The sequence below is a fragment of the Apteryx mantelli genome, chromosome 14 (genome assembly GCF_036417845.1).
Source record: "Apteryx mantelli isolate bAptMan1 chromosome 14, bAptMan1.hap1, whole genome shotgun sequence".
NCBI lineage: Eukaryota > Metazoa > Chordata > Aves > Apterygiformes > Apterygidae > Apteryx > Apteryx mantelli.
In genome coordinates this window covers 17105343-17931694 of record NC_089991.1, presented here as the reverse complement: position 1 = coordinate 17931694, position 826352 = coordinate 17105343, and the positions used below count along the sequence as shown (strand labels likewise).

Sequence of the window (826352 nt, the reverse complement as noted above, 5' to 3'; positions counted from 1 at the left end):
GGCAGCGAGGGAACGGCGAGGGGCAGGGAGGGAACGGCGAGGCGCAGGGAGGGAACGGCGAGGCGCAGCGAGGGAACGGCGAGGCGCAGGGAGGGAACGGCGAGGGGCAGCGAGGGAACGGCGAGGCGCAGGGAGGGAACGGCGAGGCGCAGCGAGGGAACGGCGAGGGGCAGCGAGGGAACGGCGAGGCGCAGCGAGGGAACGGCGAGGTGCAGGGAGGGAACGGCGAGGCGCAGGGAGGGAACAGCGAGGGGCAGCGAGGGAACGGCGAGGGGCAGCGAGGGAACGGCGAGGCGCAGGGAGGGAACGGCGAGGCGCAGGGAGGGAACGGCGAGGCGCAGGGAGGGAACGGCGAGGAGCAGGGAGGGAACGGCGAGGGGCAGCGAGGGAACGGCGAGGCGCAGGGAGGGAACGGCGAGGCGCAGGGAGGGAACGGCGAGGCGCAGGGAGGGAACGGCGAGGAGCAGGGAGGGAACGGCGAGGGGCAGTGAGGGAACGGTGAGGCGCAGCGAGGGAACGGCGAGGGAATCGCAAGGTGCAGCGAGGGAATGGCGAGGTGCAATTACCAATTTTTGCTGGGTCACAACCAGAATTGCAGGTGATGGGTAACCGGGACTTTGCTTACCCGGAGCTGAAAGGAGAAGCCTTCTGCAGAATCCATGGTGCAAGGACGGCACGTGTTTTCTATGTATAAGATGCTGCATATTTTAGATGACAGTGACACATAAATCCTGTTTTTTCCATATGTAAAAGATTTCACAATAGAAGACAAATAATTCACAGGAGTTTTAGAGACTTTATTTATGTATAAACAATTTAAACACTTTGCCATAAATTATCTTTGCCTGTCTCTAGTCTTTGCTTAGCAGCAAATTAAAATTAATATAAAAACTCAATGAACAATTCATACATGTATATTACAAAAAAGTTCTTGTACCAAAGTTCTTATTAGACTTTTTTTTTTTTTTTTTGTGGTGACTGTAATGTGATTGTCTCAGTTTCTCGACCAAACAAACACACTAATAATTTTTAAATCTGAAACAGTGATTGTGCCTTCTGGCTGATGTATGTACAGGGTGATCTGACGTGGTGCCCATTTGCAATAGTGTAACACAATGCCCACAGCTCTACTGGAACTGATACCAACAAACTACTGAATCTAAACAGACTACACCCTGTAACTGTGTTATACTGTCCACAATGGAAATCTTCAAAGACAAACAGAGTATGAAATTTATTTGTAGTGATTTATAGCCACCATTTCGAATGTAACTTTACACTCTGCCCTCTTTGAATGAGTTAAACTTCAGGCCAGACAAATGGAGGGTTGGAGTGCAAGTGCGGTTTTGTTATTTTTAAATATATTTTTCTTTACTATTTCCAGTGCACTCTCACTTGCATTCTCATTTTCCTCCAGTTGCTACACACAAATCACCCCAAAGTCATGTTTTAAATGCACCTGTATTTTGCTTTAAATGAAAACCTCTTGGATATTTATCAAACAAGCAGTCTGAATCATTTGTGTTTCATCAGCTGGTTAGTGAAAGTGGCCCACTTGGATTTCTTAGTTTGCTCACGTGTGAATGGAGTGAGGTAATACAATACGAGGCCTTCTTTTTATTTTTCTTTAGACCCAGAACAAGTGGGTAATATTTCAGGGGTACTTTTTAATTTGTATGCTTAGAGTTTTCAGTCTGGCTTTAGTCCACTTCAGGATGTGGTTTTTAATCACTTGAACAGTAGCATTTAACTCAAAAAATATGAGCTTTTTGCCACTTACTATCCCGAAGTAGCTCAGCCTAGTGCCCCCATTTAGGTCTTCATCTCCTTAGGAGAGGAGATAACAGTTGTGACTACTGATTCATCCAGCAAAGGATGACAGCAGATTAATTTGTTACCTCTTTCCCATTTCATTCTGTCTTAAAAACTGGATGTTGTTGCTACTGTCTGCTAGCTCTGGGTACTGCTCCACGGGCAGGACATAATATCCCTCGTAACCTTGAACCCTTCCCGTGTTCAGAAGCTGCTGCTTCTCTCCGTCTGTCCATCCGCGGCTGCCCTCTCTGCCATCCCGCGCCTTCTGCTGCTCCTTGGCCCAGGCGGCCCCCAGGGCTCGCTGCCGAGCCTGGTCCAGCACTCTCGCCTTTTCCTCGTCCAGCGTGTCCGGCGTTAGTCCGTAGCGGATGTTGAGCAGCAGGGTGGAATACTGAAATTCGATATTGGTAAACCTTCGAGTCCTTCCATTGATAAGGAGCGTCGGCTGGGAAACGGTGACGTTCACTCCACTGTCCAGCACCTTCCGCCCGCTGGTCATCGCAAGGGTGACGAGGTCGCTGTCGGCTGAGCCGATCTTGACGAAGTAATGCGTGTCCTTCCCCTCGATGCTGTAGTGCATTTTTTCCAGGTAGTGAGCGCTGTTCAGGATAGAGGCAATTTTTCTGCTATCGTCTGTGGCTATGCTGGAAATGCCAGTGGTTACACGGCCTTCCTTCACAGCAAACATGATTCCTTTCCCAATAATGGGAGTGGTTGTTGCAAACCAGTGGCCTGCTTTTTCTCTAATACTGGCATGTAATCTTTTAGATATGACCTGTCCCTCAAGAGCCATGAATGCTTGATTGTGTCTTTCTGTTGTCTGCTGAACTCCTGTAATGAGCTGAAAAAAATAAACAAAGGAGATACAGACCTTCTTAAGATACTGATTTCAGAGACCAGTGCTACTCTGTGTTTTGCCTTCTAAAGGAAAGCCATGCAGTGGAAATGCTAAGCTACAGAAAAACCACTCTCAGTTATCTGCCCGTGCACCATATTGTGTTCAGAATCAGGTAAAAACTCGTCTGGCAAATTATTTTGCTATTGATAGTATCAGAGAAGATATTTTTTATGTTCTCAGAAATCACCTTTTATAGCTTATATATACCACAGATCTCAATCTTAGCTATTTAGATGATGTCCTTTACAAGAATAAGTAAGATCCAAGTCTACCACAATTTTAATCAGTGTCTATAACAAACACAACCAATTTATTAAAAGATGGCACTTAATTACTGGACACTTCTGCCCAGAAATTTCAACCACTATATATGAATAAAATACTTGAAAGTAGATGAAATTGGTCTAGTATTCTTTTCAAGTATCTTAAAAGGGTGGGAATTTATTATAAAGGATGAAAGCATATACCCATTTCTATTCACTATTAACACCATAATTGAAGGTAATTGTAATAACAGAAGTAGCAAACCAAATCCTCTAACTATGAAAAACTTCAAGCAAAAGATAAGCTGCTTTCCTATACAGGGTAGGGAGTAAACCCATCTCTTAACAGTACAAGTACCAACCTAGGTTTATTGCAATACATATGTTATTAGGATAACGTTACCATAGGTACAACAGATGATAAATTACACTGCGAAGTTTCCTTTTGCCATTGTTAATCAAGTTAATCAAGTTACAACTTGTTAATCAAGGCAGAACTCAATAAAAGACAAACTAATGACATTGTAATTACAATAACAACGAAGGCTGGCAAAAATGGCATATGTTCATTAGTATAAAATCTAGCTATACTCACTTCCATTTTACACTGAAATAAATACGCTGCCTTCCACTGGAACTGCTGAAGAGACAGTATTTCTGTTCACAGAGTGACTCAAATTTATCAATAAAATAACTTCACAGTTCTGCCTACCTGTCCATTTTCACATGCTTGACTCTCAGACAACTCATACGGCGGTGACACAAAGTACATTTTTGCTCTAGGGAAACCAGGAATAATGTTGCTGAGCTGAAATCCAAACATCACCAACCAGCTTTTGACATCTAAAAATCAAAAGTAATCAGGCAAGTGAGAAATAAAAGTGTATCATAAACACATTTAGGAAATCCATCCTCTACCTCCTTAATTTCAAGTAGCAATTGAACTTATAATTTATATTACAGTGTGGCAGTTTACAGAATTGTGGTATTCCACAGTGAACAGACACAAGAAACACTGCTTTAAATTTATCCTAAATAGTTCATCAGGGATATATCACCTCTTCCACACTTTTTTCCATTAAGATATATGGATTATCCAAACATTTTACTGTACGCAATACTTGTCCCATCTCTGACACCTTCTGATGGTGTTAGTGCAACCCACACACTATATTGCAAAATGATGTTTTATTAGGTTAGCACTTCTAAGAACATTTGGAAAGTCCTCTGGGGAAATACATGGCTTCTCTTTTAGGTCCTACTCCTATTAGCCTTCATCAGGTTTCTGGAGGCTCCATCAAACGCAGCGAGAGGCCAGACTGGGAATTCAGAGTCTAAATTTAGGTACTGCCAACAGGCTGCCCCCGAAGCCTTGCATCGCAGGCACAGCCCGTGCAGCGGCGCTGCCCCCGCGCTGCCTCGTGCTTCGGGAAGGCCCTGCTCTTGGCTCCACTTGCACCGCTCTGTCTCAATTTCTCGTTGAAAAACAGCAAGCAATTTCCACTAAGTTAGTGACGGTAATTGTCATTCAGCAGATATCAAGAACTAACGATTTATCTTGGTTATTTAAAAGATGCTTTTGAACAAAAAAAAGCCCATGACCGTGTTTTACATTTCTGCTTCCTGCTCCTCTTTTCTGGTTGTCATGGAGCTAAGCAGCGGTGCGGGAGCACAGGCACTTCTTATTTGATTTGGACCAATGCTGATGACCATTTTTCTTTAAAATTTTCTCTCCTGTCTTTTTTTAGTGGCATCTCTCCTCTCCAGCCTGTAATGGCTTCTGATATTATTACTGCTCCTTCCTCACGTGAGCTGAACTCCACATTTGAGAAGACAGATGACTGCGGCCAAACGCTCCCAGCGCGAGGCCGGCCGGCCGAGCCGACCCGGCTCGCGAGGAACGGGCCCGGAGCCGAGCGCCTGCCCACCCGAGCTGGGCCCGCTGCAAAGCCTGGTTTCCCTCGGGTTTTAGCAGAGGTAATGTGGCATCATCAAAAACGTCATACTGCTCGGTTGTGGGCACGGGACAGCAAAAGGCGGAGGTTTTTTTTCAGCTGTTCTGCTACTAAAACAAGTAGTATAATACTCTTATTACTATGAAGGCATTTGGAAGTATCTCCCATTATACAGTGCCTAATATGTTTTCCCTTTAGATTTGGACAGCACAGAGCTACTGCTCCTGTTTAAGTCTTCTATATGTTTTATGGTATAACGGTACCTCCCCCACAATTTACTTCAGCTGCCCTAATTCAGCACTAAAGTGGAGGACCTCTGTCCTAAGTAGTTCCTATTTTTCTTTTCTAGCATGCTTTGCAGCACTCCACTCCTTTCAGCAGCACCCCTGAACGCAGCAGTGCCATGGGTTGACAGGAAACTTGGATGGGGGAGAAGAGGGTTTTTTTTTTTTTTTTTTTAGCTATGAAAATTAAACTGTCTGCCTAGTCGCTTCTTGCGCCAGATAACCTATTTAGTCCACTGAGCAACAAATATGCTCATCACCAATATAGTATTTAAATAGACTACAAGGTACGTGTTATAGTAAAATGCAATATATCTTCCAGGGTTTCATCCAGTGGATGCATAAATGAAATGAATGTAACTTCTGAATGTAGCAAAATAGAAGATGACATTAAAGATCTAAATTAAATACTGGTAGATGAAAATAGGAATTTTGTTCAATTTAGGACAACAGAATTTGACGCCAAGGCAATTTTGGTCACTAATGTTTTCACACTATCAGGTATAAATCCCCGTATCTTCAAACTGCAAGATAGCTGTAAGAAAACCTGTAGTATGTCACATATACAATTAGGTCTCAAAAACTAAGGAAACTTGCTGTCATTTTCTGTGAAGGAAATGCACACTTTTCTAGAAATTTGAATTACTGCTAAAATTATGATAAATAATTAATTCAAAATGATATCTGCTCTAATTATTTTCCTCAAGACATATTAATTACCTTTCTTTTTAAAAACTGCTGGCAGCTAATTCAAGTACTGTGTGATCTTACTAAGTGAAAAATTAGTACTAATTAAGAAGAGGTTACAAGTTTTAACCAATTCTAACGTACACAGTCAAAGCTAATTTACCGTTTCTCTTTCCCAGGTCTACACATTCCACAAAATTTCTTTGTCTTTCAGAAGGAAGTAATTTTTTAATACATAAAGGTTTTTGTTTTAAAGCCTAAAGACTGTTTGCATGTTAAAAACTAAATAAGGAAAAGCCCCTTCTTTGTGGCTGCTCTTCTAGGGCCCTTCATCTGGAGAGGAGCCATAGCAAAGATCAGGAACAGCCAGCCCTTTCCATGGGACAAAAAAGCAAATGGCCAAAACTTGATCGGAGGATTCAGCAAATGTCTGGTAAAGAGAAGCTTGATTTATTTCCTTCCCAAATTAACTTCCCTAGTATAGTGCTACTTACAAAAAATGTAATGGAGTCTCACCTGTTACATAATTTTTTAAATCCAGTTCGTTGCTGAGAGGGTTATTGCTCTTGAACATGTACAGATTGAAAGGAGCAGGCTCTTTACCAATGTTTTTCCACATTGTGTAATCAGGAGATGTCCAGCGCCCAGCAAGGACATCATAGTCCCTTTGGGTAAAATGGACCAGTTTGGTTAAAGGGTCATACAGACCCCCATGGAACCCAATAACCAGCTGGAAATCAGGGTTGGAGTCGTAATAGATCTCTCCATACGCTGTGTACTGAAGCTGCTTGATCATGAGGCCGTTGATGCTGAACACGGCTAAGGGAGTGCCCGTGTTATCGGAGGCGACATAATACTCTTCCCCACTGCTACTCTCCATTGCAAAGAGGTGACCTTGCAGATCATAGTACAAGGAGGTAATTTCTGAATTGGAATGATTGTAGACATGAGTTACTCTTGTTGGATTGTGAAGATCAGCATAAAAATATTGTAGATGATGCCCCAGGTTAGTCTTGCAGGAAGCTCTTCGGCCAAGTCCATCATAACGGTATTGAATGTTCCAGCCATTTGCTTTGTTGTAAGCTCTTGTCAAGAGTCCTTTGGAATTGTATTCAAAGACATCTGAGCCTCGCTGACACAAGAATCCATCATCATCGATTTTGTATGGTATGTCACCTAAGCGTGTAATCCTGTCTCTTAGATCGTAACGCAGAGGCATCAATCGAACACTGTTTCCAGGATTCAGGAGATGAAGGTTTCCATTCAGATCATAACTATAACGCCAGGTTGGTCTATCATTTACTGCCACACTTTGCAGTTGCCCATCTCCATCGTAATCATAGGTATACTTGGTTGTGTTGGCATACGGGCCAAGTTTCAGTTCTCTTTTAGTTACCCTTCCCATGCTGTCATATTGTACAGTCATCCAGTACATTAGTGATCTGAACATTTCATACTGAACTTCCTTAATGCGTCCATGGGTATCAAAGTGCTTACTCAGTGTCATAACTGCTGTAGTAATGATTTGATTTATATCATAATAAATAACTCCAAATTTGCCAAAATGCTCTACTTTGCCCGAAATCTCATCGTAACGGTAAAGATCAACCGGAAGAGGTGTCTCACTTATTATCGGTTTGATGCTTGCAATTCGAAAACTATTATCATGATATGTATAATCAAACCTTGCATTGACCATACCTTCTTCAGAGAATCTGTAGATTTGTTTGTCAACCAGAGGGCCAATTTTACGATAGCGGATTGTACAAGAAAATCCACCACTTTGCAGGTTCACCATTTTTAGGACACCTGTAGTTTCATCATATCCAAAAGTAACTGCAGTACTGTCATAAACAATTTCAGATAATTTGGATAGCTTTCCATACTTGTAGAAGACTTGTCGACCAGTACCTAAAAATGATGTTTTCAAGATCCTCCCATCATCACTGTAATCAAAAATCACTGATGCATTGCTTTCAGGAGGATTATAAATATTTCTAATGTAGCCAATAGATGTGTGAGTTGACATGCTGTGCCGAGCAACACTAGGCATAGTAACAGCATGAAGTCGGTCTGAAGAATCATACTCAAAGATGTATTGCCGTTGACTCTGAAGCAGTAGTACCATTGACTATAGAAAAAGAAAAAAAGTAATACATATTTACTGTCTTTCAGCACGTGACTTGTGAGAGGGCATTTAAAAAAAGAAGAGTTTACTGAAGAGGCAGTAGCATTAAAATAATAAAAAGAGACATAAACCCATTAGTCTGGGGCCAAAACTGCTCAGGAAAATGGACAGATTGCCAGATGTGAGGATGTGCTGCTACTTACAAATCAATATGCTGAAAACAAAGTGTAGGGTATCAATCTCTTGGCTACCCCCCTTTTGGCAGGATTTTTTTTTTTTGAGATGCAGAAGAGTTAGATAAATGACTTGATTTCTCTTTACTCCAGCAGTTGTAATTCATGACTATTACTGTGAAACACATGTGAAACTAAGCAGAGAACAACTCTGGTTTCCTTACAGCAACAGATTCAAAGCATGGAAGCGGAAAATGATATGCGATTTTAAGTATTTAGGACAAAGTTTTATGACTGAAGTGTCTTAATTAGGCTAATTAAAATGCAATACCACATTTTCATTTAATAAATAATGATTAGAGATGAATTACCTGTTTCTCCTTGAACCTTTTGTCAGGTTTACTCACGCATTTTTGGTCTCAGGGAAATATCAAAAGAAAAGAACCATGAACAAAGAATTTCCTAATTAAAAATTAGTCAGATTCAGTTGACTAATTGAAAAATATAAGCATTTAAGATCAGGCACAAAGAGATTCTTAACAACTGCAATACTTCAGATTTCAGATCATTTTTGTGTGTATGTGTTATGCACAGAGCCTAAAATGAAGCAGAGTGGTACTGCCTCATTGTAGCTCATGTCAGAGCTTAAAACAACATCACGTACTTTTTCTAGGTAGGTGTAACTCCAGACTTTCCCATCTGCAAACATGCGTGATATGATTCGGCCTTGCTTATCTATATCTGTTCTTTCGCTCATAGCACCCCGCTGCAGCCCAGCCAGGCGTCCATTGAAGAAGTAAGACACGTTGACAGCAGCCAGGCCACTGCTGGGTAGCCAAAGGAAAGGACGTCCCAGTTGATCATAAATTATCCTCAGTGTAAACTTGCGGTGGTCATCATAGATTTTTTCTGTGCGTATGTTCCGGTCATAATCGATGGACAGCAAGTTCCTTCCATGGACCTGTGGAAATGAAAGAAGGCCGTATTCAGTGACCAGTGAGCACTAAACCTATAAGAATTTTCACAGTGAAAATAGTAAGCATAAAGGAGAACTAAATTTCCCCAAATTTTCAAAAAGTGTAGGATGTCTTCCTATTAACAGGCTTACAATTTCCGAGTATTTTCAAGGATGTTACTTTGAGTGTTTAACTGGGTTATTTCCCTTCTCCCTGGAACATGGGTTGGCTGTGGTCTTTCAGACAAAAGCTCCCGTATTGTCAGAAGGGACAGACATACTGCATGCCTAGGTCTTAAAGAGCAGGCTGTTAACGTTTAGCAGACAAACGATATTGTGTGGAAGCAATTTCTCTACTTCTGACATCAGTAGTTCTTAACCTTTTTCCCTACTATGACCCCAAAACAATATAAAAATTTACCATTTTTTATCTTCATTGAGATTTAACCACCTAAGTTCTGTAGCTGCAACACCTTGCCTATGAATTCCTTCCATTAACACTTTCTTTATTTACTTTCTAAGCATTCCACAGATCCCTCAGCAACCTAATCACATGGGATATGTCTGATTTCTTCTCTTTAGAAGTCCTGATCGTACAGGCTGGGAAATTTGGACTTCTACCATTTTGCAAGATATCTTTCACAACAAATGAGAAACCAAAGTTCTAAATACTTAAGTAAAATGTTTTTTGCTTTTCACTTTTTTTCAGTTAAAATTTCTAAATCAAACAAAGTACAACATGAAGTGTTTTAATCCCATAGTTGATTTTTTTTTTAAATGCATGAGCAAAACAGAAGGAAAGGAGCGTAAGAAATGAGGAGGTTTCTAGTGAAAATGCTGTAATAAGAGATACATAAATATATTCACTGGAGGCTGAGCCACAGAATTCAGGCTAATGCTGTAATCTGATAAAGCTTCTTAAGCAATTTAATTGTAGATGTGTCATTAATAAAGTAGAAGTCTTCAAATTAGATATCATTTGACAGCAATGACTACTTAAAAAGTATTCATTGGTTTCTGGGAATTTGTTCTTCAGCTTATATTTTACAGTAGCTTTGATTAAGCAACATTTTCTCTTATCCAAAATTAAACTGCACATCAAACAATATGCAAATTAACCCTGAGCCTTTCTTGAAGACATAAAAGTTATTTGGAGATATTTTCACTGGCAGGGTAAACCCAAATCCCATCCCATCCCACTCCATAGGAATTCAGTTATACAGAAAGCAATTTTAAAATTAATACAATTTTGTGTTTGTAAAGAAATAATTATTTTAAATTATTGCTCATTATCCTTATCCTCATCTTTTCCACTAATAAAATGTAGCTCTTTAACACAGTTTTCATTTCCTCAGTGGGCAATCATTATAAAAAGCTCATTTCTGTAGGTTTTCCCAAAGGTTTTGCATAGGAAACTTTTCTCCTGATTCAAAGAAAAGATAGGGTATTTTTTTAAAACACCTTGGCAAAATAAATCATATTCTGGTATCACATTTTAATGGGAACAAAACTGTGGAAGCCAAACTCAACATCAGCACTTTCACAACTGGTTATTTTTGTTTTGTACATGCAAACTCAGTCCTGATGACAGAGACCTATCAAAACCCTGTCCTTCATAGAGGTCTGGGGAAAGCAGGAGAGAGCTTTAACTACTCAAAAACAGTTAGCTATAAGTTTAAAATAAAAGATTAGTCTTAAAGATTGTGATTTCTTAAGGAGAGGCAGATTTTGAAAAAAAGTCTTTCAAAAAGATTGAGAAGTAACATTTAAAAATTTTGTTTTTCCAAAACTTTTATAGCTTCATAAAACGGTTGGGCCTCTTTGGGCTTCTTCCCCCCACTACAGTAACTGCAATCTGCATGCAGAAAAGTCTGACTCCAGGTGTCCTCCTTTTTTCTCAAAAGCTTTATTAAGGTTATTAGTTTTTTTGCCATAGAGTACTAAAGTACTAGTTTTCTGAAATGATTCCCCAGAAGAAGAGCTATGCACACACACAAACATTACTTGGAGAATAAAGGAGCACCTGCTTGAATCATTCAGTACCTTCATTTTCATTTGTAAAATAAGTAAAACCACAGAGTGTAATTGCAGTGTCATATTAATTATATAGAAACCCAAACAAAATGACTAACTCCCACTCTTCTTGGGAACACTAATAACACTATTACGAATACCATGACTGAAGATTATCTAGCAAGCTCTTTCTCTTTTGTTCTGCTACCTACACGCACATCTGTTTTTCCCTTTTGCTCTCGCTGAACAAGTCACAAGAGGGAAGAGCCCTTCTATGCATCGGTTAAAGGCCTTGCAACAGAAACCACTTAAGTGATGTCATGGTGCACCAAAAAATCTTCAGTATGGAATTTTTATCAAGACTTTATATGAAAATATTAGCAAGACATTGAACATGCTACTCATAAAATAGCAGCGGACAATAAGTAGGCTAATGTAAAGATGAAGTACAGGTCTTCCTTCCTAGGCTTAACGAAGACCACCCAGGCACGCTCGCACAGGTCTGCACCTGCAGTTGAAGCGTGCCCCCGCAGCACAGACAGCCGTAGCGGGGGAAGCACCGGTGACGGCTGCCAGGAGAAGAGGGGTTCGGGCTTCACACCGCAACGGGTTCAGCGCCCTCAGGGCCACGCCACCGTCGTAGCAGGCACTTTGCGTAACCGCAAACCTATTACAAACTCATCCTGGCGGGCTGCTTCTTATGCTGGCGGGCCTTGGCGCGTGACGCTCGCAGGGAGAGAAGGTCCCCGTTTAAGCCAGGGAGATGCCTGTGACGTCTCGCTGTAAAAGGTAAAAAGCCCCAAGGAGTGAGAGCATCATCTCGCCCGGGCCGGGGGCTGCGCTCGCCCTCTGCTTCGCCTGCAGCGCTGCCCGTACCTACAAGCAGCCCCGCAAAGGACAACGAGCCGTGTGTGCTCATAAGACACGAATCCCGTGCAATAACAACACCTTTCGCTAATACTTGATCCTGAATTTGGGATTCAGCCAACAGCTCCGCACGCTTCCGCACTGGTCTTCAGGAAGCTGCGCTTGTCCTGCAGGAGCCGTGCCCGGCGCGTGCCCCAGCTGCCAGGGCCCACCCTGCCCGCCACCCGCGCCCTCCGCGGCCGCCAGCGCAGCGCCTCCACTGCGCTCGCCCAACCATTTGCAAAGATGAATCAGAATAAATGAGATGCAAATAAATTCTATGCTTTCTCCCTCATTTTCAAATTTCATTTTCAGTCCGCTCAACCTGTTATAATCTCATAGTGATTTTCATTTAAAAGAGCTAAATGGATATGTGATTATTGTTAGAGGAACTAACACCAGACAATTAAATGTTGAGGTGTTGCTAGATAAAGCAGTGTTTTGATTTGCATAAACATGATGCAAGAAAATCCGTCTCAGGCAAGGTTTCAGCTCTAAGACGTTTAACTCCAGCTAATTACCACAAGTACTTCTATTAAGTTTTTAGTATTGAGAGTGAGGATTACAAAAATTTTATTTTAGGGGCCTATTTATTTTATTTTGAACACCTAGTCAAAATGCAGAGCTGAACTATTTTCGACTTACAATCAACTTCTGCAGGTCAACACATCAAAAATCAATTACACAGCCATGAAATTTAGTCATTAAGGATTAGCTGCTAATCTCATTCCATTTTTTGTCTGACCTTCCCCCTCACACCAATAGGTGCATACTATTCTGAGGATTTGGGAGAATAAGGAAAGACTTGTTAATTCAGTGTTGTGAATTAGATGCTAAGCAACAGGCAAATAACAAAATTTAACACCCCTATCTGATTATTTTTTGTAAATTACTACGTAGTTGATTACATATATTGCATTTAATATGAACATCTTGAACACACAAAGCTTTATCCCCTGTCCATGGATGTTGAGAGAATTATTAAAAGAACCAGGACTTGGATCAGCCCTACAGATTTTTTCTGCTCACTCTCTCACAGCCCCTTCCAAACTGTACATACTGAAGCAACCAGTGGAAATTTAGGTCTCTAAGAGGTGAAAAACAGGCTAATAAGCACTGAAAGGGATTAATCTGGATGCAGCTGATCTTCAGTTTGGCAAGGGATGGACTACATGACCTGGGAGTTTTTCTTATCCTGTGATTATGACTTTATAATTATGGCAATTGTTTTGCAATCATGGTATTTGGGAGAGGAAATAATGCCTGTCTCACTGACACTGCAGGGGGAATTTAGGTAAGCAGAATGTAACCGCTCGCACTGCAATTGTGTTTGCTTCACAGGATTAACCATGGTAAGCATGCCACAGAAGCCTTATAAACGATGAACAGTCAGTTTTGTTTTGTTTTGTTTTCTTCCCTGCCACCTGCATAACCAGAGGGACTTACAGTAATATTCTGTGTATTTTTACCAGCCTCTTTTAACGTCCTTTTTGTAAAAAAACTTCTGTAGCTGATGACAGCAGATGATTCCATGTACTTAACTGGCCTCTCAGACAAAGAAAAGACTGTCACACCAAAGAAAACCCCAGAGTTACACATTTTTAAGAAGTAAAACCAGAAAAGTCATGTCCTTCAAAATGGCAAGTTGCCTGCACACACAAAAAAAGATCATTACTGTTATGGCAGATTCTACTTACCCTTAGCTTTCTTCCAAACACAGTCACTTTGCCTTTAATCTGTTCTTTCCTCAGACGCCATTCAATTGAGTTTAAACCATTTTCCATTGGTAGAGAAATATTACATCGTCCTATGGTGGGAGTTACAGTCCCAGCCAGGACATGAGGTTCACTGTGAAAGCTAATACTCATGCCATTGGCATACATCACTCTCAAAGTACCATTATTACAGAGCTGGTAGCTGTTCCTCACTTGATCTACAGCAATAATGAAAAGAAAATAATTTAGCTATTCCAGTCATAAAGAAAACATATAGCTTAATTTGATCGTTTTTTTATTGCACTCCTGTTGATGTTAAATGAAGTCAGTCTGCAATTACCAGTTACGTGGTACTATGGTGGAAATTACAGATGTTACTGATTCATGTAAAGAACAGTAGTAACAGTGAGCCTGCAGAGAGATACTATGTTTATTCCACTATGTTTTGCCTTTAGTCCTAATTGTAAATCAAAATGCACACCGATATATTTCAACCACATAATTTATTTCTAATATGAACAAAATCTCCTGAAAACTGAACTGCTGGATAAACAACAAACCATTAAATTCTAGGATAAAAAGAAGAAAAAAGGGACTGTTGGCTTCTTTATGAGTGTGAACAAGTAAGCCCCTCTTCTTTTTCTGTCTCGGTTTAAAACCTGTCTCCCAGCAGATGCATGGTTCAGAATTACAGTTTAGCTTTAAATCCCCAAGGTGTGAGGCTCCAACAATACCAGCTGGCGGCCACAGTCCTTTCCTTGGATGTCATTCTTCATTCTACCACAAAAGAACTGTACTAGCCGATCACACACCTGGCCTCTTTGCTTTCTGATAAAAGTTATAAAAATAGACCGGTACTTTTATGGCCGTGCTATTCTCCAACTGTTTGACACAGCCAAGTCCTTCCTGAGACAATCAGGATGGAGCGCTGCAGCGTGCAGCTGTCACCAAAGCATCAATATTTGTCTGACAAAAGGACAGCATCTGTATAATTAATCATCTGGTATAAGAGAAATAAAGTCTTTGTAACCAGACGTGTCACGGTATAATAGTCTATAAATGTTGACATTTATATCAGGAGGAGACTATTATTCACTGATGATATTCTTATTCCAGTGACATTATATCTTAATTAAAAAACCACATCATTCACCAAATTCCTTGCAATCTATCTTTGATAACTGGCTGTTTTCACTGCATCAGACACAACGCTTGGGCTGTGTTGGAAAGCTCTGCACAAACATTTAACTGTTTTGGTGCTCATCTCTTCTGCCATACTCGGGCTATAACAGCGTTCTCTGACTTGCTAATTGTGGCACAAGATCATCCACTGCACTCTTTATTTTACATTTTACTCAAATGGTTAGTGTACAAATTTGGAAGATTTCATTTCTAATAGTAAGAGAAGGCTAGCTGAGCCTCTTTCCCCACTAGGATTTTACATAGATAGCCCGCATTCATCAATCATACTGCATCTTTTTGACAGTGAAGTCAGAACCGATTTTGCACTGAAGTGCAGAGAAATGTGCAAGTGGGTAAAGTGAACCTGATACAAGAAGCAACAGCAGAACTAACTTACATCAGCAGATAACAACCGTACGTATCTGACACAAAGTATTATTTTGAAATATTTCTTACCTGTCCTGAAGACCTGTCATTCTAAGAGTGAGTTTTATGGGAGTTTTTCTTGCAAATCTTATACTTTTTTCCCCCTGCTCATAACTGTACTAATGAGAGGAATCTTTTGAGAATTGCTTTCGCAAATTGCGTGTGTGGTTGGGATATGTGCTGAGAAGTGCACTTTGGTACCTTGAACAACTGTATAGGAAGCCTCCACAGAGGAGAGATTTGTGATGACCGTGACATCGTCATCCCGATTAGAGTTCTCAATGTCGATGGTAATAGACTTCTCCATTTCTCGATGAAGGCTAGTTACCACTCCAGTGGGACGTGTTACATTGGTCAGGCGCCCTTCATGATCATAGCTAATAGAAAAGTTAGTGAGAGCAAAAAAGCATGAGGATATACATATTCATTTTTCTACTCAACGTAATAATAATGCACCACATTTTTGAAAAAAAAAAAAAAAAAACAGAATGAAAGAACATTCTGGCCATACCTATTCCTCTTTTGTTGAGAGTATGATGATAAAATAATAATTTTCAGAGATCCTAATTTCAGCTATACCAGTGTAAATCCAGGCTAGTTTCTTTTTGAATCAATGAAGATATTAATGGATGTACAAAGTGGTATTTGGTTCAACCAATTATAATTAGCAAACTGATCTGTATTTTAGAAGTTGCATTCTACTCTAAGGAAGTTGAAAGGTAATGATACTAAAATATACAATTGTATACTTCCAAATGCATACTCAGTGGAAACTACTAATTATGGTTTCAAGTGACATACCAAGGAATCAACTTGCCATAAGAGACTAAAAAAGACATCAGCCTGAGAATATAACAACTTCATTTTGGTCTTATCTATGGTATTTCACTACATTTTGGGTTAATCTTTTGCTCATAAGGATGAACGATGAGAAGTCAAAGCACAGGACAAGTTGATTTTGCATGAAAGGCAGCAGTCAGCACTTAAAATATACCTTAGAAGATGAATTTAGTGCTCCAGAGGCACAAAAATAAAAACAATAAAAAAAAGGCTGTTCACAAGCTTATTGCATCTCAGAGCAGCTGTTACATTTGTTTATTTAGAGCTTTAAAGCTGGGGGGGGGAATGCTGACTGAAATCAAATCACACTGTTTCTCTGTTTCCTTTCGTAGTCTATATTTCTGCGGACATATATACTAAAGAAGCAATCCCATGGATCTCGAGGGCAAGAAATACGGACCTGAAACACAAAACCAGTATTCCACTCTGCGGCTCTAGGTGCTGCAATTCTCTCCTTGTGCAAGAGTTTCCCACCCAGCCACTACCAGAGTGCGCATACTTCTAAACAGCAGAGTGGCGAGAAAAAATGTTTGATGTAGATTAAGGGAAAGGATTAGGCAGCAACTGAAACCAACTGGCCATCCTCAGAACGTGGAAATCCAGCAAAAGGGAAGCCTGCAAGAGAACTGGTCAATCCATTGAACTGCCCGAGTGTAACAGAAAAGCTAGATAATTTTCTTGCAAGTCTGTGTTTAGCTCCAAAGGTGAGAATAATTTCACTGCTTTCAGTATGACTTTTTACAAATGAAAGTTGTTAAGAAACCTCAAAGTAGGACACTTGGACTGTGTAGCATATCTCCAAAATTAATATACAAAATAGGCTCCTCAGTTAATACAAACAGAAAATATGGCATTACAGATGGTTGCAGCCATTCAACTGAATTTTGGAGAGGAAGGAAAAAAAAATCACCTGTGGACCAAAAGTCTTACCAAAACCAATGGAAGTACTAGGCAAAGAAGTCAATCACTAAAAGAAAGCATCATGGGGCCAATAGGGACCAGTGACATGTTGTGTTCATTTAAGCAGTTTAGGACCAAATAAAGATTAAGTGGCATGATTTTTCTTAATATAAGTCACGCATTTCTGCCCATTAGAACATATTAAGAATTTTTTTGACAATATCAGCAAGATGGTGGCTAAAAGATAGTATCTTGATGTAATTTGTGAAAGGGTTTTGGGTTAAGTCTATAGAAAGGTCTTCACAAAAAGTACAGAAAACTACTGATAAAGCATAGGTGAGGGAAGAACTTGGTCCAACCAAATGTCCACCTAGAAAGGAAAAGCAAAGCAGAAAAACCGGACAGTTTCGACAATCTAAAAGATTAATAATAGGATACACCCTAAGACTCTGTATGTGGACTATATTTATGTTTAGTGATTATTAGGGGGGATAAAGAGAATAATTAGGTGCCAAATATTATAAAAGAGATGATGTTATTTAAGACAAAACTAGAAAAGTCTATAAGTGACTTCAGAGTGACCACATAGAGCTCAGTGAACATTCAGAACAATGGCAGGTGAAATTTCCCATCAGCAAGTATATGTTAGGTAATGCAAATGAGACAGAGTAATTTAAACCACTCATTCACATTGCTGATTTTTTAATTAACTCAGGAAAAAGTCCTGGGGATTGCTGTGGGCTACTCACTGAAAATATCTGTTCAAAGTGCAAAGGCAGTATAAAAAGTAAATATGGATTAGGAGGTACAGAGACTAGAACAGAAAAAATGAAAATATTCTAACACCATTTCTATAAATCAGTGTTTTGCCCCTCCATGGAGCATGCTTCCCAGTGCCAGTCACACTATTTGAAAAAGGAAATGGCAGATGTTAAAAGGGTTTATAACCAACGGATGGACATGCTCGAAGTGATACATACACAAATGCTCTCCATAAACATCTGCAGACTGTTTAATTTATGAGCTACAGATATATAAAAAATTCACTACTTAAATGATATACACACACTGCAATACCGATATATAAAGAAGGCATTTCTAGTCAAACCATTTCATCAATAAAATCCTATTTTTAAAAACCTTTAAAGGCAAAAATTTTTAAATGAATAAAACAATACATTTATGGACTATATAATTTAGAAGTGACATATTATTGAGTATTTTTGGAACTTATGTATTCTTGAGAGCAAGTACTTAGTAGAATACAAAAAAGTAAATTTATCTGAATAATAAGTAAATGAAAGTTAAATAGGAATTAAATGGATAAATTATATACTTTTCTTCTCCAAGACGTGAACCCAGGTCTAACTGAACCAAAAAGAAAAATTTTCCAATAGAAAAACATACTGTAGTTGATCAGTCTGGGACTTCTGGTACCTTCTTCTCAAGCAGCTACTACCTATCACAGTCTAAGACACAACATTGGGCTAGATGAATCCGATTTGATAAGGCAATTTTTGTATCTTCAAATGAGGGGGATGCTGGATACACTGCAATTACTGAGCTTTTGTTATTGACTTCCGTTAGACCAAGGTCTCGTTGCAGGTTTTTCCTACTGTGCTGTTCAAGAGGTGGGTAAGAAAATGGAAGACAGGCAAGGTTTACCTGTGACAGCACACCGGACACCTGACACAACAGTCGCTGGAGGAGACTGGCGGCTCACAAACTAACAAATATTTTTTGAAGCTGGGCAACAAACATCTACAGGTGAATTTGTTAAGCAGTAAATCTGAAGAAAGAGGTAGCATCTAAACCTCAGCCAAGACATCCAGCACATGCTCTCATCTAGGATATAAGTGGGGAGAGGGCGAATGGATCCTTTCTTAATCCTAGTATCTTAAAAACCGGAAGCTCCCTGTGACCACTAATAACTTTCTAACTTTTTGCTTAATAGCAACCCAATCTGATAGAGCGAGTACAGATTTCAAGGACAGTAGGTTGCTCTACAGACTCGTGTAACATAAGCCATCAGGGCTCCACATCGACATTGGGGCCGTTGGCTGATCTGCAGTTCGGAGAGGGCACCTCCAGCCCGGTGGTCCGAGAGGCGAGCAGCTCGGAGCCGGCAGGGCCAGCGCTGCCCCTCGTGTGCTGGCCTGACCGGGGGGATGCCACAGACACTGTCCCGCAACCGAGACGCGTTCGGACATTTGTTTGCAAACTTCTCAGGTAGCCACAAATATCTGAACGACGGGACATCCCTGCAGCAGGCTCGTGAAAGCCACCGTGGGATGTTTTCCCATGCCCAATATTATGGCACCTCTATATCTTCTGCGATCTTTATGGCTGGCAGTGCGGCCTTTGACATTTGAAATGTTACTGCTTGTCAGCCTGCACGTGGGATTAGTCTGGACAGTTTCATATTCAGTTCTGCAGAAAGGAGGAAGGGCAGCTTTGGACCTAACAATGGGAAGGGCAAGGTGCACATCCACATACATTTACATATATCCCTGTTCTCTCTCCCTTATAAAAACAAGCTGATTTGAGAAGAAAACAGCAGCATTCTCTTAGGATGCTCCAAAGGCCAAGTGCAATACCGCTGAGGACCGCTTCAAAGATCTGTTCTTCATGCCCAAAACCAAGCTTAATTTTCCCTGTGTGAGCCTGCTGTTAGCTGTTACATTATTTAAGAGACTTGTCCGTTCCTAGTGTGAATGACGTGTGCATATACACATACACTATACATACATAATATACATATAGAAAGAGTATGTATGCACATACACACATATATTATATAAAAATAGCTTGCATATGTGTTTGTGCGTATATACACATGCATACATACATATATATAATGTACAAATTTAATTCTGTGAGCATTTTCAGGATACAGTTTACATAAAAGAGAGGTATATACCCAATAAGATAGCACTGCACTTCAAGAGTCTGTTTGATATAAATGCACTGCAATAAAAATTTCAGAAGTGTTTCTAAACTTTATCTCACATAGTCTTTTTACTACTTAGAAGAATATTGTTCTTTCTCAGTTCAGCAGCCATATTAACAATTTTGGGTATTGCTTATCTCTGTACGAATGTATAAATTTAATGTCACAGAAAACAATTTTGTTATCCGTACAATATCTCCTTAACTCAGTATTTCTTTCATCTTTAATTGATACTAACTTATAGCCATGAAAATAGAGTAATGATGAAGATGTAATTTTCTCCTTGAAACTGCTTCAAAGAATGAATATAAAAGAGCAACCAGTATCAAGTGACTGTGATGGCAAGGTTCCTAAACTTGATGTAAATAATTCTCACCATCTTATTAATAAAAACCTTAACTGTGGGGGTACATAGGAAGACAGAGCTTATTAAGGAGATTCTGTAAGTCAGCTACCTATGATCAACTTAAAGGAGATGTGCCTACTTTTCTGACATTTTGTAATGAGTATTTCCAGTGCATATAGCTAACTTCCAACCCTAGCATAGGGTTGTCCATGCACATATTGAGATACACATCTTTTAACTTCTCTGTGAGTGGCACTTAACAGTTTGTTCTAACCTGGACAACAACCACCACGTATAGTTTATTTTATATATGCACTGTGACATTTCGGATTAAAAAAAATGTATATACTGTCCTCTCATCTGTGGGCTCTATGCTTATGAGAATTCATGTACAAATCTGGAGTCAGTAAGTTATCCCCACCACATTATTAAATTCATTATTAAATCATCTACTATAGTAACTCAGTCTGTACTACTTAGACCTAGCTATGGTGCTTAAAATCTACTGACCTGAGGCAAGGATTGCACATTTTTTCTTACCTGACCTTTGAAAAAAAATCTGATCAATACGTCAACACTATAAACACAATAAATTATATTTTCAGATGCATCTCAGTAAGACATCAAAGCAGTTCCCTTCTATATTTACTTAGCAGCTCTAGTACGTTTTTGCTAATAAATCATGCTGACCTAGTACCTCACGTGATTCTCAGCTACCACTTACACCAGCTGTGTAATTGTTTAGATCCGTTTTTAACGTTTCATTGGTTTTGAGGTAGGGTTTTAAATTATGTTGCTATTTTAATTTTCTACAATTAATAACAGTTTATGAATCTTCAACTGTTGAGAAAAAAAAAGGCCTCCCTAAAAGGGCACACACACCTCATCAGCAACAACGTGAGACTTCACCAGCATCGAGTGCAGTGAACTTTAACTTGAGCTCTTAATCAGCAGGTAATGCCTTCAGGCGTCCACACGACTGGATGATTTGTGTAATTAATGTGTGGCAGAGAAATAGTCTTGGTAAAATATTAAGGAGAAAAAAATCCCCGTCTTTGCCCACTGTCTGCATGAGAAAAGGCAGAGCGGTTCAATCCCCAGGCCCACGCTGGAGGCGGACCACGAGAGGGCACTGCTTTCCTTTCCAAGGAGCCCAGACACACTGCGGAGGAAAACACTGCTGCACAAGGGTAATTTAGTTATATTTCGGTCAGATTGAACACAGTTCCCTGTATTCCTGCATAACTTATGTTTGCTTAAAAAAATAAAAAAGTGGTGGGCAAGATGACTGCATTAGTAAACTAAAATACATATGAATCATTGCTATTCTGCAACCTTAAATACAATTTAGAGTTAAATATAAAGCCGTATTAATACTTTCTACCTAATAGTTTGAGAAATGCTATTCAGTAATCATTAACTATTTCAAACAAAATACATGGGCATCAGACTTGCCTTACTCAAAAGCTAAAACCATAATATCATTTAGCTTCTGTTAAAAATTTGTTTTTGTCAATAAATGACAAGAAGATTATTAAGAACAGAATAACTATTAAAGAAAATTCAACTAATTTTTCTAGATTTTTAATACACTTTTGAACTCCATCTCTGATAAGTTTCATTTAAAGAGGAAATTCTGCCTTTTAATCTATATTCCCATGAACACCAATGTGCTTTTGGGTTATCTACAAATTATGTACATTACACTAGGGGTCTGACAGATAGCTGGGGATCTAATTTCCTTACTTGTCTCAAGAACGAAAAATCAGTAAAGTTAATCAACTTTTTGTCAACCATGAGTAAAATATGAGCCTGAACAGAAAGATTTATAATTTGAGTTCCAAAAGAAACTGTAATATTAAGATCCCTAGACAGAGACAACTCAGTAAGAGCCACAGATTGGTGTGGTCTGATCTGGATTTGAATTATGGGCAGCCTTGCTGATGACTCAGAACAGGGGCCCAACCTGGCGATACACATCCAAGCTTCTGGACGCAGTACCAGAACGCAAGCCGTCATGCTGGAGGCGGGTGAACTTCCTCACTGGCCTCATGCTGCAGGCTGGAATTTAGGCGGTTTAGGTTAGGCCACCTAAAGGACATGGCAAAACTGATGAAATCAAGAAATCACTTCATCATTTCCAATATCGTACTAGATAAAGATGTAAAGACCTTATTCAGCATCAGTGAAAAGCCTACAACAAATTTTGGCAGGATCAGATTAGGACCTAGTCCCTACCTTTTGAAAAATACATGTATGCTTAATATATCCAAAAACATTCTTACTCATAAAACGTTGTCCATCCCGTTTCATCACTCTTTGTTGCTAAGAGACCGCTGTTTCCACTGTACGTCATCAATCCAAGTTCCAGGGTCTGTGTTGAGACTAGCTTGAGTTCGCCGTTAGTGCCAACGGCCAGCGTGACAATCTGATTATCCGGCATGAGTAAATGGCGGGGCATCCCGCTGGTGTCCCGACGAACCTTCAGGGAGTTGCCGTTGTTGTCCATCACCTCTGTGACATCGTTATCGCTGCTGTAGGTGAAATTGTACAAGTACTCGCCGGTAACAAGGCTGAGAGTGTACTGGTGAATTCCGTCCGCATTGAAGACATACAGCTCCTGTTCTCCTGGAGATGCAGCTTCATATTGGTTAAAAGAATTAAGAACGGGCCTGTTTTTACTGACAGCCCTAATGCGGATATTTCCAAGATCAGCTATGTAGATGGTACCATCTGGGGCCACAGCTAAGGAGGATGGTGAATTTAAGATGGCATCAGTGGCATACCCATCATCCCCAGAATAGCAATTACAGTTGACATCATTTTTGCAATCACAGTCTGAAGCTGCCCCTGCAAGAAGGCATATTTCTCCATTGGTAGTTACCTGGCGTAGCCGATTAATTTTTTTTTCATCTGTCTCACTGATGTAAAGAACTCCTGTGTGTGAGATGGCAATGGCACTGGCTGATTCGAGTGCAGAATGAATAGCCAGTTTGCTAAGAGAGTAGTCTATACCAGGAACCTGGCAGTGCATGGGGCGTCCAGCAATAATGCTAACTTGATGATTTTCTGTGATCCGTAAAATAACATTGTTCTCTAGGACATAAAGTGAGTTGTCCATGGGATTGACAGCGAGATCAGTAGGCCACTCCAGCCGTACCTATGAGTTGCACAAATTATTACTGTAAAACTTACAACCGAAAAGTACACTTCTAGTGTTTAAAATTCCATGTGTAACAACAGCAAATTAGTGAGGGGGTTATCTGAGTAAATCATGAAACTAAGTCATGAATTGCAACTATTTCAAACAATGATTTTCTTTTCCAGAAATATTAAAGCGATGTGCAGTGGTAACTTTAGCTAACTGTGTTTCTGTGCAAAGAATGAATGCTACATTCTGGAATCTCTACAATAATTACAGAAAAACAGGCAATTAAGACAGTAACTCCCATTATCTCAACCTTATTTCTCTATAGCTGTGTAAATAACCTGTGTTAACCACAGTAAAAAGATGGTTCATTCATTTCAGTAATGTATCACATACACTATTATCTTGTGCTGCATAAAGTATGTCTTGAGTGGCCAGGCAGTCATCCAAAATAGATGCCCATCTCTTCTAAGGCAGAGAAGAAAAAAAGGCAGTGAGAGTCTACCTGGGTGACATCCATGCTGGAATCGCAGCTTAGAGGTCGAACGGCCGTTAGGTCATTGGAGCCCAGCAGCGTTGATATAATTCCATTCTGATCCACTTTTCGAATCATAGTGGCATCAACAAAATACATGAGTCCATACTTATCCACTGCAATTCCTACAAGTGTGCAAAACAGGCATCAGAGAATACCATTGGCTCCTAGCTGCAGGATAGGCTTTATCATGCTAAGCAAGTTTATAAGAGTGATTTTTTTTTTTCCACTTCCCCTGTTCTTTCCTCCCTTCCAACTTGTAGCTCTGGCTTCTGAGCCCACGTCCTGGGGCCCTCCAAGTAGCTGTAGTGCTACCAAATAAATGGCACAAAGCAGATTTATCCTTTGGGCTTTAAAGAAAAAAAAAAAAAAAAAGAAAGAAAAAAACCCCAAATCCCCAAAACATACCAAATAGGCAGCAGAATGCATCAGCTTATTTCTAGATTTAAATTCTGTATGATATATTACATAAACCCAAGAAAAAAAAGTATCTCCTAAATTTTAATCTCACACATTTTAAGGTACTGCTTCCTGCATCTGAAGAATCTAATGAGGATGAAGAATTTTTATAATTCTTTTAAAATTTCTTTAACAATTTTGAAAATTTAAGAGGAAGTTACATTGTTTCAGGATGTTTTTGAATTCTTTGACCTGTTGCTATAAGGAATATGGGAAGAACATCTGATGTTAATGATGGACAAGTGTTTCCAACCTAGAAAAAAAGGAAAGGTTCAATGGCTGTCAGAGTGGGAGTCCTTAGAGTGGAAAGGCGCAGACTGGAAGAGTGATGCATTAGAGGAACAGGAGGACGCTGAGGTCTGTCGTTAAGGAGGGAAGGCTCTTTCTCACTTGCTTTTGCTGCTTTAATTTGGTGTACTGCCTTGTCCTTTTCTTGGGCTGAAAATCAAATACTGATCAAAGAATTTTGCCCTAAAAAGTTGCAGCAGTCATTCTACTGGCCACTGAGATACACGATAGGCCTACAGCCATATCATCTCAACCTCCATGTAGAGGCTTAACTTAAAACATACAAGCAGTTCTGTCCTGTTTGTACTCCCTTTTATGTACAAACTGAAACTATTACCTATACAGAGAGACAGGACCTTTCATTTTTATTCAGTGTTACTATAATCTAATTATTTTTGACCATTGAAAGAAAAATCAAAGATGTTTGAAACACAGGGCAATACTCCTGATTACAATGAAGATGAAGCAATGGAAAAAATCTTGAAAATAAAGACATTCCCAAACCTCTACACCCTTTTTAAAATTCTGTATTAAAAATCAGAAACTGGAAAGGGGCACATACCCCTTTTTTTCCATTCGAAGGAAAAGGGGACAGACAGTAGGAGAATAAAAACTGAGAACAATGCCGCAGCAGGCATTTTCTCTTCCCAAAAGACTGTACATCAAACAGTCATTTGTTTCCCAGTTTACTTGTTTGCTTTTTGGAGTGAGCAGTACCCAGCTAATTTGTGTTCTGTTCTCCTTTTGCAGCATTCAGTGTTGGGGTAATAAAGTTTGCTTTAACTAAACAAAGCACGAACACTTGCCAATCCACTGTAATTAAAGCACAGAATAAAAATTACCAAGCAACTAGTGATTTAATTGCCAGATAATTATTTCCACATCCAGCCTAGCCTCATACAATCACTTTCTCCAGCTTCTTTTCCTTCTTTACCTCGCGGGCTCATTAGGGTGGCGTCCACTGCCTTCCCTCCGTCTCCGCATCGGGCTTCGTCAAAGGGCAGACACTGCTCTCCAGTCCCCGCTACCACTTCTGAGTTACTGGCTAGGTCTTTTGTGCCAGTAAGGGATTTGACTTTGTATATCCGTCGGCTATTGGTGTCTGACACATACAGTGAGCCTGAAACAGGGTCCACGGCCAGATAGTATTTATGAGCAGGATTGTTGCTTTAGAGGAAAAAAAAAAAGCATAAAACAGAAACAGCTGAGCAGTCTAAAAACTTCACAGGCTTTCAGAGCATAGATACGCATCAGACATACAGAGATCTGGACAGAAAGTCTGACACCCTCGCACAGAGGTGGGGTCCTGTTGGAGGACTTGACTTGATTAGGGACTGGTCAGCGTTTTCAGAAGGACTGTCATTTCAGATCTCTTTCTTCCAGCTACACCAGATGTTGCATAGTCAAGCCTCATAAACCAAAAAGACAGAAGAGTGGTCTTCCTTCTTTGTCTCTTTTGCCCTTTAGATCTGCTCCAGGTCAATTCCCTTTTGCTTATCTCTACCCATTGGTGTTTTTTTTTTTTTTTTAATGTCCCTTGAAAGCAGAAATCATAGGAATGAGATCAAAGAATCAGCTTCTGAGTTACTGATATTATACCACAAAATTTGTGAGGTCTTGTATAAGTGGGAGGCAGAAGCATAACAAATTTATTCCTAAAGCAAATTTGTTTTCATTCACTCTTATCAAGAATCTCATTTACAGTAGATGAAGTTGGTTATATAACTAAAACCAGAGAGACCCCAAATGTCTGACTTTAACTCCAAATCTTCTGTTACTGACAAACTGGTCCTCAGTTTGTGATTAGAATGGGTGCTCAGATGGAAAACTACTTCTCTTATGAAACTATATGTTTTTTGACAGCTTGTCACATTTTGGAACTACTTTAGCAAATCATCTGCAAATTGAGAAATGTCAATCTTAGTGATACATATACATTCATACACAGAGAACTGCAGTACACAAATATTTTTGAAATCTTGCCTGGCTAGTTTAACTCAGTTTAGTTGGATTTTAAGCATGGTCTGAATTTTCCAGCCTTTTGAGCCTATGGGTGAACATAAATAAGGTCAATGGTGGCTTTAAAACATAGACGAATGAAGACAGAAAGAAAAAAATGAAGGTTACTTACCAGTAACCAGAGATATTTGCCTCCAAAGATCCACACTCCTAGTTTAATGTGGCAAAGGTACCCATCTCCAAGAATGAGGATACACTGAGGTAAGTTATGATGGACATAGTAAGTCATTTCTTGGTCAGATTCATTGCTGAAACTACAGTAAGGGCACTTTTGGCAGATGGGTTTGCAGCAGCACAAAGACAACTGTTTATGGGGTCATGACCAGATCTGGAGGATTGAGGAGGCCCCAAAATATCACTGTCTACAGTTATCTTCCTCTATGCCAGTCTTTGGCATGGCATAATTTTAGGTTGATAACCTTTTGCTCTAAAACTGCCCAAAGCGGAAAGGAGATTGGTTTGATCAAAACAGGCAGAGGTAATACCATCTGCTGAAGCCTCTAGGAGTGTAGAAATTAGAGATGGAAAAATACAAAAAATAAAAAATACTTGGCAGTATTATTTCATGCATGGATCTCAAAGCACTTTATAAAGATGGGTATTATACCCATTTTACAGAGGAGGAAACGGAGGCACAGAGAGGTTAAGTGGCGTAGACAAGGCTATACAGTGAGACTACTGACATGCTTGAGAGTAGAGCACACTATCTTTATATCCCAAGCTCCCTTCTTTATCTTCAACAATGGCCTGCACCTTTTCACTAGATTCTCTTATCACATTCCTTCTCAGCCCTCCGAAACAAAGCTTAATCTTCTAGCTTTACCACATACAAAAATATTTCTTTTCACTTACAGTATTTCTTCACTCTCTCAAGTATCTGAGCCATACAAACACCTGTGCATTTGTCACTGTTTTGAAGTGCTGCTCTCTCTTCTTCCACCATGCTTTTCCATAACACTAAAGAACAAACTTTGCTATGGCACTTGTGCTGTGCCATACTTCACTCTGCAAATAAGCCCCAACCTAGCTCCAGGCTTTGCAATAGCAGCAGAAGAGCCAGTGACTATGTGCTGCTGCTGCATGCTTGATGCTGCTGGGTCTCCACCGTGTCCAGCAGAGTGCTTTTTGCCTGGCTCTTCAAAAAATGTGGCACCTTCACACTGGCAGAAAGGGCAGACCTGAGGCAGGTATCAGTCGGGGCTGGGCGCAGACACAGCTGCACATTACTCGAGGCAGGGAATGTGTTTGCTTGCAGCAGTGAGAGCTGCTGAGGGCACAGAGCTGTGGGAGCTGCCCTACTGCTGCCAGCACAGCTTGACATGGGCCACAACCACTCCGCGAGACTGCAGAGCTCTCTCTCTTTTCCAAAGGCATGATTTTGCCAGCCTGAGTCCGTCTTCCTAAGCGAGCATGCCCCTACTTCCCTTCTGCTAGCCCTGCATACTGCAGCCAGGACTATAGCTAACACTATGCATGTCTCTCTGTTACCGGCACGGGATAAGGTGTATTTCAGGGTAAGGAACACTGGTGGGACATGAGCTTATCTCCACTGTTTCTCTCACACAGCCACTGCTGTGTCCACGGAGCTCACCCTGCCCTTCTGCAGCAGAGTCCCCTCCAGGGCAGTTTGCCCCTGCAGGCAGTCATCCATCAGCTTTCGCTGCGGACAGGGCAGGGGCAGCGCCGCCCGGAGCTGCGGAGCTGCAGCATGTGCCTGCTCCTCCCCGGCTCAGCGAGGCAGCAGGTAGCGGGAGACTAGCCAGGTAAAAGGTCGGAGGGACTTCGTCAAAGAGACAGAAAAACTTTGGCAGAAGACTGGTATAAAGCAATAGGCATTCACCGTGTCTCCACAGAAACTAAGAGATTACTACCTCAAACAGGGATGTATTCTATAAACGAGTAAAAAATATTTCCCAAACTGGCATCTGAGCAAATAAAGAACTTCTGCCTCTCTTTTCACCATGCCATTATAATCTTTTATTCAATTATAGGAAGCCAAGGAACATACCGGTGTTTTAAAAGATTTTCCCTAACATTCAGTATTGCTCAGAGACCTCTGTCAATGAAGTCTCTCTTCTAGCCCTCCCCAGCAAATGCAGCACTCACTACCACGAGCAGTCTCCCTCTGGTCTGCTAGGAGCCCGGGGCCTGACTGTAAGTACAGGCAGGATCAGCTCGTGGTTCCTACTCTTTTCTTACTTGCATCAAATTCACAACACTGTAAGAATAGTTTTTCTTCAAATTTAACCAACATGGAGAGCAGTCCAGTGCAAATCTCTAAGCACCTAAAAAATTAGCTAAGCATTATAGCTGCAAATGAGGATCAGCCAGCAGCACAAACAATCATTTGCAGATTGCAAATGAATTCATCCATGTAAGGACAGTTAGCAGAGGCACTCTTGAGGGGTAAACCAATGTATGGTAAAGGTGAAATTACACTGTTTAGTCCAGACCATCTTTTGCATCCAAGCTATACTGCAAAAATGGAGGGATGCCAAAGTATGGTTTGAAAGACGTCATGCACAGGACACTGCAGAATAGTTTGCAATGGCTCTTCTTGTTATTGCCACTGATGTTCCCCAGGGTGAGGACCATGGCATGGAGGAAGGTACCAGTGTTTTCTATGCTGGTGCCATCTAGAAGGCCTAGTGCTCAAGTGAGGCAAACGAAAAATTTTCTCCTAATGTCTAAAAAGTATGCCTCCCTCAGGAAGCTTAAAATGCCTCTATCTAGTGGTTGTGTGCAACCAGCCTGGCAGGCTGACTGACTGTTAAAATGTATTTTATGAAAGAAAATAGAAAATGAAATACAAAAAAAGGACAGAGGGTTCAGAAAATCATTAATGACTGGAAAATGAATTTTTGACCTATTTCCAGTCATTAGTACTTCTGTGAACCCTTTCTGGCATTTGTAAAACTGCTGTTGTAGTTTACCTCAACCATTTAAATCAACTATAGACAGCAGGGAGAAGTGTTTATGTAAAAGTTAGCTTGGGGCTCATTATACTTGCATTCTACCAGAAATTTCTAATTACTGTCAGAACTTATTTGGTTGCTTTTTGACTGCATTTCATAATTGCTAACGCTTATCATATTCATAACACACAATTAGCACATAAAATGTTACTATATATGGTACATGAAGAACATAACATTACACAAGAAGCACAACACAAAAAGCAAACACAATGAAGCAAACAAACCATATCAAATTATATGGGAAAGAGCTCATGTCTTACCTATGTTTAAACTCTTTATTTCTTTATAGAAGGGGAACAGAAGGAAAAAGAACAAACAGTTAGCTGAAGAATAGATGGTAAAGCAAACATAGTATTTGTTTTATTTTACAAAAGGACACAGGAGAAGAAATCTCTTTTCAGCACTAGCCTTCGGTTGGTTTAGGGATGAAGAACAAGTGGGAGCGTTACATTTGCAAGCTAGTTGCCTAGTATGATACCCCTGCCCTCCCCCCATACATTTTGCAGGACCACTGAAACAGCTTTCATGTGCAAAAATGCGTAGCATGTGGGCTAAGAGGGAGAGAAGTTGGCAGCTTTCCGAATATAGTGGTGGGAATGGGGAAGCACTGGGCTTAGGATGTTGCCTGCCAGTTGGAGGCAACCTTTTAAATGAAAACAGTTTCCAACGGGCTATTTCTGAACAAATTTCTGCTACGCAGTTCATTCTCTTCTCCCCCAGGCTACAAAATAATTGCTTAAAGCAAATTTGGATGCTAGTTGGTAGCATTTTATCTAGAATCTATTTAAGCCAATCAAAGCAATTCTTAGGTTATAAAATAACTTTTACCTGAGGAGTAAGATACTGTAAAATGGGAGATATGTTGCATTAATTGATGCCTAGTTTCCTGTCTAGAAACAAAGCCAAAAGTGTTCTCTGCTTCCCTAGGTGTTAATTAGTACATTCTCCATATTACTACTGTGTCATCTTTTATGACATTTCCAGTCAAGAGTACACACCGAAGGAAACAGTGAGGTGCGTGACTCCTGAGCGGCAGTGCCCAGTGCACAACCCCACGCTTGCAATACCAAGGCTGTGGGTGACCTGCAGCACTCCTGAGTCTCAATTCCTATTCGCCTCTCGGATCAGCTACCTTCGTAAGGCGCAGCGCAAGGCAGTACGCACACTGCCATAACCTGACTTACAAAGCTGCTCAAGATTTATATTGGCCTATGGAAAACCAAGATGATATCCACTGTGAAATCTAAATAAGTGACTTATTTGGTTTGTTTTACGTACAGAAATACAATTTGCAACTTTATTCAAGCTTTTTGATACTACCTGGATACTCTGCTCTCATTCATACTTCAATGGCCCAAATCTTCACACTTTTAACTGTGTAAGTCATACAGATTTTAAGGTGACTGCTGAATCACAATTATTTCTATGAATATTTGCTAGAATAGACCTTGATTCCCTTTAGAGAACAGATGGTAAAGATCACTGCAAAAATCTGGGTGGCAAGTCACTTGCAGATGACCAACAGTACTCAGGATACAATAGCTTCCTTGTTTGTTGCTAGCAGTTGTAACAGAAGCTAAAGAAACTATGCTATGGAAAACTTTCTTTCATAAAAGAAAACAGGAGCAGGGTGATAGCAGAAATTAAAGACAGGCATCTTAAACTTTGATGATGTGCTTTCCCATTTTCCCCACACATTCTGAAAAGCCCAAGTTTTCCTCTTGCACAGCCAGAAAGGTGCTCAGATTACTACTGCTGTAAACTTGTAGACATTTTTAAGTATCAGTTGTGCTAGGAAACTTTGTCAGTGACCTGATTTTCAGAAGCGAGATGGCTGTAAATGCCTTGTATTAAATATTCTAGTTTGAAAACGTTTTTCTTCATTGTGAAGCTGTAGTCCTGTTTACTAGAAAGCTAGACAGAGCTGAGCAAATTGGAAAAAAAATCAACATAGTCTATAAATTGCAGAGTTAGAGTATACTGATATGTTATAGCAGGTCACACAGCCACACCAGCCACCTTCTCTGGCTTACACTGAGCTGCTAGCAGAAAGCACTGGATAATCTATGACCTGTGATTTTTTTTAAAAAACCTTCGGAAAATGAGCAACTAGTAAAATCTATGTTTTGGATGATATTTTCAAGGTAGCCTGGTGGTACACGAGGTGGGTGTCGGAGAGTGATTTCAGAATACAACCGGCCTGAACCTGATCTCTTTTCTCTGATATAAACCAGAACTCACAACAGTGACATCAACAGAATGACATGAACGGGAGAGAGGTGTAAAACAGAGCTAGGCCTCCTGCTCTGGTATAGCCCAACCATTTTGCACTTTCCCCCACAGGTTAAAAGCTAAAAGTAGAAGTGGAGGAATTGCTTATTGGTCATATTATTAAAAAAAGACTAATGACCTGAACTCACTCAATGTGTTTGGCAGTCGCATCCAATTCACAAGAGCACTAATCCTGTTGCCTGAGTGGGCTGCAGAAGTATCAGAAGACAGTGATGCAGAGTCCAGTTTTTCCTCATTTTTCTGCAAATACTCAGCAGTGCCGGAACAATAAGGACTAATTACATGAGTGACTGTTTGAGGAAGTAGCTCTTGCCTCTCTCAGAGGACTGAGAAAAGGAGATGGAACAGAAATGGGTGGAATGGTATACTCTACACTCATGCCTTCCCTATTAAGTGAATAAATCTTAACGATTTGGGGGGCAGGGGAAACAGAGATACACTCTTCGAAAGTATTCTGATGATGTAAAGTGGCTTTCTATGTCAACCTTAACTGCACTTGCCAACCTACAGAAATAGACTTCCAAGCATGGGAAAGAAGTGGGAAAGTGGCTCTCAAAACCACTGATACAAAACCCTTCCTTCTAATCTCATAAAGCTGTTAAACCTTTATCACTGTGGCTAACACCTAATGGCAGTCAATCCCATAGTTTTAAAACAAAACTAAGTGATGTATAGTACTGAAGGGAGATCATATCAAATGATCACCAACAGGAGAGAATAAGCTGGTTTGTACTTTTTGTATTTTTGTCCTTGTACTTTGTACAAGTTGGGACTCTTCAGTCCTTCTCTACATTCATTGCTCTGATTAGCTGCCGACTTTGAGCTATGCATTTCTGTGCCCCATTTCTCCACTGGAATTTAAATAGGTTGAAAGTGATAATGTTTTACAAAATTATAAAAAGTAATGGTAAATGCTGATTTAAGCACAGGCTACAGAAATGAAGTGCTAAGATTAACACCTTACCTCAGCTCCAAAATACTAGTAACATTCCTGGATGGGAAGATACGCCGAATATAGTTAAAATCTCCAACAAAGAGACTTCCATCAATTCCCACTGCCAGTGCTACAGGGGCCAAAAGCTTATTTCCTTCTGCGAGACCATTGCAGCTAGGACAGGATATGCTTCTTCGGCGCCCATTCCCCATAATACTGGTTATCACAGCTGGCTGCTGAGTCAGGAACTGATTCTCTCCATTGCCTTTGTGCAATATACCTAATAACGAACCGGAGAGGAAGCGGTTATTACAGTCACACATTACATGGGACTTCAGGTAGTTTTGTCTTGAATGGCTGTTGTGATGGCGTTAAAGGACTATACAGTGCCTGGTTCTTCAACATTGTAGTGGTAAGTTAGAGTGCAAAAAGAGCGAAACAGGCCTGTAGTAGTGAGAATAAGGTGTAAGGAAGAGTCTCTGTTAAAAAAAAAACACAACACAACCTCAAATCCAAACCTAAAAACATAGTCAAAAAAAATATGGTCATACCTCTCTCTAGCCTGTGACAATGGATCAGACTGTCACATTAACTAACTGGGAAGCAGGGAGGCCAGCAACAGAGAGGATGTGCTCCTTATCAGCATACTCGGATCCTCTACCTCCAATTTCCTGGGGTATGTTTTGTTCGGAATTTCATGCCAACCTTACTCTTCCCTTTCTGCCTCTCAGTCCTTTACAGGTTTTCTCAGGACAGAAATGCCGATGGTGGAGAAGACAGTACAAAAAAATGAAAATATAGGAGAAAGACTAAACTCTTGGCCTACTAAGGATCACTAATGGAAAGCAAGAGGGGAGCTAGTGGGGGGATCTTAGTTAGGCTTTAAGAAATGCCTTTACAATAGGATTTCTTTGTTATATATACATTTGCTCTAAGAGCAGACCGCTGCTCCAGGAAGGGAGGGGATTCTCTGACTGAGTGACCATTTTCAATGTCACTAAAGACCGCAGAGATATTGCAGGAAGCTTTTTGCCTCATGTTCCTTTGAAAATACAGTTGCATAACCTTAAAGTAAAGCGATTGACTCCCTGGTGGCAAGTACAGCTGCCATCACTGATGACAACAGCGAACATCATGAACTACACAAAATGGTTATTTCAATATGCTCTTTGACCCACTGCACAGCATTTATAAAGTGTGTTTAAACAGCCTGATCTTGCTAATTCTGGACATTACCTTAGATTTCTTGTGCAACAATATATTCTGAAATTTGTTAATGCAAAGAACAGCAGAGAGACTGTACAAAACAGTTAACAGGGATCAAATGAAATATATGCTAAGTATTCAACTGCCTTAGAGTTACTGGTAAAATGCAAAGACCAAGAACACTCAGCTTAGGCTACTTAAAGACAGAGAGAAGCGAGGAAAAAACAAATAGACGACAACAGGAAGGGACAGACAAGAATACCAATCTTGTCACAGGCTCATACTCCTTTTAAGGATTAGAGGGGAAAAGGGCAAACTAAAGGAACCAGGTACGGGTGTGGTTAAGATAAGAAAAATAGGGAAGGCAGACAGATGGCACAAAAGAACATGGAATAAAGATTCTGACTTTAAGAAAGTGATGCTTTGCAATTTTTTTTAGACAAATAAAGCATGCCCCATGCTTTACAAAGCTAAAGAAATTAAACAAAAAGAGTGGAGAAATTGCACTTTTCAAAATATAAAAATAATGCAAATAAAAAGTTTTTACAGATTGAAACACTAGATATAGCACAGAAAACACATGGAATTAACTAACTCACCATTCTTGACATTAAGAACGTGGTGTTTATCCAAAGACCATCCTCCTAGATTTGAAGGATCTAGTTCAAATCCTTGCAGTAGTGCTGTCCTCTTCTCCCATAAAATGAGACTGGGGCAAGTCTCATATTCAAAACCCACAGAAACTGAAAAAAATAAAATGGAATCTAATATACTTGATGAACAAACACTGATTAAATGTCCAGAGCCTGTTCAAACGGTTCAACATGTCAGTTCCCCAGCCCCCTCATGAAGATGCAATGATTGTGTTCTTCTCTTTTGTTCTACAATATTAAATTCAGATCTTTGACTAGATTCAGATTTGAAATTTCATTCACATGTACTCTGCAGGGATCTGATCACTTTCTCTTTGAATAGCTGGCTTTGGGAAATGACTGGTTTGGTGAGACGAAAGTGAGAAACAGAATTAAAAAAAGATAACAAAATTCTTCTATCAGAACAAGATCGAGCTCTTAATTTGCTGGGTGTTCACAGCATTTATTTATGATACTTAATGCATTCATTTTACATACTATATATCAAGGAGCAGTGAAAGCTTTGTGTGTTTTTAAGCACACAAAAGCTGTAAACATTACTCAGGAAAGTAATATCCTATGCAGTATTGTAAGAAAGAGAAGACATAAAAATACGGAAAAGAAGAATGATTTTTAAAATGAGGCTTTTTTCCAGGCTGGCACAGCTCCAAATGAACATTTTTAGCACTGTTGTATCAAATCTTTTCTGATTTTCAGATGAAAACGAAAACATAAAAATATTGTGATGACCACCCTTTCTCCTACCCACTAGAATCAAGATCTATAAATATGCAAACTAAAAATAGCTACAAAACCGCTAGACTGAACAGCACTAGAAAATACTACATTCATTTTGAATTTCAAATCCTACAAGAACCAATAATAACAGCACATGAGAGATTCTGAATGCACTGAAGAATGCCAACCAAGCCAAATATGAGATTCATTTGCTAACTGAAAAGAAAACATAGAGACATAGTGATGGACTAGGTTTCATCCTAAATTCCTGTGGCCAGGTTTCCCATTGGCTGGTCTAAATCTTTTAAAGGAACTACCCATCAGGAGACACAGGCATGTTGGTAGAGTTTAGAGCCTTTGAATGTGCTCTTTAATGTTTAAAAGAAACATAATACAAAGATAAACTGTGTAAGGGAGACAAGAATTGTTTAATCTATATTTGCTTCAGCACAGAAAATCTTTGTAGTTTTCTTACTAAAAGTTACAGGTGTTCTTTGGAAAGTTTTGGAGCTTCTATATGCTGACTTACCTACGGCATCTGACAATCCATAAACCTTCTGACCATACGCATCTGTTTTGTCCCAGATAAATGTATATGCCAAGTTGGGAGATGCTTGAAATGATTTTTGAAACAGATGCCCTTCCACTGCTACCATCAAATGAACTTTAATTAGGTTCAGCGGCACAAGTGACTGGGTCATGGTGATCTTAAGTAAGGATTTGTATCCAGCAGTACGGGAACTCAGGTAGCTGAGCTTTATACTAGAGCCAGGGATCTCAATTTCTTCGTGAAGAACCTCAGTAAGAAAAAAAAACAGTTTACATTCATGCTTTGTATTTTTTCAGAATAGTATCTCTTTGCACTTTCTTAGGAACTAATGACTTTTTACTACCGGGAATGAGTATCCTCAAACCAGTAGAGTGATACAGTTTAGTTGATTTTCTGGACAAATAACTATTTGGCTGCTGTTATGCTTCTTTTTAAGAGCCCACTGCTGGCAAAAGTGCAAATAACAGTAAGTTTTATTGCAAGTTATGTGCAAGGGGATCACAAGAAGATGCAGTTGCATGAATCTGCAACTTCCACTAACGCTTAGTATAAAGTAAACACTAATAAAAATACTGAATAAAGTAGTGAAAACAATAGTACCAGTATATATCATAAATAACTTCTCATTTATCTTAACTAACATACAAGAAATCAGCTTGTGGTTAGCAGCACACACCGAGGCTTTGCAAAATTCCCTTGAAACACCTTAGCTGTCAACTGAAATACACAAATACACTTGATACATTGCATGATAATGAGAAGGTGTACGGTAGTCAAAGAGAAATGTGTCTGGGTGACAGAAACCTAGGATATCTCCTGCAGGCTTCATTAGAAAGTCTGGTATCTGTCAGAACGAATGCATATCTACAGAAGCATTTGTTATAGCAATTCTAGGGGACTCTCTGGTGAGGGCTTGGGTCAACAGTAGCATTTGACCACTGGTTTCCCTATCCTTTTCACTCATGCTGTTCTCACCTGGGTTTCTGGTACAATGGGATTGCGGCCAGGGGCGTCACTGAAGAAGGTGGAAAGTGGTGATGAAATGATGACTGGATCAGGACGGACAAAGCCACTTAGATCACAGCTTGGAATGGAGTTCTCCTCTGTCTTCATCACAAGCGTATCCATCGCATAAAAGCTGTTCCATGGCAACCATACTGTCCTTTCCTGACTCATAAACGGGGCCCGTTCAAAGTGCAAAGTTAGGGATGCGCCACCATTTGCGACCAAGTCAAACCTAGAAAAATGTGGGCTTAACATAAGAGGTGACCAGACTGAGCAGTTCCAGTGACAGCATTCATGGCTAATGGAATATAATAACAATATGTGTATTTTAAATGTCATGCTGCAAATTATCAGTAATGGGATTTGAGCCTCTGGCAGCTAAACAGCTGACTGAAATCTAGCCAAGAGTAGCAGTGATTTGAAGCCACCCAAACAAACCTTGTACCTTGTATTAAAAAACCTGCTTTAAAATAAAACAATTAAAACCCAACAAAACATCTGATTTATTATTACAAGTCACCTTTATACATAGAATCAGCAGAGAAAGCAAGTTCATGTTGAGCTGAGCACTGAATTATCCCTTTCCTGGGATGCTGTCCATTAAAAAGAGAATGTGACACATGGCAGTAAGAGAACAACAATGAAAAGTTCTGCTCTTTCTGTTCTAAGGATATGAGAATTCCTGTCTCCAGGACAACTAACCTAACATTTTTCAGAGAGATTATGTACTTACTCCCAAATCCCCACAATAACATGGCAATAATGTGGAGGTGTGTGTCCATTTTGAAATCTGGCCTAAATGAGCAAAATAATTCTCCGCCTGTCTGACAACAGAACTAAGTATCGGTTGTTTCATGTAAATAGTGGCAATGCAACAAATTATCCAATGATTTCGACATTCTATTCAGCATCTGAATAGACTTCAGTTCATCGGTTACTGTAGTATTAAACCACTGAAATCAACAACATTATACTTTAATGATAATAGAGTAATACTGTGGAATATGTGGAAATGAAATATAGTTCCCTATAGTTCAATTGATTCATATCAATTATTTCAATTCAATTTTTTGCATGAAAGATCAAGATAAAACAGCAAATGTTTACAATGTATGTGACACAAATATACTGTTTTAGTTGCCATAGCCAGTAGGCTAGAAAAACCATGACACATTGATTTTTGTTTATCTGAATTTGTGTGCATTTCAAATCAGATGATACAAGGGGGAAAAAAGCACTTCTTTGCACAGCAGGAAATTGTCTAAATGTATTCAATTAGAATCTTTTGATTATATTCTACCCCGAAGAAACTCAAGACAGTGGATCTTCAAAAGGAAAGAGAGAGATAGAAGGGAACTTTTAACAAAATCTACTATTTTATAATGATACTTCTTTTTCTTTCCAGCAGTGTTAGCCTGGCTTGCATTTTAAATTAAAATATTTCTGGTCTCAGCTGGATATTACTGTAGTTCACAAATGTTTTCATAGATACAGAGCAATTTATTTGAAGGGAGCCTGACTTCTAACACATTATTACCAGAAGTCAGCCTTTTCATATTTACCTTCAGTTAGTATTCAAAATGCCATGTGAAAAATTACTTTCATGTTTACTTGATAGCTCTTTGCCTTGGGAGGAATTCACTGCATGATACCACGTGGTTCCACTAGATCACACCATCTGTTAATCAGCAAAGATACAACATAAGAAATAGGTACTGAATGGAAAAAGCAAACTTACATGCCATCCTGACGAGTGATGGTGTAGCCGTACTTCGGATACTTGACAAATGACACATTGACTCCAACCAGAGGAGTTCCATCTGTAGTCACCACTTGGCCTCTTATAAGAGACACAAGACTGAAAAAGAAACATAATAAAAGGTATTAAAGTTAGTTACGAAAACAGAGCTACAGTGTTTATAAACTGAGTAGGGGAACACTTGTGCCTCATTTACTCCAAATCTGATTTAATCCAAAGTTTTTTGGAATACTGAACTGACCGCAATATTGCCCATACTTAAATCAAGAAAATGCACCACGCCTATGTACTGAGGTCTGTATATGCCGAAGGGGAATTAATGCCTTCACTCGGGCTGGAAATCAAATGTGCTTGCTTAACCAGGTTTTGCAGAATAGAAATAGGAACAAAAATAAGAATAGGAATAGAAAACTACTTTACATTTATAATTGTGAAAGGGTTTCAAAAGCCTCCCAAATGCTTGAGGAGCCCTAAAATCCCACTGAAAAGACAACTGGGCACTTCTGGAAACACTCACTGGGTGCAATACCAAGTCTGTGCATGCCCAACACACTTAAAAATATGGTGCAACTGGAACAACTCATTATTCAATTTCTGATAAAATTACTAAAACTGTAATCTGCTGTTTTGACAACTGTCCCTCCATTAGTGGATATTCTTCCAATTTTTGAATTCAGACATGCAGCATGGCTTTAAGATGAACATGATGCACAGAGATGACCCATTCTTTCCGAGTCCTAAGAACAGAGTAGGTCAAGAGTTTTCTGATAGAAAGCAGCATTTTAGGGGAAAACCCAAATGCAAATGTCCATGGCTATCATCAGCCGTTCTGAGGAAGGTCTCTATGTTTGAATTTTTCTGACCAACTTTTTAAGGTCTTAGTTTCATTTTAAAATCTCAGATTGAAAATTATCTAGTGTTAACACTGTAAACATTGATACTTTGGATATTTTTTCTCTGAAGTCATTTTTTCTTGCCCACTATACTTCTCTCTCAAAGTCAACTTCTATAACGAGCCTCCAATGGCATACACACCAGTGCATTTGGTGTGTGTGTGTGTGGGGGGGGGGGGTGTCTACCTCTGGTTTATACAACTAATTGTCCAAATCACAGTTCATGTACCTTCCTCTCAGGGAGTGATTGATACTTGTATACTGCATTTAGTCCCGATTTGTAATCCTTGCTTTTCACTTTATCAGCTGGAGAAAGAATTTGATTCAAAGCCAGCTTTAGGCACAGGCAAAATAAACATGTTCCTCAGGCAACAGACTACCCACTTTGCTTGGACTAAAGGAGATAAGGAGGCTTATTCCTCCAAGAGACAGAGTCAGTCCTCTTCTCCTTTCACAGTGCTTTGCTGCTGGTGAGGACACTGGGGGCCGGTCCCACAAGCGCCACTTTGCCCTGCTCACTGCTCTCCCCAGTCAGTCTCCTCCTGCTCCTCTCCCCACCGCTCCTTTAGTTTCTAAAGGAGGTCACATAAAAGTATGGAACTTCTCTTCAACCAGTGAGTGTTTTCCTCAAACCTGTAGTATTCATGTTGAATTACAGGTGAGAACGTTTCACTGTAATATGAAAGGCAGTAGTGTTCGATGAATAACACAAGGCTGCAGGGAAGAACACTTGGGTCCTTCAGCCAAATTGGTCCCTGAGAGTGAGGTTCACCGCCCTGTGTTAGATGTCTACAAATGTGCTAGTCACCTCGACTCTTGTAGGCAATGAGGAGAAACAGGCATGTCCAGGGTAGGATCATCGCAGCTTAAGACAGACATCAGAGTAGGTCAGATGCATCATGCTCTGGGAGCACCTGCCTCTTTCCACCAGCTATTAATGGAGTTTGGAAACAAACTCAGAGACAGACCTTTACACAGCAAACACCTACACTTGGGAGACGAATCCAACCTCAGTCAGTGCAGGAATGCCTACCAGTCACTATACTCCTCTAGAAATTGGGAGTGATAATCACCTGCTTTGGTGAAATACTTTAAAATCTAGGAATTAAAGTTTTGGATCATATTAATAAGATAATTGAACATTATCAGAAGATAGTGGAATACAGGTATAGGGAATACATTCGTTTCCATTCTGAGTGGCCTAACGAGGCAAGAGTTAAAACAGTGGCTAGTGTACAATATGCAAGAGGGAACTGGATGCTCCTCTTCTCTCAAGGAAATATGCTGACTGTAACAGATGTATAGCAGCGTGCACCAGCCTGTGGATGATGTACACTTTTTATGCTACAGCCTGTGTTCCTTTTTGGACAAATTATTCAGCCTGATGAGTTAGTAAGCTTCTCTCCTGTCTTCTTCAAGCAACATTGAAGAAAAGTACAGGAGTTTCCCTGGTTTATTTTTATAGAGCTGATGAGAAAAATTTCTTAACAAATTTAGATGATAACAGAACAGTTTTATACCATTTTTCCAAGCAACTCCATGTATTTCTGCATAGAGTATTTTACAGAATAGAATAAAACCTATATTATATGAAATAGGACGCAGTAGGGCTTTTAGTGATAGAATATGGAAATAATTTTAATATTTGAGCATCATAGGGATGAAGGCAATATGGTTCCATCTTGTAGATACAGAAATATTATGATCCTCATTTTACAGACAAATATTTAGTGATTTACTCTATGTCACCCAGTAAGTCTACAATGAGATCTTGACCAAAAAAGGGATTCCTGTCTGTAATGAAGCATGATCTTCTGGGCATTACCCCAAATGGAGCTCTTTCTTCAGTTTTAACTTGGGCAATATGAATATAATTAACAAATTCATCAATTTCTTAGCATCTTCCCATGCAGACACATTTAAATAATATTGATAAATAGGAATACCACTCTTTCTGTAAGGACACAATAGCATCACATATTAATTAATGATGTGCTGGCTTTTAGATTCCATATTAATATATAATTAATAATCAAATGCAGAACAGACATACAGAAAGAAAACAAACACAAAAGAAACCCAAAACCTAGTCAGATCTCCTGATATTGTAATGTACCAAGTAAAACAGTTTTATATAAGGAAAAAATAATAAAAAAAATTAATGCATCTTTAAAATATTTAGAAATACCTATTTCATTATTGAAATTTCTGTTATCTGCACTACATAAAATGCAATCTATTTCTAATAGGAAACTAGTGTGCAGTTCCCCTTCTTGCAGATCACAGCCTTCATAAAATAAAAACCTCAGCAGCTCCTTCTCAGTGTAAGGAAACTTGTTCTAGATGTTGCCAGCATGTTAAAATGTGAATAAACCCAGTTTTACAAAATAAAGACAAGATTATAAATTGCAACAGACTGCCCTCAGTGGGATGGATCCCTGCGATGGAAACACATGAAGATCCTGAATGCAGTATCTCACGTTAAAACACAAAAAAAATCGCTGGGGGAAATTTTCCCAAGCAATGCAACAGCACAGATGCAATGTCATAATTTATAGCTGCTACCTGCTGTTGAAGGGATTTTCTCCTGGAATTATGTGAGTGCTGTCCTTCCCCACTAAGAGCTTGATGCGATCATAGAATGACTTCACAGCTGGTGAACCAGAATGGCTCTGCTGTATGATGTCAAGAGGATCACGTGAGCCCCGGCACAGCAGGCTGTTTTGACAAGTAGACTGGAGGCAGCAGTCTGGGTCTAGACAGTCCACCAAACCATCTGAAAGGGTAAGAATCAGCGAGATTCAGCCAGCTGCACAGCATTATCAAGTAATAATATTTAATGAATATCTTAAGGTACAGGAAAAAAACATTAATGATTATTCTTCATAACATCTCTATGCCATAGAACTAGTAATTGAACCAATAATACAATGAGGATGAGACTCCTTCCTCAAGTGCACTGGTTAAACACCCTTTATGTTACAACTTACATCAGTGTTAGATGAGAATCAAGCCTAAAGAAATCTGTTAAGAGTTGAAGTAAAGAAGAAGGAATAGAGGAAGGAGTACAGGATTTGAGGGGGGATCTTTTCAACTGTTTCTTTTACAAAATTTTTACATTTGCTTGCTGGGTTTTTAGAGTCTTAGGAGCAATGCAATTTAATTTCATTTGTTCCTTTTTTGGACATTAGGGAAGGGGAGAGGGTTGACAGAGTAAATTAACATTATCTAATTAAAATTACATTGCATCCATTTTGCCAATTCATAAGGAAGTGCTGATGCAACTCTCACCTCCCTTAAAAATCTGAATCATAACTCAATCGCACACTTGCACAAGGAAGGATTGGTCACAGAGCTGGTGAGTTCAGCCATCATATTACACATCAGATCATCCATCAAGAATATTTTCTAAGTGTTTTTAAAGGAAATTAGAATCTAAACACCAGAAATTAAAATGGAATCCTCAATCAGGTGAGTGGTCTACATTAGTTAGGTAAATCACAACCGACTACTTTTAACACATTCTGTAACACCCTTTAGCATCATCCTTTCCTTGAGTATCATCATTTAATTCAAATGTGGACTCTTACTGAAATTCTACTCTAATTTAGAAACTAATAACCATTTACTTTAAAATACTGCTATCTCTAACAAATTAGAAACATTCATGTATCTTCTTGCACAAAATCACAAAAATCAGGCATTTAGTCTGCAATATACTTATGTCTGTAAACTTTCAGAGACTCCCTAAGGCATATTAATCTGAGCTGCTGAATACAGATACGTCCTAGATGCATACCAGGTGTCATACACAAGAACATTTATCCTGGCAGGTTGTACCTGGTACTATTTGTTTCTTACAGTAAGATCATGACAGACATACTTTTCAAGCTTTTAAAAAACTTTTAAAACTTTTAAAAAGTTTTCTCATTTTGCAATTAGCCTTGTATTTCCAATGGATGTACATGAAATAACTGTTTCTGATTTAAAAATGAAACTGCTGAGGTATGCTGACAATGTTTCATTCAGCTCTCTAAAGAAATATGAGTTAGACAAACTCTCTTGTTGTCAGAGCTATACATTTCTTTAAGGTCAGAGGCCTACTCACATTGGGAGCTCCATTCATCTTGAAATCCTTTCCAACCTGGTAGTGGCAATTTTTTTTGCTGCAGCCCATTTTCCACCCACTTCATATAATCAATGTGAGGACACCACTGGGTTCAGATTATAACTAAAGACAGTTTTCCTATCAGACTCTGAGAACTTTTTCCTCAGCGTCCTGCTCGTTCTCAGTTTGTGACACCTCCACAGCCATGAACTTAAAATTGCCCACTATTTAGTCTGCTCAGTTCTTTTATTCAGACGGTTGTCAGTCAAGAGAATCCTATCAACAAATTAGAAATAGAGCAGCAAAACAAAGGATATAAATTACTGCCTTTGCCAAATTTACATTTACCTGTTCAAGCCGCAGCACATTTTTGCCGTGCCTGTTATTATAGGTGAGCGTATGGTATGTCTGTAATGACCTCATCAGGCAGCAGATTATGGGCTGCGGTGACCGAACACTTTTACCGGCACCATGAACTTTAAATTGGCATATCAATCTCCCAGTGTCCTGTCAGTCATGACAATCGCATCTCTATGCTAGCAAGCCCCCTCGGATACAGCGTGACATTGCAATCTTCAGTAAATTACCCTGTCAGCGCCAATCCGCCAGTCATCTCGCAAACAATCAGGCAGGCAATCAAAGCGCTCCGAACCGCCCGCTCAGCCCGCGGAGGCCAGAAACGCCTCCAGCCGGCCCCAGCGACGAACCCGGGCGCGAGGCTTTGCACGTCGCAGCAATTTTACACACGCATGGGAATTCAAACTTGCACGCTTTCCTATGCTTAGAAGAATACTTAGAAAAGAGGTATATTCAGTAATATAAATATACATATAATTTTTTATATATGTATATATAAAAAATATAGCCAGCTGGAAGAAACTACTGCAATAGCATAACATATTTTTATTCAATGTATCCCAATTTATGTTCTCTTATAGTGAATCCTGGAATAAAAGCTTAACATACCCTTCACCCCAAAAAATTTCCAGTGATGTCTCCATCAGAGGGCCATAGAAAGTATATATGTTTTCTCTTGATAATTTAAAAGGTATGAAACACTACTAAATACCCACAGAGTTAATTTTAACACGTAACTCTCATCATATTAGATTCCTTAGATTCCTCATGCTAATTCAGACAGGTAAGTACCTACACATATGAAAGCAAGATCATTTCATTTAATAAATATTTTAGCTCTGTGAAAGTCTGATCACTATTAGAAATAGCTTCAAGCCCACAGTTATAAGACAACTTTATCTAGAAGGTGTAAATACATTTCACAGAAGAAAAAAAAAACAGTAAAAAACAAATAATGGAACAGGAAAGTTTCTCATGATGTGCAAATGGGGCTTAATTCACTTTTCTCACTGATTTTGAGTCAACAGAATCACATAAACTAAAAGCAATGAACTAAGTGATCTAATTTTCAAGCAATATTGTGGTAACATTTTATATATTTTACAATATCCTCCATGTCAAAAAGCTGACCTAGCTACAGAATTCAGAAGGAATGCATTAATATTTAACAGAAAGAAACAAACAAAAATTATAAAAAAGACCCAAAGTGAAGAAACTAAAATAACTATAATTGTCTGTACTTTGCTATCAAATGAATCTGAAGAGTTTCACTAAAAATAAAATAGCTTTGGTTATGGAGAAAACTTCAAAGACAGAAGTTTTGATATGGTTGTGTTCCCTTGTACTAATTTATTCCCAAATGGCAGGATGGCTCTGTTTGGATTAGGAACTCAGGATATTTTTACCTTATGTCGACTAGTTGATCCATCTTGCTGCAGTGGCAGACCGGAGGTAGACAATGCTGAGCCTGTGCAGCCAGCACCTGGGCTGCCAAGACGTTCGGGGTCGAGGCTCGGATACCACCGTTCTGTTTGCATGCATAGCTGCTGTGCTACTGTTCTTTACTTTCGTGCTCAGAAATACTCTACGCTTGAAAGAATATTTATTGACTATTGTCAGAATACTTTTTTCTAGCTCACGTTTGCCAAAATTTGTTATCCAGATCCACTATATATGAAATGAAGTAAATTATTACATAATCAGTTGGTTGCATTAGACTTGGTTGGTTAAAACAAGGGCTAGAAAAAAAATGTACCTCCTGTAAGAGAAAACTCTGCCATAAGCATGAAATTCAATTAGAATTCAGTACCTTGCTTTTAATATATATTTCAGAAGTTGTCATTTTCCAGATTTCCTCAGGCATACTGAATTATTTATATGGTTAATTCAATGACAGAAACCTCACCATTAGCCTCACCAAGATACAGCTGCTTTTCATAGCACACATCTGAGTTTGAAGTGGCCAGTTAGCAGCGTTCTGAAACGCCATGCACTAAAGAGAAGAGACTGCACAGGCTGTTACGATGGTGCTAAGCCTCTTCCAGCGATCCGAGACCAAAAGAAGTCCTGACTTGGCTTTCACTGAGAAGAAAGAAACAGGAAACTTTGATCTGATTTAAATAGGCAGCACAAGATTAGCTTTTCATTGCTGTTCTTGGTTCTTCTGAATTCCCAAATCTTTTCAGAAACAAATCAAGAGATATTGTATTCCTCTTGAAGACTTCACTTCTGCTAATGGATACACACATATCTTGACCTTCTGTGAGTTAAAACATAAACTTTTTTTGCAGACTTAGTGGTTCAGCAAAAGGCAAAATTTTGAAGTATCACATGTAAGTAAAATAATCTACTTGCGCATGCCATATTTAAAGATGGCTTTATTATTGTGTTCCTCTTGAACATCATTTCAAGGCCTAAATAGCACACAGTAGAAATAGAGATATATTTTACTGCTAATGTATTTAGCACCTCTCACTGTCAAGTTTTCCTTCACCACTGAATATATTTCTGATTACAAGTGGTAAAGTATGATGTCTTTCAAGAGCTGCCTTTTCACAACTGTCCGTCCCTAAATATAGAGCTGCAGCGCAGTGCCCGGCAGGCGTGCCTCAAGGAGCTCCCGCAGCTTCCCCAGCTGGTCGCCCCTGAGAGCCCCTCCTGCTGCGCGGCGCTTTGCAGGACCCCGCGCGAGCGGCAGCCTGAGGCAGGGAAGTGCGGAAGCTGCCAGTGCCACGCTGAGGAAGTAAAAAGGGAAGTTCTCAACCTTGTTTCCCTTCTAAATCCAAGCCTAAATTTGAGTCAAGCTAGAAAACTGAAGAACATAGGTGACAGCAGCTTTTTCTCAATATCCTCTCCTTCTGTTGGGTTGCCATTTGCTAAAGTAGCTTCTTATGCAAATTAAAAAAACGTAAAGACTTGTACTTATTTCTGGATTCTAAGGTAAAGGTTTTTTCCGATCTATGCCTAATGAAGCATCTGCACTCCTTTGAAGTAAATCTTGCTGTGATTTTCCATTCATGCTCAAGTGGTTGGGTTCCAGCATTGTGCTGCACCTTTCACTGGAAAATTGAAACCTACGCTTCTGTTTTTTTTTTTCTTTCTCTCAACTCCTACGACTAAACTATCTTTAGTTTCCACTCTTCATCAGATACTTGCAGGTTTTGTTTCAGGATCAATTAAAGACGTACGTTAGAATAATTCAGGCTGTATGATCTGAGATTCAGCTATTTGAGAACTGCTTTCTGCACCCAGCTGGGGACAGCTTTGTTTCCAAAACAAAGCTGCTTAGCACACGCTCAGTAGAGGGCATCCTTACACTTCACTAGCTCCAGGAGCTGGTGACTTTCCAAGTACAATTTGTGGAAAAAAATTTTTTTCAATAAACATTTCAGACTGATGATTAAATTGGAAGGGGGAAGAGCAGCAGCTACTATGAGCCCTGAGGGCAAAAGGGCCTTTGATCACTCTAAGGGCAAATTAGTTAATTTATCATGATCCGATTTTAATTATGTGTAGTATTAATATACCCAAGGTGAATAGAATTAGAGATGCTCTATCAGATTATCAGAAGAGTAGGCCTTCTCTCTGCCAATACAGAAATACTTTAATTGAGCTCTAAAACTGCATGCAGAACTGTTTCCACAGGTAGACCATCCTACAGCCCCATATATCATATTACCAGGAAGCTTTATCTTGTATTCAGTTGAAATTTTCACTTTTATAGCTTAATTTAATTACCATTAGTTATACTGGCATGCATCAGGCAAAGTAATTCCTCACAAGCTCCTGGTGTCAACAACGAAGGAAGCACTTCTCGTCTTATTCCAGCCCTGTTCCTCAACTGGCTTAGCCAAGCTGGGAAGCCTCTCTATAAACTATCAGGACATCCATTATAACACTGACTTTTACAATGAACCGTGAGCACAACTGAATGTTTTCAGAACCATAAACCTAAAACAAGGCTGTGTTTTCATGTTTAGGAAAAGCTGGACAGTAAATCCCAAACTGTGGCAAGGTAGAATGAACCTGGGCTTCTGTAAGCAAAGTGTGTCTCTGAATGCCAGAGAAACTCCCTCCGCAGGACTTTAAGTACCCTGGAATATGACCCCAGTGGAGCAACCTGCTACACTTTCCTTGACGCTCGGAGGACTCCAGCGCAGCCCAGAGCTCGTGCAGTCAGGAAAAACATCATCTGTTAAGAGCACCAGCTGGAAGAAACTACTGCAATAGCATCTCTGATTCAGCTCCGTACTGAGCTCTCGGTAGTCTTTCAGAACCTGTGAATACCGGTAGGTTATTGATTCTCCAGCTTCAAACCACACATCACTTAGAGATGACCCAGAGGGCTCCAAGCTAAAAGCAATCTTAAAAAAATGTTCATTCAGTTCCAGTGCCACATGGATACCTATGCAGCAACTGGTCGCTTTTTAAACCTTGGAATAAGCAGGCACTGAATTTCTTGCTTTCCCATCTCCATGGATTATAAGAGAGTATTATTGTAGTAATGTATCCCATGGGGACAGTGTGAGGATAAGCCAGTTAATGTGTGTAAAGACGATTAGAGGCTAACGTGAAATTTTAACAAAATCACAAATAAGTACTCATTAGCTCTTGCCAAACTTATCTAATGTCTAGTTTTGATACAGATTCTATACTTGAGTTTATAAAGCTCACTTTGCCCCCCCCCCGGTCCACAATAGGTTTCAACTCCTTGTTACATTACATGGTCTAAAGCTGACTATTGTACAGGCTCTGGGAGGCTTTCTGCACCAAGGGTATTCTGGGTATTTATACTGAGAACTTCATAAAATCTTTTGTCTGTGCTGAATTAGAGACCCCTGCTGAGGCAATGCTTGTTGAGGCAAGCTAAATTACATGATTTGCTTTTGTGCTGTGAAATACTTGTATTATCTTAAATGTCACGAGCCTGATGCAGTATCAAGTCATAGGACTTGTAATTCTCTAAAAGCAATTTTTTTCTAAATGCTTATTACAGGAAGACACTTCTCCTTTTCTATTTTCTTTCTGTCTAATTTCAGAGATGAGTTTTTCTAAAACAACTCAAATAAACAGCCTTTCAATCAGGCAAGTGCACTGTCCTGACAGTGAACTTGTTTAGAAGGGTATTTTGCTCTCGAATTGCAGAGAATTCATACTGGAGCAGATAGCTGACTTTCTCTCGTTCACTATCTTTAATGTACTGTGCCTAACAGAATTACCACCAACTGTATTTTTTTGTTGTGTTACAGTGATACAGTAACAAACTGAGGGGCAAATTTACCTTCTGAGATATGCACAACCCTCTCTGCAAAGCCAAATGGAAATAACTTCAAACGTATTTTAAAAAAGAGGAACTTTGCTTGACAAACAAGGAATTCCTCATTCTGTTTAATTTAGAGTTTTATATTGCACCAACCGTTATAGGTTGTTTCTCTCCCTCCCCTGCCCCGTTTTAGTTCAAATAATTACATTTGGGGGGAGAAATGTGATCTGTGAAGTGATATAAGCAACGAGAGCATTTCGGCTTTTTTTTAACCTGCCTGCACCTATTCTCTCCATCCTGATCAAATCTGAAACAAACCAATTTAGCAAAATATCCATTGGTTTCTGTTTTTTCTTTGAGATTATGTCATTTAGCTGCCTTGTCAATAAAAAAATTATAAAAATGAGCAGAATAAATACGAGTGGATGAGAAAGGTGGGAGTGTGGTACAGAAGGGAGAACAGAGCAAAAATTTTGACAGATCTAGTATGGTGCAATACGCAGTGCACGACCCTGCCTACCCGATTCCAGCTGGCTCTTCCCTCTGGAGCATTTCAGCTGAGCCCAGCCGGGCTGGGTGCAGCCTCCCCTGGAGCTCTGGGAACAGGTTACAAGGCCACCTCTTCGGGTGATCCCCAAAAAGAAGCAGATTTGTACAGCTTTTTTTCCTCATACAAGACAGGCACAGTCTGACGGGGGGAGAACTGTTCTGGTGGGCTCAGTCACATAAGGCAGAGTCAGACCCTGTCCTATGAAGCACAGAGGAAAACCAGAGGGAAGAGTGATGTATAAGGCAAGGACAGTTAACTGAAAAAAGAAGGAAAAGAAACACCTAGAAAGAGCAGCTCAGTGGTCTCCTGTCAAGGACTCCTGACAAGGCTGCTCCCGTAGAGGCCACAGTTCTTATTTAAATACTTTGCTCAAATTATCCCATCAGTCTGGGTCAAAGATCCTTCAAACATGAGCTCTGTGTACGAGCTGCATCCAACATCTAATAACACTAGTCTTTAGAAAAAGTGATATAGTTTTTGCTTTGCATTACATTATACATTTTACTTGAAGACACAGTAAGGTCTAAGGTGAAGTCTAGCAAACGTACATCACAGTTTAATGAAGACTGTTCTGAGGGGCTAGAAGCATTCTGTAGTTTAGGAACAACAAAAGTATTATAAAATACCTATTGTAAAAAGATGGATATAAATACCCCCATATAGTTACGTCCTTATGCAGTAGGTCAAAAGAAATATGAACTTAAAAATTAATGTACCTTTCCCCATTCCTCAAAATCTCATTTCTAATTGCCTATTTTTCTAAAATAAGTCCACAGTGATCTCAACGGGTTATATATGTCTTTTGGGGGGATTATAAATTGTAATCACAATTATTGGTCTTAAAATAAAATTACTTTTATCCCCTCCAAAAGATGCTTAATAACTGATAAATTACTGAGGCACTGATTAAGAAAAGGGATTTAGAAGTGGCCACAATGAGTATATTATGTACTTCAAATATGTTTTGAAAAATAGAAGTATTTTCCAATTTAAAAAGATCGTAAAAAAGAGTCAATGCCAGAAATACCTTACATTTTAGTTAGGCTTCCTCCTTAAAAGTAAACAAACAAATAAATAAATAAGAGTCTTCGAAGCTTTTTCAGTAAAGTAGCCTATGTACCACAGTGAATGTAAACAGGTTCATAATGAAGACCCAGTCAAGCACATATCTAGACTTAACATGTGATGGCAAGGACAAATATAGGTGAATTTCCCAGGGTTAGCAGCTTTGGTCATGCACAGCAGTACTTGGAAGTCTAAGAAGAGAAAGTGGCTCTGGTCCTTCGACACTCTCTCTCCTCTTCCTGCTCTGCAATCCTGCTTCATTTACGAGAGTAATACACACTGACATCTCATTTAAAATGAAGATTTGTAAGTCTCCACAAGACAGGGACACATCTGCCACTTCTAGGAATAAACCAACTAAGGGCATTAATCTAAAATTGAAAGCAAATACTAAGTATAATCTTTCATTTTTCTCCTGTTTGAATTATAGTATGGACTTCATATCATGGCAGGTAAGATAAAATAGGACAAATCGAAATCCCTTTGTAGTCAGTGGCAACCCTCTTCTTGACATCCATGAAATGAAGACTTGGTCCAAGGCATTTGAATCTGATTGTGAGATACATTTGCAATATGAATGGCTGAACAGCAAACAAGTGCAAAAATATTTTAAATCTGTTGCCATCTGGGGAAGAATGGAAGGCAGAAATTACTGTTGCACTTCAGTCACATACTTAAGCAACTGCATTTTAACAATATAAATAGATAGATTATTTTTTGTTAGCCACCTTACTCTCTTTCAGAAGAATAGCTTGCATCTTCAGTACTACCCCAGAATTACTTGCTCAAATTAGTTCACTATTTTGCTGCAAAAAAACTCGGTTGAATTTCAAATGAGAAGAGTGACTGGGAGGAAAGGCAATTTCTTTAACTGGCAATACTGTTGCCTTTTATGTGAAACTTGGGGTTCTGGTACTGGGCTGTATCTTTTAAATTGACTCCTATAGTACAGTTTTCAGCTTCATCTAATGCCAGAACTTAATTTTATCTATTCCTTTTCATGCAGTCACAACTGCATAAAGGTGCATCTTAAAGCAGACTGCACATATTCCCGCCTTCCCCCTGTTCCTGCAAACTCCTGCTGTCTCCCCTGCGTGGGCATCAATAAACACGCAGGGCACGAGATGTGCTCCTGGCCTGCTGGCTAGTGAGTCAGCTACCGAAGAGTAATGTAGCTTAAGGTAAAGGCAGAACAGCACTCTGCAATCCTAAGTATTAAGGGATTAAAGTTATATTTAGTTTTTACTTTTATTGTAGCTCTTACTTGTGATTGACAATTTGACAACCTGATAGGAGTGATGATGACTCTGCCCTTACAGAGTATATTGTAAAGGACTCTGTGCCATCTCAAAGCAATCTGAAACCCCAAAGATCATCAAACAAACAGAAACAGCAAAAATCACAAAGTCATCAGAAGAGCTGGGCAGGGCAACACAGCCCGTGGGGTGACCCTCGGCTTGTATCATGTGCGCTGTGCACAACGTGCAGTGCCGCTGAATCAAAGGGTGTTCTGTTTTTTTGTTTTGTTTTGTTTTTCTAACATATGCCTTGCAAATGTGAGGAGAAACAGCTAACTGAACAGACACTGAACACCTCCCAGGCTCTCTTACAGGCAAATCCTATAGAAAAGTAATGAGGATGATACTAACAGTGAGCAATAATGACCTTTGGATTAAAGCACTGAGCTAAGACTCAGGAGATAAGTGTTGATTTCTGGCTTTATCATAAAATTCCTCTGTAAAAATGTGTGGGTCACACCGACTTTTCAGGTTGTTTAGACTTTGAAATCAGGAACAGATTTTCAAACTACCCACACTCCCACAAGAAGCAATGAGCAGTAATCTAGCTAGGCTCCTTGGAAAAATCTGACTTCAACATTCAAGTGTCAAGAACTTCTTAAAAGTTCTGCCTTTAATCTTCCTAGCCTTCAGCTCCCCATTGGCAAAATGGGATAAAATTTTCTGCCTCTCACCACACTTTTGTATAGATATAGATTGTATATCCTTTGTGGTCAGGACTTTTGCTTCTTATGCTTACTACTAGGATTTTTTGACTTTGTCTGAGGAGTCTTGGAGATGTTGTTAAACGAAATAGTAGGGTAGCAGTAGGGTTATGTAGATATCACTCTAAATATAGACAGACATTAACAGTATTTATATGATACTCCACAAAATTTTCTCCATACACCAATGAGGCATTGGTGAAAATGATGATTCAATTCTAGAAAATAATTTATAAATAGAAAAAGCTACTTTTAAAATATACCCTATTAACTATAGCAATCTTTACGGTAAAAATTATGAGAACCCAGAAGTGTTCTTTTCCCTTCAAAACCTAAATTTTCACATTTTCATACACTAGATTATCTGACAAAAAGTGTTATAACCGATTACCACTGTTGGCAATGGTGCAGATGAAAAAATCATGACTTCAGAAAATACTGAGCAAGAACGAAAGTGATGAGATAGTTGGCAAACCTTCTAATTTCATTATTTCCCACATTCAAACAAGGCCAAGCAGTTCTCTTTCAGATATGACAATGGTGCACTAAAACCCATGCACCTTGCACAGCACTGCTGACTAGTATTGCACTTCTGTTGTACAGCATATGCATTCTACGTATTCTTTGACCTTGGTGGGCTAGTATCTGCCTTCTGTAAGCAAAGTTTTAGAGACTTGCAATTTTAAATTGGGATGAACAGCTGAATGGTCTCACTAGTCAAATAATTTTTCCCTGCTTCCCTGTGTGCTTTACAAGTCTAGAACATTGTCTTGGATAAGTAAACAAATTGCTCTCTGTGTAAAAATATTTTCCTTAGGTTACCTTATACATCTTATTCCAGTACTTCTAATAATGTTTTCAAAATTCACTTCTTGTTTTGGGGAAAAACTGGTGATAGAACCATTTTCAAATTTTCCTTTATCATCTTCAAAGCTAATACAATTTGCAGGCTTAAGCAGTTCACCTTTTAATTTCTTACACAGCTTACTAACACTACATAAGTTTAGTGGGTTTTGCCGTATAATTAAATGGCAAAGGTAAAAAAGCAGACTCCAAATAATGTGACTTTGCAGTTTGATTCTGCTTGTTACAATTCAGTGATAAAGCACATTCCAGCTTTCTGGAATTGAATCAGCTCTAGCTCTCTTTAAATATTTCTGTAAGCACTGATCACATGAAAATCTGAAAACAGGGAACTAACAGTGGATATTCAAATTAAAACAGATAATGCTTAGATGTGGTTAGTATCAAAAAATCAAAACCAAATGCACCTATTTCTCAGTTTGGGAACTCTGAACAATTCCTACAACCTGAAATTTTACACAAAATTAAAGCACTCATCTCAAAGGCAATTTTACCCTAGAAGCAACCATTTAGATAAGTCGAATGTTTCTCTGCAGTTTTAGGAATTATGAGTAAAACATTTAATAATCAGCAAACAACCGCTGAGCTCTTTAAAATAATTATTGGCCAAAGAAAAGTGAAGGAGTCTCAAGGAGGAAAGCTGTGTGTGATGCTTGATTTTTAATGAAGAGCAAAAGAGGGCAAACAGACTGAATAGAATCTAGCTACTAAGGACAGCATAAAGAAAGATATAAGAAAGCCTCTTCAAACAAATTGAGGGGAAAGTTACCAAGCAATCTTGTTTAATGGCATGGCTATTCAGAAATGCTTTTAGCCCAGCATAGCCTAATATATCACGGAAGGCTCTAGAAAACAAGATAAACTAAAGGCATCTTTGAAGGTAAACACAGAACAAATTCTGTATTTAACAGGGGTATGCCTGGTAGAGAGAGTGCCTGGGATCTCAGAACCTTACTGGTCAGCACAGCTTACTCAGCCCTTTACAGTTTGGCATATGAACCATTAAATATGACAACAAGCTACAAGGACTTGTATGGACTGTGTATATGAAAGCATGACCTTGGCCTCTAGTACAAGGCTGAAAAAATGTTTTTAAATACCCTGCTACATCAGTTGCTATGCTTTGCACACGTGCACAGAAAGTTATTTTGCAATTCACATGGGCTAAGAGCCTGCATAAAAAATGCTAATACATCGGGCCATATTCGCCGCTCATGTAAATGCCATCGGCTACAATGCAATCGATGCTGGAAGGGAGTCCGCGTGTTTTCAAAAGCAGATCTCCAGGTCGCAACATCTTTCCACAAGGACACAACTCTCCCAGTCTCATTTGTTTCAAAAGAAATGCAACAACAATACTTGACAACAGCATGACAGAGAAGTCTTTCTGAAGTAAAATGACTCATGAGGAGAGTGTGTATAACCTTCTGTTCTTTAGGGACTGGGAATTGGAAGACTTTTGCTCACCTCCCTCATTATCCTTGTTATCAGCACAGGAAGTTTCCATGGCAACATTGCATCCAGGCCCTCTCCAGCCGGTCTGGCAGACACACTGCCAGCTGTTCTGGCCGAGGGTGCATCTCCCATTGCCATTGCACAAATCAGGGCAGCCATCTGGTTGAAGAAATGAAGAAGGTAAGTACAAGACATACTTATTCACACCAACACTCAGACTTCACACACAATACTACTGTGCAAACAAAAAGTCTAGTTCTTGCTGTTGGACACTTTCCCTGCTCCAGAGCCAAAAGCCTGGTGTGAAGAAGAGGGTAAAGAAAGGGGATACCTTAGAGAAATGAAGACTTAACTCAAGCCTTTAAGAAAGGAAGAGTCCTACCGTCAGCCACAATAAAAGTTGCAAGAACCCTGAAAAACTTCACATCTTGACTTAAAGTCAGCAGAGTGAAATAACTGTCTGCTGACAGAAGATCACAGCCTTGTGTTTTTCCACTGTCTGTGTTTGTATACATCTAAAGAGGAGAACGTCTTCTTAAACAAGCATGTCAGTGTTCAGGGTGTCTTTCACATAGGGCATTGCATAACTGTCCAGAGTTTCTCTAAACATAAAGTTTAAGTATACAAAGCATGCAGTGAATCTGTTTTAAAAATATCTTCCTTCTTTAATAGTCACTTTAAAAGAGCTACTTATTTAATACTAAGTTTACTTCTGTTATGATGTAATATTTCATATTTTCTAAAAGATATTTTAGAAGAGATATCCCACAAAAGATGTATGTTTTGAATTGACTATGGATATGACCTTACTTACTATACACCAAGAACTGAATTGGGAACTGAATTATTCACCCTGCTAAGGTGCTTCTATGTTCTAACAAAATGTCCATGGATAATAGAATAACTTGACTTGCTTTTCTTCTTCCTGAAGCTGAATCAGTCTCAGGAGGCATTACTGTATCTTAGTGAATATTCATTAAGAAAAAGGGTAAGGAAATCAAATTCCATCCTGTGAGGTGCATGAAGCCTTGGTAACCCTTCAAACACATCACATCTTATCCACACAAGCTTCTTTCATTTGTCTATAAAGGTGGAAGAAGATTTAATAGTCCTGCCACAGCTCTCTCATGTCACCTTTTCATTAGTCTGAGCAGGAAGGAGAAGGCTGAATTGCCATACTGACACTAGATGTTGGATCCCCATCATTCAAGCTCTCTCATCTGGCTTGGGAGTACAGTCTAATCCTGCCATCTATACAACCACCATAAAACATGGAATAAGTAATCTCATTGCTGTTGGGCAGAAAATTTCTTCTCACTACAGCTCGCAAGGCTTCACACTCTCTCGTTTCCCCTCCACCAGCAGTAATGGGTCATTGCCAGAATCAGTATCTGAAGGGACCTGCTGCAGCCCTCAACTCTCCCTGATGTGCTGGGTTAGTCCTTTGCATTCACCACCCTGACCCCAAGCTGCGACTATTAATTACTCCCTTCCCTTCCCCCAGACATTTTAAGAACACCAAGGAATTAATTGGGTACCCTCGCAGAGCATGGCTACTCTCTTCATCAGGTGTGAGGAAGGAAGGCAGCAGTGGGAAATATTCTGAAAGCAAATAAACATGTTCTCTTTTTCTGAGTAGCACCACTTCAAATGCGCAGCGCTGGAGAAAGACGAAGAAGACAGTACACTGCCTTCGTGCCCCTTGGCCTCTAGGTGACAGGGAACAGGAGCAACTTTCAAACTAGTACATCTTTCATACTAGCACAAGTGCTGAAAGGTTGAGCAGCCTCCCAAAAAGCACTAATTTAGACTGCCTGCAAGTGCTTTTCTATGAAACTGTTCAGAAAACCACAGCTCTGAGTTTGTGCCTCTTCCTACTCCTCCCAGCTGCCTTTCCTGTAACCAAGTGATGTTCGAGGGACGTCCCCCTGATCCTACACTAGCTCCCGCACTGCTGCAGGAACTTCCCTGGAGGGAATGCAGGCTGGCTTTGTATCCCTGCTACACTCATGCAATTCGTCTCACATTAGACAAGCATCCCTTCTTACTTTTCCTCAGTGGGTTATTATCTGATAAGTTTATAGTGACTATTTAAATTTAAACAAGAATAAGTAGTCCTCGGCTACATTCATTTCCAGTGTAATTCTCTAAGTTTCCTTTACCATTAAAAAAAAAATCAATATTGTGCCTGTAAATGGTACTGAACTAAGACCTCTGAGACCTCAGCCTATCCGCAAAAAATGTTCTTTATAGATAACAGCAGTCAAAGTTTCTGCACACTGTGCTACCAGTGTGCTTGAATCTGCATCACCTCTAGCACTGGCAGAGCAGTTCAGCCGCGACAGACTCTGCCCAGTCCGCCAGCTAGAGCGGCAGGGCGCTAGGGGTCACGAGTACGACACCCGACCTTGGGGACAGGGCCAAGCCCGTTTTACACAGAAAAACTATCAGCATATAGAAACAAGTCCTAGAAGTTTTATTTCACAGCCGTTATTGTGTATTGAACAAAACACAGTGCTCCTTCCACTTAAAAGAAAGGTTATTTTTGTGTTACTTAGCTGTAAAAAGTCACAATTACTTTGCAACAGATGTAATTTATTTTCAAGGCGTTTATTTTATCTCTTTGGCTTGTCAGGTTGTTTGAATGACCAAAATGATAATGTACGAAGGAAGGCATCACACTGTAGGGCAAATTATTTGTTTTAAAAGAAAAACAAACATTAATTGTGAATATACACGCACAGTTGGCTTTAGACTGGGGCACTGAAGAGCAAGAAATTACAGTAGCAGTTTGCTTTTCAACATATGAGCAAGATGAAAACATGAACAGTAGGGAGCTAGAGAAATCTCTGAAAAGTTTTATGTGCGGCTGGGGATTAATGGACATGACTTTGCTTTTAACTTAGAGAGGGAAGCAAGCACCACTGGTATGGACATGATGTTGCTAGGAAACACTATGCTGCCTCTATCGAGTTCATCCAGCTGTGGCCATCCAAAGAGAGACTTTGTGCTCAAAAACATAAATATCAGAAGGAAGGAAAAAAAAGAAGAAACAGGCTAGAATGTAGTCTAATTATTTTGGCAATAATTTCTTCCTTTAAAAAGCCTTGTTAAATTAGTGGATGTATTTAGCTTTCAAAATAGCTTTAAGTACATGGAGAATTATTGACATATTTTGTGTGCTTACGTGGGGGTGTGCACGCACACACATGTGTATGTGCGCATGTTTGTATAGGCCTTTCTTTCTCCAGACAAATACGTTCATGGCGTTATAGCTCGTTAGACCACAACTTATTCTAAAAGCTTGTTAACTAAATAGTCAAAACAGCTCCATTACGATCTATTAAATAAATAGTAAGTTTTCTTTAAAATATGCTTATCTTTAGGCAGTGTACTTTCATTTGGAGTCTGAATATCTATACTGAAAACTTTCTACGCTGATTGGTACTGCTGAACATCATCTGCACACACAGCATCCGTGCGGGCCTCCATGGCCTTGATACACCTCAGTGGATTTTGACACCGGACAGCGAAACAAAGCAGCCACCAGAGGAACCGTCAGTCTGAACTACCGCTCAGTGCTCACAGCTGGGCACGGGACCTACTTCACGGGAAATGCACGTAATACTAAGCATGTCGCAACACTAAGTGCTTTGCAGATTGTGTCTCCCATAAAGCTTGTTGTCATTCTGCAGTCCTAGCTCACGCTGAATAGGGTATCGCCTCCTGGTTGTCTTGCGAATTTACTCTCAGAGTAAGGTAGCCAAAGAGAGAATAAGGTAGTTGCAGGGAGAAGGGCTATCAAAATCTAACCTTGAGAAGTAATTCACCGCTGTGCGAAGCGCTCAGTCACAGCACAGAAAAGGGCCCTTCACGCTAAGCGGACAGGTTGCTATTCCTCATGTGTAGAAAAACTCTACTCATCTTTTCTATTACAGTATGCTTAATGGAAAATGTCAAAAAGCTAGCTTAAAAAAAGAAGGAAGTGCTTGTTTAAAGTGCTAGATTGACAACCTATTTATTCACAGAACAGGCACAGCATGGGCAACAGCAGTTCAAGTGTCTCACACTTTCCTAGCAATGTCTCTGCACAGAGCTGCTGAGACAGCTGCTGGAGGTGAAACATTAATGCAGTCTCCCTTCCCTTTCAGTCTCCGACTTGCCTATGGGACTGGTAATCAGGAGGTGTATATGCAGGAACATATACATTTACAATTAAAAACAGCAAGCAAATTTTCAGCACTTTCTTCAATGTAGTCTCAGGAATACGTGACTAGCATAGCATTGTGAGGGACCATCAGAATAAGAGAAGACTTCAAAATCAAAATACTAATATTGATTTCCCTCCACACCATAGATATATCAAATGCCCAGCATTCATATAAAGGGAATCCGGGAAGAGAGTGGTAAAGGACGAGGAAAAACCAAACACAATATATCTCTGAATCTAACACAGAATGACATAAACTGTTTTTTCCATGTAGGAGATCCCAAGACACTTTTTAAAAAGATCACTTAACAGAACAATCTCCAGAATCTTACAGTTTTGGAAGACTAGAGCTAGTGTTTAATACCTGGATTTATTTCCTCTCTATCTTAGCTCTTTTTCAACTATCCAGCTAAATTGGAGTAACACAACCAATTCCTTACTGGATTTCACAGAGCTTTTTGCTCCTTATTGTTCAAAGAGGTTGTTACATTCTTAACTTGCTCACAGTTAAAAAAGGCTATTTCTTGGCAAGTTAATATCATTCCACATCTACAGTGGCGAGTAGTATAAGAATGCTGACCCTCGTCACACACAACAACAACTTGAGGACAACTCTGAAACTCCGAACTTTGGTAGCAAAGATTCAGCAAGCATGTGTCACAGCCCAGGGAGCCCTCTCCTCTCTATACCTACGCTGTTTCTCAGTACATTGCAATTGCTTCACTAATATTCCCCGGCCCACCCAATCCAATACACATACGCTGACAGTACACTACAATGAAAGGAACTTTGGTGATACACGATACAGGTGAATACAAGATAAAAACATGAGAGACTTCAGAAAAAAAAAATAAGTGTGGTATCTTTGCAATAACATAGTTGAGTTTCCTGCTCTAGGAATGAATCAGACAAGTCTCTCCAGCCTGTACACATTACAAAGAGGAAGAGGATCTACCATGGATGGTGCAGTGAGCAAGTGAATAACAGTACCAGTAGCAGAAGGACAGAACACTACTACAGGAAACACTATGAGAAATGAGACCATGTTAATATAAAACAGACATTTTTTGGTTCTGTTTTCTGAATTTTAAACTCTGCAGTCAATTACTACTATATATTTAAGTTATGATGTTCATCTTATTTCATATTATTAATATACATGGGATAAGGGGGGGTCAAAAAAGTTGGAGATCCTTGGTCACACCCAACAGGAAAAGAAAGCTGCTGTCTGAAAACACTTACAATCCAAAAGACAAAACATGCTTAAAATACTAAGTTTTGTTATTTGCTTGTAGAGCTCCACATGGCCACAGTCCATGACTGGGCCTAGAAGGTGCTATAACAATACAAATTAATGTCTTATTATTCTTCATAGCAACAACTGAAGAGTGAGAAAAACAAATAGTGAATCTAGAAGAAAACAAACATTGCTGTTACTGAGTTCACTGTGAGCAAAATTAAGTCTATTGCTTCCTGTGGGCCTATGTAAGCTTTATCTATTTCTCCAGTTTCATATTTTCCAAACTTGTATAGGATTTAAGAAAAGCTGAATTTAACAAAAAAGATTGCAGAACCATTATGAGTAGTAAACAAAATCAATACAGTGCTTGTTTGCAGGAAAGTATTATTAATGGATGAATTTAAGAGAGAGTACTCACAGGTTTTATCTACACTGAAATTATTCTGGGACTAAACTCTAAGGCAATTAATTCTTTTTTGAACTCAGCAAATTAATTTCCAGGATATATGCAGTACATGGAAAATGCACATTCAGTTTTAGATGAATTCTGTAAAGAGTACCTACCTAGTTCACCGACATTTACAAACGCCACGTACACCACAACACATGTACACTGCTATCTAGATGTACATAGATTTTCTTTTGCATGAACTACTTTAAAACTCCCAAACAAACAATGATATAGTACTACACTGTATCAAATCAAAATATAAAGACAGGTTGTCTGATTAATTCATGTTTTCAGTCTAAACCTTAATTCCATTTCTAATCACCAGAACTGCCAGTTATGATGGGGCCAATCACTCTGGAAAAGAAGGAAAGAAAAGGGCAGCCAGGGAAAGAGATGTCAGACGATTTCTTCCCAGACAGACAACACTGATCTCTATGTTCTTTTTAAAATTTTCAAACTTTGCAGGAATAGGCAGCCTTTTATTTTAAGGGAAAAAGGGGAACAGGCGACATGGAGGGGAAAGGTGATGCCTAATCACTATGTAGCAGTGAAGTGGATTACCATCAGTGAATTTTAGCCTCTACTCAGTTTGTACATGGAAAATCAGACTCAAATCAAAATCTCTTGTTTATCTTTCTGTCTAACTCTGTTGTTTAGGTCCTTATCCAAAGCCCACTGGCAGTCCATGGAGTCTTTTCACTAACTTCAAAGATGCCCTGCAAAACAGAGTCTACTGTACAGGACAGTCTTTTCTCTCTCACAGGATACACAACATCAATTTCAAGGGGAATATTTAAATTACATTTAAATCTTCCCCCTCTCATTATAGCTGTTAACTACAGAACTGTAGTAAATAAAAGTAGTCCAGGCTATGATGGTACCTACAGAATATAGATAAGAGACATAAAAGCAGTAATGACAATAGCTTTTTAAGTTTGGATTTTATAAGATAATCACCGTTTTCATATTTTCTGTTCATTCCTTCAGTAAGTTGCTGGCATGCTTAAGGCTATTTAGCAAATAATAAAAGAGGTACATAGAATGAAGTACCTAGCAACATGGAAAATTAAATTATGCTTTTTATTTCCTATTGTTATTCTTAATCCTTCAATTCCAAAGCCCACTGGGCTTAGTTAAAGCCAGAGGTAGGTCATACAAATAAAAATGACACATAGTAATAGGGTAGGCATGCACAAGTTATTTTCTGCCCCACTATATTTCAACTAAAATGAACTCAAAGCCAAAATATGTAATTAACATATGCCCGCGCAATATAGTATTGGTTGACAGAGAGGGCAGAGAGCCATGCAGAAATACTACCTCAGATATTCAGAGCAGGATAGTCACATAGATTGATGAATTGTTAAGAATTAACTCATCCTTTCAACATAACCCAGAAGCTTGGTCTCGCTGGGGACCTGCCATGGCAGTGCTGCTCCCAGTTCTAGAGAGCGCTCCCGCTGAGCAGGGGCACGGGGCTCTCTGCGGCTCGGAAGCATTCGTTTTTAGAAAAGCCATTTTAAAAAATTACTGAATATCCTAAATATTTCTTTAACCTGGAATTCAAATAAAGAAATGTATGGGATAAACAAAAGCAAACACTGTGTTTGCAGACGGGCTGGGGGTGATGAACACATGCCTGAGCTAAAACTAAAGCAGAATGGGCTAACTATAATTTTTTATTCAATAGGTTGGAAAAAAAAATGAAAAGGCCAAGAAGTAAGTTTCAAGAATCCCGATTGCCTCCACTCTATTACTTACAGAGCAGGCAGACAACTATGACAGTAAGTAAGGTTCTCTAGATTACTTCGGTTTGTGTACTATAACACAATTCCCTTCTAACCGCACTCTATTTACTATTTACCTGTGCAATTTCTGTCTTTCGTATGTCTTTCGTAAGGATAGGAACTGGGAGAACATCTGGGTTTCAAAACAAAATGGAAAAACGGTAGAAAGACAGACGTGTGGCTGTTTAAAAGAGGAGAAGTAAACCTCACACAAAGGGGAACTGCTGGTATTAAAAAAGAAGTCTCAAGAGAAATCACTTGCTGAAACACATTCAGTTGTCTTTACCTATCTCTCTGAAGACAAAAAAACACAAGACAGATATAGGCGGGAAAAAAAGGGCAGAAGAAAGCTCGTGTTTGCAACATAGATCACAAAAATCTGAGATGGAAAAAAATCTAATAGGAGTCAGAGTCCCACTCCTTGTTAACATGGGGCTGCTACCAGTAGCACGTTCTGTTTTAGCCAAGCTCAGTTTAAGTGACTCAAGCAGATGGACTTCTATTACTTTCTTGGGGGGAAGACACCCCCTCTAGGTCTCCCCCTGGGACACAGTTGCTCCCTAACTATCATCAGCTTTTGGAGTGACTCCCTCAAACTGCCAGCAGCTGGGCAGGGAAATGAGGACAACACAGAGTTTGCTCTACATTATCCTGAGACTTGAGGAAACCAGATGAACGACCAAAAACCCCACGTCTGCTCTGAAGTTTGGGTATACACAAAGTGCAATCCAGCTGAGCCAGAGAATTTGGGCTATTTATATATATAAAAGAAAGTTTCAGGAAAGAATGGAGGCTGCACTGAAGGGAGGTGGCAGATTAGTAAGACTAAGAAGTTTTGCCAAGGCTAAGAGCCTGAGTGCTCTGCTGCGGCCAGGAGGCCAGGGCCAGTCCTGCAAATGGAGAACATCCATGGAATCCTGTCCCCGCACAGCCCCGGACAGCAGCGGAGGTTCGGGATGATGTGATTGCACTGGCAGCACTGGCTGCGTGCCCAGAAGATGCACTCCATTTAACACACAATGCCACGCTCTTCTCGGTGACCATTCAGGCCACCAGGATCATGCGTAGGCATTTTGGATGTGTAGCAAGGTGAGCAAAGTAGTCATACCAAACCTACGGACATAATCAAAGACACTACTGCAGCCCAAAAGCTGCAGAGTAGCTACACGATTCCTTCAATAACCTAAGCAGAAGACTATTTGCTCAGGTTTTGAGCATGGGCTGAAAATATGACCCTAACATCATATTCAAGTTATGAAGTGTATACTTCTCAAACAACACTCACAGTCAACATCCAAAACAAAGACACACGAAGGATACAGTAAAATTCTTATTTAAGATAGCTAGTTCCTTAAAATTATTCTTACTGTAACAAAATCCATTTAAAATATAATCCTGGATGAAACTGCATTCACAAAACCAGTACCACCATCATAACCTTTTATTGTACTAAGGTTTCTGATACTGGGCACAAGGGTTGGCATCATCCTTGTTAAAAACCTTATTTCCAGGGAGAAAGGCCTTGGGTTTATATGTGAAATACCACCTATATAAATAGTTTAGCAACAGTGTAATGATAAAGTGGTCTCTCAGACAGGATGTGTAAATTCAGTCAATTGCAGAGTAAAAAGCGAAACATTAACCTCGTATTTAAAAGAGTATATAAACTAATTAAAATTTAATACCTAAAATCCCTACACTAATCACAGTGTTATGGCAGTGAATTTCAGTCATTCATTCATAAATGTTAGGATTCACAAAGTAATTGCTACTCATCCTTCTTACATACAATACAATTTGCTTTTTTACTATAAATAAATATATACGGTTAAATTTTTGCCTTTAAAATATGTGGCAGTCATAGTTGTTTTAAGAAATACGTCTTTGAACTTTTTTGAATAAATGATGTTTTTTAAAGTGTTGGCGTACTTTCAAATGTACTTATTAACTACGAACCTTCAAGAATCACATACATATTGATGCACAAAGGTAAATGTTCAAAAGGTCACTCTGTACAAATCCATACAGTCTTTACCCATCCTATCCTCTTCCTGACATAGGGAGACGCAAAGATGAAAAATGTACAGTGATTTTTATGTTAAGTGACACCTGTACCTAGCAAAATGATGTTTGATATTGTGCTTTTGCACCCCAAAGTTAAATTTCAAAAGCTCAGTTTCATTTGGCTAACTGAAATTCGTAAAATTCAGTCCAAATGACTTAATTTTCCCTTGTTTCAGACAGGAAACTGCAAATCTCTAACTCTGCCATTCTTAACACACAAGATGACATATGAACTCAGAGTCATGCCCAAATTGCTGAAATATCTGTAGTATTCTATTCTAGCTTTGTAGTAAAGCATGAATCCACAAAGTTTGAAAGATTTTCATAGTTTCATGTTCCTTCATGCAGTTTTCATACAAAGCCCAGAGAACAACAAAGGATGTTGTTACTCTACACTGCACTCCTAATCAGACTAAGCTTGCCAGAGGGGATGGCATGGTGCCACGTTTATTCAAATTTGAACATAACTTGGTGAAGCTGTAAATGCAGCCCATGTTTCCCTTCTGAAAAATGTGATCTGGCAAGGGAATACTAATAGAAGCTTAAAGCAGAACAGTTGCATAGCCCTGTGTCACAAGTCTTCCACAGGAGATCCTCCTTGTTCTGAACATGGATGATGGCAGAAATTTAAAAGGTAAGCCCTACTCTGCACCTGCTCAGGTAAGAACATCTAAAAAACCTGTATACACCAAGATGCCACTGAGGTAGGCCTTAATTCCTTATAATGTAATAATTTATAATCTAAGAACCTGCTGATTTAAAAAGTACATGATCAGGCTTGAAAAGGGCAGGATTGCTTGTTACTATGACAGCTCTGTACTCCCAGACATCTCATTTGCTTGAAATCCCTCGAGTGATGCAGAAGATGTGCTTTTTGCTCTATGAATGCCTTGATGGGTCAGCAAGGGAGACTACATTGTCATTGGCTAGTTGTCTTCAAGACAGAAATGCCATCCGGCATTCCTTCTATTTTAAATTTTAAAGGAAACTCACAATCACTAACTTTACTTCTCAGAAAATATTTTTAAGCAACAAAATCTCAGTGCAGAAGCAGGGAGCATAAATGCCAAACAAAGTTAAATCAGACATTTTCTGGTAAGTTAAACGTGTACATAAATACAACCACGTTAAAGTAACGTTAAGGCCTGATGTGAACCTAAAACTCCAGGATACTCATAATTAAGCATGAAACATTGTAATGAGTCCTCCGCTGTGTTCACACATTTACACCGGAATCGAGGTGTCTAAATCAGTTTTGATAACAATGCGGTTATTTCTAGCATCCTGTAAGTGATAACGGCCTAACGCAACCTGACAATGAGGCATATTTTCAGACGCCAGTATCTTCAGAGGCAATGCTTAGTCAGAACCAGGGAGAACAACAACGAAACCTCCCACAGGTGAGCGGTGCAGGACATGACAGCTGACGCTACAGACAAGGTCTTGGTATTAGGTCTGCTGAACACAGGGATATTGCAAATATGGAAAATCTTCTCTCTCTGGGATGAACTAATATGTAACAATTGTTACTATAATGTAACAAAATTAACCGCTAAGACTGAAGCAGCGAGTCTTCTTGGGATTACATCCTTTTCTATTGACTGGATTTACACTTCATCCTTTCGAGTTGTGTCTACTGAAGGGCAGGATGTTAATCCACATTGGTAAAACGCAGCCAAATTCAACAGAATTGCATGGATTTCAAACAGCTAATGTATAGCCTCAAGGTTCACAGCAGTTTGCTATAGCTAGGCCCTTCATATAATACTTAAAAATAACATATTGGCTGTTCTTCAGAAAAGTACAGGCCTTCTCTGGTTTCTATGTATTAACTGACTACCAGGCATGACAAAAACCAGAGATGGTGGTAATACCTTAGATAATAAACTGCTGGTGCTGTTTTTACAGCCCTTGTCGGCTCCTTAAAGGGCCATGGATAACCAGCACTTCTCCTGTCTGAAAGAAGCAGTAAATCACTTAGAAACTGAGATTTCCTTTCATCAGCCTGGCATTAGCCTGACTGTTCAACAACAACCCTTGGATATATCTGTTTAATCCAAATATCACTGGTATCATATTTTCCATTTCCAAACATTTTCATAAAGCCCCACTAAAACTAATCTGACTACAATTCCAGCCTAGTACACTTTGGGCTTTTCAGGGGAGACACCCACTCGCAGTTGTCAGTTCAGTCATTAACTTCAGAATACTTCTATTCACTTAACAAATCCCCCACATAGGGCATACATAAGTTGTGCTATCTTCCATCTCTGATCGACTGTAAGACTCCACTCCATGCTAAGATGATGAATTGAACTCCCTTATACATGCCTTGACTACAGCAACGCAATATATATGGGCTTAAGCCAAATTCAGTTGTGTGAATAGTGAAGTCTGTCTCCTCAGCAACAACAAGCACATCAACTATTATTTTAATTCTCTTGCCAATGGCTTCCTAAAGAAATTCAAAATCAAGTTCAAGGCCTTACTTATCTGCTAGGCTCAGGATATCTAAAAGACTGCCTAAGGTACAGGAATGAAAACTGGGGTCGAGAGCTCTGCTAAGCTGACAAAGGCTAATCTTATCTGTGTAGGAGGCGGAGATTTTTTAGAAGCCAACTCAAGACTATGGAATAAATTTCTTCACTCTATGAATAAGAACTTACATATAAAAAGCTACCACATATTATCCACTTTCTGCTCCAAGTACAAATTGAATTTCTTTGACTGTAACTCCCTTAACATACAAATAGCTATACAACTATACCGCTGTGGTGTTGAAGAGAAGCAGGAAACCCTAATATAACAAACCAGCATTTATAGTGACCACGAAACAGAACCGTTTCCTTCATGCCAGTACTTACCTGTTCACACCCGTATTTCTAATCCTATTTGAATTTGGGGATGTGAGAGGATAGGATGTGTGCATGCACTGTAGGACACCACAGCGAGAACACTCTTTTCTTTGAAAAGAAAATCAGAGAACAAGCAGCTATGAGAGAACAAGCTTAGCTATGGTGCTGAGTGGTGAGCAACAGCCTAGCTAATGCACCATAAAGGGTTTGTAGGATGTCTGCCTTAAAACCTATGGACCAGAGCGACCTGGTCTGATGTCTGACCGCATAACTAACCCTGCTTTGAGCAGGAGGTCGGACCAGATGATCTCCTGACATCCCTTCCAACCTGAATTATGTACGATCCTACCAATTCTAGGGCGTCATAATGCATAATTCTCAGGGCAGGGAATAACAGTTTTCTCAGGCATTATTACAATATAATTACTTGTTATTCATCAGATATTGATGTCTGTACAGAATTAATAATTTAGCAACTAACTTAAAGGTATGCAGATCCTGTATAACTGTGCAGGGTATCTGTATCGAAAGAATAAACATGAGCCTTAATACAAGCACACATTTTCCTCCATCACTGCATATCAAATTAATATGCTCTATGAGCATCTATCCCTTAATTTGTACAGAACTTTGCAATCCCTTTAGGACTGAAAGAACTATATAGCTAGATATGTATTATATTTTGCAGTTGGCCTTCTTAAAGCATTCATGGAAAATATGGCGGCACACTGTATGGTTTTCAGACCAGAGCATCCAAACATTTCAGCTATCCAAAGGAAAATCAAAAGAAAGGGTCAAAGAAAAAAAAATACACAAAAACAGACACTCAATGCATCTCACACCCTTTCTGGCTTGTGGAAAACTTAAATCTTCTTGACAGCAAAGTATGATTAAGAAGTGACAACAAATAATAGATATTTGAATATTACGAACACAAGATACATTTGTTTTTAGAGCTGGAGTTTATGGACTTTAAATGGATTTGTAAAGGATGAAATAATGCCCAAGTCACAGGAGAAATATTCCACCATATAGACAATGTATGTAAAACAAAATAAAATACATAAATAATACACCTTGAGTTATGTGAGTATTTGTGAATGCTGGGCTGTTTAGCAGATGTAGCATAGAAGATGGATATTTCACTACATTAAATATGTTTTAGATATATGCCTTTCATTCTAAAGTGCTAGACATTTTCTGCATCCCTTTTCAATATATATAAGCTCATGAACAATATCATTCGATTTTCCTGGTTTTTATATGTACCAACTGCACAAATAACCAATAAAAAGCAACAGGAATAGAAATGCTATTTTTATACCATTTTAGATTCATGACCAAACTGTTTTTAATCCTGCATGCACAGACAAAGCCTAGGATAACTTCCTTTGTTTGTTACTTCCTTATCTGCCTAAATGGTAAAGAAAAAAATGGTAAAGGAAAATCCGATAATCCTTCAAACATAGCCAGTTGCCTTGATATTTAAATACTAAATAAATCTGAAATATTGATTTTGATCTCACCATTTCACCTCCAAGAAAGCCTAGAGCATTTAATCAGTATTTGGAAGGAATTTAAAGGTGAAGAACTCCTTAAGTGCTGCTTGCTTTATATTAAAAATGTTCATTATCAGGCAACTCATAACTCTCCTCCTCCCCTGGCCTCACTAGAAATGACCTTAATTCTCTGGGACAAATATTTAAGCCAGCTTTCTGCTTATAGACAGGGTATTTCTTTTCCATTTCTCAGTTGAAGCCATCTGAAGCATCAACTAGGCTTTTAACTTCACTGCCCTGCATCTGTATTTGACACAGTTTTTAAAGCATGCTGGGATAGGCAGGCTGTTATTAGTTATAATGGGACTTGTTTGCTAGGAACAGCTCTCCAGGGAAGAGAAACACGATGTCTAAGTGAGTTGGAGACAGCAGCCGAGAATCTAGAGAGCAGTCTACCTCCGCTGTAAAGGAAGTGAAGGATCAATGCATTGGCTTAGCACACTTTGCTCCGTGATTCATCCCAGGTGAAAAGGCGCAAAACTATGCATTGTCATGATATTCGCTTCAGTTAAAAAAAAAAAAAAAAGGGAAAAGCAGAATCAACATTATTAAAAACAAAAGATCAGTCAAAAAGAATTTCTAATAACATTTAAAAAAATCTAACATTTGTGAATGGGTCAGCTAAATGACAATTAAGGTTATTAATTATTTTAGGAATGTTAAAGGGAAAATAACCAAAACATAAGTTTATTTCAAAGACTTGCATTATTTCCCCCTTGGTGTTCAAATAAAATTATAACTGATATATGGTATAATTTATTATAAAATTATACCATACTCTCCCTGTTTCCAGTAATTTCAGTTGGGTACAGTATCTTTCCCCATTTCTTGTACATAGCTGAACAGCTGCCACATTCTGAGGATTTCAGAACATGTCAGAAACACATTAATTAGGCTTTACTGTACACAATTTGTTCACCACTGAGAAATGAAGTGGTATATAGCAGCTTTTTAACACTGCACAGAAATATTTTATCAGTTTAGAGCAGAGAGTGAGAAGTTCTGCCCTAACCCAAACTGCAGAAGTCTTCACTTACTTGAAATACTCCACTATATATTTCATGGCTAGCTAACAAAAGAACACCTCGCAATATCAAAATATTAGTTGAAGGCCTCTCACCTGAAGACGGATGCAGTTTGACTCTATTGAGTTTATGAGATCTCCACAGGACTTAATCAAGCAAAGTCAACTTTGGAACAGCTTTAGGTTTCAAAGTAAATACATATTGGGGAATACGTTTAACCAGGCATAGCGACTATCCAATTTACTGTAATAACTTCTGCAAGTGGTTAGGAACCTTTCACAAAAATCCTTCTTAATCTGGGTATCACTGACTGGAAAAACCAACCTGCAGTTTAATGACACAGGACTGCCTTCCTAGGCAACATACGTATCAGTAAACTGGAGACATTAAAGTGCATTTTCCAGCACGCACACCTGCTTTTGTTTTGAATGAAACAACTTACTGATTTTAATTATTTCCTAATCTGAAATGAAGTAACTGAATTTGAGTAAAGGACCAGCAGTAGGAGCCCTGTAAAACATCATCTTTAATAAACAATTTTTAATCATAGGACTACTGTCATTTGTTGCTGTCTTTCCGCATGTTTTATAACATTTTTATCTCAAGTGCCACAATATGGAAAATGAAACAAAAAAATTAAAACCTTGGGGCATATTATGCAAATGATTTTTAAGGGCAGTTCCCATTAAATCTCAATAGGAATATCTGGCTTAAGAAATCAGATATGCAATATACATCTTACTAGAAAATTTGAAAAATATAGCATTTTATCTCAAAAATGCCGATGAAATCCTAAAGGGGAAGTACCAGATACAGTTTAAAATGGAAAGTGAATATTTTAAATATCTCCAATTCTCCTGAATAAATATCTTCCCTTAAAAATATTTCATATTTAATACTTTCCATGCAGTAATACTTTTCAATTAGGTAATAAGCATTTCAAGATATGATAACTAGAAACACAAATACTGGTGAGAGAAGACAGACTTTACTTATTGAACGCTCTGTGTATAAAAGATTAAAAGGAAGGGGGAAATCATCAGATTTTAATGAGCACCATCCTCATTTTATTTGAACAAAATTTCACATAGTTTGAAAGTATTAACAATTTTAAAGACTCACTTTAGAATATCTGCATAGTTTGGTATCTGAGTGGTATCTCATATGTAATTAAGTTTTTTGATAAGGGATATGAACTATTGTTTGAAATAAAGGGTGGGACTGGCCAATTTTGATTCACTTTTTTCTTCAGCACATAAGCAAGCAAAATTATTATAAAATTCTTTAACAAAAGATTCCAATAAAAAATCATAAAACTGATAACCTCTCCAGGCCCATCTGCATTTGAATTACGGAAAGGCTGCAACTGCAAGCTAATGCTTAAGAATCAGTATAGATTTTGATAGGGTTTTAATTTCCCCTTCAGCTTTCTAGCTACACAAGCAGTCACTACCCAGACGTATACACGTGTTAGGTTTCTGATTTAGAACCATCTTTGTAGAGGAGTAATGCAGAAGCAATGAGTGCAGACCCGTTTACACAAGCTTAGCATTTTCTACAGGATAGCACTCACCCAGTATTTCCTTCAAGTAAATGTTACCCCCTCAACCTTCATAAAGACAAAGTGACCTTGACTTTAATAACCAGTTCTCCAAATATGGAAGTTCTTCCTCATTCTAAATCCAATATATTTCTGACTGTTTCTATTTTGGCAAAGAAGGTTCAACCCTGCACAGGACATACTGAAAATATATATGGATTGGCTTCACGATAAAGAATCAATTAATAACGATCCAAGCCAGGCAGTAGCAAAATGCAATTTCCCCCCTAGTTTCCAAAGAAACCAACAAACAGATGCATTGGATCTAAAAATCTATGTCCCTATACAATTTTTTCCAAACTCAACTATCTATTACCAATGTTGCATGGGGAGCAATGTCAACTTTCATTTCCTTTTCATATTTCTAACAAACTCCTATGCAGTGATTTTCTCTCTTAAGTCTAAGACATCTTTCAAATCTATTGGAAACAAGAAAAGGCACATTACCATTGTTTTTCCTGTACTGTTATCAGATTACTCTGCAAAAAATTATTTGTGGGTTATAGAATTAATCAGAATTTGTTAACATTTTGTTTCATATTGTGCTTTCTGTTTTCAACAGTAAATAATGATCATGACCCGTGGCTTCCTGCTCAAAATACTATTTTGCTTGTTTAAAAGCAAGTGCTTCTGCAATTTAAAAATAAAAAGAAAATACGTGAGAGGGAGAGAAACACCCAACTTTTTTTTTCTAACTGCTTAATTTTAGGCACACTGCCTTCCATTGTAAGGTTGCATACTATAACGCTAATTCCTCTACTAATTCCAGAGGGAAGTGATCTGTAACCCAGCAGATACACATTTTGCCTTGCTTTATTAAATGGAAAGCAAAAGAAGTCAGATCAGTTTATACTTAAAATACGCTGAAAAGTTGATGGCAACATGCTACAGGAACTGAGTTCTACCTTCTGGTATTCCCAGTGGTCAAAACAAAAAGTCAGTTCTCTCATCTGTGCTAATGTCTCTTTGGCTTTAGGAGAATCAGCATCATCTGTGACATTTAGGCTTTTTGTGGGGGTGCGTACTGAGTTTACAAAAATAACATCAGTGCTACTCTTGAGGGTCTCACTCCACAAACAGTCCAGCAACCACTTTTGATTTCTACCAATTGGAAAATCACAGTGTTTGATGTGGTGCTACTTTTATGATCAATAAAACATCATTTTGTAGGGAAAAATGCTACTGCTAAATTGATCTTTTTCATTCATTTTGTCTTTTTGTTAATTGTCCTCTAAGCTTTGCTTCTAGCCTAACATCACAATATATTTTTCACTACAAAATGCTTTAGTTTTTAATTAAAAAAGAAAGATTTTAATTCATGATTGGACTATTTATTTCTTAAATAATAAAACCATTATTGCTACTGTTTCTCTGTTTCTTGCTTTCATCTTCAGAACAGGGACTGCATCATGAAGCACTGCGGTTTCTTAGCTTAGTTGTTCGATCCTCTGAATGACTACTTGAAAGCAAATTAAAACATATGTGGTCTAGATTCATTATGAATCTTACTCACTTGTCATACTCATGAATAAATTCACTCTTTCAACATCTACCTAAAAGATCACATCTGCAATTTTATAATTGACTGGAATGAATACAGCAGAGATGCATCTTTTTGTCATATGGGTTTCTGTAAAAATATATTAAAATGTTAAAAGTGCAGATCATTTTTAATTATATGAAAGATTAACTATCAGCTCTTGTAGTTCAACTCTACCCTAATCACCCAAGAACACTTAGAAAGAAAGGCTTAAACCGCTCCTTGCAGCTATTTTGCATGGTATCTTACTTTACAGCATATAAAAAGCATGCCATAGTCTACTGATGCCGAGTAGACTGACCTACTCTGCACTGGACTGTTAAATATTGTGAACAGAAACTAAAAATACAATGGGATTAGGAAAAAGCTATAAACCCTGACACTGACTGGCAGTTTTTCAAAATTATGGCTCTCTATTTACAGAATGCAGGAAACCCACAGCCTTCTACCAGCGTTGTATAATGGATACAATACAAACGAGAAGGATTTGGGTGCCATTATGCAAACTGTGTTTGAGCAAACACGAAACCTGTTTCACACTTGAACATCTGGGACTCACTGCGTGGCTCCCGGTAACCAACGAGACAGCACAAGAAGAGGCAATGAATCCCAGATGTTAGACACAGGTCATGGGCCATAGAGCTGGCAGATTGCAGTGAGGGGGAAGTAAAAGGATCTTTTAAGCGTATTGGAATGAGAGGGAGGAAAGTTTTGATTTGGATAAGCTGACAGCCATGTCTCACCTGCCTAAACGGTCACTAGGGATAATGTTAAGATCCACCAGACACTGAAGTTTTTGTTAAAGTTATTACTTTTGCATCAAAACCATTTAACTGTTTAACAGAGGTATTTATTTGCATTGAAACATTCAAGTCAAGTGAGTAGTACCCAATGTTCAGGGTCAGCTCTCATATTTGATAATCTTCAAGGAGGGAGCTGGACCATGAAACCTTTCTGCTCTAATCCTGTTACTGGACAGAACGGGGCAAGTACAGTAACCTTAATTTCTCATGTCCCCCTTTTCTCTAGGCTTTAGCAATATGACTGTGAACTGCTGCTACAGTAAGAAACTGATATTGTTTTGCCTCTGCCTACTCTGCATGGATGTGTTTTGAATATAATTCACACAATGAGATGGACAGTTATATGCGAATCAATACTGTATCACTGAAAATACTACAGAAGCATGTGCTGGAAATTGCAGAAATCTAAACACTTAGTTACAATATTAATGGCAGCCAGAAAGTAGGTAATCGTGACCCCACCACTACTTCAATTGTCTGCACATTCAATACACAGAGATGAACAAGGCCCATAACCCGAGAGCTGAGCACCTTCAAGAATGCTCATGTATCCAGTACATTTCAGTTACATAATTAATACGCCAGAAATACTACACTACAAGAAGATTCCTAACTAACAGAATACTTGGCTTCTGTTGGTATGTGTAGAAGAACTTTATCTAAAAAGAAATAGACTGAGGCTATCTGTGGGAAGTATTTCCAGAAGTTAAGGTTATCCTAATAAGCATTTAATGAGCAGGTCAGAATAGGGATGGAGGCATAGGACAGGAGAAAAGTAGTGAGTAACACAAATTTTGTAAGAACTTTGTTCAATAAGAACGGGTCAGGATACAGCCTACCCCATAACTGGCATTCTGAACAAGTCCCCACATTCATTACTTAAGGATTTAAAACAACTGGTATTAGTGAGGGGTCTTATGGAAAGCGCTGTGCAAGAAGGATGTATCAGTATTCAACATCAGTGTGCATTTCATTCCCGGTGAGTAGTTTCTACACAACAGATAACTGACAGTCTAAAGAAAAAGCTTTCGATAGTCTCAGTTTTTTTTCTCCCAAGCCCTAAATAGATCACACAGCAAAATTCTGAACTGACAGTTCAGAGATGCTACAAAGATGTTTTTTTTTTCTTTTCTTTCTGACACTAATATTTTTAATACAATATTAAACTAAGAAAATATCAAATGGAGCATTTCAAAACCATCAAATATCTTAGGAAAACAAGTCTCTAACTTCTAACACACTCTACTGTTAATTTGATACTATGTAGCAATCGGAGAAAAAATACCCAAGAAAGCTGAAGAGGTAAGGCCTTGTGTCTGAATTATTATTCTATTTTAGAGTAGAGTTTGTAGCAGTCAGGCAGAACACACTTGGCCTTATCTGCATCTTCAAGAATAAAAGATTATGTTAAACTGATATTAAAGATACAAGAATTATATTTCGAGGAGGTATAAGCAAGGATGCAAGGGATTAATGAAAAGATATCTTAAAAAAAGAATACTAATTGTAGTCCTCAAAAGGATGGGCAGGTATTGTTTTCTTTTGTATTAATTTATTATTAAGAAATATACATATGTTTTTTCCAAGATCTTATACTACCTATCCGTCTCGATACGATCGATCTCACTGACCCCTCACAAGCATTCTGGTGTCTTTGTTATTCTGCATCCAGCAATCTCGTGTAATTCACTCACTTGCTGAAGCTGCTCTTGACACCACAGGGTACGAAATAAAAGAGAAAACATTATCTCTGGAACAAGAGAAGACTGCCTGGTGCTGTGAATACTCCTATGAACAGCAAAATCGGCTTTGCCCTTTCGAAAGTCAGATCAGCAGCTTGATTGATTACCCGCCTCCCCCCTTTTCTTTTGGTCTTTTAAGAGTTCAAGAATTGGCCAGAAAAATCAATATAACTCATGTACAAGCCCCTCCAAAAGCAGAAGAAATGTGATTTTAGGTTGGGAAATCATTTACCAGTATCTGCTGGGTGAATCTTTGAAGTACCAGACAAAATGCAGGAAGCTCTGCTGAAAATACACTCATTAACATTTTGGAGCTAGAAAGGGAATAAATAAAGTCATGTTCTGCATATATCCTATACACAAAGAAAGAGAAAAGCTGATCAAGTGGTCTGACACTGCACTGTGACATATTTCAATCATTTACAGGGAGTCTTCAGCAAAGAACACAAACAGGAAAATTCTTCCTAATGAATAACCTTGCCTTTTAGCCAAAAAGATCCCCAGATGCCCTCTGTAAGATTTACAAATGAAAAGTAATTGTGTTTCTCAGCTCCCTGAAACTCAAAACATTCTCCCTGTATACAAATCTCTATAAAGCAGATGATATACTCAGGATGGAATATTATATCACACTCAGCTATGATAAAGTAAGAGGTTGCATATGTTAGTTCTGGATACCTTAGTGCTACAGAAATCGTTTAGAAAATTTACTCATGCCTGAAATACAAAAGTAGCAAATTATGTTTTAGTTACTGGGATAGGAATTAAAAAAGAGTTACAAATTAGAAGCAGATCTTAGCATGAGACCAGAAATAAGAGCTGTTATTGTCACAGCATATAATCTGGGAACTACAGCCAAGAGATTTTATTCAGAGTTTAGGAGAAGAGAGGAAAGACGACACATTTACAAAAAAAAATCACAAGCATCCCAGCCACAAATGTAGTTGACAAAGACACAAAGCTTCATCTTTCCAGCAAGATTTTTCCAATTGCTTATTTAGAGGGTACTTACATCTTTACTGAAGCATGGTGATGTTGGACTGGATGGCCACCGGTCTAATTGACTAGTACAATTCCTTGGTTTTGGCTATATAATATAATATTATATGATATATGTGAACGCATGTGCTTCTCTACTTATCAGGAGTCTCAGCTACAGGTCTATATAGTACTAGATTATATCTATGATTCCCTATTTATCAGGAACATCAGCTATAACTACAGCTAAGAAATTACTTTGGAATAGTAAGAGAGATCTTTACTCCTACAAGAAGATTAAATCAATGTATGTTAGCTTACATTTGAAACACCAAAATTTTGGAGGAAGTTTCAGGACAATTTATTGTATGCCCAATCTCTAATATTCATTTTGGGCTAAAATTGGATCTACTGCAACCTTGGCTTCTCCCATTCCTAACCCTCCTAGGGTCTCGGCTCAGTTTTCTGGTTCACTTAACAGTAAACTTCTTTTGAGGAAGATATTCCCTCATCAAAGAGGAATAACTATTGTGTGTAAGCACATACAAATATTTAATAAAAACAACAACATTAAATAAATAAATACCATTGTGCAATCAATGTCAAAATTACTGTTCCCAGGTCAAAGAAATATCAAAATGCCACTTATAAGGGAAATTTCTACCTTATGAGTCTCTCTCCACTTGCATGATGGAAATTAAAATGTAAATTACGTGCAGAAAATGACAGGAATGGTTGAGAATCTCTCAGATTAATTCATGTAGTATCTGCTACTGTTCTGTTCTGCTGAAGAGAAGCATTGGGAGGGGGGGAACCATTCTATGATACTCAAAATACAAGTGTGACACCACATACTTAAAAGACTGCATCATAGACATGCTTACCAAGAGACCTGCTACCAAGCGTAAAGACAGTAAGATGACTGTATAATAAAGAATGAGGAAACTGAATTTGCAGATACAGAAACAGCCAATGTTTCTAAAATTTTTGGTCATGTCATTATACATACTACTGAAATGTTTCTAATCATCAGTAATGAAAAGTGGTCATGGCCCAAATATGCTATGCATTTTTCAAAGAAAAAGAAAAAATGCATTCCTCACTCTACAGAGCATGCAATCTAAAACTGTTGTTTTTGCTAGAAAGATTTTTTATACTTTGTAAGGTATGAACTGTTATAGATTAATTTTAAGTTCAAATGCATTGCAGAAGTCTAATATATCTATGTCTTTCTAAATTGCTCTTTGTCAGATACAACGGCTTTCCACTGTCTCCTCCCACACACTTTCCATCTCTCCTGAAAATTGCCTCATCTTTGAATCATTACTGTTGTAATTACAAGAAGAATCAGTAGAAGAAAAAAAATCTTTGACACGAAAAGCATTATCGTGGGACAAAAATATCCTGCTGTGTCCAAAGATAACACAGTACTGCAGTATGAATGTTTCTGTTGATTATTGACTTCATGATAGTGTAAAAATCTAAATCTGTGTACTTGATATGTGGCATTCCTTCCTGTCTAGAAAAAATGTAAACATGCCTAAAAGCTGGAAATGGCATGCTCATGCCTAAACACTTGGGAAAAATGTTGTTTAGTGAAAACAGAAGTATAAACTATCTATCTAGTATTCAGTTAGGAGAGTCTCAGTACTCCAAAGGGAGGAGATTTTAAGCCTTTACCTACATGGCGTAATATTTGCGCTTTTTGGGGGTGTTTCAGAGTGATCCAATATACACATTAACGGGTAATCTTATGTGCTACAAATACAAAATACACACCTTCCTCAGTTGGATAAATGATCCGTTCCACTTTTAAGAGTGGAGTCAGATTCTTAAAGGGATGACAGAACAATTCTTTATATAGGCCATTATAAAATAACATACTTTTTTTACACTCCAAGGGACAAGTTCATAGTATCATTAAAAATCAAACTGGAAGAGACCTTATCTTGTGTGATGATTATGAAGTCTGCTTTTTGCCCCACGGCAGGATCAATTATTTCTATGCTATTCTTCATAGACATATGTTTAAATTGTTGTTAAAAGCTCCACTGATGATGATTCCACAACTTGCCTAGACCATCTATTCCAGTTCATCATTTATTGTTACAATTTTTTCTACTACCTAACCTAAATCTCCCAAACTGTAACTTAAACCCAAACTTCTCATCTTAATCAACCCAGACACAAAGAGTACTTTTTTCCTTTTCCCTACAGCTTTTTATGCATCTGAAGACTTTAGATCATTTCCCACAAGTCTGCCTTTGTGTAGATTAAGGGATTCCAGTTCCTTCAAATCTTTCTTCTTTATTCAAGGCCCTACTTGTTCATGAAAATATTGAATAGAAGGTAGTGGACTAAGGACAGAGCTCCAAATCCTTTGTTTTCTAGGGAACATGTGCTACCGCTTGACATTCTTGGTACAGAGGCCAAGAACTCAGTGGAGGGAAGAGAGGGGCAGATCCTCCTCACCTCTTGAGTTAGATTCTGAAAAATAGCATCACGGCAAGTAAGAACAGTCCTGTAGTGATGCACACATTACCAGTCTTCGGGCTTTGCCTCGTGGGTAGGTATCTGAAGGTTTAGCTTCTATGGCTGTCAAAGGGGGCACAGCTCATTTGCATTAAAAATAAAAAAGAAACAGAAAAGATAAGAATTGTCTTGATCTTAATCTGCAACAGAGCACCTATATTTTCAAATTCCTTGACTACAACCTTTTGCCACTTTCTGCCTGAAAGGAAGAATGCTTAACCTACATCTAATGGAGGAAAAGAGCAGATAAGAGCAAGGCTTCAGGAATATGACAAGCTGTCACAAAGAAAACCTCATATACTGTCTTTTGGTGAGAGAGCTCACCTTATAAGATACAATATGCGTGTAGTCCTTTTAATTTTAATCCTTAATTTCATAAATATGTAGCATTAAACCCTGGTTGCACCGGTGTCTCAGTGAAATTTTGACAGAGACTTAGTAACATTCGTATTTCATGCTTTAGTGACATGAATTACAGATGGAATTACACTTTTAAAATGGTATTTTGACTGTTTCTTAAGATCTCTCTATATATCACGCTGTCCTTACTCTGCAATCCTGACAGTTCATATGGAGAACACAGTTCTAACTATCATCTAAATATTATTTGCAGTGAATGTAACTGATCTGTTTTAGAACAGCATTCATTAACAACACTTAAAAACTCAGTTGTTTCAAGGAAAAATGAAATCTTCAATCTTAAAATTCTGGCACAAGATTGGTTTAAGATTTAGCAACTGCTATATCTTAGTCTATTGCTTTGTTATTAGTTTTCCAATATTTTTTCCTCATCTAGATTACCCTCTATTATTTAGTTGTAACTTCCTCCATAATTGCAATCACTGAATAGTAATCACTTAATAAACATATCCTGACAGATCTATTTTTGCACAAGATTTATTTTTTTCATCATCACTCTAGTAAGCAATTTTTCTTCTTACCCTAAGTAGCAAAGTGTAATCTAGTGTCTGGTGTAGAGTTCTGCTTTGCTGCCTACAGCATTTAAGTAAGACATGACACCGAATCCTTTCATTTTCTATTATTTGGATATCCATAGATTTATCAAAATCTGCACAAGATGAAATTTGTGCTCATTGATTTATATACATAATTCTATTGCTGCACATAGGTGACAGCAGCTTTGGACAAAGGGCATATTAACAGGGGACTAATAGCAGCATTCCTGGAGACTTTTCAGAGTGCTTTTCCTATAATGCAAGTAATAGGGAAAGAAACAGCACTTCAGCTGAATTTAGCCAGAGAGGATGTAAGCTGAGAAACTCAGCACTGAAATACCAAAGAGTAGTCAACTGGCTATAAAGGAATAATTTTATATTAAATAGAATAAAATATTCCAAATGAACTTGGAATACCTGCAGGTTGCTATATATAATGAATGCTCTTCCACTGCCACATGAATATAGCACGTGCAACTGGTAAAGAAACATGCAGAAAAGAAAATTTATTTTGATTTATATAAAAAGCTGTGTTTCCTCAGAAAATAGATTGATTTGTCCTAAGTGGGCTTAGACTGAAATCACTGGAATCAAAGCAAGTTTTTCTGCTGACTTCAAGAGATTTTAGGCTAGGTCTAGCAGTAAATGGATATTCAGAGTAAACAAACTCCTATGGGTTTCCCATTTTTCTGTCTGAAGTCCATATGGAGAATTTCTCAAATGTACTGTGAGGTAAGCCTGGCCATTCACTGCTCCTGAATACACAACACAGGTATTCAAAACTTCAGACTGTGCACAGGGCAGGGGGAGGTGGAACCTCTGCTCGCATGCTATTTTACTCTGGTCTGGCCTGGCTCTATCTCAGGGGAAACAGACCGTGCAGTTTGTCAGGTACCTTCCAAACAGGACTAAGACACGGCTTCGGATAAAAGAGAATAAAAAAGATCAAGGTTTGAGTACACCAGATGTGCATTCATGAATATTAACTTTTTAAGTGGACATTTCTCAGTAAGCAATTCTGATATTAAATGGTCTGCTGAACTTTTATCTGAAAGCTAAACCATGAAGAAAACGCACAAAACTAAAATGAGTTTCCGTACACCTTCATTTTCCAAACTAGTAATTAAAATACCTTGAGCAACTCATCCTTGTTCCGAAGTACCAATCCATTTGTTAAGAACAAATTTTTGTGTGGTAATTTTTAGGATTTTTTTATACAAACACAGATGAAAGTTGGTTTTGTCCTTCTCTTGCAACCTTTCTCTCCTTCTCTCCTTCTCAGCCCCACGTAGCATAAGCCTCTGTGCTAAAACCAGAGCAACAGGACCAAGCTGAGAGCTCCCTCTGAACCGAATCCCCTTTTTGGCATCACTTTTGGTGCTTTTGCAAATGACCTCACAGTCAAGCCCGACGATACGAACACATGAAATGTCTCATTAATACTGCCCAGTCACAGGAATAAGCCTATATTTGTCTACATAGAACATGCAACTTATGACTGCTCAAATTCAAGTGTAGGCTAATTAGTAAGGCAAACCTAAATTTTTTGCCCTAGTCTCATCTCTGCCACAGGCAGACACACATAAAATTTCAAAGAAATCTTTCTAATGCATATATCAAAAAAAAAAAAAAAAGCTTACACATATTTTATCTACTTCAGGACTATCACCCTTTCTCTCAAGAGAAAAATTGATTATGTACATCAATAATAGCGAAAGTATTTATTTTACAACTCTGAACATTTGGACTAAAAATCTCACTTCAGGGATCACCAGTCCAGCTTGTAATTTTCAGAATTCACTTAAAGAATCAGTACAAGGCATCTTTTTGTGTGCACAGTAATGAAGACTTTAAATATACTGATTTTCTCTAAACATAGGCATATTTCTAAAAGATTATAAAGCAAAACAAATTTTGTGCAAAGCAGCAACTTTTAAAATAAGCAATTACTGCACAATTTAATGCAAAAAGTTTATTTATATACTAGGCATTTTGTAAAGATGGGAAGTACTTAATATTAAAACAAAATGCCTGGATTAATCTAGCAGAGATATGTCGATACGATGGAAGTCAGAAAGCCATCGTGAAAAAACACTCTGCATCTACACTGGTGACAAAGTGTTCCATCACAAAAGCTTCGATTTAAATCATATTAGCACACTGTGTTGGAAGCATGCAGCACCACAACATCAAAGGACAGGCCCTAAAAATATGTATCTTTTTTGTTTTTTAGTAAGGGTATGCTTTTAGTTTCCAACTCATACGTGCATCTGAAAAGGTTTGTATATCCAAGGAGAAATCAGAGGGGAATGAAAAACAGCTTGAGGGATGCAAAAATCTCACCATACTTTTAATTAAAGAAATAACAATTCACTCGTAATAGGACTGTCCCATTAGGGTCCCTGATTGCCATGAAAATCTCAATTCACCTACCGCCTTTTCTTTGTTAAATTTACCACCTCAGGATAATTAAAACAATATGATCTAGGGTTCAGACTCGGTGGGTTTCTTTTAAGGTATACCTCACAGCCCTCCAAAATTCTTCAGAGAAACATACACTTGCCTGAAACTCATATTGTTTCACTTTGCAATTGAATATCCTTGCTCCAGATGATTTTCCTCAGACTTCTCAGAAGAGATACGCCTGCCTAGAAATTCCCACTTAGATTAAAGCACAGAAATTCCCACTGAGATTAAAAAATGTTAAATAACATTTTTTTTCCTTTGTTTTCTGTAACTTTACAAGATAGTCCAAATACACTACCTGACTTGTTGTAGAGACAAAATAAAGAACTTCATTTAGGAACAATTAATTCCTCTTCAAAATAAATTTTCAAGCACTGTAATTGAGAGGATGGAAGATCATTACTTTGTGCAAGTATAACCTTTTTGAACTTCCCAGGCTGACACATCACAGCTGAGATGCAATCGCGTTAGTCACGGCACTCTGCATGAGGCCAGGGCTGTACTGAGCAGCACGCTATTAGGGAAGGGTACAGCAGCATGCTGCAGTACTGACAAGGCCCCCCCATGCTGTGATTGTCTATATGCAAACACCATGCCCACTGTCACAGCACAACACAGGGAAATGCTAGGGAGCTATTTCCGTAACAACAGGAACACTTATTTCTCCGTAACTTGACCCCTGCTCTGTGTGGTGATGGTGGTGATGTGTTTCGGATGTGATATATAATAGCAGCAAAGCACTGATGCATCAGACCAGGAAATTAAAAAAGATGCCATTCACACAAAGGAATGTTTAGTTAAGTTTGACAAGCTTGGCTCAGCTGCTACCTCGATGGACCATTTGTTACATCTTTACTTACTAATGTTCATTTGCTGTGGATTTTTTTTCCTCAAATCAGTTTGTTACTGAGTTTAAATGACTCCCAGAGTTCCTCTGCATTCCACCCTACATATTTTGAGAGCCAGAGACAATGTCTGAAAGCACTAGGGTCCTTAAAGGAACAGCCTATTACAATACACAACAGTAACTATGTTTCTACGATTTATGAAAAGAAAGCAATATGTGCCTGTTTCGGTGCCTGTCGTTTGCCTACCAATGGTGCAGTGCTCCCCATTCCAGCCCTCTCTGCATTCACATTTCCCATCTTTACAAGTTCCGTGCTCCGTGCAGCGGGGATGGCACACACGCTGGTCACATGCCACTCCTGTCCAGCCTTCTTCGCAGCGACATGCTCCGCCAATGCACACCCCATGAGTGCCACAGTCTACAGAACACACTTCTAGGAAAAAAGAGTAAGAATTACAGCTAGCGTAGGCAGTGGCAATGGGGAAGAAGTAGCAACCTGTCAAAAAGTGAAAAATAGAGTAGAACGGGCACTCTTTTACTGAAAACTATAAGCTGTCAAAAACTGGCATGCTCAAATTCTGGTCAAAACCAGCATTTAACTTTTTGTTAAGAAACAAAACAGTCATTAAAAATCTGTTCACTTATGCTGGACAGCCAGCTGTAGAGCAGTGTCCTCTATCCAGATACAAAAAATGCGCAAGTAGCATGCTCAACATCTGTCAGCACTGCAGAGGGGGAGCCTTTAGTTCTGCTTTACTCAAACCTGAACCCGTGGTGATTTTGATATGGGCATTTGTTTGGTAAGAACGATGCTGAAACTCACCCAAAACTCATTCAGCAGCGAATGGTGATAATTCGGGGTCACTTGTAATCTGGGAGTGACTGGAAAAGCCACCTGCAGGTGAGAGCTTTTGGAAACCTACTGCTACTACAATCAGTTATCCAGTGTCTGAAATGCTTTTACTGCTCTCTGCCAGCTGAAGTTGTAGAAAAGCAAACAGACGGGTCTTTTGCCTCATGCATCAGCAACGAAATTGAAAGTTTAACTCTCACTCATTAATTTCTCCAGCTGTTGCTGATGCATGAAGCAGAAAGAACACATCTCCATATTCATTTGACTGGTGGGGCATTCTGAGTCCACGGAATAATCTTAAGAAATAATGAGTAAGTGTGAAAACTGTAAGTATCATTTTTACATGCCTCCACCCATGGAACTCCATGCTAGTTCCATCTCAAGATTCAACTTACAATATAAATGCAAAAATGTAATTTTCTCCCCAGATAGAATCTTTGTTGTCTTGTCCAAACTGTTTTTTGCCTTAGCTCTTTCTGTTACGATAATCAAGTTTTATGAACATTCACTCAACTGTAGCATTGGAGAGGATGAACTTCATAGCTTATATTTCTGTGTCCGCTTTTCAGTATGTCTCTTGCCCTAAAAGTAATTGTTTGAATTCCTATGAACAACTGAAGAGGGAAAAATACCCTATTTGTGAAAAGCTATTTTTCTGTTTTGTGAAGTTTTTCTCAAATGAATAGCATTTTTACTGTGCAATAAAGCAAAACCAAAAAATATACTTACTTAATTGTACTGTTTTCCATTCCTCAAATGTTGTAAACCTATTTATAGATTATTACTATGGAAGTTTTCATTTAAAGTTGGGAAACAGATATGAAGCAGTTAAGTAACTTTTGCAGTCAAGAGTGTCAGTATCAGAATGAAATACAGACTCCTAACTTACATCCCCCCTACCTGTCAGTCCCAAATTAAGAACGTTACAAAATTTAGTATCTCATACATATGCACACGCATAAACACTTCTTCCCACCATAGGGCAAAACAGGACCAATCATCTTCAGATGTTGCAAAGAAAATTTTTTAAATTATCTGCATTTCAAATTTGCCACTGATGCTAACATTTTAACAAAACAGGAATATAACTGCAAAATCAGGAAGAAATATTTTTCTTACCAACAGAGCAGTCAGGACCCATCCAGTTGGGATCGCAGCTGCAAAGACCCGTGTCCGAGAGGTATGTACCGTGCCCGCTACACTGGTCCGGGCACTGGGCTCTGGGAAGCTCACAATTGATTCCACCCCAGCCTGGGCTGCAGAGACATTCTCCATTCACACAAACACCGTGGTTGGAGCACGTTGGATCTAAGCAATCAACTAAATGAAAAAAACAAAAACAATGCATAGAAAGGTCAGGTCACACAATATGATGTTTGGAAAACATGTAGACATGTGTTCTGCAACGTTTATTTGACTGGGATGAAATAAGGCAAATTGATGTGGTTTTTCTTCAAGTCTCATAAACATTTGCTCTGAGAATGGGAGAGTTATGTTTTGCATTAGTTCGAAATAAAACAGAGTGTGACAGAAAAATGAAATCTTACTGCAGGAATTCTGTAATGAGGAAGTACAAGGGCTTAAGAATAAAAATTAAATATACCACACCTAAGCCTTAATTTGCAGACATTTCTTCTGAAATACATTGAAGTTCTAATGACTCAAAAACTGTAGTTAATAGTAAAATACAAAAAAAAACCCTGAAGTAATTGCACATTTTTAGAATATTTTTCTTTGCAATATCTTTGTCAATACTGCTATTATTACCATTAAAATGCCGAGTACTCTGAAAATATTAAGTATTATTATATTCACTTTAAGTACCTAGAAATCAAAATATCAGTGGCTTTCAGCTTCATTTAGACTCCTAAATTATTCAGGCACTTCTGAACATTTTATTCATAGTCCATTATTAGTTGAGCAGGGAAACTGAGAGACCTAGGTACCATGTTCTAACTAGCAGACAATTCCATTTTAAGAAATTAAAAAAATAGACATAAATATAGATTTCATCTTTTTTCAATCCAGAAAAAAGAACAGAGAAAGAAAGTGAAAATAATTATGATGGAAAAACATCCATGAGAGTTCAGTTGCCATTTTGATCCTGATAAAGGAATGTTACAAGCTGTCTTTCAAATAAACTCTATCAGCAACTTTATGGTCTTCAAGATTTTTATCTTATATCATGAATTTGTGTAAGTGTACTATGCTCTACTGCAAATATCAACATAGAGGCTTTACAAACTGCCTCTTGCTGTGGAATTGAGGGCCAAGGTCAAACTCAAGTCCTAAATAAAATGAATTCATCTCATGACTAGTATATATTAGCTCACAACTGAAGAACTAAGAATGATTGGCATTCACTCTTGTGACTCTAGCAAGATCTGAGTTTATAATGAAAGTGATTTATCTCTCATCTTTTCCAAATCGATCCTTCTAAATTAAGGCAGAGACATTTTCGCTCTACCTTATGTGAACAATACTTGATCTTTCAAATCTCAACTTTTCTATAAACATAAAGTCTTGTCAAACTATTTTATGAAGTTACAGAACATTTAAAGTAAGTGTATAGATTAGATACAACTCAGAGGGTTGAAGCAAGCACATTTAGAGATGCAATAACAGGAGCTATCAAGATAGTTTCGATTTTAATTCAGATTACAGTAGCACAGGAATAAATTACTATAAAATTTCTTACAAGATTTTGATTGTAATGATGGCACTGACTATGTATTTTTTTTCAAATGATTTACTGTTCAGTTAATTGGGCTTGAAAATATGATAATGTAATTTAGTATTTATAGGGAAACCAAGATTGTTTTGTGGTTCAGCTCAGATAGGATTTGATAAATTTATAAATTATTCTAAAATTATCTAGAACTCTTGTCCCATACTGGTGCTTAACAAGATTAGAAACTGTCCAAAGTTTAGAATATGTCTTCTGTGCTATTTCTATTTAATCTGGTAGACAGAGATGTGTGATAAAACAATCTGATTCAATAAAGAAATAAACAGTCGCCACGAACTTAAAAATTTTAAAGAACACAAAGAAAGATTTAGATCTATTTACTTTTACGATGAAGGTTATTTTTTTCCCCTAAATTCTGCCTACTCTATTTTTTAGATGCTGATATTTTAATGGAAAATTTAAACAGGTAATATGTATGTTACTTTGTGTTGTATATTGCAGGACAGCTAACTTTAGGAAATACTGATGAGTCTTGATGTACTGTACATTTTAGAAATGTATCACCTTCCTTATAAAATGGAAGTACCAATAAAAGCAAAAGCATCCCTTTTCCACAGAAATTAACTATCTTTCCTCTACCCGGAATTACAGGATTCATGCAGCTGAGATTTATTACCACGGAATAAGCCTTTCAACTCCTCCAAGCCCATATTCTCCCATTTTATAAAATAACTCAAACTAACCCCTTTTGTCTGTTGTTCTAGAAAAATATACTTTACAGCTATTCTGTTCTTACCATATGGTTAAGTAATAGCTTTCAAACTTCAAATTGAAGAGTGTTCGTACTTTGAACTCAAATCTTGTTCCATTTTAATACATGCTCTTAGGGTTATCATCTTGGGCCAGATCCTCAGCTGCTAAAATTAGCATAACTTCATTACCTGCAGTAGAACTACACTGACTTATGCTGCAAAGGTTCTGGCCCCAAGTCTTTAGAAGGGTTTACAATGGTATTTAATAAGGATTTATAAATGGAGCTTCTGTGGTGTTTAAACAAAGGACAACGTGCCTTAGCAAGTAAGTATGTTAGACTTAGAACTCATAGCCCCTTGGCAGCTCAGATCATTAGAACTCATTTAGTATTGGGCCCTCTGTAGATTTGACAAAAAGGGTACTGAAAGCAATTTATATCCCTAAGGACAAAAAAGGAGGTCAAGGAGTTTTCTGAACAATATGTACTATAAACCCCCAAAGAGCCATGAATTACACTTACGAAGTTAAATGTCATTGAAAAATGACTCGACCATGAAACTGACAAGGAAAACACTGTTAACTTAACCTAATTTGTCAATTTCACTTGTCTCCCCCCAGAGCAGCGGCCTGAAGCCTGGCAAACGCGCCCCTTCGTTCTGTGTGCAAGTTTGTTAATAGAGCAGCAGTGTTTATGCTGCAAAAATTGTGCATCACAAATATCGATTTTGGTGCTACTTTCATTTCAGGTAAATTGTTCGAACAATATGACCGTATTGAATATCAGAAATAAAAAGCTAACTGGAAGAAAAAAAAATGCTGATCCACTCATTCTGATTCAAAACCCTAGTTGAAAAATGGCGCATGAATCAACCTTAGCCATTCTTTTTGGAAGCTAAAATCAATAGAGGAGATTTCATACTTTAATATAAATACAGATATATTTATTTGTATCATTCAACCATTAATTCACTTATAAAGTTTAAATAAGATTAGATGAGTACTTGCAACCAAAGAGACACCAATTTGTATTACACCCTTTCTTTTTCCGTAGCTCTTGAATTAATATGAAAAATATTTACAGAAGGAATGGAATTTTTGAGTAGAAAGGTCATGGTTGCTATTTATTTATTTATTTATTTATGGCCAAATGTTGTATGCCAAAGGTTATGCTAACCTTTCCTGTCATGTTATTGGCCTCTTCCAAGTCTGCAGTTAATACTGCCTGCCTCTGTAATCCATTTATCTTTTAAAAACCTTATCCTTTCAAGGACTGGTGATTAAATAATCTATACCCTTTCCCCTCACATATTAATTCACATCCCCCTCCTCCTCCTCTGTTGTTGACTGACAATGTTTTGTAGCGTTTCCAGCTTTGAGTGGTGTTAACATTAACGCCTCGGCACAAAGACAGATATGTGCTAGCTTGTTCTATAAACTTATCTGGAGTTAGCGGTGTATTTGTTTCACCCACTTTGAATATTCACCTTAGGATGAGCTGAATTAAGCACTACAAGAGCCTATTTCTCTTACAGGAGCGTAAGGGGAGTCATGATGCTTAGCCCAGATACAATGCATGCATTCTAGACAACTGAAAGTTAGGGAGAGAGAATTCCATGCAAATATTTGGAAATTATAATGCAGGAAGGGAAGGAACTGCTTACCAGGTAAAATTAACAGAATTAAATGAAAGCAAGCCAATTATCAAATTCTCTCTAGTAATACTAACATTTATATCATAACAAAAAACAAAATGGAATTTATATAACTTAACTAGTCTGAGCAAACTTCTGCATTCCTGGGGAACAGACTGGATGAGCGCCCTAAAGACAGTCTTTTCCATCTTTGACTTCCATGAGAATGATAGATATAGCAGGGCATTTCAGGTAAATCTTGAGTATTTCCTATAACATATACTCAAGGTGAACTGAGAACCCTCAGTTCTAAGAACTGAGAAGGACATTATAGAATTTATGTGATACAGCTTAAACTGTAGCCCATGAAAAACAAAAGAAAAACTCTAATGATTGCAATAAGTTTTGGATTAGAGCTTTAATGACCCAAGAGTTGTGAAGCATTCCTGGAAGGAGATGACAGGAGTGAACTGAACAGATGGCTGCAGTTAGTCTAGCGTTGGCAGTCTCACTAGTGAGGACCTGAGCTATTTTTGCTTTTAGCAAAAGAAGTTCACTAATGCAAGATCGAGTCTTAAAGGGGATGACTCCATGCCCAAACAGTAAATCCCTGCTCTTTTCTGCTCTTTCTTTTGATGGGAGAAACAGCTGTTTTCTGCACAGCAAGATAGATGGATATACACCTGGTGGACAGCTCTGCCTCACATTCAGAACACTCCTTAAGGACTCTTTACTCCTAAAACCATGCAGCTCCAGTCCTATCACCTTAGTACCCAAGTTGCTCCTCCCTTTGGAGGATTAATAAATGCTGGAACGTCATCATAAAGTGGTTTGAACTATAATTGCTCTGAGGATGTGCCAAGGCATGCAGAACTGTCAATCTAGCAATCCTCCAGAGAGTTAAATCCCCTTTTAAAACCATACAAATACATTTTAAAAAGAAAAGCAGTACAATTTACGTTGTTGTGCATTCTAACAGAAAACATTGTGAATAAAACCAATATTGAGCTCAATCTATGACCAAATTTTGCATGGGTTCTTTTGTTAAATCTGCTTGTTTTTGCATACACAAAGAATTGGACACTTTCAACCTGAAGGTTTTTTTTCCATTTAAAAGACAGTTGTCATTTGTGTGTGCCATCTACCTTTCTCTGATCCCACATGATTGCATCTAAGGGGAGTAATTTGCCCTACAGGAAGTCTGTAAGTAACATGGATATCTAAGTCTTTCAAATCTGTCTCATCAGCTTCTGTCTTAATAGTGACTGATAAGTTTGCTTTGTGTGGAGTTGCAGTTATACAATTTTCTCTAACACTACTCATTTTTCTTCATTTCACTTCTAAATTGTTCAATAAATATAATCCATAAAAGATTATCTTCACTCTTTGGCAAAAGAATTATTCCGATATACTTGTGGCAGACATTCTTGCTACTGCAAAACAATGTATATGGAAGATCAGAAATTTAGTTTAAACTTTTATAGATCAGTAAAATTGCAGTGGACAACATTTTTACACCCCTTTTATCACAATCTGCTACAGCAGTTTTACATTTGTAATTTAATTTCATTCTTTACTTTTTTCTACCCACTGAATAGTTCCAAAACCTAGAAAACAAGCTCCCAACATAAAAAAGAAAAAGCACTGTAGTACTACCTTCTTCACAGTTTTCTCCTTTGTAGCCAACAGAACAGACGCAGTTCCCTTCGATGCAGGAACCATGACCTCCACATGAGGGATCGATACACTGGCTGACAGGTACATCGCATTCTGGTCCTTTCCAGCCACTGTAGCACAAGCAGGTTCCTTTAGAGTATTGGCCGTTGCCACTGCACAGTACTGGGCAGGCAGCTGGAAAATTGAATGAAAGAAAAACAGCATACAGGGTCATATATGTACTCACATAAAAGTGCTCTCAAAATCTACTACCAACTACTTACACATATATTTAAATACTTTAATTTATTGGAAAAAATCTAAGATAACATGTACTAGTTCAGCTCTTGATTTCCCAAATAAATCATTTAATTACTATTTGATAAAGCACACATATTTTGGGCATTCTGAGAATACAGCCACTATTCCATATAGCTGCTGATGACGTAATATTCAGAAGTATGCAGATGTCTGGGCAACGTGAATGGACTTGATTCTGACATCACTCTGGTTTGTTCCACTAGGTAACATCTAATTTGCACGGATAGTGGAACAAAAACATTCAGTCCCTGGAACATATCATTATACAACATCTTTCTTCTCCCATAACATCTTTTAATGCTGTGCCCACTTTTTTTTTTTTTAGTCCTTTTAGCTTGTTTCCTGAGTATACAGATCTTGAACACAGGGATAACACAAGCTTTCATCTACAACAAATGTACCACCAGTGTGCCACCAGTATCCCTGCTGAATCTTAGTTTCCTTAGCTTCACTGCTTAATCTTAGTTTCCCAAACCTCAGTTTCCTTACAGTGAATGCTTTTACCCACTGTATAATGGCAAGAAAGCACCACTAACTCTTACCCCTCCTTCTTCTACTGTAATGGGATATGATGTGTTTGAGCAAATATTCAGAATTAATGGATGCAAATGCAGTGAAGCCTACGAATAATAAAGATAGTCAGCAGGTCTTGGATGCCAGAAATCAGATGTTGTACATACATACAGTGATGGAAAGAAACAAGTGGTTTATTAAAGCCAGTTACACAAACATCACACTAAGGCATATTGCCAAGTCTTCCATAGGACCACAGCAATCTGTGAACTTACATGCCTGCCAAAGAGCGTATGTGTGGTCACCAGCCAGAGAAACAAAAAAAACAAAAACAAAGGAGTAACAGAAAATGGGAGTAATGAAGTGAATCTTTGAGAAGAGCCACGCTCTTCTCTCTGATGCAGTTCGATAAAGACAAAGAAGTATCTCCCTGTCTTTTCACCCTTCAAAGTAATTAGAAACTAATGGCTAGTTTTACAGAGCCAAAAATATACTCAAAAGCTACTATTAATCATGAAAAGGTCCTACTGTCCTCTTGCTTTTATTATCCCTTTAACCTGAATGATCAAGAAGAACCCAAGTAATTGATTTACTAAAAAGAAATGTGTAATTGTCCAATTGCACAACTTCTTCACTGTACTCTTGAGATTCACTCCTGCAGCCCTTATTTATCTTAGCTGTCCCACTGATCTGCTGCAAAAACACATTTTGGGACTGATTTTTCAAGAATTTTCTTATTTGAAATGGAAAAATTTGATCAGAAAAAATATATATTCAGATTTGTAACCTGAAATACTAGCTAAAATTTGGGGTGCTGAGAATTATTTCAATTCAGACCAAAAACTGATGGGCCATATGTCATTTACATAATCCTTGTTATCTTATGTCTTTGTACGACAGAATAATAGCAAAATCAGTATATTGTGGTTCTTTTTTTTTTTTTCCCTGCTAACTCTTCTCTCTCTTAAGCCTGTATTGTCAACCCTTTGGCAGCAACAGTTGTTTCTTTCCTGGTGTTCTCTCTTACTATTAGTCCTTCTACTCTTATTTAATCTTTTTCTTCCTAATTCCAAATTTGCATAAAATATAATTTCCTGCAGCAACTTCTCAATTTCAGATGCGACATATACTCACAAGTGCTTTACTGAGTTCTATGAACAAGTTTATGCTAAACTCCTACTACTTCTGGTACTTGCAGTTGATTTCAGAATTAAGCTTACTGAACCAGCTGACTTGAATTACAAGGCAGACAAACATCCAGTATGTCCATTCCACACTCAGCCTATTCTACACTTTTTTGCAGGTCATCGTGGAACACCCCTCTATGATATACAACACGCTGAACTAAGAGCAGCTTGGATGCCTCATGACTAACTGTTCCCTCTGTCTGCGTGCACCACACCATGGAGTCTGCCTGTCTCAGTTCCTCAGCATGCACTGCTTTTCACAGCCCTGGTACACTAACTGCTAACTATGGCAAGTCATTTAGGCGAGCCATAAAGAAGGGGATCAAACTAGGACCACTTTCACTTCTCAAGGATAAAGACCTGGAGAGACAAACAATTCCTTTGTCCATAACTCTCCATTTCACTGCAGGCTAATTTAAAATTCTCAGTTGGGCTGTTGTTGACACGTCAGTCCTCCCCTCTTTACACACCATGGCGTAGCAGATCTGGATGTGAATGATCAGAAGACAGCTTGTTCTGAAGCCCTGAGACTATCATGATGAGTGCCAAATTTTTGGATTCCACCTTCAACACCCTGACATGCTGCAGAGACACTGTTCCTTTTTCCAGGCCTCATCTTAACACCTAAACATCTGTCTCCGGAACTAGGCACCTCTCAGCTCCTGTACATGGTAGTTAAGCTTGCAGCCCCATTGTTCAAGTCCACCTCGGAAGGATGCAATGCTTTTAGACACACATTTTCTCCCTGCTTCTGACACATTGCAGAGACTCAACATTACCAGAATGGTTGCTCAAGGTGGCTCCTCCAACTGCACCAGGACAGTAGAAGACATTCACATACCAGCATATAGCTTGCTTTTGCACATCAGCCTCCACATGGCATTTACCATGCTGGGATAAAGCTGCCAGGCATGGAAAGAAAAGGTTCCAGGAATGCTAAATGAACCAGAAGAGAGCAAACAGCTTCTTCAGACAAAATGCGTTTATTTGAGTAGGTATAAAGACAAAAAGTTAGGGTTGACCTAGCAGCTGGATACAAGCCCATAAGAAACCTATAACGAGAAGGGAGGAGGGGGGACATGGGTAGCTTTTTTGTTTTTTTTTTACTGGTCAGCATGGTACTCATCACCAGAAAGGGCCCCCCTGGCCCTTTAGGAGCTCTCCTGTAACAGAACAAAGGTACACAGAAAAATGCATTCAGCTACAGGAGTCATTAGCAGCTGAACAAACCCAAAGTGCTCAGGCTGTCTCTTCTGAAAACCTTTCCTCTGGAGTCTTAAGACTCAAGTAAAGGCAATAATTCTCTTTGAACAGCGCAGTCCACAGCAAGAGTGACTAAACAGAAATAAGTCCAGTATTAAAAAAAGTAAACAGCTTAGATGGGACCACTCTAGATGCAATTAGATAATCCCGTGCCAGCCACCTGCCATAAGATCGCTTCTTCTCTTGCTTTGAACCTAAGTATAACTAAGCAATGGGCAAAGGTGTGCTAGTTAAAGAGATTACATCTGCTGTTTGGAACATTTTAATGGGGAGGTTATTTTTAACTCCATCCCTTGATCTGAATTTGCAGGGTCAACTTCTGGACATCAGAGACTGGATGGCTGACACAGCAGAAGAAAGATTAGCAGGTGCTGCTGGGTCTAGGGCTAAGAGCTCCCACAGTAGCTATGGTAGTATTCCCTTGCCCTGGTCTGGTGCTTCAGGAACTTAAATGAAGCTGAAAGCAGTGTCACAGCTTTGAATTCCTCTCTTTGTGCTTCTACCACATCAGAGGTCTTGCTACAGTCCAAAAATCTGCTCAGACCTTGAGAAACTTGTGTGCAAGTTAAAGTGACCTGTCTTCAACTGCAGCGGGAATATGCATGGCCAAAATGTTAGTGACACAAGAACTGACTGTGGACATAGGAAAAAATCTGTCATTTCTTCTCAGGGTATGAGAAAGAACACAGTTCAGATTAAGACACTTGCAACCTGAAGCCACAAAGTTTTATCTACAGCCTCGTGCCAGGGCTATTCTACAACACATATATCAGGAATATCACTTTAAGAATGAGAAAAGTGGCAGAGGTCTGTGGTCAGAGGTTGGTATTTCCAAGACCACCATGTCACCAAGATTGCAGGGGAAACAATAAGCAAGAATGCAAGCAAGGACAGGTGGTAAGAACCTGGTTTCTCACTGCTCTAACAAATAGCTTTTCATTGTTGTTCCTGCTGTGGGTTTCTAAGATGATCTGAGTGAGGAATGGAGAGAGAATCAGGCTGCCTTTCTCTGGAAAACAGAAGCAGGCATTCTACCTCAAAAGAGGTTTGCTAGACTTATTTTAGGTCATAGTGCTGCAGAGTGAGATTCAAAACAGTCCACTCTAATTTTGATCCAGATTGCCTCAATCAATGCGCAAACAACTCAAGAGTCATCTGGAGTTCTTGTTTTCTATGATTACTTCTCTCCCCCATACGCAGTGGAAGGCCTGTATTCCAGCACAGACCTGCCTGTTCACAGTATGTTGAAGGAGAATGAAGGAAGGAAGGTTTATGTAATAAAACGATCAAGTTCTATCTCATTTCTGTTGACAGACACATGTTGCATAGAGACAATCCCAAATCATAGATATCACTGTTGAGAAGTGGACAGAGGTCTTGGGGAGTAGTTATGGAATTAGTAAGGCAACGCTCAGGTAAATTAAGAGAAGCACAAAAGCACATCTCCTGAGTAAGTTTAAATAAGCACAACAAGTATCATCCCTGAATGTGGTCTTGGTGAAATGATTCTGCCCTTTACCAGCATTCCAACAAAAACCTACTGAATTTTTAACACAGGTCTCTAAACAGCTAAGTCTGGTCAAATTATGGAAAATGGATATGTCAGACCCTTGAGTTCTGTGGGCTACACACATTTAACAGCATGAACTGAGCAGGAAAGACCAGCCAGACATGCCAGAATCTCACTCTAAAAGTTATCTTTGGATAGGTGTTTTGGAGTATTGTTAATATTTCCCTGTAGATGGGTCATTTGACATGCCTATTACACATGAACTAAGAGGGGAGACAGTGAAGGATAATGTCCAAATGATCTGTCATCAAAAGCCACCATCTGTCCAGTGACTCTTAGCACACAGGTATTCCAGTTGTAAGTCTGCATATCCACTACTTTCCCCCACCCTTATGGTATTCACACATACATACTCACCAGAGCTGTTCTTCTAAAGCATGGCAAGAAACCACTAAAGGACTTTCGAGGAGTCAGACTTGTGGAGGCTGTTGCAGAACTTGGTTTAGTTACCCAGCTGCTTGGTTGAAAGACCTTCCCCTGCTACTTGAAGCTCCAAACAAGATTTGAAGGCAGAGTTCTGGCTTGGTTCCTCTTGCTGTAGAGTAAGCATTACCCTGGTGCAGACAGTCCTGTACTGCTAGGATCTAGGCTGTCAGTTCTCTAATGCAGACTTTTTTTCAATTCCTCATAAAATGGACAAATTAGTATACTTCTCTTGAAAGCTATCTGAGTTTCTGAGCACATAAATATGACTTGAGGGGTTTTTGAACTTGTACCTGCACTGCTTCCCTGTCCTGGCAATGCTCTCATACTGCTGTTATTTTTCAAGCAGCCCATTTTTACATCCAAATGTAAATTTCCAAACGGGGCATTAGAAGGTTAGCTTCCTTTGTGCCATCTACAGGCTTATTCAGAGCCCAGACAAGCTGTCAGGAATCACCCAATATCAAGTTAATGCTTTACAACATATGTAGCACAGAATTTTGTGGTGAGATGCTCAAGTCAGGTTGGGGAGGGAAAAGTCACTGGTTTGGATGGACAAGTGATTGCATCAAGCTTATTGGGGAGTTGCTTGACTCAGGACTAGTGTGATTGTATCCATAACGCCTGGAAAACCTTTTGTTGCATATCAGTCAAATTCTTCTTACTGCAAGCCGATAAACATAAAAGTTGATCTTGACATTCATAATGTAAGCAATATGGAGATATAGGACTAAGCACTGAAGTGCAAGTTTGAGGCTGCATTAATATAGCACTTGGATATAGTCTAATGCCCCTTACATCCTGAGTAACAGCAACCGTTCCGTCAACCAATTTTAACAAGATTACCTGAAGAGTTAAAACAGAAAAACATTCCCTGATTCAACATGTAATTTGACAAATCCATAGAAGGAAAATCTACAAAGGTTACTATACACAAAGACACAACATCTACTGTAGGAAGTCCTAGCACGACTTATCTCTAGAACGGGGAGAATTTACCCAGGAAGCATCAAACAAAGGTACAATTTTTACTCTTTCTCAACTCTCTGCTGTATGGCCCCATCAGAGCTGGAGTTCCTGGGCAAAATGGATTTTTGGTCTGACCCACTACAGCTTTACTTCCTTAATATAACCGGTATACTAACAAACACTTTCAGGAAATAGCATTCCGAAGAGACACCATTTACACTTCTATAAGATAAGCCTACACACTATTGTTGAACTGTACAGAACTTTGTCAGACCTAAGAGAAGTTAAGATTGCAATTTTACCTCTAGATGTTCCTGTTAAGAAGGAAGAAGTAAGTTTCAGTCCTGAAACTTCTGCTAAGAACAAATGTTTATCGCTATTTTACAGACCTGTTTTGAAACGTTTCTGAAGTACTTGTGTTGTTATACTTAGTGAACTATGACAAACTCATAAGACTGTTCCTTATTTAAGGTTCATTTAAAATGAGTGTTTTTTCAGATACAAATTACAAAAGCAGGGATATATACTTAAGGCCACAGAACGAGCAGCAGTCTCTGATTGCACAGTTTAAAAGAAATGTGCCAGACAGCATATGCACTTACAAAACTGCATGAGGATCTTTCTGTACATGTGAGCATACGCTTGCATGTGTAATTAGTCTATTGTCACAAGTCTGACCCAGCAGCAGAGCGCATGCACTAATATTAGCATATATAGCGTTTCTTGGTGTTTGCACAAAGGCTTGCACAAAGGTCAGACAAAAACTTGGTTCTAGTTTCATTTATGGACACATTCTGAGTCTTCCCACCAAGAACTTCCAAGTTTTTTGAATCTGGTTTTGCCCACACATCTCTGCCTCATAATCATTAGTTCAGGATAGTTCAGCATCCCTAAGCTTAGAGAAAGTCCTTACGTATCATGAAACAGAGATAGAATGGTTTTCAAATTTTTAATGCAACCATACAAAAATTCTATCCTCGTCTCTCAGAAAACCCCCACAACTGGGGCAGTTCTGGTATGCTCTTTGGACATAGCTGCACAAATTTCTAGTTATATGAAAAATAAAATAACAGACTAGCATAATAGAATTGAAGTTCTTCATTTTTTCACCGACCACAGGGAACTGTAGCAAAGACAAATGCAGTTTGAACTTCTTACCAATGATCTCAAAGTTGACCTTCTGGGGGCAGTTCCTTTAGGGGATAATTAATTCAGACTCTCTAATAATTCAAACTAGGACTTCCTTTTAGCAGAGATTAAGCTGCTGCTGCTGCTAACACATTATGCATGATTTTGCAAGTACATAAGAAAGATGGATTACTGTTTATGAGAGATTAATTTGAAACCAAAAATGGATTCCAGTTCAGCTCCAAACTGAAGCAGAAATACAAAAAAGATCCAAGTGCAGTATCACCTACAATAGCTTGATCAAAAGACCTAAAAAACATGAGTAGGGGCACATTCTACTGGCATTTGGCTCTTTTTGGTCTGTATCTTAGTGACCCACATGTAGATTTCATCTGCAAATACTAATCTCTCACATGGGCAAACTAGATTAAGATGTAAGCAAGTGAAGTTTTATTTTAATGGTGCTCGAATTGGGTCCTACAATCATATCCCAAAGCCTTGAACAATTTTAGATTCACTCCAAAAGCTACAACCAAGTCAGCCTCCTAAAGTGAAGTTATACTTATTTAGATATAAGCAATCTTATTTCAAAAGGGCCCCAAATCCACAAAACCACTAAAACCAGAGGAATTGTAAATGGTTGCATCTTAGAACATAAGCCCACTTATTTAAGAACTTAAGTTCTGACACCTTCATTTAAAAATATTGGCTCTAAATTTTACATCATTATTATTTTAACCAAAATAGTACTGAAACATGGCAAATGATTACATCCATTGTTAGATCAGTTGTTTGCACATAAGGTTATTTCCAAAAATTAGGAGGCATCAGAGATATGAGTATTCTGGTTTGTAGCCTAAAAATACAATGCTATAGTTTAACAATGCCATCTTTCATATTTTTCTTTTAAACCTGTTTTACACCAGTTGACTGTACATTTCAGGATTTGTCTGCAGGCCATTTAGTTTTAACTTGAGTTCATTTATGGATATGAAAATCTGAAATAACTTCTAAGACCACCTCATGGTTTACGTCAGTTCACTTTTACTAGTTTGTGCTATCTTTATGCCATTTGCCTGCTATGAAGCTGTCCTACACCTAACAAACTTGTCCCCAGGAAAATCATTCTGGAATGGGGGGATGGAATGACTGCAGGCCCAGTTTCCCTGATCTGTTCTTTTTGCCTAGCAAACATCGTATTTGCCTGGTCAGGAAAAATGGTGTTTGATCAGGCTGCCTGCTCTTTAGAGATTGTTAGGACCGAAATGGTTGTAAGAACAGCAGCAATGACCTAGAACATCTTTTAGGTTGCTCTAAGAGTTTGTGCTCTTCCAAGCACAAGCTGCTTGGAGGTCAGCTTTTGGAAATTCAACCAGCATCAGAAGAATGAACAACTGTGAATAACTGACAGTTTTTCTTGACCATTAGCACCTACACTGGATTGTAACATACAGATAGTACAGATCCTTATGCTATTACAGTTTTAGAATTTTTAGTCATCTGTTAACAGATGCTTCACAGAAATCTGAACTTAGCTCCTACCAGGCAATATGCTTTGTTAGTTACTTTACAAAACATGAAACTGTTTAGTTTGAATCCAAGCACGCAAATGATTTATTGGTAAAATTACTCCATATTGCAGGCATCAAAGAGACTTAAGATAAAATGCGCAGCCCTTTACAGTAATCATGCCCTGCAGTCCTTACTTCAGTTGCCCAAACCTGAGCCTTACCAAGTTCCCCTGTCTAGCTCTGTCAAACTGCACATTAGTAAGCAAGAAAGAGATTCACAGAAGAATTTCCAGAAGGACAAAAAACCCATCAGGTGTGTCAAATCTCTGACATTCAAAAACCATTTGGGGAAAGCAGCACACGCTGACTTAAGCACTAAAGTATGGATGCTTTAATTAATCCGGGGTGAATTTAATTGCTTTAGTTAAGTGGAAATCGGGTTAAAAATGATGCAGAGCATGCTGGGGTGTGTTAAAAACATGACATATGAGTTGGATGAATCGATAAATTAAAAGCGCACAGATGTTTTAATTAAACCCAGGGAAGTTAACGAAGATCGCTAGAGACTTTTAAGCCTATGATTAATTCAATTCATTTAAAATACCTGTAGAGATATGGGGATGCCTCCATTTTGAGAGTTATAGAAGTTCTCAATCGATAAGTACTTAAGCTATTCTACAAAAAAAATGGCAGGATTTTTATAAAAGTGACTGAACAGCGTTAATTGGATAATGAATATTTACATCCTTCTGAACACTCAGCAAACTTTTGCTTTGGTCAGAATTTATCAAAAAGGTTGCACTTTTTCTCATAACTTTTGGTATGACCTTAACCGTCAAAAAGGGAACACTTGCTCTTCCCTCATGTACTATTCTACAAATTATCATCCATTACATGACTGTTTTGCTTACATTTATTACAAAAATCTATGTGACAAGTATGAATATGTTTCCACACACTATCTAGTAGAACACTGATGATGTTGACTTGTGCTGACAAGTAATTTTCAGAACTACAGCAAATTACAAAATTATCTCTTCGGGATTGGTCACTTGGTACAACAGAATTTTGCTTTATGAAAAAAGCCTCAAAATATTTTTAATAACAATAACTTGGCAGTCTGTAAGAATTGAAAAATAAAATTAAGTAAATGGCAGCTACATTCAGTGGTCAATTGAGAGGACAGAAACTCTCTACCACTAGCATGAAGATGAGCTAGTCAGTCTAGCTAGCCATCACCAAAGAGCTAAGCCTAGTTCCCTGAAGATACTGGAGTCCTGAGGAGGAAGAAAAGAAAGACCACTGCTCTTTCTGAAAATGCAAAAGCCACATATGAGCATATAAAAGATTTTCAAGTGGAATAAAACAAGACAGAGAGAAAAGACAACATTTCAGATCAACTAGACACTTGTAAACTCAGCTAGCTGAGTCAGGGTTCAAATGTCCTAAGGGCTTTCTCTTGTAAAAACATTCTGGATGCAAACACTTCATCAACCTGTTTGTTCCCCTTCCATTACTGTGGAAGTTCTGCAACTATCACTACCTCTTCAAGGGAAGAGTGCAGTTCTCCATGCAGTAGACTAAGATAATTTTCATAATGGTAAATTCGTTTACAGCCTTTCCAGTTAAGAACCTCCCTATTTTCTATAGCTATTGGGAGCAGCACAGTTCAATTTCTTTTCATATGCTTCAACATATTCAAGGAAACAGGAGTTACCCTGCATTGGTTCTGGTTTACCACAGGAGAACGTGGCTGAGTGGTTTGCTGTACTCTTTGTGCTTTCAAAAACAAGGGGAGAGGGAGGGAGGAGGGAGGGAAGAAGGAAGGAAGGAAGGAAGGAAGGAAGGAAGGAAGAATTCTTTTCAGCTCTCTGCATGATACACGGGATTAGAGGATAATAGAGATGGTAAGCAGAAAAGTCCTGAAGACATTTGCAAACTAAAACTCCTTTTCTGTGGATACTAGTAACACAAAAGCAGAGCCGTGAAATTCCTGCTTTAGATGTGAGCAATGAGGTTGATAAGATTACAATAGTGTACAGAGAAATAAATTTTACTTTCTAACAACAGATGGAAATGAACAGATGTTGAAATAGACTATTGTCATAGACAAGCATGTTCATCTTCATTTGTATGCCTTGATAACTTCATCACTGAAAAAAACTGCGGAGGAGGGGACAACTAAACTATCTCAGAGGTTTCAGTTGCTATCTCAGTGGGAAGAGCCAATGAGGAATGAAAAAGATGATTCTTCAAGCTGCAAAAAAGCAGCAGCAAGGACAACTGCTAAATACCAGAATTATCCTTCCAAACATATGTGTTGTAATTCACAGCAACGAATCACTAACAACAAGAAGTCAATATATGCAGATAGAAAAAGAAATGAAAAACTGAAACACTTCTTCAAATATTTTAGGGAAGATTTTACATTTACAGTGAAAGGATTTGTCCTATCCATACTTCTGTGGTAATGTTTTACTATGGCTAAATGGCAGCGTAGTAGGTGCAGACTGCACCTATAGGTTGGCCAAAGTTAAGTTAGATTACGGTACTTGAAATTTCTGGGTGTTTAAAACTCAGGCTGCTTTGGTCTCATTTTAGTTACTGCTATTTGTATTATTAAATACACCAAAAAAGATTTAATCATAACATGATTAATTAGATAGTTCCATGTTAGCTGCAGATACTTAAATATTTTGCTACATTTAAATTAGAAAAATTACTTCATTTGAGAAACTGAAGAGGCATTACAGCTAACTGAATTTCATCTCACCCAAATAGGGCCTAAATATAGGAAGAGATCTAAATTTCAGGTTCAAATCTAGATACAATACAGATATGAATGTACCTAAAGATCACACATATTGAATTTTGAAGAACTGATTCAGAACCATTTCTGTTATTCAGAGATGACAAAGGTATAAGGATCTAGCTTAATAGCTGTATTTCCATTATGTTATTTACAATACTACTTGACCACAGTTGATTCAATGACATTTACCACCATCACAAGGACTCCAAGATGATGCCAAGACAAATCAAAGACAAACTCTTAGACCTTAGTGGAATAAACTAGTATCAGCACAAGACCACAGAAACGATACGATCTGAAAACAAAATGTAGATTGCAATGCAATTAAATAAGCTAAGCAATTAAAGTCAAAAACAAATTAGAAAACATACATCATGATGAGCACAATTCAGCCTAGCAGAGCACAGACAGAGCAGAGAGAGTGTCAGCCTCCAAGTGTAGTCTTACAGAACCGGAAGAAAGATTTTTGTCTTGCCAGAAACTAAGCTGCAAAATTATACGTATACTACATGCATTCCATGCATGCCAAGCACAAGATACCCACCTCATTGCTGCATTGGGACCCTTCTACAGATTTTGCTTACTGGAATCCCATTGAAATAGAAAACATTTGTGCAAACAGATGTGCTGTTACTGCACATGTATAAGAAGAGAAGAAAGAGAAAGAATTGATAACACAGTGGGCTTCAGAAGCGACTGTGAAAGAACAAATGAACATACCTAGCTTTTAGTAAGTATGAAAATATTACTATAATGCTGATGAAGGGAAAAAAAAATTAATGAGATTTTCCTGTTTTTTCATATGCTTTCAAGCTTGGACATGAGCAACACAAACTTCCTTACAATACTATGCCAATATAACTTGGTCCCACTTTGAAGGCCTCAGCTACAGCATTTCCTGTTGCTCTTTGGTGTCTGAATTTCAACAAGTTGGCTAATGAGTGATGGACAGAGAAGCATTGGTGTTCACTGAAATCAGAGAATCATAATTGCTTATATGCACACTTTTTTTTACTCAGTGGCATTAGCAACTTTCCTCAGTTATCTCCTTCCTCCTTCATCACTGTACTCCCTAGCATTCCTCTTTTTTAAAATTTGTTAGTATGCTCTTTGTTTGAAAATTTCTCCTACAGCAAACTACCTTGTTAACTGCAACAATATCCTGCAAGATCTCTGGGAAACGGAGCCATACATAATTTCAAGTGCGTATGTTACAACACAAATTTAGGAACATATGGAACAGCAGTGCAATACACAGGCATGATCTTGGCTATATGTTTACTAGTGATTTAATATGTAAAATAAATGCTAATTAAAATGTTATATTAGATGCAACTATTGGGTATATTTAACACCATTAAATTAAACAGAGTTTTAAAAGTATTTTTGCTACCTTGTGAAGTCACAAGTAAAACAGAAGGAAGGTTGTGTTTCTAAAGAACAGGAGCATCCCCTCTTGAAATTATTCAGGATCAACTCTTCTGTAGATAAAATCTTAATAACACTGAATTCAATCCTGGATTCAGTGAAAGGCAAAATCTTTAAGAACAACAGTAAGTAAATTAATATTTTGCTTGCTGAAATCCAAGTTTTTCAAGTCTGTTTTCTCAAATACTCACAATGCTAGAAGTAGCTGATGGGTCCTATTTGAACTTTGTAAATATTCTTTTACAAAGAATGAAAACAATACGATGTATCAATTTCTAGTCCTGCACAGGCTAGGGAGTAATCTGAGTACTCTGATTTCGCCATGCTGTTACTATATATCACATGCTTTGCAAACATCAACTAATCCTCACATTTAATCTACAATACTATAGGGATAGGTACATACTCTTAAAGAGTATTGAAATATTAAGATGCTAACTGATGTGTTGTAAGACAGAAATTTAATAAGGTATCTGAAGGCAGAATTCAGGAATCCAGAGATTCCAGTCCCCTGGTTTTGCCTCTAATCTTAATAGTTTAGGAGGACTGATGATGGAAGCTGGAGACCAGAAATGATTGCTCCCGAGTTCTGCTCCTTGGTGCACCACTGCTTCTGCCTTCAACCTTGGCTGCAGTCATGACTGCTAACATCCACAAAGCTGAGACCCTGCAGTTCTGGGCTCCTGTTTACATTACCAATTAGAGAGTTCGCATGGCGTACTGTGTGTTGGCTATACTTGTCCACCTGAAACTGGATCAAAGTTACTAACTCACTTTGTGATGGTAATGTAGCAGCTGATTGATGGCAATGACTGTCAATCTCTGTTGAAATAGGATACATGTCTGTTTATTTTTTAATTTTTTAGGCACAGTTAATAGAGCAAAACTCTTTCCACAGCATACAGAAATTAGGTAAAATTAAGAAAACTTAGGGCAGATAGGGAAAGCACTGCCCTGTACAAGGCACTCTTTGCATGGCAACCGAGGACATAATCAGTTTGCCAGAAATGAAAAAACTTCTGCTGGCAAAATATGAGAGGGAGAAAAGGAGAAGGAAATTTATAAGAAATGTATTTTTAGGTACTGAGTCAGAGAGGTGGAAACTGCTGGAGGGGAACATTCCCAAAGACAGCCTTGTCTGATCAAGTATCAAAATGCTGCTTCCACCCACTGCGAGAGACACGGTCTGAGTGACACACCAGGGCACTGCTGCTGCTGCTGCAGCATACATGTAAGTTGGCACACACACACAAAAACCCCAAACCAAAACCAAACCCACCCAGAGAGGAGAGATACTAAGAAAGTAGCTAAATATGCTGGATTTTGTCAGCCACAAGATACGATGCGAGATACATGGGGATGACAAGTCATGAATGCAGTATTTCCAAAGAAAAGCACTTTTTTTTTAAACCAATACAATCTAAGTGATGAGACATGCTATGATTACGAACATAAGAAATATGTTTCCCAGTAAAGTTGTTATTTATTTAATTTCACTCTCCTCTCAGCCCTTCCCTGCATTCTTGCTCAATCGCTGTGGACAATGCCGTCATTCTACCTGTCACTCCGGTTCGTAATCTGGATGTCATTTTTGACTCATCCACTCTCTCTCCTTATATCCAGGCTTTGACAAGGTCTTACAGATTCTTTCGGCATTGCGTCTTTTTGTTAGGCTCCTCATCCTCGCTCACAGCATATAAAATCCACATTACAGCAACATCTTTTTCTCCAGTGTTGACAAATACAGTCTTCTCCATCCATTTCTGTTTGCTACAGTGTTACAAAAAGCATCCTGTTTATCTGTTAGTTCAACCACCTGGTCTTGTTTCCCAGTCCTGTTCCTGCTCCTTTCCTCTTACCAGATCAAACACGAACTTCATGCTCCGACTTCACGTGCAGACCAGCTCCACCCCAGGCTGTTCGCTGCCCCGATTCTGCCTCCCACCTCTCTCTGACCTGGAATGCCACCACTGCCGTTTTTGAAAGTCAAATTTTAAAACAGCCCTTTTGAGCTCTTTCCCACATTCTCTCTCCTTGTGTTTGCAGTGCATTTGTCCTGCATTATCCACATGATTTTACGTTATCTGCCCCACTAGTGCTCTTTAAAATGGCTTTTTACCACAATGTTTCCCCAAACTGACGACAGTTACACTGCTAGCATGTTTGTAACACTGTCTATCACACACTATTTCCTTCTATCTCACTTGGCACCCGTTTGTTCCTCCTTTACTTGTATTGGCACGGTAAGTCCTTTGAGGTAGGCACTGCTTTTATATTTTGCTTTTTTATTTATTGCAAAGCACTAACCACAATGGATTAGTTCGAACAAGGAAAATGATGACAGTCCTTCTATCATCTCTTCCCTGAAATTATTCTATGACAATTTTCCTATGCTACTGCTTCTCTCCCTCTCTTTTCTCTGCCAAACCTATCTGTATTGGGTACCATCATGTTCAGTCCAACCTACCTCTCTCATCTGATCTGTAATTTGTTATTGCACTACTTTGCAGTGATTCACTTGGAAACAGAAGACATACACACACCCTCCAGTGATGACCGCACCATGGATGAACAGAAGTGCTGCCTGACCACGGCCACCCTCTCTTCTGCCAGGCTGCGGGACACGTGCAGGACAGGCGAAGGAGCAAGGTGTTCACTGACACCTCTCACTTGCCCTTCAAAGTCCAGTGTGCTTTGCTCTGCTTTATTTCATTTCCTATAATTTCCAGCCAAGCTACGAAGGCAAATATCTTCTTCCTTACTCCCATGGAGAGGAAATGTTAACTGCGATACTTTATTAGCATCTGGTGGACAGCATTCATTCATGTGGATCCCAGGTGCTTTACAGCAATGAACTGAATACTGACTTATTCAGCAAGACACACTTTCAAATTCACATTTTACCCACTGAGTTCCCTCCCATAAGCTTTTATGTCACTGGGAGCATTCTGGACATGGCACTAAGGGACTAGTGTCAAGCAGATTATTCAGTGGGAAAAGGTGTACTTTCTGCACTTAAGAACTTTATTGCCCAAGCAATAAGCTTCTGAATAACGTCAGACCAAGAGGAGCCCCAAACAACTGAAATCTGCAAGAGAAACATTGCTTGAGTAACAGCTGAGAGGAAGCAAGAGTTGCTGTTTCTAGCAATTACACCTTACTTACCTACTAATTTAGGACTTTTTACATTTCTGTACAGAGGTTAAAAATACACACAAAACAAAGAAAATGGCTTTGGGAGGAACTCTTATTTTGGTGAGGGCAGGCATCAAAAACAGCAAATCCTTTAGAATAAATTTAAAAAGAGACAGACTACAGTTTACAGCTTAATAACTTTTTCAAAATAAGTGTCTCAAAAGAAATAAAAAGAAATTTTAAAAAACCTACCCTTCTTTTTATACTTATTAAAGTGGCGCCGTCCTTTGCCAGTAAGCCAAAAACAAACAGAATGAAAATAAAATAATGAAAAACCCACACAAGGAGAATAGGAAAAGAAACTGAGTATAACATAAATCTGAATCATTAGAGTTCTTAAAATCAGATTAAAAAGTCAACTGATCAAACATAGTATAAATTTCTGGTTTCAAAAATCCAAAAGTCTTCAATCCATTTAAATTAAAATATTAAACATGTTTTTTATTACATTGCATAATTAATCAAAAGTATCTGCTAAATGGCAACTTCATGGCTGCTGACAGGAGCTACTTGACTCATTTTTTTCCCTTCTTTTACAAACCAACACCATTTCTTAACAGATATATCACATCAAATTCTCTATTTGCATTTACTTAGATGTTTATATTATGCTCATCATTTCAATGTTCAAACCACATGGGAGGGTACACTCTTTCATCTTTGCAGTTTAGCTAAACACTTTCATGATGCAAATACTGGTATTTTAAAATACCAAACCAAAAGAGGTTCTGAGTACACTTGCAAAACAGTATGTTACCGTTGCTTTGGAGAAAAAAAAAAATGTATATATATATTTATTTATTTAGAGAAGTGGAGGAGTTTCATGCTCTCCAAAGTACTACACAATGGAACAAAACTACAGCCAACTCTGCTTCACGCTTCTGGGAACCCAACTCACTGCAATACTGAACACTACAAATGGTGAAAAGCAGGGCCCTAGGAATGATGCCTGCTTGCAGATTTACCAGAGGACACTCGGTAGTTGAAAGACCAAACTAGTATCAGACATTAACAGTGAGAACAGTAAGAAGGACACCTTGATATACCTGGATGGGTATGTCATAGAAGTTACAAAAAAGATGAATATAAAAAAGTGACAAGACACCTAAATAACATAATCATAGCTGCTTGTCTGGTTCTTTAATTGATCCCTGGCAATGGCATCCCTTCTTATCACTAACTCCTACAGCTATTTGTGCACAGGAGGTTACTTGCAATGCAGTTCAATTTACGGCCAGTCTTCCACTGGCTTTAACAATGTGCATTTTCTTTATCAGGATTCAGCTCCACCCACTGAATTATCTTTCGATTATTAAAATTTTCTTTTCTTTTTTGAAATGCCATATTTTAACCACATGAGATTAAAACGTATCATTACCTTTCTTGCATGGTAGATGGAATTCTTAATTAGGTTAATCTCCAAACAATTTCAAAGCGGATTTTGCCTGAGCACAGACTGAGTAAAACTGTTGAGAGTGGCTACCTAATCAAGAGAACTTACTTCCACAGGTAAGGGTAAGCATAAAACCCCCAGGGACTTGGTGAGAGTGTCTGCAAGGGTGAAATTTCTCCTACTTCAATCAAGGCATGAAAGCGGATTTCAGCTTGTGGACTGGGCCACAAGTTCAGTTCTTTCGAATATTTTTCCATTTCTAATCGTCTGTCTTGGAGCTAATAGATCTAAAGTCAAATCGGTGGTGTCTCTCACAGGTTTCCTTCACTACGGTCTTTCAGAAATACATGGATCCAGAGCAAAGTCACAGATGGAGTACCTGCACACTGTATGCAAAGAATTTGCCTCTGATCTCCTCAAGATCAGCTCTGTAACCAGGGATTCACTGGTATAAAAGATCATGCTTTAGATCTGTCACTCTTAGGCTGATCATCAGCTGATCTATCAGCTCTTAGGCTGCTGTGTTACTGTATGAACCAAGCCATAAGAGCTGGCTGAAGAGCTTATTGACATTTTCTCCACATTTCTGTATCTGAGTTTTCCTCAAATTATTTCACATTGAAGAACAGAGACACTGGAATATGCATTGCTAGGGAAATCAAAAATAAAAGTTGGAAATAAAAATAAATAAATAGTTGGAAAGAAAATCATTATCTATTCAAACATGTGAGAACTTAAATAGAAATGTAACATTACACTAAACACACATTAAAAATGTGTCCATGCATATAATATGCTAGAATATATTTAATTCTCTATATCATGTTATTGAGTTCTACCATTCCTACAGTCCCAATTTTGACTTCTGTCTTCTGAAACTGCTGTCACATATGGTCAGCATTCAAGTAAGCAGAAAAATCTATGGACGTGAGTGCAGGTATGACAGTGCCTGTGAAATGGGTGAGGCATGTGGCCCTTACATCCTAACACAGCTCCACACCTCTGGGCATGTCTCGTACTATCTAGATGTGCAACTATGTGTTTGTAAAGAAATGTGCAAATTCTGCCAGCACCCCCATTTTGTCATTTTACATAATTTTTCCAGTTTCTGTGTTCTTTAGAAATACCATGCTGCCTGATAAGAAAACAGTTCAGAGAGTTGAAAGGAGCTTCCAAGGAGCACTTCTGCTTTTGAGGGAATGAGACAACACAGAAAAGACAAAGCAGGAAGCAGAGGAAAAGTACTGTGGTGTTAGTAGTAGAAGCCTGACAGATGCAGTTGGAGAAGTACCCTATAATAAAGCTCTTCATCTGATATAGCCTGAATAAAAATTTTCTAGCATTAATATAGAATACAGTATTAGAGATTCGCTACACACTGCAGTATTGCTCCAAACTCAAAATGCAAATGAGTTGATTTAATGGCCAAGATACTGATGTGTAAAGAGTGGCAGTGAAGCACACAGTCACCGCATGCATACTTTCACAGGTTAACACACAGAAATGCATATAGTTGTCAACGTGTATTTATAGCACACATTACAACACCGTTTACTTTATAATATACAGAGTCTCCTCTATATATTTGCGAAGTGTCTTAATTTCTCAGGTAGTAAAACAACATGACCTCTGTATTTCAGGCACTCTTTAAAATGAGCAGGGCTAGCACTGAGGTAACATCGTTAATTCATCCAAGGCCCTCGGGGTCTTTTTTTTTTTTTTTTATACTAGGGCACCTCTAAGAAACAAGTATGGAGATACAAAAAAGAAATGACTTCCTCCAGAATGGCTGTAACAGCTATTTAAGGAGTGTTTCATAGACAGGCACAGCCATGCTGGGTGCCAGACTGCTACTCCAGTGAAAAAGGTGGGGCCTCACTGAACTGTCCTCGGGACTGGATCATGATCTAACGAGAAATGGGCACATTTCTAAGGCCCGTCAAGGCATTTCAAAAGCTTTCAAAGACCACACTTCCCACCTTTGAACCCGACTGACCTTATTCTTGTGAAAAACAATTGTAAGCATGTGATATTGATAGAGTGCCTAATTCTCACACAAACTAAGAATGAAGCAAATTGTAAAATGTTATGACTGTGCCCAGGAACAGCAGGGAGTTCAATTAAGTCACAACCAAGTCATTGATTTTAGACAACATACGTGCTGCAGTATCTATATAACCTGAAGAGGTTCTCCTTTACAAATTATGACAGCTATCCCAAACTCACAAAAAGATTTAGTAAACACATGCAGCCAATCCATGGATGTATTTTAGAGTTGTGTTCAACCCTTGATAACTGTGCATCTCCCAGTTTTAGTGGTCAAATTTACAAACAGTACTCAAGAAAAGTTTTATTTTAAAACTTTACCAAGTCCTACTCATTCTCCTAAAAAAAAAAAAAAATCAAAAAAACTCCTCTATGAACTAGAAGTATGGCTCAGCCAAGCCAGAATTTAGATTACACGCTATTAAGAAAGATAGTCTTCTATTATGAACCAATTGATGATTATCAGAAAGCACTGATGATAATTCATCCACTTTTACAGAAAAAAAATCTTTTCTGCTGTTTCTGCTTACTACAGTTGACACAAAAAATAGTTGTAGTTATGCAAGGTCATTAGCCATGCAGCAATACTTCTATCTGATCATATTTAACTAAGAGATTTAAGAAAAAAATTGTGTATTGATCTATTTGAATCTATCCTGGACCCATGCTAACTAGCAGGCTCTATAGATCCATACAAATCACAAACAAACAATGTGACTATTTGTAAACGCAGGGAAAACAATACCTTTAGCACAGTCTGCTCCATGAAATCCTGGAAAACAGTGGCAGACACCTGATACACATTCACCGTTCCCATGACAATTACGTGGACAGTCTTGCACTGAATCTGAAATACAAGCATCAAGGGCACATTAGCTGGTTCCTTTTTAGGCTGCAAATTCTTTGCTGAATTTTTCTTCAGTTTATTTTGTCTTCAACACTTCAGAAAAACAACATTTAATTATATTCATGCCACAAAGTTCATGTGAAGCAGAAAGGCACCAACATTACTGGCAACATGAATGAGAGTAGAGACCTAGTGATCTGCTCCAAGTCACATACTAAATCTCTGAGTGCCATTAACACTCCGGTCTTCTGATACCAAGTCCTCTGTTTGAATAGGTAGACAAAACTGCTTTTAAGACCTCTGTAGCTATGTTTGAATTCACATTATGAATCAAATACAATGCTCCAACAGGAACATTGACAATCTCATTCTCACAGTGAGACTTTGATCTTGTACAACCACTTTTCCTCGTGGAACTGATTATTCCAAGGACTGTATCAGAATTTCCCTTCTGCAGACATTTAAAGCTTCATTAAATAGGCTGACAAAAATACCTGCTGTACACATCAGAGGAACTCTTTTGCTCTAATGAATATTCTTTATCCTAAAAGATTAACAAAAAAGGTGCAAGCAGCTATGCAAGAGGATGAAGAACAGGTCTGCAAAACTAGAGAGCAAGGCTTAGCAGTGGAATCCATGTCACTGACTGAAGCATCAACTACTTCAATAATTTGTGAAGAGTAAGCACACCAGTCTAGTAACAAAATCTTAGCTTTCCACCACTTCTATGCTATTGTTTGGACAATTCATAACAACAACCTGGAAATTAAATACCAATTATGAAATTAATTCTTAAAATCACTTTCATTTGAAAGCTGTTGGATTTTGGAAGAATATATTTTCTACACTAAATTACTTTAATAAAAGTCTAACTGGAATGTTGTTACTTTTCACTATTACTCCTTTTTGTTGTGGGACCTGTGGTGCCAAAGTAAAAGGCTTTGTCAATCCCAGACACCAAACAAACAGCAGCAGCTGTACAACACAGAAAAGGAATTTTGGATTTGGAACTAGCAGAAGCATACAGAGTATTTTCCTGTCAAATTAAACTGAAAAGAGGAAAAAGATTCAAGCATAACTTTAAATCTAATTTCACAGTTGCAGGATACTAAATAAAAAAGAAACAGTAAGCAAATTCTCAAGGAGATGTTACTAGCTTGGCCTCTTGAAATGATTCAGTGAACAAAAAATTGAAACATGTAATGCTCAAAAATATCAATTTGTCTGATGAAGAAACTTGTCTATAGAGTTATTCATTATTTTGTTTCATCGCACATGAAAGCCCTTCCTGTGTATTCAAAATTATGCTAAATTTAATGTTGTCTGTCAGTTAACATAATTTCTGTTATTCTTTACCCTTTTCCATGTCAGAGAAACTTTTGGCTCTCCCAGACCCTTTGATTATGAAACATGATACCAGGTGTGTGTAGAAGAACCTCTGAACTGGATAAAAACTAAATTTTTCTCTACATTTCAATCCAATTACTATCATTGCACTATCAAGTAGTCTACCTGACTATTAGACCTTCGACGCTCTTGAAAGCTGTAGCCTAGACAAGGCAAGTCTTTTAAGGACAGCTTATTGCATCTCAAGGTTTTGTAAGAAGCACAGTAGGGGCACACCAAGACACCAAGCACAAATATTCCTGTTGTTTTTGGAGAAGCAGAAAAAGCTTTCTACAGGAAAATAGGCAGATATGTCCATAAATATGCATAGCACCTAGTACCCCTTACAAAACCCCATATAATCAATCTATGGAGGAAGAATCATTTTCTCACCTTAACTGAGGTTAACAGAAACAATTATATGCATACTTAATGACATCATAGTGTTAGCTATCCTTCTACACCCATTGGGACTTAAGCCAACAAACTGAATTCTGTACTAATGCAAAAGGAAAAATTAAGCTTCACATCATGAATCAGGCAAGGCTGCAGAAGACCTCCACTATTTTTATCAAACTTATAAACTCACTTTGAGTTTGTAGGTTGCAGTTTTTCTTTTCCTAGACAAACAGGAATTACACAATACAGAAGATTCAAAACCCAGCAGTGCCATTTAACTCTTCAACCAGCCAGGATGGAATAACAGGTACCCATCTCAGGGTCTGTGAGGTCACTGTGACAATAATATTCAGTAAAGCTCAAATGCTTCGTCAGTTCAACAAATCTTCTGATAAAGCTTAGTTTAGTTTTCAGCTGACTAAATGGAACCCTAGTCTTCTAACAAAACTGCAAGCTTCTCTCCTAATGTTAGCCTCAGATCATAGGCTAGATGTTCTTCTGCTCTTAATGCCACTGTGTTGAGGGCACGGCACAGTATTAGATGAGTGGTAGCTCTAAGACAGCGTATGGCTAACTAACAGACTCAACTAGATTCTCAACAGACAAAAATGCGCACTACATAGCATCAAGGATACTCGGGCTGAATACTGAAAACTGCAAAAAAGTATTATGACTTTAGGTAAGGAAATAAATACAGAGGAGAAATGCTCAGCTTGTGGAGATACCTACCCAAGACAACTGTACTGAAAGAGACCACTTCTTTGTCCTTGCCATCATTGTAAAATGCCAGGTGCCACAACCCCACATCCAAGTATTGAACAAACACAGCCTCATTCTGAACGAGGGTCTGAATACTTCGACGTTCCCGCGGGGACTCCACCACACTCCATTTCTCTTTCCCATCCAAGCGTTCCATGAAATCATACTGCAGGGCAAAAAATAAACAAAACAAAACAAAACAACAAAAAAACCCAAACAGAGCTGAATACAGAATATTGCAGCTCACAATCTCACACTATGTTTTGTGTTCTACCCTGTCATAAAACAGCATTTCTGGAAAATATGTCAGTGTGAAACTAGTATTTACTAGTCAACCATGGAACATACAGTGATTCTGGACTCTTATCCCTTCTGAAATAATGATACAAAATTATGCAACTTTGCTCCACATAGATGATCAAAAATGTACAAACTGTATTTCTTCACAGGGTGAGTTTTGAGACAGAAGCTGAAACCAATGATTTGACTGATCACAAAAGTTTTTAGGTTCCTACATGGCTTTCAAGGCTGGGAACCTTCAATATATAGGAGATCCACCCCTTCCTAAGCAATCACCTGCAGTAAATTGTTGCTGCTAGAGGAACAGAAGCCTGAGGTTTCCTTCCAGACACACAATTGAATGGAACCCCCATAGTGTGAAAACAAACAGAAACAACACAAACAGAAAATGTGTTTGTCTAATGCAAGGTAACTCAGTACCTAATAAGAATACACTGTAAAAGCTTTACATCACAGAGCAGTTTGCTTACCTGGGTATGCAGAACAACCAGGGCCAAATGGAGCAAGTGGGATACAAAAACCAGAGGGAGCATGGAAAGGAATAACACAATTCAAGTGGCTGAAGGAAAACTGAGAATTTCTGGTTGGATGATTTCCAAGTAAGGTAGAACATTACATAAATCTTTGAAAAGGGGATCAAACAGAGCAAGTGATTATTTAGAGTATAAGAGGGATGGCACCATTAATGGCATGAAACGATAAAAAAAGAAAGAAATTTAAGATGAGTGTCAGAAAAGCTTCCCATCTATTAGGCTCAGTAATAGCCTCCCAGTGGAGATGCCACTGCATCACACAATTAAACAAGACTGGAAGAAATATTAGTTAATCTACAACAGGGAACAACTCTGCATAGCAAAGCAGCTGGACTAGCTGTCCTAATAGGCTTTTTTCTGTCTTTAATGTCTGTGAATCTGGAGCTCTCAAGTTGACGCTATGCTCAACTCACTGGCTCTCACAGCCCCTATCTAAGGCAAGTCCTTAAGAAACAACAAAAACAATATATCTAATCTTTTGATAGCTATATAACAAGTCCCCTATGAAAACACATCTTGTTTTAGACACATTTATCTATCTAGGAGTAGATAGAGATAGATAGACATGTCTAAAGAAAGACGTATGTGTTCAATAAAATACTGTAACAGTACGTGCTTGCTTGCCAGTGGTTTTATTACATTTCCCCCTGTTATCTCCAGCCTGGGCTTACGACAGCTCTAAGGAAACACACACCTTGTTTTCCTTTTTGTTTAAAAAGGAAACTGCAATCCTGCATCCTAAACAGGCCACACATCCATAGAGGGCTGTCTTGTACACTGAATGCAATTAACAGTGCGTTCTAGCAAATAATTAATGATGCACAATAAAATAAAGAAGATTCTCCCTACTAGTAGGAGAGAGAATGACATTAACCCTTCAGTGACATGAGGTACATCTATCTAAAATTGGGGTAGTAAAATCTGACCTATTTGAAATTCTGTAACAGTTGCATATGAGCAATATAGAGTCCTTGATATATGTAACCTTAAAAGAAAGGGCAAAGTAAGGAAATACTATTACCTTAGTTTTAAATGTGTGGAATTTTGATACCAGTACAAAGACATAAAGGAAATCCATGATAGAGTGGGAATTTGAACCTAGGTCTATTAGTCCAAAGCTACTGTCAAAAGCAGTACAGTATCCATTCTCTCCAGTGCCTCGAGTCTTGGGGAACAGTAGGAACGAAATAACAAGTTTCACCAAACTGTTTGGATCAGGCTGTCATTCACTCACACACTTTTTTATATGGGATTTTGGCAGGAGAGGGTAATTCAGCTAAATTAGTATGTTTAGACCAATGCACAACAGAGATTTAGAGAATTCTGGCATGTCAGTAACTTTCAGAGCATCAGAGATGTCAAACACACATACATCAACCTCTTAAACCACTGACATTTGGAAGCATTACCAAAACCTATAGTCCAACAGTCAGAGGTTAAGGACAGACTCATCACCTCCTTGGAAAACTTTATTACTGGGACAACACCTTGGGAAAAAAAGAAATTTTGCTCCTCAGAACAATTGCTCACAAAGGGTCAACTAAGGAAGCAGCAATAAAAGCTGACATTTCTCACTGGCATCATGCTGTTCGGCTCTGCTTGTGCTGGCAGGTTCCTCTGCCTCCCCTCTGTTTGATGCTGATTCTACCTCATATAGTAGAAAAGGCTCAGCAGTCGGTAAGATCGAAGGGGAAGAGTACTCAGGCTGAAATTGCTTGAAGTAGTTTTAGCTACACAATCTCTTTTCACAATGATGGGTGCGACCTAGTGAGAGCCGGTCACTTAACACGGCTCTCCGTAAGGCTACAATTTTAATTACACACTATATAGGCTGGTATTACTCCTCTTTAGTCAAACCATGAAGAACTATTTCATGCTCAGGAAAAAGCATAACTACTAAACCTGAATAAGTTTACCACTTGTGAAGTACCAGTGTAAAGTGATATAAAATATAAAAATAAATCTTTATCCCTTTTGGATTCCTCAGCAGGAAGATGATGTATCTGCCAGTCAGCATGTACTGGGCATATGTACCACAAAATGTAAAATCCCTGACTGAAGGGTCACTAAAGGGGTACTGTGAAATCATAACTAGATAAGATTTCTTCACATGGTCAGATGGATAATCATTTTGCTTCTTGCTGCCATGCTGATCTTCTGATTTACCACATTTGCATGATAAATTACTTTTAAATGTTCTGCTGAAGATACCATTCTTGCTTTAAAGCTACCCATTGACAAATACGCATAGATTACAAGATCCATATAGGAAAAGAATACAGGTGTTTCCATGATCATTTGGAAGCAACTGTATAATACCAAACACACACATCTGCTAGGGAAGAGACAACTAAATCACACAGGTTAGGGAGTAGCCAAGTCAACGACGAAAATGAGGATTCTGAAGTAACCTGAAGTTTGGCTGACTCATTTTTTTTATGCTCCTTCATATTTCAAGGCTTGAAATGTCTGTGAGACAGAAATGTCTGTGAGACAGAAAGTCTCACAGAAATGTCAAAAGCCTGCTCAGAAACAAAATACACCAGAATTCACAAATGACTATATCCTCACAGAGTTCAGTTTTGCAGGTAAGAGGGGACTACTTAATATGATTAGAGCTCCATAGAAATAGGTGCCTTGCCAGCCCGCTCCTCAAAACAAATTCCAAATTAACATCTTCAGTGAGTTTACTTTTACTACACTTGGCATCACAAACCCTGCTGAATATTTACATTTACAAGCCTAAATCTCAAGTTATGTCTTTTTTTAGGCAATTTGTTTTTTGAATTTCTCCATTCAGTGTTTCTTATCCTCCTGTTACGTATTTTGAACACATGGCTACTTTCTTTTTCCAGCAACCATGGGGAAACAGCAAAATGGTTTTGGAACTTTACATACATAGTGGTGTCTACACTGCACAGTGCCATCCATAGAGTAAAGATCTACTGAGCCAGGCTGGATACAGGCACTGAACGAGTTCTGAAAGCATGCAGAAGCAAACAGAGCTTGAAGGGTTCAAAACTGGGAACATAGAAAGACTATATAATCTTTATTTTTTCTTAGCTTTGAAACTACTTGCATGCCCACATAAAATCCCTAATAGTGTTTGAAATCAGGAACTGAAAAGAAAGATTTCCCAGAGATCTTATTTTAAAAAGAAAACACAAAAAATTAGTTCTTCATAAAATCCAGTTTGTAGATTATTCATTAAAATACAACCATGAAACATCTGATACCCACACTGACAGCCAGTCAGTTTGTTTTGACACTGGAATGTGCGTGTTGAATGTGACACAACACAGCTGATACAAAGCAGCGCAATATTCAGTAATAACAGTGCAATCACCATCGCAGAACTTCTGAGAGATGAGAGCACTGAAATGTGTATGAGCTGCAGCTAAGCAAGGAAAAACTGAAGCTCTTCAGCTATTCATGTTATTTCAGACAAAGTCAGTCCCAGTTCTACATGAAAAAAGTTTTCATTCTGACCTATGAAAAGTTTATAAATATAAGACACACTGCTGGAAACAAAAGCAGTACAACTCCGTGCATTGCCTTCTCCAGGCATTGTAGTGATGCTTCTATAAGATTGCTTTTTTCATGCCATCATTTGGAATATTCTACCAATATGTTGCTATATCATAGTTGCTGTAATCTCTGCATACTCGTTTCACACATTGTTTGGCATGTCCACTGTTTCTATACATTACCACTTTTATTCATTTGGCTATCTTCTACTAATTTCCTATTGATCATTTAAGCCTGCAATGCGTATTTTGTTATTTGTATGTAGTACCACACAGGCTGGAAGAATCTTGCTTGAAAACAATGTACTGCTGTTTCTAATCCACTTGCCACTCAAAACTGCATTTTTACCTCTCCTCTGGAGTGCCCTTCCCTATGCACATGGTGCACAAGGCTGCTTCTAGACAAGTTTACAGCTACATCAGTTTGACTGACTAAACCAGGCATTTGGAATATTTGCTAAACAGTAATACTGAGAAGGTTAAATCTCAGCAGGGCTCGCAGACAGGAACTGCATCATGTTGTCTGAGGTTAATCATGTACCTAATTTGCTGATTATTGACTTGTTCCCACAAAGGATTTTACTTGGCCTGACATATCAGCACTGATCAGTGATGAACTGTCAAGTGAAGTTGTTCACTGCTTTATAGCTCATGTCCCTAACTTGCAGAAACAAGGTTTTTAAATTTCAATTTTAAAATATCATCTGGTGTCAACTTCAGACTATTTTCATTAATACAAAATTATTCTGCTTTTTTTCTGTCAGAACAAGGCTTCTCTTCACCAAGTCAGATATGCAACAGCTTTCTTTCCCCTAAAATTATTTCTCTTTGTAGCAGTGTGGCTGGATTTTGATTGCTAGGTACAAATGCAGCATTCTGCTGCTGAATCATCCTATTGAAAAGTGCAAGGACCCTGTCTGAATACGGGGAAATAATTTTGCAAACTGTACTGGTGGATTTCATTAACTCCAGTGATGGAAGAGGGCTGGCATTGCTTCCTCTAACTAAAGATTAGGAAAGAAGTTCTCTGAGGAGGAATCAGGCTCAGGAGGAGTTCATGGTTGCTACTTCTCATTATCTAAGTTAACATAAAGGTCATGAAATTTAGATCCAGTACATGTATGGTGTAGTGAAGGAAAAGAAGAGGAACTCTGTCTGATCATAGCCTCTCAGATGAGAACATCATAATGAAGCCTAGAACAAATACACTTGATCACAACAGAATAGAAATTAAAGTCCAGCTTGAATTAAATAAATATTTTATACTACCAGTTACTTCCAAATGGATTTCCTGCAAGAGACAAGGGCATATCTCCATCATCCCTTAGTCTTAACATGTATTTATAGCAAAATCTGACGATTGCTAGGGAGCTTGGGTTGCCCTAAGGCATTGTCTTCACTTTACAATCTATACTTTTGTTTGTTTTCCTGGACTAAATTGCTTCTTTTTTTTTTTTCATGGTTGCATGGCAGGGGGAGTGAGCACCAAAATTCTGAATTAAATGAGACATGCTCAATGAATTATGCCATTACCCCACTGAAATAGTTAAAAATCATACACATAATCTTGCTGTCAAGTCAACATATTGAAGCCTGAGAGCCAAAAGCAAAATGCTCTTAGGAAACATTCTCTCTAGAGATCTTTTATACTGCAAGGATTTCTGAAAGTAGTTGAAAATGATGCAACAGTCCAACAACCTCCCCAATTTATCTAGTCTTTGTACAAAACTTTGGGATGCTGCAAAATGTTATCCTTTTGTTGTATGAAGAACTGACTTCTTACCCTGCTTCTTTATTTGTGGTCTGCTGGTCTTTATTTCTACCTGGTCTGACATAGTCATTCAGTAACTCACATAACATTTTAAAACAACATATCACAAGAAGTCAATGGAGTTTGGGTAGTCATAAAGCTACCTGTTCACAGGAGTAGAGGTCATAAACCCATCATTAGGAGTAGAGTACTCTTAGGAACAGAGGTCATAAACACACGTAAACCTCTTCTCTCCTTTCCTCCCAGTTCTAGTTAAAGACCCTAGTTCTTAAATCAGACTATAGACAAGAGTGAGAGCCAAAGAACAAGAGGCAATACATGCTCATTCCACATCTTTGCCTCATGTCGGGAGGTAGATCAAAAACTCAGTTAATGTAAGTGTAGATTCCTACGCAAACTTCATTGGCTCACTGTACCTGAGTGTGGACAAATTTTGCTCAGCGTTTATATCTCCTTGCTGGCAGTAGAAACATACTCACCCTGTATGACAATATATAGCAGTGTAGTTAGGTTGAAGCTTCTGGGCTTTTAACTTAGATCATACATTTTAACCATGTATATACTTGCAATCTGTTTCGCCAAATGAAAAAAATTTGTACCAATTCTTTGCAAATCGGGACAAGGCATCTAGGAATGTTCAAGTGGAGCTTTCCCAAGAGGGACCTTAGAGTTCCAAGCCTGCTCTTCGGAAATCATGTATCAAGCAAAGCACTTTACGTGATAATTTTGGAACAAAGAATTGATTTTCAGCAGCAAAAATATGCGTGAAGGAAGGGTTCCTTCACAGAACTGGTTGCCATTTCTCCTTTACTTGCTCACTAAAGAATGGAGGCTCTTTTCTTTTAGCGTGTGAAACAGCAAAATATTATTTCTCATTACAATTCTAATCTAAGTAAACATGAATCTTTCCATTCACATTTAGGGGCTTTAAATATGGTTTAAAAAAAAGAAAAGAAAAGAAAAAAAAAGACCTATCTCTGTTCAATAAAATATGGCTTTATCTTCTAACTCCAAAGAAATCCAAGCACCCGATACACAGCCTAGAGGAAAAAGATACTTAAATTTGGTCTCACTAACTTTAAAGCTATTTTTATCTACAGCCCTTAGCTCTGTATTACAGGGTTACTGTAAAAACCTGGAGTTGGTGAGTTTTTCATCATTGTAACAGGTTAGAAATCAACAAGAATTGGGTTTCTCAACTGCAAGACTTGCCCAGCTTTCAAGCGAGATAATATACTAGCCATCGCCACTGAGGAAAAAATAGTAAAATCAAGCCTCTCAAACCCGTGACCACTATATTCTGCTCTCTGCTGCTGAGTAGCAGCAATACCAATCTGTTACATATCCCAGCAATGCTATTCCTGCCAACAGGCTGAGGTGTCAAAAACTTCTATAAAGTAAGGAAAGATATATCTGTGTTATCAAATCTAGCTTTAAATGCATTCCCATTGTCTACAATGCTTTCATACTGTAAGTCTGACCATCATCCCTCCTGGTGTACTTTTGACCGGTATACTGGTCAAACTGGATAAGTTTATCCCAGTTGATGCCAAGATTTCACCAGAAAACCGTGACTAACAAACTGAAAGAGCTATTTTAAAAAACTGACTGACAAGAACATTATCCCTGGTTATTCCTTTTAACAATGTACTGTTAAGATATGTAATACGCTAGGTATCTTAAAATCATGGCTTTCAATCAAATATCACAAATTAAGTAATTTCCATGATACTGCATGGAATCCATAACCTTAAGCTCCATAAGCTCAAACATAAATCTAACACAGATGCTACAAGCTTTTACATTTTGACATTTAACACCAACACACATTCATAAAATACCTGGGCATGTGATGGTGGGAGGCCTCTTCTTATATAAACACCAAAAAGAGCATCCTTCCCTAAGGATATGTTGAACTTCAGGAACTGTGGTTGGCTGATATGGATCTGAGACCGCCAAAATACTCCAGGGGGCACTTCTTGGGTGACCCTGCGGCCAACTTCTGCTTCTCCACTATCTATGCTGCTATTCCTAGTGACCCATGGTCCTATAAAATAAAAACATATAGATCAGATGAGATAACTGCTCTTAATACAGTTAATAATAATAATAATAGTGCCATTCAAGATGAACATTTGTTGCAATGCTACCTTTTAAATCAAACTTTAACTTTACTTTTTTATATGGATGCAATCTGCTTGCTCTTTCAATCAGTATGTAAGAATTCGTCCTTTATATTTGAATTAAGAAGGCTATCAACCTGTTTCTATGGAGCATCTGCGAACTTCTAATCCCTCTAACCCTTTATTTCTGTGATTGCTCTTTACTAATCAAATATAGTAGAGAGTCAATTAGGCAAATATAAAGCTCCCTGTGCTTTTTTCAGTTGCATCTTGTATGCAACCAAGATATAAAAAAAAAATCATCAGAAAGGTGAACTAAAGGGGTAATTTCAATCTAAATTCACTGATCGCAAATTTTTATTACTATTGTTTTATATAATAAAGTAGTCCAATAAACTCCAGGTCACAGACAAGAGAGCTCATATAAAAAATTAAATGCATAGAACAGGATTTAGAGAACAGCATCTGTACTCTAAGAAGCATCTTCTCATTCTTTAAAGAAAGTTACTACAGCCCAATGCACCGCCTTTTAAGTTCTCTCTGCCTCAAGCTGTGACCATCTACAAGTTTCTCTTTCCCCTGTGCACTACCATATTTGCTGTGGTTGAAATGCAGCATTTGATAGTTCTTCAGCATGCATTATTGAAGACAAGATACAAGACCTTTCTGGCTGAGTGCTCTGGCTTCCAGCCCAGGAAAAAGTCAGCTTTTAAAACATGGGGGAAATCTCTTCTGTTCAGCAGCTGAACAGGATAGTTCTGAGGTTACATATATTCTAAACATGGAGTGGAATAGGTAAAGAGTTGGTAGTGCTTTCAGGCTAAAGTGTATAGCAGTGTTTGATTTTGTGCCCCATATTCCCAAACAACATGGAGATTAATCCATTTTTACGTTATTACAATGGATACTATAAATATCAGAAAACCACAGAAAATATCTATAACAGTCACACAAATCTAAAGGTATCATTGATAACAAGGCTATTAATAAGCACTGGGTGGTAGTGTTACCTGTAATTCAAACTGCCAGTATTTGTTAAAAGCTCAGCTGCTTACTTCATGTTTTTGTCGTGGTATAACACTATTCTCAGTAAAAGATAGGTGTGGGAAGGATCTGCACATACCGCTGAAATATTTTCCACCACTTCATGAATGCAACAGGACGGCACAGATGACACATAATTCCAGCAGACAAGTACCATAACAGCTTTTCTATCTTGACTATCTTTAATTGAGAGAGCTACAATAGCATGGTTTCAATTTCAGATTCCAAATTATCTGTTAGCAGCACTTACACTTGCAGATAATGAAACAGATATTATATTGGCAGTGTCTTGAAATGGCAAAAAATGCTCTGAATACCAACTGTTAAGTAGTTTTTAATAAGTTGTTTGTTTTTTCATTTTCTATGTTAACGGGTCTACAACAATATCATGGCACTAACAAAAAAACAAAAGCAGAAGAAGCTGCAAAGATGGGCAGCAAAGAAAGGAAAAATGGTTGAGAATGGCAGTTGACATACCTATAGAGCTGTCCATGAAATGCAGACCTATCAGCCACATGCAGACAAGTAATGTTTCATAAAAAATATGTGATTTCATTTCAAATTGATTAATGCAACAGAGGATCTCAAAGTTCATGCCTCAATGAAGTAAGGAATCATCTCACTAGAGTTTAAATTAGTCCTTAACCACATAAATTGGAAAACGAGGTACAGAAAACTTAAAATCACCTGGTCAGTGTTGTACTGAGTGGCAGAGCTGGGAAGTCAACCTAAGAGTGAGGGATCCATCTTCTCCTTTGAGCACAACATTCACTACATTTCACATTTTCAAGCCATCATAGTAAATGATGCACTTTTTCTACATTCTTAAAAAATGTCCTGTAAATTATTTCTTTGGAAGCAGACTGTGCATACTTAAATGTATGCTGCATGTAATCTCTGAACAGACTCCTTGACACACCCTGAAAACCCTTATTTTCCAGAAGCAATAAATCCACAGTTATAGTGAACCATTCAAAGAAGAAGCTGTGTTGGTCAACGCTCTAATGTCATTTCCAGTAGTATTACAGTAGACATTTTTATTATGATAAAAGATGTAAAGAATAAAAGTGAGAAGAATTATTAGCAGGCCTATGCCTCTTCCAGTATTCTGACTCAGTTCACAGACTCCTTACACTTATCGCAGAATTATCTGAGTTATGTATTTTTGAGCTTGGATCCTACAACAAAGCTGTTTCAGTCCACTGAAGCTAGTGAAAGGCTTTGACATAAAGAAACCAGTAAATGTGCTCTATTTCTGAAAGCCAAACGTTGTAAAATGGATGTGAGTTTGGAACTCAGAACTGTCTCCGAGTGTTAGGGAGCCCTGCATGTTGGAACCAGCTTCTCTTCTTGTTTTGTCTCTTTTTAAACAATATTTTATTTATCTAATTCTAGCATTCAATAGTGGTCGTGCAGATTTAGAGATATGGCTTGGATGAGTAGCATGAATCTCATATGCCAACTAGCTAAATAATAACTAGCTTATAGGTCCATATACCTCTCATCAAAAACATATACATCAGGGCTACTGAGTTCTGCAACTGCTTCTAACGTGAAAAATAGCCTATGCCACAGAACAAGTTATAAAAGAAAGAATCCTTGTTAGCACGCTTTCAAAAGTGACATGGTGTTAGAATGCCTTTCTGCTTACATATGCTTTACAAATTACTGAGTCACATATTTTTATCACATCAAATAGAAATTAATTCTGAATATTGCTTCAGCCATTGTACCTCAATTTTACCCAGTGCAGCAAGCTTAGTGAGCATGCAAACTGTAAGATCACCACAGTTTCTGTTGGAGATGATGGTTTCAGTGGCTATTAAAGCAGCTCACAAACACCACCACGAAAAATAGAAAAGAATTATGGTTTTGAGTCATCAATGCCTTTTGCTAATAACATTTGCTTCCAAGTCAGCTGAGTCTAAATTCCCTAGAGTTGTAACTTTTCAAGTAAATCTAACTCCTACTATTAATAAAAGACAAACCTTCCATGAAGGCTCAAATTTTAGCACTTTTGGTTGAATTCAGCCTTAGCCTCCTTCTGCCTTCCAAAAATCTGTTTTGTATTCCTAAGTGAGAAAGTGTAATTTTCAAGAGTCAAGAATTATCAAACCTATCAGGTACACTAAAATGAGAAAAATTATTCCAGTTGTCAGGAGAACTAGAGCTATTTTAATACTATGTCAGCACTTACCTTACAGGTAAATGAATATATTGGATGTCAACCTTTCCTAATGAAAGGTTATTAGAAAAAGACCTTTCTTTTATTTTTCTCAGGAAAATTATTAAGTAATTAGCTTTAAAATTGGTGAAAACAGCAGATCAGACTATTGAATTTTTAATTAACACGATCTGCCTATAGACATGATTCAGGTTCCTAATACTGAAATTATTCATTTCAGTTTGGCATCTCCCCATAGGTGCTTTTTTTGCTCTACTATATAAGATGACCTGGTTTCTAGTTGCCCAAACCACTCCTTCTGGTACACTTCATTGTCTCCGGAAACTCTGCTTCGCAAGAGAACTGAGACAGCTGTAGGGATTCAACACAGAAGACGATTTTAAGAACAGTTTAGATGAACATCTATCACGAGTGGTTAAGACACACTTACCCTACAATAAAGCAAGGACTGGATGGCTGACCCCTAATTTTCAAGTCTGTATTTTTCCAGTAGAGCTGATCTCTGCTCTGCGCCCAGCCCATGACACGTGTAAGAAACTTAGCTGCTGCCTCCAATATGTCAAAAAAGATCTGTATTTCTTGTTTAAGGATACAAAACAAGACATATCCTGTTTTTACGGCTCTACACTATAATGCTGAAGTAACACAATTTAGAAATGCTTGAAGTTATAATACATAAGAAGCTTTATGTTTGCAAGCTTAACAAACTTCTTATAAAACTTTAAGTCCAGCAAGCAAGGTGAGCTTTTAAACCCCTGAAGATTATATTCAATTGAAGATTATATTGAATCATATTCTCTTAAAAATAACTGCTACAGGTGCAAGGAAATGATTAATACTTGTACCTACATATCTACATAAATATGGGACATTTGTAGAAAAGCAGCACGATCTCTTCATTATTACTGATGCAAATTGCTGTTAATTTCAGACAGGCAAAGCCTCTGGAATATGGCTTTGTAAATTCATGCTGAGTTATTCTCTCACTGGTATGAGAAACAAAACTAGTGAGAGCACTTCAGTTCTCCTCCTCGCTTTGCCACAGCCTGCGCACACAAGTTGATCATGATCTTTATGATCTCAGATGACTACTCATAAAACAGGAATAGCAATACTGATATATTAGAAATTCTCACCTTGGAGATGAGTGATGCAGAGCAGTCACATTAAAAATACTACAGGAGGTGTCTCAATACTGTCCTCTCCATGTTCCTTCCTCCCCAAGTTAGAAATACAGAAGTGAAATGCAAAATAGATATGACCACTTAACCTCCTCTTAGTCAACAGGCTAAAGATTCATCAAGTTTACTTTATTTCTAAACCTGAAAAGCAGAGGAACATCATCCCAACTTTGTATCTGCAACAGCTTACTTTGCACTAAGACCTTCACTTAGAAACCCTGTCCCTCGAGATTTTTGTAAGTAAACTTCATAACATTTTTATAGTTTCCTTCCATCTTTACCTCCTAATGTAAAGAGTGCATATTTCCACCTGACTCTCTCCTTCCAGCTATTTTTAGAAGATTTTCCATTTTGATGGACCACTGCAGTTCATACCCAAAGACCATCAACTGCATTTAAGTGAAGTTACAGATGTGACAAACTGACAGATCTGGGAAGAAAGAGTAACCCAAAGAACTCATACTATCGTGAGCAAATAAATCTCAGTATCATCATCTCAGCTGTGGTTTTATCTGTCTATCTCGTAAATCCGTGGGTATTTAATTTTTTTTTTCTGTGATTTTCTCTCTATAAACCTCCACAAAAGAGGCTTTAAAAGCATACTTCTTCATCTTACCCAGGGGAGCCATTTCAATCTCTCCATCAAACATATATTTATCAACTAAATAACACTTATTAATTTAAACTGCTGTGTTATTTACCCAGTTGAATTACTATTTTGGCATATACATTTGAAAAGACTGTTTTAGCACTCAAGTATATTTGCTGTTGAAGCTCTCAGATAGGCAACACACGGCAACAGCAATGCAAAGTCCCCCATGCTAACTTGTTAGGAGGCCTCACCTTTGAGCTGGAGAACAGTTTCAGGGTGGCAGTTGACAGGACATGCTCACTCAACCTTTCACTTAACTAATGGCAAGTGGTGTCAGCTACGGAGGCAGAACTGTATCTAGACTGAAACCACATTTACTTGGGTTTTATATTCTCCTCTCCCATACCATAATTAAAATTAAAAAAAAAAGAAAAGAGAAATCTGGCTACCAGCAGTGTCACACTACAGACATCACATTTAAATAGCAATTAACTACAGCGCTTTGACTGTGTGTCTTTATAATGGAGATTGCTGCAAATTGTGTCTTGATAATACTCTTGAAACATATCTAGCAGAACAACTCTTCCAAAGGATCCAAACTGAGTTACCATGATAATTCATGTAATTTCAAAATAAATACAAAGAATAAATAACACCAATGTTGGTATAAGAGCATTCTCTTTCACTTCTCTTCCTGTACCTCTTCATGCACCTTTCCACTTATTACCAAGTCTCTGCTTCAAACATAGCTTTCTTTCTCTTTTCACCTAATTTACTTCTGTTGTTGCTGTTTGTTGTACTGTTAGGAATTTTCACTGTTGACTCAGAATTCCAAAGATACCTATGGTACAGCTGTTTAAAGGAAACTATTCAATATAAAAATACACTTCACTGTCTTTCTGCTGAAAAACAAAGCATGGGAATTACTGTGCTAGCTTGATTTTATCCTCAGGTAAATTTGCTCTTCATATGACCAGACACATCTTATGGTTTCAGAAAGAGGAAAAAAAAGGAAAAAATATTTTTTACTACACAAATCTTTTCAGTAGAAAAATCAGTGCAATGAACTGTTATCTTAGTGATCACTTCCTATATGAACTTGTGTCTCAAAATATCTACTGCTAATACACGAGTGCCCTAGAACGCAACTGAAAACCAGATACTTTTGCAATGTGTAAAATAGATTGACTGCTGATGCAAAACTAACTCTCACAGCTATAATAACATAAAAAGCCAGGAAATGAGGGTTTGTCTGGAGAAGCTGCTATGACACATCTTGAACTTCAGTTATGCTGAAGATGCTACGGTAATAACGAGCTCTACTTTGTGCCGTGAGGAGGAAGGAAGTTTCTGAATTTGTATAAGCTTTCAGGAGTCCATCAGAACAGCTCCAAGCTGGCTCCTGCAAACAAATCAACATCCCAAGTTCATCGGTCAGTATGCCACATTTCCACGGCAACTTGGGGCTGAATTCAGTAACTGGAAACAAGTGGGTTTTGTGGCACTTCAGTACTCCACCATTTGATTAGGAACAACTCAACTGTAATTATGTTTTCTAAATCCACATTCTATGAAGAACTTAGGAAAATATCTTACAAGCTGTAGATAAACCTGGATCCAGCTGGTCAATCCAAAGAGACCAACAAAGAGACTGGATTATGTAAGTATCAGCAAACAGATTCAAATCCACCTTTTACAATTATTCAGTATATTGATAATAACCAAACTGATCTTTCAGGTCTACAATACTTGGCCGTAATTGTCTTTGGTGTCTTTTAAAATGCTTGTTTCTAGATTCAGAGACCACAATCTCTTACTGTGTTTTTCAGCTTTATACAACCTTACTGTAACAAATAATCAAGTTAAAAAAATAGTAAATCAAGTCTAAATTTTTTTTTGTTATAGTAGAAAATCTGCCAAAGTTTGGAGCTAATGCACCGAAGACAGTAAGTCATAAAGAAAAATAAAAAAAGTCTACACTGAAGCATTCTTTACTCAGATTTTTAGGTGGAGTTAGTTTGGATAATTCCACATGAATTGCAGGAGCTTATCTCAGATGTCCTCTGGAATGATTAAAGTTGACTTTTATAGTATATTCTGTCAATTAGAAAGGAAATGGCACATGGCTAGTCACATACTTTATGGAAATACGTGTCTAGCCTACTATATGCTTTTAAATTTAAGACATACTTTTGGCACAGACTTACAGAATCTAGGCACAGAGAAGCACCATAAGATCATCTAATTCACTTCTTCATGAAGAACGGATTATTCCCAAACATGCTGTTACTTTATTTTGGTGTTTTCTTTCCTAATCTAGGTTTAATTACAACAAAATGTTAACACTATTCTTATGCAACTGTCACAGGTCATCAGTCCAAGAAAGTTTTTTTAATGTCATTTCTGTCTATATCATCCCTGTAGCTATTCTGTAATTCCAACACAGTGCCAACTTTGTTTTTAATGTACTATGAAGGAATCCTACATTACCACTTGATTAAGAACAGTTTTGTTGTTGTTGTTGTATTTTTTTTTTTTTTTTTACTTTTGTCTCTTAATCTATCTCTAGTTCAGCCTCAAGGCCAGAAAAGACATTTCCTGCTTTGTTTATAGTCAGACGATGGTAGACTTGTACTACAGCAGCATTGAGGATTTTTCTACCCATTGCACTTGCCTACTCCTTTCAGATGTCTCCTGTATCAGTGAGATACAGCGTGTAGTTACCTGCAATTGTGTTATCTTAATAGTGAATTTTGGTTTCATTCAGATAGGGAAATATATTAATAAAGTAATTTGCATTCCTCTTAAAGTGCAGTTTTATTATTCCGTAACAGAATTTAGTCTCATAATAAGAAACAAGCAGTTCAAATTGAAATATCTGCTTTTTTTTTTCCCTCCAAATTGCTCTACTTCAAAATGCCTCGCTTGCTGAGTAGGCACAGCTTGCTTTTAAGTGGCCATTTGCAGTCTAAGGGTTAAAGGTTTCTTTGGGAGACCCATGTTTTGAAAAGAATGGCTTCATCCTGAGTCATGTCAATTATAAAAAGGTCACTCTCCACAGCCAGAGAGCTGAGCCCTGAAATGGCTGTTGTGTTAAAAGCTGTCAGAGACTTTCCTGAAAACTGTTTGGATAGCAATATTAACTTGAACATAATAAAGGGAAAGGTGAGATAGAAAAACTTTTCACCCTTCCCTGCTATGAGAATTTTTAGCTATTCCTTACATTCATCCAAACCTGTTATTCGCATTATTCCATAGTGGAAGACTACTTCCCTAAATATTATCCCTCCTCCCCCCCATCAAATTATTAGCATTTCAGCAACCTTCTATAAAATGTCAGAAGAACAGTGAAACTTTTCCATTTTCCAGTGGGTTCTGAAAAAACCTAACTGCAGCAATTTAAGACATAACTAGCAACTCTGTCTCCTCATCTCATCCACAGGAGGTTACCACTCCCCAAATAGCCGCCACCTCAGCCTCTTCGAAAGTGCAAAGCTAATGCAGTGGGGTTGGCATAAACTGCCAAGATTTGCAGGAAGCGCCCCAGCAGATGAGCACATTCCAGCTCAACAGTCCTGCTGCCCTGTACTTGCAGGGATAGCAGCAAAAAGCTGCAGGGGAGGGAATTTGGAAATGTGTTAAATACGGCAGTTGTCTGCTAAGTGACCATAATTGAAGTCCTGAGCTCTTCAGGTTCTGGCTTAAAATCACAGGGTCTCTCACCTGTGCCCAGGCTGGCAGAAGTTCAGCAGTGACACACACACGCTGCCTTGTACTCAGTGATGCGCCGATTTTGCACAGTTCCACCTACAGTCAGTCAACAGCTGAAAGTCAGGCCAACCAGCCACTGTCCGAAAATCTACAGTTGTTTGCCACCACTGGGATGTCGAGTTTTAACGAAAGGAGACCAAAATTAGCCCCTTTACTGAATATACAAAGAAGCTGAGGTGCAGCAACATCGTTTATTGAAAACAAAAACAAACCCGTAATTTGTAAAAGGAACGGGCACTTCAAAGAACTGAACTCAAGCTTTCTTTCCCAGCTCCATTTAATTGAAATTTTAAATTTTCCAGTACATCAGTACATGCGAGTATACTGTGTTAGCAGTTGTTTCTACCACTTCCTTCAGGGATGAACAAGTCTAACCCAAAGCATAGGTCCAGAGAGCCAGATGATGTTCAGCTGTAAACAAAACACTTTTGTTGACTAATGTCTAGTGCTTTTACTTCTCTTCTGTTTCAGTCACCCCATCCCAGATTCACAGTAAAGCCTTGGTGCTTTGAATAATCAACAGTTATGTTCTGTCTTGTTATTAACAAAATTCTGGTAAAAAATAAGAAAAGTCCTATCACAATGTAGCAAAGAAAACTCCCGAACTTCATCATGAAAAAGTGTTAAATTAAAATCATTAAAATCCCTTTTACGAAATAAAAATTCTCTGTATTTTTAATATTCTTAGTTTAAGAAAGTATTTCTGTTTTAATACTTTTGCTCATTCTTCTCATTACTCCACCTCATCTGTCCTCCTCCACTGGCACATATTTTTTCTTTTGGAAAAAAATTTCATACATTTTTTACGTTGCTCTTATTAACATTACAGGATAGATTATTTACTATGGGTCAAATTCTGCTGTCGTTGCTCATGCAGCATTACCAGTGTTTTCAACTAACATTATAGCTGAGAGAGAAAAAAAAACAGGGATTTGGTCCTGGCTGGAAGCCAAAGTTTTTGATTTCCCCCAGGCAGAACAGGGTATTTCTCCCACAAGTCGAGCTTTTTCCTCTTTCTGAGACATCTCTAAGCAAAACCTGGAAACAGTATATATTAAAACCATCAAAATGTACGTGCATATTTTGATGGAGCACCTCTTCATTAGTAGATGATGTTGCAGAATTTACCAGATTTTAGGCACTAATGCAGAGAGGGGCAGAGTCAGAATAGTTGCACCCTGACAGTGAACCAGCACTGATGCCCTCCTGCAGAATGCAGAAAGCAATACCGCTAAAGAGAGCTGTAAAAAAAGAGTTGGCATACATCTCGGTGCAAGTGCAAATACCAAAACCTGCACGGTGAACTAAACGCGGCTGGAAGAGCGGAGCCCCGGCGGGCGAGGGCTGCAGCGCAAGCTCACCTCTGCCTCCCGACGGCCCGGCGGCCGCCTCGGCGGGCCCCGGCGCGCCGCCTCTCACGCCGTTGTTGAAGGTGTGTCCGTCCGCGGGCTGCAGCTGCCAGTTCAGGCCGAGCAGGTGCATTGCTGCAAGAGATACAAAGTCGGGAAAAATCAATACGCAGGACACGGACAAAGATGTTCAGGAAGAGACTACAGCTATTTTCAGTTAAGCATCTAGATGAAAATACTGTAGAGCAGCTTGTCTTGGAGGCATGTTAGTATGCTTTAAAAAAAAACAAAAAAGACTCATATGAATTTATTTTATTATTGCTCAGTAACCAGATCTTCTAAACTGCAGAAACGCAAAAGGAAAAAATGCTCATATACTGGTGTATCAAAAGAGAGGCAAGCATTTGGTTCGGGCTTTGGCATCATGCCCTAACCTTTCTGATTCACAAATTAAAGAAGGATATCTTCTTTGAAACAAAACATTACTGCAAATACTAGTTCAAAGTTTATTTAAATTACTTGTGATAATTTATATGTTGATTACAAAATTAGCTTTAGCCCTATATACACTAATGACATTTTAATTCAATTATTTTGTGTTTATTATAACTTATTTAAATCATCATTTCCAACAGCTTTTGTCTTAAATTTGTAGCTTAAACTGTCTTGACAAATCCAGGTCTTTGCCAGCCCTTTGGCCTCACATTTTTTTATACTGCAGTGCCTGAAACTCTCCTGTCCGGCCACGCGGCGCAGAGGCTGGCACCTCCCGGCAGAGCTCGCCGGCTGCGCAGGGCCGGCGGTTCCTCGCGGCTGGACACCGGGCGTGCGTGGCGCTGTACGGAGCGGCCGGGGAGCTGAGCCTGGCGCTCGCCCGCATGGAGCTGGAGAAGGGCCGCAGCAGCGCCCCGCGAGCGCGGGAGTTAGAGGCACCGCAGCCGGGGCTCACTGAGCAAGTGCTGTGCATAATGCGTGAGACTTGGCAGGTCTGAATCACTCGGCTGCTGGCACAGGGATTTATGTGCATCTTCACCTTGTATAAACAGAAACTACCTGAATATATCTCCATACTTTCATCATATTTTCTCTATGGCATCTTCCCAGTACAGAGGAAAGCTGGGGAGGGGGTGGAAAGAGCCCACAGAGCTGTTTTTATTTACTTTATGTGCACCATCACCACTCATCCTGTTTATATAGCTTGCCCCTACCACAGAGAACAGCACTTTCAGTTATATACTATATGGTGTTAGAAGGGATACACTGTCATTTTAGGAGAAGAAAATATCAACAATATAATTATGGGCATCCTTATAATTGTTCACTTCTACAATGTCAGATCTGCTTAAGATCAGCAGATATTTTGCATCTAGTTAAAGCATCTGTAGAAGAACTGGTGCAGTCACAAATGCACTGACAGCAGCCCCACAGCTAAACATTCAGACATCAAATATCAGGCAAAGGCAAAGGCAAAGAATTATCACAGGAATTGCAACTTACTGTCCTTGAGACATCACTCAGATAATCTATCTCCGAACACAGGGAATCTATTTTGGTGTGACTCATTCATGTGCCTATTCTAAAAACCAACAACAACAACAACCAGCTCCCCCCCACACCCCCTTAAAATCCCCCCAAATCCATCTATCCCAAATCCTGGAAGCCTCTCAGCACATAATCTATACAGAGTTTAGCCTCCATATTTTTGAGAGAAGCAGCTCAGAAGCCAGACACCCTTCGTAACATCGCCTTCCCCTGTACATACCTATGGGCCCAGCAGATGCCTAAGAATAGTAACTAAAACCTGGAGACATTTTGTGTGAATGCAGTTGCCAAAAAACACAGATTTTGTATTAATGCTGAATTTGCAAATTTTTTTCTATTAGGACAAAAATAATACATTAAAGTAACTGGCATTTTAAAAAATGCTAAGCGTGAACCTGAAAATTATGTTTTGTTGAGAAATTACTCAACTTCCATTTCTAGAGAATGTTTAGAATTCCTGGAAAACATACAAAAATTTTATGGGAGATCAAATGTTTTATTCAATTACAACTTTTTTGTTTTGACAAAACAAACGTTTTAGAAGGTATTTTGGTCTTGTCTCAGGCAATTAACTTTCTTTTCAGTATGGCAAAGAAACTGAAAAAATTATTCATAAAGCTCAAATGACAAGCAAGTCTGCTACAGCCTCTCCGCAGCAGGCGCGGGGCGCGAGCGGCGCGGGGTCGTGCGAGGGCCTCGGGGACGCCGGGAGCCGAGCAGCGGTGTGGCAGGCTTGTGCTGTCGGCAAGTCCCGCGCAGGGGGCAGGAGGGGCTCCAGGCACTGTTCATCTGGACCACTCCCTTAAGCAAGGAATGAATAAAAATGAAGTGGATATCAGAGCCTCAAAATAAAAACAAGTTATAGAGGAGAATTAGACTTGTGTGTTTTATGCTCTCAGGGTGTCTATACAAAGTTGCAATTATTTTTCTTTATTGCAAGTATAACCACAAATGTAGGTCATGAAGAGATGAAAGTCTGTTGCTTCAAGTAGGAATCCTTCCATACAACAAAGAGATAAGGAAATCATAACTAATGGTCTGTCCAAGAGAATTATAGCTGCTAACTAGGTAAATTCAGACAAGGAATTAAAAAAGATCATATTAACATGATATTAAGACAAACTTTGATCCATCTGCTTCCAAGTATGCCATGATTTCATTAATAACTCTGCTGCTCTGTGTTTTAATCATAGATGCACATTAGGTAGGAGCAATTAGAGCTCCTTCCTAACAGGCCAGGGATTTGCATGTCTGCTATAGCTCCCTACAGAGACAGAGAGAAGATGACAAATCTCCTGCACAGCTCACGTATCCATCAACTTGATCTACAAACTTCCACTAAGACAAGTGAAGTCACAGGCATGAGGCACGTTCCTCTCCTACCAAGAATACAAAAAGAAAAGTGTGTCGCGGGGGCCTGAGGGGAAAGCTCTGGGTTTGTACTGCGTATCGCAAACCTGAAGAGCAGCACAGCAGTGAGAACAAGGAGCTACCTAGTCTCTCCTGCTTCAAAATGCTGTGAGATGGTAAATTTATATGATTAACCTTTTGTACTGTTAATCAAACAAAAATGCCTCCAGCAAAGGAATAAGCAGAAGCCCATTTAATTAGAAACATGGGGATCTGCTCAGAAGTTGAGCACATGCATCAGAGGAGAAATTTGAGGTAGTAAATTTGTGTTCGCTTCCTATTTGTTCTATTGTGGTTTTTTTTGAAACTACAGCTTAAGAACCTGTGACGTTCTGGCTTTGCCTTCTTCCCCAAACACACTCTTTTACCAGATATTGCAGTACAGGCTGTATTTTCTCTTATGGATATTCACCAGCCAACTGAGTTAGGATCCATATGCTCAAAAACACACCTAGGTCTGGCCGTCTCTGACTCTGGCCTGTCAGTGACTGATCTGAAACACCAAAAAAGTGCCAATTTACCCCTTATGTATACAGTGTATTCATAAATTATGTTGTACCAAGAACATAGGTATGTTTTGCAGTTATTTATTTAGATCCGTTCACTTTTTTCTCAACATTTAAGCACATTTTCTAAGTTCTTGTTTTGAATACTTTATTTTTAAACACTGAGCTTATCAGAATTTATCTGGTTCATTTAACATTGATCAAGGATCTTGGGATGGTGAATTGTGTATTAGTATGCTCTAAAAACTGAGAATACAGAAACAATGAATTTTGAAGTAAAATCTGTGAAATTTAGGTAAGAAAAAAATAGTCAACCTCTTCCCCTGCAATACACACACAAACAGAGGAAAAAAACCACACCTAAAAAATAAAAGCTAAACTTGCATATACATCAAGAACAAGAGCAGAGAACTAGTCTACCACTAAAGACCTATCAAGTGTCAATCTAAGACTTACATAAGACAGAGTTTGCCAGAATGAATCACACATTATTTTAGAAATCCCAAAAGGTCTACAAGTCTACAGAAAAAATAACAAAGCTTCTGTGAACGTTCTCTAGGACTCCATAGTGTCCCAAATTTCTCTTTTGCTCAGTCTTTTCTTTGTTTGGCCATAACCCCTATGTCACTCCATTCACAGTTTAACCTAATGGACAATGGTGTCCAAGCTCAGAAAGCTCTCCTTCCTCTCTCTGTGTTCTCCTGACCATCCTAGACCATGTATTTTTAAAAGTCAATACCTTTGGACTCTCCATTTGCTAAAGATCTCCCAGTGCTACAATGCAGCGTCTGTCAACAGGCAGGATACAATCAGCTTTTGCATTTAGCCCTTTATGTTATGGCATTCCTTCTTAAAGGGAGGTCTATGCAGATTAGTGATTCACCATTTTTCCCATTCCTACTCCATCTTCCCAGTTGAAGTCTGGGAGATACGCAGCACTTGCTTGTCTAGAAAATTCAGTATTCTCTACTGAAGGCAAAGGAAGGAAGTTTATAAAAGTAACCAGAATTCAGAATGTTTCCTTATATTAATTTTCCAAGCTGCCATTCTTACTAAACAGCTCTCAAGCCTAAGCGTCATCCTAAATTAGTGTCATCCAAAACTATCCCATCAAACTATGCTCTCACTTTGTCAGGATATATCTAGTCATGTTATTCTGTTTAATTGCAGCAGGCCAGCTGGTGTCGTAGGTGTTTTACAGATGCTGACACCATCCTTTGCTCAGGTAAGTCTGCTGGCCAGCCTCCAACTGCGTTTGCAGAGGGAAGAAGGCAAGCACTGCCAGTTTGCAGCTAGAGAAGAGTATGGGACTTCTTGTGTCAAACGATGAATAGGGCACTTGTCCCAACGGTAGCTGCTGAACCCAAGGACCTCGCCTCACAGTTATGCTAAGCCTCTTCACAGTCTATCACCAGCAGAAAGGGACCATGGTTCCTGGAAGTTCTAATCTGTAATTCCTCCAGTTTAATGTAAGTTAAAGTGCTTGAAAAATCATTACCAAAACATGAGACTTTGTTACTTAAGGAAAATAACCCTAAAATAATCAGTGAGAATGAATATCACCTTTTCTTGCTGGAGAAACAAGGGTGCATCTCCTAAAATATAGGCCTAACCACAGAACTCTATATTCTTTCTTGTTCCTTGTCATTCTTCCAAAGTAACATAGTGAAAGAGTTTATTAACAGACAATAGAATGTTTTTGGTTCCATTGTGGTCCCTTCAAAAAAAATCAAAGATAAATGCTAGTTACATGTAAATATCAAAAACAGAAACTTGTTTGATGACTACTGGGAACATGTTGCTGTCACATGTGGCTTTGTTATGCAAGCCGAGAAGAAACAAACACACCAGGCTGTGAGACACCTAGTGTGACTGTAATAAGTATGCCAGAGTCCTTCTGAGGATATTTGAGAGATCTCAGTGAAATTCATCACGTTCCCCTGCCATTTTCCAAAGGCAAAACAAAAGCCATGGCTTGCTGGGTGGGCGTCTGCTATTTGTGCTATATTACCTACAGGATAGTTTAAAGTCATATTTCAAAAAGGTCTATCATTTGATATGATAGAGTTGCAAATGGAAAAGAGGCTGTGCAGCACAGTGATGAAGTCTGCTACTGACACTGCATTATTCAAAGTGAGGGCTGACTGGGAACTGCATAAGGACTTTATGAGACTGGAGAAAAGGAATCCTAACTCCATATATAACATGGTGAGCTCTGAGCTGACCATCAAACCGAAGGGAAATCTTGTGCTATAAGATGTTGTTGGAGATCTCAGGGATACAAGTGATAAGAGTTTAAATTTTCTTGAGAGTGGATTTTAGATTTTATAATCAGTGATTGAAGTTCAATTAAAAGAATTTGCTGTAATACCAATACTTAGGGAATTTATGAACTCAGGTTGTAAGATTAATGACTAAGAATCCCACATACCTCATTTAAAATATTTTGATGCACTCCTGATCATATTGTGATCCTCTATTTGTGAATATTCAATTGTTTTCAGGAAAGGTTAAAGCAATATTTCAAAAAAGATAACTTGATCTAAACTTAATACTACTTCTTTACAATGTATACAGAAAATTGCTTATTGACTACAGCTATTGAAGTTCGACAGCTAAGATGGTTCTCTTTCACGGTCATTAATTCTCAGTAAATATATGCTTCTCTTAATCCATATGCTACTTGGTATGCACTAATCTTCTTAATAAATTTATATTAAAAGCACATTTGGGAATTCAATTTACAGCATTACCAAAATACATAACTTCAAAAATTAACAGGATTACACTGTTCTCATTACAAGAATAGGTATTTCTGCATTACAGCTTGAGAGTACAATGAAGAACCATTCTTCTGTCTGGTATTTATCCTACATATAATATTGAACAAGACCTTTCACTTCTTGGAGCCAATTTTTTTCAAATCTACAAGGTTAAAAATGGAGAATTCCATTAACTACAATGTTACTGCTGCATATTTTTATATCGTGTTACATGTTTCTTTCCACTTCTCCATCAATTGAACTAAGCTGGTACTGTTATCCTTCTACATTTCTACTGTCTACTCTTCCTCTTGTTAACTGTACCTGACTTCTTCGGCAGCTTTACTTCTAAATTTCTTGTAACTCTCCAAAGAGAAAAACAGAATCGGCATTTTCTGACCACGGGGGGAATGCCTTGAGGGCTGATTACACAATAAATTTATGGAACAACAAACGTAATAAATATCAGGCTGCAGGTTCTGCTGGCCTTTTCACAGCTGCAGAGTGAACCTCACCCTACACTCTGATCCCAGAGTAAGCTTATAAACAATTACATTAAAACCTGAATTTCTGTGCTTCACTTTCTGAAAAATAAGCAGGGGGAAACACAGAGTCAGACCCTTATTTCTGCTTCTGCACTCTTTGTGATGGTAGTGCTTGCTGTGTAAGAGGGGAGAGCACAGGGCCTCCCCTTTATGACAGAAATGTCAAGCATGCTCTTTCTGCTCACCAGGCAGATACAGGAGATATTGTGCCTTTTTGAAAACACAATGAAAAAAAAAGTTGACTTCGCACAATCTTAAACATAACAAAGCAATCCTTAGGCATAATTTCACCCTCAGCATGTAAACTCCCTTTTAGACAATAAACTGTTTAGGACATGGCTTTTGCTTCATGAAACATCCAAACCCAGAAGCATTTTACAGAAATACCATAAAGGATCTATGAATGGGTATATTGTTATAATCAGCAGCAGAACTTCTGCTGGGATTTATTAATTGATTTCTTTTGAATAAATGTTATTATAGATGAAAAAGGAGATGGAAGGAGGACTGTAAGATGTTTGTCAGTGTGTTCACAGGGAAGAAATAGGGGGATCGAATAAAAGCAAATCTTTTTTAAATTGGCCACCCCACCACCCCACCCCACCCCACCGCCAAACTGACCGATTGCTTTCCCCATGTACATCAGTAAACTGAATGGAATGAATTTTCAAAGCACAGCATGAAAGATACACCCACAAATCCCATTAGTAGTAATGCGATTTGTGTCCTCATCTGCCACGCAAGGCTTTGAAAGTTTACTCCTCTATGTCCATCTTCAGCCTTTCTACTTCCAAAATACTTGAAAACCTTACACGCACTTGGAATTACCTGATGAGGGAGAATATGAAGACCTGGCATTCGACTGGCACGAGTACCACAAGCAGAGCTTCAGATTGCAGGAACGAGCTGTATACCTCGGCTTGTCGTTAGTTCCCTCTTCGCTGCTCTAACTGTGACTGAGAAAGAATTCCTGCTTGATACTTTTTGGCTTTTCCCTTTTCAGTCCTCTTTACTGAAATGTTTTGATTTTGTGCCACTTTCTGAATGAATTTTTGTCATAAGAAGGGTAACAGCATTGCATGTTACCTTCAGAATCTGGAATCGCATGACAAAGGCCTTAAAGGAGAAACAGAATACAGTGCCCCGTTCATCCATTCTCATGGCAGGCTGCAGATTGCACAGAGTATAGAAAACTGGCACAAGATTAATCAGTTCCTGAGACTGTATAAAATGAGCTCACTTCTTATGGCAACTTCAAGAGTCAAGACTGCAATCTTTTTGATCTTGCATCTGACCTAGATGGCTGTAAATAATAATAAAAGTATTTATATTTTTATTTACCCATCAAAGCATCATTCAGCCTAGAAGGTCCAAAACCACATTAAAGAGCATCTGCTCAACCAGCCTTGCCAAAATGCAGCCACTTTTGAAATAGAGTAAGAATAGCAGAAAGGGATGCTCTTGTCAAAAGCACAGTGGAAAACCCAATTTTTACAAGAAATTGTGAGCATTTAACGTTAATACAAAGTAAATTGAATCCAATTTTAATTTTGCAGGTAAAAGATACCATTATCATGAACAAAGTACTCAACTTGTCTCTATTCTACTTCCAAGAGGAGGAAGAGCGTAGTCGAAACCTGAAACTGCAGTTTCAGGGAATATAGACACAAATACAGTTTCTTAAATCACTGCCACTTGCACTTAGGAGAGTTGGAACTTACATATAGAATAACTGATTTACTTTCAATATTAATTTTAACTCTAAGGGATATCATGTCAATCATTTATTAGACTTACGTTCATCTTCCCAAACTGCAACATGGTACCCTAATCTCTACAAATATGTTGAAGATGACTCTCATAATCTAACTGTTCCAAAGCATTCAAACCGTGGCTCAACCTCTAATTGGTAGGCATATTGACAAGAAAATAGAGTTTTCTCCTTTGTTACTCTTTTTCATACACTAAATGAAGTAAAACTGCATGATTATGAATAGCTATATTTTTGTCCCCAATACAAGTAAGTATCATTTCTAATCATGGAGTATATTCTTCCCTTAACAGAAATTATACAGAACAGTTTAATTGAATTACACGGCTGTAAAACCTTGCATGTATGATAAAATTTCAGATTTTACTTTCTGCATGAATTAGCTCTTGGATTTAAAAGTTCATTACAAAGAGGAAATAAATCCAATGAGGAAAAGTAAATGTGATTTCCTCCCCCAAAAGTTTCTCATTCATTTTCAACACTATAAGCTGTTTAAACTTCTTTCATGACACACTTTAGAAGACATATATAAACATAGTGCAAATTATATCCTAGATATTCAGAAAAAGATACAGATTATAATTAGTATCTATGCAGAGTTCAGCCTATGCCTTGCAAGGCTGACATTATTAATGCCCTGTTAGTTGGATGTCCTACTGATCCAAGGTAGAATCACACATGAAAATCAAAGGTACAGTTTTACTTGATAAACATCTTACATAACTAGGCAGTTATGGCCATGTAACTGTCATTCCTTTGTTGGTTTCTTTAATTGTAACTTTTTTTTTAAAGGAACAATATGAAATTACTATTTTAGTTATGTTTTTAAGAAATCTTTTTTTCCATTCTTCTTACATGTGTTCTATTAACCATTTGCTATAGTGGGTTTACTGTAACTGCAATATATTCAATTTTTAATCTTATATCTTCCTGGTTCCTGGCAGATTTTCAAAGTCCTAGGTTTGCTTATTTTTCCTTCACAGTAACTAACAAAACAACTTGAAAGCTTGCTTTCTATCCTGCATACCTTCTCATCTTCACATCTAAAATTCTAGAGCAGTTAAGAAAGTGCAACCTGCAAGTAGGGACATGATTTCAGCGTGATCACACCAATATGGAAGTGCATTAAAAAAACACAGAAATCAGTGAAGGATTTATATGGTGCCAAGATTTCAGTTTTAGACCACTGCCTCATTTTCACGTTGCAAAGTGGCAGGTTTGCTAAGTGCAGCAATATACATTTCACATGGAATCTCTGCGTGTGTGAGTGCTCATATATGATCTGCAGTTACATCACCAAAATATCCTGTAACGCAAACTAATCTGCCAATACAAAAAAAAAAAAAAAAAAAAAAAGGCTTGCATATCCATTTTAAGTCCTGAGAAATATCATGATAGGACACCAGCCTCCATCAGTCCATTTCAAGCACTGTACACCAGGCATAAAGGTAGAAAGCTATGTTTATCTTTGGATACCTAAATCCTGATTATGTAAGTAACACCATTATAATCTACACTTATGACAAATGCTTCAATATCAGTAAGAGTTATAACTTGTTGTGGGGGGATGCTCCCAGCTTCCCCCCCCATACACATTTGGTGCCAGTTACAAGAAGCCTGAATTCCTGTGTTTTACACTCCAAAAGGGAGGACGTAGAGACTTTGAGATAAGGCCTGCTTGGGCTCCAGGACCTTGAGAAACAAAAGCCTCCTCTCACTGCTGTGGTCAGGACTGTCTCCTCCTTATCAGGACCCTGAGAGATAACACCTGCTTCCACTGCTGGGGCCCCATTGCAGACTGGAATTAACTCCTTCTTAGCCCAGCTATAGGATCTCTCCTTGGGACCCCCACTGCAAGAGCAAAGCAGTCATTCACAGTCACTCAAACTCCTTTCTTCAGTGCTGAAGAGTGCGCGAGGCAGCTAGCCTGCCCTTGGGGGTGTTCGGCCACCCCCCCCCCCCCAACCCATGACTGTGGGTGCGATGGTCATAACAACGATGGAGGAGAGTTGAACCCTGCAGCAGCCAAGAGCCAGAGACTGCGTCTGCGTGAAGAGAATTGCAACTGGCCTAGCGACTCCACCTCCACCTTCCCCTGAAGGGTATGAACAGGTTGGCCCCGGAGGCCATCCTGGGCTCTTCTTGGGTGACAGCGGGTCTGCCAACTTGCGGAGCCCCTCAGGACGGGGACGCCCTCCCGCAGTTACTTCCCTGGGATTGAGTGTACGTTGGCCCCTGAGGCAACACGTGGGTGAGATCGATCAGAATTGGTTTGCCTAGTTCATTCATTTGGGTATTTACAGTTAGTATAAATTAGCTATCCTTTTCTGTTTACTAAGTAGTTACTGTTAGCATAACTTCTAGTGTAATTAGAAATAACTATTCTAGTTGAGCTGAGTTTCTGTTAACAAGAATTCTTGCTTTGTACCATTGCAGCTTCTGTAGTAAATTTTGGTCTTTGAAACAAGTTGTGGAGTCATGCAGTAAATGTCCTCTCCCCTTCCTCCCCTCCCTTGTGCCACACGAAACCCACGCGGTCCGGGACTGTAAGATAGTCGGTCGTCCCGCGACACTTGTCTTTCCCTACTATTTCTTAAGTTTCTTTTTATCATATGGGTTTTTATGGCTAGCTCAATTAGATATTCTTCTTGATGCAACAAATTTCACAGCAGAGATAATACATATCACTGTTATAGATAGAGCTGCTGTGCACAACAGAAAAATGAAGTCAGCTTCTGTATAGAGCATCTGATACCTGATCATTTTAATGAAGCTTTCTGTCCAGCATACAAACTGGCGAAGAAGCCAATTCCACTGTCTGAGGTCAGCAACGCAGACTGCTGATCACCCGTCAGTTTGTAACATTGCTGAAAATCAGGGCCCATTGTAATCACGGTCAAAACTGTCACCAACTTCAGTGGAGAGAGCTTCACTTCAGAACTCTTCTATTAATTTTATGTATTGAAGACTGCGGATATCACAGTCATTCCCCCCAAATGGTGTTTTCTACAGGCAATGGCAATGCAGTCCAAAAAAATCCTTTGCCCTCCAAAGTCAACAGCTTAAATTGCATGGTGAATTGGACATGAGAGCTAATGCATTAGCATATGTATCACTGTACACAATTAATTAATGAATCATAGAATAAAATTTGAGCTAGATTATACACCCTCAGAAAACCTTTGCCTGAAATGATAAGCTGCTCAATTATATACACTATCCAAAGCATAACTGAATTATGTCAAATAATATAATAATTTTTAACATATTTAACATTGTCATTTAACAATATCAATAAAATAATGGGAATTATCCTCCAAAGAGAAAACCATTTACACTAATATTTTCAAATGAGGGGAAATATGCAATATATGTTAGCTAGAACTACACAGTAATTCTACTTTGTAAATAATATTCAGGTTCTCCTTCTTTTTGTCTGTAACACCTAGTTGACCAGCAATTAAACCAGGACCTTTTTCATTTGACTAAAGAAGCAGTAAACACTACGCATTTTAAAAATTAAACTATATTCAAAATTCCATCTAGCATTTCAGCCTTACTCTTCACTGTTTATCTAAATTCACTTTGCAGCTGACATGCACAATTTGATAGTGAGGACTGTTGCAGCTGGAAGCAATAGATACTTCAGTCTCCCCAACAAACACAGCAGAATAGCTGCTTCCTGAGATTCTTAGAACAGTATGAACTGAGAATTGTTTTCCAAAAAGTAAATTTATTCTCCTTTTGAGTAGTTGCTTCATCTCAAAAGCAGGTATCAAAGCTGGTCCTCAATAACTTAGAAGACAAATGACTGGAAGCTCCTCTGTGTCACTGCATCTGGCAAGTTTCCATAGTGTATTTAGCTTCTCCCTTCACAACACTGCTAATATTTAAGTACCCAGAAAGTGTTACAGCTGAGAATTGTTTCCTTCAGTTTTAATTTGTGAAAGATATATTTGATTTTATAGTCCAATAGAGAAAATCTGCTTCTGTCTCCTGGAAGTGGCTGTCCATACTAATTAGTGAGAAATAAAATACATAAAAATATTTATTTTCCTAGAATATGGACAGAAATTAAAATGAGAATACTACAAACCTTGTATTCATAAATCTTTACACATCTCATCTTCCAGGACAGCTTTAAAAAATCTGTGATAACAGCTACAGAGTTGCTTCACCAATTTTCTATCTCTATACTATTTTGATGTTTTAATGACTACATTCTTTAAAAAATAAACAATAGTATTACATGGATTTCATGTAACTGTAATTCAGAGTTGCTATCTGTTCTTGCAAAAATTGTTTCAGAAATCTGTTCACATCCCATGTTTTTGCAGAGTTTGCATAAACTGCAGCTCTCAATTCATTCTTGAAAAGTACATACTTTACCATTTGCATTCAAGTCCTCAGAGGTAGATTTTCAGTTCATATGCAGGATTAACAAATTTCCATCCCTATACTGCATTATGGAATTGTATGCAAAATCAGCTCTCTTTTTATAGAGGAGCATAGGCCTTTGGAACGACAGAGTCTCTAGGGTACTGCATTGTTAGCACTCAGGCTACAGAAAGCACCTCGAAAATAACCTGCTTTGGCGCTCTGCTTTCTAAAATGTAATGCTACCCAATGCAATAAATTATGAAGCTGAAATGATCAGATATTGTTTCAAACAGTGTAACCGACTGCAGCGCACCAGTGAAGTCTGAGGAGGGAATACAATTTATTCTGCTATATACTTCTGAGTCACACCTATGAAGTTCTTTGAATCTTTACTAAACCAATTTTGTATTTGAAATATTTTCAGAACTTATCTCCCCTGTTTTAGCAAGCTAGACACAACACTCTCACTTCCTCCCTGCCAGTGAACAATGGGAGGGACTGCAAGAGCTGTGGCTAAGCACTCTTACTGCAAAAAACAGAGGATGCTGCAATAATTGTCCTGAGAGGCTAGAAAGGAAACAAGAGTCTATGCTGACAGCTTAGCTCAGCGTGAACTCTCATTTTTCACACAGAGCTAATTAAAAACTGAAATTAGTTAAATATGGAAATGACACTTGCAAGCACTTTAGCTGAATTCTGGCAAAATCCCTCCAGAGTGCTGCGACACTACCTGCTGCTTCAGAACTCCCCAACTGAATTTCACAGTTAAAAGGCTGAGCAAAGGGAAAGTTATTACTGAGATTTCCAATTCAAAATGTGCCTGTAAAATTCCAAATTAAATTTCATGGTAGCCCTTTCAGTAACTAGGGACATACTGTGCAGCCCAGTGATACGGTGCTCAAATAACGTCCCTGCATGTATTCTCCGATTATCTCACCTTTAGGCACAGTGCTGGTGGTGCCAGAATTGTGAAGCTCACAAGGAGAGCGGCATTACAATGCTACAGAGATAAGCCATGTACTGCTACATTTTATTTGGAAAGCATGGACGCACAGTGCATAAGGGAAATACTTTCACAGTTTAACAGCACGAATCTCAGAAAATCAGAACCCAACAACCAAAATACTTCATGCTTCATGATTTTAATTTATATTTGTAAGTGCTGAACAGATATGCAGAGAAGGGCCTATAGTGTAATCAATTACACTACATATATATATCAGTGCTTTACAGACTAGGTAATAATAAAAAGCATTTCTGCATATTTAAATGGGCATAAAGAACCAAGGGACTGGATATGCATAAAAGGTATGATGACTGACATGAGCTTTTTGACTAAAGCACCCTGTGAATTTCACTGCAGAGCACATGACTTGTCTAGTATGCATAAAAGCAAGGGTATTTGCCCAAGGGCAAAAATGATTTCTGAATGCAATTTAACGAAACCCGCCCACAGAGCACATCGTTTTGGATCCGTATCAAGGCATTCAGGATAGCCAATCATTTTCAAAACAACTGGAGCGTTTTGATTTTATTGTTTTTCCTACATTCCATCCCTTTACCCTTGAGGCGTCCCCTCCCACTGGCCTGCAGCCACTATTGCACCAACAAATTTCTGTCTAGGAAAGCCAGCAAAAGATGCCACATAGCATGAACGCCACTGTTACTCCCAAGTCTGCTGGCAGGGAGCATTGCTGCACCCAGCCTGCCAAAACCTCTTCCCTGGCAGCTAGCTGTATAATCTGTATATCACACCCAGGCTTTGCTAGTCCAGGGCCTTGAAACCATCTCAGCTTACCCAGCTGGAGGGGATATGCTGCAGCTGCACCATCAGACCCTCTTATTTTATTGAATTTTGAATATGCAGTTCCAAAGCAATTCAAATGATTTTGCCCAAGGCCTCAGATCAGTAAAACCACTGACACCATCTGCAGCAGGCTTCCTAAATTTGAAGCATTTAAACACAGGTGACAGGATAGGAGCTTTCAGCGTAAGGACTGACACTTATGAAAAGCTTGCTAAACAAACTTGGTTATGACCCATATTGGCAAGGAAGGAACTGTATGGCTTTTACCCAGCTCTCACAATAGCACTGGTGATAATGGGAAGTTCCATTTTAAATTATTTTAAAAAATCATGTATATTTTTCAAAGTTAAAAAGGAAGCATTTGTTTGATCACTGAGAGTTTCATATGTTTTAGAGTATCTATATTAGTGGTGATAAAGAGCAGAGTATGATAAACCTGAACTCTTAGCAAGCGGGTTTATTACAAAATTCAGAATCTAGCAACCTGAAGCCTCTTTGAAGTTTGTGAAATTCTGATGAGGTCACTAAAACAAACTTTGCCCAAAGAAAATCCAGAGGCCCCTTGAGTCCCCCTAAGTAATATTTTTAATAATGCCCATTGCTTAATCATATTCAACACCCTTAAACATCTCAAAACATGTTTAAGTATACATACACACAGCCTTGTTTAAGTCCTGCTGTGAACCGAGGATAACAGCAGGACTGCAGTAAAATGATACTACCTTTTGACCAAGTCCCTGGTTTGGAATTCTGCTTTCACAAAACAGCAGAACTGTAAATACCCAGAAAGGGCAGAATCTAAAGAACGATACCTTGATGCCCAGGGCACATATGTAGTCACACTGAGCCCCTACAGATTCTGCATTGCGAACATAACACAGATCTGCCAGCTAGGAAACAACTAATGTTTCCCCATCATAATGCCATCCAATTCTGCTGCCAGCAAGCACAGGCAAAAGATTAAATTCCCTATCTAGCAGTTGTCCATGCCCACAGCCCATTTAGGATGTGCATGATTGACAGGTACAAGCTTAAAAACTACTGGGACATATACCTGGCTGGCTGTCAAACCAGGAGCCCAAGCCTCAGCCAGAGCAAGCAGAGTGTGTCAGCCAAAGTCCTTTGCAGAATGGTTTCTGGGCGGTTGTGGTCCCTGAATGGCTCCTGGAATTTATTCACTTCATACTGAACAGGGAGTCTAAGCTGGATTTAGGTTTCTGTTGCTTCATTGCCCTGCCTGTGTCGGTATATAAAACCCTGTGTTGAGTAATGATACAGCAGATAACTAGTAACTTCTCTTTGTGGGTTTTAATGGCACCATATCAGCTGTAGGAGCGACTAGTCTATTTGGGGATCAGTAAACTTGAGAGAAATGATTTTCATTTTGTTCTTCTCTTTTTGCCCCCTCTCATCCTACCTGAAAATACTCACTAGAAGATAGAGCTTGGTGTAGGGAGCTAGAGGCAAAAAAGGGGAATCTGGGGAAGCATGCTGTTGAATACAGTCGGACAACTTAATCTGAATAGCAATCACAAGGCCATTTTGGAAGACTCCTACAGAATAAACTACAAAGAACTTACTAGAAAGGACAATATACATTCCAACCAGCTTATGATTGTATGGTACTGGCACATTTCAAATCTAAATGCTAAAACTACAACAAACCTTTACTCTTGTAAGTGCTTTATGCTCTACCCAGCACATGACCTAAATCTGGGTAAGCACCACTGGGATAAAGCCTAAGACATGCTTACAAGGGGGACGTCCATGCAGACAACTGCTTGTGTCACTAAACCTCCTGTGGAAGTATTTACTGAAGAAGAAATGAATAGTGGCTTAAAGGTGAGAAATTAGGACTGAGGATTTTCATCTTCACGCATTTAAATGTAAGTAATTATTCTCTTGTTCTTTTCCCTCCTCATGCATTTGCACACAGAAAAAAACAGTAAAGTTTAAGAACTTGAATCAGAGGAAGAATTCTGAGCCTGAGGCCCCCTTTGGGGAGGGAGAAGAAAGGAGGGAGCAAAGGGGGCTGACAGACATTCACTACAGAAATGTGTTATTATTTCCATAACCAGTATACTGTATGTACTACATGCAGTGAGAGCCAGGGGATTATGTGCACCAAGCACACATGCTACAGCCATCTTTGCCATTTCAGAACTATTTCGGTGCTCAGAAAATGCAGCATGCACAACTAGGTAATGTCATCCTGGTGACGCCAAACAGCCTCCATGTGTAGAAAGCAACGGAGTGAAGATTATCCCCCAAGGCAGGGCCAATAAAAGGCTGCTGGTTCCTGGACACTGGCAAACCGGCTACCCCAGAGAGTGTACAAGCTGGTTGTTTGAGCCATAAGCAAGAACAAGACTCCTAAGATCATCCAGCCTCTGTCTGAACTGTTGCCTCATACAGTTTTTCCTCCTTAAACAGAGCCTAAAATCAAGTCATCCCACAAGAGGCACTTTGCCAAATGCAGTGTCCTCAGTGGGAGCTACGTAGTTTTTGCCCTGTAAAATGATTCTAGCCTTCTAGATACTCTAAGCCATTAAATTAATTCTTTGAACTGTAAAACTTTAGTCAAGGTCATTTACAAATGCAAAGCTTAAGTTTAATTACGCTTCACCACTGGATGACACAATTACAAGAAAAAGCTGTTTTTATAACTTAACAGTCTTTTCCCCTAGGTTATCAATTTTTAAGTACAGGGCAAGAAAAAAGGTGGCTTCTGAGAAAAGTCTGAACACATAAATGTTTCAGATCAGTTTTACTACACAGAAAAAAATGTTTCTTTTAAAACTATGATTCTATGTAATAGTTCTTTTGATTTTTATTACCATAAATGGCAATCAGAAAACTGCATATATTTCATTACAGAGCCAAATTCCTTCCTGCATCTCTTTTGTGCCCCATTGGTGTAAGCCAATTATTTTCAATGTAGTTATTTCAGTGTGAAAAAGGAATAATGCAATCACAAATCAAGCCTAGATTATTTTTTATGACAATTCCACTACAGCAAAGCCTCAAATACAACCCAGTGAACCACCGATCACAGCAATACTTTAAAAAATTTATTCAACAGTATATATTAAGAAAACTTACCTTTCAGCTTGTATCTTAGCAACTTAGCAACCCTTAAAATATCAGAACACAGGGAACAAGCCTACAAACTCTTATTCACAAAGGGAGGTTTTACTTACAAGAATAGTCTTCCAGCATTCATGGCCCTGATTGTGAGAATAAATTTTGCAGAACCAGGCCATAATGCATACATTTTACCTATACCTGCACCCAGTCCTTAATGTATCTCTCAATTAGTGATTTTTTTTATTATTATTATTATTTTTTACATTATTCACTATATTTGTCATGTAAATTCAGTGGCAAGGATATTAAGGTTTCAGTAAAGGAGATCTCAAAAGTTTCCCTAAAAAATTTAAGTATTCTGTGCCCAATTGTCCCATGTTGTAGTTTCAGCTGATTTCACTAACAGCCTCCAGTGTGATCCAGAAGAATGACGTGCGCTACGGCACGACATCTTGGGCCCAGATATTCTTCACACCACCAGTTTTATGCACTGTGACCAACTATGGCCAACAAGTATAGCATAAACATTAACCGTAATGTGAATCCATTGCATGAAAGCTAAGAACAATGCAGTTTAACTAAAGTTCAATAGCTGCACACAGAACAAGGAAAAGAAATTTAATTCTTCATTGAAACATGCAATGGAACTGTATGAAAACCACAAGAGCTGGTCCAGACTTTAGTCATATCTGTAGATAGATGGTAATAAATCCAAGGCAAATTGATTTATACTAAAGCAATACACTAAGCCTGCAGTTTTACCCTGTAAGAACTAAGAACCAACTTATTTTCTGCATGTGATGGGTACTGCAACTGTCAACTCTGTGAAATCAGGGGGCAAGTCAGTGTGGACAAGGTCTTGTCTAATCTATAATATAATTATACCAGAGGAAGAAATTCGGGGTTAAACCTTGTAGTCTTAACTCAAGATTATTCCCTCAGTAGCTTTGCAGCAGTTTCTGCATAATTTAAAGTTCAACTGAAGTTTCTAATCCCAATTTGTATTGCACAGTATTTTGAAAAGGAAAACAGATTAGGAAACCCTGGGTCTTCACTCGCATAGAAACAGGGCCAGATCCTCTCTATTCGAGTCTGTTTGTGCATCTGTTGCAGGCAGAACAAATGTGACGAGAGCCGGGAATTCAGCTAACCTGTTTATAAGCCCCGGGTTATCGCACAGGTTCCCAGGTGGCCCCACGTGTCCCGACCTCCCGTGGAGCTGGGGGACCGGGGCTGGCGGCGGCTGCAGGCGGGCTCGGGCACGCTGGCCTCGGGTGCTCGCCCACCACTGATCTTCTTGCCGCCACCGGTGCTTCACGCCGAGGTGCGCCCCATCCCTCGCCCCAGGCCCCGGCCGCGCAGGGCCGCACCGCCTCAGCGCCCCTTCCTCCCGCCGCCGCCGCCGGCGCCGCCCCCGGCTCCCCGCCCGGGCACAGCGCGCCCCGATTGGGTGCCGCCCCTGTAACTCACTCCCCGATTGGCTGCCGGGAGGGACAGGCGCCCATGGGTGCCACCTCCTCCCTTCCGGCGCATTCCGGTTGCGACCGGCTGGCCGGGCCCTAGCGGCGCCGTGCCTGCGGCTGCCCGGGGCACCCGCGCCTCCAGCCCCAGCACGACGCTACCGGTCTTTTCCTGCAAAGAGCCTTTCCAAACCTGTGGAAGTTATCTTCCGGCAGTGCCCAAGACCCAATATTGCCCAAGTGAAACGTGGGAAACGCGGCCTGTGCCACCTCTGACACACGATAACCAGAGGCACGTCTGATATGAGGGAAGGAGCGCAAGCGATTCAGGAAATGTGAATATCGATGCAGTAGAGATGTAAGAAATGACTTTTGCGACATCCGCTGTTAAATATCCTTATGCAGGATTCATCATAAATACTGTCAAATGCTCTAAATAAAAATACAAACAATTCTCAAGCAGCCACAGCAACATTTTTTTTGTTTTATCTAAGGCACTGACACCCCGTACTCTGAGTCGGGAAAAATCAGAAGATAAAACATAATAATACTGTTTTTCTTCCTTTTTCTAAGAGATAAATAAGAATTTATCATTACTAAAAAGCTTTCTTCCCCTTAATACAAGCACTGCAGAGGAAAGCTAGCTGTGCAAAACCTACTTACTGCGAGCGCGCGACATCTACCGAAGAGGGTTTCCCTATCCCTGAGAGATGCGTGGTCCTAGGTCAAGCCCCTATTACAAAGCCTGACATAGAATCTGACTCCTTTCACCTCGCATTTACCCTCCTTTAGCATCTTCCAGCGGCTAATCCATGTCCCGGTGCTTAGCTGAGCTTATCGTGTACTTGGGAAGGGCTGCATTATGTATCTGGGTAGGCTGAAGATTTAGTGGTTGCTCACTGATATCAGAGAAATCAGTATTTTTCCCCTCGGTGTCTGCTTTGTAAATTAATTGCATTTTTTTTCCTTCTAGAAGGTTTCTATATAATTAGATAAATTATGTGCTAATTCTTTTTTTTTTTATATATATACTTTATGTAAGATACTTCTTGGGGCAAAAACTGACAAAATATATGGAAGTTGGGGAGAAGACAAAAGACAGGAAGGAGGACTCTGACCATCTTTGAATATGTGACCTATTGGCAGAAAATCTCAGGAAGTAGCATATGAATGCTGTAGATTCAAGCAATATTCTATTTTTTAGTAGCACAATACAATGCACACCAGTACTGTAACACCAGAATACAAGCACTAAAAGAGCAATCTTGAAAGCAGTAAAACAAGAACTACCCAGCTGTGTTTCAATTTGTACACATCAACAAGCAAACTTGTGCATTTCTATACTAACTCTGCAGACAAATCGAAGAATAAAAAATGAGAAAAAAACAAACACAATTCAACTGAATTGAATTTTAATGAGTATTAAGAAACAACCTGGTTTTAGTAATCTGTATCATGGAAACAGAAGTGACTTAATGCAATTTTGCAATGTCTCTCCTAATTAATCTGCACCAGCTTATTTGGATACAATCAAGATCCTAGGGTCAAGATCAAAATATTCACCATCTTTTCCAGAAAACAATTATTAAAATTTTAAAAAATGATTTGGGAATGCTGGAAGGCAGACTTGTCTATAAAAAAAACAAAAAAGTATTGCCAATATTCACATCTCCTAATATTTCATCTGTCTTTCACAAGGTCTTTTAATTTTTTCAATAGTAAAACACAAGTTACTTTCCTTGGAATCAGGCTCAAGATTCCTGTAGATTCTTAAATGAGAAGACACACATTATTGCCACTAACAGTAACATAAACAAAACAGAACTACTTTCACATCTGACAGCACTGAAGAGAGTGTAAAGTCTCAGGTTTAGAAAATGGCTAACTAGAGGTAGGAAAGGGCAGATTACCGTGAAAACAGAATCATTCTAAAAGCTTCACTAAGGTTCAGAATTTGCTCCCTCTAGAGAAAATCAACTAGAATGGAAAGGTAACATGCTGCTCTTTCTCCGTGCTCCATAAAATTCTTTTCACCAAGTTATATTGGAAATAGAATGAAACTTGACTTCTTCACTTTAGAACAGAACATTAATATAAAATATTAAATTATTATTGCAATAGTTTCTACCACATTAGATCATGCTTTAACTCATTTTATTTTTAAAGTGAATATATTGCTAATAAAAGACACTAGACTGATAGTCCCAGAAATTGATATTCATCATTCAGCAGAATAGGAGGTAGCATTGAAATATTCCCCAAGTGCTCCATCTTCAATCCTGCTCTGAAGAAACTGCTCCTTTATCATTATCTATTCTGGGAAAATAATATACCTCAGCTGAAAGAAGACTAAAAAGTGACTTAGCACTGAAAGTGCACAAAGTCATATCTGATATCATGGCAACAACCATTGGGTTAACCTAATATCATGGACTTTATTCTCATTTACTTTATCTTGGGAGCTAACAAGATACAAATAACAAATCTGTAGGAAATGAAGTGTTAGTTTTCATGATGGCAGATAAAATAGTAGTGAGCATCAGATGCAGCGTGTGAGAAAGACAAGGGTCTGTCATATTTTGTAATTGTTATGTGACTAACCACGATGGAAGTGATATCAATAATACTGAAGTAACCTGATCCTAAACACCCCAACACCCAACAATCCTCATCTTCGTATTAGGCAGTGAAACCGCCATGAAATCTGCAGCACCACTCTGGAGCCCTGCTCCATGCTGCTCTGCATGGCTTGGCTCACCTCCTCCGCTCCCTCAGCACAGCCTTCTCCGGCTGTGGCAGTGCTAATTCCCATTTCCTCTGCTCAGCTTACAGGAGGGAATAAAGCCTGGAAGTAGCTGTACTTCCCCAGCCAGGGTGGCGGTGTTTCCTCTCCCTAGCAAACAGCCTGGAAAGCAGCACTGTGACCCACAGGGACAATAATTTTGGGTCCTGGAATAAAAATGGATAAGGTTGTGCTGGGAGAGGAAGTCCTGCACTCTAAAGGACCAGAGGGAGATTTCAGCTCCATTTGGGACCACACTGTGCTACAGCCATCTCCTTGGGGTAAAGTTACCTAGGAAGTTTTAACAGTACATCAATTTTCAAGTCTTTAATAATACACCGTATTCTTCATTAGAATAACTAGCAAAATATTAGTTATTCACAATTAAAAGTGCCGAATTGTAGATTAGAATAAAATATTTTGCCTATGGTAAGGGAAAATAATTTAAAAATGTTGGTCCAAACAAAACCCAATGACGAGAACATCTTTTTTTTTTTTTTTTTTTTGGAAAGCGAGTGTAGTTAATTTCCTATTATTATTCCAGCACTTGGTGAAGAAGTAGCTACATTAGCTGCACACAAAACAGACATGAATTGTCAACGATACTTTACTACCTTACACTACGGTTTATTTCTGAAACCCAACACTCTTCCTTTAGTTCTGGTTATTACATTACACTTAACTACCAGAATATAGAGCCTAATACTATTCAGAGAGGACACTCAAAACCAGCAGGCTCAAAATCCATTTTTTACAGTAATGTAAAATATATACATTACTGAAACTCAATTTAGTCATCTGGAATGTAGGAATAACAACATTTACTTTCCCCACAGTAAAGCGCTTATAAGCTAAATTAGCATTAAGTATTATTGGTCTGAATTCTAGAAAACAGTGAATCATATGCTTATCTTGAAGCATGTTTTTAAGTCTCATTGCATTTGAATAAATAATTCCATAAAGTGGGAAATAAAACTTTTGTCTTTCTTTTCAATTCCTTCAACTATCATTATTCACCGAAAGCTAATTTAGCCTATTTAAAGAAAAATCGAGTCCTTTTTTGGCTCCTCAGTGCTGGAATTAATCAAAAGCAGCATGATTCCATGTTTAATTTCAATTATAGCAGCTATTACTTTACAAATAAATAAAACTTAAGAAAACTTTATTGCTCCTAAATAAGATTTTCACTTTTTCTGAGAGAATAAATCCATAAGGGCTTCTACATAAACTCTTTATAAATTATGATAGAGCCACAGACTATATGTTTTCTCTTACTAAAATGAAAATGCATAATTAAAAGAGCCTTTTGTTGAAAGACACCAGCAATATCTGGGTCAGCTAGAAGACATCGACACAGTCAAGAATTAAAATGCTAATAAGGAAATACAGTTAGGGAAAAAAATGATATCATTATGACTGTGATGATAAAAAGAAATCTACCAGCGGTAGCTTCGACTACAGAGCCAAGACTCTCCAACCCAATGGAGTGGTAAGTGGAATTCTCTTTGTAGACCTGGGAGTGAGTTTATTTCAGCTTAAGGTGAAAGAGCTGGTTACCATATTTCTAGCTAGATTTACTGAGGGAACAGCAGGATTTAGCCCCATCTGTTACTCCTTGGCTAGGACACTGGCACGATTTGTTTTCCTAGCGTGGCGTCCCAGCCCATTTCGAACTCGCAACCTCATACAACAGATTGATGGTGCCAGAGGGACACTGTGAGTGGTGCCTGCGCCACTGCCAAGGGTGGGGAAGAAATGGATGGTCAGATCGCTATGCTCTGACATTAGGAGAGGATGAAGGGGAGACGAGCTTGTGCTGAGACCCCCTGAGTGCACGCAGGAGGCTGTGTCTAACCTTCGGCCAGGGAAACAAAGGGAAAACTTTGCTTTAAAGCTTTAGAGGTGCCTGGAGAACATTCAGTTGGAGTTTTGCACAACCAAGGGCTGTTTTTAAATCCATACTGTTAAAATGAGGGATTGCCCCCAGCTTCATAACACTGGGACAAACTGCTCTATTACTTAAAGATTTTCCCAGTGCTCTCTTTCAGAAAAATATATACGAGGAATGGCAGCTTTCTGCAGACCCAACCGATGCGTAAAACTGTTGGCCTTTATCCAGACTTATTGTTCAATAAAGAACCTTAGGTATGCTACACTAAAGCTTGTATAAAACACTGCGCTGAAACTACAACAGAGAAAGGTTGAAATCACAGCAAAATATGTTACTGATTATAAAAGCGTACAATTTTATAATTCATTATCAGTAAGCGTCAGTTGCCAACATGTATTAGATTAGTCCAAAATGTTAATCACCTTGGGATGTTGTGATTTCACCAAATAAAATGAAAGCACATCCAGTTACTTGTCTCAGCCTCTGCTACTATTTTTTGTTTTTCAAGTTCATTGAGACAAAAAGCTTCTCCTTCCTTGCTGCAGAAAAGCCTACACAAACTATGATTAAGTTTCCCATTCCTGACTTTACTGAGAGGTGCAGTTCCAACAAACTTCAGAAAGGTACACATGGCAAAATATATTCAAGAATGGGTCTGGGATAAAATACTGGCAAATACAAAAAATAAGGAAGCTAAAAAATAGGGGAAATATTTTTGTAGTTTTTGTCAATTTATAGTAATATTAGTTATTTCCAGTAGAGCACAAATGATTATATAACTTAAGTGCATCTAGTAACACACAACAAAAAAACAGATGAAATCAATCATAGAACATCTACAAATGTAATTGATTTCTATATATATCTATACCCACACAGACACACACACACACACACTCTAAGTAAACTACTGAAATGTATAATATAATTCTCTCTACTACAAATCTGGCCTCTTTATAATCTGCAGCCTAAACTCTATTATAAGCATGCCATTTCACTTCAGACCTTTGACTTCCAAGAAGGCTTTAGGAAAAAGATGTATTCTTATTTAGGAAAAGCTTTAGAACTATCATAAGATAATATTACCTTTATCTCACCAGACTAGACAGAAAGTTCAAACTGAAATGGCATTTTACACTAAGCAGTAACATCTCAGTTTACAAGTGGCATGCAGAGCACCTGTACTGCAGAAAACCGGGGTAATGATTACGCGCGGGCTGCTTCGCGAGCTGACGACGGGGGTGCTTTCGCAAAGGGGGCACAGAGAGCTTTCAGAGGCCTTCCCCAGTTCACAGCGGCCTCTGATAAGTGGCCTGACTTCCTAAGGACTGAGCACACGTTGCATAGCGCACACGCACGTTGATGTAGGTCACAGTTAACTGATGATATTTGAGCAGAAGAGGATAGGAGGAAGCCCCACAGCCCTAAAGACACTACTTATACTTCAAATGCAGAAAAATATCTAGAAATTTGTATTTTCCTTCAGTCAAGAAAGGACAGGATCATGTTTAAATTTCCAGCTAGGGGAAACAGAACTCTGCTGTTAACTTCAAAACAATTTTAAGTCTTCAACTTTACCTACAAGTACATACAAGCCAAAACATTACAATTTAGAATCAGTTTACTTTCAAAGCCTGCCTCTTGCCCTCTGATCATGTCAGTAAATCTTTCATTTGAAGATTTTCATGAACAACCTTACTGAACAAAATAAAAGACTGAATTACTGCTACCTCCAAACCCCTGTATCTTGCCTTTGGTATTTGAGGCTCATTTTGCCTTGAGAGAAATATAAACATCTTTTGGCTCTTAAAACAGAACGATTTGGGGTCATGCAGTAACAACAAGCTAAGATAACTTGCATCTTATGGGCTGAATCCATCTACATGAATATTTATTGCTGATCAGCTATTTTCAGTATTTTCCTCATGTATCAAACCCCTCAGTACTGAACTTAGGAAACTGCTTTGTACAACTATAAAAAGTATAGTATACAAACTCATAACGATGACTACAGTAGAAAAAAGAAAGGTATGAAATATCCTCAACCGTTGCCTCCTCTGCAAACTGCTCTGGGATTGGCAGAGCACGCAAGCTGGACTATTCAGCAGAAGCTGTTTATGGAGAGCACTTGAAATCTGTTGAAAGTATGCAACTGAGGGTTGAAAAATTTTAATCTACATATGAACACCATTAGAATTATTAAGTTTTGGGTCTTGACCTTTGGTTCAGACCTTTCTAGTAAAAAGAGCTAAGATCTGTGATCAGGATCAGCTCCATACTCAAAAGTTAAAAAATAGGATGGCTCTTACAGCCCCTTACAAACTCAATCCACAGCTGTGTGCTGCTCCTTCCCTGTGAAATCACCGAGCCTACACAAGCCGCAGGTTCAGTGGAGGCACACGCCATAGGAACTCACTCAGTCCCAAGTCCAGGCCACAGAGCTGTAAGTGCACGGCGTAAGGGGATTTACAGCACAATTCACAACCTGTCGTTCACTCTCTTCCCACGTCTCTGGTACCCTTGAAAAAGGCAGTGCCAGAAGGAGACCAGGGACTGTGTGAATTGTTCTAGCAGGCTATACGTGGCCAGTGACCTAAGTCACTCAGCTCTGTTCTACTGAAGACTAACTCATCAGCAAAACACTACTAAAGCAGCTTAAATGTAAGGTCTCCTACTTCAGCTGCAGGTTGAAATGCAGGTTAGTATGCAGATAGCTTTGAAAGTGGTATCCAGGAATTCTCAAATGGTGAATTCTGTACTACATGTGTGTTCAGCAAATCACGGAAACCACATTCAAAACTGTACCTTTTCAAATGCACACACAGGCAAGGCAAAGCAACCTCCCACCATTTCAATTTATCCGTTATATATCTAGTGGGCCACGAGTTTCAACTCAGTGTTAAGCAAATCATGCTGTGTTTAAGAGCCTTTTCCTATTCTATCTGTTTACAATCTTCTGCTAGTAAATATGGGAGAAAAGATGAGCGATTTATGAATGCTCACTTTATGAAGTCAAACAGCATATTAAAACAATACCTCATAGCACAGTGAAATAGAGTTGAACAGACTGTTTTCATCCTGTGGTATATTTTATAGAAAAAACATGCGGAGATTTGTGACAGGGGAAAAAATAAAATAGTAAAGATGGAGAGAATTACGTGTATTAGACATTGTTAAATCCTGATTTCTACTAAAGCAAAAGATAAAAACAGTTCTGTCAGAGATCTGTATAGAATGTGAAAGAGAAGATGAAAGTTGCAGCTTTTCAACCACAGTAATTTCCCTTTAAAAACATTCCAGGATAAAACTGAGTGAAACCTCCTTTACCAACCTACATCTCGTACTATTTCCTGTGTCTCTGTTAATATGGCAATGGCTAGTGCTGATCAAATGACAGAAAACCAATCAAGTAGAAAGATGCATGTTGTTATTTTCTTAAACGTCTGTAAATTTGCTGCTTTCAGTACCACTAACACACTTCCTTAGCCTCAGGCTAATTGGCAACGTCTGGCCGTGGTTGCCTCACCAATTGGAACGACCCAGGTTGTGCTAGCAAATAACGAGTCCCTGAATTGACTAAAGAGCATCAGAACGACAGAAGAAAAAATTGGCTAAGAGAATACATCAGTAGCTGCAGGTGCATACTCAGGTGGCGCTCAAAGAGAATGTGTATTCTCATTTGTAGCTCATTTGCTGCAAAAAGGATTGAAGTTTAAGATATGCCATAGAGTACAATATGGCAATCCAAGCAAAGAAAGGGAAAACAACTTTTCTGTATTTCTGAGAACAAATAGCTGTCCCTACCATCACATCATTGTTTTACTATTACCAGCTAATACAACAGCAGACAGAAAGTGCAGCTGCGGTCCACAGAATATTTGGCATTTCTGGCCCAAGCATAATCCCTCATGTAATGAAAAACCCATTTCTATTTCTGCTTCCTCGCTACTCTTCATACTGAAGAGGCTTGCGTCTGTCACCCATTTATTGAAGCTTATTCTTCATCTAGACAGCCAGGTCTGGTTAGTATTAGAAATTAGGTTTTAAATCACTATTTTTCTATTATTTATTTTAGGATTTTCAGGAAGCCTCCAGAGGTACAGAAAAATTCATCATGTGAAAAAGACCCTAATACTCTCCAGGAACTAAGCCCCAAATACCTGACCCATGTTAAAGAACTTTGATGTTTCTAAGGTTCAAAATAAATTCAGGTTATAAAGACAATAATATTGCTTTAAGAGTTAAAATGACTGGAAATGTCAAATAAGTTAACAACTCCCCATGCAAGAGTAAGAATAATCTGAAGATCACCCGAGCTTTTTCTTAATGAGCAGCTCCATTAAGGGCTCTTACTTCTCTTTTATCATGCGGTTGGAGGTTTGTACTTTCAGTGATTAATGGACTCTCAAGATGTGGAAGGGTGTGAGTGAATCATGGGTGCATAAACGATTAAAGAAACAACAGGTGAATTCAACTTTTGGCTTAACAAATGTTATGGGCCTCTCTTTTCTCTTTATGCTCGCTGCTGCCTTGTGCCCAGTTTTAAGGATTACCTGTATTTTTAGGTCCCAGCTCTGCACTGCACTGTTATAAGCATGCACAGTTCTCTTCTTGGGAAAGACCTTGTATGAAACAGGTATGCCACCACATTGCTGTGAGCTAAATGGGGCTGTGATGCTACGTTGCATTGCCTTTCTCTGGCAACTGTTAGAATGTATGCTGTGAAATTGTTTACACCTCTTTCACTGAAGGGCTAAGTATTTTAAAGTATTTTGCATTAACCAGAAACCAGCAGACATGTTATAAGTTCACATCCTCCTTTGTATTATCCTGGTATACTTCCTATGTACTCCTGAGATTTTTCCAACATCTATTCATTTTCTCAGCATATCAAGCACTATTTTCTCTCTTTTGATGACTTATCAAACAACACAACAATCTTCTAGCAACAACTACATTCTCACCAAAAAAAATCTCCTCTCCTCTGCAAAAGAAAACATTACTCTCACAACTCTAATTCTGTTAAGGCTGATTCCAACTGTCACGAACAAAACCTGGATTTGCTGATAAACCACATGCCTTTGATCAAACCAGTTCCCCTAGACTTACAGAAAGGTTTAACAATGTTCTAGTTAGGAGTGATAGCTATACCTCAAAGTTCCTGATTTACAATTGAAATTCTGTAGTTTGTTCTTCTGACCACAGTGTTACACAAAATCATTATAGAAAGGTTACCAAACCTTTGATAGTAGCAGGCTGGCTTTGCCCTTCCTGTTGGTACAACACTGTGCTATAGCTGGTTTACCTGGCCAGACTGGGATATGAAGAACCAGCAGCTCATGCCTTGCCTCTTGCTGAAGTGGACATAGCCAGGGCACTCTGACAATCTCCTGCCTTCCTCATACAATCTCCAGCCTCTAATTACTACCTTAATTATATGTGGTTATTGCACCTTAAAGAAAGAAAGAAGGAAGGCTCTGACAGGGGGAATGAATAAATTGAAAGGAGAAGCTGCAAATATACAAAATACGAGTCAAAAAATAATAGAGGACACATAACTGAATAACTGAGATATAAGCAAAACAACTATTAACATACTGGTACAGGGAGCATATACACAACAGACTAACTGACCTTTCAAAGAGTCTTGTCTAATCCAAGTTAATTCCTACAAAAGTATCACAGAAGCAGAGTATGTGTTCTCATCAGGCAAAATGGGAACCTATTCCACCACACAGGCATTAGCATGTTAAAACATTTTCTATTCTATGACTTTCCTCAGAAAGTATTTAGTAAGAAAAATGTTCGAAGAAATCAGCTGATCAACCAACCAGTAAATTAAAAAAAGCTTAAAATTAAATTAACTGCAGAACTGTTATGCATTATGTATATTAGCTTTTAAAAATTAAATGTGACATAGCAGGATAAATCTGGACATGTCAGAAGAAGACAACAAACAAACACACCCAGAGCATATTTAAAGTTTTAGGTAAGGTTCTATAAGGTCAACATAAGAGAATGAAATCCTTTCCCATTCAGGAACTATATTAATACCAACGCTTGCCTTTTCTACTCATTATTTGGTAATAGTCAAGATAAAGACATTATTAATCACATAGTGGGGTTCCATAGTTATCATCTAATTATCAAGTCTACTCAACATATAAGTCAAAACATGATTTTTCATGTTTTGGCCCTTTAATTCAAGCTTCTGATGCCAGAAATGATTATGAGTAATGAACTAGGACAGAATTTCCTGAACCCTAAGGAAACAAGTATGTGTCTGTCAAAAAGGAGGCTCTCCTCCCCGCACCCTTTGTCTATTGAAGAAAATAGGCTTTAGGTCTCAGACACCTATCATGGTCAAATTCTGCTCTAGGAGACAAACATTCACTCGTATTCCGTGAAAGGAGCACACATCTTGTTAGAGTTTGGCACTCATCATAATTCAGGCAAAATTGCCTCAAATCACTAGAAATAGGAATAACCCTTTTCAGTGAGACAGCCAAGGGCTGACTGGCTGGGGGCAGCTCTGTGGAAAGGCCCTGGGCCTCCTGGGGCACAGCAAGCTGGGCAGGAGCCAGCAGCTGCCCTGGCAGCAACCGAGGCCAGCAGCATCTGGGGCTGTACGAGCAGGAGCACAGCCAGGAGATGGGGGGAAGCAGGTATCCCCCTCTGCTCAGCACTCATTAGACTGCTTCTAGAATAACCACATGCAGGACAGACACTGCTAAACTGGACTGAGTCCGGTGGAGGCCACCAAGAAGGTCAGGGGGCTGGAGCACTTGTTGTGTGAGGAGAGGCTGAGGGAGCTGGGATGAGAGACAGGGCATGGACTGAAATGAGGTTCAGACCAGATATAAGGAAGTACTTTTTCTCCAAGAGGAGAGACAGGCAGTGGAACAAATTGCCCAGGAAGCTTGTGAAGTCTCCATCCTTGGAGGTTTTCAAGACCAGACTGGACTTCACAGCTGACCCAGCTTTGAGCAGGAGGTTGGACCTCCAGAGGTCCCTTCCAACCTGGATTATCCTACAGTCCTATGAGCCTAAATCTTGAGTGCAAAATTAGTTGAAGGAATCAGATAGATTTGTCAAGGAAGATGCTTTTTTCCTGACTATAACTGCCAATTAAGGCTGTTGTACAAAGCATTACTCACAAGGCACAACATAACACGAATATGATGTGCCAGGTATTCAAAGTTACTGACCTTTGAAAGTCCAAGATTTTATTCCTGGACATACAGACTATATAAAACGCTGAGATTTTTTTGCATCTTAGGAGTGAAATGAGCAGTCAGATGAAAGTATGATGCAGCAGGACTACACACAATCAGAGTTTGAAAGCTGAAAGGAACCCATTTACTATTTCTTAAACAGTTTTTTAGATTACCAAAAGGAGATAATTTCATCACATTATATTAAACAGTGAATACAGTTTTTTGTCATTTCATAGAGTGATGTGTCATTTTTCTTCCCAATGTTGATTTTTTTTTTACTCCGTAATATCTGTAGGCTGTTGCCCTCTCTTATTATTTCACAATTTACATTTAATTCCTATTTTTGTATTTTGTCTTCCCACAAGTTCCTTGAATATATTCTTGTCTCTTTAGTAAGCTTAAATATTTTTATTTGTGGTTTTGCTTGACTTGCAGAATCATGTTACAGAGCTACATTAGCCACACTTACAAAATCCATTTCACATCTTTCAATTTGTCATTTCCCTATTCAGCAAATAAAGTTATATTCTTAAAGGCAAACGTACTTCTAACCTCAATGAATAAAATCTGTAAGTGTCCTGAAGTGCAAAACAATACAAACGGTGCCTCTTAACAAAGAAATACAGCAACAAATAATCAGTATAAATGAACCCATAAATGATCAACTGGTGATCTCTATAAATAGCATCTGGCAGAGCAACGCTTCCCTCAGGAGACCTGAGACATTTTTACACTGATATTGAACACTTTTCAGAGAGAACGACCACAGATTTATTTGATAGGTATATCTGGCTAGGCATTATATTAGCAAAATTTAACCTTCAGTACCCCACATGATCACCCTTCCCCTGAAAGATGGTCTCTTTTCAGTATGCTGGGCTAGGTTATAAAGCATGTCTCGCTAAATCGTCTCAAAGCTTTTTCATCTCTCCCCCCACCCCAACTTCCCGCAAAACTTGCTCTGCCTCCGCTCGTCCCTGCCAGCGCTTTGTTCCCACGGGGCTCCAGACCTGTGCTTCCGGGCTGAAATCCTAGACTGCTAAACACATTTTAGAGTATTCAGTATTTGCACTGGTGAAAGTGAGAACAGACCCCGTTTCACACCCGTTATGATACCCAGGACGTTGCCTTGTCTGCGTGGGTGGTAGGAGAACTACAGAGCATGTGGAGCGCAGCATGGGCAGCAATAATACTGTTACAAATTGAGAAAACGGGCACTGCTGAGGAAGCCACTCTTGCAGCTTTGAGTAGAAAAAGACAAAACCTGTACTGCACAACTAATAATTTTGCTACTAATTAAACTACTAAATTCAAACACTATTTCTCAAAAATGTCGAAGTTAACCATTGCTATGCTGTTACATCAGGCTGCTCAGTTTGTGACACACCGCACGCCTGGGTAGTGCAGCACCAGGCACTACCACAATGAGGAACACGACTAAGTTACACGACTTCACTCAGCTTCACGCTGAGTGAAGAGGGCACTTTATGCTGACTACCCCAGCAGTATCTTTTAACAGCTTCTGGGGAGTGCTACCAGCATCTGTGAAAAAGATTTCCTGAGAATTATCCTAGACTGTGTTCTGCACTCGTGCATTAAAAAACAAACAAGAACACCCCCAAAAGCCCAAACCCCCACAATACACAAAATAAAACAAGCTTTTGGTCCCCAGTTTCTTGCCAAGGATTCAGAGTATACTTGTCTGGCTGGGTATCCTTGAAAGGCTCAACGGCTCTCTTCCCCGTGGTGCCCTCAGACAAGCTTACAAAGCTACTGCTCTTTCTCAGAGTGACTGGTACCAGTCAGCGAGACCCTCTGCACGCGCGACAGGCATAACCCCAACAGCACCTGCACCACGACACAGACACGTCTCTGCTACTCAGAAAGCAGGGAGCTTAAGCACCATGAGTGGTGCACTACAAGAAAACAGTAACCATTCACAGGTTTGTACTATTAACTTCCAGAGAAATATTAATGCAAATAAAATAAATAAATAAATAAATAAGGCCTGGAGACAGAATGGGAAAAAGGGGGACAGGGGCTGAGAATGGGGAGTCTGAGAAGGGAATTTTGTATTATCACTTGGCCAAGACTCTCCCTTATTTTCAATGTGTGAAAATGGGATCTCTTTGAACTCTGTCTTCACGGAGCCTTTGAGGTGTGCTCTGGTGGACACGTCCCATCCCTGACAAATGCAGTGAAGAGCAGGCAAACAGATGACCGCTCTTAGAAGATATGAGTACATGCCAGCATCCCAACAGATGCAGATTCATGCACATGGATGTTGCTTTCCTGCTTTTGATTATTGCCCCTTAGCTGACACTTACTTTCAACGCAAATTTAAGAACAGAACCTTCTCTAATGAAGAATTAATCTTGCAAAATGCAGATCCCTCAGTTTGCATTGATTTCAAGTGAAATCTGATAGTGGTGACTGGCAGCCAGATGCCCTCTGCCTCTCAGAGGTTCCAACTTTGCATGATTTTCCCTTTTTTCAGTCCTGGTTTCCAAAATGTCTAGCATATTTGATTTCAGTGAAGTCTGGATAAGACAAATGAGTGGTTATCTGACCCTACAAGTAAAAAACAACAAACACAACAAGAAATCAAATGAAATGTAGGTTGCCATTTGTCAAAAACAAATCAAAGGCAGAGAAAATAAATAAAGTGATGTATAAAGCAACCACTTGTGTGAACTGTATTAATGAATCCCGATCTATGGAATCAGAGTCAAAAAGACTACCAGCCTTACATCATCATTAAAGTCATCTAAATTAAAAAATACTCTTCATGTGAATGGCAAAAATGGTAGCCAGTCTAACAAACATTAGCTGGTTATATGTCAGCGTTTCTGGGGGCTGTGTCATTTGCAATGCTCTAGACTCTTTACTAAAGTACTTTACAGTTTGAGCATTCTATTTTTTAACAGCAAAAATTATAAATGTGAATGAACATGAAACTTCACACAAGCACATACATTAATATCTTACTGATTTGTGGGAAGAAAATAACTCAAGTTGACAGCTAAAGACTACATGTTTATGAAAACTGGTGCATATACCTGTTTTGTACAGAGTAGAGCGAAGATGAGACTTCTGCGTCCAGGGCTTATTTTATCAGAACCCCACAACCTTTATTATTTGACTGTCACAGAAACAAATGAATACTTTTGTGGATATGGGAAAGGTAACAGAACACATTAAACACTTATTTGCCTGCTATTATAGCCACAAACCACCTGCTATGATGCTTTCTCAGAGCAAGAAATTTACCAAAATGTCTGCTCTGTGCACCACTATTTTGGGGCTGTAAATTTCAATACATAGGGGAATAAAAAAAAGAAATTTTATTTGCTTAATTAACTGCCACAGCCTTTGGCAAATCAGCTTTTCAAATAATGAGATTCATTTCACATAGCACAGAAGGGAATGCAGTATTTTAAGTTTATGCAGAAAACTGAAGTTTATTTTAAACCTCATGTGTCTTTAAGACCAAATAACACTAAAGAATAGAATGAGTGATATTATTTTTCCTATGCAGTGTATACACTAAAGATGTAATGCAAGTGTGCTGCTCTCCTAATTTCTTTCTTTCAGCTTCTAAGTCCTAGCTCTTTCACATGATAGTAGTAGATAAAATAGCACCAGCACTCTCAAAGCTATCAGTGAGTCTCAACATACCATTTTCAAGAGGAGCAACTTTAAACCCACTGAAGCTTTTAGCTTCCACAGAAAATAATAGTTCTATTGTTTTCAAAGGAAAGTGTAAGTAGTCAAAATCACCACTTTTTAACATGCTGACACTTTGATGGCCAGATGTTCTTCTAAGCTCAAAGCTAGACTGTCAGAAGTCATAGCAGTTTAGAGGCTCTCGTAAAAATATGGTATCTTATGTTAGGCAGGAACCTTTAGTGAAAGAGACAGGGAGACTTTCTTTTGCCTTTTCTTCTTTCTTCTTATTTGTATTTTTCCCCTCAAGTTTGGCATGAATCTAAAGAACTAAAAACTAATTTAACATGACAAATGCTTTCATCACTCCCCTCACTTCTGAAGTGAACACTCTAACAAAGACAGTATGTGCGGTATATGCTTTTCTTCTGACACATTATAAATTACTTTCTTGTAACTGGGTTTTACAACCAGTCCAATATCTTCAGGATGTCCTAATTTGAATGGCTGGTTCTGCATTCTTCAAGTGTCACCCAGGATAATGGGAATAACTCCTGAGTTTGGGAAATGCCGTGCGTCGCAGACAGCATTGTAGTACTATTTTATTTACATACTGCATGCTGAAATTTGCCACGATGTTGTGAAATATTACAAAGTTATGCTATAAATTTCATTTATGTCAGTCCTACTGAAGAAACAGAGAAGTGATAATCCTGGGTTAGCTAAACAGGTCACGTTTTGTGTATAATCTAAGTAAAAAGTTAACTGAAGTAAATTTCTCATATTTTCTGCCATTAAAATATAACACATTCAGCCACAGCAACATCTTAAAATGCTCTTTTTCACAGAAACTATCTCAAAGATTTTTGCCTCTATCTTTTCCTTTACCAAAAAAAAAAAAAAAGAAAAGAAAAAGAAACTGCTTGTCTTGCTTTATTTTCAACCTGGTGAAAATGATGCGTGTAGGAGTTTCTGCAGAAACTCCTCCAGGGAAATGGAATTTAGGTATAGAACTGCATGTCCAAGGCAGTAAACCGTAAGCATAGGAAACTAAGCATATTTGCACGTACACAGAGACACTGCCATACAGGTCAGTGTAGGTCAGTGCACGGCAGACCGCAGGAATTTGTCCCAGATATCAGTCAGGATAAGTTCCAGAGGAAGACTTAGGAAACCTCAGGGTAGATAAAGATGGTACGGACAGGCCTATAAAGGGAGAGTCTACGTAACTTGCCACAGTTAGGTGGCATTTTACGATCTAAAGTATGAATCTGCATGTATCTTACAGAAGAAGAAAGAAGTTCCTTTGTAACAAGACATATTGTCACTATTTTCACAAATGTTTAACTTCTTTTTTTAATCTCAGTAATATCTTTAAATAACATCAATTACGCAGTGTGGCAAAAAGTTCCACAGGTTATTTATGCACTGCATATTTATTTTTTATAGCTTTAAATGTACTGTCATTTCGTTTCATTCATTCTTTTTCCTGTAGTATCATAAAGTCAATAGGAATGCCTAAATCATTTTCTTTTTAATATTTATTCTCTTCTTTACCTCTGTTATGACATTCTTTCTTTGTCTTTTTAAATCTCCCCTGTTTAGAAATCCTTTCATGCCATCCATAATCTCTGTCAGTCCTCTGAAAGCCATGTATTTGAACCTGTACATAGCATATTTTCAATGAACTGTTTCGATTCCCACATCTCTTTTATAATAGGACAATTCATTTCGAACCTCTAAAGTCTATGAGAACTTTGAAGTAGTCCTTCAGTACAATTTACTTCATACTTGCCAGCATTGCATTTTTCATTTAGTTCTACAATAGTCCTCACTGGCATTGTTATAAGATCTTCACAGATCATAGAGCATGGACAAACCTAATAGCAAACCATTTGCCACCAATTTTGATGATTTTTTCTGTAACTATTACTTTTAACATATGTAACCCTGGTAACATAACCTCTGCAATGGTGGAGAGCAAGAAATTGTTCTGTGTGGACTTGCATGGCAGAAAAACATTATCAGCGCCTTAAAAAATGCACCCATTCTTGAAGCACTGACAGTAAAATACATCGGAGGAATTACTGCAATATGGAGCACTGCAGTTCATCCTGCCTATCTTGGGGGAACTTAAACAACATCTTTCTTCATCCTAAGGCTTCCAGCTCCCCTGCTTGGATTAACAGCTCTCACTCTCCCACTGCCTCAACGATTTGGACTGAGCTGGGGTTTCGGTCTGCTCTGAACATTTCTCGAGCGGTCTGTTTTGGACCCCGGCGCGTCTCCTGCTGGCAGGCTGAGGTTCGGGGGCCGGGAGCCCGCCCGGCGGGGTGGGGGGCTGCGCCCACAGCTCCCTGCCCCGCACAGGGGCGTTTCGCCCCCAGCGAGGCACGGCACGCGCGGGGCGGCCCTGCCGGCGACTTCGCAAGGCCTTTTACAGCGAGGAGATGACTTAGCACCTTTAGTGCCCTATCGAGCACCTTAGGTGACGTAGCACGGGAGGGGAGCAGAGTCCCAGCGGTGGGGCGGGCGGATTAGTTTATGGCTAACGCTCTTCTGCTGCCCTCCACCCTGCGGAATGAACCGTACAAGTTTTTGCTGAGTGAGGGAATCAGGTTAACGAATGGCCTCACTGAAGCACACCCCTTTTACCCTTCTGTTCTTCCTACGTGCCTGCGGCCATGCAACTTCTTTTTAGTTTTCTTTCTTTTCTATTTCCATCCCTTTAAGTTATGATCACAGTGGATCCATCAAATCTATTCATAGGATTAACTGTATCTATTTTCTGGTTTTGACAGCTACTTTTCAAAGTACTTTTTCTTTACTTTGTATGGCATGAAGCTTGTCAGGTCTCATTATTTAATCCTTGAACCAACATTTGCTTTCTAAAACCTGCTTTCTCCTGTTCACTAGCCAACTCCTATGTGTTCATCACTCTCTAGTCAGCAAAGACGACCTCCAAAACTTGTCAAAACTGCTCTCCTATATCATTACTTGAAGTGATAGATCAATTGTCAATTATTAAAGGACAAAGCATTGCCTTATAGAATGTCTTCTCATAAACAGTAAGAAAGAAAAAATGCTATGAAACTGTATAAAGCATGTATAACCATGCTGCAAAGCTTTGCTTTAGCTTAGAGTAACATATATGCCAAGGAAAAATATATTTCATAATCCATCATTTCAAAGTTATGTACATGATTAAAATATTCACTTGCAATGTATAGCTTCCCATGTGCATAAGTACTCAAATAGGGAGCTATTGTATGGTAACTGTCAAATCCAATAAATCATGTGCTTTCCAATCTTTTTATTTATCTGTCAAACTAAGCCTGTGTTAGTCTGAGGTTTTCTACAGAAGAACTGTAGGTTGGTTATCTTTGTAATACCCAGTGTGCTGGCACGCAGGGGTCTGAACTGTGCTGGCCTAAAGAGACAGCAGCAATAAAGCAGCTACTCAGCTCTCTCTTACTCCTGTTATATATTAATCATACATGGAAGCTCATTAATGCAAAGAATGAGGTTTCCTTAGAAGGCAGTGTCTATCCTGTAGAGTCACATTTTACGGGAACAAAAAAATCATTCTCTTGAAATGGAGAGACGCAGCCCTATCTGGACCTCTGGCTTGCAACATATCCATCTCCCGCACAGTCAATCCCACCCTGTCCACACAAAGTCTTTGCTCATAAGTTTGAATCCCTGACAATCCTCAAAAGAACAGGCAGTGGTAGCTTTCTGGTGATGCAAATGCTAATCCACCCTCTGCTGTTTTGCTTTTCTTTAATTCTGCAGGATATTCCTCTCTCCCAGCCTGTCAGCTACCAGACTGGATGAAGTGGCAGATATCATCCAAGCAGATTCCTAACAGGGAGAAAATTCAGTGCATCTTTTCAGGGCTTTCTAGCCCTATGTATGAGCCTTGCTGACTACAGTAGTAACATATTAATATCAGCACAAATAGTTTCAGAGATGAAATAAAAACCAAACATAACATGTCTGGCAAGTATTAACACAAGATATGGACAAGCTACTGTAATGCTGCAATTTACTCAGGGAAGCTAGAGAGGTTGTGCAGGCTGTCATTATCATCTATGTGCTGTTGAGGGCTCTGTAAAAGGTACAAAATGCACAGCTAATTTGTGCAGACACTTAGAAAAAGCTCCAGAACACCAGACAACAAAGGGGATATCAGGGGAAAAAAATCAGAACAAATTAAACTAGGAAAGACAAAAGAACAGCAGCATGTTAAAAAAATTCTCAAAAGACCACAGAAGAAATTATAACATGGTCATTATTAATAATATTAATTAAGTATAATGTGGTCATTATTAATATATTGATTATAGGAAATAAGTGCAAAATTTAATTTTCTTTCTATATTTGTGCCTACAGAATACTGAGGATGTGTGGAACATGGAAACTAGCACACAAAATGGGACAGCCGCTATTCAGATTTAACACCAATAGCAATTTAGGCATGCAAACAGATATTTACTTGTTAATCAAAATGAATTTGTTTTTCTCTAAATGCAAAAAGCCATAGTAATATCTGAATTCAATCCAAGTAACTTCCATTATACATATTAGTCCACTACCTATCACATTTTTTCAAATATTTTTAAAACATACAGTAGTATATCCTAAAAATCATCATTATATCAACCTCTATTTGGATGAAGCAAGTGCGAGATATGCATATCTGACACCTGAAGTTAACACTATACACTTGAGAATCTGAATCCCTCTCTTGCTCTCACTTCTACTATGCCAGTGAGCAGGACTTGAAAATTTCTTTTTCTCTTCAACCAGTATAAAGAATAATAATCTTTTTTACACACTAAGAACACAAAGGCTTGAAAAAGAACTAAACCATCCTTTTACCTGCTGAGTCTCGATTTGCTGACATAGCCTAAACAAATACAATGTGATTAGACAGAGAAAACAGCCTTACCTATGAAATAAGCCAGGAGGATGGCAAGCAGGACTGCAGCAGCAATTGCAGATAAAGCAGCACATTTCCAGCTACAATACTTGGAGGGCTTTTTCAGCTTGAACGCATTTCTGGAGAAAGTATTTCTAGGTAACAGTCTGGGAGGTGGAGTGTAAACTGTTCCTGAGGTCAACGGGTAACCGGGGGAAGAACTACTGAAGAGTGGAGTAGTTCCAGAAGATGTCTTGAACAAGAAATGCCTGTAAAACAAAAAAATGAAACATCGCTGAAAATGGGAAGTCCTGTGAGAATAGGAGAGAGATGAGAATATATCTTATTCTTGTTCCTCCCCAGCTGCTGTAATGTCTTAAACTCAACAAAAAGAAAAAGAGTTCTGTATGAAGAAATAAGGAGCTGAAAACTCTCAAATTTTTTTTGCCACCAGAGCTTAACACTGTCACTAAACCGGTAAAGTATATCTATTAAAAAAAAAAAAAAAGTTTTAATTTTGTCAGGATATCCTTTCAAACCTTTCTGTAATTTGATACAACTTGTTCAGATATTAGCTAAAACACCAGTATGACCAGTTAAGTGACTTTTCACACCTGTTGAGATGGCACCTGTACGAAGTGGGAGCAGCCCAGTAACAGAGCTCAGATTCAGAAGTGATGTGACTATCAGTGCCTATTTGTCTGTACTTGATTAGGATAAAGCAACTAATTACAATATAAAATACCTGTATGTTTATTAGTTTATTAGAACTCTTAATTTTACTAGAAAGCATCCTTTCTGAGCTTACAGGTTTAGATGATTTCTCTGTGGGATCTACTACCCAACAAATACTCTAAGATCAAAAAATCTGCTAGTCTCATTAATACCCTTGGCAAAAGCTGCCAGGAAAAAAACATGCTGAGAAGCACTTTAGTACTGTAAGAGAGAGATTTTTGCCAGAATTAGAATTAACCATTTTTTAAAAAATGATATTCAGGTTTGATTTGACCAACTAAATCATCCAAAGCACAGGACTCAGCAGAAAAAGAGGACTGCCCAGACACTTGTGAGGAAAAAGGGAGAACACATAGTATCCAACAAATTCTCATAAAATGTTGCCAACATTTGGATACAGAAAACGGAGAAAGCAAACTAGAAGACTGGCACCTCTAGATCAACTCCTCGCGGTCAGGAAGAACTGGCTACAAGCACGTTCCTAGTAAATCACGAAAAGAGAAGCACAGAATAAAGGCAGCCGTCGTCAAGAGGGCCGGCTTTAATACTCTGGATCAACAAGACTGAATCAAAATCAATGCATCAATCGTTCAAACAGAAATGGTTCACTGTCAAATAGAAAGAATGGTGCAGCACAGTACAGCACTGAGCAATATTTTCATTAATTGTCATTTCATTAATGGTCAATGGAATAGGAAGACAGTTAATAAATCCGTACCTGAAATCAACCAGAGAAAGGAATACATGGGAGCAATTCTGAAAAAATGCTAATAATGGTATTAAAATAGAACACACGTCTCAAAAGATAGTGCAAAGTAGGGGAATAATCAGCTGCAGAGATACCAGAAGGAAAAACTGGCTAGGCATCATTTCTGAAAAAATCATGTGGAGGTTGCAGCAGACACCAAACTGAACACAAGTAAAAACTGTCATACTGTGAAAAAGAAGGAGGAAAGGGGAAAGGGGAAGGAAGGAGAAAGAGGAAGGAAGGAGAAAGAGGGAAAAGCAGGAAGAGGGGGAAGGGGAGAAATGTCCTCCATGTCCATTTTGGATGGGACTAATAGTAGTGGACCCAAGTTTCAGCAAGAAAAATTTTGTTTAGAAATCAGTGGAAAAAAATCTTGAACTGTATAGATATTTAAGTATCAGACAATCTGAATATTGTGCACTCTCTAGTACTGGAGATGCTAAGAAGTAGATATTGGGAATAGTTTGGACAAAGCTGCTGTTGCTTTGAAATGGAGACCTTTCAAGATCCATTCCAGACGCTAACACTTCATCGTTCTGAAAAATAATGAGTGCTCCCTCAAATCAATGAGACTGAAGATACTCAGTAACCTGTAAAATCAAAATTACAGTAAAAAAAAAAAAAAGTCTTATTTCAGGTGTAAAAATGTTAAATGTTCTTCTTCAGACCATCAGAATCAAGTAGGTTGCTCTCAAATCACCTGTTAGAACTTTAAAATCAATTTTAGTCACTGTTATTACAACAATGATTTGAAAGTTTGCAATTGAAATGCATTTCCTATGTATGTTTTCCACCCCATCATCAGGCACGTGCATACTTCTAAGCATACAGCTTACTGTATACTTACAATACAGAACACTGGAATTGATTTCAAACAGTATTAGAGCATTTGTTTTGAAATAAAACCCAGAGCATAATAAATTGCATAGGCTTTGCAGACAGTCAGTAAAAGGAAGGCTGGCTAGGCTTCCCCGTTCTATGATTAAACATTCACATTTGAAACGGTCTCTGAAAATCTGCTTTTTTATGCAGTCATTAACCAACTCCATTAACTAACATTAAGAATCCCTTATTTTGACACTGCAACAATTCAATTAAAATAGCTATTGGGGAAGAGACAGGGGTATCAGGCTGCTTGTGTGACGCTAGATCTATTGACATTTCTGTTCCCGTTGCCTGATTAACATCTGATTAACACTTGTTAGCACCCCCCAGTTTTAGCCCTTGCAGCTTGCTCTCTAGTGCCGAGCAGAGCACCTAGGAATTGAAGTGACCTGGAGCACACGGATGGACGGAAGGACAGAAGGAGGAGAGCGAGCTGGTGAGGTGGATGTGATGCAGAGAGGTCTAACGCAGGCTCACTTCTCACATCCACGCCAGGTCTGTGCCTGCCTCAGCCCCGGCCCTGCTTCTCCCCATAAATCCTCATGGCCTTGGCAGCCCTTTCAGCCTGGGGCTTAAGGGTCTACAGCAAACAGCTCTTATGGCTCTTCTTCTCAGCCCAAAAGCAGGTTTTATAGAACGAAACCGAAAATTGCAGTCCTTAGCACTTTGTCTGAAACGTTAAGGTTTTTAACCCACAAATTTTATGTCCTCTGTAGACGAGAAGGCAGCTTCAGTACCAATAAAAGTTTTAATATAAAGCATTGTTAAAGTAAACTCAGATATATAACAGAGCTCTGTTCCCATTAAAACTGAATTAATGAGTATCTCAAAATGTTTCAATGGAACATGTCAATCACATCCTGTTTCATGTGGAAGAAGAAGAAAAAAAATAAGACTTCCACTGTGATTCACTTTGAGATATATGAAGTATATAAAGGAAACCAAAATACTTACACATGCAAACATGACCTCTCTTATATTGCTAACACTGCTTACAACTTCACAGAAGCAAAAAAGGCTGACTGAAATGACACATGGAATTGTGTCATTCCCAAGGCAAAAGAGAGAAAAAATATTGTTGGAAAAACGCTGAATTTTGTCACACATGCAAGTCCTACCCATGTATTTTAAAGCTGAAAGCTTATCGACTCTGCAGAAGGACTTCTGACAAAATGGCAACCATCAGAAGATACTGTGCCATGTCAAGTACAGTAATTAGGTCTTCAGAAGTTATAGAAAATCATTTAACTAAAGATACGCTAAATACTCACCAAGCCATTTTGGAAACCTGGCCTTCTGTTCGGAAATTGGAGACTAGATTAGCAGAAGTACTAGTAGAGGACACTAGTAAGACTGAGAACATAATGGACAAAATGCTTGGAACCTCCAGAGTTTTAAGTCCAGATTCAGCTTCAAATGGAAATAAATTGACTTGTCTCAACCCTATCCCTAAAACCAATGATCCATAGCTAGATTTCTGTGTGGGATTTGACATGCTCTGCCACAACCAATTGTCTGTGGACCCGAGCTGCACAGAGAGAATGCAAGCATTTATCTATATTAATTACAGTCTCACAGCGGTAAGACTGTGAGATACTGCACACTGACTGCTTATTAAAAGAAATGATCTGATTTATACCCATGCACTTAACTTCAAATAGAGTCCATATTAGAATTAAATAAATAATTTATTTGATGTGTTACCTATTCACCTATCAAGCATTATAAAGAAAAACACATTCTGCATCTCATAATTAGATTTAGATTGGGACTCAATAGTAAGATTTAGACTGATTTGAGATTTATGTATTTAGATTGGGACTAAATTTACATTTGAAAAACATGGGAGTAAAGTTACTAAGTCTTAGCCTGAGTCTCTCTAATATTTTGTGCATTGTGAAGACATTCTTATACTGGAAAACAACAAAGTATGACTGTCAGTGTACAATGATTAAGTGTCCGCAAAAGCTATAGAAATATTTTGCATGCTGCTCCCAGAAAAAAAGTTAATATTGTAACTGCCTTATGCAATGCTCTTTTCTTTTACTGCTCTGCAGCTTCATGGGCTGTAAAGGGCAGTAACCTCCTTTGGTCGAAACAGCATCTGCTGTCGACACGCAGGATCGCAAACAGTGACCTCATCAGAACGGGCACTGCTTCGCCACATCCCTCCCTGGTGCCAGGAGAAAGGTGACGCCTGTGAAAGCAGAGCTTGCAAGGGGACATTTGTCCATAGTTCTGCAGACTAATGGTAAATGAAACAAGCTGTATTTTTTTTTATTGCTATTAATTCAGAGTTTTATATAGCATTTATTTTCCCCACAGGCCAATAGGACCTCTGGTGTTCAGGAAATAGTGGTCTGACAAAGACTGTACTAACTTCCATATTCTTTGAGAAAACAATTTTTTTTTTCTCCTTTCTGGCCAGATTATCATGGCAGCACACTGCAAGAATCAGTTGAGGGAAAAAAAATAAATAAATCATTTTTGTGATGAAAAACTGTAACAGAAAGGAAGAACAAGATACTTTCTAAAAGAAACTGCTTCCTTCCTTCCTCATACTATCCTAAATGCATTCTGTATGAAAAATGAAATACAGAGACCTGTAATGCTTAAATTTTAATAGTAATTAGTTAAACAAAACAGACACAAAGAGAGTAGTTATCAGCTCCCTTTATTGGTGCTAGCTCTTACAAATGATCCTTAAGCTGTGGTAAAACCATATCTGTCTCTAATTTTAGGTGACATTTACTCATAGAGGAAAAAACATAATGAAATATGGAGCATAACATGCTGGCTCTCACTGAAAAAATATCTTCTGTAGTCCTCCAAGTCCTTCTCCAAAAGGGTGGCTATGATTCATTTTATGTCAATAGAAGCCTCAAAGTGGCTGCCAAATTCAGACAGTGAAATTTCATGTCAGTTTTCTAATTTTCACAGAAAAAGAAAACAAGATTAAAGAGAACTATGAACTATTCTTATGCCTTTCATGCTGAGAATGAACTCTGAGTAGTTGATTGATGCAAGACTTGGTTACCTGCTTAAGTCTCTCTCAGTCTTTCCCCAAATGGGATTTAATATCATGTTCTTGCTGCCAGGTTCTGGCAGAATATGCAGGATTATCAGCCAACTTTACCCATCTAAGGGCTTCTTCTGATGTGGGAGTTTACTGTTCTCTTGGTCTCTGTGGCATGCAGCAGGGTGTAGTATTTTTGGAGGTTGATCACAGAAAACTCTAAATCTGGGTTTATAAGTATGACAAGTCCTCAATAACAGAAGTGCATTAATGATCAATAGAGGAAAAAAAACAATGTAGGAGGAAGAAAGATTGGTTAATCTCACTCCAAACTTGCTCCAAATTTTCCAGTGGCAGCCACTTTTTATGGTAAGCCTCTTTAAAGAAATACCTTTTAGATTTAGATAAAGGTTTTATTGAGATTGGTTGAGTTGATTTATCTAACTTAACTGATCAGTATTTTTACATAAATAGTCATGATCAACTGTGAATTATACATTTATTAATACAATTATTAATTATCTAAAGGAATACCTTTGTCTATTTGTCCACATCAAACACTGAAAGAAAATTCAAGCTCGCATTTCCCAAGGAACAAGTTACGTTCTCAGATATACTACCTCATATCCAAAGCCACTGAACTAATGTCAGAAGAGGAAGTCCAAACTGGCTGATGTGCATGAGAGCTGGTTTTGCCCTACAACATGCCTCATACTTTCAAGATGATCAAAGTGAACTGCTATAAATGTAAAACAGCTTCTCTTTTTCAAAATCATTTCCACGCGTACTATGTGAAGCCTTCCCTCAGACCCACGCTTCTGTTGTGTTCACTGCCCCAGAGGTTTTCCTGCTTCTTTCAATCACACTTGCTGTTCCAGTAGAAGACATTACCTCCAACTATAGGCCTCACTCAGACCCTCTGCTAATCACAGCTAAAACTACCCAGAGCTCTTAGCGGACATGCTGTAAAACAGAAGAAAGATGCTTAAACTTCAATCACATCCTCTAACGTGCGTCCACCAGCTGCTGTTCACATGGTATTTTAGTGGGCCCTGGTAAGGGGAAAGAACAAATTTTATCTCCAACTGGGTGAGCACGGCCCTACCTAACTTTATAGTCAGATTTTCAGGAGTAACACATCTTGAGATGTGGTCTGCAGACTGAGCTCTGAAAAAAGGGAGTAGACACCTTTAAAACTGAAGGGAAGTCTCTACCCCTCTTATTCTCTAGAGCCCAGGGACTTTGGTACTCTCCAAATGGGTTAAACATAAAAAACCCAAGTTTCTAAAATATTATCTATACGCACGTGTTTATATTTTATACTTACAAGAACTTAATTGTCCCAGTCGTGTCAAAACTGGAGTTTAAACTGATTAATGGAGAGCTATTTAAATTCTACTAAAATAAAACTATATGCTTCTGTAAATGAATCAGCCATTCTAAATCAGTGCACATACAGGCACCCTCGCACTCAAACACACGTTGTAAACAGACAGAGGGCAGTCCTCATGAGAGCACGCGATTTCAGGACGTTTCTCAGCTTGCTGCAGACAATCAATTTGTACCCAACTGTGCACAGTCCAGGAACTAAGAAAACTCCTTTAGGCACGGAAAGGATAATTCAGAAAGGACACACCAAAAGCGGAGTGGCACCTACCGCTGCAGCAGGAGCCTGGAAGCCCGCAGCAGCGCCCTGGCTTGCACCGAGGCTCTGCCACCAGCGCCCCAGCCCCCGAGAGGCTCCCGATTCCTTAAATGCTGGGCTCCTCAGCTCCCGAGGTAAAGTTTTGAAAAAATGCAAACGTTACGGCAGCGTGTCACGCATGTTGCCTTAAGCGCCAGACTAGCTTGTCACTGCCGTCTTGAAACTCTTCACAAAGACAGTCGGACACGCAGAAGCGCAGTAATTGAAAGCTGCCTGACAGCAAGGTAGTGCGTTGTACCAGAGGCAGGTGCCAGCCTTTCGGCAGCCTAATCTGTCATATTATTAAACAAAAATGAAGAAGCAACGTTCACAAAGCTGCAATTGAAAACAGAGTAGATTAAAAAAAAAAAAAAAAAAAAAAAAGGTGAAGCATCTGTATCGTTCCCCAGGCGCATTAGCTCTGCACTCTCCTGAGTGGATCCCTTTGTGCAGAACAACCTGCGTTTGGTCTGGGAGGTGCTAAGCGAGGTACTGCTGGACAAGCGTTGGTAGTCCTCTCTGTCCCTAATCCCTGCGGTAAGCTGCCGCCTTCCACCGCCCCTGGCCGGACGACACAACCGCGGCCCAGCCGCTGAGAGCGGCCGAGTTGTGACAAAGAGCCATGAGAAAGTCTACAGACTTGGAATAAAAATATGGAAAGAGGAAGGATTGTTGAGCTAGGGATCATTAGTTGCTCGAGAATTCCCAAGGGAGAACACCAACATGGAAAGGCACAAAATCTGAAAGGGAAAAACAGGGAGGCTAATAAGGCTGCACGGTCGAATCGTCAGCGTGACGGAGCTGGTGGCGCGTGACAACTCAGCAACACCAGGGACGCCGGGCCAGGAGAGACCTTCCGGGTGCCTCACGCTCCGGGTGGTGAACACACTATCGCTTAGCTCATCAGCTTAAATCCTAGCTAGCTTTCGCAGGTGTTAACCAATAAATAATTGCTTTACACTTTAAAGTTAAGCATATCCTTCTTCCAGAGTCTCTTTGAGCCCAACTAAAGATCCTTGGACAATCTGACTCATAAGCAGGCGTTAACAGTTTTTGCTAGTTTGTGTCAGATGAATCTTCACTTAAGCCAAGCTGACAAGTTGTTGCACAGTAAAGTTCTTAAAAACGGCATAACTGTTTATTCTCCAGGGAGCACTGCTAGTTAATGCCTGTTAAAAAAATAACAGGAATAGCTACAGATGTGAATGCAAAGAACCAGTTACTCTGCACATGCACTTACATTAAACAGGAGCAGGCTCAGCAATGCAGCTATTGAACAGTTTTAGGCAGCTCTGAATAAGCTCAGACTAGAGGACCTTTGCCTTTTGCAGTGGGAAGGCTTGCTGTAAAGTCCGAAGTACTATGTTGCATAGTGCAGTGACAATGATGAAACCCAATAATGCCTACATTTGTTATTCCTGTAACAATGATAAAGACAACTGTAGTTTGCATTTCAAAAGGTCCTTTAATTTTTAGCTCTCTACATCAATTAATGAACTAAATTTCAAAACACTTCTTTAATAAAAGGCACACATGTAAGCTCTTCACTTTCTCTTAATTCAACTACTTGCTTAAGTGAAAGTAAAGAAAAAACACTAGCAACTGGGCTAAATTAATAAGCTATTTCAATTCTACAAGTAATAGAATTGTATAATAATAAATTCAAGTCTCTAAAATAATTTTGCGATCAGTCTACATATAAATGTAACAAAAATAAAAACCTAAATTACATCAGTTGAGTTAAAAAAAATTTTTAATAAAAAGTAACACCCTAAACCCAGTCAGTCACATTGCCTGCTCATTCTTCACAACTCAAAACTTAAAAATGTAAATCAACAAAATAATGAAAACATGCAACTATTTGCAATCTGTAAAAACTCTGAGCGTATGTATAAGTGAGTAGGAGTACATCTAGATTGATTTTCAGAACCATCACTATATTATCCTGCTTTTGTACTGTTTTCTTCCACCCTCTTTTTCCTCTCTCATCAGAGTTTACATTTGTTAGGAAAACAGCACTACGGTAGTCTGCTAAAAGTGACCTTTCTACAGTGTTTCTGGAATTCCTCCAAGTACATGGCCAAAATGTGCATGAAGTCCCTGGGGATGCTTCCGGCTGTGCTTTACTTGACTCTTCAAAATGCTTTTGCTTTTAGACAGATCGAGAATCTACCTGTGCAGATCCCACTTATGTGACCCTTCCTGCAACCTTCATGTGCAGGAACTGTTCTTTAATTGCTGCCCAGGAAAACAAGGGAACAAAGGAGTCAGTTCTTGCTCTTGCCCTCAAGCTGCTATAGCATATATAGCTATAGCCTGCAGTCTCACAGTTTAAATAGCTGGTAAGAGAAGACCACGTAAGACAAAGCAGAATTAGAGTGAGAAGTTATTCCACTGTTTGAAGCAGTATTCTGCTGTTTGCTATGCCCAACATATCCTAGGAATTTCCATTAACAAAGGGAAGGAAAATTTTGTTTCACTAGTCTGTTCCAGAACATTTTGCATCATGTATAAAGATATCAAAATATTGAGACTATTGCCGAGAGCAGCTTTAACTTGGAGTTTCTATATATCCAGACACTCCAATTTTACATATTCGGTTCGGAAGCAGCTGATCTTGACATTCTAATGTGGTACAACATCCGAATTCAGTATTAACAAAGTTTCAGATACTGAATTTCCTTCTCTTAAAAAATAGTATCTCAGTACTAAAACCCATGTACTAAAACTTCACGTACTCTGTTGGCTCTTTGGCAACGACAGCTCTAGGCTGTGCATAGGCACTACGGTCTGCATCCACCCCCTCCCTGCCTGGGAGGCTGCAGCCACACGAGCGCTGAGCCAGATGTTTTGCTGCTATGATGCTCCATGACGGCATGTTCCTGTACTGCACTGGTGCAAACTGGAGCATGTAGCTCATGTTGCTACTCCATCCGTTAGTCTGCCATCTCTGTTTGTCCTAGTTTCCTCTCCTCAGGCTCACCCCTAGAGACACTGCTGGAATTAGACTCGCAAAGTAAGAAATCTGGACTGAACCCCAGGAGCAAGCTAATATTTTGAACAACAACATGATTTTGTTAAAAGTTGATTTTAAGAGATCACTCAATTTTTGAAGTGAGTTTTGCTCAGATGATCCCAAATTTGGACCATTACCCTTATACTACAACCCACAAGATCTTCTAAGAAAATGTGAATTTTGTAATCATCGGAACAGTCACCATCCTCCTTTCCCCTGAAATGCAGGAGAAATGCTAGTATGTAATATTCTTCATTAAAGCCTAGTAACAAAGCTTTGTGAGCAAGCTCAAAGAAACTCTAAACAAAAATGAGTTAACATACACACAAAACTTATCTTAACAACTATAAGATTGTGCTTAAAAATATTTTAAGTAATGAAGAATGAGACTAATTTTATTTACTTCCCCCCCCCTCCGAATTCAGTGTTATTAATTGTAAAGGTACCAACTAAATTCATATCAACACAGAGTACAAAAACCAGCATTAGTCCATTAGGCAATCTCAGACAAACATCTATCCACGAAAAATTAGAAACGCTGAGTTTCTAGATGATGAGTTATCCTCTTTCACGAGTCATTACACTTCTGACTGGCACCCGCAGATAGCCCCGCGCGCGGTTCCCGCAGCAGAGACGACTGGCGGTGCCGCGAGCGATGTAGACTCTGCTTGCAAAGGCGCAGCTCCCTCGCAGAGGATCCCCCACCGCCTTTCAGCCCTCACAGCGCAACGCTCCCTCTCTCGCCGCCTGCAAACAACGGGCCCTGCACCCGCACGCTCAGCGGCTGCGTTCCCATCACTCATCCTCACAAAAAGCAAGGATCAAAGAAGCAATGAAGGAACACCTCTAAACTGGAGAATGTGGAAGCCAGCACTCTGGGGAGGAGGAGGAGGAGGAGGAGACGGTTTGAAACAGACTGCAGGAGGACAATAAAAGTTAAAGAGCATTAAACGGCAGCTCCGAGCTGAAAGGTAAAGCAGCTAAGTACTGCAGAAATGAACCATAAAAGGGGCATCACGGCATGTTATGGTGATGCATTTGTACCTCTTTAAAGATAATTCAGCCCTTCCATTATAGACCCTTATTTCAAAGAAAAAATAACAACTATGTAGCCAAACCAGAGACTTGTTGTGCCCATAAAGAAACAGCAGACTAAGATATAATCAATAGTTGTTTGCCTTGAGCCAGACGTAAGCACACTAAAACAGTATAACTAGCAGCAGTGTATAAACAGTCTGTAATATTGCAACTCTACTAACAGCAGCAAGCTACTGCAATACAGCTAAGAGTAATTACATAAAAAATACAGAACCGCAAAGGGGTAAATGGAGACTGGTGGTATAGTTGTCTGAAGAGGGTATATTAAAAAAAAAAAAAAAAAAGTGCAAGCAGCAAGATCTGCAAGAAAAGATGTAGAGCAGGCAGGAAAGATGGCTGCTTGGGAAACTAAAATAATCCTGTGGAAAAAGCAGGCGAGCTATTTGCCGGAACCAGAATAAGCCTGCAGAATAAGCCAAAAGGATGTCTGCTGAAACCCGAGCAAGGCCTGGTCCCAAAATAAGATGCGCAGCACCCAAGGCAGACAAAATCATTCCCTCTTCTTTTCAGGAGGAGGCGCCTCATCTCCTGCACGGGACTCTTGGCCACGCGGTGCAGCCGCACCTCCGGCTCCCGTCTCCACTCGTTCGGGACTGGGCTGCCCGGAGGGACCCGGCCCCGCTGTCGCCTGCCGCGGCCGGGGCTGCCGAGGGACCCTGCGACCAGCAGCGGCTCCGGCCCCGCAGGGCTGCCGGGCGGCGAAGCGCAGCCTGTGCCGGGCTCCCCCCAGCACCCCTGCCCCAGCACGGTCTCTTAAACACTCCCATCACAGCCATTGCTAATTTCCTGATTTATTTTTATATATTTACACGTATAAATATATCTGGTCTGACATATCACATTCATCCTTCCAAGCACAATGCTGTAGTAATAAGAAAGGACACCTGCAAGCTTTGCATATAGTTACTTTAAATTTATTTAGTTTGTAGCCTAAAAATTTATTAAAAATGGAGTATTTCATCAACATATTTTGTGTTTTCATTTAAAAACAAACTTACTTCACATCAAAAGGAATTAAAACAAATGTGATTATTCCCCCCTCCCCAATCAATACCGAAACAAGAGCCAGGAAGAAAGGATGCATTTGGAAAAACTGCTGTCTCCTGCACAGTCTGGGGATTTAGCCTGAACAACCTAAGACTGGAAAGGAAAGAAGGAATGGAAAATCATTCCTACCAGGAAACACCAGTATGCAGTTACACGCTGTATTATTCAGTGATTTCAGTGCTTGGTACTGTTAGATAAGGAGATGTCTGGAATCTAAATTGTGATCTGAATTTTGTAGTGCCGACATAAAGCGTTCCCTTCAGATAGCTCCGGTATCAACTTTTTGTTTCACAATCAGTAACGTGACCACTTGTGTATTACTTTCACTTGGGAGAAGAACCTACTGAAGGTAACTGAAAAGTGAAAAATAAAAGTTGTAAAACTACCTTTCCTGATAAAAGCAGGTGCTGTCAGCAGTAACTTTGCCTGCTGAGCAGCTCTGCTATTGAGATTAATAAGCTGACAACAAGAAAAAAATTAAAGCGTAGTGCCGTATGAAGAGGCAGTGCAAGTGGGATCAGTGTGTCACATCAAGGCGAAGCTATAAAATAAAGGCTGAACTAAAAAGTTATCAAAAAGGCCTCATTCATTTTTGTGGCTTGTGATATGAATTTAGAGGAAATACCAGTTTTAGAAAAGGTAAAAGAATTACAGGCTAATTCTCAAAGTCTCCAACGTTTCTGCAGGCATCAATTTTAGTAAAACTTGCTGAAAACCAGAAAAAGAACAAGATCATCATCTTCTGGGTTAATACTCTTGTGATGAAACTTGTCACCAAGTCCTGTCAGGTATGTAATTTCAGAAAAGAAGAAAAATCAATCCCGAAGCAGCTTTGGAATAGTCTTGGAATACAATTCTGTGAGGATGTTTTATATTATCTTAATGTTTGGCTACGCAAAACTTACAGAAAACCTTGAAGTAACGGCTGGGTATTCTGCAGCCTCCAAAAATAATAGCTTATGCAAAGTAACCTTTTGCCATCAGCTTGAACACATATGTATTGCCCGAGATTTTATGACGAAAAATAGAAAAGAAGATGATCTAAAGTCTGTAATTGAATTGACTAGCTTCTACTGACAAGGGATCAGTAAGCACAAAATCAGAAAGTAAAATAAAAATACCAAGGTAAATAAGTTCCGTTTCTTGGGGATGCCAATATTACAATATTCATTTTGCAAATATCCCAAAGAATTCCCTGCCTATCGAGTGTTTGGTAAAATGACACAACCTTAAAACGTGAGAACTGACATATTTCAGATACTGTTGCATTCAAGAACAACTTTATATGAAAACAGATTGTCAAGTAAGAGTAGAGACTTACTTTAGATTAGAATTAACAGTATCTGTTCTCATCTTGGGCAATGAACTACACAGCGACAGTTGGTCCAGGCTGAGTAGAGCTACCATTTTTATATCTTGCAGTTCTTAATAATAAATACCAAATCCAGGATGCCAAAATTAAGTCCCAAATAGTGGCAGATACTCTACACAGAAACAGCAGGTAACAGTGTTTCACACCTCAGAAATTTTTTGGCCAAAGTTAGCTCCTAAGTCTTCAGCAGTGAGAAACCCTTTCCGTCCTCTTTTTGGAGATCTTAGGCTTCAGATCGCTTTCTTTTCTTTTCAGACTGTCCACTGTTTCATGGCACCCATCCTACCATTTTAACAAAGCATGTTAATATGAATAAAATACTTTCTGAGCATTTCAGAAATGTATCAAACTGGAAGGAGTATAGACTCCTTGTTTTTTATATATTATTTTCCACAGAACTAATCACGGTGCTACCACCTCTGATTTACTGATGGATAACAACTTATCAGCTGCAGGCTTAAACCCAGCTACACCAACTTCTCCTCGAGCTCCAAGGCAGAAGCCCACCTGCCTGCAGACCCACCGGGGATCGGGCTGGGGCTGCGCAGGGGGTTAAGCTACATCAGACCCAGCTGCGCCAAGATGCTCGCACTTTCTTCCAGCCTCTCCTCGGGGCAGACACAACACGCTGTGTGCGATCCGGCACAGCGGCCCTAAATTCCCAGAAGGGTCTAATTCAAACATAGCATCTTGGAAGCTGTGGCAATCAAGCAATTAAAACAACTGTATGAGTCAGCGCTACAGGCGGTCCAACTTCTCTAGCTGTCTTCCCTGTTCACAGCTATGCAGGCAAGCAAGACCATTCTATTACTCCGGCCACTTTTGTCACCTTCATTTTCCTTTGTACTTATTTTTCTAGACTAAAATAACTTTCCACTCCATTAATGAGAGAGGGCAGCCTCGAGATATTCAAATTTCTGCTCTCAGGCATTCTCAGGCGTGCATGGCGTGTCCGAACACCCTGCCTGCTCCGAAGAATGGCGCAGGCGGACAGAGCGGCGAGAGGACGGCATGCTTCTGTGAACAGGGATGCAAACACATGCTCCTGCAAACAGCATCACAAGGGCTAATTGCAATTTCTGGGAGATCAGCTCTGCTATTTAAAGCACAAGTTAAATATGTTGAACACTCCATACCCCAACTGACAGCAAAACACAACATTTAGAACTGCGGCATGTCAGAAATTCATTTATTTATTTATTTGGCAGGCCTAAATGCTGCACCTTTCAATTTATATGAGCTTGTTTGCCCCCCTGGGCATCAAGCTGTTAACATGTACAGAAGAGAGTAAAATGTGCTTGCATACTGATGAAATATAAATTAAAATTACAGTACTGTCAGTCTTGAATCTGGGATTGTTTCTCAAGATCTCCCAAAACACATAATTTCAAATGAGTCACTGTTTATTACTTCAGGAGAGGCAAAATGCATATTTTATCAGCAACACACAGTCAATATACCTTATAAGCAAGCTCCCCCTGAGTCTGTGAGTAAAATATGTTATACTAATACCATTAGCTGTGTGCACAAGAACTGTCCAGATGAATAATAGGCTTTAAAATGGGACATGTGAACAGAGAGATGTCTGTCTATCTTCCGGTGCCGAGCACATCAGAGGCTTGCAAGTAGTCCAAATGCAATAGCTCTCAATGTTGTGTCATGCAAAAAAAGTCCTTGAGACAAAGTCAGTTAAAAGCTCTCCTTATTGGCCAAAGGCTTTTCTGTTTTTCTGCCTCCCACGCAGTTTGGTTTTTGTATATATGAACACATAACACTCAATACACTAGTATAGCCAGATATGGGACCGTCCCAAACACAGAAAACCTCACCATCTCTGAAACTTGTTTCCCACCATAGTGATGTTCCTATTTAGCTGCCACACGAAGTGTCTGACTTTCTTCAACGGCCCCTACGTCCTCCCGACAAGCACGCAGGGGCATCCTCCCACCCGTGTTTGTGCACACGACCTACCTGGTCTCCAGCGGCACGTTGCTGTTGAGCACCCAGCTGTCCTGGAGCTGCACGGATTCGGGAGTGGTGGCCAGGTCGTTCGGCGCCGGGGCCGGCGCGTGGATCTGGGGCCGGCGATTGGTGAGGGAATTCCTGTTGAGCGAGTTGGCGGATGAATGATGGTGGGACAGGGAATGGTTGTGCGGAGGGGGCAGAGGGGGCCTCAGCGTCGACTGGCTGTGGTGATTCGAAGGGCCTGAAACAGAAAAGAAAAATAAATCACAAATGCGTGTTGATGCCGCTACTCTCCTCTGCACTTCTAGCAGACCACCTAATGAAAACGAAAAACGAGCAAACGAGAACCCAGACGCCACCTCTCCGCCAGGAAACCAAGCCTGCTGCCTGCCTTTTGGAAAGGCAGCCGTTAAGCCACGGTTAAGTCAGATCAGAGACAATAAAACAGTGCTTAGAGCTGACATACTTGGGATGCTCAGGAAGGCTACGTTTAGATTTAGAAGCAGTTAATCTTCACAGATTCGCTCTGGAGAAGGGCTCCTCTAAGGAGCCATCAGCACAGGAGTCGAACTCGGCCCAGCTGCGCGTCCGCCCAGAGCAGCTCCTGCCTCCCTCCTCCCGCCAGGGAGCGTCCGGGGAGCAACCCCCCGGATTCAAAGTAGCTTCCGAGAACGTACTCTCTAGTCTTCATAAAACCTAAACAGAGATCTCAGACTGCTTTCACTCACTGTTATTCTGCCAGTCATCTTCAAATGAACGGTATTTGTGCCAGCAAAAGAAGATTAAGCTCCAAATATGAAAAGACAGGCACAGTACAAGGATGGTTCTTTCACGTTCTTCGGGGCGATCGGGATTTGGCCTGTGTTTTTCTACTTAGCAATGCCACAAACGCACATCAAAATTTGCAAATTATGCTACTCTTCCAGCTTCTTTCATTGCAAAATGATAAACAATGTTTTTTGGAGATAGAAAAGAGGGATATACACTTTTCTCTCTTTCAGTACTGATATGTTTGTCTTGATAATGAAAAAGAAAAGGCCTTCTAATAAATAAGGCAAGCACCTTAAGTCAAAAAACACATGTGAAGAAAGGAGCAGGCAGAATGAGCAGGTATCGTTCTAGCATAGTCACTTTTCTAAAAAGAAGCACAGAATGATAAATAAGTTTAAGTGTAATTCTATATGTTGTGATAATTAGAAATAGAAAAAGAGATTAAAGAAAAAGACTAAGTGGATTATTAACTGCTTACTTCAGTCATTATATTAAGTTGTAGCCTTCTAGTGAACAATAATTAGAAAAAGTAACTTTAGCAAATTATAATTATAATGATGTATGTTTGGTTTTAGACACTGAAACACATTTTGCATTTAATGAATCAAACAATAAAAGAAAACATCACAAGGGGAAAATTTTTACAGCAAGACTGATCTGTTTTTGTATGAAATACTGAAGTATAGAGAAACTGTTGAACTGTTCAGTTAACTGTAAGTTAAAGCCAATATTTTTTAAAAATAGAAAAATCCTGTTCAAGGGGGACTAATCCCATTTGAGAATCAGGCCATGCCGCTAGGAATTGAAATAAGTGCGTAATTTCAGGTTTTGAATTTTGAGGCCGCGGTCAGAGCGGCTCTCACCCCGGCGGCTCTTCGGGACTCTCCGGGTAAGCCGACCGGAGCAGGAGCTTGGCGCGGGGCCTCCGCCGGACCTCGCAGCCCGCGCCGGGGACCCCCTCGTCCCCGGGGCTCGTCCCCCCAGCGCCGGCCCCAACCCGGCCCCGGGAGCCGCCGGGCACCTAGGGGCCTTCCGGGAGGGGCGATGACGCCCCCGGGGTGTTTCTGGGCGCCTGGAGAAGCGCAGGCAGAGCAGGAGCAAACACACGGGTCCTACTGGGCCGCTTAAGGCAAGTACGAGTCATCCCACGGCAAGAAAGAAGGGACTGATGATAATAAAAATAAATTCTGTACACTGCACACGCTGCTTTAAATCCACACAGAAGCAACTTCTTTGGATGCGTACCTCCCGAGCGCTTACCCTGTTATAAAGTCAGATGTTTTAAACAAAAAGAAGCCTTTCATGAGCACAGCCCAGATTTCAGAGCCCTCATATGTGCTGTTCACCTTACTAGCTTGGCCTTGGATAGTTATAAAATATTTCCTATTTCTCACATAAGATTGAAAGAGATGATTTAGCCCAGCAAACTTAATACTTAAGCCCCCATTTGGCCCTCCTACAACATCAAATGTCTAATCTACAGGAGGTCCTGTGCCATTTCCCACAGCATGTAGAGTTGGACGCAGCAGGAAGAAAATGTGTTTGGACAATATCCACACGCACAGAAGCTTAAGTGGAATTATTCTCCTAAAGTCTGTATCCTGGCTTTAAACAAAACATGCTGATTTGGAATTCAGTAAGTGGGTATTTGTGAGTGATAAAATACAAACATGTGCACTTGCACTATAAATTACTTCAGGAGATTCATGTGCTTTGTATTTTCGCTCCTCAAGTTACTTTTGATGCAGTTTCTTCTTTTGGAAGATAAATAAGGAAAAAAGTCATAACTTCCTGAGAGAAACAGCAGTGCCAGCTACACGCAGACCCTGAACCTTGCAACCACAAAACCATAAAGGCTGGTCTCAAAGGTGACCCAACCGCACGTCAGTAAGAATGAGCAGAATTTCTGTAAGGCTAAGGAGGCACAAACAGAATTCCAGTTACTAACAATTATTTTGAAGTGCCTCAATATTCAGTTCCCACATAGCACACAAAAGGTACTGGGCAAAATGTGCTATGCAAAAGTCACTAAACATACACTGCAGCTCCAAAACCTCAAAACATCTGGTAGAAGATGAATATAACTTTTAATATGAAATAATAAAACAAATACCAATATCAAAGCTTATATAGATATCATATAGCTTACACATATTAAAACATAAAAAACTCACATATATATAAAGTGTCTACAGAAAGCAGAGCACATACATTCATATAGTATGTATATGAGAGAGATTAGAGCTTAACAGGCTTTTTCATAAATCTGTTTTAAATGAACAAAAAGCAGGAGTCTGAACACCACTGAACTTGCCAGGGATACAAAACTAGATTCCCATCTGAACATTTGCATCTCTTCTTTGTGAGCATCTTTGTCTAAATTAGCTAGTGACCGCAGCAAGAACCACGTGCAAATCTGTTGATCTCAAAAGCTCAGAAAAGTAAATCCCTTGTCCTCTTATAGGAGAGCAGCAGCCTAAAGGACTGGTACAACATATCTTACACTATAATGTGCTCTGTGGCCTCTGGTGATTGCTTTGGAATTTTGAAGCCTAAAGCTGATAAATATCTTGATGGGGTACATATAACTTAGTACACCAGGAAAGAGATTTTATTTTTAATAAAGCAGCTGCCAGCATACTGGCTTGGCTTGCAGAAAGAAAATGTTGAGGAAATTACACCTTTTTTCAAATATTATTTGTATTGTATTTGTCAGAATACACTATCCAATCTCAAACACTTAGGGTTTAAGGAGAAGTTGCTTAAAACCACCATGAAAATCAGAGAACTGGAAATCTGAAATATGGGTACCTTCCATAATTTTTTCTTCACTTCTTGTCTTTACAAATACCAAAATTCATTCAGATCAGGTGTTTGTCTATGTATTGAATGTGCCAAGCACTTCTGAAAAATGAGGGTGTGATGAGGATATAATCAAAATTGAGAGATACCGCTATGGTCAAAAATATCGGTAGATGTTTCATTTACAGCCCTCACAACAGTCTCTTTCCAACACCTGCCAAGGGACCTCAGTGATCGGAGACTCACCATGGACCTCAGTGTTACGGCTACGCCAGTAACTGCTGTATGTTCTCGCCAACACACAGCCAAATGCTACTTCTCAGTTATTTTTGCAGTCAAACGTTGCATAGTACCTGGAGTAAAACTAACACCCAGACCTGCTTTGACATTGTCAAATTATTTTCCAAGTTCTTCCGACAGTTTTGTACACTTACTTTACGCACGCACTAAGCCTATGCAACACACAGATCTGAGAGGAACCGGCTAATCTCCCACCTCCGAGCTTAACTTCAAAGCAGCATCGGCAGCATCTCTAATCTAAGCAGAGCAACCTCTTTCCTGCATCCAAGTTCTTTGTCAACACTACTTTGAAAAAGGAATGCAGATCGTATCTTAGGTGTGCCGAATTATTCTCTTTACCACGGTTAAATGCTGGAGAGACATGTAAACACCTCCTCAACAATCCTTTTCACAGAAGAATTAAAAGAAAACAGGAAACATATTTTTTCTGAAATGAATAAGGATTCAACTATTTCCTTACACATATAAATGACACAAGTATCAAACATAAAAAGATAATGAAACCGATGCATTGAAAGATTAAATGAATGAACCAAGACCACAGGAAATGCCTGTTACCCCCTATCAGGGCCCATTATTCGGCTGCAGCGTTCCTCAGCCTGTACTCAGATGCCTCTACCACAGCGTTTTCTTCGAGCGAACCGCATCGTCTACACCACGGCGAGTAACAGCATTTTCACAGAACCACGGCGTCACCTTCGTTACAGTCAGCTCCAAAGTCAGATCGCACTGCTCAGAGTCCGGAAGGAAGGAAGGACTGAGGCACCCAGAGTTCAACGCAGTATCACAAGGAGCTGCGACCTCAGGTTTGGAGGCGGTTTTTAGGGGAGGTGCGGGTGGAGGGGGGTTTCCTTGCCAGTAATATGGATCCTATTTTTATGCTAATTCAGTTCTTCTGTTTGAATCTCCAAGTTATTTTGTACAAGACCAAAGCTGAAATGAAATCTAAATTCTGAAAATGTTTTCACACATGCTGTAAAGAAGAAAGTTATCTGGCTCATAACTAGAGATATCATTAACTCTCTTCTTGTAAAAGCAAAACATTTGCCAGTGCTCTTTCTTTTCTGTTCACAGGTTTTTATAGCATTTTGAGGCAAGAACGGGTTGAATGGCTGGCAGTCATCCCAATCTGAGCATTTCAAACTGAGACTTCAGCGGTACAAGTCCTAAGTCACTGAGTCTCTGCCTGTGCACTGAAACCACCTCTTCCACATAATATTAGAGCAGAAGATTAAACATTCCTGTGGCAGAAAACAAAAAGCACCCCCAAACAAACTGGTTACCCACCGCATCCAGATACCACAGAGAAGGGGCAAGGTGGTTTAATGGATAAGGTATTAGCCCAGGACTTTGTCCTGGTTTCCATACCTTCCTCTGACTGAGGCACCCCTAGGGTGATCGCAGACCAATCGCGTGCTATCTATATGCTTCTCTCTCCGTGTCCCTTGCAGGAGCATTGAAGGCAAACCACCTTACCACTTAAAAGGCGGTCAGATATACTACTGCAGGATGAGCTGGTCGAATGCCTTGCAGCTGTGGCCCACCAGCTGCAGGGCACAGGTTCATCACCGGGGCAGAGGAAGAACCAGCCAAGGTCACTCTGCCGGCCGGCCGGGGCTGTTGCTGCGCGTGCGCAGCGCGACTGCCGCTGCCTCCCACGCTGGCAACCAGGAGCGCCGAGACGCTTCGCGCAGGGACGTCTGAGCAGATGCCGGCACCGTCGGCCAGGCTGAAGCGGGATCATTAGCTTGCTCTCAGCATTGCTGGAGCCCAAAGTGGCAGATCTGCTCTTCGTGCCAGATGGGTCGTGAAAAAGTGCTGTGGATCCTTACGTGATAGAAGGACAAGGTGCTGCACCCTTCAGGAGTCCAGCCTGGTGGACTACGGGTATAGAACCAATTTCCTCAAGTGAGAGTCACATAAGAGGTTAAAAACCTCTGTCCTACAAAACAGTATTATCTGAGATACCATGCTCTATTTACATCTGCTTAAATACATCACTGAAATATGTATTATGTCATGGCGTGTGGTGCACTGGCTGTACAAAATAATGCCTAGTCACTGGCAGAGCGCATCCCTTCATAATAATGTTTTATGTGGACATGACACCCTGCAATACACTTATTTTTATAAGGTAGGCATATTATTTCCATTTTTAAGAATCAGAAAAATAAGCCACAGAGAGGTTAAAGAATAATCTGTCCAAAAAAAAAAATGCATTTCACATCTTTTCCAGTCAACCTATTCATTTAATTTTCCCAAAATGAAATAAAAATGAAACATATTTCAGAGAGACTACAGAGTGTATTTATCTTCTTTAACTTAGTTGTATGACTTTTGTCTGTTGTTTGAAAAACCTGTATTCTGTCTCACTATGGTGGTCTTCCACTGGCTTCCACTGTTTACAGTATTACCCCTTCAACACAAAGAAAGCATCAAACAGTAATTATAGTTTTTCCTTTTGAATAAACCTCCTAATAATTGAAGGGTGGGAATCAATTCTGGGGTCTACTAATCATTGCTGTGAAGACGAACCGACCTGTGTCGGTAAATGCAAGGTTCTTGGAGGAGGTTCCTGGAACAATTTGACTTCAAAGCTCCTGGGAAGCCAGAGTTATTTACTAGCCAGATGACCTGCTTCCCAAAAATGTAGAAAAGGTTAAAAAAAAATAAATTGTAGCTTATATGGAAAAAGAAGGAGGAACGTTGCATAATGCTATGGCAAACTAAAGCAGATATAATACAATGTGTATGTCACTTCGAATCAGACTTTTCAATAGGTTATTTCTCATTTTAAAAGCAGGTAAGATACAAATAATTACAAGCAGGAAATAAGCATTTGTCCCCCTCCCCTAGGGAACAGAAAGCTGCAAGGACTTCATGACTGGCATTTCTTCTATAGGCAGTGGAATTCATTTTTAATTCATTATTAGTTATGGGAGAAAAATAAAGTCACAAACCATTGGGAAAAAAAAAAAAGTCCTGTAAAAGTTGCCTGATTTTTCAAGGTACTGGGGATTTAACTGCAATTACCATAAACAACAGATTCTGTTGCTCAGAAGACGAAACCGTGGGTTAAAGAGTAGAAATAAAGAGCACCATAAAGCGGTATATGAAAGCCTCCGCGCAGTTTATAGCTCAGCAACAAAGGAGCCAACGTCAAGCCCGTAGCTCTTATGAAAGCTTTTAATTAGAGATTTTAGTGTGTGCAAGCCCCGCTGCCCCCACGCGCACACACAGTCCCACACAAAAACCCAGCAAAACCCATCCTAGGGAGCGCCGGGCAGCCGGCGAATGGCGGCGCTGGGGGAGCCGCGTGCTGGCCGGACCCCGGGCCGCGCCGCGCGGGCGCCAACGCCGGCCCGGCCGAGCGGCTGCGGCTGCGGCGGGCTTTGGTCCAGCCGGGCCCGCGACCAGAGGAACCAGCGGCCCGAGCCCGTGGGAAGAGGCGCCCTGGGGGCTCCTGCTGTCCGGCGAGGCCCCCGCAGCACCACACCTAACACCCGACTACCGCTGCGTTTACCGCGAAGGAATTTACGACAACCTGGAGAAATACTCTCTAGCAAAGTAAGAAAAGAAGTTACTCACTGCAAACTCTGACCAGCTGAAGATGACTAAGTAAGTGCTGTCTTATTTAAAGACATCTCACAGAAACTTCATTTTTATCAAGATAGTAAACCTCAGAACAACTCTATTTTGTGAGCTTGAAGAGGCCTTGGGAACAAGGCTGGGGTTTTTTTTCCTAATTTTTGTTATGAAATACACCTACCTACTCACTCACTCATCAGTGAAAAGAAAACACTGTCACTGCTCATCCCGGGGGACCCTGCCACTAGCTTATCTGACATCCTCTGCCCGTTTTCCGCAGGCTGCTTTTGATATCATAATTACAATGCAACTACAAGCTTTGGGCTGCCACTTAAAATACGCACTATTCTTACCTCTCCAGCATGAAAAAGGCAACATTTAAATATCAGAATTTAAAAGCAGAAGATAATGTTCAGTCCTACTGGCAGACGACCTACCGTTGAAGCTGTCCAACGGGACCAGAATCAACAGAAAGCCTGAGAAGCCCAGCAGCGCCTGGCACTGCTGCTTGCTCTGGTGTCAAGGGGAGCGCGAATAGCACGTTCCACCCGTTATCTGTATGGCATGTGTTTCTGAAAGAACGGTTTCATCCAGCGTACTCAGATCAGCATCTTCTTTACATGCCCTTCTTTGTTCTGAGGCCATGATTTTATTTTTCAGAGGAGACCAGAAATGCAAAGCCACACAAACAAGGAGCCATACAAATATGGTATTAATATAAGCAATGAGGGAACCGATTCCATTTTCTGTTTAAGGTATAAAAGTGGCTGTGCATTATATAGCATTTCTTCCTTCTGAATGCCTGCGTGAGAACACCATAGTACCTGGATGGAGTTTAATACTGTGGGGGGAAAAAAAAAAAAAGAGTGGAAGACAGGTGCAACGCTGCCTTCACAATAACAACAGCAGCAATACCACAGAAGAGCTTTAAAACAGGAAATGAGGATGACTACAATACTTACTCCAGTTAAAGACATAGGAGAGGCTAGATAGTAATCAAATACTAAGACTGCAGTTTGGCCAAAACCTCTAGATAAATATCTGCAGCCTTGCAAAAAATGCTAACGGCTTTTTTAAGGATGACAAGTAATCAAAACCTATGTTTCAAATCTCTGCTTAAAAAATGGGTGGATTGCTTAAACCCCTTAGACAGAAAAGGTTCCTGGCAGTTAAAGCCATAATGTGAAAGACAAGCTTCAGAAAACCCACAGACCAGGGGCACCATTTTTTGACACTGAAGCTGACTTCTGAGATCAAGGGAAGAAAAGGAGCTAAGGAGGACTCTAAGGTAAGCCAGCGGAGCCTGCTTCCAGGAGACAAGACGGCAAGACAGAAGTCAACCGAAATGAAGGAAAGAGACGCTAAATACTTACGCTCGGGAAGTAGCATGATAATAGTCTTCTACATAGAAAGGAAGCTTCTTACTGATCTCTTTTTAGGTTTACATGTAGAATAGTTAAGTAACTTAGCACAATACGAGCAGATCAGAGCAGCAGGTACTGGGGCCCCTACTTCTACCCTGTACGCTGTTTGGGATCGGGGGTGTGTGTGCAACTTTGGACTAGATCTAGTTTGGTACACCTGCATCAAAAGTCCACAGCATACATATGGTTTGATACCATCTAAAGGATCAGTCATTGTTTCCATCCCTTGTGTCCCCATTAGGAGAGGAAAGACATTTGCATCAAAGCATCTAATTTAGTTTTCCCTGGAAGAAATCTTGTTGTTCATACTGACATTCCTCCTTAAAACAAGAGTTTTTAGGTTAGGCAACCAAATGAGTTGCTTCAAACTGCACTACCACTCCAACACAAAATGCTAATGTAGACACAGTCAACCCAGTTCAGAGTCTTATTCAGACGTCACTGCCTTAAAGTTTGTTACTAACCTATCAGTTAACCTACATTTCACATAATGAAAATTCACAAGAATAGTAATTAGTACCCATGGAGAAAGATTGCAACATTTTGATTCATCTTTGTTTTTAAATGAATGACATGTTTACTGGCTGTTTTAGTCTGTAATTAACAAGCAGTCTTCAAAAAGTGTGAAAAAGAACACTTGGAACTGATAGGATCAACTATCAACTACAAGGACTATCAGTTTGGCAAAATACTAATAATTTAATAGAGATTAAGTTGCAATTCTATATTTGAAAAATACAATAAGATTACCTTGGTCTGATATCAAAACTGTAATACAGAATGACAGAGGATCTGCCCATTTCTAAACTGAAAGAAACATTTTTTCATGTTGATTCCTCATGGCCATCTATAGAGAAGTGTTCATCACCTAGGCTGATACAAAAGGGCTTTTCTGCAAGGCCTTTTATCAACCTAATTTTGGAAGCAATGTTCAGAAACGGACAAGTCAAGCTTATGAAATTCCAAAATCAAGAGGATTTCTTTTTCCCCAAACATCTCTACTATTTTAAGTAAAAGTTATTTTCACTATGTCATTGCCAGTAAATCAGAGCTATCTATAGTTTCAGGTAGTGAGATATTTATTAGGCATCCCTACCTGCATAGAAGGAACCAAACAAACACAAATTTAAAAAATAAGCCTTATTTAGCTAAATCCTTGCCATTAGATATTTGTCACTCTATATGCCAATAAAACTGAAGATTTTTTTAAATCTCTCTGGTTCAATGTTTTAAATTAAGATATCCTTTTTTTTTTTTTTTAGCAATTTCCTTTACTATTTGCATGTGTGAAAGATTTTCATTTACACTCGTTTATCAACTCAGGCAACTTCACTAACAAGGACAGCCATCGTGACAACAAAGAATCAAACTGCACCTTCCAGAAGATTATCACAGATCTGGGTACATGCATATGACACCTCTATCAGGAATAAGAATGATCTGCTGGCAAACACAATTCTCAAATATTATGGTTAGCTTTGACAGATTCACATGGGTACATGGATGCCCAGGTAGCAAAGATTTTATTTTAAATTAGCATTTCTTAAAGGAATATTCACAAACAAGTTAAGACACAAGGGATGTTAGAATGAATAGTAAAACATGGTATGCAAAGAGATTATAAAATTCTTGTGTGTAATTCTTACCTGCCCAAAATGCATGTAGTCACTGTTTTAAGTATATTGCCTCAATCAACAGTAGTAACCACTATACAACAATAAAGATAATACTCAGTGTTCTTTAAAATATCTGCCCTATGTTTTCCTTAGTGCTTCATAAATGTTTATGAAGCCTTATAAGGTCTATCAAGTAAGGATAATATCAAAATTACACAGGCACGTAAACTGAAACACATAAGTCGTAATGAACTAATATGAAATTGTGTGACAGATCCCTAGCCCCTTGTTTCCACCCTGGTCTTACTCTTCTAATAATAGGCCTTCCTCCTCTATCATATACTTCTCTTCAGTTATAACAAAGTAAAACACACAAAAACTAATTACAATCATTGCTAATAGAAAGTTACCCAAGTTTAAACTTAACTATTATTTCAAACAGGTATTTTTTGCATGCAGAATATTTAAATCATGTATGGCAGTAAATACAAAAAAAGATTTTTTTCATGCAGAACATTTAAATAATTTATTTCAGTAAGCAGAAAAAATAGTGAAATTTTCTACATTGGATAAAAACCTATAAATTAATATATTCCTGTAGAACCTTTTAGGTAGCTGTTAAAAGAAAAAAAAAAAAGCAAAAGTTGATCAAAGATTTTCCAAATGACATATAACACAACTAAGTACTACCCATTGCAGAGGATTACATTTTTAGGTTAATGATTATTTTTACATTATACAACAAAAATGTAAGAGCAAAGCTATCCTCTACAGAGCATGAAGGTCAATCGTTGTTAAAGTCTGAAATACTGTTTCATGCATATCTTCTGCATCATGAAAAAGTAGTATAGAATAAATCCCAATCTGTGTAGGATTCTGATAGACATCTTGATATGGTTTCATTACTTCAATTTATTCGCATATTGTTTGATACAAGCACAGGAAAATATGGCAAGTTGTGCAAAAAAAGGATGGAAAGAGAATTCTCTGTGTTGCTGTATGCTGTCTTTTTATTCACTGAGATTCCACAAAACTCTAAATTTATGAAATACTCAAGAAAGATTATTAAATTATTCATCAGTGATAAGACAATTAAGAAGCAAACTAAAGAAGGAGTGGAAGCTTGGTCCTGAGGGAGAACAGCTGGTCCTCTGATTAAACTACATTTTGGCAGCAAAATACCAGCAAACAAAGGCAACCTGCTGCTAAGGCAGCCTCAGAGTCAAAATTAGGAGCAAGTGACAAAGACAGACCCATGTGAAGACCCAGGTGGTTATAAGGTGCAAGTGTGTGGCTGGTGTAAGCTGCATATCCCTAGCCTTTGGCGAAAAGGTGCCGTATTGCACTTCGGACAATAGCTGCCTCAGCCACTGGCCAACTTTGTGCTGCTTTGCCAAATTACATTGAAGTAAACTTAGAAGTCATGGAAAGATGGTGTGACTTGCACTGGATGAACAACTCTTAGCTGAAGACTGAACCAATGATGAGGATGGTTCTGGTGCCTGCTTATACTTTTGGTCAGGTTGACCTTAATCACTCTGCCTTAGTTCCAGATTCCTTGTTTCTCAAATATCGAAGTACACTGCGTATCTTGAAGGGGCATCGGATTTGTAAATGCAAGAAAGTTTCGTGAGCTTTCTGAGATCTTCTCAGTAGAAGATACTGTAGAAGTGCCAAACATGAGTACTGTCCAACAGCACAGGGGACAGCAACCTATGATCAGAAATGGATATTCCATCTTTGCATTTTTTTATGGTGCAGGCTGCCGAAAAGGGAACTGTAAGATGTTAATGATTCAGAAAGTCTTTCAGAATTTGAATAGAGTAGGAAAAGGACTAAGAAAGGGAAGAGGAAGACAGCAAGCTGTTCAATGTCTTTTATGGAGTAAGACAGCACATACACAGAAACAGCACCATCCTGCTCTTACAAGACTGTTCCATAAGCGCCAGGGCTCATACTCCCTACCTGCTATCAGGGTGTCTGAAAAACACATCGTTCAACACCACTGCTCCATTCCTCCTCAGCCCTGGTCTTTTCTGCTACCCACTATTTATAGTTTGTGCTTTTTCTCATACTTGCCTTTGGTAGTTTTTATTTCTTTTCTTGTCCTGCCACCTCAGTATTATTGAGTTTGCACAGTTCATGAGATTTAACCCTGAACTCATCTTCTTTCATAGTCTATCCTCAAAGATATCCATCTTAAACTCATATCAAAAAACCTCTTCTCTCACCGCAGCACCACAAGGGACTTACTTATTTGCATAATTCCACTGCTGAAATACACAGTTGGTGACACATACGATTTGTGCTCTTTTGAGAAACTATCCTTAAACAGGTCTGCAGCAAAAAAACTTTCTGCAGTATCTGCTGAAACAGGAAATTCCCACTCACTGGCACCCTTTGTTCTACATGTTTGAGCAACTTACTCAAATAACATAAGGGTCCATAATTAGTTGGTGAAATAGAACTGCAAAGCTGGGTGCTTCACCTTTGTTTTGTGCGATCTTATCTCCTAGTTTGCAAAAAGGCTGCTAAGAATTTTTCTTCCTAAATGCCATCCTTTTCTTTCCCATATACCCCCATGTTCCTGGAATATTTTTACAGCTGAAAGTGGTATGATACAATAGCTTTTCTCCTAATCCCATAATTCCGCTTTAAATTGTTACTCAGGTTCTTGCATAAGACTCATATATTTTGCATAACAGGCAGGAATTCTGATATCCTGGCATAACACCAGCACAAGCTGAAAATTAGTCTCCGCCTGTTTCAAAACCTGATTCATTATATAAACTGTGATAAATGGAATTCACCCCTCCCCCCCTTTTTTTTTTTAACTCCAGTCTTTCTGTACCTATTTGTTCACCCGTTTCACTTCAGTTTCGCATTGGCAAAATAAACATTTTAGCCTTTCCTACTGCTCCAGATATGTCATACTGAAGTGGGTTTTGCATAAAAAGAAATGGCATGCTACTATCTTTACAACATTTATAGGGCCAAGTTATAAATACTTCAGATGATGCTCTAGACAGGAACCCAAGTGATGCAAATTTCAGCTCTTCAAATGAACAGCAGGGAGAGTTCAGATTAAGTTTGCATCTGAATTATACGAATTTACCTTAATCTAAGAAAAATAACTATATAATAATGAATTATATGACCACTCTGTTTCATAACACATCAATAATTATTACCAATAATTGCAATATATTGATCAACAGCATTTTTGAGCTGTTCTCATGCATTGCTGTGTTGATAATTAATAGCTATATGCAACACTTTTCTATCCAAACACAGATAGATACCCACCTTATCATAAAAAGTATTTACCTGCTTTTCATCCACCTTTTCTGCAACCTCAGAAAATGTAGTATGTGACCCCATAACAACTCTGTGGCCTGTTAACTTTTAGGAGTTTCAAACAAGTTAGCCTGGGGAGACAGTAGGCACACACAACAGCGCAGAATTTCCAAAATGATGGAATTCAGACGTATCAAGCTAACAACTTATTGGGTACACACAGATATTTGGGTATACAACGGGCACAAAGTATTCAGAAATGTACGGGGCAACACCTGGATCTACAAACAGCATTCCTACCTGTTCAGGAACAAGCACTGAACAAGTGGAGCAAATAAAACCTGCCGGAGCCAAGCTGGGCTCCCGGCAGGGTCACCACAGAGCTCTGCGCCGAGCGTTGGGAACCAGCCGCCAGGGCAGGTGCAGGACACCCTCACGGCCCTGCACAGAGCCAGGCCCAGATGGCTCATAGCCACAGCGGCAACGAGTTCAGACCAAAGCGTTGGTGCCGGCAGCAGGGCGACGGCGACGGTCGCGGGGAGCAGCCTACACGCGGTGCCGAGCACGGCAACTGCCTCAAGTGAGACTTAGCTGCAAAACGACTGGGAACTGCAAGGGCAGAACTGAACAGTCAGAAAAGGATGAAAAGAAAAAGGTGGAGAGCTCCTCCTTGACACTGCATTTTTTGATCAGGTAAGACTCAAAGTAAAAAAGAGGGAAATGAGCTGCCAAGAACAGGACAATAGAATTGCAGAGGCAGGAAGAATGCAGGAGTGAGCAGGGTAAACTGCAACTAGGTGCTTAAATTTACCTTAGACGTATGTGTACTTGTAATTACTTAAAAACACGCACTCACATTTAGCAGACTTTTGTGGCCCTATCAGGCTGAGCAGAGAAGGCCAGGCCTGGGGCAAGTTTCAGAGCTGGTAAGGCAGGTGGGCCCGTCACCTCGCGCGGGGCTGGCGCTGGCGCTGGGCTGCTGCCGGTGCTCAGCCTGCAAGCCGAAAGCCGTTCAGTTATGTCGATACTGCGTTGCTTTGAGAGCAGAGCCGACGCAGCTTGTGTAATGTATACCGCTTTCCCTTGGTCCTAACAACACCGTCGTGTTTTCAAACTCACAGATATTTCTTGGAAGACCTATGGCGTATGCTTCTTAAACCTCAGTACTATTTCAGGGGGGTTAAAAACAATAAACCAATGGCTGTGAAACTGCAGTACAGTAAGCAAGTAAAAAGGTAATTATTTCCATGGACTCATCATTTTTTTCAACATTGTAGCTTTTTCAAAACTAAACTATTTTTCTTTATCAAGAAGGAGTAGTTTCTGCAAAAATTACTTTTTCTAAGGAAAAAAAAGTCTTAAGCCATGTTAAAGAAATGTCTTAATCCTGTCACTTAAACATGTCATTTGAAGAGTCAACCCCACTCAGAGCAAAGCTGGTAAAGGAATGGTTTTACCCCACCACTTAAAGATACCGTCTTCAGAGTCAATCCCATTCAGAGCAAAGACACAACAAAATTGATATTTTGTGTTTTCAGTGCTCTTCAAATAATAAAAATTGCTATTTCCTATGTTAATATAAACAGATCTGAGCATGTCTGTTCTTCACACATTAGCAATTAATATGGATCCTGCTTATAGACATCTGTAAAGCTTTGGGCTGTATTTTATGGTGAGATAACTGTCATTTTGATACTCACTGCAGAAAAAAGATAGAAAGATAGAGCTGAACTGTTCATTCATGCTCCTATCTAAGGGACAACACTCTTATCTTGTTACAAAATATTGCCCCAAGCAATAAAAAGTTTCATAAATCTTTTTCTACCAGTGTTGTCAGTGTCTACTTTTGCCTGTGGCTGAATGTGATTATAATCTGTTTTCGCCATACAAGAAAACAAAGTGATCTAGAATATAATGACTGGGGAACATTTTGGAGCCCTCCTGAGCTGCAGGATATTTCCAGCTGCTAGCAAAGCTGATAACGGACTTAATAGAGCTAATGATTTCTAATACCACTAACACTAGGCTATTTTCACAGTGGGTAAATAATGACTCTTTTGTTTTGGAAATAGTTAAGGAGTCATGTAGATGTTTGATAAGTACATGATACAGTATAAGTGCAGCAATATTTGGGTAACTAATGGTGGATTACACCATAGCTGGAAGGTAATACACTTTTGGTTCCTTTTAAAGGATTTAAAAGTTTATAACCCTGCTAACATCATTGTGACAGCAAGGAGATTTCACTGTAAACAATTACAAGTAATGTTTTAATCTAAGCATAAAAAAGGAGTCCATTTGCTTCAGTGCAATGCATTTTCGTTTTTATGTTGGTAATTAATATTCCTTATCTTCACTAGAAATAAAATAAAAAAACTAATTGCATAGTAAAAGAAATCTTCTTAAGGGCTGAATGCAAAACCAGCAGCAATAAGGTAAACTATGAATATAAGCCTATAGTATTTTACTTGCTTGCGCCTGTACGCTTCAGGTAAGCATTAACAAAGTTGACTTCCCTTCCTCCTTTCCCAGCGCGTAGCTGTGTCTCCATTCAAAGCCATGTCCTTCCACTCAGTAGGCTAGAAGACTTCCAGTTTTCTGTTCTCATGAAATTCTATACAAAAGCTTCCTGTAGTAAAATGTTTTTTTCCTTCCCTCTCCTCCTTCTCACCAGAAATTACATACATATATATGTTGCATATACAAATTTTCTATTTTTCCTTTAAAAAATCTGGACACTATTTCACATGACTATCACAAGTTTGCAGTACCTCAAACTACGATTTACGCAGTACAGCGCGTAGTTGCAGTTTGGGATTTCACCCTAACTCTGTGCAGTATTCTCCAAAGCCAGCGTCCCACCCCCCCCCCTTTTATCCCCAAGCTTTCCCTCCCCTTGCTTCTTCGCCTGAAGCCTCCAGCCCACCATGGCCCTGGCGCTGCCGAGCAGGACGGGGCTGGTCTTGGGGAAAATCCCTGCGGCAGCAAGGACCCCCCCGACGTGGCTGGTGCTCAGGAAAGGGGCCACGCAATCCAGAGAGGCGGAACAGCAGGAGAGGATCGAGCACTGGGTTTAATGCAAAATGCACTGGGAAATTCTGTATTGTTCAACGCGTGGCCATTAGCAGAGAGTTTTACTGTCATCTGAGTTTTGAGCTGTATTCTTTAACAAAATGGAGTCCTCAGAGGGTTGTATTTTTGCATGCTCTGTGTTCCTGTATTACCCCAAAATGATGGTACCAAGCTGCTTACAATCCAACTTCTCAACAAGCAGAGAGAAGAGTCATCATATTTCTGATGAAGGAAACAAAGTAAGATTTAAATGAAATAACTCAGGCTAGACAGAGCTCCTAAACTCAAAATGAAAGAAATTAAAATACCTGACATGGCACAAACAGATCATAATAAATGGTGTAACATAACAAAATAATAGCTGCCCATTATAAACTTTGTGGATTTTAGCAATGCATATGACAACCCGCATTGTGATTCATTTTCAAATACCTTGAAATGTTACAGGAAACAAGCAAAAATAATTTAGTTCAAACTGTATTTCAAGGTACAGCTTCTATGTTTAAACTAACTGCAAACTTAAGCCAAGAGTCTAATACAGCTGCTGGTGTCAACAGAGAATGCAATCTATTCGCTTGTTGTCACTGCCAGTGATTTCATTATGAGAAGAAATTGTACTACGGAAAAACAGAAATAATTTATGGTATAAGAGTTAATAGTAGCTTTTGTTTGTGCTGGCAATATAGCACTTCTAACTAACAAGTCAAACATGCAAGGAACACAAAATGATTGTTCCACATTACAATAAATGCGGTTAAACGTTGTGAAAAATATAGCTAGCAAGAACTCCAGCTTCCAAATCAAGTATTATATTAGAAAACCAAGAAACATGGTCAATAAATTCATATACTTGACAGTCATGAGCACGCCAATGGATATAATCAAAAGCAAACAATACCACGATCAAGTAATGCCACAGCTGCATTCACTAACTTTAATCATCAAAACTAAACAACTTAAACAGCAACCTACAAACTTTTTTGCTCAAATGTTATTTCACCCTTAACAAACAAATATGCAAACTGGAAAGCCACCAAATACAGTCATTTGTATGTTCTGAATGCTAATGCTTTAAAAAAATACTAGCTATTAAATGAAATTAATTTCTAAATATTAAGACATAGAATTCAACAACTTTTTATTTTTTAAATAGCAATCAAGACAAATTAGGATACAGTAAAATGAAGCTGGTGAAGGCAACATAACTGGTGTACAACTGACAATTTGAGAAGCACATCAAAAGGCTCACAAATTCTTAAAATGAAGAATATTGAGAAGGTTTGAGAATGAGATGGCTACCCTGCTCAAAGAATAAGAATGAGGTAGTGTCTAAATAAAATCAGCCCTAACTTCACAGGGCAGAGATATATTATATGCATTAATATAAAAAAAGAAAAACATGAAAATTTGGGAGATCAAGGAACTTTTCTTCAGTATCAATACATGAGTTGTAATGCCAACTAAAATTAGATTTAAACACATAGATAAGGAATTTATGAAAGGAATAGAATAACTTAATGTCTGTAAAGAAAAGAAGTTAAAATTCCTACACTTTATGTCTGATTTGTGATTTTCAAATCAACTCTGACCCAGGCCCAAACAATAAGCTGTTAAAATAAAAAGTAATAACGTAACAGGAATTAAAATATTTCCATTATTTAGAAAATGACTATGAAATGGAAAAAAGTTTAAGAGAGAATACTTAACAGAGACATTCTTGAGAACTGAGAAGATACATAGGGAACACACCTTCCTAAGTCTGAAAATTATCATATATTGTTAAAATAATTAAAGTACAATACATTGTGAGGACCTTCAAAGGAATTAAAGGTAGGTAACAGGTAGCAGGACAGGAGATGGAATTAAGTGTTGACAAATTTAAAAACAACTTGAAATGGTCTTATTAGCTATTGATTATAGAGCTCAAAGAAAAAACATGTGGAGTGGTGTAAACAGCTCAACTAAAGTAACTATAATCCGTTAGATATTCCAGGATAACATCCTAAATACATCACAATGAGAAAAAATAAGAATGCAACATATTTTCTAAGCTCGATTATCAAGTGATTACACGCTGCAGAATATATGCAGTAACCCTGTTGCTGAAGGAAAGGACAGTCAGCAGCTGACTTATGATGCACCTTGCATTAACATGCATGAATGCACCAAGTCATGAAATACTGCATCATTCACGCACATCATGTGGAATATGTTATGTGCCATCCTACACCCTTTCTGCCTCATTCATGCTACGTGTTGTGAAAAAGCAAAGAGATGATTTTAAATGTTTAATTAATACAACACTTTTCTGTAAACTTAGATTAGTATTTATAACATGGCACTTACTTACAACATCCTCTGCTATATATAAAATTTGTTCACTGTGCAGAATAAACTCTGAACTACTGGTGATCTTACTGTACACGAGTAGCTAGCACACAGACTGCAAGGTGTCTAAGATCAAAGAACCAAAGGTGTTTCTGCAGTCATCTAGAACTTCGCTTTTGCAGCTGTGGACACAAAAATGGCATTTCTTTATTATGTCCTGGATGAGTCTGCTCTATCTCTACCATATAGTATTAGCTATGAAATCTTATCCTGATTCTACTGGAGAATCAAGAACAGGAGAAACTACAAATTATGGAGACACATCTTTTGGGGGCTCAAGTCTTACCTGGGTGAAGCCAATATTTAAAAAAATTAGTCAGTAATCTCTTCCAGTGAATTCTTATGTTACTGTTCTGACTTGGTGAAGGGGTACGCCCCGGACTAAGTAAGGAAAGAAACTTACCCTAAGGCTCAAGCAGCCAAAAGGTGGCTTGCAATTGACCCCCTGGGCACAGCAAGAAGCTTTATGGTCTTCTGCACAGCCACAAGTGCAGTCACTTTTTTTAATACCTGAGAATCCGGCATGCTGCTATTGGAATTGCAAGCTGGGCATCTGTATCATCAAATGGTGGAGGAAAACCCATGAACATAAGCAGTTACAGATTTAAAATGAAAAATACTAGAAGGATATGCATTCTTTTAGCAGTCATGGCCCATCAGTTATGTTGTGAGATCACCTATACTGCCAAAACAGATTCAGCAACATGTTTCTCTACTGGCATATATTAACAAAGTATGCAGGAAACTCCATTTTTAAGTACAGTTTTGGAGAGGACATTCTGTTTAGAAAGAAGAATAAAGAGGAAATAGGTTTGCCTTCTCAAAGGTCTCCTCCCGTTCTGTGATGTGAAGACTGAAAGCAACCCTGCAGTATGTCCACACAAGCTTGACAGTGCCATTATTAGATAGACAATTCAGAGACCACAAATAAACAACAGGTTATTTCTAGCTTTTATCGAAGAAGAAAAAAAAAAGCTACTAAAAAACCTACAACTAAAAATGCCAGATTACAGTTGATCAAGCCTTATTTATTTCAGATGCATGTAGAGCCAATTAAGGATGACTGCATACACATCTCTGGTACAGAGATCAGATTCCTGGCTAGGTGACACCAAACACTAGATTTATCTGCAGATAGTCCAGCAATAATGTATCTTGAAGGCGTGACCATGCGGCATATAGCATCCCTGTGTTTTTTCCAGTGCAGTCAGTATGGTCCAGAGTCTCTTCTCAGCAGTAAGATGGCAAAAGACAAGCTGGTGGATTTTGAGCTTTAGAATTGGTGGCAGAGACCTGAACAATTCAGTGCCCCTCTCTTTAACCCCTGAATTTCCCTGAGCTATCAAAGGGACTGACTTTCCCCACAACCGCAAATGGAAGAATCCTGTGCCCATATTTTAGGCACAGTTTACGCCTGGACATAAATTGCATAAATGAAGTTGCAGCTTGCTGTTCAGTTCTGCTGCTTCAGAGTATATATTACCCCTTTCACTTGTGAGTCAAGCCAGCTACTGGTATATATTGTTCAAACGAACTGTATCATCAACAGAGCAAAAGAAAAAAAAGGCATTGCTTAGGCACAGCCTAAGTACTTATGTTACTGTTATAAATGGTACACAATAATACCGTATCTTCAGCTTTACAGTGCTTCATAATTCTTCAGTGTAAGAGGCAATATTCTAACTTATTTCACTTTTATTTCATAATTCACAAGATTCGTACTTGCCAGTTCAGATGCAAATATAATACATTTGTTCTTCAGATATTATTAGTTGACACATCTGATTTTCCAACTTCAACTAATTAAAAAGTTAATCACGTGATGCATTGGTACAAATGCAAACAAAGCTGCTGGTCAAGGAGAATAAGGCCCCACTACATCATAAATTGAAGAGCTACAGTACTACAGGGTTGTTTATTTGTGTTTGATGAGATTGTAAGAGACAGGCATGTGTCTGCCTCAGTTAATATGGGGGAAGTGGAAAAAATCTCAGTTGATAAAAGCTGGAAATAATCCACTGTTTATTTGTGGTCCCTGCATTATCTATCTAGTACCGTCACTGTCAGGCTCGTGTGGGCATACTGCTGGGTTGCTTTCAGTCCCCCATCACAGAATGGGAGACCTTTGAGAAGGCAAACCTATTTCCTCTTTATTCTTCTTTCTAAACACCATGTACTTGCTAAAACTGTACTTATTTTTAAAGTGAAGACAACAATAAACATTACACAAGAAGAAAAAAATAAGGGAAGAAAACATAAGTGGGAAGTTCTGTCACCAACAAGGACACTATGTTGGAGGAAATACACAAAACGTATTCAATTGCTTTGATGTTTTACGAAGTTTCAACTTTCCAGGATTGAATAAGGCAGATGAATATTAACTTTGCTTCTCCTTATATATATACATAGATATATGTCTGCTATTACCAAGTAACTCAATAATTTAAATACGTTTCCACTTCCTCATGACATTTGTCCCATTTCTCTGTCAAACTTTGACACAGAAGTTTTCTCTCCTTAACATATTTATCAGCACTATTTCCTACCAAGCTGATGATTATCTTCTACAGATCAGTTGGTATTTCTTCCTGGATTCATACGAATGCAAAAAACATATTCCTTCCACACAGCACTCTTTGGTGCGACGCAGCATGTTTTCATCCCGAGAAGCCACTGGATGCTATCATCCTACTTTGTAACAAATGGTAAACTCATGGTGCTTGAAATTTACCCCAAGCAAAACAGAAGTGTCACTAAGGCATTTGCAGGCCTTCTGCCAGGTCGTGTATATATATATATATATATGTGTGTGTGTGTGTGTGTGTGTGTGTGTGTGTGTGTGTGTGTATGTATGTATGTATATGTATATATACATGTATATGTGTGTGTGTGTGTGTGTGTGTGTGTGTATGTATGCATATATAAGTTGGTCTACGCACACAAGCAAGGGAACAGGCAGGTACTCTAGTTCTCTCACTCCTAGATCACTGCTCATCTTTCTTTGATTATTTTATTAGTTTCCCATTACCAGCCTCAGTTGATGTACCGAGAGCTGCAGAGCCCTTTCTAGAGGAGGTTCTCCGCTAGCCTGTCCTCACCGTTTCCCGCTTCCCCAAGGGGAGGGATTCACCGCTCAGCATGCAGATCTGCCTCTTGTCAACCCTTTGCTTATAGCTCCAGGTCCACCAGCACACACTGTGTCAGTTCCCATCACAGCTTTTAACGGAACAGATTTAGGGAAGGAATTGAAAACAAACAACTAAAATGACTGCTCGCAAAAAATCCATAGGTAGCTTAACAGCTTCCTGAAGCTTCCAGAGATTCAAACATTTCTCGTTTAATTTACATTCGCCATTTATACTTCAAAGTTTTTAAGCTAGTCATTTTAGAAAAATAAAACAAAGATAGCTGTTTGCAAAGACTGCTTTACCTGTACGGCCAAGTATTACAGAGAACAAACTAAGCGCTGCAGCCATATTTTAAAACTCTTTGGCTTTATCCAGCCCCCTACTAAGAAAAAGGAATAACATCTTTAAACCACAATTTGCTTCCATTTCAGGTCTTCCTATCTATTGTCATAATATTCTTCTATGTAAATCAGATTTATTTATTCATAGGCGCTAGCATACCATTACTTTCGTGAAAACCGGTCTTGCACGTTCAGTCGTCTCTGAATTCTTACAAGCTCCCTGGCAAGGCAACGCGCCGCGAGCAGCGCTGCCGCCGGGGCCGGGGCCGGGGCTGGGGGCCGCCGCTGCCGCCGCGCGCTCGCTAACACGGTCTCGGTGGGCGTGCACCAGCGCAAAATGACTGCATCTCCGTGTTGAGGGAGATAAGAGAAGTGACAGAGATTAAAACAAATTGTTGATCCATACCAGAGAGGAGCTAGGCAAACAATAGCAGTAAAAGCATAAATGTCAATTTGGGATGATAAAGGATACAATCTAAATGTAATACGAGAGGCCTCCAGACAAAAGGAAGAAACAGAAATTACACATTACTGAAGTACCAGATGCAATAAACAAACAAATGTGTAAACACACGCACGAATATGCATATGGCAAGATTCAGATCACAGGGTTGATTACTCAAGAAACTAGATTTCAAATTAAAAAATATTGAACAATTTCCAGAATGTTTGACTGTTAGATTTGAAGGAAAAGTCCTATCTTATCTAATATTCAGTGATACTGTGACTTACACTCTTGATGACTGTGTTTTAATTTTGAATTATCAGCAACCAGAGGCTTGCAACATGCCTTTCCCTATATCCTGCATTAGCATCTTGATGGTGCAACTGTCCATAGATAGCAGATCCTTCTCAACACACGTCTGTCAAGAAGTTGGCACTCTATCTAATGAAAAGAGCTGTCAAAAGGTTGCTTTAACTGCTTAAAGATTTTCCCTTCCTGTTCCCCCTAAGGTTTTCTTGTACCCTACAGCAGTATTACCAGATGAGTTAAAGTTTCAGAGTTTATTTAAATAGGCTTATGTCTATTCTAGCCTTGACATTGGTGACAAAATCAAATGGTTTCACCCAAACGATGACCTAACAACTAGTCACCTAGTCACCTGTTAAGAGACCTATCTAAGATTCAAATGAGATCTGTATCACAGTTATCCTGGTTAATATTATTACTAAATCTACTTGATAATATAGAAGGATCCAAAAATTTATCTTGTTACGGGAACACAAGACACCCCAAAAAGTTAAATTCAACTTAATAAAATTCACAAATAGGACCAAACTTATCTTACCTTCAGAAAAACATGCTAATAATCAGTTTCTAAAGCACACGACTGCAGCAAACAGTTCAGCAGTATCATCAACCTGGGAGATATCTCATTTGATACTTAGAGCTATGTTTGGGGTGGTCTGCAGATACATACTGACCTGCCAATATGAAGAATTTTCTGATGTGAACAAAAATCAACACAACCAAATTAATCAAAAGATGTGCACATACACACACACACACAGCTACACATACACAAACACATTTGGCCGGGGTAATTACACGTGACAGGCCCTAGAAGAATTGCCACTGTGTTGAACTGTGCATTTAAATAGTCATAATGCCACGTGCCCTGAGGTAGCACCACGCTATATACCCCATTACCGAATGATAACAGTGACTCTCTCCTCAGCTATGTGTCGACCTAACTTTGTCCTTAGTTTAAAATTTCAAACTTTTACCTTCAAACACCTAGAGATGTAAGGAGCTGGGAAAGACTGAGTGCTTACAGGCAAACACACTATTTTTTTCTCCAAGCCTGAAAAGCAACTCATATGTGAAATACTTTAATGTAACGTGGTATTACCGCTGCTGCATTTGAGTCCTTCAAAATGCTTTAGGAGTTCAAATAGAGTTAACTTTATTTCAAAACTCTGCTATTAGGCAATTAAATTCTGATATCTTGCAGGTCAAACTCACTTTGGGTTCTTAATACTGAGCTGTGTTAATCACTTCTTTAAAAAGATCTAATATTATTCTTTCAATCCTTTTCTTTAGCAATGTGGGCTTCTGCTGAATCTACATTACAGCATAACATTTCCATTCACAATTATTCTGCATCCTACTAATGCAACCTTCCTTTCTGTTTACAAGCTGACAGCACTGATACTTTGTCTTTTCAGTGTTTTAATTTTTGTTTGTATCTTAGAGATTAAGGAGAAAAAAATCAAGTACTCAATATGCAATACAACTGTTTCAAATATGGCATCTACTCATGACTACTCAAAGCAAAAATGTGTATTTATTTTGTAAACATTCTATTATTTTATGCATACTAAATTTTATATATTTTTCTTATTCTTGAAGATGTAAATAAAATTTAATTTTAATGTAGCTATTTCTACTATATGCTTTCTTCTAATAGATAGAAGAATTTGAGTAAAAAAAGAAATACATAATTTTCCATCAACATTTCTGACAATTTTACATCTGTACATACATCCCATGCACTAGAAACTCCACTTATTATTAATCTTGCCCTATACTCCCTACTAGAATATCCCATTTTTACTCCCTTAAAACACTCCCCAATTGCTTGGTCATTATTTTATAAATGTATTGGCCTGGTTTTATTGTGGAAAATGTCAGACAAAAAGATTCAGCTTCTTCTAGAAGACAAACAGCAGGACAGATCTTATTTTGTCCATAATAAAGAAAATATAGCAACATTTTGTTTGAACAACTTCAATACCCCATGCTTAGCAGCAGAGATAAGGCCTTTGAAAGCATGGTGACTGTACCAGGGAAACGCTTCTTGCCATCCCCGTGTTTCTATACACAATAGCTTTATTTCATTTTGAAAATTTCACCTTTTCAAAGAGCCTGCCTGCAGCTAGGCACTTGCCCAGATCAGCGCAGGGCTTTCCTTTCCTCCCTGCAACCGGAGCTCTGGGCTGCTGCAGACCATGCATTTATGATGAACAACATAACCCTACCCACCACAGCACGTTTTTCAATGTACATGGCACCAGATACCACCAGCATCATTACGAACCAAGAGTAGTCTTGTGCCCAGCTCTGCTCTGCCTTGACTTATGCCTCTGTCTCTGCTCCACGGGCTGGTGGGGAAGCTCGCAAAGCATCTCTGCAGCAGCAACGCGATATACGGGATACACTAGAAGTGGCTGAGCTTTCGCTGTGCTCTGCTCAAACAGAGCCTTGCTCTGCCCTTTCCTCTAGCAAGCAACAGTAGCACACAGGTGCAGCTGAATGTGTGAAATCAGTAGTCTGAGGGTCCTGGATGGGTTGTGCTGGGGTAGAGAGATGCCCATCTCCTGGTGGGGTGCATCTGTCCTTCCCATTTCTATCTCGTGTTGTAGTCTCCGCCACAGAGTGAAGTCCTCTCTGCTCAAGTCATGCCCCACCTTCCCCTACAGAAGTGATCAGGAGGACTGGGGGTTAAGGGGGGAGAGCAAGAGGTAGAGGAGGGCTCTCCACTCACAGGGTGCTCTTTTGCAGAGCTCTAATGGCATCACGAGACTTGGTGATGATGCAAAACCTTCCCTGAGGTCAGTGCTGTAGAAGACTAAAACAACATTGCCCCTGCACACCGTGCACTGTCCAAAGCATCTGTTGTCAGACAGAAAGGAGAAGCAAGCTGGATAGTTTGGCTAAGAGACAAGAACTGGCCCCGCAGGGGAAGTCGCCAGTGATGGCAACTTGCAGGGGCAGGACACAACCCAGCCTGAACAGAGGCTGGGACTCGTAACCAGAGAATAGGAGGACTAGGACCAAGGGCTAGGAGACAAAGGACAGACTGAGGTGGGATGAGGACCTGGGGGATGGAGAGTGTCAGTCAGCGATACAGAGGCAAAAAGGGAACACATCAAGGTGCAGGGAGAAGCAGGAGAGAAAAGTGGAGAAAGAGAGACAGATTTAAAGCACCCAGAAGGGGAAAGAGGGACTGAAAAATAGCAAGAAAAGGGAAAAAAAAACATAGCCAGACAAGGAAAAAGACCAAAAGTCAGAATAGGAAGAGGGACAGACACTGGAAGGTGAGCTAGGAAAATGAGAATTAGGCTGACAGACTGGGCACTAAATAAACCAGGAAAGCTGAAAAAAAGACCACTGCCAGAGTGGAGGGAGAAGAGCTCTGCCCCCCCGGGCACACGCCGGGCTCCCACAAAGCACGCGGACCGAGGGGCCAGAACAGCCCTGCAGCTTCCCGCGCGCGGCCCTGCAGCACAGGGCAAAGGAAATCGCACCGACCGCCTGATGTCTGACTGCTAGCTAGCTTTTGTGTCTCAATTTTACAACTTTAATAATGATCTTTGTGTTTTATCTTCCTTTGGCCAAAATTGCTAACAGTGAGCAGAACACTACACCTTCACCTGGTTAGCAGGAGCTGTGGCTGCTACCCAGCAACACGGAGATGTTAATTTGAGGATTATTCTTATAATTCCTCATCACAATAAAATAAAATAAGCGATGTACATCTACTGATGGAAAACAGACTCTGCAGTTTCTGTCAGCAGTGCTGTATTTGTTACAAGCTTGAATCTTTATTGGGAGTTTCCTGGGCTTCTTTGCTGGCTACTGAATTGATCTCACTTCCACACCGATGCCAACGCAGTGGCGGATTAACTTGGAAACTATGGCCAAAGCTTGAAATGCTGCTGGATCATTTATCCTGATTGAAGGAAAGGAGATTTCCACACTTCGTTATGCACTGCCATCGGTGTCACTGTTTTAAATGTTGTTCTTTTCATCAGTCTTTGTCAATTTTCCTACATTCACAGGATTTTTTAATTAAATAAATATTCCTGCATGGTGAATGTTAGAACTAGGAGAAAACTTCTGAAAAGCCAGTTTATAAATAAAATTCTTGCCACAGTAAATTCATTCTTCTCAAAGAGCTACATTTCCAGAATAAATTCTCTCTCTAATATCATTACCTGAATAGAGCAGACCTGTACTTTAAAGGGTCTTGGCACTGAGTGATGATGGGCATCACTGGTTTAACATTTAATTACTGAACAGAGTTTTCTGGAGATTTGAGTGCTAATACCACTCACTCGCTGCTGTTGGCTGCGTGGAGGAATATTGTGATTGTTAGGATCTGTCAAGGAGAAGTGATACATAAACTTTGCTGTGCGCTACTCAAATGTGCAGCTGGTGGGAATAAAAAAAATGAATAGCTATTTATGCAGTAAATCCCAAACAGAAAATGGCTGACTGTTAAACATAAATCAAAAATAAAAAGAAAGTCTTAATGAGAAGAGGAGCATGCATTTCTATACATTGTACAGTGCAGAACATTATTTATTGATATTTCTCTTACATCTGTATGTTTTAGCAACTAAGAGTAATATGTGAATCAGAAATGTTACTTTGACTAAACAAATTCTCATTTTAATTAATAAAGGTACTTTCCTTGCTCAAAAAAGAGAAAAACAAGCCGGGCTTTTCATCTAAATTTAATACCCTTTCAATGTAAACCATGCAGAGGGCAAAAGAAGGGGAAGACCAAAGAATACTTGGACAAATAATTCTTGATTTTCTACAAACAGTAGGGACACGCAGTTCATCAGAAAATGGATGACAAGAACATCTCTCTACTTGCTCACAAGGACTGATGATTTCAGTAACCCAGTGGCAAAGGTTTCAAGGGAACAATGGGTGTAGATGACTGACTCATATATCTAATCTGAATTTTTTTTCTCAGTGTGTCCTTTTGTTCAAAATCACCAAGCAAATTGAAATATAGTGAGTTTAGAGAAAAAAAAAGCAAAAAACAATTTATCAAGAACAAAATATACATCTGAGCCTTTTTATCTCTTTTGTCTAAAAATGCTACCAATATAGAATACAAGAAGATTGTGGCAGTGCTGCCAGCATTTCTGCAGGCACTGCATCTCCCGGTGCCGACGCTCCCCACCAAAGCAATCCTTTTGCAACAACAGCTTCGTAGCACTGCAACAGATAATATTCACTTCCAAAGACAATCTCAAAAGGCAAGAATGTGCACGTCTGACTTCTAGATATGCTGAACAGTATTAAGACAAAATGTTTGTTGTGGTTGTAATAACAGGTCCGATTCCTATGCTACATACAATCTGTTTTTAAAAATCTACACTTTTCAATATTTATATGCTTATTTGTGTATGAGTAATTGTATACATGTTTGAGAGAGAAGGAAAAAAAGAAAGAAATCTCTCTTTCATATACAAGCCCAAATGGAGATTAATTGCCAAATATCTAAAACTTGATTTTGGATGTTGAATACATATTAAAACTTGTCTGTCAGAACTCTGTTCTCCACTCACATCTGTTTCAGTCTGGTTAATGAAATGACTTTTTATGTAATAAATAACAGGGGAATTAAGCCATGGAGTTAACAGTATGCATTAAATAATGAATCAATGCAAGTCCTACAAAACACATAGCTTAAAGTTGTTCACAAAAGAAAAAGAATGGATACATTAGAGTTCTGCTTCATTTTTAAAGATGAAATTGAAGTTCTTCAGGAAAGGTGATCCCTCTCATTTTGTACCTGTAAGCAGGAGGCCCCGACTCTGACATTGCTGCAGTAAGCAAAAACTGCATTTTTTATTTTTTATTTTTTAACTAAGGTTCAAAACAACCAGAAGAAAGAAGAATAAGAGGAAGGGGAAAAAAGCAAGGTAGAAAGGAGAAAGATAGATGGAATAAAGTACCGAGTCCTTTATCGCACAAAGGTCTAGCAACAGGCATGATATTCTGAAACGTGGCCTAACGAGCTCAGCACGGAGGACACAGCTTAGGCTGGCGCACGCAAGACAAGCAAGACAGAGCACCCGCCAGCAGGGTAAGATACGCTCCGAAAGAGGCGTTAACAGCCGACCCAAAGCTCCGGGAGTCACATGCTCGGCTTTTTATGACTATCGAATGTCTGTGAGGCTGCAGCTCTCCAGGCGGTTCTGACGAAGCCCCAACCGCTGCCCCCGGCGAGCAGGCTAGTCCCAGCCCTGCCGCCCACCGCAGCCTCCCGCCCTTCTGCCGGCCAGGGAGACCGCAGCGCGCTTCGAGTCAGACCTGCCGGGTCATCCCACCGAAAACAAATCCTCCCTTCTGGACCGGCCCAGCTTTCCGACAGACCACTCTGGAGATCCCGCTAAGCTGGAGGGCTTCCCGAGCCGGCCCGACGCGCGGCAGAGGGGCAGCGGGGGAGGCCAGAGGCTGCGGAAACCGCGCCGCTGCTTTCAGAAGCGGGAGAGTCTCAGGCCGGCGGGAACCAATGACGAAAACTGGCCCTGCGGTGCCCTGAGGTGAACAGGGACGTTAAGCCCTGCCTGTTCAGTTATGGTCGCTAATAACGGCAATTAGCTCTGTTTGAGCCGGGACCAGGCTTGACTCGCGGTGCCAAGCGAAGACAGTATTTTGCCCAGAAGTCTCAGCACTTGCGAATAACCGCGGAAGAGGTTCTCGCTAGGCCTCCCGACCGAGCCGCTCGGGAACGGAGGCCTTCCAGAAGCGCCGGGGTCGGAGGCTCGCCAGCCCCCAGCTAAGCTATCGCTAACGGTTCTCAGCGGGAACGCGCCCCCACGCCGCGGCAGCGCGGCGCCTGGTCAGGCGGAGGCACGCGAGGGCAGCACTGCCACCAGCAGTGCAGACCTTTGCATCGGGCTTCTCCTTCTACCTGCTAAGGGGCATAGAGCCCCAGGGTCATGCTGGCAAAACAAACCAGGGAAATAGCCCGGTAAACCAAGGAATAACGGTTTTCTAGCCCCGCACGTTATAGCTCGTGTTCTTCGTCATTTAAATAATACAAGCATGCTCTTCTGTAGCTCAGGTGTAATGTTTTTTGCGGTCTTTTATTACAAATTTAAAACTAAGGTGGAGAAAAAAACAAAATACCGAATGGACTGTAAATCAACTCTGTGTGACTGCAAATACGAGCGTGATTCCTAATACTATCTGAATCTTCCTGCGGTGCAAATCTGCTGTGAGGTTGCCATCAGTTCTGAGTGTGGTATCACACATGCCCGCATCCTGTTACGATCCTGATTCCCCGAGCTTGGTAGCTCTGCAGTTCCGTTTCCTAATTAGAAGTGTTCTAAGGAGACCACGCAACCTACAAAAAACATATAGCAAAGGCCATCAGGATATGTCTGCAGATGCCTCAAATTACTGAAGAACTTACAAACATGAGTGAAAAAAACAATGAAAACAACCACAAAAATCATATAAAAGGATTTTCATGTCCACGATTTAATAGAACTTAAAAAAACTGAAAATTTGGTTAGGCAGAATAAATGAATCTGAGTTAACCGTTGGAAGGAAAGAGCAGGTTGCTGCTCTTCCTGCTCCTGCTTTCAAACGGCTGACTTGGACGATGCACAATGCAAACACACTTTGGATAACATTTTTCCCTAGTTTTATTCTTTTCATCACCTTTGCAGAAGCAAGCTCTGTCTTAAGCTTACACTTAAATTACAATTCATTTTGAGGGAGAAAACCAGAAACTTTGTTGCGAGTTCCCATTAGGGTAATCAGAAGCAGTAAGGTCTGCTTAAATTAAGTCTAGCCAGCAGTGTTAAAACCTTTGCAACTGAAAGACATTGGATAGACCTAAAAATCACAGGAGCTAAAATGAAAAAGAAACATGTCTTTTCATAACTAACACTTCCAAAGCTTAACATCAGACACTTTTTTCCTAAAAGATGATTCTAGGAGAAAATGGGTTTCACTAGCCAATCTAAAATTTTATTTAAGTGTATGGCCTAATTTCCCTTCAAAAGAAATCTAGTACGAACCTGCAATGACAGCAAATAGAGGTGATAAAATGTAGCCTAAGTGGCTAACAGAAATTCAGCGATACAAGTGCTTCTTAAAACTGCATTCACTAACAATACTTACATTAATGTAAGTATTGTCCTCCATACATTTCCATTTGTGTCTAGCTAAGAATATGTTCCACTAGTTCCACCACCAAAAAGAAACAAACGCTAGTTTTAAACTGCAAATTGTTTTCACACACACACACACAAAAAACAAACAAAAAACCCAGAAAATATCTCATATTTCTTACTATAAATTTGACCGTATAGAAATCAGCACTGCTTCATATGGCCTGGATCCTATCTTCTGCTATATGGATGCAGAACTATTTCCAGGATAGAAGCGGTGCAACATCATTTGTTTTTCTTGACTTCAGAAAGAAATTTTAATCATGCTGGGTGAACTTCCATGCTCCGTATGAAAGCACACGGTTATTCTGTAAAGACAATGGAATAATTTGTGTACTATATAATTTTTCAAAATGTGGTTATGATTTGTAATGAACGTTGTTTTGTTTGAAGTGCTTCATAATAGGGTTTTTGTGTATCTTGGCTTTTTGTGGAAATTACTTAAAACATAGAGCGTCAAATTTGAGCAGTACAGCATGACTGACTTTGTTAGAGAGAGAAAAAAAAACCCCAAACCTGAATCTTACCTACTGCTGTCTCCCAGGAAATTATGACAGATTCTGTGAGAAACCTGGGACCTGTGCACGTTAGAAATTCTCTCCTGCAGGGTTAGCAGGTGTGGGCTATGTCACATAAATTTATTGCAGTCTGTGCTAATAATGAAAATTATAGAAAACCTAGATGAAAGTGCTCTGCATCCAGCTAATTTGAAGCTACCTTACGAGACAATAACAAGCTTCTAACAGTTTTTCCCTTTTTTTAAATACACTAATTATGCTTAATGTTCCCTGTCGCATTAGCTTTCATGGTAATTATATTTCAAAACTTTTGCAATTAGGGTACAGTTAATATTGTGGAATATTGCAATTATTTTTCATTGTGACACCTCTATTGAAAACTGGTGCCATAATGATCACATTGTTCAACTAAATCAGAACTGTAGAAATATGGCAAATGAACCAATTATACATTATTATTTCTAATTACAGATAATGCCCTTTTCCTTGCTTTTGTCCAAAAGAATTTCTCGGATACCCAGATTCTTCCCAATTTTTAAAAATCTACCTTATTTCCCCACCGTCATTCTTCTTTCCATACTCATAGTAACATATAGGCATAATATGTATACTCCACATTATATCTCCACAAGGTGTGCAAGCATGGGTACGTGTTTATATGGATGTCAATATATACATAGATAATTTACAGCTGATATACCTGTTCAGTCAATGCTAGCTATAAATGAAAATGTCACTAAATTGTACTGGGTGTGAGGACCTTACCCACTGATTAAGCCTATCCAAAATCCTTAGTGGCAACATCAAATGCATTACAAATGGACTCCAAGCTTTTCTAATTCAGCTCCACATTGCTCTAAACTACATTTCCTTATTTTCGGTCAGCCATCCTCTTTAAGAAACTCAAGGTCTTTGGCTTTCTCTCCTTAAACTTCAAGCTCTCCTCTCCATTGTTAAACCTAAATATCACCCCCCCCCCCAATTTATCACCCTGATTCTATTTTTGCAGATGCTGAATATCCTCAAACACTTGATAAATGACAACAGCAGAAATTTCCAGGAACAAATATATATAATTTCTAAATTTTGATGTTCACTCCTGGGTTTTGAAGACCATATTTGTAATTAAGTCCCTCTATAATCTGATAAAACAGAACAATACTACAGAAAAGTACACTCTGAGAAACATTGCAGAAAGGAACTGCTAACACAAAAAACTAAGCTGGTAATAGTAGACAATCCCAGGATTTTTAATTCTTTAGCAATTCTGAGAGTAGTTGTTATTTACCAGCATTTGCAATCTGCATGTAAAATTTTCATCAAAGCTTGCTTAATTAACTTTTCATCCAAATTACAATAAATCAGTGATAAATAAATCAACAATCAAATCTCTGACTTCAAACAGAGGAGACCTTAACCAAAAGCACTAGCTTGCCAAACCCCACCATCTGTACTTTTCCCAGCTACTAGCCTAATGAATTTCAAGGTTATATTACCAAGTGGAAGATACAATTTCTAGCCAAGATCAGAAAAAGAAAATAAAATATGTATTAGACTTTGCACATTTCTAGCATGAAAAAATCTGGAAACAAGTTTACAAGACCCCTCAATAAAGAACAACGCAAGATAAAAGCAGAACTCCTCCAAAGATTATTTCAGGCAGAAAGACAAAAATTTCAAATCTCAGCTTATTCAATATTGTGGAGTAAGGTTTTCAAGACTGGAGCTTCTTTTTAGTAACCTAAACAGCAAGCAGAATTTCAAAATGCAATAGAAATCTATCACCTGCAGTCCTCTGAAAGGCTAAAAAAGTATCTTGATGTCTAAATGACAACTGGAAGTCTTAAGAAATCTGGCACAGAATATGATTTTTAACAATGCCTCAAAATCTTCCCATTATATAACCAATGAATCAACCATCCTCCACCTTTCCATCACTTCTTGACTTGTATTAGTTGATTTTTTAAGTTTCTGCAACTTGATTTTTCTGGACTTGTCCATGCAAAAATTGTTTCCATTAACTTAGAAATACAGTCTCCACCCACTGATGGGCATTGACAAAATACAGGACAAGTAAAAAACTCTGAGAAGTATAGTTTGTTTCTCCCATTCCTCTTATTCTTCCCACGCCTCTTAAGTATATATCGGGGTGGAGAGAGGGCCCATGGGGTATGTGCATAAATATACATATATTTAATATGGAAAACACATATAAATTATCTATGTCTCCAGGCTGGATATGTGTAGTAATTGAATACATCTAGCAACACAATATGTATTGATTTATATATATATATATAAATATTATTGATAGTAAAACAGTATAATAGCCATGAAACAATTTAACAATGGGGTTATTAATAAAATGATTAGTGGTTTAAAACAGAGATTGAATTATTTTACTCAGAAAAAAATATTAAGTGCTCACAATAAATAGGTTTTTCCCCTAAACTAATGACCGCGTGTAAGATCAGTGCTGCAAAGTCCATCATACTTGAGAATAAACTCATCTCTAAAGATTCCTCAAATGTGCTCTTAACTGGCAAATTCATCAGTGAGTGTGTTTCAAACAAAACAACCATTCTGCAAGACACTTTAAATTTTTTGATTTCCCATGGAAAAATACTGTCTGATTCTTTCTGAATTTTCTACCACATTATAGATAAAAAAAATCTTAATTTAATTACTGCTGTAATAAATAAGGGCTGTAAGATTTTGAAGGTGTATATGTGAAGACAAGTACTTACGTGTATCTATCTAACAACTAGCTCATCCCCTGCATGTCTATCATGTCTGTTGGATCAATTTTCTGGAGCGGTGAAGCACGTAAGCATACATGTTAATTACAACACTCTTTGTAATGATCATTTTTTCTACCGGACAGTAAGATTTGTTTTACTGACAGCTGTCAGAATATTCCATTCAGAAGTCCTAGTAGATATCAAACGCACAGATGGTCCTGTGACGCCCTGCGTGAGGTAGTATTTGAGCAGGGCAAGGACCATCCATAACGTGTGGGTAAATTTCCCTTGTGCACTCCATTACTCCAGTGGATGAAACTTGGAGTTTTAAAGTTCTATTAGGAATACACTGATATTTTAATTTGCTTCATTACACAATCTTTTTATCAGGTATGTGTTGTGTTTACAAGGTAATATGTAATTTTATTTGCTGAAATCTTTACTATGCAGTATTAATTCTGTGCAAATTCCTGATGAATAGATTAGCCCAATAATGCTCATGTGAGACATAACAAATCTCTATAGTAACAAAAGCAGAGCTATATTTCACCTTGAGCCATTTAAGTACTCCCAAAGTGAGTATCACTTGCTTTTTTGGAGCTCTTCCACTACTCAAAAAAGCAACCTAACTTTATCATCATAAAAAGCAACGGCATCTTATTTCATCTATTTGTCTCATCTTAGTGAAGATTAATATTTTTTAGTGATTTAGTTTTAATCAATATCAAATCTCAGATGTCTCATGGAAAGGATCTAACAGAAAGAAGTAGAAGTGCAGGAACCTGAAGTTTGATCCTAAAGTTAGAAACTTTAGGTCTTGTTGAAAGCTCTCAGAGCTCCAGCTTCCTTCCTGGTTCTATTGGCTCTAAAAAACCAGGGAGAACCAACACCAAACTAAGCTCTCCAGAAAGTCAACTTGGGCCTGCAGACATTTTAGAGGAAGTCATCAGACTAAAGTACATGCTGGGAGGGTGACATACGGGGAATCTGAACAGAATCTGCCTATCATATAAGGAAAATACTGTCCTATAAACGATCCCATTCTATCCTATAAAGGAAACACTGAACTCAAAGGTTGCTGACCCAGCCTTTCCCACCAGTACTAATTAGCTCAAAGAATTTAAAATGTTAAAAATTAAGAAGTTTCTATCATCTCAACTAATCATGACAGCCCAGTTTAACTTTCAAGTTACTGGGAAGAGCTACGCTGTTGGGATTCTGGGTCTCATCAATGAGCAATCTCCGTATCTCCCCAAAACAAAGCTGCCATCATAAAAAACTATAAAACAGTGCCAGTTGCTTTTTGACAGCAGGATATTGATGGAAAACGTTCCTAAAAAAGCAAGAAAATGAAACTAGATGCTCGAATGCATTCACTTTCCTGGCATGATCTCAGAGGAATTCAAGAATGAAGAGTGTGTGGAATCCTTCCAGCTCTGACAATGACGAGAAAAAAAAAAAAAAAAAAGAAAAGAAAAAAAAAGAGAAAAGGGAAAAGATACTGAGAAGAACTGGTGTACAATTGGAAATACAGGTGAAGGAATAAGTTTTGTGCATGTCTATATAGTTCTGGATTACTATTTCTAATGGTTTATATAACTTTTCTCTATAAACAGTTTGAAGGAAATGGCTAGGCTATCTATGCAGATGGATTGGCATTAGTTGCTGATAGCATGCTTTTTAAAATTTGGTTTCTAGCCACAGTCTCTTGAGTCTTTTCCTTAGGTCAGTTTTAGAAGTACAGTTCCTCACAAGCCTTTTTTCTTACCAGAACAACCAATTCTCGGTCTGTTCATACACATCTCTACAATCTCACCCTACCCTCAAGTCAGTTTCAAATCAGAAACTCGGAGGGCTGGAAATCCCTCCTCTTCTTCAAGGGCTAGCGAAGAGTCTGCTGCCATTTTTCATCAGGAGGTCTGGTTTTCTCTTTGCCCTTTTCTCCAGCTCCATGTAGCTCTTACAAATCTGACTGACTGGCCTTACCAGGTGCCTGGAATTTAGAATAAATAGCTGTTCTTTAATTGGTTCTGGTTCACCACAAGGAGAAAAACTATTCATTAGTATCTAGTTAAATTTTGCTGTACTTTCAGCTGAAAAAGCTGGAGGAGGAAGGGATTTTGAAAATACAGAAACAGGTAATTAAAACAAAAACTATTCATTTTTGAAATGTTGAAGAATTTCACTTGGAAGTTTTTAAGCAAATATATTCACCTTTCATTTAGAGGTGAGTTTTTTACCCACATTGAAAGAACATTAAATAAAAAGGTTGAAATTTAAAATGGAACAAAACATTTTGCTTTTGATTGAGTGAAGCAATTCATATTGCTCTTCCTAACACAAATGTGCAAACTGAAAATTTCAAAATTTCTTCTTTCAATCCACCTAAGCCTTACCAATTCTCTAACAGTTTTTTTTTGATGTTACTCATTCTAAGATGTACCTTTTCACTGAAAAAAACTTATTCAGAACTAGGGAGGAGTTAAACTCACAAGTGTATATTCACTGAAGGAAACGCATAGAGTGATACTACAAGAAATACGAGCAGTCCATCTCAGAAAATACATCGCTGAATTAGGAAAGGTGCCTAGAAGGGCAAGAGAATAATCCTAAGTACAGGATAGTTTCTGTAAGAGAGAAGGCTCTGATTAGGGCACTTCAACTTTAAAAACAAATTACTGTGGACAGAAAAGATGGAGAACTTTGCTAAGGAAAAATTGTTTTATTATTTTCCATATTGTAAGACCTAAATAGTGTGCAAAAAATCTATCAGGAAAAAGGTTTAAAACAAAAGAGAGGAAGCACTTTTTCACACACTGCATCGTTAAATGGTGGAACTCATCACTACAGGGTCTTGTGGAGGCCAGAACTTCCAACGAGTCCGAAGGGGTATTAGCAGATGGTGTTACGGTGTTCACTACACAACAGTGTTCATTCGGACTCTAGACGGGCAGTGTACGTGCTAAGAGAAGAACAAGCCGGCGCGTGCCACGAAGATCAACTGTTGACAGTGGCCGGACACAAGGTACAGAGGGCGATGGACCTCTATTCTGGCTACCTATGACCGAGCTCCTGTGCAAATGCTGTACAGCAATAAACCAGGAACGCCAGCCTATGAGCCCTAAGCTAAAGACACTTCACTGGCAGCTCAAGGGGGACTCCAGAGCTATGGCTATATCACGTGATTGCTTGGGGAGATGCACTGAAACGCAATGCTGCTGGTAATCAAGTTTTCAGCTACAGTGAAAACCAAGGTGCCAGGGGTTGATACAATTTGTATCGCAGAGTCACTCAAAATTTATACGCAATCCCAAACCATCCCAGTCCCAATCCTCATTCCCATCACTCAATGGAATAATGGAAAGCCATCATTTACTACGCAAGATCTGCTCCCGAAACTCTCCCCTCTGGGCACTGCGAACTACGTTTTCAGAAACCTGGAATTCACAAACCTATGAAGATTTTACAGCTTTTCATGTTTACCAGTCCCTATAGCTGACACATTTATGTCAAGTGAAGCAATTATCCACTTGTTTGTGGGGACAGATACTAATAAACGTGCTCAAACACTAACAGTATTTTGTTAGATCATTTCGCACTTCATTATAGTGTGTATTGATGGAGGAGTTAGCCTGGTATTTGGTGCACAAAATTCCCACTGATTCCAGTAGAAAAAATAATTGTAACATTCAAAACAACTAATATGACCTAATTAATGATAGATTTAATTAATTCAGTGTGAAACATCATCAAAGCCCATATTTCTGATTTCTCCCCAAAACATGTGAATTAGCAGTTGGGGCTCCTTGTTTTATTTAACTTAGGTTCCATGAAGGTTTATACAGTTTTGTGAAAAGAGAAGGAAAGCAATGGGTTACTTTTCTGCCTCCATTCCTTGTCTTTTTGGTAACTTACAATGCCTTTTTATAAGAGGCAAGTTACATTTTACTTAATTTGCACATATGCAAGCGGCATACAGAAAAGGATTAAGCAGCCAAGGTGAAAGACACCATAGGAAGAGCACAGCGAAAATGGAAACTCATTTTCTGACTGCCAGTTCAGGGTCTTCAACAGAAACTCACTGTTGCCCTCCAGACTTTCATCCCTGAAAATTTAATATAAAACAGAAGCACATAGCCTAGCCTAGTTAACAGTGAACAACACAGAAACCTCAGTTCTTCAGTGGAAGGGTTATATTATCACCAAGGAAAATCTGCTCAGCACCATTCAGGCAGCACTTACGTTACCTAGCATAGAACTATCACCAAATACAACCTACAACTTTTTGCACTGAATTTTCCTTCTATTTATAACAAAGGTCTGAGGCGTGGTGGTCCACAGTAAGCAGGTCCCTTTCAGCAGATTTGTGAGTAAGATACAGCAGCAGAGTAGGTTTCCCCAGGTTTTGTGATTTTGTATTTATTTGTAGACCCCACACTTCTATATCCACACTTTGCTTTTTATCATTTGTAACAGGAGAGTGTTGTATTTCAAGTCGCTAGACCTGACCTAAGTAAAAGGAGAGTAAGTTTCCGTTACTGCAAATCACACTGTTACAGCCCTATGATATCCAACGCTAATGCGTTAAACAAAGAAACTACAGCGAAGGACCGACAGGTGAGGCAACGCCTTGGGGGAGCAGGGCAGGGACGGAAACAGAGCCGAGTGGCAAGCAGCGCCCTGCAGAGATGGAAAACGTCACTGTAATGAAACAACCGAGGGATCTGGGAGCAGGGGTCCCACTGCTACGGACGGGAAGAAACACAGAATCCAAAGAACAGAGCAAGGAGAGAGAGATGCAATTCCAGCCGAGTGCGAATGCCAAAGAATGAGCTATGTAAACACTCGGGGAGCTGGCAAAATGCAAAAGGATTCACCCCACACTATGATTTCAAGCTATCTGAAAAAGAAGGCATTTACCCAGGCCAGTAATTCTTAACTTTAACAAACATTCAAGTCCTCAGCTTTTCTGTGTAAGAATCCACAGGAAAATGAATGACTTGCCTATTTGTAAAAAAAGCCAACATTATTTTACTGATTAGCTCACATAAGAAAAATAGCTCCTCTTATTTAGTTTTAATGTGTAATTACTACAAACAACATAAATAGGGATTGATCACTTCAAGACTTTTACACTCAGATTCCTTCTGCTCCTGAATCTTTGAAGCGGCACAGGTCAGGTATACACGGGCAACGTCAGGACAGACACGATGCAGGTTAAGAGCATCCCCACAGACAGAACAAGGCTGGAACTCCACACTCAGCTCTGAATGCATCCGACAATATCCAAGTCTCCGAACATTTACTGAGTATCCCAAAACACAGTACATGGTGTGCACCTCCATCACATTCCCTCTCACAGGAGGCACTTATAAATCTACATCAGAATGGAGGAACCACAAACTCATTTTACATCACCGCTGTAACAGCGGCTTCACGCAGAGTTAATATGTTGCTGTTAAAGTGGAGATTGTAAGAAAGTCAAAATCTTGATCTTCAAAGGTATGCCAGCAAGACCCAGCAGAAGAGGCAGTGATGCAAGCAAAGGAGTCCTACTTCCACTACGGCTTAATCCATTTGGTGAACTGGATTAGGAAATAATAGGACAGCATATTTTGCTTGTGTAAGCTGTATTTTCAGTAGAAGATTTTATCAATAAAGCTATACCTGCAAACCCTTTTAGTTTAAACATACCTAGAGGCAAACAGCGCTGCTAGAGGTAAACAGAAGGGAAAAGCATTCAGAGTAAAATGACAAAGAGTTCAGATTTCTTCCTGTTTAAGGTGGAGAGAAGTAACAGACACACTCAGGAGAACTTATAGGCAAAAAGTCAAGCCTGAATGGAAAAAAAATTAATATTAAGAATAATGAATAACCACTGAGCAGTTTCTCCAGGGATGTGATGAGCTCTCCATCATGTGTTGCCTTTAAAATTAGATTGAACATCTTCTTGAGAGAAAAAAAATCCCAATTTCTACCGGTTGAATCATGCTCTATTATATAAACTCATAGTTTCTAGATGTTGACAACTGATCAATATATTATATATGATGACACGTATTTACAGATTTGCATTATATGATGCTAATATTTATAAGCACATTAGAAACAAGTGTTGTAAAACAGCAAATCTATTCAAGCAATTCTATAAACAGGATTAGTAATTCAATGCTAGATAAATTATATACAAATGTAGTTTTAATATAACCTCTTCACAATATAGCATTTAAATAAAATGGAAGTATATGGCTTTGACTTATCAAAATCAGGAAATCCATAAGACAGGATATTAATTGACTCAGATGAAGGGTCTCCTTGCCTGTATTTGTTTGTAGCAGCAGTCATATGGGCTTTGTAGGGAGAAAGAATGAATTGATTCAGCTTCTTTTGTTTTTAAAACAAAAAAACAAAAACAAAACAAAACAAAAAAACCCCAGAACTTTCCGTGTACAAATACTGCAAAGAACTCTGAAAAAAATCATATCCTAAATTTGGGGTCCTCAGTTCTGTGATCTGTGAAGTGCATGTTGCATACATGTGCTTGATTCCCCACTTTGAATCAGACACTAAGTTGTGTTGGTGACGGTCAGAGATGTGAAATGCTTTCTTAATGCTGCCTTTCCATATAATCAGCTGCAGTATCCACTACAGAAGTTGTTAGGACTATGTCACTGATAATGAGAAAGGCAATGGAGTTCAGAAGACAAAAAGTCTGTATCAAAAGACAGACAGAATTATCAGAAAGCCTAAGAAATTCTTTCCAAAAAATACCACTTACAGCAGAGAGGATTACCAAGAAAGATATTTTAGTCTTTTCTCCACACAAAGGAAAAAGTACCCCATCTGAACACAAACAGCAGCGTATGAAAAAAATTGAGTTATTCTTCCTGTAATTGTAATATCCCCAAGGCCTTTCAGTTTTGAAGCAAAGCACCAAGGCTAAACATCCATTTGCCTGGCACAGTGGCATGAAGCAGCAATATCTAGTGTTTAATCTAAGTTTCAAATGTGTGACATTAATTGGGGGTCTCAAACTAGCTACTAGGGGACAAAATGAGCATTGGTAATGAGAAAAGCCAAGGACAGACTGGCAATACTAACTAAATTGTTTCCCAGCCATTAGGATAGGTATCAGAAGACAGTAAAGTAATATGTAAAGTAAACAGTAAAGTAATATGGAACTGAACCTTGGTAAGCCAGTATTGCAGCTGCCTCACTGTGCTGCTTCTATTGCACATTTACATTAGCACATTTACAAGCATTAAACTAAAAAATGATGTAAAAATAGCTAAGAAAATCTGGATAATCTGTGTAGGTCTCAAAACCGTAGCTCTCAAAACCACGATGGTCTTAAGGAAAATTCAGAAACAACAGTATCAGAATCTGTTCTCTATTTTATAGTTTTTTGTAATGCATTATCATTTTTTGTTACCATAACACTTTCTGTTTGAGATTTGTTTGCCTGTTATGATTATGAATTCATAAATTAATAAACACAATGTTTTTGCAATATCTGATATCTAGAATCAAGTCTTCTGGCTGAAATTCAGACATCTGCTGGCATCGTCAACATATGCTACACAGATTAGCAGCAGCAATAATATCAGTAATAGTGGCAGCAACATGGAGCTAATACTTAAGAAAAAGTACACCTTTCAGTTTCAGTGCAAAAACATAGTTCATACTGCTCCTCCATTTCTAAACCCGGCCCATCAAAGCTCTAAAATTAAACCTTCCTAGTGCTCAAGAAATGCAGCAGGGGAATTAGAATGTGAGACTCCATTAAAGACATGCAGGATTTAAGTATTAAAACCAAATTGCAAAAAAAATCTTTTTAAAAATGAAAAATATATTTAAAATAATCTATTAAAAATCCATTTAAAGACCTTATTTAAAGATCTTGCTGCTAAACACATCAACTCACTTCAAAACATTATGTATAGAAAGACACTGCTATTTAGAACCTAAAAGATAGGAGCCAGCCTTCAAAGCATAACCACTGAAAAAAACAAGTTTTAGTTTCTATTCAATCTTATCTACTATAAAAGAGAAATATATATTGGACTTGGCTGCCTGCTTGCCATCTGAAGAGAAGTCTTTGAGAAACTTTGGGGGTTTTTTGCACATTACCTATATTAAGCATTAAGGATAGAGTTCTTCAAATTAGTTTTTCTTTCTTTTCCTTCTAGGGGAGCACACAACAGCCATGGATGCCAAGCTGGAGAAAAAGCCTATCGCACTGAAACGCTCAATAATAATAAACAAGAACAAACATATACAATTCCCTTTAATTTGGAAACAAATTAAAATGATCAATCTGCAACTCCTTTTTGCATAACAATGTAAATACCTGCAAAGATAGTACAAGACAAGGAAAGTTTGATGGCACCGTACTTTGAGGATTGAGCAAGAATGCCCCTGGACTTGTCACCGAGTCGTCACAAGAAAGTTGTTTTGAATATGAGTGGAATTATATCTCACTGTTTTAATAGTCATTAAATCATTGCATTTCCCTTTGCTGAATTTTATGAGGTTCCTGTCAACATTTTTGATGCTGTCAGTACTGAGCTTAGTTTATTGCAGAAGAACAGTTCCTCTAGCTATCAGCAGCCACTGGTACCATGCTGGGATAGTTAAGCATGCCGAGGTTTCTTATCTACAGTTTAAACCCACGTCCTTCTGGCAAAAAGATGAAGGTGCTACCTACTGAGCTATCCAAACCCTTTCTTTTAGTCTCTTAAGTAAGCCAAAGAAAAAAAGCGAGTTAAGGATTCTAGATTTTTCTGCTGCGACTTATTTTGCTCTCATGGAAGTTGGCAGGTACAGAAACCGCTTTCTGCGTGCAGCAGGGGGGGATACTGCAGCACGGAGAGGAGATGCAGCTGTGCCTCAGGCGCTGCCTGTACCTGCTCACTGCTCACACTGCTCTCCGCCCCGTCGGGGAACTTCCCGCGCGCGTCCAGGCCTTTCCCACGCTGCGCTGCGCTGCGCTGCGCTCGGGGAGCTTCGCCCAGGCAGGGCCTCAGCAGCAGCCCTCACGTCCCGGCGCGCTCGATGACCTCGCGACGCCTGCCTGCGCCTGCCAGTCGCGCTGCTGAAACGAGGCGGCCTCACGAGCAACAGGCCACCACGTTGTCCCCACCTGCCTGGGCCCCTCTCCACTGCCCGGGCCGGCGTCTCTGCCGGCGGGTCTCTGCGACGGCGCGACGGCCTGGCCATGCCTGCCCGCCGCCAGCCAGTCCGGCTGCCGCGGCAGAAGTGTCCTCTTCCCAGCCGGGGCGTCCTTCCTTCCCCCACCTCTCCCCTGCCCCCAGCTCCCTGCACGACTGGGACGGTCTTCTCATACTCCAGGTGACATCACTAGGCCTTTCCCTGTTTTTCTGTAGGATTCATTTATTTCCTAAAGATGACTTCTTTAACAGGGGTTTAAATTACACACTAGAAACTGAACTATCTGCTTATTTGATGCTGGGCTGTAGAGGGTTATAAAACACGGACTTCCAAACACTCCCAGCTGAGACTCAAGTAAGATCCCCCAGCTCTGATATATTAATGAAAGTTCTGGCTTCCTTCAGAAAAAAGGTTTTTACCTACTGGATTAAACTACAAAGTAACAGTTGGTGTGAATCAAGTTACACGTTAATAATTATGAAATCCTACAGATGGGTTATATCTGTTGAACGTAGGAGATCCTTCTATATAGATATTTATATTGAATATAAATAATATTGTAATTTTACCTAGTAAATTAATACAAACGGGGGTCATACAAACGTGTTCATTACTTTTTATCCCAAGTTTAACTCACAGACAACACTAAACAACAGCAATCTATTCCATTCAAGCCAACCTGCTTCTCCATTCCCCTCTCCTCGTTGCCAATAACTGCTTGTGAAAAATCAAATCAAGACCTATCTTCTAAGCAGGGTCCAGGATACTCTTTGGGTAAATAGTTACAACGAGCCAAAAGTTTTATCTTATTGTCTCTGAGCCAAAAAGACATGAACAAACAAAGACATGAAGACAAAAACACTGAAAAATCAGGCATGATCCTCCTTCAATTAAACTTCAGTACTTCCTTGAGAATCAAGACATCATCTCATGCATATTCCAAGTTTAGTGATGCACCTAGGCCGTTCTATTCCCAAATTCAAAATACCCCCAAATTCATTCAGCATCTATTTTCTCCTTGTTAGATTGGTTGAAGATGATGAATGTATCCAGTTATGGATCCATCATATCAAAAATTATTGTGCAAGCAGGTATATCCAAAGTGTTCTACTGAAGCTGAAAAAAACCTGTTTTTCTGTTGGGATTCCAAAGTTTGTTTAAGTAACAGTAAATCCTATACAAGAAAACAAAGAGAAAGCTGTTGGCAACAAAAACCCTTATCTTTAAGGGTTTATCTATGTTTCTATATAAAACAGCCTGTTCTAATATATTGTGGTTGAAACCATTAAAATGATATACCAACAAGATGACTTGCCATGAATTATCAGAAAGAAAATATATACAACATATACAAGAAGAAGAAACAAACCTATTCTTACTTTTACCTATAAGAAACCATCCTAGAAAATGGTGTGACAGGAATTGACCTTCTTTCAAAGGGGGGGGGGGGGAAATCTCTCCATTAAGTTTTCATGTGTAAAAGGTCTCATTTCCTTCTATATTATTTGTGTTTTTTTCAAAACACTATCAGCAGGTGCACCAGATTTCAAAAACCTCTTGTCCTTCATCACAAATAATTGTGCTGCATATTATATTAAGAAATACAAGCAGAGAAATGTAAGTGATGGGAGTTCAATTAAAAACAGCATAATCTCTGTTGCATGTAAAATGATTCTGCAACTGAAATCAGGTTCTAATGAGACAAAAAAAGGAATACATTTTCACATATTTTTAATTATATAGAATTTCCTCAAACATGATTTTTAATAACATATTCCATGAGGTTAACATCATATTTAAAGAAAGTGCATTTTCTGATTTCATTTTAAGTCTGATTTTGAGCAATTATTGTGTCATTGTTCTGCAGTAGAAAGGTTGAATTCATTTACTGTGTGGTTATGCTAGTTATGATTGATGTCGCTTCTCCAAATGATAAACCAATCACCCCAATGATGTAATGTCATTTTAAGAGTGCTATAATCACATTTCTCTCAAACTGGAAGCTCTGATGAGTTCTAACAAAGATTTATTGTAGATTAAAGGCCTTCATAATATCAACAATAGATTGCTCATTTGATGGCAGATTTGATTAGGTAATTTTTTTAGGCAAATGGGTTTTCCAGATATATCAAGAATGGCTATTGTGAAGGGCACAGGGCAGTACATATGGATGACTACCACCTCATATCCAAAAAGACTCATCTTAAACTTGTTGAGGAGTTATCCTGTAATTGTAGGGGTTCAAGCGTACAATCAGCCAAACAAGAGGACACTTATTGAATAATGCTATTGGTACAAGACTTCTGCAAATATTTCACCTTCAATATGTATTTTGAAGACTGCAATAGAAATGTTTGAAAGAAAAACCAAGACAGTGTCAGAGAAATAATTACTAATAATCAGTATCTGGCATATTATCATTATCCATCAATAATATCCAGGATCTAAGCCTTAAGCATATTCAAAACTTTTTTAACCCAAACCCCAATTCAAACAAAATATTTAAATCTACCCACTGTATCCCAAATGTCTGGATCAATGTTCCTAGACACTAGTTTCCATTGACACTAAATATAAATGAAAAAAATTAAAGCATGGTCTACTTTTCTCTATCATGTAGCTGGTAAAAGCTACTCTGAAAATCTTGCAAGTAGAAGGATGAACCACAAAAAAAGGTTACCGTTTCCCATTTAAGGTATATGTCACTATCTCTGGTATTTTCTTGTAAACTCTCTAAAAGAAATATTGCAAAATCTGCAGAAAAAAAGTAAGATAGCTAGAAAACATTTATTTAGTTTCCGAGGAAGTATTAAGTCCTGAAAAGCTCATGCTATAAAATATTCTCAATGTGCTGATCAAGCCATCCTACATGTGTATGTGGTCAAAAATAGACAGAAGACAGACAGCTGTTTCCTATATCCTGGAAATTAGAAGCAAGTCATTATATACTCTGTGAGGGTTTATTAAAGAAGGAAATGGAATATTCTTGGGAAAACATATGATAAATTATAGATTGAACAAACCAACTACTAATATTCAATTAAAAACATATCTGAGCATGCTGAAAAGGTACCTTGCATTAGTACACAGTCTGTAACAAATGTAAAACCCAAAGCTTTTAAGGATATAAAGCAAACAATGACTATCACTTAAAATGAGATATAAAGAACTCTTCCATCAAATTTGTAGATGTTCTGTTACTGACACTTTCTTCATTTGATTTCAAAAGAAAGCCATACTGGTTCACACTCAGACTCCAGCAGAGGCCATACACCCCAAGTACCCAGTACTGAAGCACCCTCCAAGTCTCTGACTATTTTTGGTTCCCGTTTCCTGACTTCGATTTGTTTCTACTTAGCAACTCTCACTGTATCTCTCTTCCAATTACTCGTCCCATTTCCTCTTGAACCCTTGTAAACTGTTTGATTCATTACATCCTTCAGCTGAACAGTGTTCTCTGTTTTGTTCTTTATTCCTTTTCTAAACTGTTGACATTTGCCTGCTGCTGAGCACTGAGTTGAAACTTGCATATCCCCAAGAACTCACTTCTCTTTGGTAATGACCCATCATTAACCTGTCAACTGGAACTGTTTTTTCCATGAGTATCACTACATTTCTCTGCTCTGAATTACTTCTGACATTTTATTGTCCTGTTACTTCATCTCATAAGGTCTTTCTGCGATGCTTCACAGTCTGATCTTGTTTTTAACACCCTACCCTTAGCTAACTTTTTTACCCCACTGCTCACCATCTTCTCCAGGCGTCATCATGGCCCATGAAACTTCACTGAGGAGCTCCTTTCACTGTGAGAGCCAACCATTTACTCTTAGCATTTGCTTCCTGTCTTTCAGGCAACTGTTTTTTATGCAAGAACCTTCCCTCTTACCCTATGGTAGTTTAGTTTCCTTAAAAGCATTTAGTGACAGATTTTGCTGAGAGCCTTTTGAAAATCCAAAGACAATTCATTGACCAGATCACCCTTATTCACAAATGGCTGGCCCGTGCAAAGAACTCTTAAAGGTTTCTGTGGCAGGACTACCCTTCGTAGTAGCTATACTGACTCATCAAAGACGGAACATGTTATGGAGGTAGCCACCTTTTTTTTCCCCTGCTACTATGGTTTCTACCAAGTTGCCCATCACAGATGAAGGGATTTTGAGGGCTGCAGGTCCCCAGATCATCCAGAACAGCTATTAAAAAAAACAAACAAAACTGGTATCATATTTTCTGCCCTCAAAACTCAAGTACCAAGGAAACATGCTTAGTCTCTGAATAATTAGTACCTTGTGTGTGTCTGTTGAAGATGTGTCATAATCTGACTAAATTTTAACATATCTCATGTAGCAAATGGATCATAAGGTTAAAGGATAATTCAGGTTGGAAGGAACCTCAGGAAGTCCCTAATCCAACCTCTCACCAAGCAGGGCTAGTTCTGAGATCAGACCAGGTTGCTCAGGACTTTATCCAGTCTGGTCTTGAAAACCTCCAAGGACGGAGGCTGCACATCTTCTCTGGGCAGCCTGTTCTACTCCAACGCTTGACTGTCCTCATGAGGGAAAAGTTTTTCCTTATATCAGGTCTGAACCTCTTATCTTTCAGCTCATGCCCATTACCTCTCGTCCTCCCACCATGCACCCCTGGCCATCATTTAAATGTGCTATATGCATCCGCGAAGGCCAAAAGTCCCACGCACATTGGTATCCTCCAATACCATTCAGATCTGTACTGTTACAGGAGAGAGAGACCTTAAGCAGATCAGTAACTGCATATTCTGTTTTCCTATCATACAATTGTTGCAGAGCATGCCCTACAATCCTAACTGTATATATCATATTAGCAAATCAGCTTGTTTATCTTGGGAAGTTTTCAAGGACAAAATTTTATTAAATGAGGATTCTGAACCACAACTGTATGTTGAGAATAGTGCTGTTAAAATGAATTGTGAGAGCCAAGTACAGCTTTATAAAGAACTTTTGCCCTTTCATGAAATATAAACTTGTAGTTTCCAATTAAATAGTCAGGAACTGCACAACAGATGTTTATGTTCAAAAATATAAGCAAAAAATAGACGCAAAACAAAGGAAACTACTATATCTTATTTTCTATTTTTTTTGCTTATCTTTTTGATCATAAACAACTGTTAATGTTCAAAATAGTTTGTGCCTCGATTCCTCAATTTTTGGCTGTCAAAATGGAAAGGCGGCATTTGTTTTCAGAAAAAGAACCAAGTACTACAGTTTATATGGCTGATAAGCAGAGCTGCAAATGTTTATAAAACTGTGGTCTGAAAGACAAGGATTAATTTGCTGAAAATATCAACATCTTAGTTAAATGTGACATTGGGAGTATAGAATCAGACAGATTCTGAAACAAGAACAGACACAGAATGACAGAAGCAACACACATTTTCAGATACAGAACCTCATTGCCTACCTTAGATATTTGATTAGCTTGTGCAAAACAAAACAGTGCCACTGTGTATACACATCTCCTCTACTAGATGCTTCCATGAGCAGGAAACCAACTTTGAAAATTAAATCCCTCTGATGACAAGTATTCAGTTCTAATTTTTACACTGCTTATAACAGTCCTAAAATTAAAACAGATCTCTATAGTAAAATGAACCAAAAAAACACATGACACGTGGTGTTTTCAAAAAAGCTTCAGTGAAATAAAAGTGCAAAATTTTTCTGTTTGCCTCACTTCCATACATGGTCTTGATTTTGTGGTGATGAAAAAACACATTTGCAAGAAATGTAAAAAATGGCATAAACATGTCACAAACAAACATCTGTATGTTTGCAATTTTCTTACCACTGCTGGAAGCCTGCTGTGGCCCTGAACATGCTCTTAGCAGATATGAATTAGGAGAGAACTCCTCATCAGGATTGGTGTCCATGATTTGATGGGACGTATTGCTGTCTAGCAATGGCATCTGGCAGCTAACTGGTGGAGGATTATGAGAACTGGGCAGCTGAGCAGATGGAAGAAGGCTAGACGAGGATGTAGGTGGAATGGGACGACCTGGGAAAGAGGACACAGGGATCAAAGATCAGCAATGAATGTAATGAAAAAAACCCCGAACAGCCACGTAATTACACTGTAACTGTCCATCGTTACAAATGATTACTGCTGTGCACAGTCAAAAAACCCTCTCCGCTGGCACTTTGTATCACATTCAAGGCATTGCGAGCAGCTGTGTTGTGAAGTCATTCCAGAAATGTCTCCACAGCATCAGCTTCAAACAGGCTCACTGGTGAATGCGAATAACTGACCACCACTGGATAAGAAGTGGTCAGTTCTCTTTGTGCGCTGACAAATACACAACAGCCAAATGCCGAAAGGCCCCAAGCCTAATTCACAGATGCTGCAAAATCCAAGCACATCAGCCCCACAGTTTCATCCAAAAATTTTTCACAGTTCTTTGTACAGTCTTTAGTATTAGTTCTATAAAATTAATGTAATATAGAATTACAGCACGTCTGTAACCATCTCTTAAAATAATGTTCTCCTCCTGGTATGTTTTACAGGGAAATTGCTCTAGTACTTACAGCTAAATGTAGGCCTAAACCTTTACTCAATGAATATTTACATTGCTTGCATTCTGTCGTTTAAATCAATCGCCTCAACCCAATAAAACATTTAGCTTCTTAGCTTAACGGAAATTTTGCCATCGGTTTCAACAGGTTTTGGATCAGGACATTGGGAACATTCCCGCTGTTTTACTGGCACCGTTAGCGTGCCTGAAGTGAGACTCGGGGAGCGCAGTGGCTAGAACAAACATCGTTTCTCTTACTGCAGTTGCTCGTTCTTGCGACTCCGTCCAACCTCCTCAGCATAACCAAACCACTCCCCAGCCAGAGAAGAGAGCAAAGCACCTCACCCATCCAACAGAACGTGACCACTCATTTCCCACCTTAGCAAGTTTTGAATAGATCGTTCAGAAAGGTCTTTGGAATATATTTGTGTTTACTTTCCAATTATTTTTCACCTCTTCAGTAGCATTCCCAGAGGCAGTATTTTCAGAAAAGAACTAACACAAATGCAGCACCATTAAAATAGTGTATATCTGATATCCTTCTATTTTTTTCCTTTATTCTCCAAAATCTCTCATTTGACTAAAGCTACGTGGTTACTTACTTAGGAAGTTCTTTTGACCATAGCTGTACGAGATGTGTATTTTACACTCTCTACTTTCCCGTAATTGCAAGTTCCCTTTTTTCCCTCCCCATACAACTATGAAGTACACTTCAAAGTGGGGATTGTAAATGGATGCAAGTAATGGGCCTGACACCACTAAGTTAACAGAACTGTAACTACTGACTTCAAAGATAGCAGGACTAGAAACAACATACCTAAAACACTTAGCAGACTGATTCTGAATTATTTTTCTTTTCCGGCTATACTGGAAGAAAACAGTATTAATATAAATACAGCTTTCTTGCAAAGTCCTGCAGACTCCTCAAAAGACTCTGCAAAGTCCTTGGAATACATCCTCCATTTTACCACCATATGGAACCAGACATTGCCATCAATGAAGCACTTGAAAAATTAAAACGCAAATTTAAAATATGGAGACAGGATGGTCTTTTTATGATAGCAGCAGGAATCCACAAAAATAAAACCGCACAAGCAATACTATTTGCAGAGACAGCTGCCTCAATAAGGAAGCGCATAGGAATCTATTAAGAGTCACGTAACAAGAACCATATGAGTACAGTACAGACCATACCCAAGCTAAGGTTCTTTATGTATCATTGTAGATCTTTCCAAAAAAGACCCATGGGTATGACAGGAAATATAGGACACTGATGATGGCACTGCAAGTGAATTATTTCATGCCCTGCAATTAACTTATAGTTCTAAAGAAAAGAGCCATCACTACAAATTACATTACACTTCATTGTTACAAGGGGATCCTCAACTCTAAATGCAAAGAATAAATAAGATTCCCTGAGGGCATTAGTCACCCAGAATTATATGAGACAGAAGAAGTGGTAACCTAGTTACCTAAATATAAGCTTCTTGGTGCCATCCGGGAAGTCCTACGTATTGTTCCTGGCCTCCAGCTGTCTCTCCAGAAGGGCACAGGTCTCTCACATGTACAGCAACATACCTGCTGTGCCCAAGCAGCTTGTGAGTAAATGCCTATGTTTACACCACTGAACCCCATTCACGGGGCAAACTCAAATTTGTGGAGATGGGCTATACCTGAATGTGGGTTGGAAGCCCTACTATTTCACGTTCTTTCACTCTTATTTCTTTCTAGACGGTGACCTAGGGCAGAATTTCCCTCCCGACTCACCAGACAGATTCATTTCAACTCTGGAACCTGGTTTTCCTGTGTAAGATATACCTCGGCCCCCTATAACAACATATACTTCATTAACTAAACTAGTGGTATCAAGTCAGCCAAAAAGAAGTTCATACTTACTCATTCTTTTCTATTGCAAACTTTCCTCTCATAACTTTATACTAATCCATTCCATCAAATACACACAGGATAAAGACAGCTTTTTTTTTTTTTTTTTTGGCATTGCCTATTAGAATATGACTGGTTATAGGGATGAGAGGAATAAGAGAAACATGTATTCTGATTTTTTAAAATTTATATCTTGTGCTTTGAAGAAACTGTTCATGAATAATTTATCCATGGGAAAACATGACCTCTGTGATACTGCCAAAGTCTCTGAGGCAAAGAGAGATCTGCTGCTTACTAGCTACAAATGTTAAAATGCAGCAAAACTACAAAAAATGATGCATCCTTATTTCCATCACTCTTAAAGAAACAGTAGCGGAGCAAAGGTACACACTGGCTTTTTCATTATTTAAATTTCTTTTATTTCTGGAATCTAGAACCCCTCACCTTATATGAATTACACCTAAGGTTTATCCCATTAGGTAATCTTAAAAAAGAAAATAAAACAGAATTCCAACAATATGAGACTCATTTGGGGAGCAGCAATAAATACTGAAAAAAACCCCACCCACCTTTACGGTACAAGCAGCTAGCATGAACTACTTTCTTACTTTTGAAAGGCTTAAAATAAAAAAAATTCTTGGAGATAGGCAAGCATGACTCTCATGCTTATTTTTTATTACATTTTTAACACTGGGGAAACTGATGATAAAATGAAATAACAAGTTATCTTAGGATAGATATGGGTTTAAGCTACTCCATAGCAACCCCATCTACCCTCTTTTTCACTAGAGAACATTCAACGTATATACCGAGGTTTTCATTGTGGGCTTGTATTTACCAAGTAATAATTGTAATGTTGAAAACATTTTATTCATGATTATGCTATTCCTAAGAAATAGTACAGCAAATATGCTAAACATCCAAGGAAAATGATTGAGCAAAACCAATTTCTAATCATTTCTTTGCAATTTCTTTTTGGAAACAAGCAACTAGGCTGAGATTTGACATATCTCAGACAGGAATGTGACTCTGTATACACTGTGTGCATTTTATTTTCACATACTCTGGCTCTACTTCAACATTCTGAAGTTAAAAGAAGTAACTTTATATATTCAAAATATACATTTACTACATCATATGGAAATATATTACTGTATTATAAAAAAATTATACATGTGAGGTGATGAGTTGAAGAGAAAAAAATTTTGCATTCTGTGTAAACATATGATATTCCAGAGAAATTTAGGAACATTTTTGCAGAATATGTTGAAAGTTTGGGGAAAAAAACCCCACCCAAACAACTATTCTTTTGCATGGGAAGCTAATCACATTGTTATTTTCATGAAATAAAGCAGCCCAGGTCCCTGAAGCCAAGGTAAAAGTTGAGTTTTGATTTTAGCTTAGATGAAACAGAAGGTTAGCAAGTTGTTAACGTTTTACGTTGTTCTGGTGAGAAGCTGGTTCCTGAGGAAGATTTGTCTACAAGTTCATGTTTAATTGAAAAACATAGATGTCTGTGAGGCATGGAACCTATTGCCAACTGGTCTTGTGGTCAGCTTTCTCTGAAAAGTTGCCAAATTTGATTAGAGCTTTTCTTGAGCCTGGGGCAATCACAATCTCTCTGCCAAGCTGACTTCAGGCATCCACGAAACATCAAGCTCTCGCTACGGCCTTTTCCTCCACAGCAGTGGGGCTCTACTAGAGTTTCTTTTCTCTGTGTGACCATTTCTATTTGTCTATTTTTTCCTCCCTGAAACATGTAAGAACATCTTATCTTTAAGACATCCACCCTTTTGTAAAATTTGGTAGGAAATGAGTTGAAAAGTTACTGAACGGGAATAAAAAGACATATGTGCAGAGAGATCCTATTAAGCTTTGTTTCTTTAGGAAATGAATCTAAAAAGTAGCTCTCTGCACAGCTGCTGAAATCATTGTGAAACTGCCAGAGAGAAAAGAACATACATGATAAGGCTATAAAGGGCATGATAAATACAATATATATTTTACTACATATTCTTAAGATAGAAATAATGGGTTCAATTCATACAACGTAATACTAATAGTATGAATAATTTGGTCAAATATGTTCAGTGTTTTACAGTACAATTTAAGATAACAGACTGAGCTTTATGGGGTTTGTAAACCTGAGCTTCTTGACAGACCTAATCATACACTTGCACATACCTTAACAGTCATATTTTGGAACCTCCCATCTCTCAAAATGATTCATTTCCATCACTTCACAAAGGGACTTACATTACACTACAGTATTATAGACATATTGTGAAATACAGTAATAGCAGTATTCCATTACATTACTATTATCAAGACTTAAAACCATAATGTAAAATAGGAATCAGTACAATTTTTGTCTACTCTAACTTCTTACTGATTAGTACATTAATATTGGTAAAGCTGCTATGGCTAAGATTTTTATCTAGTTGTGCATTGACAAAAGTTACATGCAATGGATACTTCTATTGACAGAAATAATGTAATTGTGTAATATACCCAAAGAAATGTAAAAGAGATTCAAATACTATAAAGGGAAACTAAAGTCTAAAAACTAATATATTACAAATTCAATTGCAAAAAATAGCCTCAGTAGCTCTTCTAATGTTTGTTCATGTGCATGTTCATACTACATACAGTCATGCATGGCAAAGACTCATACAGATGCTGGCTACAGTATTTGTAGGTCATTTTTCAAAAAATGAAGCAAACAACAATAAAAGAATCTTTTCCTTTTTCATTTTTATTACTTTCTCCTGTCATTTACCTTATCTTACTGATTAGTGCGAAGAAAAAACTTGATAACTCTCCATCTAAGGGTATTCTGATTTGGGATACCTCTGGGCTTTTGTGCAATGCAGCACCTAATTCTGCAAAGGCCTTTTTTACCCTCTTTATCCTTCTTTTTTTTCCCCATAAGGTTATATAGCAGACAACATAGACTTATTATTTCCATTTTTTCTTTTTAATAGTCACATCTTTCTTCATGAACCCAGGAACTTTTATGAAACCATACCTCAATTACTGCTACACTCTAAAGTCCCTTTAGGCTTAAAATCTGCCTTAGTCGCCTTTCAAAAATCAGCCTTTGCTTGTAGCTGTAGTGCTGCCACAGTTCTACAGTCATCTTCAGGAAGACTGAAGAAACACTGAGTATGCAGATCAGCTATTGGTGTGAGGATTTCCTCTACTGCCCTTGTTAAGGGCAGCTTCATAAAGAGACAAAGACTGAATAAGGCTAAAATGAAAGAGTTTTGAACACCAAATTTCAAATTCACACAAAAATGGGCCCCTCCTCAAGGATAAGACATTATGAATCCATTGAAAAGTCTCTGGGACTGTAAAAATGAGAAAATTCCTAGGGCAACATGCCAGAGTGATAAATAGTGATTGGAACAAAGTTGCTGTTTTTTTCTTTGAAGATAAGCTCCAGGAATGAGAGAAGCGTGTGATAAAGTTCTTCTTAAAACAATGAGGCCAAGAATCACATCACACCGGGAACAAAAGTTCATGTAATGGAAACAGGTGTTCAGACTGTAGTAGTGAAAGCCAGAGGCAAAAATAATGATCTAAGCCTCTCACACATCTAAAGTCTTGCAACCTGCCATCCAGGTCAAAGCTAACACAGTCATTCTGGCTGCATCCTGCCTCACCTTGTCAAGGATGTACAGGGAAGAAAGCCATATGAGAGCAGGGACATACTCAGAGAGCTTGGATTCTCTGTCTGTCCCAGAAAATAACTCCCGTTGACAAGATGATTACAGGCAAAGAAGTCAAACTCAGGAGAAACCACGTCTGCAAAGCTTCCTCACCTTCCACTTATAGTCCAAGTTGAAGAAGCAGCTGAAACATTCGTAAGAGCATCCAAAGAATCAGACAAAATACAGCAGGCACATATCTAATGAAACTAGTTCTAGAGATCAACAAGCTTCCTCCTAGGAAAGGAAGAATTTGAGGCCTGGTACATGAATACAGAAACATGCTTCTTCAGGGAATCTGACATGCTCTGCTAAAAAAAGTCTACCTGTACTTCTCTAGATGTTGGGCATGTCTGGAAATGCCATTATTGGCAAGTGACATGTGGGCATCAGTGAAAGGTTCGAGTTTCAGTCAAAATCTACAGATTCCTGAATATGTCAAAGCAAGGTACTGTGCCACTGGCAGAAGCCACAGCAGCCTTCTGACCATGCAGTTTTGCCACAGCCCCGTGGCAGTGGATGGCCCCTGCTGGTGTAGAGCACTCAATACTCAGAAGAGCACCCCGAACTGATAGAGCTGGGGAAGAACTTCTCTAGAGTGGAAGAACAAACGAATCCTCAAATGACAGTTCAGCAGGTCTGTAAAACAGGAACAGAAGTGCGACTGAGGAGTACTATGGTTTCTGTGTCTTTTGACTTGTCAGATGCCTCAAATTTCAGACAGGTCTCACTGGGACCTTTGGGCATGTCCAATAAAGGAAAAGTGAGGTTGTGGTTTGGGGTTTTTTTCATCATGACTTTTCTGGAACAGTGAACCACAGCAAATTGCTTAGGAAATCTACAGCTGACTTGCAAGTTCTGTTCATGTCCTTCCAGAGGCTACAAGTTTCTCGAATCAAATAATCACTTCATGTTTTGGAGAGGACCACAGTTCCTTCTCCTTGCATCTAAACAAGCTATTTAGGTGACCTGCATGACTGTTAGTATCATTGGCTAAGCGATCCAAAAGCACAGTGATCTCTACACAGGGAGTCCACAATTGAATAAACGACAGTGTCAGAATGGGTTGCAAGTTTGCCAGTATGAACCTGGTTGTAGGAGACTACACCAATGGGGCTACGGAGAAGAAGGTCTTGAGCCCAGATATTTGTATGGCAGCTAAGAGTTCTGTTCATCTTCCATAATGTACAATAACATGCTTGGGAAAGAGATACTCCCATTGTTGTTAACCTGAAAGATCAAAACTATCACTAGACAAATAAAAAATGGAAAAGGATTACCTGCAGTCACTCCTAGCATTAATATAAATAAATACGGGATGCAATCAAAGAAGAGTAGCAGGTTGCTTGTCAACTCCTGCAGGATTTTTGAGATATGCTTTCCATGTGCACATTCCTCCTCCTTCCCCAAAGGATCTGTGGAATTTGTGGATGAATAAAACCCATGGGAATGTGAAACTCAGGTCTCTCTATTCCACCATGGTGCATGAGGGGAGACACAGCATACACATGACAAAAACTACTAAAATTTAAGGGGTTTGGCACATGAGCAATAAGTGTGTAAATATCCATTATAAAAACACATCTTGAAGAGCTGTTAAGTAACCTTTTTGGTTTTGTAATATAGTATAGTATTACTATCTAATTTTAAACACCAACATACAGAGAAGATGACTTAAAAACGTACACAAACGAACATTACTCAAAGAGGTTGAAAGGATCAGTCCAGGCTCTGTAATAGCCATTTTGCCACTAATGTTGTTAGGGGGAAGATCACAACCAATATGTTGTCATCCCAGACTCCTAAATTATCCCTTTCTCTATAACAGCCTATCTAGTTAGACAAGGTCTGAATCCCAAAGGTGATAAAATACAGATCTCTAAGCTTATTACATCTGCAAAGGAATTCTCAAGCTTTGTCCCTGTCAGGAGAATCTCGTTTCTAAGGTTAGCTCGTGTGTAGCAAAAATCTGCGTAGACTGTTTGACTCCATGCATTCAGAATTTCATACACCTAAATAGCATATCTTCTTTGATAAATTACATCTGGGAAGGCACCAGAAAGTATTATACTACGGTGTAAAGGCTTTTATAACCAAAATCAAGTCAGTAGCTTTAAACAACTGGAAATCTTCATAATAAGAGGTTATAGCTAATTTGTACAAATGATCTATAACAACTACAGTCACATACATTACTATTAGTAAATTCACTCATGTCTTTATTCCACAGGTCTGGCTCTAAGGAACAGGACTCAAATAGAAAAAAAAAATGTCAGCCAAACCAAACCAAGAAATCTTCACATTGGATTGCAGAAAGAAGGGAAACTTTAACATAACTGTTTTTTAAAATAACCATTTTGAAGATGTAGTAGTATTCAAGTGTTAATGCAGGCCTCCAGGGAATTAAAAAGCGAGAGATGAGTTGCTTCTGTGTAAGGGGTGCCATGACAATAGAGTCTGTAAAACATGGAATTGGCAATTACGATTTCAGCATTGACTGATTGAAGACAACATGCATGTTGGGCCAATACAATGTATAGTTCTATATACAAATAATCACATAAAATTATAATAGAAATGACTTTTAAATGGTTGCCATTATTATTAATAACAGCTGTTATGTTGCTCATGTTTACTAAAATCATACAAGGAAAGATACACAGTAATGGCATCTGCTGGCCAATAACCAAAGACAATTTAAGGAAAGAGAAGGATCATACCTCCTCCTCCTTTACTCCCTTACTTCAGGGAACAGAGCTGGAAAAAGGAATGGCATCAACACAAGAAAGACTAGCCAGGTCCCTCTTTCCATGAGTAATATATTTCCCTCCTTCTATGAAATGCAACACTTTCTGGCTAAATTTCCAAGGCAGCCTAATCAAAGCACCTACCTCGTCAGCAACATTAATTTCACTTTAAAGAGTGAGAAACATTGCTTAATGTGTCAGGAAACAACTCGATAATGTAAGATGCATGTTTTTGCCACGCGAAGCACTATATATTATTCAGGCAGCCGACGAAAGTGAAACTTTCTTGAGCTACAGCACATTCAGCAGACTCTCCTATTCCTTCCTAGAGTAACTGTTCTTTGCAAGAAAAAGCTGTGCTTCAAGTGTCTGTGCAAGGCATGGCTTGCCAATGGGCCGGGCACTCTCAAGTAGACTCATATTTAATAAATTAAATATATAGTCTCATAACTGGCATGATGGATATAAAATACTTTGTAGTCGATGAGAATACAACAGTTAACTGACAACAGGAGAAATCATCTGTTTTCTGTATAGCAACAGCATCTATGGTTGGAATAACCAAACGGGAGCTTGCCCTTCCCCGTGGGGGAGGCCGGCGCGGAGCCCCAGCAGGCAGGGCTTCGTCGGGGGAGCCACAGGGCTCCTTTCCTCCTCCGCCGTTTGCTCGCAGAGCTGAGCAGCCGCCACTGTCTACTCTCTGGAGAAAGGCAAGACACCACCTAACAGTTAACTCATTATCTTGCAAGTATCAATGCTAATTTACTTCTAACGAGAACTCAGTTAAGGCTTTTTTTTTTTCATATTGCATTTCAATTTGGTAAGACAAAACAAAACCCGAATGAAGTATGCAAGAAAAACAGGAAAAAAAAATCTGCCAATTTGCGGTGACCTTCTTTGGAATCAAGTCATTTCCTTTTGCCTCAACTCATGTTGCATATTTCTTCTCTACGGCAAACAAGTTTCAAAACAGGAGAAAAGAAAGATATAAATCAGGATTTAGGATGATAGCGAATGGCCACAGAAGAAAGGTGCTTTGAATGCTTCCAAAGCTCCTATCTCTGAAAGCAACCAAGTACCAAAACCAGTCAAGCTGAGAAAAGTGTTTTCACTGAGCCTATTTCACAAGAGCAAAAGGAGAAAATAAGGTCTTCCTAAATGGACGGGGCTGACATTCCTGCCCAGGCCTAGTTATTGATGTTTTGAGGCATCTCCTGCATCTAAAAGGATAGTCAAGGGAAGTAAGGATGAAGTAGATACCATCATATCTCAGCAGCAACTGACTGAAAGTGGCTGTGAAACAATGAAAAGAGAATTCCAAAAGAGAGATCTAGACAGAGTAACTAATCATCTACGATTCAGATAACAATGAGCCAATGAAGACAAATCAGTATTATGGTTTTGTATCTTTTCCAGTTAACAAACCAGTGAAACTATGAGTGTAAGCTGCCCAAATTGTGATTTACAAACTGGACAACAGCCTACATCCCTTCAGTTTTTTCAAATTTTTTCATTATGCAAAAAAGCATAAAATCAAAGCTATAGCGTGAACAGAGCAAAGATAATGCAAAAAATATGAAATGATGCAGAGCTACAGTATAGGCAAGAGCTGCCCCAAAAAGGCAATATCCATCAATATATAGGAAAAATTCTTACCTTTTGTCACTAAAATTATCCTAAAACTCAAGGCTAATTTTTCTTAGGGACATGGTATAGCTTTTATTTACACTTCCAAGTAATCCTACTATAAGTAAAAAAATCTCAACAAAACCCTAAGCAAAATAAAATAACCATAGCTTGAAAAATTGCCAAGAATTGGAAAAAGAGAAATTAAAATAATCTTTATGAAAGTAATGTATAAAATTTCATTGCTTTTTTTGCATTGTTGTAAGTCTAGTTAGACCTTGCCCGCAGGAAAAGATGGAACTTCTAATGAGGAATTATAGACAATAGGAAAAAAAGGACACTTTTTAAATGACAAACCAATTCAGTTACCAAAAAAGTGAGAAAAAAATTCCAGTGTTTAATATATTTCTGTTAAGCATGTTCAGCTTCCCCCTCCCCTGAAGTAGAATCATTTACTGCAAACAGAGGAATACACTTTGAGGATTTGGGATATTAGAAAAGGGATGAATGAAGTAAGAAACAGCAAGTCCTGGGCTCTATTTTTTACTTTAATATGGATTAATTCTATAAGCTTGTGTAAGTTGTGCTATCGTTGTGTTATCTTCCTTAAACCATTTGACCTCTGTGTGTGGTTAATATTTCCTAAAGTATTGTGCATGTATAGTCCTTGAATATAAAAATCACTGTACTAATGCAAAATACTATTATTACTATAATCTATGAGAAGAGTAAGAACAGCTTGGAAATCAATCACTTCTCTTGTGGCTTTTAACATTAAAGTTAAAGTTAAATTAATTTTCCCAGGCAATCCATCCACAAAATACATTAGTTTTATGAAATTTGGATATAAAAAATAACTAGATAGTCATAACTTAAAAATGATCCAAACCAATTCAGTATGTAAAGGAATAATTTGCTGCTGTCAAGAGCTAATGTCACTTAATTCTTGTCTCGTTAAATCATCTGATATCCCTTGCCTTTTTAGTTAAACAAAGATAAATAATAAAAACAATTTACAACTAGTAGACGGTAAGGTTTTGCAGCTGTTGAATGTCTTTTGGGGAGATTAGATCTTAAAATGAGAAGATATAGCCCTCATTTTATAAAAGTTGTTGCTGTCTTGGGAAAAACATCAGAGAGTAAGATTAGAAAACGTTTTTCCTTCATGAACCTATTACAGTAGCAAGCTGATTACTTGGCATATGTTTAATGATACCTTCATAGCTGGAAAACAGTAATTTGTTTCAATGATTTCTTCCCATCACTCACAGAGTCAAAATGAATTCTCTAATTTTACCTTACCTCTGATTTAGCCAGTAAAATCAGAGTAAGAAGAAACAGACAAACCCACTAGAACATAAATCAAATGCGCTTGCATTAACTTGGCTTCCATAAAGTAAGGTTCTGCTTGAACTACGTCAACTATAACTAAAAGTTACAATAAGTCATCATCTACCTGCTCCTTGTGCCAATGTCAAAGACCAAAATAACATTGTAAGATTAGGGATGTATTTGGGAACAACTTACCCAAAAGTTTACAACCATCACCCCTAATGTGACTGAATTTCCACCTTTAAAATAATGTGATAATGTATGTGTAGCTTTCAAAAACTGGGAAGACAGAAATTTCACTATTTGTCAATCTTCTCAGCTCATACCCAGCTAAGCATTCATGTCAGTGAATTCCGCTAATGAAAAGGTTGTAATTAAGCTCTAGGTATGTAATTACCAGGCACCTTATGAAATCTACCTCTGTGCATGAATCTACAAGTACTTGATTCGATTTTTATTCTAGTGACAAAGGGTTCAGACTATGCTGTGATAAACCTTGTTTCCATTATCCAAACACCTCCTGTTTACCTTTACCTCATTTATCATCTTATTTTATTCTAATCTAAATACGGTTAAACAACTACTCATGACACCTCCACTGAACATGCACCTCACTAATGTTGGCTTTATTTCTATTAAAGAGAAATTTCTCTCCAGGAACATCGCAACAATCAGTGATTCAAGTGCCTGAAGTTACTAGTAGGTGGGAAAAATAACACTGTCTTCAACAAACATGAGAAAACTCAGCCCGGTAATTATTTAGCAAACTCTGTGAAAGTCATACATAGATAGTACTAACTTGTAGTTCTTGGATAACGATTAGAGAGTTTGTGTTAACTCTTTGCAACCGGCTAAAAACACAGCTCTAGTTTCTGATGAACAAATCTAAAATAAACACGATGCTTTACATAATGAGTACTACGTAAATGATTAAACAGATTAAATAATATGCTTAAAATCTGCAGTATCATGTAATACTAGTGCTTAAAAAAACAAACCCAAAAATAACCCACCAGCACAACACACTATATTCTGAATAATTCTGCTTTAGCTTATTAAAGTCTATTTTTCTTAGTTACTGCTTGAATATGGTGTTCCTCTTTGCTTCTGAGAGCAAATTTGCATGGAATGTGCTTCTGAATTAGTGCAAAACATCTGCTATGATATGCTCTAGAGAGGTTTGTATTTTAGTGGTGGGAACCATTATTAAAGTGCAGTAAGTAAAGTATCAGTATGATGGAATTAATCTGCCATTACTCTTGATACTGATACTTACATTTACATGATATTATCTTGATATTTACATTTTCCTTGCTTCGTCTGGTTTCTTCTCTCCTAAGAGCCGATCTTGCATTTCTTACATAACCCATATTGATGTTAGCAGAAGTTTTGAGTGTACCAGGAAACTTAAAAGTCAGGTCACTGATGGGATTTTCCAAAGTGCAGAACTGCTTTGGCATCTAACTCCCCTGTGTCTTACTGCATCTTCAGGCACCTAAACGACTTTATGAGTTTCCCATCACACATTGTGTTCCTTGACGGAACCATAACAAATCCTGCTTCAGGAATGAACATTCCACAATTTCATAGCAAACCATGGTGAAATCTCAGCTCATTTAAGTCAATACAAATCGAATCTTTGCCTCCAGCCCAGCCTGGATTTCATCCTTGAGTCCTGCACAGACAGAAGCTCTCCCAGCCGAAGCTTTTTACTGACTTGAACACTAGGCGGCTGCTGTTCTCTCACTTTGGAGTGGTCCACCATGCTCACCCCAGAAACACAGCCTGGAGCTTAACTCCAGTTAAAAATCAGAGGAGGAACATAAATACTGTCGCTAATATGGAGCTAGCCCTATTTAGTAATCTAACCCCTTTAAAAATCTATCTGATGTCTTCTGCTAGAGCTGAATGTTCCCTGAAGAAGTTGTGGAATACCCAAAGTATCCAAAAACAGGTTTATGGACAAAACAAGCAAACCACCTGCAAATGAGCAACTTAAGCACAAAAAAAGATTTGTTCACCCCCAGGACTGAATAAGCTTTGAAATATTTCCTTCTTTGTAAAGTTGATTTCCAGTTCGAAGTTTGGGAAGTCGATTCAAATAAAGAAATAGAATGTAAACTATGAAAGAAAGGAAAATATCATTTACTGTTTGTGGCTGCACCTTTTACAAAAAAACCCTGAAAACTGTTCATTCCCAAATTGAGAATGTTTCTGTGAAATTTCACTTCACATCAAAAGATTTCAGCCAAATTAAAACCTTTCTAAATGGAAGGTTCCAACACAAAGGCTATCAGACCATTAGCTATTTTAGCATTGGTGCGTACCACCATAATTAATGGCACACTAGGAAAGCAGTACAGGAAATTAAAAAGATAAAATTTCCTTTCAACAAAAAGAAATCACAGAGATGAAAGGCTACTATACAGAAAAGGTAGTTTCACCCTGCAGTAGTAAGAAAACCTGTAACCTTATTAAAAGGCATTTGCAAATACAAAATTAGATATGTTAAAAAGGTAAGAAATCTTTTCATTACAGTTATGATTAAATCTGCCTGAATGAAGGAAAAAAAGATTGGGATACATGTTCTTCCCCTAGAAACAAATCTGGGGCTCTATTGCACACCTTTCATTAAAGTAAAAACCCCACTAAAATGGAACAAGGCTACAATAGCTTGAATGTGCTATTCTCTATTTCAGAGTGAACTATATCTTTAAAACAACGATACTTTCTTTCTTCTTTTCAGTCTTAAAGCACTTTATCACTACAGCTCAGAAATGCATGGACAGAAAAGAATCAAAGCAACTGAAGCTGAAATATGCTACTTAGGAATCCAAAGTTTGTTTACACCATTAGAAGACTCTCAAATATCTATCCCCATAAATGACAAGGTCCCAGCAGCAAATTAACAGGAACAATTTTCCCATCTCGGGAGCTGTCAAGATGGGCTCTGTTGGCCAATTTATCTTGCTCTAGCACATCTCTGGTGCTTGTCAATCAATATGTGAAACATTTGGTGCTGATTGCCATTTTTCTATCCACTTCCTTTTGCCTCTCGTACCAGGCAATTTACTGCAAGTCAATCAAGGTTGAAGCAGACCTTGTTTAAATAAAACACTGTTGAGTTCTTTTCACACCAACAATTTCAAAAACAGAATGAGCTGTAGCTTTTCACATTTACATTTATACTACTTTTTCTGTTTTCCCAAATGCCATGCTCAAGTTATAAGTCATAACTAAACTCAGCTGAAGGCTTAGGGAGAAAGCAGTCAGGGAAGATGAACCGAATACAACTGTTTCTGCTTTCACTGTCAAAAATACAGTCTGTCAATGGAGACATATAACATTAAAGGGTGCTTAAGAAGTACAGGGATTATTTCTCTTTTACCCTTACTTCGAAGACAGGCCTCCACACCATAAAGTTCCAAACCCTCTGAACTTCATAACTCAGGATAATTACTTCAAATGTTCATTTACACTGCAATTTTAAGGTAAAAAAAGATCAACTTTTACATTTACAATTGTGTGTCATAAGTAGAAGTATAAAGGAAAATTCTCCCAACTAGAAGTCTGACATTACATTAAATAGACAGACATCTTTCTTCTCGTATCCAGATGAAATACCCCACTGCAACCCCAGGTCACACCACGTCTACCTTTAAAAGCTTAGCATCACCTGTAAGCTGTTAGGTAGAGGTGACAGAAATTACTTCCTTTGCAATACAGAATATTGCAAGATGTGCAATTGAAACAACGTGCACTTATTCTACATAACATTTACCAAATACAATTTTTTAAACTGTTATTCCCTTTGACTTCATTCTGCACAGTAAGACAGTGGTTTTGCAAATACCACCTGCATAACTTTACTACTGTGTGCAATCCTATTAAAGTTTTCAGATTCACCGAAGATTGCAAAATTAAATACATGATCTTTCACAACAGTGGAGCATTAAACCACTGTCTTCTTAAATGTGTGCCTCAGGTATTTAATTGCTGCTCTAAGTGCCACAACTACATAGATTGGCACCAACAATTTATTCAGCTTAATCCCATTATTTATGAGTTCCACATAAAATAAATCCAAGGACTTATAATAGCAACAAAAGAAAATGCAAGTCAGGTCAACCCCTGAGATCCCACAAGTAAAAATTTCTAAGAAAAACATAGGACATTCCTGTAACAATAATTATAAAGAGGTAAAAAGAGTGGGTATTTCCTCAGTTTTCGATGTTCTTATTAATAATACTATCCATTCCTCCCAAGACAGATAACAAAAAGTCTTTCCTACAAGGCAAAATCAGTTCGCCTGATTTATGCAAGTGTAATGAAAGTATTTGCTTCAATAACCATAGCTTGTTGCCCACAATAAAAATTATTATACAGCTAGTACAACAATTCCAGATTACTAGTTCATGCTTAAATAATGAAAAAAAAGTAATGTATGATTTTCTTGCCTAGTCTTCAAAAAAATTCCCTCTTCCTCCCACACTAAAGCATGAAGAATCAAATGTATAACATTCATTTTTGCATTTTCAATGACAGCAGAACACTTTACGTACTAAAAAAAATTTCCATTCATTTCACCTCACATATCTAAAACATCCCTACAGAAAAGATGACATTTTAATCCTCAGAGAGCTCTGGGCTTATTCAAATCTGAACTCTGCTGCTGGCCAAGGCATGCATGGCAAGCCAAAGCCCTCTCTTTTAATAGCCCTCTCAGCTTTGTGGACATTACCAGCTTGCAGGCAGCTCAGGTCAGGCATGTAGGTTTGCAGCTGGGCTCTGGCGGTTTATTAGAAAGCAATTTCCTCCAAAATAAAAACACAACATGCACAATAAGTTGCATCTACTTGTGAACTGCTGCTCTTTACTCGTAGCAAAGACTGCCTTTCTATCACTAACATTTTTTCATGACAGTTATACCACTTCCCTGCAATATGTGCTTTCTAATTATGAATGTAAAAGGGAATGCAAAACGTTTCTTCCACGGAAAGAAGCAACAAATGATGGGTGAAATTATTTGACAGTTGAATGCACTAAATAAGAAATTGGCTTAGGGCAAAACACTTGGGAGACCGTCCCTTTGCTGCTGCCCGCCCGCCCACCCCTGGTCCTCTCTGACGTCCCCGTGGGCCCCGCAACACCTGAGCGCGGGATCTGAGGGCCGTGGGGGAGCGCGGGTGAGGTCCGTAGCGCCGGGAGAGGAGATCCCGACAGAAGCACCAGACAGAGCTTGACACATCTCCTGCTGGAGGGCTACAGGGGAAGAGTTACTACCGTAACGGTGCCGAGAAAAGCCACATAATTCTCTCCAAAAAGTCAATCGCATTACCCCTACTGTAAGCCAAAGGTCCAGGATTTCTGTCTTTTCCTGTCCTCTTTCTTTTCCCCCAATAAAAGATTGTTTAGAGCCTGTACCTTAATTTTAGCCTGAACCTGTAATTTCAGCTGCTGTTAAGAGAACTGCACTTTCCTGTCTCTCTACAGCCCCAGGGACTAATCGAGAAGATTACCTGAAGGCTCGAGGTCTAAATGCTTCAGGAAGAAAAATCTGTTTAAAACAATTTCTACGCAGAAGAATGACAGAAATAGGAACAACTAAGAGATTTTTCTGTCACTGAGGCTTTTATATTACAAATGATGCTATGCTGTATGTGATCATGTGCTGGAAAAATAACGGTAATAAGACAGTGAGTTGCAGTTTGAATGGATAAACTGTGTGTCAGAAAAGGCAGCTAACTGTTGCTGTTTGCATTACATATGTCTTCCTTACAGGCACAAAAGTACATTAAGTAGTGGCAACTTCATTTTATGAATTAGTTCAGAGCAGCAGTGCAATCCCTTCCCTGACGTCTCCAAAGTTATCAGGAAGCATGACCCAGCTTAAAAACATTTATATAAACTGCAGATACATGTGTAAGACAGGAAAATGCTCTCACCACTACAGTATATGGCCTATAGCTAAAGTAAAAATCATTGTCACGATATTTTCCTGAAGATACTCAAATAATCTTTGTTTTTCTTTGAAATGTACATGTAAATGCATCCTTATTACTACTCATGCCAAAGAAAGATCTCGAGATCATGTTGTTTAAATGTGCTGCTTTTCAAATTTGCTGTGCTTGATAGAGCAAGGATTTCCTGGGCAGATCTAAATAATAACTGCTGCAGTACAAACACCGCTAATCCTTCCATGCTTTAAAAGTCATCAACCTGTAAAGAAAGGAAATATTCAGATTGTAATATCATTTTGCTATCAGTAAAATCAGTTAATTCCTTTTTACTGACTTCATTGAGAATAGGGTTTTACCCAAGAACTTCCAGTTGATGCCTGTTTTGCCAGCCCAGCGCCAACCCCTGAAGTCCTGCCGCTCCTAGTGCGAGGTTTTAGCGGCTCAGGCTGCGGTTTAGCGCCGACGCTTCGCCTCCCGCTCGCCCGCCGAGCCCAGCCGAGTGCTCCGTGCCAAGCTCGGGCGCGACGCAGCACGACGCCGCAAAACTTCCTGACGCTGCCTCGCTTTATTCATCTTTTAAAACTGTTGCCAAGACAAAAGGCAACGTACGCTTGGCACGGTCGCCTCGGTCATCCCATCTGCAATAAAAATCCCCCACCGAATGAACAACATGAGATGTGTTTGAGGAGAGCAAGGAGTGCAAAGAGGGTCAGTAGCACTCAGGCCCTAGGTTTCTGCAGTAACATATCAAATGAAAGGCTGGAAAAACAAAACATTTATTAGAGGAGAAAGTACAAAAGAAAAATCATAAAATAACAACTGCCACGTAAAAACAACTCTTCAGGAAATGTAGACACAGGCAGTAAGAAATCAATGACAGAATAAATAACTATATTAAATGTATTAATTTTTATTATAGTTACATATAAAAAGTATACATTTATATAGTCAATGTAAACCTCAGAAGGGATTGTTAGTATTTCCCATTTCTCATACTGTAATTTGTAGAAATTTAGTTTTAGATAAGGAGCCAGTTTACACTGCAAGTTGCAGAACTAAAGAGGAGTCTTGATCTAAAACCATTATAATCTAAGTAGGCGTCAAGTTGTCTGTCTTTGCTAACTGGACATGGTGAACAGATGAAGCTTATTACATACATACGGCTGAAGCAGTGGTCTCGCCAGCTATCATGGAGATGATGTTTAAGTAGTACTGAGAACTAAATGAAGTAAATAAGTAAGAAAGTGAAAGCCAATATTAAAAGATGCAGTTTTACCTACACTTAGTGAAACGAAAACTAGAAAATCCACAGTCATCTTCTATCAGTAAAAGTCACAACCCCATCAAAAACTGATGAACAAAAATGTTCTAGCAAGGTCAGTTGATAGTAATAATACATCACCATCCAGTCCATTTGGGGGTTTTGTTCTTAAACACTTCAGCAAATGGGCCTGTTTGTTAACTCCAACAGATAATTATGAAGTGCAATAAAAATTTCAAATTATGTTAATAGGCCAGAGAACAACGGCTGTTTGCAGAAATCACTGGCAATTACTAGACATAATGGTTCTCAATTAAGCTGGAGGGTATTTTCAATCATTCATAATTCACTGCTTTAAAAGTATCATAAAAATACCTCAATGTGAGTTGTTAATAAAACTTTCAGACCAACAATGTGACTCTTTGTCACAAAGTAATACCTGTTTTATTTTTACAGTGTTTTTTTTCTTGGAAATGATATGTGAAGATATCATTAGTGAAAGAAAGGTAACTACATGGGAATTATATCTCACAGTGCGTTTAATGGAGATTTCTGTCCTAAGTGCAAGAAGAGCTATATTCCTTTCTTAAGCAGCTTCCATTTCCCATAGGAATATAGTCAGCAATCATGCACGTCTTTACTAATTCTATTCTTAGAGACTGCAGCTCACTATATAAATTACAATGCACGTGTGGATGAGAGCCAGGGGACTCTGTCCACGTTCAGATTTTAACCTCAGATATTTTTCATGGGAATAAAATGGACCAAAAGAAGAAATGAAAAAATTAAGGCTAAAGTAAAACTAAGAAATACTAAAGATAATCTTTCAGTTATAAGCCTGAAATGCCATGGATTTCCACCAACCCAAATAAAACAAACATCTTGAATAAAGGGAGCCACTATGGAAAAAATCAATCAGCAATAATTCCTGTCGAAGCTTTGACTGAAACTACCCCTTTTTTATCCACCACAGGTTTAACCCTGCATTAAGAGAATGACGTTACCTTGCTAAATTCTCATTATAACTTTACTGTACCTGATTATTGGTTATTTAGCTGGAGAAATCACTGTATTTCCCATGCATACATATATTTTTCATATATACATATATTTTGTGTGCGTGTGTATATACATTTTTCATTTTAATCAATTGCACCTTAAAACCATTTTCTCTAGTCCAACCACTTCAGTCCTCCTCCTTCCAAGAACCAAAGGTTCCTTCATCTTTATTCATATATATTTGCACACATTCACCTGAGAAAGAGTAAATCATTCAAAACTACTTCCTAATGGTAGAAATCTGTATTTTCATATTTAAACAACAACTCAAAGACTTGAGCACAATGTTTTGTATCTGCAGTGGAAGAAAGTCATTCATCATCCAGACTGTAGGATCTGTTCAGACTCTTTATTGCTCTGACCTCATTAAAATGGTGCAAACCATGAGCTAACATAAATCTGTCTCTCTAAATACTTTGCTCTTCAATTTTTTAATAGTTCGCACATGAAGGGAAAGGTTAAAGCCAATTAAAAGAGATACAAATACCATTATTATTGCCCTGACAAACTGTTAGTTATTGGATTTGGTCATTTCACTTTAGAAAGCCATTATTTCTGTTCCTGAATGAATTAGTAATTACACTGTTTATTGACTTTCCTTTCTCTACAATGCTTGGGTTCTTTTTTGCTTGGTTGGTTTTTTTCCCCCACTTTCTCTTTCACTAATCACTAATACTAATTCACTATCTCAATACTAAAAATATTGAGGTTAAAGGTAAAGCAATCTTGAATGTCAATAGCTGGACAAGGCCATCTACATATGGACTGAACGGTCATTTTAACTCCATTCCAGACAGGGAGAAAAGGTTCTGAACTCAGTAAAAGCTTGTTTTCCTTGTCCTTAAGACCATCATATGATACAGACAGAGGCATAAAAGCATCTAGTGCTGGAGGAACGGCTGGGAAAACTGAACCAACACTACTGACAAATGATGATCTTTTAGTCTGCAAAATTCTGCTTTCCTGTACTAGGCATACATAAAACAGAACACATGACATAATTACCATTTCTATGTCACTTCATAGTTTTGGGCACTGTGAGCAGTAGTCATTTTGCTTACAAAAATGCAAAAAAGGGTTAAAGCCTTCCAGAATTCCCAATTACCTCAGTAACTGCTATGCACACAGAACTGCAAACAGAATATTACCATCTGCATTGTAATCATGGCAAACAAGCATCTGGCTGACATTGGAAATACAGCTTTTCTGTACTGATATAAGAAACATTTTCTGCTAATTTTTGTTATGCGTAAATCTCCCTTGGCATTCCAACTCCGCACTTAGCGTGCTGTAAACGCTTCGCGGTACGCACAATGAACGCTCGCATCAAATGTCAGCGTGTCTTCTTGTTATCGTACAGATAGGCAGGGATTCATTCAATAAAACGTTTCAAGAGGGGGGAGATATCTATTTATTATGCCAAAGATATTCTACAGAAACTTTTTTTTTCCATTTTACACTGGGGAAATAATCATAACCTTTTACAAAATAGCACTTTTATTTCTTGGCTAGCTCCATTAATTTCATTGCAGAATGGAAGCTGAAGTCAAGTTTAGATAAGTTATTAATCCATTTACTGTTTCTCTAAATATGCAAAGCACTACAGTAGGTCAGCCTCCAGTTAGTTTTACTTGCTTATTTGCAGGTAGCTTCTTCTGTACTAGTCTATTCCTGCAAGATACTTGCATAGGTGTAGCCCAAAAACCAGCCATAAAGATTTCACCTTCCAGTTCTCACTTTGAGGACATGCAGTTGTAAAAAAGAGCTCTCACTGAGTTGCAAAAGGCTGCCGCATTTTGTTTCTCATACTTACCATTGTCTTAGGCTACAAGAAAACTAATCTGCAAGTGACCCTTAGAAAAATGCAAGCCCAGTGAATAGGTAAGCAGCAGCTGCCTTGGAAAATTAAACATGCAACAAAAATTTCTCTCCTAAGGCCCTGGTGCAAATCATGAGCACTCCAGTCAACTGAATTTCACTAATATGAAGCCAGTACAAGGAATGTCATCTTTCCACCGCAGGCTAAGAATAACTTTAAATGGACTTTATAAAGTATTTTGTACATATTAGAAATGACAGTATATTTATTATGTAAAAGAAATGGTTTAAAATCTAAATAGACTTCAAATTGAGTGTCTATCTTTTTCATTTTTATTAAACTTTGTTTCTCATTCTCCCCCTCGTTTAGATGCTTGCAAAATAAATATAATTATATCCAACTGTAATAACTTTGGTACCCTGAGCTGCAGGTGCTAGTATGCTGTATCTATTACCATATTTTAAGCCCTTTAAGAAGATTGCATTAATTTCTATGATAATTTAGACACCATAATGCATTCCAAGTTCTTGAATAGATGTTAATCACCACAGAATGTATGATTTTTCTGTATACTAACGAAGTCATGTTGTAACCAGTAACTACTAACTTTTTAAATTCAATATTATCACTGAAAGAGTTGATTAAAATTTTTTAGAGTAACAATCGCCTGAGAGTAGTCTAAAAAAAAACCCAGCTAATCACCAAGTGCATGAATTGCTATATCGTTCCTACAGAAATTATTACAATGATCACAATTGTTTACAGTATCTCTTCAATTCTTTGCCTTGGAAAAGCCAGTGTTGTTAGAAGTTATCTGTGTTTATTTATCTTTTGTCACTACAATATGCTTAATACATCAGCTAGCTCAAAGATCAGCTGGCAGAAAAGATTCTTATTAAAATGATAAGTTCAATGTTACAGGTACATGACTTAGGAAAAGCAGAAGTCAGTATTTAGATAATTATTATTCAGATAATATAATACTTAGATTGATAAAATAAGACAAAGTTTTGCCTGCATGATTTAAGTCCAATCTGGATTTATTTCATCAGATTTCATACTGAGCTACCTCTAAAATAGCAACATTCTAAACTTAAACATCTAAATTAAGAAATGAAAATAGGTGACATTTTTCTGGAACAAGACCATTCACAGTTTTCCAGCAACCCAAAGGTAACTAAGGGATATCTTTTCTGCATTAACCCCTTAATCTTTTTTACTTCTTGGCAATTATTTAAAACATTCTGTATTAAAGTTAGTATGGTGCCTTGCCATCATGAGAAAGGTGATCTAAAAAGAAATTAGGAATACTCCCATCTGTTTCAAAAATATGTGCTGAATGACCTACCACGCAGGCTACGAAAAGCTTTCAGCTTAGACAGCTACACTTTCCCCTCAGGCTGCACACGGATGCTGGCCGTTTCACCGAAATGATGATTTGCATGGTATTGACCGCATTAAACACCCAATCTGTCTGCAGTACACCAAGGAGGAAACCGTTTCAGTACAAGTAAGTACTCCACCAACGCGGCCGAGCTCCACGTAACAACGGACGCTTTCAGCCATGCCACTACATATGAAGAATATAGTTCCATCTGCCCAAACTTAAGAGCACTGAATCTTTGAGGACTGTGCTCAAAGAATAAGCTTTGAGGCAATTTACTACAAAGTTTATTCTTGAGTTTAAGAGTTACAATAGCACAGAGAGATAATCCTTTTGCCAGTCTTTTCTAGGTCCCAAATGGTCTAAACAACAGAATAAGGTTGCGCGTATAGAATTTCCATTAATTATGACCATACAGAAAGTTTAAACATTGAGTTTTAATGGAATTTTCCTTTTTAAAGCAAAAAAAAAAAAAAAAGTTTTAACATTTTTTTTGCCTGTAAATTGCAGGCAGGTTCAGGTGAGCAGTTGAAAGCCACTGTGACATTGTGATAACTCAACCAATATTACTCCATCAACAATAAACGCACACGCAGAGGTTTAAGGGGGTGTAGTGATTCTGCAGTATGAGGAAGACTGCATCCTTCAGCGTTCTCATTATAATGAGTGTTTTTGCCCATAGTCTCTTCTTACTTCTTTAAAGATTTTTAAAATAGCAATCACTTGAGCACCATGCTCCAAGATGGTTTTTAACTTCTGTGGTCTCTATGATCTTGTCAGCACTGTCGTTGAAATACACCGAGATGTGCTGGAAGTAAATCAGTTCCTGGGTGAAATATGACTCAAAAGAAAAATCAGGGGTCTTCCAGGCAAACTTTTATTACGATCGCTTAAGAGATTTTGCACTATCACAAGCATGACGCTGGAAACTGCTGAACACTTTCAGATTCTGCAGCCGTCATTATACCTTCCCAAAAGGTGCCAAAAGGGAGAAGAAAATTTTACAAAGAGAGTATACAAAGTCCAAATCCACTGAAACCCACAAAGGTAACAGTAGTATTGCAGATGAAATTTGAATTTTGAGAGATTTTTAAGGCTTAATACATCTAAGGATATTGTGAGAAGAATACTTTATTCTTACTTGTAAGAAGTTCACTTTATAAGATTAATATCAAATTCAGAATTAAAGTATTTAAGCATGTTTTACTTTTTTTCTTTCTCTTTTTAGAGCATAGTGAGATTTATTTTGTGGTTGCATTTTCCTTGCAGCAGTGAGTGACCTGTGAGCAGTGGCAGGATTTGCACTGCTCCCAAAACCAGTCAGGTCATTAGCCACAGCTTGAGGAAAAATTCACAATCCTGAGTTTAAGTCCCAACAGACATGCAAAGGAAGAACTTTTCTCACACTTTTAATATAAATAATCACTAAAGTCTGGACAGAGTAACTATAAAATATGTGTTAGCACAGCAAAGTATTTAGTCCGTGAAAATGTGACTCTTGCCTTTCTCGCTGAAGGAAAAAAATAATCAGAAAAATTATAATACCAATTACCTACTTGAGAAATTAAATTGGAAAGAAAATTTAGAATGGCTACAGAAATTTTACACCTAGAAGCCCTACAGAATTTTATTAACATAGAAAAAAGTTCAAACACACGAGTAAACGCATAAGCCAGTAACTCGTCCGGGGACTGCGCGGGTGAGCGACGCCGGCAGGGCACAGGCACCTCGCGCAGGTGGCCCCTCCGCAGCTCTGCCGCCGTCCTGCCCGAATCCCTCGCCCCTTCCCTCCTCTGGGCCTCCGGACAAGGCAAGGCCAAACGGCTCACAGCGGGACGCCTCGGAGCCCCTGCCCGCAGCCCGTCGGCGGGGGCCGGCCCGGCCCTCGGAGCTCTCCCGCAGGGGCAAGCCGGGAAGGGAGACAGGCGCGGAAAGCCCAAGGCACGCAGGTCTCCCCTTCCCGGCCACAGGCCATTCTGGCTCACGGCTCCCGCACAGGGTTTATCTTGAGGTATAAAACTGCTCCTGAGGCTATAGAGGAGAAAGGGGAAGGGGCGAGGGGGAGAGAAGTCCAGCAGAACGCAGTGACAAAGCGCAAAGGGAGGAACAAAAGTGTTCACGTCGTAAAATCAGTCAGAAAACATGACTTACTGGGCTTTCTACTGTAATAGAATTTAGACATTCTAACAGGATATTCCTACCAGAAAAAAATGTTTCCAGCACAATACAGCCGCCCCCGGGCAGCAGGTACTGCCTGACGCGCTGCACCTGCGGGGCTGCCCTGCTGCCAGGGCCTGCCGGAGCCACGAGCGGGACACGCGGGGCCGCCGCGCCAAGGCCAGGAAGCGGGGAATCAGCCTGCGGGAGCTGTAAGCGGGGCACGCGGGGCTGCCGTGCCGGGGCCGGGCGGTGGGGAACCGGCCTGCGGGAGCTGCGAGCGGGGCACGCAGGGCTGCCGTGCCGGGGCCGGGCGGTGGGGAACCGGCCTGCGGGAGCTGCGAGCGGGGCACGTGGGGCCGCCGCGCCGAGGCCGGGAAGCGGGGAATCAGCCTGCGGGAGCTGTAAGCGGGGCACGCAGGGCTGCCGTGCCGGGGCCGGGCGGTGGGGAACCGGCCTGCGGGAGCTGCGAGCGGGGCACGTGGGGCCGCCGCGCCGAGGCCGGGAAGCGGGGAACCGGCCTGCGGGAGCCGCGAGCGGGGCACGTGGGGCCGTCGTGTCGAGGCCGGGAAGCGGGGAATCAGCCTGCGGGAGCTGTAAGCGGGGCACGCGGGGCTGCCGTGCCGGGGCCGGGCGGTGGGGAACCGGCCTGCGGGAGCTGCGAGCGGGGCACGCAGGGCTGCCGTGCCGGGGCCGGGCGGTGGGGAACCGGCCTGCGGGAGCTGCGAGCGGGGCACGCGGGGCCGTCGTGCCGAGGCCGGGAAGCGGGGAACCGGCCTGCGGGAGCCGCGAGCGGGGCACGCAGGGCTGCCGCGCCGAGGCCGGGAAGCGGGGAACCGGCCTGCGGGAGCCGCGAGCGGGGCACGTGGGGCCGTCGTGCCGAGGCCGGGAAGCGGGGAACCGGCCTGCGGGAGCTGTAAGCGGGGCACGCGGGGCTGCCGTGCCGGGGCCGGGCGGTGGGGAACCGGCCTGCAGGAGCTGCGAGCGGGGCACGCGGGGCCGTCGTGCCGAGGCCGGGAAGCAGGGAACCGGCCTGCGGGAGCTGCGAGCGGGGCACGTGGGGCTGTCGTGCCGAGGCCGGGAAGCGGGGAACCGGCCTGCGGGAGCCGCGAGCGGGGCACGTGGGGCCGTCGTGCCGAGGCCGGGCAGCGGGGAACCGGCCTGCGGGAGCCGCGAGCGGGGCACGTGGGGCTGTCGTGCCGAGGCCAGGAAGCGGGGAACCGGCCTGCGGGAGCTGCGAGCGGGGCCCAGGCAGTGGGGAACCGGCCCGCCGGAGGCGCGAGCGGGGCACGCGCGGCCGCCATGGCCAGCGTGCGACGTAAACCAGGACCGATGCTGGGCCCCTTCGGAGATCTTTGCCATAGGCATTAACGCTTTGCACCTAGGAGGGAGAAGAGAAGGTCCCGGAAAGGCAGCAAGCACGCGAAGGCTGGGCTTTCCAAGGGGAGGAGGCCGCGGGGACGAGCCCTCGCAGGGGGCTGGCGAGAGGCCGGGCAGAGCGGCTTCAGCTGTGCCTGCAGCAGCTAGGGACGCACGAGGACTCCTCCGGTTTTGCTCACAGATTCCCCTTTCTGATATCAAGCAGCATACTCGGGAGCTCAGAGAACAAGATAGCTGGTAAAATATGAATTGAAAGTAATTTTTAAAAATAGCAACCGTTGAGTAATGATGATGTTTTGGTTGTTTTTTTTTTTTTTTTTCAAAAACAAGGAGCCACTGCAATACTAGTGAAAGTAAATTTTCAAGGACTATACAGTCAGCCATTTCAAAAAACTGAGTCTTTGAATAAAAAGTGTATGATAAGTCTCAATGCTTAAAAAATAACAACAATGGTTAGAATCTGTGACAATATATATTTTTTTCAAAATGTGTACTTTAATTGCAAAGCTGAAGAGGAATTTTTTATCGTCTAATTTATGATGCCAGTCAACCCAAAAAAGCCTAAGCTAGAGCCAGGAAGAAATTTCCCAATTACAGCATTGCATTACAATATGCATATACTATCGATATTTTATGACGTATAATAAAGCATTTGCCCTTTGTCACTGTCAAAAAGAAGACAATTACTGTAGCTACCTCTTTGGCCAATTCTGCTATAGAATTGTCTGGTATATCATAGAAAAGATGAAAAATATTTTTTTAAACAGATTTAACTTGAGCCACACAATGATGCACTTCAGAAAAAAAATAAATTTGTATACCTTTTGAAAAGGCTTTCCAAGATACACATATGGATGTTTTACACAGTTCTCATACGAATTAACAATATTTTGCAAGGCATTTTGAAGCTGTTTTTATTTTCACTTGATGGGATTTAGTGCTAACAACTGAAAAACAGAACAATAAAAAACTTAGAAGTTAAATATAAAACCATGTTAATAGCTAAAGTATTTCCATCAGACTTGTTAAAACTCAAAATCTATGGCAACACATAGAAAACACCAACCAAACACTTGATCAACATTATTCTTTAAGAAATCTGGCTCCCTTTTTAAATAACATTTTTGAGTCAAGTTTCTTTCTCAATTTCACTAAAACTTCTTTCCCCCATTTAGCCTGTACTACCTAACAAATAGTTTCAATGTCCTTTTCCTCCCTTGAATGGCCATGCATATTTTGCCAGAAACATGAAAAGTAGGAATGCAATTGCATTTGTGCTGATGCTAAATGTTAATAGATTTGCCTAAATGTCTGCTAATAGCAGCCCTAGAATTAGCTAGACTAGTAGTGCATGCCTAATGTGTTGATTTTGTTGTTGCTGCCTTAGCTGTTTTCTGCTTTTTCCTCAGTGACAAAAATAAAGGCATTTTTAGTAAAGTGTTTCTATAGATCCACAGCTTGTACAGCAGGCATGCCACTAACATTACATAGCACTGACACTGTCGTTAAGGTTATAAATCCCAACATTAGACTGTTTCCTTAAATTAAACATGAAATGTTTAACGTTTTTTTAAATTAAACATGCAGCCCTGACTTTGCCAGCCAAACTGTGTCCTTCTATCACCTCTTCTATTTCCTCCAGGTCACTTCTTTTCGTAGGAAAACTCAGTTCCCTTCAGGCAGAGGATCACACGCTTTTGTTGGCAGGTACTTTCAGCACCTTGTAGGCGAACAAAGCCTTTGGAAATCATTGCCTACAGGCCAAAGCATTTAATAACTCCTAGAGCTCCTATTAGCTGAGAATCACAAAGCAATTTACAAATGTAAAGGATTTTTAAAAATAAACTGTATAAGCAGCTTCATTGAACAAATTAATCATCTTTTCAAAACTAAATAATCTGTGAAAATCAGATAATGCTGTGTATAATACTGTATTCTGAAAAAATCTATCTTACCAATTTGTGTTTGCAGTAGCTGTACAAATGCATCATGTTATCAAAGTCTTTTAATGTCTTCCAAATATTTTTTCATTTATTATCTTTGGAAACAACATTTCCTTTTTTTAATAGGGACAGCCAATTTCTAGCTGTACAAATGAAAAGCGACAGCGCACATAATAGATATACAGATTGTGTTGACTGAGCTACCTTGATATACTTCACCATTATTGTATTTCAGGCCTGATGCTTGGTCCCTCTGTTTCTGCTAAAAGCCCATAAAAAGGCTTTATTCTGTGTTTGGTCTGCAGATAGTCACTGCAGATAGAACATCTACCAGTATGCAGAAAAAAAATAAACTGAAGAGAAATAAACCCAATGGCAGCTCCATGTCCAAGAAGCTATCACCTTCAAATCTCTGGTAAGAATTTTGGGTCCTGATTCTGAATATGACAGTATCCATAAAAACTAGAAGTGAGGTCAATGGCAATGCACTACTGTACAGTGTATGAAAAATAAGAACCAAGTCTCTGACTGTATTACCATTCTGTAACATTTGTTAGCATGTTATTAGCAAAATGATTATTTGTTAATTATAGTTTTAATTAAGATACAACAATAAATTATCTTTGCAACATTTCTGTAGCTACTTACAGTTCCCGAGACTTACATATCTCATTCTATGTCTGTAAGGCTGACTGAAGTTAAAGTTATGCCACAATAAGCCTCCCCTTCAAGCAAACAAATACAAACAAAACAAAAACCAAACAATAAGCTTTCCCTTAAAGCAAAGTTATCCCTTTGCTGGCACAAGATTCCTCCTGAAATTTCAAAGGAGGAATTAAGTGTTCCTCCAGATGACTCTGCAAGGCACCGAAGTATAAGCATAGTAACTGCTATTCTCTGAGGGAATGCCCCAAACCTGGTTTTAAAGAGGAAACACCCTGTTGTTCTTTTTTAAATAACTGATTGCTGCACTGTTTGTGTAATCTAGGATCTTGCTAATGCCATTCAAAATTAAACAGAGATGGCATGACTGAGAACAGAAAGCATGAAGATAGCAGAGCCATTTACCTCACCTGGCTTTCAGCTGTTGCCCTCATCTCATCAGGACAAGATGGTCCTTTACAGTGAGCTCCTGCAGGACAATAACCATGCAGGGCTTTTCTGCACAGTGAAGCACCTTCTGCCTGCATCAGTCAGGCAGGAACCTCTAACGCGCTTAGGGGCAGGAAGATTCTTCTAAGGTGAACTGAAAGGAAACATGGCTCATCTATGAGCCAAAGCTTACAGCGAAACTTCTAACCGATTTTGGTAATGCTATCTTCATGGCTTATCACAGAAAAATATAGCCATTTAAGTCCACAGGGATTTAGAGAATGCCAGACTACTACGGAAAGTGTGGGATGTGGTAAGGAGCACACTAGACAGAAAAACACCCACAATCTCAAGACACTGTCAGTTCAGCAACCTGCTCCAAGAATCAGCAATATCCTATTTCAGGCTTCTGCAGGCTGGGATTTTATTTCCATTACAATTACCATGTAAAAAAATCTGCCCCCAGTATATACACTACATGATTTGAAAAGCAAGCTATGCCAGATGCAAAAGCAGTGTTTTTTCTTCCTGAAAGCAACCAGGCTTGATATGCCCTTTGAAGAAACATGAATGTTAAAATTTTCATCTTCAGCGACAAATATCTTCAGTTCCAAATCACAATCATCTGCTAAGGAACCAGTTTACAAGGAGTCAGTAAATTTTTTCTTGAAGCACGACAAATAAGCTTTCAAGTTCTGTGTTATTTTAATTGGAATTAATTAATTATTTGGAATAATTTAGTAAAAGCTTAGACTGATGAGAGAGGGGGGGAAGAGACTGGGAGTGTGCACGTGAGGGTGTAGGCTGTCTAACAGCAATTCCTGCGTGTAAAACCAAGCACTAGAACCTCCTTCTGAGCACTGAAGTTCTTGAAGAGGACAAACATATGGTGTTTTGGACATCCAAATAAATATAAATCATTCCATTTTCATAATCTTTGTTAAAATTCGTATGATTTAGGCACCTTTAATAAAAAATAAACTTGCACTATATTTGGCCTTCTTACAGTACTTTCACTTTAGTGATACCAAAACAACACAACTGATCAGGGTTCTGATCTTGAGAGATATTAGAAAGAGCTAAAGGATATTCTCCTGTCTGATTTCTGTTGTATTTTGGGTACTTAGCAGTTATGGAAATCTAAGTCACAACAAATATACACACGGCAGACAGATTTTCCCTTACTGTTTCTACCCAAATGGAAATAACTCCTTACACAACATGCGATAGAGGTTTTGTTGTTTTTTCCCCCCCAAGACCAACACAGGGTAGTTCTATCACCCCATAAACATGTTACTCCAGTTGAAACAAGAATGAGGAATGAGATTCATGGGTAGTGCACTGCTACTGTGACAGGAGAACAGAGCTTTATTCACATGTTTCTTTTCGTCTTCTTCTTTTTTTTTTAATCTTAATTGAAAAGAAAGAACAGCCACATGGCTGCCTCTCCATATCATGCCTATACTACTGCCCTCTTTTCCATGAGTCAGAAAGCATGCGATGTGCAAAAGTAAAACATGAATATTAAAAGTCATATTTGTTGGGTGATGAATCCTATATGGTAACTCAAATATACAAGATCCCTTTTGTGCTTCAAAGACACAGCAATACAATAGCACTAATACAACTACGTTACAGTAGTTGTCTTCTGTACTTTTTCTGTATTATATGTACTTCTCTCACTACATATCAATTATTTGGATTTTTATGGTCAAAATATAACAAGGCCACTATATATCTGCCAGAAAATCTGCAAACACAAACAGGTTTTATGAACAAAATCAACAATTATTCAGTTTCACATCATTGATGAGCAACCTGCTTTGCTGACTACATCATATGTGTTCTTTCTCACACTGTACATTAAAAGCCTTTAAAAAACTTACTAAGGTATATATTTGTAAGTGTGTGCATAAAAACAATAAAAATTAAATACTTTAGACTGTATTTATTTAATATTGCCACATAGTTACTACTTACCTAGTTAATACTAGATAGAAGTACCAATATTGTTCTTTCGTAGTGGCTCTTGAAAATAAAGGGATAAATCTGTGAATGGATCTGGGCACAAAAAAGTAAGGTGTGGGAATATATGAAATATACAGTATTATACAAATATGTAAACTGCATCTGATTAAGTTTCATATTTTGCTAACCAATTCTATTCAGAAAGGAGATTTGGTCTTCTTCCCCCTTTAAAGAAGAAAAATGTTTGTTTTTTCTGTTCAGCCGAAGTATTACAGTAGAATGGTACTCTAGTTTAAACAGCGCTAAAGCTGTTTCCAATCTTCTCCTTTAAAAGTCTTTCAAGGGCTGCTATTTCTGTATCCTGGTAAGTATGTTTTGCTGCCTCAGTTTTGCATATAAAGGAACAACCAGACCATTTAGTCAAGGATACACAACAACCCTGTAGCATAATGAAGAGAAGAGTTGACCAGTCCTATCTTTCTAATGCTGTGCTGCTTGTCAACATCTTAATTTTTCCAAAAGTATTTTGCTATTCATGTTAGACTACATTTCATAATGTTAACTTCTGCTTCAAAAGGATATATACATTAGAAAAATAATGCGAAAAATATCCCAGAAGAAATGTGTTTTCCTACAGCAATAACAACAGAGAGCAAATAACTGTTTCTTCAAGTTTTCATAGAATATGTTTAACTTTCTTACTTTTTGTAGACATCTCATTTGGTTTCATTATATAGCCAAGCAAAATGATCTTTGTGAAATGTCTGACACTCAAAAATTGACCTCTAGCTGGGAAGATGCTTATTAAAAACAACAACAACAACAACAACAAAAACCCAACCATGTTCAAAGCTGTAAAACACAAAGATAGGGGCACAGACCCATAGAGTTTACACTGAAAAGACAACAAAGTCACAACGAATCAGATATTGCACCAGATATACTCTGAAGTGTTTTATCTTTGTTATGGCTTTTTCTTATTTTTCCCATATTAATGGAGGGGCACAAGATACGAGAATATCTGTTTTTGATATAAAATCTGTAATGTAATTAGCTTTTATGGCAAGGATTTGTAGAAACATATAAGGGTAAATGAATAGATATTGGAAAGCTTCTCCAGGAAGAAAGTCCCTTTTAAAGTCCTATATCTCATATGTTCTTTGGGAACTGTTGTAATGTTGAAGTGCTATTAGTATCACAGCTAGAAAAATAAACAAACACGGGAACTTTTTTTTCCTCCCTGAGTATTCTAAGATAAGTGGAGAAACATGTTTGCATTTGGATTAGATGGTCTTAACCATCAAAGTTCAACCTTTTCACAATGAGCTCTTTGACAAGCCCTACTCAGCACTGCAGTCACTTGAAGCCTATACTATATAGAGACATCTCTAGCTGAAAGAGAGGGAGGTAACAGCAAGCGGACAGATTTATCTATTTCTTCAAAGATCCTGTCATAATGTCCTAATAAAAAGCACAGGGCATATCTTTCTTTAAAAAGCTTTGTACTGAAATGCGATAATCAAAAATACATCTAAATTTTACCCTGCTCACCGCCCTGAAGACATTCATAATCATAGACATACCATCAATATAGCTCTGCGAGAGTGTAAAAGCTTTGCTACGCTTCGAGTGCATCAGCTTCATTTCTTCAGTTTCTACTGTTTTAGCTCAGGGAGTAGTTGGTTACAGCAAAGTGGACTTGAGGGGGCCAGATGTCACCTAGTCTGTTCTTCCCCCTCACCCAACCTGGCTGCAAGGCTGCTGATTTTTATGCTACCTTGGTAATGGGAGCTTCATTTGTTCTGCTTGTCCACGCCGTTTGCTATCTTCGTTTTGTCTACTTAGGTTCTCTCTCTTTATAAAAAACAGTTTTTATTATTGAACATCTAGAGGAATGAATCCAGAATGATATGAGCTTTTGCACTTGTCAATCCTTTTTGCAGTCTTTAGCTTAAAGATCTTTTGATAATCTTCTTAATTTTAAATGCCAGCAGCATGTAGTTTAGCATCATTTTGGTTTAGATGAACACCAGTACTCAGAAAAGAGCAACAGAAAGCATTACTCTTCTGCTATGGAATCAGAAATAAATTACATATGCTTATAGATAGTTTGTGAACCTGTCCTCTTTTCTTGCTTTCCCTATGTCTGATGTATCCTGTAACCTCTTCAGGGCAGGGATCAGCCACTGAAAAGCCCTGCATACTGTATACATGATGAATAAATAATGCAACAACTCTCAAAGGAATAAGGCAAAATCAAGACACAGCTACAACACTGATATTAGTCTGATCCTTAGTTCCCTTTATGAAGTGGAGGTAATTAAAATACAGCATGGGAAGATGGAAGCTGTGCAAGTCTCGATACCTTTCAGAAGTAACAGCTTAAAAAAAAAAAAAAAAATCAAAATTCATATTAATTTCTATTCCTTAGCTGTTGAATGAGGAACCCTAATGGTTCTATGACTCAGTCTTTCTGAGATACTTCACAGATAAACCTTTTTCCCTGACTGCTTTTCCCTTCATGTAAGTGCCTATTTATACAGCAACAACTGCATGGAGATGCTGTTCTCCGCAACAGCCATCAGCTCCACATCACTGGGTCAACAAGTAAACCAATGCACTTGTTGATGCATATTCAGTTTATAAAGAACAGGTGAATGTGTGAAACTCCCAGTTACCTGCTCCTCACAGCCTGAGGAAACAGGTATCTGGACCTCTTTCATATGTGCTGTCACACATGTACAATGATGCATACTTTAGCAAGCTAATTGGGAATCTGCCATTAGCATCCACCATTTGCAAGCTGAGCAGGGTGAGAAATCATGTGAAGACACAATAAAAATAAGGAGAAGCAAAAAATGATCAACTGATCTCATGGACTGAGCTGTAGTATTCAGTCCAAATGTTAAGGGTTACAAAAAATACTAATCAGTATACATGACTTCAAAAGGATCCTATTTTTATTTGTAAAGCAGATGAAAAATTATCATACTTGCAAGTAATCTGAAAGCCAATACGTGTAACTGCCATTCTCAGTATTAGAGAATAAAGGTGACAGGCAAGCCATACCATTCACACACCTTGAGTTGTGCTACAACACACCCACACTTTCTCCAACACACACAGGGACTTTTCCACTCACGCAGGCGACTTGGAGGAGATTCCCTGGCTCATCAGGGCAGGCAGCAGCAAACCACTTCCCTGATGAATTCCATAAAGTCAAATGCTGGCCACTCAAAATCAGTAAGGCCTTGTGCTTTTTAGTCTCTGGTCTGAAGCTTCTTTCCTTGAGCATCCTTTCTTTTCCCAGGTTTCTGTCTGTTTATCTCATTGAAAAATGTATTTAACTACACACTGTTCCATTATTTATGGGCCAACTCACAGCAAATAATCATTTGGGATAGAGATGCCCAAAATGATTACTAGCTTTTGGACAAAATCCGTATTTCCTCATACTTTTTTTTGTCTTCAGCTGGAGCTATTATAGGTGTAGAAGAATTCAGGCCAGCTCCAATGAAAACAGCAGGCAAGAAGGTAAAAACAAATAAAAGAGGTGATTCTTCGCACAACCTATAGCTAAGCAGTAGTGCTCCTTCCCAAAAGATGTTGTAATTGCCAGAATTTACCTGGGGTCAAAAAGTGACTAGACCACAGAAAAACACCTCAGTGGCTAGTATATCTAAAAAATGTGCGTACTGGAGGATGCTGAAACACACTAAAGAAGTAAGAACTCTGGGAAAACGTTGCCATAACAGCTCTTATATTCTTCCCTAGAGATTGTCTGCAGACCACTGCCAGATACAAACAAAATGCACATTTGTGCATTTTGGGCATGTGACCTAGTGTGGGCATTTTTATGTTCTCACACAATATTACAATAACAAACTGAGGCTTCGGTTAGCAACAGCACCATTCTTGAAGGTCTCCATGACCATTCCATATAGGTGGCAATAAAAGCTTGAACCTAGGACTGTCAAAACCAAAAGCAGAGATTTTTACTATAAAAGCAAAATGTAAAACATTAGTTTCTCATTTTATGATATGTGGGGAAAAAAAAAATCTCAGGTTCTTTGTACGTTTATTCTGAATGTAAGATCCACCTTCAGTTGGATGGCAAAATCCATCTTATTACTCACTTTGTTCATCTTTGTCTCCACATTTCCTGTTAACAGATTTGTTCTCCTAGGTGCTATTACAGCAACAGCTCTTTCTTTTTAGACTCTGGGATCAGTAATATTTTTCTGTTTACTTAGCTCTTTTTTTAAACTGCATGAAACAGTAGAACTAGGAGTAAAGTTAATAAATTTCCAACAAAATGTTTGCAATAATCAATGGCCGTCTATGTAATTACCATATTCTTAAATGCTTGCATCAAAAATTATAAAGCACCCTGCATTTTGCAAGATGTATGGTTAGACAGTGGTACTCCTTTCTGGTCTTAAAGAATGTTAATCTACTCCTAAATTTACTGGCTGATTGGCCTCTTCACCGTGTTTCTCAGACTTGTTTAAAATGATTTAGATTTTTAAATAATCCATCCTTTCATCCCAATATGTCCTTAGCTTTTGGCTCATAAAATATTTTATCACACCAAGCAATGGAACCTAATGGGCTGGCCTAAATCCACCAACATCTGCCTTTGACATACCAAGAGAAATCTAATGACAAGTGGGTCTCTTGTTTACAATGAGATTTTTTGTACCTGCTATGCATACTTTTTTTCTGACAGGTATACATTACATATAATCTAATTATAATGGACTTCATTTGAGAGAAACACCCATTTAGGATATGGATGTTTATATTGAAAGTAATGCAGTTATTAGAAAGACAGTAGTTTGACAGGAGAATATGCTTATGTCCCCGTAAGTGTTGAAAAACAAATTACAAATATTAGCCTTTAGCAAAATTTACTGTGCTGGTACTTTAACTGTACCAATAACAAACTGAACTGGAATCCAACTGAAATTAAATACCTGATTATCTGACTTTAAAAACTCATCACTGACTTCTGCTCCAATTAACAAACAATAACTGCAAGATGTGTGTGTTAAGTGCTAGATATATGTGGAGAAGTTTTCAACACAAGAGCACAATTCTTCTTACCAAATAATGAAATTAAAAAAAAATTTAGAACTCAATGTAAAGTAGAAAATGAGCAAAAACAAAGCCAGTAACATAGATATACTGCATATGTCCAGACAAAAACATCACAGTGTGAACCCATATTCAGGTCATTTCCTTCAAATAATACTAGTGATACTTCTGGAGGAAGAAGCAATAAGGTAATCACAAATAAGATCTCCCTCAGGAGTTAAGGAACTTGATCACAATATGCACCATTTTAGTCGCAGCAACCATAACTGCGTTGAAGGTGTTCCATTAATAAACAAAAGGAAAGTCTAGTTAAGACACACGTAAAATTTTCCACTGGTCTAGAGCAGGACAGACAGTGGTTTAGATACCTACTCCTCCCCTAGTATTCTTCCAGGCTCTCAGTTCGGTACTGAAGTGCTCGTGTCACCTTTTGACAACTGTGCAAATAGAGAGCGGTAATGCAAATGCCAGAAAAGGAGCTTAAGTTGCTCCTTAAGTGTCTCCAGGAGATTCACAGGGTCACTCACAACATCAGGAATCCTTGGTTGAACCTATAAGACCTGACCTGAAAAACTACCTTCTTCACGCATGTACAAAACATCACTGAGAGCCTTGTGAAGCCTGATAAGGATTTTGCATTATGGTGCTGAGCACCATGACTTACGACTCTCCATGTGTATCTTCCCATTAGTGGTCATGATTAATTCATATAGGCAGTCTTAGGTAGAAAATTTCATCTTTAGAGTCCCAGACAAGTATCCTAATCTTGGACCTCATATCCTCTTGCTTGTACATAACAGATAGAAATCTAATTAAAAAAGGTTTTAAATATAAATGATAACTATTAGGCTCAATTTTCTTTAATGCCCTCTATCACTTTATGTTAAGATGCAAACCAGAAATCTTGGAACTTATTTTGATACAGTGCACAAAAAAAAGGCTAAAAAAGCTTAAAGGTAGAATGGAAAAAGAACAGGAAAACAGAGACTTAAGTTCTTGGGACTTTAGGATGAGTTTTTGCTCCTTAGATACTAAATCCATAAGCAACTGTAGCTTTCTGTCCCATTCAGCAAGTATATAAGCATTTGCTTAGACTTTTGGAGTATATTTAAGTGTTATTTAAATGTTTCAATGAACTGGGGCAATGGTGGCACTCAAAATATGCACATAACCTACAGGCAATTTTAAAAATAGTATTTATAAGCACTAACTGAGATGACAATTTATTCTTTAGAATGAAACCTATGAAGTCTCTTATGGAGACTAGCATATTCTTAATAAAAATATGCCCAGGAAAGCTAGAAAATTGGACTATAAATATCACAAAAATAATGATTTTTTTCATCTTGGTTACCTTTTTGTTTTGTATAGTTTTTCATTAGATCATTTCCTTCCCTCTCTTTTCAGTCTGTCAAGATTTAAAGCCTATTGTATACCAGTGACAACACTAATCTAAAATTTAAAGCAAGAATAACACCACTGAAATCTGTTGTCTTGTTTCAGGTAATAAATAGATTGCACTGGACAGAATCAGGGGGTCCTTTTTACCCAGCTGATCAATAGCTACATTCTACCAATTTCTGCTGTCACTTTATTGAACTTTTCTTTTTCCTGTTTCTAATATAAGAATCCGTCCTTTTTGACATGGCATCAGTCCTAATTTAACAAAACAAGACTGAAAAATGGTAATACCAAAATAAACAGAATAATTCGATGTTCAGTCTGAGATTGAATAATTTAAAATGCACACATTCCTTCTAAGGGGATGTCCAGATATTTTAAAAATCTTTCTTCTTTTTTACACAACTACTGCAAAGTATTTTAAATTATCCAAGGGCATCAACAATTTGCAATTTATCTGCTGGCTTCCAGCTATTTCATAATGGGTAATTAGATGCTGAAACTTCTAGTGACTTAGAAAAATAGTTTACATGTTAATTGCTTTTATGAGCCCTTCCAATGTGATCTTGGGACAGAAAGAATTTTGGACTGTCTCTCAATAACAACATTACTTTCTTTCCCTCTTTTTCCAGACATTTCTTAGAGATTTTCACAGATTTCTCTTCCTCCTCCACGTGCGCTATACTTTTTTACCATCACACTATCAGATTTTCTATCTAACTGCAACCAACGGTCACTGACACGCTGAATATAGCGTCATAACTCCCACTAGATTTCTTGCCTGAAGAAGCAGCTGTATGTTCAATAGGCTATTCATTTCTGGTACAAAACCATGTCTCCTCTCACCTGGGTAGTGCCCTTTTTATGAAATTCTAATAACTGAAACAGGGCCATTTACTTTTCTCCTTCTAAATCCTCCTAGTGACTCTTTGACTTTGACAGATGCAGAACCACGAGCAATCTCATCCTCGCCTTGATTGGCTGGTGGCGGCGAACCTTCTGGCTACACAGCTATTACTGCCACGACAGGTAGGCTGCTAATGACTTGCCTTAGAATAACGTCTGTGAACAGCTATCAAGAAATGAGGTGAGTGTCTAATGCTGAGCTGTCAAAAGAAGGTTTTGGTGATGAAGCTGAGAAAGCACTGAGTCAGTTTAAGAAATCTGAGAAAACAGAAAACAAGACCAAAAAAAGGAAAATAGAAAATTCAAAAGTGACAGGGCAATATACAAACATAAGAACCTCCAGACTACTACATCAGACTCTGCATCTTGCTGTCAACAGCAACCAGTACGTCTAGAAAAGAGCATATGAATAGGACAAGTATATAGTCAGATTCCCCAAGAAAATTTTTCCAGTCTCCGCCAATTTAACCTTCTTGAAGCAGAAGATGGAATTTTGTAATTAAAAGAGAGAAAGAGCATAGAAAGAAAGGATTTTAACTAGGAAATAAATCACATGGAAATGTGGAAAAATGTGTTTTTTAGGGAAAGGAGCAAATCATGGAAATTCATATACATGTTGCCACAGGAACATAACCATTTTGTCATGCTCTCCCCCTTGATCTCTCCAAATAAACTGAAGAACTCCAGTTCAAAGTAGTTTCTATCTCAGTCATTCATGTATATCAACTACAGGACTATCTAGAAAGTTCACTAGTTCCGGTAAATTTATGATCTCCCTTAACTATCTATCTACTGGAATGATGATAATGCTGGTCAATGGCAGGAGATTGGAGTACAAGAGACAAAAGTTTCAAAGCAGATGAACCTGAACACAAACTCATCACCCCAAGACAGAAGAATGACCACTGAATAAAAGCAGCATTTAGAAGGTTTTCTTCAGGCGTTCATTTGCCACGCAGCATCTTGCCTGCTTTTGACACCAGATCTCCTTCAGCGCCAAAGAGCATCTAAGAGTCAGCTGTCCTCAGAGCTGCAGGAGTGATCCATCTTCTCCCCCCCACCGAAGAACTGCTTTGCAGAGCCTTACCAGACCCACAGCTGTCCACGATGGGGACCGCAGAACAGTTCTCCACCACGTATTGTTTCTCTCTTACGTACCTCTTAAGATGATTTAGGAAAATGTGCCTCTGTCAATATTATATGCCATGGTGAGTCACAGTAGATTTGCTTAAACCTTGCGGACGCTAACAATGGACATATCATTCACACCGCTACAAAGCCATCAGAATTTAAAGGCTACCTAGCAGGTGGATTTACTGCTCTTTATCAGATCAGAACCATTTACTCAGTGAGAGCCTGAGTCTGTAAAGTGAAAAATTCTCAATAGCAAAATAAATCAAAGTGTTCATATTAACTGTAAAAGAGGGGTTTCCGTTTTGTTGTGCTTTTGAAAATGCAACTTAGTGGCATGTAGTATATCTCAGTTTTTCTTACATCTGTTCTTTCTCCAGTTTTTCAAGCACAGAATCCCCTACAATAAAGCCCTGTGCAAATCTGAGCACACTATACCTAGCAAGTCTTCCTAAAGAATTATCTCGTTCACACAGAGTTCGTACAGAGGAGAGAAGCTACCGAGAAGCCGCCTGTACTAGCGTCAACAGCAGGCCACCGGATTGCTAAATCGTAGCTCTCCGGAAAACGCAGAGCAAGCAAGTGAACAGAACAAGGAGCAGGCTATATGCGAAGAGCCCGGGGAAAGCAGTACCTGGAGCCTCTTGCGAGAAAGTTTAGAAGAGCAGGGAAGGGCGGGGGGGGGGGGGGGGGGTTGATGCTCAGTTCAGCAGCCCAGTTACAAATATAATTTTTCACAGTATCATTTTCTCAAGATTTCCTGCTCATGGTCCTGCTTGCGGTTAGGTACACCTCTGATCTGGTAAGACAGCATTATCATCATTATAGAGAGAGTTAAGTAACAATAAGAAAAAGAGAAAGATCAGAGTACTGACATATATAATTGCCATAAAGCAGGCAGGCAGAGCTTCTTTGCAGAAGTGGTTCTCAAAATTGAGAGTACAATATATTACTGTACTACATATGCTACAGGTGTGCTGCAATCAGGCTGCATGCAAGTTAGTAAAAAATCAGAATAAGAAAGATTTGTAATTAAACTAATCAAAATTTTACAGGCGGTATAATAAGTATTTCTGAATTTTTGATGTGGTATGCTGATTTTTAAATTTTGAGAACTGCTGCTCTACATGATACAAGCACCCTATTGGGCTCCATCAAATAAAAATCTACATCTGAAATCTCAGTTCCTTAACACAAATCTGGATGTCAGACTATAGACTGGCATGTATTACTAAGTGCAAACTTGATCTTTTTGAAAAGCACATTTCTAAGGATTCTAAGAAGGTATTGTGGGGTTTAAAAACTTCTTTGAAACCATACAATAATCCATATGCTCATTGTCCAGTGTTTCTTAAGAACACTTTTTCTTTTTTTTCTTAAAACAAACAAATGAAACCCCAGCAGTTAATAGTTTTCAAAAAACCTGTATCAAACAAAATCAAGTCTTAAAAAAACAAAAAACCCCTCTTTTTGTAACTTAATAGGATGTTGCATAAGTCTCCTTGCTCTTACAGTGTTAAATACACAACGTATAGTGTGTTGACACAAATTAAAAAAATATTTTTATGGTTTTAGTGCTAAAAATTCAACTTAATTTGTTGGATTAAGATGTTTATCTATTCATCTTATTGAGTTTCTGCTCTCCGATTCTGAGATTTAAATTACTTTTAAAATGTTAGTATTACCTTTTAAAAAAGACTACACATCAAACTCTTACACAATATACACCCTGGCACACAACTGAATTCAACTGGATAGCCATAAAAATTAAACTTTTCTAAAAATATTTCTTTTAAGTAATTCTAATCACCTTCGATCTCAAACCCACACTCCCTCTTCACATAGAAGCATCACTGACTTTGCTTGATCAAAAAGCTTGGGAATAGAGTGGGAAAGACGACTGTGCCAGCTCTATTGAGGTCAAGTGGATTGAAGTCTGCTTGTGCTATCTGAATCACACATTGGCAGATGAAAAGACATGCCTTTTACCATCTGTAAAATTTCATGTGCCAAATTTTGGCTGCCATGCAACCCAAAGTATTTACTTCTCTGAGGTATACAGAAAGAAAAAAGGAAACGAGGTTTTTATCTAGATTGAAGCTGACAAAATTAGATAGAATCAGTTTACGCAGTAGTTTAACCATGTAAACTGAAGTACTGAAGCACTGAAGCAAATTTCTCTTCCATATAGCTATATCCTGATAAACTAAAGAACAGTGACTGTCTCTTGATGTCTCCATTTCTTCATTTCTGCATTTTAGAGGCAAAACAAGCGTGTGGATTTTTACAATGATCTTGAAAATACCATTTCACCAAAACTGAAGGTCCATACAAATGTCTATTCCTTTGGGGGCCTGACGTCTCAAGAGACCATTGCAAATGCAAATAGCTATAGTTGTTACTCAGGAAATGCAAAGAATGATAAGAAAATAAGAATGGAAATGGTGGTAAGGGCAAGAAAGAAGATACTTGAGAAAATATGATCTTTCTTCAAGCAGCAAAACTGGAATAACTCTGTTTTGCAATAACGGGTCACGTGGTAGACTGAGAAGACTTCAGTCAGCTCATAGTCTATTTAAAATGAACATAATTTATGCCTTGTCCAGAAGCAGTATATAGTACAGTGGCAAAATACCTTTGGCATATTAATCCACTTGCCCCATTGCTTCCCTTCCCAGTTTTTATCCTCATATTAACCCTGTGATTTCTCCAAAATCTTTACTGAGGAGACTGATATATTTTTTCTGAAACCTATCAATGACTTTTAGAGAGAGAGGGAGAAGGGGGGAAAAAAAAAAAAAAAAGCTTTTCTTGGCCTTTTCTTTTTTTGTCAGACATCCACTGAAGCCCAAAGGGATCACAGTATTTACACCTTTGCTTACGTTTAGTTAACAGTTGCATTCTCAGAATGTGTGTTGCTGCTCTTTTGGCACTGGCACAAATGAGAGGAAGGCAGTTTAAAACGAGCTGAAAAAAACCACAGTTCCTTAGCAAAAAAGTACACAAAAGGCAGATGTAGGGACATGCCTCTTTAATTGCTCTCATTTCAGTTTGACTGCTCTTCTGTACTTTTTTCTTGTTTTTACATGTTTAGCTTCAAGACCCATAAACTTCTATCTGAAGAATTTACATTAAGCAAGATGAAAAACGTTAAAATTTAAGAGACATGAAGAAACTCTGCAGATTGAGCATATTATCTCCCTGTGATCAGTTGTATACCGAAGTGGAGTAAATTCCTTCACAGATACATGTAAGAAACAAAACCCACCATTTCTGAAATGGAGGAAGGAAAAGCAGCAAACCACCACCACAGAGATACTGCAGCTATTGTGGAATAGCCTTAGGCAAATGCAAATCTCACAGAAAGAATCTGAAGATAGGGAAAGAAAGCACAAAACGTGAGATACACCAATCAGATTTTATATCATGCTTTTTAAAATCAAACTAAAATTAATACCTACACAAAATAAAAACAAATGAAACACTCCAAACTGCCAGGGTTTTTGCTCTTTATTTTGTTCTCTGGGCACCTCTAAGCAAGATCAAAACCACCGAACAACTAGCAGCTTTGGGCAAAACCAACCTCTGCAGAAACCAGACCATTCTGAATCGTGAGCGCTGGGGCTGCTGACGAGGCACAGCACGTGCGCACCCCCCTTGCCCCCAGCTCAGGGATGCCCCACTGAACGGCTTGAACTGCTCTTTTTCACGGACTGCTTTGATGTTGTGATTTATCTTGACCCTGTGGAAAGTAAAAACGCAGGTGCAAAGTCCGCGTTCGGCTCCTGAACGCACCTCTCCTCGAGCACTACTGGTGACTTTCCTGGCTGAGAGCTACTGAGTTTTGCTGTCACAGAAGAGACAACTACCAGAAAGCAGAATTTTCATACGTACGTAGAATATATGAATTTGCAAAGGATTTATGCATGTCAGAGATCCAAATATTTTACAAGACAGACACTTAAAGGTACTCCGTACGTCTCCATAGTAACTCAGCGTACTACGCACGATGTAATCTATTTGCACATCTCCCCAGCAGTGACCATGGCACGACGCGCTCCCGCCGACACCACGAGCGCAGGGTGGAAGGCGCTGTGCGGCACAGGGAACGGACTGAACCCCCAGCTCCGATTTCTGTGATTTGCTGTCATTTTAAACTTCCTTTTCTGTTGGCGCACAGATCACCTGCTCTACCCTACATACTTCTGTATTACTGATTCGTTAGCTTTCTCCAGTCTCAGTTGAGAACCTTTCAGCCTCTTGGTTTGCAGCAATAAATTCAACTGACAGCTGAAATTTGGAGCGCTCACTTAATATTGATTCTGAATGTAATAACAAGCGACATGACCTTTCGGAGGGTGTAAAATATGGCTGCCACAACATCTGTGCCACATTTCTTGCTGTTTAGTAATATGCTGTAACAGCATGGAGCTGGCATCGAAGTTAAGCTTTATTATCAGGCAGATCACTCCATCTCTCTGGCTTCATTAACCCCCCCCCCAAAAAAAAAAGAAAAAGAAAAAAAAAGAAAGAAAAAGAAAGCTCTCGGCATCTAGAACACACACCACGTGTCACTCTTTCTAAGAGTAAGGAAAGAGGTATTTGACTACTAAAAAAAGCCCTCCTTTGTCAGACATGGCAATTTTATCCAGCAGGCTAAAACCAGTACAAATCTTTCATCAGCAAGTAGAAGGGATTTTATATCAAATATCCTAACCAAATAGCTATAAAGTTATACTGTTTACAGTTACCTTCCTACGAGTGAGAAAATGCTCTTACATCTTTCCTTCCATTCAGACAAAAAAACAACAACACATTAATACCATTTTTGTATGCCCTGACACCAAAAACATAATTTTAATTTAGCATTGCCCCAGGATACTTTGAACTAATTTTGCTAGGCTGGATACAGAAATGGTTGCATCTGATTTCCTTTCAGTAATTTTCTTTGAAGTGCTGGTATCTTTAAAACATAGTCCATGTAGGCAGAACATCAATTTCTGTATTTTTTAAAATCTAATTTAAGTAACTTCAAATTATCCAAGCAGCCTCACCATATTTCCAAAGTGGAATTCTGCTACAGAAACCCCCCCCCCAAACATATTATAAAGAATGTTTTAAGTATCTCCTGCCTTCTGCCTGTCGACATAATGTGTACACTGAAATAATGAATCCCTTTATCCTTATAGGCATCTCTTAATGAACAATAAAAACAATGAAGCAGATCTTTACCATTGCATTCTAATTTTGTACTTTGTGACTTTAGTTTCTATGCTGCCAAACACTTGGTAGCAGCTAAAATTTTAAATGCTTTAAATCTTACCATTCAAGGAAAATTAAAATCCTTCATGGTTTACAGTTAAATATAGATTGTAAATAAAAGATCTGTTGGCACTCTAACAAATGAGCCTAATTTAAGGAACACAGAAAAAAAAAATATATATATATTTATCTTCATAGACCATCTACTGCAAGCTTTGCTACCAAATATACATGTACTGGCATGGTACTATGAGAGTCCTTATTAAAAAAGATTATGAATTATACAGTTATACACTTAGAACCAGAGAGAGCTGATCTTTCAGTGTTTTGTATTTTTTCCCCCCCAAAGAGAAAGAATTTAAGTATATAAAAACATATCAAGTGTATCAAAATATAGCTTGTGGTATATCTCCTGTGACAGCAGGGACAGGCTCCTGATACATGTTTCAAAAGACACTCAAAATTATTGTATACATGGACTGATACTTACTGATTCACACACAGTCTGTCTAATTAAGAAACATGTATGTATAGTTGACTGTTATTAAAGGCAAAATTAATCTTTAACAATTATCAGATACTTAAAATTTGAAATTAGTTTAGATCAATTATATATATATATACACTAACCTATTAAAAGGGCTAGCTCCTGTCTCTCTCTCCCTTGCTCTGAACATAATTTAATTTAATTATATTATATGATCAGCACCTGAACTGATTAACTCTCCCACTGCTGCTACAACACATGCGACTGAGACTGTAACGAAACATGATGAAAGACGCTTGGGCAAAAGGAAAGAGCGAATGACCAAAAGAAAGAATCGTTGAATTGTTTCAAATACAGTTTGGGGTGCGATTCATTTGAAGGAGTTGGAGAATAAAGTAAAACACTTCAAAAACTTTTTAACTGACATTTCAATTCCCTCCAATCTCATAACTAGCTATCATCATAGAGGAATAAATTCCATTAAAGGTCAAAGTAGTAGAAAAAGGCTTTATTTCAAGACCTGAGGACCCATGGGCTTGCCACGCTTCCACGGTAGATACAGAGTGTTTTGAAACTTCAGTACTTCCATCTCTGCTTAAATATATTCCAAATGCGCACACTTGAACTACATGACAGGTGTCCTCCTGCAGAGCGGTATTTAGAAATCCTACGCAGTGGAATAATTCAAGTATCAGATAGCCATATGCTAAAGCCTTGGACAAGATTTATCCCTGTGCAGTTGTATCTGCCTTGAGAGTTTAACTGCACAGCCAGGCTTTAGAGTTTTCAGTGGTGCCTACAGCGAGCACCACGCTTAGCCTGAGCGGTTTCGAAACGGCCTCCTTGGAGGTCTACCTCTACTCCTCCTGCGCACCGCTAAACTAGCTGCCCTGTTTACGAAGGTGCTGATGTGGCCTTGCGTGCTCACGCCCTGTGAGGCGACCAGAAAGGGTAAAACCGTCAGAAAAAGCAAATGTAAACAACCATGAATTGGATTATTCCTACATTTTCAGCTGAGGTAGGATTCAAAACTGATCTGATTATATGTATATTATGAGCCACTAAGAATCCTTCTGCAGCAATTACCAAGCTTTCACACATAAAAAAGGGCATTTTCTTTAACACTGGGCTAATCTATCAAATGTTTAGCTTCAAAGGGAAAGTGGGGGGGGGGAAAGAAACCCACAACCAAAGTGGGTTTATAAAGCAGGGATATTTCTTTTTTAGTGAACTGCAGAGAATTATTTCCAGCTCTTGAATATACTGAAAGAATTTTTGAATATAACACAATTTCTCCTTTGGACTTTCAAAACTTAATTCCCAGTGATATAACTTCTGTAAGTTCTAAAAGGCTCCAGGGCAGCAGCTGGAAATGCTGCCACTCTTTCTGGTGTTAAAACAGAGCGTGCCGGGTGCTTGGGCAGAGGGGCAGCATCCTAACCAGCAGTGCCTGACACCTGACACAAAAATTCCTAGCCGAGATTATACAGTAATTGCATCTATACTTTTTAAGTGTAACTAAAATTTGTCAGACAACTAAGTATGACCTATATTTTTATTTTTAGATAAGACAAGGCTGAAAATGAAAAACAAATAATATAGTATAATGTTATACCTGCGTATGTGCTCATGCACATCTGCAAACCTGAGTCAATTCATCAAAGCTGCCAATCAATATATTAACACAGCTGCAGGAGTACAAACTGGAAACACGGACTGAAACTCGAAAGTAAGGGAGGAGGAGCTGCAAAAGGAGGAGGGAAGCAAGGGAGAAAACCACAGGCAGCACTTTCGCATTCCTGATCAGAAGGGAGGGCGTTGAGACATTTTCATCAGGTGTCTGTCCACTAATGGCCAGGGCTTGGGTAGCAAACAGGAAGAATTTCAAGTTCAGTCACAAACCTGTGACATGATCATAATCATGGAGATGCGGTAGAACAGCACGTATGATTGGAGAATGGACTAGTTAGAAAGGACAGGCAGGGACGGAGAGAGAGAACAGCACTTTACTGTGCAGGGCTCCAGTACGACATGATCACAAAATGACTGAATTCGGGATCCTGAGGAAGCCTGGAAGGTAAGTGGCAGAGTTAGGACTCTGGGGACTTCAGCATAGTCAAGGAATTACTAGGCAGAATCTCCTGAAGACCAGCTGTGAAGGACATGCCTAGGAGGTGCAATGTGAGCACATGCGATGCGTGAGAGGGCCATGGGTCAGGAATCGTATAGGGTTTGCCAAGAGTGCAGAACAAGCTGGCAGCTGGGGTTGTAAGGCTACGTTCTCCTGTGAAAAATCGTGGCCATCAGGGGAAGTCCCTGATGACTAGACAAAGGACAACATTATGCTCGTCTTCAAGAAAGGCTGATCAGTCTCACTTCAATGCCTGGAAAGAACTTAGAGTATGTCTCCTTGGAATTCTTTACCAAGAATATAAGTGACATGAGGATAATCAGGAATAGTTAACATGGATTTATCAAAGAACATATCATACTTGACCAAAATAATTGCCTCCAAAATGAAAGGTGAGGAGAAAGCATTTGATGTAATACCTTGTTTTTGACAAACCTTTTGACACCATCTCCTGCAGCATTATCAACTATAAGCTGAAGAAGTAGCATTTGGACAAATGGACTGTCAGGTGGGTCAAAAATTGGCTGAATTGCTGGGCTGAAAAGGTAATAATTAATGACTCACTGTCCATCTGGCAGTCAATAACAAGCAAAATACCCTGAGGGTATTATAGTCTATTTTGTTCAATATCTTCATGAATAATCTGGACAATGAGATGGGGTACACTGTCCACAAATTTCAAAACTTGAGGACTGGCCCACAGCAGCCTCATGAAGTTTAACAGAGAAATGCAGAATTCTCCAAAGGTGGTGGAATAATCCCAAGCACCAGTACAAGCTGTGAAGTTAACAGCTGAGTGGTGCCCCTGCTAAAATCTACTTTCTTTAGTTCAATGAAATGTGTAAAACTACCCTACCCTCTGACCTGAGTCTTCCCAGCCAGGTGAGAATCCTTTTTGTTGCCCTCACTAAGAAAGGAGAACTGCAAAATAAACAAATTACAGTTTTCAGATATAATAACATATTAGAAATACTATTGTGATTTTTTGGGATGGGCTTTTTTTGTTTTTTTTTTTGTTTTTTTTGTTTTACTTCTACCTTATTATAATTTTTTTTTTCATTAAGTGCCTGTAATTCTTGCACTTTATACTAAACAATCTGTAAATACCAATTTCAGCAATACCTGGTAGCAATCACATGTAAATTGACTCCAAAGAGTGGACCACTGCATTGTTAGCTATTTACAACTAGACGAGATAAAAGACATAAGCACTTATGGTTAAGCACCGTAGCACTTAGTTCCAGTTAGGCACTTGGGATTCTCCATAGAGAATATGGGAAGAATTAGGTAACTCAGAAGTGTAATTGGAAGCAACACCAAAAACCCTGGAGACTTCTCAGGGAACTGCCTCGAATTAGTAAAACAGGAAGCACCAAGAACACCAAAGTGCGAAATTCCCACCCTACCTCTCCTTCCCTCCCAAGCACAGGCACTCAAGCAAGGGCCGCAGAAACTACAACTGTCCAGCCAGGATCTAGACTTGTGAATGCTGCAATAGGCAATCTAAAAGCCTACCTACAACACAAAGACAGAATGAGATTTTTTTTAAACAAAAAATGTACAAATAGGCAGTTAAAACATATCTATTAAAAATGTATTAATAATGAAGATGAACATTAATTACATGAGATATTCAAATATCTCATCTTTATCTTATAAAAACAAGTAACCTTGGCCCTAAAGAATAATCTTTAAAACGCCCTTGAAACATATGCACATATAAATCTAAAATATACCACACATAAGGACAAAATAAGCAAGTTAAATTCCATGGATGCTTCCAGTTCAAATTCATGATGGATGTTATAATGCTACTGTGTTACAGAAGGTTTTTAATTCATCATAGAATGGGAATAAGTGGCAAAGTAGCATAAATGTCATTAATACAGAATTCAGTGGTAGTACACACCAAGTAATATATTTCCCAACACAACATTGTGTGTGCTATGCCATAGGCTTTGGAGCACACCATCACTAAAAGTGATTGCATGTGTGCACATAAAAAGGAAGGCATTTAGTTCAAGTACTGTATTCCCAAATCTGACATGTGTTTTATTGAGATGTCAGGTAGAGTCTCTGTAACAAGGCTTTCTTAAGTGACTTACAAAAATCAGCAAACTCAAACAGCATGTAATATGAGTTTACAGCTACAATTTAATAGACTTTGTGAGCCAAAAGGGAAACATCTGAAAAACCCACATTCAAAGTACTTCTTTATAAAATTCCCAACTAAACTTAAGGAGTCACTCCCAGATAAACTAAAGACTGTTCCATTTGCCTTCCTGTTGTCCTCAGGCTACAATAAATTCCTGTAAATTGGAAGAGAAAGAATTTAAGACCCCCTTTGAAGCACTGTTTGCACTAGATAGAAAATGGAAGTCACCTGCATCCAACTTCAATGCTCTTTGGAGAAGAGGAATCATGGGGACTGTGCCCCAGCACAGCACTACTGTGTGAAGGACACCTGAGTTATCCACTTCTACGACCAAGATTTGTTTCAAAAATCTTTAAATGACATCCAGGATAAATGATGTTGTCAGATGCCTTTTAATAACATTTGTTCTCCTCACTTTTGTAATTACCTTTCTAGGTTAGCAATGCTGTCACTTTGAAAATTGTTTTTTTCACCGTTATCCTTGTCTAATATAAAAGCGAAGCGAAGCAAAGATAGCAAATAGAGGTATTGTTGTTTACCCAAACTCTTGAGAATATCTGCAAACAAGACAAATTTGGGAATATCCAGAATTGGGCTATGTGTCTGAACAGCCTACAAGTGACAGCAGCTAAAGATTAGCGCCACTGGTCTCCCAGTCCCCTTTATCAAGAAGCAGGCGGCAGCAAGAAAACTGATGCCTAAGGTATAGTGCAGAAAAATCCCCTAGAGAAAGAATTTGAAAGGAAGCAGACTCTTCTGTCTTAACTGACAGGTTTAGGATGGGCTTCAACTAATTCTAGCAATCTAAAAAAGTAGTCACCTAACCTAAACTAGCCAGGCAGTTATCTCTACAGTCATGGACAGAGAAAAATGCCAGAAAAGGGAAATTTCTCCCATCCCGCAGTAAGATGAGGCAGGCAGGATGGATCACTCTAAGCGCCTGTCTCCCTTCAGTGATGATTAACTTTGATTAATAGCATATCTTTTATATTAGCTCAAATTAGACAAGATGGATTCTATCTTTATTTTCTTATTTTCAAGTAATGAGAATCTTAAGCCCTTAAGCTGGGGGTGATTTGGATTCTTAAGAACACTTGTACAACGTGATTTGCCTTACTATGACACTTCCATGCACCTATCTTTATTTTCTAACATATTGGCATATGCTACTATTTATTACCCTGTTGGATTTGGTGCTAGTTATGTATACTGAGCCATGTATGAGACTTCTGCTAATGTTACTAACCTCTTTATGTAGTATTTTGCTTCAAGCTCCCACTTCTAGAAGGAAATGATTGCTTGAAAGCCTTTGCCTTACAGTCCTCCTAGCTTTAGGAGAAGACTTTTTGAAAAGGATGTGGGTGTAGTTTAAAGACTTTTTTTTTAAAAGGCCTTTAAAAATAATCTATTTATAGAAAATAAGCTCATGATTTTGTCAGACTTAGGCCACAACCTTCACTTGGAATTTCTCCTTATTTTTAGGCCTATTATTTAAATATACATATATTTTAAACTTGTTGATGAAAAGAAAGATGACAGCCATAGAATCATCTAGACAAAACACCATCTAATTTGCATTTTTTGTTAGTATTATACAATGAAAGTTGAGGGTTTTTTCCCCGAGTAACTTTCCTGCTAGAACTGATATAGCATCTGTGACTTCTCTGCATATTTTATATTATGATGAGTCATTTTTTCATTCTACTGCTTTCCAGTATGGAAACTCCAAAAAGGTATGATTCCACCCATTTGTGTAACCTCATTGCAGTACTGAAGGCATATTCTTACTCATTAGGCTACGCATAAAGACTGATCTGCTAAAACAGCAAATATAAAGCCATCTCCTTTCATCACTGTCTTGAGAGGTTGTACATACACATGACAACGCAGAAGTGCCAAGGTGTTAATCTCAGGTAAATTTAACTCCCATAATGTCATCATTCTATGTCTGTAGTAGATAAACCTCACCATAAATGTTTACTGTGAGAGCTACAGATTTCATCTACTACATATTTGCATGTGCACGTCAGTCGCAAAAATAAATAATGATAATAAAAAAGGCACAACACAGAGTAGGCATGGTGGAGCTCTCCACTGACACACTGAGCATGAATATTTATCCAGCAATCATAAATATGCATTATGACAATGTTCATCCATCCCCTATGCAAGTGGAGACGGGACATAGCTAAAAGTAGTGAAACATACCCTCAATAAGTCCATGGTTTGCAAATATTTTTCAGGAGTATGGAATCATTAAGAACAGACGAACAAAAGACCTTCTGTGGAAGCTCTTAAACAATGCTTTTTGGCACAGGTGAAAACATACACACATAGTCAAGTGCAAAAATATTCTAAACAGCTTATTAATCACAATACAGAACAAACGTATCAGTGCAACTGAGAATCATCAATGCTAATGCAGAAGGCATCTCTGATTAGAAAATACTCCAAAATGATTATACAGATGAGCAAAGCTGATTTTTGGTATCTTCTTTCTGCATCTGACATGTAAATGTAACTATTCTGATAAATCAGAGTAGGCAGCAGCACAGTATAATATTGAGACTTGTATTCTAGCTTAAATAGATTTGACCAACTTTATAGTGAGGAAGCTGTGATTAACGATAGGTTTATCTGTCACTGCAGACAGGTTGCAAAGCAGAAATGTAAAAGATGGAAGCAGAGTGGGGAAAACCCCTTTTCTTTGTATCAAAGTTTCCTAAAACTGGTAAGTTTGTGAGCCTGGGGAAAGTGAAACTCAAGTTAACAGGTAGTTTAAAAGAGAGGGAATAGTCAAGAGAGCCAGGGGAGAGGAAAAGGGGTTAAATCTTGAAATGAGTCTATGAAAAAACAGAAGCCAGTTACCACTGAGTCAAAAGACATGATTTAGTAATAATAGGAAACGCCATCCCTTTCTTGTCCCCATTTCTCTGCTGTGTAATGACTATGTGAAGATCTCACAGGCCTGGGATGGGGGCAGACCCACGGGACATCTCTCTGGGCCTAACAGAGCCGACGGGATTATGCTTGCCATCTCCTGGCTGGAATATACAAATGTCACTGCATACGATCAACTGCTGCTTGACAGCGGGGCTGTCAAAAAACACAGACAGACTGGTGAGGGGGAGAAAACATGGACCCAGGAGCACACGCAAGACCTCTCAAACCACCTGCCAGACCAAGCAAAGAGGAAGCCACAGACAGGAAGATGAATGGGGGAAAAAAATGCAGGAGGAGGGGGAGAAGCAGGGGACCACTACCTACACCTGGTGGTGGCATCTTGGAGCCTTCAACACGCCCCTGGTGTTTATGAGAGATGTGCACTGCTCAGCTACACAGTTTCCCCTCCCAGTTGTAAGATATGTTTTCCAGAAACATCTTTCCAGGCATTAGCTAATTCCCAGCAAAACTGCAAAGGAAAATTATATTAGAATTTTATTATATTCAAACTGTTCCTAGGGTGCTGATATATATGAGCACAAGCAGGTGTTCACGCCTGCCAAAGGTAAGGAAAGCACAAACAAGCACACACAGGAGGAGAATGGGAAGGCTGAGGCCCTCTTGCTCCGACTCCCTGATGCTCATGCATTTACACTTTCTATTCCTACCTCTTGGAAACCAATTAAAAAAAAGTCACATTCAGAACGCAGCACTTCAATAGCTCTGCTGGCAACTACACTTTGATTTGCTTGACATTTACTGATCATCTGGTAGGCTGAATGGTGCAAATTCTAACTTGCAGGAAGACAAAGCTAAGGAAGGAAAAGAGAAATACCAGCACCATAAGGTTGAAGGAACATAGAGGCTCGGCTACTGTTCCGTTAAATAACTTTAGGCAACTCTACACGCAAGCATGAGAAAATGAAGGATCAAGCACTAGGGATAAGTTGCACTCACTGCAGTGACTGAGTACTCCAATACTGAATGTCTTACATGGTAATGTTTTTCATTAAAAAAAACAAAAAATAAAAATCTCCAGGTGATTCTCAGTGTAAACAAAATACTTCTCTTTTTTAATTAGGTCCCTCTTCCTGCCACACTTAGAGAGTAACTCATCATGCTTTTAACACAATGTCATTAATAAAATAGATTGTCTGAAAATCAGGATTAAAATAATTAGAGCACCATGGAACCACATCTTCAAATCTCATTAATGCTGACTCAGACCTTCATCATTCAGAAACAGTTACAGAAAGCTTCATAAAAACACCAATATATGCAAACATTAAAGGATGCAAAATATTCCATTTATTCCTTCTCTGCATGGGTGTGCAGTGTTCATTACTGGCATGGAGCCACAGGTGCATTTCACTGCTGGTACCTCTGAGTATGGGATAAAAAAGGGCTGGTGGAACTTCAGCAGTTTTGCGTAGCCTCCTACGCTGTGCCCGATGCCACGGGCAGCGCACTGCCGTTTTGTGAAGCAAACTACACAGGAGGACAAACTGAAATGAAAGGAGCTTTCTTTTTCAGCAGAGATATTTTGACAATTTCTTGTAACACAATAAAAATAAAGTCATATGACAACTCGAGTTTTGATCATACTGAGTTTTGATCTTAAGTCTTGACTTTTCATAACTCTGCCCCGGTATGGTAGCATTTCTTTAAAAAGAATGTTAAAAACGTTACAGTGGTTTAAGTTCTAACCAAAACGACTCTTGGTAAAAAACGACAAACTTGGGGAGCCTTGTAACATCACTGATGCTTTATCAACTGTAATTACTGGATGTTTTAAATTTTGGTCAAAGCAAAAACAGTGAAGATGCTGATACCAGACAGGGACAAATCTGCATCTGAAATGTTGAAATGTTTCTGGTAAGTGAGGAAAATGTACAGAGAATAAAAGAAATGGATATGCTTTTTGTTATGGGAGAAATGCACCGCTAAACCATCCTTCCTACAAGCTGCTAGGGCCTTCTGCCGCGAATGGAGTGCTGTATGTTTTTAAAAAACAAAAAGCAACAACGAAAACTAACAGTGAAAACAGTATAGTCCTACACATTTCTATTTGTTTCTTCTCTTTCTTAATATGACTCTGAGCATACCTGCAAAGCATAATAAATATTATGCTCCCAATTAGAAATGTCAACACCAAGAATAAATGCAAAGGGATGTGTGTCTAGTGGTGTCACCAAAATTCTCCACAAGCAGCTCAAAACCATCAAATCCTCTTCCTTCCTCTAGGACACAAAAGAATAAAGACTCTTCTCAATCCAGAAATTAGATGGTCAAAATGACTTTGATTTCCCAACCCAGCCGGCAAAGTGGGAATCGAACTACGGTTCAGAGGAACAGGAAGATCCTCAGGGCAAGCCCCAAGCACACTGAAGCACTACAGCTGTTGATTTTTTTTTTCTTGATATGCACACTAGTTATAGCTGTGCTTAGGCTTTATTTGAGAGAGACTGTAAAACAAAGTAAGATTGTGCAGTTTCAGATGTTTTAAAAAATATAAATATGTTGCCACGAAACTACAGTTTTATAAACCAAACACATCTTTTCCCCACATCCTTTTAAGATGTCACTGTATATCCTCCGTTCAGATGCAATAAAAAAAAAGTTTACAATCAGAATCTTTAGCTTTGCATTTAAGCAAGTATTTATACTATTAAGCTTGAATCACTTAGATATTTTTAATGCAAATTAGTAATACGTAAGAATTTTTTCACTTGGTTCATTTTCTCCAAGTATGTAACTGACTGACATCTGAGTTGAGCTGAGACCAGAGCGGTTTGTTGGTCATGATCTTTGTTCTGGCAACTAAGTTTCCTTATCCACGAGCTCACCATTCGCAGTTAGAAAGAACTGACATTTCAGACATGCGGACATTTCTGTGGTCAACACGATCATGGAAGAGAAGAAATATGGTAGAGCTGGAATCATTATTCTGCTTTTGGAAACTGCTTCTTTCATCACCTTTTAATTATAAGCATTAGAAAAAGGGCGACTGTCCTACAGCTCTGATGCAACGTCTTCAATACAGGTCGTAATCTTGTTTATGCAGATAAGCTGTTGCAACTCATCTATCCCGTGCTGTAACATTTAGTCCCTGTGCATAGCTTAGACGTGCTCAAATTTTCCTTTTTTGAAAGTTAACTTAATCGGCTACCAAAACAGACTGAACAAAAATGCATAAAAGTTGCTCTTAAGACTCTTACCATTCACATAAGAAGCTAGTAGAGAATAATTATACTAGTTTATTATACTTGAAAATGAGTCTTTATAGCAATTTTCAACAGATATACAGGATGAATTTATAATTCTTGGCTGATAATAAAAAGAACTACATGCAACATACATATGAAACATATTTGCCTTTTCTTATAGAAGAAAAAAATCTGAATTATGTTTTGTTGTCATATTTTCACATTGAAAGATAGCTACCAAACAACAGCATTCTCATTCTATCAAAATTACTTCCGTCCACTTGGAAACAAGTAAGTATATTGTGTAACATGCTACACAGGCCCACGATTTTGCTACGCAAAGCATAATACCACTTATCTAAAACAGATCTAGAGATTGTTATCTATAACACCTGAAGGTTTAGTAAGAAAAACTTCCAGTAGTCTTCTTCATGTGGCAAAATGAGTGAGGTGCATTAAAAATTATTATTGTTTTCCTTTTAAGAAGAACTTAACAGCCCAAGGATATTTCCGATATTTTTCAAGCTATTTTTGTAATTCATTCAATGCCGTTCAGCAGTAAGCCTACCAATAATTATTGCATTATATAGAAAATACGGCTCATTTTCAGTTAATAACACAAACTGAGGTGTTAAAAGTACTTTTCCCTTTAGGAAAAAATGGTATTTTTCCTTCATGTTAAGTGAGTCACAGTAGTTAGTTTTTAAAAAGCAAAAACCCCATACATCATCTCGATAGGAAATGGATAGTAACATTTTAACTCTGTGGTTAATAATCAGCTATTTCACTTTCCTGCACTTTTGTTTGCTTATTTTCATGCAACACAAAGATACAAAACTCCTATTTGCTCAGGGATCTGTGAATGAAAATTACTGGATAAAAACTAGCCATTGTGTTGTGTGAATCACTTTTGCCCAAGCGATGGTCACCGTGTAGCCCATTTTGTATGCGAGATGGTAACAAGAGCATGAAGGCAAAAATCGGGGAAAAGGAGGGTTGCACAGCGGCTATACCAAGCAATGTCCTAGGACGGCGCATTGCGAAGGGGGGACACTGAGCACCAACATTTTACGAGCGCCTCAAACAGCAGAGCGACAGAACAAGCTTCAGGAGAAGCTGCCGGCCGCCGCGGCAGCTCGCTAGCCCGGCACGAACCCCCGTCCGTTCCGCACGTGGTGCGGAAGCAGAGACGGGATCAGCAACGTGGGCTTTTGAGGACCACAACGAGAGGGATTTCAGCTGGAGAAAATCCAGCCAACTTCAGCGTTTAGCAACACACTGGCAACTTCAGAAATAGTTACAGCAGTTTTACAAATACGGACTGACTGCTCTCTAAGTCTTAACTGAAGGACAGGCAGAATTTAGCTTTTATATATTTTTTGACAACCCAAAGTAGTCCACAAATTAAATATCTTTGAAAATACTATTGTATGTATTTGCAAAAGGCTTTATCCTTCATCTACTAGTGAACTCTGCAAGATTAAAGAAAAAAAAAAAACAAACCCAAAACAAAAAAAGAGCTTCACTACCTCCTACTTTTATGTTCCCTATGCAGTTAACAACAGCTAAGGACATTAAAAAAAAAAAAAAAAAGGCTAAAAAAAAGAAATACAGTCTTGCTGCACTTGCAGTGTAACATTTAAATTCCCATAATGATTGCTGCCAAATAGTAAATGTGGTTCAGCATTTTCATTGCTGTCAGTGAAGCTGCAGCGCATAGTAATGCGAATTTTGGCCTAATCCTGAAAAAAACTTAATGGAATGATTTTACATGAGGGGAAGTTTTTATATATTTATATATTTATTTATTTATATTTATATATTTATATTTATATATTTTATTTATTTATTTATTTATTTCAGGAAATAAGAGTCTTAAGTCTTTCTTTTTTATATTTAGAAAAAACCCCACTATGATTAAACAGAGGTCTATGAAGCAATTTTTGTGACTTCTTCCTAAAGGAACAAGACAGAGAGAAACAGAGAAAATTCCTGTATTTAGCTGTAACTAAAGAATCACTTTTTCTGCTCTATTTCTGTCTTCTCTGGGTTCATAACAGGAAGATACGCTTAGTTACTGCAGCATTTCATAGAAGACAACATGGGCTCAAGGAGAGAAAAATTAATAAGAGAACACACCTCACCAACGCGAGAAAGGCATTTTTTTCCACTCTAACGTCTATATAATTTTTGTCAGCGCAGGGTAAGACTTATAACCAAAGGCATACTTAAAAAGCCAAATAGCATTTTTCTTATCGTAAAGCAAGCCTAGACTGTTTCTCACGGCATTCTGCCTGTATCATTTAAAAGAAAAGTGCACCACATGAATGGTAACCAAATAAGTATCAAATAACCAAAATAAACATTAAACATTTGAAAAAGAAATAATGTGCAACAGGGAGAGGAAACAGCCTACTTTCTGCGAACCTGACTTTACACACAATGTGGCTCCTCTATTCTTAAAATTGGATAATATCAATTACAATGTAGTGATGTTATAGTCTAAAAGAGGTTAAACCCCCATCACTCTTATGCATTTATGGCGTATTTATGAAGTTCTCCAAAGCAAACATAGGTGTATAGCTTAAATTTATCCGCACAGCTACTGAATTCTGTGTATTCACGGATGAATTGATTCACGCGACCCTGTCCGGCGAGAGGTCTGGCTGCGAGCTCGCAGCGGCCCCGCAGCCCCTTTCCCCGGCAGCTCTGAAGCCTGCAGACGCGTCAGCAGAGCCCGGCTCAGCGTCCGCGGCTGACGCGAACAGCTGTAACGCTGTCGACAGCACGAACGAAACACCGCGTGCTCCGGCAGCCAGCGTTGCTGTTTAACATTCGACAATACAAACACATAAAATTCGCAAGAGAAAAGACTTCAGCTGTGCTTTATATGTAGCATACTAGTAGTATTTACCCACCTGTACCTGAAATACTAATGAGCTACACAGTTTGATTCATGTTTTGCATAAAACATGGATTTAATGCCAACTCCAGAAAATTATCATAGAGCATGACTGACACAACTCATGGTCTTCCCTAGCCTAGAAGGGGGGGGAAAAAAAAATCCTGTAATACATCTCCACAAAATAAACACTATCCGCTTCTCCCCCTAGCCCTCTTCCTCCCCGCAGACAGACTCAGCGTGTGGTTCCTGAGGAATTAGTTGTAGAAGAACTCCCCCGCTGACAGCAAAATGCCAAATGCACGTCCTGCACATGTAATGTGCCTGACATTTCCACATCTCACCAGGTTAACGTTTCTGACAAGTGCTTAAAAATATATATCTTTAAAAATGTGTGTTTATTGCTGCCTTCATATCTCCATTTTATAATGCTTCCTCTAAAAAGTTATTTGACTTATGAAACCACCTCCACATTGTGTTTTGATTTAAGTGGAAGTAATTGCTTTTTAAGAGATGAAAACCTTTTTGGAATCAACGGCTACATTTCAATTGATGGATGGTATAAAATGTTCAAATATTATTTTCTTCATTCACAACAGAACTGTTGAGAACTGAAAAGAATCATGATGATGGATAGATTTAGCAGGGTCAGCACTGAAAATGTTTTAATGCCCTACATTATTTAAGGTTATTTGCAGTAGGAGAGCTTGGAAAAACCTACTGAAGTTTCAACTGTCAAAACAATTTCTTCCTGGCTTTTTTTTTTTTTTTTTTGCTAGACAAGTGTAAATCACCAGTTGGGACCTCTTACGAACCAAGTAGGGATTTGGCACAGACGCTGCCTAGTCAACAGGGTTGGTGCATCAGCTGTTGCTGCAGTTCAGTCCTTACAACAATTTTTCTCAGGGAGAGGTGCGCAGTGTTTGCAGAAGTGCAGTACTAAACTAAGATTTGTGGCTATTTTGAAGGACACATTAAGCATTTTACTCACATTTTAGTCAAACAGGCTTAGAAACTTAGATGTCTCCAGTCATCTTTAAAAACAGACATAGATAGTTCAGGGCCTTCAATTCTCAAAAGAAATGCTTAAATAAGTTAACAAAACTGTTCACAATAGATTTCAGGCACACCTTCACAACAGCCTGACTACATTAAGCACAACAGACATTATATTAGTATTTCTCAGAACTTCTAAAATGCTTCTAGACACTAGTTCAGATTCAGTGTCTATTCAGTTATGCTACCTCTTCCCCATGTGAATCATGGAAAACAATGTGTTCTAACTCACCCAGAGAGATACCCTTTGTTGTACATCAGGTTTCATATAAAATAATCTTAATACACGCACATATGTATATGCACATACGTTTACAAACACAGTTTATATATGCTTTTGAATTCATATTTGAAATATTTTTCCTCATTAAATACACATTTTTCTCTCAATACTAATGGTATTGCCAAAGAAAGTAAAAAGTCACGCTAATTAAACTTTATGATTTTGCAATGGGATTCATAAATTACTATAATATCTTTTAGAAATTGAATTGAATCATTAAATATTCCTCAGTAATATACTGCACTCCATAAAAAGGACCAGGTCAAAAAAAATGGAGGCATTTTAAGCTCAGCCACAGAATTTATGTGTCTTTCAGTAAAGGCATTCTTCCTATCAGTATCGTCAATCTTGTACTTTTAAACTTTACCAGACCCTGATCATGAGAAAAACAGGTTTCAAGGAAAATTAGAGGCTTTTGAACTTCCTCGATATTCTGTCAGAGGTCATTCCTTTTTCAAAAGGAGATACATACCTCATTGTGCGCAACGGCGAGCATCGCGTTCCCTTGAAGTCCCCACCATCTGACAAACCACCGCTACTCATTTTTCCTTCTAGCACACAATCTGCTCTCAGTGTTATAAGGAGGATGGCAAACAATGGCATCAAAATATTCTTTTTGTTCAATCTGAAACCACAGTATTTCAAAATGTATTTCTCATGAATAAACACAGGAAACTGAACTTATCGTTCTGTTAGATGCCTTTATGCCTAAGAGCTCTCTCTCTGTGGCATTGGAACGACTGCAGGTACAGGATAAATTTGGGAAAAAGAACTACGACATATTTGGACATGAGATGACGACATCATATAGTTTGCTGCAGTATATTAAAAATAATAGATTATTAATAACATATACACTGCAGAAGATGCTTTTTAACCTGGCTTGATTTGAGCTAAACTCAAACTTTTACCAAAACAAACTGGCATAACTTGCATACTTTGTGCTCCATGCGTGAGGCAGCAGTCCCTCTTCACAAGGAACAACATACACACTTGAGGTCATACCTTATTAAAAAGGTCCAACCAAATTGACAAAGATGTATATTTATTCCCTAAATCTTGCTTCCCTGTGTCTTCCTGCAATTCCCTGTATACTCTTTTGGAAAGACAAAGTCTCCTACAACCCACTGAAATCACAGAACAGCTCATTTTATTATGCCAAACTTTGCAGGCACATATGGAGATGAGGGCTAAATCAGGAGGACACAGTAGCTTCAGATGGGCCTTGTGTTGACGACCCAAGATAGTGTTACATTGAAGGCACGTGGTTGGACAGCTGAGCGCTTTTTCCCTGCTCTCAGGATCAAACATTGGGTATCCTATTCTGAACTGCACACCGTCCAAACTGCTGCCCTAGTTCACAAGTTAAACCTCGTCCATTATTCTGGGCTATGGATATGTGGCTTATGCCTTCATTCTGGACACATGGTTTCTTCTTTTTTTTGACATGGAAAAATTTTGTATTTATCTGTTTTAGAAGTTTTCCAGAAGTTGTACTTTCTAACTTTCTAGCTTTAATAATTGACCAATTCCAGGCGCTCTGTCACATCAGGGACTGTGAATGCCCCTGACACCAAGACAAGGCTGATTAAATTGACTTGTCTAAATGCTTGGTTCTCTCTTGTAAATCTGTTCATATGCGAGAGACAATGTGACGATGTAACCAACTCTCAAGATAACAAAATGAGCAAATATTAATTGACTTATACATACTGAAGATGTCCATAAAATACCATTATGTCAAATCTGTACTCTATACTTGCAGCACATGAAAAGTCAAATTATTTTTAGTCTCTTTTCTGATAAAGTTTGACTTCATTAGTCTCCTACCATGCTTAATAAGTTATGTTGTTTTGTTTTAAAAAATTGAGTTTCATCATTCCTAATGGTCACTATCTAGTTTCAGGTCAGGTAGCAGACATGACACTCGCATTACACATACTTGTGTACAGATATCAGTTTTGCCTCATTTTGCACAGTCCAGTTCTACTGAATGCAGCATGATACCTGGTAGTACAGTGTTACTACAGGTATGACAGCCACAGAAGAGTGATTTTGCCCATCACCGATTTTGTCTCCACAAAGAGGTTCATGGTCACAGAGAGCAGTCTCAGGGGCTAAACAAATGGATTCCTCCCCTCTCCCCCTTCCCAGTTTTTTTTTTTTTTTTTTTTTTGAATTAAGGCACATGTTTCTGATGTTCAGATGTAACTATAGCTTTTTGTGATTTGTAAGTTTTATCTTTGGGTCCTTTACATTACCATCTCAGTGTGAACAATATGCTTCCTTAGCATGTAATCCCATTTTATTAAAACATTATTGTAAATGGTACACTGTATTGCTAACTGCACATTAAACTTGCTTCATTTGTTGCAAAGTTCTTAAAGCTTAAACAATTTCTTAAAATCCAGCTAACAGATTGAGGTGTGATTGTGTGACAGACTGAAACCTCCATAAATGGGAGAGCATAACAGAATTCCTCTGGAAGTCTACTACCACTTAAAAAACCCCTATAAGATGCAGGACAATACAACTGTGGGGGAGAGGGAGGAAAAGAAGAAAAGGGAACTAGTGAATTCAATCAAAGAAAGATGTACAACGAGTAAGATCACCATACCTGTTGAAAAGGGAGCTCAAAAGCACAGTGAAGAGAAAGCCATGACTATTTATTTATTTGTCTGTGTTACCTGAGGGCAATAAAGAGCATCAAAGTGCTTGATTTAGGGATCAGCACAAAAGCCAGCAGCCTCCCTGTCTGCGAAGTTCTGCCTTGCAGCAGAAGCAGCAGGCCCGTCTGCGGTGCCGCTGCGCGCATCTATCAGCCTTCACCCACGTGCTGCACGGAAGGAGACAAAAAGAAGGGGGCAACTGACTGCAACATTACATTTGCCAGTGGCCAGGGACTGCTGAAGCTGGAGGAGGGGAAACGCCTTGTTTGGGGGATGCATCGCCAACGCCTGGGCCGGGTCAGCGCTGAATATTTGAGCTTCGCACCCTGGAACCGCAGAGAGCAGCGGAGCACAGCAGCGGAACGACTGGCCCGTCACAAGGCAGGGAACTGTTAATTTTCTAGACTAAACAACACAGAAGCTTCTTACATGTTTTCTTTTAATCATCTCTTTTCCCTATTTTAATTACTTAGTAACATCCAGATAACCAATTAGTACAGAATTAGCATCAGTAGAAATTCAGATGCTAATCTGTAAATGGGCTGTTGACTGTTTCCTGCTTTATATTAAAGCAGCTATTTAAAGAAAGCTATAGGCTCTCATATTTCCTATCTAGTGCCAAAAATTGCTAAGATGCATCTGAAGTACCATTAGTCAGGCACAGAAATACTAGTTTCAACAAAAAGAATAGCTGATACATTAAAAATATAGATTACAACGGTTCTAAACCATCTAATTAAAAAGCAGAGCAAGAGAGACAGCCGAATGCCCACAGTCGATCAATTAAAAGCTAGGCATTCCCCCAAAGCTCCCAGTAGCCAAGACTACTTGATCTCTAGGATACTTGAAAATGAATGCAAACAGTAGCTACTACTCTTAATAGGTGGAGCAAAGTACAAAAATGTCAGTTAAGGTCCACAAAATAAAAATGTCTTTTGATCTTTTTGAGAAAGGAAAGCAAAGGGGGAAAAATAGTCAATATACTTAAAAACAATTCTTTTTTGTTTTGTACCCCAGAACTCATTGAATTTTAAAAGAATAAGTGCCATTTTAAGGAGTCTGGCTTCTAAAAAGTACACTCAAAATTTCTCTGTGCTTTTTAAGAGCAGAAATCCGTCACAGGTGGATCTTCAACTACTTCCATGAAATGACTCAATGTTAAATGCTATGCACAGACATAAACATCTAACTGTATGAAAGTCAAAACTTCTGCAAAACTCATCTAAGAAACAGCTGGTGAGGGAGATAAGCTAGATAAACATTTTCTGTTTCAGATACCTAATATTTTTTCAGATGACATGTCAAAAGCCTTGATTCATCAAGGTACTTCAGTACACACATATATAAAGTGTTATCGCACTATTTATGAAGTAAGCACTGCCCAAAATTTCTTCCGGAATCACAAAACAAATCGGAAAGAGCTTTCTAACACCAAAAACCCCCACCTATTACTTAAATAATGTCTTTAACAGACTCGATCCTTTCTTTTTTCACATACATAAGACTATTGTATTCTTTATCTAAACTCCACCAACATGATCTTGCTCTAATTTAACCCTATTATTCTTTTGTCTTAAAACAGCCATTTCCCAACGTAAGATGCCACCTTCTCTTCTTCCCTCTTTGAGGTTCATTGCAAAGAACTGTCTTTGCTCTTAATGAGACTGACCCACAGGCTTTCTCCTGCATACTGTGTTCAGTTAGTAGGAAGATCTTCTAACACTACAAAAAAGCTGCTATTATTTTTCCAGGTAGCTTAATGTTCTTCTCAATTGCTGTTGTATCTGTTACACTTGATAAAATGTCCCACATCCAACATATTCTACTTCTGCATATTAATCCCTCCCACGAACTCAGTTTTATCTATGTCCCATCAGTATGCTTATACACTAACTAATGCATCAAAACTACTATTTGGGTTCAGTGAACAATTATACTTTCAAATATTTGCTATAGCTGATTACCATTAAATCAACAAATAGTATTATCTGAAGGAAGCAGGTTAATTTGATTGCTTACTTTTGCTGGGTTTAGCTACTAATCAATGAGGAACAAAACTATGTATATTAACTGTTTTGTTTTGTTTTTTTTAATAAAAATCCAGAGTATGTATAAAAATAATATAAAAGTACAGAATGGTTGTATGGTAACTGTGGTCTCTTCTCATCATGAAAGAACATTTGGAAAATATCCAGTGTTTTCACATACCCCATACAGGTGCTAGAGGTTAACAGCTCTGGTTTTGCTCATAAAGCAGGACTGAGGAGCCCAGTTGGCATCCTGATTTTCTTTCTAAATAAATCTCATGGCTCTGTAAGCAAAATATAAGACAGGCACAGAAGCTCACACAGTTGGCTCCGGTAGCTTTATATATAAATATACGTAATAGTAGTTTTGCTTTAGACTACGGTGAACTTGAGTCCAACAATTTATGTCCAGTTTAATCATGCTGAATACCAGTTAGCTCAAACACCATCGGGAAATGTCACATAGGTATTATTACTTCAGGTTTCACTCATGCCCCTTCCCCATCAGGTATCATTTGATATCTCCCAAATGTACTGGCCCACTGCAACCTAACTACAACTGCACTCATCCTGAGCAACTGTTTTTTCTTCTTTGTAACGTATGCCTATGACAGGATTTACTTAAACAGTTTCCCTCCTCCTATTCTATTCCCTAAAACAAAACAAAAACAAAAACTTTCTTCTCAAAAGGCTCAACATCATTTTTCAAATATCCCCTTTTACCAGCTTCCCTTGTTTCAGGAGGGCTTGTGAAGCTTCAGTGAGCTGTTTGTATTTGCCCAAGAAATAAGGGTCAGGGCTAGCAGCTGAAGAATCCCTAATGCAGGCTGAAAACACACATCATCCACCAATCAAGAACCCTCGCAACCTCACTGCACAGGACTGCGGGAGCCATAGAGTAACCATAGCTACTCATTTTCAATGAAAATGAAAAGAAATAGCAATGAATAACGATGAAACCATAAAAGAAAATATGAAGAGCCATACCAATTCCTGAGAACCTCTGGGAGAAAACCTAGTTAATGTAAGGTTGAAGAACATTTGCAAAACAAAGAGCTTTCTGGTTTGCATTTCCCATGGACATATTTATTTTTTCAGTAACATATTCCAAAAAATATACATTGCCACTCATTTCAATACTCATGGACAGAACACACAAACAAAGAAGAATTTACCAGCTATATATTGCTGCCTGATAAATAACAAGAAATATGCATTTTTTTTCATAATCTTGTTACATTCAGTTATGTAAAGTAACATCTCTAGTTGAGAACTGAAAATGAACAGAACAAGGAAAACAGTTCATTATAGGAGAGAAGTATTGTGAAACCTAGCATAGCATTAGATTCTCCATTGCGAATTTACACAAACACTCAGAGACTAAAAGTTTCCGTTCTGGGGCTGGTGGTCCGCCAGGTTAGTGAAGCAATTGCTACTGCTGACCTGCCCGCGCACCTTGCAGAGCTACTGAATAACGCAGTGCAAAAAAAGCTCAGCCACTGCTCGCCAGTGCAGCAGAGGGGGCACCCGAGGTTTTACATCTTGTTAATTACTTACAGGGTAATCTCTATTATTTTAATTATTTACCTATGGAACCGACACCGTATTATAAGGAAATGAAAACTCTGTTAGCAACAGCAATACCGCACCACAACCAGCCTGCCTTTAGAGTGCAGGACTCTAGGAAAAAGCAACCGACTAACTTGTATGAGGATGCCAGATTATAATACTTAACTTCAATAAAAAAGTAAAAATACCACTGTATCACACACAACATAGAACCCTGTGATCAGATCACATTTTTAAGGATTGTTTGTAAGATCAGTCATGGGAGATACTAGAAAACTGGGATAGAGCTGCCATTTGTTTCAGAACGGTGGGTGCAAACTCCTTTTCAAGGCATGCCACTGGAATATCCCTCAGCAAAACTCGCACCAAGGCCTGATCTGGATTCTCAATGGATCTGAAGCCCCCAAAATGACATCAAAAGGCTCAGCAGAATACGTGCCTAACCTTCGGCCAAGAATATTATGATTTCAGGATATAGATTTCCAGGGCTCACACAAATTAATTGCATTCCTTCTATGCCACTGAGATGTATGTAGAGATATTTATACAGACTCACGGGCTAGTTAAGGTGGGAAGGGACCTCTCAAGGTCATTCGGTCCAACCCACCAGTCCCGAGAGCCAACCTCAAAGTTAGATTAGATTAGATTCATATGGCTATGAACAAATAATGATGATTCCTATATATATTGAATCTACTTATTTGTTTAAAAACCTGAAAAGCTGGAAAAATAACCATGAAAGATTCTCACTTGTATTCATCCTTGTTAGAAATATGCACATTTTGTAACTTTAGATATCTACTTTTGGTGCCTCAGTGAGGATCAGAAATGGAAAGAGATGAGTTTAGAGCCCTGACCTTTGCTACTGACTACATAAGGGGTCTAAATTTTGTTGGCACAAGCATATCAGATCCTCTTATACATACAGACTTAATCAATAAGCAGTCTTCTACTCTATATATACTGTTTAGACAAATCATGTGACACGCTTTCATGAATAATGAAGATTATTTCTATCATTTCAAAATTTATTAACTATAACCTGTATGAAACAGCAGCAAGACACCGCTCATGCGACACCCGCGTCAGAGCTCAGGCATTAGAATAAATGCTTGTTTGTCAGATCTGGCACATTCAGGACTCGTTTGTAAATCAGGAAGACTGTTTCAAAGCTCCCCCGTTCAGCGATGAAATCCCATTTTCCTGGTAACCCCAAGCATGCCATCTATCTCTGCCAGAGCAAAGTCCTCAAAGAGCAATAAAGCAAAGTGTCACCACTTTTCATCAACAAGAAATCTCCTAGTGTTCCTGACTCTCCCAATCAAAGCATGACATGGCTGGAACAAAAACCATGTACATAAAAATAGCAAAATAAAAGAACTATAAACATGTATAAAAGAACAACTCTTATGTGTCTAATAATATTTTGTTTGCATTCTTTTTTTTATTGGTATCTAAAAGCAAATCTTGCATTTTTCCAAGAAGATGAATAATGAATAATAAGTTAAATTTACAACAAATGCTGAAATTTTCTTGAGGTCAGATTTTTTTTATTTAGAAAGGAAACAATAAAAAAGCTATTTATCACATCACTTGACTGAAATATATGCCACTTTCAACAGCACAGATCAGCAGGTGCACTGCTGCATGAAGTACTCCCTCCCGCTATTACTTGCAAGGTAAAATTTATAATACATCTAGTTGAAAATTATAAGTGAGATTGAATAATCTTGTCAAGCTATCGAACTCTAGGGCTGCAGATGTTTAGGTACAGTCAAACTTACTAGAAAGATATAAAAGTTGTGTTTATATAGAACATATCAATCTGTCAAAAGTCAACTGCTGCAACATCCTAGAAATATTTTAAATGGCTACATCCTAGACAAAATTTATTCAGAACACTGTCTAGAATATGTAAAAGCTCAAAATATGATACTCAGTGTCATGAGCATACTTGAATGTATGTATTTCAATGGTATACAGGAAATCCCAGGTGGGAGCAAATCAAGAATTTGAAGAAGTAGAAACTAATGTCTGAGCTGAACTGTCCCTAAAACCAAGATTTTGGATTAAATCTCTAAACTTAAATATCAATATTATCACATTATACATACACACAAAGTCTCCTTTTCTAGAATTTCAGTAGCATTTATTTCAGGTGCATATAAGTGAAGCAAAGCAAAAAAAAAGAATAAAAAAATCTAAAATAAATGGGAAAAAAATTGTCAAGGAAAACCACACCCTGACCCAACTGCAGAAACAAAACTCCTTGCTATAATATAAGCTCTGGCAGATAGTTAACACTCATGGGAACCAAATATCATATGCTTCAGAGGCTTCTGGAACTCAAAAAAACCTACATATAAAACTATATTAGGCAGCATTACATAGAAAGGGTAGATGCTGTCCTCAAATGCATCCAGGAGAATCTTGCTCATTTATGTGCTTTGCTTCTACACTGAACTAAAAGAACCATGTATATATTTTCAGCTAAAAAATAAAAGTGCTGCTTGAAGCAATGTATAGACTGCTTTCTATCAACACAGTTTTGTTAGCTATTGATTATTTTTCACCTCTAGTCTAGTAATTGTTGAGTTCCTTAATTGGCTGATTGAATCCAATACAGAGCGTACACTGGACTTCTTTTAAGTAAATACTTCAGTTTATTAAGACATTATGTTGTAACAGCTGCTTGAGTATGTTTAATGCTTAGTCTACACGTCTACCTTCAATGTTGCGCATATTTAGTATAGATTAATTATACACTATACCTCTTAACATGGTCACATAGGAATCAAAACGTATGTTGCAGTCCAGATTTATAGTCCTTTGTCTTCACTTGAACGTGCATTATGGAATAATGGACACCTGCTCACACGAGCACTTGTGCAACCCTTCACAGCACAGTCCAGACTTAGCCCTGACAATGGCAACATACTGTGGGGCCAACAGATCTTGAGGGGTACGTCAGCAATTCATAAAGTGCACTTGCATCTCCATTATGTAAGTATAAATTCACTAGGAGCATAACTTGTTCATTTTTCTTTACTGAAATTTATTTCTCATGAAAAGGGGCTCGCACTGTTTTTGGATACCAAGTTGATGTAGGTTATCAGCTGGCAAAACACTGAAAAACTGTCCATGTATATTAGGTATTCTACTTAAGACAGCGTGGCATGAGCCCAACAGATTGCAGTTTGATGGATTTTATTCCTCACCTTCAGAAACAGTACCAGAAAGAGATATTTTACCTACCAATAAGAACCTTTATAGAAAGTTTCCTCCTGTTCCTGAAGTACTGCTGCCCATAAAATAAAAAGACTAAGAGCACTCACTGTTATCTAGCACATGTAACTGGAGTCTACAGTTAACCATCTCAAATGACATGAAGTCTGAATGAAGTACTGAAATAAAATTAGTCATTTTTCAAATCTAATGAATCGATATCCACATGTAATGATGTTAAAAGCCCAACAAACGTCCTTGCTCTGAATGGTTTCCTTCAATGATACTCAGTCTTAGTATGCCAAATTGAGATCGTCATAAACCCCCAACAAAGAATTTCTCAAAAAGCACAAGGTATTTTAACACTACATTGCTATAATACTCTTCAAGAGATGTATCACGAGTGCGAAGATTCTGAAAAAGTATCTTTCTCCACGATTATTACCCATTTGGGGAGCATACTCAGCTTATCTCATTGCTTCTTCTTTAGGTTCTCAGTAGCAGGACTCTTCTGCATCTGTTACAATATAGTAAATGTATATACACACATATGTATATGTGTATATAGCCTACCTCTATGGGATAACATTACTAGGAATATTTTTCCCCCAGTTTCTTGACATGTAACTGTCTTCTACTCTATCCATCTGAACATCATCATCAAACTCATCTTTCTTGTTATAACTGCTGTTCATTCCCTTGATGATCTAAAACTAGAAGACAAATCAGATATTGTAACTAAGCTTTTTCAGAGTGTATTACTACTTATTGGACTACAGCATGTGTCACCAAACCCGAACAGAAGCAGACTGCCACAAAATGCACAAAAGTAAGTGTCTCTTCTTTTTAGAGCTTCTATTCTAAATGATTTTATTGGTATTTAAAGATGATCATGGGTAACAGAATGAATTATACATACTAGTCTTGTGCACATATGCATTTGTAGAATCAGCATCCAAAAATATGAAACTCAGATAGCTGTAGATCAGCTAGGCAAAATTTCATTATCTGTTACAAATATAGAACTTTCAGAGAGATCAAACATGGTGAAGTCAATGGAGCTGCTCTCAATTTGTAACAGTGTCCTAATAATAGCAGTTGTTTTTATATTGATATCCTGATAAGAAAATATTAGGAGGAAAACTTTATCCTTGTATCCCAAAGTTAATAAACAAGCAACAGCTTAAAAATAATATATCTTTGCTGCCTCTTTAATCTTATTGTCAGATGCAACATGCTTAAAAGGTGATTCATCTGTAATTTGATAGGTTCGAATCATTGCTTTAGCAAAATATTAGAAACTAACCATGCAGTGAACTACAGTCGTGTTTGCCGACATCAGTGTTTGCTTGTAACAATCACTGCCCAGAGAACGGTAGAAATGATAGAGCTGAGCTTTGCTAAGAGAACGCGTGGCTGCAAGACGACAAAGAGGAATTTAAAAATGCAAGATGAAATAAAATAAAATAAAAATCCACCCTGAATCTTACCAACTTGAGCTTTCCAAGATGCAGATTGTGAAATCAAATCCTTTTTTTAGCCAATATCCCTCAATTTAATTAACCTACCACGTCACAGACAGTAATGGTTGCTGCATATGAGGTACAGGGAGAAAAACAAACATACTGTTACAGACTGGCACTTTGAACTTTGGACTAAAGAGAAAAAGGTGACAGTGATTATGTTCAAAAGTTCACATCATTCTGTGAACTCAAATATAATTAAAAACTGTATTTTTTCTATGAATATAGGGAAATTAGAGAAGAATGAAACTCATCCCATATATATCTAGAAAACAAAGCTTATCCTATATTACATGTTACAACCCTCTCTCAAACTAAAATACGCAGTCATCTGTCACTCTTCTATTACGGGATTCCACTAATTTCAAGAGCAGTACCTGCACTTACCACTTTAAGCAAGGATAAGAGAATTGTTCTAGCCAGTAGTTCTCACAGCACAGACTAGTACACAGCTCAGACTGGTCTTTCTCAAAATAAAGGTCTGAAAATTATTTTATGTTATGCTGTCACTACAATTTGTCTTTCCTGTGAATGTAAAAAAGGATCAGAAGGAGTTGCACCACACTGCAACAGTTCATCAATGAATATTAAGATAAGAACATTATGTTGTTGAAGTGCTATACATTACAGTAAGCAAGACAAAAAGATCTTCTATACGTGATACATTGGAAAATGAAGAGATCAAGAAGTTACTATGAAAAGATTCATTTTATTATATACAAATTATTATTCACCAATGAATTTTGCATTTCAGTAAGCTTTGTCTCTTATCATTATATGACCTATAATCTTTCAGCTGCACAAAACATTCACTGGCTATGGCCCTTTAGCTTAATAATGGGTGTATATTTACGTAGCCTAAGAACGGAAAGGTTTCAAGAAATCATTTTGTCTATTAAACGGTAAGAAACCAGATATTACTAGGCCTGTTAGAGGCCTCTTGACTGTGCCTGAAATCTTCTCAAATACCTCTTTCAATTATTGTGTAGTAGCTAGCTGTGAAACGCTGTTCTGCATTCAATTCCCATCTCCTAAAAATACTAGGTGAAGGACTGGCCGTGCTGAAGTCAACAGGAATTGTGCCACTGAATTCAGGGACACAGAGATATGTCTCATTCCACTGTGAGTATTTTCACAATGTGGGGAAAAATAGAATGCAAAGATATATTTTAGTATATGCAATCATACATGTTACGCATAACTACAGCTACACGTCACCTCCTTGACACTCTTTAACTACAAATACACATACACACCCCTGTAATGTGCACATAAAGAATTTTTTTCACCTCGAAATTAAAGAAATGCAATTAGGAGGTCCAATAGAGAAAATGTGAAATTACAACACAAGCATACAATGGTAAAAGTTATATAAGAAAAGTTATCCAAACTCAACTCCTTTCTCATACTTTGCCAATGCAAAGTTTAAAAGAAATTTGTGTGGATACCTGTAGGGTTCCAAATTTCCTACTTTCATGCATTAGGAACCTTGTAGAAAACATACATATATATTTTAAAGCAGATCTCATCAGCTAATTGAAGTCTAGTCCACCACCAGCTTTTAGGAAACACCTGTAATTAAACAGTAAGAGAAAGCTAGGTATTTCAATCAATTCTAAAATTTCCAAATTATTTTTTTACAAATCAAGTATATTTTAAAAGATCAGGGAATTTTTTTAAAATTTTCTCTGAAATGAAGCATACTTCAGGTTTGCCTCAGTTGAGCTCCAATGGGTCAAATGGTGAAATTAAAGGGATTGGTTCCTAGAGACAGGAAAAGGCTTCCTACACAACCAAACCAAACAAAATCAGGTACATATGCTTGAGAAGAAATCTGAGGATTTATGAAAAAACTGCTTTTAGTCTATCTAGCTTCATTTTCAAAAATGTAAGTATGTTGACAGTAATACTAGAATACTTGCAGGAAAGGGCGTTTGTAGGAATCAAATCGAGTTTGTGAACAAGTATCTACAGGCCTAATGTTCTAGCCCGAACCACACAAGCTGAACTATTCATCTTATTTCAAGAGTCAGGTTTAAACATATTTCTAGTCTGCTTCTGTTAATGCAAAGAGACTTAAACTTAGGCAGGATAAATTTATTGTAGATGCAGAAAAAACAGAAAGAGAGCAGGTCACTATGTCAAGAGAAGCAACACAGTGGTCTGCGCTGGATTGCTCTCTTGAGGGATGCCTGATACACTGCATAGGGCACTGCTGAAAGTAACACCAGCTTAATGATGACAGTTTCACAGGAGTCCTTATAACTCAAGAAAACAGCTAACCTCCAAGGATTTAAACGTAGGAAAACAAATGGAACAATATCTTTCAGACCTATAGATTATATACAAATAATAACTTTCCATAGACTCCTGTGCTTACATTCCTCCTCAGCAAGGAAGCTCAATAACTCCTCATGTCAACAGGGCTTGGAGAGAACGACCGTTATCTTTATTTAGTTTATTTATTTTTGGCAGTTTTACTGGAAGCCGTTCCACTCACTCTATTTATTAAAAACATAAATAAAATAAAAACACAACATAGCTTTCCAGATTTTGAACACATTCTACATTCTAGTGGTCTACCTAGCCAAAGGCTGTTATCTTAACGTTACGTAAACATTTATAAATGAATGTCTCTGACTCCAACTAACACTAATCTCAACCGACTAACTCATTGCAAATGAGAAGTCAAGTCTTTGCAATATACTCTAAGGTAAAGAGAAGAGATGTATTCAGAAATGACAAACTCTAAAGACCTACAACATAATAGAAAATGAAAGATAAGAGACAACCCTTCAAAGGGGCCCTGGAAAAGTCAGAGTGCCTAATTCCATCCAATTCTTTCGAAAAACCCATATTTAACAGGAGACCCACTCCAGGAACTCTTACCTTAATGAGTCATACAATGGATTTCCATTAGACAACTCACCTAAGAAAGGGCTACTCACTTCAGTGCTACAAATGCAGGTTGTGGTTTTGAAAAAAGAATGAGCACCGAAGTAAGTATTTGTATAGTGAGAACCAGGAAGCTGAAGGAAATGGAACTTCTAAATGCTAATTTGCTTGTCACATAAGATAACTCTCAGAAGCATGACCTTCTGGTCAAGGAACCACATTTAGAATCGCATTTAAATTGATTAATAGCAGACTAAGGAATTCAGCTAAGTAAGACATATTTACCTTCTGCCTTCACAAAACCCTCCTCCACCTACGTAACAGCCACACGTGAGACCACAGCCATATCTGCATGATATGGCAAGCGTGCCAGGTCCAGACTGGAAGCATTATTGTCATGTCAGCAGAGTTTTGCACCTGAGCTCATTAGTCTTGCTGACAAGCAGGGCTAATTAGTCAGAGCGATAACAAGGCTATACTACTTTCAAGACCTAAGTTAGTACTGCATATACATGGATGCTAACCAGGCCACAGCTAACACTAAGGATTTTGCACTACATCCTCCACTGTGTAGGTGGAAATGCCCCTCCTCAATGCGCCGATGATGTGAAATTCAATATACTGAAAAGAGAGGTGTATATGGAGCAGTCAATACACACCCCAAAATGAAAACAAGCTACATTCACCACAGTTCTACTAAGTTCAGCATCATCATCATAAGAGATGCACTGTTTATACCACAGCACATAACCACAGAGGAAAGGAATCACGCACGCTTACGATGATGTGGTTAATTTGTTTTCATCACTTATTGCCTTTCTATTAGTAGCTATGAAAAATGTGATCTCCATTTAATACTACAACAGTTGGCATGACAATACTTTTGAGTGACAACAGATTCAAACTTTTCTACAAATTACATTTTGAGAACTTTTGGACACATGTGCGTGTTGTGGGAAATCCTGGGGTAACCTTGGGATCTACAGAGGAAGAGCCGTTCTTCTGGCAGCAGCTCAGACTTGGTCTCAACTGTCGGGTGAATCTAGCAAAACATACTAGAATCTGAAACTTGAGGTGATTTTATCACTTAATAAAAGACACGGACACCATTGTGCAAAGACATTTCTTAAAAATAGTACAGTGAAAGAAATGCAGCAAACTGTTTTGGATTGTTCCCTCCCCTGACCTGCTCCAACACACACGCATCAAACTCATACTGTAAAGGACACTGAAAAATATGTTCTAACTTACTGAAGTCTATATTCATGTAATGTATACTAACTACAAATGCTTCTTATTATTCTGTTTTGTGTAGTAATTATTAACATTCCATAAGCTTGTCTAACATTAAGCAGATGCATTTCATTTAAAACATATCAATAATTTTGAAGTAGCAAACAATTTCAAATCACTCGTTCTCATAAATTATATAATTACTCGATCCCACACTGAAAGATAAAACCATTTAAAAAATAGATTTTTCCATATTAATTTGACAAGGAAAACAGAAGTAAAAGCATTCTATAAATATGATGCCTCCATCTTTTTAATGTAAATTCTCTAGGAAAACAGTTTAAAATTTGCTTAGATGCCTCAGCACCTCAAATTCAGTCCACCTATACTTTTACAATAAAGCTAAAATCATGGAGGAATAATCTTATCTGGAAAGCCTGAGCTATAGTAATGTCTCTACTCCAACAATCAGGGAAAACCGATCATGGAACTGGTGTAATGCTTTATCAGTCAAAATACGTCTTCCCTTTCCACCTGATCACTCTGCACAGCTAAACCCTTTTACAGGCCTGGCGAACGGTAAAACTTCCTAATTAAGGCACAAAGGTAAAATCTCCCCAGTCAAACCAACTATAACCAAAGTGCTTCTGCTCGGGAATGATTTCACTTAAAAACCTTAAAGGTGAAGAACAGCAACTGTTTTTATATAACATTTCTTAATTTATAGATAGCTGCTCAGTTGCTTAGATTTTACCCTTCTTTTCAATTTGAAAATAACTTTGCATGGAACTCTACATATATTTTGTATATACTTGTACTCACATTTAAGATATTTCTTGTCCTTTTCCATTAAGTAATATTCAGCTTTGAGACAACTTGATTTCTTCCAGCACCGTATGTTTAGAAGTGCACTGTCTTAAAAGGCACAGTAAAGAAAAGCAAATACCATTTCAACTTTTTGTAATAACAACATTCCCAGTGCTTTTGTATTACTCCTGCTTTATTAACTTGCAGTACTAGGCACTCTTTGACAACTGTGCCTGCATGAAATGACATACGGTTTCCTGGCACTGCAAACTTAACTGACTTTGAGCCACCTTAACAGGAGTGCCAATAACGTGCAGCACAAAAGTCACTTAAAAAAAGAAGAAAGCAATACATGCTGGTGCTAAGAATTTTTCTTAAATTCCCCTAAATCCAGCTGAAACCCATTGTCCTACGGTAAGTCTCATTTCTACTCTGCCTCGTTTGCAGAATTTGTATTCTTTAGTCTTTCCTAGGCGTAGCAGTACTGCGCAGTCACGGCAGTTTGGAAAGAAGGGCTGAAGAATTCGCTTGCTTGATAGGTAACAGATGGAGAGTTCTGGTATCCAAAGAGAAAGAGGCCACCTGAATTTTTTGCACTAGTAGGTCATATCAGTTTTCCAAGAGGCACTATTTCCCACTTTCAAATGATATTTAGAATAAAATAAAAGCCATGCTTTATTTAAAAAAGATTATGTAAATAAGCTTCACTAAGTCCTTTTGGGGCCTCCTGGGACCAGCACCGCATTCAGTATTTTCGTTAATTGGAAGCAGGTAGTTCAAGCTGTACGGGATTAGAGGCACAGTATTTTCCTACACCAGATTTTGACTGAGAAAACAAAGCTTTCATTCTCAATAGAAAGTGAACAGAATACAAACAGTATGGCCAGATTCTGAATATAGACCAAAAATACCTCTTGTCCACTGTCTCTGAAGCATGTTCACTCTAAGGAATCATTTATATTAAATCTAAACAATTATTCTGGAATCAAATATTAACTCCTAATGATCCTCTTCAGGGCAAGCAATTCTGAAGAAACACGAAAATGTATTGCCAGATATATCAATGAATGATAGCAGGAAGAGAAATAATGCAAAGTTGGTTGAAAATATTCAACTCGTTCCAGCAAGAAGATAGCTATTAAGAAGCGTGCTGTGAAAGTCTCAGCTTTTCACCACACCACTGCTTATTATCCCAAGCAGAATTTATTCTTCAGATATAGAAGTCCCATCTGCTATCTGCATTTCTAGCAAAATATTTGGCCTTCCACTGACAACTTCTGAATGCAGTTATGCATTGTAAATGCAAAATCTTTAACATAGGGAATAAACTGTAAAATAATAAACTGTTCAGAAATGACATATTTGAAAATAATTTACTGCCAAAAACAATATTGCACAATTTACTCACTCTTTCTCCATATTAAATGCAATGTAATAATATATATAATATATAAAATAGAGTATATTGCACTAGAGAATAGAGGAAACTTGCCAAAGATGTAGATCCAGTTTAGAGTAAAGCATGCTGTATTTCCAGTTCTCAATCCAATAACAGAAAACAATCTTGAAACAAAGCTCGCAGAATTTACAAAAATAGCACCTGTCAGCACGGAAACGCTCCCTTCCCTTTCACCCCAGCAGTGGGTATAATTAAACCTAAACTAGGCAGCTAAAATACACCAATATAAAAATTTCAGTTCTTCTTTTCTCCCTCTTTATTCACAAGATACAAATAAATAAATATGGGATCACACATATACTTCAGGCTGTCTTTCAAAGAGGCTTGATAATTCATAAATTCAATGTTTGTACAAGTCAGGTCAAGTCAAAAGGTATTTAATATAACTATTTACGTAAATCTGTTTATCACTGCTTAAGAACATGGGGTGACTTCAGATGCTCACTGTTTAATGTATGCAGTATACATTTAGTGCAACTCACATGAAATCTCATTCTGATTTTTAATTACTATGCACTCAGCAGAGAGAAAAATCCACTAAGTCCAATCACATTGTTCTATTTTTTTCTTTTATCAGAACAATTAATGTTAATCAGATATTACTTCACAGACAGGCTATTGCTTTTCCCCACATTCATTACTAAAACAGTAAATTGAATGAAGCTGAATAAAAGTATTAAAATAACTACAAGTACAGAGGTTTACCCTTAAACATATTTCTATCAAGACTTCCATAGACAGCATTCATTAGGAACTAGTGTAGTCAATGCATGCTTCAGGACTCTCCACAAAAAAGAAACAGAAACATCTTTAAAAAAAATTTGTTCATGGTATAGATACGTCTATATCTAATTTTCTGTTTAAACTGTATATAGTTTCATTTACATAACTTTTTAATACATTCCATCAAAACTAGGAAAAGCAGGACAATGGTTTCATGCCACTGAACAGAGCTGGAGGGCAGGAGGGGGAAACACTGAATTCATTTTTCCATTACTCTTTTAAAGTTTTAGACCTAAGAGACAGACTAAATTAATGCCACCGTAGACTCTATCGTGTTGCTTCAGCTACTAAAGAATAAGATAGCATAAGGTCGTCTTTAAGCTTCCCAAGCTGTGGCTTTAATTTCTATTTCAAAATCTTAAAATTATATACCCACCCAGCCATAGGGAGACTTGGACGTGAAGTTTTTTAGATTTCTTGAAATCTACTTTCTTATACTGATAACAGCATAGGGACATATGAGCTGGCACAGTAAGCACAGGTCTAACAGCCTAATTGCTTGGACTTTGTACGGTGGATTGTTATGTTCATTAATACATACAGTAAAGTGCTAAACGGGAATTACCACTTCAAAGACTTCTCAGTGTTGACGGAGAAAGAAAAGGTGGACCACACTGCGGTAACCGGGGCAGAGACTGCTACGGAGGGACACCGGGAAGAAATCTTCAAACCGGAAGGATACCAAGGTCTACCAAAGGGAGGAAAACTTGCCACAACACAAAACCCCAAGACTTGTGTCCTTGAACAGCGCAGGGACACCGGATTATTACAACTGCGCTTGCAGCCCTGCTTGGGAGGGAAGAAAGCCTCACGTAGCTGGACAGGATCAAGACCTACTCTTACTCAGAGGTATAAAAGTGAACTACAAAATTCCTTGCGTGCACGTAGATTTTTTTGGTGTACAGTATTAAACTGGTCTTTGAGATAAACCTCATCACTTTTGTTTTGCACTTGCAGCAGTAACATTGTACAGTGTAGTTCCTTAAATACTTTTTTTCCATGCAAACAAATCTGACATGATCCCATGTGACATTTGAACCTGGTCTGTCTTGATAGCCCCAGATTCCTGTACATGATGAAAACTAAGCCTGCTTAGAAGACTAAGACTATCACTGGGGAAAGATTTTTGTCTTGGAAAAAATAAAGACCAAATGAGAACTTCTGAAGGATAATCAGGTATTTTGAGAGAATCAATATGCATTTAATATTTTTGATTGAATAATGAATATAAGATAAAAAGGAAGGAATCAACATAGCTAAATTTTAAAAAGCTGTTTTTAATAGTTTAATATTCCTTTCAGTTTCTAGGAGTTTCATTATCATTTTCCCTAAACTTATGTCCACATTTAATCACCCAAAATGCACCTCTAACGCACAGCAGATGTGTCATTAACTATTTCTGAAAAAAAGTGAAATAAAATCACCCAGCATGAGAATACTATGGAATAAGTCAACACTAGCAGATGGTGTTTATTTTGTCACTGCTTGTGTTAAAAATTACCACCTATTTCATCAAATCAGTTTCTTTAAGGTGGAGGCCTCATGCAAAAAGTGAAAAAATATTTTTTATAAGCTGTCACAGAGCTCCTTAAAATATAAGCACTTGCCTTCATGGTTTCCAGTTTTCTAGGACACGGTGCAATACACAGGAGATCGGTGTGTATAAATCTGACATGATAGAGTATTTTGCTAGCAGCTCAGCCTTTCAACATACAATCTGTTTTGTTTCTCAAACAAATTTCACAAATTTGTTAGTTCAAATACTGGCGTTTTCAAGACATGAATTCTGTAACAAGTATTAAGTTGCCCCCAGGAGGCGGGCCTGGTGGAACTGTCAGTTGGCTTTCTTCTAGGACCCAATATGCAAGAGAGCTTTTCCCCCCCAGAATTTCTTACACTCTCGTTATTTTATTTTTCACGCACTTTCGGCTATGCAGTTTACATGCTCTAGTGGATTATTTCTTAACAAAACAGCATGTTGCAAGAAGAATAATTGTTATACCTGGAGCTGGCTACTAAAGAAATCAATGCGAAAATCCCAAGATACAAACAATTTTTGCGTATCTGTTTTGTAAAAGAATTTCCATTAAAATGCAAAAACACTCCCCCAGCCCCCAAATGCCCATACAATCCTCAACTAAGGTAAATTCACACTGAAAACAGCACAGTGAACTGAATTCATCGCTACTGTGATTTAAACAGAATTATTATAAGGTAAAGCTCCATCCACAGTATCCATCCACAGTATTTAAATATATTTTTCAATAAAGTAAAGAACATATTTATATCTGAAGATTACCAGACATCAGTCTACTATTCTCACTGATGATTTTAAATTTCATGCCATGCAGAGATCATACACCTAAATCAAATCTCCATACAACCAGTCACATTTTGCTTCTAAACGTCATAAGCACAGCGGGATAAAATCCAAACCCTTTTCTTCCCTCAGAAAAGGCAAATTCCCTATTTTATTCGACTGCAGTTCAATAGATAATGTCCCCAAATTAGTTGAAGAATTTACCTGCACGTCACAGATTACTACAGAGCTTCGAGGCATCTGTATGCTTGCTGTAACAACACACCAAACGCACAGCTTATTGACTACAGGCAATCGAGGCTCCCGGTGGTATTGACAGGGCTACACACAAACTCGGAGCCCACGGGCTCCACGCCACCGGCCAGATTTGCATGTTCACAGTACGCTTAAAAACATACGTCAACACAGACAGCAAAGATGCTTCAGCCGCATTTCAGTGGCTCCAGCGTGAACCAAGACACAGAAGACCGTACGGAACGGGCTGCCCGGACGGGCTGCAGCGCTCGTGCACTGCAATGCTGCCTGCAGCGGGCAGCCAGCGAGTCCGTCCTCTCCCCGTCCCCACAAAGCCTCCTCCTGCTGCAGTCAACGCTCAGGCTGCACCGCGCACGCGAAGCAAGGAACCGAGCGTTTCGTTTTAGCCGTGTTACTCAGCGAAAAACACAGGCCTCTGTTACACTGCCCTATTCAAATCGCAAAGTCTTTTTCTGATCCTGGAAAAAATGCATTCAAGTATTATTACTGCAGCTGTAATACGGCCAAAACAACGTAACCCATGCATTTTGCCTGTGCCAAAATCACTGTCAGAACACCAGTGCATCGGGAATGCTTCCGCTATGCAGAGGTGTATACCAGATCATTTCCACTCTTTACACAATTTTCATTCTTATTCCCAACCACACATATGCCATCTGGGGCAGATTCTGGTGTTATACATCAGTGTAACAGAAATCTAACTGCTATAAAAAATGCTCAGACTCTCATTCTTCCAAGAAGCTTGAACAGAAAAAACATAAAAGACATAACATAAAGAACATAAAGAACATAAAAAAGGTCCTTTTCTCCAGTTTTAAAACATACTAAGCATTTTTGGGTTACACTGACTATGAAGAGGGTCAAAGATGTTCAGTAACTTTCCAGAAGTTATCATTTGATGTAAGACACTGTCCCAGCACTTGCTCAGTCACTGTCTGAGATTCAAAGCATAATGCCATTCACAAGGCTTCACCAACAATCAAGCACTTATGGAAGGAAGCGCATCAGAAAAATCGAACTGCGGCTGAAAAGAAAACCTTGATTCATGTTTCATTTAAATATCAACTATGCAGAATATTATTTCTGGTCAGGGCCCTAATTTAGCAGGGCATTTACTGAAGTGCTGAAATGAGAGGCCCAAATCGAAAGGTATCCTTCGTGTGTGTTCTAGGTGATGGCTTCAGTGAAAGGAAGGAAGAACGAAATATCGGGTTATAGCCTTCATCTCATTAACTAGTCAAATATAAGGCAAAAACTGCAGCCTTGAGGACAAAAGACCTTACAGGAAAAGGCTCCAGGGAAATTAATGAAGTTGTACTATAGTTAGTATAACTGGACATATCCAATGAATGAAAACATCAGAAGGAGGATGTTGCTGAATCATTGCTTTTGTAGTTAAAATTTTTTACGATGTCTTTGGACTTATATTACTATAGCTGATTAAATTTTCTTTTAATGAAAGAAGAATATCACAACCCTTTTTTAAACACCATTATCTTCCCATGGGAGTTCTACCTATTTTGCTCGGGGGGGGGGGGCAGGGATAGTGATACCTTAACAAAAACTGTCCAAGGTAATTCCCTACCAAAAAAAAAAAAAAAATAGATTGTGTTTTACACAGTCCCTAAGATAAAAAGCTTTAGTGTCACACCCAGGGTGACTGTCTGAATCTGAAGCTCAGATCAAAAAATTCAAATCAAGACTAAAGATGAACACAGCTATCACAAAATCTCTCATTAGAAAAATCCAAACTTAAGAACCTCTGAAGCAGCATATATGGCATGCAAGTTTTTACTAGTTGGATAAAGCATGAAATTACTTTTTTAAAAATATTTCTAGATATAGGTACCATGGTGTTTTTAATTATGCCTGTGTGCACCCAGATCTGACATCTCATCCATGGTTTAGCTCTCTTTCTCTCCCTGTCATGTGCCTAGTGCCGTGAAGAAACATTAGCTTATGGAAACTCCAGCTCCTTCACCACCCACTGAAGACCCCCAATAAAAATCACCCTAACTTACTTCAATCAGGGAGGTAACACTCAAAAATGAAAGAGAAATTAATAAACATTAAAAGAAGGAGGGATCAGGTTTATTCAACACCCAGGGGGGAAAAAAAAATCCCACAATACATAATAAGCAGAACATAAACAGAACCACTGCAAAACCCACAAGTTCTATACTAGGTTCAGGTTTACAAGGAATACAGTGTAAGCAAGATAAAAACCTTACGTATTAGAGAGTTCTTTGTCTCAGCCAGCTGCTGCCAGCTTGTCTGTCTGTCTTTCAATTTCTCAGAAAGGTGTGTGTGAAAATCTAAATAAAATAAAATAAATACATTTTAGAGATGGCTCTTTTTCCTCCTTTTCCTCTATTCCATTCACTTTTGGTGTAATACACGAAAACGTCTTGGAATGGTTTACCTCCTCCCACCCAAAGTATCTCTGAATATTAAAAAAAATAATAAAAATAGAACACGTTATTATCTAGAAGTTCATAACTCTTATCAATGAAATATAAAAAGGCATGTTGAGTAGTGGTACTACTGATGAACTCTTCCTTTTCAGGAGGTACAAATAACCACTATCACTACCCTTAACCCTGAAAACGGAAAGAGTGCAACATCTCTCCAAAATGCTACTAAGACACCAGTAGGCCCAGCCAACCAAAATCTGGCTATGATACATGTGTTACAATTTAACCTGAAGTCCATGAGAGTTTTCTATACATGTGGTACAGTAGGATCATATTGTGTTATTTTCATTCCTATAGTCAATAATGTATCACATTATCTCCCTTTAAAAGATAAGTTTAATTATCTAAAACTAGACTCAAGATACATTTAGAAAATGGACACTTTCAGCTGTGAATAAGTCACTTCTTGCATGTTTATTTGAGCGGCATGACGACTTCTACACTGTGTATCCACGTAATCAGGCTCATTCTGCCGCATCTGCCCGAGATGCGAGCCAGTGAGTCTGCGGTGTTGCAAGGACAGCAATCTCTTAGTCGGGAAATATTCGGCTGAACCAATGGAGAACCTGGGCGGGGGGTGGGGGTTGTCTGTGTGTCTTTCTCACTTTTTTCTTTTTCTAAAGAATGTCTTTTTATATAGATATATAAAATAAGCCTTTTTTTGTCTCAAAAACTCTCGAGATCTGGGAAGAGAGATTAATACATGCAAAAATGCTTCAGCTTTAAAGAACATATCAATTGAACTAAAACTACTCAACTTTCTTTTGATTGTACAGCTAATTCAAATACATGTGGAATTTAAATACTTTAAGTAATTAGGGAGTCCTCTTAAATTAGAAAAGCACAAAATCCACTGAAGAACATTATCGAATTTCAATACTAACAATGGAGTTTTCAGAGGCAGTAAATAGATATAACCTCCCCTCTCTTATTTATTTATTCACATGGACTTCCTTACACACACCAGTAAGACAAGAAGCCTAATGATTAACATATGGCTACTTTCAATTCTTGTTCCTCATTGCCTTCAAGGGCCTCACCGAGAACTAAGTTTATTTGGTACATCACAGGTTCAAAGACTTAATCATTTTATAAATTAATAATACATTCTTGCACCCAAGATGATCAGAAACAACACTAAAAATGTTTTGTATATCACAGTCATTTATTATATGCAAAGAAAAAAAAGCAACACTGACACTTGAAGATACAAAATCAGAAGATCAAAACAGTAGGAAAAAAAAGTTTGCATATGCTGAAGACATAAGATGACTACATATTTGCAAGGAGACTAGGAGCACAAACGTTTCTGACCTAAAATACCTGCAATTGAAATAATCTGAAAGAATAAGAGCTCCTGAGTTTAAAGCCTGTTAACATTAACAAGCTTTAGGGCTAAAAAAAATATTTCAAAATGACAAGTTATACTTTTTACAAACAATGAAAAACAGAGAGAATATACTAAACTGGTGAAGCATCCCTTTGCCACACATGAAATTAAACTTTGATGCAGGATGACCATCAGTCATCTTCATGGCCTATCTTTCATAAGCCATATCTATTTTGGCTCATCCCTAATTAGTTCAGCTTTACTTTTAACGACACAGATTTTTGATTCAAAAGCAAGGAAAGTAAGTAACAGATTTTCAGGTAGGCAATACAACTTGCATTTATAATTTGTTATTTTGACAGAACTATTAGTATGAATACACATAAAGAACTGAAATTATGTCAAATTATTTGCTACATCCACCCTCAAAGCCCTGCCTGCAAGTGGGAGTTGTTTTCCTTGTGTTACCTGTCCTATTTGTACCTTCAAAGTGCACACAGAAGACAGTCACCCACTGTATCCTGTTGGCAAAATCATCTTAACACCCAATATTTTTGTTGAAGGCTTATTTTTACTTGTTTGTTACATAATGAACTAGAAAAAAATTACATGAAAAGGTCTGCGGAACAGTTTCACATGGCATAAGCAGTATTTTTAGCATATATTCTTTGAAATTTGAATGTTTCTAGCTGATAATTGGGCTTGAAGGCAATATTTCTCAGTTAGCTCACCAACAAAGCTGTATGAAAGAGTAATCTTTTTTCAATCCTATACATATATAGGATTATTTTTTCAACTCCACTATCCCATTGCCATGTGAATACTGACATGCACACTCTATTGACAACTCAGAAGTGTTCAAACTTAAGTTTAAACTTCATAAAGGTTCTTCTCTTAAAAGATGAGCACACATGGAAAGTTTATTTAAGAAAGCATAGAGGCAGTGGGATGAATAAAAAAAAAATCTATACAGATAAAAGTTATGCTTATGCACCAAAAAGTGAAAAATATGATATATGCTATACCACAAAGTTTTAATCAGCATAGATTTGGAATGGAAAGGCTTCCTCTTGGCAGACTTCACCATATTATATATAGGTGTTACACATGCTTTAATATATTTTAATGTTTAACATATTTCATTAGTGTTCAGAAAATTGCAAGTTTGGGGTTTTTGAAATCAGTATTTTTTCTCTATACTTAAACCCAAAACACTAGGGGTTTTTTAAGCCATAAAAAATACAGCATTGCATATCTCACATCAAGTCTCTCTGACTGGAAAGCTCAGATTCTCCTCTTTCAAAGGTAATAAAACTATTTCTAGTCTAATGATGTGTAGAAAATAAATATTAAGTCTGCCAGTAGCCCAAGAATTAATGTTATCTACCTTTTCTGCCTCTTAGATTGGGAGGAGAAAATGGAAAAGACTAACAAATAGATAGGGATGTAGAGAAAAGAATGGATTTTTGTACAGAAAAAAAAGTGGCTAAAGGATCACAGCTTATCAGACAAACATTACTATCACAAAGAAAACCGTTTACAGAGATATATATATAGGTATATACAAAAAAAAGACAGATTTGTTTAAGTGAGCAGATATACTCAGTTGCTCTTTGCAAAAATGGGACAAATATCTTAAATACAGTGTAGTCTTTCTGTTGCACATACAATTAAACAAATTTTGGCAGTTTGCAGTTTTATAGTTTGTCTTATTGTACCCTATAATATGCAAATGGAAGAGGTCTTTGATGTCTTGATTTTTGTTTTAATAGAAGTTTTGCTTTCATTTCAGATTCAAGAGGAAAAACAGACTTAATCCATTGACATTTCATCCATCAACATTTTACCACATTACCCTTCAGAAACTTGCGTACCTTAGTGAAACCGCTATTTTCTCTTTGTCCTTATCTGTAGCCACTTCGGGACTTTTGATCCTTACAATTACAAAGAGTAGAGAGGATGAGAAACTGTTCCCCCAAGGAAGCTGAGCCATCCCTCTTTTTGATGTAAAACATCTAAAACAAAATTCTCAAAAATAAGTTTCCAAGCTCTGTTTCTCCAACAATTCTATTAAAAAAAAAAAAAAAAAGCCCAGAGGAAAGAATAATTTAAATGTTGAGACACTTTTAAAAAATAATGTCATCTGAAGGGAAGTCTCTGTGGGTATTACCTTCCTTTGACACTCACAGGGAGTTAAACCTAATTGCATTTAGGGTTATCTCCAGCAGCTACACTCAGAATCAAACATCCTCATGAGGACTATTGTTCTAACTAATCTACTTATTAAGCTTTTATTCAGATTTAGTACAGTCTTTTATAAAAAACATCTCAAAGGGATAGTAATGGATTTTGCAATTATCAGACAGGAAAGAATAGACTATGACCTACAATCTCTGGCCCTGCCAAAAATTAGAAAAAAAAATCTTTTTTAAGTAAATCTTTAGATCATTAAGTTAATTTTAGTGCCTATCATACACCACACTTCATATCTGGATAAAGTAAAACCACTGCAACTATACTATGCTTTCTCTTATACATTCCTCTAACATGCAAAACCCCAGTGCCAACATGCCCATTTGTCCCTTCAGCAAATGACAGAGAGAAAGAATTCCGATTTCCATGTATTACTTCCCAAGATGGATGAATCACAATTTTCAGCTTGTTGTCTCCAGCCTCAGTCCAAGTTCAAAATCAATGTTGACCCAGTTAATTTTAAATAATAGTGCAAGTATTGGTGACACTTCTTGAAAATTGAGAAAATAGAAATATTGTAATTCCTAAATCTGTCTTCTGTGATGTATATGATGCTCAGAGCAGCTACTTGTCTCCCACACAGTATTCAGCGAACTAATTTTCTTCTCCCCCTGTACCACCCTCTTCCAAAACTGCTACTCTGCTTCCCTCATTCTATTACTTTTTAACACCTATCTAATCTCCCTCAGACCCCGACAAGCTCCCACCAGGCCCGGCACTCTAACCAGACCCACGCAAAGGCTTCTTGCTGCCCAGCGGACAGGCCGGCAAGCCAAGGCTGCAGCTCCCTACCCGGCCCGCGGAGCGCGTGCCTCGGCGCTGAGCGCGCTCTGCGTCGCGCCCGGCCCTCGGCGTCTTCTGCTGCCTCTCCCGAGCCGGCCTAGCAGCCCCTGCTGCTGCCACCTCGCCAGCGCCCCGCTCCGCTCCGCTCCGCTCTTCTCCTCTCTCTTTTCCCATTTGTTGCATCCTCAGGAATCTTCCCCTTCATAATCCTGTCTGAACGGACGCTTCCGACTACGCGCTATGAATTTCCTCCCTAATTAGTGTAGTCAGGGTATTCTGGAGCTGCGCTTCGTTTTGCGTGTTTCCCAATAGGCATCGCTAAGAGCTTGGCTTCCAGTCATGTCCTATATACTCCATCCTTTAAGCTCATAACGTACAGTTTATGATATTTTTTCACAATAGAAAACCTTGCTGCATTTATAAGCTTTCCTTTCTCCACATCCATAATTCTAGTGCCTCTCTGTTAGCTTTCATCTAGAAAATAACTATGGCACTTTAGTATGACTAGGGCATCAACATTCTTCTCAGCTCTGCTCTTGTTGCCCCTCTTCTATTGTTCAAAGTGGCAAAAACTCATTTTTACTACTAATAAAAAACAAACAGTTGGTGCTTAACTTTCAACAGCACTTTAAAATTATATATTAAAAAAAAAGAAGTCACATAAATACCCTTAACTTCCCAAGCTCCTTTCCCGCCAATATTCACACAAAAAGTCCCAGGAACAAACACCTGCCCCATTTCTGCCACGCTTACCTGGCTGTGGCCCTTCCTGACCGTCTCGCTTCCTCTCTAGCCAGCATTTTTCATGAGCTGAAATTTCTTCTCTCTTAGTACTTTCGTACACTATCATTGATATTTGATCACCATTTATTACTGATCATTATGTTTTTGGAGGAACAGGACAAAACCCGTAACATTTGACAAAATGCTACCTCAATATTGGGCACGCTAAAGCTTCAAGTTCACTTCAAAAATCACTTTTTTTTTTGATTGTTTTTCTGTCACATTCTCTCCATATATTCTGGATCAAGCATACTAAATAGAGATAAGAGGTACAGTACTGTACTCTTAAGCTGTATGCATACTATTTCTGTATGCAAATAATGATTATGAAGAAATTAGAAGAAAAACAGGAATATACAAATCATGCAAAAACCCATCAGAATATGAACAGTTCTGCAGTAAAAGGGTTATGTAGTTTCTGTTTTCTATTTGTGGAGTTTTATTCTATTATGTTCTGCTGCACATTTTATATCCAGTGTTTTGATCTTTTACCAGAGTTGTAGTTACTCATTTTTCTCTCCTCTGAAGCACATTCACCATTTAAACTTTAAAACAAAGCTTTATGTGCACAGGGTACTAGCAAGTCTCCAACCAAATTATCCTCCGATACAAAAGAGCTGCAACACATGTTTTTATCTTTTAAAAGTATACTTTTAAATATGTTAGGACATCTCCAAATATTCATGCAAGAATGACAACTACTGCAGAGGACAGTGCTCTAATATTAGTTCAAGTACATTTGGCAGCTCATTGGAGTTCAGTGAACTCAAAGGAGAATACGCTATTTTCCTCCTCCTGTTCTATCAAAGGTGTGTGTTAGAAAATGGGAGTTAGAAGTAATTCTGCTTCACGCACATGTTCGTAATGTCCTAACTATTATTAAATATTACCAGCAACAGACTTACTGCACTAGGAGTCAGGTTTTCCAAGTGCATCGCTAGTATCTCCTACACAACCAAACCAACTAAGTAATTAGCTACAAGAGAGAAAACTGTGCTGTGCTTAAAATGACAAATTCCTTTGTTTTGTATTTTCGTTTCCTAATGACTAACAAAAGCATTACAATGTAGTTACACCCTAAGAATCACAGAGACGTGCATGATTTAGATCAGCGCTTAGCAGATATGCATAAAAGTGTCCATTTCTCTGTGGAAATGTAAAGCATGTCTGCACTTATGAACTTAAAGTCAGCTAAAATTAAATTTAAAGTGGATTTATTTAAGTCAAATTAAATGGTTTCAACCTGTCTTATTTCAAAATTGCATTAAATAAAGGCCCTCTTAACTTCAAATGAATATGTCTACACAGTGGTTTCAAGCAATTTAACAATACCACTTTAAAATCATGCCATAAAAATACCAGTAATTTGGACTAATCTTCTCAAATGTCCCTAACAGTCAAGCCCTGAAGTCCAAAACATCCATAATTATCTCTGTATTCAAAATGGTCACTGACCCACGTTAAAAGAAAACCTCCGTAAGTGAAACTTTGCAACAGTTTTTCTCTTCCTGACACTTTCCTACAGGGTTTGGGGGATGTTTGTCTGTTTTAAACATTAAGGGACAATTCAACTATGATTTCAGGCTATTGGCAATGGGTTGGGTGTAATATCCCCATAATTTCAGTCATAAAACCATAAGCCACAATTCTCATGGGAATAACAATTAATAATTAAGAAAGGCTCACGTTTCAAGTAGCAACTTATAGTTACTCTAGGTTGCTTTCTCTTTCTTTAGATCTATTTTACACAACTCTTCCTCCTAAATAACACTTTACTGTTAGTTAATCCCAATCCTAGTTCAAATGCTATTGCAATGACTGTGTTTATAGATCAAGAATTTATGCTTGGAAAGACTAGTTTCTGAATTATTAGGCTAATAGAGAGAATTTAAATTACTGAAGCACAAACTAAACAAATGAACAGTACCTAGTGAAAGTTTTTACTGCTTTTTTTCTAATCTAGCTATTTGAACTCAAAAATCACTAAAAAAATCATTTACATAAATATGGCAACAAAAATCACATTAATAGAGCTTTACAACAAAAGTGGACAGGTGTAAGGTTCAAATCTGAAGAGGAAACTATATGTATTACACCACAACTAATCAACACTTCAGTCAAAAGCACTTACTGCTCCTCTTCATCACATTTGCCAACATACTAAAAAATGTTTGAGTAAAAACTGTATGGAGAATGATAAAAAGAAATTACATTTTCCTCTTATTGTGGGATGCATATTAATATCCTGCACTTTTTCAACTTGAAAGTGTACAGAAAAAAAAGCCAACCAAAATGCTATTGTGTTAATGACATCAGATCTTTCAAGAAGAAAAATCTGAGTAGTATATGCTACCATTACCACTACTGAATTTTGCTGCCCAAGGTACAAAGAGATTTGTCAGCAAACTCCAGTCCTTTTGATTCTAGCCTGAAGGTCTAAGTAGGGATCAAATGGTAATCATTTATTTGTATGTTATAAAATCTGCACTGTTGACTCTATATTGAAGTGAATATATGCTACCTCAGTCTTGAACTAATGCAGCTCATCTTCCAGTGCAGAGTTTATTAAGTGAAATAAGCTAGTGCAATGGCCTACCACTAGTGCAGGCTAGTGCTTCAAAAGTGCATTAACTTCTTATGACCTTCCAATCAGAAAGCACTCACAAATTGAACATGTTACACTGAAACACATAAAAAATGGAGGGAGTGCTTTGAAATACGGTGCGTTTCCCAACTGAAATGAAGAGCACTGTCTGTTTTCTACCAATCGATCCAGCTTTATCCCAATGGAACTACAGAAAATGCATCCGAGGTAGGAGGAACTAGTAAGCAAGGAAGTAAAAATTATCTGCCAAATGCTATTTTGGTGCTTCTTTTGTGAGTAAAGAGCAAGGTTAGCTGCTCTTGATAAGACCACACTAATTTTAATTTACAAGCTAACATCAGCTGAATGGAGTACTGTGACAGCTTTAAAATAAATGTTAAGGGACACACAAAATGATGGAAAGAAGGTTTTCCAATATAAGCATGTCATTCTGATAGCGCTAAACTATTATGACATGTCCTTTTTTTGTCTCTCTCCAAAAAGGCAGAAAAATATGAGCGTCATAATCAAAAATTTGAATTGTCTCTATTAAACTAGAGGTCTCTTCTTGTACATATCTTGGTTTGGTTTATACACTACATGGGACTCAAATCTTTAAATGAAATGCAGCACTGAACATTATCATATGAAGATTTTGCCTGCAAACAGAGGCTAGTAGGGTACTATAGCCATCTTGAAGCCTAATTACCTTCTACTGTAACCAAGTTTATAGGATAAAGAGCCACTAAAACAGCATACATCAAGCAGAATGGGCAATAGGAAAAAACCACCACCAACAAAAAAGAACTGGTCACTCCATCATACATAATAAAGGAAAACAGGAAACAAGTAATAAACTGTCTTAGTAAGTTAGTGCAAAGTCTCCAAAACATAACAGAAGAAAGTCACCCACATCCAGGATCACTGCTGCTCATCCCATAGAATTTGGTGAGCCATAATTTATGTCACAAGCACAGCTGGTAATGGGTTAAGATACATAATCAGATAGATAAAAGAACAAAAGATTATAACTTTTGCACACTCCAAGAGACTCCTCCCTCAGTTATAGCTAAGCCACACAAAGCTGACAAAAGATACACTACTGTTACTGGATATAAGAATCAGTCAATCAATTACCATTCAACAGTCCTAAAACAACAGAATCTCAGATCAGACACATACAGCCCCCCTCTTATTCTGAATGGGCATTACAGATTTCTTCTGCCAAACAAAGAGTGGAAAGCTAAGACACATAGACAAAAAGGGTAAGAAGGACTGAAGTGCTACTGCGCCAGCCCGACCCGCGTATCGGGCACTTTCTTCTACGACCTGAACATTCCATAGGCTTTAAATCATCCTCTATGCCTCTAACAATGCATCCAGTTGCTCATTTAAAATTAAAGAAAAACTAAAAAAAACAATTTCTGGTAGCCTTAGAGAGCTGGTGACTGAGGTCAGTGTTTTATTAGTAATAATGCCGTCCAAAAAAAAAAAAAAAAAAAAGTTCCCAGCAAAATAATAACTTCAGTATCACTCAACATCTTTCATTATATAGTTATGTTCTTTTCTGTTAATAATTATTATTTATTTTTAAATTGTTATGGCAAGTTAATTGATGAGCCTATGCCTATAGACGTACTTTTACCTACTGATCACTGCTTTCTTCCTATGGCAACTTCTACTGGTGGGAAAATCAAATTACAGTTTTCAAGTAGTTTAGGTGACAAATAATTTGTCATCTGTGCCTGTGAGTGATACTGAAGAACCATGAAGAACCGACATACAATTTATAAGCATAAAAACAAGTATCTTAAAAAAACAAGAAGTACACAAATTGAACCTTACTCCATTATTTGTGGGGGAAAAACTACAAAGGGCAAAATTTAGTCCTCAAATTTTATCAACCACCTGTTGTGTGTTTTGGATCTGACATCTGCTAGTTTAATTTGATGTTGCCTAGTTCCCATAGAGGAAAAAAGCAGTGAGAAAACATTTTGTTTTTCACCTCCTCTCACTTCACCTTCTCTCACTGTTTTCACTCACCACTGCACAGTGTTCAGTCACATTACTAGTCACTGTTTTTTTCAATAAAGAGTATTAAACTACTAAGTCATTCTTCATAAGGAAACCGTACCATGTCTTGGGTAACCCACCTCACTCACTCATACCGTTTGCAGTTCTGCTATGTCCTTCTTCAAACGGAGAGATGAGAATTCAACGTACCATTCAAGGCATGGCTGTTCCACTGCTTTAGACAAGGGCCGTAATGTTGTCTGTTTTTTCTCAACATAAACTTTCTACTAGTTCCTCTCATGCTTTGTGAGAGGGAGACTCTTTGTGTTATTGTAACTGATCGTGGAGATACGCTTTCATAGAATTGCTCACTGCAGCACTAAGATAACTTTCCTGAAAAATAATAGTCAATTCAGAGCCCATCATCTTTGCTTATGAATTTCACCGCTGTTTTTCTCCCAACCATTCAGCATCGCGAGGTTCTTCATGAAATTCTTCCCTGCTGGCCTTTGTCTTTACTAACCACAAGTAACACCCTGCATACAGAAAATTGTCATCTCAGTATATAGCTCTTTTCCCAAATCATTTAAAGAACACCAAAACGCAGTTTGCTGCATTTTACAGGGAGAACAAATGAAGCGTAGAGGGAGGCTGCAAGACACTCAAAACAACAGACCGCTTCAGCTCTTCTCTGTACCAACTTACGATTGCCTTGCACATGAGGGCAGCTGCTGCCTTCCATACACAATATAAGCCAGTAATAGAGTACGTTCATCCACTTATTAATAGACAGAATCTAGCCCTAAGGATTCTGACCGGTTTCAACAAACCGAACAGCTTATATCCAGGCTATTCTTCCGGCTGTTCTAAGACAAACATACAGAAATGTATTACAAGTTCATGCTGTGTGCTGTTAGAAAGAAAGCATTAGACACGATGACTCAAAAGGGATAATATTTTAGAGTAAATAAACACAGGCAGCATGTCCTACATGTACCAGGAGGATATTTATGGATGTGAAAACTACTGTAATATAATCTATGTCAGCTACAAATACTGAGTCATGTGGTGGGTGACCTAGTTTCCTTTTCATTTTCAATGAAGTTTGAGTTATTCCCTGTTGATTTATGTTTTCATTAAAACCTCAGGGGTAAGTCCTTTTGAAGTCTACTGGTGATTGAATGGACATATGATGCTTCGTAAAGAATACATAAGCATTTTTCCCCAATGTTCTCTCTCTCTTAAAGTCATACTTCTAACAGGAGCTCAATCGAAGAGCAAACAAGCATCATTTGTTTTCCTCTTTATCTTATCTTTCCTCCACGGGAATTTAAATGCAAATGTGAAATAGAATGAACACCAAACAACGCATCCACGGGTACTTCAGTCTAATGACGGCAATTTCCAAAGCAAGAGAGACTGTGCTCTCTGCTCACTGTTACAGCATTCTGCAGTTGGGAACACTAACAGTGTTCTGTGGATCTTGTGTCTGCAACCAAATTTACATAGAATTACTTTGAAAATCACCCCAGTATTTATGCAGAGGTACTGCAGTTCATTTCCATAACCTTTGAGAATGGCAAATATTGTTTTATGTGAACAATTAAGGAAATGATGCTGATAAAAAAAAGAAAGCCCACCAAGAAAAAAACTCTGAGTGACTCCATCCTTGCAGAAGACATATTAGAAGGGTTTTCTTTCCAGAGACTTCTGAGTTTAACTTGCAGTAACTAGCAACTTTTAAGTGTTCTCAAACCAGAAAGGTAATGTCAGTGAAATGAAATCCCCTGCTGTGATTTTCTTTTTATAGTATTAAAGAGCATAAAATTTCATGTATGGACTCCAAAAGGGCAGAGGATTTAGTAGCTGAAAGCTTTTGTTTCACCCCTTATCTACCACAGAATTAATTACAACATTAAATTTTATACAATAAACAAGCACAAAATATTGCTTAATTCCCTAGCTTCAAATGAAGGCTCAATTACAGTAATGATCTTGATGATAATTATATCAGGACAGTCTAGGTTTCCCTACAGCTCTCTGTTTTTCCATTTAGAAAGAGTTATGCGCATGATGACAGCTCTGTGTGCTCATAAAGCTATTATTTTATTCTGTCTACTTCCCCACACTCTGTGAATTCAGTTTGAAGCTGCAGTTTTCAAGTATTTTGTCAATCACAGTTTATCAAATGCATTCTGCTAAGGCAGCTGTCAGGACAAGACTCGGCCCTGACAAGCTGTCTGAGCTCCTGCGCAGTCCATCCTTAAGTCACCAACTCTTATTTTTATCTCTAAGGAGGAGAAGTACTCTGGCGAGCAAAGACCCTACCTGTTCACTAAACAGGCACTAGAGTCACGGAGCTGGCAAGGCTCCTGATCAGCAGGAGTATGAATAAATTCTCAGCAGCCCATTTCTGCCTGTTTTTTTCTTATCATAAGTGCTATTCTGAAAATACCACTGACATTCTATACATAGAAGTGATTCAGTAAAAAGATACAGTGCAGGTTGTCAGTTTATCCTGAAATAGCCTCTAGTGGATAGATAAAAGCCATCCAAACCACAGCAAGGAGACAGTGCTATTACACAGAATCACCAGATTCCCCACAAAACGTTCCAGACAAAATTCTGGCTTCGGTTACACACACACACGCATGCACACACGCGCAAAATGACGACAGCATACATCATTTGTGTACACAGTGAAAGATCTGTGCATGCTGAAGTGGTTTTTTGTTTTTTGGGTTTTTTTACTAATTCTGGCAATTACAAGCTTCATGCCATCCTCACTTGTAGAAATGTTGTATTTCAGGAAAGCTAAAACTGTGATTATGACAAATTTGCCTTTTTGCACTGATTATAAATTATGTTACCTAAAAAAATGTTCATTTATAACAACAAATCATGGTTGGTATTGGGAGAGCAGTACTAATCTATTTTTTTGTTTTTTAACCATTAGTATCATGAAAGTGCTATAAGCATAAGACAGTTCACAGAGATCCTATCTCCAAATATTTTAGCTGCTCAAAAAGAATGTCATTTGGTCCTAAACACAGTCTCTTATAGAATAAAGGAGGGAATTTGAAAAGTAGTCTCAGTGTTAATCTAAATCGACTTCCTCTGATTTAAAGGGAACAAAACGAGGAAAATTTTAGTCTTTCTAAAAGGTGAAGGGAAAAAAAGGTGATGTAGTGACCTGAATTTTAGAAATGCTGAATATTTCCTGAACCTATTGAGGTTAACAGAAAATAGCTTTTGAAGCTAGCTTGCATTTGAAAACAGACCTGATATAAATGTATGACAAAATTTTCAATCTTTCTCCATCCTTTTTATGCCACATAAAAGGAACAAAGCAATAAATGGGCGAAAGTAGTCTTGAAACTAAGAGGAAAGTCGGTAGGATATTAACAGCAGAAGTCAAGCTATCCTACAACAATCTCTCTCTTGCACAATACAAAGTTACGAACAGGACCTGAGGTGAGAGTAGAGAGGATCGCAGTGTACAGACGCATCCGCAAGCAGCTCGGGAAGAGCCGACCTGCTGGAGCTTCACGGCTCTCTAGGCTGCGCCTGCGACAGAGCAAACCAAAGGCAGAAGCACACAACAGACCTTGGCCTCTGAGCGACACTCCCCAGCTCACTCTTTGTGCTGCTCTTTCTGCATTATGACTATTATGGTCCTAAATAAAGGAAATCAAAGCAAATGAGAGAATCATAAGTTTCATTTGTACCCTGTATCCTCAACCGACTTACTTATAAAAAAAGATTATTGGAATAGTAAGAGCTGAAGAGATCTTTCTGTTATTTTAAAAGGAGCCTCTCCCACCTATAAACGGGGGCACTTCACTGAATGACAGAACCGTGCTTCGAGACCGGACACTCGTGACGATAAGCCGACGATGTTCGGGCGCGCAGTGCAGCAGGCCAGCCTCGGAGGTTTGAGAGTCTGACGGCAGCTTCATGGTGGATGAGCTTACTGAACGACTACTAAGATAATCACTACAATCAAACAGGATCAATCTTTGTCTGTACATCTGAACAGTTCGTGGAAACTATTAATATTTCAGTTTTACTGACCAGTAGGATATTGAAATAAAAGCAATGAAAAAAAAATCAAGAACAAGTAATGACAAGTTTTAGTTTTTTCAGCTTTACCTATATACGCAGCAAAAAAACAGCTGCTCATGAGTAGTTTTCTCTCTTTCATTAGTTTAGCAGTAACATTTTTCTCGTCTGTGTATGTTTGTGTGTGTGTGTGTGTGTGTGTGTGTGTGTATGTACACACAAGAGTTTCTCTGTCTTTTTCAGTAGAACAAGCCACTAAATGTCTGCTAAAGGCAGAAGGACATATATTCGTGTCCATTCACTACTTCATGGAACTGCATGTTTCTGTTTCCTTCCTCTGCACTGACAGCACTCTCTACTCTTAATGAGCGTCTATAGAACATGGGTCTCGCTTATCATTCTTTGCAGAAAGCTGACATTTCCTGTACCATCTCTGACATTGTATTATAGATAAAAAGTCCTTAAGTCATTTTTTGACATTGTCTTATTTAGCGCAATACATATTCTCAAGCCTGTTTTCAGCATGTCTTCTTTTGAATATTAAGTCAAAGTTAGCTTGCTCTTCTTTTCATTATCCAAACAATCTTTGCCTGACATACCTATTTAGAAAGTAAGATTGTGAACGCAGTCCAAACTCATTATCTTATCAGTGTCCATATCAACCAATTTATAAGAAGAGGCAAGGCTGGTGAGATATCAGGAAATGCACAATTAGAGATCATTAACCCAGAGTAAAATCTATTCCCAAGTAGTTACAAGGAAGGAGCAAGGCTGGAAAGATAAACACAGAACTGAAATGCATTAAATAAATGTTATTGCTACTTCTGATAGTACTACTTTAAAAGCGTACAATGATGTTGGACAAATTTGTCTTTATTTCCTTTCTGTGGCTCAGGCAGCACAAAAATATGACTACAGGAATAAGTCAAACAGCTGTCAGTACAGAAGGAATCCACCTCTGTCTTCTTAGTCCACAACGCCTGTTTCTAGGACACCTATACCAGCTTTAGCATGGGTAGCAGAGAAAAAGAAAAGAAAGAAAGAAAAAGAAAACAGGTGTGGCCAGAGCACTACCCCAATTTAGCAATCTGCTGCAACAGCTTCGTGGGTTCAGTGGCAGAACATAAAAAAAGCTACCTGAAAAATAAGCCATAAGGCTACTTTTTGTCCCCTCACTAAGATTTTGCATCAGGAATAGCTCAAACCACAGAATCTATTTCTATAAAGTTAATAATCCCTAAAAACATTTTTCTGAATTTATTAATTTAAGATTCAAACCATTTCCTTAGAGTAAATTCCACTATACTTATCTTCTACAGGAGAAACTGAGGCATACAATGTTACTCGAACATGACACTTCTGTTCATCCCCATAATAAAAGCCCCCTCAGCCCTTCTAAATCCACTGGCAGAATGGGTGTTCCCGAGTTAGCTAATCTGCCTGCAAGGCTCAAGAAGAAGAAAGCCAATTACATCATGAAGTTAAGTAGAGTATGGAGGCAGAGTATGGAGAAAGTAGTAGGATCCAGTGCACCACACGAAGAACCTCTGCCTTTCTAGTAGCTTGAATAGGCACTGTATAGAGATGCCGTGTCCCAATATTTAAAACCAACACAGGATCAAAGCTATGCCAAGAGATAAATTTTAAAATGTAATAAAACGTAACTTTCATATACTACTGCTTTTTTTAGTACTAGCTGTAGGGCCAATTAATATTAGTCTAAAAACTGAAACAAAAGTATTTTCCTGTCTCAATATATGTAATGCCTCTCAAATTAGAGATAAGATGACATCCCTTCCCTTGGAAGCAGGCGTACTGAAATGCATTTTCTAGATATGGTGCACTAAAACGAACAAGGGATTAACATGTACAGTATGATGGATTTTTTTTTATAGCTATATAATTATTAAGAAAGCAGAATGAGGAGATGCAGTGACAGAAGTCTTGCACAGAAAATGTTGAACGCTGCAGCTAAGTGACCACTGATTACTACTTACCTTTCTCCTGTATTGCCTACAAAGCTAACAGCAGCGTATTCCAGACTTACCAGAATGCTGTTATGGAGAAACAGGAACACAGGCCAGAGTACACAACTCAAGCACGTGAACTGGTCACTCAAAACTTCAGTTTATTAATAATTAACAGCCTGTGCCTCAACCCAATCATCATAGCCCCACGGTCATTTCTCTGTTGCTTTACCTCTGATGGGGCTGGTTAAGGACTGAGCAATTGGTCAACTGAGACGTCAGATATTTCACCAACCACCCATGGCTCATGAGCGGTACAACATGAAGCTTGCTCTTGTGTGGTGTATTAATGGTGTTTTATCAACTGGGAGTAAAGGCGTGCAACACGAAACAGGATTTAACACAGACCTTTTGTGTATGCAAAGATGTTTCTATTTCATAAACTCCATACAGATGCTGACCATTCACCACCAGAGAAACCTACACTTATAAACCAGGGCTCTTCTGAAGGAAGGACCCCACAGGCTGGCAACTGCGATAAAACCTCTGCTATACGGGAGAGGCGCAACTGAGCTAATTCACCTCCAGAAGCCAGGGCTGTTCACTTACAGCATACACCACATTCCATTATTTTCTAAAGCTGTAGAGTTCCACACATCAAAGAAAATTCAGTATCATTTTCATAACTCATTTTCAAAATGAGTTATGGTCTCCAAACCCATTTTATCTAATAATTAACTGATGCCCAATATGAAGAAGGGGCAGAATTCCACAGGGAAACAGGAGGGATGGAAGCTTCTGATGTGCATTTGCCTCCCCTGCTCCCTCTCTTCTCCGTCCATCTGACTTGAGCCACCGAAGAGTCACCCACGGTCAGGCACTAGAGACTAACATCAAACAGCCTTGCAAATACCTTGTTCTACTGGGGAAAAAGAGGGAAAGGCAGTTTCGGGCCAGATAAAGAAAGGGACCAGCAAATGATGGAGGAGTTCACACTGGTTTCTCAGTCCTCCCGAATCTGTGGATTTTCTGGCACACAGAAGTAAATACTATAGCATTATTTAGATCAACACTGACTCGTCATACACATGTGTGTTGAGCAAGTAAATTGTTTCCTCTATTTTATTTTTTGCTTTTTCAAAATCCTAAAGTCATAACCCTCTAATTACTTTATAAAACTCTTTATTTACAGCACCTAACATACTACAAACCCTAATTAACCAAACTATTTCAAGAGCAACTCTGAAACAACTATTGAAAAGTGGCAGATTTTACATTGCTTCCAGTACAGGCACTAAAATAAGGTAAAGTAAGGACAAAAAAATAATCTGAGCTCTAAATCTGTGTGTTTTGCTTTAAGAGACCTAGAGTCCCTCCTTCCCTTTAAGGAATGGATTGGATTCATGACAAAGTGCAAACATAGTGGGGAAGTTTAGACAGGTTTCTGCACAGTTGAAAACAATAGTACAAAACTGAGCCTTATTAGAATATAAATAATACAATAAACTGCTTATTTTTAGGGTTTGTCAGTGTGGCAGACATTTTCATTCCTCATATATGTATTTGTACCTAAACAGTGTGCTCTGCTTCAAAAATCTTCATGGCTTAATTATGCCCCCTCACACTTCCCAGAAATAAGGAGGCACTATATGCACAAAAACATGATTCGGAGAATATTACAAAGTTGCATAGCATGATACAATTCATACCTAATCATTGATGAAGTTAGCAACAGCACACAGATATTTTAACCAGTCTCTCATAACTGAAGGGCCTTTTTTGTCTCAGCTCCTTTAGAATAACTCAGTCTGTTATTATTTCACCACAAGCCTTTACAACCATTTTTTTAAGCTTCCACACATCAAATCCTATCTTTTAGAAACAAGATAGACCCTAGATAATGATCCAGTACATAGAGACCATCAGGAAAATAGCACCTCTAATAATGATACTTCTCAAAGGTACAACTACCAACAAACATCATTACTTCTGAGTGGCACAAGTAAGAAAAATGCCACTGTTAAGTATTTAAAAAACAAAAATATCAATGTTTTTCTTTATGACCTTTCTTTCTACAGGCTGATACTGACAAAACCCTTTTAAATCGTTATATACTGGGCAACATTTCCAGAACGCATAAAAAAGTTATGGGTAGGATCTTGTTCTCCTAACTTAGACACTTAAACCATGCCCAAGTTCTAGAGTGAAGCAAGACCTCTTAAAAAGCTACTTGTTCTATAATCAACGCAGAACCTGCCTGCCTAACTTCAATAACCAAACTCAAGATGGGCTGTCTTCCTCTGGAAAGTGTTCAAAAGCACCTACTGCTTCCTACTGACTGTCTAAGCAAATCAAGCGCTTTACTTAAAAGACCACATCATTAAGTGCAAGCCAGGGGCTAACTTATGCCAACTAAACCTGTGAGTTCTACGCTTCCTTCTTTTAATTTCTAGAACCCAGTGTAAAGACAATCCTGCTGAAAAAATGTTCTTGAGTGGCTGGATAATATAAATTGATACAGGAAACAGGGAAAATGTTAAGATTAAGTGTCACTAAATATGAAATATTCTTGGTTGCATCAAGATACAAATTGTTGAACCCCAGCAATGATTCACTACAGAAAGGACACAAGGCCTGTGATTGAGTCTACATCTCCAGTACTTCAGAAACTTCAGTGGAGAGCCAGCTTCCATTACTTTTCACCAAACCCCTGTTGACCTGTTCCTGGATTCTCAGTGTCTGAGGAAGTCCACTCGTTCCACACAGAGTCAGTTCAGAATCCCCAACACGCACTGGTATGAAGCAGAGCATGTGCAAAGGGCCACAGAATTTTACAATCATACCAAAAACATGCCCTACACCAAATTAGGCTATCATTAAATGGAGAAATGGAACTTTCTTGATCTTGAAGTAACAGAAACAGTGATGATCCGAGTAAGTAATTGTGACAAGTTATACACAGAAGTTCAGGATTTGCCCTACATCACATCCTACAAAGAAGAATGTACTAAGACAGCACTTACTGCCATTTAGTAGATAAATAACAGTAACTAACAGTAACTAATAAATAATTCACGTGCTAGGGTACCCATGTATATGTAGAGATTCAATGCAATCATATCAGTTCTATTTAGAAAACATGTTTACACTGCCTAATTTTAATTCAAGGCATACACAGGAAGTATTTTTAATGTAATCTCTAAAGTCCTAAGTGGTATATTTTCCCTGAACATCTACGATGTTCCAAGAGTCTTCCGCTAAGAAGTTTGAGATTAATGTATCCAAGTGGGAAATATAGGACAGTAACTATATTGCATACAGCAAAGACAATATATAAAATTGCTGCAATATCCCTTACATGAAATAATTAGAGTACAAAGGAAAACGATATCAACAGAACTATGAGATACTGAATTCATTTACCTTCAAATATTAGGAGTAATGAATTTTCTGCTCATTTCCAGCTTTCTAAGAATCATCTTAGTACTAAATATGTTAATGTAACTGCACTAGTTTACTTAATGCATCTTTCTTTATACCACAATGTTCTTCACAGGACCTTGTGGTTAATAAACATTATGCACACTATGTTTATTCCTCTTTAAATTTTAATTATCTTAGCTTTCAAAAAAAGAAAGAATGTTCTCTCATTGAACGTCACTGAATCTAAAAATGATGCAAGTGAGGAGTGGTAAAATAAGGATGTTATAAACTCTCCTTGTTTTCTTTTTGTTTGGTTAATCTAGAACAATAAGATAAATCAAGAAATAGGATGATTAAAAAGAATATTTAGAACTGGTTATTCAAAGGTATCTGGTAATTGTTCTACAGCAGAAGGATTTCTCTTTTTCACATTCACCTTTACAATCTAACTAGCCTTAAGATTCTGCTGAACTGCAAGAAAAAATGAAAGCTGAAGATGATTTTAATGTAACAGTGAATTGCTTCATTTCTGTTCCAACTTTTTATCATCACAGCATTCTGTATACGACCCTTCTTGCCCCCCCCCATGCAAGTCTTATTTGTGCCAACTGCATACACAAAACAAAAGATGAAAGAACTATGGCAGCACAACTTTCACTGACAATGACACATTTTAGTATTTGCAGACCAAATCACTTGCTTTTCTACATTAAGATTATTCATTTCATTTCCACAACCCTACTTTGGAATGGGGCTGTGAAACAAAATAAATTCATCCTTTAACATATCATTAAATTTACTGAGCATTCTTTTTTACCCTAGTATTTCTCTGCAATTCTCCTGCATAGGTGAAAACCCCTACACAGCCAACCATTTACACTTTTTTTCCGTGTGTGTGTGTGTGTGTGTGTGTGTGTGAGTTGATCATCATCTTCTTGAAGTAATGCAGACGCTAACTCTCAAGACAGCCACTAGACTAAAGGTCATGCCAGTGGGAAATTAGAACTTATCAACTCACTACCATACTACATATCTATAGCAAGTTTAATTCTCCAGCAAGTTGATACTTAATTTATCTTGCTTTACTTATTTTTTTCCACTGATGAGAGTGACTTCTTTAATGATATCACTACTCTCTAACAATCCATGTGATGTTTGCCTTTCTATAGAAATAATGTTTAATTGCTTTAGCATGGCCCTGATCTTACTACTTTGGAGGGCAGAAATGCAGCAGAGAGGACAAACTGAGATGACTCGGTAAATGAGTTTCCCAAATCATTAACACCATGAAGTGCAAGGATTCAGTGTGTTACTTCAGCTTCATAGGATATAATTACATGTTTTGATTAGCAGATATATTTTCCCAGCCTCAGGTGTCAACAAGGGTTCAAGTGTGTAACATGTATAAATGGGTGCTAATTTTACTAGTCATGAAAATGTGGTTCCCTAATTACATTTATATCCTCTTAGCCAATTTTCATTCTATATTGCTTCTCTGTAGTACATCTTTCTGTTGATTTCCTTACAATATTTGAGCTCTCCAGAATGGCACAGTGATTCTAAAATTCAATAGGCCCGAGAAGCTACTTCCCCACTGAACATCCGTAGTATTCATGAGCGAGTAACAAGATTTATAGAAGTCTATACCATTTTGTGGTCATTTCTGTACCATTGTCAATTGTATCCCACTGAGAATGTTGTCATCTGGGATGAAAATCTTATGGCAGAAGTGGTGCTCTTCTTTCACCCAGTTGATTCTTGCTTAACAGTATAAGAATTTCTGTTTTAAGAGAGCAAGGTGCTCTTCTCTGCCCTGCGGTCTCCTGACAAAGTCCCTCACGTTTTGCTAACAGAACTGAGATGGGGACTGACAACTGAAAGAATCTTTCTTCAGAGAGTTAGCCATGCCCTAACAACCACCGTTATGGAAATATTTCAGGCTTTGGCTAGGAACACGGGATAAAATTATTAACCACAGACTTCTGGACTTTCCATATTACTTTTAGAAATTGGAATGCCTAAGTAATGTTAACTGCTTACTGTGATTCAGATGGCCAAACAGGAGCACTCAGATGACCCAAAGGTGTCTAACAATGACACGGTGCTGTCTGTACATCAAGATCTCTTGAAAGGAGTGTTTTTCAGAAAGCAATCCGGGGCATGACTAGATTATATGTCAGACTGCTCTTTTCCCTGTGCCATCAGCGTTACTCAATGTTACGAGAAAATGAAGGAGTAGTATGAAATGAATTCACTACCTCTTTCTGCTTCCTTGTGCCTCTCAGTACACTAATCCACCTTGATGCTGAGTTGCTACTGCCTATGGACACAGAGCAGCACAAGGAAAGAAAATACCCTCACACCTTACTCCCTAGGCATCTTTTTTTCAGATTTAAACATACATCAAATTTAAAAAATAAATTATTTATATGAATTTATATTTATATAAAAATATAAAACGATAATTCACTAGAGAACATTAGTCAGTTTTAGCAAGTGGCTGGAGACATCAACAAATAGTTCAGTCCTATAGATTACAGTATGGACTCATGCAGTTTTGCAGCATGATGACAGGCCAAGAACAGAAAATTCCAGAGTATAGCTTAAGAAACTCAATGAGCACTATAAAATACTGAATAAATCTACTCAAACTCTACTCTTGACACTGATACTTTAAGGTCCTTACTAGTTTTTATAAACATGGCTAACTCCAAATAATAATTAAGGGGAAAATCATGTAGAAATTACTAACATTCATCATAAGTGTGTTAAAATTATTGCAGAAGAGTGCTAGCAAAGGGACCGGATTTATAAATCTGTTTGCACATGGATTGATATACTTATAATTACCCACAGCTGTCAGACTTTTTAAAACTATATTAAGAACTTAATGCAAAAATCTTCAACAGTGAACGGATTAAAAACAAACAAACAAACAAAAACACACAGCCAAGCCTGACCATGCTGTCAAAAACGAGTATGGGCAGTTTAAGACTTTCAACTTGTAATAGCAGCAGTAGTACAGATCACTGACTCGTGCAACACCTCACCGAAGTTGCGCACAAAGCTTATTACAAAATGCAAGCTTTAAAAACAGTAAGTGCACATCCGTAACAGACGACCTTATAACTACTATGATACAGCTGGCACGACAGACCAAGTGTGATTTTTTTCAACTTCTGCTTCTTTGCCTGAGTTACATTATATGTCTTCAAAATCATCTATTCAGTTGGATGAAAAAATGTAACTGAAACAATCAGATTACAATGACAGCCTTCTTTTCTTTTCCTTTACTGCAAAGGCTACAGACAGCTTTAGCTTTGTTTTAATGTTTTACATTTGAAAAATGGGAGCAATAAGCACATAAATTCATAGATATTGTATGCATGTTCATTTTAACGAAGTCATCAGTACTATTCAGGTATCAAGAGACCAAACACTTCTTTCATATGGCCCTGCTACAGCAAACATTTATTCATATTAAAGTATAAACAGTCTCATTTCAATGGATGAGAACACACACACACAAAGTCAAGAGCATGCCTAAATGTTTTAATGACATAAGGATTAAATGCAACCTATTCTCCACTTGGCTTAAAAAAAAAAAAAAAAAAATCTGTTTTTTATTTCTTTCCAACAAAGTTATTCTTTCTATATGAAAAAAAACAGCTTTTAGCAAGCATGAACAAAAGCACTCTGATAGCACAATATTTCATGTATGCGAAGAATATTTAAGATTCATTTTTCATTTTTTTAATTGTATGTACAACAAACCAAGTCAGCTGCCATAATAAAAGAATAGATACATTCATTCTGTGTGTTTTGAACTTTAACTAGAGGAAGCTTCTTTCATTCTTGAGAGATTATATATTGAATTAATTTGTTCTGTATATTCTCAGTAATTTGTTTTAATTTGTTCCTGTTAATAATAGGGTAAGGTAATCTATTCTTATTTTTATTGCTGATGATTAGAAATGTAAAGAGAAAAATAAAGCACAACATGAGCCACCAACAGTAAGAGAGGAAAAAAAAAACCCTTTAAATACAAAGCAAAAAGGGAGCCAAGCTGTGCAAAAACCAGATTATGAGGATAAAATTTAAAACACTGATTTTGCTTCTGTCTTCAAACGGGCAATAAGTTATGACTAAAAACTTACTACAATTAAATAGTGTACAAGAACATTTTAAAAAGATCATAATGGGTTAAAGACAGTTTTGGTAAGACAGATACATTCAAGTCAACAGAACACCAAAGCTCACCCTCCAGCTTTCAAAGCAGCGCTCGGGGTGGGGGGAAGAACCAAAACGGAACAACAGCCACCTTCCCCCCCCCCCCCCCCAACCCTCCAAGCAATTAGAGGTCATCTCGGAGCGCTCCGGGAGGACAAAGCATCCCAGGGGAACCAAAACCAGTATCTCCATTTCCAAAATGAGGGATAGGGAAGAAAGAGGAAATTAATAGACCTGTTGGCTTAACTCCGATATCAAATGACCTGGAACCAATTGCTAAACAAATTTCGTGAAGATAAGAAGTGAAGATAAGGAAGAGGCAACACTGATTTGTCACAAGCGAATTATGAACCAATTCAAATTTCTTTCTTTAGCTAACTAGGATCATGTAGTGAGCAGAAAGCTATATAGTAATCTTAGAAAGAATTACAACATAGAACCAGATGACATTTTTTTGTAGTAATTTAATCTTCACCATGAAAAGACACTAAACTGAAAAGATGTGTGGCCCAAGGAAGGACTAACTAATCATTCCTGCAAGATATTATAGAGTATTTCTAGCCATAAGGACTACAAGCTCTAGAGCTGGCTATCCTAAAAGATTGTGGTATATGAACTTTATTTTATATTTTTTAAAAATTTGACACAAAATCTCTCAGAAATTACCCAGTAAATCAACAAGTAAACACCTGACCTAACTCAAAGAAAAGGATGCACATTTCTATCCTTTTTATTCACAAATATATACTAAATTTAAAAATACTCTATCATGATACAGATACTATTTATGACGGTTCCTACAGTGAAGATTTTGAAGTAAAAAAAGTGCTTCAGAAAAACATGCAGAAAATTAAGACTTGCTGGAGAAGCAGCAGAAGGAAAAGGACCTCACCCTCATCCCATATTTGATCTCGAGGAGACTGGGAAACAGATGATGTGCCATATTTTTTAAATTCTTAGTGAACGGACCAAATCAAGAGGAATGCAATTTTCAAAAAGCCTCAGACACCAAACATTTCAGGAACAGACTTAAAAAAGCTGTTTTCCACATATGTAAGGACTTGCAGAGAACAGTGTTAAAGATTTTATATTTTGCACTAATACTACCCATGGCAAATTTGTGGAGCCACAGTTGTGACAGTGAAGCAGTAATTACAGCCTGGCTGGGAAATGCCCCAAACTGAGCAGTCCGGGGGGGGGGGGGGGGGGGGGGAACGGACGGAGCTGAGACACTCTGATGTCTGACGTGCATTACTTTTTCCATTTTCTCCATTAGTGATGACGGGATTGCCCGAAAAGTAAATTGGTTCTTAAGATACAAATAAGCAATGCCATATGATCCCCAAACCCAGTCTATGCTTTAGACCCTTAAAGGTATTTAGCATATATTGTAACTTGTCTCTTTATGTTCTCTACTAGCCCTTTAGGGACATACAAAACCACGTCATTCTCTATTCACAGTTTACCACTGGGCAAATGATGCTGTTTAATTTCAGAGCACAAAAATTTAGGTACTTGGTTCCATTTAGCTTTCACCTGTAGAAACCTAATTCGGAGAGCTATTTTCAAAAGCTAGAGTTGACGCTCCTTCTCTGAAGGAGGACGACTCCATTTCTTTCTTGGCTAGAAACGGCTGCTAGCAGATGCAAAGCCCCTTTCGCCTACTGTGCTGCTGTACACCCGCTCTGCATATTAGAAAAACATTTAATTCCTGCCATAAAACACCCTAGCTACTATTTCTTTTTTTCCCCCACAAATTAAATTTCCAAGTAAAATATACAGATAATCTTACATTGCTCAACATAACTGCACTTGTGATATACTTTCAGGTTATTATTATTTCATCTAGTTATTCAGAAACAAGACTTAATAAACAGTGAACTTCCACGTTAGCTCAGCATGCTGCTGGGTAGCACTATATGGCCTGGGAAGTGAAATAATCATGAGATACGCGGCCTGCAGTGCAGATGTTCCTTTAACAAAATGAGCTCTGTATTTAAAAACTAGAAAAAAAAAGAAACAAGCAATACTGAACTGGATACACCTGTAATGACATCACTACCCCAAGCTTTAATAGCCTCCAAATCTCAATTATATTTTAAGTGTTAAATTAACTTATAAGCCATTCCAATATTCTCGCACCATAAAAACCATTGCCAGGTTACATTAATTTTATATCTTTTGTAGCGAACTACACTATATTTTTAGGACTTCTGTCAAGGAAATGTTATTTATGAACACCTATGTACCACTTAGCATGCCTAAAGCAAAACAACAACAACAAAAAAACCCCAAACCCCACTTAAGCTCTTAAGCATCTAACACATGTAACAATTATCTGTGGTATACACCTTTGAAAGCCTGAGAGCCCCCAAAGAGCCTGAAGCTTGTTTATTTTCCCCTTTTCTGAGAAAATGAAGAAAGTATTGAAGAGAAAAATAAGATGAACAGAAATTATACAGTTCAATTTTCATATACCTTTACTTCACAGCAAAGTTATACTTAATATGGACTGTCCTTACTGTCATTAGCAGTATTTACACTGCAAGTGTACTGCAGAAGAACAAATATTTTCCATAATTAATTCACACAGTATACACGTGGCTTGTTGCTTAGCTATTGATGAAAACATTTAATTTAATAAAATTCAGTCTTTTCCGCTGTATTCCCTCTCCACATTGTGTTGTCACTAATTACAGCCCCTTCGCTCTCCTCTCACAGGAGGCCGCGGAGCAGCTCCCTCCCTCCGGAGCCCGGCGCGGCGCCCTGCGGACGGCGAGGAGGGCAGCTGTGGGCTGCGCCGCCGACCGCCCTCTCCACGGGGGTTCAGAGCGCCCTTCCAGACACCGCTAGTCTCAGGTGAGCCACTCCAAAGTCCCCTTGCCGACTCTGGTACCTCGGTCAAGTCATCCCCGCTGGCAGCTAGCTTCCCTACACCCTACCATTGCCAAAGTTCAACTATAATGCTTACTGCCACCAAAATATTCTAGTACCAAAGCTTCTCATTCATAATCAAATTAATTTAAATAACATTAAAATTAACTCTTGAAGTTTTCATCAAGAGTTCAGAAAAAACAAATTTTGGTATGGTTGCAGACAAGTGTTTGTTAACCCAACAAAATATGCTGTATCTACAAAAATTGCTACTACCCTGTTCTATCAAGGTTTAGAGACACTTGTGCTGAATTATCTCCTTCATTATTCTAATTATTTCTCATTAGTTTATTAAATGTTTCACAAAAACAAAGCAACAAAATCACATCACATTCACATGTAAAATATCTCTCATTTCTTGGGATGTAAATTTGTGAAAGAAAAAAAAAAGAGAGCGCCATTGATTACAATTCTTCTTTAGTCACAGTTTGCTCACCCAGATGCAGATGAATCCTTGAACTCAAGTGGGATATCTCATTTTCAATGGAATTTGCTACTACACATAAAGCATGAGCAACGCATTTCGTTGGTCAGTCCCATAACCCAGAGAAGTCTCCAGCAGGTGTCTGTAGGGAACCACCTAACAAGTAGTGTGCTTATATTGAGCAGAAGGGACAGAAAGACAGTGAGCCTGGCAGAAGTAGAATATCTTCCTTTAATAAAGGAAATGTTTCATTTAGCAGGATGTCAAAGGGAATGTTGTATGCAGAGAGAGAAAAAAATCCTTCCACTCATGACTTCAAATTTAGAGCAAAGTCACCTTGTAGTTGTATCACTGCTTTCACAACTGAATTAACTCTTATGGTACATTTCCCCTTATGTATGTATTACAGATCTATCAAACAGCTCAAACATCAGCTATCTCAGTCTTCAACTGCATCTTATTTGGTACTGTTCCTGAGGAGTAACCTCAGTCTGTGCGCCCCATTTCCAGGCTCTTCCATCCCTCCACATGGCACACCCACACTTCTCCGCTACAGCCGTGCTCTGCCAGTCCCAAGCAGCAGCTCACAGAGTTTGCCCACTAGGAATTATTTTGAAAGATTTAGGAACAGTATAGACTTCCACCAAGATAGCCAACTTCATTGAAGGTGAAATTCCTATCCACTGAAGTAAAAATAACTTTGCACTTCAATTCAGTGCAAAGATGACTTCACTAGCCTGATTTTTGTACCTACTGTCTATTGTCACTATACAGACTCAGGGAGCTCTGGACTACAACCACAGTGTATCTGTAGCAGAAAGAAATATTATCGATATCTCTCTCTTCCACATCCACTTACAGCACTAAACTCGGGGGATGGAATCTATTAGAGGATAAGGAACAGATGGGAAGAGAAACCAGCAAAGAGGTAGTTCTTCATACTTAAGAGAATGTTACTCTATTGAGCCAACAATCAAATTTTATTTCTCTATTGTTTTTGGAACAAAAAGTTTAAATTTAGCAATTGTAGTTCCCACTCCAGGATAAATATATGCTAGACAGGCAGAATAAAGACAAACATAGATTCTCGGCTGATGTAAATGGATGCAACTTCACCGGAATAGAAGGAATTGCAATATGCTATCATGGAAACCAGCATCTAGCTAGACTCAATCCAAAGTCTAATTCTGGCCAATTCTTACCAAAACTTCTTATCATTTTCTGCTTAGTGAGAAACTCATGATTTCTTTTTTGTTTTACATGGAAGATGACTATGGTTCAAACTGAAAGACAGATCAAGAAAATATAAAGAGTGATTCTTCAGAACCCAACTTATCTGACCAGAAAGCAAGAGGAATGAACATTATTTTCATTCTGCAGAAAGATATTCTCTGACACAGAAGAGTTCTAGCAAATTTAATGGACAACCTATCAAATTAATAATCTAAATTAAATAAGACGACGACAACTCTCTACTGCTTTCTAGAACTATTGCTTGAAATCTGTTTCAGCATATTTTCCATAGATTCTCCTGTTTCCTCAACACATGCAATTCAGTAAGGACAAACATTAAGGATGCAATAACTAGCAATATCTCATCACAGCAACATGCATCCTACCGCATTCCCAAAAGTCCATCAAATTTGCAGCTGATGGGTGATGATTAAAATAATCATTCTGGATATTTAAAAAGTCAGAATTCAAACAAAATGTAATTTCATCTTGTCCAGAATATTTGCGTCTATCCTGTGCAAAAAATTATATCCACATTATCTCATTAAAAAACACACCAAAAATACTGTCAAGTTATCAACAGTTTCTAATAATACAAAAAACAGAGATAAATACATGGAAAAACAACGAAACAAAACAACAGAAGTGATGATTTCCAACTCAAGCAGACTTCTCTCCAGCTGTTCAGATGTGTACATACATAAAATAGACTAACTGTAAGGCTGTTTTTCCCTCCTTGGGGAACAGCTGTCTTTTCCATCACTGCAAACACCACTTTAAGCAATTGTCACGTCTGAAGATCTCTTCACCTCTCCTACCCCATTTTTAACAAAACATACTATAAAGCTTGAACAAAAATACAAGAACAGTATAAAACAGAGCAACTTAATTAAATCTTATACTTATTGACAAGTTTCATTCATACACACATTTTATATACACATAAGTAAAACATTTATATTTTTACTGCCTTGAAGTAATAGAAATAACTGACAATTACTCAATCAGGGAGTTCAAAGAGCACAGAAAAATAAAGCGTTATCTATTTCCTTAACTCATCCAGTTTGCACACATTCATAAAGAATAAATTTTGATTGTTTTTAAAAATGGTAAACTAATATAATGCTATGAAGATCAAGTATATAAATAGTTTAGAAAATGTACTTGTTGGCTGGAATCTCTCATGAACACTGTCAGCTTTAACAGTCTTTTCTTGGATATTTTATATGCCATATAAAATTCTGTGCAGAAGTATTTTTAATCAAAACCTAAAGAGGAGTTGAACTCATACAGTTAGAGACTACTGTTTTACTATTTTCAAGCAGCATATTACAAAAAGATAAGTACACTAGCAAGTAAATGACAATTGAATCTTCCAAACTAACTAATAAGACCTTTTCAAAGAAATATCAGTCACGTGCAAGCAGAAGTATGCAAATTTCTTATGGTTCTAATAACGATTTTTCAAAACACAGAACATCATAGAACAAAGGGCTTGTCCTTTACAAAATACTGATTTTTAGCAGTGACCTCGTGACACATTCAATATCTTCTTGTCTCCTTGAAATTTTAATACAAATACAAAAGTCTGAAAAAGCAGACAGAGATGTATAGATGCATAGACTAAGTAAGATCACCTAGGGCCAAATTTTCCAATTTTGATATTGAGATGAATGCAGTCACATATGATTGAACACACTATCACTGAGATAGGATTGCAACGAAAGGACACTTTTGCCCATATAAATGCAGCACAAATGGATGACCCTCTCTGTATTCTGCGAAGGGCATGCAAATATATAAAGCATACACAAAACTGGGATGAAGCATGCAAGTGATAATACCATAAATTACATATAAAGAAAATCCTCTGGAATGAGTAGTTCAGTAGTCAGAAGTACATCTCCATTAATTCAAAGGTTTTCTGGGAAAGCCTTGTCAAGGTTGTCCTTTGAAAGAGCTTTGTTCCGAGACTCCTGTTACTCTCTCAGAAGAGTTCCAAATATCCCATTATTTTACAGGGCATTCCCCTTCACCAGTTTTATACTGCCTTATCTGTATCCTGCCATAGCGATACTTGACATGAACAATATTCAAAGGGTAGACAATCATCATCCTGTTTCTTCATTGCACCAGAGAATCTTCTTTGAAAGCCTTTGAAATGGTCTATTGACCACACTCCTCCCTTATTAACTTGTGAGACTGAACGATGACACAATCTATAAACCTCAGTGCTTCTTCACCAGTCCAGAGAACAACCATTACGTTAGCTGTTTCTCATATTTCTCTGTAACTGTATTCCAATATACAGTGGAATGCAGTAAAAATGCTGTTACAGGAGTTCACTGGTGAAGATTAGAGTTAGTTGGAAAACCCAACTGCCACAGTTCATTATTTTCAACAGATTCCATGACAGCCCGCCAGAATTTGCCTTACAAAACATTCCATGCTGCCACAGAGAGAAAAACTCCAGAAAACACCTATCGGTTTCAATATTACCTTCCTAAGGAACCAGCTGATCTGAGAGCCTGACAGTCTGTCCAGAGTTCATGCTGAGTACCCAGGAACCTGTTAGGAACTTCATTTCTTACCCAAACAGGTGTGCTTTGGATGAAGAAGTGTTAAGGAAATTTCCATTTTCTAGAAAATTTAAAAAACAATAACCTGACTTTCACTCTGTTTTGGAACAAGATCAAGTTCCAAAGAGCTAATTGCAGATTTGATTACTTTAGTGAACACTGTGTTCACACTCCTGGTTGTATGCAAGTTCCAATAATACATAACATTTAGGTACACTCTGCATCAAACTTGGTTAACTAAACATGACCTGTATTTGTTAATGTAAATGCAACCACGACTATTACAGCTGCTCAGAAGAAAAAAAAACATGAGGGCAGAGCAATAGAGCCGTGATAGTGGAAGGGATGCTTATCTTCTCAATTGCACTGCTTCCATCGATACAAAAGCACAGAAATCTGCATTTTCATGCACTCCAGGATATAACAAAGTGATGAATATGAAATATCTAGAAGATCTCTCACTTAATTTCATCTGTTCAAAGCAATCTTAAGTATCACTTTTGACCAATAAGATATAATGCTAACAGGAACTTTTTAGTAAAATGAACACGCATAAAAAACTGCTTGGAGTTTTTACTTTGGAATTAGTATCACACATTCAGAGATCTAAGTAAGGTCTGCAATACTGCATTTCAACAGAATCCAAGTAACTAAAAACAGAGCTAGTGTTATATTTTGCAGCACGCACTGGAACTACCTTTTTAATAATAGATTTGATTCCAGGAATCCATTCTTAATCTAATTAAGACAGTGAACAGAATCATGCTTACACCTCCCCAAGTAGCAAAACTGTAAAGAAATACAGCAATTGTGGTCAGGAAACACCCCTAATACACTTTAATAATCCAGGACTCTCCCCTGCCCCCCCCCCCAATAGGAAGATGCCAAAGAAGAACACTCAGTTTTCAAACTCATTTCCCTATTGTTTTCTCTTGGTAGCAAATGCTGCACTGCATCAAATGCTCTAAACCTTTAGAGTACTTGAAGAAGGATGAAAGATCTCCAGTTTATTGTGAAACCTAAGAAACTAGTAATAGTTTTATTTAGCAAAAGCAAAGTTTAGACTCAAAACAGAGTATACACAAGAATCAACAAGGCGTGAATACTGGTTCAAAGATGTTGCTTTGACCCACGCATATAATGACTTCTGAACACTAAACCTCTATTCCACAATACAAAGTCAAAACTAGTACATTCACTGATTTCCAGGAGACCCACAGAAATACCTATGTCTTTCCCACTTTAAATGAATTTCCTTATCTCCTTCCTGATGAATGCAAGCTTCACCACCACAAAGAGAAAATTAATACCCAGAGGTTCCCACACAAGCACCTACATGCAACTGAAAAATCGAATGCAGCTTTCCCCAAGGCTAACGTTTTGTTACCATCTGAGGGGTTTAGCACAAAGCTTTCTTGTTTAAGTTGGTAATAACTTAACTTGGTAGGACAACTGCGATGTGAAACTTCTGAAAATACGAATGACAAACTCCAAATGGGCAAATAAATTAGCAACTGAAGGCTACTAAGACTTCTTACTTGACAGATACTGTTTTATTTGCTCACTAAACGTTGAGGTACTTTCTATCATATACTTTGTATACTTGTGCAAGTCAAGATATCAAAAACCCTTTTCTTACAGAAAAAGGAGTGTTAACAACGGTATTGGCATCATCAAAAACATTGAACACTGATTCCCAGAAAAGCAGTTTGAAGGTAAACATTGAACGCAAGTGTCTTGCTCTTTCTGGAATATCTATTTGCAAAGACCATTCTCCCTTTCCCATGAAGAAAAAAATCCTACAGAATAGTAATTTTCTTATTTGTCCATCTTCTACATAGATATTTTGAAAAAATATATAATAAAAAAAGACAAGAAGGGCCTCCATTCGTTTTTATATTTGCCAAGAGACTGAAGAATTTACCAGAGAATACATAACTCAGTGTCTCTTTTCCAAGGGCAGAAATATAATCAGTAATGATTATCTGATGAAAATAAAATTACTCCTATTTATTATGACAAAAAACCTTTACAGTGCATTAAAGTTTCACAACCTTCACTCATAAATATGTTAGGTGTTTTAAAAGGCAGTTATTCTGTATTAAATTTGTGCATAGGTGGTGAAATCTTTACTTGAGAACTTCTAAAAAGAATCTTCCATGGCAACTGCATGACGTAGATTTTAAATACTGACACAGCAACAATATTTTAAGTTAAATGCCTCTTACCTAAACAATATTACACTTATTAACTTATATTCAGAAGCACTGTCGGATGGTCTCTGTAGTCCTCTCATATTTTAGTTTCATTCCAACAGTTTACATAAACAAAAATAACATGGTAGAATATAAGCAATATTTTTCCTGTATTTTTTTGTGCAATATCTTGAAATGGAGCATAAATGCAATATTTAAATGCCCATTTCCTAAAAACTTTCAAAACACACAATTAAAAAAGGAAAATGACTACAGTCTGCAAGTTGATTTGGATATAACTACAAGCAAAAACTTGGTATTAGAAATCTAAACTGAGCTGAGATTATATATATATATATATATATATATATATACACACACACACACACACACACACACACACACACACACACATCAAAAAAAAAAAAAAATTAAGTGGCTTCCTTAGGAGCTTTGTTCATGTTAGAAGTAGAAGAATCAGGGCTTTAGTTATTTTAGATGTTGGAGGTTTATTAAATCTGTTATCAACTGAATGCTGGCTAATGGATGGGTGAAAAGCAGAGTAATTCTGTTTCTAATAAGAGCTTATGAATGACAGCTTTACAGTATAAATGTCGAACCAGAGTTCTGCAGTTTCTTTGTGGGATAGTCCTACTCACTTCAATTAGGATAAAATCGGTTGGTCTCTATAGAAACCATGAAACACAGTGATTCAGTCTAATAGAAAATGATGATCTTTCTGTAGAATTTCTCATTTACGATACAGAAATCTTTAGAGGCCATATGCTTTATGAATTATACAGAATAGTAAAGTCAAACCAAATCAAAGCAAACCACAGTCACCACCAACAACATACAGAAAGTAAATGTATTTTATATTTTACGATACTGGAAATTTTCAGAAAGTTCTCCTAGCCTACTCCTTCTTAGACTAGGAACTGTGCATATGATTAAGATGTAAAGAAATCACAACATTGGCCATCTGGTCATAAGGTGTTTGTTAACTCATTTACAGGTTATGGACATCATTCTTGCAGGCAAGACACAGGATCCTTCCAAGAAGTCAATCATCGTACACTGATGCTTCTACAATCAGAAATGGATGTACTAACTCTCAGTTTGCCTCTGAAGTTTGCTGTATCCATTACATTGGATGGGGATCAGATTAACAGGCACTTATTTTTTCCTAATGTTTACTTCATCTGTGTTGAAGAAGGATAATTTAGTCAAACTAAGGGTGAAAAATGAAGCGACACAGGCTCATATCTCAAGTTTAATTACATAAATAAATATTCAAACCATCTTTCTTTGATGAAATTAAATGAGCAGTGTAAATTAAGGTAGACCTGTTTTCCAATGAAATAAATCAGTTCCATATTTACATTTTTCTATGATAAAGAAATCTATCTTTTATGATAAAGTCTTTATCTTTCCAATGGGAGGGAAGGGTATATATAACCCTTGAGAAAGATGGGTGAAAGATGTAAGTACAGGTAGTTGCCACTGAAAACATCAATCTGTATGCAACTTTTAAATTACTTACATTTTTGAATGAATTCCTATTATATGGCGTGCATTAGCATTAAAAAATCCTGTCCTAGGCACTTGAAAGGGTTTTAACAGTACGCATTATGATTCCTTACTACATTAAGCATCCTACATAGTGTCTCAAATACGCTTCTGGCAGCCAAAGCACTCCAACATTTCAGTCACCATACCCAACGTTGGTAATTCACCTTGTTTAATTATCCCACTGTACTTTGCAAACAGACAGTGTTTTCTCAAAGCACTGGTCAAGCCGTTTTGCTAATCTGCTGGCACCTGAAAGACAGAATGTAGCAAGCTTTAGTCCATTAGTATGACAGGTAGTGCTCTTACTAACAACTGCTTTTTACTCCCTCTGACAAATGTGCTCTGTGCCACGGCTGACGTTTGTGTAGTAATCAGGACTGATGGATAGGGACGCCGCTGCTGCCGAAAGTGCCCCCCATTTTAATGTGAGCGATTTGTCAAATGTGCTGCTATCGCACTGCTGTCAGGCAGAGCCAGGAAAGCACTCCGTCATCTTTCCACCAACCAAGGTCACTTTGGCAGGGAGAGGAGGACTCTCCAATGAAATTTTCATCTTTACTGGTGATGTGAGTGGCCTAGTTTTCACTGCATTTATTTTCTTTTAAGCAGTCATTAAAAGTTCTTGCAAGATTTCCTTGTTAGCAAATACTAAATCAGAATACAAAAATAAAGGAACACTGAAGCAAAAATAACTATGTTGCACAACTAGCTAACACCCATTTGTTAAACCTCGCAAAAGAAAAAATACTGCAAGACATATCTAAGCAGTAGCTAAAAACTTCATGTCCTGAAGTACAGAATTTCAGACCCTTCTACTGAAGTCATATCACGTATGTTCTCCCCACCAAATGTCCTCCAGAAAAATCATACAAATCGTCTTCACCTAAAATCACTGCTATTATTTTATATTGCTTTGTGTTATTTAACCAATTTAAGAAACAGTGCAGCGCTATTAACATTATGAATTGTTACAGTATGCTCTTACTGGAAGACAACAACTTACAAATAAATCTCTGTTCCAATCACCGGACCCAACACCTATCAATTCCAACAATTATAAATATGGAGTTTCAGAAATGTAGACCTATTATAAATCCCTGCTTGTCAGGCTTTTATAAGACAGACTTAAATTAAGAATTATTTACCAATGCAAGGACTTTTGTCATCAGAAAGCCCTAAATTACAAGGAAGATACAGTGATGATAAGCTACAAAACATGACTGTGCATCATCATGAAATTTTGGGTAATTAAACTGGAGTCTCTAAAAACAAACAAAAACCCCTCAGAAATACAGAGAAAAGTAGAACCTTTACTCTCTACAGTATAACTGTATAAAAAGGGAATTGTTTTTAAGGTAATTGTCATCTATGAGCAAACTGCAAGCTTTTTTTTTTTTTTTTTTTTTGCAGTGTAGCAACCTCTAATTCTTCAGCATGGATTTTTTAATCACTTTGTCCATTTGTTTGCACCAAAACTCAAAATCTAAACATACCAATGGGAGGTAGATGCTTATGCATTTTACAAAACCAGTTATCTATCTTTAGTCACTTGCATAAAAACCTGGTCTTCAATGGCTAAGGAATTTAAAGGAATTAGTTGGTGACCTTAAAGCAAAATGTGAGAGTAAAGTTATACGAAAAACATTTCTGAAATAACAACTTACTGGAAAAAAATATATTCCTGTTACAAATCAACCCAGCATCCAAAAGGTAAGTCATATTATTCATATCATTTACTGAAACAAGTAAGGACATGGCCAATAGTTTTGCTCAAAGTCCACAAGGCAGGATACAAAGCAGCATGTATACACGTTCAGCTCCATTCTAGATCTCGAGTGCTCACTGACAAAGCAGCAAGCCTCTAAGAAAACATCACCAAAGTTAAAAAGAACATAGATATGTAGGCAAAAAGTAGCTGTAACAACAGAAAGTGAGATAAATTGAACAACGCTAATCTTTTGCCTACTACATAAACCTATTTGATGTGGGTAGCCCTGCATAAGTTACTCTAGTAGCTACATCCACTACAATCCTAATAACTACTGCTGGCAATAATTTCATTGTTCCAATCCTTCAAAACAAAAATAAAGGTCATTTAGTTCAAACACACATCTATGCTACATCCCTTTTTGCTACACTTTCCCCAGCACCTCAGATGAATTGACAACAGCAGACTGATCTTTAAAGATGAGTCCAGCACAAGGATGGCTGCCTCATGTAAAAGGGCAGCACAACCCCAAAGACAGTTGACTAATCTCTCTTTAAGAATCTCCAGCTTTTCTTTTGCCCATTTCTTTGTTAACAATGTGGATCAGGTAGTGATCTCAGCTTGCTGCGAAAAAAGCCAACGTTGCCGTCTGTGCCACATTTGGCTGCAAACTGAGCTGCAAACTGTGGCTTGGCATTTCTACCGGCATAGAAAGTAACTAAGGACCGAATAGCTGCATAACTAAGGTTGTCCAAAACATTCTATCCTTGGTCAAATTCCTGGGAAACTTCAGAAAAATGCTACAGCAACAACTGAGAAAACAGTTAAGGGAAAATAGTGTCTTGCAAAGGAAGAACTTTCATTGCTTATCCCTTTGAAAGCTTGAATGCCTCAATATCAGACAAAGAGGGAGTTCTCCTGCAGTCATGGGTGAAATTTCTGCTGTTCTTGTATTTTGTTCATACCAAAACAGCCAACATACGAGCTTCTAAAAATTACCACTCATATAGGTACAGTGGTACCTTGCCACAGAACGTCAGAAAGACATCACCAGACTCCGTCGTCCTTTAACGTGCAAGTTCACCAGACCTTTGTGAAACTGCTGCAGAGGCATGCGACAGAAAGGAGGAGTATCTGCTTCGCGCTTCTGCACTTTCAAGTGTGGATGCCCAGACGACAAAAATAAGAAAGCAACTGTACTTGAATGAAAAGACTAGAGAAGTAGCATGAAGAAAAAACTGCAAACAGAAAAACATGGCTAGGTGGGGACCGGAAAGTCTAACTGCAGCAAAGAAAACTTCCGAATGCACAGCTTTCATGAATGTGTGCATTAATGTATATACACCTCCTGATTCATATAAATACATACGTAAAACCTATCGTAGAATGGCCACTATGATAAAAAGAAGCACTTTGAGCTGATCAACCAAAATTATGGAAGTTTTTGCTAGTCTGAGTTTAATTTTGCCAGATCTTTCCTCACCTGAAGATAAGGATATCATCACCACTTCTTACAGAGACACTTGCGCACATTACATTCGTGCAGTTTTATATAAACATACATGTATACATTACTAACATACAAATACAACCAAAAAACCCCCACAACACACAGAGAGAATCCCCTGAGGGAGGGAAGACTTGGAAGAGGGTCAGAACAGCAGCTATTCAAGGTCTAAATGGTGAAGGGTTAGAAATTGTACTTGAGAACACTTCTAAAATACTTTAAGATACATTGTTGCATACGGCATCAATCAGCAAAATTAATACTTAATCATACTAACTGAGAAGTAATAAAGAACGTGACGTGCAGGGAGCTTTAAAAGTACTATCATGCAAACACAAATTATCATCATTAAAACAAAGAGTGATTCCTAATCTACTCCTACATTGATAAAGGAAACTATTTTATTCCTTATCAAATATTCAACATTCATAGTCATATTCTCACAGGTTCTTTGCTAACACCATTCCCTGTACAACAAATGAGAAATTGAACCTGTGCATACCTCACAGTCTACTCAGCAAAACGCTTCACAGTGCCTACTAAATATTTGAAGACAGTTTAGAAATTACCAAATAGACTCAAATCTATTTGAAGGTGTTCAGTCTGAAACAACAAAAATTTACTTTCTGAAAGATTAAAAAAAAAAAAGCATAAACCAAAACAACAACAAAAAAACCTAAACTGTTATTTTGTACAAGATGAAGAGAGAAGATATACTTGCATCTCAGCTCTGTCTGTATTTTAGAAAGAACTAGAAAAATATTCAACAGACAGAAGAGTTATTCAGCCTGCTAAATAATGGTAAAATGATAATTACACTGGAGATTTGTCTTAATAAATGAGATGTGAAAGGGCCCTTCATTACCACCCATGTGCATGTGGAATTTAATTAGTTATCACCTATAAATGCTAATACCAGAGCTGCCAATCAATCTACTACATGGTAATGGCAGAAACTCCCCCAAACAACAGAAGTAAATACTGAAGAAAAACTCTTTGGGCAGAAAATAGTTAAACCAATGGCAATATGGAGAGAAGGAAATCCTCAGAGAGCCTAAAGAAAGAGATGTTTTCATCTCATTACATCTACCTTCATAATTATAACAAACTCATCAGCCTCTAGATGAATACCACATATAATCATTTTCCTGCATATTTTCCAAAGCAGGAAACCTAACAAGATATAAATGCTACAGACTAATTTAGGCTATTTGCAGTTCTCATCTCATCTTGAACTGAAATAACAAGAAAAGAAGTACAGTTAAGCTAAAAATAACTAGACAGAGACTTTTGCTTATTTATTTTGTGTATTCCTTGCTCAGAGGCAGGTAGGTAGCAGATTTCTTCTTTTTAAAGGATGGTAAGTTCAAAGCATATTTAGACTATGCTCTTTAAATAATAATAATAAAATGCAAATAATTAGAAAAGCTGACATGCTTCTAATCTACCTAAATGATGGTTGCTTTCACTGAAATGTTTTTAAATACAAAAAAAAAAAAAAAAGATGAATTTCACTTGCACTAACACCAAAAAACAAACTAGAAAACTACACGAAGTTGAACAAAATCAATCATATATGAAGTACAGTAATCAGGAAAATCCTGACCCACCCAGTGAAAGTGGAGCTCTGCCAGGAATACATTTGTTGGCGTGGCTCTGTGCCCACTAATTAGAGACTGAACCATTTGGGGAAAGTTACTGTCTGTCCTCCAGAATTGCTACAGAGCTGTCCAAATCCACCTACCTCTCCAAAAGTGAAACTGCATTGTTATACACGTTGGCAGAGAACGGGATCAGGCAGCAGGGTCCAACGCAATCAGAGGATTACAGATGAACTGGGGGAGAAGGGGTGGGCGTACGTACACACGCACAACGCCTGCTTTGTATTCCCCCCAGAAAGGCAATATTTTTCTCCATTAACTGCCTGTGTTGGAGAGAGCGCAAAGCTGCCAAACCTTTGCTCTGACGGTGGCAATGCTGTTTCACAGTTCCAATACAGATTACAGCAGCAAGTAACAGCCTATTCCCTGAAGACAACCCTACTCTTATTGACATCCTTGGAAAAGGAAACCAACCAGTGAATATCCACGAACCTATCTCACACAAAACAAATTTGCTGGTAAATCTTAAACCTTCAGAATCTGTTTTCTTCCCCTCCTACCTTGCAGTATCAGTATGGAAACTACAAAGTAAAGATGCAAGAGTTATCTCAAGGCTGGTCCCAGCAATGACATGCCGAAGCAAAGGGCCGTGTGTCCTCCTTCACAGTCGTAACGTGTTCAGAACGGATTTTCCTCAGGAAGAGCCAGGGTGCATCACTCCATTTAGGATCACTTAACGGTTTTAAACTAACTACTACAAGAAGTGGTATGTATACCAAGGTTTTCCTATCCCATCCTGAAGCACACAGCATTTTTATGTTTCCTAGAGTCAAACATACCAGGTCAGCGAGAGCTCTGCTTCAGTAGGACTTCAAATTTGGCTTGATAAGAGGACTAGTTTTTACATGCAGTGCAAACTGAAATCTCTTTTAACACTTAATAAGCATAATGGGGCTCTTTCAGATGTGACATGATTAAACTGTGTGCTGAAAGAGACTATTATTTCCTGCTTTCTTTTTATACTTTGCAACTTACCATAAATTTCATATATTACCAAAGAAATGTTAGAAAATGTCCCCCAAATGACAAGCAGTAGGAACAGCTAATTTATGGCAACAACGAGTAAGTGCCTACGTAAACAGGCAGTTAGAAGCAATAATCGACACAGTCATATTTATTGACAAAATACATGTTTTTAAGTTTAATTTGAAATACTTACTTGCTTGCTAAAAGCACATTTACACAAGTGTCAAACCCAATACGCAACTTTTCCAAAAATAGCTACTATGACCAAAGGGCTAAATTTGACCTGAAATAACACGCTGAACTATATTTAAAAAATTAAAGCAATAATGAAGTAGGTATCTCACTGTCCTTTCTCTCAGCATCCTTTATGCTCTGCCTTCGCATGCTTGACAGGGACATAAAAGCGAAGGGACTTAAAGACAGTCAAGAACCAGCTGAGCGCAGAAAACCAACCCAAGTGCTGACTCATGCTGTAACTTCACAAAACAGAGAACTAGGCCACGACAGAGAAAACAATGCCATGTCTGGAAAAAATTCACTACCCTTAGCAATGCATAAAATTTGTGTTTGATAAAACAGCAGACAAAGAAGGAACCAGACTTTCAAGCAACAGCATTAACTGGAAAGTTTTGGGGTAGTTTTCCTGTCCTTAGCTCCTTCTGCAGACGATGCACACGAGGAGCGGGCCGGTGGGCTTCCTCCTGGCCACCCCTCCGCAGAGGGGCCCGCTGTGCCTGTGCCATCGGCCACATCTGCTTCCCAGCCCTCTTGCGGGGGACGTGCCGGAGGAGCTCAGTTCGGAGCCTCTGGACACTGATGGTACTCCCGGGGAGATCCTACCTGCTCCCCTCCTCCAGCCCGCAGTATCTTCTAGCTGACTATTACTCCAAACTCATCAAGTAAAGCAGACTAATAAGTCTCCTATTCACACACAATTTGTTATCCTTATTTACCCAAGCTGGCAAAATATAGAAAGTTATTCCTTCCAGCCTTTTTAATTACCAAATTTCTAGTTGCTTTAAAATACCATAGTCTCCCTTGAGTATTCAGCAGAGCTGAAGATCACCATGGCAATAAGAAAATGGTGCCAATGTTATCTTGGCATTGACTGTCTACAGATCTCAGGAGACATAGCACAGGAGAAAATTAGGCTCACGTAAAAGCAGGAACTCACTCTGTCTAATGATTTTAATATAGCTTTTATTTTCACTAATTTGATGTTAAAAAAGTTGAATAAAAAACCTTGGAAGCATATACTTTCCTAAATAGACAAATAAAATAGCTAATGAATTTACTATTTTAGGGTGAAATTCACTTTTCTTGCACAAAAAAAGCAGAGTCCTAGACTTAGTAGGTGGTTAGTGTGTGAAAGGGTTGCCAAAGCACTGAAGGAAAGGGAAAAAAAAAAAAAAGACATTTGGGTTTGGAAAAAAGTTCTTTAGGTATCTCCTAGATCTAGGCTCCCCTTAGGTCATGCATGATGCCTTTCTCCACAATCATAACATGTAGAAATCCATATTTCCATTGCTCTGCAATAACTTTTTTTGTTGTTTTTTAAACTGTCAGGAAGGCAAGGGCTACCTTCAACTAGCGTGACATCAGCAACCTAACGTACAACACAACCCCACAAACACTCAAAGATTTGTGGTGACACAAATGAAAAGGCAACGCACTGCAGAGCAGGGCATGAGCTTTTCAACTAGTCCTTCTGTAACAAGCCAGTGTAGCGTGGAAGTACCTCCTGAAGGCCAAGTACCATACAGATGACAGTGACAGCATTTGCCAGAAGAAACTATGACTAAGCCATATAGGTCAAGATATAAACAAGGAACACCTTGCCCTCAAATCCACTATCATGCCAGTACAACTACAGGGTTTTTTTGATTTTATCAAACCATCTGCTGACACATTATGTTCTTTTGTAGTCAGCAACAGGATAGAGAGGGGAAAAAACACTAAAGTTCATTCAAATGCCTATACACAAGAAAAGATGAACTAGCTCTGTACTAGTTGAAAAATGTATTCCTAAACTTCAGTAAAGAATGAAAATGCTATATTGCAAACTTCAGAAGAAGGGATTAGCTCCATACAGTGCTGCATGGGATAATCACTCCAAATAAGCAGACTTCAACGTGAATTGAAACTGCAGATTCCTTCAATTCTCATTTTATGAATCTGGTTTTTAATTTGTATCTATCACTCTCTGTTACATGCATATGCACAGAATAATTCGGTAGGTGGTTTGTATAAACTTGTGCTGACTTTTTTTTAAGAGAATGAATTGGAACAAGTTAGAACATTGTTTTACAAAGGTATAATAGTTATAGCAGTATTTCTGCTTAAGATATATTTTGGTGAAGAAGGGAGAACAACTACAGAAGAAGTGGGAAAACACACCGATTCATCTATTTAATGCGTTCTGATGGTCAGGACACTGGCATCAAATGGGGAAAAGCCATATAAAATGGGGCCAGAAATATCTAGGGAAAACCTTTCTCTGATTTGAATCTTCAGTCTGTCTTTTGCATTTCTCACAAATGCTAGATCCACCACGTTAAAAGTTCATTTGCAAATTAAACTGAATTTTTTCATTCAAAAAGCAGATGTTCTGATACAAATGGACTAGTTGTGAAAGCAGCTGAAAAGTGTTTTTTCCATTAGAAGATGATAGGAATAAATGTTAAAAACCTCTACATCTGCCACCACACAAAATTATTGATATCTGGAGAGCTCTAATTAAATATACAGGTACTGCAAACACATTGTGCAGAAACCATAGTTTAGTACAGGTTTGAAATACAATGCCCAAGACTGCACAGAAAGCATTCCTGCTTTGCAAAAGGGATATTGTATTTCGCAGCATTAAACAAATTCAGATCATCTTGAGGAGTACCAATTCCACAAGAGAGGTCAAAAAAGGCTCACTGTTTATGCAAGCTAATGAGAATACTTTAGCAAGAAACACAGCAAGTTGCACTTGGGAGAAATATGGTTGGTGAAGGCAATAGTCCTAAAGTTTCTGTAACAAATTAAGTGATATTGTGTTGTAAATTCTTGTTGTCTGACACGGAAAGATATGCACAGAGATTATTTTCCTTACCACATCAGTCTTAATTGTCTAAAAGGTCCAAGCAAACTGTTCAGCTAGCTTGAAATTAAGGCGACTATGATGTGCAAATCACTGTGAAAGGATGCTTAGCTAGTCACCAACACAAAAAAAAAATTATAAGAACTAATCACTACTACTTAATTAATGATGGAATTATACATGGACAGATTATATTCCATCCTCAAAACATCTGCATTTCAAATAAACAACCCTTGAAAAAGATCTCCCTTGAATTTTTCAAGACGGACTGCTCAAATTATCAATTTGAAATTTCACTTTGTTGTTTAAAAAATTTGGGGGTGGGGTGGAGGGGGAATAATGCATTTTAAACTCCTCGGCTTCCTGCCATTTGCTTAATATTTTCAGGCAGAAGAACAGAAATTTCTGCTAGATTATAGTTAGATTAAAGCTAATTCTAGCCTAAGAAGCTTCTTGGATTTTTTTTCTCCCAATGTTCTATACTGGTATCAGAAAACTGCAAGAAAGTACTAATTAATTTAGTTATTTTTAAGATTTTAGGCTCAACCTTTCAGGTTACTTCCCTACTGATAAAAAAGGCTTTATCATTCCCAAATTAGTTCTTCTAGCAATGTTATTTCAGAAAGATGGGACCAAGACTGAACCTATGGTCCAAACAAGAAGAGATCATCTTGCTTAGCCTAACTGTCCTATTCAGACAAAATTACCAGACCAAATACATAAAACTGGCATAATCTAGCTCTTTATGTACATGTGGATGCGGGAAGTCAGAACCCTTTGTGCACACCATTCATGCATTTCAGTTCCTGATTCTTCATCCAAACCTGCACAGCTAAATTCTTATTTGGAAATGCACTTTTTGTCATCTGAAAGAAAGAACTGTTTAGTAACAGAGGTATACAGAAAATTAATTTAATGGTAACTGTAGAAAGCTCTTTCCAGAGATCAAAATTTATTTTGGTTTGGAAGGACTACACTCCTTTCTGGACTTTGATCTTCCTTTAGGGCTGAATTCAAATAAAATAAAAATGTCACTGATTGCAGAGATAAGAGGATCCATTCTTCAAATCAAAAGAGCAGTTACTAAATAGAAACAATGACCTTCAATAGTCAAATAAGACTACTTTACTTTATTACGTTATGGTAACTAGACTGCACCCTTTCTCCTAAACTATTAGCCCAGACTTAACAACCAACCATCAAACCTGCATGAAAGTGATTTCGCTTGTGACTATGTAATTCTGTACCTCCACATTAAGTTACTTCCCCTTCCCTTGACTGCTTCCTTAAGCATTACATTTTTGTTTTACAGATTAAAATGAAAGTACTGCATGCTTTATTAGGTTCAGCTTTCTTATAATTACATTTGGATTAAAAGACTGATGTTGTTTGTCAGGGTAAAATGCAATTCTTTGGCACAAACGTTTGCTTTTCTTGCTGCCTTTTTTCCTCTCCTCTCAGGCATATATCAGATGTTTAAACAATTTGATCCTGATAGGAGATTAATGTTAGTACTTAATGTACAAAGTCAACTTTTCAGTGCAAAGTAAATTCAGGAAATGTAATGATTTTAAGGTTGCTTTTGTTTTTTTAAAGTGTGTTTTTATTTTAATCACAATGCATTTAAATGAAATTAAAATTCATATTTGAAAAAAGAATGAACAAAAGCCATAAAACACACGTGAGTACTGTCTAAGATCCACAGAAGCAAGAGTATGATTATTTTATTCAACTTAAATTTATAGATACATTATACTACTGGGGTATGATTTTTTTAGGTTCTTTTATGCCCGAAAGTATCACTTAGCCATGGAATTTACCTTGAGGAAGGTGAAGAAGAGACTACTGAATCTCCTGTCTCTCCAGGCTAACTTGGTGTTTTAAGGAGGCAACACAGAAACACAAAACAGCTGTATTGCAATAGAGATCCACTTGGGTGTAATGATTTACCAATGTGGAATTTATAGATAACAGAAAATCAGCGCAAAACACTACTAATTCAGAACAGTTTGTTCAGTGATATTAAACCAGCAGCTTCACAAGACATAAAACAAAAGATCAAGCCCTTTTATTTACCTGGGAAGGAAAATGCCTTCAGGTATACTCAGTGGCTGCAAGAAACAAGTAGTTTATATATTTTCCAGGCATGAGCATAAAAATAATTATAATATCCTTCCAAAGGATTACAGAACACTTCACCTTTTAGAGTAGAGAAGAATTCAGAGTTAGAAGCAATGTAGGCTGTAAATAGTCTCAATGTCAGCTCTCCTGCAGTACCGTGTAATAACCTGTTGTGCTACTTACTGCACAACACAGAAGAGAAACCCAGTCCTCCTTCCCAAGAGATTTACTTTGTTAATACTTTTGTAAATAAATTTTAATATAAATGCCATAATAGACTGAGTAATCTCAGTGTAGTTGTCCAGTTCTCTAATCAATTAGCATATTCTGTTGCAAATATCTTGACTCCTATTGCCTCCCATTATAGCTAGACAAAATTACTATTCAATCCAGTCTCCTCATGACTAGAAAAAAAAAATGCTGTTAATACAAGGTACTGTAATGACACGTTACTTGGAGGAACACATGGATGAAACTACGATTGCAAATCTCCAGAACAAAAGAAAAAAAAAAGCACGAAGGAAGAGAAGGGGAAAAAACAACTCAGATCACAGATCTTTTATGCAAATAACTAAATTTGAAAAGAGAGGTTTAAACACTCTGAGACTAGCAAACATCAATAATCTTGCATAGCTGCATTCAGTATAGACCTTCTAAAGCAGCAGTTCAGAAACTCATAAAGAAAAATACAGCAGTCTAGCTTTGATGCAACAAAGTTGTAATGACAGCCCTCCTGTAAAGGACGCGTTCTGCCAGCTATATTCCTATCAAGCTGTAGCACTAGAAAACATAATCCAGTATGAAACAGGGCTTTCAAAGAAAAACCTGTGTTGTGTCATAAAAAGGAACCAAATCATATCAAGTCTACCAACTTATCACTAGCAAGTGAGCATATCATAGGCTGAACCACACTGCTAAATAAACAAAATAGCATTAACCAAATGGAGTGAGGCTGAAAGGTCCAAAGATACCAGCAGTCAGATAACTCATGAATTACTGGTCATTACATCTGGCAAAAAAATTCAGTCTTCAAAGGGTCACGTTCACTCCACTTACTCTCCTGCGCACGCCGTACATTTTGCATGTCCCCAATGCAGAATCAAGCCCTTCTTACTCTCGTGATGATCATCACACACATCGTTTTCACTCACACAAGAGGTGAGTAGAGCAAGATTCCTGTAACACTTCCCTTCATTATTTTGCCATTAAAATAATGATTTTTTTTTGTCACATATCTTTTGCCAAACCATTTTTATTGACTTCCATCAGATCTGAGATGTATACAAATTAATTAGGAACTGTACCAGTACTGCTGCTTACTGAACTTGTTTTACTAAGTATGATCCAGAAGAATCTAGCAAAATCCTGAAACTAATGCAAAATTCAGATAAAAGTAATATACACTCCCTCGTTTTATCTCTATCATCTAGGTCCTGCTGATTAGAACAAAGATTCATACTAGATTTAGTAGAAAAATTTTTTTTTCTAAAATAAGCTGATTTCCAGTAGTAGCCTCTTATTTCAAATTGCTCACAAGCAAGAAAAAAGCCCTTAAAAGAATCAGATACTATATCATTACATAAGTAGAGGGTTACAATGCAGATTGTTAACTGTACAACACCTGGATCATGCCTTCCTACATGTTACGTGTTCACCAGTTAAAACAACTCGGCCCTGACCTACTGAAACATATGCACTCTACCCAATGGAAATCAAGTAAAGGGTGGTTTCAGCAGGGAAAACAGTTTGACAAATCAATTAACTACCTATAACATTGACCTACTTGTAAAACCTACTGTAAGGCACTTAAATTTCATTACTTTTTGTAAAAGAGAAGACAGACAATACATCTATCCCACAATCAAGACACAGTGCCAGTATTTCTGACATTCTGAAATTTTGATTTTGATTTTATATTTTAAGCAAGCAGATTCTCCATGTGCGAGTTTTATAGCGTGTAAATTCAGGTTCTCTCATTCCAACTGTGATCAGGAAGGATGAGCTACAGAGATATTCCAGTCTGGGAAGAAAATAATGAGTGTATAAAGGAGTTGTCCAATCCCTTTGCTCCAAGACCCAACATTACCAGGGACAGAAGATGTAGATCTAGGTGTCTGTCAACACGCGAGCAAGCATCCATGCGTAAAAACCACACGGCCCCACAAGCTTAACTTAGGGAATACTGTAAAAATAAATGAAGTAGTATTTAGAGTGCTCTGCGGCTCAAGTACTACTATCAAGATGCCTCTCTTGCTTTTTCATGTTCTGTTATCAAACATGCAGGAGGTATAAATAAACACATGTACAAAGTACCCACTAGTCTCATGACTATTACTGGTTGTGCTTTAGGACCAGTAGTCCATTTCTCTCTATCAAATCCTTCTCTAGCCCTTTTTACTACTGGCATCTAAGAGTCTAGTTATTCAGAAAAAAAGGAACAGTTGCATTTATAAGCAACACCATGGTGCAATAAACTCAAACATTTTTTACTGATTATTAGATCAAGAAAAACCAGTCATGAAGTCTCCAATCCTCACAAGTATTTTCTGATTTCTAAAAAAAGAAAAATTATTACATCTCTCTGTATTTGTATTACTTGTTCTGTACAAGCATCTGGCTTGAGGAATAATCCTGCTGTCTTTATTTAAAAGGAAAAGTATTAGCTAGAAATATTTCACGAGTCAAACTAATCCCAACTCAACGTGGTATGCGCATCAGATACAGCTCATCTGAAAAGTTACATTGACGACTCCCTCTCAAGTTATCTACCAATATCTGTTTGAAATATTCCCTATTTTGATCCTTTCTAAAATCAGAAGCAAATTGCCTCTGGCATTTGGAATTTAGCTGTCAAAAAAAACCTCCACAAAACACTGAAAAAATTATACCAGTTGCTGAAAGTTGCAGACTGGCCTCCTTCTCTCCTGGAACAGAACCTCTATACCAGAGAGGTTTGTTCCTCACCTAGTAACTATTAAGGCCTCACAACTTTTTCTACTGTGAACTTTTAAGAAATCAGTCCTCTAATAGGACATACTATCACTAGAGGTAGTTTTTACAGATTGAAATAAGCAACCAACATTCCATATGCAAAAGTTTCACTCTTGCTGCTCACAATACTTGCTTTCCTTTTGGTTGTTTGCTTTATGTTTTGGTTTGCAGTTTTAACACTGTACATTTATGAGGAAAGGAATAAGGTGCTTTTGTGTTTTTGGAAACTAATTAGAATATTACAGTATCAATGTAATTAAATAATTAAAAATATAATGATCTTGACTGAAGAGGTATTTCAACATACCTCTTGGCATAATGATAGCAATTGAAAACCCTTCAGGACAGCAGCCTACTTGGCACTTGCTTATCTATAACTTTTTCATTTCTGTTCTGTTTACAAGATGTAGGTAATGAAGGAAATCTCAAGGCTTTTTGTTTTGTTTTTATTTTTGTTTTTTTGTAAGTGCTTGAAGGAGCTCTTTTGGCAAAAGGGAAAAAAAACTCTCGTTGAATGATAAAGGACTCAGTGTTACACATCGTAAAGGAGATGAATTACATTAACCCCTGCCCTTCCCCATTGTACTCACTGCCCATTGGAAACAACAGCAGAATTACTAAAATCCCCCACTCTCTAATGGAATGGTAATAGGATTCAGAGGCCATTAGGGTAAAGGCAATCCATATTTTACAGTTTAATAAGCTCTTGCTGAAGATGCTGGATCCCTCTTCAAAGCCAACAATTACCGATTTAGCATTAACAAACCCACAGCAACTGTCAAGACTGCAGAACACACTCAAGATGAAGTCAGCAGCTTATGGTGACAGACTTAAAAATGTGTGTAGAAAAATGAAACCACCTAAATTGAAATAATTTGTAATCTTACAGTGATACTGGTTATTACTGTCATTTCGGAATTCTTTAGATCCAAATGCCATGGTTACCGAGTTTGTATATAATTCTCCGAGTTGCGTGGTGTCTGCTTTGGAAGACAAGCACCTTTGTCCTTCTGTTTACTAAGCATACATTTTCTGTCACAGTGAGCTATGTAGGAACACAGAACGAGAAGAGACTGAGTCACTAAAATCAAGTCCTCCATAATCAAAGATAATGACATAGTAGTATTTATTAATATTATGATTACCTATAAAGGGATTGTCTGTGTTTTACATTCACCAGCACCCACCACTGTGCAACAACATGCCATGAAGTATAGACTGTAAAGTATATATCTCATTTTGCCTACTATTATCTTAACTATTCTGTAAAAACAGCATTTAAGGTATTTCTCAAGTTCAGTGAAGATAAAGCCTCATTACCTGCATTTTTGCTGTGTCAGGTTATTCCCTAGTGTAACTTCACGTGGACGCGTAGCCCAGCAGAGCCCACAGAACACGCGATCCACCCCCTACATACCATAACCATGCTGGAGATTGCAGGTCTCCCACAGCCATCCCCTATAAAAGTCTCAATAAGTGCACTACATGCTACAGGGAGCAAGAAATCTCAGGGGAATTATCAACACCTACATCTCCACAATATTAGTGAATTTGTAAGGTTTCTCCTCATCTCTGTCAGATCGGATGCTAGACTTGCATGCACGCCTACCATTCATGCTGCTGGACCTAAAAACCTCAATTCTACTGTGGTTTTGTTTACATTTTTGATGGGAAAGGAAAAAAAAAAAAACAATGAAAACTGATCTACTTTTTAGAAGTGGCAATTCTGAGACTCAGTTTTGCCCTCTGATAATTTCATAAAATTCCCAGTGAGCTAAACAAGAGCAGTCAGTATCACTGTATCCAAAAACATGGACCACTGCTGTAGTATTACAATCATTTCTTGCCCAAGAGTTCATCAACACAACAAAAGGTAAGCAAACTGGAATAGCTATACATAAGATGTAAAAACAAAAGCCTGCAATAATTTCAAGCTGAGGAAAGAATAACTGATTCTTGACCGTTCGTTTTAATTGCTCTGTCAAATTTCTTGTCACATTTGTGAAATTCATAAATATCCATTTACAGAGGTAATATTTCTCTTTTAGTTATAGCAAGTTCAGGAGGTCTTCAATGTCATACATGAAATTGTCAGATCAGGCTCTTCAACATTAACTCCAGTGCCCAAGTGTGTTACCTCTATTGATTCTTCACAGTGGAAATAACACTGCATTTAAGGGCATGACAACAAATTCTGCATCTGGGGCCATGCTAGTTTCTTTGTGTTTAAAATAGAAGAGAAGCAGGTATTCTCCAAGATGGCAATTCTCCAAACATTAATTGCCTCGTAAGTCCCTTTCTCCAAATCCAGCAGAGTGTCAAAGTGGAAGTGAATTTAGCCTAGCTTTCTTTCTAAAAATGTCATCTGATCCAATACTGCAAGGTGACTGGGAACCTGCCAGGTCCCTAACAAAATATCACTCTCTGAAAAATAGTAAGGAGGAACTAAATGGAATGCCAGAGTTTAAAGCCAAATGCACTGTACATTTCTCTGCAACGGACTGAAAACACGGTCCTTAACCACAAGTCTTCTGCCCTCCCAGCAGCATCCCATCTCAGCACGTCAGCACTAGGAATCTGTGCAAGGGAAAAAGAAAAACAGATATAGCTGTGCAAATGCATTGCACCTAGACCTCTTTCATTCAGACACATTATCTAACCTTCTTTTTTGAGATTATGTTTTCATGTATTCAGATATTACTGCTTCACACACTATATCTGTGTAGTTGATCTCCGAACTTTTCTATAGTATTAATGTGGAGACCTCCACCAGACTTCAGTAAGGCCCACACATTTTACAGTAGTGACAAATGTGGACAGCTATTTATCAGAACATACAATAAATGCAGGTACATCTTGCATTATCACCACAGTTGTCTTAAAAAAAACCCAACAACAATAATAAAACACATATAATCAAAATTTAATCCTGTGTGATGCTGGCTACACTCAAGTCCCACTGATGTTATTAAGAATTGACAGCGTTCCTGCTCTTGCAAAAGTAGCTACCCTTTCTACGTTTGAGCCCTACTTCCACATCTCTTTTGCTTCGTCACATCTGATGCTTAAAGGCAATTCTGAGTACACTCAAGAACACAAGCAAAAGAAGAGAAGAATGATTCCTGACAATTAACTATGCTTAGCTAAATAATTAGGTTTTACTAACTATTTTGAAGATGGCTCCTAGAGTAAGACTTCATATTTTCAGAGCCTTTTCAGCTTGCCTCTGGGCAAACTAACAGAAACAACTAGAAGCCAAGCAGAAAGGGAACCGACTGGCTTCCCAAAAGTTCCAGGGCAGGAACAGTATACTATCGATATTTTACAACACAAAATATAACTACAACATGAACAAAAGAAAGGTGTCAAATGTCACATGAATAGACATGGAGAGAAAAAGAAAGAGCATACAACACAATTTTTAAAGACTTGTCTGTGTGGATAAATTTAATAGCCTAACTGCATTATTTATAGAACAGTGTCTGTATGTCACTATAATACAACCCAATTCTAGGATCAGATTTTCTTTTTCCAGTTTAGGTAGTATAGTTTACAACAAAACATAAATTGAGCTGGAAACAGCTTCTGCAAAGAGCAAGGCCAAACTGTATAGACTGGATACCCAAATTATGCACGTACACCTAAGTGCAGAAAGCACCAGCAAGTATCTTTGGAGGTACTAAAAGCCACATGTAACGACAGTGGTGCAAATACATTGCTAAAGCTACATTAGTACATTTTCCCAGGCAAGTGCACCTTAGAAAGGAGATATGTTGCAGCATAATCATTTATCAAATTGAACTATAATTTGTGTTATGGATACAAACTGTTCTATTCTTCAGAATAGTCTCAGTTGAAAATTATTTTTTTACCATGTAATTCAAATTCAGCACCCAAACCACAATTATTGTAAAAAACAAACAAAAAACCTCAACAACAAAAAAGCACACACTTACTTGCGTGCCCCAATGCAGATCTCTGAAAGGTCCGTATCAGTGTCAACTCACACTTCATTTATCACACCCTTTCATGCCTTTTCAACTTCTCTTTAGCAGAGAATAACTGCTTTAAATTTTGATGTTATTAGGAGAAGTATAAAACACAAGCAAAACAAAACTCATTTCCACTTGCAACATAAATCAGAGTTAGAACCAATTCTTTCAGAGATAAAAGCTCTACATCTGCTAAGCTTCTCAGAGAAAAATATAGCCAAACAAAAGGAAATCAACAGTTACATAATATTAAAAAAAAGTTTTTGATGAGAAACTATCAGAACAAATTTTAAAAAGAAAATAGAACCTTCAACCATAAGTGATCGGTTCAGTTAGGAGATTCCATTTTAGGAGAAGGTGAACACGGGTAAAACAATTAATCTGTTAAGACTGGCCAAGGGTGACTGGATAAATGTAGAAAGAAAACATGTTGCCTGCATTGTATTGTATATGCTTAGCATTTTGACATATGCCGTCTGAAGAGACTGTTTTATTTCAGTGATTCTAAAAGTCCTCTCAGAAAAGGTAGTAAGGAGATACGATATAAACGAACTATAATGCAATAATCATGGTTTGGATTTCTGTCAAGTTTCTTACAACATAAATGAGCATTTATCATGAATTTGCTTAAAACAAATAATTCAAATTCATTTCCACAACAAGACAGACATGATTCTCTTCCATTCAGCTCTTTGTTAACTTTGAATAATTATTTCACTTACAAATTTCATTAGAAACATATTCATCTTTTCTAGGTAGCAAAAACTGACATGTTTGTGTCTCCAAATCTCATATTAGAAAGCAGAACATCTGCCCATTCCTTACATTCTACTGACCTCTAGAGACTGTGTGTATATATGTATGGTATGTATACATACATATATTATTTATGTGCATATACACATATTAGAGGAATGCCACAACACATCAACTTTATTGAAATCTCTAAGTTGTATGTGATGCTACAGTTTTTACCCTAATCAGAAAACATTTCTAAGAACAACTCATTTCCTGCATTTTCTAGATTTGAAGAATCTTTTGCTAGGGTTTTTTTTTTGCATTTTTCTTTTCCTCTGTGTCCCTCCAGTCCAAACACACACCACAGACTTCTTTCACCTTATATACAGAATTAAGCTACAAGTGTGAATATCAATATAAATATTGAGCTAATCCAGATTTCATCTAAGAATGAATACCTGCCCATTGAGAGACAGACAGAAAGACAAGAGACAGGAGAGACAGACAAAGAAAGGGAGAGAAGCACAGAACCACAAGTTCCTAGCCGTTGTTAAATAGTCATTATGGAATGCAGAGAGGGAAGAAAAGTCCCCCACAACTCAGTGCCAACACTTTTTTTTTTTCCTTCCATAAATGGTAGCATCTTGCAGCAGCTTACTTCCTTGGCTCCATTTTGATGTCTAGGAAAAAATCTGTACAAAAGCCTGCATTGGGTTTGACATTTAGATCAAACAGAAAGGGCTGAAGGAGTTGAATTTGTCAGCTAAAACCTATTCAAAACAGACATTAATCCAACAATAAAGAGAAATGAGGGGAACAGAAAAAACTATGTTCCTCCATAACAATGTTAGCCTAGCTGTTACGAGCCATTACTTGGCTCATACATACAGTGTGGTCAAGTGTAATACAAATGTTACCACAAATATATACAAAAAATCAACATATGAAATTTTAAAGGTATGTTTTTCAAGTCAAAATACTTTGTGTCAGGTTTCATACCCAAATGCACAGAAAACAGCAGGATTAAAAACCCCCTTTGCAATGTGCTGCAGAGAAAGACCACTCGCAAGGGTCTGTCATAGCATGTTATCGCCTGCAGTCTTACAGGCAAAGGTAAGTTTAAGGGAATGATCTGAAAAAAAATCCTACTTTAAAAACCTTTAGCTTTTTGATACAATGTTTTGCACACTGTTATAATCATATTGCACATCATAACACAATATAAATTTTATTTGAGGTGGAATCAGCTATGAGCTACAGGTTGAATAAGAATTTTGTTAAAGCAATATAAGCTAGAAAGAGTAACTGAGCTTTATATCTTTCAAAAACTGAGTGCATAAAGACCAAGAACTGGTAGAAGAGGACCTAAATCCACTCCTCCAACTTACCTAGGAGTGAGTTACCTACCATCAACATAAATGAGAAAGATTTATACATCCATATCTTTTCCTTCAGAAGTAACAACCTTAACACAAGTTCATTGCCAAATACTACTGCCATTTTTTATTTTCATTCACCTTATGTCAAACTTTCAAACTGCCAGACTGATAGGAAAACTTATACAGATGCATTTGAACTGAGCTTTCCAAATAAGTCATGAAATTACTATTACCTTTAGTACCTTTTTCCATGTTACAGCTTTATATATCAATAATTTACTGCAATCTCAAAGATACCTATTTATTCTGTTTTCCAGTAATGTGAGATTAACTATGTATTTTTAAATTTGAAGTGGGCTTAAATTAAAATACAGAGATTCCAATTTGTGTGTTTGTATGTGTGTGTATATATATATCTCCATGTGTATAAATGGGCAAACCTAAAAAGACGGTATTGGTACTCATGAAAAACGCAGCACTAGACTCAACTATACCCAGAATTATTCACTTCCCCCATCTCTCCCGAGCTTGCCGTCGTGTATCCATCAACAGAACTCCACTCAAAGACTGGGCTTGCTTTCCTCCTCGTGATTTTTAGAACAGAAAAATACAAAGATAAAAGTTTATTCCTTAGGGCTATATTGTGTCATAAGCCTTTAAACTGAGTTTGGCAATGTTTTCAACAGGGAATTCTCTTTAGAAAATGATGACATATTACGATCTTCAAAACTGAATAACGTACCCTTTCACTGAACTGACAAGTTTGAAAGTAAACCAGAGTAAGAAAGGTGCAAGAACGTAACTCTGGTAATACGCCGTCGCTGGTAACAGCCAGCCTTGGTTTCTGAACGACGTACAACTGTAAAACAAGCGAATGTAGAAACGCTTCTGAACTTTTGACCATGCCCAGCCGAGATGCACAGATCCTTCGATATTAATTGCTAATCGACTCTGAAATGCAAGAAACTAAATCTATGCAAAAGATGTGGAAAAACTACACATGGTAATTATATATATATATATAAAAATATATATATATACACACACACACGCGCGCGCGCGCACACACTTTGAGGTTTCCAAAACCATACTTGTGACATATAGGAAGATTTCACTTCTTCAGAGTATGCAAGCAGTCTCCTGAAGATCAGTGGATAACCTGAGTACGCACACAGCTGTCTGCACGCACAAACTCGCAGCTGACAATAACGAAACAGAACATTACGAAAAACCCCACCGGCAATAGCAAACCTGCCTACAGAGAGGAACATCAACCTGAAACTTATTAAAATAATTACTGAACATGCATTTTCAAAACAAATGAAAACGCTAAGACCAAACCACAATAAATAATCTACAATGCAAATGACATTGGGAATGACTGTAAAGATCGGTCACACACATTTTTCTACCTGCATTTTTCCATTATAAAAAGAAGCTGATGTTTTCTTAAACAGTAAATGACAGAAACTAAATAGAGCCGTGCTGCTACATATTATAAACAAGTGCAACATAACAACATTCATTCTAAAAACATAAATCTCATCTCAAAAAGGTCTTCAAGTAATTCTTTTTTCCCCTTTTTAGCTAAGGTACAAATAGATGCACGAAACAGCCGAATGCAGAGATATAACCTTTTTATTATGAGTACGGTTTGCATGTTTATCCTACTTTTCACAAAAAACAAGCACAGAACAAAACACACACTGTTTTGAATTTGAAATCAGTTATGGTTGATGATCATCTCCAAAAATAAATATTCCCACAGATAGAGGTCAGTGGTTGCCTGAAATTGCATCAGTTAGCGCCTGTATACTAGACTCCTCTGCTCCTCCGGGACTGCTTTATCATTTTATCAGAGTAATTGCTAACACAGTAGTCTGCACGTAGAGCACCACAGCCTTCCACACTCGCATTTGCCATTAGTTACTCTACTTCAACTTACTAGCCTGAGACTTACCATAGGATTTCTCTCAGAATTTAAGCACATAGTAAAGAGAGATATTAATGCACAATCCTTCACAGCTAAAAAAGACGAAGTACAAATTCACACGATGAAAGACCCCTCACCAGGAAGGTTTCTTTCATCATGTCCTCTGCTGATCTGGTAAACTCTTACTGTACAACAGAAAACAACTTCACTGCATTGGAATTCCACTAATTTGGAGGTTGCATGTGTTTCATTCCTTAAAGTATCATTAAACATTTGTATTTCACGGACTTTTTTCTTTTTTTTTAAGGAATATTCTTTCATCCCTTCCTCTGAGAAAACATGCATGCAAAACAATGTTAATATGAGTGATAAAATGCTAAAAGTGATAAAAAACCTTAAGAAACCAGACGGCACAAAATAACAACGCGTCTAACAAAATTTCCATACGTATACCTCTTCAGATTGAATAGAATCTAAGATGATGATGCAAAAATATATTGATCTCATTATTGAACCACCTGCACAAACAACATTTGCCTTGTTTCAGATTTTTCTTTGGCTTTTATAATCTCACTGCATTTCGTTTCCTCCATGAAGCAATCTTTACTTTGCTCTCCAGCAACATCTACTGGAACATCAGTAAAATGCTGCTATTTATATTAATCACCCATTTAACAGCTACTAGGGTAGAGTTAGCAAATGCTAAAATGAGGGATAAATGATCTGCAATTCAGATCCTGCGCTCTGGGCTCAAACAACTAAAGTTAGCTAGCCTTCAACCTCCTAGTTCTGCCATTTCATAAGTAACAAATTCTTTGTGACTAATTCATATTGAAAGCCATCTACTATATATGCTGGTTTTATTTTAATTAAGTCACAGGATAACATTTAAAATGCCACACTAGATACAGAGTAGCCAAGACTTTCATTTTTGTCAAAGAACTATTCTTAATTTCAGTTTGATCTGACATGCGGTTATACAGATCTGCAGCATGAAATGAGCTTGGAAGAAAGTATAAGTAAATTCTGAAGAGAGAAGAGCTGCAATGGCAGTACCTAGGCCAAGTTATAAACGATAACAAGTTCAGCAAAACTACAGTTACAAATGAGAAACGTCCACTATAAATCATTGAAATATGTACAGGTTATTTTGTCTGATTTTAAATCTTCAGGGGAAAAAAAAGTACTTTTATATGTGGATGTATACGCACGAATAACCGCCACTAAAGACAGAAGTAGTAATGCACAAAGTCCCTGAACACTGATGGGAGCCCAGACTTCCCCGCGGGCTTGATCCCATTCAGATACGTGGTGGCTTGTCACTGCCTATCTTGTAAAATCAGCTCCTGTGAAGGTACACAAAAAGCACTGCCACTGATTTTCACAGGATAGGTGGAACCTGCGCATTAATATATCTGTGTGCAGGATTAAGTCATTAGGGTAAACCAGCATAAAGACCAAAGTTCTCAAGGAAATGTATTAATTGCTATCTGCAGCGGTCAGCAACACTAAAATCCACCTATCAAACAGTGTTTACTCTACGATAGCTCAGAAAGTTAGCTTTTCATACCACTGCTTTCAGAGAGTTAATTACTACTCTACTTTTACAAATAACTCTGATCACTGCAATATTGTTTGCTTTCCTTTAAATGCCTATTAAAGGTCTAACTATCCTTGACTGCTTCACTTTTCGGTACGACAGTGAAACCCAGAGCACCGCGGCTGCTCGCCGAATCCTCCCTCTGTGCAGCCTCAGCTTGCTCACACACAGAGCAACTGTAAAATATAACTGCCCAAATGCACAGAGAGGGTAAAAAAGACCCAAAGCGCAGCAAAGACTAGAAACAGAAGTCCCAGTGGCTAAATTCAGTTGTGAATAAGAAAAGCCTCTTATCAGCATATAACATCTTAAAATTATTTAAAATTATTTTTGCCTTTAGAATCCCTATATAGCCTCACTGTATTTTTATAGGGAATAAAGGGACATGTTTCTCAAAATCAGGAACACTTTAAGCTATATAATTTTATAAAAGACCTAAGTTCAGAGGTTTTGCCTGATAAATTAGCTCCTCTCAGTAAGTGTTAAACAGAAAGCCCTTTATTGTAACCCAAGCGCACTTGTGGACAGCACTTCCAGAGTTAACTCCATTTGACAACTGACATAAATCCATTATTCTAATTTGGTGATTGCTTTACTAAACACAGAGGCAGTATATGAGTTTCAGGCACGTATTTCATTCAGGATGGTACTTAATCTCAATTTACAAAACATAAACACGAAATAGGTTTTACAGTATGTCTAAAAGGGTAGAGCTATTCATCCGATGAAATGCCAGGCAAACAAATCATATTCACTTAGACATAAACTCCACACTAGATTTTACCTTATCAAATAAATGGTAAATAATTAGAATTAATTTTTAGTTTAGCTGTCACAACCAAATCACAGAATGCCAAGCTCCTAGAAGCTAATAAAGCTTTTTTATACCAAGATTTCTTAAACACTGAATTTAACCTTAAGCAAAGTCCAGCTTTCACAAAAGCTGGTTTTCTGCTTTATTTTGATGCACAGAAAAAAAGAAATCATTCAGTGTAAAAACAGCTTCTTTACAAACCCATTTCTAATTCAATTTATAGCACATTCAAATTCACCAGAATTATTACACATACTTTGGATCTTAAACAAAAGGAATCTGATACAGCATCAGTGCTGCCTCTTGCTGCAGTTGCTTTCCTCAATTACAAAATGCTGAAAATCTCCTGCTCTGACCAAGCCACTCCGTAAAACATTCGGATTCAGGCACTTCTTACCTGCCTCAGTCGAAGGCTTCCTTCCCTTGTTAGCAGTATGAAGCATCCTCTAGCCTTCCCAATCCTCGCCACCAGCGTCAAATTGCACAGCTAAGTTCCCTTTTCGCAGGAAAATGCTTATTGAAAGTGATTAGTATTTGTTGTCCCTTTTAAGTCCCTCCTGCGGGAAGGAGCAGGGGAGCAATGTGACGCCACCTTTTAATCTTTTGCGAGAGTGAAAAGGCAGAAAAGGAGCGCTCGATCAAACTGAGCTTCACACATGACTAAAACTCGCCTGAGAGGCTGCAAGCTCTGGCTAAAGCACCACTAGGCGTAAGTGTAAGAACAGAGAAGAGGGGAGAGTCAATGAAATGTGACAACGTATGTGCATCAAAGACGGGGAAAGAGGGAGAGAACAATACGAGAGAGAGATCGAGACAGCAGCGAGAAAGAGAAGGAATAAGAATGCGAGGGAGAAGAAGCATGGAGAAAAGATAGGAGAGTTTTAAAGCAAAGGATTCACAGAATAAAGCCCAAGTGTCTGGCAGCTTCTGTTTTTATCTCGGTGAGCCTGACATACTGCCTCTCTCATTTAGCAGCACGTCCTTGCCTCTTCCAGGTTTGGAAACGGAGATAATCACAACGTGTGCCTGTTTTCGCCCGACTGGCGTACTTGCGCACAGGATACCTGAGCCTGCCCCCAACCTTCTTCCAGGGATGCATTTATACGCAATTTAGTTCATATATTCTTTGGGATAGACCAAAAAAAACTACAGGAACTGCTAATCTCTACATCAATCTACAATATAGCTTAACTGGCAGATGGAATGCTACTTATAACTACTAACAAACTGCCACTGATAAACAAATGACTGAACAAATGTTTAATGATAACTGAGTTTTCATAGCAACAAAGCGTATTAGCATTGATGAATCTGTTTCAAAAAGAGGAACGACAGACATTTTCTTCTATTTATCTTGTTATTTCTATACGAGGTTGCACTAAGTGGTGGGAGAAGGAAAAAGTGTGACCAAGAACTAACGTTTTTAAAGGATTCAGTCAGAGATGCAAGCAGATTTAGAATTAAAAACATGTGCTTACAAGCTAAGAAGCAGAACTAAATTTAGAATTTCAAATTCAGTTATGAACTTCTACTCATTTAGGAAAAGTCCACGCACTATATCCACATACAAGTAGGGTTCATTTTCATGCAAGACCAGCTTTTTTTATATGCCATTTTTAACATTAGAACAGCTTCTGCTATTTGCTTGGATTATACCTTTTTAAGATAAAGAAAAGACAAATAGGCTACTAACCAACTGGCAAAAAGGCATAACCGCTGGCAAAAAGGCATAATCCTTGTTTGAAGAACCAACATGAGTTCACAAGCAGACTCTGTTATTACCTGGGGAAGAAAGGTTAAGGGGGCAGCAGAGAAGTAAATAAACCTGAAGAAGAAAATACATAATCTCCTTGCTGCATCCTCCTCCTTGGGCCTCCCGCTCGAGTCCCAGCATCTCAAGTCTATGAGGGAAAGGAAGGACCATGTCAGTAACGTAAGAACCTGGAAATCTGGATCCAGACCTCGGCTCTGTAGCACACCTCTGAGCTACCTTGGGCAGTCAAGCAGAATTCGGTTTAGACACCTTAGGACACAAATGGTTCCTTCTGGCCTTTCTCCTGTGCGCATTTCAAGGTGTATAACTCGCTAAGAAGCCTTTTAAAAGCTATACGCAGCTCTGTTCCCTCTTCTGTAAGAGGACGAAGTTAGGAAGGACAATCATAAAGGATTATCAAGGGATCGGTGGCCAGATTCAACACCGAGTAGCTGCATAACATTACTGCACCAGGGGTTTTAAAAGAATTCATGTTTTTCAAAGATTAAACTCCAGAATCTCACCACGATACCTCATACAAAGTTTGGGCAGGGGAAATCCAGTTTTCTTATTTGTAAAGTAAAACTTGAAAAACAACTCTAGAAGCTTGACAACTTTCCCCAAACCCACATTTATTTCTAAATTTGCAATTATTATGGTGTTTCACTTCTCCCTCCCCTCCACCCCCTAGGGTTTGGCAATACGCTTGCATAAATACAGATACCATAAATTCAGATTTTCACTAAACTTCTTGAGCAACCATCATTGCACAAGCTCACACTAAAGTTTGCTATAAAGAGAAAAATATTCATATTGACACTGGGCTTTTACCTCTCTCCCCATGTGTACCAACAGTTTGTTATTAGTTAGTCTGACCTAGCAAAAGAGCACTTCACATGAATACTTTACATCAAGTATTTCTCCCTGCTCTGTTGGTGTAAGGGACCTAATCTAAGCAGTAGCTGCCATAAAGGTTTCCTGTTTTCTCTTTCAGACACGTACGAAATAACACAGAAAGACGGGGGAGGAGGGGCAGGAAGGGGAAATAAAGATCTCTGTGTTCAGGTATTGTGAATTATTCCAGAAAACAACTAAGAACCAGGTTAGTAAATATACTGATGGAAGCTAAGTGCCCAGTTACCTAAAAAAAAAAGTCTTAAGTTCCTTTAAGAAGGTCACTGTCTTTGTACACACGTGCATATGCGCATGCCTGCACACCCTTAATTTTTAAAATGAGCAACAACAAGGGAAGAGACCTCTCCCATCTGATGTTTACTTCTCATTTCATGTTGTATTTTCTTCACCTTAATGGTAAATTGCTGTCATGGAAGTCTTGATAAGCAGTTTCTATGTATCTTACAATATAAGAAGTTATATTTGTGACAACAATTTTCAAAAACCACACGTTAAACACATATATGTACACTTTTTATATTATTTCTTCATTCTCACAGGCTTATCTTTACATTCACAACACAATCTAAATCCCGCACTTCCATCCAAGGTCAACAAAAACCTTAAAAGCATGCATGCAATTTGGTTCTTTGGTGTGCTTAAAACTACATGCAAGGTTACACACCATACTAAGGAAATTCTTTTCTACAAGAACTGAACTTGTGTTTGATCTAAAAATGTTTGGACTCTTAATTGCTTGAATCCTGGCAGTCTCAATGAAGAAAATAAGTTATTCTTCTATGGAAGGCAAGTAATAAAATCAGCCCCATTTCCATAAGACAGGGTAGGTCTTTGATCAAAATGCATGCAAGAACTCTACTGTTGTTAAATGTGCTTCCACTTAAACTTCCTCAAGCATTACTCCAGCAGGATAAAGCAGCCATGCTAAAGAACATTTCAAGAGACCTACGTAGTGAAACGTACCAGTAATGTCATTTTGTGCAGAGATATAACTAACTGATTTCCAGCCCATTCTTTTATACTTTTGCCACTACAGGAAAAACAACTAATCAGAGCTTTCCCTCAATCTTATCTGACAAAGTTGAGTCAAGTTTAATCACAAAGAACTCTCTTGCTTCCTTACTTCTCTACTCTGCTAGAAATCTGGATCTTTCCTCGGTTGGTATCAGGTTTACGATTTCAGCAGCCTGGGTGCAAACTCAGATACTCTAGACCTGCAACTTCTAACTTGTGCAATAGCAAACATTATGTCCTAACATAACTGACGTGCAACCACATACATGGCTGCGATGACGATGACCCCCCCTCTCCCTTGCATCAACAGTATTAACTAGACCACGAAGCATCATGACAGCACATGGTGGGGAAATGAAGTGGCAAAGCATTATAAAAGTACTTCAACTAAGCTGATGCTTAGCAAAGACACTACTGGTCAGAACAGTCATTGACTATACATCTTTTTGAGCAGAATTAAAGCCTCTCGCTATGCAAAAGAGCCAATGACCATTTCTCCTAGCAAACATCCCTCTCTGTCTTACACCTGGCAAAGACCTTTTCCTCACTAATTATCTAGTTGGGTAACATGAACACAGAGCTGCTCTTTCCAACCTTTTGTTTTGTTATGGTTCTTCTGTTTCAGACCTCAAGAAAGACTTCTGTGTCTGAAAGCATCTTTTCTTTTTTCCAGTTACATCAGTTGGTTTAATAAAATATACTACCTTTCCCTACAAACTTTGTTTCAATAATATCTCTGGATCACCCTTTTCCATCACAACCACTACAAAAGTGGAAATGGCACTGTGAGGCTCTTCATCCCTTTCTAACCATCGTTCCCTAGACTGCAATTATCCACTGCTCAAAGCAAACACAGTAGTATAGCACAAGGGCTAGTACAAAGGTACATCATGTAAGAAAATAAATTGTGTCTTATATTGCATATACTCAACTTCCTAGCATCCAATTTATGATAAGAAATGAGGTTGGCATGGTAAGTGGAGTGTCACAATTAGACATAATTTAGTCAGTGGCAAGAATAGTGGCGAGAGGCACAAGTCAAAGAGTGTCAAAGTTAAAGTTAAAATGGTTTTTGACCTGCATTTGGTACAAACACAACAACTTTACTCACAATATGCATGGCTGAACTAATTTATCTTGTCCGGTGGTAATATATTATAGAAGAAACAGATGAGTGTCATGCAAAGGAAGCTAAGAGAAAATATGAGGTATCAGTAGAAGCCACTTATAATTTGACTCCGAGTCATACAGATCTCCCAAATGCTACTGAAAATAATCTTTGATTATTATTAATGTAAATTCAGCAAGTAGTAATAACTAATACCTAACGTCATTACTGTTTATATATTTAATTTTTAGTTTGGTCTATTTTATAAGAGAAGTGTTAATACATTAGGAAATCAGTCATTTCATTTTGTGAATGGAAATCAGTATTTTTGTAACTTTTGCTTCACAGAACAAGTAAAATAGGAGATAATCAGTATGCCTCTGGTTATTTGGGAATATTAATTCAAAAGGAAATGTAATTTTTTCCATTGTATTTACTTGTAAAACCATAGAGAAAGATACATAAAAATGACATTTCCAAATTGAGACTTCTGCAGCACCAATTTACACTGCAGTCTGCTTGGCACATCTTTTATTTTAGAATTTTTGTTCCAACTGCAGCTCCTTACACAGTGACACAAGCTAATGCCCATTAGGATGGCCATCAGTACTTCAACTAATTCCTGAAGTATTTCCCACATAAAATTAGCACTTTTTAAAACAGCAGTAAACTGATAACCATCATCTGTGCCTAAATTGACCTTCTCTCACTCAGTTAATATTAGGTATGGAAAGAATAACTTTCCTACAGGTTTGCCTGCCTCAAATTCCAGCCATGCTTTACCATGATTTCTTCCTGTAACACGGGGTGGGAGAGTGTCTTCACGCTGCACCCAGACCTTCTGCTGGCAAAGACGAAGGCCAGCCTTCAGGACAGAGCTATATGGCTCATACAGGACTTTTTCATTACAATTTAAGTTCTCTACTTGAGGTGCAGATCCTCCACCCAGTGTCAATACAGTACATAGCTTCAGAAAGCATACAATTTATTTTAGCACACTGGGCAGCACAGTCAGAAACCGAACAAAGCCCATCTTTACTGCCCCATGCAGCTCCCAGCTGTAAGCACACCCTCGAGCATTCAGCGCTTCTCTGAGCCGCAGCTTTGAAGATGTGCCGGTTTCCTATGTACTAACTTGACCTATATCCAGACTAACTTCTATTCTGATATTATTTTTGCTGTGAATTCAATTCTAGATGTTCTATACATTGCTTTGCTACACCTGTGATAGGGATACCAAAAAGCAGAAGGATGTCAACAAATTAAAAGGCCACTGCTGTCATTCACTAAAAACAGGTGTTAGTCAAGTAACACACATTTTTGTAAACTGATCTTGGCACAAGCTTATTTTCATGATAATATGGAAGCACAGAACCAAATTAAAAATCTTGCAAAATATTTGTTGTTATGCCTGGATCCAAAGAGCCTGCTGACTTGCCAGGAGCTGAGCTTGATCTGCGTGCCATGTGGCAAAGATGCTTAGAACTGTCTCAAACAGATACAGCTTTCCTTAGAAGGAATAATGAGCCTTCAAGAAATGATCAAAAATGAGAAAAAAGAAAAGTTATTAAAGAACAAAGCTCCTAGATGGAAACAGAAAAATGGTTCTCCATCTCTAATAGAAAGTACAGGAGAGGAAGTACAGAAAGGAAGCAACAAAGCTTTTGCTTTTTCAGCACTTTACCTGTTTTCTAATTCTCATCCACATTTTCCACGTGATGTTTATCACATCAAAATTCCCCTTTTCACATCTATAGTGCAAAGGTCTTACAGGGTTAGGTCTTACTCTACCACTAAAACCTGATAATTTACAAAATGCTTGAAAATATTTCACGTAATGATCAAGTAAGTAGTCATACACTCTAATAGAACACCTAAAAGTCCACTCACCTCACAAACGCTTTAAAATTTTAATCCTTCCAAGTCTACTGCCTCAACTGAGAGACTCCTGGTGGATTCAGAAGACTTCAGTTTCTGCAGATTTATACCTATTCATCATGTGTGTCCTGTTAACTTCACAACACCAACAACTGCCACAATATTGAGGGTGCAAAAAACAACGGAGAGCCAGCTATGCAAACAATGCCATAATAACAACAATATATAAAAACAACCAAGGAAGCACAATAGCTACTTGCTGCCTGAATATTTATGAAGGTTTACATACAACATGAATCCAACTGATTTTTTAATATATATAAAAATATAATATATATATATACACACACACATATGTGTATATATATACACACAGTTTCATGCTCTATCTATGCTACAACTCAAGCAAATGAGTAAATAAAACAAAAAAAAACCAAAAGAACCCAGGGGGTTAGTTAGCTTCAAAAGACCCTGTATTATGATCTGACTATTGTGGTTCAGAACATACAGAGTAAAATTCCACCAAGAAGGGCTGACATGGCATAGAAAAGCATCCTTAAAACACACTTCTTGGCATGCTGTCAGCTCTCATCAGAGAGAGGATACTTGTTTCAATGAACTTTTGGTATGAACCAGAATGGCTGTTCTTTATCTCTGTCATACCAGAAACAAAAAAGCATAGTGCAAGGAAAATAGGAGGAGCAAAAATTTGGTAGATGCAAAGTGCTGCATTTAGAAGGTTGGGAACAGCCAGAACTTGACGTGACTGCCTCTTGAGAGCTTTCAGACATAGTATGTTTAAGCAAACTGTTAAAAAGTTAAAAAAAAAAAAAAAGTAATAAAACATATAAAACATATGCTTATTAAATATCCTGTAAAAAGTGAAGAGGTGATGACATTAGAAATGATTACAACTACAATTTTTTTTTTAAATGCACATTTTAGTTTTGGCTTTAAGACAGCTGTTTCAAAGCTATTAAATGTAGTCAGATCACATTATAAATACTAAGATGTAACTTTTTTAGTTATATGTAGTCTCTTAAAAATATTTATAAGAGGTAACTCAATATACTTAAAAATAAAGCATAAGAATAATATTCAACAAGTTTGTTTTTTTTTCTAAATATTTTTTCTTTAGAATATAAAGATTTTTGACTCCACGGAAACTCGGTTGAGAATGTGTCATCTCTTCCACTCAGCTGACTAGAAGCACTGATGAACTCTCTGGCTGTTATTTGGAATGTTTTTCAACTTCATGAATTCAGACACATCAGAACAAAAGCTTTCCAGTAAATGGGGTTTCAGACATAAGCATGGGGAAAAAAAAGTGTCAACAAAAAATTAGTGTTAAAATTTTTATTTTTTTCAGCTGACCAGTTTATTACAGTCCTTGTCATTTTCTGACATTCTCTCCTGTGACAATCACAGAAGCAATTCAAAATTTTCTGTATCAGCCAGCTCTCTTTTACAGTAATCTGATGGTTATTTGTGAAGCCTGGGATAAAATAGTACAATTTCAGATGCCGAATATCTAAAAAACCTCTAGAAGCCGCCAGGAAGGGAGAGGAACTACACTATACAATATGAAGGAGTTGCCACAACCACATTTCCTGGAAGGTGCTTGTTCTAATGTGCAACACCAAAAGCATGACATTAAAGGGCCCCAGTCTCGGAAAAGTTAGAGAGAAAATCTTACATGTAAATGCTCCGCTTGTTTGATGGTCTCTATGTTTCCTCCTTCTCTGAATTGCCCGATTTCTTTTTCTAGGACTTTTCAAAATACACTTCCTCTCTCTGTGACTCCTTATTCCTATTTGTAAGTGTATGTAGTGGTAACAGCTGATTTGCAAGAATAGTTCAAGAATTACCATTGAAGAAACCAGAGATGGATATCATCACATAAAAAAAATAAACTGATTTGTAATTTTTTTTTAGCTTCTTTTTTCTAACATACCACATTTTCCTCCATTAAAAGCATGCTTATTGACTTCAATGTGAAAATATTTGGATCACTAACAGAAATTTTACACATCCTTACTCCTTATTCATGTTATATTTTCTGCTGATTAAGATTTCAAAATAACTAGAGTAAAGTGATATTATGTTGTTATTTTTTGTGATTCAAAAAGATATGAATCCAAAGTAATGAAGTGTGCAAATCATAAAGGATGCTTTAAATATCTGTTGCCTCCCTTACCTTTATTGTATCACCTAAGTTCTTGCATCTCGGCTCTCAAAAAGATGTACCGTTAACCAAACTGACATCAGCTGACACATATTCACGAAAAAGCATCAGGAAACAAACCACCCTGTGAACCTTGCTTCAAAACGCTCCTCAGTTTGATAGGATTAGCCAAGGCCATCCTACCACCATAGGTAATGTCTGATTCAAGGCCTAACTACTTCTGTTAAGTGTTCAGATATTCACCAAAATTCACCATTTCCTCACGCTTGGTAAGAAGTCCTTATAGAGCAATGAAAGTGCATTACCAAAATACTCTCAACATCTGCTGACATTTAAATCTCATGAGACAAAACAAATATCTAGCATAAAGGTAGCAGGAAAAAACTAGTTCAGGATAGACCCCTAGGCAGTAAAGACTTCTAGACACCGGTATATACTACTGAATTAGCGTCCACACAAAATCAGTGGGCAGTTCCTCACCTTTCCAGAGCTGGGTGCCGCGCTCAGTTAGCTCTCCGTGTTGCTAAACGACCGGCACGTGGCCGGACTGCCTCGAGCACCCTGGTGAGACCCCAGCCACAGAAACGGAGGGTGAGCAAGCGCTTCTCTGTAGAGCTACGATGCTTCAGGCTCTCCAGGCCTCACCCCATGAAATGGGACAGCCACGCAAGTAGCCTGGTACATCGCAGTTTGAGCAACCTTGTCCTACCTACAAGACAAAGTACACTGGGGTAAAACGGAAGGATGGAACTATTTCTACAGAGAAGCCTAGCAGAAAGTGCCCAAGCTGTTCAACTACAAACACAATGCTTCACTCCCAAAAACATTAGAACTGAATTTCAGTTTAATACAACTACATGGGCGACACCTGGGCAGGGAGGCTGGAGGCTTCGTTCTACAGGCTTTCATCTCTAAAGTAGATGCTTACTTGAACAAGGAGTCTCTTTTAATACCGAGCCTCCCTGAGCAAGAGCGATGATCCATTACTGAGGCCAAAAGACACCAAAGCTCAGGCTCACTCGCCCCAGCGAGGTCTTCGCTGGAAGGAGGAGGCACCTCCTGAGCAGCCGCCCCTGGTGCAGACCCACCGCCTCCGCCTGCCTCTGCCCCACCAGCGGGGCGCGTTTTAGTGTTTCAGCTAATTCTGGATTGGTTTAAAGACTTAGAGGGATGGAAAGGAAAAAAAAAACAAAAACAAAAAAGCTGGGGGCTGAGGGTTCTGCGCTCCATTTACAGAGGCGACGGGGCAAAGCCGCCCCCCGCCCGCCCGCGCCCGCCGGGCAGAGCCGAGCCGCGCCGCTGCCCCCGACCCCGCGGCCCGAGCGCCGCCGTGCACAGACGTGCGCGCTCCGGCGGCGGCGGCGGCAGCCCCGGCAGCGGCGGCGGCAGCGGCAGCAGCAGCAGCTCGCCCTGCGCCGCGGGGAAGGGGGCACAACCGGCGCCCCCGCAGCTGGCGCCCCCGCGGCTGGGCGACCCCCGGCGCCTCCTCAGCGGCGGCACCTGGGGCGCCGGCGCCCTGCTCTTACCGGGGGTCCCGCAATCAAGAGCGGCGCTCGCCCTTGCTCAGGAACCTGCCTTCCCTCGCAGCTGAGGCAGAGGAAGCTAAGAGCGGTAGGGGTCACGAAGCACTGCCCCGAGCTCAACACCAAACCGAAACGAGCTTTCTAGCAGCAGCAGCCTTTTATACGGAACAAGAAACAGTGAACGTCCTGTGTCACGAGAAGAAGGTGCAGCCTCCCCCCACCCCGACCTTCCCAGGTGACTGCCCAGCATCCCGGGGGGCCTGTTGGTCTGCTAAAATCCAGTAATGTTTGGGCACCAGCAAACGCATTATGTGGCCTTGTGAAGCAGGATCCAAAAGGCTGTGGAAGGCAGTGCGATTCCCAGGACGGCCCTTCCAAGGGAAGGTTAAGAGAGAGAAGAACAATATTTGATATAAACCAGAACTGACAATGTCTGCACTGAGAAAGAGCTCCAGAAAGAAGAGAGCACGGAGCTCCTTTGGATACCAGTTGCGACTGCGATGTGCAAGGAATACCTGAACAGCTCAGCAGGGCTCAGGGATCAGAAAGAGACGCCAAAGGGCTAACGCTAATGGCGATTCTGTCTAGCCACAGTCATCAGCATGACAACGCCGATGCTGTGGGTGCCCGAAGAAACCTATCTTTTATTTTCTTCGAGAGCCAGGTATAGACTGTGAGCTTTGTTCACGCATAAAAAGCAAAATTAGCACAATTGATAGCTGCTAGTAACATGTCCACAATTATGGTGTATAGTTTTCACTTTAGATTAATAATTTCAAACATAGGTTTGCAGTAAATTGTTAACTACGCCACTACTGAATGAAAAAAAATTACTATTTATTTTACCTGAACTTATTTACCTGACTTATTTATTTTACCAGTCAGAACTGAAAACTTCTAATTAAGTTATAATAAAATCTTATTAAAATCTAGTTACCCCATTAGCCACTTGGTTACAATTCAGCCAAAAGATAAAACATGAAAAAGGACACAAAAAAGAGTAGGAAACTGAACAACAGAGGGAGACAGGGACATGCAGTATCGCTACCTATTGCAAAGAACAGTACGCAAACATGAAGATGTTTTTGCTCTGGCTACGAAGAGCTCTCTCAGCATTTGACTGTTGCAGTCTTTTAAGTAAAGCAATTACTTGGAATCTCACCTCAGCCAGTTACCTCAGGACCGCAGCGTACACTGACGTTATTTCCCCAGTTACATCTTTCGCACCCTGCCACATTCGTACCCCAGCTTCTAAACCTATTGTACACTATCCACGAGGCACTGATGAGCCTTATGTACGCAGGCCTTAAGCAACAGGAACGTGCTCTCTGTATGAAGGCAGACAGACCTACACGTTCCAAGGAAAGGCTGATTATTCTAGGTAGTAAAATAAAAAAAATCCTCCTTGGGGAAGACAGAAATGAGAGTCCTGACTGAACTTCAGCTTCCCAGTCTGCACTTAGAGGTGACAGATGCTACCTCCTCCCACACCAACAACCAGCGAGTGGAAAGGGACGCTGCATCTATTTTGTTTATTAAGTGGATATTGTCTCCATATGCTGTCCTGCAGCCAAACAACAAATAAAAATCATAATATATAGGCAAAATAACATCCTTAGACTCTAAACACATTACTATGCATAATTCCCTTCTTAACGCTTACAAACAGACCAGAGCTATATACAAAAATAACATTCCACATTGAAGCATGATTATAATTAACTTATGTATCACATTTCCTTACCATTTGGGTTTAACTTTCAACGGGATTCTAACATAGCTGTTCATTTTTCAGACAATATCGTGCTTCAGTAATTTTAGTTCAAGGTACAAAACAACATCTAAGGTCACAATTACTAATATAGTTCTAGAAATCATCCCAAATACAAAAAAACCCCACCCTTATTTCCAAAACATACCCCCCCCCAACATGGATAGTGTTAAGAGCTTATTTCTGTTGTGATGACTAGAAAATAAAATGTAAACAATAATATCTTTAACTGTAATTTAATTCAGGCAATCCCTGGGAGTCAATGTGTTAACGCATGCAAAGTACACGACCGAGGCAAGAGCTCTGGAGTTCTAATCACAGCGCAGCTAGTGATTCACTGCTGGAACTGGGGAAAGACAATTATCTTTGATGTGGTCAATTTTTTCTGTTTGTATAATGGTGGTAATGATACCTCATAGGACCCCTTTTAAGGGTTTAATAAGTAATGTTTACACAAAATTTTTGAGTTGCTAATTATGATTATTTGGCTAAATGATAACCTAATACATATGTAAGAAAACAATAATATTCATGTATTCCCAAAGATGATGATGATTATGATCATAATTCTTACTAATGCCACATACACAAGTGCAACAGTTCCTAGCCTGCTGAGGCATGATGGTCATATGGTGTTAGGGGTATCTGACACATAAGGTATGGCACAGTGCCTAAGCAAATTGCTTTGGCCAACTTGAGAATCTTAACACACAGAAACTGTGCTAGAGAAGGAAATGCTAGAAGGAAACTACATTAGCAAGCACAGTCCTAAAATGCCTTAAAAAGCCCATTTAGAGCCAGCCAGATTCATTTGGACTTAGCACTGTGACTTGCTAGCTCTGCTGCTGGGTGAGCCAGTGTGGTCAAGGAGAAAGCAGCAGGAGTCCCAGCACGGACAACCAAGGAAGCAACTGCAGCAGTCCCGAGACTAGAGAGGAAGAAGTGAGGAGCAGCAGGAGTCCTGGTGAGAATGGGAGAACACCAAGCTAGAGCCAGTGAGGGAAAGAACATTGCTGGTTTTCTAAGGCAAGGTCTAGCCAAGAAAAGATGCATTAGATAAAACACTCCAAGGTACAGTTCTCACAATGGAGCAACATTTTATTCCAATAAATAGGAATATATTAGGGAAGTGAATCACTGAGATGACTTGAGAAGGATCCTCGAAAAGAAAAATCCTGTAAATACTGAGTCTTTTAAAGAATCTTTTTGTTCTCAGCACAATGCTCCTAAAATCTGCTTCTTGAGAACAGTATTAAAAAAAAAAACAAAAAAAGGAAGAGATGGATAAAGGGAAATCCAAGCACCCATTTCAAGGTAAAAGCATTTTAAAATCATTTTCTTACTGTTCAGATTTCTTTTGTACCTGTGCCTGAAGAAACATTACCTATGCTCCTAAACACTGGAAGTTTCAGGCTTCACTATTTGCGTTGTTTTTACCTTAGCTGAAATAGCATTTCCTAGCAGGGCCTGCACAATTCTGCGGCCGGCAGAAAACATGCCAGTGAGTGGCCTGCCAGTGGCTGAAGGACAGCACATGGTATTCGGTCTGTGCTGGCACTTACAGACAGCCAAATGGTGAAAACATACGCACCTCTTAGGTGCAGCTAGCAGGTCAGAACCCAGGTAATCCCAACTATATGCAACACAGCGGGTGCTCAGCTGCAGCGAGGAGCGGTGTGTTCTCAGCTCCGAGCTGGGCAAACAAACTCACCATCCACTTCCCAGAAGAGTCATCAGAAACGCCAGCTGTATGTCTTTGGCCAGTAGTAACTTTTGCAGAGGCAGAGCGTGAAGAGGAAGCTACGGATGAAGGGTTATGGCTGGAGAGGAAGAGAGGCGACAGCAGACGGGACGACAGCAGCAGACCGGGGGCGAACGTAGGGCTCAGCCTTGGTCAGCTGGCGTCTGCTAACGACCCTGCCCTCTTCGGGAGCCCGAGCGTGGCGGCACTTGCATCACGGGATATTAGGATCAACCCCTTTCAACTGATTAGTTTAGGGTAATGTCATATCAGGACAGAGCCCTGGGGAGCTTCGACGCGGTAAGGAGTTCCCTAATAAACACAAAGGGACTGCTATTAGCATATCAAACAAAAGCAAAGATTTGCTTTTATAAAGCACTATAGAAAAAAAAGTGTTAAGATTCACATACCCACCTACACTTCTAACTCCTATACTGGACATTCAATATAGCCCTGAAGGTGTAATGATCATTATTACCTTTACTAAAGATTATAGCTAAATATCTCTACCCTGAAGAAACAAAGCTCACGTCTGGGCTTGTTTGGTGCACCTAAAAATATCTATATTTTAAAAAATCAATATTTTAAAATTATCATACTCTCAAAGTATTTTATGGCTCTTAAAGACTAGACATAGTAGCTATAATACAAAGGAAAAAGGAAATTATAGAATTGATAGACCAAATTTCTTTCTTCTGAATTTTGGAAATCAAAGATTACATTGGGACATTTTTAGTCTGGCTCCCTGAAGAAACCTGTTTATCTGTCAGTCCCTCTTTAAAATATTTAACTGGCTAGTTACAAACAAATTTGACAGAGTCTTGAAGGTCTGAAATTCCTTGAAAGCTTCACAGAATTTACCAGATGATTACTGAGAGCACCAAAACTGGCGGTGCTGCGGGGAAGGGCTTTGGTACGAGTTCAGGAGGTGCCCGGTCCATCAGCCCTGCCGGCCGGAGCTCGCGTGCGTTCACTGAGCGCGCAGACGCTGCTCCAAGCCTCACCGCGGACGCCTGCTCCCTGCTAACTTACTACAGGTGAGAAGTGGAGGAGAAGACAACTGCTGAGAAGGGGCCAGGCAAGGAGGTACTGCTGGCCAGCATACCTGCCACGACTTCCTACACAAGCCCCTAGAAACTAAGCTTCATTAATTTTCCTGCTCACTGACAATTTTGTTGTGGCTAAAAAAAGCTATCAGCGTGTGGGTTTTTTTTATTCTAATGTGACAAAATCCCCAAATGATATAAGCGCCACTGAAATAAAAGGGCTCTGGCAGTGACACTAGTTTATAATGTGATCTTACAGTTTTCATTCTTCTCTTTCTCTGATAACTTACACCATTTATCTCACTGTAATTAAGTCTTTACTAGAGTAAACTTGTTTTCAGACTCTCCCCAAAGCCCTAAAACAGCATGTGTTATATACATAGCTTACCTTAAAAAGAAAATAAAATTACTGGCTTTTACAACAACAAAAATAATAATTAACATGCATGTGTTTTGGTTGCAATCAGTAGTAAGAAATACAACCTACTGTAAAGCAAACTACAATTAAAAATATTCATGACATTCAAAATATTAAAATTAGATGACAAATCTAAGATAAAAGTGACATTTAACTGAATGATTTCCATAGTGTACGTCCCCATATGTTCTCAACGTTCAAATGCTGTCTCTCTGAAAATATCATACTGACATGCAAGCCCATAGAGATTTCTTTTGGGGCACTTTAAAAATTTCTATTAATAACTAATGAAATACAGTGATTTACTGCAAGATTTTTATACAGCACTCTTCCTGCTTTGAAAGTAAATCCAGAACTACGCCATGAATGAACAACACAAGATGCTCCCTGAAGGGCTGTAGTGGTATGGGTGACACATTTCTCGTCTCCCCAGAGGTGAAGTGTGTCACATCCTCAGTACTTCCAGTCTCACCCGTCTGCAAAGCTCCTGACTATTCCCAGAGCAGGGTATCTCATTTTCACACATGCTTTTTATGTGCTATGAGCCTTACAAAAGCAAAGCAAAACAAAAACCCATTTTTCAAGCATATATAAATCAAAACCTAAAAGTAGAAAAAATATATACAAGTAAATTCATCCAAAAGAAAAAAATTAAAACTGCTCAAACGTTGGAGTTTTAGTGTGTCTATCTATTAGAAAATACAGTGAAGTAAGCAGTCTGGGTTTCACTGATTTAGAGGCAGCAGACCCATTGACTTTAATGAGGCCAGGATTTCACCATCAATTTAATCTGGAAAAATCACAGTGGAGGCTGGGGCAGGGCAGAGTGCTACATGATTGAAAGAGATGCATGAAAAGCGTCCTGAATATGGCAGCAATCTACACAACCCATGTTTTGATGGCATGAGAGTGCAGAACAATGCAACACTACATATTGTTTTGAAGGCTTTTTTGTTTTGGTCATTATTAGGATCTAAGTACTGTTTTTATTAAAATTATACATAAATGTAATTTATAATAATATGTGTTATTATATCCTCCTCTACATGAGCACAAGAAATGAATGTCCTAAATTGAGCAAAGAAACAAACTCATTGGTGAACGCAAGGTTACTCATGCCATGATTTATCAAAGGGAAATATTTATCATTCCATAGACTTTTTTCAAGACAAAAGGCAGGAGAATATGTTCTAAGATTTTTACTAAAATCAGGAGCAAAGATTTTTTTTAAACACAGATTAGAAAGGGATCCAATAGCTTAAAAGGTATATAGTTCTACATTATTTATTTAAAATTTCAAAAGTAGTCATGAAAGTATATATCTTTTCCAGCAGTTTATAGGTAGTACAGATCCGGGAAAGCTGCAGCATAGGTGCAGTTCACTCAGCCATATGCTGCTTTCCTTAAGTAACCCATTATACAAAAAGTAAATATCTTGTGACAGGTTGTTTTGACAGCTAAAAAAGATTTAAATTTTTTGAATGCATTTGACTGAAAGGCAAAAATGTTACATAGATGTTAATTTAACAGATGTCTAGTTTTGCATCATCAGCCTGAAACAGGCAATTTCTAGCAAGTCTCCTTGCTGCATCACAACATGAAATCCTATGAATTCCATACGGATGTGCCTTTCACAAACTTCAAATGAGCCATTCTCATTCAAAGGAAAGTGAAATTATTGTGGGAGGATGGTACCACCTGGCTGTAATTCTGATCAAGTAAATAAACACATTCAGGGATAATACAACTGATACACTCTCATTTACATTTCAGTCTGGAATATACGAACATTATTCGAGACTATATGTTAAAAGCATTAATTTACATGACTGAAATAAATTATATGATCTAAAATCCATACAGAGTCTTGCAAATCCTATTATCTTATGGCTAAATTAGGACTTTTTAAATTTTGATTTGCATATCTTAAATACACGTTTCTGTGTGTTGAATATATTATCATACTCTGTATATAATTCTGCAAAAGAGAGTTTCCTTCTGGTTATGTATTGGTTGTGGAAGAAACTGGAATAACTATACCTGTTGTTGCTACCACATTCATCTACCATCTGAGGAAGCTTTGGGATTGAATCTTCACTTCGTCATGAAATTTTTGATTGTTTTGATGACTTCATTGATTATATTGCATAAAAGAAGTTTAATGCAGTGGAGAAATTATCCTACAATCAGTACAACACACTTGATTTTGGATCTCACAAGTCATAATATGCATTTTTATATTGGATTTGCATTTAGTATCAGTGTTCCCATTCTACAGATCGAGAAACAAAACAAACAGATGAAATTAATTGGAGATCAAAAACTATTTACTGTTGATTTAGAACAGATGCTAACATTAACTCACAAGCTTGTAAATCTGGTGCTAAGGTGTACTGTGAATTTGCTAATGCTACTTGATCTCTAAATAATGAGAATCAACTAAATTTACCCTACTTAATAGGAATATTATAAGACAATTTATGAAAGAGTACTTATAATTAGACTGTCTGATTTATATGCTTATATAAATTGCATTTATCTGTTTTAGTTGTGATCTATGTATTGGGGTAAGCATACCATGACTTACGGATTGTGAAATTTAAAAGATTTAAATTTTTCCAAGATGATTTTTTTCTTTGCTTTAACATAAACAGAGTAGAAAAGCTAAGTATGTTCAGATTATTCAAAAGTAAGTTTCTCAAGAATCCAAATTGAAAAGTCAAATTTAAGGAATGGAATTTATTCCCCCGGTAAAGCCATACCCTGAAGTGACATTAAAAAAAAGGTTTTGAAATTTATGGAACTGCTTTTACAGAGTCCCTTTTTACAATAGAGAAAAGTAAAGAACACAAGGAGACTATAAGCTAAAAGTAGTAAATACCATAAATAAAGAACCCCAAAGAACTGTTTTGCCTAAATACATTAAATACATTATGGCACTACATCAAACACAAAAATATCTGTTACCATAGGAAGGAGAAATCAAATGAAGTAAAACCTGGAGATGAAGAAGAGCTTTCCCATAAGTAGGAGATCATCATGGGATATCAAGAATTCATACTTATGATCTGGTCATTGCTGCTTTATATATACATCTTTGATTCTTGAACTTGCTAATTAGGCTGTGTGCAAATACCATCAAATATTTGAGACAGCTGCCAGACACCTGCAAAACCTGCTATAAGCTGATATTTCCAAATCTGACTCCGTCTGCTTGACTTAATAGAAATCTTCCTACTGAAACACTGAAACGCATTAGTATTTGAAGATGTTCTTTACTGTTACTTTTGGTTTGACTAGCATGATGATTCAACAATAGTATTTTCATTTTGCTGCTGTATATAATCAATACACAATAATAAATCTTTGTGTATGTAGCACATCTCTCAATGTTGATTACAATAAAATTGGGCTTCAGTTAAAACAACCCCCCCTTGCTCCTGAACTGACATGAACTAAAAGATGGCATACAGCAATGGATCAATTGAAGGCATTTCTAGAGATCCTTTGAAGAGGAGATAACAGGAGTGTCTCCGTATCCCTATTACCCACGGGGGAGTTGCTCTTGCATTTTCATTGACATGTCAATTACTTGGAAGGGGAGCAGGAATAAAGCCTAAGGGTGTTGAGTTATAAATTAGGACACTCAAGTTGACAGAGAGATTAGACTAGTCTTTGAGCAAAGAAGAAAGCCAGAGTCCTATAGAATACCCGCTCTCAGCTAATTCTTGTTTCACCTCTGAGTGGGGTTTTAAAACAGACATTCTCCAAAAGAATGAAAAAAATTCCTGTTCTGACAACTCCTGCTCTAACAAACATGAGGAATGCAAAAAAAAAAAAAGTAAAACACCACAGTGCTTACAGTGTTTAAGCAAACAAAAAAATAAAACCCCAAAACTACAAAAATCTTGTTATTCAACATAAGAAATGCCTCTTTTTTTCTGCACATTACTAAATGTAAACTAAAATATTTATATTAAAAAATCTATTTGCACTGAACCAACTGAAAAAAAGAGTTTGGAATGCTACAAGTTATATCTATTGTTTAGCAATTCCTGAGCAACTATAGCCTTAAAGCTAAGGAAACACCTGTAAAGCAAGATTGTTTACCTAAAACACCAATAAGCACTTTATTATTTTAGTAAAGCTCAGAAGCTCTTAATTTCTGATACAGATAATAAGGCAGTGAGGACAAGTGACTAGAGAACCAAGACTGGAGCTTGGAGACGCAGGCTGTATTCTCAAATCTGCCTCAGCAAGTCATTTGCCTCCCTCTTTCTCAATGTTCTCGGCTGTAAATGGAGATAACGACACTAACCTTTTCCTTAAAAACACTTTGCAACCGACTGATTAAAAACGGCATGCCACAGCTAGGTATCATCATTGTAAACAGTAGTTGAAATTAGAAAAGTCACAATATGGGGAAAATTTCCATTATGCAACCTATTTGCGCAGCATTTTGACGATGAAAAAGGTGTGCTGATACGTCACCTTATGTTCTGAGCAACACCAATGGACCGTACCAGCGCTACTCAGTCCAGTTCCAATACGGCTGTTAAGACACGTGTGGAAGCTTCCCTGAAACCTACTAATTTTTCCATTTTCATGGATTTGATGTAGGGAAATATCATCTCCTAAATATGCTTCATTTTTCAGAGGTCCCTTCTGAGACTTTCAATCTTTTTCAAAATGCATTTTATTAAGTCCTCTCTCAGTCTTTATAATCTAAGCACCAACATTTTTCACACTCAAGTTTTCATTCCCATGTCCAAAAATTTCAGATGTACTTAATGGCCTACAACTTAAGAATATGCAATGGTCTCAATAAGATGGTATGACAGAAATTGGTATAAAATCAAAAACTGAAATTAAGGGCTCACTGGTATTGATTAGATTGGAATTAGATTGCTTTTGTCCTGGGACTAAATACTTCGCTCAGCAGAGTAGGGGATTGGATTAAAAAAGGCGACACTTGATCAAACAGTTGATAGTCACTTCTCCTGTTGTAAGGCAGGTGTTGTTGACATATTAACAGTTTTATTAATAAACTTGGGATACAGGTGTAAACCACATGCAGATCTGGCTGCCTGAGTAGGGGGGGAAAAAAAAATCATTCCGCAGCATTTTTGGTATTTATTTGCATTCTGTTTTCCATTCAGCTCCTTCAATGAACTAGACTACTCTCTTTCTCCAATATTTAGCAGCCAGATTCTGCATAGTTTCACAACTTGATATCATCCAAATATTGCATCATTTGGAAGAAGAGTTCTGCTGAGGACAGTTGAAACTTCAATACAAGCCATTTCCACTGAAATGGAAAATAGGTTTAGCGGAGATAATTTGCTTTTTTTCTCCACCCATATAAAAGCAACATTTTGAACCTACATTGTCTTTACAATAAAACTGATAGTAAATAATTAGTTGTTGAAAATTTATATGAATATGAATTAGAAGGCACTCGGAGACTTGATCTCTAAAAGCCATTTCATTTTTGGAAAGTTGAACAACACACTTGAAAAATGGTTTCATTGTTATTAAATTCTATAGCATGAAATGAGCCCCATTCTTCAGTCCTCCAACATTTTTGCATATTTTGTTGTATATTTAAATGGTACATATATATCTCATCCTTGAGATTCTTTTGATAGGTACAACTCCTACGATGCAGTTATTTTCAAAATCAGACTTCAGCTTATAGTGCTTTAGAGTGAATTTACTAGTGTTGCCAAAGCCAGTAATGTAAAGTAGTAGTTTTTCTTTTCTGTCATATTTGAATTTTGATATCTGCAGAAGCACAATGCTATATACAGAGTACTATCTAAGTTTCCAGCTTCAATGCATTTATCTACTGTACGACAATATTGTTAGTAAGATAGATTTTGTTTATATAGAACTCATGTCTCTTTTTTAAAGAAAAATGCAAAACAAACAAAAAGTCCACATAACCGTTAATAATTAACTACCGTAACAAGGAACTTATCAACATGACATACTTGAACTATAAAACTTTGAAATGGTAGCATTCCTGCAGCATTTTGATTATTCTATCCTTAGCTGTAATGTGTGTTCAACTGATTTAGAATATATATAGTTATGTACTTTGTAAATAGGAACATTACAGACAGTTTTTCACCTAGAAGGTAAAAACAAATCAAATTAGTATTACATTCTGTTCTCTCTACTGAATTTACCAGCATCTGCAGAAGTTTCAATACCTATCTGTTAAGTTTTCTGGATCTTGCCTCACTCTTTATCAATACACTTCCTCCCCTCCCCAATTACTGGAGCTTAATTTTACTTTTTATTGTGATTCACACACTTTCAGAGAAAAATAAAAATTAAAGTTACTGTACCTTAACAAATGTACCGAAAGTGGCACTGTTTTTGCATGCATGAAAGCTCAAAGCCTCAACAACTCCCATGAGTGATTACTCTTCTAACACTAATTAGATATTTGCTAATTAGTGTCTGATGTGTGAAATGAAAAACATTTTGAAGCTGAAATGGATAGGGTCTATAAAGATAGCAGTGCTATCCCAGTTCTGCTTTTTTCTGTTATCATATTTCATAAATATTAATAAGATCACATGATACTACCCCTTCTATAAAATTATCTTTCTGAACAAAGTCTTTTGTTTGGTATAATAGGGATGTGTCAATATTTTGCATTTAGTGTAAAGCACTCAATGGAGGGAAGTGTTTTCTCTCGATGTTAAAGAGATGTCACATTTCTTGCAGCATTTTTATGCTGCATTAAGTGGTCCCTCTTTTTAATACAGTTTATCTTCATTCCTCTGAAATGAAGAATGCAAAACAGTATTGAATCATCTGCTACATTTCTGAATAATCTTGCTAAGTTTATCTTGTTTTGAATGTAACTGGAATAAAGCATAAACAATGAAGTACTTTCCTTCTTAAACAGAGCCTGAGAACATCGGATTAGTGTATCTGCTGGTCATTTCCAAGAGAGGTTTTGAAATGTTATAGTGGTTAAAAATGTAGTAGTGTCTTGAAAAGTAACTTATTAAAATTATGCTACAGATATTTAAACAATATCTACACTTGACCATGCATAGAAGATTATTGCACCCTGCCAGGGCTATTTCCAGGTGTCGTTTAATGAAAGACAAATATTTGTCTATCAGAATATAATATTTAGATCTGAGAATGAGTTTCAAAGGAAAAAATCATTAAGGTTACAAAGGTGAATACCTTCAGATGACAGAGTTAATTCTGAACAGGCATACTGAAGTGTTGTTCGTTGTCACTGCTCACCTGTAAATACTGGTCATATCACAAATGATATCTAATCGCAGGATATCTAATACAGCAATTTTAAATGATAGCTAAGCACGAATTGACAAAGGTGACAATGAAACATAATAATGACTAGATTATCATTTTCCTCAGGCTGACATTTTGCGATTATAATAATACTGATCAAGATGATTAAAATGATAATAAAAGGAAAGTTCTAAGAACCAGAACAAAACAGACACAGGCAAGATAATATATGGGAAGTGAATCTACAATTTTACATTACACTTTTTCAATGAATTTTTTTCATTTCAGCTTAGAGTTAGGCAGTTTATTTGTCCCAAAGGTGTCTCTGAAATTGATACCACCTATTCTACCAATACAATATGCTTTTCATTTTTCACACATTCAGTAGAAGAATAAGCTCACCAATATCTATTTATCTTGAGCGACAGTAGTTCATGCTTCACATTAGTTTGGTATCTCTATCCAGCTCCCATAGTTAAAGCATCACAATACTATTCACCTTGATATTCAAGGCCAAATTCTGATTTTACTTGAATGTGTTTGTTCACTGATGTAAATATATTCACATCAACTGCAATACTTATGCCCTCTAGCTTGAATTACTGTCCCTTCATTATTAAAAGTCATATGTCATCTTCTAAAACATACTGAAATACTTTACTTCACTAAAGATAGCTTCTAATTACCAACAGCAGGCAGTGAGAGGGATGCAAAGCAAATCAAGACATTACTAATTAAACCTACATACAACTTCACAGAGGTGGACAGGTGTTTAACAGGGAAGACGGCTACTTTTTATGATCACACAGGTGAGCATGGACAGATCAAGAGACAGATTTATGTGACAAGTTACAGTGTGTGTGTATATATATATATATATATTTTTTTTTTTTTGCATTTAGGTAGACCAAGCTTGATGGTTTCAGGGTTCCTAGTACATACTCCTTTACTCAGGGCAGATTTTCCTCAGCCTAGTTAGGAATCACCCTCCTTCCAAGCCCATAGTACAAGTGACAGAATTCACCAAAGGCAACTTCAATGTAAAAAGTGCTGATTTCCCTTCTTTGATAATAAACACAATGTCCAGTAGTTCTTTTACTTTTAGACTCAGACTTGTTTGGGAGGAGATGGGTGGCAAGTACAGCTATCAATTAACATGAGCTAAAACTCATGCAAATAATTAAACTTTACATTGGTGAGTTCTACCCATATTAATCTAGTCGTGCTGTGCTGATATTGTGAAGAAGTGAGCAAGCCACTACTTGATTGTTTCGTTTATCTGCAAAATAAATAACCAGTTAGATCCAGACATCTTATGAATACAGTGCTTATGCTACATCTATTGGGAAGAAAAATAGCAAAGAAAGTTTAGGCACTTAGACAAATATTTAAATCGTTAGAAAAAAAGTGTAGGAACCACTCAGCTTTGACAAGTTGCTTTATTCAAGTAGATAGTACAAGCTGATAATAATTCAGCTGGAGATGATGCGATTCCTTGATCACAGGGTATTCAAATCAAATTTGTAGAAAACTAAACAAAACATTTTGCGCATAGAGTCAAAAGCAGAATCATATTATATAATATGGAGGTAGACAGTTCATGACCACAGGGCATGTACAACATTAACTTTTGACTTTGTGCTACAACTGTGAAGCTGTTCTTCATAACGTCTCAGCAGATTTTGGCAAAGCATTATAGCTCACCACCATAACATAAAATATAAAAAAGCCAACAAAAATCAGTCTAAATTTCATCTACTTATGGAAATAATCACTGAAAAAGCAGAGGACTGCACACATACAGGTCATTCCCATCATTACCAGACCTACTGTTGTCTACTTTACTACTTCTACTTACTGTTATAAATTGCTTAATTATGCATAATTTCTGCATGTGGAGTTGCTTGAGTAAAATAGACATAAAATCCGGCATACACGTTTTCGCACAAATCTAAAAGTTTTGATCCATATCTTCTTGTATGCTAAATTGTGTATGCATGACTTGTTGAATTATACCTTTCTGATTAATCGCCACTGTAGGGAAAAAAAAGTAGACAACTGTTTAGGTAGTGATTTTCTTAATTAGGCTTGTTGTCACCTAAACTTTGTCCTGTGGTTATCCTTTCTTGTTATTATCCAAATTATTCCTTTTTTTCTTTGTAGCTTTTACTTTTTATTTGGAAGGGGTAATGCAGTGAGGTAAGGGCTGTGCTACTTACCCACAGAGGACTATCCTGTATTACGTGATTTGATATATGAAAACTGTTTATGTTTAAGGAACTCAAAAAGCATGCCTATAGTCTAGACGCTGCTCTGATCACAATGCGGATCTCTTTCCAAACAAATAAAGAAACTGATTCTGGTATAAACACATCACTTCCAAAACTAAAAAGAATCACTGGGCTTGTTGAAATATAAAATCATATAAAAAAGTCTGTGCTAGCATATTTTTGATGAAAGTTTTGCCAATACCTTTAAAGTTCAGTTACGTTACACAGCTGGCTCAGTGAGAAGTAAAGTTAAGAAAGTGTGCAATCTGAGGTAAGCAAAAGTTGCTCTTTCATGTAGAAATCAATGATGGTCCTAAAAGGAGTGATCACGTGCTCACTGCTAGAATTTACACCTACTGCATCATCTGTAGAGTAGTAGCATCTGCTGTCTTGAAGCAGTCCATAAGAAATATTTTCACTGTGGATGATCACAGTACAAATCAGATTTTTCCTCAGAAAGTTTTTAACTTATGTAAAAATAGGAGAAGACCTGGAAGGGTAGGAACGTATCCATTTTTGGAATACATGTAGTTCAAGCAACAAGCTCTATTTCTTTTAAAAATAGGTAAGTTCATAGAAAACCCACATCAGTGATGCATAGATACTAATAATCTGCACCTTTGTGTTCTTCTGTTTTTCAGCTTTTAACCTGTTAAAGAGATTTCATTAATGTATTAAAAATCTTAAACTTTCAGTATTTAATTCTTTTAATTTCAGCTCCTTTCTTGTCACTCTCGCATTACAAATCTATGATACTGCATTATAGGGCTAATCAACTTTGCTGTATGGCTTAAGAACTTCCCCCCACAGACTAATTAGAAAGGATCTTTGATAAACTTATTCTGTGAGCCATCAGCTACATGATTAGGAAAAGGCTTGTCCAGTAACTACATTATTTCCTCACAGCAGCTCACTGCCTTCATGCTATTTCTGCTGTTTCCTTGCAAACTACAGGATTAACTGAATCTCTAGATAGGCCTTTTTCTCACTCACAGCTTATCTTCCAGGGAAATTTTACTTAAAGATAACAGAAAAAAAAAAAAACATTGCAGCAGAAAAAATTTCCAGCCTTTACTTAAAGAAAATAGTAACAAATTTTTAAAAGCATTTTGGTCATGACAAACATTTCCTCATTTAAATGTCTGAAGAAAGAGTAATAGCTTAAGTTTTAAGATAATGAAACTCACTTTCTGTGAAAATGAAATGTTATTATATTGTGTAATACATGACTGTTTCAGCATTTTCTCCCTCTTTCACTAACTAAAATTTGACTTTCATTGGCAAAGTTTAATTATTAAACTTTTTATCTAAATAAAAAATGGAAGAGAAGAATTTGTCAGAAGACTGATTTTATACAGCTATCAAAGAATAATAAGAACACATTCTAAGTAGGTATTAAACGTATTTAATAGTCTTGGATTCATGTAGCTGCAGATCTTTTCTACATGTTCGTGGAAAGCCTGACAACCCAATTGCATTTGCATGCTTTCCTAATGTTTCCTGGCAAATGAACATGCTTTTTTTTCAAGTGGACTGTGGTCTTTCACACCATTTCATTAGACTTTGGAATCTGTAGAACTCATTGCCACACTCTATCACCGGGATTAAGAACTTTTTAAAATTCTCAAATCGACTTGACATGGAAATGCAAAACAGAAACAATCATAGTTATATTACAAAGAATAAAAATTGTGAGATGTGTAAGCCCGCATATATATCATCAATAACTCCCTAAGGCTCAGACATTTCCGCTTCGTCAACAACATGTCAAGAAAAAAAAAATACATATACGTATATGTGTGTGTATATATAAAAATACATATATATCTCATTCGTAATTTGTTAAATAACCCTATGACACAACTGCTATCACCACTAGTAGAAGCAGGAGTTTGACTGGTTGCACCAAAGTAATCAGTGGGACCACAAAATATGAAGGAACACCACACCACCTGTGGTTCAGTAAGTGGAGGTACCAGCTAGCCTATTAGATCAATTTTCAATGGTTCTGGCATAGCAGATGTGCCATTGCTCCTGGTGTCTAATAAATCAGTGGAGGTGGACCAGGAAATTTATGGTTTTGCACAGTCACAATCATGAAGAAGCCCTTACACCAAAATACTGTGCCATGAATCAGTATCACTGTCACTTGTTAGTGGACGGAGGGTCTCAAAATGAGTGCGTGTCCCTTCTGAAGGCAATGCTAGCCTGTTTCATAGCAACTTCAGGTTGGCTTGTACATCAAGAAGTTAACAGCTCACTGTCAGTCATTGTACCTTCTCCTGCTGCTGCTGCATACGCAAAGCTATTGCGATATTGCAGGGGTCAGCTAGCAGCCCTCAGCAATTCTGCAACGCTAGAAGAAATCACGGTGCTGGAGCCCGTATTATGGAGCTGGGGAGCGGTGAGCTGGCCAGCCCGGGAGCCCTGTCACTGTGCTGAGAGGTGAAACCTCTCCAGGACTCTCCCAAGGCTGCCGCTCGCTTGCTCGCCCCTTCCTGCACTCCCTCCTCTTCAGTCGGAGTTCAACAACGCGCCCTGAGATGGTGAGCTAAACGTGGATACCGAGGAGTCAGAATAAGCAAAACCTCTTCTGCAAAATTATGACCACTGGGTAAGAATGAAATCAGTCAGAAGGAAAGGTGCCCCACAGTGGATTTCATCGGACATACTGGGTGGATTTAACTAGGGCTAGTTAGTGGAGCTAGACACTTACAGGCTGCGTGCGACTGCAGCACTCCAGCTTGGGAGGCCCCTAAAGCAGCTATGCAGGCATGGCTACAGATAGGAGCTACAGATGCCACAAAGGGCTTATGGCAGCACTAGGATTAAAAAATACAGCCATATTGACAAAATACTTCTCGTAACATGATTGCTTTTGCTTCTGTAACTTCAGTGTGATAAATTTTGAAACAGCCACTCATGATCAATAGCAATTTTCATGCCCTTTTTTCTATTTCAAACTTATTTTTCCTTTACTATTTTTACATGCATTACACACAAAGGTTACCCTCAACCTTCATTCACAAATTCTATAAGCTTAAGAAAACAAACATGTACGTTCACTTTCCATCTCTGCAAAAATACGTGAAAAATCCTGACTTATCAGCATGCTATTATTCATATCCTCAGCGCTACGTTCACTATAAACACGTGGACGTAGGGAAGACAGAAGCAACGGACAGAATCAGACAGCAGAGCGCTGGCTGACTTGTTGAGCAGTGTAGCCTTGGGCCCCAGGAAAGGTGGCAGTGCCGCCGGTGCCAGGCTTTACACTAACCTCCCAGCACGGCCTCAGGACTCGCCTGGCTTGGTCTGGGCTCATCCTGGCCTGGCGGGAGCTCTGGTTTTCTAGCTGTAACAATAATTTTTCTAATGAGCAGGTGGCTACTGCCTGATTTGTTTTACTTTTGCTTAGTTTTGCATAACCACGTGAAATAACTGCAATTTGTAAACAAACGGTAATAAGGAGCAGTTAGTCTGTGCAGAACGAAATGCTTCTGCCCCCAGCACAGTGCTGCAGCGTGGAGGAGCGCGGGCCTGAGCGACGGGAGAGGGGCACAGCATGGCACGGGAGACCCCAGCACTGTAGCAGCTCCCCAGCAGGCAGTTAAGGAAACACAGACCTGGAAGCTGGGCAAAACTGGTTTCAGTGGTAACAAAGAACAAAACAAACAAGTCTCTAACATATATGAGACACTGCATACATACAGCAAATTCAGAACTCACGCAGCGTTGCAGGCTCTGGAAGAAGAAAGAGCAAGGCGCAAAAGCACGCCAGAACATGTACGCAATCCCCCAGTGCCCCTCCAGCGAGGAGGAAGCAAAAACTGCCGATGTCAACATGATGCTCTTCCAGGCAAAAGAGGCCGCAGAACCCCCCACCATCAGCATGGCGCTGCCCTGGGACCGAGCGAGTGGCCGCAGCGGCAGGCGGGAGCCTGGGGCTGGGGCAGGGCAAGCGCGCGAGCAGGAGTGCCGAAGGAGATGCCGGGTGGCGCGTGTGCAACCCTGGTTGAGATTTCTCCTGTAATAGCTTTCCCACTTTTCTTTTCCAGCTTTTTCTGTAATACTTCCATCTGGCCTAACAATAGTTTTTTGATTAGCCTGGTAAGATTACAATTACACTAAAAAAGAATTCTTGACTTTACATACAGTTGTTACCTTTTTGTCCATGACAAGGACTCGAGCGTTAAAACCAGGGAGCTAACCTGCAGTTAAGGCTAATTCCACAGTTCACCAGCGGAACTATGAAAACTAAGAAAAATGGCTAGGAAGAGTCAAACCATCTTTTGCTTCTAAAGGAAAAGGAGACAAAAGCAGAATGTATTTTTTTAATTATTCATGTTCAAAATCCATATACATTTTGTTTTGAAAGGCTAACAGTGTGATTAAAGAACAGAAGGAAAACATATGTCTAAAGAAGCGCTGTTAAAAAATACTTTAGAAAAATGTTTCATTGCATAAAAATCTCTAACTTCAGGAGCTATTTAGCTAGATATTTGTGCACAACGAACAGGAAAAAATGACTGAGTCACTCCAAATGAGTGCGAATTGGCAGGTCTGCAGAGCTCAGCACTCTCCCCGTTGCCAAGTGTCATGCTTCATACAGAAGACTCACGCATCAGGTGTCCATGTCACACTTTTATTTCACTCTGCATAAATCTCACACAGAGATATCTTGACAAGGTTTGTTTTATGCCAACACAAGTACTCCATAAGCATTGCTCTGATGGGAACTGGGAAGACCAAGAGCTGGCAGCTAGATCAACTTAGGTGCAGTTTTGATTCCTACATCAGATGCTGAAGTTATGCAGCAAACTATTGTGCTAGTCATTGCTGGAGCCTCAGCACATCCCCAGGAACATTTGAGCGTGATGTCCTGAGAGCTTCACCAACCTAAGCAGTGATGTCTCTGCTCTGCTGCACTAACAAATCTAATACCTGTTGACCTTGGTAATACCTCTGCTTTTAGGCTCTGGAGAAAACTTCTTTGTTTTTGTCAAATGAATGATATAATGAAACCTGTCATGTGGCAAGCCACATTCAAACAGACTTCAGTACGTCGTATGTCTAGTATTTTATATGTTTTAATCTATTTAGCGTTTTACGTGTACTCTTTCATACAACACTCACATGTTTTGTTTAATTCCGTCTACATTTTATTCTATTTTGTCACATCTGATTAATCTCTGTTTGAAGCTCTTGTTTTGCATTAGCATGCTGGCTCTATTCATATCTGTTTTGAGCTACATGGATAAATCATGTGCTTGGAGCACTGCCTCAGTAATCAAATTGTCTGCTGAGAGTGCAGTTCCATGTTGTAATTTTCTCTGGTGGCAAACCCCGCGTAAACAGATCCTGCCCTCCTCCTCTCCCACCCACTCGTCCCCGCCGGGCCTCCCGGCTCTCCCGCCGCGCAGCACACTCACTGGTGCTGCTGCAAGGGCAGGACTAGGGGGAGACTGCTGCAAACACATTAGCTGAAGATCTGGCTGTAAAAGAGTCCTCCATCCTCGAAAAACAAAAAGGAAAAAAAGGTGGGGGGTATAAAAGCAAGCTTCATTTAGATTATTTCTCTGATCTGGAAACTTCACCTGCACAACTACAGGACCTGCCAGATGGGGCCGGCACGAGAAGCGAGGGCAGAGGAAGGAGAGGTGGAAAGAGGCAGGATCTCCTCAACCAGCCTGGCTGGAGGAGAACACCAGTGTGGACCTCTACCTGGAGGACAAAAAGGTGATGGGGACAACATGCCTCTTTAGAAGTAAAAGGTCATGATCCTGAACATTTCCCAAACAGATGTGCTCCTCTATAGACAGAGACTTTCAACTTTGAGCTTCATTTTCTTTCCCTACTTTGTTCAGTACATACTGTGACATACATCCATTATTTTATATTGTGTATGAAGAAAAATAGATATAAACAGCAGATTATGGAATCTTTCAAATAATTTCAATGCAATTTTGCATTTTGATCACATTTTTCTTGTCTATGAATATTACTCAGGCACTGAGCTTACCCCATCTTTTTTTTTTAAAAAAAAAACAATCTTCAGAAATATATGCCATGTGGGGAAGAAATCCACTCTAAGAATTACTGGAAGCTAACAACTCTGCAGTCATCTCAGAGAACTGTTCTTCCATTTATAAAATCCCTGCAGCACTACTGAATGATTTAGACCACAGGGCTAAGCTGACACCTGCTTTAAAGACTCAGGAACCCTCTGCATTGCACCTCCAAGTCTTTTACTTCAACGTGATATTGGTTCTCCCTTTGCATTTGCTGCCATACTTTATCTTCCCGCTGTTCTGATGCCGTATACAATTTGGCTCCTGGCTTACCAAGAGCAGTTCTTGTATGAAAATGTGCCCTGCAATCATTTCATTCAGAGAAGGAGACTTCTCCCTGGGAATAACAGTTTTCAAAAAGAACACCACTAGCAGGGAAAAAAAAAAAATCAGTATTCTTTTATGTTATTTTACAAAAATTCCCTTGAAGAATATCCTAGGTAAGCAACTAAAAGCACAATGCTTTTTTAAGCACAGGAGTCCTTGGAAATTTTGTTCTTCAGCAGACTGCATGTTAAGTCTACCTATGTTACAGATTTCTTCCACTTACGCATTTACTTCCTTATCTCGTCTTTTCAGCTTACTCCTTTACAATAATCTATGACATCTCAGATTCTTGCACTGACTCAGACAGTGAACTGATTTCCCCCTTTAACAAATGGCATACCATATCCCACACCTAAAGTTTTACTAAACTGAAATAAGGTGAGCTAATTCGATTGGAGAGGAATGCAAGCTTCTTCATTAAGTAAAATAAAAAAAACAAAAAAAAATTTTTGTTTCTAGTTACCATTTCAGCATGTGTTCTATTTTACATGACAGTGGAAGGCTGGAAGACGAATCCCTGGTACATCACCATAGTTTTGTTTACAGTGTGCTTTAAAATGTTCTTAGATAACACCTCTATTTGTCAGTGACACAGCAGGGAGTAAATGAAAATGTTTATTCTGACCCCTCAGCAGAAAGAACTCCCTTAATCCACTCACTGATGAGATAACACTGCAGGATTACAATAATCAACTTGCAGTATGTCCTCTATTAGGGCACTAAAGATACAGCATTTCATATCCACCAGGAAACGATTCCTTGCTTACATAACAGTGTCAGGCTTTCGCCCTTTGAGATCACATTTTTCACCCCATGCTGAGCCCTCAAACTGCTTCGGTTTCAAATGGCTCATATTAAACTAAATTCTACAATTCTAAAAGCCGGCAACTAAAAGAAAAATTGTTTGCAATGCCCACTATTGATTTAAGTAATGGAATGATAAAGAGACAGATGTTAACAATATACTTAAGCTTCTAAGCATCCTCATAGGGGTAGAGTTACAATGAACTGCTTGTGAAGGACTCTTATTTAAATGTAGATACAAATCTCAAACACTTCCTGCCTAACAAACTTAAAAATTGCTAATATTGTGCGGAAAGTGATTGCTCTGTGGATTCCACCACGGCTAAAGCCATGTCCATTGCCTAATGTAGTGCAAGAACTCTCGTTTTGCTACCAGATTATTGAGTTTTGTCAAAATACACATAATGAAACACTGAGAGGAGGGGAGGAAAGAAGAGAGAATGCAGATAACTCATTCAAACCTTGATTTTTTCCATACGCTTTTCTAAAGGAAATTTTAAGTGTCAAAAAATACATATCTTGTGCTCATTATTAAATGCTAAATACCACAGTGTTTTCAGCTGCCTTGTGGCCATTGTAAAGAAAACAGGTGTTCTGATAGATTATAAAGTGTGAGTCAGATGATGTGCAGAACAGAATTTTAATGAGGCTGCGAGCACAGAAGGCTGACTAGCCTTTTGAACATGATGCTAAAACACAGAAAGTAGTCTTAAAAGAGACAAATAGCAGGAACACAACTGAAAAATCCTCATTAATGTACACCAAGTGAATGTGATATAGAAAGTCATTAAGGTTTTGTAGGACACCAGCGGAACTGATTACGGCAAGGTCTGCAGCAGAGGACTTGGACACCGGACAAGCCCCTCGGACGTGGGGTTGGCTGCATCAAAGCCGGATTCATCATATTCACTTTTGCTCCATCCAACTCCTGCTGCTAAAACATGCACATTTCTTAAAAATTTGCTAGACTAGGTAAAGGTCCAGTCTAACTTTATAGTAATAATGGCAGAAAAATCTTCAACCAAGCTACGTCCTAATCCAGCCACTGTCTTCCGTTCTTTGCTCAACTGGCAGCAGATGGCACAGAGCCTCTGCGTGGGTTTGCTGACGCTAGCTCTGAGACCTTCCCAAAACAGGAGATAAAAGCATCCCCATCACATCATACAACCATTCAAATCACTCCTAGCCATTATGCTCACACAGAGCCTCTCCAACAGTTTTTAAAAATCATGAACAAAAACATTCTGTGATTGACATTTAGGAATAAAATAATTTTCAAAAAGTAAAAAAAAAAAAAAAATTGCAAGCTTGATATGTCAGGAAAGTTTCTTTTAACTGATGACAAAATTGCTGTCTGAAAACCACACACATGCATTACTAAAAGGAGTGTGTCTGGGTGTGACAGAAATGAATGGAAGTGGTCTTCCAAAGAGACATCACCCCAGTTGTCCTTCAGATGGTTTTACTCACATCATTAAACCAAAGGAAAGGCTATGAGATAAAATTGCATCTCTATGTGCTGTTCAAATGAATGCTCGTACATAAACTCAATTTTGTGAACGTGTTTGTTTGGTATCTACGAGCTTAGAGTTAAGCATGAATGTAAATACAGGCCTGGATCTTTTAGTCATAATCAGAGGACTGCATCAGATATTCTCACATATACATCCATGTGCAAAATATAGCAAATATATGACCCTCTTTCTATATGAATTAATTATTTTAGTATAATTCCATATTAGACTGTTAATTAACCAAACGTTTCATTAAGGTTATCCTCTTCCTACAAATTTCTGTCAAGCACATACTATCAATATCAGTACCGTGTTTCTGCAATTAGCTAGTGTGTGCTTTGTGAAGCATGTAAGTTGTTAAGTGTATGCATTTTTTGCCTCCTACACATTCTTGGACATATGTTGTTTATTTTTTAAGTTCCAAAAAGTGAGCATAGAAAATTACTTCTACATAGAGAGGATTTCTCTAACTCAACCTTAGAAGCAACATCCACTAGGGTTTCTGACTTCGTAAGATAGTGAGAAATGCCATAGCATTAACAGCAGAGGGAGGGAGCTAGTCATTACTCAAGTCCTGCCTTTTAAAAACTTCAGATACAGCAGTCAGAACAAGAATAAGAGCTGCAGTTTCCCTTCATAAAGTTCACTGCATCACCAAAGGACATCCTCCTTAGACTGCACCGGATAAATGGTTTGTAACACAGAATGAGAATGCACAACCTTGAGCATAGATGCAGTGCAGTCAGATCAGCTGGGTTGTATTAATTTTCAACAGAGTGGGACAAGGTTTTAATTATTTTCCTGAAGCAGAGAAGGTAAAATGGCAAAGCAATAGGGGTAGCACTGGAAGAGTTTGGAAAATCCAGGTGACTGTTTTCAGCAAGTGTGAATAAGAGAAATCCTAGGAAAAAAACAGGCTCACAACCTGCTACCAGCTTTACTGACGTACCTGACTGTCACCTTCAAGAGACTAGAGTTTTTCTTCTTTGAAGTGTAAAAGAATGCTAGGACAAGGTTTGAAAATCAAAATGGCAGAAGTTTTTTTGGAAAATGCGCTCACATACTATTGGAGAGAGAACTGTGCTCTTCTGGTGTCCTTGCTCTAGTTGTCCTATGGATAAATAAATGACAGCTTCAGCTTCCACATATAATTTCCTCTAGCAGGGGTAAAACTGATGACAGTCAGCGTTCCAGGAGCACATGTCTCAACAGCTCAACCCAGAAACTCCTCTGAGTGGTTTAATCCTTGCAGTGGGTGTTTAACCTTCTGCCGTATACGTCGTCTCTGTGTTACTTTCTTTCAGATTTGTTTCTTTTAGTTCTGTTGTTTTTCTGAACAGACTTACGTATTTTCAGAATCATGTCAAATTAAAGTTCTCCACATCCAGATAATCTCATACAAAAGTTTAGGACACTCCCTGTTCACCCTCATTATTCTCCTCCTTGCTTTTATAGCTTTGACAAAAATACCTGGAAATAAGCTTGGTAATACCTAAGTAAAAAAAAAACCTGAAGCTGAAAAACATGCATTAAGAAAACAAATAATTGAAATGAGAAAGTATGTTGAAATTCTGGTTTGTATCCTATTAAGCAGAGTAAGGACCTACAATTGAAATGTATGCACCAACGTCTTAGTAAGTACAAATGCAATGAAACTACACTACACTGAAGTGCCGGCCCACACACAAAATGCCTCTATTATTACCCTTTAAAGCATGTACGTAGGTGGTGGGAAAGGTGATTGTGAGTTTCATTGCCTTGGCCATATACTCTGATCTTTCTTTAAAAGAAAAAAAAGAATTCAACAAGAAACTGGAAAAACATGAGTACATTGGGATGAATACCCCTAAATTATTCCTCACACCCACATCTCCCAATCACATTCAGAACAGTTCACGATGCAAAAAACCTGTGACCCAAGCACACTTTCTGCACTACAAATACAATGTATAGGAATTGTTTGCAATGCTCATGAACAATACAAGACTTGCGGTGGGTACGTCTGTAGCACAAGTATTCAATACACAAGCTACCAAGCACCTTCAGCTAATTCTTTAGCAATCCTGATTTCCCCTTCAGTCAACTGAGGATCAGCGGTGCCAAGGATACTCATTCAGCCAAGAACACAAGATCATCTCTGAGCACTTTACCGAGTATTTCTCTTAAGAAGATTTCTAATGTATAGTTAGATATTTCTGCACCAAGTGGATACTTCTTAGCACTTTACAATCTGGTGAAAACATAAATTCTGAAAAGATATTAAACAGAAGCGTGAATGGGTATTTTGGTCATCTCAGCGACAGTTTCTATCTGGATATTCTTACAGACATTGGAAATGTTCAAGGTGTCTGTTTATATGCATAAGGTCAGAAAACATGAAAATAACAACTGTATCTGAATTTAACAGAAATATAAGAAACTCCATAGACATTTCTGTATCATGGGCTTTATTTTGGCTAGGATTTTTTAATTTCAATCTGTAAAATGAATTATATAGACTGAGATTTTGCAAGCTTTCTTTAGAAGAACAAATGTCTTTGCTTGCAAGCCTGTTTGACCTAACTCCATTTTCTCTCAAAATCTGTATTAGTATAATCCAGCTGAAGCGTGTGGCCACTGCCATTAAAAAAAAATTTATTATTGTTTCTGTATCGACAGATGGTTTTCATATGTGTTTTTTTTCCCTCTCACATTCAAAGGCAAATCGGCTCTATGAAAAACCTCTTCCATGTTTTTATTTTTCAAAGTCAAGGTGAATCAGAAAGGAAGGGAAAGCATGATACCAGTTTAATGGAAAATATAGACATTTACAAGCCTTGATTGTATTCTTACTGAATTCAGCAATAAAAGCTCCCAGTAGCAAGGGCCAGGCTCAGGGTCAGGGTCACTAAACATTCTGAACTTTTAACATTAGTGTGCTGTAGGTACAGTTTAAGTTATATTTTAAAATAATTCTATTGTAAATGTTGCATATTAATCACTTGCCTACAGAGAATAGGTAGGAGTTTGACAGTGTTGCCAAAGAAATGTCAGTAAATGAAAACTAAATGCCTAAATTTTCTACTGGAGAACAATAACCCTTCTAATTATTGCACATATGTTATAACTTTTATGGTGTAAATACCTAACAATCCATAAGTGAAAGTTAACCCCTTAGTTTTGAGAACAAAACATTTAAAACATTTAAATGACAATGCTAATGCAGTAGCCCTTTAAAATTAAAATGTATAAGGCTTAATAGTTCACCATACTCATAGCCAATTCCATAATTAAGAATGCTCAGATCTTCAAGGAAATAATCTTATTACAGAATTTCCATTTTATTCCATAAAATTTTCCATAACATGTAAAAGAATTATCAAAGCAGAAAGACTGTATACATTGGATTTTTTTATCCAGAAAGCTATTCCATGGGGATATCCAATGCATGAGCATTTCTACAAATCAATTGCTTCAAAGACTTATTTCAGGCAACTAACTAAAGAGAAATGCTTAATTGTCCCAAAGGAATATTTAGCTTTTCTTCCCCTCCTTGATATGATAAAAATGAAAACAGCACAGATACACACCTAATTCCCAATATCAAATTTATCGGTGGCGGGTCTTGCAAAAGATAGTATATTCCAAGCTGAAGACATTAATTTACAACCGACATCAGAACTGTATTGTCTTTCCTTCATCCACATAAAATAATTTGCCAGCCTAACCCCAAGTTTTCCAAGAGGGAGAAGTGCAAAACTCAGCAGGGAAAAGGGAACATTGCAAATCTCTGCTCGGACCACCAAGAGGCAAGGTACAGCATCACATGGCCATACATAGCAGGTTTTTGGGATTTCATTGACTAAGAAAAAGAGGTCGAGGCAACAGACTCACTGGCATGGCTGCAGCATTGCCTACAGACTAGCAAGCGTACAAAGCGCTCTGTTCCAGTTACTAATGCACTGACTGAGCCACCAAGCTTTGCCCTTGAAAGAAGAAAAAATGTAAGGTAAAGCGAACAAGCCTACACAGAAAAAAAGGTCCGTTCCCCACCTCTCCCTGAGATTTTATTTACAAGCACAAATAGCTTTCAGAGGATTTCCATATTTGAAATACTGCCAAAAGTGGTAGAGCAGGAAACAGCTGTAACATAGCCTGCTGGATGCATTCATTTTTGTTTTTCAAGCATCATTCCAGCGGCATAAATGGTATTTCCCCCATGTCCCCAGTCTGCAAAGCTGAAGACGGAAGCTTCATAAATTACTGATGCATTGCTTAGACATACTTTATAAATTTAATAAATTCTTCATGAAGCAATGGAATGACGTGAAAGCCTGCAATAGTGATTCGACGTAACCACGTACGGTCTTGTTTGGGTAGCTGTTAAAAAGAAAAAGCCCCTCTGGAATTCAGAGCAACATGGACCAGCTCCACGAGTAGGCAGAACGCTCACACAGCAAAGAAACAAGGAACAACTTCATTATTTTCCAGCACTCTTAAAAGAAGTATGCACAAAAGACTAATAAAAATTACAGAGTAAGAACCGTACAACGAGGAGGAGAATGGAGACTGCAGCGGGTAAAGACAGAGCCTGGCGGTGCATGCGGGTGCAGAGTAGCACAGACTGCCTGTACGACTGGTATCTAGTACAAGGAGACCTCTCGCCACCTTCCATCGTTTGTCTCAGAAAACTGTCATTTGGGATAGTAGCTGACTTTATAGTACATTAATTAGTACATGTTGCATATTTAGCAAAACTTCAAGTTCTCACTTGGGTTACAAAAAATCCACAAAGACTATAAAGCATATCCTGACATGTGCTCTAATCCATTTCTGTGAATGTACAATTTTTTGGCCCTAACTTAAACTCAGAAAAGCAGCACAGGAGCACAAAGACAAAGAGATACAAATATGTATTATAAAAAAGTTTTCAAAATATTTATAGAAAGATCAGCTCTGCCTCCTCTTAGTGATTGTTAGCATTTAAGAAGTTCAGATTTTCTTTGCTTTTCATAAATGCCAGATGTTTCCTATTACTTATTTTCACCTCAATATGCAGGACAAACCTGCTGCTCAGATAATCCTGCACGGCTAATACACATAAAGTAACTGAAAATGTGTGCATGCTTTTCTGGAGTGGGTGTAGAAACAATACGTCATTTCCAAAAAAATAGATATCTAAGCAGCTTTCCTTATGCTAGGGCAAAATAGGAATGAAATGGTAGCCACAGTAATTATATCAAAATATCTGTAAATTCTATCATGAAAGCTGACATTCTTCAGCTTTAACATTAGACAGCAAAGATTTCTGTGGATGGAAGACTACAGTTTAGGTAATACCATGCAGGAAAAATTCTAGACAGTTTGCACAGGGACATATTTATATCTGTAGCTAGAAAATCTTGTGGGGCAGGGGGCCCCAAAAGGACAAAGCTACAGTAGCGCAAAGCCGCTGAGCCCTCTCATCCAGCAAGGCACATAAGCACGTGTCTAGGTTTTGAGGTATACAGTCATCCTGACTACAAACGGCCTGTAGAAATGTTTGAATAAAGTGTATGTTTCATTGCTTTCTTAGACTCGAAGCGTGATTATTAAAGCATCTGGCAACTCCTATTGTGAACAGGATTTGTATGTGACTTCAGCCCATGGAGCTATGTAAGTCTGCTGAGGAATGTAAATGTTTTCAGGGCAAGGGCCTCGTTCGTTTGTCGCGGTCTTTTCCTTGCTATTAGCTTGCATTAGCATCAGTCAGAAAATCTTAAAAATCAAACAGAAACATGGTGCCTTGTTTCCAAAAGTGTTTTACACACATATTACCATCATTCATGCTGCAACTGGCTTATATCAACGATAGCCTCTATTACTCTTCCTTGTTGGAACTATTGTCATCATTCCAGCAATGCCATAAATGCACTTTGCACTTGAAGAAAGTTTATTTTCTTTTTCAGGTTTCTTAGATGTACAATTGGAATATTAGGCTGTTTCTGGTTATTGAATACTAAAAATTCCTCTGTCATTTCTAGGAACCACTTCTTCTAACTACATATGCAGCTATACCTGGATATGTCACATAAGGGAATTTAAATCCTTAAAATTTGCAATGGGTAGGAGAGATTGTTTAAAATATGAAGATCATATTTGTAGACCTGCCCAGAAGCTTACGATAAATGTGTATTTTAAAAGAAGACTACTGAAACAGAAGTACTTTAGGTGATGAGGGAAAAATCCAGGAATGAATCAGTTGAGGAAGTAGAGCTGCTTATCACAAAAAACATGTTTGAAAATTTGCAGATTGAAAAGAGCATTAAAAATAACACTTGCTGCTCATAACCAACCAAGATTTATAGAAGTATTTAGAATTTGTTATTTCTGAGCTACTTTCTTCACCAGTGAATTAATACATCATTCAAGACACTACAAAGAAAAATCATTTGTGGAACACATGCTTGGGATATCAAAGTTATTCAAGAGAGAGTCCAAATACCTTTACAACCGTAACAAGGACTGGTATTGGGTGGGGAGTGTGGAAGGGGCACTGGAGCAAGGTGATTAGAAATGGATTTAGTGAAGAAATCAGCTCATTTTTTGTAGTAATTCTGCACCAAGATTAATGACAAAGAGAACAACAATGAGCTAAAAGGTTGGGTGACAGCAAAGAGACAGAAAGTGTGCAAGAACAAGGGGGGAGAGCTCACCCTGCGAGTCACTCTTGTGACAGTACTGGGATGAGTCTCTGTCAACATCCTGTTTCTTTTCAAAGAAATCACCTATGCAAAGTCACATTTTGCATTTACAAAGCTAGTGAGTTGTGCCTAAGAGCAGGCAGCACCTGTCCACAGCATAACCATGCACTAAGAACAAGGACCTCGCAATGCTCCTTAACTTACAAAAAACCTGACCTCATCATCTTTACAGTGAAACTAACTGTGGAGTGGGTCTGGGCAACAATTAAAGATGACCATATTTTCTTCACCAACTGAAATTAGAGAAAGACTTTTCAACTGAAAGAGTTAAGAGACTACACTTTAACAAATTATTAGATTTAACAGCCTATTTTATTGCTCTGTTTTGCAGAAGGAGCTATGCAATTTTTTTCTAATAGCCTCGAGTCCTGCTTTCAGGACTTACAACTTGAATACCCTTGCCCGTGTGTAATATGCCCCTAGAGCAATCCAGGTGAACCTGTTCAGTGATGGTTTATGTCTACTGCACAGCCAGCACCACTCTCTGTAGCACTAACATTAGAAACACCCGTGAAAAAAATCTAAGGAATGGCTGGGCCAATCCTACTGGGTATAAGATAACTGGATACATGTCAGAGCTTCATGACTTCTATGCCACAGAAGACCATGCTGTTGACACTCATGAAGTGTCACTCTAGAACACAATCCAAATGACTCATTATTTGCATCAATTCCAGAGGGCCAGATCCAAATGCCTAAGAAAATACATAGCACACAATCATGCAGGCAGAAAAAATGAAATAGTCTACTTCCTAGGAAGTTCCATTACATCACACCATAGGCAACATAGATTTTTTTTTTTCTGAAAATATTCAATCTGATAGAATGTTTTGGTTGAGAAACAGAAAAGCACAGCCAATATAACAATCGTGAATTGTTTGATAGGGTTTTCTCCTGTCCCAAAGCCTCAGATTGTGAACATCTATCAAGCCATGCTTTCTAATTTAATTGGGCTGTAGTTTACACTCATAACCAAACAATAAAGTTAGAGTAATGAGTTTCAATCACAGGACTCTAGAAAAAATGTTAATTACACAGATAATTAAAATCACCACTTTACTGTCCTTTCCTTGTTTTTGGTACCGTACTAGAAACTGTAGATGGTAGAACATTATCTCCAGTATTCTTCTCATAGTATTAGAAACGTCTTCAGAGATGAGTAGCAATTTTCCTAATTGAAAGCAATGTCAGGCTTCACTATATTGAAATGAAATGAGCAGAGCATAATTCTGATTTGTTTTACTTAACCCATTTTTTTAAAGATCCAACTATACCTTTTGAAAGGGATTCTTGCAACTTGTTATGTTTTAATAGTGCCTATTAATAATTAAGTCATGATTTTAAGTTTAGTAAAAAACATATACATATCTTCCGACTGAATAATTATCCAGATGCAGGCCCAAACCTAAACAAATTTAATTTGGAGTTCATTACTTCACTTAATTTAGATCCAAGAGCAAGTATAATTTTCAAAATGCTAGGTAGAAACATGAAAATGAAATCTTTAAATGGTTTTAAGTAATATTTTGCCTAATTTCTGAATTAACCTAAGCCACTCACTTCTTAAAAATTAAACGAGAATTCAACTAAACAAAACCATTAAGCTTGCAATTTTAACAGCAACTCTTCTTTTTTCTTCTAAATATAAACATTTATCTCAATAAAGAACTAGGCACTGTTAAAACACCTTGTATTCATGAGGACCATTGTCTGTTATTATATGAAACAATTTTGATATCAGGAAATCAGTTGCTAAGAAGTATTTACCAAAACTGACTTCAGATTAGGAAGCAGTTTTATTATGAAAATAGTACAAATTGGTTTGGGCTTCTTATAATCCACAGTTCATTTATTACTCGGATTTATTACTCTGAGCAACCAGTACCCTCAGTGAGAAGATGCTGGACAGAGGAAGCCTATTTAATCCAGTGGGATCAGTAAGGACTTTCCAATATGAAAGGTTTGCAAAATTTAGTCTATGCATACAAATAAAGACCAGCAAACACTGACTGCCCACATTATCCTGAGATCCCAGAAGTAAGAGAAACATTTTCCCACATTTAGAAAAGCTTTGTACATAATTCTTACTGTAATTTGCATTACAGCTGGGCTGGAGAAATGATAATTTAAATCTGTAGGTACCGTGTGAGGATGTGGGGAGTGGGGAATTATGGGCGTTGTTTTGCTTTACATGTCAATAAAAGCACCAAATAATTAACACAGTGTCAGATGCTTCATTTGCTATTCATGTTTACCAGGGTATTTGCTGAGGACGAAGTAACATCCGGACCCCTCGCTATACTAAGCAGTGTACAAAGACATCCTTCAAGGACAAGGCAAAATATTGTTGCCCTTCCCTGCTAAGCGATACCGCCACTTCATAAGAACAAACATTTCTACTTACGGAAAACAGAACAAAAAAGCAGCGTAACAGGGAACCTCTGGCACCTCCCTGTACCAGCGCGCCTCAGTGACCGAAGCGGCACCTCTGCTGTCCCGTTGCTACCGCCGGCAACGAGCACAGTACACGAGGAGGGCGAAGAGCCCGACACAGCGTGGGGCTTCACCTTCCACTGTGACCTCCTCCTCGCGAAAAGGCAGAGGTTTATTTAGGAGGGAAACAGCCAAGAAATACAAAAGCAGAGAAATCCGGAGAAGAAGCAGTATTAATAGGACACGGCAAGGCCGGAAGGAAGCCCAGACGACGAGGGTAGGGAAGGAGAGAGCTGGAGCTGCCCTTCAGTTAGCCGCCGGCAACAAGAGCCCAGTCACAGCCTCCGCGCTGTCCCTTCAGCGGCACAAGCTCCTGCCGTGTCTCCCTCCCGCAGCCGGAGGAAGGGCAGGGAGAAGGCGTCACGCAGGCCACGCAGACTCGCTGGAGGGAGAAGATCTGCACCCGCATAGGGAACTGCCACCGTCCGCTGCTTCTCTTTCAGGGAAGGGGAAGCAGCACCTTGCAGATGGTGCTTGCTCCCCACCTCTCCCTGTGCACACACAGCTCTTAGATGACCTCTGATACCTCTGAAGAAAAGTAAAACGCTTATGACCCCCCATTTCCCTGTGTGAGCAAGTACGGTCACCGTGACAGTCGCTGGGACAAGGAAGGGCTTGTTCCTCTCTCTTGCCTTGTTTTCTGTGACAGTGTTTTGCTTCGCAGTAAGGCTAGCTACTATCAGTCTAACACACTGTTGTGGCAGGATAATTATATTCTGCTTTAATAAACATCTTGGTTTAACCTCTGGGTGTTTTAGATTAAACTCTCACCTCACCTCTGCTGTTTTTTTTTTAAATAGGGAAATATCGGCCTGTCTGTGGTAGTCAAGAATTCTGCCAAACCTTCACAACTGTTTTCCCATTGTATCTTCATTTATTATTAACTATTATTGCTAGTGTCTGCACGTGCAGTATCTGCAGTTATCTTAGTGATTATTCCAGCCCTGAAAAGTTTTGGCTGAGGAAATCCTCTGGCCCAGGCTGCAAGTGAGAAACTCCCGGCTCTGCACAAAGCGTGGTGAAGCAAAGAGGAGACTGCCACAGCGAGGCGTGCGGAGCCACGGGACCACGGGGCCACCACACCAGCTCACACGGAAGAGCTGGTGGACAAGCCACACGACGCCTCCTCCGTATGAGAGCACATGACGAAAACGCCTGTGTTTTGGTTATAGCACTGATGCACTTCTGGTGACCCTGCAGGATTTTTTTGTAAATGAACAGTCGGTAGCAGCCTCTCAGAAGGACCGATTCAGCCTGTAGCTCTTCCCCCACCCACCTAGAGAGACTTTGGAGACAAGAATGTCAGGGACGGGACACAGGCTGCACCACTCGTTCCCAGAGGACCCCCGGGGTTCTTCACCACTCCTTCAATTTTGCAAAAACTAATTATCTCAATCTTGTTCAACAAAAACACAGAAAATAAACCAATTAAAAGATAAGTAGGAGTTGAGCAGTTTACAGGTTTATCTGAATCATAAATTTCAGGTACTCTTAGCAAACCAGGCAGGTAGAGTTTTTCCAGACAAGCAGCTGATGCCTCCTCTGACAGTTCAGAGGCATGCTCAAGGCAGCCACCAAACTCCGGGTAGGTATCAACCTATGCCTACCTCTTATGCCTTCAGCACTTGCTTGGCAAGCCAGAGATGAGAAAGCCTGACTGCTTTTTCCTCTTGGCCCAAGAACCTAACATTTTCATTTCTAAGGTTCAAGAACTCTCTGCAGGGAAACTATTGGCCAAATGGCAAGTAAAGCAGTCTAGCAAAGAGTGCGCATATTTGTGGGAGTGGTAGGAGCTGGAAGGACAGGAATTAGAAAGTAATTGCTCTGTTTGATAATTAGGATTCATTTCTTCATCAGTTGAAAATGTTTTCTGCATTCTGTGACTTGCTTAGGATTTGCTGGGCCAGCCACCATCTCCTCCACAGCTACAGGGTCCTGATGGTCGGTGGAACTGTGAGCAAAAGAACGTAGAAAGGGGAGGCCCACATCCCACCCCATACTTCAGTATGTACTGGACTTTCCACATCACACAGTTGTGGGAAGTAAAAAGGATGTGTAATTCAATCAAACAGAACATAAGGGGGAAAGGAAACCCAAAGGTAAGTCGTTCTGACAAAAAGCATTGGCATGGAAGAAAAATATATCTTCATTTTAACCAGAGATAGTGATTTTTTCCAAATTTGTCTGACCTCAGTATATCTACACTTCTGTTCTCTGCTAGTGGACCCCTTAGTCCCTGCTTCTCACTGGCAGATTAAAGAAATATTTTCTCCTGCATGATGCACATGATTTTTCATAGTATGGTTTTAAGTCAAGCTTCATATTCAGGAAAGAAAAAAAGAAATATCATCTTTGTGTAAGTATTTAGATTTTGCATATCTAAGTGGCCATGATGAATTAATCACAGCAACAATGAACTGTAGGAAAAATTTTCAAGAAATATATTGCTCTTGCAAATTTTACACTAAAGCAGAATAAACCCCTCAAGTTACACAGTACAATTACTGTAACATTGTTTTGGCTGTGCACAGTCAGTTAAATAAGATTAATGTAGCAACTTTTAAATATCAATAAGTAATAAACATCTTCATGTATAGGCCATGCTCACTCATTCATGTGCTCTGGAGTGTATTCAAAACAATTTCTTCAATTAGCTAGACATAGTGTCTAACGAAGGACCTACTTCTCATTAAGGATTATTTAATCACATGTAGAGCTTGGAAGAAATTTTCATCAGCTATTTTTGAGTTCTTGATTAATTTAAGAGATGCTTAAAATGTTTTTAAAATGTATTTTCACTCTATAATAATTCCAAAGAGGATTCTCCAACTGTTTGCTCTATCCCAATCCATTTTTCTGCTAGCACCAAGCACAAGAAACTTGCAAAATTTGTAACAGATGTGCCAACAGAACCCTGCCTACACTACAGTATTCCCTACCCTGAAGCCTGTAGGAGGAAAAGGGAAAAATAACAGTCCTTACAGATATGATCCTACTGCACATTTCCACTTTGTCTTACAACAGCTTGTTTTTTTTTTTAATCTGTAACCCTCTAGTAGTATTATATTTTGTTAGGATTTTTCAACTTAAATGAACACCTTCTAGAAACCAGAACAGCAGCAATACTTTGAATTGTACTTGCAACTCATTATTACTTTGGTTCCCACCTATGAAAGATAATATTACTGCAGGTAAGCTGATATTTTTTCAATCATCTCTCCTGAAATCCACATAGAAATGCATTTCACAACAAAAAGGTCTCTCAAAAAATACCGTTTTCATTCCAGAGAACGCAATCTATGAAAGAGAGATGAAATTTGTAGCTTCAGTACTGGAGTAAAATAAATAAAACAGTAGATTTCAACATATTAACAACAGCTTAATCTCTTGAAAATGAGAAGCAGAAATGAAATCAGTTAAAAAATATGATAGACAGTTACGGTTACAAGTGACACACACACACACACACACACACACACACACAGCTTATTGTTCACTTTCCTTGTGAGCTGCTCTTTTTTTATGTATCCAGCTATTTGGTAGTTGATTATGAATGTAATGCTGGGGTCAAGGATTTTCTTACAACTATTCCTGTGTCTTAATTCTCACAGGAAACACAGAAATAGGTCACACCAACTTGCACACTCTCTTGTCTAGCTAATTCGGTATGCTAAGTTCTATTAGCAGCGTACTAAATTTGCCCATAGCACATCACACACTGCTGACACTTCAATACATACAAATAATTGCCTTTAAAGAAAGTATTACTTCATCAGTACTATGTTATGCACTACATTCAAGCAAAGGTCACCTGAGAAGTTTACATAGCGCAGGGTCTCCCATTTAGAAAAAGCAATTGAAAGGAGAAGGATTATTTTCCAGGTATTCCTCTCCCCCCTGCTATTATTTCCATATATCGTCATCTTTAGCAAATACAGAGAGACTGACAAACACCATCACTTTTGGTGAGGTAAATCCTTCCTTGAACTGCCTCACAACCATGCTCCTTTTCTGCCTTATCTCTATTCTATTCCTATCCAGCCCACCACCTTCTCTGCCAACCTTCTAAATCCTTGGCCCTTCTAAACCCATTTCCTTCTTTCTCATTTTTCTCCCATTACTCTTCTGCCTGTCCATATTTCAGCTTTACTTCTTACGTAAGAGAACATGTGAGAACACATAAGAAAACGTAACTGTTATTAACAAATACTAGAAATCAATGTTCCATATATGATGTTCCATTTCTAACACACCTGTCATACACAAATCATTTCAGATCTTGGACATGACACAGTGAAGTAAATTCACCAAGATCAGTGATCTTCCAGTTTCCACACTTCCAATAAATAGACAGCAATATGTCATTAACAATAGCATATCTTCTGTGACAGTTTTGCCCATGTCCTTTCCCCTGAACTGATAACAACAATAGAAAACAAATTTTATGGTCTATACACTTAAGTGATTTGTAATAGACTCACTTCACACCAAAACATGGGTATGTAATACTATCCAACATGCTAAGCCAGTATCACAGAGTTTGTAATCAAATGTGAACAGTAACTGTATAAATCCAGAACACGCAACTGCATAAATCCAGGAGACATACTGACAGCTCATCCCAGTGCTCATGAACAACAGCCCACATAGATCAACTTCCATAATGTCACTGAACACCAAAAAAACCAAGGGTGTTAGTAACAAAGGCATGGCTGAGAGACACTTAAGCTGTGCTCAGATTCCTGCTGGGAAGCAAAGAATCCATCCTCTAAATCACGGCCTCAGACAAGATATGGAAAGGGACTGAGAAAGGCTTGCAGGGTGGTTATAGCAGCTGTAATACACTCAGTGTACTCGTAAAAAACTGCTGTTTGTAAAAGGAGATCTTACCACGCCTCATTCTGAAATTTATGTCTTTGCTTTATCTTGGTAAAGGAAACTGTAAGGGGTGCCTCAAATTGGGAGGGGAGTATAAAGGCTGAGTCTCATGCAAGTCTATTTTCTTTGCCTCTGAAATCTTGTAAAGTGACAGAAGACAACTTCAAGATTTCTAGTGGTATGATTCCAGAACTTTAAAGATTCCAGAATCTTTACAGCTGACAAGAATGCCCAGCATTTTTATTTCTATATGGTGAAATAGGTAAAATTAACACAAAAGTAGGAGTTGCATAGCAGTATTATTCACAAAGGGTCTTACAATGTAGAAAAACAAGTGTAAAACCAAGGAAGGTATCTAGAAGTGTAACAAACATATGAGCTAAAGGAATAGGTAACTAGTACCCATAAAAAGCTTCCTAAAATTTAGAGGTCAACCCTTTCAGACAAAAAGCTGTTGTTCATTAAGATGATAGAGAAGCACCTAGAAGAGTGACTGTAAACTACAATTGATAAAATAGAATAGAGCAGGCTTCACTAGATACACACCAAATACCTTACTGCAAATAAAAGGAATGGTAAAGACAGAAGAAATTAAAATGTTTCCAGCTGATTTGGGTTCTATTTCCAATTTATATTACTGTGGACCATTTAACCTTCCTGTTTCTTGCTTTCCCATGGAAACGTAGAATCATTCACATGAGAAAGGACCTCCAGAGATTATCTATTCTGAGCCGCTGCTCAAAGGAGAACCACTGCTGAACTGAGACCAGGCTGCCCAGGGCTCTCTCCAGCTGGGAAAACCTATGAGGACGGCGAATGCACAGCCCCTCTGGGCAACCTGTTTCAGTGCACCACTGTTCTCAGATGGATTTTTATTTTCCTTAGATCCAGTCAGAACTTCCCCAGTTTCAATGCATGGCCGTTGTCTCTTGTTCCCCTGCCATATGCCTCAGTAATGAGAAGATGGAGCCAGACTCTTTAACCTCCTCTTTGCTACTGGAAGGCTGCTGTCAGGTCTCCCTGAAGCCTTCTTTTTGGCAGGCTAAATAAGCCCAACTCCCTCAGTCTCTCCTCAAAGGACAAATGCTCCAGTCCCCCGCAATCTTGGCAGCCTTCCACTGGACTCACTCAAGTTTAACAGCACCTTTGGGATCATCTACTTTTCTGAAGTGCTTTAAAATTCAGAAATGAAAAAACTTAACTTTATTCTTCCTTGTCTATGATTCATCATTCTGTAGGTCAATCTAGAAGCTGCCTCAGGGAACACTGGGAAACACACATTTTCAGGTTTTTGCCCAAAGACAGAACAGAAGGTAGCCACCAAAAGTCTTTCAGTATAATTGAGAGTACTATGCTTGTCATGTTGCTTAACAGCAAGAAACAAAAATCTCTGATACAAATAGTCCCCCTGACTTCTGCAGGGTTTAGATCAAGTGATAAATAGAGTCCTAGTATTGTAAGGGTATCAGTTCACAACAACAATCATATGCTGCTATTCCCTCATCATTTTTACTTGAAGGAAACCTTACAGTATAGCCGATTGTCATATGCATAAAATACAGAAGATAAGAGGTGAGATAAAAGAAAATTCAGAAGCTCAGAACCTTGCACAAGCACAATAAAAACAATGAATAATATTTGTTATAGCCTGGTTTCAAACTTTTATATGTATAAGGGGTTTAATCTATTTTGTATCTTTTCAACAAAGGAGAAAATACTAACCAAGTCTGAAGAGACAATGATTTTAATTTTTACAAGCTATGAACATTTAAAGCAAAAGGTGTGAGGCTTATCAGTACATTTTCAACCTGTTTTATATGATAACACTATCTACACACAGCAAGTATGGCCAATGTATGCAGCTCAGTGTCTCTTACCTAAAGCACTACCTGAGTTTAAGCATTCTGCAGTTAGGATTTCTCAGTAGGATTTTTTGTTTCTATTTTATGAGGAAAAAAGTTTTAAAAATCACAGTCATGTTTTATTAACTTGACCAGTGTTTCCACCTGTTGTTTATATTTGATTTGACTTTGAAAATGTATTACTCCAAGTATCAAGTGAAATTAATTCTGGTTTTACATTTCTTATTAAAATACTATGTAGTTCTACAACAAGTGTGGATTACTATGATTTTGGGAAGTACAACTACATTGCAGAAGAAGTTTCACAAACTTCGTGGTAGACAAATCCCTACATCTAAATATTATGGATTATTACACTAACTGCTGCTCACTGAATCTTATCACAGTGAACCCTCTTTTATTAGAAACTTTATGATCATGAACCTCAGTGCAGTTTACACTGTGAATACCTTTCTCACATAAATATATTAGCTATATTCTATTCTAGCAGACTGCCTGGGCTCAGCTGGCTCTAACTTGAAATCCTACTCATAACAGAGTTATATTGGTAGTAATACAAATGACATATAATTGGATTTTTTTTAACTCCTCCCCATCATTAGCAAAGAACGAATAGAAACCTTTTCATTACGAACAATTTCCATTTTTTACTTCTTGTTCCTGTTATCAAATTCCAATAGGCATAGTATACTATTACTAAACAGTTAATTAGTGAATCTTTACAAAACTCCTAGTAAAACTGAAGAGAGATGGTATACATTTAGGTTCAGTCTATCTCACAACATTCACTCTATTGAGAAGGTATTGTAAGAGAATGATGTACTGACTATGTAATTACATGGCTTCATTTTGAATATACAGATGGTACCGACAAGTTTTTTACTAAAGGTAATTGGTACATGGAATTTCTAAGTCATGGAAAAAGACAATATTCTTAAGATTCATTTTAGTTATGATTTATGATAAAAGTTAAAATTTCACTTTTTCTGCACAGATTAGAAATATAACACAGGTATCTTCTCAAAAACACTGAAACACCATCAGGTTTCACATAAAATTTACTTTGAAAAATTGTGATTATTTATCACGTACAATCTATTCATGCATTTGTGATTTATGCTATATGATAAAGTCTGTATCAAAATGAGACACTCAAAATAAAAACACTTTTCACTTTTGAATAAATTCCATGAAATGGTTTGTCAAAAGCATTCGTTTCCTGACAACATTCCTCTTTCTATTTAACAGAAAACTGATTCATCAGTTGTAAACAGTTGTAAACAGTTCTAATTTTACCTAGGTTTACCGTGTACTTAACGAGCTATAAAAAGATTAGGAAATGTCCTAGCTGCAAAGAGCAGGAGCGATCCTCTAAATAAGACCAGGGGAAGGGAAACTGCCTTCTATGGCCAGTCCTAACCATCAGCAAAACACTTTTACATTATGGCATTGGGCAAAAAAGAATCATCCAAGCAGAAAACTTGTGTAAAAGAACTTTTTTTGGAAAAGGAAATACATAATCTATCTGTAACAATTTGTTTTAATGAAGAGAAGAAAGAAACTTGGAAATGAACATGAAAAGCAGCATAATAAGTGATGTTTTTAAAAGACATCTCAAAAGAAATGTTGAGAGATTTTGGTGTGTATTTTTTTTTTCCTTTTTAGGTAGTAAATCAATTAGTAGCTGTCTTTGAATTCTTTGGGGTTTCTAAAAGGTATTGGCTTGACTGATACATGGAATTAGCTTAGATGATATTCCCTTGGCAGGCTATAAACCCAAACATAACATCACTCCGGTAGCTCAAGGAAATTCATAGGAAGAAACACAATCATATTGGTCTTTTCTTAAAACACAAGGAGAGTGAAATGCAAAATGTTATGTATAGCACACAGAAAATTAATTATTTAAAAAAATCTAAGTATTAATCACTAATAACTTAATGCTGTTTTAATATATATATATATTTTTAAACATGATGGTGCTAGGTCCTTCAGGACCATCAGCCTTCTATAAACTAAGGTCATTTTCTCCAGTTGTATAAGCTGATTTTCTTCTCTGCTCCATTAACAGTATAATTATTTGTGGAAACTAGTCATTAACTTTGTGTATTTGTCACAGCAAGAATCAGAGTCCTTTATTTTTAAGTTTTTTTAAAAGCTCCCCATGATTTTTGACATTTTGGAATTAAATGAGTGAGTGGGAGGGAAATATGCAGGCGAACAGCTATACTGACTTTGCTGAGAGCTTTAAAATAATAGCGCATTGAAGCGCACACGAGGTAGGCACTGAGCAAGACTGCTGAGCTGCACTGCAGGGGCACAGCCGCAGCAGGCCAGCAGCCCTGCAAAAGTACGCGCAAACACCTGAACACCAGCTAGCCAAAAGCAGCCAAAATTAAAGAAAAATAACTCATCTCAGTTTTCAGCAGAGAAAGGGATCCAACTGTCTGTCTTTAGAATCGCAGGGAATACCCTTAGCGCAGAGCAGAGGTTGTCACCCTCACGCTGCGGGAGGACAAAACACGTGTAAGGTTTGCACATGCCTCCGACATCCTCCTGACATAGCGACAGACCTAGTGCTGGACCGAGCAGCTAAAGCAGGGCCTCAGGGGCAACACGTGAATACCTAATGGGGAGTAAAATTTTATAGAAATGAGGTTTCAAAAAAATCTATCCATCAATGCAATACTACAAAATGTACAGGAGTAGTTTAACACAAAATTGATGGGACACTTCTTATCATGGTAATTTCTGGAGTTAGTTCCTTTTGGTTCCTTTGCCATTATTTAGATTTTAGCAACTTACAATGTTATTTGTAACCAAGAAAAAGATCATAAAAATATCCTGAAAATACTTCTTTAAACTGGGAAAACTGAAAAAAATATGTTAAGCAAACAAGCATAACATAATGTAACATCTTTACATTAAAGATATATTGGATAGTTACAAATGACAGCATCAGAAAGCAAAATAATCTTTAACTGTGGAGTTTTTAACCACAGATATAAATAGTTTCACTGAAACTAAATTCTGCAATGTTTTCTTTCTTTCTGGATACATGAGAGAATTTGTTTTGACATGTCAAATATAATAGATAATGTCTAAGTTGTCACGGAAGTGAAAGAATATTTAATGTTTGTACTGCAAAAACAATAGCTACAAGAATGAATCACCTGCTCACAATCATGAACTGCTAAACAGAACAGCCTGTTAGATATTTGATAAGAGATTCTCACATGCATATATTTGCCAGAGCCAAAAGCAACACTTGTTACAGTTTTTCAGTCTTCATTTGTATGTGTAATTTATTCACAAGACAAGTAGGTGATAAATTATCCATAAAGTTAATTTTAGCAACACGGCATATAAAGGTTTTGCAGATTACCTGCAAGTGATTTACTATGGGTATTTCTCCCTATTTCTAATACGCTATCACATGCACTGCTGACACATTTCCTTGGTAAACAGCATCCCTGAACAGCAGCTAAAATCCACTGAAAACATGAACCAAGGAGAGTAACCTACTGGTCCTACCCTGGTCTATATATTCATATTTAGAAAAGGGCCAAACACAGTGGGACCTCATAACGAATTGCCACCACATCCATTGCAGGTAACTGCCAACCTTCTCTTTTTCATTGTGTGTCATCTTTAGAAAATAATTTTCTTCAGTAGCTGTGAGCAGAACTGGTCAACGTTATGCTGATAAATACTACGTCAACCAGAGCATGTGTGTTATGCAAACCAAGAACTAAGGGAGAGCTTTTAGCAGTATATTGCAATGCTACAGTTTAACTCTTCCCACCTTAGATCCGAATCTTGCACCAGGAACCACACCAAAGCCCGCCGTCTTCAGCAGGGGGCTGTCAAACCCCAACTGTTACCAAATACATTTTAAGCATATCCTGATTCCCAGTGACTCTACCATAAGCACTTAGCTAGAAATTAGCTGCTACTGTTGCTTCACAGATCGTGAAGCAGATTTCCAGGTCGATGACTTGTGTCAGTGTAAAGGCAATACTCCTGTCGAGTTATTGTACTGCCTGCCTATTGCAATTCCTGAATAGCTCAAAAAACCCCAAACCCCATGATGATTTTAGTAAAGACTTTTATTGTAGCTGATGATTTGTATCATCAAAAGTGTTTTGGTGATACAAATCATCAAATGTATGTCCCATACGATTTTTGAAAACAAGACAATATTAATGATTGTATTTCCCAATGAAAGCAAAGAAAGACAAAGTTCCCTTTAAGAGCCAGGATGATTCAAGCAGTTGCTTGCTTGTAACTTAGGAATGTGATATTGCATGTTACACACTTTAAAGTACATTCAAGTACTTTCTTTTTGTATTTGATTTTTCTCTCGTGTTCTCATCATACTCAGAACCACACAGAGTCCCACTGACTGCTCTCAGAGCTTTGATTCACAGACTCTTTCCCTACCAGGGTGAATGAAGAAGTATCTTTAACAGGTATATACCGCTTTCAAACTGTGTACTTCAGATCACATAAGATAATTAATTTCATAAATATTTGCTCTGCCTGTAGCACTAACAGGTATACAAACAGCTGTAACAGATTAACCTTACAAAGCAAGAACTTTCATTATGACATATATGAAGCACTGTTACAGTGAGAGAAATGGACTAAATCCACAGCTGGTAAAATCTTTAATTTATTGACAAAACTATCCCTTCCCAAAGTCAGAAGTTTTGCTGTTGGAGGTTGGATTTCATTTACTGACTTCAATTTACAAAGGCAAAGGAAATGGATCACAATTTAAATGTATTTTAAATGAAATAATTTAAATAAGTCCTCCGTTTACCTTATAATGGCCTGATATTTCTATGCTTATCTGATACCAAGTTGATTATATGTTACCCATAATTAAGGAAGCTTGCCCAGTACTTATTTGAAACTGTGAGCTAGGCATACACAGCACCTTCTTTTATGAACACGCTTACATTTGACCCAAGAGCCTGTCTGATAATTATTAGGCATGAATAGCAGCGTTCAGGTAGGCAGGACATCTTCGGGGAGTAAGGGCTTAAACTCTGGGTTTTACTTTTATAGATTGCTTTATTCACTTGATGACAATTTAATAAAAATAATGCTCTGAAAACCTCTTGCAACTACTTAAAAACACAGTATTCCTATAAGGCTGATACATTTTGTTAATTGTGAAGAATAAAATGAAGTGGCTTTATATCCTTTCAACAAGTATATACCTGAGAACTACAATAAGAATTAGTCTTAATTTATCTGCAGTACAGCCTGCATGCTTTATGAAAAGTATATGTGTATACAAAAACAGGGTGGAAATTAACTTCTGCCAAAGGCTACCACCAAATGTCAATTAAACTGCCAGCCTTGCGGAGGTTGGTATTCTGTCTCTCTGCCTGGGGGAAGCTTTGTATTCAATTTATTGTTGAATAAGACAACTAGTCTGGCAGGGAAAACAGATTAACAAATTATATAGTATTTTTTAAAAGGTGAACATAACTTACTGAAAAACAAATTTAAGGAAGCTTTCTTATTACTGTTCTGACTATTTTTCACAGTGTAAAGCTGGACAGGGCAAAAAAAAACATTAAATGACTGTAAGCAGGACCTAATACAAGCAAATATAAGTTTAAAATGCAGTCTTGGCTTTGTTTTACTATTTCATTATTTTATTAGCATATAAATATTTGTGGGAGAAGCTGCTGCCATACCCAGCCAGAGGATGTAAAAAGCAGCTGTGTTCTAAACAAGGTATGAATTCACTGACTGTTAAAAAATGCTTTGTTCTTTCTATTAAACAAACACATAGTTTATCTCTGAGTCTGTCTTTCTCTTTGCAAAGAGGTACTATTTACCGTTTCAAGCGTAGGTGTGGCTTCATATTGCTATATCCTATAGACACTCAGATAGTTAGGTGCCAGTTGGTATCCCAATACAATCCAAACACAGTTACTCGAGCCCAAGTTAATGAATTACACTAAAATTCACAGGATGCTACCTTAAAAAGAAAGGGTAACATGTTAAAGTTCGGCCCACGTAACGCTTATGTTGATTATTTCAATATATGTACGGGGTGATTCAAAGAGGGTCCTCTCCCCACACCCCCACTCCCAGCAACAACGTAAAACTTGCTCCAACACCTGTCCACGCCAGGACTGCCTCACACCCTCACGTAGGTGTTCTTGGTCAGGTTGGGAGCTCTCATTAAACTGGCCTTTTTTGGCATCGATTCTGCTGAGAAAAGACCTAGTTTATTTGCTCACATCATTATACAAAAGATGAAACTTCCTCTAGGATGTAAACTGAGCCACTCTGAGGCAAAATCCCTATATGCAGGCAAATGTGTGGTGAAGATCAAAACTAAACTCACTGTTTTCAATATTAATTTGTTTTTTGCTAATAGGGTCGGGTCTCAGAAATGGAAAAAGCTATTTGTTTTTTCTAATTCTGAGTAGAAATTTCTGTGCTCACTTTTCTTGTGATCTGAAAAAGTCAGAGTTCAGAATAATTATCCACGGCTTCAGGGAGAGAAGGACTTACTCAGAGCGTAGCTCACTCAGTCTGTATCTGACGCTGAAAACAGGGCTATAAAAGTCACCATGTAAGCACACGCTTTGCTCCTTTGGAGAGGATCATGAGAACATGTCCTGCCAGGACTGCTGCAGCTCCTGAAATACATATCGTGTCTACCTGCCACGTAAACCAGAGAACGATGTGACACATGGACTGAGCACATGTGCAGCTACTGCCACAACGGCACTCACGCAACGTCAGTCTTTTCCGCCACCTTCCAAATATGGCAGCAGGGGCAAGGGGGGCATTTCTTGCATAAAAGCAAAGTTTCTCCCATCCACTCGGACTAACAGTTTTACTGTATTTAATTCTTATTAGAGCAATAAAGTAGGGACTAGAAAATGCCATTGCTGACAGGTGTTCTGTAGATGAGATGCTTGGAGCGCACATGGTTTCACACTTTTTCTCCTTACCCTAAGTAGATTACACAGTGTCATTACAATTTGGTGTACGCATAGCTTAGGCTTTTGAGAAGCCACTGAAGGTTAGAATCACGCTCACCATCAGCTCTTTGCGTAAACAAATATTGGCTACGGGCGCCTTTCTACTTCAACTGAGTAATTTGCAAAAAGTTACCAGATTACAAACACAGAACATCAGAAATGAAAAGGCCCGAGTGTGTGTTGTGGCAAACAAGACAATTCTCGCAGACGGAGTTTCCACTTTCTCATTTTCTCTCCAGGCATATTCTTCACCATTTAGATTCTTTCCACATTTAGTTGTAAAGCAAAAATATCTGTACTGCTGTCTTTCTTCCAGCCAGTAAAGTACAGAAGGATAGAAACTAAAGTATAAAAATGACTAAAAATGATTGGGTGGGACTACTATATTTTGCTTTAGAGTATTTTGCCTGTCATGGTTATTCTAACTCTTAGACACTTGTTAGCTATTTGAGCGAAGGCTCTTGCATTTGCAATGCTCTCTGCCTTCCCCTGGCAACGCTGTGACCTTGCACCCAAGCTGGGGGCAGCTTATCCTGTTCTCATGTTGTTGTTCCTGTGCTGTAACTCTCATGGCCCTGCACCTGCAAATCCTGATGCTGTTATGTTGGGATTCTCCTGGGAGGCAATTGCCACTGACATGAGATTCACTCCTCCTTTCCTCCCCTTTTTCCCTAGTTCCCCTAAAAACCCAAGCTTCTCTTGTTTTGTAGCTTCTCCTTTACATTAGAGGAAAACAAGACTTAATGAATAACAAAGTAGACAACAGTTATTTAAATAGCCAAAAAGCATTAATGGCAAATCAGCCTATGACAGTGCCCTGGTCAAATCCTGCCATGCCAGGGATAATGGCGCTATAACCCCACGGAAAGCAGGAATGACCACGAGGGTGCCGGGGCAGGTTGCCATGGGCAGCTCTGGTGGGGAGCACACTGCTCCTCCCCAGGACCACCTACCTTTCCTCCTCCCGCTGGCCCTAAGGAGAGTTTTCCCTTTCCTTTCTTTCCATCTCTCCCATCAACCTTTCCTTTTTTAGCACATACACCGTTAGAGCTGATGCAGGCCACCAGCTGGGGACCCCATGTAAGCCTCCCGTTATCCTTTCTGCAGCACTCTGCAGTGTATCCACCAGCTCTGCAAGGCTTCAAACCTACCCTAACTCTTGACACTGTTTTCTCACGCTGTGGAAGCAGAAGAAGGTCATTTCAACAGGAAACTGAGGGATCACCTTAGCACATCTGCTGGATCAGCATCCCTTTAAGACAAAAGGGGCAAAGGAGGATGTAGAGCAAAACAATCAAGTTCCAAAGAACCAATCGAGGCAACTGTACTGGTAGCCAAGATTGTATTTGTGATGATTTTTGCCTAAAATTCATTCTCATAGTAGCTTTTTGTAATTAGGAACAAGTGTACTATTTACCATGGTAGCTGTGCTCAAATCTCCTTTATTGAATGGACATCATTAGAGTGAGCAGAGCTCAGAAAGGTTTAGAGCCTCAGCTGAACTCTGAAAATGTCAAGCCAAGTGGGAACGGTGAACAACGATATGAAACTTATTCCAGTTATCATATGTTAATGAGAAGAAACAGTGCAGAATTTTCAAGAAAAACAAAACAAAACCAGAAAAGCAACTACATGAAATGCATTTATGACCATAGCCGACAATATATTGAGTTTTCTATATTCCCAACACCATTAAAATATGTCTTTCTTACTATTGGGTGGTCATTGCTTTTACTTCCAACTTATCAAGTCAGTTGTAGCATGCTAGATGTTGCTAGTTACAACATCACAAAAAAATAGCTGGGTAGGTAGGCAAGTTAACAACAGCAATAAGCCTCTAAAAACAGTGATTTATAAATGCTCTTCTCTCACTAGCAGTTCTCTTTTCATAAGCTCTTCTTTCCCCCAGGGGATGTCTCTTAATTTATTTGATGAAGTTGAATAAGTATGACAAGATTTTAGAAAGAAAACAAATATACATTAATTCCACAAATTAAAAAAAAAATGGCCATGTTCAAAATTCTTATTTTTTCCTTGTTACACGCCTTTACTGTTTCAGAATGAAGACATCTTAATACCATTATCAGGTAAATGCACTACTATGAAGACACGCTTTTTACATTAATTTTGGAATAATATGTTGTAATCAAAATGAACTTAATCGGGAAAACATTTTTATGGAGAATGTAGCCTGGTTTTCCGATACATCTTTTATACCTGTAGTAAACACACTAACTCAAGAAGCGTGTCGCACACAACAGAGCCAGAAAACCCCAGATAGAAGCCATATGAAAAACACTACCTCACCTTAACAGCTCACATACGTATGCACACAATCTACCTATTGAGCTCAATGTGCACAAAAAGGTTTTTTTTCAAGACCAGTAAAGGTTTATCATTAGGCTACAGTCTTTTTTCTTCTTCTTCTTTAATGTATATCTAAGTGCTGTTTTTCTTTCACATTCTGTTCTACAAAAGGTTTTTAGCACCTATTTTGGCAGAAAGCTTAAAATACTATGACAATCAGAAAAGAAGTGTTAACAGTGACTTCACAGAAAATTGAATCTGAGCAACAGAGAGGGGGAAAGGATCTTCAGTAATCCATGCAGCACATCTGTTTGTTGTTTTGCTTAGACCTGTTTGGTTTAAATTAATAACTGAATTTTGGACAATTTTAAATAAAATTTGACCTATTCACTTCTTCAAGAACTTAGCCTACATGATAAGCCACCCTGAGATCCCCTCTGTGGTAATCCAGATAAACCAAAAACCCACAAGGCAGACAAGTCTTGAATTGAAAGACAATAACAATAACAATAATAACAATATAATTAAAAGCTTACACTATAGAGCTCCTATATATTTCACACTAAATAACATACAATAAAATAATATTTAAAAAACCTGACAGCTCACCTTCAGAAATTTACAGGTAAGAATTAGTACATTATAACAAACATTTGACACTTCTTATTTTCCTTACTTTTGCTTAAGACCCTGTTGCATTGATTTGGTGTGTGGGAAAATTCCTGTATCATAGTTTTTGACGGGACTGCAGTAAATCTGAATTTGGATATACAAGTGTTACAGGAAAGTCAACTAGACAATTCCCAAGCTTAGTTTACTTAATTTAACTTAAATCCACAAAGAAAAGTTGCTGAAGGACTGGTGTGACCATCATGTCACTCTAACATTCAGGGTGACTTTCACATTAGGCCTCAATATAATGACCCCAGAGGCAGTACAAGAGCTCAGAAAGAACGGAGACGGTCAAGGCAAGAAGGCCATGGGAACAGCATGAGAAGGGGGAGAGGGAGAAAACAAGTTGGAATAAACAAACAAATAGAACTTCTGCTTCCTGGTCTCCCGAAATCATAGTTGTGAAACTCATAAGGGTTGACATTTGAAAGGCTATGTCGCTCTATCAAAACTTGTTATCTTGATCTATAATTGCATCTGGACCATATAAAATAAGCAATTAATTTTTATCAATACAGATTAATACAATTTATGTATTTAAGATCCAGAGAACTGATTTGTGTGTTTGTAATCTTTGCTCATTTCATTTTGTGAGGCTGCCTATTACCGGCTTATTAAAGCCTCATTATATTATTAAGTCCAAATGTCAATCTTGTTTCCAGTCCAGGCTATTCTCTCTGTATTTAGTAATTATCAACTGAAGTAATTTCCAATAGCAATGAATTTGACACTTGCTGACCAATACATATTCACAGTAATATTCTGATACTTCACTTCTATAGTTGAAAAGATCTATTTATTCAGACTAATTTGGAGTAGCAGAAATGGGTAAAAAGGAAGGGTGTTTATAAACGCAGATGATATATATGCATATATATTATATGCGGAAAACCCTGAGCAGAGCTACTCAGTTTACATAGCCTAAATAAGCATGTCTCATGCATGAAGAAAACAAGCCATATACAGTAGTACACTATCATTACGTGTATTAGAACGGCCAGTAGAATTCACTCTAGCTCAAATCTGCAGCTTTCATGCCGTGTAAAAGGTGGAAGTAATTATTTGCTTTCTAGCACAAATTAAGCTTGTCATATTTCATAATATTTTAAATATTGAGGAAAACTTATCTCAGTGGCTATGATCATAAAACAACTAATATTAGCTCCTTCCTCCAATAGGCTGTACTCTTTTTGTTGTTTAACGGTATTATGGCATGAAACTGTAATTAAAACACAAGCAAAAAAGAATCTAATTTACTTCTGGAGTTTCAGAAAAACGTAAAGTAATGCTTTTGCAGCAATTCATTCTGCAATTAGGAGCACGATCTAAGAGATCTGAAAGTAAATAATTAGAAACAATGTATATCATTATAAGCCTAAGAAGCATTGAACAATCACAGCCCCAAATTCCACTGGATTAGAAATTTTAAAAATATTCTCTGAACTAAACCACAAAGACTTAATCTATCAGAAACAGCTTTCAGGATTCTGTCTAAAGTGTTGTCCGCGTATTTCAAATTCAGAAAATTGATTTTAAAAAGCAACAGATTTTTCAAAGATTATTCTCACACTGGGCTACAAACGATACCCATCTGTGAATTAAAATAAATACATTTAAGAAACTACCAAAGTGTTCCTTGAAATCAAACAGGCAATAAGAGTTCATTCTTTATATCAAGGTAGAACTAATTCTCCAGTTGTTGGGCCTCTCCGTATCCGACCAGTTTCAAGTATTTTTTTTTTTAATTTTAATTTGTTTGAGAGGTTTTACAAGCTCAGCAAGAATACCTGTAAAATCTGAAAGAACAATTTAAGAATGTTTGATTTTAAATGTTGATCTGAATTGTATTTTTTTATTTTTAATTTAGAAAAATAAACAAGACTGAAAAAAGACTATTTACAAATATACCTGCTTGGAAGTGGATGGACATTTTACAGATTAGAAGGAAAGAACAGTCAAACTGAAGGAAAAGGCTGAGATAGATACTCTGATTGCTCAGTAGTATTTTGCTGTATTATGATCTAAACCAATTCCAAATGATAAATTTAGAACGCAGTTAGTAGGGTAGGGAATAGAAAAGAGGGGCCTTATTCCTCTTACAAATCTCTCCATAGCCCTGATCCTTGTGCATCTGAAGTCAATGAGAAGAAAAGAGAAAACTTATGGGAAATTTTAGAAGAAATGTCACGTATTAGGGGAGAGGGAGAGAGACAGAACAAGTGCTTCCCGTAGCCTGCATGCAAACGGCCTTCGTCTCCCCCCGCACTGCCACCCGCTTCGGATTCGCCGGCGGGCGCTTCGCCTCGACACCACCACGCTCGGAGCAGGGAGCTCAGCGGCGAGCAGCTGCCGGGAGAGCAGCTGGGCAGAAGGCGGGTTGCGGCCCGGGCCCCGCAGCGCCCCACCTGCTCCCCGGCGGCAGCAAGGCCCTTCTCCTTCCCTCAAGGACGGACCGACAGCGGCCAGGGGAAGGGGCCGGCTTCCAGGTTCGCGACAAACAGATAGCTTCACACATCTGACTATTACAAATACAGGGCTTATTTTGTAATAAAACTTCAGGTTTTTCAAAAAAATGGAAAAAATATTATGAATAAACCATTTCAGTAATGCAGTAGAAGAAACATAGAATGGAAAAGGAAAAAACAGAAGATTATGATGATAGAAATGTATGTGCGAGGACACAATTTCCAAAGTTAGTGGCTTTCTTGAACTTCAACCAGGAACTCCCATCATCTTTTTCTCTTCTTGGTTTATACATCCATTTCTTAACTTATTTACATTTTAAGATGCTGTTTTAAGGAATCAATACTGCACTGTTTGGGGACACTTGTTTCTCTTTGAAGCACTGCTGGGAGATAGATTCAAAAATTTAAATATTTGAAATTTATCATGTTACCTGTTTTTGGGGGGAATACCATTATCCTCACCATTTCTCCCTTACTGTCTCCTTCAGTAGTAAGCAGCCTCTGCTTCAAGACATGTACCTTGTTTTCCTTACTTCCATGTAATGCCTGTTTAATTTTATTCCGGCTGTTAGACTAAGAACAAGGGATCTAAACACAGTCTTTTCAGGTTTCTTTGATTGTTTTTCCTGATTTTCTAAAATATGTAATAAGATTTTTATTAATCCTATCTGTACATACAGTAGGCCCAAGTTAAATCACCCTCTTGTAAAGCAAAATCATAGGAAACTCTCCAAGGATGCAGGTCTAGAGATGAGTGAAATTTCCATTCAGCAGTAGAGCAGGGACTCAAACATAAAGTCCCTGAGTTTAGATAATTTTTAGCAGCCCAATAGCTAAGAGTCCCCTGCAACTGGGTTAGTCTTATTTCAAAAAATAAAAAAATAAAAAAAAATCAGTTAATGTTGATCCGGTCAATTATTTTCAGGCAGCTAACTTTGGAGGCTAGTGGATGACAACCGAATGGAAAATTCCTTTCCTTCTGCAGCTCTGCAGGTGCACTTGCATTATGAAGGAGCTTCTGATGAATAAAGCAAATTGTACATATTACTACTGTCTTCAAAATAGCTTATGAACTTTTCAGTCCATTGTGATCACAGTTCCATGTAATAGAAGGGAGCTGATGCCCTTATATCTTAACTCTGTGAACTCTTTCCTTTAAAGTACCCAACATTAGAACTTTTCCAGGAACAGGAAAGTCTGAACTCTAATGAGATCCTCTCTGACAATTGTAGAATAAAACCTTCTATTATATGTACTACAGAGACTGGAAACACATTTGCTATACCTCTCATTTTCCTTTACGATCCTCTCAGTCCCTTAACTAGAGTACAATGTCTCTGACTTGAATTTATATCATGCTTTTCAAGATGCAATAAGCAGCACATTGCAGAACCTAATCGCTTAAGGAAAGACAACTTCACCGAGAGACAGACTGTTGTGAACTAGACTAAACAAAGCAAAATATTAATGCCTGCAGTAATAAATATAGAAAAATGGACAATGTGACTCTTCTTCCTATTCTTGCTGCTTTGAAAATCAACCAATCGACTCACTGAGCAGCAAACAAATAAAAAATCTCCATCTGGAGTACCCAGCACTGGGCAGATTTTCTATGGTGTAGCAAATGATTCAAGAAGGGTAAACATATCGCAGGAGGTAATATCGAAGTCTGAGTCTGTGTGTATAAGAGAGAGTAAGAGAGGGAATATACAACAGCATGACGCAAATCTTGGTATCTTGACCGTATATCCTCAGCTACCCTCCACAACAAAGGTAGGTGTAAGGTACAGGGAAGAAAACTTGGGGCACAACCATGGAAGCCCACCTATGGGGATGAGCGCAACTGGGCTCAGGGTCCGAGGGCTCCCTAAAACTAGAGAGGATATAAAACTTCCTTTCCCAAATGAATGGGGTACAGTCATTGCTATTTTAGAACCATAGAAATGGCCTTACTGATTTTAATTTTCATGCTTGAAAACTGTGGCCTTCATAAAAACACAAACATTAAGTTCACTGTATGAAGACCCTAAGGCAGAGTTCAGGCTTGTAAGACTTGTCTTCATGCATGCTGTAGAATTTATCCAGAAACCACAGCTGAAGTTTGAAAGCAAGTCAATGCCAGTGTTTTCTTGAAAGAGGAAAAGTAACAGAAGAGCTACTGAAATATGCCACATGATACTATTCACTCTCTTCCTAACAACACCGCATTGATCTCTATTTATAGACTGAGCTTTCTGGCCAAGCAACCCAAAACCATACTAAAACTTAATTTTTGCTGAAAGTGGAGCACAGGTAGCATGACTGGCAAGTTATCAAACATTCCCCTCTATTCGTTTGGATAGTGTCATCATTGTTTGATCTGAAGATGAAGAGATTTTAATGGACAGAGGTGAACTGAAGATTTAGTTACAACATTGTAGAGAACTACTACAGGTTCATGAGTGGAACCAACACGTCAGCCCCCATTAAGAATGGTGCCTGAAGCCGCTTAGGTACATAAAATAAAAATATTTTTGGTAGGTTCATAGTACACTCCACTGAAGGACACTAAACCAATTTTCACACAAATGTCTTATGGCTCAAATTATTCCTGGGAGATTAGCAGGTATCACTGCTATTACAGCCATCCTACAATTGAGAAGAAAAAACAGACTAAAAAGGTCATGACAGTCACAAAGCTAGGAACAGCACTCAAGCCCTCCTCTTCTTTGGTAATACCACTTCCTGCAACAGCACCCAGTGAGACAACACTTCCTTAGAGCCTTTACTACTTGCACATGTCACTTCAAAGTTTTTATTTTAGAAGACAGAATACTGGTTTCATCAGAATACTCTGTTTTATTATATTAAATACATTTCAAAACAACTGAGTCTTCAGCATGCCTATCTTAAACTGTGTCTACTGTACTGCATGCCCTGCAGGGAGATTTCCAGAATGGCAAAAGAATTAGCTCTATGCTTTTTAATTTTTTTTTAAATAATGCATATTTTAAACTCATTGCATGCTTTCATCACATCTGACCTGTGCAGATTAAGCACTTAAATACTAAAATCTGCAGTGTAACCAAGGTGTATATTTTCTCAAAATGGTCCTCCAAACAATCAAATTAGCTCATTTTTAAAAATAAATATTGTACCTCCCATTTATTTTTGCTTTTGTGAGGGAAAGCCATTTAATGAAAAAAATTCTTGTGGCATATGATATCTCCTAAAACTAAATTTTAATGACTGTATTAAATAATGGCTACAGGCCAACAGGAAAAGGGCTTGCATGGCAGTTTAATTGACAGAATATCTGAAGTGCCCTTGAAAATTATTTAAAAGTTTATTACAGTCCTGGAGGTCAAGAATGAAAGGCTTCAGTTCTGCTGAGGTCCTTCTCTGACCCAGATGCTGTATCTTTGATGTTCCTATTAATTCAAAAATTCAACTTAACACACAGACACCTTCAAAAACTCTTCTCTTTTGAAAATCTGCAATCATTCATATACCACAGAGCCTAACAGTATTTAAATCTCTGACTGGAACATAAATCTGTGATGAAGCATAATTACTTTAAACCAAATAACCTATAAGATGCCACAAGCTATCGGAGAACATGCTTTATATGTCATTAATTTAATAACACTAGTATTCTTATGTATTTTTAAGCTACATATGGTGATACACATCTATATATTAAATACCTTACAATGTACTTAAGGCATTCCTTTTACAGCATTTACTTTTCTTATGAAAATTGTCACTTAATGACTTTTGCATGACAATATCTACTAAATAAGTAGTTATAGCTCTACTTAGTACCAAAGTGCAAAAAATAAATCACTTGTGAGAAAGGGAAGAAATACGCTTTACACATTGGCTTTGTCTCTTGATATGTTGGGATATGGTTTATAAATTAGAAGCATTCTAGCACACATATTTATAGCAAAAATAAAGAATGTCTTCATACTGAATGGGAAACCTAACTTTTCATTCTGCCAGAGGACAGAGAATACCTTAATGACTCTACCATACACATAAAATTATCAGCCTAGCAGGCTGACAAAAAGAGGTTAACTGACAGATACAATAGCTTCACCTTAACCCAGATGTCATGGAACATGTCATTCTCTATATACAAAGCTGGGACAGAACAGTTAAGTGAGTCACATAAAGCTGAATAGGCAGGTATTTAAAATATTGTGTGTATAAGAATAAACTCATAGCTCACCTTATCTTAGAAAAATGAGGTTTGGGTGGGTTTTTTTGTTTTTTTTTTCCCCAGAGCTTATCATTCTGTTAAATATCTTGTTTATATGGCTTTGGACAATTCTACAAAAGCCACATGTAGTCTAAGATAAACTGACCATTTTTTCTCTGAGTTTTCAGCATTAAAATCAGCAGAATTATTCAGTATCTTAAAAAAAAATCTCAGCTCAGAATTTGGCCTAACTGCTCTCATTCGCATGAATGACTTTAATCTCCAATTCAATACCAACATGAACAGCAATTTAAACATGTTGATGGTACTTGGTCAGAAAACAGCTGTATGTGGCGGGAAAAAAATTGTATTTCTATCTTCAAGAATGCAAAGCATTTAAATCATGTTTTTAATTATATATATAAAAAAAGATAAACATTGCAAGGGAGGACTGCCCAGTTCTAAAGTTTGCTCAGGTTCATACTTCTAAGCTCAGTCAGCATAGCCTCATCTGGTCCAGATACAGAAGTATGGGACCACCTGGCCAACACAGCTATACCGGGAAAATCCATGTCACAGATGTAAGCTGACAGAAGGGACATGCTTTTTAAGATTTACTTTGCAATGGTAGGGGATGTGGTGCAATTGTATCTGCAAAACGCTCCACCCGAGGCTGTGCTGCCATGTCTATGTTGGCATCTTAGAAGCAGCAGAGGCTCAGCCATGTCGGTGAGACTGGACGAACGTACGCTACCATGCAAGTGGAGTCCGCAGGGGTACCTTGGGCTTACCCCAGCAGGGCACAGCAGAATTTGACTTACTATCTTCAACCAGAACGACACTTACCTTGCATAGACAGAGAAAAACAACAGTGATCCAGACAACAACTTGTGTTCTTGCTGAGGTATTTTAGGTTTATATTTCTTACATGTCTTTTTAAGTTAACTGTGTATGTATGAACAATTGTACTGTTTATCATCAACAGTACAACTATTATATATTACTTGTTTTAAAAATACTGTCTGTATGCTATAGATTATGATGCTGTTCATTATAGCATATATAGCAAAAAACATTCAAAGCTGATGAAACTTTTAGCCCATGAGAAGGGTATGATTGCAACAACCAGAGAGCTACCAGATACTCTTCTGCAGCACAGCTGGCATGGCTGGACCAGCAGGTTAGGGAAAATAGTAAAAAAATATATTTTTTTTCTGTGCCAAAGTAGTCATCTCACATTACATTTGTTTTCCTCAAGCCCTCGATCTTCAGGTATTAACATACACTCCAAAGACAAATGGAAGTCAGTATGCAAAAATTTAAATTAGAACCATTGTAATAGCTGAGCAGAAAGCATAAATGTCCAGTGATGATGTTTCAGGTGGTAAAAATCAATCTTTGGTTATAAACTACTCATAATATTTGGGGCTTATGACATCTAAAATAATAGGAAAATTCCTAGGACAGGACTTCAAAATGACATTTTAAATATAACATATAATAGCTAAAGGAGCACAAAAAGGTTGCTATTCCTGTCTTCCAAAAAATTAACACAAAATGACAACACGACCTAAATCCCAGCTTTTTGATTTTTCACTTGGAATCTTATGAGATCCACCCTGCATCATGTAAATTCTTAAAAATTGTTACAAAATTAGACAACTGTAATATATTTTACTAACTCTTTTTTCCATTATTTTTTGCAACCCATTTAAATCAGTAGGCTTTCTAACAACAACAAAAAAAAGGTCTAAGTGCTGGGCCACTAATGACAACACATACAAACTCTGGTTTTAATTCATTTCTTCTTTTCAATGTACATATCAGATACTCTTAAAATGACTTACGAATTCTCAAAATAAGGCTCACCATCTTATTACATTCAGGGCAAACAGTCTTATATCTAAATAAAAAAACCAGATGGACACATGGTCACCATTATGTATGAGAATCGTAAGGCAAGCCATTTCAGAGGATCATGTCATGGATCACCAGACCTGCTCACACACACAGAGTATCCATGCTGATTCTCTTAATTAAATTTAACTAGTTTTGCACATTTCAGGCAAAAGCAGAGTTATATACATTTTTAGGAGAACTTACTTTGAAAGAAATGAGCCTCTTGTTAATACCAGAGATAGGAACATGAATGGTGAAAGGTTATCTAGTCTTGGTCTGAAACAGCTACTGGCCATACACCCTGTACAGAAACTGTGATACAAGTTAGTATGTTTAAGATGTGTTCTGCTTTTCTTAATTTTCCTTAGAATAGATTTATAAATGTGGTCTCCTCAGTGGAGGTGAATAATTTACAGCTCCCCACCCCTAACTTGATAATGATTCCAATTTGAACTTTTAGCTCTGTGACATTGGAGAATATATAATGCAGAATTAGAATGTAATATAAATGCAGGCTGGATTAAACTATTAATCACTTTCTGATCTTAGTAAAAAAAAAAAAAACTATTAAGAAAATTGGTCATTCAAATGAATCATTACATTTCAACAAATGTTAGCTTTTGTATTCTTCATTTAAGAGGAATCCCTCCTTTACCAAAAGAAGTGTTTGGCTAAAGTCACTCTTTTCCTAAAACAACAGACTGCAGCGTTACCCCCAAAACAAGTACGGCCCTCTAGACTTAAATCATAAAGGCAATTCCTTAACCTAGAAAAAAAACACCTCAAACATTTCTTCTAAAACTAACAAACAAAAAGCCCCTCAAAATTCTCTTCCAATTTGTGCCCATTTTTGTAACTGTGTATCTTTACTGCAACTGCATATAAGCCTTTATACAAAAGCAACAATGAATACCAGCAAGTTTCTCATAGCTAATAATCAGGTAGCAAGATGATCCAATACACAGATAAAAATGACAAATTGTGACTTCTTGTGTCCCCTGCGAATGACACAGAATGATTTCTACTGCTAAGATCATGAAATTCATTGCAATCTTCACTACAATTTATATCCCAGATGAACTTGAATTCATGACAAAAGGGAAAAAGGAGGTTAATGATGTACCAAACTAGACAAAAAGGAGATACCTGAACAGACATTGAACATTCTGTTTCAAGCATCCATCTTTGACAAGCAAGCTGCAATTAAGATTTACTTTTATGCATCAAGTCCTTTAGTTTGCTCTGAGTAGCTACACACACTTTCTGCTATTGTTTGAAGCATCATTTCAGAATGTCCAGCATAAAAATACATTAAACACAATCATGAAATACAGTTGTTCATTCTGTTACGGCGCTGGCCTGAATGAAGGACAGGGAGGATGGCCTGAGCAGCAGTGCACTCAACTAGGATCCAAGGTCTTCTAATCCAACCTGCTGCTCAGAGCAGGTCCAATTAGAGCAGGTGGCTCAGGTCCTCATCCAGTTGTTTTCAGTATCTCCAAGGATGGATAATCTAATACCTCCCTCCAGTATTTAACCACCCTTTGGTAATTTTTTTTTCTTTCCTTTTATTGAGTTGGAATTTCCTGTGTTGTAGCTTGCATCCATTGCCTCTTGCCCCATGCTGTGCGTCACTGAGTCTGGCTCTATCTCCCACACTCTCCCATTAGGCAGCTGTCAACAGAAATAAGGTCTCCCATTAAGGGAGAACGAATTCAGCTCTCAGCCTCTCTTCTTTCATCATGTGCTCCAAACACATGCTCTAAACCAGGCGACTGTGCACACACCTGCCTCTCACTGGTTATAGGTAGCATCCCTGTTACATGAGTATGTGTACACATGCTTTGAGATTTCTCCAGACTTTGTCTTTTGCCTTAAAGTCTGACTGAAGTCACAGCTTCATGCTGCCAGCTGAATGATGTATTACATTGTCATTGAGTCACATTAATTGCTACAATGCTTACTAACAAAAAAGGTTACTTATCTTGAAAAGAGATGGTTCTTGCTTGTACATCTCTGTTACTAATTTTCTCCTTCGTGTATCAGATGTGTCACAGCCATTTGTCAGGTAAATCATTGGTTGCTGTACCCCCAAACATCCACTCGTTCTGGTAGGAACTCAGCATGTTACAAATATATACTCACTTTATAAAGCAGGAAAAAAACCAAAAATCTGCAGAACATCAAAGACTAGTTTCTGTATTATACCACCATATAATAGGGCAGAAAATAGGCTCTAATCCATTATTTGTTCAACTCATATAACATAGCAGGATGACTTATGAGATATATAACAAAGTAGCATATCTGTCATACTGCTCTCCGCACACAGAGCATTGCACATGTAACTGAACTTTTCATTCCTCCCTTAAAAAACATTATCAGGACTCAAATCTAGCTTCTTCACCTTCCTTCTCCTTACCATAATGCTTGTGCCACAGGACTGGTAGTAGCAAGTATGTCCTCATGACGTATAAGGCCAGACAGGAGAACAACAGATTCCCAAAAGAGTTCACAGGATAGCAATCTAATAACCACATAAATGATTCAGGGAGTTGAAGTCAAAATTACCACCTAGAAATTGGAAATTTGTAATCGCTGGCAAGCTCTAAGAGAAAACTGTGTCCTCTTTGTATGATGTGCACAAATATCAAGTGCATATATGAAATGAGCATAGGTACTAAAGAACAGCCTTTCAGGGATGAAAAAACAAGAACATGAAGAATACAATTATCTAATAATGGTATGGTTTAAAATATATCCTTTATCTTCTTTGCTGTCTGAATAGTTACTAGTTTATTTAAAGATTTTTTTTTTTCAGATTCAACATTAAAAATGCTTTAGTTCAGTGCTGCTTAAGTTAGGTAAGAATAAGAGATAGTAATCAGATAAAGATCTAGAACTGCAATTTTTAACAGCCTAAAAATGTTCAGGGAAACTGGATATTTTTACACAGACTCATTCTCTCTTGTATATTACAACTGAGACAGCATGAGAGAGAATGAACATTTAGGTCATTAGAGCAACATTTTCTACTCACCTAACTGTCTTCGGAGCCTAAGTTTCATTGATTTTCCATGGGGCTTGTGTTCTTCAGTTGCTCCAGGGCTTTTGAAGACGTCATCATTAAGCAGTAATCTAATCTTTTTTTTTGTCAATTGCTACCAGCCCTGACTAGTGGAAGTCAAAACCATCCCACCTGCTGGCTTAAAATAAATACTTGAAACTAGAACATACAATAAAGTCTTGATTTACTATAAACAATATTGACAGAAGGCCACAAAAGCCCACCTTGGAAAGCCAAAGGGTGTTGCTCAGTGAACAGAAACAGATTAAAAAGAGTCAACAATCTGAATCCCCGTTACTCATCTAGATTGTGAACAATATACAAAGCCCGATTTTACTTTTTTTTTTTTTTTTTTTTTTTTTATAAATTAGTATCTTCAAATACTGAGGCAGTTCAGGACAATTAAACTGCCATCACAGATAAGCTAGCTTGGCACACAGTTTTAGTCATGTGGCTAGATCTGATCTATTCTGATCTATTACAGCCTGATATACCGTGTTAGTATGACAGTGAGTAAAAATCCCCTCACTATGCTGCTAAAAATACCAGTAGCATGTTAGAGAAAAGCATTTAATCCATGAAAAAAGCCAGAGAAAGTTAATAAAATATGCACTTCTCTATTTCTTGTGTTTTAGGAAAAACTTGCAGCAGCCCAAATTCTTTATTCTATACACCTTAGACATCACAAAGCAAATTTTTGTTGAAAGTTGATCTACACATCTGAATAAAACCAGCAGACAAACCAGTAAGATATAGAAATAAGGATAAATTCCAGAATTTTTTGGTACTCTGCTCCTCAACTCCAATTTTCTTCTCCATAAATTGCAGACCAACTCCCTGCTTGTGCTGGCTGGTAATGGTTCTCCCTTGGGTCATTATACACTCACTTAATGCTTCTGAGTACAGACGTGCTCGAGCTATTCCTCCTCTCTCATTACCCTCAGGAAAGAGGAGGTATGCAGCACATAGCAGCAATATGTTCATCAGAAATTCTGAAGGATGTTTTTCCTGGAGGACCTTTCAGGCCCTGTCCATGGTCCTGCATTTTGTGAAAACATTTGTTTGCTTTGTTTTGTTTTGGCAATGCTGGAAAACAAAATCAGCACTGATTTTTATTTTTTTTTTGAAGTTGGATTTGAATGAGTACATCTGCACTATAGAATTAAGGTGATTATTCCTGTGTATCATGTTTCAAGTCAGCCTGTCACCAAAAAAGGGAGAAGTGTATGAATACACAACACAAATGTTGCAGTCTCTCAGAGACCCCTAGTTGCAAGAGAAGCATATATCCCCCAGAGTTCTGCAACATACGGCGCTCTTGTAGGTCAGTATAAGTGGATAAGGGGGGAATTATCTCACATTCTTCTCACCCACCTGGTAGTAACTTCTTTCCCTTGTCCCCTCTCTACCTTTGTCAGCACATGTAGTGATAGACAAATTCTGCTTCCCAGTGAATACTGAATACTACTCCTACCCATTTTACAAAAGAATTCTAACAAATAACATTATAAGGAACATTATAAAGGATATTGTAAGATGGTTTAAGGTGTTCAAGTTTGGCCAGGTTTCAGTTACGAAATGCATTAAATGAGAGAACACTTCTGACATTTATACAGAGGCTTTTCCTATGCATGTGTCTGGGAAAAACACGCATGTAGAATTATCTTGCAAATTTCTTTTTACAAGAAAGTAGTTTGATATGTATTTCAAGTTGGTGAGACCCACAACCAATTGTCAGTTGCAAGTTGATTTTTTTGGAGCTTCACTTTAACTGCGTTAGCTCCTGTTTATTATACTTAAGATACACATTTTTTATTTTTAAAGAGTGCTTTGTAGTTTTTTCATTGCTGGCAATTAATTTGTTCAGAGAAGAAAAAAAGAATACTTTCATGTATTGCTATGTTTTTTAATTCTCTGCTGATGTGTGATTAAGTATTCTCTTTCACACAGAACAAAGAGACTTGTTTCTCTTATTTTCTTCTCTTTTGTTTTAGGAAGCAGAGATGAATCCAATTTATCTTAATTTGGAATTTCTATTAGAACTTAAACTGATGCTTTAGTTTCTTTAGAAAGTTTTTTTAAGCATCATTTTTTTCCAAAGTTAAAGATAAGTTGAGAATTACATATTTTACGCAGAACTTTTTTTGTCTAACTATGATAAATAGGGTGATGGGAAGGTTATTTTAGAAAGTATAGACATAAGCTAGATATGGAGGTTTGAGTCTTAAGTCCAAAAGCACTTCAGACTCTATAAGAGCTTCCCAGTCAGGTCACTTGAGTTTTCACTCTTGACCTTTTTCAGAAGTCAAAACTATTTTCCAGAAAGAAAAGAACAACATAGTTAAATGACTTATTTTATGATTAATAAACCAAGAAAAAGCAGTTGAATCTAATTTAAATTAGCAAAGATGAAACAGTTCTTATCCTGATATCACATTTCATGATATGAAAATTTATATAAAATCCAAGTTACAGCACTTAAAAATTATGCATGCCATTTTGAGAAACAGGTTGAATAAGCTTGATGAACTGATTGTTATGAAGTCAACAAACTACAAAAAATTGTGGTAACAGAGTTACTTAAGATGAAATCAAGAATGAAGAAATTTAGATTCCAAGTTATGTTCAGTCTTACAAAAAAGACAATATTAAAGAAACAGTGCAGTTTTGCAAGGTTAATAAGATTAAAATCAGATTTTGAAGACACCAGATTATTTTTGGCAGCACTAAGACGTACAATAGACTGCATCCCCAAACCCATATTTATCCAGGCATTTGTAATATCCTACTACTCTTTGTGCAAAAAATGTAATTTAAGGAACTTAGACTTTCTAAGAATAACAGAAAACCACTCTATAGGGAGTTAAGATGTATACTGTCCAAAAAAGATTAGCTCAGAAATGTCAAATGCTGCTTGCTAGATAGTTTAGGTACAACAGACAAAATTTCCAGGATGAGAAGACAAGGAAGTGCCAACAGTGGTAATAGCAAGCACACTGACTGTGGCTTGGGAGACACCAGGAAACCACAGATTTCATGCAGAAGGAGAAAAGGAAGTGCAGACTAGAATTGCTGGCAACAAATTGATACAGAACTCTGTACTCCCAAACTGACCTTTCTACAACTGTCCAATGTATATTAATAATTTGGAGAAGACTTCACAAGGAGTCTGGGAGTAGTGAATATGTTTTATTAATTTTTTTTTCTCCATCAGAAATTTGTCCAACTCTTGTCTTGCTTGGAATGTCCTAGGACGCCTAGAGTATTAGATCGGATCCCCATTACCCTTCCCCCTTTTCTATGCATAATTTCCCTATGCAGTATCATTCCTATAAAACAATTAAGTACCCTGATCCTTTATAAGAGTAGCAATTAAAAAGAAGTAACTAAGTTACTGACAAAATGAGTTTGATGAAATACAATCTAATAGGACTTTTTAAAAGCAAATATGTATCATCGGATTTTGTAAGTATCAACATAACTTATTTTATAAAGCAAAATGTTGTAAAAGACAATGAAACAGGCAGACAAGTAAGGAATTGGACATTTAATACCAGGTTACCTTTCCATTTTATTTTTGATTCACTTGTTCCAACTGTACAAAGAAAATAAAGTTTACATAAAACAAAACCCAGAAGCCTACACATCAAGACTTCTATGTCTGCATACCTCCCATTACGTTGTGTTGTCTTTAAAAAAACAAAAAACAAAACCTAAATACCCTACAATTACTATTTCACTCAGTCCTTACAGCAGTAATTCAGATGAGTTGCAAAGAAAGCCTGACTATATATATATATTTTTAATTTTAATAATCTTCACAAATAGAATAAGTCCAAAAAGAATGTTTAAAGACATCTGAGTATATTAGAAAGCCATGCTTCCTTTAAAAGTGAATTCAAAGGCTTTAGAAAACATTTAATAGCCTTTTGATACAGTGACCCATTCCCTTTCCTTTCCTTGGACATTGATTCTATAAAAGAGAAGAATGACCATGGAAGAGGTCTGTCGGAAGGGTCTGCCTCCCCCAAGTGCTGTGATGTCCCTCTTTGCTGCGGATCCTAGGACAGATGGCTCTGCACACCGTCTCCTTCATAAAGTGTATGGCGATGCCAAAAAATCAGTTGCTACGCAACTGTGGTATCCCTTCACACCAACAGAAAAATGTGGTGTATAAACCTGAAAAAGCTAGTTGTTTAGGGCAAATTGCCTGCAAAGATGTTACAATTCTGGGCTTCCTTGTAAGTCACCATTAAAATAATCTGCAGTGGCTAAAGTGAGACACCGAGGCAACTTGCTAGCGTTGCCCGTTGAGCTGCGCTGTGGCCAAGCTCGGCCCAGCGCGGCTGCAAGCGGCCTGAGGAGCGAGCATCCCGCAGCAAGGAAACCCGGGGCAGGCTGTTGGTCGGTGCAGCTCCACATGCTGAAAGGACTGCTTTTAATCCTCGGAGGAGTGCTGCACAGGGAAACATCTTCAAAGAGAGGAACAGAACTTGCCAGTGACTGCAATAACCTACAAAGTGACTTAAGGGCTGGCCTCCCTCAGACTGCACGCGTGGTGAAGAAGGGACACTGCTGAAGGTGTGTGTGATTAAAACCCTAAGTCATTATATGAAGAGGGGACAACAACCTTTATTTTGCAACTAGCTTTTAGAAGAACTTTTCTAATTTTGGCTGAGACAAACGAGACGATTTCCAGAAATGATTCTTGACCTTGAGCATATGAAACTTGCAGGCAGCTATCACACAGCAAATAATTAAGTAATACATTACTAGATCATCCTATAGCATCCTTTAACAAGATGATATTCTGCATATTCAAACACTGAATTCCTATTTCCCAAGTCTCAGCTCTGCACAGTTAAAGTGAACATTAATAAGGGAACAGAAAGCAGAGACTCAAATATCTGAACCATGAAGAGGAGAATCATTTAAATTGTTTCAATCTTTTGTTTCTGGCACCATGCCGTCTAGTCATATAAAGCTGTAATTGAAACCATGTGGTGTGTGTAGTGAGTTCATTACTGGCTCTGAGTGAGTCATCTCATGTGCTAACCATGTACTGATTTTTTGCATCCTTAAGGTCAAGATATCTTCACCTATGTATTTGTTAGCACATATGGGTTCTTATTCCTTCTAGGGAACAACAAATTAAAACCATCTAACATAAGAGCCACAAATTGATTTCTGAGTCCAACTCCCATATGATCCTGAATAGTATGTCTAAGCATCAATAAAACAAATAATCTGTGAAGATATTATATTCATAGACTTAAAAATATAACAAGTTTAAATAATTGATTCATAATATGATATGAATACAGAACATGGTAAGTATGGTAAGTAGTTTACTGCACACCCTTATTTGCTGAATAATAGCTTTTCACTGCTAAGAGCATCCATTCTAGGATGAAGCACCTTGCCTAGGAATAATTAATATATGGTTTTAATATTAAGAATAATTTTCATTATGTCTGGAGGAGATACCATCTAAGTATCTCCTGTAATCTGCCGTGAAATGGAAACCATATATTTTACACAACATATAAAATTAAAGTCTGATAATGATACCTTCATGGAATTTAACACAATCATACCTACTTCATTAAGCTTACTAGTCTAGAACTGTTACAGAATTAAATTTCCATTTAGGAAATACAAGTGAAAAGTCTGTTACTGTTCAAAAGACCCATTGTGCTGTAAAGTAAGGTGTGGCCAAGTAAGCTGAAGCAACTGTATAACAGAAAGCTATAGGTGTCTGCAGTGCAATAAAGCTGTAGATTTTGATCTGAGGACAATGACAGGTTTCAGAACAAGTTAGCACTTCCATGCTCAAATCGTGTATATCTTTTAGAGATTTAAATAATAAAAAAATTCACACAACTGTTGCATTTACTACTACCTTTAAATACTAGGCATTGATATTTATTTTACCATCATATGAAAAGTTTCACTGTTGGTGGTAAGATTTTGTAATTTTCTTCACAAACAGATAAAAACAAAAGGATTAATCAAATAAATATTGTCAAATCTGTCCTTATTCTGTCCCTATTAGATTTTTTTATAAATTAATATCAAAGAAGGACTTATTTCATCATCCAAATAAACTGAATCTATGAAGAATGCAAGAAGAAAAATCCACAGTAAACTGATCCCCTCCTTGTAGTTTTACCAAAGAATCAAATGATATTCTGGGGGAAAGATATGTAGGAAAAGAAGAATTCATAGTTTGCTTCTATTCCATTTCAAGGTCAAGATTTCACCTTTCTTCTTCTGAACAGTGTTAGCCATTGGATCAGCCTATGAAACCATAAGCACTTAACTTTTATATTTCAAGCTCTAATAATCCATGGCTACCTTGGGAATTCATAGAGGGGAATAAGTTAAGTACTTCAACTTAGGAAGCAATATTATTAACATTATTTGCAGGTATCAACTTTGGCTGTGTTTGTGAAGCTAGTTTGTTTAGATACAAATGGAAGTAACTGTAACTCTTAAAAAATGTATTGTTCTTTCACTGTATACAAAACTTGATCATATTCATGTCTAATCAAACTTCCTTAGACAAAAAAGCTGATCTAAGTACATTTGTTTTGCTATTTATAGCTGCAAGTATTTACATATGAAGTAAAAACTGGAATATTTTAAAACTAAGATGGATGGTTTTAAAAAAGTACCCATTTTATTTACATTAAATAAAAGCTAAGCTATAGCATACAATTGGCGTAACATTTAAAAAGATTCTGTGCAAACAGTCAGCAACTTGTGGCTTTCCTCAGCTTGATCCGTTTCTTTCTGTAGCTTAGCAACATTAAGACTATAACAAACAAAAATTAATTGTGCCAATGCTAATTTCCATACGTGATGCTCATCCAAGTGCACTGGAACCATTCACATTTTAACCTGCAGCAAACCCACATCACATGCACACAATAATGGATTGTTACAATGCAGCTCCGGGAGGCACAGTGCTGCTGTGCTGCACGTAAGTGGCAATTCCACCGTATCAGGAACGTGGACTGTCAGGGGGAGCCAGTGCAGCTGAAGCAGATGTTTCATATTGATAAGCAGAGACTGGAAAAGAAATTTCTAAACCACTGCTTCTTTTTCCTTTATTTTCTCTACTGTACTTGGCAATAACTGATCTAGTCTATGTGCCACGTGCAGCCACTCTGCTTAGTGTAGGCTTCCTCATCTCTTTCCTAAGTCAAAATGAGCATTAGTCACGCTAACTCACAAAGCTGCTTCTCCATTCCTCCAACTGGAAACTCCTTCTTGCCATCAGATAGGAGTATGCAACTTTCCCATGAATCCATTCTTTTGGATATCCTTCCTTAGGGATTTAAGAGGAAAAGACTCAGCCTACGTTAATATCATGTATCAACACAGCTCTAAAAGGTTCACATACAATGGGAATCTACAATCTTCATGCATCTCATGTTATTGTAAAAATATCTGAATTACAAAATGCAAACTTCAGTACAATCCTAAAAAATTGTAATTATTCCCTACCATATTTACCTTATTTGTTAAATTCACCATGGCATGAAGATTCAAAACTAAAAACTGGAATCAGAAGACAGAACTAAGATAATTTAAGCTCCATACTGAAACTATGCGAAACAGGTAGGCTGTTGGTACAAAAGCTACCACAGATTCATAGAAGTATTTATGTCAGAAGGGGCTGCTGGAGGTCACCTAGACCAAAGCTCGGCTCAAAGCTGATGCAACCAGACCAGGCCACCCAGGGCTACGTCCAGTTGAGTTCTGCACATCTCCAGGAATGGAGACTCCAGATCCTCTCTGGTCCTGGCCCTTGACCCACCGTTTGACCGCTCTGATGATGAAAAAACGTTTCCTGTATCTAACTGAAATTCCCTGTGTTTCAGCCTGTGTCAGTAGCACCTTGTCCCGTAACTGTGCACCCTGAAGCACAGGCTGGCTCCATCTTTGCTGCACCCTGCATTCGATAGCTTTAAGTCAGAGGGGCAGGGGAAGGGCAGCCTTGGCAGTCCTGGGTACGCTTCCCCAGCGCTTTGTCATTTGCGAGCGTTAGGTAACAGAAAAAGGTTCATCACCCATGCACCGTCATCCCTGAAGAAATGCGGTCTACACTGAAACAGACTCAATTTATATGTCTGCTTGTGGAGCCCTTTCTATAAGGCAGTAACTGTCCCTGCTCCCTTTACAGCATTGACTTTGCCTATCCACCCAGAGCAGTTTTCCTTGATAGCGTAGTTCCCATACAGTCCCACTTTTACCTGACTATCATCGTTTAGATTTGGGATTGAGTGGTCTTCTTGTTGCAGGCGACAGCCCCAATATCAACCTAACAGACAAATTCTTTTTGAGGACATCTGTGGTTTTCTTCTCCTTCCCCACAAGGAAAGGCTGCGCTGGCTGTATCTTCCAAGCCTTAGGAGTCAGCTGAGCTTTGTGGAGTTTTAGGAACTGTGCGCCAGCTTAAATTTCAATAGAAAAGGCAATCTTTTCACTTGCAAATTAGTTTATAAATCAAACAACAATTTACAAAATACAGAATAATCTTGCACTGTATTCCTGAAGAAGATGTGAACATACAGCTCAATCTCAATGCAGCCTGAGTTATATTAAGAAAAAAATGCATGGAATACTAACAGTAAGATAAACTATACCCTCAGTGGTTAAAAGATTTGAAGTAAAAAAAAAAAAAAAATCTATAAAATACACTCTGGAATTTATTGTCCCTTAAAAGCTCTACAATATTAGCTGCAATCACATCCCTACTAATTAAATATATATTAGGCTACAGCAATCAATGTAGTAATAGAGGAAGTAAATCAAAGGTAGAATGTACCTTACTAAACGTAGTGAAAACAGCTTACTAAAATGTAAGGAATTCTAAATACTGTGAGGCTTTTCAGAATACTTGACAAAACTAGCAGCCTAAAGATAAGTCAGTAAATAAAAAATCTCTAAATATTTTAAATGTTGTTACAGAGGAACATTCTAATTTGTAAAATATTATTTTAAGAAATATATTTAATTTAATTAATTGAATTGCTAGGATAAAAATGACAGATGTTGGAAGACATCAGGAGACAAATTTTTAACATTAAGCTAACCACTAGAAAAAAAATTTCTACCAGCCATTATATAATCACATAATCTACATGGCTGAAAGCTTCAAGAGTAAGGCAGCTAAAAGGGGGTTGCTTTTTTAATTCCAGAAGGCCTCCATCCCTGTCTTCGCAACTGCGCAGCCTTTTCTTAGCCACTGCCCACCGCAGCAGCCACCCAGGCGGAAGCAGCAAGGAGCGGGGACCGCCAGGCCCTGCGCGCGCTCCCCTCCCGGCAGGTGCGCCCTGGCCCTCGCCCGGCGGTGCTGGGCTCCCCGCGCCGCGCGCCCAGCCCCGCCGGCCTGGCGAAGCCCGCAGGAGAGGCGCCGTGCCGAGCCGAGCCGAGCCGAGCCGCGCCGCGCCGCGGGCAGGAGCTCGGCCGCCGGCGCTCCGCAGAGAGGGGCTCCTGCTCCGCCGCGGGCTCTGCACAGCCCCCGGGACCGGCCGAGCGCCCCGGCTCTCGCTCAGCCTCCCCCGGCGCAAGGAGCAGACTTTGCGCGTGCAGAGGAGAAGCGAGTAACTGGCAGCGAACGTACTACCCTCCAGCACCTCAGCCGGTGGGGCGAGCGGCCGTTGAAGCCCCTCCGTGATGGGTGAACGGGCGACCGTGGGCTTCGCCCTGCCGGAAAGGCAGGGAAGAACAGCACAGAGCTCACCCCGGGGATGGCTGCTGGGCTACATCCAGACCTCCCTGGGCCCATGGTTTTCAGGGACATACTCCCGGTTTACACTGTGCAGGAAAGGAGGAAGCTGCTCTGGAATAATGATAGCGGACAGGGATCTGCTGAAGCAGTTTACAGAGACAGCCCTCAGACTTCCTTTCTAGGGATCCTTCTGGAAGAAAGAAGGATTCACACTAGTGGATTTATCCACACAAGTGACTGCAGATGAATTACTAAAGCACAGGTAGGAAAAGCGTAAGATACGCTCAAGCACCTACAGGACTTGGCAAGCTTGATTTCAGAATTGGCTTAGACTGATGGCTTTCAGTGGGAGTTTGAAATTCCTGTCTGCATCTGATGGTATGTAAAAACTTAAGTCTTCTGAAAATTTTACCTAGATGAAAAGCATTAAATCTGAAACAAAAGGTGGACTTGCCTGCGTATTTTCCAGGACATCATATTTTTTAAAATATCTTTTTTTAGCTCTTGCTACATAATTGATGAAAAGAAAGCAACTGGTTTTCTTAATTCTTGGATTAAAAACGATAACATTGTTAAGAATCCCAGTCACTGATAGAGACTTCTGTACATATTGTTTGCATTTTAAGTGCAAAAACGCAAAAACTCCCAAACAAACAGACCTCTAGCACTGAGAAACACCATGAACCCACTACTGCCTGTCAAGCCTGTGCCTGCGGGTATACATCAGTGTGTTGCTGCAACTTAGAAATCATATATAAAAAGTATCTTTCCATGTGGATATAAATGAATTGTTTAACTACCATTAAGATTCTAAACTTGATGATTTCTATATACAACAAAGTTCCTAATCTTCCTTCGTTCCTTCTCAACCATTCAACCTACGTGGTATTTATGAGGGGTCAAACATTTACACGTTTGAATTAACTAATTGCTTAAGGTTTTGTGAAGGTCATCATCCTGGTTGACACACATGGCTGAACTACATACTCCAGAGCTAAAAGCATCAGAAACTAACTTTTGAGTTAAAAATCCTCTCTAGCAGGGACTGCATATTGTCATTTGCAGCAACACTTCCCTTCAACCTTGACATTGCCCCAAGTGTCAGATACCACCACTGAGCCACCACAGCCATAAACCCTTCAGCAGGTCACTGCTTAGCATCAGTCCACTCGGAGCGCAGACATTCAGCAGAACTTTCTGTTGCGAGCTCACCCTTGTCCCTGCCAGTATCTGACGGAAAGTTTGGGATGTACCTTGTGTCGCAAAAGGAGTGATGTACTTCACTCGTAAGAGGGAAGCAGCACCACGTTTATTGCAGTAAGATAACGACTTAACAAAGTTCAATCGTGAATAAGAACGATTTAACGAGATTCGATTGGCAAGGTTCACTCAGTTATTTACTGCATGAAGGACAGGGTCAGATGCACGTGAAGTGCACGTTGAGTCATGAGGTTCAGACTGGACCCCCTTGCTTTCTAAACTCCTTCAGAGAGGAGCCTAGGTGCGGCTGGATCCAGTCCTAGTCCCAGACTTGGTCAACAGTTTATGTCTAAGGGATTATACACACAATTAGTCAGAGATAAAACTCAGCAAAGTTTTGCAAAGTTTGCAAAAGCTCAGCATGCTGTTAATCCCTTACCGAGGATCTGTCGCAGGTAAGGAATCTCTCAGCCTCGAGGAGTAACCTTGCGAGGCGTCCCTGCTCAAGAGGAGGTCCTGCAGTGGAGCCCGCTGCCGTGCAGGAGAGCTCAGTGGGCTCTGGGCTGCCCCCTAGTTATGAGGAGGGAGATGATTGACTCATGGTCATATTTGCATGCTAGACAGGCCTTAGTTGGCGCATGTTCAACCCGCCCCTACATACGTGCTGTTTACAGGGAGGTCAGGTTGAGGGGGAGAGAGCACATCAGTGGGGGGCCGGGGGGGAAGGAGCACACCGTCACACCTTGTCAGCACAGCCATTCGACCAGCTCCCAACATCCTCTCCTTCTAGGGAGAGAGGAACTCCATGTACGTTTTACGAACCAAACCGCTGATTCTAGACTGAAAAACTAACGTACACATTTATAACGTTCCCAGGAACTGCAAGCCACAGGTGCCATTTCAGAATCTGAAATGGGGCTTGGTAACACTGAATGATAAAAGAAAAAGCATGTGCTTTAGCCTAGAGCTCAAACCTGGGCTTAAACAGCAGCATTCACTTGCATGAAACACAATGTGGACTGCCATGCAGACAGACTGATGGTCAGATGCTGTTAGAAAGTGATAGGCTCATGCATCTGAAAATGAGTGAAGGTGAGCCTCAGGAACAATCCTACTATCAGCAGAGAAAGGATTTAAAAAATTTGTGGGGTGGAGAGGAGAGACGAGGAAAGGAACCTGCAAAACATACCAGTCTGACAGCTTTGCCAACAGCTATTCGCTCCCTCAGCACACTGCCAAACAGACAAGGGAGTGGGGAGTGGGACAGCAAGAAAAACCAAAAAGGAAGAGCAAAAACTTAACCAAACTTGCTTGGCTTAGACCCTTACAAGAGGAAACAGCCATCTTCCGTAACTACATTCTGCTGCGACCCATCACAGAAGGAAAACACAACAGGCAAAAAAGCTGCAGCTGCTACTGGAAAAAATGTATGAAGAAATGCTGCCAAACTTATTTCCAAAAGTATCACAAACCTGAACATCCCAAGAACAGAGTGTCTGCAATATGGCTGTATGTGAAGGAGATAAAAAAAAAAAGCCATTATATATGTTTATAGGCCTGTAAAAAATAAAGGGAAGTGTAAATATTCATTCTCTCCTTCACAGAAAACAAGCAAACAAAACCCCCACAGCTTTTTAAAAACTACTGTGAGGTCCAAGGAGGAAGTACCTTGCTTGGAAAGGCTGGCTCTGTCCAGGGAATCTTGCAGGATGCTGGAAGTTGTGCTACCCTTTAATTCAGAGCTGTTTCTCTGCACTATTTAAGTGTCATACATTAAACGTGTAATGGAAAAGTGGAGTCATACAAACACTGTTAGGCAAAAAGCAACCCAAAAAATCATGCATACATATAAGCCGTATGAGCTACTGCTATTTGAATCTCTAATATTTTAATCATATCTAATAAAAATTAAACAGATAAAAGTTTCTCACAGCATCAGGTCTCCAGCATACTGTGGGCAGAAGCATATGCATGTTACAATATACTTGAAGACTTTTAAATGTTTCCTGGATGATTGTACTATGAAGTATAAGCTTAAAAAATTCTCTGTAATCACAGCCAGAAAGGCTAATCTTTCATGTTTTATCCAGATGCAAGGATATTTAGTTTACTACAGAATCACCCAGAATGACAGCTCTGAGAGATGTAAAACATTGCTGTTCATCAGAGCAGAGCATTAAGTCTAAACCTTTCAATCATGACTATTTAGTTCTCAATTTTGTTAGCCAACTCCCACATCTTTTGAGCTGGTTCAGTGAGCTGATGTAGGTAATACAGGCACAGGCAGCTACTGAGGTGGCTACAACACTGAGGCAGGGCAATAGGGTCAATCTTCTGTTGACAAAGAGACCAAATTTTAGGTCACATTGCTCTCCTTTCCCTCTTCTAAAAAAGGCAGTAAAGGAGTATTTTGTCTGTATCAAAAGCCTTGATTACCTCCAAATATTAGAAGTGTATTCTACAGCCTGAGCTGTTGAAGAAAATAGATTCACAGCATGCCGAATTCCCAAGAAACAAACAATGGCATTCATTTTGAGTCATTATTAACCTAACAGACCATCAAATGAAAACACTCTGAAGTATGATTCAATTAACGCTTTAAAAATTAGAGCTTTTCTTAATGAACACATCCATGCCATCTACAGATTATTTAAAAAAAAAGTTCAGATCCATCTTCAAGTTAAAATAAACAGACCTCTTGGGTCCTCAATAAGGTATAATGTAGCCAGAACAGTGTTTCAAATGAGGACGCGTTTGCACTAAGAGAACTGTTGAAGAAGCAAAGACCAACGCTATGTATCCAGGAGTATTAACCAGCCATACAGAACCTGGTAGAATTTCAGCTCAGTCTAGTTTATCACAGTTCTTGTTAAGAAGATCGATTCTCATTAATTCAGAGATGCTGAAGATGGTAATGTTGAGTCAAGTGCTTTTATTAGTTAAGAACCAAAGATAAGGTCTAGAATGTGTGTGTGTGTGTGTGTGTGTGTGTGTGTAAAATGCACCTTCACTTTTCTCTCTTTATTCCCAAAGAGTCATTAGAAAGTTGCATTTGGAAATTCAATAAATAATCTGGGAAATGAAATGAGATTTATTTTTGCTATTGTATGAGTTAGTTAGTTGCATATAGATTAGTGATTCTAGCAATACCAGATATACAGCTGGGTGAGTGATAATAAAATCCAGGGACCAACATTCTCCAAAACATTTCAGCTCTGTCACTCAGGAGGGTGACACATTAACAGATGATAAACCAACTCCAGAACATTTCAGTTTATGGAAATCAATTTTAAATCCTGAAATGTACAAGATTTTTGAGCCTTGAGAAAGTTTGCTTTAGTTTCAAGAGATTTGGCTTTGATACCAGTAAAAGGTATAAGGTAAATAAATGGAAAAATCTGGAGCTATTCTAAGGGCAATAGCTTTTAGAAGAGTAAATCTCAGTAGAATTGCTATCTTTGTTCGGAAGGCATCAGTCATAGGCTAAGAAGGGAACAATACAGTATCCTTTGAAAGCAAACAAAGAAAGTCGCTGTAAACAGAGCAGCTTTTCTCACTGCAACTATCTTTTCCCGAATCTAACTCCTAAAATTAATTGAACCAATTACCTGAGTTTCAATATTAAAAAAAAGAAAAAGCTGGCAGGGGGCTTGAAATAAAGCTGTAATTTTAATCTGTATTAAAACTGAGTTGGGAGCCAGTCAATACCCAATAAATTCATTTTGGTGGCAAACTATTTAAGTTACATGCTATTAAAGGATTTCTCTGTCTCTCTAACAAATTGATGTCTCATTGATGCATAGATTTCTGCAGTGTTTAAAAATTCAATTAACCCTTTGATGAATAAAACAGTAATTTATAGTACTGTTCTAACAGGTAAAGGTATTATAAATTTATCTAACATATACATTAGATTTATTTTTAAGTTTTAAACAGTTTTTTTTTCAATTTTATTCTCCAAATCAATCACTGTTTTATTTTTTCATTTTGCCTAATATTGCATCAGTGGTACTGGTGAGGTGCCATTAACTTCAATTAAAGTGAATTAATATCCATCAGACCCTTGCAGAATTAGGCCTCTGAGCACCAACTCTGCAGATCTGCAGTTCTCAGTCTGCTCTATTTGTGTAAACGATCCCATTGACCACAGAGCACAACTTGCATGGACAGGGCAGATCTGCAGGAATTCTGATTGCTTTCCTGACCCAGAGGTTATTAAAAGGAAAAAAAAAAGTTATTCTCCAAAAATACACTGCCACAAGTGGTGTTAGATCTATAGCAAAAGATATAATTTCATGCAGCCATTGATCAGTATCATCTGCATAATTTTTGGTAAAACCTGTGGAGCTTCAGCAAATTTTGTATTCAGTACAAGCACTTGATCCTGCACCACCGCATTTTGTCAGAATCACTTATAATTGACAACATTATTCTTCATGACAGAAACAGTTCATGATACTAACATCGCAATAAAATATCTGAATTTTATCAGGATAAAACACATATTTTAGAAAGCTATTAAAATAATGTGAATCAGATTTTTCATAAACTCATAGTGCAAAATTCAAGCAATGTTATAGGTTTTTCTTTTCAAATGGAGGTTAATCCCCGACTCCTCCCCTCCCCAACTTTTTAGGACAGCAGCAGCCCTGGTTATAAACCAGGGCTGTTACAATATTGGCCCTGGCCCTTAAAATAACAGCCACTAGGGTTGGGGGGGGGGGGTGTCGGGGGACATGACTTAAGCGTGAACAGAATCATAGAAAGAAAAATGCTTTTCACATATGAAAAGCAGCACCAATAATTATTCAATGAATTTAGAAATCAACTCCAGCAGAGAAGTATATGAGACTCCTGCTGATATTGGTCATCTGAGAAATAACGATTTATTGCTGTTCAGTGCATGCTTACTTATGTGGATACAATTTTCCACTAAGAAATCAAAACAAAATAAGAGGCCCCAACATTTGCATGGTTCCTTTAAAGGGACTGAGAAATAAATTGAACACTAATAAGTCTGTTTAGCACAGCTGATTTAGTCCACGTCCATGAAGTGTAAAACATGCACAAACCCCAATGCAGTCAACTTAACTTTACATATTTTGTGTAAATAGGTTACAAATTAAGTACTGTTTAGCTGAAAGTTGAAGGGAGACATTGTAACATTTGGGTTTTTTTTGACAACATTCTTAATGCTTGCTACTACTTATTTTAACCTTCAGTCACAACTTCATTCGTATAGTTACTTTTGATTTATAGTAAGGTAATCAGATTCCATATGCGAGATTTCAAATTAACTCTGATGGCTTAAAAAAAACCCAAAACAAAAAACTCTCAAATCTGGCCTTTCAATTTGTACCTGCAAATACATACAGATTTGGTGGCTGGATCTGAAAACAGGTATCAGCATATGCATGAACTGCAGCCAGGTATCTCAATAAAACAGATCATGATTACATTGTACTACTCCACACAGGTTTATCAAAAATAGAACTGGGAGACTGGATTACTAAAAAGGGAAGGGGAATGTCTAATATGCATAGAGGAAAAATTATTTATTTTTCTTGCCGAGTACTACGAGACCTACCCAACCACAGATTTGATCCCAGTATGCTGTGCATTACGTACACTTCTAACTCATTAGCAATGTCAGAAACCTTTGCAACCAGCACCCTCAAGAATAAAAAAGACCACTGGGATGGTAGTTGAGGAAAGCCTTTCAAGATGCTGTGTAATCATTTACACCAGCAAAACTTAACTGCATTCATGCTGTAAGCAACAGATTTACACTCCCACGAGGTACAAATAAAGAGTTGCCACAGGTTTCCACCACCAATTCTCCGGTAGCTGCACCCATGTGACAGGTGAGCTGAGATGAAAAATTTTTGCTGACTCTTTCCACACATAGACAATACTACCACAGTAAGTGGTTCTCCCCATATCATCCCCCAAATATAGGATAAATAAGGTTCCTGCTTTAGCTAGCAAATGCACATTTCAGCCAATAAAATAAAGGAAGTTTTCATGAGGAAAAAAAAAAAGCAATGAAAAGATGTATTGTTTTTAGTCTGTAATGCTATTTTTTATAATTTTATTTCATTACTTTCATAAAAGAACCTCAACTTTTTTTTTTTTTTTTAGTGGATTCTTCTGTCCTTGGCTATGTTTTAAAAGAAATCCAGAAATATTGTCTTAATGGATTTCTTGGATTTAAGAGTTTTTAAAAACTAAAACAAAATCCCCTAAACCTTTGCCTGTAGAAGTGATTGAACATTCCCAAAGTTGGTGGAATTAACAACTCTAAAAGCGTACAGTAATGCCAGATGCTGCAGCCAGTTGTTGTTGACTATTTAAAAAAATGTAAATTTGAACACATCCTGACAGTATGATGCTCTCTCACAATTCTAATGTGTCTTACAGAGTTCCAGCTGGGAAATTACAACTGGAAGACATCTGTCCTTACAGCTTTTATTCCAAAATCTGTAAAGGACAGGCTTTTTATCTGACTGGTGAGAGCTTTTTGTTGAAAAGATAATTTCTGAGATAATCAATTATCTATCCAATTAAATGGCTTTTTGAATAAATCCATCTTTTCAGAAAAGGGAACGACAACTCTTCAGCCTCCCACTAATATCCTACAAATATCCTAATCAGCTTCCTACAGTCATACATGCTCTGGGAAGCAGAAGCCTGATTGGGCCTCCTTGTAACTGTGAGCCTAACTTCATCTAATAGCTCCTGCTAAGTAATAAGCTTACCAGATATCGCATGAAAATTATGGCACCAACTTGAATACATACTTTGTACTGCTCCTGAATGAATATGAATGTCTGTTTAACTTTACTTAACACTTGATGCTGATTCCATTCAGCTCACAGAAAAAAAACAGTCCTAGATTTTAAGGCAGCAGAATCAAGTCCGTAGGCACGTAACCCACCTAATTCCAGCAGAATACTCAGTGAAGTTAAACCGATGCCTACGCACTCCTAATGTTGGGTTCAATTATTTTTAATTCAAGAGCCAGATTTTACATGGTGAAAGATCACTTCTTTATGATCCAGTTGTCATACGACTGTTGATACCCTTGAGGCAAGGAAACTGGTTGATTCTCCTCCCTGGGGCGACTGGTAGCTCACCCTGCAGTCACTGTGCTGAAGACAACAGACAATCTGTACAACGCTAAGGAATTTGAGTAGGGCAGAACGAATTAAGCGCTTTGGGAGTGAGGTAATGACTTCCAGACATGCCTTCCTACCCAAAATATTCTATGATTCTATAATACAGACTTAAGCCCAAGACAGCAATTCTCTTTCTGAAAAATAAATAAATCTAGATGGCTTCTAGTACAAGCCCACAAATGAGAACTGACTGTTCAAAAGAACTTTACAAAGCTAGAACAGACCTGTGTATTTTAAAATCTGCTTTGTTTACACAGTCTCCCAGAAGATGTAATTCTTTGTGAAGTCTCAGTTGCATAAAACTTATTGCACTTCCAACTGAAATGAGAACCATGAATAGGCTTAATTCTGCTCACAGTTGCATTGCAGTACACCCAACGTAACTCGACTATATTTGCTTACCTTTTTGCCACCTCTAGTTAGAATACACACATTGAGAAACTCTCAGGTTACAAAGACTTTGATGGTCATTTTAGCTTTAAAATTCACATCAAAATATGTAGCTTTTCTGATATATGACTCCTTTCAAAATCATCCAGACATTTTTGCTAAATACAAATCCTGCTAAACATTGCTGTTAGGAACTTGTACCCCATTAATAATTTCACTTTCAACAGTCGAACAGCAAAGTCAACCCATTGTTACTTTGTTCCACCTCCTCAAAACAGATGAAAAAAAACATTGCAGTGGTAAGCACAAAAGGGAAGCATTTGAATTTTAACTGGAACTGGTAAGGTCACAGTGATCTGTGCTTATGCAGCCAAGTCTAGTAACATGGGGTATGAAATGACATTGGGTGACTATTACAAGAGTTAATGAACACCAAGGGGGACACAAATAAATTTATGTTGATATTTTGATGGAGAATTTGGAAGAGATTAGGTTTGTGGCACGCTCCTGAGGGAACCATGCCTAAGATGAGAAGTATGAGCTATGAGAATTCATTTCTGAGAATTACTTAAAAAATAAATAAATAAGCAGCCACAGAAGTCTTGATGACTGGTGTACTGAGACCTGCACCTGGTTTGCTACCCTTGGGGAAGAGTTGAAAAAGAGAGTTCAACAAATAATGGATCTCAAAAGCAAAAGTAAGATGTATTGAAAAGAGGTGAATAGAAAATCCAGGGGAAAGGAAGGAAAAAAAAAAAGAAAAGAAGATGATTCAAATGAACTACAGAAAAACACCAAATCATGAATAACATATTTAAACAATCATCAAGACAGATTCATTGAAGTTCTTGGTAGCTAAATGTCATTGTTCTATTTTTAGGTGGCTGGTATTTAACACGAAATATGACCTGTACTAATTGATATTTAACTACTGTATTTAATTTGTAAACATGATGTAAGGGAAAAGACAAGATGAATGCTTTATAAACATTAAGAAGAATGCTTCAGTGATTAAAATGGGAAGGATTTAGTTTATATCATCGGAGATAGCGTACTGTATCCACCAGTCCCTCAATGTCTGTATCACTAATTTGCAAGAGCACTATAATTGACAGCTTGGTAACAGCTTAGCAGGGACTCTGAATCCCTGGGACAAACACCGCACGCAAAACAACAGAGTGGACAAAGACGCTACTCATACGTTCCGTTTTCACGATCCCAGCTGAGAACAGCAGGTCAAAAGCCAGGTCTTGATCACATGAAAAATAGTTATAATTGGGGTGGGGCTAGAAAACCAGCAGCCGGAGGACTAAGAATATGTGAACACCACAGCAGGTCAGACAACCCCCCCGCCAAGCCTTGCTCCTCGGCTCCAACGGCAAGGCCAGCGCAGCGAGGGCTCCCTGCGGCCGCGCTCAGCCTCCAGCAGTCGGCGGCTCTGAGACTGCTTACGCCAGGATCCGGGTTTCATGTTTAATAGCTGCTGATGGATTTCCTTCTTCCATGAATCTTTCTTAATGTATTTTGAACTTCTGTGCAGTTTCAGCACAGTTAAATGGGTTAAAATATCTTGCTATTGCAGATCTCTCTGTAGGTAACATTTGAACACTATTTTTTTTAAATAAATAAATAAGCTACTGAATATCTAAGTTGCGACTTATTTTTCTGTTTTTCTAAATATAACCTAGTAACAACATGGTCTTCCTGCAGTCTACGATGGAAAATTCCTATTAGTATGAAATGCAACATATTGCATGAGAGACAATAACAGCATCATAACACACACACAGAAACCTATTTGTATTTTCTGGTGAGGGAGTAGAGAGCTACTGGATGTTGTCCTTACTTATCTTAGGATGAAAGCCTTATTATAAGCTCATTTCAGTTGAACAAATCTCTCTGGGCTCCCTGCTGAGCAAGGCATTTAAACTTTAAAGCTAAAGGCATTCATTTTCTTTTGCTGACAGTGAAAACCATAGTGCACAGGCTCCGGGATGCGCATGGAAGCTTTCAGACAGTGCCGGGCAGAACGCATTACGGCATTTAGCTGCTGGCTGCGCTCCTCTGCGGTGAATGGGCATCAAAGGCATTCATTTCCACCGGTGGCACGAGGAGACGCTTCAGCGTAGCTACTGGTATCCCTCTCCGTTCTAAGTGCTCTTTAGACTCTAGACACAGAATAAAACGAGAAAGTACTCTGGGCAATATTTTTCAGCTCATTCTGATATTTTCTTATTTCTGAGTGGAATTTAGCCTAGTGGTCCACACACTGGAGAGTTTAGAGGCCCTTCTCCAGGTGAAAGCACAAAATATACATCAATATGGAAAAGGTGCATGTTTACAGAACGCCAGCTTTCTGTTTTGCACCGTCCATGTTCCTAACATCATCTACTAATAAAGCCTTATTGGTTTTTTTAATCTTTTGCTTACTCCAAGTGGTGGTCTCGAACTGTCTATAAAAAGCAAATGTCAAATACATATCTGCAAAAGCCTGACTATACACTATAAAAGGACCAAGCACTTTTCTATATGAACTTATAAGCAAAATCTTAAATGCTTATCTTCTTACATAGCGTGCGACTCACAGATCAGAGATTGAAGTTTAATCACTCCAATTCACCCAACTCTAACTAATGTTCCCAAAGCAGATATATAAATCATAAAAGCGCCCTGCAACACAGAGCAAGGCAAATCAAAAAAATATTTTCAGGTCATATGTCTCTTCAATTCTGCTTAGCTTAAATGTTTTATCTAGTCCTACTCTCACCTACATTCACTAACAACAACAGAAGTTTGCTTTATTTTATGAGGGCAGATTTTGGTCATCTATTCTCAGAAGAAGCTTTTTCTATGGTAATATTGAAATAGGAAAAAAAAAAGAAAAAAGAAGTCTTAAATAATCATACTGTAATTATGCCAAAAAAGAACCACTCAGATGAAATACCGTGTGTGTTAGAATTTACGTTTATATTAAACTTTCTGGTGACTTTTTTTTTTTTTTTAAGTATTCACAATTTATAGCTGCAAATAAGCGCAAGAGTAAGTTGATACTAATTGTTATCAGTACATGCAAATAACGAAGATTAGAAAACTACTGTCTAATTGTAGTGTTCATTACCTAGACTGCAGGCAGGTAGCAATACACCGTTTACAATGCTGCAGCAATAAAGCTTGAGATCTAACTAAAATAACAGACTGATCGACATTTGAAGAGTTAAATGGATGCAATAATTATGGAAATACTAGCTTACCACACTGTTTTGTTAATATATCTAAAACAACAGTAAAGGTTTAAAAAAAAAACAAAACAAAACCCCCAAACTAGTACTCACAGTTTACACTGGTTAGTAGCATTATGGGCATTTATTAAGTCACAGCTTTAAAGAAATTCTATCCAGCCTAGTCCAAAAAAAACCCAAACCAAAAACAACTTTATCTTAGCCTACAAAAATATTTATGTATGTTACTGACTTTAAATGTGCGAGTATTTGAGCTACTTTGCACTGAAGTTACAATGGGACTATTTTGCTTAAATTAAGCAAGTGTATAAGTATTTTTCTCAATTAGCAGCAGTATTAACACTAGTGTTTAGTACCTTACTAATATTAGGACTTGTATCAGTAAAATTATGAAACTGTTGTCAGCTCACATTACTGAAAGTTCTGGGAGAGACATTATTTTCATGACTTACATAAAGTGAGGAATTCATATTTTGAGTGAACATTACACTGCATATTTTGCTTAACATATTTAACTCTAAAATATTAATTGACATATATCAAACACAATGATTTTAAATAGTCCTGATAATTAAATGAAGGTGGAAATTTTTCATGAGAAGGAAACAATCCATTCTTATTGAATAACAAGAGTGGACTTCACTCATGGTAAAAAAAGATTCAAATTAAACATTAGGAAAAACTGTCTAATGACAAAGATATCAGAATGGTGAAACAGATGACTAGAAGTGGTTAGGTCTTCATCGTGGTTATAAAATGATGTTTCTCTAATGGCAAATTAGCATGTGAAATGATGTTATGAAAATGCAAAATTCTATTTTTTAAAGCTGCCTAACAACATGCATAAACAAAAGTCTGTTGGAGCAGAGACTAAGACAAAAGCAGTTTTGATATCTGGGAGCCGCGCAGCAAACACAGAAGTCTGAACAATCACCTACATCACTCGAGTATCAGGAACTGATCCCAACAGGGATCAAAAATTATTTTGTGATTACCTATAAAAGGAAGAAACCCTATTTAGCTGGTCATACAACTACTAAAAAAAGAATACTGTAACAGAACATTTCAAGATTTCCCTTTTCTTTACAAGGGTTTTAATTAACATAAATGACATTAATAAAAATGACTTAATACTCCACTTCATAAAGCTTAACACAAATTTTAGTTCAACATCCAGCAAAGATGATATGTCCATAGTAATATGGACATACCATTTATTAGGCTGTCAAAAAGAATGAGTTAACTACAATCGAACGTCTTTTGGTATAGTCTTCTTACTTTTATATTCAGCCTCTGCTTGTTACTACTCTGAAAACATGTTTATAGAAGGTATTGGCTTTAATGATTAAGAATACTACAGAGAGAGCCAACCCATAACATGGTAAATGTTATAATAGCAAGATTTTAAATTTAAATTCCAAATGTCCAGCAAATGTGGAAGGGCAATGTGAAAGGATTGGGACTTACTACAAAGTTGGCATTGAGTCAATTTTTACAGGCTGATTACCTACTCTAACTATCAGCTCCTTTGAAGTTGTTTGGCAATTGGTTTATTTTTCTTACGAATATTTGCATAAAGGAAAAATAATACATTTTAAGTAGCTTCAAATCAGTTGTAATTAGGAAGTCCACATGTACTAGAAGAAATAATAAAAAACCAGCTGTATTTACTGTCCTGCTAAAAATGTATTGCATAATATTGTACCAAAATTTACAGTGCTCTATAACTAGTGAAACTGTGATACAAGATTGCATTTACTTTTATTTTACTCTAAGTAATATTACCTTCTGCAACTGTAAAGGAACTGCACTATCATATACATCTCTTGAAAAGAACTGGCACAGCTATAATAAAAACCATCCTTTTCTGTAGCTTGTTCTTTGCAAATCACCCAAATGCTAACAGTTGAAGAGAGCCTTTGATTTCTTTTCATGTTGGCACTGTAAACCCCCTCTTGTTCTATACACACATATCCCTCAACTTCTGTCAAAAGCAAGAACAAATTTCCTAACCAAAACTGAAAAGTCCTTGGCTTTTCAAATGACTATAAATTGCATGGCTAAGTGCATATGGCCACAGGGCTGTCACAGTTACTTTTCTTGACAATTCATCATAGCATACTAATTCTGTAATATCATTACTGTGTCTCTTCTCACTGTACTGATTCAGCCAGTTAATTTAATCAACTAATAATAGATTCAGAAATGGATGCAAAGGGCCCTAGCACTTCAAATTATATTACTAGAGATGCACAGCAGTGAAAGCAATGTATTTTGTACTTGCCATTAAATATAACCTCAATAAATTATATTCTTCTGGTAAGCTGGAAATTTTCCTTTAAAAGGAAAAGTAAAAATATTTTGTAGAAGTTCAGAAAAGCACTTATTCAACAAGATTAAAAAAAAACAGTTTATTTCATACTAAACATAACTTGTAATTACACTGCATTAATTTGAAGAAAAAGCTATAACCAACTATTTAATAAATTATCCTAATTAGGTACATTTCAAGGTAAAAAAAACACTGCAGCAAAAGAAAAAAATACATGTCTAACGGAAACTAAAGATGTATGATTAACTGCAAAGTGAGCCATTCAAACACGGACAATTAATTTTATTAAATTTTAATCTTCTCTGAAAATGTCAATGATGATTAAAAACATTATTCTCCAACATCTCAGTCCATTCTGCATGTCATGAACACTAATACTTTAACTTAATATGATAAATATTAAAAAAAAGTAAACCAAAGAAGTAGGCAAAATTTAAAGGAAGGCCACATCACATTTTTGCCCCTAAAATACTGATGTTTAAAGCAGTTCCCTGTGAATGTATGCAACACACTCTGATGCGATATCCACTCACTTCAATGAACAAACCTTCACAGCCCAAAGGCCACATCCTGCAAGACGCCACATGCCTAATGCAGACAGCAGGCACACTTAATCCGAGCGTAAAATTTCTGGTACTCCAAAAAGTGTTACCAGCTCTCAACACTACTGTGAGATACACACACGTGTGTGTGTATGTCTATATATATCTATATCTCTATATATATCTGTATATATGTATAGAAAATATCTTTATGTATATGCACAAAGTAGCTGTACCCTTCATCACTGAGATGTTTTTGCTTTGCTGTCATTACCAGATGAGGACCACAGCTTCATGACAGCACGGAGCAGCATGTCCCACCTCCGGCGTGGACATTTTTTGCCGGTCCTGGCAGCGCCCAGGGCCCGCGCTGGCCTGCAGCACCTGACTGCCCTTGCTTGAAGCCCCATGTGCACTATGAGAGCATTAAAAGGGGCAAGGATGCCACCGTGGATATGGTGTACCGCAACAAAATCATGTTCAGCAGACGTGTTTGCAAGTCCCACATAGAATTTTCTACTTAAGATTAAATCTAGATGAATTGCCAATGTCAATCCAATTAATCTTTTGGGGGAGCTTAGAGTGAAGCCAATGAGACTTTTCACTTGCCAAGGCATTTTGCGTGTTGGAGCCTAAAACAGGAGAAAATATGTTTCCTGATGTAAACTAAGTTAATTTTGGCAAAACTCAGTGAGCAAGGGTGATAGAGATTTATAGACCTACTCCATGGACATGATTCAGGAAAGCAGTGTTTAAACATTTTAAAAATGATTATAGGCCTCCAAAATGCAATGAATCTTCAGTACATGCCTAAGCACTCTTACTGAAATGGGGGGGCCTGAATTCAGACCTACATTAAGGCCAGATAAACACATCTTTCTTAAAACACGTTATGTAGAGATCACCACGGACTCTCTAAGGTGTCCGACGTCACTTGTTACTAAGCATGATTCAAATTATGCCTACCTAGTCTAAAAGCAAGGCATCTCCTTGAATACCATAATCTAACAAAACAAATAATTTTCCTTTCATCAATATACAACAGCTTTGTTCATTACTGAGAAACGTTAGGTGGTGAAGTATTGAGTGCTATGCATTTTACGCTTAAATCAATGTACTGTCTTGCAGTTATGCCACCTAATGTGTTTTTAAGCCATGCGCTACAGAAATCAATGTGGTTCTTATTTGATATTCAGTGTTAAGTTCAGCCTCATAAATTTAGAATTGCACTCTGTTATTTTGATGGTTATGTATTAACCATGTCCTGTAAGTTTTATGATTTTATACTCAGACCTGCAGTAAATCATGCCAGTTATACACAAATGGCTTTATTTTTACTGTCCATTTGGAAGAGAGAGAAAATGATGATTCATTTGACCTATCAGGGAAGAAAAATACAGTATATTCAGATAAATTTCAGAAGGTGTATCAGTAACAAAATTAGGCTCCATAAAATTTAACTGAGTCTTCTCTGAGACAAACTGATTTGCAGCAGATAAATGTGTTTGATATACTTCATCTTACCAATATTTTACACTGGAACAGGCACACAACAGTGGATCATTCTTTGTAACACATCTAGCAGGTGTTATGCTATTGTCTAGAAATCAAATGCTACACTGTAAATAGTTTTTTTCTTAGAAATTGATACTGATATCCAGAATTAAAAAACAGCCTTTTCCCATGAACTTCTAAGCTATTTTAATAATTGATAAACTTTTCTAGCATTCTGTTATTCTTTTAAAGTTTCTAAATAAACTTTCTCTTGTACAAGAAGCCAGGAATAAAAAGCACCAGAAAAACAGTGCTCAGGCAAGTGATTTATTATTTTTTTTAACATATTCTGAAATTGTATTTTTCTTCCAACTTGCAATTTAATCTCTTGCTATGAAACAAAGCACAGACTCACTATCCACATGGCAAAAAGATTTTTTGCTCCCTTCATTAAAGATGGCTTCTCAGCATTTTATGCCAAATGTTTTCTTCGAATGGTAAAGTTGGTCAATTTGAGAACTGTTTTTCTCTTCACCATATTTACTTGGGACTAACATTCTCATCCTAATTTTTCTTGGTACACATAACTACCTGGTGACCCGTTCCCAAAAGCTGGAGCAAAACAGCCTCACCTATCACTGAACTGACAGGCTCCACAGCGTTCTCCCAGTCTGACAAAGCACCAGGTGTAGCAAAGATGAGGCAGCAAGACAGTGTAACGTCCCTTCATGGTGGAGGACATGAGGATTACATCAGAACTCCCATCTCCTGTTTTCTCAGATGAAATCCTGAAACTGGAATCCTCTTTCATTTTCCAAACGTCCAATAGTGGTTAAAGATGGAAAAGTCCATTTATGAGATAGTAACAGCATGTTATGCAGCACTGTAAATTTTTTAAATGTCACAATAGCTTAAAAATTCAGTGGATAAGAATCACAAGAAAGACTCAGTGTTTTTCTCCAGACAGCAATTCAAAACACAGAAAATATTCTGACAATATCTTGAATGTAATCCATGAGAAGAACAATTAAGAAAGCTTTTCTTTAAAGCTAGTCATGTCTACATTGGGCATTTACATCTACTCCTATAAAATCACAGCTCAACCGTTCACTGTTAGAGCAGAGTAAAAAAGGTGTTACTTTATATCATCCTGAATCGGTGCAGAGACGGTGCTATACTCATCTGCCCACAATTTACTGTCAAAGTTTCTTGGAATTAAGCCTTGCATGTTCTGTAATAAATGCTACATCTATATTCCAGTATATGCTGTACTTTAACGCTCAGCAGCGTTAATCTCCCCCCACAGTAACAAAACTAAAACATAAATGAACCATACAATGTATTTAACGAGGCACTGCCAAACCACTACATTTAGTTTTGCATGAGTTGGAATAACCCAGGCAAGTAAGCTTGGTTTATCAGGCCTCACATTTTATACCAGCTTGGTTTCAATTTTGAACTGACTTGTTTTCATTAGTTGCTTTTATTAAGGACTACAGAATGATTGTACAGGTCTAAGTTGGGTGAGTTAAGAATCATAAATAAGGCCACTCTTATGTCACCTCACTAGAGCAAGGCAATCAGAATTTATTCTGTTACGCCTATGTAGCCATTGCCTATGCACTGAGATAACAACTATGTATGTGGCTTGACGTATTAATTTTTTCAGTACAACTTCTATCAGCCAGAACTGCAAAATCCTGTGGTAGGAGAAGGTACAAAATTAAGGCTATTCTAAAGTTACCATGAAGTTAAAATACATTTTATGCTATGTATTGTTAAAATGTTACTGCATTTGATTTTTCATGATTCTGCTAGCAAACAATCATCACTTGATACTAGGAATAAAAAACAAATTACTCCTGGAGACAGGATCTACCTGCTACAGAAGATATATCAATTCAGAGAGGTCTGTAGTTTCAGAGGTTTATAGATGACTTCTCTCCTTTCATAACAGTCCAAGACTATCAAGTGCACTGTGCACACAGAGTATCAACAAAAAAAACTGTCAGAAGTCCAAATGATGAACAAGAAATATAATCATATTCAAATCAGCTGTTGGAGTATTTACTATATTTACAATGGTACTTGTGTTCTTTTACAGTGTTTTTTAAAACACAACAGTGTGCTGGCAAGCAAAGTAGATGTTCTTATATTCCAATTTTTTACTTTAGTCTTGATTTTCCCTGCACAAACCACATATAGACTTCCATTTTGATGGTGGGAAGATGGAAATATTTATAGTTAAATGGAAGAAGAAAGGGGAAGGAATTATGAAGTATGTTACATACATACTGTATCTCTCCAAATCAGAAATGTTTTTATTCCTAGTATCTGATAAATCGTATGAGTTCACTGCTACAGTAATTTCTAGAAAGGATTCTCTATGACTAGGACAACTCAGCTGACTAAAACCTACACAACAATATCATGAGGATTAGGGCAATTTTTATTTAAAGAAAAATGTCATTTTAGGTTAACAGCTAAGGTCAATATCCAGCTAAAAGTTGTTTCATAGAAACAGAGAAACAAGACAGAGCCACAAGACCAAGAGAGAGAGAGCGTAAGGCCATAATATGGGAACATAACTTCACTAAAACATTAACCTACAGAGTCCATTTCTGCCCAATTCCTTCGGCAGGGGAGTTTCAGGGCAGGTTTCACCAGCAAACCAATAACCCACTTTTAACAACCCAAAGGGAGATATCAAGACAGCACACTCTTGAAAGACAAGAAGAGAATCTGTACAGCGGTTTTCCAATTTTGGTATATTGGCAGGGGAAAAAAATCTTCCCAAACCACAAACAAAATTTGCTGAACGATCTAGCCTCTGGCAAAACATGAAACCAAACTCTCTAGGAAAGGGCAGGGCTGGAACAGATCAACTCACTGACTCTCAAGGAGCAGGGAAATACAAGGCAGAACACGCACTCGCTGCAGAGAGGGCCAGGAGAAATGACTCCTCCATACTCACACTCATCACACATCTCCTCTGCCAGCTTCCGGGCAGCCTGGATCGTCTTTTTAGGAACTGCCAAGTGACCCAGACTTCCCACCCCAAAAGGAGAGGTGGGAAAAACACAATCAGGGAACACACTGCACTCTTCATAAACAGCAAGAGAGAGCAGGAAGGTGCTTGCTAACCATCATTCTAGGGGTTTTCTTATCATTTCCCCTGAAAGAGGGAAGGGAAAAGCCTCCGCTGCCACCCGACCCATCACACTCCGGGCTCAGTACCAGCAGGGCAGCACAAAGGAGGTCTGGCTCCTGCCAGTATCCTAGCATCTAGAATAGGACACTGTTTTAACACTAGGGCATTTGTATATGACGTACATTTATATATCCAAGTTTGGTAAGCCTGCTTTTGCTATACATACCAACACATTATATACGTTTTTTTAATCACTGCTGCTCACTGGGAGAGAGCTGCGCTTTAATCTGTAATGCTTTTTTTTCTGAAATGTTTTTCCTGCCTACCATGGGAAAAGATTTTCCAGCAGCCATTAGCTACAGCCATTTTCACATCTCATTTTAACAAGCTATAAAAGCAGAACAACATGCCAATTACATGAAATAAATAAAATGAGTGGGTACAAGATGGCTAAGAAAACCTCTTGCACTGCATATATTTGTTAGAGTGTGTATTAGGGTTTCACTAATGCATTTATAATCCTGCAGAACAGTCTGGCACATCTGCATCTTCAGTACAACAGAATGGCAAAGATGATACAATCCTCAGAGAATTTCTATTTGAAATAATTTTAGCTCTGTTTTATGTATACCAAAGAAGCTGCCAGTCAATCTGATCTTCAAACATGCTGAACTCCGCAGAGGGAACTCTGGTAAACTGCAGACTGTTCACCTAAATGCATTTATTTTAGCAACATGAAAACTGGTTGCTGTATTTGGCTAATAATACGTTGCACATTTGGAACTTTGTTAAATACCTTAATTGTGTAGCAGAGAATAAGGCAGTTAATTTACATAAAAGGACACAGAGGTGAATTTTTTGTCTACATCTCAGAACAAAATAAGTAAATTCACTGAACATATGGCTTATTAAATTTAATAGTTCCTTTCCAAGATGATTCTGATTGCCATGTTTTGAAAGATAGAATTTAAAAAAATTTTTTTGGATATTTGCCGTTAAGCAGATATGCCATCTGTCTCCTCAAACGAAAAGAAACTCAACACTTCGATTACTATTTTCCTAACTGAGATTTAGTGTAATATATTTCTAATACATTGACTAACTAGATCTGACATCACATCTTCAACCTACCTATTACATTTTTTCAAAGACCTACCCACCTACAGGCATGCATGCCTACCTGAGACAGCATGCAGGAACCATAAGGAAGTACCATCACCTCTTGCATCACTGTCAAGCACTGCTGGTGACACTGGCTTATTTAAATAGCCATCTTGTATTTTCACTTAAGTTTTAAGGAGACAGATGTAGAAAGTGTAACACTCCAAACAGGACTTAGAATTTCTGTCACAAAATGTTCAAATTAAAAAGGAAAAAAAAGAAAATGAAAGAAAATAAAAAGGAAAGCCTCTCACAAATTTCATTGTAAAAATATGTATCACAAGATGCTGGACTGAACAGATCACACATGAGCTCTGTACATCGTGGGAACAAGTATAAACCTCACAGCATGCCAAATTTTTGTAATTTGCATATTTTACTTCAAATCCTCAGAAGTCCATCTCATTTTTCCTATCTAGTTATTTTCTAGGGAAAGCTTGTTCCCCTGTGGCCTTCAATCCAACACAGGCAGTAACTCACCTCTGTCTGAACCAGAACGATCTTATTTCATTCTCACTGATAACTGTATAGATTTTGCATCTACTTTTCAAGTCACTGAGTGTCTCTGTCAAATCCAGTGTGAAGAGGCAGAGCAGGCCAGGAGTAGTGATCAATGAACTACTGGCTCCAGCGAGTCACAGGGACCCGCAAGACCACGCACAGACTGCTGCCACAGAAACTCTATCTGGTTTGGTTCAGACTCAGAAAGTGAATATCACTACTTAAACCACATGAAGAGCTCAAAGCTTCAGTTGGGACTCAGGGACATATTATGTTCAGCACTATACGAATGAGCAGAACAAAACTAAATCCTACAGTCCATGGCCATTACAGGAAACCACAAGTGAAAAAAAGCAAATATAAAAATCAGGCTTCATCACCCAAATCCTATGTATACTACAGAGCTGATTTATTGCTACAATACCGTTCTTCTGTTAGTTTTTATGGTATTAATCAAAGCTGCACTTGAGCCAGGATTAACTCCTAACTCATGCACCACTCAAACAGTGAAATCTCCATCTGCTGCTGCCCTTTTGCACCTGGTTACCACCCCACAGCATGACAGCACAAAATAAGGCTCCCTTTTCCATACACTATAGATAGAAACAGGTTATATAAAGCTTGTAATGAAGTCAAAGAAACTTGGCACTCTAATGGTTTTAAATTTTGCATTTAAGCTAATTCTATTTTTCTATTATCCTAGGACAAAAGCAGAAGAGGAGGCCTGCTGTATCCCTAAAGCAGAAGCATACTAAGCAGGACACAGCCAAAATTTACCTGCCTTGAGCCTAGACATGAGCACTCTAAAAAACTGCATTATTTGCAGCAGTATAGAAGTATTTTGTAACATCGCAAACCTGCTAGTAGCATAACCAGCAATAATATAACGTTGCTAAATATAAGCATATAAATAATATATAAGCACAAAGGGGCCAAAGGAGATGTGCAAGAAGTAAAATCTGCAAGATATGAATAAAGGCTGTAGAACAAGTAGGAAAGATGTCTGGAGGAACCTCAGCCTAAAAATAAGATACACTACGTCAGGAGCATATGAGATTGTGCCTTTCTTTTGCGGGAGGAGGACCAGAAGCATAAACCCACCAAGGATGAGTGAGTAAAATCCAAGCAGTAGTAGTTACCTGTTCTGGTTGCAGGTGTACACACACCCAAGCCCTCCAGCAGCCAGGGCCGCCCCTCGCAAGGCCCGTGGCACCATCCACGCGCTGGTGGGGTGTCCGTGTGCAGCAAGGCTGGGGGGGACTAACGCTGCAAATGGGTCCTCAGCAACGAATAAGAGCTACGTGTCTGTTGGTAATGAGCATCAAGCTCGTAAAGTCTTGCTTTGAAGTGTGAAACTGGCTGGTCTTTCAAGCCCTCCCCTAACTGTTAAATAACTGTATTTCAGCTGAAACTTGCTTTCAGCACAGGAAGCGTTGGCGCAAGTAGTCAGTTCATAGTTGCAGAGGGGAGGTGACGGTCACCATAAAACAACATGAGGCAACGTAGCTCTAACCAGTACAAACCACGGGGGAATCTGTCGTCTAATGCAAAATGAAGAAAAAAAGAGAAAAGGTGCCCCAGCTCCAGGAGGAGCTTTCTGACCAGCAGCAGGATCAGCTGAGGGGCCGAGCAACGGCATCACCCCAAAGCGCATCCTCCGCTGGGCGGCGCGCAGCAGCAAAGCTGCGAGCTCACTGGCACAAGAGGTTTGAGTCAAACACACAGTGTCAGCACCGTTCAGTACGCTGCCTGCTACGGCTTCATATGAGAGCATGCTGCCTGACAGACATTAATCCTTAGATAACAAAATTACCATGAGATCATTTTTGCTTCCAAATACTTGATTCAGAGTACAAATCAGCACTCAAGCACACCTTTAACACAATCAGTGATCTTGCTGCTGTTAAATAAGGGCTGCTTTGTAAGGACTTTTTATCATCTCTTTAATAATAGCAGCTAAAATGAACTTACTGAATGGTATCAATCTTTACGAAAGAGCCTTGTACAAAATTATGAGAATTCACCTACCGAACTTTACTTTTGAATGATGTCACAAGAAAAAGTCTGTGTACAAAAGGAGGATAACTTCTCGTCTTTTTAGTCTGTCAGACTTCAGAAACCGTTTAAAAGCCGAATTGAGTATTTTGAGACTACCAGGGTACAGAACTAATTTCATCAAAAAGGTCCAGTTTTGTAATCATTTTCCAGACCAATGAACACTTTTTGTGCATGTGTAAACGTAGCATGGACTATGCATTAGTAAAGTCAGCTCTGCTAGTGCTCCCTATGTTTATTCTAGATTCCGTATCTACAATCATCACACTTTTTTAGGATTGCTATAAATTCACAATCTTTATACATGCAACTCAGAGCTTATCCCCATTATTACTGATAAATTATTATAATGAAGTTACTCTCTGGTTATTTCTCAAAATTTCTCTTTAAAAAATTGTTAGCATTATTTAATTAAAAATTAAATGAAATTGGAGAACCAAGGTTTTTGTTCCCAGTTCCTGCAAAATTCCTGTGAACGTCAAGACTTACTGAACTTCATTAGGACATATTGTGGTTACTATGCACAGAGCTTACAGAGTTGTGAAATCTGACTTCCGTAAATACAGAAAGCATATGTTGTCAAATTAGATACTGTCATGCAGACTATAAATGTAATTACAGTACACCTTTTATTTTCTAATTTTTATTGGGGATTATCTATAAACCTCATATTTAGAGCTGCAATTCAAACTTTTCTTTCCTGATGTTTCCTGCTGCAGCCGATCTGTTAAAACAGGCTTCACTCTAGTTGTATTCCATGATGCAAAAATTATTAACCAAATGATAAATCCATTCACAAATGCATTTTAAGTGTGAATGAGTCATGCAAGCGCTCACATAAAAAATGTGAAGAAGAAATTATCATAATATTAGATGGTTTGGTCTAGTGTCTGTCTTTGGATATGTAAGTCTCATTGCTATGAAAGTCAGTTGAGCTTTTTATTAAATAGCAAAATTTGTTCATAATTACTGAATCAAGTTTGTTGGTTAAAATTGCTGTTAGAAACATGCAACTTATGCCCATACTGATAAATTCTAGTAAGTTACTTTCAGTTTTAAGAATAACAGTGTAATTTTTTATTTTTTTTAAATGTACAACATGGTTGTATAATTTTATTCACTCTGCTCGGTATATCTGTTACACTGTACATGAAGACTTGGCACTAAAGGCTAAGGCTGGCTTCTGAACAAAGTCACGGCAGTATTACCTTCTGATCTCAGTTATTTACTCCTGATTATTTTTACACCAGATCCTTCTACCATCTATGTAAATAAAATAAATACCTTATAAAATAAGGTATCTGTCATCTCATCTATTTTTATGCTCATCACGCTCACCCTGACACACTTCAGAGTTCTAAAAAGCCTGTTGTCTATTGGTTTGTAACAAACCCATGAAAGTACAGTATGTCTTTAGGTCTATGTCTATACTAATTTCAAAGTCACTGCCTACTTCTCTCCCCTTGCACAAGTTTGTACATCTTTATAATACCTTCCAAATAATTTATCACATAGTAAAGATTTTAAAAAATCATTATCCTTTTGATCTAAAAATCCTTATATTTCAACTTTAATATGTTCTTTTGAAAGGATCTTCCTGGAGAAGTTGCCATGTATGATCTACTCTGCTGAGACATCAACAGTAGAGCTAAATAAAGACTTTAGGAGCTTCAAATCACATTTAAAATTGTTTGAAAAGTTTTGTTTGTAAAGAAAAAAAACCCACTTCTTTCATGATAAGAAAAATGAGAATACTACTGCAATACATATCACACAAGAAGACTAACAAAAAGGAAATATGTAAAAACAATATTTGAAAGTGTCAAAATTTATCAGCACAGAAATAATTTGAAGCATATCTAACATGCAGAGTTCTTTCATGAACTAGACTCAAATAAGCAGGGATAAAAGTAGAGAAAAGAAACGTATTGATCTCTTCAGATCATTTCCTAAGATGGTCATTATTTCTGTAAGATGATCTATTCCTCCATTATTTTCACCATGCAAGGAATTCATGGCAGATAGGAAAAAAAAATACCCCTCACTTTGCGCTTTCATACTGTAATATTCTGCTTTATAAAACATACTCTTAAGCCATCACATGTCAAACAGCACTAGGAGATTATTTGGAACCACATTAAAGTCTTAAGCTCAAGGCACTATATTGTATTAAAAAATACAGGAAGGAAGAATATACGTTCTTCCAGGCAAAGACTAGCAAATAGCATAATATTTTCACCGAGTGAGAAAATAATAGGAGAAATATATGGAGAAAAATACTAGTAGAAAATGAAATATATAAAAGAAATGGTTAATCTAAATCATTAGGAAATTGACCTAAACCACACAAGACATACAGCTACCTGGTCTATCTCCCATGAACTCTATTGTGTGTAACTATTAATGTTAATGATGCTGCCATGAAGGCCGCAGAATTTTATGGCAAAGAAATTTCCAAACCCTCCCCCACTTCAGCCCCCAAGTTAAAATGCCACAGTACTGATTGCTCCCTAAATGTTTCCTCAGGGTCTTTATCAAAACAGCTGGACTGAGGATAAGATAGAAAACACTGATTATTAATCTCTGCCTGCTGTGGTTATAGGTCAGTCTTCTAACATTTATCATAAGTCTCGTATTTCTTCTTCTCTCTCTCTTCTCTCTCTTTAAGAGCTATAAAAAAAATCATAATTGTAATCATACCATGCTGCCTTCATCTGTGATGATATCTATGGAAGTAACACGTAAGAAATCAACTCCTCCCCTCCCCCTCCTCCTCCCCCCCCCCAAATCTGAAGACATAGGAGAAGGTCTTCATTTAAATTCATAAAATAAAAATGCTCTAAAAAATGACCTAAGAGAGTCCAGGCCGTGCTCCATTGAGTATACAAGGCACATACATTTGGTAAGTATATTAAGTCCACAAATGTGAAGTTCACCGGCAAGAGAACAATGAGTCCTGATTGAGTATGATAGACAGAGGGCAGGCTTGGTGGTGTGTGAGCTCCCAAAATTCATTATTTATCTGAATATGGCTACCCATCTTTAAATACTGTTGGGGAAGTAAAACTGTAGGTCAAGAAATAATATAGCTACAAGAATAAAAACTGGGTAAGAATAATAATAAAAGTGGTCTTGAAATATGTAGTAATTATCTAGAAAATAGTTATAATAGTTATAAACGGCAAATTAACCTAGATGATGACTCAAGGAGACTTTGAGTAACTGTTCAGGGACATAGTGACAGAACTGGGCAGACAAGGTTTGTTATTTTATTATTTATTATGGTAAATTTGGAGAACTACACAAAGGAAGGAAATGAACTGAATTATTTACATACATTGTGAGCTTTAGAAGTAAGTATGAAATGCATGAAAAAGAGAAAAAAAATACAACTCCAAATATTTCTATCTCATTCACAAACATACAATACAAATACGACTATTCAATTCCTAGCAATTTTGTGGCATCTACTACCACATTAACCCTTTAAGACCAACAACTTAAAAGGTTTGCTATAGTAGAGGAGGTTATTAAGTGAAAACAGCATTTATATACAAATAAAATCCATCTATTCTCTATATTGCTATATCATGCTTTAGAAAAATATCTGCATACACACAGTGTTAGTAAAAACACTTCTGAGGGGAGATTACTAATTCCTTTGCACAGGTGTACTGTTCACTGACCGTCTAAGCTCTACCTGAAACCTGAGCCACTTTGCTGAGCTCTGTGCAGTCTCATTTGACTCTTCTTTCCTTCATGTTTTTTCTTGCAGCTAATCCCCCACTATTTGCTTTCACCCACTCTTCTTTTTATACCGCTGCAGGAAGTTGTGATCTCAGATTTGACCTAATTCTTCCTGCCTCCACCTTCTTTCTACTTACTATACAAAACAGTTCAGAAAATTTTTTTTTACCACAACCTTTACTCATGTTGTTTTACTTACTATGAAAAAGAAGAAAAGAAAAGAGAGCTACTAGAGAAACTCCACTCTGTTACGCAATCGCATCCATTTCCCTCTTTTCTGTCTTCCTACTGACACTGTCTAATATGGCTTAAAGCTATAGTGTTCTGTGGGACATACTAAAATAGCATGCAAGTCCTTAAAAAAAAAAACCCAAACTTCTTTTGAAAGAAACCAAATTTCTAACCTGCAAAAATGAGAAACTTCACTATAATTCATCTTACTTCAAGTTTACTAAATAGAAATGTTACATGGAAAACTGATAAACCCATTTTTATCTGGTATTATGATTACTAATTCTTACGGCTCATCATCTGAGGAAACAGAAGCTATATTTTCACTCTTGAAAGCTAATTTGCTGTTGAGAAAAGTCCCTTAACCATTTGTGTGAAAAAATCCAACTGCTACCTTTCAATATTTCTGAATGACAGTCATGGCTCTAAGCAAACAAATGATGCTCACATATTGTGTCTTGCCTACAGGCATGTTGTTATAATTGAATGATATTATGCCTTCTTGCAAGATGGTATCTCAGTTTCAACAGGGCAAACATGGCAAGCAAGTATCAGTTTCCATTGGCATCTTGAACTTCCTGGCAAATACAGTTTCATCAACTGAAAGTTCTTCCTCTCATATCAGCAATACCCTACTGGAAAGCCTTAAAATAACTTGAACAGATATTTATAAGAGCTTCAGAAACCTTTTCCCTGAATTGTTGCTCAGGTTAAAATCTGGCCCAGAGAGATGTTACTTTCATGGTGTTATCTGAAGGCCTTCCACACCAGAATGCTTAATAATTTAAAAATAAAAGATACAGTGATCTCCTCTCTCTTCTCTTTTAACCTATAGGAAAAGCAGCTTAATTAGTTCATAGGTTCAATTTGTTTGCATGAATGACTGCATTGTGTATGCAGGAGCATATGGAAAATACTGAAGGGAGAAAGGTATAAAAGTGAGTTGAGTCTATATACAGGTTGAAATATTCTGTGTAGAGGAATGAACTAAGTTTCTTAGTCTAGGGTCCAGCTTGTGTAAAGCCCTCTCTCCCCTCTGCAAACCTGGATAATCACCAAGCAGCCAGACTTAGATGGACAGATAGTACACACAAGCACAAAATCCTAAGGCTGTTAAGCATTTTTAGGACAAGGACATTGAATTGGATGCCTTGAAGAGCTACCACAGAGTGTATCAGACACTTCTTTTTGTAGTAGCTATATCTCTTTCTGTAACATCCTTCACAAACAACTCTTCTGACACCAGCATTGCTCTGCCCTGTGGTAGAAAGGCTCTAGAAACTTGAGGTGATTTTCCCAGTTGGTAAAAAAACCAGTGACGTAGAGTTTGTGTGCAACCACAGTGTAAGTTTTGTTACTTACGTGCATTCACCAAACTTAAACCCAAGTGGATAACCAGCAAACAGTCCCTTTTTAGGACTCCGTTCAAACCACTGCTCCATTTCCTAAAAGCCACAGCACCTGATTCTGCACACAGAACAAGCTCTGCTGCCGGTTGCGTACATTATTCTCCATAAGGCCACTTTCTCTAGCCATGACTCCACATAAGTAAAGCTAGAAACAGTACATCTCCCAAAATTCAAGTGTTTTTTAGTACAAGAATGCGGAAGACCACAGCAATGGCACCCTCTGGTGACAAACAGTAACACATTATAATGAGATAAAATATTCAGCCTGGAAAAATGTTTAAAATCTACGGTTTCATGCAACCTGTATTACATAAAATGCATTCCTATGGAAAGTCACAAAATGTCGGTGGGTAATTTTAAGAGCAATTATAATTAGCCTTCCATAGCAGTCAACGTTATTGAAAAGGCAAATTCTTCAAAATACTTCAATTTCCCCATTAACCTTTGAAGGCTTCTGTTCTAGTCAGATGTCCTTGAACCATCAGCTAGATCAACTAGAAATTGAAAAAATGTTCCTCTTTATATTTATCATGAGTAGTATTTGGTACTCACATATGGCTAAGATTTGAGCATGGTCTCTGTAGTGCTACCAACAGTTTGTGAGATGCTGAAGAACAGAAGCGAGAGGTGTGTGAACCAAAGACTCAATAGGCAAGTGCTTTGGAAGCAGACAGACAACTGCTTATAACAAATCTTTAATTTGATTTGAGAGGCAGAACCTCAGTCTTCCTGAAGCACTGCCAGTCATCTTAAACCAATAATGTCAGAGGGTCAGCAATTTCAAATGCTACAGAAAGATTCAGCTGAATAAATATATAAAAGTACTTCCCTTATCAATAGCAAGAAAGAAAACTGTCTACCAACCAAAGCAAGAGGTCTAACCTCACTGTCATAAAATGTATAAAAGCTTAGATTAAGCAGAAATTTGTCTTTAATCCATGTTAGATACAGCGAAATTAAAAGCAAAAAAAACCCAGTGTTCTCCAAATTGCTCATATAGTACCTAACAAAATGAATCTGGTTCTGCCAGGAGCTTCTGAAAAAAGTTAACAATCACAAAAAAAATTCATTGGTAAAGATAGATAAAACTCAAGTTTCTGAACTGGATTTCCTCTCCTATGATACAGGGAATGGAACTCATTGCACATTTATATCATTTACTACTTGAAAGTTACATAAAAGAAGATTTTGTTTTTAACAGAGTAATGTAATGAAATGGAATCTCTCTCAAAACTCAGTGACTATGGAATTATTTAATTTTCAACAAGTTATGTTTATTCTAATATATAAACACTGAAGTTTTGGCACTAAAAGAGCTAAGGCATAATTTTCCTATACATTTTCTAACTAAAGATCACACATGTCTGAATAGAATGTTATATATAAATATGACCTTAACAATCATATCAAATAGATGGTCTTAGACAAGTTGTCAGATTACTTGAAATGGACAGCAAGCAGAGTGTAATCAAAAAACATATCAAATGAAATATTTAGAAACAACATTGATACTTAAACAGCCATATGTGTGTGGGGATATACACGTATTGCAAACAGGCATTCATTGTACATGCACATAGAGTTCATTGGTTAGACACAGACCAAGCTGCATAAATGAATGGTTGACTAGAAAATGTAACATGTACCTTGACCTAATTATGCACTAATCAGTGAAATATGCAAGTGGTTGTAATTAGTAAGATTACTAATGGTGTAATACACTACATGTACAAAGGTGCCAGTATCTGGCTTGAAAAAGTTAAAGCCTGTGGTAAATTTTCACAGCCTTCTGAAAGAGAAGACATAAGTAAAATAAATTCAGTGCATGCTTTCTTGTGATGTGTGCTTCAGTTTACAAGGCAAACGTAAAATACACATATGAGGTTTCACTGTGATAGATTTTGTTAAACAACATGAGCAGCCAAACCTTCCTAAGGTTTTATCATTCATCAGCCGCTTCTAATGTATTCATTACTAAGCTGGATTAACTTTATCAGATACACATTTTTGCTATAGAAAAAGTATAAAAAGGCATTATTCTAATTCAGATATACTTTGAACAAAGGCACTGTTGCTTGCTTACTTAGCTGACCTATGTCATCTAAGTCTGCTTTATTAAAACTAATAATTGGCAAACTGAATAATGTGCTGTATTTAAGTTCTGTGAAATACAGTTTCATTTCTCTCTAGTAGATGGAAGGTCTTATAATTAAAATATTAATTGAAATATCTGATGGTTATTTTGAGAAACGTTTTTCATAAAGCTCTCCAGGTTGCACCCTTCACGTGATACTATTGAGACACTCCCACGCAGAAATTCTTTCTTCATGTATTCCAGGAAGAAGGAAGCTAACAGCTAGCCTCAAGAGATTATAACCCCAGCTGTTGCAATATTTTCCAGGTGGCCCAGTCCACCAGCATGTATTTCTATTTTTCCTCAGTTTCCTGGCTAGATCCTGGATTTCATTTTCCATGTCTCAATACCTGGTTTCCTTAGTTCATGTAATACTGCAGGGGGCTTTCACACAATCCAGAGAAATCACCCTTAAAAAGCAAACTGCAAAACAAGAAACAGCTTCATCTAGGTCCTTGAATGACACATGGACAGAAAACAAAATGTTCAAGGCCTGGCAGGCAGAAGATGGCATTTATTGCAGTAGAGGTAACTGAATTCAGTGACACTTCAGGGAAAAGACAATTGATAAATTTACAGATCCTGAAGCCCTGGCTCAAAAAAATAGGCAAGATCACAGACACCCACAGTCTAAGTCCTCACCATACTCATGCATAACAGATCATAAATTTTTCACACTCTACCATTTCATACATAATCAAGAGGGCTAGAAACACACATATTTATAGAATAATGAAACCTGAGATCCTGGTGTACAACTCTTTGGTCAACACTGAACTGAATGGCAAATCTAATGGCTGCTGAATTGCTAAATTCCAGCTAAAAGCAACTAAACTTCAGAAGGCATTATTTTACCCTTTTAGGCCACCTAAACATAGGTATCACTATTGCCACATCTGTATCTTAACTTTCTAGAATATCACCAAACACTGTTCTGGATAGTATTTATTTAGCTGTTTTGATATGCCTGCATGTTTACCACCACTTTCACTGCTTCACCCCCCGGCCTATACTAGAGGGTCATTGGGTTATATTAAAATTGTAACAAACACTTAAGCTTGTATATACTGTCATTTCACATTCCTGTCTTGCACAAGGCTTTAAGGTTTACAAGTACTGTATGTCCATTTTTGTCCTTAATCCCATCATCTAGCCTTCTCCTGCACTGAATGCATAAGCCATTTACCTGGACAAAACTGTAGTTGATGTGCAGCAAGTCTTTAAGTCACTCCTGCTAGTCAATTCCCTCATTAGGAAACTACTTCCTATCAGAAGTGCCCTCAGGTTTTGAGAGCACATCAAAATTGAATCCACTTAAGTAACTGAGCTTTGATACTATGCTTAATGACTTTTTAAATTTGTCATTTACAAAGTACTTCACAAGCTTTCCTAAAGGAGAGATGAAGTATGCCCAAGCACAAGCTAGCCTTCCTAGCACTCTTTCTCAAGCAGCCGAGGTAATGTGTGATGTACCGGATTCCATTTTCAGAGTGTGTGACATTTCATTTAACTCTCAGAATTTCCCTTGGACCATCTGGACACTTTTGCAGCCATGAACAGATCACACAATTGTAGGAGCTCTTCCTCTCTTCTCTTTCATATCTGTTTCCTGCTGCTTCCAAGCTACCTGGATTGATCTGTGGGGCAAACTGGCACAACGTCCCCAGATTATACGAACACTTGAAATTAGCACTGTATTGTAAAACACACTACGTCTATAGCTTCCCTGCTTCTCCTTGCACACAGAACATAAAGGACATACTATCTCAAAATGATAAGGGTATATTTTCTTTTTTCTAGCTCAACTAGAGAGTTCACAGATCTGCTCCAACTGTATGCTCACTGTTTAAACTACCCCTTGTCACAACAAAAGTATTTCCCATAGAGCAAAGCGAGTATTTCTTAGAGGGACTATTTAGGAAGCACCCTCAGTTTCTCATTTTTGTATTGGTTTCATGGCCCTCAAAAATTTTAATGAAGAACCTTGTTACTGGTTAATCCAAACAGAATTCTGTCACCAGCTAGAATAAAACTTGCTACTTTCAAACTGGTATTATCATTCACAGACATCAGCATGTATAGGCCAAAAGTCTATACCTAAGTCTGTGATTCAACGCTATCCTGGGAAAAACCCAGATTATACTATGGCATAAAACAGAAGCAACAATGAAATATGAGGTCAGTTTGAATTCTGGTTGTTTTTTTTTTTTTTTTTTTTTTAAATTTACATTACATATGGTAGTAGCATTTTCAAACTTACTATCTGAAACCACCACTGAAAGCTTCATCGTAGGAAAAAATATCTTTAAAAGGAAAAAATATTTTTTCTATTTTTTTTGTAAGACTCATCAGAAGTACAAAACACAAATACACGTATAAACTCTATAATCTTATAAAAAGAACACTTGCTCTCCAAAAAAAAGGGGGGGGGGGTCACTGCCAAAACAATCAGCACCTAAGCTTAACTCTATATCAAATAGGAAAGAAGACATGATAACTGATAGAAAATGCTACCTTTGGAAAGTTTTCCATTATGTTTTGGAATAACTAGTTTTTATTTAATATATGGCGGTGGGGAAGCCCACCCACCTTCAGGAACCCTCTGCTATATCCCATATACTCCATATATGCGGGTCCCCAGAAACAATTGTCCCTGCAAAGCCAGCACATGACATAAAAGCTGAGCTATATTTCTGATGTTTAATTTATTTTTCACTTTTGGATGTACCACTTGAAGACATTCATATACTTAAAATCTCACAAATGGACAGAACATGTTCACTAACAATTTGGTGACAGATTTGCTCTTATATATTTATATTGCTGTGTCTCAAAGAGATCATCAAAGAGAGACAGCAGTAAAAGATATGATATGAATTTAGAGCCTAATCCAATTTAAATTATCAGACCTGTAGATATAAAAGTGTTGCCTTTCACAGCGGATCTTCAATAAGCTGTTTTGTTAAGAAGAATTTTAGTATGAAAAACAAAAGAGTGAATTTAAATGAAGTTTACATTATTTCAATTTATCTATAAGCATTTCAAACCTGCTAAGGTTCACACAATTCTAATTTAAGATAGATCATACTAAATCTAAAAGTGAAGAAAATGATCATAAGCTTTATAAATGGATTTGTATGAGCACAAATACTGAAAATCATATTGTTAGAGTGATTTATAGTAATTAAGCCTCCTTGGGGTTACTTAGAGATATACTATAAGTGACAAAATTGATAAAATAGATTTATTATTACTATAAAATGAGAGTTTTTTATTTTGAAGTGCAGTGATATGATCTGTGATTAGCATCTCAATATTAAAAAAATAAGCACCCTTTGGAGCTGACATACTGTTTCATAACACAGTAGTTGAACTGTGTTTGGGGGAAGGAAAAGTTTTCACAGGGCTTTAAATAAATTCAGTGAAGTCTGCACATCATGAGTTCCCCACTAATATTGCAAGGCATAAATGGATAAAATCTCATATTAAGAAATGTCTTGTTTTATGCCAGCATCTCCTGCAAATCTGAAGCTACCAGAGAGTGAATTTCTCTTGAGGTATAGATTCTTGTTACTTCCTCTTCAAGAGGAATATCTAGCAGGTTATTGATTTACTTCGAAAGGACACAGTGTTTATGATGTAGGAAACCACTGCTGGGCACAAGCGTGAGAAATTAATGATGGCTTTGTAAGTGTCCACACTGTGGTGCTGAACCAGTGGGCAACTGTCAATCTAGATGATAATACATCCCAAAACTTCATAAAAATCAGTGATGTGAAAAAGCATTGATTTTTGAGCTAACCAAGATTTGTCAGAGAGGAAGAATAAAAAGCTTACTGAAGTTAACACCTCTGCGTATGCAATAGTTGCTTCATACTTGTGTGATTATTTTTCAACCAAACATACAGAAACTGTTATCATAAAAACCTTGCTAGGTAAAAATATACCTGTTTCTTGCATGCTGTTTTATCGTGTCCTTCTTTCTTTTATTAACATCACAGTTTGAAAAATTACCTCTTCAAAATGCAACCACTGCACTTCCAGTTACTTAATAACTCACGTGTTATAAGGAGGACAACGAAATGCAAACCAACTCATTCTTTTATTAGTGTCCGCAACACCATGTAGGTAGGTCCTGAGATTAGATTTTCTCTCAAACAAAAGGTATGGCACAGTGCATTCACGGAAATTGAGACAAAGTGCCAATCATGTTAAGAGAAGTTAATTCAAGCCACCAATATGAATCTCAATTGTTCCATAATGTCAGAATTTCATTAGTCAGTTTTTTATTTGAAATAAAGCCTTATCAAACCCCTACCAAAGTCAATGAAAATTGTCATATTTTCTGTGGTATTATTAAAAAAATTTTTTTATCAGTCACTGATTCCTTTTTTTTTTTTTCCCCAAAATATTTGCTACCTCATATCCACCATTACTACTGAATATACATTTCCTCTTTGGCTTTGATGAAGAAATGTATCCTGCTATGCCTATGGAGGGGAGATATTACTTGAAGCTTCAATTTAAAACACAAAAAAGGATGCTGTTGCAAACAAAATCAATTGCAAATTTCTGACCCTTTTTCTATCAAAACAGAAAGCATAATTCGGTTTTCCATTGTTTGCCTTAACAACCATTTGCTTGTGTTCCAAGTGCCTGACACACCGGCTTTGCTGAAAGCGAGACAACTGTTTGCGAGTGCGAGGAGGAGCCTAAAACTTGAAAAAATTCTCTTCTGAGAGGCACCTGAAGGTCTCGAGCATACTAACAAACAACGAATCCAATTTTGTCACCAGAGTAGCAGGGAGCTGGTTACACTGGCTGGTATCAGCTGCCTGAACGTTATCCACTGACGATATAGTGTCAGCGAGATTCCTCTCCACTTTTCAAAACAGCAAATATTGGAACAGGTCACTTGTTTAGTTCATATTTGAAGTAAGCTGAGTTCCCACCTTGATCACCCTACTGGACAAATTACAGCAAATATGTTTTAGCCATCTGTTCTCATTAGTTTAATTTAAAAAGATGTGGGCAGAGAACATACCCCAGTATTATACTATTTCCAGAATTAACTGATGTATAGGTGTTCTGTTATAAGTGATTTTTGCATTATGTACAGCATCTTTTTATGAACTTAATAATCAATAAACTATACTAAACCAAAGTAAATATCTGTCTTATTTTGCCCTAGTATGATGTATAGGTTTGCTTTCTAAAAGACCCCATACTTACCAGTAGGCAAATACTAACGTTATATTTTTATAGAACTTTGAAAACTCTTAAAAAACGCATAAAAACTCAATCTAAATGTTACAAATTAACCCCACTGTTATAGTTACTAGCATATTGAAAACTGTTAATACTACTTTACGCTGTGTATAAAAATTGCATATGAGAAACTATTTTTTCTATGAAGCTGTTCATGCTTGTCATCATTCATTTTAATGTAATCTACTATAAGCACAGACTTATGTAAAAGATTATTGCCTGGAAAGTAAATTGTAAGATAAAGCAATCTATATTATGCAATATACATGTATTAGAGTTTCCTGACATTGGTGGGGAAAAAAAATAAATAAAAAGCAGTTTTAGTCAAAAAGAGAAAGAAAAGTGAAAAATTCTCCTTTAAAAGAGGATTCACATATTTTAAGTATGATCATATATTCTTACGCACATGCATTAAGAATATATTGAAAAAAGAGGCCTACCATTTTCCTCATCAGACTTATTTTCATTGTCGGAGTCAGTAAGGGTGAGGGCTGAGTTTTCCCGACTGGAGAGGCCGGAGCTGCGCCTGGATTTCATCCCTCTCCCCCACAGCCGTATGGCATGCTCAGGGGACATCCCGCCCTCCGTGTCCGAATCGGCATCGGAGCCGGTGCTCAGGGAATAGCCCTGGCGAAGTATTCCTATGTCCGAGCAGTAGCCGCTTCGGTGGGGAGAGGGCTCGCAAATGCCTAGTTCGGCAAGGGTGAAGTTCGTTCCTGGGAGGACAGTTAAAAAACAAACAAAGAAACAAAATTAAATATAGTCAGTTAAATGGTAGGGGATTGATTTTAAGTTTGAAAATAACGGAGCTTTTTAATTTCTCTTAACTATGCTGCATGCCAAGCCTTCACAAGAAATTACACAGACACCCCTCTGGTGCACAGATGAATATAGTTAAAATGGAAGAAAAACACAAGACAAAAGGTAGAAAATGTCTCTAAATTTTAGGTTAATTTTTTCCAACTATTTTGGCCCCAAATGATTCATTATTTAGGTATGTGATTAATATAAAGCTCAGAAGTCCTAAAGACATGACTTGCTTTATATTAAATACCTAACAGTGCATTTGTAGGACCAGAGCCTTGGCTTTGGCTTTTTGAATATCTGATTACTTGAAGAGCAGCTTTTTTTTTTTTAATGAAGAAATGAACATGAGCCTTCCAGAGAGGTAGATTTTTTAATTCTGGTTTTCATATCATTTATCACTTAACATAAAGCAACCACTTAGTTGCGAAAAACAAGTTTACAGAGACAAGAATCACTTGGAAGACCGCAAACCTACCAATGATGTAACATGAAACCTTGTCACCAGTTTTGCACACTACATTTGGCAATTTTTTTTTTAATATCTGCTACAGCAATCGAGATAGACCTCACAATCACTGTAATTGCTTTCTGCCCTCATTCACCATATTTGAGAACAAAGTGTACGACAACGCCACAGTCAGGAGGTCACTGGGCTTAAAGGCAAAAATTTCAGGATCTGTGTCAAAACACATGACCTTTAGCAGTTCATAACGTGACTCAGTGGGCAAAGTTGCAAACATTTCTTAGAGCACACGGAGTCCCCTCGGGCACTCAGAAAGGACAGACCTGTGCTTAATGCCTACTTAAACATTTTCAACATGCAGTAACGAACATGACTTCAAAAAAGTATATGGAAATATTCATTTGTCTCTATGGCTAAGTTTTGAAAAGCAGAGTGGATTTAGCTTCGTTCCACTGGACTAGAAATGAAGAATAAAGACAGACTGAAGTCACTGGCAGAACGGCTGCCAATTTTTTAATGCATTTCCTTAACTCACAGTGAAACTGAATCTGTGCCCTGTGTTTTTGCGGTTCTGTTTTGTCCTGAAGCAGTTTATATTTTTGTCTTTTCCCATATATGTTTATGAAAACGAAGATATATAGCGGCAGTTCATATATTAAGTAAAACTATACTTAAATGCCTATTAATAAATAGTTTTAACTAACTGGAATTTCTTTAAAGTCTTCCAGCTTGGTCACAGACTAGCCAAGACCCATCAGACAGCATTAAATACATCTAGCTCATCTCTCTGTATCAGCCTGCCGCAATCTCATAATATCACCTAGCTGTTGAAGCATTTTAGGGTGAGGTGGGTACGTGCAGATCGATATAAGGTAAAATTAAGGCCCCGCTTCGCCCCGGTGCGCCCTGCCCTCAGGCAGCTGGGCGCGCGTCGGTCAGCAGGCGCCTGCGGCTGGGCGGGGCCGGCTGAGGCGGCCCGCAGCCGGCTGTAGCCCCGCGTCGGTCAGCAGGCGCCCGCGGCTGGGCGGGGCCGGCTGAGGCAGCCCGCAGCCAGCTGTAGCCCCGCGTCGGTCAGCGGGCGCCCGCGGCTGGGCGGGGCCGGCTGAGGCGGCCCGCAGCCGGCTGTAGCCCCGCGTCGGTCAGCGGGCGCCCGCGGCTGGGCGGGGCCGGCTGAGGCGGCCCGCAGCCGGCTGTAGCCCCGCGTCGGTCAGCGGGCGCCCGCGGCTGGGCGGGGCCGGCTGAGGCGGCCCGCAGCCGGCTGTAGCCCCGCGTCGGTCAGCAGGCACCCGCGGCTGGGCGGGGCCGGCTGAGGCGGCCTGCAGCCGGCTGTAGCCCCGCGTCGGTCAGCGGGCGCCCGCGGCTGGGCGGGGCCGGCTGAGGCAGCCCGCAGCCGGCTGTAGCCCCGCGTCGGTCAGCGGGCGCCCGCGGCTGGGCGGGGCCGGCTGAGGCGGCCTGCAGCCGGCTGTAGCCCCGCGTCGGTCAGCGGGCGCCCGCGGCTGGGCGGGGCCGGCTGAGGCAGCCCGCAGCCGGCTGTAGCCCCGCGTCGGTCAGCGGGCGCCCGCGGCTGGGCGGGGCCGGCTGAGGCGGCCTGCAGCCGGCTGTAGCCCCGCCCAGCCACGGGCGCCCCTAAAGGCTAACAGTAAAAAAAGTCACCGCTTTTCCCTCGCAGCTTGATTAACCCAAGCGCTTCCAGCGAGGGATGTGTCTTAACCTGCCTTCCAATGATTGCTCGTGTGTGTTTCACCATGAGCTGAGCAGTCCTAAAAACGAGAATCTCGAGTGCATCTCAGGCTACAGCACTCTTTTTTTTTTTTTTTTTAAATAAAGAAACCTGACACTCGGGACATTTAGGTGAAAAAAAGTTACTTTTAAGAGAAAATGTAAGCTTTAATCATATGCAATTTCAATGAAATACAGTTAAAAGTAGCTAGGTTGTTTAGAATTTTCTTAGTCCTATTAGCAAATTAACATTAGATCCAAGAAAAAAAAAATCACGCCATGCAAAACTGACCAAGAGAGAGACAGAGTGTGTGTGTAAGTAAATATATAAATAAAAAGTAGTATGAATTGAAGTGTGTGTGTGTGTGTGTGTGTGTGTGTGTGTTTAAGTTAATATATAAATAAAAAGCAGTATGAACTGAAGTCTACTAGCCTGGCAGTTTCTGACCAACACAGGTCAAGTGCATGTTGAAATTAGAGAGATGTAAAATGACTGAGGTTATCACAACAGTGAAGTTTTCAAAGTTTTCTCATTTGATGGTAACATAAATGTCTACAAATATAAACCAATTATGAACATATTAACTTAATTAAGCTGTCTTGCATACACAATAAAATATTTTAATGATATTCTGTAGAATTTAACAGCCATTAAATGCCCAGATGATTTCACTCTAATTAGCGTTCCATATTGACGTTAAAATCTGACCATAACATCTGATGCAAAAAGTCACCTTCACAGAAATTCTCACTCATTTGTCTGAGAAAAATGGTAAAAGCCTGGAAAGTTGAAGGAAAAGGTGCAGCAGACACACAACTCACTTATTCATCCATTTGAGTCGTATTGTCTGGGAATGCGGCAAAATGCAAACAGATCCCAGAAATAAGCGGGGAAAGGTTTGAAAACTGACCAAATTTTAAAAAATTTGAGAACTGGATCGGGTCAACTCGAGAAGAACTGTAATGGCATCAGGCTACTGAGCCGCTAGAAGACGATCATCTGTGCCGTCTCACAGAAACCTCCTTGAAGTTTCACAACAGAACATGTGCCACATACTCCGGGTAGACACAGACAATATCCTGGAGATTTCCCTCTCTAGCAAAAACATGTTCTGGTTAGGTAGACTCTAAATTCAACTTAATTGTTATTAATTCAGTTACTTATTTTCAACGTTTGCCTGCGCAAAAAATTGAGAGCAGGTGTTCTGGAAGATCACATACACAACACAGTAACTTGCCATAGGGCAAAAGCTTCCCTTCTTCGCTTTCCAACTAGTAAATATTCTTGAATATGAATCCATTTATCTTACAGTGTTTGTCTAAGACCTCACTGAATATATTTTTACCCATATCTAAGCAGGTTTCTTTTTTTAAGTGTACTATATTGCCTCAGCATAGCCACATAAAAAGCACATTTAACAGGTGTTTTTACATCATACATACATATATAAATACACCCCCCCGCCCTCATGAATAAGCAGGTATTTTTCACATTTATACATAGGTATGTACACTTCCTCGTATCTTCAATGCCCTTCATTTTACTGAATCGCTATCCTTTCTTAAAATTGGATGAAAAGGAAATAAAAAACACTACAGTTAATGTTCTCTAGAGCTTTTCTTCGTCTGGATCAAGCAACCTACAGGCCTCATCTCCTTCAAATGAAACTGTCCATATCTCTTGAATAATATATAAACCACTTTCACTAATATAACACTCTCACTTACTCAGCCACAATCGTGCATCAAGGTATTAACGGCATTGGATCGCCTTTGTAAATTCAGACAGAGGAGAAAAATCGTACTACATGCACAGATCTCATTCACACAAAGATTCACGACTGGAAAAATCCTGCTGTTACTCTGCAAATAAAGCACCTTCACACGAGCAATGAGGACATCTAACTCATTTCACGTCCGCTCACGGGACACCGGGAGCAGTGCCAACTCGCTCCGTCTCCAGATTCTCCATCTCCACCACCAGAAACCGGCCCCATCCGCTGGGGCGAGCCCAGCCTGCCGTTAAGATTTAGTGTCTCTTTCGAGAAGTACCCTCCTTATGGCTCCTTAAGAGATTAGGAGATGAAGCAAATCAAGACCTTGCAGAAGAAAACCCATGGGAGGAGGGTAGTGTTACCTGTCGCTGGGAACTCGATTTACCCTGCTGCATGTCCACAGAGGGAAATCTGGCCCACGAGCTGAATAAAATGTGCTGCCAGCGCTAGCAGCCAAGCAGACAGCCCGGTCCTTTGGTGTTATACAGCATATTCTGCCTCTAGGGTATGCACGGAGCTGGAAGAGCAACTGCACAGTAGTGAAACTTCACTTGCAAAGCAGGAGCACGCTTGCACGTTCACAGCTTAAGGGCGTTTTCTTTCAGATTCTTGTAGCATCTAGCACATTGCTGGTGACACTAAGTGAAAAGAGATAAACAACATCATCCCCTTCATAGGGGAAGATAAAGAAACCTCTTTCTCTTGAAGAACACACCACAAAAAAAAAAAAGGACAGTCATAAGGTTGTTTGTTTTTTCATATGCAGCAAAGCTTACTAGCTTCCCCCTCCCCAACTCCCTTCATCCCTGCCTGCAGAAATTGCTAGAGCATTTTACAAGTTATTAAGCTGCAAGATACCTTCAATTGTGACTATTTTCATTAAAGAAAAACAGTTAATATCATATGCTCCTTTAAGGTATAGGTAACCTCTCATGCAAAAATAGACTGGTAGTATACTAGTTTATAAGAAGCTTAATATAATGTAATATACTTGATCATTATGCCCATAATCTACATGCTACAAATAGTTTCCCAGTAGAGTAGAAAAACAGCTTTATTTTGAATTTAATTTACATGTTACTAGTATATCTTTTAAGCTCATTTCCTTTTACAGCAATTTACCACATAACTTATTAAGTATATAAATACTCACTAAAAGTGTGATTAATTCAATAACGTACAATTCTACTTATTACCTCAGCTACAACTAGAAAGCATTACCATATAAGCAAAGGCCATTTGCACCTAACCTTTAGGCACAGGTCTCATTTGGTCTATAACAAATTATAGGAATTGCCCTTCTAAAGATTAATCTAATCCAGCTGTGATCACTACAAGATGCCTCGGAGGAAGATATCTGAAACCAGTAATGCACAGATATGATAAGTTTGCCTTGAACACTAAGTCAGCAGTTAGAAACTGGACTAAGTCTAAAATCAAAAGGATATATGCCACTTACAATCTTGCTACTATAATCCATTACAAGAAGTCAAGCTATTTTTTCACATTCATATAAAACATTCGGTCTTTTTGCAGATTTTTGCTGTGTTCATAGCTATAATGATTTCTGATGGCATGAGTACCAGAGTTTAGATAGTACCAGTACCTGATAGTACCACTATCAGATCTTCCAGACAGACTCCAAAACAAAGTTCAGCGATATAATACTGTCTTCCTGCATTTTTGATTTTTTTTATTGTTTTACTTAAGCCATGATTATAAAGTAAAATATTTTAATATAAGCCCTTTCTTTTATAAATGCTATATATATATATATATATGTATATATATTTGCATTGATACATTAGATACATTACCATACTGCATCTTTCTGGTGGCTTAAATATACATGAATCAAAGGTACCTTTGCTGTGCAACATACAGGATTTTTAACTACCGAAACACAATTAATACCTTTGTGGAAAATTTAATATTTGCATGAAACATGCCTGGAAAATTCTCTCTCAACATCATGGATATCATAGTGAGTGCAATACTCCATTTCTGACGGAAACACAAATTCAGGGAAAAAAAATATCACAAGGAAAAGATAAGCTCCTCTTTGATTATGATGCCTCAAGGTAGAGGAAATCCTCCATGATTCAGGAGGCCAGATAAGAGGTGATATTGGTCATTCTACCCAGGAACTGGAGCAACCTAAAGCCGGTTTCAGGACTTGGGTTCTCTCACATTCATATCTTTCATGGAGTTTATATAATAAATAAAAGAGAATATAATTAATAATTATACTGTCATTATATTATAATAATAGGATTATTACTAATAAAGTAAGTAATAATAAAACATTTGCTTGAACTATTTTCCTAATTCTCTATCCATTTTCCCCTAATAGTATTCCTTTAATCAGTGTGGGGTAGTGGGTAATGTAAGATGTACAGCTGCTGCGGGACAACTCCCAACTGGTAAAACTCACTGAAAACACCAGAGAATTGTTCCTTTGGAAAGTACACAATAACAACAATTAAAAAGCTATACCTTGTTCTAGATATAAAAAACTATAGTGGGAGAGTTGACAGTAGCATGGCTTCCTACATGTATGCATGCATGTTCACTGCAAAATAAAGATCTGCAGATGACTTATGCTCCTCAAAGGTTATTAAATTCCAGATAGTGCTAGTCAGGAAAGCTAAACATTTTAAAATAATCCAATATGAAGTTTAACTGCTTAATGATAATAAACACTATTTTTGTAGAGAATATTTGTGACAAATAGATCAGGAAGTGCTTTACAGATACTGACTGAAAACGTATGAGGATACCACAGGGATCTTGAGGCCCATCTCTGAAGCGCTGTCACCCAAGTGGTGTGCACATGCGCACACCCTCCTACTATCGTCATACTTGCTACAGCTTAGAATATACACGCACACTGTGAAATTTTGTCAGGATTAATAATACACTAGTTTCCAGCAACAATTTTTTCAATTCAGCAGAAACATAATAGCTTTCTTAAAAGTGAAAATATCATCTGTCAGCCTAAGCACTTTCTGGAGAAAACTGACTACAAGCAGCCACACGCAAATTGATATGCAGACAGACAGACAAGATACCGACACATTGTTTTGAATTTGAAATACATTTTCTAGCTTTTCTCATTAATGACAACAAAATCCTTTAATTTTCTATTTTATAATCCCCTTTCTGCCTTGCTTCTTTCTGACTCAGAGATCACCAAGCCTAATACCGCGATACAGATGTTTCTCTTTCTGACAGAAAGTCTGTTGACAGTACTAATACAGTAGCTACATCTACACTTACAAAAATATAAGAGGTTATAAAACCAGGCATCCAATGCATCTAATGAGATCGCACTCAAGCTCACACTACTATACAATCTTCAGTTCTTTGGTCACATACTGCTTTTTCAAAAAAAACAAAAAAACAAAAAAACCCTAAAACAAAACTAACAACCCCCCCCCACCTTGTTCAGTGACAGCTGAGTTACTCTCATTTCTTTTCACCCTTCTCATTCAGTTTTCCTATACCAGGCTTTATATACCACAGAGCATCAAAAACCTACAGAGAACACAATATTATTAATTACTTCATACAATTTTCCATGGGTATGCTGAAGGTAGCCTCTGAGAACATCTCAAACACTAGTTAATTTATCTTCACATCCTCATGAGGTGAGGTTGTTTTATCCCCATTTTATAGCTTTTAAGGTAAGGAAAGGGAGAATAGAGCAACCTCTTTCCAGAGAGCCCAATACTATGGGCAGAACTTGTACCACCTAAAATTTTTATTTCTTACATCACCTTATGCTGATGAACTTTTTTTCTCATACTCATACACTGTTTTAGGGCATACATTTATCTTTTTCTCCTCAAATGCCAATATTTACTAAGAACAAAATAGGATTGGGGAGGACAGGGGGAAGGAGCTAAATGGCAAGCAGGATTAATATTTACTCAGCACGGCCAGGTTAAAAAGCAATTATTCAGGGTAACATCTGACTTTCTTAAGCAGTCTTTCATTTCTTGTAATCTTTTAAACTTTTGCAAAAACTGAGCAACACTAAAAGGAGAACAGCTTAATTTAGTACAAAGGAATGTGTTTTTCCTAGAGAACTGTCCATCCCGAAACTTAAAGGAGGCAAGAAAGTATGTAATTCTGTAAGCACTCTGCTCTCCTCCACTCCTTTGCCCTTCTGCATTCGGGCTGGGCAGACTTCACGCATTAGTTTAATCAACAAAATGCTCACCCAACCTTTGTCACTGTAGGCAAAACAAGATATTTTCTCCAACATTGCTCTCAGAACCAGTCAGCTGTCCCCCATCTACTCTCCAAACAAATTAGCCCTAAGTGGACAAAATCCATGGAAAATTTCAGCCTAAGTAGTTCAATCTATCAAAGTTCTGAGAACTTACCATAAGAAATGCTAGGCACACTCAACGATACATGACACATTACCATGCAAATAAGATCTTCCTTTCTTAGTCTGCTCTCTATGTATCTGCTTATCTCTAACAAAATGCACCATCTATCATTTAGTCAGCAACGGCTGTTTGTGGCCAAGAACAAATCAGAAATCCACTGGGTTTTGTGCACTAAACATGTTCAATGCGTACCTGTATTTGCATAAGTATGTCACACTGCAGTGAGGGCTTCCTGGGCAACCTCCAGCAGAAGGGGAAAAAATCTGCTCTTTTTAGGACTGCCTAGGGTCTAGAGAGACTATGAGTATGACCAGTAATCTAACACAATTCTATTCTGATTTTCTGCACTTTTTGTAAAAGTGACAAGAAAACAAGAGAAATGGTTCATATTTAAAAGCACAACAATACTTTTTTCTGTCTGAACAGGACTGGAAATGCTTCTGCAGATGTGATAATAGACATTTTGGCATTCTGAAATTAGTCGTGCCACATTACTCATGTCAAAATACATTCACAGAAGTAGAAAGTTAACAACTGGGCTATTGTACAGCATGGGGGACTAGCAGAACTAACTTCCTCATCCTAAAAAGAAAGACTGAAAGCAACCCACAAAAACTATGACTGGGGGAAAAATAGCACAAATTCTGTCCTTTTCATCTGCAAAGTTAAGTCAATCCCACTGCACTAAGACAACTGTCAATGATCTACTTGTCTCCATAATGATGAACAGTGCCTGTGTTGGGATAAAATCTGTATCAATTCACAGCCTATGTACTGTGATACACTCCAATAGGAATATGTGGTTGTCAATGACTAAAATTCAGGTGCTAGTACTTGTATAAGTAGCAAAGAAAGAATAGAACATAAAACTTCTTGGCAAGTAATAATGTTCTTAAGTTTCCAGTAATTTTCTATAACACTTCCCAGCTCTACCCTAAACACCCTCAAAATAACAGAGTTTTGTTTTGGAGGGGTTGTTTTTTCTTTTCTTTTCAGATGGGGTCTTATGAAGAGGATTCAGAGAGCACCTTTTCTATTCCCAGTCCAAAAGTGACTAAATGTATGGAATAATTTTATGTCAGTTTCCTTACTGGAGATCATGAATTTCTAGATCAAATCCATGACAGAAGCACCAAGTTAATAACGAATATAGTGCAATTTGTTGACATAAAGGTGATAGCAATCATACAAGAATATAGGAAGAATTATTTTCATATTGCTTTTTCATGTTAAACAACCTGCTCAGCAGCACCTGATAATATCTCCTGTCACACTTTCATAGCTTTTTCCTATGAAGGGCAGTTGGGTATCAACCATAGCTCTCCAACAAACTCCAATTTCCAAGATGACTCAATTTAAAAAATATATATAATTAGGAGAGAATGAAGTGCTATCCCAATTGAAAGCAGACAGTATTCAGTATCTTCATTTCCTATCTGTACATATTTGCAATGCACAATTAGGCTCATGTTGTACAAAAAGTACAATGATTAGACCGTGGTACCAACAGAATCTAAAAGCTTTGTTTTCATCTCTAAAAATGGTATTAGTCATTTGCATTCCTGCCTAGCTCATGAAGATGCCTGTCTCCTGTTGTAAAAGCATTTTAGGTATGTAAGAAAAGGCTAGTGAGTTCTCCTTGGTCTCCAGGAAAAATTTCGGTTGTCCAAAATATACTTGTACTTGTGGATAAAATCACTTTGCAATTAGTAATCATCATTGATACATGAATCTGAGTTCAATTTAAGTTAAGAAACATCTTTCTCTATGAAAATCTGTAGGAAACTGGAGATAAATTAGCTGGTGATAATTTGATGGATTAATGAAAAGCCTTTTCCTATTTTTATTTGTTAAATCAAGATTTAAAATGCACTAAAGAAATACACCACTGTTCTTGACTTGATAAATACACTGGGTTTTCAACAAACAGTAGAAGTCACAGGTAGTAAAGCTTTCATGCCTTCATAACTGTTTAATTGGGAACTATGGAAAAAACTGAATCAGCTGTCATCACAGATGAAACCTTAATTGTTTTCTTTCATACCTTGCTTCACAAGTTTGGAACGTGGATACTCTATATTTTATGAAGGTCCCCAGGCACATATAAAGATTTCTCAGCACTAGCAGCTGTCAGCTGTTTAGTCAGAAGGAGCTTCTTCATTGTAAACATCATGTCAACTAGAAATAATGGCAATGTAAAATGTGTCCTGCACAGTAGAATATAAGAACTTCAAACCATTATTCAGCTCAGAACCGCGGTGTTTACAGTCTGAATGATGTTGCTCGTGACAGGTTTCAGAAGGGCCAGAGATGCCAGCCTCCAACTCTGCATTTCTAACCCTGCTAGGAGCACAACTGGGGACCAACAGGAATGACTTTCAGCAGCGATAGAAGAAATCCATCTAAAATGGAAACAAGAGCTTTCCGGAAATGCCAAACCTATTCAGTATGAGTTTAATACCACCAGATGAGTTTAAAAAAAACCTTCCTCAACAAATCTATATAAACTTTATGTTAAACTTTAAGGATAATGTAATTCAAATCATTTGAGCACTACAATCTTGAAGAAAAAGATATATGTATTCTAATCAGACACCACTGAAAAGAGATTAAGTGCTTTGAGACAGTATACCTACCACAAAACAGACACAACCACATTTCTTTTATTCCATTCATTTTATGAAGAGATCAAGAAATGTCTTTATTTATTTGATTGAATTATAAATTGCTTTCAGCTTTTCATTTTTAATCCTAGTAAAATAATTAGTTATTTCCACAGCCAGTCAGTTGTGGCATTATAAATGGAGCATTTGGCACCAATTCAGAGTATTATTGGTCCTGAACTTTGCTACAGACGAAATACACATCCTTAATACAGGATTTCTTTCATCTACCAATGACTATAATTTGTAGGCTGACTATACCGCCACGAGCACCGAAGGTGAGCACAGCCTGGCCTTCCTGGCGCAGGCGGCAGCTGCCGCAAGACAGGCACCAGCGGCCCGCTGGTCTTACCAGGCTTCCCGCAGAATTAAGGAGGGAGGAAATACATTTTCCTTCCACGCACTCTCTTTTTCTTCCTGAGAGTAGCATTTTCCACACATATATAACATGCTGTTTTTCATCTCTCTTTGCTGTTCACTGTATTACCCCAAGGGCTAAATTTTCTTTTTAGTCAGTTGTATTTGGGCTCCTGCACTGACCGGGTGTGCACTGTTCCCCAAAACCCTCTTCCTACCTCGGGAACGCAGCATTACTTTGTTACTGTGATCTGTTCCTCTGGTTTTTGACCTAAATTTCATTCTGTTGCAGTGTTTTAGAATTTCAATTCCAGCACTTTAAAGTTTAATTTTGGATTATCTTTCCCCTTGCTTTTCAATGAACAAAAGTGAAGAATTGGCCTATGTGTCAATAGATAGCTCATAGATTACATTTCTTCCAATTTTCTTCTGTTTTGGACTCTGTCTCCGATTTTATAAAACTCCATTTTAGCAACAGGGCTAGTCTTTTCCCTTCTGCTATCCTTTTACCTTCACCTTAGTCCAAGATCTTTAAGGACTTCTGGCATTGACTTTATTTTGGTCAATAAGAAAATGGAGACGCAAACACTCTAAGCAATGAGTTTATCTGGTGTGTGATTCTTGTAAGAGGCAATACTAAGTTCATCCCAATTAAAAATGATTTTGTCAAATCTTCTTACACATGTGGGGAAAACATTGACCCTGCTTTTAAAAGCTCATTTTCCCCACTAAGTCACAGCAAAAGCACTTGTTTTTGCTTTCTTTTATTAAAAAACAATAAACAAAAAAGACTATTTTAAGACAAAATAAACAAATTGATTCATTCAACATCAATTGGAAAAAATGCTTTACTCATTTATTGATCAGAAAGTTTCTGCAGATAAACTTTTCTTTTTTTAACATAAAATTCATACATTATTTATTTATTTTACTGCTTAGGGGAAGTAGTGCAACACACTGATCAGTCTTCTGGCTAATCCCAATTTTGGGACATTTTTAAACATGAAAAAATGTGAAATAAGGGGAAATAACTATCAAATTTTCAAGTCTTATGGGCACAAACAAAACCTCAGCAGAAGAATGATTTCTGTTTGTCTCACTGAAGTGCTGACTCCTCCTAATGATAGTTTAAATATCAGCAGTAATTCATTAATTCACTGCTTACCAAAGCAAATCAGCAAAGCAGATGAGGGAACTGATCTATTTAACCATCTTCCAATCATGGTATCTTAGCAGGGTGTTCCTTAGGAGACACCACTTTCCTCCACAGTCTGCTTTATAGAAAGAGAAGACTAAAGGTTAAAGCTGAATGTTCAGGCACTCCAAGATCACATTTTGTTTATATATATATGTGTGTGTGTGTGTGTGTGTGTGTGTGTGTGTATAAATATGTGTGTGTATACATATATATAATATGTATGTATGTGTATACACAGGATCCTTTATATATACATATACATACATAAAAGAAAGTTTAGAGCAAAATAACTTCAGGAGTCAGGAAAATCAGGACTCCAAAGATGATGTAGCTGTGCTTTTGCCTTGATTAGAAATTTCTTTGAACTCTGATGACAAGCAGATCACAGGCCAGAGAAGCTCAGCAGAACCCTCCTTGATGTATTTGCAATATTTGTGCATCACAGAAGTATCACAGATCTCAAGTAGATTGAGTCAGTGCTTTTGTGCATAGATATTAAAGACTTCTCCAGCCTTCCTCCCCAAATCAGCCAGCGGTACTACTAACACGAACATGCGATTACCTCACTTGCAATAACTGATGCAGGCTGTTTTTCCAACTTTCCCCTTGCCTCACATCAGTAAGCTTCTGCTATAAATCTCCTTTCCCAGCAACTCAGCTCAGGATACTGATCTCTCTGTTTGTGGCTGAAGTTACACCAGAACAGACACTGTTTTGCTTCCTCTTCCCCTCACACTGAAACACTGGAGTTTCCTATTTGGGACTGAACGGTCACCAGAGGAGAGTTATTTGTCAGAGATTGTCACCTCATTGGTGCAACAGGCCCAGCCTTTCTGATATAACATATACCAAATCAAAGGTATAAATCCGCATCTGATGCGGATAAAACACAACATTCATGCTGCATTCTTTTTTTTTCTTTTTTTTTTTTTTTTACTTCCCCCAAACTGTGATCTCAATAACCATTTAATAAACACAAGATATTAATATTGGGCCACTAGGTTTACATTTTAACATACACACAAGACACTGTTACTGCTACTTTTTTTCATGTCTACTATACTGTTACTATACTATACTGATACTTCCAGAATCTACAATACTAAGGCTTTCAAGAGTACCTAAGAACTAGCTGTAATCAAAGCCATTTTACCTTTGCTTATTTCTGTATTCAGTATCTTCAGTCTAAAAACAAAATCTTAGCAAGCCACTAATATTAACAGATAATACAGTAAATACTACAAAGCCAGAGTAAAATCTGGTTTGCTTGAAAGACAGTTACTGTGCAGGTTGTTTTATCTAACTATTTTTAACACACACTTCATCTTACTTTGTAAGTGCTTTTACTTGTTTCACAAGTGCCTTGCAGATCAGGTGAAATGATAAATTCACATCTCACTGATAAAGGTCAAGTATACCTAGATATCATACGATGCCATTAATATTTTTACTTTGCAGACTCCAATTACGGAATTCATTGGGTTTAGCAGAGGGAGCTCAGATTGGATTATTCATTAATCCTCACATTAGCTCTCACTTTTTAACCTACCAGCCATTTGCAAAGAGCCATTTTAGGCTTGTCCTGTTATTTCTTTTTTGGCTATATAGGTGTCACAGGTAGTTTTCAACCTGAAACCTGGTTTCTTGTGCAAGGGATTATGGAGTAGGTAAGAACAGCTCTAAAGACCAGGGATGGTGAAAATCTCTTCCTACCTGGTTACAGATTTTGGAGGAGAGATATTGCCAGTTCTGCACTCAGTCCCTTTTTCCATTACGTGAATACGGACAGAAATGATATGTCTGTGAAGTACTGTTGCACATCTCTTGCCTGTGGCCTTTTAGTCACAGTCTTCTCTGAAAAAATTGTTTTAATTACTAGAGTGGTAAAGTGCATGAGCTAAGTTGGCCAGCAACTTCAGGGGACTTAACCTACTGTGAAAGGTCCCTGGATACTTCACAGATTTATCCTTCACTTTCAGACCAATGTAGTTCTGGTTCAGCTAAACATTAAAACTTGACAGCACATATACTTGAATTTCGTATTTGTGCTTCTCAAAGGCACCTTGTTGCTCTATTTTCTTGTCATCTCTTTAATGACTATAAAACAGGGAAGAGGCATTTATGTTGGCAATGTATTCTTGATCTAAGTTCTGCAACTTTCCTTTGCCACTGAACCTGACCGCAGGGTCTGTTTTACAGCACTTATTTTTCCTTCTGGTAGGCTTCTTTATTGGGAATTTGGGGAACAATGTGCATAGGTATATAATCAAGGGAAAAGCCATTCCCATCTTCAATGAGAAAGTCAAAAGGAAGAACCCTTAAACCAAACCAGACAACAAACTAGAAGTTTCCGACAGATTTCTGACACGCAAAGTCAAAGGACAGGTCTGTAGCTAGATAGCCAGAAGCATACAGTGCTAATCAACTTGTGGTCCCGTAAGTCATTTGGGAGTAATTTAAGAAGTCCAAAATGGGGGACCTAGAAATCAAGTCATTCAAAGTCAACCATATTCTCTACAGAGGGGAAAGATACAGAAGAAAGAACTGATCTGCATAAAATGACCTGATGAAAAATCAAACACTGAACTAATCATATGGCTGTTGAATCTGAAAAAAAGATTACTAATATCTAAAAATACACGGACACCAGATAGTGCACATCCTCAGGAACTGCTCACCTAAGTAAATCCTAGGTACAAATACTGTGCATGGACCACATACATACCATAATTTACCCATGTGCCTTTGGCAGCGGGATCTATAGCTCCTTTGTTAGCATTGGAGTCTACATGCTGTCCATCTCGTAGGGCTGGCTAGACACCAGGCACGTCCAGCCGGGAGCAGTAACACCTGACTGCAGAAGGCTGGAGGAGAGAATTTGCAAACAGGGAACTGGAACAGTGATTGTCAGGCACGTATCCTGCTCTGGCCCACCCAGCGGAGCTATATGAAAATGAGAAAAACACCATTATTTTGTTTCCACGTTACCTAATATTTCAGCCTTTTAATATTGACCTATTTAACAGTACTTCCCTTTTCGGCGTTCCACTGCAGGCACACCACACAGCAAATGGGTAACACTGTACAAGATTTATTTCCATTACATACTAATGTCACTGCTATTCTCCTCTGAGCTGCAGTAAACTGCCCTCCACAGAAGGGCAGAAAGAACCCGACACCATTCTCCTTTTCTGAACGCCCCAAGCCTTCAACAGCACCAGTGAGGCTCTTGTGGTCACTGCATACTCCCATCTTAAGAACAGATGTGGCACTGTATGCTTTTGGTTTTAAGTAACGTCTAGCTGCCTTTCAAGCAAAGAGCTGTTTATCTACTTAACACAGAACATAGCCAACTTTTGTAAGTTTCATACGTTACATTTATTTCAAAATGCTTGGCATTATTAATCCTTTTTATATTGTTAATAGAAAGATTCTCTTCAGAACCTCAGAAAAATCAGAAAGTTTATTTTTTTCTCACTTTTTTGCATTGCATGCACTGATGAACTAGCCTGCTCAGCAAGCATTTAACAGATTAGACACTTGAACATGGTTTCAGGCAATGCTCTCTCATGTTTCTGCGTATTGCCTGATAAACACTTCAAAGTAAACCGCTCATAAATATGAAATGAAAAGCCGAGAAGTCGTTATGCACAGCTTTGAGATACAAATCTCTTTATTCCCCTCTGAAGTGGAGTTTGATTGACATAATGAGTCATAGATCCTGTCCAGGGACACACTGCCTTATCCCCTTTTCCTCAGGAGACAGGGAGTCTTTAAAGAAATCCACTTCAGAACTTTCTGATAGACAGCTACAAAAAAGTTGAACACTACACAAATTTATTATTTTATATTAATACCTACTTTAACGACTATGACATATGCCAAAATTGATTCCACATCCTTGAACAGGCCCTAATAACTAAAACTTTTAAAGGAGACCAAAGGCAAGATGTATATTTTATCTAGTTATCACTGACATCATAACACAGGCCTCGATTCTTCAAACAAAGCAAGACTCTTAGAGCCGCAGAGAACCCCATGGATTTCACCGAATCACCGAAGGGTTGAGGTTGGATGGCACCTTTGAGATCATCTAGTCCAACCCCCCTGCTCAAGCAGGGTCATCTACAGCAGGCTGCCCAGGACCGTGTCCAGTCAGGTTTTGAATGTCTCCCAGGATGGAAACCCCACAACCTCTCTGGGCAACCTGCTCCAATGCTCCATCACTCTCACAGCAAAAAAGCTTTTTTTTTTTTTTTTTTTTTTTTAAATACTCAGATGGTTTCAAACAGGTTTTTTTATATTCAGATTTTCTTATAGTCTTATATTAAAATTCAGAATTTCAATACTTCTCCCTGTAGTTGCAGGGATCTGTGTATTTACAGGGTCTCTTTGCAGCCTTGGAGATTAAGGGACAGGTAGATCCTTACCTATTCAGGAACAGCTATTACTAAAACAGCTTCATGAATAAACTACTGGGTGAGCCCTTTCGGCTTGTACCAGTACGTTGCTGATTCTAACATGGTATCTACACAAGCGGCTCCTGCCTTGTGTTTTCCTTTAGCAAAACCGCATCTCCTGCATTTGCGGCACAGACCCTTCTACTGTGCGACTCGCTTCCTAGACCTGCCTCACTGCGGGGCCAGAGAAGAGGAGCGAGGCGACAGCCAGGGGCCGCTACCACCCGAGGAATCCCACATTTCCAAGACCCTCATTAGAGGGCATATTTATCAGGTACAGACCACGGATCGTCATTTAGCATACTTCACAGGTCTGTGCTGTGAAGCAGATAAGACTTTCAGGCAGAAAGGAACAGTTAAAATCATCTAGCCTGAAAAACCTCTGAAATGCTAATTTAGATATTGCTGTTAGTAAATGATACCAATTTGAAAGCGAGAAGAACTACTGCATGTGTAATCAGCTACCATTCCTACTCCACAGCAGTCCAGCTTTGAGCCATTGCAGTGAAACTGCTCATCACTAGCTCTATAAACAAAATCTATAAACAAAATCGTGTCAAGTTGCTACCCTGCAATGTTACATTCGCAACCTGTATTTGTAGTATTTGTGGAGGGTTTTTTTTAGAATTAATCCAGTAAATATCTGTCTAAATTGAGATTCAACTTCTGGCATTTTATTTGCCCTCCATAGTGTATGTATTAAATTTATACATCTTTACTGACTTTTGTCAGTCAAAACTCCCTATGAAATAAGCATACATAACATAACCGAGATTGATCACTTCAACTTCTCTTTCATTTGTCAATAGCAGTGCTATTATTAGTGTTAGAAGTGAACCATTTATATAATTTATACAATCATACATGCAATGCTAGGACTTAGGTAAGTGCTAACATATAATGTAAGTCCTAACATAAAACGTTAGCATTTGTGTTCACTATGCGCTCAAAAATAGTTTTGTTTTGCCAATAAAAATGAAAAGGATGTTATCTTGAAAAAACATATAGTGAAACAATGAAATAGCAAAAAGACTAAAAATTAAAAGAATTAACTTCATATTCCATGTAAATAATGAACCAGTCAAGCTGGATTTTGTAGTAAAGGGCCTTTTTGATTTTGGGGCTTTTTTTTGATTTTGTAGCAAAGGGCCGATAGGGAGATTCAGAAATTTATGATGATGATGAAGCCACAACTTGGTAAACTGTACATCCACAAAGAACAGTGCTGTCTCTTCTTCTCCACACAAAATCAGTGACTGAGTGAGATTGCTATGAAATTATTTTTCCCTCAAAATATTTATTGTTAAGAACTTTTTCCACTGCTATTTATTGTTTGCAAATTGCAAACAAGTTTTGGCCCTGCAAAACCACACTGACTCACATTCCTCTACTATGAATTACAAAGTAACAGAATAAATTAAGAAATACATTTTTGTGAGCACTCCTCAGCTGTGTGTGATCATTCATATCTCAAAATTCAATAGTCAGCACAGGCTTCTCTAATCACTAGTAAGCAATATATATTTATATTGAAATAGGCATACATGAATTGCAACAGATACTGGGCAAAATGCAAATCTAGTGAAAAAGCCTACAACTAAATCTAAGCTTACTTGACTGTATGCAGTCATTCTCCAGTTCTGCAATTGTCAATTATGGACTGTCATTTCCTTGTAGATTAAAAGTCTTTAGCTCAAATTGCATCAGGAATTAAGGGTACACAGCTAGGCACATGTCTGAAAACGTGGTCATGTGTAAATATTAATTCTATTCCAGTGTACTGGTGCTAGATCACTGAGAGGCAAATGAGGTATCAATGACTAAAAGCCCTCACATTTTTTGGTCTTCTGCAGCACTCACAATTTGTATGCAATCCCATTAATATTATGTATGTGCAGAAAGTCAGATATTCCCCCAAAAGACTAGACCCTGAAATAAACAAACCTTTACAATGAAAACTGTGCTAGAAATAAAAGGGTTTCCTATTAACCAATGTTATATTAAGAGATTATACCTCAGTCGCTGAGCTTTCATTACAGGATGTGAAATATTTTGATACGGTTTCAAGCATCATTAGTTATTCTGACTAGGTCCAAACAGCCCAGCTGTCAGTCACAGCCTCGGCCCTGTCAGTCACTCGAGCAGGCTGGAACCGAGTTGTCTCCGGGATAAGTGCTCCTCAGAGATCTGCAGCCGCTGCTTGACCTACAGCTGAAAAGCAAGTGCTTTGCTCACTGGATCTATTAGCCTTTTGACTTCCTTCACTCACTAGTTAATATAATACATTGCTGAAGTGAGTGATTAATTCCATTTCTTCAGAGAGGGTGCTAAATTCTTGAAACCTCTGGCATGGCTATCCACAGAGGCACCAAAACTTCCATGTAATTAGTTATTAATTATAGAATTGTAGTTATTAAACAGAAACACGGTAATAGCCACTGCATTGTTTTAATTTTTTTTTTCACCTTCACTCCAACAATACCATGTCATTGATGCACCACAGATTCATTCAAAATAGACACTGAAGTAGCTACCACCTCTATATATTCTTGTATAGGTAATTATCTCTCAGCCAGAACCCTGTTCAACAAAGCACCAACTTCCAGCTTCTTCTCCTTGCCTTCCATGCACAGCCTGACATTAACGCAATCTCTTAAACAACAACTTACCATTCCTGTCATTTAAGATCCTACTGGAACAAAACTTCATTAAAGACTAAAATTCAGGTAATTTAAAAGGGAGGAACAAACCCCAGAAGCCTTATGCAAGTCTTCCTCTCCATTCCTGAAACAGAAGGAGATCTAGAATAGATCACAGAAAAAAATTTATAAATGTATTATTCTTCCGTAAAAAATACTAACACAAAATTGTATCTTCAGGTATCTGTTTAACAAAAATCCATTGTTCATCATGTTAACAAATGTTTTAAATTACTTATGAGATCAGTGTATAACAAGGACTCCTGGAACACAGTCTGACATAAAATCTGGGAATCTGACCTCACGGTCCATTGCCTTGCAATGAAAAATGCCATCTTTTAGTTCTATATTTGAGGAATATTGTATCTTAGCATTTTCTGATACAAGTAGTTGTGGCAACATAAGTGTCCAATCTAGACGAGGAAGTTCCATTCCAGAAACACTGACAAACTTTTCTTTCATAACCGTAGAGAGAAAAATTATCAGTTTTGATTCTTATAAATTTTGTAAGTGAGGCTTATGTTGATCAAACATAAGCTCCACATAGCAGGACATCCTGGGGATAGCAGAACTCCACAAGGTATTTTGGAAGCATCCATAGGGACATAACTCCCTGCTTGAATCTTTTTCTCTGGGGAGAAGAGAGAGGATTGTTCTTCGTGAGTTATAGTCAGTTCTGGTTTTACATACTGGAATAGCTATTACTAAGAGAGACACGATATATGCTAGTTCGTTAATCTGAATTGCCTTAAGCTTCACCAGCTTTCAAGAAAATACACAAGGATGCCACAAAACCCCACAGAAGTCTGCAAACTGCAGTAACAAAGAGTCCTCCACTTCTAAAGCTCGTGGTAAGGCGGACATTTTAAATGATCGTTTTCAAGTACACATGGAATAGCTGCAGCTTCATCCAGAGAAAGGAGCAAGAATACTTTCAAATCTACAACAATTTGAAATGCATATGCTCATATGTACAAGGAATTCTTCCCATTTATGGCATTATCTAAATTACCTAAAAATTATGAAGTTAGCTAAAAGTTTCTAATGAATAGTGAAACAATCAACAACGTTGTATTTCAGAGATTACTTGAAAGCAGGCAACCAACTGGAAAAATAGGAAGTCAGAATTAAAAAGGCAAAAGTGCGTAACTGGCATGCACTACTTTGGCTACCATTTTCAAGGAAGTGTCATATATCTACTCCAACACCTTCAACTCAGGAGATTATATATATTTTTGGACAAAACACTGCTTACTTTGATGACCTAAAATGCACAGTTACGCCTGCTCAATGCTCAACGATAACTAGCTAGACCTCCAAGACGACCGCGTTTCAATGACAGAAAACAGGATCCTTCTCACACAGTGTGTGTTGTACTGCGTATTTAGTCCTTCGAGAGCTTTTGGGCTGAAAGAGTATAGTTACTACTACTCTCATTATTATTAAAGAAAAACATACACACAAAATTAGGTTTCAAACGCAATGCTTTATAGTCCCTATTTGTCTCTGTGGACGTACGCCTTAATGGCTTTACCAGACCTTTAACACTTGCCAACTAATTAATCTTTACGCTCAGGATCCAGCACTGGCATTTTATTCAGTAAGGAGCAGAAAATCGCATCCGCGGATTGGGCTTGCAAGGTCCACTGCATGAATAAATTGGGAGGCTGCAGGAAGAGTCGGTATTAAACAGCTCCTCTCCTCCCCTCGGTACGCCTGTAACAGCCTTCGCCACGCACGGAAGCTTCCCTTTGCAAACTTCTTACATACAATTTATTTTTATTTCCTAGAGTGACTCTTTTCAACCTTACAGAGACTCAGTCTTCCAAATACATTGACACTGATATAAAAAATATTACAGGGACTAGACATCACTTTAAAATGTAACTGCACTTCCGACACAGCCAATGTATGCACCAGCAAATTCGGTTTTCCTATGGAGAGCACAAACAAACCATAAAAATTAACAGATGACAGCAATTCGACAGAGAAAACTTTAGGCTTCTACTTCAAACTCAAACCTGTCCTAAATATGAAAAAGCACAGGGGAGAATATTCTGCGAAAAGAAAGGCCAAAGAGAATATGCAGCAAATAATTTCTTAAGAGAATAAATCCATTCTGTATTCCTGTTAAAAGACTTTTAAAGGTATTGTAAAAGAACAAGCATAAAGGGGTAAAATTCCCTCATCTCATTTACATGATATAGCTACAGTCAATATGGCCTATCTGGAGTATTATATGTCTTACTTAAGTTATAAAGCCAGGCAACCAGAATATTACCTTCAGTCCAAAAAAAAAAAAAAAAAAAAAAAAAAAAAAAAAAAAAAAAAAAGTTGGAGGCAAAATTTTAAATCTTCATAATTTGTATGATTCTTATTTTTGTGAGTAACAATCTATAGCTAAATTCACTATGAGAAGGAAAATGGTTCACTTAAATGAATACATTTATTAGATTATTAAATCAAAAGCAGTAAAAGGACAGCAGCAGCACCCTGCTTGTTAAGTGTTTACTAGTTAAGCTTCATTAGTAGAGATTTCTTCAGGATGAAATTATTAAAGATTTTAATTGTCTTTTCTAGCATAACTATAGGTAAACCCTGGTAACACAATCAAATTAAAGAGCATGACATCTATTTTAGTCCATTAAATCAACTAAGTATAGCTAACTATATTTCTTTCCTGAGTAAAATCGTATTAGGAAACGAGCACTGGGAACTGCAGTTCAGTGAGCAGTACCAATGACAGTACAAGGCTCGTTTTCAAAGAGTCAAAAAATGTCCTCCTTAAGCTGTCATTTTGTTAAGGAAGATTGCTAGTCAGTAATGGAATATTTCTTATAAAACCCACTTATTTTCCATTACCTATGGAGAGGCATTTGTTGTGTAAGTTCTTTTCCCCCTTGTTTTGCATCACTCGTGGAGCCACGTTTGCAGGCTCCCTTCATAAATTCCACAGCACCCTCCTGCCACGGAGCCGCAGCCTGCGCTCAGGCCGGCAGGAGCCTTCTGCTCATGGACCCTCTGACTGATCTGCTGGCCAGGAAAAGGAAAAAGGAGGTGAATAAGCAGGAAGACAAAATCCTCTTGTCTGCCATTGCTCCATCAGTGACAACTTATGTTTTTTTCTCCCCAAACATTTTCCAAATATTAAAAAAGAGGGCTAGGAATGCTCTAAGCATCAGCATATATGAAAAAAGACTTTGCAATTTAATAGAAGTTTATGGGGACTCAACCTTGTGAATTACATCCATACAAAAAAACTCAAGCCACGTCTATCCGATTTGAATCCTGAAATTCAACCCCCCAAATAACGCACGGCAGCGTCTGCTCTGCGAGGAGACCGCAGGCAGCAGCCCAGCCGCAACGCACGGAAAGCACGTTGTCGCTGTCTGCCATCCTCTCCGGGTGGGGAGCAAATTTACCAAGCGCTGTGCAAACTTTCACTCCTGTTTCGGAATTAAAATAAATCCCAGCATGGAAAAAAGGAAAAGAAAAAAGAAAAAAAAAAGGAATCTATTAGATTAATTTTTACTCAGATTAACCATTTACTGAAAGGACACAATTAGGTTAACTTCCTAACTGGCAACACATGCTACACCTAGATTTTAAAAGCAGCATATTGTGCAAATTATCATTTTGTGAACAGCTAGATCGCATTCATCATTAGGACTGAAATCGTCCTAGCCCTGTCCATCAGAAAACCGTAAGCACAAATCAGGTACAATTTCAGCATAGGAAGGACTGAAAAAAGCAGCTGAATAATTCCAGACTACTGGCCCGGTTCATCAGAAAACACAAGTAATGATCCACAACATACCATTTAAACATGACATGAAGAGTATGGTTCAAAACAGAAAAGGAGAGCGCGGATTAGGAGAGCCCCCCGGCCGCCCCCGCACCGCAATGCCGCGTCGCGGCGGGGGAAGGCGGCTGCCGGCCGCGAGGAGCCGCGAAGCATGAGACGCACAAGATCAAGGTACTGCGGGACGGGATCCGGAGAGGAACCCATTTGCCTCATTCCTTCTGCTTCGTGTGCACGAATGGAAAATAGATAGTGACCCTTGGACCTGAATTTGTTAATGGTACCTCCAAACTGAGACGATAACCAGCTTTTTTTCAGACTAGACCAGAAACTAATGGTAAATTACAATGTGAAGGGCATGACAGAGGACTCTGGTTTAGGGTTTTTTGTTTTTTGCTAAGTCTGTTATGAACAGAAAAAAAATTATCATCAAATACCTAACAAAATAGGTCAGATCACTTACTCTTAATAGAACAGTGCCATTTATTTTTTTATATAGGCCATTTATTTTTATTCAGAAGATATACCTCATTAATATTTGAAAGCTTCTGAACAAAACATTCACCCCTCTCACTCTGCGGTATCGACTGAACTTTGGATAACATCATTTACAGCCGTGACTTTGACACGGGAACAAGAGTTTTAACTTCCTCTGTTGTGTATGTTGCACTGCTACCTTAAAATAAAACGTCAGCTAGCCAAAGTCTGTGCAAAACTGAATGATTTAAACAGGGCTGATCTATTTAAATGTGGTGGAATAACAATTTATCTGCACAAACCCAGAATTATTAAGATGAATATTTAAAGTAGACTAGTTAAATTAATAAATATATCTACATGAACTTTCATTTGTAGAGATAAAATAGCTTTAATTCAATGTAGGGGCTTCCAAAAAATCAGTTAATGAGGCTGAAGTAAGGTCACTGAAATTCTGAGTAACAGTGTCCACAAAGCAAATGAATGCAGCTTAACTACTATTTTTACACACTGCTATGATCTGTTTTTCTCAGTGTCTTCATTTTGCTATACCTACAGTTTAATCTTCTTAGATGCACTAATAATTACTAGCGTTGTCTCCACATAAAACATTTCAACTTTTATGAACAGATTTTTAAGTTACTATGATTATGTATGAATGGGATCATTTTGTTTAACCATGCACATTTAAAATCATCCGGAATTTAAAATACTACTTTGCATACATTTTTCTAAAATTCCATGAATTCTAAACACTTTATCCTGCATTTTACAGCTACCTGAGGGTAACTGAGATTTTCTTGCTATCTCATTAGGAATGGGTGGACAGAGGCACTCCTGTTCTCCATGGATAGAGGAGGCTGGCCAGCCACACACATAAGCTCTACATGTATATTTAGTACTGCCCCATTTAAGCTATATCGTGCTTTGCAATTATAAGACAGTAGCACACAGAGGTGAGCTGTGGAAGAGGCTCATACCTTTACCCGCCACGTTACAGACAGGAAAACAGAGCTCTTAAATGAGCTTGCCTGAAAACTTGGCGGGACTATTGGCCAAAGCACAACTAGAACTCAAACTCTGCATGTGGCCTCTGTTTTAAAACAAGAATAATGTTGCTGGGCAATTCCCTAAAAGGAGTATTCATTTTTGACAGCAACGGTGCTCCCTGAATTTCAGAAGATTATAAAACAATCTTGTTTCAGGTTTTTAGAAGAACTGCAATACAAGAATTACATTGGTTAGAAGGATGGAATAACCTGAACAGCTCAGTTTGGAAGTCTTAGATATTTCATTTTTTTGCTAAACACTAAGTACATAAAATTAAAAAATTATTCACTCATGTGTCCTTCAATTGCAAAGTGGAGAGATGGCTCCATACAGGCACACTATTCTAAAAAGAAATAAAATTCTCATGAAAATAAAGAAAAAAGAAATCAAGAAAATAAATAAATGATGTTGTCATGAAAATATTTCCTGTATCTTCTCAATTACCTGCCTTTTCTGAGATTTACAGTGCGTTTTACAGCTTACATTTTAGTAGCCATTGTACCCATTTTCACTTTTCAAAATTCACAACAATTTCCATTATTTCTGGAATAAGATACCACTTACATTGTACTTGCAAACAACAAGGTCCAGCTAATCTGAATATCCGGAGTAGTTAGGTTCAGCTACTTATGAATTACATCTGTACAAAATAGATGCTGGGGATAACAGTGAAAGAGCACACTTTCCTCAACTCTAAACATACACAGCTCCTCAACAAATATATTTAAGAATACTCACACACATCTATATAAACGCATACACAAATTCCCACACATGGTTTTTTTTTTCAAAGTCTTGTTGTAACTTAAAATAAGCTTACAGTATTTACTTGGTTCTGTCTATAAGGTTTTAGCAAGGTTATCCAGTTAAAATAAATTAACAACTTCTATGCTTGTTTGCTTTCAGTTCCTGATGACTTGGTATTTTAGAAATTTTACATGGAGGATGTCTGAGTGGGTGGAAATCTGAAGGTTCCAGTGAACAGCTCCAAAAAGATGCTTTACAAATTTGAAAGCAGCAGCACTTGGGACTTCAAATTACACTAGCACCAGCAGTCTAACTCGCTATCAACGCCGGCATTGCAAAGACCCAGGTGACCTCAGCAGTAGACCTGAAATATAGTTTTTCTTCTGCACTCCAACCACAAAAACACTCATCCACTAGAATAACAAAAAGCTTTCAGATTTAGACCAAGAGGTTGGCGTGGATATTTGTGCTAGGGCTTGCAAAGGCAGAATTTCCGAAAAAACGTGTCGGGGCCACATCCAAGCCACGTTAACGCTGTTTTTTCTCCCCAGCCCTAGCAGGGCACCCGCGCCCAGCTCAGCGGCCGTGTCTGCCCGGCGCCGGTGCCCAGCGGGAAGCTGGCTGGCGACGGGGCCTCCTGGCACTACGCGACACGGCTGAGGAATGGACTATCACTGCCCTGGAGACCGTGCTGAACCTGCATTTAAAATCCCACGCAGAAAGGGACCCTGCATAGCTAACAATAGGTTTAACCAGGAAGGCAAGAGTCCAGCACTATCTGTGTTTTATGAGGAGTCAAAATTAACTTTGATTCACAATGAAAGACACTGCTGTCCCTGACCTCTGAGGTCTTATTCCTGCTTCTATGTCAGGTCAAGACTTTCCCCCCAAATTCTGGCGAATTCTGATTTTTTTTCTTCCATTCTGCCAGTAATTTCCCTTTCCTATAATTTTACCGCTCTCCTGCTGGAATTCCAGGTTAGAGAGGCCCCACTCAGGCTCCACAGTTATGTCCCTTTGAGCCCACCTTTCCCATCCTCGACTACTCTTCGTCTCCCCAATCCAGCAGTGTCAGATTTCTTTATTAAATAAATTACATTAATAAAGCTGTCAAACTGCTTGAACATGAGTAATTCCTATGTTAATAAAACCCAGTAAAAGCACGTCTTTGACTTCACCTTCATATTTTTAAATTCTATTTTGTAACAACAAATAAAGCACTCTAAGCTTTATTTTTCTAAATGATTATTACATTTCTGTGATGGATAAAGCCAATATGTATTTGCTAGCAACACCAGAAAATTAGATGAAGGCGAGACACATGGAATTAACTGAAGTGAAATTCTCCCTTGTGATGGATGGCTTGAAGTTTCACTAATCAGAAAAGTTTGCTTAGAATCAAAATAATTTTCGATTAGTTAAGAATGCATGCTACACGGACAACAGATCAGCCAGGAAAAAAAACAACAGTGCAAATATTAGCTAACATAAATAAAAATGGATTACTAATCTAAGTGCAAAAATATCTTTTTTTTCCCTTTTTCTGCTCACAATGTTATTCATGCCCCTAAGCAACTCACTTAATCTTTCTCTCGTGTGCTTTCTCTGTAAAATGGGAATGAAACCAACATAATTTATCCCAATGGTATAATAGGAGAGCTGGAGTAAGACAAAAAAATTAAAAAATCCAAACATCTCATAATTATTTAAATAGGATTTAGTGCATCAGGATGACATATATAATCTATGCTTTTGTTCTCTTTGGGAAAAAATTACGATGCACTTAAAATGTATACATTTTTCACTCTTAAGCACACAACTCAGTCTTTGCCATCTCCCAATTTATATCATTTTCAGCTACATAAAAGATGAAGTGAATGCATTTTAAGCTTTTTTGGACTTTAAATCTTGTGTAACTCTCCTCATTTACTACCCTTCACAACAAATTAACATGCATATCAAGACAAGTTCATTAGCATTCAGAGGCCTGTTAAAAAAGAAGAAAGAATCATACCTTAAAGTGCCCTGGATCATCTACTGGTTAATAAAATGAGTACTGAATAATTTTATGGTTCATCTAATCAGTTCGTTTTTCTTCCTTTCTAATCAAAAAGCTCTGAAAGCAAGTTTTACATCCTAAATAAGTAAATGTTCATTGTCAAAAGTACTGTATTTGTTTCCCAAAGGTAAAAATGATGTCAATACAAAATAAATAATAAATATGACTATATAAATAAAAGTATGATATGAATGCATTTTGGTGCTTCTAAATACAGCACTCTGGGGAACTGCAGTTGAAAAAATTACTCTTAGCACATAACAGCACTAATTCAGAGAAAAATGCCATCTAAATCTAACATATCTATAAAAAAAGTTCCATTATTAGTACATTTTAAATGCTTGTACACCACATAGGAGAATAAAATACTACGAAGCTTAGCATATGGCAGTCCCACTGACACGGCACTTCCCTGCGCACGACGACAGTGGCTACGTAGGCAGCCCCAAGGCACGAGACGAGTAAAACCAACCGTGTAATCACATACATCAAAAATAGTGGTGGCCAATCGCAATCATTTTAAGTGAATATTAGTAGTTTTATGATAAAAGCTGTAAAGATTACAATGGATGCTTCTTACAGTGAAATCAGATATAATGTAGATATTAATTATTAATAGTTAAAAACAAAAGAAGACAAACAAACAGCCTCCCTGGCGCAATTCTGCCTACTGCAGCCACTGCTGAACTTCAAGCTCAGCGGTGGTCTCCCTGAGCTGACTCACAGTCATGGCAAACGTATCTGTGGAAAAAGTTCATGTGAGGAAACAGGGTATCGCAGCCAGAGAGAACCAACACGCACGGAGGCCTGCGGAGACGCTGCCTGCTGCCCGCAGCCCTGCCCCAACGCGAGCAGGGCGCTCACCGACGCACCCCACGCTCCCGACGCCTCCAACGAGCTCTGGTACCTCACTGTCTTCAGTCAGCCCTCTCCTTTGGTCTCAGCATAAAATATCCATATTGCAGTATTTTAATTATCAACATAGCATAGCACAACTTTTATTAGAGGGATGAGATAACGATGGTTGAAAGTACATGATGATAATGCTGCTGTTATGACAAAATTATAAGTTTGGTAAATTTGTGACCCATAGCTCATGTGAAATTATAAAGAATGGTAAAATAATGCTCTCATAATTCACATCTGTTTCTTTTCTTGTTTGTTTTTTTTGTTTTTTTGGTTTTTGTTTTTTTGTTTTTAAGAAGTTGGCCATTGACCAGTCCAATATTCCCCTCCTAACAGCTATCTCATAAAATTAGGTTGCTCATCAGTATATGTGAATTTATGCCATGCTTTTAAATGCACTTGGAAATTTCAATTGTTAATCAAAAGTCTAAATTCTGTAAAGAATGCCAGGCAGGCACGGAAATCCTTACCTGAACTCCTGCTAACAAACAGGCTGTTCCCAGAGCACAAAGTACATTAAAATAGTGTGAACTTACTTTTGAGGTTCATACAACAAAGGGCCAAAATATTAGATATAAAGATCTATATCAGTTCAATTACTAATTCTTTTACCATCTTCTATTTACACCAGTTTTCCTTTCCCAGTCTCCAATTTATTTTTGATCCAAAGTGCTTTTGAAAGTTTCATTACGATTCGTTCTGGACAACAGATGAAAAATTCTCAAAGTAATATGAGCATCACACTCTTTTCAGCTGTTGGCAAGAGGCGCTGCAACTTCCCCCAGCTGTGAAAACCAGGAGCGGGGCTTCCCATCGTCACCCCGCCAACCAGCAGCTTCAGCAGATCAACCTCAAAGTTCAGAGCGTTTTCATCTACTGGCATTTCAGTGGGCAGCTTATTAGCCTACCATTTTTAGCTTTAATCTATCCTATAAAATAAACATAAAATGACCTGGAAGGTGAAATCAACACATCTACTTTATAATATTTTGACATTTTGTTTAATTTCTATGTTTTCTGTAATATTAATGTGTTATGTGTTGACAAAAACTGGAAAAACACACAGCGCTAGTGGAACGCTTGATTCTGCTCATCTCCTGTGCATTCCTATTTACTGATCTAATTAATTTGCAGTTAATAAGGGAAGCTTTTTTCTGAGCTTGGCAGAAGTGCCTTCCGAGACGCCAGCAGCGACCGTCTGGCCACGGTCCACCTCAAGGCAGACCGCGTTCACGTGGGGAGACTGCTCAGGGCGCTTCATTGGGCTGGCTGGTGACTCTGGGCAAGGTGTTGGCTCGTACTTGCTTCTCATTTCTCTCGTCCCCTTTATAAGGGCACTCTCGTGCTTACAGGTAAAGACTGTTAGCTAAAAACTAAATTGTACTGCGATGATTGCACAAACAATGTTCGGTTACTCTGCAATCTTGCACGTTAGGTATCCCATATAGACAGGGACTTGGCTTTCGCTGTGTTTCCGAGTCCCAGTTACACCATTGCTTTTTCCTTCAGTCAGTCTGTGGTTTTGAAATATTACATAACTACTATATGGCAATATGAATTTGAGAGTTTTTCCTCTCTGGAGCTGAGATAGTATTTATAGTTGTAATTCAGCTACTGCTTAGCAGATGCCACTGAAGTCTCACGAGTTTATAAAAAGGCTCTGTACCAGAATAAAATTTCTTCAGGTCTTATGGAAGGCATTTTGCACTGTTTTTTTCCAAATGAATGCGAAAAACAAATGGTCATTTAAGTGAAGTGGCAGCAAGATCATTTGAAAAAGCTCATTAGCTTTTATTAAAGTAGAAACTTGCAAGCTGAAGAATAATACCCTCGATATCTGCCGCTACCACTCACAACCTCTTCTGGGACTGCTCCATGGAGACTTCCAGGAACAAACTCCTCCATCCTGCTCTTCTCCTTGCATCATCAGATAACACTCCTCAGGCTGCTGAGTATCCAACCTCCGCTTTCCCAAATTTAAGCATATGAGTGTAGAGCCATCGCATTTCAGTTAACAGAAGAGGAAGCCTCAACAGGAACATGAGGGAGATAGGGGTTATAGAAGAAGGACTGTCAAACTGAGGTTCTAGTTACCCGTGCACAGCTAGAAGGGTACTTGCAGTGACCTGCAATCTGTCCTTCAAGTTTCAGCTGCCTTCGCTTCATGCTCCTTCCACCTCAGTTCCTGTCTCCCCAGCTGCTCCCATCCCAGAGTTCCCACATTAAATCCACTCCAACCTCCAGGCCCAACCTTCCCTGCCCCAGCAGTCAAGCTGGCATACCCTGCTCAGCACCTTCTGCTCTGCCTGGATGCTGCCCTGGCCTACCCTGTACTTCAACCTGCTTCCCGTTGCCCTTCACTGGCCCCTCTCACTGCCCTCCCAAAGAGCTGCACAGCTAACCATGCCGAAGCCCCCACCGCTCTCCCCGGCTCCTTTCATTCCCTTCTCTTTTGAGCAGCAACAGCCTAAGGGATGCAAGCAGCTGAGAGCCGTCTCCTGAGAGGGTAATGAGAAGAAAACGGTATACCCTCCAGAGCCTGTGCCCATCCTCTGCTGCTCATGAAATCCTCCCCACCTGCTGAGATTGCCTGTTCCCCCAGAAGCTGGCTGGCAGCTGTCCTTAAAGGCAAAAGCAAAGTAAATAGTATTTGCCCATGCTGATGAAAGTATATGTGTGATGACCTGATGCCCTTCAAGGTACTGCTTCCATCTACAGCCATGCTGTTGGCTTCCTCTATTTTTATTCTAATTTTGTCCATAGCAATTCTACTATTTAGGCAAGAAGCAGAACCTAAGCCTCTATCACCACCACCAGCTGACTCTCCCAAATTGTGCACAGCAAGGTCACTTGATACCATCTTATACATCCTTTATCTTTTTACCTCCTTCCAGGTTATTCTGCTCAGCTATATTTCCAATTCTCTCTCTTTCTGGGATGGCCTTCCCCCCCTCTCCCCCCCACCCTTGCTGATAAGACTTTCCAAATAGGAGGTACTTCCACAAATTCTGTTAATGCTTTCTCCTCTTCCTTCTTCTGGCCAGAGTGAGCACCCTAAAGTCCACATTGATACCTTTCTTCCTTATTCCTCTTTCAGCACTGCTCCTGACTAGCCTTTTCCATTTTCTCTTTATCTTGATAACTATCTTCCTTACTGATTCTCATATCGCAACATTTACCTTGCCTTTTCAACACTGAAGACACCACCACCACTTAGCTTCAGGAGCAAGTTTTTTCTGGGATTTCATAAGCCTTTATTTCCAATACAATTCCACAGAGGTTACATGTCCTTAAGAGAGGACAACCAGCATGAGAAAATACTGCAATTGGTTGGTGAAAGTGGGGGAAAAAAAAGAAAAACCACATATTTCAAGGCATTCAAAATATTTTGCCACGAATCTAAAGATTCCTGCAAAGAATTCCTTGAGAGAAAAAAGAACTAGAAAACGCGACAGACGCACTCTACCACCTGCATATCCAAAAATACCTACAGATTTCAGCAGAAATATAAAACTTCAAGCATAACAGAGTCCTTGACAGTAAGAAGCCACTTTCCACAAGTGCCCTCTCTCCCCTCATCTGCATTTCAGATTATGCCGTGCGTTAATTTACAACCCAGAGTCATCAGAACTTTAAGACAGTCCGCATAAAGATGTTCTTAAGTGGAAAGCGAGCAAGTTAAATGATAAGGATGCAAACATTGCCCTCCTGTGCAGTAGGGTCTACTTGTTACTTCAGCTGCTCCAACTCCTAGCAGACTTCCTTTGTTTCTTCTCTTTGGTGGCTACACAGATCATATGCAGAATTAAAGCAGAACATATGCTTCTTGGAGCTACTGTCAACAGAAAAATGCCTTTTAATAGAACGACTGTAAGAAGGTAAAGTTTGTGCAGAGATTTAGCTCAACTTCCCTCTCTGTTTTGAAAGCTGAAGTGATAAAGGCCTTTTAGAGATGTGATCTCTACGGGGGAGAATTTCTCTTACATGAGCAAACAATGAATGAGCTATTTATTTAAACATCTCATTACATACGAATGAGATGAACTCAGACTGAACGATTTGGTTTTTTTTTTCAGGTGTATTGTGTCAGCATAGCTCTGAGTAAATTATACTCTTGGATTTATTGTATGCTTTAAACATACTAGGCTCTGTGTGTGTGTGTGTGTGTATGTATATAAAAAACAAAAAAAATTGCATGTCTGAAATTCACTGATGCTGCCAAATAACGAAGTATCTGCTTCCTTACCAAACGGTCATATAACCTCCAGAGACAGGTTTTAATCCCAATTTTGAAAAATATTACTGTAAACATGGCCAGGGACCTGATTTATTTGTTTTGTGGCAATGTACTATGCATGTTGGTAACAGTATCTTTTGATATGCAACTGTATTTTATCTATTCCAGAACATTATCTTGAGTCTCCTGAGGGGGATCTAATGCAAACCTCTCGCAATTTGAGCCATTTGTCATTTGTCTAACACACATTCCTGATGAGAACGCAAGTATATGGGTCTTTCCTAAACCCAAGAAATACACTAACTGCTGTAATTTCTCTGTCATCTAGAAGATAAAACAATTCCAATAAAAAAGAGAAAAGAGGGAGAAAAAGAGTATCAACTTCCCCCTCTCCAACTTAATTTTAAACAATGAGGATATAAAAATCATGATGCTGGGGTAATCTAAATATTTTTACACCCTTTAAAACCACTATGTATTAGAAAAAATGTAACTGTCAGGGAAAAAATCTGAATCTAAACTAAATGCCTGCTCTCACAATCCACTACTCCATACCAGAACAGTTGAGTAAAATGACATTTCAGATTCAGTAATTAAATCAATCCTATTAAACAATATTACAACTATTTTACAACTGTGAAAATGGCCTCTTAATTTCATGTTTCTTTAATCTACCAAGTCATTCTGTTAATTTTAAGTTCTTTCTAAGCATAGATATTCAATCTGGTTCTACAGATGATCATCGTGTTTTGAAATTCCAAAATTTGAATTTTATAAATATTACAACTGTAAGGTAAGAGGAGAGGCTACCATACTACTAGAATTTTTTTTAGACATTTCCTGAACCGGATATTAAGAGCCTGAGCAGTAAAAGAGATACTGGAGAAAAATCAGATAAAGTCAACCCCATTACATTTTTACAAACGGCAGAAATAAGTAAACATGCAGATGGACAGAAAATCCACACTAAAACAATACTAGAATTTTGTTAACAAAGACTGTTCTGCCGAGCGTCGTGATTGCCTACAGAAAGGCCACCACATAAAACAGCCCCCTGTGGGATGGATGTACTTGGACCAAGGCATAAAATTGTTACGCTGTCCAAAAAATGAGGGAAGAAGATGAATTTAATGTGTTTTAAGACGGAGGATTCTGTGAGGCAGTAACAGTTTAAGAGAGTTAGAGTATATTAAAGCCAAACTGACATATCTGATAACCACAAAACCTGCTTATTCCAAATATACTCTCAATTACAGTCATTCTGGATTACAGAGAATAAAGAAATCTGTTCAGCCAAGTACAGCATTACAGTACTTGCCTCAGTTTTTTATGTTGTTGAGCTCTCAAAGCCTCCCTGCGTGTGAAGGAGCCTCCCCAGTTGCCCAACTGGTTAAGCACTGGTGGGACTAGAAAGCCGGTTCACAGCTTGCAGCGTATCCTATACACGTCACATCATCGCGCGGATGTTCAGCGCGATGCTGCAACGGGAAAGACGCTTTGCGACAGCTCGTGTGGGGTTTGAAGCTGAACGGCCTCGTGGAAGCCGACATTTTCTTTGAGGGTCAACTCAAAACCCAAGCAGACCCTTATCTGCACAATACGAGGTATAAAAGGCAAATAGTTGTGGGAAGCAGATTTTTCCAAAAACATCATAATACACTGAATCAGTACCTCATCTGTGTCGCTTTGCTGCAGCAGAATAGCCAACGCGCAGCAACAACAGCTTCGTGACAGTTTGGCAATAGCAAAAACAAGCACAAAGGTTCATTTATTTATATAAGAAATGGAAGAGAAATGGGTAAGCATAGATGAGAGATTGTTGCGATGAGTCAACAAGAGAGAATCACATAACTGAAGTACTGAAGATGTCCAAAACCACAATCTGCTGTGCACACAATGATTTCAGAGAGCAAATAACATCTGATTTTTCTGTGCTGTGTTATGGTTGACTCTTCCACTTCAGAACAATCCTAAATACGAGTGTAGTCATTTAGTCCTTCATTACCAGTACACCACATATTTCTAAATCCCTCAAATTTCTTTTAATTAGAAAGCTGCTAGATCTGTAGGCATTATAACAAACCATTTTAACCTTATTTTAATTTTTCATTACACAAATTATAACCCTTCATTAACTTTGGAAGACAGAGTATTACAATTGTGATATATCATCCCTCATTTTATTAACAATCTACTTTAGGAATTCAGTGCTTCAAGCAGATATGGGTAATAACGTGTGCAAGTTTTATTTTTGTATTTATAAGAATTTAGAAGCAAACCTAATATGAGAGCATACATTTAGTTGCTGATCCATACACAAAATTTTACTCGCTCTCATGCTATTTTAAAATTAGTGCCAGAATATGCCTGCACCAACTTCAGCAGACTTCTTGGAAACTGAAACCCAAACCAACAGCCATTTGACTAATATTACCAGGGAAAAAAACCCACGTATTTGGTAAGATTATTGAAGCGCGAACAATGTCCAGATTATAACCAGTATAGTAAACTTTTGGAACGTTGTGAACAATTCCCATTGAAGACAGTAGTTTTCCTTCGGAATTAAGAATCATTTTAGCTTTGTTTCAAATACCATTCAAAAGTCTAGTTTGAGAAACTCCAATGGACAATTGGATATTGCTGTGAAGCAGAAGATTACTTAGAAAGTTTTTATTTTATTTTTATTTTTTCCCTTCTGTAACTACAGAAAATAATTTGAAATATTAATAATGCTTAATATTATCAGCTTAACCTGCCATGTTTAGAATGCATTATAAAATATTTAACTAGTAATTCATAAGAGCTAGAATTCTCTGTGTGACCGGTTACCTCAAAATGGGCCATTTGCAATTTTATGCAATTTGCTCTACAAGGATGCCCCCCCTCTTTTTTTTCTAAATTATCAGACTCGACACTCTCTTTTGCTTACTTAACAAAACATAAAACACTGATAATCTTTAATACTTATAAAAAACTTTTTTAGGTGATTAGTGCATTTGAGAAAGTTGTACTGAACTGAGTAATCGGGTAACTGAGCACTAATTCATACAATCCCAATTTAAACATCCTTAGCAAGCAGCCAGCGCACAGCTTGCTGGTTTCTACACAAAAATTGATCAAATGATATTCTACGTTTTTCACAGGCAATACTGGAAAAAACCCTATCCTCATGGTGGATATCTGTTTACATTTTCTTAAGATTAACCATTTCTTTTCATTTGACAACCGGCAGAATTGCCACTGGCCAAGAACCCAGCTGTCGCTCTCCACACAACCCGCCGGGCGCCTGACATCCCCACGAGGTGCTGGGTACCGTGTTAGCACATCCGATAGACGTGCGGACAGAAGATACACGGCGACAGCAACCCTACACGGGCAGAGCCAGGAGCGATAACTGCGCTATCACGTAAAAAGGAACACGACGGCGGTGCGCAGGCCCCGCGGAACGGCGCTCGCGACACCGGGCGCAGGGCGCAGGCCTGGGCGAAGAGCCCCCGCTCGGAGAAAGGTGCCGGCGCGAGCAACAGAGCGGGGGCAACACCAGCAGCATCTTCCCCGCACCGTTTCTAAGCTCAAGCAGCACCTCGGACGTCATCAACAGAAGACCTGGGCTGGACTTCCAAAATTACACTGGACAAACCGCACGGAGGAGGCAGCTGCGGGCTGATGCTGACCCTGCTGTCCTCCCGTAATCTGCCTGATGCAAGTATCCGAGTACTGCGATACAGTGGGAAGACATTCGATGGTAGCAGGGCAAACTGAGCCACCTACCAATCACAGAACATGATGGTAAATATATAGCTCAGGGACCACAATCACAAGCAAAAAGACAGGCAGTGCTTTTAGTATTATTTGATGCAGGGATATTTTCAAGTGTCAAATTCAGTTTGTAACATCCAGTTTTTGACCAAAGCTTAGAAATCAGCCCTCAAAATACAAGTTCTTAACTACTGAAGTTTCCATAACTTTTCCTTCTGCAGGTATTCCATTGTCCTTTTCCTGGACTTGCTCAAATTCATCTAAAAAAACAAAAATAAAAAAAAATAAAAAAAAAACCCTCTTCTTTCCTTTTTCACTGCATTAAGATGAAACAGAGCTGTACTCTTGCGTTTTCCCATATTGGCTTTCTGTAACCATTTTAGCAAGGTTCTATCACATACACATACAAATATCTGAGGCTCGCTCTGTATCATATATAATAAACAGCATGCCTCAAAGAGGCTTTCTGCAAATAGTTTTAAAAGATATCGTTTGATTTTGAATTAAACAGGATGTAGAGATTGCCACCGGAGGATGAGTAGGAATCACAAACAGCTACAACCCAAATATTCTAAGGAAATGTAAGCAAGAAATTGCAAATAAAACTGCTTATACTCGTGTAACTTGTTTGGCAACAGCAGTATACCATAAGGAAAGCTGCTACAATTCATAACAGCATCTTGTAATAAAACAGCTTTATGTATCCCTCTCAAACTGTTTAGTGCTCAAATCTCATCAGATGGCTGAGTAAGCATTACACTTTGGGACAGTAAATCTCTGTTTCCAATATGGTCTACATTCACAGATATGTACTTCAGTATTCACTGTAAGACACTTCCAGCTAAGCACTTGTATGAAAAAATAGCATTATATAAAAATATCTGCATGGTATTTTGCCTAGTCAGTTATGTAAATTCTGAAAAGAAATGAGGAGCCTTGATCCACCAACGGCTCACCAGCAACACATTACCACCAGAAAGAGCTAATTCGAATTTTGAATTTATAAACACATAAGTAGTATGAAAGCACTGCTGTCTTAATACCTGATGTCACTAAAGAATATATGGATTGCTACTATACATTCTGCTTGCTTTAGAGAAAAATTAAAAGATGGGAAAGGCCTTAGAAAAGAGCAACAAATCTGATTTCATGATTTAAGATAATACTTTACAAGCAGATGCTTAAAGAGTATTATCTATATAACTCATCACAAAGAAGACTAGCTTAATTGTACCATCTAAGTAAATTTGTAAGGAAGAAAATACTGGGTATCACGGGTGCTTCAATGAAGCAGAAAAAGTAGACCTAACGGCTGGCAACAGAAGCCAGTTTCCAAAATGGCATCTAGTTTTAACATGGAGGCTGACTGCCCACAAAAACTACCTACCAAAAGAAAAAACAGATTTTCCATCTATTGATGTTTTTAAGACTCTAAAATGTGCTTCATTCAAAGAAAGACTATTGGGTTCAATATAGGAATAATCTGATGAAAATTAATGGGCTACTGGACAGGAGGTCAACTTAGGTATGTGATGGTCCTTCTGGCTTTAAGCTCTTCGATTCCAGAGAAAATCGAAAAAGAATGCTTAATTGTTATACTTACTTGCCATTTTCTTTTCTTTTTTTTTCATGTATGGTACTCTAAGGAAGTAAGACAGTTTGGGGATTTTTCTGCAAGTTTCCTAAATTTTTCTTAAGAAGTAAACTGTGTGTATTTTGGTTTTATCCCAACATTCGAAAGGTTTCTAAAAATTGCATAATCTATTTGACGCATCAGGAGAACCAAACAGGAATAAGAAAACAAATATAAACATAGTAATTGCCACTGTGGGCCAACCAGGGGTCTGCTGAGTCTAGAATTTGGTCCCCAACAGTAGTAAAAGACAGCTCAAAAGAACATAAAAACACACATAGAGGAAAATTACAGAACAAACAAGTAACAAACAAAATTAGAACAAACATAAAACAAAACTCATTAATTGAAATTCTAGACTACATCACTTCTAAAGACTATTTTTCTGATGCACACTCAGGAAGCAGGGACAAAAATGCCCAACTCAAACCCAAATCAAGCCTTAAAAGCTTTTTAAGTCTGAGATTTTCATGCTAGTAGATGTGTTATAAAGACATCTGGATCTTCTCCTTTCATCAATTTAAGAACATTCAGAAGTAATCAGTCTCCTTTCCGAACTCCTCTTGATGGAAAGTATGATGGCAAAGTATATCCCCTAAAAAATCACTTCTGTTTAAGTGCCCGTCATTCTGAAAACAAGAACCAAGAGCGTGCGGAACGTCTGCAGAACGTGCAGAAGTTAGCCATTTCTCCTAGTAGGATGCATCAAGAATTTGTATCAGTACATACCATTCTCATTTAAAATATCTTAATTTTAAAAAGAAGAATATAATATTCTTTACATAGCAATGAAATCTAAATACTTCGACACCCTGCATTGCAAAGGCCATCTCCGAACTGCCTGGTTCTCGGGAGTGAAATGCATACGCTGTAATTCAATAGCTACATGCTGGCACTCTCACAGAAGGGCTCATAGTGGCCGAGATGCTCTCCTAGGAGCTGGCTCCACTCGAGAAACAGATACCAGAGGAAGAGCTGCACTTTAATTCAACAGCTCCACGTAATACAGGCTAAGTGCTCAATGGTTAGTTTCATCAGACCTGGGCCACCAACGACATTCACTAAATGAAGTCACGACATATGGTGAAGGACCAAAAAAGGAGAATGGATGGGGAAAGAAAGGGAAATGTAAAGTAAGAGATTCTCAGAACTGCTGATTTAAACTACCATCACAGAGTTTCCTGCTCAACAGGGAGGGGCGGTGGTGCAGGAGAAAACTATTTACGTGTATGTACTTGGAAGCACCCCAAGGACTGAGAATCTGTTCCATGACCTTCTCCTGAAAAGCCATTTCAGCCATCTTCAGTATTACAAAAATATCTCCTCCCCAACCTCTTTAGCCTGTTGTGACTCAGATCCAAAATACCCACAGTTCTAATTTAATTCCCATTGATCAGCAGATCTTAGTGTTACAGCTCTAAAGGCTCTAAAGCTCTAAAAGCTCATGTGAGGAGGCATGGCAGATACTGGGTTAGACTTTCTTGCATTTTCCTTTCCTAAAAGCACGCTTGGGGAAGGGTGCTATAAAGGTATGCTCTTTTATTTATTTGGTGGTTCTGTAATGCTGCTACATAGCTCCATTAACAATACCAACACCGTCGGTACAAAGAGCTAGAAAGCAAGCCTATAGAAATTAATTCATCAAGATGATAAAATATCAATTAATCCAAAAAAAGACTCAGATGAAAAGTGCTTTCATGTTTTTTTTTAAATCACGTAACAATAGGAACCATACGATCTTTTGACTGGGAGGAGGGAGAGGAGGGAGTTTTTGTTCAACATCTTTGCTTTATAAGATGTACACATTAAAATATAAAACTTTATTTCTCACTAAAGCCTTGCTTTCTAGAGAAGAGCTTTGAATAGTTGTCTCACCTTGATAAATGTTTTACATTGGGATTGCATAACTCATAGGTAACCATTAAAACCAAAGTGAATCTTGATTCAGCAGCAGTACAACTGACAGGTGTGTGCAGGTCATGAAAGGAAATTTGCCTCAAAGCCTTTTTGCCTGCCCAAGCTAGCCTGCATCTGCTGCCGTGCTACTGGCCTCCTCTTTAAGCCTCGGCTGCCTGCCCCCGCCTCTGATTTTGTTTGGGTTACGTACATAGAGTACGGCTATACTGAAAAGGTGCAGATCCCAGAACACCAGTCAAGAACTTTGCCATGACAAAGCAAAACTAAAGGACATGCTTCTACTATAAACAAAATGCAAGCCAGCGTTTTCTTTAACATCTTTTATCCACATTTACATAGAACATTTCATTTGTAAAAGGTCACAAGTTCTGGAAAAAAAAGTTAGAATTAAAACTACTGAAAACCAGTCGGATCCAGAAGGGACACGCTAATTTGAGGCTAAGAGTGGAACAAGGCTCATGTACAGGACTAGAGGACCAAAATCCCATCAGGGTGCTATTGGGACTATCAGAGAAGAGGCAGGAGTCCAGCTCGCCTGAGAAGCCATAGCAGAAACCAGCCCACCTACACGAAAGCGCAGTCGTCCCTGCTGCACTCGCAATACCTGACACCAGGTGGACCTTAATTCACAACCATTCCCATGAACTGCTCTTCCTGCCACGTGTCCTTACAATTTGCCCTGTAAATTATTTGGTGACACATTTATCATGTGAAGAACAAGAAGAATGGAAATAAGCTTTTTTCTCTGATGTCAGAACTGCTCCAGGGTGGAACAGATTCATCAAACTGGTTTCATCATATGCCTCCTCTCTCATTAATATGGGATATCTTTAGCTTGCAGTTTGGGTATCCCCCCCCCCCCCCATGAATAGTTGGCACAGTAACACAACTTGAAGAAACAGCATATTACACTCCCCAGTGCCCCCCCCTGAGGATCCCACTCCAATAACATAATTTTCTCTTTGATGGTAACAAAAATACTGAACAATTTTAAGCGACAAATTTATTCTAGGCATTATCATTATATCCTATTTTTTTTCTAATTGCCATCAACTTATTTATAGTGTCAAACAGGCTACAAAAGCACAGGTTCTTAAATGTGTAAACAAAAAAAACCCCGGCATTTGAGCTGATGCACAGAAAAGCTATGGCTGTTGCTCTTTACTGAAATTATATCGCTGTGCAAGAGGAGATGCTAGGCAACCTACAGAACGATACAGTCAACTGTGGTAAAATCCTGCAAAATATTTTAGAAGACTGTTGGGCCCAGTTAAGTACAACTGTGTTTTTTACACTTATTTTTAATAACTTCAAACACGTACTCTATTTGTTCTAATCTTTCACAGCAGAGATTTACGGCTAAACTAGATCTGACCTGCGAATGAGAAAGTAGTCAATTCAGTATAACAACTATTGAGTTATAAATTTTGCATTGGCTGAAGCCTGGAGTTTGGCTCAAGCAGAAAGGCAAAACCTGTGAGCTACAAATGCCAAGTGAGGAACTCCAGAACAATAAGGTTTGCAACCACCCCAGCTGGCAGCCCATTTCAAACTCTAACCAGTCAATATAGTGTGTTTTTTAAAATATAGTTTGATTACAAAGTGTACATGAAAAAGATGCCTTTTGAAAGCAACTTCTTTAAAGAATGGTTTTCCAAAATCATGATTTTTTTCTGCCAAGGAGACTTACCTTCACCATGCTGCATCAGCAAATGAAGTCAGGAGGAAGGTTGTTTTTTTTTTCCCTTAAAAAAATATGATAAAAATCAAATCTGATTTGATCTCTTTGGTGGAAAAATGCATGGCATACAAAGAAATTCACACATTACCAGAAGGTTGTAAAATATTCCAAATATTCAGAGGTGTCAGAACTATTGTCAAACTTTTGACATATCTCAGCAGAGAGCTGAAAAGTTTCTATTCATCTTAGAATACAGCATTCAGAAAAGACTCCTCACCTTTTATGACAGCTTGTAATGTCAGGATACTCTCTCAGATCAATTGAGGGACTGAATTTTTCAATTCAGTCCACATACTGAATTACAAATATATTTCTATCTATATTAAGGAAAAACTTATAAAAATTATTAGCTCAAGTGTGCATTGGACCTGTAATTTTAGGGAAGAATCTGAAAACCTGCTTTGAGGATGATCAGAAAATGGGTTTGACACAGAAATACTAAACCTAATGTTCGCAAGTCCATGCAGTGTTTGCAAACTATGTGTACTTTATTACACACATACTGAATTACTCTGAACAAAGCTACTACTGGGGTCTCAAAAACCACAGACTTTAAAAGGAGAATCTTAGTACTTGGAAAAATTGGAGATAAAATTATGGTAGTAAAAGCTTGGCACAAGCAGTGCTGCTTCATATCATTGTTCACTCCTTCATACCAACACTTCCAAATAATGCACCAGAAGGTAGTTATCTAGGACAGAGAGGTATTTTCTTTGGTAGGCGTATTTGCCAAGGATTAGCACAAAAGCCTTATTTCAAAACACGTAATTGATGGCAAAGACTTTAGGCTATATATTCAGATGTAAACTTCCATCAGCATTCAATTTTCCTAACAAATGCTTTATTCACACCAGCTTAGGGAGGCATTTCTATTTCAAAGATCTGTCTGTTCATAAAGAATGAGAAAGACCATCAGAACAGGAAAACAAAATACTAAACCCAAGCTAGAAGATCTGTTTTAGATTTGAGCTCCGAGTATAGTTTTTGTGGTAAGTACTTCACTGTGGAACCTTCGTAAATAAAAATTAAAGTGGCAGAACTTGGTCTTGTGCATAATAGGTTTTCAACCCCAAATATCATATGATCAGGCAACAGCTCAAAACAAATGCTTTGTGCAGTCTCAGTACCCTGCTTCATTAAACATGGATATTTTTTAACAAGTCAAATGCATGCAGCTTCACTAACAGAAGAGATGAAATATTGTGGAAAATATCTATGATTGCTTTAAAAAACAACTTGAATCTTTTCTGTAGTAGTAGAAGAATAAAAAACATACTCTACAGACTATTTATTTTAAGGATGTTTATTTCCTACAGAATTTAATCCCATCAAAACACCCACTCAAATTTAGAATTAATTTACATGTATAAATTCCTAGATGTCTGCAGCTGGAAAGTGCACGCACAAGAAGATGTAATGAACAGTATTCAACTGCTTTAAGAACCACCCTGTTTTATCCATATAAATTTAATGCACAAAGCAGGAACATGCTCCAAGTGTTAAACTAGATCTATTTTAACTAACTAAAGCAGGAAAATAAAGAGGTACTATTAGGATTATTCGACAGAAAGAAACTTGCTTCGGTTCTATGAAAGAAACTTTATTCACCTAGAGAGAGCAAAGACACTAGCAGGAAGCTCTTGGGAGCCTTGCAACGGAGCGAGCGCCAGCTTGGGCCGCCCTTGGCGACGCGGGCCGATGCGAACGCACGGCGAGAGCAGGAGGAGGAGGATGAGCACTTGTCAATCAAGAGAAAAGAACACCCTCGCAAAACGCCAAATGATGACCGGGACACTAAAATGAGGCACTTGAGCTGAAGCATCAATCATCCAGCTAGGGAAAAGAAACATTTAGATGCCGCCTGTACACAAAGGCTGAACAAGCCCACGTGAAACGGCTCCAGGAGCTGGGCTGATGATCTCCCTGCCGCGGGACGTGTCCCCTCGAGGGGAACACACATAAGCAAAGGGACACGCTACAAGATGGAGATTGCCTCAGAGAAAGAAAACTGGGTGTCTGGTAGACAAAGCACAAGGCAAGCGCTTTAAAACATCAGTAAATGAATGCAAGAGAAACAAGGGATTAAGCAAGGGATTAATTAACGATGCTAATTAATAGCTATTTTGGCTTAAAGGTGAAGACAGACACTGATTGCTGGCAGAGTGCTTTTAGCAGATTGTATGATATTAGCAATAATATGAAGTATAAAAAATAACTTTTCATTAGACTTAGGAGCTCATGGCATAAGCTCCACAGAGGGGTGGAATAATCTCCTAGAATTTCCTGAGTCACATAAAACAGAGCAGTCACAATATTAGAGATGTGGAGTAGAAAACAATCGTATGCCATTAACAGGCAGACACAGGGCACAGCAGAATTGTAGCAATTAAGACTGTACTAGGTAATTTACCTTCCACTGAGATGGGCACAGACAGGCTTTACATTTGTGTCTCAAAACCCACTTATATCCTATTAAATATCACTTTATATAAAACATACCTGATTTTTCAACTGAAAGCAAGCCTAGTAACTTATTTTAAAAGCCACCAAATCTAATTGTAGACTGAGTGACAATTTAATCAAGCAAACCATTTGGTTAAGTTAACCAGAGGATTAAACACTGTTCGTTGTATGAAGCAGTGTTTACTAATGCTTTCACCATACAAACTTATGATTTATTAGAACAAATACCAGAATGAGTGTAAAAAGCATGTGTGTGTGTGCATGCACCGCAAATGCAAAACCACCGTTAGAAAAGAAGTATTTTCAACTAAAAATGTTTAGATCATTCATTCTTTGGATCTAACAGGTATTTAAAGCAAACAGTATTTTGTAAAAGAAGTTGTAAGCCTTACTTACAGGTTAACAGAGGCAAGTTAGTTCAAATACAAGTTCTGGGAGCTCAGTGGTGTGATAACATATTATAGCCAATTATGAAAGTAATTAGATGGGCTTCCTGCTTCCACTTTTTGTGAGATAAAGGGCAAGCAGCAAGCATGAGCAGTAAGCAGTACTTCAAGCAGTGACAAAATGAAGCCAGAGAAAACAGCATTGCCATTCCTGTATTTCAATTGCAGAACAGTTAAGAACAGGAAAGTAATTGCCATGTATCTGATTAGTGATGACTGTATATTTACCATATTGTGTTTTACCATAAGTGTTTTACGCATCTTTCCAATACAGGTACTCTACCAAAGAAAGTGAAGCTGAAGTGAAAATGCCATTATTATTTCTAAAACAAACCTAAAAAAATGAATACAAAGTTAGCATATTTACTGTCCCCAAGATACAACACGTAAGTGTGTTTAAAATGTTTTGAAGAGATGATCGTGGTTTGCCCCATTTACTAAGAGTGAATTCTGACAGCATCAAAAAATAGAATATTTCAGCTTAAAATTAACAGAAAGAGAAAGAATCTACTAATGTATCACTAAACAGTTGCCAGTTCAAAATAATGGCAAAATGGCATCCATTCTTCTTATTTCAATAAAACTCCTTATACCACCAGCATACCACAGCTATACAGCGAACACAGAGATTGTCCACTGGGGATTATTGAGAGAGAGAATAGTTCTGACTTGAAGCATACCTTGCCTGGGAAATTCGTCCGACTCCCTGTGAACCAGGTCAGAAACTCGATTTCCATAGTGCATCCTGGTGTCATGATCGTACGCTTTCAGGGTCTCGCTGGAGCTGTAGGACTTCTGAGTGGGTACGCGGCAGTCCTCACTGTCCAGCGACGAGCTGGTGTAGCGGCACTCCTTCCCGCACCGGCCCCTCGTCAGCGAGCGGTGTCTGCGATCCTTTATATCCATTCTTCCGGGTCAGGCAGGACGCTTTCAGAAAAGCCACTCTTATATTTGGGCTTAGTCACAGTCACCTACAACACAAAAAGATAACAAAAAGTGAGCTATGTTGCCATTACCTCTTGTTTTATTCTATTTTCCCCGGCTTCTCTGGGGAGAACAATGCAGCACAGATTGAGGTGAGAGAAAAGGCCCACACTATGGATCCTTCTAAATTGAAATAATTGACCTGAATAGAAAGAAAAAAAAAAGAAAAGAAGAGAAAATCAAGTTCCATATGAGAAGTAGGTTTTATCTAAATTATCGTCTTATTGAAGAGTTTAAAAATAACGATAAAACAAAACCACTGTTATCTTTTGATTGTTGAATGAGCACTGATAACAACCTGAAACCGACAGCACAATATTTGCTCTTGTTATGCAACAGTACAAAGAGAAACAGATTCAAACGAGATTTAATTATTTCCTTTTCTCCTGCAGGAGGGCTTGCAATTAAGAACGAAGCATGCAGGAGAGCTGCATAGTGGAGTTTACTGCTATTCAGCATTAATGCAGTACAACAGTATTAGTTATGCTTTATCAGTACATTCATGTGCAGCAGAAACTGGTTTATGGTGGAACTGTTTGGCCTTGAATAACCTAATCTAAAGTTCTGTTTTCAAGAGAAGGCTGGACCAGATATCTCCAGTGGTCCTTCCAACCCAGTCATTTCCATGGGTCTCTGCTTCCAGGAGCGCACTTACGGGAATTTGCTGCTCTTGTGCACAACAGCACATGACAGATTATGTTCTCCACAGTCCCTCAAGATGACCAGTTTACCCATCTCAGCAGTTGGAGTTCTTCACAATGGTGTAAATATCTTCTTGCTCACTGGACCAGAAACAGAGAAATTCTTGTAGCCTACTTAATTAGCACCCCCATACTGTGGCATATATACTTTAATATATGCACAGTTAGCATGCAGAAACAGTGAAATGAAAGATGCTGTAGAAAGCAAGAAATACACCCTGCCACTGGGGTACTAATTATTTGAGTTGGTATTTGTGTGTGTGTCTCGCATTGCATTGTAGGTCCCAGTCCATCCTAGCCCTGAGAAATCTTCACGACAAAGCTTTCTGATGGAAATGAAATCTTCCCACATAAAGCATACTCGGAACAAACAAGAAGTGGAACAAAACAGCGATGCTTTTTCACACATGGCTATGGAGCAGTTTGAATAAATGGTTTCGGCAAACTCAGTGGCGACAGCTTAAGGCACTTTCTCTTCCACCATCCCCCGTCGGTGCAGGTGCCTGCTTTAAAGCCCACGCGGCAAAGCCAGCGCCATGGGACCTGGCTCTGCGTCCCAGCTACCCCAGTTCCCAGGCCAGAGTCTTTGCCGAAACCGCCGAAGTGGCTCGGAGGTACGATCCCCTCCGCCGCGGAGGTACCGAACGCCGGAGGAGCGATGCTAAGAACCCGAGAAGCAGTCCTAGCTGTCGGCGCTGCAGCTGCTCGCACGGGCTGCGTGGGGAGGTCGTAGCACTGGCATAAGTATCGGCTAAAGCACTGCTTTTCATCGGAAATAAATTATGTCCCTGTGAGAGGGCACATGCACTTGGCGCCAGAGGAGCTAGTGAACTGAGAAAAGGTTTCCTGGCTTCATTTAGACTCTGACATTGAGACTTCTTTGGGGGTTTTTTATTCCTGTATTTTAAAGGAGGAAGTTAGGTAACCGGGAGAAACAGCTGTTTTACACCACCCACAGGTAGTCTGCAATCTGTGAATGATGAAAAGTGTAAACATGCTTACTTTTTTCCTCCTATTTTTTCTTATTTTTTAATTATGATGATACATTACAGAAGAGAAAAACAAAACCAAACAAAACCAATATCTGATCTTGGTCCCAGTTGAACAGGGTCTCATCAAATTCAGATACTAACATATCACAGTTGTAAAACACAGAAACAGATGAACAGAGGACAGTGCTGAGCAAAAGCCGGCAATTACTCTCTGGATGTCTTCCTGCTAAAGTCCAATGCAAAAAACCTATTCCATATGAAGGTATTGTCTGTTTATCATTATCATGATTTCTGTACTTTAAGTTGTCTGATCTAATCTCTGTTGTTTATGAAAGTATTTACTTCCTTGTTACTATAGTTAAAAGAAGGATTTACTGAGATAGGGCTTCTGAGTATTCCTGTGATATTAGCTTATTAAAACATCTTCTCAGACAGACAGGATTTATTGAAATGGTTTCCCCAACAAATGTTCTCAGAGTTTTGTGGAATTTGCCTAGTAGAAATACAAAAATAACCAGAAATGATAAGACAATGCTCTATTATTGATAAAGCCATGAAACATTCTTCAGTCACCTTTTTGTGCAGGACGGAACATGCAACTGCTGCACTGTCATTACCACGACAAATCCAGCAGGTTAACAGAAGAAAATAAATGTAGAAATATGATAAATATTATTTCCCAACAGCTTTACTTTGACCTTTCTTAAGGAAAATCTTGTTACAAGAAACAGACTTCATAAGTCATTAATAACTTGTTCTTTGCAATACTATGCTATCAAAAATTTCCAGACCTTTACTGAACTTTAAGAGATTCCTAAAAATATTATGGATAACTTGGAAAAAATTTTCATTCTGTTTTTTATTCAATGAAATATTTATGGTTTTTACAGTACTTCTAAATTTTTTTCCAATTTTTTGATTGCTTGAGGACAAATCCCAAGCCTCTGAGACTAAATACCTCTACCTTAACACAACAAAATACTCATAGATTTTTCTCTCATCTTCATCCCTGCTTGGGGGATTTCTATGAACAAAGCAGTTATGAATAAAGTAATTCCATAACATCAAACTGCACTTCTCAAGTTCAGACAACATTATCACCATATGTTGCTCAAAATACATTGATGAAATGAAGTCGTAACACACTCCTAGAAAATTTGTTTCACTTTTTTTCTTATACTTTCTTTAGATGGGATATTGCAACACTCTTTCAAATCAATGTGAAGCGCCCTCCCTGTTAGATAGTAAGATCTTAGGTAATGTATTACTGGAAAGGTAAAATGGGATAGCTTGGGTTAACTGAGAACAACGGAGAGATTCAATTTGAATTAAAAATTCCTGACACTGTGCCTTGCCCGTCTCAAGAGCACTCTGTGAATGGGCTGAGTAACCGACCTACACAGCAGCTGACTTGACCCTTTCTTTTGTTTCAAAAGATTTAAATAAAATTGCTCATATTTACCTACTTATACTACCAAGTAGTGCCACAACCGCTAACAACCGACTTCAGCTGTTTTTCTCGTCTACCATTGCTCTAAACGTCCATGAAACACTGCCATGGCCCGGCCCACCCTTCTGCCTCTCTGAATAAGGTGTCTGGGGCTTGCAAAAGGGTGGTTCGATTTCAAAAGGCGTGCTGCCGTCCCACCCGAGCTGCGCCTTCCCGGGCAGGAGACGTAACGCAGTACTCCGGACACGCTGTGCCGGCCGCTGATGCGCGGGCGTACGTCGCGGATGTGCCACATCACACGTCTCAACAACTTCGGACTCGCTCCATCAGAAATCCAGCGCAGGATCTGCTGTGCGCGCGTGCAGGAGCTACTTCCCTGGACCGCACAACAGCAGAGGTGACGAAAGCACGAGGCGACCACCTACGCCTGCAAAACTTGTAGGCCTCTTGGCAACTGTGGGGTAGCCCAAGGACACTAAATGCTTTCTGTCCTGCACCTAAAGAGACGTGACGGCCAACCTTTTCCTGAGGAGCTACAAAAAAGAAACCTGACCACTTCTTTTGGTGTCCGCAATGTCAAATCAATAGGAGGCACGAAGGGGGGACTCCAAATGAATTTTAATGGTTGAGTGACGCCTACGCTAAAACTCTAAATATAAAGTTGATTCTTAGACTGATCTTATTTAGTTATGTGCTTGGTTTTTGCATTTTCTAATGATCCCTAATACTATTAGAGTGTATGTGGCCATTAGACCTGCCACTCTCAGCAGACAGAATGCAGTAATCACTTGGAAGTTCAAGAGAAAACAAAGCACTTCACATTTATTTTCTGCCCCTAAATACCTAGCACAACCAGATAAAAGCACTACAATAGTGCATACTGTATTAGAAACAGCCTTTAAAAAAAAAAAAAAAAGTAGCACACCGTGTACCAATCTGTTCATTAAAGAAAAAAAAAACAGGTCTCTTAAAAGCCTGTACTTCTTTTCATCATTAACAATTGGAAATAAGCTTGTGATTTAGAGATTCAAATGATGTTCATTACTTTATGCAAAGACTATTTTTGAAATGGGAAAAATCTTTAATTCAGCTTTGGCACAGTACAAGTTTTCAGTGAATAAATAAAAAGGTTATTTAACTACTGTATTTCTCACTTATATTTTAATATTAGTGGAAAAGTATATTAGGATCACCTCTGCTTTTTAAAAAAGCAAACAGATGAAATGCAATTTTTAATGAAATACTAGTTTGGTAAGAACATTTTGTTACATGAAATAAAATTGATGACAATTTCGTTGGTTTTGATTTTAATCCAAAAATCAAAGTATACTTGGACAGTCTGTTTACTGTAGGAGTGTAACTTGTTTCCCATTGATAAGTCTTCCTTCTGATTCATCATATTCATTTTTTTTCCAGATACTGAATTTTCATTTTAGTGTACTTACTCTATGTATCATGTTTAAAATTAGATGTAGTATGATATCTGAAATAGCTATTTTAGAACTGTTTGGATGAATGATTCAAGTTTCAGTAAGAAAATACAGAGTGCTTACAGGCGTTCTGCATTGTGCTTTACTGTACAGGAAAACCAACTTTTTTTTTTTTTTTAATAAATAAAAGCTATTGGAAGCATTTCCAGACTAAGGGCACTCAAAATTGTTCACACAGCAACAAAATCAAACACTGTGCCGAAAGATATATTTGTATCTTTATCTACTTTTTCATATATATGTTTTTAGTTTCAGACTGTCTTTCAAGATTTCTATATTCCAGGAACTTCTTACAAATCCCAGAACTGTTTAAAACTATTAAGAAAACAACATCCCATTAAGAAGCTAAGAGCCCACCAACCGCCTCCTTCCTGAGGAGCACAGGAGCTACGCTGAGCACCCCACAAGGGTTAGTCTCCTGCCTGTCGTCGACTGCGGAGGACTATCTCCTTATTTGACACTGAGTTTTGAGCAGCGAGGGCCGATGCTTGGGAGCGCATCCTTTTATTTGCACTGAAAAGCTTCAGGATTGCAGCCTACCAGTTGACATTGAAGAAAAACTGGGAGTTTCTTTCTTAAAGGTACTTTATATCAGTTAAGAAAGCAGCCAGACACACTGAAGAACAAACCATTAAATGTTATTGAAGATGTGGCTTCTGGCTCAGGAACCTCATGAGCTGAGGATCACTATAAACTGGGAAACTACACCCATAAAATTTCACCCTTACCTAAGCGCCTGCCACTGCCCAAGGTCTGACGCAGGATGAGGAACACACAAAGCAGCCATTCGCAACTCTCATTTCATCTCCTAGGAGCTGTGTGGTATTTGGACTATTTTTTTTTCCCTTTTGAGAACAATATGAGAAACAGCAAGCTTCACAGACATAGTTGATGTATTCCAGAGTAGAAAGCAAAATATTAGCCTCAGGGCCTCCATCACACAAAATTAATTTAGCACATTCATTGGCCAATACAGGATATTTAAAGAATTTTCAATCTCAAAAAGTTATTTTAAACTCATTAAAATATTACACGCATCCTACATATTTCAGCACCTGGTCATCAAAACAGTACGGCCAATTTCCTTCCTAGATGTTACACTAGACATTAAAAGTAGATTGTGCTACATGGACTCAGAAAGATCAGGTTTTGTAAAAACACATGAAAGAAACAAAGAAAAAGTACAGACATTTACAAATAGCAGGAAATTTAAATTCTTTTTTTATGGAAAGGCTTATGAAGCCACTCCAACTATTACTAAGTAGAACATTACTGGTTACAGAAATAGGTATGAAATAATATCTACTTTTATCCCTAGAAATACAGAGTTAAAACAGTAAAAAGGCTGAAGGAGAGGTAAAAAAGGGACAGAACACGAATTCTTGTGTGTCCTGGAGTTTCTTAGACATGTGAAGTTTTCACACATTTCTCCTCTCAGAGAGTGTTTTTCCGTCGTTTTGCAAAAAACAGCAGCTTTCCTGCCACCCCCAACCTTGACCAAATAAGAAAAGTGGAGGTTTGCACCTGTGTAACATCTTTCCCCTCCTAACTCAAAATGATTTACAAACATTCATTAGGCTTTATGACTGCCCTGGCAGATTAAGCATGTATCACCTCTGTTCTGCAGAAAAAAGCAAGTCAAGCACGGAGGGCCGAGTGTCTCACCAAGGTCACGCAACACAGCCAGCTGCACAGCCAGGCTCCCGCGACTTCCAACTCTCCCTTTTCTGCTCGCGTAGAATTGTTAGCTACATACTTCGATCATTGCATGCAGTCAGATAAAAAAAGGAGTCAAGTCATCATGGCACAATACAACAAGCCAACTTCTCAATTAATATAATTACTTAAAATTAGTATAGCTGAACAAGTTCACAAAATGGATTTAAAGATCAAATGCAAACTGGTCATTTCAAAAGACAAAGTTTGCTAAAAATAATTGCCTAAAGAACATGATTACTCTCCTACTGCATAGAAAGAACAAACAATGCTATTATCTACTGCTAAAATGCTGTTAATGAAGAAAGGTAGAATAATTTATCATTGCATAATTAACACAATACAGTTGAGCAAGCTTTAACGATTCTGTATAATGGTTTCATATCACTAGAGAATACTTTTGAGTCAAGAAATAATTGTCTAAATAATTTTTGATTAAGTCTTTGATCAAACCGATCAACATTTATGGAAGCGAGATAGATCTCAATGCCTGTGCAATGAATGACAACTTGCTTTATTTAACTGTCCATTAGTGTTCTCTTTTCTTCTTTCAAATCCTAGGATGGAATACTAGCCTTAATTAAGTTAATGGGATTTTTAACCTTACTAGCAATGGAGCCAAGACTTCAAACTGGTTTATTCAACTTGTGGTGCTCCAGTCATCCCCCCTCTCTTTTGCTTTCACCGACACTCAGTCATTTGCTCACTTCATTTTCTACTAGCATTTACCAATGTTCTGCCCTCTGGCTGGAATCCTATCCCTTTCCATTTTCTCAGAAATCTTATTTATTGTCATCATTCCAGCTGTGGATTTTGATGCTGTTAACTTCCACAAGCCCTGCCCCTCACATCCAGACTAATCCATCAGCTGTCTCTGAGGACTCTTGGCCACAGTGCTTCCATATCAGACTCAATGATTTTGATTTTAAAGCACATCAGCGTGCTTACAGTTGGAGAAATTTAGCTCATGTCAAAAGAGTCACACTTTTCTTATACTCAAGCAAGTTCAGTTATGCCAGAACGTTTAAGACAGTTTCCTCCTAAGCCTTTTCTGCTTTCTTCTGTTTAAACATCCTGTAATTTTACACCTGTTTTGGCGCTTTCATTCTTGTTGGCAATAGTAGAAGCTCAACCACTGGGCAAAATATTGGCCAAAAGAACATCATTAGGTACCCATCTTTCATTTCCTCTTTATTCTTAGTAGATGAATATGCTGTTAAAGGGGAACTTCTCCAGCATCCAAGATGAAGCAAAGCTCCTGCAGATATCTCGGAGGATGCTACCATAATAAGGTCATGCTGCTGAAGAGATTTCTCAGTGATTTGCAGACCTCTGCAAGACTATTCTCAAAGCCCATCAAATGGAATACAGTCAGGCAAACAGTTACGAGTTTAGGTATTTTGCCTATCATTTCAGCTGAGAACAACAGCTGCTCCTGACTCTAAATTTGCATTATTCTCTCATTTTGTCAAAGCAGCATACCCTTCCTTTCTTTAAAGCTGCCATGGAATCCCTCCTACCTTAATCTGATACTAACCATTTTTGTATCCTCATTTACAAGATGCTTTAATATGCTTTCTTCCTGTTAGCAGTGTCAATTTTGGATAATATTCATTGAAGCAGCTTTTACTACAGACCATTTATAAAGCTGCATAAGCTTGTCACAATAATAAAATACTAAAATTTTAAAAAAAGTTTCATAGTAATTTGTAGCATTTCAATAAAGAGGGCTACTCCCAACTACATAAGTAAATAACCCATTCAGCTAAGCTGTGAAACTCCTCTTCTCTACCCACCCCATCCCTTCCCAAAAAAGAGGGGGGAAGAAAAGAGTCCTTCTGTGTATGTAAGCCATTAACTTCATTACCTGGAGTTCTCTGTCTCTTTATACACACACACATTTTATCAGAAGTAACCTAATTTCCTACAGGGTTCCTTTGTTTTAAAGATTCAGGATGAACTAAGGGAAAGTTAAAGGGAAAAAAGAAAATGAACATAACACAATAGAGCTTCATGTTAAAGCGTACAGAATAGATGACATTATATCTCAATAGCTTCCATAAAAGCATTTTCAAAATCAGATTTTAAATCCTAGGTTGCCTCAGACAGCCAAGAGGCTATGCATATTGAAACCAAAGGCCACCGTTAAGTTTAGATACTCAGTAGAGTAACCTTTTGACATCGACAAGCGTGCTTCTCAGAGAAAACAACTATAGCTCAAGTTTTGTTTCATCTTTCAGTCAAGCAGAAATAATTGCTGTGTAAAAATTAATTAAACCTCACAGCAATGGATAAAATTAATACAACCATTATATAAAATGACTAACTAGCTCAAAAACTCTGAAGTGAACTTTTCCGTGCCCGCACAGTTAAGCGGTTGCCAGGCCCAGAATTGAGGTCCTGTTGCCTTGAAGTCTCGTCCACTCAAAACTACAGTGTAAGATTTGCTTGCCTCTCATCACAGCAAAAGAGGATGGAGTGGGTTATTTTGATTAACGAATTTTTTTAAATAACTTAAATCAAGTAAAAATACACCTATAGGAAATCAATTGGCCCAAGACTGCAAGAAGCAGCAAATACTTCTTAATATCGAACATTTCCTGTGCAGACATTACTGTTCTGTCTCCAAATCAGAAAAAGGCCACATCACTCCAGAGGCAAATCTCTCTGGAAGAATGCCACATGCTTCAAGGCATGTTAGGCTACCTAGTCATTTAGTAGAGCACATCTAATTCAAAGTATATTCTCACACTGGCACTCCCTTCTGCAGACCGTTGGGATAAGACCATAGTTTTCCTTACTGCCCTGTAGGTGTGGGTGCCTCCAAAAAAAGTTCAGCCACTGCTGGTGGTGGGGAAGAGGCTACTTTTGCACCACTTCATCAGCAGTCAGTGCTCATGCTGCCAGGAGCAAATCCACGCCAGCTCCTTGGCTGCCACAGCTCCCAGCCCTGCACGCTGTATTCAACAGGCACCTGGAAGAAGGTGCCTCCCGGCACCACGAGACGGCAATGGTCATCTGAGACCTGAAGCTGTCCCAGCATGGAGCATGAAAGCTCATGCAGAGATACTCTCAGATAAAGCACTGGACAAGAGATGCAAAAAACATCTCCTGCTTGTCACGTGTGGTTGAGTTTTACAAAGCCAAAACAACCGCATGGAAGCAGAAGTTAAAAACACTGCCAAAACTCCAAGAACTCTTTAAGAAATCCATTTTGTCCTTTCTTTCCGTTGCCATTTCACAGAAAGAATAGCAAAGCTACAGTGTTTAATTTCTTCTCAAGACAATGCCAGCTGCGTTAGAGCCAAGGCACATCATTTTCCTGCCTGGTGTCTAGAGGCAGTGTACCTAGTACGAAGATGCCTACGTTCTTTGATTGTTTCAGTCAAACAGTCCAGGCAAACATATAATTTTACATATATGTGGACACCCTATTCTACACCGTCAGTATCTGGAATTTAAAACACTAAAAATCACAATTTTTCTAGAGATACTGGAACTGTTGAAGCTTATAGCTTTGTTTTTCAAAACAGAAAAGTAATCAGATGTCCAAATTTCATTGATTCCTCTATTAGAGATTAGACATTATGTATACAGAACAAAAAAAATGTATTAGAGGTAAACAAAAACTACACTGTAAAACTAGAATATCCTATAGTCACAACCAGCACATTAAAATATACAACCCTTATAATGCTGCCTTCATTCCAAATTTGCATCTTCTACCTAGGTAAATTATTTCTTAAGATTATTATTTTCAACAGTACTTTACAGATGGCAACAGTACAGCAACCAGTTCTGTTCACCCCACAAAAGAAGGAAGACTTCCACAGACTGGAGCAAGTCCAGAGGAAAGACACTGCTATCTCAGCAGGCTGGGGCACTTGCACTGGGAGGAAAAACGAAGTAACTGGGCTTAAACTGCTGAGGAGAAGGCTCAGGGGGACCTACCTGCAGCCTTCCAGCACCGAAAAGGAGGTTACCAAGAAGACAGAGCTGAGGTGCACAGCAGGAGAACAAGAAACCGTGGTTGCAACTGCATCACTGATGCAGGGGGAGTTCTGCTTAGAAATGAGAGGGAGGGAGGGTTACAATCACTACGGGGGCAGACAAGCTTGGGGACAAGCCGCCCCAGAGACACTGCCTCCTCTCACAGGTTTTCAAGACTCAGCAGGACAAAGCCCTGAGTGTTGAACCTGATTTGAGCAGAAGCTTGGAACAGATGATCTCCAGAGGCCCTTTCCAACCTGAATGGTTCTACAGTTCTGTGATGTGCTTAATTTAGGAGAGTTTCCATAGTGATAAAATATATATTTTTTTCATTTAGGGAACAAATCTGTAAAATGAACGCACAAAAGCTTCATAAGCTTAATGCACAGGCTTAAAAAGCTAGAGCTTTTTAAAGTAGGAAATTCATCTGACTCTACAGGTTTAAAGCTGAGTTTAAAGCTTCAATAGCAAAATAAGGTGGGGCTAAGTTAGTGTCAACTACTCCACGTATGCAGAGGGCAGATGACCTGCGAACATGACTGCAGTGGGATTCTTATCATGTAGTCACATTGATTACAGAACAAAAGGAAAAGAAATTTATATTTAGACAGAAATGGTATGCCACAGAAAGGAGAATGTGCTTTGCTGCATATTCATTTTCAAAATACATACCACCTGAGGGAACAGAAAAACCAGAAACACAGTTGTAGAGTAAAGAAATTTCATGAAGAAAATCTACAAGGACTAAAAGCACAGTTTAACAAAAGTAACAATCACAAGCTCTACCAAAACTCCCAAGGCACTACTGCAAGCTCATATGTTTCCAAATATGTCATTTGACAGTGCTGACTTTGAAACGATTCCTTACAAAAAATGAAAATAAACCCCAAAGAAAACAACTCTGCAGTATGTCATAATGACACTACCATAAATCTAAGGAAAGCAATGCATGAAAAGAAACCGTAACGCCTCACACCCAAGAGTCCACCCCTCCAACAGTCACAGCCATGTTCTCATTTCACGTAAATCAATTCAGACATATTCCTCTGTTTCCACTGAGGGTTTTTACGTCTTTTGTGTAGCAGCCCAGCAAGCACGGCATTAATCTGTGCCCCTCCTATCGAGATACGGCCAACGAGCAATTTTAGTTGTGTGTGCATGACACTCAAATATATGGTACATTATTCTGTCTGAAAATCTGTATTGTGGTAAAATAGAAGAAAAATATCAAAAGCTTAAGCTGTTATAGTGACTTACCTACCTAATCCTTTAATTTTTATTATCCACGGCAGAATATGGTACAGATGTTAGGTATGAATCCATGACCCCACAGAAGTCAGTGGCAATTCCCTTCTTGCTTTTCCTCTACGCTCCCTTCGGCCAAATTGCAAAAGGCTTGTGAATTTTAGCCAGTATAGCGGGGGTGGAGGGGCTAACATTTCCTCTCTGCTGTATTTAATTCAAAGCAGGGGTCATGAACTGTTCTTGGAGAACACAAACTGCTGGGCCTGGGTATAAAGAAGAAACATAGTCACACAACCTGCACTCTTGGGATTAGTACAGACTTGGTCCCTCAGGACTGCCTAGGTGTCCTGATGAATTAGGAAGGAGTTCTTCCATCACTACTGGAAGGCAGATGTTTTCAGTTGTCCAGAAAGCAGGTGTTTTCAGTTGTTGTCAGAGGACAAACAGTTGTTCTCTGAGCTGGTCAAGAACCCAATTCAAATTTTCAAATTGTTTCATTTTCTGAGTTTTATATCTGCCACGCAGAGTCTTATTCTGTAGGAAACCCTGGAGAACTGGAAATAACCTCCAGAGAGAGCATCACCTATGATAATTGGATCAAGGAGCTGTGATTGCTTTAGTGTTAAAAGCAAACAAACAAAATACCCAACCTTTTCGCCAGCATCTTCACTTTCCTACAGGTTCTTCAAAGGGTTGCAGACCATCTGCAGAAGATTAGGGAGAATTTTGGCCAGCAGAAATCACGAAGGAAGGAATAATTAGATACATTACATGAACTAGCAGTGGTAGGTCTCCAGATGTGCACAGTCAATGAAATGTCCTAATTAACCATATCCTTTTTAACTTGCCTTTTTCACAGTTATGGCTCAGGTGAATTGCCACTGATGTTAATGAGTTCAGAATTTCAAGCTACATATTTCTATGTGCATGAAACATCACCATCCAGACAAATACTTCTGGGTTAATGGCAGAGTCACACATGCCCCTCCATCTCCTGGAAAAATGCTACTTTAAGTACCATCCTGCAACACCCTTATCATGGGCAAAACACTGTTGACTTGGGGAATTTCACTTAATTTATTGCCAATTATCACCAACCTTTAATTACAGATCTAGGTACTGGGAAACAAAGACGACCTGACAATTGAAGACAAACACTTGAACAAATACTTAGGGAAACACCTTTCCTCCCCTTTCCCAAGCATCAACTTCAGTCCAACACTGCTCCTGCCCCAGCACAGGTCCCCCACCAGCTGCAGTCCCCTCGGGGTGTCCCTGCCTCAGCATGGAGCACCTCCTTCCCAGAGTGCGTCCCCAACAACATCCCCTTCCACTTGCCTCCTTCATTTTATGTCTCCAAATGTGGCCCGTTTTGCATCTCCTGCCCCCAGGAGCTCCAAGGCGCCACGTGCTCCTCCGATGGTGGCATCTTGGGCCCGCAGGGGTGTTTCCACCACTGCCACCAGCTGGACCCCACTAGGACAGGCTCAGGGCAGGTCCTGGCCTCCTCCCACACTGGCCCCCTGCGACCCAAACCCAGCCATTTATCCCCAGTACAATTCTTCATAAACCGTTTTACTAATGCTTCACACTTCATTTAACCTCCTCCTCGCACAGAAAGGTGCTCCAGTCCCTGATTTTAATAGATAAGGTCACGGAGGCAAAGAGGAGAGTAGAGCCACCCTGCGGCCCTGCTGTTTAAAGCCCGCTGCCTTCAGGGGTTGCTCTGCGGCGGCAGCGGGGACGGCTGCCTCCCGCCGCCGTCCCTCTCCGAGCAGGAAGGAAACGGGAAACAAACACTACAAATGCTTTATTATTCTCAACTGAAATCGATAAACTATTAACACTTTTAACTTAATTTACTAGGAAACAGAATTTGAAAGGTATCTGACAAAGCTTTTCATATACATTAACAGCCGTCAGATTGTAAATTTAGGTCAATACCGAGCCAGAAAATGACCTAGAGGTGAAATGATCCATATACCAATACCAATTTCCTGAGTTGCCCAGAGTCCCTCAATAATTTCTATCTCACGTGAAATCTTTTGTGAATTTGTTTACAAAAAATCAAAGAGCAAAAGGCGAGAAGAGAAACCTCTTTCTCGATGCGACCTTTGCAAGTGGCATAGCAGAAGTCACTTAAGGTGACATCTCTTATAGCACTTCTGTACAGTTTAACTCAAACGTGTGAAAGGTTTCATGTAAGACAGGAACTACTGAAGGACTTGGGGCAACTCTAGCTCTGTTTTTGCAGCAGCACAAACCACAGGAGCCAGGGAAGTAGCTGAAGGCAGTGCATTAGTGAGCGAGGACCTGGATTCCTGCTGGCTCCTTGCCAGGCAAAGCTGCTCCCTGAACCCGGCAGCCAGCTGCTGGGGAAGGGGACAAGAGTCTTGGGCTCGTACAAGCGGTTAGAATTGAAACCAGAAAAAGAAAACAAACCAAGATTTGTTCAATCATATGCAACTAGAAAAAAAAATTTTGAAAATCTGTGAATAAATTACTAAACTTGTTTCAATTCTAAAGCTAGTAAAGATACCATAATCAATGCTTTCTATTTCAACTACCATAAGAACACAGGATTGCAACTTCTGTCACCTAGATGCCACTTCTTATATGCCTGTTTATTGACAGGAAAGCTAAAAGAATGACAATCACAACAACCGATCGAGGTGGTGCTCACTAAGAGTAAACAATTGAGAACAGAAGCAGCAGAAATCAAGCTCCAACAATTAAACAAGATTGTGCGACTCCAGAATTTTGATTAAAATGTGAGTTTTAATCAAGATCTGATAAACATATGCAGCTTTCAAATTTCCTTGCTTGAATTTTTGCACAGAGAATTACCCCAAATAGCTATTTTTATTTTGGCTACAAGTCCCCTTCCTTATTCTCATAAGAATACAAAGAAGCAAGTATTTTGCATTAGCCCTTGTCCCTCTAATTTTTTTTAAAGCTGCAGGTCAACTTTCAACTCCGATTTTTTAAAATTAGTGTAATAAAATGGTTACACACACAATAAAATGCAAAAAAAAAATAGGCACAAGAAAACAATGTATTTGTTAAGAGTACCTTGCAGATCAGATTCCCTCTGCAATTTAGGATTGGTGGTTACCTACATGCATTACAAAATCTGCAGCGCTGAGATGCTACAGCACTCAAATCTGCAATGCTTAAGACTCTAGCAATTTCCTAAAAGAAAGACCTGGATTATTTCCAAGTGATAGCCTTTATCTGAAAACTAGTAATTCCTAACAATAAAATAAAAACAGTTAACTCATTTTGTATAAACATGTTCAAGAAATTCTATATACTCACATAATACCTTGATTGAATCCTCAGTTTCCTGCTGGATTTTCTTAAATTTTCAGAACAAATATTAGTTCTCCGAAATTCTAGCCTGAACAAACACTCCCCTCTGTTTTGCAGAGGTGAAAAATGTTAGATATCTGCCCTACTTTAAATCATTTAGCTATCTGAAATGTTTTTATATTCAGTATCAAAGACTTGCATGAAGCTACTGGAAGACTTTCCAATAATCAAGACTACAGAATTAGGAAATGTCCCATTTAGAAATTGAGTTTTGAGTGATAAGAATGAAAAACAAATTGGTCCGTAGTTCCATGACTCCACTTAGACTGCCTTAATATTAGTTTGGATACAGTGCAAGTGCATCACCAGACAGATGGTCAGATCAATGTTTCAAATGGATATGATTTAAAAATTGTAATTCAACATGAAATTGTGACATATCAGTTAATTAGATTTTAGAAATGAAGAATAAAAATGCTTTTAAAAGTTGTTTCTTTCTATATGAATCATCCATACTTCCTAAGCATTCCAGAAATCAGATAAATCCAATGGTAGGTCTACTTATCTATGTAGAACCAGACTAATCCTCATTTTGCTAAGTAACATAATTTATCACAGACACCAAATACATGTTTCTTTATCACTCCATGTAAGAACTTAACTATGGAAAAGCAAGGTGTCCTATCACTAAAACCTCCCATAACTTTTAATAAAACATGCAAGAGTATGTTTCCAAATGTTTTCTAGGGAAACGATAAGTTAGATTGCAAATACTATGTTCCAGTTGCACAGTTAACCCAAACATCTCCGAGTCACGTTAGAGCCGCGTACAGCAATGAAAGACTTAGAGCAACAATAATGGAAAACCTGGGGGGCACAGAGAAGGTTTCTTTCGAGATCAGTGTGTGAAGGAAAGCTAAACAAGTCAGACACAAGGGACAAAACAGACTTAAGAGACAACTAGGTATAAAATTAGCAGAATAAAACACGTAAAATTGTAGGATTAACAACAGAACTTGAAATTACAAAGGACAGGAAAGCACTAAGGTCAGCGTATGGTACATATTTTGTAACAGTATTCTTACAATACTGTAAGATTTTCTTTTCTCCATTTATAGTGTGAACTTCATTCACATGCCTTGGTTTTCAGCTACGTGATTTTGAGCCATTTTTGTCTCCCAGCTTTTAAGTTTATTTCGACTATACCCGAATCCATCTTTATTACTTGAAAACCTACCCCTTTATTTCTCCTGATTTCATAGATTGCAGGTGGGGTTGCATCTGAAATAACCTACAGTTATCTTTATAGATGAATCCAGCATGGGACAATGGCATAGATTTGCAAGATTCAGCTATTCCTCAAGTGCATTTCCAACATTACTGAAAATTAATGAGTTTCTACTGTGTATATTTGTATACAATGCTTTGAAGTGAGCACTATTAGCCAGTAAATTTCATGTGGAGGAATAGGTTGACTAGCAGATAAAGGAAAAGTAACTAACACACAATTCCACTATCTGCAATACCATTCAATAATCCTTGCAACTGTTGTCTTGGATCCAAAACACACTAATAGATCAAACTCAGTAGCTGACAAGTAATGCTCACCAAAATTATGAATTTTTCCATGTGCTGAACATGCTTTAAAAAGTAATGTCTAAAGACTTATCCTCCCTGGAAGCTAACTTTTTCCTGCAAAGACTCAATCCCCCTTTTGTCCCCAAATAAGTAAAATTTCATGCACAATTGAGTTTATCTGCCTCAAATCAATAAAGGCACTAAAATAGATGTTAAAAAAAAAAGAGTATAGTTAACCAATCGGAGTATTATTGCAAGTCTTGTAGGAATACAGATGCACTGAATATGAAATACACTAGTTGAAAGGTACTTTGGAAGGTTTTTAGGCATTACTAAAATGCTTTCAAATGATGTGCAGTCACTTATGAAACGTATTCAGGTGCTTTCCCCAGTTTGAAAAGGAGTGCTTTTTCATAGCATTAGTTTTATAATGAGTCTTTTCAGGCAAATTTCAAAGGATGTATGGTTCACATACTTTAAACTGAATTCACTTATAATTTAGTATTTGACAGAGCTAATGCCTAATTGTTTCTAAAGAGCCTACGAAGGAAAATATTTTTTTTTATTCAACAAACATTTAACTAAAATCATGTTTTGCTTTGTTTTCACACTGAGAATTGAATTTGATGCTACAATAGAGAAGAGCAGCCTGTGCTAGTTAACGTGATTTTAATTACTGTAGTCAAAATTCTCCTTGTTTTCTATTAGAAAGAATTTGACATGACCTAAATTTTGGAATATGGCATTAATGCTGACAGAAGAGGTTTTCTTTCAACAACTTAGGTCTCATCATCCAAGCAACTTAAAGGATCACTAACTTGCGAGTTCACGCTAGCCGCGTGCAAGTCTGCGTCCAGGCGTGGGAGCCACGGCAAGCCTGCAGCAGCAACCCACGCAGCCTCCGGCCGGGCTAGCTCTTTAAAGCTACAAGTAATGTTAACAAGAAGGCCAGAGTTACCGTTTCCTTTTAAAGAGTGTTATAAATTTTCTTTTAATAGATATCAGAAGCCTACTGAAATGATTTCAGTTGAACAATGCAAGGTTAACATATACTTTTCAAACAGTGTCATAATCTGTTGTGTGGATCTTCAGAGCCAATTTATCTTCACATAAAAGATAATGATGATTACCAGATCTGCAGCTCCTATAAATCACTTCACCTCTGTTGAGTTAATGGAGATATGTTGATTTGCATCAGCTGAGAATTTTGCCAGATACTGCCCCTAAGCAGGGTTAGCATCATCATTTTGACCTCTTTTTTCAGTGAAAATACAAAGCTGCAATACCAGTACAGGTTTTGTTTTTGTCAGAAATATATAATAGTTTGCATTAACCCGTGAGTACACCACTCAAAATTAAAGTCAGTTCATCACAGTACAGAGTCACATACTGGCAGATCCTAAACATCTGAGCAAAGACGAACAAGAAAATCTGAATGTCACTGGACACATGTCATCTTCATGTCATACCTGCAAACTCAGATGTATGCAGGTTTTCAAATCTAAAAAGTGGGGATTGGTGAACATTCATGTTGTTTTATATAATCACCTAAAACCCCACATATTTCTGAAGAAAAAAATCTGCATCTCAGCTCCTTCTAAAATTCTATCAAAAGCCCCTCCAACTCTTTCACTTCAAATATATTTAAACTACAGCAAAGCAATGCCGATACCTTACAGTCAGCAATGGCGAGTTTGCCATCTCTCCCTACAGGAGATGGCTGGAGCACAGCAAAGTGAACTTCCACGCGGAGAAGGGCAGCTCATAGTCATGCCTGGATCTGACAGCCGCAGTTCGCCCTCCCCAGATGTTCTCCCAGATGGGGCCACCCTCCTCTCTGATGCCTCCTGCTCTCCTGCCAGTGCACGAGGAGAACACAAACGCCATGGCACAAGGTCCCGCAGTGGCCAAAGTGGACACCCAGGGAGAAGGAAGAGCGGAGGATGTACCCGCGACACTTCCAGCCTCAGAGTGTTTCAGTTCAAGATTTCCTCCACCTGACGTGGCTTGCCTGCTTCCAATCCGGACCTGCTCAGGCTCCGTTGGAGCCCATGTAAACCTTGGGCAGCCATGCTCCGTGCTGGCCTGGAGCGGCACACGACCCAGCTGCCTCCTGCATGAACCACCACTTGCTTTTGTGTGTTTTAACTCCAACTGGAACCCATAGTTGCTCATGTCAGGACTGAACATGCTTGAAAATAGCACTGACTTTTTTTTTTTTTTCTTTTGGAGACTTGCCAAACTTACATAGGTTTATATCCCTTAAATCGTACCTCCTTTCAAAAGACCATTATGAAGAATCGGCAGCAATTTATGTACATAGGAAGTGCAGAGGAAATTCTCTCCACCTCTCCAAACATTGCCCAATACTTGGACAGACTTAATGCATGAGAGATTTGGACCCCAAATTTTTAGTGCTTCACTACAAAGCTTGAAATTAGTCACTTCAAGATACTTGCAAGGACACAAGGACCAACACGGAGTTAACTCAGTGAACATTCAGATTTGAGCTTAGCTTAGTTTACTTTAGAATCCAAAAGATTTTCCTCTTCGTTTGCCATTAAACATGTCATATAAAAAAAAATTTGAACACAGAGTATTGGCTTTTCATTATGGAATATAAGAGGATGGGAAAATAAGCTCTGCAGACAGGGTAGATGGGACAGGATGGGATGGACTACTATACAGTAATTTACAATAGGCTAATTAAACAGCAAGTATCTTGTTCACTTCTGTAGCTGCCCACTCCACACACTTGGAAGTTCATTTGTTTCTACAAGCAAATATTCTTGGGAGTTTTAGGAACAAATCTTCAATTTTTTATTATTATTGTTTGATGGATTTTTAATCTGAACAGATGGAAAATACTCTCTTCAGATTAATTTCAGAATCTACAGGAGACTTAAAAAAAAAACAAACTCATTTATACCAAAATAGCCAAAGTAATTCCACGTAAATCTTCCACCTTCCTTACCTCCCATAGGCAGATATATCAAGAGGAGTTTTTTAGATTTACACCTGACTGAGACTGAAAGGTCTGTGTACATCAAATATTAAAAGCAAGCTCACTATAAATAACCTCTAACTGAAGCACAGCTCCAGTGACAACTAACACTTTTTCTTTTTCTCTCATTTTTGCCCCTTGACATAGCAATGTGAAACCAGTAGAAGAATAGATGGAATACGCATGTATAGAATGGCCGAAAACTTCCCAATTCACGTGATCTTACCACAGATGGAAAGGTACAAAACATGGACGTGGTCATTACCTTCATATTTAGGTTTCTTAATGCCATAAACAGATAAAGAGACCACAAAACAGAGCACGGTATTAACTACAGTAGTCAATATCATCCATCCTGCTGCCCTTCATAATAAGATATTTAATATTATAAAAAAGACTATTTTGCATCACTCCTAAAATATTTGTGAATGATATTACAGAATAAGAGGTGGCCCTAACTATCTGAGCACCACTTGATATTTGCTTTATGTTAATAGACATTCTCTGAGTAGCTGTGCTCGAATATGTTACAAAGAATAAAAGGAAACACCATTTAGCAGTGTTTTTAAAACCCCAAGTAATTTCCATAATTTGTGGCAGTAGACAGAATTTGATGGTATCGCACATTGACGACAATCATTACACTATTATCTGCCGTTTGAGCAGTGGAACCTAACCTCCTAATTAGGATGAAAAACCATTCCAGTTGCAACCCCAGTAAGCACAACAAGTCAATAATTTTAATAAGAATTAATTTAAAAAACTCTACAAGGTTGTATTGGAAGCTATTCTGGCACATCTATTGATTAACATTTGGTATTACATCACGTAAAGGACTCATTAAATACAGCATCAATCCAAGTGTAATATTTTGGTCTTTCTTTTCAATTTTTTTTACTTATTATAAAGTGAAATAAAAAAGACTGGAGCACTGCGATTATGAAGGTAAAGCAGGTATGTGATCTGACGTATTAACTCCGCGCTACAGGACAAAGTAATGCAATGGAAGACCTCACACTGTGCTCTACTCCAAGCACATGACTATGAAAGCTGCCTGTAATTACCTGGTACTTCCTTGCATGTCAGCACCGAACAGTCTCAACAAATCTCCCATTTCTACATACGGAATCAGTCAAATCTTGATTACCGTGACCCTGTTCATTAGTTCCCCGCAGACATTTTTCTTTTTAGGAACATGCAAAAAACAGGGTATGCGCACTAGAAACAAGAGTAGATTTTTTTCATTTGCCATTTTCTGCTTGTTTTTGGAAGGACATCACTAATTAAAAAATGCAACATATTATTTTGAAAGCTGCTAAAATAATAACATTTATTAACAAGGCATCTACCAAGACAAACTTGGAAACCATTAATATGAGTTTCTGTCATCTGAAATTATTAAATCTATTTAACAAAAAAAGTTCACTGCTTCTGCTTCTGTTTTGCTTCGAAGCAAATTAAAAGACTTTTCACTTTAACATTTGAGATTTACAATATAAGAAACATCTTTTTTCAGTGGAGACATCTATGTTCTTAAAGACCATAACAAGGCACAAGGAAAAATTAAATTTCCGTACATGCCTGAAACCGGCGTACTTGGGCATCCACGAGCAGGCACACACAGCCGGGAGCTGATGCTAGGTGGCAGTACTGTGTAATTAAAACCCCAAGATTTCTTCACCGCCTCTGGCATTTTGGCATTTTTTGGAACAGGCAGCTCGAACACTTTCTGTAATAATTTAAACAACAAGTAGCTCTCTCGCTTCCTTAGGAGGACATTTCTCAGGTAACGGGTCTCAAGGCTAATGCCCTCCTGCCCAAAGGTGCAGCAGCAGCAGCGCAGCACCAGCACCAGCACAGCACCAGCAGCACCAGCACAGCACAGCAGCACAGCAGCACCAGCACAGCAGCACAGCAGCACCAGCACAGCACCAGCACCAGCAGCACCAGCACCAGCAGCACCAGCACAACAGCAGCAGCACAACAGCAGCAGCACAACAGCAGCAGCACAGCACAACAGCAACAGCAGCACAACAGCAGCAGCACAACAGCAGCAGCACAGCAGCAGCAGCACAGCAGCAGCAGCACAACAGCAGCAGCAGCACAACAGCAGCACAACAGCAGCACAGCACAACAGCAGCAGCAGCACAACAGCACAACAGCAGCAGCACAGCAGCAGCAGCACAGCAGCAGCACAGCACAACAGCAGCAGCAGCACAACAGCAGCACAACAGCAGCACAGCACAACAGCAGCAGCAGCACAACAGCACAACAGCAGCAGCACAGCAGCAGCAGCACAGCAGCAGCACAGCACAACAGCAGCAGCAGCACAACAGCAGCAGCAGCACAACAACAGCAGCAGCACAACAGCAGCAGCAGCACAACAGCACAGCAGCACAACAGCACAGCAGCAGCAGCACAACAGCACAGCAGCAGCAGCAGCAGCACAACAGCAGCACAACAGCAGCAGCAGCACAGCAGCAGCAGAGCAGCGCTGCGGGCAGCGGGCGCGGAGGACCAGGCCCGCCGCAGCGTCACACCTGCACGCGGCGCCTCCGAGGGCCGGGCGCCCTCACCCCGCTGTCGCGGCGGCTCAGAAACCCCACTTCCCCGTGTGCGCCGCAGGCACCTTCTAAGCCCGAGTCCCAAGGCGAAGCTGATGACACAGCCCACTTCTAAGCCATTCGATTCCTTGAAAAGCTACAGCTTTGCACCACAGAGTAGCGGTAATTATTTGTAGTTAGCACCGATGATCGAACACCAGACCTCTTTTCTTATCGAGAATTTTTGGAACATGTCTCACTTCTTACAGTGACCATTTCTGGAAGGAAATGTTGTTCAGTTCACATGGCCGCATCAGTTAAAAATGGAAAAGCTTTACCAAGTCATGTCCCGCTCAGAAAAGCATCAATGATAGCACATGGCCATGTAACGTTGGGCTTTTGTTAAGACTACAGCCCTGACACTAATCTGCAATGCCAGTTAGATCCAGCTTATTCACAGTTAGTACTGCTTGCATACTGTACGGTGTACGTAAACACTACAGTGAGGATTCTTCCTTCACTTCAGCACATATGCAAATGGGGATACAGACAAGCTCTTAATATAATATTAAAGAACAACATATTTGTTTTGACTGTGAAACAGACTGTTAGGGACCTGAGAATCACTGATTATCTATGAAGAGGTATCACATCTGTCTTCCTCAGGTTTTATAATGACGCACATACATTTACTGTATTTATTACAGAGTAGTGAACTGAGATGTACAAATAATCAGCTCAAAAAAAATCTTTATTATTATTTTTCTCCTCAGTTCTACATTTAGCTTACTCAAAAATGAGAATTCTTATACTTTTTAACCAATCTCAATTAAAGACTTCTTGTTGCAATTATACCAAGGTGTTTAACATCTTAGATGACTGTGACCAACCTGAACTTCTCATCTAAAGGGAAAATATCAACTACTTTTCCTCACAAGAGGAATCTATCCCAAAATAACAATTCCTCAAATTTCATGCTTGCAAGAAGTCACCCACTTACTCAAGGCTGAGAAATGTATCAGTGAAGGGATAAAATTCTAGCTGTAAAATAAGCGTAGGGTCAGCAAATCCAGTGGTAGGAAACTCCTACTCTTTGCTCTTTAGTGCCACTTTGGCACCAGGTTGTTAACAATTTCCTTATGCCAAATCTTCCAGAGTTACCTGGAAAACGACTCCCAGGTAGCAGGACACCTAACAGCGTCACGTCTGCCACCACCCTCTCTCTGCATGGGAACGGGATGAGGGTGCCAACAGACACCTTTATACTCAGAGGTTTCTGCACCGTCGCTCCGGGGACCACTGGCAAAGACAGACATTTCGTACGGGCAGAGGCTCAGCACAAGGTGCTCGTGCAACCTGGACACCACCTACATCCTTAGATCAGCAGCACTGAGGGATCCTCAGTCCAAATTCAGTCATTTATTGGCTTCTTTACAGTCATTTGGCACTATAAAATATAACAACAATGTTCAAACTGCATATCAAAACAACCTTAATACATAAACCTTAAGAACCACCAGAAAAGGTGAACTTAAAAACACATTCCTAGATACAAATGTTTTCCCCATGCAAACATCTTTCACGTACAAATGGCCAGTTGTTCATACGGTCTCCCCTAGGTCTTCCACATATATCAAATTCTACAATCACAGAGACCAAGCATTTAAAACACGCATATCTGTTGTCCCTAACTTCCATGACACAGTGTGAAGAAACAAATTGTGCCAGCGGTGGCAACAGGAAGGCATTAAGACCTACCTACCTATCCAGAACAACAACATAATCTGCAGAAATGTGAAAGAATACAGAGGGCGGTTCTATTTTGGTGTATCGCATTAGCATTTACAAATAAAAATGCCAATTTTCTGCAACTGTGAATCATCACTCCATAACTTTAATGTCTGCCCGCATTCTTTTAAGGAACAGGAGGAGGAAAAGAAAAAAAAAGAAAAAGAAAAGAGAAGAAAAAGAGAAGAAAAAAAAAGAAAAAAAAAAGAAAGAGATTTGTAAACAATCTGCATCTGCTGAAGAGCTGAGTCAGTCGCATAGCGCCTGGAGTTGTGCCACCCTGCTGCAAGAATGCTTCAAGAGCTGAACGGCAGCTGCGAATGTTTTTCTCAAAAAACCCTTCTCCTCTCCCTAGGCAAGTAGTAATTGTTGCCTTTGCGGCCCCGCAAAGACAAAGGCGCTTCAGCTCAATGCGGCAGGCCAAAATAATCTCCAAAAGAAACGGAACTGCGCGAAGGAATGCTGCCGCCGAACTTGCCCCCTTCTGTGCCAGCGAAAACCTGAAAGCCACATTTACGCTTTTTCTTCCCTTTTAGCAGTTCTTCCAGATCTTTCCTACTGAATCATAATCACTTATTTTTTAGTAAAAGTTTAAATCCTTTTTTTTAAACAATGTAACATTATAATTGACTGCTTATGTAGTAATTGCTCTATTTATAGTGATTATTTGCATGAGACAAGTGATTAACATCACCTCCTATTAACAGAGATGGGCTTATTTCACATTTATGACCTAAAGCTGTTATATAAATGAGAATTTCCCTTCCAAAGATGCTGATGTTCTACATTCTCAGGAATACATCTATGTAATGAAATGCCAGCCTTATCTTTTGTACATTAAGTATCTAATAAATATTACTTACTATTCATTCAAGATTACTTTTACAGTATTCTCTTTTTGGAAGTGAGTAACAAAGCCTCACGCTAGTAACTCACTGCAGCACCACTTGGCAGCCTGCACCTTTGCTCTCGGAGAATCCCTGTTTGTAGTGCTCTTTTTCCCATTATTCCAGTCAAGTATGTATTCTATAACCTCTGCTTTTTGAATGGACAAAACCTACGGTGTACTAACAACTAACAGCATTTGGCTACTGCAGAAGGAAAAAAAAATAATAATTGGCAAAGAAATTAGGGGTGGAGGGAGAGAAAATCCTCCTTTCCCCAAACTTCTGCTTCTCCAGCACTGGAAACTACAGCAATAAAGGAAAAAACTATAAAAGTATTACAGCCATTTTCCAGAACACAGGCCTGCCCCAACGGAGAAAGTAAAGCTGACAAAACTGATCAAAGAGTATTTCAGATTGCAACTAATAATCAGATTCACCTCTAATATAATTTCACTGAGGTCAAGTGAGACTAAATAGTCGTTGTGCAAGAAAGCAAAATATTCACAGAAGGCTTATAAACTTGCTCCGTAATTCAGCTATTCATTAAAAGGATAATGAAGTCCATGGCCTTTGAATTATTATACATTTATACTTCTTTTCCATGCCAGTATTCTAAAATTGTGGATTATAGATATTTATACTTTGAATGGTAACACAAAGCCATGTTTTATATGAATTCGTGAAACTACTGCCTGTCCTAGATTCATTTGTCGAATTAATTTTTAGGAGATGAGAGTTTGAAGATGAGTATAATCAGTCCCTGACAACACTGTCTTATTAGAGCCTGAACCTATCAGATAAAGGAAAGGAAATGCTCTTTTTTCTTCCCCACCACAGAAGGTACTTATTTTCTTGTTAAATCAATTATTGGGAAAAAAAAATTCAAAGACAGACACCTGCACTTCTGCGGTATTATCTGCTTAATGCAATCGCAAAGCACAACACTTCCACTTTGGAAAGTTACCCTGGGATGTTACAGCAGGGATTGATAAAACGACTTGTACGATGCTTAACATCTTAATTTAAGGCTTAGCTTCACATTTTACAAGCTACTTAGGAAGTACTAACACCTCTGTTGCTCACAGTGAACCTTTGAAATTTATCAAGGAGATAGCCTAAGGGTTGAAGAAAATGTCTTTTCCCCTCATTCACTTTCAGCAGAGCTTTAACACATCCTTCTGGTTCCCTCTCCCTGCCCCTTCCTCCAGGCCGCACACAGAGAAAGCCGCTGCAGTAGGAATAACGACAGCTTTGGCGGATAACTTCTCGAGATGGGTCCCCAGGCCGGGGCCACCCAGCCGAGGCCCTGGGAACGCAGAGGGGCCGAGAGCAGGAAGGAGCTCCCAGCAGGGGCCACCGCTGTTGGCTTTGCCATGGAAGGACTGAGCTCGCGGCGGGCACCGGCAGCTCCCTGTTCCTCCCCCTTCCACAAAAAATAACATACAAAGCAACAGAACTTATTACTACTACGTACGTACCATACAATGTGCTGTTCTTTGTTTTTTAAACCAACTTATAAGGACATCCGCATACTGATTCTTACTTGCAGGTGGGCATCCTCAGTCCTATTGCACCTACGCAACTCAATAGTTTTTCTTAAAACATACTATTAGCATCTTTCAGGACTAGAACATAATACTAGAATCTCTAATTAGTTGGCATATATTTTTAAAAACTTAATAATAATTAGGTATAAAGCAGAGCTTTTTAAAAAGTGTTTTAATAAATTAAATATACATTATGACCCCCAAGCCAATTGTTAATTCTATAAATTAAAAGCAGACAAAAGATTTAAATTATATTTGTGTGCATCATCAAGCCATGAAGAAAAACCTTTGATTCTTTATATTTTATTAAAAAAAAGTTTTCATGTTTTCATCTGCTACCCTGTAACTTGCATCTATTATATGAAAAGACAGTGTCTTAATTGAAATAACTTCTAACACAAGTCCATTTAATAAAAATTCATTGCTTTAATCTAGTAAGTGTAATATTAATGAAAACTAAATGGTGTCTCTTTATATTCAGTTACTGATGCTCCTCTACAGCTTACGAAATGAGTTCTCTAAAAGCTGAATATACTTTAAAACACAATAAAAAAGTCGATGCCATTTTATAATGCCATAACAAAAAAAATGGTTTGGTGTGTACCATCAATAGGCTTCTATGTGTGAATCAGACACTACTTCTAAAACACGCATCTTTCTTACCTTAAACACAAAATTTATATACAAAAGTATACTGACATACCTGGGATGCTTAACGGATATATTATTGCTTAATAAAAATGAATTTTTCTTGAGCTAGCAAACAAGGTGTATTCATCTGTTTGAAGGATACACTTTATATGACATGGTTTTGGAGACCATCTCACTTAATATGTATGTCCTGAAGAGAACTAAAAAAAGTGGAAATAACCAAGACAAAATAACTATGTGATACTGCATTCTATTTTCTATCTTTATATTACAGTTTTAAACACATTTGGTCAATGGGACTCCTGCCTGAGTGCATAAGTTCAGAACACGTAAGAACAGACAGTTTAGGTACACTACTGCAGCATGAACTCATAATTTCATGAAAATGAAAGCTTTTAGTAAAAAGCTGAAACTTTGCAGTTGTTAAAGGATTGAAAATGCAATCTGAATTTGTCACAGATCAATGAAAACGTCACCCATAAGCTCTTCTCCAATATCCCCCACTGGAAAAACTCTGTCTCCATGAGTAGGACCTCTATATTTCTCCCTTAATGTAGTCTACTGATTCTGGCTAACGCCCTCATCTGGTAGGATATTTCTTCAATATCCCATCTGAACTCTGTTCTTCAGATAGATCCAATTTCTTGGACTTCTCCGAGGACGTAGTCCCCCAGCTCTCCTAACCTTCCGCATGTCCCTCCAACTGCACTGAAGCAACAGACCCAACTCAAATTTGCACCTTTAAGAGCTTCCCCCTGGAAAACCAAGCCCAGCAGCTTATTTGAGCAGCTCAAAGCACATTTTTCCTAGCAATTTTTTTCATTCAAACAATCAAAATCACAAAAGATTGCTTTCATGTCCTGCCAACAGCTCCCAGGCACTGCCTGCCCTCAACCAAGACCACGCTCCCCACTTAGAAAAAGTCCGTACGCTTAACATTACATTTCTCTTCACCTTTGGACCTCAATCCTTGTGTATGAAGTGTGGGACACTGGGACACAGAGGGGAAAAAAGAAACAACTTATTAGAGGTCCAGCCGTGGCCCTAGTTACTCTCTTGAAACTGTTTATTCTGAGGTGTTTTATCGTTGGCCATTCTTTCATTTATTGAGACTTAATTGATTTAAAATATGAAACAGATCTATTGTGAAGGAAGCCCACTAAAACACACTGGTTAAAAACAGAAGTGCAGGCACCTTCCAGGTTCGTTACAAGACCCATTGCAAAAATGGCTGGTCCTGACACACAAACCGCAGGTCTCGAACGAGGTGCAGCGGGCACCTCGCAGGAGCCCAACTGCAAGGCTCACAGACCTGCAAACCCCACCAGCACTTCTTCAGCGTGGGCACTTCCCGCCCATACAAAAGGCATTTTAGCTGCTGGAGTAAATAAGGGGTGGCTAAAGTCCTCTTAGACATGCGTTTGTATGTTTTTTTCACCCCCCCCCCCCATTTCTCTCATCTTTCTCGCAAGTCACGCTACCGCCAAGTGCAGCGGTTGAGGTCCTGCAGTAATAGTGAGCTCCTGGGGGACATGACTTCATGGCAGATCGAGGACCGGAGTTATGCTTTTGTTACAGACTATTTTTTTCCCTTCCCTGCCAAGTGAGGAAAAGAAAGTAATGGTAATAGCTCTATATAACTAAGACCAAATACACCAATCTCTTCTAGATTACCAACGAGCAGGTAGATCCAACAGCATTTTAGTCTTTAGATTTGGTTACCAGCCTTTCCTTTCCTAACTCCTTTATTGTTTTCAGGCCTGACACCATCTCCAATCATCCATGACCTACGCAGCCTTCCACCAGGGCAGGGCAGTACCATCGAACTTCCTCGAATGGCTACACTTCAATTTCTTGAACTCTAAAGAATCAAATTAAACCACATTCCTCCTGCGGCCTTGAGCATGATAAGGAGAGCTGATTTTGCTTCCTTTGGCTAAAATCTGAGGGAGAGGAAAGGAGAATTTATTTCCCCTCCCCAGGGAACTGCCATGCTTAATAGCGGACCGAAACTCCTCAGGCCTCTTCCAGCTGCTTCCCTCACTACCTGCGCTAAGCTGCGGTAGGTAGCTGTGCTGAAGTTGTAGCCATCCAAGGATATAAGCGAGGCAAGTAACAGTGACGTCTGCCATTAGACCAAATTACAGGTAAAAGAAACACTTTGGCAAACAAGCTGTTCTTTGTAACAAAGATTCCACGTTCCTCTCGCAGCTGAGAAGCTGTCACTGGTTAAAAAAAAATTGAGTCCCCTGTCCCACACATCAAAGCGTGATGCTCTTTCACTTCCCACTATCAGCTTGCAAGCATGCAGATTTTATTTTATACATAGGCCCAACTCAGACACTTAGAGGCATTCAGAATCGAGATTTCCTCAAAACCCAACATGAAAAGCATGGGTGCCCTTCCAGACACGCTGGTGGCAGCCAGACCTGGGACTACCAACAGCAGCACTACCTGACAGGGCAAGAGCTATGCACTATCACTGCTTACATTACCCCCACAAAATTAATATTCCTAGTTGCAGTCAAAATTCAAGAAGCTCTGCATAATGCAAGTTCAAGATGATGCACATGCCTATTATATTCTAGTATTTACAGGCGTTTTGCTAACATTGTTTTAAAAAATGAATAGGATGTTCAGTAATATTACATTTACTTCCTATTGAAGCACTAACTACAGCATTCCTAACTTTTAGGTTAAGATAATAGTTGAAAGGATTTGACAGTTTTAACCCACATCTGTTTATTCACAAAGACTTCTAACGCCGAACCTTAGTTCTTTGTTTTAAATCAGGGATGTATTGATTAACTGTGAGCCTGAACGCAGCTCCGCGGTGGCCGAGTAGGGTGTACACCGGGGAATTAGGACAGTTAAACACTGGAATCGATCCCCGCACCGCGGAGCCCGGGCTGCTGTGGCAAGCAGTTTCTCTAAGCTATTAATTTTATTATTAGCACACCTGGAGACATTGTTTCCCCAAGGGAGAAGCAATTCAATTGTGTGTGCTGCAGCGACCGGTGGCGTATGATCAATGAGACAGCCGGGACCACCAGCCTCCCCCGCAGGTCCGGGTGGGCATGACAAAGTCGTTTGTAAAACAGGGACGATACAAAGCAATATTGCTTTATGTTTAATGCGCCTCACTGTAAGAGCATACGAGTGCTTACAGTTCTCAGTATCTGGCAATTTCAAACCTTTCCGAGCAGTTTACCAGTCCCATTCTTTTGGGAACATTCTCCCCATGACATCCAGCATCAACTGATGGTCATGCTTCTTTTGGCCATTGACTCCTTCCATCCTTCTCAGTGAACTGTGCCTCCAAAGGAGCAATATATCATCCTTTCTTAAAAAGCAACAATAATGCAGTTTTAGTCGGTTTGACATGATGGAGGAAAAAGATTAATTGCAGGTTTCTGAGCATTTAGTTTTATTCCATAAGCTTGTTAACAACGAAAAAGACACAAAGCCCAACAGGCCAGGCACAAAGCACCAGCTGTAACCGATGTTTTAATCACAAAATAATTGATGATTCTCAAAAATTCTCATCTAATAATACTTGAAATTTACTCAATATTTAAATATAAGCCTCAATAGAAATCGGCAGGAGGGGAGGATAAAACAGGGACCACTCAGGTATTACACGCATATATAAATGGTGCATCAGTATTTCCACAAAAGATCTACAATAGAAAGAACAACCAAAACAAACCTTTCATAAAAATAAGTTAAAGTTTGCACTACTCTGATACAAAATGCAAAGCAAAAAGTAGCCCTTGGAAACCCTTCAGGAGCCTTGGATCTTTCCCGTGTTTCCTTCTGAATTTCCACTACAGCCAAAGTAAGTTCTTTGATCTGAAACCTTGCAAGAGATCCCACACATGTTGTAAAGACCACACATTAGCAGAAGTATTTTAGCAAATAATGTTTCCTGAAAATTATTAGGTCAAGTGGTCCCCAGACCACTATATAACTTAGACTTATTGGCCCTGTATTTTATCTTACAATATTACATTTCTGAAGACAAATAAAGTCCCTTCACATCCATTGGAATGTGTGCAACATTTTGGAGAGCAGAAGGGGAAATCAAAATAAGCATTACTTCTGGGATAATCCAAAATAATTTTTTTTAACACACAGATTTATATTTTTGTCTTCAAGATGCTTCCCTACCATTTTTAAATGTGGTAAAGCTGACTTGTTTTAAAAGTAAACACTGTAAAACAACAATTTAACAACAGATTCTATGTATTTAATTTTCAAAACATCAAATTATTTTTTTCAGAACTTATCTTAGTCTTGATATAATTATTATAAAATTGATTACTGACAGCCTCTTTTTTTTCCCCAAAAAAATCACAGAATGCCTTCAGTCTTATGTTCATCCTACATTAAAACTCCTGCAAAAACAAAAACAGCTTTTTATTCTAATGACACATTCTGAATTAGCATTTTCTTTCTGCTGCACAACCCAGACGTGCCCAGGCAGCAATTAATAACTCCCTCAAACAAGTAACGGTCAGTTTTTAAGCTGTATTCCTCCCCATCCTTCTTCCTCTTGTTGTTTAGTATTTGGCCAATATAACTTAAAGGGATGAAGATGCAACTACTGCGTCTCTTGTTTTTCTGCCTGATCAGTTTGGTTTCTGTAAGTCTGACTGGCGGCTGGCCATCAGCAATCAGCTATTAAATACTTTCTGACAAGTTCTGGGGCCTTTTTCAACATCAGGCTAAATGCCAAAGAGCCAGGATATGCTTGTACATACTTCCCAGGAGAAGAGAAAGTAAATTTCTGTATCTTTACAATTTATATTGTATATCCACCTGTTTGTGTAAAGTTTGATTTTTTAAATTTTGTTCTTGTTGTTTGCAAAGGCGAAAAATGCTCAAGCTGCATTCCTCATTCTGCATGCTTTTCTGGAAGGGTGTCTTGCTTGCTAGCTAAATTGATCATCATCTGATAAGGGCTAAAGCTGCATAACTGCACCACACATGATGAAAACCCCCAGCTTGGTCCAAATCATCACAAAGCAGAATTCAGTTTTCTATATCTAACAGCAGCAATATCTGGATATGCAAGAAGCTAGGTTAAAGTTGATGGAAACTTGCAATTATTAACTAGCTCAGATAAGTTTTTTTGTGAATGTCTATGACAAACACCTATTTAAACATGTCTCAAAGTGTATCTACAGCAGGGGTTGACAGCACTGTAGCTATCATATTTAACAACAGTTCATTTATACCAGTTCAGATTTAGAATACAGAATATAGTATATCCTAGATTGAATATAATTTAGAAAAGATTTTATTTACAAACTATCAGCAATGTTTTCCATTCTGTAGAGATCAATTAAAATGTCTAGGTGCAATTTATATTTCCAAAAGAAAGGTACGTTTTCCACTAATCCTTTATGGAGAAGTTGATTTTACTAAAATAAATATTTTGCGTAGAGTACTTTTGCCCAGAAACTGGAGTACAGTGTGCAACACAAAAAAATTCAGAATATGCAAATTGCTTAATCTGGGCAAATACTATAAAGCATCATTTCAATACACTGAAGATCCTTTATTAATAGTTGTTTATAAACAGACTGAGAACACAGCCACAGGAACTGTGACTGTGTTTTTCCATTTAAAGACAATTTTCACAAGAAAATTTGTCATTCATGAAATTGCACTGATGTTGAAGAAACGCTTCCACAATAATTCTCTGAACTACTCCCGGAGTAGTTCACCTGCCTCTGCAGGAGGAAACCTTGTATACAGCTCTCAGTCGAAAGGGTAAAGCTGCCTTTAAGCCACCTGGCTGGTTCACTGAACCTCAGGACAGCCAGGAATCTACAGCGGCCCCTGCGAAAATAACAAATACACCCCTCCACCTTATAAAGCTCTTCTAGTCTATGCTCCTAGGTAGACAGAAGTAGCTGGCGCGTGCAGCGCACGTGGGCAGCACCTCCCGCCCGTCGGCAGCACTCGCCCCGCGCGGAGGGAGCGGGAGGGCAGCCCTAAGCCAGAAAGCAGCGCCTTTCCCAGCAGCACCTTGCCGGCGAAGCTGCCGCACTAGCCCAGGTGCTCCGTGTCGCCGGAACAGCGCCACAGACCTGTAGCGAAGGAGGAAACCAACAAGTGGGCCCTTCTGCCTGCATGCCTCTTTCCACAAGTTTTATTTATTAGAGTTAAGGAAATATTTTATAGCCGGGGAAAAAAAAAAGTAGCTCTGCACAGCATGAGAAAGGCCCCTGCCAGCCTCAGACACAACCCGCCTGACCAACAGGCGAGACACAGCTGTGTATTGCCCTCCAACTTGTGCGGTCACCCACACTCCTACATAGGGGGTATCAGTCATTATTAAATCTAAGGTCTTTTTAACTCCAAGTGTAACTACTTAAGGTCGAAGGCAAAACAGGTCCCTAGATCAAGCCCAAATGGAAACACGGCTTGTTAGTACTGTGCAACGGAGGTCTGCAGTGACGGCCACCCACTGACCCAACTACAGCAGACGTTTGTGCAGCATGCCAGCAAAGGTGACAGCAGGTATTTGCTTAGTTTGCCCAGCAGCTTATGAGCCACCTCCTGGGGCAGGTAACCTACAACAAAAACAACATCCACCTCTAAGGCCAACAGATGAACAAAAGTGCATGTGCTGACCAGTTGACCCCTCTGGAGGACACGTACCCCTGCTTAGCCCCCAAGAGCCTGAGGGAAGTTGGTTTCTGCTCTGGAAGAGACCTTTCTGCAGTGTTGGTGAGCACACCAGAAAGACTGTGTGTTCTTACATGCAACAAGTTAAGATTTACGTTATTTTTTAACAGAGAAAATGGACACCTGCCCATTCCAGCCTGTGCTCCACAAGCTCCTCTTACATGAGCACGGTGAGTTTCTCTGATGAAAATGTCACCTTGTCCTCCAGAGGAGTCGGCCTCAGCCCATGTCCTCCTCCTCCCTCACTTAATGCCCACCACCCAGGAAAATATAAAGATACAGACACCGTTCTGCTGCCCAGCCTTTATTTCTTTTTTTCCTTTTAGTCAAACATAATATAGAGTAACTGCTCATCAATCTGAACAGTGCCACCATGTTAGTACATAGTCAAAAAGTGGCGTGTACTTCAGGAAAACTGGTGGTCCTGGTTTGTGGTGGAGAGCAGCCATGTATATGCTTTCCTAGCAGTCAATATTGTCAGAGGACAGAGGCAAAAGCCTGAAGTGGGCAGCAAGCACGTGAGAGACCGGGAAGCTTGAGTGCTCATGGGGAGAAAGCAGAAGGAGAGGGAGGGTGGGCGGCTCCATTCTAAGGCGCTGGAGTTGCCCTCAGTGCCATGTTCTGTCCTTTAGGTGGGGCTGCATAACTCAACCCTCCTTGGCCATCTCCATCCGCAGTCAGCAAACGTAGCTAGCCTCCGACTGGCTGGCAATCAAGGATGAGTCCAACACTCTATCCCATCTAATTTCCCTGCCACTCTCCTCTGTCCACATGTATTTTACATTTAAATGAGAAAATTTTGCTTGTGAGCATGATGAAATTCTGAGATTTTAATGATTATTTAATAACTCTAAGAATTAACCTATCATTATTGTCACTTCTGAGCTAAAATCATTTTGTTGGCCTGCTGTGTCCGTGTCTACTTTGTGCAATCAAGAAATGAAGAGATTTGGGATTCATCGCTCTGATGTTGACAAGCTATTTCTCATAATCTAATCTCTTTGAGCCGTATTTTCCAAATGAGTCAAAGAATTTGAATTACTAACCAAAGACACAACAGGTATCCTAGCCAGCAGATGTTCTAGCAAAACCAAGGCTTGACCTTTATCCCTCAGTTTCCACTATTTCTAAAAGTGAAATAAAGTAAGCACCTTTGTGATTCACTCTGTGCATGAAAGCCTTTGTTAAAAAAGAAAAAAAAGAAAGAGAGCGAGAGAGAGAGAGAGAAATATCCAGACCTTCTAATTACTTGAACTTTGAGGTCTTTGCCCCACTGCGAATTTCTCAGCAAGAAAAGCTCAGCGGTGCCTTCCTTTCAGTACATTTGGGATTCCACAGTTCCACAGTCACTTAAGTAATTCGCAGGATTTAAGTAATTTTGCTTACTAGAAGAAACGATCATCTGAGGTTAGACTGCCTGCATGGGCAATACTTTGACAAAGGGGATCCTGGAGGAGGAAAGGAGCAGAAATTCCCATCACGGAATACAGATCTGTCTAAGCACCAACTCCCAATTATACTGGATGTGATGTCAACAGCAGGACTGTGTGCAGGTTTAGAGTACCCTAGGGACACAGACCGCCAACCGCATTTGTCACATGCAACTGGAACGCGTGCATTAACACAGGGAATGATGGCGATAACGGTAAATAAACTGGAGCCAAGTTACCAGAGTTTCAAGATTACTGAGTAACCAGCACTTGCCTTGAAGAACACTTCAATAAAGGCTCTTCCAAGCTGTTTCTAACAAAGCAATATACTCCTCATGCAAAAGAAGATTAAAAACCAAAAACTCAAAAATTACATCCTATTATTTTCCTGTACTACTTTACTTAAAGAAAAGGCATTCTAATGCCTCACATGAATAAGATGTGCCCAAACTAGAAATAAATGAGGAAGTGTCAACATATGGTAGCTGGTCATTCAAACCAGGATTAAAGGGCAGGAGAACATAGTTTCATAGCTGTGTTTCACAGGCCTCATTTATCCTGCTGCCTAGAAAATCTGCCTTTTCTATTTCCTTTTCTGACCCATCAGGCATCTAATTCTGCTAGCTCTGCACTCATGTGGATATACTTACCAAAGCTTGCCTCTGGTCTCGCTTTTCTTCTCTTAATGAACTAGTTCCTAAATTTCCACAAATTTATTCAATTTGCTTAAATATTCAATAATGCTTTAATAATATTAAATCAATAATTATTTACTGAATTGGACATTTTAATGAAATGTATTAAAATGACTAAAACGACTAAAAATGTCTTCCCATTGTTTTGTATTGGGAATACCAGAAATATTTTTCCTATATTGTAATATTGCCATTCATCATCTTCATATGTTTACATGATGAAAATAGTAAAAAAATCTTTGTTTATTACTACATTTCAAGGGAACTTTTCACATAAAACTCAGCTTACTTTAACCATCCAACATATCTTCCTGCTTTTACAGGAGATGGCAACTCTTATGTGGAAATTTGTCAATGGCAGTATTTTATTCATAAATTTAGGGAAGAAATATGATTTCAAGTTGCAGCTGGTTAGATTGCTTTGCTAAACAGAGGAATGCCAGGTATAGTTTGTAATTTCAAACAAAAAAATATTTCAGAAGAGAATTGGACAAAAAGATATTAGGAGACGCTTACTAAAGCAAATGAGCAATAAATTAAAAAAAAAAATTTGTTTCAAATAGGAGGCCTGAAAAAACTTGTGTGCAAGCTTTTGCATGTGCCTAACTGCAGACAACATGATTTACATCAGGAGTAACACAACAGTTCCTGGAAGCATAGGACCAAACCTCCTTTGGTAAATTTTAAGCTTTCGGAGCTGGACGCTGAAGCCCAGCCCCGGTACGTCATAGCTCTCCTGTGAATGAACAGATACCTCAGCAAGAGAAATTTCCACTGATTTAAATACCTTTCAGCTTCCTAAAACTTATACTATATTTGCTTGCTACCTTGGTTATGGAAGAAGTAGTGGAACGGCTAAGAAGATATTTTGGCTTAACAGTGGATCAGGTTTCAGACAGGCAACACTAAGGGCAGGATGCCTGAGCTGCTCCTAGGAGAGCAGACTGCAGTTCTCCTCGGAGATCCAGCATGATTATTTCCTAACCGGGCAGAGCTTCAGGGGCATATTTTTCATGCCTCAGAAAAGTAAAATTCTCACTGCAGTTAGTGAGACTTGACTGATGGTTTTTCTAATTTTTCTTGCTATCTTTGAGATGCATACAAAATAGCCAGGTGGCTACATGATAAAATACATTAATTACTTCTCTTTTTTGCTAGTGAACTAACTCAGGATCTGCTATGACAAGCAATATTAACTAATGCCAAGGAATAAAGGAGCAATTCGACCATTTTTTCCTTCTATGACCACTTCATTCTCTGCTCTTTCTGTTTGCAGTATCGAATTAAGAATGAAAATTAAAAGACAACTCCAAATGCAAGGTGGAACGAGGAAGAAAGCTGGCATCCATATGAAAGCATACAAATCCTTTACAGAATTCACTCCATTTGTAATAATATTAAGAAAAAGACATGTAATGCCATTTGCTAGATTCCCTTGTTTGATTCGTATCAGCTGTACAAAGCTCAAACTGAACTGGTGCGACATGCACAAACTCAGAAAACACAACAAGGCTCCACGTGGCTTTCTAAGGGCTTTCTCAAAGAAACTTGTCACCATCCTACTGAGTTATATCAACAAAGGCAGGTAGTATTGAGACAAACCATTAATGTGACAAAATATTAATGAAAGAGGTCACATGCCAAGATACTGATGAAAATTAGGCAAATAATAAGTCACCATGAAAAAGCAAAATACTGACATAAAAACAACTAATTTTTCATTCTCTGGTAGAACCTGAAAATCTTTAGGAGTTGATGAACTTAATTTCATAATGTTATCTGCCAAAAAGAGACTAAGTGAGGCATATATAAGCAGTGATCTTGAAAACCCTTAAAATACAGACAAAACTCTACAGACACATAGTTCTCTTGTCCTTAACGGCACTGCTTGTCATTCACAATACAAAGCCCTTTTCCTAGCTTGATCAGTAGAAAACATCAAATGTATAGAGTTTTATAAACTATATATCATCAGCGCAGAGAACTGTTCCACTTGATAACTTCAGTACTTGGGAAATTGTGAATAAACTTTAAAACTTTATAAAATCGAACACGATTTTCATATTTGTACAGCTCTAACAACAGAGTTATTTTTCACCTGGTTTACTAGGTGATTAAAGTACAAAGAGATGGGGAGAACAACAGCATATTGAAGAACATAGATGCTCTGTGATAGATAGTTCTTTTTTAAGCGTATCCTTTAAGATTAAGGAAGAGAGAAATAAGAAGAAAATGCATGAAATTTTGAAAACATACGGGAAAGAACAGATTGAGTCCCTCTGAGTACTGAAAAACTATTACTATTAACAATAAATACTGATGCTGAATTGTTTACTTAGCTGTGTGCTTCCTTCCTGGTTCTACAGCGTATTCTCACTGGATTTCAAAGTATATTCTACTGTTCCAGAAACACGTCTTTGAGGACAGATCTCAGAAATAGAACTTCCACCAAAATGTTATGTGCTGCACTGAATGACAAGCTGAGTGTGCATAATTTGGGGCTCAGAGTTAGTCTCCCGTATGGATGTGGGATGTTCAGACAGATGGGAAAGTGGGCAGCGTATGAAAAACAAGGATGTGGCTTTTTTTTTTTTTTAAAAACAAGATAGCAGCACAAAAACTACAGATAAACATCTCACATAAGTAAGGCAAGTGACACTCAAAGAAGCTACAGAGAGTAAATCCTGGTGCAAACCCTCAGTGCATCAGCAGCCTGACACAGCTCCCTCCATGACCGCTTTTAGGCCACGGAAGATTTGAGGGAGTGAGCCAGTAAGTGACATAAGCATTTAATGTAGCGTAAGAACACGATTCCACAGTCCCCACCGAGCAGAGGACTCGCGAGGACAGCCTAGCTTCCTTTGCAATAACGTGCCCACGACCAACATACTAACCGTGGATACGAAATGTGAAGAGATGCTTAAACACGCAGCTTTGGTATCTGTTTGAACGCTTCAAAGGCACTAGCTCCTGCCTTCGCTTGCACACTGGTCATGCGGCCGCGCGCATAAGGAGAGCTCTGCCGCTCCCTCGTCCCGACCGGCAGCAAGTCGGCTCCTCCGCTTGTAAGCCACCTTTAACTACCTGCCGCTTTCGCTATTTCCTATAGGACTCATTTATCTGAGGTAGAGAAACAAGGAATAAGTTGGATTTTAGGTACTTTCACTACCCCAGGCCTTGGCAGGTGAAGGGATAAGCCTCCACGCCTTAAATAGGACAGCGTTACCCAATATGCGAAGAGAGCGCTTACAAAACGAACGCGGCTAAAGTCTTCGGGTATTTGATGAAACGTGAACGAACGAGTGGAGCTCGCACGGTTTTGAGAATCAGCACTTTGCACGTGCCCTCCACCGCCCTCCGCAAAGGCCCTGGAGTTGAAAGGAGGGAAGAAGACGCAGTTTTAAACAGGCTGCCCCGTGCTGGGCGGGGGAAGGCTGCCCGGCGCCGCGGAGGCTGCGGAGGACAGCAAGGCAGCTGCGCTGCCCTCGCTCCCCGGCCAGGCCCGGCCCGGCCCCACGCTACGCGCAGGGGAGGCAGGCGCTCACGCAGCCGGCAAACCGGTAGAGGCAACGAACGGCCGTCGGCATCTAGAGACAAGCTCCCGCACGAGCTGAGCGCTGCGGCCAGGGCGCTCGGACCGGCGCTCGGGAGCGGGGCGCCGCAGGCTCGGAGACGCGCGAGGGGCGCGCACGGCACGGCTCGGCAGCGAGCCCTGCGCCGCAGGGCACGACGCAGGAGCCACCCTCATCGGCAAACGGACATGGGCCACGCTTGCATGGAAGTTCCCAGCCCACGTCCGCGCAAGCTCGGAGCCAGAGGGTACGTTTTGGCAACAGGGCTGCACCGCGCACCACAGCCTGGGTCTGCAGCCATCCTGCGGCCGATTGCGCAGATGCTGCCGGACGCCAGGGCTATCTGCTCGGCTTGGTAGTAATCTCTGGGGTTTGGCTTTAAAATTAAAATCCAGTAATGAGAACAGCATGTTTATTTTTGGCAATATAAAAATTACTGCATGTTAAAGCTTTAACACTGAAGTTTCTGCTTAAAACTGCCTATAACTCTTTTCTATGTTATTTCATATATACGGTTATAAAACTTTTCCTGTCACTGAAAAGCGGACACTCTTAGGATACAAGTGCGCAGCTGTTTAATAACTCAAAGCATTATTATACTATAGTTAAGAACAAGAAGCAAAGAATTAAACTGCTAGGGAAATTTATACCAAATCTAATTTCACAAGTTGGAATTTGTCCAAAACACTGCATTTAACACCTTTACTCCTGTGAACGCTGTGTGAGATCTTTAATGACCAGAAGCGGTCAGGACCTCAGTTTTGGATCTCACCTGACAGACAGGCTAATGAGATTTCCACCACTACTAGCTTCTGCTAAGATTGACAGCCGTTCTTCCAAAATATTTCCACATTTCCATTCCCTAATGGAATCAAATTGCAAAGCTGTGCAAAAATGATAATACAGAACTCCCCCCGCAAATCTCAAAGCAGCTTGACTCAGGGCCAGCATAAGTTTTAAGCGTACACGTGCATCGGTTATTTTACCTTACGTATATTTCGCAATCCTTGACATACAAGCGCATAAAGCCCTCTCTGAAAGCCATCACATCAGAAAACACAAAACATTCTTTCAGTATATTATGAATAGAGAATATCCTTTACAACAATTTAAAGGATTATTACTATATCTATGCCTTTCATATATAAAAGTATAATACATACACAATAGACTAGAATGCCTCAGAAGGATGTGCCTTGTGCTAGCTATAAATAATTCAGCTGGAAAAAAAGCAAAATGAAACTGCATACTTAACCAGTATACCAGAACTGAATTATTATTCCAAATGCTTCTCTGAAATACAAGTGTACCATTTATACAGTGATTACCACCTCTCAATTTATAAGATAGTCATTAATACTCTTTATGTTAAGAGTATTAACCCCCTCCCCGCCAAAAAAACCTCACCCCAAACCCTGAACACGATTCCATGTAATACTGGACCACTTATTAAATATGCGGCTGAAGCTCTATCGATACCTCTGGGACAACTGTTCCGGAGAAAAGCTTAACTTCGGGCACACATACTACTTTCAGGCTGCTAGAATTACTCGCCTCAGCCCACGACTGTCCCTTGGAAAGCTTTCCTCTGGAGGGCGAAGGCTAGAAGCACAGGACAACTGCCCGGCACCATCACCGGCCGACATCCTGCATCGCAGCATCTTTCCCCGCGCTCAGTTAGCGTGGAGGGATGGGGACGAGCCTCTGGGAAATGTGCCTGGCATAAACGCTTGGATGGATGGATGGATGGATGGATAAACGTCCCTGGTGTCAGACACTTACTCCCAGCCGCTGTGCGTCCCCAAGCACTGGCAGCACCGGGGATGTGCCCGCGTGCACCCGTCGGGCCATCCCGCGCCCGTCGGTGGAGCCTCCCCGGCGCGGCGCGGCGCAGCGCAGCGCAGCACAGCACAGCGGGGCGACCCTCGGCGTGGCGCCCGCCACCCGCGCCACCCACGCGTGCTAACCCGGGAGACGTTGCCCCCGAGACCTCAACTCCCACATCGGAGCGCGGCGGCTGAGCCATCACGAAGGGGCTGCGTTGTGTCCTTGATTGTTCCCAACGCAGCGGCATCACTTTAATGCTTCTTGTTAAAATTACGCCATGACTTTTTATCCGAAGTCTCATTACAGTTCAGTAACATTGAAAAGCGTGGGGTTTGGGATATTTTATTTGTTTGTTTCTTTGTTTTTATGGTATACCAGTAGCAAAGGCAGCAACTCTACTAGTTCCAATATACCAATCCAAACATCCTACCACATTTTTTTCCCTCTGTAATTATTCCTCATTACACTTCACAGGCAGATACACAAACTTAGAAAACAGACATTCATGATTTATAAACACTGGTAAAAATGAGTACGTCCTCAGAAACTTTCTTCACTTAAGTACCCATATTCACCAGTAGTCTGTTTGTAAACAGACTTTAACTTTTGCCATTAGCCACCCTTTAAAAAAAGTCTCAACTATGTAAATCAGCAGGAAACTTAAATCCCAACTATCTGCTGCATTGTAAAGCAACATCTCTCCCATCCACCCTTCAAAGCTTGGCTTCATGTTCAGATTTTAATTAATTACTTTTGAATTTATCAGACTTGGGTCAATTTTTATGTCATTTTTTTAAAACCACAATCCAGATTGTAAAAAATAAGAGCTTTAATTTTCCTTAAATATATATGGAGATAAAATCTGCAACATCATTATTTTCATACTATACAACAATAATAGGCAGATAATTCAGTACCAATAAAACGATAAAGTCATTAACAGTGAAGAATCGGAAGCTGCAGAACAGGGAAGCACTTCCCTCCTTTGCTTCAAGACCGTGTTTAAATTACCTAAGGAAATGAAGAATTCTGCTCTTATATATCAGATACTTCAAACAGACATGGTATTTTCTAAGCTCTGTGAATCACATTCATATGGCATGTGCAGACCAGAGACCTTTTTTAATCTACCCATTGTCAAAATAATGGGAAAAAACAGTGATGTGTTTTATTCACTCAAAAGTGACTTTCTAACAACTCATTCCATTTTGAAGACTTTTTCTAAAAATACCCCTCCACCACGTGAAAGAGGCAGACTGGTGCCGAGGCAGCCGTGGGTGCCAGGCAGGCCTCTCTGCAGCCCTGCTGCTTCCCTAGCAAACAGCTATCCACAGAAACAACGCCGGCAGGGATCGCAGCACTACAGTCAATGTACTTCACTACATTCGTTATATCCACAATTGGATACAAGGGTTTTTAAAGTTTATTCACATTATTTATTATACCAACTTATATTGCAGAAGTACCTGAGACTGAAATATCCTCAAAAACAAAGTAGGAGGTGCTGAGAAACTGCTTCCTGAGAAATATTTCCCATTTCTCCTGCCTGAAGTTACCCACTGGCTTGTTCCCCATCAGTTAATGAACATCTCATCTGGAGAAGCATTCGCAGGGAAGACAGTCTTAGCCACAAGACACAGGACCGACTCGGGAGACCAGCGTTGGAGCCGCAACGCTGCTGCCTATTTCTTGGACCGTCTTGGTACTTCTGCTGCTGCATCGGCAGCATGGAAAACCGGCAACTTCCCTAAGGGGCAGGTCAGGTAACCTGCGCTGGCGAAGGGCTTGGAGAGCACCGAGCGGAGAAACACAGATCGCGGAGAAGAAAGAGATGGTCCCAGCTTCATTTGGGTTCCCATCAGCTATCGGAAGATAATGCCCAGCGCGCTAAGGCACAGACTAACACGTATCAGCACCGATCAGATCTACAGCATTTGAATCTTCTCTAGGGATTTTTAAAATAGAAATTAAGATATACCACATTCATGTATTTCTTAATAAACGCAGGTAAACATTTGAAGCGACAATCTGTACTACCAAACTGGAAGTGCCTCCACAATCTTTCAAAAACTGGGGGTACTAATGCTCTAAGTTCTAGGGAAATATTTTTAAAAGCTTCTTTCCCTTTTTTTTGTTCCAGCAAAGGAATGTGTAAAACACAGAAGTGGAATCCAAAAAGCAATCTACTGGCCTTTATTTACATCTAAGCAATCTTTACTCATCCCTACAGTACAAATATCAAAAAAATGGTTAAGCAATGTATCACAGAATACAGGGAGGAATGAGAATTTGAATACTTAGAGTGCTGTCTGCTCAAAGTTTAAAATACTTTTTTTTTTTTTTTTTAAAGTTATCTTATATGAAGTGAAGTTGGCTCTATCACTTGTATCCACAGATGTAGGGCTCAAAAATAAATTATTAAAATAAATATAAACTTCCACTCTATGGATTTTTCATCATGTATATACTAAAATGCCAACAATATGTCATGCTTAAGAAACATCCTTTTATCCTATTTTAAAGCCAGTATTCAACTTAAATGGTAAGTCATATCTCTTGATCTTGTTTTGTAAAGGTTGTACTTGCTACAGGCTTAACACAACTGTGGGAGACAGTATGGAAAGGATCGATAAAGCAGTATTACCCTTTGTGATAGTGAATCTCTGCAGGACATTCCAGCTTAACTCTGCTGCCTGCACTTACGCTTCACGCTTTCCCACTGGGAGAATGGACTAAAGCATAGTAATGGACTAACAAGACAAGAAGAGGTGTATAAAAAATCCCCTCTTTTTCTTGCTCTACGGTTGCTTCCTTTCCGTAACAGCTATAAAAAAAAAAAATCTTAAAATGCAGGGTTTACTTACTAAGACAAAAATACACTCACAAGCCCTGGTGAACTCAGGTCCTGGCTCCATCACACAGTCTAGATGCAATTGGTTATGATCTCAGTTTCAGAGGCACGTTTCCTAAAAAGAGGGGGGGAAAGGAAAAAGAAAAGAGTAGGGTGCTGCAGAGTTATGCCTTACCACTGTCACTTCTACCACGTGGCAACTCCCTCTGGTTCGATAAAGCATATAAACCGGGAAGGGTTTCTGCTTTAGCACCAACTGGGCTGTCGACACTGTTAGAATCACGTGCAGGTGATTATAGCGAGTCCAGGAGATTGCTTCAATGACAAGTTTTGTAGGAGGATCTGACTTACAAGTAGAGAGAGGTCTTGCTGTCAGGAAAAAAAGGTTTGAAGGGATGGGTATTTTGGGTGCAAAAAGAGGCAAACAGCTTCATCCCTAACAGGTAGCATGGAAAAGTCACAGGCACTTAAGTGGGTCAGACATGAGACAGAGACTGGAATAAAATCAGCAATGAGAAAAGATGATGCAAAAAAAGAAAAAGTTAAAAAAAAGTTTAGAAAGAAGGTTTCAGAAAAGTGTTTTAACTTGAGCTAGAAGTGAAGGGTCTGACTGGATGGAGATGACACAGCTGGCAAATCAGAAAAGCAACTTTTTTTTTTTTTTTTTTTTTTTTTTTTAAAGAAGGCTACACATAGCTTGCTGGAGTCCCATGACAAAGCACTCAAATACACGATTGCAAAGGCTTTAGCACAGGAGACAAGAGGCAGCCGTATAACAGTACTCATAAAAGGCGCTAGAAATACAAATGCACATGTATAAAAACAAAATTAACTACAAAAATCTATGTGCCCTTTATATCTTAAGTATTTTAGAAAAGATCACAGTGAGCTGCTCAGATACAGCATGTCCTTCAAAACTGGCATGTAATACATGCCTTATACTCTCACTCAGACTATCCGGAATTTGAGATGAGAAACTTTTTCTGAATTTCTCTAAAATGGTGCAAACCAATGAAGAGTGAAGTGTAGGAGTGAGGTGGGCATGCATCTGCAAGCAGAGAGTTAAAAACAGGTGATAGGAAAGTATCTTTAAAAACAGCAGCAGGTGGGAACAGCAGATGATACATTTGGAGACAGAGGCAAACAAACGCCAAGCTGTTTGGGTAAAAGGAGGTACGGAACCAGCACTGATGAATCCAAGAGATCCAAACCCTATTTTGATGGGAATCTGGTGGAAGGCTATCATGCAAAGCCTGTGTCGCTGCTCCCAGTAACGGGAGGAGTTGCTGTTGCCCTTTCGTACCTTCTTTTTCCTCCCACATCACCCAAGCGCAGTCACCTTCATCCCTTCATCTTTCCCATTCCTGCCTTTACTCGCAGCACGTAAATCCCCGGAGGCTGCACGGGAAGCAGTGCCTGCAGCACTGGGTCCCCAGCTCGGAGCAGGGCTCTGCCCACAATTACTGCCGTCGCTTAGGAGCATTTCGGGAGTAAGGGTAAGCGTCGGGGGGAATGACTGCACGACACTGATTTTTTTCCTGTGGGTCCATTCGGACACCTTCCACACGCTGTTACTCCTCATCTTAACCCAAAGCTAGGAAACGTGGAAGCGACAACGTGCAAATGATCACTTTAGGAGCATAAACAGCCTTACCTCTACAATAGCATTTTGTTTTAAGTAATAATCTCAAAGAAATCCAAAAAAAGGGAATTAAAACCTTAGAAGTATAATAAACTCTCAAACCACCTAATTATATTAGGAACGTGCATATTTCCTTAACCTGACAGTTTAAGTGTGTATACATTAATAATTTGATATGAGAAAATTTCAATCAGCCTACAGAAAGTGCACGGTTACCTGATATAAGCAAGCTCACTGCCTGCGCTTTAGAAACGGAATTTTTTTATGTGCTTTTTTCCTTTGGTTTGGGAGTTGGATTTTTTGTTGTTGTTGTTTTTGGTTTTTTAACCAGTAATTGGCTCCGAGCCTGCGTAACACGGCTGAGACCCCCACCGCGCTGCTCCTCATCAGCGGCAGGCCGCGTTGGTGCCGGGGTCCGCGGAAGCCCTTCGGGAAGGGCCCACGCGCTGCAGCCGTGTCCCGTTGGCTCGCGACACTGGTAGCACAGGCGCCTTTGGAAACATCGTGCAGCGTTACGAGGAACGCGTTGTTTGCCCGTATTGGACTTTAGTAGTTCAAGTGCGTCTGAATACATCATTTTCAGGTCGCACACGTCATTCACTCCCACTATGTCTGAATACATCATTTTCAGGTCGCACACGTCATTCATTCCCACGTTAGTGACGTTCAGCAAGACCGCGTGGCCCCGGCCAAGGGGCGCTCGGGCTGTAACCGCCACTTCCTCCCCCCGAGCCACCAAAGGGCCAAACCGTCTTCCCGAGACCCCGAGAAAGGCGGCGAGGCGTTGAAAGCCCCCCGAGCCGAAGGGTCCCCGCGCAGCCCTGCTGCCCCTCCGACAAACCGCCCTGACCGACCCCAAGGCGGGAGCCCTTCCGGCGCCGGGCCAGGCTGAGCCAGCCGCCGGCGCTGGCGGCACGGAGGAGATCTGCCCCGGGCCGGGGCTCCCCGCCGGGCGCAGTACCCCGCGGTGCCCACGCAGGGCTACACCCAGCACCCGCCTTCTCCTCCCACGCGCCAAACCTTCCCTGAACACGACAGAAAAAATAAAAACACCTTGTTTTACCCTCAACAAACCCTCCGTTACCAGCTGTTTCGGCTCTAAGTATGTGTCAGAAAGGAAGACTTATGAATGCAAATTTGCACTGGTTACATGGAGCAATTAGTGGGTAAAGTAACCGGGACAAACAAGCGTAATCACCTCCGAAACACTGCATGCTATTAGTGATACATATTATGAGCGCTTTTCTTACACTGGGTAACAACAATAGGGTAAGAAAATAATTTTGATCACCCCCAAAGTAAATGTTTTTAATATATAGTTCACATTAACTCATTTTCAGTACATACACCCCATTGCAACAAAGAACAGTGGAAGTTATTTTTCATCACAGCTCTGTTGCTAAGTGTTGTAAAGCAGCTGCTATATTCCTTCAAAATGTATTTTGATATTGCACACTTGAAATTTTGCTCTTTTAACCTGTCCTATGGTTTCTTATATAGGCTGTCAGACCACTACAGAATATTTTGCAATGTACTGATATACAGAGCTCTCGGTTCAGGCGCCAAATAATGCATTTCTCATCCAAGTAAGTGCAGGTGGTGCATAAGCTGCTTTCTTCAGAGCTGTTGCAAAATTATAGGTCTGTGATACAGTTTACATAGGGAATTGAGCATCACGGTCTCCCTGATGAACTGTGTTGCAAGTAGAATCAAGCCAGAAATACCAGTACAGCTCAATTAGCTATATTTCATTACAAAGTGGAGCCAGTTAAAATAACAAAATGAATCCAGTAAGAACATTTTGATGGTTACCTATTGAAATGATAGTACAATAATGGCATTCAGTTAGCACCTATACAATGGAATGAATCTGAAGCTTTTTATGCTAAACAATATGGAAATCTATCTATCTATAAACATATATAAAGGTATCTGTAAGTATAGCTAACTATATATCTCTCTAAATATATATATATAGTTTATAATTATATATAATTATATATAAAATCTGTATCTATAAATATATATAAAAATAAGTTATAAATAAATTAGGATCAATTCTACCTTTACTCAAAAAAGTGATTCTAAAATAACCTTGTCAGTCTTTGAACATTAAGATTTTTAAGTGAAAAATAATTTCTCATTTGCTAATAAATACAAGGTGTCTGATGAAATTTCAGCAAAAAAGTGGTTAAAATTCTTAGCTTTTCAATGCAAAATCAAATTCTACTTTATCAGAAAAGTTTCAAATGCAATATCACTTTTCCTTACGTATACGGCTTGCAACTTACCTAGGGCACTATTTATCATTCAGACAACTTAAGTACAACAAAAAAAAAATCACCTTGAGACAAATGAGAAATTCTCTCTTGGGAAACTCAAAACTGTATTAATATGATAAGCAGTAGAGCTTCACTTTTCCTTCATTAACTGCAGCATACATTTGTGATATAGCCAAAGAAAGAAGGAGGTGTGAGGAAAAAAAAAGACCAAAAAACCAAGGTTCAAACATGCTCGTGGTCATATCAATCATTTTCAGCCTCTCCAGCCCAACCAAGTTCATTCATTGTTACAAAATTACTAAAAACATGATAGAAATCAGCTGAAAAATTCAATGCCCAGAGGGAACTCAACACATGGGTAATCTAATTCATTTGGGAAACAAAAAGTTCATGTTGGGTATTTAGTAACCAAAGCAATTCCCGGAAGCTGACTATTGAAATTGGACTAAGTAGTATTTCATCAGATTTCAGTAACCCTGCCAGAACAAAGAAAAATGTGGAGAAACAGAGAAATATTGGTCATATAACCAAGACAAATAAAAAGAAACTGAAAAAAAAGCCAATTATCATCGTCATTTTTCTGTTAGGATTTCCCAACTACATTGCTCACTGTATACCAAAGATAATATTATTTTAAACCACTGAAATGTAGTGGTGTAGTCTGTCACTTGAATATCTGTATCTGCGGTTTGAGTATGTTATCCAAAGCTTTATAAGCATTGTGAGTCTGCGTGCACATCTCGCACTCTTCGCGGTCCCCTCTTAAGAATAAGAGAAAAATCTACCTTTGTCAGGGTAGGCAGAAAATTCACCATCCTAGTGTTAGCAATATTAGGACACATTAGTTTGGCTTTTTGTATGAAATAAGCCTGTTTCATGTAATCAGAGATTTATAAAGCAAATGTGCACCAAGAAAACCTATCGGTGTGCTAGAGAAGTTCAAAAAAGTGCCACTTTTTTGAACAAGAGACTCTTTAATTTAGGATTCTGGAAACAGTTAACATTTCATTAAGTGAACCTCTCAAAAGTTACATTTTTACAACATTTCATTGAAAAAATGGCCATATTCTCAAACAAACAGCATTAAAAATATCTGCTGAAGTTTTAAATGAATTTTCTATCCATGAACATATGCTAGCATCCATGCAAATGTGTTTGTTTTGTGCCTACGGTATTTACCATACCAGGCATTTTAGTTCAATTAAATGCTTTTATACCCACAGTTTAAGGTGGCTTTGTATTTAGTTTAAAATAAAATCCCTCATCTCAAAAGTATGTCTTGAACATGCAGATCTTATGCAAATGTGAAGATGTGGGTAACAGACAGGACCGTGCGCGTATACGGGTGAGTATTACCCACAGCTGTTTGGAAGTCGACTGAGTCATACGTGAAAAACCAAAACAATTTACACTGAAAAGACCCAAGAAAATGCTCTGGTCGCCTGCCCTGCCACCAGCAGGCTGTGAGGTTTGGCAGGGAGCTGCACGCTGAGCGCCAGCCCTTACTCACTCAGCACCGACGACCCTCGGGCAACCCGGCGTAACGCCGGGTACCGGAAACGGCTCACCAGCTCCCTCGGGCATCTCGGGGCAGCGAAAGGCCTTCCTCGGGCACCGCGGCAGCTTTCCTTACCCAACTCACTTTTGAAGTACTACACAGGAGAATGAAGACCATTATTTAGCAAACAACATAATTACTTAGCTATCCTGATCTACAAAGAAATGGTAAACACAAAATTCCAGTTTTGGGGTGGCGTTCATCTGTTACACCTGCTGCTTACTGCATGGTCAGCATCCAAGACACTGGAAGCACGTGAGAGAAATGCTAACAAAACACAGAGCAATCCACGAGAAGGACGCCGCCAGCCTGGCCCCCAGCGCTTGGTTTGAAAGACCAGCATGTCTGCGTAAACTATATCTACACCTAATATAAAACCATTGCCATATTTGTCCCAGAGATGCAGCTATTCAGCTATGTTCCTACTAAAACCTGTTCCTTCCCTGCAGTTCTTAACAGCCCCAAGACCGGCTGCCTACGTAATCCTCTGCCCTGGCGCCTCGCCTGGTTCCAAAGGGTTCTGGTTCGCGAGCATTTTCCCATTTTAACCACTTTAACAGTTCAGCTTTTTCAACAGTTAGGAAACAGAGAATTTATTCTAAGGAAAATTAATTATATTATTATTCAAATGGCAAATGTTTGCAAAGATCTTATGTACAAAGCTGCCATACTTTAATAGATCAGTAAAAGCAGTAGAACATCAAAACACTGTAGGCAAAACACTAGGTTACAGGGTATTTCCAAGCAAAAAGATAACCATCTTCAAGATGTCTCAAACCTCCTTGTAAGGTAATTCCTAGCCCATGATTCACAACTTCTCTAAAGAAAATACAGAAACAGACCAGCTAATAAAAAAGCCTGTAGCAGGATATTCATGCCTTACTAACAAGCATAGCAGGATGGACGGAAGTAATTTAACTCTGCCCTGCTGAGTCGCTTTAGCTGTCCATCTACACTGAATGAACCTAATTAGCTGGTATCAAAAATGCCACAGCTTAAGCAATGGGCAAAATGTAGGAGGGGGAGGGAAAAAAAAAAGAAAAAAAAACTAATCAGCATGAGACACCCTCATTTCCATTTACTAAAGTAAAGTGTAGTATTTTGTCCCAAATTAACTAACAGCTAATGAAGGCCTTATTTAACAGTATTCTCATAAACTCAGGGTGGAAGAAAGATTATTTCTGAGTGCCCAATCATATCCATGCATTTAAACTTCTTCCATAATACATTATATTACAGCGTATTTCAGCCTGCATTTGTAGCAGAACACTCAGCCACAAAACACTATATTAAAATAACATTAATGGTCTGTCTTAAACTCTTAAACGGATAAAAGTAAGGACAAAAATGCATGCTGACACTTTATTATTGGCTTCTATTACTGTGCACCATAACCCCTTCCCCTCCATCAGATGCAAGGATTCAGATTAAAACATGAGTATCAGTCCAGATTTACACCCTTTACCCAAAATCTTCTTGCTCTACTACATTTACACAGGTACTTAACACCTTAACATTTTTTGTAGGTGTGTGTCTGTCTGTCTGTCTGTCTTCAAGGAGCAGATCTGGATATACAGAAGAGAGGAGATGCATGGTATTCTCTTTTCAGTTGTATTAAATCTTGCATTCTCATAACAGTACAATAGCTAGGCAAAATATAAAGATATGTTTTAGTTCGGATATGTAGTGTCTCATTGATTAACAGATTGATTCCATCAACACATGAATGCACTGCAGGCAGTAACAGTAACCGTTTAGCCCACACCTCATTTCTCTGTGTTCTTCAGCTTCCGCCCAGGTCTTAGCTGGCACCGCCACCTCCTCCACGCTTGAGGCTTGAGGCTCAGTTACGGCTGCTTTACCATAGGAAAACAGAAAAGCGCAGTCAAATGCCGACAGTCCTCCAGCACTTTTCCCCCCAGTGCTCTGCCACCCAGCCCGTTACCCATAAGTGACACAAGCGGCTGAAAACCAAATCCGCATTTCTCACACGCACAAATTTATATGCAAGTAGCTCAACAAAATTAAATGTATACTTTTTACATACACAAATGCATCTTTAAATCACATTAAAGAGATAATTTTATGATACTTGTAATTATTTCCAAGGAGGGTTTTTTTTCCGTGCTGTTTATAGTAATCCTTTGCAAGCTTTAAAGTTAAACCTGTTCCTTTACTGGTTTTCCTGCAGCCTATGTGAATAATGCTTTGCTATAATAGGGTTGCTCGTGAGCATCAGGCTTCTGGCATTGATCTTTACAATAGAAAAAGGAACATCGAAACATTTGTTCCTGGGGGTGAAAAAAACACACAAAAAGGACTGCATAGTGGCTTAGGAAAAATTTACAAAAACGGATGCAGATCAAAATTGTGAATAAATCAAACATGGTTGCATTCATAAATTGTCAAAAGCTACCAAAGTTAAAGAGTTTTATTTAATAATAAATCATTAAGATTTGATATTAGGGTACCAACCATTTTTGGCAGAGGATGAAGAAAGGAAGATTAAAGGCAATGTGAAAGCAATAATGGTAGCATGCTTGACTGTGTCATTTTAAGCTTTACTTAGAAGTATATTCACAATGCTTTTCACTACTTTATCTGAGTCTTTCATATATTTATTTATTTATTTTCATGGACATAGACATATTTCCTCCTCTTTTTCCCCTGCAGATATGAGAAGCTTTTTATTTCTCTGAACAAAAATATAAATCAACCAATAGAGAAATTTGTGGCAGAGAACAACCTGGATAACCTTATTTCCATCATCTTTACTACTCTAGTCTATATTATCATTTCAGTTATGAGGGCACTGTAATTTTTTTGGACCAAGAGTACCTTATTCTCCAAAAAATGAAACTGCTTTAGTCACTGAAAGCATAATATACTTCTTAAAGGCATGTAACTGAACAAAAAAGCAAAAACAAGAATTAACATTTAAATTAAAGTATGAAAATAGCCTGCTCTACCCTTCAAAAAGAAAACCCAATATAAAATCCAGGAAACAAACAATTTAGTAAAGGCAGATATTTAAATATTCTCCAAGAATCTCCTTAAACATTCCAATAATTGTCTTAAACTTGGCTGTGCTCTTCCTCAGGAGCAGCACACAGCTCAGGTATCTATTGTCTTCACTGCGCTTACTTAGACTTTTTAAACATTCATTTCTAATCAAAAGATAGTAAATTTCAAGCTTTAACATGCCAGCCAAAACCACGCCTGGGCCTGGCTCTTCTGCCGTGCAGCAGCAGCAAGCTCCTTGGTGCCTACCACCACTTCTCATCTTAGCGGTCTTCCAACGAGCGGGTGTCTCGTTCCAAGCCAGGCTGCCTTTCATAAGCCCACACATATCAAAAATGTCCTGAGCACCACTTCAGACCACATTACCTTCTTAACCCAGGTAAGCTTTACCCTGTGTTTTTCAGAAAGTGGTTAATTTGCCATGATCTGTTATCACAACCTGCTTCAGAGCTCCCAATTTAGAAGTCTGTGTGTTTGAAAAACCTAGGTAAGAACTGTTCTGAGTGTCCTTCAAAGTAGGAAACGTGCAGTACGTGAAACGAAAGAGAAAACACAGTTTCACAATCCCTGTGCACAGAAATGAGAAGACTCAGGTCCTCATGAAGGAAGCTTATTTTAAAATACTTTGTCGTCATATTTAGCTACCCACAAGCTTTATTTTTATGTTTTCATCATATAAGAAAAATAATGGCATGATGTTTCATAGTTAAGTAGGGAATAATTGTAATCAAGCCTCCAAGTTGTAACATGGCTACAAAAACTCTTGACTGTTGCAGTTTTCTATATATAAACCACCCAAATTTAATTTTTATCTATTCTTTGGGACTAAGGTGATGCATCTCTTTCATCTGCAAAACAAGATCTTTGAAATCTGGAGAAATAACTGTAGTATGAAGGGCACATCCTGCATGAGGTAATATAGCCACCGGGGCTAGCGCAGAAGATTTTTTTCCTGCCACAACAGATTGTCAAATTATCACAGTGGGGTAATGATTTCACACTTAACTGAATGTTTCTGCACTGTTACCCCACCAGCGTTTGCTGGAAGGGCACTGTCTTCAACTGAGGGGAAAAGCACACCGAGAAAGAAGTCCTAAATCACTGACTCGTGCAGAATGAAAGCTTTGTGGCGAAGGAGGAGAGCTCGCACAGGGAGCTCCCCGCGAGCCAGCGCCCGCGGCTGCGCACCTGCGCCGGCCGGGGAAGCGGAGACGGGGCATCGCCTGCCTTGCTCACCTCTCCCATCGCGGAGGAACTGCGACGCTCCCCAGCAGCCCACCTTCAGCGCAGGCAAAAGATAAATACTAACTCTGCAAATCTAGTCTAATTCCTCGCCCAAACGCTCATTACTTGAGATCTGCACCGAAAGGGTAAATTTCATCATCCATCGAAGTTTGAGCAGGTATATGTATTATGGAGACCCACATAAAATTGACCTTCGGTTACCGCTTTCTGATAGCAGAGAGGAGTTTCTCACCTTTTCTCCTATCTCTCTCCTTCTCTTTGCCTTCAAAGTTTCTGCAGCAGGATTTGCCTATATTTAGAAACCAGTCGGTGCCAGCAGCTGCCTGCAGATTCGCCCTCCAAGCAACGGAGGCCAGGAAACACGTAAGCAGAGAGACCCAGCGAGGCAGCAATTTGCCATCAGACTCTAAGGGAAGCTCTTCGGGATCCCCGTTCATCCAAGAAGCGAGGAGGAAAACCTTGCCTCTCGCCAAGCACGACGCCTGGAGACGCAGCACCGCGGCTGCGAGCCCAGGGCTGCGTTTCCCCGGGGCAGCTCGGAGGAGCGGCGCGAGCTCCGCGGGCCGCCAGGCACGGCCAGGCAGGCAGGACGCGCGCGGTGGCTACGACCTGCACAAACAGGTGCGGGAGGGCAGAGGGGAAGGCAAAGCTGCTTTGAAGCACCGTGCCGCGGCTGTTAATTTATACCCATCGGGATACGAGGAGATGGTTGGTGCAGCGCTGGACCCACAGCGCTAGAGCACAGTATCTCCAACTGCTCTGTGTTTTGAGGACCCTGGAGCCTGAGTTTTACCCATGATTAAACTGTACGATGCAGAAAGAGATGTTGCAGCTCATATTAGGACTAAAAGAAGATAAAGTAGTTTTTATCCAGCACGATCACTTCATCTCATGTTCCTCTTGAGACTGAAAGCTGGTACAAGAGGAAGTATTCCCTAACAAAATAAAACTTACAGTATTGCTACAGGATTTCAGAATTACCCAATTCATCTTAGGCAAAACTACTGGGTTTCAGAACTGCACTCAAGCAGGAGAAAGGGTAAGACCTAATAAGCCGGGTACATCATAGCAGTCAAGTTAAAGATTGAGTACATGTTATACACACTTCCTTATCAGCACAAAGGAACATATTTATCTTTTTTTTTCGGTGAAAGTGCAATATAACTAAGGGCATGCCTATCACCTGCTCTGTGCATGGCACTGAGCACTTCAGCTTGCCCAGTAGCAAGACGGACACACGGCCTCGGGCGAAGGCAATAGGAAATCACCTGTTCCCTCCATTTACACTAAGAAAGCCTTTAAGAAGTTATAAAGCTTTCTCAGGATAGATGCAATCATGTTAATATTGTCTTTTATGTTTTACTGTTAAACAGAAGTAGAAATAAAGTTGAAATAAAAGTAAAAACATTTTAAAAATATTTGAGGAGAAAGGAAACCTTTGAACTCCTAAATGATTGAGGAAGTATGCTTCAGAGAGATATATTATCAAAGAAGTAAGTATGTAACAAAGATACACAAACCCCACTCGAAATACTGTCTTACAAGACTGCTCTTCAGCTATAAATTAGATATCCTTAGTGTTTTGTAGACAGTTAAAGGCACAACAAGTATTTAATAATTGCAGCCTGTGACCTACTATTGCCTTTTTGTGAAGTCCAAGATTTTTAATTTCCTTTTTTTTTTTTTGAGAAATAGGACATTATACAAACTATTTTATCTGCAAACTGCTTTAAGTAAGTTCTAATCATGAAGAACAGGCTAATTCACTTGCCTTCTGCGGAAAGCATACTAATATGCATGTACGCTTGCTTCTCCTTCACTGTCACTTAACTTCCAATAACCATTATTACATTGGCAAGCTGGATGTGGTTTAGACACTACAGTAAGCAAACACCCCTATGAAGAAGTAAATCACTGTTCACTCTCACTTAGAGGATAAGGAACCCTGTCTTCATATTTTAAAATACCAAAAGTTGCTTTGTATTGATTTTGTGTTACACTGCATTTGTTAGTCTCCAAATCGTTGTCAGCAATGGAGAACATTTCCACTGTCAGAAACGTCCGCACACAAACTAGCAACAGGTTTTCAATGGAAACTCCCAAAGAATCTGCTCTTTGGCAGCTTCTCTCATACAAATTTCAGACTCTGAACTACAAACATGAAACTTGTCTAGAAACTGTAAGTAAAGTAGATATTTCACCTTTATACTATTTTTTGATACTACTGGACACTTAAAGTTCTCTCAACAATAACGGGTAAGAGGTAAACAACAAAAAAAAGGGGAAATATAGAAAGAAAGTGCAATTTCCTACATAAAAAAATAATTTAGGTCATAACTGACAAGAGTTTGAAAATACTGAAATAAGTAACCAAGTCTTAAAAAGGTTTTAATATAATTCATAATGTTTATTATAACCAAAGAAAAGAATGAAAACCTTTAGTTCAGAGGGAATCTTGCAGATTCCCACAACAGTGAGTTACGGTGCCCAGCTGATGAAGCTTGTTTAATTACAAGAAAAGGCAGCCATCATCATAGCCACTTTCACACAAAACCCTTTTTACAACTGTACTGCTGTAGTCATGCTGCAGGTCCTGTTTATATCTAGCACTAAAAATATGTCACATTCTTAAAACATATGGCAGGTGCTAAAGTAATACGGTATTCATTAGTTCTTCCAGCTTTAGTATCGTATCTTTCGGTGCGAAGCACAAGACAGACTACACGTGATATTTTGGAGATAAAACCCTGAACGTTGCGCAATAACTTCAAACACACAGCTCAGTGTGGAATTACACTTTTTACAGGAAGGAGCGAGAACATTCTGTGATTCTTCTTTTCTGACATGTTAATTGTTCTTCCCTACACACGGAGAACAAAAGCAGCGGCATGCCATATTTATTCAATGAAAGTTGAGCCACAGGGGTTATGGTACATTCTTTCTCCAACACCAGCCAAATTATCTCAGTGCCCAACTTTTAAGAGGCTGCAATAATACTCCATCATTTGAGAATACTGGTAGGCTTATGCATCATTTTAACAGCGTGAAGGCAGATTGAGATCATCTTCCTGTTATAGGAACCTGGAGACAAGTGGCAGCCTTGGTGAATCGCTTTCATGCGCTCTTAGTCCTAACAGTGATCTTAGAGAGACACCCGCCTACTATGCAATCCGGATTCAGAATATACAGCCCCCCCCCCCTTTTTTTTCCTTAGGATACAAAATAAGTTCCTGTTGTGTCTACAAGAATACCTATCATTTTCTTATTTTTCATATTTGGAAGGCTCCAAAATAAGGTCATTGTATCTATTGAGAGCACTCAAATTCCTTGAAATTAGTTTTGGAAAGAAATTGAGATAATCTCTGTACATCATGCATTTTCTCATTCCTCCAAATATTTACCTGAATGTGTTTGATTATAATGCTATAAAGTGAATAAATTAAATTCTTTTGAACATTTCTATATAAAGTTATTACTAAAGAAATTAAGTGACTACAAACTAAGTAACTATGCACACAAACATTCACATATGCACACATTTTTAATAAAATGAGAGAATCTTAAAGTTAGATACAATTGAATGCTGATGACAAAAATAAAGCTGATGAACTAATTTATTTCTTAATGAGAAATCTTGTGTCCCTTAGAAAATCAGGTCACCTGAATGCAAGATTTTACCCTATGCTCTTCCCAGAGACCTTTAAAGAAATTTTTTTTTCTTTTCAAAGTAATTTTGGTTAGAAAGAATGAACAAAAACCTCACTTTTGAAGACAAATATGTTTAAATGTGATGCCATTGAAGTTAAGCTGAAGTTTCATTTGTGTGGATATTTGTAAGAAAATAACTCAATTTCATCTTTGGTTTGACTTCAAGTAAAACAGACTTAAAATACACCAACAAAAGTAATTTTTTAAAATAATTTTTCTTTGGTAAGCAATAATTATGCCCCTCCCTGCAAGGTCACAACAGCAACTATATCTGCATTTCCAAGTAAGACACAGATGTTAATCCTTCACTGTTTTCTGCATTAAAAAAAAAATAGTAATAATACAATGCATATCATTAAAGTACTTTGGGAGGGGAAGTTGATCTACAGAAATGATAGTTTAAAGAAGAATACTAGCCTCAATTATAAAGTCTGAAATGGTGTCCCAGCACACAAGCAGTCAACGCCACCTTAACTTCTTCTGACCTCCCTGAATTCACACAGGGAAGGATGAACAGTGGGAAAGAGATGATGTGTCTTGAATATAGCAACTGCCTGAACCAAGAAAAAAGGATAAGGACCACTCCAAGGGAGTGGTGTGGCAGAGAAGGGGCATCTCCGAGTCAGTAGCGCTTTAAAAAGAAGAGCCATTTCGCTCTGGCTACACTGCAGTGCTCTACAGGCTCTGCCAAACACAGCAGCCGATGCACCGCCTGGCTGTAGGCTACAGGACACTTGCCCAGTGCAAGCCTGGCAAGCGGATGAACGGCAGGGAGAGCAGCAGCAACCCGCCGGGCTGAAGAAAGCGAACACGGCTGGGCGCCGTCACACCCAGAAACCCTTCCCCGTGGAGTGGTGTGGCCCTGGGGCTGCCCGGTGGCCCAGCTTGGGAAACACGGGTCAGTGGCCCAGAGGGACAGACGAGGATGGCAAGCTGTTTTCAGGGAGTGACCTGGAAAAGCAAAGAACAAAGAGGGTGGGCTCAAAGATGACTGGATAGTCAAAAACCTAAATCTCTAGCGACATTTTTATTTGTTTGGATGAGTTTTATACTTACAATGTACACAAACAGATTTTTTTTTTGTCTTTCATTTAAGTGACAGATCTGCCTCAATGTAGAAATGGAGGCACAAGATATTGCCCAGCCCAGCCAACAGGACACCACAGATGCACAACTTTGGCTCAACTTTTCTAACTTTGGCATTTCTTGCCACTCAGATGGTCCCAGAGAGTAGCTCTGGGCCACAGACTCCGATGCTGTGTTTTCATACAGGAAATGGCGTGGTGTCCGGGAAGCAAGATTACCGCTCAGTAGCTCAACAATACTCTGTTGCAGACAAGCTATGAACTGGTGAATTTGACCATCTTTCAATGCTATTCAAAGTAGTAAGGGATACGACAAAAGGTTCGTTAATAAACACACTAAACAGAAGGCCTTATACACAAACAGGCTTGTTTAGGACTTAAGCTAAACATCAGGCTAAGAGCCCTTTCCTTTCTCTGGCGATAACAGAGACATTCTTTGGTTTGTGAATCATAAGGTACAAGAAGCTTCAAAACCCACATTTAAACAGCCACAGACATTCAGAGCAACCGTCCCTGGCAATTTCTTCATGCTAGACAAGCGGAAGCCCCTGCTGCCGCAGAGGAAGCATGTCACTATATTCGAATGACTAGTACTGGGAGACAGGACATACGGGTTCCCCTCACGGACCAGTTTAAAGCGATGTCAATATGACATTCAGATTGTGACATACAGTAGCATTGAAGGTTTGGCAGGATGAGCCTGAGGGCTTCTACCTGAACCTTCTTTTAAAGAACTGCCAACAAATCCAGAAACTGCCAGAATCATGGACAGAAGCAGGCTCACCAAGTACATATCTTTATCGGAATTCCTCTCCGTTCTAGGAACAAAATAATGGGGAGAGTTTCAGAAAAGGCAGGTTAATTTATGGTGTGATAATCGGTGTGGTAGTATACATAGTCAAAGGGAAAACAGCGATGTCCCCAGAGGGCCATCTGGTCAGTGAAGGCTTTTGTGCTTCCCCGGCCATGATTTAACACTCCTTTCTGTGCTGTGCACGTGCTTCTCCCGAGAAGCAGTAGAGATTACCCGTTTTGTTTTCAGAGACAAGAATCATAAAGTTTGCACTCATGGCTTGCTGCAAGGCCACAATCATGCACGTCCAGCATTGTGAACCGGGGGTTAATGTCCTTCTGTAAGGTAGAGGACCATTTTCATCAAAAAAAATATATTACTCAAACTGCAAGACTTCATGTGGTTCTGCTTTGTAATTCACTGAGTCATGTTCTGGTACAATTCCCTGATAAGAAAGATGAGGATGACTACTTCTATATACAGCTCAAGTAGAGAAACTATTTTGTTTCATGAGGTCATCTTGACTTCCTTCTTGGAGTTTTCAGGGTGAGTGCCTTTGCTTCAACATCTTTTAAAAAGAAGTTCAACAGGATACATGGCTTGGCCAGTTTGTAAAATTTAACATAAGACATGAAGATTTTGATCACTTAACTCACTAATGAGGTTCTAATCAGCAGCAAAAAGGTCAGTTTTCCAGATATTTTTTAGTTTCAATGAGCTTACCACTTAATCCTTTCAAGTCAGGATGATTTGGGTTTCCCTTCCTTAGGTAGATGAAAATCAGATTCTGTTGATCAGTCCCGCAAAAAAAAAAGAAAAAAACAGCAGCTACTACTCAATTCTGACTTGCAAGCTAGATGTTTTTTCCCCTTTATCTAATGCTTTGTTTGACCATGCACTCTGTTCCTTCTTCCTTGCAGAAGTTCATCTCTGAGGAATCAATAGTGAGGATATATGGCCACTTGCTAATTCAATGGCCTCACAAAACAGCAGAGAGAGGACAGAAGTCAGTTATATCTGGGTTTATCAACAGCATCAGACATACTGTAGCAGCTCAGTCAAGGCAGCTGTACTTGGGAAGAGTTCACACTGCAGATTTCATCTCCATGAAGATGTAAGGAGCCAGGAATCACTTGACATTGTCACTGTTTGACTGGAAGACAACAACCTAAGGGCTACGTAGAGGAAAACTCTGACATAATTTAAAAAATATGTATATACAAGACTGAGATGCATGTGGTTTAACATATGCTTTGTTTGCTTAAGGAAATGGCTATGGATGAATGAAGCTAGTTGTATCAAGACAAAATCACAAACACAATCACAAAGTCACAAGAATAGATCTGGATGTTACAAGTATGGTATTTAAACATGTAGTAAATACAATACATTCACTCACAGCTGTTCAGCTATGTATTTATGAAGTAAAAAATTGGTTATATGGCTGGATTCAATAGCAGAATCTGATTGAATGCTTACTGCCTCATGAATACGTCAGAGTTACATCTAACATCTATTTACAAAAGGTTGTGCATAATCAATTATGTCCATGACCAGCGATCACCAGTAAGTGATGCTGAGCAAACTGGGCAAGCCTGATCTAGAGAAAAATAGGAGGTCATGGAAGCAAATACCCCTCAAAATGGGGGTTAGTGCACCTTGAGCTTTAGGAAAAGGGCAGAAGACCACAGATTTCATTAGGCATGGTTTCCTTCCAATTTATTCAACACGGATTAAGTGATTTTGGCATTACCTGAGCCATGGATTATATGGTTGAAATGCCAAAATCACAAACTGGATATAATTTATGCCCCCAAAATATGTATCTAAATAAAAATTGTGACTTGCCTTTACACATCTAAATTCTTTGATGTATGTACCATCCTTGAAACTGTTGTTGGACAATTGAGCTAGAGTCCTATGCTAGGGCCCAGCAAACCCTCCCTGTGAATACAGAACTGATCTTTACAGTCTTTATCCTCTGCCTGCTCACCTCTATTGAGAAGGATTAGGAAAAGTAAGAAAGCAACAGATGCCTAGATTCCAAACAAACAAACAAAAACAAAAAAACCCCACCCAAAATATTCAATGCTAAAAGCAATATACACCATTTAAGATTATTTCCTTTGTTGTAGCACAAGGAAAGAAGAAACTACCAATCTGCAAAATACTACACACGAGATCAATGTCCCCCTCCATATCACGGCATGGAGCCTAATCCAAGCCATCTGTATTGCTGAAGAGAGTGCACAATTACATATAACAAAGGTGCAAGCAGCTCACCAACGAAACATTCAAGTAAGTATTAGTTTTACTAAAACATCTGCACTGCTTTTACTTCTGACAATCAATGACTTTGTTGTACGTGCCTCAATACAAGGTTGGTCAGTTGTCATTATCAGTGTAGGGAAAAGGAAATATTGTATTTGCCAACATGGACCAGTGAAGTTTTTGTATGTCCCTTCTTATGCTGTCACAAAATGAGTGAGCTCCATCTGGTTCCTTTAAATATAACAGTGATTGCCACTGCAGCCATTCAGTTTAAGGGAATATTTTCTCTTTTTTCTTACCTTCATTATTATTTATCTATGCAGTGCCAACCCATTGGAAATCATTTATCCATTTGTTAAAATTTTAAATACTGCAAGTTCTTGTATCAAACTCTGTTCAGCACAAGAACAATATTTACTTCATGAACAGAGCAAAAGCTTGCTGAAAACAAACTTAAGACTCGGGGTTTTGCAGAACACAGGCATCTCCACCAGGTTAAGCACATACTGCAATCCTGTGCTAAATTCAGGCTACAGCTACACCAAAGGGCACAATGTTTCATAAGTCAATGAAACATGAGGACCAAAGATAACTGCAAGTGAAACTGTTAGCCTTTTATTTTAGATTATTTCTCATCTCTGTGCACTTAGTAACCGGGGGTGAAAACACAGCTCTGAAAAAGGCAACGGTCAATCTACCATTAACTTGTGAAGAGCCGGGATTTTGCCTTTTGGAACAGTCAATTTTGCACTTGCTTTATATCCTCAGCTTCTTCCCTGCTAAAAGGCTTATAAATGTCAAGGAGATTGTTTGTATTAAAAAAGAAAGGAATCAAACAAAGCACATACAAAAGCTATGTATTGTTTAAAGGTTATACCATAAAAACTACAGCAGTCAAATTTTAGGTTTCTAATCTGAACTGTAAGTGTCCCTTAACAGAGTGACTTGGTAACATTTTGATTTTGATAATTCATTCAATTCAGCTTGATTACAAGTCTGCTACTTTGACATTATCTACTTGAAAGCTACTGAACTAGCATTCAGAAGTTTGACATTAGAGTGTCAAATCACTAAACTGACAGATCTTGACCAAAAATATAATTAAATCATTATATAGATAGGTATTGCTATAATAGCAGTCATAAAAGATATCACTAGCGGTCAAGACAGTTATTAGCCCCATGCGTCTCAGCTATATACACAGATGTGCATTATTCAGCGAGATGCCCAGTGAGTGCCCCGGAACATCTGCACGCTGCTTTTTCTTTTTTTGACAAAAAAATAGCAAGTATACAAACAATTAAAGTTTTTCTCAATAAATCAGGAGGACTTCAGTAAATGCAAAAACTAACCATGTATTTTAGACACCAGTCTGAAACAAAGCAGGTGATTTAAGGCATATATACAGTCAAGGCTAGATCCTGATACCTCCTCAGCGAGGATTTGTAAGGAGCAAGCACAGGCACGACAGATGCTCAAGCAGCCCATTACTCAGTTCCAATGTAACAAAATCCTGCTGCAACAGGCCAAAAGCACACACAGAAGAAGTAATTTTACTACAGGGTTTTCTTGTCTTTTCCTTTGTTTTCTGACAGTGTATTTCAAATGTTAAAATGTCTATCAAAAAGCATAATTTTAGCAAGACAGCTACATTACAACTGAATTCCCTGCAACATATGAGATATACAACAATTACAGCAGAGTTTGATTTCTGTCCTTGGAACAGAAGCACGCTCATGTAGGCGTCTCTGTTCTTTTTATCATTGTTTTTTCTTAACAAAAATCATTAAGAGAAACATACTATTAAGCACAAATGGTACTGAACATTTTAATAATCACAGATTTTCCTATGATGGCAATCATATTAGACTTGCTTCTTCTCACCAATTGAGAAGAAGCAAGCCTCTCCTTGAGAAGAAAACTTTATACATGCTCCAATCGCAAGAGAAAAAATCCAGCGAGAGCTTGTAATCCAAAAAACAAGGCTTCGTTCTAGGATTCCCGGGGATTGGAGCCTTTCTACCAAGGCTCTACCTGGCACAGAAACACATCGCGCGAATGCTGCGTAGCACATCTTCAGCCAGCTCTTTACAAGCGTTGGCACGCGCACTTCCAACATGCTGGCCATGCCGGGGAGGCACACTCTAATGGTTCGGTGCACACAAAGCAATGCCGTCCTGCTCTTCCTAAGGGAGCAAACCTACCTCACAGCATGCTCCAGAAGCGAGTAGCTCTGGAGCTGCAAGTCTCCTACTTGGTGCAAGCGTCCAAGTAGCTGCACGTGGCCATCGACCACATCGCTCTCAGAGATGGACGCTGCATGTCCTGAAATTGTAGCCGGGACCTCAGGGACGCCTGAAACCTCAGCCATACCAGGATGCCTAAAAAGATCCACCCAAGTCAGATCTGCAGATAGGAAGAATGTCCAGGAAAATTCTGATTAAGTTTTCCATTTTCCAGCAACAGGTGAAATAATGCTCGTCCTCCTTCAAGCTTACAGGACCTTCTCTCCTCTAGCCAGGGAGAATTTATGCATCTGTAGGCCCCTTACTCTCTTCTCAAGCTTGGAGAGTTCGAAAGTCAGTGGGGCAGGAAGGGAGAAGAAGAAACAGGAAAAACAGGGACACACTGACAGCATCATCACATTAAGACACAAGGCTAAAAACCCTTAATTAAGTGCGTGCCTCTCTCCCTCTGCTGTCAAAAGCTCCCCAGTTACAAGGTTTATACTCATCATAAAATGAGTATAAAATTTCCCTAGCAGGTAAAAGGTAAATTCATGCTCTTTCAAAAATCAATATAGATTCTGCCTATTCAAGTCAGCTAACCTACCTATTGGGCTTTCTATTGTATTCAGAAAGTTTTGTTTGTTTGTTCATTTTAGTGTTACAATTCTGGAAGATGAGTTATTTTATTCGTTGCCTCAATTTTCTGACCTCCAGTTCCAAAATTTCATGTTCCAAAACAAAACTCCATCCCAAATGGATATTCTCAGCAGTCTGCTCTGCTTTGCCATCACCATCATATTTTTCCATCCTGCTTCTGTACACTCATTGCTATGTGCTCTGAAAGCTATACATCTGGAACAAATAAAGAAGGAACATATGGGGTATCAAGGTCACTCATTTAGTCAAAAGTCCTGCTATGAGAAGGGACTATTGCTTTTAGACTGCTGCTGCGAGAGATGACCTTAGAGATGATAAATGTTGCTGTTCTTTTCTGTGCATGTCACCGATTAATTCACTTGATCTGATCTGATGGTTCCACAGAACGCTAACGGGAGCTAAGTGCTGCTGGCAATAGGAACTGATTGGTTCAAGACATGTCATTATCTCTGAATAAATGCTTTGATAAAGAGAATCATTTGAGACCAAGAGCTCACGGAAGTAACTGATATATCACCATAAATTTCTCCTCATTCATGTAATTCCCAATGATGCGCGTACTTGGGCATGTGTTTCGTCACTTAAATTGCATCACTGTTCAGAGAGAATCTTCTGTTTTTCTTGCACGGGTATTTCGGTTAAAAGTCCCATACATAGTATGCTACTCAAACAAGCGCAATTCATTTTGCAGTAATAGCCTTCCCTTGTACTTGAGTAGCAAAGATAAAGAAGAGATATCAAAACCCCCATGCGCCACGGCAGTCTAACCCTAGAAGCTAATAAAACTCAGTACCTTTTTCCTGTTTTGCTGTTCTGCCTGAACCTTTTATAAATATTCCCATATGCACGGTAGTGCTTCACTGATGCATTTATTAAGATTCACAGCGATCAAGGGATGCGGCAGCAGTGCCAAGTGCCTACAACACATCTGCAGTGCCCAAGTACAGCATGGAAACCAGCATTGAGTCAAGCACCCTCGACTGAGCCGCCTTCGCAAGCCACTCAGGGAACTCAGGGAAGACAAAACCCAAAGGGACGGCAACGCTTGCCTTCTGCATAGGAGCACACACCCTTACGCGAGGACTGCGCTCTGCTTTGCGTGTTGGCAGCGGCGTCCCAAAGCATTTCGTGGGACGTGCCATGCCCGTCCCCAGACGGGGCGAGAGGCAAAGGAGACCCGTCGGCACAGCGCTCCTGGGACGCTCTGCACAGGCGGCCGCCGGCGGCACCTGACGCTCACTTTATCGGCGGAGGAGTCCTGCAAATCTCAGCCGAAGCAGGAAGATCCCACTCCGCAAGTCTTAGAAGTGCCCTAACAGGCCTTCATCTGCCAGGTGACCTCAAGGGCCAACAAACCCTGCGGTCCCTGCCCTGCAACGGCTTCCGTATGCGCGCCGCGACCGCTCCCCCTCGCTTCCGCACATCCGCGGGAAAGCCCTGCTTTGCTGAGCACAGTCAGAGTCTCTAAAATCAAAGTCCTCCTAAATGACACTGTAACCTATTACTTCTTGCACACGTATTTCTATATCAAAAAAACCCTGAAAATAATAAGACTTTCTCAACCCAGACTGTAAAGTCCTGCTATACATGAAAGTCTTCACTAACATTGTACCCTCAGAAAATATTTTCATGATTATGAATTAGTTTTCAAAATCTCACCCACTAGTAGGTATACGTATTACCTCAGTACTATTTATTTTTTGCCACAAACATACAATTAGAGCTTAATTTTTTTTTTTTAACATAATCCGCCTCCATAACGCTAACTGTTATAACATTCTGTATCACAGTCATGTGTTGCTTAATTACATTAAGCCCCAGTAGAGGACCCCTAAAAGAACCACTCAAAATACTCATTTTTCCAAAAGCAAGAATTACAAAAATATTATAGTGCATACTATTTTACCTTACAAAATAGAGTTTAGCTTTGGTTCACTTTGGAAACACATAAAACTTCAATTTCAAGCAAGCAGGACTGATATTGGCAGAAAAAAAGTTCCCCAGCAACAAGAGAGAAAGGATCATCTCAATAAGGACCGCAGCTCTTTTCCATTTTGCCATCTATGTGCCTATTCTCATGTAGTACAGACTCTTTAGTCATGTTATACAGTCAAATACAGAGTTTTATATTAATGTAAATTATGTTAGTTCAGAAATATACTCAGAGATAACAGATAATGATAGTTTTATAAAATCAAATTTTAACTTGAACGTTATTCAGTAAAAATCCAGAAAACTCAGCATTTGGTATCATAGACTAACTTTGTGAACCTTCTTAGAATCTGCTGTTAATAATTAATATGATCAATAAATGCCTCCTCAATTACTTAAGCACAATGATTAACAGAATTATTACAAGCCGTAAGTTTATTCCCCAGACAGCCAATCCACAAAGTCAACTCCTTCATGGAAATTTGCCTGATGTTGTTACTTTAGACTTCTGTGAATAAAATACATTTTTAATTGCTCAGGAGAGCAGATACCAATTTATAAGCACATATTAGACAACTGCAAAAAGCAGCAACCTACTCTCATCTTTCCTTGTGCAGCCTTCAATTAGGTCTTCAAAACTGATATTCCAAAAGGTGTTAAGAGATTTTCAGCAGGATTTTGGAGTCTAAGCCCTTTTGGCGCCTCTTAAAATTGCACTCAAGTCCAGGTTACCCTTGCAGCAATACCTATGCCAACCAGACACGTTGACACAGGAATAAAGTAGAATTCTGAATTCCGTTATTAAAAGTACACCAAAAATAGTACAAGTGAATGCAAGACATCTGCGAGTTTAGTTTACTTTTTACAGCCTCTTCTACACACACAGTGAGATCTATACAAGAACTTACCTAAAAGTGGAAGTTAAATACTGACATTGTAAAATGTGTTAAATGTATTAATTATTTGCAAATCCCACATATCTGATGTGAGAAAAACAAACAAAAACACAGCACAAGAACACAACAAAAAATTCACAGAACCCAGATGCTCAAACTTCCGAAGAGATTTAGGAATGACATAATGCTTTTATAGAGCAAATTTAAAATAATTAAGATGTAATAACAATGTAGTGCACATGCAAACTCACTGCACACAAAGGATAATGCCATGTTTTCCTAGCTTCAGTAATTTCCCTCATTTTCCCCCATTGTACATGCTAGACATAATGCTTACACTCTGAAAAACGACTAGAAAATTGTACCTTTTATCATTTCGTATTGTTTCTCAGTCATTCCATATTGCATTTGTTTATCAAAGCAACTCTCGTACCATATTCACACAACACTATAGCTTTTCTTTTGTCCCCTTTCTGCCTCATTTAGGATATTTAACAATATCAACTATCAATTTCCTTGTCAAGTTTAAATTAAGATAGTTATTACCTGATCAATCAATTACTCATTCACTTCAGTAACTACTTCACATCTCCTGCTTTCGGCAGTCCAAGCCACCCTTTCTTCTATTACGCAGGCAGCTGCTATTTCCTCGCTTCCTATTCCTACTGAAATATTTCAGGTACTGCATGGTCACAACTGCCTCGTTTAAGCCGACTATTTGTCATCTGCTGCCATGCATTTAAACACCCATATTATATGGGCTTTGATTTTGAGGCGACAACATTTCTTTTTAAGTTAGGAACACAAACGCAGATTTTCACCTGAGCATGTCATTCATGGGACTACGCAGGGGACGTGTCAGGACTAGGATTTAATCCTCCCTATATTCAGCAAATATTTACGAGCCTTATATCTTTTTAAAAAATTGGATCAAAAATACAAGGACCAAAAGTGTAAGTGCATTACAAATTTCTGTTTTCCCAGTATGTTTTGGTAGACTGATTATAACATTTAAGAAATACCAATTTTATCTACTTTACGGAAAGCAAAAAAGTCACATCTCCCTAACAAACCAATTTCCTTCTTGAATAATCATATTGAATTATTAAATCACTCAATAGCTTTTGCTCCCCTGTACCTCTCTTTTGAAGCGGAAGACTCATACAAGAAGTTTTAAGTAGTCAATCATGTAGATGAAGAAATCTTTTTCACTTTGTGACCCAGAAAATCTAGATTTTGAAAACACTGATAATTGAAATTGAATCGAGTTGAATCATTGAAAAACATAAATTAGGCATGAATACAGACTTGGCCTGGCTCTAATTTTATTTTATATTTAATTATAAATCTTGAGTATACTTTTAACAACTCTCGCACACAGAACTGAATTCTGATGTACTATCTGCACTGAATCACATTCAAACTAGGAAGATAAATTATTCAACATGCCCCACTGGTTTAAGAATAAGCTGGTACCTTGTGCTAACTTGTCCCTGTATTTTAAAAACAAATCACTAAATTCTTGCTTAGCTGAACTTTTTTTTTTCCTTGAGATCTAATTGCGGATTTGCATCAGATTGCTTGTCCATTTCTGCATTTAAAGGACTATAAACAGGCAATAAATTGGGACATATGGGCAATGAAACTTTTTTGGAATAGATTTTTTTTTAATAAACATATGTATTAATCAGTATATTACAATCTCATATGAATGTAAAGCTAACACAACGAGCAATCTCATATTAATTGAAATTAATTATTTTCATTGCTATGTATTTTCAAAGTTCTTCCCTCTTCCTAATCCTTTTATTTTCTGGTTGTTTAATTATCCCTTGTAAGCTCACAGACTTAATTTTAGGGTTATGTTTTTGTGTTTCTTCCAACGATACTCCTATTGTAGAAAACTGCACGGAGATTATTGGGTCCTTTTTCCAGGTGATATGCTAACTCCCAGTTGAAGGTTTGCAAATTACTCAATTCAGAAAGCATTCATAATTCTCACTTCAGAATAATTTTTGAAAACAGGTGGTTGTATAAAGCTATTTTACTCTGATAACCTGTACACATTGCTTTCTGAATCCTCCAGAAAGTTGCCTTTGTTCAACTTATCAATACTGCAATTCTCACTGAGAGCTTAATTTAAAAGTTTTTTTTTAAATAATAGTTTTTCCTATATTTTGTTCCTCTGCAAAACTCATTAAGTGAACATTTATTATGACTTTCTTTTTCAAATTAATGTTCTTTTTATGTTTACAGATTAAGACTGCAGTAGCCCTTTCCAAGGACAAATTCCTCCTACCTTCTATCAAAGATCATTTGATTGCCATAAATATTTTACATTTTTCTCAACATTTAGTCAATAATTTTGCATATTTAAAGGTACTTATATTAAAAAAAATCCAATTGCTTCATAACTTCAACACAAATACAGACTGTCTACTAACACCAGTTCTAAGGTTTACATTATAAAACTGTTTTAAAATTTATGCCAGTGGAGTCAGAGCCCCACAACTAACAGAAGCAGTTTCATTCACAGTCTCAGTTGCGTTTTCAATAATTTGTGATTTCAGTGGATCTTTCCAAAAAAATCCTGCAACTAACATTTAGAAATAGAGGAGGGGGGGCGCGTGGGAATTCACTCTCGTAGGGATACGTTGTGTGACGGGACACCACTCTCCAGGCCTCCACCCTGTGAATACCCATGGATGCAGAGAAAAGAAACAAGGATTAATGGCCTTTTCAAGAAAGCAGCCATCTAAGCACACTTCAGCACACGTTCTTAAGAAGGGCAGCACGTGAAGCAGGACGCGGACACTATGCCAGGAGGGAGTTTCAGAAGGCAGGTGCCATCACTGTGCCCGTCCGAGGGCCCCAGCGGGCACTGGAGAGCAGCACAGGCGGGCACCGAGCTGTACCAGGAGACCGCTGGTCCCTGACCATGTATATGGCAACAACGATTGCGGCCACAGGAAGTAAGAAAATGTTAATTCACACTCAAAAGTACACTATTAGGTTTTTCCCCACATGGCAACAGTTGCTCACTATTGTTGAGCAAATACAAGCGTGTACTGCAAAAGCCGCTTGGCCATGTCCACATAGTCCACGTCCACATAGTCCACGTCCAAAGAAGCTGCAGAAACTGAACTGAAAACTAAAATGAACAGCATTGTATGACAGAGGTGACTCCAGCACTTAAAGTAACGAAAAATACACTAAAAATCATATAGAAATATACACACACATCTATCTTCCATTGCCAAAACCTAAATCCTTGCAGAACCCTATTCAAGTCCTCAAGGACTGGCCTCCTCTAAGTGAGCTGTAAGATTTGAAGCAAGTCCATTGAGAAGTTTTATTACTCTTAACATAAACTAATTCAATAATTGAGTAATTGTTAACTGAAATTAAGGCACTTCCGCTAACCTGTAAGCGGCAGCTCTAAAAATGAACACATCTCTGCTGGCTAAACGACCCTGGCTCTTCTACTTGCTACCCATAAACCCCAAGTGACGTTTCAGCCACAGAGCACGTGTATCTGCTTTCACAGTAACTGGGAATGTTCATATTTCACTCTTTTTCCCAGCAGTTCATCTATGCTATTGCAAGAAAACATCAAGACACAGATACTTAAGCAGATATTTTATATTATGAATCTATGAACACTAACAAGATAATATTTAATTCCAACCATCCCCATATATGGGGGGAGGAGAGAAATCACAGGAACATCTTTACCCTTAAAAGTGACTTGTTTGCGCACATGTAACGCAGTGTTTGCGCACGAGAGAAACGCAGGCCAAACGCCCGCTTGCGTTCCTCCCGGGCTCTCCGGCGCCGGAGCTGCAGCACCGGCCTGCTGCTTCCCAAACGAGCTTTTAAGGCGACAGGTCAGCAAGAAGGGCCAAAGGACGCGCAAAGCCTGAACGGCACAGGGAGCGAGAGCAGCGCCTGCAACCTGCAGAACAAACCCGCCTTCTGCCCCTCGCTCAGCTCGCGAACAGCAGGCCGGGCTCACGCGGCCCCGCCGTCCCGGCCGAGGCCCCGCTCGGCAGCGGGGGCCGCGGGGGGCTTGGCGAGGGGAGCCCGCGGCGCACTGCCGGCCCCCTCTCCGCTCCCCTGCCGCCCAGGCCCGGCACCGCGGCTCACAACGCTGCGGCAACATGCAACTAGCTGCCGCTGAGCTGCTATCGGCTACTTCGTCCCCTCAGAGAAAACGAACCCGAGCGTGGGAAAGCGCTGCTCCGGGGACCGAGGGTAACCGAGAGCCTCCAGACGCAGCAGCAACGCATCCTGGCGTCGGAGGCGAAAAAACCCTCGTTTTACATCACTGCAGCCAGCCACTAAAACCCACAACAGCCTCATGTCTAAACTTGAGTATTTTGGAATTACATATTAAAGACCGACACAGGGCACACCGCTCCTGAAGAGCATTCATCTGGCTGTATAGAGCAAGCCCTTCTAGGGGATGTACCCACGCGAACGCGGGCATCTCCTGCCTCTTCCTAACCGCCGCAGTGCTTACACGCTCAACATACAATACAACCCGGAGAAAAGCCCAACAGTTTCTATAGGCTGTGAACACTGGGACTGAAATACCATTAATTTTTGTCTTCCAATTATTACACTTTCTTAAAACTAATTAAATTATTGTTTATCTTTAATCAATGCAAGTACATCAGGAAAGAAATTGATACTTCCTGGTTCTTCTCCATGCATATACATAGCAGGGCCTGCCAGAGACCACCTCAGAGATGGCATAAAAAATTATCTAAAATTACCCTACACCCTCCCCAAACCCTACTAGTTCCACACAAATTGTCACTTATGTAACTTTCTCCCAGTATTTATATTATTTTTCCTAATTCAGAACATAATGGAGAGACATATTACATAATTTCTTCTATAACAGCTGTTAATCTACAGACAGCTCCTATAAAGATTTACTGTATTAAACCATGTGAGGAAAAGAGAGGAAAGCTGATTTACATGAAAACAGGGAAAATGCAAGCGCTCTGGTGTTTGCCTGAGTTACGCTCAGGTGCCGGGGCTCAGCTGTCATTTCAGAAACAACGATGAGGTTGTGAAGAGAAGAACGGCTTCTGTACGTCACGTATAGGTGAGCCTGCTTCTTGCCAAGCAAGTTCACTGCCCGTCTCTCCAATGCCCCAGGCTAATGGGTAGCTTATAATGTGTGATTATTGCGCCATCTCAGAAACACGGCAGTGAAAAGAGGAAGGGACAAGAGAAATAATAACCTCCAAATTGAGGCAAAAGTATCTGAACACACACATTCATCATTTAATTCAGGTAGGCACACTTCATTCAAATACTGTTTACAACAGAGGCACACTGGTTTCAGGAGAGAAGCAAGCAGGCGTGCTATCCCTGTAATGCTACACAACACTCAAATAATACTAATAATCCAATTTGCCCACTACCACATACACATGTGGTTTTGAATTTCTATATGAACTTTATTGCACATGAAATACAACTGTAGAATAAAGATTTTAAAATAGAGTAATTTCTACTTTGTTATGCATAAAAATCAATATATTTATCTCCATGCAGTTCTTCCCGAAATGAATGGGAAACTGTTTGTCCAGAAGCTGAAGGAACCGAAGCTGTGATGTGTTTACCACTTGTGGTTCTGTACGTTTTTGTCTCCACATGACACAAAAACTTGGCATTAATTTCTATTTAGACAAATAACAAATATATTCACTTCTGGCAGACTTCTGAAATCTACACCTCAACTTTTCTTTAAGTTTATATTATAATTCCATTCCCATTTGAAAAATTTTAGCACAAAACTTAACTTTTGAGGACATGCTTAAATGCTTTTGCTGAACCAAAGTCTTTACAATCTTATTTTTTTTTTCTTAAAACTCTCTTGCAATCAGGAAAGCACCGACAAGAATGAACTTGTTAACTTCTTTTAAGTAAAAATCAACCTTCAATCACTCTAATTCAGGAGATATTTAAGCTGTGTTGGAGACTTAGCTTTGCTTTCCCCTTTGATTTTGTACTTTCAAATTGTGATTGAACCAAATTGCGTTTGTACATTTTCTTACGTACACAACCAGTACTTCTTGCATCGATACAAAGGTAGTCTCGCAGTGAAAACTTCTATAATTTTACATGAAAATCTGGAGTTGTTGTGTCTGATAAAACCAGACTCCAGACTGTAGCGCAAACTTCAGCATAAGCCGAGGTGGAGCAGTCAGAAACCTGATGGGAGCCTTGCACTTCTCTACAGAGACTCAGTTATCTGGCAGCCTTTTTCCAGAGAAGAAACAGTCCTTTATTATTGCCCTTGTAAAGGCCAGAGTATCTTTATGGATATACAATGAAGATTTTTTTTAAAAAAGTTTTAAGATCAGTAAGAATTTTTTTCATTATAAAAAGAAAATAAATATATATCTTCTTATAGAATTACAATAATGCAAAGCCTTTTAATTAACAGCTGCTCTTAAGCTTGGCCATTCCCTCCACCCACCTTGCGTTTTCTCGCAGACAGGAATCTGCTATGGCTCCCTGGAAGTATCTGAGTCAGGCTAAGGCTTAACTGAAGCGCTGCAGTTTAGATGCACAGGATATAGGACTGATCAAACATGAAAGTTTTTAACAAATACGGACATTTGTGCTTCAACCAGGCAAACACTCATATGCCTACCTTTAGTAAGTGAGCAATTCACAGGGACTATTTACCAAAGGAAAACTAAACGCACCTAAGTCGGGGCAACAGCAGCTGCAGACAAGCTCAAGAGCCACCGCGCTACCAGCGCGGCCAGGAGAAGTGAGCCTCCCCCACCACAGACAGCGCGCCGACCAGCTTTATCTGCTCAGTTAAACCAACACCAGTTTAAGGTATCCTATCAAACGCCTACCTTCAAATTAAATGCATTTTATCTATATATAATAAAATCAGGGTGATATACAGTGTCTGACAAAAAAAAAAAACCCAACATTTTATCTACAGATTTTGATAGACAGCAAATCAAAATAATTCAAGGAACAAAATGCACTTTGTGCAAGTAGCTTATTTCACTGTGTAGGCTAAATGTATTTTGAGGAAGGATTACATTTTGTTTGGCAATTTATTTTATTGACAAAGCGTATTTCATCAGATACTGCTTCGCATTTTGTAGACAAATGCATGTTGTCAAATACCCTATTTCCTCTGGTGGATGAAAAGTATTTTTCCACAAATTTTAAAACTTCTCTGGAGAGCACAATGAATTCCACACAACAGTAGGTTCTACAAATAGAGTGTTTTTATTATAAATTTGTTAAAAATAGTACAATTTAAGAGTATACCTGGAATGTATCTGTATTAAAAAAAAATGGAGTTTTTTGTTCTGATACAAGTGTGGTTGTGATCCCTCACAATAATGAATAATCATATATTTCTATATACCTTTTAGTGAAATCAGAATCAATATCTAAGTAATTTGGGGTTCTGTAACTGTAATTTATGCAGTATTTTTGCTGCAGATTTACCTTCAAAGTAAATATATAAGGTCTTAAAATGGTAACTGCCAAAGTCATTCCTACCATTTTTGAAGACAATTATTTTCACTGGTTTCTTTCCGAAACCTTTTGTCGCAGGACAGGAGTATAGCGTCACCTCAGCAGAGCAAGAAGCTGCTCTAACAACAGAAGCACTGCTCCTGAGAGTGCCAGCTTCAGCAAGCACCCTGTTTGCTACTTCTACTTTTGCCCAGTGCTGCTTTTTTACTCCACTTTAATAATAAAAGAAATATTCAGTTCCTTCTAAACAAACTCGGTCCTAAGTGAGTAAGCAAACCCATGGAAAATAGACTACTTGAATATAAAACCTAAACGTACAGAGATCATGAAAGAATATGTGCAATTAACACCAAAATATTCCATAGGAATCAACCTACATTTATTTTGGAAGAGGACCACTATGTAAACAGTGGTGGGAAAAAAAAACCCATACAGCCTGGGCCAAGGAAAGGGGCCTTCCAGGGAAGGGGAGAGCAGGAGCAAACAAACAAAACCCCCTTTCGTATTTGAAATGGTAGGCTGAACTGAAGCCCTTGCTCTTCGCATCTCAAACCAACCTACTCTTTTCCCCCCTTGCAGCCACAGCTTCCAGGCATTGCTACACAACCAAGGTAACTTGCAAAGAACCATCCTGGTGATGGTATCAGTCCTCCAACTCATAGGAAGCATTTCCTTCTTGCCTGATTTGCAGCTTTCAGGAAGGAATTCACATCATTTCCTGCTTCCAAGAGAAAGACTCCTATTCCAGCAGTTCAGCTAGAAGAAAACCAGAAGATAACCTAATGGAGAGAGTTCACATGAAATGCATGACTGCAGATTTCATACACCTGTTCTAATTATATTTATATAAGTTGACCTTGGAAGTAAGATTTCAAATATTTATCTACTATCACTTTATAGGATGAGTATTTGTTTCATCTGGAGTTAACACCTAGTAGGAATAACTATCTACTTACTGCAGCAGCCTGCATAAGGCAGAAGCCCTCCTACTCTGCCTCACAAGGAGACAAATCCAGGAAGGCAGCCTGTGATGCCCCCCTACCTCCACAGCAAGGTACCAGGGCTTGGTACGTGCTTAAGGGCGCTTCCCTGCAGCAACAATTTCCCTCAACTCTAACTCCTTCCCTGGCCAAAACAGACATGAGTCTTCCTGCTGAGGTCCTCCCTCAGATGTCTTTTCTCCTCCCCTGTTCACAAAAGCTACAGCAGGATAAATAGAGATGATGAAGCACAGAACGGGGGACACTACTGGACTAACACTTGTTACTGGGGAGTAAAGCATAAGGGCTGTGGTTCCCTACCAAGGGAGAGGAAAAGAAAGATCTGTCACACACAGCATCCTGGATCCTCCTACAGCCTCCTGGAAAACCACTGCCTCCCTCCAGATGCCTGTCTTCCCTAAAACTGAGCCCATCCTGCCCTGCCTTCTCAAAAATACCTTTCTTGACCCACCTAAAGCCACTTCATTGCCAAGGAGCTCTTATATCCAGCTTTGGTTTTAGCATATGATGGACACGAAGAACATGCATTTACTGTGCAATCAGGAATGTTTTAATGTTTGTATTTGGGACTACTTTGTGCATCTAGCACAGGGTATGGCTTGCTATCCAAAACTCCCAGGGAAACAGGATAATTGGGCAACCTGCCCATCTGTCTGATCTGTTGGCCAGTTAAAAGGTTTACAGCCATAGCTTACTGCTTGCATCCCCACCTAGCTCAGTTCTTCCACAGAGGGAAGTTCTCAGTGTTCTTGGCCCTCATACAGGCTGCAGATGGTTCTTTGGAAAAGCTTCTTGAAACCATTTTTTGTTTCCTATATGTGCCAGGAAACACTCTTATCCAAAATTATTATTTTCAGAGCTGGAGAGGGACAAGGAAAAAGTGAGGGAGAGTACTAACTTGGTTAAAGGTGTATGCAATAATCTTTACCTTTTTCCTTCTCTAGTTGAAAGTTTTGATGGTCCTTGAAGTAAGGTTCAAGGCAAAGGCTTTCCTTTTTGTTTTGTTTTTTTTCTTTTTTTCTTGCTGTACACACTCTAAAGAGAGTCAAACAGCATTACAAGCAATGGGGGGGATCCCAAGACAAATACTCTGCAGAAAAGTGCAAAAAAATATTGTGCAATTTCAGTGTGTATGTGCACTGAAAGAACTGCAAAAAAAAGATGTTGAAATGTAAGAAATTACTAACATAGCCAGTCATTTCACTGTAGAAGGTACGCAAACTGGTAAAGCACTGCTCACCCTTTGGTAAATCCATGTTGACTATTACTGATAACCTCCTTATGCTTCACATGTTTGGAAGTGGATTTCAAACACACGTGCTGCTTCATGATCCTTCCAGGGACCAAGGTGAGGCTGACCATCAATATATGAAAGTCATAACATTAGTCTTTTACAAGTCACCAGGAACCTCCCCCAGTTGCCATGAGTTTTGATGAAGAGCAATGCCAACTGATCACATAGGTCAAATCTGTCTGTATCTTAGGTGTATCCCATCCACCTTACATATTTGAATACATCCAGCTTTTCGTAAGTAGCCCCTGGCCCACTGTTCCCTCATTGCTGGCTGCACCTCTGCTTCCCTAACTGTGCTGGTACACAGAGAGGTCTGAGAGTAGAGTTTGCTTGTGAAGAGCAAAGCAAAACCTGCAAAGACTACTTCACCCTTTTCCATATTGTCCATCACTAAGTTTTCTCCCTATCCATGAGGGGACCCATGTGCCTAGAACTTCCTATTGCAATAAGCATAAATACCTACAGGACCTCTTCTTGCTATTCTTGAGGCCCCTTGCTAGTTTAGCTCTAGCTGTGCTTAGGCCTTCCTGATTTTGTCCCTATCTGAAATTTTTTTTTTTTTTTAAACCAAAACAAACACACACTTCCTCTGTTGCTTTTTCTTGTTCCCACTTCTTACCTACTTCCTTCTTGTCTTCTGGCTGATAGAGAAGCTCCCTGCTTTGTCAAGCATACGGGGTGGTTTCTTACTGAGCTCCTGTTCCTCTTCCTCCAAAAATCAGCCAGTCCTCTCCAGTCCCATTCCTTCCTGACCACTTTCCAGGAAATTCTGACTACCAATTCCACCAATAAGCCAGTCTTTTAGTTCTTATCAGGAACATGCATTTGAAGAGCATTTCCCAATCGTCTCCACTTACCATTCACTCGTTCACATCCTAGAGTGATCTCAAAGCATGTGAATTCAAAATAAACATTTGGATGAAACTGGAAGACATTCTCCAGATATGCACGAAACACACTGCAAGTGCAGAAGGACATTCAGTCCTTGGCAGCAGACTAGAGCTAGGCCAGAGCGTACAGCGCAGACATCAGGTCTTCAGCACCAACTCCTACCGGTCTCCGCTACCTGCTAATATAGATGTAGCCATTATCTTGTGCCCTCTACGCCTAACCACCTATGAACTGGATTTACATTTAAAGGTTTCTGGTGAGAGGTTTTGGGGAAGATTTAGTTGATAGCCATTAAACTGAGAAAAGGTTTCATAAATATCCACACTGGGTGATGTCCACAATGACAAATGCAGCCTTATAAAACTTGTTTTCCTAGACTTACCTTAAAATAAATAGGAAACACTTCTCCAGAGGGAATTTAGAGAAACAGCCTAATTTTGGGTCGTGTGAATCACCTTCTTATTGCCTAAGAATCAGTTTAAACATAATACTCTCATCAGGGTAAACCTGATCTTTGTAAATGACAACAACCCAGGTTACCTACTTTGACATATAAAGAAACAATTTACTGTCAGAGAATAAGATGCAAATCTTTTTAACATTGTTGCTAACCCTCATGTCATGAGGTAAGTAGCTCACACTAGCAAGAGGTAAGTTACGTGCTTTGCACTAGTTTTCAAGCACGTGTGCAGGTCCATCCTTACGCAGCCAGCGCTGCACAAGGGTCACCCAAGGCTCTGGTTGTGGTGGCTGTAGCAAAGGTCTTTCCCTCTCAGCACTGCAGAGGTAGAGTCTGTTTCTTTTAGGTTAGAGACCTGTTCATGTCCTGATCCTGGAGAAAGTCATAGCTGATTCTTTTCTAAAGTCTATATTCTGAATTAAATATATGGTTTCATATTATAGACTTACAAAAAAAGTATTTGTAATTCCATGTATATTTAGTTCTCTGTCTTCAAGGCACGCTCTTGGTCAATGTGCTTTGAAGTTGCAAATTAATAAAATATTAGGTGCAAAGCAAACCACACGTTGATACCAAGTATCATCTAAATAAATCAGAAATAGTCAAGTTCACTATCACATGCATCGCCCAGAAAAATCACACAATAACTGTACTATAACAGCTGATAGATTATAGCTCACCTAACCTAACAGGTTAGCTAGACAGCTATACTTCAATTTTAAAAATTGCCAGTTGTTGCATGTATTATCATTATACTAGGACATCTTGGCAAAAATTAACAGTTACCCAATTCATAGAAATTACTTTCATTATTTTTGAAGCAGCTACTTTCTTTGAATGTAATGACTAAGGAAAAAGAAACAGATGTTTCTGTTGCTAAGGAGACTGAATAAAAAAATGAGATAAAGCAAATATTTAAAATATTTTTTAAAAAGGAAAATTCATTTCACTTTAAATTAACTACTTGCTTTATAACTAGCAGCACAGCCAGCTATCATATAACAAAACACCAGCACATTTCTTTTCTTACATTGCGATTGTTCTACTACAATATATTCTGCATATCTATTCTGGGACAGCATAGCATAACAAATGAAGATGCCTAGACACATACAGCAGTATCTCTATGTCTTGAGTAGCTGCAGATGCTCATTGTCAAAAGCGGATAGCTGCATAATAAGCTAGATCTCTGCTTAAGTAAAAAAAACCATCAACTGTCCATGAAACGTGCCACACTAGAGTTATGACATAGCTAATACTTAAAAAAAAAAAAAGAGTGAAGATGCAATCTTCTAGAGCAATATCTCAAAAATTAGGCATATTGTTTTAACGTATATATTCACACTGCTATAATTGACCAGGTATTGTACAAGCAGGGACCAGATGTCCCTGGTGGTACCAGGTGGTATAAAAACCTAGGTCAGTGGTAACCTGCGTGAAGTAAAGCTTCTTCTACTGTACGTACTTAACTGTGTTACCAGTGAACATTTAAGGAGAATGTTAAAGTAATTAGAAAGTAGCGAGTGATCACTTATGTGCTTGTAAATCAAAGGGCACTATTTACTTATTTTTAATACAAGTGGCTACATTTTAAGCAATCCAAAAACCTCCAACTATTTCTGAAATTTAAGAACTAAATTGTGCTTTTTAAAAATTCATGTACCACACACTTAAAAAGAACACAGAACTGTAAAAAACCATAACATAGTGGAGACATTTTCTTTAGGATGTTTACAGAGCCTGTTCACAGAACACAAGATTTAAGAGTTTGATTAGCATTAGACTCACAAAAGGTTCTTTGCTCTTCTAACTCACTACCATTAATTCACTCCATCTGTGGCAGTTCCCAGCAAACCCCCTCTGCGGTTCTGAACCCCACCTCCAAAATCAACTCCTGATGAAGTAAAACAAGACAGGCCTCCAAAAGGCAAGATTATACCCAGCTGCTAGTAAAACAGGTGCTACTTAAAAAAACCCACACAGTTATATTGAGTTTATTATACCAAATATATAATTTTAAATTACTCTGTTGAAACCCATACTTTGGAGGTTCGGTATACTTTGTTTTGCTATGATAGTTCATGCGAGACAATGGCAGTCAGTGTTTTTCCACTTCAAGTCACTGTAACCACACTAACATTATGAGAAATGTTTATGTAAATGATACTCTTCTATAAGGCACGGCGAAATAGAGAATGAATAATTGCTTGAGGACAAGTGGCAAACCACAACCTTCCCTCCACACAACTTTGAATTTGAAAGCAGAATAAAAGTGTAGGACAAAAATTATTTGTCCTATGAATCATCTGGCTTCATGCACCTACAGGAATTGCAAGGCTGCTGCAGAGCAGCGGCGTCCTGTCACTCCCCGGCGCCCTGCTGACATGTTTTCCCACTGCATTATTAGCACCCTGGAAGGACTCCCTATTACTCAAAACTGATTTATTCTTCCAAGGTATCTTGCTCACTCTAATATCTCCTTTCCCGCAGTCAATAGCGGCCATCTCCAGGCTGACATCTGCGCCTGTTCCCAGGCTTATTGTAACTGATTCATGTCCCCGCTTCTGTGGCAAATATATATAGCTGTCAGCTGGAGTACTGCCCGTGGTAGCTCTTCCCGAGACCGAAACGCCTGCGAGCGCCAAACATTTTGATTTCTCGCTGTGATGGCAGCTTAGCTCCATCTTCCACAAAGCCTGCATTTTGAAGACCCTTTCCCAGGAAACGCAGCTCGTCTAGGAGGAGCTCCCCCGCAGACAGGCTCAGGGCCGCAGTGCACTGCACACGAGGCTGCTGGGGGCCAACGAGGCGATTTATACCTCCCACTTGTACAAATATGAGCACAAACAGCTCAACCAAAAACAAAGGAAAAACTGCGGAAGATTTCTCTTCACACAAGATTCCCTTCACCTAAATATATATATTTTTTAGACATGCAAAAGTGATCAGAGGGGCAGGTCTGGACTGGACATAACTGAGTGCTGCCTTTAGCCACTGGTTCCCCACATGCGCGTTGGGTTCCTCCAGGAACATTTAGCAGGCACCTGCACAGCCGTACCACCTCAAACTGCTCGCAGAATCATTAAAAGCAGCCTTCTCCTTCCCAGGCAGGAGGGGAGGCTGCCTGCAAACCTCCTCCTCTTCACCAGGAAGCCTTGGAACAACTCAGTGAAGGACTCGTTATTAAACGTGAGGCGCTAAATCTCTCTAAAGCAGGTAGAATTTCCTTTGAAATCGCACCGAGTTGACAGTGAGACTTTAGAAGCAGCTCTACAAAACCTACAGTTACCAGGACCGAGTTTTCCCGTACAGGCAAAAATGGATAAAACCATAAATAAAGGATAGCAACAACGGTAGCACAATTAGGAGTTTACAATTTCCCTCATGCCAGACAACTTTCTTCAGTGCTTGTATCAGGTTACGTAGAAGTATTCCATTGACCATAATTTGTGATGAACTATAATGCCTGCTGTGTCCTCCGAGGACAGCCACAGAATGCTATTCCATATTTTCTTGTCAAGGTCTGTCCCATTTAATTCACACTTGAAGATTCAGGTCAGACCATCTTCCTAACATCTTCCTTAAGCTTGCATTCTAGGACAGCCTGAACATCTGCAGCATTTTCTTCCCCCTCACCCTTTCAACCACAGTCCCATATTCCCGTAGAAGCAAAAAGCTGAATTTTCTTTTTTTAAGTTATGACATATATGAAAACCTGCCCTTAGTTAGATAATTCAAAGGTCAAAGTTTGAACGCGCAGGTTTTTTTCTCCACAAACAGGTCACATCCCACTGAAATATAAGCAAGATATGAATTATACAAGTTCATAGCACAGAATGCAGATATTTATATTAAAACTTGTAGCTAACTCGAAAGAGAATCCTTACGAAATTCTGAGTACTATCAGCATCTATTTACCAGCACTCAATTTGTGCATTACAGAGTAATCAGGCAAAAATCCAGGACTCCTCCAAAAATCTGCTCTTCTTTCCCAGTACCTTTTTATTGGGCCTTTAGTGAAATTTTAGTATTTTTATACAGTTAATTTTTCCCATCACAGTCTTCTCATTTTGGATACCCTCGTCTAGAGTCCACTAAAGATATTTTAAGATACAGTAATTCTCCTTTTTGTTTATCACCTTAGACCTAATGTTCTACTTGAATTATTCTCGTCTTCTCTATAGCTGACAGAGTCCTGAAATTTATCCAAAACAAGATTCAATTTCTCACCTATCCATGCAGGACCTGACAATGACAGTGTTTCATTTATTTCCTCAAATCAAATCTTGAATCTTAATAAACCCTGCTAGCTAATTTTTTCTCACAATGAGTAGTTTTGCAGTGCTCAGGCCGATGTGTAGTCATGGGATCATTTAGGGCCACCACCAGAAGTAAGTAGGTTAAACCCCCAATACACCCCTCCACACCAAACACAGAAGTCTACAAAAATGATGTCTCTTCTTCCTTAGAGTAGGTTTTAATGATTCAATGGACTGGTGATATAACAATACACAAATACATGGGAAGTTGTCTTAATTCTACTTTTGTAATCATTATTTGTAACACAATGATCCATTTTAATATATATCCTCGTTCTTCCACCACGCTGACTTATTGCTGAGAGTTACAGAAAGTTGCTCTTTTTTGAGGCGGGGGGAGGGGACTTTATTCATTTTCCAAAAAAGAAAAGAAAATCCTTTTCCATGCATTACAATTTATTAGGGAGGAAGATTTGGGGGTGGGGGAAGAAGGGAATAAATATATGGAAGAATAATACTGAAGAATACTGATTTAGTTAGTTTATAGTTTACAGTAATTTACTCTAAATAATTTTTATGTTTACATAGGATGGAATTTTCCCTTTGCTGCCCAAAGCTAAGCAGGAGAAAGATCAATAGCAGAAGTTTTATTGGTTTTGTGGTTTCAATTCTGAGTGCAAATATTTTATTAAGTTGTAATTGCGAGTTTGCTGCTTAGGAAATAAAAAGACAGAAATATTCAAGAAAAAAATATACAAAGATCAATTGAAAGGAATTAATTTTCTTTAGTGAAGATTAAGAGCATACTTTAAAACTGTTTACAAGACTCTGTATATAAAGAATATAGGGTTTTTCCCCCACACATCTATCAACTATTTGAGCCAAGTGTATCTTTTACCTTTAAAAGATACAAACAAGTACATTTATTCAATCTCATTAAATACCTAACTGAAGACTGAGTGCAAGTTTCCAGCACAAGCACCTCAGGCAGCATGGCTGTACTACCAGAAATACCAGCGACGACCCCATACAAGGCTACGTCAAAATTCATAAGAAAATTCTTACAATTGAATTTGATGAAAGTGGGAAAGTGGAGTGTGCAGTTTTGAGGGTTTGGGGGGGAAGGGGGGCTTTTTGTTTGGCTTTTTTTTTTTTGAGGCGATGAGTACAGAGCTGCACTAGTAAAGGCAAGGGGAGCCTTAAAATTAAACAATTATGAAAAAAAGTAATCCAAGCAGACTGAGTAACAATTCTCACCGAAGGTACCTCTCAGAAACTGGTCAGATGTCACAAAAAGATACAAACATACCTGCCACTGGCAGAAAACATGCAAAAAAACGATGAAGTCTTTGATCTACAGGCTAAAAACAGAGCAGTAGCTCGCCTAAAGGATGCTGCCGTGAGCAGCTCCACATACGCTTTTGCTCCCCTTAGCAATCACTGCGAGCTAACCTGCCAAGCACGGCAGAGAGGCACCTAAGCCTGCTAGGTAAAAAGAGGGCGACACCAGCAATTTGCTCAAACTCTGTTTATCCATAGCAACGCAAGCTTACGGAAGGTTTTTAAATGCTACGGAACATGCTCTTCCAGAGAGCGGCAGCCCTAAAAGAGCAAAAAACCTGGCCCTGTAAATAACCAGGACCGCAGGGAGGGCTGGAGCCGGCAGCCCCGGCCCAGCAGCACTGGGAGGCCGGTCCCAGTCCCGGTCCCAGTCCCTCCCGCAGGCAGCTGAGACAACGCCGAGGAACCGAATCCCCCACTGAGGAGAAAACCAGCAGGGTTTTGTTCAAGAAGTTTTACTTTTCTTTTTATGTAGCTCCCTTCTAGAGGCTTTGATCCACCATGATGGGACGATAGGAGCTTTTGTTGGGAAAAAAAAAAAAAAAAAAGCTGACAAACGCTGAAACCCCGATGCCAGGCGGAAGAGGCTCGAGAGGACACACGAGAGGGAAGCGAGGCCTGAGATTTGCTTCCCGGTCGCCAGCGAGTCTCTGTGGGTTTCGTACAGAAGAGCAAAGCAAGTCAAAGGGCAGCAAGAGGGAGCGCTTCGGCGCTGGACAAGCGGCGCAGGAGGGGGGTGGGGTGACTGCGCAGTCACCAGCGGCTCTTGGTCACGCCAGCAAGCGCGGAAGGAGCGGCGGGGTCCAGGCCGCACGGCGCCGGCCGGCGAGCCGCGGCAGAAACCCCAGCCCGGGGCGGCTCCCCAGCTCAAAGCCCCCCTGACAGAACAGGTATTACGGCATTAAAGGCCCGACCTCCCTCAACCGAAAAAAGAGAGATCCCCAAACGCCAAGCCCAAAAAATAAAACGTTAAACCAGCTTCATTTACTCTGTGCAATCTTCTTGTGGTCCTTAGGCTTTTCCCCAGCCCTGGGGGCCAGCGAGGACCGCGCTCTAGATTGGAGGAACTGGGGGGAAATGCTCTGAAAGCAACTGCTTGCTGCTCCGCGCTGCACGGCCACCGCTCGCCCGCGCGCGCACCTCGGCTCCCGCAGCGGGAACCGCACAAGGGAAATCCTCTTCCCCAGCATCTGAACGTCCTTCCAGGCCTCAACAGGTTTTATGCAAAAAAACAGCACACAGAGTCCAGCTGCCACTTCTAAAGTTTTAAACGGACACATTTTCGCACCCGATTTCTGCAGGGAATTACGCACATGATTTCGCATTCAGCTTTAGTCCGGACTTGCCGTCCGATGGTGGGAGATCGCCCTGCGCCCACGACGGCGGCTAAACAAACCCCCAACCCCGAGCCCGACCTGAGCCGGGGACAGCGGCTGAGCTCCCGGGGGGGTTCAGAGATCCCCGAGCACCCAGCTCGGCAGCCTTTCCCGCACAAACTGCCGCTGAGACGCAGCCGGAAGCGAGCGCGTCTGCACCCACAGCTTTTAGCGCTGCAGGTTTGTTTTCCAGGAATTTGGTATGAAAAGGGTTTGCCAATCTGTCCTTTAATTCTTTGAAGATGTGTTATGAAGACCCTTTAAAACACATATATGAACTTTTACATAAAGTATGCAGATATATTCATCACAGTAAAAAAACAATTTTCAGCAATCACCTATTTAATTTTTAGATATTAATAGATAGATATAGTCTAGACAGGTAACTTTCATAATAAAACTCAGACTTGCAAAAAAAACAAAAACAAAATCAATTTTCTTTCTCACTATAAAGCACTTATACCACAGCATCTCTGTTTTTAATTTTAATTTCATTTTAATTTTCCTATAAATTTCCCATAAATTTTGAAAATTCAGAGATTCAGGCAGTTAGAATAATTAATTTCATAACTATGTAGCACAGATCTTAATGCTCTGAAAACTAAAGCAGCAGAGTCATGGAGTTATAAACAATATTTTAGCAGAAAGTATTTAATAACAACCAATTGGCCTATAGCAAACAGAAGGCAGAAGAATATGTTGATTTTTTCAGTGAGTGAAGTAATTCACTCAAAATTTGGTGCCTGCCATGTTTAAAAAAATTATCAAACCCCAATTATGATTTCTGCTATGCTTTGAAAGAAATGTGATACAATTTAAAATGTTGTATTAAACCAACTCCAGTTAAAGGGTTTATTTTACAAAGGGCACAATCTACAAGTAGTTTCTTAAGCAGCAATCCCACTAAATTAAATGGCTCGAGCAATAATTTTCACGTGTACCACAAAAACGATATTCAGTGAAGTTAAAAACTGCAAGAGAATAAGGAGCTCAGAATAAAAAAAAAATAACTCTTTATCTAACTTTTTATAGCAAGCAATCAATTGAAGGTTGTATTTCCTTTCCTCTTGAGCTACTCCGAAGCAAGATAACCTACTTTCTCTGCTGGACACTTTGGGAGAGTTTGTCACTGGATGTAATTATATTAATTCCCAGAAGGAATGTGCAACTTGGTTAAATTATAGGGTGTCTTGTGAGCATTCTGTCCAGCATTTAGAGGTAACACAAAAGAACAGAAAATTTGCAAGGTTTTTTCCCCTTTATCTTTTCATCACACAGCATATGGTACAGGATACACAGATTTACAACATTATGATATGCAGTCAGTTAGCTACTCTTATCAACCAAAGAGTTTTTGTTGTGCTGCAATTCTGAATAAAAAGCCCACTTGAGTAAAGGAAGATTTCTTTGGACACTAGGAGCAATAAATACCTAAAATCCTCATTTGATCCTGAATTTGTCAGGATGGGCAACTCCAGCAAATGAAACTCCAGGTTGTAAGGGAAAAGGTGCATTTCTCTCGGCAAAGCTTTCTCAAGTAATTCGACTGGGCTGGAAGAGACTTCTGTAGATTTCTGTAAAGGAAAGTGCCAGGACAAATTGCTTTCCTCTACAAAGAAACGCTTTCCTGCAGAGATCCAGAAAGGCATTTTTCAAGCGTAGAAGCCCCTCAGTCAACAATGTGTAAACACATCTCAAAAGAGAGCAACACACGACACTGCAGTTGTGACTACTCACTGAAAGGGGGGTCGGCAGTGCTCCGCTCTGCGGTCCTTCCGGGCAGCGTCTTTAGCTCACCAGGTGACAGAGACTTCTTAATTCAGGGGGCAATGAAAAGCAGGAAGGATCTGCAAGGAAGAAGAAGAAGGAAAAAAAAAAGGATTACTTTCAGAAAAATGAACTGTAAGATACTAGTCATAAGTACAGGCTTTAAAAGTATTTTGGTACTTATCTCTCACAGGTTTTAACTGCTAAAAAGGCAGCAAAATTATCAACTTCAGGGTGTCAGAAATCATCTTTCAGAAGCATCTTTCCTTACACCTCCTCCCTGCCCCAAATGTAGAGGGAAACCTAAGCAATGTGTTTGGTTAGTCATTTAACGTTTACACTACTAAAATTAACAGAGAGGAATTAATATTACTTTTTCTACTCAGCTCTCCAAGAAAGAAAAGGCATGACAATCTTGGATAGCAGCCCTCAAAACTTTTGGATTAAGACCTTTCTCCCCCAGGTATCTTTACTGAGAAAGGTTTAATTTGAAGCTCTCTAACCTTTCAGCAGACCACTTGTTGCTTGCACTATTAATCAATACTTCTCAATGCTTCTTTTGCAGTCTGCAATCCCTTATACTAACTGAGGGCTTTCACATTTTCTTCAGATTTTTCCTCATCTTCCAAAAACATGTTTTTGGAAAACAGAATTTACCTAACACGCCACACCCTTGGCAACTGATTTATTTTTCACCTAGTCAATGAAATGATCCAGTCAGAGTCACAACTACTTGTAAGACAAGCTGGAAGAAATATAGGTTTCAGCTTTCATTAGGAAATTACACAACAAGAAGCAACTGGGAAGAAGTGATTGGTCACGCGGCCTAATAAATCTGAACACTTGATACGCATCCACTCAAAAAAATGAAATCAGCACAGGCTCGGGGTGGGAATGGACAAACAAATCATCAACGCTAGAGTGAAATATTTCATAAATACATACAAAAACCTATAAAGACATGTTAATGTTTTCCGCTGTTATGCATACAACTTTTAAGCAATCTTCTATGAACATTGAGAATATTTAACACTGCCACCTTCATCTAGTGCCTTTAATGAACTTAAATTAATGGCATTTATTTTTGGTTAAAAAAGAAGCTTGATGTACTAGCACTACAATTGCTGAGGTCTATCTCCCTGGAAATAAATGGGCGTAACTGTATTTCAAGCCAACAGCTTTCCATAAAGTGTTGATTATTTAAATGAGACAAAGAATCCAATATTACACTGTATAGTAACGGCACCTGAAATCTTTAAGGCCAGAAACATGCTGTAGAACATTCTAAGAATATGAACCACTGTAAAAGGCAGTCTTTACTGAATAAATAAATAAATAAAAAGTAGTAGGTAGGATTCATCATCCCCTTATTTTCCACTATTATGCTTACTTTCTTTTGTGCAATCCTATCAACCTACGCTTCAGTGCAAACTGTACACTTGTATTACATACCTACTTTTCTGCTAAGACTGTGTCATTTACATTATTCTAATTGCTAATTCTCTTACACCTTCCATGTTTGTATATCACCACCTTGGTGACTGTTGAATTTGGAACAGAAATATTTGTAAGAGCAGCACCAGGTTACACTGAGATATGAACACTGATAATCCACCAAGAAAAAAACAGAAGTTATTTTTAAGAGCTGAAGTTTGCCTTGAGTCAGATTCATGCAAAAATTGGCAAGAGGATGTATAGGGTCATCTTTTAATCCTCAGGAAAGCCCAGCCGGTACATAGGCTTTGACCCCGTTCTGGGCAGGAGCTGCTCATAGAGGGGCTCCCAGGAGGCAGGGAGCATTTTAACTTCCTCAGCCACGACGGCTGTTGTTCCTTTTAGTCTTCTATTACGTTAACAAATACTACTGTACGTTTAAAAAAATAATTTCAGCAGATGCTACATAATTACTCTCAAAATACAGTAACCTAATCCCTCATACTTCTCAAAACAGAATACATTTCCTATATATGGAGCTATAACCTATGACATTAAACACCTTTGGAAGTCTGAGAGACCATGTCTCTCTTCTAATCTATCAGCATCTAACGATGAGAGATTAATATTTTGCAAGCAGTAAGACAAACAGTGTAAAACCTTTCTAGTATCTGGGAAAGCATCTACTTGGTTCAGAGACGTACTGCAAGTTTATGATAAAGGAACTGTCATCAGGTGCTCAATTAATGGTGAAGACAAATCAGAATTAAATTTGTATTGAAAATAACTCAACAAAAGGGTAATTTTGTCAGTTACATTCTCAGTAATTTGAAAAAACAGTCATGAACAAACTACCACTCCCAATGCTGCAAAGACTTACTGACCAACTTAATTGTTACATCTTGGCTTTGCTAGAACTATTTTATGTAAATCAAGTTGTTAACGTTAAGTTGCAAATTAAGCGTGTTTAAGTTTCTATTAAGATTATGTGTTTATATTTTATTGTGGATAACCCCAAAGCCCCTGTCATCCTATGAATTCTTTATGATCCAGACTACCCACTTTAGAGACCCAAGAGACAACATAATAAACTTTCATCTGTATCTGAAAATATTTCATAATTAGCAGATACAGAGAAAAAAAATTAGCAGAGACAGCACATTAGTACAAAATAAAACAAAATTTGCAATGAAAGCCTGTGGTTTGTCCTTGTCATTCTACCAAAGAGCTATTTCCAAATCTGAACAAGTTACTTTGAATCAAATTTATGAAGGCACTTGAAAACACATGACAAATACGCACTATACTGGAGTTTCCACATGTCCATAATCCTTCTCAATTTTAGTGAAAATGAGGCGCATGCAAACATTTATAAATTCAAGTAGGTGTCTATTTGTATTATTAGATGTACAAATACTCTTCACACCTTGCTCACTTCCCTTTCTATAATGTCATTAATATTTCTGTTAATAGCAATAGTACTAGGAACGGCACTAACAACGCACCTCGTAAAAATACAAAGAGTTAATTCAACTTAAAAGTCTGTAAATCACTTTCAATTCCACTGGGCTAGGTGACATAAAATCCATAAACTATATGTAAATAAACCCATAAACCATATAGTAATATGTTGCAAGACCTGGTCCATACAAAATAAAACTCCAATACTTTTGAGAGGCTACTATTCCCATTAATTGGATGGGATCTTGGCACATAAAGACTGAGCACAAAGTATCCGCTAACATCCTGTGCCCAATTTTCATAGTATTTAGCATTATCCAGCACTTCCCGTGCTATAGACCAGCTCTGGCGGCTTTCAGCTGGAGTTCTCAGTGATAAACATTTTTCCAAATTAAGGTAGGCAATAACTGAAGAATAAGTACAAATTTCCTGGCTACGCCGCATCCTGTTCAGCAGAGACGTGCCCTCATCCCGAATCCTGCGAGACACCAATTCCAGTTCACCTCCCTCCTTAACACTGCAGTTACAGGAAAACGCCAGCCTGCATAAAAAACCCCAAACTGCTGCCAGAAGAGGCAATACTGCGGAGAGCGGCAACTCTCCCCCTACCAGCAGTCTGCGCGCAGCCGGCAGCGCCTCCGCATCCATGCGGTCACACGCTCAACATCAAAATGTTCGGGGTCCTTTTTTGTCTCCTCTGCTCCCCAGTCTTCATTTTCATCAGCTCTTTAATGCAGCTCGGGGCACCCCCACTGACTGCGTACGCCAGCACAACGCGGGGCCGCACCGGGACAGCCAGGAGCTACGGGAGCGTCCAGAATTTCAGCGGTGCTGGCGAGGCACCACGGAGCCACAGAGCGAGACGACCCTTCCCGAGACCGTCCCCTTCCCCAGTTCCTTGCTTCGGTCGCTTCATCCCAAGGGCAAAAGAAATGAGCCAATGATCTTACAAACACTGCCGCACGCTTTGCTTCACAACCCTCATTTGTTCTTAGAGTGGATCTGTTCAAAATACCGAATAAAGTAAGAGCCCTGAGGAAAAAGATGATATCATCCTGACACTTTACATAAAGGCCAGGATGAAATCAAGTTGTAGATTTTAGTTCTGGCTAGACCCTGAGTCCGTCCTTTTTTTTTTTTCCCCCTCCTTTTTTTTCAACAGCTTGACTAATGGCACTTTAATATAGTCTTTGTTTTAATAGAGGTAGGTGCATGGATAAACAGATTCTACCCACTGGTGAAAGTGTTACACAGCATTTAAAAAGTGAGGGAAAATCCAGCACTTTACGTCAACTCATTTTGAGCATACAGTGCAAACTCCATACACAGTACACAGAATTATCATCCTTAAGCAATCCATATAAACCAATGCTTTATAAAATACAAACATTACAACAAATCAAATGCCCTCTGGAATGGATATTCCATTTGATAGTTAACACAGATGTCAATTACTGAAAGTGATATCGATCAAAACCCAACACCCTTGACAAATGATAGTAAAACTTTCAAGATACGCTTTTCCTCATCCTGACATCAATACATATAATGGAAATTAGGTTTATGAGCTTTAGGCCAAACTTAAAAGAAAAATACAATTTTTCTCTTCCTATTAGCTACCAAAAGATATGAGTGGTAGATTAGTAAATGGAAATTAACTGACTCTTTTGCTAATGAATAATAATAGTAAAAAAGCTTTTAACAGCCATGAAATTACAAACACAAGTGTTTCAATATATTACAGCTGTAGAACAAAAAGAAATGAAAGGAGTTACAAAAAAAAAGAAAAGAAATAAATGGATTTCTCAAGTATGTCAGTTCTGTACCACATCATAATTGACACCTTTACAAACTTCTAGCTTTAAAAAAAAATAAAAAATCCTTTTTTCCTATGGAACATTATGAACAGTCAAGAAAACAATTTAAATTTTCAAGTACATACCAAAGTCAACAAGAATGGAAATCCACCACCTGACAGTAACAGAAAAGATCATAACAAAAACCCAGCAGCATTACTCACAAGCGGCAGAAAGTGCAAACAAGCTGAATCATGGCAGAACACAAAAGCATACAGCACAGAAGTTACGTGGCTCCTATCTTCAAACAGGGACACAGCAATGTTAATCCAAACAAAAACAAAAAAAAATGAAAAAGCATACCAGCCTTTGCGACACATCTCCTGAAATACGCCTCCCCAAGAGCAGGGAGGAAGAGCGCAGAACCTGAAGCGCAGCAAGAGGGCCTTCCCCAGGAAGGGAAGCCACCACTGCGCAAACAAGTCCGACCTGCTGCCGTGGAGCAGCTCTGGAAGTCGGTGTTCAGCCGGCGGCAGCAGCAGCACCAGCACCGCAGGCAGAGGCCCCTCGCAGCGCACAGATCAGGGCAGCTGACACCGCCACGGCAAAACCACGCTCAGCGAAGAGTCCTTCACCGCTGCTGCCGAGTGCCATCTCCCCACCTGGACCTAGTTAGAGGGCACGGGGTGGACAGATGCAAACCCCGAGATAACCAACCTCTCGGCTGCCGTCCTGTTTCAGAGCATCAGCACAAGATCCTAAAACTGCTAAGGGAAAAACCTGAAAGGGAAAAACAAAGCTCTAGAGGAGAAATTACTACACCAAAGCCTTTCCTGTGATGTCGTATGGCAAATCCCCGAATAAAGATTATGAGAATTCTGAAGACCAGGCACAGCAGCTCTTCACCACCTACAAACAATATTTGCTGTTTACAAACAGAGCAACCAACAAAGCCAAGGACAGGACCAGCAAAACAGGAGATCAGGAAACGTCTATCAGAGAGCTGGAGAGCGGAGAACAAGGCAGCCATGAAAAATACTTCAGTCTTCGCAGAGGGGAAGCTTGGGGTGGGAGAGACGAGGCCGACCTGGAGCGCGGGACCCCGCGGCGGCGCCCGAGAGGAGCACGGCGCCCAGCGAACCCGAGGGACACTGCCTGCGGGCGCTTCCTCGCAGCTCGCTTCCTCCCGCGGCTCCGCTTGGCAGAACACAGCCCGTGCCCGGAGACCACGCCGCTCCCGCACCTGCCCGGCTAGGGCAAGCTTGCCGTGGAGGAAATCTGCGGTGAAAACACTGCAAGCTTTCGAGACAGCGGAGCCCCGGCGTCGCGGCAGCCGCATCCGGCGGGCAGCAGCAGCACGCAGGCAGGACGAGAGCGGGAAGCGCCGCGCAATCCTCTTCACCCCAGCACAGCTCTCCTCAGGACGGAGAGCGGCCGTGGCCTCCTCGACATGCCGACAGCGCCGGCAGGAGGAGGCCGATGTGGCCGCACTGGCCGCTGGGGGCTCCCGGCCCGGCGCCACCGTGCAGCGCTGCGAGCGCGGACCTGAGGTTTGCCCTGGCTGCAAGCGACAACTTGAAATGCAGGCAAGGCGGACCCGTGCTGACACTGTTCCACACCAAGTCAAGTAACAGCAATTCCCAGCACTGGTTTTGGATGAAGTTTATTGCTTACACACACGCTGAGGGAACTAACTGGTGTCTCCCACTCATTCAGACACACGTATCTCTGGATATATGGACATACATACCCAGAGAGACACGCACAGGCGCACACGCCACCTCCCTCCCTACGTATGAGCAGAGAGCGGCGGCGAGCGCGGCGGCAGTGCCTCAGCCCCCCTCCTCTGGCGAGCAGCGCTCCTCGCCGCGGCCTGCAGAGCCACCACCACCACCACGGATGGGACGGGATGGGACGGGACAACCCCTGCCGGCCCGGCACCTGCCCCACTGATCCCACCCCTCCAGGACAGCGGGCTGCAGGGGACGCTCAAGGTGGAGACGAGCAAAGCGGAGAATAATGAAAAATAAGGCAGATAAATAAATAAAGCAGGCGTTACGAAATGGCCACCCCCTGCAACGAGCGGCACATGCCCTGGAAACCTCACGGGTGCTGCTTGTCCGCTCGTGATCTCCGATCCTCTTTCCTGGGCTATCAGCACAGAGACACCGTAGACAGTTTTACAAGGCGCTACAAACACCACCCGTTTTCAGGAACCGCTTCCCCGCGAACACACTCTCTACCGTGCACAACATTATCCCCCCACCAAAAGCAGCGGCTTCTCAAGAGCAGCGCAGCACCGCGATACCAAAACGCTGCTGTGCTCTGCGCCGCACCGTGCCGTCAGCAAGGCGGAAAACCACCACAAAATGTTTGCTCCTCTGTATCTGCCGTTATCCACATTTAATACACCTAAATTCAGCCTGAAACTTATTTTCCGTAACATGAGCTAGGGTGCAACATAACTACTGGAAAGAAATTAGATAAATAATGAAATAATCAATTTAATAAATAAATAAGTAAAATTTCCCCATCTCTTAAGTGCAGCACCGCTCTAATAAAACAGTGACATAAAACCACATGCTTGGTTAATTTATAAACACAAAATAAAAGGCCAACTGAGAGGCAAGCCAGAGCTGTCATTTGAAATTAGGGCATACGACAACCCTAATGTGATTTGAAATTCAGATTTATATTAGGCCTCATTAAGCAGTTTAGAGAAATCCATAAATCTTTTTATTGGGTCGTTTTTTTCCTAATTACCTCTACAGAATGATGTACATAAATACATAAATAAAGTAAAATATACTATTTCTAAACCATAAGATATTTTAATGAGATATTATATTTGTCCTAGCATCTCTCATCTATGAAAACAAAAAAGGCAAGATCTTTCATAGTTCCATAAAAAAAACAAAGATTAATAAAAAATTCTGGCATATTCTGGACCTTGCTTCCAAAATAATTTCCAACTAAGCAGCCCCAAATATTCAGAAAATTCAGAAAAGAGTTGCCATTTGCCTTTTACGTAAGGATTAACTCTGAAATCAACTTACTTTTACAAATTATAATTTTAAGGACAGATTTTGTAGGTTCTCTTTTAGTTTATTATTTCTAGTCCTTGCCTCTTATATCACCTGTCAACTCCTTAGTTTAGGAGTCAAGCCAAGACCTTGATACAACACAGCAATAAAACATGCATACGACTTATCAGCAGTCCCTAGTTAATGGAAATCGTTTCATTTGTTCATTAGTCCCTAAAGAGCCAGCTTATGTTTTTCTGCCAGCCCAGGATTCATTGACCGTGGTTTATTTGCTTACATTAACTTTCTGCTCAAGTTATTTATACAGTACCTATTACCACGGTCTCCAAAAATCTCATCATTTTTAATGTATTTACTGAGATAAAGATTACAGCCCTTCTTTTAAAAAAAAAATTTTTTGGAAAAACCTTTGGGAAACTAATGCATAGAGAAACCACCTTTATATACACTGAAAGATTTGGTGCTGAACATAAAGCCACCTTGACAAGCACAGTGCAGTTCTGCTCCCAGCCATTTCTATTGCCAGCCCTCTGTGCTGAGCAAACTCAACGAGTTGAGAACTTGCAGACATTAAATACATATTAATAAACGATAGCAGGCATGCTTTAACTTTACAAAACACAGAAAAGAGTCAATGGAACAGAAGAGCTTATAGGCCAGAATCAAGAGCATAAGCATTTCGACGCCGAATACCAGACAGCACCCTAAGTGAGCATAAATACACTTAGATAGGATTTTCAAGTATTAAAAGCTAAGACAGTGAATCTATACATAGCCACTGGTAGAAGTAGAGCTTAAAAGGACACCAATCGCTCCTTGCTTTGCTAACTTAATAATAGACAAGAAGTTTGAACAGTTTCCCCTTTACAATGATAGCAGTAACCTTAAAGGTCTGTACATACATGAAGACAGGTCAACTTTTAGGTAACAAACCTCTGAAAAATATAACTATTATCTAAATTTCAGAGTACAGAATTTTAAATGACCTTCTGAAAAATACCTGGCTTATAAAAGAACATCATGGACTGCAGCTAGATGTTTGTAATTATCCAAAACAAATACTGCTGGTGTAAAAGATAGAATGCACAGAGCACAAAGCTTTATACACATAATGGCTAATCATTTGTACCTTGATGAACACAAATACCTGTAGGGTATCTTATGTAGGTATGGCTGACAAATTCTGTCCGAGTGTCTGCTGATTTTAAGTTTTCTAAATAATTTTTACATTATCATGCTGCTTCTAAAGAATCCCCCCCCCAAAAAAAAATACAAAACAAAAAAACCCACACATTATGGGCAGACTGCCATCAAACTTTTATTCTCACATATCCATGCTCAACTCTCAGATTTTTACACCATTTGCTCTTATCAGAAATGCAAGTGTTTACATGTAGGCTATTACTTAGAACTGTTCTTTCTTGATATTTGCTTCTTAACACTCAGATGGCCGAATTATATTCAGGATACATTTATGTATCACATACATTTATGCATATTACAACACATGTGGAGAGGCTTAGAGAGCTGCAATTGTCCAGCCTGGAGAAGAGAAGGGTCGGGGGGATCTTATCAATGTGTTTAAGTACTTGATGGGGCAGGGGGGTTAAAGAAGATGGAGCCAAAGCCTTCTCAATGGCACCAAGAGAGGACAACAGGCAACGGGCACAAGTTGAAAAAAGAGGACATTCCATTTAAACATAAGAAAAAATATTATTACTGTGAGGGTGGTCAAACTCTGGAACAGGTTGCACATGGAGGTTGCAGAGTCTCCATCCTTGGAGAGATTCCTGACTGGATATGGCCCTGAGCAACCTGCTCTAGCTGACCCTGCTTTGAGCAGGGGTTCGGACTAGATGATCTCCAGAGGTGCCTTACAACCTCAACAATTCTATGATTATTCACATTTGAGTATCATTTTTATGCTGCAATTGTGTGATTGAACTGCTATTTTTTTATTTTTCAAAACCGAAGATACTCAGAATTCACCTTCCTCTTATGTTTTTGGTATACTTAAAGGTTTACTTAAGGCTTATACTTAAAATGATTATTTTACACTGTCCTCAAATGCAAGATCTAGAGTTTGATTAAAGAAAACTTCATACATGCCTTCAGAAACAACAAGGGACTAAGCAGCCTTTTTTTCTGATCTGTGCTTGCTATCTATCCAGTTAATAATATCATTACAAAGATGGCAGTCATTGCACTCGATCTGCAGAACAGGGGAGAGCAAGACGGGAGAAGGAGGAAGAGCAGTTCAGCAAAGCCAAACTGAGATTGGTCTGGCAATACCAACCACTGGAAGAAGGAAGAGGGAATAAAGACATTTTTATATCTGTCTACCCATTTCTTCCAAATTTAACAAAGTAGTGATCTCAAAGATATTACATTCCCTTAAGCTCTGAGAAAATCTGTGACACAGTAAAACGAGGGACCCAAATCAGCGTTCCCCCGGCGAAGCCCAAGGCAGGCAGTGGTTTGCGGGCTGACCAGCTGCAGCCAGCACCGCCAGCACCCGGCACCAGGCAGGAGAGCCACGGACGGCCAGGGTGCATGGGAGGAACCGCCAGCTCTGGGGAAGATCCAGAGGATGGAGGAGAAGAGGAATGGAGTTATTTCAGGGGAACAGGGAAAAGGGGAAGATCGTAGGGAACACGAGCAGAGGGAAACCGGTGAGCGAACTGGTGGGAGGGTTGCTGTGAGGATCAAGGATGAAGGACACAAATCTGTAGGCAGTGAAGCTTCATTGGTTCCACTAATCACGGAGCAGTTTGTTTACAGCGAAGCATTTTGGTTCGTTTGTTGCTTGCCTTACAAGGATGAACAGGTGTCTCAATATATCCTGTCTGTGGAGTAACGCAGGAACAGCAAACACTGAGCGCGCGCTGTTCAGGCTTAATTTGCAAATGGAAAAGTGATTCTGCATTCAACAGGAAGGATAAAAATGGTATCCTGCTGTTCACTGTGGAAGACAGAATTTAAATATCGTGTAATATAATTTGGTACATCACCACATAGAAGGCTTGACTTTCCTGATTTACACCAGTAGAGTTCTTACACAACAATAACTTTTCAGTTCAAGGCAGTAAGTTTTGATTTACACCAGGGCAAGTGGAAGAGCATGAGGCCCTTCCTATCTTAATAAAATCTGTCATCTACTGTTAACTGCATTAATGGCAGATATAATCATACGTTGGTATTGTATTACGAGATAACAGTATCAGCACTGATTGAAAGGGGAAACAGATTACTATTTGATGTTAAGTCATTTACATCATCATTCACAAAAATCAATTAATAGGTTGCAGTGTTCTCCAATTTCAGTTTCTTTTTAATTAGACAAATAAATCACATAACAACCAAAAAGAAGTCAGAAGCACCCACTTTGAGGAAGAAAGAATTTAAATGAAGGCTTTAACAGATGCTATTACATTCAAGTTTAGATGATGATAGGTCACAAAAAAAACTGTAATTCCTTTCAATAAAGTCATACTTTAAACTATATTAAGGACAGTTTTTCCTTCAGTGCCCAAATTCCTCCATGGTGCAATGCTGTTTGGCCACAGATTTACAGTTTGTAGAAGACAAGACCAACAAAGCATCCAATCATAACGTGAATGCACTTGCCTAAGTAATTTTCATAAACTTTTTTTTTTTTTTGAAATATTCCACTTTAAACAAAGATACACAATTTAAATCCTCATTTTCAAGCTGAAGTGCCACCTGTTGGCCCCATTGCTTACCCATAAGGACATTATTCCAGATGCCTTTTCTTACACATTTTTTACATATATATAAAAATATTTATAAAAACCCATGAAACTTCATTAGAACAGGGCATACAGACTCCTACAAAGATATATTATTTAACTGTTGAAAAGTGCTTTCCTTTTGCTAGATCTTGTGTCCTTTTCTGGACTACACTAAAGTTCCCACTAAAACAGGAGGCTGTCCATTAGCACTGGTAATGCACCTTTCATGTTTAATTGATCATTTTTACAGTATCTTCCACAAGATATTTTACAATACCCTGATCCCTGCCATGAGGAGTTTCTAATCTAAACATGTATAGCCTTGTAGATACACACTGGAGAAAGGAAAGTGGCAAATAGGAGCAGTTCGTTTAAATCAAAAGGATCCACAGTAGGCAGAATGGTAAGGACGTGGAGGGGGGAAACCTGTACCAAGAATTAAAACATTGCTGGCTTTGCTCAAGTGCTCCAAATGCTCTTCTGTGGCTAAAAGACATGCAGTTGAATGAACAGGAAGACAAAAAAATGGGTGGACCAAGGCTAAGGAACAGCAGCAGAGCACAGAGCGAGTGGGTGACCAGAAACACAAGGAAGATAGATGTGTAAGAACAGAGACTGCAGAAGAAATTCAGCATGAAGATTCAAGAGAGATCATACAAAATCAATGTGCAAAGCAACTAACCAGGCAGCTACATCGTTCCCCTTCTCCAGATTACAGAAGGTAGTTGCTAAAGACCTTATGCTGTTTCTGAATGTTGCAGCAGTCAGGACGAGAAAGATAGAAAGGCTAACGACAAATACACAGAAGAAAAAAAGGATTTTAAGACAGGTTTTGGAGGAGAAGGTACATCCTGGATCTGTGGAGCAAGAGACAAAATACAAGTGACCTCTGAAATACAGGTCTGAGATGCAACTGGGAAAAAAGGAAACTGGACCTCATTTTAAGGAAAAAAATATAGACTTTTGATTTGGCTAAATTAGATTTCAGCCCTGAACTTAACTAGGGCTATGAAGTCAGATTTCTCCAGATGATTTCTCTGGTCAGGAGACAAGCAGGCTATCATTAACAACTTCTTACCAAACTTCCTCTACAGCTACAGATAGCCTGTATAGCCTGGATAGCTGCTTCCCTTGACTGACCTAAGTTTTGCAGCAAACTTGGTTGTCCAGGAGCTCAGCAGGTATAGCCTGTCCTTCTCCAGGTAGGACAGCTCCAGCCAAATATTATTATTTGAGGCAGCAATAAACTCCTGCCAGATACTGGCCTGGACCTGAGAAAGAGTAGAATACTCGCAAACCACTCCCTCATCTCACCCTCTTGCCTGGCCATCTAGACCCTTCATGAGGAGAACAACGTGGAGAAGACATGCTTTCTTTCTCTTAAAGGCTACAAGCCAAAAACTTTTGGGTAGGGCCTTGCTCCAGTAGAGGTGAGCAGCAGCACTCAGGCAGTAAGGATTTCAGCAGTCCTAACCACAACAATTAAAACTTGAAGCTGATCACAGCTGTCCCTACAGATCTTGACTAATGCTATTGGTAAGATTAATACAAGACTTCCGTAATAAAACAAATGTTACTCTTCAAAGCGCAGGTGGAGAAATCAACTTTCATGCTTACCAAAGGAAAGATCTGATGAAGGATACTGAGTATTAAGACTCATCCATATCATTATCCTTGCATTTTGTACCGAGTCCTCTTTGATCCAAAGCATTCAGTTCATGTTTAGGAATCCATGGCTTGTTTCTACCATTTACATTACATTTACAAACAGTGTACATCAACACCTCTACCTCTAAACTCAGCAGAAATCTTAGGTCATGAGGCAGCTCCTCTATTCAACTCTCCAAGCTTTTTTTCCAGCCAACATCCTACTTCTGCAGAAACTTTTTTGAATTTTCAACTCAAGGCCATCCTGCAAGTTTTGGGGGTTTTTTTGTCTAAACTAAACTGACTTACTAAAAAGGATTTTTTTTTCCTATAAAAAGCTTTAGGATGAGAAACAAAGAATGTAAAGTGGTTTTAGCAGCCCAAATATAAATATGTGAGCTAGGAAGTTTGATTTTAACCCCAATCCTGATACTTATTGCTGAAATGTGTCTTTGTCTTCAAAGATTTGCTCTCATTAGCTACTTTTTTCAGTAGTTTTTGAATGCATACTAAAAAATGTTTTACTCTCTTCACATGTGACATAAAACAAACCCAAGGATTAGGAAAAACTAATTTTCAGTGTTTTGCTAAATCTAATGCAGTTTTAAGATTATTAGGATCAGTTTTCTAGTGCATTACATGAAATTCAGTGTCAACAATTGAAGAAAAAAAGTCAGTCTTAATAGGTTTAACCCAATACAGCTACTGTTATTCAGTAATATACCACAAGTCCAAGTTTTCTGGAACAGAAGCTTACTATAACATCTCTGATTCTACTGCACAATAACTTCAGTTTTTAAATGTAGTCCAATTCATAGCCATACAAAATCAAACTTATACCCACATAATTGTAATTACTTTGATATAATTAAAACAAGATCAACAGCTACCATTCATTTTTCTGCTCTGCTTACTTAGATCCACACCTAACAAAAACACGCAGTGGAGTTCTACTTTTCCAGCAATAGGTGGCACTATCAAATACCACTTTCACAAGCCTCCATTGTGTACCACATTATTTTATATTCATGTGGACAGGGAAATGTAGCTGAAATTATTTTCCTTTCTGCTTCCACTAAACAGAAGAGAAAACACATCTTGGTTGTTTTATTTTCTGTTTTGATTTGTAATAATGCTCAAATACATTTTTTCAACAAATAGAAACTTGTGATAAATGCATACTGTTATTTTTTTGAAGATTATACAACTTTAGAGAAGTGGAAATCAGATGAAAATACTGCATTCCCCTACAATCTGAACAATAGTACTAATAAAACCCAGAGCTTTAAAACAAGTACTCTATCAGCATTTCTAGCTGCCTTTTTAGTGACCTGTTAAAATTTATAATCATTAATCCATTTTTCCTCCAATTTCCATATTTTCCCAGATTTGTAGATGATATCCATGGTTAGTAACTAACATGTCCTCTGGGCTTGCAAAATAAGCTGTCCATCTTCAACCTGTGTACCACCTTTCTCTCTTCTTCCTTCCAACTCAGCAGCAAGAGAACCCGGTAACTGCTGCTACCTCTCCTTCGTCCACTAGCAGTAGATATGCTGGCTCGGCAGGGCTGGTTTCGGAAAGACGCTTAACCGCTGCGACAGAGTCGGAGCTCTGAGATTAGCATTTACGAGACAGATCATGCATGTAATATTGTTTCCGAGATTTGCCACTTCTCCAGTGTAATTTTTAAAGTCCCAACTCCAATATAACATGCTTCTCAACTAAGCTGTTTACATAAGGGATATACCTTATAGGAAAGAAAGGAATACCAGACTAATTCTCTCTTGGATTTTAATTTCTTTTGTTTCAAAGTAAAATGCACTGGAAGCCCAGAAACTACTTCTGTTTGTCTCAAGGCAAAGAAGGAATTAACCACCAAAGCTGTTTTCTTAAGTCTTTTGGTTATTACGGCAAAAGCATTAAATTACTTTTAAAACTACCGTATGCCATCAGGCAACCTTCTCCTCTTTCTCCGCAGATCAGCCACATCCCTGCAATCCCGCAGCACTTCCTAATGCAAAGCGTGCTCCGACGCCCTCGACAGCCGATGACACACCGGCTGCGCTCTCCACTGTCCACTGGCCTTAGCTGTTCATTAGCGTGACCGCTCTTCCTACAGGACAACGACACCCTTGGCCTCTGCCTGGGACTAACGCATTTTGCTACAGGGCATCTTTTAATTGAAGCACATAGTATATACTTTCTGTTTTGGAGCCATGGCCAAACATTTAACAGAAAACTTGCTTGCTTCTCCAACTGCGAGAGGCAAAAAGCAAATAAGTTTTAAAAGCGGCAAGCACACAACCCAAATATGAGATAGCACCTCTCTTACTGCACCAAACTTGGTGATTCCCGCTGTGACCCTAAGAAACGGCACCCCAAATTCTGCTCTGCTGAAACATGCCTTCTACCGAGAAATCCCCCAACTACAAAACTGTTTCAATAATAACACGACATATACAAAATTGCTAAAAAGCTCTCTCACCTTTTCAAAACTGCTTTATGACTTTGTGCCTGTGTAATAATTTCAATTATAAAACAAGCAGAACAGATTCTTCTACCTACAGAAACATTTAAAGCTGCCAAAAGCCAGCCATCAGCTTGTAACTACAGTAGCTGTTGCCCCTGCTGAAGCCATTCAGCCAAATCCTTTCACCCAGTGACAAGCAACAGGACATCTAACACTCAGGAACTTTCAGATTTAAGTCTTCAGTTATAAGGAACTGCTACTACAAAAATTACCAGATGTGAAACTATCACACATTTAAATGAGATCACAGCTTTTAATAATTTTTTTCCCCCTCAAAAAGGGCAGCAGATTTTGTTTGAAAGACCTCCTCAGGAAGAAGAAAAAAGAATCTGCTCTGCAGAAATACTCAGTTCTCTCCACTCCAGCTGAAGTTGGCCAGGATCTGGCCAACTGAGTAGAAATGGCCAATACGTGCAAAAAAAACCCAAACAACCCCCCCCCCCAAAAAAAAAAAAACCCAACCAACCAACTCCACATAGTACCTTAATGCACTGGAAAGAAACTTTTTTTTTTTTTTTAACTTAACTTAAAAAAAAAAAGCTTAAGCATATTGATTTTTGTTTCATTGAATTCTCAGCTGGAAAATTCGTATGTCAATAATAAACACTGCTAATAAACACATCTAAAGCTAGAATTACAGTTCGTATTTCAGTGTTACTGTCCTGTATGTTTAATCTGTGTCTGTAGCATATTCTAACACACTGCTTGCCTTGGGCCCAGATGCACCTCAGGACTGCTGCGTTCAGCATAGGAAGTGAAATCACCTGTGACACCTGGGCACAGCAGCATAAAACCAGGCGAGCTACAACAGCAGCACCCTGTCCGCAGCTGGCTGACGGCGCTGGGTGACCGATACCCAGTGTGCAAGCAAGCGACACGACACCCCCCCGAGGCAGCCGGAGCTGGCCGAACCTGGGGAGGCAGCAGCCGCCTCCCAGGCAGAAGAGCGATTCCGCCCCCCGGGGAGGGCAGGGACGGGCCAGGGACGGGGAGACGTGTCCCAAGCCGCGGCGCTCGCGGCAGGGCGAGGACGCCCGCTTTGGCGCCCGCTCCCTCAAAGAGCTCTCGAGCCCGGACGTCGCAAATCCAGAGACCGTCAGCACCAACAACTCATGCTGTAACGTGCCTAAGGCTTGACTAATATTTCTAATTAGTGACTGGTTTTCCACTGCTAACAGACAGACTGCCTAGCGGTTGAGCATAAACAGACGCCTGTTTGCAGGGCCGAGATGTGCCGGGCGTCTCGGCCTCCCAGCAGCCTCCCGCCACCGCCGCGGCCCCCGGCTCGCCAGCAGGGCTGCCCCAAGCCAGGCGGCGCAGGGACTCAAGCCGAGAAGGCACCTCTCAACCTAGTACAGCGACAGCTATTTTGAAGAACGCAGTCGGTTAAGATCAAAAATGCTAATTTCTGCTGTACAACGGAAGTTACATTATGGGAGATGATAGAAAAAGTTGTAACCTATATTAATTTTAGAATCGTGGTCTTGATTTACATGCAAGGTGAGCATGTAGAGCATAACATGGCCTGCACTATTACGTTTGTTCACATGTAGATGCTCAAGGTTTAACTACTAAGGACAGTAAACGTTGCACTGATCACCACCGCAAAGCCAGCAAACCCAGATATTTGCTTCTTGAAAAACAGTAAATTAAAAAGATGTACATTATCTTTATTGAACAAATAAAATGAAATCCTATTCATGAAAGTTCAGGTTATTCCAATGCATTTTAAAACACAACAGTAGACTACATATGCAATAGTTTTTTAGAGGACTTCTGAAAATAAGCTACTACTAAATCTTCCCTGCATGTGGAACAATATTAAATTTCAGCTCTGCCTCTAGCATAATTAAGTACCCACAACAGCATAAAACCTTCATTAAATTACGGTGTTTGGAGTGAAATGTAAATTTGTCTTCCGATATGAGGTTGATATTTCAACCCCTTCGCAGCCTGAATATTATTATGAGAGGAGGGGAAAAAAAAAGAAAAAGAAAAAAAAAGAAAAAGAAAAAACAGAATAAGCAAAACAGTTACTGACACTTCTCTTTTCTGGGTACTGTATCATCAGAACGCATAACAGTTAAATGTCCACATTCGCAAAAAAAAACCTGGAAATGATGATTACTTTATTACTTCCTATGACATTCACACGGAAGTTATTTTTGTTCCACCAAGAGCAGCCCTCTTGATGGGAAATAAAAGCAAAACAAAAAAGCCCTTCAAAAAAAAAAAAAACCAAAAAAAACCCAGCAACACGAAGGCTCGGTTGGGCGCTCACTCCAAGTCAACAGGAGTCCTCTCGCTCTTTCCAAGAGCTGGGCTGAGCGTACAACACTGGTGGCTGCGCTTCACCTGAGGGAACAGCTCCTAGGCTCTGCTCGCTCCTACGGCCACGGAGCACGTGGCCTGCTCTGCGGAGAGCCTCCTCCTCAGAAAGCCCAGCCTCGGCCGCCCTCTCCACGGAGAGCGACCACTACGTCCGTCTGTCCCCCAGCAGAAAGCCCAACGGACCTCTGTCCCGCTACTCAAGCCAACCCAACCACAGGGCGGTGGGACTCGCATGATACCACACAAAACTAAGGAGACTTGGAACATAATATTTGTTGAATGACCAAATCCTTTTTTTAAAATGACTAGTCAGAACTAACCTTGAGAAAATCAAGCTTGTTTTATCTTCTACTCTAAATAAATAATAAATATGGCACTGGATCACATTTATACCTAAGCTGTTCTTACTCGCACGTTACATTTAAAAGCCTCTTTTGCGCATACACCTGCAAACAGCTGTGCAGAATACCGAAGCATCTAACATTCGGGGCTTTTTCATATGTCCAAGCACAGAAAGGAAGCATCAGTAAGTCACATGACATTTAAGCACATACTTGGGAGAAGAGCAAGAAAAAGACAAAGATTTGTAAGCATTTCCCCTTTTTTTTCCTATTTCAAGAGCTTTACAAAATTACCTGATCTGTGGTATATATAGGAAACTGAAATGATTTTTCGGCATTCTGTTTTGATTTTCCAATATAATAGAATTGAACAAAGTGCTTCTGGAATACATACAACTCAGTATGCACTTCATACAACAAAACACTGTCCAGTTAAATATTTCTGCATGACATTATTTTATAGAAAACATTTTCATAAAGATAGTAACTACATTAGTGAGGTCTTTTCTTTTTCAAAAACCAAGAGTACCATAGAATTTGTAAAAATATTTGGCAATTTATCATGACTTGTGGAACACTGCACACTCTCCCCTTCTTAAGCATCTTTAGAAAATTCATAATTGTAATTCAAGTACGGAATTTTTACCCAGTTTTAATGGACAGAAACTGACTTCATGTATTTTTCCTATAAAATAACTATTAAAATTTATCTTAGAATTCTGTCGTACAGAATGCCTGTAAGTGTATATACGATATGTAGATGTGGCATAATAAAGTATTTTACTTCAAAAAGCTTATTAAAACTATTATTTTAAAATAATTACTATGTAAGTTTAAAAGCTTAAACATTTCATATATTATAAGAGCTATAACTATGAATCTATCTTGTCTTTTCATCTACTTACAGTTTGAGTTAGAACACAATTAAATCGTTTTCTGGTTTGTCTACCCCACATACCATATTGTATTTAAAGCCTCAAAAGAGAGTTGCTTCACTAGCAATCAACACTTTAGAATATAAATCTTCATCTACTAAAATCTAGAAAGCATGTACATTAGAAATAAGCTTGAACTACTAAGTCTGAATAATAATTACTTTTCTGTATTATCTCCCACTGCTATTACAAGCATATAAGACAAAAATAGCAAACATTCAAGCACTCATTTGTGGACATTCTCTTTATAATAGTAACAATAATAAAAGCTATTTGATGGTACGTAGCTAAAGGAAAAAGCTTTTCCTTTAGGTCAAATATATCAGTACTGGCTTGTAATAGTCAAAACAAAGATTACTCCTTTAAAATCCTTTAATTTTTTGATATCCACAGTTCTAATCCTCAAGTCATTGTTGAAGGCCACTTTAATGTTTGCATCTCTCTGTTTAAAATTTTGGTGTAAAGACTTGTTTTCCGCCCAATACTAACTAAACCACTCATGCTTCACTTTCATAATTTGTCATTTCAGAAGCCCTTAATACAATTAAAACCTTGTAAAACTAAGCAGGTTTCACTTCATTCGCTATATGCAAAGGAGGAGAAGCACATTACTTGGATATTTTGTTTGAACAACTCATTTCAAAATTTATTATAAGTTACTATCATACCGAGAATAATAAAGATATTTTTAATTACTTTCGCTCACAAGAACAGGCTAATACATATTCCATCAATATTATGATCCCCTTGGATGGAGGGAAGCTAAATGCTACCCCAAACAGATTTTAAAGCTATAATTACTTGGTAAACAAGGGAATCATACTAAATAATTATACATTGAGTTCATATTAAATTAGACTCAGATAAGTTCAAGATTCTCTGTATTGTATTTTTCTCTTTTGCTTCTGTCTGCTGCAGTGTCATTGAGCATATCATTATCTGAGTGACATTGCTCTCCAAATGTGTTTTACACAAAGCAGTCAGACTTTGTACAGTGTACTCTACTGTCTTACTTCTCTCTCTGGTGATGAAGTACAGATAAAGATACAAAGCCAGTTCGTGTATACCATACTAAACAGCAAAATGTTGCTTTGATCATGCAGTACCCAACTCAAAAACAACAAACTGGGAGGTCACCTGGGGAAGGTCACGCAGAAAGATTATTTCTAATCTGCTTTAAAAATATTATTAGGGCTTTTTGTTATGAAGTCTGTAGAAAGGCTCCCTGGTTGGCTGAATGATAAACACTGCTATCTTTAATAAAAAAAAAAAAAAAAGATTTCCATGCTCTTTTGCCCATTTGTCCATCGAAAAAAACCTCATTTACAAGGGCTGATGACCTCCTCTGCAAAATTTAGAATATTAGCAAGAAAGGATCTCCTTAAAAGACCGTGATAGGATACAGCATTGCGTAAATGACAAATTTCTACTGCTCAGAACAGTCTTTCAGAGAAAGACACAGGCTGAAAAGACTAACAGTGTTTCTCTGGAATACAGCTTTTCTCCCCAACCCCCAACCCCACCAGTAATGAGCTTTACTACACCTGTAGGCATTACTGCTAAAGGTCTTGATATGCCCAGTCCCTGTTTCACAGTGAAATCACCTGGTAATGGCATAGTTATTTCAGAGGCAGCAGTTTTTCCCTTGTCAGGGCAAGAATTTACCAAGTTCCCCAAGAAAGTAAAATGCCCATTTGTTCTGAACGCACAGGAGCTTCTGTGATTAAGGGCTACTGGGCTGTGCCTCTTGGACCTGAACCAAAATTTCCAGAGGTACTTACAAGCTTTCCCAGCAAGTTCACTGGACTTTACATAAGATACTAAGGCAGCAGCACTATCAGGAAACTCAGCCTGAGACAAGCACCAACACTGCAGGCCAAACCACAGGAAAGTGTGGGATAAACATACTCATCCAAATGCTTTATTTATAAGATTAGAACCGGCTAAAAATGCTTTTCAAGCTGCTACAGAGTTATGCCAATTGCAGAATGATGTTATAATTTTGTATTCTTTTGCAGATTTTTAATCTTTAATTAGAGCACAGAATACCAGGAGATGAATCATATCTTATTAATAAATAAATATCAAACCTTGTGATTAAGCACCTTTTGCATGTTCATCACACAGTACATTTTGTATAAAAAAAATACAGCAGTAAACATCATTTTAATCCATATAAGTAGCTCTAAAATGCTTGGTCTATGTTAAATAAACTCAAAATCCTGATTTTAAGAGAGTTCAGATACCTAGCCTAATACCACCTTCAAAATCTGGCCCATACTCTCCTGCAGCCTCAGAACCAAATCCCGACATAGGGGGCCGTATGTAGGGACGTACTCCTCAGTCAGCGGTAGCACACAGATTGAGCCTTCTCACAAGTCGTTAACCTTACCTGAAAATTACTCCTGCAGTGCTAGAGCTCCTCGCAGTGTAAGCCTGAGCTGGGACAGGTCTAATCAAAGCTCTGCTTCCTTGATGTCCCTTCTCTGACATCTCCTGGAGAACATGGCAGGTATCTGTTAATGGCTGAATTCAGAGGAAGTCACCAAGCAGCTCTCGATTTACTTCTAGCTAACAGGCATTTGATTCAATAAGGATGTGCATCTTTTCCTGAACCTAGTTCATCACGCAGTAGTGATTTAGAGCAACAACTATTACCAATAATACCGCCCCTGTCCCCATGGCCTTTCCTCTCACAGTATCAAAGACTGCCATCCTCAAAGAAGCTGGGTCCTCCCAACTCTGGGTGACGCAGCTGATGTTGCTCTATATCTCAGAAGAGAAGACCATGCCCTAAGAAACTGCGAGTACCAACCAGGTACTGCTTGGAGGAAAAGTCAAATTAATAAACTTCATCTATAAACCAATTAATACTTAAATAGGAAATTTAAGACTTTTGTGCAACTCTCAATTAATACAGTAGTGAGAAACAAAAGCTTTTTCTTCCAAAAAAATCTCACAGTTTGACCTTCTATCTATCTGATGACTTTAAGGGGACAAGCTAACCAACAAGCTCATGAAGCACAGTCTAGCTAGAAGTGTAAGGGGTAAAGGGAGAAGAGCTAATTGGAAAATCTCTTTCCCCAGAATACTCTCAGTGGTTCACAGTCAAAAAAACAAGTATGCACTGTGTGGTGCTCTACAGGGCTGCGTTTGGGTCTAGCACAAGGAAACACCTTCATGAAGGAGATGAAGCAGGGGGTTAGAAGAGATGACCTCCCAAGGTCCTTTCCAACTTAAATTAGTCTATGATTCCATGGCCTACAGTCTAGAATATTTAAATCTGGAAACAACACAAAAATGAGAAGGTAGTGTGCTACTGGACAATATTAAAATTAAAAATCAGCTAGACATATGGGCAAAATGTTTTTAAAAAAATTCACACTGAGAAAAAGGGCAGGATTTTTCATATATGCAAAAGTACTTGACCACACACAAACAGATGAGAAACAAGTAATTCTGCAGTAAAAATGCTGTTGGCTGTGGCAAATCACAAGCTGCACATGAATCAACAATATCATGCTGTTCCTCACTCTCTACATATATGCTTATATTTATATAGGGATGTATAAACAAGAAAACAGACTTCTGAAATAATCCTTCCGCCCCTGCTCAGTTGCAGTTCTGTACACTGCAGTGCTGCGCTTCAGCAATGAGGGAAGCCAGACAAGGACCAGAGGAGTACCACAAGGATAAGCAGAAAAAACCCTGACCTACATAAAGACGGACTGACAAATCTAGACTGTTTAGCCTGAGGAGGACTTGATTTGGTACAGGAAGGGGATGGGACAAGATAGCACACCTTCAACTCCATACAATGCAAAAGCAAAAAGGAAGGGAAAAGTCTGACTCATATTCATGCAGTTACTAAGTAGTAACAGTAAGAAATCTAACTGCAGCAGAGAAAATTTAAGTTTGAGATTAAGGAAAATTTTCTAATGGCGAGGAGAGTGCACCCGTGGGATAGGTGGAATGCGACCGCCTACGCTCTCCATCACCGGAGCCTGTACCAATGGGTTGGCCAAATACCTGATACCAATGCCTCCTTCACAGGAGAGCGTATCTTCTCCTTAGGCAGGAAATGAACCCGATACTCTCTTAAAGTCATCTCCACTCCTATTTTTATATGATTCATCATTTCTGCTTGGTTGGTCTCTAACATTATACAACTCTGTCAAACAGCAAATGTTATTTGGTTACGCCTGCAGCTCACGGCCCTGGGAATCCTTCCCTCCAGCACAGGCTCTCGTGCCTCCACCACCATTCAAGCACGCTTTGAATGCCAACAAACCAGCGACAGCCTCCGCACAGAGACGGACGTTAACATGGGCCTGACAAAATGCCCACCAAAGCCACATCCTAAGACTCAGAGAACTATGCTGGCTGACGGAATACAATATTGCACATTTTTCCATCAGCCCTAATCTTTGGCATAGCCAAATGCTGATGTTCAATATGGCAAATTCCATACCATCCCAAAGAGTGGGGTGTACGCACGTGGCAGAGGGAGGGGAAGCTAGATCACACTTATTTCTCTGCTATAAAGGGAATTGAACACAAAATCCTTTTTAGTCTTCATAAAAATATTTCAAAAAGAGGGAATAATTAGTCTCCTTTTTTCCTTAAGTCTTGCAAAAATTAACATTAAAACGGTGGCGGTTTGGTTTTGACAAGACTCATCTGAGACCATCAAACCACTTTAACTATGAGCATACCCAGTTAAGAAATCAGCCTGCTACAAAGCACCAGATTGCCTAATGTGAGATATAATATATCATAGAAATCATATTATTCCATTATTAAGTCCTTAGGTTAAAATAAAAGTACTATATCAATAAAACCTAAATATTGTTTTCCACCGACACTAATTAAACATCTGCCTTTTCAGTGGAGAAATGTAAGATTTACTAATTCTTCTAGAACCCATTAAAACTTTGATTCAATGGTACTAATTCAAAGACGCAGGTTAATTTCTCCATACCCTTGATGTGGGAATAGAGGAACGTGATGGCAGCTGGGCACCAGCTGAGAGCTATGTTCTACTCAACATTCAACCACATATTCTTGCAACTGTAAACACAATAATACTAGGTGTGAATCACCGTTTTGTTCGTTTCTGCTTTATTTCTGACTTTTACATGGTCATGAATGAAATACTGTGCTAAGCTTTTCAAGCATTATGAAATGCTCTTATTCTTCCTCTTATTTACTTAAGTATGCTGTGTGTTTCATATGCAGATGTTCTGGGATACTTGATTTTCAAACCCCCAGTTTGGGCTCGAGTTTCACAAATTTCCCAGTCTGCTCTCAGACCATATTCCAAATGACTCAAACTGCGATGTTACACAAGGTCCCCAGGCAGGATTTACTGGACACTGTTTATCTGAATAACGTGAACTACCCCTTCCCCAAAATGTCATCCACACTCACCTGTTCCCAAGATTTTCTCTTTTTCCCCACTTCATACAAGAAATGAAAACATTTCCCTGGCCTCTTCCTTCCAATAAACAACTCATCTACAGCTTTATTCTAAACTTGGTTGCTGCAGTGTTACCAACTTGTGTAGCATTTCTATGTCCCAGCTCCTCAATTTTAAAGAAAAAGACAAAAGTCCTTACATATCTGGGTTAATATTAACGGCCCACGAGACATAGTTACCAAGCAAGTCAGCATCATAATCATACGCCTGAGCCTGAATCCAGGTAAAAGATCTGCAGAGCCTTGCTCAGCAAGAGCAGCAACTTCCTACTTGGCCATGCTTTTTCATGGCTGTTACACCCTCGCACTATGCAGCTCTGTTTTCCTGAGGGAATGTGTTGCTCGCTATTCCTCTGAACATAATACTAATCTCATCCTGTATTTGTAATCTTACTCTTACAGCTTCCAATGCTTTTTCCTGTGCGCCCGTGTATTCTATGGAAAACAAAGCATGTCTTATTACTGAACACACAACTTAAAGGTGACTAAGGCACTGACCTCCGTAATATTCCATCGTGGTTTGCAGCAGCCGGACACCACTGCTCTACTAATAGATTTACGAGACACAGGCACCACTTGCTTTCATAAAGCTGCAGAGGTGAAGCTCTAGTTGGTTTTGGTGAACGAAAATTCATAATCAACAGCAATTTGTTTCAAGGATCCCATTAAAACCCAATGTATTGCCTGGACATATTTACAGTAATGTTCAGAAGAGGGGGCAGAGAGTGTTTTTATTTATTAAAGCACATACTTTCGGCAACAAAACTAGTTGTTTTGTAATAGTAATTCAATTCATCACATTTAATGCAAATCTACTTATATCAAAGACTAAAATAACTCTCAAGAGAAACAAGATGTACCTCTTCCCACCCCACCACTCCCTCCTGCCACAAACAGCACCACGCACGCACACACACACACTCTGGGAGGAACTGATGTATTGCTAAACTTTTGGGGGAAAATCAATTGAAAGTAAACTGACTTAACTTATAAAGCAAATTAAAATTTTGGCAGTGCTGGAAATCAAAACAAAACAATAAAGAAAACATGCAGAAAGGTAAATCCAACCGCCTTTCATTTTGCTTTCTTCAATGTCTACAAAATACCACTGTACTTAAGTTTCAGGTCTGAGACAAGATCATTTTATCTATCTAAAAATACAAACTATAATTAATAGAAAAGTTCATATATGGGCTGTAACAGTAGCACTAGTATTAGGAGTTTAAAAACTAGGACTAGACCTCAGTACTTAAGCTCGCTGTATTGTTTCTAGAGAATATTTCCTTAATCCACCGTAGTTAACATCCAAACCTGAATCATTCTTTAGAGATTTCTCTGACTACAGAAGAAACTCTGGCCTCTTAATGGAGACACTTAAGTGAGAAGTTTCCTGCATGAATCCCCCACGACTAGGGACTACGGAGCAACGTGGGGGATCATAAGCATGAAGGACACTGGGGAAACTTAATTGGCAAAAGAGGAGAAAACACAGATTCACCGCCTCTGCTCTCCAGGAGAAGGGTTTCTGCATTTACAAATCTTATGAGTACTGAGGCTCACACTTACCTGTCTGGGACTTGTCAGCCCTTCAAGACGGAGAAGCTACCGAGCCTCGAGCTCCATGAAGGCTCAGGATAGGGACTGATGGTACAGGGGTGCAAGACAATAATAAATAAAATACTGAAACAGCAGGGACTGGGGAGCAAATCCACCACTGAAAAGCACGTGTCAGCGGAGAGTGAAAAGATCCTCCACATTTCCTGTGCTGTCACAACAGGTAATGACAAAATTTCAGTCCCTGTGAACATTACTCGGGTAACACTTTTTGCTCTAAAGAAACACGCACATTGCAACACAGCACTGTATCACACACCTACAGGTTCACAGATGATTAGTATAAGCTCACAAGCCTGACAACAGGTGTTCACATGTCAACTCTAAATCTGCTCTTAAAACATTTTGAAATAAAATTTCCTGCTTTCCATGTCTAGAAACAAGTTCCCTCCCTGTGCCAAAAAAAAAAAAAAAAAAAAAAAAAAAAAAAAAAAAAACCACACACTTCTTTTTTTAGGCCAAAGCAGATCTTTATTGCAAGCCGCAGAAGTGGTATGAGAAATGTACCTCATTCTGGGAAGCCTTGTATTTTTATACATATTTTGCCTCAAAAGCAAAATGAAAAAACATTCCCAACACAGTAGACTAGCACGATATTGTGCCAGTAAAAATTTTGACAATTTAATTTGGCTAAATTTGGCATGTGGAAAACACATTTTAGAGGGATCTAAAAATATAGCTTCAACCTTAACTTGAAGGGACAAGCAACTTCCCATAAGAAATATGACAGCTTCTCCAGAGAAGTCCATCAAATGATTTTACAAGTGAACTTAGTACAGGTGCAGCTCAAAGTCAATGGGCAGTAATGGCTCATATAGTCCGACCTTCCATACATCAAAATGCCGTTAGATTTCATTTGATTCAAACTTCTGTTTTGAACCCAATAATTCATGATAAACTATGGCACAACTCTTAGTCTTGATGTGAAGATTTAGAGAGACAGATAATTTGCTGTTTCTTTTGGTACTTGGTCCTAACACTGACATATTTGTACATTACTATTTCTCAGTTTGCATAGGTAAAGAATGCTTTAGCCCTTTCTTGTACTGTAAAGAAAAATGTTGAAATGTTATAATGTAATGTCAGTCTGCTGGTTTACTGATTCCTGAAGTTACTCACTTCTCATTAGCTATTCTTAATGTCATCTTTTACCTGTAAAACTTATCATCCGACTGAATCAGAATACATTTTGTCCAGATACAATCAGGTTCAGTGTAGACAATTCTGTATTACCACTCTGTTCTCAGTATTTACCCCTTTGGTAAACTTCACGTCACTCACAAGTTTTATCACAGTTCCATGTACTTCAGATCTATAATAAAACTGTTAAATGGTGTCAAGCGCAGGGCTGATCCCTATGGAACCGCACTCTATTATTATAACTAATTTTTTACGTTTGTCCGTTGGCCAGCTCTCCATCCTTTTAACATGTGCTTCACTGATACAGCGCAGCAGCATTTTTTTCCCCCCAGTTAGAATGCCGTGCAATACTAAGACCCTATTTTCTAAAAAGGTTGTTACAGCTACACAGGCACCTTCGTCAGCCAAACTTCTGAACTTCTTCGAATGCTGAAATTAGGCTTGCTCAACGAGATTCATCTTCCCCAAAGCTATGCATACTGAAAATTACATCCCTATTGCTTCTTTCTTTAAAAAATGGTCTTTTGGAAGACTCCCAACATCCTTCCCAGGACTGACGTCTGGGTATTCAGCCTGTAGTTATTCCAGGTCTCGCCATGTCACGTTGCTGACTAGGAGCAAGCATGACAATAACAGTTAACGTTGCAAGCGCTGATACATAAACACAGTTAATGACCGGATTTTGTGACAGGCGTTAGGATATGAGGCTACCGAAAGATGTCTTTCAAACTCATGTCCACTGTAGACAAAACCATTTCCCCTTCCCCCCTTGCCAACCTTTTTGCACACTACACAGAGGCAGCTGTAGGACTGCAACATCCTTGGTTTGTCTGTAGAGAGGGGACCGTGATAACTTGGCAATCACTTCTGCAAGGGTCTGAATGCTCCTCACTTCGCTCCTCACCTTCAGCTGCTGACTAGCACCCCAAATCCTGCCCTTGCGCACCACCCTCCGTTCACTCCTCTCTGCCTGCTGTACTTGATGCCACACTGCTCCCACAATCCCAGTGAAAAGAACAGCCAAAGAGACGCTTTCAGTCGTGCTCAAGACAAAGACTGGTATAAGGCAGGAATACAGTAATTTGGAGCTGAAAGGGCACAGATAAATCACGTTACCTATGAGTGCTGACCGGTCAAAGCGTGATGTACATGTTAAAAAGCCAGCAACCCGGCTACGGGAACGTTCCACCTAAAAAAGTGTATATATAAAACTAAGCATACTGGTTTAAACTACAAGCCCACTTGGCCCTACACCCTGTCTCTAACTGCGGCTAGCATTAACGCGAGCAGGAACGGCAGGCGGCGTGGCCCCGCGGTCGGCACGCGGCCGTCCGCCCCCTCCTGCCGCGAAGGCTCTGCTGCGCATCCTTCCTCCTCGCCCGGGACCTAGACCTCCCCTCCTGCCTTGGTATGGGAACGGCACAACACGAGGAGCTTGCTCTGAAAACATTAATAAGTATGAAAAGAAAAACTGCCATGAAGCTGTACGTATTTGATTAATTTGATTGATTCTAATAATTACAAACAATTTTTCATTACCCGGCGCTGCTGAATTCTGAAACAATGAATCCAAAACATGCTATCCTTATTAATGCCGAGGTGCACCCTCCTCCCCTATAATCAGTCCCGGCGTAGACTGCAGCTCAACGGGAGCGGCGGCGGCAGCCTGAGCACTCTGTAATTACCTATTTGATCCTATTAAGACTGGAATTCTGAAATTACAAGGCTGAGGGCTGTGCACTGGTACACTGCCACGCACACAGGTACTTGAGCAACTTCATCCTGAAAAGCCACCTACAGTTAGTGTGGTTCAACTCCTCCAAAATAAATAGATATGAATTACCTAACGTAATACTTTAAAAGAAAAGGCCTATTACACACAACTTCACTGCTTTTAACAAGGTTAATGTAGAGAACAACACAACGAAACTCTAGGAACATAAAACACCTGAAAATATAATTTCTTTTTAATGTCTTTAATGGGCACATTAACGCACATGTACTAATTTGAAAGGACTATATAAACCAGATGCGTTAGTGACGTCGACCTACTTTTGAAAAGATTCAAATACTTGCCTTTTTTAATGATGAATATCTGAAAGCTCTACATAAACATTTATAATGAAAAACATAACAACGTTACTCATGTTAGAATAAGTCCAGAAAAAAAAAAATTGGGTACCACAGTATTTCACGATATGCTGTCAGAGCAGAATTTGGCACACTGCATTAACAGGGAAATAGCGAGATACTTAATCTATGATCACAATGAAATCAGGTTATTTATCTCATCTCATCAAGAAAAACACTCCATCCTGGAAAAAAAAGTATGTGCATGTTACCACAGCTTTCAGATGAACATCTCTATCATAATCATTTTATGCCCATTTATCTCATTTGTTTCTTCATTATCTCATTAACAGATGTCAATAGTCTTGTATTAACGTACAGCATAGAATGATACTTAATTAGAAATGTCTACATTCACTTTTAAAACATTTTTTGTCAACTTCATGTATATTTTTGCAACTGCAATATAGTATCGTAAGACAAGTAGCTCAGAATTGCCCAAGAGCCAGAAGTCATCCACACCAGGCCCCCAAAACTTAACTACATATCCAGCCTCCCCCAAAACAATATCCATCTCCCTCAGTAAGGGGGAAAAGAAGAGCCTTCAGCAAACGCTGAACACCATGCTCTCTTAATCAAAGGACTTTGAATGAGGTGAAAGAAGAGGGAAAAATAGGAGACATGAGCGTGTTGAGTTGCCAACAGTTGGAAATTTTATGAGGAATGAATCCCGGGCTGCTGGAGAAAGACAGGAAGAGTGAGCCAGGAGGCAGACAGGATCCCAGCTGCTTCCATTGCAGCCAGAGCCACTCCGTTACAAGTCTACATCTGATTCTTCTCCTGGATATCCTCCTGTACCACACTAAGGCATTGCTTTGGGAGAACACCCTCTGCTGGAAACCACCCTACCTCTATGGAAGCCAGGAGCAAGCACCACCAGGACAGACCAAGCGTCCTCTGCAGCTGTCTGCGACCATGGTATTCTCCACAACCGCAACTGCCTGGACAACCAGCAACAGCTCAGAAACTAGTCTGAGGGGCCAGGACAGACCAGGAAACCAGGTCTGCAGGGAAAACGCTTTTGGGGGGAATGGGAGGGCGAATCTCGACTCTAATTGTAATTAATCCTTTTTAAACTAAAGACTCATATGAACTTTTCATTTGAAGTTGAAATTATATTTTTCATGTCATTTGGAAATCATCTCATCCCTTTTAACATTCACAGGAAAATGGCATTTGAAATCAAGAAGTAAAAAATTTCATTATTAAACAACTACTTAGTGTTAACTATAGAAATAAAATTATCTAAGCCTCACTCTTTGCACAGAAAGGACTAGCTGAACATGCTCAGATTCAGAAACGTATCTGAATGGAGGAAGAAAAAGCGCAAATATACTTTTGTCTTAAAAACTGTCCTAGAGGCACCTTTTGTTTCACTGATAAGAATTAAGTAACATGAGCCTTTGACATTATAATGTTAGTGATCACCTAGTAAGAATTTTTGTCAATGTAGTTCCACAGTAAAATTACAGTTTCAGTTAAACACAAAGACATCAACAGCATGAACTGAGTCAGAAGAACTAAACTTTAAAGCCACCCACATACTAAAATCCCCCAATTTCTTGTATTGTGAATGTTACTAGAAACCAGCAAACACAGCTTATATAAAACAGTGACATACCAGTGCTTCAATGCAAAAAATACTGCTTATAGTTTTAATCTAACAGTTTTAAAAGTGCACACAAGAAGCAGGCAGATAATACCACTCAGTGTTGCAATCACGATCTAATCTTAAACAAAAATGACGTATCTCAGAAAAGTAAGAGTTAAACAACTTGGAAACCCCTCTACTACAGCTATACTTATGCATATGATAGCCATCAATAAGGTTACACAGATGCATACAATCTGATATTAAATGCTTTCTGCTAGTAAGTGTATTTATCTCTACCCATTTCATGAAGCAACTTGAATAACGCCAAGGAACCTGTGACACTGCTGAATGCAACATCACGCAATTTATCTTTATTAATAGCTTGAAGAAAATGAATTGAAATAGATAATGAGAGCTTACATTTTCATGGTTTAACAGACTGGGCTAATATACCTACGGTTTATATTTAGATAACATCGTATGTACTGTTACAGTGGCACTTGAGTAAAGAAAGAATTTGCTTAAAATATATGTTAAAAGCTGAATAAAGTGTAAAATAAGTAAAACATTTCCTGTCTTTCACATCCTTAAATTATGAGTGGAACTTGCCCTAAAAGATGATGCTGGTAGGAAGAGGCATTGTGTATTCCGGGGAACTTTTACAGAAGTCAAAATGCAAGAGGGAAAGAGGAGGAACAAGGAACATGGACTGGAGAAACCCTACCAACCCCAAACAGTCATGTATTTCCATCCTATTCTCTGTGTAATTGCATGTTATCTGCTGAGATTGTTACGTTTTAAAGTCTCTTTATTCTTCAAACCAGCTTACTGAATATCGCTAAGTGTGATCCTCAGAACTTTATCATGTAAATTACACGAACTGTGGTACAAAAAGATATGGAACGAGTTAGAGTTAAATTCATTTAGCTACCACTACTAAAGCTATTTATCAGCATAGCTATATACCTAACCTGTATTTCTGACTACGTATTACTCTCAGACAGCTTTTTCAAAATATTGTATAATCTTTTTCTGGTTCATTTGCAATTCACCCTTAGAAAGCTTTCAAAGGTAATTTGGTCTAACTGTTAACAATAAGCCACTGGATCTTGAAGATCTATATCCAGCTCCTGACTTTTAAGGACAAGATTTTTGAGACTGGGCACAACTATGTCCGCGTTGAGCTCTCCTAGTGATCCTCGCAGGCACACCCTCACCAAGCTGCAGGAGATGCAGCTCCGAGGGCCAGATCCACGGCGGTTCCCAGCCGAACGATCCCGGGCACCCCGACGCCAAGGAGCCACGGCGCGCAGCCACCCCTTCTCACCGCCGGCCGGCACGTCTGCGAGGAAGCACGTTCACACCACGCGGGTCAACCGCAGCTTCTGCGATCCCAAACCACCACCTGGAGCACAGGCTGCCGGTCTGCAAGTGCTACTAAGGCATCTGCACGCAGCCACATCCGCTGCAGATCTTGCCGTAAGCACTTCCGAAAGTTTTACCAGCTTCTGAGCACGGGCCAATTCGTACCACCGTACCTCAGCTTAGCAATGCGCAGCACTTGGAACCCGGCTGTCAAGTTTTCCCATTTTAAAATCTATTCCACTATTCCTCTGTATTTCATCACCTATGTGAAAAAGTTTGAGAATAATTAACTTTTTCTATGCCTGTCTCAGAAATACTACTTGAAGAAACAGCTATCCATAATACTTTTATATTAAAAACTATCATTCTAGTGAACTCTTTTTGACTGAAAAAAAAACCCCACAGAAATTCAAAAATTAACTTGAGAAAAAAAATTAGATGCTGGAGTTTTTCAGTGGGACCATTATTCATTCAACATTATAATTTAGTCCTCTCAATTATTTTACTGAAATAATAAGAGCAAAAATGTAAGCAAATCATTTTAAAAAAAAGGTTTTAGTGGATTTAAGTGTGACTTCTGGGCAAAACTTAAGTGAAACAAATCTCAATTCTGCAGGAATAATGCTAATATAAGGAAGAGTGCACAAACGAATCTTCATAGTCATAAACAAGAAAAGAGTATAATCAATTTCTAAACAAGTGCTTAGATGCCGTAAGCATTAAATATTAAATAATTGCTATTTCTTGAAGGAAGTGTGAAAGCATTTTTCAAAGACATCAGAATACGGATTTTTCACTTTAGTTAGTACAAAGATGAACACTGAACAAGAAATACTATCACTGAAATTTAAATACAGATATGTAAAAATCAACAATAGGAATCACTGCCGACCTTTAGTGAAAGAACACTGCAGTAAACATGCAGGCTTTCCAAAAATAAGTCAGAGAGAGAGTTTGGGGTGAGGAGTACCTTGGTGGAATTTAAGTGCTTTGATCTGACAACATGGATTAAACTCTAGAAACTGCAACAGGATTTATGAGCCACATAAAACTTCAGCTCTTTGCACCAAGAATAGTATTATTTTTTTTTATTAATGAAACAGCAGCCCAGCACAATTGACAACCATAAAATTGTGTAAAAAAGCATTACCGAGGTTGCCAAAAGAAGGAAGAAACTGAGAAAGATGAAGCTTCACGTATTATCTTAACGAAGCCCAGCACGCAGCGTGCCGCATCCCTCAGGGATTTCCAGCCCGGCATGCCGCAGGTCTGCCCCCTTCCACTGCACGAGCCCCGCTGTTTGCAAGGGACACATCGCCAGGGTCAGCAACCTGCAGAGACCATCTCATCCCTGTTCGTCCACAGCCGCGCGTGGCCTTGAGACACTCGTACCAACTTCTACCCAAATCGAGCAGGCGTTGCTTCGGAGCCACAGCAACACAGCATCCGCCTCGAAGAAATGACCGAAGATAACCCTCGAGGCGCTCGTGCTGCCAGTCCCTGCTTCCCCACCGCAGCCAACAGCCACAGCCGGCTCGGACATCTATGCCGGTACAAGGAGCTCCAGCAGCTTTCAGGTTATATATGGTCTATTTTAGCACTGGCCATCCCAGCCTCAAGCATTTGGCAACAGCCGTTGTTACACTGAGTGCCTGCAGCCCCGAGCCCAGGGAAGGCAGAGCACGCAGTCCTACGAGGTCTAATGAAATCGAGCGTGACTGAGCGCCAAATCCTTGACAACTTTACATCTCAAGCTTCTATGTCCACAGTGCAATTTTTCAAAAAGCTTATTAACACTTCACCAAACACAGGTGAATTTCAAATGACAAGAAGCCTATTTCTGACGCAATCTCTTTCACCACAAATCCCAGTCAACGGCCACATGAAAAGTCCTTTTCATAAAGCACACTACAAACAGCAGGATAGGATCAGCAAGCAAGCCTAGCACGCATGGATCTCGGATGCATGTCAGCGTGATGCAGTGGTCTTACAGGGGCAAATTCACCATACGACAATGGTTTGTACAGTTCTCTGCTTTAGGAAAAAAAAAAGGGAAAAATTAATACAGATTGGTCTGACTGTATTCTCTAAGACTGTCTTTAAAATATTGATGTGTTCACACATTTTTAAACTAATTCACGTGCATGTTTGCAATACTCTTTTTGGAGCACTGCACATACACAAATCAGTAGGCGAAACACATTCGTCTATATCTGAGATGGATACAGCATCTTCAACAGATACAGTAATAGATAATTGTTCATTTAATAAGCCAAATATTATTCAGTGTGAGAATAATACCATAAATTAATGATATTCTTCATTTTATTTCACAGTTAGAAATGTATAAACCAAAAAGCCTAGGATAAAAATTGAGAGGCGATTAAAAAGAGGAGAGAGTAAGGGAATTTCTTGCTAGCTAGCTTTATTTTCCGACTTTGTTATGCCTGGCAGATGATGGGTTTATACCTCCTCACATGTCAGAAAATCCTATTACAGGAAATTTCTCCAGTGCCCCTATAATTCCTCCTCTTTAACAGTTTCCACATTGCCTACCTGAAAAGCTGAAATAGGAAATATTAAAAACTGTGGTCTGTCTGTCCTATACAACGTCCATCCTGTTATAGTCTCCTAGCAGAGACCTGAGAAGAGAGCAGAGGACTCTGTAAATCAAATGGACTGGTGCCTTCACTAGGTAGGCTGAAATCATCAAGGCCTGCCTTATTTTTTTCAGAAATGCTTTTCACCACCTGTGCTCATGACAGGTTTACTCGGGGCCAGCAAATGGCCTTTTCTGAAATGTGCAATTAATCTGCACTGTGTTCATAAAGTAGACTGAAGATCAAGTACTTTGAACAGAAATATCATCTTATAGTAAATATTCTTGTTTATGTAAGAAATCAGTATAGACGACTGTCCCAGAAGTGAAACATCAAGCACTTTTAAGACGACGTATAGATGACCACATAAGGACACAAGGCTGGATAAAGCACTGTATATTTTCTGTCAGAAAAATTACCAAAAAAAGGAAAATATTTACACAGATACATTCATACAGAATAATACAGCAATGTTAGTTCAGTGGAGAGGAGGATATTATAATGCCATTTGTCATATCTCTGTGCTATAAGCAAGCTTTTCCTCAAAAAAAAAAAAAAAAAAAAAACTCAAACTCTCTAATTTACAACTATCCTGAACATTTATCTACTTTGTAGTCCACAGCATTTTTTAACAAAACTATTTTTCTATGCATTTATTATTTCACTTTCCAATTTTTTTTTATTTTTATTTTTATATTGGAAGTTTTAATAATTTCCATTTTCAGCAATTTCCAAATGAAGATCCCATCACTATACCATTCTCCACCCTTGGTTTATAGCCTGTATATCCACAAGTAACATTCAATCTCTTTATGGGATGCAGTTACCTTTATTCATACTCTAATACATATATATTTTTAATTTCACTAATTGAAGAAGCCCTACATTCTTCATCGGTCAAAGGTTTTAATTAGCACGCTTAGAACGCTAAATAATTTGTTATTATGCAGGAGGAACTGTCAGATTTAACCTGTTTACCAGAGCTCATTTCAGCTATTTGAGGTTCTCTCTTTAGGATATTTCATCAAAACTAATCTCAAACACATTATCAAACAGCAGAGCAGGTGGGATCTCAGCATCTGATCATGTTATTCTCAGGAGCAGAACTCTAGCAGGAGTTTTGTTAAATTAAGGATAGCAGCAATGAGTTGATGAGAGCATCCAAGCTGTTCACATATTTAATGAAGGGTTTTAGGACTGAGCAAGAAGGCATCAAGATAGGTCATAATCATATAATATGTAACGTTGAATTTAGCTCCTCCTATTTGCTAGCTCTAGGCAGAGACTCAGTTTCATATTTAAGTTCTCCACATCCAATTTGGAGTCCAGTAACTCTCACCCATGACTACACACACATGGAAAGGAGTTTTAGCCACCTGGATACGGTGCCACTTTTCACAAAGCTGAAGTAGGGTTAGGCTATTCCTTCCTATTCACGAAGGATCAGACTCTGCCTGATCTTTCATCACAGACCCCAGATAAATTTTAATGAAAGGTAACACACAGTAAGCAGGGCAATGCAACTCTCTTAAGAGGAAAGACTAGCATACCATTTCTCTCCCTTCACGCAAACCTGCAGACCGGGTTGACCAAAGCTGGACTACGCTGGTGTTCAGCCCTCTTGCCAACTGGTGAACACCCGAGGAACGGCACTCCGTAATCAGCCTTCCACGTGGAAGGAAGGGACGAATGACCCAAAATAAACGCAATGCACTACGTGCCTTTCCAAGCAGTATACAAGATCCAGAGCTAAGCAAGTCTAAATACTGGTTACTAAAGTCATGGAAGAGATGAACAGCGCACATCCTCAAGATTATTAGGGAGTAAGACTGGTAGCGGAGTACATTAAGCTGCATGAAGCCAGTGCCTCGGTGAGATCATAATCATTCAATTTTAGAAGAGGAAAGCATTACAAAGTCACTGTTTCAGAATATTTAACTGTTTCATACAAAAAAATTATATAATAGGTAAACTATATACATCATTAGAAGTAGTTCTATACTAAATCTTTATAGAACAAATATTTAAAACAAACCCCATATATTTCCAAACAATGTCTTTGAAATGAATTCTTTTTATTTGTATGCCAAGACCTATGTTTTTAGAGTTCTTTGGTTCTCTAGCAAGAACAGATATTATCACTATCACTTAAATCACCACAAGAAATACTGTTCCAGCTCTCCTTAGGTGTCACTGATGTTATCAGCTCTTACAAGAGAAAGAAAATTCAGCTGTGGAGCTTGACAAGCTTCAAAAAAAAAAAAAAGTTTTTATACTTAAATCTTGCTATAAAGTAGCAGACTTGTTTCAATGTTGATTAATAGTTGATAGAACTGATTATGTTTCACTTTCAGCTAAATCACAGGTAAAAGGCAGATGAGAAGACGACATAATTATGCTTATGTTACAGAAACTGAAGCATTTTTGTTCTGTGAATAATTATCAAACATCTTATTTGAGCTAATCCATCAGACACAGGAAACAGTTATGTGAAACTAGACTAACAATATGTTCTAGGAAAAAAACAAGTTGAAGGATAAAATGTTAAATTTCTGTAACAGCCGATTGTGTTGCACTATCTTCCAGTAGTTTCATGTCATTAACACAATCTCTTTTTCATCAGAATATGAATTTTTATGATGAAAGCCTTTATGTAACACTAATCTTTCTATTATGACCTGAGGGAATATACTGTAATAATATTAGAAATCTTCATTTGTTTCTTCATTCTGTGATCCAGAGAACATGTCCTGGTTTAAACAGAATTAAATGGCTAAAAAAAATTATACATATGGCCATTATACCATGCCCTTTTGACTTCATCTACACAGACCAGTAGTCCAAAAGTGTCAAAACTCACCTATCAGAGGAAACCAGCACCTTCTGAAGCAAACAGTGAAGGTATTGCAATGGTTTACCTATCATCCTAAGTCACCGCGAAGGCACTGTATCCCTCAGCAGCAGTCAGCGGGAGCTCCAGCACGGGGGACTTGCTTCTTCCTCAACGCTGGGCTGCCAGGAAGACTCAAAAGCCCATACCAATGCAAGAGCTCTCGTGCCAGAAACATTACGTCAAGAATCTGGAATCAGGCTAAAGATCCCCTAAATAACAGCAGCCACAACAAGGACAGATTTCTAAGCCTAGAAGACCTGCCACATAGGCCCTCTCTCTTCTACTTCCCTTTCTCTTTCCCTCAGGTCCCTTCAAGTAACATACAAAAACAACGCAGAAGTACAGGGAGATTATTGCACTTTCAGAGGTCGGATGAAGCCCACCAATGCTGCCTGAGGACCTCTGGAGAGCCAAAGGGATAAAGAGTACGAATCCTCCTCCCAGCTCGTGGTAATTAAAGGGGGGTGTATGTACCCCCTTGCACTCTCCCTCACCAAGCACTAACCTGTGCTCTTTAAGGAACAGGCAGCCTCACCGCTCACTCCCTGCGTAGCATTTTGAATTTGATATGCCCCAACTGCACTGTAAATTATCAAGTGGATTTGGCCCTCATAAAAGATACGCAATTGCAAGGATTAAAAGGATTTTAAGACATCCTTCTCTATTTCCATTGGCTAATCATAACTCAGCTTGAACTCCTTGACACTAATGAGCCTACAGCTGTTCCTCTAACTCAAAATTACTTTGCTCTATGAGCGACTTCTATTAGCAGGTCAATGACCATAATGAATTTTTGACAGTGGACTGCTATTCAGCAGAACCGGCAAGTCAGCGGTTCTGCCAGCGGCTCCAACTGGATGGTGTTAGAGGAAGCAATTGATTGCTCCTGTAAACCTGCGCCTACCGGGCAAGCTCATTTCTGCTTGGGCACACTCTTAAGTGTCAAAAACCCATCCTGCTTATGGATAGCCTGATCCTGGTAAGTAAGCAAAAAGAATTTGTATTTCACTGAAAGTCACAAGATCAGCCCTACCTAAGTGAAACAAAGGATCAGTGCTAAAAACAAGCCTGACCTAAGCCTTCCAACTGAACCACCTAATCTAAAAGACCTACAGACCTAAAGATCCTATTCGGTCCCAACTCAAATTAATTTCGATTTCTTAACTGTTTTAAATCAGTGTATAATAGCATGTCACAATTAACAAAGATCCTGTACAAGGATACAGATGTGTAAAGTTAATACAGATTTTTTTGAAATTGTTTTCAAAATGAAGCATTCAGCTAACCTGTCCTCTGCGCTTAAAGTAGGAGACTTGTCCCATACAGAGCTTATGTGGAGCCCTCATCTAGTCAGCAGAGAGGCCCCAGACAACAGCAATTCCTGGCACATAAGTTAAGCTTTAAGGTACCTTTTAGAGGAGCCTTTCTTTCTGCACTAAATAGGAAGCCTAAAAAAGCAGGCACTGTATCATTCAAAATACAGAATGAATAAATAAATAAATAAAACCTATGAGATAAAATATATCAACTGTTTTAACTGTGGGAATTGCCAAAGAACATATAGAACAGGCCAAATTCCGCTGACTCTCTTTGAGAGTCAGACACTCAACTATTTCTAATTCTCCTAAAAAATCAGCACTGAAAAGTACAGTATTTTGACATTACAGAAGCAAGTAGCCTCACCTGGAAGTCATTAAAATGCACATTTATTCAGCAAAGTTTAAGGTATATATCACTGCACCTTGTAATACATATTTACTTCATGTCCCACACAACGCTATACAACAATCCTTTTCAAAATATGCTTTTAGACACAAAGTAGGGGGACTGAATTCTGTCCTCAGTTATACAATTTACAATTGCAAATTACAACTGCTTTGTAATTATCATGGACTAACACCATGACTTGGCACCCCCAAACATGCGAGAAGTTCCAATTGTACAGCAGTGATCACTTATTTGTCAAGAAGATGAGCCAATTAAATCCATCTGGGCTTCACAAAATGGCAGTGACCTCTTCCTTTTGATTTGAATCTCAATACCTCATCTTCGGCACTATTGTTATATGCGACTAAATGGAATTGCAAGAAAAATCAAAAAAACTGAAATGAGTATTTAAGTGACTGTCTGAATTAAGTGATATTTTACAATACAGCCAACAAAACACACTTGGCAACATTTATTACTGTCAGTAAAAATGCACATGGAAGTCAAAGCATTGCTTTTTCCTAGAAGGATCCAAATGATTTGGGGGCATCTTCTCCTCCCTCTGGGCACATTTTTTACAGCAGTAACACTTGTATGAATAATACAGAGAAGATGGGAGCAAAACACTCCGTGTTTAACTATATCCAATCCAGACCCGAGAAAGCTGGTTAACTTCATGATCACTGACAGAGCTCCAGAGTTGACGCTTTCTCTCGGCTGTTTTGTTCAAGTGACCATGAACTAGGTGGTAACACTCACTTCGTTTTTATCACAGTTTCAAGTAGGTTGTAACCACTGAAGTTTAGAGATGTAATTTTTGTTTTAAATACCTAACAACACTTGGCGCTATGAATAGGTACAGGAAACAAACAAGCTGCACTTCTAGTGGCATATGAAATATGGTACGCGTTATGCTACAACATTCAAAGAAAATAAAGTCTCTCTAAATTCACCAGCAGCTTTCAGTGTCAAAAGAAATCCATCTCCTTCTCACCTTCAAAATTTCAGGCTCCCCTTTAACCTAGTTGTAAAGCACAGCATGGTGATGACACCACAACTCCAAGGTATATACATAAACTCAGGAAGAAAACAACAGGTGAAGTTTATTGGTTAGGTAGGTCAAAAATATCTTAAGAAAAAAATCATTTCTTCTTACCAATGTTCTCTCAAAGCTCATAGGCTTTGACAGACCTTTTCTAAATTCAAACCTGATCTGGATGTTTATTTACATATACATACCTATTGCATATTATATGTATAGATGCTGAGATATGTTTGTGTCAAATGCAACCTATAAATCTCCAAGACAGATATACCCAATGTGTTCAACACTCGGCAAAGTCTGTATCAGTCAGAATAAAGGATTCCAAAACTTATTTCAAGAGCATATCGTGAGATGTCCAAATTTAAAAAGTCACAGTTAAGAAATAGGCAGCTGACAGTTATTTCTTGTGTAACATATTTCAGAAATAACCTAACAGGATCACAGTATCTCCAAACCTTACATTCTCATTAAGAAGTGAGCAGGTGGGTTTCAGAGTACATGAAAGCATCCCGCTCCTAGTAGAGGTAACCTTTTTTGTCCTCATTAGGGTGAGTGATGACAGCAGTGAAAAAATGAAGCATTTTCTCTTTTCTTTTTCCTCCCTTTTCCCAGTACAGTAACAATAACCAGCAGAGAGGATCCTTTGCAGTGGATGAATAGATCCACCTTGGTTTCATGGTTTAGTTTATTAGACAAGAAGTATCCCAGTTATTTCTATCTTGTGTTTGACTCAGGATGACATAAAAAGGAAACATTGCTTGCTACTGTAGCATTTGATCCAAAAATACTTCTTTCATCTTGTTCCTACATTAATAACTTTGCATTTTGTCTTTCATTCTGTCACTCTTTCCAACACACTGCAGGATATAAATCAAACAGCATACCACCAGAAGTGCAATGATTACAAGATTAATAGCACAGAGTAATGATAGTATGACAAAAGACAGCAACTGAAGTTAGGAAAGACTATCCTTGTAGTCCAGACACTTGTAATTCAATGTGAAATTGCAAGGAAATCAGAAAAAAAATGATGACTAAACTAAAAAATGAGACTTTATAACAGCAATTTTCAACCTTTTCCATGACAACTCATGTTATCAGAAGTAAATATGCGTGTGTGTGTATGTGTGTGCATATAAATACATATATATGTAAATAAATCCCCCTCCTACTATTTCTATCTTTCTAGTCTAATTACAAAATATAGCTTTACCTCCCTTCCCAGAGAGGGCATACAAATTTGAAGGCTGGTGCACTGTTAGGCCAGTGTCTGACCTACTGGGTCCTTCTACTCTCTTATCACCAGAAAAGATCCAAGAACACTATCTAGAGCCAGCATTATAAGGGGAAAAGAAAATAACGCCATATTGTTTCACCAGTTAAAAAAAGCTACACTTAATCTCACTTCAAATTTCTTCCATTTTGAGGATTGCTTTTCCCTAGCACATTTCTTTTACCTACCTCCCTAGTCCTCACATAGATGGCAGAATAGACAGAAGAATCAGTGCCCCATCCTGTTGCTTTTCATTAACGCCACAGCCACGGACAGCATTGGATGCCGCAAGCTCAGCTGACTCAGAAATGGTAACAAATGCAAGGACAGAGAAAGCTTTTAGACCTCTTCACTTCCACAAACCAGGCAACAGTCATGCCCCACTCTCCTTGCCCCAGAGGAGGAAAGTCTAGGGGTAATCTGGTTTGTCCAAGCCATTGGCACAGCAAAGGAAAGGCGAAGTGTAGAGCTGACTCATTTTATAAATCAGAGGATTTATAAAAAGACCAGAGAGGAACAGCCCACTGCATTTCCATTCACCATTACTTAATTCTATCTTCCCTCTACTAGTTTTTCTGCAAATAGTAGGCTGAAAGGTCATGCAAGAACATACATGCTGCTGCAGAACTTGCAGAAATAATCAGAATCAAACAAATGAGCCCCAAAGTTGGCAAGAACCCAAATACATTACAGTATAATCGTATGAGACATCTATTTTTTCAGGTAAATTTCAGTTTAGAAATGTTTTTGATCCAAAGATTCACCAAAAAAAAGTCTGTACCTTCAAGAGCTCAAAGGCAAAGTAAAACTGCCTCTCTTTAACATGATGACAACAAGAGGCCTTGCTATCTAGATCTCAAGACCATAACACCGTAAGACAAACTCTAGGCACTGACATACTAGAAATAAACCAAAATGGTTCAAGGTCTTGCAAGAAGATACTTGGCACACAATACTCCATAGACTACCATAAGGCGGTGGGGGGGAGCAAAGTTCTATTTTACTAAATTTCTTAATGTTGTAATATATTTTCTGTTCAAAAAAACAAACATAGAAGATTAAGTATTTTAATTTTCAAAAACTGACATATTTTGTTTTCAGTTAAAATAAAGAGCTTTCATTTTGTTTACAAACAGCAGCGACAAAAGAAAGTATTTGCAAAATAACTGTGCTTAGAAGAAAACAAAATAGGTACTAACATTAATTCCTACTATTATAGAATGCTAAGGAGGTTGCCTGAAATTAATTTAAAAATATTAATTACATTCAGTCATGGGATCATAAAGTTAAGCAAGTCTAATATATCAACACTTGAAAAATACACTTAAAACATACTTCCCTAGCGAGCTGCAGTCTAAACTATGAGTTTTTGTAAAATGCAAACACCGACACTCCCACCCACCGCGTTTCAAAGGTGGCACCCAGTTAACCGCGCCGGTTAACGACTGCAGCATTGCTTCCCTGAATCAACAGGTAATTCCAGCGCTGCTACTGCAGCTCAGAGCGCCGACGAATATTAGAAAGAAAAGACCGGCAAAGAGCAGTTTCATAGCTCCTGCTCAGAAACATGCGGGAGGTGGTGAAGCTGTTATTTTTTATGCTGCTGCTATTGCTTCAGAGAGTCACAGGGTTGGACTCAGATCATTCCTTGAGAGGAAGGCAGACTATGAGGAACAGAGAAAATAGCCTATATATCTTTTCTTGCCCTCACTACTGGCAGGAGACTTTGAAGGGGAGGGTAAAGAACTAACAGACATTTTCCGTCTTTACAGATTTTGGGTTGAAGTAGGGAAGGCCATTGTGCTTTTCTTGAACCATCATATTTCTTCAACGCCTACCTGCCTGAAGCTGATAAAAAAGTCGAACTTTTGTCTTTACAGACAGCACAAGACACGTCCAAGGATATGGTAGGATAGAAACACCACAGTGCCCTCCCTTCTGATGGGAGAGGCAAAATTCTTTATAGTGTATTGCTGCTGGACTTTCCTGCCAGCCACTTTCACCTTTTTCCTCCCTTTCATCTAATTTCTGGCTTACTATGTCAATTTTCTATCCCAATAAACAGTAGTATCACATACATTTAAGGAAGCAATTCAGTTACTGGAATTTAGGGTTTAACTAATACCATTTCAGGGCTTGAAAACCTAATCAGGCTCCTGGGTAACCTTTATCTTTTTACTTACTGCATTTTGGAAAGTTCAAGCTTTTCTTCTTTTCAAACTATTGAAGCTGAAGCTTCAAATTCAAGGTTGTAGTCCTACTTCAAACTTACATTAAGATTACAAGAAAACGGTTCTAGAACATTATGGTCCTTTAATTATGAAAAAACAGTAATGATTAGCATAACCATATTTTACAAATAAGACTGTGCTGTTACTTCTGCAACCTGAATCAATAGCGCTCTTGTAAGAATTGGTGCACTAAATCCACTGGAGTTGAGGGACTCGATAATTCCCCTTTAAACCTACTTCTGCAATTTCCCAGCTGTCTAGTTCTCTACATTTGTCATGACAGACAAAGAAGTTGAATTAAAAATTCTAAACCATCACCCTAGGGCAAAGCTTGATAGAAAAGCATAGAGCAATGCTCTTTAAAAACAGTAACAAAATATATCCCAGCACTGTAGAGAATACAGACTGTAATTTCTGTGTGCATTTGCTACCCTAGCCCTCTTTAATAGATGCAATTTTCATGAAATCTGATCACAAAGCACAACTCAAATGGGTGTCTCATACTATTCTTTTTTTGAATAGCCTAATTCATTGGTCACAGCAATGGAATCTCGTATTCATAAAGGCATTTGTTTAGGCACAGAGGTTAGATGTCGCATCTGTGATTGATATTGTTTGTTTTGCACTCTGCTTTTCAAAAACTCTTCACTTGAAGCAGCATTTTGCCTCTAAACAGGAGTGAGTGTAAGGACACTCAGCATAATGGAATGGGCCAGGTTTAATTCCCTTAATCGCTTGGTCAGGGCAACAGAATTAACTGTCCACATCTGTTCCCTCCGAGCGCACATACTTAGTCCTCCCTCTTACGTAACGAAGGAGCACAGGGTCACCGTGCCACATCTCGCCTGCCTTCTTCTACGGGACTAAATCGATAGAGAAACCCACAGACCGACTGGGCATCGACACAGACCCATTTTGGACCACCAAATACGTGTGGTACGGCAAGACTAATTTAATTACGAGCTTCGAGAGTAACTGCTCATATAATCTGCTCTATGTATCCAAAGGAAAAAGCAGAGTCACTGTGCAATTGATAAACAGACAAACAAAAAAAAACAGTAGCTAACACAAACAAAAGGCACATCCCAACTTGTTTTAAGAAAAAGAATTTACTACAAGGAATACAGAAGACCTGCACCAATTTGCATGATATTGAAAAACTACAAAACTACAAAACTGACAAAAATTGGTTGCTTATTGGAGGCGGTCTTGATCAGCCAATGAAAAGCAAGTACAGCAGTACTCATAGTGAGGGTGATCTGTTCAGCCAGTTTGATAACAACCAATTTAACCACAGGGGTAACGATGACATTGAACATCATTTGCCACACTGATAGAGCGCTCTGGACAGCTGCTCAACAAAGCACAGGGAGGGTCAGATCTGAAACCACGTTTGAAAAGGTAACATTTAAAATGGTAATTAATTCAGACCCATTAGTTCATTCTTCTGGCTCGCCTGCAAAACCCTGTGCTTCTGTATTGCTGGAAGCAAGATGATGGAGGTCAATTGCTCCAAGCCCCTGGTGTCCGCAAAACGGTGATTACCACGGTGTTCTGCCTCAATCCAGAGCCAGTAATGAGCCACCTACACTCACCCACTTTTGACATTTGTATCAACTACACTTGTCAAAGTATAAATGGATACAGAATATTAAGTTTCATAGAAAACAGAGTTAATACTGGGGCACAAACATTGAATCACGGCAATGGGAGGAGCCACCAGTCAGTCAAGTACAGGGAACAGAACACAGAGTAATGGAGAGGGATCTTCAGAAATGGAAAAAAAGAAGAAAAAAAGATTAATTTAAAGGAATTGCTAGACTGTTTTCTGGCATAAGAAAAACTAGTTTGAGAGAAAGAGTACAGCTGTTTAGGTCCTTCTCCCCTCTAAGGCCAAGGACTTCACTGCAGGTTTGGCTGTAAATGCTACAACATTTCACTAAGAGGTGGTGGTTCCCTGAAGCAGGCTTATTAAGATATACAGTACGCAAAAGGAGAGACTGTCAGGAAGGCCTACGAGTCAGCTGACATTAGAAAGGTGAAGAAGACCTTCCTGAATTTATTTTAGTAAAAACAATTCAGATTTTTATCCCCCCAGTGGCATCATCAGCATGGTTGTGGCAGCCCATGAAACAGGGCAGGCACCAGGACACCTCTCGCCTCCCTCCAGACGTGTCCCCCGGGGCGGCCAGCGAAACCGGGGCCGAACGCGCCTGCACAGGAGCCGGCACCCGGGGAAGGGGAGAGCCGGCGCGCAGCCCGGCAAGGGGGGAACGCTACGGCACGGGGGCACCGCGCGGCGGCGGGGTGCGCACCGAACTCCTCGGGAACCCGCCGCATCACACCTACGGGACCGACGCCTCCCGGCACCTCCACATCCAAGCCCCACTGCGGACCTCTGGCTGTGCCACTCCCGTAAATAATAAAGAAGCCTAAGTGAGGATAATAATATTGCTTGTTTTACATGCAGAAGGTCAGAGAGGGTGAATTAGTTCCTCTCCAGCGTAGGGGGGGGAACAGGCCACCAAGGACACGGCTCCCGCTCCCAGCGTCCGGGGGGACACGGGGGCTTCGGCGCTGCCCCGTCCCTCGTGCGGGCGCTCCGGAGCCAGGGAGCGCGCTGCCTGCGCCTGTGCCCCTGCTCCGGCGAGCAAGCGGGGGACCAGCAGAAACAGATGTTTTCAGTCACACAGCTTCTCCTTGGACTGCTCCTGCTACACACGGTGCCCTACTACGGCTTGAAAAGAATAGCCCACATATACATACGCGCACACAAAAATATATATATACACACACACGTTTATCTGTTTGTAATGCAAAAGAAAGGAGAAGATATCCTTCCCACATACCTTTTTTTTTTTTTTTTTAAGTGCGTCTGCTAGCCTATTTTTATTCGAGAAAACCGGCTACTTCATCACCGGATTGTGACTTTACTTACTGCACTTAGCAATTGGAAAAAAAGGATGGATTCAAATGTAACTCATAGGATAAACTAGTATTTATTTGATTTTTTTTAAACAAACTAAAAAGTTATCATCTTCTCCATTTCCCACTGCAATAAAAAGCATATAAAATGGAAAAATGTTATAAGTCGACTAAGTCAGTGGAATGTGTATGGAAAGAGAATTAAACTCTTGAGGCACTTTTTAAAACTATTCTTCTACCAGCACAAATAAAAAATAATGTCATCAAAAAGTAAACATACCTGCAAAACCAGATTTAGGTAAATAAGTTAATTCCTCTATCAGTTTTCATACATTCATCTAGAATTCATCTAGTGAACACTTAAAGGTACTGCTTGAAACAACAATTTCTCACAGCTGGAACTTTTAGAAGCGTTTGCTACAATATTGCGGATGCGTATCTAAAAGACCAAGTGATAAGTTTAATAGCATTCAGTCATCATATAATTACATGCACTGCATACAGTGACCATTTAACAATGTAGCTAAGCCAATTTAGGACAATATGCTCATCCACTAAGCTATTACGGCTTAAAATGATGTTCTTATCCACTTTAAAGTTCAACTTATCATTAATTGTTTAACACTAATAGAGTTCTGAATAAATACAGTCAACGAATTAGAACCCTACAGTTAATTGTAATTAATGTTGCTAGGCATAAAATCCTATTTTCATAAACAGTAAGATGGCAAGGAAGATGGCTTTGAATGTTGCTAATGAAGTCTGAATTTCTCTACTGCAACACAAGTCTACTTCTTTTACCACCATCATTTTCATTCAAATAAAACAGGGTCAGACAAAGATTAAGAAACAGCAAAGAAGAACTTTTATTTTGCAGCAAAATTACTCGTACTGCTGTTAGCAAGCTCACAGCAAGAGCCCCTGCACTGTAAGCCTCTGTGTGTGGGCGCACGTGTCTGTGTGCGCACGCACATGTGTGCGTAGAGACTGCGCAAGCGTGTGCGAATGCTACACACCTCCTTCTCAAGTGCCCTGACCCAAATCTTTTACTAACTGCAGTTTACTCTGTGCTTTTCCCAGATCTTTGTTCTACCTTCTGTCCTAAGTTTCTATATTCAACTGAAGTCTGGTGAGGGGAAAGAAAGAAGAAGAAAAAAAAAACCCAAAGCTAAAAAATACAAAGGATTTTTATTTTTATCTGTCATCCTGCATCTCTCGGCTATATAATCACGGCTGTAATCTCTAGCAAACGCAGACTCAATCAGTGCAATAATGCTGGCGAAGATCTCTTGAAGCTGTGATCTGTTGTAGAATCTAAAGCAACCATTTAAGCTTTAAAAAGTTTCCATCAAATGACCAGATGGGAATGCAATCCTTCCAGTCTCCTACAACAAACGTGAGTGTGGCGAGACCATGAAACGTTAGCTTCTCAATCATTTGTCTTTTAAATACTAGGAAGGAAATCTAAAAGAAATTTTCCTATACGTTTCTCTAAAATTGTGCTTAAGAAACTGTACTGGAACAAATCCTCGGAGTAACAAATATGGAGCAAATATACTGGGATCCTAGCCATTTCCTTCGTTTTCTGTTTTGTGGATCAAGCCATTTTACATTTGCTTTGCCAAAATTAAACTGAGTGTCCCATATATCACAAGAACATAAAACTCTGCCTGCCTGAAGACAATGCAAGCTTCTTTAGACATCTGCAGGTCAAAAAAACTTTTCTGAGGTTTTGAAAATCAATTTACTACATATAATATAAAAACTATGGTCAAGATGTGCTATTTTACCTAATTTTCGAAGTTGTAAGTTAAAAGACTTAGGCTGAATTGCTCCCAATTTTTACCAGATTATCATCTCATCCATAGAATTAAATGGCAGAAGGTGGGAGAAGAGTCCCAAATGAGCAAGAATCTGAAACCTAGAATATAATGGCAAGTGCTACAGTCATCTGCTTTCTATGTGCTATTAAAGTGCTGAAGAGAGTGAAATGTTACCATTAAAGAGAGAAAGTGGGAGACAAAATGTTATTGTACATAATAAAGTGACTTGAAAGCACTAAGGCATTTTTACTGTGTGAATTCAAGCCACATGAGCAACTATGTCCTCCAATATATGAACTTGTAGGATAAAGCCAGAAGCAGCATACCCCAAATGAATGTCTGTTAATGGATCTCCACACAGCTCAGTCTACAAAAGAAAACACTTTAACATGGTACTCTAAATTTCTAGCTATCAAAGAGTCACAAGAACTGCCAAGAGCTGGTTCAGATGCAGCCTTCCTTCTCTTTAACCAACGGACTAAAACATAGATAACGCTAACAGCAGACTTGGCAGGAAACAATGGCGGGGGGCAGAGGGGGAAGACTGGACCCACCTTTACTGTTCACACATAGTCCAATCTTCTTGTAGTGGTTTATTTAATACTGGATTTAATACTGGATTTAATCCATTTTCCTCAAGTCTGCGGCAGAGCTATTTTCCATATATTTAGATATAACACCAGGTGTTTGAACATCACTTGCTAAGCATTCTAAAGATCCCACATAAGGCTGCTCATTTCTATTCAGCAGGGCAGAAATCAAAGCTAACTTAAAAATCCAATATAGCTATCACAGTTTTTTAAAAAAGTATTATGATATACTGTCTCTTTGAGAATATATTTTCTGTGAACTGTGAAAGAATAAAAGAAATGCATAGTACTTGCAGTTTGAATCAGACTCAGCACTCATTTCTCTTATAACTTCTTGTTTCTGAACTTCAACACCTTTAACCAAGGTCAGAAACCACCCATCTTTTATGACTATGCCCCTCTGAAATTGCATGCTTACTTTGCAAATTTCAGATGATATCTGCAAGTGCCCAGGATAAAGAAATAGCTGATTTTCTCCAGATCTATGAAAAGAGATGGCTGCAGGTGAGGTTAGATTTTCATTCATTCATGGTACTTGCTACACTTACCACATCCTTTGTGCCAGATGAGCTACGGTTAACAGGCAGCTCACACGTTCAGTTGTGGAAGGGTATAAGGCTGAAACTTCAATGTTTCATTTCTAAGAACATGTCATAAATGAAAAGCTCACTCCCAGAAAATTTGATGATGACAATAATGGATTAAACCAGTGCATTGCAGAGCTTAGAAAAGCCAAGAATTCAAAGTGCCAGCAGACTGAGATCAAATATGGAAGTTCATAAACTGTTCATGAAAGTAACAACACACTTCAGTTTAAAAAGTCCATCCACAATACCCTGTACGTCTGATTTGGATTGCACAGCTACATTACTGGGTATCTAACCATCACATGAACGTTTCCTGCACAGGCTGTTGTCAAAGACAAGGTACCCATATCTAGAGAGACAGATCTATCCGAAACAGAAGAGCCATAATATCATCTTAGGTTCTGTCTGCTTGTCAGAGATTACAAAATGACAAATCTCTCTCAGGTATTAGGCATCCACTCTTAATTTCTTATACAGAGTGTCGTAATATTAACATGACGACGGTCAGAACTATTGCATCCAACTGGAAGGAGCAGACAAGTCAGCCCAACAACTAGTCCAAGAAGTCCCAGGCGTCTGAATCAGGGCAACTCATTCCCTCAGTAGTTCATGGCATCGCTCTTTTAGGGGCCTAGACCCCCAGCTGCAGTATGCCAGCCGTTTCTCTTACGGTTGGCGTACGCTACAAAGGCAGTAGATACCCCCGCGAAGGGGATCCTGCTGTAGCACAGGACTCGGCAGAGCAGGCACGCAACGCACATGCCTTGCTCCTGCCCGCTAGGAAAAGGGAAAATTATATGATGACACTATATTATGCAATTGGGTTTTGACATGCCTTGGCCATTAGGAAGCAGCGTGAACTATATCTGCGCCAACAAAACAAGCGCTGTAGTTTTCTGTATTACAGGGGAGAAAAATCACAGGGATTAGCACCCCAACCAATTCAGCGCCAGCAGGATCATTAACTCCGCGCTCTGACCCGCGGACCTGCAGTTCGGCACGACACCTAGCACGAGCTAGGAATTTGTAACCCAAAAATGCAGCTCAATTGCATGCAAATTTCCCTTTTAACATCTTACCTCAGAAAGCTCCGTAAGCACCACACCAAACGGATCAACAACACAACAGCTATTCCTCCTCAAACAAGGTGCTAGGAAACGTCATTTCTCTTCCCACAACATAATCAAGGATTTAAGTCATCGGGCCAAAATAATCTCGACACCAAAGATGTACAAGGAATGCTTTTCAACTATTACGCAAAACCTAACAGGGTAAATTTTGCCCCAAACACGCACATTTTGAAACTGCAATAGAGAAGCAAATCAGAAGCAAATGTTTTAGACAATAAATGGGAAAATAAATGCATAAAGTTTTTTAAGAGGTTTTCTCTTCTCTGAAACAGTGAATGTATTTAAGATCTGCAATCCCTATCACGTATGTATTTGCATAAAATTTCCTTACAGCAGTAAATTACAAAAGAATGGAGTACACAAAGGATTTTTTTTTTCCACAGCAGTTCTAACCTGTGCTATTTAAAACTTTCAAAAGTGGAAAAATAAAGTTACGTAAAGTCTGTGCATTTTGTTAATGCCTCCAGTCTTCAGAAAACTAACTTTGAGATTAATTAAAACAAAATGTTTGCAGGATGCTCGCAATATATTCCAGCATACATTATACCAAAAATGAATAAAGAACTTGGTATCCATCAGCAGCATATCTTGGAGAGAAAAGAATATTATATATGTGTGTAGAAAGTCAAATACTATATTGTACCTTTTTCTTTCTTTCTTTTTTTAAACTTACAAAATAATATCTAACCTCCATCTCCAATATTCTGAATGGAAGAGAAAGTTTTTCAGATCAGTCACTGGAAGCCTTTTAATAATGTCTGATAAAGATTTAGCATTAAATACATACATACATATATATATAAAAATATATATATAATCAGTATCTGTATTCCTTTCTAACTTACACATACAGATATTAAATTGTGAAACAATATATATTTTGGTATGAAAAAGCTCAACAGACTGAACAAATTTTTGAATTCAATAACAGTTCTACAGTTAAATACCTTCTCTTAAAAAGAACTTGTTTCAGACTTTCTCTTCCATCTTCATGGAGCCAATATATCAGAAATGTAACTTCCCACACTTACTTATTTGAAGGAAATCATATATATACACACATATCCTTCTAAAAGTTAAACAAACGTATCTCAACACAGGAATGAAATGACAGCAGATACTGTGTTGTGCTTTCTGTAGGACAGATTCTGAGCAGCAAGGATTTTAAGTGAGATTGTCTGTCAAATCTTAACTTGAACTATACTTTTGTAGTATTACCCTCTCTTTAAATTACTGATACACAGGAAAAGGTAGTTTCATCATTTTTCTTTCACTACCCAAGGATTTGGGACTATTTTTTAACTTTTATTCTATGTTCACTTCTATCACTCAGAAATAATCACAGTTATCTAATGCTGCATAGATGAATGCTGTGCAGCTAACGCAACTAGGTCACAATAGGAATCAGTACGCTGTACAAAAAACTCCTTTGTAGGTTGCTAACAGAAATTCACTTAAATATATTACAGGAATGCGACTGGCTGACGACAAACAGATGAACATTTCACAAACAAGAAAAAATATACTACTATTTAAAAAAATTGTTTTTGTAATCCATAGTTTCAGGAATTGGTTTACAAGACATTCTAAGACAAGACGCATTGCTTCTAATGGCTTGTAAAAACCTTCTACCTATGCAACATGAAAAGCCTTACCCACTAACCCAAATCATTGGCAAAACTACCACTCCACCTTGCAGAATATCAAAGTTGCAAAAGTTAGTGATACTACCACTAAGTTAACTTACAAAAACAAGCTGCTGCTCATATTAGGGAATCAGATCAAGAAAGATATTATGCTATAAAAAGTTGTGCCTAATACCAATCTGTTTGGATAAGAACAGTTTCAGACAAAAGTTAGATATTTTTGCATCACTAAGTTCTTGATTCAGCTATTCAGCCAATATATAAAGAAAAACAACAAAAATGAGCATGTCACACAATTTTAACTGTTCTACTCAACAATACCATCCCACCTTAAAAGTCTGAAAATTGAATTGGGCTTTGACACCATATATCAAGCTAAACAGCCTTACCAATTCTCTTTTTCAAAACTTAATAGACTAGATCTGCTCAACAAATTCACTAAAATATTTGTAATGATCATGGCTGTATCACTGGGGGGGGGTGGGGAAGGGAGAGAGAGAACTGTTCAAAACCTGAAAAAAATTATTGTAAAGTTTGATAGATTTTAAAACTAACGATTCAGTAGCCATTTGCCATCTGACCTTCATTAGAACTTTTTCATTATCATGTCGCAAAATCTATTACATTACTGACTGAAGCTATTAGTCACTAGTAAGCCACTGCCATGTTTCCCAAACTGGGGAATCATCATTACCATTAATATTCCAAAGGATAGCAATAGAAGAGACAATATTCAATACTTTACTCACTAATTCCACTGTAACTTAAATTATAAAAGCATGCAGGAAGGTTATGCCAGCCTCGATGATCAGTTATTTTTCTGAAACACTGTTTTCTAGGGAAAACCTCAACCCAAGTATCCAGGGCATCTGGAGATATCTCAAGAGAAATTCAGAGATCAATGAATTGTTCTGTAGTACTGATACAATGTTAGTTGCAGAGGGCACCTATATCCACATTTAAACAGATCTGTACTGACACAATACAGGGAAACAAGGAGAGAGGCAGGGCTTTCCCTCACAAAATCATTATAGCTTAAATTTTTCATCTTATTCTGTTTCATATGTGTTGTAGCAACTACCATGAAGACATTGCTCCCATTACATTCTCCTCAAAGTCACTTCCGTATGACCTAAAGCATGACCTGCTTCTCCATGCTTTTATTTCTCTCATGTCAGGGTTGTTTACCAAGTAAGGACGCTGCTTCCATTTTCTCTGCACAATATGTGAAGTAGTCTCATTAGCTATTTGGGTGCTACCGTTATTCTTAGGAAAGCTGATGCTAGATGAATTGCCTGGAATATACAAATATTTATTAGGGCAAAATTTCAACTACAGAGCTAGAAGGTTGCTACTGAACTTAGCAAAACAGCTATCTTATTCATGATCTTAGCCTCTTTCCATACTTTAAGGGTTTGCTTAGAGAGCAAGCCTTAAAAGGAAAAAACAGTTCAACAAAAAGAACGTGATATGCCACTACAGTTATCACAACCATTACTGTATCTGTGTTTCAAAACCCTACATATGCATGCATACATGTATATATATATACAAAAATATCCAGCTCAAATAATGCTGAAACCACTAAGGTCTGGTTTTACCATTCTCAAATTTATCCCAATTTTCAGTTGTCCTAACTCAAAATACCAGTTTGGTAACTTGAACAATACACTAAATTTCTAAAGAAAGTACTTGGAAAAAGGGTTTTTTTGGCATACATCTGTTCAGATTCACCAATTTCCATTAAAAAATGCTATTCAATTCCAGTAGTTCATAGGAAAAAATAGCTTGGAGAGAGCTCCATGTTAGTCATCTAGTTCGTCCCCTACCTGCAAGACAGTAGCAACCATAACTCTATCATCCTAGACTGATGCTTGTCTCGTCTGTTCGTAACATCAGTAATGGTGAAGATTTCACAGCCTCCCCAGATATAACATCCCAGTGCTTCACTACTGTCACAATTCAAAAGAGAGTTTTGTTTTCTGTTTTTTGGTTTTGTTTGTTTTCCCCAGTTTCTAACCTCAATGTCTCTTGATGAAACTGACTGAAACCTTAAGGAAGTTCTAAAGGAGAAGAGGGTTGGGCAAAGGATGCATGATACAAAGCACTGTGGTAACTGTGGAAAAGTGAAGAACAAATAAGGTGCCCGGCCTGGAATTCCTGCCTGCAGTGGGACAAGCAGAAGCGGGAACATCGGCGGAGGATGGTCCTGTGACAACGGGCCTACAACTTCCCTGGACTGAACTTTGAGGTTGCTGAAGTAGCAGCTAGGTCCTGGGGAGTCACGTTAGGAGTTCCTCTGTGCCAACATTTTGCATGTAGATACCATGCCTGCACCATTATAGGTCATGATACACAAAAGAGAAGACAACTGTGTCCTGGGAAAGAGCTTTAACTGTAACAAGAAAAGGACAATTCTATCTCTACTAATGGTGAAAGAAGCTACTGTCTGCTAATAAAACTGTGCAGATTCATCTTGCATGGTCTTGAGTAACTGATATATAACAGACTTAAAGGCATCCAGAAATGAACTGCTTAAAGAAAAGTAGATAGATCCAAAGTAGAACATTTCTAGATTTGCTGTCAACATCCTTCCCATTGAGATACTGTATTCCACTGAGAAGTCTGTTTTCTTGAAACAGGGATAATGTATTAAGTCATATGAGAAGACTGAAATATTCCTTCCTTGTCAGGTTTGTCCCAGGAATATGAGGAGCTCATTTGAATTCAGAATTTCATCAGGACTTTCAGTTTCGGTCAACACAGAGGTATGAGATGGTGAGGAAACAGGAATTGGGAAGACATGGAGGTTGTTACCAGGATTTCAGTGCCTCTATCCACTTTCCTTGTGGAAGAACCAACCACAAGTTCTCCTGCACTATGTGACATAGTCATGGTCACACAGATGAACTACACCTGCCCTGCTCACTGCTTATCATAGGATTCCCATCCTCGAGGGGTATAAAGAGGGCTAAATTGGGCAGTCTACTGAACCAGATCCTCTGCTCTTGAAAAAAGAATATGGTCCCATAATGTGCTAAAAGGAATCAGTGAGCAGGCCACCTAGCTACCACATATTTCAAATATAATACAACTATTTTAGTTACTTCAAAAGACTCTTGTCCATGTTCAAACTAACTACAAAGGACAAGATAGCCTCTATAATAAAGCTGTTTATCTGAAATTAAAAATTGGATTAATTTTTCTTTCCCTCCTACACTGCTGGAACCTTATCCAACTTCTATCATCTTCCAAAACACTTTCTAATTGAAACATTTTCATTAAAAAAGAGAAAAAATCATGACAGCAAAGGTGTACAATTAGCAGACCTAAGACAAGCATCTTTTCACAAAACTGATATATTTCAGGCAGTAAATCCAATTCCCAGACACCATTATGTCTTAACCCTCCCCTGGATAGGCGCAGTGCTAATACAAGCTATGCCAGTCCATTCTTCCATCTCTCTGCAAGGACTTCCAGGAGCGATAAGCAACAGTTGGTCATAAACTGACTAATCATAAATTTTAGTTGCGCTGAACACTAGGTTAGATCAACTTCTTTTTTCTCTTATGACAGACAGTAGGAAATTATTACTTTTGGGGGGCAGGGGGAGAGGCAGGGAAGAAATCTGCTGTGGTAGTTCAGGAAGGAAAGCACAGCTTGGAAGCTGACAAGGTGAACTGGTTAGCAGGAAATCTGTCCACTGTTCATGGACAACAGGCCTTAACCCTCATCTGTGCAACCACAGGAGCCCCTTTTCTAAGTGGAGAATAAACCTATTTCTCAGTGCATTAGTTAACCCTGCACCATGGCTTTCCTAGTAAAGGAAAGATTGTTTTCCTTAATACAAAAAAAGCTATTACAGATTTACTACGGGAGCAAACAGACATGCTGAATAACTGCAAAGTAGGGAAGATGAATAAGTCTATAGACTTCCACAGTATTCAAAGTGGAAATAAACATTCATTAATTACATTCAGGTTTTAGGTATAATCTGCCAGTAACAGACACAAACCAGGTATCATACAGAATGCGAGAAATGGCACCATACGAACGCATTATTTTAAAAAATAGTGACTCCTGACACAGACAGATCTGTTCATAACGAATGATGAGAATTATGCTCCAAAATGGTCACAAACTGACTGGACCAAGTCCAATAATCCTTGGTCAGGTCGTATTGCTATTTAAGTCTCGGAGCCTAAAATACAGCTGTGCTATAGGCAAGTTTCAAACAGATAAGGGAAGTGAGAAGGAAGACAGTCGGGAAGATTTTATTCTACATTTTTGCAAGGGGCCCGGGAAACACGGCACATTGGCCATACTCCTTCCAGCCTGCCACGCTAGCTAATACTCTCTTCTGCAAAAAAGTTAAGACATGGATGGATTAACACATAGCTGCTCTTGTACCAGGAGAATCCCTGGTTTTACTTCTGCCCACGCTGCCTGTATGGTATACAGGAGGTTAACCTTAAACAAAGCATTTAGTATTTTCCTTTAACCTCGGTAATTGTTTGTGTAATATGTGCCACCAGCCTCCCCCCCCTTTTTTTTTTTCCTTTAAAAGCAACAACAACAAAAAGCCCCCCAAATCCTCCACTAGAAACAAAGAATACACAGACCCATCCAAAGAAGCAGCCCATACATGCAAGGTTTGATCCAAAGTCACTGCAATCATTGCGAGACACCCATTAACTTCAAGTGCCACAAATTCAGGCTCACACACGAGTTTGCTGCTGCTTATTTTGAAAATAAAACTCGTTAGCTATAAATGGCAGGTTCTGCTGCGCTGATATTATGGCCGACTAAGTACTAAACTCAACAGTAAAACTATTAAACAACATTTCATTAGCACAATTAAAGTGACATCTAGACATCTTTTAAGTTTCCTTCTTTCAAATACATCAATTAAATTAAATTGAAAATGGATGACAATAAGGAGAACATGTCTGAGCAGAGCTTTTCTTATGCAGGTGACCCTTTCTGATGCATAGTCATCTGAACACTAACAGGACAGTAGTAACTATTTACAGGATCGGACCCTAACATTCAAACACAACTAATGCAGGCTCAACGGCCTTCATATCTAGAGTATTGTTATGCTGCAACTTTAAAGGCACTCCTACCCTACAGTTCATAGGGACAATCTGCTTTTATGGATTCTGCTTTAAGATTTTTGGACTACCCACAAGGTTTGAGCCTTATTAGGATTAATTAAGTCTGATTATATATAGGATTTATAATATTGGATTCTAGGAGCCATGAAATTTTCAATAATCAGAAACACACTGGTATTCAGAGCCACGCAGAAAACCTTTCACAAGCTGAGGTAGCACAAAGCAGCAATTATAACAGCTTTTTAAAAGATGCAAAACCCCCACCTCATATTGCTACTTTTCCATAAGAGACGGGGAATGAAAAAGTATTGTGGTTATCTCCTTTCCATGGCAGCACCAGGGAAGAAGGGAGGGACAAACCTATTTTGAGAGTATCAACAACATCCAAATTCTGACTTTCCCCAAGAAGCTTCCAAGGCAAAGAGAGGGGCACAGCTCTCCGTATCCCAGCAGTCCGCCTGTGCGGCCAGCAAAGGCCATCCAGAAGCTGGCCTTTCGCTAACTGTGACACAATTAGAAATCTAAATCTTGTAACCTATGTTAGCATCAAGACATACCGAACTGACAAGGTATACGCATTCCAACGCTTACACAGCCAGTGAAGGCTATGGGCAGGGAACGAGTGACCGGCATCAAGGAAATGCTTAAGCCGCTCTGCATACTCCAGGCTTGCAGTTTGGTGGGTTTGAGAAGCACAGGGGGGAGTGATTACTGTGCCTTTAAAGGAACAATGCATGAAAAAGGAAGGCAATTGCAGCCTGGAGGTGGCTGATACAGAATGCAGCTGAACTAGAGGAACCCAGAGAGGCCCCTGGGATCAGTGGAGAGATGGAAGAAGAGTTTCAGTTAGGTAATTAGAGCCTCAATAGAAGAATAAATACTCCACAGGCAATCCACGGGTTCTTCTCACCTCTCGCCACTTCTTCTCTCCAGCAGTGACAGCTGCTTGTGAAAGGGAAGGGAAAGGTCTCTCTAATTCAACTCATTAGTTAGTAATCCTCACCGGTAATACAACAAGGAACACAACACCAGGAGGAGCTGCCAGCCCTTCCCTCACCGCTCCGAGGCACAGGCAGGGCTTGAGGTCTCGCATGTGCACACTCTGGAAAGGGCGATGCGGCAGCAGCGCCAAAGGCCCCGAATACACCTTTGAAAGGGAAAGAAAACAGCCCCAGGCAGCTGAGGCAATACTGAGGTCACCTACTCCTGCTCTGCGTTAGTCTCCTGCCCCCCATGCCCTAGGGGGAGAGGGGCCGCGGCATGCAGGTAGGCAGCTGCTGCCCGAGATGGGCACCTTCCCAGCCAGCAGTCCCAAGGGAGCAGGAGGAAGAGCGGCAACGTGAACTACTGCAGAGTCACTAGCTCAGCTCTTTTTCATGACAGTAAGACCGGTTACTAATAGAAGGCTGGTTGGTCATCAGTGCCACCATCAGAAAGTGACTACTTTTCTCCTTTGCCCTCCAGTGATGAAATAGTCAAAGTGCAGTTAGGGTTCTTCTCTGTCCAGTGGTCTATTTTAGATGGCTTCCTGGCATAATCATGACTTTGATTCCTTAAAAAAAGAAAAAAAAAAAGCCTGAGTGAGTTCTACTGCACAGTGAGCCACGTGGGCACTGGTCCTCACCATTCACGTGATGCTCTGAGAAGATGTTCTGTGCAGCTTCACTCTCACTGCCCCTCTCAGCCACACGGGTACCAGGGAAGAAAGGAAGGTAATTAAAATTCCAGGTTTTTGTCAACATCCCCTAGCAGGTGGGAAAGCTGAAAGAGAGGCAGGCCTACAGCCTGTTCTCTATACCGTAGCAGGGGCCACTGCTGTCAGCCAAGATTGCGCTGGCGCACTACGTACTTCAGTGTTGGTTAATAAAGCTGTGACCTCCAAATTTAGCACTGCACTAGAGATGGCTTCTCTGACTGCTCTGTATCCACAATAAGCAGCTGGAGGGAAAGGGGAGAGGAAAGGATTTAGGTTAGTCTCTATGCAGGGAGACAAATGAAGCAGCTTACTCTCAGCAAAAAAAAATTAAGTTCCTTTTGTGATCAGTGCTATATGCAAATCTTTGTTACCATAGCTTGCTTTTTAAATTATTATTATTCATCTACCTTACTGTCTACTACTTATAAATCTTTTCTAGAAAGACTTAAACCCACCAAACCAAACATACACATTTATTTCAGGTGCCTTATCTAAAATAGCTAGATTGGTTGGGGGGGGGGGGGTTGGTCCCCCCACAAGGATTTTCAGCAGCTGAAGATGCAAGATGAATTCTGGAGAAACATTAAGGACTGCTCTAGATCTTAAAGACAGTACAGCATATAGGCAATTTTCAGCACCTTCTGGGCACCCACTCATCTCTAAACAGTAGACAAGGTTAAAAATATATATATATATATATACACACACACACACACACACACACAGAGAGAGAAAGAGAGAGAGTCTCTATCGCTTCACTTCTAGTAGTGAGCTGAATATTCACAACTTCCCTCAACAGGATTTGTGAATGTCTTAACCTGATATTTAAGCCTCACATACCCAAAATAGAGGTAACTGACCAAAACCATCCACTGTGAAAATTTTCTGCATCTTAATGGCTAGCAGACCTTCATGTCACATGAATATATTTACATAAACTCAATCATATATTAGATAACTATACATATGCAACATAAAAATGTTAAAAAATGAGACAAATTGAACAATTATAAAATTTTATTACATATCCACTTTCATGGTACTGTGGTATTTACTTACAACTATAGCCGCAATCACAACATTTCAACTTCAAATATTTAGAAAAGTCCGGATTTATAGAATAAGTTCCCCCATGACAGGAATGAATCAGCCAAAAAATTATTTGTGTGTGTGATTCAGTAATAATACTTTTCTTTTGTTTTTAGTACCCAGTAAGCTATGTTACAGTTGGGGGGCGGGGGAGGTGGGCGGATTTCTCTATTATTCTATGGACTTATATTTTCTGTGGATGTTCACATTTTCAGGTTCTCATGCAAAACTGGTCTACCAGTTATAGCTCTCTGTCTCAAAAAGCACAGATAATTACAAAAACATTTTATCTATGTCTAAACTATGAAGAGAAAAAAAATTGAAAAAGCTTAAGAAAACGCAGCTTAAGAAGTTCTACGTTCCTGGCTATACTCTTGCCAACTCCAGATGGGCCATGATTTTCTGGATGTGCCTAGGCCAAAACTAAAACCACATGCACCAAAAACCCATACACGTGTACATCCAAACCATAGACTGTGCAAATATGAACTAAAATGAGATGTTATTTTCTTTAAATGCCGAATTCTTCAGCAATGGTGCTCACTACACAATGACAGCAGGATTAGAAAAACAGCATGCGCTGATGGACATTTTTAATGAAATTTGTTCTGAAATTGTTTGATATTCAGTTAAGGGTATTAAACTGCACATCACTAATTTGGTTCAGAAAATTCATTTAATGTATGAAGTCTTTAATATTCCTTCCTAGAAAATATATTTTTATTTACTGTGCATTTAATATTTACCAATACTACTTTATTTCAACTGCTGCAAAGCAAACGCTTCATTTCCCCCCCAGAACCTGATTCAAATACAGTATTTCATATAATATTGGCAAGGTAAGTGTAGCAAGTTAAGCGAACTTTATTTTCAAGATTAAGAGTCTTGTCTCTAGTGTCATTGTTATGTTTCAACGTCAAGTATTCTGCATTTATAAACCCTTGATTTTTCGGTTGAAAAAGATTTTTACCAGGTTCTCAGTATGTAGTACAATGTTGCAATGTAGCACAATGTTGTTATGATAACTCTTCTGTTTTGCTGTAGATAGCTGCATTTTAAAGAGAGATTAAAAAAACCACTGTGCAATCTATATTTGTAAAATGCTTTGGAAATAATGTTATATACATTTAACAGGATACCCCAAGATCTTTTTTTTATATGTGTTTACATGTAAACCCTATGCTACTAAGTAATAATGACTTCAGAATAGAATCTGGGTCGTTTTTGCTTGCTTTACTTTATTGTATTCCTACGTATCTTTTTAAACATACACTTTTCACCATAAGTTTTATATGTACCATTGTATAGACCCATTCAATAACAAAATACTAACAGAATCTGTGTTCTTAACTTCATTGGTTTAGGAAAAATAACTTTTCCTAAACATTCTCATTTTCCTCCCTGGAAAAAAAAAAAATTGGATTTTCACATTCAGAATTAACAGAACACACATAAAACTTTCCAGGAGGCGGTTAGACTCTTACACAGCTAACCAAGAACATACACATGTGGAGACAAGCTCTGGTACACATGCATGCACAGTGATGAAAAAAGATGACTCACAGTCTTAAGGTGCTACACTAAAATTTGGCAGGCCTTCACTCATATTCACACTAAAAGCTTCTCTGGATCTCTTGGATTGTGGTTGAAAAAATTAACAATAGTAGCTGATATCATTGTGCCCACAAAGGCTTGCATGAACAAAGAAAAGCCAAGAGAAGATAGTTTTGTTCTTATCACTTGTATTTATACTGCTTGCCCCAAACAGCATCTCAACAAAAAACTACAGGCTGTTCTTACATCCCGTGCCTACACGCCAGGACTCTGCACGTAGAGCTACAGCACCAGGGCGATCGGTGTGCAGATACAGCACTAGGTTTCAACTGCTGGGTCTCCACATACTTCTTGTCATACCTTTCAAAAGGAATTTTCATGGAAATAATGTTTCCATACTTCTTAAAAAGCATTTTGTGGGTATGTTCATTGTTGATTTTGATAGGCTCGTATACTACTGTGAACGATCCCTGGTGCTTCCCTCGCCTGCATGGGGCGAAAAACAAACAAACCTGGGGACTTTAGAACAGTTAAAAGCTCTTACTGAAAGACCCAAAGGCAGTTACTACCACATGCTAGCAGGAAAATCCTTCAAGGGCTGCTGCTGATACACTTTATACAATTTGAACATACATCTGTAGTTCTAAAAGGTTATGGTTTGTGTTTTGGCTGAACGTACATATTTATGTACTGAAGAAATACCTTAAGGCAAAACTAGAATGAAGACTCCTTTATCCTGAAACTAAAAAGGGGATCATGTCCAATTCTTAATTTCCCAATGCTGCTTGACTAGCATTCATAGCTAAAAAGCAAAAATGAAACAAAAAAAACAAACAAAAATCAAAAACCTGTACTTCAACCCAATTTTGCCCTCCATCAATCAGACAGTAAAATGCATCTTATATTAAACCTGCTCCTGAGTTAAATAAAGAAGCGTGTCTTAATATTCATCTGTTTCCTTAACTATTACCCCAAAACGTGTCTGAATACTGCCATTGTAGTAAGGCAGCGTATTGATCACACACCCATTTGCAACCTACTCAGCCAAACATAAGTTTATAATTCAATATTGTGCAGCTCATTGCTAAAAATCTTACAAATACATCCCTATATGGATGACTGCTAGATTATTAATGCTCATCAATAAATATGAAAGGAAACAATTTATTACTATTTGGCACTGGATGTCAATCAATTCAACCAAAAAGAAGCTATTAAAAAAAACCATAAAAATGAATAGTATCTAAGCTTTGAGTACTTCCTGCTTATCCAAAAAGACTATTTCATAATATTGAGTTAGTCAGCAAGGTGGATTTAAAAGAACGCATTCGAACTTCAACAGCATTATAGGATCCCAATGCAGACCAATAATTGTGAGACAAAATTCAGCTAACAGAGGTTGCCCTAATATACCTGGTAAATCCATATGTGGCTTAAGTGAGACAGTACTGCAGAAACCATTTTATTTTAGAATATGTTGCTCTAGCTGTCCAGCTAAATGAAAGCTGTAATTTTGAACAAGGATCAGAACAGAGGGTTCTTTAAGGCTACAGGGACAACTAGCACACAGTTCGGTCCATTACGTGATAGGAACAGTCTGATACAGCCAGAGCCATCTCATACTCTACCTCCTACATAAAATAAATCCAAGTACACTGTACTGGAGCTGTTGTTCTGTGCAGTAAGAAATTAGAGAGATGAGTCACTATCAGTTGGTATGAAAGTCTCGGCAATGTGACACCTCAGGTCAAAAAGTATGGACCAGTTCTGCATACTTCCAATACCAGCAAAACTATCTTGTTAAAACAACACTCTACATACTGTATAAAAATATTCTTCTTGATAAAGATCTCATGAAAGTATAAGTAAAACATAGTCAAAAGGGGGGGGGGGGGAAGGCTGGAAAAAAATTGTCATTTCCATTAAATACTAGCCTTTTGAAAAAGCGAGCCAGGGCTGAAACATCTCTTATCAATCAGTTCAGCAAAATGGAACTTAAGCCATAATCTGAGCTTGTATTTTCTCCTATGCACCCTGAGGGAAGAAAGTAACAGATTTTTTTTTAAACCTACCTATTTGTATAAGAGAAATTTATTACTTAAAGGATCACTCCAATAAATTTTTAGTCTTATCTCTAATCATGGACTTCAGTGGCAGTGCTCCATTGCATGCCTTTTGCCAAAAGCATTAAGGATTGAGGGATTAAATTCACAGTAAACTACAAACAAACACAAAACAGCTTTTCAAACATCAGCATATTGACCTGAGTGGTCTAACAGTGGCTTGAGCTTTGTCGCCATTTAATTTGACCTTCGGTTTAGTTTGACCTCTCAGACAAGGAAGTCTAGACATTGACCTTGATTGAACTAAATGAACATCTTCCCTTTTCTATATTGTTCTAAATAATTACAGGCACAAGATCATTAGTAGAGCCTGCACTATTTGGTACTCTAAAAAGAATACTGTGCATATGAAATTTACTTTTACTGAAAAAACAAAAATGGCAGTAAGCATTTGACAGGAATATACCAAAGCCCATGACCACACTATATCAAGAATGATGGATATCCCCATTTTTCCCCCCCAAAAATATGTGCCTCTTCTTAAAAAGCCAGACAAATTTGACTACTATCCCTCTCAAATCAATGCTCCTACCACTATTATTCTCTGCAACCTAACAATAGCAAGTACCTCTTCTCTATTTTCTCATGCAGCTCTTTGACTTTTAGTAATACTGAAATTCAAAATACAGTTCAATTAAATTAGATGAAAAGATCACTAGTGATGTTCATGTGTTAATTTTCCCTAAGCTACATAAACAGTTGAAATCTAATGACACAGAAACACGATCATTTCATTTTCATTACCCACATCAGAAATAAGCACATAGAGAATTAAGAGATTATTGTTTCTGTATAAGCACTGCCTTAGTAGGAAATGTTTAAAAATAAACAGAATAAAAATCCAAACAGATTATCAGGATCAAAACTTTTTTTAATACTGAACGTGTGTGCTTAATATTTTAAGAAAATAGTACTGTAAAGTTGCCAGGACACTAGGAAACCTCAGCTGACAAAGTTTTTCTCTCTAAATGAATAAAGATCAGACCTCGCTACTGGATTTTAGAATACAATACTATCTAAATCAGCGTAATATATGAATACTTTTTATTTATTACTCAGAGACTAGAAACCTTGGCATATGGGTCAACCTAGATTAATCCTCAATCTGGTTAGTGATTTGCCAATACACAATAAACATGTTATTTAAGTGATGCACAAATGAATTGTTTGTGTGTGTATTTTAAACTTTACAGCGCAAGAAGCATCACCTATCTTTAGGTTGTCAGGCCCTTCTAATAAAATCACTTTACCTAGCACTTAAATAAGCTCCTTTGAAAAAACACCTGTCATCATGATGTATGGTAGAGATTCACTAGTTTCTCAAATCAGTATAATTTGAACGATAATACAAACATCTTAAAGGGAGAATCACCTCTCTCTAAATCCGTAAAGTTTGAAGAAAAACTTTTAGACCATGTAACTAAGATTAACTATTAAACAAGCACAGAATAACAGCATTAACAGGTGATTTTAGTTTTACTGTAATATCTCTACTTCTAGACTTTACTTCTTTAGAACACATGCACCCTGAATGCCTTTGATCCTATATAATTTTTGAATTATATTTTGAACTAAATATCTAAATATTGTAAATACAGCCTCCTTTAATTCAGTATTCCTACATTTCAGTTCTACTACAATACCCATTTTCTCCATGTAATACAAGGTGTGGTAAATTTAAACAAGCACCATCCACACATTTTATACACACACACACACACACAGTATTTGCCACTACATTTTGAGCCTCTTTTCAAAGGACAGCGCACTTAAGTACGGAAATACGAAAGAAAAAAAAAGGCATAAAAAGCACATATTAACACTTAAGTAGTATTAAATCATCTGAAATTACACGTAAATGTTTATGCTAACATTTAAAAACATCCTAAGAAGGGAAGTTCAAAAGAAGTAGGATTCTGAGGTAAAGAGTTAACAGCTCAATTTGCATGCCTTAAGCTACCGTATTTAAATTTCGGTTGGGGTGCATGCAAGAAACAAAAAATATCTTGTCAAACTGCCACTGCATGTCAGGGCTAACAGGGACTTGGTGTGGTGTTAGCAAACGCCGGTACATTGTCTCGGCAATGTATGCAATCCATGCCAGCAACCTCCTTCTCCACGGCTCTGAATTTATTATTAAGCGCAATTTCCGAAGAGCTCAGCGGCTGAGCTGTACGCGAAACACCGAAGCGCTTCTGTGTTTACCATCTCTGCAAACAACACAATATCGCTGTCCTTTACCGCTTCCCGCAAGTCTGCGGCGATGATGCAAAGCAGCGTTTTTTTAACCCCCTTTCGGAATACCAATGCCTGCCTCCCCCGGCTCCGCCGCTTCCTCCGCGAGACGCGCCGCGGCCGCAATAGTTTCTGAATCAGCGATACCTTCCTACACTGTTAGCAAAAACCGAAACGGAATCGCACCCGGACCTCAGAAGAGCGGCGAGAATAAGTAAATAAATAAATAAATAAAGCAAGCAAGCCCGAAACCACTTAAAGCACAAAGGCAACCGCGAAAGAGAAGAAATACCAGCGGGGGCGCCGGGCGCCGGCGGGCGGCAGCTCCTGCGGACACACGGACGCGGACACACGGGCTCCCCTCGCCTCGCCTCTCCTCGCCGGGACCGCGGCGCGGTGCTGCGCGGGGCGGCCGCGCTCCAAGTTGCCGGCGCGGGGCGGCGGGCGGGCGGGCGGGCGCGGGGGGGCCGGGCCGGGGCACGCGGCCGGCGGGCGGGGGGGGGGGGGCGCTGCCGCAGGGCGCCGCGCGGAGCCGGCGCGCGGGGGGCGCAGCGCGTTTACCGGCGGCGGCGGCGGCAGCCCGAGTCCCTCGCGCCGGCGCCGGGCGAGAACTTCGCGCCGCCGCGGATTCCTCCACTGACGAGCGGCTCCCGCGCCCGTCCCGTCCCTGCCCCGAGGCGCGGCGGCGGGGCGGGGCGGAGCGGAGCGGAGGGTCGCGGCGGCGGAGGAGCGCGGCCGCCGCCCGCCGCGCTCTGGCTGCCGCCCGCCGGCGGCACGCGCCGCGGCCGGGCCGCCAGCCAATCGCCGCGCTCGGCACCCGGCCGCGCGCGCGCAGCGGCCCCGCGCGCCGGCGGCCCCGCGCGCAGGGGGGGGCGCGAGGGCTGGGGCAGGGCCGGCGGGGCGGGGCGGGCGGCGGCACCTCTGCGGCTCCGCGCGCCCCCGCCGCGCGCCGGGGGGGAGGGGAGGGGAGGGGAGGGGAGGGGAGGGGGGCGCCGCTGCCGCCGGGCCGGGCCGGGCCGGTTCCCCCGAGCGCCGCGGCGAGGCGAGGCCGGGCCGCGGCCGGGGGCCGGTGCCACGCTGCGGGCCCGGTCGGGATCCAGGGAGGGGGCACGCGCGGGTCTCGGTTGCGAGGCGGCGGCGGAGCCTGGCGGCGCCTCGCTCCGTGCCCCGGCGCGGCGCGGCGCAGCCCGCGAGCCCTCGGCGCAGGCCGCCGCCCCGGCGCGGCTGAGGAGCGGGCAGCAGCTGCGCGCCGCCCCCCCGCCCGCCGCTCCTGCCCCCGCGCCCGCGCATCCGCTGCGGTGCGACGAGCTGCGGCCGTCGCCGCTCTGAACTTCTCCCTCCCGCTGTGGCAGCACCAGCGGCGCCGGAGCGAAGCGCCGCGCCGGGAGCCGATCCCGACCTGTAAAACTTGGTGCAGGTACTTGGCAGGGCCAGGAGCAGAGCAGCAGCTTGGATTAATCAGGATATACAAAAACAGCAGTAAAGGACCCTCAAAGATGGGCGCTGCACAGCAGCAAGGCCTTTTCTAACACTGCTGGTAAAACATAACAATCTTCATGTCTGTATTCCATAAAACAGAAAATCTGCGTGGAGAACCGGGGGCTACCGAGCACGTTGCCTTACCTGTAGCTGGGCGAAGTATGTCATAAATGCCTGACTAGAGAGAAACTACAGCAGAGTTTGTTTTCTGACTGCAACTACAGTTTTGTAATTGTCAACAAAGAGCAGGAGTTTTAAGGGGCAATCCAGAAATCAGCAGGGAAGTATCTCTCGGCTTTTCAAGGTTAATTGAGAAGAGGGGATAGCTGAGCGTACCAGTGGAGCTTGCTAAATTACATGCAATGCTGTAGCTTGAGGACTGCAATTATTCACAGGGGTGAAGATCATCCACATGGCCACAACTTCTCCCCAGCCTCATCCCTTTCTGTGGCATTTGATGTGTCCTTGTCTCCAATGCTGTGGACTAAAATTTAATGCAATATACATGGTGATGTCTTGATTCTGCAGAGAGACTTCTGTACAGAGATACTGTCACAGTCATTTTACTGGAAATAGTATCTCTGCTTGAAAATAAACGAGACTACAAAAATGAATGTTAGAGATGTATTAAAAAGATTGTTGCAGTTAAGGAATGAGTTGTCCCTATCAAGAAAAAAGACTGAGAATTACACTCTGATGGCAAACAAATCTTGTCAGACTACATTTTGATGCAACGCAGGTTTAAGTGAAAAAGGTAACAGGATCTCCATAATAGCAGTCTGTGTGACCTGGTCCTTGCGATGATTAAACAGAAAGTAGCAGGAAACAAAGCAGACTGAGCCCATACAATCTTCTTATAAATGGCGAATCTTCATCTTGTAGGAGTATTTCTAGTAGTGATATACAGAGTATTACAAAGCTACTCAATATCTTTATCAATGATACCAGAGAAAGCATAAACAAATGGCTGATTAAATGCCACGCAACAAAGATTTATTGGCGGCAAATTATGACGGCTACTGGTCACTGACGTAGACTAACCTAGACACCTTGGGAAGGTGGCCGTTTATTCACGCTGAAGTCAAGACCGGGTATCCGATGAAAAAGAAGGCAGGTTACCTTTCCAGTTGGGGGATTCTTTCCCCAAATGCAGTTTACAGTAAACAGCAGTAGTTCTTCCTGACAAATAACTGAATACATAATTCCACTGTTACGGTTTAGTAAGACAAGAGCTCTGAGTGGATGGGTAACGGAGGGAGTACCAAAGCAAAAATAAACAAAAATTGCATCTCTAGGCATTATTACTAAGACCGATGTGGGAATACTGGCTTCATGTCCACACTCAAGGTAAATGGTAACTCCACAAAAATTATTATATCTGAGAGACAATTTAGGTATGTTTTAGAAGGATGACAGTGTCTTCTCCCTAAAATGAGTGTCCTAAATGCAAGACATGGAGCCATGCCCTCTCTGGTTCTTCTTCTCTATTCAGAGTAATCCTGGATTATTCTAGATGTGGTGATACAGCTTCGACAGATGAGAGCTTTGGTCCCATCCCTTTAATCTGGTGGTAAGGGTACTCTCCTGGGAAGGAGAGATGCGAGACTGAATGTGCATGAGGCTGAGGAGAGTGAACCAAACACCTCATTTCTTGGGTTAGAACTCTTAACTGCCGGATTATTAAATAAATGGTGAGCACAGGCGGTTGCTCCTCCTCTAGCATGTTTTAAATCTCTTAGCTCTGTTTAGTTCTTTAGAGGGAAGTATGTAAGTGCTGCCCTTCAAGAACAAGTTCCAAGCAGTGAATCCCAAGTGAATACAACCATATTCCTTCAGACTTCGGTAAAGAGCCTGAGGAATGCGGCTGCAGATGTATCACTGTCCTGTTGCCAGCTGGCTACTTATTTAGGTAGCGCTCGATGCACGAGACGCTGTGATGCACAGCCTAGAACCTACATGCTTTATCAGATCCAGTCCCTGAAGCCTTGGAGTCTCTCGCAGCATCACCTTGTCACGTACAGAAGCTGCTGGCTGAGATCACCTTTTCCACCTTCAGAAAGGCTGCGGTTCCCTTTCTCACACTTTTTTTGAAAAACAGCCTTTCAGTGTCATTTGAAAGGAAAGGAAAAAGGAGAAAGTAAGATTTAGAGTTTACTGGAGATAAATCCCTGATGCTTGTCCCCTTGCCTTTTAAGCATGTGTTTGAAGTTGCTAACCTAGAACTGCTGGTTTTTCTATGTGTCCTCAGATATCATCATTCCTATATTAATATGTAGCTGCTCCACCACACTCATTTCTGTAACTTGATCAAAAGAGGCATAATTAAATACAGTTACTGGAAGCTGATGCTATGTAAATGCAGTGTACAATGAAGGTGAAATTTTTAATTCTGCAGCTAATTAATAACTGGAACATTTTACCAATGGATTGTGAATTCTGTGTTGCTTAGAATCTTTAAATAAACTGCGATATCTTTCTGAAAGATATGCTGCATCTCAAATATAAGTGATGGGGTTGATGGAGTCATTATTTGGATGAAGTTCACGGGCTGGTGTGACACAAGAGGTCAAACCAGTTGATTGGCATCTTCCAACCCTAAAAGCTATGAATCTTGTGATAGGCAATGATCCACTGTAACAATATAGGACTCAACTCTTCAGAATAAAGAGAGAGCTTATCTTACTGAACAATGCCTCTCAAATGCTTTAACATGTTGTAAAGAGGATTACTTTAATTAATTGGTATGACTTCCCCCATTTATTATATATACTGGAATATCATTGGTTGCACCTGATTTAGATGTCCTATTTTCATTCTTAATCCTATGCCTGCAATTGCATAGTAAGAAATACATCCTCCAGACAGTATTGTGGATTATAAAGAAAATAGTGAGGAAAATGAAGAAATACACATGGGAGTATCTGTTCCAAGAAAGTAACCATACAGTGGTATGGGAGAAATAGCTGAGCAGCAGGCAGCGAGCTACCAACAGAGAGGAAAGGGCAGGACAGGGAATTTTAACACGCTGGAATTACCATCTTTGGTAATTCAATAAATGTAATGCATGTTTGACATTAGAATCAGGGAGTTTGTGCCACATTTTAAATATTGTCACAAGCGGTCTGTAATTTGTCAAACAAAAAGAGGAAAAAGGTGTTGAAACTGTACTAGTATTTTCCGGTAGCTTGCAGTCCCTTTAGCCTTTTTTTTCCTTCTACTGCTAGCCCATCTACCTTGTAAGAATTATAGCCTGTCTTTGAAATGGCTCAAATGGAAGTACCAAGCAGGTGGAAAGCTACTTGCTATATGCTTGAACGGCTCTGAACAATTCAAAGCCATCAACAAGTTTGCAGTTCTGGAAGAAGAAGGGGAGAAAAAAAGATGGGAAGTGTTTGTAGGTAATACCTGCTCAGTGAAAAGTGAAGAAAATGTGCATACTTTTATAGGCACAGAAAATAGTTATACTGCAAGATGGATCATTTTTCTTTAGAGAAATTGCTGTCTGCAAATAAGCATATTTGGTAAACACATACTCATGAGAGCCTCATGCAAAATTAAGTAGAATTAAGTAGAATACCACATATCTGTAGTGGTATATACTTGTAGCATGTTCTTTTACATACATGGAACTATGCTGACCACGAATATTTCAAAAGTATTCTAAAGAATATGGTTGCCAACTAATTATTAAAGTGGGTTAGTGCCATCTCTAAACCACTGACAAGCCTTTGATCTTCTGGCAGGCCAAGAGGAGAATTCCCCGGGCTCTGCGAAGAACTTGTGTGTTCAGACTGGGCAGCTCCCAGGAAGCAGCACCTTGGGAGCACTGGAATTAGCTCTCGCTGTTGAAGAAGAGATGGGGGGATGCGCTGTTTCCACTGCAGTCACTGCACTGAGAGTGCTTGTCATGTGATAATCCTAAACTGCCAACACAAATCTTGAACTAAATATGCTAATTTCAGGGCAACTCTCACTTGTATGAGTCGGGACCCAAGTCTCTTTCCTTCTCCTGTCTTGTGCAGTTACTCTGCTGTCATACTGGTTTCTACGAGAAGTCTCGAGTCCAGTTCTTCCAGAGTCCAGTTCCTGAATAATGAAATCTGTCTTCTCATTACTGTTGTAATATAAATGGAAGAAACACTTGTTAACGAGTCCTTAGTTTCATTTTGCAAGGTGCTGGCTCCTGCTTTGCAATGTTAATTCCCTTAGTCATTTAATGACTCCGACTCCATTGAGTTGTCTGTATATAGAAATGCCTTTGCATTTTTGATCTAGGAGAAAATATTACAAGATAATCATTAAAAAAATAATGGGGGCTGAGGGTGAGGCATTCTGGTTAATAACTGTGGGCTTTCCAAAGTGAACTAAGGAGAAGATTGACATTTATTTCTGACAGCAGAAGTATAGTTTTTCAGCTCAGCATGAAGTGTTATTGGTGTGGATGAGATATACCACAGATAGGCATTTTGCAGTTGCACAAGAGTAAATGAGATAATGTAAAATTAGGTATCAGCTAAGGCAAATGGCAACACATACAAACAGTTTTAGTACATAGTCTAGGTGAAAAGTCAGTTCAATTGTCCTGAGTTTCAGCCACCAGAAATATTTTCTGGAACAATACATTAAGAAAGAGAGAGAAAGGAAGAAACTAGCAAGGTGTAAAGGATACAGTAGTTCTCTTGCCTAATATTGAAACTAATTCAATCGGCATGAGATTTAAAGTCTGACTCAAAATCAATATTAAGTTAGCAGTCTACTTAGCAATAAGAATGTAAAAAAAGAGCAGACAAATCATTCACTGGAAAAGTTATGTAAAAATCCAGTGAATGACTGGAGAAAAAATGATGAAAGAGAACTAAAAAAGCACAAATAGAAATATATAAATTTTTAATTTATATATAAAATATATATATATAATAATTTTCTATATAAATAACTATATAAAATAGGGCACCTGATTTGTGACAGTTTACCTTCCATATAATACATTTCTATCTCTACCTAAAATGCCAATGCAAACTTTACTATCAGCATTTTTTCTTTTTTAAATCAGACCACTCTGAAGACTGGAAAAAAGGTAAATGTGGTGACTAAAATATTATGATATATCAGTGAATCTTTTAAATTTCATAGGCTCATTTGGTATTAGAAAATATAATAGAAGAATAATAATTTTCTTTAATTTTTTGAATTACCAAGATAGTGAGAAATATTAGATAATAATAGAAGTGAGAAATATTAGATAATAATAAAACCAATATCAAATTCTCAGGACTGGAATAACTTTCTCCAACTGATAGCATGGGTTCCATGTTATTGCATAGCACCTTTAATAACATCATGAAATAACAGCAACTGTGTAACTAATGAATATTTAAAATAAGCTAACAATTAAACAATTTTATTTCTGATTTGCTTAACTTTATTTTAATTTAACCCCATCTTTCAAAAGTCGTTTTTATGCTGTGTGCCCTTCTCTTCCATCCTTCCTTTTAATGCAAAGTGCTTTCCTTGAAAAGATGTTCCATAAAAGCACACACAAAGATATGGATTTGCTTTATTTATCTTCTGATAAAATCCCCAGAGTCCATTCAGGATCAGGGCCCCATTTTTGCTCCTGACTATAAAAGATGACATGGTCCCGTGGCTGTGCAGGCCACAGTTGTAAGTGCCTGATTTCCTGAATCTTTTTTGAAAGAATGATGATGAACTTAGCTGCTATCAGTTATTTTGTGTGATGAAAGGTGCAAGATAAAGAGGAAGTTTTCATGCCTGATCTCCTTTCGTTATCTGTTTTGTTAAACCGCAGTGAGCATTCCATGAGAAGCCCAATATTTAATGCATTGGCTATAACAGCACTGGGCAATAGATTTATCAAGTGATATGGTATACACAGTTTATTTGCTGTAAATATGTATAATGCAGAGAAACTTGTTCATTTATCAGTCCTACCAGTAAGAACTACTGCAGTGCAAAAAGAAATGAAGGTAGCCATAGAAGAATGGGAAGTTAGACCAGGAATTTTATTCTGCAGAGACGTGTAGTCCACAATATCTGTTTTAAGATTACAAAAAGAATATATTACAGCAATCTCAAATGAAATAGTCTGATTACTGAACATGTTCTTTTTGAAACTGTAAGAAAATAGAAATGAAGCCAATGTACCATAGTCATTATAAGGTTTGTTATGCCCAGATGTTTTATGAAGTTGAATTTTAAACTGGTGAAAAAGGTACAAGAAAGAGAAGGCAGGTAATGAAAGGATCAATGAGAATGTATATTCAACTAGCTTAGTTTATCGGATGTGTTATGTTTTGTTTGTTTTCTTACTTTATCTCATTTCAAAAACAAAACAGTGCTTGCTATATAAAATATGCCAGATTAATGAAGTACAATTTGTTTTCTTTTTTAATGCCAATTCATTGTTATTTTTCTGTATTTTCAAACAATTGCTTGCTTTGCCAGGCTTGTTCAAAGACAAGACATCTTTTCTTTGTATCCAGAGGAACTTGTAATTGCTGGTTAACAAGCACAGGACTTATTAAACAATTCTTTTATTCCCGTTCTCTCCCAAAGACATACAGGTATACTTTAGCTATTTAACATAATTGTCTCCGCATTCTCGCACTATTCAGTGTAAAATATGAGAATAGCAGAATTTCCACAGATACATGTGTGTGGAATTGATATTTGTAGAACTATATTTCTGTGTTTTCTGCATTCTCCTGTCCTATTAGTGTTAGAATGGTTTGGGGGATATTTTGTGCTCCTGATGTTATAAACAATTCCCTGGTCTCAGGAACAAAGGTGTAAGCTTAGACTGTCAGCTCCTCAGTGCCAACAGCGGTATGAAAGGATTATAAAGGTACCTTATAAAGAGGATTTAAAATTCCCCCACTGTTTCCTTAGGAATCTGAAACTTAGCTTACTAATACCAAGATTTTTTTTTCTCTATTACTGCTGTTGAAAACTTTGAAACAGAAATCTATTACATGTAAACACATGTAAAAAATAAATATATAAAAAGCAGATACATTTTTTACACAGCTGGTAAGATTCTACAAATGGAATTCACTCATCAGTGAGTTCATCATACACAATTTATCACAAGAATGCAACGGTCTTGCAGTTCTAATGACCTGCTTCACTAACAGAAACAGTAAAAACTGGCTTTTCCAGCAGTCCAAGTAAATATGACTCTAAATATACTTAAGAAATAGGCCAGTTATGTAAGAAGATACCATTTGTACTAATTCAGTATTTTGTTCATATTCAAACTTTGACATGGTTCTAATAATGGGCCATAGAAAAACTTGGTGTCTGTCCATAACACCAATTATTACTACTGGCATAACTAAGCCTTCCTCTTGCAGTTAATCACCTTGACTGCCAACAGATAGTATATTTATCTTCATTACCTTTCTACCGTTAGGTCTTTTTTATGCTGTACAGAAGAAGCTGATACCACATTTGGCTACAGAACGAAGGGAAATCCAGCCGTGACGTAAGCGGAGGGGCAAGCTACACCTCACAGCTCAGTTGTTCGGAGAGGGAGCTCGAGGAGCTGGCTGTAGTTAACTAGCGCTGCTTTGACATTTAGTGGATCTGCACAATGGGCAGAAAACCAGCCTACAAGAATATATGAGAGAAACTAGAGCAGGCTCATTTGGGCAAAGAAATCTGTGTACAAGTACAACCCTACGTTACAACCATATGAAACCTGAATATCTTCAAGACTCATTTTATATTTTCAGCTTTCTCACATATTTTAATTAAAGACAAACAGAATTATTGACAGTACAAATTATTTTTTTAGAGGAGAAACAAAAGGAGATGCCAGACTAATTTATTTGCCTGTGTTTGCATCTCTTTTTCCATGATTATTTTAACAAATGAGTTTACTAGTAGGAATGTTTGGTAAAATAATAAAGTAAATATTGTTAAATATTGTGATTATTCACAACAGAACCTATATGTTCCTTCAATTGGAAAAGACAAACGCGTTGTACGACCTACATGCCCATTCAAAAAATCCTGAATATTCAAAAAGCTCTGCTTATGAATGAATTACAGACCAAAAATTATGCATAGATATTATTCAGCAAACAGTTTGAACATATACATCAGAAAAACTAGTTTGTTTGGAAAACTTGCAAACAGAAAATGGAGCAAAGAAATTATTCATTATGAATTATTTGTGCAGCATCTGTCTTACTTTCTCATGTTAATTGCCTCTGCTAAACCACATTTTCTCCCCCTCAATATGTAAATTAAAATGATTTTGCATATTCTCTGAATACCCAGTAAATGCAAGTTTCATTACCTTACCACTTATATCTTTTTTGTCAGCCTAATTATACTACAGTTTATATAATTTTAAAATTTGACCTACCAGCTTCCTGTAGATTGCAACCTCTTCCTCTGGATTTTGAGTATTGCCTACTATGAAAGAAAAATGGATTAAAAACATGCAAAGTAACTGCATTCATGAAAGATCTTGTAAGGTATATGTTAATTCTCACTGTATATATATATATATATTCATAGAATAAAAGCCAGGTTTTGTTCTTACAGTACTGTTAATGGAGTTGTTGTAAATTTAGGACATGATCCAAAATCCATTTGAATTAACACAGGGGATTTCACCCACTTTTGAGAGTCTAGCCCAGACCTTCCCCGACAGTAACTGGGGTATGTATCATGGTATCCGTCTGTGCTTCCTATGAGGTACCACTCTGGTTGCACATAATTCTTTCTTTCTATACATACAAGTTTATATAGCAGGAAACTTGATATCCTCCAAACATAGATCTTTTTTGACTGATTTTTCTGACATTTTGGTCTATGACCACTGACTGAAGTCGTCCTCCCAAGAAACAATGTGAGAAGAAAACGCGCACGCTAAATCATGCCTTATCTTTGCAATAACCCTGTGCCACCAATAGAAATAGAAGTGTCTTGTCAAAAACTTTGGTGGTCTTAGAAGTTAAATGAAAGTTTAATGCTTCAGGCCCGTTAACACAAATGGCTCCCCCGGCCAAATCTGTCCCAGTGGGTCATTGAGAATGGCACCTGAGTAAAGCCTCAGGAGAGGTTCACTGTTATCAGCATATTTTTTAAAAAAAAAGACAGACCTGCAGAAAGCACCCTTTTTTAGAGCGCTGTACTTAGAAGCCAAGCACTTTGAGTAGTACAAAGCTACGCTTTCCTAAAGGCATAAAACCTTCTGTTTAAGATTCCATCTTCAATGTACCACAAATTACGCAACCCCTGAAATGATTTGTTTTTTCTATTTTATACTGAAATTACAAAACAATGTGTTAGCATGGGTGGTACAACTGGATGACAGCATGTTTATTCATTTTTTTTCTGCTGTGGGCAGAAACCTGGCTGAATGCTTACAGTAAGTGTTTTGCAATAGCCATGAGTACATTGCCAAGGCACAGTAGGTAGACATTATTGCCTGCACATCTCTACTGAAAACTAAAATTTTTTAACATCTTAGTGGATTGCAACAGGGAAAAAGAATCAAGTTTATGATACAGCAGCTTTTGGATCAAAGTGAAATTTGGGTCACTCGTGCACTACAGATATTCATGAGTCATAACAGAATTTCTGTCTTATGAACTTCTCTAATGTATCATGGAAATCTCAGTAAATTCTTTTGTTTCTGATATATCTACCCTTTTGTTCTGTAATGCACCATGACTGTGCTATCATATGACTTTTAAAATGAATGACACTGATAAAATGTTGGGCCTTATCTTCAGCAACTCATTTTCGTTGTTGTTTTTTTTTTTTTTTGTAATATACCTTTAGGCTACAAAACACATCTATAGGTTTTTTCCTCTCTACAGGATGTGTTGTCCTGTATGCTTTAGCAGTTCAGTGAACTGAGCCGATTCAAATGAGCCTTGAAATGTTAAATACAACTTGTAATATCAAAGGATCTCATATCAAATAATTTTGTTCTTCTGGATCCTGGGGAGATTAAGGAGTCGTGTGGTGACTAAAATGTCCACTAGTCACATCAAATATCTCAGCGCTGGATATATCATTATCTGTTCGTTGAAGGAATGCCTAGAAAATATAGCTCCGGCACTTTGTACTTTATTTGTAATCCAGGAGCAAGGGGCATGGCATGTAGCACAGTATTAGGTCCATATGACTATGAGAGAATGCTAAATGTTGAATAATTGCATGTGACAGCATGACAGAAGCCTTTGTGTGCAACCTTGATGTGATGTTTTCTTTGCAATTGGTGTAGGAACTAATTTCTTGGGTCAGACGTAAACTACATGCAGTATGGCTGCACTTCAAATTTTCCTCTAGTCTGGTTATCTCAAAGCCTAGAGAAGTAAGTTGTCTGGGTTTTGATGTTTTTTTTCTGTTTTCCTTGTCAGATCTTGCAGTGATGTCTGTTTAGAGCTTACTCACCTTTCTTTACTTGTGAGCAAAATGAAGATGAAATATGGTTCAAACTGGCCAAAATACTGGGCCCTAAAAACACTCATGTATTTTCTGAATTGAAGAAGAGGAACTGTCAAGAAACTGCCTCCTTCCTTCTTGCAGATGCAGAAGATAACAGATAAATATTTGGAGAGAGTCCTCTTTAGATTTCACAGCTTGGATCTGGTCTATTTATCCACACAGTCCTCGTATGTTGGCCATCATGTTCAAGACGACCATACCACTGCTGAGCAGCTGAGGAAGATCTACAGTCCTAATTCTGGCCCATTCTTATCGATGCATAGTCTTACACCATAATTATCTTGTATGTCTCATACTTTCATAGAACAGGAATACAACTTTTATCTATGTACTTCATGACAGTCTTATAACGACCAACTATTTTGAAAGGTAATTAGTAATTAAATCAGTCTGAAAAATAGGGAGATTGTGTTTTCCGGGACTGGCATTCTAATTGTAAATGCAGTGACCTGTGGAATCAAATGTTTCTAAAAATGCTATCTGAATAACTGTTTTTGAGAACTTTGACAGAACATAAGTTGGCATTACTGAATATTGTCAACAATTAAAAAATATATAATAGGATATAGAAAACAACCCTGCATTTATTTCAGAATCCTTGTTGAAGGAGAAAATGTGGAGTCTGATACCACTGCAGAACAACTGTTTAACTACATAATGACAATCACAGTATACGGAAATGAGTGGGGAGTATTTTAATGGAAAGCATATTGCCATTTTCCTTGCATTAAAAATCAAAGCCAATTAAAACATAATTTAATTAAAGAGTATCTTATCAGCTGTAAAAAGTAAAATTGATTGATATTCAGTGTTGGGCTTAGTTGGCTGCTGCTACTTGGAAAGTGATGATGAAGCTGACAAATTTGTCACTTACTTTTTTAATTGATAATTTTAAGTATTTTCATATTTTCTTTCACCACTCTGAAGGCATTTTAATTAGCTAATGTTTGATTGTTCATTGTTTGGAACTGGAAAATGTTATAAAAGTACTGTGATCTGAAGAGTTACTGGCATTTAGATTAAGCATCTAGCATGAGTGCATCCTGCTCTCCCATTACTAAAGATATTTGTCTGATAATAGAAATTTTCTTAGGAGTCTTTCTGTCTGATTGTCCAAGAAGATGTTATCATCTCCAGTTTAAATATCGCAGCTAGCCGGACACAGGTCAGTTTAGTTCAGAGCAGCTATAAATCAGTGAGCAAACTCCTCACTTACTTGGATGAACCCATATTGCTTACTCAGGGCCTGAATTTATCCGTGTAAGGAATAACCAATCAGAACTGACAAATGTTGATGAACCAGCAAACCTATTTCTATCAAAAAATTCTTAAAATGGATAACCAAGAAATAACAAAATCTCTCTTTCATTTATTAAACCAGAAATGTGTACTCAACAGTCACTTTAGTAAAAATTGGAAAGGCAGCCTGAATACTCAATAAATATTAACCAAGTATGTAGGTATCTATCCTCTTCTACTCATTTTATTCTTACAAGTGAAAGGGTTCATTTTCTAGTATGACCTGGTTTTATAATTTTGGAGCTATACCTTTACTTTTTTTTGGACTAATATGTCTCTTCTAATGAGAGACTGGTAGTAAACTAATATCTACACATATTACAAATCAATTCACTGCTTCCCTAAGAATAAACATTTCTATACAGACATCCTAGGATGCTCTCAAAGGACTGATAAACAAATGAATTAATAAATAAATTAAACTGGTGTGCAACATGACCGCAAGTAAGGCGTTAGTGCTTTGGTGGGAGGACGCCTGAATGTCACTGAGAATCCCTCGCTCCGCAGACCTGACGCAACGTTTGTACAGACTGACTGAATGAACAGAGAGAAAAACGTTTAGCTTGACTAAAATAATATCTTCCAAGGATTTTTTTTACATTTCTGGTCTTCTTTTCCAGACAAAAATCCCCTTTTCTTGCCCTATCCAAACCTTTTTCAGTTGTGCCAGGTATGGGTTTTCCTTGTTAGGAAAAGCTGTGTAAAACCACTTCTATCAAGCCTCATGTTCTACACAGGCTAACTTTTCCGATAACTGAGAACCATAACAATGAATGTGAAGGGAGAAGCAAACATTTAAAGCTAGCTTTATTTGCAAAATAAGGTAGCAATGAGGAGGCAGACAATTATTACTGAAAAGAAGTATGTAAAACAAAAACAAAACCATGCGCAAGTACAGAGTCTGAGTTCACCTATAATTAGAAATAAAAAACACAAGTGCCTCATTAGTTCCCTGCCTTTAAAATTCAAAGTACAAATGTCAAACAACCTCAAATTTACAGTGTTTCAGGAAACATTTACAGTATTTCAGGAAGTGTTACCAATTTCTCTTCCCTTAAAAAAATAAAAGGCAACTTTAATTTAATTTTCCAAGTTCTACATGTAATTCAAAAAAAAAAAAAAAAAACAGAACTTTAAAAATAAATCCGATGCTCTGGTTATTTTACTTCAAGAAACTAATTTTCAGAATGACCCTATCACAAAAGGTAACAGGCTTAAACTGCTATTTTCTGTTTTGGTTCGAAAAAAGAGATCAGTGTACATGTATACCTTTTCATATTAAAACCAATTTAAGAGGGCAGTTTTTCATATTAAAAGGTTCAGTTGATAGGTTATGAATAACAATGGTCTCATTTAAAAGCAAGAAAATATATAGAATCTTGTTTAAATAATGCAACAGTTTGAGGAGGGGGAAATTATTTGTAGAAGTAATTCAGCAGGTCACTGACTTTACTGCAATAAAAGTAATCTAAAAATATATAAAATAGCTAAGGAATACTACCAGTTGAGTTTCCCAGACTGTTGAAGACAACTGTCCTCAGGGCTATCAGATTATATATATATTCATCCTCTCTTCAATTATAAAGCAAAAGCTAATGAATGCTAAACCCTACATCCTGAATGGAGCGTACAATATCCAGCAAGAAATCCGCAAGAAAATGGCATCACTATGTGGTAAAATTGGAGCACGTTACAAATAGCATTAACAGCTTGAGATACAGTCCAGAGATTTTTTTTCTTATATATTGTTCTAATGAATTTGACAGCGACTGGGTTGCCAGGAGGGGATGGGAAGGGAAGCGATGGGGCAGGACAGGCGCTGCTCAGTGCTCTGAGATTCATAGCATAGACAAGGCAGAAAAGGTGTTTCCATGTAAAGCAGGTAAAAATGTATTTAGCAATTGGTTGCCAAAGAGAGTTGCATTTTTGAAATTTGAAAAGTTACAAAAAAAAGCTGTAAGGGAACAGTAGAGTGTTACTAGAGAAGCCTAAGTACCCTGTTAGAAAAGTCTATTAAGTATTAACTAACACCAGAGAGTAATTCGTATGTTTGCGAAAGAAACCCCTGAGAAAGCCTCCAGCGACCCACAAAGGAGATGTTTCATGAAAAACAGTGAAGTTACTAGGTCAAAAGCTTAAAGAGATAAAACATCAATTTATTATTTCAGCAATTAAAAATAATCGGCAAGTGGTAGTTACACCCTAATAAAATCTCTCTCATTTCTGCTGCTCATTATAAAATCTCTGTACTTCAAATACTTTGTACTGTGAATTTATTACAAATATCTGAAAGCATTAGGTTTGCCAAAAGGTATGATCACCTTTAAATTAGTAACAAAAAAATTGTAGAGGTAGTAGCAGGCATGGGAAGTGTTTACAGCCTCTTAGCTCCCCTCCAATTAGCTTTACAAGGTGTTTAAAGGAATATTAGTGTCCTGTTGGAGGGCACCTGATATGCTCACTTACTGAGATAAAAACCTCCACCGCCTGGGAGGAAAGTTAGTGTTGTTCTCCCTATTGGTGTTGAAAATATCACATGACTGTTGAAGCAGCATATAAAGATTTTAGTAAAAATGCTAGTTAATTAATTTCATTTCATACCCTCAGCTTTTTTATTACAATTGGGTCTGGGGAACATCAGAAGGACATTCGGAAACACACCTTCCACAGGGGCACTGACTGCATCGCACTTCTGACACTGGAGTATCTGTATTGTCAGGAAGAGAATTAGGCTCCGAATTTAAATCATCTGATTGAAGTTTTGAGCCTTTATTACCTTTACAGGGAGTCCTCTTAGAGTTCTAAGACAGCAAGAAAAAAAACCAACTTCTCTCTTTAGCTACAAGGAGATCAAGAGGAGTATTTCCTCTTCATTTTGTTTTTTTTGTGCTTTTTGGGTTTTTTTGTTTGTCTGATTCTTTGTTTTTTACAAAGAAGATAAGGAATACCCTAAGGAATGCATTACAGGAATAAAATTTACAGAAATACTTGAAAGTAGTTTTATATACTGACGATCCAAAATAATTTTTGTTTAACCTAACAATTCTCCTGAAAGAAATACGTAGAGTAATCCATGACTTAAAAAATGATTTAAATATAATACCATTATTTCATTATTATCATTATTTTTTTGCCAATTTACATCTGGGATGCTGAAGAATGTTTGCAATGTCCTCTTTGGGAGGAACAGCCATACAGTCAAAATCAACGTTTTCTCAATTTTCTCTCTCCTGTTTCAAAATCCTTCTGTAATAATCTTTGCTCAAATGTTAGCAGGAAGGTATTAGATTTTGTTAAGAATTATAGAGAGTATCACAAGATTGAGTAGTATATAATGTTTAAGAATGACAAAAATATTGATTTTGTACTAACTTTACCAGCTACTTATAAATTTGCTAAAGCTTCCTAATAAAAACCTACAAATAATAGGAAAGGTAGTGTTTTACTTATGATGCATATTTCACTCAAAAGAATCCCCAAACCCAACACAAACATTACTGATCATGCAAAACTGCAGACTATTGAGATAATCACATCTATTTAGAGGAACTTAGCACCACAATCCCAAATGAGGGGGGGTTAATATATTTTAAAAATTCCTCAAAAGTTCTTTTTGGTGATGGCAGACCTGACAAAAATGATAATGGACTTTTGGCCAAGACACTCAATATAAAGGCAAATACAGAAGAGATGTGTTAGTCAAACACAAGTTATTGGACTCAGTACAGAGTAAATGGATGAAATTATATGATATGGTATAGAGAAGGTCAGGTTACACGATCTAATGACCCGCTTCAGCCTTCAGGCCTCTGATTCAGTGAAACCTCACTCCTGCTGGAAGTCTGTAATTCATGTACTACTAGTGATTTATTTATAAGAGCCCATACACAGTAATAACACCTGTACATGATATTAAGGGTATTTGTCCATGAATTATGTCTGCAAAACTGTGTTCAAATAGAATTATGACTGACATGTTTTTAATTTTATGATAAGATCAAGGCCTAAAGAGGAGAACAGGCACACCGATTTCCTGAAGTAAAGGTGCAAAGGTAATTTTTTGTTTGGTGTTTCTCACCATTGCTGCTACCAGTGCAGCTTCTCCGGTTGTCGCAACGGAGGTGCTGTCAGCATAATCAAATGTGACCCCAATTCAGAGCTCGCACTTTGCTGAGCCTCACTCTTGATTCGGCAGAACGGACATTTGTTTTGTACTTTGTAAAATGATGCAGCTGGCTTTTTGTTCTCAAGCATCATTAAGAAAATACAAAAAGTAGTAGAGTACTATGTAAGTACTGTGGAGCATTAATCATCAAGTATTCTAGCCAGGTCGAGCCTACAGTGTTCTACATTTGTGCCTTCCATTTTATATGTACATATATAAAACTGGTGTCTAAAGAAATCTGCGTGTCATTTAAATTTGTAATATCAAATCTCAGCCTTGGATAAAAACAAAATGCAACTAAAAATCCTTCAGAATATATGGAGAGGAAAATCTTGCATTTATATTATGAATATCCCTCTGCTGTTAAAAATATTTTGGGTCTTGACTTTTTAACAGCTTTTTCTCACTAATAATTTTTTTAAAATGATAACTTAAAAGATACTCAAAACTAGTACACTATTATTCGTATGACATTATCTACTTTTTACTATAATTAATCCCACTATAATTATACTGTTTTGGGAAAAAAACTTTAGATATATACCAGAAAACCTATTATCCACTTACTAAACTACAATGAGGATAATTGCCTGTACTTTCTAAATATTTTTTTATCTTTCTCCTATAATAAATTTCCACGTTGAATGGTATAAATATCATTATTTTACATGTAAAAGTTATTTTAGCACACAATCTTTCCAAAAAATTTATATCTCCTCCTATTTGCAACCAGCCCATAAAGTGGATTTTGGCTAAAAAAAGTGTTTGCTATACCCACTTCATTATTAATGTATCAGTTTGTGCTTTGTCATTCTTCAAATGCTGTTTGCTTTGTTTAGTCCTTGTTTATTTGCTGTTCATTATTCAAAGCATGTAACAAATTGGAGTCATGTGATAATGGTGGAGGAGCTGTCTGACATGATAACTAAAACTATATAAATGGCCGCTAAAGCACAAATAGCAAATAACTGTCTAACATAAATACACAGCTAGTGCATGAATACAGATTACATTAGTACTAATAATCAAATTACACCAAAAGAATCATAAACACAGTAAAAACACCTAACAACTAGGAATTTTCAAATCTTTACTAATGTTTTCCCCAAGAAAAGTTACTATTTTTAAACTAGCTATTTTCTGTTGGTGTATGCAGAGTTACAGTATGCTCTTGTATGCTACAGTAAAACAAAATTTTTTACTTTAATATTTCATAAATGGACTAAACAGTATCACCCAAACAGCTGATCAATAGCTGGCCCTCCTGTTTTAGCTGGCATTTCTATAGGATTGCCCAGCTATTTTTTCCAAATGTCCAGTGTTGCAGTTAGCAACCATTTGACCAGATAAAATCCCATAGATTAAAAAATACACAAATTAAGCATTTACATTTTTAATTCTGTAATTTAATACCTCTTTGTAATGATACAGGTCATGAAAGCTGGCAAGGTAAGGCTTGTTCATGGAAATAAGAGCTATTTAGACAGCAAGCATCTTGGGGAAAAGCAGACAAGTTTGTGGACATACAAGCCTTTTTCCAGATCCGGAACTACCAAAAGCTAACAATAACTAATAAAGGGTATTATCTCTTCTTAGGCACCGTGATAGTCCCTAGCTCACTGAATATGCTTGCTACAGATTTCCAAAGAAATTTCTTCCTTAAAACCATCGCAGGAACATAGAGACGAGTACAAATGTGTGCTAAATCTACCGTCATCTCCGAGACGATGTGAAGCAAAAGCAGACCAGCCCAAGCCGTAACCAGAACAAGGCAGAAGCTGCTTCCTGCTCTCTTGGCGAGAGGGGTTGCAGCCGGGGACATGTGAGGGAGCAGTGACAGTAAATTCAAAGCTTCTCCAAGCTTCCTGCATTCCTGCTTTTATCAAAAGCAAGACTGTTGAAACGATCTGAGCCAGCATCCGGGCGCACACGAAGCTGTGCGCGTGTGTTTCTTGAAAGTGGCTTTTTTCAGGGATAGATTAGACCTGTGAAATAACACAGACCTATGATCCTGTCACTCTTTCAACTGAAAAGAAAATCACACAACAGTATAATGGGCGAGTAGCAATATGCTGCCAGCTTTGTTATGGGCTAATTTATTTTCATCTCTGAAATCTTACCAGATATTTGTGCTTCTCAGAGCTCATTTGTCTAGGTAAATGGAAGCCCAGGAGAGGAAGCAGCGCTGAACAGCATAGCAACTCTAGGAATAAAGTACGGGTACGTATCTAAAGCATATGCATGAGACACAGGAAGCAGATGCTATCCCTCACTCTCACGTAGGTGCGAACAGTTGAAGGAAAGGCACAAACTGCCGCAAAGTTCAGCCCTTGCGATATTTCTGCCATAGGTTTCCTACAGCCTGCCAAGAGTCTTGCTTTGGTGGGGACAGCTACTTTCTTCCATCAGGTTTCTCTGTGGCTGTGTATTTTGTAGTTCGAACATCTGAAAGCACAGCAGAATGACTAGATGGAAGGCATAAATTAAAAGATTGACGAATATCCTGATGCATTCTTCTCCAACTAACTGCTATGATAAATTGACCCCCGGTGTTTTGCATATTATTTCTTATTGAAGCATAGTGCAAGGAGGAATTCCATTCTACATCTTTCTGGGAAAGTTATCCCAGTTAATCCTTCTGGCTGTAGTAGATTCTTCATTGCATTTCAAATTAATAAACTGGGATGTTACATAAAGCACTGAAAATCTTAAAGTTGCGAGTTTCAACAAGAAGCAATGAAGTAGCTAATGTGAGATTAGTCATTGAACAAAAGTTTTCTATGATTAATTATATTATGGTGCGGTAATTTAGTTTCTCTCAATCTATAACTTCAAATATCTATACTAATTAGTTGCCAAATTGCACCATAATAAATGAGATAATGAAATAAAGATGCTTTAAATATCCCTTTTTACTTCACAAAAGTTCTGCAGCACATTAACACAGAGGAGGAATTCTGGAAAATTTTTAGGATATATTAGCATACTGCTATACACACGAACACCAAGTAATAAATTGCTCATGAGAAAAATGTTCAACTACTAAATCCACTGAAATTTGGAAATAAAACAAAAGATCGAATACTAGATGAAGGCTGGCATGGGTTAAAGCTTATAGCAAACACGGAGACATCACACCTCTCTCCATCACATTTTCGCCTGCTCATGTGGTATTCGCTTCTGCTCTGATGGAAAATTCCTTTGGGTCTGCTCAGTGTAAAGCTGTTGGTGCTTGCAGCGAAATTTGCAGAGCAAGTGGTGAATAAAGAGGGAATGTTTGCATTTGGTTGTTAAGCTGGAGAAATATCTACAGCGTTTTTCACAGTTCATGTAAGGGACCATCACTTTTTTGATGGCTCTGTTGAAAATGGCTGGGAACAAATTAAACAAGTTTTGTTTATGGATTTGTTTGGGAAAATCAGAATTCTTTTTACAGCTTCATTTTAGGAAACTATAGCTCTTAGATTCCAAATTTGTATAAAAGAATTTGCGGCATTCCCCATATAAGCTGAAGAAACTCTTCAGGAATATTGCAAGGACTGAGGCAGTATTATTTATCTATCTGAGACCAGTGATGACAGTCGAAGCACGAGCAGTGTAGCGTGTTTTATATAATAGCCTTGCATGTTTTCCTGTCCACTTTGCAGTGTCATCCACAGCTTAGTCTCTAAATGGCATGAACTTTGAGGAGAGCTCGCTGCAATGAAAGGAGACTTGCCGCCTCCTATAGAGAAGCAACAAGGCCACCAAGGAACAGCAGAATATCTATTTATTCCACTTGATAAAGCCAAAATTGTGGAAAAATATTCCATTATTAGCAGAAACATCATACAATTCTGTTAATGGTGGTATAATTTGTTACTATTTGGAGTGAATCTGTGAGGAATCTAGCAAGCATAACAGATGAAGTCATAAAATAAAATACTAAATGCAAAATCTGATATTCAAAAGCAGAGAGTGAGCTGGAGCAGCTGCAATAGCTTATTATAAATACTTATCAGAACTGTTCGTGTTTGCCAGCTGGTGTGCGGCTATTCAGCGAGGAAGGTGAGGTATCCCTGCTCTCCACGCGGAGACACAACCCAGCGACGCGAGCATGAATGCACAAAATGGTGTCGTGCCTTATTACGGAAAGGATGCTTTGAGACAGAAACACGCTAGCCCACTTTATGACAGTGTTTCCGGAGAAGCGAACGGCCTACCCGGCGTACCGAGATAACGTTTTGCCTTCTATCACTGCCATCGTTTTATAAGCCTTATCAGATGTTGCGGGTTTTTTATCCCTCTTAGGAGTGTGAGTTGCAGATGTGTGGCCAGTAAATTATTCGTGCGTAATGTGGAGTATTTGCGCCTGGTTCTGCCAGTGCATTGAACGTCTGGCAAATATATGTGTTTTATAACTGATTGGCTACATTTACGACAAAAACCTTCCCGTTACATCGCATTCACGATTTACCTTGTCAGGTTATTGTGCAGAACAAAAGTTTGCAAGGTGATAAAAATTAATATCGCTTGAATTAAATGAAGAGATTCAAACATCCATCAATATTTAAAATAGGTGCAAGAGGGTTTTTCATATATTAAAACTGGTGCACCCTGAGTTTATTAGACTGAAGGCATACAGCATGTTGGCAATCATGTTAGAATCAGTTTGAATATGCTAAAACCACAGCGTGAGACGGGGTTCACACAGACTTCCAGTTACACTGGTCAAACAGCACTAATCAAACTGTTTTATCTGAGGTTTGATCTAAAGCCCACGAGAGCCTTGCTATTTCATTCCATGGACATGGAGTTCAACTCCTGCTGAAACTGAACACTTTATCCTTGTATAATTCATTTAATTATGTCACTTGCTGAATATATGATTGCTCAGATATTGCTTTAAATGAAACCAGCAATAGTAAGAACATCCAAAAACCTCAGACCAGTTAAGTTTGTTTCCTTTTTTGGCTTCTTCATAGCCTGTTTATTACTGCTTCCTGCTTCCGCTATTGCTAATATGAGCAAAAAGTGGTGTTTTTCCTGTAATAAGGAATATTCATGACTTGTGAAAGGCTTCCATGTGCTGTTAGTTACAATGTACCACACCTGTTGTACTCATTTTAGAAACTGGAATTTTAGAAATTAGTATTTTATTAAACTACTGCTGCAGTGTGGCTGTATTTTGCTGTGAACTGTAGACACTGAACACAGAGTTGTGCGTGTCCATTTAAAGGCGGCATCAGCCTTTTTTATTACATTTGTCCCCGTCTCTTGAATTTGACTATCATCATACTGCAAGGATCAGTTCTGGGAAGCATTTATTCACAATAATTCATAAACTAAAGCACAATTTAAAAGACTGACAAAGAATTATAGTTTAAAGGAATTAAAGTGGAGTCAGAAGCCTCCATATGCAAACATCACTCACTGAAATAAATGAGATATGGGCTTTATTACTGAGTAGATGAATATAGAGAACTTTTTGCACTCTCTAAATAATAGAAGAGTAAGCATGTCTGCTGTAGAGAGGATGAAACATGGCAAATCATCCATTAATAAGTATCTATTTTCCTTGACAAATGCCTAATTATTCAGCAGAGTAATTTAATGTTCTGTATTAAGCTGAGAGGCACACGGATTAAAATACCCACATCAGTGGGCTCTGTTCAGCATTCCTTACTCACTTCCACCAAAACATTTGCTAACCTCTGTGGAGGATTTTCCTGAGAAGACCAGCTAATAACGTATTGTACCCTGCAAACAAGCCCTTAAATCGCTAGAGTTGATTTCTGTCTATCAAACTACAAAACTGTCTTTCTCTCCTTTTTCTGTTAAAAACCCTCGCTCACCCATTTACTGTACCTCACTAGCTATTAAATCTAAAGAAACAAAAATACCAGAGTTTAACGCAAAGCCAAATTTTGGCTTTAGTAACGAGACTCAAATAAAGCCAACTCAAAAGTACTTATATTTCAGGTGAAATATAAGTCTGAAATCAGGAGGCCTCTATGGGAGACAGTGTGTCCGCTGGACCAGCAGGGAATGACAAACAGCAGACACAAGCATACCTGCTCACAGGGTATGCCATCTAGTATTAAAATCAGCTCTGATAAGAGGAGAAATGGGGGGTAAAAATATAGCTGTCTTTAAAAGTAAGATGAGCAAAGGCTGCATCAGTAACAGATAACTGCCTAACACAGCAGCTGAAGGCCAGTATTCATCAAACACCAAAACGAGTACAGTATGATAGGGTCAAACGTCTTTAATCTCCAATTTACTGTATGAAATGAAGAAGCATTCATTTGGAACATGCAGAGATCACTTTTCACATACTCTACCACATTAAATGTCAGCAGAATTATGTTGGTTTATATTAGCTGTGAATCTGACCTAGAAAAAATTAGTTTGTGCTTAAAATTACGGAGTATCTACAATTGCATCCTGGTCTCTTTTGTTCCTTCACCTAATGTCAAGTTCTGCTAAGCATTTCAGATAGGGGATCTTATTGACTAAAGGATTTTGACCACAGCTGGGATTATAAAGCAAGGCCACCTCCTAGCACTGGACGGGGAGAAGGGAGGGCTATTTAGCGCCACACTTTTCTCTTGAGCTTTTCTATTTAGCCAGTAATTTTTGTGCCTGTATCAATGTTTTTATGTGTTTATACCCAATGTGCCAATGACATCTTTCAATTATGCAATTTCTTTCATCCAGGAATCCCAAAATATTTCACATGCTTTAATTTAGGCTTGCATCTACATAAATACGCATGGTAGTGCTTTCTGGCACTAAAAAGGAACGTACTTACAGTACTGATGTTTAAGGACTTCACTACACAGGTGGGCAAAGGCACACTTGGGCCAGGACATGTGCAAGAGCATGTTTAGCATGGGCCTCAGCATGCTTTTTTTGGCCTAAGTCAATGATCAGTCTCCCAAATCCCTGCTGCACACTGTCCCCATAACAGCTTTGGCCAAAGACCACTCCCAGCTGTTAGTTTGGATGTAGCCTGTTTTGGATATAAGAAAATTTAGCTGTATGAATGAGAATGTCATGCCAGTCTCTGTCCCAGGCTATTTACTATATCATACCTTATCCTCACGTAATGCGTTTTTATAGCGTTTTTAACCATTTACTGTAAAATACAAAAAGAGCGCAGAGATTAGAAAGCTGAAAGGAAGGGCTTCCCGCACTGGAGCCACGCTCTTTCTTGTGCTCTTTCTCCCTGGCTGAACGAGGCTTGAATTCCCTTCTGCATCATAGCAAAACTTCAGTGTGAGAGCGAATGTCCCCAGGAGGGAGAGCCAGGGACTCCGACCTCCGTCTCCTGCGAAAGCGCCCGCAGTACCGAGCTCTCTGCTATGGCACACACAGTATTGCTGTCGTTGTGGTAATCTAAGGACACAAGCAAAGCTTGAAGAAAAAGGTAGTATGTTTTTAAGGCTAACTGGTGCAGTGAGACAAACCCAAGCTTTCTGCAGGCCTGGAGGCTTGCGGGTAGGGAGGATGAGTGCTGCTGCTGCTGCTGCTTTGGCTCCCAGACTGCTACGAATGAAAAAGGAAGCCGGCCCGAGTATCCCTCAAGGAGGGCGCTAGCCAGGGGGATGGGTCAACCCAAACCATCATTCCTCCCCCCTCCATGACTATCGTAATCTCTAATCACAACCAGGCCAGTAAAGAGCATGCATTAAGCCCATTTATGCAGACTGCATTAAATGCGATCACACATTTACAAGGTTGTAAGAAATGCACGGATCAATGTATCACAAGGCTCCACATCAAGGTTCAAACATTGCTTTGACAGTTGGAAGGAATTTTTTGCTTTTAAAATTTCTGCAGTAAGAGTGATTTTAATATAAGTAGTCAACACCTGGGCACGCCACCCTTACAGAAGGGGTTGCCTTAAGCCTGCCTCCAAGACATCGCCTCCAGACGGTACAAAGGGTAACACAACGCACCTCCACTCAGGTCACCCGGGTCAGCTGGGAGCTGGGGAATTGAACCTGTGACGAAGAGATTCTCCCACTGATCGGTGCTACCCAGGAAAACGCCGTAGCTAGCAGCAGATGGTGGGGAATATACCTCCGCTCGGAGGCTCCCTGGCGCCTTATCCACAACCACGACCACATTTTGTGCAGTTTGATCTCATCGCTCTCATCCAAGAGGGCATTTGGAGGAGAGGAACCTCACATTAAGGAGGAGGGGGAAAAAAAACGAGGCAACCTGCAAGGTTTTGCACAATCTGAGCAGGGGGTTTCGGGAAAACATTTTGGGATTTATATTCCTATACTCCCTTTAAATTCCGTATTGGATCTACTGCTTAGGTGCTATTTTTTTTCTTGTGAACAACAACTTATTTCTTAACCAGTCTGTCTTGCAACCAGTAACCACTGTATCTTTTGTAAAAAGTAGTCACCTGTGTTGCTAGTAATGTGTGTTTTGGGGGAATGATTTGCATCACAAAACGCTCACTTGTAACAACAAAAGAGATGATACAATATAAGCTAAGTTTTAATAACTGAAAAGATCTTTAATTAAAATTGCTTTCCATTCAGGGGCTAGAGTTTTATTTAACCAGCTGCCCTACGAAAGTTATTACCTAGAGTTTTCATTTTCCCAGTACACAGCTGCAGAAAAGATTTTATTCTGGTGAATGAAGGGCTGTACAACAGCAAGGACAAAGCTCACTTAAACTAACAATGGAACCATGGCAAAAGTCATAACCTTCTGCTGTCTTAGGGGGAGCACACTTTCTGAATATAATCTCTCTGATTATGCCTAGTATGCAAAATGCAGTTTTATATCTGCAGCTCAAATAGATTTCAGTATTACCACTGAATACTAATCACTGATGCAAAAAACCTACAGCTCCCTCAAGGCATTTCAAAAATCTTGATTATTTAATCAGTGCTCTTGATTTATAAGGCGAGGTGGTTGATGACTACCAAAATGTGACACATTGGACACTATCCAGATGGAATGCCAGTTCTCATTTGAGGTTAAAGAGGTAAAACTCTACAAGAGAGCTTTTCCAGTATCCTGGACTAGAGCTAGAGTTATATCAGATGATAAATAAAACCTGGCAGTTTGGCTTGCACATAATATTAAAACAGAAACTTCACTGAACTGTCAGTTGCAAAATGAGGTAATTAACTTTCTTTCTGATTATAGCTCTATTCTCCATTTCCACTATGGACTTTTTATTTATTTCATAGCTTCCATCTTAACGTCCTCTTATCTTCTTAAATAGCAATACTTTACTTTTTTAACAGATATATAAACAGTGCTGCCTTTTCATAAGCTCTGATTCCCCAACCAGACAGACACAAAATATGAAGAGTTCAGCTCCTCTTTTCCCCATAACCATATGTATATGAAAATCATTTTATATCTATACCTAAATATATAGAGAGAGGTCTAAAAAATCATTTTACTTCCTGCTTTAAAATGCAGTGGAATTGTCACAAATTGTTTGCGATGCAGATATACGAGTTACACTCAGTCCTGGCTGCCTTTTACTTCATCAAGTAAGTTGCTTGGGCTTTTGCAGTCCCATCTCCATCTCTAGCTCCAGCAGTGACATTCCCTAACAGCAGGCCTCTGTATCAGATTTCCTCCTGTTCTCCTGGAAGGCTCTGAAGAGCAGAACTACCTCAAGTTGAGATCGCCAGGAATTAAATTCATATTTAGGCACTGAATTAGGCCTGACCCCTAGACGTTAGGAATCTGATCACGTTATATACATGTCTGTATGGATTTAGAGGCCTAATATTTCAAAGTTTGAAAGTATTGCCCTTCTTGTCCATTAAAGCGGTGACTGTCAGCTAAGCACTGAAAGCAAGGTTACAACTACAGGGAATCACTTCTACGCTCAGGCTTCACGCGGGCGGTGCAAGTGGCGCTGGTACCGCCGGGCTCTCAGCAACCCGCTCGCGCAGCGAGCCGGCGCCGAAGCCTGCGCTCGCCTGTCTTCACCGCTGCTTGACTGGTACTCAGGCTAGGACAGGACCGCGGACCGCACGGCTCTGTGGACAGCGGGCACGAGCCACCGTGTCCCGCTCCGGCAGGGCCGCGCGGGCGCTGCACAGACGGGCCCTGGGAACGTACTAGCGATCCCGTGGTTGAGAGCCGCCCTACACGTCTGCTTGAAGGTTAAAAGCAGTCTCACATCCCAATTCAATCCTCACAAGCCTTTTTAAACCAAAACTACTACAATTGTAATCAAAACACAGGAACTTGATGGAACGTTTAATTATAAATAAGCCTTAAAAATACCAAAAGCCATCATCCCGACACACTGTGAAGTTGCTTCCCCACCAGAAACAATGACTGAAGTAATAGACTTGACATTAAACATCATGTGGAGTGTTTAAGAAGCGTTCCTGTAACTCTATGAAGAAACGGCTGTCACGTGGCGCGTTTGCTGCCATGGCAACCGTCCCTCTTTGCGAGGCGCCGCCGAGCAGGAATTTGCCTTGCATGCATTTGGCTGAGCAACAAACAGGCGGCGCCGGCCCTTCCCACCACTGGCTGGGGAGGCTGCAGCTTGGCTGCAAGCAGAGGAGTCGTGCAGATTTATGCCAGCGGAGTATCAGGCCTCATGCAAATCAGCCGTAATACTGCACGTGTAATCTCGGCGCCCTGGCCGCCTTATCTCTCCCTCCCGGCTAGTCTTGCATGTTACGTTCCCGCGTATCACACAGCGAGTGATCCAGCCTGCGCTGAGGTCTGCGGGACTTGAATCGAGCTCGCAGGGTGCGTCAAAGAATTGGCGGCGGCGTATGCAGAGATACGAAGCTAAACTTTCCCCGGGCATGCTCGGGTGCAAGGAGCAGCCTAGCCCGAGCAACGTGAAGATCAGCACGTGGTGATTTATTCTGCTAAGAAGCATTTCCGACTGCAGCACAGCTACCAGCTTGCAAACTGCGCCGTGCCAGACTCCCTTCTCATGTTCGTTCCTCAGCACCTGTGTGACTAATGATCATAAAACGTTTCTTTCATTCCTCATTTGTAAAAGTTTGCCAGGAATCTCAATAGTCTACATTGCAACAAAACAACACGGGGACACACAAAGAAAAAGCCTGGTGACCTGAACACGGAGATGCCCTTCCCCATCTCATCCCAGCAGCCAAACCGCTACAGCGCCGCGGCTGCCCAGCCAGCCCGGGGCGAGAGCCCCTTCGGCGTCTGCGCTGGGACCCCCCATTCAAAATGGCGGGGCCCGGCCAGGCCGGGGCGGCGGCAGCCGCGCGCGAGGCGACAGCGGGCCGCAGGGCGAGCTGCTCCCCACCTTCTTCCAGCAGCGGGTCAGCGCAGCGTCCAGGTTTTGGCAAAACCGCAGATCTGCGTTCTGCTGTGAAGCCAAAATGTTTTAATAACTGCAAGAGTTCACCCATGAAATCTGTGCTGTTTGGGACTCGGCCCTTTATAAGTACGTCTCTATATCTTTATCTGCATATGCAGATTTGCACCAACGGCAGCTTTTGAAGGAGCACCTCGTTGGACAGGGCTTGTGGGGAAGGCAACTGCGGGGCAGTTCAAATAGCTACGTTATTTCATTTTCTGTCAGGAAGCTAAAAAATCGTTTTGAAACACAGATGGCTATTTTTCTGTCATCTTCTAGCTTCCTGGCTGATCTCCTCACCATTTTGACTCCATTCTCCATAACTGTTTTCTCCGAGCTGGGAAGCTTTCGCGACGCCTTCTTTAAGAGACCAGAGCTACGAAGTGCAAAGCGAAGATGCCGGGAGTGGAGCGTACAGGAGCACATCTGACTGAAGAGCACGCCACTAGATAAAACACAGGGTGATCAAGCCTAGGCTCCGGGCAATGTCACCAGCACGGGTACCACCAGACCTTCTGGCATGAGCACAGGTGTCATGATGAAATAGGCGGTAGTGGCCACGACCCCACATTCCACCTATGTATATACATGCTTATGTACACCAAATGACACCACTGCCCTTCTTGCCTTATCGTCCCCCCAAGTCTTATCTAGCCTCCCTGTAACAGAGTTCAAAAAGCCATATAATTTCAAAAAAGACTCCAAAGCTGCTGAGCCTCAAAAAGGGGAGTCAAGAGTGCTCTTCTGCTACAGTGCTGTTCTGCTTCTGCTATTTAAATTGGGGCAAAGTCTCAGTTCTCTTTCACTGGACCTATCTAAGCAACATTAAGGTCAGTTCTCTGGGCATACCTGGACCATTGAGGACTGCCTGAATGGAAAGACCCTCTGCTAGACCTCTAGTATAAGCATAATGCCACAGGAACACTGACTTCTGTCAGCCTCTCCACATCCTGCCACAGGCACAAGTTGTGTGATCATACGCTTAATCTTAGCTGTAATTTTAATTTTTCTACTTCCTACTTTGTTCTTATACATACCTGTCTCAACTTCTTGAACTAATATTTATCCTTTTTTTTAGATAAAAAGAAACCAAAATACTCCTGGCAAGATATCCAGTATGAATCTTCTTGTGGATGGGACTTGTGGTTAGCAGAATACTGACTCCACAGAGAGGGCAAGAAGATTATCTGAATAGTTTCCTGTAACAGACACTAGCAGCAGCATATAGCTATGTTAAGTGAGGACAGAGAGCTAGCATATTTAAGGAGAATGTTCGGATTATTACTCTTATTGTGGAGGTAAGAGTACATGAAAGCTGAAAACATCATTATTCTTACCTGCCATTAAAACCTATGACTATAAAAATATATATTTTTTCAAAGAGCAACTTTTTGCTTCTTTGCTGCAAGCCTATACTGCTGTACCAAAAAGATAATGGATAAGGTGAACTTACTTTTTTCTAGCTGATGGTGCAACTACAGGAGGAAAGATCATACACACTTCCTATGCTTCAGAGAGGTGGGATTTAAATATATGTTCCGCACTTCTGACTCTTTGAACAAAGGACTTGTTACAGAACTAGAAAGCAACCTTCTAATTTTGCTTTGCGAAATATGCTTCACAAAAATTACCTACAGTAACATCAATATAAAGGCTAAAGATAAAAGCTGTACTTGAACATTAAACACATGTACAATTATTAGGGAAAACAGTATTAAATTCTTCTTTTCAACAGCTATGTTGATTCCAAGCTGTGTCCTACACATGCGGCAGTACGTTATTTGAATACATGTGGTAGGGAAACAGGCTACGGCTTTTCAGGATTTTTATATGTGCCATATGTCGTTAATAATAAAAGGTAGCAATAAATTTGACTTTATTAGTTGGAATCATGGGATTTAGTAGGATTACAAAAGGGCAATGACACTTCAATCATCAGGAAATTTGAATTTTTCTATACAGTATAATATGTGTATTAAATGTTGGGAAAGATAATCTTATCTGCCTCCAGACAGCTTATTCCAGTTTGCAAGGACAGAATGGAGTGACTTTTTTCCTTCAATTTACACAAACCTTATTCTGAACCAAAAATCCAATTCGAAGGCAAGAAAATTAATAGCACTTAATTGTATACCCTCTACCACGTCATGCTGATGGAATTCTTATGGTCTTAAGTATATGGGCATCAAAAGCTCTTTATTTTTCTCAATTTAAAACACAAATTCAATGCAACTTGCCTAAAAAATAAATTAAATTCATACACGCTACCTGTGAGCAGTAAGAAATAGCACTGATTGAATAGGGCTGCTTAAATCTCTGCGGTTGGCAGTGTTCATCAGTGAATTTGTTTACAAAGTGAAAAGAATGAGATGCTGTCAAAGAATGAAAAATAAAAGCTAGATTTCTTGGGAAGGAGACATCCGTCTTTTTCTATTTGTAAACGCTGATGAGCAGGGTTTAAGGAGGACTAATGTCATCCATTCATCTTAATTAAAGAGTTAATTGCTCGTGTATCCTGATTTGGTTAGCTGATCTTAGTAGCATAAAAAGCGTTTGCTTCTATATATTTTATTGACCACTCTAATGACATCATCAGTAAGACTCAGGATTTATTCATGCCTCAGCCTAAACTCATAACTTTAATAGCCTCCTACATGATAAAACTTTCAAGAGGGAAGGAGTTCTTTAGTGTGGCACAGAATACCAAGAGGTCTGTTCAGACCCTGTTCAGAAACTGTTAAAATGTCTCAGTTCAGCTGGCATTGAAGTATTACTTCAAAGCCTAGAGTCACAAAGATAAGTAAAAAGTAATTTTAAAGACTAGTTCTCAGCAAATGTATATATGGAAATAGCATAAAACATCTAAAAATCGCATATCAAGTATAAGCAAGAGACTTATTATTATTCAATTTTTCACAACTGTAGTCATAGTCAAGTAAGCACTGACACAAAAACAGACAGGCGAAGTTGACAGCATGTTCTACGGATTAAAGACCAAATTGCTTTAGTCATATGTCTTACAACACAAAGAGGGGAAGCTCGGATCTAAAGAAAGACCAGTTAACTAACTAGGAAGTCTGTGAGGTTTTTCTGTACAATGTCTTTTAACATTTACTGTAATTCCTGATGTTAGTTCTTAAAGATTCTTCGTAATAATGAAATTAAATTTTACACAAGAGGAAAATGGACAGTACTACCACTTTCTGATTCATGAGCTACGCAGTACTTAAGAACAAAGTAAAAGAATACGTTAAAAAAAATAAGACATGATACCAGCTCGAACTGGTAATGATTCTTCAGAAGTGATCTATTTATGTTACGCTACTTACACGGCACCAGTTTCTGCTGCTAATAGCGGACATCAGTCACGTGGAGGGAAGGAACCAGCCTTCCCGAGAGCTTCCACCAAACGCGGGGCACACCAGCGACACGCACCCTCGCACTGCCGCCGCCGCCGCCGCCACGGGCACGCACGCGGCTTTGCCACAGTGCCGGGCTGGCTCCCACCTCTGCTCCGCGTGAAACATCTAGAGGAGGCTACGAATAACACGATGGGATGCTGCAGCTCCTCTGGTTTTACGACCTTCATGGCTGACTTGCCCTTACAAGCGTTTTACCGAGTTCCAGCTTCTCAGCTGGCTGCCCGCAGGGCCCGTACCCCTCCGCTCAGCAGCCCTGGCTTTCTGCAGCGGACGGCACATTCTTATTTTTAATACCAACCAGGCGGCCTTCTTTTTTTCAGAAAACTTCCTGTAAAATGTGATTAAATACTTCCAGTCACCTCTGTAAGGCACGCACACAGGACCGCGTGCAGCGCTACCTGAAAAGCGGTGGGCAAACCGGCATCGCGCGGCGCAGCCCAGTGCGGTGCAGCGACCCCCGGCTGCACCGACCGTGCTCGCCCCGGAGCGGGGAACAGGCCGCCCGCGCCAGCTTGGCGCGGTCTCCCAAGCAGTAAGCCCTGCCTCGGTCCCGGGCCTCCCTCCTCCTCTGGGGCCTGCCGTGAGCTCACGCATCTCCTCGCTACGGAAAAGCACCTGGTGCGCGTCAGGAGGGACCGGCACTGGGAACCCGGAGAGTCGCTGGCTATCACCAGATCTGGGACTGCCCTGCTGGGTGACCTTTGAGGAGCTGCTTCAGCCACCTGAGGACCAACCGCCAGCTCGGCGCAGGGCTTTGCCCTGGTCCCGAAAGCCTCCGGGATGGAGGCTCCAGGTCTCTCTGTGCAATGGCTCCGGCGCTTGCCTGTCCTCAAGGTGAGGAATTTTCTCCTCGTATCAAGGAACGCTTATGGCTATGAACACCACAATCGCATTATTTATCAGTTAGGTTTTAGGCGTTACTAATTACATTCTTCTACAGCTCACCTCTGACCAAGGTGTTAAATTACAGGTTGCCCAGAGGGACTTGCGCTCCGAGCCAGCTTTCCCGTCAGCCCTCCGACGCAGCACCGTCAGTCCGTTCAGCGCAGGATTCGTAACAGGCCTGACGATAAAACTGCCCCTCCGCCGTGCCGCGTGGGCCTCCACGCAGCGGCGTCAGCTGCGACCGGGGCGCAGCGGCACCGGCACCAGCACCAGCACCGGCACGCGGGCCGGGCGGCCGTGGCGGCGCCCACAGCCGGTGCTGGGCCGCGGCGCTCGGCACGTGCCCGGGCACCGTGCTCCTCGGAGCGATGGCCCCCGCAGCGGGCTTACGGCACCGGCACTGCTCAGAGTGGTCGGAGGCCTCGGACCACCCCAATGTGTGCTCTGTCAAGATCCTGGACGGACAGATTGGGGACCTCAGAAAGAGTTTTAAAGAGCTTTTTCTAATTTTAAATCTCATCTGTTATCTGCGGTTTCTTTGTTCTCTCATGCCAATACTTAAACTATAAAATAAGTGCATAAAATAAACACTTAAGGGAAAAAATATTCTTGAATACCAGACTGTGGACTAGGAGCAACGACTGTCACTTTTGAAAGCTATTTTAAATAACATTAAAATACAATGTGAATAAGAGTAAAGTGTAACAGTTTGTTGTTGGACAGGAACACTTCGGAAAATGCTAAAATAAAGTTTCTAGCAGCTTGTTTAGGTCAGTTTTTTTAGCAGTAACACTTCGATTTGTAAAACTTCTGCAATATCTGGAAATAACCTAAAAAAAGAAAGTTTTTAAAGTTTTCTTTAGCTAGCTGAAACCACCTTCTGTAACTTGAATAGAAAGTAAAAGTTCATAAGCAAACCTTATTTCGAGATAACACATTTTTGAATTACTGTACTGTAATTTTTGTACACTACATCAGGCAATGGCTAGTGCAACTTCTTACAACATTACTAGCTTACTAATAAACATGTGCATGAAGCGGAACAGAGCATACAAGTTATAATTCTTTGGCTGTGCCTAGTAACATAAAGAGTTCTGATACCATCAGTTGAAGAATTGAGGAATTAAACCATCCAAAAGACTGATGTAAAGGATTGGACATGCTAAAAGAGATGGTGAAAAGCGGCTGCTGAGAAGTGGAATGACATTCAGGAGAGAGGCAATAGAACCACAACGGTTTGTGAATGAAAATAAACATAACCATGAGAAAATGCTTCATCAACGTAAGAGCCACAACAAAGCTGGGAATCTCAAGATAAGCAAAAATTGTTTCTGAAGAAAAACAGCACGCTAGGTAGGACTTCAAAGACTAGAAAAGATCTAATGGACAGAAATGAATAATAATATAAAAAAATGCAAAAGAAGAGAAAAAAGTCATGCCAAGCACAAGGTCAACCTTCTCCGGGTCCCCGGCAATACTCTGTTAACCCTTTGGTGCCGACACCACGGCATTAGTCGACTGGTGAAGGAGCTGCCTTCACGGGCTCTGCAGCTCCCCGCCACGCTGCTCTCCCACCCTCCGCCGAGCCGAGGTCTCTCCCCCGCGGCACCCCTCGGCTTGCTCCCCGGCAGGAAGGCACAGGAGCTGCCTGGCACCGCTCGTCGCCCTGCACCTCCCAGCCCACCCACAGAAATGGGAAACCGCACATTTGTGCAACCACAACGGGCATCGCACCCTCGGGGCAAACCCCGAGCCTGCGCTTCTGAGCAGGCAGAGGGGCACACAAGCCCTTTCGGAAGGGGGATGTGAAACAGGGAATTAAATGCAACACCGGTTCTAGGCTGGAAAGTGCCGACATTAAAAGAAACATTGGTTTGTTAAAGTCAAAAATACCCACAAAAAAGGTTTTAACTGCATTAAAGCAAAACAGGCAGGTGAAGCTAGGGCTTTATGTAAAATACACAGCAACACTTTCAGTCTTGGTTCTGAATCATTGACACAGGCAGGATTTTTGCCGCTGGCTATAGCAGAACAAAGCTAGCTATTAATGAATGGACTGAGACACTAGCTATTTTTTCCCTTTAAACTTCAAAATAATTTTTAATCCAGAGAAGATAGTGCACACAGTTAATCTACAGTAAGGTAAGATGGTAAGCAGAAATGTAATCTAAATGGTACTAGGGAAGCTGGAAACTACATGGCTGCCACACAGAGCCTATGCACAAAATAAGAGATTTAAACAAAAATCCAAGTCTAACACATATTCAATGCTAGATGAAAACAAAAATAAAATTTCAATGGAATTTAGTTTCTTATGTGTTTGCGATCAGTTTTTTTTTTTGGTTGGTTGGTTTCCCCCTCCAGATTTCATCCTGACAGCTTGCTCCATATTGAGATCTAAGGACAGCAGATTCCAGAAGGTTTTTCAGTGAGAAAATCTTCATCAGGATTTATACACTTCTAAACACCTATTTCAGTCCCCTTGTCAAGTTATTTTGGTTGCTATTAAAAAAGGCTGTATAGTTTTTGTTCAGTAATATAGTATGCTACGAAGAACAAATTATGATTACAGCAAGGTCAGATTTTCTGTGATTTCATTTTAGAAGGTCGTTTCCACAGAAAAGAGCCTTTATTTTTAATTACTATGACTTTCTCTATAATTGACCTCAAGAACTAACTGCATTGTAGCAGACAATATTTGACATCTGAGTTTGCAATCTCAAAAAAGCTAAGGAAACAGAAACTGTCCTATAAGAAAAAAATGCTTCAGCGCCCTGTAAATTAATCACGTTCTTAGGATGACATGATACAAATTGCTGCGTTTGACTCAGGAGCATACTCGCTTTGTGGTTAATTGTAAGTTTCCATGTCTAGAGGTACCTGCAAGACACTTACTCATCACTGCACTTACCAGAACATAACCACTGCAGATATGAAATGGAAATAAATAGACAGATTGGCCTAGTGCAAATTATTTGGATTTGGAACAAGAATCTCAAAAATACGAACCCTAACCAAGCCAATTCTTTATTATATGCTGCTGACAAGCTACCAAATACTTCTGTTTTTCTTGTTTCCCCGATACACTATGAGGCTCTAAAAATCACATGTGGAGATCCTTACTAATCAAAGCCATCATTACACTGATGAATCCTAATACAAAGAAACCCACACAAATGTCTGTATTTGTGACTGCAAATGCTGACACTGACTCACATAAAATTTTGTCACTGGAGCCCAGGTTTCTGCATTTTGATATCTTTTGAAGTGGCCATTTAATTTGATAATCCTTTTCTGTCCCTTCTTCCCCAATCCTATAGTCACATGAAAGATGACTGAAAACAGAAACACAACGATAGGCTGAGAGTTATGGAGCTGACAAATGGAAGCTGATGTCACTGTAACACAAGATTAAATATACATTACCAGAATGCCTGTCAAAACTGGTATTTAATAGCTTAACTTCTACAAAAGGTAAGAAATAAAGTTGAGACTCTTTCCCCTCCTCTTTTGGGCATTCAGCCATGATTTTCCAGTGGATTAAAATCTTCTGGAAAGTAACTGTATCTAAAGCAGGAGGGGGGTTTTGCTTTTTCTGTTTCAGCATATAGCCAAGATTTTATTTTTTTCACTATTTTTTTTCTCATTTAACTACAACATATTAGCTGTTGGTGGCCCTTGGAAAGCTAGCTGATCATATGATACTGGCTCTCCTTCATTCCATCTGCTAGCCTGCATCACAAGAAAACTAAAATATATATTAAATATTACTCTTTTTATGAAAGCAATTACTATAGATGCTGCAGGGATGTTGCATGACCATGAAAGGTTTCACGACAGAACTTAAAGCAAACCTCATCCAGAAAGTTGGAAACCCTGTCTTTAAGGGTCTTTCATTAGTAGCACACACTAAACAATGATCACTGCTGTAACATGAGACACAAATTAATGAATCAAACATTACAGATTTCATCACATTGGTTCAATGCATTTAAGCTAGTTTCCAGCTCTGTCATGCATTTGCTTTTAAACGAGCCCCTGTGGATAGTACTGCAATATTTAATTCATTAATTTGTTTCTCAGTGTACAGCAGTACTCACCATTCAGTATACAGTGAAATACTTCGAAAATATTTGTTTTTAACAATGGATCTTTTGTTTTAACAAAGAAAGAACAGTGAAATCGTAAATCTGAAGAAGAAAATGCTGGCCATTTTGCAGACACAGCCCCTGCCAAATCTCCCAGTTGCTGTCCCAGCCCATCGTTATACCACTGTGATATTATCTGGATTAAGTCTTCACAGCTTGCTTTCACATATTCTACTATTTCATAAAGCTTTGAGCCAGATCTTTGGGCTAGTATTATGGTGCTCAGTTCAACTCCAGGGAAGTTAAAGGTGGTTTAAGCCTTTGCTCTCTGATCCTTGGATCAGTCCCAAAGAGTGATTCAGAGCAGCCTCCTGGACGCTCTTGACATGCTGCCACTACCATGGCTAGTAAACTGGTTTCCTCCAAATTATAACAGAGTGGGTTGCTTGGCAAAGCCATCTCTCCAAGAGCTGCAAAACTTTGAAATTGGTTTTTGGTTCATAACAGCTTGAATTTGGTGACCTTACAGTATGCTGAAAGCACCATCTGTTTTAGAAGAAAAGAGAGGCATGTTCCCTAGATGGTCAGTGCATGGAAACGAGCCTTTCCATAACTAGCTGAGTAGATGAGTTTTCAGTTCCTATCTGAACCTCTAATTTTTAAGTTTATGTACTTGAATCTAACACTGATTATACATGTACAGCTTTGTTACAGGGGTCATAGTTCATGTTTAATTCTAAAGAAATACATAGATACAGCAAATGAAAATGATGGGAGTCGTTCTAGCCACTAGAAATTGAGAACAACATACTTCTCTAGCTAGATCTTCCCTTCCTTTCACATGGACACGAAGGATTAGAAGCTTATAAAGGCAATCCCATTTGACAAGAGGATACATTTGGACTATGGGATACAATGGGGATGAGGGACTAATTAAATGATTTTTTTTTTACTGAAGCAGACAGGTTTTTATATGTTGAGAAATGGAGCTGAGTAGCATCAGCACATTATATTCTGCAGTCATTTTCCTCCTGCTATTTTCTTTTTGTAAAGAAAGTCTCAGAGCAGCCTGTTAAACATGTTGAATGGGAAACAATAATAAACTTCACCAATACCAAACACGACAAAGCAATCAAGACAGAAAGGCAACAGCCTAAACCAACATATCAGAGCTCTCAAATGGAATTAACATCATTCCCAGCTTTGCTTACCCCAAGAGTCAGGACACAAAATCAGCAGATACAACTAGACACTACCAAAAAAAAAAACCAAAAAAAACAACCTCCACTACTGTCAAACATAACCCAGGAAGCTACAATACACCAAGTGCAACCAGCACAAACTCTACCCTATAGCAGAAGAACATGCTATCAGGAGAGCCTAAGTGTGCTCTGTAGGAGATGTTGCCCTCTACTGATTAATATACACAGAGAAAATCCATCTTCTGTTTCTATCAGGTAAGAAAGTGCAAGGGAAAGACTACCGATTTTCAGTGCCTCTGTTGAAAAGGGGGAGGAAGTTTGTACTGGGCACTCATATCTTTGGAAAGACAGCTTGGCATTTTTACTAAAAAGTATATTTGGTATCTTCTGCAGCAGGAAATTGCTTGTTTTTTCTTTACAAATATAATAAATGTCATATTTTACGATATCCTCAGTTTTACAAAGAATTATACATTGCTAGTAAAGTGGGAAATTCTAAAAATGCTTTGAAAGGCTGGAGTCATTTTTATGTTTATTATGAAAAGTGTACCTGATTGAAAAATGCGTAGCTTTTTAAAACAATAATCTCCATATTTTTCTTCCTTGAAAAATAGTATTTCACAGAGAGAGATCAAATACTCTCAGAGAAAAGCCATGCTGTTTTCACATGATGCAAGAATTTCTAAATATTCTTGCAGAAGTTTCCACAATCCAATTACAAGACAATCTTATAATAAATGCCCAATCATGTAACTCTTGCTCAAGGTGGTGATCACGTGTAAGTGCTACATGTAAGTATACTGAGTCAAATGGAAATAAATATGGCAACAAATGCTCAAATAGAGTGGCAGCAACATGACAATACAGAGCTCAGTGTCATCAGCACGTTTAACCACCCTGTAGCTAATGTTTTCTTACCACCTCCCAGCAGACTTGTATGCAGATAGACCAGTAATGATGGCAGAGAAATCTTTTCCTGGGCAGATGTGCATGCTGTCCTGCTAGTAGCTTCTTCCTTAACTCATGCAGCACCCCCAGGACACAGTATGGCTTATATTCTTCAAATATCTACTTCATAACAAATAGTAGATTACCAGATTTCACAGTATTTAGGTCTGCTTTCAGAAACCAACCATTTAAAAAGCATTCCACCTCACTGTCCCCGGAAACCCAACCCACACTTACAACTCCATACCCCTGGTGGGCAAAAAAAGTAGTAATAGTTTGAAATTGCAAAGAGGAAGATTCATGAGGGAATGAAATCCTGTCATCTAATGAAAGGCATCTGGAAGTCAGGCATGTTGCCACCTTCCAGAGTCAACAGCCACAGCCACCTCCAGGAGGTGCCTCTGCCCACGGGTGGGAGGTGCGGTGGCTCCTGGGACTCTCCACTCACTACAACACGAGTCTGAATGACAAGTTCTGACTTGACACCTGCATTTTAGATGGCCAAGTTAGGTGAAATTAACTCAATCCTAATAAAACTATATAAAGTTTAGCTAAGCACAACAACGGACTGTTTATGGTGCCTATGGATTTCCATCATTCTTTTATTTTTTAATTAAACACAGCAGGCTAATGTCTGTCAGGCATGATTTAGCTGCCCTCGCCCTGCTTGCGGGCTGGGAGGTGAATGAGACGGCTTCCTAAAATTCTGGTTTACCCCTCCTTTACTCACTCACATGTTAATTGTCTGAAATCCGCTACTGCTGAACTTCTGCCTCGTCCTTTTGGGAGGGCTATCTTACAGACCAGCACGCCAGTTTTGCAAGAGGACAATACTAATAGCAGCATAAACTGGGTATTTCAATTACATAATTTGGATGTATTTGTAAATTCAAGCATTTAAAAAGATAATACCATTTATATAGCACACAGTAAGCCTAAAACTTAAAAACTGCCATAAATTAAGTTTTAGCAACCAGTATCCAACGCAACTGACAAACTCTATAATTCCCATTAATGCAACATTTACTTATATGATATTTCTGTCCCAAAGGAAAGCATTTTTGAAAATCTTAAAGCACTGCAGTCCTAAGTGTATACTGTAAAAGCTTACCATCATTCTGGTATGTATATTGTAAAATAGTGCAAATCATCCTCTGCTGCTTTCCAATATTTATTCACTGAAGTAAATTGATACAAAAGGAACATCCATGTGCAAATGAATTAATGGTCTTAAACTGTGAGTATGAAAGAGTCCTCCCTTCCTTCTCACTGACATCCCTTCCATTTACAGAAAAGTCACCTATCAATTAAACTCACCTGTTAATTAAAAGCTTGTCTGGAAAATTTCTTGCTAGTAGGAAGCAAAAGTGTAAAAAGTATCTGAATGCTGAAGCTTTGAATTTTAATTACTTACTCCCAGGTTTGTTCGTGATCCCTCAGGTGTTGGCTGGGCAACAGCAAAGAACTGGAAAAAAGAAACAAAATCATTTTGTAATTCCTGCTGTGGGGAAGAAAATGTGCTGAGAAGGCTTCCAATTTTCTCTTCTTATCTTGTTTAGATTTATTCTTTATTTATGTATTTATACAAAAATATCCACACACAAAGAAAAACCATTCTGGAAGATTACGAGCAATTATAGTGAATAATTGTTCTACAAATTTGACAGTTTTTTTTTTTTAATAATAGGAGAGGTCCTATTGTGTTCCTCTCACAATAGAGAATATCACTATAATTATGAGATAATAATGCCTATAAATCTGGCATTAGGTCTAGAGTTTTTATCAGATCGCTAATTACACGTATATATTATATTTGGGTGTGTTGTTTATTTTAAATGCATATAAATAACAGAAGACATTAGTAGATCTAATAAAAATTCTGGAACATGTAGGAATTTGATCCCTTCTCTCTACCTACTGATATAATAATAGCTGGTTTCTTGACTGTTTTCTTTCTTTCCTACTTTTTTTAGATGAATGATCTTCTTTCTTAACAGAGAAGGATACTTCATGTTAAGAAAGAGAGTCTGGAAGCTAAATGTGGAGACAGTGAATAGTTTTTCTGCTTGCTCTCCTAAAGACAGTCATCCTCTCCTCCCAAAATTCACAAATTTAATAAACTGAAATTTTTAAAAGCATCCTTTTTTGTAAAGATAAATATCTGGGATTCTGATATTGATCAGTAATTTTTACAGTAAGAAAATTCATTTGTGATATTTTACAGAGGCACTAAAGGGCTTTGTGAGTTTTCTGAGCAACCTTTATATGATACAAACTGGACCATCTGAATCAGACAGAAGAGTTACACTTTCAGTTCTCTAAGAACTAGAATAAGGACTTGATTCTTTTTATGACATATACACACAAAATACACATCAATCATCAGTTAATTAAACGAACTTGCATGCAAGTAGATGACAAGAGCATATACAACTAAAGTAACTGCATTCATATTTTGTAAGTTTTCTTCCCTTCCCCAAAATCTCAAATTGTAAAAAACAAACAAACAAAAAGGAATATAAATGATAAACAGGGTTTTTTTTACTATGTATGTGAACCGCATTCAAATATATTCAGTGAAAATACTAAGCAGAAATTGAACATACATGAGTATGGCTATTCAATTTTGATACTTGTTATAAGAGATTTAAAGAAGCAGATGTTTCTTTAAAGTGCTTTTAAGGGACTGGAACTATTAAATATCTTAGATCCCACTCATATTGAGCTCCTGATTAAGGTTTCCTCATCAGATGACTAAGACTTCATACACTGTAACAGCAGAAGCCACTTTGGGGCTATTACCCTTGTCCCTGAGTGGTACAGTTTTAGCTTACACGTTCAGGTAGAGACTTTTGCTTACTGTATTCAACTAATCACCGTGAATTTTGTGCAATTCAGTATTTTTAGAATCCTTAAAGAAATTAAAATATTAAGTCAAAGCACGTTAGAAGCAGACAGAGAACGAAGCACAAGCTTTTCTACGCAGCAGCGGTGCTCCAGGATGAGCGGCAGGTCCGGCGTGGGTGTCCAGCCCAACCCGTCCTGCCTCCCCTGTGCGTCCCGCCAATGCCTGTTCCTCTGCCTCTTCGGTTTGGACACAATCTACTACCCAGGCAAAACTTCTGCCTTTGAGGCACCTGGTAAATGTGCTTTTTTAGTGAAAAGCACAAAGCGCGCACACAAAGAATGAGGATTTTCCCACTGTTGGTTCAGAGTCCCGTGGGAGCGCAAGCAGGGAGCGCGCTCCATTCCTATCGCGACTGTTGGCTGCGGTACTACGATACCACACCACCGACGCAGGCTGACACTCGGATGCTCAGGATTATTAGGGTCTTAAAACAAGTCCAAAAAAGAAGATAAGAAGTAAAGAAAACCAAGAAAGGAGAGCTGTCCTAAATATCAGACTGAAATTCATCAAAAACCCACAAGAGGCTTTACGGCTTTAGTACAGCATCTGTAAAAGTCAGATGTATATTTTCTTTTGTAAATTAGTATTCTTCAAAAACATGTGACAGAGTCCATCCATTGCCAATAGTAATCTACTCTGAAAAAGTAAATGAATAAAAAATTCTAAAATACTATATTTAAATCAAATCAGCATGTGAATCACAAATACTACAGTTTTAGATAAAATATTAGTAAAACATAGAGAAAGCACCATTTTTTTTTAAAGAAATCACACAAAAGAACATCTGTACTGATCTATACCAGTCAAACAAAGGCCTTAGAACTATTTTGACTGCTAATTCAAAACAAGTAAATACTCTTCTTAAGAAAAAAATCTAGTATTGATTTTTCAAATGTAAAGGCAGAATGCACTACATACGTAATTGCAACTGTGCACATGACCCCTGAGTACAAATTCAGTATGGTCTTACCCTAAAAATAGTCTCATCAACTATCAAATATCTAATACTCAACTAACTATAAGCAATACAGTAAACTATATCAAAGCAGCCATGAAAATCAAAATAAAGCTCTCGGCAGCTACTGCAATAGCAGAATTTTGGCAGTGGATTCGGGTTTTAGCGGAACAGACTTCCCAACAATTTCACGTGGATTAACCTGCTCCCCCCTCACTTTTTGACTGGCTCCCCCTGAATTTAGGTAGCACGAGGTCAGGTTACAAACCCAGGCAGGAACATCCTATCCGAGGCCTGACGACTGCCCATGGAAGGTTTCTGAATCCAGTGGGTGACCCCACTGCAGCAGCCCGGTTCCGTTTGGTCACAATCAAAACAAGAAAATCCCCTGGAGGCACGTGGCCGCCCTGCTGTTTCGGAAGGGAAACCCTTCCCAAGGGAGCCCGCGGCGCGCAGGGCAGAGCTGGAGTTCGGCGCTTCGGGACACCAGCCTTAGAGCAGAGTCTCATTTAAGATGGAAAAGGCATCGCAGCACGAGGAGCCATGATGCATTCAAACGCCCAAGCTAGAGCTACTGAGACGTTTTATGAATCTGTAATTCGTAAGAGAATCTTTATGAAAATTCAAGACATCAGCAGGTCTTGTGTAGGTTACTTGTAAATATGACTTCAAGAATTAATACATACTATTTCTGTAAGAATGAGAATTGTCTCTGAAAAAAGCACAAAAGACGTATGGGCCTCACCTGCAGTGACATTAAGAGCTGAAGCAGTACTTTGTAGGTAACACAAAGTATGATTTTAAATGCTTTTCTTTAAGAGTATTCAAATGACAGTTACTTCTTCTACTGTTATTTGTCAACTGCCTTCCTTGCCCAGAGCAGGAGAGACCCACCGCATTCATCGTCTCCAAGAGGATGAAAATCACTTTAAGAATTTTTTTGGAACTTTTTTAAATTTTTCATCCGACCAAAAGATCAATTCTAATGCCAACGCAATGTACTGTGTACAGACTAGTACCACAAGTAATCCTCAGGTATCTCAGACAGTAAAGGTGGCAGGAGAACATGTATCATCCAAAAGGATATCATACAAATTCATGCAAAATTATGTATAATAACATGACATGAAAATGCCAGAGAGAGAAGAAAGGTTTGTGAAATTGCCGCGTGCAGACAGCTGGGGTCCCCAAGCTTGCACCAAACCAAGGTGCACCGTGTGAAGCTCATTCTCAACTTGATTTTTGAAGCTGTATTGGCAACCATCAACCCAGTTTAGGAATGTCTGCATTTGTGTTTGGGTTAATCTGCAAACTGTATAATCCTTCCACAGACCTCACCAGTTGATAAATTGGTCTGAGGGGAAAAAAAATAAAATAAAATGCACCTGAGATATTGATAGTCACTGATGCAATGAAGAAGCTGAACTGGCAGAGAGTTATAGAAGTCTTTTTATTACCAATTAAAAGAGCCTCTGGATTCTTTTATTTCCTTACTCTTATTGATCCTCTGGAAATGAAGGAGGAGGATAACAGTTCTATTAAATTTTTTCTAGTAATCATTATTTTTTGCTTTTATCTCAAATACAAGGAAAGTTATGCATCCTTTAATGTTTATGACTGAAGAACCAAATTAGGAGGAAAAACAGTGGGAAAATACATTGCGAGTTTTCCAAATATTTTGCCTTGTGCAGAGCCTTTAATAAGAATGACAGTTGGAAATAATGGCAAGTTCCTAGGAGAAATGATAAATACTAAAGACTACACCATTTTCTATCTAATTCTCATGAGCTTTTTCCCTTCTAGCACTAGCTTCCTAAATTTTTCCATTTTTTCTGTATATAAATTCTTGAATTATTCTTCTCTTCATAGATACAGTCTATCCATAAAATTCAGACATGTTTAAACTAAAATAAAACCCTTAACAATTTTGACTATTCCCAGCAAGCATTTGTCAGTATACTAGCTTGGTTCCAAATTGCTCTAAAAGTGTTATTTAAAGAGCAATAAGAAGTTCTTATTCATCAGTCATGCTTTTTGTTATTCTTACTTGCTGGCATCCAACATGAATTCTAATATTTTCTGCACATTACGGTTAATTTGTGCTTCATGGGGAGTGGCTGTTCTTTTCCTTTATGGCAGCAATCAATGACTACTTCTCAATAGTTACGAGACAGAAACCCATATAAAAATGGCAAATTATATTAAGCTTCTATATGATCCTTGATCTTTTGCCAGCATGTCTGATACATTTCCAGAGTACACGAGCCAGACTATGTGCCTTGGTTAATAAGTAAACTGTTCCTGTAAAACTTCCTCTTTCCCCTACCAGATTAATCCTCCATGTTGTTTGAAGAAATTTGTCCATGTTTTATTTCAAACAGGATCGTTTATTTTAAGAGAAGATCAGCAGTGTGTTAGGCCTGAAATTTTACAAATGAAGCAAATTCACTTTTGCTAGTGACGTTTTTGGCAAAAGTATTTTTCTGTGTTTGCACAGTATGTTACCATCACGATCAGCACAGATACTGAAAGTCCCAACAGCATGGTCTTTTATGAGTGTGAAATTTAATTTTTCTAATTTTCTTAAAATGAGGAACGGATAACATATATGAGTTAAATGCAAATCATTCTCTCACTGCTGAGCTGTCTTCTATTTCTGTCAAAAATGAAAAAATATACTATCATTATGATTCGTAATACAGACATATATCAACGGAGACACGGACTACAGCTCTGATTTGCCACTAAACTTTTCAAAAGGTCAGATTAGCTTATTTTGGCCACTGCCAATTTGGTCTGCATTTGTGTTGACTACTGAAAACAATTACTGATCAATTCTTTGATGTATTAGAAACTAATTTTGGATTTATGGTTATATTGAACAATATAACTATTTTAGACATACATACTGCTGTTTTAATTCCTAGATGGTCTGCTTTTCCACATTTCTGTAGAAATCCCGTTCCCTGATACGACTGTTTTTCTCACCAGAATATCATAGAGGTCTAAAAACTGACCACATTTTGCCTTAATATACAGCCAACTGATGCCTGCTGAAACAAGCTGGGTTTTGCATGATCATCTGAAGAGAGAATGTTACTCAGAATCTTTCCATTTCAGTGTTGTGCAATAGGATGAAAGTAGACTTTTTCAAGCCAGGAAAGCCAGCTATCATAATATTGCTGGTTTCCAGTTTTTCCCCCCAAATCAGCTTCTTTGTAATGGAAACCGCTCTTAGTAATAGACTTCTGCATCTGATCTAAATTTTGAAATTTTCATATCAAAGTCCCATTCACCTCAGATACATTTGCAGCTTCTTTATCATCTTCTTTGCCTAGAGGCTGGCTGCTCTAGCCATCTCATGTCCTAATGTTCAGATCATGCGTGTTAGGTCAAATTCAAAACCACAGGCCACACATATTTGATTAGTATGTCAATCTCTGGAATCTAAAACCTTATTCAACATTTTAAGGCAGTATAAAATATATTCATTGAAAGAGTCTATAATGAACAGAATAATAATGAATAATGAACAACAAAATTGCATACTTTGGGAATATGTTTTTTCTAAAACATTTGAGAAGAGAGTTAATAGGAGATTTTCAGAAGGATTCAGCATTCAGGAATTCCCCTCCTGACATTTCTATCCAGACATTCAAAAGTAGTCAATACTTCACAAAATGAGAGTATTTCAAAGTCTGGCCGATTCTTTCAGTATCTAAATGGAGAACAAACTTTTTGAAAAAATTTCCCAGCTTTCTCTAGCTACAATGTTTGGATCTCTTAGGTTAACAATAATTAAACACGAAACTTTAGATTTCATAACTGAACACCTTCCATGAGCCTTAAATTCAGAAAGAGAAACATCTCCTCAATGTATTTAGTATTATTTTCTGTGTGAAAGATTAGTATAATTTAAGCTGATCTGTAATCTTTTTCGGAACCACGAGGCACATGCAAGTGCTGTTTGCCTCTGCTCTTGTACAGGGTAACCAGAGGTTTTGGGCATTCAAAAGATCTAGGGGCATGACTAGAATTTGTATCTACATATAGACAAATTGTGCCAGTGAAACTAAAAGAGTGACAAACCATCAACAACAAGCTGCAGCACTCTCTGTGGCTTTCATGTGACGAGTGGCTTCATATAAAAATGTTATATTGTAGAGAAAATGCAGCTTGACCACCAGAGCCTCATTTATATATATACTTCTCCTGTGAAACATGAAATGTGTCTTTTAAAAATTACTGTAAAGAAGGAAACCATTTTATACATTTATTTGAAACCTACTTGCATTGGCAGTCCATTGAAGGAAGAAAGTTTCCTTTTTGATACAATACTCGACAAAAACTTCTGCATGCGAATTTTCTTTCCCATCCATCCCTGCCTATCAGCAGTGGTATCTCCTGAGGTTAAGCCAGGCTGCGTGATGTCTGTGCAAGGTTCATTACAACTCACCTTCCCATCCCACCGGTGCGTCCTCCTTCTCTCACCTGAAGGAGCAGCTGTACTGTACAACTAAACCTACGGCTAGTGAGGATTAATGTCACAGAAAAGTAAAACATGATTTTGCTTCATGTGACTGATAGTGCATATATTCCTCAGAACCACAGCAGAGTCCAAAGGGACATTTCATGCAGCTGAAACCAGCAACTCATGCAAACCATCTGCAGCTTAAGCACATGACAGACCCAGTGGTGATTTCAGAGTTGCCAGGAAAACAAACCGGTTCTGCCCACAGAGACAAATGCTCTGGCAAAACAAAGCCGAACACTTCACAGCTTAGCAGATGAACCTTGTGATAGCCGACCAAGAGAAAAGGAGAGCAGAGTAACCAAGAAACTTGAGCTAAAAAATCTAAACTAGAATGTGCAGGAGGAGCTGTGACACAGCCTGCACGGAAACCTGGCGTTTCGAAACAGAAGACTACAGAGTCTGCATTTAGGAGACAAAAGAGCTGCACCCCTATCTCTTCCCAAAGTGTATGTTTTGAAAGGTTGTATGTTATTTTGTGGGAAAGGAGAACTATATTGATACATGCTTGATAGGTCACAGCACTTCTTGCTCTTCAGCTGATTCAACAGACGGCTATTACATACAACTCAATCATTTCTAAGCTGAAATAATATAATTTTACTGTTACAGGGAGCATAAACACATTTCAAGCAATTTTTACAATTATATAAGCAGCTAGTAAATCTATACTGAAATTCATTACACAAAAAATTAGCCTGGTTCTAAATAAAAGAGCAAAAAACAGAGGCCCTTTTTTCTATATCACTACTTTTAACAAGGTTAAAGCGCAATATAAGAAAACCACATGCTTCTACACTGCTGAACTGCTGGTCATTTAGTCACATCACCTTTATGTTTGACGTGACCCAATCCTACACATCACTTACCAGTTTAAAGAAAGAAAACACGTCTAACAGGCTTTATCCATTTCAGAGCCTCACAGATCACAAAGACTGGTTTCCAGCCCTTGTGTTAGAAACTACCGCCTGGAAGAGGTTTTCGGCTAGCCATCCTCTGTGCGTAACTTCTTGTGAGCAACTGCTGCCGGAGGCACCACGTGTCCCTGCCATGTCACTCTGATGTGCAAACCTGGGCTCCGGCGATGGAGCTCAGGCGTAAAGCTGGTTGGCAAGAGCAAGAACGCAGTCATGCCAAACTGCAAACGATTGAAAAATGATTAACTGCCATACCTCTAGCAAATCATTCAGTCTGCAGTGCTTCGTTCATGTTACAGCTTCTAAAATGCAACCAGCTAACAAGTTTTAGTCAGATTTCTCTATAATGCAAGGAATTTGTTTCTTAAAATGCTTATGAAGATAGTTTTTGTATTCTGCGTAATCTGGGAAAACAAAGAAATGCATCTATCAAGCACTTGGCAGAATGACTGACAGTTCTTACCTGAATGCCTACATAATAGTACCTAGAAAAAATCCCTTAACTAGGGTTTATGTGCTTACAAATTAGAGGGAAAAAAGTCTCTAAAACATGCAGCTCTAAATCAAGCTATCCTGTAGTATCTCTTACCTTTGAGGAATGGCTCTCACCAGAACCTGGAGCCATTTACCAACTTAAACCAAAGAAACACAATTATATAATCACCTGGAAAATATACAAGATAACCTTCAATGCTGAATGGTTTTGTTTTACATTCTGCAAGCTCCTGAGGTAACAAACACTTTAGCGATACGGATTATTACATTACAGCTCTGTTCTATAACAATTTGTCACCCATGTTCATGGAATCTCTGGTGTTTAAATATTTTCATAAAATGAATTTTCAGTCAAAGGAAGTTCTCTTTCACTAATGAAGTTCTGAGGGTATCAGTCAAAACGCTGAAAAAGTGGCTTGTTTTTTAATGTGCTTCATCAGTAAACTGCAACCAAGGAGGCATTTACCTAGTCTTACATCCAAAAGAAACACCTAAATTGGGTCTCCACCCATACAGACAATAAAAAGAGTGAAATAGTCTTAACTTACTGATGAGTTTATTTAGACTTCTCTGAACTGCTGCCTCAAGAATCATATTTCTCTCTCCCCCTGACAATACAGATAGCCAAGGACACAAGCTGCCTATCTTGGGAACTTCAGTTGACTTCCTAAAATTAGACTCTGTGAACACCTGCAAAACTCCCATCATATTAATTTTCCTCAGTTTTCACAGTAATTCTAGCCAAAGAGCTTAAGATAGTATGCCACTCGGGCCTGTCAATAGCAAACACCACATCCAAATGCCTCTACTTTATCACGCTCATTCTTTAGAAGTGCAGTAGAAGATTTTTTTTTCCTTCTTGGAAATATGTAGGTTCTCAGTTGCTATTTCAAATTAACCTAGATATGGAGATTAAACAACCATTTGGGAAAAAGTGCTAATCAGCGCGAAGTAACATACTTTCTAGTGTTTCTAAGCCAGAGTGGCTTTGGTGTGGATTAAATCGGAAGCACCGAAAATGGGAGGTGACTCTTAGAAATAACAAACAAAGCCGCCTGTTCCCCGAGACCTCCGCCGCCGACAAGCAAGGCTCGACTGCTCCAGCTGCGGGTCTCTCGGCAGCCTTGCAGTGCTTCCCGCACGCAGCCCGGGGGAGGAAGCTCGGCGATTCACGTCATCGCCACCAAGCCCAGCTCAGTGCTGAGAGTCCTTATTGCAAGCACACTGCACTTTGAAGTATTTGAGGTCCTCAGGCTGTACAAGTCTATCACCCCATCTCCCAGGGTGGGGGCGGCAGCGGCGCAGAGCCCTGCTCCCCGGTCTCCGCTCCCCGCAGCCGGCAGCACGGCCGCCTCTCGCAGCGGCAGACGCCGCTTCCGTTTAATTGCTTTGGAAAGTCCGGAACTGGCTTACCTGTGCTTGGATTAATGTCACTGTTTATACAAAGCTCAACTTACAAAATAACAGCTCTCTTACTCAATAAGCCAAATGTCTCCTTCCATGGCTACCTTGATTCCCGAGTTACGGGCAAGAAATGCTCATAATAACATTTTAAGTCAATTTATCGAGCTTTAGCTTTTATTTTTTAAAACTGTTTTTCAAAAGAGTGCATGAATAATCAAAGCAGAAATAATGAGTCAAATCAGCAAACGCAGTAATTTCTATGTGTAAAATAGTTGCAAATCAGAAATTGAAGTTATATTTATACTAATGACAAGCTTAACATCCTAACAGGCTCAATTTTTGCATAAAAATGACACATTTTAAAAATCCAAAAGCTTGACGGGAATTTTATACTCTGTTTATGTTAAACCAAAAAAGTGAACTTAAAGTAATCATGTAAATTGAATGATAATAAGAGTTCTTTTATATTTTTAGACTACTTCAAATGAATAATTTAAAAGGCATCAAGCAAAATATTTTATTAACATAAAGTTAATGGTATATTTTTATAGTATCTGATTTTCAAAAATTTGTACTAAGACATTACCATAATCAGCTCATGTCAGTAGCATGCCATTTTACACGCTCTTATTTTTGAGTAGAGTTAATGTACTCACTAGCACAGACATTAAATCTAAATCCTGTTTCTGAGCTATCACTACTGCCTTTATTAAAATACTTGTAATTTGTTAACTTTTACATAAATCTAAAATAAAGAGGACCTTGCTCTGTGAATTGAAATTTCTGCTAGGATATATTCCAATGACAAAACCAAGGGCACAACAGTGGGAAATTCCATCACTCTTAGACGAAGAAAAAGCAAACAGAAAGGATTGACCAGTATATGCATCACAAAGCAGAAATGGGAAGTTTCCCCTTTTTGTATTATGCTGGAAAACCAAGACTATTGTGAAATATTCGGAATTTCCTCTTTATTCGTTGGGTATATAAAAGAAAAAAACACCTTACTCGGCACCCACTCAAGGTCAGGCAAAACAGTCTCACTGCCATGGCATTCGGGTTCTAATTCAAAATATAGATCTCTTCAAAACAGAAAGATACTCCTATTACTAACGGTGAAGATTACTTGAAATACGATTTTCTCTCACAGTACAATATTCATATTAGGTACAGAAAATTTCTGTAGAAAAGCCACAACTTGCAGTAGGCTTCCAGGTTCAACAGTGGAGACTATGCATCAGCAACTAAAAGTTTCCCCGGATTTTCATTTTCCAGCTTCTGTTCGGAGATGAAGGTCATGACACTTACTGACTATGCTAGCAGCTATTGGCTGCAAAACCTTGCACAACCTACATTTAATCTACCTTGAAATCCACAAACTCGATTACACATTTCATTTTTTTTAATTTTATTATTTCATATAGTTTCTCTAAATATATTTTCTGAGAAATAAGGAATACCCTTTTTATTTCCTATTCTACCTTCCCAAATAAAGGGCATACATAAAATTCTATTGTTCTATACAGACAACCCTCATCGATATCAAACCAACATTTATTTCTCTTTGATTGCACTGCCTAATGTCCATTGTTTTATTATATTTTCCAAAATAAATCTTGATCATTAACTTTAATGAGAAATATACTACCATTTAGAACTGGATGGAGCATTACCATTGGCTTTGCTGTAAATAAATAGAACTGAAATAAATCATGTAACATAACGAAAGACTAAGCAATTGCAGACTTAGAGCTATGGAAACAAACTTGGCATGTTTAATTACCCTTATCAAAGGACTTGATACTTTGATAATATACTGTGTAAAAATGCTGTAACATTTGAGAATAGTTTGAATTAAAAATTCCAATTGATGGCTTGTCAAAATAAAATATAAAAAGGCTATGAGGGTGAATATGTAGCCTCATGAGTCTTCTTCAGTACTTCAGTGTTTTAATAATCACCCAGTAAACATTTGAAGCCCCCAAAATGTTCAAATGATTAATTTAAAAAAGAAACAAAGCAGGAAGATTTTTGTATGTGGAGTCCTATGACAAACTTCAAAGATTCCTTGAAAAGAGAACACTTTGTGATGGAAATATTTTTCCTCAGGGGTTTTCTATCCCCATTTGAAATTTTATATGCTTTCCCCATAATGTTTTGCCCATTATATTACAATCTTCTCTAAAGCAGCAAGAAAATTATTAAAAGATGAGAAGATGAAGAAAATCAACAAAATTGCTTGGTCTCACAAGCAATTTAAAGTTTTGAATTGGTGGAATACACAGTATTTTTTCACTCCTATGGAAAAATTAACAGTCTGTAAAGGAAGTGTCATAAAATTTAAGGTGATAAACTGTTCTAACAGTGATTTTTTTTTCAAATTATGAATGACACAATAAAGATTTTCTATTTTATTTATTAAGCACACCTAGAGCTATAGCACACGTAGAGCTACACCAAAGTTCTAGCTGCAGCTCCAAGTCTCTGACAGTGAAATTTATTCTGTGCAAAGACTTCAAAACCCTAAGCATTATTTGAAACTCCCACTTAAATTTTGAAACCCCAGATAACTCTGCTGTGTGGAGACTGCAGTCTCCTACATATACATCTTGTGCTGGTGTGTGTATGAGTTTAATCATATGCGTCCTTGTCTTGAAAACATGTCTATAAAAATGTAAAAAAAATAAAAAAACCCACACACATCGCTTAGTTCTATTATTGTCTATTAAAGAGAGAAAAAATGAACAGGAAAAAGCTAGAAATAAAACCAAGCAACAGAACCCACATCCACTTTATTCTACGGTTATTCAGATGGTAAATAAAATAGTTAACATACTTTACCATTCTTTAAATACTTGGGCTATTAGAAGCTATTCCGGTTCTTATTATATTTATCAGCAAATTTCCAGTAGCCCATACATGAAAGGAAAATTAAACATAACAAAAAATATATAATTTCTGAAACTGGGAACTTTCCTATTACAGTCATGTCAGAACCTTTTTTTCCTTTCCTAATTCAATGACATGTTCCATTAACATCAATTAATCATTGGAAATAACTGCCAAGTGAATTCATACATTCTCATTTCCTAAAATCTTTAAACCCAGACTGAATGGGTTTCTAAAATATACCATTCATAAAAATAAGTTATTTCTCTTACACAAGAGATTAGATAAAGACCTATCTCTGTGTCCAGACCTAGAGATCAGATTAGATGACCTTTCTGATATAAATTCATGTATCTAGTGCTATCAAAATGATGAGGAAAGCACAGAGAAAAGCAGATCCAGAGAAAGCCTCATTCATCATATCCTCTATGTTAATTTGTGTAACACATAACAACGAACACATATAAGGACCGTGATGGCTGCGGAAGTGCTGCTGAGTGGGAGTAAGGCAACCCTCAATCATCAGATGAGTTTAAGCATCTCTAGAGTACACAGCTCATTTTAAATATTAAAGTACAAATCTAAAGAACACCATGCCGTTTTAAGGGCTCCTACGGACTCTGATTGTGCAGTTAGCAAGGTCAACCAAATATAACAATCGCAGCGCAAAGAGTCAGCAGATAGGGCCTAAAACTCCCAAACAAAACAGCTTATGGCCTGAACTGAAGAACATGAGCTCAGTTTTACTCCTTTTAAGCCAGCTCCTACTCATTTCACTGAGAACAAATATTTCTGCAGATTTGAGCCTTAGTTACTGAATTCCCATTTATTTAAATGGGGAAGCGTGAGACCTTAGAAAGCAAGAGAAAAAAACTCCAGCCTTCCTACAACAGTAAGCAAGAAGAAGGCTTGCTTGAGTATATTAACTTCCTGGAAACACTGGTAAAACAGCTGTGGAACAAGAGCATTTAGCATGTTCTGAAGATGGCTGCTTCTGAAAATTTCAAAACAATGTGAGTAGAAAAAAAAAGCTCTTATGCAAAATTTCTTTATATCTTAAGAGCTGTAAATGTCAGAAGCCAAGCTTAGGTTCTTATAACTGGGCTTTGATGACACTTATGACCTATGCTCCAGGAAAGCTTTCACATGTTATTATGAAACGGCTGAGAAGGATTTGCTATAGTTCATAGAGACAAATATCACTGTCACAGAATCACAGAAGGGTTGAGGTTGGAAGGCACCTCCGGAGATCGTCTAGTCCAACCTCCCTCCTCAAGCAGGGGCAGCTAGAGTAGGCTGCCCAGGACTGTGTCCAGTCAGGTTTTGAATGTCTCCAAGGATGGAGCCTCCACAACCTCTCTGGGCAACCTGCTCCAGTGTGCAGACACCCTCACAGGAAAAAAGTTTCTCCTTAGATTCAGACAGACTTTTCTGCATTTCAGTTTGTGCCCGTTGCCTCTCGCCCTGTCACAGGGCACCACTGAGAAGAGTCTGGCTCCATCTTCTTTACACCCTCCCAGCAAATATTTACATAAACATTGATAAAAACCCTCCTGAGCCTTCTCTTCCCCAGACTGAACAGTCCCAGCTCTCTCAGCCCCTTCTCATACAACAGATGCTCCAGTCCCTTCATCATCTTTGTGGCCCTTTGCTGGACTCATTCCAGTAGCTCCATGTCTCTCTTGTCCTGGGCAGCCCAGCACTGGACCCAGCACTCCAGATGTGGCCTCACCAGGGCTGAGTAGAGGGGGAGGATCACCTCCCTCGACCTGCTCTCAGTGCTCCTCCGCATGGAGCCCAGGATGCCATTGGCCTTGTCTGCCGCAAGAGCACATTGCTGGTACATCACACGCAAGGGCACATCTCTATCTTGAGCTAATAACAAAACTAAAAGCAAATCAAGGATACTGAATATCTCCTTCCAGTCCTGCCGAAAGACTGTAGCACTTCCATTGCTTGATTAACCAGTTAAATGTAATTCTAGAAATAATAGTTCCGGAAGGAAAAAAAAAATAAAATAAAAGATCACATAAGTAAAACTGATCTTTTTGGCAGTTTAATAACATATCTGATCATTGTGCCATTGTCCATGAATGGAGAACAAGAGTATCTCCTCCCGAGTATCTCCCTCTGGGGGAGTTTTGGGAGCCTGACCCAATCAAATGATTCTGTTAAAAGCTCCTGGAGACACTGTAAGACTGGATAAAGGTTTACTGCCATTACTGCCAACCAGGAATTGCTAATCTAAAAGATAATTATTTTTAAATGATTGAGACCATCTTACTTATGAAAGCAAGGAATTTAAAGAAAAACTGGTTTTTTTGGAGCATGACTAGAACCTCACTGGAAGTCAGTGACTGTGAAAGACATTCAATCTGTTTTTGACTAAGTAATTAGACAAAATATTATTTTGGAGTGTGGAGATGACCAGCTTTTGTAAATCAAATGGAAGGGTTTATTAGAGATAGAAAGCTCAATATCAGGTCTCCAAAGGAGACACACATATAGCTGGATGGAAATGATTTGGTGGCCTTAGTTCTTTACTGTTTAATGCAAGTAGGCAGGAAACAAGATCCACAATTTTCTGTGGCCTTCATGCTGTGGTTATTTTCTGCTGAATAGCACAGAAATAAAAGCTTTCATATGTATTTTTGGAAGTAGAATTTTTACAGTGGTAAAATAACTGTAATCAAGAACAAGCTGAATATGGAGTGTAGGAGGAGAAGAAAGGTTTTCAGGGCTATAGGGTCTTGCAGAAAGCAAGAAAGTCTGAAGTAAATAGAGTATTTCAAATGGAGCTTTACAAGAAATTCTTAGATTTAAAAATTTCTCTTTTAAGGTCCATGTGTGAATGTTTCTTTTAAGACATTTGCATGGATATTTTTGAGGGCATTCTCAGCTGTCACTGGGTTTATACAACATTCTATGACTATCTCATTAGAAAGCTGTAAGTCAGGATAATTCTTCATTGCACCTGCATCTACACAGAGGAATAATTCCTTGTCACTTAATGCCAAGATGGAAAAATTTTGGTTGTCCAGATCAAGAATATGTCATGTACTTGAGAAAGTGATTAAAACTGTAAAAAAATAACCAGCAAACAGCCAGTCAGATAGCTAGGATATATCTGAATGCTAAAAATTCACATCTGTTTCATAGTCTCATCCAAATACGATGATCAGATTCAGGATTTTGGCTCAGTCTCATAATAAAAATGAATTAAAAAATAAAAATGATGACAGAAATTGGGAGTGTATGGACTTACTATTCCTTGGTTTTGTACTATTCCTTTGTTCCAGCAAATTGTAAACAATACTTCAAAATTCTTTTTCAGTTCTGTCAATACTATTTCTACTTCTGCTGTGAATAAGTACATACATAAATACTTTCTCTACTGTATACTTACAGCACTGGGGATGCACTATCTATGTTAGGGACACTTGATGTAACTACACTCAAGGATTTCATGCTTTGTGTACACATAGTCCTGTAACGATAGAAACAAATTCCTGCTTCTACATTGCTTATTTAGACAACGGCAACTTTTTTCACATATTGAAATATAAAATGCTTCTGCCTTATTATAAGAATTAATTGGGTAAGAATAGCAGTGCACATTCAGAAGGGGAACAAGGTACTTGGATATTTCCCCATAGGCCTCATTTTCATCCATCCACGCAACTCTGGAAGACACACAACTGGATGTACGTGCACACACACATATGCTCTGAAGCTTAATGGGGAGCTAGATATAAAATACACATGCGCTACATTATCTTGTGAGTTTTCATTACAGTGTCGACTGTGCTTTTTTCTAGCATTTTAGATTCCTGTTCTTAACTTTCAGAATAAGAAATTTTCTTTGTGGGATGTTCATCTGGACATCAATGGGATTTTCTCAGTTTTGCTTTAAGGTATGTTATTATTCAATTCAACAATATAATCTACATGGAAATAATTCTTTATCTGTTGATTATAGCCACAAGAAAAGTGAACAAGTGAAAAAGGAAACAATTTTAGAAGAACAAGAACAAACTGTTGTATGCTGAAATACTAACACAGATACATTCATCCATTGCAGATATAAGAATAACGTCATATACAAACTGCAACACTGCTTACTAAATAGATGTGAACTGCATAGATTGGTGAGTAATCCAGAAGAACTGCTTCTTGGTTTTCTTTTAAAAACTTCCCTTAAACCTTTTCCATAATTTCTACAAACAAAGCAATGATTTGCTGCTGCTTAGGCTGTTTATTATGTTGAGACAACACTCATCCATGGTATCTATCTCATTGTCTCCTTGTATGCTTTACATTGGTTTCTTGTATTTGGCTTTACAGGGAACCTGTAAGGTCTCTGGGGCGAGGACTATCTTTTGTTCTTTGTCTGTAAGCCCTGAATAATGCAGGGTTCTCATTTGTGACTTGGCTCCCTGCGTGCTGTGGTGTAATACAAATAATGAATGAAAACATTTAATTTTTAATTTAAAATAAAACTTGTCAGAACTGATTACTATTTTTAGACTTACCAAGCAGGAACAGCTGGGATCTCATTTCAGGAGATCCCAAGCATCTACCCTGTCAGAGGATGCAAGTGCAGCCAGAGCGCTCAAATTGGGCACCCAGTATCTCAGGCCCTAAAATTAATTGAGGCTTTTGAAGGTGCTGGCTCAGATACTATCACATTCCATTGCTTATCCTTTCGAGGGACCTGTTTTTTCTCTACGGGTCATTCAAGACAAAGGGGCTACACTTCTTCTCTTGCATTTCATTAACCCCTTTCTTTGCAAGAGGACAGGTTAAGTCTCTACTTGAAGATACCCAAAGAATCAAACAACCTATACCTCGATATATAAGTGCATTTCTCTCTCTCTCTCTCTCTCTCTCCCTTCTTTGCTCCCCTGCCGCTCGCTGCCCACTTGCTGGGCATCTTCCAGGAGGGTCCCCGAGCAGCGAGAGCGGGGACGGGGCTGCGGTGGCGGCCGGGGCTCCCGACGGGCAGCACAGGATGCTGATGGCCATGGCAGCTGCCTCCCTCCCCCTGGAGGCGACACGTTTCCCCTGCACTAACTCCACACCGCTGATCCAAAAGCTGACAGCTGTGAGTTTGTCCTGAAACCAGGCTGCAGTAACCGCTGCCATTTCACAATATAACTCTACTTTCTCATGTGGATTTAGTGCCAAATACACAGCAGTTTGTGAGCCATGCAGCACAGAAAAAAGCTGAGAGAAACAAACACATTTCATTGCAGTCTCCCTTACGAGCACTTTCCCTTCTTCATTCTGAGGCTGCGAGCTAAGGAAGAGTGCAAAATGAACCCGAGGCATTTGAAAAGATATGCCAATGAAATCTCCTTCTGCATGAATGACAAACAGATAGAATTACAGAGTCTAATGGAGATTTAACTGGATTAGCTCTTAACACTGTATTGTATTTTATTAACATTCACGAGTGTGCGTATAGCAATAATTTTCATTAGAAATGGGCTGAGAAGAGTTCAGAATAAAAAACTGGAGGATGCCTCTGGAAAGATGCATGCATATGTGATAACCAAAAGTGACTCCGAAGTTAGTGCAGGATTTTGCAACTTAGGATTCTTATTCCTGCTATGTTAAGCTGGGTGCTTTACTTCCACTTGTCAGGCCAATGAAATGAGAGGGATGAAAAACAAATTAAAATAACTCAAAAACACAACCTAAGTCAGGAAATGAATACACAGTAAACTAAACTCAACACACGACAACACATGACAATAGTTGTCCTTTCACAGCACTCCTCTGTATTTTTGTTTTTATTCAATTCCATTCTCACAGTCTTAAGTGCAACCAAATGTTTAAGAGAAGAACTAGTCAATAACTAGTGACTGTATTTCGCTAAGTCTTTAGAAAACTGGACAGTCTATGCAATTTTCTGCAGGTAAATAGCTTTTTCAGGAGGTAAACAGCTACTGGAGATCACTCTTCTGACTCTCTGGAAAATTTAAGAAATTTTTGTATGCCTTACAGAAGTCATTAACACCTAGACGACTCAAACAAGTAAGTTGTACTTTATTTTCAATAATATAATTTAAAATTAAATGCTAGCAAAAGCTAAAAATTCAGTCCTAAAGTAATCTCTAGAAACAAACAGGCCTAATTTTCAGCAATAATAACAACTCTCAGGAATGCCAAAGCCTTTGGAAGTCAGGCTCCTTTCCGCTCGGGTGCCTGTGTACGATCCCAAAAGTCAGTGGCAACTGCAGGCGCCATGTGTGACACGTCCAGCCGGTGGTCTCAGCAGCCAGCTCCTTTTGAAAGTTAAAATTATTTTCTCTCTCTGAAGCGCCTCATAATAGCTTATTTATGAAAAATACCAGTCTGAATCAATTCCTTGAAGCCAAAATTCAGGGTTGAAGAAAATAAGCGTGCGTTTATCACAACAATACAGCGTTGGAAGAAGCAATATTACTGTAGCAAACCTGGAACAAACCGTGAGCGCTGGGAGAGGTGGAAAACAGACTACGCCACCGATGCCACATAGATTTCACGCTCTACGGCAGGGCTGCTTCTCTTCCTTCTGCCTTTTTTCTTCTTTTTACAGAAACAAGACTAATTTAAATTAGAACTGTGAACAGTCTCCTGCATTTGATACTCACATGCCACATTTTGATTCTTTTAATATTGCACTTAACATTAGGGAAAGGCTTTTTTTAGGCCGCTGCAAGCGCCCGCAGCCACAGTCCTGCTGCCGGCGGCGGAGCGAAATGGCAGGCGGCGGCAGGGCTGCCTCCCCGCCGCGCCGGCGGCCCCAGCCAGCCTCCGCGGGAGCGGGAGCGGGAGCGGGAGCGCGGCAGCTGCCCGGCCAGCGGCCCCCGGAGAGGCTGCGGCCGTTCCCGCGCTGCCGGGGCGCGCCAGGGCCTGCTGCGGAAACCTCCGCCTCAGCGGCCAGCGCTCCGCTCCTCGCTTCGCCAGGACCCCCTTCTCTTCCCCGGAACGTCTTCGTCTCTTTGGCCTCCATTTATGAAGCCCTATGGATTTTATTCCTTCACAACCTATCTTTTAAAATTCATTTATTAAGTAACTATTTTTACTTAGAGTCATTTAGAAGGAAAAACGCTATTTTCACCTCCTATTAAATAACCAATATATCAATTCTAAGCTCATTTTTGAGTGTAGGATCACAGTTCGAGAATAAAAATGAATAAAAATGCAACATGATATAATTTATCATTCATAACTGCAGTATTTTCTTAAAATTGCCAATTCCTTACTATATGAAATCATATACTCCAACGATGTGAATATGGGTAAAGTGAATATGGGTAAAGTGAACCTAATGCTTTTTCTCCTTTTCTCCCTTCAGAAAGTCAGAGAGAGGGAGCGCAATCACTGTAAATATCTAGTCCTTCCCAAACTTCCTTCATTTCCACAAAGTACTGTTTTGCTTGTATGTTTAGAAAGTAACCAACGGAGAGGCGTGCGGTAAAGTTGAATTAGGAAATGCTGAATTAGGAAATGGATGCTTTCTAAATGCTGAATAAGAAATTAATTCTATCATTTCAGATCAAAACAGCAAACACCATAAAGAGATGCTTTTCAAATTGAAATGAAAAGTTGTGACTGAAGCTGGTAAAATTATTTATTAAAAATATTGTTTGTTGAGAATGTAGTCCTTCGTCTCTACGCAATGACTTATAAGCAGACTACCTTCTACGAATCAGGCCACAATTAGTGGACCAGGGGTGCGAACACATCTCAGCGTCAGCGTGGCTGATGAGTTATTCATTTCTCTCTGCATTATTCATGATGTGCAATTGGTCAGCTAAAATCACGGTATCACTTTTGTTCCTGGTGCAGATGAAACACTTTTAAACTGAAGAATAGAAAATATGCCTGCTCATGTGTGAATATCTGCTTGTAAGCGGTTAGGAATGTTTTTATATAAAGAACAGTCATTCCACCCAAAAAACTAGTTTAAAAATAGCCAATAAGGTAAAAAATAGAAAAACCCTTTGGAGCTGAAATAACAATTGTAATCTTTTTCAGCATTTGACCAACCTTTTTTGGGATTCTGTAGGTAATTATAATAAAGAGTGCTAAAAAGAAGGGTAATACCATATGTGTCATTTAGATTTTTTTTTGTTAGCTGGATAATATTGCTGCTAAGCCTTAAGAGAAAAATTTGTATAACTAGCCTTCCCTTTTACAGTCATTTTGTTCTTTTATATTAATTTAGCTTCCTGAGTTTGATTTTTGAGAACTATGAGTCACAAGTCCCCTTTCACTTAAATATTAGCACATAAGGATTAACAGCGGTTCCACTAGAGTCAGACATGATATTGAAGATACTGATCTAGCAAGGCACTTAAACACGTGCTTAATCGCTTTGCTGAGAAGGTTACTATTGGCTGCAGTAGGACGCTTTTTGCTGCACGTGGGAACCTAATAACCCTGCGGCGGGGGTTAGAGGAGCTGGAAAGGAACGGGGAGCACCGATGTGCAGCGGGGGCCGCGGGGCAGCTCTGGGTGGCAGCTACCAAGGCTCGCCCCAGGAAAGCTCTCAGCACCGCTGTAGTGAGCCTGCCGGGGTCTCACCATTGGCACATGGGAGATGTTCCGTCAGCAGGTTAAATTTAAGGAAAACAGACATCTGTATGGACTTCCATGTTCACAGAACCAAGCTGTGTATTCCTAAACAAATGTATATTCCTCCTGCATAGCCCTAAAACCTAGAAACATAGAAAGTGAGAAATCTGTTGGTAGAAAGTAGAAACCAGTAGATCAGAAAATAATAAATCAGGTGTGATATACGCGATTGAGTCTGTGTGACTTTGTATTTCACCTGCAAACATCAAAAACCTCATCAAACTCTTGCACCTTTCCCTCATGTTTACAGAGTGTGCCCCGTAAACACAGCCAGGTATCCAAAGCTCTGTTCCAGAACAAATAGACCAGATAGACTAATACAGGAATTAAACATATTTCTGCTCCGTAGGAAAATGCTAGGGGGAAAATCATACAGAAAAATGTCATATTGAGAATAAAATGTCAGAATTAGAATCAAAATGTATAGCTGTGAGAATCTCCTAGCAGTACCTTTTACACCCAAGGGTATGATAAAAAAATCCTGACAAAATAAATGTATGCAACTGAGACACCATTCTTAACAGATTCTTCCTCATATATATGCAAACATGGATGTAGACCTCAATGTTCTGCTGTAGCGATTAATCCCTCTTTAGTAAGGACATATGGGTACATGCACTTTCCTTCTACGTTTTAGTGGTACTAATTTGTACCATCACAAAACATACCTTATACATTGCTTTACCAGGGAAAAATGTCAGTTTAGTACTGAAAAAAAAAAGCTATTTAAGCAGATATATTTCTTCAGCAGTTATTTTAAAATGGATATTTCTTTCTCTGTATTGTTAAAAAGAGCCTTGGTCAATCAAATATAGCTTCCTTGTTGCTGAGTCTTGATTGCTTCCATGACAACAATGCTATTTCATAGCAAGAATATCCTCATATATAATTAAGAAACAGGATGCTATATGCTTGTTTATACTGAATTTAAAAGGCAACTTGAAGAACTCATTAGGTTTCTTGAGTTGTGGTTTCTGAGCATTACTATAAAATCATAAATATTAAGAATTAAAGTAACTTAATGTTCTGTTCTGTAACGGAGCTGCTTGCAAAACTGCAGTTAAAGCTCTAGATTTTTCCATTAAAAGCTGCATTACAATGACTGACAGATTACATGGGAATTGCACGTCACGGAACTCCATCAATCAACAAACAGAGTAAGAGGATGGCCCAAACAAAAGAAAAAAATCCTAGTCCATGCATACAAATACGAGTTCTTCCAAAAACATCTCTCTACGACGATATGCACCTATTACTTCTGCAAGCATTGCAGAGCATCTCCGTACGCGCAGCCACAACAGCCGCTGCACGCGGGCTGCCCTGCACGCCAGCCCCGGCAGCAAGGCGCGGGCTGCTCGCGAGCCTTCGTGGAAGTCCCGGGTCAGTCCCGACTTCCTCGCTTTTGAGCAGCTCATGCATACTCGTACCTCAGTAGTGATGTGACAATAACGGGGACTGTGACACAGAAGGATCCAGAGTTCAAAAGTAAACTCGTTTAATGAATGCACGGCGCAGGCCTTATTCATTATGCTGAATCCAGCCCTGGAGCTGGGCAACACAGTCACTAATTCTCTATTAGAAATGTGATTCTACATTCCTCATTTAGAAAATAACATTAAAAAAATCAAGATGCTTGGCTAAAAAAGCTTTCATACCATTCTGAACTTTCCTAGTATGTTTTTAAAAGCAAGAGATAATCCTTTTTTTCAGCTATTGTGTTTCATTCTGTTAAGGGTTGCTGGCTGTAAAACATTGTACCTCCCTTTAAACTTTTCCATATAACTTGATTAGACAGCAGTAATCTCTAATGCTTTCATGTGCAAATTTCGGAGTGACCCGGAACAAACGAGTTTCCTTCATCGCCATAGCAACCAGGACTGTGGAAGAATGCCACTCACCAGGCAATGCAAGTCAAATTTCATCCCTTTGATGTTAATTAACAAATTGCTTTCAGAAAAGTCAATGCATTTTTCTTCTTTAAATGTTTGTGATAAATTTTTAATATGTTTGAAAATGAAAGGGAAACACAGAAGCATCAGCTAGAGAGAGCCAGGGATAGGTGAAGTGTGGACAGCTACCGGGGACGATTACCCAGGCGCCAGCGCCGCGGCCGACCCTGGAGGGGTTTGCACTGACTGCCCGCTCAGAAAGCACCTTGGGTGAATTTGGGGACATGGAGTTAGAGACCGATGCCTTCAGCTGTTCAAAAGCTGTTTTAATGCATGCTCTGATGGGGGCCGTGCTATTAGAAGGCAGTTCATCCAATTTGAGATTCAAGCACAAAAAAAGAAAAAAAAACAAAAGAAGCAAGAGTAACACAAGAAAGAGTAAGTAAGGATGAGGTTAGAAGCATTTCCTAAACCATTCTAATGTATTTATTATGCAATCCATTCCTCATATATATTTTTTGCTTGCACCATTCTTAGGCTACTTGTTACTCTTCTACCTCCCTAGTCCCATACTGTCCTAATGCCTTTCAGTAGTTATCAGTTCTTAGTTACAAATTCCTTTAGGGACTATTGAATTGTTCCCAGTTTCGCTGGTAACAGAAGACTTGATTGAATTGTTCCTAATTTTCTTGATAAGAAAAGACTTGAAAGTAGTCAGACAGCCAAAACCCACCAAGAAAATCCATGGGAGTTCCTGAAATGAAGGAGAAGAACGGTCAGTCACTGAGAGTTAAGGAACTCCTAAAGTAAGACTCTCGGCCAGAGATGTGTTTTCCACTCTGTCACAAACTTTTTACGTAATCCAGGACTAGTCATCTGAGCTATAACTTCACCACAGAAGTGATCCAAATAACTTCATGAGAATCAAAGTCCAGTGAAACAACCCTACTGTAAACTAAAGCCCTCCAAGACTGACCAAACACATCAGCTTTCTTGAATAAGGACTTTGTCTGTGGAGAAGCTTTGAGGTCGAGGCAGCGCTTACAACGGGAGCTAACTCCAGGGCAGAGAGCTGAGACTCTCTCTGTGCCTCTGTCCTCACTCATCCAGGGGAGATGGCAGCACCTCAGGGTCTCACCGGACGTTTGGGCGCCGAGTGGGCAGCCAGAGAGCTCAGGTGGGCTCCGTCCTTGGGGGGTTTCCAGACCAGACTGCGTAAAGCCCAGCGCAACCGGAGCTGACCCAGCTTTGAGCAGGAGGGGGAACTAGGGACCTCCTCAGGTCCCTTCCAACCTGAAATAGCCGATGATCCTATTATCCCATGTTGTGAAGACAGACACAAAAAAACGGAGAGTTGCCAGGTATTATGGTAAAAGGCAAACGTACAAGAAGCAAGTTGAAGCACGCCACCTTTTCGATGGCACTCACTAACCAATATTACCCTTACTTGCAGTGGAACTGAAAACATTGCTCCAGCAATGAGGCAGTTATACCAGGAAAACCTTCCTGGAGCTGCAACCCACTGATCTCCCTGCTCCAGTGCAATTCTGCACCTCCCCATCACTTAGAAATTGTGCCATAAATTCCACAATATTGCTCTAAAGTGTGTTACAGCAAAAAGATTTTTCCTACCCATCAATTAAAAAATTTACAGAGTAATTTCCACTTGTCCTATATTTTTGTATGATTCTACTTAACAAGCTTGCTGTACAGCACAGCAGGGAAAGTCCATTAGAAGAATAAGATGCAGGAATCCCACCAGATTATAATGAAAGGCTTCACAGAAGGTAAAAAGTCATCCCCTTACTGCTCTTTGCTTTCACTATTAAAAATAACAAACTAAAAATAAACCTGCAGTCTAAGCCATGGCTGTAATCCACACAAAGTAAATCCGGCACGCTATCTTGTGACTTACCTGTTTCTTACCCTAATTCACCTTCCTGTGTGCTATTCCTACCTACACAAAATATAATTTAACAAGCCAAATCTGTTCCAGTGAATTAGCAGATACTGGCCCATAATCTCCTCCAAGCTGGGCAGACAGCAAGACTGAAGGACAGTAAGAGAAATATCCCATCTTGCTACAAGATAATGGACTGAAAAAAATGGATATTTGAAGATGCACAAGAACCCTTTGCACACAATTTAGTGGAAGGAGAAGTGTGAAAAGTGAAAAGCTTAACACGAATTCTAGAATAATTTTCTATATCAGAATTTTCAAGATATTAGACATGACCTTAAACAGATTCAGTGTAACTGTATCTTAAAAAACATTTAAATTCTAATTTAATATCTCCTCTTTATATACGGTGATATGAGAAGTACTTCTTTCAATAAGACTTAACATTATGCCCTAAAGTTAAGGAATAAGGACAGTTTCAGGGAATCTACATGAGTTGACATAATTTGCTCAAATGCGAATATTTTCCCTTTTTTTAATTTTTATTTTTAGGTACAAACCTGTATCAGCACAATTCTACTTTGACAAGGTCTCCCGGTTAAGCAGCTGTAACCGTTTTCTACTAGGCAAGTTTTCAGCATGGTTTTGCACACTGACTTACATACAGGGATCTGCTTTCTCAAAGAAGGGGCAGTTCAGAAAAATCTGGCTTCACATGTGAAAGTTCTTTTCCTTTTTAGCTATCTGAGAAGGCATCACTCCGATCTTCTAATTAAAGAGTGTGTGTGTGGGGGGGGAATCATGTTTTCCTGGAAAAATATGAAAATATGCATATGCAATACAGTAAATAAAATTAAAATAAACCTGAGATTTTGAATTCTATTTACTGGAAGTGGCTGACTTAACTGTGCAACTGCTCAGCCTTGCACATGAGTCATGCTAATGTATGAATTCATTCAGTACTGTACGATTATTTTGCCAAGCAATATATTAGAAAACTCTTACCAGAACTTCTCAGAGCAGCCAGTCATATAAACTCTTATCTCAGAATAACAAGAGGAATCAGACTGTAGTCTAATACAGAGGATCCTTTCCTGTTACCTAAATATAAACATCTATATATAATCTTTGTATTACTACTTTCTAAACTGACATATTAAATCAAAATTAATATAATAATTTACTGGGACAACAACTGGAGTTTGAGAAAAAGCCAGAACACGAGATGACTCCCTGTAAGTTGATCCGTATGTTTCCTATGCATTTCCAGGATACTTTTGTGCTAGGTGTTACAAGAAAAAAAATATATCACAGTTTCGGCAGGAGTGAGAGTACCTAAATACTCTTATGAGTATCAAGATGCAGTACTTTCTAAAGCATCTACCAGCAATGGAGGTGGAGTCTGACTTGCACATTTAAGCAGACATATAAGCAGACATGAGGTAAAACACTGGAATATGTGCATGAACAGCACTGTTGGAATACTATCTTATTTTCTGCTTCTACAATTTGCTATCTACAAGACGAATTAACCCTAAAGTATTAAGAAAACATCTGGTACATTAAAGGATCAGGTCATCTGAGGCTGGGAAAGTGACCATTTAAATGAAACAAAACGTGTCTCTATTTGGCTGCATACTTAAACACACATGTAGCAGCAGAAATGCACTCTGATCAGAGAGTTCACAGAGATCATGAATGGTAAAGGAGCAACTTTTCAGAATAATGAGTAGGCTCCACATTTACTTTGATTTCCTTTCTTTGTTTGGATGCATGGAACAAAAAAATTCAGAAAAGCATGCTGGAATATTACTGTTTATTTCTACTGATGGTATTTATTATTGGTGGTTTATTATGACTACTAGTATAAAAAAATGATTAAGATAAGTAACGGTAGTTTAGTAGTAGAGGTTGACTGTAATGAAACGAACTCAGCCAAATTCATGTTGGCAGACAGAGTAAATTAGTAGACTTAAAGATTACTGAGGATATATTTCAAGCCTAACGAAGGAGGAATTTTCACAGCTATTTTGCACAAGGATCTGGTTTCTGTCATCTTCAGGAAAAAAAAAGAAAAAAGAAAGCTGAAAAATTATTAAATTTTGCTAATTTTGCTCAGTCCTCACACAGCAGAAACACTACAATCAGTGAAAAGCAGAGCAAGACATCTTGGTGGCATTAAAATTGAGCAAATGGGACTATAAGGCAAAGAATTCAGCTTACATATATATACACACATTCTATTAATTAGTTATTTCAAAAACAGCTCCTCAAGCCACTATTTGGGAGCTGTTTTGCAGAACGGTACTGTACAGCAGCTCGTACAGCAGAAGAGGTAGCAGTCACAGCAGAAAAAAAGCTACTCAAAAAGACAAAGGGGGAAATCTCAGTTGCACACACACAATTCTCATTAATAAATGTTACAGTAAAGCATTTGGAGAAAGCAGACATATCCCAAATATATAAACAGGCCCCTGAAAATCAGTGGAAACAATTCTGCCTAACAAAGAGGCCCCCAGACAGCCAGGAGGAAGGAGGCCTCTGTTTGCAATTGGCAACCGAGCTGTGCAATTTCATATTTTCCCATTATGTTCCCTATTGAGAATCACTATATGCTCCCTATAGTTTATAGCAGAAGGCTGAGGAAAGGAGAGACTCTGTTGACAAAAGAGCAAAAAGAGAAGAAAAGAAGTTGTAATTTTTCCTGCTTGATGGCTGAGCAATCACCAGGACACCTTTCCCTTATTAAACAACAAAAGGGAAATGTGAATATGTAATGTTTATTGGTATTTTCTGCGCTTGGCATGAAGGAGTTTGCTTCTGCAACTGTGATGTGAAAAATCTCTTCATGCTGGATGGCTTTAGTCTATCGACACCCTGATGAGCACTAAGAAAGAATCACAGAAAGACCTGACATCAGATTGGCTGCCAACAACACCCGCACTTTACTGTAGTACAAAAAAGAGGAAAACAAGGATATGCATGAACAGTATGGGTTTCTTTCTCTGCGCTTGGTATCAAGTAAGTTGCTAATATGTTTGTGATATGAAAACATTTCACACATCCATCAGTGCCTCTAGGCGCCCAGGCGAGACCACAGCAACAACCGCCCGCGGCGCCATGCCGCAGGGAGAGACTTGCCTCCCGTCCCCGCTCCGCGGCCGTCCGGAGCAAGCACAACCCGCGGCCGAAATACGGCAGGACTCGCTTAGTCTCACCTACATCAGAGGAAACGGGAGGTCTAACATCCTTTTCAATAATCAGTAAATAATTCAAATCTTTTATTGGCTTAATTTCATAACTTTTTAATGTCTTTTTTTTTTTATATTCTTTCAGGTTACAGCATAATGTGGTCTAATTTACAGCAGAAGGTAATATAAAATAACCATTCTGATGAGGGGATGGTGTGATAAAGACAATTGCTCTCATAAAAAATATGACAGCATTAATATTATTCCTCTACTCCAATGTTTTACTTTTATGAAGTATTCCCTATCAGCCTGGCCAGGTAAGTACATTACGTGCTACTTTCATTGCACTACCGCTAAATGATTCGATAGATAATTACTTATCCTAACTGTACTGTTAAGCTTTTCAGGCATGTTTTCATGCACTCAGAAACAAAACAGTCCAGAAAAAAAATGAATGCCCATACTTCCATATATTGACATAAGGGTGGCATATTTACTGCTGACATGTTGGCTATTTGCATTCTTAACTAAAAGATTCATATTTTACTGTGAATATTTTGGCTTCATATTCAGCATAAAGCAAAACATATCCTATTTAAAAGCAACTTCTATTTAATTCATGCAGAGATGTATTAAATAACATCAGAAACCTAAAAGAAATAAAATATAATTACTTAATTATAACAGCAGTCATATAATGCCCATAAATAATTCTGTCCCATGTTCAGCAAATACAATTATGTTCATAAATAAATACTTTACCATGAAGAGGTACTGCCAGTAAGATATATTTTCATTAAATGTTAAAAATATGTCAAAATATTAAAACTAAATAATCTTTAAATCTCTTTCTTTTTTCTCAGATGCACTTACTTCATTTTTGTTTATAGTCCTGTTCATATTCTACCTAGACTAACCTAGCCCAGCACACCATGGCGTGCTGCAAACAATATAAGAGAATACCCAAACAGGTTTTTATTTTCTTTTTATTCCATTTATTTTTACTTATTTCTTATTTCTCAGTTTCTAAATAACTTGACAATGTGATTCTAGTGACTTTTTTCCTATTTAAATACATTTAAGAAATTATTTTCCAGTAATAATAGCATTAGCTTTCTGAAATAGAATGTAGTACACCAAACATTAGGATTTTCATTTTTCGTCATTATTAAAAAAAAATAAAAGAAGTACGTATGTGTATGCCATTTACTTGGCATACACTACAGCCTGTGTGTTTTTAGGTTCCAGTGTATTAACATCGAGTGCTACTTATTCAATGCTAAGCTCATATAATAAATCAATCTCTTATTTTTTATTTTAGTGGTTAGCAAGGGAATATTACAACATTGAGCATTATACGTGACATTCAGCCAAGCAATCCCTATGTTGTCTAGTATATTTTATTCTTTTTTCAAAGCGATGTGGGGCTCCAGATACTATTTTACAGCTCTGCTCACTTACGGGTTGCATAAGTCATAAGTGTCCTCAGGATATCCTCTTTTTACTGTGTTAGCTAAGAAAAAAAAAAGGGGGGGGGAAGGATTAAACGAGAGTGATGTCAATGCATTACAATGTCAAAGTCCCATTTCATGTTGGTCAAGATGGCTCATCTCACAGCCTTCTCTCACCTTGAAGTCAGGGAAATATGGTTGTGCTGTATTCTCTAAAGTCCTTTCCCTTGTCAAGTATTTTGAATTTTATGATAATAGAATTCGGAGGGGGAGCAATGAGGTTCAAAGACACAAACAGCATACAGGAATGTTGCTCTAGAGCTAAATAAGCTAAGGCCAAAGATTGTAAGCAGAGTGCTACACAATAAGGAAGCAGATAGTTGATTTCATTTTAGGTAGTGTTAAACAAAAATCTTCCATTTCAGCACCTGGACTTCTAAACAAGACATCTTAACAGAAACACGTAACCCAAGCTCATATCTGACTGCTTTACATAATAAGGGTTTATAATTACAGAGACCTTTGACTGAATTACACTTCATTGTAATCATATACAAGACAGTTTCTTTTGCTGCTTTTTCTTTAAAGCAATTTCATAAAAATGATCTGCCCTCACTGTCATTGTTCACTGTCAGACTGAAAATGATATGAAGTGCAAGCAGTGACAGGGATTTTAATTTGTAAAAGGTTTTGTTTTAACGTGACAAAATCTTTTTAATTCTCCTTTTGAAATAAAGTGGGAAGGTAAGAACACATTAAATGCTCTCTACTAAAACTTCACGCCAAGATAACAGATAGCCTGTATCTTCAAGACACCTCGACCTCACAGTCACCCATTTTGTCAATATGATACATCATCTCTGGGGAAATTGCTATCTGCACTACAACATGTAAACTCACTGACGTATCTAATATCACATAGATTATATATTGAAGATATACAAGACCTTTTGCTTTTTCCTCTGTGTAAACAAAACGTAAGCATTACTACCAACACTCCCCAATGTATTCAAGAGCATCACTCGAAAAATGGTTTATTGCTGAGACAAAAAATTCTACAAACGTTAAACAAGCTCCATTCTAAAACTTCCTCTTTTGGAAGCCAGCAGACACTCTCCTCACCCAACCCAGTGCCTATCTAAGAGCAGTGAAAGAGCCTCTTAGCTCTTTCAAGGAAGAGCTTGCCTGCTATAAATCATATGAATACTCAAATGAGAGAAATCTAGAAAAACATAGAATAATTGAGGTTGGAAGATCACATGGACATCCTCTAATAAAGTCTCCTGTCAAAAGAAGGGCTAACTTCAAAGTTAGCTCCAGCTGCTCAGGAACCTGTCCAGCTGAGTTTTGAAAACCTCTGAGTATGGGTTTCCACAGTCTCTCGGGGCCCCTGTTCCAGTGCTTAACTGCTCTCACTTGGGAACTCTTCTCTTGAAGCTCCTGGGAACAGAGCTTCTCTTGAGACATCATGTGCCAGGTACCTGTTGTTTTTTTGCTCCTCTGGGAAGATTCTGGCTCCATCTTCTCTATAAACCCCCTTTAATAATGGAAGACCATAACTAGGTCTCCCCTTTACCTTCTCCTCTTCAGGCTGAAGAAATCCAACTCCCCAGCTCTCCCTATAACACCAGGCACCCCAGGCCTCACGCCACCTTGGTTGGCCTCTGCTGACTTACTGTAGTTTGCTGAAATCTTTCTTTTACTGGAGGGCCAAACCTAGAAGCAGCACTCCAGGTGTGGCTTCAGAGGTGCTGAGCAGAGGGACCCCAAGAGCCTCCTAGGGGGAGCCTCCCGCTTCCCTTCTTGAAGATGGTTGTATCATTTGCTTTTTCCTGTAATCAAGAACCTTCCGCAGTCACCACAACTTTTCAAACATGATAAAGAGCAGCCTCACAATGGCGTTGGCCAGCTCCCGCCACACCTCTGACTGCATCTCTTCCAGACCCAAATTGCTGCTGTACAGCATCATCTACAACATGTATGGGAAAGGATTTGGCACACAAACGTACCACACAATCCCAGAGAGGTTTACAAAGCAAATGGGACAAGACTGAGATGTCACCAGAGGCAGCTTGGAAGGGGTTTTCCTTCTGCTAGGTAGAGAGGAAGCATGAACTCTCCCACTCACAAGGAGAATCACAGCTATAGGCTACACAATGTGCGGCTTCTACAGTAGGGCGAAATGAGTATGAGTGGGCTTAGCCAGTGATTTTGAGCGTCTTCAGAGAAAGGAGAAGCAGTCATGTGCATGGTTTAGGGGTTTCAACAGAAAGCATACAAGACTACAGTCAGTACCAGTGCACAAATATGCACGATTATTTACAAACTAGTGTAAGTTACGCATACACTGTAAAAACAGGATGTGTGAGCAAATTACGCTTCCTTCCTCTTGTGCTCTGCTGAGCAAGAGGGGGAGCCTCCCACGGAGCAACCAAAACTACCCGCAAGGCAGACCCCAGCGGCAAGGAGTGTCGGCAGCGGCCAGGGAAACTTGCCCTTCTGCTACTGAACGCGCCCTGCTATTCTGAGGAGGGCCAGGGACGCTCTTGAGCTGCTGCCACGCTGCTAACCACTGCGTGAGATGGAGCTGCTTTAGCTGAGGCGCTGATGGAGCATTTCAGCAGCGTCCGTCTAGGGGGGCATCAGAGTCGCGCGGTGGCTGCAGGAGCCTCCCCCAAAGGAGGGGCAGATTTTAATATATCCTCCTCCTTGAAAATTTGAAAAGGACACATACAGGTGGCTTAACTATCGAGGGGAATTGTTACAGTGCAAATGACGTGTGATATTCTGGAAGGAAAATCCTACATGCACTCTCACAGCGTTTGTTTTCCCATTTTAAAATCGGAACCAAAATTTATATGAGGAAAATTCTTTAACAAACAAAATGTAGAAATGCTTCAAATATTCTAGAGCCAAAAATATCCTGTTTGCAGAGACTAAAAAGAAAAAGAAAAAAGGGAGAATAACAACAATGAAAATGTGGGGTTATAATGAGAATGTTGAAATTTCTGTTTCATCTGCTGGCTTGTTTGAGGAAAGCATTATATATTCCTGGCCATGATTTTTTGATGTTTCCCAATAGAAAGGATTATGTAATTGTGTACATGTTATTATCAATGACACCACTATGCTATGGAACCACTGACAGTTTAAACTTAATTACAGATGGCAGCTTATGAAATAATTATAAAGAAAAGCTTGGACAGCAACCACAGTGATTTCATACTTCCTCTTCACGTGTGTTTAGCATAATATTGTTGAATCCCTTGACCTTAATAGAAATGTGAGTTATCAATCAGCTGTACCCGTGCAGACTGGGATGTTGACTGCTAGTGCTTTATGGAACCAGCTCACACAACGCTTGCCACTCAAAGCGCACATCTTGGCGCTGTGCTGCCCTGCAGCCCGTAAGAAAGGCTATCAGCCAAATACCGGCCACCGCCAAGGCGGGCGCCCACCGGCAAGCCGAGCTCGCAGGCTGCTCCGTCAGGGCCACGCAGCGGGTCCAGCAACGGCGCTGGTTAGAAGCAGAGTATTGCCTTGTGCCTGAAGATCTGAACTGAAAAAGCAGAACGGAGTATGAGGACCCTACACCTGCTAGATTTTATTCTAGAGCATTCATTTCCAGCCCCCACAAAATTCCCCTCCCCTCCATTAATTCACTAATTAAATTGCCAGTGGCTTTGATAGTGTTGCTACCTCACTCCAGGGAGAATTTTGCCCGGCTCTCCAGAGATTATTTTAATGTGTTCTGACTTAAATTGGTAGGCACTTTTTAACCTATTCCTTCCTGATTCCATCTCACCTTTACCTTATTACTATTAGTGCATTAAGCCTGTAACTATTATCTTTTTACTGAAGGGCTAATGCAAAGCAGCTATTAAGCTTTTCAGCTTTCTATTTGCCATGTATATTTTTTTCTTCCATCCTCCTAAGTAAAAGACCCTACAATTCCTTTTGTTACTCTCTTGCTTCTTATGTATTTTAAAAGCACACTTTTTCCTCCTTTTACGTCCTTTGCTAATGGTAACTCATTTGGCACCTTTGCCTTTCTGACTCTGCACCAATATCTATATATCCCTCCTCATTCTTTTGATTCACCCCCTCCCTCCAATCCCTCCTCCTATTATTTTACTCTTCTTATGCAGATACACTTTTATTTTTTCAAAGATGCTGAAGAATTTTGGTAAAGTTTTTTTTCTTTTTTGGTGGAGAAGAACAGAAGAGGAGAACACAGCATTTAAGTACGGTGCCCTGGTTCAGTATAACTCTTATCCTAAATATTCCTTTTTACACTGGAGTTGTTCAAAATTATTTGTGGTGAACAGCATTAATTACAAATGCTTCCCTCTTTTGTTAATCTCTCATGAACTGCTTATAATTTTCTTCAGCTGTGCTTATCATCTCTAAGAATTTGCTGAACAAATATTTTTCAAACTACAAGATTCTTGTCTTTTCAACAGCCAGTCACTTCCGTTACGTGATTTTTTTTTAACTGACTGATCAAATAATCTGAAGTCAATAACAGAGACGTCTGTTGTATGCTTTCAGTTTAGCAACTATTTACACTAAAATTTATAGCACTTTCAGGATAGGGAGACTTTTTTCATAAAACATGAGAAGTGTTTGGGAACATTTGTACATTAATATCAGACAGAGACATTTTGCCAGTTCTATTTTAGACAAAATTTGTGAATTAATCATTAGTTTTTCATTATGTACTCAGCTCCTCAGCGAGAAGTTGCACCTTAATTATGTTGCCTGTAGAACTGGGTAACAGAGTCCTATAGACAGGTCGCAAACTTCACTGCATCATAGCTCCATATTCAGATTGGAGAGGACCTCTGGACACCCCCTGGTCCAATTTCAATTTTAACATACGCTCAGGCTGCTAACCCGATCCGTCAGACCTTCGAGGTTCTGCGTGAATGAAGCGTTCCCACGCCAGTTCAGCCATGCTGTCAAAAAGGCAAGCTGAACAAGGAACTAACGGCTAATGCCTAACACATCGCTGATCCACTCCCGCTCTCCAAGCTCTTTGGCATCTCGGACAGCTATTAATGCACATACGGTTGCTCTGGGACTTCTCTCTAGACCAATATGCCATGGCTTCAGGAAGATAATTTCCCAGCCCGCTCTCCCTTCTGCCTCCTACTTCTAATGTTTTCTGAAGGAGCTGAAGATCAGGCCCATGCCTCTTTCTTACTCTTAAAACAAAATGAAACAAAAAAACCCCAGTGTTTTTTGCTTGTTTGTTTTAGCAAAAGTGTGCAACAGTTGTTTTACTTATTCATCCACAAATGTGGTTTTCCCATTTTCCATCAATTACATAATCTCCAGAAAATTTCACAGAGTTCTTTTTACAATCTGTTCTTGTTTAGAAATCTGTTTTTTTTTTAAAGGACAGGTCTCCTTTTATTTAATAATATAATCGTATTACACTCTGTATTTTAAAATATATTAGACTACACCTTTTACAGTCCAAAACTCTTCAGTCAGAATGCCTGATGTATACTGAGAAGTAAACATTTTGCTCAAGGAATTAAAAAATTTATATATATAAACCTCAAATCATATGGAAAACAGAAAAGATAGACAGCACCATTGCTTCAGATCATATCATATGGAAGACTAAAATATTAAAGAAACACCACTGTGTTATGATAGATAGTATGCTAGTTTACATAGGAGTTTACACATAATGTGATTGTGATCTAAAAGATGTGTAGCTTAATATAAAAAATAAATAATATACATTACAGGATGACAGAACACAAAATAAATGTAGTATATAGGGACTGATTTTCCTCTAACATTACAGTGATATAAATCAGGAGCCGTTCTGTGAAATCAGTGGAGATACAGCGTGTGTGAGAAACAAATCAAGTCCAACACTTCTTTAATCTACTCAGCATTTCTTTTCTCTGCTAGCAGATTTGCCCTTCTTTCTCCCCAAACAGAACAGAGAGAGCAGAAAATTATCACCTAACGGTGATAATGGTGAGTAATAGTATCCCCTATCATACCAATTACTTAAAATGTTTTAATGTAATCCTTCATAAGCCACTACGTATAATTAATAGATGGAGAGAAGAAAAATTATAGGCAAAATGTTGAGCAGAAATACACATGCAGACTCACTGCTGAACTTGTTTGACACAATCTGACATTTTTGGTAAAAGAACAAAGTAATTCCAGAAAGACTTTGTGAGGCAAAATCTGTGAATCCAGTCCGAGTAATAATTCAAGACTACATTAAAAAAAAAAAAAAAAGAAGCAGAAAAACCCAGAGAGGTATATGTTAGAATAAAGTGAGAATGGGTCCAAGAGGTGCCCTATGCTATGCCTCATCACGTGCTTTTTTGCAGGTCCGTGAGCTTTGCTGGGGCCGGAGCCAAGCGCCAAGCTCCTGAGCCGAGCTCAGGTGAAGCACCACTGGACATACCAGATGGGACGTGCACAGACCAGTGTAGTGGATGAAAAACTGCACATCTTTTTGCAGTAATAAAATGCAAGATTTATCTTTTCTGTGCTTTGTGCAGAAGTTGTAAAAAGTGATGCTCTTAGCATTGTGATAATAAAAATAAATTCAACCTCATCTCTTTTGTTTTTGCCACAAAAAATCTAGCGTGCTACTCATGGTATCCAGTTAAATCTGACTAACGTATCATCTACTTTCTTCCTTTCTAGATTTGTCTATTACTGCCAATAAAGAGTGGACGACTTGCCCTCTGCCTGTATTAAAACATCCTAGAGAATACAATGGAAAAAAGGTAAAACAGTAAACCTACAGAAAGTATTTCTGAAAACTGAATTAACCGTTCTGCCAATATTACAGAAATATGTCCAGTGGCTTCAAATATTAAAAATAATAATTTCTATTTCTATAGAAGTTAGAAACATTTCTGGAATCCTTAAATCTTGCAGCCCTGGCAAATGAATTTTATCAAATGCTATTTGTTTAACACGTATAAAATTCTACCGCACTGTTTCACGTAACTGCGCTAAATGGGATTTCAGCGGTGCCGAGGCAACTCCCGAGGGCCCCGGCTCCGGAGCGCCCGACGCCGCAGGGCAGACGGGGAAGGCAGCGGCACGCTTCTGGGCGCCCCCGCGTCCCCGTCCCTGTCCCCTGGGGACGGTCGTCTTGCGGGTGGTTGCCTGTGCTGCCGTAGCCAACGCGCAGGCAAGTGACAAAAGTCTGGAATCACTGCTGCTCTCTGCGCCTTGCCGTGGAGCCGTCCCTCCTTAAGACAAACACCGCGCGGCGGGCGAGATCCAGCGCCCGGCCCCTCTGCGAATCGCTCGCCCCGGCCGGCGGCGGGGTGGGAACCCGCGGCGGTGGAGCACCTTCCCCTTCCCCTTCCCCTTCCCCTTCCCGGGCCTCGCGAGGGCCTGCGGCAAGCAAGCCCTTGCGGTGACGGCTGCGACACCTCTGCGCACCCGAAACCAGGGCAGAGCCGCTTGGACTAATCCACTGCTGACACCTTCCCACACTAAGCACACATGCAAAAAGTCTTTTTTGTCTCTTTGGATTGGTTTGAACTCTCCTCTCAGAAGTGACACAAGATGAATTAATCTCTTTTCCATCCTGCTTTGTGCCACTTTCGCTGGCCTGTTCTGCCACAGCGCCGTTTCACAGAAACCGATTCACGGTGCTTTTTTAAAGGTATATTCCCATTCTCTGTTAATTTTAGTTACTCCAGTTGTGAAAGAGGGTTATAAAGCTGGAGAGCAGAGAGTGGAAATCAAAAAAGGAAAAGAAATTAATATACTGCCTTGCCTCTATAAGGAGCTCTGCCTTGAAGGCTGCCACATCCCCATTGCTTGATATAACATTAGAAGATGATTTGACCTAACACTCCACATTATTTATAAATTATACTGAATATGCACTACGATACATTTGAAAAGATGCCATTAAAAGAACTTCACAGATGGAGAGGGTGTACAGGCTTTTTGATGAAAAAAGAACAAATTTGTATTAAAAGAAAAATTGTCTCAAATCTTACTAGGAGATATCAGAAAATTGAATTCACTTATTAATAAGAGAAGCTTCGTGCTCATAAGATACTTCTTCCAGTAACACGAGCAGAATTTTAAGGGGCCTGGACCACATGTCCACATTTCAGATTAGGTACCCACACTTTTGGCAAAGGCAGTTTCCCTAGTGGTCTCTAAACTTCCAAATTTTCCACATTATGAACTCCAATATAAACACAGAAGGTCCTTAATGTTATCAGCTGTATTTGTCCTCAGTGAGTTTGAAAACATTTTGCATTATATGATCTTTCTTGTTCATTGAACTAGAATTATTAAAATGAATAACACAGCAACAAGAAAAAGCTTTAAGAGGTTAATGGCATACCAGCAAAAGGAAAGGGAAATCAGAAGGAAAACAATGAAAGCATTTGTATATAAAGAATAAAAATACAAAACTTGCAGGACTTTTGCAATATACTGGGGGAAAAAAAGCACTGCCAACAAGTCACAGATATACAGTATGAGAATAAGTAGAAATATCACCCAAAGGGAGTGATAATGGTTTTGTATTCATACTTAATTCATCTCCAGGGATGCAAGGTTACATCAGGTGGTGGCATTGCTGTATCCTGATTCATTAGTAAATCCTAGAGAGCATCTTCCGCGTTCCTAAGTTGGGACAGTACATGAAACAGAGCCACTTTGTAAGTCATTGGCTTGCATTTTCCTGACAGTGCTGAATGGTCTCGTGGTTTGACGTTCGGTTTCATAGCAGTGGTAAGACAGGGCGAAAGTCTGAGCGACAGCGCAATTGTCACCGCGCTGGCCAATGGGGAAGGCTACAATTAATCACACTGCTGTCGAAAGAAGAGAGAACAAAAGAGCAGACACACTTCCCACTTGATCATTAACTTGAGGTAACGCGAAGGGTGATGGAAGCTTGATGGAGATGTGGATAAAAGTGGCAGTAATAAAAATTGGCACAGATGAAATACAAGACTCAGAAGAGGGAGGTGAGAATTGGAAGAGTTCAGAAAGAAAAGCAGTTAAACTGGGGAGGGAGCGAGAGAGACTCGAGCACAAATATGTTATTGAATATTTGGCATAGATATGGCAAGCGAAGGAAAAAAGCATGGTGAGAAACCCCAAATTAGGTCAACAAAGAAACAGCATTGCATTGTAATGAAAGAAGAAGCAATTAAGTTTAATTTGGAAAAGATAAGATTATTGGAGGAAGTTGTTAGAACAGAGAATGAATCCTAAAATTTTAAACAAAGTTCAACATACAAGTGTGAAAGACGGAGGGAAATAAAGTATCAAGTGGCCAAGAGAAATACAACGGTGGTACGTAATCTGAATGAACAACACATCTTTTATTTCCTTCAATACCAATCCCAAACTTTCACTGTAGTACGTTAATAAACAGTGAACAGATGGCATACATTCATACTAATGTATCTGGAAATTGCCAAAACCAGGGTCACACTAATATTTTGAATAGCTAAACAAGTACATACAGATGCTTGAAATCCTTTATTTTCATTTAGTTTTTAATAGCGCCCCAAAAAGCAACTTTCTTCAAGCTCCATGCACTTTTGAGTAACACATACACTACTGATGTAAAGTCTGCACCACAGCCATGTGTAAGCAGTTAGTGACTCTCTCCAGGCCTGGGGTAAGAGGTACTGTACTCACAAAAAGATTTAGTCAATGCTGTGCTAAGCACCTGGAACTATGAGCAACTCATTGGAGTTTTTTTTCCCCAGGTACACATGCATGATATGATTTAGAATTTGGAAAAAATAACAATATGACAAACAAGTATTTCATGAGCTGGAGGATCTGATATTTGGTGACCACCAGCTCCACGGGGCATGGAAAAGGAAGTGCATGCAGACAAATGCAAAGCAGATCTTGGCTCCACGGAGAGCGTTAACATCGCCCAGGCCAGGCAAGGGGCTCTGGAAGCTGATTGCTCCTTTCCATATCAATTTGAAATTCCACCTTCAAATTGCTTCTTGCTTTTCTTAATTGCAATAGAGACTGCATTTCTGAATAACCTGCCCTTGTTCTGTTTAGTTACGCTGAGGGTTCGGATGCGGTCACTAAGGGGAAGTGGGGAAGGGCTCTTTCGCCCTGGAACGGTTAGGGTGGACTTTCTCCTTCCTAGAGCCACAGCAGCAGCATTATGCAGAAGTGCAGGGATTACTAATTAGTACAAATAATTGGCATAAATTCTTAGTGGAAGCATTGAGGGTTATGCCCATGAAAATAAAAGCCTAAAATTTAATCTTACAGAACTAGAAGAACCTGGATTCCACAGTGGGCTTTTTCCTCTTTAACTGACTTTTCCTCCATTGGAGAGAAGAAAGAAAAGATTCAAATCCGTACCACAAGATTCTTCTGCGGTATCCTCAGAGCAAAGGTAGGAGACAAAAGGGATGAGAAGATCTAAAAGGTGTAACTGAATGCAAAGGATAAAGCACTTGGTTCCCTTTCAGTCCCCCTTATTTTACAGTGGGGATCTAGTTATTTTTGCACTGGTCCCACTAAAGCGATCGCTGTGTTACAGTAACAACACCCCAGCCTGCCTCTTCCATCTCTGCCTGTGCCTGTCATCTTTCATTGCGTGTCCTCATCAGAGACACAGTAGCGCACTCAGGGTTTTTTTGTTTGTTTGTTTTTTGTTTTAATCTGCATTTGATTAATGGGTGCATCTGGACTGAAAAGTCATGCAGAAATATTGTGCTTAACGCCGGGGAAGCTAAGCAGGCATTGCCAGCAGAAGTGAAAGACTGCTAATTGAGCTCTTCCCAATAACTTATTGATTTTAATCAAGTCTCCCCGAAGAAGCATGCCAGAAGTAAAAAAGATAACTACGTACATGAAGAAACAACAATAGGTAATGAAGCAACAGTAGTGGGAGAAATATTAAAGACAGTGCTTTTCACAGAACTGAATTCAAACTGATCAGCTTTTATCCAAATATATATTTGACATGAAGGCACATTAAATTACAAGTATGAGAATCAGTTTTAGGCAACCATTTTTCAAATTGCTATCATTTGATCTATCTTGCTCTGTTAAAAATTAGTAATGCTCAAGGGAAACCCATTAATACATGTCCGCATATTGGAGTTAATACAAAGTTCTCAACTAAAACTAAGCTATCAGTTTCCCTGTAGATGGAGGGCATAAAAACAAGATTGCTTTAAGAGCATTTTGATCAAATACACCCCCTTGGAAAAGGGAAAGCTGCACTGAGCTATACTCTTGATTGACAAGATAATGTAATACCTATTGTCAAAAACATGGTCACCTATGGTCAAAAATAAGTACTTCCAGAAAGTATTCTTGTATAGTATAAATAAAACATTATGGACAGTTTTGACTGCAGTAGTGTTGAATTGCTATTAATTTTAAATAAATCTTTGACAACTATTGGAGTATTTTGCTGTGTACATTTCCAGTATGTTATGAACTAAGCAGCTTGCAGTTTAGGTACTTGATGGTTGATGGTTGATGGCATAAAAAGAAAACATATTGTATGCAAGAGACCTTTTAAGAGCAGAGCCTTGAAGTAGCACACCGGATTTTAGAGCTGACACATCTTTTGCTTTGTACCTGGATCTGTGCCTATGGTATGTTCAAATATGCTCTTTTGTCTCAGATCAAATGATCTAAATTGCCTTCAACTGAGCTACTGCAGAAACTGTCACTGTCGTCTTGGGAATTTTTCCCATCTTGGAACGAAGGACAGGTTTTTAAAGCCATTGCTGTGTTGACTGTTTGGTTGAATTGTAGTTTCCAGGAAATCTCTCTGGGTTCTCACGGATATTAATTTTCTTTACTGTAGTTTGTTCTTTTAAAGAGTGACAATTCATTTTTCTGTAGTATAATTGAGAAACTGATAAAAATCTCTGAAGATATGGCCAAGAATGCAGTGTACATAAAAGCCTTTTGGTTTTATAAAATTAGGGATCTTCTTTAAGAGCTGGTGGATGGAAAGTTTTCACGTTTGAAATTCCACAGGGATCTTTATTGTGTTTTTATTGGTAGGAGTGACTACACTGTTTTTAAGTGGAATGACTCAGGAGTCCTGTCAGCCTCCGCGAGTTACCTTGAGATCACCGCTCTGCCCCAAACCTTTCCCGTCTCCCTCATCCCGACCCTTCTCATGTCTCCTGTACCAGCAATTGCTTTTGCTAAAATGTCTTCCCCTCACACCAATTAGGAAACTCGGATCAAGTTTATTGCTAGAGAAGCCATTTATCAGTTTTCATTCTTCACGCAAGTAGCAGAGCAAAACAACTCTGCATTACTGTACTGCTGCCCTCTCGGTACCTGGTGAAGTCTGACTGCCCGTCAGCTGTAGCCCAAAATTTTACTCGCCGCAGCTTTCTTCGCAGCAAGTCTGCATTGTACGCAGATACTATAGGTACTCAGTGCAGAGCACACTCACGGTTCCCCTGATCGTGTGTTTGGATTACAAAGGACGCACCTTGCCCTGTTTGCGTTATTTCAATGCACCAGTAAGCTTTCGAGCCGGGTAGCGCATGTAACCTGCAAGTACGTAACCGCAGCCCACGGGAGCTGGCTGCCTGTCCTCGCTAGCCGGCCAAGGCAACACTGTTCAGCACTTCCAGGCAGCATTTCCTGCACATCATTTTACAATCAATTACAGCCAGATGCTCAGTGACGTGAAATGCAGGTGCCAAAGCGAAGGAGCAGCCGAGACTCCCGGCTGGCGGCAGGGTCGGACCAGGGCAGCGCTCGGGAGCTGCCGCGGGAGGCAGCTGCCTCCTCCTCCCACCCAGCTCCCAGGCCACCCACGATGGGGGACAGTGTCATCCACCTCCCACCCTAATGCCGTGTAAAGCAGCGTTTCGCACCTCCTGCTCCACTTCCGCCAGGACACCTGACCTTGCGTTTGGGAAGGAACCCCCTGGTCTGGCACACTGTCCTTCAGGGGCTGACAGCCTGCTTCGGCAGCAGCGGTCCCCGGCAGGGCTCCCCGCAGCTCCGGTAGCGACCCGTTACACTGGCAGAGCCCATTTACTACCTCTTTCTTACCTAATGCGGTAGCCTGCAAGGAGGACATGGTTTCTCTTCCCTGTCTGATAAACAGCCTCAGATCAACCTGTTGTATCATGAAAAGCTCAACTTCTCCACTTCAGTCTGGGGACCAAAAACCTAAAGGTTTTAAGTATCAACAGTTATAATAATCAATCATATATTATTCTATATTATTATAAATTAGTAATACTGGCTATGTAACAATTTCAGGATTTTAGTATGACTGACCCTTCTTGCTGTACTGGCCCAATTTTACTGCTGCTCCAGACTTCAAGTTTTGTAATAGTGAACTAACTCTTAAAAGCTTCCTGCCCACGCAGAAAAGCTGGCCCGGGGGTTCATCTCAGACCCCTGGTGCCTCCTCTCTTCCCCAAAGTCTCGGCATCTCCACGTCATCCCAGTCCTTCGCTCCTGGCACTCACTGTCACACCACAGAAGCGAAGAAGCGCCAGCACATCAACCAGGATCTAACCCTCCTTTCCCGAGTCGCTAGCCCAAAAGGAGACTTTCTCGTGCGAGAACCATACTGATTTGCGTCATGCAACCGAAGTCCCTCACTTTGCATTTCACAGCCGCAATGGCCTCGCTTGCACAGGGAAAGCGAGTTAGTGGCAGGGAAGATCAGTGTCGAGCAGCGTGTGGCTTGGCACTTCCACTTGCACCAGGCACCAAAAGCCGCGGCGGCAGCAGCACGGGTTGTAACCCATCTCCAGAGCCTGGTCTCTGGCCCAGAGGAAGTCGCTTCCTAAACAGACACCCACCAAATGCCCTCTGCACCAATCCCGGCAAACACTGACAGTCCCTGAAGCAGCACTCAGGGAAGTAAAACATTCGGTGATGCTGCAAGCCTGAAAGAACAAGGCAGCAACTGTACAGAGCGCTTGGGAATTCTTCCTTCCGCTAAAAAAAACAAAAAACAAAAAACCCCCATGTTTATGTCATCTAGACGCTAAGTAGATTTCTTTGAGAAAACTGTTACATTATCTGTGTAAACATGTCAGTCAAAGACAACAACCAGCAATTTACAAAAATGATGCTCGATTATTTAACATGGAAAGAGTAAGCTTCCACGGGGACAAATGCTTTTATTCATGCACTGTATCTAGAACCGTCTGAGACTAAGCTGGAATAACCATAAGAGATATTGAGGATTTTGTTAAGTCAGCGAAGCTCCCTGAGCCTAACACTGCCTTCGTAAACACGGGTGGACGTAGTTTCTCCATGCGGCTAACTGACGCTGCTCCTTACGCTGTGCGTCTTTGAGACGTACGTCTTTTAAAAGAGCACGTTTTTGAGGGGAGCAGGGTCATCTCGCATTGCAGGTTCTTGAGTACTCTCCATTCCTGTTTATTCACTGTGTTCAGCACAGCACCTGATTAAGCCTCAAATCGTTAAATATAGCTGGGCATAAAAGGAAATGATGGAATTATGCATTGCTCCCCAGTTACCGAGGTTTTCATTACTATAGGCTAATTTTCTTATTGTATTTCTGTGGGGTTTCTCCTAACTTAAAATTCTTTTAAGGTAGCCGGTGTTGAGGGAATTATCTTGTTTTTCAAAGCAAATTTTAGCTGATTACTAAGTATTTACATACTGTAATTTGAATGTCTAATTATACAATTAGTGTAAATACATGTAATATGGTTTATTTTTCACAAAAGCTGATAAGGTACACTGCTTTTTACATTTCAGTGCTACCAGATTTTCATTGCTTGTAATACACATTCCAAAAATTCACATTAAAAGCCTCCGTTAAAAGCCGCTTATTCATCAATTAACACTTTCCAACCTATTTGAAACACTTTCCTGATGAAACTATAGCAAGAGCCATTCTGAGGTTTTTCCCTTTCCATAAGAAGGGAAGACGACACCTGCCCTATTGCTAGAGAGATCCTGACAGCACCTTCGGCTTCTGGATGGACGGGCGGCATTAAGTCCTTGTCCCTGCATTTGTTCCTTACGGAGCCTTATTGTAGGAGTCCTTCCACCTTAAACCAGCAGAACGACCTAGCACCGCATGAAAATTCACCACTGCCGGCCTGAACGGCCTCAGAGTCACGGACAGTGACTTCAGCCCAGCCGGCGGCAGGAGAGGGTCGGTCGTTCATCGCTCCGAAGGCGCTCGCCCGGCGCTGCCCCGCTCCTCCTCACGGACCTCCTCGCGCCAGCGTGCAGCTCCAGCAGCCGCTGCTCGTCCCCACGCGTTTGCTATGGAAATGGCCTTCGCAGGAATTCGTTTTAAAAGGGCCGCTACAAGAAAAGCAAAACTAAAAGCAAAGACCTTCACGCTGGCCTCCGCAGGACTGAAAGCAATGAGCCGTGCCTAGGGACGGCCAGCCGGACTAGCCCGTGTTTCAGAGGGGCGATGAACGAAACTCTGCGAGAACTTGGTATCTGCCAACACGTATATACCAGGTCCTGCTGTTCTCAGTCACACTGAGCAGTGTCTTATCCTGAGAATGAGTTAAATCAAATAGTGGAACTATTAAGAGTAGATCATATTTTCAAAATATAAAGAGGTCAGATTCTGACCAAACGATAGGGCTTCTACACATTTATTTCCTATTTTTACTTAAAAATAGGAGACCATTCAACCAAAGTCAAAAGCCTTAGCAGTACGCAAAAATAAATCAAACATTACCTATTGAATAAATATACGGGGGGGAGGGTGATGTTTATTTTATAAATGGACTCTACAACATCAGAATAATTTTAAAAATATATTTCTCAAAACACCAGGCCAAGGTTTAGCAGAATACAGTCAAGTCCATCTTTGTTCATCCAACTGCTTGACCATAGGCCTAATTTTAAGGTAGCTGTTATGTCCCCCTGGCCTCAGTGTCATTTAAGTATGTGTCTATAATCTCCACTTAATCAATGCCTCAGTTATTTGGATATTAATGCATTTACAGCATATCCTTTTCTACCACGCTAAGATGCAGCTTACAGACCAAATATGAGGAATACCGTGTTTGGCAGCAGTCCCTAAGGGAATCTGGATCTATAAACACAGGGACGTAATGCATTTGCTAATGCATTTTTTTCTCCATTCTGTGACAGTTATAATATAAATAACATTTTCTCCTTAGGAAGCAATACAAGCACGATCAAAAAAGTGTATTAATACCTATTAATTTACTTTGCACCTGTTTCAGAAGTCCGTTTTGTGGGAGAGCATAACGAAGGGGAGGCCACTGCCGACCCCGGGCCCCGCGGCGCCGGCTGCCTTTTGCTGCCTTTTGCCTCCTCGCGCTCTGCAGGGGAGGCAAAGGCATCGCCGCAGGAGGCTACGGCGCACGCTCACACCTTACCCTTTAGCTTTAACCTCCACGTTACTCTGTCAATTTGTGCTCGCTCTGCTCCACTGGGGGCTGCTGAGCAGGGTGCCGCCGGCGGGGCTGGTGCCCGCTGGAAGCCAGGAGGCAACTGCTGGCCCTGCGCAGGCAGCTTGTGGGGGAAGAAAACCTACTGCAGAGAAAACCGGAGGAGACCCATCTCCAGTTTAGATGTAAATCACGTCTACTTCCACAATCTGCCACTTAAAAGCACTTAATCTTCAAATCCCAGGGAAAATCTAAGGCCATTACAGTTTCCCAGTTAAGTGAGACTGTAAAAATCTCGTGTACCAAGCCAGAATGAATCGATTCAGCCTATATCAAAATGAAATAAACAGATAAACAAAATCATACCAGTCAGCCATTTATGTATGCTGGACTAGGTGGACATTCAAAAGAATGCGACAAAGCCAGCAATAATCCTAGATTCAAAGAAATCCCTAGCATGGCCCTTTGCAAGAAGTTGCTGGTTAATCAGGAAACACACAGAAGCACAGAAGCAACAGATTGGAAAGCTTAGCAAAAGATCCAGAAGTTGGAGAAAATGTGGGTTGTGAATATTTTGTTCAAATTAATATTCTGGCAGCTACATTTTGAACAAGCTGTAATTTGTATAAGGCACCTTCTGTTAAATTTGTGGCACAGAACTGCAAGGAACAATCCAACTTGAAATCAAAGCATGGATTTGTATCAGTACTTCTATTTACCACTACTCACTAAGGCCTGTATTATTCAGAATGAGATATTTAAAATAAGAAAAAGCAGATCAACAATTACAAATAATTTTACTTCAAAAATAAAAGATGCATTTCATCTCCCCAAAGAACCTGAAGGCTCTGAATAAGTTTCGGACCAATGCCCATGCTCTGACAGTTATTGTTCTACATACTAATTTTGTACAACACATAAATTCACAGGTAACAATGAGGTTTTAAGAACAGAATTAAGAAAAAGGCTAATCTATCACACATGTCATCAATGCTACATTTAGAGGGACGAAGGCAGAAGTATTAATCTGTCAAAATCAAAGCCACAGACAATGCTCACTTCTGCAGAGTGGTTGAATCAATTTTTTTCTGCCATACATTTTATTTTTAAGTGCTTACTAAAATGGTAGATCACTTTAAGAGGGGTATGTAGCACAATAGTGACAAACTATCTGGTAGAGAAATACAGTGACAAATTATAACTTTAAGAAAAATGACTGACTGTTCTTGCTAGAATAACATGGAAACTAATGGAAAAATAGATCAAGCAGCATGAACTGTTAAAGCAAAACACAATAAAATTGCTTTAGCTTTAGTGCAACATGTGTGCATGCTACTAACATCATTTCAACTCTGATCCAATACTTTATGTATTTCAGTTTCTTCTTATAACTAGCAATCTCAGCTATACTGGTTATGTTCAATGCAAGTATCAATACCTGAGAATCTAAACAGGAATTTCACTTGTTATAATTTATCAGACGCTGATTTTTCAAAAATATCCACAGTTGTTAAATGGCACAAATATTACTTCTGAATATCATAAACCAAAATGGTTATTAAAATTACTGATTTAGAGAATAATGTTTCAGTGTTGGCCAAGCTTTAGTGGCCATTCTGCAGTAAGTAGCTTGCAGATATTCTTTACAAAGATACCACTGATTTCAACTGTGACAGCATACAATTTGATAAGATGGCCATCTGCACAGATTCCCTGAAGTCATATTTTATGTATTCAGCTAGGCCATACTTTGGCAATTTGAAGACACAGAGGGGGCATACACCTGGTCTTTAATTCAACACACCAAAGAACATTTTAGCTTTGATGGAAAGTGTGCCATTTACCTTATTTTTGCTTCTTCTCATGCAGTACAAGTGGCTTTCATAAGTAGTAATAAACTGTCATGATACAGCCAGCTTACATATTTTGATGATTACATCAAAATAATCTGCTTATTAGAAGAAAACTAGAAGGAAAATTTTCCAGGGATTTGTATAATGACAGTGGATTTGAATATTTTTGAATAATCCTAAGGAAACCCGACAGATCCAGCCCATACCTATTTGAACTAACTGCAGTCTATGTATTAACCTTCCGAAGAGTGTGCTGGAAACCAGCATCTCTCCAGGCTCTACAAGAACCGTATTCAGCCTCTGCTGCTTATCTGAAAGTAAAACTTTCTACGAGCAGTAGGAATCATACAATCATAGAATAATTTAGGCTGGAAAGGACCAAAGGAGGTCATCTAGGCCAACCTCCTGCTCAAAGCAGGGCTAACTTCAAAGTTAGATCTAAGGTTAGTTGGACACAGCAATCTGCCTCTTAAAAGAAGTGGACCCGCCAGCCTAAATCTATGAAAAAATACTGTAAAAAGCACTGATTTTATGAAATCAGTCACAAAGCCTAGAAGCACTTCCACCTTCTAGATGCCACAAACAGGCCTACGCAACACCAGAAATAAATACAAACATTACAGCCACATTCATCAGGAGCAGTAAAGTACCAGCAAATCCATCTTACTGAAGTCTATAAACTTCATCAAAATATGTCAAACACTCACACAGCCTCTACATTTTCAGCACCCCTCTGCAGCGCATGATATAAAGAAACATCTTGCCTACGTTAAGCCACAGAAGGATAGTTGTTGCTGTATTTGCAAAGTTCTTTAAGAATGAAAGGACAACTCCAGCTGGCAAATTTATTTACAAATATTCACCTCTGGTAAAACCAGAACATAAGCCCCAAAACAGGAAGTTAGGAATTTTTCTCCATAGACCACAATGAGGTTGCATATAGTCTGTTTTAGGCACCACAATGTCAGAAAAAAAGAGATGGTTTGCAATTTTGGGACATGAAATAAAGATGTCTAGAGGAGAACTGTTCAGGATGCAAAACGAGAATGTGCAGGGGCAGGAAGAACGGCACCACAGGGTATACTTGGGCTAACTAGGATAAACTTCCCATCTGGGAAGGCGGGCGTCCATCCCACGTGTGGGAGGGCCACGATCCGGTGCAGTGAGAGGTGTGCTTTCTCAGGAGGTCCTTCAGAGTGGGCTTGGGCTGCAACAGACACAGCACAGGACAAATAATTGCCTGTATCTTCACATGGGTATCTAAGCAAAAAATGTTTGCTGAAGAAGCTTTAGCTTCTTACTGTCTCCTGCAGCTGGCTATAAAAATGGAGCAAATTTGCTCCAACTGCATAGTAATAAAGCTCCTGCTTCAATTCCGCTGTCCAGATAGGTATATTTTGATACGAAGAGCAGGGACAGAGATACAGTTCTGCAGAACTGTATATTGCACATGCAAACCCTGCGGGATGGTTGGCAAGAGGTCAAAAGGTTGGCTTGTCATTTAAGAAATTACAGAGTTCAGCTTAACGGGAGAAAGACTGGCTCCATGTTCTAACCATTGAAGTTTCTCTTTCTTTGCAAATGGAGAAAAAAGGGCTTGCATAAGGGTGTAAGTGCATCATTTTATAAGCTACCTGCCTACCTGCGGAGCCCCTGAATCACTGAACAGCAACTACTGTGCAGATGTCAGAACTAGCTGCTGCAGCGTCTCTCATCTCTCATCTGAGGAAAATTGTTGGCAGAAAAGGGACCTTTCTGAGAGCAGGCCCAGGAAACCTCTGCCCTCCTGGCTAGAGCTATTCCTCTTTCCCTTGCTACTCCTTTACCACCACTAATATGATTGTAAAAGCTTTAAGTAAGGAAAAGGAACCAGACCAATTTGATTTTAATTTACTTTACCAAAAAAAGAGCTGTCAGACTGATTGAATCTGTGCTTCTGCGAAACTAGATGTTCCATTTTCTAGAGCACGTCATTTCTTTCCAATACACATAAAGCCTTCTTCAATGACGAGCCTACCTGAATGAGCGTAAAGCAAAACCCACTCATGAAGAATATTTTATGAAGGGTGCAGAGCCTGACTTTGGAAAGAAACTGCTTTACTTTGTGTCGTTTGACATATAGTTCTTTCTCCTCTGAACGTGTAAATTGTAAAAGTCTTTCTAAACAAAGTCTTAACATGAACTTATTAGTATGCATATTCTGTACTCACATTTAGGATCTATTTATAATATCAATTCTGTTCTGGGCTCCGACAAACAAAACTGAAATGCAGCTGTGCGGCATGTTGATAATTTTCATTAGTTCTAGAAAGTCTCAATAGAAATTACAATCTTACTCGTTATATCTGGGGAACCCACAGTAAAGGTGACTCTGCTGTATTATCCTATTTGTTAATGGCAAGAAAGAAGAGGGAGGAAAGAAGTGGTTAAGAATTGAAAGGAAAAAGTGCGATGAAAAGTTAAAAATCGCAGATGTACATGCTTGAAGCCATGCTGACTGGGGAAAATCTTCAGCATCAATGTCAGCGACAAACATGTATTGAATTGCTTCTGCACTATTTGCGCATCCTTTCTTTATTAGGTTGGGGGAGTATTTGCTCAAATTTTGATCGAGTTTGTTATTTGAAGACTATGTTATGCTACTTAATACAAAGAGCCCAAATTCAGCAACTACAGCTTTTAACAAACAAGCATACATATATTTTTTGCGCAAGAAAATACAGTACTAGGGTTTACAATGATCCCTTTTGGGAAATTAGGTCACTGTAAAGAAAATCACAAATGCTTGCAAACACTAATGGGGAAAGACTTCAGAGAAACAGATGAGTCTCATCAGAAATGTCTTTAAGTAAAAATCCATAATGGAATAAAAGAGTAAAATTTAGGTTTGCTTCTCCTTTTCCTGTTTATATTTGATAAAGAACGCATACAAGGCCAGTCTGTTTTTTCCTCACAAATAGTTTTGGGGGTTTAATTTTGTTTCACTAGAATATAATGCTGATCCTTCCAAATTATGCAGAAGAACTACCTGAATTTCTTTTTTTCCTAGGGATGCTTGTTGATTAAAGATATATTTTTCTGAGGTATTCATCGGCATCAGACTCAGAGGAGTTACCAAATTTTTTTTTAAAAATTGGCCTAATAAGCATTTCTTCTAATTTCAGTTACTACGTTTTCAGTCTTTCGTTTTCTTCCAAGAATTCTCCCGCCTAAGCGTAGCCCCAAGCTGGCGCCGCGCGGCGGGGGAGCGGCGGCCGCCCCAGCCCGGCACCCGCAGCGCCTGGGTCGGCACCCGGCGCCTGCGTCCCGGCGCCCCGGGGCCAAGAGCTCCCAAGCGAGCGCGCCTGACGGGCCGCGGGCCCTTCCCTGCGCTGCCCGACCCGAAACCCGGAGGAACGTCCTTCAGCAGAAGCAGCGTCCCCTGCGCTCCCTGCCGACAGAAGCCCTCTTCTCCCACGTCTCCGATAACACCCGCAATCCTGAGCCCGGTCGCGAGCAGCGGCAGCACCAGGACTTTCCCTTCTGGCGGTTTTTAAAAGGGAAGAATTTCTCTCGTTCTCCCAGCTTTGCCGATAGTCCCGTCTCGGCGGCTTGGTTTGCCGGCGGTTACGCCTGCCCGTTCAGCCGGGCCCACGGGCACCGCCACAACGCAAAACCGAGCGGCTACAGGACGCACGCGCCACCCTCCGAGAGGGCACAAACTTCATCCTGGACTGTGAACCTCAATTTTAACGAGGCGAAAGGTTAAGACACCCCCTTCTTGTCAGCTCCCCTGCAGCGGCGGCTCCCGCGTCCCCCTCCGGAGGCACCTGCCTCTTCTGCCTGCCCCCAATTCCCCTTCCACAGCTCGGCACGTACAAACCAGCAGACCTAGTCCTAGCCATCAAACCTCCCCAGCGACCCGCTCTGCTCACGCCACGGCGGCTGCTGCGCAGATGAATGCGGTATTAACAGACAGCCCAAGGTGCTAGTTTTTAAGAACGAGTCAAAAAACAGGAAAAAAAATATTTCAGAGGAAAACTGTAAAGTAGACAAGCACCTGCGGCCTGTCCTTATTGACAGAGAAAAAGAATTCAAAAGCACTTACTCTACCGAGAAGACAAAGTCTGCCGCGTTCCCTCCCCAACGATTTAAGCGGTAGCCTTCCAAATATCCACAGACCAGATCTTTTTAAAGATACTTCTGAAGATGCAGACAGGCAATGACAGTGATATTTAGAAGTGCCTGACTACACTTGTTTCAAAGGAAGTTAGTATATAAGCACTTCTGAAAATCCACTAACCAATCGTTTACATACTCTAAATATTTTTTGTACAAATCACTTTTGAAAATGAGACATCGGTTTATAAAAGGAAATACATATTTTTCAATTTTCTTCATTTTCTGAACATTGCAATATAACAGAAGTTGATTGGGTTTTTCTTTTTTTGATGCATTTAAAATGCTATTTAAAATTGTACATTTTTGTGCAAATTGTTATTTCTTTAATTCCATAAGAGCGAGATAATGAGGACTGTTTCTTTGTAATTCTAGTGTGATATTTTTGTGGGTGGTTTTTAAAGTACATGGCATATAATTAGGGATAATGCAGACAGTTCCTTTGTTTTCTGGTGCATATTTAGGGGTTTTTTTAATTCTTTTTTTTTTTTTTTTTTTTTTTGCTAAGTACGTGCTATACGATTGGAGATAACATGGAGAGTGAATTGATGCTATTATTCATTTGTGGGCATTTACACTTTAAAATGGAATTATCTGATTTTAAACCACATGTCCTGCAGAACATTTAGAGAGAATGAGCATTTCTTCAACCCAGTTGCAAACGATTTAGTAAAAGAGTGGCAATTATGAAACAGATGATTGTTCAGATCTTCGCCTGGACAATTGACATCAGCTAGCAAGAGCCACTTGTGAACTGCAAAAAGCAAAATCTGAGTAAAAAGTGCACTGTTTTACAGGAATAACATTCCACTGTGCATGTATGGCCATATTTTTGAAGATAATGAAAACAGACAATTCTCTTCAGTTTCACTTAGAAATGAATGTGCTCAGCATCTCTGAAAAATCAGGATAGCATTGAATGAATGGTTTCTATATAATTATTGGGTATATCAATACTATACTGAATAGCAAAATACGCTTTTGCGGAAGAAACCCAACACCGTACCTTTGTGATTTCTCTTTGTGTAACACTATTGCAACGAGTGTCTTATGAGCAACTCTATTACAAGTAAAAAGTGAGTATCATTCTACTAACGATTTCAATGCATTCTTACCAGATAGGTATAATCCTAAAATGCTTTTAGTAAAGATAAGCAGAAGAAAAGAATGTATGATATGTGGAATAATAATGTATTGATTTACAATAATCTTCTATCTACATTGCACTTTAAAGTTTGACTATGAAGAAAAAATTGCAAAATCCAACCGCTCTTTTGTTCATCTATGAAACTTGATACACAAGCACCTAATAAGACAACACTATAAATACCAGGCTCTTTGGGTTGCAATATAAAACTATTATGCAATTGGTTCTTTGGGAAAGATGTCCCAAATTATCGACCATTAAAAACAGTCTATGGTTCACTCTTTCGTTCTATTTTATTTAAAGCAATAAGAAAACAAGACTAAAGCTCTAATTCAGCTATCAATATTCTTCAAAGGAGTAAAATCCTATTGATTCGTATTCCTTTGCAGTCCTGGAGACAAAAAAAAAGATTTAAACAATTAACTTCAAATGTACACAAAACAGTGAATTCTGCAATCCACAGTTTGGGTGCATTAGCATTATATTTTTTTCTATGACAGCTAGTGAATTTAATTTTGTTTGATATCAACAAAAGAACTATCTAAACAGTGCTCTCATGGAAGAATGCACAAGCACTGAAGGAAAGTATTGCTATCCTTGAGGATAACATTACATTACATGTAAGACCAATAATGTTAAAACAAATTTTATAATGGTTAATATTAATAATGCATTATATACTAATAATAGATTGGTCCTTTCCTCTGTCAAGATTGAAAAACGCTTATTATATTACTCATTCATTTTTATTTTGCTTTTGTAAGTCAAGAAAGAGCTTGCATTTCCTGTAACATCTGTTATGAATATTCTTTTTAAGTGGAAAATTAATTAAATTATTAAGAATGCCCTCAGATTTTACTCTAACCTCAGCGTTATTGGGAGTTTGAATTAGTTCACTGCACTTGGACTAAACCTTTTATCAAAGCTTTTCTATTATCTGAGCATTTTCACCTTGATCATAAAACAGTCATGGTTTGAAGACTCATTAATAAAATTCTTTTCATGAAAACAATATAGAAAGCTACTTGAAAAAGTACTTCAAAATCAATGTCACCAATACTTTTCCCAGCTTACCGAAAAAACAATATACTTTGGGGATTTTTCATTTTAAAAAGATCTTGCATAAGCTTAGATTTCCCTCGAAACATCCGGAAGCACTTCAGCATTCCCATTGCTCCCTCTTTCCTGTCCCTATCACTCAGCGAGCAAAACTCTCCAAAGCCTACAGTACTTATTTTCCATCTGTTTGACAGCTTCTGAAATCCGGGGACTAAATGCGTTTCTGGTGGAGGAGGACGAGGGGACGCAGGCCAGCGCCGCAGCGCCCGGCCGGAGCCCCGCGCTCAGCCCCCGCGCTCCAGAGCTCTTCGCGCCGCCGCGCTCGCCCCGACCGCTGCAAGCCTGCACCGACTCGTGACGCAGCCGGCGCCAGCGGGCGGGAGTCGCGCTTGTTAGTGCGATTCGGATGCGGAGGCGAGGCAGGGAAAGGAGCACGGCAAGGGGACCAAGCACAACTGCTCCCGTCTCCCGCGCGTAGTCCTGCAAGCGTGCAGCTGCAACCCAGGCCAAACCAACTGCCTGTCTACACAAGAAGCAGGAAAAGCTTAAAATAATACCTAATCTATTTCAAGTAGGTAAAAATACAATTTACTTTGCTACCTTCTCCCTTGAAACGTAAGTTCAGATACTAGCCGTACAGCCAATAAATTAGCTTCACTCAGCAGAAAATGAAGAATGTGAATGCAAGGTGAGGGTGCGTGCGTGCCAGCAGGCTTCCCGCGCTCTGGCTGCGGCTCTGTAAATGCGAACATTTTAGCGTGGATCTTTCTCAAGTTAAATTGCTACATAAATATTAGATTGACAAATTCGTTTCATCACGTCAGCAAAACTCCTGAGAATCTTTTAGAGTTGGGCCATTGATTCAGTCTTTTAAATCAACTTAAATTAAATCAAATTTTCAGTATTCATCCACCATCTAGATTAAAAGAAGCACTTGCACAATCTTAAATTGCTGCAGGAGATCAGGTTACTGAGAAATACACACACTCTTTTCTTTCCAGTGTGCACCATCATATTTAAAAATGTTTAACAAAGTACCCTTCTCATTTTATGATAGTCACATAATACTTCAGACCCATCTAGCCTCATTTATATACCATTACAATTTTCATAATTAATAATGCCCCTTTAAAATGCTTTGTCAGCTACTTGAGCACGTATTATATAACACAATATTTCACCAGAGAAAAAGATTCTGTTAAACTACTCAACAAAAGTACCTATACACCAATATTTTCTATCTGTTAAGTTTTATACTTGCAGTTATTGCTACTAATTTCTCGTGAGAAAGTCCGAATCCCGGCCCAGGGTCCCTCGGACACGGAAACGCAGACAGCGGCAGAGCTACGGACGGGGCCGAGATCAGGACTTTGCCCACGAGCCAGGAGAACTCAGTAACACATTGAGGATGTCAGCAGTGGTGGTGAATGTATTCAAATCCCGCAGGAAAAAATTCAATGAAATGCATGGCGTTCTATTCCAAAATTCAGGTGAGCTTCAAGTCAGTCATTAACAGAACGCTGTAGGGTAAAAATTAGCAAATATTTCCTTACTATAAAGGAGACTGCTTATGATTTCCCATCAGTCGAGGGTATAGATTTCTCTTCCAAGATCACTCTTATCATATTGACAACTCCGAAAAGAACAGAGATGACTGAACTTCAAAAGAAAGATAGATATGGTTTCTGGAATGGCTACTACTACCCCCCCCCCCAAAAAAAAAAGGCAGCGTATTGACACCCTAACCCTCGATTCAGTAATGCTTTTGCCCTTCTGTTGTCATTAAAACAGTGGGATCCAGGAACACATGTATGGTAGAGGCAAAGTAAGAGGCATACCATAAAATGGGAACAGAAGAAAGCACCCCAAACTACTTTCCAACATGTTTGAGAAGTATTGGTTTGATTAGCATTTTCGTAACCTGGAGATAAATGAATATTGATTTATCCCTAAATATTATGTGATTCTCAAACATGAAAAATTTTTGCTTTGCCTTTTAGGAGATCAATGCAATTCAATACCAGTACAATGAAATGACAGTAAACAACAAGAGCAAGTGGTAGAAAAAGGCATCGCCTGGAATTCAAGCTAGTTTTTAAAACAAATTATAAAGAGGCTTACTAGGTATAGATCAAGTGAGACTGAATCACAGCCATCTCGCTGAATCAACTCCTTGCAACACAAGCCAGATTTCACCAAAATCAACAGCGTACGGGCTGGCCTTGTATGAGTCACTCAAGGTCCCATGCTTCATTAGCATGTTTGAAATTTAAATGAAATATATTATTCTGAAATGTCAGACACACAAAGGCAATTTACCGTGCTTGGAGAGGAGACAAACTATTTGCTGAAAAGGCTTCCTGTAATGGTAACAATATTTACGATTAACATAAGTATTCATACCCTACTAAAGGTGAAAAACTTTCTCCAATATTAAATAAAAAGAAAATTCTAAAAAATAAAATACTGGGATTTGGACTATATTTTCTTAAATTCAGCCAGACTAAGAATAACATAGGGAGAACATTCTTGCACTTATTCATCTTTAGGAGATGCCGATATATTTACGGAGATGTGAATAAACACATAAAATTCACTACCTGGTATCAGAATTAGAATACTGAATATCACTGATGGATTAATTAGGTTTTTTTGACCTATTCAGATAATTGGACATACCAAGTTCAGAGCTATTTTTGCAGTGATAATGGGCTTGTTTTGTTGTGCTCTATTTAACAAACTGTTGGACTTTTCTCCTAAAGCTTGTTTACATTCCTGTACATCCTAGCTTTATTGATATTCTGTCCTTTGGATTATAGTGTCATGCCAGCAACACCATGGAAATAGCTCAAGCCAATATAACCATATAAACCTGTTTTCAGAGCTTCTACATAACTCAGCAGAATACAGAAAGTCTTTAGATTCCTAACTTGAAAAATGACATATTATGCTAAATTCATTTTTTAATTTTATATATACATATTATAGATATATTTATGTGAAACCTAGACGTAATAGCTTCCATTCAGCAAAAAGTTTCGGAATCTGCATTAGTTAGAATTGTATAAAATTATATGTAACCCTAAATCACGTATACAGCGTTCTGTTGAGTCTCAAAAAACGCAAATTAGACCTCTTCAGTCTCAGTGCTGGTAACGTGTTTAACTTGCGGCGTGTGCATGCACGACCACTCCTCATCATACAAGGCGTGTTCTCAGCTGTGGTGCTGAGGCAGCATTTTACCATGCCGTGTTCCCAGCACCGAGAGGAAGCACGAAGCTCCCGCTCGCTTCAGTAATCCAGGATACAGCCGTCGGACTGTGGGCTTATTTTCCCCGGGGCACCCTGCGAGGCAGGGGACACCTAAAACTGCCAGGGCAACCCCAGGCAACGTTCTGCACCTCACGCAATCAAATCTTGTGCCAAAAGCGTATAACCACTATTGCTTATTCTGAAACATGGAAACCTTTGAACAAAAGCATTTATGCAGTATCCTACAGTTTTGTGGTCATCGAAAATCTTTGCTTGAGTGATCGAAAGAACTATCTGTTCTATTTACATTAAGAAATCTTACACGCCATAGAAATCTTACACATAACAAATAGACACACATGCTTACTTAGAACATACATATATATGTATATATATAAATTGTTCATGTTCAGCTGTGATGAGGATAAATGGAAATCATGAAACTTATTCTTAAAAGACTATGAGCTCTTAAAGTCAGTATTCTCAAAAATGTCTACTATACCAAATACGTTTCAAAACACTGTTTTATTATTTCCACATGCCTCAAATGAATAGAATCAAAGTATGAAAGGCAACAGAAAGAAAGGTAAAATTATATAATTAAATGCTGCTTCTTTCCTTCTGGGTACCATTACTTACATTGTGCAAACATGCTATGCAAAATAACAAAACAGAATCTGCGTTTTACCCTTAGGTTCATACAATATTCAAGATGAGTTACAGAAAAGCTAATCTAGGATAAAAATCAAGCATTTAAAAGATAAGATTTTTCATACTGTCCTTCAAAGATCAATATAAATAAACACTGGAAAAGGAACAATATGTCTGCATTAGTGCAGGTCCATTTAAATCTCTACTTTACATATGTATCCCAGGTCCTAAGAGCCCTGTAGGTACTGTTTTCTAGCTTTGTTAAAGAAAAACAACAAAACAAACAAAAAACCCCTCTCAAAACAAAACCACAGCTGACTATTCTCAGGTCAATACATTACAGAACTTATATTAGAACTCTGAATACTAACTGGAATATCTTAGCCTTAAGAGTATTATATTTCCAGTGTTACAATTATGTGTTGGAAAGGATTACACAGAACTGAATCACCTTATGTAAGCAAATTTTAGATGAATTACTATTGTGTATTTTATTTTATAATCCAAGATATAAAATTACATCAATGCCTCATCTTTCAAAAGTTTTTTTTTAATCCCTCATGCAAATCAGAAATGAAGATTCATTTATTTATTTTTAACATTCATCCAAAGCAGCTTTGCTGGTTTATTCCTGTAGCTTACAGTTTAGCTTCTGAGACTCATTTTCCCCGGAGGATTCACGCTCGCAGCCCGTAGCTGCTTTGCGTCTTTAAGCAGTGCGCTGCCTACAAGGGATTCCTGGCGTTTATTTCTGCTTTCTTTACCGAAAATGCGATTCTGCAGGTGGCAATTAATCGTAACGCGGTGTGAAACGACATTCATCTCCTTGGAGGGCAAACCTCGATGCTGTCCTTGCGCTGCCCTTGAGCCCGGGAGGAGGAGGCGGCGGCGGCGCACAAGGACGGCCGTGCTGAGCACGCGGCCGCAGAGCGGGCAGCCCGCCGGGGCCAGGCCGGCGACGCAGCTCCCTGCGCTGCCTTCGGCCGCCCGCCCGCCCTCGCGCCGGCGCCTTCCTCCTCCTCTTCCCACGCGGGAACCAGGGCGGCCCCGCGCTTCTTGGCCGGGTCCCTTCCCCGACTCTCCTGCACCAGGCCACCAGACCGTCCCGACGCGGAAGGGGAACCCAGCCGCAAGGGGCGGCGAGGTGGCAGCGGGCAGGATGGCGGCGGAAATGCGCGTCCAGCGTTTCTTCGGCTGTTTGGGCTGAGCTGTCCGTCGGCACGACCCCAGCGCAGCAGCAGCTCCGGCCAAAGCGTGGCTCTGAGCCGCCCTGCCAGCGCTCGCGGTTACTTCCCCATCTGGAATAAACCCAGCTGCAAACAGCAATTAAATATAGTCAACTTTTCCAGTCTGTCTTCTCTCCCCTCCCTAAAGCGATTACACCCCGCTGCTGACACAGGAAGAAGTAAATTGCTGTTAACTGCAGCTAACACTTCATTACCCCTTTGAACAGCCCTGGGATCATGACCCTCCGCTTGGGGTACAACGTCCGAAGTGAAGAGCACCTACTACCTTATAAACAATCTAAAACAAATTCTTTATCGTTTATTAGAATGGAATTCGTCATCCCTCTTGACATTTGGGTTTCTTACCACAAATGCCTTGTTAAAACTCAAAACTCCACTCAAAAATAACGCACATCACAGAACTGTCTTAAAGGATAGCAAAACATACACATTTGTTCAAAGGTGCTCAAGAGTTACTGACAATGGGGCGGGGGTGGGGAGTAATCTTTATGCTCCAGGTCCCAGCATCTCTTGCTAAAGTACATTAGAAGAAAAAAAGTCAAGGTTATTATCCCTGCCAACAACTTGTGGTGTGATATTTTCCTTTATAGCATTCTGAATCTTCCACCTCCCAAGAACAATGAACTTCAGAAAAGAATATGAGAGCAAAAATCTCTGTTGCTTTCAAGAACATAATTTCAGAAACGATTCATTGAAAATAGTGCAGAACAAAATAGAGTTGGGATAAAAGATGAAAATGGCTATTCTATTTGCTTTGTATTGATTCTGCTTTAATCTCTGTGTAAAGACCAGACATTTCTAGGTGTGGGGCACGGCAACTAAGTGGAATGAATGGAACATCAAAATGACATAATAGTACTTAAAGTCTACTGTTCTTTGTTATATAGACTGTTGTGTACATCTGAGAGACACTTATCTGCTCTGCACATCTAATTCCCGCAAAAGCAAAAACAATACTGCTGTTGTCGCTCAATGGTTTGCTTTTTTTTTTTTTTTGCAATTCATCTACATTTTTTGTAATTAGGCAATTTATTTATACATTTCAGATAATCAAATCTAGATGAATCTTCTATTCATATAAACATCTAACAAAGAGGACAAACTTTATTAATTGAAGTTTTCTCTGTTCTTGAATTCAACCAGCAAACTACATAACTTCAGCTGTTTTTTTAACTGAGTTTTCTTAATGGCCACTAGGAACTTTTTTTTTTCTCCTTCCTGCTTCTGAGAACAAAAGAGAACTAAATCAAAATTCAGATGCTCACCTCTCAACACCAAAATGAAGCATTGACCTGAACATCGATGCTGGGCCAGACTCCCTAGGAACAGGGAGGCTAATAGACTACATGATTACTCCATTGAGCCAACTTGCCATTTCCATAAATTGATTATTAAAAGTCTAATAAATGTTTCTTTGGGTCTCTCATTACTTTTAAGTAAACTGTGTTTCTTCCCCTTTCCTCTCTTCTTGCCTACTGCAATTAAATAATGATTGAATTCAGAAAATGCTCAAGGATCAAAAAGACGATAGACATGCTACTTACCTGTAATAGATACTGTAAAAACACAGGGGCAAGAAACAAAAGCGAGATGCAATTCTCTTAAGGCAGACAACCTGCAGGTGTCCTAGGCGAGGAGCCCCGTATTAGTCATGCTGCAGAAGACAGTGATGCATCACATCCTCACTAAAAGCTGGAAGAGTCAACAGGCAAAACCAGCCTGATGGCCACGTGCGCCACCATTCCCACTCAGCCTGCGCGTGGAGCATGGGACCAACCCGGTCCCGTCCCCAAGAGCCCTGTAAGTGGGCTTTCTGCTTGGTAAAGCTCATGGGGACCTTCTCAACTCAAAGCGCAACTTCATACATTTAAGTTCTTCTGTGTTCACTGCCACATACTTCTCTCTTAATGACGGGCTCACACTTAAGATGTAGCTTAGGGTTTTGCTGCAAGGTACGTTCAGAAGAGGAATCCAGGGAACAACAGAAACAAGTAGGTCTTCAGCTGTCATCATCTTTTCTCAATACCAAACTCACCTGTAAAAGGCAGCCATTTCTAGGGTAAAATATTTAAGTTGCTTAAAAAGCAATTTACATTTTTAAATTTGGTGGAACAACACTGACCCTCAATTTATTTATTTTTTGCATCTTAGGTTTAGACTTCAACTCAGTTTTATCATATTGTATCAGCTTTCATCCAGTGAAATATTTGTATTCAAGTTTAAGCACATCTGTAGGCTCAGTTATATTAACAAGATTATTGCACTCAGCTAAGTACTTGCTTAAATGGTTTTCTGGGTTAAAGACAGAGATCAGCACATTGCCAGACGGATCCCTTTAATAAAGCCAGGGTAAGCCAGAATCATGATAAGAAATTATTGCAACTTGTTAGAAAACAAAAAAATAATTTTGTGAAATACATTTCTTTTTTCCAGTTCATAGGATTTACACTGGACCAATTTCTAGTCCTCATAAAGGCTCTCACAGCACCTTTTACTGCTTTTGTAACCATTATCAGAATTGTTTATGTAGAACAAACATGATTTTTTGGTAACCAAATGGATTTCTCAGTAAATATTTTACAGAATAGATTCAAGGCAAGACTGACAGATCTACTAAAAATTTATCAAGAATGCCCAAATACCTGAGACTACTTTCAGCAATATTTTCACCACAAACATCACTTTTGAGAAAAGATAAAGATGTTTACTCATAATGAACATAAATTTGTTCTACAAGTAGCCCCCTAATTCAGCTACCTGGTCTGAATGAGGCAGTACATCTTCAAGAACGATCCCATTTGACTAGGGACACCAAGTGTACTTAACAGGGATGATGACAGATGTGGGACTCTGCACTTGAGCAGCTCCTTTAAATCAGAAAAAAAACCTTTAAAAAGGCAGGAAGAATAATACTATCTAAATACTACACACAATAAGGCACTGAATTACTTGCCCAAGATAATGTAAGAAATATAAAAGGCTCCTGACTCCCTACCTGTGCTCTCACTGTACAAGACAGGATTTAAAACTAAGTAATATGAGGAATATGCATAATTATTGAGTAACTGTTACTGCCAAAAGGACACATTTCTGCCCCCAAGTGCAGGGCTCCACTCCTAAACCAATATGAATTTGGATGTGCAACAGTACATAATACTTTGTAAAATCTTCCCACAAAGTAGATTGCTAGGTCTGTCTACATACTAGTGCGTATTCAGATGCAGTATGAACTGCTGGACAAGTACTCAGGAGAAGGAAACGTCCCACAAACTTTCATGAGCTCCTGTTTCACACAACTTCCTGAGCTTTACAGTTCCAATTTTCAGTGACTACAGGAGATATCACTGGGTTTGATCAGCTGAAAATAGCCATGTTTGCAAGCAGTCCCCTTTCTGCTTGCCACCTCCACACATCTTCAAGAGCTGACCCCAGAAACACCAGCTCTGCTGAGCTTCCCCTCAGCAAACGGGGCCAACGGAGGTCGCTCTGGGGCTGCTCTGGGCTCGTGGGACCCTGCAACAGGAGGTCGGGCCAGCCCACGCTGCTGTAGTTGATACGCCACTACAGACCGCTCGGGGATTGCCGAATTTCCTAGTCACCCATCCTCCTCCTTCTCATTGAAGGACGTTTTCTGCTCTGGGGCTTTCAGAGAAGTTCTGCAAAGCCCAGCACACCTCGGCTGCTCAATGTCCAGGGACCTTGCCCTGCAGCAGTGAGGCACCACACAGTACCTAGGCAGCAGGGAAAACCTGGGCTCTACACATGTGCTTATAATATATATTTATATATGAAAAAGATCCCTTCGCTTTAGTCAAAAGTGTCATCATGTAGGCAGTTTAAGTCACATTAACTGTTCAAATTCTTAAAGAGTCAAATGTATTTGTTTGCTTTTTTTAAACTTCAAAGTCATTCTGATAAATCTTATTTTGTGAGAAGAGCTGCTTCTTCTTTCTGCTAGGCAAAATAACAGTTACAGGAAGAGATTTAAATATCAAAATCTTTATTTGCTAAAAGTTGGATCCTAAAGCCTTCACTTTGGTGCATTCTCTTTGAAGTTAACACAGAGTTTACCTGAAAAAGGACAAAGATTCAGCACTGTCTTCTAGCTTCTTAATTGCTTATAAAGCATGCGAGCATCTTTTTCTTTGCTTTTCATGAAAACTCTCAAAAACAGAATTAGGATAGTTGCTCCTAAAGCTTCATGTGAATGTTCAAAACAGCCACCATCTGCTTAGAAGCAGCGAGAAGAGTCAGCTTCCCTTCTGAAGTCGCTATCACAGCACGCAACAAGAAGCCCAGGCAGAAAAGAGTGGTAGTTCTTTCAAACTTTTGTTTCCGTATAAAACAGAGCAAGTGGAAAACATTCAGTTTTCACTAGGTTTCTAATTTATTTTAGAAAAAGGCAGAACCGAGGCCTGCTTTAGTAGATAAAACACTAATCCCTTCACCTCTAGGACAGCTGTTTTGTCTAACGCGAGCTCCTAAGCAAACAGTCCGGTGTTCTGCTTAGTGATAGTAGCTCATATCTGAAAACTAATCACCGCACTTAGTTCAGAGCAATCAGCAGTCTCTGGCAAGGAGAGACTCAGGGTTAAGCTTTCACAGGCTGTGACTCATCTCTTCCAAGGATAAGAGGAGGAAGGGTGCAACGTTGAGCAAAGCGCAGAGGTCGAGAGTAAGGCAGCATAATGACAGCGCACACTTTTGACCAGATGCGCAATATCTGGTACATGAACATAGAGACATAACTCTCCGTTTTTGCCGTTACTCTGACTTTCAATGTCCCAGTCATTCCAGGAAGGGAAGGAGTAAATGAAAAAAGAAAATTAAAATGTTAAAACAATTACAGTCCCACACATGACCTTTAGAAATTCAGATTTGAACTACCGGGTGAGGCTGAACAGAGCAGGTCTGATAGCTGTAGAGGTAAATGTTTTATGTATAGCAGAACTGTAATGTACCTGTGGAAAGCTTTCCACAAAAAATCTTAACCATAGCAGCCTCTGCAAGTTTTGGACCGGCTGTCAGCAAATGGAAATTCAGAATTTTGATCAGTGCTTAGCTATTTGAAGTCATTTACTCGGCAACATCCTCTATTCTGTAAGCTATATGCCTTGTTTGTCAATGAGTCAGTTCCTTTTAATAAGTCATGCAAAATGATGCAGATTGAAGTTATGCAAAGAAAATTATCTTTCTTGAAACTACTGTTAACTGATTTGCCTACTTAACATGTTGTGACAGCTTCAAGATCTTGAAACTGTCTTGAGATATACACAAACCATTAAAAACTCCAAGAAAAGCTGCATTTGAAATAATAGCAAGTGTCAAAATATCTTGGAAAACATAGGGCAATAAAATATTAATAACAAAACAGATGTTTAACGGCAGCCTACCAAACACTTACAACATGTTGATGTTATTTATACAAGAAAAGAGGGTATGTTACATTTGGAAAATGACGTCCTATGGTTCTCCTGGTTGCTTTTAAGAACATTTAAAAAACAACAACAACAACGATGCAGTATTTAACGGTATTGAAATTTAACCACAGTAGTAACAAAAATGATAGCCTACTTAGTTAAAAAGCTCTCTTTGTACACTGACTCTTGGACAGTCTTCAACAAAATAAAAACAAATACAGTCCCACTCTAATATTAACATTTTTGTTACCTGTCAGTGTTTTGTGTTGAATACCAAACACACAAAAGCAGCCAGAAGACTCCTGTAATTCATACAGGTTGAATGAGCTTAAGCAGATATGTGTGACCTCCAGTTTTAAGAGACCAAAAGGAAATAACAACTTGATATGATACAATGAATATCCAGATTACTCTGCATGATTGAAGATTATCAGAATTAATATGGAAAAATTATTTTGCATTGAACTCATAAATGGGTAAATATTTTAAATCTGTAAAATCTTTGTCCAAAACTAGTGACAGATTTAAGCACTCCAGTCTGAACCTGAAATTGCAAAGTTTAAAGAGCACAGAATCATCACCCTTATGAAAACTGACTTCATAATTTTTTTTAGTTTGATTTTCTTCGCTTGCTCTTGCGCTCACGCTCTCTTTCCAAAAAACTTTTTTTTTTTTCTTAATGAGAAATTGATGAATGATGACATCTGGCAAGAGAAAAAAAGCATATGGTCTAACTAGTTGTTTCTACAGAGGTTAAAATCAGCTTTACAATTTTCTCTGGTTGCCATTATGATTGACAGATCATCAAATAAATCACTCACTCTTCTCCCCCTCTGTGCTGTCTGTACCATCAAAGACACCAGGGGGTAAATTTGCACTGTAGTGTATGAGGAATTAGACACGCAAGATCCATTAACATAAATGGGATTTTTGCACCTAATTCCCTGCACACCATGCTGAAAAATTTAGCCGTAGGATATAATATTCATGTTTTCTTCTTTATTCTATTTATAATTTTTAATTATTAATTTCTAGCATAATTGGTTTCTTTTAAAGAAAATGAAATGCCTAGTAGGCTACCTAAAATATTGTTTAAGACCCCTTGGGCTTGATGCTGAAGATGACAGGAAATGTGCATGTATGTGATCCAAAAACCCAAAGAAAGTAGAATGAAATAGGACTGTTGTTCATGCATTCAAATTGGCTCTGCTTTCCTTAACAGCTACCACCCATGCCTTACCTGCTTCAGCCCAACCCATCTTATCCCCATCTCTCCCATCAAGTAATCAAAATGAATAGCGTATCTGAAAATCAGAAGTGAGAAAAAGGTGTCTTTAACTTTGTTACTGAAATCTGTTTTTGTCTTTTTTTAAACTAAAAAAGAACTCTGGATCAATGGGGATGGTGTTGATTTCAGCAAGTTTTTCTCTCCTCATCCCTTAAACCATTGGATTAAAGCAGTTTTTGTGAATGAAACCCAAGTGCAGTCTGTTTCCATTCCTTTGCTTTTATTGAAAAATCCTGAAATTGATTTGAATTATCTTGTTTCAATTTTCAGCAATTTTAAATCTTTCATTTTGATAATTGGCAAATAATCAATTTGGGTTGATCCATTTAATTTTTTCAGGCGCTAATGGTTAAACAAACAACCCCCCCCCCCCAACTGCTTTGACATAGAAAGGAGGTATGCAAAGCCCATGCTCAGGACATGGTTTGCTCTCCTAGAATGCCTCCAGTTACAGGCTACAGCACATTTCAGTCAGCAGGCAACATCCTTCTTTCTTTTGTTTTGTATCTTACACGGGCAAAAGCATCGGAAGAGAAAGTTGCTGAGACTACGCTCTGTTTGTAAATCTGTCTGTAAATCTGTGTGGCATGAGCAACATTTTCTAAACACACAAAAAGAAGCCATCTCTTGAATTGGAGAGCTCAACAAGAATAAATCAATAGACAAAGTTTCAGGAACTAACAAAACAAAAACTAACAAAAAGAAAGTATCATAAAGGAAGATGGGGCAGGTTCAAAGAAAAATAAATGAGCTGAAGTAGCAACATGGAGTTGAGAGGCCTGAATCTGGTACATACTGCATAAGATCTGCAGAGGTGAGATAACATTAACAGATTGCCAGGCCAGACAAATAATTTGTTGTATTTATTAGAGGTTGAAGAGAAGCCAAAGCAAAGAATGCTGCATCAGTTAAAGAAGTTGACTGTGAGGATGAAACAAAACAGTCAGCTGTCAGGCATTTTGTTGAGGCAGATGTTGTGAGATTCAGACATAATGGGCAAAAATGAAGAGTCCAAAATAGTTGCCAGCTTGCTGATCTGAGCAAGAAATGTCTTTTTGAAAGAGATGAGAAAGAAGAAATAGGGGTGCTGAGAGATTAAATGCTTTGTTATTTTAGCTAAGAGTGATATGGCAAGAAAATGTCAATGGAACATGCCAGAGATACAGAAAAACACTAGATGAAAGAAGAAAGGTCAAAACTGGAGTGTTAATTATGCAACCTGTATTCAACCCATATTTAAATTTGCAAGCTACAATCTAAAACACTGCTGAGCATTTTATTTCTAATGTTTGGTACCTTATTTTCTTCTTATATGGTCAGAATCCTTTTTTTTTAATGTAAATTCAAAGTCTAGTCAAAGTATGTTCATATATCAATGGTATGAACATGACACTTTTTATCTTGGTTTCTCTTTCTGATAAAGTCTGATGAACAGTGCTTCTGTTTTTCACAGTTCTGTTTTATATAAAATAACATTGTTTTGAACAAGGATTTCAGCAAGCAACAGCTGTGTCTGAAATGCTTTCTATAAAATGTTCTGCTTACTGTTTAATCTAACAGCTTTACACATCACTTTAACAAACAGAGAAGGGCAAACCCATGCCTATTTGCATCTCGTGAGAAATTTCTATACAATAATATATTTTCATATGGGATTTTTCATCATACTTTCTTTTTCCTAGTTCTTCTTTTCTTTTTACTTTTCAGAAGCATTGATTGAGAAAATGGTACCATCTCCTCAATTTTCAAATAGAAATAGAAAAAGACAGCAAACTTGTTTGCTTCTGTAGATATATTTCAGTTTATATAGACCTTTTTGTCTTACTACAGCCACATATAATATGAGAAACACTTTTAGGTTGCATCAATGCTCTTCCAGATTTTAAAGGTCCAGTTCATGCTCACAATATCTTATGTGGCCCACTCACATCCAACATAAGCATTATCCAAACACATCCAATACTACCTTCATTTGTGTTGAAGTACTTGTCTTAACACTATTCTCAATCACTTCTGAAATTACCGAGTTGGAGCTTGTTTGGATGGCTGCTAAAATGGGTATGGCCACTTTCATCATCATTTCTTTCAGTTATATTACTCTACATTTTCCCATGATGAACAGAAATTTATTGCTGCATTTCTAATATTTCCAGAACTTATATGTTGTTTTCACTTACCTAAACAGCTTACAGTTTATGTGACTGTAACTGAAGCAGAATCTCCTGTGATTATACTTTCCTTTTACTATTGCAAGATTATAATGAACATACTTAATAAAATAACACCAGATCATTCAAACGCTGTGCATCAGACGTGGAGCATGACAAATCAAGACACTCAGATAGACCCAAGTTTTATTCCTATTGAAATGATGACAAAATATCTACCAAGTTACTAGAAATGGTGCCAACAGAGATTAAGTCTTCTTGCAATAGCACAGGAAAAATCAATCTTACTTTCAAGAGGCTGTTGATAAAAGATTACAGAAATATTTTGTCTCTTATAGGTAACGACTATCTCTGTTGCATTTTCTTTCACGTTTTTTATGAGGAGATACAAACTGCTCCTGTGACATACTTATTTTAAATTTTTGGATGTTTTACGGCATCAAGTTTAACAGCTTGTTTGTTTCCCTTCCCCTGAGGAATAAATATCGCTTCCTGACGCTCCAAGGAATTCTATTTCCAACCACGATTACAAGGCACACGCTGGCACGTGCAGAGCATTGCTGCTATAATCTGTATGCACATACACACAATCTAAGTTGCCTTCACTGGGGTTTTTACTTACCTAGTTTTGTTCAGGAGAAAGAAAGCTGCCCGGATACTTAATATTAAACATACCTGGTCTCACTTTTAAATCATGAAAGGAAAGCTATAGAGGTATGTACCTACAATTTGTTTGAAAGCACTGTGTGAAAATATTAGACATTATTGCACCTCATCTCATACGCATCCAAGAATCTCATTGTCTGCTTAAAGTACTTAAGCACTTTAATAGTCTAAAAACATGGCCTTCAGCATCTTCCTCCTGTAACAATCAAGTTAGCAATTTTGTTGCAATATAGTTCAATGGATGAATAATATATCCCTCAAAATGTTGAATGAAACTGCTATTTCCCATAACGTTCCTCTAGCACCACTGTCCTTTAAATCTGACTGTAGCTCCCTTATCATTTACTCTGCTTTTCTCTAAGCAGATTATAATTGATCAGACTTATCAGTAATGTGCTATCTGGAGCTTATTATTTCATGAGCTTTATTGAAAGGGTCTCTTATTCCTCTGTCCAAAACTGAGATGACTTTGTATATGCTGCTTATGGTAATACCGGCCACTTCTGCGGCTGTATCACAGTGGAAAACAAATTAGATGCTAATCGCACAATCACCTCAAGGTCTCTCAGTACCATTTCTTCACAGTCATTTCCTCTCAGTTGTATTAGTTTTCCTTTTCCCATGATGAATGCAGCTGTATTTCTAATGTGTCTAGAACTTCTAAATCATTTTCACTCCCTTGAACAGCACATGTGACTCCACCCCGCAGGAGATCCCCCTTGGAGCATCTTCCTCATGCACGCTTGCAGGTTCACGATGAACATCACTAACAACACAGGATCTAATACAGGTATCCCAGATCTTCTTAAGGCACTCTCTCTCCTCACAACTTGATACATCACTTCTTATTGATGCCTACTTTTCTTCCAGAAGTTTTCAGTTATCCTAACAGCACTTCTTCTATTCACTTTGAATAGATTTTTCAATTAAGATTTTGTGAACCATGGTATAAAATTCTATTACTAAAATCCAAATGCTGCTACTACTTCTCCATAGCTTTCCTATGTTCCTTATGAAATTCTATTAAGAAAAACTGCCAAACAATGATGCTGAAGAGGAAGACCCTAAAAATCATCACTTCAGCTTCCCTATAATAATGCTTCCTTCTGGATTTCAAAAAGGTGCATTTTTGCCAGGCTGCTTAAGGAGTAGTTTCATAAATACAATTTTTTTTTCATCATTTATTTTGGTAAGTCACTTGAAAACTGAATTTATTCAAATGAACTACAGCCAATGCAACTGCTTGGGAGGTGCAAGTAGAATTTACTTTTATTTTCATTGCACTGACATATTGAACAGACCATTCCTTCACTGGTCAACAAAATTCTACCTCTATATTTAACTTCACACTCTAGAAAATTCCTACCTCATTAAAAAAACAACAAAAAAACCCCCAACAAACAAAACCCCACCTTCTGAACCAAATTCATCCATGGGGGGGGGGGGGGGGGGGGGGAAATCAATGAAACTAGTTGTCAACATGACTACTATTGACTTTACAATACCATACACCTGGTTCTTTATAATACTGATGAAGATGTTTTTCCTATCTGATAAATAAATTTTAAGATCCCGAATCACCAGATAAATTAAATTAATTAAACTTCACTAGGGTGAATTTACTCAAATACATAGACATTTTGGAAAATATTGGTAATACTGATGTTTTTAGAGGTAGCTCTTTGGTTCAGATAAACAGTGTCTAAGTTTTTGATCATAATCAATTTTACATACACACATATGCACACATATAAAAACCCTACCAGTTGAGATGCAGAAACAGATATCTACAATCTCTTCAGCAAACATCATATATTTATAATAAGACACTTGCTGAAGAAAGCAACAGTACCCCTTACTCCCTAAAATGAACGTTAATTTACCATCTTCCTGCAAATTGTGCGTGCATGGGGAGGAAAACCACTGGAAGAAAACTGACTAATGAACGCAGAAGGCTTTCTCGCCCACCCCGAGGTTGATGATCACCCTGACAATATTTACTCCATCCTATCCTTGATTTGATTGTCTATAATCTCAAATAGCAATGCTTACACACAAATGGAACATGTAATAGCAATAAAGCACTTCAAAGATGGTACCATCCACCAAAGTGTGGTTCATAGACCTTAATTATTATGGCAACATATAGGAGAAGTATGGAAGATACTCATCTGCTATGGAGTTAAAAGTATTGCACAAAAGCAGCTCCTCTTCTGGTGGTTTAACGCTAACTACATTTCCTCAAGTACACAGATATACTGTATGTAGTCATACTCATTAAACTATGCAGCTTAAAAATGGGCAGATCTCTTGCGTGTTTTTTTTTTTGAAGTTATCAAGAGTCCTAAAACCCCTGAAACATTAGTAACCAACTAAAAATTGATCTTTAAAGATGAGATATCTAAGCTAAGAATCCCCCCTTCTATAAGGAAGGTTTGCTTCTGTGCTAAGTCACCTCAAGACCAATAAGAAGTAGACAGAAGTGTCTAAATTAGTTTAAATGGTCAGTGTTTGCAACATGTTTCATAAATCATAGGAATAGTAACAAATTTCCAGATTTTATTGTAAACATGATTTTTCTTCAGTTCCTTTAGAATGTTTTTTGTATTCTAGAACTGAATATAAAGAAAACCATAGATAATACTAGAAGTATTCCTGTGCTTTATTTCTGAGTAAAAAATTATTAAAAAAACTGTTAAGAGGCATTGACCTAAATAAGAGTGTAGAAAGGATCTAAAATTTACTTGAAAAGAAACAGATCTGCCAATTTCTGTTGTTAAATTTGTAAAAAACAAAAACCAGAGCAGCTCCCATCCCATATAACAGTATTTCAACTTCACATTTTTACTTCTTAGAGTCTTATTTCTAGACATCAGCTGTGCAAGTTAGAATCTTCAAATTTTTAGAGCTCATGGTTGTGAAAACAAAATTGAAACTGTGAACAATTAATTCTTGAAAACAAAAAGAAAAAAAACATATTGGAAACTTAATTGTAAGCCCATCATAACTCACATGGGTTTGTTCCGCATCTGAGTACGTACGATTATCTGTGCTAAAGCAATATCTGATTTTGTCACTAAACTCTGTACTAATAACATACGAAAGAATTAAAGATTCTGTCCTAAAATATACGGCGAATATTACCTTAAGTGTGTTAGCAGTCCCTGACATTACAGACATGGGTAAGGAACGGACAAAGCATCTCGTGAGAAATAAAGGAAGCTGAGAACTCCAGCCAGGGCAGCTGGCAGGGATAAATCCAACAGCAACTGGTAATGACAAAGGTCAGGGGGCAAATACATGAAAATTACATTGTACAAGTAAGGACAGCAGTAATGTCACATCTGTCATTTCCTTAGAGCCTCCAAATAATAATTTCCCTTCAATCAGGACCCAAATGAGCCTTATAAAATGAGACTGCAATTCTCCTTTGGGTAAAAGCCATCTTTAAATACAATGATAGCCTAAAGTTTACTGGAACAGAAGTAAAAACATTATTGGGTCACCCACAAGAACTGCACTAGAAGACATTCACGGTTAGGAAAGCTTCCTCATTTCTACAATTCCCACTAGAAGACACGGGCAGGATGAGAGAGAAAGCAAGGGCCTCCACGAAAAGGATTCAAACCAAGTCAGCAGCTCTGGAAGCCTAATGAAGTGACAACAGCAGGTTGGGTGTCAGGCAGCCAGGGTAACAGGTCTGTGCTGCGACGGTGCCTCCCAGCACCTGGACGCTTCAGGCATGTGTGGCACCATCCTCTTCTCTCAGCTGGCCAACCCAACGGTGGTTTGCAAAGAGAAAGGCCAGATGAGTGACCTGCATCTGTATGCTAAGGACAAAAAAGTAGAGGCCTGGAATGCTTAAAACAGTACTATCACGCAAATAATGGGAAATCAATGACAGCAAAATACTTATTAGAGCTTCCAGTGATGCTGGTGGCATAAACCCAGCTGAATAAGAGGCCAACACCGGCTGGGAAAAAGAAGAGGCTTTTGATATGAGACTTCATCCTATAAAAACAGTGCAAGACGTCAACCCCTTGTTCTTTGGGAAAAATTCTGAGGTTTTCAAGAAAGGAAAGATTAGTATCAAGCTTTAAGTACATGTTATTTAGAAAAGTAAAAACATACTGGGCTTCATGCTCCAATAATAAAATTGGCTATTGGCTGAAATGTAAATACACCATCAAGCTAAAGACACTAATCACAGTAATAAAAATGTTTTTTTCTTAACTGCTTAGCATGATAAAGACCTATAAATTTGAAATATTTGCCCCTCTATCATTGTTTTTTGCATTTCCCATACTTGCCTGCCCTGGCACTGTGAGCTGAAATAAAGCATACGCACACTTGCAACGTGCCCCTCTGCAGCAGAATGATCCACACGCGTGTCCCATAACCCAGTCTTCAGATAACATAATTGTAACGCGGAGTGACGAATCATGAATAAATCACTTGCACTGGTAACTCTGTGTGTGTAAATGAAAGCCTAAGAGCACCACAACACTAGGGGAAACATTCACACTAACAGAGGAATAGCAGTGGTACCAAATATTCTCACTGTCCTCATGGGGACTTCACAACAGGACTGGGCAATGAACAGCACATCTTTAATATTAGTTTCAAAAGAAGAAAATCCATTTGACTAATCTGACACAAGATTCCCATGTGGCTCTGCAGTATTCAACCAGTATTAATCATGGCTATAATGGATGGCAACTTAAACACAATGCCTCCGTTATTAAACTCTAACTTCACAGTCATAACACTTCCTAGGCAGTAACAGTACAATTCATGAATTAGGGGAAAGCATTTGACATTCATTTGTTAAATAACCTGTTTCTGAAATGGAACAACGGGTCAAGATAAGTCAATTATTATTTACACATTCGTTCAGCTTTATGACGGCTTTAGTCACAGGTACGGCACACGCTTGCCTAGGGAAAAACGCTTTTGGGAGTGGAAAACTAACCCGGTAATTTGCAACTGCTGTCTCCTTCCCAGCTTTGCTCCGTGCCATCCTCCACCCTGGTCACCCGGCGCAAAGGGATGGCAAGAAGGTGAGTGAAGAAGAACTTTTCATTTGTTCCCTACTATCAGGGCATGTTGTGCAGCGGGGGCTCTAAAGCTAAAGAGAAATTGCAGGACAAAAGCAGAAAGCAGGGGAAAAGGCAAAACAAAGATAAAGTGGGGAGTAATAGAGGAAAAAAAGCAGGGAGTCCCATACTTTCAGGAGAGAGGAAGGAACAGGATAGGGAAGATACTCTCCTACTGTTTTATAGAAATCTCTTTACAAAATGCACATAAACTGAAACATAAAATGATTAACAGCCAATAGAGTAAGGCATATTTATATCCATCTATCATTTTATGAAGTAAGTTCAAGTTCATGTAAAAAGAAATATCAAGCTTGCTGGCATTTAAAATATTACAAGGTTAGATTATTTTAAATTAAATTTTAAAATGCAGGTGAAATTTATAATTTGTGGTACAACTGCTGACATTTTTGTTTTTCCCAAGACCCCTGGAGATGTGAAAAGGCTGCATCTCAAAGAAGAGAGGGAGGACAGGAATCAAATTTCTAGTAAAATGATGTAAAAGTAAAAACATTCAACCTGTTGTACCCCATGGTTTTGATTTCAGTCTTCGCCTTTAGATCAGCAGAGCTCATTGTCAATGAAGAAAAGATACAGAAAGGTCACACAGGTATTTATGGCAAAAACACAGGTGAAAATTGTCACCTTTCAGCAAAGTAGTATTCTAGATGAACTAATAACTCTTCATTCACATTAAAGGGCAAGAATCAGTCACCCTACAGTTGATTTCTATCACCCTGTGTAGTCCTTTACATCAATGCAAAGTTGATTTGAAATACTTGAACAGTCCTCCTTCTGCGGTGGGATTTTGTGCTCACTTTGCCTTGATGCAGGATTCGACAGTCATACAGGGAAACAAAGAGCCGAGTTATCAGTCTGCCTGCAAAGGTCTGGTGGTTTAAAATAAACTGATTACAATGCAAATTAAACTGTTAAGAGTGCGATTCTGATCGGGTCATGATAAGCAGCTCCATAAACCACTGCAGCTGTGCTCACCTGAATCTCAGGGCAGAGAGTTTGCTCTAATGGGGCCAGTCTCCTCCTGCCCGCCGCGGGTCCGTTCCCGAGGCGCAGGCACTGCTCTCCCCCGGCACGGGCAAACGCCCGCCAACGCCTGCGCCGCGGCCCTGAGAGCTACCCCCAAGGAACAGCCCACGACACACACGCAAGCCTTGAGGCACTGCCTTCGGACCGAACGAAAGAAATCCACTTAACAAACAATCAAAGATAAAATAGAAACAGGTACCTGTAGGCAAATCTGTCCCAGGATTTGAAAGTCACCTGTTCTTCCATCTCATGCACTGAGTCACAGCTGTAACTGCAGGTGAGGTTTTACTCTTGTACAGGTTGCAGTACAGCACAGGCACCACAGGAAAACTGCTTGTTTGCCAGCATTTAAGAGAATGCAGAGACAAAGCAAATGGGAATGGTTTAAAAACGTGCAGTTGAAAAGGGGTAAAAGGGAAAAATGGAAAACCTCTTCTGGAAAAAAGCAAAAAGCGTACCATTGGGAAGGTGCAGGAGGTGAGGAAAGAGGAAAGCCAGAAGCTGTAGCTCTTCAGATATCTACCTACCACACATGCTGACATTTTCTTTCCTTGACTTACCCAAACAAAGCACTGACTGCCTAGCACAGATCCTGTTCTGGGGAGTTCTCCAGTCTTCAATTTTAACGTCTTTGAAATAAGAACACCAGCAGAACACAAGCAGGTCAGGCACCACTGAGGTTTCATAAAAACTACTCATTAAAGCATGACTCTCACGCAGACATTACACCTGAAGCCAGGAGCTCATTTCCCTTTCTCCCCCATGGGGACATCCCCAAAAGGAAAGCGGGCTCAGGGCAAACGCCACTTGCAGCGCGCTGCCCCCATGCCGAACGCTGGCCGTCCCCCTTACTCACTCCAAGCGCACTGTGATTTCTTCACTAGCTCAGCTGCCGCTTGTCAAACTGCTCCCAGGGCTGCTGTTTACAAGCTGCAGATGTAAATCACGATATGACCATAAAAAGGTGACAGCAACAAAACGTCCAAGCTCCTTTGAGGAGACAAGATGACAGAGACTATAACAGACACGCTCAATAGTTAAGTCCCTGACACCAAATAGTTTGTTGATTTTAGCCAAAAATTTTTCAGGTTTAAATGTAGCATGCATCATTGATCTATACATATTATCATCAATGGATATCGCTGGGGAGAACCCCCCACTTCATGGCATTACGGGCCACACAGCAAAAGCCATCAAAGGAGGGATAAAATAAGAGGTCATTTGCAGATGAAATTTTGTCCTGTCTGGTGATTTCATCCACGTCCACCAAGCTCTTTGGCAGGGAGAAGATGTACTGTTATTGCAATACGGAACACACAAAAAGATGATAATTTATTTCCCTTTTGCTATTCTTTGTGAAAGAAAATGAAGTTCATTTAACTGCAAACATACTTAGATATTTTCTTAAACTAGCATGCCAAGAACCCTTCAGTATTTTGTGAGAACAAAGATTCTTACACGAACCAGTGCCCCAGCAGAATGGAAAGAGTACAGACATATGTGGAGGTGAATGTAAGAGTGACACAGTAATTTTGTCAGGACTATCTGGTAGATTGGAAAAATAGCAATGTACACTCTTCTTTTCTCAGTAAAATAACCTCCTGTTACCCCTTAAGTAACTTGTTAGTAATTATTACGGCAGCAGTTTGATCCAAACCTACTGTTCCTACTGTAAGGAACGAAATATTCTAATAAAAAAGTTGCTTTGGGGGCATGGAGGCACAGATGTTTCTGAAATACAACTAAGCCATAATGAACTCTGTAGGTTCCAACTTGGCCTTTGCATAAAACATACAGCTGGGGAAACGGGAGAGAGGAAGATGATGACCTTTCTGTCCCCATTATGAACCAGATCCCAAATCTCCAGAGGTCAATGGAAAGATTCCTGGTATTTTTCATTCTCCAGCTGTTTCAAAGCTTGTTGCCTCTTAGTGATTTAAAAAATAACAAAATTGCTTCACATGTGAAATCAAACAAAGAAAAACCCTATGAAAGCACTTAACAGTTTTCCCTACTGACAATTGTGTTTCCTTACTGATTACAAATTAATACTAATTCATGATTCCTACTGATCAAAAAATTATTAAAGTATATGTTTTAAAAATAGCATAAAACTTGCCGCTAGCATCCATCCAGAAACTTGATATCCGCATCTACAAAGAACACAGTTGTGAAGCAACGCTGTCAGCGTATTTTACTCCCCCGAGTACTGCTGAATGTTAAGCTGTTGGCAGAAGCAGGCATAACCTAGACACACTGCATCAAGGTTGGACTGTGGACTACTAAAGTAAATTCCAAAACATCTGCTAGGTTTTATCACAAATAGCAGAGAGGCTTTGCAAAAAGAAATAGTTTCATACGTCTGGGCTACTGTGGAGTTGTGTCTCCATGCCTGGCCCCTCAGACTTTCGTGCAGTTGTTGCAGTGCGATAGCGTGGTCTTCCTCCCGCTCCTGAACACCATGCATGTGGTGGAGACTAGAAACAGCAACATGGAAAGGGACACACAGTAGAGGACTAGGTGCGAGCAGTTTGACAAAAATCAATTTGAGGCTTCACAGATCTGAAATCTACTTGGGAACTATTTTTAAAAAATAGGGTTTTTTTTAAACTACTTTTAAAAAATGGGTAAAAGGCAAAAAAGCCTAAGACAGAATTTAATAATATGTTCCCTTTTTCTCCAGTGCAAAACTGTTAACCATGTTAACTTCCCAATGTTGAGGAGAGGGTCAGAAGTAGAAGTCATCTTCTCAGGTGCCAAAGGATCAACACAAACCCCAAATAAAGGGTTTACTAGTGTTTTTTTCTATCATAGGCCATTGAGAAGGTGACTGCAAGTGCTCAGCACGTGTGTCTAGATGTCAGTGACCCATTTTATTCACACGTGTACCAAGCAAATAGCGCTATGGTCCGTGCACTGTATGACAGTCTGCTGGCATTTGGTGTTCAGCTCCTGGATTGGATATAGGTGGAGAGACAACACGCAAGGGAACCTGAGTGCACATCCGGTTTTCTTCTCTACCACTTAAGATCACCAACAAAAAGACCACCAACAAAAAGACCACCAACATAATGTTAGGACAGTGAGAGATGCTGATGTAAATGTCATCTGAAGATTCAGATATTCACTTGTAGTCTCATATCCCTAACCAGTTAGGGTAAAATAGGACTGCTTTTCACAGCTTTCTGGTACTGTGAAGACCATGAACTGAATTACTGGGCTATGCATTTGAATCAGAAATAGATATGAAAAGAATACACCATTTCATCACGTCTCCTGGGGAGGAGGGCTGCCTTCAGAACGCTTCCTTCCACAGAAAGCATGACTAATGCAGCAGAGAGGAAAAACAAGGAACAGAAGGCAACCTCAGACTTTCTAAACGGGGGCACCATGTTGTCATTAATGACTAACACCAGAAAGTGTCTAGAAAAACTGCAACAATAAGCATAAGGGAAGCTGAAGCAATAACATAACACTTTCACAGTTAGAAAATCTCTCTGACATCCTTGGCAAGGAAGTTTAAAGGCACTGATATATGCAGGATATAGTAGCAGCAAAAAAAGAATGAAAAAGTAAGTCTCTTCATTCATTGCATGATCACAGACTTGTCCTTGAGTCTCCTTGAACCATTTAATCGTGATTAAAAAATATTACTATCCAATGAAAGAGAATGACACTATCTAGCTGAAAGCAAAGGCTCCACAAGACGTCATCAAATCTGAAATGAGCTATTACAGCATACTGTACGCTAGCCTACACGACTGGATGAAACTGGATGTCTTTGTCAGAGTACGTAGATATCTACAGGTATTATTTTGAAATAGGTAAGACCTGTAAAGAAGTCCTGAGCACCCTTTTCAATACTTCGCTCTGTAACTGATTTTTTTCTAGCAGTTACTTTGTTGTAACTGGGAATTTAGATTTCAAAAAAATAGAATGAACTTGAGGAAAAAAAGCTGGAAGTCTGCCAAACCAGGGGATCTGAAATGCAACACCCATATGCTTAGAACAGGTAACAGTTTTGGCTCATATGGATAAATAGAACCTTTTCCCATGACGACTGTGTTCTTTAATGTGGAGTGGCAGGGTATTTTTTTGTTTTTGTTTTTTCTTTCTTTTTGGGATTCCTATTGTCATTCTAAAAGAAAGGCATTCTTCACAGAAAGCTTTATTTTCTATCTAAGGAATGTGCTTAAAGCCCACAAGGCGCCCTTTGCTTGCCGCTCCATGGCCAGCCGCTGCCGACGCTGTGCACGGCGAGGCAGCCGAGGCAGGCGCTGGCCCCTTGCCCCCAGGCACCGGGGCAGGCCGCCCCACCGCGGCTCCGCTGCCTTCTCTCGGCGACAGGACCTCACGCGAGCAGGTCTGGCAAACTTCTCAAGAAATGGAGTGTTTTGGATCAGACTTTTTTTTGTTTTTTTCTAATTCCCTTCTATTTCTTTTATCTATCACAGTTTGCCTGGCAAAGCATCTTCTGAGGTATGCCTAGAAATTTCTCCGAGCTATTGGGGAGTAATTTCTTCAGCCTAATCTCCTCCATGAGACTGTGAAAACTGTAGGATAAAAGGGGAACTGTGGCGATTTACCTACTAATTAGTTGCTCTTATTAAGAAGAGCAAGATAATTGATTTTAGGATGCACTACCCCTTATTAAGACCTAATTAAACTGTATATCAAAGACTAATTAAATGGCATTATTCCATCTCACTGATGAGTTTTGATGCTTGGTGAATAGATTTGGGTGGAAGATGAACACGTTGTAATAGATTTCTAAACCACACAGATAACTATATGCTAAGAAGCTGAGCAGAGGGAATTTTGGATTATCTAAAACTAACACATTTATTGGTATTCCTTGACACTGATAGTTTGAAGTGAAAAAATAAAACATTTAAACATATGCTAAGCATTGTAGGGAAAGGCAAAGACACTGAAAAGACTCTCTATAAGCTGTTTATTTAAACATTTAGGTAATTTTCTCAGAGTCAAGAACTGCATTTGTGAAAAGGATGTATGCTTTCATAGCATATTTTTCAGTTTATTCTGAAGAGCTGCGTAGCAAAGTAACTCAAGGAACCACTAAATAACAGATCCTATTTGTGTGTGTCATTTTGCAAAAGCATTTAAATGAAACAGACAGCTCTCCCATCTCTACACCTTAAGAATTAGTTGAATTCCTTATTAACCAGAAACCTTCTGGCATCCCAGGTTATTTAGAGATGAAAAGGCATAAGGAGGAGACTGGATTACATGTCTCTGGTTCTTCCAAATAGTCTAGAGGTTAAGATACACAAACATAAAGACAAGAAGATGTTGCTTTTGAGCAGAGGGATTACAGGATTGAGTTTACTAATAAGTTTTGTAATTTTTGACCCTTCATTCTCCACTTAAATGAACTCATCTATCCTAAAGTAACTCCTTTAACAATTGTTGGTTTAATAAAAAGCAACTTACAGTAAATTTGTGTATGTATTGTAAAATTAATTGAAAGCTTAAATCCCATCAATTTACCCCCTAAATAAAATGTTTTGCCTTCTAGACAAAGAAGTTCTGACAATACAAACTCATCATCGTATTAAATCTGTGGGGTCGTGACTCCGGAGATTATGAGGAGCTGTCTCTCAAAGCCCCCCATGCACTACAACGCAACGTCTTTTGGATAAATCACAAGTTACCCACAAAAAATGACAACTTCACTACAACACTGGGAGCTCTTTGCTTGTTTCTAATAGTTTCTTTCACTGACAATAAGATAATCTGCATACAGAAACATCACTCGTACATCACTTTTTCATTCATTATTGGCCAAGGTATAATTATCCAGAAGCAATAACCTATACTTTTCGACATCTAAATTACACATCACTCCATACTGACTGTAGGATATTAATCTGAAACGGAACTTCTGAAGGTATAAAATTTATTCTATATTATCTGAAGAATATTTACCCATGAATTATTATTTTACTAACGCAAATAGAAATAGCACTATTGCAAAAGCAGCAAATATTTGTTTTATCATTTGCACAAATCATAAATAGGTAAAAGTGAGCAAACTATTTTTGCAAGCAAGCTTTAAAGAACACAGGGCAAAAGAAACCTTGCAGCTAAGCAATATGCAGATTTTGTAGCAAAGAATTACAAAGTACAGTTTACGCTTCACTTTGCAGAAAGTGATGAGGTTTTCACATATCAAGAAAATTATATCCAAATACTTGTATGTCACTAGAGAAAATTTTCACCTTTGTAAAAAGAAAGAACTAAAACATAAACCACTTTAAATATTATGTAAATATATGATGTTTCTTTTTTTAACTCACATATGTCCTTTTCAAGTACAAGAAAACTGATGACTGAATTGAGGAAAACATCTATGCACTTCTGTACACATGTGCAATGTGTGATATGCAAAAAATGCTCACAATTAAAGTAGCTGTGCAACTAAGCAACATTTTTAGTCATATTTTTGCCTAGCACTCAATCTCACTACCTCAGCCATTTGCTGAAACAGCAGGTGAAGAACAGTAAGAATTGCCTTCGGTACCTTGGGGTCAAAACGCTGCTGTCAGACAGCTACTAAACCAACATTACATGGAAAGGAGCATTGCCCCCAGGCCTTTCCTCTAAATTTTCCCTACCCATCTTTTCTCCTAACTTTGTATTTCATTAAAACTAGCAGGGATCTTTCAAAACAAGTCTCTGAACTTGTCTGGGAGTTAGAAAAAATTGTTTACAAAACCCCCACAATCCTCTGGCACTTTTGCACAGTTCTCCATCTCCCCCTTTTCTTGCACTTTGCTCTTTCAAGATTTCTACTGGCAACTTCTGATTACCACCTTGAGGGAGTCCAGTACCCCCATGGCACGCTCGCATTGCGTTTCAGGTGAATATTATCCCCTTTACATTTTAAAGAGTCTAACATTACGTGAATGCAACCTTCAATCTATCCACATAGTTCCCATGTTACTGCCATAAAAGATAACTTGCCGTTACACAAGAAAACATCCCAACACTTGGAGTTACAGTTTGGAGTACCCAGATTAATATGATAGCCCTGTCTCTTAATGGAGTATCTTTTTTAATAATCACTGCAGGCTTGGGCACAGGAGTCAGAGAGAGATCCTATTTCTCCAAAACTGTAATGAAGCCGCCCACAGGCAAAGTGGCAAAAACTATTATCAGTGCAGCATACAAATCCAGACTGGCAGCCCCCCTTTCCATTTCATTAAAGATGTTGACAAGATGATGGATTTGAATGGTATTGAATACAGGACATTATATTGGAAAGAAGAACAACTATTTCATTTAGATTTTCATTACAGTCATCTGATGGAAAGGTTAATCATATAGGGATGTTAAAATATCAAGCTGGATTTTTGTTATGTTTGTTCACAGCACAACAGGAACATAAGGCGGCTAAAGAATAAATTCATCCATTTCCCCCCCCTTCAATGAATATCTGCAAAAAGGAAAATTTGACAGTACTCAATACCCAGGCATTAGAAGTTATTAAAAATCACTATGCAAATAATCGAACCCTATATTACAATACAAAGAACCAACAGCAGACGTGCTAACCAGCAGAACTAGTAAAGCACAAGCTTTGTGGCCCAGAACCAGAGATTTAAATGTGATTGATGAGCTTCTCAAATACAAATATTTTCCCCTGCCTGCATGTTACTACCATGTAGACAGTTTGCTTCCTTCCACTAAGCAAGTAACTAAGTAACACAGAAAGTGCAGTTTTATACTTGTTTCAGTTCTCTTGCCCATCATGCTAGAACTTAACTTTTTCTTTTATGTCTTTTTATCCCCAATGATTAAGCTAACTTTTTTGTCTATTTTCCACATCACAGTCCTAGGGATGAGGCAAGTAGTTCACAAAGACAAAAGAGAGATTCCCTTGCTCTTACCAAAAATGTGAAGAAGGGAAGCTTGGGGACTGATTGCATTTGAATTTGCCCCAGTCTCAAATATCTATTGCACCTATTTCAGAACATTTTATAAAATCAGAACACAGAAGAGATTTGAAATACAAATCAAATAAATACACAAGAAATAGAGGGTGATGATCATTTATTTAATTCCTCAATTTCAATTTATATTTCTGAAGTTTTATAAACAAGCAGCTTTTGATAAATATTGAATCATATTGACATATGCAGAGTTTTGCAAGGTAGCTCTACAGTATTTTTTAATGCATGAAAGACTCTGTACTGCTCTTTTCTTGAAAATTGTAAAAGGAAAATATATGTCTAGAAAGCGAGCAGGTGGAAGTCTCTTATATGACAATTTCACGCTGATATTCCTTTACAACTTTTCTGCCTAATTCAACATAGTACCAGAGCTCTTTGGTGTATTCAACATCAATTGATGCAGTGCAAGCGAGGTTACAAAGGTCATAAAATGAGACACTGACCCTCACATTCCCAATGAAAGATTCCTGCTAGAAGTCACATTCAGCACATAAAAGAATTTCAAAGCATTTCATAATCCCAAAAGACAAAGAACAAATCCAAAATTTGGTCTAATTGTTCATTATGATAGTAAACAAACAACTCCAGATTCCTGGTGTTTTGCCATCTGTCTTCTATGAGAAATGAACACAACTCACAAACTAATCCAAACTTTTCTCATAAATAATACTGCGACTATCTCAACACTTGGGCAAAGTTTCATGTAAATCTTCAGCAAACTGGTCCACTAGCTGATGAATTCTATATAAACATGTATTCTGGAAGGCCAGCAACAATGTCTGGTAATAAGTTAGCTATAATTAGTCATAGAAGCCTTAAAATAGCTGCACCCTCCCGAGTCAGCGTTCCTGTCTTTGCTGTATTCTGAAAACGATAGATTCATTTTTTCCAGTGCAACTAAAATGGTAATTAAAAACTGATTTAGGATCAAAGACAACTGCAAGGTTATAAATATTTGTAGGTGGCTGTGAAGTCACCAAAATTTCTTGGAAGTGAATGGCCTACTCCAACAGTGGTAGGCTCAGAGGAGCCAAACACAAATACGGTATTTTCTCAAAGTGGTTATATACATGTAAAAATTGAAAAAAAAAAAAAATTATTTAGCCTTGAGAGAAAAAAAATTTAAGAAGGTGCTTGACTGCAGCATATAAGTGCATTTACCTGAAGATTATTATAAAACTAAGCTTAATGGTCTATTTGAGGTAGCTGGAAATAAACATCACTAATGAACAAATATTGATTGCCATTGAGAAGTCAGTATTACTTCAGTAATTCTTTATTCTCTCCATTCAATGTATTTACAGAACACCAGCTATTACAGCAGCTTTGCTTATTCTTTACAACTGGAAAAATCCTGGTTTATAATCCCTCCTGGTACTGACTTCAGTATTTGTATGCCTCTTTCAATTGCTTTCCTCTGTTGAACAATAATTTACAAAACAGCATACCTTAAGTTTTTTAAAGCAATTTCTTACATGTGCCATTTTTTGAGGTGTTCATTTATGCATTATCTGAGGCACCAAGGTAAGAAAGAGGCAGTGGAGATTTTGAAAGAGGCAGAAAAGAAACCGCAAACCCAGTCCTCACCTCAGTTGCCCATGGCTGCTTGTGGGCCTAAAAGCAAACTACATAACACTGGGATAGAAACTAAGGCATCAGTTCCAAACTGAGTTCATCACATTTAGAGATATTAAAGATGCAAACACAAACAATCCCCATGCAGAAGAAAGATATGAAGAGACTATTTTGCATAAACCATGAGCTCTACCTGAATCTCAAGAAAGAAACAGAGAATGTGGCTTTAAATTGCCAAAGTTTTCCTTAAGCATAATTACCTTCTCATGAGAAACTCTATGAACAATCTAGTCAATACCCACTATGCAAAAAAATTGTGCAGAACTAATATATACTCTCTATATATTTTGTGGCACATCCTCTGGATTGCATTCACTTCATTTTAACAAATTTATTAGTTAAAATCTAATAATAGAACTATGTACTCCAAATTGTTGTCCTCACTAGAAACCTGACTGATTCATTAAAGAATTAATATAATTAATTTAATTTGGACAGTGATCTATGATACCAAATTTCAAATTGTTTTTCTTCCCTAGCCATTAACAATGAACAGTTAATACAAGCTATGAATTGAGTTTTCATGCAAAGAAGTGCACCAGAACATTTGAAAACTGCCAAGAGACTGATGATATCTTAGGTGCTGCTGCTGAAAGAGAGAGAGAGAAATCAGCTCCAACAACTTGTTCATGGGTTATAATGTATTAGGATAACAAATTCTGGATTCTTTGGGACCACAGAAGCTAGCGGTCATTCAGAGAAAGAACAGTCTCATGAGATATATATATGTATAAAATTATATAATTATCCTGTGACCAGGCTGACCAGTGAAAACCAGAAGTAGCATTCTTAAGTGCAACTACATTGAGTCTCAAAATTCAGAAACAGGTCTTATAAGTACATGCCTGATTTGAAGGTGGAGTGGGAAGCTATAGATAAATGTATGCAGCCCTTATGTCATGAATTTATATGTGCCACAGTCTTCTGCTGGCAAGGTTTTTTTTTTCTTTTTTCTTTTCCTCCCCACTGTGAAAAAGAACCATATTGTAAAACACACCACTAGAGAGGAAGGGAAGAAAAAGCACTACGGAAACGCACAGAAACAGAGGAAAACCCTCCTCAGTAATTTCTTATAACAGTGTGCAACAAGCTAAAGAACACAGATATGTGGTCAGCAATTCACCATCTTGCTGCACCCTAATCTAAACAATACATTAATAGTAATCAATACAAAGTACTTGAACAGACTCATGATTATGTCCCACATTTTTACGTTCAACATGGAGCAAAAGCACTGTGAATAACATACCCATTTTTTATTTCCTAAGTAGTAAGACTTCCTAATAAATGAAGTCTAAGAAGAAGGAAGCCTACTGCTGCAAGAGCCAACAGTAGGAATTTCAAAAAGCCATGACTATGGCCTGTGCTATAATACAATTGACTTTATGTAGTCTGTAAAGCACAAAACTACCAACATAGCT

General features: G+C 38.9%; 1 protein-coding gene and 1 long non-coding RNA gene across 2 annotated transcripts; both read right to left on the bottom strand.

Moving 5' to 3' along the window:
* Positions 1-784: 784 nt before the first annotated feature.
* Positions 785-545324, bottom strand: TENM2 (teneurin transmembrane protein 2). Its single transcript, XM_067304576.1, has 31 exons — positions 545050-545324; positions 499032-499307; positions 322523-322606; positions 238521-238730; positions 188622-188856; positions 173080-173318; positions 133312-133434; positions 122896-123101; positions 114894-115089; positions 112278-112379; positions 108286-108318; positions 91774-91968; positions 86164-86364; positions 84412-84624; positions 55549-55695; positions 42438-42648; positions 38959-39078; positions 37191-37452; positions 36195-36462; positions 34895-35038; positions 33120-33369; positions 30124-30144; positions 25801-26033; positions 24090-24244; positions 22722-23596; positions 15602-15777; positions 13775-14010; positions 8868-9164; positions 6419-8033; positions 3689-3819; positions 785-2656 (listed from the first exon to the last, which is right to left on the bottom strand). Exons 1-31 carry the CDS (start codon positions 545273-545275, stop codon positions 1895-1897), a joined length of 8442 nt encoding a protein of 2813 aa, XP_067160677.1. The 5' UTR covers positions 545276-545324; the 3' UTR covers positions 785-1894.
* An 86981-nt stretch (positions 545325-632305) lies between these two features.
* Positions 632306-700057, bottom strand: LOC136993327 (uncharacterized). The gene is made up of 3 exons (XR_010885612.1): positions 699982-700057; positions 632532-632641; positions 632306-632368 (listed from the first exon to the last, which is right to left on the bottom strand). It is a non-coding gene; the product is annotated as an uncharacterized lncRNA (long non-coding RNA).
* Positions 700058-826352: the final 126295 nt, after the last annotated feature.

Excerpts from the sequence above, each read along its gene's own strand:
- TENM2 (XM_067304576.1), bottom strand. The coding sequence starts at position 545,275 with ATGGATATAAAGGATCGCAGACACCGCTCGCTGACGAGGGGCCGGTGC. Across the intron at positions 173,319-188,621 it reads AACGTGCCGCTGGAGACCAG|GCATTTCTTGTTCAAGACAT; the intron begins GTAGGTCGTGTG and ends TTTGTTTTACAG. Across the intron at positions 133,435-173,079 it reads CCTCCTGGCTTATTTCATAG|CAATGCACCTGCTCGGCCTG; the intron begins GTAAGGCTGTTT and ends TATCTCTTGCAG.